The sequence below is a fragment of the Typopeltis vanoorti genome, chromosome 11, assembly GCF_054136105.1.
Source record: "Typopeltis vanoorti isolate ZY-2024b chromosome 11, IOZ_Tvanoo_1.0, whole genome shotgun sequence".
NCBI lineage: Eukaryota > Metazoa > Arthropoda > Arachnida > Uropygi > Thelyphonidae > Typopeltis > Typopeltis vanoorti.
In genome coordinates this window covers 83,546,308-84,506,514 of record NC_143559.1, presented here as the reverse complement: position 1 = coordinate 84,506,514, position 960,207 = coordinate 83,546,308, and the positions used below count along the sequence as shown (strand labels likewise).

Below are 960,207 nucleotides of genomic sequence, written 5' to 3'. Positions count from 1 at the left end.
TTTTCTGCCAGAGTACATTGTAGCCGGTGGAAGTGGTACGAAAGGCTAGACCTGATTTGTATTCTCTTCTTGTTTGTACATCATTTTAGTGTTCGTTCATGCGTATTTCCCCAGATCTTCCTGTCTGTCCTATGTAGCAAATGCCGCAAGAGCAATAAATTTTATAAACACCTGTTTTTTTTTAAAGGATGATGTGGAGGTTTCGGAGGATATAGAAATTTTGAAATTTTTTCCAGCGGCAGAAAGGCTACTTCGATGTTATGTTTGTTTAGTAATTTAGCCATCTTGTCTGTAACATTCTTGATATATGGAAGCGTGATGGCGTTTTTGAAATCTAGTTTCTGTGGAATACTTGTAGGAGGTGTGTGGAGGATTTTTTTGATAGTCTTGGGTTCATAACAATTTTTTTTGAGGATCTGTGTTAAATATTCCAATTCTTAATTTCTCTGTGTTTCTGTGCTGGAAATATTACAGCTCTGTCCCTCAGGGTTTTTATTAGACCTATTTTTTGCGAAGGGTGGTGGTGTGAGGCCACATTATATACTGAATTGTCTAGGTGGAGATATTGAAGTAACAATGTGAAAGGAGTAGATGCACAAATACAGATAAACTAGATATATATATATATATATATATACACGAGTACTACAGACTTTTGAAGTAAACAGATCGATGGGATTATCTGGTATATCAGCTCGTGTATTATGAAAATATTTTAGGAAACTGAGTTCCTTTCTAGATTGTGTTAATTTATTTTCATCTCTTCAGCCTTAGGCAATCTTTCAAAACATAATTTTTAGGAGACCTCATGAATGGTGTGAAGTAAGCAAATTACATGCTGGGAATTTATAAACATCACCAGCATTATTGTAAAAGTAGAATAGAACATTAAAAAAAATACTTTTCTTTAAAAAAAATACACAGTTAACTTAACTAAGCAGACGATGAATTTCATATCTCTATGGTTTGCAAGACAACAGGCGTACAGCAGTTTGAAGTGATTGTACAAAGTGTTCTATTTTAACCACTTTTCTTCAGTTAGGTAATAAAAATAACTACAAATTATAATTAAACTATGTTTTTTTTTTAATCTTCCAAATCGGAATTCTTTTTATTCAAATAGTTTATCAAAACTCTCCGAAAAGGATGAAAACAGAAGTATTTTAGATTTTGAACAATCATTTTCTTTTAAATACACCACAAACGGATGTGGTGTACTTTATGCATTTACTTAGTAAAATGACTGCATTTCGTCTTGCATCACAAAAAAGTAGTTTCCGAAGTAGTTTTCGGAAAAATTCTCTAAAACTACTCGTATACACTCAGAAGAAGTGACCTTTTTATTTTTTAAAAATTCAAACTGGCTTTTTGCAATGCAATATTTGCTTTTTATCTAATCTACTTTTTAAGCATACGCATGCCAAGTGTAAAGCCTTAAAACTGTCATATGGTATACCGTTCATCATTAAAAAAAATTGTCTTGATAAAGAGATACTAAATACACAAAAGTATAACAAAGATTGTATTTTTCCCCCAAAAAAAGACTGCCTAGGCTGAAAGAATGAAAATAACCGAATGGGATGAATTCTGATTTAAAGCTATCAAGAGTACCGCTCATAAAAATTTCACATTTTTATTTGGTAGTCGCACAATAATTCTCATTTTTTCTACTTCAAATTCACCCGTTTTTAATTTTTTTGCAAATTTTGAGGCAATTTTTTCGTTGAAGAAAAGCTTCAATCAAGATGATTTGGGGCATACATATCCGCTAAATGTAATAAATGCACAAAAAACTATTCTTGTGAATTCAACCTAAGGCCTACAGGTTGAGAATGCAAAATGGGAGCACTCCTAAAGCAAGTAGCTGTCATCTTGAAAAAAAAAAAAAATGAGTTTGTCTACAAATGCAAATAATAAATAAAAAGTACATACTTTGAGCATTAAAAAATGGAGGTTAAAATCAGAAATTGGACAAACTGGAAATAAACTTTGATTAATTTAAACGTATGTAAATTATGTAAATCTTAAAAAGGAGAAATCTTAAAAAAAAAGAAAAAAAAAGCAAGCTAAGGCAACTCCGATGTATTGTATTGTATTCTCCTCATAAGCTTTTTCGTCCAATTTTCGAAACTCACTTTCTTCAAAATCAAAAATTATGTATTTTCACTCCCCCCCCCCCCCCCGATAGCACCGGTAATTTATCCTAAATTATATAGGCTATCATCTGTTGGTGAGCTATTTTAACTTGAAGGCATGCATTCATACTGCTGGAAGTCTTAATGACTACATCATTAAATTCGTAAGTTGGTCAGCATTTGCTACCACATTGAAAAGGATCGTCGATTTCGGTAATGATCGACGTGAAATCGATGATGTGAAAATAAATTCAATTTTGTGTTAATTACCCAGTACTATTACATGTATGATATTTTTATTGTTGTTGTTGCTAACAGATATCTCCACGGAGTCTTTGGACTCGTATCTCGTGTGTATGTGTGTGTGTGTATATATATATATATATATATATATATATATATATATATATATATATATATATATATATATATATATATATATATATATATACACACACACACACACACGAGATACTTAATAAGTAACGTAACTTAAGAATGAGTTACGAGATAAAGAAATATTTATATAAACTTTTTTGTTGTTCTGGAGCTCATTGAGTATGCATATGAATTCGCTCCAAGATGTGAGTCATTAACGTCATTTAGCATTACTTGCCAAAAGGTTCATGAAGCGTGTAAATGAGGTGTTAGAACCAAGAGCAGTATGAGTCAGTATTCAGAAATTTTCACACAGACCGACTTTTCTCTAACGAAGAGTGTTGCAAGTCAAGAGATACACATTATTAAATCATACCGCTGTAAATGTGAGTTTTTCGCAAATTCATTTAACAAATAACTACTATTATGTTTAAATTAAAAGAAAGAGTACATTTTAAACTTCATGATTTTAATGTGTAAAGGAGTCATTCTTAATTAAGTAACAACTCTTTGGGAGTGGGGTCGAGAATTAGGGACTGAGGAAAAAGTAAGAGGCAGAACTCAGAATTTTCGAGAATGAAGTCACTTCATCAAATCGGAAAAAAAACAAAAACACTTCCATTTTTTAAATAAGAAACTCAACGTTTTAAAAATCTCACACTTATTTAAGCAATTCAAAAATGCCGAATTAAAATAATTCAGTTACTACTGAATTCTTTTGATTCGGCGTTATAGCAAATAGAATACTAATAGAAGTATATACTAATAATAATACATCAGTATTCTATGATTTAAAAAAAAAATTATTATTATTATTATTACGTGACATCTCTAAGGAGTGCAAGGACTCATCGTGGGAGGGCACTACTCTACTAAACTCAACTCGTCGTCTCCCCTACTTAATCTTCCAACTATACAAAACGACACTACTCCCATCAACACACGATGTCATCTACCACCCACCGCCACCACTAGTATTTTTGTCTGTAAACTGTGTATTCTTTTGGACGATTTGCCTGTATGAGGGATCACTTTAATTCACCTTCAATTGAAAAAGCACATATGAACAGAACGTGTTGGAGGGAACGTGAGGATCAAGTTTTGTATTTGATTATAGCGTCAGAGGATTCGATGATGACTGAAATGTCATATTTGCCTCCGCTTGGTGAAAATGATCATGTCGTATTGATCTGGGGGAGTGCACATGCAAGCGAGAGTGGCTAGCAAAAGAAGGAATGACTGATGCTAGATGGTATAATGACCAAGGTGAATGATATTTTAGAGCTGTTTAATGATTATTTTATTAGATTGTTTCATTCCGGTGATGCGAGTCTTATGCCAAAAAGGATAGAGAGGGTAGACGGATTACAAGTGAAGTGGATCTATTTACAATAATAAGTACTGGAGATCAGTGTTTCTCAACCGCCAGGTCCTGGCATCAATTATACCGGTCCGCGAGAGGTTCTGCTGGAATTTGTCATTTTAGTTTTCTAAGCATTTTTCATGAATAAATATTTTATAGTGGAAATATTCTGAGGAGAATAATATTCGTGAATGTGTCGAAAAGCACAGACCCCGAAAGCCTAGATAGCATCTGTGTAGCAAATGACCAAGCCGCGTATTTTTAAAGATGGAAGTATTCATGAATGATCGGGAATTTTCACACATCGAAATCTTTCAACATTTGGGAAAGAGAATGCCGCTGTTTATGACCAATCATAAATATTGCCTGCAAGCCGATTACAATAATGAGCGGCGTATTCTCTGTTCTCAAAATTGAACGAAATAACATCTGTGTTGCAAATGTCAGTGACCAATCAGCAAGGAAGTATAAAGAAAATTTTCCGCTCCAATTAAAGATCAAGGAAGTCTGTATTCGGTTCTCAAATCTAGTAATACTGAATACTGTTTCTTCGCAAGTTCGCATTGCAAGTGTGTAAGTGCTTGTTTCGAAACCGTAGTGCAGTGATTTTTTAAAAGTAACAGGCCTACAGATTTAAATTTTAATATGAATAAGCGACAAGGGACTTTGTTTAATTTTGGTGATAAGAAATCTCGCATTGAAGGTGTTTGTGACGCAACAAATAGTGAATCATCCACCTCAATACTACAGAGCGATCTCCAGGATGTACAAAAGAATTACCAGCACACAGAAGAAAAAAAGTCTGCATTCACTCGTAAGTACATGGAAAGCTATTTAACATTTGGTTTCATACATTATCCTTACACTGATCTATTGAAACGACCCCAATGTGTTATTTGTGCGACTGTTCTGGGAAATGAAGCTATCGCGACTTACCCGACATCTCAACACAAAACATTCCGATCTAGTCAACAAACCTTTTCACTGTTTTATGCGTAAAAGAGATGCACTTAAAATAGAAAAGAAAATTTGTAGAAAGTTTTTTACCTTGGGTATATATTATGTTAAAGATACCAAGTAATTTTATATAATCTTGGTTTTTAATCCTTTTTCCCAAGTCAACAAACAGGCAAGTAAGTCAAGTTTGCGGCTGCACGTAGTACAACACTAGGCAACTCGTTGTAAAGGTGGAGTAAGATCTGAACACTTTTCTTAGAATTTTCCCCTAATGCAAAGCACATTTCCTTGCGGAGATGTATGATGCTATGCATTAAGGTAATGGTACCCATACCGGTTCCGACCTTAATCGAGGTCTCGTCAGTGGAAGCCAGACCTAAAAAATGAAGTAATACAGAGTTTATAAATATTTTATCTAAATAAATTGCTATATGGTGCTTTGACCTCATTAAATAAAAATCTCTGGATGAGAGCAAGATGTAGAAAGTTTTTTACGTGCAGCCGCGAACTTGACTTACTAGTCTGTTTGCTTACTTGGGAAAATGGATTAAAAACTTAGCTTATAAAATTGCTTGGTATCTTTAACAGAAAAGAAAATTATTTCCCAAGCTTCAATCACTGACACTTCACTTCCCATTTAATATCATTACAGATAGCTAAATGTAAAAAACAGTATTCCATTGGCGAAGAACTTATTAAGCCTTCTTTGATTGCTGCTTGCAATGAAGTATTAGGCCAGTCTGTGAAAAGTAAAATGAAAGACATCCCACTGTCGAATGATACAGTTGAAAGGCGAATATCTGATATAGCAGAATATACAGAAACGCAACTCACTGAAAAAATTAAAAAAATCTAAATTGTTTGCATTACAACTGGACGAATCTACAGATTTAGAGTAACAGCATTTTACTTACGTATGTGCGATATACTGTCCATGATAAAAGTAACACGAAGGAAGATATTTTAGGTGTTTCTGAATTACCTGCGCACACCATCAGCAGGGAAATTTTCAAAGTTTTAAACGGTTTCATTGCAGAGAGAAGTCTCGAATGGAAAAAATGCGTTGGAGTTTGTACTGATGGCACTACCTGTCTTACAGGTGGAAATTCAAGTTTAGTCACTAAAATTAAGGATATCGCGGGCAAATAGCTTATTTTCAACGCATTGCTACATTCATAGGCAAAACCTGGCCTCCAAAAAATTATCATTATTATTTAAAATTATTAATTATATATATAAAAAAAAAACAGTGCTTTAAATGCAAAACTGTTCAAAGCATTGAGCGATGAAATGAGCACTGATCATTAAAATCTTTTCCATTCGGAAGTTCGTTGGCTGTCCCGCGGTAAAGTTCTCAAGCGGTTATATGAACTCAGAAAGGAAGTTGAGCTGTTTCCAATTGATAAGAAAAGTGACTTGTCCCATTATTTCTGGGATAAGAAATGGTTAGCCAGGCTGGCATATCTCAGCGACATATTTTCTTACATAAACGAGTTGAATTTAAAACTTCAAGGTCCAAATATAACAATATTTAATGCTTGGAACAAGCTCGAATTATTCAAAAAGAAACTCAAACTCTGGCTTAATATGATTGCAGAAAGAAAAAATGAAATGTTTCAGTCGTACTCAGATCATATTATGGAAGCAGATGATTTCTTTTCACAGAATTCAGTGTCAGATATTATTGCAACCCACTTGAAGACGTTTGAAAAGTATTATCCGAGAGTGAGGTTCTCCGGAGACAAAATATGTGGATTGTAAACCCGTTTGTTGAACACAAAGAGACACCCCTTTCCCATGACGAAATCCTTCAACTTAATTATCATCGGACAAAGACTGGAAAGTACTTTTAAATCTATGAGTAATTCGAAATTCTGGATAAAAATGAATGCATATCCAAATTTACATGATATAGCAATGAGATTTCTTCTTTGTTTTTCCACCACATATCTTTGTGAAACTGATTTTCTGCCATGACTGCTTAAAACGAAACAGAGGAACCGCCTGCAACTTTCTGACTGTCTCCGTTTGGCTATCATTTCAATTCATTCCGGAATTAATAAGCTAACGAAGAGAAAGCAGTAACAAAAGTCTCACTAGCTTAACTAAAACCTTCAAAAACTCAGTTGTAATAAAAGAAACTAACTTTTTCGATAACTTATAATTGTCGTATTAAAGTGCTGCGTTTATAAATTCGAAATATTAATTAGTGTTGGAACTAGTGTTTAGAATTGAGAGATTCATACATTTTTATTTATTAAATTACATACTTTGCATATATAATATGTTTGGCGTGTGTACTAATAAATGTGATAAGTGTTTCGCCGACAAGTTGACATCCTTCTGTTGCTTCCCCTACTCAGCTGACTTCTATGGCGAGTTACAATGCATAAATATTTTCCTCACTACCATTTATTTTTAAACCAACATCATTAAAATCAATTTATTAATACAATAATCAATTTTACACTGAATAATATAAATTTTTGGTGATCAAAAAATGGGATATGTAATTGAAAATCACCACATTAATTTACTGATGTTGGTCTGAGGAAACTACAATAAATTGTCAATCACTGGACTAATGAAATCTTGTAGCATATTGTAATTTCATCAGGCCGTGGAACTAATTTAAATGTAATTTTATATTTGTCAATATGCCACACTGTATACATAAGTGTACTATCTCTTTATGATTATCTTCTTCTTCTTCTTCTGCAGTTTTTCCCACTTAAGTAGGATCGCTGTTTGTGGTGAGTCTCCTCCACAACCTCCTGTCTGGGCTGTAGCCACATCCAAGTTCTTCATCCTCAAGTCCTCTTCCACCATCTCCCTCCATCTCTTCTTTAGCCGTCCGCGCTTTCTCTTCCCCTGCACATCCATCTGCGTGACCTTTCTTCCCACATACCCTTCCTCCCTCTTCATCACATGAACAAACCATCTCAACCTTGCCTCCTGTATCTTCGCTCCTAAGTTCGTAACTTTCACCGTTCCCCTTACAAAATCATTTCTCAGACGATCCTTTCTGGTCACACCGCTCATCTTCCTAAGCATTCTCATCTCCGCTACCTCCATCCTGCTGATGTTATTTTTCTTCAGGGCCACAGTTTCCATAGCATACGTCATAGCTGGTCTCACTACTGTCCTATAGATTTTGCCTTTCAGATTGATCGGCATCCTCTTATCGCATAGCACTCCAGTCATCTCTCTCCAGTTCCTCCAACCCGCTTGTATCCTGCCTCCCCACTTCCTTATCGGTCCCTCCATCTTCTTCCACTGTTGAACCTAAGTATCTAAAGTCCCTCACCTTCCTGATGATATTTCCTTCCATCTCTAGATCTGTCTCCTGACCGCCGACCACTTTGCAACACATATACTTTGTCTTACTTCTGCTCAGTCTCATACCTCTCTTCCAGTACTTTCCTCCATCTTTCCAGTTTAGCTGCCACTTCTCTTGAATCTGCACACAACATTGTTCAAGGCGCATCTTCTCTCACCTCCTCCATCACAATATTAAACAGAAACTGACTTAATGCTGACCCTTAATGCAAGCCAACTGTTACTTGAAAACTTTCTGTCTGTCCCAGAAAGGTCCGAACTCTTGTCTTCACATTTCTGTACATATCCTGCACCAACCTGAGATATTTCTCCGGTACCTTCTTCCTCAAACGCCTCCAAACGTCTATGGCACTCTATCATAAGCTTTCTCCAGTTAATAAAAACCAGATGTAGCTCCCATTGCTTCTCTCGAAACTTTCCCATCATCTGTCATAAGCCAAAGATAGCATCTGTCGTTGATCGACCAAGCATGAAGCCAAATTGCTCCTTTGCAATCTCGACCTCCTTCCTCAGTCTTCCATCAATAACCCTCTCTAGATCTTCATCGTGTGGGATATCAACTTTATTCTTCTGTAATTCTTTATTCTTCTGTAAAATCACCACATTAATTTACTGATGTTGGTCTGAGGAAACTACAATAAATTGTCAATCACTGGACTAATGAAATCTTGTAGCATATTGTAATTTCATCAGGCCGTGGAACTAATTTAAATGTAATTTTATATTTGTCAATATGCCACACTGTATACATAAGTGTACTATCTCTTTATGATTATCTTCTTCTTCTTCTGCAGTTTTTCCCACTTAAGTAGGATCGCTGTTTGTGGTGAGTCTCCTCCACAACCTCCTGTCTGGGCTGTAGCCACATCCAAGTTCTTCATCCTCAAGTCCTCTTCCACCATCTCCCTCCATCTCTTCTTTAGCCGTCCGCGCTTTCTCTTCCCCTGCACATCCATCTGCATGACCTTTCTTCCCACATACTCTTCCTCCCTCTTCATCACATGAACAATGTAATTTGTTCTTGGGCATCCCCTTTACTCTTGTAGATGGGGACAAGATTAGTTTCCCTCCATTCCTCAGGTATATTTTCCTGTTGAAAAACTTTTAACAGGTCCCATAGCAGGTCAATTCTCTCTTCCCCTAGTGCCTTCCATGCCTCCACTGGGATCCTGTCAGGGCCTACCGATTTTCCATTCTTCATCCTCTTTATGGCTTCTTCACTTCCACTCTACTAATATTCTGCACCATCCCCTCATTAGTCTCCCCATATTCTCTGTGAGTCCTTGCATTTTCTTCATTCAAAAGCCCTTCAAAGTATATTCTCCATCTGTTTCTTATATCCACATCCCTCCTTAATACCCTTCCTCCAGAGTCTGTGATCTGCTTCACATGTACGATGTCCTTTGATGCCTTATTTCTACATTTTGCAAATCGATAAATGTTCCTCTGTCCTTCGTTTCTAATTGATCATAAAGGTCTTGATATGCCATGACCTTCGCCTGTGCAACAACTCTTTTGGCTTCTAGCTTTTTCTCTGTCCTCTTCCACTCTTGACTCGTCCCACTTCTGCTTTGCCTTCCTCTTAACCATCACTGCATCTTGTACATTATTATTCCACCACCAACCCACCTTCTGCTCTCTAATCTTTCCGGATGTTTCACCAAGCACCTCATCTCTCTTTATGATTATGCCATAATTAATTATTAATACTTATGTTAGTTTAATATATGAACTTAAAAAAAATGGAAAGGTATTTACGAGTAAATTTGTTGGGAACCGGGCCCTGGTCTTATAAAAAAAAATAATCTACTGTTGCGATCTCACAAAGGTTGAGAACCACTGCTCTAGATGTCACGAGGGTAAAAGTCACTGTAGAGTGAAAGGAGAGTAAGATAGTGCCACTGCATAAGTTAGTGGGAGAATGGAGGCATTAAATTATAGACTAGTTTGTGTTAGCTCTGTGGTTATTAAGGTTTTGTAGTTGATGAGGTAAATGCATACACTGTAATTTTTTTTAGATTTTGCAAAGGCATTTGGTAGGGTACCATATCATAAACTGGTATTCAAGCTGCAACGTATGGGTTTGGATATTAAAGTGAGTGGAGTCGATTGACAATTGGTTGTCTAATAGATATCAAAGGGTTGTGTATAGAGGGGCCGTATTGGGGGAAAAAGTTACTAGTGGAGTTCCACAGAGCTCTGTGGAACTTTTCAACCTTTATATCAATGATATGATATTGTCACTGAAATTGAAGGAGATATTCAGTTGTTTGTGGATGACATGAAGCTGGGGAAGGTTACTGAGAAGTATTGATATAGTGGCTCTTCAGGAGGATCTGAATAAGCTGAAAATGTGGGCAGATGAATATGGATACCAGTTTAGGAACTGTAGATGGGATACTGCATACTCTGTATGTGGAAGTACGGGATATTGGAGTTATGGTGGATCGAAATTTTAAATTTAAGGGGCATGTTGCAAAGGTGATTAAGACAACTCAGACAACTGCTGCAATATTAAGTCGAACATTGATCAGTAGAGATAAAATGGCAATGATACCACTGTATCACTGCCATTTTATCCAGATGTGACCCTGATCAGGCCACATCTGGATTATTGTGCACAAATCTGGTCACTGTGGGGTTTAGAGGGGGATGCAGATACTTTGGAGAGGGTGCAAAGGAGGTTGCCAAACATGATTTCATTTTTGTCAGCTGTGGAATGTTAGCTATAAAGATAGACTGAAGTCATGTAATCTGCAGGGTTTGGCTAATAGAAGGCTAAGGGTGTGATATGAGACATTGACGCTCTTTAGAAGTATTTACTGGATGGATAAGAGAAAAAATTTCAATTTTTTGAAATTTTTAACCCTGGAAATTGCGTAAGGAAGTGGTGAATAAGAGGGTAAGAAGTATTTATTTTATTTGGAGAATGGTGGGAAAGTAGAATGCATTGCCTGGGTATGTTGTGAATGATCAGTATAGACATGCTACAGGCAGGAGAGATTTTCAGTAAGTCTCGGGACTTTTTGTAATATATGTATATTTATTTCACATTGTAATGTAATGTAATATAATATAATGTATATTTCGCATCAGTGGCGGCCCGTACATAAGCACTGCGACACCTCCAAGGAAAAAATGAAAAATTTTAATTTTGTGTTAATAAATAATAACAATACTTACATTATATAAATGTAATACAACATGTTAAAGGTTACAGCTTATGTTTCGACAGTGAATAGTTAATAATTGGAATTGTTCGATTAACGCTTTAGATTACGAAACGAATACACTGCGATCTAACGCAGTGTTGATATTATCACTTTCGACCAATTGCAGCCAGTCTCGCTGATATTCGTTTGCGCTTGTGATTGCACGTTACAGGTCATTCCGACACTGCTCAAACGAGCAGTGTACGCTTGAGCGTTATTTCTGTGAGATACGTAACTTTTATTATTGTTGCGTGTTCGTGGTGAGGGTGAAATATTTTTTGCAAATCTTATTTTATTCTGTTAAAATAACATAATTATTTATTTATTATAGATACAAGGCTGAATTATGACGAATGTCACTTGAAAATACGAAAAAATTATATATATATATTCAATTATCGTTACACGAAACAAAAACACTGCGATCTAACCCAGTGTCAGAATTATTGCGTTTGGCGAAATGCAGCCAGACTCGCCGATTGCGCTTGTGATAGACGTTACAAGGTCATTCTGCCACAGCTTGGTTGGGCAGTGTATTGTATGCTTAATCACGTTATTTCTGAGATACGAAACTTTTATTATTGGTGTTTTGTTTGTGGTGAGGGTGAAATATTTTTAATAAAGCAATTTTTTAATATGTAAATTTATTTATTAATAAATTGGTTACTGATTAGGAAAAAATAATTAATTTAATTTTTTTTTTTTTAAATTTTGTATATGCAGCACTCCCGCTTAAAATTTTCATCGGCCACCACTGTTTCGTATATAATTTATGTAACTGTTAATGGTATAAAACCTCTCTCTCTCTCTCTCGATGAGTCTTTGACTCCAAGAGAGTTGTGATAATAATAATAATATAAAGATTCCTGTTTAAGTTAAGGGATATTACATCCCATATTGTTTCTTAGGCAGGAGATAAGAAACTCAAAGAGTTTCATGCCGAATATAGAAACTATATATATAAAGTTCGGCGATTCCAAGCATAAGCAAATACCTGGATACTGCAGCAACTGACCCTTTAGGTAGTGCAAGCTGAGGCAATTCATGTCAAAGGTGGAGCAAGCTTCGATCACTATTCTTGATATTTACCCATAATGTGAACTTAGCTCCTAGGAGTTGTATTACTGTTCTACATTATGAGAGAAGGTCACTACCCAGACCGGTTTCAACCTTTATCAGTGATTAGGTAGACCTAGGTAATAATAACAAGTTTGTAGCAAACAGAACTTACATCCCTTCTATGAGTATTGCCAAGAGGTGTCCTAATAAATTACTAATTATATGAAGAGCCAAAGGCTTCAATTCGGCGACATAACTTGTTTAAGGCGGAAACTTAAAGTTCGGCGGAATCGCCGAACTTTATATATAGTTTCTATATTCGGCATGAAACCCTTTGAGTTTCTTATTCGGCTAAGAAACAATATGGGATGTAATATCTCTTAACTTAAACAAGTTATGTCGCCGAATTGAAGCCTTTGGCTCTTCATATAATTAGTAATAAAGATTGCTTTCCTCACGAAGGGAATCGAATATAGTAGTACATAATTATTAAACGCAGCACAATAATAATTATATGGTAGATATAAACATGTCATCATCGATGGTCAATGATTTATGTGTGTGTTTAGAAAGGGGAAAAAAGATGGATTAATAGTTTTCTTATACAAACTTCTAACTACTCTTCCCATGCCTAACCAGAATGCTTAGGTTTTTTTTTTTAATACACTTATATAAGTCGAGTATTGTATGTGGTGAGGGTGAAATATTTTTAATAAAGCAATTTTTTAATATGTAAATTTATTTATTAATAAATTGGTTACTGATTAGGAAAAAAATAATTTATTTATTTTTTTATTTTATTTTGTATATGCAGCACCCCCACTTAAAATTTTCAACAGCCTGTTTCGTATATAATTTATGTATTAATATTGAAATTGCGGAAACAAAAATTTAAGGCAAACTTTATGTGTACATTATTTTATTTATTTATTTACTGAAATCATATAGGAAGGAAATGCATTAATCTTGGAAACAGTTTATGATTAGGAAAGAACCAACAATCTCTATAATGGCAATTTTGATTTGCAGTCTGATTCACGAAAGGTTAAAAATATATAACAAATCGATATTATATTTGGGAACAATCTATACTACATGTGAAATAGGGATTAGATAAACCAGTTTTCTACTCTATGCTAGTGGCCAAAGATGGAGTGTTTCATATCCCTTCTGACCTGCAATAAACAAAGTAGCAGTCTTGTATTTGGGGATGAAAATACTTCCTACCTTTTAAAAGAATTTCACATAACATCCATGCTGCTGTAAGATTAAAACTCGCTGCTTGTAACAAAGTAGAGAAGTTATTCACTCGGTCAGCAAGGCCAGCAGTTTTAAAGCAAAAACGAAACCATCAAGACGCTGTTAATGGAAATTAATTAAATAACATTTGAATATGGAGTATTATACAATTTTATAAGCAAATAAGTTTACAGGTAACGTTAACATTGCAAGTTTAGATAGCACGTTAATATTCGGTCATTTCGTTACAAATAAAAACCTGTCACCTGCTTGATGACGTATTTGCGTATTTGTTTCAAAATTACGTTGTCATCAAGCAGGTCGTTACTGTTACCAAAATTCGAGCATCCTACAAAGGTATGTTTAAAACTGAAAATTGTTCCTTCCATATTCTCGTTTATCTATGTCCTTAAAATATCATTAATGCTCTAAATAAATTAAAAAAAAAAAAAAAAAAGCCAATGAGGGTATACTCCTTAAGAAACTAGGCAAAATAGCCATAAATATTAATATCGATTTAGAGGAGTAACACTGAAGAATTTCCAGAAATAATATTCATATTTAAAATTTTATTTAGCCCACTTAAGTTCTCAGAGCACTACCATCCTTCACATTGCAGAATCCTGAGGACCTGGATAGTTGCAGTGTCACTATGCCTTATGGATAAAACTGGATATAGCAAAAATCAACTAGAAAGATTGTAAAAAGACCAGTGTCTGGTCCAGAAAGCCCATCATATAAAGAAGCTGCCTCTGTTTTTTTTTTGTGCATAAATATAATCCAGCGAACCTTGATTATACCTGAATTTAAAAAAATTAAAAATGATGAATTAAAAAACTCTGCCAATGCCTCTTTGAGAAACTTAAAACAGAAAAAATAAAAAAGAAAGAAGGAAATATAAATATAAAAACGTTTTACTTATACACCGTACTAATGTATTATACTTGGGAGGGAGACACATAAAGAAAAACTAAATATTTCACACAGCACTGAATCATTGCAGATTCATATATAGAAGCATTTCTGTACACAAGCTTGTTTATCATAGGGATGGGCAGGTTTGTTTACATCCCCCCTCCCTCTCCCAATATCTTTAGTTTCCCTGGTTTAGCACTTCCAAACTCTCACCAAAAAAAAAACACTTCCTCCAAACATCTAACTCCAAAACAATTTAAATGTAGTCCATCAGTCATATATAAGTCCTTTTGTCCAAATTCACTTCATATTCAAAAACTTAGGGATCTGCATAATTGGATGATGTTCAGCTCACATGATATTTGGTTATGTTGCATTGTTATAATGTATGTGTAGTTTCAGTCAATGTAGAATAACTTTTAGTCTGTTAAGATTACCCAAATTACCAACCTATCATTCAGCTTCTCAGCAGATACACAGTAAAAGAAAGATACCCCCATCCCTCATAAGGGCGAGGAGTAGACACCAAGTTCAGAAGTCTATCAGTTTTTGCACTCCTTACAGATCATGTAAAAGTCTACTTCCAGTTATGAGTCTTTTTATTATTTAAAATTCATATTTTTCAGTATTTATCCTTCATTAGTTAAATACACTTTTCATTTCATTTTAATATACATTTAAATTATAATAACTATATACAATGAATATAAAATTATAAAGTACTGAATTTTGTCTCATCGAAATATGCTAATCAGTTGACTGGAGACATGCAGTAAGATGCATATACTGCAAAACAATAATTTTTTAAGGATAATAAATAAAAATTGAGTGGCAATGATGTGACCTTCAACCTTATAAACAACTGGACATCTTTGATATACTAGCATAGCTGGAGAAATGGATCATTAGTTAGGAGTTGACAGGTATACTACTGAAACATCTAAAATATTAGCATTAGATAATTGTGTAATACCTTATAATTTGAAGAAAGGTACAGAAATTTTGAGAAAAGCATAGACTACATTTTATGACAGACGTTTATTATTATTATTATTATTCAGGCCTCCATGGAGTCAAAAGACTCATCGTGGGAGGTCCTTCCTAAGAACATAAAGTCTGTCAAGACTCATCGAGGGGAGATCCCCCCCCCCCCTAAGAAACACAAAGTCTATCATACCACTCCTTAAACTCATTGACCGTTCTCGCTCTTACCACTCCATCAGGCAATGCATTCCACGGTTCAACCACCCTCCACGCAAAGAAACCACTCCTCACCCTTTTGCTCACAGTTTCCTTTCGTAACTTCCAGGGATGGTCTCTTGTCATCACTCCTTCCTGCTGTTCAACCAAGCGAAAGAACTCCCCAGTGTCAACCCTGTAACCACCTCTCAACAGTTTAAAAGTCTCAAAGTCTACAGTCCTGAAACCATCTTTGTAATCCGTCTTTGTATCCTTTCCACAGTTAATTTATCCCCTTCAAATCCTGGAGACCAAATCTGAAAACAATAGTCCAAGTGTGGTCTGATCAGAGACTTATACAACGGAATGATAACCCTCATCATTATTTCATCATAGTCTTCAGCATTTACATCTACTTTGAAATTAACACACAACGGTGTATAAAAAACAGCTTCCACATATTCACTTCTTAAGTACACCTCTGTTTATTTACCGATCTTAATGATAATGTCAATATGATTTTCTATTTTGTTTTTCTCAAAAAAAAGAGACACCCAAGTTATCATTATTTAAGGAAACAGGTGACATTTAAATAAAAAAAAGTGGCACATAACTGTAGTATTTTTTGATTATTTATTTTGAAGAGAATAAAGCTACGTTTATCTTGGTTGTGTTTACTAAATTAAGTAATACTGCTTCTTTTCTTTTCTTTTTTTTTTTTTTTTTAAGTACTAATTTTATTATTTTTTTCCCATTGCAAAAATTCTTTACCATCTTCCTCACATTTCAATAAAATGCCTAGCACAATATGGTCAACTCTTGATAGAGGTTCTGAAATCAAAACTATTTTGGATTTTTTCAGTGCAAATTTTATTTCAATATCCCAATGTAAAATCATCAAGCTACAAATTAAATTTAAAGAAGCTGCATAATTTTATATTTTGATGAAAGCTGGATACGCTATCCTTCAGATGTAAAAAGGATTTTTTTTTTACTTTTTCCTGGAATTCTATTAATTATGGTGGCTATTTTTATTTAGTGGACCCACAGAATTTTTCGCAATCACTGGGGATTTTAAAATTAATCACAAAATTTTTTAAATTAATCACACCATTAAGCAAATGATTAATTTTAAAATTAATCATTTGCTATTGATATCTCAATAGCAAATGAGAGAGAGAGAGAGAATGAATGAATGAATGAATGCTTAAAAAGTTAAACTTTAAGTAATGGTACATAAAGTGTTGAATCTGTAATTGGAGGGACTCTAATTTAATGTGCAATTTAACTTTTTGTAGTATTTTGATAACTAGTCTCTTATTCATCAAACAGTATACTGATGTGGGATGAAATAGGATTCAACTTATTATTTGCCATCCCATTTACTCCACTTCTGATCCCAGTGCATCATAAGCATGTTTATTTTAGATAGTCTGAATTAATAGATGAGAATGCGATAAGCGATAACATTAACGCATTAGTAAAACTTAATCAGGTACTGCAGCATTGTGAATATCTGTACATAATAAGTAAATGCCAAAATTTTTAATTTGTCTCACCTTCCCTCTTATGTTATGCTCAAATTACCTGTCATGGCCAAGTAATTTGGCCTCATAGAAACCTGAAAATTAAGTGTATTCTTCTTCTGGGTTACCTGTTTTGCAGGATGAAAAACCTGAGTTTTTAGGAGGGAAAAACTTGCTATTTCTGTATGAGACTAGTTAACTTACCTTGAGTTGAAAAAGTTTTGGTAAAGATTCTTTGCATCATAGATGAGATATAAACCCAGGTCTTTCCAACCAAGGGGCTTTGTTTATACTGAGCTATGAATTTTTTTTTTTTTTTTCATTTGTATAATACAAAATTTTGTGAGCAATTTGCTACACACACACACACACACACACAATTTGCTGTTTCAGTCATTCAGAGAAATCATTTTGGAGCTGTGTGACAAAAGTGATCGACTAAAACTTGCACCAGGTAAGGTTGTATTATTATTATTATTCAGGCCTCCATGGAGTCAAAAGAGTCATTGTGGGAGGTGCTTCCTAAGAACATAAAGTCTGTCAAGACTCATCGAGAGGAGGTCCCCCCCTAAGAAACACAAAGTCTATCATACCACTCCTTAACCTCATTGACCGTTCTCGCTCTCACCACTCCATCAGACAATGCATTCCACGGTTCAACCACCCTCCACGCAAAGAAACCACTCCTCACCGTCTTGCTCACAGTTTCCTTTTGTAACTTCCAGGGATGGCCTCCTGTCATCACTCCTTCCCACTGTTCAACCAAGTGAAAGAACTCCCCAGTGTCAACCCTGTAACCACCTCTCAACAGTTTAAAAGTCTCAATCATATCACCTCTCCTCCTATCCACCAAACTCTGCAGTCCACATTCCCTCAGCCGATCCTCATAACTATCCTTGTACAGTCCTGAAACCATCTTTGTCATCTGTCTTTGTATCCTTCCCACAGTTAATTTATCCCCTTCAAATCCTGGGGACCAAATCTGAGAACAATAGTCTAAGTGTGGTCTGATCAGAGACTTATACAACAGAATGATAATCCTTTTATCTCTGCAGGTCAGTGTCCTTCTCATAATTGCAGCAATCCTCTGTGTTACCTTCACCACCTTTGCAATATGTCCCCTAAATTTCAGGTTTCTATCAATCATCAACCCCAGATCTCTTGTCTCCCCTACTTTCTCCAGTATAACTCCTCCCAGAGAGGATGCAGCATCCCATCGATGTTTCCCAAACCTCAAGACCTAACATTTTGCTGCATTAAACTGACACCCCCATTCATTTGCCCATCTATCTAGCTTATTCAAATCCTCTTGCAGGGCTACCACATCTGCACTATTACTAATAATCCTTCCCAGCTTCACATCATCTGCAAACAACCGAATATCCCCTTGCAATCCACTGGCAATGTCATTAATATAAAGGTTAAACAATATAGGTCCTAGTACTGAGCACTGTGGGACCCCACTTGTAACCCTCTGCCTCCTTGAAACTGCTCCACCATACACAACTCTCTGATACCTATCAGACAGCCAATCCTGAATCCAGTTGACCAATCTGACATCCAGACCCATGTGCTGCAACTTAAATATCAGCTTATCATGTGGCACCCTGTCAAATGCCTTCGCTAAGTCTAAGAAAATTGCAGTATATGCCTTTCCCTCATCTAATGTTCTTGTAACTTTATTATAAAAGGCTAGCATATTGCTAAAACAAGAGCACCCTTTCACAAATCCATGTTGACTCTCACAGATAACATTACCCTCATCTGCCCAATGCTGTATATGGTCCCTCACTACTTTCTGCAAGATCTTAACTACTACTGATGACACACAGACTGGCCTATAATTAGACACTTCCAGTCTGTTATCACCCTTATGCAATGGCACTATCTTACCTTCCTTCCATTCCCTGGGCACCTTTCCCGCAGCCAGACTTTCATTGAAAAGCCAGGTTAAAGGCACTGTCAGTTCCCTAGCACATTCTCTCAAAACTTGTGGTGAAATACCATCCAGTCCCAAAGCTTTACTGACATCCAGAGTACCCAGTATCTGAAACACACTCTCCTCCTGTACTTCTAAACCTCGAACCAGCCTTAAAACTGACACTTAAAAATGACCTCTAGCATTAAAACTGACTCCTCTAGAATGAAATACTCCAATAAAGTGTTCATTGAACAATTCCACTATGTCCTCTGCATCAGTCATGCTATTCCCATTTTTATCCCACAATATCATTCTTCCACAGTCATTTCTCCTCCTACTGGCCACATAGCTAAAAAATTCCTTAGGATTTTCTTTGGATCTTAGGGCCAATCTTCTCTCATATTCCAGTTTCACTTTCCTTACCACACTAGTCACTCTTCTGGCCTGTGTCTTATATTCTTGATGCATCTTCTCTTCACCTGTCTCCTTATATCTCTTCCATAGCCTCTTTTTCGTATGCAATTCCTGTTTAATATTGTTTGTCATCCACTTTACTCCAAATTGTGTCCTCTTCTTCACTTGTGGTATACAACCTACCATTGCTGCTAACAAATATTCTTTCACAATTTCCCACGCACTAATGATATCCCGGCCTTCCAATTCCTCCCTCCATGAAACTTCCCGAAATTGACATCTAAGACTATTATAATCACCTGCTTTATAATTCCACATAAGTTCCCATCTCTTTGATACTCCTGCATGTCTGTTCATTTTCCTAGTCAAAACCATGTGGTCACTCTCTCCAACTGGTGGGAGAGATGTCATCTCAGTTATTATCAACTCTTCTGATGCTATAACCAAATTCAAAACTCTTGAACCTCTTGTTCCCTCTGTTACATGTTGCCTAAGACATTTGTCCCTCAAGAATTCTAGAAATTCCATTCCCCTATTGCTACATGCATCTTCCTCTCTGCAATTTATATTACTGTAGTTAAAATCTCCCATAACAATCATTCTTCTTGCACTTGCCAAACTTAACTGCCTAAACATCTCCTAATGTTTAGACAGTTAAGTATATACCTGATGTTTTTAAAATTTAATTAAACCTGTCGAATTAGAAGATGAAGAAGAGACATGTCACAACAGTATTTGAACCAAAGTGTGCTGCCGAGGATCCATCTCCCTTTTACTTACAGAAACTACCTTTCTCTGAAAGAACATATGTAGAGCAAAAAGTTGAAAAAATATAAGGGCTAAAAATCACCTAAGGGATAAAAATATCATATATATATATTTATATTTCAAAAGAAAATCAGAAACAAGGAAATCAATTGTTTACCGTAAGCCTACACATACTGGCTAATATATGCACAAATTCTTACAACCACCCAACACAAGGTGTCATTAACACATAAACAGAGCACTGAAGATTTGCTCCGGTGAACAAGCACTTAAACATGAATTAAAAGTTATTAGCAATACCTTCCTGAAAAATGGCTGCAGTGAAACCACTAACAAGACTTCACAAGACTCCACTTAAAAATAAAAATAAACTAAATTATACAATAAAACTGTAGCCATTCCATGCATTAAAGGGCTATCAGATAAAATAAACAGAATACTACAGAAGTACAACCTTAATGCCACCTTTAAACCTCCTGCAAAATTAAAAAACTTATTCAACTTATCCATGCATCCACTTCCTCCGCTGGCCCACCCTGGAGTATACCGCATTTATTGCACCTGTAATTTGTCCTATATAGGTGAAACAGGACACATAATTCCTATCAGAAAAAATGAACATAAACAGCACCTTAAATTTAACAACTATGTTAAATCTGGCCTTTCTGATCATGCCCTGAATACTCTACATAGAACTGATCGGAAAGGACATGTTGTTTATATCACACCAAAACATAGTATGAGTGTAAATTTAATGAAATTCTTATCAACCACCCTATTCTTAACAATAATGGTAGTATAAAAATTCCAAGAATATGGAAGGCATATATTCTACCCACATAACCTTTTGGTCTAAGAGTTAATTATAATTAGGACTGTAAGTAATCTAGGATCTTAACTCTTGTATAACAACACCAGGGCCCCCACATCCTGAAGCGGGACCCCCAGGCCAGGATTTTTGGCAGTCCCCCTACCTGTCACTCAACTCATTGCTCTACAGGGTTTATGATCAATTAGTTTAAATGATAACACAAAAGCTTAGCCAAATCATTTTCGATGCACAAAATTGCTAGGGGATTAAGTCGTTCTTGGCTATATTTAATATACCTAAGAAATTCCCATCATAAACATCTTCATGTTCTCTCCTTAAAATGCTAAACCTCTGGATGATAAAAATAACATTACATCTAGTCTTTATCGTCTTTATCGATTCCATGTCTTCTCAATGACTGCAAAAGGGATTTCCAAGCCAGATATTGTTTTCTGTGTTCGGCACTATTTTCGTGAAGAGGCAACATACCATACAACTTTTTCCAATGCTTATTTCTAGGCAAAAATCCTTCTTGGACTAAACTGCTTAACTTTTTGTTATTAGAGTCGCAAAAAATATGACATGGTAGACAAAGATTTTCTTTCGATACACACAGTGTTAACTATTCTCTTGGAAAATGTTCTCTCTTGTTCTTTCATGTTTCGTATAGAGCAAAAAATCTTGAAATTTCATACCATTAAGATCTCTTGGCAATTCCTTATAAAACTTTTGGAATTCTTGAAGGCTGATAGTTCATACTGTCTCTTGCTGCATGTTGTTTGAGATTACTCTAAGCCAAACACTAGGGTCATCATATTTTATATCAGATTTTTCAACAGGGCCTACAACTGAAGCATCAACTGTATCATATTCTTCCATAGTCACTCCTCCTGCAGGTTTTTCACTTGCGGCCTTTTCTTCCATAGCAAGAGGTTCACATGTAACAGTTGCTTGATTTTTGACTGCTTTATGAGTTTCGATTTGACACTGATATTCTGTTTGGATTTCAGTGTCACAAACATTATCACCACCTTCACTATGATCAGTACTGGGAACTATGTCCTTTTCATTTTCAGATTTTAAAAATTTGGTCATGAATTGACGACCTCGTGATGCTCTCGATTCTCTCTCTTGGATTTAAGTTTCCTCTTCTGAGCTCTGGACTTGTACTCTGGACTTGTTTGTACTTTGAATCAGACATTGGGATTTTATTTATTTTAACTAGAACATCTTTGCTTGCTTGAGAGCAATTTATTTAAATATTTTTAATATCTCAAATTTGTATAATCTGGAAAAAAAAATTAAGTTTGTTTCATACAAAAAAAAATCATAACTAAAAAAAGCTTTATATTTTCTTTTACTCACTAACTAGAAAAATTTTAATTCAAATAAGACAAGTTTCCTCTTCTGAGCTCTGGACTTATGTTTGTACTTTGAATCAGACATTGGGTATTTATTTTAACTAGAACGTCTTTGCTTGCTTGAGAGCAATTTATTTAAATATTTTTAATATCTCAAATTTGTATGATCTGGAAAAAAAATGAAGTTTGTTTCATATAAAAAAAATCATAACTAAAAAAGTTTTATATTTTCTTTTACTTAACAAAATTTTAATTCAAATAAGACAAATTCTTCTTGTAGAAAATTTTCAGTTTCTTGAGATCAACTTAGCCAACTAAAACCATCAAATTAAGCTTTTTCTTTTATGAATAAAATAAAAGTCTCTCAGCATCCGTAATATATGCACCAGTAAGGTAGTATGCTGGTATCATTGGGGCAGCATCGGCATTGAAACGACGGTGTGCATAGAAAGCGAGATGGGCAAACGAAAACTAAAGTGAATCCTTTCAAATGGGAAGTTCAGAAGCGTAACCATAAGTCTGAAAAGATGGATAATGGATTGGAAACGATTGCAAAATCTAGTAGTGCCTCTCAGCACATATTCATTCTTATTTTATAGTTTCTTTTTGTCTTTTGTTAGTCTCACTTAACTGGCCGACCCAACAAGATGGGCCCTGTCAGCCCTACCCTTGTGGGGGCCATGAACAACACTCATGTTAAATTATGGATTAGGCCACCCTGTATTGCTGTATTAAAACTATCTATATGAATTTGTTCTCTGATGATGTTGTAAATAGAATATAGCTTTGGTGTAGTTTTTTTTTTTTCACTAGAGGTCAGGCCAGCAGAACAGTGTTTCTCAAACTTCAGATATCCGCATACCCCTTCTTAAATTTTCATTATTACCAAGTACCCCCTTATCAAATAATAAATAAATAAAGTATATTTCATTGTAAATGTCTATTTTGTTTGAATTTATATGTTCATGTAAACAAAAAATATGATTTATTTTTAATAGAACAAAATTTGGAATAGGTTCCTCTTCATTTCCTGTCCATGAAAATCCACATTTCAAGTAATTCATACCATACTTACGAAGAGTTTTTCATCCTCTTCCTAGTTAGTTCTCTAGAGATGTCAGACGACACACCCTTATCAATTTCATCTGATCCAGATACAGTACAATATCAACGTTTTCTTGTGGCTTACAGCTACTTGTATCTATTATATTGCTCTCTTTTGTGCGTTTTATAAATCCAGTCTTTAACCAATGATCCATACTTAAGAATTTGAAAGCTAAAAAAATTACATTATTTACTCGAATATAACTCGTGCTTTTTTCCCAAGCTAAAAAATCATGGTGCAAGATGTATGCGGGGATTTTCAGAAAAAAACTGAAAATGTTTTTCTACTATTCCTATTCGCTACTTTTGGCATCGAGAACAGTTTCCTTGTGTGCATCTTCAAAGTCATCTACCCAAATAGTTTCATCTTCTTTCCCATTATTTCAAGCAAAAATTACCAGTAATTTACAAGACTTGAGATACGTAGAGCAGCTATGAAGAAGTGCATATGATTGGCGCGGTATTAACAAAAGATCGTGCAAACCAAAGACAAATTAGCATTTCAACAGTTGAGTTGAAATGCTAATTCTCTTCAACCGAATTCCATAATATCTGAAATATAGTCACTATATATTTTTTGGTTTTAACATGTTTACGATGGGGGTGGTGTCAAGCAAAACCATATGTTGTACCGACAACATATCGTTTTGCTCGTGTCTATACAGCAGTTTCTGTTGGAGGGGAGATGTGATTCATTAGCTAGTGCAGTTTTTATCCCAGTTGTCTCTAATTGCATTATTTGTTGAGAAATATAATGATTCCATGCATTAATGATGCATAGCTGAAAACTGCCACATACCCCCCGCTGAAGACTTTCACGTAACCCCCCCCCGGTACGCTTACCACACTTTGAGAAACACTGCAGTAGAATAATGGTTGATCAAATTATTTTCACTTTAGCATACTGTATGAAATGTAATATACTTGTAGCTTGTCTTTGTGTGTGTGTGTATATATATACTCTCTCTCTCTCTATATATATATACTCCAGTTGATGAACTTAATATGAAGGTCAAAATGTTGGGAAATTAAAGTAATTATTCCTAACATGGTCCATAATTTTACTGAAATGAATGCTGATCACCGTGTAACACTAAAGAAAAGGAAAATCAGAAACTACGTTCTATTTTCCTGAAAATTCTAGTGATCACGATGAAGAAAACCCAACTCCTCTTTGTCTTCAGTCAGATTTTCTTGAATTAAAGGAGAAATTCTCAAAGGCTACTTCATTTGATGAAAAGTACAAAATTTTAAACCTTGGCATAAAAAAAAGGGCAACTGAAAATATCAGAGACCAAATTTAAATATACTTAGTATAAATAAATTTAGTTTAATCCTTTATTCAAGTGTAAGCAAACAAAGTTTGCACCTGAAGTATCTTCAGGACTGAGACAACTTGTGGTAAAGGTGGATGAAGCTCTCATCACTACTTGTCTTAGTCTCTCCCATAATGCAAAACACATCTCCTTGCAGACATGTATAATACTATGCATTAAGGGAAGGTCCACCTTTACCACAAGTTGCCTCAGTCCTGAAGATATTTCAGGTGCAAACTTTGTTTGCTTACACTTGCATAAAGTCTTAAACTAAATTTATTATAGTCTGTAGTCTAACAAAGTGGAAAAAAAACTTCCAACAAAATACTTAGTACTTTATCATGGAATGGCTGCTATAATTAATAGGATGACAAGTGAAATATAATTTAAAAAAACTCTCTGAAATTTGTAAATTCTGCAAATCTTCCAAATAAAAATGGCTACCATAATTAGCAGAATGCCAAAAAAAAAAAAAAAAAATCTGCCATGCAAATAACAGGGCAACCAAATAACTTGCTTTCATCAAATCAAAGATTATGGAACTTTGTCACCTGATGATTTCACTTGGAATGATCCATAAGTAATATATAAAATTTTAATATACTTACTCTTTTGTAACATCACATATAAATTTATTTAGTTTTTGCACAAAAAAAATTATAACAAAACTTTTTTTATCATCATAACTTTCACACATACAAATGATTTGGTTGTATGCAATTCGTGCTACTACTCCTCAGATCTTTTGACAACACAGCTGTGGACATTAATGCCAGTATTCAGGCACCTTGGACAGAAATGCATGGTAAGTAAGTGGCAACGATTCATAAAATGATTTTATACCCCATCTTTTCTTTCAAAAATAGAAGAATCTTATTTCAAGAATTACAGTATAGTCCTTTTCAAGTTCAAATTTTATATAAACCTTTTAAAATTATTTACATTGTATAAGCAGAATGCTTTCTATAGTAATGAATCCAATATAACCACATAAGTATTAATTCATTCACCTACATTTCTTGCCAGTAGCGCACTCAGGATTTAATCTTGGGGGGTGCTCGAGTCGATTTGAGAATACACACTATGCCTCGCATACGACCTATGACTGAGCATCTGTGATGATCGCTAATTCATAAGTAGTATAGACATAGAAAACACGATACAACATTAATTAAAAAAAATGAATTTCAATTAGGAAAAGATTTTTAGAAAATTTTCCAGTGTTTTTTCCTTTTTTCTTTGGAGGGGACCAGGGGACCCTGGTCCCCCCCTCCCTCTCTGGGTGCACCACTGTTTCTTGCATACTTCATCAGGAACAAAATATCACTTTGAAAACATGAATTAAATTTCTGTATTAAAAATTCATGACATTGCAACAAGATTTGTTCTATTAGTTTCATATTAACAGAATTAAAGAAACTAATACAGCAAATTATGTTGCAACATCATACTCATTCTTCACTGTTAACCTGTGCTGTATAACTGCCATAACCTGCTTCTGTTATATTTAAGTCTTTTAGCATGCTGACAGCAGCTGGTTTAGGATAGTGTCTTAATTTTTATTGTGCTGTACTGGACATCATGACATTTTGGAGGCTTTTTTAAATTTCTGAATACAGCTATTAAACTCAATATATGGCATTTTTGTTAATTCCCAAATTACTTAATGCTTTTCCTCAGTGGTATGATAAGCCAGGCCTGATTTATGTGTCCCCAATGATATGATTATTTTGACTGTGTTGAGAATGTGAACTGTGGGAAGTAATGAAAAGAATGGGTTTTCCTCAACACACTATCAGGGTTGATAGCCAACTTGTACAGGGAGCAAGAAGCCATGGTAAGAACAGGTGTTGGATTGACTTCGGGTGGGAAAAGGAGTTAGGTAAGGATGTTTACTTACTCCTCACTTGTTTAGTATATATGCAGAGGACATCATGCATGAAGATTGGATAAGCTAAGACAGGAATTAGGACAGGTGGTAGATTGATCAGTAATCTAAGGTATGCTGATGATACCATACTCCTCAGTAATGACAAGAAAGAACCAGGAGAAATTCTTGATAAAGTTAACAAGACTAGTAATAACAGAGGACTTCAACTCAATCCTAGCAAGACAAAGATTATGGTTCTCAAAGGAAATACAAACAGGGAAGTCCTTGAGAAACAAGTGTAATTTAATGGAGAAAGAATTGAGGAAGTCAGCAAGTTTGAGTACCTGGGATCCATTATTAATGTGAAGAATTGCTGTTCAGAAGACATCAGAAGAAGATTAGGAATGGCTAAAACAACAGCCAGAGACTTGTCTAAAATCTGAAAGGATGGATCTATCTCCATGGAAACAAAGTTGAGGATTTTGGATGCATGTTGTTTTTCCAACAGTGACTTATGGATGTGAGACTTGAAACCTAAAGAAATCAGATAAGAATAGCTGCTTTTGAGATGTGGTGTTACAGAAGGCTGTTGAGGATATACTGAACGGCATACAAATGAATAGTCTTAGAAAAGATCAGTAGAACTTTAAGGCTCCTCAAGGATATTGACAGAAGAAAGTTAAAATATTTTAAGCACATTGAAAGGATGAAAGGAGGACTTCTCAGAACAGTAATAGAAGGTAAAGTTTCTGGAAAAAGAGGAAGGGATAGACTGTCAATGAGATGGTGTGTGTGTGTGGACTGACTGATCTTCAGAGAGTTTAAGCCTCCAGAAAAGCATACAACAGGACCATAGCGAGGCGTGGCACATCACCTGAACATCCGCAGATGCTGTATAGTCACTCCGAGCATCAGAGTGACCATACGGCATCTGTGGATGTCCAGTGAACATACGATGATGATAATATGTTCTTTTGGAATTTCTCCCAAATATCTACTATGCCTGTATAAGTATGCAGAAAATTTTATATGCACCTGGTTGCAGTGAATGTGGCCGTTCATAAATGCCTTGTTTCTAGAGAGGTGAATAAAGTTGTTTGGAGGACCTAAGCATAATGGAGATTTTATATCTGTTGCCATCTATAAAAGATAAACTGTAACCTCTATCATTAGTTGCATTTATCAGATACTTTTGGAATGTAATCTGACATACTTTGGCAGACAGGCCGTTTTGTTGAAAAAAAGAATTAATAAACATCAGTTTTTATATTGAATACATGAAACCTCAAAAGTCTGGTCTGGCACAACACAGTATCTGGAAGGATGAAGCTCATCTTCTCCATAGAAGCAGTTTCAAATATGAATGCCTTTTCAAAGAAATTTGCAAAGCTCTTTTACATTGGCCAAATCTGAATCGGAATGGTTGTCTCTCTCCCCCCCAGAAGTTTGAGAGATTCTCATTTTATGTAACCATCAAAAATAGTTTTTATTAATATATTTATTTCTAGTATGTGACAACCCTTTTTAATTGGTTAACCGATTGTTGATGTACCTTGTATTCCTGTTTCTTTGATTTGCTTGTTTCTACGCACTGTTATTTTCAGTACGAAATATCTGTACTTTCATTTCATTAAAGTTAATCACTGTGGTTATCTTGTAATTTGTTGTTTAAAGATTAGATTTATTTTATCTGACATTTCTGATGTATTTTTTTTTTTAAGAATATATGTTATTTAGAATATTGTTATATGTTATTAATAGTTTTCAGGCTGTAGTAATTTTTTATATGCATGTCAGCAGTAATCTCTATGACATCCTACTTCTGAGCAAGGGTGATAATGAGAAAAAGAAAAATGTGAATATCTCTCAGCATGACTTTTTCCTTTTATACTGAAAAAGCTAATCTTTTGTTCAGTGAGTTAGATGAGCACAATCCAGGAAGGAAAGAAAGAGTTCTGTTTCCTTCAATTTCTGTTATAAAATGTATTTTAGGGTTTTTAAAGGGTTCAGGCTTTTTAAAGATATTTAAGTTATTGAATTAGTTTTTTTTTTTTTTTGAGTCCTGGGAAGATGAGAAAAACATCATTGCCATAACATAACCATATTTTAGGATTAATATGATATTTTTCAAAGATTACATATACAGATGCAGATTGCCAAGTGTCTTGAGGGAATGCTCTATGGAATTAGTGGCACCTTTGGCACAACTATTTAATATGAGTCTTGCAACAGGACAAGTACCAAAGGAAGAGAAGGTTGAGAAAAATTGTTCCACTTCATACCGGGAGGAGGGGGGGGGGACAAGATTAAGGCAACAAATTACATGTCAATCTGTGTGCCTGGGATTGCTGTTAAGGTATTAGAGAAATCGGTGAGGACTAGGATTCTGAAAGTGGTAATGAATGCATGTAGATGGTCAGTATAGGAATGGAATGGCCAGGATACATGGGGGATTGGGTCTAGGGAGTATGTGGGGAAGAAGATGAGCAGACAGGAACAGGTGAAGAGAAGTCACAGATGGGAGGGGGGACAGCATGAGTAGGACTGGTTATAGAACAAGAATTGAATTGTTATATTTATTTACAAATGCCAGGAGTATCAGAAATAAGGGAGATGAAATTGTATTACTGATTGAGTTTTCGTGCCCAAAAATGGAATAAATGAAACATGGTTGGATGAGAATGACATCTTCATGGGGACAGAAATGAAGGGATGTTTTTCATGAAGACAGGAAAAGCAAGAGGGGTGGGGGGGATGCTGCTGATGATATTAGGGGAATTAAGTCTGTGCAAGGTTGAGATACAAGGAGAGAAAAGTGGCAGTCATTTTGAAACAGTATAGTGTGAAGTGAAGAGACCTCAATAAAGGTTGAAACCCATGGCATAGCTAGAGCTGTTGCTGCCCCTCTCAATACACACCAAAAATACTACAAAAAGTCAAAACGATGTATAGGGAAATAAATTAAAACACTATGTTTATTTTTGAAGTAAAACTTTAATTTCAACATTCTAAAATGTTATTTTTCTTGCTTTTCTGTTAGAAAAATCGTTGATGACAAATTTTATTTAGAAAAACTCCTCTCACAACTAGCAACACTTACTGCAATTGTGAGGAAAATTCGCAGTAGTATTACAATATTTGGAACTGAGTTCTCGAGACTGTATTTTAGAATTAACTGCAAAAGTTCAAGAAGGTTCAAAGTGCCGCCCGGGGCGGACCGTCCCATCCTAGCTACGCCACTGGTTGAAACTGGTCTGGGTAGTGACCCTTCCCATAATGCATAGCAGTATATGTCTACAAGGAGATGTGCTTTGCATTATAGGATACTAAGTAAAGTGATGAGAACTTAGTCCTCCTTTGCCATGAGTTGCCCCAGTCCTGAAGATACTTCAGGCACAAACTTTGTTTGCTTACACTTGGATAAAGGATTAAACTAAATATATAATTTAAGAGTCAAGATTATCCCAGTTGCCCTACAGATTGGATCTCTGGGATCCAATAAGAGTCAAGATTATCCAATAATGGGATAATCTTGATTCTTATTTAATGGCAGTGCTTGCTGTGTAGATTGCCATCAGTTTTCTATGTTATTCTCTCTCTCTGTTGGTGTTTTTCTAGACAAATTTTTGTTTTGCAGCAAAATAATTTGCAGTTTCTTGGAAGAAAAAATCTTCTATTTAAGGCTAGCAACTCTGTCTTGCTGCAAAAAACTAGAACACAAATAGTGAATCTTTTCTAATTAGTACACCAAGATCACAAAAATAAGATAATCTTTTCCATCCATCTGATTTGCTAATCCTCTTCCTTTCATTTTTTTCTATATATTCTTATCTTTTCATGTTATTCTCAGCATCATTATGGCATATGTCTAAGTTACTACAGCTTAGCTAGTAGTTGCAATGTGCTTTGATTAGATAGATTTGGGGGCTGAATCTCACCTAGGACACAAGGAACATTTATAAACGCTTTTTTTTTTTTTTTTTTTAACTGAGGTGAATTAGCCAGTCTCATATTAGAATTGCAAGATTTTTTTTCTCAAACAAACCAGTCAGATAACTTATGCAGATAACAGACATAATAGGTATTGTGAAGATAATCATAATTTACAATTATGATTATTTGAGTAATCATATATTACTCAAATACAAGTGTAAAGAGTAATCATAATTGTAAATTATGATTACTCTTTACACTTGTTTCTCTATTCTAATATATCATTTGTTTTGGTTTTGTAACATGTACATTAGCATCTACGATGTGCCCATTATTGATATATTATTGTAAAAATTAAATGTAAACCATTCGAAATTGATGTACTTATTAGATTCTGAATAGTTGTCTTACTTTCATTTTTTTTTTTTATTGTAATTTAAAATTGTTAAGTGTTGAGATATTTGTTGTGTTTTGTAAAGACATTCTGTTTATGCTAATGAAGACAATGTGTTAGCCATTATACGTAACTTCTCGCTTGCCATTTATATAGAATGCACATGCCTACCAAGGAGATTGATGGGTAATTGACAGCTAATAGAGAGAGCATTCGGTATATCCAGGGAATGAGAAAAAACAAGCAGGGAGAGAATGGAAGTTTAAGAACGCAGATCAGAGAATTTTGTATTAGGAAGATTTTAAGTAAACTTGACAGTTGAAATATATATTAACAGTGCTTTATGCGGACGATGTTATACTTCTAAATAAATCCGCTACAAGATCACTTGACTAAATTGAATAACTGTTGTAATAGATATGGTATGAAGGTCAGCATTAGAAAGACAAAGACAATGAAAATAGGCAGAAACATTGAAAATATCAACTGCATTGTGAATGGAGAATTATAGAACAAGTAAAACATTTCAGCTACTTAGGCACGATTTTTAGTGAAGATGGTAAATTAAATATGGAAATAGACAACATCTATTTCCATATTTAATTTGCTAAATTTAATCAGCTGTATACAAGACAGTGTTCAAACCAGTTTTAACTTATGGATCTGAGAGCTGGGTCAGAAGTAAAACACTTGACCAAAGACTAGAGACTGCAGATATGAGAGTCCTCAGAAAGATTAGAGGCATGAACAGATGGCATCAATGGCAATATCATATTAAAAACGAGGATATTAGGAAAGAACTAGACATTGTCAGCATTCAGGAATGCGTTAGCAGAGCTAATCTCAGGTGGTTTAGTCACTTAAACAGAATGGGCAAGGAAAGATTAGCAAAGCAAGTGTTCTCTGCCATGTTGGCAGGAAAACCAAGATATAGGTGGATTGATACAGTACAAAGTGCCTTAGACGATAGAAATATAAGATCTGATAATTTTGGAGTCTTGACAAGTAACAGACTGATTTGGAGGAAAATTGTAGATAGGAAGTTAGTAATGATGTAAATTTTTCATGTAGTACTATCATATCCTGTACACCCATTGAGGGTAAATGTATATATTTTTTTACTTGGTCTTGAGTCATGATTTTCCAAATTCTAAAAGAAATAGAGTGAAAAGTCATTGTACTAATCGGAATTGAACCCTTGTGTAATTAATAAACACGGTGTAAAAAACAATCTCTTTACAGAGATAAATATTAAAATGAAAACGTCTTTATAGAGATAATAAAAACAATGGCACAGCTGACCATTTTTTTTTAAAATAACTGGAACAACTGATTACAGAAATTAATAATAAATAATATGATTTACTGTGCTATTGTAGGATTAATTAGATTAATCTGAAGACAAATTATTGGACTGTAACAGGCAACCATACTACCTAACATTAAGAAGTATATAGATGCTACTAACTGCATACACATAAGTTAATGCGGTTACAATTTATTAATTTATATATTAATAAAATATACTTAACATGTGTTCGGTTAGGTGCAAGAAACCTAATTTGTTGTCCTTTATGTACATGTGTCCAATGGTCTGTTATGGAAAATAAACCCGATTTAAAAAAAAAAAAATTTTTAAAGCCAATTTATGGTTTTCATAGGATGGGTTAATGATTTCTTCATACTTTGCTATGTCCAATTAGATAAACCAGCCAGGTAATATATGTGTTAACTGAATGATTTCTCTGTTTTATAAGAGAAGAAAAATCCAAGTTTCCAGAATCAAAAAACCTGGACTTCATAACTGGTTAATCCACCTTCAGGTGAACAGTTTTTAAAATAGTTCATGCATCCCAGGTAAGATTTAAATATATGCATTTCCAGCAAAAGAGATCTGCAACTACCAACTGTGTTGTGGAACTGTGCAATAAGTTAAAAATGTAGATAAGGGAGAAAATCTCACCAATTCCAGATGTAAATATATAAATTTCAAAGCAGGTTTATGCAAGTTTGCAATTAATACAGCTCAAAAACAGTGATTTTTACTGGAAAATTAATCAATACAAAAAAACAGAAGAATCTTATATAGTGGTTGGCATTGCATGATTAGAAATATAAAATTTTTATCCTTTGTAAATAAACAGGTATCAAGCATTTGGTTATTCATTTATTATATACGATAAATAATATGCATTTTTATGGCTTTGCTTGCCAATGGCTATATCTATTCTTACCTTGATATATCTTATTTTATACACAAAAAGTTATTCTCCATGAAAGCATTAAATTGAGATTTCCGATCTCATTAGATGTCTTATATCACACCTTACAAACAAAGAAGATTTGGCATAAAATACCTAATCAGGTCAAATGGCATCCTTTCACATCTCCAGCTTCGAATGATATTTCAAATCAATTCTTTAGTAATTCATTAGGTATTCATTAATTAGTCCTTTCAAAGGTCCAGAAGAACATCACTCCCCTTAATTTAGCTTCCGTTTTTGTTTTTTCTCTCCCAATATGTTCTAGTATGTGCTTTCATTCAGTATATATCTTATCCTGAAATTTCACTATGCTTACAAATACAGAGTCCGTCAACTTTATATACTTTAACAGATGTCATCTATGGACTTTTTTTTGAAGTCGGATTGAATTATGGTAGGAATGTGTAGTATGATGTTCTCTCAAAAGATGTCGTTACTCACATGAATACTAGCATCAACACATGATTTGACCAGCAGGATAGTCAAACAAAATGGCCCAGGCACAATTGTTCGAGGAACACAAGACCATTTAAAAATTGTATTTCAAATCTGAGAATGTTGTTGAAGTTCAACAACAATGGAGGTGTGAGTTTGCAACACAACCTCCAACATGCCTGACAATTGCACATATTCATGATAAGCTTGAGATCCATGGTACCATGTGTGATGTGCAGAAGGGAAGATCCGGGAGGCCTTGCACAGCAACAAATCCTGCTTCCTAGGTTATGGAGTTGAAGCAGTTTACACGATCACCAAAGAAGTCTACCACACAATGTGCACGTGAGACAGGAGTTAGCAGTGCAAGCATATGGCGCATTCTTAAAGCAGCTAAATGGAAAGTTTACATCCCAAGATTATTACATGAAATGAATGATGATGATGATCCTGATTGAAGACTGCAGTACTGTGAGTGGTTTCAACACATGGTAGATGAAGAGTTTGTGAGGAAGATGGTTTGGTCTGATGAAGCACATTTAAGCTTAATGGAAGAACAACGAATTGGCATAATTGTGTTTACTGGGTTCAAGAAAATCCAGGCATTCATGTGGACAAGGCAGTCAATTTATGGGCTCAATGTCTGGTGTGGATTGCCATCTAGTGGTTTAATAGGACCATTCTTCTTTGAAGGTACTGTTACTGGTCAAGTGTACCTAGACATGATACGCACATTCATTTTACTTGCCATTCACACACTTTATGGGAACGATCAATTTCTCTTCCAACAAGATGGCACACCACCACACTACCACCAAAACATGAGAACTTATCTTGATGAGTGTTTGCAGGGACAATGGACAGGATGAAGAGGTCCAGTTGAGTTCCCTCCCCACGTTCCTCCTGATTTAACACCCTTGGACTTCTACCTATGGAGGAACTCTAAAGGATGTAGTTTATCGTAGGAAACCGGCTACACTGGACACTTTGGCCAACATTGCCCAAGCAGTAGTTCACCATAATAATAAGTGTCAGGACACTAATGGTAACCACTTTGAGCACCTCGTGTAATTGTAGAAGTCAAAGGTAACTTGTATTCATCCCTTGATGTCTGTATAAATTTAGTATCACAATTTTTATACAGGTTTTTCTTTTGCTGAAGCGTATATACATTTTTTGATGGACTCTGTACACTTATTTGCTTTAATAGTTATATAGAACCCCCCCCCCTCTTTGTTTTTCCTTTAAAGATAATCCCTGTACCATGTGAAGTTTATCTGGAGTGTATTACTCTGATATCAGAGTATTAGCTTGTCTGGAGAACACATTAATTACTGATATCCATATTTTATGCTGAAAAATTCAAATTATTCATAATCATTGGCAAGGAAGTGCATGCTAACATTATATAATGCACATGAAATGATTAAACAAATCTCATTCTTTAAAGAATAAAATTCCCCTCCCATTGCCTTCCTTCATTTTCATATTCATTTATATCTAATATATAAAAAATACTCGTTTTTTTAATATATTAGATCTAATGGCTTACTACAATCAAATAACTTGATTTTTTATAAACTTAATTTCTGGTAAAGACAAGAGCAATTTAGTTCTTAGTGCTTCTCTAAAATGTGCCAATAAATGTATTTTTTTCTGGCCACTTTGTTTGTTTTGAAGTAGGATTATGAGACATACTAATGCACCAACAACTAAAAGGCCCTTATAAACATTCTTTGCTTCCTAGATGGAATTTAAATTTGGATGATTTCATAAATAACTGAGTCTTTCTGTAGTCACTAGAAACAGTGCCAAAGGGAACTGTTTCTAGTGACTACAGAAAGACTCAGTTATTTATATTCTAATAAGCATCAAATTCAGTCATTCCAAAAATTACACTGTAGTTTTTTTTTTGGGGGGGGGGTGGATCATTCTCTGCTCTGATTAGAGATTTTTCCACCTCCTGACAACATCCAATTCCAAAGTATATGGAGTGCTTTATGTCTGGGAGAAAATAATTATATGCAATCTTTCAAAATATTGTTAAGCACAGAAAACTCCACTCAAAAACATTAATAGATACACTTTTCTGCTAGATCCACATACAGTATATGGAAATTGTACCTAATTGATAACAATTGTGAAATCTTATGAGCTGCACAGGAACACAGAATGTCATTATCAGCAGGGATACAGCCTATATTTTTATTTATTTCATGCTCCTATTTTCTGAGGATCTTATTCTAGTCCAAAATATTCTTCTAGTTGTGATTTCTCAACAATAACCATCTAGAGCACTTTTTTTTTTTTAGTGACATACCAACTTTAAGCCCATTTTCTTGAAAAATATCTGTTTGTTTAGGCAGCAATTTATATAAGCTGTATGTAACATATGGCACTGGACATGCAAGACCTTTGCTATACAGATTCCAGTGTGTGTGTGCATGTGCGTGCAGATATCAAAAACAGGACATTCTCTCTATTTTTTTTTTGGTTAAATGTGTATATTCGTAATTTGTGACATTTATTCCATTTCAGTGTCCTTTACACTGATGTTTATAGGAAGCAGCACCATTCCTTTTCACAGTTTCTTCTTTCTTTCAAATGAGAAATCAATGAGAGTAGACAACTCAAAATAAAAATATAACACACATACAGTGACCTCTCAATGATCCAACCTTTAAATGGATGAACTATAAGTGTATCAAATGATTATTAGTACAGCACCATGTAATTGTACCTTCAGTCTTTAATTATCTAACTAGCAAAGTGCTCTGTTGCTGTAGTTGGATAATTGAGGGATTACTGTATTTACAATAAACCTGTATATTTTCAGTGCTTATTAATTAAGCACTGAAAATATTTTACAGTGCTTAATTAATAAAACTGCTAAAAATCATGTGCATGTTTTTATATGAGTGCACTTTATTGTTCCGAGGTATTTCTTTACCCAAATAACAATGAAAGAGGAATAAACCTTAGCTAATGCTTTCTAGCAAAAGTCTTATTTTAAGATAAAGAGCCAAGAGGCTATTTTTCCGGCAGCGTAAATTAAGTTAAGGGGATAATAAATCCCTCATTATTTTAAAGCAGGACAGGAAACTTAGAGATTGAAATCTAAGAGTTTCATGCCAAAGAACTATCGGCGAGTCCAAGCGTAAGTCAACACGTGTTGTACTCCTGGATAGTACAACAGGGCAAATCGGAGCAAAGGTGGAGCAAGATCACTATCCTTAAGGATAGTGATCTTGCTTGAATCAAGTGATCTTGATTTAAAATAATGAGGGATTTATTATCCCCTTAATTTAATTTACACTGCCAGAAAAATAGCCTCTTGGTTCTTTATCGTAGTAATAATAACATATGGGTACACCCAGCACTGGTAATTCGTTAGTAGGGGTATATGTAAGTTCGGTTCACTTAAACCTTGGTATTGCAGGTCTACCTACTCACCGATGAGACCTCAATAAAGGTCAAAACCGGTCTGGGTAGTGACCTCTCCTCATAATGTAAATCAGTAATACATCTCCTAGGAGCTGCGTTTTACATTATGAGAAAATATTAAGGATAGTGATGGATCTTGCTCCACCTTCGCTCCGAGTGGTCCTGGTGTTGTACTACCCAGGTGTTGACTTACGCTTGGACTCGCCGATAATTCTTCGGCATGAAATTCTTAGATTTCGATCTCCGAGTTTCGTATCCGGCTTTAAAATAATAAGGGATTTATCCTCCTTAACTTAAAATTCTTATTTTATTAAAAATTGATGTAATTAAAAATGGCTGAACTCAATAAAATATAAATTACAAAACTGGTTTAGCATACAGACATATTTAATCTGTCAAAAGAAATCTGATGCAGCAATGGACAGGAACTGTAAAATTCCATACATATTACTGGGACAAATATTCCCACAGCACTGCATGATGGCATGCAGCAATAAGGGTAACAAAATTGTCTTTCAATAAAATACACATCCTGTTTAAAAACGTAGCACTATGTAATCTACAGACTTATTACATATACACACACATATATATATATATACTTTCATATGTGTGAATGTGTGTGTGTGTGTATATATATATAATACATATATTTATATAATGTATATACATTGTGGTCAGGTTTTTATGTACTTGATCAGTTTAAACACTGATAGCCATCACAGTCTGTACAGGCACCTATATAAATATGCATTTAATTTTCCTCTCCAGCATTAAAACGTGTTGAGAGAAAATAAAACATCATCATCATCATCTGATTCATCATCATCTGATAAGGTCATATCTTCCTCCCTATCCTCTTCATTTTCGTTTTCCTCATTTTCTTGTTCACCTTTTTGAAATGGAAGAAAAAAAATCAAATTTTATATACTGGATAGTATTATAATAAAGTACTTGAATACTTAATCTTGCAAAATATTCAAAAGTACTGGAGATTAGATCATTCATTTTTAAGTGTGATGACCAACACAATCCAACTTGCTTGTCACACTCAAAAACGAATGATCTAATCTCCAGTATTTTTGAATTTACAGAAAATCATAATAGAAAATATCTTGCAAGTTTTTTTTTATGTTAGATGGTTTAGTGAGAATGTGCCTTGCCTTTAAAACCATAACAAAATTACATATTTTAAGTTTTAACTATTGTCTATAAACCAGCTAGAAACATTAAGGTTCATGGACAATTCATCATCATCAAATTCCTGCCATGTACCCTCAAGGGATGTACAGGATATTATAGTACTACATGAAAAAAATTACATCATTACTAACTTCCTATCTACAATTTTCCTCCAAATCAGTCTGTTACTTGTCAAGACTCCAACATTATCAGATCTTATATTTCTATCGTCTAAGGCACTTTGTACCGTATCAATCCACCTATATCTTGGTCTTACTCTGGGTCGTTTTGCTGCCAACCTGGCAGAAAACACTTGTTTTGCTAATCTTTCTTCACCCATTCTGTTTAAGTGACCATACCATCTGAGATTAGCTCTGCTAATGCATTCCTGGATGCTGACAATGTCAAGTTCTTTCCTAATATCCTCGTTTTTAATGTTTTTAATATGATATTGCCATTGATGCCATCTGTTCACACCTACAATCTTAATGAGAACTCTCATAACTGCGGTCTCTAGTCTTTGGTCAAGTGTTTCACTTCTGACCCAGCTCTCAGATCCATAAGTTAAAACTGGTTTGAACACTGTCTTGTATACAGCTAATTTAGTGTTCCAACTAATTTCTCTCTTATTTTATATGAATTTATTCAATTGACTTCCCACCATACCAGCTTTGCTGATTCTGTTGTCTATTTCTTTATTTAATTTACCATCATCATCATCATCATCATCAAATTCCTGCCATGTACCCTCAAGGGGTGTAGAGGATATGATAGTACTACATGAAAAAAAAAAATACATCTTTACTAACTTCCTATCCATAATTTTCCTCCAATCAGTCTGTTACTTGTCAAGACTCCAACATTATCAGATCTTATATTGCTATCTTCTAAGGCACTTTGTACCATATCAATCCACCTATATCTTGGTCTTCTTCTGGATCGTTTTGCTGCCAACCTAGCAGAGAACACTTGTTATGCTAATCTTTCTTTACCCATTCTGTTCAAGTGACCATACCACCTGAGATTAGCTCTGCTAACGCATTCCTGGATGCTGACAAAGACAAGTTCTTTCTTAATATCCTCGTTTTTAATATGATATTGCCATCTGCATAAAGCAAAGAGCTACATTAACATCTCCAATTTTGATATCATGTTTAATACCACTTTCCTTCATAATGTGATCCATATAGATAATAAATAACAGACGGGATAATGCACATCCTTGTCTCACATCAGATTTAACATTAAACCATCTTCCTGTACTTCAATTCTAACTGCTGACTTACAACTCAAATAAAGACTAAGTATTGCTTGATATAATGCCCCACTGACACCATATAACTGCAGCGTATTGAATAGCTTCTCTCTTGGCACCTTGTCATATGCCTTTTCCAAATCGACAAAACTTAAATATAGATCTTTGTTATATTCCCATGCTTTCTCGACTATTTGTCGTAAAGTGAAGATCTGATCCTGACAGCCTCTATTTGGCCTGAATACACTTGTTCTTCACCAAGCTTTTCTTCCACAATTCTTCTCAATCATTTCTCAAGTATACTTGCATAGATCTTGCCAGGAACACTCAGTAGGAAAATACCTCTGTAATTCTCACATTCAGTTTTATTTCCCTTTTTTATATATGGGTACTATGAGAGCTCTACTCCAATCATCGGGAATTTATCCCTCTGTCCAGGCCTTTTGAACTATGCAATGCAGCCACTGTAAGACTTATACCACCATACTTCAGCATTTCTGGTCAAATATCATCTACTCCTGCTGCCTTTCCACATTTCAAGCCTTTGATGCCTTTTTCTACTTCAAGTATGGATATGTATTCCTGACTACATGCCTGGTCAGTGTTTTTTATTACTGTGTTGTCATCACTGCTTGTTTCATTTAGCAGTTTTTCAAAGTAATTACTCCATACTTCAAGGATATCTTTTTCTCCCGTTTTCATGTCACCTTTATCATCTCTAACTCCTTTTACAGCACTCTTTCCTCCATTCCTAAGCTTCTTCAACAACCTCCAGAATTTTTGCCACCTTCTTGATATTTATTTTCCGTATTCTTGCCAAAGTCCTCCCATGACTTTTGTTTAGCTAGTTTTACACAGTGTTTAGCAGTCTTGCATTTGTCTCTATATTCTCTAAGTGCACAAGCTGAATTATTTGACAGAAACTTTTGATATGCTTTCTTCTTTTCCTTCACTGACTCTTTAACTTCCTGTGTCCACCAGGGAGTTCCGAATTTTTTTTATCCTTGCAGACAACCTCACCACATGCCTCTCTGGCAGAATCAATCAATGTTTTCTTCAGAGTTTGCCACTGAATCTCCAATGTTTGATTCCTGTTCTCAAACTCTTTCATTTTTTCTTCAATAATCTTTGTGTATTTTAGTCTACAGTTCACACATGAGAGCTGCTCAAATTTTATTCGCTTTAAAACTTTCTTACATGTTATTCTTTTCAGTATGAAATTCAATTTTATCCTGCTCAAGACTAAATAGTGATCACTTCCAATTTCAAATCCTCTGTACACTCTGGTGTCCTACACCAGGGAGAAAACATCACTATCAACAATAACATAGTCAATGAGACTTTTCTTATTCCTAGCCTCTTCTCTCCATGTGAATTTGTGCACATTTTTATGTTGGAACATGGTGTTAGTAATAACCAGTCCATGTCCTGTGCAGAAATCCAACAGATATTTGCCATTATTATTAGCTTTGCTCTTTTCTCCAAATTTTCCGAAAATATTTTTTATGTCTCACAATCATTTCCTGCTCTGCTATTTAGATCCCCAACAAGGACCAACCTTTCCTTTTTCATTGTGTCAGTTGCTTTTTCTAAAGCCTTAAAAAATTCCTCCACTTCTACCTTAATAGAACCTTCTGTGGGACCATAGGCACAAATAAGTCTCATTGTCCAGTTCCCCATTCTCATATTTGCCCACTTTACTCTACTTGAGACTGACTGCCATTCAAGAAGATTAGCCTTGTATTTTGTGTTGGATACTATGGCTACTCCTTCTTTTCCTTGATTGTCATTGCCTGGATATAACGTTTTGTATTTATTGCTTAGAAAGATCGCACCACTTTTTGTCTTTTTTGTTTCAGTCACCCCTATTATGTCGATCTGGTACTTATCTAATTCCTCAGCTAGCTCCATTTCTTTGCCATTCAGGCTTCTTACGTTGATAGTACTGATCTTTAACTCTGGTGATGTTGAGTTGGGGTTTGTTTCTGACTTTAAACAAGTCAGAAACAAACTAAAGCCCGGTTAAACAAGGACCCCGTTGTTTTCAACGGGGTCCTTGTTTAACCGGGCGACGCCCCAGCCAGCATGAAATTTTGTCATGTTGTACCATCATTTTTTTTTGGTTTAACCAATAAGAATGCAATTTGGTCGGCTAAATCCCAAATTGCCAGCCCATCCTCGTTCGTTCAATATCCAAGTAGATATCCAACAGGGTGCACCACGAGAAGGTGAGGATTGGACATTAAGTCAGAGGCCCTGGTCAGTTCTCCACATTCCTTTAAAGGCTATGTGGAGGTCTCCTCTCAGTTATACAGCTTTGACCCTTAAGCACCCCATGGACAATTCATTGTGGGAAAAATTCAACGAGAGGAAAATTTATCACAGGGAAAATTCATTTCAGGAAAAATTTGCTGCAAGCGTTATTAGCTAGAAAATTGAAGTCAGCTTGGTTTAACATGTGTTATGTAGAGGTGTGTGATATTTGATAGTAAATTGAATCTGAGAGATATTGTGAACTCCGATGTCAGTATAGTATTGGTTTAGTTTTTTTTTTTTTTAATTTACTGTTGAAAATGGCTGGAAAAATATAGACAGGATAATCAGATGTTGAAGAGATTCAGCGAATGTATCTCGAGTCCGATGATGAGAATGATAATTGAATGCGAAAGTGATATTTGATAGTAAATTGTATCTGAGAGATACTTCGAACTACAATGTCAGTATAGTACTGGTTTAGATGTTTTATTTTTATTTGTTCCTTTTATTCAATAATTTCTAGATTGTAACTGAAAATAAATAAATCATCATGTATTATATTTGTAGTGTTTTTTTTTTTTAAGTTTTATCGCATTTCACACATACTAGTAATGAATCTCTCGGATATACGTTACCTAAACTGCAATTTTTTTGACTGTGACCTCTGCAGGGTTAACCTCCCAACCGGCAAGTGTGTGTGTGTGTGTGTGTGTGTTTATATATATATACGTCCAGCAAATCCTGGATACGAGTCAGACCACCTGTTGAAAAAACATGGATATCAAGTGCATTTGACTGTCATATCCATTAGAAGGTGCGATAATCCTTCACGCTGATGAGAACACTTAACCAGATTACCTCAATAATGTAGCAACATACAGTTACCTATTGCCAGAAATGCAGTTGCTTGCTCTCTGCTCGGTAACTGGAATCTAAATTATATTACCTACAAGTTACATTTATTTTTGCTACTTGTTTTATCATATAATTATAGTTTTTAATGCCAGTGCAAATAAGAGATCCTTTCATATTTCTTCAACAATGATACGAAACAACTTCCAAATTTGCAATAAAAATGCACATGATTGTCAGCAGTGGCTTTTGTGCCATCTACAAATGTTGTACATGCTTTTGAAGAGTTATGTGAAAATAATGACCTATCCTGCTGAAGCTCAGTCTGTTCTGCACTACATAGAAGACACCTGGATTGGCAAACCTGATCGTCGATCACTTCATCGTCCACCTTGCTTTGCCCATGCCTTATGGAATTGTTACGATGCTGCTCTGGAATGGTTACCAAAAACAAACAACTCATGCGAAGGGTGGCATCGTGTGCTCAGTGAATTAACTGGTGCTTCTCATCCAACAATATGGAAGTTTCTAAAAACTTTGAAGGATGAGTAACATTTCAATGAGAGGAAAATAGAGCAATATATAGCTGGCGCCCAATCTCTTCCTAGAAACACTATTGAGATACTGCAAAAAGACTTCAGCTGAATGTTAGTGATTATGAAAATTGTGAAACTCTTGATTACTTAAGAGGACTTGCCCATAATTTTTTTATTTTGAAAACTTTGTGCCTGTGCATTCACCTTTTTTTTTGTTTCAAGTTGGTCCATACTATTTTTTTTCCCATACTGCTCAATTCTGAACAGTATGAAATAAAAGTGTTCCTTTTCATGATCATCAAAACAGCTCTTTTCAGGACTACAAATATTGATAGAGAGATGCCTGATTGTACTGATTCCAGTTCCTCTTGAAGAGAAATTTTTAAGTTGTTTTAATAACAACAGAATAATAATTGCTCCTTCAAAGTGGCTAATGGTACAATTTTGAAGGAATAAAATAAAAGCAGAGAGAACCATCACGACATTCATGCCTTCTAGATGCATAATACTTGTTTTAACATGTTTTAGCAGATAACAAACAGTTCAAATAATTTTAATTTTCACTAATAGATTTCATGTTTTCTCTTCATGTATAAATCGTTTATGGTGTTCTTTTATCCCCTAAAAATAAGTCTAGATTATTACAACTGCTGATTGTTGTCAGCAATCTGAGATCTTTAATAATCCTTTCTGGTTATTAGAATCACTAGGCTAAAAGATACGTCTTAAGATTGCACGATATTAATTGGATATAACTATTCTCCCTAGATATGGTGTTCTTTCTCCCTCACTATCCTATCCCAGTTTGTAACAATTAATATTCCATCTACAGAATCTGTAGTAAGAAAGAATATGAATAACTTTATACATAAATTTAAAAAAAAAAAAATTTCCACATATATCCACAATGAATTTTCATGTGATTAATTTTCCCCACGATTAAATTGCTAGCGAAGAACTGTCCGGACACGAACATTAATAATGGTCTATAATTTTAGTATTTCAAAACATTTGGCTATTGTTTCAGGTTTGAGTCATATGTTCTAATCGGGGACTTATTACAGACGATTATGGATGACAAAAAAAATCTTATTTTGCTAAAAAAAGGGTGTAAACTTGATTATCAAATATTGCATATTCATTTTTGTCCATAACTAAGATCACAGGAAACTCATCTCTCACATACATATTCAAGCTCATGCTTAATTTGATAGTAACATTCTAACTGGTAGATAGTTCTTGTGACAGTAATCTTCGGTGCTTGATTGTGGATAAAAAAGTTGATACAAAGTCACCTTTCTCAACTATCAGATCTATAACTGTAGTGCTGTTTCCTACTTTGAGCATCACTGACAAGCATTTGTTTCCCTACTTTTAAAATCCTTCCCAAAAATGGACAAAATATTGTTTCCCACTACTAATGAAAATTAAGTTTCACAAAACAACTACATACACTAAATAATGATGACAGCTGTAGTGATGACTCATCAAATGTCAAATTGATGCATATCCTTATCAAGGCAAAGGCAATTAGCAGAGTAGTCCTGAAAGTCTTATATGTCTTCAACCTGTTTAAATGTTTGTATTTAGAAAAATGCAGTTTAAGGAAATATAACTTTCCTTGATTTTACAATTTCTCCCAACTAATTCACTTTAAGTCTGCGGGGTTAGACTAGTGGTTATGCTCTTTGCAACCATATGCCTGGGGAAGGAGTGTCCTAGGTTCAATTCCCGTTGATGACGTGAGGAGCTTAAGGATCTTCCTCAGCCATAGCCAAGTTAGTTGGTCTTAGGCGTGGATAGAAGGGTTTCCCCCCCAGTTTATCTGGGGTTTTTCATCTCGCAAGCAGGCAAACCGCCCCGTGAACACACACGGATTACAGTCATGAACATCGCCTTTAGAGGATGCAGCAGAAGAGTGGCGAACCGGCTGCATTACTATGCCAGTAACCCCTCATTAGGAGAGGACTCAACCTGTCCTAGACAGATGAGAGGGATAGGGATAGGAATTCACTTTAATGGGATACTGTATGGGAAGGGGATATGCCTTTCGCTGTGACAGCTAAGTTGTACTGTATGGGCTTACAGTGATAACGCTAGACTTTACAAAGGCTTTTGAAAGGATACCACATGGAATTCTAATCAGTAAACTGCAGCACATGGGGGATGGCTATAGAGTTGGTGAGGTGGATAGGGGACAGTTGATGGAGAGATATCAGAGAGTAGTTTATTCAGGAGTAGAATCCAAAAGAAGGCCTGTGACTAGTTGCCTGCCACAGGGTTCTGTTCGTGGAGCACTACTGTTTAATTTGTACATTAACGATATAGTAAAGGATCTGAAAGGAACTGTTCAGTTTTTTGCCAATGATGCAAAGTTGTTCTACTCAACTTTGTCTGAAAATAACTTATTGTTTGTATTGGGTTTTCACATCTGGAAGCATTCTTCTATTTTTTTCATATGCATTATTCTTTTTTTTTTTTCCCAGTTTTCATTTACACGATTTTTTCTGGAACCAATCTACCGTGTAAATGGAGAATTGTGTGTGTTTATGTATATTGTTAGATCTGAAATAGGCGACTTCAAATTTTACATGACGTCACCATTCCAGAATCTAACAATTAACAAAAAATATATATGCATACTTATCTTTTAGCGCAGTGTAACTATGTTTTATTTTGTAAAAACATCTTGTATGATAAACTGTGAATTAAGTGAATTTAAATTAATGTATCTATATGTCTAGCATGAATGTAAGTCAGCAAAAGGGGCAGAGAAATATATGAGAGAAATCATTAGTGAAATATTATAAATGAAAGAATGCATATTATTCAGCAACATAGGGCAAAGATCGCCCAAATACTATAAGAGCAGCATAAGCACCCGCAGGCATCACATCTAAGAAGACATCATGACGCATACGTTCCCAGAAACAAGAAGTCCCGTATGTTGATCAGTGAAGTTACCCAGCCTGAGACCAATGGGTGAGACGATAAGAGAAATTTAAACTCGGAAAGGTGGCGCTCTAGGGGAGCGTATAAGACCTGCGACACGGAAGTAAATCCCCCCGTTTTTTCTTGTTCCTGCATTTCTCTTCGTGTGATCCAAGAGTTCATCGCAGTTCAGCTCTCATTTTTGAGGGCTGACTTACGAAAGGATCCGGCATGACACTGCAGCAGATTTCAGCAAGATCAACCATAGGCCATCAATGAGAGGGCAATTGACGTAAAACCTTAGCAGAGAGATAGCGCCCAACTCAGGTGAGCACGTGTAACCCACGTGGCGATAAGATCGAGACAACCAGAATCGAAACAAAGAAGGAAGGACAGAAGAAAACTGATAAAGAATAGATAAGTACTCTCACTTGTTCTAGCCCCTTTTGAGAATTGACTAACAGTGTTAAGAGAATGCATCTTAAAATTTGTAATGGAAGAAAGAGTGAAGAACTAAGATTTATGTAAATGACTATGCTTTTGAAATGAACTTTAAGAACTTTCAGTTAGATAGAGATTCTGTCGTAATTAATCCGAGAGAGATTATAAATGTGCTAAAATGCCTTAATGTCCAATTGAGCTGTAATTAAGAATGTATTATATGTTGAGTTATTGAATTTGCTAACATTTTGAAGTCAATGCATAATTGTTTTAAGAGTGAGAGGGTGAGAGAACGGTAGAAGATTAAATTAGAATTGATAACTACTTTAACTTGTATGGCATTATATAATGAGTTTTAATAAATATTTTGGTTCCTTACTTACATGTGTTTCTGATAATGATGACTGACCCTTCATAAAATTTCGAACCTGTGATCGTGTGTGTGTGTGTACGGGAATACCCCAATTGAAAGTAGTAGGGCACGACTGCAAATAAAATAAGCCAGAGAACCCAAGACTTCTAAGAATTCAGTTAACATTATTAGTGGCACCTGATAATCTATGTTTATCCTAAAGGTTAAGTTTATCTCTAACTTTAAGACCCAGGCTGGCGCAGATAAAAAATAAATTTTGCCTGAGTGACCGGGATAACTCATAGAATTCAGGGAACAGGTAATCTCTGGTGGCCCTTAAAAGGTTAAATTACGTAAGAAAAGGTATAAAAGAAGCGAGACATAACGATGAGACTAAAATTAATGAAGATCACATAACAATGATGCAACCGACTTAACAAAGAGGTACATGCGATAGAATTTGATATAGCAGCTGAAGTAGGAAAGGATAAAGTTAATTTATTGCCTCGAGATATCAATATCAGAGATATACAAACTAACAATATATATATGACATGACTATTTAATTAAATTAAATAGAATTTAATCAAATTAAATAGCAGCATTCCAAATACCAAGCATTGCAATCACACACTGCTGGTCACCTACCCATTAAGAGCCCTCTTATTCACACCTACTTTATATGAATTTCTATTTTCTCCAATTTATGTAATAGATTTTCAAGTATTCTGAGAAATGTCTCTGAAGTCTCACTGTATTATCATTTAATTCCTTAAAAGGTTAAATTACGTAAGAAAAGGTATAAAAGAAGCGAGACATAACGATGAGACTAAAATGAATGAAGATCACATAACAATGATGCAACCGACTTAACAAAGAGGTACATGCGATAGAATTTGATATAGCAGCTGAAGTAGGAAAGGATAAAGTTAATTTATTGCCTCGACATATCAATATCAGAGATATACGAACTAACAATATATATATATATGACATGACTATTTAATTAAATTAAATAGCAGCATTCCAAATACCAAGCATTGCAATCACACACTGCTGGTCACCTACCCATTAAGAGCCCTCTTATTCACACCTACTTTATATGAATTTCTATTTTCTCCAATTTATGTAATAGATTTTCAAGTATTCTGAGAAATGTCTCTGAAGTCTCACTGTATTATCATTTAGTCATTTCCTCCAACTCAAATGTCACATGAGTATAGAAAGATTATCAGTTACCATGGCAAGAACTTGGTAATTAATAATCTTCACAAAACTGTGCTGACCCTTCACAGAGAATATATTTCCATCTATCTTTACAGAATTCTGCCAATACTCCTTTAATCTTAATTCCTGAGACACTGATCGATCTGTAATTTGTTATCTCTATTTTGGTTCTTCTTTTATGCCATGGAACTATTTTCCCTTCTTTTCACTCTTCTGGGACCATGCCAGAGATGAAACTTAAACAGCCTTGTCACAGCACTGTCAATTTCCTTCCATTGTGCATTCTCTTAATATGCAGGCTGATATTTCATAGAATTCCACAATTAGATTTGAAATAAAACTCTGTAATATCTTTATCATGAAGATTCTGCAAATATCCTCCAACTCACGTTTCTATTCAAACATCAGTTCCTGCCACATCTCTCACTACAAATATCTTCAAACGAATGATATATGCTTGCAAAGATTACTCAGTAACAACTATTTTGTAAGGCTCTATCACCACACTCATCAGCATTTGTTAAATTTATCCTTCCACAGTCATTCTTTCTTTCAATCACCACATAGCAAAAGAACTGTTTTTTTAGATATCTACTGATCTGTTTTCAGCAAACATTCTCTCAAAATCTGATTTTGCCTTCCTTACCATGCTAGTCACTCTTCTTTAAATTGTATTACTCACAAACCTGCTGATCAGGTTTTTCTTTATATACTCTCTACAACATTTTTAAATTCCAGCTCCTGCTTTGCTCTTCATCCATTTAACTCCCAATTTATTCTTCTGTCCTGGGTATAGAGTCTGATACTGCCTCCTTCAAACATCTCTTTACCATTTTCTCATGAATGCTAACATCCATCCCTTGTACATTCTTAGATCATAGTGCTTCTTCAAGCTGCTTCCTGAAAATTTCCCATATTTTGCAAACTCTCAGATCAAACTGCATGATATACTCTCCAGTCAGAGACTATGCGACTACCTTTTACCAGATCCAGCAGTCTCAAATCCCAAGTCAACTAAATGCTGTTTAAGTAATAATCTCCCTTAGCAGCTAGATAAATTCAATTACTTTCCTCTATTGCATGTTGAAATTCCTGGAATAAACTATACAGAGACAGGAATGAATAATCAATTTAATAATTAAATCAAGTATTTACAACCTGGTGTTTTGCCAGCATTAACTAGCATTATCAAACGCATTTTTAAGATACACATTTAATGAAGACTAGAATTACAATGACTTCCAGAACAAAAGATCTAACACTGCACTTTCATATAGGAAAATCCTGATGCAGTATACACTGTCACCAAAATGGAATAAAAGGAAGGACATGGACTGGTTATTACTAACACCATGTTCCAACATAAAAATGTACACAAATTCACATGGAGAGAAGAGGCAAGGAATAAGAAAAGTCTCGTCGACTATGTTATTATTGATAGTGATGTTTTCTCCCTGGTACAGGATACAAGAGTGTACAGAGGATTTGAAATTGGAAGTGATCACTATTTAGTCTTGAGGAGGATAAAATTGAATTTCATATTGAAAAGAATAACATGTAAGAAAGTTTTAAAGAGAATAAAAGTTGAGCAGCTCTCAGATGTGAGCTGTACACTAAAATACACAAAGACTATTGAAAAAAAAAAAAAGAAAATAAAAGAGTTTGAGAACAGGAACCAAACCTTGAAGATTCAGTGGCAAGCTTTGAAGAAAACCCTGATTGATTCAGCCAGAGGCATGTGGTGAGGTTGTCCACAAGGATAGAAAAATCAGAACTCCATGGTGGACAGAGAAAGTTAAAGAGGCAATGAAGGAAAAGAAGAAAGTATATCAAAAGTTCTTGGCAAATAAGTCAGCTTGTCTCTTAGAGAATACAGAAACAAATGTAAGAAAGCGAAAAACTGTGTAAAACTGGCGAAAAACACTGTGTAAAACTGGCGAAAAACACTGTGTAAAACTGGCGAAAAACACTGTGGAAAGAAAAGTCATGGGAGGACTTTGGCAAGAACATAGAAAATAAATATCAAGAAGGAAACAAAATATTCTGGAGGTTGTTGAAGAAGCTTAGAAATGGAGGAAAGACTGCTGTATCAGAGATGATAAAGGTGACATGAAAACGGGGAAAAAAAAAAGATATCCTTGAAGTATGGAGTAATTACTTTGAAAATTTGCTAAATGAAACAAGTGATGACAACACAGTGATAAAAAACACTGACCAGACATGCAGTCAGGAATACATATCCATACTTGAAGTAGAAAAAGGCATCAAAGGCTTGAAATGTGGAAAGGCAGCAGGAGGAGATGATATTTGACCAGAAATGCTGAAGTATGGTGGTATAAGTCTTACAGTGGCTGAATTGCATAGTTCAAAAGGCCTGGACAGAGGGATAAATTCCTGATGATTGGAGTAGAGCTCTCATAGTACCCATACATAAAAAAGGGAAATAAAACTGAATGTGAGAATTACAGAGGTATTCCCTACTGAGTGTTCCTGGCAAGATCTATGCAAGTATACTTGAGAAACGGTTGAGAAGAATTGTGGAAGAAAAGCTTGGTGAAGAACAAGTGTATTCAGCCCAAATAGAGGCTGTCAGGATCAGATCTTCACTTTAAGGCAAATAGTTGAGAAAACATGGGAATATAACAAAGATCTGTATTTAATTTTTGTTGATCTGGAAAAGGCATATGACAAGGTGCCAAGAGAGAAGCTATTTAATACACTACAGTTATATGGTGTCAATGGGAAATTATATCAAGCAATACTTAGTCTTTATTTGAGTTGTAAGTCAGCAGTTAGAATTGAAGGAAGTACAGGAAGATTGTTTAATGTTAAATGTGGTGTGAGACAAGGATGTATATTATCTCCTCTGTTATTCATTATCTATCTGGATCGCATTATGAAGGAAAGTGGTATTAAACATGATATCAGAATTGGAGATGTTAATGTCAGCTCTTTGCTTTATGCAGACGATGTTATACTTCTAAATAAATCCGCTACAAGTCTGCAAGATTCCCTGAGTAAATTGAATAACTGCTGTAATAGATATGGTATGAAGGTCAGCATTAAAAAGACAGACAATGAAAATAGGCAGAAGCATTGAAAATATCAACTGCATTGTGAATGGAGAACTTATAGAACAAGTAAAACATTTCAGCTACTTAGGCACGATTTTTAGTGAAGATGGTAAATTAAATATGGAAATAGACAACAGAATCAACAAAGCTGGTATGGTAGGAGGTCAATTGAATAAATTCAATGAAATAAGAGAGAAATTAGTCAGAACACTAAATTAGCTGTATACAAGACAGTGTTCAAACCAGTTTTAACTTATGTATCTGAGAGCTATATGAGAGTCCTGAGAAAGATTACAGGTGTGAACAGATGGCATCAATGGCAATATCATATTAAAAACAAGGATATTAGGAAAGAACTTGACATTGTCAGCATCCAGGAATGCATTAGCAGAGCAAATCTCAGGTGGTATGGTCACTTAAATAGAATGGGAAGGAAAGATGAGCAAAACAAGTGTTCTCTGCCAGGTTGGCAGGAAAATGACCCAGAGGAAGACCAAGATATAGGTGGATTGATACGGTACAAAGTGCCTTAGACGATAGAAATATAAGATCTGATAATGTTGGAGTCTTGACAAGTAACTGACTGATTTCGAGGAAAATTGTAGATAGGAAGTTAGTAATGATGTAAATTTTTCATGGAGTACTATCATATCCTGTACACCCCTTGAGGGTACATGTCAGGAATTTGATGATGATGAACAGTCACATACATGGAAGGCAGCAGTGGCACACCCTCTATGCCGATGTTTCACAATTATTGCTGATGGACATATACGAAGATGCATCAAAATTTATGCAGAATTACATCATTTCTGTTAGGGTCTACCAGATCCTCTGTCCTTCTTAGGTGTCTACAGTATCCCCTCTCAATATGGAATCCAGTACTCTGGACAAACAGGACAGACCACCACAATGAAAAGAAAATAACACAAAAAATATATTCTGTATGGAAAATCAAAAAAAAAAAAAAAAAAAAAGGAGGACCAACCCAAACATGCCTTAAATGAAGACCATTTCATCAGATGAAAAAAAGTAGTATACAGATCCCAGTTTAAATCACGAAGAGTGTTTCTAGAAGTGGCTTATGTGCTACAAAACTGGCTGAACTGTAACAATTATTAAATTGGTTGTTTATGCTTCCGATCTATGTTCCCATCATAGTTGAAGTCCCTCAATAATAGCTTCATGTCATGTACTCAATGAGCTAATTTAGAGGTACAGGCTCTATACCTTCCTAAGTATCCCTGGTCTGGCCTAGGGAGGCAACCAACAATTTTGTCCTGTTGGCTTCTATCTCACAAAAGATAGTATCATATGCACTACCTTCTGCATCTCTACATTCAAGAATTTCAGTGTTATTTGTTACCTACCTTTCTCCACTGGACCTATAACAGCATGATAAAAAAAAAAAAAAAAAAAAAAAAAATGATGTTATAGAGAAGTTCCACTGAGCATGCTGATATTTTATACATACCTTCATTGTCAGCATCATCATCATCTGCATCGTCGTCGTCATCATCACTTTCATCATCATCCATATCTTCTGATTCTTCCTCTTCTTCTTCACCATCCTATTTATCAAAGAAACCACATCAAGTTCAATTTTGCTGAAATGCAGCATAGTAAATTTGCATAACATTTTATACAATTGTAGGTTATTATTTAAATTTTTATTATGGTTGCCAGTTTGTGTGTGTTCTTCTGGTCAGTTTGACTGTTATGAAAAACCTAAGTTTCCAGGAGGGAAAACCCTGCCACTTCTGTATGAGACCAGCTAACTCACCTTCAACTGAAAAACACTGATAAAGGTTCTTTGCATCCTAGATGGGATTCAACCCTTAGTCTTTCCAACCAAAGGGCTATTTGAAACTGTTTAAGCTATGGAGGCTCTGTAAGTGATAATACAGAGGCTCAGAACTAACAATAGATATTTTATTTTAGTTCTACAGCAATCTGAGCCTGGTATTTGTCTGTATACTGCAATATCAGAATGGCAAGGCATCACAGATTGATAAAAATCAAATTGACTATGAAGTATTGTTATTCAATAACCACCACGCTCAAGTAAATACAACTATCACCATGGCAAAATCATAAGGATATTCTACTATAACAAACTATTTCTTTGGTCCCTAAGTTCAGAGCTGTATTTTGCTGTGCATGAAAGAGCAATGTTCCATAGCTAGGTAACAAGTATTGCATTAAATCAGTTTAAATAAATTATAGGGGCTTGTCATTATAATATAACAGTATAATTGTTAGTTGTTGAAAGTTTTCCCATTTACTTATACTATAAATTAAAGATACCAAGAAATTATACACCTGGTTTAATCCTTTATCCAAGTGTAAGCAAACAAAGTTTGCACCTGAAGTATATTCAGGACTGGGGCAACTTGTGATAAAGGTGGTATGACTTCACATCACTTGCCTTAGTATCCCATAATGCAAAGCACATCTCCTTGCAGACATATATAATGCTATACATTATGGGAAAGGTCACTACCCAGACCAGTTTCAACCTTTATTGAGGTCTCATCAGGTGGGAGCAAGACCCAGAGATTATACCAAGGTTGAAGTAATGTAGAAGTCATATTTTCATAAATGAGTTGCTAAAGTGTCACACCTTATTATAATACTCTGAATTAGAGATAGTTAGTTGTTGAAAGTTTTTCCACTTGGTTATACTATAAATTGAAGATACCAAGAAATTATATACTTGGTTGCAAAGCACATCTCCGCAAAGGGGTGCGCCAGTAGTGTCCGGTGCCTGTGTGCAAAACTTTAGTTGGCACCCCCCCCAATAAAAAAATCACTTTAAAAAAACGTTTATTTTTAAAGTATTTCCTCCTCTTTGGTTCCTTTACTATCCTGGCGCCTGTGTGTGTCACACACATTGCACATATGGCCGGCGCACCCCTGTCTCCGCAAGGAGATGTGTTTTGCATTATGGGATACTAAGGCAAGTGATGTGAAGTCATACCACCTTTACCACGAGTTGCTCCAGTCCTGAAAATACTTCAGACAATAACTTTGTTTGCTTACACTTGGATAAAGGATTAAACCAAGTATATAATTTCTTGGTATCTTTAATTTATAGTATAATTGTTAATGAAATTAACAGTAATGAAAGTATTTCTACTCACAGTTGTTCTTTCTTTTACATTTCCCATTCTCATATGGTTTATTAATGATGGTTCACATATTTACACGTTTAAGTAATTCAAATATACCAACCAAATATAGCATTTTCCTTCATTATTGTTTTCTAATATATCCTAAAACACATTGTTCCACCCCCCCACCTAAATAGATTTGGTTACAATTAAAGAACCGTTCACGATACTTAGCATATCAGCCAAAACACCAGCACGAAATTTCCATGTGGTGCAGTGATTTCTCTTGCTCCATCAGACAGGATAACAGTGAGAGAACTATGATCACCCTAATGTGAATGTGTAAACACAAGGAACAGTAACACAGGAGCCCACTTCTTAGGTAGTGATGAGAAAATCCTATAGCCATTAATGACTGTGTTAATATAAACACTCAGTGAAGCCATTACAAGGAAGGTGGACCAGATATAATTTATTTCTTGAGACAGCAATGCGTGAGTGCAAAGAGGGAGTTCAATGTACTCAAGTCTTAATAGTGCCAGATTTTTGACAAGGATGATGATATGAAAGAGCACGAATGTAAAGTTTGGTATAAGATTTCTTTCTAAAACTGGAGAAATGAAGGATGCCATCTGATTGACAAAGAAAAAGAGAAATTTAGAAAGACAAGTCAAATTTTAATAAGGGAACTATGCGAAAGAGCAAGGATACATAAGGAAGGTTTAGTAGAGATATTGACCAGTAAGCACTATTTGAAAACTGCTCTGTGAAATAGTTAGCAAGTGCTGGAGAAAGAGAACTACCCATGGCTTTAAATTCAATTTGTTGGTAAAGCTTATTCTAACATGTGAAGTAGCCACATGACAAAGTCAAAGAGGTGAATAATACCTACAGGAAAGTCTTGCCAGAGGAAGTCCAATGTTTCATATAGGGGAACATTAGTGAATAAAGACACTATATCTAAGATGAACAAGAGCTCACTGAGGCAAAGATGGAGCTGATATCTTTACTATGAAATGAGAACTGTTCTTAATAAATGAAGAGGGCTTTCCCATAAACAATGAAAGTAATTCAGAAAGGGATGCTTTGTATAGCAGGGAAAGCCAGTAAAGTCTATGGCAGGGCATAATGGAATATCTGCTTTGTGCAACCTTAGGATGTCCATAACTATCGAGGAGAATGCCCACGACAGGTTTTTATGCTTCTTTTTGATTTTTTAATTTGGCTAGTAGTAGGATCTTTAGAAACAGCATGATACGTGGAGTAGTCACATAACATTAATATTCATTTCATTCTGGTCTTGAAATACTAATGCTTTCCCTTTATCAGCTTTAGTAATAGCAAAATCAGTGTGTTCTCCCTGGAGAGAGACAGAGAGAAGCCTTCATTTCTGGGTAAAACAAATTCAGAGGTGGAGGCTTGGACTTGAGTTTGTGTACTCTGAAAATGAATGTAGTTAGCTGTATTTCAGGAAACATCATGTAACACTTTACAGCCACAAAAAAAATCCATCACAGGAACAATTTTTGGAAGCAATAGTGAAAGCCAAGCCTTTAGACAGAGCATTTATTTCCTCTGTAGAGAGAGAGGTTGATTTGAAATATTTTGCTGTCTTATTAGGCTCCTCAGCAAATGAAAAAAAAAAAATGACTGATGACAGCTAACAAGATAATATAATTTTCATTTAAGTTTATTCTGTGTAGTGAAAAAGACTTTATTAACAGAAACAGTAGAGATATGATGGGCAACCTCAAACAGATCGGGAGATTATGGTTGAGACTAATTCATCGTGAAGAAACTTAATGTTCTTATTTAACAAAGGTAAGCTTTGGGGGGGGCTTGGCAAAGCAGTAAGATTAATACCAATCTGCTGGCCCATGCATAAATTCAATGAATCAGGAATTTGTTTCATTAAGTCCTTTGGAAGAAGAAGAAGATGAAGGTCTTTCACAAAAGCAGTTATCTTATAGAACATTTGAGTTGTGAAACCTTGCTTCACTGTTTGAATAGAGATGATGGTTGGAAATTATTCCTATTATGGGAAATAGTTCTTCTGCACATATATTCCCAGTCAAGTTTTTTTTTAATTAATTAATTTAAAAGTTAAAACCTAAAAAAATTTTAAATATAAATTTTTAAATTAATACTTTGTCTCTTGTTTAAAATTTATACAGTTGAGCCCTTAATGTATTTCAGACTGTACCACTCCATATCATGTAGAAGTAGCTTATACATTTTCATTGTTGAGTTTTCCAGTTTTCTCTTTTACTTGTTTATTTTGAAAGTCATATAGATACTATACTATACTATATTATATTCCAGATACTATGGCAAAAATTCTATGCTAAATAAAGTCTCAGGTAAGTAATAAATTCACAGTTAGAAATATTTATTTTGTTATGGCTTGTGTTCCTATTCATCATATTAAACTCTGTTATAATAAACTCACTCACTACAATCCATCACAAAGTACCTGACCATAACTTGTAGATACAAAGAAACCAAAAGAAATTCACTATAGCAAATCACTACAAGAAACTTCCAGTTAGTTCTCTATAAATCTTCTATAGTAAGTTTATTGTAAAAATGCAATAAATGATGTCAAGTATGGTTGAATATTAAAACACATTTGTCATACCAGAATGGCTATTTGATGAAACTTAGAAATTGTTATTACACAGAACACCTTGTATATAGAGAGAGCAATGCTTCAATTTTCATCAAACCGAATGACTGGAGAAACCTATATTCATCACCAGTGATTCTTCATATGTACAGTAAAAAGATGTACAAGATACTAAAAGAGTATTATATATTTGTTGATAGGAAACCAATAATATTACATTATTACTGGCTTTCTATCAACAATTTTCTTCCAAATTAATCTGCCAGCAGCAAATGTAACCGGTCAGTCCGTAGTGATGATGCCCTTTGGTTGGAAGGCCCTGGATCTAAATCCAATCTAGGATGCAAAGAAACTTTATAGGGGTTTTCAACTGAAGGTGAAGTAGCTGGTCTCATATGGAGATAGTAAGAGAGAAAAAAAAAAAATCTTTCCAACTGGGTTTTTTCCTCCAGCAAACAAACTGGCTCTGTGAGCATGTATCTAGCGACACAAACAGGACTAGTTTTTGGGAAATCAGCAAAGAAATGGCCAGCTGACTACATTAAGTATGGATGTTAACTACAAAACAGGAGACTTTACCCACCTTAACTGGAAGGAAAGAGAGAGAGAGAGAGAGAGAGAGAGAGAGAAAATCTGTCAGGACAGGTCTCCATTACTGTCAGATATTAAATTTAGATCTTCTAAGGGACTATTTAACTGCATCAATCAACCTAGATTTTGCTGTTCCTCTAATTTTTTCCCCTCCTTTCATCCTGGCATCAAACACTTGTTTTACTAACTTTTCCTCTCCTATTTTGTTCATGTGATCATAAAACCTAAGATTAGTTCTACTCACAAATGCACACATTGTGAAATATAAATAATGTCAAGTTCTCTAAGATTTGAGTCTTATTTTCAACCTATTTCAAATAATATTTATGTAAGTCAACATAGTTAACCTGTGAAAATAACTTTACTTTATTTCTTTTTAAATTTTTCATATACATTTTCTTTTCCATGTCATACTCATTTTTATCCTGTTCAAAACCTAAACAGTGATCACTTTCTGCATGAAGACAGGGATATCTTTACTTTGTACTCAGAAGATATTTCTATCAAGAGTAATATAATGAATATGAATTTTATTTCTCATGTGTTTTCTCCATATGAGCATATGTATATCCTTAAGATATAAGTAACATGGTATAAGTAATGTTTGATACACATCCATTTGGTCCATGTTGAATAGACAGCAAATACTTATTATTTTTAGTTTTGCATTTTTCTCCAAATTTTCCCCAAGCATTTCTATATATCTGGGATCATTTCTAACTCTAATGTTTAGGTTTCCAACAAGAACCAGGTTTTATTTTTCTTGATGTTAGATGCCATCTCTAATAATTTGAAAAATTCCTCCTAAAACATTCTGTGGAATCACAGATACAAATAAGTCAAATAGTCCAACTGCCCCTTTTGAAATTGACCCACATGACTACATGAAACTGCCTCCAATTCAATAAGCTTTTCATTATGTATGATCAAAAAGATAATTCCTTTAGCTATTTCTTTCTTTCCCTGATTGTCATTGTCTATATATTACATCTTATTATTTAGAAGTATTTCACTTGTTTTGGTCTTAGTCTTCTTCAGTCTACCTATATATTCATCATCAAATTCCTGACATGTACCCTCAAGGTGTACAGGTTCATTTGTATTTAAAATAGTTAAAAATGAATTAGTAAAATTCATTGATACCATTTTAAATATACATGGCTAAGAAAATAAAAGGGGAGTGCTTAAGGATCAAAGCTGTATAACTGAGAAGAGACCTCCACATAGCCTTTAAAGGAATGGGGACAACCGACCAGGGCTTCTGACCTAATGTCCAATCCTCACCTTCTCGTTGTGCACCCTGTTGGGTATCTACTTCGATACTGAAAGATAAAATACAAAATGATGGTACAACATGACAAAATTTCATGTCGGATAGGGCGTCGCCTGGTTAAACAAGGCCCACGTTGTTTTCGCCAGGGAACCAGTGCGAACAGCGAAAAGTCAGCTACTAGAACAAATCTGAAAACACACACCCCAACTCAGCATCACCAGAGTTAACGATCGCTACTATTAACATAAGAAGCCTGAATGGCAAAGAAATGGAGCTAGCTGAAGTATTAGATAAGTACCAGATCGACATAATAGGGTTGACTGAAACAAAAAAGACAAAAACTGGTGAGATCTTTCTGAGCATTAAATACAAAATGTTATATTCAGGAAATGACAATCAAGGGAAAGAAGGAGTAGCCATAGTATTCAACACAAAATACGAGGCTCATCTTCTTGAATGGCAGGTAGTGTCAAGTAGAGTGATTTGGGCAAATATCAGAATGGGGAACTGGACAATGGGACTTATTTGTGCCTGTGGTCTCACAGAAGGTTCTACTAAGGTAGAAGTGGAGGAATTTTTTCAGGCTCTAGAGAAGGCTACTGACACAATGAAAAAGGAAAGGTTGGTCCTTGTTGGTGATTTAAATAGCAGAGTAGGAAGTGATTGTCAGACTTACAAAAACATTTTGGGAAAATTTGGAGAAAAGAGCAAAGCTAATAATAATGGCAAATACCTGTTGGATTTCTCCTCAGGACATGGACTGGTTATTACTAACACCATGTTCCAACATAAAAATGTGCACAAATTCACATGGAGAGAAGAGGCAAGGAATAAGAAAAGTCTCATTGACTATGTTATTGTTGATAGTGATGTTTTCTCACTGGTGCAGGACACCAGAGTGTACAGAGGATTTGAAATTGGAAGTGATCACTATTTAGTCTTGAGGAGGATAAAATTGAATTTCATATTGAAAAGAATGACATGTAAGAAAGTTTTAAAGCAAATAAAAGTTGAGCAGCTCTCAGATATGAACTGTAGACTAAAATACACAAAGATTATTGAAGGAAAAATGAAAGAGTTTGAGAACAGGAATCAAACCTTGGAAACCTTGGTGGCAAACTCTGAAGAAAACCCTGATTGATTCAACTAGAGAGGCATGTGGTGAAGTTGTCTGCAAGAATAGAAAAATTAGAACTCCCTGGTGGACACAGGAAGTTAAAAAGGCAGTGAAGAAAAAAAAGAAAGCATATCAAAAATTCCTGGCAAATAAGTCAGCTTGTGCTCTTAGAGAATACAGAGCAAATGTAAGAAAGCTAAACAGTGTGTAAAATTAGCAAAACAAAAGTCATGGGAGGACTTTGGCAAGAACATGGAAAATAAATATCAAGAAGGTGGCAAAATATTCTGGAGGTTGTTGAAGAAGCTTAGAAATGGAGGAAAGAGTGCTGTAAAAGGAGTTAGAGATGATAAATGTGACATGAAAATGGAAGAAAAAGATATCCTTGAAGTATGGAGTAATTACTTTGAAAAACTGCTAAATGAAACAAGCAGTGATGACAGCACAGTGGTAAAAAACACTGACCAGGCAGGCAGGAATACATATCCATACCTGAAGTAGAAAAAGCCACCAAAGGCTTGAAATGTGGAAAGGCAGCAGGAGTAGATGATATTCAACCAGAAATGATGAAGCATGGTGGTATAAAAGTCTTACAGTGGCTGCACTGCATAGTTCAGAATGCCTGGACAGAGGGACGAATTCCCAGTGATTGGAGTAGAACTCTCATAGTACCCATATATAAAAAGGGAAATAAAACTGAATGTGAGAATTACAGAGGTATTTCCCTACTGAGTGTTCCTGGCAAGATCTATGCAAGTATACTTGAGAAACGGTTGAGAAGAATTGTGGAAGAAAAGCTTGGTGAAGAACAAGCTGTATTCAGGCCAAATAGAGGCTGTCAGGATCAGATCTTCACTTTACGACAAATAGTCGAGAAAGCATGGGAATATAACAAAGATCTATATTTAAGTTTTGTCAATTTGGAAAAGGCATATGACAAGGTGCCAAGAGAGAAGCTATTCAATACGCTGCAGTTATATGGTGTCAATGGGGCATTATATCAAGCAATACTTAGTCTTTATTTGAGTTGTAAGTCAGCAGTTAGAATCGAAGGAAGTACAGGAAGATGGTTTAATGTTAAATCTGGTGTGAGACAAGGATGTGCATTATCTCCTCTGTTATTCATTATCTATATGGATCACATTGTGAAGGAAAATGGTATTAAACATGATATCAAAATTGGAGATGTTAATGTCAGCCCTTTGCTTTATGCGGATGATGTTATACTCCAAAATAAATCCGCTACAAATCTACAAGATTCTCTGACTAAATTGAATAACTGTTGTAATAGATATGGTATGAAGGTCAGCAATAAAAAGACAAAGATAATGAAAATAGGCAGAATCATTGAAAATATCAACTGGTGAATGGAGAACCTGTGGAATAAGTAAAACATTTCAGCTACTTAGGCATGATTTTTAGTGAAGATGGTAAATTAAATATGGAAATAGACAGCAGAATCAACAAAGCTGGTATGGTAGGAAGTCAATTGAATAAATTCATATGGAATAAAAGAGAAATTAGTCGGAACACTAAATTAGCTGTATACAAGACAGTGTTCAAACCGGTTTTAACTTATGGATCTGAGAGCTGGGTCAGAAGTAAAACACTTGACCAAAGACTAGAGACCACAGATATGAGAGTCCTGAGAGAGATTAGAGGCATGAACAGATGGCATCAATGGCAATATCATATTAAAAACGAGAATATTAGGAAAGAACTTGACATTGTCAGCATCCAGGAATGCATTAGCAGAGCTAATCTCAGGTGGTATGGGCACTTAAACAGAATGGGCGAGGAAAGATTAGCAAAACAAGTGTTCTCTGCCAAGTTGGCATGAAAACAATCCAGAGGAAGACCAAGATATAGGTGGATTGATACGGTACAAAGTGCCTTAGACGATAGAAATATAAGATCTGGTAATGTTGGAGTCTTGACAAGTAACAGACTGATTTGGAGGAAAATTGTAGATAGGAAGTTAGTAATGATGTAAATTTTTCATGTAGTACTATCATATCCTTGAGGGTACATGGCAGGAATTTGATGATGATGATGATGAATAAAATCGACAGTGCAAAATTGATTATAAAAAATTGTGTGTGTATCATGAGCTGATATTAATCAGATATTAACTGCAATAACAGTTATTAATCATAGATTTTTTTTTTCTTTTGGTTTTTTCTTCTTATTAGTATAAACTAGATTTTATATAACAGTTCAAAGAAAAAAAATGAGGGATTCTGCTAATAAGTAACATTATATTTATATATTAATAAGTAGCATTACATTTATATGTAATGCTAATTATTAGAAAGAAATGAGCAGAGTGAATTTTGAGGAAAAACAGCAATATATGAATGCTGTTATATATTCATCTTCTAGACCAAACCTGTACAAAGGAACAGAAAGACAGACATATACTATCTTTTAACTATAAAATGCTCTTCTTAAAGTGAAAATTAATATTAAAAAAAATCACACTTGTGATCTGACCTGAAATGGTTATTAATGTTAATATCCTTGAATTTCAAGGATTGTATAATTGTATTCATGTTATAGAAGAGCATGGTGACTTGCATATGAATTATCATTATGATCTAAAACAGACATCTAACATCATTTAGTCAATGCATAAGTTCATTATGTAAAACATCAAGGTATAAAAATAGTGTAATAAACAAAAAAACTCCTTTATAATGAAACCAATAGTAATGTTATTGACAGCATATGCTTCCTTTGCTACAATGAATGAAAATAAGATATAGAAGGCATCCTCACATATGACTGCCATTCCTTTCTCTCCCCTCTACCATCTCCTCACCTCTGACACCCACTTTTTGCTTGGATATAAACTGAACAATAATTATCAACAACTGTTAATGAGAGAAACTATACACATCATACATATTATTATGTGATATTGGAAAAAATACCACAATATTTTAATTTTTTTTTACTATTATGTATGCACTGCCAAAAGACAGCATAAACTGAGACACCTCATTTTTTTTTCAGAAGCAGTCTTCACCTATATGCTATAACACACAATAATGCAGGCATACTGAAAATTATACACTGACGCAAAGTATCATTTGAAAGTGGAGCATGAGCTTCAGTAATCATATTAGGTGTAGAAAAAAAAAACTGTAAAAAAAGGCTGAAGTGTTATTCTTCAGTCTTTTTCAATTTTAAATTCACTTACAGGTAATTTATGCAAGAATGCAAAATTGTCCATGTGGTAGATGAAACAATCGATGTGCCAATTTTATGGCGACTCAAATCACTAGAAATCAAAATATACTTCCTTATTAGTGATAAATCACTAGTCAGTCTTTTACTGTTTGCTTTATTGCAAGCACTAATCAGTGTGAATCATTATCAATTGTAGGGTTATGATTCACACTGATTAGTGTTTGTAATAAAGCAAAAGACTGACTAGTGATTTATCACCAATAAGAAAGCATATTTCGGCAAGTAATGACATAATCTTTCTTAAAACATGAGATGAAAACAAACAAATACATTGTCAGCTGAATGAACCTCTCAACAAGAGTCTGCTCAATTCATGGAGGGTATGGTGGTGGTAGTAGTAGTAATAAAACAGCAGTAAACACTTGATAGAATTTGGTGAAAAAAAAAAGTTACCAATAAAGCAGTGAGGAATCATCGACTTCCAATTTTTATGATAGAAGTCGATGGATTACTAACAAAGAAAACAATGGTTAAAAAGTTACTTTTACTTCGGTAAACAACCACAAAATTAGACAATCTGATAATTCCCAAATCACCTCATCATCTTCTTCTCTAAGGCGACCAACCTCATAGAGGCGACAAATACTTTCTGTACTACTCAGACCATCTCTTGCAACTTGATTCTGAAAAAAATAATAACGGATAAAATTAAATTCTAGTAGAATCCCTTTCACTCTCTCTTTCTTTGTTTATAGATTCACATAATCTGTCTTAAGCTAGACATGACAAAATTTTTTTCATATCAACTTCATTAAAAAAATTTAAAGACCCTTAACAAATTTTAATTATTTTCAATAAAAAAACATTTAATGCATTAGTAATAAACAAACTGAAAATAAAACTTCATAAAAATTATGCATCAATGCTATTTAATAAGTATCCCCTTGAATACTACACAAATTAAAAATAAGTTGGCAATTATTCAGTCAACCAAATTCTCCATTCATTGACCACATATGCATTATGATTGCTTAACATAATAATATATTCTGTCTGCTGTGGGATCCCTAGGTAAAACAAGATACTGTTATTACTACTATAAGAAGCCAAAAGGCTATTTTGCCGGCAACATAAATTAAGTTTAAGGGAGATGGTAAATCCCGTATTATTCTACGGCCGGGTACGAAACTCAGATTGAAATCCTAGAGTTTCATGCCGAAAAAACTATCGGCGAGCCCAAGTGTAAGTAATCACTTGGGTAGTACAACACCAGGGCAACTCAGAGCAAAGGTGGAGCAAGATCCGTCACTGTCCTTAATATTCTCTCATAATGTAAAACGCAGCTCCTAGGAGATGTTACTCTTTCACATTATGAGAAGAGGTCACTACCCAGACCGGTTTCAACCCTTTTTGAGGTCTCATCAGTGAGTAGGTGACCTGGTATATCAAGGTTTTAAGTGAACCCAAATTACGTATACCTCTACTAACGAATTGCTAAACTGGTGTACTTGTATATTGTTATTATTACTATAAGAAGCCAAAAGGCTATTTTACCAGCGACATAAATTAAGTTTAAGGGAGATGGTAAATCCTGTATTATTCAGTTTAGCAATTCGTTAGTAGAGGTATATGTAAGTTTGGTTCACTTAAAACCTTGATATTCCAGGTCTACCCACTCACTGATGAGACCTCAAAAAGGGTTGAAATCTGGGCAGTGACCTCTTCTCATAATGTAAAACAGTAATACATCTCCTAGGAGCTGTGTTTTACATTATGAGAGAATATTAAGGACAGTGACGGATCTTGCTCCACCTTTGCTCCGAGTTGCCCTGGTGTTGTACTACCCAAGTGATTACTTACACTTGGGCTCACTGATAGTTTTTTCGGCATGAAACTCTAGGATTTCGATCTGAGTTTTGTACCTGGCTGTAGAATAATACGGGATTTACCATCTCCCTTAAATTTAGAAGATACTGTTGTTTTGTGGAAGCAGGACAAAAACTGAAAAGTCAGCTACTGGAGCAATCTTAATCAAAACAAAACTGGAGATATGTGCCATCACCAAACCTTGAAGATCCAGTGGCAAGCATTGATTCAACCAAAGGCATGTGGTGAAGCTGCTTGCAAGGATAAAAAAGTCAGAACTACATGATGGACGCAGGAAGTTTAAGAGGCAATAAAGGAAAAGAAGAAAACATATCGAAAGTTCCTAGTGAATAAGTCAGCTTGTAATCTCAGAGAATACAGAGACAAATGTAAGAAAGCTAAACACTGTGGAAAACTAGCTAAACAAAAGTCATAAATATTGGGAAGGCAGCAAATTATTCTGGAGGCTATTGAAAAGCTTAGAAATGAAGGAAAGAGTACTGTAAAAGGAATTAGAAATGATAAATGTGACATAAAAACTGGAGATAAAGATATCCTTGATGTATGGAGTAATTACTTCGAAAGACTGCTAATGAAACAAGCAGTGACAGCATGATTAAAAAAACATTCAACAGCCATGCAATCAGGAATACCTATAAAGTAGAAAGAGCCATCAAAAACTTGAAATGTGGAAAGGCAGCAGGAGTAGATGATATTCGACCAGAACTGCTCAAGTATGGAGGTATAAACGTCTTCCAGTGGCTGCACTGCATACTGCAGAAGGCCTGGACAGAAGGAGAAATTCCAGATAATTGGAGTAGTGCTTTCATAGTACCCATATATAAATAGATAAATAAAACTAAATGTGAGAATTACAGAGGTATTTCCCTACTGAGTATTCCTGGTAAGATTTATGCAAGTATATTTGAGAAATGGTTGAGAAAGATTGTGGAAGAAAAGCTTGTTGAAGAACAAGCTGCATTCAGGCCAAATAGAGGCTATCAGGATCAGATTTTCACTTTAAGACAAATAGATGAGAAATCATGGGAATATGACAAATACAGTCGATTCCATTTAATTGGGGCAGCTGCTTTTTTGGGCCAAATCTCAAAGAATGGAAACTAAACCAACATATTAATACATAATTTAAAAGTTAATTGGGACAACTTTTCGCTTAATTGGGACAGTAGCTGAAAAGGAATTTAGCAATTTTTGATATATTTTATGGATTTTTCGAAAATATGGCAACACTATGTACACTAATATTTGGCAACACTAGCGTGATGCGAATCAGTTATCTTTCGTCATGTGTCTGGCAAGTACGCGTCTGCTTAAGAATCTACCCTTACTATGTACTGTATCTAGGGATATCGATTTATTGTGTCAATTTTATTTAAAATTTTTAAATCTTTGCCAAGATGCCAAGAAATGATTTTACACTTTCAAGTAAAATTGCTTTGCTGGATAAAATTAAAAGCCAGCCATTAAATACAAGCCATCGTAGACTTGCTGATATAACTGGTGTATCAAAATTTACCGTAGCACGTCTCCTACAACAAGAAAATCAACTGTGTGTGAGGAGTGGACATTACAGAAAGAAATTCCAGGAACATCCAAAAGAAAGCGTGATGGAAAGGATCCAGAAGTCGAAGAAGCATTAGACCAATGGTTTTCTATAGTTAGCAGGCGAGGCGTGAATATCAGCGGTCCAGTGTTGAAGGCAAAGTCAGAGGAGATCGCTAAAAAGCTGGACCACAACGATTTTAAAGCAACTGCTGGTTGGTTGTCTCAATGGAAAGCGAGACACAATATCAAATTTAAAAAAGCGCACAGCGAAAAGGGCAGTGCCGACAATGTAAGTGCTGAACAATGGCAAAATACTAAAATCCTTACTTTTTTTTTTAAAGAATTTCTGTTCAGATGATATTTACAATGCTGATGAAACCGGCCTCTATTATCGTGCTACGCCAGACGGCTCCCTGTGTTATAAGCACATTGCACTATCAGGATATAAAAGGGCAATGGACCGCATTACTGTGTTATGCTGTGCAAATATGTTGGGTACGGACAAACGAAAACTACTAATCGTAAGAAAAAATACTAAGCCTTGATGCTTTAAGGGGTTAAGAATAGAGAGTTTACCAGTAGAGTACCATGCCAATAGTAATGCGTGGATGACTTCTGAAATTTTTCGGAATTGACTTATGAGTTGGGACGTAGAATTACAACGTAAGCAGAGGAAAATTTTGTTGCTTCTCGATAATTGTGCTGCACACCCTCATTTAGATAATCTAAAAAATATAAGGCTGGAATTTCTTCCTCCTAATACAACATCCTTAGTGCAACCAATGGACATGGGGATAATAAAAAATTTAAACACGGTGTATCGAGGAAAATTGGTTAATTACATACTCTAATCCATTGATGAAAACCTATTAACAAGTTCATCAACAGCCAGAGAGAGATCAGTGCAAAAATTTATATTTTGCAAGCAATACAGTTTGTCTCTGATAATTGGTGAGCTATAAAAAGCAGCACAATACAAAACTGCTTTGCTGTTTGCGGTTTAAAACGTTTGGAGGTTCTTGAAATTTTGAGTAGTGATGAAAATGAAGACATACTACAAGCTCTTTATCATGAATAATGAAGAATTTTCAACAATAGATGACAATTTACCATGTTATGATGAAAATGAAAACTTTGAAGATGCAATTGTTGAAGTCATTAAATCCAAACGTCAAAAATTTGACGAAGAATGCAATGATGAGGATGATGACCCACCTGTGCTTGTAACTAATCGTGAGGCCAAAAAATTTATAGTCGGGTTACAGCGTTATTTTATGCAGGAAGATAATGAAGGAAGCCCTACATCCGCACTGAATATCTGTGCTGATTTTGTAGAACTGCAAAATTTCAAAAGCAAAAGACAGACTACACTTGATGCATTTTTGCAGAATTAAAATTTGAAATTGTCAAAGTTATTATGTATGCATTATTTTTTCTGCACAATTTATAGTACAAATATTTTCTGTATTTTGGTTTAATTAACCATTAAAATAGGTACCTAATTATTATTATTTTTTACTTACTTATTCATTTACCTGCTTATTACATATTTTATTTTAGAATTTATTATTAGTTCGTTTAATTGGGGCAGCTGCTTAATTGGGCCAAAATGGATTAGTCCCAATGTGTCCCATTTAAGCAGAATCGACTGTATATGTATTTAAGTTTTGTAGACATGAAAAAGGCATATGACAAGGTTCCAAAAGAAAAGCTATTCAAAATGCTACAGTTATATGATGTCAATGGGACATTATATCAAGCAATACTTAAGTCTTTATTTCAGTTGTAAGTCAGCAGTTAGAATTGAAGGAAGTACAGGAAGATGGTTTGATGTTAAATCTGGTGTCAGACAAGTACATTATTCCCTCCGTTATTCATCATCTATATGGAGCATATTATGAAGGAAAGCGGTATTAAACATGATATCAGAATTGGAGATGTTAATGTCAGCTCTTTACTTTATGCAGGTGATGTTATACTTTTAAATAAATCCAGTACAAGTCTGCAAGATTCCCTTACTAAATTGAATAACTGTTGTAATAAAATTGGTATGAAAATCAGCAATAACAAGACAAAGATAATGAAAATAGGAGAAACAGTGAAAATATCAACTGCATCGTGAATGGAGAACCTATAGAATAAAACAAGTAGAAAATTTCAGCTAGTTAGGCAAGATTTTTAGTGAAGATGGTAAATTAAATATGGAAATAGACAACAGAACCAACAAAGCCGGCATGGTAGGAAGTCAACTGGATACATTTATATAGAATAAGAGAGAAATCAGTCAAAACATTAGTTGTATATGTTTAATGTATGGATCTGAGAGCTGAGTTAGAAATAAAACACTTGACCAAAGACTAGAGACCACAGATATGAGAGGGCTGAGGAAGATTAGGGGTGTGAACAGATGGCATCAATGGCAATATCATATTAAAAACTAGGATATTAGGAAAGAACTTGACATTGTTAGCATCCAGGAATGTGTTAGCAGAGCTAATCTCAGGTGGTATGGTCACTTAAACAGAATGGGAGAGGAAGGATTAGTAAAACAAATATTCTTTGCCAGGTTGGCAGGAAAAAGACTCAGAAGAAGACCAAGATATAGGTGGATCGATACAGTAAAAAGTGCCTTAGAAGATAGAAATATAAGATCTGATAATGGAATCTTGACAGATAAGAGATTGATTTGGAGGAAAATTGTTGATAGGAAGTTAATAATGATGTAAGTTCTTCATGTAGTACTATCATAATATCCTATATATCCCTTGAGGGTATATGTCAGGAATTTGATGATGATGACTTATGAAGTATTGTGGAGGTATTACTAGCAGTAAAATTTGAGAAATAAGACATTTAACATAAATGGCATGGAGGATTTCCCACTCTATCATTAGCAAAAAAATTAGGTTTGTAAAAAGCCATGTTACTTCGCCACAACAGGTTGCTGGGCTTAATAACTTACATATTAGATACACTTGGCTGATGGAATGGAGATAAAATTGATGTTAGTAAGAAAAAGAAGATACAGGTTAAAGTAGGGAAGGTTTCTTCTAAACAAATTTCTTATCAGATAATGTGTTTAAGCAACAGAGGTAGTAGCCATATTATTTAACAGTTAAAACATGAAGATAAACTTCTTGAATTTGAATTAATTTCAAGTAAGGTGATATATGCAAATTTCAAAATGGAAAATTAATAACACAACTGATTTGTGCCAGTGTTATCAATAAATGTACTAATAATAAAAAATAAAGGAATTCTATGTGTCAAGATGGTCACTAAACATAAAGAAAAATTGTGGTTCTTATGAAGTATCATGAGGTATTGCTAGCAGAATTTGAGAAATAACACATTTAACATAAATGGTGTGGAAATTTTCATACTCTATCATTAGCAAAAAATACTGTATCTTAAAGACCTAAAAGCAAAGAGAAAATGAAATTCCAGACCCCCAAAAATGTTTTAGGAAAATCGAAAAAAAAAAAAAATATATAATAATACCAAGTTAATAATAAAGATAAATCCCTGCTGTCATTATTAATGCCATGTTTTGTTATTACCAAGCCTGGTTGACTGAGTGGTTAGCAGAACCTCCTCATCAATATGCTGTAAGTTCAAATGCCACTGTAGGCATGGATTTGTGATTGTCTTTAAGGTAGATGATAATTTTCATCCCTCAGTGTTCTAACACGATCTCACTGACTGGAGTGACTTAAAAAAGTTCCACTGTTTGTTTCTGGAGCAGGGTTTGCTAGATTGCATAAAAAGTAAATAAAAAAAAAATACATAAAACCAAATCTTGTGAATTATAACAGAAATTATATTCTTGGTTAATCCTATATCCAAGCATAAGAAAATAAAGACATTGTCAATATCCTAACACAAAATTTGTCTAAGAGTTAGAATCTAACTTGTAGGCAAATACGAGTTAGATTCACTGGATTGTGGATCTTCAACTAAGAAAGCTGGTAAATTAAAAGTCTCTATGTTTCGAAAGCCTACACACACATACACACCAACATCTACAGACATCTTCCCATCATTACAGACCTCAAAAATTGAACATTATTTCTACACTAGAAACAAAAGCCCACCAACTCATTACTGACAAGTATGAACTAGCTAAAGAACTCCAATATTTAAAAAACGCTTTTCTTCAAAATGACTATAATGGCTGCATTATCTCTAGAATGCTTAACCAACATGAGAATAGAGATATTTCTAATGACAAGGAAAACAGAGGCTTAGAACATAAATTAAAACACATTCACCACCTTTATCAAGATGAGATCACTACTCTGATGTACAAAACCTCAACATGGTTCACTTAAATATCCAGGTGTCTATTGGCTATGGTGCAAATGCAGGTCATCTTACTATGGACAGACAGAAAAATCAAATGAATAATGTGAATTGAAGAACATATCCGAGATATTGAATACTGAAGAAGTGAGGCCTCAGCTTTGTCATCACATGTACTCCCTTCAGCTAATCCACAAGATGCTTTGGCAATGAAACATCAAGTGTTATAGGACAAATCTGAATTATTACACCATTGCTACTATGACATAAGAGAAGAATTTGAGAATCCTTAGAAATGGCATGGATTTAAAACATCTAAATATAAATCCAAGTATCAACTTGTCGGAATTCATCCTAGCCATTGTTAGTCCAAACGTATGTAAATGCATAAACATGCACAACAAGCTCAACAATTGTAATGCACAATTAGAAACATTTCAGAAACATCAGTCTCTTGCATAACTACATAGTGATTGTCACCTTTGTTAAGTCTTTACTGTTTGTCTACTAGTTTTCGTGTTTACACCTGAGGAAATCCTACGTAATTAGGAGATGAAACATGTTTTTAATTAAAATAATGGTTACCACCTTATTCTGGTTTTCTATCTTCTCTTATTTATATATCCATGAACTGGCAAAGTTGACATGCACGTACGTACACACACACACACAGTATTAAAGCAACTAGCACTGCACTATTGTCATCTATGTAAGGTCCAAACCTAATTAACCTGCCTAGCCTGTCCTCTTGTGGTAAAATAAAAAATAAAATAAAAAGGTGAAATTAATACATAAATAATTAATTACTTCAGCCAATTGAAAATTTCTATTTTTGACTTCTAGATATTAAATCCTACAATTAGTCTTGTTACTTCATATTAATGTATTTGATCACTGGTTGACTTATTGTATAATATTATTATTATACAATAATAATAATATTATTATTATTGTATAATAGTAACTCATTCCAAGAAGATGCTCTACTCCACACATCTCCTGCCACCTTTAATTCTTCCACTACCCCCCCCCCACAGCATCTATCACCCACCCATCACTACCAACAACAATATTTTTTGTCTGTAAATCGCATGTGTTCTCAGGGCCGATTTGCCTGTATGGGGGATAAAAAGCTTGAGTTTCCGGAAGGAAACTCAACAGAACAACCCTGCTACCTCCATATGAGATCATCCCCCCCCCTCTAATTGAAAAAGCCCATATAAAGATCTTCTCATCACAATGAGAATTGAACTCAGGCTTTTTCCAATCGAAGGGTGCAATGTACCATCATTCTTTCAATTGCACTACAGAGGCAATAATGAGTGCTATTCAATTTCACTGAGTGTGAAAATCTTCATCATCCATGGAATGAGTACCCAAAAAGCAATGCAACTACTATGGTAAGCAAAAAATTCACACACCTCTCATTAACTCCCTAGCATTTCTAAAAAGATGCCAAGACAGCAACAGATCTCCAACTGTATCAAGCTGAGGAAGAAGTCTAGCTCTGGCAAAGTGCTCTGGATTTAATCTTGCATGGAGATAGTGCCACTAAGAGAAATAAAATTCAAGAATAAATCCAGAGCACCCATCAAAAAAATTTGGCAACACCCAGAATAAAATAAAGGAACAATAGATCTTATCTGGATTATTTAATCTAGACATGTGGGAGATTTTAGAAAGAATTGCCACTAAACTAGCTGTTTATCAACTCGACAAATCATTTCTAAATTTGGCACACTACATCAGCAACAACAACGAATGAGGATCAACAATTGCAACCAATCAGCAATACACACAATCAACTATGTCATGAACCTGTCAAGCCATACTCTTAGTAAAGGATTACTTACACTACTCAACAAAGGCACCTTCAACTTGAGCTTTTGACAAATTACATATGGTGTATCATACTGAAAAAGGTATAAAAATCTCTTCTTTTTAACGTTGTGGACTAGACATAAATGGCTTATTAAAAACTCCAAAAATTTTGGGCCCTCCTTCTAAACCAAGGAAGAATAAGCAGCAATAAAAAGTCACTTAAAACAAATAAGGAAATGCTCATTACACAAGCTGATAAAGGTGACATAGAAAAGATTACATCCAAAAGATGAACTCATTGATGTCCAATACCTACAAAGTTTTCAACTACAATCTCACGAAAGAATTAAAAACAAAACCAAAAAATACTGAAAGAGTGCTAGGCCTTCTGAGTTGTGAAAAAATTGATACCACATTATTCAAGACAATCTACTGGCTTCCAAAAAATCCACACCACTGAGACCTAGCCAATCACTTAGCAGCAACACTAAAGGAGTTGGTAGGAGATGGAGTGGCCCACATGCTGTGCTCATGTAGGGATGGCCATGGACTCACCATGCCTCCCCCCCCTCCATTGCAAAAACTTCTTTATGGAAACATTCAAACACAAAGCTCTTGAATCCAAAAATTTAAAACTGAATGTTTGGCTTAGATACATTGTTAACATATTTGTAATTGGCCACACAGCCACCTAACCTTGAATGTTTTCCCTCAACCTTTAAACAAGCAACAAAAGTGCACACAAATTCACAATAGACATTAAAAAACAAAATTGCTTACTGTTCTTGAATACACTAGTAACTAACTGGTCGGGGCTGTTTTTCACTTGGCATATATTGCAAATTTATGCATACTGGTCAGTTTGTACATATAAACTCATCATCACCCAAAACAAAAATTAGGGATAATAAATACTCTACAAAAAAGAGTGGTAACAATTTGCTCCAATAAAAATGATCTCAAAAAAGAGCTACAATGGATTAGATCCATCTTTTTGAGAAATGGATAAAAATAATAGAGAAAACTGACAGTATATGGAACAAGATAGCACATCAAAAGCAATGATTTCAGCAAAGCTATATCTATCCCTCATATTTAAGGTCTATCAAAAAGTAGACATTTAAGGAAGTATAACATCAAAACTATCTTTAAACATTGTGTGAAACTAAAACATTTATGCAGCACATACAAGGATTCTCTCTCTCCCTCCCTCTCACATCCAGAGTCAAATTAAATGTATGTATAAACTTCCATACAGCAGTGAAACTGGATGCAGTAGATATCAGGAAAAAAAAAACAGAACACAAAGCCCATATCTGCCTAGTACACCATGGGAAAACAGTCCTTTCTGTTTTCTGGACACATTCCATAGGAATGATTGGAAAGGCACACAACTCTTCCATTAAATAAGAACTTTATTTGAAAGAAAATGTAAAGAGGACTTTCATAAAACAAACCAAATCTAAACAAGAATAATAGTCTCAACACATACAACTCTGACAACAATGCACATCTTCATGATTGCCTAGAGTACCAAACTGAAGTTAGCATGAATCTCCACAAACAAAAATAATGAATATCACACTAGAATGTAGACAAAGTAACTTCAATTAACATGAACAGGAGCACCAAGTATCCCCCCTCCCTTTTTTTTAAGGACTCCAGGCTAAATACAATAACTATAGGTCAACAAATGATTGAACATATTAATATAAGTAGCAATACTTTTTCAATAACTAGGATGTCACAAACAAGAATTTGCTGATTGACTGATGTAATTAACTGTTATTTATTTTACTTTTATCACAAAGAGGCTAGGGAGATTTTAAATTAATTTCAGACATTATGTGGAGTCCAATAGTATGGTGCTATTTGCTTTAATCTAGGGTGTGTGTGTATTATTACAATTATTATCAGAGATCTCCAAGAAGTCAAGGACTCACTGAGGAAGGCTGTAGATTGCTCACACTAGATGTCATACCTTCTCTTCCACTCATTCACACTGAATGCACTTACTACTTCAACATGCAAATTGTTCCCCCCACCCACTCACTGCTCTGCAAGAGAAAAATCTAGCTCTCACCCCTTTCTTAACCACACACAAACTTAACTTCCACAGATGCCTCTTGTTCTCTTCCCACTTTCCATATAACAAAAAAATTTCATCAACTGATAACCTATTACATCCTTTTGGAAGTTACCCCCCTTCTTTCTCCTGTTTACCAGTGTCTACAGTCCATACTCTCAATATGTCCTCGAAATCTACTTTCCACAATTGCAATATTACCTTTGTCACTCTTCTTTGCACTATTTCCATAGTTTCTTTATCTCCTGTGAACCCAGGAGACCAAATCAGCACACAGTAGTCCAGGCATGATTGTATCAAGGCCTTGTAAAGATGCAAAATGACTTCCTTATCCTGACATGTCAAGGTTCGTTTCAACATCGTGATTATCTTCAGAGTTGTTTTTGCAGTGTTTTTGACCTTTGAATTTCAGTTTCCTATTCGCTACAAGTTCCCTAGTCTCATCAATCATTTGTAACATAATCCCACCAATATATACCATTGAAAATCTCATCATGCCAAAGTGCATAACTTTACACTTACTGAATTGATAGCCATTATCATTTGCCCATGGTTCCAGATCTGTAAGTGTTATATATTCATAGTATTCCTGATTACCTAGCTTATCTTTGTATCATCAGCAAACAACTGAACATCTCCTGTCAGGTCCTTCCCAATATTATCAGTGTACAGACTGAGCATCAATGGGCCAAGGACTAATTTCTGGAGGGGGAGGGGCACCAATGGTCACCTTCAATCTGGTAGATTCACACCCACCATATATTACTTTCTCATATCTATCCATCAGTCACCCACTTATCCAAGTTAATAGTTTATATTCCAATCCCATATTCTCCAGTTTATGCAATAGCCTTTCATATGGTATCCTATCAAATGCCTTAACAAAGTCTAATAGTATCACAGTGTATTTATTCTGTATTTATTCCTTATGACACTGTTAATGTTAACTTATAATAATGGCCAAACCATCATTATAAAATAGGAGCAATTTGCTAAAATATGATCTCCCTTAGTAAAGTCATGCTGTTCTTTGCAAAGTACAGCTTCTCTGTCAACCCATTTCTGTACGAGTTCTTCAACTTCTTTAAAATCTTCACCAGCACTCCCGAGATACCGACAGGTTAATAGTTATATGCATCGGTGTCTGCACCACCCTTGTACAATAAAACTATCATACACTGTTTCGATTCCTGTAGGATCTTTCCTGAGCTGAGACTTAACTTTATACAAACATCAAGGGCCAAGCAATTTTGGCTGAACAATCCTTTATCACATATGATGATATTCCATCTGGCCCTAATGCTGGATTAATATCCAGGTTAGGCAACAACTCTTGAACCTCATTCTCATGCATCTCTGTTTCTTCACCTAGCATAGTGGTAGCATTGTGCACTATGTTACATACACCACCTTATTGAAAAATCATTGCAAAGTGAGTACTCATTATTTGAACAATCTCATCCGCTTCTGACACAAGGGTACCACTGCATTCATTAAAGTTATTTTTCCACATTTATTTTTTCTTTCACTTGCTATATAGCAATAAAATTCTTCTGGGTTACCTTTAGCTTGCACAGGCAATTTCTTTTCATACTTCAATTTAGCTTTCCTAGAATACTTGTAACTTTTTTGGCCTGCCTTTTATATATTTCATAACTCCTCTTACTCTTATTTTCTGGATATTTTTTTTCTACATCATCATCTTATAAATCTCTTGCTTAATAAGGTTGCAAATTCATTTCACTCCCATTCTATTTGTTCTTTGAACTCTAGAAACAAATTCAAATACTGCATCATTTAAGCATCTTTTCAAAGCTTCCCATGCATGCTCATATCCTTCCTATTCAGTAACTGAATACCATTGGACTAAAAATACTATTCTCCTGAGTTTGTTATAATTTCCAGCTTTGTAGTTCGGCATGTAACTTGCCCTAAATGGAACATCGATTAGTCAGCTACTTCCCAGGACAGTATGGCATGATTGCTATCACCAACTGGTGGCTAAACATTTACATTCTTAACTGAGATCCTTCTGATGCCGTGATCAAATCTAACAGTCTTTGGAATCTCAAGAAGCACATGAAAGAAGGAACTTAAGAAAGTTGGCTTGCAACATCTCAATAAATTCTCCTTTGTTCTTATCATGAGATTTCTCTTCTACCCACCCAATCAATGTTTGGATAAAAAAGTCACCACAATGATTACATGCTTAGGACCATGGATAATTTAGGAATGCATTTCGTCATCCCCAGCAGCTGAACCACCAAGACTGTAGCAAGATCCACCATATATTTTATACTGTTAGCCTCAACTTCACACCAGATAGCTTAAAACTCAATGCTACATGGAACATTTTATAGTTTTCACAAATTTTTACCCAAGTGGACACAAATCATTAATAGTATTCTCCCCTCCCTTTCTATCCAACATTAAGTTTCACTAATGTCAAGGCAACAAATTTTACTCCTTTGTTTCTGATGCTTCTGGCATTTGTATACAGACATAACAAGTTACCTCCTGGCTTTTTTGCATACTTACATCTATGCTCTACTTGGACCAGTTGGGTAACTTTCTCTTTTCTGTCCACAATACACTCAAAAATTCTCAAGTTCAAAGCATAAATTTCCACATCTCTTCACCAGATTCATAACCATGCTCAAAGTCATTCACATTATGGGCATGTTTGCACACTGTAGCTGAACTTACACACACATTCTCATTGTTCCTCTCATAATGATCTACTTTCCCTAACTCTCTGCATTAGGCCTCAACCCAATTAATAATTTCTCCAGGCTCCTGATTTCAAATCCATTCAAGTACAGGCCATTCCTCTTATACAAATCTTTTCTCTCATCAAACTCACTCCATACATACATCCAAAAGCTCACATTCATTTCATCTATGTATTCATGAAGATGATCTTAATGTAAAAAATCAAAACATAGAATTTTACTGTTATTTTTTATCTCAAATGATAGTTCAATCCATAAATCTATTATAAATAGATTTATCTGAAAAGTTGCCTATTTTTCAGAATAAAAAATCAAGTTTCTGGAAGGAGAAAACCTTGCTATCTTTATCACGATGCTGTCTTAGTCTTCTTCATTTGAAAGTATATATAAAAGCTCTTCACATCCTAGATAGATTCAAACCCAGGGCTTTCAAACAAAGGGTATCATCAAATATTAACTGAATTACAATAGTTCATTTCTGGGAGGAAATACCTTAACACCCCCATATGAGATCAATTAACTGCTTACTGGAGACTTAAAAATTTGCAAATGAAGAAACTATGTTAGGTTTTCTAGATAGACTTATCTAATCCTTGGCTGCTCCACAGTACTAATATGCACTGCAGATTTTTCTGAAAAGGAACATGCTAACATTAAACATAAATCAATCAATATCAATTATTTTTCTTGTTCATGTGTCTTTAACTGAAATATGATTTGAAAGAACACGTCACTTGAGCTAGTTTATCAAGTTTATCAAATGAAAAACTACTATTTTGATCAAAAATGATAATAAGAGACAAACTTACTTCTACTATTGCTAGAAAACAGTCTGACTGATCTGTAGCTAGATCAAATATGTTCTTTTTGATGTCTATAGTAGCTGTAAAAGAGAAGTATTACAATACTATTTTAAGCTGAATTTTTAAGTGAATAATATCTAATTTGTTAACAGATAAAATAAGTTGTGAATTTTTATCCTAAATAAAATTTCCAGTTGGCTATATGACTAGACGCATTGCTGGCCATTCACTCAATGTTACAGTTGAGTCTCATCACAGCACACTCATAGGGACCACAAGAATAGTTGACTACTTCTTGGCTAATGTTGTGGCACTACACAGCTGTTTGTTTACCTATCCCCCCCCCCTTCCTGTATTTTTTTTTTTATCCCTTTCTGAGCTTATATTGAGTACAAATCTTATCCACCATTTTACTTATGACAGCACACTGCACATCTCATTTGACAAGCTGAATTATACAAAAGACCAGCTCCATGTACTTTTATACCTAGTTGGGAACATGGGTCTCAGTAGATGAGTGGATGTAGAGATCACATAGTTTTTTTTTTTGCTTTGATGCAGGTGTAAATCCCACCATAACAACTATACCTGCAAAACTCTTCATAGGGAAGCTGGCAGTTTTGGAAATGTATTACGGTTGTTAAAAAGCGATAGCCAAACCACTACTTTGGTTATCGGGGGGGGTCCTGAAGTGATACAAAATTCATTTTGTATTTCAGTTTATCATCATAGGAAACATTAGTGCATTCCATTATCATAAGCTACAGGTTTTCACAGGTTGAGTTTATCATTAAAAAGCATAAATTTCTGTAAAACTTTGTAGGGAAGCTGGCAGTTTTGGAAATTTATTATGGTTGTTAAAAAATGGTAGCCAAACCACTACTTTGGTTATCAAGGGGTCCTGAAGTGATACAAAATTAATTTTGTATTTCCGTTTATCATCATAGGAATCGGAATCATTAGTGCATCCAGTATCATAAGTACTACAGATTTTCAATAGGTTGTAACAGGTTGAGTTCATCATTAAAAAAGCATAAATCCCAGTCTTATGTTTGTTGCATACTGCTGGCATAACCTGCTTAATAAATGTCTCAAGTATTTGAAATGATATTTCTGATATGGTACATCATCTCATATAGCATAAATTGCTGCCTAGTGGTCAAGAGGATAGCATATCAACTTTCCACCTGACCAACTAGGCATGTGATGCTATATGGATCATAAGTACCCTTCAGACATTTATTAAGTAGGTTAGGTTACCAGTATGCAATTATGCAGAGTTTAATATGAAGGATTTCATACAACATAGGGTTTGTGTGTGCACACGCACATTGAGAGTGTTTTGTGAGTGAGTGAACAACAGAGAAGCATGAAAGTGGAAGAAAGAATGAATATTAATGGTGAAAGACAGAAAGTGAGAAGTGTCACAAAGAATTAAGTTGCAAAAGTGAGTGAGAAAAGAAAAAGCCACAAGGTTTCATTTCAAAAATGTAAAATAAACAGAAATAGGGGGATATCAAAGTTTCTACATTTATTCACCTTGGAAATAAAGTTGGATCTTTAATATCTCCTATTCTATTTATTTTACATTGCTGAAATGAAGCCTTATAGCTCTTTGATAATTTATTATGCATATTATTATACTGAAATTAAAAGAACTTTTTAATAATTGGATTTTACTATATTGTATTCTAAACTGTCTTTGAAAATTTGCAAACTAAGATAAATATATATATATATATATATTTACTAATAAAATTCTATCACAGCCACCAGAAAAATCACATGATCCACTATTGGGGTACTTCTACTATTGCTAGAAAACAGTCTGACTGATTTGTAGCTAGATCAAATATGTTCTTTAAGAAACACTGGTTTCAAGTATAATTTAAAATATTATTTTGATTGTTTTGTATTTATTTAAGCATAATCATATACATTTGTGACACTATCATTGCTACTACTTTATTTCATTAACATCTTCAATTTGTGATAATTTCAAATACAGTATAGAAAACAAGAAGTTATTTCTTGTTTTTGTATATATCTGTACTATGTAAACAATAATTTCTAAATGAAACTATATTTGCGTTGTGTGTGTGTGTGTGTGTGTGTGTGTGTGTGTGTGTGTGTGTGTGTGTGTGTGTGTGTGTGTGTGTGTGTGTGTGTGTGTGTGTTTGTTTGTTACATGGAGCAGCTGAGTTTACTAACTCAGTCTCTAAATATTTGCAAAATGGAAAGATTCCCTCTAAAGACGTGTAAATTACCTTCCACTATAACGTATTTAAAAAAATCATTGCCAAAATAAATGCAACTTGACCATTACTAGTCTCATTAACAGGAATCAGACACTTGAAGATACCATGAGTTGATTCAATAAGTGAAGTTAAAGTGACAGTGGTGGGAGAGTGTGCTGAAAATGCTACAAAAGCGAGGTCAGGTCAAGAAACTGAAGAAGATGACGAAACAGAGAATACATATGAAAATATATATGACAGTGTAATGGACGACAACACTGAAAGAGAGATTAAAAGTGAAATGATTGAGAAAGAGGATAAAAGCGATGATCAAAAGAATGGTAGTATACAGGATGTAAAGAATGAAGCGTTAGATGTAATGAGGGGAGATAGTGCAGTTATGCAGAGTGATACACAGGACAAAGCACAAGTTGAAGTGAATACAGAAATGTCTGGCAAGTGGTTCAGCTGAAAACAGAAAGAAAGAAGTGCAAGAAAAGAGAAAGGAATGCTTGACTAAAAGAGAGAAGGATAAATTAAGGAGAGAGAGAGAGAGAGAGAGAGGGTCTTTTATGGTGATTCTATCATAAGAGGTGTGATCAGTGAAACAGTGACAAAACAATGCTTTTTGGTTGCTAAAAATCAATGATGTTAGGGAGGCTATTAGAATGCAAAAGGGTAAAGCGAAAGACTTGATTGTTTTGGTTGGTATGAATGATTTGAAAGGAGAAAAGTATGGTATGAGAAAGACACAAAAGAGTTACTGAAAGCAGCAAAAGAAAAGAGTGAGAGAGTTAAGATAGCAAGTCTGTTGCTGCAGTATGACAGATTCGAACTGAGAAGAGCCATAATGGTGAATGAGTCGATGCATAGGTTACGTAGAAGGAATGATGTGTGAATTTGTGGAGTGAGTTTGACAGATGAAAGGACTTATACAAGAAGGATGGTTTACATTCAGATGAATTTGGTGCTCAGTCTGGACAAAGTGCTGAAGAAGAAAGTGAAAATACTAACTGTCCCATTCTAGCAAACTAGAATGGGACAGTTAGTATAAAGCAGTAGACCTAAGGAGCTATTGCACTTTATGTACACTAATACTAGGGAACATTCAGAACAAGGGAGAAAGAGTTTTTGGCATTGGTTAGTTCATCCTGGCCATAGGTATTAGTGAGACATGGCTGATAGAAGATGATATAATTAATGGGACATAATGTGAAGGGTATATTGTATTATTTTCAGGGAGAACAAGGAGAAAAGCATTTGGGAGGAGTATTATTGATGACAGCTGATGAACTGCAACCAAAGAGAGTAGGAGTCCAACTGCAGGCCAGTGAGAGTAGTACATTTGTGGCCATCTGATGTGAGATAGTGGCCAGTAGAACAAAATATACAGTTGGTTGCTTTTATAGACGGAGATGTAAAGGATGATGGGGATAGTATGTATCAGCAAATAGGCTCAATGAGTTGAAGGTGGGTAATTATTATAGGGACTTCATACTGTGAAACTATGAGAACATAGACTGGAAGGAGGAAAGGACACATGGGAGGAAGGAAATAGAATTTATGATGTTACTAAGGAACAATTACTTGAGGCAGCATGTGATGGAATGTACTAGGTGTTTGAGAGTAACTGCATCAGAGAATTTGTCCATAACCAATATGATCACATTACCACCAATAGGTGAGAATGATCGTGTGGCCTTGACCCAGAAGGTGGCTAAATGTGTGGAGTTTTCATACTTACCAGTCCTGTAGAATTATGTAGAATAAGTATGAAAAATTTAGAAGATTACTTAAATCAGTGTCATGGCATGTGAAACTGCAAGAGCTGAATGTGGACAGCATATGGGAAGTGATAAAGGAGTGTTTGTTAGAAGTAATAGCAGATTGTATACCTAAAATCAGGAGAATAAATCAAGTAGGAGTTAAATAGATGAATACCATCATTAAGCTAGAGCTACAAAAACAGAAAAATTTGCAGAGGGAATTCAAGGAGAAAGATGACCAGCAGGCATATGAACAGTACAAAGCACAGGCTAGAAGGGTAACCAGTGTGTAAGAAAGACAAAAGCAGAGGATGAAAAGAAATTAGCACTACAAGGCAAAAATAATCCCCCAATGAGTGTTTTTGGTATGTTGCAAAGAAGAATGTTCATGGTAAAATGATTTTAATGAATGCTGATGGTAGGGAGATAACTAAATCAGGCAAAATAATCGAATTACTAAGTGAACACTTTGCAAGAGTACATTATCCGGGAGGAGATACTGTAGTAATAAGAGAGGAAAAGGCTTGTATGGAAACTGTGATAAATGAACTGGAGGTGCATAGCATATTATAGAACCTTGATGTGAATATAATTATGGGCTTAGATGGTACACTAGCTTAAGTTTTACAAGAAGGTGCTAGGAAATGGTAGGGGCTTTGATCATGTTGTTTAATCTAAATTTCAGCTCTGGGTTAGTCCTAAGGAGATAGAAAGAGGATAAAATAGTCCCATTGCATAAAGGAGGCTCCAAGACTGATGTAGCAGATTATCGACTGATCAGCATATCATACTGGAGAAGTTGGTCAAGAACAAAATACAGGAATGGATAGACAGAAATGGGATACTATATCACAATGACATGGTTTTGTCAAGGGTAGGTCATGCCTCAGTAACTTGCTCACATTTTATAATACAGTGACAGCTGAGTTGGATAAAGGTAATAGGTTTATAGAGACACTGGATTTTACAAAGGCTTTTGATAGGATACCACATGGAATTCTAATCAGTAAATTGCATCATATGGGGATGGATATAAAGTTGACGAAATGGATAAGAGAATGGTTGATGGAGAGATATCAGAGTAGTTTATTCAGGAGTAGAATCCAAAAGAAGGCCTGTGACCAGTAGCATGCCACAGGGGTTCTTGAGCTGCCACTATTTAATTTGTACATTAAAAATATAGCAAAGGATTTGAAAAGAAATATTCAGTTGTTTGCTGATGATGCAAAATTGTGTAATAGTTAATACAGTTAAAATTTTGCAGGATGATAGGACAGACTGGTAGTCTGGGCAAAGAAAATGGATGTTAATTTAATGCGGTAATGCGTAAGGTTATGCATTTTGGGGTGAAAAGATTACCAGGCGTGTATCACATTATTATTATTATTTGTGACACTTCAAAGGAGTCCGAAGACTCATTGCAGGAGGACACCTACTGTACAACTCTCCGTCTCCACCCAAACCTCTATTACCAATCATCCACATTAATACCATCTACCGCCCACCACCATGAGTATTTTTTGTCTGTAAATTGCGTTTGTTCTGAAGGCTGATTTGTCTGTATGTGGGATGGAAAACCCGAGTTTCCGAGAGGAAAAAACGTTGCTACCTCTGTATGAGATCAACTAACTCACCTTCGATTGAAAAAGTCCATATAAAGATTCCTCCCGTCATGATGAGAATAGAACTTAGACCTTTCCCAATCGAAGGGCGCAACGTACCGTCGTTCTTCCAATTGCACTACAGAGGCACTTTTAAATTGATGGGACTGTACTCTAGGAAATTGACAAAGCCAAAGATTTGGGGGTGTTAGTAGACAGGAAGTTAAAGTTTAGATGGCACATTACAAAAGTAGCTAAAGCAACTCATTGGATTATGTGGTTACTGAAGAATACTCGACGAGCAGAGACAATTATTATACCTCTTTATAGAACCTTAGTAAAACTGTACCTCAACTACTGTGCGCAGTAGTTGAGGTACAGTTTTACTAAGGTTCTATAAAACTGTACCTCAACTACTGTGCACAGATCTGGTCACCAGGGTTTCTTCAAAGATGAGGAAGAGATGGAGAGGATCCAGAGGCAAGTGACCAAGATGGTAGCAGGTCTATGGAATGAACCTTATGAGGATAGGCTGAAGATTTGTGGGTAACAGAAATTGGTTGACAGGCAGAAAAGGGACAAATTGATTGAAACATACGAATTACTGAAAGGGTTTTACACCATTAATACATATGAAATTTTTCAGAACAGATCTGGCAGTGGGAGAACTAGGGAGGCACTCTGGAAACTGAGCAAGAGTGTCAGACTAAATTTTTTTGTTGGAGAGTGACAAATGGGTGAAATAGGTTGCTAGATTCTGTTGTGGGTTCTATGCAAATGTTGGCATGATGTTTAGGGCCTCCTTTGATGAGTCTAAAGACTCCATGGAGTAGCCCCCTAATCATAATAGTGGATGATGTGTTTGCCATTTAGCTCCATGGATAAGATACTTTAGATTTTTCTTGCCTTACTTGAATAGTCAATATACTAAAACAGGGGTTCTCAACCTTTTCCAGTGGCATACCACTATATTTAATTCAAGATATTAGATGTATACCAGTAAGCAAATCTGTTTTTCAGTGCAGACCTCTGGTGGTACGCATACCATAGGTTGAGAATCCCTGCACTAAAATATACTTCACCACACACACACACACTCAATGAACAAAACATTAGAGATACCTACCTAATAACATGTCTGTCCTCCCCTAGAGCAAATAACAGCCTGTACTCGAGGGTTGTCAGAGGTAATTCCAGCCATGCCTGATACAGCATTGTCAACAACTGCTCCTTAGATGTCAGCCCCAGATACATGTATCTGATGTTGATGTCTATGTCTTGCTCTATGGCATCCCAGAAGGATTTGATTGGCTGCAGGATGTGTAAAGGCCATGAAAATGTGCATGTGATCAGCCAGCACATTCTGATAGCTTGCAGCATTTAAGGACGTCTCCAGACACATTAAAGGACCTAACGTGTCACATGAGAAGGCTCCTGAAACCATCACAGAGCCACCACCTCCTTGAACAGAGCTGACCTGGCATAATGAAACCATGGCCACATGCTGTCAACGCCACAACCACATCCTCCTCAGCTTGGTACAACTGATAATGGGATTCATCAGACCATATGACTCTGGTCCACCCTGCAGAGGTCTAGTTTTGATGGTCCTGACACCAGGCGAGGTGCAATGCCCAATAATGAGTTGTCAACAATGATACACGATTAGGACATTGCCTCCAGTAGCCCATGGTATGCCATATCATTCACTCAATGAAGCTGCTTGGACCTCCAACATTGAAACTGGATCTGATTTGTGCTTATGTAGCCCTGCAGTTGGTCTGTACAAGCCTGGTCTACATCGACTCTGGTCTTCATGGTGTGTGTGTGTGTGGTCGCCCACCACTTGCTCACTGGGTGCTAGCACATCTGTCGATGGTATACTCGCAGTAGACCCTTGATACTGTTGCCCTCGAGAACCCTATGGTTCTTACCACTTGGGCAATAGAATGACCCATCTGTCTTGTGCCAATAATATGTACACAATCAAAGTCACTAAGATTGCCACATTTATCCATGTTTGTTGATTGCAATACACTGTTGGGAAGCCCTGATGTCTGCCTATTTGCTGTCTATGTTTGGTTTGGGTATGTTTCACTTTGAGTGGGGATGTTAGTGTTAACGTCTCTATCTCTAATGTTTTGTCCATTAAGTATATAAATCCTTCAGCTGAATCCCCACCACTCACAGTGACGTGGTGAAGGAGCTCATGTGTTTCAATGAATTACTGTCTTGAAAGTACTACAAAACAATCTCATAAGAGGAGAAAAAAAAAACTTCCCAAAAAGCATCTGCTATTCCTGGGGCAGAGACAGTTAACTACAGAGCTTATTTGGTTACCTGAACATATTCTGAAGCAGAGCAACATAGGCTGGTAGGAACAGAGGTTGGTTATCTATCCATTTCAGTAAGAGTGATAATATCAGTGATGACATTCTAGAGTTCTAGTTAGATGGGAGCCACACCTCTCTCAAGCCAATTTATCGTTGTGGGAGAAAAGATGACTTCTCCCCCCATTAAAACCACGAATATGCTATATACAAGAATGAGCCCACAGTATCTGGCTGAACTGTGTTATCCAGGGTACTGGATGACACTGGGTGGTGATGGTACACCAGATGATGGTACACTGGGGTGATGGTACACCAGAGGAGTACCATCACCCCAGTCAGAATCCCACTTAGTCTGGTTCTTCAGTGTTGACCAGGCTAACTTGGGAAATTCTGCTGGTAAAATACACTATCGCCAGCATAGCTCAGTAATTCATTGAAACACATGAGCTCCTTCTCCACATCATTGTGAGTGGTGGGGATTCAGCTGAAGGGTTTATATACTTAATGGACAAAACATTAGAGATAAAGAAGTTGACACTAGCATCCTCACTCAAAGTGAAACATACCCAAACCAAACATAGACAGCAAATAGGCAGACATCAGGGCTTCCCAACAGTGTATCGCAATCAACAAACATGGATAAATGTGGCAATCTTAGTGACTTTGATTGTGTACATATTATTGGCATGAGACAGATGGGTCATTCTATTGCCCAAATGGTAAGAACCATAGGGTTCTCGAGGGCAACAGTATCAAGGGTCTGCTATGAGTATACCATCGACAGATGTGCTTAGGTTGTTATAATTCTGAAAAATACTGTCTAGCCATTCCTACTACACCTTTATCTTTTATACCGTATCCATTTTCATTTCCTGGTATTATTATTTCTTTTTTTCCCCTCATATGAGATTGTTTTGTAGTACTATTTTTGTTATCTATTGTTACTTGAATCATTTTATCTTCTCTTTTCTTTTGCACCAACCAACATAACTGTTGGTTGGTGCATATATAATATAGAATCCTATGACACAGTGTCCAATACAATACAGCAAGATACTACAGCCTACACAATAATGTTGGAAAATTTTAATCCATGACTGGGAAAAAATAAAAATGAACTTGAAAAGTGTAGAGGAAAGAATGGAATAGGAGAACAAAATGAAAGAGGAAATATGTCAAACTTTATGATGATGAACCAGTCAAATGCAAAAATATGAAAGTACTACAAAACAATCTCATAAGAGGGAAAAAAAAAAAAAAAAAAAAAAAGAAATAATAATACCAGGAAATGAAAATGGACAAGGTATAAAAGATAAATTCATAGCAGGAATGGCTAGACAGTATTTTTCAGAAAAGTATAACATCCTAAGCACTCTTGAAAATTATTATATGAAAGAGAGAAAAGGAAAAAGATCTCAGAAATATAAAATTTCATAATAGAACAAGCAATACAAGATATGAAAAATAATAAAATGCCAGAAGAAAAAATTTCTCTGGAGTAAAATAAAACCAGAAAATAGAACCAAACTGGTGTGTCATCCCAGTTATCACATATAGAGCAGGGACAAGACCAATAACCAAGTGAATACTGAACAGAATGAGAAAAACTGAGCTTAGAATGCAAAAATCAGACTGCAAGACAAAATAAGGAATGAAGATATAAGAAAAGAAACAAAAGTGTTGGATACGGGGGAAAGAGATTTTAAAATTAAAATGGTGATAGGCAGGACATATTGCATGAATGAAAAGCAACACCTTCAGATGAAGAAAGATGAATACTTGGACATTCAGAGAGAAGATGGAAGGATGAACTAGTGGAAATGGCTGGAGAATGTTGGCAATAGGGATCCTTCAACAAAGAAAGATGGAGACAAATGGGGAGACCTAAAAACCAAAAATGGTTTAGAACACAAAGAGGCAGGCAGGTCCTCAACTTACACTTGACAAGAATTACACTCCACAAACTTTATGTATCTTGGAGTTTGCATAAGTTAGATTTAACCCTCACATTAATCACACTCTCTTGCTTACTTATTGTATGGTGTGTGTGTGTGTATATGCAGTAGTGCATTAACATGCTTCAAGGGCTATTTCTGTTAGTTTCATTCATGGGCTGTACCCACAAATTAAATTTCCGTATGTAATTATTAATGCAAAGTAATATAGTAAAATACAAATAGTAAGAGAGCATAGAAATAAAAATGCTTAATTTTGCCATTCAACCTTACATATGAAATTATCAAGAAATGATAATTTGAACAGTGCCTTCTTCCATCTCTCCATAAAGCTCTTAATAACAGGTTAAAGCATCATCCATCCTCCAATTGCTTTTCCCACCTTCATATTGATTTTAAAACATCTTTACTAGCATTCTGTTTGTGAACATAGCAAGGGGAACTTATGGTAAAATTGTTTTTAACATTTGCTGTGACACAAAAGTCAACTTCAAAAACTTCTAAATATATAGCACGACATGTGTGTCTGGTACAGAATTTTTTAAAAACATTATCATCAGATATGTAGCAGATAACTATTATTTTTTATCATAATTTTCATCTCTAGATCAATTTTGGTGTTTTTACACATGGGTTCATTTTTGCATTTCTGTTCATTCTTCAGTCATGATGTGCACACAAACACCAAATATTATGAGTGTATGAATACAAATTACAAAGTATATCCATGTTCATTAATAAGGATGGTCTACTTATGCACTGCATAGGCTGTCTGCCTTGATTACCATTACTGTTAGGTGGCATGTAAATAATGTATACATGGTAAGTAAAATTTTTATAATGAATTTGTCAGGGCTGCCTGTATATAAAAACTAAGTTAGTGACATCAACTATTTTCGGTCATTCATTGATGAAATCTATTGCTTCTACCATACATCAAACCAAATCAAGTAGAATTAAGTAGAATTGCAGAGGACTTAGAAGTAGAAATCCTTAAAACTGGATGATGGGGCCCTATTTGGTTATATGCAATACAAGAACCAACAAAAGCAGTGTGAGCTTTTGTACAGTCATTTTTCTAAGAATAACTTGAGTGGTTTGAAGAAAAAGTGTTGAAAAAGTGAGCTTCATTGAAGACCTTGCCCATGACCGGCATCTTGGAAGAACTCTCTCTCTCTTCTTTCTTTAACATTACAAAACTCAGAAATAACACCTGTAAGAGTTGATCATCTAATCTATAAAAGCAATGCAGCAAATAACAGATAGTCAGGGAAAATATGAGAAGCTTGTGTCCAGCGTTGTAAAATCAGAAATTCACAAAATAATTCCATTTGTTTCTAATAAGAAACACATAAGGGTAGCAAGAGGACAATTAATCCAGTGCTATTGACAACATGAACAGCACACTGCTAAATAATGAAGAAGATTCGTGCAAATTCTGCAATCACTGTTCAGCCTACTGAACCAAAACTTAGCCAACAACAACAATTCTCTCCCTGGCAGGATGGAGAAGAAAATTTGCATAAACCATGTAAAAATGATGAAATATAAGATGTTCCTGAATGATTTTCAAGATTTTGTGGATGAATAAGATCATCCTAAAGTTGAAGTTCTTCAAACAATCATGAAGATATTGGTTGTGGATTCCACAGAAGCAGAAAGAGCATTCGATTTAAAACAACATAGCTACGGATTAAAGAAATTCCTTCCTTGTTGAAAATATCTCATCTCATGAGTGCAAAGCTGATTAATTAACACTTAGTTAAATATTAATCCACTTTAGATTTACCACCTTTTTTTCTTTTTTGGTGAAGTTTACATGAATTTCTCATGATAGAAAGTAGTTGAACAATGCGATATATGTAGAAATGTCTGTGGAAGAGGCAAAGAAAAAATTACAATGCCTTCTCTCCCCCCCTTTTTTTAAAATGCTCTACCTCTTTCATCAACTGGACTAAATGTTTCAAATTTCTTTTGTAATCTGTAATGAAAAAGGAAAGCTTAACTAAGTGAACTGGAATGAAATGTTTCTATCAACTTTGATAAGTCCTCTTTGTAAAGAAATTTTTTGATGGTTAGCAGTAAATAATATGCCATATCAAGATTGAAATACTGATAGAGCATTCATCTCATTATTTTACTTACAGTTAAGACGAACATGAAATAAATTTGATTTCAATGACTTTTAGCAAATAGGGTATATGAAATTTGTGAATTAATCTTTGAAGTTGTGTCTTCTTCAATATGAAAAACAGTTAAAAGTTCTTAAAATTCATTTAATAGCATAAAAATCTGTAAAGGAAATTTTGTGCATCAAATTCAGAAATATTAAAAAAAAAACTGTTTATAAATGCACTGAAATGGTTCATAATATATATATATATATATATATATATATATATATATATATATACAGGGTGTTCGGGATAAATTTGACATATTTATAATTAATTATATTTTTCCGTAAGTTACATGTATTAACACACACTTCTCTTCATTTAAAAGTTTGGACCCTTCTTCATTCATATACAAGATGTCAGAAAGGATGGATAGCTGGAACCCACCTGAATCATGGAAGAGAATAACTTGTATCATGATGATTCGTGCCCGCCATCAAAATAAGGATATTACGACTGCTGCCCAATGCTCCCTGAATACAGTAAAAACAATCAGGCATGAACTAGAGACTTGCAATGGTGACTACGAGGATGTAGCAAGAAGAAAGATCCCTAGCAGACGATCTGATTGCGTTCGTACAGCAGAATTCCTCGCAAATCTGCAGGAACAGGTGTTGAAGAACCCTGGCATTGGAATTCGGGCTTTGTTCGTGGAGTTGCTAACTGTAGTCAAGCCCTGGATAACAAGGGTAGGCAATGGTAGGCCGTATGTATGGCAGCAGGATTCGGCCCCTTGCCACACCTCTGGGAAAAGTCAAAAATGGTTGTCTGAAAATTTCTACGACTTCACCAGTCCAAATGTTTGGCCTCCAAACTCCCCAGACCTTAACCCCATGGATTATTTTGTATGGGGCGCAGTTGAAAAAGACACCAATCGCACTTCCAGTAATACAAAAGCCCAGTTAATGGATAAAATTAAAACAGTTTTTGCGGCCCTTCCCAGGGAGACTGTAGCATCAGCTTGTTCGAGGTTCCGAAGCAGAATTGAAGCTGTGATCGATGCTAATGGTGGTTATTTTGAGTAAATCTTGTTGATAGTATTGTAATTAACTCTGCCTGTAATGTTTTTTTGTCAATTCATTAAATTTAATAGATACAAAGAAGATTTTCTTTTTCCTTACGAAACTGTCAAATTTATCCCGAACACCCTGTATATATGTATATATATATATATCAAGTATATGAATTATTACCTATACTGGAATAATCTGTAGCATCAAATGTACGAAAGGATGACCCATATGGACTTTTCAGTTGATCTTCATCGATTTCTGTTTCTTCTTCCAACACAGCTAAGATATAAAGATAATGTTGAATTGCTAGTAGTATTTAAAGTAGTTTTTTTTTCTGTTATTTATTTTTTATGTTCTCTTTCAATTACAATCTTGCTACTTTGGTGGGATAATAATAATAATAATACATTATCATACCGAGGTAACAAAATATTTGAACAACTTGAGTCAGAAAACCTCAGCATATCAGCAGGATTTAGTTAAAGTTGCAGTTTTTAAATATCATATCATATCATCATAAAGAATAAATATGTATAGAAAATGCATTCCTATTACTAGAGACTGCAAGATGCACCACCATTATTTTTAAATATATTAGATCATGATGCAATATTATGAAAGAACAACTATATAAGCTTCTTATGCGCAGAGGTAAAAATCACAAGAATGAAGCACAGCATTCTCTGTTGCTGTGTTTAAAACAAAGAATACACATACACAGTATATGCAAACAGAAAAAACATTAGCGATTATTTAGCAATTAAGCAATAAAATTACCAATATCATTTCATTAGTATAATTATAAGCCATCCATGATCAACACATTTAAATTTCGCATTCCTGATAATTAATCTATCATATAATCTTCCCAAAGGAAATATTCTACAGTTTCAGACTCCTTTAAAGGAATACACAATAAACAACGTCAAATTTGAGATGTATTAAAATGACAAACTGCCATTTTCTGAAAATTTAATGTTTTGCAGAATGTGAAAACATGACGGATAATTCTAATATAAGCCAAGTCCCTTTGCCAGTTATTAGCATAATATAGACTAATATTGTTTGATTAACAGTCATGAGTTGTTCTTACAAGAAAGAAAAGCATTTTAAGTAGAATAAAATAGATAAATTGATTAATAATCTGGCTATGAACTTACTTTTAAACAACCAATGCAATAAACAACTTGATATATTACTATTCTCAAAATACAGTGGGCATAACATTTAAATGAAAAATTGTATCATCAGAAGATCTTCCATTAATGTGGTGGTGGTTTTCCCTTCAGTTATTTCTGATCCTAGGTGACTTTGTAGGCATTGCCCACAAAGTGTTCCTGGTGAGAGTGACCAAATATTTGTAGCACAGCTGGAAGAGCAATGGAGCATATATCCTTTGGTCACTCTTTTAAACTAAGTATTACTAGTTGATTTTTATATGGAGATTACCAAATTCAAATTTACTTTACATAGCCAATTCAACAACTGGAGATTACCATGGGCAAGTGAATTCTACAATCTTCAAAAAGTGGGCAGAGGAAAAGCTGATTCCAAACCTTCCTAAAAATGCAGTTGTTATAATTGATAATGTTCCATATTACTCCATCCAATTGAACAAATTTTCAAATTCTTCTAATAGGAAGCAAGTCATTGTAGATTGGCTCTTTGCAAATAGCATTTCTCATTCCCCAGATATGTGAAAAATGAATTGTTCAACTTGGTCAAAAGAAACTCACCCTAAACTAAACTATTTAAATTTGATGTGAAGCTTAAAGAGTAAGGATTTCTAACTTTGAGACTACCACAGTGCGATATTAATCCTATTGAATATGTTTGGATAGAAGTGAAGAATTTTATTCATTATTCATCATTGCAATGTGACACTGGAAATATTGGTTTGTCAAAATCTTTTTAAGTTTTCAGAACAGCCGATTAAAAGTATTACAGTTATTGATTTCATGTCGACTCATTGAAAAATGTGTACTGGGACAGAGACAGAATTATCGAAGAATTACATGAACCTGTGGTGATTAATGTAAGTGAAAGTGATGGTGATTTGGACACTGATTCAGATGATTATGAAGATTAAAATAATTTGATAAAGGTATTTTTTTTAGAAAATTTTATGCATGGTTTTGTTAAAGAGTCACAACAAGTCATAAATAATTAATAAATAATTAATTGGTTTAGGACATTCAAGTGCCTGAGTTGTCTCAATTGTGATTTTAAAATGGAAAATTACAATTTTCCATTCTAAAAATTTCTGTTTTTCTGTATAATTATTAATTGTTTCATACAAAACTTTCTTAAAAATAAATTTCACTTACAATATTTTTATTTTATACCTTTTTTAAATTTTGTTAATACTATATAGCTTCCATAGCTCAGTTGGTATAAACAAAGCCTTTTGGTCAGAAAGACCTGGGTTCGATTCCTGTTTATGACGTGATGATTTATCTAGTCTCTTTTGACTAAAGGCAAGTTAGCTTGTCTCTCATGGAGAGTTTTTTCACTTGAAAACTCAGTTTTTCATCCCTCAGAACAGGCAAACCAGCCCAGTGACATACGACCCAGTCATAGGTCTAATTTGTCAGCTATATGCTGGTCCCAAGCCTGGATAAAATGGGGACATTTTGTGGCAAGAACACTTGCCTTCAAAGTTACCAAGAGATGAATGAAAGATTAAATCATCATCAATACTCTACATAAAATTTTCCAACTGTTATACAAGCAAAATAGTGACCACTTTAAAAACTACAATGTTCATAATTTTCCGCTGTGTAATAATAAACAAACTTATCCCACGAGACGGAATGATTTTATCAGAATGGATTCACCTTCTTCTGCCATGTGCAGAAGAATCAAGTGTTCTCTCATCTGAGGTCAGGTCGAACAGTACATGATTAGAGGAGGAATGGTAGCAGACAGTATGATGGTGCATTGTCTATGAAAATACTCATAAAAATATATATATTTCCAGCAACAGAATGTCTATGAGAAAGGAGAACTGTTCTCTTCTGGATATTAATGAGCATTCTCAGGAGGTTTTAGATGCACCAGGCCAAATGTCAGAATCATATTCCAGGACTGAGTGGACTTGGGATTCATAAAGTGTTGGCAGTTATGTAGGAGATAAGTTTCATGAATGAAGAAGATGAATGGAATGTACTTTAAGCAGACAACATATGAGGAATAGTATGAGTGAAAGAATAGAAAATTTGGGCACCAGCATTGAAAGAAAAATCTGATGAGAGGAAATCATCTACCATGGCACAAAATAATCACCAGAGAGGAACTGGCAATCCATTCAAAAAAAGGTGCCTACAAGATGGTAGCATGTAAGAAGGTCTTGATCAAATACCGTGGAAATATTACGAGCAAACATGAGTTTCTATTTCTTCAACCTTTTCCATGGTTCATGCCCAAAGGTGGGTAAGGTTAGTGAGGGACACTGTGGGATGAGAATAGCACACTCCATGTTAGTGATCACTAATTAAATATTAAATGATGGGTCTCCAGGTAGTGAAGAAGCTGGTTGTTGATAATCTTCTCCGTCACTTTTGAGAATACTGAGAGGTGGGGGCAGTGGATCTTTATTGGTGTGATGGCTAATTTTGATCTCCCTTTATAAGAACAGGCTGGATAAGGGCCTCTTTTCATACTATTGGATAAATGCTGGATGACTATATGCTTGTATGGACATACTGGACGGATATTAATTCTGGAGCACAAGTTCTTAGTATAACTGGAGGGCTCAAGACTACTGATAATTTTTCCGATGTTCTGATAAAAGATCAGATAAAGCACTGTGAATATTTCATGGCATAATATAGTGGGAGAAGATTTGCCATGAATATCAGAAGAGTTAGAAGAAAAGATATTCCAAATATCATCATGTCATTAACAGGATGGGAAAGAAGGTGGAAACAAGGAAGTGCTCAAAAGTCTGCAAGGGACCAGAAGGACTGACTGCCATTTTTTGAGCAGGAGGCAAGCTTTTTTTGCATTTGGGCTTAAAGAGGTCTGCTTTAGTAACTGGGAGGGGCTTAAGAGGTCCCTCCCATTACTACCAACTGAAATATAGGCTGAGGTTTTTCACTTGAGTCATTGAATGCATGCTGAATTTTTGTCTTGGAGTGTTTGTCATACTTGTTGGAGAATCGAGTTTAAAATGAGGTCAGGGGTTTTGAGTAGAAAGCAAAGACATTCTAAGACATTTGTTTGAACTCCTGTCTTAGACACAAAGAATCTTTATAAGCAGAGCTCCAGAAATATACTTTAAATCTTAAGGTATATTTCTTAAATCATAAGTTACTTGCCCAAGCTACCTGTCTACTTTATATAAATAGTGTTATAGGCGATGTTAAAAATAAATAAATGGTGTTATCTTGACAAAACAAAGTAATACAGTCTTTAATCCTCAATACATTTTACACATAATTATACAGAAATGGACTTTCTTTTAAAGCGAGTTTAAAATGAATGCCACAACACAGCTCTTTACACAACTTAGGGTTTTCTTTCATTTATTGTTTTTGTAATGAACGGTGAATTTATATAAATGATCCACAAACAATAACTTAACAGGGAAGAGAAATAATAAAATTCATGAAAACAAGAAAGTAGGTAGCACTCAATTTGGAGCCAGACTAACTTTTCACAATGCACTTAGTCACATGATTCAGTCTGACTTGTCTTTGCAAGATTTTTTTTTTTTTTTTTTTTGAAATAACACTATTCTGCATTATGTAAAATCTGCACACCTTTAATTATTAAGCTAATTCATGATGTGAGCTATGAATAAGCTTAGGACAATATTATATTATAACTGCGTACTACTTAAGGAATAAAGGTCTTTGAAGAATAAAGATATATAGATACACAGCAGTATTTACTTAGATTGCGCCAATTTTTGTAATCATAATTACTGATTTATTTTGTTAATGAAATTATATTGTAAGAAAAGTACAATTTATTTTTTTTAAAGAATAGATTGTCTATTACATATGTTGTGCCTACTGTATATATGTGTGTGTGTTTAATATTGAACTAATATGAATGCATTGATCTGATTAATATTTATGAGAAATGATAACTGCAATTTAACTTAAATACATATAATGATATGAAAAACTTGCATATTTTCTTGCACACTTGAAGTGTGCAGGATTTACAGTTTTCAAGTAAAGCGAGGTAACTATAACATGTAATGGTGGCTCATTTTTATCACTGCCTGACAAATAAACCTGAAAAATAAATACCTGAAAGTGTGTCGCATAGTGGAGCATGCATGCATGGAGTGAAGAGCCCTATAATATTTCTGTGAGAGAAATGATATTTTTGAAACTCAAAAGTAGATATTTATGAAATATTTTGTATAGAAAGAAAAACACTTAAAAGTTATCGATTATTATGTTATGACAATGATGACAGAACAACTGTTTGGGGGACACGTTGTTCGGTATGGCACGTTGAATTTTTAATTACTATGAACAAATGAACAGTCTCATATATAGAAAGAAAAATAAAGTTCTCAACAAAAGTTGAGAAGAAAGTGAAGATGACTGGCTTACATTATGACTTTTAGAGAAAATAAAGCAACTGCTTCGGTGATTCTTTAAAAGAGAAGTCTGTATTTCAGATTCATATTGAGGATCTGAAATCGCTGGCAGGCACCTGTGATATTTTAAGGGGGAAAAAGAAGTGCAAATTATGCAAAAAAATAATATTTTTTGAATGCATTTAGAATAAAGCTGAAATTCACTCACCACTTATCTGTTTACTTGTGTGGCAAATGGATTTATGGAGCCCTATTTATATGAACTTTTCAAACAAATCAGCCAGAGAATAGACAATTGACAGGCATTTAGCAAACTTTGCATATAGGATTAAGAACCTTATCATAATATTAATTAGGTTTCTATGACACCAAGTTTTGGCCATGACATGAACCAAGCCTAACATATAAGGCAAAGATGTATTAAGATAAATAAAATCATCTGGAAAATTTTAAAATTAAGGCAAAAATAAAATAAAATAAAATAAAGGATCTAAAGGAATCATAAAGAGATTTTGGATTATTATAGATTTTCTAAAAGCTTCTGCACTCTTGTCATCAAAACTGATCAGTTAGGTAATCATTCCTTTCTTTTAAGGTTATATGGTGGTCTGCACTCATAGCGAAGAATTTATGGAGATACAACACACGTGTTAGAATAATTACTTTACTTAACATTAGGAAAGCAACATTCGACGTTTTGAGATTTTGGATTATTATAGATTTTCTAAAAGCTTCTGCACTCTTGTCATCAAAACTGATCAGTTAGGTAATCATTCCTTTCTTTTAAGGTTATATGGTGGTCTGCACTCATAGCGAAGAATTTATGGAGATACAACACACGTGTTAGAATAATTACTTTACTTAACATTAGGAAAGCAACATTCGACGTTTTAACCTCTGTACTGAAGTCATCATCAGGGAAAATTCCTATGTGTAAGATACAAGCTACATGACACTGCACTATACAAAAGTAAGATGAATCTAAATGCTTGTTAATCATTTAACCTAGCCTGAACTCTTGTGGAAAAATAAATAAATAAATAAAATAAAATAAATATTTTTTTAACATAAAAAATAAACTGAACTACATTAAACATTTCTAAAGTCCTCTTGTATTGAGATTTTCTCCTGTTTGAGCTTGTTCGTGTTGCTACATGGATTGCAGATGGGTCCTCTACATTCTTGGAATGATTAATCCATCATTTTTGTTTGGATTTGAATGATGTTTCTGCATTTCACAAGCTTCTTTGAATTTTCTTTCAAACTAGGTTTTGGTGGGGTTGTAGTAATTTGGTGCCTTTCCAGTCATTCCTGTGGCATATTTGGAGTACGTGGTCTGATAGGCCTGTTTTACCATAATGGAGGTATTTAATGTGTCATTTGTGTTCATCTTTTCTGATTGGGATGGTGCATCCTGTTTCCCCTATGTAAGGTAAGTTACAGGTACATTGAATTTTGCAAACTCCTGGGTGGCCAATTATGGAATAGGATCTTGGGAAGAACTAAGTAAATTTCTTAATTTTGTCAGGGATTTGAAGGTAGTCTTAATGTTGAATTTAAGTAGTGTTCTATCTATTTTCTCTGAAATTCCCCTAATGTAGGGTACAGCTATGGCATTCTTGTAATCTTTTTTGTTTTTAGTGGCATTTTTATGGAGGATCTTGTGGACTGTTTTTTTTATTGTAGCCATTTTTTACAAATGTTTGATTAATGATTTCAAATTCTTGGTTCAGAGCTTGTTCATTGGAGCAAATTTTTAGGGCTCTGTGTTTGAAGGTGTTGATGACTCCTAGTTTTTGAGATGGATGGTGGAATGAATTTTTATGTATGTATTGGCCTGTGTATGTAAGTTTGCGGTAGACCGCAAAGGAGAGAGCCTGAAGGTAGACGTGCGATGAGTGTGGCTAGAAAAGGAAGAAAGTTGTTGTTTTCAATTTTGATGGTGAATTGGATATGTTTATGTCGTTTGTTTAGGTGGCTTAGGAATGTATTTAATGTTTGCAACCGTGGGGCCAAACCGCAAAAATATCATTACCCCCCCATAAATCCTATTGGGGGGGGGGGGAGCACATGACCGTACCTTCTTTTTGTAGGTAAAAATTATTTTGCCACACAAAATACCCAGAGCAAAATATGTGGGCAAAGAGAGGCTGTGATGTCAGGTGGAAATATGTTCTGTAAGAGAAGAATAGTATCATTGATCAGAACATTAGTGAAAAGGGTAATAATGTCAAAGGTGACTAATAAATCTTCGTTGATGTGATGTTCCTAAATTTTGTTTATGAAGTGTTGTGTATTTTTTATGAAGGAGGGGGAGTGACCTACCAACTTCTTGAGTGTCGCCGCTAATTTCTTGGCCAGGTGATAATTAGGGCTGTTGATTCCTTCAATTATCGGTCATAGTGGTGTTATACTCTGATAAGTTAAGAATGTTAAAATTCCACTTATCATGGTTTAACGAGCAAAGAAGTAAAAACCTTGTAAAATAATTAAGTACACGTGCTTGTTTCTAAGTAGGTATTGTTGTGAATTTTAGAAAATATTGAATACATTGATTTAAGAAGAAAGAAATAATTAACTAGCTCAAAGAGAATTTATAATAAAAAAAAGGATAAAAAAAGGGGAGGGGAATTTAGATAAATATGTATAAAGGAAAGTTGTCTGAGACAAAGTGTAAATTAAGAGAGTTATGGTTTTGTGTTGATAATAAATTTGTTGTAAGAATAAATTGTAAAAGAAACAATAGAACGTATTCTGTGTGAAAGCTAGTTCAAGGTTGAAGGACATGCTGACAATTGCCCCTGGTGGTCGCGTGGAGTAAACAAGCAGGCAGAGAACGAACGTCATGAGGTCATGTGAGCTTGCGGTGTTTACTGATAGGGTGAACGTATAAAAGGGTTAGGAATCCCCCCAGTTTTTTTGGTCTTTCGTCGTGTGGACTTCTCACGTTTCCTCGAGAAGTGAGTTTTTTTAGCTTGGTGCTGGTTCGGGGACGGCCGAATGATACCTCAAGAATAGGACGATGTTACAGCGGGAGACTCTGTCCTAGATTCCCGGAAGGTAATGGCAGACCATGCCATTGAAAGGTCAGCAGAAGCATGCATCCCGAAGTTTAAGCTGATGATTACTGTAAAGTCTTGACCTGAGGTAGATTGAAGGAAACAAAGAAATGTCCTAATGAAACAGAAGATAGACTAAAGCAGATGCAGACGGATAGAGGAACCATAGAGTGGAGATAAGTAAAGTTTGTTATTTATATGAATGTAATCTGAATATGTGAAGCTATATTAGTGAAGGACTCAGATACAATTTTAGGTCAGGACTGTAGCATGCATGTTTTATAAGAAGTCATGAGTGAATAGTTACTAAATGAATTTGAATCTTTGTATGTTGAAGAATGGTTAATGTTACCAGTTGATAGTATAGAAATTAAATAATGGAATTTAGGTAATCTAGATGATATAGAATGATTTAATTTAGCGTGAATTACTTAAGGAAAAGTGTATTCAGAGATCATATCTGATGAAGTTAAGCTTATTATTTGATACAGATTAGAATGTGTCTTATTTAGAATGATGAATATTCTTGTATATTAAGCTGTAAATTAAGAAACAAATAAACCTTGCTTGAATTTAACTAAATATATGTATCTGCGTATAGAATTCGATGCATCACTTATGAAACTTATTACGGATCTGAGTGGGAATTTAACCGAGTAAGGTAAAGGCTACGATTGCAACCCTAGGTCACATGAATATATCTTCTGACTTACTTCTTGATTGAGTTATCTTTAATCTAATAATTCTAAGTTTTGGCTCTACCCTGAGGCTATTTCTTTGTATGATAGAGATATCACATGACCCATGCAGAAGAGATATCACTTTTAACGGTTTCATATAGAGATTCAAGATTTAATATGGAAAGTGGACACAACAGTGGTGTGTTTGTTTTGTGTATTTTTGGCAGGCCATAAATTCTGGGAGTGCAGGCATAACGCAGTATTAGTTTTTTGATTGTTTCTTCTGGCCACGTGATCAATGATTTGATTAATTCTGTTACTTTCTTTTTGATGTGGTTTGTAGTTCATCATTTGGTACATGTTGAGGTCGGATACCAAATGGTTCATTTTTTATAGGTATGCTGTCTGATCGAGGACAATGATAGCATTACCTTAATCTGCTTTTGTAATCATGTTGTCTTTGTTATTTTTTAAGGATTTAACGGCCAATTTTTTGGCTGAATCCAAACCTGAACAAAAGTGATGGCTTAATCATTCCAAGAATGTGGAAGACCCATCTGCAATCTGTATAGTAACAAGAACAAGCCCAAACAGAAGAAAATCACAATACGAGAGGACTTTAGAAATGTTTAATGTAGTTCTGTTTATATTTTAATTTTATTAATTTTTTTTTAATATTTTTATTTTAGTTAATTTTTTTCCACAAGAGGTCAGGCTAGGTTAAACGAGTAACAAGCATTTAGATTCATCATACTTTTGAATAGTGCAGTGTCATGTAGATTGTATCTTATACATATGTATTTTACCTAATGATGACCCCAATACTTATTGCCACTAGAGGGCTACATGATGTGTAGTGTTTTCATAGAGCTCCCGAAAGCTAAATATAATTTTGAGTGAAAATTGGAATATTGGTTTAAATCTTAACGTAGTATTGTTTATTTTTGGTAGCTTGTTGTGTCTGTGTAATTTTGGTGTGAATTCCGTTTTATTTAACTTAGTATTTTAATGATATGTTTCATAGAATAGCACATGGCGCCAATGTGACATAAGATAATGGCGTCCAAAAATACAGCGCCTTTGTTCAAAAACTGTAATGTGAGAGAGTTTGTCCAATGTGATGTGTGTGGGATGTATGCATTCCTGAAGGAGGCTGGAGTTTGGATGGAAAGTGATAGTGGTGGGAGAATGTGCAGAAAGTGTAAGCAAAGTGAGGAATCGAAGTGTCTGTCAGGTCATGAGATAGTTATGGTTGAAGAAAGCCAGAATGAGTGAAAATAGTGGCTTGATAGGGAATTGCGATGTTATACAAGATGGCAATGAGAGCGGTGATCAAAGAGAGAGAGTGAAAGCAGCTATACAGAGAGAGAGAAAATGGTTTAAATGATGAAAAAAATAAGGAATTATTTGTAGGGAGTGACATCGCTAGGTTGTGTGCAGTGATACACAGTGTACAGTGGCAGTTGGAGCACCTGCAAAACTCTTTCCAGAGTGCCTCGGCAAACGGAAATAAACAAGTGTTTGAAAGGAAAAATAAGCTTAAGAGTGGGAGAGTTTCTGAAATGAAGGAAAGAGTGTTGTATGGTGACTCGTTATTAAGAGGAGTGATAGATGGGAGTTTAACTAAATCGTACTTACCGAGTGCGAAATTTAAGGATGTAAGTGAGAGTATTTGAGTGCAAAAACAGAGGGTGAAAGAATTGATAGTTGTGGTGGGTATGAATGAATTGAAAGGAGATAAATTTTTTACGAGAGAGGATGTGAAAGTATTGTTAAATGTAGCAAAAGAAAAGAGTGACAGAGTAAGGATGGCGAGTCTGTTACTGCGGTACGACAGAGAGGAGTTTAGAAGGAGGGCCATAATCACAAATGACTTTATGCGCAGGTTATGCAGATGGTGTGGTATGGAATTCGTGTGGAATGAGTTTGATGGGCAAAAGAATTTATACAAGATGGATGGCCTGCATTTGAATGGATTTGGTGTGTGGAGACTGGAAAACATGCTGAATGAAGTGAAAATGGATGTGCAGAACCAGGGAAACTAGAACTACCAAGGAGGGAGGGGGGGATGTGGATATGCGGACATCAGTGAGACAGTTGAGTGTAAGAATGTATATAATGTACCCGAGCCAGTACTCAGCACAAGAAATCGGAATGGGATAGTTAATGCATCAAGATAGGGGTGGGACAAAGGGATCTCTGCATTTCATGTATACTAATGCCAGGAGTATTAGGAACAAGAAAGAAGAATTTTTGACCTTGATTGGCTCTTCCTGGCTATAGGTTATTGGAGGATTTTGGAGGATTGATGATAGCTGATGAACTGCAGCCAAGGAGAATTGAAGTTGTATTGCAGGATAGTGAAAAGAGCTCATTTGAGGCTATTTGGTGTGAGATTGAGACTGGCAGAACAAAATATACAGTTGGGTGATGTTATAGACCAGATGATGGAATAGATGGTGGAGATAGTATGCATAAGCAAATAGAAGCAATGAGTGGAAGGAGGGTAATTATTATGGGGAATTTCAGGATTTCAACTATGGTAACATTCATTGGAAGGAGGAAAGGAAACATGTGAGGAAGGAAATGGATTTGATGCGATTATTAAGGGATAACTATCTGAAACAGCATGTAATTGAAAATACTAGGGGTTTGAAAGTGCTTGACCTGGTAATAGCATCTGAGAATTTGACTGTAACGAATATGACCATGCTGCCACCTATTGGTGAGAGTGATCATAAGGTCTTGACCTGGGAGGTGGCTAAAGGTGTGGAATTTTCAATTAAAACAGGGTATATGTGGAATTACTGAGCTGGCAAGTATGACAAGCTTAGGAGATTACTTGGTTCAGTGCCATGGCATGTACAACTGCAAGGGCTGGATGTCGATAGAGCATGGGAAGTGGTCAAGGAGCATTTACAGGAGGTTATGGCTGATTGTATACCTAGGGTCCAAATAGTAAAACAAGTAGGGGGTTAAATGGATGAATAACACCAACAAGCTTAAGCTGCAAAAAAAGAAACAACTGTGGAGAGAATTTTAAGGGGACAGTGACCTGCAGGCACACGAACGGTATAAAGCGCAGGCCAGAAGGGTAATGAGTGTGGTAAAAAAAGCAAAAGCGGATTATGAAAGCAAATTATCTATGCGAGCTAAAGAGAATCCCAAACAGTTCTTTCAATATGCTGCAAGCAAAAAAAAAAAAAAACTGTACACGGCAGAATGATTTTAAGGAATGACGATCGTAAGGAGTTCACTGAATCAGTCGATACAGTGGAATTACTGAGCAAGCACTTTGCAAGAGTATATCATTCAGGTGGTGACATTGAAAAAATGAAGGAACCAATAGTTTATACGGGAATTGTGATGAATGAAGTGGAGGTGAATAGTCTATTACAGAACCTTAATGTGAATACATCTGTGGAATTGGATGGTATACCGGCACAGGTCTTACGTGAAGCGACTAAAGAATTATCAGTGCCCTTGACCATGTTGTTTAATCTGAGTCTCGGGTCTGGTTTAGTCCCGAAGGTGTGGAAAGAGGGGAAAATAGTTCCAATGCATAAAGGAGGATCCAAGACTACGGTTGCAAATTACCGACCGATCAGCATATCAGGAGTCGTTGTCAAGGTCTTGGAGAAAGTAGTCAAGGGAAAAATACAGGAATGGATTGATGAAAATGAGATACTGTACAGAGGACAGCATGGCTTTGTGAAAGGTAGATCATGCCTCAGTAACTTGCTCAATTTTTATAACACAGTGACGGCTGAACTGGATAAGGGCAATGGGTTTACAGTGATACTGCTGGACCTGGCTAAAGCATTTGACAGGATACCACATAGAATTCTAATCCGTAAACTACAACATATGGGAATGGATATAGGGTTGGTGATGGATAGGAGGGTGGTTGATGGAGAGATATCAGAGACTAGTTTATTCAGGAGTAGAGTCCAAAAGATGGCCTGTGACTAGTGGTGTGCTGCAGGGTTCTCTTCTTGGACCACTGTTGTTTAATTTGTTCATTAACGATATAGGGAAGGATCTAAGAGGAATAGTTCATTTGTTCGCTGATGATGCAAAGTTGGGTAGGGCAATAGTGAATGCAGAAGATGTCAAAATCTTGCAGGACGACTTGGATAGATTGGAGTTCTGGGCTAAGGAGAATGGATGTCAATTTAATGTGACATAATGTAAGGTTATGCATTTTCGGGTGAAAAGATTAGCAGCAGTATACCACATTGGTGGAACTGTACTCCAGGAGATTGATGAGGCCAGGGACTTGGGAGTGTTGGTGGATAGGGAGATGAAGTTTAGGGGGCACATAAAGTGGCTAAATCAGCTCATCAACTACTTTGACGAGCAGAGACAAGCAAGTTTTTGTACCTCTGTACCGAGCCGTGATAAGACCTCATCTTGACTACTGTGCCCAGATTTGGTCACCTAGGTTTCTTCTTGATGGAGAGGAGGTGGAGAGGATCCAGAGGCGAGTGACCAAGATGATAGCAGGTCTATGGAATGAACCTTATGAGAACAGATTGAAGATTTTTGGGTTGCAGAAATTAGTTGATAAGCAGAAAAGGGGAGATATGATTGAGACATTCAAATTGCTAAAGGGTTTCTATAGGATTAATTCAGAGGATATTTTTGAGATCAGGACTGGTGGTGGGAGAACTAGGGGACACCTATGGAAGCTGGGCAAGGGTGTTAGAGCTGAGTTCTTCACTTTTAGAGTGGTAAATGAGTGGAATAAGCTGCCAGAGTCTGTTGTGGGTGCTATGATGGTGAGTGAGTTCAAGGCAAGGTATGATAGATACTGTGAGAATGTCGTATAGTTGTGTGGATATGATGTTTAGGGCCTCCCTCGATGAGTCTAAGAACTCCCTGAAGTCGACCGTAATAATAATACAGAGATCAAAACGTCAAATGTTACTTTCTAATGTTTAGTAAAGTAATTATTCTGACGTGTGTTGTGTCTCCATAAATTTTTCACTACGAATGAGAGTTAGTTAATCAGCACAACTGTGTTTGCTGTCCAACTGTTTGTTGGCTGGAATGAACTAATAATGTTATAAGAATACAACAGTATTTTTATATAATAACAACATTCATTATCATGGCAATTAAATTCAACATCATTTTAGCATATGAATTGTGGGCAGTTTATTTAATAAATCCTCACCCTCACATAACATTTATTTATTATAGACTTTGCAGCCTCTCATGTGGGGGAATAATTTACACACACACACACATATATATATATATATATATATATAAATTTTCATTTGTAACATATAATTCTGTATCATTCTGAGGTCTGAGGGGGAAGTTACAAAACTGAAAATCACCTGACAAATTTAATCTGATCTACTACATTTCAATGTAATCTGTCCAGACAGAACAGAGATATACAAATACAAACAAAACTAACAGAGACTTATGTAATGTTACAAAATGCATGATAAAATACAATGCTAATAATAGAAAGTACCATCATCATCATCAAATTCCTGCCATGTATCCTCCAGGGGTGTACGGGATATGATAGTACTATATATAAAAAAATTTACATCATTACTAACTTCCTATCTACAATTTTCCTCCAAATCAGTCTGTTACTTGTCAAGACTCCAATATCCTATATGTTATATATATCCAATATCTTATATGTTACAAATGAAAATTTATATATGTGCGTGTGTAAATCATTCCCACACACAAGAGGCTGCAAAGTCTATAATAAATAAATGTCATGTGATGGTGAGGATTTATTAAATAAACTGCCCACAATTCATATGCTAAAATGATTTTGAATTTAATTGCCGTGATAATGAATGTTGTTATTATATAAAAATACTGTTGTATTCTTGTAACATTGTTAGTTCATTCCAACCAACAAACAGTTGGACAGCAAACACAGTTGTGCTGATTAACTAACTCTCATTCGTAGTGAAAATTTTATGGAGACACAACACACATCAGAATAATTACTTTACTAAACATTAGGAAAGTAACATTTGACGTTTCGATATCTGTATTATTATTATTACGGGCGACTCCAGGGAGTCCTTAGACTCATCGAGGGAGGTGCTAAACATCATGTCCACACAACTATACGACATTCTCACAGTATCTATCATACCTTGCCTTGAACTCACTCACCATCATAGCACCCACAACAGACTCTGGCAGCTTATTCCACTCATTTACCACTCTAAAAGTGAAGAACCCAGCTCTAACACCCTTGCCCAGTAAGGGTCAAAGCTGTATAACTGAGAGGAGACCTCCACATAGATTTTAAAGGAATGCAGAGAACCGACCAGGGCTTCTGACCTAATGTCCAATCCTCACCTACTCGTGGTGCACCCTGTTGGGTATCTACTTGGATACTGAACGAACGAGGATGGGCTGGCAATTTGGGATTTAGCCGACCAAATTGTATTCTTATTGGTTAAACCAAAATAAAAAATGATGGTACAACATGACAAAATTTCATGCCGGCTGGGGCGTCACCCGATTAAACAAGGCCCCCCATTGTTTTCGCCAGGGAACCAGGGCGAACAGCTAAAAGTCAGCTACTGGAACAAATCTGAAAACACACCCCAACTCAACATCACCAGAGTTAAAGATCGGTACAATCAACATAAGAAGCCTGAATGGCAAAGAAATTGAGCTAGCTGAGGAATTAGATAAGTACCAGATCGACATAATAGGGGTGACTGAAACAAAAAAAAGAAAAAAACTGGTGAAATCTTTCTAATAGAAAGTATTAGTACATAAAATCATGAAAATCATATACACTTACCTCCATAAATTACATCCCCTGTATGATTGAAAGTGATCTGACATTGGTCTAAGGCAGGTACTGTGTGCAGCAAATGGAAGGTTCGTAGGTCCCACTAAATATTAGTTAAGTTCTAAAATAACACAATTAAAATGTAACACTATTCTAAGCCACACCACATTTGTTTATTTACTGAAAAGTTTAATAAACAATAAAATTAAATGTAATTTATTTATACCAGCCAGTTGCCTACCAAACTAGACTAAATCAGGTAATAAAACACTGGATTTAAAAAAAGTTAATCAATAAAAATAACATCACACAACTGGAAATTATTATTATTATTATTATTATTACTACGGGCTACTCCAGGGAGTCCTTAGACTCATCGAGGGAGGCCCTAAACATCATGTTCACACAACTGTTCAACATTCTCACAAGGTATCTATCATACCTTGCCTTGAACTCGCTCACTGTCAGAGCACCCACAACGGACTCTGGCAGCTTATTCCACTCATTTACCACTCTAAAAGTAAAGAACCCAGCTCTAACACCCCTGCTAACCACGCTCTTGCCCAGCTTCCATGGGTGTCCCCTAGTTCTCCCACCACCAGTCCTGATCTCAAAAATATCCTCTGAATTAATCCTATAGAATCCTTTTAGCAATTTGAATGTCTCAATCATATCTCCCCTTTTCCGCCTATCAACTAGTTTCTGCAACCCACAAATCTTCAACCTGTTCTCATATGGTTCATTTCATAGACCTGCTATTATCTTAGTCACTCGCCTCTGGATCCTCTCCACCTCCCCATCAAGAAGGACCCGAGGTGACCAAATCTGGGCACAGTAGTCGAGATGAGGTCTTATCAGGGCTCGGTACAGAGGTACAATAACTGGCTTGTCTCTGCTCGTCAAGGTATTTTTCAACAACCAAGTGAGTTGATGAGCTGATTTAGCTACTTTCGCAATCTTCTTCTTCTACTACCCGTTATTCCCGCTTCCCATGCAGGGTCCGCGTGTTAAATTTAGATGCGACTTCTTGTTAGTACTACTCCCAACCGACCCGTCGCCTGGTCTGCCGCTGGGGGGAGATATATTTTTGACTGTAGAGGCGTATGTTCATGGGGCCGGTTTGCCTGTTTGCGGGATGAAAAACGCTAGATAAAATGGCGGAAAAAACCCTACTGACCGCGCCCAAGACCGGCTAAATTGGCTATGCCTGAGGAAGATCCTCAAATTCCTCACGTCTACAATGGGAATCGAACCTGGGACACTCCTTCCCCAGGCATATGGTTGCGAAGTGCAAAGCCACTAGGCTAACCGCGCGGTCTATTTAGCTACTTTCGCAATGTGTCCCCTAAACTTCATCTCCCTATCCACCAACACTCCCAAGTCCCTGGCCTCATCAATCTCTTGGACTACAGTTCCACCAACGTGGTATACTGCTGCTAATCTTTTCACTCCGAAATGCATAACCTTACATTTTGTCACATTAAATTGGCATCCATTCTCCTTAGTCCAGAACTCCAATCGATCTAAGTCATCTTGCAAGACTTTGACATCTTCTGCATTCACTATCGCCCTACCCAACTTTGCATCATCAGCGAACAAATGAACTGTCCCACTTAGACCGTTCCCTATATCGTTAATGAACAGATTAAACAGCAGTAGTCCAAGAAGAGAACCCTGTGGCACACCACTAGTCACAGGCCGTCTTTTGGACTCTACTCCTGAATAAACTACTCTTTGATATCTCTCCATCAACCACCCAGCTATCCATCTCACCAACCCTATATCCATTCCCATATGTTGTAGTTTACGGATTAGAATTCCATGTGGTATCCTGTCAAACGCCTTTGCCAGGTCCAGCAGTATCACTGTAAACCCATTTCCCTTATCCAGTTCAGCCGTCACCTTGTTATAAAACTTGAGCAAGTTACTGAGGCATGATCTACCCTTCACAAAGCCATGCTGTCCTCTGTACAGTATCTCATTTTCATCAATCCATTCCTGTATTTTTCCCTTGACTACTTTCTCCAAGACCTTGACGACTCCTGATATGCTGATCGGTCGGTAATTTGCAACCATAGTCTTGGATCCTCCTTTATGCAGTGAAACTATTTTCCCCTCTTTCCAAGCCTTCAGGACTAAGCCAGACCCGAGACTCAGATTAAACAACATGGTCAAGGGCACTGATAATTCCTTAGCCGCTTCATGCAAGACCCGTGCCAGTATATCATCCAATCCCACAGATGTATTCACATTAAGGTTCTGTAATAGACTATTCACCTCCACTTCATTCATCACAATTCCCGTATAAACTAATGGTTCCTTCATTTTTTCAACGTCACCACCTGGATGATATACTTTTGCAAAGTGCGTGCTCAGTAACTCCACTATATCAACTGGTTCAGTCAACTCTTTACCATCGTCATTCCTTAAAATCATTTTGCCATGTACAGTTTTTTTCTTGCTTGCAGCATATTAAAAGAACTGTTTGGGATTCTCTTTTGCTTGCATAGCTAGATTCCTTTCATAATCGGCTTTTGCTGTTTTTACCACACTCGTTACCCTTCTGGCCTGCACTTTATACCGTTCGTGTGCCTGCAGGTCACCCCTTTCTTTAAATTCCCTCCATAGTTGTTTCTTTTTTTGCAGCTCAAGCTTAATGGTGTTATTCATCCATTTAACCCCTACTTGTTTCACTATTCAGACCTTAGGTATACAATCAGCCATAACCTCCTGTAAATGCTCTTTGACCACTTCCCATGCTCTATCGACGTCCAGCCCTTGCAGTTGTACATGCCATGGCACTGATCCAAGCAATCTCCTAAGCTTGTCATACTTGCCAGCACGGTAATTCCACATATACCCTGTCTTAATCACAAATTGCACACCTTTAGCCACCTCCCAGGTCAAGACCTTATGATCACTCTCATCAATAGGTGGCAACATGGTCATATTCATTACAGTCAAATTTTGAGATGCAATTACCAGGTCAAGCACTCTCACACCCCTAGTATTTTCAATTACATGCTGTTTCAGATAGTTATCCCTTAATAATTGAATAAAATCCATTTCCTTCCTCACATGTGTCCTCTCTTCCTTCCAATCAATGTTACCATAGTTGAAATCCCCCATAATAATTACCCTACTTCCACTCATTTCATCAATTTCCCTATGCATACTATCTCCACCATCTATTCCATCACCTGGTCTATAGCAGCACCCAATTGTATATTTTATTCTGCCAGTCTTAATCTCACACCAAATAGCCTCAAATGAGCTCCTTTCACTATCCTGCAATACAACTTATATTCTCCTTGGCTGCAATTCATCAGCAATCATCAATAATACCCCTCCCCCAATTTTATTCTCTCTGTCCCTCCTAAACATACTATAACCTACACATTCTATCCCACTAACTATATCATCTTCCATCAGCCATGTTTCACTAATGCCAATAACCTGTGGCCAGGAAGAGCCAATCAAGGCCAAAAATTCTTCCTTCTTGTTCCTAATACTCCTGGCATTAGTATACATGAATTGCAGTGATCCCTTTGCCCCACCCCTATCTTGATGCGTTATTCTAAATGTCCCATTCCCATTTTTTGTCCTTAGTGCTGGCTCAGGTATATTATATACATTTTTACACTCAACTGTCTCACTGATGTCTGGATATCCACTTCCCCCCTCCTTGGTAGTTCTAGTTTCCCTGGTTCTGCACATCCATTTTCACTTCATTCAGCAACACTTTTTCCAGTCTCCGCACACCAAGTCCATTCAAATGCAGGCCATCCATCTTGTATAAGTCCTTTCACCCATCAAACTCATTCCACACGTCCACGAATTCCACACCACACCGTCCGCATAACCTGCGCATAATGTCATTTGCGATTATGGCCCTCCTTCTAAACTCCTCTCTGTCATACCGCGGTAACAGACTCACCATTCTAACTCTGTCACTCTTTTCTTTCGCTACCTTTAACAATACTTTCAAGTCCACTCTCATAACTAATATTACAGTCAGCTCTCACTATAGGAAACACAGCAGCAGAAATGGAAATTATAATTAATATGACATTCAACTCTCACTAGGAAACACAGCTACAGATGACTCTTAGCGAGCACAAGAATAGTTAGTACTGTGTGCAGCAAACTGAGGTTCGTAGGTCTCACTAAATATTAGTTAAGTTCTAAAATAACACAATTAAAATGTAACACTTCTAAATCACTTAGGGAAATGAACAACGTAGATCCGTATATAAATTAAATTATACTTTAATAAATATTTCCGATATTTCGGCAACGTCACGTTGCCATTTTCAAAAGGAACTTACAAAAAGGCACGTGCACGCAGGCACTACAACACGGTAACTGAGAATGAAGATATGAAGCTATCGTTCTCCTTGAAGTCCTGATGGTGCCCTCTAGCGAGCTAAGTAGGTGTTCTTGGCTGTTGGGCTGAAGGTCTGCTGATGTATGCCTCCCAAATTTGGGGCAGTCGCATACAACCAAATTTGTTGAGGTATCTCCTGATATCTCAGCCCGATTTCAGTTCACAACGAACTCAGGCTATTTCTTTTGGCAGGGAAAATTCTACAAACAAATAGAGGGGACAGCCATGGGTTCACCACTCTCCCCGCCCTTCGCCAATTTCTTTATGGAGACCTTTGAAGAAAAAGCCTTAGCCTCTGCCCCACAAAAACTAACCACATGGCTTCGCTACGTTGATGATGTGTTCGCTATTTGGCCACATGGCTCTGAAACATTCCTCTCCAGAATCAAGTTCACCCTGGAAAAAGAGGAAAACAACAGCCTCCCTTTCCTAGACACACTAGTCACCCACCAGCCTGATGGAACCTTGGTTTTCTCAGTTTATAGAAAACCCACCCATACAGGCAGATACATTCACCAACAATCCCCCCCCCACACACACACACAACAATATGAAGTGGTGAAAACACTATACAACAGGGCTAAACTAATCTGTTCTAACGACACGGCCCTAAACACTGAACTAAATCACATCCTCAACACTTTCTCAGCCAATGGCTACCCCCCCCCCCCAAAAAAAAAAATCCAAAAAATATTAAGACCTACAAACCACAGCCCCCCTCCACAACAAAGATTACTCTAAATCCATCACCATTCCCTACATCCGAGGCACCTCGGAAAAAATTACCAAAATTTAAAAAAAAACATGACCTCACCTCCTGTTACAGGCCTTACAGAAAATTGGCATCCCTTATCTGCTCCACCAAAGACCAACCACTTCCCCTAGACCTACCTGCAGTTGTAAACTGTCATACTTTGGCCAAACAGGCAGGACAGCGAATATCAGAATTTCTGAACACAAGGACTACATCCAGTTTCACAAGTATAGCCATTCTGGTCTTGTAGACCATGCTCTGGATACACGCCACAGAATACGGTGGAAGAAAGCTACAGTAATACACCATAGCAAATACAAATACGAAAGACTATTTATGGAATCAGCCTCAGCCCTAAGAAATTCTCCAAACCTCAACAAATTTGGTTGTATGCGACTGCCCCAAATTTGGGAGGCATACATCAGCAGACCTTCAGCCCAATGGCCAAGAACACCTACTTAGCCTGCTAGAGGGCACCATCAGGACTTCTAGGAGAACGATAGCTTCATATCTTCATTCTCAGTTACTGTGTTGTAGTGCCTGCATGCACGTGCCTTTTTGTAAGTTCCTTTTGAAAATGGCAACGTGACGTTGCCAAAATATCGGAAATATTTATTTAAAGTATAATTTAATTTATATTCGGATCTACGTTGTTCAATTCCCTAAGTGATTTAGAAATGCATAACGAACGTATAAGCCTGTCTATGAGTAAAATGTAACACTATTCTAAGCCACACCATATTTGTTTATTTACTGAAAAGTTTAATAGACAATAAAATTAAATGTAATTTATTTATACCAGCCAGTTGCCTACCAAACTAGACTAAATCAGGTAATAAAACACTGGATTTAAAAAAAGTTAATCAATAAAAATAACAATCACACAAATGGAAATTATAACTAATATTACAGTCAACTCTCACTATAGGAAACACAGCTACAGATGACTCTCAGTGATCACAAGAATAGTTAGTTATAGCAGACAGTTTGCTACAGAAAAATTTCTTTTTGAATAACTTTGTATATATGAGATCAGGAGTTTCCAGCAGTTTGTTACAACAGTGTTTACAATATAAAGAGCCGACTGTATAGTAGCTTGCTCAGTATAACAAAATATTAAAGGGACTACGTCAAAATCCAGGCTTTAATACTATACTAAAGAAAATTTACACAGCAAACTGACCACAGTAAGAATTAATTTCTTTGGTCCCCATTGAGATTGATGAAAAGAGGACCAGTTACAAACACTAGCTAAGATGTTTAGCACTGTATATTATCAGTGATTTTTTTTTTTTTTCAATGTGAATTATACTCATAAAAGTTATAAACCTACTACTGAACATTAATTACTAAGAGTGGGTTAAGGCTTGATAATCTGGTTCTCTATTATAGAGATCAGGCATGGTATTTTTTCCATCAAGAAACTTCAAGCCTCCAATAAGCAAGACATAAAAAAGTCTTGTGTCAAAGAGTAGGCTGGAGAGTGATAAACATCATTCAATCAAACATTTCTTTATAGTGGCCTTACTTGGTAAATGTCAAGTTTACATTCAAAGTTCTCTGAAATTTTCAGAAATGTCATATGTATTTTTAGAAGATTTACAAAATGTAAAAGATACTATAACAGGGTACAATATCAGTCCCCTTTCCCCCTTCTTTCTTACTCAACTATATTTATTTTTTTTCTAGCTTTCAAATGACCTTCGGTACTTTTATTATAACAGGATGGCACAAAGGTTTTTTGGAACTTAAATCTTTATATGCAGTTGCATAAGGGTCAAAGCTAGATAACTCAGAGGAGACCTCCACATGGCCTTTAAAGAAATGTGGGTAACTGATTAAAGCTTCTGAGCTAATGCCCTACCATTATTGATGACAACTGCCAAGGAATCCATAAGATGTAAATTAGAAATCAAAGGGAAAATTATTGAAGTCAGCAAGATAAAATATTTAAGAATAGAAATAAACTATGGCATCACACAAAATGAAGTACAAGAACAAGCAATAAAAGCTTGTAGAATATCTGGATGTCTCTATAGCCTCATCTGAAAGAATAAGAACATGAGTAAGAAACAAAAATAATAATCTACAAAGGAGTAATTAGGCCAATACTAGCATATGTAGCAGAAACTTGCAGCAACTACAAAAATTAGACAAATCAATGAAACTACTGAAATGAAAACATTAAGAAAAATTGAAGGTGCAACAATATTCTATGAGCTTTTATTGCTTGTTCTTGTACTTCATTTTGTCAACTCTCTCACTATAGGAAACACATATAGTGATTCCACTATATGGAGTATAGTGGAACTTAGGAACTCGCAGATCAGAGAAAACTGTAAAATACAGCCAATAAATGACTGAATCCAAAAACAGAAAGTAGAATGGAAAAATCACATAACAAGAATGCAGGATAACATTATTATTATTATTAATATCTGAGAACTCCAGGGAGTCAAGGACTCATTGAGAAGGACTATAAATCATCCAAACCAGCTGTCATACCTTAAATTAAATTCATTCACATCAGATGCACTCACCTACTAAAAGCAAACTATTCCATTCACTCACTGTTCTGTGACAGAAAAACCCTAGTTCTTATCCCTTTCTTGACTGCAAACAAACTTAACTTCCATGAATGCTTCTGTGTTCTATCCCCACCTTCCAAATAACAAAAAAGTTCATCAGACAATATCCTATAACCCATTCAAAAGTTCATAGACCTCTATCATATTGCCCTTCTTCCTCCTGTTAACCAGAGTCTGTAATCCACATGCCCACAATCTGTCCTCATAATCTAAATCCTGTAATCCAGATATAATCTTTGTAACTCTTCTTTGCACCCTTTCTACAGTTTCTATATCTCCTTGGAACTAGGAAGACCAAATTTGTGCACAATAATCCACGGGGTCTTATCAACGCCTTATAAAGAGGCAAAATGACTTCCTTATCCTTAAATGGCAAGGTTCACTTCAAAATCACAATCATCCTCTGAGTTGTATTTGCAACTTTTGCTAATGACCATTGAAATTCAAATTCTTATCCACTTTTATTATTATACTAAGATTTATGTTAGATCCCTAGCCTCTATACTATGCAGCTGGAAATCTCATCACACCAAAGTGTATAATTTACACTTACTAACATTAAACAGACAGCCATTTTCTTTGCCCAAATTTACAGCCTAATTAAATCATTTTGTAAGTGCTGGATATTAGTAGGATCCCTGATTGCCCTGCCTATTTTTATATCATTGGCAAACAATTGACCATCTCCTGTAAGACCCTTCTTAATGTCATTAATGTATAGATTGAGCAACAATGGCCAAAAACTGAACCATGAGGTATACCACTCATCATCTTAAATCTGGAAGATTCACACCAACCATATACCACTTTTTGATGTCTGTCTGTCAACCATCCACTGATCCAAGTCAAGCGTTTATATTCCAATCCCAAATTCTCCAGTTTATGCAACTGACTTTTGTGTAATATCCTATCGAATGCCTTAGCAAAATCCAACATTATCATAGTGCATCAAATTCTTTTTATCCAACTTGGCTGTAACATTATTATAAAAATGAGCAAATTGCTAAAACATGACCTTCCCTTAGTAAACTCATGCTGCTCCTTGCAGAACATAGCTTGTACACAGGTGGTCTGAAAAGTTCTCGGCCTTGACCATAGATGGCAAAACTATCGACAAGATTTTTTTTTTCTTCTAAGTTGGTACATCTGTCATAAGCATCCATGTGAAATGGCAAGTCATTCTATCAAGTAGTTTGTTTTATACAGCTGTCTGAAGAAGCAAAAGTGTTGTCTGTATCCCTTAAAAGGGATAAAATTGAGGATCGTGCAGTTATAAAATTCTTTGTAAAAGAAGGTTTAACGCCAAAAGAAATTCATTTGAAGTTCGTAAAAGTTTATGGGCACTCTTCTCCTTCGTTTTCAACAATTAAGAAATGGACTGCCGAGTTTAAAAATGGCTGTACCAGTCTTGAAGATGATCCATGTGAAGGACATCCAAAAAGTGTAACAACACCAGAAATCGTTGATCAAGTGCACGATATGGTATTGGATGACTGGCGAGTAAAAGTGCGTGAAATTGCTGAGACTATAGTCATTTCAAAAGAACGTGTAGGATACATTTTGCATGAAGAATTGCACCCATCACAGCAGATCAAAAACACACTCGCATGAAAATCTCTGAACAAAGCTTGGAGCGTTTTAACAAGAATAAAACTGATTTTGTGCGTCAATTTATTACTATAGATGAGACTTGGATTCACTATTACACACACCAGATTCGAATCCAAACAGCAGTCAAAACAGTGGACATGAGCCAGTTGTTCAGTGCCAAAGAAGACAAAGTCGTTTCCATCAGCAGGAAAGGTCATGACATCGGTGTTTTGGGATGCTAAAGGCATTTTGTTTATTAATTATCTTGAAAAGCGTAAAACAATATTATTCTGATGTTTTAACCACACTACACGAAAAAATTCGTGAGAAAAGACCCGGTTTGCATAAGAAAAAAATCATCTTTCATCAGGACAATGCACCTGCCCGCAAAAGTGTTTTGGCAATGGGAAAATTAAGGGATCTGCACTGAGTTGTTGGAACATCCACCCCTATTCCCCACATTTGGCTCCCTCTGACTTCTATCTCTTCCCAAAAGTAAAACTCTTTCTCGCTGGTCAGCGTTTTTCTTTGAATCGAGAGATTATTGCAGCTGTAGAGGGTAATTTGCAGATCTTATTGAGAACCACTACAGGGACGGGATAATGGTGCTGGAGCATCACTGGAATAAATGTATATCTTGAGATTATGTTGAAAAATAAAAATAATTTTGAAATTATAAATTCGTTTTTTTTTCATAGAATGTTTCAGACCACCCTCGTATGTCTATCCATTTCTGTATGTGAATCCTTACCAACTTCTCTAAAATCTTCACTACCAGACCAGAGATACTGATAAGTCAGTAGTCAGATATATGAGTTTTTATGCCACCCTTGTATAATGAAACTATCATACATTCCTTTCATTCCTGAGCTGACTCAAGTTATACAAACAAGTGAAAGGCTTGTCCATTTCAGCTGAACATTCCTTTAAGCAAATGTGCTGATATTCCATCTGTCCCTATTGATATATTCTTATCCATTTATGCAACAGCTCTTCAATCTTATTTCCTAAACCTCTAACTCTTTATTGAATGTAGCAGTAGCACTGTGCACCATGTTACATACACGTAGTTGATACATTTTAGCAAAGTGAGCACTTATTAAATGAACAATCTCATTAACTTCCGACACCAGAGTACCATCGGTATTCAATAAAGTTATTCTTCCACATTCATTCTTTCTTTTGCTTTCAGCATAAAGATAAAATTCTTTTGGATTGCCTTTAGCTTGCAAAGCCAATTTCTTTTCATACTCTTATTTCGCATTCTGCACAATAGTCATTATTTTTCTGGCACAAGCTTTATATATTTCATAACTCTTTTCACTCTTATTCTCACGATATTCTTTCCACGTTGTTGTCGTCTTCTTGTGGATCTCTTGCTTAATAAGGTTGCACACCCATTTCACTCCAAACTGATTCTTTGAATACTAGGGATTCATTCTGATACCGTCTCATTTAAGAACTTTTACAAGCATTCCCATGCATTGCTGACATTTTTCCTTCAAATGAGAAAAGAAAGTAAAGAAGTGGATATCAAAGGGAAAGAGAAGTAGAGGAAGACTGAGGAAAAGATAACAGGATAGCCTTAAAAACAGAGGCATTACAAGCAACTAAGCTCAACAGTGAAGAAGAATGAACAAATGAAAGAAATAATTAAAGAATGGAGAGTAAACAAAAAAGAAGAAGAAATTCGAGTAGAAAAAGGTTTGATTTTAGATAACTTGCTCTTCGTAGATAACCAAGTAACATTTGGAGAAACTAAGGATCTACAAATAAAGCTATATATAAATTATATTTAAAAAAAAAAAAAACCTAATTAAGACAACAGCATTTGCAGGAAACAATATTCATTGAAGATAAAATAGTAATAAACAAATACAGTGGGTCAATAATTTTAATGATTTAGTATATAAAAGGAGTTATATACTACAATAGGGATTTAGACATATCTAAGAATATATAAATTCACTAAAGTAAATGGAATAATGAATCCAGACTAAGAATGTATATAATATTTATTAAAACTAACATTATCATAAGGACATGAAGAATGGACAAAGAGAAAAGTAAAAAAATCACTGCAGAAGAAATGAAACATATGAGAAGTATGGCAGGTTATGCATGTTCAAATAAAAACCAAAATGAAGGCATATTGAAAAAACTAAATGAGATACCAATAATGAATATTATAATAACAATAAAATACAGAAATAAATGAAAGGAACACCTCAAACAATTGCCACATGAAAGAGTACCCATGAAGATGATGTATTATAGACCTAAATGGGACAAAGAATCAGAAGCAAAGTGATGCAATGCTGGGCTGGCTTATATCTGAGAGATGGGGGGGGGGGGGCAGAATTACTTTATGAGTTTGAACTTAGACATTCTTTATAGCTGAATTATTTCAAAACATTTGCAAACAAAAAGGTCAGAATTCAGCAAAGAACAGCACATCTGTCTGGTTCAAAAAAGGTCCATGATGAAAATGTGATTACCAAAGACCAGTAATGCTGTGGATGGCCACCTCTCAACTCTTTTCAAGACAATGCATCAAGTTATCAAAGCCAATCTAGAAAAACTATGAGCACCAAAAGACTGTTAACCCAAACTCAGTACTTCAATGGGAAATTGTAACATCATCTCGCATATATTCTCAAGTGTTAATGGAATGACTATTTCAAAAGCCAATCATGTCTTATGTGTTGATCTGTAATGCTCTAAAGCAGTGCTTCCCAAACTGTGGGCTGCGGCCCCCTCGGGGGCCATAGGTTTTGTTGAGGGGGGGCCGTGAAATAATGAAAACAAATTTAAAATGTTTTAAGACTAAGTAGATTTTTTTTATTTTAAAAGAAACGTATTTAACTTTAATTATTTCTTTTTTGTTATTTTTTATATTTTAATGGAAAAATTCACACATTGGTGTTGGTTCACAAACTTTGCTTCCTGCATATTTCAGCGCTTAATGAATATTAAGTGCCAAAATATGCAGGAAGCTCTCCAGGGAAGCTCCAAATCTTCCTGTCCCTTTCATCACGGTTTCATAATCAGGGACTGTTGGTATTGACTTTATATACATATCAAAACTCGTTTTATATTATCACTGTCATCCGAGCTAGTTTTCTGTTACCAATAAAAGTTTCGCATATACTTCACACATGAAAAAAAAGCTTAAACAAGTTCATGTGGGGAGATAGTAACTTGCTTGCAGTGGTAAACAACACGCTCTCCCTAACAGCCACTATACTGCAGAGGCAATAAAAACAAGTACTTTTATTATGCCAGTGAATAAGGTATGAGGAGTCTGTGTAATATATTTCTCAACAAATAGCGCAAGTAGAGACAACTGGGATAAAAACACACTAATTAATGAATCACATGTCCCCTCATATAGAAACTATGCTGTATAGACTGAAACAAAACCATATGCTGCATGGGCAAACACAGTATCTAACTAAAAACTATTGTTATTAATTAGATGTGTGTGTGAGTTCGATTTCCCAAGGCAGCAATAAAATTCAACTGAACGTGTTAAAATTCGTAAAAGTGTTAAAACTAAGTAATATATATATATAATGAATGTTATGGCAGTTTCACATATGGAATTCAGTTGAAGAGAGTTAGCATTTCAACTCAATTGTCAGCTATGCTTTTATCTTTAGGTTGCGAGATCTTTTGTTAATACCGCACCAATCATATGCACGTTTTAATAACCTGCCTTTGCTGTCTGTTTCGCGTTAGGCTTAATTACCATAAAGGGAGAAACGTCACAAAAGAGAAAAATGTTCCTGGTCCGGGGATTCCCTTATTCAGGTAATATTCACTAATTTCATGTTATTCAGTTTGTGGTGTGCCAGTATCGGTAAGTGGTGATATTATTTGATCTATTCTACGTTAAAAAATTTAACCCTGAGATGGATAAGTGGCTGATAAAAAAAAAAAAAAATTCCCACGAACAATCAGAAACAGACTCAAAAAAAAAAAGGACAGTATTTCATATTTTACCAGAACAGCCCACATCGTCTTCAGAACCAAATGGTAAGAGGCAAAAAATGTAATATATGCATTTGATTTTTGCAATATTTGCTGTGTATGTTTTGTATTGAATATAAATACAATAAATATTATAATAATATATCTCTCTATTATGATTTTTTTTCGAGGGGGGGGGGCGTGAAATATTTAAATTTTTGCAAAGGGGGGCCCCCCGACATTCAGAAGTTTGGGAAGCACTGCTCTAAAGTATAGGTTGCCAAACTTTTTCGGGCCACCGCCCACTTTGCAAGACAAAAATTTTGTAACCCCCCCCCCCCATTTTTACAATAGCAAAAAATGAATAAATTTTTTAAGTATATAAAAAATAGAAGTTAAAATATCCTGTATGACACTTTCAATTTTTTATTTTGCACACAAGCGCATTTTGTTCATCCAACCATGACATTGTCCGAATAATTATAAATAATAATTAATAAAATAATTACACAAGATATAAACAATAAACCTACAAAACATAACCACAGAAAACAATATAATAAGTTTCGAATAATATTTGCTTTGTTTTTTCCCTCTAGTTAGCAATATAAGTTAGTACTAACTAGGCTAACTAAAATTTACGATTTTATTTCTTTCTTGCCATTATTATTTTTACTCGTAATATTAAATTATATAAAATTGGGTTTATTTTTGTACAAATCAATTAGAAAAGTGGTTTTATATATTTTATATATATTTTTAAATGAAATATAATGAATATATTTGCTACTGTAAACATAACCTATTATACATACATATATACATTATACATGCTCTATTTTCTCATTGACATAGAAAATTGACACTATTTCTATCTGATATGGTAAATTTTCAAATGATTAAATAATTGAAATAGAAAATTGATAAAAAAAATTGATCATGTAAGACGGGCATAAGATGAATTAAAATGCAATATTTAAATTTTAAATGATTATCTAATCGCAAAATCACGAAGAAAAAAAAATTAATTTTTAAATATATATTATTAATTTCTTCTATAAAGAGCCACCGACCCCTAGACTGTCCCCAAATGCTTCTGATCTTACAATAGCCCCCCCCTAGAAGGCTTCAGCACCCACTGGGGGGTGGTACCCGCCCACTTTGGGAACCTATGCTCTAAAGCAATGTTCTCCCTTCTTCCAATGGTAATCCCACCCAAGAAAGTCAAATGCACGGCATATTAGTATCATGATACAATTTCAGGGTTCGATATGATCTCTAGTCCATTTGGGTGGAATATTCCATTGATATGAGGATTAAATTTATCAAATTTATGAATAGGTTTGCCATCATATCATAACTGCACTATAGGTTACATAATCACCAAAATCCTGCTTTAGAGACCAAATATAGTATTTTTTCAAACCACTTCAGCACTTTGATAAGCAGGGTAGTGACGGAAACACACCAGTCAATGAAAATCCCAGTCTGTAGATTAAAGCATAGTTGTATGTAAGCATATTTGCCAATGAGTTTTGACAGTCCAATACTACTATGTGTATTGAAATGTGTTCTCTTCCACACCATTTTTGACTATGTTGTAAGGTAAAAATCAGACTGTATTTTTACTTTACAATGAAAAGGTTAAAAAATCATAGGAATATAACTGGAATCTTTATTTAAGCTTTACTCTAATAAAAGCATATTATAAATCTAGTCAGAACTGAAGGATACAGACTAAAATGGTTTGTGTTAAATCTGAATTGTACATATAATTAAGGAAAATGGTATTAAACCTGAGAACTGTTCTTTACTCTATGCATGCAAATAGCATTACCCTCTTAAATAAATTTGCTGCAAGTCTTCAAAGAATCCTTAACTAAATGAAATAAGTGAGGTGACAAATTTGGTAGGAAAATCAGAAAACAGATAAACAGCAAATATTAACAGCTTTCTCATAATGAATTATAACAGAGGTTATATATTTTACCTATTTAGGTGCAATTTTAGTAAGGATGGCAATTTAAATACTGAAATAGATACTAGAAGAAAAGCTATGTGACAGGAAGTCATTTCAGTAAATTTATATGGAATAAGAAATCAATCAAAAGATCAGGATTGCAAACAAAAGGGCATTTACACCAATTTTAACATATAGATAAAAGAGAGATAAATAACAGTTGATTAAGATGAGAAACTATTAATATGAGACTCCAAGAAAAAGTTAGGATAGTAAACAGATGGCATCAATGGCAGAACAACATTATAAATGACGATAACTGAAAAGAACTTTTTATTATTATTATTATTAAGTGACACCTCCAGGGAGTTCAAATACTCATTGAGGGAGTACACCTACTCTACATCTGTCTCCACTGCTCAATCTACAAACTACAACTAACCGCAACTACACCAACGCCACCTACCGCCTGCCACCACCACTAGTATTTCCACAAACAATCACAAACATCCATGCCCACGGCGGGATTCGAACCAGTAGCCTTTTGGCTGGAGAGTGGATACACTAACCACTCAGCCAACCAGGCCAGCTTGCAATTATTTATATTCAGAAATGTGTAATCAGAGCTAATCTTAAATAGTAAGGTCACTTAACTCATGTTTTGTTAATGTTTCATCTTCCAAGAATGGGATCAATACTTAAAACTACTTTAGAAAAACAAAATTTATGAACTGATCAAATCAGACACCTAACAAATAACTGACCAATTCAGAAAAAAGTTGATGAAACACTAGTTATAAAATCTGTATTAGACATCATAATATCTGGTACGTTCCTTAAGGCTATATATGATAAAATTATTAGATCTTAATCAAATTAACACTTTTCAGTAGACTTCACAAATAAATTAATGCTCTAAAGGTATTAAAAATACTAGCATAATTTACTTTAAATTGATATGAAAAGGATACAATTTCAGAGTTCGATATGATCTCTAGTCCATTTGGATGGAATACTCCATTGATATGAGGATTAAATTTATCAAATTTATGAATAGGTTTACCACTATGGATATCCCACAAGACTCCATCAGAGAGAATAAGTTCATCTGTAGGGTCAAATGTTGCACGATTTTTTGTATAATTATTAGACAGTTCAGGATCTTTCAATGTAAGAACCAGCTTACCATTACTTGCATCATATACCTAAAAAAAAAAAAAAAAGTAAATGATTATGCAAACCCTGAAAGTAACCGAACATGTTTGAATTTATCTAACAAACAAAATCCATAAAAAGATGTGGAAATTATCTACTGTTTTTAGTAACAGCTAAAATGAATTTTTTTGTTGAAAGTTTTTGATGTTGATAACCTTGCTAATGCTTCTGCCTGGTATCTCCACTCGGGCCTGGCTCCCACTGAAGAGACCTCAATAAAGGTCGAAACTAGTCTGGGTAGTGGCCAATCCCTTAATGCATAACATTATACGTATCCGCAAGGAGATGTGTTTTGCATTATGGGAGAAACTGAGATAGGAGTGTTGTGAGCGTGCTCCACCTTTGCAACGAGTTGCCCGGTGTTGTACCACCTTACCCCAGACCTGAAGATACTTTCAGGTGCAAACTTTGTTTGCTCACACTTGGATAAAGGATTAAACTAAATTTATTATAGCTAAAATGAAACTGCCATGGAAAAATTGATTGAATGGTACAGATCCAATCAAGTGGACGTAGTGTTCACCTGATGACTCCATATGATAAAGTTTACACACACACACACACAGACATATATGGGGAATAATAAAATATAAAGAATAACAATAAAGAAAAAAAAGTTCATAGTCTTTATTTTGTTGTTTTGCTTTGTTGTTCTTCAGAATAGAAGCTTAAACAGTTTTTCAACAACACCACTGCAGCCAAGTCACATTCTTGATTCTGCCCGAAATGCGTGCCAAAAAGAGTTTAAAATTTGCACTGAACATGTTAAGTATCTGAAGAGGGAAAAAAAAATAAAATAAAATAAAAAAAATAAAAAAATAAAAAAAATCCATTGAACTATGTTTTTGGTTTCTATTCAAATTCAAGCCTGCTCTGGCCACTCTGCCCAAATTTTATATATTTTTTTTAATTAATTGCTCTAAAAATCTAGGATAAACTGTTCAAGTTTCTTCTCTTGCTGATTGCTTTTCCATGAAAAAATAAAAAATAAAACAACAACAACAAAAAAAAACATGATACCAACCTTTGGATGAAATCCTTTGCAAATATTCTTATGTCCCAGATGGGAGATATGAGCTCTAGGTCTTTCTAACCTAAGGGCGCATTTTTCTAAATGCACTACAGAGTTAATTAAGAGGTCTAGAAAAACCTATATAAAATCAGTTTCTTGGAACTAGATTGATTTTTGTTAATATTTATTTGTAAATTTTTGGTATTTAGTTCCTTTTATGTCATTATATATATATATATATAAATAAAAACATTTTTTTATCTTGTAAATCACTGTAAATCTCTCCACTATATCACAATCACAACAGAAACCAGGAGACCAGACCTGTGCACAATAGTCCAAGTGAGGTCTTATTAAGGCCTTGTAAAGAAGCATGACATCTTTATCTTTACATGCAAACATTCAAGTGACAAATTCAAAACATTTCAAACATTCAACATAAAGAAAGAAATTTTTGTGATTATAAATTAAATAAACTGAAAATTATGCCTGGTTACTCCACTTACTGGAAGCAGCTATTTTTTAATTATTCACTCATTTTTATCATTCCACTTAATACAGGAGTTGGAGTTCCTTTTTCTTTGAAAAATCACTGAACCAAAAAACTGAAGTCATTAACATTACTTTCTGATAATATTTGAACCTATGCTCTGTATTTTAAAAATTAAACATCAACTGTAATAAGCCATTTCTGCACTAATCAACTTGTTTTCATTTTTCCCAATTAGCATTTGAAACATCATTTAAAAGTTGTCAAAAAAAAAAAAAAAAAAAAAAAAAAAAAAAAAAAAAAAAAAAACCATAATCACCATCATCAAATTCCTGTCATGTACCCTCAAGGTGTACAGATAGAAAATATAGAAAATGATGGTACAACATAACAAAAAAAAAAAAAAAAAAAACTTTTACTATATTTGATCAACATTCAAAGTAAGTCAGCAACAATTTTTATTCGTGAAAAATGTAGGAATGAAAATTCATGTTGTAAGAATCAAATTGTATGTCTGCATCAGTGATCTAATTTAAGCCTGCATGAAAATATAGATTCTGCATCTAATCATATGAAATTTATAGTAACAATAGGCAAAATGTATGCAGTTTTTTGTTGTTTTTTTCCCCAAAAGGGGGATCCTATTATCTCAAAGATTACAAAAAATAAATAAAAGTTGGATTAGAATAACTTTATTTTTGAGGAAATTGGAACATAATAAACTGAATATTAATTACAATAACTTTAATTAATACTTCCAATATTTTGTTTATGACTAACAGCATCATTGGGAGGTTACTTAACATAAATAAAAAATGTTGAATTGGATTTAAACGGCATTGAATCGAACACAGATTGATAAGAAAATAACTATTTATTAACTTAAAAGCTAATATTTTGCTGGTATTATATCAAGCATCTTCAGATGCACACAAACAAAGTGTGTTACAAATGCAAGACAACCACAATTCGGTGTAACAGTGGGGCTAGTATAAGTAATTGCAGCATGCAACACAAGACTAAAGTCCTAATATGGCGTCATCTAAGTTAAAAGAAAGAAAAAAAAATAGTCCAAAGTTTTGAAAAAAATAAAATTAAAATAAATAAATATTAGTTTGGTCTCTCAAATGTTTGGTAGATTTATACAGCTATACTTGTTAAGATTTGGAGTATGTTTTAAGGCTTCTGTTGATTCCAGGAACAACCTCTCTGACTTGTAGAAGCTTCTGTGCAATACTTTTGTTTTTTTCCAATTGATCCTGTGTGCCGGGGTATCCAAAGCATGGTCTGCCAGACCCGACTTGCCATAGTGAAAGTGCAGAATACATTTTTTGTGTTCACTGAGGCGGATGTCCACAGTTCTTCCTGTCTCTCCGTAGTAGGCTCGATGACAAGAACAGGGCACTTCATAGACTCCTGGATGTGATAAAGGAGTGAATCTGTCCTTAGGTGAACGGATTTCACATAAGGTTTAAATACGGCGCACAGTTGGTGTTTGTTAAGCACCATAGATACATGGTGCTTAACAAAACTATCACCATCCCTTAATGTATGGGATGGTGATAGTTTTGTTGTAGTCTTTTGTGGTAGATAGTGGGGGTATTTCTGGGTAGCATTTAGTATTTTATCTATCTTATGGGGATTATAGCAATTGGTTAGGAAGGTGTGGCGCAGGTGAGAAAGTTCAGCAGTGAGAGCAATGTCATTGGAACAGATTGCTCTAGCTCTATGGATTAGTGTTTTTAAGATACCATATTATTGAGACAGGTAATGGTGTGATTGTTTGTGTAAATCTCCCCCTGTATGTGTGGGTTTTCTATAAACCGAAAATGATAAGGAACCTTCTGGAAGATGTGATCAGTGTGTCCAGGAAGGGCAGGTAGTCATTGGCTTCTAGTACCATTATAAAGTGGATTTCAGGGTGCTGGCTATTTAGATGCACTAAAAATGTATTCAATGTGTCTGGGCCATGTGGCCAAATAGCAAACACATCATTAACATAGTGTAGCCAGAGACTAGGTTTGAGAGTGGCTGTGTTGATAGCTAGCTTTTCCAGATGTTATGTAGAAGTTGGCTAAGGAGGGATCCCATAGCTGTCTCCCATCTAATTGTTTGTATATTTTCCCTTTCCATGTAAAATAACCTGCCAGTACTGTGAATTTAAATAGCTGAAATATATCAGGGGGGAAATTGTGAATTTAGTAACTGAAACACTTAATTTACTAAATTCACAATTTCCCCCTGAGCTTACTACGGATAGACAGGAAGAACTGTTGACATCTGCCTCAGTGAACACAAAAATATATCCAACACTTTTGCTATGGTGAGTCGGGTCTGGCAGACCATGCTTTGGATACCCCGGCACACAGTATCAATTGGAAAAAAAACAAAAGTATTGCACAGAAGCCTTAAAACATACTCCAAACCTTAACAAGTATGGCTGTATAAATTTACCAAACATTTGGGAGACTGTCATCCTAAGACCAAATTAATATTTATTTATTTTAATTTAATTTATTTTTATTGTATTTTTTTCAAAACTTTGGACTACTGTTTTTTTTTTTAAAACTTAGATGGTGCCGTATTAGGACTTTAGTCTTGTGTTGCACGCTGCAATTACTTATACTAGCCCCACTGTTACACAGAATTGTGGTTGTCTCGCATTTGTAACAAACTTTGTTTGTATGCTCTGAAGATGCTGGATATAATACCAGCGAAATATTAGCTTTTAACTTAATAAATAGTTATTTTCTTATCAATCTGTGTTCGATTCAATACCATTTAAATCCAATTCAACATGTGTGATGAACACATAAGCCTATCCATGCGTATAAATAAAAAAGGGCAAAAAATTAAACATTTTCCAACAGCAGTTAATATCTATAGTTGAAAAGACTGGAATGATCACAAGTATCATTAGGCATATTACTTGAAGTTTGCAGTCACATACAGAGTTTAAACAATGGAGAAACTGCACACGTACAGAGCCGTACCAACCCGAGGGTGCAAGGGGTGCACCTCACCTGGGCGGCATTTTATGTAGCTAATATCTAATTTGGATTATACAATGCAGTATTAGAGGCGGACGATAAAAGTTTGCACCCGGGCGACAAATACTCTTAGCGTGCCCCTGCACATGTAATATATCTAATGATACTGATGATTAAGCTATCATTCCAGTCTTTTCAACTATAGATAATAACTACTGTTGGAAAATATTTATTTTGTGTTTTTTTTTATTTTATTTACCTCCTGATGATGCTGTTAGTCATATAGAGCATCTAGTATAAATAAACAATTATATATGAGTTAAAAACCTGGTCATCATCAATCAAGAAAATCTACTCATAGTGAATTGCAATAATGTATCATTTTGACAGGAAGACAAAGAGACAGGTAAATTCCTTAGAAAAACTTAAATGCGAGAAAGCATCGCTTTCCAACAGACTTAATTTCTTGAAAAATTGCAGAGAGAATTCTCGAATTTCTGCATTCTTAAGGATCAAAGAAAATAAACATTCTACCAAAGCCCAGAGGATATACAGAGGGTCCTCGAGTTACGTCGGAGATCTGTTCCTACGGACCGACGTAAGGCAATTTTCGATACAAGTTGGAATTACCATAGCCTAAGTTACTTACCTAACCTAAAACATCCTAAAGTCATACGTATATATCAAGAAACAGAATTAGGCAACAGGAAAATGAAAGGGAGAACATAATTACTGTATAGTACAGGAAAATGACAAAAATGAAACTGTAATAAAAGAAGCAAAGTCAGTCTCCCCTTACCAGCTTTATGGCCTGGTGCTGCCTTCTCCTCGTTGGTGATATAGGTACAATTAGGCATACGTTTCCAAAATAGGCCTGTCTCGTCCACATTAAACACTTGTTGAGCACTGTAGCCCCCCCCCCCCCCCTTATTATCTCAGTCAACCCCTCAGGAAACTCACCAGCTGCTTTATCATCACCACTAGCAACTTCACTTGCACCTTATGGTTATGTAAATTGCCACGATCCTTAAACCGCATAAGCCAACCTTTACTAGCATTCAACTCTTCACCTACACTCGTTTCCCCCCCTTTCACTTTTCAATGCCTCAAACTTTTTGCTTTTTCTTGAATTAACATGAGGCTAATTGAGATACGGCATTGATGCTGGTCTTCCAGCCAAAGAACAAGAAGCCTTTCCATCTCAATCATGAGCCTACTATGTTTTTTCGTAATCACAGTCGATTTCATGGGTGCCAATCCTTTCACGTGTTCAAGGATGTGAACTTTATCCTTGATAATAGTCCCAACTGTGGTAAGACTTAAGTTCAACACACAGCCGATGTTCGTTGGTGTTTCTCCCTTTTTTGCCCTTTTAATAATGTCTAATTTCACTTCTAATGTAATGGCTTTCCTTTTCTTCGACACACTGCTATCGGAAGAGTCTGCCTTACGTTTGGGAGCCATATTGAAGGGTAAAAAGTCACAAAAAAACACAAACACAAAAGTGAGAGAGCGGATGCAAACAAAGCACACGGTACCCAAAGAGTGTATGCTGGAACCCAAGCGACACCACCTCTCCCAAAAAAATGGCATGTAATGCTGTATTCTTCTGCCGCGCTCACAAACAAGTTCACCCGTGACATTTGAATTTTATGTCGTGCTGCTTCAAGTGAAAATTTATTTTGTAAATTATTTATGGGATTACCGCCATAAAGTCGAAACGACGCATGTCGAGGACCCCCTGTATATAGAAGCACAATTTTGATCTTTTGCAAGCCAAAATACAAAAGACTAGATCAGGAAAGAAAATTATCAATAGGAAGTTAAATAATGTAAATGTTTTCATGTAGTATTTTCATAGCATCCTGTATACTCCTTGATGAGTACATATCAGGAATCTGATGATAATGTTAGGCATATCTTAAATTCATTTAAGATTTTTATATACATCATCATCATTATTAGAAAGAGATAACAATTGATTATTTAATGATATATGAATAATTATGCATCAAGCTCTTCTGAGAACGATTGCATTAAGGAAAGATACTTACATGAGCAGTTTCATACTTTGTACCTATCACCCTATCTTGGGACTGTTTGCTGAATTCAACATAGTAGTCCTCATCAAAAGAATGTCTAAAAATAATAAAAATTTATTAAAAAAATAATAGTATGTTAATCTTAAAATTCAAATATGAAAAATTTAAATATCATGAACCTACTTCATTTCAAAAAGGTCTGTGAATGTCCATAATGCTGACAGTGGACGCCTCCAGGCAGATGATGTAAGAAGCAGTTTGCCATCCTAAATACACATGAAAAGATTCAAGTTTGTTTTTATATATATAAACTGCACTTACAATGTTATCATATTCATTTATATCACATTAAAACCTCCATATCAAGACAATTATAATACAGATGATTCAATTATAAAAGATGCAAGTGACTATATTATGTCACCCATGGCACTAATGCTAGCAATACTATAGGTTTACAATTGTGGAATTCACATTATAAAAAACTCTTCTTATCACTCTTTCTATTCTTATGCTGGAATATTAACAATAGAAGACTAATTATATTATAAAGCACACAAAACATTGTATGTTATGTTCTGACATGGTTGAATTCTGTTTGGTAGTAAAGGTATTTCAATCAAGTTATATTAGAAACAGTGCTGCTTTTATTAATGTATATTTTCATTGCAAAAATGAGTGACCAATATCAGAAAGATAATCAATATTAAATTTTAGTGAAACTCAGCTCAAAGACTTATATCTTGACATACAATGCTCCTGCATTCTTTGGTTTACGATAGATGCTCATGCACCATTACATTCCTTGCCCTCCAACGATAAGTCCATGGACTCCTTGGAGGTGTCATGTAATAATATTAATAAAGCTTTATATATGCTGCAAACACAGATAATATCCATTGGCACAGGTCTTTTTAATGACTACTGTATCTCACTGTGGCATGAACTCTTATCTGAGTATTATGCTTTCTATCTTGAAGAGCAATGGCGATTTATCCCAATATTGGGATAGTATATTCACACTACATCCCTTTAATAGTGCAATTAAAGTTTGGAGAGCAACTATCCAACATACTTGCTCTCCAAACTTTAATTGCACTATTAAAGGGATGTAGTGGAAATATACTATTCAAATATTGGGATAAATTGCCATTGCTCTTCAAGATAGAAAGCATAATACTCAGGTAAGAGTTCATGCCACAGTGAGATACAGTAGTTATTAAAAAGACCTGCGCCAATGGATATTATCTGTGTTTGCAGCATATATAAAGCTTTATTAATATTATTACATGACACCTCCAAGGAGTCCATGGACTTATTGTTGGAGGGTACTCTCCTCCATTACCCACAACTTTTCTCACTACTCAATCCTCCGACTAATTACACACAATAGCACTACTACCATCAATGATAGTAGTACCAAATTATCATCATCATCAAAGATGATACTGAAATGGCATTCAAAAAATGGAGGAAAGAGAATCACGGGAGGGTTAGAGATGTTGGAAAGATGAGAATAAACAGATGGCTGGAGCTCGGTGGCATAAAAAAGCTCAACATAGACAGAGACCTTCTCTCTGTCTATGTTGAATGAAAGTTTTTTTTTTTTTTTAAATTATTGGTTGGACCCCCCCCACACACACAAAAAAAAAACTGCTAATGCCTTTTATTTCCCTACACTTTCAGAGGTGGAGACTGATGGGGCATGGGGCAGTTCAATCTTCACCAACAGCTAATCACAAGATGGCTGACAAGTGTCACCATCTTGTGGTCCCTAATCCTAACACTACATTTATTATCTAAAATAGAATGGGTTCTATGGTCAATTTTCTTGAGTTCAAGAGACAAAAAATCTGAAAAATCAAGAACTGATCAAAGAAAGTTCTAAAAAAAGTTCCTTTAGGTGACTAGAATTGAACTCAGATCTTTCTTTGAATGGCTTCATACTGTGGAGACAAATTCCACTTCCACTGAGGCTACTCAGGCTTCAAACCTCTGAGAAACTGAAACAATACAACAGTAGTAGTAAGAAACTGTTGCATTTTATAAGTGAATGTTTTGTGAGAAGAATCTCTTGAATTTCTAGCAAGAAAAATTTCTGCAAGCTATATTATCCTTTGAGTAATTGAGATAAAATTGCATAACTCACCTTCTATGGCCCTATAAATACTGGGATGGGTGGGTATGTGTGGGGGGGGGGGGGCGGAATCAGAAAGGTTTATTTTAAAAGATTGCAAAATCTTCCTACAAAAACTGAAAAGTTGATATAAATTTACAGCTTTACTATAATTAAAATTATAATTGCCTCGCCTACTCCCTGTATGGGAACAAAAAGGTGTTAGCTGATTTTTTTCTATAATTAAAATTTAAACACACACGTACATCAATACTGTTTTGGTGATAGGAGCATGCCTATATATATATATATATATATATATATATGTGTATATATATACTGCTTTACTGCTCAAAGGGTTAAAAGGATTTGAAAAGTGTCATTATCAATTTTTGTGAAAGGAGAGATCTACATCCAAACAAAAGGTTACCGATGGGGTGGAACAATTTATTTTCATGGTGATTATGTACAGTTTTTGACCAAAAAAAAAATGAATGTGAAAAAAGATAACCGAAACTGGGTTTAATAGGTTGTGATAATATAAAGAGTTAAACCAACTAGTTTCACCACATGTTTTAGTGGCTTCTTCTGGAATTGGTTGAGATAAATATTAGCCTGTGTGTTACAGAAAAGTGCGAGAAAAGGTCGCACCCTTAACCCGACTCAAGTCTCAGCAATGGCAGATTGCCGATTATTGTATTTTATTTATTTATTTTTTTTTTTTTTGTTCTTCCTAACCCAGAAGAAAGCCATCAGCATAAGTGGAGAAACTAGTCGGCTTAACTATCTATATTATCACAACCTATTAAACCCAGTGTCAGTTATCTTTTGTCACAGTTTATTTTTATATTTGTGAATTAAACTCAAAAAAATCAAGAATGAACAAATGCCAACACCTAATCTTTCTACATGTTCAACAGAAGTACACTGACTTCCTAAACAAACAGAAAGATAAAATTCACATTACAAAAAGAAAAGATCAGGGATCTACGCTCTTAGATGTGAAAGTACCAAAAGGCAAGTATCGGAAGGCAGCTTGGAGCTGTCATGACTTGAGAACCTGCAGGGAAAGGATGTTAATAATGCTCAGGAAATGATCAAGGGTATTTAAGAAAACCAATATCAGATTGCATACTGAAGGTTATCAGGTGGGTGTTAGATGGATGAGCAGAATCATTAAACAGGAGTTACGAAAGAAGAAAATGTTATGGAGGATATATAAGAAAAATGGTAGAAAGCAGAATCACGAGTTATACATAGAATAGATAAGAAGAGTGACTAGCATGAGAGGAAAGCAAAATTGGATTATGAGTGAAAAAATTAAGTGAGTAGGACAAAAGAAATTCCAAAGAGTTCTTTTACTAGGGCAAGAGCAAAAGGAAGAATGATTATGGTACTATACCTTTACTGAATGCTGATGGTAGGGAGCTATTGGATAATGCAATTATGAAGGGGAGGTCTTGTCTTAGTAATTTACTCACTTATTACAATAAAGTGACAGCTGAGATGAATAAGAGAAATGGCTACACTGTGATATGTGGACTTTACAAAGACATTTCACAGGATACTGCATACTATTGTGTAAGTGGGAGCTTATATGGAAGGACACAAAGCTAGTAACATGGATAAGTGGGTGAGTGATGACAAGCATCAGAGAACAGTATATAGTGAAATTGAATCACAGGGAAACAGGAGATTTCTGATGTGATACAGCTCTGTACTTGAGAAACTGCAGTTCAATTTGTACATCAATAATAATGGGAATGATATGATGGGGAACATCCAGTTGTTTGCAAATTAAGTTAAGCTGGGAGAAAGCAATATTCAATAAAAATGTTGTAGAGATCTTTCAAGATAACTCAGGGAAAACTGGTAATTGAAAAAAGAATGATGGTTGGCAATTCAATGTGTTAAAGGATAGAGTTATGCACTTGAAGAAGGGAAAAAAAACTACAGGCTATATATTATACATAATGGATGTAGACAGCGAGAAATTGATATGAATTTAGCATTATGGTGGACAGAGAGTTGAAGTTCAGCAGCCCATACTGAAAAAGTAACATCCAAGTAATCCTTTGGGCAATATATCCCAAAGGATTACTTGGATGTTAAGAAATACATTAATGAACAGGAATAAGGAATTTATTATCCTTCTTCATAGGACTTTGATATGACCACATCTAGACCTGTTGTGCTCAGATTTGGTTAACTGGGTTTCTTTGATATGAGGAAGTGTAAAATTTTCAGTAAAATTACTGAAAGAATCATACACTCTAGACCAGGGGTCGGTGAACCGAGGTAAATTATCCCAAGTGGAGTAAAAATGAAATTCTTGGGGGTAAGGTAATGAGTACTCAATAGACATAAATAAAATTATATAAAAAGCGCGTTCCTTGTTACGACAGAAATTTTTCTTCTGGCTACACTGCATCTGGCCAATGTAATATACGTGTTTAGGAGAAGTCACACCATGTTGAACTCCAAACAATTTGGTTGCTAAGCCATTGTCAAATGGCTAAACAGATATTATTTGCCAGTTGTCTATTACCCACCTTAACCTTATTTTTGACACGTGTTTTTGCTTTGTTTAAGTCAATTTAAGTAGTTATTCAATTTAATTTATTTCAATAGTTCTATTTTAAGTGTAAGATTTTCATTTATTAACCATATTTTATTAAATTATTAAATTTAATAAAATATTTAATAAAAATTTTATTAAATTAAATTATTAACGATAATTTGATTAATATATTTTCTCCTTGCTTGATTAATTTTCAATGGTCAATAAAATAATTAAATACTGCCTTCATCTTGAGGACATGTCTTAGTGTCACATTTACAAATTAAATTATTCAAAATTTAAATGAACTTTAAAAAACTTAAATTCAATCACTGTCTTTTTCACCCTTCAGATGACATGAACTAGAAAAAGAATATAACAGGAAGAGTTCCTCAATTATGGGTTTACGCAAATGGAAGACAAAGGAATAATGAAACCACAGTGTGTTGTCTGTTTGAAAGTACTGACTGCAGAATCTTTCAAAAAGAGTCAATTGAAGAAACACTTGGATAATTTGCACCCACATCAGTCTTCCAAACCACGGGAATACTTTGTAAATTTGAAAATGTCTGTCAAAAGACAAAGACTGGACAGCAACTTGAGAGGTACATTAAATCAATGTTCAGCATCAAAGGCTAGCTTTGAAGTGGCCTGGTTGATTTCCCAAAACAAGAAGCCATATACTATTGGTGAGGAATTGGTTAAACCAGCAGCTTTGAAAATGGCAGTGATTATGTGTGGTCAGAAAAAAGCCATGAAACTAAATTCAGTGCCCTTGTCTGCAAAAGTTGTGAAAGAAAGAATTTCTATTTTAGCAGAAAATGTGAGGGAACAAGTTATTTCTTCAATAAAAGAGAGTAAATGCTTTGCTATTCAGCTTGATGAGACTACAGATGTCAGTAGTAATTCGCAGCTGATGGTGTATGTTCGCTACAAAGATTTACATGCAATTGAAGAGGAATTGTTATTTTGTTCTCCTCTCAAGTTGCGATCTTGTGGAATTGATGTCTTCAATAAAGTAAATGAATACTTTAATAACGTTAATTTAAAGTGGAAAGACTGCATTGCTGTATCTGTTGATGGAGCTCTAGCTATGTTGGGTCATGTAAGTGGTTTTTCGGCTTTGGCGAGAGAGAATAATCCAAAAATTGAAGTTAACCACTGTATGATCCATCGCCAGGCACTGCTTGTGAAACATTTGGAACCTGCGCTGGAAGCCGTCATATGTTATCAAGGTTGTTTGTCAAAGGACATGCACTAAACACGTGACTATTTTGCAAATTAAGCAAAGATGGTGAGGCTGAATACAGTAGTGAGGTGGCTCTCACGTGGAAATGGTCAAACCGAGTGTGGGCTCTCAAAACTGAACTTGAAATTTTTATGGTTGATCAAAAGCATGTTCTCGCAGATAAGTTCACAAACTCCTCCTCGTGGGCTGCATATCTTGCATATTTAAGCTGATATTTTTGAGTATGTGAATGCACTGAACAAAGAATTGCAAGGAAAAAACATCAATATAATTTCAGCCAGAGAAAAGATATCAGCATTTGGATCAAAGCTTTTATATTGGAGACAGAAAGCAGAAGTTGAGAGTTTATTTTTCACTTGGTTAGACTATAATAAGTTTAGTTTAATCCTTTATCCAAGTGTGAGCAAACAAAGTTTGTGCCTGAAAGTATCTTCAGGATTGGGGTAAGGTAGTACAACACCAGGCAACTCGTTGCAAAGGTGAAGAAAGCCCTCATCACTCCTATCTCAGTATCTCCCATAATGCAAAGCACATTTCCTTGCAGATATGTGTAATGCTATGCATTAAGGCAAGGGCCACTACCCATACCAGTTTCGACCTTTATTGAGGTCTCGTCAGTGGGAGCCAGGTCCAGTAATGGAGACACCAAGGCAGAGGCAATGAGAGGTCATCCCAACCTATAGGAGTTGCCAAAGGGTGTACAACCTTATTATTAAATTACTCCGGATTCAGAGAAAGATGAGAGTTTATTTTTCACTTGGTTATATGGTATGGGTAGTGGCCCTTGCCTTAATGCATAGCATTACACATATCTGCAAGAAGATATGCTTTGCATTATGGGAGATACTGAGATAGGAATGATGAGGGCTTTCTCCACCTTTGCAATGAGTTTCCTGGTGTTGTACTACCTTACCCCAGTCCAGAAGATATTTTCAGGCACAAACTTTGTTGGCTCACACTTGGATAAAGGATTAAACTAAACTTATTACAGAAAGCAGAACAAAACAAGATAGCTGCCTTTTCAAAGTTAGCTTTGTTTTTGGAAAATTGTGAAATATTACTTTTGACGACATCAAGGATACAGTGATAAGGCATCTTACCAAACTCCAAGAGTGGTTCTCTGATTACTTTCAAGATCATGATTCACATACTGTCAGTTGAGTTGTAGATCCCTTTAAATGTGAAATTGCTGATGTACCAGAAGAGCCTCAAGGGTTGGCAGAGGCATTTCTTGAACTTCAATCCAATAATGAAGCATGTATTGAATTTGAAAACAAAGCAGATCTGTCATATTTTTGGATGTCCATAGCTGCAAAGGCTTTCAAAATTGCATATGAGGAGGCAGTTAAAAAGTTGCTGCCTTTTGCAACAACCTACCTTTGCAAACAAGAATTTTCCACTCTAATGAACATGAAAACAAAGCAGAGAATTCAATTGGACCCTGGGGACAGTATCCAAATTGTTCTGACATCAAAATGCCCCAATTTTGATGTTACTGTATCAAAAATGAAACAACATCATTTCTCCAAAAACTGAAGTGAAAAAGTTTTCAAAGAAATCCTTTTGTTTCATAATGAGGATATTAATTTATTTTATAGCATTTATTTTATACTTTTTATATTTATAATTGTATTCTCCATATAAATAGATTCAATAAAACTTTTGAATTTAAATAATCTATGATTTTCTCCTTTCAAATCAAGGGGGTAACATCGGCATAAATAAATATATTTTGGGGTAATAGGTAAAAAAGTTCCCCGACCCCTGCTCTAGACACATGCACTGGCTCATAAAAAATAAAAACATTAACTTCTACCAAACTGCCTATAGAGCCCATCATTTGATGACAGATCAATTATTCTACTTCTACCAAACAATAATAGACTCATTTCAGGAAAAAACAACAAAAAAGACAACTGCCATATTCCTAGATATTACTGCTGCTCTTTTGATCGTGTTTGGATCAAAAAATTAATACAAATAGCACATGATATTGGAATTAGAGGAAATGCCTTAATTTGGATAGCTGACTCCATGAGAGGAAGAAAGATCAAGGTTAGAATCAATGCAGCAATATCCGGAGAGCAGAGAACCTAGGCCAGTGTTCTCCAGGACTCAGTACTCAGTTCCTTACTATTCCTTTTATATGTCAATAACATTCATCCTTGCCTTACAGAAGATACAAAAGTAGCTTGTTATGCAGATGACATAACCATCTGGCACACTAGTGACAAATTAAAGAATTAGAAGATTCTAAACAAATCCATGAGAGGATTAGAAAAATGGTCAGATTATTATTATTATTACGGGTAACTCCAGGGAGTCATTAGACTCATCGAGGGAGGCCCCAAATCATATTCATCACAGCTATTCTACATTCATACAGTATCTATCATACCTCACCTTAAACTCATTCACTGTCACAGCATCCACCACAGACTCTGGGAGTGCATTCCACTCATTTACCACTCTACAAGTAAAGAACCCAGCTCTAACACCTTTACTAACCACACTTTTGCCCAGTTTCCATGGATGTCCCCTAGTCCTCCCACAACCAGCCTTGTTCTCAAAAATATCTTCTGAATTAATTTTATAGAAACCCTCAGTAATTTGAATGTCTCAATCATATCTCTCCTCCTCTGCCTATCAACCAATTTTTGTAACCCACCAATCCTCAACCTGTTCTCATAAGGTTCATTCCACAGACCTTCTATCATCTTGGTCACTCGCCTCTGGATCCTCTCCACCTCCTCCCCATCAAGAAGAAACCTAGGTGACCAAATCTGGGCACAGTAGTCGAGATGGGGTCTTATCAAGGCTCGATACAGAGGAACAATAGCCTGCTTGTCTCTGCTTGTCAATGTATTCTTTGGCAACCAAGTGATTTGATGAGCTGATTTGGCCACTTTTGCAATGTGCCCCCTAAACTTCAACTCCTTATCCACCAACACTCCTAAATCTCATGCCTCATCAATTTCCTGGAGTACAGTTCCACCAATGTAGTAATCTGCTGCTAATCTTTTCACCCCAAAATGTATAACCTTACATTTTGCCACATTAAATTGACATCCATTCACCTTAGCCCAGACTTCCAATCTATCCAAATCATCTTGCAAAATTTTGACGTCATCTGCATTCATTATTGCCCTACCCAACTTTGCATCATCCGCAAACAAATGAACTGTTCCTCTCAGATCCTTTCCTATATCATTAATGAACAAATTAAACAGCAGTGGTCCAAGAACAGATCCTTGTGGCATACCACTAGTCACAGGCCGTCTTGTATATTCTACTCCTGAATAAACCACTCTCTGATATCTCTCTGCCAACCACCCTCCTATCCATCTCACCAACCCTATATCCATCCCCATATGCTGCAATTTACTGATTAGAATTCCATGTGGTATCCTGTCAAAGGCCTTAGCAAGGTCCAGTAGAATTACTGTAAACCCATTACCCTTATCCAGTTCAGCCGTCACTGTGTTATAATACGTGAGCAAGTTACTGAGGCATGGCCTACCCTTCACAAAACCATGCTGTCCTCGATACAGTATCCCATTTTCTTCTATCCAATCTTGTATTTTCCTCTTGACTATTTTCTCCAAGACCTTGATAATGATTTCTGTTATGCTGATTGGCCGGTAATTTACAACAGTAGCCTTGGAACCACCTTTATGCAGCGGAACTATTTTCCCCTCTTTCCACCCCCTTGGGACTGACCACGACCCGAGGCTCAAATTAAACAAAATGGTCAAGGGCACTGACAATTCTTTAGCCACTTCACGTACGACACGAGCTGGTATACCATCCAATCCCACAGATGTATTGACATTGAGGTTCTGTAATAGACTAGTTACCTCTACTTCATTCATCACAATTCCATTATAAGCTGTTGGTTCTTCCATTCCTGCAATGTCACCACTTGGATGATATACTCTTGCCAAGTGGTCGCTCAGTAATTCCATTATATCGACTGATTCGGTTACCTCCCTACCCTCAGCATTTTTTAAGATCATTCTACCATGAGCATTTTTCCTTTTACTTGCAACATATTGAAAAAACTGTTAGGGATTCTCTTTAGCCTGCATAGCCAATTTCCTTTTGTAATCCGCTTTTACTTTCCTTACCACCCTTGTTACTATCCTGGCCTGAGCTTTATACTGTTCCTGCGTCTGCTGGTCACCTTTCTCCTTAAATTCCCAGCACAATTGTTTCTTTTTTTGCAGCTCAAGCTTAATAATGTTATTCATCCATTTAACCCCTACTTGATTTATTATTCGGACTCTTGGTATACAGTCAACCATTGCCTGCTGCAAACACTTCTTAACCACCTCCCATGCACTATCAACATCCAGCCCTTGCAGTTTTACATGCCATGGCACTGAACCAAGCACACACCTAAGCTTGTCATACTTACCAGTCTTGTAATTCCACATGTACCCTGTCTTAATTGTAAATTCCACTCCTTTAGCCACCTCCCAAGTCATGACCTTATGGTCACTCTCACCAGTTGATGGCAACATGGTCATGTTCGTTACAGCCACATTCTCAGTTGCAATTACTAGGCCAAGCACTCTCTACTCCCTGGTATTTTCCACTACATGCTGCTGCAGATAGTTGTCCCTTAATAACTGCATAAAATCCAATTCCTTCCTCCCATGTGCTCTCTCCTCTTTCCAGTCAATGTTACCATAATTGAAATCACCCATAATAATTACCCTACTTCCACTCATTTCTTCTATTTCCCTATGCATACTATCCCCACCATCAATTCCATCACCTGGTCTATAGCAGCACCCAATTGTATATTTTGTTCTGCTAGATTCTATCTCACATCAAACAGCCTCAAATGTGCTCTTTTCTCTATCCTGTAGTTCAACTTCTATACTCCTTGGCTGCAACTCATCAGCTATCATCAATAACACTCCTCTCCCCTTTTTATTCACCCTGTCACTCCTGAACACGCTATACCTGTCGCATTCAATCCCACTAGCTTTATCATCTTCTGTCAGCCATGTTTCACTAATACCAATAACCCGTGGTCTGGAAGTGCCAACCAAGGCCAAAAACTCTTCCTTCTTGTTCCTAATACTCCTGGCATTAGTGTACATGAATTGCAGAAGCCCATTTGTCCCATCCCTACTTTGATGCCTTTTACTAACTATCCCATTCTGATTTGTTGTCCTTCGTACTCGTTCGGGCATAATATACTCATTCATACACTGAACTGCCTCCCTAAAGTCTGCATATCCACTCCCCCCCACCTCTTAATAAATCTAGTTTCCCTGAGTCTGTACATCCACTTCCACATCATTCATCAACACTTTCTCAAGCCTCCGTACACCAACTCCATTCAAATGTAACCCATCCATCTTATATAAGTCCTTTCGCCCATCAAACTCATTCCACACATCCACAAATTCCACACCACTCTCCATGCATAATCCACGCATAAAGTCATTGGCAATTATGGCCCTCCTTCTAAACACTTCACTGTCATACCACGGTAAAATACTCACTATCCTAACTCTCTCACTCTTCTCTTTTGCTACCTCAAGTAATTCCCTCATATCCTCTATCATTTCCATTTTGTCCTCTTTCAAATCATTTGTTCCTGCCACGATTATCATCTCTTTCACCCTCTGTTTTTGCACTCGAATAGATTCGCTGACGTCCTTTATGTTCGCATCCGGCTGGTACGACTTCGTCAAACTCTCAACTATCACGCCTCTTAATAGCGAATCCCCATACAGCACCCACTCAGATGAATTCAAAATCAATGTAGATATAAATCTCAAAGTCATGATCAACAACAGGCTAATTGAATAAGTTGCAAATCCAAAATACCTTGGTATTACGCTTGATGAGTAATTACGTTTTGCTCAATACATTTCTGACACTTCCAACAGGGCTCTCAGAAAACTAAATATACTGAAAAGGCTTTGCAGAACAAACTGGGGCCAAAGCCAAAAATTCTCAAAACTACTTACACTACGCTAATAAGGCCAATAATGAAATATGCAGCACCTATCTGGTCACCTTCTGCTTCATCGGTAAAGGAAAAATTAGACAAAGTACAAGCAAAAGCATCCAAGATTATCATTGGTGCAGTTTCATCGACTAACAACATCGGAGCCCAACAGGAATGTGGGCTTGACCTGCTGGAGGACAGACAGAAATTTGCCACCATAAAATTCATTAATAATATCAGAAGCTACCAAAGCAACCATATCTCCCTAAAAACTTATGAACAGTGGAATCAAAAATGCAGACTTCACAGATCATCAACTTTGCAATATGATGACACTAGGAAGGAAATGTCTTGATTATCTAAATGCCCACATAAACAAAGAACCTATATTTTCCAAACCTTTACCTTCAAATACCTCCATAAATCTAAACCTTACTGAATTCTGTAAAAAAAAAAATCAAAAGAAATGCTCAAAGAAAAAGGCCTAAATATTATCAACCTTCTTTCATCCGCGAAATAGGTTACTTGTTACACCGATGAATCGTCAGTCACCAATATGATTAATGGGGGTGCTGGTGCTCTCCTTCTACTCCCAAAAGGTGAAAAACTTTCATTAACAGTTGGATCTGGGAGAATTGCTTCCAATTTTACCAGCAAACTCCATGTAATAAATAAAATATTTGAAATTATCATCATCTCAACAATCAGAGGGAATTATAATTTACAGAGACTGAAGATCAGCTATGAAGGCAATCAAAAATGGCAATACCAAGCTCACCCAAGATATCCAAAATGTTACTCTTAAACCAACTAAAGTGTTCGGAAAAAGTTGCATTTTATAATGGATTCCTACAGGGCTGCATTTACCAGTAGGCACAAGCTGGGGGCCTCTCTCTCTATGGGGGCCACAGTTTAAAACCTTACTCCTCACAAAGAACAATAAAAAAAACAGCATAGTTATAGTTGCAAAATAAAATACTTATTTTTAAATATTAAATTCATAATATAAAAACTAGAGGCCGCTGAAAAATTTATGAGGCCTCCCGCTTCCATTGTTCTTTCCTTAGAATATAAAACTAACAGGAACTCCTGTATTCCAGAAAATCGATGTATGTAAGCATACCATTTCTTTGCTGGACGTATATGCAGTTCAGCAAACCTGGATATTCTGTCCACCTGTTGAAAGAACAGGGATAAGAAGCACAGTTTGACCGTCATGCCCATTAGAAGGGACAATAATCTTTCACGCTGAAATGAACACTTAACTAGATTACCTGGCGTACGTAGTAGCTATCTCATCATGCGCCCGAACTGTATGTTATTCTTAATTTTTGTTTAAATACTGTACTGATGATGTCCTAAGATACTTAGGATGAAATATTTACGATTAAATAATTTTCACTGTGGTTTATACGTGTGTTTCTTCTAATTATGAATGCACCACAGGTTTCGTTATTTAAAAAAGTTTTATTCCTTCACGGGGAAATGACAGCGCAGAAGACAAACTTACTAGGAAAACTGCAACTAAAACAGGGTAAGCTACGAGCTAGAATATCTTTTTTAAAAAAGTGCAGACGTGATAATCTTATTCCAACCTTTGCAAAACTGAAAGAAACCATCAAATCACCAGGCGCCCATAAAATCTATCAAAAAGCAAGTCATTCCTTACTACTCAATCAGTTATGCGTGTCTAAGCATGAACTAGCAACAAACAATTTAAATATTACAGAACTAGAAACAGATTTGTCAAATACCTTAAATCAAGAATTGCTACAATTAATTATAGCTGTCTCAAAGAATTCGGGAAAAAAAGCTTTTGATAAAAGCAATAATGCTCTACATATTAAATACCTTAATCTATTAAATCGATCAAAAAAGATCACTAACAAATTACCAATGGAAAAATGGGTAGTCAATTTATCTAACCGTCAACTAACAAAAGATGAATTAAATGTTCTAGCAAGAGGCCATAAATTTGCGATTTCACCAAAGTGTTTCCCATATTTAGACTTTATACATAATATAGAAAGAAACATCAAGCATCTCTCCAGTATTGAAGCCAACAAACTTCGTTTCGAATTAGCTAAAGTGATCTACAATGCCAAACCTTCAGAATTAAATATCCCACCGTCGGAATTGAAAGCTATTATTTCCTTAAAAACGTAACAAAAATTTAATCATTACTAGAGCTGATAAAGGAAATACCACTGTGGTTCTTGATACCAATTCATATGACCGAAAAATTAATTTACTTCTTCGAGATCGTAATACTTACTCCAAATTGGATTTTGATCCTACGAATCGTCAACTCAGAAAATTAAATAAGCTACTTAATGAAACTTCCTCCTTAGATGAAGAAACAATCAAAAAACTTAAGACATACCATGCAAGACCTCCTAGAATTTATGGCTTACCTAAGCTACACAAAACTAATGTTCCACTTAGACCCGTCGTAGACTGTATCGGCTGTCCAACGTACAAGTTATCAAGATTCTTATCTAACTTTCTCCGCCCTCACATAGGCCACTCAGTCTCTTCAATCAAAAATTCTACTGAGTTTCACACAAAAATTAAAGACATTCAACTATCAAAAACTGACTTGTTAATCAGCTTCGACATTGTCTCCCTCTTCACTAACATTCCCCATAAAGAAACAATAGAATTACTAACTCAAAAATTTCCGTCTGATATAGTTGAACTGTTCAAGTTTGTTATTGCATCAGGTTACTTCACCTGGAAAGGTCAAATTTACAAGCAAGAGGAAGGAACAGCAATGGGATCTCCTTTATCACCAAACCTAGCAAATTTGTTTCTAGAACACCTTGAGGAAAAAAAAAATATTCACTTTTGAACCCAAACCAAAAATTTGGCTAAGATATGTCGATGACGTATTTGCAGTATGGAATCATCCCGAACCTGAATTACAACTGTTTCTAGATAAAATTAACCTTCTTCATCATCGCATCAACTTTACATTAGAAAAAGAATCTCCACAGGGTATCTCTTTTTTGGATTTACACATCAAAAGAAAAGAAGATGGTTCCATCGCCACTTCCATCTTTCACAAGCCTACATTCTCAGGTCGCTACATTCACAATTCTTCAGCTCATCATCCATCTCAGAAATCTGGCATTATTAAATCACTAGTTTCCAGAGCACACAAATTCTGCTCCTCTGAAGAATCTTTAAACCAGGAATTAGAAGTTATCAAAAATACATCCTAAATGGATATAATCCCAAAACAACTCAAAAACTCATCAGTCACTTCTGCATACATCAAACCAGACAGGAAGAAGTGCATAGGATTCCCATACCTTACGTTAAAGGCATCTCAGAACGTCTTTCTAAAATTATGAAGAAATACAATTTTGCCACTACTTACAAACCTATCAACCAAATTTACAACTTATTACCTTCTCCTAAGGACAAATTCTCACCCTTGACGTTACCTGGTGTTTATGAGATTCCATGTTCATGCAAATTATCTTACTTTGGACAGACAGGTAGGTCTGTTCAGAAACGCATCTCGGAACATCAAGACCACATTCGCCTTCTTAAACCGCAGAAATCTGGCCTCTCTCAACACGGAATTGAAAATCCAAACCATAGGATCCATTGGGAAAAGGCTAAACTTTTACATAGATCTTTATTTAAACATGAACGTTTATACAAAGAAAGTTCTGAAGCCCTACTACACAGACCAAACCTAAACTGCAACGACGTTCTTACTATTCCTAAAGTATGGGAAATTATCATACAAAACTGTGTTAAATAATTAACGTTTTTTTTTTTTTTTTTTTTTTTTTACTACTTTAGCACACGTTATGCACGTTTTCATGAGATTCTATTGTAATCATGCGCCCTAACTGTATGTTATTCCTAATTTTTGTTTAAATACTGTACTGATGATGTCCTAAGATACTTAGGATGAAATATTTACAAATAAATAATTTTCACCGTGGTTTATACGTGTGTTTCTTCTAATTAAATTTATTATAGTTTCACTATCTAATTATATTTAAATTTCTATTATTGTTCTCCTCACATACTGAAGATGTTTTACATGATGTAAAATGAAATACTAATGAATGTAGACATTAATAAAGCGATTTACTATGGTATGTGTTTCAAAATCATGAAAGTTTCCATAGGTTTCATTGCATAATAGACTATATCTGTTTACTACCAAAAAGAGACATATCATCCCAACTCTAACCTTATCAATTAACAAGATATTAGGTAAATCTTGTTCCTTCAAGTTCTTCTTTTAACTGACCAGCATTCACACATAAACTTCCAAAATCCTTATTAACTTATCATACTATAAAATACTGCAACAACAGCTGGATCACTATACCAAAGGAGATGGTTATGCTTAATTTGTTTTTATTTTTCTTTCCTTTTTACATATCGTAAAAGCTTTTTGGATTAATCTCAACATTTCTAGCTAGCTGTAATTTTAATTTCAATTTGCAATCCATGCTAGTTATTTACATCTAACTTAGTTAACAGGTGATTAACAAAGTAATCTGCTGCTTATCAAATCATCCAACCTTTCTAATAACTGAAGGGCCAGATGATTTAAGTACAATTACATGGTGTTCTACTAGAAGTCAAGTGACATGCAAAGGTAGGTTAAATGAAGGGTTGTTGTTTTGAAGGGCAGATTAATGATAGATTACTACATTAGCTTTTCTTTCTTATAGTGATAATGTGTTTATTCATCTGACTGACTTAAGGTTTATTATAAAATTAACTTCCAGGTAGACTTTTTTTAACACTAAATTATGCAAGATGTTCCTCAGTGTCACTCATTCTACATTACTATCACTTCCATTAAATAATGTCTCAGTTAAGACCTTAATTCCACTCCTGATGTTTTCAAATTATCATTTTTCCCATTTCAAAGGTAAAATGATTAGTATCACAGAAGGGCTTCATATGATCCATCATTATGTTGGAGGCTTAATGGATTGTATACACACTCAGAAAGGATTAAAACAGAATTTAATACTTCCTATATTTCATCTGTCACTGAGACATCTTCAGAGATTACAAAAAAACTAATGTAACATATATACAAATAACACACAATACTAAGTCCAATCATGTGGGTGACCCTAAAGTCCTATCCAGGTGGAGCGGCCTCTAAGGACAGTTGTAGATGGCCTGGAATGTAAAGTGGGACCTCTGGTGATAAGCATTTCCCAAATCTTAGGAAGCTTAATGCAACCATATTTGTTAAGATTTGGTTGATTCCTGAGAGCTGCTGCTGATTCTAAGAATGGTCTCTCTTTTTTGAATTTGCTGTGGTGGAGCATGGTGGTTTTTTTCCATGAGATCCTGTGGGTTGTATCCAAGACATGATCAGCCAGGCCTGACTGACCATAGTCGTGGTTGCAGATGTATGACTTATGTTCCTCCGGGCGGACAGTAGCTGATCTGCCTGTCTGTCCAAAGTATGCCAGTTTACAGGAACAGGGTACTTTATAGACTCCAGACACTGAGAGAGGAGGGAGCTCATCTTTTGCAGAGCAGATAAAGGTAGCAAGTTTGCAGTGGGGCTTAAATGCTGTGTGTAGGTTGTACTTTTTTAAAATCTTGGCTATTTTTTCGGATGTGCCATGTATGTAGGGTATGATGACGGCATTTCAAAACTCTTTCTGAAGAGAAGACCGGGGAATGGGGGAGGACCTGATTATTTTTTTAATACTGTGATCGCTGTAGCCGTTGGATAGGAAAGTGTTGTGTATGTGGTCAAGCTCGGTAGTAAGGACAATTCCACTGGAACAAAGATTGTGGGCTCTCTTGGTAAGAGTTTTAATAATGCATACTGTTGAGCAGGGTGGTGGTGGGAGAGTTTGTAAATGTATCTGCTGTGTGCATGGGTTTTCTATATACAGTGAAGGAAAGTGTACTGTTGGGAAGGCGTGTAACTAAGGTACCAAGGAAGGGTAAACAAACTGTGTTAAGCTAAAGATCAACTTTCATTCCAAAACAGCCCTCTGCATATATAACCATGCCAGCTTGGCACTACTGTGGGAACAAATCGCCGCTACTCATGCCACCCTCTCCGTGATGAACACCGCATTTAGCTCTATTCTCTCTGGCATCTCGGAAGCTTCCGCACAGAAAGAATTTCAAAAAAAAAAATAAACATATCAAGAAATTTAACAACCTGTGTAAAGCCAAGCTGCAACTGCAAATTCGACCGCTCCAGATAGTAGTTAACATATTGTCCAAAGGACTCAATGACGATGCCATCAGTGCCCTAAGCCTCAGCCACAATTTCGCGGTCGTTCCGAAAAAAGTGGCGTCTTGATGTGATGTTCATTGTCAAACGCAGGATCTGTTGCTTAGCGCCGGAGATAGCAAATAACATCAGACTTGACGTCGCCAACATCCTCGCCCAGTCTTCGCCTCCAAAAAGTATATCGTCCACCCAACACACACTGCTCTCATGAAATTACGAAAAGAAAAGAGTATCGTCATCACCAGAGCGGATAAGAGTAATGCCACAGTCGTTCTTAATGCCACGGAATACAATCGAAAAATGGAGATTATCCTCTGAGATTGCTCTACCTACACCACGCTAGAACACAACCACACAAAAACACAACTTAAAAAGTGCTTCCTGGCTCCTGGAAATCACAAAAAAAACTCACACCTTTCTGTCCCCCCCCCCCCCCAATATACGGTTTACCAAAAATCCACAAACCCAATTCCCCACTAAGACCTATAGTAGATGAAACTAACACAACTTGCTACAAACTGTCAAAACAGCTGGCCAACTCTCTGACCTCCCCCCCCACTAAACTTTCCACATCCTATATAAAAAACTCTACCCATTTTAAAACCCTCATTGAAAACTTAACCTTAAATAACAGATATACTGGTAAGCTTTGACATCTCATTGTTTACCAATATTCCCTTAATTGATACCTTAACACTCTTAAAAAACGTTTTTCCTTTGCCATCAATTCTGGTTATTTTTCTTGGAAGAACAAAATCTACAAGCAGATAGAGGGAACTGCCATGAGTTCTCCCCCCCCCTGTCAAAAATTGGTAAGAGGGGGGAACCCATGAGAGGGGCTCAGCCCCTCTCAAACCTTCTATCTGGCTAAGATATGTAGATAATGTGCTCTCTATTTGGACTCATGGCCCAGACACATTAGACTACTTCCTCAGTTCACCTACATCCAAGAATCCAGTTTACGATGGAAAAAGAAAAGAACAATTGTTTACCTTTCCTAGACACCTTAGTTACATCCTTCCCAATGGTACAATTTCCTTCACTGTATATAGAAACCCATGCACAGAGGTACATATATTCACAAACTCTCCCATCACCACCCCGCTCAACAATATGGCATTATTAAAACTTTTGCCAAGAGAACCCAAAATCTTTGTTCCAGTAGAACCGCCCTTATTACTGAGCTTGACCACATACACAACACTTTCCTCTCCAATGGCTACAGTGATCACAGTACTAAAAAATAATCAGGTCCTCCCCCATTTCCCGGTCTTCTCTTCAGAAGAGTTTAGAAATGCCGTCACCATAGCCTCCATCCGTGGCACGTCCAAAAAAATAGCCAAGATTTTAAAAAAGTACAACCTACACGTAGCATTTAAGCCCCACTGCAAACTTGCTACCCTTATCTGCTCTACAAAAAGATGAGCTCCCTCCTCTCTCAGTGTCTGGAGTCTATAAAGTACCCTGTTCCTGTAAACTGGCATACTTTGGACACACAGGCAGATCAGCTACTATCCACCTGGAGGAACATAAGTCATACATCTGCAACCACAACTATGGTCAGTCAGGCCTGGCTGACCATGTCTTGGATACAACCCACATGATCTCATGGAAAAAACTACTGTGCTCCACCACAGCAAATTCAAAAAAGAGAGAGACTATTCTTAGAATCAGCAGCAGCTCTCAAGAATCAACCAAATCTTAACAAATATGGTTGCATTAAGCTTCCTAAAGATTTGGGAAATGCTTATCACCAGAGGTCCCACTTTATATTCCAGGCCACCTACAACGGTCCTTAGAGGGTGCTCCACCTAGATAGGACTTTAGTGTCACCAACATGGTTGGGCTTAGTATTGCGTGTTATTTGTATATATGTTAGTGTTTTGTAATCCCTGAAGATGTCTCAGTGACTGAGATGAAATATAGGAAGTATTAAATTCTGTTTTAATCCTTTCTGAGTGCTGTATACAATCCATTAAGCCTCCAACATGATGTCCTCACAGCACTTAAGCCTCTACACATGGATCCAACATTAACTGCTCTGGTGTTGTTATGAAATTCAGGATCCTGTCCCCTCGAGTAGGTTCACATGCTTATTGCTTCAGATTAAGTATCACAAATTTACTTCACAAAGTTATTGTTCATATTGAACTCTTTCATTGTTCAAATCAATATTTTTCATATTGAAATCACCCATTAATAATACTTTACTTTTCATTTAAGTAATCGGCTGATAATACTATCGTTACTTCGTTCACTTGAGTAACATTCTCCCGCTCTTCAGTGTACATATTCTGTGCTTTTTTATGCACCAGTCTAAACGTTAAGTCAGTCACTACTCTGAATATAAATTCCATGCATCACTGATCTCTAATAAGCAATGGCAATAACTTCATTAATATGAGTCTAACAAATCCCCACAGGATGTGACTTAATTTCTCCAGTTAATTTAAACACGAGCTTATTCTTTAAGCTTCATGCATTAATATATAAGAATATTACATCATTTAAAATACACTTTAATTTTGACTACCCTCATTAATTTGAATGCTTGCTTATTATTATTTATCATACACTTCACCACTTACATCCAGTCAATTATTAGAAATTTTCTTTGGTGCTGTTTCTAAATCTTTAAAAATATTAAAGATTTTAGCTTTACTTGAGTTGATCAATCCATGAGTGTTTAGATGAATATTAATAAATGATCTCATAAATTAATAAATCTACAATCATGAAACACATAACTTACTTAGAATGCAATTAACTGTCACTGCTTTTACTATGGATTCCATACTATAAAATCTGGACATTATATCAATGAAATTAACTTTTTAAACTCTTAATTTAGCAGTTAATATGTGCTAAAAATATCTCTAGGCATTTTATTTTTTTCTTTTAATTTTTTTAAAATAGAGCCTGTGTAGCTCAGTAGAAGTGGCATTTGCACCTACAGTGCTTGACTGCATGAAATAAATGATTAAATAAACTAATATGCAATACTAATTTACTTACTAATATTAGTTTATTCAACAATTCAACAGCTTTTGATAATGCAATTAATAGTAGAGAAAGCTAAGGAAAAAAAAAAACAAAAACATATATATTTGCTTTGTTGATTTTCAGAAAGCATTTGCAACACTATCGACCAGAAAGAGACATTAGCAGTGCTAGAATCCTATGGAATTCACAGAAAACTAATAGCTATATTAAAAGATGTTTATAAGAATGCAGTTGCAGCAGTTAGAATTGCTGACATAGTTTAGAACAAACAGAGGTACTAGACATGGGGGGGTCCAATATCACCAAGCATTTTCATCGCACATTTAGAAAGAGCAATGGATAAAATGAAGGAAGATGCAAAAGGAATATCAGTACATGGGATGAGAATTAACAATCTAAGATTTGCAGATGACATTGTTATTATGGAAGAAGACGAAAGAGAACTACAAAAAAAACACATTGAAACTGTTAAATGAGGAAGGGAAGAGATTTGGACTTGTTATGAACTTGGAAAAAACAAAGATATTAGAGTGGTAAATGAGTGGAATAAGCTGCCAGAGTCTGTTGTGGGTGCTACGACAGTGAGCGAGTTCAAGGCAAGGTATGATAGATACTGTGAGAATGTCAAATAGTTGTGTTGACATGGAGTTTAGGGCCTCCCTCGATGAGTCTAAGGACTCCCTGGAGTAGCCCGAAAAAAAAAAAAAAAATAATAATATTTGGTGAGAAGAACATGAAACAAAAGATACAAGTGGATGGAACTGATACAGAAAATGCAGAACAATATAATATTTGGGAAGTAAAATGACATGATTTGGACTGTAAAAAAGAAATAAAGATCAGGTTTGCAAAGGGAAGAACAAATCTGAAAGCCATGGATAACATCTGGAAAAGTAAAATGATCAGCCTGCAAATGAAACTAAGAGTACTAGAAATGTGCATCTTTAGTGGTGTAATGTATGGATCTGAAACGTGGATAATAAATAAGGAATCAAGAAAAAGAATTTTGGCATTTGAAAGAACTTGTTACAGGAAGATTCTAAGAATAGGATGGGTAAAGAAAATCACAAATGAAGAGCTCTATCAGAAGGCACAACCAAAGGAGAATCTAATGCAGAAAATTATACAAGCTCCAATTATTTGACACATCTGCAGAATGAGTGAGGACCGGAAGATAAAGACGTTCATGTTTGGTATTATGGATGGTGTAAATAGAAGAGACAGACCATACAGAGAATGGATATATGACATAAAGGACTGGTGTGGAATGGGTTTATGGAAACTGCGACACTGGACAAAGAAGGGTGGAAGAAGATAGTAAGGGAGACAATGGACACCAACGGGCAGTGAACCAATGGTTCGTGATGATGAAATCGAAGTTCTGAAAAAATAAATCTTTTCTTTGTTCTATTTATTTAAATTATTCTTTATTTTTAAAATTTAAAAATATAAAGATGTTGTATGTAGGCATGGACATTTCCTTAAAGCAGTTCTTTCATTTATTTTCTAGTTTTGAAAGAAATGCAGAGGATTATATAAGACTTGTTGTTTGTGTTGATAACAGTAAAATGAGAAAAATAAAATCTAGTTTATTAGCATACTACTTTTTTCACATCAAGCAGAAAAATTGAGCACAGAACAAAGCAGAAATAAGTTCTTCAAGTCTTGCTCAAATTTTCTAAAAATTAACAAATTGCTTTTTTTCAAGTGAAAAGAGCTGCATGGTAACAAACTTGCCTGAAAAATGGACAAGTCTGAAACTGAGTTTAATTCCTGTGGCAAATATCTGATGCTTTTTTTGTTCTTCCTGAGGCTGTTCACAAATGAATTTCAAGATTGACCTTAGAGGCTCCTTTCACAGTCCTGTAAAATTTTTCTGTAAAAACAGAAATGATCAAATTTTGGAACAGGTACCTTGAAATCCTAATGGACATACTGTGTCTACTAATAGCAATTTTTCAAAAAACTATTCAGGATATTTTAATTCTAAATTTCTTTTATAACATATAGGTACCACTACTTTTTTTTCCCACTCATCTATCTATATTTATTGCATGCACAAGATATAAAATGTCAATAAACTTAAACATGAATTACTAAATGATAAAGATTGGCATATCTGAAAAACATATCTGAGGAAACATACTCTTGATGATTCACAATGTGTCACTTCTGATTCATGGCAAGCATAAGTAGCTTCTTCCTAAAAGTATAAAATAAAAATATTCAGATGTGAATAATGCATTTTCATCAATGCTGATCAGCTTATTCTATCATACTAAAATGTAAAAAGACTGCTTAACATCATTATAGAGGTTTTTTTAATAATCATTTTTATATTTACAAATGAAATTATCCTTTGCATTATCTTGAAACTTAATATTTTCTACATATGCCCATTAAAACATATCAAAGAACTGCTGAACTGAACTATAGTTCAGCTCATAACCCTACAAATCATAAATGTTCTTACATTTACTAACTTAATAATTATAGATTGCTTACATAAAAATATTTTTTAATTCAATGAATTATCAGTGGAACAAACATGACAACAGAATAAAAGTGACAGAGCATCACAGTCTAATTATAAATGAAACCTTAATGATGGGTCATTAAAATTACTAATGATGAGTGGTGTTAAGCAGTACTATTTCTCACAATGGGGATAAATCCAGTCCATCGGATCCTAATTAAATTAGGATAATGCAGAAATGCTTCAGCTATCTTTATACAGTGTCTTTATATAGTCTTTCTATAAGCAACCTATTATTATGAAGAACTTAAGTCATCCCCCAGAGAACCCTAAGCAGGAAGATGACAGCATGCTTTACTAGTTCAGACTGTTTGGGCTCATGCTACTTGAGATAACTTTTATATTCCTCACAATGAACAGCTGATTTATTCTATGAATAAAAAGTTATTTTTTACAAATCTAATGTATAATTATTATTGTAGTTTTGGAGCTAATGTCATCTGACAATTTCAAAGGAAATAACAATATGCATTATTTTTTCTATTATTGTAGTTTTGGAGATAATGTTATCTGACAATTTCAAAGGAAATAACAATATGCATTATTAAGGGTGAAAGCCTTGTGCTTGAATAAATAAACATAATATATTTGAACTCTTATGATTTATGTATATATTCAACTTTCACTTTAAAATATCAATGTAAAATAAAATATCACCAACTCCCGCTATAGTAATTTGTAGAATAGGCTATACTGAAATTTCTTTTTGGATGGCCAAAACCTCACTATAGTAAACATCACTATAGTGCAGTGGTGTTCAACCTTTTTTTACTATGCGAGCTACTTTTCTATACTAAGTTATTTGGCGATCTATTCTCTTATATAGATCACGTTCCTCCAACCTGATATCTGATTACACACAACTATGCGGTTAAATGCACTCACTCACTTCGGAGGACCCACTCTCCCAGCCCTAAAAACTTTAAAGCAACTAAAATCTTTATTTGAGTATTTAAAAATTTATTTATCACTTTTAATTATTTTAATACAACAAATAAAACAAATATATTGGAATAAAATATTTATTTCTCTATTTTGGAAAACCAAAGTTAGAAAAAACAACAGACTGATTACAAGCTGATTAAAAAAAAAAGTTAATGTGAAATTTGGCATTGTTTGGACCTCGCATCATAGTCAGGTTGATATGAAGAAGCGGCCAATCGCAGACAATCATCCAAATGATCATTTGTAATTTGGTTTCTTAATTTATTTTTTATGACGTTCATATCTGAAAAAGCGGATTCTGACAAGTATGTCAATCCAAAACACGGCAGGATTTTTCGCGCAATATCAGCTAATACTGGAAATTTTCAGGGGTGAATTCTCCATGCTTGCTTGCTGCTCAAGCTCATTAATTGAGAAAGATGTAATATTTATTTGTTAATAAATGTATGCATTTACAAGCATTCCATTTAGGCTTTTATTTTTGTAGATAGAAGGCGTCTTAAGCTTGCGCGGCAATAATTGAGCTTAGTGTTGTGTATTGAAGGCCGATGCTTGCTCATCTAGTCAAAGCTACCTTGGCTTGCTCGGTTGTAGGAGCTTCCAGGTCCTCGCTGCAGCACTGTGATTTCATGCGCATGCATAACCATTGCTGCTCCCTTCACATCGTCTTAAACACAAGGCCATACGCAGTCAAAGTAGCTCTAGCCAGTGAGCTTCAGCCAGCCTTTACAAGTGTGCGTGTTGCTTGGGAAATTTAAGTTACCACCAACTTTTTATGATGTTATTGACCAGTTCATAAAGAAGAACCGTAGGGTAGAATTTGTATTCAAGTAGCTAAATTGAAAAGGATAGAATATTATTTGTAAAATAAATGTTATATTTGTATGATTAAATATACATAAATTTCTAAATATGTAGTTTTAAATGGTCAGTAATTCATTATTCTGCTAATCAGATTTCAATCACACCTCTCACTCCCTGAATGATAACAAGAGCAAGTGTGAATTTCAAGACCAGCATTCGCCCCTGGAAATTTTTCATGTATATACTTCCAAATGACCTCATTGTTTATTGATTTTAAATGTAAATTATTCTGAATGTTTATTATCTCAAGTTCTACTTCAGCTTAGTTTATATCAAAAGCCCACTAATTTTATTTGAAAATTCTGTGATGTTCAAGTTTTCTAGAAATGGATTATTGATAAAAGATACAATCATTTCAGTTTTATTAAAATCTTTAAATCTTGAATTTGTTTCTTCCTCAGCAAATTCTATTTCACAAATAAATTATTTTAAATCACAGTGAAGCATTTCTTGATTTTGTTCAAAAAATTTTAATAAATATGGGAGATGTCTAAATTCATGGTCATTTATATTTTTCTTTAATAAAAGTAAGTATTGTTGGAAACTTTTTATTGAACTTAATATGTCAATTAAATTTTTATCTCTATCTTGTAACTCTAAATTTAAATTGTTTAATTTTGTATACAGAAATCTACTAAAAACGATAAGTGTTACAACCATCTTTTATCACTCGATTGTGGATAAATATCTCCTTTTTCATCAAGAAAATTTCTTATGTCGTTAATTAATACAAGAAATCTTTCTAAAAATTTACTTCTGCTGAGCCAGCGAACATTATTGTAAGTTACAACAGAAGTTCCCTGTCATAATCTGCCTGTAATTTAAATAACTGCTGTTGCAGGGCTTTTCCTTGAACAGAATTTACAATTTTAAATGTAATATCTAAAACATCTTTTGTGTTTAATCTTCTACACAGTACTTGTTGGTGGATAATGCAGTGGTACATTAAAATATCTAGATATTTGTCATCATTTTTACATAATGAAATGAAGACTGATTTATTGCCTATTGCAGGAGAACCATCAGTAGTAATAGACACAAGTTTAAAAAGTGGACGTTTCTGTTGTTTCACAAATTCATCAAATGCCGAAAAGATGTCTTCTCCGCTAGTCCTTCCCAATAATGGTACAATTTTCAAAACTACTTCTTTACTTGAATAATCTTGAAATACCATGCAAATAAATACCATTAACTGAGCAATATCAGTGAAGTCGTTTGATTCATCAAAATGTAATGAAAACGCAACACACTGGTGAAGTCTGACATTAACCGAGCATTCAGATCGGCAATTAAAATTTCAACTCTTCTCATAACCATTGTTCTGGAAAGTTGTAAATCTTTAATATTTGAAATGATTTCATTTTTATTTTTAAAATCAGAAAATAAAGATTCTGCTGCTGCAAGAAATGATTCTTTTATTAACTCTCCATCAGTAAAAGGCTTTTTTGCTTTTGCTAATAAATGACACACTTTCAAAAATGCAATAGTGGCTGATATTGGTTTATTTATTACTTTTGAAATCATATTTTGTTGTCCAGAAAGTCCTGCCTTTAAATTTATAATTTTTGATTCATGTATTTCGGAATTTTGGGGAAAATCTTCATCATATTTTGTATGTAGTGATCGAAAATGTCTTCAATATCACCTTTTTTTGGAATTGCTACAGATGAATTACAAATCAAACAACAACACTTTCCATTTACCATTGTAAAGAAATAATCCATTTCCCATTCTTTGCGAAAATGATATGTCTTTGATTTCTTTGATACACTCATGATTATCCTCAAATTAAAAAAAAAATAACTTTAAATATTTTATTAAAATAAAAAATGTTTATAACTTATCAATTAGCAAACAAAATAATGGTAAATCCAACCATAAATTTAGAGCAACTGAAACTCAACTGAAATTCTAACAGTGGGTAGTTTGAAGTATGCGATGTAGTTATGAGTAAACACGATTATAAACGAAATGCATACGATGTGCTTTGCTTATAATCGTATTCACTCGGCTCGCTGTTTGACTTCCACTGATCCAAATTAATTCATTTACCTGGACTTATAAGAAAATTACTGATTTCCCAATTTTAATGAAAAATAAATAAACAATAGCAATACACTTAAAGAGAATTAAAAAATAATACAAAATAATGATAAATAAAATATTATGTTTTCAATTTTAATTAAATTTGTAAGTAAGGAGGAATAAACACGAGATCGACCAAAAATCGTTCCGCGATCGACGGGTTGAACACCACTGCTATAGTGGATTCATTACAGTGATGTTTGCTATAGTGAGTGTTGATGGTAAAAGGTAAAGCTCTGCTGCAACTACTGCAGTTCATAAAACATTAATAACACTTTCAGTATGTTGCCTTTGGTTTGCATTACTTAAAAGATCGTCTCTCAACAGATCTCATATATTTGCTTTCTGTTAGTGCAGATGTTAGGTTTAAGATTTTTAAGTTTTTATATGACACTCTTTCAAACTCATTAGTTTTTTTTTTCAGTGGCAGATAGCAAACTATTAATATTTCAGCACCCGTCAAAAGTTATAAACAATGATATGTCATCATTTAAAACCTTAGAGAGATTATTAACAAAATGTGTTACTCCTATTATGGCATTCTGGTAGTAAGACCTTAATAAAATGCACTAATAAAAGGGCAAATATAGCTTCAGAGGTCATTTGTTTTAAGAAAAGCAATACTATGACAACATCTAGTATTTTATTTTACTATGCTTTGAAATTAAAATAAAATACTAGATATATTAATAGATGATCATAAGATCTCAACAGACAAGAGATAATTTGAAAAGCAGTCAATCATAGGCAAAGGTATCAACTTAATTGTGAATGAACAAAACTATATCTAAGCAAGTAGAAATCCAAGATCTAGATATAATCTGTATCTAATCTTTAGATATAGAAGTTTGTTAGACATAAGAGTTTTGGCTCTAGACAGCATTTTGATATCATATCTCTAAAGTTCAAAGCAACTGTCTGACTGTTATAATTAGTATCTTACTTAAATTTAGGATTAAGTATTTATCTAATACAGAAAACTTCATAAAATCTAGTTCTTGTATATACGTAAATGTATACAGACACTGAGTGAGTGCTAATGTACTTATCACATCTTTGAATATTATTTATTACATAACACCTCCAGGGAGCCCAAAGACTCATTCAGGGAAGGCACCTATTCTACAACTCTCCATCTCCACCAACCGCAACTACCTTTATTATCATCTACACCAATGCCATCTACCACTGACTACCACCACTAGTATTTTCACAGACAATCACAAACATCCATGCCTGTGGTGGGATTTGAACCAGCAGACTTTTGGCTGGAGAGCAGATATGCTAACCACTCTGCCAACCATGCCAGTATATACTTTATTTGGTATATACAACATACTTTATCATATTAGTTTTTCCATTAGAAGAAGCATTGAAAATATCAACTGCATTGTGAATGGAGAACCTACAGAACAAGTAAAACATTTCAGTTACTTAGGTACAATTTTTAGTGAAGATGGTAAATTAAATATGGAAATAGACAACAGAATCAACAAAGCTGGTATGGTAGGAAGTCAACAAAATAAATTTGTATGGCATAAGAGAGAAATTAGTCAAAATGCTAAATTACTGTATACAAGACAGTGATCATCATCAAATTCCTGATATATACCCTCAAGGGGTGTACAGGATATGATAGTACTACATGAAAAATACATCATTCCTAACCTCCTATCTACCATTTTCCTTACAAGACAGTGTTCAAACCAATTTTAACTTATGGATCTGAGAGCTGGGTTAGAAATAAAACACTTGACCAAAGACTAGAGACCACATATATGAGAGTCCCGAGAAAGATTAGTGAAGTGAACAGGTGGCATCAATGGCAGTATCATATTAAAAACAAGGATATTAGGAAAAAACTTAACATTGTTAGCAGAGCTAATCTCAGGTGGTATGGTCACTTAAACAGAATGGCAGAGGAAAGATCAGCAAAACAAATGTTTCTGCCAGGTTGGCAGGAAAAAGACCTACAGGAAGACCAAGATACAGGTGCATTGATAATTAAAAGTGCCTGAGAAGACAGAAATATAAGATCTGATAATGTTGGAATCTTGACAGATAACAGATTTATTTGGAAGAAAATTGTTAATAGGAAGTTAGTAATGATGTAAGTTCTTCATGCAGTACTATCATAATATTCTGTACATCCCTAGAGACACGTGTCAGAAATCTGATGATGATGGTACAGTGGGTAGCCAGCTGAATAAATTTATATAGAATAAGAAAGAAATTAGCCAAAACACAAACTAGCAGTATACAAGACAGTTTTCAAACTAGTTTTAAGTTATGCATCTGAGAGTTGAGTTAGAAATAAAGCACTTGATCAAAGACTAGAGACCACAGATATGATGGGTCCGAGAAAAATCAGGGTAGTGAACCAATGGCATCAATGGCAGAATCATATTAAAAATGAAGATATAAGAAAGAAACCTGATGGTATTAGTGTTCAAGAATGTGTAAGCAGAGCTAATCTAAGGTAGTATCACCACTAAAATAGGATGGGTGAGGAAAGGTTAGCAAAACAAGTGTTTGATGCCCAGAGGAAGACCAAGGTCTAGTTGGATTGATTCAGTCAGAACTGCTTTAGAAGAAACAAATAACAATATTAGAGTGCTCACAAGTAACAGACAAATTTGGAAGAAAATTGTTGACTGGAAATTAATAATAATGTAAATGTAATCATGTAGCACTGTCATAGTAAACTGGGCACCCCTTGTGTACATATCAGAAAAATGATGATGTTTCAAAAGTTATACAACATGCATGACCATTTGTTATATCTGCTGCCGCCAATTTGTGTGTGTGGCTCACTGGCATTCTTATGCACAGCTATATGCGCCATTTTTATGTCGTTGCTCTTTCTTAAAATATTTTACTTCATTCATTCTTTTAACCTCCCTATTTTAACTACATGACTTACAAAATTTCCTTGACTCTAACATCTGTATCACTTCTTACTTGTTCATTCTATAAGGAAAGCAAATTCTATATCTCTGGCCGATTCCTAAATTTACTCATGTGCATATCCCAACTGTTAAAGGTTATTCCTTGCTATAAGAAACGAGTCCTCTAATTTCTGCCTGGGGCCGTCTCCTCTTCAGATATTGACAAATTCATTTTTTAACACTGTGCCAGCCAATATCTTAGAATAGAAGGGACTCTTATTCAGGGAGACTTTTCCAGACCTTTGGTGCACATAGGAGAAATAAATTTAGAGCTTATACTTATAAATCAAATGCGCTACTAAGGCTAAGTAAATTCTGGTTTGCAGTCGTAGCCTCTATAACAACATGTTATACCTTTCTTTCAATTCCCCCCCCCCCCTCCCGCTGTGGTTCGAGTTAATGAGTGGTAGTTTTGGTTCATATCACAGGCAAAATTCAGGTATAAAACAAAAAGTATATTTATTGGAATCTAGAGACATAATATACACTTAGATCAATCTTACTTTCAATTAGTTCAATGACATGATAAATCAAACTTATTAATATTCAAATGCATAAACAATAAACCCTTTTTTCAAGTTAGAGAATTAACACACATAATGTACACTTCTAAAATATTCTACCCACTATGTTAATCTTGCATATTAAACTAGTCACAACCAAACTGTATTAAACTGATTGATACAGTTTGGTTGTGACTAAACAACCAAAATAATACATGAATACCAAACTCTTCTTTCAAGTTAGAGAATTAACACACATAATATACACATTAATCTTTCCTAATCAATATTCTACCTACTGTGTTAATCCACCATATTAAACTAGACACAATCATCTATAACCATTCATAACAATTTGTCTTATAGACATTAGCCACTGCTAAATCACTTAAAGCTTAAATTCTGTCCATACTCAATTAATACACTACAAGCACATATAATATACACATTATATCCTTCTAATCAATATTCTACCTACTGTATTAATCTTGCATATTAAATTAGTCACAATCATCTATAATTATTCCTAACAATTTGTCTTATGGACATTAACACTAACAAATAATCACTTAAAGTCCTTAAGTACTGCCCACACTCGATTAATACTCTGCAGTAATTCTTCCCTTTTACCGACTGGGTAATTATACAACAAAATCTGTACGTTACCATTTTGTGGGGTAGGGTCTCCAGGTCCATCAGAACTGTCCTTCGTTTGAACTACCTTTCGAATCTCCCATAAGCCTGCATCTACGTGGTGGTCACTATGGTTATCAGTTTCTCTCGTCTATTCTCGATCTGTTTCGGGCCATCCTCAACTCTAGCTGCCGGTTATAATGTACGTCTGCGATAGTATCCCGTCGGTACTTTCAGCAAAGGCTGTATCTACCGACATCTCACGCTGTAGTACCAGCAGAAGTTCAGACATCAAAGGGAAAGGCGCACCCCCACCCCCGATATATCGAACTGCTGCCATGAACACAATCAAGAACAACCGGCCCACGAGAGAAGTCCAATCATCATCCAGGGAAACAGGCGAAAAAAGCCTCGAGAAAGGGGTGCAAAACCTTTTTATTCTCCCTTCACTTCCCCCCCCCCACCTCTTACTTTTTTTTTTTTTTTTTTGTTTTCTGCGATTTTTTCATGCCCGCTACTTTCATCAACCACGGCAACTTTGGCACATCGCGAGATCATAACAGCGTCTTCTGGGAAACGAACGTGCGTCACTTACCGAGATTAAATTTGCATCAGGACCGCCCGTGACCTTTGGACTATTGCTTACATCTAATTTGCCCATTCATTGTATACGCGATGCATTCATATAATACTACTTTATACACAAAGTTCTTTACATGGTCTTACAATTCTGCTAAATTAAAGTAATTCTATTTCCATTTACAGTTAGTACTTTAGTTCTTCTGCTCCAGTACAAGTTTTTTTTCTCTCAGCTGAATTTTCTGACTTGTTAAATCCTGCATGAATTATTTCTTTAATAAAATCCTTCATTCGGGATGTAACAAAGGTCCCTCCTTTCTATATAAAAAAAATTTTTCAAGAAAATTTCTTTTTTAGACGTCCCTCAATCCTCTGGGAGTTACCTTTTCGTTTTTTCCTTTTTTTTTTGACTTATGCTCAGATAGGAGAGTGGGCTTTGCATCCTTTTTAACTGCCTCTCCTATTTAATTCTAATTTGTGCTATGCAGATCGCCCTGCCCTTCCCTGTCATATTCACTCGTTGTCTTTTAATCTCTTGTGCTAGTTCGCTGTGTAGCAGAACAAGGAGTTGGAAATCACTCCATCTACCGATTGTTCTCAGTTCCTCAATATAACAAAAACGTTAACACATTATCTGATTCCTCTCCAGAGAACTGGGGGAATACTTGCTGTGGGTTTATTGTTCTGAAAATTTCAGAATCGTTCATCTCGGAACTAGTTGGGGCAGACGTACTTGTACTAGCGCTTACACTGAAATATAAGATTCTTTTCTCGAAATTTCTACCATTTTCAACCAAGTTCTGATTGCCTGATATGAACCAAAGACCGACTCACTGTGATAGGTCAATTTACTTAATTTTTCGGGACCTAATCACATCCTGTCGACTGCACCATTGTTATATCTGCTGCCGCCACGCTGTGTGTGGCTCACTGGCATTGTTATGCATCGCTGTATGCGCCATTTTTCTGTCGTTGCTCTTTTCCTAAAATATTTTACTTCCCTCATTCTTTTAACCTCCCTATTTTAACTATATGACTTACAAAATTTCCTTGACTCTAACATCTGTATCACTTCTTACGTGTTCATTCTATAAGGAAAACAAATCTATATCTCTGGCCGATTCCTAAATTTATTAACGTGCATACCCCAACTGTTAAAGGTTATTCCTTGCTATAAGAAACGAGTCCTCTAATTTCTGTCTGGGGCCGTCTCCTCTTCAGATATTGACAAATTTATTTTTTAACACTGCGCTAGCCAATATCTTAGAATAGAAGGGACTCTTATTCAGGGAGACTTTTCCAGACCTTTGGTGCACATAGGAGAAATAAATTTAGAGCTTATACTCATAAATCAAATGTTCTACTAAGGCTAAGTAAATTCTGGTTTGCAGTCGTAGCCTCTATAACATGTTATACCTTTCTTTCAATTCCTCCCCTCCGGCTATGGTTCGAGTTAATGAGTGGTAGTTTTGGTTCATATCACAGGCAAAATTCAGGTATAAAAGAAAAAGCATATTTATTGGAATCTAGAGACATCATATACATTTAGATCAATCTTACTTTCAATTAGTTCAATGACATGATAAATCAAACTATATCAAACTTATTAATATTCAAATGCATAAACAATAAACCCTTCTTTCAAGTTAGAGAATTAAAACACATAATATACACATTAATCTTTCCTAATCAATATTCTACCTACTGTGTTAATCCACCATATTAAACTAGACACAATCATCTATAACCATTCATAACAATTTGTCTTATGGACATTAGCCACTGCTAAATCACTTAAAGCTTAAATTCTGTCCATACTCAATTAATACACTACAAGCACACATAATATACACATTATACCCTTCTAATCAATATTCTACCTACTGTGTTAATCTTGCATATTAAACTAGTCACAATCATCTATAATCATTCCTAACAATTTGTCTTATGGACATTAACACTAACAAATAATCACTTAAAGTCCTTAAGTACTGCCCACACTTGATTAATACTCTGCAGTAATTCTTCCCTTTTACCGACTGGGTAATTATACAACAAAATCTGTACGTTACCAATTCGTGGGGTAGGGTCTCCAGGTCCATCGGAACTGTCCTTCTTTGTTTGAACTACCTTTCGAATCTGCCATAAGCCTGCGTCCACGTGGTGGGTCACTATGGTTATCAGTTTCCCCTCGTCTATTCTCGATCTGTTTCGGGCCATCCTCAACTCTAGCTGCCGGTTATAATGTACGTCTGTGATAGTATCCTGTCAGTACTTTCAGCAAAGGCCATATCTACCGACATCTCACGCTGTAATACCAGCAGAAGTTCAGATATCGAAGGTAAAGGCGCATCCCCCCGATATCAAACTGCCACCATGAACACGATCAGGAACCACGGGCCCACGAGGGAAGTCCAATCATCATCCAGGGAAACAGGCGAAAAAAGCCTCAAGAAAGGGGTGGAAAACCTTTTTATTCTCACTTCACTTGCCCCCCCTCTTCTTACCACGATAGCGCCCTCTTACTTTTTTTTTTGTTTTCTGCGATCTTTTCCTGCCCACTACTTTCATCGACCACGGCAACTTCGGCACATCGCGAGATTATAACAGCGTCTTCCGGGAAACGAACGTGCATCACTTACCGAGATTAAATTTGCCTCAGGACCGCCCGTGACCTTTGGACTATTGCTTACATCTAATCTGCCCATTCATTGTATACGCGATGCATTAATATAATACTACTTTATACACAAAGTTCTTTACATGGTCTTACAATTCTGCTAAATTACAGTAATTCTATTTCCATTTACAGTTAGTACTTTAGTTCTTCTGCTCCAGTACAAGTTTGTTTTTCTCTCAGCTGAATTTTCTGACTTGTTAAATCCTGCATGAATTATTTCTTTAATAAAATTCTTCATTCAGGATGTAACACATTCCATAGCAATCAGTTACTGAATGATTACTTGATAAACCGCATATTAATAGGTTAGAAATTATTGATCTGAATGTGTGAAAACAACCACTTTTTTTTAATCTCCACCAATTTTGAGGATAATGACAAAAGTACAGGAAACCTTGCTTAGTGTGATTAATTAATCCATCAATTAATGTGTAATTAATTAATCCATCAACGAATGCGTGCTAAGCAAAATCATATTAATTGAATACAATAAACAATAGGAATAATTATAATACATCCATCAGTTAGCATAAATTTGGGAAAAAAAATTACAGTATAAGCTATATTGGAGATAAAATCAAAGTTAAGAAAAATCAATGGGTTAAATTTTTATTTAATATCTAAACAATTGATTGAGCTACTTTTTTTTTTTACCAAAAAAAGTAAGTAAATATGTTTGAATTGTGCTTGACTTTTTCATCTTATCATGGAATTTGCAATAGCTGGCGATTGCTTTATCAAGAATTTGGCAGACTTCGAAGCTTCGTTCTATATCAGGATCAGCATCAAACAAAATTTTATTAGCATACTCAACGTGATTGAAAACTAGATCAAATTCTTTTGCAGTTAGCTTCTTAGTCATAACATTCTCTTCTTGTTCGCATTCCTTATCTTCTTCTTCATATGTATGCTGAACTGTTCTGAATAGGAATCAAGTAAGTTTCTCATATCTTCATTATCTAGTTCATTAAATTGAAGTTCTTTTCCAATTGTGCTGATTTCTTCAATAATATTAAAGTTTGGATTTTGTGCACGATAAACTAACATAGGCTTGTGTTTAAAGTCACCTTCTGCACTGCCTCCTAATAAAAGAGCAAGGCAATCTTTAGATACTTTGTATCCTGGTTGAGATGCTTCAGTTTTAGCTAGGAAAGTTTTTGGCAGCATATGCTTCCAAAAGAGACCAATTTTGTTGATGTTGAATATTTGCCAATCATCATAATCACCCTCCTGAATTATGCTTTGCAGTTCTTCAAGAAACTTGGCCACATAATTTTTATCAGCACTACAAATTCCCCAGTTATTTTTAAGGCATGTAATCCAGCTCGATTTTTAAAATGGTCAAAACCATCCTAAATTCGCAGTAAACCTTTCACATTCCTCTTGAAATTTGGTCTCTTTCAATGAGGTAAAAATATTGAGAGCTTTGGTCTGAATATTACCTGTACTAAGAGCTATTCTTTTTTGGTTATAATCCTCAATCTAGGGTGATAGAAGATGCTCAATCTCGATCATTAAATGCTTCTACTTTGGGTGATCTGCATGCTTAAAGAAGCAGTAGCAACTTCTCCTTGTTCTTTGTATTCTTTGCTCTTATTTAATATGGTCCAAACTGTAGACTCGCTCTTGCAGTAATTCAATGGTATGGTATTGTATGGTCTTCCGAAAGTTCATAAACCAGGTATTCCATTGAGGCCAGGTGGTTGATTGTTGATTGGATTTTAATGGTATAGATACTTTTATAAAGAATACTTTGGATTTCAAAAATAAAATTTCAGATCTTCCTTTGGACATTTCAGATATTATGATCAGTTTAGATGTTGTTTCTTTATTTAGAAATGTTCCTTTATCTGAAAGCATTGAATTACTGCAACAAGAATTTCCTTCAGACATTGTAAAAATATTTGATTTTGTAATACATTCGGGTTATTTTTCCTTTAAAAACAAGTTGTATCAACAAATTGAAGGAACAGGGCAATCCTCTTTCTCCTGCTATTGCCAACTTCTTTATGGAGCACTTTGAACAACGGATTTTTGACAACATTTCTCCCAGACTTCTACTCATTGGTTCAGATATGTCGATGATATTTTTGCTATCTGGAATGGCTCTTCTGATAAACTTCAACAGTTTCTCTCTAAGTTAAATGCACTTCATCCAAGGATCCAGTTCACCCTAGAAGTAGAATCAAATAAGCAATTACCGTTTTTAGATCTTTTAATTCTTCGCCAACCAGATGGTGACCTACATTTCTCAGTCTATAGAAAGAAGACTCATACAGCCATTATATCCATGCTGAATCTCATCCCAGTCAAAAGGCATGAACTATTAAAATACTGATTCATCAGGCCCATTCCTTTTGTTCTTCAGATGATCTGTTACAAAAAGAACTGCAATATATTATTTCTTCCTTTTTATCTAATGGATATAAGAATTCCTTCATCAAAAGAGCTTTGAGTAGTTTTAATATGTCGTCCTCTTCAAATATAGAAGAAATAATGCACATGCCTATCCCTTATGTGTGCAAGGCATTAGTGAACATATAACAAAAGTTTTAAAACCCACTGAATATTTTTGTTGCCTTTTGACCTTTCAGAAAAATCTCCAGTTTTCTCACTTCTCCAAAGGACAAGCTTCCACATCTTAGTTATCCAGGTGTCTACCAGATTCCTTGCTCTTGTGGATTATCTTATTTCGGTCAAACAGGAAAATCTGCCTTTATTTGGCTAGAAGAACACCAGTCTTATATTCAATACCTTGAACCTGAACAGTCTGGACTTGCAGAACATACCATCATCACTAGACATAGAGTTCATTGGAACAAGACAAGAGTCCTTCACAAAAGTCGGTATCTCATGGAACGGCTTTACAAAGAAACATGTGAAACTACTTCACTCTCCTGACTTAAACAGATCTGATGGTTTACGTCTATTCCCTTTATGGGAGATAGTACTTTATAAATCAGCTAATCTTTCCTAACTTTTTATTGTATAAATAAATATATATATATATTTTTTTATATAAATTTTTTTTTCTTTTCTTTTCTTTTTTTTAGTTAAGAAATTTATTGACCTTTAGTTATCTTACATTAGTTACTTAGGTGGTGCCCTTTGGAATTGTCAGTTATTGTTCAATTAGCATTATAAATGTAGTGAAGATGCCTGCGATAAACAGGCAAAAATTATACTATTAAATAATATTTTATGCGAGTTATTCCGTTATTATATTTTTGAATTTAAAATTGAATAAGGGAGGGGGAATATAATTGCTCTTCCTTTTACAATCTCTCCCTCTCTCTCTTTTCCTATCCTCAATACAAATAGAATACTTACACTTCCTGTGTGCATATTATATACTTTGAGTTCTCCAGAAAATGTACCCAGGAATAGGAACTGATCACAGGTCTGAAAAATATGAAAGAATGAACAAGTAACTCATTCATAGTAATCCATTTATAATTTAACTAAAGTAGACACATCCCATCCCCTAAATATATGTGCCAGTAATGTAGAAGAAATACGGGCAGTCCTTCACTTATGTAAATTTGAATTTATGCAAATTATCCCAAAATGACCTTGGAAAAATGGTGAGTTAAAAAAATTTTACTTGCTATGTTACTCACAAGCAAGGCAGACAATCGACAGATTCATGCAATTTTTAATTCTTGATTTTTTTACTGCTGAAAATAGATGTACTGTGTATTTATATCTGTACATTTAGTAATTTTTAGTGTCTGGAAGTGGAAAAAGTGAATCCATTCTTAAATTCACCAAAACTGATCTAGAAATGAAAATGATAAAGAAATTAAATATAAAGTGGACAAAGCTTAACAGCATTAGGACATGCTTATCTTTCACCATCAGCAGTAAAGAATTCTACCCATATGAAAAGATCAGCCTCTTTAAAGTCAACAATAATGACGAAGAAAAAAAAAAAAAAAAGAAAGCATTCTGGTGCTATTTTTGGCATTTGACAGGGAAAAATTGTTCAATGTGGATTGAAGACCAAATCCAAAAGCACATTACCCTAAGCTTAATGCTGATTCACACGAACTTTTCAATCAAAGACAGTTCTCAATCCTTTATGGCAATCATCTCTTGATAATTTCATACGGAAAGTCGAATGGTCAAAGGAAACTTTTTTTCCTTCATTCTATTTATGCTGTATTATATTGATTTACATGAATAATTACATATTTAAATCTAATTTCTGCTTATGCATTTTGTGAATGAAACTAACAGAACTGTTAAATATGTTAATCTACTACTGTATAACGTGTGGACAGACTTATATGTTCGTCGAACATGTTGTTTATTATTTTAACGGTATAATAGAACACAGAAACTAAGTAAATAATTAATTTATTATTAACTTGATGCTGATATTTCGCTGGTGTTATAAACAGCATCTTCAGAGCACAAAAACTGTTTGTCACAATACGCGAGACTAAAACAACATGGTGTACTTAAACAAAATTGTAGCAGCAACACAAAGACTAGAGTCCTGATTTTGGCGCCCTCTATCTGAAAAAAAAAAAAAAAAAAAAAAAAGTTATCATATATTACTAGAGTCCTAGAAAAGTGCTAGTTTTTCCTTAATATGACTGTCTCCCAGATCTTCGGCAAGTTAATACAGCTATTATACTGTTAAAATAATAAACAACATGTTCGACGAACACATAAGTCTGTCCACACGTTTAAGGATTCTTCACGGAGACGATATCGTACGCAAGACACGACAATATGGTAAGTGGAAGTTGAAATTGGCGCAGCAACTAAACAGGTTAGCCTTCTTAAAGAGGTGCTGAGACACCAAATTAATACCGAACTGTTTTAAAATCAAAAACAAGTTTTCCACTCGGCCAAAGCCCAACGCATCTATAAACGAGCGAGTGTAGCGCTTTTACATGAACAGATTAACACCACTCGCCTGGAATTAGCAAAAGCAAATGCAACAATCAGCGCATTACGAGAATCACTGCATAATATTCTAAATACGGAACTTTGGCAGATTTTAGAGAACATCACCGACGCAACGGCAAAAAAAGAATTCGACAGAGTCAAAAACCGGCACCAAAATAAGTTTGAAAATCTCCAACAACGGAACACCATACAACGACCGCAATTACAACAAGACCTCATCGTCGTGAATCTATCGTCACTCACCTTAAGCAAAGAAGCCACGACTGCTTTAAGTCGAGGGCACAACTTTGCCATAACTCCCAAGCAAGTTCCAAAAGCCGAAATAATGGCGTCCATCGAACGAGGAATATAGGACGTGCCTCCAACAATAGCTAACAACATACGTTTAGATGTGGCCAACATCCTAATCAAGTCCAAGCCTCCCAAAAATAATATCCCACATAAGGAATTCATTGCTATAAAAGAGCTACACAACAACAGCCAGATTACCATAACAAAAGCAGACAAAGGAAATGCAACCGTGGTGATGGACACAACTGAATATGAAAACAAAATGCACACACTATTACAAGATCAGTCAACATACAAAATTATAGATCGCAATCCCACCAACACACAAAAGAATAAGGCACGAAAATTATTGAAAAAAGTCACTTCCTGGCCCAAAGACACAGTTAACAAACTCAAACCCTTCCATGTTAAAACACCGAGGATCTATGGAGCACCAAAAATTCACAAACAAGGCACACCCCTACGCCCAATTGTGGACAGTATAAATAGTCCCACATACAAACTGGCTAGACATTTAGCGAAGCTACTAGCCACTCTCACAAACAATTCTCCCTCCTTTGTCAAAAATTCAGCACACCTAAAAAGCATCTTACAACACCTTACCCTAAAAAGCTCAGACTTAATAGTAAGCTTTGACATCACTTCACTATTCACAAATGTACCACTAATAGAAACCCTGAATCTACTGAAGTCACACTTCCCCCCTGATATATTTGAACTATTCAAATTCACAATACATGCAGGATATTTCACATGGAAAGGGAAATTTTACAAACAAATTGATGGGACAGCCATGGGCTCCCCCCTTCCCCCCCTTAGCCAACTTTTACATAGAACACCTGTAAAAACAAGCAATCAATACAGCCACTCTTAAACCAACACTTTGGCTACGCTATGTTGATGATGTGCTTGCTATTTGGCCACATGGCCCTGAGACATTGAAAACATTCTTAGCACATTTAAATAGCCAACATCCAAAAATCCACTTTACTATGGAACTGGAAGCCAACAACTGTCTGCCCTTCCTGGATACACTCATCACACGTCTCCCAGATGGTTCCTTATCATTTTCAGTTTTTAGAAAACCCACACATACAGGCAGATACTTACACAAACAATCACACCATCATCCTTCCCAACAATATGGCATATTAAAAACGCTAACCCATAGAGCAAGAGCAATCTGTTCCAATGACAAGGCTCTTACTGCTGAACTGACTCACTTACGCCACACCTTCTTGGCCAACGGCTACAATCCACATAAAATAAACAAAATACTAAACACTCCTAAGAAACCCCTCTCACCATCCACCACAGAGAACTACAACAAAACAGTCACCATCCCTTACATTAAAGGCACATCCGAAAAGATCTCAAGAATTCTCAATAAACATAAACTACGCACTACACTCAGACCATGTAGCAAATTAGCCACCCTCATCCGCTCACCCAAGGACAGCATTCCTCCTTTATCAAATCCAGGAGTCTACCAAGTACCCTGCTCATGCAATCAAGCCTACTACGGTCAAACAGGAAGAACTGTGAACATCCGCATCAGCGAACATAAAAGATACGTCCAGAATTATCATTATGGGAAGTCGGGCCTAACAGACCATGCTCTGGATACCTCTGCACACAGGATCAACTGGAAAAACACAAAAGTACTACACAGAAACCCGTATAAATCAGAGAGATTGTTCTTAGAGGCGACAGAAGCCTTAAAACACACTCCAAATCTCAACAAATATGGCTGTATTAACTTGCCGAAGATCTGGGAGACAGTCATATTAAGAAAAAACTAGCACTTTTCTAGGACTCTAGTAATATATGATAGCTTTTTTTTTTTTTTTTTTCAGATAAAGGGTGCCAAAATCAGGACTCTAGTCTTTGTGTTGCTGCTACAATTTTGTTTAAGTACACCATGTTGTTTTAGTCTCGCGTACTGTGACAAACAATGTTTTTGTGCTCTGAAGATGCTGGTTATAACACCAGCGAAATATCAGCATCAAGTTAATAATAAATTAATTATTTACTTAGTTTTTGTGTTCTATTATACCATTAAAATAATAAACAACTACTACTGTATACTTATACTGTAGACATATAAGCAACAGGCTGTGATTAACAGGTGGGTTAAATCTAACTTATGTAACATTTGTGTTATGTAAAGTTTGCAGAACATAACTCTGACATAAGTTATCGTATGCCTCTTTATAATTCTTATAAGACAAGAATTAATAATATAATTCAATTACTGAATAAAAATAAGTTGGTAATTAAATCAAAATGAGAAGGAAAGTGATTCCACAACTAAAACAATAAGAAAGGCTAGTAACATAATTAGTAGGAAAACTTGTTTCATCATCTTAACTTTCTATTTTTGTCATCATCATCAAATTCCTGCCATGTACCCTCAAGGGGTGTACAGGATATGATAAGTACTACATGAAAAATTTACATCATTACTAACTTCCTATCTACAATTTTCCTCCAAATCAGTGTTACTTGTCAAGACTCCAACATCATCAGATCTTATATTTCTATCGTCTCAGGCACTCTGTACCGTATCAATCCACCTATATCTTGGTCTTCCTCTGGGTCGTTTTTTCTGCCAACCTGGCAGAGAACACTTGTTTTGCTAATCTTTCCTTGCCCATTCTGTTTAAGTGACCATACGACCTGAGATTAGCTCTGCTAATGCATTTCTGGATGCTGACAAATTCAAGTTCTTTTCTAATATCCTCGTTTTTTAATATGATATTGCCATTGATGCCATCTGTTTATGCCTCTAATCTTTCTCAGGACTCTCATATCTGCAGTCTCTAGTCTTTGGTCAAGTGTTTTACTTCTGACCCAGCTCTCAGATCCATAAGTTAAAACTGGTTTGAACACTGTCTTGTATACAGCTAATTTAGTGTTCTGACTAATTTCTCTCTTATTTCATATGAATTTATTCAACTGAGTCCCTATCATACCAGCTTTGTTGATTCTGTTGTATATTTCCATATTTAATTTACCATCTTCCCTAAAAATTGTGCCTAAGTAGCTGAAATGTTTTACTTGTTCCACAGGTTCTCCGTTCACAACACATTTGACATTTTCAGCGATTCTACCTATTTACATTGTCTTTGTTCTTTTTATTGCTGACCTTCATACCATATCTATTACAACAGTTATTCAATTTATTCAGGGAATCTTGCAGACTTGTAGCAAATTTATTTAGAAGTATAACATCGTCCACATAAATCAAGGAGCTACATTAACATCTCCAATTCTGGTATCATGTTTAATACCACTTTCCTTCATAAAGTGATCCATATAGATAATGAATAACAGAGGGGATAATGTACATCCTTGTCTCACACCAGATTTAACATTAAACCATCTGCCTGTACTTCCTTCAATTCTAACTGCTGACTTACAACTGAAATAAAGACTAAGTATTGCTTGATATAATGCCCCATTGATACCATATAACTGTTGCATATTGAACAGTTTCTCTCTTGGCACCTTGTCATATGCCTTTTCCAGATCGACAAAACTTAAATACAGATATCTGTTATATTTCCATGATTTCTCAACTATTTGTTGTAAAGTGAAGATCTGATCCTGACAGCCTGTATTTGGCATGAATCCAGCTTGTTCTTCACCAAGCTTTTCTTCCACAATTCTTCTCAACCGTTTCTCAAGCATACTTACATAAATCTTACTAGGAATACTCAGTAGGGAAATACCTCTGTAATTCTCTCACATTCAGTTTTATTTCCCTTTTTATATATGGGTACTATGAGAGCTCTACTCCAATAATCGGGATTTGTCCCTTTGTTCAGGCTTTCTGAACTATGCAGTGAAGCCACTGTAAGACTTTTATACCACTATACTTCAGCATTTCTGGTCGAATATCATCTACTCCTGCTGCCTTTCCACATTTCAAGCCTTTGATGGTTTTTTAAACTTCAAGTATGGATATGTATTCCTGACTGTATGCCTGTTGAGTGTTTTTTTACCACTGTACTATCACTGTTGAAAGTTTATTTTTCACTTGGTTAGACTATAATAAATTTAGTTTAATCCTTTATCAAACTTTAAAGTTTGCGCCTGAAAATATCTTCAGGACTGAATATGATGTTGTACTATCTTACAGGGGTAAGGTAGATGTTGTACTACCTTACTGGGGTAAGATAGTACAACACCGGGCAACTCATAGCAAAGGTAGACCAAGCTACCATCACTCCTATTCCCAGTATCTCCCATAATGCAAACATTTCCTTGTGGATATGTATAATGTTATGCATTAAGGGATTGGCCACTACCTATACTAGTTTCGACCTTTATTGAGGTCTCTTCAGTGGGAGCAAGGCCTAGAGGTGGAAATACCAGGCAGAAACAACAGCAATAGAGAGCTACTAGCTGTTGTACTACCTTACCCCAGTAAGGTAGTACAACACCATATTCAGTCCTGAAGATATTTTCAGGCACAAACTTTGTTTGCTCACACTTGGATAAAGGATTAAACTAAATTTATTATAGTCCAACCAAGTGAAATATAAACTTTCAACATCTGTTTCTAAATCCAGAGTAATTTAAAAAAGGTGACACACCTTTTAGCAACTCCTTACTATTGCTTCTGCCTGGTATCTCCACCTCTGGGCTGGCTCCCACTGAAGAGACCTCAATAAAGGTCAAAACTAGTCTGGGTAGTGGCCAATCCCTTAAAGCATAACATTATACATATCCGCAAGGAGATGTCTTTTGCATTATGGGAGATACTGGGACAGGAGTAATGGTAGCTTGGCCAACCTTTGCTACGCGTTGCCCGGTTTTGTACTACCTTACCCCATTAAGGTAGTGCAACACCTACCTTATCCCTGTAAGGTATTACAATACCATATTTAGTCCTGAAGATATTTTCAGGAGCAAACTTTGTTTGCTCACACTTGGATAAAGGATTAAACTAAATTTATTATGTACTATCACTGCTTGTTTCATTTAGCAATTTTTCGAAGTAATTACTCCATACTTCAAGGATATCTTTTTCTCTCATTTTCATCTCACCTTTATCATCTGTAGCTCCTTTTAAAGCACTCTTTCCTTCATTTCTAAGCTACTTCAACTACCTCCAGAATATTTTGCCACCTTCTTGATATTTATTTTCTATGTTCTTGCCAAAGTCTTCCAATGACTTTTGTTCTTTGATTTTTTATTTGCTAGTTTTACACAGTGTTTAGTTTCTTACATTTGTCTTTAATAAATTTAGTTTAATCCTTTATCCAAGTGTGAGCAAACAAAGTTTGCGCCTGAAAGTATCTTCAGGACTGGGTTAAGGTGGTACAACACCAGGGCAACTCGTTGCAAAGGTGGAGCAAACTACCAACCCTCCTATCTCAGTATCTCCTATAATGCAAAACACATCTCCTTGCGGATATGTCTAATGTTATGCACTTGGATAAAGGATTAAACTAAATTTATTATACTCTAACCAAGTGAAAAATACAACATCTTTTTCTAAATCCAGAGTAAATTATTAAAAAAGGGTGGCACACCAATTGGCAATTCCTATAGGTAGAGATGACCTGCTAATGCTTCTGCCTGATATCTCCACTTGGGCCTGGCTCCCACTGAAGAGACCTCAATAAAGGTCGAAACTAGTCTGGGTAGTGGCCCTTCCCTTAATGCATAACATTAGACATATCTGCAAGGAGATGTGTTTTGCATTATAGGAGATACTGAGATAGGAGTGTTGGTAGCTTGCTCCACCTTTGCAACGAGTTGCCCTGGTGTTGTACCACCTTAACCCAGTCCTGGAGATACTTTCAGGCGCAAACTTTGTTTGCTCACCACTTGGATAAAGGATTAAACTAAATTTATTATACTCTAACCAAGTGAAAAATAAACCTTCAACATCTTTCTCTAAATCCAGAGTAAATTATTAAAAAAGGGTGGCACACCAATTGGCAATTCCTATAGGTAGAGATGACCTGCTAATGCTTCTGCCTGATATCTCCACTTGGGCCTGGCTCCCACTGAAGAGACCTCAATAAAGGTCGAAACTAGTCTGGGTAGTGGCCCTTCCCTTAATGCATAACATTAGACATATTCGCAAGGAGATGTGTTTTGCATTATAGGAGATACTGAGATAGGAGGGTTGGTAGCTTGCTCCACCTTTGCAACGAGTTGCCCTGGTGTTGTACCACCTTAACCCAGTCCTGAAGATACTTTCAGGCGCAAACTTTGTTTGCTCACACTTGGATAAAGGATTAAACTATAATTGAATTTTAATGGTTAGAGTATAATTTATTATACTCTAACCAAGTGAAAAATAAACCTTTACATTTGTCTTTGTATTCTCTAAGAGCACAAGCTGACTTATTTGCCAGGAACTTTTGATATGCTTTCTTCTTTTCCTTCACTGCCTCTTTACCTTCCTGTGTCCACTATGGAGTTCTGATTTTTCTATCCTTGCAGACAATCTCACCACATGCCTCCCTGGCTGAATCAATCAGGGTTTTCTTCAAGGCTTGCCACTGAATCTCCAAGGTTTGGTTCCTGTTCTCGAACTCTTTCATTTTTTCTTCGATAATCTTTGTGTATTTTAGTCTACAGTTCACATCTGCGAGCTGCTCAACTTTTACTCGCTTTAAAACTTTCTTAGATGTTATTCTTTTCAATATGAAATTCAATATTATCCTGCTCAAGACAAAATAGTGATCATTTCCAATTTCAAATCCTTTGTACACTCTGGTGTCCTGCACCAGGGAGAAAACATCACTATCAGCAATAACATAGTCAATGAGACTTTTCTTATTCCTTGCCTCTTCTCTCCATGTGAAGTTGTGCACATTTTTATTTTGGAATATGGTGTTAGTAATAACCAGTCCATGTCCTGAGCAGAAATCCAACAGGTATTTGCTATTATTATTAGCTTTGCACTTTTATCCAAATTTTCCCAAAAATTTTTGTGTCTGACAATCATTTCCTGCTCTGCTATTTAGATCCCCAACAAGGACCAACTTTTCCTTTTTCATTGTGTCAGTTGCTTTCGCTAAAGCCTCAATAAATTCCTCCACTTCTACCTTAGTAGAACCTTCTTGGGACCATAGGCACAAAGAAGCCTCATTGTCTACTTCCCCTTTCTGATATTTGCCCACACTGCCTGCCATTCAAGAAGATTAGCCTCGTATTTAGTGTTAATAGTTATTCTATTTTTGTTTATCTATTAAATATAGAGCATTGTAAATTGAAGGACACTGTAACTTATTATACTTGAAATACTTTTTAGATGTATCATGAAATCAGTGACAAACTACTTTGTGATTCATCATGAAAAATTTAGCTAACAGAAGAGATTTGTTTTTCTATCTAGATGATTTAAAGAATATTTTAACTTGCAATAACTTAAAATTAATGGAAATGAATAATCAACACCATTAACACTACACATAATAAACCCATTCACACACAAACAATACTGTTCAATACCACTAATTATATATGATCATCTGATATTTATAAGCGTATTTTACAATTCAAAACAACGATCAAATTCCTAGTTGATCGTTGTTTTTGATCGAGAAGTTAATTAAATGCAATGCTATTATAACTTACTACTGGAGTCTAATCCACACATAGTGTGGATAATGATGCGTGTGTGTGTGTGTAAAACATATCAGCCTCATACACAAGAGGCAGAAGAACCCATAGATTAATGTATAGCATGTGTAGCATGCAAGGATTGGAAGGCTGTTAAAGAAACTGGGTTGGTTTGTAGTTTATTGGTGCAAAGACAGAAAAGTCATGGAATGTCATTATAATGATTACAGCAGTACTCAGTGTAATAAAAATAAATAAATAGCTAAATAAGTAAATAGCATGTGATGTAAAAAAAAATCAAATTTAAAAAATAATCAATGCTATATCTACATATAAATTACATTCAAAATCAAATATATCTGTATAAATTATTTTTAAAAAGTTAAAAAAACTTAATGCAATTTGTCTGAGTCTGACAAGACATGCCTGATTGTATATGGCTCAGTCAGATTAGTAAAAAAAACTGCATCCCTTTCTCAAGTGAAGTGCTGACACTCCACCAGACATGGCAAATGGTAACACAAGTGGTGCATCATTCATACAAATGTGGGTTATCATCTTTCAGTAGATAAGAATGTGTAAGATGACCATGACCTATGCAGAGCTAACAAAAGCAACTTTCTCTCTCTTTTGTTTCTACTATGTTGACTAGACTGCCAATGCTTAATTTCAAGCTGAATCTCATGAGATTTATTTTTCAGGTTGTCATGTGCTTTTACCATATCAAAGAAAACTGAAAACAGATGTTTTAATTTCAGGAATGCATCTCTTATACATATTTCTAAACAGGCCAAATGGTCTGATGTTGAATGGTGTCATATTGATGTTGAATTGTTTTTCATAGCTGTTTTTGCAGCTAGAGTTGCTAGATTTTAATGGCAGATCATTGCTTTTTGCATACCAGAGAAGTCTGGCATTTTCTCTGTAATTTTACAAAGATAGCTGTCAGGATGATAGGTCAGTAACTGTTTGCTTATGTTGGATCTTTTCCTAGTTTTGAGATAACAATGACAGCTGACTTGTGACATGAATCTGGAAACTGCTCCTTGGTAAGGATTCTGTTGTATAGTAAAAGAAGGAGTTACATACAAGATCATGGAAGATGTTTTTTCATCTCATTACTGATGTCATCAGACCCTCCAGTATTGGCATGAGAGAGAGAGAGTAAAGTATCTTTTTAGTTCCTCCTCAACAAATGGCTGATTATTTGGTTCTAGCCTATTTATAGGAAAGTTGGGCCACTGTTTCTCTTGTTGTTCTTTCAACATCAAAAAGTTCGTGAGGATTTTTTTGCTGAGATTATAGCAAAGCTTTCCCCTAAAGTGTCTGCAAATTCTTTGTCAACAACTACACATCTGTTTTACATTCAAGGATAGATAAATAGTGTATTCTTTACCTCCCCTTCAATTTCTGGATTTTACCCCATACAATTTTCTCAGGGTTGTAATTGACAGATGATGCAAACTGGATCCAAGATTGTTTATGACTGTAACATCTAGCATAACATGCTTTGGCCTAAGTATGTTTAAAAGCTATGTAGTCCAGTGTAGTAGAGTATCTATCTATGATCTTTTTTTTTTTTTTTTTTTGGCTGCTTGGCACTCAGGGTTCCACCACAGCTTTGGATATTATGGAAATTGAGACTATGATTTTGGAAATGTAATTGTTGCCATCTTGACAACCCAATCTATTGTATACATTACTGCTTTAGTAATAGGTGTTTCAATGACAGTCTTGTACAAGCACCTATAAGTTCTGCAAGATGGAAAAATGTATTCCAAGTGAAGCTGGTCAATTGTCCACATGGGTACCACAAAGGAAAGCATAGTTCCTATGAGGGTAGTGCAAACCATATGAAATGATATGATTGGCCATTGCATGAGCAACGAAAGAATGACAGGGTAGATTGCAAGATCTATTGCAGAATACAAGCAGGTAGGCATATGAAAGAATGTATTGTGCCCATTATTAAGAAGGTGAAAAGAGAGACAGAGAGAGAGAGAGAGAGAGCATTATTTTCAAGGGTACTTACAACAATCCATTAATATTGGAATGTATGCTCAGCTTCTGAGCTGAGCATAAGAGGATTTCAGGATAGGTGTTGTAGCCAGCTTCCTCTTTACATTCTGATATGAGATATTTTTTCAGTTTTTATCTTTTGCATTTTTTTTTCTTCCTTACACCTATGCAGTGATGCATGGGAGTGGGCTAGATAGTCTCCTTCACAATTAACACATTAAGGTTTCTTTTCAGAACAAGATTTATTATCATGCTTTTTTTTACTGCATCACACAGATAGTAGAACTATGATAGGCAGTTTGGGCATACCAATATTATTAGCATTTAAAGTATTTTAGTGGATTGCAAAAATGTTGAGCCTAACAGGACAGTTGAGATATCCTACTTTTACTGATGCTGGAAGTTTGTGTGCATCATAAGTAAGGATGATGTTCTTGGTCAGAACCAGGTGACCATCCCTACATATCAGGATATGCCTCATACCTGTCACTCCTTGATATTTAAGCTCTGAACATATCTCCTCATCTGTAACAATGAGAATATCCCATTCTGAAATTGTGTTGTTTTTTGATGTGTTACCATAATGCATGTTCCACCCACTGGCATTACTCAACTCACAGTACTTTTTTCAGGAGGTTGTTGATGTGATGTTTCAACAAGAATATTACCAGAATGTAGTGTTTTAAACTGTTTTGTGATATTCTGCTGGTCCCCTTCTAAATAATTTTGAATAAAGAAAGGCAATATTTTCTCCATTGGTTTTTCACCTCTTGCACAGATGATGAGAAATATTTGTATATTTATACATCTGTCAGGTGTCTTTTGTTTCTTATTTCTGTTATGAAATGTTTTTTTTTTCTTTTTTTTTTTTTCAAATTGATCCAATACATGAAAGCCTGAGGGACCTATAAGCACATTAGTGCTGTGTGTGGGGAACAGATGAGGACTGGGATAGATTTTTTTTTTTTTTTGAAAAGGTGCAGGTTATAGTTAGTTGGGAATATTTCACAAGGAAGGCTACTCCAAAAGACAAAAATGGACAGAATAAAAGAGGAAGAGCAGAAGCAGGTTCAGTGTGTTTGTAGTTTAAGAGTAAAGTCATGCTGGGCAGCTGCTGCTCTTGTATTAAGAGGTGCAACAACAAGTGGAGGAATGATGGTTGCCAGTTCACTGAAGATGCGACCATGAAAGTACCTGTAGAAGAGAGACAGTGCTGAAACACTGCACCTGTGTGATAAAGGTTGAAGTGAATCTGTAAGAGAGGGACCATCTATGAGCTTAATTGCTCACCTCCAGATGGCATCAAGGACTTATAGGTGCATCAAGGTGATGCACCTACGAGGTTAGGTGCATCACCTTAAACACATGAGTAGTATTCTAAACATTGGTGGATTTGAGATTTGTACATAGTTAAGAGTTGGTTGGGTAAAACAGGCTCTTGAATGAAAAAGAATGCCAAGTTTCTTGGATGCTGAGGAGACTACTGATGTGTTCATGCCAGGAAAGACTGTAGGTAAATGTTAGTTCAAGCAAGGAGATCTGATCTTGTTTAATGATTTATGTATTACTATGAATAAGGGTAGATGAGCTAGGATTTCTTTTGCATGAGCAAAGGCAAGATTATGTTTTGGTGGCATTGAACATAACAAGGTTGTCCTAGCCCCTCATTGAAGGATAACATGTAAATCAATATTTAAGGTGCTAGTTGTAGAAGATCTTGTAGCCTGGGATGTCAGAGTATTGCATGTTTGTCAGATGAGTAAAATGAATGGAGAGCACTATTGTCTGCAAAGCTGTGAATAGGATTAGTGGTTATTGTGAGTAGGTCATTTATGTACAGGAGAAAGAGAATAGGTGATAGAACAGAGCCTTGAGGCACTCCAGCATTGATGATGAAGCTCAAAGAGAGAAAGCCATCTACTGTGACTCGCAGAGAACAGCTAGAGAAAAAGCTAGCTACCCAATTAGAGGGTGGCAGGGACACTGAAGGATGGCAATTTGTTTAGTAGCTTTCAATGTCACACATGGTCAAAAGCTTTGGAAATGTCAAGGGTGAAAACACAAGTTTCTCCAAACCTTTCCATGGTACATGTCCAGTGGTGGATGATGTAAGCTACGAGGTCAGGTGTAGCTCTTGATTGAGGAAATCTCTACAGCTGGTCGCTGGAAGAGTTGGCTATTGATGACTTTCTCCTTTATTTTGGAAAGGACAGCAGTGATGGCAATTGGTTGATAGTTTGAGGGTAGATTTTATTCACCTCTTTTTGGAGGTTGGATATGAGGTTGCTTCTATGCACTGGGATAAATACCAGATATGTATAATAGATTGTAGAGATGATGCAAGATAGGTGTTAACTCTTGAGCACAATATTTGAGAAGAATTGGAGAGATGCCATCGTTACCAGAACACTTTTTAGTAACCAAGTTATTTAGTAGTTTTCTGGTGTATTTCTGTCGAAAAACTATAGGAGGAATACAATGTTTGGATTTTTGTATGGTAGAAAGTGATTTGCCTTGATTGTCCACTGAGGAAAAGAGTGATGCCAGGAGGTCAGCTTAAATCTTTGGGTGAAGTAACAGTGGAGCCGGATGAGAGACAGGTGAAAGTGCAGGAGAGCAGAAGTTGCATCCAACGGCCTTAGCAAGGGATCAGAAGGCATGGCTCCCATTTGGACAGGATGCAAGTTTTCTGCTGTTAGCCTTTATGAAAATCTGATTTGAATCTGCTTATGACTGATTTGCATATGTTGCATGCTTTGGTATAGGCAGAGTATGAAGCTCGAGTCCTTGATGAGCACCACGTGTTAAGCTGAATATTTTTTTCCTTTGACTGCTTTGATACATTTTCAGTTGAACCAGGATTTGGAAAGCAGACAAGGATTATTGGTTAAATGGGGATGAAGGTCTTCATACCAATGAGAATAATTTCTGCGACTCATTCACAGCTGGTGCTAGGGATGAGTGGTAGCAATAGTGAGACCAAGGAAAGGAGGAGTGGAAATTCTGGAGGTCATCCCAATTGGCTCCTTTGTAGTGCCAGAGGATGCAAAATCAGGAGTGGTTGGAGAATGAGCATTCTGTGAGAGGATTTGTACAAGATTGTAGTCTGAGTTGCTGAGATGAGAAGTGATCTCTACAGTGTATCTGAAGGAGAAACTGTCAAAAAGAGATCCAAAATAATTGAAGAGTGAAAAAGATTATCAGGAATTTGAGTGGATAGATGTACATCCTCAAGCAAAAAAGAAACCGAACTTTTCGAAAATAGAAGAAACTAGTGGCGCCACCTGTTGTATCTTTTTGTTGTTGAAAGCAGCAACCTTCATTAGTGTTGTGTCAACACTAATGAAGCTTGCCGCTTTGGATCTCCTTCTAATGAAACAAATGTCATAAACATTTGTTTCATTAGAAGCCGAGTTATAGTGCCAAGAGTGACAGTGTGTTTTGACAAACGGTCAGAAAATGAGTTTCAAACAGAGAGCTGCAATAGACTTTTGTGTTGAACTTGGTAAAAGTTTTACCGAAACACATCAAATGCTTCAAAAAGCATATGTGATGAATGCTTAGCCCGGACTCAAGTTTAAGAGTGGTTTAAGAGATTTCAAAGTGGTCATGAGATGCTTGAAGATGACAAAAAGCTGAGCCATCCAAAAACTGGACTGAGCGAAGTTAACAAAAAGTGCTTGATTTCATCGAAGAAAACCCGAAATCGTCTATGAGATTGATTGAAGATGAATTGGGGATTCCAAAATCAACTGTGCACAATATTTTGACCGAGAGTTTGGGCCTTCGTAAATTGAATTTGCGATTTGTTCCCCACAAGTTGACCGACAACCAAAAAATGTATCGAATTGAACACTGCAAGGACCTCATTAAAACTGCTCATAAGGACTCACACTTCCTTGAAACGATCTTTCTGAGATGGTGTTTTGAGTATGAGCCCGAAACAAAGCGTCAAAGTGCTGAGTAGAGATCACCAGAAGAGGGGCATCCAAAAAAAAGTCGCTTGGAGAAGTCAAAAGTAAAGCTGATTTGTTTCTACGATTCCAAGGGCATTATCCATAAAGAATTCGTTCCACCTGGCCAAACAGTCAATGGCGAGTTTTATCTCGAAGTTTTGAAGCAATTTGATTGCGAGAATTCGTCGTGTACGGCATGAATATCGTGATGCAGGCAGCTAGTCACTTTTGCACAGTAATGCACCATCTCATCGTTTGAACATTGTGAGACAGTTTTTGAGAAAAAACAAAGTTTGTGTGTTGGATCACTCACCATATTCACCTGATTTAGCACCCTGTGATTTCTTTCTCTTCCTCTGACTTCATTTGCCGATGAAAGGAAAAACGATACGACACCATTGAAAATGTTCAAGCAGCAGTAACTACAACCCTCAACAGTATCCCAAAAACCGATATAAAAAACTCATTTAACAAATTAATTGACCATGCCAAATGCTGTATCAAAGATGAGGGAGAGTATATTGATTGAAATAAATGATTTGAATAATTATAATTGGCCTGTTTTATTTTCTACCAAAAGTTTGGTTTCTTTTTGGACAGAGGTTGTACAATTTGTATTAGGTTATTACTTAAGCAAAGATTTCTATTTCTCATCCTGCTTGGTTGGTGGTTTGGAGTAGGAGAGCAAGTTGGAATTCTGGACATTGAGGTCACCCAGGAAGATGACTTCACTATTTGCATAGCTAGATTGCATGCAGTTGAGTGTCATGGGAAGGAATGTGAAGAGATCCGAGTGGTTTGAAGACTGGTAAATGCAAGAAATCAATATTACTAAATGGGGCAAGGAAACCTTGAGCCAGAGGCCAAATGCAGGAGATTCTCTGGCAGGCTATGTCAGATTTCACAAAGACAGATGTGCCACCCTCATGGTGAAAAGAATTGTGAAGTACATAATTTGAGCACTGCAGGTGTTCAATAGTAGATGTAGCTGTGATTTGGGTTTCTGCCAGGAATAAGATGTCTGGTCTGGAAGACTGCAAATGATGATGCAAGCCATTTATGTTTGTGTTAATGCCATGAATGTTAGTAAAGTAGACGAGAAAGTAAGTGAAAGAGATTATGGTGGTTTGTATGTTGTGACTGGTTGTGATGTTACTTTTATGATGGGATTAGTTTAAGAAGGAGATTTGCTTTTGTCACTATTATTATTTGTAAGAGTCTTCATAAGTTTGACGAGACAGAAGTATATAATGAGGATGTATATTGAGAGAAGATAGACTCTTGGACATGACATCCATACAAAGAGAAACCAGTCTCCATGCCATTACATGGCCTCAACATACCTCTCCAGACACGACTTGGCAGATTATGTAGCAGTGAGATTATACAGAAGTTGATTGGGAAGCCTCCTGACTCATTACTTGACAGGTTCAGGCATGTACACTAACCGGCAGCTGGCCTGCATCACCACCATTTTAACTGATGTACCCTCAAAATGGTGGAGGTTATGGGTCTCTAAGTATGTTTGTCATGGCTGTCAACCTCCCTACCTGCCTGCCGAGGTGGATGAAATAGTGAGACCAAATTGCACTTGTTATCCATGTTATTCAACGGGTGTTACAGAATTGTATCCAGATTTAGCGGTATGTCTATAGGCATCATGGCTGGTTGGGGGGGGGGGGGGTAATACAGTATATGTACTTGGTCTACACTTTGGGAGAGCCTCTGGAAAATTTAAGGATGAAGGATTCATTCTCTAAGGGACTTTTTGGGTTCACCAGAGATCCCTACCAAAGCTGCATGTAGATGCCTACTATTCAACAAGCAATAAAAAATGTGCTTGGAAGTGGAATGCCAGGATTACTCCAGCTGCTAAACCAGCACTGCAGCAAGCCTTGGGCCCTGTCCTGAGACCATGAGTAGAAAAATTACTGCAACACTGACTCTTGCAGGCAAGTCCACTAGCTGACTGATCTTAATAAGACCATCCAAGACCACCCATCTTACTGAAACAAGGAAAGTCATGCAAGACTACCAAGTTCCCCCTTTTTCTGGATGTCCACAGGTCACACTGCACAACAAACACAATGGTTGGTAGGACAATGGATCCCAGTGTTGGTGGTCTGGATGACAGGTTATAAGCAGAGTCTGGAGAAGTAGAGCAAAGAATATGAGAAGTATGAAAAAATAGGAAAAATTACTAAGTCAGTACCATAATGGGAGGTTTCCTCCATCACAAACAAACATGATCCACATGGAGAGGCTGATCCAAAGAAAAGAGACAGAAAGAGTAACAGAAGCAGCAAGTTCAGTGCATTTGCAGATGGACTCTTAAAAACTGTTCGGCAACTTCTGCTTGCATTTAGATAGGCTAAGGCTAATGGGAACCAGAATAATAATCTTAGATGTTAGTTCAATGGAACAGTGTTCATGGAAATACCTGTATTAAAATAGACTATATGATAATGGTTGAAGTGTGTGTGTGTGTGTGTGAGAGAGAGAGAAAGAGAAAGAGTTTACAGGTGAATTGCTGTCCACTCGATGAAAGATTTTTAGGGATGTTTCTGATGCACATCCAAAACATGGATTTGTACAGAGTTAGCAGCTCAATGGGGAGAAAAAGTAGTATCTTAAGCAGAAAAAAGACCGTAGTTGCTGTTTTTTTATTTTTATTAAAGGCTGAAAAAGTATCATAAGTTACATGTAAAAGTAGCCAAACAAAGAGAAACCATGGAAATATTTTGTAAAATTTGCAAAAAATGAAGTAAGAAAAATGTTTTAGAGGCTAATAAGAATGGGCAAAAATGAAAAAGACTATAATAAAAGGAATCAAAGATCATAAATGGACTATAAAAACTGAAGATAAGTCAATTCTGAATGTCTAAAACAATTACTCAACAACTATTATTAACCATACTACTAATGATGACATATTATTCTATCATGCAAAACATTCTGTGACATGTACAATCAAACTGAAATACCACTGACATAACCATTGAAACAGCATGCACAAAAATTCAGATTTTTCAGAGGAACAAATACAAGATGTTATATTCAGATAATAATAAGGGAAGAGAAGGAGTAGATATAGTACTCAACACTAAATACAATGATAATCTTGAATGGCAAGAAGTACAAATGAGTGATGTGGGCAAATATCATACATTTCAAAAAACTTGTCAACAAATTCTTCTTACCCAACTTGACACTGACATGCTTCAAGGCTTGTGACCTTTCATTTGTGGGTCAGTTATTAGAGAGGGGGTAGGGGGTTCACAATACTTATCTCAACATAGTACATATTTGAAGCCTGAGTGGCAAAGATGAAGTAGATAAAGAAAGATAAAGGCTCAACTTTGCAACTGACAGGATGTGATTCTACTACCTAATGAATTTGAAGGGAGATGATTATGACCACTTGGTGTAAGACTATATAGGCTTAAAACCTTTTGCAAGCAGCACTGTCATTAAAAAAAAAAAAAAAAAGTTAACAGAAAGAAAGAATTTAAGCACAAAAAAATCACAAATTTGTACATTCAAATAGTGATGGTGTGGCACAATACTTACAGAAAAGGCACAGCAAGTAAAACTACTACTACCCTCAGAATCTCTGTATGTCCTCACTGGACGGAACCTAGAACAAATATAAAATTATTAATGGTTAAAGTATTTAGAACAAATGAAGTTAATTTTATTTATATGAGATAGTCTTCATAAATAAAATAATATGCTTAATTAGAGCTAAGTTAATAGTCAACTGTGATGATCTGCATAAAATTATTTAAGTGTCTTGGTAGCATAAACATTACAAAATAATTCATAAAAAGGATAAAAACAGAAAAACTCTATTCAATATGTTACTGTAATAGAATATAAGAATACTTTAATGTAATACCATGAAAACATTTTGTTAGTTTACCAATGTATGAGAAATATTTTTTCTAAACAAGAATGAGCTAAAGGAATGCATCCTCTTGCTCTGAATTAAAACATTTCCTTTCAGCTAAATCACAGATCTTAGACAACAAGTATATGAATTAATGCAAACAGAAAATGTCTTCACTGTACTCCTCAAATCAGATCCATCTCAGGCAGAAATGATGTATCTTAAGGTGGATGCAATTAGTCAAGGCAACTTCAAACAATTTGTGATGTTCATAACACAATGCCTAGATCACATACAGATTTCATTCATCTTAGGTTTAGAAGTATTAAACAGAATGCCCAAAGGAAACAAAATAAATAAATGTTTGTTTATTAGCTAAATTCTAACAGCATCTTCCTGGCATAAACAACTTGTCACAGTATAGAGGCACAAATGATAAAGTAGTACTCAAAACAATTCAAAATGTAATGGACATACATTTGCTGGGAGAACATCGTGTTGGAGGTTTAATGGAGTATTTACAGCACTAGGAAAGGATTAAAAACTAATTTTAATGCTTCCAATATTTCATCTCAGTCACTGAGATATCTTCAGGGAGTACAAATAATACTTGTATAACACACACACACACGCACCACAACACTAAATGAAACATGTGGGTGACTCTAAAGTCCTATCTAGATGATGTGCTCTCTATGGGCATTTGTAGGTGGCCTGGGATGTAAACTAGGACCTATGAAAATTATTGTTTTCCAAATTTTGCTAAGTTTTATGCATCCCTATTTATTTAAATTAGGTTGATTTCTGAGCGCTGCTGCAGATTCCAAAAACAGTCTTTCCTTTTTAAATTTACTATTGTGAAACATGGTAGCTTTCTTCCAGAAATCTTGTGAGTTGTATCCAATACATGGTCTGCAAGGGCAGATTGACCATAGTCGTGATTGCAAATATACGACAGATAGATCAGCCACTATCTGTTTAGATGAACGCAAATCATACATCTGCAATCACGACTATGGTCAACCTTACTAGCTTATGGATCTGAGAACTGATTAGAAGTAAAACAGTTGATCAAAGATTTAAAGTCACAGATATAAGAAAGTTCTGAGAAAAAGTATGTGAATGAACAGATTGCATCAACAGTAGAATCATATTAAAAATGAAGATATTATGATTTGACGCTGTGAGCAGAGCTAATCTTCAGGTGGTGTGATAACTTAAACAGAATGGGGAAAAAAAGATTAGCAAAATAACAGGAAAAAACTCAGAGGAAGACCAAGATCTAGGTGGATTGATGCAGTTAAAAGTGCTTCAAAAGACTGAAATATAGGATCTGACAATATTGGAATCCTGGCAGATAGCAGACTATTTTGAAGGAAAACTGCCTATAGGAATTTAGTGATAATGTAAACTTTTCATGGAGTACCATTATCCTGTACACCCCTTGAGGGTATATATCAGAAAATTTGATGATAACCCAAGCTTATCCACAAGGTCTAGTTTTACTCATAGCTTCAATGCCAGATGTTTGCCATACCATTTTAGAAGTTCATGAGGACTTTTTTTGAATGTCACCCAAACTTATTATTGATAAATCATGAAAATATGTAACAATGCAATGTAACCTCAGACAATGCCAGTAGCCAAACAAAGCATCCTATAATGGCCAAAAGTCAAATAGTAATGACTGACTTTACCACTCACAACTGATGTCAGTTTGGCACTTAAAGTAGATAGCGTTCTAGTGGTTAATTGCCAAATCATTTGAATACACACTGTATAATGATGGAAATGTGATGAGGTGATCTTGGACTGTAATTGTTTGCCAAGGATATCACAAAATAACAGCAATGTCATTTTGTAATATCCTAGCCAGAGCTGAACTTTCATTGGCAACAGAAATGTATTGTGAACGTTCAAGCCCATTTTTCAGCCTAACAGGGTATCTTTCTAGAGAGTACTGTGTGTGTGTGTGTGTGTGTGTGTGTGTGTGTGTGTGTGTGTGTGTGTGTGTGTGTGTCAGATAGGGATTATGACAGCTAATGTGAATAGTTGTACTAGAATTTAGATACTCTGATATGATTAATCTATTGTCCACTAATGGCCAATATGGAACTACTTTTTGTGCTCTAATGCTTTTCAAAATGTATAAATCATATTTAACTATAATAAAGTAAAATATGTAATACAATTTAAATATGGGTGTATGTTTCTTCTCTATAAGAACAATACAAAACAGCAGAGCAGAAGCAGACATCAAAGGGTATCTTCCACTCAAAAAAATACTATAGAAATATAGAAGGAAACAGGCTTCATAAAAAATTAATCTAAACTTCTGTACTCACCTACTATAAATAAATTTTCTGTTCATTCGTGCTCCATCATATCCTCCAAACCTTGGATTAATCTGGTTAAAAGAAAGAAAGAATATATATATATATATATATATATATATATATGAATATTAATTATAGTTTAAATGACTATAACACCGAGAATAAAAAAGAATAAGGTTTAATCATGAGACACTACTAGTATCGTTGAAAAAATCAACTTCGTCAGGTGTCAAATACAAAGAATTATATAAAAAATAACAGAAATATATATATATTATATATAAAGGGCAAACCCCTTTCGAGTCTTCAAAATTCAAGAAGGAGAACTGGCCTACCAGTCCAGAACTCGGGAGGTTGGGTGCTGGGGGGGAAGAACCCTTTCGAGTCTTCAAAATTCGAGTCATCAGAATTCAAGGAGAACCGGCCTACCAGTCCGGAACTTGGGGGATTGCGTGCCATAGGCAGGGGGGGGGGGCTTTTGAGTCTTCAAAATTTATTTCATTCAAATAATGAAACAATGATATTTACTGTACATAATTATGTCTAGCATGTCCTAAGCTTCTATATCTCAGGATACATTGGGTAGCACATGGAAAGAGAGTACTGCAAACATTTCATAAGTATATATTGTATCCATCACGAACATGATATATCAACATATTAAGCATTAATAACATCAGCACAGGCACCATTATTTTCTGCAAATGTAACACTTTGTAAACAGGTTAATGATTCACAGATGAACACTTGTAGCATGTTCTTTTGAAAAATTGTCATGCTGTTTGATATTTAATTCAAATTTGGAATCTCATTTTATGCTGTTGGAGACTAAAGTCTAGGACTATATATAAAACATGGCAGGTACTTTTCTGACTCCATACCAATCCATCTTTCTGAAAAAGTTTTGAAATACCATATAAAATGAAGAGGTGTATCATCTTGCTAACCAGAATTTATCTTGGATACTAAGCATATTCAGTTATGGAACAAATCACTCCTGAAGCACTTGCAGATAAGTATGTTGTTTTATTGATTCAGTGAAGAAAGAAAATTTTATTAAGGACCTATGCTTGATTTCTTTGGAGGTAAAAAAAAAGTGATTGTCTTTACTCCAAAATTAAACACTTCTGAAATGACTGCTTCTGTAAATGTTGCACTTTTAACTGAAGAATACTTTATTGAATAAGTGCATGAAATGTCTGAAACAATTTTTTAAAAGTATAATCTTCTATCCATATCTTAATCAGAGAGTTCATTAAAAAAGAAAACTGAGGGTGTAAAAATAAATGCACAGATCTTCTTGCAAATAACAAGTCTGGTTGGATTTGATATGTCTGTGGAGCACAGGTATACTGATTTTGTCACTACTGACTGTTCAGTTAATGAAAGGAACGAATCACTGATTCTGTTTCTCATTCATAGTCTTCTCCTTCATATCATCTCCTGAAATGATATGTTGTATTAGAGGTATCAGATTTCATTAACTCACAGTCAAAAATAGGTGATTAACAGTCTGCTAATACGTAAACTACAAATGCAGAAGAGTAATTCATAAATGTCGAATCTGTGTTAGTAACATTTTTATCCCTTCAATAGCATGGTTAATCCTGGAAAGAAGGTGCCTGCTGCCAGCTGAAATCAGCTTTTGACAGTTAGTAAAAATTCTTTAGTTCTTAATCCACTTCTAGCGTTTCTCCATTCTTCTCCCCAAAAAGGTGCTTAGTTCTTCTGCCAGTCTTTTTACAGCCAATTTTGAAAACCTTTTAATAGCTTATTTCTGTTTGTTCATAGCCATACTTCTCAAGCACTGATCTACTATCTAATTTCCCATTATTCTAATAAGTGCCTTTAACCAGCAGAGCACAATTTCCAATCTCTCTGGAGTAAGAATTCTTACCAGATTTTTTGCGTGTTCTGTTAATAATGGGCAGTTGTTCTGGTTTTTAAGCACGTGTGTGTGTGTGTATGCAAGCGCACACAGAGTGAAAGAAAAAATATGAAGGATGGCCTCTGGGTAGTGAAGAGCTGTTGATGAATTCTCTATTATTCTGGAGAAGATTGAGATGATGGCAACTGGTTGATAGTTGGACGATACTTTTATCTCCCTATTTTTCATGCCTGTTTTCATGCACTGGGATAAGCGCCAGTTAAGTAGAGAACATTGTAGAGACGATATAGGTGTTAGCTCTGGAGCACAAAATTTGAGTACAGTTGCAGAGATGCCATCAGGACCAGAAGACTTTGTAATTTTTAAACTGTTTAACATTCTTCTGATGTCACTCCTGAAAACCCAAATCAATTCTGAAAATGTTCAGAAGTGATTTGCTTGGCCATCTATGCAGGAGTTGAAGGAAAAGAGTGATGCCAGGATATCAACTTTGTCATGGTAGGATATCAACTCTGGATGGCACCACTGTTACAGCACCTAAAGGTGCTGTAACAGTGGTGCCATCCAGATGAGAGGGGTGAAAACATAGGTGAGCAGAAGTTACATCTAATGGCCTTAACAAGGGAGCAAAAGACAAGGCCTCCATTTGAACAGACAGGAAGCACATTTTCTACTGTTGGCCTTTATAAAGTGAGATTTAAATTTACTGATGTTTGTTTAGCATTTATTGCATGCTTCAGCGCTCAATATGAAACTGCAGTTTTATTTGCAATCACCTGTGATAAGGTAAGTTTTTTTTTTTCCTCTTTAATTGCTTTGGTGCATTTTCTGCTGAACCAGGACTTGGAAAGCAGATTAAAATTTTGGGTAGAATGGGAGAACAAAGGTCTTCATGCCACTGAAGATGATTTCTGTGACTCACTTGAGAAGGTGCTTGGTCAGAAGAGGAAGAAGCAATAGTTAGACCATGGAAAGGAAGAGTAGAAATTCTAAAGGTCCTTTGTAATGCCAGGATACAAGGTTGGAAGTGATTGGAGGAAGAGCATTCTATGAGTGAGGAGACCTGTGCAAGAACATAATCTGAGTTACTGAGGAGGAAGAAGTGATCTTTACAGTGTATATAGAAGGAGAACTGGTTAAAATATATCAGTAGTACTGGGAGGAGAGAAGTATCAGAAATTTCAGCAGCCCGATGTATGATTTGCCTTAGGTCAATGATTTATAGCATAAACTTCCACAACTCATCCAGCTTGACCAATAGTACTGGAAAAGGAGAGCCAGTTGGAGTTGTAGAAGTTAAGGTCATCTTTCAGAATTTGGAGGCTGGTAGATACAACAATGAATGTTACTAAACAGGACAACGAAACTTTAAACAAGAAGAGGTCTCAGACCAGGTGATGACATTTATTCATAATCTAAAGATATTCATAAAAACCCATGCCTACAATGGGATCTGAGTCATCAGTCGATTGTTTCCAGAAGAGAAAAGCAATTCCAATGGATCAGATTGGTCTTTCATGTAGCAAATAATTTTTACCTTAAAAAAAATAATAAAATAAAAATAAAAATAAAACAATAAAAAGAGAGAGAGAGAGAGGTACCACATTGGTGGCATAACAATTCTTCCCTTTTATAAAAACATCTGAACAACATGTTCCAGATTCCATCCATCTGAAACCAAAGGTTTGACTCAATTATGTTGGTAATAACTTGATAATTTGGCCCTCACAGCCAAACATGTTATGGCATTTAGCCAACCACTTCCTCAGCCACCTAAATCAACAACACAAGCAGATACACTTCACCAATGAAATCTAAATAAAAAAGGACTTCCATTTCTAGATGCATTCATCACATACATTACCCAAGACTATCTATCAGCCTACCAAAAATCAATACATACTCAGATCAACAAATTAGTCCCCCCTCCTCTCACGAAAAGAGCTCAAACCATTACCCTTATGATCAAGGTTTATAAAAATGGAACACATTTCTAAGAAATAGGCATAACAAAAAAAAAATAATAATAATAATAAAATAAAGAGAGAGAGAGAAGTACCACATTGGTGGCATACCAATTCTTCCTATGCTAACTTTTATAAAGAAACATCTGAACAACATGTTCTAGATTCCAATATATATATATATATATATATTAAATAAAAATAAATAAATCAACACAGTTCCTAACATGACCTAGTAAGAAAATTGTTTTCACTGTGTACACAATAAGTGTACACAATGAAAACACTAGGTAACAATAAACAAAAGTAATCATTGACTAATACCTGAAAAATCTTCAAAAAATTAACTATTATTTCTTTTCTATAACAGCATATACTTAAATAATATCAGTCTATAAGCATTTAGATATATTAAAGTTACAATCAACTCTCATATATAACAAACTTGTAGGGGCTATATGAACAGTTTTGTAATAGTAAATAAACTGCTATAGTGAATTGCTTTTAGCAGAGCATTGTTCCTATGGGGCTTCAGTCAGCATTTTTCAGTGACCTTTATAGCGAGTTTGTTGTGGTGAGAGATGACTATACTTTAAGAACAATTCACTGTTAAAAATAAGCATACCTCTGTTTTTTGTAACCTGGCAGTGATATTTAATGGTGCAGTATTTTTATATTGAGGTTCTGGACACTGATGAGGACTACATGAAAGAAATATACCAATAAGAAACAGACAATATGGATTAAAATATACTAATTCTAATAGTGTATAACTTTACATATCTGATATGCTCAAGGCTGAATATTCAGGCACTAAGAACTGTTACATAAGCAAATATACTAAATGTTTAATGCATAAAGTTGAAAATATAACCGATAAAAAAACTATAAAGTTTTTTTTTTTTTAATATAACCTAAGAAACTAAACATAGAACAGTTTTAAGACGGAAAAAATTCAATATCAGATGCATTTGAAACATGCATTCCTTCCACCTCAAGTTGTAATGAGCATTTCTATAGCTCATTTGCATTTTTCTCTTAAGAAAATGACCTATAGCTTGAATTTCTTTTGTAGTATTATCAAACAGTTATAAAGAGCTGATCAGTCTCATTTATTCCCTGAAATGCTATAATTACTTATGATATCAATATTTATATCAAAAAGGCATCATATTTTAAATGTTTATTGGTAATCCCAGATTTATATCTAGCATAATATAATGCAGTAGGACTCCAATATTCCCAACATAATCAGAACTAATGGTGCAAGTGCTGTTCGGATGCAGTTATTCTTAATATTTCAATATGAAATGTGGAGATATCCAAATAATTTTCTTGGAATGCTAATATACAGTGGAACTTAATAGCTGTTTTCATAACTTCAGCAACATGTGACCACAGTGAGAAAGAGAGAACAATTTAATTAACTAAAAAGATGGTTAAGGACAGATATTTTGCTTTAAGTATCACAAAAGACTGTCACAGTAAAAGCTCATGATCATGATAATTTTTCTAATAGTGTTTTGAGATAACCACGATTAAGCACACAGTTGTAATCAGTGACATTCTCAAAACACTATTAGAAAAACTATCCCATGAAATTTTTAAAAATATGGGAATAGAAACAATGTGATTAAGCTTTAGGTGATGTAATAACTTCATAGCTTTATTTGAATAAGTGGTCTTATTTGAGGATGTACTTTAATATTATCCAAAAGAACCCTAATGGCTAATATTCAATCTTGTACCATGATAAACCAGATGAATGTGACTGTAGAGCTGAATAGTTTTGATATTCAGAGATCTGCTTCTCAGTGGAACAGCCAGTCCAACTGAAGTAAGATATGTTTATCAAGTCCCATGCTTGTCAGCCTAAGCTTATTTTTAAGAGAGAACAATGACTGGGACATTTTGGTTATACATTTGAAAGTGACAGTAAACTGAAAATTCTTGAGAATCCTTGCAACATTTCAAGGCACATTTCACATATTGCTGGCCTGGTTGGCTGAGTGGTTAGCATATCTGCTCTCCAGCCAAAAGGATGTGGGTTCAAATCCCACCAAATAACTTCATAGCTTTATTTGAATAAGTGGTCTTATTTGAGGATGCACTTTAATGTATTATCCAAAAGAACCCTAATGGCTAATATCCAATCTTGTACCATGATAAGCCAGACGAATGTGACTATAGAATGTTTCACAGACAATCACATGAATGTCTGTGATTGTCTGTAAAAATACTAATGGTGGTGATGGGGAGTGGATTGTGTTGGTGTAGATATGCAGTTCACTGTAGTTGGTGGATTGAGTGTTGGAGACTGAGAGTTGTACAGTAGGTGCCCTCCCTACTTTGGGCTCCAGCATGTAATAATAATAATAGAACTTTTTACACACATAACACTGCTTTATTAGATCAAGCAAATTAAAAAAAAAAAAAAAAAATCATGCAATACAACTCACAGTCTGCCTACTTAGATACAAAATTTCTGTTCTACATTTTCAATCCTCATACAAGTCCCACATATATCAAAAATACCATAGGATTTCCTCTCAAAAATAATAATTTAAGGCTCATTTTTTCTAATAAAGATGAGTTGGAATATCATGTCCCTCTTTACCAAAATCCCTTTGCCTGATTCTTCCTCTAGAATATTTATCTCATAACTTTCCTGCCAATATCTTACACTACTTAAATATGTTGTTAACTCAGGACATTTAACCTCGAATGATTCATGTTGGATGCTTAGAGTATTTTTTCTATATTTTGCAAAGCATTAAATAGAATATCACATGACAAACTGCAATTAAAACTCAGTAAGAAAGGATGGATAGTCTATTGGTGACTGTTTACAGGAATGATTGGCTGATAAGAGCCAAGTCAATGAGTTACCAGATTTCTGGGACCAATAGGAAACTCGGGTTTACCCACGTAAAGACAAATCGGTATACACGCAATTTACATACAAAAAAAAATAGTTTTTTTTTTTTTGTAATTTTTAAATTTTTAAAGTAAAAATTGGATCTATGCAGGATCGGCCTTTTCGGAAACCATTTTGTTCTAGTAATTTGTTTTCTACAATGCTGCTTAGTTTCTCTTTTAATATTCCTGCATATATTTTATATCCTGTATTCAGCAGGCTAATTCCCCTATAATTATTGCAATTGTCTTTATTTCCTTTTTTATAGATTGGGATAACCAGTGCTTTTTTCCAAGAGTTAGGGTTTTTTTCGGACATCCAAACCATATTAAAAAATTTCATAAGTCTTTCATTAAATTTTTCACCTACATTTTTGTATAGTTCTATATTTATATTGTCTTCTCCTGGCATTTTCCTATTTTTAATCTTCTTTATTATATTTTTCAGTCCTAACATTGTGAAATTTTCTATTAGGTCATTCTTTGTCTTATAAAATTTTAATTCATTGTTCTCATTTGTCCAGAGATTTTGGAAATAGGTCACCCATTTTTCTAAATCTATTGTTTGTATTTTTATCTTTTCTTTTATTTCTTTACTCATATATTTTATTACTTTATAGGTTTTGGGTTGTGGCTTAAATAAATCCTTTTCTAGTTCTGTTATGAAATTGTTCCATCTTTCTCTATGTTTTTTCCTTACTTCTCGTTTTGCAATATGCTATTGCTATAGAATTCAACACCAAACATGAAGATAAACTTCTTGATTGGAAGGTAGTCTCAAGTAGAATTATGTGGGCAAAGTTCAAAATGAGGAAACAGACAATGAAATTTATTTGTGCCTATGGTCCCACAGAAGGTTCTTCTAAGGAAGAAGTGGAGGAATTTTTTGATTCATTAGAACAGACAGCTGACAAAGAAAATGGAAAAAGTAGCCCCTGTTGGAGACCTGAACAGCAGAGTATGAAATGAATCTAACCAGGCATATAGGAACATTTTCAAAAATTTGGAGAAAAAGGGCAAAGCTAATAATAATAATGGCAAGTATCTGCTGGATTTCTGTTCAGGATACAGACTAGTTATTACTAAAACAATGTTCCAACATAAATATGCACACAAGTTCATATGGAAAGAAAAGATGCAAGAAATAAGAAAATCCTCACTGACTATGTCATTGTTGATAGTGATAAATTCATGCTGGTTCAGGATGCAACAGTCTACATAGATTTGAAACTGGAAGTGACCAGACTTAGATCTAAGTAGGATAAAAATAATATCAAACTGGAAAGAACAATATGTAAGTAATAGATTTGAAAATCGAAACCTACACAGAAGACATAATAATAATAATAATAAATAAATATGGATGTCACATAAATATATTATTTATTTGTGTAGAATTTTCAGGCTGTTTCATAGCCACTTTCGATACGGTAGAAAGAGATTAACATAAAAAAAAAAAAAAAACAATAATTAAATTGAAAGTGTGTGATATCATACGCAATATCAACCAACTGCAGGAGGATAACTTAATCTACATTAATAGATATCAAGAAATAAAATAAAACAAAAATAAACTTTCTTTTTTTTTTCTTTTTTGGAAAGTCATCCTAACTAATAGTCATCATTTATGCATTTCATTAAAATTAAAATTATTATAAAAAAATGTAGAATTATTTAAATTTAAAAATTTTATTTTTATTTATTTTACTTTTTTTCTTGATATCTATTCATTTAGATGGTGTTGTTGTCCAGCAGTTGACAATGCGTATGATATCATGTGCTTTCAATTTAATTGTTGTTCATTATTAAATTTATCTCTTCTTACTATATCAAATATGGGTATGAAACATAGCTAAAAAATTCTACAAAAATAAATGAGAGCTCCATGAAAGTGACATACATATTTATTTATTATTATTATAGTATGTAAGAGGGGTGCTTAAGGGTCAAAGCAGTATAACTGAGAGAAGACCTCCACATAGCCTCCACCAGGGCTTCTGACCTAATGTCCAATCCTCACCTTCTTGTAGTGCACCCTGTTGGATATCTACCTGGATATTGAATGAACGAGGATAGGCTGGCAATTTGGGATTTAGCCAACCAAATTGTATTCTTATTGGCTTAAACCAATATACAAAATAATGGTACAACATGACAAAATTTCATGCCGGCTGGGGCGTCGCCCGGTTAAACAAGGCCCCCTTTGTTTTTGCCAGGAAACCAGGGCAAACAGCGAAAAGTCAGCTACTGGAACAAATCTGAAAACACACCCCCAACGCGACATCACCAAAGTTAAAGATCGATACTATCAACATTAGAAGCCTGAATGGCAAAGAAATGGAGCTAGCTGAAGAATTACATAAGTACCAGATCGACATAATAGGGATGACTGAAATAAAAAATACAAAAACTAGTGAGATCTTTTTGAGCAATAAATACAAAATTTTCCTGATTGTCATTTCCTGAAATATTCAGGAAATGACAATCAAGGAAAAGAAGGAGTGGCCATAGTATTCAACACAAAATACGAGACTAATCTTCTTGAATGTCAGGCAGTCTCAAGTAGAGTGATGTGGGCAAATATCAGAATGGGGAATTGGACAATGAAACTTATTTGTGCCTATGGTCCTACAGAAGGTTCTACTAAGGTAGAAGTGGAGGAATTTTTTGATGCTTTAGAAAAAGCAACTGACACAATGAAAAAGGAAAAGTTGGTCCTTGTTGGGGATCTAAATAGCAGAGTAGGAAATGATTGTCAGACATACAAAAATATTTTGGAAAAATTTGGAGAAAAGAGCAAAGCTAATAATAATGGCAAATACCTGTTGGATTTCTGCTCAGGACATGGACTGGTTATTACTAACACCATGTTCCAACATAAAAATGTGCACAAATTCACATGGAGAGAAGAGGCAAGGAATAAGAAAAGTTTCATTGACTATGTTATTGTTGATAGTGATGTTTTCTCACTGGTGCAGGACACCAGTGTACAGAGGATTTGAAATTGGAAGCGATCACTATTTATTCTTGAGCTGGATAAAATTGAGTTTCTTAAAAAGAATAACATCTAAGAAAGTTTTAAAGCAACTAAAAGTTAAGCAGCTCTCAGATGTGAACTGTAACTAAATTACACAAAGATTATCGAAGAAAAAATGAAAGAGTTTGAGAACAGGAACCAAACCTTGGACATTCAGTGGCTTGAAGAAAACCCTGATTGATTCAGCCAGAGAGGCATGTGGTGAGGTTGTCTGCAAGGATAGAAAAATCAGAACTCCCTGGTGGACACAGGAAGTTAAAGAGGCAGTGAAGGAAAAGAAGAAAGCATATCAAAAGTTCCTGTCAAATAAGTCTGCTTTTGCTCTTAGAATACAGAGACAAATGTAAGTAAGTGAAACACTGTGTAAAACTAGCTAAAGAAAAGTCATGGGAGAACTTTGGCAAGAACATAGAAAATAAATATCAAGAAGGTGGTAAGATATTCTGGAGGTTGTTGAAGAAGCTTAGGAATGGAGGAAAGAGTGCTGTAAAAGGAGTTAGAGATGATAAAGGTGACATGAAAACAGGAGAAGAAGATATCCTGGAAGTATGGAGAAATTACTTTGAAAAATTGCTAAATGAAACAAGCAGTGATAGCACAGTGGTAAAATACACTCAACAAGCATACAGTCAAGAATACATATCCATACTTGAAGTAGAAAAAGCCATCAAAGGCTTGAAATGTGGAAAGGCAGCAGGAGTAGATGATATTTGACAAGAAATGCTGAAATATGGTGGTATAAAAGTCTTTCAGTGGCTGCACTGCATAGTTCAGAAAGCCTGGACAGAGGGACGAATTCCCGATGATTGTATAAGAGCTCTCATGGTACCCATATATAAAAAGGGAAATAAAACTGAATGTGAGAATTACAGAGGTATTTCCCTACTGAGTGTTCCAGGGATGAAATGTCGAATAACAGAGAAAGGACAATGGCTACTGCATCTCCCGTAAGCGACATGCAGTTCTGTCACCCGAGGACTGTGAGAAGTGGGCTTGGGCTACCGAACCAAGGACGGGTTCGGCTAAAGAAGCGAGTCCAACAGAAAGAGAAAGCATGTAAAGTAAGGATCGGGTCGCTGAATGTGGGTACAATGAATGAGAAGAGTAGGGAGATAGTAGACATGATGAGAAGAAGGAAGCTGAAGATCTTGTGCATGCAGGAGACAAGGTGGAAGAGCAATAAAGCAAAAGAGCTGGCTGAAGGATATAAACTGTTTTACAGCAGGTTGAATGAGAATGGAAGAAATGGAGTTGGAATCATCATGACAAAGAGCTGAAGGGTGGAGTCTGCGAGGTGTGCCGGAAGAACGATCGGATTATGAGTGTTAAACTTGAGATTGGAGGAAGCATGGCTGTGATAGTGTGTGGATACGCTCAACAAGTAGGTTGTGATGAGGAGAAAGAGGCAGTCTGGAGAGAACTAGACCAGGTAGTTATGAGAATCCCTGATGCTGAGAGAGTGTTGTCGGAGCAGACCTGAATGGGCATGTAGGAAGGCGACGAAGTGGTGAAGAAAGGGTGCACAGGGGGTTGGAGTAGTGGTGAAAGAAATGAAGAAGGTAAAAGAATCGTACAGCATGCTGTAGCCTTCGACCTGGCTATAGCTAACACGTGGTTTAAGAAGAGAGTTGGACACCTGATAACTTATAAGAGCAGGGATAGGATGAGTCAGATTGACAATATTATGTGCAGAAGGAAACATCTGAAGGAGGTGAAAAACTATAAAGTGATTAACAGAGAAAGTGTAGCAGCACAGCACAGGTTGGTTGTGGTAGACTGTGATATAAAAGGGGAAAAGAAGAATAGACGGAAAGATAGGAAAATAAAGTGGTGGAAATTGGAAGAGGAAGGTCCAAGGAATGCGTTTAAGGAAAAGGTATTGGAAGGAATGAAGTTACCAGAGGATGTGGAAGAATGGTGGGACGTAAATAGTCGGATTATTAGAAAAATTGGAGATGAGGTGCTTGGCGGCCCCTTTCCTAACATCAGGAAAGGGGCCGCCCGAGGATAAGGAGGCATGGTGGTGGAATGAGGAGGTGCAGTTGGCGATCAGGGAAAAGAAAGGGGCAAAGAAAAAAAGGGACATGACTGGAACCAGAGACGACAAGGAGGCATATAGATTAGCGAAGAAAAGTGCAAAGAGAGCTGTGGCAAGGACGAAGACAGTTGAAGAGGTTTATGAAGTACTGGAGAGAAATGGTGGTGAAGCTAAGTTGTTGAGAATAGCGAAAGCTAGAGATAAGGCCTTGAAAGACATCAGTTAAGCAGATAAAGGATGCCACAGGAGTAGTACTACAAGAGGAGGAAAAATCAGAGGAAGATGGGAAGCATATTTTCATAATCTACTAAATGAGGAGAATCCAAGAGAAAGGTGTGAGGATGGAGAGGCAAACGAAGGATCAGTGCAGGACATAAGCAGAGAGGAAGTGTTGGGCACTGAGAAAAATGAAGAATGGAAAGGCTGTGGGAGCAGACCAGATACCTGGAGAAGTGTGGAGAAGCTTGGGCAGTGAGGGAGTAGACATATTATGGGATCTGATGAGGAAAATAGCCCAAGAGGAAAAGATACCAGAGGAATGGAGGAAAAGCATTCTCGTCCCAATCTACAAGGGAAAAGGAGATGTTCAAGATTGTGGCAACTATAGCGGGATCAAGCTGATGTCACACGTTGAAGATACGGGAAAGAGTAATTGAAGGAAGGATACAGTGGGAAAAAAATTGGTGAGGAGCAGTTTGCATTTATGCCAGGAAGAGGGACAACGGATGCAATATTTGTGCTAAGACCATTGATGGAGAAATATAGGGAGATGCAGGCGGAGCTACATATGGTGTTTATAGACCTGGAAAAGGCATACGACAGAGTGGCCAGACAGGAGATATGGAGGTGTATGAGGAAGAAGGGGTTGTCGGAAAAGTAAGGGAGGTTGGTGAAGGAGATGTATGAGGGAGCGAAAACTCAGGTCAGGTCTAGTGTCGGCATGACAGAGGGGTTCCCCATTGTTGTAGGGCTCCATCAGGGATCAACTCTGAGCCCCTACCTCTTTGATCTGGTCATGGATGTACTAGTGAAGGATGTCAAGAAGAAGGCGCCAGGGAGCATGATGTTTACCGATGATATTGTTCTCTGCAATTCATCCCGAGAGAAGCTTGAAAAGGCCCTGGAAGAGTGGAGAAAGGTATTGGAGGAGAGAGGCGTGAAAATTAACCGGGTAAAGACGAATATATGTCAACAGGGAGTGACGAGGATATGATCATACGATTCCAGGGTGAAAAGTTAACTTCAGGGAAGAAATTCAAGTACCTTGGGTCGGTTGTCGAAAGGAATGGTGACCTGAATGAGGAAATACAGCACCGAATAACATGCGGCTGGATGAACTGGAGGAAGATGAGCGGGGTCCTGTGTGACAAGAGAGTGAATTGTAAGATGAAAGGAAAGTTCTATAAGATGGTGGTGAGGCCGGTGATGTGCCATGGCACGGAGACGTGGCCTATAACAAAGGCACAGGAGAGGAAGATGGAGGTGGCGGAGATGTGGATGTTGAGATGGATGAGTGGTGTGACAAAGAAGGAAAAGATAAGGAATGACTACATCAGAGGGACGGTCAAGGTGGAGCCGATCGGTAAGAAGGTACAAGAAAGAGGCTGAGGTGGTTCGGTCATGTAGAGAGAGAGGAGTATGTTGGTAAACGAGTGGAGCATATGGAGGTGAAGGGAAGGAGGAAAAGAGGCAGGCCCCCAAACTCAGATGGAGGGATAAGGTGGCAGATCTTAGGGAGAAAGGATGGAGTGGGAAGATGCCCTGGAAAAGAAGATTAAAGATGTGAACGCCGACCACGTTTAACACGGAATAAGGCATAGGGAAAGAAGAAGAAGATAGCCTTAATGGAGTAAAACTGCACTGAGAAAGGATTAAAAGTATTATTTAATTCTTCCAATATTTCGTTTCAGTCAATGAGACATTGTCAGGAAGTACAATATGAGACGTGACATACACAAAAAAAGGCAACACAGAATTAAGTGAATAATATTTTTAATATCATAAGTTTAGTTTAATCCTTTATCCAAGTGTGAGCAAACAAAGTTTGCGCCTGAAAGTATCTTGAGGACTGGGGTAAGGTAGTACAACACCAGGCAACTCGTTGCAAAGGTGGAGAAAGCTCTCATCACTCCTATCTCATCTCAGTATCTCCCATAATGCATAGCGTTACACATATCTGCAAGGAGATGTGCTTTGCATTATGGGAGATACTGTTTGCATTTACCTTTGCAACAAGTTGCCTGGTGTTGTACTACCTTACCCCAGTCTTGAAGATACTTTCAGGTGCAAACTTTGTTTGCTCACACTTGGATAAAGGATTAAACTAAACTTATTATAGTCTAACCAAGTGAAAAATAAAATCTCAGCATCTTTCTCTGAATCCAGAATAATTTAATAATAAGGTTGTACATCCTTTGGCAACTCCTATAGGTTGGGATGACCTCTCATTGCTTCTGCCTTGGTGTCTCCACTACTGGGCCTGGCTCCTACTGACGAGACCTCAATAAAGGTCGAAACTGGTATGGGTAGTGACCCTTGCCTTAATGTATAGCATTACACATTTGCAAGGAGATGTGCTTTGCATTATGGGAGATACTGAGATAGGAGTGATGAGGGCTTTCTTCACCTTTGCAACGAGTTGCCTGGTGTTGTACTACCTTACCCCAGTCCTCAAGATACTTTCAGGTGCAAACTTTGTTTGCTCACACTTGGATAAAGGATTAAACTAAACTTATTATAGTCTAACCAAGTGAAAAATAAACTCTCAATATTTTTAATATCATAATACTATTATAATATTATAATATAATATAATACAAATTTAATGTTAATTTTAATACTGAATATTATTTTAAATCCTTTCTCAGTGCCGTTTCATCCCATTAAGCCTCTAATATGAGTTTCTCTCAGCACTTAAGCCTTAACACACACATTTTTCTGTCTCTTGAACCATAAGTATGTCATAATGTTGTAATAACTATAATCATGTGGAACTTTTTTTAGTACTTTTAATTTTTTGTATCTCTTATAAATCTAGATATTTACTGTGTGTCTATACATCCAAACACCATCAGATAATCAACAACAACAGGTAGAAAACTGAGGATAATTTTTCCAAATTGGACATTACGAATGGAATTATAAAAGAATTATGTACAAGGTCACTATTTAGCGGTTGTGATGAAAAACTTATTTCCCTTGAAGAAATGCTATCATTAAAAGAGCTAAAAAGCATTATGGAAAGGGTCACTACCCAGACCAGTTTCAACCTTTACTGAGGTCTCATCAGTGGAAGCCAGTGAAAGGTAGTGGCCCTCCCATAATGCATAGCATTATACATGTCTGCAAGGATATGTGTTTTGCATTATGGGATACTAAGGCAAATGATGTGAAGTCATTAGCTACTATATACAAGTTACCCCAATCCTGAAAATTCTTCATGCACAAACTTTGTTTGCTTACACTTAGATAAAGGATTAAACCAAGTATATAAATTCTTGATATCTTTAATTTATAGTATAACCAAGAGGAAAAACTTCCAACAACTTGTAAAGATTTTTTTCAACTAGTGTGACAGTGAACCTGGTTTCCTAAACATGATTATTACTGGGAATGAGAGTTGGTGTTTCCAGGATGACCTTGAAAACAAAAGACAAAGTGAATAATAGTGATCCCTATGTTTGCTAAAATAAAGTTCAAGAATTAGCATGTCAAAATCATACTGATCACATTCTTTGATTACAAAGGAATAATGCATAAGGATTTCATTCCAGAAGGAAGAAAAGACTGCTACCTCCATTTAATACCAAGAGGTACTGAAACATTTATTAGAAAGAAACAAGAGCTTCAGCCAAATCTGAAACAGTCTAGTTAATAACTGTTGCATGACATTGTGCCTGCTCAAAAGACAGCATGTTTTGCAAATTGAAAGTGAGGTTGTTGATTTGATAGTGTTTATGAAATTTAGACGAAAGTAATAGTGGAACTAAATATTATCAGAGAAGGACAAGATTTCCATGTCTTTCCAAAGGTTTCTGTTCCTTGGAGATTATTTTGAGGGAGAAGAATTAAGGAAATATTTTCCTTATTCTCATTTTACTTCTGAATTCAGTCCCATTACTTTTTTTGCTGTGATGTGCACTCTAACTAGAATCTGTTTGACCAGATATCTTTTTTCCACTCAGTAGGTCAGTATTACTGTTTCTCTGCCCATTGACTAAATAGTCCAATGCAATGTAAAATTTTGATATATGCTCCTTTGTAATTCTTGTAGACAGGCTTATACATTGGTTAGACATGCTTCTAATTTTTTTAGGAAATGACAATGTAAACTATATTATTAATCATAAAAACTTTAATAACTACCTATATTTAGAGAATGTTACATTCCCATCTTCAGTAATCACAAAACAATGTATGTGCATGCAGGCACTAACACTAAGCAAATGAAGCTGAAGAAAGGCAACTGAAGTCGGTCCTAGAGTTCTAAAGGTGCACCCTAGAGGGCTAAATTGGGCTGTCTTGGCTGTTGGGCTGATGTTCTTAGAATGCGAGTTTCCCAAGTTTGGGGCAGTTTCATGCACCCAAATTTGTTGAGGTTTGGGAAGTTTTTCAGAGCTGAGGCTAGAACTGACTTCGGTTGCCTTTCTTCAACCTCATTTGCTTAGTGTGCCTGCATGCACATATCATTGTTTTGTGATCTCTGAAGATGGGAATGTAACATTCCCAACATATAGGTAGTATTAATTACAATTTTTATAATTAATAATATAGTTTATGTTGCCATTTCCTAAAAAATTAGAAGTATATACTCTTTTGGAGATCACTGTCATTTGATGACAACTGTGACCTGTCTGTATATTAGAGTGTAAAATTCTTGTAACATTCTTTAACACTTCATTGACTTCTCACATCATCAACATATCTCTTCCTGATATGAGATAAAAAAAAAACAGTTTTGCAGGAGAGAAAATCCTATCATTTCTGAGACCAGCAAACTCATCTCTAGCTGAAAAGGTCTTAATCTAAGAAGTATATAAAGATCATCCATATCCTAGATGGAATTTGAAGTCATTCCAATCAAAAGACACTGTCGATACTGACTGAACTAAGGATGCCCAATTCTCAATATGCTTCTGTAAACATACAAGAAGGAAAGGAGTTCTCATGATACTTTCACTAGCAAATCTGGGCACTGACTAATATAAAATATACAAAAATCATATGATGTAGGTTGTGATAGTGACATGCAGTAGAGAACTAATTAATCTGAACAAGCCAAATTTTCGTCAAGTTTTTGGTTTTGATTTGGTTTTTGTTTCAGTTCACAATATTTTGGTTTACTATTTTCGGCTTTGGTTTTATTTCACTATTTTGATTGAGTGCGGCATGTTGTAAATGTTTTAACTGTTTCCATGATGTTTATTAATAATGTTGTGCATTTTAATAGGGTTAACAAGTTGACATTCATAGTGTTTTATTTATTTTGTGTAACTATAAAATGAATACATCTCCAAGAAAGTGCTTTAAAATATCTACTTTTTCTCAGCACACATTCATGACTCAAAGACAAATTGCCAATGAATGCGGTGTTGGTTTGGGTACTGTTGATGTGATTTTAAGAGGTTTAAGGAGAAAGGTACCTTTTTCTTCTGACAGAAAAAGGAAAACTACACTTACTCAAGATTGTTTACTAGTTAGAAAAAGTCAAATGAACCAACACTGTCTGCTGTAGACTTAAATAGAGGCTTGGCAGCTAGTGGGATTAATGTTTCTGACATGCCAGTCTGTCCCCAAACCAAAAAAGAAACAACTGATGAAGAAGGCTATGAAGAAAAAGAGGCTCGTGGGCAAAAGTGTGCAAAGATTGGACTACTGAGAAGTGGAAGGAGGTCATATTCTCAGATGAGAACTATTTCTTTGTCCAAGGAGAGCGAGTTCCCTATGTTCACAAATCAGCACATGAGAAGACTTCTCCAGCCCACCTTCAACAAGCTCCTAAACACCCAGCTAAAAAGATGTTAGTTGTTTTACACATGACAGTCCAGGATTACTTGTGCCTGTTGACAGTATCATGAAAAGTGACCAATATATAAAAATATTGGGGAAAAGAGTGGTCCCACAGATCCAGAAAAGACAAAGAACTCATCTTCCAACAGGATCTTGCTCCATGCCACACTTCAAATAAAGTGAAAAAGTCCCCCAAAAATCACAATGTCCAATTACTTCAGTGGTCAGGTAAAGCTCCTGACATTAACCCAATAGAATGTGGGCCATAGTGAAAGAGACTTGGAAAATTAAATTATGATACAAAGGATAACTTAATCCAATCTATTATAAAAATATGGTTTCAAGATGCAGAAATAAGAAAAAGGTGTTCTATGTTGGTACAGTCCATGCCTAAAGTGAATTAATGAACTTATTAGGAACAGAGAAGTACAGATAAATTATTACATAAGGTTTAATTTTTGTACTTATTTTCTTGCAAAATTAAAATTTTTCTTTAAAATGAGAGTGTTCGGATTAATTTGTTTGCTACTGTATTGCTGCAATAAATTTTCCTGTGCATGTTTCATGGTGTAAAGTGGAAAGTCAATGCTCATCTCAATTCACATTAGATGTTATGCTTTTATAATGAAGGTTAGAAGTAAAAAATTTCAACTCAATACTCATCTCAATACTTCATTATAAAAGCATAGATGTTATGCTTTTATAATGAAGATTAGAAGGAAAAATTTTCAACTATTCATATAATGAGTTAATTCCTATTTATCTCCAGTAAATGTAATAATCAGAATTATTTTGCTAAAGTTCACATCTGAAACAGAGAGGTAAGCATCTCTATTTTTAAAAAGGGTTAGTTGATCAATCTGCACAAAGGTAATTAACCTATTTATGCCTAAAGTCAAATTTTTTTTATGAATTTTACAATTATGCGAGAAATAAGGGCAATCAAGACTTATCGATATGAGAAATTCATATTCATCAAAATATGATTTCTAATGAAAATACAAGGCATCCTATATATATAGGTGATAGGAAAATACTCACAAAAACAAATTGTTTTATTTAAGTATTAGTGAATATGGTAAGCCTTGAAGCATTTTACATGCAGCCCTCTATTACATCTTTTGTATCTAATTGTTTTCATGTGACAATGCACACATCATGTTTGATTTTCTTGAAACAATGAAATGTGCATGCATATCACAAATCAACTTCCATTTGAGTTTTGCTGTGGTTGCCTGGCATTGTTGTAGTGCATTGCAATATTGAGCTAAATAAAATCTATAGTTCTATAAATTAATAAATAAATACATGCTTTTTAGATATTGATGAATAGCGTGAAGCCTGAATAATAAGTTTAAAATCCCACCGCATTTGAACAAACATTCATAATTATTATCATTCCATCTACACACCAATACTTCATTATTTGTATGAAAGTCAAACAAGGCTCTATCCCTTTCTTTTTTAAATCATTTTTCTTTTCCATTGGGCAGTTTTCAAAAGTTAAAAACTGCCCAATAGTTTATCATGAATAGTTTCTGTAATTTGAACCTACATCTCTTTTTTAACACTGCCATTAGCTTTATAGTGATAAAAAAAAGATGCTGTCATAGCATAAACGAAAAGGTTTTGGATTGTGTTTCAACAGAATTTCAGTAAAATTTGATAACAAGATCTGCCCATAACCCAAAATTAATTTCTTTTTCTGCTTCAGATGTGGGATTTATTTCTTGATATGGTTTTAACCACATGAAATATCCAAGTGTTATAGTGTTGCACTAAATTTTGTAACCAAAATGAATTGGTTTACCACAAATGAGCTGTTTACATCCATGCTTTTCCAAAGTATTCAAACATGACTCGTCAAAGCTATAAAATTCTTATAGTACTAAAGAAAAGAAGGGAAGTACTAAAGAAAATTTTCATTTTTCAAGAATGATTCAGAGATCAGAGTTATCAGAAGGATCTAATTTATTATTGTCAGCAAGGTGTAAATTTGAAATGAGTGTCTCAAATTTATTGTCTCTCATTGCATTGGCAACAAGAAATGATGCGTATCGATACATTCTCCCAAAATATCCTCCTCATTTTTCTTCTTGATGGTGAATAATAGCCACTCAACAGCATTATTCCTAAGAAACACTTAATTTATTCATTAGTTACCTGAAGAATCATATGGTTGTAATGTCCTTGCCATAAAACATTTTTATATGTAAATGCCTTGCATCCTAAATATAAAACACTGATTTGTAAATGTATATAATAAGCACATTTCAGTTGGTAAACTTACACTAGCTGAAATTTAATTCTTTTGAAAAAATGACAATTTGAGAAACGACAAACACTAAAACGCATATTTGTGTGAATATGGTATGTGTGAAAATCAAAACTCAAAAATTCAGCTTATTTGCAAAGTGCCAGCAACAAACTTATCACTTAGTCACAAACAATAAGTATGTTTTCTCAAGACTCCTGGAATACACGGGTATAGTAGTTTTCCATTTTCTATGTAAGCATATTTTTTTAGATGGACTACATAAAGGATGCTAGGCATATTGAAAGTTTATTTTTCACTTGGTTAGAGTATAATAAATTTAGTTTAATCCTTTATCCAAGTGTGAGCAAACAAAGTTTGCGCCTGAAAGTATCTTCAGGACTGGGGTAAGGTGGTACAACACCAGGGCACTCCTTGCAAAGGTGGAGCAAGCTACTGCTCCACCTTTGCAAGGAGTGTCCTGGTGTTGTACCACCTTAACCCAGTCCTGAAGATACTTTCAGGTGCAAACTTTGTTTGCTCACACTTGGATAAAGGATTAAACTAAATTTATTATAGATGCTAGGCATAAATGGGTCAGGGTTGTGGATGATTTGCATATTATGACAAACTACAGTGAGTTCAGTTTGGCAAAGTAAAAGAACCATAATATTCTGGTGGAATAACTTCATTATTTCTGACTAAAATGATAACTCTCAGTGTACCTTTACCTTGCTGGCCACCACATTTAACTGTGATAATGCTTGGCAAGATGAAACATCAGATTCCGTAATTAAAAGTCCATTTTTCATTTACTACATAGTCTGTAGTATTACACACACACACATATATATTATTATTATTGTTGCATGGGCACCTCCATGGATTTCCAAAACTTCCTGGGAGACCTAAACTATCAACACAGTATCTGTCATACCTGTCTTTGCAACTATTAACAGACACAACACTCATAACTGATTCAGGCAACCCATTTCATTCTTTCACCACTCTCCAAGTGAAAAATCTAGTCCTCACACCCTTGCTAATCACACTCTTACCCAACTTCCAGGGATGACCTCTTGTTCTGTCCACACTAGCCAAGTGCTGAAACAATTCCCCTACATCAATCCTATAAAATTCTTTAAGTGACTCAACAGTTTCTATCATATCTCCTATTTTTTGCCTATTAGCCAATTTTTGCAATCCACAAATCTTTAATCTATCCTCATAGAGAGCATTCTACAGACCACTCACCCTTAGATTCTCTCCAGCACTTCCTCATCTCCAAGAAACCCAGGTGACCAGACCTGAGCACAGTAATCAGATATCAAGGCTTTATAAAGAGGAATGATGACTCCCTTATCTCTGCTTGTTTAATGCATTCTTCAATAACCAAGAAATCCTGTTAGCTACACTGGCTACTTTAGAAATATGCCCGAACTTCAGCTATCTACTACTACCCCTAGATCCCTGGTTTCATCAAATTCCTGGAGTACAGTTCCATCAATGTGATATATAGCTTTCATCTTTTTATCCCAAAATGCATAACTTTACACTTTTCACATTAAATTGACATCCGCTGTTTTATCAATCCTGTCACAGCCTAATTACGACGTCCAAGCACAGAGCCCTGCAGCATGCCATTAGTCAGCCACCTTCTCCTGGATTCTGCTCCTTCAGATGCTACTATTTGGTATCTATCCATCAGCCATCCTTTTACTCATATCGCCAGTTTCATATCCATTCCCATTTGTTGCAGTTTGCATAACAGAGTTCCATGCGGTTATCCTGTCAAAACGCCTTTGAAAAAATTCAGCAGTAATATCATGTAGCTATTCTCTTTATCCAATTCAACTATCACTATTATAAAAAATTAGCAGATTACTTAGGCATGTTCAACCCTTCACAAAGCCATGCTACCCCCTCATGAGTATCCTATTCTTATCCACTAATTCCTGAATTTTCTTTTTGACCAACTTTTCCAGTACTTTTACCACCATTCCTGAGATACTAATTGGTCTATAATTTGCTACCACAGACTTAGATCTTCCTTTATGAAAAGGAATTATTTTGCCATCCTTCTACTCTCTCTTGGGACTTTGCCAGAGGTGAGACTTAAATTAAACAGCCTAGTCAAAGGGATCATCAGTTCACCTACACATTCTTGTAAAAAGCGAGTCAATATCCCATTCAGCAAATACATCTGTGGGAATAATTCTGAAATATACTGAGTACCTCCAATTCTTCAACCTCTGTTTCGCACATCAGTCCCCTCTCACTTCTGTCATAATGCTCATGTACAGTGAATAACTCCTAAGTTTCCAACAAAGAATATTGCGATTCCATAATCATTTCCTAAAATGTATCCTTAAGGGATGTACAGGTTGCTAGTAAAGATTCATTACTAATTTTAAGTGTACATGGAAAGGTATTTAATATGAACTATTTTATGACTATCCCCCCCCCCATCTTTGTAGGGTTCTTTTTTCTTGGTACACCATCTTCTTGTAGAACAGATCACATATACCAGTGATCTGTTCTACAAGTTCAATCTGTTCTATCTTGGTATAACAGATCACATATACCTGTGATCTGTTATACCAAGAGTAACTCTTTCACTTTCATTTTTTTCTCATTAATAACTAAGCTAATTGGGCTTGTAGAGAACTTGCAACACTTAAGAACTAAAAACACAAGCATATCCGATGGTAAAATCAAGGTATGGCTGATTCTAATATACTAACATTATTGGTTGTAATATAAGTAAGGTTTATACGTTGCTTTTACCACTGTTATATATGCCAGTGAAAATCTTTTATAATAAAGAACTTTCATTAACCAGCTTTTGAGTTTAAGTTTTTTTTAAATGCTACAAATTCTCTGCATATCATATCATGGAAGTTGATAAACACTGGATCAAGAAAGATCTGTATTTCATACTTCTATCTTCTTGTCACATTCATATCTTCTGATTTTTTCTCTCTCACTCATTACTATTTGTCCTAGTTTATGACATTTCTATAGCTTTCTATATCAATTTCATTGAAATACTACAGCTCTCCCCAAATTGAACATCATGCTAATACCTTCCTCAATTCGATTTCATGTCACAATATCCAAGTACATCTCTAAAGCACCTTTTCACTTTCAAATTTTGTCATTTATTTGTCCTATAGTATATAACCATTTTCATTCCTTATCTTCTGGAATATCCAGATATGACCTCTTTGACCTTCCAACTTTTTGGAGTCAAACTAGTTTAAAACTACTTTGATAAAACTTTATGTAATATTTATATGGATGAATTAGTCATTTAACTTCCCACTTACTCTGCATACAGCTGAACATATGCTTAAATAGTCTTCCTCAGAGAAAGAGAATGATCCAAATAACAGGAATTATTTGTGGAGAAAATGTTAGGGGGAATGGAGACCAGTATAATTTTAGTGCAAAAATTAGGTTAGCTTATAGACTAGATGAAAAAAAATTTAACATTTAACTTACATAAACAAATCAAAAGGAGGACAAGTAACAACAGGGTTTTTACATAAAGAGTGCTGTTTCCTCAGGTACTCTGTGACAATAGAATCAAGAGTAACTATTGAGGCAGGAAAGGAGGAAGATGGCCCTCCTGTAGACACCCCTTGAAGAAGTCCTTGTCGCCTCATCACAGGTGTCTGTTGGTAATTCCCTGAACAGTTCTGAGACTTCTGAAGTAAAGAGTTTCTCTGCATTCTTGGACTTTGGTGCTGTAACATAAAAAATACATATTATGCAAAAACTGAAATACAATTATACTACCAGAAGTGTAAAAAGCATCCTTTTAACAATTACAAATGAAAATTGTGCATGGAATAAAAAAATATCAGCAGACACCTGTGCTGATGGGATATTTTGTTTAACAATCAATAACTTGGTGCATAAATGACATTCTAATACAAAACTGAATGGTTAAAAATAAAGGAGAATTTATAAACTGAATCCAATCTGATATTTTCACACACACAGAGAGAGAGAAGAACCAAAACAAAGACAAAGCAAAATGAACAAGTTAATCTCCACAACATTTCTGAGAGTTTAATCACCACAAAGAAACGTGGATGCTAGAAACAGAGCAGATTATATATCTAAAAGCAAGATGCAAACACCTACATTTATAACACTAAAACTGTGACTAAGTGGCAGAGATTACTTCAAAAACACTAATGCAAATACATTTAAGGCATGTTTTTAAGAAAAATTTAAATTAAATAGTTGAAGATGGAAGTATTTAAAATAGCAATCAAAATGACAACATAAATGAATTATATAAAGAACATAACATTGATGGAAAAAGACAACCATGGTGTAGTTAGGTATTAACTCCTCCTTCGAAACCACCACCAATCCATGTACCATTGTTGGATACAATGGTGTGACATGCATCCAACATTCCAGTTCACATGTTCCAGTATCCAAAAGAATTCAAAGATGAGTGGAGTCTGAGACCAAATTTGTGCAGGCCAATCAATTTTTTCTCACATGATTTTTTTGCAAATCATGTCACAGTACCATCTACAGTATGGCATGATACATTGGCTTATTGAAAGAGACATAGGTCTGTTCCATAAAATATATTATCAAGTCAGTAAATTTGTCACTCCATATTTCGAATGCAGATCCATTTGTAATAACATCCTTTACATTAGTGGGGAAAGTCTGACTGTCACTTCCTCGTGGTGCCTCTGGATAATCTAACGACAGTAGCATTTCTTTTTGCATTTCTTTTTTCCCATCATGGAGACAAATTTCAGTGATCATAACTATGCTACCACTTACAGGGCAGTCGATATGACTCTTGATTTGGAAATGAAACCTTAAAAATCACATACACCTCTATTATCTGACTCATAATGGAATATGCTTTGCCCATCTGGATGCAAACATCACAAACCAGTTTAGACAAGCTTATAAAAATTCAGAAAAATTAAGCTAGAATCATATGTGGAGTAAGGAATACACCTCCTGGAAAAATAACAGAATTCGAATCCAACCTTGTTTCTTTAAAAATTAAGTGGCAAGATAATCTTACTAAATTTGCAGAAAAAAAGAGCCAACCTTGCACATCATAGAACAAGTGAACTTTTTAAAAAGTGGCAACCAACAAACAGAATAAAGAAAAAATCAACAATGCATGAAATCATGGAAAATAAAATTCCCTTGGATTGTCCAAGTAAAATGGCCAACTACCCAGCATTTCCTCCAAATCAAGACAGAAAAAATATAGTTATTAATCTAGAAATAGGGAAACATAAGAAAAAAAGCCTAGAAAACCTTAAAATTTTGAGATCATTATCTCTTTCAAAAATAATGGCATATGGACCTGACTCAATAAAGATCTACACAGATGGCTCCAAAAATCCAAATGGCAATTCTGGGAGTGGCATACTCATCTATGGCTCTCAAAATATAGAACTAAAAACAACTAACAGTATAGAATGCAACTCATACCATGCAGAATTAATAGCCATTAACATGGATTCCTTAGCAGCCCTTCAAGCTATTAAGAGCTGCTACATTAGCCATCAAGAAATACTTAGAGACATAGCAAAAAAGATAAATTACATAAGGATTCCAAAATAATTTTCCAATGGATTCCATCCCATGTGGGACTAAAGGGAAATGAAACTACAGATGAAGTAGCAAAAATGGCTGCAACATCAAGTGATACCAGAGATTTTGATCTTTTTAAAACTACTCAAAAAAGAAAACACAAAAAGAATGATTCTCCAGGACGTGGCTCACCACTGGTATTCAGCAGAAAAACCAAGACCATCAACTCCCAGTTTAAGCGTTGTGACACTACCATGATCTCTCACCTCAAGATGGCCACACAAGATCACTCAGGTTTAGCAATGGCATAAGTCTTCCCCATCTGCAAAACCTGTAACATCAAGGGAGCATCACCACTGAATATTTATGAATATTTCTAAATATGAACTTTATAATAACCCAGAAAAGGTGCTGTATAAAATACATGAACTTGACCTCTATGATCTGGTGTAATAATACCATGGGATAATAATAAAAAGTGCTGAGTGCCATGAATTATGTATGGTTTATGTGCAGCTGTCCTTCCACAGAAATTGAGAATAAATGAGAATTTAATATTTTTTATTCTCAATAGTTCATTATGTAGGCTCAACTACTAACTTGCATAGTCTGAATTCCTGATTATTTCCACATTGGAATGCCAAGAATCTCTAGTACCCTTTGATCTCATCTTGATGGGATGGCACTTCACATTTAAACTATCCAATAATAGTGTTTACATTTGATTTTGGATGATGCAGTAATTCACCAATATCACATGCAAATAGGTCACTGATATGGCATCTTATGATAATAACTCTTTCGAATTCCATTAAGTTCTACTACAGGCAGTGAAGAGATATATTATTCAGTCAAAATATTAGCCACTGTCTCAATTAGCCACCTTCTTGCTGCCAAAGCTACTGCTATGATGCATTGCATGGCTCCTACAAGACCTTAAATCTTGTGGGAGGCAAGCTATACCATATTATCAAGATTGCTTCCTGCAGATCTAAGTGTGTTTGGGATAGAGGATTCAAACATTGAATCTCTTAATCTGCATAATCCTAGAGATGTTCTATTGGATTCAAATATGATGATTTTCAGGAAGTAGGGCAAGGTAACATCTAGAAGTCACTGTCACATTCAATAAACTACTCTTGAATGATACTGGCAAGATGGCATGGTACATTATCCTGCAGGAACCTACTCATGCCACTGGGAAAATAATCACCATGAGAGGGTGATTGATCAGATAGTGACTGATCAGTGGGTGGTCACTGATCAGTCACAATGGAGAGGTGCTTTGTAGCAGTTATAGTATAGTCTGCAGATATCGGTGCTCCAAGAGTTTCCAAGGAAAAATATTTCCCATACTATGCTATCACCTCCGGCCTGTTACTGCTAGACCATAACAATGGGGCAATTCCTCTCTGTGGGTTTGTACTACCACACTTACTGTCCATGCAGAATAACTAAAACAAAATTCATCCAAAAAAAGCAATTTTTTTTTTCTAGTCTTCAATCACTCACACATACAAACTATAAATGGTCTTGTGTAAACATGGATATTTTGACTGGGCACCTGCTTTACAGGTCCACATATTAGGATGGTCTGAAAAGTTCTCAGCCTAACAATGAAAAATCGAATTTATAATTTCAAAATTATTTTTATTTTTCAACTTATGTTGAAAAATAAAAATAATTAAGACTAATACATTTATTCCAGAGACATTATCCATCCCTGTAGTGGTTCTCAGCGAGATCTATCTGCAAAATACCCATCTACAGCTGCAATCACCTCTTGATTCGATGAAAAACGCTCACCAGCAAGGAAGAGTTTTAGTTCTGGGAAAAGATAGAAGTCAGACGGAGCTAAATCTGGGGAATAGGGTAGATGCTCCAACAATCATAGTGCAGATCCCTTAATTTTCCCATTGCCAAAACACCTCTGTGGGCAGTGCATTGTCCTGATGAAAGATGATTTTTTCATTTACAAACTGGGTCTTTTCTCACGAATTTTTTCATCTCGTCTGGTTAAAAGATCGGAATAATATTTCCCGGTTATTGTTTTACCCTTTTCAAGATAATTAATACACAAAATGCCTTCAGCATCCCAAAACACCGAAGCCGTGACCTTTCCTGTTGATAAAACCGACTTTCTTTGGCATTAAACAACTGGCTTCTGTCCAGTGACTGCTGTTGGGATTCTGGTGTGTAATGGTGAATCCAATTCTCATCCATTGTAATAAATTGACGAGCGCAAAATCAGTTTTATTTTTGTTAAAACACTCCAAGCACTGTTCAGAGATTTTCTTCATGCGAGTGTGTTTTTGATCTGCTGTGAGCAGGCACGGCACCCATCTTGTGCAAAGCTTTTTCATTTGCAATTCTTCATGCAAAATATATCCTACACGTTCTTTTGAAATGCTTATAGTCTCAGAAATTTCACGCACTTTGACTCGCCAGTCATCCAATATCATATCACACACTTGATCAATGATTTCTGGTGTTGTTACACTTTTTGGACGTCCTTCACATGGATCATCTTCAAGACTGATACAGCCACGTTTAAATTCAGCAGCCCATTTCTTAATTGTCAAAAACGAAGAAGAAGAGTGCCCATAAACTTTTATGAACTTTGAATGAATTTCTTTTGGCATTAAACCTTCTTTTACAAAGAATTTTATAACTGCACGATCCTCGATTTTATCCATTTTAAGGGATACAAACAACACTTTTGCTTCAGACAGCTGTATAAAACAAACTACTTGATAGAATGACTTGCAATTTCCCATGGATGCTTATGACAAACATACCAACTTAGAAAAAAAAAAAAGCCAATAGTGCTGCCATCTATGGTCAATGCTGAGAATTTTTTTAGACCACCCTCATAGATTTAAAAATTGAGACATTTAAGTACACAACATAAGAATAAAATTAAATACAGGTGACATGTTAAATTATTTAATATTCACAGAATTTTCAGTTAAGTTTCATAGTCATCAATACAGTTGAAAAGAGATAAAAATAAAATGAACAACACATAAACTGTTTATCTCCTTACAACTGTACTGATAATGGCAATAAAGCAGCCAAAAATTTTATAAATATTAAATTAATAATTTAACCTAAGTGTCATCCATATTTAATTTTATTCTTAAGTAAGGCACACATTGGACTATGACCACAGGAACACTGCTATTCATCCCCCTAGTTAAATTCAATAGTCAGACATTCCACAGTTTTTTGTCTATGAACTTGCCCAAGGTGGGTCAAACCTGCATTTACCATGAGCATTAATGAGGCACGGGCACCACCTCTGGATAGATGATTGCTGTTCTGATCAGAATTCTTCCACTCTTGGAACACCTTAACACTGGAACATTAATGCAGTAATCAATCATAATACAGCCACCACAGAAACCAGTATACAGGCAATCCCCACAGATACTTCCAAATTCACTTCACAGATCCATGTGGTCCCAACTCTAACCTCGATAGTATACCATCCCTGGTCTGCAAAACTCCACCCAGTAGTTCTGAGAGGAAATCCAAAATCACCCACTGCCAATAAACATTACTCATCTCTGTTTTCCCAATTACACACGCTTTGACTCTTTTTGACTAAGGGTTCGTGTCTGTACACATATTCACTCTAGTATACTAGGCCAATGCTTCCAACCTAGCATCACCTGACTTTGATCTTTTGGCTGAGAATCTCCCCAGTCTACTCAGTCAAATTCTTATGCTGTTTCTATCGCTCATCCAATGCAATCAATCACTCTGTGTACTGCAGCCACTAGAACTCTTTGACTTCTTCTCCATAAAAGCCAATTTTCTCCAGTTCCACTTCCCTAGCAGCAAAATGATCTTCCTAGGAGATTTTAATGTTCCCACTAACTGGCTCTCCTCCAACTGCACAGACCAAGCAAGCAAAGATCCTGAGACATTTGCCATCACTGCTGATCTACACAAACTATTCACATGCCTACTAGCACACCAGATAACCCCAAGCATCCACCTGGATGCTTGGGGAATGTTTTATGTATAACATTTATGTTATACATCCACCTGGCAATTAATATTACACTCTGGTGCATATCTCTTCTCCCATGAAGAAATACTCAAACAGCAAATCTCAATCAATAGTAGTCTAGAATTATAACAATGCCAAGTGGGATAACTTTTATGGCTCCCATAGGCGAACTATTATTGTTTTCTGCCTTACAACCCAAACATATGCACTAAACACACCACCACTAAAGTAATCCTTATTAGTATGAAATCATGCATTTCTAGCACCCCTTTACAAACTGCCATCCTCTATCTAGGCCTTAGTGCTCCAAAAGATGTGCCGAGGCTATACAAGCAAAAAATCAAGCATATCACAACTAGCTTCATCAAGAACTCCATCTTCCTTCCAGTGCTTATAGCAAAGCCCAGAACAGCTGCAAGAAAACTATCAATGCTTCCAAAACGCAATGAAAGAGCAAAAAAAAAGATAGACCTTGCATCTTATGTCTAAATGACAACCATACTTTTTGGTCTCTTGCCAAGCCAAATGATTGTATTTTTTTTTTTAACACTTCTCATACCCTTGTTGCTCTCAGATGTCTCTACTGCACCATCACCCAGAGAAATATTCGATTTTCTGGCTTCATACTTCTCCTCAATGTGCACATAACTGATCCTAGTAAAAATGTGATTCAACCATTCCAAATACTCAATACCCAATGCCTCCTCTGTTAAAAAAGACACTAAAAAAGTCTACAGGGTCTGAGGGCATTCCTATAATTGCCCTGAAGGTTTGTTTGTGAACCAGAAATGACTCCTGTCCTATGTCATCATTTTATGCTTACTCCACTGGAATCTAACCCACAGCCTAGAAATTGGCCTAAGTTCAACTCATTCTCAAGAAGGGTAACAAATCACTATCATCACACTATTGCCCAATCTATCTCACCTCAATTCTCTCTATAGTAATGGAGAGAACCATCAATACCAACTCCTACACTACACTGAAGGCATTCAATAAATGACTGCCAGTATGAATTCCACTGCAAATTATAAACAGGAGATCTGTACAAATCACCATTTCTGGACAAATACCATGGAAAAGTGATGAATTTTGAATGGTTACACTCACTATCTCAAAAGCTTTTGACCAAGACTGGCACAAAGGGTCTGTCAAGCAAGTTCCTGATCATTTGATCTGTCCTATGACCTCTTGTGATTGGGCTACCAGCTTTCTGACTGGATGCACACTACATGTGTTAATGAACAATTCCTTATCCTCTAACTATGGAAAATGGTTTGGAGATCAGAATTCAGGACCATGGAGGCTGATGCTCTGTGAGCTGTGTGGTGAAGGTTTGTCAAATGAAGGTGCTAGGGAATTGTCAGTTTAGTGAAGGGTAGGTCATGTAACTTGTTCGCATTTTATAATACAGTGACAGCCGAGTTGAATAAAGGCAGTGGGTTTACAGTGATACTGCTGGACTTTGCAAAAGCCTATGACAGGATTCCACATGGAATTCAAATCAGTAAACTGCATGTGAATGGATATATAGGATCAGTGAGGTGGATAGGAGGGTGGTTGATGGAGAGATAACAGACAACAGTTTATTGATTTGAATTCCATGTGGAATTCTGTCATAGGCTTTTGTGTAGAGTCCAGAAGAAAGCTTGTGACTAGTAGCATGCCACAAGGCTCTGTTCTTGGACCACTACTGTTTAATTTGTACATTAATGATATAGGTCGTTTCCCGATGATACAAAGTTGGGTAGAGCAATAATTAATACAGATGATGTTAAAATTTTGCAGGATGACTTGGTTTCTTTTCCTTATACTTATATTTCATCCATGCTACTGCCAGATTGTGGAGCAGTTCCCCCCCCCCCAATATATTTCACAAGCAATACATTGTATATATATTCAAATCAAATATAATATTTAGACATCTTTAAGAAATTTTTTTCCCACGTTATGATTCTTGAAATTCTTAAACATTAAAAAAAACTAAAGTTTGAATTTATACAAAAGATCTTTGCACAATTCAAACTAGATATAATTGAACAAACAGAACACATAAATTAACAGTTCAAGGCTATTGACAGTTTTAAATACTTACTTGAGTTTTGTTTGCAGATAAATTAAGACGGATTGGCCCTGATGAGGAGAGAGGTGAATGATGACCATTGGTTAGTGGCGAAGAAGTTAAACTTGAACTAGGAAGACATGATAAACGATCTGCAGATGGAATAGAAGGGGAATGAATTGAGGAAGACGGATGATGGGATGACGTTATCGGATGAGATGGAATTGGATGAGATGAAATTATTGGACGTGACTGTAAGAAAAAAATAAGCATGTATATACCTGAATTTATTAAATATTCAAATAGCAATAATAGTATGTCTAATAATTACATTAACAATGTCTCATACAAAATATTCATAGAAAGTATTCTTCCACTAGGTTAAAAATTAAATTAAAAATGCCAAAAAATTATATTTTGTTTAATTCTTTATCCAACTGTAAACAAACAAAATTTGTGCGTGAAGATTCTTCAAGACTAGACTATTTGTGTGAAAATTAAAATTTCAGAAATTTTTCAGTTTGCTAGTTCTTGAAAATGTTTGCCACATACTGACATATGCTAGTACAATGTACATACCTGTGTTCCCATGTTACTAAGTGCATGTTGTAACAGGAAAACTGTTATATAGTTAGACTGTTATGTAACAGCTATATAACAGAAGAACCTGAATGCATAAGTTAAAATATTTAAAATATTTTATTTTTACTCAGCGATATTACAGAAATAGAACTTATAGAGTACAAATCACTGGCATCAAGAACTGGACCTGTCAAAATGAAATAGCAAAATACAGAATATCACAGTTGCAAGTGTCACAAAACCTATACTCTAGTTACCATTAAGAATTTGCATTTTCATGTGTGTGTGTGTGTTTGAGAAATGAAAAGATATGGAAAATTGCTTTATGATATAAATTTATTAATACAGATTACATAAACAAATCACTTAGAACATGTATATGGAAAATATTCATACTGTCAAATCATAAATGTTTAGTGGCATGGTAACTCTTGGCCAGTGATGTAAGGTCTGTCCTGATAATAGCATATAAACAAATAACTGTATATTTTACTTGGGAGGGAAAAATCTATGCAATTAAGTAATACAGTCTGCATTAAATATATCAATAAGCATATTATGGAGATTTTTGTCTTGGCTCAAGTGCCTCTATAGCACAATTGGAAGAAGAACATGCATTGTGTCCTTCAATTGAAAAAGAACTGAATTTGATTCTTGTGAGGAGAGGAATCATTATGTGGGCTTTACTTAAAAATCTGTTACCTCCATATGAATCAGAAAACTCAGAAGGTGAGTTTTCTGATCTCATATGGATGTATCAGATTTTTTTTTCTTCTCCCAGAACCTCGGGTTTTTCATCCCATGTATTAGGCAAATTGGCCATGAGAACCTACGATCTGCAGATGGAATAGAAGAGGAGTAAAGGTCTCAACCCATGATGAGACCTTTACTCCTTGGAGGTGTCACGTAATAATAATAATGAAGAAATATTTGATAACAATATGCATAATGATAATCATAACATTTTCTGAAGAGATTTAACCCAGCATTAGTAAGGTGGGGTGTCACATACCTCACATATATAGAAAGCAATAACTGTGACACCCCACCTTACTAACACCGGGTAAACAGAAAAAAAGACAATACATGTTACTGTTAATCAGTAAAGATTTAAACTGTAAGAGTAATTATACTCTGAATTCTTACTGGAGACAGAGTTTGTTTCAGAGAGTATATTGCATAATGGCAGTACAACTGAAGGTAGGAGTGTTGTAGTGAAGGGAGCAGCATTTACTTAAAGAGTTTTATATAAGGAAAAGGAAATATTATTCAAATTGAGGAGTTATGATATGGGAAAGATTGACTGGGAGAATGAATCAGCTGATAAGAAAATGGGTAGTAAATTTTTGGAGCAATTTTTGGCAGTTATCCGAACAACATACATAAGCTTTCTAGAAGGAACAGAACGTAAGATTTCATAATCACTTTAGGAGAATTAATAATGGACTGTGCTAATTTCCAAGAACAAATACAATACTAGGCAGTTAACGTTTACCACCTGAAGAGGAATTAAGGCTATGGAAAAAAATGATAATTAAATAATCAAGGGTGAATTTTAAAAGAAAGAAAAAAGTACCATTCCAAATTTAAGGATATGATAAAGTGAACTAAGAATTATTAACCAGGACTCCGTTCCTGTTTAATATTGTGATGGAGGTGATGACAGAGGAGGTGAGAGAAGACACCCCTTGGACAATTGTATGCAGAAGACATCGTGCTGTGTGGAGAACCAAGAGAAGAAGTGGCAGCTAAACTGGAAAGATGGAGGAACGTACTGGAAGAGAAAGGTATGAGACTGAGCAGAAGTAAGACAAAGTATATGTGTTGCAAAGTGGATGGCAGCCAGGAGACAGATCTGGAGCTGGAAGGAAATGTCATCAGGAAGGTTATGGACTTCATATACTTAGGTTCAACAGTGAAGGAAGATGGAGAGGATGAAGAAGGAAGTGGGATGCAGGATACAAGCTGAATGGAGGAACTGGAGGGGGGGGGGGGGCTATGTGATGAGGGTGCTGATCAATCTAAAAGGCAAAATCTACAGGACAGTAGTGAGACCAGCTATGAAGTATACTATGGAAACTGTGGCCCTGAGGAAAAATAACATCAGCAGGATGGAAGTAGCAGAGATGCTTTAGGTGAATGTGTGGTATGTCCAGAAATGATCGTCTGAGAAATGACTATGTAAGGGGAATGGTGAAAGTTACAAACTTAGGAGCGAAGCTACAGGAGGTAAGGTTGAGATGGTTTGGTCATGTGATGAGGAGGGAGGACGAGTATGCGGGAAGAAAGGTCATGCAAATGGATGTGCAAGGGAGGAGGAAGCACAGGCAGCCAAAGAAGAGATGGAGGGAGCTGGAGGAGGAAGACTTGAGAATGAAGAACTTGGATGTGGTTACAGCCCAAGACAGAAGGATGTGAAGGAGACTCACTAAAAACAGCGACCCTACTTAAGTGAGATAAGCTGCAGAATTGTAATGGACAAAAGATCTAAAAGTCCTATTTTGGCACCCTCTAATCTTGTAAAAAAGAAGTATTACAGCTATGTAGAAGTTAATCTTAAGATAACAGTGTCCCATAATTTTAAGATAACAATGTCAAATTGACTGCATCAATTTGCCAAATTTTCGGCAAATTGATGCAGTCATACTTGTTCAGGTTAGCAGAATGCTTCATAGTTATGGCAGACTCTGAAAATAATCTTTCTGATCTGTAATGGCTTCTATAAAGTACATTGGTTTCCCCCCCCCCTCTAATCCTGTGTGAAAGTATATTCAAAGCATGGTCTGCCAGTCCAGACCTGCCATAATAATGGTAGTGAATGTATTGTTTCTGTTTTTCAAGGCAGATGTTAACAGATTTTCCTGTGTGTCCATCACATGGTCATAAATTTATCATCACAGGTACTTATGCAGAAGAAACTAAAGAACATTCTCAATCATAGTCATAACTTGGCTGTTATGCTTAAACAAATTCCCAAACTAAAACTCTGAATAGAACAGGGCATCTACAATCTTCTACCTTCAATAGCCAATAATGTGGGTTGTGGGTTTAGACATTGCTAGCATCCTACACAAATTTAAATCACTTAAAAGTAATATACCACAGAATGAAATACCTGCCTTAAAAAAAGTTATATAAGAATAAAAATATTGCGATTACTAAAGCTGATAAGGGTAATGCCACAGTTATCATGAATGAAGAGGATTATTAAAAAAAAAAATGTAGGACCTCCTAAGTGACAGTTCTAATTATCAAATTATTGATCTAGACCCCACTGTCTCAAAAGAAAGTCTAAATTATTGAAAAAAAAAAAGTGACTTCTTGACCCACAGTAATCATCATCAAAATAAAACCTGTTAATGTTAAACCACCCCATATTTATGGGGTACCTAAACTCCACAAATCTAATATTCCCCTATGCCCTATAGTTGACAGCATAGAGAACCCGACTTATAAACTTGCTCAACAGTTAACTAAGTTGCTTGTCCCCTTACTACAAGGATCTTCAAAGCATGGACCATGGAGCTCTTTGGCGTTTTAAGTAGTTATTTTGAAAAAATAACTACTTAAAAGCAGTAGTTCGTTCGGTTGAAGCAGTAGTTCATTCGAATGTGCTGTCTAGTGCCTTCCAGATACATCTTGAAGGTGCTCAATACTTCGTTATTTTCATATAAATACAAGAGGATCTCATCCACAGTCAATCAGTCATGAACAGTGTCATATTGTGCACGCAAATTCGTTGTGTCAGCCATAGACTATTGTGGTTTTATATTGCCAGACTTTTTTCATTAGTGTGAGACATATTTAGTAGATCATGTCCAACTCCAACACAAGAATTCACATTACAGACCAACATCTCAAGAATACTCTGTGCATAGTGACTTCCAACATTGATGCCAACATCGACAAGTTGGTCAAGGAAAAGCATTGCCAAGTTTCCCATTGACATTGTAAAAAATGAATGTTTTCTTCATTAAATTATCTTTTTTCAAGTATTGATTGTATATACTTACCCGACTCCTACCCACGCTCTTAAAGCTGAGTTTATTTTTATAGGATTTTATGTAAAGTATCAAATGCACAGCATTCCTTGTGACTCTGGAAAGCATCTTACAATTCTAAATACCACAGTATAGCTTAGAGGCCCGTGGGCTTCACTGAAATTTTTAATGCAGCCCACACTATCTGACAGGTTGAAGACCCCTGCCAACAAATTCTGTCCATTTCAAATCGCAAGTTAAAAATCATATCGTTAAAAATACAGACATAATGATTTACTGTGTACTTTTACTTAGAAAACAAAATAGTTAAGAGTTACATACAAGCCTTTAGTATGGTTACATACTAACCATACTTTGTTGATTATGAGTTTGCCATTTGGCCTCATGGACAAGATACCTTAGATTCTTTTGTTACATAAACAGCCAACACCCCAAAATTCACTTCACAGTAGAAATTCTTTTCTTGACATATTTGTTACCTGGCTTTCAGATGGCTCACTATCTTTTTCCATTTATAGAAAGCCAATACACATAAAGGATGATATCTACATAAACAATAACATTACCATCGAGTACAACGGTATGGTATTCTAAACACACACTTACATACAGAGCTAAGGCTATTTGTTCTAAAAATACAGCTCTTTCCACTGAACTTAAATATCTTCACTATACCTTCTTGGCCAACGGCTACAGCTCCTACAAAATAGATAAAATACTGGTCCGCTTACTTCCTCTACCTCAAACACACAAGAGCAAAACACACTACTATTCCTATTCCCTGTGTTCAAGGTACATCTGAAAGATAGCCAAAGTACTAATAAAATATAAACCTCACACTACATGCTAAATTAGCAACTCTGATCCACTCTCCTAAGGATAAACTCCATCTGACTATGACTTGGCCTACTATGGACAGTCAGGAAGAGCTGTTAACATATGGCTTTGAGAAGATAAAAAATACATTCGTATTTTTTATGTTCTCAAATGAATGGGTAGTATTCGTGTATCTCAAGATTTTTCACTGTAACAATGAAAAATCTTGAGATACACGAATACTCTTAAGAAAGTGTCAATCATAAAATATAATGGACATTTCTGAATATTAGTCTATCAATAAATAGTAATGAGATAAGCACACTGCACCAAAAATACAATTTTGGAAACAAACAAATATGTTTTTTTTTTCATTTATATTTTTTTTATAAATACATTCCTTCTAGATAAATTAATGATATATTATTCTGTTAATCACATAACCACTGAACATTTTTAAAAATTAATGTATTTTAATGACTAGCATATAATTATACAAATGACACATTCAGCATACATCAGCAAACAGTTATGCATTAAGATATAAACAGTCAAGAGTTAAAAATGACTGAAAAAATTAATTTATTTAAAACAGTTTATATAAATCAGTTTCAGTATCAAGAAATGATATTTCTTGTCTAGCTCAAAGAATTATATTCTTAAACAAGGCTATAACTTTTTCTCAAGTATGATTTACTCAGTATAAAAATACTCTGGAAAGTGTAAAAACTTTCTATGGTATTTTAATAATAAGGCAATACCTTTTTACTACTTGTATATAGAAAATGTATGATTTGTGTATTAAATCAACCTTAGTATCTTTTTGGAGTCTGGATTCTATTGGTAAGACCTCAATTAAAGGTCAAAACTGTGATCCTCCAATAATGCATAGAAATGTATTTGTCCAAAAGGAAATGTGCTTTGCATTATCAGATACTAAGGTAACTGATGGAAAGTCAACAGCCTCTATGTACAGCAAATTTAGTTGTGAAGATACTTCACATGCAAACTTTGTTTATTTTACATTTGGCATGTTGACATGTAACCAAGTGAAGAAACTTTCTACATCCGTGCAGACAATTTCTCTTTAGCTGACCCAATCAATGTTTTCTTCAAGGTCTGCCACCAAGTCTCCAAAATTTGATTAGTCTACAAACTCATTCATTTTTCTTACAAAAAAAATAATAATAATAATATAATTAAACTATGAAAAAATGAATTAAAGATAGTCAGAATTTTCCAATGATTCTGACTGGATTTTCACTTCTTAAGCATGGCATAATTGACTTACCAATTTTTGTGTAGTAGAAGAACATGTTACTGACCAGAACGGTGGAGCTTGTAAAGTCAGCCCTTTACCAGGTACTGTAGGTAAACCTGCTTCCCTCTGCAATGCACTAGCAGACTCCGCAAGTCCTAAACAAGTCAATAAATTCATTAAGCATTAAAATAGATCATATAATGACAAAATAAATTATAATAACATTAACAAAAAAACACTGTTCCTATACATATAAAAATCAAATGTACCGAGCACAAAAAAAATTACTTTAACAAATCTTGTTACACTACACATGAGCAGAGGCCCACAACAAGTACTACACATAATGAGAATACTGCTATTATGAACTTTTCTATGAGTGGTCCATGTGATAATGTTAAATGAGTAGTTGTTGTTTATTAAAGGATGCTATTTCAGTAGACAGGGTGCATTAAGAGGTGCTTAAGGGCCAAAGCTGTATAACTGAGAGGAGACCTCCACATAGCCTTTAAAGGAATGCAGAGAACCGACCAGGGCTTCTGTCCTAATGTCAAATCCCCACCTTCTCATGGTGCACCCTGTTGGATATCTACCTGGATATTGAACGAACGAGGATAGGCTGACAATTTGGGATTTAGCCAACTAAATTGTATTCTTATTGGCTTAAACCAATATACAAAATAATGGTACAACATGACAAAATTTCATGCCGGCTGGGGCGTATCCCGGTTAAACAAGGCCCCCATTGTTTTCTCCAGGGAACCAGAGAAAACAGCGAAAAGTCAGCTACTGGAACAAATCTGAAAACACACCCCAACTCAACATCACCAGAGTTAAAGATCAATACTATCAATATTAGAAGCCTGAATGACAAAGAAATGGAGCTAGCTGAGGACTCAACATCACCAGAGTTAAAGATCGATACTATCAACATTAGAAGCCTGAATGTGGCAAAGAAATGGAGCTAGCTGAGGAATTAGATAAGTACCAGATTAACATAATAGGGGTGACTGAAACAAAAAACACAAAAACTGGTGAGATCTTTCTGAGCAATAAATACAAAATGTTATATTCAGGAAATGACAATCAAGGAAAAGCAGGAGTAGCCATAGTATTCAACACAAAATACGTTCCAACATAAAAATGTGCACAAATTCATGTGGAGAGAAGAAGCAATGAATAAGAAAAGCCTCATTGGCTAAGTTATTCTTGATAATGATGTGCAGGACACCAGAGTGTACAGAGGATTTGAAATTGGAGGTGATCACTATTTAGTCTTGAGCAGGATAAAATTGAATTTCATATTGAAAAGAATAACATGTAAGAAAGTTTCAAATTGAATAAAAGTTGAGCAGCTCTCAGATGTGCACTGTAGACTAAAATACACAAAGATTATTGAAAAAAAAATGAAAGAGTTTGAGAACAGGAACCAAACCTTGGAGATTCAGTGGCAAGCCCTGAAGAAAATCCTGACTGATTCAGCCAGAGAGGCATGTAGTGAGGTTGTCTGCAAGGATAGAAAAATCAGAACTCCATGGCGGACACAGGAAGTTAAAGAGGTAGTGAAGAAAAGAAGAAAGCATATCAAAAGTTCCTGGCAAATAAGTCAGCTTGTGCTCTTAGAGAATACAGAGACAAATGTAAGAAAGAGAAACACTGTGTAAAACTAGCTAAACAAAAGTCATGGGAGGACTTTGGCAAGATCATAGAAAATAAATATCAAGAAGGTGGTAAGATATTCTGGAGGTTGTTGAAGAAGCTTAGATATGGAGGAAAGAGTGCTGTAAAAGGAGTTAGAGATGATGAAGGTGACATGAAAACAGGAGAAAAAGATATCCTTGAAGTATGGAGTAATTACTTTGAAAAATTGCTAAATTAAACAAGCAGTGAGAGCACAGTGGTAAAAAACACTCAAAAGGCATACAGTCAGGAATACATATCCATACTTGAAGTAGAAAAAGCATCAAAGGCTTGAAATGTGGAAAGGCAGCAGGAGTAGATTATATTCGACCAGAAATGCTGAGGTATGATGGTATAAAAGTATTACAGTGGCTGCACTGTAGTTCAGAAGGCCTGGATAGAGGGACGAATTCCTGATGATTGGAGTAGAGCTCTAATAGTACCCATATATAAAAAGGGAAATAAAACTGAATGTGAGAATTACAGAGGTATTTCCCCACTGAGTGTTCCTGACAAGATCAATGCAAGTATACTTGAGAAACGGTTGAGAAGAATTGTGGAAGAAAAGCTTGGTTAAGAACAAGCTGGATTCAGGCCAAATAGAGGCTGTTAGGATCAGATCTTCACTTTATGACAAATAGTTGAGAAAGCATGGAAATATAACAAAGATCTGTATTTAAGTTTTGTCGATCTGGAAAAGGAATATGGCAAGGTGCCAAGATAGAAGTTATTCAATATGCTACAGTTATATGGTGTATGGGGAATTATATCAAGTGATACTTAGCTTTATTTGAGTTGTAAGTCAGCAGTTAGAACTGAAGGAAGTACAGGAAGATTAGGAACTGTACTTCCTGTACAGGAAGTACAGGTTTAATGTTAAATCTGGTGTGAGACAAGGATGTACATTATCTTCTCTGTTATTCATTATCCATATGGATCACATTATGAAGGAAAGTGGTATTAAACATGATATCAAAATTGGAGATTTAATGTCAGCGCTTTGCTTTATGCGGATGATGTTATACTTCTAAATAAATCCGCTACAAGTCTGCAAGATTCCCCGACTAAATTGAATAACTGTTGTAATAGATATGGTAAGAAGGTCAGCATTAAAAAGACAATGAAAATAGGTAGAATTGTTGAAAATGTCAACTTGTTATGAATGGAGAACTTGCGGAACAAGTAAAACATTTCAGCTACTTAGGCATGATTTTACTGAAGATGGTAAATGAAACATGGAAATAGACAACAGAATCAACAAAGTTGGTATGATAGGAAGTCAGTTGAATAAATTCATGTGGAATAAGAGAAATTAGTTGATACACTAAATTAGCTGTATACAAGACAGTGTTCAAACCAGTTTTAACTTATGGATCTGAGAGCTGGGTCAGAAGTAAAACACTTGACCAAAGACTAGAGTCCGCAGATATGATAGTCCTGAGAAAGATTAGAGGCATGAACAGATGGCATCAATGGCAATATCATATTAAAAATGAGGATATTAGGAAAGAACTTGACAATGTCAGCATCCAGGAATGCGTTAGCAGAGCTAATCTCAGGTGGTATATTCACTTAAACAGAATGGGTGAGGAAAGATTAGCAAAACAAGAGTTCTCTGCCAGGTTGGCAGGAAAACGACTCAGAGGAAGACCAAGATATAGGTGGATTGATATGGTACAAAGTGCCTTAGACGATAGAAATATAAAATCTGATAATGTTGGAGTCTTGACAAGTAACAGACTGATTTGGAGGTAAATTGTAGATAGGAAGTTAGTAATGATGTAAATTTTTCATGTAGTACTATCATATCCTGTACACCGCTTGAGGATACATGTCAGGAATTTGATGATGATGCTATTTCATTATTTTAATTGTAAAGAGAACTTCTGGTCATTTTCTGACGTTGCATAAATATGCATCCTCCAATGCAGCATAGTTTTTTTTGCTATGAACCGTAACATGAATTGTTGATAAACACAAAGTTAGCGTGAAAAGTAATATATTGTATTGCTCTGGAATCATCTTTTAATCATGCTCATGACCAGTAATGTTTTCATAAATCAGTTATTTCTTTCAGTCTACTTATTCAGTTTTAACCTTTGCAGTTTGTTCATTCTGCACTACTGAATTGATATTTGACAGTCATGCTTCTTATTATAGAGACTCCCTTGAGTGAATAAAGCATTTACAATGATTTGATTTAAATGAAATTATTGTAATATAAATAGTAATATCAGATAACCTAATTACTATATTTACTGCTTGATTCTGGGGTAATTTTTATCTTTCAGATGTCAGATTATCCAAAACAAGCATTCATTACAATGAATTTTTTCTTTTCTTTTTTTTCTGAACTGTCATTAGAATTTCTATGAAATTTAATTATAATGGATAACTACTATGAAGGAAAGTAACATTAAACTATCAAAACTGGAGATTAATCTCACTTCTTTACTATATGAAGATGATGTTATACTACTAATAAATCCTGTGCTTCAGGATTCTTTTGACTAGAGTAAATACATAATTGTCATCATGATCATCAAATTCCTAATATGTACTCTTAGGGGATAATAGTATCATGTATTATATGAAAGATTTATGTCATTACTAATTTCCTATTGACAATTTTTCTTCAAATTATTCTGTTGTCTGTCAGGACTCAAATATTGTCAGATATTATATTTTGGTCTTCTAAGGCACATCTAACTGCATCAATCCAGCTTAGATTCTGGTTTTTCTCTGGATCTTTTTTCTCCATTGACATCAAACACCTGTTTTGTTAACATTTCCTTTCCCATTCTGTTTAAGTGACCACACCACCTGAGATTAGCTCTGTCCCACATTCCTGAATACTAACAATGTCAAGTTCCTTCCTAACATCCTTGTTTTTAATATGATTCTGCCAGTGATGTTATCTGTTCACTCCCCTGATCTTTCAATCTGTGAATCTCCAAGTCTGAACAATAGGTGGAATATATCTGTTGTTAAGGCAGAACATAGCAAATTTGATATGAAAATCAGCAATAATAAAAAAAAAAAAACTACGAAAATAAGCAGAGCATTGAAAACAACAACTGTATCCTGAATACAAATCCTATAAAACAATTAAAGCATATCAAATATTTAGGCACAATTTTTAGTGAAGATAGCAAAGTAAATATGAAAATAGACAACAGGATAAGTAAAGCTGTTATGGTGGGGAGTCAGCTGAATAAATTTATACAGAAAGGAAAAATTTGCAAAACACTAAATTTAGCTGTATACCAGTGTTCACACCTATTTTATCTTATGAATCTGAAAACCGGGTTAAAGATGAAACAGTTGATCAAAGATTAGAAATCAAAAATATCAAAGCTCTGAGAAAATATTAAAATCAATGGCAGAATCATACTAAAACTTAAGATATTAAGAAGGAAATTGATATTGTTTAGCATTTCAGGAATATGTGAGTAGAGTTAATCTTAGGTAGTATGGTCACTTAAAAAAAATGAAACAGGAAAGGTTAGCAAAATAACAGTTTGATGCCAGGATGGCAGGCAAAAGACTCATAGACCCATGATTCATTGGACTGGTACAGTTGGAATGTGTTAGAAGACTAAAATATAAGATATGTTTTAGTATGTTGAATTTCATATTGAAAAGAATAACATGTAAGAAAGTTTTAAAGCGAATAAAAGTTGAGCAGCTGTCAGATGTGAACTGTAGATTAAAGATTATTGAAGATTATTAAAGATTCTGGAGGTTGTTGAAGAAGCTTAGGAATGGAGGAAAGAGTGCTGTAAAAGGAGTTAGAGATGATACACAAAGATTATTGAAGAAAAAATGAAAGAGTTTGAGAACAGGAATCAAACCTTGGAGATTCAGTGGCAAACTCTGAAGAAAACATTGATTGATTCTGCCAGAGAGGCATGTGGTGAGGATGTCTGCAAGGATAAAAAAAAATCAGAACTCCCTGGTGGACACAGGAAGTTAAAGAGGCAGTGAAGGAAAAGAAGAAAGCATATCAAAAGTTCCTGTCAAATAATTCAGCTTGTGCACTTAGAGAATATAGAGACAAATGCAAGACTGCTAAACACTGTGTAAAACTAGCTAAACAAAAGTCATGGGAGGACTTTGGCAAGAATATAGAAAATAAATATCAAGAAGGTGGCAAAATATTCTGGAGGTTGTTGAAGAAGCTTAGGAATGGAGGAAAGACTGCTGTAAAAGGAGTTAGAGATGATAAAGGTGACATGAAAACAGGAGAAAAAGATATCCTTGAAGTATGGAGTAATTACTTTGAAAAACTGCTAAACGAAACAAGCAGTGATGACAGGACAGTGGTAAAAAACACTGACCAGGCATGCAGTCAGGAAATCGTATCCATACTTGAAGTAGAAAAAGCCGTCAAAGGCTTGAAATGTGGAAAGGCAGTGGGAGTAGATGATATTTGACCAGAAATGCTGAAGTATGGTGGGATAAGAGTCTTACAGTGGCTGCACTGCATAGTTCAGAAAGCCTGGACAGAGGGACGAATTCCCGATGATTGGAGTAGAGCTCTAATAGTACCCATATATAAAAAGGGAAATAAAACTGAATGTGAGAATTACAGAGGTATTTCCCTACAGAGTGTTCTGGGCAAGATTTATACCACTATATTAGTATACTTGAGAAACGGTTGAGAAGAATTGTGGAAGAAAATCTTGGTGAAGAACAAGTTGAATTCAGGCCAAATAGAGGCTGTCTGGATCAGATCTTCACTTTATGACAAATAGTCGAGAAAGCATGGGAATAAAACAAAGATCTGTATTTAAGTTTTATCGATCTGGAAAAGGCATATGACAAGGTACCACGACAGAAGCTATTCAATATGCTACAGTTATATGGTGTCAATGGGGCATTATATCAAGCAATACTTAGTCTTTATTTGAGTTGTAAGTCAGCAGTTAGAATTGAAGGAAGTACAGGAAGATGGTTTAATGTTAAATCTGGTGTGAGACAAGGATGTACATTATCCCCTCTGTTATTCATTATCTATATGGATCACATTATGAAGGAAAGTGGTATTAAACATGATATCAAAATTGGAGATGTTAATGTCAGCTCTTTGCTTTATGCAGATGATGTTATACTTCTAAATAAATCTGCTACAAGTCTGCAAGATTCTCTGACTAAATTGAATAGCTGTTGTAATAGATATGGTATGAAGGTCAGCAATAAAAAGACAAAGACAATGAAAATAGGCAGAATCATTGAAAATGTCAACTGTGTTGTGAATGGAGAACCTGTGGAACAAGTAAAACATTTCAGCTACTTAGGCCCGATTTTTACTGAAGATGGTAAATTAAATATAGAAATAGACAACAGAATCAGCAAAGCTGGTATGGTGGGAAGTCAACTGAATAAATTCATATGGAATAAGAGAGAAATTAGTCGAAACACTAAATTAGCTGTATACAAGACAGTGTTCAAACCATTTTAACTTATGGATCTGAGAGCTGGGTTAGAAGTAAAACACTTGACCAAAGACTAGAGACCACAGATATGAGAGTCCTGAGAAAGATTAGAGGAGTGAACAGATGGCATCAATGGCAATATCATATTAAAAATGAGGATATTAGGAAAGAACTTGACATTGTCAGCATCCAGGAATGCATTAGCAGAGCTAATCTCAGGTGGTATGGTCACTTAAATAGAATGGGAGAGGAAAGATTAGCAAAACAAGTGTTCTCTGCCAGGTTGGCAGCAAAACGACCCAGAGGAAGACCAAGATATAGGTGGATCGATATGGTACAAAGTGCCTTAGACGATAGAAATATAAAATCTGATAATGTTGGAGTCTTGACAAGTAACAGACAGATTTGGAGGAAAATTGTGGATAGGAAGTTAGTAATGATGTAATTTTTTTCATGTGGTACTATCATATCCTGTACACCCCTTGAGGGTACATGGCAGGAGTTTGATGATGAATATAAGATATGAACATATATGAAAATATTGGTGTCCTGATGAATGACAGACTAATTGGAGGAAAACTGTCAACAGGAAGTTAGTAATAATATAAAGTTTTCATTTTGTACTATCATAGTATCCTGTATACCCCCCACACAAGGGTAAATATATATGAGAAAACTTATCTTGTGCAGATGATGACTATCATGTTCAAAAATTAATGATTTTCTAAAAATATCTAAAAAATAAAAACAAATTGTAAATGGAAGCTTTTAAATATGTCAGCAGATATAGCATATATTGAAGCAGATATAGCTTGACATTAAATCAAGTATAATACAAGAGTGTACATCATATCCACTGTTGATTATTACTTTAATGGTATGATCTAAATAGATCATACCATTAAAGAAAGTGAAATAAAAATTTCTGTCAAAACTGCAGGTATACTGACATAATCTTCTACAAGTTTTTCAAAGGTTTGTCAACCTAATTAAATAGCTACTGTTGTAAAAAAACCTAATATGAAAATCAGTTGGAGCAAATATTTCATATACTTTAAGCACAAATTTTAGTGAAGATTGCATTAAATTAATTAAATTTAATGCAATCTTCACTTGATATCATCTTGATATCTATTCTTTACACCATTTCCACAACTTCTTTATCCACTCTCAAACCGGAAGACCAAATCTGTGCATGAAGAAATTGTGAAGAGGATCAAGAGGTGAGTACAAAGATTGTGCAGAATGAGAATAGATTGACAATTTGTAGGCTTCACAAATTAGCTGACAGGCAAAAAAAGAGGAGACATCATAGAAGTGTTTAAGTTATTAAAGAGGTTTTATAGGACTGACACTGAAGACTGTTTTCAGTACATGGCAAGAAGGGAGAGAACAGTGGAATTAGTGTAAGAGTGTGATTAGCAAAGATGTTAGGACTAGATTTTTTTTTGTTTGTTTGAAGGGTGGTGAATGGGCTGCCAGAGGTGGTTTTGGGTGCTTCATCAGTGAATGAGTTTAAGGAAAGGTATAATAAAGGTATTGTGTGAATGATGGCTAGTATGTGTGTGTGTGAATAATGGATCTCCCACGATGAGTCTTCTAACTCCATGTAGATACCTGTATAATAATAATCCAGGTGCAGTGATATTAAGGCCATGTAAAGAGGCAACCCTTGAAGGAAAAACTCTGGAAATCATGTGTATGTACTGTAACGTCAGTGAACATATGAAATAAAGTAGTAAACAGAATTACAAAATGTCAGCTTTATCATTTTGTTTACTGAACATTTCCATTTTTATTCCCCTCCCCTCCTTCCAAGCTGCATAAAAGTGAAAATAATTTTTGGTACACAACAGTGCTTTTCTGGGATAAAACAAAGCTTTCATTAAATTATTTCCTTACATGCTATGAGGTCAGTAACTACTGCTGTGGAAATGATTACCCACCATTATCTGTCAAGAGCAGAACTCGATCCAATGGCAAAACTGAAATGAAAACTGAAGATGAAGATATCCCTAGATGTCTGGAGTAACCACTTTGAAAGATGGTTAAATTAAACAAGAAGAAAAAGAATGGTGGTAGAAAATATTCAAGACAAATGCAATTAGGAGTACATACGAGGGTGGTCTGAAAAGTTCTCAGCCTAACAATGAAAAAACGAATTTATAATTTCAAAATTATTTTTATTTTTTAAACATAATCTCCCATAGGACTAATACATTTATTCCAGTGATGCTCCAATGCCATTATCCCGTCCCTGTAGTGGTTCTCAGTAAGATCTGCAAAATACCCCTCTACAGCTGCAATCACCTCTTGATTCGAAGAAAAACACTGACCAGTGAGGAAAAGTTTTAGTTTTGGGAAGAGATAGAAGTCAGAGGGAGCCAAATCTGAAGAATAGGGTGGATGTTCCAACAATTCATAGTGCAGATCCCTTAAATTTTCCCATTGCCAAAACACCTTTGTGGGCAGGTGCATTGTCCTGATGAAAGATGATTTTTTTTTCTTCTGCAAACCAGGTCTTTTCTCACAAATTTTTTTTGTCTATTCCAGTTAAAGATCGGAAAAATATTTCCGGGTTATTGTTTTACCCTTTTCAAGATAATTAATAAACAAAATGTCTTTAGCATCCCAAAACACCAATGCCATGGCATTTCCTGCTGATGGAACCGAATTTGTCTTCTTTGGTGCTGAACAACCGGATGCTGTTTGGATTCTGGTGTGTAATGGTGAATCCAAGTCTCATCCATAGTAATAAACTGATACAGAAAATCAGTTTTATTCTTGTTAAAATACTCCAAGCACTGTTCAGAGATTTTCATGCAAATGCATTTTTGATCTTCTGTGAGCAAGCGCGGCACCCATCTTGTGCAAAGCTTTTTCATTTGCAATTCTTCATGCAAAACCCTACACTTCTTTTGAAATGCCTATAGTCTCAGCAATTTCACGCACTTTTACTCACCGGTCATCTAATACCATATAATGCACTTGATCAAGAATTTCTGGTGGTTACACTTTTTGGACGTCCTTCACGTGGATCATCTTCAAGGCTGATATGGCCACGTTTAAACACGGCAGCCCATTCCTTAATTGTCAAAAATGAAGAAGGGTGCCCATAAACTTTTATGAACTTCAACTGAATTTCTTTTGTCATCAAACCTTCTTATACAAAGAATTTTATAACTGCACGATACTCAATTTTATCCATTTCAAGGGATGCAGACAACACTTTTGTTTCAGACAGCTGTATACAACAATAGAATGACTTGCAATTTCACATGGATGCCTATGACAGATGTACCAACTTAAAATCGTGCCGATAGTGCCATCAAGATCAAGAACTTTTCAGACCACCTTCTTATAGATGATATTATCTTCATCATAAGACTTCCAGGGAGTCAAGGACTCATCAAGGAAGGCATTTCATCATCCACACCTGTTGTCATATCTTCTCTTAAACTGATACAAATTATATGCACTCACTACTTCAATAGGCAAATTGTTCTGCTCACTCACAGTTCTATGAGAGAAAAATCTAGCTCTCACTCTTTCTTAACCACACTCAAACTTAACTTCCACAGGTAACCCACTGGTACTCTAATCAGCTTCAATATAATGAAAATTTTCATCAATCAATATCTATAAAGTCCTCTCAGAAGTTTATAGGTCTTTATCACCCCTCTGTCTTCTGTCTACCAGTGTCTCCAGTCCATACACACCCTTGATCTATCCTGATAATCTACATTCCATAATCCTGGTATCACCTTTATAACTCTTCTTTGCAGCTTTTCCACAGCTTCTTTATCCTCTCCAAACCTAGGAGACCAAATTTATGCACAGCAGTCGAGGTGGGGTCATATCAAGGCTGTAAAGAGGCAAAATTTGTTTTACCGTGGCAGTTATCCTCTGTTGTATTTGAAATTTTGCCACGTGAATCTTGAACTTCAATTTCCTATTCACATAACTCCAAGATTTCTAACTTCTTCAGTTACTCCAAGCATGCTCCCACCAATGTAATATGCCACTGAATATCTCATCATACCAAAGTGTATAAATTTACACTTAATAACATTGAATTGAATTGATAGCCTTATCATTTGTCCACACTTCAAGCCTATTCAAATCACTATCTACATGCTGTATATCAGTAGCATCTCTGATTGCCTATCTTTGCATATCATCAACAAACAATTGAAGATATGCCGAGTTCTTTTCAATATCATGGATGTATAAGCTGAACAACAATGGTTCAAGGACTGATCACTGGACAACACCATTTATCACCTTAATTCACCTGTCTATCAGCCACTCACTTAATCAAGCCAATAGCTTATATAATAGCTTATATTCCAATCACATAATCTCCAGTTTATGCAACATATCCATTTTCTTTATTCAACTCAGCTGTAAGAGTATTATAAAATAAGAGCAAATTAACAGGTTAAGGTTTGATATACCCCATGGCTTGATATAATCCATGCTTTTGTGTGTAGAGAGGACCACATACAACTTTTGAGCAAGAAATTACTTTAATTGCTATTTCTTACAACACTGTTGTGTACTTCAGATTAAAAAACTAAAAGAAAAAAGTATTTACAAAAAGATTTCTCAATTAACAACTCATTATTCAAAATTAAGCTTTAACAAGATGTTGAATACTGTAATGAGATGTTTTATATATGCTGCCCGTAGTTAATTTAAGATGGATCTTGGTTTTTATTACATTGGGTAGGATGTATTATTTTGCTCAATCCTTTAAATCTATGCATATAAATGTTGAATTCTACATATGGCATTTTTGTGAGTTAACAATTTATTGTGGTATTTTTCTTTGGTGGTGTGATATGCAAGTCCTGATTTATAAGTCCATTTTTACTCCACATTTTCGACATGTTTTTTTGATGGATTACTCTAGATCAATCTGTCTGTCCAAATGTAACAAATGTCATAAATACAGAAGTCTTAGTACACTCCCAGTCATTTAAGAGGTGGACTAGGTTTTTTCACTGACATTAGCTTCATGGATATTTTTTAGTGGTCTAAAGGCAACTTTTAAGCTGTATTGTTTTAAAATTTTCAGGACTAGTATTTCATGCCACTAAAGAAATACACCAAGTAAACTGGCAACTCACAAAAACAACATACATAGAATTCACCAATAACATAGAAAGATTTGAGAAAAATAATGTACAAAGAAAAAAATGTGCAATAACGTGCATAGATTTGAAAAAATAATGTGCAAAGAAGTGAGAAAAATGATACGATGTCCTACAATGTAAGAAAAACCAAGGTCTCATTAAAATCTCAGTTTATTAAAATAAATTGAAATTAGTGAGCTGGCAGTAGAGCTTTCCATATTTTCAAGATAATTTTTATATCAGCTATTTTTGTATTTTCACTTCAACCTTATAAACATGTATCACATTATTATAACAGATTGGTGAAACAATTACTATCCAAAGTAAAATAATTTTAATTACAATAAAAATTACTAACTTAAGATTTCAACTTTTATATTAAAGTTGTCATCAGAGCATATACACAAAATTCAACCTTATCATTAAATGCAAACTACTAGATATACAAAAAAAAAAAAAACACTCCCAGACTGCTGCATACAGTGAACTACAAATAAGAGTATGATAAACTAATTAATCTAGATGAGTCTGATCTCTCTCTCATGGAAAAAAAATTTATATCAATGTAATGAAGATATTATTGATTCTATTTTTTCTCCTTGAGCAGGGACAATCTCAGCCTGACAAGTGTAAATTATAGACAAAAAATAAAATTAGTGGGCAGTAGATGGCACTGTGAGCAAAGGATCAATAGTGGCATAGTTTAGATTACTTACTTTAGCCTTGTTTGCCACAGTGTACTGAGTTTTAGCTTTTGGTTATGCATATCTGTACATATGCTTTTGATATTAATCTTGATATAAAGATTTAAACACTAAATTAGTAATTTTATTAAATTTAAGAAATTAGAAAATGCATGGTTACCTACCTTTATTTAATAAATGGTGATGAATGAGTTGTAACAGCTCTTTTTCATTGTAAACTATTTTTGTCTGGGCAACTACTTCTGCCTACAGAAATATCAATATATACTTAAGCATCAATACTAAAATAGTAATAATAAATAATAAAAAAAAATGTAAATACAATTCATAGAATTATGATATATGTTGTGAATTATGATATAAAAATATGTTTATAAACATATTTGTCTAGTATCCCTTGAAATCCTTTTGTGTATGCATATCTGATTTTGGAAAACACTATATTAGAGAATAAGGTCAAATTTTGAGTTCCAATTCTGCGTATCAAGGATTTAGGCCTAGCATGGCCTGTTCCAGCCTTAGAAGTCATCGTTGAATCGTTTAAGAGGACACCCTGGTTTTCTTTGTCCTAATGGCTTGTACTTTAAGGCTTATTTTGGTAATCTTTCTGTTTTCATTCTATGAATGTGTTCCATCCGTTATGTTTATATTTTCAATATACCCTATTCCTCCGATTCTATATAACATAACTTATTTATATTATTATTGCATAGGCACTTCCATACCATGGAGGTGCCTATGCAATAATATTGATAGATACTGTATTGATAGTTAACACAGTCTCTATCATATCTGGCCTTGAAACTATTAACAGACAAAGCACTCTTAACTTACTCTGGCAACCAATTCCATTCATTCACTACTCTGCAAGCAAAAAATCTAGTCCTCACATCCTTACTAACCACACTCTTACTCAACTTCAACACGGATGACCTGTTGTCCCCACACCCCTCTGGAGAAGTGCTGAAACATTTCCCCTGCATCAATCCTATAAAATCCTTTTTAACTTAAATGTTTCTATCATATTACCCCTTTTCACTTATCAACCAACTTTTGCAATCCACAAACTCAATCTACGTGGACTGTTCAATAAGTAATAAGACTAATTTTACTGTGGCGAAACCATTCATCACAATATTAATTTCTGTGGAGTAAAGAAATGTTGCTGTCTGTATTAACAAAAGAAGTTGATAGATGGCGTATACGGGCTGATGTGCCAGAGTGTCACGCAAGCTTGTTTCAGCACGCCTACGAAACGCGACCAATCTTCGAAATATAAGAGTCCTTGAAACAGCGTTATGCGATTAAATTTTGTGTGCGTTTGCAAAAATCGGCATCGGACACTTTTAACATGATATGCAAAGCTTTCCACGATGAAGCAACGTCAAGAACAAGTGTTTTTCACTGGCATAAAACTTTTAAGGAAGGAAGGCAAAATGTGGAAGATCTTGAACGTGAGGAAAGACCTTCAACGTCCATCACAGACACAATGATCAACACAGCAGCGATTATCATCAAGCACGTCAAAAGGAAGCGTCCATTGCTGAAGAATGGCTTCTTACTGCACCACGATAATGCAAGGCCACATATTGCTGGTTGTGTAGTGGACGTTTTGCAGAAGAACAACATAGATATCCTACCACACCCTCCATACAGTCCTGATCTCGCACCATGCGATTTCTGGCTGTTTCCTCAGCTCAAGAAACCACTAAGAGGCCGCCATTTCAAAAGCAGCAAAGCATGTGTAAAAGCTGCGGAGGTGGTTTTGAAAGAACTCTCAAAAAACGGACTTTCGCATGTGTTTAAGAAGTGGACGCAACATTGGGACAAATGCATCGCGTCTCACGGTAGTTACTTCGAAAAAGACCATGTAAATGATGACGATTAAGGGTAATCTGTTTTCTGTATAAATATAGTCTTATTACTTATTGAACAGCCTAGGTATCCTCACAGGGAATATTCAACATACCATTCACCATCTTGGTCACTTACTTATCTGGATCCTCTCCACCACTTCCTGATCCTCAAGAAACCCAGGTGACCAGATCCGAGCACAGTAATCCAGATGTGGACGTATCAAGGTCTTATAAATAGGAATAACAACTTCCTTGTCTCTGCTTGTGTGTTCTTCAATAGCCAAGTAATCCTATGAGCTACCTTGACAACCAGCAGGTAGAAAGTTTAACTTTCTATCTGCTACCAGCCCCAAAATTCCTAGTCTCATCTATTTCCTGGAATACAGTCCCATCAATGTGGTACACAGCTTGTAATCTATTTAACCCAAAATGCATAACTTTAAATTGTTCCGCATTAAACTGACAAGCTTTATTTATGTTCATACTGACTGCCCACACAAATCATCAAGCAAGCTCTCCACATTGCCTTAACTATTATCCTATCCAATTTTGCATCATCATCATCAGCAGCGGCAAACTGAATATTTTCCTTTAAATAATTTCTTAAATCTCACACACACACACACACACACACAAAAATTAAACAGCAGTGGCCGCTAGCACAGAGCCTTCTGGAACACCTTACTCACCTGCTTTCTCCTGGATTTTGCTCCTCCATATATACCACTTGTTGATATCTGCCCATCAGCCACCCTTGTATCTATATAACCAGTTTCATATCCATCCCAATTTGTTTTAATTTGCATAACAGAGTTCCATGTGGTGAAATGTCTTTGAAAAATTCAGCAGTATCATTGTGTAGCCATTCCCTTTATCCAACTCAGCTGTCACTCTGTTATAAAAAAGATATTAAATTACTAAGGCATGACCAATCCTTCACAAAGCTGTCCAGCTTTTACTATACTCCTAAGATACTGATTGGTCTATAATTTAGTAGTGCAGTCTTAGCCTCCTTTATGAAAGGTAATTACTCTACCCTCTTCCTGCTCCCTTGGGACTCTTCCAGAGCTCAGACATAAATTAAACAGCTTACTCAGAGGAATTGCCAGTTCCCTTGCTGATGCTCATAAAATGCAAGCTGATATTCCATCCAATCCCATGGCCACAATTACACTGAGATTGTGCAAGATCCTAAGAACCTTGAGTTCATCCATCTCTGTTCTCACATCACTCCCTGTCTCAGCAGTAACCTCGCTTGGATGATATATACTCCTGCAATGTGATCACTCACTAAGTAACTCAACTATTTTGTCTGCTTCTGTCATCTCATTACCATCAGCACTGAAATGAAAAAACACTTTGGGATTTCCTTTGGCATACTTGGGTAGCTTCTTCTCATAATCTGATTTTGCCTTTCTTACCAGGTTGGTCACCTTTCTTGCCTGACTCTTGTAAACTTGCTGGCCGCCTTTCTCCTTATATATATATATCCTCCACAACACTTTATTTTATTTGTAGCTCTTGCTTAATGATACTACCTGTTTAACCCTTCTGATCTTGGGTATACAATTTGATTACTTCTTTCAGATATCTCTTGATTACCTCCAATGCACTGCTAACATCCTTCTCTTGCAGGTTTTTATGACATGACACAGCTTCAAGCTTCTCCTAAGTTTGTCATAATTGCCTGCCTTGCTGTTACATATATATCCCTTTTTAAAAGAAAATTTGATGTGTTTTGCAACCTCTCGTCAAAACTGTGCGATCACTTCCCCCATTCGAAGGCAATGTGGCCACCTTGGTTAAGGATATATCTTTTGATCCTAGACCAGATCCTATACACTCTCATACCCCAAATCATAGTGTTGTTTAAAGAAATTGACAACATAGACTAGAAATAACTAAAAATATTTAATTATTACTTCCTATATTTCGCTGAAGTTAAATTGGCATCTTCAGGGATTAATGCACTCATATTAAATACATACATACAAGCACACTTCAGCAACAAAGATGTAATAGGAGAGATACAGGATGACCTAACGTCCAATAATTACACCACCAAATGGCTTTGATTAGTGTAGGTGTAGGGATAAAGTCATTCCCAATCATGTAAAGTTTAAACACTGGTTGCATTCAAACAAGGCACTCCACATTTACAAGCTCGCTAACTTTGCCCTACTACGGGAGCAAATTGGCATGATGTGCTCAGTGCTTGCCAACACCAATGAAACTATATGTATGCTACAAGAGGAGCTCTCCACTACGCTGATTGTCAACCTTTGGATGATCCTCTTAGACATCTTGAACACATCGGCTGCCAAAAAATTTGCAAAAGTAAAAAGTCGGCACATCAAAGGGTTTGAAAACCTAACAAAAAATTTACCAATGCTTCCAAGACCACCCAAAAATAACACTCTTAACTTATCCACCACTGTCCTTGAAGAAGATGCCATCAATGCACTCAGTCAAGGTCAAAACTTTAGCATCAAGCCCAGACACATACCAACTAAAGATTTCATGATCCAGATCGAGCTTGGAATCTACAACCTTCCTGCCAGTGAGGCCAACATGCTATCCAGGTGAAACCTCCTGCAAGCAACCTGCTCAAAAGAGAATATAATGTCCTTCTACATCTCAGAAATAACAAAATAATAATAATAATCCTGAAAGTGGACGAGGGCAATGCTACTGTCATTTTAAACTACATCAAGCTAAATATTTAGCCAGAGTGCTTTCTCATACTAATGGCAAAACCTCGTCACATATCAATAGCTCAGGTCATTTTAAGTCCAGTATACGTCACACTCTACAACAATCACCTAATGGTCAGTTTCGATGTCTCCTCCTTATTCACAAATATCCCACTTAAGATGCTCTTATTGAAGCAGAATTTCCTCCTGATATCTCAGCCCTGTTTTATTTCACTATGAACTCAGGCTACTTTGTTTGGTAAGGAAAATCCTAGAAACAAATAGAGGGTACAACCATGCCCCCCCCCCCCTCTTTCTCCCCTCAACTAACATTTCATGAAGCTATTTGAAAAGAATGTCCTACTCCCCCCCCCCCCTCCTTTAAACCCACTATTTTGCTATGCTATGTGGACAATGTGTTCGCAATTTGGGTGCATGGCCGGGACACCTTACACATGTTCTTATCCCATTTGATGAACACCCAAGGATCTAATTCACAACAGAAATAGAAAGTAACAACAATTTGCTCTTCTAGACACCCTAATTACAAGACAACAAATAGATCTTTGACCTTCACAGCTTACATAAAACCAACACACACGAGTAAATACATCCAGCAACAGTCATATCATCCAACTCCCAACATTTCGGAACTATAAAAACTTTAGTCTACTGGGTAAAATTAATTTGCTCAGATAACATTGCACTCAACACAAAACTTATCCACATAAAAAACACTTTTTGGCCAATGGCTACACCACCAAATAAAAAGAATTTTAACACCACATGCCCACAATTCCCTAATCACTTTCCAAACATAGATTACAGTAAATCCATCACCATCCCCTATATTTGTCATGTCTCAGAAAAGGTGCAGAAGATCTTAAGAGAGCACAATCTTGTGACCACTTATAAAGAGCACAAAAAGTTAACAACTCTTAACTGCTGACCCAGAGACCAGCTACCGCTTCTGGATTTACCCAGAGTGTACAGGTACCCTGCAGCTGCAACCATTCATACTATGGATAAATAGGCAGAAACAGTCAACATCTGTGTATCAGAGACCCAGGATTAGATCCATTTCCACCACTACGGCTATGCAGGATTAGCAGACCATGCCCTGGATACCTGGCACAAGATCCATTGGTAAAAAAAAGGTCACCTTACTCCACCGAAGCAAATTTAAATTCGAGAGGCTTTTTCTCAAATCTGCTGAAGCTCTAACCAACTATCTCAACCTAAACAAATATTGTTGTATCAAACTGTCTCTCATATGGGAAACCCTCATTGGGCAGATAGTCAGTCCAACAGCCAAGAACATCCAACCAAAGCCAATTAGTGGCATAATTATAGAACTTATTTCTCGTGTTCCAATTTTGTTACTGAAGTGTGCCTGCATGAGGTAATTCTGCTACGGCCATTCTGGTCTGCTAATCCTGAATGGCCGTAGTGGTGGAAATGGATCTAATCCTGGACTCCGATACACAAATGTTGATTGTTTCTGCCTATTTGTCCATAGTATGAATGGTTGCAGCTGCAGGGTACCTGGTACATGTTTAATACCAGTGTATTAATCCCTGAAGATGCCAATTTAACTTCAGCAAAATACAGGAAGTAATGATTAAATACTTTTAGTTATTTCTAGTCTACATTGTCAATTTCCTTAAACAACATGATTATGGAGAATCAACGTATAAGCCTAAACACCAGGATCTTGCACTCCGAGTCCTCTCTATCACATGCTACCACAAGTAATTATCTCTTAGTAGGTGTATAAATTCCATTTTCTTATGTTTTGTCAAGGTAAACATCACTGTTAATCACTGGGAAACAGCAGAGTCAAGTAGTTTCAGCTGTTGAAGTAGCAAACTGAGTCAGTATCAAACAGCAAATGAATGCAAAACAATTTTCATGTTGATTTGAGTCAATAGTTTTGTTTTTTTTATGTTGGAGAGGGGGGGGGGGGTCAATTATTTAGTCAAAAGAAATATCAGAATAGTTGTTAGAGTTTTTATATTTTTATATTAGTTGCAATTAATACTACAATTAAATTGTCATGATTAAAAATCCAAAAATTCTGTTATAATACAAAGATGTAATAAAGATATCTTAACTTCCTAAAATTCAAACTCATGCAATTTATTTCAAGAGTTTCTACATCTTATAGCTGCTAAAGTGGAGAAATTCTGGAAATATGTTGCACCTTGTGATGATTACCTTGTTAATTTTATATATTGATGATTCTATGCCTGTAGTCACTGGTGCTCCAGTCACCCTCTCTATTAATTCAATACAATGTCGACAAAACTTTACATGTTCTTGACGCTTATCTTGAAGTACAGGTTCCCTCATAAGAACTAAAAAAAAATAAACATCTGTTTAGGACAAGTTAATTTGGAATATACAGACATAATCACTAAAATTAATGTTATTCTTAGTGTCTAATTGTAAAACAAAAACATATCAAAAGTTTTTTATGTTTTTTTACTATATTTTGTTTTTTCAATATCAAATCTTAAAATGCAATATTTAAAACTGCTTTTTTTATACATACATATATCTTCAAGGCCCACCTTTCCTAATTGGGTTGTGGGGGCAACAGCTGCAAGAGGAACTGTCAATGGTCACGATCCTCCGCCACCAAGCTCAGGTGTTCTGGTGAGACTTCCAAACGTGTCCACCCAAGGTTTTGGATATAATCTATCCAGCGAGTCCTTGGCCTTCCACGTGGCCTCCCACCCTCTGGCTAGGAAAAAAAGAGGGCCTGCTGGGGGAAGCCTTTTTTATGGCATTCTGAACAGGTGTCTGTACCAACGTAACTGTGATCTTTCAACATGGAGAAGCAACAGCTGAGTATTGAGGGTTTCCCGAATTGCAGAGCTTCTGACTCTGTTGAGTCTTGTCAGCCCAGCAACCCCTCGAAGGAGCCTCATTTCAGCTGCTTGGATTCGTGTCTACATTCTTCCGGTCATTTACCCAACTCTCATGACCACAGGTGAGGATGGGGACATAGACTGTATTGAAGACAGCCAGCTTTGCCTTTTGGCTTAACTCCCGCTTCAATACTACCAAACAGCCAAACTCCCTAAATATTGAGCTTGCTGAGCCAATCCAAGTATCTAGCTCTACATCCGACTTTCCATCACTCATGAATATGGACCCAAGGTATTTAAACTTCTCCACCTGCCTCAGTGGGACTCCACTCACATGTAGAGTGCACTGGGATGGTTGCCTTGAGACCACAAATGTTTCAGTTTTGGCCACACTGATCTTCATTCCATCTTCTGCACAAACAGCTACAAACTGGAGGTCATCTGCAAAAAGCAGACGTCCAATGCTACATCTTCCAATTCTGACACACTTACTGCCTTGGCTGTGCCTATCAATCCAGTCCATAAATATTATGAAAAGGAGGGGTGTGTTCTTGGCGGAGGCCAACGTAGACAGTGAAACGTTCAGACTTTGTGCTGTTTACCTTGACACAAAACTTCGGGCATTCATATAGGGACTTGATGGCAGCTAATAGTTGGCCATCCACTCCATACTCCTGTACTACTTGCCAAAGCTTATCCCGAGGAACCCGGTCATATGCCTTCTCCAAGTCCACAAAGCATGTGTAGACATTCTTGGCATATTCCCAAGATTTCTCGAAGACTTGCCTTAAAGCGAAGATTTGGTCAGTTATGCTTCTACCGGGACAAAAGCCACATTGTTCTTACTGTAACTTTGAATCAACTATGCTCCTGCACCTTCTTTCCAAGCACCTAGCATATACTTTCCCAGGCAGGCTGAGCAGAGAGATGCCATGAAAGTTGCTGCAATCTCTCTCTCTTTCTCTCCCTGGTTTCCCTTCTTTAAGACTGGTATTATTATGTCTGTCTGCCATTGCTTTGGTGCTCGCCCAGATATCCAAGCAGCCTGACACACTCGAGTCATCCAAAGAATGCCGTCTCGATTTAAGGCTTTTAGCATTTCGGGCCAAATTTCATCATCACCAGCAGCCTTGTCCGATTTTAGCTATTTTATTGCTAAATGGATCTCTTCTGCTGTATGACTAGTTATTGCCCTGATCTGCACCTCTTTGATGTCCACAACTGCTGGGCCACCTGGATTAAGAAGACTCTCAAAGTATTCCCTCCATCTGTGGAGGTTATCCTTCTTGGATGTTAAAAGTGCACCATCATAGGCCTTAACTGCCCTTGCTGTGCATATTTCCTCCTTCGAAGGCGGCGGATGGTCTACCAGAATACTTTGTTTGCATTTGCATAGGATGAGTGTAATCTTTCTCCAAAGGATTCCCAAGCTTTCTGCTTTGCTGTCTTTACTGCCCCAGTAGTAGCTTTTCGTGCCTCGGTGTACCGGAAATGCATCTCAGGTGACCGGACCCTAAGCCATGTTAGGTAGGCCTCCTTTTTTTGCCCGGACAACTTATCTTTCAAATTATTAAAAAAAATTAAACTTGCAATAATCATAAACAAATCATATAGAAAAACATTGACATTTTGACCATTGGATAACTATGTTGATGGTAAAGAAAACACATATCTGGACATGATAATTATACAATTCAGTCAATGTTTTGCTTTAGTTATCAAGGCATCTTCACGGGCACAAAGAAATACAGTAGTCCCTTATCTGCGTGTTTGCTTTCTACGGTTTCAATTACTCGTGGTTAACCGTGGTCTGAAAATATTAAATGGAAAATTCCAGAAATAAACAATTCATAAATTTTAAATTAGTTTTAAAAGTTTTTTTTAAAAGTTTTAGAGTAGCATGATGAAATCTCTCACTGTCCGGCCCAGGATGTTAATCATCCCTTTGTCCAATGTATCCATGCTGTACCGTATACCCTACCTGTTAGTCACTTAGTAGCCATCTCGATTATCAGATCGACTGTCACAGTATCACAGAGCTTGTGTTCAAGTAACCCTTATTTTACTTAATAATGGCCCCAAAGCACCATTACTGAAGGCAAAAGGTGAAAATTCTTGACTTCATAAGAAAAGAAAAAAAAATCATATGCTGAGGATGCCGAGATTCCATTCACATAACTTTCATTACAGTTATAATTGTTCTATTTTATTATTAGTTATCATTGTTAATTTCTTACTATGCCTAATTTATAAATTAAACTTTATTATAGGTATGTATATATAGGAAAAAAAACATAGTATATATAGGGTTCGGTACTATCTGTGGTTTCGGGCATCTACTGGAAGTCTTGGAACACATCCAACACAGATAAGGGAGGACTACTGTACAACTAAGCACATGCACATAGGTGCAGTAGCAAAAATGCAAACCCAATCTAAGTATGAAATTCAGGATCCTACAATCCAAACTGGCACCCTCTACAGCTGTCATGAAAACCTTAGCAAATCAAACTGGAACCATTTTCTCTGACCACACTAATCTTCCCCCACAGAACTGAACCACATCCAGAGATGCTTTTTTTAGCCAATGGCTTTCCCCTTCATAATTCAGTCTATTCATATATATTCATATATAGTCTATGAATAGATTATAGAATAGTCTATTCATTACACACACACACACAGGGTGGTTCAAAATTCCACGTACAAACTTTGAGGGAGGTAGAGAACATCAAAATCAACTATATTCACATAGGAATGCATGACTGGAAATGCCACCCGAAAGTGATAGGTGGCGCTGTCACCAATTGCTCACATGGTGACGGCAGCGCTCCAGGTGAACAATTGGGGCTTCTTCATTCAAGCTTTTGGCATCGTATGAAGAACATATGGCATTTTACGAAGGCTGAGATGGCAGACATGCACCTCGTTTACCATATTATGTATCCAACAACTATTGAGCTGTTCAGTTATGCCTAATAAAGATTTTTTACACTGCTTACTGCCTTGTGTTATTTCTGTATCTTTGTGTATCTATTTTCCCTGTTAGCACCTTCCGGTGGCATTTCCGGTCATGCTTTCCTATTTGAACATGGTTGATTTTGATGTTCTCTACCTTCCCTCAAAGTTTGTACGTTGAATTTTGAACCACTCTGTATATATATATAGATATATATCTATACTATTGTTAGTACAGATATCTAACATTACTTAGATATCAATACCTAAGTAACGTTAAGTATCGATAACAATACCTAACGTTACTCAAGATACAGACAACATATGTAAATGGTCGTTGGAATGTAATAATTATTTTGTTGCATTTTAGAACATTTTATGTAACTGTACATACTGCTTCACTCTGTAGATAGCGATTTAATCTCTAGACAACAAATTTCGTTATATCTAATTTTGTCACAACAACACTAGTCAGACTGAAATTAAAACTTTAATATGTATCTTAACTGTAAAATTTTATTAAATTTCATCCAGCGAGATTGAAATTATTAACGTCATTTCGAAACTTCTTTACAAAAACATTATAATAAAAGTAATCCAATCAGAACTAAAACTGAACTGTGCAGACAGTTTCTTGTATAGACAACTGTGAATTCCTCTAAGTCAGAGTGTTATTGTAATACAGGTATCCCTCGATTAATGAGGTTAATTAATCCCTCGATGTCATCGCGTATATCAAATCTAATAATCAATGGTAAAAAGTACAATTCCTCCCTTATCGATTACTGTACTAATAGTTCGTTTTATATGGTACTCTTTTAGGAAAGATAAAAAATGAATGCAAAGTAAATGTTTAACAAATACTTGTACCTACATTAGTTATAGCAATTTTTTTTTAATCAAAAGAAGTTATAAAGAGTCATTTGAACAGTTTTAGTTTTTTTATCGGCATAAATTCTACAACAACAAGCAAAATGACTCTCAAAACCTCGGGCAAAGAAGCATTCTGGATCCATATCCATTACTTGCTGCTTAAGCGATTCTAAACTGCGAAATATTCCATCCAGTTCTTTGACTTATTTCCTTTGGAACCTCATCTTCACATTCCATTTGTTCGTTGTCTTCATATGTGCGTTATTCAATTTCAAGAAGATCATTGTCACTAAAATCTTTTGAATATGAATCCAATAATTCTTTAACATCTTCTGCATCAACACCATCAAAATCGAGGTCTTCACCAATTGCAACAATTTCTTTGACCATGTTGCTCACAGGATTTTGAAAACAACCTAAGTCATTAGCGCATTCTGGCAGAAGGTTTTTCCAAACAGCTTTCATGCAACTAGAAGACACTTGCTTCCACAAGTCACGAATGTTCTCAATTGCGTGTTTAATTTTAAATTTTTTCCAAAATTCGTTAAGCGTAATCGCATTTCTCACGTTGTTGTTTCTACTGCCTTTGTGAATGTCTTTTTTAAGAAAATAGGCTTTGAAAGTTGCAATGACACCCATGTCCATGGGTTGTAGCAATGATGTCGTATTTGGTGGGGAAAATAAAATTTCACATTCTCACACAGAATTTGGATGACCAGGTGCGTTGTCTAAAAGCAAAAGAGCTTTGAGAGCTAAGTTTATTTCTCTTGCAATAAGTTTCAATTACCGGACAAAAATAAGACAAACCAATCTTCGAATAGACTTTGGTTAACCCAAACCTTCTGATTCGCCTGCCAAATTACAAGTAAAGAGTTCTTGTTACATCCCTTTAAAGCCCTTGGGTTCTGAGTTCGATAGACAAGCAGCGGCTTCAATTTAAAATCTCCATTAGCATTGCCTCCAAGCATAACAGTTAAGCGATCTTTTGATACTTTATAGCCAGGCTGCACTTCTTTTTTTGATATAAAAGTTCTAGATGACATTTTTTTCCAATAGAGTCCAGTTTCATCTACATTGAAAATTTGGCAGTAATCGTAATCATTTTCTTCGATAATTTTTTGCAGCTCAGCAGGAAATGTGGATGCAGCATCACCTATTATTTTCACATTCTTTAGTCCAGCTCTAGATTTAAAATTTTCAAGCCAGCCTTTGCTAGCTGCGAATTTTGAATTGTCCTCTTTATATTTAGTCTCTTTAAGTCTTGAAAACAGGCTTAGAGCTTTGATCGTGATATTATAGGCACTAATTGGAATTCTCTTTTGATTGCAGTCTTCCAGCCAAATAATCAACAGATCTTCCATTTCAATCATTATAGCACTCCAGTTACATGTGCATTGCATACTTGCAGATGTAGATGCCACTTTACCTTGCTCGCAATACTCATCAGCTTTGGATAAAATAGTCTATATTGTAGACTCGTTAAAACCAAATTCGCATCCGATCTTACTTTTACTTTCACCACGTTTAAATCTTTTAATTATATCAAGTTTTGTATCTAAGGTAATTACCTTCCTCTTCTTTTTTTCACTTAATGACCCGGTTGTGGGATTGCTCTTATTCTTTGACATGATCAATGGGCTGTAAAATTTACGAAGAACGTAATTTGTAAATATGTACAACAGAACAACTGGAGCTTGTAATGCACCCACTCTTAATGCTAGCAGCGAAGTAACTGGCTGGCACTCAGCCTCGTGGCGAGATTTTCTCAGGATTTTCCCAGCCTCGTGGTACGATTTTCATGATTTTCACCCGTTGTTGTTTCAACTGCCTTTGAGAATGTCTTTTTAAGAAAATATGCTTTGAAAGTTGCAATGACTCCCATGTCCATAGGTTAATTGGTGGGAAAAATAAAACTTTCACATTCTCACACAGATCATTAAGAGAATTTGGATGACCACGAGGCTAGTAGCCTCGTGGCATGAGCATGATTTTGCATGGCAAATTTAAAGTCGTGTTAATCAAAATTCTTGCCGTATATATCAAAGGATTGCCACAATTAATTTTGCCGTGATAATCAAATCTGCGTTAAGCAAGGGATACCTGTACATAATTTTGACACGTTGTTTCTTTGTAGCCCTGAATACAGTTGAACTGAAAACTAGAACAGTTCAACAATTTCTTGTAAAAGTTTCACATACTAAATCTGAGTAAAATTCATCCCATAATAATTACTGTACTGACATCACATTTACTACTAGTAATAATAATAATGAAGCCTTTATAGTTCAATCGGTATAAATGAAGCCCTTTAGTTAGACCTGGGTTCTACAACACACCAAATTTTTCAGTCCTCTTCAACTGAAGGTGAGTTAGCAGGCCTAATATGAAGATGGTAGAGCTTTTCCTCTGGGAAACAGGAAAATCAGTCTGATGAATACACATATTTACAGACACGAAGCAATTAAAAGACAAGAAAGACAACAAGAAACCATAACGTTCTATAATTCTTTCCTAGTAAAGTAGTATTGCTATCCCACCAATCATTAGGTTGAGGAGAGAGGAGGATGACATTAATCAGAGGGGAATAACATTAATCATTACTACTCCTACTACTAATAATAATACACCTATTAATAATAATAGTTAGTAGTAGTAATAGGCACCTTTAATTAGGAAGGTAAGGATTCCATGCGATGAAGTATCTATGTCGATACTGTTGCTAGTGAACAAACCATCCGGATTGATCATTATTAATATACAGCACAGTTTGAAAAATGCTGATATTCCGACGTGAAGGGAAAAAAGATAAAATTGATAAACATTCTCTGGGAAACAGGAAAATCAGTTTGATGAACACATATCTACAGACAAGAAACAATTATCAGACGAGAAAGACAATAGGAAACCATAATGTTCTATAATTATTCCCTAGTCAAGTAGCATTGCTATCCCACCAATCATTAGGTTGAGAAGGAATAACATTAATTATTACTTCTCCTATTACTAATAATACACCTATTATTAATAACAATAGTTAGTAGTAGTAATAGGTGTCTTTAATTAGGAAGGTAATGATTCCATGCAATGAAGTATCTATGTCAGTATACTGTTGCCAGTGAACAAACCATCTGGATCGATCATTATTAATGTAGTGCACTGCAGTTTGCAAAATGCTGATACTGCGATGTGAAGAAGGGGAAAAAGATAAAACTGATGAATATCCATAGTGAATTTCATGAACTCACTGCTTTGAGAACACTGGCAAGGTAGTACGAAACAAAAGGGTTCTGTTTATTGCAATAAATTATTTTCCATATTAGTTTCCTGTAGTTAACTTTTGTATATGTGCATATTTTCACGTTTATGATTTATAGTATATATGTGTTCATTTTTGAATGACTGACTGTTTTCTCATTCTTTCTTTCTTTTTTTCACCCTGATTATAATTTATTTGTTGTAACTCAAGTCACGAAATGAAGCAGTACACTAAATCTACATTATAACCTAAGGAATAATTCTACAAAGCATCAGGCTAATTCACACAATTACTGAAAAAAAAAAAAAAAAAAAGTATTATTCTGCAAATTGCAAGATTCACTGATAAATTAAATAATTTATCCCTCTCAAAAAAAAAAAAAAATATATATATATATATATTTTGGTGCATTCCTTCCAAGGAATAGATTAACAATTTTATCAAAGTGAAATTAATAATTTCATTTTGTTACAACTAAATATAACCAGTGCTAATTACTGAAGCCGTTAGTTTGCTGTAACACCTAAACTGTTAATAAAGCTGTTGCATTTGACGATCAGAGGAAGTGATATTATCCAGGGACAAGAGGATTTTATAGCCTAAAACTTCTGAGTATATATGGAGTTAGCCTGGTTTTCCTTCCTATAAAATGATTTTTCATCTGCAAAACATACCATCTGATCAGAATAACACACACAATTTACAGACATAATATACTGGCCTCATAGTTTGAGCTGCTTCCTTTAAAATTTCAAAGAATCCAAACAGCTGTTGAATATCCTCCATGACAAGTGCAAAGTGTAGTTGAGAAGAAGTAGATTATGCTGAGAATACTATAGATTTTTTTCGTCTTGAAACATTGGTGGATCGTGAAATTAATTTAGTGGGTCAAAACCAGCATTTTTTAATGAAATAGTGTAGAAAATATCAGAATGGGTCCACAGATTTCTAGTTTTAAGACACTTAGATTTGAAACATGAGTATAAAAATCAAACTATCCCTTGCATTAAATAAAATATTTCCTAATTTCTGTTGATTTTGAGTTTATTTTTCAATGCTGTATTTAAATGTTAATAAAATCATATTTGATATTTTACTACATTTTTCTTTTTACTTTGTTATATGTAATAAGGGTACTTATAGTTTTGTGAAATTTTTGTTTCAGTTGAGTGTATGTTTGCTGCGTCGCAATGTAAAATGTATTTCTTATTCTGGGTCAAGGTCAAAATAGGTTAAAAACACTGCTACAGTGTATATACCTAACTGTATTTTGGGAGATAACATTTCAGTAGTTTGCTAAGGTTTTCTTAGAATATAATAATAAAATATATAGGAATTCAGAGTAAAAATATTGAAAAACTTTAAAAAAGTCATCATTCCTGAAGATTTTTCAATCATGTTCCACTTATTTACTCCTGTTTCTGTTATTCCTGAATGACAAGAGTGCCATATGCCCTTATTCCCTAAATGTCCTTGATGGCAAGTAATTGCAGTTGACAAGGAGAGGATTAAACTAAGAATAAGAATGCTAATGAGTATACATGTGGGTGCATTTCTGGATTTTGAAGAGGTGAATGATGCAGTTTGTTATTTTTTTTTTTAAATGTTCTCTCGGAAAATAATAAAATTGGAATGATGAGTAAAGAATTAGAAAAACTTATAACGCCTTTTGAAGCCTGCTCATCTGTTGTTATACTTAGATGAGCTTACTTAGAGGTTGAAAGTCGCATTCAAAGCTCTGAAGCATGCCAATGGTCTGCATACCACAGTTTGAAAACACAGCACTAAAGGAAAATGGGATTGTGTTAAGTTGTTTTGAATTAAGATCGAAGTAAACCGGCCTTAAATTAGTGCGTGCGTTTTTCTATCTGGTTTGCTTGTTTTTCGGCAAGAAAAAACCAAGTTTCAGATAGGAAAAGAACCATCCATCCCCATGTGAGAGAGGGTAACTCACCTTCAAGTGAAAATCTCTGATAAAGGCTCTTGGCAGCCTAGATAAAAGTAGAATGCTGCTGAAGTCCTTTTTCAGAAGTTTTTTTATTAAATGAGTCGTAGAATTTTTATCTTCTCAGTTTCTGTAGTTTTGTAGAAAAGAAGCTTAGAATGGAGGTTTTTTTTTTTTATATACATCAACAAATAAACAAACGGAATGGTTCATATATCACACCCAGATTTTTTGTAGCTTTCTATTTTCTAGATGAGATGTTTCTTAAAGTTGATTTTTCTGTTTTTGAGTTGATGACGTGGTTTTATATTATTTGACCACAAGTTCAATGTATTTCCATATGTAAACATCTACCACGTAAATATCTTTCGACCGAATCAACTTTTTTCTATCTCAACAATAAGCCTTCCTTTCAACAATAACATTTGGGTTGAAATTCACACATTTCTATTAATAAATGAGAGAAGTGAAAGGTCCATTGCTATTAACTAAAATAACACCTGATGTGAAATGTAATCGAAGAAAAATCATGAATTTGCAGATAAAAGATTTCAAAAACTACCATTTCCCCACTTCTGAATAATGTCAATTAGATTAACATAAAATTTCACAAAAGCAGTTGCCTTTTGTGAAACTGACCTAGATTTCCTTTCGATATACTGTATCTGTTTAAATGCAAGCACAATCAATAACCCCCTTACAAACTTATTTGTCTTGATCATGTCCCCTCTCCCACTTGTCCTTCTCTCTAATAGACTAGGCAATTTTCATTCCCTCAATCCCTCTTGATACTAAACCAGAGACCAGAAACCACTTTAGTCAATCACCTCTGAACCATTTCCAACATCTCTTGATTCTTTTGAAAACCTGGTGACCAAATCTGTGCACAGTAGTCTGATCAAATCTTTATAAGCATACCAGACAGAAAATTGTGGAATGCTAATCGAAACGTACATAATTTTAAAGTTGATAAACATAAAGAGTCGTACATATAGGTAGAGTAAAACTGCTGGAATATGATTGTTGATGTCTGAGGTCTGTGCTTAATGCATTTGTAGCATTCTGTATTATTTTTTACAGGTACAACCATGGGTCATAAAGGTGACTTGCTGAGGTGGCAAAAGGGTGCTATTGTTTTTGGCCAAGAACATGGACATTCCTTGCAAGAGGTGGAAAAATTTGTTGAAATGTCTGAATCCACAGTCAGTAGTGTCCATACAGTGGAAGAAGAATGGAAACTATCACCATAAGCAGAACAACTGTGGCAGAAGCTCGATGATGACAAATCAGGATTACATGCATGACTAGCAACAGCTGAACATTTCCAGACTCATCAAGTACTGCTTCAAAAATACAATGCTGGACTCAGTAAATCAGTTTCAGAATGAACACTACAGAGAGAGAATTGCATTAGTTAGGCATTTTCAGTCGTGTTGCCTGGATACTAAGTTAACAACTATCCAGAAGTATTTAACCCTGAATGATGTGTCCAAAGAGTTGTGCAGAAAGGAGGTGGCAGTGTCATGTTTTGGAGCTGTATTTCAAGTGCTGGAGTTGTCCCATTCATTGAGGTGTTCAATCGCATGAAATCCATGGATTATCTGACACTTTTAAATAATGAAGTATTGCAATTTGTCCCATTTTTGAACCAGGGGGACACAGATCCTGTGGAGTTTCAAGATGATAACTCTCATGTTTCATGTCCATCGGGCTAGAATTATACTGAATTAGTTTGCAGAACACCCGATCTGAATGTTACTGAAAATATCTGGGACATGTTAGAAAGGACCGTAAAGAAGAAACATCAAAAGCCTGCAAATTTGGTGGAATTAAGGGATGTTTTAAGCATGGAGTGGAATAAACTTGACACACATGTGATGATGAGTTATATTGACATGCTAAAAAAAATTTAAGCTGTAATTAAAGCAGGTGGTGATATAAATCCATGTTAAGGAATAAAGTTTGCATTCCATAATTTTTTTGTCTGGTGTGTTTATAATGGAATTGTAACATCCTGACTACTGCATGTCAGCATTCTCATCATTGCTACGAGCTGTATTGTCCTTACAATTTTAGCAAAATGTCTCCAAAATTTCAGGTCTTATCCACCAACACCCCTCATCTCCTCCATCTTCTCTAAGATATCGCCCCACAAATTTTATACTCTGCATCCCATTTGTTCTTCCAAAACTTTAAAAACCTTACACTTTGCTATGTTAAACTTTCCCCATTCATTTGTCCATTCAGAAAGTTTATACAAATCCACTTGAGCTACATCCATTGTATTCCTCATAGTTCTTCCCAACTTTGAATCATCTGCAAATAATTGTATATCACAATTCAAGACCCTCCCAATATCATTTACATACAAATTAAACAGCAATGGCAACCAAACACGCCCTTGGGGCACACCACTAATGGCTTTCCTCTTCTGGGATATTGTGCCTGCATACTCAACTTGCTGATATCTATTAGACAGCTATTCTCTAATCCAGTATGCTAATCTACTATCCAACCCATCTGTTCCAATTTAATTACTAGCTTGTGATGTAACAATCTATCAAAGGATACCTTTGGAACTTGAGTAAATCAGCTTTTTCAATAAATTGCCTTTCGTTAAATTTTCCATTGATAAATTATTTTTGGCGAACTTTCTGGATACCTACAAAAAATCCACTGCCATTCTTTACATCTGGGATACTTCTGAAAAAATATGGGTTCTTAAAAGGTATGGATATACACACCTCTTTCAAGTTATACTAAAAATTAATTACCTTAATCTTCTCACCAAAAGATTCTCTCCATCATCTCAACCATCCTGGGGTCGAGATGATACCCTGCTCCTACAAACTTTCATATTTTGGACAAAGAAGAAGAACTGCCAATATCCACCTGAAGGAATACAGAAATTATGTCCATTACCAGCACTACAGATGTTCTGAAGTAGCAGACCATGCTATGGATACAAATATCAGCAGATCTAACTGAACAAAACCTCCTTTTTATATGAAAGAGAGCAGACAAATTAAAAATTATTTCTAGAATATGCCACAGCATTACAATATTCACCACATCTGAACAAATCTGGCTGACTCACATTACCTAAAATCTGGAAGATCAATATCTTGAGACCTTGCACAAGATTCCATCATTGCACCCATAGAGGATATTCTACAGTTAGAACTGTAGGATTCTGCTTTTCATATTCAGTCTATGTTTGCCTTCCTGCTAGCGTGCCTGCATGCAGCACATATATAGCTTTCTTTCTTTGTGCCCATGAGGATGACTTAGTGACCAAAAAATTGGTTTCATAATTGGCTTGAAAGATCTGGGTTCAAATTCCATCTAGGATACAAAGAATCTTTATCAGTATTTTTCTACTGAAGATGAATTAGCTAGTTTCATACGGAGGTAGCAGGGTTTTGTTCTTGCAAAATGGGCATGCTGGTCAGAAGAACATACACAATTTGAGCCATGGTATGCAGAGATGATTAACTGCTCTATCATAAGCAGTGTCATGTTTCCAGAAACCAGTTACTTGGCAGGCGACAGGCTATGAAAGGGAATATGGGATGGGATAAATTTATTTAGTAATTTTATCTCTAGATGTTCTTTAAATACTAAACACCAACATGAGTGATAATCGATGTCCAAGCATCCATACTAGATCACTGGATAACTAGAAATGATAAATCATTACCTAATAACTAACACAGAATGTACACTTAATTGCCAGAATACCAGATAATCAATTAACTACTCTCTGAATACCCATGATTGTTTTTTTTTTTTTTTTAATCAATTCTGAAATGTGTTCTAGGCTAATTTCCTATGGAATCCCTTTCTCAATCTTGTCTGTTTGACATCATAAGAATGTCAAATGGCATGCTCTTCTAGAATTTATATTCTTCCTGCTTGTTGTTCTAGACTATTTTATATAACTTATTCATAAGTTAGCAAGTAGGTATAGAAGGACAAGATTTAGGCTATAAAATAAATGAATTTATTCAAATACAAGATTATAATGCAATAATCTCAAACACAAAAAAGGTAGATAAATTCTCAGCTATACAGCATAGACTCATACAAAATTGTTAAATTTATCGCTGAAACAACTTTTTGATCAATTCATTAAGTATGCACAATACAATGGTGATCAGAGAAAGAAAGGGGTAGCTAATAGGGATCAACATAAACTTCTTAAATGATAGCCTATTTCAAATACAGTGATGTGATCAGTTTCAAAATGAGGAATTGAACAATGAGACTTATTTTTGCTTAAGGTCCTGCAGCAGGTTCTAAATAGCAGAGGAATTTTTTGAATCATAAGAGAGTAGAGGTGACAAAGAAAAAAGGAATGATGGTCATTGCTAACACACCATTTTTCAACATAAATATGTACATTATTTCATATAGAGTGGGCACACAAAATAAGTCTCACACTGACTTCAAGATAAATGGGCATGTAAGGGATTTAAAATAGGAAGTGATCGATTAGTTTAGTACAGCAGGATGAAAATGTGGTATCATACTAAAAACTAAAATATGCACAAATGTTTAAAAACAAAGTTGCATATAACTTTCAGAGGTATACATAGAACCATATATATAAAAATTAGTGGAGAAAGAAAAAAAGCAAAAGAGTTGAAAACAAAAAACAAACCTTAAAGACCCAGAGGCAAAATCGGAAGGGAAAAAGTGACTGATTAAGAGGAGTAAAATTCTGAAAAATAATGAAAATTCCTGACCTTTAAGTTGGAAAGAGCACTTAGAGAATTAAAATTAAAAAAAGAGAAAATTTTAAACTATATGTAAACAAAAGTCACGAGAAAACAATGGGAAACATAGAAAGTAATATAATGGTGGCAAAATGGTCTAGATGCTATTGAAGAAGCTACGAACTGAAGGTAACAGTACTGTAAAAGGAATGAGATAAGGATGACATGAACTATCACTAGGATTCGTATATGTCCTGTATTTTATGGGATTGTCCCTTATTACGAGTTTGTGTCCTGGCATCCCGATAAAACTCTTCAGGACGCAGAATTGTCCCGTAATTAGTGGATTTGTTTTTAACATTCCCATTCTTAAACATAAAACATGTAATTGCCAAGAAATCGATATGAGTTACTGATCATAAAATTGTCTTATCAATTGACAATACTGACATGGTGCGAGAATAGTGCAACTAGTGGACATTGTAATAACTAAGCACAGCTTATTTGATATGACACAGATCTGTTATGAAACATAATTAGTTTTATTATTTTATATGCCTTTAAAATGCCGAAGAGAAAGTGTGTTCTCACAGAAAAGCTAAGGACTGAATACCCTTTTATTATACCATTTAATTGTGATGGCAAAGTCGACGAGAAAGTGAAATGTACACAATGTAATGCAATATTCAGCATACAACACGGCGGTCGGTCAGACATCACGCAGCACATCTGCGTGATGTCTGAATTAGCAGATGTGCCGAAGAGACACAAATTAGCAGAAAATGCAAGTGTAAGTAGTAAAGCGTCAGATTATTTTTCTAAAAAAACAATGGGTGAAATGGAAAGAAATCTTGCAGCTGATGAAGCTACATTTGCATATCATGTATGCATACACAACCAGAGTTTCAGTTCGATGGACTGCATGTTGAAAATAATCTGGAAACTATATGACAAAAAGTTCACTTGCATTCAAAAGAAGATGCAAGCTATAATTGCGAGTGTATTAGCACCTTATGCAATGGCTGTTTTCAGAAACGAACACGAGAAAGCTAATTATGTGTCAATAATGATAGACAGTTCTAACCATGGTGCTTTGAAAATAGTTCCAGTTCTAGTTCGATACTTCATACCAGAAGAGGCCATGAAAACTATAGTTCTAGAGGTTTTAGATTTACCGTGTGAAATTGCAGACCAACTTACAGAATATGTATGGAAACTAGTGACAAAGTGGAATATTGAAAAGAAAGTTGTTGCCTTGTCAGCAGATAATACTAATACAAATTTTGGTGGAAGTTCCAGAAGAGGAAAGAACAATGTTTTTCATAAATTGAAATCAAAATTGAATCATACATTGATAGGAGTTGGTTGTTCATCCCATATCACAAATAATGCTATACAATGTGCAGCTGATACATTGCCCATGACGTTCAAGCTGTCATTGAAAAATTATATCAGCATTTTTATATCTATACTGTTAGAGTGCATACACTCAAAGGTTTTTTGACTTTTTAAATACTGAGTACAAGACAGTGTTAGGGCGCTCAAAAACGTGATGGTTGTCTCTGTACCCTGCTCTCAAAAGGATGAATGAGATGTACGAAGTTCTCAAATCATATGTTTTTTCACTTGATAAACCACCATTGTTTCTAAAAAACTTCTTTAGTAATCCAGTTTCAGAGCTAATAGACACATTTCTAGAATGCCGATCTGAAATGTTTCATGCAACAATTTGTGCAATTGAAGGTGAGAAAGTCACTCTTGCTGAAGCAAAATTCATTATTGAAAGCCTCTTAGAGAAACTTCAGCAGAGACGAGATAATGATTTTGCAAAAAGGAAAGAACAGTCCTTACTGAAGGCATTAATTGAAGATGGACTCATCATTGAGAAGAATTATCGTAATTATAAAAATGAATTTTATAACACCTGTATAGAATACATCCAAGAATGGTCTTCTGACAATCTTAATTTTGAAAGTGTCTTGGATTTTATTGAAGAATCCAGAAGCCAGTCTCAGTTGGAAAAGTGTAACAAGTATTGAAGTGGTCTGCCCAAACACAAAAATCAATGAAACTGAACTGTTTGATGAGGTGATGATCTTGAAAAAGGCAACTACAGAGAAAAAAGAAGAAATTAAAGCAAAATCTACAGGAGAAATTTGGTATGAATTATTCAACAGTGCTGGAGTAAATGAATTAATAAATTTAAAGATTGTCGAGTTCTTCTGCTGCATTCCTGGCACAAATGCTAGTATCGAAAGACTGTTTTCCTGGATGAACTCCTTATGGACAAACGAAAAGAATAGGTTATCTGTAGAAACTTTGAAAGCCATGTTCATTGTTAAAGTGCTTTTCGATAAGGACTGTGTGGAATTTCATAACTTGGTAAAACATAATCATTCTTTACTTGAGAAAATACAGTCATCTGAGAAGTATATCACAAGCAAAGATCAATGATTTAGTATTGTTTAAAGTTCAATTTTAAGATTGCTATAATTAATTAAATTCTTTTCCCTTTGCTGATGTTCGTAAGTAAGAAAAGCAAAAAACTTTTGTTGGTTTATTCAAACCGAAAGTGTCCCGTATTTTTTTTTCAAAAATATATGAACCCTAACTATCACTAAAAATATCACCGAAGATAAGAATAATTATTCCATATGTCTGCAATAATTACTTTGAAAAAGTGTTGAATCAAAGTATTCAAGAGAAATGCAATCAGGAGTACAACATCAATAATCATGGTAGAAAAAGCTATCAGAAACTTGAAATGTGGAAGAGTCAAAAAAAGCAGGTATAAAAGTTTTTGCAGTCAACTGTAAAACTTTAAGGGGATCAGAGGTCAGATCTGGATGATTTGTTGTTTAAATGTGAATTCTGTTGTAAATAGTATCAGATATTAATATGGCAGACAGGCTAAAGGTTAGTTAATCCAGTTCTCCTGCTATAGAGATTAAACAAAGAATTTGTTTAAGCCATTTCAGACCTTGCTCAAGCAGGGCAGTAGTGGTGGTCTCACAATGAATAGCAAAACCTATATAAAGACTCTTAGATACCTGCAGTATGATTAAAATCCATGATTTACTGGTTGGAGAGCAGAAGGGCTATCCACTCAGAAAACTAAGCCACCATGACTGAAATAGACTTTTCGTAGTACCCTTTATGAAAATGGAAATATTTGAGAAATTATGGGTGATCTGGCTCTCCAAAAGGATACCAAGAGAAAAGCTGTTCAAAATGCTCTAGTAATATGGGGATAAGGAGGACATTATACAATGCATGGTCCATTTGTAAGTTAGCAGTTAGAACTGAAAGAAGAAATATGGTATAAAATTTAGCATTGAAAAAGCCAAAAAATATGAAAACAAGCAGAAACGTGGAAGCAAACTTTGAACACACAACCTATAGAACAAATAAACATTTCAGTTATCCAGCCAAAACTTTAAATGAAGATGGCACATTAAATATGGAAATAACAGCATAAACAAAGCTAAAAAGGTAGAGAGTCAGTTGAATAGAGTAGTACAAAAGACTGCTTTCAAAGCAATTTTATAACAACGGATTTGAGAGTTTGGTGGAGGGAAAAAAAAGTTAATCAAAAACTGGAGATGACAGATATGAGTACTGAAGAAAATTAAGGGAGTAAGAAGATGGCATTGTGCCTGATTTTACATCAAACCATCTTTCCTGTATCTCCGATTCCAAATGCTGACTTGCAACTTAAACATAAGCTATGTATTTCTTCATATCATTCCTGTTTATACCATATATTTGTAGTGTTTTCTCTTGACTCATATGTCTTTTCCAAACCTACAAAACTTAAATACAGATCCTTGCTATATTTCTATGATTTCTCAACTATTTCTGTTAAGGTGAAAATCTGATCCTGTCTCTATTTGGCATGAACCCACTTGTTCTTCTATAAGTTGTTTTTGTTTCTCTTCTTCAATATTTCTTAGCATATTTTCAAGTGTGTTTGCATAAATCTTACCTGGAGCACCACTATAAGGAAAGTCCTCTGTAATTATCACATTGTTTTAAGATGGAGACTACGAGAAACTCTTAAATTATCCAGAACTTGACTCTCTGACCTTTTGAATTATGCAATGCAGTCACAAAAGCTTTTGACACCATATTTGAGTCTTTCTAGTCAAATATTGGTTAATAAAGATCAATTAGTTTGTTTACAATTACCAATAAAGCAAATAACGATATGGACTCACTGTATTATATCTGTTAATCATGGGTGCTCACATGATCCTGGTTTGATCTGTTTTATAGAAGAAAACAAACAAATGGATATTTTCTTTAGAATGTACAGGTATCATTTGCTTAACGGGGGATTTGATTAATGCAGCGAAATTAATTGCGACAATTGCTTGATATATGCGGCAAGAGTTTTGATTAATACGCCTTTAAATTCACCACGCAAAAACATGCACGCCTCAAGGAGTGTTTCTTGGCAAGAGAAAGAAAGTTGTAAGCAGATGATGTCATTCCTCCCATTAAGCATTAAGAGTGGCTATATTACAAACTCCAACTGTTCTGGTGTATTTAAAAAATACAGCAGAACTTTGCGTTTAGATATGCACCTGGTCATCCAAATTCTCTTAATGATCTGTGTGATGTAAAAATTTTATTTTTTCTACCAAATACGACATGACTGCTACAACCCATGCACATGGGCTTCATTGCAACTTTCAAAGCCTATTTTCTTAAAAAGACATTCTCAAAGGCAGTAGAAATAACAATGGGAGAAAATGTGATTACGCTACAAGAATTTTGGAAACATTTTAACATTAAACATGCAAATTGATAACATTCATGACTCGTGGGAGCAAGTGTCTTTTAGCTGCATGAGAGCTGTTTGGAAAAACCTTTTGCCAGAATGTGCTAATGACTTAGGTGGTTTTCAAAATCCTTGAACAACATGGTTGAAGAAATCATTGCAATTGGTGAAGACTTTGGTTTTGATGGTGTTGATGCAGAAGATGTTAAAGAATTATTGGATTCAAACTCAAAAGATTTCAGTAATAATGATCTTCTTGAAATTGAACAAAACGCGCAAATGAAGACAACGAACAAATGGAATGTGGAGATGAAGTTCCAAAGGAGATAACAATCAAAGAACGGATGGAATATTTTGCAGTTTAGAATCGCTTAAACAGCAAGTAATGGATAGGTCTTCCCTCGGGCAATCTTTCCTTCACTGTTGACTGAAAACAGACACATATGGGACAATATACACAGAAACTCCTACCACCGCCCAACACAAAAACTAGGTGTCATCAACACACTAAAAAACAGAGCTCAGGCGATTTGTTCCAGTGAACAGGCACTGAAAGACGAATTTAAAATTATCAGTAATAACTTACAAAAAAAAAAACGGATACAGCCAAAACACTATAAACAAAATTCTCTACAAAACCACAATAAAAAACAAAGACAAACCAGACTACAGTAAAACTATAACCATTCCCTACATTAAAGGAATATCAGACAAAATAAACAGAGTACTACAAAAGTACAACCTCAAAGCCACCTTTAAACCTCCTGCAAAATTAAAAAGCTTACGCAACTCATCCAAAGACCCACTCCCTCCACTAGCTCACCCTGGAGTATACTGGATTTATTGTACTTGCACCATACCATATATAGGAGAAACAGGACGCACTATTCCTATTAGACAAAAAGAACATAAACGACACATTAAATATAATAATTATGGTGAAGCTGGCCTTTCTGATCATGCCCTGAATACCTTACACAGAATTGACTGGAAAACCACCAGCTGTCTACATCACACTAGAACATGGTATGAACGGAAATTCAAGGAAGCCTGTGAGATTATCAGCAACCACCCCAATCTGAACAACAATGATGGTTTAAAAATCCCAAACATATGGAAGGTATATATTCGACCTTCCTCACCAAGAACTATAAACAGGACTGTAGAAAATCCAGTATTGTAAATCAAAAATAAGAATTGCAGTACTAAAAATAGGACACCAATTGTTTCTGAAAGAAAACCATCTAAAAGAATGTTTATTCCTGTCATTGTAAAAATAGAATTTAGCTTGATGTAAAAATTTATTTTTTATTTTATTTTATTTTTTTTCCACCAGAGATTATGCCAGTAGAATAACATGTAATCAAATCATTGTTTCTCTAGCTTACAGTTAATGATGTAACTCAGCTTGTCCTGTATATTTATGTACGCTCCAGATGATGATCTTGATGTGAAGATCGAAACGTCAGGATAATAAAAAAAGTTTTTTTTAACACGGTTGTAAATTCCATAAAATTTTTAAAATGAAGTATTATTATTATCTTACAATTCTCCTTCACACACATCAACAGGTATCACTCCAAATTCTATATGATAATTACAAGCAAATGGAACACGATACAATTCAACAACTGGTTATACCTGGTACCTAAAATAATAATAATAAAAAGATATTTCACACTTAAGTGCAATTGCTCTGACAAATTACTTTGTTTGAATCAGATTGAAAAACCACATAAAAGGTCAAGACAAAAAAAATATATCTACCATTCTCATACAAATGATAACATAAAAATAGTCATTAGATTATATTTAGATGGCCTTACCTTGGAGCTGACCACTAGTAAAGAGAGGTAGCTTGCTAATGATCTGTTTAACTGTCTCACATCGTGTAAATCCACAGAGAGACTGTAAAGGTAAAGTGAATATTTTTCCGATTTTTTTTTTTTTTTTATTTCTATCAATATTTGTTAACACAGACTAAAATTAAGAAAATTACAAATCATCAAGAATTTCATGATATGCATTCTAAGAATATTTTTTAAGAATTATAAAAATTATGGCTTTAAACTTTTACACACTGAACGAATCTCCATCTGCTCCTATCATTTTCTTTATTAAGTGCTTCCATTTAAAAAAAATAAACAAATTTTACTATTGTTCTACTATACACAGTTCTGCTATTACACTCAGTGTGAACAAGATGATCTGGAAGAAAATGAGAAATCGGCAACGAAACATGGCACTTCAAAATGCAAAAGAGAAATTTTAGAAATCAAGTGTTGTTAACAGTCAACCTGAAAAACAAAAAACAAACACTGCATAGGGAATGTATATGACTCGCTCGGTCAACAATAAACTCCCAAAGAGACTTTCAGATCCACTTTACAATATACATAATCTCTGCTCCAACCTCAACAGTGTCTCCAGTCTGCAAAACTCGTCTGCTTTTTCTAACTCAAATTTCAGACTCTCTAGGTACTGCACATCTGAACTTCCCCAAATGTACACTCATCAACCCCTTTCGATCAATGATGGTGTTTATGCATACATCTGCTCTGATACACAATGCCAGACAGCATTCAACTTAGAATCTCATCACAATCTACTTTGACTGAAAATCTCTCTGAACTGGCTATAATCAAGAACTCCACCTTCTCTCACCAGTTACACCAAAGCCTAAAACAGCTACAAGCAAATCCTCAATGCGTCAAAAACTGATTTCCAAAGAGCCAAAAAGCGGGAAACTTACATTGAGGATTGTAATGACCATTCTTCAATTTCTTCAATGGGTCTCGGATTTCTTTGTCAATTTCAACAACTGCAGTGTTGGAGAAAAATTGTAGTCAAAGCAGTTGACCACAATTTTTGTCCAACACTGTTCCCACCGCTTATGTACCCAGATGGGTCTATTGCATTATCACTCACAGAGAAAGCCAATCTCCAGGCATCACACTTTTCCTCAAATGCCTGCATAGATGATTTTAGTAAATGTTCCCCAATCATTCCAAACGCTCAACACTCTATGCCTCCTCTGATATTACACCAGGAAGTGATCAGAAAAATCCTACCCAAATTAGATACAAAACATCACCTAAGCCTGATGACATTCCTCCAATTGTCCTGAAAATTTGTGCTCCAAAGTTGACTCCTATTCTATGCTGCTTCTTTATGCTCTCTTATGCCATCAGCATCCACCTTACTTGTGCCCTGGAAATTTGCCCACGTCCACCCTATTTCTAAGAAGGGTGACAAATCCATACAACCAAACTATATCCCAATTTCTTTCACCTCAGTCCTCTTTAAAGTAATGGAGAGAATTACCAAAAGACACCTTCTTTGCTATTGTGAAAGAACTCGATTAATAATGCTGTTCAACAGTAGATTTGTTCATCCACACATCTCTGGATAAGCACCATGGAAATGTTTGGCAAATCCTCAAGTGGTTGCACTAGATATCTACAAGGCTTTTAACCAGGTCTGGCATAACAGTCTATTAAGTAAGCTTCCATCATTCAGCCTGTCCCATGACTTCTGCAACTGGGTCACCAGTTTTATCACTGGACACACATTGCATGTGATGGTTGCCTATCTTGTATGCAACTAATGCTGGGATCCCACAAGATTCTGTCCTTTCATCCACCCTGTTTCTTCTGTGCATTAATGAACTGCTCCAGTTGACCACCAATCTGAAACACAGTTCTGCAGATGACAGTACACTATATTCCACCTTCTCATTTGACAAATCTTGCACCAAACAAACCACCGCAACTCACAACCTAAATTCTGATCAATCTGGTCTTCAAACCATTCTTTGATGGGTCTCAGATTTCCTTGTCAATTTCAACACCTGCAAAACACAGTTCTGCCTTATTTCTCACAAAAAAAGAATGATATTATCCCAGCCTTACCTTTGACAACACCCAAATTTCCAGGCAAGATGGGATTTCTATCTTCTCTCCTTGGGATTACCTTGACATTAAAACTCTCTTGGCATAAACACATTACCACAATTGCCTCCTCAGCATCCAAAAAATTAAGATACCTTTTTTGCTCAAAGCCTTACTTTACCCCTGAACAGCTATTAACTATGCCCGATTACAAATTGGCCCATCCATCGAGCACTGCTTGCACAACTGGGGATTGTGCAAGCAAATCAGAATCATACAGATTCTGATTTACAATACTTCAACATTCTAATTTACAATAGTCCTTACCAAGTTAAAAAAGTTTTACTCTGTATATAAACTGCAACTATAGATAATTTTTTTTAAACCTTACCTTACAAGCAAGTGCTCGAATAGAATCAGCATCAGTGATTGGTGTCTTGACTGTAAGAAGATTTAAAAGAATCTGCAAAAATAACACTACAATTACTTATGAAGTAAAATAACTAGTTTTATAAAAACAAATATAATGTACAGAGCAAAGCCAAAACATGGATATGCTTTAAATGGGAGAAGCAGCATAAAATATTTCAGAAATCGAAATTATTATTTACTGTTTTTATTTCAATATAGATATGCTTGAATTTTAATATTTTGTTAGAAATTCAAAGAGATCAACAGCAATCAAGTAGCAGTGTTAAACTGGTAGAAGTGATATAAATATATATATATATTTTTTTTTTTTTTGAAAAAAAAATGTTATATCAGTTTCTATGGTTTATAATTAAGATTAATGATTTAATTTAAATTGGAAAAATATGCTCTATGATTAACAGCAAATTAAGCTAATAACAATTATTATATTAACAAAATATCAAAAGATAATTTTAACAAAGACCATTCTAAATTTAAGAAAAATTCCATCTAGTCAGTTGAAGGACATACCATGATGCCATTGCTTGACCGGACACAATTCCACATTTTGCTTAGCAAGTCCTCTCCACTTCGCATTGTTGATTTCTTTTTAGTAGCACTGCCCATAACACGACCTACATTTCCCCCTAACTGATAAACAAAATAAACATGATTAACATATTTGTATAAAAATTAAAACTTCTGCCACATGATATTTTTAATTGTGTAACATCAAATGATAATCAAAAAGTATAATGGAGATAGACCACCAATTTTCCAGCACACAGATGATTCAGCACCTCCTTGAGTTTGGACAAAAGTATGCGAGCACTCTTTAAATTCCCATAGCCATTCAACTAGTTCAGTGAGATGTCACAGGTGGTGTTGCATATGGTGCATGTTCACTTCATTGTTTACATGTGAAGTTGTTGTTGGTGGTGATCCTATGATTTTAAGTGATTCTTAGCTTATTTTACTTACATTTAATCCTAGCTAGGGCTTCGCATGATTAACATATCTGTATAAAAATTAAAACTTCTGCCACATGATATTTTTAATTGTGTAACATCAAATGATAATCAAAAAGTATAACGGAGATAGACCACCAATTTTCCAGCACACACAGATGATTCAGCACCTCCTTGAGTTTGGACAAAAGTATGCGAGCACTCTAAATTCCCACAACCATTCAACTAGTTCAGTGAGATGCCACAGGTGGTGTTGCATATGGTGCATGTTCACTTCATTGTTTACATGTGAAGTAGTTGTTGTTGTTGGTGGTGGTGGTGGTGCTGCTGCTGGTGTGATCCTATGATTTTAAGTGATTCTTAGCTTATTTTACTTACATTTAATCCTAGCTAGGGCTTCTAAGCAAGGTCCAGTTCACAGTGGTGATGTCAGCATAAGTAAAAGTCTCATACCAATACAATATAATAGAGGTGTTGAAACAACACAAATGTGGTGTTTCAGTGTAGATTGTGTGATATGTACCATATTGGCTCATCAACTGATTATGATATAGAGAAGCAAAGGGACAAAATACTGACAAATGAATGGTAGAAAAACTACAAAAAAAATTGAAAAATGGCAAGAGCACTGAGAAGGATCAAGCGATGATGGAATGATTTCAACAATGTCAGAGCGATGGGGCAGACTTGTCAGATAGTTAATGGAACAGGCTAAGTTATTCCATTAAAAATTAGAACACAAGCAGGACTGTAGTGAATGATTGCTTCAAAGGTTTAAGAAGTATCATGCAATTTCCATCTATAAAGTGTGTGGTCAAAAACAGTCCACAAACCATGAAAGAACTCCTGAGTATGTTGCTGAATTTGCTAAACTTGTGAATGATGAGCACTTTAGTCCCAAGTAACTGTATAAACTGTGTTATCAATTTCAGTGATGAAATGTAAACATCTGTTACTTTGTTCAGGTGGTTGAGGAGGTGCTTTTCAAATTTTGTTATCTTGCCCAAGTCCACTGGACATTAGACACCTTCCTCAGCTACCTGGACAAACGACACAAATGCATACAATTCATCACCGAAATTGAAAGTCAAAATACACTCCCATTTCTGGAAAGATGTGTGACAAGTATAAAATTATATATTTTGCCACTTTGAGAAAGATATTATTGCAACATTCTTCATAAGTACAGAAACTAATAAATCTGTATTCATTTACACTGCACTGTATTGATAAACTTGTATCATTTCTCCCTGTACAAATATACGTATTTCATTAACTCTTAATTCACATTTAATTTGCATTTAAATATCCATTTAATTATTGTTTTTAATAAACTTGTACTGTATCAATTGTACTTTAACTTAATCACTTAATTTACATTAACATATAACTTTCTAGATCACAGTACTTGAGAAATAGAGGAGTGTGATTAGAGGGTCAGATGTCTACTGATGAATTATGATTACCTGACCTCTCGTGGTTCAGCAAAATGGTAAATTTAGCAAGGCTCTAGAATCAAAGGAGATGCTGAAAAATCAGTGATATACCTGTAAAAAGCATATAGTAAAAAATAAACAAATAAATAAATATTAAGAGTAATTTATATACTATATACTCACCGACTTGCATTAATCACTCAGAGAAAAAAAAATGTATGGGTTCAATTTTCTTAGAGCATTTTTAGCATCCATTTCTGTCTTTCTCATTCTCCAAATCTGTAGAGTGAGAAAGACAGCAAAATGAATCTACCTATAAATTTTGAGTTTCTACAATCTAAACAGTTGGTTAATTTCTTTCAGGGCTTCATTGTTATTAATTCAAACTGTCACCCCTTTTCCAATACTACTAATTAAGGAATACTGGAGAAGGGAGGATGAATACCTCAGTTCTTGTGTCCTTTAGCATTATGATAGCACCAAATGAGATGATCTAAATTTCTATTTCTCCTTTCCAAGGTCTGATTACTGTTTACGTTTTCCCAATCAAAACACCCACTCTGACTGAATTAGAGAAATAATTCTGACTGAATGAAGACTTTAAACTCCTATTCCAGTAAAAATTCATGTCCACTTTCCAAGCCTTGGTTCTGTAACAAGAGTGCCAAAGCAGTTAAAAAAAAGAAGCACATCAAAAGTGGTTTGAGACCAAAACTCCAGCTCAGAACTCAGATTGCAAGGCAGCTTGTAACAACTGAAAAATATGTACCATTAGGAAGTGTTCAGATTTCAATGATAGCACTCATGATTATTAATTTCCTATCAACAATTTTCCTTCAAATCAATCTATTACTTGTGAGCACTCCAATATTGTCATAACTAACATTCTGTGCTTCTAAGATATTTCTGACTTAATCAATCCATCTAGACCTTGGTCTTCTTCTGGGTCTCTTTCCTGCCATCCTAGCATCAAACACCTGTTTTGCAAACCTTTCTTCACTCATTCTATATAAGTGGCCATACCACCTTAGATTAGCTTTGTTGACATATTCTTGAATGCTAACAATGTCAAGCTCCTTTCTAATATCTTCATTTTTAATATGATTCTACCATTGATGCCATCAGTTTAGTTGAACAACCTCTTCTGCATCTAATTTTTCTTAGAACCCTCATATATGTGGTCTCTAGTCTTTGATCAAGTGCTTTATTCTAAACAAACTCAGATCCATAACTTAAAATTGGTTTGAACACTTATTTATTGCTAGTTTGGCATTTTGGCTAATTTTACTCTTATTCCATAAAAATTTATTCAGCTGACTACCAACCATACCAGCTTTGCTTATTCTGTTGTCTATTTCCAGATTTAATCTGCCATCTTCACTAAAAACTGTGCCTATTTAGCTGAAATATTTTACTTGTTCTATAAGATCTCCATTCAGAATGCTGCTGAAATTTTCTATGTTCGTGCCTATTTTAATATCTAATGCTGATTTTCATACCAAATTTGTTACAGTTTTTATTCAAATTAAGTTAGTGAATCCTGGAGATTTGTACGAGATGCATTTAGGAGTACATCATCTGCATAAAGCAAAGAGCTAAGTTTGATATCTCTAATTCTAATATCAGGCTTGATGCCATTTCTTTCATAATGTGATCCATATAGATGATGAATAGGAGTGGAGATAATGTGCATCCTTGTCTTAACCCTGATTTTACAAGATACTATCCATCTTCCAATATATTTCTTTCAATTCTAACTGCTGACTGACAACTTAAATATAGACTATGTATTACTCTGTATAATGTTAAATTGACCCAATATAACTGTAGTATTTTGAAAAGCTTTTCTCTGGCACCTTGTCATAGGAATTTTGCAGATCTACAAAACTGAAGTACAGATCCTTGTCATATACCCACGATTTCTCAACTATTTGTCTTAAACTGAAAATCTGATCTTGACATTTAGCATGAACCCAGCTTGTTCTTCTCCATGTTTCTCTTCCACAATCTTTCTCAACCTCTCTTCAAGTATGCTTGCATGAATCTTACCTGGAACACTTAATAGAGAAATTCCTCTGTAATTCTCACATCAGTTTTATTTGATTTTTTTATACATGGGTACTACGAGTGTTATATTCCAATCATTGGAAATTCAATCTTCTAACCAGGCCCTCTGAATTATGCAGTATAACCACTGCAAAAATATTATACCTCCATACTTAAGCATTTCTGGTCAAATATCATCTACTCCAGCTGCCTTTTCTTGAGGTAGAAAAAAAGCTGTCAAAAACCTGAAAAGGTTTTTGACAGCTTTTTCCTACCTCAAGTGTACTTCTCTTTGCATTCCTTTTGAAAATTTTCTAGCACAATTCTGTCACTGCTTGGTTCGATTAACAGTCTTTCAGAGTAATTACTCCAGACATCCAGGATATCCTTATCTTCAGTTTTCATGTGACCTTTATCATCTTTGATTCCTTTTATAGTACTTTTTCTTCCATTCCTAATCTTCTTCAATGGCCTCCAGAACATTTTGCCACCTTTCTGATATTTATTTTCTATATTCTTATTGAAGTCTTCCCATGACTTTTGTTTAGCTACTTTTACACACAGCTTAGCTCTGATATTTTTCTCTGTATTCTTTTAGGATTTATTTTTAGATTTATTTGCTAGGAACTTTTGATATGCTTTCTTTTTTTCCATGACTGCTTCTTTAACTTCTTTTGTCCACCATGGTGTTCTTATTTTTCTATCCTTGCAGACAACTTCACCACATACCTCCCTAGCTGAATCAATCAATGTCTTCTTCAGAGATTGTCACTGAGACTTCAAGGTTTGGTTCTTGTTTTCAATTTGTTTCATTTTTTTTCTTCAAGAATGTTTGTATAGTGAAGTCTACATTTTACTTGTAAAAGCTGCTCAACTTTAATTATTTTTAAAACTTTCTTGCATACTGTTCTTTTCAATGTGATATCCATTTTTATCCAGCTTAGTATTGGAATTTTATCCAGCTTAGAATTGGAAGTGACCATTACTAAGTAACGGTCACATCCAATTCCAAATTGTCTGTACACTCTTGTATCCTGAATGAGCATGATGACATCACTATCAACAGTGACATAGTCAATGAGGCTTTTCTTATTTCTTGTTTCTCTCTCTCTCCGTGTGAACTTGTGCACATCTTTATGTTGAAATATGGTGTTAGTAATGACTAGTCTGTGTTATCCTGAGCAGAAGTCTAGTAAATTCTTACCATTATTATTAGCTTTGCCCTTTTCTCCAAAGTTTCCCAAAATGTTCCTATATGTCTGATGGGATTCATTTCCTAATCTGTTGTTAAGATCTCCAATAAGGACCACCTTTTTCACTTTCTTTATGTCAGCTGCTTGTTCTAATGACTCAAAAAATTTCTCCACTTCTTCCTTAGAAAAACTTTCTGTGGGACCATAAGCACAAATAAGTTTCATTGTCCATGTCCTCATTATGAAGTTTGCCCACATAACTTTACTTGAAACTGCCTAACAATCAAGAAGTTTATAATAAATTTAGTTTAATCCTTTATCCAAGTGTGAGCAAACAAAGTTTGCACCTGAAAGCATCTTCAGGACTGGGGTAAAGTGGTACAACTTTCAGGTGCAAACTTTGTTTGCTCACACTTGGATAAAGGATTAAATTAAATTTACTATAGTCTAACCAAGTGAAAAAGAAACTTTCAACATCTTTCTCTAAATCCACAGTAATTTAATAAAAAGGTGGCACAGCGTTTGGCAACGCCTATAGGTAGAGATGACCTTGCTAATGCTTCTGCCTGGTATCTCCACTTGGGCCTAGCTCCCACTGAAGAGACCTCAATAAAGGTTGAAACTAGTCTGGGTAGTGGCCCCTCCCTTAATGCATAACATTATACATATCCGCAAGGAGATGTGTTTTGCATTATGGGAGATACTGAGATAGGAGTGATGTTAGCTTGCTCCACCTTTGCAACGAGTTGCAAAACTTTACCCCAGTCCTGAAGATGCTTTCAGGTGCAAACTTTGTTTGCTCACACTTGGATAAAGGATTAAACTAAATTTATTATAGTCTAACCAAGTGAAAAATAAACTTTCAACAAGAAGTTTATCTTCATGTTTGGTATTGAGCTATCGCTATTCCTTCCTTTCCTTAATCATTATAGCCTGAAAATAACATCATATACTTATTATTTAATAAGATCTGACCTACTTTTGTCTTCTTTGTCTCAATAATGCCAATTATGTCCACATGGTACTTTTCCAATTCTTCTGCAAGTTAGATTTCCTTTCCATTAATACTCCTTATAATGATGGTTCCTATCTTCAGTTCTTCTGATATTTGGTTTATTCTTCTTCTAGATGTTAAGTTTTAGCTTGTTCCAGTAGTTGACTTTTCACTGTTTGCCCTGGTTCCCTGACAAAAACAGCAGGGGGCAGGGGCCTTATTTAACCAGGTGATGTCCCAGCCAGCATAATATCTCGTTGTGTTGTACCATCATATGCATTTGTGGTTTAAGCCAATAGAGAGTACAATTTGGTCTGCTAAGTTCCAAATTGCCAGTCCATCCTTGTTCATTCAGAACTCGTTCGATACCTCCTAATGGGACACACCATGTGAAGGTGAGGATTCGACAAGGATTAGACCAAGAATATAATTTCTTGGCATTGTAATTTATGGTATAACCAAGTGAAAAAACTTTCAAAAAGATAATTGTTGGTTGGTATGGCAAAGAAGTCTTGCAATTCTCTCAGATACTCCCTTTACATATGGAATGGTAACTTGTGAAACTTCTCTGAGAGGAAGATTTCGATGAATGCTATAATTTTTAATAATTTTATTGACTATTTGGATATTATATACATTAGAAATAATAGTTTCTATGATATACATTAGAAATAATAGTTTCTATGATAAAGGAGAGTTCTTTATTTAAAACACAGAAAATTAATAAAGACAGTTTACATTCACAGAGAACCAAAGTTTTATTCACACCACATTTCTGACAAGGATGATAATGTGATGTAGTTAATGTATTTTCTATTACGCATTTTTTCTACATACTGAGAACTGCAGATGGCCATTGTGTTTTCATAAAATGAAAATGTCCAGAAATGGAAGCAACTATTTTCTTCTACTTGTAGAGTAAATTTTATTCTTGAGTTTTCTAACCAAAAATTCTGCAAGTATTAAATATGAATTTTTCTATATGCAAGTGTTTTCTTTTTCCCCATTATTGAATTTTATCATTATGTCATCCACTTACAACTCTATATTTTGTCCAAAAGAATTCTGTCATTATGTTGCAAGCAAAAGAATGAATGAATGTGAAAGAATAACATACTCTACATACTCTCTGCCAGTGCAGAGAGTATGCAGGTAGGTAGATTCAGAAGAGATTAATTAACTAATTATAGCTGTTGCACAAACTGAATATGAATTTGGCATATCATATAATATATTATATTGGTAGGATCATGCTAGAAGAAACTGACCAAGACAGGTTTGGAGTTTTAGCAAATTTTGTTGGATGAAGTTCAGTGGCCATATAACAAAGGTTGCAAACACCACTCAGAGGATAATTGCAATGCTGAAACAAACATTGCCATGTAAGAATAAGTAAGTTTTTGCTTCTTTACAAGAATATGATATAACCTCATCTGAACTATTATGCACAGATCTAGTCTGTGGGATTCCGATGTGATGCAGAAACAGTAGAGACACTGTAAAGGAGAGTAATAAAGTTGATATCAAGACTATAGATTATGAGGAAAGATTGAGAATTTGTCTGCAGATGCTAGCAAACAGCAGAAATAAGAATGATATGAATAAGGACCAACAAACTTCTGAAAGGGTCATAGAGATGGAATTTTTTTATTTCATGAAGGATGGGAAGAGGACAACAGAGTATCTATGGAAGTTGAGAATAAATGAAGCAAAGAAAGGAATGAGAACTAGATTTTTCTCTCACAGGGTAGTGAGAGAAAACTTGCTTTTGGAGGTTGTGAGCAGGGATAGCATGAATGAATTCCAGAAGAGGTATGACATGTGCCCTGAGTGATTTGTCCTTCCGTGATGAGTCTCTGACTCCCTGGAGATCTCCTGTAATAATAATAATAACTTCATTGGTGAAGACTTGTGAACCTCCAAGGTACCAAGTAATATTACTTGAGATTTCTCCAAATAATATTACATTTATATTTTGGGGTGACTTACATGTGATAAATACATCCAAAGTCTCTTCAGTTCCCACCTCCAAAAAAAAACCAGGTGTCCTTTTCTGCTTCTCACACCCAAGTTAACATTATTTATATGAACATCATATAAATAATATTCCATAACTACAATTAACCTCTAGCTCTTTAAAAAAAAGCAGCAACAGATTCCTGCATTCCTCTTAACTTTTACCATCTTGTCCATTCATGGCACTGGTGTGCTATGGTTTGAAACACGTTTTATATGTGTGTATTGATATTAATGATGTGTGTGTGTACACACACACCTAAATATTTAAAAAATATAAAAGCTGCAAATATAATTCCATAATATATTCTTAAAAAGTCATGATAACCAATTGGATCAAAACTATGAACAAGAAAACTGAAAACATTATTACATCCTCCATAGCAAACTAGAGAGAAAATGCAATACATTTTAGCTTCATAGGTAGAAAAACACAAACAAATATGGAAGAGATAATAAAATAAGCAAGCAAAGCTTCAATCCAACTTTATTCATGAATTCATTCAGAGGATAATTGCAATGCTGAAACAACTTTAATACATAAATTAGGAAAGCCTCTGTAGCACAATTGGTGAGGTTTGAAAGACTGACATAGGTAGTGAATCCCATCTAATATTAAAAAAAAAATACTTTATAAGGACTTTTCATCTGAATGGGTTAGCTAGTCTCATATAGAGAGATGAGATGGTAGTAGGGTTTTTCCTCATAAAAACTCCAGTTTTTTCTTACTGGTTGCTGCAAAGAGAAAAACTGGCCAACACGTACTCTGACTTCTGTAGAAGGCTACAGAAAGACAGAATTTATCATTAACTCTACCAAAATTACCTGAAACAAGGCCACACTACTTGGCGCTTAATGTACAAAGGAAAAATGGAACAGGTATGGTTGGTTAGAAGTAAAGGTCCACTGACTATGAACATTTGTATGAGTGTGTTGAGGAAAATTAAGGAAGTGATTAAATATATAAAATTAAATTATTAATTTTAGATATATAAAAAAATATTAAATATTATAAAATATCAGAGAACTAATCCAAGGTGGTACAGTCATTTAAACAGATTTTAAACATATGAAAAATTAAAAAGTATCTGAAGCAAAACTACTGGAAAGAGAAAGCAGAAGTCTAGATAGAAGGTAAAAAGGTAAGAGTACCTTAGAAGACGAAAATGTATCAGACGATCAGAGACCAAACTAAATAACAGATCAATTTGGAAGAAAGCTACTGAAAAATAATCAGCAAAATCTTGTAATGGATTATCACCATGTTCACAGTGTCCTGTATATATCCTTGTATTCACATTGCAGGAAATATGATGATGATAATAAGGCAAAACAGCTATGGGTGGCCTTTAATTGAAAGTTAGTTAGCCAAGTCTTGTGGAGGTGGAAAGGATTTCTTCCCAAAAACTTTCATCCCATAAAACAGAACAACTGATCAGAAGAACTCTCACAATTCACAGTCATAACTCCAACTAGCCCACAGTTAGCTGAGTATGCTTACAACTAATTCCTCAATTGTGTTAAATAATTTTGAATCCAAACGATTTTATTCAACAATTACTATATCATCATCACTGATTTTTATTATTTTTTGATGTACATAACTATTGAACCTATCCTGGGTCATCTTTAGGTTAATGTTTAAACCAGCTACTTCATTAACAGTTTGAAATATCCATGATCAGTCCATTGCTGGATGAAGGCCTCTGAAACAGTGAGTATTAGTGGCTTTTCTTTGCCATATAGCTTCTGCATTTTGTTATATACCTTTCTTCCTCTTTATTATATATATATATATATATATATATATATATATTTGTATGTTTCACTACTCACTCATACACAGTTATTTCCCTTCTAGCTTCTGTAGTTTCCAATAAATTTAGCAAATCAGCTATTACCCTCCTATCCTTAAACAAACTAAAATTCAGGCCACTCTTAAGTTTAGTTATGTGTAATTCTTTCATTCATAAGGGCTTTGTCTAAGTATGGGACAAGGCCTTAAAATATAACCTCTGAGACAGTCCGCCTGTTAAATACTGACGAATTTATATTTTGCTGCGGCAGCCAATACATAGGATAGATGAGACTCTTATCCAAGGTGGCTCTCTCAGAGTATTACACAGTGATGAACTTACTAACACTAATTCAACTAATCTCAATTCACTTTGTCTTTGCATGCAGTCGTGGTCTGGAAAATCAAACTATATTCATATATCCCTCCCGCTAGGTTCGATAACAATTTTATGAGTGGCTATTTGAATTCATAAGACAGGCTAGATTCAGGCGAATGCTAAAAAACATATTTATTTAGGCTTAAAAGATATACATCAGAAAATTAAAGTACATGGTTAACTTAATCACTTTCCTAGTAAAATTCTGATATCATTACTAACACAAGAACATGCATATAACTAGATCCACAGAGTTTTTCTATAAACATACAAACTTCTGGCTTGATTTAACATTATCTTCAATCACTCTCTGATCACTACTCATATCTCACAATATATCTCAGTTATCTCACACACAGATCCCTTCTAGGGAGACATTCTTCAAAACAGGGACAGGTCACTGCCAAATTGGGATAATCTCTAAAGTTCTCTACAGCATGTCCATACACAAATTAACCTATAGAGTTCACTCAAATCTTTAATTGGAAATCAGATACCTTAACATTCTACGTTACCATCCCATGGAATGACTTTCTGTTCTATCATCAGCCTTGTCTGGACATCAAGGCACCTTTGTTCTGCGATTCTCCGGATCACTTACGATAACAGCACGGCATGGTTCCCCAAGTCGATAAAGCGATGTGCAGCTCTGGACTTTCTCTGGTACCACAGGCACACATCTGGATTACCGGTCACTTGATATGGCTTAGCTACTCTGTTATGAAGAGATAGCTGGCCTTGCCTCGCAAACATCGATAGGCCTCTCATGTCTTCTACGGCTAACCCGGAATCTTTACGTTGGCGGAGAGCATGAGCCAACGTCCACGAGTGCAGGAAACAGGAACCAAAAAAGCGTGAGAATCTCTTTCTCGGAGATTCTCACGTTTAGCTACGTTTTTTACCACACTGCACTCATCCATGTGCTCGTGGCGTTCTTCTGAAAATGCGTTCTCGCTTCACTTTCTTTATAATTTCTCTTTCCCTTAGGCCATACGTTATACTGGATGGCTAAAGTGTGACCCTTGGACTTTAGCTTACACTCAACTTGCTTTCATACAATACATAGAATGGGATACTCTAATTAAATTATAATCTTATATAAATTCCTCAATTTGACTCTGTACAAACGGGTTAAGTCTCACATTTCTTATGCTAAACATTTCTTCAGTTTTGCTTTAAAGTTATAATGTACATTTTTATTTCCTTACCAAAGCACAACATTCTCTGCCTACAATTAAAGATAGTTGTTCCTGAATAAAATAATCTTTTGTCCCAATTTTTGATTATTCAGGACACAACAATTTCACAGTTTCTTCTAACCAGCACGATTTTAGTGAGTGTTGTAATCATTTTACTTCTTACTGTATCACATTCAGTCCAGCACTTTGTGTCCATTGTTGACCTTGTCATCAAGCAATGTTCTCAATCCACTGCCAATTACATTTCACTCTTCCTGTCAATGTTTTGTTTTCAAAGCATACATCTGTTCATACTAAACTGGACTGTTTTTAGTTTTTAAATTTCATTCAATGTTCATGTTAATTTTCCAAGAGTCAGTTATAACAATAACTGACTCTTGAATATCAACTACAGTCACCCCAGTGCTTTCCAGCCAAGCACTGTCTTTTAATTTCTTCCAGGATATGTCCATCCATTGATAACTCTTATCCTTAGTAGTAGATATGATTCACTTGTTCAATTTTATCATCACTGATTTTCATTATTTTTGATGGGTGTAACTATTGAACCTAACCTGAGACATCTTTAAGTTGATGTTTAACCAAGCTATTTCATTAGCAGTTTGAAATATCCAGATTGGCAGTAAAGATAGTTATAATATCTTAAAAGCATAGATGGCTCCCAGTTTATTTTGACCCCCCCCAAAGAAGTCTAAATATTTCTTCCAAACATGCTGTCAGTAGTTTGAGAGATTGCCTTGCCTTATGTTGTTATGTATTTCCAAATGATGTTTCCATTACTATGGATTGTTGCTGTTACATTCATATATGCCAATTTGAGTCTTTACACATGGCTTCTCCACATGTTGATTTTGTAATGTCTTGTATAGCAGAAATTTTACTAAATTAAAGGCTTTCTCATATTCAATAAAACAAAGGCATAATTGGTGTTGTTAATCGCTTTAATGGAACACGTGCACTAGACAATAAAATAAGTTGTACGGCTTACACATGTGACAAAAATTATATACAATTAATTCAAAAATTCCAATATATTTCATCTAATGTTACATGGACATTGTCAGAGAGACAGACCGTTAACTACATTCAAAAGGAGTCATAAATCATGTGTATATTAGCTCATGTCTCAGTAATAGTTGAAGTATATGATATTACACTATTAGAGTTCAAAGGAACAAAAGAATAATAATTATTTTTTATTTAATCTATGCAACTTACTACAATTGTTCCTTCGAACTCTAATAGTGTAATATACTTCAATGCGACTAAGATAAAAGCTAATATACACATGATTTCTGACTTGTTATTTTCAATTATGTTCATCTTTTGAACGTAATGAATGGTTTATTTCCCTGACAATGCCCATCTAACATTAGATGAAATATATTGGAGTTTTCAAATAAATTCTATATAATTTTTGTTGTGTGTGTGCGTGTGTAAGCCATGCAACTTACTTTAATATGTCTAGTGCACATGTTCCATTGAAGCTTAATTACAAATCTCTATGGCAAAGTAAGCTACATTTTAAGAAAGAGAATGCATAATACATTTGTATTCCTTAACATTGTCATACTGCCGATATTATTTCTAATTTTGTTAAAATTAAAGAAACCATCTAGTCGCATTCAACGTGGAAGATCTGTCAAAAAGCAGCCAAGGCATTACTAGTAAATCAAATACATGAAATGAAGAAACATTTTTATTTAAATAATGCTCAACTTCTGGAACTTGAACACACTCTAAAAGACATCCTCAATCAACACCATTTTGATTTAATTTCTCATATTTTGCAATCCTCAGCCAGACAAGCACATTTCATCCATAAATGTAGAATAATTTGTAAGTTTGAAATATTAGAAGGAAGAAACTGCCACAATATTCAGCCAATAACTGAGTCAAACTACAACAGCTGGGTTGTAAATTTAACCAATAGGCCACTAGCAAATGATGAACTAAATGTTTTGTCTAAAGGTCCCAATTTTGCCTCTTCTCTTCGACGTATACCTTACTTACAAATCATGGTAAATGTTGAAAAAAAGGTATCAGAGAATTATGTACAGATGAAGTTAATGGATTATGTTTTGAGATTGCCAAAATTTTATACAAAGCAAAACTACCTCCTTTAAATATGCCCTTCTCAGAAGTACAAATTCTTCACTCCCTATACCAGCATACCAATATTGGCATCATGAAGGCCGATAAAGGTAATATCATTGCTGTCATGAATAACACAGAGTATAATCATAAAATTAATAACTTATTAAGAGATAGATCAACTTACAGTGTTATCAGCAGGGATCTAATCAAAAGTGAAATGAATAAATTAAGCAAATTATTAGACAACGTACAATCATGGGATGCTACTACTGCTGAGAAATTACATATTCATCATGCCCATCTGCCTCATCTCTATGGTCTTCCTAAAATGAATAAGGATGGCAATCCACTAAGCCCAATAGTGGACTGTATTGATTCTCCAACTTACTACCTTGCAAAACATCTATCATCATCATCTTTGGAATCTTACTGGCCATATCAGCTCCTATACCAAAAACAGTCTTCACTTCAAAGAGAAAATAAAAGATCAACGTTTGTCAATAATGAGATTATGGTTTCTTTTGGTGTAGTCTCCCTATTCAACATACCATTAAAAGAGACTCTAGTTTTTTAAAATCTGATTTCCCAGAAGACATTGACAACCTATTTAAATTTACCATCAATGCAAGCTATTTTACATGGCATAATAAGTTTTTCGAACAAAGAGAAGGAACAGCAATGGATAATCCTATCTCACCAGTCCTAGCTGATTATTTAATGAGGTATCTAGATAAAGAACTCTTTGACACTACATTCCCTCAGCCTAATATATGGTTACATTTGTTGATGACATATTTGCAATCTGATCCCACACTGAGTCAAAATTACTTCTGTTCCTAGAGAAAATACTCCCGTATCAAGTTCGTTACTGAACGTGAATCCAATAACCAACTATCCTTTTTTGGATACCGTAATAATTCTTAATTCCACAGGTATGTCAAATTTTCAATTTATCGGAAGCCAACCTATACTAGCAGATACATTCACCAATTCTCCTACCATCAATCATTACAAAATATGGGTATTATCAAGAGTCTTGTACACAGAGCTCATGCAATCTGCTCTTCTGATCCTCTTTTTTTTTAAATGAACTGAATAAAATTAAAAGCAATCTGATATGTAATGAACACAACAAAACTGCCATTCAAAAAATTATTCACAATTATCATCCTTCTACCAGGCTATAATTAAACGTGAAAAGAATTTCAATACCCTACCTTAAAGGAACCTTTGTAAATTTAATTTATATGCTTCCTTCAAACAAGCTCAGAAACTGTCTTCCTTCCTACAATCAACAAAAGATACATTACCATCTCTTTCCTTACTGGTGCCCATCAAGTAGCCTACTCATGTCATCTTTCCTATTTTGGACAGAATGGCTGTTCTGCTTCGATTAGAATTGAAGAACATCAAGACTATATTACATTTTTGGGATCTGACAAGTATGGCCTTGTTTCTTAAGTTATTGACACTAGGTACAGAGTTCTCTGGAACTAGACAAAACCTGAAGCAATCAGACTATATACCAATATCCAAGTTTTGGAAAGTAATCATTAATTGTTCATAAGTTTTTTTTAAATTAATAATAATAATTATTTTTTTTATTTATTTTACTTTTTATTTCATTTAATTTTTTAATATATACACTTACTACAATTGTTCCTTTGAACTATAGGGTCAAAGCTGTATAACTGAGAGGAGACCTCCACATAGCCTTTAAAGGAATGTGGAGAACCGACCAGGGCTTCTGACCTAATGTCCAATCCTCACCTTCTCGTGGTGCACCCTGTTGGGTATCTACTTTGATACTGAACAAACGAGGATGGGCTGGCAATTTGGGATTTAGCCGACCAAATTGTATTCTTATTGGTTAAACCAAAATAAAAAATGATGGTACAACATGACAAAATTTCATACAGGCTGGGGCGTCGCCCGGTTAAACAAGGCCCCGTTGTTTTCGCCAGGGAACCAGGGCGAACAGCGAAAAGTCAGCTACTGGAACAAATCTGAAAACAAAACCCAACTCAACATCACCAGAGTTAAAGATCGGTATTATCAACATAAGAAGCCTGAATGGCAAAGAAATTGAGCTAGCTGAGGAATTAGATAAGTACCAGATTGACATAATAGGGGTGACTGAAACAAAAAAGACCAAAACTGGTGAGATCTTTCTGAGCAATAAATACAAAATGTTATATTCAGGCAATGACAATCAACGAAAAGAAGGAGTAGCCATAGTATTCAACACAAAATACGAGGCTAATCTTCTTGAATGGCAGTCAGTCTCAAGTAGAGTAATGTGGGCAAATATAAGAATGGGGAACTGGACAATGAGACTTATTTGTGCCTATGGTCCCACAGAAGGTTCTACTAAGGTAGAAGTGGAGGAATTTTTTGACGCTCTAAAAAAAGCAACTGACACAATGAAAAAGGAAAAGTTGGTCCTTGTTGGGGATCTAAATAGCAGAGTAGGAAATGATTGTGAGACATACAAAAATATTTTGGGAAAATTTGGAGAAAAGAGCAAAGCTAATAATAATGGCAAATATCTGTTGGATTTCTGCTCAGGATATGGACTGGTTATTACTAACACCATGTTCCAACATAAAAATGTGCACAAATTCACATGGAGAGAAGAGGCTAGGAATAAGAAAAGTCTCATTAACTATGTTGTTGTTGACAGTGATGTTTTCTCCCTGGTGCAGGACACCAGAGTGTACAGAGGATTTGAAATTGGAAGTGATCACTATTTAGTCTTGAGCAGGATAAAATTGAATTTCATATTGAAAAGAATAACATGTAAGAAAGTTTTGAAGCGAATAAAAGTTGAGCAGCTCTCAGATGTTAACTGTAGACTAAAATACAGAAAGATTATTGAAAAGAAAATGAAAGAGTTTGAGAACAGGAATCAAACCTTGGAGATTCAGTGGCAAACTCTGAAGAAAACATTGATTCTGCCAGAGAGGCATGTGGTGAGGTTGTGTGCAAGGATAAAAAAATCAGAACTCCCTGGTAAACACAGGAAGTTAAAGAGGCAGTGAAGGAAAAGAAGAAAGCATATCAAAAGTTCCTGGCAAATAAGTCAGCTTTTACTCTTACAGAATACAGAGACAAATGTAAGAAAGCTAAACAGTGTGTAAAACTAGCTAAACAAAAGTCATGGGAGGACTTTGGCAAGAATATAGAAAATAAATATCAAGAAGGTGACAAAATATTCTGGAGGTTGTTGAAGAAGCTTAGGAACGGAGGAAAGAGTGCTGTAAAAGGAGTTAGAGATGATAAAGGTGACATGAAAACAGGAGAAAAAGATATCCTTGAAGTATAGAGTAATTACTTTGAAAAACTGCTAAATGAAACAAGCAGTGATGACAGCACAGTGATAAAAAACACTGACCAGGCATGCAGTCAGGAATACATATCCATACTTGAAGTAGAAAAAGCCATCAAAGGCTTGAAATGTGGAAAGGCAGCAGGAGTAGATGATATTCGACCAGAAATGCTATAGTATGGTGGTATAAAAGTCTTACAGTGGCTGCACCGCGTAGTTCAGAAAGCCTGGACAGAGGGACGAATTCCCGATGATTGGAGTAGAGCTCTAATAGTACCCATATATAAAAAGGGAAATAAAACTGAATGTGAGAATTACAGAGGTATTTCCCTACTGAGTGTTCCTGGCAAGATCTATGCAAGTATACTTGAGAAACGGTAGAGAAGAATTGTGGAAGAAAAGCTTGGTGAAGAACAAGCTGGATTCAGGCCAAATAGAGGCTGTCAGGATCAGATCTTCACTTTACGACAAATAGTCGAGAAAGCATGGGAATATAACAAAGATCTGTATTTAAGTTTTGTCGATTTGGAAAAGACATATGACAAGGTGCCAAGAGAGAAGCTATTCAATATGCTGCAGTTATATGGTGTCAATGGGGCATTATATCAAGCAATACTTAGTCTTTATTTGAGTTGTAAGTCAGCAGTTAGAATTGAAGGAAGTACAGGAAGATGGTTTAATGTTAAATCTGGTGTGAGACAAGGATGTACATTATCCCCTCTGTTATTCATTATCTATATGGATCACATTATGTAGGAAAGTGGTATTAAACCTGATATCAAAATTGGAGATGTTAATGTCAGCTCTTTGCTTTATGCAGATGATGTTATACTTCTAAATAAATCCGCTACAAGTCTGCAAGATTCTCTGACTAAATTGAATAGCTGTTGTAATAGATATGGTATGAAGGTCAGCAATAAAAAGACAAAGACAATGAAAATAGGCAGAATCATTGAAAATGTCAACTGTGTTGTGAATGGAGAACCTGTGGAACAAGTAAAACATTTCAGCTACTTAGGCACAATTTTTACTGAAGATGGTAAATTAAATATAGAAATAGACAACAGAATCAGCAAAGCTGGTATGATGGGAAGTCAATTGAATAAATTCATATGGAATAAGAGAGAAATTAGTCAGAACACTAAATTAGCTGTATACAAGACAGTGTTCAAACCAGTTTTAACTTATGGATCTGAGAGCTGGGTTAGAAGTAAAACACTTGACCAAAGACTAGAGACCGCAGATATGAGAGTCCTGAGAAAGATTAGAGGCGTGAACAGATGGCATCAATGGCAATATCATATTAAAAATGAGGATATTAGGAAAGAACTTGACATTGTCAGCATCCAGGAATGCATTAGCAGAGCTAATCTCAGGTGGTATGGTCACTTAAATAGAATGGGAGAGGAAAGATTAGCAAAACAAGTGTTCTCTGCCAGGTTGGCAGGAAAACGACTCAGAGGAAGACCAAGATATAGGTGGATTGATACGGTACAAAGTGCCTTAGACGATAGAAATATAAGATCTGATAATGTTGGAGTCTTGACAAGTAACAGACTGATTTGGAGGAAAATTGTAGATAGGAAGTTAGTAATGATGTAATTTTTTCATGTAGTACTGTCATATCCTGTACACCCCTTGAGGTACATGGCAGGAATTTGATGATGATGATGATGAATTTTGTTACATGTGCAAGCCATAACAAAATGTACGTGGACACACATGTTACATGCCCACCTAATATTGGATGAAATATATTGGAGTTTTTGAATAAATTCTAAATAATTTTTGCTACATGTGTAAGTCATGAGAGTTACTTTAAAAAATGAGAATTGTATTTGCAGGACTGTTCAATAATCTATTGCATAACTTGAACATGGTCCATGTTAAGTCACTTCTGAAACCTGTTCTCCCTTCCATTATACAGGATCTAGAGCTGCATGAAATCTATTTGCAATGACTTTTGTAAAAAAAATATTGTGCATTCACAAACAGTCAACAAATAGATCAGTAATACCTATAGCATTCTGCTTCGTGTTTTTTTTTTTTTCCTATTGTGTGTGTGTTTCCATGTTTTAGGTGTGTATATCATTCTTATTCCTCAGAGATAGAATAAAAGCCTAGCCAAGATTTTGCAGGTCACTTCCTCACCTGCTTTCAGAAGTCACCATAAATCAGTATATAAATAATCAAATTAACAATATTTCATTCTAACAAGTGACAGTTTTATGAAATTTTGTTTTAAGCAACTGTTTTTAAAGTGAATTAATTATAGTAAAGATACAGAGATCTCCATTAAAAAAGAAAGAAAAAATTGCAAACACATACCCTTGACATAGGCCCACATGCACAGTTAATGATAATATTTAGTGCTGAACGCTGCACATCTGGATCAGAAACTATTTCTCCTTCTGCAGCTGCTAATATAATGCTGTAATAAAAATTTATGACATGATTCATATAAAATGTATTTCAAAATATTACTAACATGTGTAAAACTTATTTTCGGCACCTATTCTCTGATTAAATACTTCTTTATTTAATATTTTCCCTTTTAAAAAACTTCTCATATGTACAAATACTTTTTGTGACTACTATATAGTGAATATCCTATCCAACAACAGGCCACTCTGTTTGCCTTTACCATATCAATACTAATTATGCAGCTTCAGAACACACATGCACGCACATATTCCCTTGCTCATTAAATTCATGGGCCAGTCTATATGACTCAATGGAAAGCAATTCCATTTTGTTGTGCATGGAAACTCATGAAAGTTGCTTGATAGTGAAAGCACTTTTGCTACTAAGTGATACAAGAGACTGTTTGACCTGTAGCAGTATCCCTACATTATCTACTCCTTAGCCTGCTCATAAAGCACTTCCAATTTACAACCATTAATGGATGGAATTGTCAGAAAAAAATTAAATAAAAATAACAATAAAGATACTCTGAAAAACTGATATTTTAAACATCAGCCAACCACCAAAGCACTGAACGTTTGTTCCACTGAGATGATCAACCACATTAAGTGGGATGAGACAAAAGATATAAATGCAACTGGTGTAGCTACATTTTTTATTTTTTTTTATGTTACTCCCATCCAGGAAAGGTTATTTGCAATCTTATAGTACATTTTGTACTGTGGGTGGGCTAAGGATTTTTTTCTCTATTTTTATCAATTTAATTTTTGTACTTTTTTTTAAACTTCTTTTTTTATTTTTTACATATCTGGAAACCTTGCTCAAGAGACCAAAACTGGAACTTTTTCAAGCCATTTTAGGCCTCCAACAAGTAGGGTAGTGGTCTCACATCGTGCAATGAAATTCATCTTCTACCTAAACAGCTGCCAACACTTTTAATTTCCATGGTCAATTTTCACATAATGCTCAGCTCTCATCCCATGAACAAACAGATACTTTTTTTTAAAAAAAAAAACATTGATTCTTGCTCATGGATTTATCAAAAATTCTATTGCAAATCAAATATCTATATAGACACCATGATACTATAGGAAATTCAACATAGCAAACTTGCAACTTATTCCTGTGGACCCCTACATATTTGCTACAAGTGAGAGTGCACTGTAATACCTCAACACACATTACATTAACTGGAGAATAGTTTTTTGACCAAAAAAAGTTATGACTGAACCTAGCTCTATGTGATATGACTTTCTCCCTATCTCAGATGAAACTACAGCTGAGTGAACAGGGATATGGGGAAACAGGAAATTGCAAGTACCAAACTCAACTGCAGGCAGTGCAGATTACAATCTTAAAACAAAATTCTGGGAGTGACTGGCATATAAATTTGCAAGAGGACAAAGAAACAATATGAACCAAAGTTAAGCCTACATCTTGATTTTCAGGAAGTGTAGAAACTTTTGGGTGGCATTCTCATATTGGATTATATTAAGGAAAGTAATGTTAAACCTGATATCAGAATCAGAGATATGATACTCAGTTCCATAATCTATTGCAAATCAAATATCTATATAGACACTGTTAGATCTTGAATAATTGCTCTATCAAGAATAGAACTGCTCGATTCAAGATTTAACAAGAGAACAATATCAAGCAAAATCACACTTGCACTCTTGGCAAAGCAAACATATGTGAAGATGCAGATATTAACTTTGCATAAAAAGGAATTAAAATATAAAAGAAGAGGTTGAATCTTAAATTAAAATGAAATCGAAGAGGAAATAAATATTAAATTGTACTATGTTTAAGGTTATTGTCTAAAATAGATGGAATCTTAATTTGTCAAAAAACATCAATGTTAAACTATGCCATGTATAAAGTCATGTATCATTGTGCGAACGAAAGTTCAAAGGTTGCAGTTTGACCACCAAAGATGATGTAACGAGCGATGAATAGGAATTCGTGGAAGGCACAAGAAATTCACGTTCCCCGATAAGAGCGATGCGCATACAGCAAGGAGGTGACGTCACTCGGTGACAGCAAATGGGAGAGCGTCGGAGACAAGTTTGGAGTGTGGAAAGAGGGTGCTATAATGGGTTTTAAAACGGATTCACATCGTTGAGAGGAGGTTTTTTTTTGCTTCCTTTTACGTTTTTCTCCTGGTTCCTGTGGTGTTCCCCAGTCGTGTGTGCCCTCCCCGTGGGTCTCCTGCTCGAAGTTCCCAAGTGGATCAGCATGCCTGATACCCGACAAGACGTGTGAAGATGGCAAAGTGGCAGCATGTTTCCCCATTGCTGAGCGACACGAATCAAAGAAAATATAGCATGAGATGACGGCAGTATTCGAGTTTAGACCATTGGTGGAAAGAATGTAAACAGGTCTATCTGATGAGAAAGCAGTAAAGGATTCCTTTGAAGGTAAAATCATGTTAGAAGCGGTGACACAAAAAGTTCATAAGCCCAGAAGAAACAAATGGCTAATTCGAGACGAGCATGTGACGGCAATCTATCATGCATAGGGACAATCTATAACAAAGAACAGACGGAAGGATCGAGAAATCATCTAACAAGATGGTAATGTATAAATCTTCCCTTTTATGTGTTATCTATTGGTGACGAAGGTGTAAAAATGGACAGAGTTTAGAAAAGAAGAGAGAGAGAGAATTTTGAGACAGTTTCCTGTGTTATGTTAATCGAATTGGACTGGTAGTCTACGTTTTCATAAGTTGTCTGGACCAAGTTTAATGTGTATGGGTTGTTAGTAGCAGTAATCTAGTTTAATACCGACATCCATGTTTGTGATATAGATGAACATAAGATTCTCATGAGTGTGTTTGAATAGTCTGTCGGTTTGATTATTATTACCCTGCTTTACTTGTATTTTAGTATTAACCTTGATTTGCTTGATTATATGTGTTGTTTAAATTGTAATGTTCTTAGATAAATAATAAATATGTTTTCCCATGTATACCTGAGTTTGTCTGAGTAAGAGATTGAATTTTACCACTCACGAAAATATCGAACCTGTGTTTAAAGGAAAAAACGGAAATTTAAGATTGTCAAGGCCATGACTGTATACTGAGAACTCAATCTACCTAACTACTTAATCTATATAAGGTATTACTTGAATTCTGGGAAAGTTTCTTCGGATAAGAATTTCTATCCTAGAGTTCGGACTGGTGCAGCATAAACAAATAAATTTCGCCAGAGCTCGGAGAGAGAAACGGCCCCAGAAAGTCAGTTTAGAAGCCGGATCTCAGTAGGCACAAGGAGAACAATAGAGGTAAAATATTTAAGAAAACAACAACATAACACCATGATACTAAACTGCTACTTGTCTTCCCAAACCAAATTAAATAATTCCTATGATAAACTGGTATGAATGCACTTTCTCATCCCTTGAGAATCTCTAGAAATGATAATATTTTTCATATAAGTAATAGTGTTCTATAGAATTAAATAGAAGAATTTACAAGACACTGAATAGAACAAATGAATGGTTTTACTTACCTCATACCAACAGTATTTTGAGTTTCCATAACATGAATACTTTCACAGAGAGCAAGCTGAGTTCTTGGGTTAACAGAACATACAGTTAACACATCCAGAGCACTGCGAACTGTTTCAGCCCTAAAATAAAATTTAAAAATAAATAAATATACAATATTTAACTATAAGAATAACTGGAAATTTAACAGAGAACATTTAGAATTTGTTACTCTCTTAACATAGTTTGTCTTTTAGCATCTATGTAAAGACCACATGGAAGAAAGAAATAGAACACATCAACTGTTATATGTCAGTATACTCATTTCAGCTATTTATTCTAAAAGTTGTGGAAAAAATAAACTTCTGTTAAAATTATTCACTTATTTTTCTATGTTTCTATATGAAATTTGTAAAACGTAGTGTTTAGATGCAAAATAATTAGCATTATTTCTTTGCAATGCAAACAAGTAGCATTATTTCTTGGGTGGATTTTATTGAAATTTGGCATTTGGGATCTATACAGAAATTTGTCATCTCCATTTTCATTTAATAGAATCATTTACAGAATTGAAATGTTTTCAATATGTTATAAAGGGATCACTCTACCATTTTTATTTGCAAAATAATCTAAGCAATAATTCTACTATATTTAGATGGAATTTAATGAAATTTGGTATTCAGGATTTCAATTAGAAGTGAATTAAATAAATTTAATTAAATTCCATCTAGTCAAAGTAGAGCTATGCCTGTACTACTTTTGTGGGGATGTAACCACCTAAAAATAGGCCTAATTTAAATTAGTTAAAAATAAATATTATTATTATTTTTTTTTAATTCCAGGTCATGCATGCCCTTGAATACATCAGAAACAATACCAAACAGCATGTCAAAGCCTAATTTGAAACTAGAACACTGTACTTTCCATGTCAGAAAATATTTTCACTATGGGTCATTCAAGACCTTAAATGAGCTACATGCGGGACTCCAAACTAATAAAGCTCCCTAAAAGTTGCATACAAGTTGGGTGGACAAATTCAGAAAATATGAACTTTCTTAAATCTTAATTCAAAATCTGATGATTCGAGCCACTCAGGAAGACCCAGAATACAAACAGAAAAAGTTGTTCAAATGGTAAGAGAATCTATGCAATACAGCTCAAAACAGTCTATTAGAAAAAAAGAAGTCAATCACTTGGAATTGCCAGAGAAATGCTAGAACTCTTTTTGATAATTTTAAGAAACACCCATATCATATACAGACTAAGCAAATACTCTTGATGAGGATAACTAAAAAAGAAAGGTGATTGCCGACAAACTGCTTACCCAAATTGAGGATAGTCCAAATTTTCTTTGGATGTCAGGTAAGGTTCACTTTTATCTCCACTGAAAAGTCAATTTTAAAATCAATGTCTTCTGGGAGTCCTAACTCAAGAAAGTTGAAGAAAGACCTTCACATTCAAAAAATGCATTGTTTGGGTAGCAATTTCCTCAAGAGGTCTAAAATTGACCTCGTCTTCTTTGAAGAGTATGGAAGAAAATATTTTCACACAAACAATCACTATCATAAAAGAGGAGCATGTAGATGTGCTTGGGGCATTTTCAAAAGAACTGGTGTCGCTTTAATCCTCACTTTTGGATAAATTCTGGTTCCATCAGGATAGTGCTCCGCTTCACACATCAATCATGGTTAGAGAATGGTTGTCAAAGCACTTTGAGAGATGGATAATCAGTCTCAAGACTGAATTAGTGACTCCCGATGGCCCAAATTTAAACCCTACCAATTTCTACCTTTAGAATTATTTTAATGATTATGTTTATAAGAAAACTATGTTTGCCTATAAATATTGTTAAACTACAAGAAATGATTAGAGAAGAGATCAGATCAAATCCAAGGGCTGTGATGCAAAACTCAAAAGTTGTAGAAAACTTATCTATATTATATCCAATTTTCACTGCATTTGAATAAAAAATATTTGAATTTTGTATTTTTACTTTTTTTTTTCCACTCTGTAACTACTCAGTTTGGGTTTTTTTGGACAAGTTTTTCAATGACATGATTAGATAAAATAAAAACCGTTGAGAGTCATAAGTCAAAAACAGCTCTAGATTTAATTATGATAATGAATGATGTCATACACAAGAATGCTATTAGAAAAAAAATTGTTTGTCTGTGAATGTCATTATTATTATTATCATGTGACACCTCCAAGGAGTCCAAAGACTCATTGAGGGAAGGCACCTACAACTCTCCATCTCCACAGCTCCATCTACCAAGTACAGCGAACTGCAACTATCATCATCTACACCAACACTATCTAATGACCACCACTAGTATTTTCACAGACAATCACAAACATCCATGCCCATGGTGGGATTTGAACCCACAGCCTTTTGTCTGGAGAGCAGATACACTAACCACTTGGCCAACCAGGCCAGCAATAATACAAAGTAACATTTCCTTATTACTTTGTATAAGTCATACAAATTCAAATAAACTTGTATTCCTCAAGAAGGAGATTATATATTAAAATGAAACTTATTCTTCAGTGTAACTGAAAATGTTTTTCTCTCCATTTTACTTGTTAACTGCCATAAGAATTATGGGACTATATTATGAAGAAAGGCAGAAGTTTTGTGTTATGAATAATTTATTTCCTCCATGAGATTCATTTTAGTTATATCACATTCAGTTTATTCAATCTGCTCTAATTTTGTAGAACAGAAACAGAAAGGAGGTGAAATTTCACATGGAATTTCCCCCCCCACACATCTTCTCTGTAGGTGACTTTTGCATTTAGTATGATGCAATAAAAAAAAAGATAATAATGTGTATACATTATATAATAACTGATTAAAATTTTTTGGCCTTTATATCTAAACAAGGAAGTGATAGCAAACAATCATAAAATGGTGCATTTCATAATAGTATTTTTGTACAAGGCATCATTCATTATCACAATTAAACCTACAACAGTTGTTGGCACTGTAAACATATCATTTTGTTTGGCATAATTTTGCTTGTGCAGTGCACTGATGTGATATTGTCCAAATTCCTAAATATGGCAATGATATTTAAAAAAATCTATTCAGTCAGAACAAAATTACTACTATAGCATTCTGAACTGTTTTGCCAAAGTTTCAATCCCCCCAAGCTAATGACTAACTAGTTCATTACGTATTCTAAATAATATATTGCATTAAACTCCAGCCAGATCAAAGTCATTTTGTATTGTAAACATTTTGCATGTGCAAAGGATCCAAGTGATATGAAAACTGAGATATCAAATTTCATAAAAGGAATATATGTAAAAAATACATATTTTTTAACAATGGTTCTAATTACAGTTACCTTCCAGAATAATTCCATTCAAGAGACATTGCCACCAACTGAAGTAAAAGTGAAATCCCTCCAAGTCGAAGAAGCTCATCAACTGGCTCCCATCTCATGCGAAGAGGCATTAATTCTAAAAGAGTTTCTATATTTTCTTGAACGGCTTCTGCAGTATAACGGGCTGCCTACAAGAGATAAGCAAGTTCTTCTGAAATAAATTTAACTAGAAGTCAAAATAAACAGGATAAAATAAACTGCATGACAAAAATTATTTATGCAGTTTTTGTATCTGGTTCTGAAAAACAATATCTGAAAACTGTGGGTGAAATTGCAAGTGTAGTTAGCTAGATGGTGCCACATCACAAAAATCATGACAAATCCCAGTATTATTTCTCTCGGGTCATCTGAAGCTAGCTAGCTTGGCTACATCAAAAGAGCAGGCTGAATTTCTGTTATAACATGTTAATATTATAATACAATAAAAGAAATTAGAAAATATCACTTTTTTTAATGATGAGCCTATACATGAGAGAGGAGGAGGGTTCTGTAGAGTGTGAAAGTCAAAGATCCATTTGATTGTAACTAGGGTCTAAGAGAGGCAGATTGTTGTTACTTTCTATTTCTGTTGTGAATTGGATTTTTGGATGTTGGCTGTTCAAATGGTAGGAAAGTGTGCACGGCCATGCAGCCAAATTGCGAGCACATCATCCACATGATGTAGCTAAATAGTGGGCTTAAGGAAGGAAGAATATGGGGTATTCTTTTCAAATGTTCCTCTTTCATGGGGACATTTATTGTAGCCAAGGGAAGCAATTTTACTTGACAAGCAAAATAGTGCGAGTTCATAGTGAACTGAAACAAGACTGAAATATCAGGAGGAAATTCTGCTTGCATAAGAACCAAGGTGTCCTTAAGTGGGACATTTGTGAATTAAGGAGGTCTTAATGGTCGAAACTGACCATTAAGTCAATGTTGCAGAGCATAAGGTCTTATATGATTGACTTAAAATTTGCTGAGGTTTTGATATGTGATGAATTGGTAATTAATTTACGGAATTAACAACACATATGAAGTATTTAATTAAAGATAACTTTAATGAATCACTTCTATATTTCGGCAATGTCACATTGCCATCTTCAGGAACATAAAGATATGGTATGTGCACTAAGGAACTAACAAAGCAAATGAGGAAGAAAGTAAGAAACTAATTTTGTTCCTAAAGTCCTAATGGTGCCCTCTTGCGGGCTAATATGGTAGTCTTGGCAGTTGGGCTGAAGTTCTCATAATGAAAGTCTCCCAAATTTGGGGCAGTTTCATGCACCCAAATTTGTTGAGGTTAGGAACGTTTTTTAGAGCTGCTGAAGATTCTTTGAATAATCTTTCGTATTTAAACTTGCTGCGATGGATTATTTTTGTTTTCTTCCAACGAATTTTATGGTGGGTATCTAAGGCATGGTCTGCCAACCCAGAGCGGCTGTACTGATGAAACCGGATGTAGTCTTGGTGTTCTGAAATCCTGATATTTGTTGTTCTGCCTGTTTGGCCAAAGTAGGACAATTTGCAGCTGCAAGGGACCTGGTATACACCAGGTAGGTCTAGGGGAAGTGGTTGGTCTTTGGTAGAGCGGATAAGGGATGCCAACTTTTTATATGGTCTGTAACAGGAAGTAAGATCATATTTTTTGAGGATATTAGTTATTTTTTCAGAGGTGCCCTGGATGTAGGGGATAGTGATAGACTTGGTGTAGTCTTTATTGTGGAGGGGGGGAGGGAGGTTGTGGTTTATAGGTTTTAGTATTTTTTGGATTTTTTTGGGGTTATAGCCATTGGCTAAGAAAGTGTTGAGGATGTGGTTTAGTTCCATAGTCAGGGCCTTGTCATCTGAGCAGATTAATTTTGCCCTGTTATATAGTGTTTTTATCACCCCATATTGTTGTGAGGGGGGGGGGGATTGCTGGTGAATGTATCTGCCAGTGTGGGTGGGTTTTCTGTAAACAGAGAAAACCAAAGATCCATCAAGCTGGCAGGTGATTAAAGTGTCTAGGAAGGGGAGGGTGTTGTTTTCCTCTTTTTCTAAGGTGAACTGGATTCTGGGTGGGGGGGGTGGGGGGGGGGGGGGGTGGGGGGGGGGGGGGGTGGGGGGGGGGGGGGGTGGGGGGGGGGGGGGGTGGGGGGGGGGGGGGGTGGGGGGGGGGGGGGGTGGGGGGGGGGGGGGGTGGGGGGGGGGGGGGGTGGGGGGGGGGGGGGGTGGGGGGGGGGGGGGGTGGGGGGGGGGGGGGGTGGGGGGGGGGGGGGGTGGGGGGGGGGGGGGGTGGGGGGGGGGGGGGGTGGGGGGGGGGGGGGGTGGGGGGGGGGGGGGGTGGGGGGGGGGGGGGGTGGGGGGGGGGGGGGGTGGGGGGGGGGGGGGGTGGGGGGGGGGGGGGGTGGGGGGGGGGGGGGGTGGGGGGGGGGGGGGGTGGGGGGGGGGGGGGGTGGGGGGGGGGGGGGGTGGGGGGGGGGGGGGGTGGGGGGGGGGGGGGGTGGGGGGGGGGGGGGGTGGGGGGGGGGGGGGGTGGGGGGGGGGGGGGGTGGGGGGGGGGGGGGGTGGGGGGGGGGAGGACTTTATCAATTCAAGGGTCTCAGTTAATGGTACATTAGTAAATAATGAGTGGTATCAAAGTTCTTTATGTCTGAAATTTTTATTATGTGGTTTTTAATATGCTTTCTTATTAGGGTCTTGTATTATGAATTTAAATGTAATAAAAACTCAACATCTAACCATCAGCCCACCAATGACGCTGTATTGGGTTATAATTTTTTATGAGTGGGTTGAGATGTCCATGTGTGGGTTTTAAAATTGACAAAACAGATAAACATAAGAATACTGAAAACAGTATATGGGTATGCTGGTAACATTCTGCTGATTTAAAGAGGAAACAGCCTTGAAAGAAGGTCATATGCTATGAATAAGAAGCAACATTGGGGAAAAAAAAAAAAAAAAAATTGCCGTAGGTTTCTGTGGTTTAGCAGTTCAAAAGAAAGATTTCAAAACTGTGACCACATTTATTAAGATAAATAAAGATAAACAAACCCGACAAGTTTCGTATACTGTTTGACTTACATCTTCAGGGGTTACAGATAACTAAAACTTTAAACACAAGAAATGAGAAATTACTCAAAATAGTCCATTAGATGCTGTTATGGCAGTCTAACTGTTCACCATATTAAAAAATCTGAATGTGGTATCTATACATAAGTTAATACATGCTATGTTTGAACAATGCTGGATGTTGTCACGTTCACTCTGTCCGAGGTCTGACTTAGGTATATTTTTTATGAATGCTGACCAAAACTTGGTGTAGAATTAGGCCCTGGTTTTTATTGCATTGCGTTGGGATTCTAAGCATGTTTGCAGCTTCCTTGAATTTTGTTGTGAAGCAGTTTTTTTTTTCAATATAAGACATGTTCATTTTATGCCAAAGTACTTTATGACCAGTGGAAGTTGTGTGGGATGCTAGGCCTTTTAATTACTTGTAACCCCTGAAGATGTAAGTCAAATGACATACAAAACTTGTTGGGTTTGTTTATCTTTATTTATCTTAATAAATATGTGGTCACAATATCGAAATCTTTCTTTTAAATAACAAAAACTGTTGAAAATGTATACAATTTATTTAGAAATTATCCCAAATTAATAAATATGGATGAAATTTCCACAAGCATGACAAAACATGTATTGAAACTTTTCTTTTGCGTCAATCTTATAAACTTATACAGTAGCAAAAAAATTAATCAGAATAATTTATATGCACTCCTCTGTTCTTAATAAGTTCATTAATTCGCTTAGACATGGACTTGACCAATGTAGAACATGTTTTAATTATTTCTGCATCTCGAAACAGGCCACTGAAACAATTGGATATTGTGATTTTTGAGGAACTCTTTCACTTTTTTTGAAGTGTGGCATTGAGTGATCCTGGACCGCCATGTGTAAAACAATCCCAGAACATCTTTTTAGCTGGGTATTTAGAAGCTTGTTGAAGGTGGGCCGGAGAAGTCTTCTCAGCCACCGATTTGAGAACACGGGGTACTCGCTCTCATTGTACACTTTTACTGGAGCCTCTTTTTCTGCACAGCCTTCGTCAACAATTGTTTCTTTTTTAGGATGTGGTCAGTCCTCATTGCTTTCAAACAATCTTCGACAGACTGTCATGTCAGAAACATTAATCCCACTAACTGCCAAGTCCCTATTTAAGCCTACAGCAGACAATGTTGGATTCATTTTGCTTTTCCTAACTAGCAAACGATCTTGAGTAAGTGTAGTTTTTGTTTTTCACCCACATTTTCCTTTTCTGTCAGAAGAAAAAGGTACCTATCTCCCTAAACCTCTTTAAAATTGCATCAACAAATGTGTGCTGAGAAAGAGTACATATTTTTGAACACTTTCTTGGAGATGCATTCATTTTATAGTTCACAAAATGAATAAAACACTATGAATTCAACTTGTTTACACTATTAATAATGCACAACACTATTAATAACCATTGTAGAGACAATTGAAACATGTAGCACTCAACCAAAATAGTGAACTAAAACCAAACCCTTGACAAAAATTCGGCTTGTTCAAAATTAATTTGTTTGCTATTGTTAAGTTTCTATCATATTTCCCTCTCCTCTGTCTGTCAGCTAAACTCTGTGACCCAGACACCCTCAATCTGTCCTCATGGGAACATTCCTCAGACCTGTCAATGAAATGAAACTTAGTGAAGTTCATGCCACATCTATTAAGAGAGTCAATGAAAAATCATTCGTCACAAAAAGTATAATAATGAATTTGACTCATTTTGTACAAATACTTCCATTGTTGCTGTTCATTAGAATTGGTGTCAATGATTTCTCCCACTCTTCCTTAAGTATGTTGGCATTTGGTATGGAACCACCTCTTTATTAACACGCATTAAAAAATAAATAAATAAATAGTAAAAAAATAAAACAATCGCTTCACTCTTCAAAAATAATAATAATAATATTTAAAAATCCAAAAATTCATCAATATACAAAACCACTAGTCAAGCAATATTTACATATGGTTGCAGATATAGAACATTACTGTTAAACAAGTAGTTAACATCATCAATAGCTTTGGGACAACATGCCATTCATCATCAATACTAGGATATAATAGGGTGGGCTGAAAAGTTCTCGGCCTAACAATGAAAAAATGAATTTATAATTTCAAAATTATTTCTATTTTTCAACATAAACTACCTTAAGACTAATACATTTATTCCAGCTATGTTCCAGTGCCATTATCTCGTCCATGTAGTAATTCTCAGTAAGATCTGCAAAATACCCCTCTACAGCTGCAATCACTTCTTGATTCGAAGAAAAACACTGACCAGTGAGGAAAAGTTTTAGTTTTGGGAAGAGACAGAAGTCAGAGGGAGCCAAATCTGGGGAATAGGGTGGATGTTCCAACAATTCATAGTGCAGATCCCTTAATTTTCCCATTGCCAAAACACCTTTGTGGGCAGTTGCATTGTCCTGATGAAAGATGAATTTTTTTCTTCTGCAAACAGGATATTTTTTACGAATTTTTTCGTCTAGTCTTGTTAAAAGATTGGAATAATATTCCCCTATTATTGTTTTACCGTTTACAAGATAATTAATAAACTAAATGTTTTAGTGGGGTGCTTAACGGTCAAAGCTGTATAACTGAGAGGAGACCTCCACATAGCCTTTAAAGGAAGGCGGAGAACCGACCAGGGCTTCTGACCTAATGTCCAATCCTCACCTTCTCATGGTGCACCCTGTTGGGTATCTACTTGGATACTGAACAAACAAGTATGGGCTGGCAAATTGGGATTTAGCTGACCAAACTGTATTCTTATTTTTTATTTTGGTTAAAACAAAATAAAAAATGATGGTACGACATGACAAAATTTCATGCCTGCTGTGGCATTGCTCGGTTAAACAATGCTGCCGTTGTTTTCGCCAGGGAACCAGGGCGAACAGCGAAAAGTCAGCTACTGGAACAAATCTGAAAAACACACCCCAACTCAACATCACCAGAGTTAAAGATTGGTACTATCAACATAAGAAGCTTAAATGGCAAAGAAATGGAGCTAGCTGAGGAATTAGATAAGTACCAGATCGACATAATAGGGGTGACTGAAACAAAAAAACACAAAAACTGGAAAGATCTTTCTGAGCAATAAATAAAAAATGTTATATTCAGGCAATGACAATCAAGGAAAAGAAGGAGAAGCCATAGTATTCAACACAAAATACGAGGCTTATCTTCTTGAGGCAATCAGTCTCAAGTAGAGTGATGTGGGCAAACATCAGAATGGGGAATTGGACAATGAGATTATTTGTGCCTATGGTCCCACAAAAGGTTCTACTAAAGTAGAAGTGGAGGAATATTTTGAGGATTTAGAGAAAGCATCTGACACACTGAAAAAGGAAAAGTTTGTCCTTGTTGGGGATCTAAATAGCAGAGTAGGAAATGATTGTCAGACATACAAGAATACATTGGGAAAATTTGGAGAAAAGAGCAAAGTTAATAATAATGGCAAATATTTGTTGGACTTCTGCTCAGGACATGGATTGGTTATTACTAACACCATGTTCCAACATAAAAATGTGCACAAATTCACATGGAGAGAAGAGGCAAGGAATAAGAAAAGTCTCATTGACTATGTTATTGTTGATAGTCATGTTTTCTCCCTGGTGCAGGACACCAGAGTGTACAGAGGATTTGAAATTGGAAGTGATCACTATTTAGTCCTGAGCAGGATAAAACTGAATTTCATATTGAAAAGAATAACATGTAAGAAAGTTTTAACGCGAATAAAAGTTGAGCAGCTCTGAGATGTGAACTGTAGACTAAAATACACAAAGATAATTGAAGAAAAAATGAAAGAGTTTGAGAACAGGAATCAAACCTTGGAGATTCAGTGGCGAGCCTTGAAGAAAGCCGTGATTGATTCAGCTAGAGAGGCATGTGGTGAAGTTGTCTGCAAGGACAGAAAAATTAGAACTCCATGGTGGACACAGGAAGTTAAAGAGGTAGTGAAGGAAAAGAAGAAAGCCTATGAAAAGTTCCTGGCAAACAAGTCAGCTTGTGCTCTTAGAGAATACAAAGACAAATGCAAGAATGCTAAACACTGTGTAAAACTAGCTAAGCAAAAGTCATGGGAGGACTTTGGCAAGAATATAGAAAATAAATATCAAGAAGGTGGCAAAATATTCTGGAGGTTGTTGAAGAAGCTTAGGAATGGAGGAAAGAGTGCTGTAAAAGGAGTTAGACATGATAAAGGGACATGAAAATGGGAAAAAAAGATATCCTTGAAGAATGGAGTAATTACTTTGAAAAACTGCTAAATGAAACAAGCAGTGATGACAGAACAGTGGTAAAAAACACTGAGCAGGCATGCAGTCAGGAATACATATCAATACTTGAAGTAGAAAAAGCCATCAGAGGCTTGAAACGTGAAAAGGCAGCAGAAGTAGATGATATTCGACCAGACATGCTGAAGTATGGTGGTATAAAAGTCTTACAGTGGCTGCACTGCATAGTTCAGAAAGCCTGGACAGAGAGACGAATTCCTGATAATTGGAGTAGAGCTCTCATAGTACCCATATATAAAAAGAGAAATAAAACTGAATGTGAGAATTACAGAGATATTTCCCCTACTGAGTGTTCCTGGCAAGATCTATGCAAATATACTTGAGAAACAGTTGAGAAGAATTGTGGAAGAAAAGCTTGGTGAAGAACAAGCTGGATTCAGGCCAAATAGAGGCTGTCAGGATCAGATCTTCATTTTCCACAAATAGTTGAGAAAGCATGGGAATATAACAGAGATCTGTAAGTTTTGTCGATTTGGAAAAGGCATATGACAAGGTGCCAAGAGAGAAGCTATTCAATACGCTACAGTTATATGGTGTCAATGGGGCATTATATCAAGCAATACTTAGTCTTTATTTGAGTTGTAAGTCAGCAGTTAGAGTTGAAGGAAGTACAGGAAGAAGGTTTAATGTTAAATCTGGTGTGAGACAAGGATGTACATTATCCCCTCTGTTATTCATTATCTATATGGATCACATTATGAAGGAAAGTGGTATTAAACATGATATCAAAATTGGAGATGTTAATGTCAGCTCTTTGCTTTATGCGAATGATGTTATACTTCTAAATAAATCCGCTACAAGTCTGCAAGATTCCCTGACTAAATTGAATAACTGTTGTAATAGATATGGTATGAAGGTCAGCAATAAAAAGAAAGACAATGAAAATAGGCAGAATCATTGAAAATATAAACTGTGTTGTGAATGATGAACCTGTGGAACAAGTAAAACATTTTAGCTATTTAGGCACGATTTTTACTGAAGATGGTAAATTAAATATAGAAATAGACAACAGAATCAACAAAGCTGGTATGGTGGGAAGTCAACCGAATAAATTCATATGGAATAAGAGAGAAATTAGTCGGAACACTAAATTAGCTGTATACAAGACAGTGTTCAAACCTGTTTAAACTTATGGATCTGAGAGCTGGGTCAGAAGTAAAACACTTGACCAAAGACTAGAGACTGCAGATATGAGAGTCATGAGAAAGATTATAGGGCTGAACAGATGGCATCAATGGCAATATCATATTAAAAACGAGGATATTGGGAAAGAACTTGACATTGTCAGCATCCAGGAATGCGTTAGCAGAGCTAATCTCAGGTGGTATGGTCACTTGAGGAATGGGCAAAGAAAGATTAGTAAAACAAGTGTTTCTGCCAGGTTGGCAGCAAAACGACCCAGAGGAAGACCAAGATGTAGGTGGATTGATACGGTACAAAGTGCCTTAGATGATAGAAATATAAGATCTGATAATGTTGGAGTCTTGACAAGTAACAGACTGATTTGGAGGAAAATTGTGGATAGGAAGTTAGTAATGATGTAAATTTTTTTTCATGTAGTACTATCATATCCTGTACACCCCTTGAGGGTACATGGCAGGAATTTGATGATAATGATGATGATAAATGCCTTTGGCATCCCAAAACACCGATGCCATAACCTTTCCTGCTAATGGAACAGACTTTGTCTTCATTGGCACTGAACCACCGGCTTCTGTCCACTGTTTTGACTGCTGTTTGGATTCAATTCTGGTATGTAATGATGAATCCAAGTCTCATCCATAGTAATAAATCAACACACAAAATCAGTTTTATTCTTGTTAAAATGCTCCAAGCACTATTCAGAGGTTTTCATGTGAGTGCGTTTTTGATCTGCTGTGAGCAAGCATGGCACAAATCTTGTGCAAAGCTTTTTCATTTGCAATTCTTCACGCAAAATATATCCTACATGTTCTTTGAAATGCCTATAGTCTCAGCAATTTCATGCACTTTGACTCGCGTCATCCAATACTATATCGTGCACTCGATCAATGATTTGGTGTTGTTACACTTTTTGAACTGGATCCTTCATGTGGATCATCTTCAAGGCCGGTACGGCCACGTTTAAACTTGGCAGCCCATTTCTTAATTGTCAAAAATGAAGAAGTGTGCCCATAAACTTTTATGAACTTCGAATGAATTTCTTTTCGAGTTTAAACATGCTTTTACAAAGAATTTTATAACCGCACGATACTCAATTTTATCCATTTCAAGGGATACAGATAACACTTTTGCTTCAGACAGGTGTATAAAATAAACTACTTGAAAGAATGACTTGCAATTTCACATGGATGCTTATGACAGATGTATCAACTTAGAAAAAAAAAGTTGCGGTTGACCACTCTTTGTACATAGTATCCTGGTATTGACCACATTCTTAACTCTTAATCGTGACATTCTTGAAGAAAATCAGCAAAGACCCCTAAAAGAAACAATTCAGAAAAGTCAGAAGAAGTTTGTGACATCCACCTCTTACCAATTTATTTATTTAGCATATAAGGGAAATACAAGAAATTACTGAGCAAAACCATATACAGACTGACAGTTGAGTTAACCAGTCGATGGCACGTCTGGAAGTAAATGCAAATTCCTGAGGCCTCCAGGAAAGGAGTGTATGAGGCAGTCATCAGTGATATGATGCACAGTCTGCACGGCACCATACATGCAAAAGGGGTGACTGTGAAATTATCCATAGATGTAGTAAGTGGGCACAGTGATCATGTCCAGTCCTAAATCTGTTTAGGAGACTCCAGAGGTATCGAGGTAGATTGAATCCTAATGGTTCAATGGTTGGATCTGTGATCAGGTACTTGTTTGTAGTTCATTCCAGAATCTTTCTGATAATTCCACAAGCCATATGGGAGATCTGGAGGCAAAGCAGTGTACTGGAGGTGAAGCAATACCTTGGTGAATAGGAAGATACATGTCATTTCTGATTTTCTTTATTTCTTATGTTCAATTTCTTTTTCTTTTTGATTAGTGAAGTAGAAACACTATAAAGATATTCTAACTAAAAAGACGTTCAATGCTAATGCTCTCTAAGACCAACTAATGGATACAAGAGGAAGGACAAGAAGATTTTACTTAGGTATTATCAAAACTTGTTTTGGCAATACATTACATAAGTATAATTCTTTTTGAAGACAAGAATCACGAACCATGTGACATTTACCATTTGGCACATAACACAGCAACTTGGCTTGCCTTCATTTAATAGACCATTTTCATGACTTGTTGTTATATGCAGATTTCTGTATATATCTTTCCCCATTCATACTTGAATAAACAGTGATGATGATGATAATCTTCATGTTTTCATATCTAATATTTTCAAGTCTCTCAATTTCCTTCTATTCATGGTTTTCCTACTATTCATAGAATACTAGTGTGTTACAAGATGAACAGTCTCTTGGGTTTGGGATCCCCACAAAATGCTTTACATATATATTAATTGACTCTCCCCCCCCCCCCCCTCCCAATGAAAACAACACCAGCATCCCTTTTATTTTCCACTTCCCCTGTGACCTTTTAAACTAAATAAAGAACTTCTCAAAGACATAAGATTACATATTTAACAATATTCTGCAAATCGAGACTGCAGCACAGTTCCACAGTTGATCTCACTATAACAAACTACAGAAAAGTCAACCAAAGCCTTATGGTACACACTATGCTAAATGAAATTCTCTATAGCAAACTATCCACTATTCCAAACCATTCTTGGGGTGTTTAAAGTTTATTTTTCACTTGGTTAGACTATAATAAATTTAGTTTAATCCTTTACCGAAGTGTGAGCAAACAAAGTTTGCACCTGAAAATATCTTCAGGACTGGGGTAAAGTAGTACAACACTGGGCAACTCGTAGTAAAGGTGGACCAAGCTGACATCACTCCTATCTCTCCCATAATGCAAAACACATCTCCTTGCAGATACGTATAATGTTATGCATAAAGGGAAGGGCCACTACCCAGACTAGTTTCGACCTTTATTGAGGTCTCTTCAGTGGGAGCCAGGCCCAATAGTGGAGATACCAGGCAGAAGCAATGGCAAGGTTATCTTTACCTATGGGAGTTGCCAAAAGGTATGCCACCTTTTTATTAAATTACTCTGGATTTAGAGAAAGATGCTGAAAGTTTATTTTTCACTTGGTTAGACTATAATAATATTGGAGTGATGTTAGCTTGGTCCACCTTTGCTATGAGTTGCCCGGTGTTGTACTACTTTACCCCAGTCCTGAAGATATTTTCAGGTGCAAACAAAGTTTGCTCACACTTGGATAAAGGATAAACCAAATTTATTAGTTTAATACCGGGCAGAAGCAATGGCAAGGTCATCTTTACCTATAGGCGTTGCCAAAAGGTGTGCCACCTTTTTATTAAATTACTCTGGATTTAGAGAAAGAGGTTGAAAGTTTATTTTTCACTTGGTTAGACTATAATAATATTGGAGCGATGTTAGCTTGGTCCACCTTTGCTACAAGTTGCACTACTTTACCCCAGTCCTGAAGATATTTTCAGGCACAAACTTTGTTTGCTCACACTTGGATAAAGGATTAAACTAAATTTATTATAGTCTAACCAAGTGAAAAATAAACTTTCAACATCTTTCTCTAAATCCAGAGTAATTTAATAAAAAGGTGACACACCTTTTGGCAACTCCTATAAGTAAAGATGACCTCGCCGTTACTTTTGCCTGGTATCTCCACTCCAGGTCCCTTCAGTGGGCCTGGCTCCCACTGAAGGGACCTCAATAAAGGTCGAAACTAGTCTAGGTAGTGGCTTTTCCCTTGATGCATAACATTATACATATCCGCAAGGAGATGTGTTTTGCATTATGGCAGATACTGAGATAGGAGTGATGTTAGCTTGGTCCACCTTTGCTACGAGTTGCCCAGTGTTTTACTACCTTACCCCAGTCCTGAAGAGATTTTCAGGTGCAAACTTTGTTTGCTCACACTTAGATAAAGGATTAAACTAAATTTATTACATTCTTGGGATCGTTGCAAGTTTGCTATAGCAAGAGTGTATTGACTGTATTGGCTTGGGTTTTTGTTTCATTTCCTTACTGCAGAGAACATCAATATCTTCTCTTTCCACAAGATTTTAAGATAAATGTGCACACACAAAAACCATTATAACAGATTGTTATAATGGTTTTTATGTATGATCAAGTTAGAAAAGTTGTAATACATGCAAAGATACAAATACCAACTCAAACTAAATATAACTATTGCTTATATTCCCACAAATTATACAATACAATAACCTTTAAAGGTGGGCTTGTGAATGTTAGTCAAACATGTTGAATTTTCATCATCATAAGACATATGGGAATGATGTTTTATGGTTTTAAAAAAGTGGATTTTATATGACAATTATAAAACCCATCTTTTTATAACCCCCCCCCCTCCCAAAAATGATACCGCAATCTGTCTATGAATTTCCAATCATACTAGGTTAAAATCAACTTAATCTAAATACGTTATGCCACACTACAGATCCTAATTATTCATATTTATACAAAACCCATATTTATACTTACTTTGTAGGGTGGAACTGTAGGTTGAGGAGAACTACCTTGATTACGTGAATGGGATCTCCTCAACTGCTCTGCCTGGATAGCCAAATGAGCTTCATAGTACCGTTTCAGGGCGACACAAACGTGGCGTGCAGCCTGTCGGCTTGCAAAGACTTGATCATCACTTGTTACAAGTTCATTTGAATCCAAAACAAAAATATTCAATGTGCTCATCTAAAGCAAATAAACAACAACAAAAAAATTATATGTATATATATATAAGAAGAAGAAGAAGGATAAATAACAAGAAAGATCTTATAAACACAATAAAAATAAGAAAGTATAACAGGCCTTCATTGGAAGCCACCTACCAAGTGATTAACAATGAATAAAACACTTTCATCATATGCAGAAACATACATAGTTTCAATCATAGGGAAATATGAGTAATAATTAAAAAAAATAAAATAAAAAAAAGAAATGATTATGCTCTACTTAATCCTAAAAACTTTAATAAATGACATCAAGCCAGTGCATTTTTTTAATTGATTAGAATTGTATTTAATGTATTTAACATGTTGACTGCCAACTATGAGATAACTCTTAGTTGGGAGTCTGTATTAGGATGCCAACCACGAGTTATCTCGTATCATACTGGCAACATAATGGCACCAATGGCAAGTTTGCACATCAGACCAATGGCAGTCAACATGTTAATCTTATTTTCTATATCCATGATTATTCAAATGTACTGTTTGTTATCTAAAACTATTTTTGCTTTTAATAATAAGGGGGGGGGGGGGATGTTATATTGCAATAAAATATCAAATATTACTGAATATGTTGCTAATATACACATCCTCATTATTAGGTATCCTAGCAATGACAATGTGTTGTCAATTTAGCCCAGCAAACTGTATGCTGTATTAGCATAAACAACACATTAATGCGTTAGTTATCAAATAACAAGCTTGCTGGGAACATGTTCAGCTAAATGAGCTCCTGCTGTTTTTATCAGATAAAATCAGCTACTGGAACAACCTCAAGCTCTTCCACTGATGTGTCTTCAATTATGTTAAGTGAAGCTAACAAAGGAATTACAGAAATATCATGTGAACATACTTAGTGTTATCGAGAAAAAGAAGAGAGATACTTCTAAATGGGATACATAAGGGTCAGAGCTAGAAAACTGGGGCACATGATGTGTCCCATTCATGTGTTAAAGATTAGGTACTGGAAATATATCATGTTGGAAGTTTAATGGAGTATAAATCCTTTCCCTAAACAGCACTTGGAAAGGATTAAAAATTATTTTAATTCTTCTAATAAGGAGGGTAAATATCAAGAAATTGATGATTATAATTCATCTCAGTCACAGAGACATCTTCAGGGAGTACAAACACCTGTAACACACACACACAAAGGTAACACAATAATACTAAATGAAACAGCATAGATATAAAACTAGTCCTATCTAGGTGGGATATGCCTTCTATGGGCATCTGTACGAATCCTCTTGTAAATTGTGATTCTCAAATGATTAATGTTTCCCATATTTTGGGAAGTTTCTAGCATCTGTATTTATTTAAATTGGGCTGATTTTTGAGGTCAGCTACAGATTCTAAAAACAGTCTTTCTTTCCTAAGTTTGCTGTGATGGAGCATGGTGTTTCATTTAGTATTATGATGCCTTTCTGTTGTGTGTCACAAGTATTAGTTTGTACTCCCTCAAGATGTCTCTAACTGAGACAAAATACTGGTAGAATTAAAATAGTTTTTCATCCTTTCCCAGTGCTATTTATATTCCATTAAACCTCCAACATGGTGCCCCATTAGTATACTGGATGATGGGCTAGCAATTTGGGGCTTAGCCAACTAAACTGTATTCTTAATGGCTTAAACCAAAAACAAGCATGATGGCACAATAGGATGAAATTTCAAACCAGCAGGGGTATCACCAGATTAAAAACAAGGACAATCCAGTTTCCAACAGAGAACAAGGACAAATGAAATGAAATGTCAACTGGAACAAATCCAATGCCAGCAGAAATTGAAGATAGGCACCATCAACAGAAGAAATAGCAACAGAAAAGAAGTTGAACTGGCAGAACTAGATAAGTCTAGCATAAGACGCAACTATAGGCAAAAGCCAGGTAGGAACTTATTATGTCAATACACAAATGCCAAAAGTCAGTAACACAGGGATTGAATTTGTTGCTTTGGTGAATACATTGTGGCTTAAGATTGTTGGCATTCATGAAACCTGGCTATCAGAGCCAGATGTTATAATGGCATAAAGGATACAGTATTTTCAGGAAGGACAGAACAAACAGAAGAGGAGGATATAGTACTAATGACTAATGATTCTGGCCCATTAAGGGTAGAAACAGATAAAAGAAATAATAATAATAATGTCCCATGTAGCAGTGAGCTTGAGGCTAATATGGGGGGTGTGAAGTGGAGGCTAACAGTATGGAATGTATAGTGGGATGTTACTACAGACCAAGTGGTTCAGTTGCTGGGAATTACAAAATGCACTGCCAAATTACCTTGATAGATATTAAATGAGTAATCATTATAGATGACTTCAGTTATCTGACCATAGAAACATTGAAAACTCATAAAAACGAAGAAGTATTTACTGAGATGTTGCAAGACAACTTTCTCAAGCAGCTTGTGAAAGAGGGAACTCAAGATCAAATAGTAGTCAAACTAAATTTGATCATAGCATCAGAAGGGGGGAAGGGTTCAATTAAAAATGTAGCTGTTTTGCCACCAGGTGGTAACAGCAATCAAGTCATACTGTCCTAGGAAGTAGCTAACTGCATGAATGTTTCAATTAAGACAGGTTATATGATGAACTACAAAGCTGAAAATTATGACACACTCATAATAATACTATCTTTGGTTCTATCAGATACTGAATGAGAAGGATATCAGCAATACATAAGCTTTGAAAATATACGTAAATGAGGCCACAGTCTGAAGAACAAACAGGTGAGAGTGAAATGGATGCGCAACCTTATTAAGCAAAAGATCCCTCAAGAAGAAGATTAGGTGTAAGGAATATCTTGATAATAAGATTGAGAGGGGTTATGAAATATATAAAGCTTGGCCAAAAAAGTTATGAGCAATGTTTGGAAAGGCGAAATTGGAGTATGAAAAGACATTGGCAGTACTGGCTAATTAAAGGCAACCCAAAAGAATTTTATCATTACTCTGCAAGTAAAAGAAAGAATGAATATGGAAGAATAACTTTATTTAATGCATTTGGTAACCTTGTGTTAAAAGCATGTAAGACTTCAAACTTTGAAATCTTTGCTAAAATCTATCAATCAGGTGTGTGACATGCCACAGAATTCTATCTGAACATTGGATGAAGAGATAAAGGAACATGAGATTGAGGTTCAAGACCTGTTTCATAACTTGGATATCAATTAAGCAATAAGGCCAGGTGGGATATCAGCACATGTGCTAAAGGAATCTCTGGCCAAAATGGCTTGGTCCATGAAGCATTTATATAACTTCAGTCTCAGCTTAGGAAAGACCCACCAGAATGGAAAGAATGTATGATAAATTCATTGTACCTAGGTGGTACAAAATTGGTGTGTCTAACTACTGACATATCAGTATCTCTGGAGTGATGGTGTTGAAGATTTTAGAAAAGTTGGTAAGAACTTGCATAAAGAAATGGGTTGTCAGACAAACTATACTTTGCAGAAAAGCAACAGTTTACTAAAGGTAAGTCATGTTTTAGCAAGCTGCTCATATTTTATGATAACATTTCAGATGAGCCGGATAAAAAAATGGATATACTATGATGGACTTAGCTAAGGCATTTGATAAGATACCACATAAAAGGCTAATACATAAAGTGGAGGATGTGGGACTGGAATATAAACTATTGCCTTGGATAAGTATGCAGCTGAGAGGTATAAGAGAGTGGTTTACAAAGGGTATGAATCTGCCAGATTTAAGGTGACATTGATATGTAAGGATAAGGAAGTCATTTTGCCTATTTACAATGCCATGATATGACTGAAACGGACTACTCTGTGCACAGATTTGGTCTCCTGGGTTCAGTGAAGATAAGGAAGCTATTGAAAGGATGCAAAGAAGAGTTATAAAGATTATATTGGGATCATGAAATGTAGATTGTGAGGACAGATTGAGAGTTCATTGACTGGACTGCAGACACTGATAAACAGAAGAAACAGAGGGATGATATGATAGAGGTCTATAAACTTCTAAATGGGTGTTATAGGATATCATCAGATGCAATTTTTCATTATGTGGAAGGTGAGAACATGGGGCATCCATGGAAGTAAAGTTTGTGTGAAGTCAAGAAAGAGGTAAGAGCTAGATTTTTCTCTCACAGAGGAACAGTTTGCTTATTGAAGTGGTGAATGCAGCTAATGTGAATGAGATTAAGAGAAGATATAACAACTAGCATGGGTGATATATAGCCTTTCTCAATGAGACTGACTTTCTAGAGGTCAAATATAATACTACTACTAAGAAGAAGAATAGTGCAATGTTTAACCTAAGTGGTATTATTGAGACAGCAAAGATTATACAGGTGAGATCCTGCTAAATAATAAATATTTGATGTTCTATTCAGTCAATAATGATCAAAGAAAGAAATGAGAATCGATAGTATTCAACACCAAATATTAAGATAAACTTACTGATTGGCAAGCAATTTCAGAGTAATGTGGCCAAATTTCTAAATGGAGAACCGGCGAATGAAATTTATTTGTACCTGGTCCCACAGAAGGTTCTTCTAGGGGACAAGTGTTTTTTTTTTTAAAACTATTACTTCTAGAAGGCACTTGACAAAGAAAATGGAAAAGCTGGTCCTTGAAGATCTAAACAGCTGGGTAGGAAATGAATCCCAGGCATATAGAAATCTTTTGGAAAATTTGGAGAAAAGGGCTAAACTAACAATAATGGTAGGTAGGCATCCACTGGATTGTGCTCAGGACACAGACTAGTAATTACTAACACCATGTTTCAACATAAAGTTGTGCACAAATTCACATGAAAAGAAGACACAAGAAAAAAAAAGAAGTCTTACTATGATATTGTTGATAGTGGTTGAATCTTCACAATGGTTGAGAATAGATTTGAAATGGGAAGTGACTTTTATCCTGCTTATAACTAAGCAGGATAAAAATGGATATGATGCTGAAAGTAAAAATATGTAAGCAGGCTTTAACATGAACAAAAGTTGAGCAGCTTTTACAGATAAACTGTACACATAACTATACAAATATTATGAAAGAGTGTGAAAAGAAGAATCAAACCTTGAAGTTTCAGTGGCACACACTAAAGAACACAGTGACTAATTCAGCTAGGGAAGCATGTGATAAAATCATCTGTAAGGATAGAAAAATCAGAACTCCATGGTGGTCACAAGAAATTAAAGAGGCAACCCTGAAAAAATAGACAGAATATAAAAAGTTCTAGTAAGTTGGCAGCTGCCCTTAGAGAATAGAAAGAAAATGTAAGAGAATGAGAACTAAAGAATGTGTAAAAGTAGATAAACAGAAGTCATGGGAAGACTTTGGTAAAAAAATATAAAAACAATAAATATCAGGAAAATAGCAAAATGTTCTGGAGAATACTGTAAAGCTCAGAAATAGAGGAAGAATACAATAAAAGGAAGTACAGTAAACTGATATTGTTCAAATAAGAGATGATACAGACGATATAAAAACTGAACATAAAGATATTCTGACTGCCAGAAGTAATTACCTTCAAAGACTGTTAAATGAAGTGAGAAATGACAGAATAGTGGTAGAGAATATTCAAGAGGAATACAGATCAGAAATACATATATAAATACTGTATGCATAAAAAGCCATCAAAAACCTGAAATGTGGAAAGGCAGCTGGAGTAGATGATATTATATTTAACCAGAAATGCTCAAATGATGTATAAATGATTTACAGCAGTTGCACTGCATAATTCAGAAGGTCAAATTTCAGATAATTCAAGTACAGCTCTCATAGTATATATTTATTAAAAAAGGAAAATAAAACAATAACAGAGGCATTCAGCAACACTCTCACAGATGGCGGCATCACACCATTACTCACATGACCAAGTTTCAAACCTACGTTTACTCAGGTGCTGAGCAGATTACTATTGTAGAGGCCACTCAGTCTCACAACAGTGTAAGCCTAACTCATGTTTGCCATTAGTGGACAAACAATCCACAGCTAAACAAATTCTGCTTGACAATGATAGGAAGAGGATTCCAGAGTGATGTCACTATGAATGCCTAGCCTCCACAACCTAGTCATCTTTTTGGTAACGTTTCTGACACCTCTTACTTAAATATTAAATTCAAAGGGATTGACAGGCACTACTTTCAAGGTGTCTGGAGACTACAGATACCAAATGCATTCAAGTGCAGGCATTCCTCTTATATAAATCCATTCCTCCCTCAAACTCACTCCACATATCAAAAACTTGCAACCATTCCTTTGTACACAGCCTACACACCAAACTGTTTACTATCACAGCCCTGTTCATATTTATTTATTCGTATGGAGTTTCCTCCCTTTTTCTCTCCCGTCCCTATTGGGGTGAGTTGAGCCCTCATGGGGGGGAGTGGGGGTTAAGTATTTATGGCTGTAGGTCCATGTGTGTGTGTTCGTGGAGCTGGTTTGCCTCTGCTTGCGGGATGAAAAACGCCAGATAAACTGGCAGAAAAAACCCTACTTGCCGCACCGAAGACCAGCTAACTTGGCTGAGGAAGATCCTCAAATTCCTCATGTCTTCAACAGGAATCGAACCTGAGACACTCCTTCCCCAGTCATATGGTTGCGAAGCACACAGCCACTAGGCTAACCGCACGGACAGCCCTGTTCTTAATTCAGTATTATCATATCTTGGTAATAGACTAATCATTTTTAATCTTTCTCTTTTTGCTCTTGCTTCTTCCAGCAATCTTTTCACTATATTTGCTGTATTTATCACCAGTTAAATTGCTTGTACCTATAAGAACTATCATCTCTTTTACTTTTCTTTTCTATTTTTCAATTGTATTCATTATATTTCTGATTACTGCTGCAGAAAATTTGAAGTAGTAACATGTTCATCAGTGGAATGTTTTCTAAGTGACTTATTATACCATATTACATCTTTTTTGTGTCCTTCTTTACCTTATCTGATTATCATTACTCAATAATTATCTTACATACTTGAGAGTTTTGCTGCTTATCTTTCTTGTCCTTCTCTAACACTTCTCGACTTTCTAATTCTAATGTTGCTGAATAATCCATTTTAGTCTATTAGTTGCAAAAGTTTCAATATCCTCATTTGTATCAATACTGGCACATTTGTTCATTGAGGGGTGAGCCTTCTTGTCCTTCAGTATTCGGGTAAGCATTTTTTTTTTTTTTTTTTTTTTTTTTTTTTTTTTTTTTTTTTTTTGTTGCTACTCTATTGCTCTTTTGTTTTTGGTGCCATGTTTCAGCAATATTTTATTTTTATAATATTGCAACAAGTGTATCAAAAAAATACAATAAAAATGCAAAATTCTAAAGTAATATACTATAAAACACTACTTATTCTAAAAACAGATAAAAATTACCTATTTTACAGGAACATTAAATAAACCAACTTTAACAATATGCCTTAAACCCAAATCAGGTGTTTACATAAAAATTCTAAATAGTATAAAGAATAAAAATTGTATGCTATATCTTCTTCTTCTCTTTTCCATCATCTATGTGGATGATGATGAGGTCGCATGAACTCTTTCCACTTCTTTCTGTCCAGTTTGGTTTTGCTTGTTGTGATTTGGTTTTCAGGTCCTCTTTTATTTTGTCTATCCATCTAATTCTGGGCCACCCTTTGGATCTTTTTTTTTTTTTTTATTATTATAATTTTATATCATTATGTAACACCTCCAGGGAGTCCAAAGACTCATCGAGGAGGTACCTACTCTACAATTCTCAGTCTCCACCAACCACAACTACCTTCATCATCTACACCAATGCCATCTACTGCCGACCACCACCACTATTTTTACAGACACAAACATCAATGCCCACAGGATTCGAACCTACAACCTTTTGGCTGCAGAGCAGATATGCTAACTACTTGGTCAACCAGGCCGGCATTTACCTTCCATTGTTGTATTCAGGGCTTTGGTTGGTAATCTTTCTGTTCCCATTCTGGTCACATGGCCAAGCCAGTCTTCTTTCTTGAATTTTGTCTATTATTGTTATTTCTTGTTTTAGTCGTTTCCTTATGTCTTCATTTCTTAGTCTATCCAACAGATACTCCAAGTAATCTTCTTAGCCAACCCATTTCAGTAGTTAATAATTTTTTTCTCTTCAGCCTTTTCTGAGATTCCAGCATTCACTTCCATAGAGGAGTACTGGGAGGACAATTGTCTCATAGATTCTTACTTTTGTTACTTGCTTGATGTCTCTTGACTTCCATATTTATTAAGTCATCCAAAAGTTTGGGATGCTTGACTGGTTCATCTGTTTATATCTTTTGTAATTTCACCATCATACTCACTTACTCTCCAAGGTAGGTGAAGTTTTCTACCTACTCTAGATTCTTACCAACAATTTCAATTTTCAGATTGGTGTTTCTTTTTCCTATTTGCATAGTTTTTGTTTTGTCTCTAGTTATGTTTACTCCAAATTTAATACATTCTTCTTTTATTTTATCAGAAATTCATTGTAGATCTTCTTCCGTGCTTGCAAGTAATACAATGCCATCTGAAAATTTTAAATTTGTTACAGTTTTCCCATATATTTGATTCTGGAGTCTTCTTTATTTAAGGCCTTACCGGTTGATTCTTCCAATGTAAGATTGAACAGGTCTGATGACAGATTGCATCCCTGTCTTACTCCACTCTCTGCATAGAACCAGTTGGTTAAGGTGTCCTCCACTCATACTGCACTTTCAGATTTCTCGTATAGATTCTTTATTATTCTTATGGTTTTGTTGGGAATTCCAAATTCTTTCATAGTTTTCCATAGTTCTCTTCTATGGATTGAATCAAATGTCTGATGAAAGTCTATGAAATTTACACAGCAACTTTGGTTGTACTCTAATGTCTTTTCTATTAGCTGTCTTAAGGTGAATAGTTGATCGATTGTGCTTCGTCTTGGTCTGAACCCTGCTTGTTCTTCTCCTAATGCTAGTTCTATATATGGCTTAATTCGTTTTTGGAGTACTTTCATAAAAACCTTACTTGGAATAATGAGGAGGCTAATACCTATGTAATTATTGCATTCTGTTTTAAATCCTTTTTTGTATATAGGAGTTGTAACTAATTTGGTCCAATATTACTTCATTTTTGTAGATCCTTTCATTTTTTATGGTTCCAAAAGTTGTTCCTTTCCTGCTTTTAAGAATTCTGCATGTATTTGATCAATACCAAGTACTTTCCTAGTTTTAAGTTTATCTATACTGTGTGCTATTATTTCTTTGGTAAAGATATTTGTTTCCTCTTCCATTTCAGTGGCTGGAATAGTAATATCCTGAGAGCTGTTTTTATTATATAAGTTTCTAAAGTATTCTTCCCATCTGGCCATTCTTTTTGTTTTACTTTCAATTAGTTGTCCCTCTTTGTTTTTGATCATTATCATTTTTGTTGTCCGTGTCTTGCTAATTTGGTCTATTTGTTTATATGATCCATGGAGGTTATTTTCTTTTGATAGCTTCTCTGCCATTTTGTATTTTTCTTCTAGCCAGTTATTCTTGTCTCTTTTAACTAGTTTTCTAATTTCTCCGGTTAATCTATTATATTCATTTCTGTTATAGTTCTGTTTTAGTTTCATGGTTTTCCTTTGATCGCTTAACCTTTTTACTTCATTCGAGATCCAATCCTGTTTACTTTCTCTTTCAGTGTAACGTATTGTATTTTCTGCCAATTTTAATATTATTTCCTTTAATTTGCACCAATGTTCTTTGATTTATATTCTGTTTTGGTAGTTCCTTCAGGTTTTTATCTAGTTCTAGTTGATATTTTCTTAGAATATTGTTGTCTTGTAGTTTTTTACATTCAGACTCCTTTTAACTCTAAAAGTGCTTTCAAATTTTAACTTTATTCTTAGGTTTGTTAACACTAGCTTATAGTCTGATCCACAGTCTGCAGCAAAGGATCTGCAATTTAGGATACTTTGATTTCCATCTTTGGTTTACAATAATATAGTCTATCATATATTTGGTGTGTCTATCTGTCTGGTGATATCCATGTCCATTTTCTTTGGGGTTTTGGTTGTTGAAAGAGTGTTGGTTAAGTGTTGGAGATCCAATCGTTTTTACTACTTCTTTCTGTGTAACCTTTGTATTTTCTGCCAATTTTAATATTATTTCCTTTAATTTGCACCAATGTTCTTCGATTTATATTCTGTTTTGGCAGTTCCTTCAGGTTTTTATCTAGTTCTAGTTGATATTTTCTTAGAATATTGTTGTCTTGTAGTTTTTTACATTCAGACTCCTTTTAACTCTAAAAGTGCTTTCAAATTTTAACTTTATTCTTAGGTTTGCTAACACTAGCTTATAGTCTGATCCACAGTCTGCAGCAAAGGATCTGCAATTTAGGATACTTTGATTTCCATCTTTGGTTTACAATAATATAGTCTATCATATATTTGGTGTGTCTATCTGTCTGGTGATATCCATGTCCATTTTCTTTGGGGTTTTGGTTGTTGAAAGAGTGTTGGTTAATCTTAGTCTATTATTTGAGCAGAAGTTTAGCAGTCTTTCACCATGTATGCTTTATAGATGTAAAATATTGTTATATACAATGATATAAATTAGTATACTTTTTAAAAATTTTAAAACTGGGAATTCTGTTAACATTTCCTTGAGTTAGTGTACTAGGCTCAGGCATATTGCTAAAAATATTAAAATATTGTTTAGAATATAGAGAACGATCTAATAAAATGTGATGAGCAATTAGAGAGGATAAACAATCCTCAAACACAGGCATCATCATCCTTCAACAGGAAGAAGTGCATGAGATCAGTATAGCCCATGCACAGTCAAGCAAGAACAACTTCCTCTCTGAAAACCCAATGCAGTTCCAAACTGCCAAAGTTTAAATTCAAGCTTAATCTGATATAGCTTGTTATTCTCTCTCCATTCTGGGATATTAATTTTTGTCTTGTATTGTTATATAATTTTTCAAAATGTGGACCAAAAAAATAACCTCAGGTGGAATGATCTGGCAGGAATATTATTTTGCTTGCAAATTGTGAAAATAACTGTTGTCACTGAAACAAAAGCACTAGTTCGTATGCTTCAACTTAAAGACTAAAAACAGGCGATGTCCAGAAAGCATCAGTTGTGATGCTAATTGCTTTATGTTGAGTAGGATCCTAACACTGAAGCATTTTTCTCTCTCAGATAGAGGCATAAACTTGGGACTAATAATCAAATCTTGAATGGATAAATGCTTGGCAGAAATGGAACAAAGAACACTGATCTGCAACCCACGAGCTAGAAGACAAGTGCAAAGGATGTTCATTGCTTCCAGCACATAATATGTAACTAACAATATATGGGGCAGGAATGCCAGTTTTTAAATCAAATACGAGTCTCAAAAAATCTATTTCTGTCACAACTGAGATTACAATGGTACTAGTCTTAGCTCTAGACCAAGATGAAGACTATGTTTGCAGCAAAAGTACAGTTATCTGTGATGAAAACACGAACCCATTTACAAGAGACCATGTGGAAAAATAAAGTGATAAATGGCTTGCTGCAACTGTCGAAATTTCTTATTACCTTTATATTGCAAGAATGACAAAATATAGATGGAAGACATTGTAGGAAGATTGTTGTCCTATTATAAAGTTCACTCTGGCTGCAATAACATGATACTTATGGAGGCCTGATGTGGTGAATGCTTTGTTTAGGCAGGGATTCCATGCTCTGTGCTCCTCTCTCTCTCTCTCTGCTCCTTCAAGGACATGCCAAAGAGACCCAGAACCTCCACTAATTCAGGAGTAAATCAGTAAAAATGGTGGAACCACAGGCTGATACTGGGTATTGATGACATTTATCAGTCAGAAAACCAGTGAAAATCTCACCAGTTTCCCTCCAGCTACATCCAGGCATAGTTGGCATCATTTGGTATAGGACAATTATGAATCCTGTACCTATCAGAAAATGATTATGATATCATACTATAACTGTTGTTACCAATTATATGCAACTGAACCTGTAAATCTCAGATTTTTTTTCTCCCTGTGCAAACAAAGCTCTTTTTGTGAGTGAGAGAATGGGGTGAGTGGATATTATATAGAAGTGAAACCAGACAAAGAAACACACATTTTGCCATCATCTTTTGCTAAATTCTCTTTAGTAAATGAGACCATAAGCTCACCTATAAACTGACATATATATACAGGAACTGAAAAATGTTGTGTTGATTCACAAGTCAGATGTCAGCTTGGGATGGGAAACACAGTCGATTAATATTTTGTAGTCACTTATTAAAACTCTGACTTGGTCAATTATATAAGCCTTTGTTAATGCTATTTCTAATTTTTACCATCAGTAATTACCAATGTTGAAGCAAATATCTTAACTATTTATATAGCGTGTTTATCAGTCTGAGATGTGAAGGAAAAACTCACATTTTGTCAGTGATACATGCCTATGCATATTTATTTATATATTTATTAATGATACATGATGATTTTCAAACATTTTAATACTTACAGTACATCTTTTATTACTTTTATGAAAAGAAAATTAAACAATTTCTTCTGTACCATTATTAAACAAACACTATGGATAAAAAACATTCATTCATTTGTGCTGTCCTCCCCACACAACCCTTGATTGTGGTGGGGGGAGGGGCAGTACAAATTACCAGGGCTCAACTTTGTTGTATATGTTTTTGTCTTTGTCAACAGTACCATTAGTAGCTGCTGTACCATTTCTGGAGAGGGGAAAGGGGATTTTTTTTACAGGCCCCATATCTATTCTTAGCATCCCTGGTTGCCATTAGCTGGTTACTTTGTGGTATGCATGAGTGTTCTGAGAAAATAAAATGATGTGTGCATATTCTATTCTCTTACTTATTACATTCCATTATAACAAAATAGGCAAATTGACAAAGCAGGCAGTAATGTCTCAATAGGAGCAAGAAATAAGGTTATGACATAAAACATGTCACAGAATTGGCATTAATGTAAATAAAACTACATCTAAATCGAAACTGCTCTTCTGATTTTTTTTTTTTGCCATCAACTAAAAATTCTTACTTATGAGCACCCCCCCCCCTAGAACTGCATACAAAATGTTGAATATTAGAATGCAGATGTCTTAAAGAAACTGTTGCCTGTTGTACCAATAAAAATAAAAAGTGACTATATTACATGATTTTTAAATTTAAGTTTTAATTTTTATTAGAACTTCCACAATTAGGCCAAATAAAGAAAGTTCCATACTTACCACGTTGCATAGCTTACGAAGTCCATCCTGATGATCAAATAATTCTAATATTACTCTGAATGCAAAAGTTAGTCCAAAAAACATGGTAGCATGACAACGACTTGAGTCATGGGAACATTCTAAAAGCCATAGGGCATAGCTGTCAGAAGAATAAAGCATAAATATAAATTACAAGCTGACTCATAATTAAACATCATAACATTCTGGTAACATACTTTATTTTGGCAGGGGAAGAAATGCACAACATCAAGGTATATCAAATTTGAAAGCTATGGGTTCTAGATTTTTACCTGACCTCCAACAAAAATTAAAATTATGAAACAGTGCTTTAAGGTCAATGGTTCAAATATATTCACTCAAAAACTAATAAAAGTTGGAAAAGTATATACTCTTCAGAGAGTGTATTTTTCAAGCAGTACAAGACAACCCATAATGAAGGTCACATAAGCTTCATAACACTGCTCACTTTCAAAACTCCTTTAGATATCTCTCAACACAAATATTGTGCACTTGATGAGAAATCAATACTTTATCTTTTTTTTAAAATAATAATCACTATCACACTCAAGCAGAATACATGAACTACTTCAAACATGAACCATTTTAGCATTCTGGATTTCTCACTGGTCTTTGATGAGACCAAGCAAGTTTGAAACATTTTAATCAAAAGCACTAATAAAAAGGCAAATATATCTATTCACCTTGTTTGGAAGTTTCTTAACCCAAACATTGGATTGACTACTTGTTGAAAAGCAGATATTTTATTATCCTTAGTTTAAAATAACTTTATCTTCAAGGTGTAGCTTTGAAACTCTTTCTTGAACGACATACATTCTTTGATCTTAGTTTTATATAGCAGCTGAAAAGAAGTGTGTATCTGTTTTGCTATGTAATAACTATGCTATTCACTACCTTCTAAGGTAGTGAATGCTAGAAGGAGCAAAAGATAATAACCTTCCTTTAATTTGATTCAATATTTCAATCACTTAGACAAAGGATGTTCAATATTTGAGGTTATTACAACATTCCCTAGCAAATATTTAAAGCAACAGCAGAACCATACCAGAACTAGCAACAATAATGGTTAACAGAGAGCTGACTGAGCGCTTTCCTACTTCTTGGAGTTTTTCCAAGAGACCCTTTAACACCATATCTCTTTATTATTACCATTGACTACATTTTCAGATTCAGAAGAAATGGATAAAGAATAACTCTTGAAGATTCAACAGACAAAACCCTCATAAGCAGTCTATACTCTGCAGATGATGATGTGCCAATCAACTCTAGCATTCAGACTGCCCAAAACAACCTAGATAATGTGTATAAAAATGTAGAATTAATTGGATGAATGATCAATAGCAATAAAACTTATGTTCTAAAAAATAAAACAGAAGGAAACATTAAGCTAAATGACCACTCTCTCTCTCTCTCTCTGGGCACAAACACCAAAACTCATCTGTACACAACCACCAGTCAAGCCATATTCAATATATGGTTCCAAGCAAAACATCACTACTCAACATGCAATTCATATCATCAACAGTGCTGGGAAAACATACCTTCGATCAATATTGGGATATGCATGACAAAAATCCTGAATAGTGTCATTCTTGAAGAAAGCAAGCAAAGGCTGCTAATAGAAACAATTCAAAAGTCATTCATCAACAGACTTTTGAAATGAGAGGTGGCTGGGACACCAATTTAGATATCCATCATCAGTGCCTATGTTCAGTACTCCTGCTCTCTAGCAGATTAAACTCATGCACACAGCATTTACCAGTCAGCACATAGTCAAATAAATGAAGGTGAGCCAAATTACTCTATCTCCATGCATTTTTATATGCATATTTCTGTATATATTTCCCTACGTGATGATGAACAGCCTATTTTTCTATCCACTGCAGGGTGAAGGCCTCTCCCACTGTGGAAGGCTTGGGTCTACTACTCCCATGGTGACCCAGTCCGTATTGGGAGAGTGTATCTATACTTGGGTGAATGAATGTATGAAGGTGGAAGACAATCACAAACATCCATGCCTATGCAGGATTCAAGCCCGCAGCCTCTTGGCTGGAGAGCGGATACGCTAACCACTCGGCCAAGCAGGCTGCTGTTTGTACATTTCCCTATGTATTTCCACGTACATTTCCCTATGTATGTGTGAATATATGTAAAAAGAATAAAACAGGAAAAATTAACTGCAGGAGAATTCTTATTCAGATCAAATTTGGTCTGGTCTGCATATCCCAAAGTCAGCCAATACCATAGCTGTTTGATATTTCCTACCTGATAAATTTACTTCTTTAAGTATTCATCTGAGCCACTTAAGAGTCAAAGCCAAATAACTCGGTGGAGACCTCCACGTAAACTTTAAGGAATGCAGAGAACTGAGCAGGGCTTCTGATCTAATGTCCAATCCTAACATTTAGGTAGTGTGCCCCATTAGAAGGTACTGAAAACAAGCATGGACTGGCAATTTGGGACGTAAACTGTATAGGACAGTGTTTCTCAACCTGTGGTCTGTGGATCACAGGTGGTCCACGATGATGGTCCAAAGTCAGACTTAAATTAATAAATTTATATATATATATATTTTAATTATCCAAACAAAACAAATTAAACTTGAATAAGTAAAAATTATTGAAATAAAATGGATACTTAAAAAGCAAACAAATAGCGGCAGAATGATTATTCCATGAACATTCTGCCACTACAAATTATTGTAGCAGCAGAATGATGAGTAATAAAATAGGGGTGAAGTGAGCAATAATATGGTTTTAATGCTTCTGCCTTCCCTTGCTGTTTCGTCAGATTTGAAGTAAACATATGTTATCCATATTTCAACCAATTGCTTGTTGTTTATTTATTTTTATTATTGAAGGTTTTCCTCCTTCAACCAAGCCTCAGTATATCTTCAGAAGTGCTAAGTGATACTTGCACAAAGTGAGTCGTGAGTTAACCCCAGTATTTATATATTTTTCGGAAACGTTTTTTAATAATGGAAAAGTGGCTTAGAACTAGGACTTTGAAAAGAAAAGAAAATGAAACATGTGATGCTATCGTTAATTGTGATAATTGTTGTAACGGCGAGTAAATCTGATACTATTAAAGTAGAAGAAACAAGCAGTTCAAAGAAAAACTACAGTAGGAAACATAACAGTTCATATTTGAATTCAGATTTGCTTGGTGTGGAAATGAAAGTGAACAGAAACTTCAATGTGTTTTGTGTTATGAAGTGTTGAACGAGTGCATGAAGCCTACAAAACTCTGACGACATTCAAAAACTAAACATTGTGATGTGAAAAATAAGCCAACTGAATTTTTTCAGCGATGCTTAGGGACATTAAATCATGGGAAAGATATCGTTTCGGTAATTGGTTCGATTAATAGCAATAACAAGGAAACCTCATTCTATTGGGGAAAATTTACTACTTCCAGCCTATAAAAGATGTGGTAAAAATTATGTTTGACCACAAGTTACTAAAAGATTTAGGCAGGTGACATAGAATCCCAGTTAATCGAAAGAATTAAGAAGAGCCCTTATTATGCATTACAAATAGACGAGACTACTGATGTTACAAATGATGCGCAGTTAATATGCTACATAAGATATGTGTACAATAACAACATTCATGATGATATACTGTTTTGTAGAACTTTGTCATCCCAAACAAGTGGAAATATTTCACACTCTCAATAATTACATAATACACAAAGGGATCCATTGGAAAAAATGTATGGGCTTCTGTTCGGTTTGAGCTTGCGCACTTACAGGCACAGTGGGGTTGTTTCTAAGGTCAAGGAAGTAGCTCCAAATATGAATTGGGTACATTGTTTAGTACATTCTAGGGTACATTCTAGTGGCATTCCTCCAAAGGAATGCCACTAGAATTTAAAACTGTGCTATACAATGCTATTAAGGCTCGACCATTAAATAACAGGTTATTTTCAGTACTCTGTGATGAAATGGGCACTGAATATATACAACTTTTGTTTCATTCTGAAATTCTCTGGCTTTCCAGGGGCAAAGTACTAACAAGGTTATTCAATTAAGGCACGAAATTTTATTGTTTGTAAATGAACATAATTATGGTTTTGCATCACCCGTTATTGACGAAGCCTGGTTATCAACACTATCCTATCTTTCAGACATTTTTTCGAAAATAAATGAACTAAATCTCTCCCTTCTGGGAGATTCTTCAACTGTTCTTGATGCCTAAGACAAAATAAAAGCATTCGAGAAAAAACTGGTGTTATGGATTAGTTATGTAAAAGACAGACAATTTGCACCTTTTCCAACATTGGAATCTTTTTTAGTGGAAAATGATATTGATTTTGAGTGGTCAAACCCTTTCTGGAAAGGGTTTGACCACCTCAAAACTCTGAAACAGAATTTTGAAACATATTTTCCAAATAACTTTTATAAGAAATTTCTGTGAGTCTGCGATCCATTTCAGGCTTACAGGCATGAGAACGACCTTTCGTTATAAAAAAAAGAACAGTTAATTGAGCTTTCAAGTGACTGTGGGCTTAAAATGCAATTGCGTGATCTTGGTTTGGCTTGATCTGGATCTTGCCTTCAGTGAGAAGTGAATTTCCCAAATTATCTGAAGAAGCATTGAAAATCAACATGCATTTTCTACAACCTATCTTTGTGAGAAAAGATTTTCATCACTTTCAAATAAAAACAAAATACAGAAATCGTCTTAGTATGTGTGCCAATCTTCGACTGAAGTTGACCAATATTGAGTCAAATATCCAGCAACTCTGCAAGGGCCGAGAAGCTCAACCATCTCATTAAAAGTAAGTAGTAATATAATTATATCATATTATTTATTTAATAAAAATTAAAACACTTTGTTCAATGATGATACACTTTTAACCGTTTACTTCCAATTTAATTAATTATGTTTCCATATGTATTTAAAACATGCTTTTAGATTTATTATGTTATAAATGGCACAGTGTTTCCAAAATGTTGGTAATCCCTATATGGGTTTTTAAAAAAATTACATAACTTAGTAGTCTGTAGAACTGTTTTAGGCATTTTACTGGTCCTTGGGCTTAGAAAGGTGAATGAAAGTTGAGAAATGCTGGTATAGGATGTTACATTTAGGCAATAATGATCAAGGAAAGTAAGAAGTAGTGATGGAAACTAACACCAAACATGAAGATAAATTTCTTGATTGTAAGGCAGTTTCAAATTATGTGGATAAACTTTAAAATAGAGAAATGGACAAACAGAACATATTTGTGCTTATGGTCTCACAGAAGGTTCTCCTAAGGAAGAAGTGCAGGAATTTTTCATCAGAGAATGCAGCTAACACAAAGAAAATGGAAAATCTGGTCCTTGTTGGAGGGAGGGGGAGAGAGAGAGAGAGAGAGATCTAAACAGCAGAGTAAGAAATGAATCCCACCAGACATATAGAAAACATTTTGAAAATTTTGAAGAAAATGGCAAGACTAATCATAATGGAAAGTACCTGATGGATTTCTGTTCAGGATACAGCCCAGTCATTACTAACACCAAGTTTCAACATAAAGATATACACAAGTTCACATGAAGAGAAGATACAAGAAATAAGGAAAGTCTTACCATGTTACTGTTGATAGTGATATCTTCACAGTATTTCAGGATAAGAAGAGTACAAGAATTTGAAACAGGAAGTGATCATCACTTAGTTTTAAACAGGATAAAAATGAATATCATATTGAAAATAAAAAATATATAAGAAGTTTTTATCATGAATGAAAGTTGAGCAGCTTTTACAGATGAACTGTAGACTCAACTGTATACAGATATGAAAAAAGTATGAAAATAAGAACCAAACTTGAAGTCTCGATGGCAAACTCTTGAAGAACATGGTGAGTGATTCAGCTAGGGTACCATGACAAGAAGATGAAGAAAGAGTCCTGGAGAAATGGATAAATAGAACCATCATTTAATTTCACATGCAGGTAAAGTTATGCTGAAAGTGATCCAACAAAGGCTGGAGCCATATATGAATAGAGAAATGCCACAAGAACAGGCAGGCTTTAGGAGAGGCAGAGGAACTAGAGATCAAATAGCAAACATGAGATGTATTATGGAAAGAACAAGAGAATTTTAGAAGTATTATAGAAAACATTTTTGATTGTGTGGATCACAACAGATTGTGGATTGTAATGAGATCAATGGGAATACCTGAGCATCTAATCCTCTTGATGAGAGAACTGTATGACAACCAAGAAGCTTCAGTAAAAACAGTCCTCTCGGAGAAACAGACAGTGTCTGAGGGGAAAAATGGGTGCAGCAGGGTTGTTAACTGCTACCATATCTTTTAATATTTATAGTGAACATATTATGAGAATAACTAATTTAGACAAAGACCAGCTGGAATTAAGATTGGTGGCAGAAAAATAAATAATTTAAGATATACAGATGATACAACCCTCATAGCAGAAACTAAGGCAGATCTGGAGCGGTTGATTCTATCGGTTAAGAGAGAAAGTAACAAATCTGGGCTTAAAACATCAGCAAAACAAAAGTGATGGCTTCTGGCAATTTAAATGAATTTGTAATAGAAAGAGATAAAATATAAATTATTAAAGTTATATTTTATAGAATCCAGAATCAGAAACGTAAGATGGTAAATGTGAAGATGAAATTAAAAGAAAGATAGTCACGAGGTGAACTAGCAATGGTATTTCCAGTAGTGATGTATGGATGTGAAAGCTGGATTATTAAGAAGAAAGACAGAAAGTAAATTTATTCATTTGAATTATGGGTGTGGAGGAGACTATTAAGAATCCTATGGACTGCAGGAATGACAAATAAGATTTTAGACAGTATAAAGAGAGAATGCTCCTTGGAGGTGATGATCACTAAACAGAAGTTGATGTACTTTGGATATTATGCAAGCTGATGAATCATTGGAAAAGAGAGTTATGTTGGGAAAATTGAGGGAATGAGAAGAGAAAGACCACAAAATAGTTGGATGGACAACAAAAAAAAAACCAACTTGAACTTACAATTGCTGAAAGAAAGGACAGGAGGCCGTGTGGGATGGAGAGCCTTTGTAAACAAGATCACTAAGAGTCGAAAACAACTGGATGGCACATACAACAACAAAAGTGCTAAACAAATGTCAATGGAAGACACTGATAAGAATATAGAAGATAAATATCAGAAAGTGACAAAATGTTCTGAAAACTAAAATTAAGGGGATAAAAATCCCTTGTTGTTCTACAGCCAGTAAGTGAAACTCTAAGATTGAGAACTACGATCTATGCGTTTCATGCCAAAGAACTATCGGAGAATCCTTCATTTTAATTAAGGTCACCAGAAAAATAGCCGTTTGGCTTTTCATGTTCTGAAAACTATTGAAAAAGCTTAAAAATAGAAGAAAGAGTATTAGTTCTTTTACAATATAAAGATGATAAGGTGGCATGAAAACTGCCAGATGTCTGGAGAAATTACTTTCAACGATTGTTAAATGAAACAAGCAGTAATAAAATACTAATAGAGTAGTAATAAAACACTAATAGAAATTATTCAAAAGAAAAGAAAATAGGACTACATATCAAAATAAGGTAGAAAAAAGCTATCAAAAGCCTGAAATGTGGAAAGGCAGCTGGAGTAGATATCTGAATCATGGCCTTTGGAATTACGCAATGACAACACTAAATAATCAGAAGGCCTGGTCAAAATGTTGAATTCCGAAGGATTGGAGTAGAGCTCTCTCTCTCTCACAGTTCCCATGTATAAAAAACTGAACACGAGAATTACAGAGGAATTTCTCTACTTAATGTTCCAGATGAGATTTATGCAAGCATACTTGAGAAGATGTTAAGAAAAATTAAAAGTGAAACTTGGAGAAGAAGAAAGGGTTCAGATCAAATAGAGAATGTCAAGATCAGATTTTCACTTTTTTTTTTTTTTTTTTTTAAATGTTGGGCCAATACATGTTGGTTCAGTTGGTCATCTTGAAGTACATTATTACCAAGTATGGGAAGAGAATTCAGAAACAGGGAACTTGTTCACATTGAATTCAAAGGCCTGTGTATTATATCCCTATTATATGGGAAATACATGAGATGGAAAGCTGTTCCATATCATGGGAGCAATAGGAATAAAGGAAGAGGAAGAAAAACTTGTTCTATAAGTACGGAGTTGACTGTGAAGGGATGCTGGGTGGATGCACGTTTCAATGGATTTGGTAGAGAGAAAGAGGGGGAGAATTATTGATAATAGTTCTGATGAACATTTACTATGAAAATATTTGTAGAAGATGCATGCAGTAGATGCTAGACACCTGGGCGAGTAGTTGGAGTGAGTTGGTAAGAAATGAGTTGTTAATTAGTCTGACTGCATGGGGTATTTTTAGGGAGCTATTAGGGGCACCTCCCCAGATGTGCAGACAGTACTCGATGGATGGGTGGATTTGTGCATAGTTAATAGCTGTTCTGGGGTAAAGTAATGCCTTCAGCAAAAGTGGAATCTTAATTTTTTGAATGCTGAGGACGGAATTGTGGTAATGTATTTATGCCAAGAGAGTTTTGATGACAAGGTAATCCCAAGGAGAGAGAGAGAGAGGGGTGTCATCTTTCTTAGAGATTTGGGTACTGTCAAAGGTAAGGCTGGGATAATATGGTTCTTTTTTGTGGGAAATAAGGCATAACTGCATTTTGCAGGCATTGAAATTGGCAAGTTCTGTTGAAGAATGGCTTAGAGATCAGAATTTAGACTTGCAGAGGTTGTCGCTCTGTAAGTTGTGGTGGTTTGTTTGGTGCAAGGTATGTAGTGTACTGTTGTTGGCAAAACTGTGTGTTAGATTGGTGGTCAACTGGAACAGGCCATTGATGTATAGAAGAAACAGAGTGAGTGAGAGGAGAGAACCTTGTGGGACCTCGGCATTTGTTGCATAGTTAGAAAATAGGGAACCATCACATGCAATGTGTATCAGTGATAAAACTGGTGACCCAGTTGCAAAAGTCATGACACAGAGCGAATGATGGAAGCTTACTCAATAGGCCCTTTGTGTCACACTGAAAAATCTCTCACGGTAAATTGTTATACAAATTCCCGCGATTGCTTTTACATAGGTTCTAAATCATGTAGAAATCAGAAATTGTAAAGTTTTAAAACTACTGTAAATATTCTGCTATTAAGTGTATATAACGATGTATATTGAAAGTCTATGTGAAAATAAGGGATTAGCCAGATTATGTTTGACCCAGTAAGAACAAAAGTTCGAAAGGTCATACAAATATAGAAAATTGCTGCCAAAAATGAAGGTAGCCCAAGTAACATCATCAGGTACGCAGAAGATCCGGGGAGTTATAGCCAAAGAACAAAGAATGAACGGAGCTATAAAAGGGCTCTAGGAGCTCTCTCTCTCTCTCTCTCACACACACTCTCTCTCTCAAGTTTGTTCGTGTCGAGGTGTGACTCCAGGTGAGACCATTACCGTCCAATGCATTTCCAGTAGCTGCCAAACGTGCTATATATGTGTGGAATTCAAGGCATCAACAGTGGTACGAGTCTTACTGAGATTCAATCTGAATTGTCCCGGAAAACTGTCACTGAAAGACCGCCAAGGGCCGTCCAATTTATAGCCAGCACCCAGGAAGAAAGGCAAAGTGTAGCAGAACTTATGGAAGTATCGTCCAAGTTGTTAGGACTGTATGTGAAACGAAAATGTGAGTAGGCTCTGATCTGTTAATGTTACAGTAGTTGTACTTGAGATTGTATGTATGCTTACTGAGGTTAAATTGTGATTAGTCAATTATTAAGTTACAGGAATAGAGAGAGAGAGAGAGAAGCTAAATGCTTGCTATGTATGCCTAAATAGAATACATAGCTAAGTATAATGTGAGAGGCAGCTCAAGATAGCTAAGTGTTATAAACAAGTATGTATATGTTATGTTGGTATCTATCTAATGCATTATACAATTGACTTAGCATAAAATAAACATGTTTTTGCATAAATCTCTTGCCTGATCTATTAGCCAATGCACTGTTTCCAAATAAATATTGAACCTGCAAGCCTGATCAAAATAAGAGTTGCCACGACTAGCTTTTAAGGAATTGAGTATGTTAAGAATCAGATCTCATATATGTTCAAACCTAAATTCTCATGCTGTATACATAATTTAGAGTGGCACAGTCATAAAACAAATAAATTTCTCTTACACAGTGTGGGAGTTGGTAACCTGTTATAGTGGACAGACTAAAACCAAGGGTCTTACACTAACAGAGCGAACATACGTAAGATTAGAAAGGATTAATTGTGGGGCCAAAGATAAGCAGATTATTGTTAAGTTGAGTAAAGTATTAAATGTGTGCGTATATGAGAAATGAATAGAACATAAGGGAAATTTTAGTAGACAAAGAAATAACGCAAATTTAAGAAACATAGAGTAGTCTACTTTAAAAAAATTAAAGTAGAGAATATATTTTACAAAGGCACAATCGACTTTATTTTACAACACCCAGTTAAAAGCTTTGGAGATATCTAGTGAAACCACTTGAGATTTGCCAAACTTTTCCAGCAGTGTGTGGGTGAGCAGATATCATGTTGAACAGCATTGGCAGGATCCATACTTGTCAACTGTTTATTAGTTGAGTACTTTCAAGATAGAATAGAATAGAAGTTGGCTGTTGATAGTTCTGTCCATTACTTTACAAAAATAGTTCTGAAATTGTTGAAACATATCGAGGATCTATACTTAAGTTTTATGGATCTGGAAAAGCATACAATTCATGTCCAGAGAAAAGCTTTTTAAATACTGTCATTACATAGAATAAATGGTACATTATACAGAGCAATATATTAGTCTATATTTAAGTTGTAAGTCATTAATTAGAATTGAAGGAGGTACAGGAAGGCAGTTTGATGTAAAATCAGGTGTAAGACAAAGTTAACTCTTATTCATCATCTATATTGACTGTATTATGAAAGTGGTATTAAAACTTATATCCAAATCAGAGATATCCAACTTAGCTCTTTGCTTTATGCTGATGTTGTATTCCTAAATAAATCCAGTATAAGTCTTCAAGATTCTCTAACTAAATTGAATAACAGCTTCAATAAATTTGGCATGAAAATCAGCAATAAAAAGACCAAAACTATGAAAATATGTAGAAACACAGAAGACCAGTTTTAAGTTATGGATTTGAGAGTTGGATTAGAAATAAAGCACTTAATCCAACACTAGAGACAGAGATATGAGAGTACTAAGAAAAATCAGAAGAGCAAATAGATAGTATCAACAGAAGAATCATGTTATAAATGAAGATATATATTAAGAAGGAACTCAACAATGTTAGCCTTTAAGAATGTTCGGACAGGTAGACTAAGTTTTTTTTTTTTTTTTTTTTTCCCATTACACAAAATAGGAGAAGAACAGCCAGTAAAGCGGGTATTTAATGCCACAATGGCCAGGGGAAAAAAACACAAAGGAAGACCAAGGTCTATGCAAATTGAGTCAGTGAGAAGCATTCTAAAAGACCAAACTCTTAAATATTACAATGTTGAAGTGCTGAACAGTAATAGACTAATTTGGAGGAAAAGTATCGATAGAAGATTAATAACAATATAAATTTAATCATGTAGTATTGTCATAGTATCCTATACACTACTTGGGGGTATATTTCAGGAAAGTGATGACGATGAAGCATCATCTTATGTTTGAGGGTACAATATCAAAACCAGAATAAATATGATATTTATTAAGTACCTGATATTTCACACTGGATTTCAAACAAACAACTTGCAGACCAGAAATAACTTTCCAGAATATACAGGGCAATTAGTGTTAGAAACAATTCAAATTGTGATGTGCAAAAGACCAAAAATCCTAACTAATCATCCTCTAATGTTGGTTAAAAAGAAATTTAGAATTGTTGGATTGGAGCTGGTCTTAAAATACAGTGAAGGTAAATTAATGCAACCATACTTATTGAGATAAGGAAGTTTCACTGCTGCTGTTGCTGAATCCAAAAACAGTCTCTCCAAGTTGTAAAGACTTCTACATGTCCAAAACATGATGTACCAGTATGATAACAGTAAATATATTTCTTGTGCTCTCCAAGACAGGTATTAACAGATTTTTCTCTCTGTGCACTGGCAACTCTTAGCTAATGACAAATTCATCGTCTGTTACATCCAGGAGTGTATGACCTACTATGGTCAAATTCTTAACATTTTCCTCAGAAAACACAAAAAAATACATTTTCTACCATCATTATCGCAAGTCAGGAATGGCAGACAATACTCAGGACACCTCTTCAAATAAGAGAGGTGTCCTGAAAAACTACTGAGTCAAGTAGAAGTAGTTACAAGCTGGAGAAACTATTTTTGAAATTAGTAGCAGCAATGAAACATCATCATCATCATTAAATTCCTGACAAGTATTCTCAAGGAGTATACAGGATATGATAGTACTACATGAAAAACTTATATAATTACTAACTTCCTATCTACAATTTTCCTCCAAATCAATCTGTTACCTGTCAAAACTCCAACATTTCAGATCTTCTATTTCTGTCTTTTAAGGTGCTTTTTACTGTATCAATCCACCCACATTTTCTTCCTATGGCCTTTTTCCTGCCAACCTGGCAGAGAACATTTGCTTTGCTAATCTTTCCTCTCTTATTCTGTTTAAGTGAGAGCATACTACCTGAGATTAGCTCTGCTAACACATTCCTAGATGCTAACAATGTGAAGTTCTTTCCTAATATACTCATTTTTAATATGATATTGTCATTCATGCCATCTGTTCATGTCCCTAATCTTTCTCAGGACTCTAATATCTGTGGTCGATATTAGAGTCCTGAGATATTGGTCAAGTGTTTTACTTCTAACCCAGCTCTCAGAATCCATAAGTTAAAATTGGCTTGAACACTGTCTTGTATACAGCTAACTTACTGTTTTGACTAATTTCTCTCTTATTCCATATAAATTTATTCAGTTGATTTCCTACCATACCAGCTTTGTTGATTCTGTTATCTATTCCCATATTTAATTTACCATCAATGAAACATATGAAGCATAAAAAATATACTGAGAACTCAATAATTGACTAGCTCAGCCTGCCTTATAGAGTATTTACTTCATTAGATGGGAGAGAAAAAAGTGGTGCATAGCCAAAATTTCCCTTCAGCTCAAAGATAATACTGACAAACAATTGTTAAAGAGTGCAATTGTCACACTCAGTATTACGTATGATGCTAGGTGCATAATCTTTCTTTGTTCCATTTCAGTTAGTCTTCACTGGATTCTATTTTAAAGTGTCTAACTTATTAGCATGAACTAGAGAAATGCTGGCTTGTAAATATTTAGTTTTGTGTGTTGATAATGGAAGCTTCAAGATAAGGAGTTCAGTTATGAAAATATATTGGGTTATGATTGGTTGCTAACAAATACATAAAGAAAAACACTACTAGTTTTACTACAAAGGAGAAGTGATTTTTTCACAGTGAATAAACAAAAAGATAAGTGAAATACAAAGAATAATAATAAAAAAATAAAAATAAAAACGTAGAGAAACCATTATAATATTAACAATTGAAATACAAGGAGCCAGTGAAGTGTAGCATGTATCATCTATTTTCTGGCATTGTATGTAGGTGATTGACTAAAAAGTTGAAGTCAGCTATATTAAATGATTTAATTAATGTTTTTCAGACATCATTTAGGGTAAGTCATTTGTTTATGCTGAGAAAGCAATGTTGAATGAATGGATAGCATCTTGAATCAGATTAGCAAGAGAGTATTCTTCCAGAATACTTGCTTACTAATATCATAGAATCTGTTTCAATTGATATGATGTGTGTGTGTGTCTTCTGTTTTAAGCCACTTCACTAAGATGTTCCTTCTTTCTTATTTCAAAGCTTCAGCAAGTCTGACTCTACGTAGAGAAGACCACAAGTTTGTTTGCAGAAGGGAGATTACTGTCCTTGGGAGAAATGAAGACTGTGTATGGTAACAATAGGTTTACAGGCCACTCCAATGTTATAAGGTTTAAAGAGGTCAGTGATATTAATGGAGAGATTACGGATTTGCATAAGGGATTGAAATTGAGTCTTTATAATGAATGCAAAGATCATGTTGTGGGGCAGGACTAGAAATAGCATTCTTTGCATGTTCTTCTTGAATAGCCATTGAGAATGAGTAGCCTTTCAAGTAAACATCCAAAGAGAATCTATTCTCAGATATTTTTTGAGAGATCAGACCACAGAGAAATGGCAACTTGCCTTCATTCTCTAATTATAAGGTGAAATTAATTTTAGGATGAATAGATAAGTGCAATTAAAAAGTTATTTAAATAAGAAATGTAATGCTTCCAGACAAAAATCCACACTGCTAAAATAAAAATGTTGGAAATATTATCTCCATCAGATAGCAGGCTTTTGATTGGCTATAAAAAAAATAATAAAAACCTTTTCCCAAAGTTCTTCATAAATAGATCTGCAGAGGGAGGAGATAAGGGACTTCCCATGTTGAGACCAAAAAATTGTTTATAGAGATGACCATTCTACTTGAACAAATCTGCCTGACTGAAGGCAGTACTTGAAAAGTCTTGTGACATTTGATGAGAAGAGGTCTTCAATAAGGCTCAAAACTTCAACTACTAGAACACTGGCTAACAAAAAAATTTTTCAAAAGTCCCCGCCCCCCATAAATAGAGCTACAGAGAGAGAGAGAGAGAGAAAGAAAGAAAGAGCAGGCATTCAACCTTGCAAGAATGCCCACGAGAAAGAAATATTAGGTTTTTTTTTTTTTTTTTCCTAAACAAAATGTGTCAAGTTATTAATGAAAAAATCTGAGTGATGTGAGCAAGATCTTTGGACAAGAGGTAGTAAGTGAAATTTTGCAATATAGGTCTCAAATGGATGCCAGTTTTGTGGATTTTTGGTAATGTATACAATCTAGGGGTTAAAAGGTGAAGTGACTTTAGTTTCCATTCCAATTCAATAGGCTAGTTTTGAATACTAAGAAGAAGATGACTGTTTCTTTCAGAAGATATCTAATATTTCCATCTTGTCATCAGACATCCTTAGAGGTCTGTGTGTATATATATACTAGAATAAATAGTCTATTAGAATTAAATTAAAGATGTTAAGAAATTATATTCTTGCTTAATCTTTGATCCAGGTGTAAGTAAATAAAGTTTATGCACAAAGTAACACACACAAACTTTGTGCACTGTTTGCTTACACTTGAATAAAGGATTAAACAAGAATTTCTTGGCATCTCCAACATAAATTATAACCAAGCGAAAAAACTTTCAACAGTCTACTGGAATACAGTCTTTGTCTTCATCTACTGGTACAAAAGCTCCATTAAATGAAGACAAAGACAATATATTCAATAATCTTTTTATAATAACTTATATTTCACTTATCATCTTTATTTGCCCAGAAGAAGCCATCCATACTTTGTGGTAAAACTAGTCAATTTCCTTTATGTGTTTGAACTGATTAACAACCAATTAAAAAAAAAAAAAAACATTTCATAACATTTAATTCCTATACTTAAATTTGTTTGTCCAGAAAACTTCAAAATAAATGAAACTAGTCATTACAGCAATCTAAATATGGAAATAAACTTATTCCCAAGACTACAATTGAATATATTCAATTGTCTCAAAATGTGCAATTCAAAATACCTAGAATCATTTTGTTTGATATAAGTTCTAATATTGTCATATTTTTACATGGCAGGCTCAACTGTACTGACACAGCCAAATATCTCAGTTCAAAGAAACCTAATCAATGTCATGATAAATTAATTAATCCTACCAACATAATATGCTGTATCTGTCAACTGAACATATTCTTATGCTAGTTTATGAGATGAAAAACCTTGCTGCCTCTCCATGAAACTTTTGAATACACATAAATTGAACACACATAAAGAGAAGACTTACTGTATCACATTAGATTTGACATGGCAATAAAAATATCCAAATTATTAAACACTACTGAATACTGAATGTTAGTATTCAGATCAAGAGGTTCCACTACCTATCTATCACTATCTATATGAATCATAAAACATTTCTAAATTATGCTTTTAAAATATAAAACTGTTGGCATAATGTAAAGGAAGTAGATATATAACTAAAATTTTTCATAGACTTGTCATCCTATAAAATGGGGGGGGGGGAATAAAAAATCTTGTAATCCTGAATGAGACCAAAAAAAATATTATTATTATTATTATATTAATATTACTATTAATAGAGACCTATAGGGAGTCAGGAGTTCATTGAGGGAACCACGTTATATTTATTTTCTCCCTCTCTTTCATGTGAATCTCACCTATGAAAGGTCATAAACCTATTTAATCGGAACTATGGTTGAGATGAAGGTTATGCCTTCAAGCTTATGCAAGGCATAAGGCTGTGGTCTGATGCAAAGCAATAAAATTTTTCTACTAACTGTAGAGGCTAAATTTTAGACTTAAAACTAATCCAATTTTTCTTATCACAAGGAAAATTATTTGTTGCATAATTTCTTCTTCTTCTAATACAGAATTTTACTGTATAACATTTGCAAAACACTACATAAGTATAAAAAGTATTATTATCAACTCTCACTATAACAAACTACTGAAAAATTGCCAGCCAAAGCTCCATAAGTACAATGCTAAAAGAAATTCACTTATGGCAAACTATTCACTATAATCAACGTCTATGGTCCCAATGAGTTCACTATGGTGAGAGATGAATTGGAGGTTAATTGCATAGTAAATTTGCTTGTTTTCCATGCACTAAACATTTTTAAACTATATTTTTGAAATGCTTAAAATGGATACAGTAATTCCTTACGGTGCTTTGCTTTGTAACAATCTGCTCATATGATGCTTTTCAATCATGACCAATACCGATTTATGCAATGCTGCCTTCACTGAAATGATTCTTTTCAATTATAATCAATGCTCATTTATATGAAGATGCATTTGTTCATACAATAGTTTTAGCAGCATAGCTGTGAATCAACCAATGAGCAGTATTCGTGAACTTAGTTTATTTACAATGTCTTTGCTCGCTACATTTCTTTGTTCTCATGTTTTACTGTGAATTATAAACTGTTTATAACTATTATTTTATTTTATTGTTGTTAATAATGGCAGATAAAATTCACAGTAAGGGTGCTGTGGCTCCACTGAAAAGAAGATGTGTAAACTATTTCATACTAAGATTCAAGTTATTATTTAGTGACGATGGTGTATTGAACACAAAGAGATGGTGTATGCTAAACTTACCTTGCACTACCTATTGTTGCAGTTGTTTAAAACACAAATAAAGTTCTTAGTGAAATAAAATGTACTACAACAATTAATATTACAGTTATCTATAAATGTCACAGTCCTATTGGCAAAATGGAACAACCTTTAATGGTGTCATTTGATGATCAAACTGGCTGGCATGTTCCCTTAAGTCCAGTTATTGAGAATAACTTTTTTCATTAGCAAAAATTATTCTAAATCTGGTGTAAATAAAGCATTTATTTACGTCATTTGCACAAACATATAAGACTGTTTGAAATGTTACTAAACCATTAGATGCATCTACAAATGGAAAAAGAAGAAGGAAAAAAACAGTGATTTGCCATACAAAGGTGGTCTGAAACTCAACGTATCATATGACCGGCTGTATACCTGCACGTTAAATTAACTTCTAATATAATTGCTTAATTTATTCTAGAATACCATTTTACATTTAATTATGATGTTGAATATTACAAATATAATATCATACAAATTAAAATGCAATAAAAAACATACCTTACTAAGTCGAATAAAACATGCTGAGGAAGAAGACATACCTACAAAACACAAAACATCAATAGCTTTGAAAGCTATATTTGGAAAACAGATTTTTCACCCACATTTTCAATAAAAAATTTCAAAAGTAAATTACATTATATTTTTACTTAAGTAAAAAAGAAGAAATAAACAGAACTTCCTTAATTTATTCATATATTTGCAAGTTATTATATGCTTTCTTGTATAATATCTTATATTCTAACCAGAGTGGAAATAAGTGGTGCAAAGAGAATATTTAAGGTTTTGAAGTCTTCAATATAATACATCTTCTTTTCATTATAAAAATTATTTGCTGCACAAATTTTTCTGACTTTTCTGAAGAAAATAAATGATAACACACATAAAATAACATATTTTTTTTTTATAAAAAATGAGTTTCAGCTGATATTATAGGATGAGAGTTTTACACACACCACAATATATTGAATTTCACCCATGAAAGGCTCTTAGCCTACAGCACATTAATATTAAAACTCTGCTATAGAAATCAAACATGGAATTTTTTCAAACTATTCTTCAAGTTCTTCCAATAGTGCAATTGGAAGAAAGGTGGTACATTGAACCCTTCGATTAGAAAAGGCCAAAGTTCAATTTTTTTGTGATCGGAGGAATTTTTATAGGATTTTTTTCAATTGAAGGTTAGTCAGCCAATCTCATACTGAGGTAGTAAGGTTTTTTCCTCCCAGAACTCAGGTTTTTCATCCCATATACAGACAAATCTGCCCCTTCAGAGCACATGCAATTAACAGATAAAAAATATTAGTAGTGGTAGTGGGCAATAAATTATGTTAATGTAGCAGTAGATAGCATTGATGTAGATGATGATGATGATGGTAGTAGAGGTTCGATGTAGTTGGTGGATGGAGTGTGGTGCAGATGGCAAGTTGTAGAGTAGGTGTCCTCCCTCAATGAGTCTTTGGACTTCTTGGAGGTGTCACAAAATAATAATAATAATTTTCCACAAACAGAGTGGGTAGGTGGTCTCAGATCAAGCAATTAAAATTCATCTCCCACCTAGAGACATTCACCAAAACAGCCATTCCCATGGGATTTGAAACCAAAGCTCACAGTTGGACAGCAGATTGCTAACCACTCAGCTAACTGAGAGTCAGTCTAGAAAATAAGTGATGATAGTCTGTCTAGTAATATTACTAATCAAAAATAATTCTGATAGTAACTTTCATATCTATCATGCATTATATTATTATGAGTAAGATAAGGTTAGATAATCCAGTTCCCCCTGTTGTAGCCATTAGGCTAAGTATAGTTATTGCCATCCTTTATATGCTATCATAATTCTGATCAATATTTCTGATATATCTGATCAATACTGGAAGCCTAATTCCGTATTGCTGCATTATAATCCCAGTAGTACATCATCTCATGGAAAATGAAAACTACATTGCACAAGCCAGTTATACTAACTCAATACCAAAATTATATAAAACTACAGTATTCTCACTAACAACACGCTATACCATTCTTCTGTCAAATAATTTTTAAAATCTTATGTATAAATTTCTGATTGCTCACTTCATTTATTTAACTGTATGTATAATTTTATAAGAAAAATACAACTTCATTTTGCATTCTAGTGACTTTTACAATCTAGTGACTTGGCTTCACATAAACCTAATTAATGTTACATACGGAGGTAATCCTATCCATAAAGTATGCTATGGTATGGCTGTAAAACCCATGTATTCTCTGGCCAATTTTATAGGATGAGAATCCCAATCTTCTCATCCTAAAAATCTTGTATCCTGAATGAGACCAAAAATATTATTATTATTATTATTAAGAGATGCCTCCAAGACAGTCAGGGACTCACCGAGAAAGCCATATATTACCAGAGCCAGCTATCATACCTTTTCCTGAATTCGTTCACACCGCTTGCACGAACAACATCCAATGGCAATCCATTCCAATCACGCACCCCTCTAGAAAAATTTACCTCTCACCCCCCTTCTTGATGGCATTCATTCTCAACTTCCAAGGATACCCTCTCACCCTTTCCCCATCCTCCATAAAATGAAAAATTCCATCAGCTGAAATCCTGTATGACCCTTTCAGAAGTTTGTAAGTCTCAATCACATCACACCTCTTTCTCCTGTTTGATATTGACTATGAAGACAGAAATTCTCAATCTGTCTTCATAGTCAATATTCTACAATCCTGATATCATTTTTAACATTCTCCTTTGCACACACTCTCTCTACTGTACCAGAATCACAATGGAAACCAGAAGACAAGACCAGCACACAATAGTCCAAGTGAGGTCTTATCAAGGCAATCTAAAGATGCAAAAAGACATCCTTATCTCTACATTTCAAAGTTTGTTGTCTGTATCCCTTGAAATGGATAAAATTGAGTATCATGTGGTTATAAAATTCTTTGTAAAAGAAGGTTTAACACCAAAAGAAATTCATTCAAAGTTCATAAAAGTTTATGGGCACTCTTCTCCTTCGTTTTCAACAATTAAGAAATGGGCTGCCGAATATAAACGTGGTCGTATCAGCTTTGAAGATGATCCATGTGAAGGATGTCCAAAAAGTGTAACAACACCAGAAATCATTGATCAAGTGCATGATATATTGGATGACCGGCGAGTCAAAGTGCGTGAAATTGCTGAGACTATAGGCATTTCAAAAGAACGTGTAGGATATATTTTGCATGAAGAATTGCAAATGAAAAAGCTTTGTGCAAAATGGGTGCCACGCTTGCTCACAGCAGATCAAAGATGCACTCGAATGAAAATCTCTGAACAGTGCCTGGAACATTTTAACAAGAATAAAACTGGTTTTGTGCATCGATTTATTACCACGGATGAGACTTGGATTCACCATTACACACCAGAATCAAAACAGCAGTCAAAACAGTGGACAGAAGCCGGTTGTTGTTCAGTGCCAAAGAAGACAAAGTCTGCTCCATCAGCAGGAAAGGTCATGGCATCGGTGTTTTGGGATGCTAAAGGCATTTGGTTTATTAATTATCTTGAAAGGAGTAAAACAATAACCGGGGAATATTATTCCGATCTTTTAACCAGACACGATGAAAAAATTCGTGATAAAAGACCTGGTTTGCAGAAGAAAAAAATCATCTTTCATCAGGCCAATGCACCTGCCCACAGGTGTTTTGGCAATGGAAAAATTAAGGGATCTGCACTATGAATTGTTGGAACATCCACCCTATTCCCCAGATTTGGCTCCCTCTAACTTCTATCTCTTCCCAAAACATAAACTCTTCCTTGCTGGTCAGCGTTTTTCTTTGAATCAAGAGGTGATTGCAGCTGTAGAGAGATATTTTGCAGATCTTACTGAGAACCACTACAGGGATGGGATAATGGCGTTGGAGCATCGCTGGAATAAATGTATTAGTCTTAAGGGAGATTATGTTGAAAAATAAAAATAATTTTGAAATTATAAATTCGTTTCTTCATTGTTAGGCCGAGAACTATTCAGACCATCCTCGTAATATGACATTGGATATCTAATCACGCCAAACTTCATGACTTTACAATTACTGACGTTGAACTTGCATCCATTTTTCCATGCCCACAATAACAGCCCATTCTACCTATACCCTATCCTTCTTATCCGTCTAGGACAGGTTAGGAGGGGTTACTGGAGAATTAATGCAGCCAGTTTGCCACTCCTCTGCTGCATCCCCTAAGGGTGATATTCATGACTGTATAGGACACTCCTTCACAGGCATATGGTTGCGAAGTGCATAGCCACTAGGCTAATCGCATGGACTGCCTATTCTATAAGTACTGAATATTAGCCACATCATGATTATCTTACTCATCTTTGTTTCATCACCAGTATGTTGCCTGTTAAATCCTTCCCAATGTCATTAATGTACAGACTGAATAACAGTGGACTAAGGACTGATCCTTGTGGTACAAACTAGTTACCATAAATCTTGCAGACTCACATCCCTCATAAACCACTTTTTGATATCTGTCAGTCAGCCATCCTCTTATCCATTGCTAATCTTTTATAATCCAATCCCATATTCTCCAATTCATGCAACAGTTTTGCCATGCTGTATTCTGTCAAATCCAAAAATTCAAATGCAAAATCCAAAAGTATCATGGTGTATCCATCCCCCCACCCCCCATGTCTAACTCAACGGTTGCATTATTACAGAATATGGGCAGGTGGCTCAAACATGACTTTTCCTTAGTGTCTCATGCTGTTCATTGCATGAGACACTAAACTCATGCTGTTCATTGCAAAGTACAGATTCTCTGTCAACTCATTTCTGTATGCGAGCCCTAACCAACTTCTCAAAAAAATTGCAGAGATACTGACACATCAATAGCGGGATACATCAGTCTTTGCACCACCATGGTGTAATAAGATTACCATACATTCTTTCTGCTCATGTGAATCTGTCCTGTTCTGAGACTCAAATTATATAGTAAATGTAAGTCTCAGTCTGGTGTAAAAAACTGCCAGTTTTGGCTGAACACTTTTAGCATTCGTGCTGATATCCCTATTGTTGAATTCTTATTCAGTTTGTGCAACAGTACCTCCTCCTCATACACTTGAGCATCTTCATCCAATGAAAGTAGTAGCAGTGAGCTTAATGTTGCATATACCGAGTTGATAGCTTTTAGCAAAATGGGCACTTAGTTGAACAATCTCTTCTGCATCTGTCACACGCATACCATCTGTATTCAGTAAATGGTATTCTTTCACTTACTTGCAGCATAATAATGCAATTCTTTTGGGTTGTCATTAGGTGGCACAGACAGTTTCTTTTCAAATTTAACTTTCTGTTTGTAGCTCTTCTGTCCTGCTCCATATAATTTTCATATCTGACATCATCCTTATGCACATAGTATTTCTTCCACATCACCCTTTTCTTATGAATCTCTTGTTTGATAAGATTATACATCCAATTCCTTGCTACTCTATTTATTCTTCAAATTCTAGGGACACATTTTGATATTGCATCATTTAAATATTTTTAAACACTGCCCATGCATTGTTGATATCCTTCCCGTCTAATAACTGATATTATGGTGCATAACTCAGCATACTCTTTAGCAGGTTATAATTTCCTGCTTGCTAAATGGAACATTCATAAATTTAGTCACTTCCCAAGTGAGTACTGCATGATCACTGTTACCAACTGGAGCCAGAATAGTTATGTCGTTTAAACACCCCAACCGGCCATGATGTCTATAAGACGTCAAGCTAAATCTGGATATTATTATTATTACGGGCAACTCCAGGCAGTCATTAGACTCATCGAGGGAGGCCCCAAATCATATTCATCACAACTATTCGACATTCATACAGTATCTATCATACCTCGCCTTAAACTCATTCACTATCACAGCATCCACCACAGACTCTGGCAGCCCATTCCACTCATTCACCACTCTAAAAGTAAAGAACCCAGCTCTAACACCTTTATTAACCACACTTTTGACCAGTTTCCATGGATGTCACATAGTCCTCCCACAACCAGCCCTTTTCTTAAAAATATCTTCTGAATTAATTTTATAGAAACCCTTCAGTAATTTGAATGTCTCAATCATGTCTCCCCTCCTCCGCCTATCAATCAATTTTTGCAAACCACAAATCCTCAACCTGTTCTCATAAGGTTCATTCCACAGACCTGCTATCATCTTGGTCACTCGCCTCTGGAGCCTCTCAACCTCCTCCCAATCAAGAAGAAACCTGGGTGACCAAATCTGGGCACAGTAGTCGAGATGGGATCTTATCAAGGCTCGATACAGAGGAACTATAACCTGCTTATCTCTGCTTGTCAACGTATTCTTCGGCAACCAAGTGATTTGATGAGCTGATTTGGCCACTTTTGCAATGTGCCCCCCCTAAACTTCAACTCCTTATCCACCAACACTCTTAAATCTCGTGCCTCATCAATTTCCTGGAGTACAGTTCCACCAATGTAGTAATCTGCTGCTAATCTTTTCACCCCAAAATGTATAACCTTACATTTTGCCACATTAAATTGACATCCATTCACCTTAGCCCAGACCTCCAATCTATCCAAATCATCTTGCAAAATTTTGACGTCATCTGCATTCATTATTGCCCTACCCAACTTTGCATCATCTGTAAACAAATGAACTGTTCCTCTCATATCCTTTCCTATATCATTAATGAACAAATTAAACAGCAGTGGTCCAAGAACAGATCCTTGTGGCACACCACTAGTCACAGGCCGTCTTGTGGATTCTACTCCTGAATAAACCACTCTCTGATATCTCTCTGTCAACCACCCTTCTATCCATCTCACCAACCCTATATCATTAATGCTGCAATTTACTGATTAGAATTCCATGTGGTATCCTGTCAAAGGCCTTAGCAAGGTCCAGTAGAATCACTGTAAACCCATTACCCTTATCCAGTTCAGCCATCACTGTGTTATAATACGCGAGCAAGTTACTGAGGCATGACCTACCCTTCACAAAACCATGCTGTCCCCGATACAGTATCCCATTTTCTTCTATCCAATCTTGTATTTTCCTCTTGACTATTTTCTCTAAGACCTTGATAATGATTCCTGTTATGCTTATTGGCCGGTGATTTTCAACAGCAGCCTTAGAACCACCTTTATGCAGAGGAACTATTTTCCCCTCTTTCCATCCCCTTGGGACTGACCACAACCCGAGGCTCAAATTAAACAAAATGGTCAAGGGCACTGACAATTCTTTAGCTGCTTCATGAACCACACGAGCTGGTATACCATCCAATCCCACAGATGTATTGACATTGAGGTTCTGTAATAGACTAGTTAACTCTACTTCATTCATCACAATTCCATATAAGCTGTTGGTTCTTCTATTCCTGCAATGTCACCACCTGGATGATATACTCTTGCAAAGTGCTTGCTCAGTAATTCCACTATATCAACTGATTCGGTTACCTCCCTACCCTCAGCATTTTTTAAGATCATTCTGCCATGAACATTTTTCCTTTTACTTGCAACACATTGAAAAAACTGTTTGGGATTCTCTTTAGCCTGCATGGCCAATTTTCTTCCGTAATCTGCTTTAGCTTTTCTTACCACCCTTGTTACTATCCTGGCCTGAGCTTTATACTGTTCTGCACCTGCTGGTCACCTTTCTCCTTAAATTCCCTCCACAATTGTTTCTTTTTTTGCAGCTCAAGCTTAATAGTGTTATTCATCCATTTAACCCTTACTTGATTTATTATTCAGACTCTTGGTATACAGTCAACCATTGCCTCCTGCAAACACTTCTTAACCACCTCTCATGCACTATCAACATCCAGCCAGCCCTTGCAGTTTTACATGCCATGGCACTGAGCCAAGCACACACCTAAGCTTGTCATACTTACCAGCCTGGTAATTCCACATGTACCCTGTCTTAATTGTAAATTCCACTCCTTTAGCCACCTCCCAAGTCATGATCTATGATCACTCTCACCAATTGGTGACAACATGGTCATGTTCGTTACAGCCACATTCTCAGTTGCAATTACTAGGTCAAGCACTCTCTGCCCCCTGGTATTTTCCACTACATGCTGCCGCAGATAGTTGTCCCTTAATAACCGCATAAAATCCAATTCCTTCCTCCCATGTGCCCTCTCCTCTTTCCAGTCGATGTTACCATAATTGAAATCACCCTCCTTCCACTCATATCTTATATTTGCCTATACATACTATCCCCACCATCTATTCCATCACCTGGTCTATAGCAGCACCCAAATGTATATTTTGTTCTGCTAGATTCTATCTCACACCAAACAGCCTCAAATGTGCTCTTTTCTCTATCCTGCAGTTCAACTTCTATACTCCTTGGCTATCATCAATAACACTCCCCCCCCCCTTTTTTTTTTTATTCACCGTGTCACTCCTGAACACACTATACCGGTCGCATTCAATCCCACAAGCTTTATCATCTTCTGTCAGCCATGTTTCACTAATACCAACAACCTGTGGCCTGGAAGTGCCAACCAAGGCCAAAAACTCTTCCTTCTTGTTCCTAATACTACTGGCATTAGTGTACATGAATTTCAGAAGCCCATTAGTCCCACCCCTACTTTGATGCCTTATACTAACTATCCCATTTTGATTTGTTGTCCTTCGTACTCGCTCGGGCATATTATACTCATTTCACACACTCAACTGCCTCCCTAAAGTCTGCATATCTACCCCCCCCTTAATAAATCTAGTTTCCCTGAGTCTGTACACTCAGGGAAACTTCCACATCATTCATCAACACTTTTACACGTCTCGGTACACCAACTCCATTCAAATGTAGCTCATCAATCTTATATAAATCCTTTCGCCCATCGAACTCACTCCACACATCCACAAATTCCACACCACTCTCCATGCATAACCCACGCATAAAGTCATTGGCAATTATGGCCCTCCTTCTAAACACTTCACTGTCATACTGCGGTAAAATACTCACCAACCTAACTCTCTCACTCTTCTCTTTTGCTACTTCAAATAATTCCCTCACATCCTCTATCATTTCCATTTTGTCTTCTTTCAAATCATTTGTTCCTGCCACGATTATCATCTCTTTCACCCTCTGTTTTTGCACTCGAATAGATTCGCTGACATCCTTTATGTTCGCACCCGGCTGGTATGATTTCGTCAAACTCTCAATTATCACACCTCTTAATAGCGAATCCCCATACAGCACTCGTTCCTTCATTTTATTGACGTTTACGAACATTCTATTATTTGTCATCACAGACTTTCGCCGTTTATTAGTCGGTACATTCAGCACGCATTTTTCCATACGGTCCAGTTGCCTTTTTGCTTTGTGTATCACTCAGTGCAAATTTGCGATTTCACAACTTGCATTTATCTCACCATTTTCATTATCAATCAAATCATCCATTCGTTCTGTATTTCTACCCTCATTTACACTTTCAGCGACGCACTCGCACCTATCTGGCACTACCATGCAATTCTCTATCACACCGCCATTTTATACATTCTGACTATCGTTAACGATAACACTCTTGCCACCCGAAACACGCTTGAGATCCTCATTCTACTTACACTTTCTGTACATATTAACTCCACTATCACCATTTAACCAGACTCCCACTGCTCTTCACAAAGCATACATCTCACAGACAGCACATTGCATAAATTCGTTTACATCAAAACTCTTAAACAAACATGGCGACCTGGCCACCTTTTTTTTTTTTTTTTTTTTTTTTTTTTTTTATCGGTGCCATATGTATGCTATCTTATCTTAAAAATAATAATTAAAATAACACAGAAAACACACAAAAATTGCACAGATACACCAAGAAACAAAAGCAAACAATACTACATAAAATTCTAGTAAAATTGCCAATTATAACACAAAATACTACTAATCTTTTCAGGAGCTCTCAAAAGTCGACGATCACATCAGTGCGACGCCTAGCCTCGAACCAACTTTTTTTTTTATTTATGATTCTGTAACACCTGTTGAATAACAACATGGATAAGAAGTGCAATTTGATCTCACTATTTCATCCACTTGGCCAGTAGTGAAGTTAAATGAAATTCCTTCTATCACTATAATCAGATCTAACACTATTGATCTCTAGTTCTTTGGAAGTAATAAGGACAATGTCTCAAAACAGCTCAATAAATTCAGTTTCATTCTTCTCATCAGATTTCGCTGTTACCCAAATGACTGTTCATCATCATCATCAAATTCCTGACATGTACCCTCAAGGGTTGTAAAGGATATGATAAGTACTACATGAAAAATTTACATGATTACTAACTTCCTAACTACCATTTTCCTCTAAATCAGTCTGTTACTTGTCAAGACTCCAACATTATCAGATCTTATATTTCTAATCTTATATCAGATCTTATATCATCTAAGGCATTTTGTTCCATATCAATCGGCCTATATCTTGGTCTTCCTCTGGGTCATTTTCCTGCCAACCTGGCAGAGAACACTTGTTTTGCTAATCTTTCCTCACCCATTCTGTTTAAGTGACCATACCACCTGAGATTAGCTCTGCTAACGCACTCCTGCATGCTGAAAATGTCAAGTTTTTTTTAATATCCTCGTTTTTAATATGATATTGCCAGTGATGCCATCTGTTCACGCTTCCAATCTTTCTCACGATTCTCATATCTGTGGTCTCTAGTCTTTGGTCAAGTGTTTTACTTCTAATCCAGCTCTCAGATCCATAAGTTAAAACTGGTTTGAACACTGTCTTGTATACAGCTAACTTAGTGCTCTGACTAATTTCTCTCTTATTCCATATGAATTCATTCAATTGACTTCCTACCAGCTTTGTTGATTCTGTTGCCTATTTCCATATTTAATTTACCATCTTCACTAAAAATCATGCCTAAGTAGCTGAAATGTTTTACTTGTTCCACAGGTTCCCCGTTCAAAACACAGTTGACATGTTCAACGATCATACCTATTTTCATTATCTTTGTCTTTTTATTGCTGACCTTCATACCATATCTATTACAACAGTTATTCAATTTAGTCAGGGAATCTTGCAAACTTGTAGTGGATTTATTCAGAAGTATAACATCATCCGCATAAAGCAAAGAGCTGACATTAACATCTCCAATTCTGATATCATGTTTAATACCACTTTACTGTTTAATACCACTGAATAACAGAGGGGATAATGTACATCCTTGTCTCACACCAGATTTAACATTAAACCATCTTCCTGTATTTCCTTTAATTCTAACTGCTGACTTGCAACTCAAATAAAAACTACGTATTGCCTGATATAATGCCCCATTAACACCATATAACTATAGCGTATTGAATAGCTTCTCTCTTGGCACCTTGTCATATGCCTTTTCCAGATCAACAAAACTTAAATACATATCTTTCTTATATTCCCATGCTTTCTCAACTATTTGTTATAAAGTGAAGATCTGATCCTGACAGCCTCTATTTGGCCTGAATCCAGCTTGTTCTTCAATAAGCTTTTCTTCCACAATTCTTCTCAACAGTTTCTCAAGTATACTGATATAGTGGTATAAATCTTGCCGAAACACTCAGTAGGGAAATACATCTGTAATTCTCACATTCAGTTTTATTTCCCTTTTTATATATGGGTACTATTAGAGCTCTACTCCAATCATTAGGAATTTGTTCCACTATCCAGGCCTTCTGAAATACAGTGCAGCCATTGTAAGACTTTTATACCACTGTACTTCAGCATTTCTGGTCGATTATATCATCTACTCCTGCTGCCTTTCCACGTTTCAAGCCTTTGATGCTTTTTCTACTTCAAGTATGGATATGTATTCTTGACTGTATGCCTGTTGAGTGTTTTTTACCACTGTGCTATCACTGCTTGTTTCATTTAGCAATTTTTCGAAGTAATTACTCCATACTTCAAGGATACCTTTTTCTCCTGTTTTCATGTCACCTTTATCATCTCTAACTCCTTTTACAGACCTCTTTCCTCCATTTCTAAGCTTCTTCAACAACGTCCAGAATATCTCACCATTTTCTTGATATTTATTTACTATGTTCTTGCCAAAGTCCTCCCATGACTTTTGTTTTAGCTAGTTTTACACAGTGTTTAGTTTACTTACATTTGTCTCTGTATTCTCTAAGAGCAAAAACTGACTTATTCGCCAGGAACTTTTGATATGCTTTCTTCTTTTCCTTCACTGCCTCTTTAACTTCCTGTGTCCACCATGGAGTTCTGATTTTTCTATCCTTGGAGACAACCTCACCACATGCCTCTCTGGATTAATCAATCAGGTTTTTTTCAAGGTTTGCCAATGAATTTCCAAGGTTTGGTTCTTGTTCTCAAAAGCTTTCATTTTTTCTTCTATAATCTTTGTGTATTTTAGTCTACAGTTCACATCTGAGAGCTGCTCAACTTTTATTCGTTTTAAAACTTTCTTACATGTCATTCTTTTCAATATGAAATTCAATTTTATCCTGCTCAAGACTAAATAGTGATCACTTCCAATTTCAAATCCTCTGTACACAATGAGACTTTTCTTATTCCTTGCCTCTTCTCTTTATGTGAATTTGTGCACATTTTTATGTTGGAACATGGTGTTAGTAATAACCAGTCCATGTCCTGAGCAGAAATACAACAGGTATTTGCCATTATTATTAGCTTTGCTCTTTTCTCCAAATTTTCCCAAAATATTTTTGTATGTCTGACAATCACTTCCTACTCTGCTGTTTAGATCCCCAACAAGAACCAACTTTTCCTTTTTCATTGTGTCAATAACTTTCTCTAGAGCCTCAAAAAATTCCTCCACTTCTACCTTAGTAGAGCCTTCTGTGGGACCATAGGCACAAATAAGTCTCATTGTCCAGTTCCCCATTCTGATATTTGCCCATATCACTCTACTTGAGACTGCCTGCCTGCCATTCAAGAAGATTAGCCTCATATTTAGTGTTGAATACTATGGCTACTCCTTCTTTTCCTTGACTGTCATTGCCTGAATATAACATTTTGTATTTATTGCTCAGAGAGAGATCTCACCAGTTTATGTCTTTTTTGTTTCAGTCACCCCTATCATGTCGATCTGGTACTTATCTAATTCCTCAGCTAGCTCCATTTCTTTGCCATTCATGCTTGTTATGTTGATAGTGCCAATCTTTAACTCTGGTGATATTGAGTTCCTCATTATGATTACTCATTTTGCACTAATTATTTTTATTTGGCAATGCATTTTTTTGTCACTAGCAACCAATTCACTAAATCTGTAACAACATCCCACTATATCTTTATCTTTTTAGATTACATCTCACACCAGATTGCTTCAAACTTGCTGCCACATGGAAAACTGTTACTGTTATTGCAGTCATGGGTCTAAACTTTAACTGGATTTAAGTCCTCCAATATCATTAGCAGCACAACCTATCCTCTCTTATCCTGTCTATCCTTTCTAAAACTAAACACCCTTTACACTTGATACCAGATAGTACATCTGCTTCTGATAGATAGGTCTCACTAATGCTTACAATCTGAGGTTACAATCCTGCATATTTTATGTTGCTCTCATACACTAATGGATATTTGCAAACTTATAGTACATTTTGTACTGTGGGTAGGGTAAGGATTTTTTTTCTGTTTTTATCAATTTTATATATATTTTTGTATTTTTTTAAACTTGTTTTTATCATCATCATCAAATTCCTGCCATGTACCCTCAAGGGGTGTACAGGATATGACAGTACTACATGAAAAATATTACATGATTACTAACTTCCTATCTACAATTTTCCTCCAAATCAGTCTGTTACTTGTCAAGACTCAAACATTATCAGATCTTATATTTCTATCGTCTAAGGCACTTTGTATCAATCCACCTACATCTCGGTCTTCCTCTGGGTCGTTTTGCTGCCAACCTGGCAGAAACACTTGTTTTGCTAATCTTTCTTCGCCCATTCTTCAAGTGACCATACCACCTGAGATTAGCTCTGCTAACGCATTCCTGGATGCTGACAATGTCAAGTTCTTTCCCAATATCCTCGTTTTTAATATGATATTGCCATTGATGCCATCTGTTCACACCTACAATCTTTCTCAGGACTCTCATATCTGCAGTCTCTAGTCTTTGGTCAAGTGTTTTACTTCTGACCCAGCTCTCAGGTTCATAAGTTAAAACTGGTTCGAACACTGTCTTGTATACAGCTAATTTAGTGTTCTGACTAATTTCTCTCATATTCCATATGAATTTATTCAATTGACTTCCTACCATACCAGCTTTGTTGATTCTGTTGTCTATTTTCATATTTAATTTACCATCTTCACTAAAAATCGTGACTAAGTAGCTGAAATGTTTTACTTGTTCCGCAGGTTCCCCGTTCACAACACAGTAAACATTTTCAACAATTCTACCTATTTTCATTGTCTTGTCTTTTTCATGCTGACCTTCATACCATATCTATTACAACAGTTATTCAATTTAGTCAGAGAATCTTGCAGACTTGTAGCGGATTTATTTAGAAGTATAACATCATCCGCATAAAGCAAAGAGCTGACATTAACATCTCCAATTTTGATATCATGTTTAATACCACTTTCCTTCATAATGTGATCCATATAGATAATGAATAACAGAGGGGATAATGTACATCCTTGTCTCACACCAGATTTAACATTAAACCATCTTCCTGTACTTCCTTCAATTCTAACTGCTGACTTACAACTCAAATAAAGACTAAGTATAGCTTGATATAATGCCCCATTGACACCATTTAACTGTAGCGTATTGAATAGCTTCTCTCTTGGCACCTTGTCATATGGCTTTTCCAAATCGACAAAACTTAAATACAGATCTCTGTTATATTCCCATGCTTTCTCGACTATTTGTTATAAAGTGAAGATCTGATCCTGACAGCCTCTATTTGGCAGCTTGTTCTTCACCAAGCTTTTCTTCCACAATTCTTCTCAACAGTTTCTCAAGTATACTTGCATAGATCTTCCCAGGAACACTCAGTAAGGAAATACCTCTTTAATTTTCGCATTCAGTTTTATTTCCCTTTTTATATATGGGTACTATGAGAGCTCTACTCCAATCATCGGGAATTCGTCCCTCTGTCCAGGCTTTCTGAACTATGCAGTGCAGCCATTGTAAGACTATTATACCACCATACTTCAGCATTTCTGGTCGAATATCATCTACCCCTGCTGCCTTTCCACATTTCAAGCCTTTGATGCCTTTTTCTACTTCAAGTATGGATATGTATTCCTGACTGCATGCTTGTTGAGGATTTTTTGCCACTGCACTATCACTGCTTGTTTCATTTAGCAGTTTTTCAAAGTAATTACTCCATACTTCAAGGATATCTTTTTCTCCTGTTTTCATGTCACCTTTATCATCTCTAACTCCTTTTACAGCACTCTTTCCTCCATTCCTAAGCTTCTTTAACAACCTCCAGAATATTTTGCCACCTTCTTGATATTTATTTTCTATATTCTTGCCAAAGTCCTCCCATGACTTTTGTTTAGCTAGTTTTACACAGTGTTTAGCATTCTTGCATTTGTCTCTGTATTCTCTAAGAGCACAAGCTGACTTATTTCACAGGAACTTTTGATATGCTTTCTTCTTTTCCTTCACTGCCTCTTTAACTTCCTGTGTCCACTAGGGAGTTCTGATTTTTTTTATCCTTGCAGACAACCTCACCACATGCCTCTCTGGCAGAATCAATCAATGTTTTCTTCAGAGTTCGCCACTGAATCGACAAGGTTTGATTCCTGTTCTCAAACTCTTTCATTTTTTCTTCAATAATCTTTGTGTATTTTAGTCTGCAGTTCACATCCGAGAGCTGCTCAACTTTTATTCAGTTTAAAACTTTCTTACATGTTATTCTTTTCAATATGAAATTCAATTTTATCCTGCTCAAGACTAAATAGTGATCACTTCCAATTTCAAATCCTCTGTACACTCTGGTGTCCTGCACCAGGGAGAAAACATCACTATCAACAATAACATAGTCAATGAGACTTTTCTTATTCCTTACCTCTTCTCTCCATGTGAATTTGTGCACATTTTTATGTTGGAACATGGTGTTAGTAATAACCAGTCCATGTCCTGAGCAGAAATCCAACAGGTATTTGCCATTATTATTTCCTTTGCTCTTTTCTCCAAATTTTCCCAAAATATTTTTGTATGTCTCACAATCATTTCCTACTCTGCTATTTAGATCCCCAACAAGGACCAACTTTTCCTTTTTCATTGTGTCAGTTGCTTTTTTTAGAGCGTCAAAAAATTCCTCCACTTCTACCTTAGTAGAACCTTCTGTGGGACCATAGGCACAAATAAGTCTCATTGTCCAGTTCCCCATTCTGATATTTGCCCATATCACTCTACTTGACACTGCCTGCCATTCAAGAAGATTGGCCTCATTTTGTGTTGAATACTATGGCTACTCCTTCTTTTCCTTGATTGTCATTGCCTGAATATAACATTTTGAATTTATTGCTCAGAAAGATCTTACCAGTTTTGGTCTTTTTTGTTTCAGTCACCCCTATTATGTCGATCTGGTACTTATCTAATTCCTCAGCTAGCTCCATTTCTTTGCCATTCAGGTTCTTAGGTTGATAGTACTGATCTTTAACTCTGGTGATGTTCAGTTGGGGTTTGTTTTCAGATTTATTCCAGTAGCTGACTTTTCGCTGTTCGCCCTGGTTCCCTGACGAAAACAACGGGGGCCTTGTTTAACCGGGCGACGCCCTAGCCGGCATGAAATTTTGTCATGTTGTACCATCATTTTTTATTTTGGTTTAACCAATAAGAGTACAATTTGGTCGGCTAAATCCCAAATTGCCAGCCCATCCTCATTCGTTCAGCATCTAAATAGATACCCAACAGGGTGCACCACGAGAAGGTGAGGATTGAACATTAGGTCAGAAGCTCTGGTCGGTTCTCCGCATTTCTTTAAAGGCTATGTGGATGTCTCCTCTCAGTATACAGCTTTGACCCTTCTAAAGACCAATAATCATTTCCATGATAATGCACATTCCCATTAGTTGTGTTAATGAACATTGTTCTCCCACACACTGAATAAATAAATTCTGAAATGAAATCAGAGATAAGAGTGATAAAATAAAATTAATAAACACAAATCTAATAATGATATATGGATTTTATAAAGAGAAAAATTTTGATCTCATAAAATAGATGAATTGCTCTTAATATCCTAAATTTATTAGGGTTAATAATAAGAATTTTCAACCAATATATATTTTAAAATTTATGCTTAAAGACCACAAATCACATTTAATGAGCCTATTCATATTTAAAGAATGCATCATCATCATCATCAAATTCCTGCCATGTACCCTCTAGGGGGTGTACAGGATATGATAGTACTACATGAAAAAAAATTTACATCATTACTAACTTCCTATCTACAATTTTCCTCCAATCAGTCTGTTACTTGTCAAGACTCAAACATTATCAACCCAGAGGAAGACCTATATCTTGGTCTTCCTCTGGGTTGTTTTCCTGCCAACCTGGCAGAGAACATTTGTTTTGCTAATCTTTCTTCGCCGCCCATTCTGTTTAAGTGACCATACCACCTGAGATTAGCTCTGCTAACGCATTCCTGGATGCTGACAATGTCAAGTTCTTTTCTAATATCCTCATTTTTCATATGATATTGCCATTGATGCCATCTGTTCACGCTTCTAATCTTTCTCAGGACTCTCATATCTGCGGTCTCTAGTCTTTGGTCAAGTATGTTACTTCTGACCCAGCTCTCAGATCCATAAGTTAAAACTGGTTTGAACACTGTCTTGTATACAGCTAATTTAGTGTTCCGACTAATTTCTCTCTTATTCCATATGAATTTATTCAATTGACTTCCCACCATACCAGCTTTGTTCCACAGGTTCTCCATTCACAACACAGTTGACATTTTCAATGATTCTGCCTATTTTCATTGTCTTTGTCTTTTTATTGCTGACCTTCATACCATATCTATTACAACAGTTATTCAATTTAGTCAGAGAATCCTGCAGACGTGTAGCAGATTTATTTAGAAGTATAACATAATGTGCATAAAGCAATTATGCGGATGATGTTATCTAATTCCTCAGCTAGCTCCATTTCTTTGCCATTCAGGCTTCTTATGTTGATAGTACCGATCTTTAACTCTGGTGATGTTGAGTTAGGGCGTGTTTTCAGATTTGTTCCAGTAGCTGACTTTTCGCTGTTTGCCCTGGTTTCCTGGCAAAAACAACGGGGGCCTTGTTTAACCGGGCGACGCCCCAGCCGGCATGAAATTTTGTCGTGTTGTACCATCATTTTTTATTTTGGTTTAACCAATAAGAATACAATTTGGTCAGCTAAATCCCAAATTGGCAGCCCATCCTCGTTCGTTCAGTATCCAAGTAGATACCCAACAGGGTGCACCACGAGAAGGTGAGGATTGGACATTAGGTCAGAAGCCATGGTCGGTTCTCCGCATTCCTTGAAAGGCTATGTGGAGGTCTCCTCTCAGTTATACAGCTTTGACCCTTAAAGAATGCTTCTATAATAAAAATGGGTTTTTCATTAAGTAATTGATTTTATTATTATTATTATTACCTGACACCTCCAGGGAGTCCAAAGACTTATTGAGAGAGGACACCTACTCTACAACTCTCCACCAGTGATCCCCAACTATACCAACGCCATCTACCACCAGTATTTTCACAGACAATCACAAACATCCATGCCTGCGGTGAGATTCGAACCTGCAGCCTTTTGGCTGGAGAGTGGATATGCTAACCATTTGGCCAACCTGCTGGCACCTAGTTGGCCGACTGGTGTTTAGTGGTTTTTTACTACCATTCATGAGAGCTAAGAGTTAGATAATCTTGCTGTAGAGATCAAGCTTCTTTAGGCATTTCATAAGTAGGACAGGCAGTGATATTACATCAGGTGATGAAATCTCCCACATAAATGCAGAAACTATATACATGTCATCTGCATTCTTTCAAAATTAATGTAGTCAAGTCTTCAGTAAACAAGGTCTGGAAGTTTTCTGACAAATTTCTCCCCATCATAATATATATATATATATATATATATATATGCATGTGCACATGCACCAAGTTTAGATCGTGGTTAATATGCATACTTAATTACGCAGATTTTGTTGACTTCATCCTCTTAGATATTTAAGTGGATTTTGCTTTATAACACTTATTTCAAGACACTATAAATAATACACAATAACTAGATTTTCATTCTATGATGTGGTAAATGGATTCTCCCTCTCCCCAATGGTAAACAAAGGAAAATGATTAGGTTTTTTTTTTTTTTTAATTTTTGAGGGTACACTATTGAAATCGTTATATTTTCCCACCTAAAACATATGATCAAATGTTTAAAAAAAAATAAAATATTGGAGAGGAGTGATCAAAATTTAAATATGTTTATATTGGGCATATAAACATATTTAAGAAAATAAATATATTTTATTAAAATATGTTTATTTAATAAAATTTAATTTAAATTTATAAAATAAAATTTATTTAATAAAATAAATGTTTATATTTACTTCTCTGGGGCTCACTTTACTGAGTATGGGCGTGGCAAACCCGTGGTACCTGATGCTGGACCATGCCTTACTTCATGTAATATACATCTGTTATATTACCTGTAGACTGGTCCCGCCTCTTCCTCCCTTGCTTCTTTCTTTCCTCTCTTCTTGCTCCTTCCCCCGAATGCTATTAGTGTATTCGAGGGGAATCTTTCCTATTTTGCTGTGTCATTTCATCTTGTGCTAACAGGACATTATCAAACACTGTAACATGATCAGGCCATCAAAAAATGTTCATACCGCATCATCCGTCGCACAGGTTACCAAGGGACGCGTTCGGGTTTTAGGCAGAGGGACCCGTTCGAAAAATATGTTACAGTCTCCCTTAGACACCACTTCTCAGCACTCTGCTAGAGGAAACTCCATCAATGGGCTTGCTACCCGTTTGGCAAAGTGTTTAGGGGCTGCGCAAAGAAATGGTTCTGCAAAAGGACGGAAATGGCAATGACAATGGCACCAAACTATGGCTTTAGGCAACTGGAACATCTTCTCTCTGACAGAGGAGTTAGAACTGGTCGAGGAAGCCAAGCGCAACCGGCTAGACTTAGTCTGGCTTTCTTCGACCAGGAGGAGAGGCTCTGGAACTGTCGACCTGGATAAGGGGTGGAAGCTCTACTACTCTGGTGTGAGCCCGACAATGTCTGCTCAGGCAGGTGTGGGGATACTCACAAGCCCCCAGCTGTCAGACTGTGTTGCTGAGTGGATCCCATTGGGAGACGGGTATGTGTGTTAAGGCTTCAGATGAAAAACCATGATTTGGCTGTGGTGCAAGCCTATGCACCTAATCTGGAATCAGAATACTCTGCCTTCCTAGAGGAAGTGGATGCTGCTTTTGACAGGGTGGCAGACATGGAATCAGTCCTGCTAATGGGTGACTTCAATGAACATGTTGGAACAGATGACCAGACATGGAGGGGGTGTGGTTGGGAGGAACGGTGCCCCTGACCTTAACGTGAATGGATTGAAATTATTGGACTTCTGCTGTACTAACAGCTTGTCCATAATGAATACCTTCTTCCAGCACCGAGAAGTCCATAAGTATACCTGGTACAGGGATACACTAGAACAAAGGTCTCTGATTGACTTCTTTATAGTTTCAGCAGACCTATTTTCCTCAGTGTTGGACGTTCGTGTGAGAAGAGGGGGGGGCAGAACTGTCAAGTGACCACCACCTTCTTGTGTGCACTCTACAGCTTCAGAAACCAGATGCTACCATCAACGCTGGTAGGCCTAAGAAGCTATACCGTGTGAAATGGGAGACATTGGAAAATGAGGCTGTGAGGAAGAATTTTGCAGATGACATTTCCTCCAGGTTCAAAGAGATTCCCAAGCATACTGCAGATGTTGAGGAGGAGTGGAAGCTGTTCAGAACAGCTGTCACTGCCTCTGCACTCTCATGCTGTGGCAGAAAGTGGCTCAGTGTAGCAACGGGCAGTGAGAAAAGGACACCTTGGTGGAACCAAGAAGTCCAAAAAACTGTCCGGGCAAAAAAGGAGTCCTACCTAATATGGCTTAGAGTCAGGTCACCTGAGATGCGTTTGCGGTATGCTGAGGAAAGAAGAGCTGCTGCTGAGGCAGTAAAGACAGCAAAGCCAGAAGGCTTGGGAATCCTTTGGAGAAAGATTAGACTCATCCTATGCAAATGCAAACAAAGTATTCTGGCAGACCATCCGCTGCCTTCGAGGGAGGAAATCGTGCACAGCAAGGGCAATTAAGGCCTCTGATGGTGCACTTTTAACAACCGAGAAGGATATCCTCCACAGATGGAGGGAATACTTTTAGAGCCTTCTTAACCTGGGTGGCCCAGCAGTTGTTGACATCCAAGAGGTGCAGATTGGGACAATGACTAGTCTCACAGCAGAAGAGGTCTATTTAGCAATAAAATCGCTAAAATCGGGCAAGGCTGCTGGTGATGATGAAATTCGGCCCCAAATGCTAAAAGTCTTAAATCGAGATGGTATTCTCTGGCTGACTCGAGTGTGTCAGGCTGCTTGGATATCTGGGCGAGCACCAAAGCAATGGCAGAGACAGGCATAATAATACCAGTCTTTAAGAAGGGAGAACAGAAGGATTGCAGTAACTATCGTGGCATCTCTCGGCTCAGCCTGCCTGGGAAAGTGTATGCTAAGTGCTTGGAAAGACGGTGCAGGAGCATAGTTGAGTGAAAGTTCCAGGAAGAACAATGTGGCTTTCATCCTGGTAGAAGCACAACTGACCAAATCTTCACTTTAAGGCAAGTCTTTGAGAAATCTTGGGAAGATGCCAAGAATGTCTACACATGTTTTGTGGACTTGGAGAAGGCATATGACCGGGTTCCTCGGGATAAGCTTTGGCAAGTAGTACAGGAGTATGGAGTGGATGGCCAACTATTAGCTGCCATGAAGCCCCTATATGAATGCCCTGAGTTTTGTGTCAGGGTAAACAGCACCAAGGGTGTGTTCTGTCACCCCTCCTTTTCATAATATTTATGGACTGAATTGATAGGCACAGCTGAGGCAATGAGTGTGTCAGAATTGGAAGATGTAGCATTGGACGTCTGCTTTTTGCAGATGACCTAGTTCTGCTTAGCTCTTCCACAGATGACCTCCAGCGGACCCTGGATAGGTTTGTAGCTGTTTGTGGAGATGCCAGAATGAAGATCAGTGTGGCCAAAACTGAAACATTTGTGGTCTCGAGACAACCATCCCAGTGCACTCTAAATGTAAGTGGAGTCCCAATGAGGGAGGTGGAGAAGTTTAAATACCTTGGGTCCATATTCACGAATGATGGAAAATGGGACATAGAGCTAGATACTTGAATTGGCTTAGCAAGCTCAATATTGCGGGAGCTTGGCCGTTCGGTAGTATTGAAGTGGGAGTTAAGCCAGAAGGCAAAGCTGGCTGTCTTCAATACAGTCTATGTCCCCATCCTCACCTATGGTCATGAGAGTTGGGTAATGACTGAAAGAATGCGGACACGAATCCAAGCGGCTGAAATGAGGTTCGGTTCCTTCGAGTGGTTGCGGGGATGACAAGACTCAACAGAGTCAGAAGCTCTGCAATTCGGGAAACCCTCAATACTCAACCGCTGCTTCTCCGTGTTGAGAGATCACAGTTACGTTGGTATGGGCACCTGGTCAGAATGCCACAAGAGAGGCTCCCTCAGCAGGCCCTCTTTGCCAAGCCAGAGCGGTGGGAGGCCACGTGGAAGGCCAAGGACTCGCTGGATAGATTATATCGAAAACCTTGGGTGGACATGTTTGGTAATCCTACCAGAACACCTGAGCTTGGTGGCAGAGGATTGTCACCATTGGAAGTTCCTCTTGCAGCTGTTGCCCCCACAACCCAATTAGGAAAGGTGGGCCTTGAAGATGTATGTATGTATGTATGTATATTGGGCATATAGACAAGTGTATTAATAACCAGAGATTTAAAACATTGTGACTTTCCCCAAAGTAAACTCCCTTACAATACTTAGAAGAGCTTGAATTCCACCATTCATAATAGTGCAGAACAACAAAGATAAAATAGTAACAGAAAAGCAGCACTCTCTTCAGTAAAGCAAGCTGATAAGAGTAAGTGCAAAAATAAACCTGGTTGTAGTGTTTGTTGGAATACAAAATGTTTTTGTAATTTTTATTTTCTTATGATTCTTAAAAATAAAATGAAATAAAAAATTCTTACAAATAAAAATAAAAGCAAAGAGTTGAGGAAGCATTTGATTTACAACACAAATTTCTATTCATATTATATAAATCCTCTCTATAGGAATGCAATTTGGATAAATGGTCTCAATCACAAATTTTAAATGATACTTGTTACATAAAGTAAATACTTAGCTTAAATTTTAGCTTAAAAAGACCTAAGATTAGATATTTGGAATATCCACTTTTACCACGAGTTGCCTTGGACTTGCACTATTTGCAGGCACAAACTTGACTTTCTTGTCTGTTTGCTTACTTGGGAAATAGGATTAAAAACCAAGTTTATATAAAATTACTTCGTATCTTGAATACATAATATACCCAAGTTAAAAAACTTTCTACATGTAATTTGTCTGTTGGTAGACCAATCACACATATCATATACACAGATGATCAAGTAGTTAAAACATATAACAAATCATATTTCCAATACCAGCTGGTGAAATCACAAGTAACCTACAGAAATTATTACTATAAATTCAAATAAAACAAAGATAATGAAAATTGAAATACACCCAGAAGATATACAGGGTGTATCTTCTGGGTGTCTTCAGAGGACAAGTTAATGGTTAATTACTTAGGAGCATATTTAAATGACATAACAAAAAAATAAAACATACTCTCCACAGCATAATCAGCAACAAATAAACTTAACCAAATTTGGAAAAGCAATAAAATCCCTCTAACTCTAAAAAATAAAATTATATAAAAGTATAATACTACCAACAACTCTCTATGGAGCAGAAACTTGGACCATAAAAAAAAAAGAAGCAGAAAGGAAACCATTAACTTTTGAAATGAAATGCTTCAAGAAAATAAACAGAACTTACTGGATAGAACCTAAAGCCTAATGCTGCAATTTCAATATCCCTAAATCAATAATTCTTAACACAGTTAAAAAAGCATCAGCTCCATTCATTTGGCCACACTGAGTGAATGGAACTGGACAGACTTTCTTGTCCAGTGTTTGAGGGCACTATGGAGGGTACAAGACCTAGGGAAAGACTAAAATTGACATGGCAAAAAGCTTTAGAAGTGTATTGGCTGGCATATGAAAGAGCTTGCATTGGACAACAAAGATGGAAGACTATTATCCATGAGGGGGCTCAACTGGTCTTTGGTACAGAAGAGAAAAAGAAGAATATGTCTCTTATTATATACAGTAGACCAGAAATTGTAATTTGATACTTACTCTCTCCATGGCATCTTCACTGTAAGCTAGGTAATACAGACATATAGATACACCAGTTGCTGCCACAGATGGTCTATATACTTGTAAAAGCTGCTGAAGGCCACCTACAGTTATAAATTCAATCGCAAACTTCTTGTGACACAATAATGCAGCAAGATACTAAAAATAAATAATAAAGAGGAAGTTATTTTTATTGATTTCAGATAATTTCCAAAAATGTTCAAAACAAATTAATCTTAAATAAATGTAATAAAATATAGCAAGCTCCTTCACTCAATATATCACTCAAAGAACATTTTATATGATTAGTAATTATAAATATCATGTGAGGGTGTGTTCATGAAATAGTATAAAATAGTAAAATATAAATTCTCACCTTTAGTGCCTCAAAGGCTAGTCTTACATCGTGATTTTCCTTCAAATTCACATATTGAAGAATAAGTGACAATGCATTATGTTCAAATACAATACTCAACAGCTGAAAGGGAAAAAAATAATGATATTAAAGATTTATTTTCTAAGAAAATTTAAACACAATTCTAAAGTTATGTAAACTAGGAGTTAACAGGAACCTTCTTATAAGGTATAAAAACTGGATTAAATTCTTTAAAACAATGCAAATTAAGTGCTCTTAGAATCCAGACACCTTAATACCAATAATCCACAAAATTTTCCATATAACACAGAATTTTCACTATACAGTAATTATTTTATATATTTTATTATGATCATAGAATTGACTCTCACTGTGATATCCATCATTACAGTGAATTGATGCACTGTAACCAAGCCTTTTTAGTGGTAGTACATCACTGTGAAAGTCAAGAGCGATTTTGCTTAAAAAAATTTAGTATGACAGTCACTGAGATTGAAACATACAAAATATGACACACAGCTTTGCTATAATGAATGGGTAGATTCTTCATCATGGTAAATGAGGTAAACATTAGAAGTTAAATACAAGAATTTTAAAATTCTCAGATAAACCATTTGAATGTTAACAATCAAAGAATGATGAGTCAGTGATGTGTCACAACAAGTATCAGTCTTCAGGATTTGTTGAAGTTTATTATTAGAAAAGTTAAACTCATTAATGTTTAAAAAGCATCTCTTTTTTAGCCACTTCACCTTTTTGAAACAATGTAGAAACAACCAAATTATTCCAAGGCTTTCAGAAATTAAACATGTTCAATAAAAAAAAATAATTTACTAAAATAAAGAGTCAAAAGGCTTCACTTCAGTGGTGCAAAATTATATAAATTAAGTGGATATTAAATCCAACATCATTTTAAAGCTGAATACAGAAACTATAAAAGTTTCATGCGAAAATTGACCAGAGAGCTTGCAGGAATACACTTGCCACCATACTACAAGTTGCCCTAGCTGAACCTTATAGGAAGCACACTCAAAGTGCCCGTATATTCACCTCCTATTGGAGATGTTGATAGTGTGAAGGTTATATTTTATTAGTATTTTAGCTATCTTTTCAGATGAAACTCAGATATAAGGAATAGGAATTGTTTTCTATCTATTAGGTGGGAGCTGTAGCCATTGGAGAAAAAACGCTACTTATCTCCCACTTCCCCCCCCCTCCCTCCCCAAACGCACCAGAATGAAACAACACTATTCCTATTCCATATGTCTGAGGTAGTATAGCTGAAAAGATAGCCAGAATACTAATAAAATTTAACCTTCACACCACATTCAAACTGCATGTCAAATTAGCAACTTTGATCTGCAATCCTAAAGACAAACTCCATCCTCCACCACATCCTGGAGTGTATGAAGTTCTCTGTGACTTAGCATACTATGGACAAACAGAAAGATCTGATAATATCCACCTTGGAGAACATAAATATATTCACTACCATTATTATGGCAAGTCAAGACTGGCAGACCACGCTTGGACCCCCCCCCCCCCCTTTACATAGGATTAGATGAAAGAAAACCAGTGTGCTCATATAGAAGTTGTTTAAGGTCAGGGACACTATTTTTAGAGTGAGCAATGGCTATGAAGCATTCTTTTAATTTTAATACAGCTGCATTAAAATAGGTATAATTTACACCTTAAAAAAATGAGCTGTTTTCATTTTAAAAGATGAAAATAGACAGAAAAAAAAAAACTTGCACTGAGCAGAAACTAAAGTTTTTTTTTTTTTTAGTTTCTGCTCAGCCAGTATATCCTTAAGGATATTCAAGAAGCACAGTGCAAAAAATACTATTTTCTAATCCTCCTCCACAGCAAAATCCTGATATTCATTATAGAGACTTCATTCTCAATACATTCACTGGTAATCACTCCATCAAAATTGATAGTTCATTTAAAAGTCATAACAGAGTTGTATATAAGCCAATACATAGCCTCCTTTGACCTCCAAAATACAGTATCAAAGCAGATATGCTATTTCAGATTTAAGTTTTTACATTCTCTCAAATCCTTTCATCCAAAAATTCTATAAACATTCTGAATGTTTACAGAATTAATTCCTTGTTCCTTAAATAGAAGGTAGACTTGAAGAGGTTTTAAAATAAAGGAGGACATCTCAGCAATGACAAGCAAAAGAAAATGGGAAAAAATCAGGATTGCTTATCATGACATTTCCATTATGTTCAAGACTGCTGCATTTTTAATCAATATAAAGGTAGACAAAGCAATTAGAGGATGGATCCTACTGCCAGATGGTCTTAAACTACCAAAGAGAAATAGATGTGCATTAAGCCTGTTATTGAGAACTTTAGGAAGAGAGGAAAGAAGCCACTGTTCAATCATCTCTTGATAATTTCATATGGAAGATTAAATAACCAAATTAAACATTTTTCCCTTCTATTTCCTCATACTAATTGTACATTATTATATATTACTTTGTATTAATAATTATATACTGAAATGCAATTCGTGTGTGCATCCTATGAATGAAACTAACAGAAATAATTCCCATGATGAAAGTTTAATGGAGTGAAACAAGCATTAGAAAATGATTAAAAGGTATTTAATGTTTCCATTATTTCATCTCAGTTACAGAGACATTGTCAGAGAGTACAAAATGAGACTTTAACACGCACACGCACAAATTAGATTTCAGTATATAATTATTAATACAAAGTAATACAATAAAGTACAATTAGTATGAGGAAATAGGGAGGGAAAAATGTTTAATTTGGCCATCAATTTTCCATATGAAATTATTAAGAGATGACTCTTTTTCCAATTGATTCTGTGAGCTGTAACCAAAGCATGGTTAGCAAAGCCTTGCTGACCATGCTTTGGATACAGCTCACAGAATCAATTGGAAAAAGACCATCATGCTCTATCACAGTAAATTCAGAAGAGAAAGACTATTTTTAGAATCTGCTGCTACTCTTAAAAATCAATGTAATTTAAATAAATATGATTGCATAAAACTTTCAAAAATATAGGTAACATTAATACTTCAAGATCCCAGTTTACATCCTAGGCTGCCAACAGGTGTCCACAGATGTCACCCCACCTAATTAGGATAGTTTTTCATCCAGGTTTTAGTTGTGCTGTGTGTGTGTGTGTGTTACAAGTCTTATTTTGTACTCCCTGACAATGTCTCTGTAACTGAGATGAAATACTGGAACAATAAATACTACTTTTAATCATTTCCTACTGCTGTTTCACTCCATTAAACTTTTATCATGAGTTTTTCCTAGCATTTAAGCCTGAACACAGGGATAACAGAAATGATCTTTAAAAGTAGTGCATTAACAAGATACAACAGATACAGTATGTGTATGCAGTTAATACACTACTGTATAAACAAACATGTAAGTAATAGGGTGCAATTGACAGGTGAGGGTGGGGTAAATCTGACTTATTAAAATTAAAGTCTCATAAAGTTTGCGAAACATAGGTCATATGCAAGTCAAGGCCTGTCTGCCATCACCTCTTTTCTCTCTATGTGAATAGCACTTTGTCTCCAAATTATAGGATACTTTGGTTTTACTGCCAGTTTTGCTTCAAAGACCTGTTTCTGATAATCCTTCATTTTCTTTAAGTAATCATATATCTTATATTAACTCTGCATTCACATCCTTGCAAAGATCACCATCATCAACAAATGACTGACATGTACCCTCAGGGAGAGAAGAGGATATCGCAACATTAATAAATAAAAATAATCCACTACAACACACTGAATAACCATAGAGAGAGAGAGTCCTGGTTATACAACTGCAAAGGGCAGAAGATAGACTATAGATGATAATTAAAGAAGTAGGGTTTTAAGCAAGACCAAATCATATACATGTAAAATGTTAAGAGCAACCATGGTTTTCCAAAACATTTCCCAGTAAGTACATAATATTGGCCAGGATATCTGTTTCAGAGCAAGAGTGGCAGAATCTTTATTGGCAATCATAATTAAATAATGGTTCTCCGGGTAGTGCAGATGCTGGCTACTGATGGCCTCCACCATGGCTTTCATAAACACTGAAGTAATAATAGTTCTGGTGGGACGATTTTTACCCCCCCCCGCAACTTTTTTTTTCCCTTTGAGATAGGGTTGCATATAAGCTGGCTTCTTGCACTAGACTAATTCTGTGTTTTTTTTTTTCAATTTTATATTGATCCCATACACAAGACTGTTCCAGATGACAGAAGTGGGTGGAATAAAGAGGAAAAATAGAAGCAAGTTCAGTGTGTGTTTGCAGTTGCACAGTAAAGGGATGCCGGGCACCTGCTACTCTTGTATTAACAGGTGCAACAGATAATGGAGAAATGATGGTTACCAATTCACTAGAGCAGTGAGTAGGTGTCCAGTAGTGGGTAATATAGAAGAGATAGAGTGCTGAAACACTGCACCAGTGAGACAGAGGTTGAAGTAAATCTGTAAGAGGGGAAACATCTATGGGTCTAATTTCTTGCCCCTGGTCAGCATCAAGGATTTTAAGGGAAGTTTTAGGTGCACCATCCCAAACATGGGTGGAGTTGGGATTTATATATAGTTAAGTAGTTAACTATATATAGTTAAGCACTTGAACAAAAGAAAATGCCAAGTTTCTTGGATGCTGAGGTGTGATGTGTTCATGCCAGGAAGGACTAGGTGTAAACATGGCTTCAAGCAAGGAAATTTGATCTTGTCTGGTGATTTGTGTATTATTAAGGGCAAGGATAGGTGAACTGGGATCTCTTTTGTGTGAGAAAAGGCAAGACTGCATTTTGGTGGCACTGAATATGACAAGGTTGTTCTCGCCCCATTGAAGAATAACATGTAAATTTAAGGCACTACTTGTAGATGGATCTTGTAGCCTGGGATGTCAGAGTACTGCATGGTTTGTCAAATGAGTAGGATTAATGGAGAGTACTATCATCTGCAAAGCTGTGGATAGGATTAGTGGTTATTGTGACCAAGTCATTTATGTACAATAGAAAGAGAGTAGGTGATAGGACAGAGCATCAATCCTACTCATTTGACAAACCATGCAGTACTCTGACATCCTAGGCTACAAGATCCATCTACAAGTAGTGCCTTAAATATTGATTTACATGATCAGCTGTGGATCTTGAATGGTGGAATTGTACTGGTGGTCACTGATTAATGGGTGGGTCTCTAAGTAGTGGAGGAGTTAACTATTGATGACTTTCTCCATTATTTTGGAGAGAACAGAGGTGATAGCAATTGATCGGTAGTTTGACGGTAGACTTCTACCGCCCTTTTTTGGGATAGGGTGGATATGTGACTGCTTCTATGCATTGAGATAAGTACTGTTGGATCCTACTTCTTCTCAATCTATACTTTGGATCCGATATATAGTTATTAAGATGTTCTTAACTAGTTGATAGGTTGCAAGTTGATTTCTAATTCAAATATAAAGAAAATTTATATTTAAAGACTGCGCCACTTTATATCTGAATTAGTTCAAGAATTGAAGAAAAACCAGCTCTGAACTACCTTTCCTTTATATGTTGTTATTATATATACTGGCCGAGTATATCTGACTTACTTAATTTAACCGCTTTGGTTCGAATATTTTATGAATGGTGCAGTAAAAGAGATTCAGGCAATATACAACTTTTGATTAACAAAAACAATTTAATTTTAGAATCACAAATTTTACACTTAAGTTCAAATCAGTAATTAAGATATCATAAACATTTTAGCTTCTCTGATAAGTACAATCATACAAACTCAGACAATGGTAAATCTGTTATCTCTAGTACAGTCTTCACACAGTTCTTTTTAACAATTTAATAAAGTTCCTTACTGATCACTCACAACAATATCTCATAGTTCTTTAAGTTTCAAATACAATAAAATTGCAGTAACACCTCTTCACAAACAAACACTTTTAATTTTACACTTCAGCTAATTCTCTGCAATAGTTACTGTTAGTATAAGGAAATTCTAGGATGAAACTCACACACTTCTCTCTATAGAAGTATTGAAGGTTGGAATAATCTTACTGATAATCTTTTTTCTTCATCTACTTATACGTAAACACTTTTTATAACTGTAAACACTTAAACAGTATACAGCTCATTAAATAAATCTTCTAAGCAATAACTGAATTAATCATCGGTCACTATTCACATAAACAAACGTTCTTGCATGAAGTACTACTGATCACTCATGAATTAAGGCAACACACAATAATTCTTAACTTGAGGTTTTATATGCACAGTTGTTCATTCTTCCTGCATTCAATTAATTCTTTAGTCACTATAATTCTAAACACAGCTATCCTTAAACTTCAACTTTACAGCCTCTACTATTCTCTAGTAACTCTGTGCTTTATTTCAAGATTCTGTGTGTCCTTGAAAGGTCGGCGCTGAAACTAAATCTCAACTCAAGTATCGCTAGTCTATTTAATAGTCTCTCAGCTGTTTTCCGTAGCTATAATTGTTATTCTACAACTTATTAGCTAACTGCTTCTCGACTAGTAGACTTAAATTAGCTGCTTGCTGACTCTCTAATATCTCACTCTGATTTCCCGAATGCTGAATGCTCCGATTCCAACCGAATGCCAATCTCTCTTTTTTTTCTCTCCCTCGACTATATTTGCAGCGTTCATCGCTTATATATCCGTTCTTACCACCTAAATTGTTCTCGTGATCTCTTTAACTAAAACTCTTTTCAATAAACCTTCTCCCACGTACTGTTCCAAACTCATGCTCGCTCACTTACATACGTCTCCATGACAACCAAACAAAATATAATAAAATTGAGCTATTGCATAACGTTAAATTTCTACAAATAGGAATAAATAGAGAATATTAACATTTCAATTAATGCGCAGTTAAATTATCAAATACAAGTTCTTATAATATTAAGATAGTAATAATTAAAATAGCTTAATAATATTTAATACAGTCTTTTCATTATTAATACATATCTTTGATTAAATAATTAAATATTAGACAAAATTAAGGTAGTTATATGAATATTAAATTATAAAATAAGTTATTTACATTAAATAATGTTTACAAGTCTAGCCTTTATGATGGAAGATCATGTTGGATTCTGAACCAAATAATAATTACTCTAATCTCTACATAATCAGAATCCAACAGTACCACATATGTATAATAAATTACAGAGATGATACAGGATAGGTGTTAGCTCTGAAGCACAATGTTTGAGAACAATTTGAGAGATGTCATCAGCACCAGGAGACTTTTTCACTAGCCAAGTTATTTAGTAGTTTTCTGGTGTATTTTTGTTAAAAAAACTATAAGAAGCATGTGATGCTTGGATTCCGGTATGGTAGGAGATGATTTCCCTTAACTGTCTATGCAGGAGTTTGAGGAAAAGAGTGATGGCAGAAGGTCAACTTTATCTTTGAGTGAAGTAATAGTGCTGCCATCAGGATGAGAGAGAGAGGGAGGTGGAAGCACAAGAGAGAGCAGAAGTTGCATCCAATGGCCATTAGCAAGAGACTAGAAGGCACAGCTTCCATTTGGACAGGATGCAAGTTTTCTGTTGTTAGACTTTGTAAAGTCTGATGATCCAAATATAGGCAGAGTATGACACTGGAGTTCTTGATGTGAGTCACATGCAATAAGCTGAATTTTTTTTTTCTTCAAATGCTTTGATATATTTTCAGTTGAACCTGGGCTTTGAAAGCAGATGATTATTATAGGTTGAATTTTGTTGGAGTTGGAGAGTGGGTACCATTTGGACCAGGAGACTTGTTTGTAGGTATCCAAATTAAGAGTTCTTCCTCTGATCTTTCTGGTGAGAGATCAGAGGAAACGTGCAATAAGAAGTTCTTGATAAAGTGGAAAATGATTTGTCTTGGTCATCATCTATACGAAGTGAAGTGTTGGAGGAGACTGATGCTAGGAAGTCAGCCTTATAATTAGATGGATGTGATGTTTATGCCAGAAAAGGCTAGCGATGTAAGCATATAAAAGAAATCTGATCAGATCTGGAGATTGAGATATTATCTTTGTGTTAAGGCTTAAGTGCTGGGATGACATCATGTTTAATGGAGCACTGTCAATACTCCATTAAACCTCCAACATGAGTGATATATTATCAATAGCAATGGGAAGTGAAGCAAGATCTTGCTTGTGAGAAAAATCTGACATCACATACAAATATTAAAATGGTACTATCTGGGTACCATATAGCTGTAGTGAGGGACCAGATTAGCAAAGAAGTTTCTTGTATTTGATCCTTTCAAGTTGGATTTAGATTTCTTGATTGTTTTTGACAGATGTCACAAGCTGCAGTGTAGGGTGAGTGTAAAGCTAGAGCTTTTTTGACTTCAGCCATTTGAGATATATCAAATTTTTTAACTGTTTTGGCAAGAAGAACCATGACTTGGATAAGTGGTCAGGGGAAGTGGAAGATAAATGCAATAATTTCAGCTAGGATTCTTTCAACTATTCTATTCATATGTGTTTGAACCATGAGAAACGGCCATTAGACATAGCAAAGGTCATTAGGCACCACTGGAGCAAGAGGATATGATCTCCATATGACTAATGAAGCATGTTCCATAGAAAAGGAAACAATGACAAGGTTGTGATGTGAGTTACCAAGACAGTTGATAACTACAGTATATTTGGAAGGAGAGTAAGTTAAGAAAAGATTCAGGGTTTGGGGAAAGAATGCAGATTATCTGTATTCTAGTGGATAGAATAAATTGAGTAGAAAGCTGACATTATACAACGGGTACTCCTAAATAAAAATAGGCAAAACAGCCATAATAATTAATATTCATTTAGAGGAGTAACGAGGAAAATTTTCGAAATAATATTTATAATAATTTATTTATCAATATTAAATAATTTTTTACAATGCAGAAAAAAGCATGTTTAGTACTCACAGTTGTATTGAGCCTTTTTTTTTTTTGAAGTTAATAAAATAATGATACTATAGTAGAACATGTTTGTCATATTCAAATGTAACAGCAACTACAACCTTAACATGTTAACGAACAGTTGAACTTCATATAACATATGCACAATTCAAATCTTAATGGAATCACAAAATGCAAACAGTTGCCACTTCCATTAATAAATATTTTTACAAAAAAAAAAAAGGAAAAGACAAAATATTGTTCGGGACCATGTATAGCTGACCTTTGGTAATGATACCATGTGTACTTTCCTGCTTCTAATCAGAAAAGTTACAAAAAAAGTCTGTATAAAACTACTACAGAAAAAAAACTAAATGTTTTCCCTTTTTGAGACAAAAATGGTCTCCATGTAAAAAAAGAAAATTGAAATCAGTGTGTAATACCGACAGCAAAATGTAATATGACTGCAAACTTAAAAAAATTAATTCAATTTCATGAATGCACATGTAAGTGCAAATCAGCAACTGCAAATTGGTATTAACAAAACAAAGATGATTTCTTGTTTTGATATTTATTATAAAGTTTTTCATTTTATTAATTCAAAAATGATATTATTATTACTCTTATGAGCTTATCTCTATTAATTAATTTCATATTTCTTTGTAAGAAATATGCAGAATTATATATATACATACATATTTACCTCTTGATATTCTCCCATTGGTGTCAGATATTGTAAAATAAATCTTTGCTGCATAGCAGGTGTTAGGGGAAACATCTGAAAAGAGCCAATCATATATACTTCCACTTCTGCCCAACTGCTATTGGAACATTCATTCTGTGGAATAATGGAACCAATGCTATTGAAAGGAGAAGCAGCCCGAGCAGGAGAGAGGGATGCTGATCTCCTCTAGAAAAGAAAAGAAAAAAGAGGGGGAATGTAGTGATTTCTGTAAAAATTTCAATTAACAAAGACACAATGTCATGACACAATTCAGATATTGATATATTTATACTGTAGTAATTATAAATATAGAAAAGCAATATATCTACCATCAAAAATTATCATCATGCTTACTGAAATATACCTTCAAGGAGGATACAGGATACTATGAGTTTCTTCTTATTATATTAGGGCTCTACAGCCTAAATCAAGCCTTGGCTTCGTTATTCGCAGCCCTGTCTGTCCAAAACTTTACCTCTCCGACATTATAATATGATAACAATATCTTGATTACTGGTGTCTATCCATCTTGCTCTAGGTTTTCCTTTTGGTCTTTTACTAAGAATTTTATTATTTATTATCTTCTTAGGAAAACTCACCTCCTGTAAGAAAAACATGTCCTGCCCACTGCAACTTTCTGAACTTGATTATACTAAATATCATGGGTTCTTTATAAAAATCAATTAACTCATGGTTATATCTGATCCTTCTGAAGCCATTATCATTCATCAATGGGCCAAATTTCTCTAAGGATTTTCCTTTCAAAAGCTGAAATCAAATTCTCCACTATTGTTGTAAATACAAATAAAGCACTTGATCAAAGACTAGAGACCACAGATATGAAGGTTCTGAGAAAAATTAAGGAGAGTGAACCAATGGCATCAATGGCACAATCATATTAAAAATTAAGATATTAGAAAGGAACTTGACATATTAGTATTCAAGAATGTGTAAGCAGAGCTAATCTAAGGTGGTATGGCCACTTAAATAGAATGGGTGAGGAAAGGTTGGCAAAAATGGCACAAAAATGAAGTCCCAGAAGATTATCTTACCAGTTTTGCTTCAAATTTATTGTTGTCTAGAAAATTTAAAGTTGTTATATGCTTACCTTATATGAAGATACATTTATTTAAGTTACTTTCTCAAGTTAAGATTACAGTGTTTTTTTTCACCCGTACAGTTGAATCTGTTCCATTATTTATTTAATTTGAATTTTGAAAACATGATTTATTCATCTGTATATTTAAAGTGAGAAAAAATGTTACTCAAGTCACTTAAGAAACAAAGCTACATAAATAAAAGAAGACCTTAACATAGCCAGTGAGGAATGCAAAGAATTGATTAGCACATCAGACCTAATATCAAATATTCGACTGTTTTGTTGTGGTATGTCTCATTACTGGGCATGCAACTGAATACTGAATGAAAAGATAGGCTGGCATTGTGGGAGAACGCACTATTAGAGTTCAAAAGGGAAACAATGGATAGCTTTTGCAATTCAAATGTAAGATTATATAACTTATCATTACAAAAAATATACATTTTTTGTAATGATAGGTGACTAGGAGTCACCTAGAGGAAGCGATATTAAATTGTATACCTAAGATAAGGAGGGTTAATCAGGTTGGAGTTAGATGGATGAGTAATATCATTAAGCATGAGCTGCAGAAGAAGAAGAAAATGCTGTGGAGGGTATATAAAGAGTAAGGTGACTGACCAGCAAACTCATGAACAGTACAAGGCTCAGGCAAGAAAGGCAAAATCAGATTATGAAAAAATCTACCAAGCAGGCCAAAAGAAAATCCCAAAGAGTTGTTTCATTACATGGGAAATAAGAGGAAGAATTACTAAGGAAGATTAACCTTAATGAGTGATGATGGTCATGAGGTAACAGAAGGATAAAATAGTTGAGTAACTGAGTAACCACTTTGCAAGGATTTATTATCTTAATGAGGTTACTATTTTAACATGTGTGACAGATGCTAATGCGGGAACAGAGGTGGATGAATCGGAGGTTCTTAGGATATTATAGAATCTCAATGTAAATACAGCTGTGGAATTAGATGGGATATCAGCTCAAGTTTTGTGAGAATGTGAAAGGGAACTGCAATGCCTCTGACTAGGCTCTTAAATTAAAAGTCTTGGCTCTGGTAGAGTTCCAAGGAAGTGGAAAAGAGGGCAAATTAATTCCCTTGTTTAAGGGAGATTCTAAGCATGCAGTAGCAAATTATAGACCAATCAGTATCTCAGGAGTGGTGGTGATAAAAGTATTGGAAAAATTGGTTAAAAAAAAAAAAGAATTGAAGAATGGGTGGATAAAAATACGATACTGTATGAGGGATAACATGGCTTTGTGAAGGGCAGGTCATGACTTAATAATGCACTAACTTTTTTATAATAGAGTAACATAAGCTGAATAAAGGAAATGGCTACACACTGTTTCTGCTGAAACATCATGTAGCCATTTTGCAAAGGCATTTGACAGAATACCACATAGAACTCTTTTATGCAAATTAGAACAAATGGGGATGGATATGGCACTGATTGTGTGGATAAGAGGGTGGCTGCTGGACAGGTATCAAAAGTTGGTATATGGAGGGGCAGAATCAAAGCAAAAACAGGTGATGAGTGTTGTGCTGCAAATTTCAGTGCTTTTATACAATTAGTACATAAATTATATTGAAAATAACGTGACAGGAAATATTCAGTTGTTTGCTGGTGATGCAAAATTAAGTAGAGTAATAGTTAATCAAGGTGATGTAGAGCTTGCAGGCGATTTAAACAGGCTTCAGTATGGGCAAAAGAGAACGGTTATCAATTTAATGTCAAGAAATATAAAATTATGCATTTTGGGATAAATAGATTAAGCTGTGTATTATCTTGATGGAACTGTACTGCAGGAAATATACGAAGCTAGAGATTTAGGGGTGGTGGTAGACAGAGAGTTAAAGCTTAGAGGACATATTGCTAAGGTAGTCCATAAGATTACTTGGCTATTGAAGAACATTAAAAAGAAGAAATAAGGAAGTTGTTATTCTTCTTTATAAGACCTTGATATGTCCACATCTGGATTACTGTGCTCTAGTCTCCTGAGGATGAGGAAGCAGATTAGAAGATTCAGAGGTAAGCGATCAAGATTGTGAGTGGTGTGTGTGTGTGGAATGTTGCCTATGAGAATAGATTGAGGGTGTGTGGATTGCAGAAGTTGGTTGACAGAAGAAAAAGAAGAGATATGATAGATTTAAGTTGCTTAAAGGATTGTATAGGAATGATGCAGGGGAAGTGTTTCAGCACTTGGCTAAAGGGCCAGAACAAGGGATCATCCCTGGAAGTTGAATAAAAAGTAGGGTTAGTAGGAGTGTGAGGACTATATTTTTTGCATGGAGAGTTGTGAATGAGTGGAATGGGCCAGAGTCAGTTGTGAGTGCTTTGTCTGTTAATGGGTTCAAGGAGAGGTATGATAGATTGTGCAGATAGTTTGGGTCTCCTGCAATGAGTCTTCAGACTCCATAGAGGTGCCCAAACAATAATAATAACTGCACCAAAAATAAGATGAAATAGAGAAAGGTCTAAAAGAAGAGCAGTTTGGTTTTAGAAAAAGGAGATCAATGTTGATTTGATCTGTAAGTGGTATGATGGAGAGATGCTGCGAATTTGGTAAAAGCCTATTTGTGGCATTTCTTGATTTCGAAAAGTTGTTGCCCAGGTTCAATAGGAAAAAATCTTGAAAGTGGAAAATGGGAAACTTTGGAAAGAACAGTCATAGATAAAGAAGAAATAATTAAGAAACCTTGTTAAGTATATCTGAATAAATCAAATAATTTTACGGCTATGTCAAATCATTTGTAAACAAGGTGCAGATGATCTACAGTTATTCTTCATCTTCTATATGTATCATATTATAAAGAAAAGTGGCATTAAATCTGATATTAAAATCAGATACAGATAAAGACAGTCAAAGACTCAGCTCTTTGTTTCATACAGAGAAGGTTATTTATTATTTTTTTTAATTCTAGTTTAAGCTACATATATATGCATTTCCTAAATATATGAATCTATTATTATGGAAAAAATAATATTCTTTTTTTTTTTATCATAGTGATATTAGAAAGTTATAAAGAAATTATAAAAAAGTAAACTAAGTAAAAGAAAAATAATTAATTCCCTCTACTTGTCCTTTCAACATAGATATCAAGATTCAATGTTGATCTAATCGAAAGAAGGCAGTTGGAGAAACAATGAGACACAGGGAATGAAGAAAATAAGAGGTTACATACAGAAGTGAGAAGAGCCATCAGGCAGGACAAGGAAAATTTTTATACTAATAAATATGAAGAGATAGAATTCCAGATGAGAAGGCACAATTATAAAAGGATTTTTCATTTATTTAGTGACTTAGAACACACTTAGAACACAAGATGATGACAAATTGAATGTCATCAAAGAATAGAGCAGTACTAACAGAAGAACTGAGAAATCAAAAACAGATGGAAAGAATACTGTGAGGAACTAGAGGATAAGGAAAATGTGGAGGAGTCCACTTGCAAAAAAAATTTAAATTTGGAACCACCTCCTCCACTTAAGGATGAGGTTGAAAGAGCAGTTAAACAGTTTAACAGCATTAAGTCCCTGAGTGCTGATGGAATCCCATTACAGTTAATTAAGGCCACAGGAGATGGAGGAATAAGAGTTTCATGAATTGATTACAAGAATATGGGAGAAAGGATCAGGGCTTAAATGCTGGAAGAAGTCGGTTTCATACCACTACATAAGAAAGGAAACATGAAGGATTGCAAGAACTATAGAACTATTAGTTTAATCTCTCATGCAAGCAAGATTTTATTAAAGATCATTCTAAATAGGATTGAGGCCAAAGTTGAGGAAGAGATGCCTGAGGAACAAGCAGGTTTTAGGAAGGGTAAGGGCACCTTAGACAGATCATAGAAAAGCAAAGAATTTAGACTACCTGTGGTAATGTGTTTCAGAGACTACTCTAAAGCTTTTGACTGTTCAGCATGCGAAACTGTGGGAAGTAATGAAAATAACAGGCTTCCTCGAAACACTAGCAGGTTGATAGCTAACTTGTACAGTGAGCAAGAAGTCGTGGCAAGAACAGTTGTTGGATTACCTGATTTTCTTTAGGTTGGAAAAGGAGTTAGGCATGGATGCCTACTTTCTCCTCACCTGTTTAGTATCAATGTTGAGGACATCATGCAAGCAGCACTGAATGAGCTTACGACAAGAATTATGATAGGTGATAAATTGATCAGTAATCAGTGTACTGCAGATTACTCCTTTGTAATGACAAGGAAGAACCAGAACAAATTCTTGACAAAGTTAATGAGATCAGTAAAAACAGAGGACTGCAACTTAATCCTAGCAAGACAAAGATTATGATTCTCAGAGGAAATACAGACAGGGAAGCTCCTGAGAAACAAGTGTACCTTAATGGAGAAAGAATTCTAGAAGTCAGTAAGTTCAAGTACCTGGGATCCATTATTAATGTGAAGAATTGCTATTCAGAAGAAGATTAGGAATGGCTAAAACAACAGCCAGACTTATCTATAATCTGGAATAATGGATCTATCTCCACAGGAACAAATTTGAGGATTTTGGATGCAGCTGTTTTTCCAACAGCGACATGAAACCTAAAGAAGTCTGATAGGAAAAGGACAGCTGTTTTTGAAATGTGGTGTTTCCCTCTTTTGTTGAGGATATCATTATACTGAAAGGTAGATAAACGGATGGGCATCAGAAAGAATCAATAAAACTTTAAGGTTCTTTAAGGACATTGACAGAAGAAAGTTGAAATACTTTGGACACATTAAAAGGTTGGAAGAAGGACTTCTCAAAACAGCAGCAAATGATAAAGTTCCTGGGAGTTGATCTGACTGCAAACCACACGAGAGTTGTGAGGAAAATTATTTAAGTGAAGTACCATATTAAAAACAAAGATATTAGAAAAGAACTTGACTTCATTGGGATTCAAAGTATGGTCACAAAAGGACAGCTGTTTTTGAAATGTGGTGTTTCCCTCTTTTGTTGAGGATATCATTATACTGAAAGGTAGATAAACGGATGGGCATCAGAAAGAATCAATAAAACTTTAAGGTTCTTTAAGGACATTGACAGAAGAAAGTTGAAATACTTTGGACACATTAAAAGGTTGGAAGAAGGACTTCTCAAAACAGCAGCAAATGATAAAGTTCCTGGGAAAAGAGGAAGGGATAGACTGTCAATGAGATGGATGATGTGTATGGAAGATACTGTGCTCTAGTCTCCTGAGGATGAGGAAGCAGATTAGAAGATTCAGAGGTAAGCGATCAAGATTGTGAGTGGTGTGTGTGTGTGGAATGTTGCCTATGAGAATAGATTGAGGGTGTGTGGATTGCAGAAGTTGGTTGACAGAAGAAAAAGAAGAGATATGATAGATTTAAGTTGCTTAAAGGATTGTATAGGAATGATGCAGGGGAAGTGTTTCAGCACTTGGCTAAAGGGCCAGAACAAGGGATCATCCCTGGAAGTTGAATAAAAAGTAGGGTTAGTAGGAGTGTGAGGACTATATTTTTTGCATGGAGAGTTGTGAATGAGTGGAATGGGCCAGAGTCAGTTGTGAGTGCTTTGTCTGTTAATGGGTTCAAGGAGAGGTATGATAGATTGTGCAGATAGTTTGGGTCTCCTGCAATGAGTCTTCAGACTCCATAGAGGTGCCCAAACAATAATAATAACTGCACCAAAAATAAGATGAAATAGAGAAAGGTCTAAAAGAAGAGCAGTTTGGTTTTAGAAAAAGGAGATCAATGTTGATTTGATCTGTAAGTGGTATGATGGAGAGATGCTGCGAATTTGGTAAAAGCCTATTTGTGGCATTTCTTGATTTCGAAAAGTTGTTGCCCAGGTTCAATAGGAAAAAATCTTGAAAGTGGAAAATGGGAAACTTTGGAAAGAACAGTCATAGATAAAGAAGAAATAATTAAGAAACCTTGTTAAGTATATCTGAATAAATCAAATAATTTTACGGCTATGTCAAATCATTTGTAAACAAGGTGCAGATGATCTACAGTTATTCTTCATCTTCTATATGTATCATATTATAAAGAAAAGTGGCATTAAATCTGATATTAAAATCAGATACAGATAAAGACAGTCAAAGACTCAGCTCTTTGTTTCATACAGAGAAGGTTATTTATTATTTTTTTTAATTCTAGTTTAAGCTACATATATATGCATTTCCTAAATATATGAATCTATTATTATGGAAAAAATAATATTCTTTTTTTTTTTTATCATAGTGATATTAGAAAGTTATAAAGAAATTATAAAAAAGTAAACTAAGTAAAAGAAAAATAATTAATTCCCTCTACTTGTCCTTTCAACATAGATATCAAGATTCAATGTTGATCTAATCGAAAGAAGGCAGTTGGAGAAACAATGAGACACAGGGAATGAAGAAAATAAGAGGTTACATACAGAAGTGAGAAGAGCCATCAGGCAGGACAAGGAAAATTTTTATACTAATAAATATGAAGAGATAGAATTCCAGATGAGAAGGCACAATTATAAAAGGATTTTTCATTTATTTAGTGACTTAGAACACACTTAGAACACAAGATGATGACAAATTGAATGTCATCAAAGAATAGAGCAGTACTAACAGAAGAACTGAGAAATCAAAAACAGATGGAAAGAATACTGTGAGGAACTAGAGGATAAGGAAAATGTGGAGGAGTCCACTTGCAAAAAAAATTTAAATTTGGAACCACCTCCTCCACTTAAGGATGAGGTTGAAAGAGCAGTTAAACAGTTTAACAGCATTAAGTCCCTGAGTGCTGATGGAATCCCATTACAGTTAATTAAGGCCACAGGAGATGGAGGAATAAGAGTTTCATGAATTGATTACAAGAATATGGGAGAAAGGATCAGGGCTTAAATGCTGGAAGAAGTCGGTTTCATACCACTACATAAGAAAGGAAACATGAAGGATTGCAAGAACTATAGAACTATTAGTTTAATCTCTCATGCAAGCAAGATTTTATTAAAGATCATTCTAAATAGGATTGAGGCCAAAGTTGAGGAAGAGATGCCTGAGGAACAAGCAGGTTTTAGGAAGGGTAAGGGCACCTTAGACAGATCATAGAAAAGCAAAGAATTTAGACTACCTGTGGTAATGTGTTTCAGAGACTACTCTAAAGCTTTTGACTGTTCAGCATGCGAAACTGTGGGAAGTAATGAAAATAACAGGCTTCCTCGAAACACTAGCAGGTTGATAGCTAACTTGTACAGTGAGCAAGAAGTCGTGGCAAGAACAGTTGTTGGATTACCTGATTTTCTTTAGGTTGGAAAAGGAGTTAGGCATGGATGCCTACTTTCTCCTCACCTGTTTAGTATCAATGTTGAGGACATCATGCAAGCAGCACTGAATGAGCTTACGACAAGAATTATGATAGGTGATAAATTGATCAGTAATCAGTGTACTGCAGATTACTCCTTTGTAATGACAAGGAAGAACCAGAACAAATTCTTGACAAAGTTAATGAGATCAGTAAAAACAGAGGACTGCAACTTAATCCTAGCAAGACAAAGATTATGATTCTCAGAGGAAATACAGACAGGGAAGCTCCTGAGAAACAAGTGTACCTTAATGGAGAAAGAATTCTAGAAGTCAGTAAGTTCAAGTACCTGGGATCCATTATTAATGTGAAGAATTGCTATTCAGAAGAAGATTAGGAATGGCTAAAACAACAGCCAGACTTATCTATAATCTGGAATAATGGATCTATCTCCACAGGAACAAATTTGAGGATTTTGGATGCAGCTGTTTTTCCAACAGCGACATGAAACCTAAAGAAGTCTGATAGGAAAAGGACAGCTGTTTTTGAAATGTGGTGTTTCCCTCTTTTGTTGAGGATATCATTATACTGAAAGGTAGATAAACGGATGGGCATCAGAAAGAATCAATAAAACTTTAAGGTTCTTTAAGGACATTGACAGAAGAAAGTTGAAATACTTTGGACACATTAAAAGGTTGGAAGAAGGACTTCTCAAAACAGCAGCAAATGATAAAGTTCCTGGGAGTTGATCTGACTGCAAACCACACGAGAGTTGTGAGGAAAATTATTTAAGTGAAGTACCATATTAAAAACAAAGATATTAGAAAAGAACTTGACTTCATTGGGATTCAAAGTATGGTCACAAAAGGACAGCTGTTTTTGAAATGTGGTGTTTCCCTCTTTTGTTGAGGATATCATTATACTGAAAGGTAGATAAACGGATGGGCATCAGAAAGAATCAATAAAACTTTAAGGTTCTTTAAGGACATTGACAGAAGAAAGTTGAAATACTTTGGACACATTAAAAGGTTGGAAGAAGGACTTCTCAAAACAGCAGCAAATGATAAAGTTCCTGGGAAAAGAGGAAGGGATAGACTGTCAATGAGATGGATGATGTGTATGGAAGATACTGTGCTCTAGTCTCCTGAGGATGAGGAAGCAGATTAGAAGATTCAGAGGTAAGCGATCAAGATTGTGAGTGGTGTGTGTGTGTGGAATGTTGCCTATGAGAATAGATTGAGGGTGTGTGGATTGCAGAAGTTGGTTGACAGAAGAAAAAGAAGAGATATGATAGATTTAAGTTGCTTAAAGGATTGTATAGGAATGATGCAGGGGAAGTGTTTCAGCACTTGGCTAAAGGGCCAGAACAAGGGATCATCCCTGGAAGTTGAATAAAAAGTAGGGTTAGTAGGAGTGTGAGGACTATATTTTTTGCATGGAGAGTTGTGAATGAGTGGAATGGGCCAGAGTCAGTTGTGAGTGCTTTGTCTGTTAATGGGTTCAAGGAGAGGTATGATAGATTGTGCAGATAGTTTGGGTCTCCTGCAATGAGTCTTCAGACTCCATAGAGGTGCCCAAACAATAATAATAACTGCACCAAAAATAAGATGAAATAGAGAAAGGTCTAAAAGAAGAGCAGTTTGGTTTTAGAAAAAGGAGATCAATGTTGATTTGATCTGTAAGTGGTATGATGGAGAGATGCTGCGAATTTGGTAAAAGCCTATTTGTGGCATTTCTTGATTTCGAAAAGTTGTTGCCCAGGTTCAATAGGAAAAAATCTTGAAAGTGGAAAATGGGAAACTTTGGAAAGAACAGTCATAGATAAAGAAGAAATAATTAAGAAACCTTGTTAAGTATATCTGAATAAATCAAATAATTTTACGGCTATGTCAAATCATTTGTAAACAAGGTGCAGATGATCTACAGTTATTCTTCATCTTCTATATGTATCATATTATAAAGAAAAGTGGCATTAAATCTGATATTAAAATCAGATACAGATAAAGACAGTCAAAGACTCAGCTCTTTGTTTCATACAGAGAAGGTTATTTATTATTTTTTTTAATTCTAGTTTAAGCTACATATATATGCATTTCCTAAATATATGAATCTATTATTATGGAAAAAATAATATTCTTTTTTTTTTTTATCATAGTGATATTAGAAAGTTATAAAGAAATTATAAAAAAGTAAACTAAGTAAAAGAAAAATAATTAATTCCCTCTACTTGTCCTTTCAACATAGATATCAAGATTCAATGTTGATCTAATCGAAAGAAGGCAGTTGGAGAAACAATGAGACACAGGGAATGAAGAAAATAAGAGGTTACATACAGAAGTGAGAAGAGCCATCAGGCAGGACAAGGAAAATTTTTATACTAATAAATATGAAGAGATAGAATTCCAGATGAGAAGGCACAATTATAAAAGGATTTTTCATTTATTTAGTGACTTAGAACACACTTAGAACACAAGATGATGACAAATTGAATGTCATCAAAGAATAGAGCAGTACTAACAGAAGAACTGAGAAATCAAAAACAGATGGAAAGAATACTGTGAGGAACTAGAGGATAAGGAAAATGTGGAGGAGTCCACTTGCAAAAAAAATTTAAATTTGGAACCACCTCCTCCACTTAAGGATGAGGTTGAAAGAGCAGTTAAACAGTTTAACAGCATTAAGTCCCTGAGTGCTGATGGAATCCCATTACAGTTAATTAAGGCCACAGGAGATGGAGGAATAAGAGTTTCATGAATTGATTACAAGAATATGGGAGAAAGGATCAGGGCTTAAATGCTGGAAGAAGTCGGTTTCATACCACTACATAAGAAAGGAAACATGAAGGATTGCAAGAACTATAGAACTATTAGTTTAATCTCTCATGCAAGCAAGATTTTATTAAAGATCATTCTAAATAGGATTGAGGCCAAAGTTGAGGAAGAGATGCCTGAGGAACAAGCAGGTTTTAGGAAGGGTAAGGGCACCTTAGACAGATCATAGAAAAGCAAAGAATTTAGACTACCTGTGGTAATGTGTTTCAGAGACTACTCTAAAGCTTTTGACTGTTCAGCATGCGAAACTGTGGGAAGTAATGAAAATAACAGGCTTCCTCGAAACACTAGCAGGTTGATAGCTAACTTGTACAGTGAGCAAGAAGTCGTGGCAAGAACAGTTGTTGGATTACCTGATTTTCTTTAGGTTGGAAAAGGAGTTAGGCATGGATGCCTACTTTCTCCTCACCTGTTTAGTATCAATGTTGAGGACATCATGCAAGCAGCACTGAATGAGCTTACGACAAGAATTATGATAGGTGATAAATTGATCAGTAATCAGTGTACTGCAGATTACTCCTTTGTAATGACAAGGAAGAACCAGAACAAATTCTTGACAAAGTTAATGAGATCAGTAAAAACAGAGGACTGCAACTTAATCCTAGCAAGACAAAGATTATGATTCTCAGAGGAAATACAGACAGGGAAGCTCCTGAGAAACAAGTGTACCTTAATGGAGAAAGAATTCTAGAAGTCAGTAAGTTCAAGTACCTGGGATCCATTATTAATGTGAAGAATTGCTATTCAGAAGAAGATTAGGAATGGCTAAAACAACAGCCAGACTTATCTATAATCTGGAATAATGGATCTATCTCCACAGGAACAAATTTGAGGATTTTGGATGCAGCTGTTTTTCCAACAGCGACATGAAACCTAAAGAAGTCTGATAGGAAAAGGACAGCTGTTTTTGAAATGTGGTGTTTCCCTCTTTTGTTGAGGATATCATTATACTGAAAGGTAGATAAACGGATGGGCATCAGAAAGAATCAATAAAACTTTAAGGTTCTTTAAGGACATTGACAGAAGAAAGTTGAAATACTTTGGACACATTAAAAGGTTGGAAGAAGGACTTCTCAAAACAGCAGCAAATGATAAAGTTCCTGGGAGTTGATCTGACTGCAAACCACACGAGAGTTGTGAGGAAAATTATTTAAGTGAAGTACCATATTAAAAACAAAGATATTAGAAAAGAACTTGACTTCATTGGGATTCAAAGTATGGTCACAAAAGGACAGCTGTTTTTGAAATGTGGTGTTTCCCTCTTTTGTTGAGGATATCATTATACTGAAAGGTAGATAAACGGATGGGCATCAGAAAGAATCAATAAAACTTTAAGGTTCTTTAAGGACATTGACAGAAGAAAGTTGAAATACTTTGGACACATTAAAAGGTTGGAAGAAGGACTTCTCAAAACAGCAGCAAATGATAAAGTTCCTGGGAAAAGAGGAAGGGATAGACTGTCAATGAGATGGATGATGTGTATGGAAGATACGCCATCCATCCATCTCATTTGGAGGGTTCTACTCTCTGATTGATCATCTGAGAGTAGAAATCTCCAGAAAAGCACATAACAGGACCATTGGTGAGGACTGGTGTGGCAAATCAGCGATCATCTGAGTGACCATACATCATCTGATAATGTCCAATGAATAGATGAATGGAGATGTCCTTTGGAACATTTTCCCTCTTTTGTATTTTGCAATCAATCTACAGGTCTTCAAATTAAATATTAACACATTTCTTATTTCCCTTCCATGCAAATTCATACAAATGTACTTGTATTAGAGGCCAAACAGCCTCTCATGTAAAGGATATCACCATTAAAAAAGTTGATCTGACTGCAAACCACACGAGAGTTGTGAGGAAAATTATTTAAGTGAAGTACCATATTAAAAACAAAGATATTAGAAAAGAACTTGACTTCATTGGGATTCAAAGTATGGTCACAAACAGATGGGAAAGGAAAGAAAAAGTAGCAAAACAGTTGTTTGAGTCAAGAACAGAAGAAAGAAGAATAAGAGGGAAGCCCAAGTTGTTGACGGAGTTGTACTGTCTCAGAAAACTTAAATACAAAAGCTGATAATATTGGAGCCCTGGCAAATAATAAATTAATTTGGAAGAAAACTGTTGATAGAAAATTAATAATAATGAAAACTTAATTATGTTGACTATCAGTGTCCTGTATATCCCTTGAGGGTACATATCAAGAAATGGTGAAACAGCAAATCCTTTACAATACAACACACACATCCTTTAATCAACAAAATATATTTATGACTGAGAAGAATTATCTATATCTGATTCAATTTGTAGTTATTAATGTTTAATATATCATTTAACATTTGGTTTAAAAAACCATATTCTTGGTACTATGTGAAAATGTAAATATATTTTCTGAATATAAAATTTTGAATATTCTGAAATTTTTCTGAATATTCAAAATTCATATTTTTTTTCCTTTGTAACATTTGTGACAAGTTAATATTTAACAACTAATACCATAGTCAAATTACAGTTGCCAACTAATATCAGTATCAATTTAATAGATGACTACAAAATGTTATTATATCATTAGAATTTAGACTTTGTAATTCAGACCTTTGTAATTCTCCTACTAGTCCATATTAGTGGTTTTAGTACATTGCTTTTCTTTTCTTCTATTGTTACCTTTTCTAAACATTATGACATAGCTATTCATCTGCAATATGGATAACTCCTCCCCCCAATACTTTTAATTTAGTGTATTAACACCAGAAAGATAAAGGCAGAAAAACTAGATCAATTTGTAGGTATATTCAGATATCTTATAGCTAGTTTAAATTTCAACAATATATTTAAAATTCTTATTTAAACCAATGATAATGTTTTGTATTTATAACAGAAAAGTTGTAACTACTTTAACAATAAATACTGTTGATTAAATCTGTTGATAAGCAAGTTATAACATTAAGTTTTCCAGGCACTAAAGTTAAAAATATAGCAGATGCAATTCAAAAACAGAAAATAAAATAAATGAGATCATAATTGTAGTAGACACTAATGACTTAACTAAGGATAAGTTCCGTATAAGAGAGGACATGAAAGGGTTGTTAGAAGAGTAAGAAAGTGAAAATAGTATGTTGCCTTAATATGATAAAAATAAATTAAGAAGAAGGGCAATGATGGCAAATGATTCAATGCATATACTGGGTAGAAGGAATGGATATGAGTTTTTTTGGATGTGTGGAGTGATTTGAGGGAAGATTAGTTTTGTATAAGAGGGAGTCTTGAAAAACTAATAATTGGAAGGAGACTAACAAAGAGTCAGGGAAACTAATGGGAGGAATGGTGAGAATATAAGTGTAAGAGTGACAATGTTATATAGTTGTGCTAATGATGGGAATCGGCATTATCATGAAAATGATTACGAGGAGAGAATAATTTCAACTTTGTGTTCATCCAAGTTCAGACCCATCAAACATGCAAAAATGTCTACGCATAAGGCACTACAGAAAAACAGAGATCTGCAATTTGTCCAACTGTGTCATGCAGACAAGAGAAAAGAACATGCAAGTAGCTTATTATGTCTATATACAAAAGCTAAGAGCATAAGAAACAAAGGGAATGTTGCCTTGGTCAATATGTTAGTACCTCAGATTGTAGGCATTAGTGAAACCTGGCTATTAGAATCACATACTGATATTGAGTGCAAAGGGTACAGTATTTTTAGGAAGGATAGACAGGATAGGAGAGGAGGGGGTCATGTTGCTAATGATATCAGATGACTTGAATCCAGTGAGTGTTGAGAACTATCACTGTAGTACTAGTAACAGTATTTCAAGGGCAGTGAATTTGAAGCCATCTGGTGTGAGGTGTAAACAAACAAGATTATTTACATAGTAGGGTGCTGTTACAGACATGGTGGATCAGTTGCTAGTGATGAAGAAATGCACTACCAAAGAGACGATGGGCACAAAAAGAGTAATCACAATGGGAGACTTTAATTATCCAAATATTGATTGGGTAGCAGTAAAATCTCATGAGAAGAATGAAACTGAATTTATTAAGCTGTTGCAGGACAACTTCCTCAAGCAGCATGTGACAAAAGGGACTCGAGGTCAAAGAGTGTTAGATTTGATTATAGTGACAGAGTATATTTCAGTTAAAGATGTAACTATTGTGCCTCCAGTTGGTGACAGTGATCATGCAGTACTCACTTGGGACTAAGTTTATGAATGTCCCATTCAGAAAAGGTTACATACTGAACTACAAAAGCAGGAAATTATAACCAAATGAGGAGTATACTGAGTTTTCAGTGGAATGGGATCGGCTGCTGGATGGAAGGATATCGACAGTGCATGGGAAGCAATTAAATAATACTTACATGATGCAATATCAGAATGTGTCCTGAGAGTCGAAGAATTAATAGGGTAGGAGTCAAATGGTTGTGTAATCTTATTAAGCAAGAAATTCATAAGAAAAGGATGATATGGAAGGAATACCATGTACATAAAAATGATGTCCATTATGAAAATTATAAGCTGCAGGCCAGAAGAGTCACAACAGTTGTACGGAAAGCTAAGTCTTAGTATGAAAAGAAACTGGCTCTGCAAACTAAAGACAACCACAAGAATTCTATCGATATGCTGCAAGTAAAAGAAAAAATGAATATGAGAGAATAACTCTTCTGAATGCAGGTGTTGAGGCGATAGATGCAGAAGAGGGTGTTCAACTAATGAGTGCCCATTTTGCTAAAAGCTATCAACCTGGTTTATGCAACATTGAGTTCACTGCTACCTTTTCTGAAGAAACTTGGGTGTACGAAGAGGAGGTATTAGTTATTGCGCAAACTGAACAAACTGAATAAGAATTCAGCAATAGGGACTGATGGGATATTAGCACGGGTGCTAAAAGTGTGTTCAGCTGAACTAGCTATTCCTTTGATCAGGCTATATAATTTGAGTCTCAGAACAGGGAAGATTGAGCAGGAATGGAAAGAATTGCACACAAGTTGGTGCAAAGACTTATGTATCCAACTATCGAATAATCAGTATCTCATGAGTGGTAAAGGTTCTGGAAAAATTGGTTAGGCCTCGCATTCAGAAATGAGTTGACTGTGAGTCTCTTGCAATGAACAGCATGGGTTTACTAAGGGAAGGTCATGTATTAGCATCTTACTCACATTCTGTAATAATGTTACCACTGAACTAGACAAGGGGAATGGATACACCATGATACTTTTGAATTTTGCTAAGGCAGAAAATAGTATGGAATACTGTTGCATAAATAGGAAAATATGGGATTGGATTATAAACTTTTGTCATGAATAGGAGGCTAACTGACAGATATCAAAAAAGTAGTATATGGAGGATGTGAGTCTGCAAGATTTAAGTTAATTAGTGGTGTACCACAAAGATCAGTCCTTGGTCCACTGTTATTCAATCTGTACATTAATGATATTGGGAGGGATTTGACAGGTGGCATACAGCTATTTGCTGATGATGCAAAGATAGGTAGGGTAATCAGGAATTTTGCTATGCAGCACTTGCAGAATGATTTGAATAGACTGGAATTGTCAGCAAATGCAAAGTCATGCACTAAGGCGTGATTAGATATCCAGTGTCATATTATATTGATGGGATTATTCTAGAAGAAACTAATCAGGCTAGGGATGTTAGTGTTAGTAGATAGGAAGTTGAAGTCAGGGGGCCATGTAGCAAAGATTACAAATACACCTCAAAAGATAATTGCAATGCTGAAACAAACTTTAACATGTAAAGATAAGGATGTCATTTTGCCTCTTTAAAAGACCTCACTTGGACTATTATGTGCAGGTCTAGTCTCTTGGTTTCCATTGTGATTCTGATAAGTGAAAAGAGTGCAAAGGAGAGTGTTAAAAATGATATCATGATTGTGGAATACAGATTATGAAGACAGACTGAGAATTTGTAGGCTGCAGATACTAGCAAACAGGAAAAAGGGGGGTGATATGATTGAGACCTACAAACTTCTGAAAAAGTCATACAGGATTTCAGATGGAATTTTTCATTTTATGGAGGAAGGATGAGAGGATATCCTTGGAAGTTGAGAATGAATGCCATCAAGATGAGTGGTGAGAGGTAAATTTTTCTCTCATAGAGTGGTGTATGATTGGAATCGATTGCTATTGAATGTTGTGTATGTAAGTAGTGTGAATGAATTCAGGAACAGGTATGATAGCTGGTTCTGGTAGTTCTCCCTCAATGAGTCCCTGACTCTCTGGAGGTCCCTCTTAATAGTAATAATAACAATAAATACTGATTTTAATCTCAACACATTCTCTTTTCATGTTAGACTAAGTAGTCTGTCACAGCCAAGTCACTTGGAATCTTTAGAATCCTGATTACTGCTTATTATAGAGCAGTTAATCCTGTCCACATTGTCTATAAATTGCATGTTCTGTTCTTTTGGCCAATTTGCCTGTTTTGGAGAATGAAAAAACCCGAGTTTCCAGGAGAGGGGGAAAAACTCTTCCACCTCTGTATGAGACAGGCTAACTCACCTTCACTTGAAAAGTCCTGATAAAATGTTCTTTGCATCCTACATAGGATTCAAATACCCAAGGTATTTCCAACCAAAACACATTACCAATATCAACTAAATTATGGATGCTCTCTTGATTTTAATATGAATTGTAATTAGTTTTTTTTTTCTGAATTAAAAACAACAACAACAAAAAAAAGCTATGAAAGTAAAGCATATTACAATCCATGTCAAATTTTAATTTTTCAATCCTGTCATTCTATTTCATAAATAATTTTGTAATTGGAAACATAATTACCTGTCTAAAGTCTTGGCTATTTTCAGGTGTCCTTTGAATGTGATTTTTCTCTGGAATCCACGAATTTTGACTTCCTTCAGGAGTCTTAAAATCCTGTGAAATGAAATTTAATATTCAACTAAAGTCACATTCAAGCATATATTTCATATGATAATAATTATATAAAATAATTATTAAGAATAAAGAATTTGGGAAAAGAATCATATGAGAATAACTGGGAAAATTTTAAAATAAAGGAAAATATCAAAACAGAGAGTATGGATCTTTTAGATATTTCAAAAATAAATGTAATGCTCAACGTTTAAAGATAGGTTCAAGACAAAAGCTGACAATTCAGGAAAAACATGGAGGTCTAATGTCCTCAAATAAAAAATGGCAAAAATATATCCCGACACCTATGAATAAAATCTCTGGTCCCGTACAATTAGTGTAGTTTAAAAATGGAGCACCGTGAGTTTTTACATGATTATTTGTTTTCTTTTCCTAAGATAGTTCAAACACGTAAATACAGAAAGTACAACATCTATCAGATAGCTACATCAATGCTCACAGCACAGAAATGTACAAAATAAACTGGATGTCATATGACGAATGAGTGTTGTCAACAAATTCTGTGAAAATTTAACAAAGCAAAAGTAAATAAGTCAAACAGTCAGAATTTACATTCAACAACTTGATAAATCACATAATTGCAATATTAAGTGCTGTTCACCATTGAATATGAAAAAAATTACCAATTAAACTTTACAAATTTTACAATCACTTGGAAAAATGTTTTTCAAGTTTTACTTCAAACTAAAAAATATTAATCATATCACTCAGTACATATATATAGACACACACAAAAAAATAAATAAAAGTATGTTAATTTTCAAAGTGCATATTGCTTTCATAATTATTGAAAACATGAATATTTATAACTTTTATAAGCTGGAAGATTATATTCCAATACTGTATATATTGACAATAAAACCATTTCCGCAAAAATAGAATAAGATTAATCAATATCATGCAAAGACTGCAGTTTCAAGTGCATATTTTCATAAATGTATATCCTTAAAAAAAAAAAAAAAAAAAAAAAAAAAAAAAAAAAAAAAACCATTCCTCTCTCACCCTAATATGCAATCTTCAAAATTTGGTAATTATGTTCCTTCTTCAAAACTCCTTGGTAAGATCAAAAATTGGAGTGAATGAAAATACCACTGATCATTTGGTGTCAACATCTCATTAGCCACACGTTTATATGATATATACATACGTACACACATCCTCTCCCAAAAGCTTATGAATATGTTCATTGAATTATAAATGAATTATGTTTTTGCTTATATCAAATGTCATTATAATTTTTAAACATTATTAAATTAATATTTATATAATAAATATTCATTTAATAATTTAATATTTATATAAATAAATAAAAATAAACTAAACATTATATCATTTTTAAACATTTACTTATTTAAAAAAATCAAATAAAAATTAAGCATCCCTGTGACACAGTCAGAAGGCAAAAATGCTCTCTGAATGGAGAGAATTGGGTTTGAATATTCTTTAGGATGCAAGGAATATTTACACTTAGGTTTTTCACTCTACAAAACAGACAAACGGCCTTTCATTACCAACCTATCATTACCAGATAAACCCAGAAATGAGTTTTTGATAAACCCAGAAGTCCGTTTATCAAAAGTCAAGTTACACAGATGTAATGTATCGTCAGTCTTAACAAATAAAAGATAATAAAATGAGATTTACAAATTAGGCTGCAATTTCTGAAATGAAACTGTAAACAAAATTCAGAAGGGGGGGGGGGAGAGATACCATCATCAGATTCCTGATATGTTCCCTCAGTAGATGTACAGGATGTTATGAGAATACTATATGAAAAGTTTACATCATTACCTAACTTCCTATCAACAATTTTCCTCCAAATTAATCTGTTATCTGTCAGGACTCCAACATTATCAGATCTCATATTTCAGTTTTCTAAGACACTTCTTGCTCTTATCAACTCCACCTAGCTCTCGGTCTCCCACTGGGTATTTTTACTAACCTTCCTATCCCATTCTGTTTAAGTGACCATACTACCTGAAATAGCTAAGATCACATATTTCTGAATGCTAACAATGTCAAGTTCCTTCCTAATATCCTCATTTTTAGTATGACTCTACCATTGATACCATGTTAACTCACCTAATCTTTCCAGAAACTCTCATAATCCGTTAACTGCAGTCTTTGATCAAGTGTTTTATTTCTAACTCGGATCCATAAGTTAAAATTGGTTTTAATGCTGATTTGTATACAGCTAATTTAGTGTTTTGACTAATTTGTTCTTCTCTAAGCATACCTTCACACACAATTTTTCTCAGCCTCTACTCCAATTTGAAGGTTCTACTCCAATCATCTAGAATTCAACCCTGTAAACTAGGTCATCTGCACCCCCCCCCTTCTCACACATGCAGTGAGTGATATATTCAATGACATGCCAATCAATACTGTAGGGACCCAGACACTACCCCATTTGAGGGTACAGCAGTAAAATGATTCTGTGGGCTAGCTGCTCGTTAGTGCATAGCACCAAAAAAAGTTAGTAAAGAAATTAAGAGGCTTTCTGATCAGCTAATGTCAAATCATACAGCTTCTTACTTTGCCAGTTCATGACTAGGGAGAGACCAATTACAGTGGCTGCAGATATAAACTGTTGAAGGCACATATGGACAGGAGACTGAGTTCTTTCTGTGTGGGTAGTATGTTTGCAAATCTGTCACCTCTCACTGCATGTTCCATTTCTTTTTTTTATCTCTTCTTCATCACATATGGATCACAACCCAAAAAAATGAGACTTGACTATGGATCACAAAAATTCTCCCACCAAAAATAAATAAATCCAACCAACAAAATTCCCAAATAACCCATCAACATTAATTCTTACAAAAAAAAAAAAAAAAAAGTCTGCATCCACTTCAACATTCATGGCCTAAACAGCAATATAAATGATGTGCACCACCACCAAAGTCATCTAAACCAGAATTATTATTCTTATCAGACTCCCCCAACTGGCAACCTCAACAACCACTGTCTTCCTCTACTGCCCAAATTACACATTACACCAAAAATAAAAATAAATCCAACCAACAAAATTCCCAAATAACCCATCAACATTAATTCTTACAAAAAAAAAAAAAATTCTGCATCCACTTCAACATTCATGGCCTAAACAGCAATATAAACAATGTGCATCACCACCCAAGTCATCTAAATCAGAATTATTATTCTTATCAGAACCCCCAACTGGCAACTTCAACAACTACTGTCTCCCTCTACTGCCCAAATTACACATTACGCAGTTCTTTCTGCCACAAGGGCAGCACTTGTACAAGTCTGTTTACATGTCCAGAGATTGCAAAACCTTGAATCCCCCATTTGATCCATTTTGGCTCAAAATTTCCCTACCAAACCAACCTGCTCTTCTCACATGCCCTCACTATCACTCTCCAAACTCTGTTAACCACTCTGACCTCTTCAACTTTCTCTCTCTCTCTCCAAAGCTCAACTTTCTACAGTTAAAATAGCTTAATAGTGAGGTCATCCTTATTGGGGATTTCAACACCCACAAATTATAGGAACTGGAGAAGGCATCTCTTCTCCAGTTCCATCAATCAAGCAGGTAGAGATGCTGAGATGTTTGCATTAGCAACGACCTACCACAGATTCCTACCAGAATATCCCCCCCCCCCCTCCAATTTGCCAATACACTTGACCTCTTCCTAACAAGCTCCCCTTCCAATACAATATATGCACAAAAACACAAGGTAAAAGTATTATTTAATAAATATACTGCCACATATTTCAGTCTGAAATTAACAGATCATAGTCAGTGGCTTAAAAAAAACAGTTAAATCACCAACAATGTTATGCTATCACCGAAGAAAAGGTTAATCATAACAGTGTAAAATAAATTCTACATATATATATATATACATACAGTTGACCCTTGAACAACATGGGAGTTAAGGGCACCAACTGACCCCCCCCCCCCCCCGGTGTTGTTCAAAAATCCACGTATAACTTTTGACTCCCCAAAAACTTAACTACTAATTACCTACTGCTGACCAGAAGCCTTACCAATAACATAAACAGTTGATTAATATATATTTGGTATGGTATGAATTTATTATATAATATATTCTTACAATAAAGTAAGCTAGAGAAAAGAAAATGTTATTAAAAAAAATCATAAGGAAGTGAAAGTAAATTTACAGTACTGTATTTATTGATCAAGCTGAATCGTATGCCTTTCAGTAACTGCATCAATATTGTCTTAATAGATACAAAACACTGTAGATGTTATATGTATTACTAATACTATCATCATCAAAAATGAAAAGACAATGTGAAAAAGAAATTCATATTTATTTACAAGTATCACGATTCATGCATTGATAACAAAGCGGCAGCAATATGATTGCTTTATGGTAGCCTAGTGCAATCGATACAATTACTTTGCATAGCCTAGCATATATACCAACGAATGAATCGTTATTTTTTTATTTTATAAAAATTAATTAAACTAACTAATTAATAACAGTTAATTCTATGCAGTTATGTTTTAATACTGCATCTTTATATTTTTTTTTACATTTCTCTCGATTGCAAATGGTCATATGCAGTCTTTAAGTGTTTGTGTGCATAAATTTTGATAAATTTTAACTTTTTATAATAGATTTGTGGATACTTTATGGCAGTAAATGATAAAATAGACTAGTGTCTACTATGTGAATGCACAGACTATGTTTTATGCATTCGTGACATACCTAACGTTTTTATTAATTTTTTTGATATTTCTAGGCTACGTGGTTCGTCTGTGAGTTTTTTTTAAATTGTCGCTAATCTCCAAAAAATTTCTAATATATTTATTAAAAAAAACACATAAGTTTAACCATGCAGTTCAACCGCACGTTCTTCAAGAGTCAACTGTGTGTGTGTGTGTGTGTGTGTGATTTATAATATCATACTAAAGAGATCATAAATGGAAGCTTAGGCAAGATCAAAAAATTCAATAAAAGGAAAAATTGAAGATCTGGGATGATACAATCAAAGAAATAATCAAAAAGAAAACCTATCACAATTGGTTAAGCAGTAAAAGATTAGAAGATGAAATAGAATATAAAAGAATAAGAGCCATAGCTAAAAGAGAAGTCAGAAAAAGACAGAGAGAATCATGGAATAAATTTGTTTATAATTTAGAATATGATTTATATAAAATAAGACCCAATGTATATAAGATTTTGAAACACTTAAATGCAGATACCAAAGAAAACATAAAATTAAACACCGAATTGAAATTAGAAGAATTTCTAAATTACTACACAGAATTGTGGACAGAAATATTTTAAAAAAGACAACTGGCAAACAATTAATGAAAATGAAAAGGAAATAACTAGAGAAGAATTAGAAATCAGCCTGAAAGAAACAAGAAATGGAAAATCATCTAGAGAAGATAAACTAGGTTCAGAACTATATAAATACACAAGAACAAGATTCAAAGAAAGACTCTTATTATTTTTAAATAAAATTTATTCAACTCGTATCCCCCCCAATAGAATGGAAAAAAGCAATCGTGATTCCTATCTTTAAAAAAAGGTAATAGAGATGACCCTAAAAACTATAGAGGTATCAGTATACTAAATTCCTGTTACAAAATATATAGCAGAATCTTAAATAGCAAACTAATGAAATATTCCGAAAACTTTATTTTAGAAGTACAGAATGGATTTAGAAAAGGCGATCATGTATAGACCTGACCATCTGCCTAAAACTAATAATAGAGAAAAGAAGAGAATACAATTTAGAAACACATATTGCATTTATTGACTATGAAAAATTATTTGACAAAGTTAAAAGAAACATATTATTTAACATATTAAAAGAAAGGCAAATACCAAATAATATCCTAAAAGCTATCAACAAGTATATATATGAAAATAATCAAATACAAATAAGATTAAATCACGAGCTATCATATACAAGAGAGATAAACCAAGGGGTCCAACAGGGATGTCCCCTCTCAGCAACTTTTTAATATTTACTTAAATGAAATAATAATAAAATGGAATAAAAATTTACATCAAGGAATTAAACTTTCTCCTACAGTGAACTTAAACACTCTCCTTTTTGCCGACAACCAAATAATAATTACAAATTCTGAAGATAACTTACAGAAATTTTTTTTTTTTAAATATATAGCAGAATCTTAAATAGCAAACTAATGAAATATTCCGAAAACTTTATTTTAGAAGTACAGAATGGATTTAGAAAAGGACGATCATGTATAGATTATAGGTCGCTACATTCACAATTCTTCTGCTCATCATCCATCTCAGAAATCTGGCATTATTAAATCACTAGTTTCCAGAGCACACAAATTCTGCTCCTCTGAAGAATCTTTAAACCAGGAATTAGAAGTAATCAAAAATACAGCCATCCTAAATGGATATAATCCTAAAACAACTAAAAAAAATCATCAGTAGTCACTTCTCCACACATCAAACCAGACAGGAAGAAGTCCATAGGATTCCCATACCTTACGTTAAAGGCATCTCAGAACGTCTTTCTAAAATTATGAAGAAATACAATTTTGCCACTACTTACAAACCTATCAACCAAATTTACAACTTGTTACCTTCTCCTAAGGACAACTTTCACCTTTGATGTTGCCTGGCATTTATGAGATTCCATGCTCATGCAAATTATCTTACTTTGGACAGACAGGTAGGTCTGTTCAGAAACGCATCTCGGAACATCAAGACCACATTCGTCTTTTTAAACCGCAAAAATCTGGCCTCTCTCAACACGGAATTGAAAATCCAAACCATAGGATCCATTGGGAAAAGTCTAAACTTTTACATAGATCTTTATATAAACATGAACGTTTATACAAAGAAAGTTCTGAAGATGAAACTTAAACCGCAACAATGTTCTTACATTGTGTTAATTTTTTTTTTTTTTTTTTTTTTTACTACTACTGTAGCACGTTATGCACGTTTAATGAGATTCTATTGTAATCATGCGCCCTAACTGTATGTTATTCCTATTATTGTTTAAAATTACTATACTGATGATGTCCTAAGATACTTAGGATGAAATATTTACAATTAAATAATTTTCACTGTGGTTAATACATGTGTTTCTTTTAATTATAACTTACAGAAAGCTATTTTAGATCTAAATGAGATAGCCAAAGATTATGGTATGATAATATCAACAGAAAAATCAAAAACTATAGAATTTAAAGGACAAGATCCAGCAAGAACTAAAATAGTAATAGATAACAAGATCTTAGAACAGGTGAATTCATTTAACTACCTAGGTCCTAGGATGTATGATCACATATGAAAATGAAAAAGATATAAACGTAAAAATTGCAAAATATTTAAAAATAACAGGTGTAATTAACTCTATATTTAAACCAAACCTAGTTCAAAAACAAACCAGACTAAAAGTATACAATACATTAGCCCTACTAGTCTTAATGTATGGAAGCGAGGTCTGGACAATAAAACAAAAAGACAAAAATTAATATCAGCAGAAATTAAGTTTATGAGAAAAACTGCAAAGTATACCCAATTTGATCACAAAAGAAATTATGAAAGAATTAAACCAAGAACCAGTAATAGAAAAAATTAAAAAATATAAACATAAATGGATAGAACACATTCAAAGAATGAAAACAGAAAGATTACCAAAACAAGCCTTAAAGTACAAGCCATTAGGAAAAAGAAAACCAGGAAGTCCTCTTAAAAGATTCAACAATGACTTCTAAGGCTGGAACAGGCCATGCTAGGCCTAAATCCTTGATATGCATGATGATACTAAAGAGATCATCAGATAGATGTAGCATCTAGTTGGTTTTTAAAGACCTTATGCCTTTATACAATATCATTCTTGGTCTTAATAGTAAAAAACTTTAATGATGTGTTATTCGAATCAAACTTTCCCATATATTTGATCAGGATAGGCAGTCATTCCAATTCAAGTTAGGGTGGCGAAGCAAGGCCTCGGCACTCTCCTTAAATAGGTGTTCAAATTTTTACCGACATCTATGTAAAAGAGTCTATGTAAAAGCAGACCAAAGAATGTTGTGGCCTGCCTCTATTCCATGTTAAGCTAATCCAGACTTATTGGATTTTTTGTGGAAAATATATGATTGGTGTTCTTGTATTCTTTTTTCTATTGAGCGTCCAATTTGTCCGAAATAGAAAAGATGGCGGTCACATGGAACTTGGTATACACCTGGAAGAGACACAGGAGAGCGTTTATCTTTAGAAAAGGGGAAATACGTTGAGAGTTTATTAACTAGGATTAAAGTCGCTACTAAATCATATTTCTTCAGAATTCTTGAAATCAGTTCTGAAATGCCAGAGATGTATGCAATTAAAATTCGATGTATTGATTCCTTGTTGTTTGGGTTAGGTTTGTAGGAGTCAAACAGATGTTGTATAGTCCTTTTGGAGAAGCCATTTAATTTCGTATATTGTTTGATAGTAGATAGTTCTTCCTGTAAATGATGGGGAGTTGAACAATTAGTCTTAGCTCATTGAATTAAACACTTTATGATTCCTGTCTTTTGAGAAGGATGATGTGCAGATTGTTGAAGGATGTAACGTCCAGTGAAAGTAGGTTTCTATAAACTGATGATGTTAAATTACCTGATGGCGAGTGGATGAAAATAATGTCTAAAAACGATAAATAATTTGCTGTCTTTTTCAATTTCCACAGTGAATTTGATATGAGGATGTAAAGTATTTAGTAGCTAAAAATGGTGGTAAGGTACCTAATATTGTGAGGTCACACGGTAAAAATGTTGTCTATATATCTAACCCAAAATGAAGGTTAAGGGTGTGTAGATGAAAAAAATGTCTTCTAAATGCTCTAGATAAAAGTTCATTAAAGCAGGGGAGAGTCCCATGGCAGTTCTTTCTACTTGTAGAATTTGTTTTGACAAATGAAGTATTCAGAATGCATCACAAATTCGTAGAGCTTTACTATTTCCTGTGGGAATATTTCAGAAAGTAGTTGTAAAGTCTCTTCGAAAGGTACATTTATAAATAGGGATTCTACATCGAAGCTCATCATAAGATCAGTATGTTGTATGGAGACATAAAAATAATACTTTTACCTTGTGTTTTCATGTATATATTGTATAGAACTACGGCACAAATTTGTTTCTCTAAAAACAAGCTCCCCTTCCAAGTATTATTATTATTATTATTGTTATTTCGGGCTACTCCAGGGAGTCCTTAGACTCATCGAGGGAGGCCTTAAACATCATGTCCACACAACTATTCGACATTCTCACAGTATCTATCATACCTTGCCTTGAACTCGCTCACTGTCATAGCACCCACAACAGACTCTGGCAGCTTATTCCACTCATTTACCACTCTAAAAGTAAAGAACCCAGCTCTAACACCCCTGCTAACCACACTCTTGCCCAGCTTCCATAGGTGTCCCCTAGTTCTCCCACCATCAGTCCTGATCTCAAAAATATCCTCTGAATTAATCCTATAGAATCCTTTTAGCAATTTGAATGTCTCAATCATATCTCCCCTTTTCCACCTATCAACTAGTTTCTGAAACCCACAAATCTTCAACCTGTTCTCATATGGTTCATTCCATACTGTAGATGTCAGTTCTCCTCTTGGTAACTTGGATCACAACCTCATAAAAGTCTCTTTAACTTCAGAACAGCTTTCACCCACTAGTTCTTGTGTCCTTTGGTACTGCAAGGGTGCCAAATGGAACGAAGTCATGGAGGTCTATTCCTCTTTCCCATGGCCTGAATACTGCTTCAGTTCTTCTGACCCAAACACATGCTCAGAGCGAATAAAAGAAATCATTCTAACATGAATGAAGGAATTCATCCCTTATTCTATTCCAAATAAGCAGCTGCCATCCAAGCTATGGTTCTAAAAAAAAGTGTACCAATGCTGTAAAAGAAAAAACTCTGTACACCCTCAGTCCAAAAAGAAACCGAACTTTTCAAAAATAGTATCTGACACCAGATTTAACATAAAATAATCTTCCTGTACTTCCTTCAATTCTAACTGCTGACTTAACTCAAATAAAGATCAAGTGTTACTTGATATAATGCCCCATTGACACCATATAACTGTAGCATTTTGAACAGCTTTCCTCTTCACACCTTGTCATATGCCTTTTGCAGGTCTACAAAACTTAAATACATATCTTTATTATATTCACATGGTTTCTCAATTATTTGTCGTAAAGTAAAAATCTGATGCCGACAGCCTCTATTTGGCCTGAATCCAGCTTGTTCTTCACCAAACTTCCCTTCTGCAATCCTTCGCGACCATTTCTCAAGTATACTTGTATAAATCTTACCAGGAACACTCAATATGGTACCTCTTTAATTCTCACATTCAGTCTTATTTTCCTTTATATATATATATATATATATATATATATATATATGAGTACCATGAGAGTTCTACTCCAATCATCTGGAATTCATCCCTCTGTCCAGGCCTTATGCAATGCAACCACTGAAGACTTTTATACCTCCATACTTCAGCATTTATGGTCGAATATCAACTACTCCTGCTGCCTTTCTCATTTCAGGTTTTTGATGGCTTTTTCTACTTCAAGTATGGATATGTATTCCTGACTGCATGCTTGTTGAGGATTTTTTGCCACTGCACTGTCACTGCTTGTTTCATTGAGCAATTTTTCAAAGTAACTACACCATACATCAAGGATATCTTTTTTTCACCAGTTTTCATGTCACCTTTATCAATTCCTTTTACAGCCTTCTTTCCTCCATTTCTGAACTTCTTCAACAGCTTCCAGAACATTTCCCCACCTTCTTGATATTTATTTTCCATGTTTTGACCGAAGTCTTCCCATGACTTTTTTTTGTTTAGCTTTCTTACATTTGTCTCTGTATTTGCCAAGCACTTTTGATATGCTTTCTTCTTTTCATTCGTTGCCTCTTTAATTTTCAGTGTTTATCATGGAGTTCTGATTTTTCTATCCTTGAAGACAACCTCACCACATGCCTATCTGGCTGAATCAATGTTTTCTTCAGAGCTTGCCACTGTAGGTTTGGTTCCTGTTCTCAAACTCTTTCATTTTTTCTTGAATAATGTTTGTGTATTTTAGCCTACAGTTCACATCTGAGAGCTGCTCAACTTTTATTTGCTTGAAAACTTTCTGACATGTTCTTCTTTTCAATATAAATTCAATTTTATCCTGCTCAAAACTAAATGGTGATTACTTCCAATTTCAAATCCTCTGTACACTCTGGTGTCCTGCACCAAGGAGAAAACATCACTATCAAGAATAACATACTCAATGAGACTTTTCTTATTCCTTGCCTCTTCTCTTCATGGGAATTTATGCACATTTTTATGTTGGGACATTGTGTTAGTAATAAACAGTCCATTTCCTAAGCAGAAATCCAAAAAGTATTTGCCATTGTTATTAGCTTTGCTCTATTCTCCAAATTTTCCAAAAAATATTTCTGTATGTCTGACAATCATTTCCTGCTCTGCTATTTAGATCCTAACAAAGACCAACTTTCTCCTTTTCGTTGTGTCAGTTGCTTTCTCTAAAGCCTCAAAAAATTCCTCCATTTCTACCTCAGTAGAACCGTCTGTGGGACCATAGGCACAAATAAGTCTCATTGTCCAGTTCCCCATTCTGATATTTGCCCACATCACTCTACTTGACATTGCCTGCCATTCAAAAAGATTAGCCTTGTATTTAGTGTTGAATACTATAGATACTCCTTCTTTTCTCTGATTGTTATTGTCTGAATATAACATTTTGTATTTATTACTTAGAAAGATCACATCAGTTTTTGTCTTTTTTTTTTGTTTCAGTCTTTCCTATTATGTTGATCTGATACTTATCCAATTCCTCAGCCAGCTCCATTTCTTTGTCATTCAGGCTTCTTATGTCGATAGTAGCGACCTTAAAACTCTAGTGAAGCTGAGTTGTGATGTGTTTTGTACACTTATAGTACATTTATACAGTGGATGGCTAAGGTTTTTTTTTCTATTTTTATTGATGTTATATATATTTTTTGCACTTATTTTCATATCCAGAAACTCTGCTCTAGAGACCAAACATGGAACTTTTTCAAGCCACTTCAGACCTCCAATAACTGGGTGATGGTTTCTTGCCAGGTTGAATCCAGAGCTACATTTGGCATATATATGTTAGATATAATTTTATTTTGCCTGATTTCGCTACAGAAATGGTCCAATTGATACCAAAATCAAAATGACTCCAAAACTGTATTCAGATTCTAAATATCAAATTTCATTAAATTCCATGAAGCGAAAACAATTATTTTATAAATTAAAATAATTTAAAATAATGTTGACAGTCTTGGATCTTCAACCAAAAATATAGTAAAAATCTTTCATTGACCAGTCTTGAAACTAAAGATCACTATATCGCAATGTACACCAATGATTATATATAAATTATATTAGGCATGTTCTTATAATTACATCTGACCCCTGAACAATGCAGAGGTTAGGGGCACCGATTCCTGCGTTGTCCGAAAATACAAGTATAACTTTTGAGTCCCCAAACACTAATAGCCTACTGGTGACTAGAAGTTACCGATAATATACACAATCAATTAATATATATTTTGTATGGTATGTATGTATTATATACTATATTCTTACAATGAAGCAAGCTAGAGAAAAGAAAACTTTATTACAGAAAATCATAAGGAGGAGAAAATACAGTTACAGTACAGTACTGTATTTACCAATATATTAAGGTTTCATCGTCTGTTTGTCAGCATCTACATCAATATTGTCTTATATGATACAAAACACTGTACATGTTATATGCATTACTAACACTAGAAATCAAAAATGAAAACATAATGAAAACTGAAAAATAAAGTCATATTTATTTATAGGTATAATGATTCATGCATTAATAACAAACAAACAGCAATATGGCTGCTTTATGGAAGCCAAGTGCAATCGATACGATGCTTTGCAGTAGTCGGGCCTATACACTAATGAGTGAATCAGTATTTTTTTATTTTATGCTAATTAACTTAACTAATTAATAACAGTTATTTTATGAAGTTAGGATTTAATACTGAATTTTTACATTTGTTTACATTTCTCTCGACTGTGAATGACCAAGTATGGTCTGTGAGTGTTTGTGTGCATTAAGTTTTGATAAATTTTAACTTTTTTATAATAGATCTGTTTATATTTTATTGTAGTAAATGATAAAATAGAATAATATCTATATATATTTTATGCATTCCTGACATACCTAACTTTTTCTTAATTTTTTTCGATATTTCTAAGCTATGAGGTTTGTCTGCCATTTTTTTCAAATTGTTGAAATCTCAAAAAAAATTTCCAATATATTTATTCTCAAAAAAAAATCACGTATAAATGGACCTGTGCAGTTCAAACCCGTGTTCTTCAAAGGTCAACTGTATTTCCATATACAACCAATTGGAAATTGTTCAGTTTAATTTTTTATTATTAAAATTTCTCTCACTTCACAACTGTCTGTAACAAATTTACAGCATCCACACAGAGCTCTACCAAATGGTGGTAATTCTGTAAAAACTGAGAAGCATACATAAAAACTTATAACGTGTTTATGAGACTTGGACCCATTTTTGACTTATGTACTATGGACACAAATTCCAATCTGTCTAAACTTGCCAATACTAATAGTTATTCCAAATGAAACTAAAATCAAAATAACTTTATAAATTTTAGAGATCCTATATATTAAAATTCATGAAATTCCATTAAACCAGCATGCAATTTAATAACACTCGAAATCATTTTGTCAGATTTTGCCAATGAAAATGATCTGAGTGATATTTTAATAATAATAAGGTATGACACCTTTTTTTGGCTACTCGTATATGAAAATATGACTTCTGCATTACTACAACCTTAGTATTACCTCTGGGTCTGGCTCCCACTGATGAGACCTCAATAAAGGTCGAAACCAGTCTGGGTAGTAACCCTTCCCATAATGCATAGCATTATACATGTCTGCAAGGATATGTGCTTTGCATTGTGGGATACTAAGGCAAGCAATGTGAAGTCATTATCCTCTATATATGAGTTGTCCCAGTCCTGAAAATACTTCAGGCACAAACTTTGTTTGAGTACAGTTGGATAAAGGATTAAACTAAGTATATAATTTCTTAGTATCTTTAATTTATGATTGATACCAAATGAATCATGTGGACATTTTTATGTGAATCTAACCACAGAAGGTTGTAAATCTATTGTACATTAGTAGTAAGCAAAGAGTTAGATAATCTGGAAATTCTGGTCTAGAAACCAAAAATGAATTTTTTTGAGCCTCTTAGGGCTTCCAAAAAAAAAAAAAAAGAAGCAGAGTGACATCTTGTACTAGGAAATGAAATTTCCTAGTGCAAGATCTACCACGGTAGGATTCAAATCACAACCTATTTGTCGGAAAATGGAAGCAACACCCACTTGAACAACCAGGTCAATAAATATATTCTAAATATTAAATTGTATTCAATTTCATCAGCCAAATGCAAGTTACTGCTATGGATAATTTCAAAACGTTTGTTACTTGGTTAAATGGACAGATTTTTTATTGCAATTTGATATTTGGACTATGTAAACAAATTTATTAAGACATTTCAATTTATAAATGAAACAAAAATTAAGATGCCTTAACAATTTTTTTTTACATAGTCCAAATATCAGACTTCAATAAAAAAATCTGTCTAAGTCAAGAGTAATTTGCATAGAGACAAAATGAATCTAAAGGGACTTTAATGCATTTTGCAAAATAAAATACACTTAAAACTCAAAGTATCAGCAACTTTCCCTATCATATAATGATTTCTAAGTTTATACATGAAGTAGTTTAATTCAAAGTTATTTATTTAAAAACCTTGGTCCTTTATAAGTCTTTATAGTGCAGTCAAAAGAATAACATGTCCTCTAACTGAAAAAACTGGATTTTAATTAATATAAGGTTTGCAAGAGTTTTCAACCTAAAGTGAGCTAGTGTCACACAGAGTTGCAGCATTTCCTCTTAGAAACTAGCCTCCTTTCCCTCCAAAAAGGGAGTGGGGTGGAAATGGATAAACTGGTTAAAGCATGAGTGTGCGTGCACACACACACAAACAAAGGGAAATATATGCTTAACAAAACAGTAGGCTTATCTAATCCAACTTACTTAGCTATAACAGATCACTTGGCCTAATGCATAAATGAAAATGGCATAAGATGATAAAAGAGCAATAATAAAAAAAAAAGCACTCCTGAAATTTATGAGATAACTATAAAAGGCAACAATAAATTCACATAAATATGGTAATTACATTACCTTTATTGGTATATGACTACTTTGGTCCTTTGGGGATAATGCAACTGGAGTGTTATCTGGTGTTTTGAATTCACAAGAATTCACCTTTGGTGACTTGCTGCTTTCAGATTCCTTGTTTAAATGAGCAAATGGTCGATCACTAATGACAGTAGTAGTAGTAGTAATGTCACCCTTAATTTCATTAAAATATTGCTTACTCAAAGCATGAAGCCTTTGAAGCATCACTGGCACCTAGGCAATAACAAAACTGTATCAAGTACTACATAACTGTTTTATTAAAATAACATGCAAAAACAAGTTAATAATTACTGAATAGGTTGAAAGTTTCCAAATTACACAAACATGTATCATCATCATTACCATCAAATTCTTGATTTCTACTCTCAAGAGATGTATGTTACCTGCCAGGACTCCAATATTGTCAGATATATTTTGGTCTTCTAAGACACCTCTACCTGCATCTTTGTCTTCCTCTGAATCTTTTTCTCTGACATGTTGACAACATACACATGCTATGCTTATCTCTCCACTCCCATTCAGTAAAAGTAATCATATTACCTAAGATTAGCTCTGCTCACACAGAACTGAATGCTAACAATATCAAGTTCCTTTTTCTTTCTAATATTTTCATTTTTAATGATTCGCTCATTGATTCCACCTGTTCACTACCCTAATTTTTTTCAGAACTCTTATACCTATAGTCTCCAGTCTTTGACCAACTGTTTTACTTATAACCCAACTCTCAGCTCCATGAATTAAAACTGACTACAATACTGTCTTGTATACTGCTAGCTTAGTGTTTGGACTAATTTCTCTCTTATTTCATATAAAATTTATTCATTCGACTCCCCACCATATCAATTTTCCTAATTCTATTGTCTCTTTTCATATTTAATTTGTTATCTTCACTAAACATTATGCCTAAATAGCTGAAATGTTTTACTTGTTCGGTTCTCCGTTCAAAATGCAGTTAACGTTTACTATGTTCCTGCCTATTTTAATAGTCTTTGTCTTTTTGTCACTGATTTTCATGCCATATTTGTTACAGCAGTTATTTAATTTAGTAAAGGAATCCTGCAAACGTGTGCTGGATTTAAGAGAATATGAAAGTTATCTGAGTAAATCAAACAAATGAGATTAACATCTTTAATTTTGATAGGTTCCCTTGATAACATCATCCATACCAATGATGAATAACAGTGGTGATAGCATGTACCCTTGTCCACACCTGATTTTACATTAAAACATCTTTCTGTACCGCCTTCAATTACAACTGCTGACTTACAATTTAAGCAGGAATTGTGTATCGATTAATAAAATGTTCCATTTACACAATATCACTGTAGCCTTTTGAACAGCTTTTCTCTTGGAACCTTGTAGACTTAAGTATACAAGTATATCTTGTAGACTTAACCATGGATGTTTGTTATTATCTTTAGGTGGGAGATAAATTTCACTGCCTGGTGTAAGACCACTACTCTGCTTATAGGAAGCCTGAAGTCGCTTGAAAAAGGTCCATGTTGGTTTCTACAGTAAGGCTTCTAGACTATATAAAAAATACAAAAATAAATAAATAGGTAAAACAGAAAAAATCCATATCTTACCCATAGTACAAATGTACTATAAGTTTATAAATAAACCTTTCGTAGGTGGGAGCTACATTATAAAAATAAATAACTAAAAAAAAATTTAAAAAATACAAATACTATTGGAAGAAAATGAAGGAGTTTGAAAACAATCAACCTTAGAGACTTGGAAGAAAACATCAACAGATTCAGTGAGCGAGATGGGGTGAGAACTGCATGGTAAACTCAAGAAGTGAATCTAAAATTTCTAGCAAATAAACCAGCAGATGCCAAAGATAATACAGAAAAAAATGTAAGAAAGTAAAGCAGAGTGTAAACGTAGCTAAACAAGTCTTGGTAAGAATATAGAGGATAAATATGGAAATGGCAGCAAAACGTTCTAGAGGCTACTGAAAAATCTTAGAAACAGATAAAATATTGTAAAAGGAATCAGAAATGATAATGATGACATCCTAAATCTGTCATAATTATCAGTTTATAGTTCAACATAAACTTTTTCTTGACAGAGAATTTCACATGTTTAGCAATGTCCCAGAACAAGGTCACTCTTCCCAATTGAAGGCAGAGTGTGTATCTTGGTTATGGATATATCTTTCGATGCTATTACCTTCTGATGCACTCACAAACCCCAGTCCCCTCTATAACATGTTGTTTGAGGTCATTATCCCTTAGTAACTGTATCCACTTCCACATGCCCCTTTTTTTCTCCCTCCAATCTATATCTACATAGTTTAAAAGTTCCCCATCATAATTGCTTGTCCTGCACTCATTGTGCTGCCAATGCATGGCATCCACACTACTTAAGTCAAAACTGGAAAAATCCCTCCACATACCCTATAAGGAAGATGTAGAATCAAATGACCAACTAGAGCTTCTGACCTCAATGTCCAAATCCTCACCTTCTCATGGTACTCCAGATATCTCCTTGGATGCTGAATGGACAAAGATAGACTTGAAAATTTTGGACTTAACCAACCAAACTGTCTTCTTTATTGGCTGAAACTAGATATATTAGAAGAATAAAAGACGATCAGAAGTCATGCTAGCTGAGGCATCACCTAGTTACATAAGGCCCTTGCTGTTTGTCTTGGAATCAGAACAAAAATAAAAAAAAAGTCAGTTACTCAATTAACATCAACAAAGAAGCATCACCAATGTAAGAGGTACTGAACTGACAGAAAAGGAGCTAGCAGAAGAATTTTAAAAAAATAAAATGTCGACATAATTGCTGCAACCTCTAAGAAGATCAAAACAAGCACGATCCTTCTAAACAAGTATAAAAGAGGATAAAGAGAAAGTAACTTAGTATTCAACACCAAACATAAAAACACTTTTGAATGGGACCTAAGTTCGAGAGAATGAACAGACAAAATTTCAAAATGAGAAATTGGACAATGAGATATATCTGTTCCTATAGAAGGTTCTTGTAGGAAGGAAGAGGAATTTTATTTTTTTTTTTTGAATCATTAGAGAAGACAATCGACATAAAAATAAAATACAAATTCTTGTTAGAGATCGAAACAGAGGGGTTGTAATTGTTTTGGATTATATTTTTTTTATTATTATTATTTGGAATTACAGCTGAAGCAACTATGGCTGGAGCTTGATTTGGCTGCAAACACAATTTCCACTGAGCAACACAGTAGCTCAGTGGAAGTGGTCTACAGTGCTTGATCACCTGAAGGAAGACCTAGGTTCAAATCTAGTTGCTGACTAGAGGAAGTTTTTTTAAGCCTTTCTTTGACTGGTTCCCAAGTTAATGGGTCCCCCCCCCCCCAAGAGAACTTGGGTTTTTCGTCCTGTAAACTCAATAAAATTGACCGTAGAACCCACAGTATTTTAGACAATAAATATATAGTGTTAGGATTAGAGACACGAGATTGCAGCACTTGCCAGCTGCTGGATACTGTTAGTGATAATCTTGAGCCAGCTATCTCTAACTGGCCTCCAGTGGAGATTGAAACTTTCCACTCAGTCTCCAAAAGTTAGAAAGAGCTAAAACAGCTTTGCCTATTCCCTGTAAGGGAATCAAAGGCATTAGTGTGTATCGGGGGGGGGGGGGGGGGGCTAAGGCTATGAGGCTAGAATATTATGGCTGTAAATCACATGTGTTGTTCTGGCTGAATTTGTCTGTTTTACATGAAAAAAAAACCCCAAGTTTCAGGGAGACCAGCTAACTCATTTCAGATGGAAAAAACCGTCTTATATAAGGTCTTCATCTCCTACACATGATTCAAACCCAGGTCTTCCCAACCAAAGGGAATGGTCATTACTGGCTGAACCAAACAGAAGAATAGAAAATCAATCGCAATCATAAAGAAATGTTTTGGGAAAATTTGAAAATGAAATTTAAAGGCTGCTAATATTAGCAAGCACTTGTTATATTTCTTCTCATGACATGGACAAGTCATTACTAACATCATGTTCTAACATAAAAATATGCAGAAATTCACAAAGAAAATATACACAAAAACAATGTCTTGCTGATTATATTATTATTCATAGTAATGTCTTCAATTTAGTCCAAGATACAAAAGTGTAGGAAATGATATCTACATAATGGTGAGCAGAATAAAAATGAGCATCTGACTGAAAAGATAAATGTACTAAAGATTCGTAATTTCTTGTTCTTTGTGAAAGTTGAACAAGTGTTAGATGTGACTGTAGACTATATAAATATTACTGAGAAAAAAGTAGACTGAAAACAAGAACTAAACCTTAATGAATGACAAAAAATCTAATAAAAATGTTGAATGACTGAGTCATCATCATCATCCTGGAATAATTACTCTGATTCAGCTGAGGAAGCATATGATGAAACTGTGTGCAGACTACTCTACTCCATAATTGTAAGTTAAAGAAGTTAATAGTTAAAGAAGCAGTCTATGAAAATAATCATAAAAAGTTCTTAACTAGTAAGACAGCATGTGTTCTTAGAAAATACAGAGGAAAGTGTAAGTAAGCTAACTAGGAAGGTTATGTGAAGATTTTGGCAAGAATAGAAAAAAGTAAACATCATGAAGATGACAAAATATTTTGGAGGATACTATAAAATGGAAAAAAGAGTGCCACAAATGAAATCAAAGATCATAAAGTTGATATATATATATATTAAAAAAATAAGGATAATCTGAAGGTCTGGAGCAATTGGTTTGTAAAATTATTAAATGAGGTAACACATGACAAAACAGCAGTAATATTGATACATATCAATAATCGATAAAAGCCATCAGAAATCCAAAGCGTGGAAAATTCTCAACAGAAAGGACTCAATTCGTTTTTGTTAGTCATTACTATCTGATAATTATCACTGTCACAAATTAATTTTAGAAATTATGGGCTTTCAACCGTGTTATAAATAACTCTTTTAATTAAAAAACAGGGCTTTGAAGATCTGCTCCAGTGAACAAGCTCTGAAAGATGAATTTAAAGTTATCAGCAATACTTTTCTAAAAAATGGTTATAGCCAAAACACTAATAACAAAATCCTCTACAAGACCTCAATAAAAAACAAAGATAAACCAGACTACAATAAAACTATAAACATTCCTTACATTAAAGGGACAGCAGATAAAATAAACAGAATACTACAAAAATACAACCTCAAAGCCATCTTTAAACCTCCTGCAAAATTAAAAAGCTTACTCAACTCATCCAAAGACCCACTTCCCTCTGCTGGCCCACCCTGGAGTATACCGTATTTATTGCACCTGTAATATACCTTATATAGAGGGAAACAGGATGCACAATTCCTATCAGACAAAAGGAACATAAATGTCACATTAAATATAATAACTATGGTGAAGCTGGCCTTTCGGATCATGCCCTGAACACTTTACATAGAATTGACTGGAAAAGTACCAGTTGTTTACATCACACCAAAATATGGTATGAATGCAAATTTAAGGAAGCCTGTGAGATTCTTATCGACCACCCCAATCTGAACAATAATGAAGGCACATATTCAACCTTTCTCTCTAAGAGATAACTATAAACAGGACTATAGGTAATCCAGAATCCTAAATCTAAAATAACAATTGTAATGTAAAAAATAGGACATCATCATTACTGAAAGAAGACTATCTATAAGAAAGAATGGTTTTCTCATGTTACCTTAAATAGAATTTAGCTTTGATGATGTAGTTTCTAATTAATTAATTTGTTTTTTTTACTAGAAGCCATGCCAGTAGAATAAACAGTGATCAAATCATTGTTTCTCTAGCATACTGTGTGTAATGTAACTCAGCTTGTCATTGTATATTTGTATATACTCCAGATGATGATCATAATATGAAGATCGAAACGTCGGGAAATTAAGAGAGTTATTTATAACACGGTTGTAAAGTCCATAATTTCTAAAATGAATGCTGATCACCGTGCAACACTAAAAGAAAGGATCAATGTCACCAACTTTCTGGCTAGTGATTAGTATTCAATATATAGTGCTATTCTTAAACAGGCAGTTAGGTTGAACTGTACATGTTAATTCCTTTTCCAAATACAGTCCAATAACATGCTATAGCCAAAAAATATAGATATACCAAGGAAGTGAAAGCAAATCAAGTCTTATAAATGAAAAAAATAATTACATTAATCACAACTATTTCTTTTGTAGCTGACTGGTTATGAATATATTAACAATGAAATGTTTTAATCAGATTAGAATGCAAAATTGATTTACCAAATGAGAATTTTGTTCTCTGAAATTTGTAGCAATATCTTGCACTTCCATGGATGCAGCAAGTAGACCTGTTGCATATGACTGAAGAGGATTTGGGGCATTTTCTGCCCACTGGAATAACCTTTGTACTAAACCTTCCTAAAAGAATAGTATTTCCAAATTAATTCAGGTAATTTTATTTATTGCAAAAATCAGCACAAATAATCTGTTCTAAATAACATACAAATCTTATTTTCAAAAATATGATTAAACATATACATGTAACCACAGTAATAAGATTTTTTAATAAGTAAATATTTTGTCCCAAGTATCACAGAACATCTTCAGTACAGTTAATTCAAACAAATACTAGGAATCACATACAGTTACGTCACATACCTGGAAGAAAAAAAAAAAAAAAAAAAAAAAAAAAAAAAAAAAAAAAAGGGGGGGGGGGGTACATTAAAATGAGATAACATATATAAAATTATTTTACACAATTTAGAATGATAATTTCCCAGACTTTAGGGATAGTAAGAACGTCATGACAGTTCAAATTGGGTCTGTGACGTAGGGCTTTAGCACTTTCTTTATATAAACGTTCATGTTTATATAAAGATCTATGTAGAAGTTTGTTTTTTTTCCAATGGATCCTATGGTTTGGGTTTTCAATTCCATGTTGTACGAGACCGAATTTCAGCAGTTTGATAAGACGGATATGGTCTTGATGTTCCGAAATGTGTTTGCTAATGGATCTAGTTTTAATTTACTTATTAAAAAATCTTATTACTGTGGTTACACATGCATATGTTTAGTCATGAATGCTCCACAGGTAATTCAGGTAATTTTATTGGTTTCATTATATAACAAAAAATTTAAAAAATATGACTCCCTTTAATATTAATTTAACTTCTGCGTTGTTTTTTTTTTAAAAAAAAACATTGAACACTCCACTGCAAGAATATACATTGATTTTCAAAAAGGAAAACACAAGAACACGAATAAATGATATAGTAGAAATATACACATTTATAGGATAATATTTTTAATATAAAAATTCTAATTTTGCTATCCAATCGATACAAAATAAATAAAGGAAAAAACTCACATAGAAAGATTATTTAATAGTATAATTTTCGCCTGTGTCACAGGCATCTTCAGTACATTAAGCTCAAAATTAAACACTAACTGACAATTCCTACTTAGGTGGCGCTTTTTGGAATTGTCAGTTAGTGTTTAATTTTGAGCTTAATGTACTGAAGATGCCTGTGACACACAGGCGAAAATTATACTATTAAATAATCTTTCTACGTGAGTTTTTTCCGTTATTTATTTTGTATCGATATGTCTACTCACGGTATACCTCTTTTAAAACTTTACTATCCAATGTCTGACAGTCTAAACAAAAATCAAGGGTGCATCTTACATGTCATTTGTAAGTCTGTCATTAATTTATGTAGTGAATCAGTCTTCTACAATAACCATCATCTATAAGCCATGCAATGAACATTTCATATAATCAACTGTACTGTCATCTTTTGTTGGACTATTTTATTGGATAATTCTTTAAAAATAATTGTTCTTGAGTTTTCAAGAGCTTTTTTTCCCTAGATGAAAACTGTCTGATAACATCTTCATGAAGTTTTTGAAAGGACCTCTTTATTCATATTAAAAATAGCAAACTATAAACAAGCATATTCCTGTTATCTCACTTATTCAGGAATACACCCAATTTTTTTTTTTTTTTTTTCAACTTATGGCAGACAGCTCATGGATTTATTATTTTACTTGCCATACCATACAAAGAGGACAAGTTTTTTCCTCAACTCTCTCATCATTTTTAAATGACTTCAGTATAACTTCATTTACATTACTCTTATTTTGATATAAACAACAAAATTTAATCTCAAGCAACTTAAAATAACAGTACACTTTTTAATTTAATGCAATATATATTTAATATACTTAAAATTTGATTCTAGTAATAATACATTCATATTAAACCAGCAAGTATATAAATTCTTATAAAAGAATACATACTGTATCTTGGAAGACAACAGATGTTTCCAAGCCAGGTAAAATATCCAAGAGTAGCCGACATGCAGTAGTGTTTAATTCTCTATTGTCTCTATGCATAATATAACTGTTGACAAGCTAAAAAAAGTTGTAAAATAAAAATATGTTAAGTGTAAAGCAGGAAGTTTAGAAAAAAATACATTTGAAAATACTCTATAGATTTTAGGTGCTTGATTACATATCAAACATACTGTACAGATAATGAAATTATTTGTAATATCACATTATTATGGATTGCATAAAGATATATATCAGCAATGCTGAGCTCACATATGCTTGAAGACCACTTTTTATTTCTCCTGTATTCATTAAAATCACCACAGATGGATACAGGGTTGCCAGATTATAAAGATAATGTCAGAGAAATTAAGATGATAAAAAAAGCTTAAAAATTGTAAATGTATATTTTTTTCCATAATGAAAACAATTAATTGTACAGAATCCGCTATAACATGCATAAAAGTCCTTTTCTAAATCACTTAGAGAATTGAACAACGTAGATTCGAATATAAATTAAATTATACTTTAATAAATATTTCTGATATTTCAGCAATGTCACGTTGCCATTTTCAAAAGGAACTTACAAAAAAGCACGTGCACGCAAGCACTACAACACAGAAACTGAGAATGAAGATATGAAGCTATCGTTCTCCTAGAAGTCCTGATGGTGCCCTCTAGCGGGCTAAGTAGGTGTTCTTGGCCGTTGGGCTGAAGGTCTGCTGATGTATGCCTCCCAAATTTGGGGTAGTCGCATACAACCAAATTTGTTGAGGTTTGGAGAGTTTCTTAGGGCTGAGGCTGATTCCATAAATAGTCTTTCGAATTTGTATTTGCTACGGTGTATTACTGTAGCTTTCTTCCACCGTATTCTGTGGCGTGTATCCAGAGCATGGTCTGCAAGCCCAGAATGGCTGTACTTGTGAAACCGGATGTAGTCCTTGTGTTCAGAAATTCTGATATTCACTGTCCTGCCTGTTTGGCAAAAGTACGACAGTTTACAACTGCAAGGGACCTGGTATACACCAGGTAGGTCTAGGGGAAGTGGTTGGTCTTTGGTGGAGCGGATAAGGGATGCCAATTTTCTGTAAGGCCTGTAACAGGATGTGAGGTCATGTTTTTTTAAAATTTTGGTAATTTTTTCCAAGGTGCCTCGGATGCAGAGAATGGTGATGGATTTAGAGTAATCTTTGTTGTCATTAGAACAGATTAGTTTAGCCCTGTTATATAGTGTTTTCACCACTCCATATTGTTGTGAGGGGGGGATTGTTGGTGAATGTATCTGCCTGTATGGGTGGGTTTTCTATAAACTGAGAAAACCACGGTTCCATCAGGCTGGCGGGTGACTAGTGTGTCTAGGAAAGGGAGGCTGTTGTTTTCCTCTTTTTCCAGGGTGAACTTGATTCTGGCATGTTGGCTGTTTAAGTGTGTAAGGAAAGAGAGGAGTATTTCGGAGCCATGTGGCCAAATAGCAAACACATCATCAACGGAGCGAAGCCATATGGTTGGTTTTTATGGGATAGAGGCTAAGGCTTTTTCTTCAAAGGTCTCCATAAAGAAATTGGCCAAGGGTGGGGAGAGTGGTGAACCCATGGCTGTCCCCTCTATTTGTTTGTAGAATTTTCCCTGCCAAACGAAATAGCCTGAGTTCATTGTGAACTGAAATAGGGCTGAGATATCGGGAGAAAATTTAGCTTGGATTAGCTCTAAAGTTTCCTTGAGTGGGACATTTGTGAATAAGGTGGAGACGTCAAAGCTGACCATTATGTCAGTATGTTGGAGTGTAAGGTTTTCTATAAAACTATAAAGCTAGAAAACCTTACACTCCAACATATCCAACCTCAAATTATTAATATTTCTTCCACCAATTTTAATTCCAACTGAAGACTCCGCCAGCCCTGCCATTCTTAAAATTTATTCGCTGTAAAAGTTAAATGGGTACGGAGATAAAATACATTCTTGTCGCACCCCTTTACCTATAGTGAAATACTCAGTTTCTCCAAGATCTGTTCGGACAGTAGCTTCTTGTTCATAATAAAGATTCCTCAGAAGGATAATGATATGCTCTGGAACTCCCATTGTTCTTAACACATTCCACAGTTTCACATGATCTACAGAGTCAAAAGCGTTACTCTAGTCAAGGAAACAAAGGTAGACATTCTTTTGATATTCCTGTGCTCTTTCTATTATCCATCTCACATTGGCGATTTGATCTCTTGTTCCTCTGCCTTTTCATCTGGCATTTCTCCCTTCATGAATGGTTCCAGTCTTTTTTGAATGATCTTAATTAAGACTTTACTTGCATGAAAAATCAGTGCTATAGTTCTGTAATTTTTGCACTCTCTTGCATCGCCTTTCTTCAATAAAGGTATATAAACTGATTTTTTCCATTCCCTAGGCCATGTAGTTGTGATCCAAATTCGCTGACATAGAGCTGTTAAAATTTTAACTGCCTCTTCTCCCAGGGCTTTGAGCAGCTCAATAGGCATTCCATCTCCTCCTGGGACTTTCTTACTGGAGGCTTTTCCTGGCCAAAAAGGTGTTTTTTATGTGGGTGAGTTCCATGTTGAGTGCAATGTTATCTGAGCAAATTAATTCTGCCTGGTGAACTAAGGTTTTATAGTTCCAAATTGTTGGTGGGGGGGGGGGGGGATGCGATTGTTGTGCATGTGTGGATTTTCTGTAGACTGTGAAGGTCAGAGATCCATTTGGTTATCTTGTAACTAAGATGTCTAGGAAGGCAAGGCTGTTGTTACTTTCTGTTGTGAATTGGATCCTTGGATGTTGGCTGTTCAAATGAGATAGGAAAGTGTGTGTATGGGCAAATTGCAAACGCATCATCCACATAGAATAGCCAAACAGTTGGTTTAAGGTGGGAAGAATTAGGGCATTCTTTTTTAAATGTCTCCAAGAAAAAGTCAGTGGAGGCATGGCTGTATCCTCAAGAGGCTTTTCCTCAAATCTGCTGCAGTGCTTACCAATTATCTCAACCTAAACAAATATGGTTGTATCAAACTGCCTCTCATACAGGAAACTCTTACTGGCAGATGGTCAGCCCAAAACCAAGAACACCGTGCCAAAGTCAATAGGTGGTATAATTATACAACTTTAGGTCTTCCTATATTCTCTCCTGTTCAATCTTTGTTACTGAGCTGTACTTGCATGCACATGTTTAATACCAATGCATTAATCTCTGAAGATACCAATTTAACTTCAGCAAAATATAAGAAGTAATAATTAAATAGTTTTATAGTTTTAGTTATTATCTAGTCTACATTGTTAATTTCCTTAAACAACAAGATGCTGGAGAATCAATGTATAAGCCTAAACACAAGGATTAAATCATACTTCTTTAGTATTAAAAATAAATTTACTTTGCATAGTTCAATTTACCATACAACCAGCCAGGAAGAATTAAATATATCAACTATTCTATACTCTGTATCCAACGTTACTTCAACACCATCATGTGCTTCACATCAAAGTTTTGGTCAATGTCTGCATGTCATGGCCAGCAGGGTGCTTTATAGATTTTAAAACAACCTCAATCAGATTAATGCAGTTCACGTACTGTAATGGACGCTTACAAAAAATGTAACCTCACGAAGAATAGCATCATTAACACAGTACACTGAATTAGATTCTTCTATCTTGCATTCATGCATCATCTGGTGATCCATCAGACATAGAACAGCTTATTAAAATAACACATGGAGATGTTCTTAATAAAACACTGAGTGCTCAGTGTCTCATTATACAGTAGTGAATAAATTAATCCAAACACATTTTAAAGAAAAATTTTTATTTTGCAAGAAAATAAGTACAAAAATTAAACTTCAACCTTACAAGTTATATGTGCTCCTCTGTTCCTAATAAGTTCATTAATTCGCTTAGGCATGGACTCTACCCACGTAGAACACATTTTTCTTATTTCGAAACCATACTTTTAAAATTATTTGTATTAAGTTATTCTTTGTATCACAATTTAATTTTCCAAGTCTCTTTTTCACTATGGCTCACAAAATTTCTATTAAGTTAATGTCAGGAGAGTTACCTGGCCACTGAAGCAATTGGATGTTGTGATTTTTGAGGAACCCTCACTTTTTTTGAAGTGTTGCATGGAGTGAGATTCTGTTGGAAGATGAGTTTTGTCTTTCTAGATCTGTGGGACCACTCTTTTCTCCAATATTTTTATGTATTGGTCACTTTTTATCATACCATCAAAAGGCAAAAGTGATCCTGGACCGTCATGAGTAAAACAACCCCAGAACATCTATTTAGCTGGGTGTTTAGGAGCTTGTTGAAGATGGGCATGAGAAGTCTTCTCAGCCAATAATTTGCAAACATAGGGTACCTGTTCTCCTTGGACAAAGAAATGTCTTTCATCTAAGAATATAACCTTCTTCCACTTCTCAACAGTCCAATCTTTGTGCACTTTTGCCCACTGAAGCCTCTTTTTCTACATAGCCTTCATCAAGAGTTGTTTCTTTTTTGGCCTGTAAACAGTCCTCCCTGTTTCCAACAATCTTTGAACAGACTGTCACGTCAGAAACATTAATCCCACTAGCTGGCAAGTCTCTATTTAAGTCTACAGCAGACAATCTTGGATTGTCTCTGTAGTTCATTCAAGTGAACTAAGCACTTATTCAAGATCTTGAATAAGTGTAGTTTTTCTTTTTCACTCACATTTTCCTTTTCTATCAGGAGAAAAGGTAGCTGTCTCCCCATCTCTTTAAAATCACATTAACATTACCTAAACTAACACACTCATTAGCAATTTGTCTTTGAGTCATGGATGTGTGCTGAAAAAGAGTACATATTTCTGAATGCTTTCTTGGTGATATATCCATTTTATAGCTACACAAAATAAATAAAACACTATGAATGTCAACTTGTTTACACTATTAAAAACAACACACAACACTATTAATAAACATCAAAGAGACAGTTAAAGCAGTTAAGCAAAACAGCGAACTCAAACCAAAATTGTAAATAGTAAACCAGAACCAAAACCCAAACCAAAATCAAAAACTTGATGAAAATTCGGCTTGTTTGAATTAATTCGTTCGCTACTGTACTGACAGTCCATCTGTAATTGCTGTGCTTGTAAAATCTTGTATAGAAAGATTTTAGAATAAAATTTCTTCAATAACGATTTTACTTGTGAAATAAAATTAATTTAATATACTGGTAATATGATTAATACTTAACTCAATTTTTCTGTAATAAACATGAAAAAAATGTTAGAATAAATTGTACAGACAAAGAATTAATTCAGACAGATTAAAATGTAAGACCTGAGGAGATCGCAACTCACGAAGGTCAACGATGTACAGGGTTTCCCGACTTGACTCAGCGACCACTGGGTGGCTGAGAAGATCCCTCCAAGAAAATCCGGGCAATTGTATCTGTAGGGGTTCCAAGGTCAGGTGAGCAAATAAAGAAATCGAAGGAAAAGAGGCTTTTGGTGTGAGACTTTTCAGAAGCTAGGCTTGCTGTTCCGGTTTTCTGTTCCTACATTCGCTGCAAGAAATTTCCAGTGTGTCCTGCCTTTCCATTTTTTTTCACTTGGTTATACTATAAATTAAAGATGCCAAGAAATTATATTCTTGGTTACATCCTTTAATAGTGAGAGAGAAAGAGACAGATTCTGTCATAAAAATGAATAATTGCTTGTTAGAATAATGAATTAATGTAAAGTTTTGTGCAAAGGTTAGGAAAAAGTGAGTGAAACAATGGAAATGTTATTAGTGGTTTATGGAGATGCAGCAATGAAAGAATCAAGTACTTTTTGACATAAGCAGTTTAAAGAGAGCAGAAAGATGTGAAAGATAATAAACGAAGTTGTTGCTTGAGAACTTACCACAGAACTGGTGAAAATGTGGAAAGAATGTAAATTTAGATTGGTTCAGTTAGACAGATTATGTCTACAAATAATTGAAGAATAATTTAATTTGGACAGAATAAAATAAAGAAGATTTTGAATGAGGATTTTGAAATGAAGAAAAGTTCAGCAAAGATTCCTGCTCATTATTCACTCACTGAATATCACGAAATTTCTGGGGGGGGGGGGAGTTATGAAGCTGGATCATCCACCTTATTTTCCAGATTTGTGACTTTATTGAAATTGACACAGCTTCAATGGGTCACAGATATGCAAATGTCAAAAACATAAACTAATAATAATAAATAAAAAAGAAAATAAGAAACAAAACAAATGTTTTGTTTGATATTTCTCAAATGATATTTCTGAGGAGACACTCCATGTTTTCAGCAGTACCAATATTCAGATAAATATCCATCCATCTGTGGCTCTAACAGGCACTTAAGCACCCACAGCCTTCCAAGTAACCTTGGATTTCCTAACCGTAATACGAGAATAATGCAGTTACCCCTATGCCTCTAATATTCTTGTCTGTAAATTGCATGTGTTCTACTGGCTGGTTTGTCTGTTTTGAGGGACAAAAAACCTGAGTTTCCAGGAGGGGGGGGGAAACCTATACCTCAGTATGAGACCGGTTAACTCACCTTTCATCGAAAGAGACCAGATAAAGGTTCCTCACATCACTGACAGGAATCAAACCCAGGTCTTTTGGACAAAAGGGCATCGTCTATACTTACTGAGCTACAGAGGATCATATTCAGATAAATATACTGGCTACCCTTCCTATATTACTTCCTACCCTACAGAACCTACTTTGAGAGTGACAACAACCGTCAGCAAGTGAAGATACTGATATCGTTTCTAAAGTTTTGTTGTCAGAATAGAATTCTGATAACAAAACTTTATCTGTGATTATTCATATAAAAAATTACCATGTAATTCTGAAAGGAGGAGAAGCAAAAAGTTTAGACGATGTTTAATTCCAGCAGGTGCAATATTAAAAATTAAACAACGTTGGATAATCAACAAACTCTAAATTTAATGGAGATATGCTATATTCAGATAACATCCAAATATCATTTGTTGCTATACTGAAAATACTCAAAGAATATGTAAATAGAATAGAAAGTTTACAGACGTGCAGAAATGCAAACTTAAATAATTAGTTTATGTATAAATTATTGGGACTATACTCAAATCACAATACGAAAATTCTGCTAGCAATCCAGACAGACCACTGATCACCATTTGACCTGATGTACACTATTTCAAATTAATCTATTATTATTTAAAAATAACGTAACTGGAATACCTTAAAAATAAACAAAACAGTATCCTTAGGTCCAGGTATGTGCATAAAACTAAAACATATAAAATGTATTTACATTTTGGCAGCCTTAATATCCCAATGGACTCAGAATGTCAAAATATGACATTTTCACCCTTAAATGTATATATCATCATCATCATCAAATTCCTGACATGTACCCTCAAGAGGGTGTACAAGATATGATAGTACTATATGAAAGATTTACATCATTACTATCGACAATTTTCCTCCAAATCAGTCTGTTACTTGTCAAGACTTCAACATTATCAGATCTTATATTTTTATCATCTAAAGCACTTTGTACCGTATCAATCCACCTATATCTTGGTCTTCCTCTGGATCATTTTCCTACCAACCTGACAGAAAACACTTGTTTTGCTAATCTTTCCTCACATATTCTGTTTAAGTGACCATACCACCTGAGATTAGCTCTGCTAACACATTCCTGGATGCTGACAATGTCAAGTTCTTTCCTAATATCCTCGTTTTTAATATGATATTGCCATTGATGCCATCTGTTCACACCTACAATCTTTCTCAGGACTCTCATATCTGCAGTCTCTAGTCTTTGGTCAAGTGTTTTACTTCTGACCCAGCTCTCAGGTTCATAAGTTAAAACTGGTTCGAACACTGTCTTGTATACAGCTAATTTAGTGTTCTGACTAATTTCTCTCATATTCCATATGAATTTATTCAATTGACTTCCTACCATACCAGCTTTGTTGATTCTGTTGTCTATTTTCATATTTAATTTACCATCTTCACTAAAAATCGTGACTAAGTAGCTGAAATGTTTTACTTGTTCCGCAGGTTCCCCGTTCACAACACAGTTAACATTTTCAACAATTCTACCTATTTTCATTGTCTTGTCTTTTTCATGCTGACCTTCATACCATATCTATTACAACAGTTATTCAATTTAGTCAGGGAATCTTGCAAACTTGTAGCAGATTTATTTAGAAGTATAACATCATCCGGATAAAGCAAAGAGCTGACATTACCATCTCCAATTCTGATATCATGTTTAATACCACTTTCCTTCATAACGTGATCCATATAGATAATGAATAACAGAGGGGATAATGTACATCCTTGTCTCACACCAGATTTAACATTAAACCTTCTTCTTGTACTTCCTTCAATTCTAACTGCTGACTTGCAACTCAAATAAAGACTAAATATTGCTTGACATAATGCCCCATTGACACCATATAACTGTAGCGTATTGAATAGCTTCTCTCTTGGCACCTTGTCATATGCCTTTTCCAGATCAATAAAACTGAAATACAGATCTTTCTTATATTCCATGCTTTCTCAACTATTTATCGTAAAGTGAAGATCTGATCCTGACAGCCTCTATTTGGCCTGAATCCAACTTGTTCTTCACCAAGATTTTCTTCCACAATTCTTCTCAACCGTTTCTCATGTATACTAATATAGTGGTATAAATCTTGCCCAGAACACTCAGTAGGGAAATACCTCTGTAATTCTCACATTCAGTTTTATTTCCCTTTTTATATATGGGTACTATTAGAGCTCTACTCCAATCATCGGGAATTCGTCCCTCTGTCCAGGCTTACTGAATTATGCAGTGCAGCCACTGTAAGACTTTTATACCACCATACTTCAGCATTTCTGGTCAAATATCACCTACTCCCGCTGCCTTTCCACATTTCAAGCCTTTGATGGCTTTTTCTACTTTAAGTATGGATATGTATTCCTGACTGTATGCCTGTTGAGTGTTTTTTACCCCTGTGCTGTCACTGCTTGCTTCATTTAGGAATTTTTCGAAGTAATTACTCCATACGTCAAGGATATCTTTTTTTCCTGTTTTCATGTCACCTTTATCATTCTAACTCCTTTTATAGCACTCTTTCCTCCATTTCTAAGCTTCTTCAACAACTTCCAGAATATCTTACCACCTTCTTGATATTTATTTTCTATGTTCTTGCCAAAGTCCTCCCATGACTTTTGTTTAGCTAGTTTTAGACAGTGTTTCACTTTCTTATATTTGTCTCTGTATTCTCTAAGAGCACAAGCTGACTTATTTGCCAGGAACTTTTGATATGCTTTCTTCTTTTCCTTCACTGCCTCTTTAACTTCCTGCGTCCACCATGGAGTTCTGATTTTTCTATCCTTGCAGACAACCTCACCACATGCCTCTCTAGCTGAATCAATCAGGGTTTTCTTCAAGGCTTGCCACTGAATCTCCAAGGTGTGGTTTCTGTTCTCAAACTCTTTCATTTTTTTTTTTTTTCAATAATCTTTGTGTATTTTAGTCTACAGTTCACATCTGAGAGCTGCTCAACTTTTATTCACTTTAAAACTTCCTTACATGTTATTCTTTCAATATGAAATTCAATTTTATCCTGCTCAAGACTAAATAGTGATCGCTTCCAATTTCAAATCCTCTGTACACTTTGGTGTCCTGCGCCAGGGAGAAAACATCACTATCAACAATAACATAGTCAATGAGACATTTCTTATTCCTTGCCTCTTCTCTCGATGTGAATTTGTGCACATTTTTATGTTGGAACATGGTGTTAGTAATAACCAGTCCATGTCCTGAGCAGAAATCCAACAGGTATTTACCATTAATTTCAAAAATTATACAAAACTGCAATGTATATTTTTATTAATTATTAAGCAATATGTAAAAACCAAATAATAATAATCAGAATTAATAATTTCATAATAAAATATAACAAGGTACATTCTTGCCACCTATGCAAATAAGGGAATAGAAAACCTGCATAGCTCAGCCAGGTTCAATGATGCCCTTCTGGTTGTCAAGATCTGAGTTCAAATCTCATCAAGGATCAAACCTGATCAAAGAATTATCAAAGTCATTTGACCTATTTGGAGTTATGGATTAAGCAATTAAGTTTATGAGACAAATATTCTATCTGTTTTGAAACGATATGAAAGTTCTCTTTAGACGTTAGAGTTCACAGAGGATATGAAATAAGCAATTTCCTCATTAGAGTACCACCTAAATGGCTACAAATAGCTAGAAACAGCAAGAAAATTTAAAACATTTGTTTATAAAACCAGATTATTAAATGACACAAATATACAATGGCTACATGAACAAAGAATTAACCAATATTTAGATAAAATAAAATGAAAATATAGAAATAGGATGGCTTAATACAAAAATGATACTAAATACAGCAGCAAATGAAAGCTTAGGAAAAACCAAAAAATTCAATAAAAAGAGAAAACTGAAGATATGGGACGATACAATCAAAGAAATAATCAAAATGAAAAAAGAACCATATCATAAATGGTTAAGCAGTAAAAGATTGGAAAATCTGAAAGAAACAAGAAACGGAAAATCACCTGGAGAAGATAAGCTAGGTTCAACAAGTAACCCACCAATAGAATGGAAAAAAAAAACAATAGTGATCCCTATCTTTAAAAAAGGTAATAGAGATGACCCTAAAAATTATAGAGGTACAAGTATTCTAAATTTCTTTAAAGGACATAATAATATATAGCAGAATTTTTAATAACAAACTAATAAAATATTCTGAAAGCTTCATTTTAGAAGTACAAAAAGGATGATCATGTAAGGACTCAGCCTTCTGCCTAAAATTAATAAGAGGGAAAAGAAGAGAATGCAATTTAGAAACATATATTACATTTATTGACTTTGAAAAAGTATTTGATAAAGTTGAGAGAAGTATTTTATTTCATAAATTAAAAGAAAGACATACCAAATAACATTCTAAAAGCTATCATAAGTATATATGAAAATAATCCAATACAAATACGATTAAATTATGAACTAAGATAAACTGAGCAAATGATGAACAAAGAGAAAGATAAACTAAGAATCTGACAGGGATGTCCCCTTTCTGCAATTCTTTTTAATATTTATCTAAATGAAATCAAAAAATGGAATAAAAATTACCAATCACCAGGTTATTAAACTTTCTCCTATTGTGAACGTAAACACTCTCTTTTTTACTGATGAGCAAATAATAATTACAAATTCTGAAGATAACTTAAAGAACGATATTTTAAATGAAATGTGCTTAAGGGTCAAAGCTGTATAACTGACAGGAGACCTCCACATAACCTTTAAAGAAATGCGGAGAACCGACCAGGGCTTCTGACCTAATGTTTAATCCTCACCTTCTTGTGGTGCACCCTGTTGGGTATCTACCTGGATAATGAACGGAGGAGGATGGGCTGGCAATTTGGGATTTAGCCGACCAAATTGTAATTCTTATTGGCTTAAGCCAAATTACAAAACGATGGTACAACATGACAAAATTTCATGCCGGCTGGGGCGTCACTCGGTTAAACAAGGCTCCTGTTATTTTTATCAGGGAACCAGGGTGAACAGCGAAGTCAGATACTGGAACAAATCTGAAAAAACACCCAAATTCAACATCACCAGAGTTAACAATCGGTACTATCAACATAAGAAGCTTGAATGGCAAAGAAATGGAGCTAGCTGAGGAATTAGATAAGTACCAGATTGACATAATAGTGGTGACTGAAACAAAAAAGACAAAAACTGGTGAGACCTTTCTGAGCATTAAATACAAAATGTTATATTCAGGCAATGACAATCAAGGAAAAGAAGGAGTAGCCATAGTATTCAACACAAAATATGAGGCTAATCTTCTTGAATGGCAGGCAGTCTCAAGTAGAGTGATGTGGGCAAATATCAGAATGGAGAATTGGACAATGAGACTTATTTGTGCCTATGGTCCCACAGAAGGTTCTACTAAGGCAGAAGTGGAGGAATTTTTTGATGCTTTAGAAAAAGCAACTGACACAATGAAAAAGGAAAAGTTGGTCCTTGTTGGGGATCTAAATAGCAGAGTAGGAAATGATTGTCAGACATACAAAAATATATTGGGAAAATTTGGAGAAAAGAGCAAAGCTAATAATAATGGCAAATATTTGTTGGATTTTTGCTCAGGACATGGAGTGGTTATTATTAACACCATGTTCTAACATAAAAATGTGAACAAATTCACATGGAGAGAAGGGGCAAGGAATAAGAAAAGTCTCATAGACTATGTTATTGTTGATAGTGATGTTTTCTCCCTGGTGAAGGACACCAGAGCATACAGAGGATTTGAAATTGGAAGTGATCACTATTTAGTCTTCAGCATGATAAAATTGAATTTCATATTGAAAAGAATAACATGTAAGAAAGTTTTAAAACGAATTAAAGTTGAGCAGCTCTCAGATGTGAACCGTAGACTAATATACACAAAGGTTATTGAAGAAAAAATGAAAGAGTTTGAGAACAGCAACTAAACTTTAGAGATTCAGTGGCAAACCTTGAAGAAAACCTTGATTGATTCAGCCAGACAGGCATGTGATGAGGTCGTCTGCAAGGATAAAAAAATCAGAACTCCATGGTGGACACAGAAAGTTAAAGAGGCAGTGAAGGAAAAGAAGAAAGTATATCAAAAGTTCCTGGCAAATAAGTCAGCTTGTGCTCTTAGAGAATACAGAGACAAAAGTTAAACACTGTGTAAAACTAGCTAAACAAAAGTCATGGGAGGATGTTGGGAAAACATAGAAAATAAATATCAAGAAGGTGGCAAAATATTTTGGAGGTTGTTGAAGAAGCTTAGAAATGGAGGAAAGAGTGCTGTAAAAGGAGTTAGAGATAATAAAGGTGACATGAAAACGGAAGAAAAAGATATCCTTGAAGTATGGAGTAATCACTTCGAGAAATTCCTAAATGAAACAAGCAGTGATAGCACAGTGGTAAAAAACACTCAACAGGCATATAGTCAGGAATACATATCCATACTTGAAGTAGAAAAAGCCATCAAAGGCTTAAAATGTAAAAAGGCAGTAGGAGTAGATGATATTCGACCAGAAATGCTGAAGTATGGTGGTATAAAACTCTTGCAGTGGCTGCACTGCATAGTTCAGAAGCCCTGGACAGAGGGACGAATTCCCGATGATTGGAGTAGAGCTCTCATTGTACCCATATACAAAAAGAGAAATAAAACTGAATGTGAGAATTATACAAGCATTTCCCTACTGAGTGTTCCTGGTAAGATATATGCAAGTATACTTGAGAAACAGTTGAGAAGAACTGTAGAACAAGAAGCTGGATTCCAGCCAAATAGAGGCTGTCAGGATGAGATCTTCACTTTACAACAAATAGTGGAGAAATCATGGGAATATAACAAAGATCTCTGTTTGAGTTTTGTAGATCTGGAAAAGGCATATGACAAGGTGCCAAGAGAGAAGCTATTCAATACGCTACAGTTATATGGTGTCAATGGGACATTATATCAAGCAATACTTAGTCTTTATTTGAGTTGCAAGTCAGCAGTTAGAATTGAAGGAAGTAAAAGAAGAAGGTTTAATGTTAAATCTGGTGTGAAACAAGGATGTACATTATCCCCTATGTTATTCATTATCTATATGGATCACATTATGAAGGAAAGTGGTATTAAACATGATATCAAAATTGGAGATGTTAATGTCAGGTCTTTGCTTTATGCAGACGATGTTATACTTATCAATAAATCCGCTACGAGTCTGCAAGATTCTTTGACCAAATTGAATAACCGTTTTAACAGATATGGCATGAAGATCAGCAATAAAAAGACAAAGACAATGAAAATAGGCAGAATCGTTGAAAATGTCAACAGCATTGTGAACAGAGAACCTGTGAAACAAGTAAAACATTTCACCTAGCACGATTTTTACTGAAGATGGTAAATTAAATATGGAAATAGACAACAGAATCAAGAAAGCTGGTATGGGAAGAAGTCAACTTAATAAATTCATATGGAATGAGAGAGAAATTAGTCAGAACACTAAATTAGCTGTATACAAGACAGTGTTCCAACCAGTTTTAACTTATGGATCTGAGAGCTGGGTCAGAAGTAAAACACTCGACCAAAGACTAGAGACCACAGATATGAGAATCCTGAGGAAAGATTAGAGGCATGAACAGATGGCATCAATGGCAATATCATATTAAAAACGAGGATATTAGGAAAGAACTTGACATTGTCAGCATCCAGGAATGCGTTAGCAGAGCTAATCTCAGGTGGTATGGTTATTTAAACAGAATGGGCGATGAAAGATTGGCAAAACAAGTGTTCTCTGCCAAGTTGGCAGGAAAACAACCCAGAGGAAGACCAAGATATTGGTGGATTGATATGGTACAAAGTGCCTTAGACGACAAAAATATAAGATCTGATAATATTGGAGTCTTGACAAGTAACAGACTGATCTGGAGGAAAATTGTAGATAGGAAGTTAGTAATGATGTAAATTTTTCATGTAGTACTATCATATCCTGTACACACCTTGAGGGTAAATGGTAGGAATTTGATGACGATGATGAAATAGCCAAAGATTATGGAATGATTATATCAACAGAAAAATAAAGATGGCCTTTAAAGGACACGATCTAATAAGAACTAAAATAGTAATAGATAACAGGATTTTAGAACAGGTGAATTCATTTAACTACCTACAATGTATGATTAATTACATATGAAAAAGAAAAAGATATAAACCTAAAAAGTGTGAAATATTTAAAAATAACAAGTGTAATATTTAAACCTAACCTAGTTCAAAAACAAATCAGACTAAAAGTATACAATAAATTAGCCCTATCAGTCCTATTGTATGGAAGTGAAATCTGGACAATAAAACAAAGAGACTAAAGAATATTAATAACAACTGAAATGAAGTTTATGAAAAAAAACTGCAAAATATACTCTATTTGATCACAGAAGAAATTATGAAAGAATTAAAGGAATCAGTAATAGAAAAAAATTAAAAAATATAAATATAAATGGAAAGAATACCAAAACTAGTCTTAAATTAGAAACCATTAGGAAAAAGAAAACCAGGACATCCTCTAAAGAGATTCAATGATGACTCTAAGGCCAGAACAGGCCACTCCAGGCCTAAATCCTTGAAAAGCATGATGATGAAGGTTATGAGACAAATATTATATCTGTTTTGTGAGATGAAAAATTAGTTTCTGGGAGTTCAGAAAAACTATACCAGTCCCATAAGAAACTATCAAGGCTTTTTCAGTTGAAAGTGAGTTAGCTGGTCTCATACAAAAGTAGCAGGGATTCAGGGATTTTTCTCTGAATAGGATTTTCATCATAATGAAACAGACCAGATGGTTAAGCACAGGATTAACCATCCTATCAGGGCATATTGGGTCTCAAAGAAGCTAAATTACTTGCCATGACAGGCAACTGAAAGGGAAAATAAGATAAAAAGAACTTTCTGTTCTTTTTATCTTATTTTCTTTAAAACAACATAATTTGTAAATGATGTATCTTTAAAAATAATACAAAACTGAAAAATTATTTTTTTTTATTTATTGTTAAAGCAGTATGCAAAATTTAAAATCTAGATTAATAATTTCATACTAAAAAAATAAACAATACTTTATTATTAATGTAATTAATGCAACAGCAACATCAACTAACTTAAACAATTATCAAGCAGTGGTTTCGTTATCATGGACTTGGCCATAATTTTATATGATATTATAAATAAAATGCACTTTAGGACACTGAGCATTGTATATTATAAAAATTCAGTTAGAGGTGTTAACTTTTGGAAGATAACTTTTTACTTGGTCCAAAGCACTGAAGTTGACAACAATTTCAGTTTCTACTAAGAGTGTTGTCAACTTCAGTAACAAATTTACTAAAAAAGGAAAACTCACCTTATTCATAAAATCATCATTTTTAAATAAAGTTTTTAAAAGATGCCCTAAGGTACAATCTGGATGAGCACGACCTAAAGTAGATATAATATTACATTAAGAAAATACTAATAAAAGTGAAACTTCTGAAATATATATGATCAACTGTACCTCTTGAAATACAGTAATCTATCTCTTAGTTATCCAATCCTCAGTTAACCAGTCCTTGAATGAACTAGCATGTTATCTGATTCCTGGAATAGCACTCTGTAGCATTGTACCCAAGATTAAATGACAGTAAATTAAATCAACTTCCCAAATGTGATTGGATAACTGAGCAATCATTATAATTCAAGATGGAATAAATGTCAGTAATATATGAAAGAAATGATTCTGATATTTAATAATTCTGACACAGACTAACTACATGGATAAAGAATTGGATAATTCTAATTAACTCACTCCTTTACAAGATATATAGTTACAGGATTACATATACCTCATCATTATATCCTTAAATACTTCCTGATCAAATAAATAAAAGTAAGCATTAAGCAAACTTAAATGTAACAAAATACAAAACATTAGGGAGAAAGGCTAATATAATTTAAGAAATTTCCTTTTTTTTTTTTTTTAAAGAAAACCTGATATTATTTGAACTTCAAGAAACAACACTACTAAGTGGAAAATTAATTCTAATTTAAAACGCATCTCTACCTTTGAAAAATGAGTTTTTTTTAATAGAACTTTATTTGTAAAATCAACCCTGTTAAAAAGTATTCAATGAACAAGTCCTTCTTCCAAATATGTAATAGGGTGATGGGCAGATATCAGGAAACATTCATCACAAAAATTCTCTACAGTTCTTGATTGACACTCGGCTTCCAGATCTGTAAATAAAGTGCCTGTCAATTTTTTTTTTTTTTTTATATTGTCTCTTCATTCTGAAGCTTCCACTTCTTTGAGATCCTGGAAAAAGTCCTTCAAGGACTTGCACTGGGAGATAACTAGATTAGATGATATGGCAAAGCCAGATGATTTGCCTCCTTTAGATCTTTGTTATGTCATTTCCTGGACTGACAAAAGAATTGATTCTTTTGCTGATCAATACGACATTTTTTTGTAACTGTTTATTATCTGATCATACTGTTTTAGATTTTGGAGAACTGTTGTTGTTTGCAATTTTTGTTCTAATATGGCCAAACAGGCAGAACAGCCAACATTAGAATCACCGAGTACAGAGACTACATCTGCTTCCATAACTACAAGCAAATCAGGACTTGCCAACCATACCTTGCAAACCCACCTTAAGATATGATAGAAAAGGTTACCCTATTCCACAGTAGCAAATTCAAATACAAAAGATTTTCCTGGAATCTGCCTCAGCCTTAAGGAATTACCCAAAATTCAATAAATTTGATTGTATGAAACTGCCTCAAATCCTAGAAGCCCTCATTCTGAGAGCTTCAATCCAACAGCCAAGAATATCCATCCTAGCCAACTAATGTAAGTCATGCATAGGGTAAGTATGCACATATCAATTTCCCCTAAGGTTGACAACTTGACATTGCCAAAATATGGAAATCTTTAAATAATGCCATAATAGATAACCTTCCACCAAAATAACTGTCTTAAAATTATTGCATTTTTTTTTTATTCCACACTTTTCATTAAGAGGGGAAGCAATGTTTGTTTTAAATAGTTCTTTAATGGTGGAGTGTGAATTTAGTTGCATAAGGTTTAACTCTTTTGTCCTCTTATTTTTCTTGTAGGTATAAGTTCAAATTTCAATATAAATGTTGCAATGACTAAATTATACTGATGTCCAATATCAGCATCTGGGTAGAATATCATCACCATCATCAAATTCCTGACATGTAACCTTAAGGGATGTACAGGATATGATAGTACTACATGAAAAATTTACATCATTATTAACTTCCTATCTACAATTTTCCTCCAAATCATTCTGTTACTTGTCAAGACTCCAACATTATGAGATCTTATATTTCTATCGTCTAAGACACTTTGTACCATATCAATCCACCTATATCTTGGTCTTTCTCTGGGTCGTTTTCCTGCCAACCTGGCAGAGAACACTTGTTTTACTAGTCTTTCCTCACCCATTCTGTTTAAGTGACCATACCACCTGAGATTAGCTCTGCTAACGCATTCCTGGATGCTGACAATGTCAAGTTCTTTCCTAATATCCACGTTTTTAATATGATATTGCCATTGATGCCATTTGTTCACACCTACAATTTTTCTCAGGACTTTCATATCTGCAGTCTCTAGTCTTTGGTCAAGTGTTTTACTTCTGGCTCAGCTCTCACATCCATAAGTTAAAATTGGTTTGAACACTGTCTTGTATACAGCTAACTTAGTGCTCTGACTAATTTCTCTCTTATTCCATATGAATTTATTCAATTCACTGCCTACCATACCAGCTTTGTTGATTCTATTGTCTATTTCCATATTTAATTTACCATCTTCAGTAAAAATCATCCCTAAGTAGCTGAAATGTTTTACTTGTTCCACAGGTTCCCTGTTCACAACACAGTTGACATTTTCAACAATTCTACCTATTTTCATTGTCTTTGTAATGCTGACCTTCATACCATATCTATTACAACAGCTATTTAATTTAGTCAGGGAATCTTGCAAACTTGTAGCAGATTTATTTAGAAGTATAACATCATCCACATAAAGCAAAGAGCTGACATTAACTTCTCCAATTCTGATATCATGTTTAATACCACTTTCCTTCATAGAATTCCATCAATTCTAACTGCTGACTTACAACTCAAATAAAGACCAAGTATTGCTTGATATAATGCCCTACTGACACCGTATAACTGTAGCGTATTGAATAGCTTTTCTCTTGGCACCTTGTCATATGCCTTTTCCAGATCGACAAAACTTAAATACAGATCATTGTTATGTTCCCATGTTTTCTCAACTATTTGTCGTAAAGTGAAGATCTCATCCTGACAGCCTCTATTTGGCCTGAATCCAGCTTGTTCTTCACCAAGCTTTTCTTCCACAATTCTTCTCAACCGTTTCTCAAGTATACTTGCATAGATCTTGCCAGGAACACTCAGTAGGGAAATACATCTGTAATTCTCACATTCAGTTTTATTTCCTTTTTTATATATGGGTACTATGAGAGCTCTACTCCAATTATTAGGAATTCGTCCCTCTGTCCAGGCTTTCTGAACTATGCAGTGCAGCCACTGTAAGACTTTTATACCACCATACTTCAGCATTTCTGGTCGAATATCATCTACTTCTGCTGCCTTTCAACATTTCAAGCCTTTGATGGCTTTTTCTATATCAAGTATGGATATGTATTCCTGACTGTATGCCTGTTGAGTGTTTTTTTACCACTGTGCTCTCACTGCTTGTTTCATTTAGCAATTTTTCGAAATAATTACTCCATACTTCAAGGATATCTTTCTCTCCTATTTTCATGTCACCTTTTATCATCTCTAAACTCCTTTTACAGCACTCTTTCCTCCATTTCTAAGCTTCTTCAACAACCTCCAGAATATCTTACCACCTTCTTGATATTTATTTTCTATGTTCTTGCCAAAGTCCTCCCATGACTTTTGTTTAGATAGTTTTACACAGTGTTTCGCTTTCTTACATTTGTCTCTGTATTCTCTAAGAGCACAAGCTGACTTATTTCACAGGAACTTTTGATATGCTTTCTTCTTTTCCTTCACTGCCTCTTTAACTTCCTATGTCCACCATGGAGTTCTGATTTTTCTATCCTTGCAGACAACCTCACCACATGCCTGTCTGGCTGAATCAATCAGGGTTTTCTTCAAGGCTTGCCACTGAATCTCCAAGGTGTGGTTTCTGTTCTCAAACTCTTTCATTTTTTCTTCAATAATCTTTGTGTATTTTAGTCTACAGTTCACATCTGAGAGCTGCTCAACTTTTATTCACTTTAAAACTTTCTTACATGTTATTCTTTTCAATATGAAATTCAATTTTATCTTGCTCAAGACTAAATAGTGATCGCTTCCAATTTCAAATCCTCTGTATGCTCTGATGTCCTTCACAAGGGAGAAAACATCACTATCAACAATAACATAGGCTATGAGACTTTTCTTATTCCTTGCCTCTTCTCTCCATGTGAATTTGTGCACATTTTTATGTTGGAACATGGTGTTAGTAATAACCAGTCCATGTCCTGAGCAGAAATCCAACAGGTATTTGCCATTATTATTAGCTTTGCTCTTTTCTCCAAATTTTCCCAATATATTTTTTGTATGTGTGACAATCATTTCCTACTCTGCTATTTAGATCCCCAACAAGGACCAACTTTTCCTTTTTCATTGTGTCAGTTGCTTTTTCTAAAGCATCAAAAAATTCCTCCACTTCTGCCTTAGTAGAACCTTCTGTGGGACCATAGGCACAAATAAGTCTCATTGTCCAATTCTCCATTCTGATATTTGCCCACATCACTCTACTTGAGACTGCCTGCCATTCAAGAAGATTAGCCTCATATTTTGTGTTGAATACTATGGCAACTCCTTCTTTTCCTTGATTGTCATTGCCTGAATATAATATTTTGTATTTAATGCTCAGAAAGATCTCACCAGTTTTGGTCTTTTTTGTTTCAGTCACCCCTATTATGTTGATCTGGTACTTATCTAATTCTTCAGCTAGCTCCATTTCTTTGCCATTCAGGCTTCTTATGTTGATAGTACCGATCGTTAACTCTGAGGATGTTGAGTTGGGGTGTGTTTTAGGATTTGTTCCAGTAGCTGACTTTTCGCTCTTCGCCCTGGTTCTCTGGCGAAAACAACAGGGGCCTTGTTTAACCAGGCAACGCCCAAGCCGGCATGAAATTTTGTCATGTTGTACCATCATTTTCTATATTGGTTTAAGCCAATAAGAATTACAATTTGGTCGGCTAAATCCCAAACTGCCAGCCCATCCTTGTTCGATCAGTATCCAGGTAGATACCCAACAAGGTGCACCACGAGAAGGTGAGGATTGGACATTAGGTCAGAAGCCCTGGGCAGGATATTGGACTGATATGATTTATCTGGAATGGTTATGTTAAAGGATAACCATGTGGCTGTAGCAGCCTCTATTACAGCCACATGGTTATCCTTTAACATAACCATTTAACACACACACACAAGCTCCTGGTGTGTGTGTGTGTGTGTGTGTGTGTGTGTGTGTGTGTGTGTGTGTGTGTGTATTTCCACACTTTACTTGCTCCACTCTCAGGAATTTTTTGAGGCTTTAGAGAAAGCAACTGACACAATGAAAAAGAAAAAGTTGGTCCTTGTTGGGGATCTAAATAGCAGAGCAGGAAATGATTGTCAGACAAGAAATATTTTAGGAAAATTTGGAGAAAAGAGCAAAGCTAATAATAATGGCAAATACCTGTTGCATTTCTGCTCAGGAAATGGACTGGTTATTACTAACAACACAATGTTCCAACATAAAAATGTGAATAAATCCACATGGAGAGAAGAGGCAAGGAATAAGAAAAGACTTACTATGTTATTGTTTATAGTGATTTTTCTCACTAGTGCAAGACAAGAGTGTACAGAGGATTTGAAATTTGAAGTGGTCATCATTTAGTTTTGAGCAGGATAAAATTGAATTTCATATTGAAAAGAATAATGTGTAAGAAAGTTTTAAAGCGAATAAAAGTTGAGCAGCTCTCAGATGTGAACTGTAGACTAAAATACACAAACATTATTCAAGAAAAAATTAAAGAGTTTCAAAACAGGAACCAAACTTACAGTGGCAATCTCTGAAGAAAACATTGATTGATTCAGTCAGATAGGCATGTAGTGAGTTGTCTGCAAGGATAAAAAGTACCTATATATAAAAAGTGAAATAAAACTGAATGTGAAAATTACAGAGGTATTTCTCTACTGGGAGTTCCTGGTAAGATATATGCAAGTATACTTGAGAAACGGTTGAGAAGAATTGTGGAAGAAACGCTTGGTGAAGAACAAGCTGGATTCAGGCCAAATAGAGGCTGTCAGGATCAGATTTTCACTTTACAACAGATAGCTGAGAAATCATGGGAATATAACAAAGATCTGTATTTAAGTTTTGTAGAGCTGGAAAAGGCATATGAAAAGGTGCCAAGAGAGAGAGAAGCCATTCAAAACACTACAGTATATGGTGTTAATGGGGCCTTATATCAAGCAATACTTAGTCTTTATTTGAGTTGATTTAAGTCAGCAGTTAGAATTGAAGGAAGTACAGGAAGGTAGTTTAATGTTAAATCTGGTGTCAGACAAGGATGTACATTATTTATATGGATCACACTATGAAGGAAAGTGGTATTAAACCTGATATCAAAATTGAAGATGTTCATCTCAGCTCTTTGCTTTATGAGAACGATGTTATATTCCTAAATAAATCCGCTACAAGTCTGCAAGATTCCCTGACTAAAGTGAATAGCTGTTGTAATAAATATAGTATGAAGGTCAGCATTAAAAAGACAAAGACAATGAAAATATCAATGTTTTGCATTGTGAATGGAGTAGAACCTGTAGAACAAATAAAATATTTCAGCTTTCACGATTTTTAGTGAAGATTGTAAATTAAATATGGAAATAGACAACAGAATCAACAAAGATGGTATGATAGGAAGTCAATTGAATAAATTTATATGGAATAAGAGAGAAATTATCCAAAACACTAAATTAGCTGTATACAAGACAGTATTCAAACCAATTTTAACTTATGGATCTGAGAGCTGTGTCAGAAGCAAAACACTTGACCAAAGACTAGAGGCATGAACAGATGTCATCAATGGCAATATCATATTAAAAAACGAGGATATTAGGAAAGAACTTGACATTGTCAGCATCCAGGAATGCATTAGCAGAGCTAATCTCAGGTGATATGGTCACTTAAACAGAATGGGAGAGGAAAGATTAGTAAAATAAGTGTTCTCTGCCAGGTTGGCAGGAAAAAGACCCAGAGGAAGACCAAGATACAGGTGAATTGATACAGTAAAAAGTGCCTTAGAAGATAGAAATATAAGATCTGATAATGTTGGAGTCTTGACAGGTAACAGACTGAAGGTAAATTGTAGATAGGAAGTTAGTAATGATGTAGTTTTTCATGCAGTACTATCATATCCTATACACCCCGTGAGGGTATATATATCAGGAATTTGATGATGATGATGGCATAGCTAATGTCATGAATTTTTGCTCCCAGGAAACATGATTTTGTCATACTTTTACTAAGTACTCTGCTAATTAATAAATTTCCTTACATAATTTTTTCTTTAATGCGAGAACCGTGGCTGGCACAGTACCAAGAAGAGTCAATTCAAGTTGAAGGGAAGAAAAATTATAAGGCGATGTATAAATTTGTCACCAACACTTAAAATCATGTACTTTATATGTAAAATTTTCCAACTGTCATACAAGCAAAATAGTTACAACTTTAAAATTTTGATAAAAGAAAAGCTAATTTTCTGATATATAATAATAAACACTCATCATTGATTACCCCATTATCAGAATGGATTTGCCTTCTGCCATGCGCAGAAGTGTTGAGGTCGGAAAGTGTATGTTCTCATTTCATTTAACAAATTTTCCAGATTTTTCCCTTAATAGATATGTAGATGTCAGTGTTTTATTAGGCTATTTTTGAAAGTAATTATTTCTGTTTTTGATTAATTGATGTTTAAGCTATATTTTTTGATTATTACATTCATAGTTGCAGATTATTTTATTTATTTACTTCTTAAAATCTAGATTCGATATGATAATGTCATCTGCAAATCTAAGATTTTCTATTAGTTTTTTTTTTTTTTAATCTAACTTCCACCCATGAAGGGTTATAAACCTATAGCACATTAGTACTGCAAGTGGGCTAAGAATTTTTTTTTGTCTATTTTTATTAATTTCATATATTTTTCATATTTTAAATTATTTTTTACATAAATATTTTTATGCATACTGTCCATTGTAATTATAATGAGTAGTGGTGAGAGCAAATTCCCTTCATACACCATTGTTGACCAACAAATCTATTTTATACACAAGTCCAGCAGTCTACATTATGCTCTTGACTAAGCTGATGGAAGTGCTTTGTATTCCATGCTTTCCCAAATCTTTAATTTTTGCATCCGGTCAAAATGTTTTTCATCATCATCAAATTCCTGACATGTATCTTTAAGGAGGTGTACAGGATATTATGATAGTACTATATGAAAAACTTACATCATTACTAACTTCCTACCAACAGTTTTCCTCCAAATCAATCTGTTACCTGTCAGGATCCCAACATTATCAGATCTTATATTTCTGTCTTCTAAGGCCCTTTTTAGTGTATCAATCCACTTATATCTTGGTCTTCCGCTGGGTTTTTCCCAACCTGGCAGAGAAAACTTGTTTGCTAATCTTTCCTTTCCCATTCTGTTTAAGTCACCATACTACCTGAGATTAGCTCTGCTAAAAAAATTCCTGGATGGTAACAAATGTCAAGTTATTTCATAATATATTCATTTTTAATATGATATTGCCATTGATAACATATGTTCATATCCCTAATTTTTCTCAAGACTCTGATATCTGTGGTCTCTAATCTATGGCCAAGTGTTTTATTTATATCCAGGCTCTCAGATTCATAAATTAAAATTGGTTTGAACACCACCTTGTATACAGCTAATTTAGAGTTTTGATTCATTTCTGTCTTATGCCATATAAATATTCAGTTCACTTCCTACCATACCAGCTTTGTTGATTCTATTGTCTATTTCCATATTTAAATTATACTTGTTTTAATATACGAAATGTTTTACTTGTTCTGTAGGTTCTTCATTTATAATGCAGTTGATATTTTCTATGTCTTTGTCTTGTTGTTGTTGCTGATTTTCATGCCAAATTTATTGCAACAGTTATTCAATTTAGTCGGGGAATCTTGCAGACTTGTACTGGATTTATTTAAAAGTATGACATCATCTGCGTAAAGTAAAGTGCTAAGTTGGACATCTCTAATTCTAATATCAGGTCTAATACCACTTTTTTAAAAAATATGATCCATATAAATGATGAATAAGAGTGGAGATAATGTAATGTACATCCTTGTCTGACACCAGATTTTACATTAAACCATCTTCCTGTACTTTCTTCAATTCTAACTGCTGACTTGCAACTCAAATAAAGACTAAGTATTGCTTGATATATAACATCTCATTGACACCATATAACTGTAGTGTTTTGAATAGCTTTTCTTTTGGCACTTTGTCATATGCCTTTTGCAGGTCTATAAAACTTAAATACAGATCTTGGATATATTCCCACAATTTCTCAACTATCTGACATAAAGTGAAAATCTGATCCTGACAGCCTCTACTTGGCATGATTCCAGCTTGTTCTTCACCAAGCTTCTCTTCCACAATTCTTCTCAACCGTTTCTCAAGTATACTTGCATACATATCTTACCAGGAACACTCAGTACAGAAATACCTCTGTAATTCTCACATTCAGTTTTATTTCTCTTTTTAGATATAGGTACTATGAGAACACAACTCCAATCATCTGGAATTCGTCCCTCTGTCCAAGCCTTCTGAACTATGCAGTGCAGCCAGTATAAGACTTTCATACCTCCATACTTGAGCATTTCTGGTCAAATATCATCTACTCTTGCTGAATTTCCACATTTCAGGCTTTTGATGGCATTTTCTACTTCAAGTATGGATATGTATTCCTGACTGCATACCTGGTCAGTACTTTTTACCACTGTGCTGTCATCACTGCTTGTTTCATTTAGCAATTTTTCGAAGTAATTACTCCATACTTCAAGGATATCTTTTTCTCCTGCTTTCATTTCACCTTTATCATCTCTAATTCCTTTTACAGCACTTTTTCCTCTGTATACTCTGGTGTCTTGCACCATAGAGAAAACATCACTATCAACAATAAGATAGTCAATGAGACATTTCTTATTCCATACCTCTTCTCTCCATGTGAATTTGTGAACATTTTTATGTTGGAACATTGTGTTAGTAATAACCAGTTCATGTCCTGAGCAGAAATCCAACAGGCATTTGCCATTATTATTAGCTTTGCTCTTTTCTCCAAATTTTCCCAATATATTTTTTATGTCTGACAATCATTTCCTACTCTGCTATTTAGATCACTAACAAGGACCAACTTTTCCTTTTTCATTGTGTCAGTTGCTTTCTCTAAAATCTCAAAAAAAACCTCCACTTCTATCTTAGTAGAATCTTCTGTGAGATCATAGGCACAAATAAGTCTCATTGTCCAGTTCCCCATTCTCATATTTGCCCACATCACTCTACTTGAGACTCATTGGCTATTAATTCCCTTCATACAGATGCAAAAAGGTAAGTCGAAGGAAATGACTGTCTTGGTTGGTACCAATGATTTGAGAGGTGAGAAGTATTCTACAAAGAAGGATGTAAAGGAGTTGTTAGAAGAGGTAAAACTGAAGAACAAGAAGGTGAAGATTGGAAATCTCCTACCATGCTATGATAGAGGTGAACTGAGGAGGAGTGAAGAGGGAATTGATAGCCAATGAGTCTATACATAGATTGTGCAAAAGGAATGATCTAGAAGTTGTGGATCTGTTGTCTCTGTTTGATGGAAGGATTTGTACAATGCAGATGAACTGCATCTGAATCGTTTTGGTGTCAGGTGTCTGGGGGGTTAGTTCACAGAGCATGCTGACATCCACATTGAGGGAAACTTAAGCAATTAGGGTGGAAGCAAGTGAGTTTGTGTGAAAGCACCCATGAAGCGAGTGTGACAATGACAAAGTGAGGAATATAGTCTCTCAAGCAAAAATATTGAATAGGATAGTCAATTCAGAAAGTAAAGTTGGGTGGGGAATAAAGGGATATTGTCATTTCTATATACTAATGGCAGAAGTATCAGGATCAAAAACAAAAGGGAGGAGTTTTTGGCAATGGTTAGTACAACCTTGCCAAAAGTTATAAACATTACTGAGACTTGGCTAACAGCAGATGATGTAGTTACAGGGATTGAATGTGAAAGGTTTAGTATTTTCAAGGAAGATAGAGAAGATAGGATGGGGGGGGGGGGGTACTGCTGATGATAGCAGATGAATTGCAACCAAAAAGAATAGGAGACAGACAGGAGGGTGGCTGTTCATTTGAAGCAATCTGGTGAGAGATTAAGACCAGTAAGACAAAATATACAGTTGGTTGTTGCTATAGTCCAGGGAGTTCCACAGATGATCTGGAAGACATGCATCACCAAATTAGTACAATGATTACAGGTCGAGTGATTATTATGGGGGACTTCAACTATAGACTGGAAGGAAGAAAGATCACATGGCAGAAAGGAAATAGAATTTATACACCTACTGTGGAATAATTACTTAAGGCAGCATGTGATGGAGGGGACTAGGGGGTTGGTGAGTATTGGACCTGGTCATAGGATCAGAAGAGCTATCCATAACCAAGGTGAAAACATTGCCTCCAATTGGCAAAAGTGACTATGCAGTTCCAAAATTAGACACCAGTAGGTTGTAAACCCCAAATGCATTAAATTTGCATATTGCACAACTCAGCAGGTTGTATGATGATGAAAATAAGGATATCCTTGATGTCTGGAGTAATTACTTGGAAAAACTGTTGAATGAACCAAACAGTGACAGAACCATACTAGTAAATTTCCAAGAGGAATTCAATGCATATCAATACTTGATGTAGAAAAAGCCTTCAAATTTATATGGAATAAGAGAGAAATTAGCCTAAACACCTTCAAAAAACTTGAAATGTGGAAAGGTAGCTGGAGTAGATGATATTTGACAAGAAATGCTTAACTATGGAGGTATAAAAGTTTTGCAGTGGCTACACTACATAATTCAGATGGTCGAATTCCCAATAATTGAAGTACAGCTCTCATAGTACCCATCTCTAAAAAAGGAAATACTAAGTGTTCTTTACTAAGTGTTCGAGGTAAGATTTATACAAGCATACTTGAAAAGAGGTTGAGAAAGATTGTGGAAGAGAAACTTGGAGATGAACAAGCTGGGTTGAGGCCAAATAGAGGTTTTCAAGATCAGATTTTCACTTTATGACAAATAGTTGAGAAATTGTCTTAAAAACATAAGAATCTATACTTAAGGATTGTGGATCTGAAAAAGGCATATGACAAGGTGCCCAGAGAAAAGCTTTTCAAAACACTAGTTATATAGGGTCAATGGAGCATTATACAGAGCAATCCATAGTCTGTATTTAAGTTTTCAGTCAGCAGTTAGAATTGAAGGAAGATGGTTTGATGTAGAATCAGGGGTAAGACAAGGATGCACATTATCTCCACTCTTAATCATCATCATCTATATGGATCACATCATGAAAGAAAGTGACATTAAACAGCCGATATTAGAATTGGAGATGTCAAACGCTTTGATTTATGCAAATGATGTACTCTTAAACAAATCTAGTACAAGTCTCCAGAATTCTCTAACTAAATTGAATAACAGCTGTAACAAATCTGGCATGAAAATCAGCAATATTTTGACCAAAACTATGAAAGTAGGCAGAAACATAGAAAACTTCAGCTGTATTCTGAATGGAGATCCTATAGAAGTAAAATATTTCAGCTATTTAGGCACAGTTTTTAGTGAAGATGACAGGTTAAATTTAGAAATAGACACCAGAGTAAGCAAAACTGGTGCAGTGGATAGCCAGCTGAATATATTTATATGGAATAAGAGAGCCTAAACATTAAACCTAAACATTAAATTAAACCTAAACATTAAATTAGCCTAAACATTAAACTAGCAGTATACAAGACAGTGTTCAAACCAGTTTTAAGTTATGCATCTGAGAGTTGGATTAGAAATAAAGCACTTGATCAAAGACTAGAGACCACAGATATGAGGGTTCTGAGAAAAATTAGGGGAGTGAACCAATGGCATCATATTAAAAATGAAGATATTAGAAAGAAACTTGACACTAATAGTATCAAGAATGTCTAAGCAGAGCTAATCTAAGGTGCTGCTTAACCACTTAAATAGAATGGGTGAGGAAAGGTTAGCAAAACAGGTGTTTGATGCCAAGATAGTAGGAAAGAGACTCAGAGGTAGATCAAGGTCTAGGTGGATTGATTCAGTCAGAACTGCCTTAGAAGAACAAAATGTTAGATATCACAATATCTGCGTGCTTACAAGTAATAGAATAATTTGAAGGAAATTTGTTAATAAGAGATTAAGAGTAATGTAAACTTAATCATGTAATGCTGTCATAGTAACCTGAACTGTCATAATTTCCTGATATGAATACTCCCAAGGGGAGTATTCATAATCATCAATTTCATCATAATCATCACAATCATCAAAATTATCATAATCATCAATTTCATATCAGGAAATTGATGATTATGCAACTCGACAGGTACCAGAAGGGTTTTAAAAGATGGAAACAGGATTTTTCCCCTTCATCCTGGTTGTTAATACTGTCCACAGCGATGGCACTAACCTAACTGTTGATGCACTCTGTGAATTCTGTCACCGAACAAATATTGATGAGGTCCCTTTCTTCGTGTGTTCTGTGTTGAACAATTAGTCATTTTAAAGAAACAGGATGGATCATTGGCAGTTAGACCTGGGAAAGGTCCCAAACCAATCAGTTCACTACAAGTGAATGAAGCTGCTACTGACGTTGTAGAACACTTCATGATTAACAGCACTGGTTCCTGCGTTGCACATGGATGTGCCTTACACAACTGTCTGGAAAATTCAACAGAAGATTTCTACACATTCATGATAACTGCAGGCACAATGACACAGGCATTGTGCCCACAGGACTTTGAAAGTCGACTCACATTTGCTTTAGCATTCCTTGCTCGAGTGGAGCTGGATGCTGCATGGCTGTGGATGATTTTATGAGAGAGAGATGAGGCTCGCTTTCACCTGACTGAACTGCGAATACCCACAACTGCTGGTAATGGGCTATGCAAAAAACCTGCATGCAATCCAACAATTTCCTTTGCATTCACTCAAAAGTTACTGTCTGGTGTGAGTTTACAGCTTCATTTATTATTGGATCATTCTTATTTGAGGACATTTGCCAGTCAGGTCCTGTGACCTACTCGATTTCTGCTGAGATGTATTGTGATATGATAATGAATTTTCTTGTGTCATAGCTACAGCAACACCTGTGCATATATTCAGTCATTTTTATGCAGGATGGGGGCCCCTCCATATATCGGTCAATCTGTACATAAGGTTCTTCAAGAAAATTTCATGGAAACCAGCGATCAGCTTTGTGTTTCCCATTGCATGGCTGTCTCATTCACCTCATCTGACCTCCAGTGATTTCTGGCTCTGGGGATTTTTCAAAGACAGGGTTCATCGGGATCATCCTGATAACTTGCCGGTGCTGAAAGACAGCATAACACCGCATGTGCACAACATCAGTCCCCAGCTGTGTTCTGCCATTTAACACACTATGCAAAGGATGCAGTTTGTGGCATGATGGGAAGGGCAGCACATTGAACAGTACAGCCCGTGAATGCATAATGGAAGTGAATAAAAATATGTTATTTAGGCTTGTGTTGCTTTTCTCCTTACACAAAAAATTACTACATCTACATTTGGTACATCATAAGCATTCCATGGTGATGAATTTTGGATCACTGGGTGGCACTTCATAAGGCCTTAAACAGAGATTGACCAAAATAAACCTAGTTTATTTTATTTTACAATTATAGTCATTGGTCAAAAGTTTCTATATCCAATATGGTAGAATACAACTGAATGCCAAGAAGAATTTGGAAATGCAAGACATATGACTCTGCAGGAGAAGTCAATGGAAGGAAAGATATAAACAGAAGAGCAATGATGTAGAAGATCACAGAGTTAAGGATGAGTAGCTCCACCAATATAAGTGACAGAAGGAGGCAGATGTGTGTATGCACATGCATTCATGTGTGTATACATTGCTTGGAAAGAAGTCAATGGACACCCACACAGGCAAGGTGTATTGTGACATGTAAAGAGTCAAGAGTTTATAACCAGCATAAATTGGAGGAATATGATGCTCCCAAATCAGTGCAACTGTATCCAGGTGAAATGGCTATGAAAAGGGAATTAACAAAGTTTGAAAAGGGCATTGTGATAAGAAGCCATGTTGCAAGCCTGTTTGGCAAACTGTTGCCAAATTGGGACATCCCCAGGTCAACAATCAGTGATATCTTACTGAGATGGAAGCACAGGTAGTCAACTGCAAATGCTACCAACAGTGGATGACCGACCAGACTCACCGAACACAGCCGTGCTATGAATGATAATATGTAAAAACCCATTCATCGACTGACACGTTGAATGCAGAGTTCTGGGCATCGACTGGAACACAAATCTGCACAAACTCATTCAGAACCAAGGCTCGCAACATGGGTTTCCATGGCAGGACCACAATATGCAAGCCTCACATTACCCAAACCAACATGCAGTGCTGTTTTCAATGGTGCAAAGAACATGTACAGTAGGACATGGAAGGTTGGATAGCTGTGTTATGGAGTGATGAATCACGCTACATTCTCTACTGAACAGATGGATGGGTGTGGTGGATGCCCAGTGAACGTCCCTTACCAGAGTGTGTAACCCCAACAATGAAATACTGAGGTGGCAGTGTGATGGTATGGTCCTGTTTTTCCTAGTTTGGCCTCAGACCTCTGTTTGTGGTGCCAGGTACACTGAATTCCTAGAGATATCTGAACAGTCTGGAAAATGTAATGCTTCCCTACTTTGTGGTGTTTCTACAGAACTGACCATTGTCTCTTTCAGCAGGACAATGCCATGTCATAAGACTGCTGCTGTAACTGTGTGGCTTGTAAACATGAATATCACCATGCTTGACTGGCCTCCACAGAACCCTGATCTCAACCCTACTGAACATCTGTGGGATGAACTGGAGCATTGGGTGAAATCAAGGGATGTCCTTCCTACAAAAGTCATTACCTCATCACATGCCTACAGGAAGCTACGTCCAAAATTCCCACTAATTGCTATCGTACACTTGTGGAAAGTATAGGATTGCTGCAGTTATCACAGGTCCTACATCTTATTAAGGTGGGTACTATGGATGTTTGTTCCTCGTGCTATGGTGTCTATTAACTTCTTTTCAAGCAGTGTATACATGTGTTTGTGTGAATAAGTGCAGAGTATTTACAAAAATACATTTTTTTAAAAATAATAACAACTGTGTAGGATATTTAACACATTACTTCCCAGAACTGGGAGAGTTTGAGGCAATCACTATTATTATGCGAATCCTACCTATAAAAGGTTATTGACCTACTTTACATTTGTATGATCAGTTAGGATTTAAAGTTTATGTAAAAGAGCTTCACAGTTTCTCTGTGCAGTCATTCTAGGTTGGCTTTCATAAAGGATTTTAATCTTGCTCCAATTACCTCTGTGGTTGGAAAAAATCAAATAGGGCAAGACTAGATTGGTCTGCATTCCTAATATTGTATATATTTTTAATATTATATTTTAATGCCTTATATATATATTATTAATGTTTTTCAAACTTACAAAGAACAGGGAACCTGACAGAATCCAGTCAGCCTTGAGGAGAAAGGCTGACTGGATCTACCAGTTCTAGGAAGTAATCTTGTTTTAAAAAAACCCACAGAGTTGTTAATTTTTATTCAAATATATTTTGCATAATTACAGTGCACTTATTCCTACTGGACCCTAATGGAGGGTCTAAGTTCTCTTCCTGCATTCTTGTAACCTTTTCAGCACAAGCACTGAAGACAGCTAAGAAGCTTAACTGAAAAATTTATCCCTGAAAAAGAAAATAAATATTACATAGTTTACCAGTGTAATAATTTTAGTACCTTACATCATATCAAGCTTATTAACCACTGTAACAAATTTAACGAGGAAATCAGCAATACAATTACTAAAATAAAAGCTAAAGTTCAAAAATAAGAAAGAAAGTAGAATTATACATCCATCCACTGAGAAATAAAACTTGCAGTGCAAAAAAATGTTTAATGGGTAGCACAGCTATGTTCCTCCCCATAGTTTCTGAAACTTCTAGATTCCTGCCCATAAAAAATCATAAAAATACAGCTGGTGCCAGAAGTAATGCGGTTGAAAATTAACAATACAGGAAATCACACAATATCCAGCTACACATTTTCTAATTTGTAATGCACTTTGATAGTTATTTCATAATGGGCTGGTGGATTGCTTTTGCTAACCTTTCAAGTGGTCATCTCTGCTTTCATCATAATGACGATTTTTTGTAGTAATATAAAAAATAGATGGTTGAATGTTGTGTGAGTTACTATACTAACAATACTGTTTGTAAATATTCTAGTAAGAGAAACTACTGCAGCAAAGAAATAAGAAAAGTATTTTGGGGAAATTCTATAATCTTTTCATGTTAAAGACTATAAATCTGTATATAACTTACTAGGATGGCGATCATCAAATGGATCAGGATCCATTTTTAAGTACGCTTCTGTTTCTTTTTCCACAAGTTCTGCAACTCTAAAATATTAATAATAATGTTTCAAAAAAAACACAATAAATTATCACATAATGAAAGGCTGAAATTTATTAAATAACATTTAGAAATTTAAATGAACAGAACATTTTGCTCTAAATCTATATGCTGCACATCATATTTCACACTTAAAATTTGTCAAAATCAAGAACCAACCCATTTAATAAAATTTGAAATTTTATTTCTCTGTGTGTGTGGTTCCACTTAATATTGTCACCCAATGAATCTGCATTGACTTGGGCCTAATTTGTATGGATCAATCATTGTTCAGCAGCAATTCAATCATAAAAGAAACAAAATAAAGAGGACTCCTCTGAGTACAGTACCTAGGTTCAATTCTTGTCATCTACATTTCACTTTTATTTTGTCTTCTTTGTTTATCTGAAATAAAAGGATGTTTTTCAAATGAAAGTGAGCTAGCCAATCTCATATAGAGATAACAGGTTTTTCTTCTGAATAACCAATAAACCAGGTTTTTCATCACACACAGACAGATATACCAGCCTAAGCACATACGAGGGTGTGCTGAAAAGTTATGATAATCACCTTGAAGGAATTGACGTGTCTTCTTATATATACTAAAAGAAAAAGAACAAATTAATAAAATTTCATGAAACAAAGGGTTTTAAGATATGTTCTTTCTTGTGGTTATATCAGTTGCTTTAATATCATTTTTGTTCAAGGTGGTAATCGGAACTTTTCAACCCCCCCCCTCCTCCATACAACAAAATTCAGTCAAGAACACTGGAGAATATAATGGATTCATGGGAGACTTGAGTGTAGGTGTAGTTTAATAGTTGGGACCTGGATCGGGGGGGGGGGATGTCTAAGGAAGGGAAGCTTGAATTTTGAGAAAGTGCATAAAGATAACTTGATCTAGGGGATAAAATGTCAGGAACCTGGAATTATAAAATAGCCATAAAATATCAAAATCTTGAACAGGAAGGTACCTAGAACTGGGGATACAGATGACCTGAGAGTTTCTCACTTTGCCCCATATAAACAACCACCCAACTAATTTCTCTCTAGTATTTTGTTTCTGTTACATCTACTTCTGCTAGTAAGATATTCTACCCTCTAAGCATTTTTTTATACATTTTTGTAAAGAAAATTTGACTTTGCCAATCCAATTATTTCCACAATTGTGCTGTGTATTTGTTAAGCTCCAACAATCAAGACTTTCTCAAAATAGGTTATATCACACAATATATCATTTTATAATATGGAGTGTTGGTTTTTTTCACTTATGCAGGCCATATTAAAGACCTTAAGGATAACATCCAACTACTGCGAGTTCGGTATCCACGGTCAACCCCAGTCCAAAAATATTACGTGGAAAATTCCAGAAATAAACAATTTATAATTACAGTGGCAAAGTGGATATTAGATCCAACATTATTTCAAAGCTGAATGTTTGTAGAAACTATGAAAGTTTCGTAAGTTGAACTGAGAGCTTCAGAGAATACAATCCTCAGAATCCTCGAGTTGCCTTAGCTTACACTACTTCATTAAGTAGCTAGGGCAACTTGGGGATGCCGAGGATTGTATTTTCATAAGCTCTCAGTTCAACTTACAAAACTTTCGTAGTTTCTACAAACATTCGGCTTTGAAATAATGTTGGATTTAATATCCACTTTGCCTATGTAATTTTACATCGCCGAAATGAAGCCATATGGCTCTTTCTTTTACTAATAGACAATTCATGTTTTAAATTGTGCGCTGTTCTGAGTAGTTCTCGGTTTTCAGATAGACTGTCGCAGTATTGCAGTGCTTGTGTTCAAGTAACCCTTATTTTACTTAATAATGGCCCCAAAGTGCAGGAGTAGTAAAGCTGGCAATTCGGATATGCCAAAGAGAAGCCATCAAGTGATTCCTTTTAAGTGAAAAAGATGAAAGTTCTTGACTTCATAAAATAATAAATAATAATAAAAAAATCTTATGCTGAGGTTGCTAAGAATCCATTCACATAACTTTTATTACAGTATGTTGTTATAATTGTTCTATTTTATTATTAGTTATTGTTGTTAACTCTTACTGTGCCTAATTTATAAATTAAACTTTATCATAGGTATGTATGTATAGGGGAAAAAAACAGTATATATAGGGTTCGGTACCATCTGTGGTTTCAGGTATCCACAGGATATCTTGGAATGTATCCCCCCGTGGATAAGGGTGAAATACTGTATTTATCATTCAAACATGCAAATATCTCAATTTTACATATTTGTAATTTTGTAAAGATTTCCTCTAAAACATTTTATGCAAAGGGAAGATGATTTCTAATTTTCTAATTGGATAACATTTCATCTGAATTATGAAATGCTATCCAGTATAATCTGAATGATATATAGAGGAATGAATAGAATTCAATCCACTAAACTGAATTAATTTATCCCTTATCTTCCACCAATCATACCTAAATAACTTAAAATATGAACTATAAAATTTGGTGACATTCGCATTAAAAAAATATTAATTTTTCTCTATATTTTTAAAATAAATTAATTATAAGTTCATTCACTTTAAGTACAGTGGAGCAAATTCAAATGCTTTGTCAGAATGGCAAATGCATACAAATTACTATCAAGTTTCATTATAATCTAAAATGCATCTGTTATAAAATAATGATTCAAACTATATACCTACTATTATTTTAAAGGAGAAAAAATTATATCATCTATAAATGGAAAATAAAAAAATAATTAATCTGATTAGATTAATACCTTGTAAGAACTGGGATCGGATCGGCACCACTGCCATTGTCTCTCTCCCACGATTCTAATAACTGTCCTAATTCTGTTGTTGAATCCAAGGCTGCCATTCTTTCGTGCTAATACTACTTCATGTAATATATAAATAATCTTGTTTTCTAGAAAGGAGCTGAAAGAGAAAATTTCAATGCTAAAGATAAACTCAAGCTTCAAAGATTTACAGTCCCCCCCTCCTCTGATATAACTATTTTTAAGCAATATATTAACTTATTTATAAAGTAGTTTCATAACTTGGAATGGATGGATGTGAATTACGTAAAAATGAAATGCCCAGTAGCCAAATACAAAGTTTCATATGAAATTTCATTACACTTTCCAGTTCAATGAAATTTTCATTTCACTGGAAATGAGTGCTAAGATGCCCATTCACATCAACATGGAAATAAGCAGCACCGTACTATTGAAAAAATGTACATTCTTCTTGATAAAGTCATCAAATCAAATAAAAAAAAGTCATTACATTTTAGATATGTACTTGGGTAGTAATGTTCATCTCTATTGAAAATTTTTTCTTGTTACTCAAGGTGCAAAAAACATTCAGTGTTGGTCAGTTCTTAACACATTCTTCAAATCTTGATATGCCACGTACATAAAATATACACTTGTCATATAAAAAGTACAGATTTGAAAAATCTTGTTTTCAACAAAAAATAACTTCCAGTTGTTTTTAATGACATCTGATGGCTTACAGAATACCTCGTTTCTATGGTAAAATTAGATGCAAAATTTTTTTTTAAATGCTTACCACACTATCAGAAGTGGGATAACTTCTTGATTCAAGCGGCGTGTTGATCTAGATGGATTTCATGCAAAACTCTTCCTGATCTCATACATAGTACATACAGGTCTTATATATAAGACCGAAAGTGATATAAGACAATTTAAATTAGCCCTAGAAATGCTCTGCATTCCCACACATCATGACAAAATCCATACTCATTGATGAACTAGCTTTTCTTGGTATAGTGCACACTGAAAATGTTTGTGTTACATTAATCAGGTTGCCTACTGGAAGCAACCTTAGCATACTGCTTATAAAACTTTTTCTCAACTTATAACATACTTAGTTTCTTATGATCAAAAAACACGTCAAGTCTGCAGTAAAACTTATTTTGCACTACTGAAAGAGTACTTCAGGTGCCTATATACATATATATATATATATATATATATATATTCAAGATACCAAGTAATTTTATATGAACTTGGTTTTTAATCCTATTTCCCAAGAAAGCAAACAGACAAGAAAGTCAAGTTTGTGCCTACAAGTCTAAGGCAACTGATCCCTAAGGTAGTGCCAGTCAAGGCAACTCGTGGTAAAGGTGGATAAAGCTCTGATCACTATTCTTAGTATTTTTCCTCTAATGTAAAGCACATCCCCTTGCAGAGATGTATGATGCCATTAAAGGCAATGGTTAGCATCATACATCTACACTACCCATACCAGTTTCGACCTTTGTTGAGATCTCGTCAGTGGGTGCCAGACCCGAAAATGCTAAGAGTGAAGTAATGCAGAGCTCATTATGTATTTACCAAAACAAGTTGCCACAAGGTGTTTTAACCTTATAAATAAAATCTCAGGATGAGAGATAGATGTAGAAAGATTTAACTTGGGTATATATTATATATCCTATTTCCCAAGAAAGCAAACAGACAAGAAAGTCAAGTTTGCGCCTGCAAGTACTGCAAGTCTAAGGCAACTGATCCCTAAGGTAGTGCCATCCCTAAGGATGTGCTTTACATTAGAGGAAAAATACTAAGAATAGTGATCAGAGCTTTATCCACTTTTACCGCGAGTTGCCTCGACTGGCACTACCTTAGGGATCAGTTGCCTTAGACTTGCAGTACTTGCAGGTGCAAACTTGACTTTCTTCTCTGTGTGCTTTCTTGGGAAATAGGATTAAAAACCAAGTTCATATAAAATTACTTGGTATCTTGAATACATAATATATACCCAAGTTAAAACTTTCTACATCTATCTCTCATCCTGAGATTTTATTTATAAGGTTAAAACACCTTGTGGCAACTTGTTTTGGTAAAATACATAATGAGCTCTGCATTACTTCACTCTTAGCATTTTCAGGTCTGGCTCCCACTGACGAGATCTCAACAAAGGTCGAAACCAGTATGGGTAGTGACCATTGCCTTTAAAATTTAGCATCATACATCTCCGCAAGGGGATGTGCTTTACATTAGAGGAAAAATACTAAGAATAGTGATCAGAGCTTTATCCACTTTTACCACAAGTTGCCTCGACCTTAGGGATTAATTGCCTTAGACTTGCAGGCACAAACTTGACTTTCTTGTCTGTTTGCTTTCTTGGGAAATAGGATTAAAAACCAAGTTCATATAAAATTACTTGGTATCTTGAATACATAATATATACCCAAGTTAAAACTTTCTACATATATATATATACAGGGTGTTCGGGATAAATTTGACATATTTATAATTAATTATATTTTTCCGTAAGTTACATGTATTAACACACACTTCTCTTCATTTAAAAGTTTGGACCCTTCTTCATTCATATACAAGATGTCAGAAAGGATGGATAGCTGGAACCCACCTGAATCATGGAAGAGAATAACTTGTATCATGATGATTCGTGCCCGCCATCAAAATAAGGATATTACGACTGCTGCCCAATGCTCCCTGAATACAGTAAAAACAATCAGGCATGAACTAGAGACTTGCAATGGTGACTACGAGGATGTAGCAAGAAGAAAGATCCCTAGCAGACGATCTGATTGCGTTCGTACAGCAGAATTCCTCGCAAATCTGCAGGAACAGGTGTTGAAGAACCCTGGCATTGGAATTCGGGCTTTGTTCGTGGAGTTGCTAACTGTAGTCAAGCCCTGGATAACAAGGGTAGCCAATGGTAGGCCGTATGTATGGCAGCAGGATTCGGCCCCTTGCCACACCTCTGGGAAAAGTCAAAAATGGTTGTCTGAAAATTTCTACGACTTCACCAGTCCAAATGTTTGGCCTCCAAACTCCCCAGACCTTAACCCCATGGATTATTTTGTATGGGGCGCAGTTGAAAAAGACACCAATCGCACTTCCAGTAATACAAAAGCCCAGTTAATGGATAAAATTAAAACAGTTTTTGCAGCCCTTCCCAGGGAGACTGTAGCATCAGCTTGTTCGAGGTTCCGAAGCAGAATTGAAGCTGTGATCGATGCTAATGGTGGTTATTTTGAGTAAATCTTGTTGATAGTATTGTAATTAACTCTGCCTGTAATGTTTTTTTGTCAATTCATTAAATTTAATAGATACAAAGAAGATTTTCTTTTTCCTTACAAAACTGTCAAATTTATCCCGAACACCCTGTATATGTATATGTAGGAAGATGATTTACTCGGTTCATATAAATTTTTTTTTAAAAATTGAATGACTAGAAACCAAGAAAAATGAAAACAAAGTTTAATAGCACAACTAGTTTCAGTTTGTATCAGCCTTCTTCAGGTGCACATTAAAAAAGAAATAACCAGTAAAACATAGAGGAAATAATTGTAAACATTACGGAAAGTTAGCGTATATATATTCAACGTTGAAGTCTGCGCATTCAAAACTGTTCTCTCATTGGCTTAATTGTTGGGTGGATGCATGTGTATAGCATCCCGTGAACACCAGTATTTGATCATAGTACAATGACAGTCTGAAAAGTTGTAACTCAGGTTGTTGTTGAGATGTAAGGGATTGAGAATGATTTCTTTTGATTCTACTATCTTTCTTTCTAATTCATCGTGGCAACGGAAAATGTTATTAGACTTGTCCCATAGGACTGCATGGCTAAGATGTTCTTCATTAGAATTGGCCGAGAACAGAACATGACTAGACAAAGCACTAGCTCACATTCTCCTGTAACTGATGTCTCTCTCTTATGTTCTTATTATTATTCCTGATACCTTCAAGGAGTCCGAAGACTCATCGCAGGAGGACACTTACAACTGTCTCAACTACTACACTCTACTATGAATCATCTCCATCAACCGCCCACCTCCACCACCACAACTAGTATTTATTGTCTGTAAATTGCGTATGTTCTGAAGGGCCGATTTGTCTGTATGCGGGATGAAAAACCCGAGTTTCCAGGAGAAAAAACTCTTCTTCAATGCGTAACTCGATCGATTTCTCTGTTTGGCCAAAGTATGGAATATCACAGTTGCACCAAATCTGGTAAACACCAGGATATTTAAGGTTGTGATGTCTAGGTTTCGGATGGCACACTAAGGAGCGGTTTTTCAGAAGTGGGGTAAATAAAGTTCTTATGTTGTATCTCCTAAGAACCTTGGCCAATTTGGGTGAGACAGAGCTTATGTATGGTATAGAAATATTACCTTTCACCCTATTGGTCTCTTCATTATTGCGAGCAGGTGGATTTAATAGGAATTTGTCAAATGTGCACCTAAAGAAGGCTGATACAAGCTGAAACTAGTTGCGCTATTAAACTTTGTTTCCATTTTTCTCGGTTTCTAGTCATTCAATTTTAAAAAATATATATATATATACGTGGGCTGTTCAATAAGTAATGAGACTAATTTTACTGTGGCGAAACCACTCATCACAATATTAATTTCTGTGGAATAAAGAAATGTTGCTGTCTGTATTAACAAAAGTGGTTGATAGATGGCGTATACGGGCTGATGTGCCAGAGTGTCACGTGACTAAACGCAAGCTTGTTTCAGCGCGCCTACGAAGTGAGACCAGTCTTCGAAATATAAGTGTCCTTGGAACAGCGTTATGCAATTAAATTTTGTGTGCGTTTGCAAAAATCGGCATCGGACACTTTTAACATGATACGCAAAGCTTTCATCGATGAAGCAATGTCGAGGGCAAGTGTTTTTCGCTGGCATAAAACTTTTAAGGAAGGAAAGCAAAATGTGGAAGATCGTGAACGGGTGAAGACCTTCAACGTCCATCACAGAAACAATGATCAACACAGCAGTGATTATCATCAAGCACGTCAAAAGGAAGCGTCCATTGCTGAAGAATGGCTTCTTACTGCACCACGATAATGCAAGGCCACATATTGCTGGTTGTGTAGTGGACGTTTTGCAGAAGAATAACACAGATATCCTACCACACCCTCCATACAGTCCTGATCTCGCACTGTGCAATTTCTGGTTGTTTCCTCAGCTCAAGAAACCACTAGGAGGCCGCCATTTCGAAAGCAATAAAGCATGTGTAAAAGCTGTGGAGGCGGTTTTGAAAGAGCTCTCAAAAAACGGAGGACTTTCACATGTGTTTAAGAAATGGACACAACGTTGGGACAAATACATCGCATCTCACGGTAGTTACTTCGAAAAAGACCATGTAAACGATGACGATTAAAGACAATCTGTTTTCCGTATAAATATATTCTTATTACTTATTCAACAGCCTACGTATAACACACACATACACACACGGCAAAATGAGAGAAAATTAGCCAAACAGGCCAAAGTAAACCCAAAAGAGTTTTGTCGATGAGACAAATTTTTTTATATAATATTATTTATATAATTGTTATATTATTATATTTTTTATATAATAATATAACAATTTTTTTTTCAACATAGATGGTGCCTAATTAGGACTATAGTCTTAGTGTTGTATGTTACAATTGTTCAAACTAGTCCCATCATTATACCAGATTGTGGTTGTCTCCTGTACTGTGACAAACCGTTTTTGTGCTCTGAAGATGCTGGATAGAATACCAGCAAAATATCAGCAATAAGTTAATAAATAGTTATTTTCTTATCAGTCTGTGTTCTCATCTATACCGTTAAAATTAATCAACATGTACGACGAACACATAAGCCTTCCCACATCAAAAGAGTTTTTTCATTATGTAGCAAGTAAGAGGAAAAATGACTATGATAGAATGACTTTAAACGATGCTCATGGTAAAAAGGTGACTGAACCTAAAGAAATAGTCGAATTGCTGAATAATTTAGCAAAGGTGTATCATCTAGGTGATGATTTTACAGTTACTGATGTTACAGAGATGCACATCAACATTGAAGTAGATCAACAGGAGGTGTTCAGCATATTAAAAAATATGAATATGAACACAGCAGTGGGACTGGATGCCATATCAGCCCATGTGCTACATGAATGTGCAAGAGAATCAGCATTGTCTCTGATGAAGTTGTTCAATCTAAATCTCATCTCTATCAAGGTTCCAAGGAAAGAGAGTAAGATAATACCATTGCATAAAGGTGTCTCCAAGACAGAGATAGCACACTACAGCCCAATTAATATATCAGGAGTGGTTGTTCAAGTGTTGGAAAAGTTGGTGAAAGGAAAAATACAACAGTGGGTTGATATGAATGCAATACTCTATAGCAGGCAGCATTGCACTGCTTTGTAAAAGGTAGGTACTGCCTTAGTAATGTACTTACATTTTATAGTAAATGTGACAGCAGAATTGGATAAAGGTAATGGCTACACGATGATACTGCTCGATTTTGCCAAGGCATTTCACAGAATATCACATGAAAAAACTATTACAAAACCTGAAGAGGATGGGAATGGATATGAGGCTAGTGGCATGGATAGGGGGATGGCTGATGGACAGACATTTGAGTAAGTATATGGTGGAGTGAAGTCTAGCAGAATGATGGTGACTAGTGGAGTACCAAGGGGGGGGGGTCAGTACTACGGCCAGTACTCTTTAATTTTTATATCATAGGGAAAGATTTAAGAGGGGATATTCAGTTGTTTGTTGATGATGTAAAACTGGGAAAAGCAATAGTCGATAAAGGTGATGTAGATATCCTACAGCATGATTTAAATAAATTGGCACTGTGAGCAAAGAATAATGATTGTCAATTTAATTTTCAAAATGTAAGGTCATGCACTTTGGGTTGAAAAGGTTGCATATGGTGTATCATGTTAATGGTATTGGTTTGCAGGAAATACATGAAGCTAGGGACTTGAGGATAATGGTGGACAAAGAGTTAAAGTTCAGAAGACATAATGCAAACATTGTAAAATAGCTCAACAAATCACTCGGATCTTGAAAAACATGCTAACAAGTAAAGATAAGGAAGTTATTATCCCTCTTTATAAATAAAGCTACGATTCAGCTATATCTTGACCTGTGCACAGATTTGGTCACTTGGGTTTCTTGAGGACTAGGAGGTGACTGAAAAGATTCAGAGACAAGTGACCAAGATAGTGACAGGTCTGTGAAATACTCCCTACAAGGATAGGTTGAAGATTTGTGGGTTACAAAGTTTAGTTGATAGGCAGAAAAGAGGGACATGATAGAAACTTTTAAGATTTTAAAGGGTTTTATAAAATTTATGCAAATGAAATTTTCAATATATGGCAAATAGAGAACTAATGGCCATCTGTGTGAGTTGTGTAAGAGTGTGGTTAGTAGGGGTGTGTAGACCAGATTTTTTGCATGGAGAATGAGTGAGTGGAATGAATTGCCAGAATTGGTTCAGAGTTCCCTGATGGTGATGGTTTCAAGGAGAGGTATGATAGGCTTTGTATGTATGATGATTGGTTTGGGTCTCCCGCGATGAGTCTCTGGACTCCATATAGATGCTGTAAATAATAATTTATTCTACACAATGCACTAATGAATAGTTTTTATTACATCTTCTGTGTAGACTTATATTTAAAAAAATATCAAGATAAAATGATCCTACTACTATATCATCCCATCTAATTTTCACATTAACTTGTTGGGATCACATCGATGCGAAATTTCATGGCCAAATAACTTAGCTTCTATGAATCTAAGTTAATTATGATATTTTATGATAGGACAGTTCATCTGGCCTGTGTTAATGTGCATAGTCAGCAATGTTAATTGCCTGTTTTATTCAGCCAGTCTGACTGTAATAGAAAGTAAAGTTCCTCGAAAAAGAGAAAGTGGTAGACCATTAATGAGATGGATAGATGGATGGTGTGTCTGGAGTGACTAGTCTTCAGAGAGGTGAAGCCTTCAAAAAGCATATAACAGGACAAACCTCTGATAAACCTCTGAGACTGAATAATTCACCTTCAGCTGAAAAGCCCTAATAAAGGTTCTTCACATCCTAGATGGGATTCGAACAAGTCATGTCACCCAAAGGGCACTGTCTTAAATTAGTAGTTCTTTCATCTTTTAGACTGCAAAACCCCTTTATAATTTTTTTTTTAATTTTTGCAGATCCTCTGAAAATTTTCATAGAAAATTAACAAAGTAATTATGACAATGAATCATTATCTGCAAAATATTTTAATCGAGAAATGTGATACATAAAATTGCAAATAATAAAGTAACATAAATGTACTAGAAATAAGTCAATTTAATAAAAATTAATATTTTCCCCATTCACTAAATGTTCCTCCCCCCCAGAAACTACATTTAACACAAGTTATAAATGCCTATATGTTCTTGAAAACTATTGCATGGAACCCTAGGGGGTCTCTGGAACATAGTTTAAGAAACAATGGTCTTAAATGACTGAGCTGCCTATTACTATGACTAAATTGAATACTGCTACTGTCCATATACATGTCAAAAATCCAGATATAATAGCTCGGAAATTTATTTATTTATTTATTTTTTTTTTGTTAAGATGTCATTTTCGTGATTAGTTTTCCGGCATGAAAAACTTGAAGTTTCCAAGATTGTTTCAGCATTTAGTCTCTATTATATTGATGTTCTATATTTTAAAATTAGGGGTGGGTTGCTTAACAATCAAAGCTGGATAACTGGAATGAGATTGCCAGATAAAGGTTATGTGGCAGTCTCATTCCAGTTATCTTTTAAGGAATGCCAAGAAGCGAGGAATTCTGACATAATCACTTATTTCTAATTTCAGCCTCTAACCTGTAATCTAAGTCTGTCTAATCTTCAGTTTCTTATTGTCCATCCTATTAATATGCATCCATTTAGAAAATGAACAAATGATGATAGGCTAGAAATCTTGCATTTAGGTCTGCTGTAGGCCACAAGACCTACAACAGATCTGCACCATGCGTGGGCAAGAGGATAAGAAGACAGAAGGAATCTGTTTTCCTTTTTTTTTTCCCCCTGAATAACTGAAGGTTGTATTCTTTGAGAAAGCAGAGTGGGAGAAGCTGTTCCAAAGAACAGAAGTAGGAGGAGTGAAGGAGGAGAAAGTAAAGTTGGTTTGGTGAGTTTCAAGACGGTTGGTTAATAGTAGTAGCTCTAATTCTAATGATTTTGAAGGAAAGTGAAGGAATAATAGTGCCCAATTCAGCAGAGCATTGTCCATGAAAATATCAGTGTCTCCCTTGTGTGTCTGTACAAGACACACAAGGGAGACACTGAATGTCTCTAACAGAGGGGATCACTAATTAACCGAATTGCCTTCTCTTGGATAGAATCAAGCAATCTTAGCATTGATTTTGGTACACTACTCCAAATATGGGAACAGTATTCCATGGTTGGGCAGATTTGGGATGTGTATTGTTAGCAGCAGTGAAGATGTGAAGTAGTGTTTCATGCAAAAAAGTACACCACGTTTTTTTTTTCGCCTTCAGAAGCTAAGGTTGAAATGTGTTTGCACCAGGAAAGAGTGGAGGTATAGGTAAGTCCAAAAGGGAAATCTGAACAAGTTATGATATCAGATATGCAAGAGAGCAGACAGGACTGAGTTTTGGTAGCATTGAAGTCTACAAGGTTGTCCTTGCCCTATTGAGATATGGCTAAGAGATCAGAATTCAGGACTTTCATGGTAGATCTTGATGATTCTAATGATGACACATACTTGAGCAGTACAAGGTTTATCAAATGAAAAGGAAGAATGGAGTGTATTGTCATCAGCAAAGCTATAAATAGGATTGAAAGTCTGTGAATGCAGGTCATTTATATATCTAAGAGGAAGAGATTGGGTGAAAGAATGAAACCCTGAGGTACTCCTACAATAGTGGGTAAATCTGAAGAGAGGAAACCATCCACAATGACACATGGTGAGTGACCACCAAGAAAGATGCCAATTCCAGTTGCAGAGTGTGGAAAACCGGATCAAATGCTTTTGAACTGTTGATAGCAATTACCGTATTTACTTGAATATAACTCGCACTTTTTTCCGCAAAATTAAAGTTAAAAAATCGTGGTGATTAAAGTTTTTCAGGAAAATACTAAATTGATGTTTATAATTAAATCCTCAGTATTCATTATAATTTATAACTGCACACATTATTTATAAAATAAATGCATTTAAATTTTAATTATCAACATTATTTACACAATATATTTGAATCTTTCCTTCTTGATGGGGAGGAGGTGGAGAGGATCCAGAGGCGAGTGACTAAGATGATAGCAGGTCTATGGAATGAGCCATATGAGAACAGGTTGAAGATTTGTGGGTTGCAGAAACTAGTTGATAGGCGGAAAAGGGGAGATATGATTGAGACATTCAAATTGCTAAAAGGATTCTATAGGATTAATTCAGAGGATATTTTTGAGATCAGGACTGGTGGTGGGAGAACTAGGAGACACCTATGAAAGCTGGGCAAGAGTGTGGTTAGCAGGGGTGTTAGAGCTGGGTTCTTTACTTTTAGAGTGGTAAATGAGTGGAATAAGCTGCCAGAGTCTGTTGTGGGTGCTATGACAGTGAGCGAGTTCAAGGCAAGGTATGATAGATACTGTGAGAATGTCGAATAGTTGTGTGGACATGATGTTTAGGGCCTCCCTGGAGTAGCCCGAAATAATAATAATAATCTTTAGTGGCAATGCTAATTTTCATTAAAGATTCAAATTAGCAAATGACTAATGAGAAGTGAAAACTGAGCATGAAACAGACAGCAATGGCAGGCTGGTAGAGATAGCACTGCTATGAAGATGTGCATATGAATGGTGCAGTATTAATAAAAGACTGCACAACTCAACAACAAAGGCAAGCCAATGATTGTTGATATTCTCTTTAACTGTCATAAAAACATTCACTACCTATTTCTTAAAGTTTTAAACTTTTTTCATGTGCGAGATATATCTTGCATCTATGACTTCAGTCCAGAGGTTGCTGGTGAAGGCTAGAAGATTGGCTGCAGATCGCAACTAGTAAAATTTGTATTGTTGGCCACTGATTAGTTAGGTCTCTAGGTGGTTTAGGAGTTGGTTGCTGATGATCTTCTCCATAATTTTAGAGAGCACAGAGATGAAAGCAATTGAACTGTAGTTGGTTAGTTGAAAAAAAACAACATTTATCATCTTTCTATGGAATGGACTGAATGTGGGCCTGTTTCCATGCTATAGAGTATATGCCAGTTGAATATGATAGATTGAAAGGGCAATAGAGGATAGGTGTTAGTTCTGGGACACAAGATTTTAACACAATAGGTGGGATACTATCAGGACCAAATGTCTTGTTTGTGTTCAGATTATTAAGAATTCTTCAGATTTTTTTCTGGTGGAAGACTATGGATAACATGGAGAGAGCAATTTTTGAGGGAGTGGAGGCAACTTTGCCCAGGTCATCAATGCAGTACTGGAAGAGAAGAGTGATGCCAGTAAGTTGGCCTTGTCTTTAAATGAGATGACTACAGTAAGTACTATATTAGGTTGTGAGAGTGGTGGAAACCTGGACAAAGTCGCATCCAATGGCCTTGACAAGGGAAGAAGGAGCAACTGCCATTTGGACAGGAGATGAGTGTGCAGCATTTGGCACTTTCAAAGTCTGATTTTTTTTTTATTTTTTTTTTTATACAGTTGTTGCAATTTGTAGTATAGGCACAGTGAGCAGCTGGAGTTGTGGTCTTGAGCCATTCATGATATGCAGAGATTTTTTCTTTTAGTGTGTTAGCAGACTTTTTTTTTTTTTTTTTTTTTTTTTAAAGAACCAAGGCTTGGATGTGGGCTGTGAATTTGGGCTGGAATTAGGGATATAAGAAGGCCTTCATTCCTGTGAGGATAACCTGATCTTCAGTTCTCCTGATCCAAATACCTGCTCAATCTGAGCAGGTATTTGGATCAGGAGAACTGAAGCAGTATTCTGACTACGGGAAGGAGGAATAGAAGTCATGAAGGTCTTCCCATTTGGCACTCATAGTGTCAAAGGATATAAGAATGAGAACTGGTTGGTAAAGGTTGTTCTGTAGCAAATGAGACTTGTATCAAGTTGTGATCTGAGTTACCAGGATTAACTCAGATCACAACCACAGTATACTTGGAAGAAGAGCGTGTTAGGAAGTGATCAAATTACTACACATAAAGTCACACTACAGTGCCATTGATGGGCAAGTATTTAAGGAAAAAATTTAGCCTGTCATATTTCTTAAAGAGTGGAAGGTTATACTCAGTGGGAAAAAAAGGAGATTGTTCCAAAGAACAGAGGTGGATCAAATGAAGGATGCTGATGAAAAGTTAGTTCAGTGTGTTTGGAGATGGAGCGTATGGATGTTGGCCAGTGAATGCTCTAGTTCTTATATGCTTAGAAGAAAGTGGAGGAATGGTAACAGCTAATTCAAATGAGTGATGCCCATGAAAATACCTATAGAAAAGGCATAGCACTGAAACAGAGCACCTATGATAAAGTAACTGAAGGGAGTCTGTGAGGGAAGGTTCATCTATTAAGTGGATTACCTGCTTCTGAATACCATCAAGAATTCTTATGGAAGTCTTGGGTGCTCCATTCCCAAATGTGGGAACAAAGTTGGTCAGATCTGAGACCTATAAAGTGCTAGGAGTTGAGAGGAAGAAAAATAATGTTTAGAACAGAAAAGAACACCAAGCTTTTTAGAGGCTAAGGAGGTTATGTAAGTTATGTTCATGCCAGGATAAAGTGAATGTGCCAATCAACCCAAGAAGAAAGCATCTTGAAAAGAGACTGGAACATTATCAAAAGTGAGAGGGAATGATGTAGGATTTTTCTTGCAGTTATTATTAAGGCAAGCTTGAGGTTTTTTTGGCACTGAAATTTACTAAGTTGTCTTCACTCCATTTGATGATGTTGAGGAGGTCAGCGTCAAGTCACTCATTAAGGAAGATTTTGTGGCATCTAAAATTAAAGTCTGCAGGGTTTATTGAATGAGGAAGAGGAATGAAGAGCTGTCATTAGCCAAGCTGTGAATAGGATTTGGAGTTAGAGAAAATTGATGTAAAGCAGGGAGAGCATGGGTGAGAGCACAGAACCCTGGGGCACTCCAGCATTGATGGGGAAATCTGATGAGAGGAAGCTGTCCCATGACACACAATAAATGACCAGTGAAGAAGCTAAAAATCCAATCACAGAATGTAGGATTGAGGCCATAAGATGGCAGCTCATTTAGGAAGCCTCAGTGCCTGACACGATCAAATGCTTTTGAAATATCAAGAGCAATATAATGAGTTTCTCGCCTGGAAACTCATTATTGGAGAAATCTTTCCCGAGTTTCTCATGGAAAGATTTCTCCAAATCTTTCCATGGCCTGTTTCCAAAGGTGGGTGAGATTAGCTAGGAGGTCGGCTGTAGAATGAGAATGGCAAAATCCATATTGGCGATTGCTAATTTACTGTTGAGTCTCCAGGTAATGAAGCTGAATCATTTGGAGCTTGTTGATAACCTTCTCCATCACTTTTGAAAATACTGCAGTGAGAGCAATGGGTCAATAGTTAGATGGCTGACTTGTCTCCCTTTTGGGTACAGGCTGGATATAGATTTGCTTCCATAGTATTGGACAGATGCCAGTAGAATATGATAGTTTATATAGTTAATACAGGATGGACATCAATTCTAGAACACATCTTGAGATTAACTGGAGGAATACAAAATTCTATTCACCGGCCGCCACTGGTTACTACCCAGACCGGTATCAATCTTTATCGAGGTCTCATCAGTGGGAGCCAGACACGAGAGAGAGATACCAAGGTTGAAGTAATGCATGATGAGACCTCAATAAAGATCGAAACCAGTCTGGTAGTGACCCTTCCTATTATGCATTGCATTATACACATCTGAAAGGGGATATGAAGTCCTTTTGGCAAAAATTCAGAGAAAGATGCGCTGGGCAGTTTGTGGTAGTATGGGAGATGATTTGCTTTGGTTATTCAGGCAGAAGTTGGAGGGGGAGAAAATGATCCCAAGAGATTTGCCTTTTTCTTGGGTGAAGTTACCATGGTGATATCAGGATGCAAGAGAAGTGACAACAAGGAAGGGAAAAAAATTACACCTAACAGCCTTAACAAGAGACCAGAAGACTTGACTGCCAGTTGGGTAGGATGCAAGTTTATTACATTTCATTCTTATGAAGTCTGCTCTGGAATTGTTGCTAACTTTTGTTTACACATTTCAGGCAGTTATGTAAGGTTATGTAAGCTGAATGAGAAGCTAGAATTTTTAATTTAAGCCATTAGATATAAGTTGCATTTTTATCATGGACTGCAGAGACTTTTTTTTTTCTTCTGAGAGTGAGAACTTGGATACAAGTTAGGGATTGGCAGTGGGGTGAGGAATGAGGACTATCATTCCAGTGAGAATCATCTTGGTTATTAGTTCGGCCCCAGGTGTTTGGATCGAGAAATCAAAAGCAGTCATCTGACCATGGAAAAGCAGCATAAAACTTCCATGAGTATGCCAACTTCCAGTCGGCACAATTATAGTGCCATAGGGTACGAGGCTGAGATTGGCTGGGAGGAGGACAAATAGAGGAGACTTGAATAAGATTTAGAAAGTTTTTTACCTTTGGTATACATTAAAGATACCAAGAAATCTTATACTTGGGTTTAATCCTTTTCCCAAGGAAGCAAAACAAAGTTTTGTACGTGAAATATATTCACGTCTGAGCTACCTGTATATAGAGGCTAATGACTTCATATCACTTACCTTAGTATGCATCCCATAATGCAAAGCACACCCCGTTTCGGACATGTATAATGCAATGCATAATGGAAAGGGTCACTACCACTGGTAGCCGGTGAAATTTTAAGTGGGGGTGCTGCCTATACAAAATAAAAAAAAATTATTTTTTTTCCCTAATCAGTAACCAATTTATTAATAAATAAATCTACAGATTTATTTATTAAAAATAATTTTTTTTTTTTATTTTGTATAGGCAGCACCCCCACTTAAAATTTCACCGGCCGCCACTGGTTACTACCCAGACTGGTATCAATCTTTATCGAGGTCTCATCAGTGGGAGCCAGACACGAGAGAGAGAGATACCAAGGTTGAAGTAATGCATGATGAGACCTCAATAAAGTTCGAAATGCACAAAACTTTGTTTTGCTTCCTTGAGAAAAGGATTAAAACCAAGTATAAAATTTCTTGGTATCTTTAAACTTGAATAAGATTGTGGCCAAAATTGCCAAGGTGAGAGCAGACATCCACAGTATATTTGGAGGGAGGGCTAGTTAAGAAAAAGTGATATGATGAGGATTATCTTGTATTCTGGTTGGTAGTTGGTAGATTGACTATTTGTGTTAGGTCATGACTGATGGCAAATGATTCAGCTTCCCTTCCAGCTTTATCTGTGAAGTTGGAGTAGGGGAGCCAGTTTGTGTCCCCAAGGAGGACTATCTTACAATCTGGATAATTAGTTTGTAAGAAATCAATTTTTAGTGATAGGTAATCAAAATATGCATGATTGTCAGCATTAGAAGAGCAGTAGAGACAGCAATAAAAGCTGTAAAGTGATGTAAGGAAATCTTGAGCCAGAGCAGATTGAAAAGTGGGAAATCCAAGTTGGATAGCCTTTAACAATGAATATCAGATTTCACAAAGATTCTTCTGAGGACCAATAAACTATTATATAAACAAAAATATAACTATGAAGAGATCAAATAAATCAAATCAAAAGATATGTTCCATTCTTTTTGCAGAATACTTCATGCAGGATGTAGTTAAGACAGTTGAGGTGGACTGTGGTCATGGAGGATGCCAACTCAGGTTCTGTTAGGAAAAAAAAGATAACAAGTTTTGATGTCTATAAGTGGTGGTGGTGTATGTCACTAATGTTTGTATTAATGCCTCAAATGTTGGTTGGTGAAATGGGTATGGAAGTGTGTTTTTTTTTTTTTTTTTTTATTAGAAAAAGTTTTGATCTTATTTGGGGTGTTGAAAGTTTATTTTTCACTTGGTTAGAGTATAATAAATTTAGTTTAATCCTTTATCCAAGTGTGAGCAAACAAAGTTTACACCTGAAAGTATCTTCAGGACTGGGTTAAGGTGGTACAACACCAGGGCAACTCGTTTCAAAGGTGGAGCAAGCTACCAACACTCCTATCTCAGTATCTCCTATAATGCAAAACACATCTCCTTGCAGATATGTCTAATATTATGCATTAAGGGAAGGGCCACTACCCAGACTAGTTTCAACCTTTATTGAGGTCTCTTCAGTGGGAGCCAGGCCCAAGTGGAGATATCAGGCAGAAGCATTAGCAGGTCATCTCTACCTATAGGAATTGCCAAATTGGTGTGCCACCCTTTTTTAATAATTTACTCTGGATTTAGAGAAAGATGTTGAAAGTTTATTTTTCACTTGGTTAGAGTATAATAAATTTAGTTTAATCCTTTATCCAAGTGTGAGCAAACAAAGTTTACGCCTGAAAGTATCTTCAGGACTGGGTTAAGGTGGTACAACACCAGGGCAACTCATTGCAAAGGTGAAGAAAGCCCTCATCACTCCTATCTCAGTATCTCCCATAATGCAAAGCACATCTCCTTGCAGATATGTGTAATGCTATGCATTAAGGCAAGGGCCACTACTCATACCAGTTTCGACCTTTATTGAGGTCTCGTCAGTGGGAGCCAGGTCCAGTAATGGAGACACCAAGGCAGAAGCATTAGCAGGTCATCTCTACCTATAGAGATGACCTGCTAATCTCCTTGCGGATATGTCTGATGTTATGCATTAAGGGAAGGGCCACTACCCAGAGTAGTTTCGACCTTTATTGAGGTCTCTTCAGTGGGAGCCAGGCCCAAGTGGAGATATCAGGCAGAAGCATTAGCAGGTCATCTCTACCTATAGGAATTGCCAATTGGTGTGCCACCCTTTTTTAATAATTTACTCTGGATTTAGAGAAAGATGTTGAAGGTTTATTTTTCACTTGGTTAGAGTATAATAAATTTAGTTTAATCCTTTATCCAAGTGCATAACATTAGACATATCTGCAAGGAGATGTGTTTTGCATTATAGGAGATACTGAGATAGGAGTGTTGGTAGCTTGCTCCACCTTTGCAACGAGTTGCCCTGGTGTTGTACCACCTTAACCCAGTCCTGAAGATACTTTCAGGTGCAAACTTTGTTTGCTCACACTTGGATAAAGGATTAAACTAAATTTATTATACTCTAACCAAGTGAAAAATAAACCTTCAACATCTTTCTCTAAATCCAGAGTAAATTATTAAAAAAGGGTGGCACACCAATTGGCAATTCCTATAGGTAGAGATGACCTGCTAATGCTTCTGCCTGATATCTTCACTTGGGCCTGGCTCCCACTGAAGAGACCTCAATAAAGGTTGAAACTAGTCTGGGTAGTGGCCCTTCCCTTAATGCATAATATTAGACATATCTGCAAGGAGATGTGTTTTGCATTATAGGAGATACTGAGATAGGAGTGTTGGTAGCTTGCTCCACCTTTGAAACGAGTTGCCCTGGTGTTGTACCACCTTAACCCAGTCCTGAAGATACTTTCAGGCGTAAACTTTGTTTGCTCACACTTGGATAAAGGATTAAACTAAATTTATTATATTATTTGGGGTGGAATGTGGCATATGTTTTATTATTTATTACAATTTTTTTGTTATATTTTTCATACTTTTAAATTTTTTTGTTACTTTAATGGGAGTTTTTTTGTGTGTCTGCAATTCACTAGTATTTTTATGACTGACTGCACTATTAGGGTATTTTGACCGTAGAACATCAAGCTTTAATGAGAAATAGTTCAAGAGGTCAGAGTGATTAACAGTTTGGAGAGTGATAGAGATAGCATATGAAAAGGGCAGGTTGATCTGATAAAGAAATTTTAAGCCAAAGCAGATTAGACAGAAAGGATTTGAGGTTTCGCAATCTCTAGCATGGTATGGCAGTTCTGATGGATGCACAAGGTTGCCCTTGTTGCAGAAAGAGCAGTTAAGGTAGACAAGTAGTTATTGAGGTTGCTAAGTTGGAGATAAGAATAGCAGTTCTGGTTTAGATGACTGTAGGTAGTGTTTATAGTGCATATTGTTTATATTGCTTTAGGCCACATATGTTGGTGAAATGAACGAAGAAACTTTTTTTTTTGGTAAGAATTAATGTTGGTGGATTTTTTTGTTACTTTTTTGTTGTTTTTTTTATGTTTTTTGTTGGATTTTTTTTGTTTGTTTTTATGATTTTTTGACTATTTTTGTGGGAGAATTTTTGTGTGCAAAGAAAGGGGATAGACTCAAACATTCTGCTCATATACAGAGAAAATCTGGTCTCTTGTCCATATGTGGTCTCAACAGTTTTCCCCTGAAGTCATTGTACTTGGTCTCCCTCTAGATACAAACTAGCAAAATAAGTGACTGCAAGATTTGATGCTAGATAATCAGAAAGTCTCCAAATTCATTATTAACTAGTTCAATCCTATATATAAAGAGAAGCTACATTACAATCCACACAGTATACTAAAGTATCACTAATATGGAATAAGACAGAAATTAGTGAAAACACTAAACTAGCTTATAAAAGACAATTCAAGTTCAAACCAATTAATTTATGTATCTCAGATGTGATCAGAAATAAAACAATGGACCAAAATCCAAGGCTAGAACCCAGATATCATAGAGAAAATTAAAGTGAACAGGTGCCATCGGTTGCCGAATCATATTTTAAAAAAAAAAAAAAAAAAAGGGAAGATATTAGGAAAGCCCATGACATTGTTGACATGCAGAAATATGTGAATTGGATCAAATCTCAGGCGATATGATCACATAAACAGAATGGAAGAGGAAAGGTTAGTAGAATGGATGTTTGATGTCAAGATGGTAGGGGAAAAAATCATGAAGAAGGCTGATACAGTTAACAGTGCCTTAGAAGACTAAAATATTACATCTGATAATAATGGAGTCTTGATAATGACAGACTAAATTTTCAGGAATTTCATGATGATTTTAAAATTAATAGCAATTCCAAACACTTCATCATTTTAAGCTTTGAATCATATAATTCTTCTGAGGATCAATAAACTAACCTTATATAACAAAAATATAACTATTAAGAGATCAAGTAAATAAAATCAATCAAACTTTGTAATCTATAAAACTACAATCTATCCTTATAGAGAGCAGGCCACCAACCAATTACCATTTTGGAAACATGCCTGTTGATTTGCCTGCCACTTCATCAAGAAACCTAGACAACTAAACCTTTGCACAGAGTAGCCCAGATGTGGTTGTATCGAAGACACACAAAGAAGGATAATAACTTCTTATTTCTACTTTATTAACATCCTAGCTACCTTGACACCTTATACTTCTTACACTTGACTTCTTTTTAAAGGACTTGCAATAAGTCCTTTAAACTTCAATGTTCTATCCATCACCTTGTCTCAAAAACTCCTAGTTCCATCTATGTAATGCCCAGATTGTAATCTTTTCATCTCCAAATGCATAATTTTACACTCTCCTTCATTGAAATAGCAGGACCATTATCCTTTGCCCAAACTGCAAGTCTATTTAATTCATCCTGCAGGATTCCTACATCCATATATATCTCTATATTCTGCTCCTTTGGGACTCTCTCAATGCTGAGAATTCAATTAAATTGATTGGTTGGAAGTAATGCTACATTTCTCATACTTTCTCGTAACACATGGGATGATGTCCAATCCATCACTCCTGACTTATTAACAATGAAATTTCTTCTTATCCTACATACTTCCAGTTTATCTGTGTCTATTCTCACACTGGCCACTATGACATCAGCAGCTGCTTGATGTTGGCTAATTCTGATGTTGCTTTCCTTACCATACCAATCATCCTTGTTGCTTATGCATTGTACTATTCACAGTTTGCTAATCAAATTTCTCTTTATCTGTTCATACTTTTTTTCCAGCTCTTGACTAATGATGCTACTTATCCATCTAACTTCCATTTGAGTTAGATTGACTGCTTATCTAGGGTCATATTCATGACCCTAGATAAGCAGTCTGATGCTGTTCATCTCAAATACTTCTCCATGTGCCCGCATTATTTACATCCTTTTCCTGTAGTTTCTTATGACATGGTATTGCAATATCGTAGTTACATATACCACTTGTTTAGTGAAAACTCCACTTGCACACAACCTTTCAGGTCAAGACTGTATAATCATTATCCCTACTCAAAAGCAAAGTGACTTGGCTGTGGACAAATCTTCTGATGCTATCACCATATCCCACATTCCAAACCTTGCATGCTGCTTTAGTTAATTATATCTGGAGCTTCATAAATTCTATTTGGTTTCCCACAAGCATCCTTTTTTCCTTCAATATGTGTTCCCATAGTTGAAGTCCCTATAATAATTATTCATCCTGTGCTCAATGAACTTTGCTGATACATCTCTCTCTCTCTCTCTCTCTCTTTTCATCTCTTAGACTACTGCAGTGTGTTGCTTCCTTTGACTCTAGTTTCATGAATTTTTAATCTTATTGAGTGCAAATCATCTACTATCATTCAGTAACAATACTCTCTCCAATCCTGTGCATTCTTCCTTGACAATATCCCTTATGATTATATTCCTGCAACAATACCCTTCTCTGTCTATTGACTTTCACAAAAGACACAAATTCAAAATTCAAATTGAATTCAAAAGACACAAACAACAGTGTAATGGGCAATATTTCTGGGTGCACAAATTGTAACTAAAAGTCAGCTTCTGCTCTCGCTCAAAATCATAAACAATATGAGAGCTTAGCAAAAAATACTGCCAAAAAGAAAGCATGAATTTGACTATAAATCTCACTTTCTTTTTCTAGAAGATTCTAGAGAAAGTAAGATTTATGGTAAATTCATCTGACCAGTCAGATGAATACTCTTCCTAGTTATTTTTCATGCTACATTTCTATAGTACATATCAGCACTTTTCAACATACTGTCATTCACTGTTACGGATTTCTCCATGTGCCCAAGCAAACAAACAATTAATTTATATATCATTTTCTAAGAAATAGGGAGAAAGTAACTGAGATTTACTGAATGGCAATAATTCTTTTTTTTTAAACACTTGAAGATTGTACTGCTGCATTTCAAAAGCATACAGAGAGAGAGAGAGAAAAAGAGGGAAAAAAAAAAGCACAAGAAGTTGGTTCAGTACATTTGAAGCTGGACAGCAAAATGGTTGTTGACCAGCAGACAGCATCAAATATTTTAGCAAGGTTTATAATGCACCACACCAAAATGTAAAAACAATGTTCCAAGGGAAGGGTGAATTTCAGATTTATACAGTATTAGGAGTTGTACAGTTAAGAATTAATGTCTTGGACAGAAAAACACATCTACACCTCAAAATCAAAAAATTAGAATTATCAAAGAAAATGTGTTGAATGATTTGCAGTTCTAATTTATTGCATAGAAAATAATTATTACCAAATATAAATTAGCGTCATCTAAATCTATATACTTTGTAGATTATATAACCAAGTAAACACATAAAAATGTAATATAAATTATAAGAAAACTGTTATTTGAAAATATTCACAAAATTAGAATAATTTTTAACATGGTTCAAAATATTAGAATATTCCAAATTTTTCTGATTGGTTTTGAAGAGAGCATAGAAATAGCATATATTTCATTAGCTGCAGGACTGACTCATGCATACGGATTCATTTGCACGTGGATTTCAGTTAATCATTTGCTAAACATGGGTTGAACGAGTGACATATTGGAAGCTAAAAAATTTCGTATGGTGTCTCTGCACAAAGAAGACCAAACTCAACAGTTCATAGCTAAGGAATTGAAATGTTCTCAAGCAAGCATGAGTAGATTATTCAGACAGTATTCTAATAACCAGAGTTTTCAAAATAATCGCTACAATAGCAGTCGAAAGGTGATAACTACATTAAGAGATGAGAGGAGATTGAAGAATATCATGAAGAAAAAACGCTTCTGAAGTGTAAGGTATCATCCAGGTGGTGACATTGCAGAAACGAATGTACCAGTAGATTATACGGGAACTGTGGTGAATGAAGTGGAGGTGAGTAGTCTATTGCATAACCTCAATTTCAATACATCTGTGGGAATGGATGGTATACCAGCTCATGTTGTATGAGAAGCAGCTAAAGAATTGTCAGTACCCTTGACCATTTTGTTTAATTTGAGTCTCGGGTCTGGGTTAGTCCCAAGGGGGTGGAAAGAGGGGAAAATAGTTCCACTGCATAAAGGTGGTTCCAAGACTGCTGTTGTAAATTACCGACCGATTAGCATATCAGGAATCATTGTCAAGGTCTTAGAAAAATTAGTCAAGAAAAGAATACAGGATTGGATAGATGAAAATGGGATATTGTATGGGGGACAACATGGTTTTGTGAAGGGTAGATCATGCCTCAGTAACTTGCTCACGTTTTATAACACAGTGACGGCTGAACTGGATAGGGGTAATGGGTTTACAGTAATACTACTGGACCTTGCCAAGGGTTTTGATAGGATACCACATAGAACCCTAATCAGTAAACTGGAGCAGATGGGGATAGATATAGGGTTGGTGAGATGGACAGGAGGGTGGTTGAAGGAGAGATACCAGAGAGTGGTTTATTCAGGAGTGGAGTCTAAAAGACGGCTTGTGACTAGTGGAGTGCCACAGGGCTCTGTTCTTGGACCACTGCTTTTCAATTTGTTCATCAATGATATAGGAAAGGATTTGAGAGGAAGTGTTCACTTGTTTGCTGATGATGCAAAGTTGGGTAGAGCAATTACGAGTGCACAGGATGTCAAAATTTTACAGGATGATTTGGATAGTTTGGAGGACTGGGCTAGGAAAAATGGATGTCAATTTAATGTGCCAAGGTGTAAGGTTATGCACTTTGGGGTGTAAAGAATAGCAGCAGTATATCACATTGGTGGAACCGTACTCCAGGAGATTGATGAGGCCAGGGATTTGGGAGTGTTGGTGGATAGGGAATTGAAGTTTATGGGGCACATTGCAAAAGTGACTAAAACAGTTCACTAAATCACTTGGCTTCTGAAAAATACTTTAACATGCAGAGACAAACAAGTTGTTGTTCCTCTGTATCGAGCCTTGATAAGACCCCATCTGGACTACTGTGCCCAGTTATGGGCACCAGGGTTTCTTCGTGATGGGGAGGAAGTGGAGAGGATCCAGAGACGAGTGACCAAGATGATAGCAGGTCTGTGGAATGAACCTTATGAGAATAGATTGAAGATTTGTGGGTTGCAGAAATTGGTCGATAGGCGAAGGAGGGGTGATATGATTGAGACATTCAAATTACTGAAGGGTTTCTATAAGATTGATCCAGAAGATATTTTTGAAAATATGACTGGTGGTGGGAGGACTAGGGGCCATGAATGGAAGCTGGGCAAAAGCATGATTGACAAGGGTGTTAGAGCTAGGTTTTTTACTTGGAGAGTAGTGAATGAGTGGAATAAGCTTCCAGAGTCTGTTGTGGGTGCTACAACCGTGAATGAGTTCAAGGCAAGGTATGATAGATACTGTGTGAATGTCGAATAGTTGTTCTTGACATGATGTTAGGGCCTCCCTCGATGAGTCTGTCGACTCCTTGGAGTTGCCCGGAACAATAATAATAATAAAATAATAATATTTTCACAGGAGATATAAAATAAAGAGCTAGATGTGAATGTGTCTAAATGTACGATGTTGAGACGACTTCACAAATTGGGTTTGAAATCACATGTGCCTAAGACAACGCCACTTATGACATCCAAGCAAAAAGCGGCTACAGTGCGATGGTGTAAGCAAAGACTTTTGTGGGATCAAGAGGACTGGAAAAAGGTGCTTTTTAGTGATGCATAAAACTTTAAAAAATTTTTAAAGATGAAGAAAACTTCGATGAAATTTGCAACCTCTGTCATGGCATGGGCTTATATGACCGCAGAGGGTCCAGGTGGGCTGTGTGTTGTGTATCAAAGAGTCAATTCTAAAGTGTACCAAGAAATTCTTGAACACTTTATGTTGCCAGCATTGGAAAATTTATGTGATGGTGATTTCCTTTATCTGCAAGATTCAGCTTCTTGTCATCACACTTCCAAGACCACTACTAGATGACTCAAAGAAAGGCAAATCAATGTAATCTGTTGACCAACAAATGCACCAGATTTAAACCACATCGAGAATTTGTGGGGAATTATGAAGAAACGTCTTCAAGAAGTTGCCCCAAGTGACAAAAATGAATTTGTTTCTAGTCTGCAGACCATATGAGCATGTTTTGATAAAAAGACTCTACCACTAGTAAATAACATTCCCAACCATTTACGAACAGTATGAAAGCTAAGGGGGAATGCAACAAAGTACTAATCATGTTTATCCTTTTGACTGCAATTTTTGCATTTAATTATGCATTATTCTAATATTTTGAACCAAGCTAAAAATTATTCTAATTTTGTGAATGTTTTCAAATAACAGTTTTCTTATAATTTATATTACATTTTTATGTGTTTACATGGTTATATAATCTACAAAGTAGGAAGATTTAGATTATGCTAATTCATATTTGATAATAATTATTTTCTATGCAATCGATTAGAATCATAAATCATTCAACACATCTTTGATTATTCTAATTGTTTTGATTCGAAGGTGTAGTTTATTAGTGACAGAGAAGACAGTGGATTTGACTGCTTACCAGTTAAGGATTTCTTTAGCAGACTTAGCTTAGTTCACTAAAGAAGAGAGGAAATTGGATCTTGCATGGAAATTTCAGTATTATCTAAGCTAAGGGGAGGGTGAAGTGTAATCTTTCTTGTGTGAAATAAGATGGGACAGTGTTTTGGCAGCTTTGCAGTTCAACAGGTGTCACCTCCTCATTGGAGATGGCAAAGTAATCAATTTATGGAATATCTTTTAAGTGTAGGATATTTGAACATTAAAAGATTTATTACCACATGAAAAGGAGAAATGTACTGTCATCAGTAAAACTATAAAGCCAAATAACCACAGTCTTGTCTGTGGTTATGAGGAGCAGTGGAAACATGCATGGGTGGACTAATAACAATAATACAAGAGAAAAATTTGTGGAAAATCATATTTTATTATAAATCGCCTATGTTTCACAGGGATTTTCAGTCTAGAGTTGGAACAGTAATTAACAGAAAATTCTAAAAAGCGCAGTCACAGGAGCTAAAGTAAAATAATATATATATATATCAACATTTTCATAACTTTCATAAAGTTTGGGGAATGGAGCAAAATTTCACAGGTTCCTTTATAAAATAAAAAGAAAAGAAAAAATAATAAAAATAAAAATAAATAAAAATTCCATTAATTATAATGAAGAGCCAAAGGCTTCAATTCGGCGACATGAATATATTTAAGTTAAGGGATATTATATCCCATATTGTTTCTTAGCCGAATAAGAAACTCAAAGAGTTTCATACCAAATATAGAAACTATATAAAGTTCGGCGATTCCAAGTGTGAGCAAATACCTGGATGGTGTAGCAACTGACCCTTGAAGGTAGTGCAAGCTGAGGCAACTCATGTAAAAGGTGGAGCAAGCTCTGATCACTATTCTTGATATTTACCCATAATGTGAACTTAACTCCTAGGAGCTGATTATTGTTCAACATTATGAGAGAAGGTCACTACCCAGACTGGTTTCGACCTTTTTTGAGGTCTCATCAGTGAGTAGGTAGACCATATTAATACCAAGTTTGTAGCGAACAGAACTTACATCCCTTTAATGAGAATTGCCAAGAGGTGTCCTATTAAAGTATTAATTATAATGAAGAGCCAAAAGTTTCAATTCGGCAACATGAACATATTTAAGTTAAGGGATATTATATCCCATATTGTTTCTTCTTAGCCGAATAAGAAACTCAAAGAGTTTCATGCCGAACATAGAAACTATATAAAGTTCGGCGATTCCAAGCGTGAGCAAATACCTGGATAGTGCAGCAACTGACCCTTGAAGGTAGTGCAAGCTGAGGCAACTCATGTAAAAGGTTAATACTTTAATAGGACACCTCTTGGCAATTCTCATTAAAGGGATGTAAGTTCTGTTCGCTACAAGCTTGGTATTAACATGGTCTACCTGCTCACTGATGAGACTTCAAAAAAGGTCAAAACCGGTCTGAGTAATGACCTTCTCTCATAATGTTGAACAATAATCAGCTCCTAGGAGTTAAGTTCACATTATGGGTAAATATCAAGAATAGTGATCAGAGCTTGCTCCACCTTTTACATGAGTTGTCTCAGCTTGCACTACCTTCAAGGGTCAGTTGCTGCACTATCCAGGTATTTGCTCACGCTTGGAATCACCGAACTTTATATAGTATCTATATTCGGCATGAAACTCTTTGAGTTTCTTATTCGGCTAAGAAACAATATGGGATATAATATCCCTTAACTTAAAAATTCTATATTTTTTTTCTTAAAAAAATAAAGTAATTTGTTGAACTAACTAATATTTTGATAGTTTTCTACCCAGCATCTTTGGAGCACAAATTATAATTGCAACTTATAACAGGCAGTAAACTAAACCACTAGAAACAAAAAAAACACTGCAAACTATAACTGAACCAGAATTAATGTCTTAACATGGCACCCTCCACAGGGAAGGTAACCATAAATTCCAAGAAATCAGCCTATCTGATCTCAGAATGACTATCTCCTAGATCTTTAACAGATTAATGCAACCATACTTGTTGAGGTTGTGTCTACATGTGTACGTTTGTGGGGGGGGGGAGGCTTTATGGCAGATGCTGATCATAAAAATACCCTCTCAGACCTAGAGCAACTTCTATGTAATACCAATGTCTTATTCCATTTAATCCCATGTGAAGAAGCATCCAGAGTAGATCTGCTACTCCCAACTTGCCATACAGACAATCACTGATGTAATTTTTGTGTTCTTCAAAGCGGATGTTAACTGATCTATCATTCTGTCCAAAGTGGCTAAACCGTAGGCACAAGGACCTTCATATACTCCAGAATGTACAAGAAGATGAAGTTGATTTTTAGGAGAACAGATGAAAAAAAAGTTAGCTGAATGAGTGATTTGAAAGTGGCATGGTACAAGTACAAAAAACTTTAGCTATCATTTCTAATGTACCCTTAATATATAGGATGGGGAATACTTTTGCTGTGATCCTGTGTACTGTTTGCAGGAGGGATTGTGTGAGTGGGGGGGGGAATAGTATTTTATCCAGGTTGTTGCCATTGGCTAAAACGGTATGAAGGACCCTGAACTCAGTTTCAAGAGCTGTGTTATTTGAACAAATAGCCATTGCTTGGTGATTCAACAGTTTTGAGGATACTATACCATTGAAATGGGTGGTGATACCATCAACCAGACACCCTAGAAGGAATTTTCATCTAATACTGTCAAACCTTTTTTTTTACTTTGTTATTCACGCTAGATATTTCACCTTTCAAAACAAATTTCACCAACATGAAAGAACAGCTGGGGGAATCCTCTTTCTCCGATTATTGTCAACTATTTTATGGAACACTTTGAAACATCTCCACTCTTTATCTTCTTCAGATAAACTTCTACAGAAAGTATTGCAACATATTAGATCAACTGTCTCATGAAATGATTTCAGTGAAGTCTTAATCAATAATGCATTCAGCAGGTGCAGAATTCCTGTCTCTTCTTCTCAAGAGGATATCACTCATATGCCTCTCCTTCATGTGAAAGGAATTTTTAAATGTATTGCAAATATATTAAAACCTCGGAACATTTTTGTGGCATTTCATCCTGTAAATATATTACCTTTCTGTCGTCTCTCTCATTCTCTTACGGCCAGCCTGTTTGGCTGAGTGGTCGGCATACCTACTCTCCAACAGGCTGCAGGATTGAATCCCGCTATGGCAATGGATATTTGTGACTGTTTTTAGGTGGGAGATGAATTTCATTGCCCAGTGTGAGACCACCACCCCATTTATTGGAGACTCGAAGTGGCTTGAAAGCATTTCATATTTGGTCTCAAGATCAGTGGTTCTGAACTTTTTTATGTGGTTCCCATCCATGAAAGGTTATCAGTAAACCTATAGTACATTTTGTACCGTGAGTGGGCTAAGGAATTCCCTCTCCCCCTTTTCATCAATTTTATATTTTTTTTGCAATTTTATTTTTACATAACCCTGAAACCTTGCTCTAGAAACAAAACATGGAATTTTTCAAACCATTTAAGACCTCCAAGAAAGGAGGGGGGAAGGGCATTGGTCTCATACTAGGAAATGAAATTCATCTCCTACCTAAAAATAGTGAGGACTATGTGAGGAACATAAAACAGTTTATGTTTTACATAGTGAGAACTATCTCATCTCTTCTTTTTTATAACCTCTTTTACCTTGCGGTGTAGAGGGTTTATGATCATCAGACCTCAAACTGTTCACAGGATAAGGTGGTCAGTCCTACGCCCAGTGTATCCTATGTCCTGTAGTGTTGAGTTCTCAAGGCTGGTTTGCCTGCTTTGCAGGATGAAAAACCTCAGGATAAACTGGGGGAAAAACCCTACTGTCCACACCCAAGACCGACTAACTTGGCTATGGCTGAGGTAGATCCTTTAGCTCCTCATGTCACCGACGGAAATCGAACCTGGGACACTCCTTCCCCAGGCATATGGTTGCGAAATGCACAGCCACTAGGCTAACCACACGGACATAGTAAGAACTATGTCAAACATAAATTAAAAATACATTAGTGTGTATATATATATATATATATATATATATATATATATATAATTTTATCAATTATATGTATATAAAAAATATATAATTGATAAAAATAGGGGAAAAAAATCTTTAGCCAACCCATGGTACATAATGTACTATACATTTGTGAATAACCTTCCATGGGGGAGAGCAATAAAATTCTCCTATGGACAAGCTTCCTTCTCTTAGTTTTCTGTGTTTTTACCAGATTCCTTGTTTATGTAGCTTATTATATCTTTGACAATTTGCAAGATTGCTTTTATTCATCATGAAAAACATAATTCTTAGAGCAAGTAGCATGAGAGTGAACAGTCAGGGCTTCCTGAACATGCCATCTCCATCTCCACCAGGCACAGTTCTCTGGAATAAAAACAAGAATCTGTATACAGCTTCCAGTATTGAGACCACATTTTTAGATAAATAAATTAGTTTAATAAAATAAAGTTGTTACAGACTTGGTGGATTGGATGCTAGTGACGAAGAAATGCATCACCAAATAAAGATGAGCCCGAAAAGAGTGATCATAATGGGGAACTTTAATTATGCAGACATTGATAGCAGTAAAATCTCATGAGAAGAATGCAACTGAATTTACTGAGCTGTTGTGAGACAACTTTCTCAGGCAGCATGTGACAGAAGGAACTTAAAGTCTGCCTCCAGATGGTGACAGTGATCATGTAGTATTCACACTTGGGAGGTGGCTAAGTTTATGAATGTTCCATTCAGAAGAAGTCACATGCTTAACTGCAAAACAGGAAATTCTGACCAACTGAGGAGTATACTGGATTCTGCACCATGATATCAATTGTTGGATGGGAAGGATATTAACGATGCATGGCCAGTATTTAAAAATATTTAAACAATGCAATATCGAAATGTGTCCTTAGAGTTTGAAGAATAAATAGAGTAGAAGTGAAATGGATGCGTAATCTAATTAAGCAATAGATTTGTAAGAAAGGGATGATGGGAAGGAATATTGTGTGCATAAGGATGATGTCCATTATGAAATTATAAGCAGCAGGCCAGAAGAGTTACAACTGTTCTATGGAAAGCTATGAAAAGAAACTGGTTCTGCAAGCTAAAGACAACCACAAAGAATTTTATTATTATGCTGCCAGTAAAAGAAAGGATGAATACGAAAAAAAAATAACTAATGAATACAGATGGTGTGAAGGCAACAGATAAAAAAAAAAAAAAAAGGTTGTTCAACAAACAAGTGCCCATTTTGCTAAAAGCTCTGAACCTGGTGTATGCAAAATTGCACTCACTGATACCACTTCACTGAATGAAGGAACTCGGGTGTATAAGGAAGAAGAGGTATTAGAGCTGTTACACAAACTGAATAAAAATTCAGCAATAGCAACTGATGATATATCCACACAGATGCTAAAAGAGTGTTCAGCAGAACTGGCTATTCCTTTGACCAGGATATATAATTTGAGCCTCTGAACAGGGAAGATTCTACATGAATGGAAGGAAGGGATGGTAATCCCAGTGCACAAAGGTGGTGCAAAAACCAATGTAGCCAACTACGAACTAATCAGCATCTCAGGAGTGGTGGCAAAGATTTTGGAAAAGCTAGTTAGGGTTTGCATTCAGAAATGGGTTGACATAGAATCTCTACTTTGCGATGAACAGCAGATTTAATGAAGGAAGGTCATGTTTTAGCAACTTGCTCACATTCTATAATAATATTACCATTGAGCTAGACAAGGGGAATGGATATACCATGATACTTTTGGATTTTGCTAAGGATTCTGACAAAATACAGCATAGAAGAGTGGTGCATAAATTGGAGAAAATGTGATTGGATTATAAAATATTAGTGTGGATAAGAGAATGGCTGAATGACATATCAAAAAGTGATAATGGGGGATGTGAGTCTGCAAGATTTAGGGTAACCACTAATGTACCACAAGAATCAGTTCTTGGTCCACTGTTATTCAATCTGTACATTAATGGCATTGGAAAGGATTTGACAAGTGATCAGCAAATAGCTGTATGATGGAAAGATAAGGTAATCAGGAATGCAGCTAATATGCAGTACTTGCAGAATGATTTGAATAGGCTGGAATTGTGGGCATGGGAAAATGGATGTCAGTTCAATGCTAGTAAATGTAAAGTCTAATCACTTTGGAGTGATTAGATATCCAATGTCGTATTATACAGGGTGTTTCAAAAAGAATGACCAATTTCAAATAATTATATTTAATAATGAAAATGTGGTACAGTTACAAAATAAATTATCAAGTATGAAGTAAGGCCTAAAGTTTCACTCACCACAAATGCTCAATTTGCCCTTCACCTGCTGCACGGACAACATCAAGCCGATAGCTGAATTCATCCCAAACACATCTGAGAGTGTGATTCTGGTTCTGAGCTCATCCAAGTCAGCAGGTCATCACTAAAAATCAACCTTTGTAGGAAGGTGTCGTCCTCCATGTCCTCTAACAAATTAGCACAAAAATCTGTTCTTTTTTTTTTTTTTTTTGTCACCTACATGAAGCTTGCACCAGTTGCAATCTGTATGGCTTCATAAGCAAACGTCATCGTAACATACTCCAAACAGTCACATGAGGGATGGTAAGTTCTCGGCTAGCACAAGTAGACTTGCATGGACTTCACTGAAAAGCCTCTTGAATTCGTTGCACATCCTCCTCTGAGGTGCATGGTCGTCCAGGACTCTTTCCCTTACATAAACACCCTGTTTTTTGAAATTGTCGATACCAACAACGAATGTTTTTGTCCAGAGGTGGATCAATTCTGTAACACTGTCCTAAATGCACGCTGCACCGTAATCACGGACTCAGTCTTGCTAAAATCGAGAACACAAAACGCCTTCTGTTAACTAGATGCCATCTTCTCATTAACTAAGTGTAGCAGCTATTTGGGTGCTAGTAGTGGCATCTAGTGGTCGTCATATCAAACTCTGGGCCAAGGCCATTCACATGGTGCAAGTCACATTCATTTGTGGTTCGTGGTTGCAGAGATATACAAATTTCAAATCGGGACATTCTTTTTGAAACACCCTGTATTTAGTGAGATATATTAGTAGGAACTTTCCACCAACTGACAACATATTTATCATACCAAATCTCAAAATCCTTAACACTCCTTGGATTAACAACACATTATGGTAATGTGTTCTGTTCACTGACAATTCTCCATGTAAAAAATCTACTCCTCATATCCCCTTTTCACCACACTCGTACATAATTCCAGGGATGAACTCTGGTTTTTTCCCTTCTCACCTTCTACTCTTTTTATAATCCTATTGGATTAATCCGATAAAATCATCTCATTAACTTAAATGTCTCTATCATATATCATATCATAGCCAGTGTGGTTGGCCAAGTGGTTAGCATATCAGCTCTCCACCCAAAAGGCTGTGGGTTCAAATCCATGGGCATGGATGTTTGTGATTGTCTGTGAAAATACTAGTGGTGGTGGTGGGCAATAGATGGCATTGGTGTGGATGATGCAGTTCACTGTAGTTGGATTGAGTGGTGCGATGGAGAGTTGTAGAGTAGGTGTCCACCCTTGATGAGTCTTTGGACTCCTTGAAGTTGTCACATAATATCGCCTCTTTTCCTCCTATCCATGAAACAATGCAATCCATATTTTTTCAACCTCTCTCCGTAGCCAGCAGTAAAAAAAGTCCTGATATTGTCTTAGTCACTCGCCTCGACCCTCTGCAATGTCTCTACATCACACTCAAAACCAGGTGACCAGATTTGAGCACAACAGTGTGGTCTGACCGGTGCTTTATACAGTGGCACAACCACTTCCTTATCCCTACATGTTAGAGTACTTCTTATCATAGCAGGCTACAATGTGCAGCCTCACTAGCAATATACCCTCTAAACTTCAGTCTACTGTCAATCACCACTCCCAAATCTCTAATCCCATCCACTTCCTGCAGTAGAGCACCATCAATATAGCACACAGCCCTATATTTCTGCACTCCAAAATGCAACACCTTGCATTTATTAATATAAAAACTACAACCCCACTCCTTTGTCCAAGTAATTTATTCAAATCTTCCTGAAGGGAATTAACATCAGCAGTGCTACTTATAATTCTTTCCAACTTTACATCATCAGTAAACAAATGAAGATTCCCCAGTCAGCCACATGATATATTGCTTACAAATAAGTTAAACAGCAGAGGCCCAAGAACAGAACCCTGGGGCACACCACTGATTACCCTCCTTTTTTGAGATACTGCTCCATCATACACAACCTCCTGATATCATTCAGAGAGCCAATCTCTGATCTATCTAATCAATATACTATATATTCCCATCCTCTGCAACTTGTACACCAACTTATCATGTGGCAAACGCTTTTGCAAGGTCCAAGAATATCACTGTATATGATTCTCCCTTATCTAACACACTTGTTACCTTATCATAAAATGCAAGTAAACTGCTAAAACAGGAACTACACTTTACAAATCCATGCTGACCATCATAAAGAATGCTATGTTCATCAACCAAATCCTGTATTCTATTCCTAACAAATCTTTCCAACATCTGACCACAACTGCAGTTATACGGACTGGTTTTAAATTGGGGACTTCTGTCCTAGAACGATGCTTGTGGAGTGGTACTATTTTGTCTTCTTTCCACTCCTTAGGAACCTTATCCACTGCAAGACTTTCATTAAATAACCAAGTCAAGGTATAGCCAAATGTGGTGCATATTCCTTAAGAATATGTGGTAATATGTCATCCATTCCCACAGACTTATTAACATCTAATCCAACCAACATCTGATACACCTCTGATTCTTTCACTTCCAATTCTTCTAATACTTGCCTCCCTTCTATATATTGCACCGCATCATTTACACCAGTATGATATACGCTGATAAAGTGCTCGTTCAACAATTCCACTATATCCTTTGCAAATGTTATTCTGCTGCCATGACTATCCACAAGTGTCAACCTGCCATAATTATTCTTTCTCTTGCTTGCCATATAGCAGAAAAATTCTCTTGAGTTAACCTTGCCCTGACCAGCCAATCTTCTCTCATACTGCACCTTCACCTTTCTAGCCTGCACTTTGTACTTTTCATGGATCCGATCACCACCAACTGTCTTGTACCTCCTCCATAACATTTTCTTTTCAAGAACAGCTTGCTTGATTTTACTGTTCATCCATTTCACTCCTACTCTATTTACTCACTTAACCCTTGATATGCAGTTATACACTGCTTTTGTCAGATAATACCTTGTGAGTTTCCATGCACTGTCAACATCCTTTCTGCTCAGCTCATCTGCCCAACATACTGATGCTAAGTGACAACAGAGTTTCCTATAATCACCTGCTAGACGAAACTGATCAGGAGATGGATCTTGGAGTGTTTGTAGATAGGAAGTTGAAGTTAAGGGACCATGTAGAAAATACAACTCAAAAGATAATTGTAATGCTAAAACGAACTTTCTCATGTAAAGATAAGGATGCCATTTTGCCTCTTTACAAGGCCTTGATAAGATCTCACCTGGACTATTGCATGCAGGTCTGGTCTCATGGTTTCCATTGTGATTCTGATACAGTGGAGAGAGTGCAAAGATGAATGTTAAAAATGATATCAGGATTGTGGAACAGATTATGAAGACTGATTGAGAATTTGTAGACTGTAGACACTAGCAAACAGGAGAAAATGGGATGATATGACTGAGACTTACAAACTTCTGAAAGAGTCATACAGGATTTCAGTTAATGAAATTTTTCATTTTATGGAAGGTGGGGAAAGGATGAGAGGGTACCCTTGGAAGCTGAGAATGAATGCCGCCAAGAAGGGGGGGGGGGTCTAGATTTTTCTTTCATAGAGCTGTGCATGATTGGAATGGATTGCCATTGGATGTTTTGTGTGCAAGTAGTGAATGAATTCAAGAACAAGTAGGACAGCTGTTGCATATAGTATATTGCTTCCCTGAATGAGCCCCAACTCCCTTGAGGTCTCTTTATTAATAATAATAAACAAATATAACTCTACAAGTTTCGTAAGTCATCACTGTTAGGACTTACATTGTTAGGAGTATTAGCAAAAGTTGTATTATATTAGTTAAATTTGTCAAAAGTTATATTACATGTTATCAGAACTTAACATATAAGCGGAAGGTAAGTTTCCTGCACTTGTCCCATGCATAGTCTGATTTGGATTTGCTGGTGGTTTTTGTGTAACTGTCATGCTGCAGCATGAGCCAAGTGTGAAGCTCAAACTTTGGTTTTCAGTCACCATGATATGCTGGATTTTTTCTTGAAGCACTTTGGCATATTTGTTGGAAAATCAAGTCTGGAAAGCAGTGTGGAGTTTTAAACAAATAGGAGTTAAGGCCTTCATTCCAGTAAGAGTGTTTCAGTTTATTTGGGTGAGGTCAAAGAAATGTTAGATTAGTTTACAGAGGCTAAAACACAGAGGAATGATTTGATTTTTTTTCTCTCTCTCTCTCTCTCCCTGTAAGTGGCAGATAACATCAGTTAAGAGATATAGTCTTGTATGAAAGAAGTGATGTGCATATTTGGAGGTGACCCATCATTCAAAAAGTTACAAACAAACATCATCTAGATTTTAGTTGGTATGATCCCCGTGCAAGTAATACGCAACCAATTAATGATTAATATTAAAACATGCCTCTATGAAGACAGACTAATTTTAGGATGCACATCCTAAATACTAAAACGCCAGTAATTCTTAAATTCATTTATAGTCCTCATGCTCACAACACTCTTTAGTAATGCATTCCAATCACCTACCATTCTACATGCAAAAAAAAAATCTACTCCTCACATCCTATTTACCATTCTTTATACAGTTTCAGGAATGGCTTCTTGTTCTTGTTCTTTACAATGTTTATAATTTAAAAGCTCATCTAATCAGATAGCTTTTAAACTATTCTTATCAACAAACAAAGGACTAAATATGCTTATATAACTTAATTTTATATATATATATATATATATATATACTCACACATTTACTTTCAGACGATCCTTCTATCTATGGTCTTCATATTTATAAGACTGGCTGAGGTATACAGTAGTGACATATATGACAAAAATGACTACTTAGAGTGGAGTTATCACAACAATTAACAGAAGAAACAATATCCAAAAGAACCTCTTGATTTTTGAGTGAGTTTTGAATTTTTACATAGAATTTCTGCTAGGAATTTTTTCTAAGTAACAAAATCTTCACTGAATGGCCCCCAAACTTTTTTACTTCTCTGTGTTTTCATATGGTGCCAAGCTAATATGCATAAATTTAGTTATTCAAGTTCTTTATATGACTCTTATGAAGGTTTCCATGTATTAAAATTTCTTGATCCATTTAGATTGCCAAATTTTCTTTTAATACCTAAGGAGGAAAAAAAACAACATAAAAATGCTTAAAATTCTATTCTTATCAGGTATATAATATTTTATGCTATGTTAAATCATCTATTAACTCCTTGCATGTCTGCATAAATGCAACAGCACATAAAATTAGACAAAAACAGGGTTACCTAGCAAATGGTAAAAAATTAACAAATTGATAATACATAATAGATAGGCCTATGTACATGACAGTTCATAGCTTATACTTGGCTACTGAATGTATTACAACAAGACAGTTTAAAGAATGCTAAACTTGAACAAAAATAATAATAAAATTAAAATAACAGATGACACATTATGAAAAATTATTTAATATTTGCAGACTTTTCAGCTGGGTTTCATAGCCATTATCAAGACAGTTGAAAAAAAGATAAGCACAAAACACTTAAATTGCAAGTGTGTGCGTGCACATGCTATCATCTGCAGGAGGATAATTACATCTACACCTATTAAAATTCGAAGAAATAAATTTAAATAATTACAATTTTATGAAACATACGAACGAGGAGTGTTATTTAGGATGACTTCTCAAAATTGAGAAAGATTAAGGCAATCATTTTTGTTGAGGTTAGGACTGGGAATGTGTGCTTTGCAACTTTTTATAATCTTTCCAGAAAAAATAACTTTTGTGCAGGACTTGAGTTTTTTTTTCCAATGAATTCAATGTCTAGTTGATAAGGTGTGGCTAACTAAACCAGACTTATCAGACTATTGAAGTAAAATATATTCTTGATGTTCCTCCAAATGAATCTGAGCAGAACTACCTGTCTGCCCATAACAACCAAGGCAGTAAAAACAAGAGATTCTGTAAACTCTAGGATATTTGTCTTTTGGAGAGACAAGGAAGGAATTTAGTTTATGAACTGGATGGAAAGCAACTTGCAAGTTGATCTGGCAAAGAAGTCTTGCCGTTTTCTCTAATAGTCCTTTAACATATGGAATTGAAATTTCAGAAACTTCTCAAGGAGAATTAGGATGAAGGCCATAATCAATAAAATAATTAATAATTATGGCTTTCACCCTAATTCCCCCCCCCCTTCGAGAAGAGGTTTCCAAAATTTTGATTACATATGTTAATGGACTATCAGAGAAAACTGCAAGACTTCTTTGCCAGATTGACCTACAAGTTTCTTTCCATCCAGTTTGTAAATGAATCCCTTCTTCATCTCTCCAAAAGGAAAATATCTTCCTCTCTCTTATCCTGGAGTTTACAGGACTCCTTGTTCTTGTAGCCTTTGTTATTATGGATTGTTCTGTTCAGATTCATTTGGAGGAACATCAAAATTCAATGGAATAAAGCTGAAGTCCTGCACAAATGTTCTGTTTCTGCTTCTTTTCTATAAGCATGAACATGAGCAGCTGCTGGTCAACATCCATTCACAGTCTAGCTTCAAATCTAATGAATCAACTTCATTCTCATTCATTCTTTGGGCATAATAAACATTTTATAGTCAGTATCCACAGCAAAACAATGCAAGCAATCTATATTTGGCACTTTCCAAAATAAGAGAGACAACTCTCTCATCAGACTATTAAACATTACTCGCGACCTCAGTCCTCCAAAATCATGAAGGTTCATTAACAATAAACTTCTTAGCTCCCTGGAGGTTAACCATTAATCAGTGACCACCAGAATGGATTCTACTTTTCTAGATCTATAGATGCAAGCCCATCTCCCTCTCTGAAATAGGTAGACGTCAGCCATCAAACTACTGCACCATTCTTCTTACCTCAATCCTCTTGAAACTACTGGGGATCATCATCATCAGTCAGCTTCTTAACTAACTGCAGGCCCAACAATTAAGTGATCATGAATATGGAGTCTGCTTCACACACCACAGCAAACCTACTAGCCTCACCTTACCCACCACTGGACACAAGCCATAGAAAGGTTTGGAAAAATTCATGGTCTCTTTTGGCATTTCTGCCGAATTCAACTGGGTCTGCCATAGAGGCCTCCTTACCCAACTACTAATCTTCTTGCCTTAGCTTATAGTCTGCTTTTTGCACTTTACAAATTGGTTGCCAGTTTAACCTGTATTGCTGGAGAGGAAACTGACTTTCCCAGTTTCCTCTTCCCACCAAAGCTAGAGTACCACAAGGTTTGTACTTCTACCCATGCTCTTTCTTAATACATTAATGATCTTCTTTCACTAATCGTGTTTAAAGTTTGCTAGCAAAAGCACACTCCATTCCTCCTCTTCATCATTTGACTAACCTTCTAATGCTCAAATGATCTAAGCTCATGATCTTCCATAATCAATACCATAAACACACATCTCCTTGCCCTCTCCACTGAAGTGTAGACAAGGCCACAAACTGAATTTTGATAGCATTGATATTTATATAGTTGTACAACTTATTACTAATTTGGAGTAATGGATGTACAGACTGACAAGACTGTAGATGTGCTTGTGCCAAAAAAAAAAAAAAAAAAAAAAAAAAATGCCAGAGGTATAAGTCAGCCTGAGAAGATAAGAGAAACATGATCTTCATTGGATTTCTGGAGGATAAAACTGAAATCATTGATGATTTCAGTAAAGCAAGGTATCTTAAGAAATAAGATAAGACTGTGTTTTACTGAAATCATCAATGATTTCAGTTTTATCCTCCAGAAATCCAATGAAGATCATGTTTCTCTTATCTTCTTAGGCTGACTTATACCTCTGGCCTTTTTTTTTTTTTTTGGCACAAGCACATCTACAGTCTTGTCAGTCTGTACATCCATTATTCCAAATTAGTAATAAGTTGTACAACTATATAAATCACTATATAAATCTTGAATTCATCCTACGTCAGAATACTGTTCTTGCATCTGTGACGGTGTCAAAATCCTAAAGATGCCTGATGATATTCAGAAGAGGGTAGTCTAATAGATAAACCCTCCCATTAAATGTTCTGTTTCATAAATGTTTTTTTTTTTTTTTGGATTAATGTCTTTTAAACAGGTACTTTCATAGATGCTGTTCCACCAGACCAGCCAGAATCATTCTGTCATTTTCCTCTAACACACAAGTAGCTGCTGCCAGTCAACAAACTTACAAAATTCATCTTCAAATTTAACAAACCCACTTCTCATCATCATCCTCCTCATTTAATCAACTTCTGCTCTTTGGGATGAAATGTTTGAAATTATTGTCCTTGAGATGGTTTTTATCCAAGGACTATAACTTCAACTTTTGAGTGTAAGGAACACATCAGCAGGTTCCTACTTTTTTCCCCCCATAATTTTTTGTTAGTATAGTGGTCTGAGTGGATAGTGTCTGCTCTCCAACCAACAAGTTGTGGGTTTGAATCACACTGTGGAATGGCTGTGAAAGTAGATTACAGACAATTTTCTTTGCCCAGTGCAAGACCACTGCTGCTCTAGAAGCCTAAAGTGACCAAACACAATACTTTCAAGTGGCTTGAAAGTATTGTGTTTAGTCTTTATTAAAGCAGAATTCTTGAATTATCCAATCCTTAGCTCTCATACAGTAGTACTTTTCAGGTACTACATCCAGTATTGTTTGTAGGCTTGTACAACTATTCATGGTAGGATTTCATTTAAACAACAGCTACTTGTCCATGTGCAGCACTCTTGTGTTATAAGTTTTCTTACCTCACACTATTATGCACGAGGTAACTAATTTCTAGCGTGTGTGGTTGATTAAAAAAAAATTCCAGCCACTCAAAAAAATATTAGTTTTGCAAGTTCTGATGTGCAAGACTGATAAACTTGACTCAGCTATTAATAGTGTTTATCTGATAACTGTGCTGTTCCTATCCATTGGTGTCATGTGGAATTTAAAAAGATAGTATTATCTCTGCTGGTCATAGTGATCATTAGTCATTTATGTTTCAGTCAGTTTCTGATATGACTGAAGAATACTGTGATATGACTGTGAGTTTGAAACCCACAGTGAGCACAGATGCATGTGAATGCCTTTAAGGGTGGCAGATAAATTTCATCATCTGGTGGGAAACTACTCTACTGTGCTTACTGAGGGTCTGAAGTAGGTTGAAAATGTTCCCAATTTTACCACTAGAATACAGTTTTTGGACTACCTAACTCTTGGCTCACCCATGGTATTAATACTAATGAACTACAGGCCTTTTATTGGTAGGAAGTTACATAAAAAAACATAGATCCCTAAAACAGGTGATTATGGAAATCTCAGTCAATTTGGCAACAGTAGCATGAATTAGAAATCAAATGGAAAGGATTTTTTTTTATTTATTTATTTTTTTTTTAAATAACGAAACCTGTAGTGTGTTCATAATTAGAAGAAATACACGTATAAACCACAGTGAAAATTATTTAATTGTAAATATTTCATCCTAAGTATCTTAGGACATCATCAGTACAGTATTTAAACAAAAATTAGGAATAACATACAGTTAGGGCACATGATTACAATAGAATCTCATGAAAACGTGCATAACGTGCTAAAGTAGTACAAAAAAAAAAAAAACGTTAATTATTTAACACAGTTTTGTATGATAATTTCCCATACTTTAGGAATAGTAAGAACGTTGTTGCGGTTTAGGTTTGGTCTGTGTAGTAGGGCTTCAGAACTTTCTTTGTATAAACGTTCATGTTTAAATATAGATCTATGTAAAAGTTTAGCTTTTTCCCAATGGATCCTATGGTTTGGATTTTCAATTCCGTGTTGAGAGAGGCCAGATTTCTGCGGTTTAAGAAGACGAATGTGGTCTTGATGTTCCGAGATGCGTTTCTGAACAGACCTACCTGTCTGTCCAAAGTAAGATAATTTGCATGAGCATGGAATCTCATAAACACCAGGTAACATCAAGGGTGAGAATTTGTCCTTAGGAGAAGGTAATAAGTTGTAAATTTGGTTGATAGGTTTGTAAGTAGTGGCAAAATTGTATTTCTTCATAATTTTAGAAAGACGTTCTGAGATGCCTTTAACGTAAGGTATGGGAATCCTATGCACTTCTCAAAACAATAATCCCAAAACAACTCAAAAAATCATCAGTCACTTCTGCATACATCAAACCAGACAGGAAGAAGTGCATAGGATTCCCATACCTTACGTTAAAGGCATCTCCGAACGTCTTTCTAAAATTATGAAGAAATACAATTTTGCCACTACTTACAAACCTATCAACCAAATTTACAACTTATTACCTTCTCCTAAGGACAAATTCTCACCCTTGATGTTACCTGGTGTTTATGAGATTCCATGCTCATGCAAATTATCTTACTTTGGACAGACAGGTAGGTCTGTTCAGAAACGCATCTCGGAACATCAAGACCACATTCGTCTTCTTAAACCGCAGAAATCTGGCCTCTCTCAACACGGAATTGAAAATCCAAACCATAGGATCCATTGGGAAAAGGCTAAACTTTTACATAGATCTATATTTAAACATGAACGTTTATACAAAGAAAGTTCTGAAGCCCTACTACACAGACAAACCTAAACCGCAACGACGTTCTTACTATTCCTAAAGTATGGGAAATTATCATACAAAACTGTGTTAAATAATTAACGTTTTTTTTTTTTTTTTGTACTACTTTAGCACGTTATGCACGTTTTCATGAGATTCTATTGTAATCATGTGCCCTAACTGTATGTTATTCCTAATTTTTGTTTAAATACTGTACTGATGATGTCCTAAGATACTTAGGATGAAATATTTACAATTAAATAAGTTTCACTGTGGTTTATATGTGCGTTTCTTCTAATTCTAAAAATAGAAAGGAGTTCAATATTGTTTAAAGTCTGGCCAGAGAATATTTGGCAGCAGCAATGTCAGTATGTATACTGAAGGTTAAGAATATACATATAGCAAGTGCAAAAATAGATAAATGGTGAGATTAAGCAAACCAATATGGAAGATATAAAAGCACTATAGTGCTTTTACAATATCTTCCATATTACTGTCTTCTTTAGAAGACAATAATCAGTTATTATTTATATATGGGTACTCCATGGAGTCAAATGACTCACCACAGGAGACACAGGCTATCCATTAACATAACTTATTCGCTGTTGGGGTGCTCACAACTACTTCTGGCAATCCATTCCACTCATTCACCACTCTCCAAGTAAAGAACCTAATCTTTTTTTTTTTTTTTTAAATGTTGAGCCCATGCATGAGAAGTTGGTTGATTGATCTATAGTACATTAGTACCATGTATGGGTGGTGGGTTGGGAAAGAAGGTACTTGTTCACATTTGATTTAAAAGTCTGTATATTGTATTCTTTGGGAAATGAATCGGGGGGGGAAGACTGTTCCATAGTACAGCAGTTGCAGGGATGAAGGAGGAGGAGAAGAAACTTGTTCTTTGGGTTTCAAGGTGCATGTGAAAGGATTTGAAAATGTTCACATGCTCCAATGAGCTTAGTTAACAGCTGTTCAGGGGTGAAGTAATGTCTTGAGCGGAAGAGAAATCCTAGTTTTTTAGAAGCTGAGGATGCAGTGGTTGTCATGTGTTTATGCCAAAAGAGGCTTGATGTTAGGGTAATTCCAAGAAGAGAAATCTCAAATTGTCTGGAAATTTGGGTGTTGTCAAAAATAATACTGGAAGAAGATAGTTTTTTTTTTTTTTTTTTTTTTATGAGAAATAAGGCAGTAATGGGTTTTATTAGCAATGAAATTGACTCCATCTGAACCCCATTGGAGGATGGCTTGGAGATCAGAATTGAAGCCAGTGGTGGTTGATGTTCTGTAGGTTGAGATGAGTTGTGTGGAGTAAGGTTTATCAAAAGAAAGGGAGGAGTGCAATGTGCTGTCGTCTGCAAACTGTGTATTGGGATGGAGGTCAACTGAAGTCTGCATGCCCTTATTAACCCCACTCTTAGACAACTTCCAAGTGTGTCCCTTGTTTCCCCCCCCCAACTCCCCATGTATTGAAAAATTTCTTGTGTTAATTTTATAGAATTCCTTTAGTAATTTATCTAAGCCTTATCATATCGCCTCTCCTCTGCCTGTCAGCTAAGCTCTGCAACACATATACCTTCAATCTATCCTCATAGGGAACATTCCAAACACCAGTCACAAGCTTGGTCACTTGTCTCTGAATCCTCTCTACCTCCTGGTCCCTTAGAAATGCAAGTGACCAAATCTGTGCACAGTAGTCAATATGTGGCTGAATCATAGCCTTATAAAGAGGGATAATAAGTTATTAAGGTTAAGTAAGGAACAAAGAACAAACTGGAAAGATGATGTTTTGACGTTTTGTAAAGAAAGAAAATGAAATTGACATTGAAATCTCAAATTCTCTCACAATATATTATGTGATCAGTAGAGAAAGAATGAATGTGGTGGAAATAGGTAAGAGAGAATACAGCTGAAGTATTTAATAAGCATCTCATTAAGAGATTTCAGGCTACTGGTTGGGTGGATAACAGCATTATTTTTCTATGGGGTAAACATGGACTTGATAAGAGAAGGTCAAGCCCGTGTTTACCCAGGATGCATGTATAGTAGTATATCTAGATGTTGAAAATTGCAGAGATTGTTGCATAAGAGGGTGGGATAATAGGTTACTCAGTTTGATAGGAGACTGACTATGTGTTAGCTATGAGTAATGGGACATTTGGGGAAAGCAGTGTCCTGGAAAATGATTAATGATGCACCTTAACAGACTATTTTAAAGTCTGTTATTTTTTAACATATATGTTAACAATATTGGAAGAAATTTAAGCAGGGATATGGAGTTGCATGCAGATGATGTAAGATTAAAGAGAACATGAAAAATGAAATAGATAGTATGATTATTAACCATAATCTTACCACTATCACCAAACACAATAACTAGGTGTGCTTAAGGGTCAAAGCTGTATAACTGAGAGGAGACCTCCACATAGCCTTTAAAGGAATGCGGAGAACCGACCAGGGCTTCTGACCTAATGTCCAATCCTCACCTTCTCGTGGTGCACCCTGTTGGGTATCTACTTTGATACTGAACGAACGAGGATGGGCAGGCAATTTGGGATTTAGCCGACCAAATTATATTCTTATTGGTTAAACAAAAATAAAAAATGATGGTACAACATGACAAAATTTCATGCCGGCTGGGGCGTCGCCCGGTTAAACAAGGCCCCCGTTGTTTTCGCCAGGGAACCAGGGCGAACAGCGAAAAGTCAGCTACTGGAACAAATCTGAAAACAAACCCCAACTCAACATCACCAGAGTTAAAGATCGGTACCATCAACGTAAGAAGCCTGAATGACAAAGAAATGGAGCTAGCTGAGGAATTAGATAAGTACCAGATCGACATAATAGGGGTGACTGAAACAAAAAAGACCAAAACTGGTGAGATCTTTCTGAGCAATAAATACAAAATGTTATATTCAGGCAATAACAATCAAGGAAAAGAAGGAGTAGCCATAGTATTCAACACAAAATACGAGGCTAATCTTCTTGAATGGCAGTCAGTCTCAAGTAGAGTAATGTGGGCAAATATGAGAATGGGGAACTGGACAATGAGACTTATTTGTGCCTATGGTCCCACAGAAGGTTCTACTAAGGTAGAAGTGGAGGAATTTTTTGAGGCTTTAGAAAAAGCAACTGACACAATGAAAAAGGAAAAGTTGGTCCTTGTTGGGGATCTAAATAGTAGAGTAGGAAATGATTGTGAGACATACAAAAATATTTTGGGAAAATTTGGAGAAAAGAGCAAAGCTAATAATAATGGCAAATATCTGTTGGATTTCTGCACAGGACATGGACTGGTTATTACTAACACCATGTTCCAACATAAAAATGTGCACAAATTCACATGGAGAGAAGAGGCTAGGAATAAGAAAAGTCTCATTGACTATGTTATTGTTGATAGTGATGTTTTCTCCCTGGTGCAGGACACCAGAGTGTACAGAGGATTTGAAATTGGAAGTGATCACTATTTAGTCTTGAGCAGGATAAAATTGAATTTCATATTGAAAAGAATAACATGTAAGAAAGTTTTAAAGCGAATAAAAGTTGAGCAGCTCTCAGATGTAAACTGTAGACTAAAATACAGAAATATTATTGAAAAGAAAATGAAAGAGTTTGAGAACAGGAATCAAACCTTGGAGATTCAGTGGCAAACTCTGAAGGAAACATTGATTGATTCTGCCAGAGAGGCATGTGGTGAGGTTGTGTGCAAAGATAAAAAAATCAGAACTCCCTGGTGGACACAGGAAGTTAAAGAGGCAGTGAAGGAAAAGAAGAAAGCATATCAAAAGTTCCTGGCAAATAAGTCAGCTTTTACTCTTACAGAATACAGAGACAAATGTAAGAAAGCTAAACAGTGTGTAAAACTAGCTAAACAAAAGTCATGGGAGGACTTTGGCAAGAATATAGAAAATAAATATCAAGAAGGTGGCAAAATATTCTGGTGGTTGTTGAAGAAGCTTAGGAATGGAGGAAAGAGTGCAGTAAAAGGAATTAGAGATGATAAAGGTGAAATGAAAACAGGAGAAAAAGATATCCTTGAAGTATGGAGTAATTACTTTGAAAAACTGCTAAATGAAACAAGCAGTGATGACAGCACAGTGATAAAAAACACTGACCAGGCATGCAGTCAGGAATACATATCCATACTTGAAGTAGAAAAAGCCATCAAAGGCTTGAAATGTGGAAAGGCAGCAGGAGTAGATGATATTCGACCAGAAATGCTGAAGTATGGTGGTATAAGAGTCTTACAGTGGCTGCACTGCATAGTTCAGAAAGCCTGGAAGAGGGACGAATTCCCGATGATTGGAGTAGAGCTCTCATAGTACCCATATATAAAAAGGGAAATAAAACTGAATGTGAGAATTACAGAGGTATTTCCCTACTGAGTGTTCCTGGCAAGATCTATGCAAGTATACTTGAGAAACGGTTGAGAAGAATTGTGGAAGAAAAGCTTGGTGAAGAACAAGCTGGATTCAGGCCAAATAGAGGCTGTCAGGATCAGATCTTCACTTTACGACAAATAGTCGAGAAAGCATGGGAATATAACAAAGATCTGTATTTAAGTTTTGTCGATTTGGAAAAGGCATATGACAAGGTGCCAAGAGAGAAGCTATTCAATACGCTGCAGTTATATGGTGTCAATGGGGCATTATATCAAGCAATACTTAGTCTTTATTTGAGTTGTGAGTCAGCAGTTAGAATTGAAGGAAGTACAGGAAGATGGTTTAATGTTAAATCTGGTGTGAGACAAGGATGTACATTATCCCCTCTGTTATTCATTATCTATATGGATCACATTATGAAGGAATGTGGTATTAAACCTGATATCAAAATTGGAGATGTTAATGTCAGCTCTTTGCTTTATGCGGATGATGTTATACTTCTAAATAAATCCGCTACAAGTCTGCAAGATTCTCTGACTAAATTGAATAGCTGTTGTAATAGATATGGTATGAAGGTCAGCAATAAAAAGACAAAGACAATGAAAATAGGCAGAATCATTGAAAATGTCAACTGTGTTGTGAATGGAGAACCTGTGGAACAAGTAAAACATTTCAGCTACTTAGGCACAATTTTTACTGAAGATGGTAAACTAAATATAGAAATAGACAACAGAATCAGCAAAGCTGGTATCGTGGGAAGTCAATTGAATAAATTCATATGGAATAAGAAAGAAATTAGTCGGAACTCTAAATTAGCTGTATACAAGACTGTGTTCAAACCAATTTTAACTTATGGATCTGAGAGCTGGGTCAGAAGTAAAACACTTGACCAAAGACTAGAGACCACAGATATGAGAGTCCTGAGAAAGATTAGAGGCGTGAACAGATGGCATCAATGGCAATATCATGTTAAAAATGAGGATATTAGGAAAGAACTTGACATTGTCAGCATCCAGGAATGCGTTAGCAGAGCTAATCTCAGATGGTATGGTCACTTAAATAGAATGGGAGAGGAAAGATTAGCAAAACAAGTGTTCTCTGCCAGGTTGGCAGGAAAACGACCCAGAGGAAGACCAAGATATAGGTGGATTGATACGGTACAAAGTGCCTTAGACGATAGAAATATAAGATCTGATAATGTTGGAGTCTTGACAAGTAACAGACTGATTTGGAGGAAAATTGTAGATAGGAAGTTAGTAATGATGTAATTTTTTCATGTAGTACTGTCATATCCTGTACACCCCTTGAGGGTACATGACAGGAATTTGATGATGATGATGATGATGATCTTACCACTATCACCAAACACAATAACTAGGTGTGTCGCTAACACTCTTAAAAACAGAATATAAAGATTTGCTCCAAAGGACAAACACTTAAGCATGAATTAAAAATTCGTATTGCTGATATGGTATGGTTCTCCATGAAGATCTGAACAGCTATGTGTAAGCAGATGAGCAGGTGGAAAATTTGGTGTTGCACAAGTATAAGGTTTTGAAATTTGGAAAGCAATGATGGGATGCTCATTGCAAAGTGGATAACATCGGAACCTAGTAGTAATGGTGGACAAGGACTTGAAATTTAAGGGTCTCAGTGCAAGAAACAAATGAAATTCATGGATAATGGAAATTATCCATGAAAAATAATGAAAAAGGATAATGGCATGTAGAAATAATGAGGCCTTTCAGCAATCAGCATTCATTTTGGATATTACTACTGTGTTAAGAGTAATAACTAACTTTCCAATATTCTGACCTTCCTATTAGTCATTATCTGGAGCATGCATGCAGACACGTTTTTATGTATACGATACACAGAGAAGCATAACATTACAATGTAAACAGTATGCCAAAGTAACACTAATTTCTTTAACTGTTACTATACTGGCCTTGACCTCTACTGAAAAAAAAAAGTAAAAACTTCGTAAACAAAATTAAACACATCACACTTGACAAAAGTGATTTATCAGTCAGTTTTCATGTCCCTACCCTTTTCACGAATGTCCCAATCAAACACAATTCTTCTTTTACAGGACAAATTTCTACTGATATACGGCCCTCTTTGTCCATGTTTACTTTCAAAGTAAATTTCAAAAAGGAAGGTACAGCCATGGGCTTGCCATTATCCCTTCCTATTCCTTTATTTTAAAACCCAGAGCTTGGCTCAGGTACCATGTTTTTGTTATCTGGCCTTCTCACCCCTAGACTTAAGCCACCTTCCTGATATACCTAAACAAACAATACAAATGCATAAAATTCACCACTAAAATTGAAAGCCAAAAAATCTCTCCAGCAGTCTTTTTTTTTCTTTACTGTAAGCCAACATAAACTCTTACCACCATCTTCTTCTTCTTCTTCCAGTGGCATTAACAGGCACTTAAGCGCCCATAGCCTTCCAAGTATCCTTGGATTTCTTAACCATAATCTTACCACAATAACCAGGTGTGTCACTAACACTCTTAAAAACAGAATATAAAGATTTGCTCCAATGAGCATACACTTAAGCATGAATTAAAAATTATCAGCAATACGTTCTTAAAAAATGGCTACAGCAAAAATACTATCAATAGAATTCTTCACAAGACTGCACCTAAAAATAAAAAATAAACTATATTACTATAAAACTGTAGCCCTTCCATATATTAAAGGGATATTGGATAAAATGAACAGAATACTACACAAATACAACTTTAATGCCATCTTCGAACCATATGCAAAATTAAAGAACTTATCCAACTCCTCCAAGGATCCCTCCTCCCTTTCCCAAGCCCACCCTGGAATGTACTATTTTCGATGCACCTGTTCCTGACATCACCCCAAAACCTGGTATGAGTGCAAATTTAGCCTGTGAAATTCTAATCTCAACAATAATGATGGCTTCAAAATCTCTTTTTTCAGATTTTGAGGCCATTTTTCTCAAAATTCTATGTGAATATAGAAGGCACATATTCAAACTCACATTCCCTTTTGCTCTTACAGGTCATAATAATTAGGACTGTATTACTACATGATCTTAGCCATTATTTGTTAATAACAAACCTCAACACTTATTTAATACTGATTAGGGCTATCACCATTGCTGTATCATTAAAGGTTAATATGAATTTAATCTCTCGCCATGTAAAACTGGATGTAGCCATGGCATAGCTTTTATTTTTCCTGGTGTTTTTTTTCACTAGAGGTCAGACCAGTATAGTCACTGTTTGACCGAATTAGTGCTACTTCGGCTTACTATTTGAATTATAATGTATGCTGCTTTCCATAATAAATTAAAGAACAAAGAGAAAAATCTCGATAACTTGGAGAGATAAGACAAAAAATATGTGAAAGTCAGGTAGATTACATAAAAAGTGATGCTGAGTCTGGTTATCAGATACAAATGAGTGGCACTATGAGCAGTTATATGCAAATGAGCCATGGCATAATAAAAGTGGACATTTTGGAGAGGTTTTCTACTTTGTGTGTGTGTGTGTGTGTAGTGAGAACAAGACATTTCATGATAGCAAAATTCTTAGATATAGCTGCCACCTGAATTCATTTATACAATAGAGGCTGGCCAAAGTTAGGCATAGGTAGCCAGACAGATGCACGTGAGGCTTTCAATGGTTCACAAACTGTGGAACCAATTCCAACAGTCACAAACAGCATCCCAGAGATACAGTGAAGAAAGGCCATGGCTACAACCACAGGAAGTGACCAATATCTCCACTTATCTCCTTGCTGAAACAGAAGTGCTATTCAAGTAATCTATATCTTACCTTGCATTGGCTGCAGGAAGACTGGTATTTACTTTCACGGTGTGCAGAAGGCTTCATAAAGGTGGTCTTGTATGATAGGCAACTGCTGGTCTGCATACCCCTATCCCACACCACAGGAGAGAACATTTGACATGGGACAGGCTCCATGTCAACTGGATCTAAGATGAATGGGAAGTTGGTATTGTTTGCTTTACAAAGCAATATCAGGAGTGTTCTGATCTGGAGAGAACCAGGAATACATCATCATTCCTCTAATATCTGTGAAAATGACACTTATGGTAGAGGTAGAATGACAGTTTGGGGAGGCACCTTGTTAGGTGGATGCATTGACCTATACGTGCTTTTGAGTGGAACCATGAATGCTGCAATTTATAGAAATGAGGTCCTGGATCCCCTGTGTTCGTCTGTATGCGGGTGTGATAGGGAAGACATTTATCCTACAAGACAATAATGCTCGTTCTCATCAACGAATTTTGTGGATCAATATCTGCAAGAAGAGACCATCATATGTATGACTACCAGTTCAGGAGACCTTGCCTAGCCATATTAATCTGATAAAATGCCTGCACTAAAGCATCTCTATCATAACACCTCTTATTCACCTATCACACAAGACTGAAATTTACATGCTGCTTACCTCTTCCAATAACCAACATTCTGAATTCCTAATATTGCCTTGGTCCCTTGTCTCTGAACCCTCTCAAATGTTTCCACATTAAAATAAAATCTGACCAAATCTGAACATAGCAGTCATGTGTGGTCAGACCAATGTTTTATACAGTGGAAAACCACCTCCTTTTCCCAATACAACGTATTCCTTATCATGGGAGCAATATAATATGCAGTCTTGGCAATACCTGAAATCTTCTTCCTCTGCATGTTGAAAGTTTATTTTTCACTTGGTTAAAATATAATAAATTTAGTTTAATCCTTTATCCAAGTGTGAGCAAACAAAGTTTGCACCTGAAAGTATCTTCAGGACTGGGGTAAGGTGGCGCAACACCAGGGCGACTCCTTGCAAAGGTGGAGCAAGTTACTATCACTCCTATCTCAGTATCTCCCACAATGCAAAACACATCTCCTTGCGGATATGTCTAATGTTATGCATTAAGGGAAGGGCCACTACCCAGACTAGGTTCAACCTTTATTGAGGTCTCTTCAGTAGGAGCCAGGCCCAAGTGAAGATGTTTTGCATTGTGGGAGATACTGAGATAGGAGTGATAGTATCTTGCTCCACCTTTGCAAGGAGTCGCCCTGGTGTTGCACCACCTTACCCCAGTCCTGAAGATACTTTCAGGCGCAAACTTTGTTTGCTCACACTTGGATAAAGGATTAAACTAAATTTATTATATTCTAACCAAGTGAAAAATAAACTTTCAACATCTTTCTCTAAATCCAGAGTAATTTATTAAAAAGGTGGCACACCATTTGGCAACTCCTATAGGTAGAGATGACCTTGCTAATGCATCTGGCTGGTATCTCCACTTGGGCCTGGCTCCCACTGAAGAGACCTCAATAAAGGTCGAAACTAGTCTGGGTAGTGGCCCTTCCCTTAATGCATAACATTAGACATATCTGCAAGGAGATGTGTTTTGCATTGTGGGAGATACTGAGATAGGATTGATAGTATCTTGCTCCACCTTTGCAAGCAGTCCACTGGTGTTGCACCACCTTATCCCAGTCCTGAAGATACTTTCAGGTGCAAACTTTGTTTGCTTACACTTGGATAAAGGATTAAACTAAATTTATTATCTTCCTCTGCATATTTATTCTGCTTCTAATAAACATGCAGAGGAAGAGGATCCGCATGTTATAACTGATGTGACTTTTGTTAGTACAATCCCAACCAGCTTGTCACTGAGTGGGGGGGTGTAGTTTTGACTGTAGCAGCATGTGTTCATGGGCCTTGCCTGTTTTAAGAAAAAAAAAAGAAAAAAAAAGGGGGGGGGGCCCTCTACTGCCATATGAGACCGGCTAACTCATCTTTAGTCAAAAGAGACCAGATAAAGGTTCCTCACATCATGAATGAGAATCAAACCCAAGTCTTTCTGACCAAAGAGCTTCGTCTATACCAACTGAGCTATGAAGGCTCTTTACAATACTGGAAATGAGTCCTCTAAAATCCTCCAATCTTGAATCCCATCCACTTCATGTAGCAACATTTCGATCTTATATCACTGCAGTTCTTATATCTAGTACAAAGCCTTATTGCTATACATTCCTTATATCAAGTACATGGCCATTATATCTCTGTATTATGAAGTGCAATACCTTGCACTTACTAATTATTAAAACTGCAATTCCACTCATTTGACCAAGCTAGAAGTCTATTCGCCTCTTCCTGAATGGAATTAAAATTAGCAACGCTCCTTATAATTCAACCCAAACTTTGCACCATTAGCAAACAACTAACGATCTCCAGTCCATCCACATGAAATATTATCAAATAAGTTAAAATGCAGTGACCAACAGCAGAATTTCTACATTACACTGGTTATCTTCCTTTTTTGAGACACTGATTTATCACACACAACTTGCTGGTGTTGTTCAGAGAGCAACTTTCCAATCCACCTAACCAATCAATTATCCATTCACATCTTATCTGGCAATTTATCAAATTCCTTTGCAAAGTTCCAGAATATCACTGTATATTAATTTCTTTCTTTTATCAAACACATTTGTCACATTATCATAAAAATGACAGCAGACACAAAAGTTCTCTTTACAAACCCATGCTGACCACCATAAAGAATCTTATGTTCATCAACCCAATCCAGTGATTTACTCCTAATCAACTTCTCCAAAAACCAGCTAATATACAGACTGCTCTATGAATGGAAACTTCTGTCCTTCAACCAGATTATTATATACTTCGATCTACTTGGTATTTAAAGGTTCATTACAGAAGTTCCACACTAACCATTACCCACATAATATCACATTTCTCTTTGAACTAATGCACTAAGGTGTGCTGTTCACTAACAAAACACTGATAGCAAAAAAATCTGGTCCTCAAGCCTTGCTAAAAACAAGCTCTTATACCAATTTCAATACATGTTCATTTATTATACACGTATTCACAAGAATATAACAATTTTAGTATTTTATTACTGCAAATATTTTGACAAGAAACTAATAGGTCATCATCATCAGTATCAGCATAAACACAAGGTGAAGCTAGAACAAAGAATGTTAATCCTTTCCAGAGCTGAGCCACATACCGGATGTCACCTAGTAGGTTATTACAATAAAATAAGATAACAATAAAGCCCAAATTTAAAATTAACTGATTTGAAATAAAATTAAATTTTAATTAGATAATGAAATGACACCACATTACATTAAATTTTAAAAAAAATAATTAGAGGGGGAATGTACTATTGCTTGCCATTTATGAGGGTGAATCTTGGCAATAGAGATTTAAATTTGAACAGTGTAAGCCACAGCATTCTCTTTAAATAGCCACCTCAAAAACCTGCACCGGGCCATATGATAATGTGGTCAGTGTCTGTTCCATGGAGCAAGGCCAAATTATTCAGATTTATTGTTGTTAATAATTCAAATTAAATAGATATTGAATCCAACATTATTTCATAGCCGAATATAGAAACTACAAGAGTTTCATGCCGAATATAGCCTATAAAAGTTTCGATGGATACAAGCGTATGGCAACCTTTCATGACGAGCAACTCATAGTAAAGGTGGAGCAAGCTCCGATCACTGTCCTTAGTATTTTCCAATAATGTAAAACACATCTCCTAGGAGATGTATGATGCTATACATTATGGGGGGGGGGGTCACTACCTAGACCAGTTTCGACCTTTTTTGAGGTCTCATCAGTGGGAGCTAGACCAAGAATACTTAGAATGAAGTGATAAAGAACTTGTACTTTACGATACGAGTTGCTAAAAAAAAAGGGTGTCACATTACAAAAGACACCAAAAATTACTGAAAAAGAGAGAGAGAGAGAGATGTTGGTTTCAATATCCACTTAATTTGAATAATTTTGCATTGCCGAAGTGAAGCCTTTTCATTCAAAGATCATACAAAATCATTCAGGGCTTAACATAATAACAAAAAAAAAAAAATGAAAGGAAAGGCTTGCACTTGGCAAAACACACAGGAATCACTATGTAAAAGCAGCAGCATACACTATTTCCACTGTCTCAGTATGAGCTAGAAACCTATAGTATGTTGAAAAAGAAACTGAAGAAAGAAGAAGAAACATTGTGGGCTAATGTTTTTTTTTTTTTTTGCTTGTTTGTTTTTGTAATTTTTTAAATATATTTTTGTTTTATTTTTTACATAGTTGGAAACCCCATTCTAGAGACCAAACATGGACCTTTCTTAAGCAGGCAGTAGTCTAACAGCAGGCAATGAAATTCATCTCCCACCTAAAGACAATCACAACCATCCATGCCCATGGTGGGAATTCAACCCACAGCCATTCAGCAAACCAGGCAATAAGAGTAATAATGAATAATAACCCAGTGCATTAATAAAAGATATTCTTCTTATAAGTATTATTTCTGGGAAAATTCCAATGTTACTATTAAGTAACTATTATTTTTATGGCTATATAGTCTACTTTCGTTTAAGAGTGCCCCCTTTATTCACAATGTGATTGGCTTTTTACTCAAAGCTTAGGGCATTACTGATGTGTTATAAAACCCGATATATGTTGGCTGTATCCTTATCCTGGCGATATGCATTCATCTGCTGTTAAGCTGTTAAAGGAAGAGGGTTTGGGAAAAGTAGGGGTAAAGCAATGTGCGAGAATTATTTTGAAAAAAACTGGGTTTTTTTATATGTACATTTTATTATTATTATTAAGGGTGAGCAGAGAGTGCTTTGGGAAAGGGGGGGGGGGGTGAGAGAACAATCTGAATTAGAAACTATTTTTTAGGAGAAGAGGAAGGATCGATGGGAAAAAAGTCAGGGGCGGGAGTAATGGAGCGTGAGCTGTTTCAACAGTGCATTGTCTTCGGAACTCGTGGGGGAAGTGGAGGATATGTCATGTCGGCTTGGTGTTTCTGTCTTTGGTGTGCTTGAGTTATTATCTATTGGTCAGAGCCGTGACATAATTTTTATGTTATGGAGCTTCCAACTCTTGGAGATTATGTATTCTTCTTAATTATAAAAAGAATAAAATGAATGATTTAGCACTGTGCAAATTGCGCTGCAAGTTGAGTACATACCTGGTGACTTGGCATTAAGTGCAAAGGTCTGCTGTGCCATAGTGCAATTCGAAGAACGACAGCACCTTGTGCCCTTCAATTGGAAAAAGCCTAAGTTCGATTCTCGTTGTGATGGGAGGAATCTTTATATGGATTTTTTCAATTGAAGGTGAGTTAGTCGATCTCATACGGAGGTAGCAGGATTTTTTTCTACTGGAAACTTGGGTTTTTTTATCCTGCATACAGACAAATTGGTCCTTCAGAACACATGCAATTTACAGACAAAAAATACTAGTGGTGGTGGTGGGCAATAGATAACGTTGATACAGATGATGGTGGTAATAGATATTCAGTGTAGTTGTTGGAGACAGCGAGTTGCAGAGTAGGTGTCCTCCCTTGATGAGTCTTTGGACTCCTTGGGGTTGTCACGAAATAATAAAAATAATAATAATAAATAATAAAGTATTATTATTACATCAATTGTAAGGGAATTTTTGTTTCTAAAGCAGAGATCAGCAACCATTTCTACCTACAGGTCACATTGGTCACAAATTTAAGGATACAGCAAACAAATGTTCTAAATTAGATGGGACAATTATAAATTTCAACATTTGTCCAACAGCAGTCACTATTTTCACATAGCAATCCACTCATTACACATTTCCAATATTTATTTTATGATTCAAATAATGATGATTTGTATCATTTTAATATGCTCACTGCTTAACAGCAAAAATCCAAATATAATCCTAGTGGAAATCAGTTTAATTAGCAGTGAAAAATATAAAATCTGCTTAGTATATTTTTTTTTTAAAATTCAGTCTTTGTTAAAGATAAAAATTTTAGCTAGGTTTGAAAGTTCTTGTTCAAAGACATCCAAAATCACTTTGAGTTTTAAAAAAAATTTCCAGTTTTACAATAAAATTTGTAAAACTGATGAAAACAGAGAAGAGCAGAATAAAACCCCAGAAATAAACTTTTTCTTGTTGTTGTTAAAGTTTAGATTTTTGCTTGAAGAGTGGGGAATGAGTAGAATAGATTACCAGTCAGTTGTGTGTACTTTGTCAGTGAATGATTTCAAGGCAAAATATGACAGGTATTGATAATTAATGTTATGTAATGGACCTCCCTCGATGAATCTACGGACTCTACAGAGGTGTCCCATATGTAATAATAAGTCTGACATTCATAAATCTCACAAAAATGTAGGTGTATATTCAATAACATGAAAAATGAACAGAATTATAGCACCTCTACAGCACAGTCAAAAGGATGGCGTGATATATATATTCCATCATGAGATGAGGAATGTTTATAACAGTTTGAGCAGATGAGTTAGTCCCTCTCATATAAAGAGGCACAGTTTTCCCTCCTGAAAACTCAGGTTCCCCACCCACAAACAAACACAAAAGTGGGCTGACAAATCAGTCTCAATTAACTGACAAAACTACATTTCATGGAGTGGAGTGATGAGTCCTCACACATCATGGAAATGTCAAGTAACAATAATACTGTAGTAGCAGTATTATTATAAACAATTCCCACAGAGTCCACAAGTTTATTTTTTGCAAATTATGCAAAAATCCAGATTTATTATTATCACCCTCCCCAGTCTAAAGACTTACTGCAATGAAAACAAATTCATTCCTCTGAAAAATAAGATGTTTAAGTTTATGCTTACAATATATGATGGTAGCATTTGGTGCATCTTTAAATGCTAAAATATGATTCAATGGAATATTATTTGCAAAATAAATAATGTATGCTAAAAAAAAAAGCAATGGGGAAGAAGCAAGCGAGGGGAACACAATGTAGAATGAAAGAAGGGTAGGTACTCATTCTACAGGAAATAAATCTGTTGCTAGCCTGGTTGACCAAGTGGTTAGACTATCTGCTCTCTAACCAACAGGCTGCAGGTTAGAATCCTGGTGTGGGTATGGATGTTTGTGGACGTCTTTACGTGGGAGATAAATTTCAATGCCTAGTGTAAGTACTCTGCTTATTGAAAGCCTGAAGTGGCTTGAAAAAGTTCCATGTTTGCTCTAGAGCAGGGTTTCTAGACTACATAAAAAATTAATAAAAAATGCAAAAAAAAAAAAAAAAAATATATATATATATATATATATATATATACTGTCCTATTACAGATCCCAGACCCTAGTCTGGCAACGTTCCAAGAAGAGTCAATTCATGTTGAAGGGGACAAAGGAATAAGACAATGTAAGAATTCATTACTAACAAGCAAAATCATGTGCTTTATACGTAAGTTTCCAACTGTCGTACAAGCAAAATAGTTACCACTTTAAAAACTAGAATTTTCATAAAAGGAAAGCTAATTTTCTGACGTATAATAATAAACACTCATCCCACGAAATGCATTGATTACCCTATTATCGGAATGAATTCACCTCAAGTCCTCAAGCATATGCTGCTTGAGGTAAGTGTCTCACAACAGCTCAATAAATTCAGTTTCCTTCTTATGAGATTTCAACAATATGTAATAAAAACTATTAATGTTTATAGGTTACTAATAAAACTCTAAAAGTACTTTGTAAAATAGTTATTCCAGGTGACACCTTCTAAAACAAACAAAAAGACTGAATTGGCATCGGATTCATTTTTTTTTTTTTTTTTTTTTTTTTTTTTTTTTAATATTAACCACAGGAAAGGTTGCAAAACCTATTACACATCAGTGTTATAGGTTTTTACAGTGTGGGCAAGTGATCAAGAAGAAAGAGAGAACCTGTTCATATGTTTTTAAAAAAAAAAAAAAAACGGATGTTGTAGAAATAAGGGGAAAACATCCAAAGCAAAGAACAAACGAAAGAGGATAACAATATCTTAATATGTATTAAGATGCTGGTTCAATATCCGTGTGTTAAGGCTTAAGTGCTGAGAGAAATTCCCAGTGAAACAGCACTGGGAAAGAATTAAAAATAATATTTAATATTATGACCTTTTTTCTTGACCACTAGTGTTAATAAATTAAAGACTTAATTCGGTATGTTAGTCAAGTAAATAATTGTTTAATATCTGACATGTTTCACTGACAAATATCTGTCAGCATTTTCAGGGATACACTGGTAAACAATGGAAAGTAATACAAACAAGGAAACTAACCGACAATTCTAAAAATGATATAAAGTTATCACTGTGCATGATACAATAAATTTAGTTTAATCCTTTATCCAAGTTTGTGCAAACAAAGTTTGCACCTGAAAGTATCTTCAGGACTGGGGTAAAGTGGTACAACACCGGACAACTCCTTGCAAAGGTGGTGCAAGCTACCAAGACTCCGATCTCAGTATCTCCCATAATGCAAAACACATCTCCTTGCGGATATGTATAATGTTATGCATTAAGGGAAGGGCCACTACCCAGACTAGTTGACCTTTATTGAGGTCTCTTCAGTGGGAGCCAGGCCCAAGTGAAGATACCAAGGCAGAAGCATTAGCAACGTCATCTCCTCCCATAGGAGCTGCCAAACGGTGTGCCACCTTTTTATTAAAATTACTCTAGATTTAGAGAAAGATGTTGAAAGTTTATTTTTCACTTGGTCAGACTATAATAAATTTAGTTTAATCCTTTATCCAAGTGTGTGCAAACAAAGTTTGCGCCTGAAAGTATCTTCAGGACTGGGGTAAAGTGGTACAACACCGGGCGACTCCTTGCAAAGGTGGAGCAAGCTACCAACACTCCTATCTCAGTATTTCCCATAATGCAAAACACATCTCCTTGCAGATATGTATAATGTTATGCATTAAGGGAATCCTTTAATTAAGGGAATCCCTTAATTAAGAAAATGATCTAATTAGAATTTTCCATATATCTGGTAGGATTAGGCCTTGATTCTTCTTTAAGTTACCTGTTGAACGGGTGACTGTAGCAGCTTCTTTGAATGTTCTGGAATGGTAGTTCTCTTCTATGTAGAGCATATGACTCATATCCCATTCAATATTATGGTTGGTAGAGGCGAAGTGGGAAGAAAGGCCTGATATATCTTGTCTGTTATTCCTTACATAGCCTATGTGTTCTTTCTTTCTTGTTTCAAAATTTCTAGATGTCTGTCCGATGTAATTGATGCCGTACGGACAGGGTATGCTGTAAACTCTAGAGTATTTGTAGAAAGGATGGCTATCTTTCGGGGATCTTATAAACTTTTGAATGGTCTGAATAGGTTTGAAGGTTACTCTGATATTATATGGTTTTAGAAGAAAAGCTAATTTTTTGGATATGGTATTAACAAATGGAATTGTTATAGAGCTGATGTATTGGGTTTCATCTCGTTGTCTTTGTGGTATGTCATTAAAGAGAATCTTGTTGATGAGTCTTGTAGGGTACCCATTTAGGGATAGATCTCTGGATATTTTCATTAATTCTTCTTGTATGTCGCCAGGGTCTGTGGTACACTGTATAGCTCTTTTTTTAAGCATATGGATAATGCTGAGTTTCTGGGATATGTGGTGAGATGCCTCAAAATGGAGGTAGCATCCAGTGTTGGTAGGTTTTCTATATACCGACAGGTTGATGCTATTGTCAGTTTGTTTCTTAATAAGGATGTCTAGGAATGGAAGTTTATTATCTTTTTCTAGTTCCAATGTGAACTTGATAGTGTTGTGGAAGCAATTGATTTTGTTTAAATAATCCATTAGTTCTTCCTTTTTGTGATTCCAAATGATGAAGATGTCATCAACATACCTAAACCATGTGGTTGATTTAGGGGTAATTTGGGATAAAATTTGAGTTTCCAAATTTTCCAAGAATAGGTTGGCACAAGAAGGAGAGAGAGGGCTACCCATCGCTAATCCAGTAAGTTGTTTGTAGTAGGTTTTTTTGCCATGTAAAATAATTCGAAGTTAAACAATGCTTGAACAACTTGGTGATGTTTGGTGGGAACAAGTTTTCTAAGATGTGGATGACTTCTGAAACTGGAATGTTTGTGAACAGAGATGTGACATCTAGGCTAGCCATAATATTATCTTCAGAGATAAGGAGGGTGTTTTTTTAAGTTTTTCAAGAAATGTTGAGAGTTCTTGATATGACAATCCGTGTTGTGAATGTGTTCTTGTAACATTTTGAATAGATATTTTGATAGTTTGTAAGTAGGGGAATGGATACCATCTACTATTGGACGTAGTGGTGTACCTTCTTTATGGATTTTGGGAACACCATATAGTCTTGGAGTTAACGGATGCATAGATTTTAGTTTTTTGATCAAGTCCACAGGCCAGTTGGTCATATCACATAATAGTTCATTGGTATCAAGATGGTTTTTGTGAGTAGGATCTGTGTTATGAACATCATAGACATTCCTTAGTATTTAAGATGACAGTGTTGTTGCCCTTGTCTGCTCTCAGTATAATGATTTCTTTGTTGTTCTTTAATTTGAGTAGTACTTTTTTGAGTAGAACACTTCGCTTCTACATACATAGAAGAGAACTACCATTCCAGAACATTCAAAGAAGCTGCTACAGTCACCCATTCAACAGGTAACTTAAATAAGAATCAAGGCCTAATGCTACCAGATATATGGAAAACTCTAATTAGATCATTTAACCAAAAAGAAATGAACTTTAATGAAAATTACAATAAATATCTCAACAAATAAAACATTGTACTTGCGACACGCGTATTGTATCACGCACAGTGATAACTTTATATAATTTTTAGAATTGTTGGTTAGTTTCAGTTTTTGTTACTTTCCATTGCTTACCAGTGTATCCCTGAAAATGCTGACAGATATTAGTCAGTGACACATGTCGGGTTTCATGTTAGTCAAGTAAACAATTATTTACTTGACTAACATACTGAATTAAGTCTTTAATTTATTAATATTTAATATTATTTTATGATATTAAATATAATATTAATTAAAAGTAAAATTTAATTAAATATAAGATAATGTATTAAATATAATAATATATTTAATATTAATGAGACTGTTGTTAGTACCCTAAGTCTTGGCTAAAATTTCACCATTGCACCTAGAGAAGTACTGGCACTAGACCTTATATTCAACTTCAAGTGCAGCATCCATAACTTATCTCTAGAGATAACAACATTACGCTTGTGCCCTGATGTTATTAGCCTGTCCTTGCCAGTTTCCTTTCTAGATCTTTGCCTCCTAAAAGAAATCTATCATCCTGCCAGCTGAATGCCTTCAGGAAACTACATAAAGATAACAGCATCATCACCAGAGCAGATAAGGGAGTGCTACTGTTATCCTTAATGCCAGTGAATATAACAAGAAAATAACAGTTATGCCACAGTTAATGATTTTGTGTTATGTAAATATTTTGTCTTATGTATCATAAGACATCAGTACAATTATTGAACGACAATAGGAACTGAATTCAAAAAGACAGTAAAGCACATGCTTAAATTGGAATCACTCTAGGCATACAGTCATGTGATCATGGATTAAACCAAATGGGCAACACACAGTGGTGTAGCTAGAGCTTTTGCTGCCCAGGGCAGTCCCTGAGTTTGTCGCCTCTCTCAATACACACGAAAAATACTACAAAAAGTCAAAACGACATATATGGAAATAAATTAAAACACTATGTTTCTTTTTGAAGTAAAACTTTAATTTCAACATTTTAAAATGTTATTTTTCTTGCTTTTCTGTTAGCAAAATTGTCGATGACATTGGCGAAGTCTATTTCATAATAATGTAGGTAATTCTTAATCAATTTTATTTAGAAAAATTCCTCTCACAACTAGCAACACTTACACCAATTGTGAGGAAAATTTGCAGTAGTATTACAATATTTGGATATGAGTTCTCGAGACTGTATTTTAGAATTAACTGCAAAAGTTCAAAAAAGGTTCAAAGTGCTGCCCGGGGCAGACTGCCCCCCTCTGCCCCTCCCTAGCCACGCCTCTGACAACAAAAGAAAATGGATATCATTCTCAGAGACTGCTCCACTTAGAGACCTTTAGATTATGATCCCACTAAATTTCAGATCAAGAAATTAAAAAGTCTACAGAAAAAAATTTCTTCCTGGCATCAAAAAATCCTTACACCCCCTTAACTGCTGCTCCCCCACTCCCAGAATATTTATCCATATCTATAAATTATCCATACAGTTAACAAAATTGCTTGCCCCTCTTATTGGTCATACGATGTGGTATGACCAGTATTCTTCCCATTTTAAGTTGTATTGAAAATTTAATTGTTAATAATACTGATATTCAAGTGATTTTTGACATCACCTCACCTCCTTCCAGATATTTCACTTGGAGGAACAAAATTCATAAACAGATGGAAGGTACCTCTATGGGTTCTCCCCTCTCACCCCCTTGCCAATTTTTTTCATGAAAGATTTTGAAAAGAAAAGCTCTTGACTCAGCCCCTCTCAAACCTTCTATCTGGTTAAGATATGTAGATATGTTTTCTATTTGATCTCAGTCTCGACACATTAGACTCTTTCCTCTGTCACTTAGTCTTCACCCTAGAATCTAATTTACTATGGAAAAGGAAACTAATAATGGTCTAACCTTTTTAGACACCTCAGTCACATGCCTACCGAATGGTAACCTGTCCTTTTCAGTATATAGGAAACCCACTCAGAAAGGCAGATATATTCACAAACTTTCCCATCACCCCCCCCCTTCTCAATAATATAGTATCATTGAAACACTAACCAATAGAGCCTATAACCTTTGTTCCAGTGAGGACACTTGCAGCTGAACTCAATCATATGCACCACACTTCTTTATCTAATGGCTACAGTTCCCCACAGTATAAAAAAAATAATAATAATCAATCCTTCCCCAATCCATGACCTTCTCTTCAGAAAGATTTGTGATGCTATCATCATTACAATCTTTACACAGCTTCCAAGCCCCACTTAAAACTACCTATCCTTATCTGCTCCACTAAAGACAAACTCCCTCCTCTCTCTCAGTTCTTGATGTATATAGTTCCTTGTTCCTGTGAGGAACTATATACATCATACCTTGTTCCTTAACCTACTATGGACAGACAGGAAGATCAGCTACCAACTGCAAGGATTATGTGACCAAATGTATACAGCATTTACCAGTCCTATAGCATTGGTATGTGTACAGCAAAATGTACAGCATGTGAAATATTTTATTCACCTTAACAGAAAGAGTAAACTACGAACATACATTAGTTATTTATTCTGAGGAACTTTTTCATGTAAAATTATTTTTTGATTATATGCCAAACTTTTAAAGTTCGACAAAATTATCATCGTCAATCAATGTAATCTAAATTTATGTAATACCAACATTTTATGTTTTGTTTTTACTACTATAATTTACATAGTGTATGTTTAATACATGTAATTTGTATTCTGTTTTGTAAAACTATTACCTATTTTTACTGTACAATTCACAACCATCTGTAACAAATTGTAACTGGGGTAATGCACATAATAAACATTATTATTATTATCATAAAACAAAGTTTAGATATGATATCTGTTGCTTTTAAATTTCATTCATAAAATAAACAATTACACACAACAGCAAAAGCTGCATTTTCCCTTTATTTAATAATAAAGATAATTTAAGTTATTGTTAGTTTGAGGTCTTTCAGTACTTCACTCATGTCGATACAAAATCAATTGTGGAGCAAAGAAAACCACGAAACGATATTAACCATGGTTATAGTAATGGTAATTTAAAGAATGATTTGGTTGTATGTTTCAAAATCAAAGTTTTACCTGTAGATATAGTATTACAATTGTTGTTTTTGATATCATAGATCCCAGGTATTTGCAGAAGTGATACTTTGCTATATCTTTTTTTATATGTTTAAAAATTGGAAAGTTTATAATTATTTTAAAATATTTAATTATTTTTTAATAATCAGGTTTAAACCATGTCAGTAAAAAGAAAACGAAGGGATTGCAAACTGACAGATAATTTGAAAAAAAGAGTATCCATTTATTAAGGAGTATGAACAGGAGGAATATGTTTCATGTACAATCTGTTTGGGAAAATTTTCTGTGACCTCTGGAGGAAAGTGCGATATCACAAGGCATTTAGCTTCTGATAAGCATAAGAAAGCTCTACAGGCAGCTTCTTCATCTGTAAAGATGATCAATTTTCTCTGTCAAACTGAATTTGGGATGAAAGACAGAGAATTAGTGATTGCAGAGGCTGTGTTTTCTTTCCATACCATATATCACAATCAAACTTTTAGATCCATGGACTGTATATCCAAACTGATCTGCAAATTATTCGACAGCAAATTCACATGTGCAAGGACAAAAGCAGAAGCTATCATCAAGAATGTATTAGCACACATGCATTGAAAGAGCTTGGTAAGGAATTACAAAATATAAACTTTATATCTATGTTTTCTGATGCATCAAACCATAAAGATGTAAAACTTTTGCCTACTATCATTCATTATTTTGATTCAAAAAGTGGTGTGAAGAATAAGATTACTGATTTTGTGTCCCTACCTAGGGAAACTGCAAACCTTATCAGCAATTCTATCTTAACTGTTCTTGAAAAAAATGATTTATCTAAGAAGGTTGTTGCATATTGTGCTGATAATGCAAATACCAATTTTGGTTGTGTAGCTAGAAAGGGTATTAACAATGTCTTTGCTATATGAACAGAAGTTTAGAGCAAAATATTATTGGAGTAGGTTGTGCAGTTCACAATGCCATTCAAACTGCTGCTGATTTTTTACCACTAGACATAGAGTCTATTGTAACAAAAATTTATAGCCATTTTTACATTTACACTGCCAGAGTAGACTCTTTGAAAGAACTCTGTGAAGAAGTTGAATATCACAAAATACTAGGCTACAGTAAAACTAGATGGATAGCTTTAATGCCTGTGACTGAGAGGATTCTGAAATTATATAGTCCATTGAAGTCATATTTCTTATACCTTGATAAGTGTCCAAGAATAATTGAGCTCTTTTTCAATGATAATACCTCTCAGTTGTGGTTAACATTTCTTCATAGTCAGGCATCAGTATTTGAGGCAGTAGTCAGAAACATTGAAGGAAATGATTGTACAATATCGGAAGTCTCAGAGGAACTTGATATGCTAAAAGCAAAATACAGAGAATGTCTCGAATCAAACTATGTTCCTATTGGCATAAGAAGAGATTTAAGAATTTGAAAATGAGGGAAGCATAAAAAAAAAATTATTTATTTCTGATTTTAAACTTTTTACAGTAACTGTTTGGAATATTTGGACATGTGGTCATCCCAGTTCCTAGAAATTAAGACATTTAAATGGGACCTTAAAAGTAGGATATCATGGCATGATTTTGAGGCATCGTTGAAGTATATAGATTCTAATTTTGGAAAAAATCATGGAATATATGAAAATAACCTTTTTGATGAGGTTTCTTGTTTAAAGAAGTATATAATTGATTCAAAAATTGAAGAATGGAAGGAGAAAAAAACTCCTACAGGAGATAAATGGGTTGAGATATTTGCATTTTTTGAGAAACAAAAAGTGCCTTATGGTAATATAAAAAAAACAGTGGAATTTGCCTTTTGCTTACCTGAGACAAATGCTGTTACAGAAAGAGTATTTTCAGTTGTGAATAAATTATGGACTGCAGAGAAAACACAATTAAAACTTGAGACAATAAAGGCAAAACATTTTTATTGGGAAATATAATATGGTTGATTCCTGTGAAGATTTTATGAGCGAAATATCAGAGGATGATGAATTATTGAAAAGAATTCATTCTTCCGAAAAATATGTTTAAATTGTTCATTTGGAGAGTTTTAATAGATATTCATTGTATAAGATAAATAAGTTTTGTGTGATATTTACTTTTGCATATATTATTAAGAATTTAAATAAAAGTTGATTTTAATAAATATCTATTCATTGTATAAATAAAATAAGTTTTTTTGAGATATTTACTTTTGCATCCATTATTGAGAATTTAAATAAAAATTTCTTGATAGTTTAGCAGTAACAATATTATTAATTAGTAATAATAACAAGAATAAAAGCAGAATTGAAAAGTTATGATTATGTTTCTGTTGGGATAAGAAGAAATACAGCAATTTTAGAATATATGCCTGGAGGGAAGGCAAATCTGAAAAGCAGGAAACAAAAGTTATGCAACAAGTGGAACGTGTCCAGCATTGGTCCTTGGATAATCTGGTCACTATATGCAAGGAGGAACTAAAGACAAACTCCCTCCTCTCTCAGTTCCTGATGTATATAGTTCCTTGTTCCTGTGAGGAACTATATACATCATACCTTGTTCCTTGACCTACAATGGACAGACAGGAAGATCAGCTACCAACTGCAAGGAGGAACACCAAAAATACATCTGCAGTCATGACTATGGTTAATTGGGCCTTGCAAACCAAGCTTTGGATACAGTTCAACTGGAAAAAGGCCACCATGCTCCACTGCAGAAAAATTTATTAGAGAAAGACTGTTTTTAGAATTTGCTGCTGCTCTTAAAAATCAGCTTAATTTGAATATATATAATTGCATAAAACTTCCCAAAGTATGGGAAACATTAATGCTTCAAGATTCCAGTTTACATCCAAGGTTGCCAACAGATGTCCATAAAAGTTGCCTCACCTAGTGAGGCAACTTTTGACTTATGACTCTATTCTTTCATTCACATATTTCAATTAGTTTTGTGTTACCTTTATGTGTGTTATAATCTCATATTGTACTCCCTGACAATGTCTCTGTAAATGAGATGAAATATTGGAAGAATTCAATATTATTTTTAATCCTTTCCCAGTGCTATTTCACTCCATTAAACTTCTAACATGAATGTTGGTCCAGTATTTTTGGAGCTGAATGATAAACAAATGATGTCCATTAGCACTTGTGGCCTTGCAAGAAAGCAGAATTAAAATTGGCCAAATCAGACCAAAGCACTAGAATTTTTTTTTTTTATTAATGAATTAGCATATTCAAGTACTAACTATTTTTTCTATCCTAAATTAAATCATGCATTAGGGTTAATTGACCACTAGAGCACTCATTAAAAAAAAAAAAAAAAAGGGAACGATGCAAATGCGAAAAATACGAGTATCTGATCTTTGAATATTTGGATACGGTTTTATCCACATGAAGAAGTATCTATGGTAGTTCCTACATAGATATGTACTCTACTTGTCTTGATAAAATTTTACTGATTAATGAAATAATTTTAATAAAATATTTAATTACTACAATCAAAATACTATAGTACTAATTAATGAAACCAATTATTTATTTAAATATTGAAAGTATCTTTAAAACGGTGTTTTTCAAACTTTTCTGATCATGATTCACCACAGGAAATATATTTTACATCACAATTCAAATTTTGTTTTATCATAATATATATAAAAACATAACAGAAGGTTAATATGATATATGAATTTATTAATAATTAGATACGGTGGTTGCAGGGAGGACAATGCCAAAAACAGTAATAAAAATTTGGAATTTTCGTCGATGTCATATTTCATGCAAGTTCTATCAGAGAACAAAAGAGTCATGGTGAGAGAGCTTGTAGAATGATTCAGAAACGTTTCTACCAATTGACTGCAATGCTACATTTAATAAGGCAGCTTTTATGAGTCCTTCCAATTAATCAACAAATTCATTTTTGATATTCAATATAAGCTGGTGTGTGACCTACTAATGAATCATGACCAACATTTTGAAAAGAACCGCTTAAAATATCCTGAACTATAATAGTAATTATTATAATTAACTCCATTATTTAATTATTTAAAGTACCCTTAGTAGGTTACATAGAGTGCTTTTATTAAACCAATAACCTTACTATATATTCTTATGTAAATCAATTATAACTTTATCTAAATAATGAATCATTAAAACAAGATCCCCAAAACATGTTTCATGTCCAGAAATGCCATATTTCTATGCCATATCAATGCAATACTGCTTGGGCAGCCCTAAAATCACATTACTCTTAGGAAAGAAAGCAAAATGCACCATATATTCTATAAATACAACTGGTAGCTGTCTTCAGCTTGTCATACAAAATCAAGTCAAAAATGAAGACTACAGAATTAACATTTCTATGTGCAATAACCAAATAAAAAAATAAAATAAAAAAGCATAATCATTCCATAGGAGGATGATATTAATAACAATAGCAGAGCAATACATTAATAAGCATTGTCTGGGTTGGATAGGATATTACATCTAACAAAAAATCACATCTTGTTTTCATCCATATTTTTTATAGTGTAAATAAACAAAGGTTTGCATAAAGCATCTTCACAACTAATATATTTTCATTATTTTATTTTTTGGTGAGCTCCTCTTGGGGGTGTACAGGATACTATTATTCTTATTACTATTGTTTTGGGACACCACCAAGGACTCATCAGGTAGGCCATTCATCCCAACTACACTACTACAGTCAACACACAATGCCATATACTGCTTGCCACCACCACCAATATGCATTATTACTAGCTTCTTACCAATTTTCTTCCATGTTAACCTGTTATTTGTCAGATATAAGGCACTATTAACTAAATCAGTCCACCTGGATAGAATATTCTTGTCCTCTGGGTCATTTTCTTGCCATCCTGGGATCAAACACCCTGTTTTGCTAGCCTTTCCACTCTCATTCTGTTTAAGTGACAATACACCTTAAAAACTTTATTAGATTAGCTTTGTTCACACATTCTGAAGTGCAAAAAATGTCAGGTTCTTTTCTAATATTCTCATCTGTTATGCTTCCCTAATTTTTTTTCCCAGAATGCTCATCTGTGGTCACTAGTCTGATCAACTGTTTTATTTCTAACCCAACTCTCAGATCAATATGTTTAAAATGATTTGAACAGTTTTGTATACTGCTAGTTTAGCAATCTGACTACTTTCTCTCTTATTCCATATAAATTTATCCACCTGGTTTCCCACCATACCTGCTTGCATAATCTATTTTGAAATTTAATTTGTCATCACTAAAAATTCAATTTAAACAGCTTAAGTGTTTTTTATTCTATAGGTTCTTAGCTGAAAATGTAGTGGATGTTTTCTGGGTTCCTGCCCATTTTCATAGCTTACTTTTTTATTGCTTATTTTCATACCAATCTCATTACAATTCAATTTAGTTAAAGAGCCCTAACATCTTGTACTAGATTTGCACCGACCTGGTTGGCCAAGTGGTTAGCATATCTGCTCTCTGGCCTAAAGGCTGTGAGTTTGAATCCCACCGTAGGCATGGATGTTTGTGATTGTCTGTGGAAATACTAGTGGTGGTAGTTGTGGTGGGCAGTAGATGGCGTTGGTGTAGTTGTGGCAAGTGGGATGAGCTGTAGAGTTAGGCAGAGTTGTAGAGTGGGTGTCCTCCCTCAATGAGTCTTGGGACTCCCAGGGTGTCATATAATAATATTTATTTATGAGTATAATATCATCTGCATAAAGTAAAGAGTGGAATTAAATATTTCAATATCAGATTTACTTCCACATTCCTTCAAAATGTGATCTATATAGATGATGAATAACAGTGAAGATAGCAATCACTCTTGTCTTACACCTGATATACGTCAGATGATCAACCTGTACCTCCTTCAATTCTAACAGCTGACTTACAATGTGAGTATAGGCTATATGCCATATATTATTCTTCCAAATCTACAAATACAGATCCTTGTTAGTCAAAGATTGATGGACAAAAATGGTGTTCTTCTTTCCCCTTATTTGCTTTATGTTATTTCAATTACTTCCAATTTAAAATATTTCCTGCTTAGATAGACACTGCTCTCTTCTGCTGAAAAATCATTTCTGCAGCTCAGAGAAGGTAATTCATTGCAAGGAAATTTAATTCTATAGTGCTATAATTTTACCTTTGCTATTAAAACAGCCCAAGGCTACACAAATTTACAAACATAATATGCACATAACATTGAGACTTGGAACTAAAAGTTATTTATAGAGAGACTTTCTATTGCATGAGGGAAGAGAGGAAATTAATGAGAATAATTATTATTACATGAAATGTCCAAGGATTCATTGAGGGGGAAAGGGTACTACACACAATTCACTGCCTACACTACTTAATCAACCAACTACACACAACGCTATATACTACCCACCACCAATAGTATTTTTTCTCAGTAACTTACATGTCTTCTCTTGGCCAATTTGCCCCTCTGCAAAATGAAAAATTCAAATTTCCAAGAGAAAATACCCTTCTAACTTGTACAAAATGAGCTAAAACACCATCAGTTGAAAAAGGTCATAATGATTCCTGCATTATAATATACTGTAATAAACATTTTCACTTTTGAAACCTCTTTAACTGTCAGGAGCCAGGTTCCACGCAAAAGATGACCTTGGTTATGTTGAGTAGTTAATCAAAATAACAGATAAAAAGTTTACAAATCAACAAATTCTGATTCCACCATTAAAAGTAGTTTAGATAAGATGTCATTAATAGCAGATGGATGGATCTTGTTGGTGTGGCAGATACCCGATGAATGTCTCTTACCAGAGTGCATAACCCATTATGAAATTCAAAAGTGGCAGTGTTATGATATGGTCCTGTTTTTCTGGTTTGGCCTTGAACCTGTTTGTGGTGCCACATGCACTGAACTCTGAGAGGTAGATGAACATTCTGGACAATGCAGTACTTCCTACTTTGTGGAATTTCTATGGAACTGAACATTGTCTCTTTCAGCAAGACAATGCACCGTGTTATAAGGCTGCTGCTGTAACTGTGTGGTTTGTGGACACGAACATCACCATGCTTGACTGGCCTCCACAGAATCCTGATCTCAACCCTATTGAATATTTGTGGGATGAACTGGAGCATCAAGTCAGATCAAGGGATGTCCATCCTACAGCAGTCCAAGACCTCATTACATGCCTACAGGAAGAACTGTCCAAAATTCCCATTGATCACTATCATACACTTGTAGAAAGTATGCCCTGTAGGATTGCTGCAGTCAATCATAGCAAAAGGAGGTCCTACATCTTATTAAGGTGGATGCCATGGCTGTTTGTTCCTCACACTATAGTGTCCGTCAACTTCTTTTCAAGCATGGCATATGTATGTGTGTGTGTGTGTGTGTGTGTATATATATATATGGTTCCTACTTTGTGGCATTTCTATGGAACTGGACATTGTCTCTTTCAGCAAGATGACAATGCATCAGGTCATAATGCTACTGCTGTAACTGTGTGGTTTGTGGACATGAACATCACCATATATATATATATATAACAAAGACATGCATTGTGTTGGACTGATGTATTTTTAAAATAATACACCACTCTGAACAGACAGAAATTAGTGGACTGCAAGATAAAAGCTGGTATCAAGCAGAAAGCTATACAATATGCATTGATCAAAGAAGATTCAATTTCATCATCATTTAAAATCTTAAATTATTATAGCATTTTATTTCAAATCGAGCAAGTGTTCCAGACACTTGCTATGTGTAGGTTCACAATGTGTAGGTTGCATCCTGACCTAAATCCTGTTGAAAAATTATTTCCTAACCTAAATCTTCTTGAAAATGTTGAGCAATAGCAGGAATAGAAAGATGAAGAATAAATCAATGACTTTTTAGATGGCCTTGATAATAATTGTTCATGTGCTTTACAAAATTAGTTAAAATTAAATTTGCATGAGTAATGCAAACAGGAGTATATAATTAAAAACCAAAGATATGTTACTAAGGTGTAATTCATTATGCTAAATTATTTCTCACAAGTTGAATATTTTTCATAAACATGAGGAGGGGAGGAAGCAAGCAATATAAATGTTTGCACTGAGCTGTACATATGATATCAAAAGTTGTGGATCCCAGCTTGATAGCTGGGGGGGGGGGTGCAATTATTATTGAACTAAGGACACAGAGCAACTTATTATATGTCATCTGTTAATTGCGTGTATGTTTTCCAGGGTTTTTTTTTTTTTCTGTAAGAAAAAACTCTGCCAACATTAACCAGCAAACTCACACGCAAGGATGAAAACACATTCTTTTCCAACGGAGTGCACCGTTACCGACCACGCTGTAATAGATGCATCAAAAAAAGGTATAATTCTTCTTACAGTATTTAGTTATTAGGTATTTACTATATATTTTATATGTTTCATCACTGCATTAAAGATCAGGAATTTCATCTTTTTACTAATCAGTTATTTCTTGAAATTCACTTTAATATTCCAACATGGAACAAACGCTTTCCATTTGCAATAAACAAATCAAAAACATCAACTTCAGACCTAATTTTAATTTCAACTTGTGTGGACAATACAAAACAACGATGAGACTGGCGTCAGAGCTTTGTTAATTGACGATGGAGGTTTAAACTTGGCAGGAAATAAAATGAACTACGTCCGAAAACAGTTCATTGTAATTATAAACTAAATGCATAACACAAACGTTGACTCGTCTTAATGATTTACACTGTAATAGAACAGCACTATCATAACATTAGTATACATTTTTCTCTCATAGATTACTGATGTCAGCAACTGAAAATATTGCCACTAAATGTGGCAATGTTTGTCTCCTGGCAGCGTAACACACTCAAATAAATGCTCTAAATAAAATACAAAATATCAAATCTACTATAGGCAGCTTAGGAAAAATTAACACAGAAGTCACATGTTCGAAACGTTGTTAAAAAAAAATAAAAGTTAATAGAAAACAAAATTTTTTCAGTTATTTAAGATTGTAATTTAGAAACATACTTATCGATCATAATCCACAAATACTGAAACACATTTTGCCAGAAATTAATTAAAATAAAATTAGCAGTAGACAGCTGATGTAACATTACACCGGAAATAGAGACACCTGGAATCTAAAATGTCTATTACAATGACGAACGCTAACAAACGAAGCATTAATACTAACCGTGATCGTGGCAGTTTTACCGGTCTTGTATTTTTTTTAGCGCTTAACACTTGACATAAGTTTTATTATTCACTATTTAATAGTATATTACTTGGTTTTTCTATTAGATATAATATCCACTGTAGCTTTCAAAATCATAAACAAAAACGTCACACATATTACTAGCTAAACTTTATTTTAGAACTTCGAAGCACATGTTCCCCGCCATTTTGAAGACAAGAACACATGCGAGACCTGGTGGAAAGCAATACAACTTTTTCTTTCTTTCATTTTAGAAAACTTTCATTCATTTTTTCTTTCTTTTCCCCCTCCTTTTAAAGAAAGCGTATTAAATATAACAGCTTTCATCTCTCTTTCTCTCTTGTAAAATTAAAGTAATTTGTAGTTTGAATTTATTAAACAAACGAGTCCTTGATTATAATATTTGCACAGCATTAATCACTAATTTAATTGTTTTAATAAATATGCTGTTTTTATCCGGAAACGGAAATGGCTTGCTTTAGTTGTACTGTTCAGTGGCGTAGCTAGGGGGGAGGTCAGCACTGTTTACGTGAGGCACAATTTTATTTTTCGACGATTCTTTTATGTTAACTTAGTAATTTTTATTACTTAATAATTAGTTTTTAACAACTATACTTACAACTAAAATAAACATAAACATAGTTATTTAAATTAAGGGATATTATATCCCATATTGTTTCACAGCCGAATAAGAAACTCAGAGTTGAGTCTCATGCCGAATATAGAAACTATCTAAAGTTCGGCGAGTCCAAGCGTAAGCTTGGACTCGCCGAACTTTATATAGTTTTTAAATACCTGGATAGCGCAACACTAGGGCAACTCATAGTCCATCTGGTAGTGCAACACGGGGCAACTCAAGGGTGGACTTGTCCACCCTTACTATGAGTTGCCCCGTGTTGCACTACCAGATGGACTATGAGTTGCTCTGATGGTGCACTATCCAGGTATTTGCTTACGCTTGGACTCGCCGAACTTTATATAGTTTCTATATTCGGCATGAAACTCTTTGAGTTTCTGATTCGGCTGTGAAACAATATGGGATGTAATATCCCTTAATTTAAATAATTTTACGTCGCCGAATTGAAGCCTTTGGCTCTTCATATATTTAGTAATAAACATAGTGTTTTAATTTATTTTCCAAAACGTCGTTTGGACTGTTTGTAGTATTTTTGGTGTGCATTGAGACGGGCAGCAAAATGAGTAACCGCCCCGGAGGCAAAAGCTCTAGCTACACCTCTGGTTCTGTTGTTTGCTGATATACGAACAATCTTCTTTTGAGCAACTGTATTGCATCCGCGAAGGGACATACATAAATTGCATTCACAAGAGAAACGTTATAGTAGTTTACACAAAAGCAATAATTGTTAATATCAGGGAGGAAAAACGTTTTGATGATATTAAATCTTGCTGAAACTACCTGCAAGATTACTCTTCGATTAGAAGAGAACTAACACAAGATAGTTTAGTCGTATTTGGAGGAGTAATTACATCTAAGGAAATGGGATACTTGGATTTAATCATCTGGACTTATTGCTTATATTGCTAATTATCGCCTTGTGCTGAGAGTAAAAAATAATTCCACTTGAAAAGATTCGCATACTCTCATACCATGCAAGCCACAAATACATGACTGAACCTTGTTTTGCTACTGTAGAATAATTATTGTTTATTTTAAAAATTGCTTCGTTTCTAATTTCATAATTGTCGGAGTGGTCAGCCTATCCAGTCTCTGACCAATAGGCGGTGCATTCGAATCCCGCCCTAGGAATGAAGGCATCTGATCTGTCAGGTCGGAAATGGATTTCAATGCCCAATGATAAATCCATCTCCACGAGAACATGAGATCAACGCTCCTGTTTGACCTGAAGTGGATTGAAAAAGTTCAATGTTTGATCTCTAGAGCAAAGGTTCAGATTATGTAAAATAAATACAAATACAAAATATATAAAATTAAGAAGAAAAAAAAATCAACCATTCCAATGTACTAATTACTCTAGCTTTACAACCAAAATAAATACAACGTAAAATTTTTTATCAAATTGCTTATCAGGACTAGCTCGAGGCAGAATCAGAGTAGTAAAAAAATCCGAGTAGTACGTTGGGGACTAACACCAATGGTGGGTGTCAGGGCCCTGTCCTATATGAATATATGGTTGAAGAAAGATGAATTTATGTTATTAGTCAATTCAATAGAGAACTTTATATTTGGAAAATATCAGCACTTTATAATATTTTGTCATTATGTTCAGATCAATGATTCAAATCTTGGTTATAGTCTGACTTACAAAACACGAAATTGACATTACTGATAAAATTAAAAAGTACAGTAGTGCACTTATAATATCAAGTTTTTAATCCAGAAAAAGTGCAGAGGCATTACAAGACATTCGCGAAACCAATACTTATATATGAAAGAGAGAGAGAGAAGCTCAGTATTCAGAAAAGATGAACAAAGACTTACACGGACATTGTAACTCACCAAGCAACTAAGGCAATGCATAGAATGAGCAAGTTTGGAGGGTGGCAAAACGATATCTCAACCATAAAACACTATTTTTTATATTTTGTTTCTGTTTTTGTTTTTAATTTAACATATTTTCTGTAATTTAGGAGCTGCAAAATAGCGCTTTATATAGTGCTTGCCTGGGGATGGCATATACCCTAACAATGATCCTGATGGCTTACATTAGTTGATATGAAATTTATGAGATGAAAACTTCAGGATTACCATTTTATCTTGCAACCAATGTAACCTGCTAAGTCTGTAGTCTGCACAGAATGCATATGATGTGATTGCATATCTTAAAATGTTTTCACATAATGCTTTATAGATTAGTTTTTTTATGTGGGTTGGGGCATGTCTTTTAATCTGTATAGTTTGCTTGATATTATCCTAAGCTTGGTATGTAGGTAGTTTGTATGGCTATTCCAACTTTGATCAGCATCGAAGTGAAGTCCGAGATAGCGTGTTGTTTTCACCTGTGTGATGGTTGTGGTTTTAAGTTCTGCGCTTTGTGTGTAGGAGGATAAATGTCATGAGATATTTAGTTTCTATGGGCAGGGTTTGGGGTTTTTTGAATAGCATTAGCTTTGTTTTTCCAGGGTTTATATATATGCTATTTTCGGTTAACAAGTTAGTGATATGATTGATGTTGTGTTACATATTTGTGTAAGCGATATTTGCGTTGTTGTGATTGGATACTATGGCCGTGTCGTCTACGTACTGGATGATTTTACTTTTTAGGGGAAGGTGGCTTATGTCGTGTGTGTATATGTTAAATAGAATGGGAGATAGGAAAGCTCCTTGCCGTACTCCACAGGTTACATGTACCTCTTTGCTGTACACTGATCCTATACGTGTGGTGTGCTTTCTGTTTTTCATGTATGCTTTAAACCTCTGGAGTAGACGACCTCCAATTCTGATATGCGTCAGTTTCGTTAACAAGGTTTTGTGTGTTAGTGTGTCAAATGCTTTTGTTATGTCAATGAATACCACTAATGTTATTCTGTTTTTATCCAATGCAGCATTTATTAGGTCTGTGAAATCTTTCAGGAATGTTGCTGTTCCTTTATTTTTTTGAAAGTCATATTGTGTTTTGGGTATGATTTAAAATTTTTCAATGTATATGGAGAGTTTGTGATGTACGATGCGCTCCATGATTTGGTTGATTACAGACAACATGGCGATGGGTCTTTAATTATTTATTATGTTTCTTTTTCCATGTTTATGTATGGGTGTGATTAATGCAGTGTTTAGTGTTTCAGGTATGTGTCCCGTTTCGAAGATTTTATTTAACAGTTTTTGTATAACTGGAAGTAGGTTGGTTGAGTGTTTCTTGATGTCTTTTGGTTTGATTCCATCTATCCCCGGTCCTTTGTTAGGGTTATTTGTTGAATTGCCACTGATAGTTCTTCTTTTGTTACTGTGGGGAACCAAACCGACTGTGTTGCTCGTGGACCTAGTGGAGAATGTTCGTTTGTGTGAGGAAAGGTTGTTTCTTGTAGTTTTTGGACAGAGTTCACGAAGTTCTGATTAAAGTTTTTTGCCAACTGTGTGAGGTCGCAGGCAAAGCTGTGTTTTATTGTTTCTGATGCAGTGTTTCTGTGTATATTGTCCACCATTTCATTAATCAGGTGCCAGATTTCCTTTATATCATTCTAAGCTGTTGTTAATTTGTTGTTGTAATAGTTTATTTTTGCCGTTCTAATCTGTGTTGTTAGGAGATTCCATTTTCTTTCGTATTCAGCTTTTAAAGCGATATTGTTCGGCGACTTCTTAAGTTGTTTCCATAGGGCATCTTTTCTTTGTATGTCTGTTAATATATTGTCCGTTATCCATGGATTTTGTTTCGTTTGGGGCGTATTTTTATTTTTGTTAATGCTTTGTTATATATATTGTTAAATGCAAGTTTTAGATTATTATATACAGCTTCAGCAGAGTCTAAAGTTATTATCTGCATCCAGTCTGTTTTTCTGATTTCATCGTTTACTATTGTTTCGTTTAGAATGCTATGATATTGTTTTGTAGTCTCAGTGAGTTTTATGGGTTCTGGTTCAGTGTATAACTGTAATGCTGTTAAATAATGATCTGCCAGTTTGCATGATGCTGCTGTGTGGCTGTTTAGAGGGGCCCTTATATTTATATGATCAATGCAGGATGAGGTTCTTGTATGTTATATGCCGATAAGTGGTCTAGGTATTGTTCTGTGTTGTTATTTATGTTCCTAATGTTTATATTCATGTCTCCTATTATTATCAAGTATTCTGAGGCGCCTACTTCCGTGGCTGAAAGCCAGCTGTTTAGTTCTTCTAGGAATTTTGTGGTGCTTAAGTTGGGTGGTCTGTATATTGCATTTAATATCAAGTTTACTTGTTTGATGTTTTTAATTTCGATGTATACGTTTTCTGCATATTCTAATTTATAGTTTATTTCTGTTACTTCTAGTTTATGTTTGGTAAATATTATTATACCACCGCCTCGTTTTGTTTGTCTGCAGTGTTTGTGTTGTTGGAAGCGTGGCATTTGGTAGGTGGATGCCTCTTCGTTTGTCGTAAATACTTCAGTCAGTATTAAAATGTCTATGTCGTCTATATCTTTCTTCAGATAAGCTTGCAGGGCCAGCCAGTATTTTTGAATGCTTTTGATGTTGATGTGGAGAATAGATAATCCTTTTTTTTTTCGGGATTGTCACTTGTTTCCATTCTGTTATTGATTTCAGAATGTGGCAATTATCATGTTCTGGGTTGATTACGTCTGCTTGATGGTCCGTATTCATGTTGGTTGTGTGCTGTTCCTTCTTTACGAGTTGTCAATATTCCTTTCAATGTGGTAGCCTGTTGAGGTCTTCTACTGATTTTATTTCGATTGGTTTTGCATCTTGTGTCTTTCTAAGGAATATTTTGCTGTCTCATATCCATATAAACTGGTAATTTGTTTCTGTTTTTACTTTCCTTGCTTGGTAGAATAGTTTCTGATAATATGGAGTTAAGTATTCAGACAATTATATTTGGTTATTGTCCTGGTCTCCTTTCAGATCCTTGACTATTGGTTTTTTAATCCTGCTAGCTCTTATAAGTGTAGTTTTTGTTGGGCTGTTGGTGAGTCGCACTACGACGGGAGAAGGACGGGAATTATTTTCTCTTTTCCTTTTTTGTGGTAACCGATGTACTGACTGGATATCTTTTGATTCAATGGAAGCGCCAATTTTTTGGCTTAGTTGTATTACGATGTCTCTTAGATGTTCCATTGCAATTTCTGGAAGACCATCTATGATTAGATCATTTTTGTACTGCTGTTGGTTTAAGAGTTCGTACTGTTGCTTTAAAGAGTTTAGTTCTTGTCTTAGTTCCGTTGTCTCTTTTATTAGATTATGCTGTCTTTCTGCTAGCTCTTTAACACAGTTTTTAATTTCTCTAACTGTCTGTAATACATCTTCTACCGAGTTATTATTAAATTTAATAAATTCCTCATATTGGTTGAATTTTTCGGTAATCTGTAAGGTATGTTTTTGAAATAGTTCTCCAACAAAATCGATTAAACAGTCTTTTAGGTTTTGTAACCTATTTTCAAGTAATGCATTTAAAGTTGGCTCACCTGGATTTCTGTTGTTGTTTTCTTTGTTTTTAATTCCCTCTGCTGTTGATAGCTGTTTACAGCCTGCGCTTTTGCAGTCGAAGGCGACATTCATTTGTTGTCTCTGCAATGGAGACACTTCACTTCCACTCGTCACGATTCTTGTTTGATTTTCACTGCCAAGTGGCCTCGGACAATCCCGAACATAGAAAATGCATGTTTCTCTGGCAGTTCTTACATGTTATGTGGTTTCCTTCCCCAGTTAAGTCTTCTTGGCATTTGTAGCACTTCATATTTCTTGTTTGACGACCTTGCTGTAATTTCTAATATGGCGACTTCCTTTGTTCTCTCCTCGCGTAGTTGACCAACATATACTTCGAACTTTGAATACTTGTAATTTACTTATTACTTAACATATACTAGCAGTTTTTACATCAATATGTTCATCTTGATGAACTGAATTCACTGATATACTTTAAAGTTTAATTCGCAAGAAAATAAATAATAATAATAACAATATCCATCAATATAGACAAAAACATATAAAACAAACAGAAGTAGAATACCGTGCCATGTTTATCAGTAGATTACTGAAGGAAAAATACTTCTGTGAAGACCAGACAACAGATGGTATGAAGCCACTAGGCCTATGGAAAAGATGATTATGTTCAAATAATAATAATAATCACCACTGTTTATTTATTGTGTTACAGGTATTCATTAATCAGCTTTAACTAGTTCAATTTAGAGAGTATTTATGATAAGTGATACGTGGTACACAGTGAATGCACAGTAATAAGTACAGAATATATTAGCAGTAGGATACGTCAGCAGGATATAAGTAAAAAAACGGCAGTGGGGTTGTGTGCACTGAGCAGTGGCGCACCCAGGATTTAATCTTGGGGGGGGACCGAGTTGAAGATAAAAATATTTTTAATACAATGAATTTGCATTAAAAATATTTTTATCCGTTCAAGTAAAATTCGTTAAATTTCATTCATTCAATAAAATTCATTAGGTAATTATAAAAAATTATTTAAAGAATAAAATCCAGTTTTATTTCCTTTTTACAAAGCTCTTGAATTATTTCAGTCGTGGTTACATTAATCTCTTTCTGTGTGTGTATATATATATATAGCAAAGCCGTTCGTTCAATCGTGATTGTGTCATGGTAGATCTTAAATAGGTTTTTAAACGGCGTACGTTAGAAAATGACCTTTCACTGACGCATGTTGTTACCGGAAGCATTGCAAATATTTTTAATAAGTTATAGATGTTAGGATATATCATTTTGTCACACTTTGAAACTGCATCGACGGCATTTTTGCATGGAGCTATTGCAAACGGTTTTCAAATTTCTTATACCACAACTTGAATTCGGCGTTCAAAATTGCTGGATTTGTATAAGGCAACTCCCCAGCATAAAATTCACACAATTGACGAAAATCTTCCATTGCACTTGCTGTTGGAGCATCTTTTCCATTTAGTAGAAGAGAAAAATATATATTTCAAAATGTTGTAATGCCGAGTGAAACGTTCATGAAGTTAAGTGAATATTTGGTCAATAAATGGAATGAAATTTCTCCTAAAATACTCTTCTACAGAATCGGCTTGAACATTGGACCTTAATGTTTGTTTTGATGAAGTCCTTGGCTTTTTAATGTCAATATTAAAATTATTGGCTTTTATACATGCTTCATCATAAATATCTTTAAATGAAGAATCTGGTGTTTCACGAACGGTATTTAATTGAGCCACATCATCATCAACAAAGTTTAGGGCTATTAAAAGGTCACCGTCAGATTTTTGCATTATTTTAGACAATGGTAAGGTGCACGCAAATATTTTTTGCAAGCTAAATAAAGATATTATAAATCTTAAAAGATATTAATATTATAATATTATAAACAACAAGGACGTCCTGTCTTTTAGGGGTATTGAAGAAATTGTGTACCTTTTCAATTATGCCAATGCAATTTCTTATTTATCACAGATATAACATTTCCAAGTGCCAAATTCACACTATGTGATGCACAATGAACATATAAAGTTTGTCGATATTATTATTACATAACATCTCCAGGTATTCCAAAGACATATCGAGGAAGGGCACCTACTCTACAACTCTCCGTCGTCACCAACCACAACTACAATCATCATCATCTACACCAACGCTGTCTACCGCCGACTACTACCACTAGTATTTTCACAGACAATCACAAACATCCATGCCCACGGCGGGATTCGGACTCGCAGCCTTTTGGCTGGAGAGTCGGCCAAAGAGGCCGGATATATAGATAAAAAATTAAATGTTCTGGATAAAAATTAAAACAAAGTTTTAATTTTTATTAAACAAATAAATAAAATTATATAATTATGTTACTATTTACTTTCAATAAGATGGATGAGCTTCTCGATCTTGCAGAGTTGCTGGATGTCTGGCTCAATATTGATCAACTTCAGTCGAAGATCGGCACACGCACTAAGACGAATTCTGTATTTTGTTTTTATTTGAAGGAGCGATGAAAATCCTTTCTCGCAAAGATAGGTTGTAGAAAATTGCATGACGATTTTTCGACTTCTTCAAATAATTCGGGAAATTCACTTCTCACTGAAGGCGAGATCCAGAATCGAGCCAAACCACGATAACGGAATTGAATTTTAAGTCCACTGTCACTTGAAAGCTCAATTAGCTGCTCTTTTGTCGATAACGAAAGGTCGTTCTCGTGACTGTAAGCCTGAAATGGATCGTGAAATCACAGAAATATCTTATAAAAAGTTATTCGGAAAATGTTTCCAAATTCTGTTTCAGAGTTTTGAGGTGGACACAAACCCTTTCCCAGTGGTTAAATTCTAAACTAGTAAGTTTCGGGACCATATACAAAATAACCAATTGTATTTACCTTTTGGATACTATCCATGGAAGCTCCAAACCTCCCCGTCCCTTTCATCACGCGTTCGTAATCAGGCTACTGTTGATATTGACTTTATATACACATTCAAAACTGTAAACAATTGGTGAAAAATAACACAATAATGTAGGCATAATTACAATAAAGGGAGAAAAGTCACAAAACAGAAAAATGTTCCTACAAACTGACCAGTTGTATTTACCTTTGAATTCGATCCACTGGTAAAGTGTCCAACAAGTCAGCAAATCTTTCCTTTTTTTAAGTGTAGCATTATTATCGCATTGCAATTGATGGGAATTCTGTGTTTCTGTGGATTCGTTACAGACCTCTTTCTCTTCAGAAACTACACACGAAGTGTCATTACAAACTCGTTTTGTATTATCACTGTCATCCGAGATATTTTCCCAATCTACTTATCATTAATTGAAATACTGTACTTACTCGCATTTAACTCTCACCCCTGATTTTACTTTTCGAAGAAAGAAATTAAAAAGTTTTGCATATACCTCGCAATTAAAAAAGCTGGAACACGTTCAGAGCAGGGCGATAGTAACTTGCTCCTGCGGTAAACCACACGCCCTTCCCCAATAGCCACTATATTGCAGAGGCAATAAAAACAAGTACTTTTATTATGTCGGTGAATAAGGTATAAGCAATCTGTGTAATATATTTCTCAACAAATAGTGCAATTAGAGACAACTGGGATAAAAACGACACGAATTAATAAATCACATGTCCCCTCATACAGAAACTATGTTGTATATATAGACTCAAGCAAAACCATAAGTTGCATCAGCAAACACAGCATCTAACTAAAAACTATTGTTATTAATTAGATGTGTGTGAGAGTTCGCCTGCCCCAAAGCAGCAATAAAGTTCAACCGAAGGTGTTAAAATTCCTAAACGTGTTAAAACTTAGAAATATATATATATATAGTGAATGTTGTTATGGCAGTTTCACATATGGAATTCGGTTGAAGAGAGTTAGCATTTCAACTCAATTGTCAGCTTTCGTTTCGCGCGATTTCCGAAAAATATATAAAAATAATGGAGTTAACTCAACACATTTCATCTAAGTATTACTTAGCACTTCTGAAGATATATTGAGCCTTGCTTGAAGGAGGAAAACCTTCAACAATAAAAATTAATAAACAACAAACAATTGGTTGAAATGTGGTCATGCGGCAACACATGTTCACTTCAAATCTCCATAGTGATCTTAAAGCTAAACCTGTCCCCTGGGTGATGCTAAATGAGCAACAGCGATAGGCAGTCAGTCCATCCTAAGGATCTCATGGCCAATTTCATGATGTCTACTGAATTTATCGAATATAGTGACTTGCAGAAACCAGAATTTAGAAACATTGGCCTTACACTACGTATTTGTCAATTAAATATTGAATCTATTAGCAAAGCCAAATGAGATTATTTATCGAAATTATTGTTAACCAACAATGTTGATGTGATTGCTGTCCACCAAACACGTGTTGCTGATCCTGAACAGCTCCTTAAAAGCGGTCGCATTCCAGGTTACGCTGCTATTGGTGCAACTTATCAGGAAGTATATTGAATAGCAACGTATGTGCGAAATCGTCTTAAAGAAGTTTTTCTTCTATCTCAAAATATTGTAGAAATCATACATACAGTAGTGATAAAGTTCAAGATATTACAATTACGAATATTTATAAGTCACCTGGATTACCTTCGCCGGAAAAAATTATTCCTATTGCTGAACATCCCGCAATTTATATTGGGGACTTTAATAGTCACCATGAACAGTGGAATTATGCTCGAAACAACGAATGTGGCGAAAAACTTGTTGATTGGATCGAACTAAATTATCTTCACTTAGTCTTTGATGCCAAAGACAAAGGCACTTTTAGATCTGCAGCCTGGAAAAGAGACTATAACCCTGATTTATGTCTTGTGAGCAAAAAATAATGCAGGTCACCCTATGCAAAATCTGAGAAGGGTCTTAACTGACTTTCCCCATAGTCAACATAGACCGGTATTAATTGACATTGGCATTTCCATTACATTTGTAAGATCAAAGCCTATCCTACGCTGGAATTTTAAATAGGCTGACTGGAATAAATACGCAAATGAACGTGACAAATATATTCGCTGGATATCTCCAATAAGTAGTAATTTTCATCGATTTATAGGTGTGGTCCTGCTTGCTGCCAAGAAAAGTATTCGTAGAGGTATTAGACATAACTATATACATGGTTGGAGCGAATAATATGAATTATTTTATAATGAATATCAGATAAACAATGATCCAAAAACAGCAGACGAACTCCTAGAAAACTTGGATATATCCCGAAGGAAAAAATGGGTAAATATAGTTGAAGGTGTAGACTTTACTCATTCCAGCCATAAAGCTTGGAGCCTTCTTAGGAAACTAGGTGGTAGTGGTCCTTTGATTAAAGAACAACCAAGAATTCCAGATCAACTAGCTATACATATTGTTAATATATCATGTATCCCAATCCATAAAAAGCATACAAGATATATAAAGAGAAAATTAAAAGAATTTAGCAAGTCTTCACCTATAACTTCAAATTTTGCATACCCTTTTACGCAGCAAGAAGTTGAAGCAGCCTTAAAGGAATTAAAGCCTGGTAAGGCTCCTGGTTTTGATAACATTCATCCAGAATTTTTGATTAATCTGGGAAGAAATGCAAGATTATGGTTAACAAAGTTCTATACTGACATTCTTACAACTGGTAAAGTTGTAAGAATTTTTATTTTTAAAAAAGCAAAAGTACTTTCAATTCTAAAGCCTGGTAAGCCTAATCATAAACCGGAAAGTTACCGACCTATTACTCTCCTCAGTTGTTGTTATAAACCCTTTGAAAGACTTATAATAGAATAAGCTCCACAATTTTTAAATGTCCCAATAGAACAAGCTGGCTTCAGACCAAATCGTGGGTGTTCTGAACCAGGTTCTCTCTTTGGTAACTCACATAGAAGCTGGTTTTCAAAAAGGTTTAAAAACATCAGCAGCATTTATTGCTTTGTCAACAGCCTTCGACACCGTTTGGAGACAAGGCCTTCTATATAAATTATCCCATGTAAAACAATAGTCCATATTATTAACAATATGCTAAGAGATAGAAAATTTATAGTGACTATAGGTAATAAAACTAGCAGCGAAAGGAAGTTAAATAATGGACTGCAACAGGGATCTGTTTTATCTCCGTTATTATTCAATCTGTATATATCTGATCTTCCCGTCACTACGTCAAGGAAATTTTGTTATGCCGACGATATAGCAATAACTACACAGCATAAATGCATAAGTCGTACAGAAGAAATTCTAAAATCTGACTTAACTATTCTGGATGAATATTTTAAAAGATGGAGACTGTTTAAATAGGAGCAAAACGGTAATATCTTGTTTTCATCTAAATAATAACTTGGCAAATGTGAAACTAAAAATTGAATTGAACAACACTATACTTCCATATAATACATTCCCTAAGTACTTGGGAGTCACACTTGACCGTTCTCTCACTTTCTGGCAACATCTTTCAAACTTGGCATATAAACTAAGGACACGTAATAATATCCTGCAGAGACTCTGTGGCACTACCTAGAGTTCTAGAGCCTCTACTCTTCGGACAACAGTTCTTGCTTTGGTATTCTCAAGTACTGAATATTGTGCTCCTCTGTGGTTAAATAGCCCTCACACAAAGATTATCAATTCCCAATTGAACAATACCTTAAGATTAATTACAGGCTCTATTAGATCGACCCCAACATATTGGTTACCTCTTTTAGCAGGCATTATTCCTACAGAACTACGTAGATTGAATTCTTTAGTCCGTGAATTCCAAAAATTTGCTGGTAATCCGAACCTACCTATTCATCAGGATCTCCCAACTCTTAACGTCAATAGATTGAAATCTCGCCATCCATCACTACGAGCAGCAGAAGAATTAGTGCTAAATAATTTTAATCCTTTATCAAAGTGGGAAGAAACATGGAAGGAAAATACGAAAGAACATTTACATAACATATTTAAAGGTGATCAAATCATCACAGGATCAGATCTACCTCGTAAAACATGGACGGTGCTAAATAGAATTCGGACAAATCATGGCCTATGCGGAGATAATCTCTATAAATGGAACAGACAAACATCTCCAGAATGTGACTGTGGTGCTCCACGACAGACTATGCAACATATTGTAACAGAATGCAACTTCCGTGCTTATCAGAATGACTGGAATGAATTTTTACAAGCGGCTCCTGAAGCTGTGACCTGGATTACGAACTTAGATCTGAATTTATAATGATGTTTCTTTTCCTTATTATAACATATTAAGACTTTTACTTTTAACTCTTATTTTAATTTTCTAACTTCTTGGATTAGATCTGTGTTTTCCTTCAAAGTTTTAACTTAAAATATTTTAAATTCTTCAATTCTGTTAATATATAATAACATCATGATTCTCTTTTTTAACATCATGTTTTTGCCATGAGCTATGTATATATGTACGTACTTCAAATCTGACAAAACAGCAAGGGAAGGTGGAAGCAATAAAACCATATTGTTTTTCACTTCACCCCTCTTTTATTACTCGTCATTCTGCCGCTACAAATTAAAATAGTGGCAGAATGTTCATTCCATGAACATTCTGTCGGTATTTTTTTTAAAGTATTCATTTTATTTTAATAATTTTTACTTACTTATTCAATTTTAATTTGTTTTGTTTGGATAATTAAAATATATAGATTTATTTGGTTAATTTAAGCCTGTGGACCACCTGTTGTGGTCCGCGGACCATAGGTTGAGGGACGATTCGCTAACCACTCCGCCCAAACACTGTTGTAGGGTTTACTCATCTTATGTGACCCCTAATTCATTAGTAGAATAGAAATAGAAGACATGACACAACATAAATAAAAAATGAATTTTAATTAGGAAAAGTAGTTTGGAAAATTTTCTAGTGTTTTTTAACTTTTTCTTTTTTTTTGGGGGGGGAGGACCAGGGCTCCTTGGTCCCCTCCCTGGGTGCGCCACTGGCACTGAGCATGGAGATTCTGGAAGTAGTTACAATAATATTTGCAATGATATTTACTGTGAATGGAACAGAATGTTTGATTTGGTATTTGTGTAAGCTGGATATATAAAAATAGATTAAAACAACATTCAGGAAATAAAATTCATGTCTTACTATGAGGTTTGGTCCCATCAACTAAATAGGGGTTAGTTTGCGGAACTTAGCGAAGCAAGAGGCAAGTGATTTATTATGAGGGCTTTAATTATACGAAAATTTATTGAGACCAGGAAAAGACACAAAGAAATATAGAAAACTAGCTTATTGAACTAGTTAGGGACCAACTTGCTAAACACATTATCGAACAAAGCATGTTGTAGAGAAAACATGAATCTGGTATGTTAGATTTGTAATAACACTATAAGATGGCAGTGAGTTAAGTTTACTTGATACGTCCTGTTCGTGAGAGTGATCATACAATACTAAACTTGGGATGTGGTAGCACATACAGTATCATTCATTAACGGAAACATGTTGAATCAGTAGAGCAGAATCTACGAGATTTTCGGCCAATATAGGCCAATTCTATATGCTAGTGCGCTAGCATATAGAATTGGCCTATATTGGCCGAATATAGGCCAATAACAGGGCTTCTTATTGGTAAAGAAGGTAAAGGTAAAGAATTACGTGAAGATAGGGATTTCCTGCTGTATAACTTTGGTTGGCGGAGTGGTTAGCGAATCGTCCCTGCAGCCAAAAGACTGTGGGTTCGACTCCAGCCGTAGACATGGACGTTTGTGATTATCTGTGGAATTACTAGTGGTGGCGGGCATTTGATGGCGTTGGCGTAGATACTGCGGTTTGCTGTAGCGGGGGGGGGGGTATTGGTGGAGACCGAGAGTTGTAGAGTAAATGACCTCCTTCAATGAGTCTTTTGACTCCTTGGAGACGTCATGTAGTAATAATAATAAGAAGAAAAATAATTCTAGCGATTAAAATGGTTGAGTAACGAAATTTTACAGACACTCTATATGACAAAAATTGTTTAGATGAGATATAAACAAGAACCCGGTCAAATGCACGATGAACATTAAATTAAAAATCGTCAGCTAACGACTTTTATTCCCTTACAGGGAGTAGGAGATGCCATTTCAGCCCGATCTAACTTTCGAAGACCGAGTGGACAATTCATTCTCACACCAGTAGCCACTCAGAGAGAGAGAGAGGGCCCAAGACTATCACTATTATAAGTCTCAACCGATGAAGAGACTGAAAAACAAGTCCTGCTATCTCGTGATCCCTAACCCTAACATGATATATTATTGTCTCAAATAGTGTGGATGCTATGGTCGATATTCTTTAGTTAGGGGATTAAAACCCCGAATTTCCCGAAGAAAAAACCGTTGCCTGTGCCAGAGATCGACTAACTCGGAAACCGGTCGAGGAAGGACTTAAAAAATGTACCCCTAATTGGCGACTAGGCTTAAAATTAAGTATATTTCGGGCGGTCTAATGCAGAGAATGCAATATGTCACTTCACTGAACTACACAGTCAGGGATGCCCCTAGAAATTTTGCCTCCCAGTGCAATAGCATATTTTGCCGCCTCTTCCCCCTGAAAAATTCTTTTAATGAAGTCTTAAAAGCCATGGTGCTAATTAGCTTCAACATGACTGATTGTAAATTCTAAATAGTAGCATTACCTAATGAAAATTCATAAGTTAATGAAAAATGATCATGAATTATATTGAAAGAAGGGAAAAAAATATAAAAGTGTTTGCTATATGAATGCACAAAATGCATTCAGAAAAAATTTTGAACAAGAGTGGATGAAAAAGAGAGGCATCTAGGCTTTGACAATCATATTACTTATCTCGGAAAGAAACGTGTAATGTAATGTCTCTGGAGTGTTCAAATGAACAGTTTTTTTTTTATTTGTTTAGTTCTAGTTGAAGTTTCCCATTAACATTTTGAAAAATTGATTGGTAATACACATCATTTGCGTCAAGAAAAGTCTACACAAAAAATGCTATTAATTTTTCTAAGCCTGTCTTCGACCGGTTTCTGAGTTAGTTGATCTCTGGCATGGGCATGTGGGTTTTTTCTCCCGGAAACTCGGGATTTTCGTCCCACAAACTCGAGAAAATCGACTGCAGAACTCAATTTATTTCAGACAGTAATATAACCTGTTATGGTTAGATACTGAGAGATGGCAGCACTTATTTGCCGTCTCTTCATCGGTAGCTGCTTATAATTAGTGATAATCATGGGCCAGTTATTTCTGAATAGCTGCCAGTGGAGACTGAACTGCCCAATCAATCTCCAAAGCTAGATAGGGTTAAAAGGCCTTGCCTACTCCCTATAAGGTCGAATAAAAGGCGTTAGCTGATGTGGAAGTGGTGTTTGCACTCTTCACCACTTAGCCGTGTGAAGAAAGAGCGTCATTAGCTCGATTCTAGTGGCCGACTAAAGGAACATTTGTAAGCTTTTTTTCGACCAGTTCGCGAGTTAATCGATCTCTGGAACGGGCAAGCGGGTTTTTTCTCCCATTAATTCGAGATAAACGACCGTAGAACCCACACTATTTCAGAAATTAAAAAATATATTGTGTTAGGGTTAGGTATCACGAGATGGCGGTACTTGTTGAGCCGTCTCTACACTGTGGGCCGCTTAAATTAGTGATTTAAGCGGCCATTGTTGATGGATAGAGAAACGTAGTGTGATGGAGAACAGTGGCGGCCGTACATAAGCACTGAGACACTGCAGCACCCCAAAGGAAAAAAATGAAAATTTTAAATTTTGTTTGTGTTTATAAATAATAACAATGCTTACGACATTATATAAATGCAATACAACATGTTAAAGGTTACAGCTTGTGTTTCGACTTTGATTGAATAATTAATAATTGGAATTGTTCGATTAACGCTTTAGATTACGAAACAAATGCACTGCGATCTAACGCAGTGTCAGAATTATCGCGTTTGGCCAAATGCAGCCATCTTGCCAACATATTTATTCGCCGATATTCAATTGCACGTTCGAAAAATATGTTCGACTATTTGTGTCGAAACAAAGAACTGCTAAAGAAAATTAGGTCTATTGAAAAATATGCATGGGCCAAAGTAATGTATGTAGTGTGATAAGTCTAATTCTTTTTCATGTAGGCCTACTCTTGTTTCATAAGACTTATGATGATACTTAAAATCTCATATTTTTCTGTGTTCTAATAAGCATACTCATCACATCTAATTAATGAAAAGCTTACATAAAGATTTCAAACATATGTATTTATTTTTGTGTTAGATGTTTGTGGCCAGAACGAGTTGGTCAGGCTATGGGATGTCAGCATTTTGGCATTTTAGAATATGGTAACCCTAGTTTGAAGGAACAAATATTTGTTTAGTGCGTCCCCCCATATTGGGAAGTGACGACACACAGTGGAGAAGATGAGGTTGGCTTGGCTGAGAAAGGAATGTCTGGATATTTTTCTGTTTCTCTTTATGCATTAGTAGTTAACACTTTATGTCGTTAAAACTACTTTGCGAAATATCATTATTCTATTGAATTATAACCTACACATACTGACCACTGAATTTGGAACCTTTTACAGGTATACATAAAGGTCAGTTACGCAGCGTATGTATGCAAAATACTTGGTCACGTGCGTCACCACGTGTTCTGGGCAAATATTTAAGCATGCCGTATCTTAGTCGGTATAGATGAAAGCCCTTTGATCGGAAAGATCTGGGTTCGATTCCCGTCCATGAAGTGAGGAACCAACTAAAGGTGAGTTAGTCATTCTGATATGAAGTTAGGTTTTTTTTTGTTCACCCCGAAACTCGGGTCTTTCGTTCCCCAGAACAGGCAAACTGGCCCATTGAACACACATGGATTTGCAGCCATGTGTGTACTTACACCAATGTGTGGAAGAGATAGAGTACTCACCACATGTCGTTACGCCCACAGTCAACCATGAGTTACATCATGGTAACCAACATCCAAGATAGGAGATGGCATGCAAAGAGAATGGCTGCTCGGTAATAGTGTTAATCGCAATTGGAAAAAGCGATCTTTTGGAGTTCCATAAAGGGCTTATTGTGGGTGCCCATCTGGCTGGACACACTATTTTGAAAATAGCAGATTCCGACTGGTTTGTTTTTCAAAAGGTAATATATCCCAAGTGTTTAATCAGTGCAAAAATAACTGACATTGCTTCTCTAAAAGGCATAACTTTTGTCCTAAGACAGTCCTGTCAGGGAAAATCATCATCTGAGACGGCCTGTATGTACAAACAGAACTCCCTGTGTGCAGTAGTCGACTGAAGTATTTATTAGAGGCTGTTCCTGACCCATATCTTACCGAACTATGCAAAGGGATTGAAGACAGTCAGCTTATTGGCAGTAGCAAACTTATACGGAAACCACTGTATTAAATAAAAGTTTTTAATTAAGTGGCTGGTATGTGTATCTAATAGCAATTTCAAGAGGTGAACAACAAGTTACGTTCTCTTGGCAGCATTTGTTTAATGCTACAACATCTGTCTAACAAACAAAAGACATCTTTCTTTAGTCAATACTTTTCTCAAGAAAAATAAAATTAAAATAAATAAAAATCAGCGAACGCCTCTTATTCCCTTATAATATGGAGTAAACAAGTCCTTTCAACCCTATTTATCTTTCAGAGACTAATTGGCAGTTCAATCTGCACTGGTAGCCAATCAGAAATAGTTGGCCCAAAACTATCACTAATTATAAGCCACAGCCAATGAAGAGACTGGTAAACAAGTGCTATCATCTCATGGTACCTAATCCTAACAGGATATAATATTGTCTGAAATACTATATGTTCTACGGCCAATTTTCTTGACTCTGTAGGACAAAAAAAAAAAAAAAACGTTTTGGAGAGGAAAAAAAGCCTGCTTTCCCGTGTCAGAACCGGTCGAAGAAAGGTTTAGAATAAGTTCCTCCAGTCGGCGACTAGACTTGAACTTGAGTCTTTCTTTAGGCGGCTTAGTGCAGATGTCACTTCCACCAAATCACACAGGAGTCAGAAAAGATATCTAAATTCTTATCTGGGGTTAGATCATTCAGGCATTATAAGTGTAGTAATTTTGAATATCTTATTTGAACATCTGTCTAACAAACAAAAGATATCTTTCTTTAGTCAAATAATACTTTTCTCAGGAACAAAATAAAAATAAATAAAAATCAGCGAACGCTGATTTTTATTCATTTTACCACGTTCGTTGGAGCGTCTGTGTGGTGTGTTGAAGGGCTCGTTTGCTTCAGGGGGAAACTCACAATATTTGACTAAACAGGCTAACTTATTGTTGTATAAAAAACCTAATAATTTTATTAGGATATTCTGAAATCATGTAACGCCTAATATCATAAAAAAAGGCGAAAACAACAAGATTTTTATGGTTCTCCCCCCACTCCCCGTCGTTCATCAACTAAAAAGAATTTTAAAAAAATGATCCTGATATCATCATCAGTAAAGCAGATAAAAGCGATTGTCATGACTGGCAAAACAGATTACCTTAATACAATCTTAAAATAAAAATAAAAATAAATTCGCTAACGCCTTATATTCCTCAGTGGGAATAGGTGACACCGTTTTAGTCCTATCCAAATTTTGGAAACTGAGAGGGAAATTCAATCTCCACCAGTAGCTAAACAGAGACAGCTGGCTGAAAACTAATTATAAATGGCATCTGGTGAAGAGAGGCAGACAAATCTTAGACGTCCTTAATTATTTCAATACTTATATAATAATTCCAGTGGATCCTATACATCAAAACGTTTACATCATCTCAACGAACTTGTCCCACACTTTTCAAAAGTTAGATAGTGCTAAAACTGCCTCGCTTACTCCCTACAGGCAATAAAAGGAGTAGCGGACCAAGAATAAAAATAAATAGATCAGTTCATCTCATCTCATCTTCTTTATACCCTCTTTTACCTTGCGGTGTCGAAGGTCCATTGATCATCGGACCTCACTCTGTTTACAGAATAAGGTGGTCAGCCCTATGCCCCAGTGTATCCTATGGCCTGTAGTGTTAAGTTCTCAAGGCCAGTTTGCCTGATGAAAAACCCCAGAATAAACTGGGGAAAAAACCCTGCTGTCCACGCCCAAGACTGGCTAACTTGGCTATGGCTGAGGAAGATCCTTCAGCTCCTCACGTCACCGACGGGAATCGAACCTAGGACACTCCTTCCCCAGGCATATGGTTGCAAAGCGCATAGCCACTAGGCTAGCCGCGCGGACTGTTCACTATTTAGAAAATCACTCTTTTTAGACAAATGAACGAACATAAAGCTGACAATACCATATGCCTCAAATTCACGTAAACAGGCGAATATTTTTTATAAATAATTTTATAATTAATTTTTTCATTGTGCCTTTCTGTTGGAAAATACCTCATTTCGATTCTCGTCGTGATGACAGACACCTTTGTATGGCATTTTTCAACAGAAGGTGAGTTGTCCGATCTCGTTAGGGAGTAAGAGCACTTCATTCATAATTTATGATTAAAAACCCGGATGAAGTCTTTTGAGCAATAAACATATGACAATATTCTCTCTTTTTTCAATGTCTCTTCTCTATACACCTATATTGATGCTACCAAAACTCTGGACATCGTCCATATATTCCTTATAAATGACCTCCACCCAACAGAACAACGATTTCCTTCAGATATCCTTTCATTAATTAAACTAATAATCTCAGCAAATTTCTTTAAATACAATGACAGTATTTATGAACAAACTTTCTACTTTCTTCCTTCCCCAACTCTTCCCTCTTTAGTTTATTATGGTAAATATCTTGTGCATTATTGGGAACGAGAATGTCATACAAAAAACTTTCTTTCTTTGAACACCTTTAGCCACAGATCATAGTTCTCTGTCAGCTATAAAGAAGATGAATCCATAAACTTCTTAAATTTACCCTAACGATCATCATACTAATTTATTTATTTATTCAGCGCATCGTTAAAATGCAAGGTATTGATGAGGAAACTATATAAAAATTGATAGTTCAGTTAACCCAATGACGGACTCCACGGAAGGAGGATGTCAGTCATCAATGATATGACGCACAGTTTAAATAGAAGTACACATGCTGTGGAATTCCCCGCAGATGTAAAAAAGTAGACACAATGGTCTTGGCCAGTCCAAAATCTGTTGTTGTTGGTTTCGTGTGGGGGTCCCCACAATTTTCCTCATCCGTCCCTTAGGACTGGCTGAGGTTGTGCCCTCCAGTCAGGGACTTCTAAGTACACCCTCTGTCCAAAAAGAAAACGAAATTTTCAAAAATAGACGAAAGTAGTGACGCACCTGTTGTATCTTTTTGTTGTGTTTTGACACAACCTTCATTAGTGTTGTGTTAACTGTCTATGACATTTGTTTCATTAGAAGCCCAGTTATAGTGTCACGAGTGACTGTGTTTTCACGAACGGTTGGTCGTCACGATATTCATGCCATACGCGACGAATTCTCGCTATCAATCGCTTCAAACCTTCGAGATAAAACTCAACATTGACCGTTTGGCCATGGCGAACGAATTCTTTATGGATAATGCCCTTGGAATCGTAGAAACAAATCAGCATTGTCTTTACTTTTGACTTCTCCAAGCGACTTTATTTCGGATGACCCTCTTCTGGTGGTCTCCACTTAGCACTCTGGCGCTTTGTTTCGGGCTACTACTCAAAACACCACCTTTCGCCACCAGCAACGATCGTTTCAAGAAAGTTTGAGTCCTTACGAGCGGTTTTAATGAAGTCCTTGCAGTGTTCAATTCGATACATTTTTTGCTCAACTTGTGGGGAACAAATCGCGAATTCAATTTACGAAGGCCCAAACTCTCGATCAAAATGTTGTGCACAGTTGATTTTGGAATTTCGAATTTATCCTCAATCAATCTCACGGGCGATTTCGGGCTTTCTTTGATGAAATCACGCACTTTTTTGGATGTTAACTTCACTCAGTCCAGTTTTTGGACGGCCTGGCTTTCCGTTGTCCTCAAGCGTCTCATGACCACTTTGAAATCGCTTAAATCGCTCGTAAACTTGAGTACGGACTAATCATTCATCACCGTATGCTTTTTGAAGCATTTGATGCGTTTCAGTAAAACTTTTACCAAGTTTAACACAAAAGTCAATCGCAGCTCTCTGTTTCAAACTCATTTTCGATCGTTCGTCAAAACACACCGTTACTCTTAGCACTATAACTCGGCTTCTAATGAAACAAATGTCATAAACAGTTGACATGACACTAATGAAGGTTGCCGTTTTCGACAAGAAAAAGATACAACAGGTGGCTCCACTAGTTTCTTCTATTTTCGAAACGTTCGGTTTCTTTTTGGACAGAGGGTGTATGTATGTTTAACTGTAGATCTGTGTGTGTTCATGGGGGCCAGTTTGCCTGTTCTGAGGGACGAAAAACTCGAGTTTCCGGGAGAAAAAACTCTCTACCACTGTATGAGACCGACTAACTCACTTTTAGTCGAAAAAGACCACATAAAGATTCCTCGCGTCATAGATGGGAATCAAACCCAGGTCTTTCCGACTAAAGGGCTTCGTCTATATCGATTGAGCTACGGAGGCTCCCAAAATCTGTTTAACTCCTGGTGGACTGACAGTTGTGTCTGCCTGTAATCAGATGCATGCTTAGTTGTTCATTCTGGAGTGTTCCTCACCAATCATTAGGGATATCATCTCGTGTTTCCAAATAGAAGATCTGGAGATAAGGCAGCGAGCTAGAGGTAGGAGATTATATAGGAAAGTTGACGTTATTTCTGATTTTATTGGTTTATTTGTTTGTTTGTTTGTTTGTTTGTAGCCTTCTGGAGCTTCTTGGTGGAGTAATGTGGGAAAATACAGGTAACCATGGGAGAGGTTTTAAGGCACCAGAGATGATTCTTATTGTTATGTTGAGCTGTGTATCCATGAGAAGCTTGTGGTGACAGGCTACATGCTTGTGAGTAATACACTGCCGCTGTAACACCAGAGCCAGCGCTGCTGTTCTAAGGGCAGAAGCATTAAAACTTTCAAGTGTGTCTGTAAGCTTGTTTAAGATATTGTGCTTAGCAACTATCTTCAGCTCAATTTTTCTGAATGGCATTGGTATGTAAGGCTGCAGTCAAGATCACACAAAGGTAGCAAAAGCTTTCACGGATTAGAGTCCTGTTGCAAAAGTTTATTTTGATTTTCTGTGGTCCTTGTAGATACATTACAATTGCTTGTGAGAGCAATTGTTCTAGTAGTTTCAGGATTTTTTGTGCAGATTGCTATTTTGGCTGCTTTATACAGTAAGTCTTTCTTCCATATAGTATCATAAGCTGATGCTCGATCGATGAAAGCAGTACCCGTTTTAAAACCCCTTTTGGAATCCAGCTCTTAGCAGGGTTGGGAGAGTCAGAACCTGAAGCTTCTCCCATGTGTGAGTCCAACCTATTCATTAGGTAAGGTGGCTTCTATTTTTGGAGAGATCCTAAAGAATATAATCCGTTCAAAAGTTTGTAATGGGTGCAGATCAATGCCATAGGCTAATAGTTATTAGGATCATCTTTTGACTTGTTGAGTTTGGGCAAGGCTATTTATTATCTTTGATTCATGCCAAGGTATCGAGTGTTGTTCATATTTTTAATTGAGGAAAATAATTAGATAGACATATTTTTGCTATTAAGCCAAGATGAGTAAAGAAATCAAAAAAGGACGCCATCGGCGCCAGGATCTTTATCTGTTTTGGTTACTTTGAGGGCTGCATCAATTTCATTCATGATTACTGGAGTTTACTGTGGAAGTAGGGCATGATAAGAAGACTTTTTTTTTGTAAAGACAATAGATATCTCTTTTTTTTTAGTATGGGAATTTTGGGTTTAGCTTTTTTGTACTGAGATTTTTGCAATTCTGTTTGGATTTACTTTTCCTTTCGTTTGGTTGGGAGTGCAGGTGCATTCGAATCAGAGGAGCAGTTGCAGAGCCTTTTCACCTGATCTGTTAAAGTTGAAGTTATTAATTTCTTCGTACCGGCGAGCTACCTTCACACAAGGATTTTAAGAAAGATACAGTGCCATCGTGATTATGTTGTTCATATTCTGACAAAAGAATACAGTATTAGGTTGACCAGTATGATGCGCACATCTTTCTGAATCTTCTGAAGATGTCTTTTGCTATGAGAGATTTAGTGAATCTTTCATGGCGCCAAACATGTATGTCTTGTTGATGTTGTTTTCAATGAATTCCGTAAAATTTGGCCTGCTGACATTCCTTTAGGTGATGGAAATGTTCTTATTCTGGGGTTTATAAGTCCCATTCTGAATAGAGCAGGGTCTTTGCTAGCTGTGTAGAAAAGCAGGCAGTACTTGATAGATTAAAGTGAGAGGAGTTACTCTTTATCAGTGATGTTAAAGCGAGGTCAGCGGCCGTTTCTGGTCCTGATCTTTCAGATTTAATGGTTGCCTTCTGCCATAGAGGAGGCTGTTTGTTAGCATCCAGTTTAACAGTTGTAGCTGAATTTCCATCATTGTTATCACCATAGTGTAATATACTCATTGACGATCCGATGATGATGGCAGGACTGGTTGGTCAGTCTAGTAGAGGAGACTTGTATATACATTGTAAATTTAAAAGTTCTATAATCGGATACCAGTAGAAGACTCACACTGTGATTCAGTAAGGAAATACCGTGCCATCGGATCTCTTTAAGTTAGTGAAGTAAAGTTTCACATGTTTCTTTATAAAGCTGTTCCATGCGGAACCGACTTTTGTGAAGGACTCTTGTTCCAGTGAACTCTATGTCTAGTGATGATGGCATGTTCTGCAAGTCCAGACCGTTCAGGTTCAAGGTATTGAATATAAGGCTGGTGTTCTTCTAGCTGAATAGAGGCAGATCCTCCTGTTTGTCCGAAATAAGATAACCCACAAGAGTAAGGAATCTGGTAGACACCTGGATAACTAAGATGTGGAAGCTTGTCCTTGAAGGTGGAGATTTTTCTGAAAGGTCGAAAGGCAGCAAAAATATTTAGTGGTTTTAAAACTTTTGCTATGCGTTCACTAATGTCTTGCACATAAGGGATAGGAATGCGTGTTGTTTCTTCTATATTTGAAGAGGAAGACATATTAAAACTACTCAAAGCTCTTTTGATGAAGGAATTCTTATATCCATTAGATAAAAAGGAGGAAATAATATATTGCAGTTCTCTTTGTAACAGATCGTCTGAAGAACAAAAGGAGTGTGCCCGATGAACCAGTGCTTTAATAGTTCCTGCCTTTTGACTGGGATGGTGATGAGATTCAGCATGAATATAATGGCCTGTATGAGTCTTCTTTCTATAGACTGAGAAATGCAGGTTACCATCTGGTTGGCGAAAAATTAAAAGATCTAAAAAGGCTAACTGCTTGTTTGATTCTACTTCTAGGATGAACTGGATCCTTGAATGAAGTGCATTTAACTTAAAGAGAAACTGTTGTAGTTCATTAGAAGAGCCATTTCAGATAGCAAAAATGTCATCAACATATCTGAACCAATGAGTAGTTCTAGGATACTGGATGAAGGCACTAGATGCAGGATGAAGGTCGCCTAGCCTTTCTTCTCTTTCTTTTATGGCTTGATAGCATTCTTCTGAATTACTTATCTTCCTTTTGCACGCTGTCTCTTTATAATCTTCTCTTACTCCTAATATGAATTGGTTAAAGACTGCCCAATCAAGATGGCTCTTTTCCTCACGACATGCTCAAGCTGTTAGTCTATTGTAATAATCAGTGATATATTCTTTTTATTTCTTGTCTACATTTTTGCAGCTTCCACAGGATCGGACCCACGCTTCTAACTTTGGAAAACTGAGATATCTGGGTATCCTTGAATTTATTGTATTCCAAATTGTCTCTCAGTATGGGAGAGGAATACAAAAAATTCTTGGCCCTGCCAATCATTTTATTCCTTAATATTATTAGAAGCTGGAAGTCCGACCAATTCCGAAGTTCCATAGCTCCTCTACAAACTTGAAGAAGGACAACACATCATCGTGGTCCTCTACAGAGAATTGAGGGATGATGAGATGAGGATTTACTGTTCTAAAGAACTCTCTATCCCCCAACTAAAGAACTAAAGAACTTTAGTACTAAAGAACTAAAGAACTTTAGTACTAAAGAACTAAAGAGCTCTTTAGTACTAGTGGCTCCCGAATCAATGTTGTTCACATTCATGGTTCTTAAAAAATTTTCTTACACTATATAATTGCCTTTTAATTCTATTTAATTGCCTGTTCACAAAACTGTTCCAATCCACTATTTCTTATTTTGATTACTGTGGATTTTATCCTGCCGGCTACTGCACTGCGCCATTGTAACGATATGAGTTATTTGCCTTTGTAACGAATGAGATCTTGGTTGCGTTATAGTAATATCTTCTTTATTGTTTATAGCAGTGCGCGTTTGCTTTCGTAACCTTTCTTACTTATTCTATTGGGTATTATGTTTATCCACCATTTACTAGTCGTGTGCCTATGAACACTGGAAAATTTATTTCTTAAGACTGCACCAGCAGTATTTCTATATAGGTATAAGATTCAGTAATACGTCCGGTAGATCTCTCTCTCCCTCTCTCTCTCTCTCTTACTAGCATAAATTCCTCCAATAAAGTTTACATAAGCAGTTATGGTTCTGAAGTACTTAAACTACACTTTTAATGCCTTTTGTTACCCGCTCACAGATCTCATTTTATTTAGGAACAGTGCATTGTAAAATAACAGATCAGGCGGCACTGTATTGACATATAATTAAAACACATTTATTTACATTAATAAAAAAGTACATTAATTAAACGATAGGGAGGTTATTCTCTTTACCTATCTGTTAGATTTTTAGTATAAAGAAACAGCTTCCCTTTCCAATACTAAATAACTATACAATATAATTACTCAATTACCTCTCTGCTTATCAAATCAAATTATTGAAACTCTAGTGTACTCACAAAGAGGTTAGCTAACTATGCTAAGTTATTTCACAAATCATATTCCAATTAATAACAAATCAGAGGACTCTTATAGATACTTCTTATTACTATTTCTTATCAGTCCATCTATAACATATCTCCTAGATTACAAAAGGAATGTACAACAAAAGATTGAAACAACTTACAGAGGTTCTGTGTCGCACACTCATCCAAAGGTCCTGCACTAAAGTCCCTATGCTTTTCCTTTCATCTCAGGCCTTAGGCTTCCTTCTGGAGAGTCTTGCTTCAGGGGGTGTTTCATAGGGATATTGGCAGGCTTTGGACTGCAATTTTCCCAGTACTCGAAAAGCTCAGGCAAGAGGTTTCAGCATACGGGCCTGAAGATCGCTCTGCGGCTTTTGGCTTCGGTTGACCTCCCGTGCCAAAAAAAACATCTGACCGACACTTGGCTTGGGTATTTACATCAGCTGTTCTCTCGTCATTTCCATTCTTCTCCTCTGGCATGGGCTCGTCGTAACGTCCAGTCCTCTGGATCCTACTTCTGGAACTTCTGCCTCTAACCGCCGACTCTGATAACTGTAACTGCCGATGACTGCCCCCCCCCCCCGATGTTCGGCTCAGTCCCTTTTTATTTCGTGTACTCCGAGACCTTGCACCAAGGTTGTAACCCCCGAAGAATTCGGCATAAATCCTTGATCTTCTCTTAATACCGATTAGTTCTTTCTTCTCCTCTGTGCACTCCTTTAATCCTATCTTGTCGGGCAGCGGAAACTTGTCTGAAACTTGCGATCTCTTTGACACTAACCGTTGAAGGTGTTTATGCACAGAGCTCGCAAACAACTTCCTCATACACTTAATCGTAAACAACTTTCTTATGTCCTTATGTAGAGCTATTATACAAAATTGTGGTGGCAAAGCATTGCCTTTGTTTTTTTATTCTAGAAATTTTTGTTAAAGCAGTAAGTAGAGTCAATTCCCATAGGGTTATTTACATTAATATTTAGCATAAATATATAGAGACATGCAAGATTATTTTTGTAACAATCTTATGAGATTTGACCTCTGTAAAAATCGATGTAAAGCGCTTTGGTATTTCCAAGCTACATCGAGATTTACAAGACCTACTAGCTTTTAAATAGATCCGATGAGCTCTTTGGGACCTAAAAACTTCTTTTATTTAAAATTATTTTATTTATCTAAAAACTTCTCTTCTTTTGTGCAAGGCATTAGTGAACGCATAGCAAAAGTTTTAAAACCTTTCAAAAAAAATCTCCACCTTTCTCTCTTTTCCAAGGACAAGCTTCCACATCTTAGTTATCCAAGTGTTTACCAGATTCCTTGCTCTAGTGGATTATCTTATTTCGGACAAACAGGAAGTTCTACCTCTATTCGGCTAAAAGAACACCAGCCTTATATTTAGTACCTTGAACCTGAACAGTGGACTTGCAGAACATGCCATCACCACTAGATAGAGTTCATTGGAACAAGACAAGAGTCCTTTACAAAAGTCGGTTCCTCGTGGAACGGCTTTATAAAGAAACACGTGAAACGTTACTTCACTCTCCTAACTTAAACAGATCCGATGGTTTGACTTCTATCCCCTTTATGGGAGATAGTACTTTATAAATCAGCAGCTAATCTTTCCTAACTTTTTAATTCTGTGTGTATATATATATATAATAAGTAATATCTTACGAGAGTTAAATCCGTTATTATAATTTTTAATTTTAAGTCACTTTGTGAGTATCCCAAGAATTCAAGATTTTTGCTCAGATTGTCAGGCTATGTTTTTCTCAGGTTTATCAGTGAGAAAGATTTAGCCAGGAAAAGTAATATTTTCTTGTGAATTAGGGAGTGGGCATATAGTAGAGCAAGAAAATCTACTTTATTATTGCTAAGGATATTGTTTAGTATTTCTGATTTTTGTATAGTGAATCCCTTGATGTAAAGCTGGAGGATAGTCAGACTGTTCCTGGTATAGTTTGGTTGTTTTTGTTCATTTTTAAAGTGATTAAAATGATCTGTAGACTGTAATGGTCTTTCGAAACAGCCCTCTCTCTAAGCTGTGAGTTAGAATCTTCTTGACGTGGATGTCGTTCGAGGCGGTATATCTGCTGCTTTGATGGTGTGTTCACTTCTTGTGGTAGTCCCCAAATTGCAAGTTGTGGGCATTTGGATTCAGAAAAGAAATATTAGAAGTTGCTACTTCCTAGCCCGGGTCCAGTACAGACTACCATCATGTCCAGAGACATTCCTGACATGGAGCAGACGTTTGTGCAGCCACGCCTTACCTAGTGGACAATCGCTGCGGCTTATCTTCGAGTACCTCCACAGGGGCATACTTATTTAATGGTGACATGGGGCCTGTGTAGCTCAGTGGATGTGGCGTTCGCACACCACCGCGCTTGGCCGCACGAAGGAAGTCTTGGTTTCGAGTCTAGTCGGCGACTAGAGGAAATTTTTCTAAGCCTTTTTTCGACCGGTTCCCGAGTTAGTCGATCTCTGGCACGGGCAAGCAGGTTTTTCCTCCCGGAAACTCGGGTTTTTCGTCCTGTAAACTCAAGAAAATCGACCGTAGAACCCACTTTATTTCAGACATTAAATATATTGTGTTAGGGTTAGGGACCACGAGATGGCGGCACATTTGAGCCGTCTCTCTTCACTGCGTACCGCTTAATTAGTGATAGCCTTGGGCCATCTGTCTCTGATTGGGTACCAGTGGAGATTGAACTGCCCACTCAGTCTCCAAAAGTTAGATAGGGCTAAATGGCCTCGCCTACTCCCGTATACGGGAATAAAAAGGCGTTAGCTGATTTTTTTTTTTTTTTTATTATTATTATTTTTTTAATCAGCTGGTCTGGTACCACCACATAAAAGATGCCAGAATTTTCCTTTCGTTAGCTCTACTTTTCTTCTTGGAAAGTAGATAAACTGGATTCATTAATGGGCGTTGTCCGACGTATATAGTGTAATACAAACTCTGTCGGAACACTGACATGAAGAAATATATTCATATGACTAAAGTCATATAAGATCAACCCAGAATATTCTGTATTGTTATTTAATATCAACACAATTAGTTTTGTTTTAGCTACAAGCGACATCCTCAGGTGGAAAAGAAATTTAATATATATTAGGATTACCAAGTAATTTTATAAACTTGGTTACTTTACTCCTAATCCCAAGTAAGTAAACAGTTAAGTTTGCGCTATTCTTAGTATTTTCCATAAAATACATGTTGCACCACCTTTATATATATATATTTATATATATATATATATATATATACAGAATTTACAGGATGTCAACAAATTTTATTATGTAAGACACTGATTATTCAAATTAGATCTGTTTTTGTAACTACCTACTGTTGGGTACTGTTTCTAATCTCACTAACATTTTCTGCGGTGTCCTGAATTTCCAGTCATAACATTGATGTAAGATTTTCGATGCATTCCAACGAACCTGATGTCTTTCCGTTGATGCATCATATGAGAAATGATTGCAGAAAACATACATTGTTGACAATGTTGTGACCACTTTTCGCTGGTGCCAATGTCTGATGTTCGAAACGCTGTTCCACAGCATTTTACGACTGACTTATTGTAACACCTTGCGGTTCCTCTACAGACGTGAAAAAACTCAGAATATTTTGGGAGGTTTTTGTGTCTAGGCTAAAAGGATCGAAATAAGGATTGCATCTCATGAAAGGGACGAATAATGCTTTTATTTTATTCTTGAGAATTTTGGCTACTTTGACTGAAATACAGCCAATATAGGGAAGGGTAATAAAAACCATCATAACTTTCTGATGGACAGAAATGCGTTGAATTTTGTAGGCTGGAAAGGATTCTAGAGATGATGTGTTTATCATTACTTGGCAGGAAAGTATCTGTTAGAAATTGAAGTACATTGGTTGTTAACTCCATCTCATCGTTAATAAGACGTCGACCTCGCTCTCCGAATCCTGAGGTAATGCACAATTTTTGAGGTTTGTAATCATGAAGAGGTATGGAGAAATTTATCAGTATAGGTAGGTTTCCTATGGGTGGAAAATTTTAATTTTCCAGACGATTTGGTTCCTTTTAAATTCAAGAAAGGGAGCTACTCATTTGATTCCACTTCAAGGTTGTTGACGTTATATAAAAAAATCGAAAAAAACTGTAGTCCATGCTTCCAAACATAAAACGCGTCATTGTGTCACTGTGGCAACCCATTCCATTCATTCACCACTCTCCAAGCAAAAAATCTAGTCCTCACACCCCTACTGACCACACTTTTATTCACCTTCCAGGGATGACCCCTTGCTCTGGCCCCTCCAGCCAAGTGTGAAACATTTCCCCTACATTTATCCCATAAAACCCTTTAAGCAACTTAAATGTTTCTATCATATCTCCTCTTTTTCTCCTATCAACCAACTTCTGCAATCCACACTCACCATCTTAGTCACTCGTCTTTGAATCTTCTCCACCACTACTCCATCCCCAAGAAACCCAGGAGACCAGATTATCCTGAAGTCACTTGAATGTTCTTCATTTGGAATGTCGTTGATAAATCGACTAGATTAAAGCTAGCCTTCATTGAGATGGGTGTTGTTAATAACAGAAACAAAGATTTCAGAGTGTTTTGTTTGTTTTTTGAAAGACAAGCCTGTCGAAAATTTAGATTTTCTAACTTTTTAAAAACATTATATGTTGGTAAATCTATTATTTCAACTATTGAACACAGAGGCATGTCTTTATGAATTTTGAGTCTCTTAAGGGCAGAGAATGAGTGGATGAAGAGTCGCTAAGTGCACATTCTACCATAAAGATGTGCACAAATTCACAAGCTGAGAAGACAAGATATAAGAAAAATTACATTTTGGCTATGTTGAAAATCTGAGTTTCAGGAACAAAAAATCTGCTTGCCAGAAATCGACCGACTCGTGAGCAGGTCAAACAAAGTGCTAGAAAAAGTTCCTCTAGTCGGCGAGAGCATTCGAACTGTGATCATCTTTCTTCGGTCCGCCTAGTGCTATGGACACAAACTTCATTTTCGCAGGACTAGACAGGAATTAACCTCCTCATCCTCAAAAACATACGGGATTTTTTCTGATCGAGATATTACTTCTCATATATATACTTCTCATATATATATATATATATTTCAAAAATAAAAATAATTTTGAATTATTTTTATTTTTGAAATTTATAATTTTTTATTAATAAAAAATTATAAATTCGTTTTTTCATTATTAGGCCGAGAACTTTTCAAACCACCCTCGTATAATCATAAGTTTAATAATAAAAGTTATTGAATTATATATATATATAGAAATCTAATGTGGAAAATCAACCTTAATCTGTTGCACTTAGTTGCAGTATTTTGTAAAATAAGATGTTGGAATGTCACTTTAGACGATTATTGCATATACACCCTCTGTCCAAAAAGAAACCGAACGTTTCGAAAATAGAAGAAACTAGTGGCGCCACCTATTGTATCTTTTTGTGGTCGAAAGCGGCAACCTTCATTAATGTTGTGACAACTGTTTATGACATTTGTTTCATTAGAAGCCGAGTTATAGTGCTAAGAATGACAGTGTGTCTTGACGAAGGGTCGGAAAATGATTTTCAAACAAAGAGCTCCGATTGATTTTTGTGTTAAACTTGGTAAAAGTTTTACCGAAACGCATCAAATGCTTCAAAAAGCATACGGTGATGAATGCTTAGCCTATACTCAAGTTAACGAATGGTATAAGTGGTTTCAAAGGGGTCTGAGACGCTTGAGGACGACGAAAAGTCGGCCCGTCCAAAAACTGGACTGAGCTGAGTTAACATCCAAAATGTGCATGATTTCATCAAAGATAACCCGAAATCGTCAGTGAGATTGATTGAAGATGAATTGGGGATTCTAATTTTGGGCCTTCGTAAATTGAATTCGCGATTTGTTCCCCACAAGTTGACCAAAAAATGTATCGAATTGAACACTGCAAGGACCTCATTAAAACCGCTCGTGAGGACTCAAATCTCCTTGAAACGATCATTTCTGGTGGCAAACGGTGGTGTTTGGATTATGAGCCCGAAACAAAGCGCCAGAGTACTGAGTGGAGACCACCAGAAGAGGGGCATCCGAAAAAAAAGTCGCATGGAGAAGTCAAAAGTAAAGACAATGCTGATTAGTTTCTACTATTCCAAGGGCATTATCCACAGAGAATTCGTTCTGCCTGGCCAAATGGTCAATGGTGAGTTTTATCTCGAAGTTTTGAAGCGATTGATAGTGAGAATTCGTCGCGTACGGCATGAATATCGTGACGACCGACCGTTCGTGAAAACACACTGTCACTGTTGGCCTTATAACTCGGCTTCTAATGAAACAAATGTCATAAGCAGTTTGACACAACACTAATGAAGGTTGCCGCTTTCGACAACAAAAAGATAGAACAAGTGGCGCCACTAGTTTCTTATATTTTCAAAAAGTTCATTTTCTTTTTGGACAGAGGGTGTCTGTAAATTTTTTGAGATCAATTAAAAAAAATATTAGCATCGAACTTAGAACGTCTTTATCAATAGCCTTAGGCTGCACAAAGAAAAATGTTCTGAACTGGATTCTAGCAATTCTAGTTTTCCTGGAATCTCTATCCTGTTTAGTGATAAATCAAATTATGGAGCTCATACATCACAAACTCCTCACATATATAGAAAAATTCCACATCATTCTGAAAAGATTTCATAGACCTATTAAATGCTGCAGCAGATTAAAACAGAGCAGTATTTGTTTTTATTGACCGATCAAAAGAGTTCGACACACTAGCGCACAAAATCTTTTTTCTTTGAACAAATTAACATACACTGAAATTGAAAGATTTCTACAGTTGTGGTTACGCAGATAATAGAAAGCACATCATGCGTATAGGATCCATCCACAATAGGGAGTTTACCGGTAACCTGTGGAGTTGCAAAAAGGGGCTGTTCTCTTTCTCACAATATACACCCAAGACATTGACCAACTCCCATAAAAAATTAAGACTTTCCAATACGCATACGACACAGCGCGGTGTCCATTCATAACGATGTAAACATGTTCTACACAAATATGCAATACGACATTAATCTAGTCCAGCTAGCTAATCGAAAACGATTTTGGAGGTGTCACGTATTAATAATAATAATAATATTCAAAACCCACAGCAAACCCATAGTAGTTAAAAAAATTCGCAAACAAGGTACACCCCCTACGTCCTATTGTGGATAGTATAAAGTCCCACATACAAACTTGCTAAAGGTTTAGCTAAATTACCAGCCAACCTCACAAATAATTCTCCCTCCTTTTATTAAACATTTTGTTCACCAATAAAAGTGTTTTAGAGAAAACCATGTCTTAAAAATTTCAGACGTAATGATTAGTTTCGATATCACTTCTCTGTTTACAAATGTACCGTTAATTGAAACCCTTGATTTACTAAAGTCACATTTTCCCCCTTGATATATTTGAACTATTTAAACTTACAGTACATGCAGGTTATTTTGCATGGTTATTTTACATTCTCCCCCTTTAGCCAACTTCTGCATAGAACACTTGAAGAAGCTTGCTATGAATATAGCCACTCTCGAAACAGTAGTTTAGTTACGCTGTATTGATGGAGTGTTTGCTATTTGTCAACTTGGTGCAGACACATTGGATGCATTTAAATAGCCAACACTCTAAAACCCTTCATAATGGAACAGGAAGCTAAGGACTGTCTGCCCTTCCTAGATACACCAATCACACGGCTTTGCGATGGTTCCTTATCTTTTTCTGTTTATAGAAAACCCACACAAACAGGGAGATATTTGCACAAACACTCACACCATCATCCAGCTCAACAGCATGGTATCCTAAAAACACTCACTCTCAGAGCTAGAGCTATTTGTTTCAGTGACAATGCTCTTACTGCTGAACTCACTTACGTCACACCTTCTTGGCCAATGACTATAATCTCCATAGGATAGAAAAAATACTAAATGCTCCCCAGAAATCCCTTCCATTGCTTACCACACAAGACTGCAGCAAAACTGTTCCATCCCATACATTCGAGGCACATCTGAAAAGATATCTAGAGAGCTTAATAAATATCAGCTACGCACCACTGGATCAAAAGCGTCAACATGTGATCTGTTGCGAGGTCAGCTTGAAGCTGTTTAAGCGGAATCCAGAGGAATTTTTGCGCCGTTTCGTAACAGTGGACGAAACATGGATTCATCACTACCAGCCTGTGAACCAAGGAACAGTCAAAACAATGGATTACAAGCGGGGAATCTACACCAAAGAAAGCGAAAACCGTTTCTTCAGCAGGAAAGGTTATGGTCACCATCTTCTGGGATGCTCTTGGCATAATTTTCATAGACTTCTTGGAAAAGGGCAAAACAATTACCAGAGTGTATTATGTGCCTTTGCTGTATTGTTTAAATAATGAAATATAGGAAAAACCACCAGACTTGGGGAAAAGGAAGATTCTTTTTCACCACGACAACGCACCCGCTCACTCTTCTGCATTTGTGACCACAAAATTGTTCGATTTACGCTACGTAGTCCTTTCGTATCCCCCCCCCCCCTACTTTCGAGATTTGGCTCCCTCAGACTACTATCTGTTTCCAAACATGAAAAAAATGGCTGGAAGGAAAGAGATTTTCATCAAACGATGAGGTGATTGCCAGAGTGACTGCCTATTTTGAAGAGTTGAACAAATCATACTATATGTACTGGATCAAAATACTCGAGCATCATTCGACTAAGTGTATAGACCTCAAAGGAGATTACGTTGAAAAATAAAAAATGTTTGTCTCAAAAAATTATGTTTTCTTCATTTTTGCACGAACTTATCGAACAACCCTCGTAGTCCCACTATTGTGGCAAATTTTTCTTGTTGTTTCAGGTACTGTGACAAACTGTTTTTGTCCTCTGAAGATGCTGGATATAATACCAGCGGAATATCAGCAAATAAGTTAATAAATATTATTTTCTTATCATTCTATGTTATCATCAATACAGTGAAAACAAATAACATGTACTGTGAACACACACGCCTTTCCACGCGTATGCAAAAGCCACCAGGAGCGTTTATATACGCCACATTATCAACAAAATGCCATTCGTATAGGTAAACCATGGGATCTAAAGAGAGAAAGAGATGAACAGGCACACTGTGCTCTGATATTATAACAACAATGAAAATTAGAGAGAAATGATTCGAAATAAGCATGTCTCTCTTAAAGGTCATTCCGTGGGGAAATCATCGAATTAAAAATTAAGTTGAAACTGCATAATTATATATATTTGATGACGGTGAGTTATTTGATTAACTTTCTCTCTATATCAGTGTTTCCCAATACAGTACCTGTGTACTCTTTTTGAAATTTTAATAAGCGTACCCCTCTGAGGCAAAGGCAATTGGAGAGAAGTTATAATCATGATTCATTTATAAAGAAAATTATAAAGGTGTTTACTATTTAACATTTGCTTTATAATAAATTATCATCATGATCATGTGATTTTCCGTGAAAATACTAGGTGCTAATGGTCGGCGGTAGATGGCGTTATTGTGGTTGGTGGCAGGGTGGAGACGGAGAGTTGTAGAGCAGGTTCCCTCCCTCGATGAGTCTTTAGACTCCCTGGAGGTGTTACGTAATAATAATAATAATAATAATAATAATAATAATAATAATAATAATAATAATAATCAATTTTCTGATGTGTTCCCTCAAGGAGTGTACAGGCTATTCTGAGAGTACTGCATTATTAAATTTATACGAATATATAAACCATTTTTAATATTAAATACATTACAATAAACGCAAACATGATTAAAAACGTGTAGATGCAAGCATAGGCGGCGAAACAATCGCTCAGGACAGTTAAAAAATAAGATACGAATGATTCTGGAACTTAGCAAAAAGTTCTGACTGCGTGATTCGAACTACGGTATTTGAATTTAAACTTTTACTGCAAACTATTTGTACCATGATTTGGAACTCGTTCGTGCTGTCAACCAGACGCTGTCTTCATGGCGGTCAGTCAATACATGCCAAGACACATTTTATTTAAACCTCCTTTACCAGTACTTTGTTTTAGTTATTGAAAAATTAATTATAAAACAGACGATGTGCACCTATTTTTATCCCCAAAAGGGGACAAAAATATAAAACTAAAAGAGTGCCGCGTCCCCCTAAAGACCTTTCGTGTGCCCCTGAGGGTACGCATACTATACTAGTATGATATCGATACCAGTGGCGTACGATGAGGATTCCAGTGAGTGTGCTCTGGTGAAGCAAACATAACAAAATATCATTAAAAAACTTACTTTCTTAAGAAAAATCTTTATATATATATATATATATATATATATATATATATATATATATATATATATATATATATATATATATATATATATATACACATCAATTCAATCCTTCCTTTCAGAGATGTAAATACTACGTAACTTTGGAAGAGGGTAGACGTGTTAACGGTTTTTAACTTGACCTCATATTCTCGGTTTTAAAAAGATGTTCACGAAATATCTTCAACACTTTTCCATCGTCAAGAAGGATAAAAAATAAAAGGAAAAAAAAACGTCAGTTAAAAATACAATCATCTAACGAGAAACCACAAGAAATAACTAACTGCACTGCACTTCTAGGCTGTTTCTAAGTTTATAAATCATTGGCAGTCATGAACTCAATTATCGGTGGCAAGTGGAGAGACTGCTTATCCACCAGTTTCCAAAAGTTAGTTACCACCAAACGTAACCAAACCTAGTCCAGTTCAAAAGCATAACACATAAGAATAAGACTTTATAAAGTAAGCCCTTCTGTACTGTACGTAAGTGAAATGTGGATCATAAAAATTGCTGAAGGAAAAACAAATAGAAAGCAGAAAATTAACCAACTATGAAAGGGAAATTGCTAATACACTCTGTGACAATAATAAACAAAAAAGCACCAAAATTCATAAATAAATCATTAAAAAAATAGAGACAGTAATAGATCAAATATGCAACTACTGTCCTGGTTGTCTCCAAGTGATTGATATACCCATTCTCCTACCAACAGGCCTCGGATTGGTCCAAATCTTGGATGTTTGTGATCGTCTTTGGCGAGAGATGGATTTCATCGTCAGGTGTGAGACAACCTTCCAGCTTGGCAGAGGCTTGGAAAAGTTCCATGTTTGGTCTCCAGAGCTGAGTTTCCGGACTATGCAACAAATAAAAATACAACACACGAATGTAATAATAAAAGATTAAATTCGTTCTGCCCTCTCATTGTACAAATGTACTATAGGGTTTCAACCTTTCATGGGGGATGAGAAAAAATACAGAAGAAATGGATTGAAAATATTGAAAAGGACAATTCGAGACTGTCCCAAAATAGACTCCAATACCTTCCAGTTGACAAACATTGACGTCAAGGCCGACCAAGGGAAAGCAGTGAGACGGGAACAGGCCATACGTCTTAAATCCCTGAGATGATGATGATGATGAAGTCAGGACTAAAGACTTGCACCTATTCTCTTTGACGAATAAAAATGCACTGGGGTCTATGTGATATTTTATTTTAAGAAATACAAAAGAAATACATTAAGAAATTTATACATTTAAGAAATACATTAATACCGTATTAATAAAATATTTTAAGATTAATTATTATTATAATGCACTTCGAGATTTGTTAATACCAATACGTGTAAAAAAAAAAAAAAAAGTGAGAATATTATCTGCGCACGCGCATATTACCTGTACATCCCCAATAACCTGTGACGCAAACACGAATAAACGTGTATAGCGATTGTTTCGCCACCTTGCAACGGGTAGTGAAACAATCGCTGAGGATCGTTACAATTTTAGATACAATTTGAGATAGTATATAATTTGCAGAAATGTTGATAACCGAGCGTAGAGATGCTTAGATAAATTATCAGATAAATGAATTAAACAAATCATCGGGAAAGGAACTAAAAGTAAAGAGCAAAAGGAACTAAAAACCTGTTAGGTACTCATACACGGCAAACTAGCAACATGACGGCGTGCTAGCCATTTCGTTTAAAACCTCGTTAGATGTGGGAAAGAGAAAACTAATTGTGAACTTGCTGCGTGGTTTTATGAAACGATGCATTAATAGGAGTTTGATTGGTTCGAGAGTTGTATGGAGCAATTGATTTCGTTTAATTACCATAAGAGCGGGAATGATATTTTTTGTATGTTTATAGCATATTGTATTTTTAAATGTTTTCTTCCACTTTTACATTAATGTTGGAGCGTGTAAAAATTCTCAGCATGTAATTCGCTTACATCACTCTTCTTCTTCTTCTTCTTCGCGTTATTCCCGCTTCCTATGCAGGGTCCGCGTGTTACTTAGATGCGACTACTTGTTAGTACTACTCCCAACCGACCCGTCGCCTGGTCTGCCGCTGGGGGGATATATTTTTGACTGTAGAGGTGTATGTTCACGGGGCCGGTTTGCCTGTTTGCGGGATGAAAAATGCCAGATAAACTGGCGGAAAAAACCCTACTGACCGCGCCCAAAACCGGCTAACTTGGCTATGCCTGAGGAAGATCCTCAAATTCCTCACGTCTACAACGGGAATCGAACTTGGGACACTCCTTCCACAGTCATATGGTTGCGAAGCGCAAAGCCACTAGGCTAACCGCGCGGTCATCACTTCACATCACTCAGTAGGGGAAAAAAAAAGAAAGTGCTGGGTAACAGCGCGAAAAATTATTCGTATTATATTTATATTTATCAACAAATGAACGTTCCCAGCATTTTTGTAACGCAGTAAACGTAGTAGTAGTAATTATTATTAATATACAGAGTATATAAATACTCTGTATATTAATAATAAACTTTATCACCGTTATTATCACTGTCAAAATAATTATTTTGACAGTGATAATAATAATAATAATAATAATAGTAATAATAATAATAATAATAATAATAATAATAATAATAATTATTATTATTATTATTATTATTATTATTATTATTATTATTATTACCTGTACATCCCCAATAACCTGTGACGCAAACACGATAATAATAATAATAATAAGAAGAAGAAGAAGAATAAGAATTATTATTATTATTATTATTATTATTATTATTATTATTATTATTATTATTATTATTATTATTATTATTATTATTATTATTATTATTATTATTATTATTATTATTATATAGAATAAAATATATAGAGAGAGGGCGCTGTGTAGGCATAACAAACGGTTGCATGGTCGTATCGCTCGTCCCGTTTTTATAGTTTTAATGTGGTTCTAACTCCTGTTTTTAATTTAAAAGTGTCATAAAGTAACTCTACTTGTCACGCTGAAGACAGTGACATATAATTCATCGAAATCGGCCAAGTGGAATCCAAAATCTGAGTGTGCTAAAAAAAATTGAAGCGTACACCTAGGTTGCTAACGAGTACAGAACAAAGGACGTCGCCATCTTTGCAGCAGTCCAGAGGAAGAAAGGAGAGTCATGAAGTGCAACAAGTGTCAGAAGGAATTGCCGTCCGACGGATGTTACATAACCTGCAGGAAATGCCATAGGAATCTTCACTTTACATGTTCCGGACTTTCTGAAACAACCTGGCAACGCAAATCCAATGCCAAACGAGAAGAATGGCAGTGCCTAAACTGTAGAGAGAACAAAGAAACTCCACCACCCACGACGCAACTGATTACGCCGGAGGCCGAATCGGACGATGAACTGAACAGACAACAAAACACCGGTGAGTCTTATAATTTGAGTTCCGTTAATTTATTACTAGAAAAAGGTTTAGAAAATATAAAAGCCAGCTTGGTAGATCTTGTCCAAGAACTATTTGATAAACAGAATAAAGAAATAACAAAAAAATTAGCGAATATGAAGAGTTTGTTAAATTTAATAATTCAAAAGTCGAAGAAGTCTTACAAACGGTAAAAGACATTAAAACCAGCATTAACTGAGAGGCAGCACAAATTGATAAAAGACACATCGGAACTCCGTCAAGAATTTAATTCCTTGAAACAACAGTACGAAGTTTTAAACCAACAACAACATAAAGAAGACCTTGTCATAAACGGTCTTCCAGAAACCGAATCTACAGAAAATCTCAGAGACGTAGTTCTAAAGTTAGGCCATGCAATTGACATCCCCTTACAGCATAATGATATTCAGACCATAAATCGGTTTCCCAGGAAGAACAGAAAACAAGGTTCGCCACGACCGGCACCAGTCATGGTTCGTCTGACAAGCAAGGCTACAAGAGACAATCTCATAAAAGCCAGCAGACTGAAAAAACCAGTAGTCAAGGATTTAAATGCATCGCAAGACCATACGCCAATCTTTCTATCTGAATATTTAACACCTTTCAATCAGAATCTTTTGTACCAAGCAAGAAAGGAAAAAACAGAAAAAAAGTATCAATTTTTATGGATCAAAGACGGCAAAATATTCTTGAGAAAGTCACAGACTTCAAAGTCTATACAAATAAAAAGCTCGGAAGATATAGATAAGTTGCCAGAGTGAAACAAAAGACTCTAACTTAGTTCAATAAAAAGATCTCAACACAACAAAAATGAATGTGAACCATCAGATAGATGTAATTACACCAGAATACATCAGTAATTGTACTTTCGAATCTCTTGATGCATGGAAACAAAACACAGTACAAGCGAGAGGTCTCTCAATCTTGCATATTAACATCAGAAGCATCCGAAAACATTGGTTATTATTACAGGCTTATCTGAGGAATTACACTGATATTATTGATATACTGATTCTTACAGAAGTATCCATAACTAATGACGAAGCCACTGCTTTCCAAATTCCAGGCTTCCAACAACATAGATCATGCCGCCAAACAAGAAGAGGGGGTGGAATACTAATATTTATGAAACAAAAATTAATAGCAAAAGAAATGGCCTATCAGTTTGAGCATGCTGAAACCCTCTGCCTCGAAATCATCAATACCACGAATACACAGCATCCCATAATACTAAATGCTATTTACAGGCCACCAAACCTAAACATGAAAAAATTCTTACACGAACTCAATTGCTGGCTTTCAAGCCAAGAAGTATGCTCAACCGAACACCTAATGATAATTGGCGACATAAGCATAAATATTGCAAATGAAAACCAGAACAACACTGTACAATACCTAGACACACTATCCATGTACAATCTAATACCAACAATAACATCATGTACTAGAGAAGAAATATTCGGAAATATTATCACTGCCTCCTGTCTAGACCATATAAACGTCCGAGCATCACCAAATAGTTACACTGCATCAGTCATAAAGTGCAAAATAGCAGACCATTACTTCACCGCTCTAAACCTGCACACCAAGACAATACCCATGCAATGTCCCACAGAAGAAAAACGACAGAAAACAATAATAGACGAAGAAATAGTCAACCACGAAATAAGAAAAACAGACTGGGAACACCTGGCATCAGATTCAGCAGATATCTTATACAACAACATTAAACTCACACTGGAGGAAATATATAAGAAAGCTATAAAGAAAGTCCGAATTCGATCAAAAACAACACAAAATCCTTGGATAACACAAAACTTAATCCTAGAAATACACAGAAAGGACGCTTTATAAAAAGAATTAAAGCGATATCCAAATAACACAACTTTAAAAACTGAATATAAGATAACAAGGAATCGCCTTACAACACAAATCAGAAATGCAAAAAGAAACTACTACAGAGACAAACTAACCTCCGCACAAAACAACATGAAACAAACCTGGCATCTGATTAATGAGATGCTAGATTCTGTTCCCAACACCACTGCCTCCGAAACCATAAAACACAGCTTCATGAAAGGCGCAAAACCTATCCAACAACTAGCAAATGACTTTAACCAATAGTTTGCAGACTTCATCCAAGAACTTCACAGAAATATTCCCCCAATCACAAAACGAGACCCTCCACTTGGACCGCGATCAAAACAGACATTATGGTTCCCAACCATAAAAGAAGCAGAACTTCTCTCAGCAATACATCAAATCAAACCAAACAAAGGCCCAGGAATAGATGGTATCAGACCTAAAGATATAAAGCAACATGCAACTAGTTTAAGTCGTATCCTACTAAAACTAATAAATAAAATATTTAAAACAGGACAGATACCAAGTATGCTAAAGACTGCCATAATTACACCCATATACAAACAAGAAAAAGAAATTTAATCAGCAATTACAGACCCATAGCAACATTACCAATTATCAATCAAATTATGGAGCGGATCATACTGAAGAAACTCACAGCATACACTGAGATCTTTAATATTATCCCCAAAACACAATAAGGTTTTCAGAAAAATAAGGGAACAACATCTCTCTTGGAAGATTTTACAGACGTAATTAATACCGCCTTAGACAAAAACAAAATAGCCATGGTAGTCTTTATAGATCTAACCAAAGCATTCGATACACTCACACATCAAACCTTGTTAGAAAAGCTGAGGCATGTTGGAATAGACGGGCCTCTTCACAGGTGGTTTACAAACTACCTCCAAAATAGAAAGCATATCGCACGTATCGGATCAAACCGAAGCAGAGAGCTACCAGTAACCTGTGGAGTGCCACAGGGAGCTGTACTCTCCCCAACTCTATTCAACATTTACACGCACGATATTAATCAGTTACCACTCAAAGGTAAGATATTCCAATACGCAGACGATACAGCAATAATATCCATCCATAATAACGCAAGCATAGCCCAAACAAATATGCAACATGACATAAATCTGATCATAGACTGGCTCACGAAAAACTCCATACACCTAAACTCAGAAAAGACAAAATTAATGATATTCAGAAATCCACTGACTCGACCAGTTGATAACAAATATATAACCATCCAACATCCACTTTCCAACACAAAAAACACACAGAACAGCAAAACCACTATAATCACTCAGGTTGAAACAATACTATACCTTGGAATTTACCTCGATGCAGATATGAACTGGAATAGCCATATAAAACATCTACACAACAAACTCCGAACAATAAGTGGCAAACTCTACAGATTAAAAGACATAGTTCCCATACGCCTAAAAACACTAATATACAAAGCACTATGCCAAAATATACTAAGATACGCTATAACAAAGTATGCTTTCTGTGCACCCTACAAATTAAATAGATTTATGTCGCTACAGTACAAAATGACAAAACTGATCTTTTGGGAACAAAGAGAAAATCACGACCTTATAAACATTACAATGGCAGAACACAAAATACTGACAGCAAAACATTTATGCCACTATGCAGCCTTGCTAAAACATTATTTCGATGCCAACTACAGGACAGTTAGAAATACATACCGTATAACAAGACCTCAGACTACTAATTATATCACATATAAATACAATAATCACTACGGAAAGGCCACGGAAACTTCTACATCCCAGACATGATAAACAAATTACCTTTTGAATACAGAAACCTTACAAACTACAATAGCCTGAAAAGAGCTCTACGGACATACTACGAACAAGAAACACGCACCCAAAATACCATACAAACTTAATGAAACACAATATATTCGCTCAGGCTTCCAGTTCAGCGACGCATCAGTACATTCCAATTTATTGTGTGTGGAGGGGGTGCGTGTGAGTGCGCGCGCGCAAATTTCTCAATCATAAATTCCGTAGCATCCTAACACAGCAAAAAAAAAAAAAAATACATAATAACCAACTGGTGTCATCCTCAGATAAGCTTACATTTAAGCTTCGAGGATGAAAGGAAAAAAAAAATAGTTCTGATATCACAAGAAAACCAATGTATGTATTATATGTAAACCAATGTACGTAATGTAAATATCACATGTAAACAAATGTAAGTAATGTATCATATGTAAACAAATGAATGTAATGTATATAATAATTGTAACAAATGTATGCAATGTAAAAAAAAAAAAAATATTTTAAAAGTAAATCATGAGTTTACACCGTATGTTTGTGAAAATAAGGATACATAATATTCAGATTGCATATGGGTAAATACTGTTGTATAATCGCACCTTTTCAAACTTGAAAAAAAAAAAAATAGTAAACCACAACATGTAATATTATACAACTTATGTAACTCTGAACAATATAATTGTAAATTATTATTATGATTGTTATATAAAAAAAAAACTGTTATCATCATTACAATTTAAATCTCATTATATGTAGCACAAAGTGCTGAACGTTGTAAAATAATATATTGAATAGATGATCATTGTAAATATTTGAAAGAACAATAAAAAAATAAAAATAAAAATTATTATTATTATTAAAAATATTATTATTATTATTATTCATAGGCCTGTGTAGCTCAGTGGATATATACATCATATATTTACATTTGTTTTAACCTCCTTAGGGGTATACCGTATTACTATTTGTTAAAGTAATTCATTTTGTGAATTTATTTCTTTAATAGGGATCAGTTACATAACATTTCAATTAGTTACATTAAGGTTTAACTCTTAATATCTTTGTATTACTGTTATTAACAATTTTAATTGTTAGCTATTTTATCACACTGTTATTTGATTACATATTTTGAGTCCTTAATGTTCACTTAGCATTCCTGATAATTTAGCATTAAGTCAATTTGATGCAAGTGAATTCCCAAGGACTCCCATTCCTCTGCGTTCATCCTTTTCAATTGGATAGAATTCCTCATGACATCTTGCAAGTATCTATTGGATTTTGTTTGGATGTTTTCACCGCCTGTTCTGTCATGCATATGGTCACACCTGTATGTCCAGATAGTATACATTGTTATAATTATTATGATTGTTTGTACTCTGCTTAACTTTTTCTCGTTTAGCCAAAATATTAGATTTTCATTAATTATTTGATTCTGTGATATCCATTGTTTCACAAGACTCCAGATTTCTGCTGCGTTTTTACAATAAATCATCATGTGATAAAGTGTTTCTGGCTCTTTACAGAATTGACAAGTTGCAAAACCATCTAGTGGTATTCCTTTTACTACAACCCACATTTTGGTTGGCAAACATGAATGATGAACTTTAAAGAAAAAGGTTTTGTAGAACGGATTTATTGGAAGACGAAATATATTGTTCAACACTTAACTTAGTTTGATCTCCCCTCTTTTTTGTTCTCGATGCTGTGGCATTGGAAAAATGGTTCTAGTTAGCTTTGCATATATTGCTCTTGTTTTCGTATATAGTAATTTCTCAATGCCGTAATTTTTTTCTATAAACCGGTATCCTTCAGCCATTTCGGTGAACATTCTGGGTGGTCTCTTTTTGATCGAAGGAAGAGAGCTGACCTTGTCAGGTCAGCTCTCTTCCTTCGATCAAAAAAGCAATTGCATATCCATGGTATAAATAATACATCTCGTGTGATGATATTGCTTTCCCCCTTTTTACGGGAGTTCACAGTACCATCTAATCCCCCCAAATTTTATCCGGGCTCCGGAACCGGCATAGGCTGACGAATCAGACCTATGGCTGGGTCAGTGTTCCTGACTGTAATCCGTGTGTCCTCAGACCGGTTTGCCTGCTTGCCGGATGAAAAGGGATGAAAAACACCAGATAAACTTGCGGAAAAAATCCTGCTATCCACGCCCAAGACCGGCTAACTTGGGTATGGCTAAGGAAGATCCTTAAGCTCCTCACGTCGTCGACGGGAATCGAACCTGGGACCCTCCTTCCCCAGGCATATGGTTGCGAAGCGCAAAGCCACTAGGCTAACTGCGCGGACTATCCATGGTATGATTTATTATGTGCTTTTGCTGCAGTTATGGCTCTGATAATCAAAGTCTTTAGGTGTATGTTAGCTAGGTAGAGACCTCCAGCTTCTATTTCGTGAAAAAGTGTTGTACGGCGCATTGGTTCATATTGTGAAGCCCATATGTATGTTGCAAAGAGCCTGTGAATTTTATCTGCCCACTGTCCATGGTATGGGATGTTTTGTATTTTATACCACAGTCTGCAGGCTAAGTACATATTGCAAATCCTAGCTTTGCCTCTCACGGGAAGGTGTCTATTTCGCATATTATTAATTTTTTTAAATATGGCTTCATACAACTCTTTCCATTGATTTACATATGTGTCTATACCTCCAATTTTTATTCCTAATACAGGCAAGTAGTTTTTTCTCAACATTCCATCCGGTATTTTTGGTTCCTTCTTCCAGTCACCAACCACCAAACAGCAGGACTTCACCACGTTCACCCTAAGAGATGAAGCCTTTGCAAAGAAGTCCAATGTTTTTATTGTTTCCTCCATGGATTTTTCATTTTCTAGTGTTAGTATTATGCTGTCTGCATAAGCTCAGTAGCTTGCGTCCTCTGCGCTTGGCAGCTCGAGGTTAGACCTAGTTTCTAGTCTAGTTGCTGAATGGACGAACTTTTTATAAGCCTATCTTCGACCGGTTCCCGAATTAGTCGATCTCTGGCACGAGCAAGCGGGTTTTTCCTCCCGGAAACTCGGATTGTTCGTCCCGTAAACTCAAGGAAATCGACCGTAGTACCCACATTATTTCAGGCAGTAACATATCTTGTTAGGGTTAGGTACCAAGAGATGGCAGCACTTGTTTGCCAGCCTCTTCATCGGTGGCTGCTGTAATTAGTGATAGACATGGTCCAGCTATCTCTGATTGGCTACCGATGGAGATTGAATTGCCCACTCAGTCTCCAAAAGCTAGATAGGGTATAAAGGCCTCACCTACTCCCTATTAGGGAATAAAAGGCGTTAGCTGATTTTTTATTATTATTCATAATCAAAGACTGCATATTATGTAACAAAACAGTCAGTAAGGTGTATAACAATAATAAAGATACTGATAACATTACTCAGATAAGCTCCGCAAAGCTTCGAAGAAGAAGCCACCCAAAGAAACAAGTAAATATCATAATGGATTTAATAAAAAATGAATCATTGTAAATTTAAATGAGTCATTGTAAATATGAATGTGAAAAAAGATGTAAAACACATTGTTAATATCATTATTTATGCAATTTAACTAAGATATTTTCCTAGCATTGTGCACTGAAAAAAAAAAATATATATATATATATATATATATATATATATATATATACATATATAGATAGATAATTGTATAATCTGTCCTGTGTAACTGAACTATAACTGATTATAAACTATTACTAAAATCATTATTACTGCTAATAACACATGAATTGTTGAACTATATGACTTGCGCATTGTTATAACCGTACAAATTATTGTACGGTTATAATAATGTACAAAGTATGCGATAAATTGGAATCTGAATTGAACCACATGTGAAAAATTGTAGTATTACCTTTCAAATTGTATGTAATTATATTAAATTGTATGTATGATACGTATCATATAAATTGTATGTACGGAGTGGCCATAAAATAACTTTCCCTCTTTGGAGGCATCGTAGCTAAAACCAATAAACGGAATGAGACCAGATTTTATAACGAGACTTTTGAAGGCATGGGGAGATGATTTCCGTGAAAAAAACATTTAGTACCAAAAGTCACCGACAGGGGAAATTTTGGCGCTGGCGAGCCGAAAACAAGATAAAGGCAGATAAAATTGAATAATAACATTTTGACGGTGTAAACGACAGCCGCGTCACTCATTCCAGCTGGATATGTGGTGCGTTACAGTGATAATAAGAATAATAACAATTAAACTAAAACAACAACTTGCGACAGACACAGAAATTAATGTAGTGATTGAACTTACAGGAAATAATGTTTTATTCATCAGAATCAGGATCTCCTGGACCACATACACGATTTTCAATGCTGACCTTTCTTGTGTACAACAAACTGAATCCGGTGTGCGACATGCTCTACAGCTGAGCGTAACGAGTCAGATTAGATGTTCATAACAGCCCGTTTTATGATCTCTTTCAAGACATGCAAGATGGGAATGCCACCAACATACGCAACGGATTTCAAACCCCCCCCCCCCCACACACACAGCCAAAAGTCGTATGGAGTGATGTCTGGGGATCGAGACAGCCATGCCGTCGGAAAGAACTGACTGATAACCCTCTCATTACTGAAATGCTGGCGTAAAAGGCGATGTACTGAACGTTCAATGTGTGGCCGTGCTCCATCCTGCATAAAAATTATGAAGTTCAAACATTGTCTTTGCTGCAATGCAGGAATGACAAAATTTTTCTGCATACGTCGATAAATCTCTCCAGTAATGGAGCAGGTTACAGGACTGTAGGGGTAATACGCTCAAAAAAAGTATGGTCCTATTATGAAATAGGCTGTGAAGCCACACCACACCACACGGTTACTTTTGGAGAATGCTGTGGTACTTGCTGGATCGCTTGGGGATGTTCTGATGCCCGAATTCCGCAGTTGTGAGTGTTGACCGATCCATTCAGATAAAAATGAGTCTCATCACCCCACAATATTCTCCAAGGTCAGTCATCGTCGACCTCCATTCGGGCAAGAAACGTTAGCACGAAGGTCATGCGCTTATCATAATCTGTGGTAGTTAGTGCTTGCACACAACTGAACTTATACGGATAGAATTCAAGCATTTTCCGTAAGATTTTCCAGACTGTACCATAAGCCATATCAAGTTTGCGAGCTATGGCACTAGCGCTTGGACCAGTACTGGTCCCTGTGTCGTCAACACCGCAGTAGCAACGTCTGTTGCTGTCTCTTCTTGCACTGCTTTCCGTCCTCTGTCAGGTCAAACTCCTAATGATCCAGTTTCTTCAAACTTCTTAATCATAGCTCTCAGTGCTACAGCTGACATAGGACCTGTACGCAGGTTATGAAGCCTTCTAAATTGCCGGGCCACTACGGCATTGCACTGTTTAAGGTAAAACAACTTAACAAGTAAAGCACGCTGAGGCAAGGTAGGTATTGAGCACAATTCGTCAGTCATTCAAATAATTGCCTCCCAATCCCTTTTTAAGTGGAATTGGTGGCGCCTGCTGTCACGTACGCACAGTAAAATTTGCATAATCCTTTTTACCTGCGTTTACTGCAAATATTTGACTGTTTTCGGCTCCGCCAGCGTAAAAATTTCCTCTATCGGCGACTTTTGGTACTAAATCTTTTTTTCGTGGAATTCATCTTCCCATGCCTTCGAAAGTCTCAATATAAAATTTGGTCTCATTCCGTGTATTAGTTTTAGCTACAGATACCTCCAAAGAGGGAAAGTTAATTTATGGTCACCCCGTATATGTATATAATTTATTTGACAGATAATAAAGTATTATTTGACATTTGAGAAAAAATTATTATTATTATTATTATTATTATTATTATTATTATTATTATTATTATTATTATGTGACACCTGCATAGAGTCCCAGTCCTTTTCGAGAGAGAGAGAAAGAGAGAGAGAGAGAGAGAGAGAGAGAGAGAGAGAGAGGGGGGTCAGTCTGCACTACACTATATAAAAGAACCCTTTTATATAGCACACGTTTTCCCAACCTGGAAAGGATGTTAGAACAACGATCCTTATCTTACTTCTATTGGCATACATTGTAAATCTTGTAGCGTTTGATTATTAATTTAAAAAATAAGAAAGAAGAACAATACATCCTAACAGTCCTGCCACTGTTTCACAGTACTTTGAAGGATCTCACTGGAATTGAGCACACACCATATCATGAACACCCGCTGTTTAGATTTCCAAGGTGTAATAGATATAGGTGCTACAAGAGATGCATTTTTAGGTGTCAGCAGGTGTGATTAATATTTTTTAATGAGAATCAACGTGAATCTCTTGCAGTTCCAATGTTTTTTTTTTTTTTTGAATGCGAAAAGGCTGAGGAGAATTGTTGGTCCTAAAAACCAAAGTTCGGCAAGTCTGAAGCTGAGTTGCATATGAATTCTGAACAACATTCTTACACAGACGAAACAAATGGAGAAGAATGGCCCAAAATCGCCATCGCTAGAAACTTTGCGACCTGCATTCGTGGAGACACCCAGAAAGAAAAAAGTCCATCAAAGTATAATTCATACACAGGGCAGCGAGTAACATCTTGTCGTTGATAGAGAACATGGTTTTCCATTCATTTATTCAAGCTTTGTCTGATATTTATTCTTTGTCCGATGTTATTCTAGAAGCTATGAATGAGTGCCTCTGTTTTACTTTCTGACCAGAAAACGTTTGTTTCACCTTGAACTTCTCGAATAGGAGAAATTACCAGAAAAAAAGACTAACAAACAGAACCCAAATTCGCTGAAATTCAGGTCAGGTCAGTATCATGGGAAAGTAAACGGAGTAGTGACTTACGTTATTATACCCACTAGAAAAATTATTTTGATTATATATAATTAAGTTGTCTAATAATGCATTATTCATTCTACTGTATATCATTAAACATGATGAGAATGACATCCATTAGCCAGTAGTGTCGTTAGTGTTTAACATTCTATAGAAAGTCGCTACCAAGAAAGATGAAGGTAATAAATTTCGCACGTAGAGGTTCTGAGCATTGATAAGATACTAATACGGAAGCTATACTTTCAATTGATCAATTAATCTCGCTTGACTGATCGCTTTATTACCTATACTTTCAATTCTTTTAAGAAGTTTTAAATGATTTCTACTCCATCTAGATAAATTACTGTTTTCCGATCGGTTTTTCATTGTCTTAAAACGGTTTGACGATAGTCTGGAGAAGTCGAGAGTCTGTTTCAATGGGCGGGACGGTCATCAGCGTCCACGGTAAACTTATGTCCATAACAACTTCGGTTGCAGTAAATTATTATGTACATTGTTTGCGGTATTTTACTTATAGAATCCCTGTGAAATTTGTGTCATTAAATTAAATGTAGCTTAATTATATTTTTTTTATAATAAGTCGCATTTTTTACTTTAGACTAATAATACGAGCTTCCATAGCTCAGTCGATACAGACGATGTCCTTTGGTTGGAAAAATCTGGGTTCAAATTCCATATTTGACGCGAAGAGTCTTTCAACTAAAGGTCAGTTAATCGATTATTATTATTATTATTATTATTATTATTATTATTATTATTATTATTATTATTATTATTATTATCCCTCAAGACAAACAAACTGGCTAGAGAATACAAGCAATTGACGGGACGTTGTAGTTGGAGTAAGAAGATCGAATTGATCGTCATACTGGGAAGTTATAGTCCGTCCGCAGATGCGAGACCCTTTGACACTTCTGCGCATGTCACAAGAAGGAGAATCCATTCCGATAATAGGGTAATTAGTCTGTCTTCTGCGACAACAAAAACCAAGCTTCTAGTACAGCGACAGACAAGAAAGCACGTGATTTCACGTGTTGGTGAGCAATTCGTACATCTTCATTTCTATCTCCCTTCCAGCATGAATCGACTATTCTTGGCAAGTCACCAAGCTTAGTACGCCCACACCAGCGAAGCTCTCACAAGTGTGGGCGTACTGATACCAGGATTTTTGCCAAGTCAAGTTACTTAGCCTTCACCGACTAAATAACTGTCCAAATTCTTCATCTTCATCTCGAAAGAGAAGGGGGTCATCAGCAGCCAGGTACTTCAATAGCTGCACACCCTCAGTTAATTAATAATCAGTAATATGATTAACAACGAAATCTAGCAGTGTCACCTAGACAAGACAGCTTGCTTGGTTGGTCGAGTGCTTAGCATCACCACCCTCTCTTTAACATGCTGCGAGTTCGAATAACACCGTTGGTATGGATGTTTTGTGAATGACTAGTTGTGAGATGGATTTGATCGTGCAATGTGAGATAATCGCCTACTTAGACTTTGAAGTGTTGAAAAGTTCGATATTTGATCTCTAGAATAGGCTTTCCTGATAACCTAATCATTGATCCACCCACTATAATGCTAATACATTATAGACTAACAGGCTTTCATGGATAGGATTCGCATTAAAAATATAAAATAAATGCAATCGTATTAGAACTGTGGATCTATATAAAATGCTGTATTTGATAGTGCTACATCCTCCTTAATAAGATTATTAACTGCATAAGATTTAAATTATAAGTTATTTGTTTATAAGTTGTATTCATTCCTCTGCTTTGGATTGGTTGGAATAACAGCTGAAACAATTCAGGTTATGGAGACAGAACACACACATACACGCGCGCGCGATTAACAATTAATTTTTAATGGTGTGTGTGTGTTCTACGGCCAGTTTATCTGTTTTATGGGATGATAATTCCAGTTTCCAAGAAGCAAAAAACCTCACCTCCGTATGAGGCCACTTAACCTACATGGTTGTAAGCTCTTCTCAAGGTTCCTCGCTTCTCCTAGAAGGCATTCCAATCCATATCTAGCAGAAGGTAAAATATCACGACTATCTCGTGATGGAAAATCAATACTGATCCACTTTAGAGTTTTAAACGAATATTTACGAGCTTAATTTACCAAGGATTTCAGAGGATCAGAGGACCGACGACCAAAAAATGTATCGAATTGAACACTACAAGGACCTCATTAAAACCGCTCGAAAGGACTCAAACTTCCTTGAAACGATCGTTACTGATGACGAAACGTGGTGTTTTGAGTATGAGCCCGAAACAAAGCGCCAGAGTACTGAGTGGAGACCACCAGAAGAGGGACATCCGAAAAAAAGTCGCTTGGAGAAGTCAAAAATAAAGACAATGCTGATTTGTGTTCCTACGATACCAAGGGCACTATCCACAAAGAATTCATTCGGCTGGCCAAACGGTCAATAGTGAGTTTTATCTCGAAGTTTTGAAGCGATTGATAGCGAGAATTCGTCGCGTACGGCATGAATATTGTAACGACCGACCGACCGTTCGTCAAAACACACTGTCACTCTTGGCAGTATAACTCGGCTTCTAATGAAAAAAAATGTCATAAACAGTTGACACAACACTAATGAAGGTTGCCGCTTTCGAAAACAAAAAGATACAGCAGATGGCGCCACTAGTTTCTTCTATTTTCGAAAAGATCGGTTTCTTTTTGGACAGAGGGTGTAAGTACCTTGGCATGGCACTGCTGTAATTAAATAATGATTCACAAGTGGAGATTCAAAATTGGTAGATGATTCTGTTAATGGAATAATTGCTGCGTTTAACCGCAACCGTATTCAAAGATAAGATGGTTGGCCCTGTGCCTCCCGGTGTATCCTATGTCTGTAGAGGCGTTGAGTTCTCAAGGCCGCTGCATGCAGGATAAGAAACCCCCCCCAGATAAACTGGGAAGAAAAACCCTGCAGTGCACACCCAAGACCGGCTGAGTTGGCTCTGTCTGAGGAAGATCCTTAAGCTCCTCACGTCAGCGATGGGAATCGAACTCAGGAGACTCCTTTCCCATGCATGTGGTTGCGAAGCGCATAGCTACTCGCTAACCGCGCGGACGCTGCATATATTTATATCATCAAAATTAATATAACATAAATAAATATGGAAGTGAAGATTTCAATATTTACTAGTATTTGTGAATTTTATTTTACTAATTCCAGAAAACAGCATTTTTGCATTTCCAACTAAAACCAAGAGTAAGTAGGGATTTATAATTATTAAAATCGTTTGTAAACTGCGCAGATTTAAAAGAAAGAACGACAGAGAGAGAGAGAGAGAGAGAGAGAGAATGCTGTTTTCATAGTGAGAGCAAGATAATGGGATTTTTGATTGTCGCTGCAGGCATCGAAGACTCGGTAGAGCAGTTTGTTGACTGCAAATTGACTTATTATTCCCCACCAGTAGCTCAATGTTGAACTGTCATTACGCTTAAAAGTGAGGAAATTTTTCGGTTCCTATATAAGGTACGAAAACTCGGTAACCAGAATTGATTAAAACTGCATTTCTTGACTTATCTTTAGTCTTTAGACTTCGTGGATGAAGAATCTCAAGAAAATCTTCAAATAGAATAAGTTTCGAGTCTTATGAAATAAACAGAACGTGGACATTGACCTCAGACTACAACCAAGAGTCTATTGCCAGCTAAGTGAATTTTGCCGTCTGCATTATTACTATTACCATGACATGTAATGCCTCCTATAGTTAAAGACCTATTGTTGAAGATAATTTTAACTAGAAGAAAGTAAATCCCATATATTATGTGGCAAACCATATATCACATGTACTCATGATTTGTACAATCAAACCTCATTCTGCAACATCCCAATCACCAACACATTTGCAAAAAACTTTCGGGTAAACGTCTCTCAATTTAGCTGATGGAGTAGGTGGTTTCCTTCTCACTTATCCTATGGTTATATGCCAATTTATAGGTGCGTAAAATAGAAAACCGGTCTGAGAACAATGGAATTCCAATGAGGATATTGGAATTCTATTGAGCCCTGGTTGCTTTAGCGTATTCCTGGGAAATCATTCATCCCTCTAATTGACATCGAGCCCACTTACAATCTTCCCTATCTATCGTGCATTCTTCAGATTATACATACCTAGTTGTAGTATCTTATATCCATTGCCGCAGTTACTTAATTATAAAATTAATTAAATTATTAAAAACTGCCTCTTCCCATTCCTTTGGTAACCTTCAGATGTATTTTTCTCATTAAACAAAGTTCCGTAGCATTGCCTTTCACAACACGTAAACAAATTCAATCCACTCCAATTGTTTATATACATCACGATTAGCAAATATCCACATGACCTGTAATAACCCAGTTCTCTGCTTTCTTTGGCCAATGTTGACCAGAGAATCAACTCAAATCTCACACATTAATCAATACCTAATTCTAAGAAATCATTTGCCTTGGTTATTCTCCAACAACTCGTAAGTGATTCTCTGACATTCATTTGAATTTCGGGGCATGATGATGATCCATTCAATCTTTTTCTCACCTCATGCAAGGATCAAAAGTCATCTTCCTCCCAATAGCCCTCGTTTCCATGATTTAAGACACGTTGTAATTAAATAATAATCTTAACTAGGTGTTTATTTTCCATGTAACATGGAAACCCCCAGCAATTGAATTAATTCTTCCCAAACTCAAGCCGATCTCCAAATATATTATAAAAATATTTGGAGATCAGAGATTAACTTCGATCTCCATCCTCCGACCTCCGATCTTTATATTTATGATGCGTTGCACGTCCGTCAGAGATGCATCGTAAATTAATGGCTAAGATATTAGTAAATTATTATTTTTTTAAAATTAAGAATAGTTCATATTGTTACCTCACTGAACTGAATGCCGAAAAGTGGGCACAATGACGCCATCGCTGAAGGAATTAGTCGCGTCTCCGTCTTTCCTTACTTGTTCTCTTAAGATAACAGCTAATAAGGCAAATAAGATACAAATACATAAATGTTAACAGTCGTTTTATTTGATAATCATATCCGGCAAATCGATAAAGCTCCAAACGAGGACCTCGTGACATTTGCCCTTCGGTTAGTAAAACCTGGTTCCAAATATTGTCACAAATGATGAATTCTAACGGCCATTCAAATGAAGATGTGTTTGCCGATCTCATATGAAAATGATAGTTTTTGTTTTTCTTTTTTTCTAAGAAACTCGCTTTTCATCCCCAAAAAATAGACTGGTGGAGGAACAAAAGCAATTAATGGTCATAAAATACACTGGGCTCATAGCATTGGTTTGCTAATACTAACCAATGACTGAAGTTCAAAGCGTTGTCATAGAAACAAACAATTAAGATACCTAGAAATTATGGTAATAAACAAGAACATTAGAAATAAATATGTAAATAGTTTTCTATTTTCTAGCTTTAAACTTAAAGAATGAGGGTTTCCTAAAAAAAATAATAAAATAAAATAAAATTTTTGATTTATTACAAATTACTTTCAAAGAGGTAAAAAATGGCAGAATTCAACCATATGGTTGATGCAGTTCTATGAGCTTCATGTCATGTTAATCTTGGTCTTCCCCCGAACCTCGTATCCTCCACAGTGCCCTCAAATACCAGGCGAGGAAGTCTGTCCGGTTCCATTCGCACAATGTGAGTAAACCAACGAAGTTGCAGCTTTTTAACTGTGTTAAGAATCGTTGGGTTAGGGACATTCAAATCTTGCAGCACTTATGCATTAGTCTTATGTTCGATCCGATGAGTTCTGTTGATAATTTTGAAGCATTTCATTTCAAAAGCCAACAGTTTCCTTTCTGATTCTTTTTTAAGGTCCAAGCTTCTTCCACGTAAAGAGCTGTTGGTAGTATTTCACTTTCGTATAGTTTTATTTTTAGAATTGTGAGAACTTTGTAGTTTTTCCAAATTTTATTAAGTTCGTTCATCGTTGGCCATCATTCTATGGAGAGTCTCTTTTATTGTTGCTATGTCATTTGAAATTGAAGTCAAATATGCTCCTAGATAATTAAAATCATTAACTTTTTCTCTGGTTTCCTGATTAAGTATCCTGAATTTCCTGATCTGTATATCTTCCGGTGTCTTTCGATATTCATTATCTCTGTAGGTGTCTTGTAATTTTGTAAGCAGGTATTTAAGATTTGATTTGTTATTTGTTATAATTACTACAAATAACGAATCAAATCTTCAATCTTCGTATACGACATGTGTGATTGGTCTTTCATTGACTTTTGTTGAGGACAATGCTTCTGTAATGAGTTCTTGGATGAAAATGTTAAAAAGGCATGGGCAAAGTGGGCATCCTTGCATAACTCTTCGTTTGATTTCAACTTTTTTTTGTGGTGATATTTTTATATTGAACTATTACACTTGCATTTTGATAATAGTTTGAAACAAATCTTAGTATTTTAAAGTCTATGTATGTTTTTTTTTTGTTTGCTCATATTTGAATAAGTTTTCCTTTATTGACAGAATTAAATGTTTATTTAAAATCCACAAAACAGCAATAAAGGTCTCTCTCCTTGTCCCATGCGATTTCGGTAAGACTATGAAGAGCAAAGATATGGTCAATTGTTAACTAGTTTTTTTTTTTTCCTAACGCCACCTTGTTCTTCTTCTTTTAGCTGTTTGTACATGTTATTTAGACGATGCTGTATTATTTTTGCAAAGATTTTCTAATTAGTAGTAGTTATAGAGCAATTAGTCTATGAGTGTTACATTTTTTGAACATTACCTCTTTATGTATAAGCAAAATTTTGACTATTTTCCAATCATTTGGGACAGTTCCATTGAAACATATGTTATTGAAATGTTTGCTTACTAGTTTAGTAATATCAGGTCCACCATTGTAATAGAACTCTGTATATATTTCATCAATTCCAAGTGCTTTTGATGATTTCATTTGATTGAGTGAAAGAATTACTTCTTCCTCTAGGATTATGGGTGCTGTATCTTTCTCTCACTGGTCGGCATATGTGGATGAAAGCTTTTAATATTAAAGATATTAATTGTACCAGATGTGTTCCATTTCTCTAATATTTCCAGTTGCCTTTGTCTTGCGAATCTTTCATGTTGAGAGGTGAAGAAATGTAATCTTTGGTAATCTCTTTAACTGTAAAGAAATTTGGAGTCATGACGTAAATAAAGCTTCTGTACATTTGCCCGCTTTATCATTCAGCCAATATATTTTTTTGCATTTCGGCACATCCTTTCCAGATTGTTTTGTAGGCTTGTGTAATATATTCTATTTGTCATTATATAGTTTATTCAGATGTTCTCTAGTCTGTCTTTTCTGCTCCCCATAATCTCATTATCTCAGGTGTTATCCAGTGATTATTTGATTTTATTCTTTTTTTCTAAAAATCTGTCAACTTAGCTGGTTATGATATTTTTCAATAATTTCCATTTATTTTCATCTTTATTGTATTCGTTGTTTTGTTCTTTCCCTTATACGTTGACTGATCACATTTTGATTACATTTTAATATATGAAGAAAGTAAAACATTCTAACAGTTTAAATTCCAAGTGGAATTTTTCCAGATTTGGTCTGAAGTGTTTTACCTTTTACTTCTTCTTTGTTGTTTTTTATTTAATCAGATCTTGGTAGATAAAAGTTCATAATATGTATCATGAGTGTGTGTGTGTGTGTGTGTGTGTGTGTGTGTGTGTGTGTGTGTGTGTGTGTGTGTGTGTGTGTGTGTGTGTGTGTGTGTGTGTGTGTGTGTGTGTGTGTACTGCTTATAAAGGAATCACCGGACACCATAGTGTGATGAACAAACAGCCATGACGCCCACCTTAATAAAAAGCGGGACCTCCTTATCGCTGCAATGACTGCAACGACCAACCGGGAATACTTCCACAAGGTTACGAGAGCGATCAATGGGAATTCTGAACCATTCTTCCTATAGGCATGTAATAAGGTCCTGGGTAGTTGTGGGACGGACGTCCCTTGACCTCACCTGACGCTAGAGTTCATCCCATAGATGTTCAATAGGGTTGAGATCATGGTTCTGTGGTGGCCAGTTAAGTATGGTGACGTTCATGCCCACAAACCATCCAATTAAAGCCTTGAGATACAGTGGATTATCTTGCTGAAAGAGACAAAGTTCATTTCCGTAGAAACGCCACAAAGCAGGAAGTATTGCACTGTCCAGAAACACAAACAGAGGTCGGAGGCCAAACCAGGAAAAACAAGATTATACCATAACACAGCCAGCTCCGAATTTCATAGTTGAGATTACTCACTCTTGTAAGAGACGTTCACTGGGCATCCGTGTATCAGCTCGGTAGAGAAAGCAGCGTGATTTGTCGCTCCTCCATAACAAACAGCTTTTCAAGCTTCCACAACCCATTATACACGCTCTTCGCACCATTGAAGACTAGGCTGCATGTTAGTTCGGGTAATTGAGGGCTTGCTTATCGCAGTCCAACTATGGAAAAAACCGATGTTGTGAGCCTCTGTTATCAATGTTTTTGTGTAAATTTGTGTTCTAATCGATGCCTGGAACTCTGCATTCAAGTTGTTGAATGACAGGTTTTTACATATTATCCTTCATAGCACTTTACAGTTACGTTCGTTGAGTGTGGTGAGTCGTCCATTGTGGGTATCACTTGTAGTTGACTCCCTACATTGACATCTCAGTATAGTATCACTGATTGTTGACCTGGAATGGCCCAATTTGTCAACAATTTGCTGAACAGATAGGCCTGCAAGATGACATCCTATCCCAACACCTCTTTCAAACTCCCTCAGTTCCCTTCTCGCAGCTATTTCACCCGGACATAGTTACCCTGACTTGGAGCATCGCATTCCTCCAATTTATACTGACTACAAACACGACTCGTTACATGGCATGATGTACCTTGCCCATGGAGATGTTCCGTTGACTTTTTTCAAGCAGTTTAACCATGTATGACTTCTTTCCAAGTATAACCATGTATATCGGTTATACTCGGTTGGATCATCATCGATTATGATGATCCAACCCATCTTGGAAGAATGATTTGATACATGAACGTGAATGAATGAGTGGACATCACAAACATCCATGTGCCCAAGGCGGGGTTGGAATCCGTAGCTCTTTGGGTGTATTATGGATACGTTGACCACACGTTACATTTTGTCTGTATTTGCATTTCTATAACTAATAAAAAGTTAGCAATGATGTTAATGCATTAATAAATTTGGTCCTTTGGCCTATTAAATCCATGAAAATTATATTACTGTATTACCTAACAAAGATGGACGTGTTTCATTTAAAACTGTAATTGTAAATGCAGCTGTTGTTGCAGCTTGTTTTAGGATAAATGCAACTGTAATTAAATGCATAATTTATAATTAATATACATTTATGTAATTACATAAATGTTACATTTATAATTTATAATTTAAAGTTTCAAATTATAATGACTTATTGATAATTTATAATTTATATACATTTATATCCATCACTGATTATTCGGTGGGGGATAATTATACACTGCTTTTTTAATCGATAATCAGTCTAATTGCTCACCTTTATAATCGGTGAATCCTTTTTTAGGAAAATTTTAGGGGATCACCCTAAATATATGAACAATGTTCAACGTTTGGATAGATTTGTGATTTATACACAGTTAATAGTTGCTCAGAGGAGGCATAAAGAGTAACGATTGGAGCACTACAGAAAACACCAATTTCTTGGACATCGAGAAAGTAACAGCTGAGATACGTTTATGACAAAAAAAAAAAAAAAATCAAAAAGAGTTGAGAGTTTTTCTAAGAAAAGAAATATTGTCTGTTCTTGTCTTGTCTAGAGATTTAAAAGTAATATCAGAATTTGAAAAAAAAGGCTAATTTTTTGGAGAAATAATTGATTTTTTTATGTGAATCCTACTCGTGAAAGGTTGTAAACCTAACATTAATATCATATGTTGGTCAAGTAATCCGGAAATCATGCACGTGTCCTGGTTCGACTACCTAAACACCACTAACATCCATGTCCGTTATCTACTAGGTCAATCAAACTAAAATATCTGAAATTATCCTTTAAATATCTAAGATTTTCCTTTAAAGTCAGTAATATACTGTATATAAAGCTGAATGATCTCACTTTATTTATTCCTGCATTTTTTTTTATTTCCTGATGTTCCACTCTATAATTTTTTCCGTTCTTTTCATGGCATTCCCACACACGTGAGATCGCAAAACCTATAACACAAAGAGTGTTGTGTGTGTGGGTGTGGGTGTGGGTGTGGGTGTGGGTGGGTGGGTGGATAGATGGATGGTTTCCAAAGTACAGAGGAAGATGGAATGAAAGATGAGGAGGGTTCACGGAAAATTCATCGCGAGGAAAATTCATCACAGAAAAATAACGCTTCTACAGACATAGGATACACTGGGAGGCATAGGGTTAACCACCTTATCCTCGTATAACGGTTGCGGTTATAATTTTGTAAATGTTAATATTCCATCAACAGAATCTGTAGCATCAAAGTAAGAAAGAATATTTATACCATTTTAAGACGAAACAGAAATAACTCACCAATGAATAAAATATTACTTTCACTGCATAAGAATAAAAAAATATTATGAAAATCTAAATAAATAATACATAGATCTATTCCTCTTTTACCTCTATGGTGTCGAGAGTTGCTATTCCTTATAACCGCAACCGTTATATGAGGATAAGATGGCTGGCCCTATGCTTCCCAGTGTGTCTGTAGAAGCGTTACGTTATCAAGGCCAGTTTGCCTGCTTGCGGGAGGAAAAACCTCACATAAACTGGGGAGAAAAACCCTGCAGTCCTCGGCCAAGACCGGCTAACTTGGCTATGTCTGAAAAAGATCCTAAGCTCGTCACGACAGAGACGGGAATCGAACCCAGGACACTCCTTTCCTAGGCATATGATTGTGAAGCAACCAGCCACTCGGCTAACCGCGCGGACTTATACATAATACATAATAAAATTATATTTCGTGAAATTTATCTTGCACTGCATTTACTTTTTATATATCGTTATCAATGCAATTCATTTCAGTTTTCCAGCGAATAACATTTTCAGCGATCAATAGTTCGCGCGATGAAATTTTCTGTGATGAATTTTCCTTGCGATGAATTTTCCCCGCGATGAATTGTGTCGGCGATGATTTGTCTCCGCGATGAATTGTCCGGACACTCCTCATTAGCACTGTTTTTTTAATTTACAAAATATTGTCCTCTGCGAAGTTTTTCTCCCCCCCCCCCCCAAGAAAGGACTATGATAATATGGAGATGTAGAAAAGTGTTCAAAGTGAAAAAAATTATTTTACTCAGCACCCTAGCGTGTGTGAAGTGAACGGTGCCCTCGTCTCATCCACGCCTCTTTGGAGTCATGGAGATTTTTTTTTTAAATTTATTAGGGGCGCCATTTCTGATGTCCGTCTCCATGCGCCGATTGACCACGCTATGATGGCGCTGATTTTGCGTTTTCAAGCTATAAAAGAAACTTTTTATGCTCATGTTTATCCGCAGATCGGATAAACTCAACTGATCTTCATTTGAAACGTCCTGATAAAAGTCAATCCCATCCCAGATGGGATTTCCAACTAAAGGACATCGTCGATACGTACTGAGATGTCGCGGCTCATAAATTGATTCTTGTGACAATTTAAATCAACGTCATTCCACTACTGACGTTGAAAAATTTTAACGAGATATCCTGAAACAAAGATTAAAAAAGATACAGAACTCAAAAAGGATGAAAAATGTGATAAGTCTGTTGAAATGTTTGAATATTGATAGGCTAAGGTTTGAAGAAACTGATAGGCTAAGGATCTTAGCCTCATCAGTTTATATGATTATAAACTGATAATCATATAAACGATCATTATGATCATATAAATCATATATGATTTATATGATCTTAGAGTGTTAGTAGATATGAAGTTGAAGTTCAGGGGTCATCTAGCAAAGATTGCAAATACAACTGAAAAGATAATAGCAATGATGAAACGAACGGTCACATGTAAATCTAAGGATGCCATTTTGCCTCTTTACAAGGCCTTGATAAGACCTCACTTGGACTATTCTGTACAGGTCTGGTATCTTGGTTTCCCGTTGTGATATATTGGAGAGAGTGTACAGGAGAGTGTTTAAAATGATATCAGGATTATGGAATACTGATTATGAAGACCGATTGAGGATTTGTAGACTGCAGACACTAGCAAACAGGAGAAAGAGGGGTGATATGATTGAGACTTACAAACTTCTGAAAGGATCATACAGGATTTCAATTGATGGAATTTTTCAATTTATGGAGGGTGAGGAAAGGACAACAGGGCATCCTTGGAAGCTGAGAATGAATGCTTCTAAGAAGGGGGATGAGGGCTAGATTTTTTTCTGATAGGGTGGTGTGTGATTGAAATGGATTACTATTGGATGTTGTGATTGCAAGCAGCGTGAATGAATTCAAGTTCAAGTATGACAGCTGGTACGTGTAGTATGTGGCCTCCCTCGATAAGTCACTGATTCCCTGGAGCTCTCTCTCTCTCTTAATAATAATAAAAATAATAATATATCTTACGCTCCTTTTATGTGGATTTTTCCCAACGACAAGTTGTAACCCTTTGGTACAGTACTGTGGATGAGCTAAGGGGTTGGAGAACGTCTCCGTTCTTCAGCCCACGGGTTGAAGAGCCAAGACACTATCCACTCAGCCAAAAAAATGCAGAGATTTACAAAGTGAACTTAATCACTTTCAAAGTAGACTCACTGAGCATGTATGAGTTTGCTTTTAAACTCAATTTTTTATCTATTTCTAAAATTTGTATCATTAATTTTTGCTCATTTTGTGTTAACGATCAATTCTTTCTCTTTTATGTTTCTGTTAAGTTTAGGAAATAAAAAAAAAAACAATTTACTACTGTTTGATAAGCAAAGAGGATGAAACAATAATAGGGATAGTGCGTTTGCTCAAATATTGTTGCAATTATGGTTAATCGTTTGACCCTGTGGAGCATATTCGCAATGCACAACACTCACAATAGAAGAAACTTTGATTTGCTGCGTACATCTTTCAAATCGCATACTCACTCGGAAACTCTTGTATGGATCGTAATGGTTAGATGCGTTAATTCTGTTTCTGTTACTAATTTGCTGATTTCTACACCGACCTTAATGCACGGTCATGTTTTTCTTTCTTAGACATCTCAAATCGCCACGTTCAGTAACAACATACTGATTTTCAACACTAGCTATGAACGATCGAAGCAATAAAACGAAAAGAAGTCTTAGCAGCATTGATGAATAATATAGAAGAGAAACATTGCTAAACTTAAGACTGTTTGATTACGTTGCATTGTGCAAATATTTGTTTTAGACTGTTTTTGTTTTCGTCAGAAATGCATAAAAAGGTCATTTCAAAGTTTCCCCACACTGCGCCTGCGTGGTAAGTAGGATCATATAATAGCTTCCACTTTCACATCAGTTATGAGCTACACTCTTGAGCAAAAAGGTCATATTCCTGATATTAGTGCCACGAAATAAGAGCTTAGTGTGGAAGAAGTGTAGTCGTATATCTTGGCCAGCAAGAAACCACATATGTCACGTGAAGCATCTGATCTTATGGAAAAGTATGGATAACAGATGCTTCCTCACCTTCCATGTAGTCCTGACATGAGCCCACCTGACTTTCATCAGTTCCTAAAGCTGAAAGAAGGAAGAAACTGCAGTACATAATTAACATGAAAAAACGTAGTTACATTTAAATTGTTCTTTCAATCGTGGCATTGTTTGGTGAGTGCGTGATTGCAGTTTCTCGTGAGCGCCAGAACAACAGCAGAATGGCTATCTGGGAGGTTGTAGCTCAAATTGTTATATATATATATATATATATATATATACAGTATATATACACCCGATATAACCACTGTTATATCGAGTGTATTACATTCAAGCTTTTGTCAGTCTGGATTTTAAAATCCCAGAGTATTTTAACTTTTTCATTCTCAACCACTTTCTGGTGAACTTTATGCTTCCAATAGTCTTCAGATACTTCAAACCCATACTTTTTACATAAACGCCAGTGGATTATCTTAGCTACGTTATCATGCCTTTTACGGTATTCAATTTGTGCGATTTTGCTGCATCCACTTATAATATGATCTACCGTTTCTTCCTTTTCTTTGCACAATCTACATTTACCGTCTTCTTGAATTTTTTGCATTTTTTGCCTTCATAACGTTGGTTTTAATGGCTTGTTCTTGTGTTGCAAAAATTACCGATTCTGTTTCTTTCTTTAGTGCTCCATTTCTCAACCATTGCCAGGTCAAGTTGCTGTCAGCGCTGTCCTCTATGCTGTGAAGGTACTTTCCATGCAATGCCTTATTTTTCAATTTTCACTTTTACTTGGTTGGTCTTCCAATTTTGTCTCCATGGGTTTAAATAAACCCTCTTTCCTTACCTCCATTAGAAATTTTTCCGTTGTTTGCTGCAGATAATCATTTAAATTTCGTTTTTCTTCTTCAATAACTTGCTTCACATGTAATAATCCTCTACCTCCTTTTTTTGCGTGATAGATAGAACCTATCAATGTCACTGCGAGGATTGAGGGCATGGTGCATTGTCATTAATTTTCGAGTTTTTCGGTCTAAATCTTCCATCTTTAGCTGGGTCCTTTCAACAATGCCTGCTGAATATCTCAGAACAGGTATGGCCCAGGTATTAATTGCTTTTATCAAATTTCCAGCATTAAACATTGACTTAAGGAGTTTTCTTAGTCGTCTTATGTATTCTGCTCTGGTTCTTTCTTTGATCTTATTGTGCAGAATTTCTGATTCTTCTAAAATTCCCAAATATTTGTAGCTGTCTTAGAATTTTATTGCCTTGATTATTTCACAATTGAACAACTCGATTTCGTTCAGATCTTCAAACTTTCCTCTTGTTATTCCAGCAATTGCACATTTGTGTAAGCCAAAATCCATTGATATATCTTGACTGAATATGTGCACAGTGTTAAGCAATGATCCAAGTTCATTCTCTGATTTTGCATACAACTTCAGATCGTCCATGTATAAAAGGTGAGATATTTTTGCACGTTTTTGCGCAGTTTGATAATCATGAGCAGTTTTATTTAAAATTCTAGCTAATGGGATCATTGACATGATAAACAATGGAGGAGATAAAGAGTCTCCTTAAAAGATACCCCTTTTTATGTTTACCTCTCCAATTTCTCCTCTATTCAGGACCAACGTTGTTTTCCAGTTTTTCATGCTGGATTGCAAAAATTTTTGTACGTTTTCGCTAATACCGAATAGTTCTGTGCATTTTAAAATCCAACTATGAGGCACCGAATCAAACGCTTTTTTATAATCTATCCAAGTCATATGAAGGTTGGTTTTTCTACGTTTGCAATTTTTCAGAATCATTTTATCAATCAGCAATTGGTCTTTTGTGTCTCTAGAATTTTTGCTGTTATCTTTTGTTATGTTCAATTGGGAAAAAGAGAATTTGCTTTAAGATAGCTGTATATTTTATGAGCTAGTATGCCTGTGAGTAGCTTAAAAGTTGTTGGCAGGCAGGTTATTGGTCGGAAGTTTTCTGGGTTTGGACCCAAAATATATATATATATATATATATATATATAAGCTATATGATATAAAAGCTAATATATATTGAATGAATACGTAACAAGCATAACCGTTAACTCATTATTTTACTCGCTTTGGCTCTATTTATAATTCTGCATGCTACCCGATACCTGAGTAAGTTGCTCAGCTTCGTAGAGAAATATTTCGAACTGATAAACAGTGAAGGCAGTGTCATCCCTCATTTGCACTCCTCGAATACCGCACGTAACGAGATTATGAATAAGGTGTCTAATCTTTCTAGACTTAGCACGCACCGTTGTTTTAAAGTCCGATCTCATTAGTGAGAAAGTATTGGAAAGACCAGAGCATGGTGGATGAGATCATTTTCATGATCTCCAAATACCATAGCTCTACTTCTTCAGGAATGTATTGGAAGATATTGAAATAAAAGCTAATAAACATAAAAGCATCTTAAAAAGACTTATAAACATTAATAGAATGTATCATTAAAAAAATAATAATAAATAAACATCGTATAGATTATATCGCAATCATGAATGTTTCAGTGTTAATTGCAAATGATGATTGTCCATCTAATCTTAACTCTGTGAAATGAAGCTATTTTATAATGTATAAGAATATTGTTACGATTTCCATTTTTGATTGAACAGGAGAATGCCAATAGGAAAATTGGCATTATTGTTTCATCTCCGATTCATCTGGAAGTATTTCAGAAGACAATTCGAAGGCAAATTTCAGTTTTTCAGTATCGGATTGATTTCTAGATTTATTCTTTAAGCCTTTGTCTACCTTTAAAAGAACTGAGGTCCTTGAAAAAAGCTACTCGGAAAGATATGTGATTCCAAAAAATTGTTTGTCCTCTTTTGCATGTGTGTGATATCCTTGCAGAAGGCATACTCACGCCTCCTCATGATTACTAAAACCAATTAAAAGCTTCTGTTTTCTATCCAGAAACAACACCCTTTCCAATTTAAAATTATCTTTTAAGCATCCCAATACTACTCATTTTTTTGTGGTTGTATGATTAAACATATAGTTTGCCATTAACACGTAAAATTAAACTATGAAGAAAGAATCCTTAAGACTTTTTTCAACATAACTTAAATTTGTTGACATGCATCCCCCATTTCTGTTTCAAGTGCTTTAATGTCTCTGTCATAAAATGGCTGCAACATCAGTGAAAGGCCGACTAAATCACTTTGACGCTGGTAAAATCTTAGCCAAAATCCTTCATTAATGGATCAAGTAGATGGAAGACTTCAGGACTAAATCAGATGAATAAGAAAACAACGTGGTTCTACACCATGTTCTCTTCTCCTTCTCTGGGATGTAATGGTGGCCCACCCCTGTGACGATATAGTCCCAAACTTCATATCCCATAAGGCTGAAGATGTTTCAGATTGAATGTAGCATGCATATTCTTACGTCATTAGTAAGAATTATCAGCACCGATCGTACAGAAAAAAAAAAAAAGAAAAAACAGTAAGCAGGATGTCACGGATGATATCACAAACGGTTGTCAAGATCATCTGCAATGACCATGATTTGCATTCATCTTTCAATAACAGTATCCAAGACAGCAATGCTGCCCATAGTGATTTCAGTTTTCAATCTACTCTATTCTACTCTATTATACTTTTCCTTATTATTGACACCTCTTTGTTCATGTTTGAATTGGGGAATCAATTTTTCATCCAACATGACCAAAAAGTTCTTCTCCATACAGAAGCAATCTCTCAATAAATATCCCTCCGCCATGCTGTAATGTGGTAACAGCCAAGTAGAGTGTCGTTACTTGTCGAAAAATATGAAAAATATTAAAACTCGCCTTTTATTTGTGAATTCTGAGCTGTTCGTAACACTGTAAGGTGTCAGATAAAAAAAAAAATGTTGGCAAATACTTTTCGATTTAACTTCTTAATGATATTCTCATAGTTTATACCAATTCTAACTAATAGATGGCGGATTTAGAGAGGGTTTTTTTTTTTTTTTTTTTTTTTTTTTGGCACTGTGAACGTGAAAGCTAATTTAATGAGTTCACACGCACGTGAAAAATGTGCTACTGCAATGTACTGTATAAATTTATTTAGTGTTTTATATTTATGACTGATGTAATACACTATCTTTCGATGAACACAAGCGAGAATTAGCAGCTGTTTGTTAATGTTCGCAAAGGCGTCCATCTTCCAGCACATTTTTTTCTCAAGTTTTTGCAGTACTCAGTGTCAGCAATATTGCGAACCGTGTTAACGTTCTCATCAGTCTTAAAACCGGAAATTTGAATCTTTCTACTTGACAAGCAATGACATCGAGATAGAGCCACACGTAATTGATCATGACAAACAGGAGTATTTTGTTACTTTCTTTTGTGTTCAAATTTATCACGAGTACAACGAGAATATTTCCCTTTGTCTCCTGTAAGAACTGGGCAAAAAAAAAAATGAATTGATCTACTTAATGAACGATGAAGTGGTTCCGTTGAAAATGGAATCGCTAATCTCGATGTTTTCGATAAACATGACGATGATACCTATCTCGAGTTTTAATTTTTGAGGGGGAAGACGAGAGGGTGTTAAATTTGATGAAATACTGAGACATCGTGGCATTGTTATCGATATCATCCATGTCAACGGGTGTTTTCCAATCGCAATTTTTTGTCGGTTGTTTTTGGATAGAATTTTACGCAATACGAGTAAATTAAGAAAGCCAATCTCATTGTTTTTTGTGTCAATAAAGCATCGGTTTTCAGAAATTCTTCATTTACGTTGTCGTCATAAATTTCCGTCAATCAAAACACCTTTGCTTAACAGTTCAAGCAGCACGATAACATTACTCACGAGACCACATCCTATATATCGGCCATGTACTACAATACTCCTGGATGGCATGCAAAGCAAACCAAGGTAAAAGCAAATAAAAAAAAAAGCATCGCATCATTTACTATAGGTATTCTCAATTCTGCTTGAAAAAATTTCGGCTGTAGTGTTTTTCTAACTAAAAAGCCGAATGAAAGAACGAAATAAAATGTAATTAAACTCGAAGAACGAAATCTTTGGTCATATTTCATCTCATTGTGTAACTGCTTTTTTAAAAAGAAAAAAAATGACTTCATAATGTTTTTCATAACCGTGACAGATTTGAGCCTAACACGTTTAGGGAAAAACTTAGATGAGATCCTAGTTGAGCAACCATTATTCTTATCCTAATTTAATTTATTTGATTCATTAATTTCTTGAATAAATAAATAAATTCTCGAAGGAAGCATTGAATGATCCGAAGGCTGTGGGTTACTCGTCTTGTTTTACTTTCCATGTCCTCTTCCTATTCTGACACGATCATTAATAAAACAGTGTACAATGAATTCGCGAGATCGCTTAAAATTTTATTAATCAGGTCAACATTCTCTAGATTGCCGTGATATCCTCGCGACTTCGCTACACCACAAAACAGACAAACCAGCCTATGCATACATGTCATGAACAAACATAACATACTCTCCTCATAGCATTAGTTGCTTTGACAGCATTCCACACACATCATAAGATGCTCACGTAGTGTCGTAGAAAGTACTAAATTGACCATGATAACTAAATCGGCGAAAGATTTCCTAGAAGATTCTATTCACCGACTTATGCAACACTTTTCTTTTCTTTTTTTTTTCTTCAGCCAGTTCCGTAGTGTTCTCTTTGATGTAGGTAACTTTGAAAAACTGATCATAAGTCAGACATGATAAAATTAGTGACGATTAGAACAGAGAGAACTGGAAGGACATGGTGCTGCACCCTCTCACTGAAAATGAAGAAGAAGGACGATTAGAAACGCGAGATAATTGTAGTTGTCTACCGTCTTCTCGTCGCTTTCTTCCTACCGCATAATCAGAAATACAACTCCATCATCGCAATGACAAAGATTGTGGTCTACTCATTTTCAATAAAACGTTAGGACATAAAGCGTGACTCCTACTCTCAATGTAAATAATGTTGGAATTTATCTGTTTCTAGAACTGTTTTTAAGCATCTGATTAATTATCACCTGAGGTAATCGAAAATAGTGCAACTCACTGATAAACTGGCAACTCTCTATATATTTTGATAAGTACAATGTAAAATGGGTTTCCTCCTTATGGTTGGACTCTTACATTATTTTATCATTTGGAAATCCATTATGCTCCTGCAGTTCGTCATACCAACTTCATTCTGTTTCTCATATTCGCGTTTTCCAGATGTTTCACTTATAGATTCGTTGTCTTCTTCTGTAGACTCAATTACAAATTGTTTTCATAATAGGCATATACTCATTCATTGAAAAACAACAAATTCATGATAATTTTTTGTTTGTTTTTACATGATTGCTATATTCGCTTGATGTTTCGCTCGGGAGTCTATTTCTCCAATGACTGAGAATTTCTTCTTTTCCATTTTTCGTGGAGACATTCGTTTCACCATAAAACTACTGTGAGAAGGAAATTAACTTTTGTCCCTTGGAGTTTTCAGTGTTTCAGTGAGTTACAACATCATCAGTCCCTATTCTTTCAACCTATTTCTGTCTTTCTTCTTGTTGAAGAAGGATTACGGTCTACTAAGTGTCTAATAAGAGCCTTCTCAAAGATTTTGGAAGTTTAAAGTTAGCTGATTTTCAAAATCTCAACGGGAATTACGGCCAAAGAAACGGGACTATGTGTCCTGTGTTTTTTGAGTTAATTATGCTCCAAGTTACCGAGAGATTTTGAAAATAGGCTAACATTGAACACCGGTCTTGATGATGCGAAGTAGCAGTTTAGCCAAAACATGGAGAAACGGAAAAGAACTGAGTCGTCAAACTGCCTTTGTATTCAAGCTAACAAAACTGACGCGATTCGCTTTGGACAAATCTCTCGTAGTATCGATATTATTTAAATCAGATTTCGATTCTCGAAAGTTTCCGCAATAATTAACTGCGATATTTTTTTTCTGCGATTATATTTCTGGGAAGAAATGGTTTCCGAACTTTTAATAAACCTGCGCCTAAATTGATCAATTAAAATCTTAGGAATAAATTGCATGAACAATGAATTAGTTCGGAATTTCTGTAAAATCCTAAGGCCTACTACGAGTAGTTACGGCTAAAGAGTTCAGCATAACAACTTCTTTGGGAAATAAAAGATATTAAAAGATTTTTCTCATTTTTTATATTTAAAAAACTCTTTTTGGTTACTACTAACGGTAGTAACCAAATCGGCTAAATCGGTACTTATACAGAATCTCGAAAAGATTTCTAACATCTAATTTCGAATCTACGGTCTTTTTAGTCTTTAAGTGGGTTCTCGGTATAACAGCTTCCTTAGAAATATGCATAATAGTAAACGTGAATAATATTCTTCAAATCATCTACGATACTGTTTAATAAAGGCTAAGAAAATTTGGTTCTTAAGAGTCTTACCAGTGAATAATTAACTGCGATGTATTTTTCTCAAATTATATTACTGAACATACGATCTTGACAACGTCGAGATAACAATAATACCATTATCGGAAAACATGCCAATAATAATCATTGATCGGTGATAGAATCATCAACTGCCGTGTCTTGTTATGAGAAATATCAATAAAGACATGTCAGAAAATTTAAAAGATACAAGATTGGCAGCAGATTTGAACTAAAAAAAAATGACTCCGACAGATTTAAGCAGCAAATGTCGGCAATTATCATACAAGGAAAAGTGTTGCAATGTATGAAAGTGTGAAAGTTTAAAAAAAAAAAATGAACAAATGAAAGATAATTGAATTAAGAAATTAAAATAGATGTAAGATGAGAAGAAAAATTATAATAATTCCAAACACTTGTTTATTTTAAAGGTTGCGAAACCTTCAACGCAACCATACGGAGTCCTGGTAAGTGAATAAGAAGAAAGAAGCATGGTGACGTGTTCCTTGAACGGCTGGAATTTGTAGTCTTTGGGAGAAACAGCATCGAAAGGGCTTTTCCAAAGAGCAGAAGTAAATGGAGAAAAAGAAGGTTATGAAAAGTTTTCCAAGTTTGAAATCGAATTGCATATGGATTCTTCCCATCACCTAGTTGTATTTTTACACGCTTGAACGAAGTGAAGGTATGGCGGTGGCCAGTTCGGCAAAACAGTATCAACGAAATCACCTAGAGAAAAGGTATAAGGAAACACAGGACTTCTATGAGAAAATAATTCAGTGTTCAATTTTAGGGAGAGGGTGGAAAGGGAATGAATTCTTAAGTGCGATACTCACTACTGGGGAGTAGAGAGCATTTTAGAGTTGTTTTTGTGCATTACTACAAAAGTGAAAAAGTATTGTAAGTCAACTATCAAACTATTGTCCCATTGCACGCACTCCAGTTCTTTACAACAATGCTTCCCAAACTTCTGGATGTCAGGGCCCCCTTTGCAAAAATTAAAATATTTCACGGCCCCCCTCGAAAAAAAAATCGTAATAGAGAGATATATTATTATAATATTTATTGTATTTATATTCAATACAAAACATACACAGCGAATATTGCAAAAATCAAATGCATATATTACATTTTTGCTTCTTACCGTTTGGTTCTGAAGACGATGCGGGCTGTTCTGGTAAAATATGAAATACTGTCCTTTTTTTTGAGTCTGTTTCTGCTATTTCTTCTGATTGTTCGCTGGAATTTTTTTATATTTTTTATCAGCCACTTATCCATCTCAGGGTTAAATTTTTTTAACGTAGAATAGATCAAATAATATCACCACTTACCGATACTGGCACACCACAGTATCGGTAAGTGGTAAATGATAACATGAAATTAGTGAATATTACCTGAATAAGGGAATCCCCGAACCAGGAACATTTTTCTCTTTTGTGACTTTTCTCCCTTTACGGTAATTAAGCCTAACGCGAAACAGACAGCAAAGGCAGGTTATTAAAACGTGCATATGATTGGTGCGGTATTAACAAAAGATCGCGCAACCGAAAGATAAAAGCATAGCTGACAATTGAGTTGAAATGCTAACTCTCTTCAACCGAATTCCATATGTGAAACTGCCATAACATTCATTATATATATATATATATATATATATATATATATATATATATATATATATATATATATATATATATATATATATATATATATATATTACTTAGTTTTAACACTTTTACGAATTTTAACACGTTCGGTTGAATTTTATTGCTGCCTTGGGAAATCGAACTCACACACATCTAATTAATAACAATAGTTTTTAGTTAGATACTGTGTTTGCCCATGCAACATATGGTTTGGTTTCAGTCTATACAGCATAGTTTCTGTATGAGGGGACATGTGATTCATTAATCAGTATGTTTTTATCCCAATTGTCTCTAACTGCACTATTTGTTGAGAAATATATTACACAGACTCCTCATATCTAGCTCGGGTGACAGTGATAATATAAAACGAGTTTTGATATGTATATAAAGTCAATATCAATAGTGCCTGATTACGAACACGTGATGAAAGGGACAGGAAGATTTGGAGCTTCCTTGTAGAGCATTCGAAGTAAATACAATTAACCACTGCTTTGAAATGAAACATATGAATAAGCAATATTTATTTACTAATATTCATTAAGCGCTGAAATACGCAGGAAGCAAAGTTTGTGAACCAACACCAATGTGTGAATTTTTCCATTAAAATATAAAAAATAACAAAAAAGAAATAATAAATAATAAACGTTAATTACGTTTCTTTAAAAATAAAAAAAAATACTTAGTCTTAAAACATTTTAAATTTGTTTTCATTATTTCACGGCCCCCCTCAACAAAACCTACGGCCCCCCAAGGGGGCCGCGGCTCACAGTTTGGGAAGCGCTGCTTTAGAAAATGATGGTCACTAAGAGTCCACAAGGAGGACCACGAATTAATGTTATTCTTGATCTAAGATGATCTGCGAGACAACGTGATTTACCTTTAGACACAAGTCATGAAAATGTTTGTAGAATCTCGTATGATTGCTCTTGACACATTCAGAGCATCGAGTCAGGCCTTGAATAGAGGCCTATTACCAAACCGGCATCATATGATCCGCTCTACTGCCAGTTTCATTTCACTCTGGTCTTTCACTATCAGTTATAGCAAATGACTTCCTCTCCTCAAATTTCTCCATGAATACTGTGATAATAAGCCTTGGGGCTCTGTAAGTTTGTCTACACTCATCATTCGGTACATAAATTCCCTTCACTCAGTAACCAGAAATACTATCTGTGGGTTTGTTGATGACAATAAGCGTCTTCCTAGCGTAACTGGAAAAACATCACATTGCGTCCTTTGATGGAAAAGAATTGAGTTATTCTCGTCACGACGAGAAGAATTATTATATTGTTGTTGTTTTTTCAATTAAGGTGAGTTAGAAGATCTCATAAGGATGTAGCAGGTTCTTTTTTCTCCCGGAAACACGGGTTATTCATCACGCATGCAGAAAAATCGGCCATGAGAACACACGCAATTTACAGACATAAAAATACTATTTTTGTCGTTGGTGGTGATGGTGGGTGGTAGATGTCGTTGTGTGCAGTTGGAGAATTAAGTAGTTGGGGAAATGGTGAGGTGTGTGTAGTGGATAGAGTACAGTGCCCTCTCGCGATGAGTCCAAGGCCTCCTTGGAGGTATCACGTAATCATAATAATAATCGTACTTTCCTTACAGTCACTTTTGATAATGCTGAAATCTATAGACAAGATCAGATTTCTCTTCTGATTAACTTACAGCTCTTGGTGCAAACATATCAGAAACATTTCCTCATCAACATCTCAAAATTTTCAGATACCGCTTCTGACGCGTGTACATCGATATAAATCGATAACTGAATTATTTCCTTATTTTTTTTAACTTGTAATAACTTTAAAAGATTTTTAAATATGTTGCTGCTCATCTAAACTGAAACTTTTTTAATTTTTCTTAAAAAATGGAAATTAAAATGCTTTGGATATTCCTTGAATATTGAAAATATTCCTCTAAAGTATGACCATTTAAAACTCATAACAGTGATACAATCTAAAAATATTATATTTCAGTTTAGTAACGGAAATAAAAATATCTCGCAAATTAATAACAACTCAAAACGTTCACATTAACTTACTGAAGAGAGAGAGAGAGAGAGAGAGAGAGAAATACATATAAATTCTTTTACATATATTGACTAGCGATCTTCTAACCGGACGACAGTGACATCTGTTGTCGATTTCTGTACAGTGCGCGTGGATTTTACGTAATAAATATGGAATTTAATGAAGACAATTGCTGCTTATTTAGGTTTACACAAAATTATATTCAACAGCAATCGTCTTTTTTATTTGAAAGTATATCTTTTGTTTTTCTACTTAGTTATTTTTTTAAAAAATAATTGAATATTTAATATTTAAATATTTATCTTGTAGAATGAAGTGAATATGCTTCAAATGTAGAAACTTTTTCACTTCCATGCTATTTTGACAAGACGGAGTCGTCTGCATGTAGAGATATATTTCATGGATATATTTCAAGCGCAGTTAGCACAATAATCTTCAGAATACCTGTTTAATATATAAATATTCACTATGAGAGAATATTAGACTAACGATCTTGATCTCTTGCTGTAAGTTTTACTTAAATAAAATTCATTTCCTTGGAGTTGTGCCAAGTGTACTGATAACTTTCTTGTACTAATGATGAGAGAAATCTTGTGAATAATGATGTGAATGGGTCACTTTGTGATAAATTGTCGCATTTAATTTCTTTTCTGCTCGCTTGCTTAATAAAATATCTCGAAGAGTAGTTTGCTGTCACGTTCTATTAATATATGAACTTTTTTTTCCGGTTGACATTATCCATTTGAGGCTCTTTTTTTAATAACTGGTGTGTGTGTGTGTGTATTATTTTGGCCGGTTTGTCTGTTTTCATATCTCAATACTGGCTGTTTTTCATTCAGAGGAAGATCCTACATCTGATGATGGCCCAGCAAACGCTTCCAAAATAAAGTGAATTATTCCATGGGCATAGGTAGTAAAGTGTAGTAAATAATAATAAAGAAAAGACCTCTAGTTTGTATACGTAACCTACTTTATATTTATACAGTTATGAGCAGGTGGTAAGAATTAGGATAATTATGTTGCAAGAGCGTGGGATAGTTTGCTCGGAACTTACAGGAAAGTTTTGTTAATGTTCTTGTCAATGTCAGGTTTACTTTCCTGTCAACAGTCTGTTGCAGTAGACTGTTGGATGAACAGAAGACATTTATTCAATCAGATCCCTACAAAGCATGAGCGGAAAATGTGAACTTAGTAGTTTACTCTCTAGATGACTTCCTGATTACGGGGGTCAAGGCTCACTCTATCAATGTATTTATGTGGTTGTAAATAGTTGCCTCCATGTTTTCATATTCTGTAACGTTTCTCATATTATGGTGTCCTTCCCCCCCCCGCCCTTTTTTTTTTACCTTTTAAAATGCAACCAGCATGCATTTTGCGTACTCTCCTATTTTTCAAACCTGTTAAAATTTGGATTCCTCTTTTGAGCCGTAGATTTAATCAAATCACGTGCGATATCGGAAGCGAAATACACGAATAAAGTTAAGTGCGCATGCACACGCCAACACACCCATTCTCGAAGCTTTTAAATTAATTCACTTTCTCCATTTCTGCTATTTAGGTTAACGCATTCTATCATTGGAAGTACCGGAGAGTAGATGGAGATGGACACACAGGTTTTAAGAAAAATGAAAAAAGATCAGAAAAGCATGGAAATGCAAAGGAGAAACACTCCAACTAGGAGTCGTTGAGGAAGTGGAACGGAACTTATGCATAAAAGATAAGCGAGAGATTGAAATTATAAAGATGAAGAGTGGTAGAAAATAAACTATTAAAAAAAAAAGCTCTTTCATCTCAGTTTAAAATTCTGAATATGTTGTTGTGATGAAGGGTTATCTTTCGACTGAGAACAAAATTTAATGACTTGAAAAAATAAAATGAGCATTTATACACTTGATGAAGAAAGTTTCTTTACGTAATGATGATGTCCCTTTCTCTTCGCTCCACATTCCATATAACGAAAATTTTCATCAACCGATATCCAATAGCATCTTTTCAGTTTATAGATATCTTCATCATATTGCCCTACCTCCTCCTGCTTCTGCTTACCAGCATTTGCAGTAAACATACTCTCACTGTCCTCTTTGTAACTCTTCTTTGCACCCTCTCTACAGTTCTTTCAACCACTCGGAACCATGGAGACTAAATCTGAGCAAAGTAGTTTGCGGTTGTATAAAGAGTCAAACATTACTTCTTTATCCTTACGTGTCAATGTTCGTTTTCATCATCGCAGTTATAACCTGAGTTGTATTTGCAATCTTTGTTGCGACTTTTGACACTTAACCTTATCTATCATAACTCCAAGATTCCTAGCATCATTATCAGTTTTTCCAAGCAAAATCCCACTAGTGAAATATGCCGTTAAAATTTCGTCGCACCACATTACATTAACTTTAAAGTACTAAGACTGAATTAATAATATTTTCATGCATCAAAATTCCAGCCTGTTAAAATCGTTCTGTAAGTGCTGTATATCAGTAGCATCCCTGATTATCTTACCTTTCATTGTATCGTTAAGAAAACAATTGAACATCTCTTCCCAGCTCCTCCCAATATCATTAATGCATAAACTGAACAACAGTTTATAGATGGTTCAATGCGGAACAACAGTGGTCCAAGGACTAATCCCTTGGGGAACACTACAAGTAACCTTAAATCTGGAAGACTCACTCCCATATACGGGTATACCATTCTCTGATACCTGATACCTGTGTTACTTTCTTATATATGTTTCAAAAGAAGGTTATTTAATATATGCATTATTCCAGAATTTACTTATGGAACTGATACCTAGGCAACGACTAAAAACAGAAAGACAGGTTGCCTGTGGCCGAAAGACTTGGAGAGAAGAATACCCCACATAATAAAAAGATACAGAATTAGAAATAATAGAATTAGAGAGATGACTGGAGCAGAGGATATTGTGAAGTACCGTGAAACACGTAAACGGAGATGGGCGGGCCATATTAGCAGATTAACATTGGGTGAATAACAAAATTCACTTCTACATATGCCATGTCACTTTAGATTTGAACTTATTATAACAACCATGAAAAACGAAAATAAAAATATAATATATACTTTAAAAATGCAAACCTTCAAAATTCTTCCGGACCCACTTCACAAACATCCACTTCAATGGAGTGTTTTTATTTCCGTGTCTCTTTCTTCTCAAAAGCACACCTTTTCTATTTTAGAGAAACAACTAAAAATCAGCTTATTCGATCACTATTTAAATTATCCTTTAAATATTATATTCAATGGATCTGTTATAACAGAGCAATTGGGCTTCTTATAAACTTGAGTTTGAGGACGTTTAAATCCTAGTTTCATTGTCTGTATTAATGCGTATGTTCTTTGGACGAGTTGTCGGTTTTCGGTAGAAACTCGAATTTCTGGGGAAAAACAAAAAAAAAAAAACCTATGTAGGATAGGGGAATTTCATTTTTAGTTCTAAAATCCTAATAAATTTGTCTCATATCCTAGATAAGATTCGAATCAAGGTATTTCCTAACTAAAGCGTATCGTCATTACCAAAACTTCTCTGCTGAGGTAATCATGCCTAATCACAATTTTACTAATTGCATAGTTTTAATCGTTAAACTGAAATGTGTATGACACTTGTACAGCACCAACACGTGTATATACGTTTGAAATTTGAGCATAACAAACACATACTAGTTTCGATGATCCAAGCTACTTGGAATTAAATTTACTTCAATATATATCCAATGTATTGAATCTATCCTTTTTATGATGCCATCAGTCATTTTGGACTTTTTTTTTTTTTGTTCTTTCCATTTTTTTTCACAGTTTAACCTCAGTGAAGCCATATTTTCTGGTGTTATTTATTTATTTAGCGTATGGCAATATACATGCAGTTATAAAGGTACATAAGTCAAATTAAATACGTGAAAAGTAAGTGACAAACAATTAGAATAAAACAAAGATACTTATACTTTCAGCAAACAAAACACTTATAAGTTAAGATCAAGTTGAATGATCCAGTCTATAACAGGCATTGTCGCCTCCAGGAAGTTGTTTCTTTGACCCGTGTATGCACGAAGACTGTACAGAGATCTTGAACATCCTCCATGTCCGGTGAGAATCCTGTTCAGTGTCTATCCATGTCTTTCGAGTCGGTTCCATACCCAGGATGTTGAGACAATGCTTATCAAACCAAATTTAGAGTTGAGCATTGGTATATATGCTCCGCGTTCGCTTCCATTGTTCTTTGGTGCTGTAGTTGGTCGTTCTCATGTGTTTAGCTTCACAGAGAGGGGACGTTCTTGATTTCAGTCTGTTGAGCTGTAGCTCTAGTATGTCGTTGTGTATAGGCAATTCAGTATTTCTGAGTATTTTATCATATTCTCGTAATAGAAGCATCTTGTCTTTGTAAGTTTGGTGGTAATTAAGTTACTCAGCATTGAGAGCCAGTAAACAGGAGTTGCTTTTATGGTTCCAGTGATAAGTCGCATTGTGGTGTTAAGCTGGTGGTCAATTAGTTTGGTATGGCAGCTGTTGAGCCAAACTGAAGCGCAGTACTCTGCCACGGAAAAAACCAATCCGAGTGCAGATGTTCTTAATGTGGTTACTACTGCACCCAAAGAAGTGCCACATAATTTCTAAATGACGATGTTTCTAGTTCTTATGTTTCCAGCTGTGTTTTCAGCATGTTTCTTTTATGATAAGATGTGATAAAATGTAACTCCTAGGTATTTAGGATATTAGTTATGGTGTAGAACCGAATTTCCGATGAATTTCGGATGTTCAGCTCGCCATGTGCCAGTTTATTGCTGAGATGGAATGCTGACACTTCAGTTTTACTTTGGCTTGGTTACAGTCTCGATTTTTTTTAAAGTAGGTATGTATAGCAGCAAGGTCGTTTGTGAGAGGTTTCCTCCGTCCGTCTTAGTTCTCTATTTCTGGTAGCCAACGCTATGTCATCCGCATAGCAGAATTTTCTAGATACTGTATCTGGCAGGTCAGCTATGTATAGGTTAAATAAGAGAGGTGCCAGTACTGAGTCTTGTGGTAGGCCGTTGTTGAGTTTCTTCTGATTACGGATATTTTCTCCAAGGACAACAGGAAATATCAATTGCTGAGCATATTATTAACAAGCTGTATTGTTCTTCGTCACGGTAGTACCTTCATTAGTTTATGCAGCATGCCGTCTCTCCAGATAGTGTCGTATGCAGCAATTTAATCAAGGAAAACTACGGTAGTGTTTAGATTTTGTTGAAAGCCCGCTTCAATGTGTGATGTCAGCGCCAGAACCTGGTCACAACAGCTGCGATTGGGCCTAAAGCCTGCCTGTTCTATCGGAACGTGTTCAAGGATGGTGTTGCTTATGCGGTTGTAGAGTAGTCTTTCCAGTAGTTTATATGCGCAGCTTAGCAGTGCGATTGGACGATAGTTTTGTGGGTAGTCAGTTGATTTTTCGGGTTTGGGAAGGGCTGTGATCTTAGCTCTCTTACATTCTTTCGGCAACACGCCGGTGTTCATTACTTCCGAGAAGAAACGGGCGAGCCATTTTTTGGTATTTTTGCCAGCATGAATAAGAAATTCCGGGTGAACTCCGTCAAACCCAGTATGACAGGGGCCTTCCCGTATTTGTATCAGCTAGTGCATTGTTGATTTCCTCATCGCTGAAGAGTCTTGCGTATTCTGATTCGTCTTATAGTTTTGCCTTAAAGTCTCTGGCTTCTCTTTTAACTTTGATGGTATGGTTTCTATCACGTTGGCATCTCGAGATTCTAGTAATGTGGTTAGCAACCTGGTTTGATGTGACATCCGTCTTTTTAGTAGTCATCGTTGTAGCGCTCCCTAGCTTCCGTAATACACTCCAGGCCTTCCTGCTGGACTGCCTGAGGTCCAGTCCCTCAACTGTTTCGATCCAGCATTGTTATCTTGCTGCGTCCAACTCGAGATCACCGCTCTCCATAAATTTCTGATAGAGCTATTACACTTTTTTTATCTAATCTTTGTCAAGTAGCTTTATTTTATCCTCCTACATGTTTCGCCAATCTTTTTCTATTGGCATCCTCAGGGAATACAAACTAGTAAGCTAAAATGAAGGTTACAGACTAGGTTATCACTGATGGTTCTAATTCATACAAAAAATTGGTATTGTGCGTGACAATGTGCGTGTCTCATTAACGTGATTTATTCGTTATGGCTCATGGCGTAATTGTTATGAAAGTTCATTTCTTTGATGTTTAATGATCTGATAAAAGTTTTCCAAATTTCTGGTAAAATTAGACCTTGATTCTTGTTTAGGTTTTCAGTTTTACGGGCGACTGTAGCTGCTTCTTTAAAGGTTCTTGAATGGTAGTTATCTTCTATGTATGGCATAAGGCTCTTATCCCACTCAATGTGATGGTTAGTAGAGGCAAAGTGGCATGAAAGGCCTGAAATGTCTTGTCTGTTATTTCTGACATATCCTATGTGTTCTTTCTTTCTCGTTTCAAAGCTTCTAGAGGTCTGACTTACGTAACTAATACCACATGAGCAAGGTATATTATATACTTCAGAGTACTTGTAGAATGGGTGAGGATCTTTCGGTGATCTTAAAAATTTCCGAATAGTGTTGATTGGTTTGAATGCCACTCTGATCTTATGTGGTTTTAAAAGGTTAGCTAATTTTTTGGAAATTTTCTTTAAATGGTTACCCAAAAAGACTCTACAACAAGATTCTCTTTACTGATATACCACATCGACAACGTGATGACGTCCAATACATCAGTACAATTACGATTCCTTTTGTCAGCAACCTTTCCAAAAAATTAGCTAACCTTTTAAAACCACATAAGATCAGAGTGCATTCAAACCAATCAACACTATTCGGAAATTTTTAAGAACACCGAAAGATCCTCACCCATTCTACAAGGACTCTGGAGTATATAATATACCTTGCTCATGTGGTATTAGTTACGTAAGTCAGACCTCTAGAAGCTTTGAAACGAGAAATATTTCTGACACATAGGATATGTCAGAAATAACAGACAAGACATTTCAGGCCTTTCATGCCACTTTGCCTCTACTAACCATCACATTGAGTGGGATAAGAGCCTTATGCCATACACAGAAGATAACTACCATTCAAGAACCTTTAAAGAAGCAGCTACAGTCGCCCGTAAAACTGAAAACCTAAACAAGAATCAAGGTCTAATTTTAGCAGAAATTTGGAAAACTTTTATCCGATCATTAAACATCAAAGAAATGAACTTTCATAACAATTACGCCATGAGCCATAACGAATAAATCACGTTAATGAGACACGCACATTGTCACGCACAATACCAATTTTTTGTATGAATTAGAACTATCAGTGATAACCTAGTCTGTAACCTTCATTTTAGCTTACTAGTTTGTATTCCCTGAGGATGCCAATAGAAAAAGATTGGCGAAACATGTAGGAGGATAAAATAAAGCTACTTGACAAAGATTAGGTAAAAAAAGTGTAATAGTCTTATGAATAATTATCAAGAAAAAATTCAACATTCTGGTAGAGCTGTTCACTCCGTTCGTTCCATCCAGGGATATACTCCTTTCTATAGCCCCTGGGATGTGTTTTTTACCTGTAGAGATGGCAGCTCCTACAAATCGATTGTAATTATTGGGTACAGGAAGTATAAAACGAACACACTTGTCAAGGTCAATGGCATATTTTTCCCAGTCGGCTCTTCGAAGATTCCGTCTCGGGTGGGGAATTCATCGGACAAGAAGTATTTTTATGCCCACTTCAAGGAGGACCGGTCCGTGTTGGCTGTGAAGGAAGCCACTGAGAACTCTTCTTTGAGCAGGTAGCGGTTCATTCATGTTGTTAGGGATGATGAAGCAGAGGTCGGGATTATAGCCTTTTCTCCATGCTGCTGAACTGAAGGTGCCACGTTCTTTAGCGTCAAAGACCAAGAAGATATTGGAGGTCTCAGCCCAGTCGGCGAGGGCTATGCCGCATTCATCATTCTGAGAATACTTCCATAACTCATTATGGCTATTGATGTCTCCTGCATATATAGTTGGGTGACTCAAAAGAGGAAGGACTTGTTGAGGCCATTGGATGCTTGGTGGCTTGTAGACATTAGCAAGCGTCAGTTCGCCCAACTTCGTCACGACCAAGCTGACATCATCATCACTTGACCCAGTAACAAATTTGATCATCTGCTCAATGTTGTTGCGGGCATATGTTGCTATGCCATATGCATGGTGGTAAGGTGCTCCTACAAGCTGGTAGCCGTATATTCTTCTTCTTCTGTACAAGTCTTCTTCAGTAGCAGCATGTGTTTCCTGGAGGAGTACAATGTCTATATTTTAGTCAAGAACGAATTTTGAAAGGTATTCATATTTTCATTTGCCAATTCCTTTGATGTTAAGATAACACATTCGGGTTTGGGGTCCGAGATTTCTAGTCGGTTGGTTCTTCAAACCATTCACTTCTGATTGCTGCATGTAGTTAGTAGCCAGGAGATCCATGGATTGGATGGACTGGTTGCCAAGGTCGCTCTAGCTCATTTAGCGTTATCCAGGGTGCACCACTAGCAGGCGAGCTAGGATTGCACCCCATTTTCTGATGATTTCAATGTTTCTAACTTCAAATGGTTTCAATATTTCAAATGCTGTTCACCCAATTTGTAAACACTGCTGATAGCACACTGCTATTTGCTGTGACCTTGCAAAACTTAATTTTTGACTACTGCACATACGAGGGTGTGCCAAAAAGTTGTGTAAATCGTCATGAAGGAATTGAGGTAGAACCATATAACTTACACATTATTCTACATACCCCCCACGAAGTGTTATACACTTGTTACAACGCTGCGGCATCATTGTAATCCTCTGAAAAAATAAAGTCTTTCCATCGTTGCACACACCAGCCCTCAGCTGCAGATATGACTTCATCATCTGTGGTAAATTTTGTTCCTTTCAAGTGTTTCTTTAAATTTGGGAATAGGAAATAATCAAATGGGGCCATAATCAAAAATCGCTGCGGGGCTCAGTTTCCCGCAGCGATTTTCCTTCAGTTCCTAAAGGAAACTGAAGGAAAATCTTGAGGTACTTGGTGAAGATTACACCATCCATTTCTAAAAATCCAATGGCAAGAACTTTTCCTGCTGAGCTTTGGGTTCGGAACTTCTTTGGCCATGGAGAACTTTTGTATCTCTATTCCATTGACTGTTGGTTGGTCTCTGGGTCATAGTGATGAAGCCAGGTTTCATCAATAGTCACAACACGAGCCAAAAAATTGCACCTGATTTCTCAAAATGACCCCAAATCCCTTGAGATGACAGCACACCTCTCTTTTGGTCGACATTTAAACATTTAGGGACCCAATTTGCTGAGAGATCTGCATGTCCAGATGGTGGTGGATAATACCCCCACCTCGTTCCCTAGATATCACAGAGTCTTTGCAATGTTTTTGGCTGGTATTCGTATAGCATCAAGGATCATGGCATGCATTGCATCGATGTTTTCATGTGTGATTGCTGTGGAAGGTCTTTCTGACCTGGTGGTATCTGTTGTCTCAGGATGCCCAGTTAAAATCTTGGCCACCCATCTGGCAACTGCTGGATATGCTGGGGCATGGTTTCCAATAGGCTCACACAAAATTTGGTGAATCTCAGTTGCGGACGTTTTTCTTGCAGAACGAAAAACTTGATGACGGCCCGCACCTCTGTCTTCGAATTTCTTCAAAACCTCCAACATGTCTTCTTATATATCGTAAAAGAAAAAGAACAATTTATGACAATTTGATAAACATGGCGGTTAAAGGGTTTTAAGATACAGTATGTTCTCTCTTGTGGTTATATTATCTACTTTAATATCATTTTTGTTTTAGGTGTTAATCAGACCTTTTCATCCCCCCCCCATACAGTACACTTGCAATTACTTCCTGAAAAATCCTATAGATAATCTTTGTTTTCTAAGCATTGTGCAGACCACAACTGTGTACTGATTTCTTCTCCAAACATGAGCTGTTAATATTCATGTTCTCAACCTCATTTTATTATTATTATTATTATTATTATTATTATTATATAACACCTCCACGGAGTCCAAAGACTCATCGAGGGAGGGAACCTACTCTACAACTCTCTGCCTCCACCACTCCACCAACCGCAACTACCTTCTTTATCTACGCCGACGTCATCTACCGCCGACCACCACCACTAGTATTTTCACAGACGATCACAAACATTCATACCCACGACGGGATTCGAACCCGCAGAAAATTTTTTGGCTGGAGAGCGGATATGCTAACCACTCGGCAAACCAGGCCGAGTGGTTAGCTATTTTGATCAGCATAGTAAGAATGCCAAATAAGATTATCATTTTCTAATTTCTGTTTTTCATTTATTCATTCATTCATATTAAAAACGTATTTTAAAAAAGTATTACATTTCTCTCTTTTAATGTAAATCATAATAATTCATAAAAATAAAGCAAAAATATCTAATAATAGTAGGCTTTATTGGTTAAAAGTGATTACAATATTGGGAATTTTGCAAGAAAAAATCTAAACGAATCTGAAATAGATGAAGCATATTTTGCGGTCAACTAGATTGAATACTGATTTTTACAGTTTTATCGAATAATTACGAAATATTCACATTATGGAATAAGATTTCAAATAAAACAAAATAATTGAAATCCTCAATGACTACCTAACCATTTTGCTTACATCTTACGTAAATAAAATAATAATAATAAATAAATACATTTTTTAGATGTCTTATTCCCAAAGGAAATAGGTGGAGCTACTTTAGCCCTAACTAACTTTTTTAAGACAGAAGGACAGCCACCCTCCACCTTCCATCTTCACTGATAGTGAGCTCAGGGTATCAATGAACGAAGACTTTCAGGTGAGAGACTATGACAGACAACTGCTGCCATCTTCTGGTTGTAAACCATAACACACCTTTTATTATTGTCTGTAATAATATGTGTTCTGTGATCAATTTTTGGGTGCAGATTTAAAAATCTAAATCTCCGGGAGAAAAAAAAAATCGTTTGTCCATTCTGTTGATCAACTAAATTGTAAAGAAAGGCCTATTTCTTTATTCGGTGACTAGAATCGAACCTATAATGTTTTTTTGTTTGTTTTTTTCCTTCGGCCTACCGGTATTGAAGTGAGAGCTACCTCCTCAAGGCCACACAGGTATACGGTTTATTTAATTCGTGCAACTTACGTAAGGTTAAATCATTTAAAACAAAACATTAAAACAATGTAGTATTTCGCATAAAAAAAAAGTACTTCATGAATTCTGAAAAAATATTTATCGAAAATTATTGGTGAATTGTTTTTTCATTGAACAGTCATTCGATGAACTTTTTTATTTTGGACGACTTGTCATTCAGTAAACTGTAAAAGTCGGAAATTTTTATAATGCTCAAAACTGAATCGTGTTTTTATTTTTATGATGTGTTGATAAAGCTGTGAGTTGCAATACTTTCCATCTCTTGGATCATTTCTGCTGCATCATTAACAGCAGGAAAATTCAGTCTTTTATTACAGCTAAATTAAGCTATGCGAATTAGGCCATGAAGTTACACAGAAACAGTGAACCATGCTTCTGACATCTCGATGCTATATTAACAGTTATTGATTTAAAAATCGCTCTGTTAATTTTTTTTTGTTGTTGTTTTGTTTGCATTCAGTCTCAAGATGCACACGACATGATGTACAAAACTTGTAATTAAATATTGTTCTACTAAACAGTTTGACGTGGTTCTCATCTAACAAATACTAAATTAAAATATGATTTTTAAGAAGTTTTAGAGCACTTCATTTATTATTAAGACATATTTAAAGGAAGATAACATTATCCGTACGATTTATTATTATTATTTAAATTTCATTGATTGATTTTTTTTTTTTCCACTGGCTCACGATAACATAAACGGAAGTCGTAGTGAAACTTCAAACAGTTTCCTCAACATCGAGTTTAAGTTCTAAGAAAGTCAAAAACACTCATGGCGCAATGTTTTGCTTCGATGACTTACCGTCTTCGAGGATAAAGGAAATACAAGTATTTCCACATACTTTCTAAAGATGACATCAGTTTACGATGCATGTGACATCTATTAGTAACTTTTTTTTGGCATGTTTCCAATAATTCCATTGTGTATTTCACTTTCAAATTTTGAAAGTATGTAATCTTTTTTCCTCATTCCCAACCTACTGACGACACAAACCAGTTATTAATTCTGTTAAAACGTAAATCTAGGCTTTTACCTAGGAATGAAAAAGAAAATTTTTTATTTATCCTAGAATGATTAGGAATCTTGAAAATGGAGTAGAATAGAAGCCTAACGTTACGGGTAAATAACATTCAACATATATTTCTTTACTTCTTTTTTTTTTATATTATACTTTTATTTGACTTGAGTAATCTGATGGGGGGAAAAAAGAAAAAAAAAAACAGCTAACATTCGTTCGAAACAATGAACATTTCTTTTATATAACGTGATATATAGGGTGATCAAAATTAAAGTATCCCTATTTAAGGCCTTGTGGAGCGCCATCTAGTAATTCAAATACAGCAACACTTTGCAGAAATGCATTGTTCCTCATGAGGAAGCGATATCTCAGAAAAGAAAAAAAAAAGTAGTTAAAAAATTCATCACCAGGGGGCGTTGTAGACATCATAGATGGACACGGGATTTTTTCCTTCATTCTGGTTGTTAATACCGTCCACAGTGATGGCACTAACCTTTCCCAATTGTAATGGTGTTGCTGCACTCCGCGAATTTCTTCGCCTGAACAAATGTCGACGAGGTCCACTATCTCCATGGGCTCTGCAACGAATGATTAGTCGTTTTGAAGAAACGGGATCGTTGAAAGTTAGACAATGACAAAGGTCGCAAATCCATCAGTTCACTGAATGAAGTTGCTAAAGCCGTTGTGAAGCAGGCCATGAATAACAGCGTTAGTTCAGGTTCATGCAGTGCACGTGCTGTATCAAGATATATGGATATGCCTTACACAACTGTCTAGAAAATTCGACTGAAGATTCTGCATTTTTACCTATTCAAGATAACCCCAACACATGGAATGCGCCGACAGGCCTTTGAAAGTCGGCTGACATTCGCTTTAACATTCCTTACTCGAACAAAGTTGAGCACTACGTGACCGTGGATGATTTTGTAGGGAGTTGAGGCTCATTTTCACCTGAACGGAGCTGTGAATACCCACAGTTGCCAAGAATGGGTTACATAAAATCCGCATGCAATCCAACAAATTCCTTTGATTCACCCAAAGTGACTGTCTGGTGAGGGTTTACAGCTTCGTATATCATTGGACCATTCTTCTTTGAGGACATTCGCCAGTCGGGTTCTATGATCTGCTCGGTTACTACTGAGGAGTATTTCCATGTGATAATTTTGTTGTGCTACATCTACAGCAGGCCTGTGCATGGATTCAGTCATTTTCTTGCAAGATAAGACCCTCCTGCACACATCGGTCAATTCGTACAGGAGTTTTTCGAGAACATTTCACAGAAGCCAGAGTGATCAGCCGTGCTTTCCCACTTCGTTCACCTGATCTGACCCCCTGTGACTTCTGGTTCTGGGATTTCTGAAAGACAGGGTTTATCGGGATCATCCTGATAACCTGCCATTATCGACATCATTCCGAAAACACAGTGCAGTTTTCAAAAGAATAAAGTAATGTCAATACTCCTGGAAGATTTCGCTGACCTAATAAACGCTGCATTCCATAAAAACAGAATAATATTAGTCGTTTGACCTCAACAAGAGCGTTCAACGCACATTCATACACAAAACTCTGATGGACAAGCTGACACATTGGATTTAGAGGACCTCTACTTTCATGATTTAAAACGCTGAAAAATAGAAGGCACCCTACACTCATAGAATCAACTCACAGCAGAGAGTCTCACAGGGAGCTGCTCTCTCTCTCTCTCTCTCTCTCTCTCTCTCTCTCTCTCTCTCTCTCTCTCTCTCTCTCTCTCTCTCTTGCCTACACCTACATTTAGCATGACATTAACCTGATCACCAGCTAGATAACTGAAATCGGCATACACATAAACTCCAAAAAACAAAATTAATGATATTAATTTTGTTTTTGGAGTTTATGAAGCGCACACAACCACTAGGCTAACCGCGCGGTCAGAACCAAATTATTGTTATTATTATTATTATATTATAATCATGTCATTGATTATCCCTGTTCAGTCTTTATCTTGATTATGTTTTCTTAATTACTAATTTAATTAAATAAATAAAAATGAATTACGAAACAAAATAAGTATTAGTTGAAATATTATAAGGAATGCAAAATATGGGAAATGTATGCAATACTTCGTTTGCAGATGGTGTAAAAGATTATGTTCGAATGTTAGATGTTCATTGTATACTTGTGTTGAAATAAATGAACTTATTATTTTTCTTACAATAACTCTCCTGGAGTCAAAGACTTGTCGAGAGAGAGAGTTTCGTTTTAGTTTCTCTTGTGTCATGGGTTTGGATTTCCACAATATTTGCGTTAGCTAAGCATCATTGATGTTGCTTTGACTGACAAATGTTCCATCAATGTTGTAAACAACAAAACGAAAAACACTAAGTGATTACAGTTTGGTTTGAATGTGATCATCCAAATAGGACAATTGCTCTTATAGTAATTACTTATTTTAAACTCCTATGCTGATTATTTTTATAATAATTTGAACTGTTTAACATCTATGGATAACTGATTTAAAACAATCAAGATTTAAATCAATTAAGGCATACTTTCTTTGTACTATTTGAATATTTTAGGCTCGTTTCGCAAAACAGGTAAGTATATATTAAAAAGAAATCCAAGAAGCAGTCCTATAAAATTCGTTTTGACTGGTAATTCATCTATATTTTGGCTCTGGTTAGAAAATTTTGTTGAGATTCAGCCATCTTGGTTTGTGTTTCGTTTTTGACTGTTTAACAGTGGCAAAATAGCACACACACACACGAAATAAAAAAATAAAAAAAACTCGGTTCTAGCTGGAAGAAATTGAATGACATTTCGTTTTTTTTTCCCTTCATCTATTTCTAATGTGCATTCCATCCGCGAAATGTTGTACGTCCATAACACATTTAGAACTGTCTGTGTGTGGGTAAGATATCTGGAGAACCCTGGTATAGTACTTTTACGAGTATTTTTTTCACACCACTTCAGATATCCAGGTAAGCAGGATGACTAAAATTGTTTCTCACATACTTTCACAAACAACCATGCTACAATATGGATTTGAATCCATTTCTCATGGGTTGGAGATTGTCCGAAATCGTTGCCATTCTTATTCTGCTCAAAATGTGATATCCAATTTCTAGTTTTTACAAGTTTTAGCTTAACAAACTATCGTTTTGGATGTTATTAATATAATAATAATAATAATAATAATAATAATAATAATAATAATAATAATAATAATAATAATAATAATAATAATAATAATAATAATAATAATAATAATGTATCATATATATGGAAGAATATGAGCTTCTTCCATATGTAGGATACACAACTGAAGTAAACAGGTGATTTTTATGTTATTAACTATTTCAATGAGAACTTCATATTTGGAAAACATCAATACATCTTTACTTGGAAATACATGTCTATAACACATTTAGAACTGTCTAAATGTAAATAATAAAATATTTACATTCTATTTACATTTATATTTACAAAATATTTACATTATTTACATATTCTATATGTAAATAATAAAATATGTAAATAATATTTACTGTAGCTGTACGATTATGTATATTAAATAATTATATTGCGATTTTTTTTCTTATTCTTTCCTCAACCTAATGATTGGTTGGATTCAGATGCTACTTAACTGGGGAATAATTCTATTAAAAACAAGGTGGTTTGTCGTTGCCTTCCTTGTTCAATAAGTATGTTTTGTCTACATATATATACTGTATATATATATATATATCATCATCATCATCATACGTATCAAGGGTTTAGGCCTAGCATGGCCTGTTCCGGCCTTAGAAGTCATCGTTGAATCGTTTAAGAGGACGTCCTGGTTTTCTTTTTCCTAATGGCTTGTACTTTAAGGCTTGTTTTGGTAATCTTTCTGTTTTCATTCTTTGAACGTGTTCCATCCATTTATGTTTATATTTTTTAATTTTTTCTATTACTGGTTCTTGGTTTAATTCTTTCATGATATCTTCGTTTCTTTTGTGATCAAATAGGGTATACTTTGCAGTTTTTCTCATAAACTTCATTTCTGCTGTTGTTAATCTTTGTTTGTCTTTTTGTTTTATTGTCCAGATTTCGCTTCCATACATTAAGACCGATAAGGCTAATGTATTGTATACTTTTAGCCTGGTTTGTTTTTGAAATAGGTTTGGTTTAAATACAGAGTTAATTACACTTGTTATTTTTTTCATTTCATTTTCATTTTCATATGTGATCATACATCCTAGGTAGTTAAATGAATTCACCTGTTCTAAGATCTTGTTATCTATTACTATTTTAGTTCTTGCTGGATCTTGTCCTTTAAAGGCCATAGTTTTTGATTTTTCTGTTGATATTATCATACCATAATCTTTGGATATCTCATTTAGATTTAAAATAGCTTTCTGTAAGTTATCTTCAGAATTTGTAATTATTATTTGGTCGTCGGCAAAAAGGAGAGTGTTTAAGTTAACTGTAGGTGAAAGTTTAATTCCTTGGTGTAAATTTTTACTCCATTTTATTATTATTTCATTTAAGTAGATATTAAAAAGAGTTGCTGAGAGGGGACATCCCTGTCAGATCCCTTGGTTTATCTCTCTTGTATATGATAGCTCGTGATTTAATCTTATTTGTATTTGATTGTTTTCATATATACTTGTGATAGCTTTTAGGATATTATTTGGTATTTGTCTTTCTTTTAATATGTTAAATAATATGTTTCTTTTAACTTTGTCAAATGCTTTTTCAAAGTCAATAAATGCAATATGTGTTTCCAAATTATATTCTCTTCTTTTCTCTACTATTAATTTTAGGCAAAAGGCTGGGTCTATACATGATCGTCCTTTTCTAAATCCATTCTGTACCTCTAGAATAAAGTTTTCGGAATATTTCATTAGTTTGTTATTTAAGATTCTGCTATATATTTTGTAGCAGGAATTTAGTATACTGATACCTCTATAGTTTTTAGGGTCATCTCTATTACCTTTCTTAAAGATAGGAATCACAATTGCTTTTTTCCATTCTATTGGGGGGGAATATTAGTTGAGTAAATTTTATTTAAAAATAATAAGAGTCTTTTTTTGAATCTTGTTCCTGCGTATTTATATAGTTCTGAACCTAGCTTATCTTCTCCAGGTGATTTTCCGTTTCTTGTTTCTTTCAGGCTGATTTCTAATTCTTCTTCAGTTATTTCCTTTTCATTTTCGTTAACTGTTTGCCAGTTGTCTTTTTTAAAATATTTGTCTGTCCACAGTTCTGTGTAGTAATTTAGAAATTCTTCTAATTTTAATTCAGTGTTTAATTTTATGTTTTCTTTGGTATCTGCATTTAGGTGTTTCAAAATCTTATATACATTGGGTCTTATTTTATATAAATCATGTTCTAAATTGGAAACAAATTTATTCCATGATTCTCTATGTCTTTTTCTGACTTCTCTTTTAGCTATGGCTCTTATTCTTTTATATTCTATTTCATCTTCTAATCTTTTACTGCTTAACCATTTGTGATAGGCTTCTTTTTTCTTTTTAATTATTTCTTTGATTGTATCATCCCAGATCTTCAGTTTTTTCCTTTTATTGAATTTTTTGGTCTCTCCTAAGCTTTCATTTGCTGCTGCATTTAGTATCGTTTTTATATTAAGCCATTCTATTTCTATTTCTTCATTTTGTTTTATTTTATCTAGACATTGGTTAATTCTTTGTTCATATAGCCATTGTACATTTGTGTCATTCTATTTCTATTTCTTCATTTTGTTTTATTTTATCTAGACATTGGTTAATTCTCTGTTCATATAGCCATTGTACATTTGTGTCATTCAATAGTCTAGTTTTATAAGCAAATGTTTCAATTTTTCTTTCTGTTCCTGTTACTTGTAGCCATTTAGGTGGTAATCTTAATTTTATTTTAACAAGGAAGTGGTCACTGCTTATTTCATATCCTCTGTGAACTCTAACATCTAGTGAAAATGTTGATGTCTTTTCATTTAATATGAAGTAATCTAATATTGATTTCCATCCTCTTGCTGTCCAAGTATATTTATGTATGTCTTTATGTTTATAGAAGGAATTCATTATTTTTCGGTTATTATAAACTACAAAGTCAATCAATTTTTTACCATTTCTGTTTAGAGTGTGTTCTCCATGTATTCCTATATTATTATTAATTTTCGTGTTTCCAATTCTTGCATTTAAGTCTTCTGCTAAAATTACGTAATAATTTTTATTTATTTTATTATATATGTTTTGTAGCGCTGATTATAAAAATCAATATAATCCTGTTCTCTTCCTTCTTTCTGGGGCATATAAACCAATTATTGTTAAATAGCCTCTATCTATTTTTATTCTAGCTTCTATTATTCTTTCATTCCATAATTTATAATGTTTTAACTGTTTTGAAAGGGAGTTATGAATCCAAATCATGATTCCTGCTTGTGCTCTTTGGTCTCTGTCCACTCCGCTGTATATCACATTAAAATTTTCAGTTCTCATAGTTCCTTTTAATTTCTTTTTTGTTTCAGTGATTACTGCTATTTTAAAATTTCTTTCATTTAGTAACTGGTCTAATTCTATTTCTTTATATGCTATTCCTCTTACATTCCAGTTTGCTATGTGTATTATATTTTGTCGTTTCCATTTTCGTTTTCCCTTTTCCATTCTAGGGTCGTTTCCCATAGATTCAATCCGATTATCTTTTTCTGTCAGCTTGCAAGTAGGATTATGTTCTCCATGTCAGAGGACTAGCCTGACGATGGAATAGTTCAGTGGTAGGGCTGCTACCTTAAGGCTTCTGAACTCGCCTTCTTCCGAATTTAAACCCATAGGAGGAATAGGGTATATTGAAGGGGAAAGAGTAGATTATAGAAGAAATATAGTAAGGTTTATATATATATATAGGAAGGGGATATTATATATATATATATATATATATTTATGAAGAATTAAATGACTAGAACCGAGATTCGGTTCTATTCATTTAATTCTTCATAAAACTATGTATATTAACCGAATCAATGATCATTCTGTCATATATATATATATATATATATTTTTTTTTTATTAATAAGGTTAAAACACCTTATGGTAACTTGTTTTGGTAAAATACTTACAAGCTCTGTATTACTAAATCTTGGTATTCTAGCCTGGCTCCCACTGATGAGACCTCAATAAAGGTCGAAACCGGTCTGGGTAGTGGCCCTTGCCTTTAATACAAAACATCATACATCCCCTTCTTGGAGATGTGTTTTGGCATTAAGGGTAAATATTAAGATTAGTGATCGGAGCTTTCCCCACCTTTACCACGAGTTGCCCTGGTCTTGCACTACCTGTAGGATCAGTTAGACTTACATCAATTGCAGGCGCAAACTTGACTTTTTGTCTGTTTGCTTACTTGGGAAATGGAGTAAAACCAAGTTTAAAATTGCTTGGTATCTTTAACATTATATATATATATATATATATATATATATATACATATATATATATATATATATATATATATATATACATATATATATATATATATATATATATATATATATATGTTAAGGAGACCGGATTTTGCCTGTTTTGAGGGATTCGAGTTTCAGGGATGAAAACCCTTTATCGCTATATGAGACTGGCTACTCATCTTTGATTGAAAAGCCCGGATAAAGATTCTCCGCATCGTAGATGGTTTCGAACCTATTTTTTTCCCTTTTTTTTTTCTTGTTAAAGAAGCAGATGATCCGAAGAAATAATAAAGATCCACTAAACAAACAAGAAAAACAAGTTAAGGAGAAAAAATTATGTATGGAGACTCAATAATCAGGGGAGTACTTAACGAAAGTATGAAAAAATCATTTAAATATAAAGAGCCAATAGGCTTCACTTCGGCGATGTAACATTATTTAAATGAAAGGGATATTAAATCCCACATTATTTTAAAGCCGAATAAGAAACTCAAAGATAGGAATCAAAGAGTTTCATGCCGAATATAGTAAACTATAAAAGCATCAGGATACTAGCGTAAGCCAAAGCACGTAGTACAAACCAGGGCAACTCGTTGCAAAGGTGGATAAAGGTGTGATCACTATTCTTAGTATTTCCCGTAATGTAAAACACATCTCCTAGGAGATGTTTGATGTTATACATTATGGTGAAAGGTCACTACCCAGACCGGTTTCGACCTTTGTATTGGTGAAGTAGGCTCTAAAAATAAGACGATCCCGAAAGATCGTCCAACTCAGTGTTGTTCCACTCAGTGACAGGCTCACCCCATCACCGAGAAGAACTTCTCAGCATTGGCTCTACCCAGTGGCAGGCTCACCCCACCACCAAGCAGAGCCATAATCTCAGCAGTGGCCCCACTCAGAGACAGGCAAAAACCTACCCCCAAGCAAAGCCTCTCAAATCATCAGAGCCAGACCCCGCACCGGTTTCGACATTTTTGAGGTTTCATCAGTGAGTAGGTAGACCAGGTAATACCGAAGTTATAGCGAAGAGAACTTTATACTTTGCTATACGAGTTGTCGAAAAGGTGCACCCATAAATTACTTAAATATAAAGAGCCAATAGGCTTCACTTCTTCAGCGATGTAACATTATTTAAATTAAGGGGATATTAAATCCTACATTATTTCAATGTGGGATTTAATAGTAAGGTATTACTTGGTCTACCTACTCACTGATCAGACCTCAAAAAAGATCGAAATTGGTCTGGATAGTGACCTTCCACAATAATGTATAACATCAAACATGTCTTAGGAGATGTGTTTTACATTATGGGTAATACTAAGAATAGTGATTAGAACTTTATCCACCTTTGCAACGAGTTGCCCTAGTGTGGAACTATGTGCTTTAGCTAACGCTACAGTCCGCCGAAACTTCTATAGTTTGCTATATTCGACATGAAACTCTTTGATTCCTATCTTTGAGTTTCTTATTCGGCTTTGAAATAATGTGGGATTTAATATTCCCTTAATTTGAATAATGACAAAATCATGTTTCCCGGGAGCAAAAATTCACGATATTAGCCACGCCATCCAAATGCAAAAAAGGTAAGTCGAAGGAAATGATTATCTTGTTTGGTACCGATGATTTTAGAGACGAGAAGTATTCTATGAGGGAGGATGTCAAGGAGTTGTTAGAAGAGGCAAAAGTGAAGAGCGAGAAGGTGAAGATTGTAAATCTTCTACCACGCTATGACAGAGGCGAACTGAGGACGAGGGCATTGATAGCCAATGAGTCTACATCATACCTTGTGCAAAAGGTATGATGTAGAATTTGTGCATTTGTTGTCTCTGTTTGACGGAAAGAAGGATTTGTACAATGCAGATGGACTGCATCTGAATGGTTTTGGTCAGGTGTCTGGAAGAGAGCTTTGTTCACCGAGCATGCTGACGTGCAAATTCAGGGAAACTTAAGCAAGTACGGTGGAAGCAAGTGAGTTTGTGTGAAGGTACCCATGAAGAGAGTGAGTGTGAGAATGACCAAGAGAGGAGTCTAGTTTCTCAAGCAAAAAAATTTAATAGGGTAGTCAATTCAGAAAGTAAAGGTGGGTAGGGGAATATAGGGAACTTTCTGCTTCTGTATACTAATGCCAGAAGTACCAGGAACAGGAGGGGGGAGTTTCTGGCATTGGTTAGTGCAACCTCGCCAGAAGATATAGGCATTAGTAAGGCTTGGCTAACAGCAGATGATGTAGTTACAGGGATTGAATGTGAAGGGTTAATTTATTCCAGGGCAGATAGAGAAGATAGGATGGGGGAGGGGTACTGCTAATGATAGCAGATGAATTGCAATCAAAAAGAATAGGAGACAGGTGGGAGGGTGGCTGTTCATTTAAAGAAATCTGGTATGAAATTAAGACCAGTAAGACAAATATACAGTTGATTGTTGCTATAGGGTAGGCAGTTCAACAGATGATCTGGAAGACATGCATCGGCAAATTAGTACAATGAGTACAGGTCGAGTGATTATTATGAGGGGACTTCAACTATGGAGATGTGGACTGGAAGGAAGGAAGATCACATGGCAGAAAGGAAGTAGAATTTATACACCTGCTGAGGGATAATTACTTAGGCAGCGTGTGATGGAGGGGACTAGGGGTTGGAGAGTATTGGACCTGTTCATAGGATATGAAGAGCTATCCATAACCAAGGTGACAACATTGCCTCCAACTGGTGAAAATGACCATGCGGTCTTGATTTGGGAGATTGTAAAACATGAGGAATATTCTATCAAGAAGGGATATTTTGGGAACTACAAGGCAGGTGATTATGATATGCTTAGGAAAAAGCTTAACTCTGTACCATGGCATAGAATACTGCAGGGTAAGGATGTTAGTAGCGCATGGGATATAGTTAAGAGTCTTCAAGAGGAAGCAATATTAAATTGTATACCTAGGGTAAGGAGGGTTAATCGGGTAAGAGTAATATGGATGAATAATATCATTAAGCACGAGTTGCAGAGGAAGAAGAAAATGCTGTGGAGGGCATATAAACAAAAATGTGACCACAAACTCATGAACAGTACGAGGTTCAGGCAAGAAAGGTGACAGTGTGGCTGGCAAGGATGGCAAAATCAGATTATGAGAAGAATTTAGCAAAACAGGCCAAAGGAAATTCCAAAGAGTTCTTTCGTTACATGGCAAGTAAGAGGAAGAATGACTGTGAAAGATTAATAACCTTAATGAGTGATGATGGTCACGAGGAGAAAGATGCGAATAAAATAGTTGAATTACTGAATGACCACTTTGCAAGCATATATCTTCCTAGTGAGGTTACTGATTTCTATGTGATATATACTAATGTGGGAATAGAGGTGGATGAATTCTAAGTTCTTAGGATATTGCAGAATCTCAATGTAAATAAAACTGTGGGATTACATGGGATATCAGCTAGGGTTTTGCGAAAATGTGCAAGAGAACTGACAATGCCTTTGACTAAGCTGTTTAAAAGTCTCAGTTCTAATAGAGTTCCAAGGAAGTGGAAAGAGGACAAAATTATTTCTTTGCAAAAGAGAGGTTCTAAGACTACATAGACCAATCAGTATCTCATGCGTGGTAGTAAAAGTATTAGAAAAATTGGTAAGAAAGAGGATTCAAGAATTGGTAGATAAAAATATGATACTGTATGAGGGTCAACATGGCTTTGTGAAGGGTCGGTCATGCCTTAGTAATTTATTAACTTTTTATAATAGAGTAACAAGTGAGTTGGATAAAGGAAATGGCTGAACGATGATTTTGCTGGATTTTGCAAAATCATTTGACAGAATATCACATGGAACATTGTCTCGCAAATAAAGACAAATGTGGATGGATATGACACTGGTTAAATAGATAAGAGGGTGACTGTTGGACAGTGGCTCACCCAGATTGAGACCAAGGGGCCCTTCCCCAAAAGAAAAAGAAAACAAACACTAGAAAATTTTCCAAAATCTTTTCCTAATTAAAATTCATTTTTTTATTTATGTTGCGTCGTGTCTTCTATTTCTATACCACTTATGAATTAGCAATCATTGCAGATGCTCAGTCATATGTATTCTCAAATCATCTACTCAACTCTCCCCCTCCCCCCAACACACACAAGATTAAATCCAGAGTGCGCTTCTGTGTTGGACAGATATCAAAAAGTGGTACGTGGAGGGCAGAATCGAGGCGAAAACAGGTGACTAGTGGTTTGCCACAAGGTTCAGTGCTGGGACCATTGCTGTTTAACTTGTATGTAGATGATATAGCAAATAACCTGAAAGGAAAGATTCAGTTGTTTGCTGATGATCATGATGATGATGAGAAATTAGGTAGAGTAATAGTTAATCAAAGCGATGTGGAGAGTTTGCAGGACGATTTAAATAGGCTGTCAGTATGGACAAAAGTTAATGGGTATCAGTTTAATGTCAAGAAATGTAAAGTTATACATTTTGGGATAAATAGATTACAAGCCGTGTATCACATTGATGGCGCTGTACTCCAGGAAATAGATGAAGCTAGAGATTTAGGGAGGGGGTAGACAGAGAGTTAAAGTTTAGGGGACATATTGATAAGGTTGCGCATACAATTACTTGTTAATATGTTCTATTGAAGAACACATTAACAAGTAGTGATAAGGAAGTTGTTATTCCTCTTTACAAGGCCTTGATGCGTCCACATTTGGATTACTGTGTTCAAGTCTGCTCCCCTGGGTTTCTTGGGGATGAGGAAGCGGTGGAGAGGATTCAGAGGCGAGTGTCCAAGATGGTGAGTGACCTGTGGAACGTCCCCTATGAGGATAGATTGAAGGTGTGTGGATTGCAGAAGTTGGCTGATAGGAGAAAAAGAGGAGGATATGATAGAAACGTTGAAGTTGCTTAAGGGATTTTATAAGATAGATGCAGGGGAAATTTTCAGCACTTGGCTAGAGAGACCAGAATAAGGGGTCATCCCTGGAAGTTAAATAAAGATGTGGTCAGTAGGGGTGTTTTCACTAGACTAAAAAGAAAAACTATTACGTTTTTCTGTTTAGTCTAGCCGTCTATTTTAGTTCAATAAGAAGACAATGTGAGACTAGATTCTTTGCTCGGAGAGTGGTGAATGAGTGGAATGGGTTGCCACAGTCAGTTGTGAGTGCTTTTTCTGTTAATGGGTTCAAGGAGAGGTATGATAGATTGTGCGGATAAATTGGGTCTCCGCCATGAGTCTTTGGACGCCATGGAGGTGTCCGTATAATAATAATAATAATAATAATAATAATAATAATAATAATAATAATAATAATAATAATAATAATAATTTGGGGGGCTAACTGGACTTGTGAATGAATGTAGGCCAGACAAGTTGGTTTAACAACAACAAGTGGTCTGGTAGTCATGTTGAAAGAAGTACCTGTTTATCACAAATTCGTTTGAATGGCTACAATTGGTAGAACGCATGATCATGGCCAAAGGAAGGGTTTATACGCTAGTGGGGTATATGCAACTGAGGTTTCTCGGAATTGTAGTATTGTCCCAATCCTATTTAAACATATTGTAATCTGATTAGTACGTTTTGTTTTATTTGTTTTTCTCTTGAAAAACAAATAAAACAAATCCTAAAAAAATAAACTTTGTTTTGAACCTTAAAACATTTTTATAAGCAAGTTACGTTTCTCCAGAAGCAGCTATAAATCTTCAATAAAACATGGATACATTTTAACTTCATTTCCTTTCCCTCCCGTCACATTTAATTTTGTTTCTTGCAGTGGATCAAATTATTTTTCATCAGTCAACATTTTTTTGTTGTTGGTGTCTCAAAGATTCTTTAACTTTTGTGTTGTGTTATTTTTTTTTCATGCTCTTTACTTTTTTTTCGAGATTTTTAAGACTTTTTTTGCTATTACGTTTTTCTGTTTAGTCTAGCTGTCTGTTTTAGTTCTGTTTTTATTTTCTTTTTTATATTTTTCATTCGTCTGCAAAATTGCCATCGTTTTAGTTCTATTTTGGACCTTCGGAGTTAAAAAAAAAAAAAAAAAAAAAACACTACCACATTTTAGGATGTCAAAAAAAACGAACTCAAAACAACTTCTATTCATTTCAGTTTCGCTTGCTCTCTATGCAAACTGTTATTTCATATATTTCGTGAAATGTTTTTCAGAGCCAAAACATTCCCTACTTTTCAGTTTATTTTGGTTCTGTTCAGTAGGTCTCCTTAGGAATATTTTCTTTCTTTGCGTTTACTTAAATTTATCCAATTTATCATTTAGAAAACTGATAGTTGATAAGAACAGAAACTCTAAGTACGAACGAATACTTCTCATGTTCGCGTCATTCTTCTTCTTCTTCTTCTTCTGTACTCCAATACAAATACCTTCCAGCTCTCTTCGTTCCGAAGATGAAAAAGGAAAGTTACCACCAGTGGTACTACAATAAACAACTGTCTCGCGCGCCATTTAGAAGACAATAAACGACTTTGCAGTACATCAATGACGACTATTGCATCTGTTTCCTATACATCACACTTTCTTTCAAACATGTATAAAGTTGGATCATATTTCATAAAGTCGTTGACGCAGCAATAAAAGTCACCTGCAGGCAGTACAATACCCGCCACTGTCTCTGTTTATCTTGTCTTCAGGTGATAAAACGGAGAAAAATAAGTCAAACCGTGTTGTTCCAAAAGATATGTCTTAGCCATGTGGATGCGTATGTGTTGAGATATGGCCCCAGCTGAATGCAAATTTTTCTATTAGTAAGATAAAGTGAATGTTAAGATAATGGAAGGTAGATGTCTTTAGAAGGACATCATTTTATTATCATTTTAGCCAATCGAAATTAAATGTCAGCTGTTATGAACATGGTTCTGTAATGACAAGACACGAACAGATCTGAACCTGTAGTACATTAGTAGAGAAAGTTTGGGTGATACGGAACACCAGTTAGGTGCAAAATGGTATTCTGTATTACCCTAAGATCCTCTAGCGCACAGGTATCGGGCTATTTTTATAAATTTATATTTATATTTTTTATTTTTATTTTTTTACATAAGCTGGACTCGGATCTAGAGACTACACGTGGAAGAACATTTTCAAACCATTTCATGCTTCTAATAGGCAACAAGCGGGACCGTGGTCTCACAGGAAAATGAAAGTCATCTACTACCAAAAGATATTCACAAGCATCTATACCAAGGTGGGATTCGAACCCACAGTAAATTGGAGACGAATCACAACTAGTTCATGAAATTTTGAATGGCCTCTTTAGTCCAAGTAAAAGAAAATAATGTATATGAATCTAAAACTGACACTTGGTAATTATGGTTGTTATGTATACGTAGATTGACGCTCTTAGAATTTCCACGTGTATACGTGGAAATTCTAAGAGCGTAACCCTCTGTTAAGATAAAACCTCCTCTTTATACGTATATTAGGCCTAGTGGCCTGTTACGATTTGAAACCACGACTACCTCGAGGATAAGATGATTAGCCCTATGTCTCCCGGTGTGTCCTATGTCTGTAGATGCGTGTGTTCACTGGGCTGGTTTCCCTATTCTGGGGGACGAAAACCCGAGTTTCTTGGCGAAAAAAAAAAAAACCCTACCTTCGTATGAGACCGGCTAACTCACCTTGGCAACTTCAATTATTTACACTTTTTAAATGAAAGTTCTTCGATATTTCAGAATCTACATCTAGGCTCTTTAAATACCCCTTTATAAATCAGGATCACCGATCTCTTTGTTTCCTAAGAATGCGTATTGTGAGTTCATCACATAAATCAATATGGTTGTAATCACGTGACCTTGCATTCTTCAGTCGTTAATACTCTGTAAAGAATCAGTGTAGTTGCATTTCAGCTCATTACATTTCGTGGGATCAAATGGATGCGAAGTATTTGAGTCTCCAATTTGTCGTGCATTCTGAAATTTGGAAAAATTAATTATTTATGAAGTTTTAACTTTATTTCGATTCATTACTGAAAAATATCGTTCCGACTTATAAATGAAATGCATGTTATTAAGAACAGTAAGCTCACTAAATAATATTTTAGGGAAATGAATTTTTTTTTTAAATTTTAATTTTAGGCTACCTATATCATAGAATCATCTACTGATAAAAACAATATTTTTTAAAAAATAATTTCATACTCATGAATAAAGACAGTGGTATTTATTTATTCTATAAAATAGTGACTATTCAAGAGCAATATGTGCATTCCTTACGAATACGCAAGACATTTTCAATGGATGCTCTGGAAAATGATTTTTTAAGTGGAAAATTATGAATATTTGCTGCAATTTACGTGCACTGGAATGAATAATGTAAATAATAACACACAGATACTAGCCACTGAATTAGAAACTGTTATGCAGATGTATGTGAACGTCACTTATGCAGCGTATGGACAAAATTCTTAGTCACGTGCATTGCCACATGTGCTAAGCAATTTGCGAATTCTGCTTGTCAGTGATCGTCAACAGTATTGATGACAATCTCACCTTTTGAGAAACCAGTCAACAGAGTTGACTGGTTTCTCAAAAGGTGAGATATCCCGGGTGTTTAATCAGTGGGAAAATAACCCACATGGCTTGTCTAAGAGGCGCAATTGTGGCCCTAAGACAGTCTGTTAGGAACGAGATCGCCGTCCTTTGAGAAGGCTTGTACAAACAAACAGAACTTCCTGCGTGCAGCAGTTGACGAAAGCATTTAATGAAGGTTGTTCCCGTTCTATATCCCATCGAACTATGCGTAGGGAATTGAAGAGGATCGGTATTGGCAGTCGCATATCTATACGGAAGATAAAAGTTTTAAATTCAGTGGTGGTATGTGTAGTTATATCTGCAAGGTTCTTGTGTAGCCTGTTGGCAACGTTTCTGATTCCATAATGCTAGACTGCCAGAAGAAAGACTGTTATAGGTTCGAAACGAATTTTTTTCCTAAGCTTTTTTTTTTCAACAGGTTCAATTCCTAACTTAAGTGATCCACAGTGAGACAAGTAGCGTTTTTCTCTATTTAAAACTGGAGTTTTAATTACAACTCAGAAAACCGACCATTACTTAAGACAGTAATATATTAAGGTTAAAAATGACCAAATATTGGCAGTTTCCTTCTGTCTTCACTCGCAGAAATCTTCATACTAATCTGTAACCATGAAATCAGCTATTAGTGAAGACTAAGTATGGAGAGGCCAGCCGATTTCTAAAAGTTAATTAGAGCAAAAAGAGGTTCATCAACTCCCTTTTGGGGTATAAAATGGCCGGAGATGATTTATTTATTTTATATTCGCAATTCAAAATTATATTTGGTGATCATCGATCAACTATTTTGAAGATGGAGCACATTAGCAAACAGATGTAGACTCTTTTATATGGAAACAGCCGTCAGACCAGTGAAGCCTTTATCCAAAGCATTAATAAAAGTCGAACATACGCATTCTTGGGTAGTAGAGTTCGTGTCTTTTAAGTAGTGCAAGCAACTCCGATTTCGAGGATTGTATACTCATAATCACTTTGGTTCATTTTTCGAAACTTTCAAAGATTCTATATTTATTCGGCTATGAAATAAGGATGGATCCTTAATATCCCTATTTTCATTCATTTAAATTGTTCGAAATGATGTTTCTTGGCTCTTCTTTTTGATCATTACAAAAACAGTTATGATTTTTAATTAATGGTGCCCTTCTGAAATTAGTTGAGTAATAACAAGATGCATCATATCCTATGAACTGTTAAGAAAAATGTAAAATAATGAAAGACGAGGGGGGGGGAACAATTTGAGAGGAAGATTAAATCTTAACAGCAGTGGAAATGCAGAGCTGAAGCAATAATGTCAAATGCAATGCAAGTATTTTTCTAAGATGATACCTAGGGTAAATGATTATTATTATCTGAGACCTCCAGGGAGTGAAGGACTCATCGAGAGAGGCTATAAATCACCCAAACCAGCTGTCATATCTGCCCTAAATTCTTCCACACCAGATGCACTCACTATCCCTAGAGGCATACTATTCCAGTCACTCCCTGCTCTGTGACAGAAAAGCCTAGTTCTTACCCCTTTCTTGACTCTGAACAAACTTAACTTCCATGGATGCCCCCCGTTCTTTCCTCACCTTCCATATAACGAAACATTTCATCAGTTGATATCCTATAACACCCATTCGAGTTTATATACCTCTATCATATCACCCCTCTTTCTCCAGTTAACCAAAATCTGCAATCCATCAGCAATCTCTCCTCATAATCTAAAACATATAATCCGAATATAATCTTTGTAACTCTTTCTTTGCATCCTTTCCACAATTCCTTTATCCCTTTCGAACTAGGAAGGCCAAATCTGCGCACAATAATCCACTTGTGGGTTTATCAAGACCTTATAAAGAGGCAAAATGATCTCCTTATCCTTGCATATTAAGGTTCACTTTAACATCGCAATTATCTTCTGAGTTGTATTTGCAACTTTTGTTATGCGACCTTTGAACTTCAAATTCGTATCCACAATTACGCCAAGATCCCTAGCCTCACCTAGTCTCATCAACTTCTTGTAACATAACCCCGCTAATATAATATACCGCTGAAAATCTCATCATGCCAAAGTGCATAACTTTACACTTACACTAACATTAAACTGAGAAGCATTTTCGTTTGTTCAAATTTCCAGCCTATTCAAATCATTTTGTACGTGTTGGATATCAGTAGCATCTCTGTTTTCCCTGCTTATCTTCGCATCATCAGCAAACAATTACACATCTCCTGTTAGATCCTTTCTAATGTCACTAATTATAGATTGAACAACAATGGCCCAAGAACTGAACCTTGAAGTACGCCACTGATCGCCTTAAAATACACATTCACACCCACCGTTCACCACTTTTTGATATCTGTCTGTGAACCATCCACTAATCCAAGTCAAGAGTTTATATTCGAATCCCATATTCTCCAGTTTATGCAACAGCCTTTCGTGTGGCATCCTATCAAATGCCTTAGCAAAATCCAATATTATCAAAGTGTATCCCTTCCCTTTATCCACCTCAGCAGTAATATTCATATAAAATATGATCAAATTGTTAAAACATGACCTTCCTTTAGTAAAAACCCATGCTGCTTCTTGCAGAGTATAGCTTGTTTGTCTACCATTTCTGTATGCGAATTCTTACCAACTTCTATAATAGTGACATTCTAAAATCGTCACTATTACACCAGATATACTGATAGATCGGTAATTAGACACACCAGTTTTTGCACCACCCTTGTACAATGGAACTATCATACATTCCTTCCATTCCTGTGGTATCATTCCTGAGCTGAGACTCAAGTTATACAAACATGTGAAAAGCCTAGCCAATTTGGTTGAACATTAGTAATCGTGTTAATATTCCTTCTGTCCTTGGTTATGCAAAAGCTCTTTAATCTTCAATCTCATTAGCTTCTTACACTAGAGTACCATCACTAAAGTTATTCTTTCACATTCATTCTTTCTTTTGCTTGCAGCATAACGATAAAAAAAATTCTTTTTGGATTACCTTTAGCCTACATAGCTAATTTCTTCTCATACTCCAATTTAGCTTTCCGCACAATGCTGATTACTTTTCTGGCCTAAGCTTTATATATTTCATAACGCCTCTCGTTCTTATTCTTACGATATTCTTTCCGCATCATCATCTTCTTCTTGTGGATCTCTTGCTTAATAAAGCTCCCAATCTTGCTCCATTTGACTCCTAATCTATTCTTCGAACACTAAAGATACATTCAGATACCGCCTCATTTAATTCAAAGATTTTCATCTTTGGCTGAAATTTTTTTTCAAAGATTCCCATACATTGCTGACATTTTTTTCATTCAGTAGCTGATACCATGGGACCAAAGATAGTATTCACCTAAGTTGATCATAATTTCCAGCTTTCTAGTTCAGCATATAACCTGTTCTAATGGGAACATCAATATAATTAGATACTTCCCAAGAAATCACGGCATGATCACTGTTACCAACTGGTGGTAAAATAGCCATATTCCTTCTGATGCTATGAACAAATCTAACATTTTTTGACCTCGAGTTCCTTCTTTCACATGCTTCTCATGTAGAGAAATCTCATGATTTCTCTACATGAGAAGTTTCACTAATGCCACCAATCTTAGGCCACATCGTATTCAATAATGCAACGAATTCAACCCCTTTGTTTCTGATGTTCCTGGCATTTGTGTATAGACATAACAAATTACCACCTAGCCTATTCTTATAATTAGATATACAATCTATTTGGCCTTGTTGTAGAACTTTCCCCTTTTCCCTCCCCAGATATATTCAAAAGGCACAAATACAAAGCGTATATTTCCACCAGATGCATAAACATGGTCGAAACCATTGATATCTTTATCATATTTGCATAGAATAGCTGAACTTTCAAACACACACACACACACACACACACACACACACACAAATTTCCCATTCCTCCCTTGATGATCTAGTTTCCCTCATTCTCTGCATTAGGTCTCATCCCAATAAGTAACTTTTCCAAGCTCCTGATGCCAAATGAATTCAAATGTAGACTGTCTCTCTTATACAAGTATTTTCTGCCATCAAACACACTCCACACATCTAAAAACTCTCATCCATATCTTCTTCACAGCCTGCTTATAGAATCATTTGCTATCATTGCCCACCTTCTTAACTTGGTACAATCGTATCTGGGTAGCAAACCTACAATTCTTAATCTCTCCCATTTCTTTCTCGCTTCTTCCAAGAGACCTATCATATCCTCTCTTATACTATATTTGTCGCTATTTAAATTATTAGTTCGTAGAAGAACTACCATCTCTTTTACTTTTCTTTTCTGTGTTTCAATTAAGTTTGTTACATTTTTAATTTTCGCCCCCGGGAAAAATTAGAAGTAGTGACTACCTTCGCAAGCGCAACTTTTAAGATATTGAATCACCATACTATATTACCTCTTTTTTCTTATATTTTAATTGACTTACCTTGTTATTATTATTATTATTATTATTATTATTATTATTATTATTATTATTACCAAGTTCAGTGCTTTCCTGCCTCTTCTTTTCTTATCCTAAATTTTTTAAATGTTTTTCCACTTTTTCTAATTCTTTGATCGATTTTCTAATGATTTCTTTTAATTGGGATATTTCCAATGTCAGATTATCCTCGGATAAATTATCATCATCACTGCAGCAACACTTTTGTTCATCGGAACAAAATCCTCAGTAAAAACAACTTTTAACTTGAGCTTTAGACACTGTCCTGTTGTGGCGTGTTTTAGGTGCCATTCTTAAGAGCAGTAAAAACTAATAATATTTCTACAATTATGTTATTAAATGCTGTAGTACAATAAATACACTAAAAAAACTACAATAATATACTAAAAAACACTAATAAATCTAAGAAAACACTGAATAAATCAACAAAAATCACCGATTTTTCATGATCTTCCTAACAGCACGTCATTTTGCCAGATAGTCTTTTGTTGAATGTCTTATATTGCAGTCATGGGTATAATTTATGGTATCATGAAGTTCGGAGAAACATGTACTATTGCTCTTGATATTTTCAGGGCTCTTGATCGTGTTTGGAATCGAGGCCTGCTAAACAAATTGCCATCGTTTTATTTGCCCACCATCCTCTATAATTGGGTTGCCAGCTTTCTCTCTAGTAGTTCACTGAGTGTCATGGTAAATGTCATCCTCTCTCCTAAATTCGCCACCAATGCAGGAATGCCTCAGGGCTCTGTTCTATCGCGTATCCTTTATCGTGTACATAAATGACCTAATGTCAATCTCTACTAATCCTATTCACAGCTTAGGTCATTTATGTATGCATTGTCAAATGAGTAATGTCCATTCATCTTACTCATTTGACAAACCGTGCTGTGCTCCGACATCCCAGGCTTCAAGATCATCTTTAATCAGTGCCGTAAATATGAATATGCATGCTATCCATCAATCGGGCGAGAACAACCCGATTAGTTCATTGCCATCGACACGTAATCTTGCATTTTCTCTCGAAATATCGATTTAAGCTCACTTACCCTTATTCTCAGTAATACACAAATCACCAGACAGGATCAGATCTCTCTCTCTTTCTTTTGACTGACATTTACTTCTAACCTATCCAGCCATAAACACATCACATTAATGCTTCCTTGGCATTCAAAAAAACTAGTAATTCTACAGTATTTCACTCAGGTGCTATTTTGCATTCAACCAAAGATTCAACCAAAATCTTAGCTATATACAATCCATAATTCCGCCATTCCTAGGAATTCTGCTCAAATGTTGGATGGTGTACCTAAAATCTCCCTAAAAATTCTCAATGCTGTTCAGAGAAGAGTAATTCGTCTCACAGATGATGACTCCCCTACAGACTCACTTCAACCTCTATTTCACAGATGCAGTGTTTCAGCACTGTCTCTTTTACGGGTACTTCCATGGTCGCTGCTCCGGAAAACTGGCAATCATCATCCCTTCACTTTCTGCTGGACTTGTTAAAAGAAGAGCAGCAGCTGTTGCTTTTCAATGCTACTGCAGATGCATCAAGCCTGCTTCTCTTTATTTCTCTTTTACATACATACAAACAAAAAAAAGAAAGAAAGAAAAAAGCATATCAGAATCTATTAAACATATTTCAACTAATTGTCTTTTGAATTGTGCTCCTTCAGAAAGTTGAGAAGAATGACACGTGCTCTTTGTTTCAAAAGATTTTGAAATCCTGTTCAGGATGCGAGGAATCATTCATTATGCGGAAATTTCAAGTGAAAGTGAATTAAACGATCTCATACAGAAATAGCAGAACTTTTGCTACCTGAAACTCTTAATTCTTCCTCCCCTTTTCCATTCACACCCATACATATATTCAAAAATTTCAAATACAACAATAAATCAACCCAATCAAGAAAATTAACGCAAGAGGACGTTGTTGTTCAAAGTATAAAGTAAATTGATATTTGTCACGCATTTTTCAACGTGTTCTTATAGTTGGTGAGAAGAATCAAAACTAAATGGCCTTTCTTCTAACACTCCTGAGTCCATAGCTGAGCCCAAAACTATCAATGACTGTACGCATCGAGGGTAGTACGGCAGACAACTTTCGCCATCTCGTGATACTAAACCTTAATGGGTATATATTATTTGGTGAAACAGTTTGAATTCTAAGGTCGATCTTTTTAGTTGAGTAGTTAAAAACTGAAGTTTTGAAATTAAAAAAAAAAAAAAACTCTACTTAACTCTGCCAAAGAGTTGCTATTTCGGAAACCGGTTTAAAAAAAAAAAAAATGAATGAATAAAAATAATAAATAAAATTCTCTAATGGGCGACTAAGATTTTCTTTTGGCGATCTAGAGCTATTATTAAATAATAAATTTTACTGACATTAGCATTATAAATTGACTAATATAATACTTAGCTAATGATCGCAATTGATTATAGAAATGCAACAATATATAATTACTAAAAGAATTATTTTAATTAAATATCTAATAATCAAATTATAATTGTTTATAAAATTCATCATTAAAGGAACCCACAACGCGCTTCGATTAGCTACCATCCACACATAGTCACAAATTTACATGCAGTTAATGAAAGATTTTAGAGCTTTGTTTATTTATTTGTCGAGTTCTAAAGTGTATTATTATTATTAAATAATGAGAAGTGAGCATTCTGATAATTTATTTTTTGATTAATTAACGCAAGAAGAAACTTTAAAAAATATCAAGATTCGACTGCTTTTTCCATTAATGCTGATCGAATCTTAAGTTTCCTTTTACCGAAACCGAATATTAAGGAATAGATGGTGTAATTTAACATTGTCCCTAAAAGCAGTTAGTAGGCATACATGATCTAGCCACTGTCCCTTAGGTGAGTCACCAATAGCCTAATGTGATAATCTGTTAAGTGCAATGTGCGTGCAAATAAATGTGAATGAAAGCTTCAAGTAATTCTGAATTTATGCTGGATTCATTAAAGCGAACAAGAGATAGAAACGTGTGCTAATTAAAACAAATAAATCAGCAAACTGGGCTAATAATTGCTTATTACTGCGAGTCGTTACAATTTAATACGTAAAGGAAACAAAACTCAACTGGACAAAATCATTTACACATTAATTCATAATAGTACTACCGACTCAAGCTTACTGTGAACTGACGCTATTATCAAACAACCAGTGTTGCTGTTTGGTTGTTTGATAATAGGTCACGAAACAGGTCATCATAATAAGAAAATACAAAAGCTGGAACTATAAACAAATTAGTTTTGTTATATTTTCATATTTTAATATCATAATGGTAGAGATATACTCTTAAAAAGCAATATTGATCGTGTGATCAAAGTTGACGAATCTTTCACTTTTTTTTTTTAACTTCCCTTGAGGCCACTATTTTGTGCACGAGATTATTCTAGAACTGTCAGTGCACACTTTTCTAGACACCAGGTGCAAATGTGTCTCCCAACAGTACCACAACAGAGAGGGGGAAACTCCGTACTGAATGTCGTTTATGGAAACTTCGGTATATATTTTCCCCGCCATCTCTGTGCGAGGCATTTGTGAAAAGTCTCGCAAGGTATTGGTTTAGAGCTTGATGACGTCATTGTCAAACGACTGACGGTGCGCATGTGATGATGGTTCTCCACGCGCCACTAGCCAGCACCTGTTTATGAACAATGCGGCTCACAGAGAAAGCAGGGAAAGAGAAAGAGAGAGAGTCTTTGTCACATAAAGATAGAGCTGAAGATCTCACTGTTATGAGATCTTAGGGTTGATTAGGAATGTGCTGGTTAGTTAGACATGATGTCTTTTTGATCATTCAAGATACAAGACATGGATGAAGACAAAGAAGCCATTTATCATAGATCATATATCTGGGTCCTTGTTAATATTTGTATATTGGACACTGGCACATTTTTACAATCAGAAATTTATTAAACATGATAAATCACATTTCTTCTTTTTTTTAATGTAATACCTTAACCTTCACGTATTTGTGGTATGGATTGTATTGTCATGGTCACAGAACAATGTTGGAAATTGAAGGATTAGCGGCCCCCCTTTAATCTCTGTATCCGCTCATCGGTTTAGAGCCTTACGCCCTTACCAACTGGAGTATATTTGGAGGAGAGAACAAGGGGGGAGGGGAGTAATCGAGGAGTGGCCTGCCTCACTTCCCGTCTCGGCACTTCCCTTGTGGAGATGGAAGCGGATGCGGCGACGGACGCAAGGAGAACTGTTGCACTTGCATCGAGTGTGAGCTGTCGGTTGTCAGCCATGAGGGAAGCGGTTGGTAGCGTGGAGGGAGACTGACGCGCATTCACAGAAATGACCCAAGTACAAGAGAACGTTTATAATTTTGTGCAACTTTTCCTCAAAAGAGAGGAAGAGATGGCAGACCGGAAGCTAACAAAGAAGGAAAGGGATAGTCTGTTGATATTTGACGGACAGGTCAAAGGTAAGGATAGGTCATAGTGAATTTTTTTGCAATTGCATGCCCAGTTAAGCTTTGATATATTTCTAAGAATGCATTGACATCAGTGCACTGTATATCTTTCATGTTTCGCAATAATCATTGAAGCATATAAGAAAGTTTGCCCTAAAATCGTGTAAAGTGTTTTATATTTTTGGAGGGATCATCATGTTCCTTGCAAGCACCTTGAACCCATCTCTCACACTAGTCGAAATATTATTATTATTTATCCATATATATATATAATGACATTGTGTTTCTTATAAATGATTATTCTGTGTTTGAGAATAGATATTAACTGAATGGCAAGTGAAACCTAGCAGATTCAAAGTCATTTATGATTATGCTAGGAAATAGTAGACAACGAACTGCTAGAAATCGATAACAGACGCTGAGCTGGTATGGAGAGATAAGCGATGCTTTTTGAAACTGGCGTCAAGCCTACATTTTTTTTTTATCCCTAGAAAAATTCGAGGCTTCACCTACATTAATTAAATAATATTTTAGCAATTCCCTTTTTTTTTTATGCACAATTCATTTTGAAATTGTTTGCTTGTCAAAATACCAAACGAATGACGTTCAGAAATAGAGCCGCCTATCGGAAGTTACTGGATTATCTATGCATAGTGTTTAGAACTATGTGCTTAAGCCTATTTGCAAAAATAAAGCCACGTGTTTGGCAAAGAGTTTAACGTTATAAAGTGTTGATTTAACAAGAAACATGCACAGTATCTGTGCAAGTAAGTTAGCTACTTTTGTTTCAGTCGAATATCAAAATTATTATTATTATGTTACAGATTTAGTGAAAATCTTTGAACTGCTACACTTTTGCGTTGTGTTTGTAACGTGAAAAGTAAACAATAGGTAGCGCGTTATGTAGAATAATATACGTTTTATCTTTAGGAAAAGGAAAATTGATAAATATTATTTAAAATATTAACACAGTAATATTTTCATAACTAAAATAGCTCTGATTGATAATGTTTGATTATAGTAATGAAACCTTTTGGAACAAATAGCATTAGCAACCTTTTAATGGTATGTCGATTCACCAATAAATATTACTTAGCAAATATTACTTATGCATATCACCGTATTAAACTTCAAGAGGAGAAGGAATAGAAAAGTAGCATTTTCATTAGAACTGCGCCATGTTTACTTTATAATGAGAGCATTCTTTATTTATTTTTTAGTATAATGTAAATCAGGCGTCGATTATTGAGTATAATGTAATTTAAATTTTAATAATATTTAAATAGTAAAGTCAATGTTATATGAGTTAAAAAGAATAATAATAATAAATTCCAACTTTAAATATTTTCAAGTTTATTTGAAAATTTAAACATCGGAATGGTCATAAGAATTATTTCTATCTCCAATGGCGGTCAAAAGTTCTTGTGGATGACTGTTTACATCTTGTTTGTTACAATATTTATAATAATGTATTATTCAGATTGATATTTATATGATAAAATTATTAATTGAACAGTTATGCCTAGCATACAATCCCTGGTCGAGTCATTCAGTTTTTCTTAGTAATGTATGTGAAATTATATTTAAAAATTATCGTAGCATTGCGCAATGTGTTTTCATCGCGTATGAGCATTACTCACAAGGAAGGCAGTGAATGTGAAACTTTTTGCCGTTAGCACTAGATCGATTGAGAGGGAGTAGAGCAAGGCCCAATTACTGAATCGATATTTGTGAATACTGCATGCTAGAGAGAGAAAGAGAGAGAGAGATGATCATAACCGTAATGAATTGATCTGACTATGCTTGCCAGGTGTGATATTTCTTGATAAAGTATTTAATTATAGTCAATTAAATCAATTTTCAGCTTCATCACATATTTCTTATGTGAAATTTTTATCATATTCATTCGGCTTCATAGTAAGTTCATTTATTCATATTCAAACATCGTTTTTGGCTTTGTGGAAAGATGTTATGTATGAAAAAAGAACCCTTCTTAGTTTAGTTTATAAGAGAGGGCTCATTGTTTTTTTATTATCATTTTAAGAAAGTATAATATTTATACTACTGAACGGTTTTCTCAGAAAGGAAATTATTTATAGTCGGATTCTGAAGTTGTTTTTCCTAGAAATAAAATTGCCAGTTTTTTTTTTAATAATAATTTTTAATGCAATCATCTAGCTTGATTTTAAGCTAATGTTCAACCTCGTCTTGCATTATTATTATTATTATTATTATTATTATTATTATTATTATTATTATTATTATTATTATTATTATTATTATTATTATTATTATTATTATGTTAACATTTTAAATAAAAATTAGGAATGAAGAAATAAATCAATCAAATAAAGCTTCTGATGCTTTATTTTTTCCTCCAGTAAAAGATTTTGAAATTATATTTTTATTATCTGTGAATAATAAGTGTTAATGTTAATTAAAATAAAATTGCTTCAAATTAAATTATTTAGAATTCATTGTTATAAAGGAGAGAGAGAGAGAGAGAGAGAGTTGTATACCAGTCTGTGTACTATATTGAATTGGGCTGTGATTTTTTTCTTTTTCTTTTTCAATTGCTAGAGAAAAATTAGTCCAATGACCATTGGCGTTTCCAAGAAGGATTTCTATCATGGCCATTATATCAATTCCCAGAGGTAAAAGTTTCCACCATTTCTTCTTCCCCTCCCATATACTCACACTCACACACTTTGAAAACTGCTACAATCGTAGCAATGTTGAAATGTCAGATAAATAAAAAAACCTTCAATAATTATGAAGTTGTTTTTTATATGACTCCCACCAAGGAAAGGTTGTGAACGTGTAGCAATGTTGAATTGTCAGATAAATAAAAAAACCTTCAATAATTATGAAGTTGTTTTTTATATGACTCCCACCAAGGAAAGGTTGTGAACGTGTAGCACATTAGTACTGTGAGTGCGAACTCATTTTTTAAAATTATCTTTTCTGTTTTTTTACATAATCCGGAAGCCCTGCTCTACAGCCTAAACATGGAACTTTTTTCAAGCATCTTTAGCCCTCCAAGATATTTCCTTTGCAGGGACAGAGTCTGTGTGTCTACCTTATGATTTGGGCTCACTGTAATTGGGGGACTCCCACTTGCACTTTCCAAATTAATAATAAAACTGTTTAAAAAAGAATGGGGATCTATGCTAAAATTACGACATTGTTTGGCATGATAATACATACCTTTCAGTGTATATTATTATTATCAAGTATAAACGCGTTTGCAGAAATCTGGGTAGAAGTTAATCTTCTGTGCAGGAAAAAATACTGGTTCAGGAAGCAGTGTAACTCTGACTATAAGAATAATTTACTTCAATTTATTGCAAAATACTTTAAATGCAAATTAATTAATTAATTAGCATATGATGATACAGCGGCCGAGAGCCCCATATGGATATCACGGCACTGTCTTATGAAACGAACATGAAATGAAGCTATTGGTTATAATGTATTTTGGTCTGTCAGTTGCCTGTTTTTTGTGTTCTGAGGGACGAAAAACCCGAGAGAAAAAATCCTCTTCCTTCGTAAGAAACCGGCTAACCCATCTTTAGTTGAAAGAGACCAGATAAAGGTTCCTCACGTCATGGATGGGAATCGAACCCAGGTCTTTCTGCCCAAAAGGCTTCGTCTATACAGACTGAGCTACCGAGGCTCTTACTTTAGATGCAATAAATATCGGAAAGAATTAAAATTCAAGATGTGTTTCAGTAATTAGTTTCAGTACTTGAAATTGATTTTAAACCACATCGCACTCAACGTAAAATGTTGTTGTTAATTAAAAACTAAATAAGTATAAAATTTAATTATATGTGAAATATCACATGGTAGTTTTTAATCTTTAAAAATTTATGTAATCACACTTTTTAGGAGCTTATTTATGCTTACTTATGAAGCTGCTTTTAGTTTAGATTCAACTGTCTCTGGTTGAATATTAGAGACCATTCAAATTTTATGAGGAGCCGAAATTGGCAATCTCGCAACCTCATAAAAAGTTTCACAAAAATTAAAATAACTGATTGTCCATAAAAATGACTGAAAACTAATTAAAATTTACCAGAACATGGATTGGTAAATAGAATCTCGCAAATGCGACTTACGTGGTTTTCCGCAGTTCACCTTAACACAGAATTCTAATAAATAAATAAATAAAAAGCTTCGTGAACTATTGCGTTCGATAGTTTGTGGAGCACCATGAATAATTCATAAGCTTCGTAGCCACGTGCGGGAAATAATGCATTCTTATCTCGGTCGCTTTATTACGATGGCTATATAGTCGAGTTGCTATATTAAGACATGGGGGATACTGTAGAGACATATTCTGGAAAATTATGGAAACAAACAAAAAAAAAAAAAAAAAAACCGATTTCTTTTCATAGAACTAGAAATTTAATGAAAGGGAGGAATGTTACTTCTCCTGAAGTCGGAAGAGAACGGAGAGGCGCTGGCACTTAATTCAGAAACCATGGCTTAGCTTTGTGAAGAGGATTCACTGAGGCTACACACTCCTCTCTCTCTCTCTCACTTGAAATCTGATATTGCTAATCACTATGCCAGTGCTATTGATCGAGATTTCTTTTCTCAAACTATGAACTTGCACCATACAGTTGCCATCGATGTGCTGGATGTAAACAACTCACGAATAATAGAGATACTCTGAATTCTTTGGTATCTAAAAAAAATAATAGTAATAGTAATAATAATATTAATAATTAGTTCTAGAGTAAGAATTATTATGTATAACTGTTTTTCTCTATCTGTTCTATTTTCGTTTCAACTGTAAGAGAATAATGATTCAGCGCAAAGAATGCGTGTTCACTATCATTATTATTGTAACTTGTTGTTGAAAGAAACTGATAGCCAGCTATCTCGTCAAAAAAAGAAAAAAAAAAAGTTTGGAGACACTTGATTTGGAGTATGTTAGAAGTCAAAAAATTAATTATATTTCACCCATAGTTTCCAAGGGAGAACCGGAACTGATAGTAGCTCGATTTTGCTTTCTTGTTTTATAGCTAATCCACTTTTGTAATACAAGTAGTTATAGCTTAAACTTCCTAGCTTAATAATAATGATAATTTTTTGACAAAGTTTATTATCATTATTTAAATTAAGGGGATATTATATCCCACATTATTTCAAAGCCGAATAAGAAACTCAAAGATCGGAATCAAAGAGTTTCATGCCGAATATAGTAAACTATAAAAGTTTCGGCGGACTGTAGCGTAAGCTAAAGCACGTAGTACAAACTAGGGCAACTCGTGGCAAAGGTAGATAGCTCTGATCACTATTCTTATTATTTCCCATAATGTAAAACACATCTCTTACGAGATGTATGATGTTATACATTATGGTGGAAGGTCACTACCCAGACCGGTTTCGATCTTTATTGAGATCTCATCAGTGAGTAGCTAGACCAAAATAATACCAAAGGGTATAGCGAAACGAACTTATATACTTTACTATACGAGTTGTCAAAAAAAGTGCACCCATTTATTATCATCTTGACATATACAGATTATTTACAAATATACAGCTAAAGTATTACTATTACATTTTTGTTCACTACAAATATTCAGTACAGAATGTTAAGTGAATATCTTATTTAAATACGCATAAATAATAATTCTAACAATGTATTTTACATTTTTTCCCACATATATTTACAGTGATTCATTTAATGTGTTATGAGAGAGAGAAATTTCCCTCTAATTTTCAGTCTCGCTATAATATTTATATATCTTTTTCAGCTCTCTGTATGTTCCTAGGTTTCTGTCGTCGAATGGCAGTTTGTTTATCATGTCGGGTTTGTAGAAGTTTCGGGTGGCTTTTCCGTAGTGATTATTATATTTATATGTTATGTAGTTGTTGAGTGTGGTCTTGTTATCTGATATGTTCTTGTTACTCTGTAGGTTGGAATGAAGTAAACATACTGTGTAGTGGATAAGTGCACCTTAAATATTTTCTGTTCTGTCCTTGCTGCCCCTATGTGGGCTGAATATCAGTTTTCCCATTTTATTTTACAATTGTAATCTGTTAAGTTTGTAGTTTGCGCAGGATGCGTATGATGTAATTGCGTATCTTAAAATATTTTCACATAATGCTTTATGGATTAGTATTTTTGTGTGTGTCGGAGCAAGGTCTTGTAATCGATATAGTTTTCTTGCTATTATCCTGAGTTCGTTGTGTAATAATAATAATAAGTTAGTTTAACCGCTGTTTATTATCTTTCAAAGATTACATGAGTGTAGGGTACACTTTTTACATGCTATTAATTTTTTATGATTAGGACAATATAATACTATAATTAATACTAATCCTAACAAAAACAATATACAGTTACAGTTTTACATTAAAACAGTTAAACAGCTATTTTTGCATTTTGTCATTTACATTTTAATTTTACAATTTACTTTTATTCACATTCTTCTTCTTCTACTTTTCAACCATTTTCTGTGCACTGCCGGACGAAGGTCTCCTCCAGTTCCTTCCACCTTTCTCCGTTCTTGGCAATAGTTGACCAATTTTTTCCCAACAAAATTTGACAATTCATCACTCCACCTTCTTTTAGGACGTCCTCGGCCTCGTTTCCCTTCTTTTGGAATCCAGTTCGTTAGTATTATGGTGGTCCATCGCTCATCTTCTCTTCTGGATACATGTCCAGCCCATTTCCATTTTAGTCGCTTATGATAAAGAATGATGTCAGTGATGAGAGTCTGGCTTCTTATCTTTTAATGTGATGCCTAGCATCAGCCTCTCCATTTTTCTTTTGAGTCTAGTTTATTTGTCAGTGCTTTTGTTAAAGACCAAGTTTCACAGCCATATGTGATGACAGGAAGTATACACTGGTCAAATGTCTTCCTTTTTAAACAGAGTGGAACATCATTGTTTTGAAAAATGCTTTTCAATTTTCTGAATGCTCTCCAGGCAAGTTGAACTCTTCTATTTATTTCCTTTTGGAGTCCGCAGTTTAGATCAATGAGATGACCTAAATATGTATATGAAGAGACTCTTTCTTACAAAATGATTAAACATGATTTTAGTTTTTTCTCTGGTTATTTTTAGACCAACTTTACTGCCTTCATAATATCGGTCTTCTATCATTATATTAAGGTCTTCTGGAAATTTTGCAAAATTCACATTAACAATTACTATTTGGTTAACATGCAATAGATACCTAAATGCATTCGTTTTACTTTTCACAATAATAATTTGAAAAAAAAATATATAAAAAAAATCGACAATAACAACGAAGAATGAAACTTTGCACTTTTACAACTTTACAATTCTGTTCTAACCATGTGTACAATTCGGTACAATAATTTTGTATCACTTTACTTTCACTTTTCATTACCTCTCAGAGAAATGACATATTTTATAATATTTAGGCAACAGTGCTATAATTTCTTACGTTACACTTTTCACTCTGAATATCTTTATAATTTGCATATGTGGAATTCATATAACAGAACAATAACGATCACAGTAATCGTTTGCAAATATAGTTCACAGTTACACAAGGTAGTTAATATGATTACATGCTGCATTTTACATTATATATATATATATATATATATATATTTCTTTTTTTTTTTAATTTGACAAAGTGTTATTATTATCACACGGCTATTTACATTTAGACTATTCACATATTATATTTTCGAATTAGTACAAAATGTTATAATTTTTTTTTTATTGTTCTTTCAAATATTTACAATGATCATCTATTCAGTATATTATTTTACAAGGTTCAGCACTTTGTGCTACATATAATGAGATTTAAATAGTAATGATGATAACAGTTTTTTTTTTATATAACAGTCATAATAATAATTTACAATTATATTGTTCAGAGTTACATAAGTTGTATAATATTACATGTTGTGGTTTACTATTTTTTTTTTCTTTCAAATTTGAAAAGGTGTGATTATTCAACAGTATTTACACATATGCAATCTGAATATTATGTGTCCTTATTTTCACAAACATACGGTGTAAACTCATGATTTACTTTTAATTTTTTTTTTTTTTACATTGCATACATTTGTTACAATTATTATATACATTACATTCATTTGTTTACATATGATACATTACTTACATTTGTTTACATGTGATATTTACATTACGTACATTGGTTTACATATAATACATACATTGGTTTTCTTGTGATACGTACATTACATGCATTTGGTTACATATGATACATCTTGGATGAGAACTAGTTGTTTTTTTTTTTCCTTTCATCCTCGAAGCTTAAATGTAAGCTTATCTGAGGATGACACCAGTTGGTTATTATGTATTGTTTTTTTTTTTTTTTTTGCTGTGTTAGGATGCTACGGAATTTATGATTGAGAAATTCGCGCGCTCAAATAATAATAATAATAACTGAAGATTAACCAACCACCCGGGATACTCATGTACAATGTTTCTAGAGGCGGAAATCCTGCTCTAGAAACCAAACTTGGAACTCTTTTTTTTTTTAATCAGTTCAGGACTCTAGTGATCAGAGTAGCGGTGGTAGATTCATAATGAACGAGGAAACTCATGTACCATCTAGGACACTCGCCAACATCCATGCTTTTTTTTTTTTTTTTTTCGTATGATGATATACAACGGCCGTGAGTTCCTTTTACGGAAAGGTACAGCACCATCTCAATCCCCCCCCTAATTTTATCCGGGCTCGGGACCGGCATAGCTGACGAATCAGGCCTATGGTTGGGTCTTAGGTATTCCTGACGGTAATCCGTGTGTGTTTGTTCACGGGACCTGTTTGCGGGAGGAAAAACCCCAGATAAACTAGGGAGATAAACCCTGCTGTCCCCGCCCAAGACCAGCTAACTTGGCTCTGTCTGAGAAAGATCCTTAAACTCCTCACGTCAGCGACGGGAATCGAATCCAGAATTCGAACCTGTTGGATGGAAAGCAAATATATTAATATATTATTCAGTTCTGTCAATTAGGTCTGTAAAATGTGCGGTAGGTGGAGAATTTGAGAAATTTTACTGAAGATACTAAGAATTTATACGTTTTGTTCTCTTGCGTTTTAAAGATTATTTATAATGTGTGTCATTGTTTTTTTAGAATTGGGATATTTTTAATGTTGGTATTGTTTGGTAAACTTTCTTTCTTTATTTTTTTAATTGTTAAAAGTGTATTGTTATTTGTTTATTATGCTTAATGGCAATAACCAAACTTACAAAGCTTTTCTAGAAAAGTATTTGCATTTCATTTTATATTTGTACTATAAATATAAATTATATGCTTTATATACTATACTACACTATATTATACCATGTATATTCTCTGTACTATATATATACTGTACTGTATACTACACTGTAAATATAAACCATTTCTGTTGAATGCATTTTTTAAAAAATTATAGGTGGCCTAAAAATGAGAATGCTGTTTAAATAGTTTTTAATTATTTTGGGGAGAGAGAGGGGTTGGAAGCGGACATGGCAAAAATGGGCATGTCCTCTTTCTACAGTTAACGATTCATATATGTGTATATAGTCAACTTTAGAGGAACAACCAAAAACTGTATAAGTTCATTTGTTGCAAAATTTTCATTTTTTTGAATTACTTCAGTCATTTTTAGAGACTAATATCCTTGTAATTCATCTCTCTCAAAATATTTACTTTTGTTCAAATTTAATCAGCACACTAAGAGATATCAATAAAATCATTCTCGAGAAAAAAAAAAAAAGGACATCCTCCCTTTCTGCAGTTAGCGATATATATATTCATATATATATACTCCCTTCCCCTAATACGTAGCATTTAGCTGTAGCTGAAGTTACTTTTACTATAAGTAACTCATTGTAGATAAGCTACTTTTATTTAATACTAATTTTTAAAGTATTTGCCCAGTTAGCAGGATATTACAGTTTGCCTCCAGTATTCATAAGTATTGTGGTACTGCCTAAATGGACTACCATTGTTTGCATTCTCAGAACCAACAGGAATCTAAAATCATACTGCGCAGTTTAGAATTCTTAGCTGAATTTACTACACATTTCGCACCGTTTGCATTTAACCAGAATGTATTCTTAGGTTTGTGTAGGGGGGGGTGAAGAACTAGCTTGCGCTTTACAGTCAAAACGTCTCTAAAAGGTTTGCTATATTATTTATGGAATATTATCATTTCTTCTTTCAGTATTGTTCTTACATAACTCCCCAAAATCAGAGAATGGAATTGCCTTATTAGGTAGGTTTCATAGATGGATAGCCTGCATCTTATGAAAGGGTTCAATGTTGATTTTTAATAGTAGCTATTTCTTATTTCCAGCCCAACTCATGAGGCTTACCAATCATATAAAAAATGGTCACTCCATCTGAATTAAGTTTTATTGTCAAACAAGTATTGTTCTAACCAGCTTTACTTCTTTCAATTTTCGTTATGTACTTTTATCCATCAGTTATATTTTCTCGGTTCATTTTTGAGAGTATCTGAAAATACCTCCTAACTACAGCCACACTGGATCGATTATTTTGAATGAAATTCCTTTAACCCCTTAACGTACCAATTAAAAATCAGAAAGCGGTCGTTTTTCTGCCAATTTTTTGGGCGAGGGTGATTTGCTGGATCAAATTCATCATTATTTGAAAAATAATGATGAATTTGTGCAACCGCAAACGAAACAGCCGATACACGCCGTTGGCAACTTTTCTCGGCTGAAAGGAAATTGGCACAAGATTGTCTAGCGTCTATATTCGGTTGTATTTATATGTGAAACCAAAATTCAAAATCAATTTTGGTGCAATAAACAAAAGACTTGTCACAGACGTCTTTGTATGTTAAGGGGTTAAAAAAAAAAAAAAAGAGATGTGGGGGGGAGTTTTCAATCTCATTCGTTATGTAGAATAGCTCTTTACAATTCAGATGAAAAATACTAAATTCGTATTTCGCTAGATATATGCTAGTTACAGGATCGATTTTAGGCATCTGGCGATCCGAGTAAAAAGACGTTAGTAAGTTTATCTATTTTAATTTATTTTATTTAGTATTAATTGGTTTACATTGAGCTGAATAACTCATTCATTTGATGTCTAGAAAAACCTCTTTAATAAAGTTCAGGAAACTGGCTTCGACTAGCAGTCTGGCAGGAGAGAGAGAGTAATGCCTCAAACTTAATAATTCCCAGATTGCGAAAGTAATGACTTTCAGTAAAAAAGGAGGGATCCTTTTGTAAGCCACTTTACTACCGTTACTTTCATTTATAGGAATCTGTTTTAATGGGAGTTTTTAAGGTTCATAAAATCTCTTGGCGGAGATACCGACAAATCAGTTTTTAAGAAAGGCGCAAGTCTTATACTTTATCATTAACATATAGAGGCTCTCTATTAGTAGCAGATAGAGAGGTTTTAGCGATGACGAGAGACCTCTTATCCTCTTTTTTTTTTTTTTTTGAGAAAAGCGACACGGTGCCAAAACGTGTCTGGTGTGTAGAATGACTCAGGTAAGTCGCGGGAAAGGCAAGAGAAACAAGTTAGGCGAACCGCTCAGGTTTGAAATGTGTGGTGACTACTGTAAGGCCTCTGATAAAAGTACACTTCATTTCAGACATCATTTTGCTATTTCACTGTTTGCTAATGATAAACTATAGGCCTTTTCTATTTTCAAACTAATCGTACCTATTTCTCAAATGTCACGCTCTTAGCTGTCAATAACTCAAGACGTGGATTTATCCTTTAGATTCTGTCACAAAATACTGCTATCTATTGATGAATTAAGTGCCAAACACATACGCATTATCGTTCAAAAATTTGCGTGGTTTTAGTTTTATGCTTCTTAGCTTATTGTATTCATTTTAATGCGAAATCGAGGTTTCTTGATATCTTCTTGCGATAATAAATTTTTCATTCAATTTAATTTAATAGCACGCTTAGTAATGCTTAATGATGGAGAGAGAGATTCCAGAAAATCAACAAACACGGATAGCCAATCAAACATGTAATATATTATTGTTATTGTTAACGGGCATCCCCATGGAGTCAAAAGACTCATCGCGGGAGGCTAACAGCATAGTTCCCAATATACCTACATACCATCCACAATCCAATCAGAATTTCACCAGAAAGTAACCAGTGTTCACATGTATCATACCTCTCCTTAAACTAATTCAAGAACTATCAACAACCACAGGCAACCCATTGCACTCATTCACCACCCTGATAGCAAAAAATCTAGACCCTCACATTCTTTCTAACTAAAGGTTTATTCAACTTCCAATGATAGCCTCCTTGATCTATCGCCTCCTCTCATGTAGTGATTATTTTCTTCCACTTCCATTCTATAAAACCCTTTCAGTAATTTGAATGTCACCTCTCTTTTCCTTCTATCTGCCAATTTTTGTAACCCACAAATCTTCAATCTCTCTTTATACGAAACATTCCACAGGCCCGAAACCATCTTAGTTACCAACCTCTGAATCCTATTCGTAATCTATGCATGGATTCATAAATTTTCTTGGAATGTAAAATAAAGAAACATTGATAGTAATTTTCTTAATCCACGTTCAATTCCATTCTCTATCTTCGATATGGTTATAGAATTAGTTGATCGAATATTCTTGCAGGACAGGGATGATTCTTCCCCCAACGTTACTTCCATTGCACGTAGAATCTTTATACGAGGTTTTCAACTGAAGGCGAATTAACCGCTCACTGTTTTTCATCCCGGAAATTTGGAAGTTTTCATCTTTTAGAACATGCAAAGCCTTGGTTGCTTTGAATGGAACTCCATAACAGTAACTGCTCCACACACACACCCGGATTAGGAGTTCACCGTGCCAAATATTTTTTGAAATGTACTTAACTCGATTTCCTCTCGTTCAATTTTTTTTCTTTAACAGAACAAAACTTTTTTGAAATGTTTAGAATCGGCAGTAATGTCCTCACAATTTTCTTTGGAGGTAACGTTTTAAAAATCCACGTTTCGAAATTTTATAAAAGAAAAACAAGCAGCAGTAATTGAAGAATATCCGCTCTTTGCGTATCTAAAATGGAAAAACTAGTAAGATTTTCGTTTAAAAACAACTCGATCGAGTTGGATTCGTTGAAGAATGAAAATAAACCATCAATCACGTTAAAAAAAAAAAAAAAGCCATAATTGTCTGCAACTCAGCAAGAGGATATAATAAAGGAATTTTGAGAACTGAAAATTAGCAGTTCATCTGTTATGAAGATTACTCACTATTAAGCAAGCTGAACCTCTAATTCATCCTCTAGTTTATGGTTAATAAGCATTTTTCAGATTGACCGGCTGCTGAATAAGAGTCAAACCTTCTTCAAGGCGGGTGGCTTTTTTTCCACAAAGGCTATCACTAAAACGTCCACAGGAAAATAACCCAAGGGAAGATCAAAAGCTGCAGCTAGCTGTGAGACCATAATAAGAGCCTATCTAGATCGATAGAAGCCTTTTTTTCCCCCACTCCTCTTTTTTTTTTATGTCCTCTTTCATGTGCTTTGTGTGTGCGTGCTACGAAAGAACAACGCCAGCCTTAACCAGCTATTTAAATGCCTAGTAGTTCCTCTAGTATCACGGTGGTACCTCTGACGAGATGACAGCGTGATCATTGTCATTAGAGATACCACGGGTCTGGAGAAGTCGGCCGTGGAATAGTGTGTGTGAAAAGGCTTTTATGTTATGGCGCACAAATATCTCCTGGGTTCTTGTTTGCATGAATGAATGTCTGCCGATGAGTGAGAAGGCGTAAAATTACACTAGTAACTAGCCAGCATGCCATAAACACAATGACTGTAAACAGAGTCTTTGCTAACACTCTTCGGATACAATCGACCAAAAAAAAAGCAGAAGCGCGGGTTCGGTAAATAAAATAGCATCGAATTCGATAACTCTGCGAAATAAAGTTAAACACGAGGGAATTAGCAAAGAATATATTCCCTTGATGTCTTGCCGATATTTGTTAAGACAGTATTCAAGACTACCAGTTTCTTGTATTGGTTGGGTATCATATTACGACGCCATCATCGGAATATAATCAAACTTTCCATTATCATTTGGGGTTTGTTAAAATAGATCGATTAGAAAAGTGTTTGACGAATTCGCTGTTCATAACAAGAATGCCTTACAAAGAGCCAACCAACCAACAGAAGGCATGGTACTGTGACTTTTCTAGTTCAAGACCGTGTGTGTGTGTGTGTGTGTGAAAAAGGGGATCAATGAAACCTCACTAGAATATATTGATTTCGTGTTTTTTTTCTTTCGGGGGTGCTTTTCATTATCATATTGAAATCACAAAGACCAACATAACATTAAAAAAAATCCCTTTTTGGTTAAAACACATAATGTAAATAATTGAAGAAATATGGGATTAAAGCCTTTCTCTCTCTCTCTCTCTGTAGAGCAGCCCATTTGACACATTCGTGTTTAGGTTGAGCTTGGGTTGTTTGGAGTAATTGCTGAAGCAACTAAGGCCATGTGTATTGATCTTGCTTGTTCTTCTGTTCCCTTTGTCCTCTTTTGCAGGAGGAAAACCCTTCCACCTCTGGAGGAGACAGGTTCACTAACTTTCAGCTGAAAAGCCCTTAAGGTTTCTCACTTTCTACAAGAGATTCGAACCCAGGCTTTTCTTGACCGAAGGACATTATCGATACCGACCGAGGTACGAAAGCTCAGTCATTTTTAGGTATTCTTTACAGTTTCATGAAAATCCATCCACCCTACAGCATTGATTTGATGAAATTTGGTAAAGATACCCAAATTTTATTATGAGTCGTGGCATTTCGGCTTAGAATAAATGACAATATTGACAAATCATACCAACGAAATATATTCGAAAAGCAATGTACCATTGCATTGACCGGTATTCATAGTTATCCATTAGTTGGATATACTGGTAACCCCAACATTTTGGAAACATTATGTTTCATAATTAATTTAACATTTCGGCAGCAGCAGATCATCAATAGGCTAGTTGTAAGTAGCTGCATTAGTTGGTCAAGGTATCAGTGTTATGTCAAACACATGAGTGTTTCTTGTTGAAGTTTGTCAAGTCTGTGATATCGGAAATAACGTCAAAAATCTGATTCTTTCGATTCTATCCGCATGTTTTTTTTTTGTTTTGTTTTGTTTGTTTGTTTTTGTTTCCTTTGGTGTGTAATTATGGTGTGCTTCCTGAATTGTAACTGTTGGTTCGGATGGTCGTTTGCTCCACCACCTTTTCTTTTTAATCAAGCACTCTTTGCACTTGATTATGTGAAATCAATAGTAATACGAGACTCGTACAAAGATAACGTAAAAATAATCGAAAACAAAAATATACTAAATATAAAATCACCGTGAGCTAAGATAACGAAAGTAATATAAAATTAATAAATTAAAAATAAGAGAATGATCGTAGATAATCATATAATAACATATTTTGCAATCCTGTCCTATCAAGTGTCATCTCCATCAGGTTCACTATTATGGATTTCTTCCTGAGATCCATAATTGCAGGTAGTGTGTACGCGACTGGTTTGCCTCTTTTGAGGGACAAAAAACCCGAGTTTACGGAGGGAACCCCCCCCCCCTCTCGTATGAGACCGGCTAACTCACCAAAATTATTTCGGGATTCGAATCTGTGTCTTTCCAACCTAAGGGCTCCGTTGAAAGCAGCTGAGTTATGAATGGCAGCCTATTTCGCAAATGCATTTTGTATAACGTCATTATTGTCATGTATAAGTTTCGAATACATTGCCACTAGAAATGGTCCAATTCAAACCAAAATTGACATAACTCGAAAATTTTAAGAGGGGGATCTGAAACACGAAATTTTAATAAATTCTGTTCATCTGGATAGCATGAACAGCAGTAGGCATATTTATAGAAAAAGATGAATCTTGTAGGGGTAAATTTCTGCCAAACATACCTAAACTGTTTTTAAAAGCAAACGGCTTAAAATGTAATGATTTGCGTCATTTTGTCAACGACTTAACCGCTATTCGCTTACATCTTCACATATAGTATTAATTCGTTTCAAATGATAAGTATTAATGGAAATTTTTATATTACAGATATAAATAGTCAATTTACACACACACACAATAATGTTTGGGAAAAACTAGTTTATGATTACATTTACATCACCGTTTTCTATTTTTGTTAATTTCTAAAATCATTTCGTCTTTATTTAATTCGCGAAGCAATGTGTATTGCACTGAAAGTAAAGGATGCAATGATGGTCTCTTTTGTCTAATTTTAGATTTTTAAGGTTCAGAACTGAAAAGTTTTCATCTTTACAAAATGTTTAGAGAGGGTCTCCCCCACCCACTTTCGCAAGATATTTGATATTACGTTTTAGTAATAAGCACTCATATTTGTAAATTTAGGGACACAAAAACGCACGTGTTGAACAGATTATTTTATTAATTACTAATAAAATTATCTATTTATTATTTTTTTAATCACTAGAGGTCAGGCTAGGGAAAAGAATTAATTAACTACGTAGATTTAGTTTACCGGTATACAGGGCATGGGCATGTAGCTTGGTTCCTTATACACTTGTATTCTTCCGATGATGACCTCGATACAGGGGTCGAAACGTCAAGTTTTATTTTATTAGTAATTGATAAAATAATCTGTTCAACACGTGTGTTTTTGTGTCCCTAAATTTACAAATATGAGTGCTGATCACCGTGTAACCTTAAAAGAAAGGATTAGTAATAAGCAGATTACACAATTGGCAATAAGAAAAGTTATTTGTTGGAAGTGCACATAAACTGGGAATAAAAACTAAAGCTCTTAGATGGAACCGTGATGTAGTAAAGATGTAGACGCAGTGCTAAACATGCCAAGTATTATTGTAATCGTTGCATAGTATATATATTGGCATTTGACGTGAACAATAGCTTCTAGCCTGCTATTCTGCATGTTGCCTGGTAGCTTCGCCACATAGCAAGATATTACTCAATGAGGTGGCCTCTTAAAAGTTACAACTTAGGAGCCATAGCAACGTTAAATCCTGCCCAGCTTCGATGCGATTGTTTTCCTAACCAACATGTACCAAATAATTAAAACTCAACATAATAATATGTAAAAAGGCATGTAATTTTTTGTTTTGACTTTTCACGGGCTCTAGCAATCTGTTTTGCTTAGATCATAACACAGCCCAGTCATACCTATTCACACACATACACCAACACATCTATGTTGCAATTATTTATCTTCTTTTTTTTTTTTTATCACAACCAGTATCTTACTGTTTCTAACCCATCTCTTTACAGGACCGCACGGTCAAACACTGACACCATCCTAGAGTGCAAGGCAAATATGCCGATAATGCACCAATAGCCTAAGGACGTCACGTCCTACAATCACGCCTGTTCAGAGAACACCTGCTGTACAAACGAAACACCAAATGGAGTAATCGTGTACGTGGAAGCCAACACTACTTATAGGTCAGTAGCTGACTGCTGTTTGAACACATACACATAGGGGGGAAAAAAAACCTCGATGGAAGCACTATGGCAGAAACAACCGTGAATCCCTTCTGTTAATCACATGTGCAGTGAAGAAATATTATAATACCGATAAGTAGAAAGTCCTCTGGAGCGAGAGAATGGGGGGGAAGTGGAAAGTGATAGATGGTGAGCGTGACGAATTGTTTTCCCATTTGACTAAGCTATACCTACCCCATTGCTCTTCCAGAAGGTGTTCTAAGCAAAGAGCCATTGACAAGCTCTTTATCTGGCCTCCGATAGTCTCAAACCAGGTTTCCATCGTTAATACTCTCGGCAGGTCTGTCATAGTTTGATGAGTCACGTTATCAGAGAGAGACTCACATTCGAACAGAGAGGGACCAACCATATGCATCAGCGACGCTACGCGTGGTAGCCACACGATAGATTGCCCCCAAATAAAGGCACATTAAAACCGCACCACTGCTAGGAGGAGTAACAATGTTAAAGCCATTAGCTCAACATCTCATCCTGATGGTATAAGGGGGTTAAGCAGACCAGTGCTATTATCAGCCGGGAAAAAAAAAAGAAAAGAAAAAGGAAGCTAGCTTATTTAACCATAAGAAGACATTTATTCATGCCAATTAAAAAAAATTCTTTCCATAACTGTCATCTAAGTAGAAGTGTCATGTAGTTTTTTTTTTTTTTTTTTTTGGTTAGGCTGTAAAAGTTTCATGTGAACAATAAGCAAAAAAGGTTGTTGTATTATGTGGAAAGGGACACGCTTTCCGTATATGACCTAAATACTGATGTGAATGATGAATAATACTGTTGAAAGAAGTATTAAAGAAAGGGGGGGAAAGGGTGGGATACAATAAATGAAAAAAAAAAAAAACAGAGCAGAAATGAGTTGAAATTTTATGGCATAAGGCGCGATAAAAAAAAATGAAAATAAAATAAAAACCTCCTTGCTAGACAGAATGGCAGAAACTGTAAGATAGTCAGCTGCGAGTTTTGATACCATCTTCAATCTGCATCAATCACATTCTGGGACACGAAAGTGATGTTCTAAAATTGTACAAACTCCTTTCCTTTTTTTCCACGACACCATCGGTCGATGAATATATCTAAGCGTATGTACCCCTTCGCCCATTTATTCTCTGGTTAGTCGTTCCTTGGCAATTGTGCTATGAGTTATTTCAGCTATGATCGTTCCTCTTGCTAAGAAACGTGCCTTGCTTTTCCGCACTCATAAGATACTCGACGCAGATATCTCCAACATTTGACATCAGTTATGAAATCCATTTACTCTGTCATTTGTCTTCTTTCCTTCATCTTATTCCCCGAACTGCCTGGAATTCATTGGAGACTACAGAATCTTCATTTCGGAATACACGAAGCATCCATTGTCAGTTATTATAGTAAATTATAACATCTCAAAATTCAAAATAGTGATTCAACTTGTCTAACTTGTAGTGTTCTAAAAGCTAAAAGCAGTCTGAAAGTCTCCACGGAAACTTTTCAAGGTCTAAAACTGAATAACTTAGTACAGAGTAAATATCTCTCGTAAAATGCACTTGAAAGATGCAAACTGTAATTCTTCTTAATAAATGAGGGCATCCCACACGGAGATGTGTGTGTGTGTGTGTGTGTGTGTGTGTGTGTGTGTGTGTGTGTGTGTGTGTGTGTGTGTGTGTGTGTGTGACCTACTTGTAGTCTTTAGTCTCAATTTTCGTTCGGAATTAACTAGTTCCATAACAGCTCAGTTTTATTATTATTAGTTCCCGAATCATTAACATCCAGACGATAATGAAATTTAACAGCGTCATATTGTTACTTCCGGGCACCAAACGAAAATGTTAAAAACTTCCTACTTGGAAAATATTTATTTTCAATGTAATCTACTTAGTAATCCATATTGATAATAAATATATCATATTTATTAACAAAACAAAATCTCGTATTTTGGTGAAAGCAATACATAAGTGCCAAACGGTGTTTTCATTAAATCCAAAAAAAAAAAAAATTTAAAAATTAAAAATGAATTTAATTATATCGTTTGACAGAAAATTTATTAATCACAAAAAAAACAATTTGTTAATAATATAACCAATTCATTGTAATTCTGTTTAATATAAATTACCACCATATAGCTAATTCATGTAAGAGGAAATATAGTGAATGCTGAAGCAATAATGCTATTGTCTATAAATCACCATATAACTACAAAATATTAATTAACTGCAAGACAGCACTACAAAACAATATTTTTATAAAATCCAATGTTTGTGTGTATTTATATAACTAAAATTTAATCTTGTGTATTTATAGAACTTCCTTTGTGTTTCAACACTGTCCTTTGACCTTATTTTTTTTTTTTCCCCTACAATCTAATTGTCTGCTACATAGTTCTATTTTGGAACCCTAAGTTAATAACGCTAAAGCATTTTCTTTCTTTCTTTCGGAATTTTTTTCAGTGAGCCGTATAACTTATTTGGATTCCTGCCATAAAGATATTTAAGCAGCGTTCTGCTATTTTTTGATGTTTTATCGTTTGTAAGCAAATCAGGCGCCTAACAACAAAACAAACCCTTCTCCAGGTCAGCAACGGACATAAAAAATCTTGGTTTTGATGATTGAAATTGTGGTTCTGTTATTTATTTCTTTATTTAGTATTACAGCACATATTGGCTTTTTGTATCTTGAGATGCTCCATTGCTTCTTACATATCTCACTCGTCTTGAACACCGCAGCAAACAACGATTTTAGTGTTCATGGCTAAAGCGAAGAGTCGGCGCATTTGATGTCCAAACCTTCACTGGTTGTGAGCCAACGCCTCGAGAAATGATCGAACAAAGGAAAGCCCAGCGCTTGCTGGAAGTTAAAGCTGTATGAGACCGGAAGTGCTTTTATTCTGTCAATTTAGACTAAGGCGGTCCATATCTCGAAATAAATAACTGGTTTTTAAAAGAGATGGGCTTCAGATAAGATAAAAATCTTGGATGGGAATGTATGCATTTAAGAGATTGCAGGGTAGAAAAGTTGGAAGTCTGAAATTGTGTTTTTATTTATAACAATTGTACACACATTGGTATAAAATACTGGTACGAAGGCAAAAATCCTATGACACAAAATAAATGCAAGTTCATAATAACTTCCAGTATTAAATTCTGTATTCATGATACCGTGCAGTAAGCTAAATCTTTTAGAAATCTGCTCAGACCTCATCAAAGATTTGAACTTAAATCCCTGACTTGTTATCTTTTATCACTGCGATCCTTCTAACTCGTTTTATTTTTCCCGTTTAATGAATCTCCCCTTAATTCTTAATGAAAGAGCAGTTGGGAGCTTGATAAGGAAATATGATTCACGTGCAGAAATATCTCTTCAATGAAATTCGACCACCGATTTTTAATGAGTTCTATTTCACTGCTCTAAAAAGAGAAGCAACGGTTTGCACGCGTTGACTTTAACTTAATGGCGGTTGCTATAGTAACCGCGAGCATCTCGGGGATGACATAATTCTACTTTTCACGCCGGAGACCCAGTGCACGTGGCCAGACAACGATACGGTCGATGGAGAAGCTTCATCCCGCTTGGCGCGCGCGAGTTTTCATGACCCCTAAGCTCAGCATGAGACATTGGCAAGAGACGAGCCAAGCGGATATTTCAGAGGTTTTGAAAACGCAATGAGAAGCCTTGATGGAGGTTTGGGAAAGGAGCGAAGAGAAGATTTTATTGTCGCGGAAATCTGACATTATTATAGCCCCTTTGATGCAACTAGCCGCGCCATATTTGTCACTTTAATCTTCAAACAATAGAACAGTGTAATATTCTCGTTCCGATGTGTTTTTTTTTTGGGGGGGGGAGGGGTTTGATTTTTCAATTAGCATAATTTTTCTATTATTAATCTAGCATCTGATGAATATGATAATTCCGTCAGTCAGTACGGTTCAAAACATAGTTCTTGGAAGGGTACATTATTCATGTGGGGGAGAGCTGAGTCATCTGGAGAAACCCACAGTTTCTGTGATAACAGCAATATCTTTATGCTGTGGGAAAGAGAATGGACATAAATGTCTTGAAAACGTGCCAGTTTTCAATTGTCTGCATACACAGTTATTTAGTTAAGCTTCCATTTATTAATTAGCTGAAATGAATCGATGCAAAATTTTAGTAAAAGTCCTGTACAACAAAAATTAATGCAACTTGAAAAGCGCCCTCTACAACTGATGTTCAGTATAAGCAAATAGATTATTTTTAAATAATCTAAAAAGTTAAATTCATATTAATGTTTTAAATGAAAAATAAGAATGATATTTAAATAACTACGCTCTTCTAGATACGTTCTACGCTCTTCATCCGTACTCATTTCTATAACTGCGAATTCCAGCGAGGAAAAAAAAAAAGAGTTAAACTTTGCAGTAATTTTTAACAAAATTTCGACAGTTTAACTAGATGTTTTCTTATTATTTATATTTGGCTTTTATATATATAATTATCAGCCGCTCGCGTTTTTACAGGCCGAGAAGAAAGTGGAGGAATGACTAAAAACAGTTCAATAACAAAAAAAAAAAAAAGCACCTATAGAACAAGCATATGCCAGGAACAGAACGTCTGTGAGATAGTGGGACGTGAAACTTTTAAGACAAGGATCATCACTCAGCTTGATTGCCCTTGTTCCGGATAATATCAATTATCCTCATTAGTGGTTAATAATTTTAATTAGATATTTGGTATACGTTAGCAGCCGTACAAGTGAGAAATAGTATATTGGAAGATAGAACACCAAGATTTTTGGACGTTTTTTTTTCTTCTTTTTTTTAAGGGTATGGATATTCGAGATGCCCCAAGAATAGACATATAAGTTTAAAAAGAAATAATTTCATTAAATTATTATTATTACTCGACACCTCCAAGGCGTCTAAGACCTCACCGCTGGAGGAGATTCTAGAATACACAGCTACAATATACTATTTAATCCTTCAACACACTGTCATCACTATCCGCCATTTACGCATTGCTCTATCGTCCACTAATAGTATTTTATCTGTAAATTGCGTGTGCTCGCTGGCTGTCTTGTCTGTATGCAGGGATGAAAAACTCGAGTTTCTGAGAGAGAGAAAGCTGCTACTTCGTATGAGATCGGCTAACAAACTCTCATTTGAAATATATATATATATATATATACAGTATATATATCTTCTTCTTCTTCGCGTTATTCCCGCTTCCTATGCAGGGTCCGCGTGTTACTTAGATGCGACTACTTGTTAGTACTACTCCCAACCGACCCGTCGCCTGGTCTGCCGCTGGGGGGGGGGGATATATTTTTGACTGTAGAGGTGTATGTTCACGGGGCCGGTTTGCCTGTTTGCGGGATGAAAAACGCCAGATAAACTGGCGGAAAAAACCCTACTGACCGCGCCCAAGACCGGCTAACTTGGCTATGCCTGAGGAAGATCCTCAAATTCCTCACGTCTACAACGGGAATCGAACTTGGGACACTCCTTCCCCAGTCATATGGTTGCGAAGCCCAAAGCCACTAGGCTAACCGCGCGGTATATATATATATATATATATACATATATATATATGTATGTATATATATATATGTATATATATATATATATATATATATATATATATATATATATGTATATATATATATGTATATATATATATATATATATATATATATATACATATATATATATATATATATATATATATATATACATATATATATATATGACCCTGCACGTAGTGCAAGACCAAGGCAACTCATGGTAAAAGTAGAATAAGCTCTGATCACTAATCTTAATATTTACCCTTAATGCAAAGCGCATCTCCTGGAGGAGATGTATGATGCTTTGTATTAAAGGCAAAGGGGCCACTACCCAGACCGGTTTCGATCTTTACTGAGGTCTCATCAGTGGGAGCCAGGCTAGAAATACCAAGATTTTAGTAATTAAGGGTAAATATTAAGATTAGTGATCAGAGCTTATTTTACTTTTACCATGAGTTGCCTTGGTCTTGCACTACGTGCAGGGTCAGCTAGACTTGCAACACTTGCAGGCGCAAACTTGACTTGTTTGTTTACTTGGGAAATCGAGTAAAACCAGGTTTAAAATAGCTTGGCATCTTTAACATTTATATACCCAAGATAAAATACTTTCTACACATATATATATATATATATATATATATATATATATATATATATATGTATGTATGTATGTATAAAGATTCTTTTCGTAACACGAGAATCAAACGAGGTCTTCTTATTGCGCTACAGAGGGTGCTCATGGAAATAATTCATTGTATACTGTCAGTACAATTCTCTACTCTATATTCCACCTATCCCATCACTACCACAAGATTAATGGCTAACGGAAGTCAGCCTAAAATTTGAAGTTTTGTATTTATATTACTTTTATGTAATGCAAATTGCATTACAGAAATTTTGTGTTATGAAATTTCGAGTGAAACTTCTTGGGACAGCTTAAAGCACTTCTGCTGATCCCCAGGTTGAAAAACAAATTTAGAAAAAAAAATGCGGTGGAATTATAATTGCTACTTCAGATGAAGAAGGAAATATAAGCAATCTCTCGAAAAAAGAATGTAGTGAAAAAAAAAATCGATGTGAAAGAAAACACAGTGAATCACTTTCATCTTCTTCTGAGATTAGGTTACTTCAGTTGAGAAGTTATGTGATCTTATTCGCCTTTGATGGGATTCAAATCCGCCTGAAGCTTCTAGGCCACAGCGGCGACTCAAATTTGCAGGCCAATGATAACTATAATGCAGTGAAGTAAATGTACAAATGTCATATTATTGTGTTAATTTTCAAACACTTTATAAACATCGGAATGCTCTCCTTAAAACGAACGAAATATTGTTTCGGGTATGTATCAGTGATAATTGTAAACATTTAGAAACATAGATTGTCTGCAGGGAGAAATAATTCATATTTTAACTTTTATTATAATATGTTTTTCTGAGCAGATGGCGTGGTTCTGTTGAAATATCTTCTTCGATTAGATATGAACTGTGGCGTGGGGGGGATGTACTAATGAATTCAAACGTATTTCATTATTTGATTTGGGTTAACTGTTCCCTAGTATTCAACTGAGAGTATTTTACCGTTTATATTCTTGAAACATCTTTGTTGTCTGAATGCTTATTTTGCGAGGCACTCACATAACAGTTGATGTAACCAGCTGCTAACAAGCATCAAACACTTGAAACTGCTGCACGTAGCTCCAATATAACAAACGAAAGAAGAAAAAAAAAGAAACTATTCCTATTTCTAACAATCCACGAAATAGGATCTTGTATTAATTGTTGCTAGGTCCAGAAGCGCTATCTAGATTTGTTGAGAACCTTTTAGTCGTGGAAAATTGCTTTCTTTCCCTCAGTTAATGTTCCTTTAATGATAGTAGTGAGGTACCTCTCTCTGCTTTCCGTCATTGCAATACCCAGCTAGGAAAACATATGGCTGCAATTCTTTAGATTACGCTCTGTGAAAAGTGTGTGTGTGTGTGTGTCTTCTAGTGCAGTATCTTTTTCTGTAAACGCTACGGCAGAGAGTGTTAAAACTTTTTTTTCTTCCCACGTCTGTCATTTCTCATATCACGAAACAAGATTTATCCTTGTTTTGAGCACGTTCTTCTGCTATTTTGAAATGCTAGCGTGTTATATGTGAACGTTGCTCACCGTAACGTAATTTTATCTTTTTTTTTTTTTCATTCTTTTTCGACAACGAAGATTCGCTGATGGGATATTCAAATAATTCATTCCTGGTTGTTAAATATCACGATCAACGAAGGAAATCAACCAACCGTGGTAGGTGCGGAGCTTCCTTGTTTACTTGGGGAATAAGACCAAACTCATCTTGTGACTGTGGTGAGGATAACTAAGCTATACAATATACAGTGGTACCTTGGTTTGCGAGCATAATTCGCTCCGGAAACGTTCTCGTAATCCAAAGCACCCGTATATCAAAGCGAATTTCCCCATAAGAAATAATAGAAACTCAGATGATTCGTTCCAAAACTCAAAAATATTCATATAAAAATGATTAATACAAAATACATAAAGTAATCGAATTTATTAATTACATTACAATTACATATTACAGTAATGGTATTGGGTAGGACGACTTTCATCGTCACTAATGGAATCACTGCTATGTGTTGACTCTTTTTCTTTTTGTGCGACTTTAACGAGGAACCTATCCAATGACACTTGCGGCGGCCACTTGCATACCTTGTTCGTGCTTCCCGATGATTTCCTTCTTAACTTCGACCGTAATCATCTCCTTCTTCTTACCGCCTTCCTTTTCAACCCTTTTCTTCATTGGGGGCCATTGTCGTAGTATAGTTAATAAAGAACAGTCACTACATTTGAACACAAAATAAAAAAAAAATGCTTTACGCACACACACGTGGTCACAACGCTAGCACGAATGTTGACTGTACGAATGAGGTATGCCGACTGAGACCGCGCATGCGAGACGATTACCCACAATCCCGAGCGGCTTGTGATCACGTGACGCTCGGCAGACAAAGCGTATAGGTAATACAGTACTCGTATTGCAAGACGTCGCTCGTTCATCAAGTTAAAATTTATTAAAAATTTTCCTCGTCTTGCGAAACACTCGCAGACCAAGTTACTCGCAATCCAAGGTACCACTGCATCACGTTTGAGTGTCCTCACAGAGCCTACACGCGACCTGTAACTGACTTTATAACAGGTTCTACAGATGCTGCCGAACTAAGACATTCGATTTTAATTTTATGATTATTTGTATATTTTTACGTGTGTATATGACTACAGTGTCACTTCACACTATAGTATTCTTTTATACATATTTTATGCATTTTATTGTCTTGTACGTATTTTTTTTATGTGTGTGGTGGCATATACATATATTCTTCTTAGCCAAACGCTAAAAGTTATATTGGATTCTAAGGGATTTTTATATATACGGTATTATAATGAGTTGTGTGGAGATGTAAGTTTATACAATTACTGTAAAACTTTCCAAAAAAGAAAGAAAATTGAATTGACTTGCAAGCCTAATCCTAATTTGGGATTTAAAAGGCACTGCTTGTCATGAATTTCTGATGGATGAAAACTTGATCCTCTCTCTCGCTCTCATTTTGTTCTTAACAGATTCAGCTCAATGGGCTGTCATGGTCAAGTAACTTGATTCCTAATCATTACTAAGATAGGGCAAGTAGTCCTGTCCACTTGGTATACTCAAAGCATGCGTTTGTTGAGTGGTTTGTTTGTTTTGTGGAATGAAAAATCCGATTTACCTTGAGAGGAAAAAAACGTACTATATCCATATGAGACCGATTAACTAGCCTTCAGTTTTTTTTAAAAAAACTTGATCGTTGCAATCAAGGTCATCGTTACTATTAATCAACATTGAAATTATGAAATAATTTTAGTTCAGTAACAAGCATTTAGTTGTGAAAATCTGACTACCGATATATTCTTATATGATACGCACATGTAACAAAATATTCAGGCTGTAATAAAAAAAAACAGAAAAGAAAAGAAAGCCAAATCATTCTTAGACAATAGCATGAAGTAATAATCAAACTCATGAATTTATGCGCACGAAGTTTGATCAAAACGTTTTCAGACACACTGTGCCAGGTGACACTAGTACAGTTATAATAAAGCTCTAAACTATATAAATTCCAAATCCGCTCAGCTTCTGAATACTGCTCTCACATTTTGCACTAAAAATATTCCTAGAAATTCTTGATACTATTGAGAAGAGCGAAATCCGTAGATCATTCCTTGCTTAAAAACTTCCTTCAGTCACGTTCTTACATAACTGTCTATTTTTGTATTATGTCTTTGCTACAGGTATTTCCATGGATTCTGTTTCATCTTGGCTATTACCTTTCCTCCACTGTCTTCACACATAAAAACACGGATAATTGCTGGTCAATATGCATACACAGTGCAGCTTCAGACCAACTTAGTGAGCCAACTTTTCATCCTTGTCTTTAATTCCATCCACCTTTGCTTTTTGGAATAGCCTTCCTCACATACCTTCCCCCCCCCCCCCAAGGACTGTGACCTCCAGATGTTTAAAAACACATCAATAAACTCCTTTCGGCTAATCACCTGCCCACACGTGGCATTGTTGTATTATAGGTGCGACTTGTAGTATATGGAGTTGATTTTTTTTTTTTCCATCAATATGAATTGATGACTTCAAATTACAGACGATTAATTAATCTCTAAATACTTTACCCACTTTACTAGACAGATGGCATCTCCTTAAACCCTTGAGACTTTTCTTTTTAACCTGATGTTGCCCTAAAAAACATTAAACGAATTTCACGCACAGCATACTTCAACAAATTAAGAAAGCTCAGCTTACCCAATCGGCAACTTGAGCACGCCTCGGTGAAGTGAAGGAGACACTCGAGATGTTCCACGGTTTCACAGCCAACTTAAAGGAAAGCATGCTTTACGATACTGAAAAACGACGAATTTCTTTTAGCTCTTTTTTTTTTTTTAAACTCAAAAATTCGAATTTATGTTAATTGTTTCTTTACAGTTTTCTAAACTTATTATAAACTTAATATATAGCTCTCTAGAAGACTCTTAAATAGTAAAGAGTAGTACACTATAGACTTGGAACATTGTTTATCTCTTAGTCCATTTACGGTATTAGAACTATGAGTTGAGTGGGCTAAATAATCTAGAAATCTTTGATCTAAAGACTAAACGTGCAACTTTTTTTTTTTAAACTACTTTAGACATCTAATACACAGGATCGTGACATTACACTTGCAGGTGATATCCATGCACTACCAAAGCTTTATAATTTAAACCTTCTTGAAGAAAGATATAAGACAATTCACATTTAGGATAGTGGAGATGAAAGCTTCGCCAATTATGATTATCCCTTTAATAATCTTCGTAATATCTATTAAGGTATCGAGAGTCAGTTAACAATGAACGTGACTTGGATGAATGATGAATAGTTTGTTAAATGCGAGTGTTCCCAGGTATAGGTTGCCAATTTTCTGGAAATAGCATCTCCTTCCCGAAAGGGCTCAAGTAGCCTAATATGCTTAGCGCAACTGCTTAAGCAGTTTGCTAAGGTTATTCCTAATCTGCTAAGGAACCTTCTTCTTGGTCGGAGTGAATAAGATATTGTAAATATGTTACTTTTCAATAAATTCTCTTTCATGTAGGCTATCCTTTTTTACCCATTATACCTAATATGAATATACTTACACAGGAGTACGTTAAAAAAAATAAAAAAGACTAATTTAATGATATCTAAATTCATCGCCTTCTTAATTTTGTTTTATTTATGGTTTTATTCGTACTCTTTGGTATATCCTTGCTCATGTATTTGGTTTTTACCATCTGCCTTGTTTTTCAATTTCAATGTTTTTTTTTTGTTTTTTTTTGCTTAATTTTAAATTCTGCACTATATATATCATCATCATCATTCTGATATTCCAGCTATCTGAATATGTCTTATTTGTTAATCTTTCGGATTCAGTTTTTTTTTGTTTGTTTGTTTGTTTTAATTAAAAGCAATCCATTAATCTTAAGCTTACAGGTTGTTAAAGCCTATGGGAGAAGTTCCATTACTACAAAGCTGAGCAGTTTTGTTTGTGTAAAATCGGGAACTATATGAAACGTGCTTTTCAGAATATTCTAAATATATTTTAATTTTACCGGAATTTTACCAAAATATTTTATGCGATCCTAAAGCCAATCATTAACTATATATATATATATATATATATATATAAATTTTTTAAAAAATCCTCTGAACGCCTTCTTCGTTTATGCTTCTTTCTCTAAAGGAAGTCGGCCGCATTCCTTTTAATCCTAACTCCTTGGATTAAACACAGCCGGTCTCGACCACTCACCATCGCCGAGGTTGAGGGCATTCCTACGAAGGTAGATAAGAGGCGATGTTCTTACCGTAATAAGTATATATTTGTATACATTCGTGTCTGCTCCACGAAATATAAGTAGAATTAAAAACCCGTTTATTTATTTATTTATTTTTATTATTATTCCAAAAGATAACCCTCTGTTTGTCTAGACACAGATCGACTAATCTGGAATCGTCTTAAAAAAAAAAAAAATCTCTGAACGCTGACTAAAATCGAGCCTGTGCGCTTTCTTTTATAGAGCTAACAGTGTAGAATTTACCAGGAGGCAACACAGTCCTCAACCGGAAAATAATATCGGTATTAACCAAGTTTTACTACTTCGATAATTTTTTTTTTTTTTGAAGCGATCATTATTTTACTAAACAAATATATGTTTTCCGTATAAAATATTCCATTGCAATCCTTTCTTTAATTCATAAACAGTTTGCATTTCCCTCCCCTCACCTCGTATCTCGGTTTCAAACCAGTGCTCCCGACTCAAGGGAATAACAACTGTCTGTTAAGTGCAATTTTTCTTGGTAGCGATCACCAGAACGGGCATTCCATGATCGTATTCCACCTCCTCGGAGGACGATGAATCTAACCGATCTCAATTTATTACCAGAGTGAGGGCTGTTTCACTTGACGCATACAACCACAAATTACATACACTAATGCTATTCCCAACAATTTGACCAAGTTGGTCGGTTTCCGTCTTCTTAACGAAACTGTGCACAAGCTTCCCGAGCATTGCCCACGTATGTGCTCTGGAAAAGTTGAAGGCGAAAAGATTTTAGGAGAGAGCAAAAGTTTTTTGTTGTACGATTCTCTCTCTCTGGATACGTTGCAAAGATGACTGTACGATGCAACTACAAAAGCTGTTTCGACCGAAGTTTAAAGTTCGAACATTCGAACTCCGTAGAAATATCTTCGTAAACTTTCTGGCTTGTGGTATGCTCATAGTTTTCTTCAAGACTATGTTACGATTTGGGAACATGGAAACAATTCAAATTGGAAATAAATGAAATTATATTTTATCACTTTTCAAACAGAAAAGTGATATTTTAATTTTAATTTGAAATTTCATTGTAAATTAATGTTACGTTTGAAAAAGGTATTTTAAATTAAAACTTCGTTTAATAAAAGTTACTTGTATTTTTTAATTACATAACAGTGTATTTTTATGTAATTTTTGTTACTTGCTCCTGTTACATGTAATCTCAATCTTTTCTCAAAACACTTGCGACACCTAGACTAAAGGGTCATTTGCAGCTGATTTTTGAAGGAAGTTTAAAAATGAAAGCACTGGTTAAGGACGGCAGTTAAACCGTGACGATGATAAAAGTTTTGACTGGTAAGCTAAGCGAAGCTAAGACCGATAAAATTGTAAACGAAAATAGTCTTTTGCGCATGACAGGTGAAGAAGAGAAATAAAATAACGATTGAAGAGATGATAAATGACTGCAGCGAAAATAACTAAAGATGGATGAAGCCAGACAATAGACTATTGAAAAATAAAATAAGAACTTAATGGTCAAAGCATCAAATGACAGTGAGTTGAAAAGCTAAAGAAAAGGTTAAGCTATCATATCGAACATTTCGATCAAACTGTGCGAAGTATCTTGTCTCTAACTTGAGCATTATCAGATTGGTCAAAGTATAAAGACTGGGCCCAGCTAAGATTGCCTAATTTTTTCCTCGTTTTTCTGCTCCTTCTTCTTTTGACAGGCTATTTTTGGTCATAGCAACTTAGCTTCCTAAGCATAAAGAATAGTGAATGGCAAAGCACTATGAAATGCTTGATATCAATCGCATTTTTATGCGTTGAGTTTTTTAAGGGATTTCAATGTGATTGTGCAACCTTTGGAATAAAGAATTATACATATAGATAACTTTCGCCAATATATTACAGTAAATGCTATTGTGCATAACACTAAAAGACATTCTTATTACTGGTCTTCCGTAGACAGAATCAATTGTCAGGATTCTAACAAACTTTATAAATATATATCAACTTTTATATGTATATTTGAGGAGGAGCCCAATTTGGATCGTTTGTGGAGGATGCCTAATTTAAGAGAATTCGGTATCGGGATATATATACTATTAAACACATTAAAAATTAAAGTATATTTATTGTTTATATTTTCATCTGCCACTGACTGGCATACGATATATACGATACAGCATTATTCATTTTCTAGTTGTATTGTATTTATAGTGTGTTTAAGATGTGCTTGAGAAAACACACACACACACACACACACACACACACACACACACACACACACACACACACACACACACACACACACACACACACACACACACACACACACACACACACACACACACACACACACACACACACACACACACACACACACACACACACAAAGGAGAGCCAAAAAACAGTGGTCTGTACAGCATTACTTGAAAGTCATGTTGTTCGGAAACTTTTCTTCCATTAAAGATTCATTGTGAAGTAACCACTCGCGTGATATTAGGAGTTTTACGTAAACTCTGTTGATTTCCGCAAATAATTAATTCCGTTCATGTTTAGTGTACGGAAAAGCAATCACCTAATTTGTTCTTGAGACCTGAGCGGATCACGAAACTTAGCAGAACTTCTAAGTAGCAAACGAGACATGAACCAATAAAAGAATCTTGCGAGGAATCCTGTAGAGTTAGGCGCCACCTGTCTAATTACTTTCCCTTGTTTGTAAATGTTGAAATAAAAATTAATGGATTCTACTAGTAGTGATTCTATTAACAAATTATTCTACGTGCGATAAGTCTTTTCCATTAATCTGTGACTTAATTAACAAATGTAGGAATTTGGACAGCAAAGCCTGCTTCGAAACGAGAACGAAAGCGAGAAGAGATAAAAGATTCCGATGTTAGCTCGAGAATTAAACACAGAAACATTCACTTAATCGTTACTTATGATTAACTCGTATTTTTCACTTTCTTTTATTTCATTTGAATTAATCATACGCTCGTTTTTCATAAGTAGAAGTTGAACATGACCTTAAAAGGCATTTAATATACGGGTTGTTTGCCCATACCGTACGTGGAATGAGATTAATATATTGCATTCAAATGTTGTCTTGCAATAAATCATTCTTTTGGCCACTTTCTTTTGCTGATTTTGGCAGCTTCCTGTTGTGGGTTATTCATCCAACTAGGAATTAAGTTTCCGTTTCTTATATTTGAACGAGTTTTTCTATTTAGAATATTCTCTGAATGCAGTAGGAATATAGAAGAAGGTTTTTTGTTGTTGTTGTTGTTGGGCTTCCCCAGTTCATACAAAGACATAACAAAAACTTCATTGATGGATTTTTTTTTTCTGATTAGCTGAAAATTTGGCAACAACACTAAAGAAAGTCAGATGGTTAGCTGACACCATTTTCTATTTGTATTTCATCTTTTCAGCATGTAGTAAGAAAATGTTATATCATCAAGAAAAGAGGCGTACAGAGATGTCCTTCCACTAAACTACTTTTCTTACGGAAAAGTAGTTTCAGGATGATGACTTCACTTACACTCCTAATTTTTGAAGTAATGCACACTTTGAAATGAGTTACAGATCATCGGATATCACGACCAAGATGGACTTAGTTTCTAATCTTAATTCAAAACCTAATCCAACTGAGCGGTTTGTATTCATCGACACTCTGCAAGAATTATGAAGGTTCAAGTTGTTTTGTAACTCTTTCCACAATGAATATTATTCGATTTATCACTTTTATTAGACAGATGTCCCATAGCATCTTTCTTCTTCTGCTGCTGAGGTACCATGCATCCTTTCATTGATTTTGACCATAAATATTACTGTTTCTTGCTTTGCTTCAAAGGTCCACCGAAAATCACATCCGCGACTGGCGCTGTAAAACAATTCTTCAGGTTCCATTATTTCATCGATTTCTACCGGACTTGGAACGTTTCTCAAATTGACCAAAGACACTAAAACTTTGAGCTCACTCAACCAGTAGTCCATCCGCGGTACGAATGTACTAGGGGGAAGGGTGTTACAAAAACCTGTCGTGGGTGGGAGTCACATAAATAATTATATAGAGAAATATTGAAATTGAAATATGTGTTTCAATCGACCTGTTATTAGTGTTACTACAAGACGCCTCCATGGAGTCGGAGGAAGGTTACTCTATACTTTCCAGAGTTTTTGGAAAGAAAAATCCTACTACCACCGTATGAGATTGGCTAACTCACTTTCAATTGAAAAACCCATGTAAAAATTCTTATCATCATGGAAAGAATCGGACCCAGCTCTTTTCCAATCGAAGAGCACTTGTTTTTTCATTTATCCAGAGAGAGAGAGAGAGAGAGAGAGAGGAGCTTATAAAAATCATTGGTTCACTTCTTGAGAATGTTCTTAGAATTTGGAATTTCCCCTCTGAAATTCCAAACACACAAAAACTAATAAAAATATATCAGCCTGGTAGCCGCTTCTAAAGTACAACTAACTTTCTACCTTCTCGATACTTGTCTAATTTTTCTTACATGACATGTTTTTAAGAACTTTACTGGTGGATAATACCAGAGTAATGGTCATTACGGCTGTTCTGAAAACTGTTTGAATAATGCAAAAAAATTGTGAAAACGATGCTCGTATTCCAACCTTTAACGTTCAGCGAATAAATTTCAGGGAACGAACGGGGGAAAATGGGATGGTAAAATTTGTCCTTATTAATAATCCGAATTAGCAAAGGTACTTCAACAGAACAATAGTCATCAGTTGTTAGAACACTTAAAAGATATCATGGAATATTATTCCTCGCAAAAGCTAGATGTTTAAGGTAACAGAAAGCGTGTCACTTCATTCAAAGATGTTATTGATACCAAAACTCCATCACCCATATTGGCACTCCCCGAGGTGAATTGTCCGTTGTGATATTATCGATGGTCACAGTTCTTTAACCTGAACTGTAAGATGAATATTTCATTTTGCTTTAAAAAAAATCAATTCACTTCATTTGCTTTAGCTCGGCATTTGGCTAAAACGTTCTACAAAATCGCAGCTCTTTTGCTATTTATATTTCATTGGAAATCTGAATTAATGGTCCCTGAAACATTACCGTGGCATGTAAGTAAGCTGTTGGTTCTCACATAAACATTGGGGAAATCTTTTTTTTTCATTAACTTCTAAGAGTTATCTCCAAATTACCTTTGAGATGAAATTTTATGCCATAACAAACATAAAATAAATAGTAAAATAAAAAACGAAGAGTAATATCTAGAAAAAGTGCTTTATAAATCCAATAAATCAGCGTTATATAATTTATAGAGGAGATGCTGACTTGGCGCTGCTCAAGTTTTTCATTTAAGAAGTAATTATTAGATCGCTCGTGTATTTTGCTACAATTTAATCTCATTTGCTCAAACAATCGTTCTTTTTTATTGAACATTTGATGATAGTTATATCAAATATAACTATCATCTTCTTTTGCTGAAAATCCGATGATATATAATTTTGCTTTTTTTTGTTTTATAATTGAGAGAGAGAGAGAGAGGAAACTTCCAATTTAGTCTACTTGTCTAAAACTTCGAGCCTGTGTAACCTTATGATAATATTTCTGATATAATGCTAGATCGCCAGAAGAAAGACTATATAGGTTTAATTTAATTCTAGTCACCGACTAGAGGATTTTTTTCCTATGCCATTTTTCATCCAGTTCCCAAATTATTCAATTACTAACCCAGGCAGGTAAGATATTCCTCCCTGGAAGTCGAGGCTTTACATCACATAGCAGAAAAATCGACCTTAGAACTCATACTTTCAGAAAACAGTACCAAGTCTTCCTGTTTAGGATCACGAGATGGCCGTACTTTCTCTCTCTCTCTCTCTCTCTCTCTCTCTTTCTCTCTATGCCATGTAAATCATAAACAGCCGTGGGCTCATGAATACATGAGCTTACAGCTCACCAATGTGTAATGACTACCGATTTCTAAATGTTAGGACTAAAAGAACTCCCGTATACTCCCTTTGGGAAATAAAAGGCGATAGAGGATTTCTTTTTCATTATTTTGTATAAAACATTTCATGGAGGAATTATTTTCTTGTACATATTCTTAAATTATGTTTGAGAGAAACTCAAGCTGACTAGCCCTGTCCTCATACACCTAAAATTTTAGAGGTCCGACGTTCCTCTTACCAGCCATTTCAAACACTATATTTAAATTGTCAACTGTCGGCTTATCCAGTGGATCGTTGAATTTCGATGAATACAGTTGGTTAGTTGCTTGCTGATGTTTTACAGCCTTCATTGCTCACTGGTTAAGAGTTTAGAGTTGAGAACCTCTACTTTTTTTTAATGCGATAAACACTTATTTTAGATAACTACGACAGCCATTTTCAAAATTCTTTGCAATTCCGATTTCCAACTCAAATGTACACATCTCAAGATCCTTCAACCCTAATGTGTTGCGACACCATTTCTCTGCAAACTGCTTCCTTTCGGTGTTCTAAATACATAATAAATTCCATTTCTTCAGAAACGGTGTCTGATGATTTTAAAAGCTTTCTTTGCATTGCAACTCCTCGGACTCTTTGGTCGATGACTGTAGATATGATAAACCTTGTCAGCTATCACCACAGATGTGTAGAAAGAAAAAAACTGCAAGAATGAAAAATAATAGAATAAAATAAATGTATTAAACGAAAACAGCTGGCTTTGTCCATCTACAAGAAGGCAGATGGCACATCAAAAACAATCGCTGATTAACCGGATAGATAAATATCTCCAGGCAAGGCCTTGCAAAGGGCAATCCCAAGAGACTGTGCGCTACATCCATTGCTTTACTGCTATATCTGGGCATTTGTTATTCCAAGCGGCGACTACTCCAATAGTGGTCATATTTAGGGGACTCTCTTGGCAATATTTGATGTAACATATTAGGCATCAACTCCACTTTGCGTGTATTTCTTCCCCCATAGATACACTAAGGGACGGTGTAGGTGAAATTGCGATTATCACATGAGATGCAAGTGACACTGTGACTCATCTGCACGTGACAAATATGTCCACGGAGACGTAAAGTATTGATCTAAGCCTAAGGAAAAACAGCATTTCTCATCTTATGCCATCAGTGGTGTCGTTAGCAGCAGGTAGTTCTCGAAACTCTCTTTCATTGGTTGATCGTTGTCCAATAGGATTAGCGACAGTTGGCAAGGTGATATTTTTTGCCTTACACGACTCGAATTTCTTAGATGGATTGGCTTCCCAGAAAAACAAGCAAATTAACATCACTAAATGCGAAGACACTGGAACTGTTATTTTTCACAATGCATTAGTTGGAATATAGTCATTTAAAATTCCATTTATTCAGAACTCGATGCATGCCTAAAAAAGGCTAAGCATGCTAGCATTATAGCACTACAAGAAAGTGATGGATTGCATGTTATTCATGATTATCATTCTTATCAATCAAAATGAGTCACTAAGTGGTAGAACGTTATTGGGAAACTGAACAAGTTTAGTTTTTGTTATTACACCAGATTCAGTAAATTATTGCGATATTAAAAGTGAAAGAAATTCAAGTCTATTAGTTAAGTTCAGCAAGAAAACATTTTAATTTCTTTACGCTTTTATTCTTTTTGGGAATGTGTAGACATATGCTCAGGGACTGAAATATATATATGAGTATGTGACTAAGAGTCTATAAGGCAGAACAGGGATAAGATAATAACATTTATTTTAATTGACTACACAATGTTTCATTCCTAATTGCACAGGATTTCTTCATGTATAAATAGACAAACTAGTAAACTAGTAGACAAAATAGTAAGGACTAACAAAGGTGACAACTATTACGTAGTTATAGAAGAGAGTTATATTATTTTAAAATATTTTTAATTGTATTATTGCATTGTTCAAAACATTGTGCGTGTTTATGTATATGTGTGCATCGTTGCAATGAACGGAGAGAGAAATCTGGGAGTCTTTGGAAGTGACATTAGATCCTAAGCATCTAAATATTAACCCAAGTATCAACTTGTCTGATACATTCTAGCCTTGCCAAACACGTGCATGTGAATGTGTAAACACGCCCAACGTTCTGATCAATGTAATATATAATTTTTTTAAACAAAAATATTTGTTTAATAATTTTTTTATTATATAAAAATATTCTATTTTGTTCAGTTCGCAGTTACTCGCCTGCTGGCAAAATCCGGCCCAGGCAAGTGGGCTAGCGTATTTGTCGATCCCTGTACGAATGCTTCTTCGTCGTCAGTGGTATTGAGTTCTCACTCACCATAAACAGAGAAGGTTGCACTCATTTCAGCAGTCTTCCACCATTTTATCTAAAACTGATTCGTTTTTGGTTTTTCCATCCTGTTTTGACAATTGTTGGAAATGCTATCGAACGTTTCTAGTAATCATCAGCATTATTTACTTTCAAACAGATTTTCGTGGTTTTTACCAGAAATGCTGTTGTGTTTGCTTCTTACCGAGAATTACAATAACATCTTTAATGAATATCTGAGGGAAAAGGAGAGGGCGGGGAAGAGAGAAATTATTCATTTTTCCAAACTGTCCACCGTATTCAATTTCTAGTTCTCAAAATTCTCTTTGCGGGTTTACAATTCTTCTCCGACGACATATAGAGAATAAAAAAAAAAGTCCCTTTGACATAAATCGGTGTCTTTTTACACTTCCCAAGAGATATTAATCTGAAATGCAATTCCCTCGAGCATCAGAGGGTCCTTTTATACATGTTATGCAATCGCTCAACTTCCTCTTACATCGCCATTTCCAAATCCGAACGAATTCTACCACCACTCACCTCCTTAATAAGAGAACTCAAAATGGGGGAAAGAAGTGGATGGGGAATAGAGGTGTTAGGGATGTGCATAATCTGCATGTGAATTCCCTTTTCGCTCTTGGCTCCAAGCTCTCACGAGACGTCATATGGGTGGATGCAGTGCACTCTAATCAAGAGTAGCATGCGCTTCTTGCCTAGTACGTGTCTAATTTATTAGCATACAATTACCCCGGCGTTGTGTGGAGGCCTCGTTGTCATTCTTCTCCCTGTCGTCTGCTTCTTTCTATGTTATCTCAAATAACAACGCCTGTGAGATGGAAAGTAGGTTTTAATGTCACGGAAAGGCGAGTTGTGATGTCGTTGTGGGGATTACTATTGGTCACACTTACATCTCCGGGTCTTTACTGAATTTCATTGCAGGCGAAGAAAGCACAAAAGTTCGTAATTTCTTTAAAATCCTGCGGAGAATTGTGCGCCAGTTCTACAATGATGTTAGAGGATTTATTTATTCTACAGTAGGGATTAATAGAATAATTAGTCTTTAAACAAATAATTAACGTATTTGTTTCCTAAGAATTGATTACCACTTTCCTAATTATTCCTTAGAATTTATTATCAGTTTTAAATACGTTTTAAAAGTTCGTTTGTAATAATTACCGAAAGAGGTCGACACATTAGCATTTCAAGCAAACGATCGAATGTAAAATATCACTTAATAATCATGTAATGAAAATCACGAGTAAGTGGAGTAAAATATTTTCTTAAAATGACAGCTAATAGTTTTTGTAAATTAATCTTATTAAAAGAAAATGTAGAATTTATTCTTATATTTTAATATGTATTTTATAGACTTTTTTATAATTCGGAATGTAATTTCTTTTTCTCCTCTATAAATAGTTTTTCAGATACTTTTTGTATATTTTATTTTGGTTGGGGAAGAGAAGGTATTTACGATATTCCGTGAAATAAATACCGTTTCTAGACACTAAGAAACGGTATTTATTTTGCACGCTGTCAGTTATGATAGTCATATGATATTCACTGATTACCACCACTTCCTGCTTCACAATAACGTTTGCGTGCAAAGCTTTTATGTACATTATGGGAACTCCTATGGTCAAAATTAATTACGAGTAAGGTATTCCCACAAGATTTTGTGAATTAGAAACTACTAACAGCATTGTTCAGTAATGTTGCTGTTTCCATGTTTTCCAGATACACGGTCAGGTGTTTTAAAGCAGATCGTGGATTAAATGTTACAATACAAGAAAAATAAATGCGTCATTCGGATTTTTATGTAAAAATTTTTAGATTTTCTCTACCACAGTAATATTAACTACTGTGTAATATTATGTAATATCAATTAGTCCTATATGTTTAGAGATGAGATTTCCGCATTTGTGTTATGTTCCCACATAGCATAGTTAGTTATTCATATGTGACGTCATTTTTGACGTCGTATGGTCTCCTTTATTTCATTGGGTTTTAGGAGTGAAGCTTTCTGCTAGAAGTGCTATGGTCGCAAATACCCTTTAGTAGGATAATCACAAACATCCATGTCCCTGGCAGAATTTCTTAATTACGCCGAATTAAGTAGTTTGTACTCAGCAGTACTATTTAGCTTCTCTTTTGATATTGTGCGTATATTTTGTAACCTGCATTTAGTAGTCTAGTTCTTCTACAGTTGTTGCAGTCATCTTTATTTTATTGTTTTGTTTTTATTTTTTTTTAAATAAATTGGCATAATCATTGCCTTTTTCCAAGAGCAAGATTTTGTGAATTAGCATTGTGTTCCTATTTTTCATTCTCTTCATTATATTTTGAATTGTCATATTTTCTTAGATCATTCTTTGTTTTATAAATTTTTACTTTTTTATAATCAGTTCCAGAGATTCTTAAAATAGGCTACTCATTCCGTTGTTTGTATTTTTACATTTTCTTTTAGTTCTTTATTTATGTATTTTGTTTTTATAAGTTTTTGCTTGTGGTTTTGATATATCCGTTTCTAGTTCTGTTTGCAAAAGTGTTCCATCCTTCTCTATATTTTTCCTTACTTCTCTTTTTTGCAATAACACTGTTTCTTTTGTACTCTATTTCTGCTTCTGTTGTCTTGAAGGCTAGCCATTTCTGATAACTACGTTTTTGGTTTTTATTATATTTTCTATTTTGCTGTCCAAGTTATATAATCCTCTTTTTCTTTTCTATCTGCTTTTTATTTCTAATCTTTATGTTATTAATGTTTATCACAATTTTGTTTAGGATTCTCCCATTCTGCGCTTGTATTTCATTTTTCGGCTCCCCCCCCCCATCAATGAATTTTTGATATTGTTTTTTTAATATTGGAGTCTTGAAATCAAACAACTCCGTAAATTTGTTGATAGGCATTTTCCATTTTATTTGTCATTTTAGCCATCTTGGTTTAAATTGAATTTTTGCCATTAGGTATGATTATCACGATTTAATTCAAAATCTTTATATATATATATATATATATATATATATATATATATATATATATATATATATATATATATATATATATATATATATATATAAAGATTTTGAATTAAATCAAATCATTTGAATTAAATCATTTGAATTAAATATATATATATATATATATATATATATATATATATATTTACAAACCTATAGTACATTTGTTACCGTTCTTCTGGTCTGACGATTTTATGTCCTAATTTTTAATCAATTATATATAATATATGTTGTATTTTTAATTATTATTATTATTATTATTATTATTATTTACATTTTGCATGTAGTTTTAACTCAGATAGCTTAAAATTTGCATTTATAGAATCAGTAACTGATTTCATCATCATCGAATTTCTGATATATACCCTCAGGGGAGGTAAGGGGGTAATTATGATAGTACTAATGAAAGTTACACCATTACTAACTTCCGATCAACAATTTTTTTCTCTACATTAATCTGTTATCTGTCAAGATTTCAACGTTATTAGATCTTATATATCTGTATTTTAAGTCACTTTTTACTATATCAATCCATCTTCATCTTGGTCTTTTCCCTGCTAACCTGGCAAAGAACACTTGTTTTGCTTATCTTTCTTCTCCCATTCTATTTAAGGGACCATACCACTGAGATTAGCTCCACTCACGCATTGCTGAATGTTAACAATGGCAAGGGGGGGTCTTTCCTAATATCCTCATTTATAATGTGATATTGCCATTGATGCCATCTGTTGACTCCGCTCATCTTTTTCAAAACTCTCATATCAGAGGTCTCCAGTTTTTGATCGAGTGTTTGATTTATAAGACAACTCTCAAATTCATAACTTAACACGTTCATTGCCAATCACGCGATATCGCGCGATGCGAGTTCTCACCAAACTGCCGATCACGCGTTATCGCGTGGACGTCGTTAACTAAATAAAAAAAATAAAAGAAATTTGGCCACCACACGAAATTCCAATTTTCAGCTTGGTAATGAAAGCGTTAAAATTGGTTTGAACACTTGTATATTGCTAGTTTGATGTTTTGGGTAATTTCTCTCTTATTCCATATAAATTTATTCAGTTGACTTTCTATCATACCGGTTTTTTTGATTCTGTTGTCTATTTCCATATTTTATTTACCATCTTTACTAAAAATTGTGCCTAAACAGCTGAAATATTTTACTTGTTCTGTAGGTTAGCCATTTAGGATACAGTTGAGGTTTTCAAAGTTACTGCCTATTTTCATTGTTTTTATCTTTTTTATTGCTGATTTTCATACCGAATTTATTATAACAGTTATTCAGTTTAGTGGGGGGGGGGGTCTTGCGGAAGTATAACATCATATGCATAAAGTAAAGAGCTAAGATTAACATTGCCAATTGCGATATCAGGTTTAATACCACTTTCCTTCATAATGTGATCCATATAGATAATCAATAACAATTTGTCGCACACCTGATTTGATATCAAACCATCTTTTTGTACCTCTTTCAATTCTAACTGCTGACTTACAGCTTAAATAGAGACTAAATATTGCTTGATATAATGACCCATTTACACCATATAACTGTTAACGTTTTGAATAGCTTTTCCCTTGGCACCTTGTCATATGCCTTTTGCAGAGCTACAAAACTTAAATACAGATCTTTGTTATATTCCCATGATTTCTCAATTGCTTGTCTTAAAGTGAAAATGTGATCTGACAGCCTCTATTTGGCCTGAATCTAGCTTGTTCTTCACCAAACTTTCCTTCCACAATTGTTCTTGGCCATTTCTCAAATATACTTGCATGAATCTTACTAGGAACACTCATTAGAGAAATACCTCTATAATTCTCATATTCAGTGTTATTTCCCTTTTTATATATAGGTACTATGAGAGCTCTACTCCAGTCATGTGAAATTCAACCCTCTGTCCAGGCTTTCTGAATTATGCAGTTTAGATACTGTAAAACTTTTACACCTCCGTATTTGAGCATTTCTGGTCGAATATCATCTACTCCAGCTTCCTTTCCACATTTCAGGATTTTGATGACTTTTTCTACTTCAAATATGGATATGCATTCCTGTTGGAAGTTTTCTGACTTTTCTATCAAGCTGACACTGCTTATTTCGTTTAGCAGTCTTTGAAAGTAATTACTCCAAACATCTAGAATATCTAAATTATACAGTTTAGACACTGTAAAACTTTTATACCTCCATATTTGGGCATTTCTGGTCGAATATCATCTACTCCAGCTTCAGAATGTAAAAGTCACATTTTCATGTGACTTTTACATTCTGAAAATGTTTTTAATAGCCTCCAAAATATTTTGCCATCTTCCTGATATTTATTTTCTATGTTCTTACCAAAGTCTCCCCATGACTTTTGTTTAGCTAGTGTTATACAGTGTTTAGCATTCTTGCATTTGTCTCTGTATTCTCTAAGAGCACAAGCTGACTTATTTGCCAGGAACTTTTGATATGCTTTCTTCCTTTCCTTCACTGCCTCTTTAACTTCCTGTGTCCACCAGGGAGTTCTGATTTTTCTATCCTTGCTGACAACCTCACCACATGCCTCTCTGGCTGAATCAATCAATGTTTTCTTCAGAATTTGCCACTGAATCTCCAAAGTTTGGTTCTTGTTTTCAAACTCTTTCATTTTTCTTCAATCATGTTTGTGAATTTGAGTCTACAGTTCACCTCTGAATGCTGCTCAGTTTTGATTCGTTTTAAAACTTTTTACACACTTCTTTTCAATATGAAATTCAATTTTATCCTGATCAAAACTAAATAGTGATCATTTTTTTATTTCAAATCCACCTTTCAGGTTAGTTCAAATCAGTTTCAAGTCTTTTTAAATCAGTAACTGATTTATGTCCTAGAATTCACTGTATATAATTTTTAACGGTTAAATACCGAGTTCATTATTCTCATATTATTATAAATTACAAAATCTCGTCACCGAAAATTACCATATTTATTTTTAATTTTTTTCTGTTTCCTATTCTGACGTTTAAATTTCCTACTATTAATAAATAATCTGTTTTTTAATGTTGTCTATGACTTGCTGCAATTCTTTATAAAACATGTAATTTTTTCCCTATTTTCTCCTCTTCTGGTGCATTAACGCTTATTTGTGTGGACTCTTAAATGATTTGAGTTTAATTTCTAATAATTTTTCATTCCAGTAGTTATACTATATTTTTTGTGTATCATAATTATAATTACTGCCTTTTGCTCTTTTTTAAAAGTCCACTTTAGATTTGTATATATGTAGTTGGATTCGTTGTCTAGTTCATCTTTTCTGTTTTTTTTTTTTTTTTTTTTTTTAATGTTGCTCCCACCCACGAAGGATCATCTGCAAACTTATAATGCTTTTTTTTTTTTTTTTTTGTACCCTGGGTGGATTCCCCCCCCCCCCCCCATTTTTAGATTTTTAATTAAATTTTACACAGTCCGGAAACCCTGCTCCAGAGACGAAACATGGAACTTTTTTAAGCTACTACTTCAGGCGTCCAATAAGTGAGGCGGTGGTCTCACACCGGGCGGTGATTTTCATCTCCCATCTAAAGACAATCACAGACATCCATGCCCAAGGCGGAATTCGAGTCTGTGGCCTGTTAGTTGGAAAGCGCGTACGCTAACCACTCTGCCAACCAGCCTGGCAGTACATCTTACATTTCATGTTGCAGTTTTCATTATTTCGTTTATCTTTGTCCTGATAAGGCGTTCGGATTTTCTTTAGCTCAGACTTGAAATTAATTCTGAGTTTTCCAGGACAGGTTACCAGCCTGTCGCTGGGTAAGTTCATAGGTGGGGTTGCTACCTATAGCCTTTGGAAAGACACTTATAACATTTTTTTATTAACATAAAATTTTGATGTTAATTATTTACTACACATTCATTGCTTTTATCCCTTACATATGATAATGATTCGTAATATAATGATTGTAAATTCGAAAATTAAATTTGTTAATCTCACCCAAATTCATAAATGATCGCCTGTCTAAGTAAACTTGAATTCTACTAGAGTCATAACTTACACAGAGAATATTGTGAAATGATAGCAGCATTTGAAAATTTTTTGGGAAATGTTGCGAAATATCGAATCGTAAACTACTGTATATCAGGTTGTGATATACAGGATGAAGAAACCTTCTTCTCTTTATCTTATATTATTCCTGAGTTAACACACACGCACACACACACATACAAAATTCAGTAGTTTTCTCTAAATTAAAGATGCTGAACTGTTACTGTAGTATACTAGGTGGGAGAGAGAGAGAGAGAGAGAGAGAGAGAGAGAGATACTAGAGTCCAACTTGAAGCACTTAAAATATCCAAAAAAATTATATTATTTTCTTAAATCATAAAATTCGCAAATACAACCAATAGTTACAAAATTCCATTTTTTTCCCTTTTCCTCCAGCACACAGGATCATAAAACCTATAACAGTAGTGCCGTGTGCGAGATGTGTTTCGTGAACAGCTGGAGGTTGTAGTCCTTAGGGCAAACGATATGGGGAAGGTTGTTCCAAAGAACAGAAGTACATAGAATGAAAGAGTAGTATGAGAAGTTGGTTTCATGTTGAAGCTGAACTGTGCATGAAAGTTGACAGCTGCTCGTATTTGTACACGTTTGCAGGTGAGTGGGAGAATATTGGTGATCACTTCGATTGAGCAACACACAGATACAAAAAAAAAAAATATAGAAGTAACATAATGCAGAAAGAGATCGGAGAGAGTTGTGAGCGATTGGAGAGAGTTTGTGAACGAGGGGTTATCTACTAAGACGAATTTTCCTGTTTCCCGATAGCATCGATTGAGCGTTTCAAGAAAGTATTGTGGTGCACCATCCCCAAAGTGTGAGAACTGTATTCTAAAGTCGGAGGATTATGGATTTATAAAATGCACGTGAGAAGTAGTGTCTTGAACGATTCAACGATGAATGATTTTTTTTTTTTTTTTTTTTTTTTTTTTTTTTTTAAGAATGAGGTGAAAGTGATATGGTTGTGCCTAGATAGGCCAGATGTGTATGTCAAACAAGGGGAAAAATTAATCTTAAATAGTAAGGAGTGAAATAAGATTTTTTTTTATGTGAAGTAAAAATAGGACTGCGTTTTGGCAGCGTTCACAAACAGTCCTCATCCCACTGAAATATAGTGAGAAGATCAAAATTTAAGTAATTGGTTCTGGAAGATCTTGAAGCGTAAATCATTTGGGTACTACAAGTTACTGCCATCATTGAATTCATTGTAGAACGTAGTCGTATTTCAACGTCCTTCACATCTCTTTCTGAGAAGTCACAGATAAACATTTACAAACCTGTCTTACTACATCGGCTCTTATGTTGTTAAACTACTAAAGGTTGGGCGCATGCAGCATGCTAAAATATTGCTTCTTTTTTTTTTTTAATTTGTTACTTTTTCGATTGAAATTCGGTTCACTTTTTTTTCCAATTACATTTTTTTTTTAAATTTGCAGGAATTCTGCTTGCTTTTCCCAATTTGTGTTTCTAGCTATTTATTCTTATTATAAGAGTGAAGAGCAGCGTAAAGCGAGAATGCAAAACATTTGGAATTTTCTCTTTCGAAAGAAAAAAACAAACGATTACAAAATAATCATAACTTTAACAGGCTGGTGTATCCAATTCGGACCTTATCCTAAATATCACCCTAAAATGTGACATGATCCTTATTAGTGATGTGGACTTGAGATGTTATAGCTAGAAGGCTCAGCCTTATCAGATGTTTTAAGAATTGTAGTATTGCTCCTATAGCAGTTGGCACCATTGTTTCTCTTTTGTTTCACAGTCGTTGGATTTCAACCTCCAAATAGTCTGTTTTTTTTTTTTTGTCAGTGTTTTCATGTACTGTTTCTTCTCCTCTACTCTTGTTTTTCTATTGCCAGGTCAGTAAATTACGGACGGATGGACGGACGGACGCGCGCGCACACACACACACACTAGCGCTTGCGCGCATTGTTCTTCTACAGTAATACCTGGTTATTGTGTTTCGAATGTTCTGTCTGAATTTTAAAGTTTCAGAATATTTTGGCATTTTCATTTTCCATAAGGTTTTCGATTGCTGTGATGTTCCCAAGGGTTTTGCAAGTTGGAAACGATATTTCTTACACAAGTTCCAGTGTACAGCTTTTGTAACTCGATCACCTCTGTTTATATTATATTTGAGCAATCTTTCAAGAACTGATCAAATAGTCCATGTTTCTTCTGTGTCTTTGTACAGTCGACATTTGCTCTCGTTGCTGCTATTTTCAATCTTCGCTTTTATTACATTTGTTTGTAGGGCTTGATATTGAGCATCGTGTGTGAGACCTTTCTCTTTCTTGATGGTGCCAACGTCAAGTGATGTCAACTTTCCCTTCAGTGTCCTTCGGATATTGACCACGACGTACTTTATTTTTCCAACTTTCCGATGGTTAAGCCATTTCTTCATATTTCTTTCCTTCTTCTTCTTTTTTTTTTTTTGAGTCTCCTGCATTCATTCCTTTTTTTTTTTTTTTTTGGTTGTTGTTTGGTTTCTGTGAGCTTCAGGTAACATTTTTTCTGTGCTTTCTCTGATGCACTTCGGAATGAAAATATTAAATGCTATGTATTTCATTGTAGTACTGTACTGCATCTGGGAGTGATGGTGGACAGAGTTCAAGTTCAGCGGGCATATTTAATATGCAGAATAGCTCAAAGGATTACTTGGATGTTGAAGAACACACATTAACAAGTAGAGATGGGGAGGTTATTCTTGACACTTGACCTTTGTGCAGATATACTTAAACATCTCTTACACAAAGTATATGAAAAATTACTTGGTAACGTGAGTCACCACGTGTCCTAGATAAGTATTTAAGAATGCGGCTGGACAGTAATTGACAGTAGTGTTGATCACAATGAGAAAAACAAAAGATCATTCGGAGTTCGATAAAGGACTTACTGTGGGGCGTCCGTCTCGTTGGAGCGACGATTTTGAAAACCGCAGAGCTGATTTCTCAAATGGTGAGATATCCCGGGTGTTTAATCAGCGAAAAAATAATCCAAAGGTGGTCTGTAAGGAACGAGATCGCCGTCGCCTGAGAAGGTTTGTATGGACAAATAGAACTTCCTGTGTGCAGCAATTTACCGAAGCATTTAATGAAGGCCGTCCCCGACCCATATCTTACCTAGCTATGCGCAGGGAATTGAAGAGGATCGGTATTGGCAGTGCCATGTCTATACGGAAATCATTGATTTCTTCGAAATTTCTAATTCCGTGGCCAGAATGTGTATGAACAGATTTGGTCACCTAGATTTGTTGAGATGAGGAGGTGGTGGAATGGATGCGGACGCGATTGACATGTCTGTGGAATGCCACCTGTGAAAAATTGATTGAAGGTGTGGGTTGCAAAAGTTGGTTGACGTGCTGTAAAGAAGAGAGGTAAAGACAAGCAGTAATGATAGACACGTATAAGTTAGTGAAAGTATTCTATACAATTGACACAAAAGAAATTTTTCAGCACATAATGAGTACAGAGAGAGAGAAAAACTAGGAGTCACTCAAAATTGTGTACGAGTGTGTTCAGACTAGATTTTTTGCTTGGAGAGTTGTGAACGCCCTGACGGTAAATTGTTTTAAGGAAAGGTGTGAAAGTTATTGTGTGAATAATGGTTAATGTGAATCTCCTGCAATGGATCTCTAACTCCATTGAGATACCTATATGCTGACAACAATAATAATTATGGGAATACGACGCAAGGGGGGGGGGGTTCACAGTGCTGACACATCCTTGATTTGGTTGCTCAACAAGAGTAGTAACAGGAACAACCCCATGCAAGTGGTAGAATAAGATCCCCCGATTATTTCACCTTTTATTTCGAAGCTGTAACTTTTTTTTTTTCACTGAGGAGTAATACCTTTGAAAATTTTTCAGTTGTCCTTTTAGATTTCCGCTCTACCAAAAAAAAAAAAAAAAAAACCTTAAAATGAATAACATATTAATAGAATCGTGTATTAAATTTTTTTTTCTGAAATCAGTCCATAAACAACATGTTCTGATATGCGGCCAAAGTGACCCGAAAAGCGAAGTACATACGCGAAACTTATTATGTCACACTCATTTTACTCTCTTGATTTGGTATCCTTTGGTGTTTGGCAGAACAAGATGCGATGACATCTACACGTTTAAAAAATAAATAAAAAAGCTAACCGTACTTGCCGAGTTCAAAACAGGACTCCTGCAGTTTTCTTTTCTTTTCTTTTCTTTTTTTTTAGCCGGCGCAAACGCTAGATGTGCTGTATCAAGTTGCAAGGGAGTTACTTCAAAGGGAACAGCCTGACATCGAATAGGAAACAGCAGGGAATCCTATGTTGCTGTATTGAGGAAGTGAGATGCACTTCGGAAATTGGCTTGATCTCGCCTCATTTAGAGGTATATGCAGTGTTCTTGATATGGAAATCTAAATCTATGGACTCCTCCAGCATATACATACACCACTAACGTATTTTAAAGTTAGCTGAGATGTGTATTGCTGATGATTGACTCGCTGTATTATTAAATCTTATTTACATGATTTTTGCCACTTTCTTAGCACAATCGACCTGATATCAACGCAGCAACTCTGCCACGAAAACTAATGAAGAGTAAGACTCAAAAAAAAAAGTGCTAAGAGGCACCAGTGTGTGTCTCGAAATGTATACTGAAAGCTTGTTTCTTCGAAATGGAATTTCACTGATTTATATATACGAGTCATTAAATAATTTTGGTCCCTTAATGTCTAGTATATATAACTTGTTGAAGTAATGAGACAATGTCTGCATACGATCGCCCACGCACACATAGCCTGTATGTGTGAGCGATGTTGTGTGTATTTTCCCAAGCCATTTCAGCTCTAATATCATAATAACTTAAAGAAAGAATTAATATTTAGTATTCGCTGTCTAGACTTCTTAGTGAGACTCTTCTTAAAGTTCTTTTTGGTTAAGTAGCACTGCTATAACTTCTCCAATAATTTCTCTCAATTTACTGGATTTCTAAGCCTTAATTTCTCGGAAATTCAGTCACTTATTCTGAAGTCACTTATTATAGGGTGTTCGGGATTAAATTTGACATATTTATAATTAATTATATTTTTCCGTAAGTTACATGTATTAACACACACTTCTCTTCATTTAAAAGTTTGGACCCTTCTTCATTCATATACAAGATGTCAGAAGGGATGGATAGCTGGAACCCACCTGAATCATGGAAGAGAATAACTTGTATCATGATGATTCGTGCCCGCCATCAAAATAAGGATATTACGACTGCTGCCCAATGCTCCCTGAATACAGTAAAAACAATCAGGCATGAACTAGAGACTTGCAATGGTGACTGCGAGGATGTAGCAAGAAGAAAGATCCCTAGCCGACGATCTGATTGCGTTCGTACAGCAGAATTCCTCGCAAATCTGCAGGAACAGGTGTTGAAGAACCCTGGCATTGGAATTCGGGCTTTGTTCGTGGAGTTGCTAACTGTAGTCAAGCCCTGGATAACAAGGGTAGCCAATGGTAGGCCGTATGTATGGCAGCAGGATTCGACCCCTTGCCACACCTCTGGGAAAAGTCAAAAATGGTTGTCTGAAAATTTCTACGACTTCACCAGTCCAAATGTTTGGCCTCCAAACTCCCCAGACCTTAACCCCATGGATTATTTTGTATGGGGCGCAGTTGAAAAAGACACCAATCGCACTTCCAGTAATACAAAAGCCCAGTTAATGGATAAAATTAAAACAGTTTTTGCGGCCCTTCCCAGGGAGACTGTAGCATCAGCTTGTTCGAGGTTCCGAAGCAGAATTGAAGCTGTGATCGATGCTAATGGTGGTTATTTTGAGTAAATCTTTTTGATAGTATTGTAATTAACTCTGCCTGTAATGTTTTTTTGTCAATTCATTAAATTTAATAGATACAAAGAAGATTTTCTTTTTCCTTACGAAACTGTCAAATTTATCCCGAAACCCTGTATATATATATATATATATAGATATATATATATATATATATAATATATATATATATATATCAGCCAGATAACGCCCTTTGTTATATTTGAAACAATTCAATTACCAGTAAGTAATTTTAAACCCCTTAAAAGAAAGGAAAATTATTATTAGAAAATTATAATAATTTATGAAATTCCTATTTTCTTTTTGGGTTTTTCGATATGTCTAGATCTTTTTACTGCTTTGTAGTGAAGAACATTCTGCGCTGTTTTTGTAGAATTTATGATGTAGAGAAACACGTGGGTCCTGCTTCCAGTGCCTATTGTCTTCCTATATCTTCCGCTCAGCCAGGTGTTGAACTTAGTTCCGCTTTGTGTGTGTGTGTCTCGCACACGTCTGCTTCCGTTTCTTTTTTGTTCCTGCACTCTTCACTCCACAGGCTTAAAACATTTGGAAAGTATACTTTTTTTATCTAAAATAAAAAAGAAAAACATTCTAGGAATTCTATAGGTTTGTGAAACGTGCACAAAGTAAAATGCGTGCCTGCAGTAAACTTTTATTTGAAAAAAAGGAAAAAAAAAAAAAAACGATAACCACGCATACATTAATTTTGTTAAAATAGGTAACTGCTGCTGTTGTATTTTTTACGAGATTTGATTTCACGCTGTTGTAACAGCTATTGTTACTCTAGTTTATTTTCAATATTTTCAGTAACTCTCCTTCAATCATCTTATTCGATATTTGCACAATAAATATATGAAGAAAGTCTTGTTTTACGAGATTTAATAATTTAAAAATGGAATTTGCAAATACATAGCCAAAATTTAAAATAAATATAGCAACTGTTCCACCTATATTTCATACTCTGATCTTTTGGTATACTACCTAGAGAAATATTCAACTACGTGCCGCCTTGTCTCTTATTAGAGGCACTAGATGGCGCATAAATCAAATATAAAAATATTTCTTCCTTGCGAACGGAATGCTGAGCAATGAACCGTATGTAATGTGTTTACCTTGAGTGTATGTTTGATGGGGTGATCAATGACTTTCTTCCGAAGTACAAAGTTGTCTAGAATGCCACGTGACGTTGTTTGCACACGTTCGGGATGGATTTGATATTCAGTTTTCAATAGGAAGCGATGCTGCAGCTATTTCATATTTTATGCAAGTAAAAATGGAATGTATCAGTAAATGCCAGTCCAGCGCAGGGCTGAATGATGCGACAGAAGGCACTCAAAGATCGTCTGCTAGACTCGAGTTGAAGGTTACGCTATTATTCTCCGCAACGTAGAATATGGCGTTATTGTATGAAGCTATACGCTAAAATGATAAATAATTAATTTTTTTTATTCGCTAAGTGAATCCGCTGATCCTGTTTTTAATATCGATTTTTTTCATTCATAATTAAATAAAAAATCATATATTAAATAATAAAAATAAATATTACTATTAAAATTAAATAATACTAACAATTTTCTTGAAAATTGCACTTTACATTGCTAATAACAAAAGTTAAAAGAAGAAAATTCCCACATATTTCATCATAAATAGTATTTCTAATTTTGTGTAAAATAAAATGATTTATGCATTAAAGAAATATTCGTCGATAAAACAGACCAAGATGTAATGTATATTAAAAACGTTATTGAATATTTCCGTGCTAAATATTTTATGAAAGTTAGATCTATTTTGACGTTGTCCACTTCCTGTATCTGTCCTTGGTTTTAAAAATATCATCAGAGCTTCTAACTCTATACAGTATTTTCTTCGAAGACAATCTGTGAGATAATAACAATTCTGATTACTTTCTGTGTTTCACATTTCAAAATAACTCGAAACGCAAAATATAGAAACGAAATATTTTAAAAAATATATTTTTTGTACATTTTTGCTTATGGGGATCGAATTCTTACTAATCCAAGAGACCCTGTGTTAGATTTTAAGTTTTTATTGCTTCTTGAAATCAAGGGAAATAGTTTGTGATTTTAAGGGAATTCACAGAAAGGCGACACATTTACAAAGGCAGTATTTCAAAGGGTTTTTTTTTTTTTTTGAATCTTCAAAATCGTAGTTTTTGTAACAGATTATATTAAATTATTAGAAATTGACTGCATTAGTAAGATTTCTATTGTTTCACGACTAGGATTGTTTTAATGATCTCTTTTGATTCGATAAAATGGAACAAAAGTAGTATGACCAGTGAATAGATTCTGATTTTTGAATCTGGATTAAAAAAAAAACCAAAAATAAATTATAAATCTGGACAAATGAATGAAAATTAATAATTTATATATAACAAAACTTATGGATTTATAAAATTTAGTTTTTAATTAATAATAAAGCCAATGTGACTGCTTCGCGTCATAATGTGGATATTTGAGATGCAGGCCATATTAACTTAATGTCTAGATGAGAGTGTCAAATGTGCGGAAAAGAAATTTGTATGTCAATTTTGTCTAATAATTTGCTAAATATCAGGTTTGGTTTGCTTAGTTTAGGCTAGATAATGCAAAAATATAACTCATGTCAATAATTCATCATTTTATGCATTTTTTTCTTGTTACGAATATTCATTAAAATATTAAACTCGGGCATCACATCAGGCATATTTTCGACTACATCAGTAGGATAGTCCCACTCTCCTTAAGATGATTACGAAAGACATTGTTCATTTACAAGTTTGGGGCCACTCATTACACGAGAGGAACTGAGTCAGAGCGCTGTTAATAAACGGTGCTAAGATGACTGAAGTCACTACAAATAGTTAAAGCTATGCATGAAAGCAATTACATCTCCAAGCATTATCGTTTCCGTGGGCCACTTCTGCCTTATGACAGTAAGCTCCCATTGTCATAGTTTGTTCCTTGCAGGAGGAAAGGAGGGGGGGGGGGGGGTTGTCGATGTGCCGATGACTTCGTAATTCCCACGTGAGCTGGCAAGCGTTGTAACGCTGCTTCTTTTGAAGTCTGGAGAGGCGCCATATGGTGCAGTGAATGACTTGGAAAGGATGTCTGGTGGGAATTTTTGGCTACCTTCGCTGGGCTCATTGAGCTGTACCATCAGACTGGATAGCCCACAGCGTTGTTTGAGGATATTTGTATGCAAATGTGGAAAAGGGAATGAGGGAAGAGAAATGAGAATTTAAATTCCTTAACTTAATATATGAATTTAATTTATCTTCCCGTGCATAATGTTGGCATCGTTCATCTACATTTTACGTATAAGTTGCTTAAGCGATGACTTAATATTGTGATTACCCTCGGTATTAGCCTTCTAAAAATTTTATGAAATGAGCAATATATAAAATATAGCCCTCATTTCATATGATGTAAATTACCATACCGGATAATTTACCAAATGCAAACGTTTCATTAGCAGCCATGAGGAAATGTTTTCGTATTCTTAAGATTGCTTTCGATTTGTGATTTATGTATTTGCATTCAAGTATTATGCGAGTGGTTATCTTCGCTATAAATTTGATTTTTTTTTTTTTTTCAAATGCAGTAAGAGATTCGATTATGTGATCCACTAGCTTAGCGATTCAGTTTTAGTTTTCCTCTTGGTGACTTGACGAATCTCTAGAGAAGAAAAAGCTATTTATGCAAATTGCATCGAGTTACTCAAAGAACATTCACTTCTGTGACTGATGAGACATTTCTGAAACTTTTCCTTAACCTATTTTAGATATTCAGATGAATTTCTTTCCAATTATGAGATTCATTTTCATCTCTCTCTCTCTCCCTCTCTCTCTCTCTCTCTCTCTCTCTCTCTCTCTCTCTCTCTCTCTCTCTCTCTCTCTCTGTACTAATCCTGTAAGTTTTGGTAAGAATTAAGGAATTCTTAATTTTCCAGCTTTATTGCAGGTCATGGGCCATTGAACGATTGCGTTTTCTTGCTGACATTTTTTTTTTAATTATTTATGTTAGTCAAACGCTTTTATTACTTAATTCTTCAGTCTGAAGTAATTCTTTATTACTTCAGATTTTTCCTTTTAACTTTTCAAATGTTTTGCTTGAAGACTTCTCCACTTACCTACATTAGTATGGGAATATTTACATACTAATGTAAATTTACATTCAGAAGACAGAGTCGCCATCCGCTGTTCTCTTATCATTAATTTTACATCCCCCCCCCACCTTTTGGTGATATATGATATACTTTCCTCAGCATGTTTTATTATTATTATTATTATTTTATGAACTGTTTTATTTATTGAAATCATACGACTTTCTTTACCTGCTTATTAGAAAGCTGGAACATTCATTTAGAGAACATGTTCTTTGATTTATCTAACAGAATTCCCCTATGTACTAGTGTATTCTACGTTTACATTTCTTGGCTGGGATTCATCTAAAAATTAATAATAATTTGTTTTAAATTAAGGGGATATAAAATCCACATTGTTTTAAAACCGAATAAGAAACTCAAAGATTGGTATCAGAGAGTTTCCTGCCGAATATAGTAAACTATAAATAAAGTGTCGGCGATCACTAGCGTGAGGTAATACAAGTGACCCTAGTACGTAGTACAATACCGGACAACGCGTTGCAAAGGTGGGGAAGCTTATTGGTACCTAATACCTAAAAATAGCGATCTGAACTTTCCCCACCTTTGCAACGAGTTGTCCGGTAGTGTACTACGTACTAGGGTCACTTGCATTAGCTCACGCTAAGTGTTCGCCGATACTTTATAGTTTACTATATTCGGCAAGAAACTCTCTGATTCCAATCTTTGAGTTTCTTATTCGGTTTTAAAACAATGTGGATTTTATATCCCCTTAATTTAAAATATTGTTTATGTTTATATCGCCGAAATGAAGCTTATTAGCTCTTTATATTTAAGTAATAATAATTTGCGTTAATACTATAGCTGCATACAAATGTAATGTAGCATTACAATATTAAATATAATAATAATATTACAATGTTTGTAATAACATTCAATACTTTTATTTTCGCTTCGTTATCAGCACTATTCGTACAGAATCGGCGTACCGCGCGTCACTTTCAGTCATGCGATATCTCCCCTCTGGGCAGCGGTAACGGCTGACCTTAGGGGATTTGTCCTCAAATGATGTCACACTTTAGAGGGACAATATGGGGAAAGCTAGAAAAAAGTGCCATTTTGTGAAGGAAGAGATGATGGACGTGGCAAGAACAGCATCACGTTACGCATAAATCAAAACATTTTAAACTAAACAAAAAAAAGCGATTATTTATATTAAAAGCGCAACAGTTTTTAAAATATTTTAACTCGCTAAAAAAAAAAAAAAAAAATTCTTTGGACACATTGAAACCTAGTTATTTTCTAAGCAGTTGTTTCAAAAAGTAACTTGCCTCCATGTCACTAGCTTGCCTGCTTCTCTCTTTTTTTTTTTTTTTTTAACTTCGTAGACTTCTGTTTGTTCGTTTGTTTTCTTTGTACATTTTATGCATTGACCAATTAATCATTTCTACATCCTGGTAATTATGCTTATTTTATCATATGGAACTCTTCCTTCGGTCATCGCTCTCAATAAAAGTTTGGTTATCAATGTTTTCGGGTATCGTTAACTGCATCTACTTTTTCGAATTAATCACGCTTATCTGATTATTGCAGTTAATGATGTGTGTGGTGGAAGGTGGAATGGCATCATTTCTCTAGGTTCCTTCTGTTAATTATAGTTTATTAAATGTTCTTGGAATGAGTAGACTTTTCACAGTAATCCGAGTTGCTCCTCACTACCAAGAAAATTATATATTCATATCAGTAGATAAAAGATTATATGAGTGGTATGCTGATTCCGAATCAGGATGAGTGTATGTGTGGGGGGGGGGGGGGAGTAAAGAAACTATGGGACTGCCTATAAGAGTAAGATATAGTGAGATAAATCTCTCTCTCTCTCTCTCGATGAGTCCTTGACTTCGACTCTCCCGGAGTCAAGGACTTATCGATAATAATAATAATAATAATAATAATAATATAGTGGAGACTTGGTGGGTCCCTAGTTTCAAGAGCTGCCTTAAAGCTCTTTTAAGGAATTCTTGGTGGTTGTCAACAGTACTAAATTAGAACAAAAGATTAATGAAATCGATATGACCTACAAATACTACGAATGCAGTAGACGTGCACAAGAAATAGTCCGTAATCTCAGTCATTCCTTAAATAGAAGAGAATATGAAGAATCCATCGAAGAATTCAGCTGGCAGAAGTGTGAAAAAAAAAAAAAATTAAAATTAAATATCGTCATACTGAGATTAAGTAAAGCAAGATGGTTAAACTCAGTGATTGTAAAGAGATATAATATAAATCCTCTGGTAAAGTTACCCATGAATGGACTCAAAATTCTATTAATGAATGGTGTCACAGACTTGTTGGAGGATATAAAGTTCAAAGATGCAATCATAATTATGAAACGAAATACAAAACGTGTAAAAACTAACACGCAAGTGTATGCTCTTACAGAGAGTGCTTTCATGGCTTGTTTAAACTTTTATCACGCTAAGTGAACGCACCAAAAATTTATAGATTCGATTCTAACCACCGACGAGAATCTTTCTTTCTTTCTTTCTTTTTTTTTTTCCTCCCTACCGATTCCTAGGTTAATTTGCTTTTGGTAAAGTGGGTTTTCCTTCCAGATGAAACTCGGGATTTAAATGCCAGATGTCATAAAATCGACCGTAGACTACATACAATTATATTAGTACATAATGCTTTTAGGATTAGAAATACTAAATGGCGACACTAATCTTCATATTATAATCGTCTTCATCTAGTCCCAGAAAAGTACACTCAGTTGGCATCATTGGTATTGACGGAGATCTGCAAGTTATAACTAAAACAGTACCATCTGAATTTTAATTTATGAATTTATTTTTAATTTTGATGCTCGTACAGATGATGCGATTAAGCAGAAGTTAGAAATTTTATGAAATAATAGAAAACTCCTAAAAGAAAACAAAAATAAAAAAGCACGAGATTAGCGTAGTTCATGTAGTGAATATATACGCGAGAACACTTGGCATACTGAACTACAGTCAATATGCTACTAAAATTTATGCTGAACAAAATACAGGAAACAGGATACGATAATGGGAAATACAGTTCGGATTCCTCTCTGAAGGTTGAACTAGAGTAGCAGTGTTCTTGCTAAGCCAAATCACTTAAAAAGCAATTTCTTTAAAATATGCTGCTATTTTTTTTGTTTTTAGAAATTGTTAGAAATTCTTTTATGAAACAGAAACAGAGAAAAATTTAAGTCGAATTATACAAAATATTTGTTACAACCTTTCTGATGTTTGTTTTCTAGTTGCAAGAAACATTTTGTATAAATAATCGAGATACAGAATTTAATTTAACTTGAAAAGAGAACAGAATGTATAAAGATTCACTGAATAGTATCAACAGTCTTAATGGGGAAAAAAAAAAAATGTAGTTGAAGAAATCCTATATGAAAGTTGATGAAAGGAAGACTGGTATTTGTCTCTTGGTTGGAAAAGGTGCTTCATGACATGATGCATTGGCGGTGTTAAACTGATAAGGTAGACATATTTCACAGTTAATACAGCACAAGTTAAAAGTTTATTACAAATATAGCATTATTTTTAATTGAAGCTTTCAAAGTATCTTTTTATTTTTTGACTATCTTTGTATATTAATCAAGAATGATCGTGAAAATCATCAATGACAAATAAACTTATTCATTAACACGAAAGTTACTACACAAATCTCCAAAATTAAAATCAAAAACACGTATCCAGAAGCTACTAATCAACATAGCATAGCACAGGATATGTGCTATCATAAACATTCGGTCTGTTTGTAACGATGGTAGAAATATAATCAGCAGTGACAACGTTGTTCATATCTAATGTGGATCAAAACTGAATCCTGGATTTAAAATTTAAGAATTTTTCATAACCGAATTCATCAAGAGAAAGAAAAAGAAAATATGCGATTTTTATGTGTATATGTGTGAGGGGGGGAGAGAGAGAGAGAGAGAGAGAGAGATAATGAGTGTTGACTGCAGGAGGTGTTTGTATAATATAATAATAATAAGCAATAAAACGTAATATATGTGTGTTGGAAACACTGGTAATAAAATATTAAACACATGCATGCTCACTTATTAGTGTGAATGACTTATCATTTTAATATTCATTAGGTATCGTTTATAAATTACGAAATTCTATTTTCTGGAATTTTAGAAACTCCCATTCTCTCCTCTCTGGCTTGTCAAACTGTCACATGTAATTATCTCCCTTGACAATGCATTTCAAACAGTTACCTCATGAGTCACATGTTTCAGAAAGCGCCAATATTGTTATTTCTATTAATAGCATGGTTTTATAAAATTAAATGAAATTTAATTTATTGGTTTATTTAATAGTAAAAATTGTTATTATTCTTAATAACAAAACCACTATTAGTAAAGATAATTTATTATTATAATAAAATTGTTATAATAAATAATTATAACATTATTCATATAAAGATATTTAGGGCTAAAAGAGTTTTATCTACTCTTTTTTTTTGGGGGGGGAGGCGTTAGAGAATTTACTTTAGTATTTATCTCTTTAAATTTAGATAAACTTTGGTTTATCTAAATTTAAGCTTTTGTTTATCTAAATTTAAGCTTTTAGCTTTTGTTTTAGAATTTTGTTCTCTTAAACTCTAGTTTAAGAGAACAAAGTAAGTTGTAATTAATGAAAAGCGGTGTTTGTTTTGTTGTGTGGATTTATTTTTTAAGAGGAAAAATTGAAGACTCATTCTTAGATAATTATTGTTACTATGAAAGTTAAAACTGTACTGATTGTATTAAAAATTATAAGTTTTGAATTTTAAAAACGAGCAAATTTTTTTTGTTATTTAACATATTATAGATGCCCTCCTTGTTGTCGTTCATCATCATGCAAAAATTACATTCCTCTCCCATAATTTATAGTCCTTAGTTCCATGGTGTTTGAAAGAAACCAGAATAAATAAATAAATAAATAATAACACTTGAGCAGTGTCACAGTTCATATTCATAATCTATAATTATAATTGCAGATTATATAATTATAAAAATTGCACTATATGATTACAGTTTGGTTGAGCAATCTGATTTCTTGTAAAAATTGCCGTTACTCGTCAGTAGATGGCAGTGTGGTGCATGATTGCGAAAAACGAATCACCGATATTTGGATTCCAGCTTCTTTGAAAAATCGTAGAAGACCATTAGTTTTAATAATTGAACAGCTTTAAGTGCCTAGATCAGACTGCGGATAAAATTAGAAAGAAACACATTCTAAATTTATTCTAAAAACGGAGTTTATTTTTTATACTCTTTTGTTGTTAACACACTGTTTATTTTGAGGACAACAAAAGGTTCAGTTATATGAATTAATCATTAATACTAGTGACCTATCATATAAATGACGAAATTGCTTTTCATCTTTTTTTTTTTTTTCATTTTGGAATAAAATTTTGTAAATATATCTTACTGGTTACACTAATATATAATAATTTAAAATAATAAGCCACGTGCTATTTTAGACAGTTTCACTGTTCCCAATACTTGAACTGGTTAATGATGATTCTTAGAATTTTGTGAACCGAAAAATAATATGTTATTTTAAATAATTCTGATTAAGAATCAGATAAAAACATTACCTTTTCTAATTACAAAATGACTCAACCATTAAGAAAAAAAAAAAAAAAAAACAGATGTTGAATTGCAAAATATCTAACATCTTGAAACACAACCAAAGCCTTCGCATCAGTTTTATTGCTATCTCGTACACTTCTTAAACCTTAGATATGGTTCCAGTCTCCGACCCCAATAGACTGTAAGCTCGAATCGCACTGCCAGAATAGCTACTTGTGAATGCCTTTAAGTCATAGATGAGTTTCATCACCTGTTGTGTGAGCACCATCCTACTTAATGGAGGCCTGTAAAAGTTCAATGCTGGGTTCCAGAGTAGGGTTTCTGGATTACCTGAACCTTAGTTCACCTTCTATATTACTGGTTTACAACATTTTGTGGGAAAATATCCTCGGAAGACAAAATATGTTAAACATACTAGTTATTATTTAAAAAAAAAAAAGTTTGCAAGCACCTGTGAACCGAGTAATCTTACCAAGTTCTCCAGCGTTCTCCTCTAAGATCCCGGAATGTAGGATGAATCTTTTGGAACTTGCATGACTTACCAGTGAAACACAACGATAAAGACAAACAATCAAGTGTCACTGGCGCCTTAAATTTTGGTGGGAGGGAAAAAATAAAAAATAAATAAACGTGCGGTGTAGAGTTCCAGAAATATAGGACGGGTATCACGATCAACAAGTAAGAAAGAAATATTAGGAAAGCATGAATAACAGAATGATGGCAGTTCAGAAGAGCCCTGTGATTTGGCTAATGGATCATCTGTCTTATCTGTTTGGGGGGGGGGTGATGAGGAAGGGTAATTAATTACTGTTATCTAACTGATTTAGTTGACCGTACAGATAGCTTTAATGTTTACTTCCCCCCCCCCTTCCTCGGAGAACCTGCAGCCGAATTATGAGGCAAAAATAACATACGCATAAAAATTTTTTAAAAAATAAAAAAAAAAAGAAACAGTTGTATTTGCATAAAGCATAAATATGTACATATTTAACCTAACAATGACTGATATTTCTCTTTGACGGTTCACATAAGAATGATTAGGATAAATGGAAATTAGAACGTACAGGACCCTATGAAATTTCAGTTCTTTTGAATTAGGGGAAAAAAAAGTGGAGATATACAGTCAGCTTTCCTGTTAACAGGCTGTAGGTTCGAAACCGGCTGTGGCACAGATGTTGGTGAATGTACTTAGGTCTGATGCTGCACTACAACCCTGCTTTTTTTGAACCAGAAGAAGCACAATAAATAAATAATCAAAACAAATAAAATAATCATAAGTCATGGTAGCTGCATTATATAAACAACGAGGCATCGTATTCTTTCTGCTGTAACATGCATCTTGACTCAGTTTTTGATTATATCCATATTATTATAAACTGTCACTATTAAAATGTTCATTATTTAGTTTAAAAATCTTTCTAAAGGCTTAACTTCACTACAAGCTTTATTAGAATTTTTAGAAAGTGCCTACATGAGTTAGAGTGCTTTTCAATATATAGTGGATTTTGATATATATATATATATATTTGCGCTTGGATTTGCACAGTTTTATTATTATTATTATTATTATTACTACTACTACTACGTTACACCTCCAGGGAGTCCAAAGACTCATCGAGGGAGGGCACCTACTCTACAACTCTCCGTCTTCACTACTAAATCCACCAACTACAGCGAACCGCATCATTTACACCAACGCCATCTACTTTTGCTAGAATTTTGAATCGAAAAAGTGAAGAATTTATTGCGGAAGTTTGTGAGTAGTACTTTTTCCATATTTCTTTGTGCTTTGAGATCACGCTTGACCGTTACTAAGCCTAAAGTATCACAGCATGCATTTAATCATAATAAAGAGATCATTTGAAGTGATTTATTGGCATTGTGGGCATAAAAGACTCTAGCGTTGATTAATTTGATTATTAAATCTCGATTCAGAATTAAAGATGTTTAATCAGTTGAAGGTTGGAAAGAAAGACATTATAGCAAAGATATTTTGTTGATAGCAGTCAGCTTATGAGTGGAAGCACGCTGTATATTGTGGAATTTATCCATCTTAGTATTTTCTGTTTCTTTACTTGGATTAGTTTTTGACTTGCACCAGTGGTGTATAGATCATTGTCTATATTTATATGAAATTAAAAAGGAGAAAAGAATATGTTATTCAGTAACTCTTCCGGTTTATTTTATTATGTTATCAATACATTTTACAGTGGAAGCAATAAGATTGAAACTATATTTGGTCGCTTATATTTCAACTATATTGAAACTATATTTATATTTTGCCGCTCCTAAATTCACGAACATAAAAAAATAAAACACGGTGTTTTTATGGTTTTATGGTTGGGATACGATTTTGCTGGTGTTTTTTTTTTTTTTTTTTTTTTTTTTTTTTTTTTCGTTGCGTAGTAACAACGGCCTGAGTGGAAGAAGAAAAAACTGTTTTCTTTCTGTTTCATGATAACCATCTTCGATTGCGTAATTTTTTTTTCATTAGAAAACAAGAATACATGCATTGTAGCGCCATCTGCTTTTCTTTGCTGTTTCAAAAAATTGATAATTTTCGTAAAAATTCCTCTTTTTTTTTGCAGCAATATATTAGACATAAAGTGCAGCGAGAAAATCTGATCAAGCCAATTGGATTAAATACTTGAGATTTGACAAGGAGGCTTACAGATCTGAAATTCCCGCCAATTAAATAAATACGTGCTGTCCCGAATCAGAAGATGTCGTTGGGAATTTTGTATGCAAATTTGGTTAAGCTAAGAACTAAATCCTGTCGCTTTTCATTTACTACATAGAATTTTAATTTTACTATATTAATGTTTGAATGGTCATTTTAAAGCATTCTTAACCGAATACTTAGAATCGTAATTAACTCACTTCATTTTGATGAGAACTTATTTTAAGCATTCAAAAGGTATTGATTGCATCTTATGACACAGCATCTTCGCAATGTTGTCTGTTTGAGGGGAGGGGGAGGGATTGAGTCACTAGTAGTCGGAATCACGCGACAAACAGAACGATCATTAATCATATAGATTTAAATTGTTTCACATAAGTGACATTTCAAAACAACGAATTATCAAAGTGTAATTCATCAACTACGAATGACGGATTTCGGCGGATTTAGAATGGCGAAGACATTTTTTGCTATATGCTTTCCGAAAAGTGCTTCCAGAACGTACTCCGGATTCATCTAATGACTGTAGTTACGTTGCCTGCATCTTCGTCAACAGTTTCTCTTTATTCTTGTCCAAATTCATCGTATTCACAATATGGTTTGCACTTCAGTTTTTTTTTTTTTTTAATACGTCGCATTCCTTTTTTATGGTACCAGTTAATCTAACAGCAAGAGTGATGTCTTTGCTGAATAAGGAATTTTATGAATACTCAGGTATTGATAGTGTTATCTTCCGAACTTTTTATTCTCTCTTACGAACAGTTGAGTCGCTCTTTCAATATACGCATGAACAAGCAGTTCAAGAAAATAACAAACAGTAAGAGTCCTCGATCTTCTAAATCTCCTTTTATAGTTTTATTTCAGTTAATTAGGTAATCACGGCTGAGCTTCCATAGCTCAGTCGATTTCGCCCGATAGGTAGGAAAGATGTGGGTTTGAATCTTGTTCAAAGTGAGTTAGCTGGTGTCATACCGAGTTGGCAGAGTTTCCTTCTTCCAGAAGTTCGGGTTTTTTCATCCCACGTATTCTCCTGACAGGCAAACCTGTCAGGAGAATACACGCAATTTACATACAAAATATACTGTTAGCATGGGACTAACTATCCCTATGATGGTTAGGAAATCCAAGAATACTTGAATGGTTACGGACTCATAAGGGCCTACCAAAACATAATGAAGAATGAAGTAATCACGGGTAATTAAATTTCCTTTTATTTATTTTTTCAATGAAGAAAACTAAATCCTTTGCAAATCAGGAATTACCCTGGTTTTTCCCAGGCAGCGCACAGCGCATTTTATTCAAATTGCCCACCTGGTTGGTCAAATGATTAACGTACCCGATCTCTATAGAACTGTTCTGCAGGTTCGAATCCCACAGACTGTTGGTTGATTGATCTCTCACCGCGCACATGGATGTTTTGTGAATTACTTTTAGATGGGAGATGAATTTCATCGCTTAATGTAAGATAACCACTCTGCTTACTTGGCGGACTGAAGTAGCTTCATAAAGTTCCATGTGGGTTTCTTGAACAGGAGCCAACAGTTCACCAACAGAAACAATGCTGATATACTATACAGACTAACAGCCTTTCGTGAGCGAGATTCACAAAAAAAAAAAAAAAGAGATGTTTTGTCCCCTTTAACATTACTAATGAGTTCTCCACTTATCCGATAAATATTTTAAGTAATAAAAATATTCATACGATACCTTTACCAGTGTTAAATAAACAGTTTGGTCAAAATACTATGACCCCCGTTATTTCACAATCGCCAAGAGGACATTCGTTTCCCGGTGAAAGTCAGTTTACATGATACTAGAGGTTTCGAATGAACGGTATTGACTTACTCTTCATTCGAAATTGCCGATTGACATGGGCAAGGGACATCTCCGATAGAGTTCGTAAAAAAAAGGCATCATTATAGGGTAAAGGTCGAAGGGTGGTGGTAGTATCCAGGAAAGTGCCAATATTGTTGGCTGCTGGCGGAGTGCAACAGTTACGTGTTCCGACTAGACACAACAGCGGTCGTCAAGTCAATGGTGCGCACTCAGGACTCATCGATGTTCCTGATGAACGCAGATTGTCCTGCCATGTGCAAACTCATAGACGAAAAATGGAGCGGCTGACTATGGATTTAACGAGGCAACGAATGGCGATGTTTTCCCAAGTACAAAGTATAGGCCTTCAAAGTAGACACCCAGTCAAGGTATCCATCTGTGTTTACGCCTAATGATTGACGACTACGTTTTGCACCTGGGAGACATCATTGAAAAAAAAAAAAAATAGTTGCCTCTTCTTTCAGTTCCTTGTATCGAAATTGTATTGTGTGTGTGCATATATATATATATATATATATATATATATATATATATATATACAATGCAATTCGATACAAGTAACCCTATATAGGGTGTCAACTGATTTATAGAGAAAAATAATATTACAATGTAGCCGTTTATCCAATCTTTGTAGTTTAGACGTCGTCGAGTGGTCTGTTTAGGATTATGTCTTTAATGAACTGCATAGAACTGAAATAATTAAACTGGAAAGGCAATGATGTAGTTATGTTTTAGTCGCCCCACCATATTTGATTTTTTTTGAAGACCCTGATTTACCATAAACAATGAAGGTGTAGAATCAGGTTTGAGGAGCGTTCACAAGCGAATGGATGGAATCTGTTGCTGATGTTGAAGAGATTATTCTGTTGTACCCAAATCAGCTCGCAAATGCTTACTTTCAATATCTCGAACCAATAATGAAAGTTAGTTATTTTTCATTTTTATGGTGCAAAAACATCAAAGGTTATATATTCTGCCAGGACAGAGAGAGGTTACTGCAGTACTTACGGTAAACAGTTAGTAGGACAATCGCAAACATCCATGCCCTGGTGGGATTCGAACCCGCAGCCTCTTGGCAGGAGAGCGAATACGTTAGCCACTCAGCCCACCAGGCCAGCAATACTGGAAGTAAAAACCGTAAAATTCTCGAAAAAAAAAAAAAAAACTGATACATTTTTTTTTCATTGCGCACATAAATAAAAGAAATTTGTATATACGCAAAAAGCCAGATCGCGTGAAGCAAAAACTGAATTTGTTTCTGTTGCTTTATATTGTTAACCTTTTATAAATGCAATTGGTTCATATTTTTAGTACGAGTGGTATATTCTCCGCTCTTTTAAAGTTATAAAAATATAAAAAATGGACGATCCAGTTCCACTGACGACTGTAAAGAGGATATTACCTCCTGTGGATAATTATTCTTTGTTAATGTCATTAATAACTGTCTATGAACAGTAGCTGTACTTAGTTAAGGGCGTCTTTCGGTTGATAACTTTCTGACAAATTAAATACTGATTATGTATGCAAACAAAACTATTGTTTTAATTGGACGAAATACCAAAGATTTCAGTAATTTGTCATAGACGTTCCCGATGATAGGCTACTATCGTGATCGTGGGGGAAAGTACTGAAATCTTTTTTTAGTTTTGTGTCCCAACCAGTTAACACAGCAATAACTGACTGGAAAATTAATGTAGGATATATACCTTTTTTTTTTAGTTGAATTATGCTTTCATTATTACTACTAATTCAGCAATCTTTTATCATTTATTTTATTATTGTTTGAAATAGGCAATTGCACTTTTGTGCTTTCGTTTCTATAGGATATTGAGTTCCGTTATTTTCCTTTCAAAGCAGCTGTGGTTTGCTTTTGATTTAGTTTCCCTGTACTTATTATTGACTTTATCAGCAACTGTTTCCTTGAGTATTTTAAAAATCTTGGCGGAAGGACTGGCGATGTTTTCATTTTGTCCAAATTAAAAGTCACTGGTTGCACAGCTGACACTCTGCCTCAGGTTACCCACACGCCACTGAGTCATCCCCACGAGGTGTTGTGTTAATTGACTCTAAACCAAATTTGCCCTCGTAATTGCCCCTTGTCCGCAAATGCTGCTGTGTCGTCAAGGTATCCCGAAAATGTGCCTCTTTGTTGAGTTCACGAGACAAACGCAGGAGCGACAGCACTAGAGGAGGATACGGCAGACCCGAGCCACATAATCAGGCATAACGGCCCACAGCTAATTACACGGTTAGTTATTAGAGAAACGTCGTAGGGGGGAGGTCGTTAGCACGTGTGGACACACGTGACTCATCTCCCCTCATCTGTCGGAGGGAAGGTTGGGTAGCGAGTGGCCATTACCAAGCGACTAAGCTGTAGAAAAGGGGGATGGGTTGTTGAACAAGTATAAGGAATGAATGAACTTGAAAAAAAAAAAAATTTTTTTTTTTTCCGTTGAGAGAGTCGTAAGCCTCTTTAAGAGACACGCACAACTGGAATGCCCCATTAAATGAAAGTTCAAATTGGGACATCTGCCTACAGAAACATATTATGAACTCAGGGTCGACCTTCACAGTGAATACCGCGGTTGTTATTGATTTATTTATTTTATTTTATTTTTTTATCAGTCTATAAATAGGAGAATATAACTTCTTTGGGGGGAAAGTATAAATTCGGTTATTTGGTCCTCCAAGTTCTAGGATTCAACATAGGATAATGATGATGGTGAGCAGTGGCGGCCGGTACATAAGCACTGCGACACCGGAGTACCCCGAAGGAAAAAATGAAAGAATTGAATTTTGTTTGTGTTTATAAATAATCACAATGCTTACAACATTATATAAATGCAATACAACATGTTAAAGGTTACAGCTTATATTTCGTCATTGATTGAACAGTTAATAATTGGAATTGTTCGATTAACGCTTTAGATTACGAAACAAATGCACTGCGATCTAACGCCGATATTCGTTTGCGCTTGTGATTGCACGTTACGTCATTAGATACACTGCCGCTTGGGCAGCGTATCTAATGTATCATGCTTACGCACGTTATTTCTGTGAGATATGAAACGTTTATTATTGGTGCTGTTCGTGGTGAACTATTTTTTGTCAATCTTATCTTATTTTGTTAAAATAACACGTAATTATTTATTTATTATAGATACAAGGCTGAATTATGACGAGTGTCACTGTTGAAAATATGAAAAGAATTATATTTTTTCAATTATCGTTACACGAAACAAATGCACTGCGATCTAACGCCGATATTCGTTTGCCCTTGTCATTGCTATTGATACGAAACTTTTATTATTGGTGTTTGTTCGTGGTGAGGATGAAATATTTTTAATATCTAAATTTATTTATTAATAAATTCATTACTAATTAGGAAAAAAAAAGTTTTTTTTTTTTTGGTATATGCAGCATCCCCACATGCCACTGATACAATTCAAAGTTGAGTTTGCAAATTGTTGCAACGAGGTCTTAAGTGGCTCTCGTCAATTAAAAACGTGAATGTTTTTTATTATTATAACTTTATTTTTTATTTACTGATAACCAAGTCAATAAGAATGGATCTCTAAAAGATCGACATTTTTCCACAGCCATGGAAAAATGTCCGAAGCCAACAATACCTACGAAACTTGACAAAGCATCTCCTAAAGTTGGCCAGACTACATTATATCTTTTATTTAAAGAATTTTCTCTTCTAGTCTCGGTAGGATTTATGGAAAAACTTATTTTCTGTATAAAAAATTTGTATTGTGGGTGCCATGGTACTTGATGTGGTCGTTCAACAGATACACCTGTTTTATTTATCTTCTAATATTGTAAATCATTTACGTACAGTTCATTTTAATTAAATTAAACCTGATTTTATTTAAATTAGCTAATAATATTAATTGTATTTTAGTATATTTAGTGTCGGTAAAATAGTCAAGGATACTGTGTCGGTCAGTTATGAGAAATAGCGAAGAAGCTAGTCATGAGTTCCAGAATTAACTGGAACTCATGACTAGCTTCACTTCAGCTCAAAAGTGTTTTTTAAATAAATGATTAGACGAGTATCATCCACATTAAGCGATTATTTAAATAACCTTAACACGTTACGACTAAACCTTCATAGGAAAATAAATCTGAACTACACAATTGCAGTCTACTCACTTATCTTACAATTATTAAATTTAATTTAAAAAAAACTCTAAAAATTAAAAATAAGATTAAAATTCAAATTAACTTTTTTTTTTTTTTTCGTGCTAAACCCGCCTATGAAAGGTTGGTGATAATCTGTAGCACGTGAACATCAAGTAGGTTAAGTCAAAGGTTAGGTTAGCAGAAAATCTCTACGATTGTTTTTAAGTGACCCAAAATCGTTTTTATGCATATCTTCAACTCTCTTTTAGCTTGGCGATGTTATCATGCTGGACAAAATCGAACTCATAGTTTGATTCTTCCTTCCCCCATCTTTACTAAACTCTGTTAAAAGCATTAAAACGGAATCGAGGAAGATGCATTTTGTCTGAATGGTTATAATCTCAAAAAATGAACACTAAATATCGGCGATATTAAATTCGAGAACTCCGCTATATTTGACATTTTCTTTTTTTTTTTTTTTTTTTTTTTTTTTTGCTTCCATGCATTATCACTTGAAAAACTTTTTCCAAACTGCAAGAAGTATTAATCTAAATGCTTATGTATTGACACAGTTTCGAAATGTTGGATTATCGTGAATAGTTTTTTTTTTCATACCCCGAGGTTAACGCAAGTTTTTTTTATCTTCGATTTATTTATTCCGGCAGGTTTCGCAAGTTTTTGAACGACAATCGAGCATCCAAAATGACACATCTTTGCCCTGAACAATCGAAAACGCAAGGCAAAACTTGATATTCCGGTAACGCGAAGGTATCATTCAAACTATCAGACATGTTTATGACCTTGGCTACAGTAACTAAAATAGCGGATTGATTTTTCTTCAAAGCAAGGATTTTTTTTTTTTTTCTTCTTTGATGTTCTTCAACACATAACACTTAAACAAATACGTTACGATAACTGCGCCATCTAGATAACTGTTTTATATATATATATATATATATATATATATATATATATATATATATATATATATATATATATATATATATATATATATGAAAAAAATATATATATGATCGATCTACGATGAAGACATTAAGCATTATCTCTTGCAATTTTCTTCATAGACACTTGCTATGATTATTTAATGCATTTCACTCTTAGTGTCCAAAAATATTCGAACCAACATATGATATCCCGAAAGTAATGTCTGCGTTCAATTGGGTGTGATCATGGGAAAGGTTGTGACCTGAATAACATCGAAAGAGTGATAGTGGTGGTGGGGGGGGGGGGGGGGAAAGAATGACGGGTTGATAAGATTATCTAGGAAACCACTGTTTCTGCTACAATGGAACACTACCAAGAAGGCAGTGGTAAACAGAAAGACCAAGTCAATATTAGGTATATGGCCAAAAACAGCTATTAATGCAAAAAGGTAGAAGAAATAATGATTTGATCATCATGACCAACAGACGCGCCACAATTGGTCACATCAAGCAATACATCTGAACTCACGGTGCGTCGTGTTTTTTTTTTTTTTGGTCCTTGTTAGGTTTCTTGATACTCAGCTGCCCAAGGAATAAATGACGTAACCTGCACATCGTTGCCGACTAAGCATACCCACCCAATTATTTACTCTCCATGAGATGGACACTTTCATCACGCCATATCACAGGACAAGTGTCTTCTGGAAACCTGATAATGACTTTAATGAAACTCTTTTTCTCTTCCCCTTCCTCCCGTCAGTGGACCTCAGTAGGTCTTGGGTTTGAGTTTCACTGCAGATATGAATGTTTATTGTTCGTTAAATAATTAAAAAACATTTATTATTGTATCTTTATGCGTTGTTATATTACTGAAATCATGCTGGCACGAATTCAGCTCTAGATCATACTGTCCATTGCCAAACTGCCTGAAATCTGTAGGAGAAAAGAAACACAAAGAAAGTCTGTTCCAAATAAAAGATTTCAGATAAACTTTTAAAGAACGCATATTTTCCCCCCGGTTTATAGCATGCAATAAAATAACAGAAACTATTTGAAGTGCTACGATTCGTTGACATGTCTAGACATTCTGCAACTTGCATCTTTTATTTTCGTTTTCTTTACAGCGATTCATAGAGTTCTCCGAATATAGTTGCTATTTTCAATAAATATAGGAACGTTGAACTAGTAGGAAGACATGAAAATTTGATCTGACAATTTTGAAAGCGCTACTCCCAGGAAAATTCATTCTCCTTCGCTTTTGGTTGTAGACGTCATGTAAGGTATTGTATATAACAATGTGGATGCACTCTATAACATGGAATACAAACCTAAACCTGGTCAGATACTTTATTAAAACATCAACTAAGTGTCTGAAATATATAAATTCGGCTTCCACATACAGTATTGCGTGTCTTAATGGTATAAACTCAAACGAGAAAGTGGAGGTAACAGATGCAGTAAATTGAAGGATTGTGATATTGATCCTCCGGATCGATACTACGCAATCTTGAGGTTTGGCTTTGTTTTCTTCATTGTATGAAGGCAAAATGATAAGAAACAGAGTAAAAAAGGGTAGATATTGAACCTTACTTTCATGGTCATCGTAGCACAGAAATAAGAGTCTTCCTGATTCTAAAAAAGTTGAACTGTCCCAAATAATGGAAAATATCGGACTGTGTGCCTCGTCGCCTCTCTTCTTTATATACTTAAATGACCTTCGCTCACTGATCTGAAATCCTGTTCACGGTTTTGCTGACGGGAGTACATCTCATTCTTCCTCCCCATTCATTCAGTGCTACAAGAACCTTCAGTGCCATTCTCCTTTTATCCACCGGGATGAAAGCAACCGATGCCACTGCCAACTTTAATGTAGTCATACACATTAAAGGTGAATTCGTTACGCAGAGAAAACCGTTTCTTTTTGAGTAGAGAGAGAAAGAAAAAGAACATTTTCGTACATGATCAGAAATATCTTCTTCTTCTAGCCCCTCTGTACTTGAGGATTTCATAGTTCTTGTAGAATAGTCGCAAGAACTATGCTACAATTACCCCTCGGTCGAAAAGTCAGTGTCACTGAAAAGTGAGGTGGCAAGTCTCAGGAGATGACAGTCGTTTCATCCATAACAACAACCAAATCAAATCTTCTTGGATTAGCATTCACCTCTAGACTTTTTCCTTAGAAAAATGCTGCATCCATAGCCATCTCCACTTCCAAATATTTTGGCATCTTTCCTGTTCTAGACATCGATTTTTCTCTTCTATACCTCTGACTTTACACAAATCCTAGAGGTGACACACGCGCGCGCGCACACACACACACACACACACACACACACACAAAAAAAGTTTTCCTAAAAATCCTCGATTTTGTCCAGAAAAGGACAGTTCTCAATGCGCCCTCTATTACTCACACGAATTGCTTTTACCTAATGTCTTTTTTTTTTCACACACTTTGACAGGTGTTATTCCACGGACACAGCATTTATCATTCCTCCACTTTCCTCCAAATCTATAAAAACAATCGAAAGCTGATCAAAATCCATACATGATTCAAGCTTCAAAACTATCAAATTATTTCTTCTTCTTCTTCTTCTCTCCTTTCTAATTTCTGTACTTTGGAATTAAACCTCCCTCTTCCAGTTTTGTCCAAAAAAGAAGTATTCATTTTCTTTACTTCTCTCTTTTTTTTTAAATCCAGATATACGATTTAAAACGTATTGATGAACAGTTTGTCTGTTCATCAATCCAATACATCTGTTCAACTTTTATCAATTAAATAAAAAAAGTATCCTAGGAATGTGTGAAATATCACTGAGTCGCTGTTTACACAAAATTGTGTCTTCTTCATGTGAAAACCGATGACGATTTTGTCATATTAACAGCGGAGGGATGGGCACATTGTCGGTGGTCCATCACACACGCTGTTGTCATTAATATTTAATTACAAAGCAGTGGTGGCAAATTATTGCATCTTGGGGATTCTCAGTCAAGGTGATTAAGTCATGAGTCAATTGATTAAAAGAAAATCTACCTTTCCTGGGATTTTTCGCTCAGAGGGTTAATCTTAAACATTATAATTTCAGTACATTTATTCGCCTTTCATTTTATTTCAACTTAACTGTGTGTGTGTGTGTGTGTGTGTGTGTGTGTGTGTGTGCGTGCGTGCGTGCGCGCGCGCGCGAGAGAGAGAGAGAGAGAGAGAGAGAGAGCATTTATTAACTGTGCAATTTGTACAATAACCTTACAAACACAATTGTACAAATTGCACAGTTAGTGCACACCACACTGCGTGTTAAAATAATCTTCATATGCAATATTATCTAAATCTGCCTGTTAATTTGTACAAAATTCGTCGACAAAACGTGTTGCTTCTTATGGTATGTAACTAATAAAAACAGTTATATTTTATACGGCATAAAACCGCATTGTTCTGATGTCCTGTAAAGCGTAGTTAGGATGGATATTTTATATTTCAAAATCCACCTTAAAGCAAAATATGAAATAATTTATTTTTCTCCCATATTTCGATCTATCATAATTAGTTTTTTTGCAAGCCATTTTCAGGACATTTTCATCACAATTAATACTTTTTTTTTTATTGTGTTCTTTAAAATTATGAAACAACTGTTTCTTAACATTTTTTCTTGTAAAGAAATGTAAATATTTTCGTACTCTTTTTACTGAAGATGACATACTTTTTGCATCGCTATGACGTTTTGTTAAGAGATCGTTCCACTATATTTCTTTTCAAAATTTTAAACTATGGGATTTCTCCCTTATCATAAATACACAGAAAAACAAAGCTGTTGATAATTACCAGCTGTGTACCATATTGATGAAGCCAGGGATTTCGAGGTGTTGGTCGATGGTGAGTTTGAAGTCCAGAGGACATATTGCAAAAGTGACTAAAACAACGCATGGGATTACCTGGTTATTGAAGAATACCCTTCAATGGTGGGGGGGTATTATTGAGACATAAGTTGCTTAGGGAGTTTATAGGATTAATGCGGGGGAAATATTTCAGTACATGAACAATATGAAAACTAGAGATAAGTCATCCATGGAAATTAAGTAAGACCGGTTATCATGACGACTAGATTTTTTGCTAGGAGAATAGTGAATGGGTGGAATGGATTCTGTTGTGTGCGCTTTGTCGGTGAATGAGTTCAAAGCAATATGACAGGTATTGTACAAGTATTGATGGTTAATGTTGATAAAATAGATCTCCCGCAATGAGCCCACGGGCTCCATGGAGGTGCCCATATAATAATAATAATAATAATAATAATAATAATAATAATAATAATAATAATAATAATAATAATAATTTTGTAAGCCAACATTCAACTTGTGTAGTATGATGTTCCATGATACAAAATAATTCCAGTAAATGGAAAATAACTTTAGCGCTGTTTACAATGCTGTTTAAAGTAAATAAAGAATTTTTTTATTTTATTTATTTTTTATGTTTTGTATTTTCGGTACTCAAAAGTGTACATGTATGTTTTCAGAATTTTAGAAGATATTTAAAATCGTAAAATATGGGTCACTAAGATTAACTATTTAAAATAGTAATCGCATCCATTTCTTACTATCGAACAAAATCTTTTCTATATAGAACTTTTATTTTGTGAATTGTTCTATGAAGTAGGAGCCGTCAGGTAAAAGCATCCATTAAACAGAAATATTGTTGTCGTAAAAAATAGTAGGTTAAATAAAAGAAAAATATTAATATTTCTTAAAATCTTTTCCCTTTTTTTTATATATACATCTGGTCAATGTAAAAAATTGAAATACTATAGTGCTATGAGTGCTAAAGTTTATTTCGGAATAAATAAATATATATATATATATATATATATATATATATATATATATATATATATATATATATATATATATATATATATATATATATATATATATATATGACCGTGTATTTTGTTTTCCTTGATAATAAAAACATTCGCGTATTTGACTCTAGATTTAAAATTTTTAATTCTACACACGTCAGTGATCATTATACAGATTTTGTTGATGATTGAATAAACAACAATAATATTCTTGTTAGAATCTACAAATGCTGTTTTTACTTTAAATGCAATCAGAAGCTTTCTTCGGCATAAAATATTTAAATGTTTCTCTGTGTGGCTGGTTTTATTGTAACCGATAATCAATAGATGATATCTCAACAACAGAACGCGCACGAGCTACCGCTGAATAAGCCAATGAACTGAATAAACAAACGTTAAGTCTATCCACCTTTCGTATGATTCAGCTACCGTCCAATTTCAGTTACTGCGTATATGAGGCGAATATAATATTCCAAGTAATCGAATACGATAGAATGGAGTAGATGGCGCTTCATACCATCAGCTGCTGAATGAACGTATGGGTTTGTTTCTGTTCATTTCATGACGAATCGAAAAACATCATTTCAAAGAAAATTCTAAAATGTAATAAGAGTCGTGATGTTGTTAGAACGTGGAGAGTATTATACTGTAAGCACACACAGAGAGAAACGCAAGCAACTACTAAATTTAGAATTACTACATGCGATATCATTAAATGAAAACTTTCGAAGATACAGACGTTTGTTGCCTCGTGATGGCGCGCAGGTAACGGTTGTAAGCCTAAATGCACGATTCATGAGAACATGAATTGTCTGGCAGTGAGCGCGTTGTAGTTACTTTGTTATTCGAACTTCACAAAGTAAATTTTGAGAGGAGGTGGGGCTCTGTTCATGACGCCCTCTTTTTTCAGTGGCTTCAAATTAAGAGATCATAATTTAGCATTTGGGAGAGGAGGGGAAGATGTGGAGTGTGTGACATGTTGTGATAAGGATAGGGTACATTATTATTATTATTATTATTATTATTATTATTATTATTATTATTATTATTATTATTATTATTATATGACAAATACTTCCCTGAGTCAAGTCTCATCAAGTTCGTTGAACATTTCTTTAGGAAAAAATATTTCAGACTAGAATTGTATTCATTGAACACATTTTAAAAATCTGAATTGTTTATTGTTTAAACAAAATTGCTGGTTGGGCAGCGAAAAAAATTGAAACAAATTAATCTGCAAATGCTTGCATTTTAGGTACGCTTTATAAATGCGTTATCACCTAGTGTATTCGTTTTTTCACGAGCCTCCTCTACAAATTTTAGAAAAAATTACAAATTACAGCAAATCAGTGGATATACCACTGCATATCCCAGTAGCTTCCAGCTTACACCGCTGATCAAACAACATTGCACTTTTGTCTTGATGCTGTTGGTTCTTTCCAGTACAACAGTATTATCATCGACGGTGACAAACAGTTTGATAAACATGACCACTACTTCAGGTATTTCTTATTTTTCTAACTGATCCTAAAAGAGGGCCATAAACTTGCATGATAGTTTAGATATATTGCACAATTACAACGCCAAGAGCTAAAACTGGGTCTACAGAAACCAAATCTCTGCCTACACCGTATGTCGGAACCATTAACAATCCTTGATATATCTCTCAAGCAACAGGCATAAGACCAGACTGAAGGAAATAAAGTACCTAGGAATGAATTGACATAAGAAGGGTAGAGGTGTGTCATACACACTCCTCAGAGGAGAGGTCAGTCATCTGTGGTATTTCTTGAAACATTTTTAGACTGGTTTGCCTGTTCTGCAGGATGAAAACATTTTCCGAGAGGGGAAACCCTGCCATCTCCGTAGAAGAGATGGTAGATGAGTTTCATTGTCTGATGGAATTCCTTCACTTTGCTTATGGGAACCTTTAAGTTGCCGACAACTATCTTTGGACTGTGCAATCTCTTGATGACGTAAACAGAACCTAAAGTATATTATATGAAGAGATCTGTGGAGTTTTTTTTACAGGGAACTGGAAATTCTAATCTTTATGCAAAGCATGTTGGCTTTTTATTTTTTTAAACTCAGAAATGCGTGGAGCTGCTTGCTTCCTTTTTTTCATTGGATAATTGTAATATTTTGGTGTTACTGGATAGTGTAAAATTAATATCGTTTACTTTCAGAAAACGTTAGTAATCTGGAAAATAATTCTGTGTTAATGCACGCAATTCAACTTCTAATGATTTTTATTTTTTATTCTTTATTTTTTTCTTCAAGAGAATTAATAAGCTGTCTGTCATCCAATCGCTGAATTAAATCTCAAATAAACTATTCCCTCCATCCTCATACACATAATTACAGACCTAAGTAAATCGCGTGAAATTTAGTTGTGGCAACACCTTAATTTTTCATGTTTCTGAACGAACTGCATTACTGAGATTCCCATAATTAATTTCCATTGGGAAGTAAATGATTTCACCATGATCAACGAAGCAAGAGTGCGTACTCTTTAAAGAGAAACCCTACCTTTTTTTCGTTATGAGAATGGTTCGCAAAGTCCCATGAATCAAATGAAAAGAAATTAATGGTGTTAGAATTATAAAAAGAATGCTGTAGATTGTGTTTAGGAATAACTGGGGATGGAAATTCTTTTAGCGTGGTCACGCAAAGTTAAAACGGAACCGGTAAATGAGTTTGTTGAAGAAAAGATGAATCTTTTTAAGATTGCTAATAGGAAAACAATTTTACGAGTATTTTTAAGCATGAAAATTACGATGTTCGAAGAAAAAAAATGCAGTAAACTAAGAAACTATAGCAACTTGTTTATTTTCTGAGATATTTTTGCAGCAGAGTACAGAAAATTAGTTTTATTTATTTCCTAAATTTTTACAAAAAAAAAAAAAAAACACCTTGCTTGTAATAGGCGAGAATGATTTTCGTCTGCTTTTGTGTTCATTACGTCATGAAGCTATCTACTACTTATGCAGCTGATTGTCGCTCCGCCTATCGTTATTTTGAATTAAATTAAGATTTTATTTTTTAAAGAACTTAAATGTGAATTCACCTCCCAGTTCTTCCAGTTTGGGCTGTCTGATTTTTTTACTTGGATTTTTCACCAATCAGTTATGGATTATAGAAGTGTGAAATTGCACCCAAATTGCGATAGTTTTAAATATTGATTTCTTTTTCACATTAACTTTCCTCAGAATGGCAAAGAACCATGAGCAATTTTTCAAGATGATCTATTTTTAAGATTTTAGATAAAAGCAGTAAATTTTAAATCTCTTTCTTCACATATTTGAATATTTTCTCCCCTGTCCAAATGCAACCAACACGTTAATTACATCTAAAACAATCGTAATATTAATGTCAATTTATATATAAAAAAAAAAAAATCAGCTAACGCCATTTTATTCCCGTATACGGGAGTAGGCGAGGCCATTTAGCCCTATCTAACTTTTGGAGACTGAGTGGGCAGTTCAATCTCCACTGGTACCAATCAGAGATAGATGGCCCAAGGGCTATCACTAATTAAGCGGTACATAGTGAAGAGAGACGGCTCAAATGTGCCGCCATCTCGTGTTCCATAACCCTAACACAATATATTTAATGTCTGAAAATAATGTGGGTTCTACGGTCGATTTTCTTGAGTTTACGGGACGAAAAACCCACTTGCCCGGTTGAAAAAAGGCTTAGAAAAATTTCCTCTAGTCGCCGACAAGACTCGAAACCAAGTCTTCCTTCGTGCGGCCAAGCGCCGTGGTGTGCAAACGCCACATCCACTGAGCTACACAGGCTCTGTTTATATTGGTTTATATTGGTCAATTTATATTGGTGACATAAATGAATTTTGGTAATGAAGAGCAAAAGTGTTCATGTAGAAGTGTAAATTACTGTGAACTATTACTTACGTGCAATATACAGCAATATAGATATTTCGATTACATTTTTAGTAATGAATTTGGTTTCGCCCAGAAGTTACAGAAAAATTTCAGTTTTTTCGTAAACAAAGGAACTAGGAATATTTACTAGAAACAGGAATTTTAGAAATAAGGGGAAGGTCGTGGATAACTGTTAGTCAACATATTTCTGTTTGGATAAGAGCTCATCTCGCTCTGTGTTTACTATTCATTTCATGAAGTTAATTAACAGTTTATTATAAACCGTTAATCATGGGGTCTTTGAAACTAGCGTTAGCAGGTATATGAATTTGACTTGTAAAATAACTGTACTATATTTATTTAAGAACAAATTATTATTATTATTTTCAATTAGTAAAGTAGTTCCTGGGAGTGAACACTAGATGTCACTAGTATCGTTTCTATATACGTAAATGGAGTATGTTCATTGTTTAAGTGCTTTTGTGTGGCTACGTATTATACATTTATAACCAGATATATATCATTCCAGTGTGTAAAATGAAAACAGTTATATTACGAATTACATTTCGTTTATGTGAAACTACTGAACAGAAAATTTTGCAAACATTCCTTAAAGAAATATTTTATTTATTTGTTGATGAGAAATTTGCGATTGTATTATCTACACGCACACACACACACAAACTAGAAATTGTCTCTCAATGTAAACTTCAGATATGGAATATTTTTGCTTATGGATATGTGCTTATCTAGATGGTTAATACCACAATGCCATTATATTCTAGAAAACACATTTCTGTTGATCGCCCATTCTAAGAAACGGGGAGAATTAAATCGATGAAGTAGATAGACAAAATACTGTATGTTCTCTGAAAAGCGCAATGCTGCATTTTATCAATATTAAAAAACAGAAAAACTACATCTGGATGCTTGTAATCTCAAAGTTTACGCCGGTTTAAGCTATTAACGATTTATTAACATAAACCGTTAATTGGAATCTTTCAAGGTTGACAGTTGGCAGGTATGTGAATTTGATTTGTAAAATAGCTGTAGTATATTTATTTAAGAAAAATAATTTACTTATTTTTTTTATTATTATTAAAGTAGTTCCCGAAAACGAACACTAGATGTCGCATGTATCGTTTCAGATGGCGTATTTGTAATAGGAAAATAAATAACTGAAATAAAGAAACCGATGTAAAATTATTTACATTAAGTGGATATTAAATCCCACATTATTTCAAAGCCGAATAAGAAACTCAAAGATAGAAATCAAAGAGTTTCATGCCGAATAGAGCAAACTATAAAAGTTTCGGCGATTCCTAGCGTAAGCTAAACACATGGTTCAATACTAGGGAAATTCGTGGATAAAGCAAAGGAGGATAAAGTTCTGATCACTATCCTTAGTATTTCCCATAATGTAAAACACATCTCCTAGGAGATGTATGATGTTATACATTATAGGGGAAGGTACCCAGACCGGTTTCGACCTTTATTGAGGTCTCATCAGTGAGTATGTAGACTTAGATAATACTAAGGATAGTGATCAGAACTTTATCCACCTTTGCTACGAATTTCCCTAGTATTGAACCATGTGTTTAGCTTACGCTAGGATTCGCCGAAACTTTTATAGTTTGCTATATTCGGCTTGAAACTCTTTGATTTCTATCTTTGAGTTTCTTATTCGGCTTTGAAATAATGTTGGATTTAATATCCCCTTAATGGAAATAAATAGTTTAACTGTCTTTAAAATAAACAAATAAGAATTATTCAAAATGGCATGATTTAATATTAACGTCCACTAAATTGATAAAAAAAAAAAAAAATTTGCTGCCTTACAGTGGTTGACACATTTTCTAGTAATTTTGGTGTTAATTTCGAGTTGAAATGCATAGTATTTTAGGTAAATATATTCGTCTGTCATCTGAAACCCTTCCTAAAAAACAGTACATTCTGCGATCTTAAATAACTTTACTGGCGTATAAATTACAAAAGCAGTTAGCTGTCTTTCTTACCTAATCTTTTTATTACATTCAATGGACGGTTGTATTATTATTTATTTGTTTCTTATTGGTTTTAAGGATTTTAATTTTTTTTTCCGTTTTAATATTAGTCCATGTAATATTAAAACCAGCAAAAACACGTCTTTTAACTTTTGATTTCTCGTAGGGAATACCGATTCGTCAATTTACTTAGAAATGATGAATTCATTTTGATTGGCAATAGTTCCAGATAAGAGTCCATTAGCTCGCGAAGAATCTGCCAATTAGCTTGAAATGTCATTAGAAATCTCGGGCATTTATGTTTAGGTGCACGTACATTATAGCAGCAAGATTTTGTACGATTAATTGGATTGGTGAGTGTATTCGGAATAATGATTATTTCTGAAATAGAACATTATGAAATTATGTACTGAAATTTTTTAAATGGGTCATTCTATAAGAATTCACTATCAATTCTTACAGTGAATCCAATCTTCCTATCCATAAATCAAAGGTTATTAAACCAATTTTGAAATTTTTTTAACGAATAGCGTGCTATTTTTATATTCTTTGCTATTCTTTCCCATTAAGAAATAGAAAATGATCCGAGACAATAAAAAAAGTGTTTTGTAATTTAATAACTGAATTCTTATAGTGAATCTAATCATGATCTGAACATATAGTGGGCGTTTTTCAAGTGTGTCTCGCAAAATACCTAATACCAGTTGATAATGGCCCGTCCAGGACGTGAAAAACATTTCTAAGAGCTTTCAATTGAAGGTGAGTTAGTTGGTTTCATACGGAAATGAAAGGGTTTATCTTACCATGATAGTGCCCTTGATAAAGGACAGAAAGAAATGTCGAGAATCTAACATTCAACTGTAAGTTGCTAAAGAGCTGTTTATTGGATCCTAAGCCTTCACACTGCAGTGGTTATTTTCGTTCTGATTGAACCGGTCCTACATTCAAGATGGAGGATGAAGAATATTTTTTCCCCTTATCATACCGTTTTATTGATAGAAAAATTGGAAATGTTTACCCTGTTAAAATGTATCGTTTCATATAGTTAATTTTAATAGCAAAAATAAGCAAAATTAAAGTATTTCTGTGTAATGATTGTAGATAGACAATCATAAATATCATTCATTTATTTACATCCAGCCAGAGCGAAGTTATTACTTCTGTTATTTGGAAAGTGACTTATGATATTTTACCAATAAAAGGAATCTGATTAAAACTAAAATTGAAGCTGCTAATAAAAAAAAAAAAATTAAGAAAGAAAAAAAAAAAAGAAACTCTATCAAGGATCTTAAATACCACCCCGAGCTGTGTTATAATATGCATACAGGCGAAATAAAATGAATGTTTGTGCCTAAAGTTTGTTTTAATCTTAAATACCCCCTCCCCAAGAACCTCCCCCCTTACAGTTTGGTCTGTTTTGGGATAATCTAAGTGTTATCTGACGGAAAGAAGAGCCAAAATAAAACGATATCATAATTAAAAGGGAAACAACCATAATGTAATGCAAACCCTACTAACTAGAAGATGATTTCGTGACAGTTAAATTTAAATCTCCGTTTCCTCGTGTTAAACAAACCTTGAATGTCTTATTTTCACAAGAGGGGAAAAGCTTTGTAAACATTATCTCCAAGAGCGGAAATCAAGATAAACCGGCAAGCGAATCCTTTGTGGTTCTAGTAATTAACTGCAGAGAAGAGAGTGGCTGGTGATGAGCACTTAATTTCAATAGAACGAAATTTGAGAGCCGTACAAAGCGACAACAGGCTTTTGATTCATATTGATGTGCCTTAGGCCGAAGAATTAATCTTCGCTGTTGTAATGTCATTTGCATTTCCGTCACATTACACTAATCCTGGACGCGTTTGATTGAAATACCAAACGCAGCCAATGAGATTATATTGACGTGTATCAGTCAAGAGGAGTCTTTGCCTATGAATGGAATAGTGCTGCTAAAATATTTGACTTTCGAAGAGTGTGTCGTTGTTCATTGTATAGAAATCGTTCCATGTGACAACATTGCCAAGCGTTGTTTTTCCTTTAGTCGGATGCAATGCAAATATTTTCAAGTTATTGAACGGTTTTGAACTTAAGTTTTTTTTTTATCTTTTTTTTATCTTTATATATATTTATCTTTATTTATATATTTATTTATCTGTATAAACTTTCTAAATGCTGCATCATTTCATCTATATGCACAAGTTTCACATTTTCTTGAATACAAACTTATTTATACAGCAGACTTTATACAAAACTTTAGTTTCAACATGTGTAGTTTAACGAAACTTTTACAGTATTTTTTATTATCAAGAACAGTAACAAACATTCAATTTCTCTGTTTTTTTGTTTTTGTTTTTTTTTATGACAATCCAACTGGAAAGGTTGTAAACCAACAGCATATTTAATACCGTGGATAGGGTAAAGGTTAAATACTTTAGGAACTACTCTAAATTTATCAACTACCTAAAGATGTTCACAAGTAACCACTAGGGATTCGAACCGAGTTCTGAAGGGTGGAAAATGGAGACGTCATTTACTCGGCTAATCATGCTGGCAAATATTATCAGTGTTTTTAATAAAACAAGGTCTATTACTTACCCAACAAGAGTTAAATTGTAAAAAGAAAAGGGGGGTGTTAAATATGATCCTTTTATTTTATCCTTTCTCCAAAACTGAAAAGAAAAAAATATATAATAGTTGCCGGGCATCTTATCTTTTCAGACGAGTTGCATTTGTGTGAGTGTGCGCGCGCGTTGCCTCTGAAAAAGCAATCTCAAATCAGCTTATATCTAGCAGTGGATGGAAAGAGCTGAGTCTCTTTCCATCTACTGCTCGATATAAGCCTTCCTCATAAATTTCCACTTGTCTCTGTGGTTTACCAACGTCTACCATCTTATGTCAAACCTTTGTAGATCATTCCTCCATTTTGTTCTTTGGCGACTTCCCGCGTCTCTTAGTATCCCCAGAGTGCTTAATTTTTGTCTTTCATTTTTTCATCTGATGACATGCCAGCACATTCAAATTTACATGTCTTGCAGTGTTTCACAATGCCCTCTACTTCAGTCACTCCTCTCTAATTTTATTATTTCTATCTGTGAAAAAAAATCTTCTCTTTAAGACTCTTTGGACCGTTCGCAATTAACCTTCCTGTTTTTTTTTTTTTTTTCAAGTCGTTGTCTCGCTTGAATAGAAAGCACAACCAAAATGCTTTGTCTCCTAGTGCAGTTCTGCTAATTATTTCATTATCTTGTTTTTCCTTCAAGCCAATTGATTGTTCGAGGTAAATAGGGTCATCCACACATTCAATTTTCTCCTAAATCTTTTTTCTTGCTTTCTCTGACAGAATCAGTTAGCATCTTCTGAGGCTTGTCTTTATTTTTTGCTATCAGAATAACGTCATCTGCAATAATAATTTCTCGAAAACAATAACATATGCTACTGTGATGTGTTCCGTGTACTATGTTTGCGCGATACCCGCATGAACTTTTTATCTATAACAGCCATAGAATTGTAGTAGTCAGTAGTACCCTACAATAAATAACAAACAGCATTACGTCAAAAATGAAGAACCACCTCACATGTAGGAGGAGGAGGAGGGGGAAGTGATTATGATAACAGTATCCTTGCAATCATATAATAGTAGCCATTCCAAACAACTCCTCAAATATATTCAGTTGCATTATACTCATTATAACCCGACTGCATCAAATAATACATCGTAAAGGTGACATCCACATGTTCTGATACCGACACATGGATGGCACGATTATCTGTAGTTTCTCGGTGATACCAAAGAACAATACCGCCATTAACAAGACATCATAGACTCCTCTAATAGATATGCCTGCGTTGCAAATTTGTATGAAATCAAGTGGAACATTTCCGGAATTCACCAACTGTTCAAGAAAGTATTGTTAAACTTAGCATGAGATTCATTGAGGTTACTCGTTCCACCCGACTCGTCGAAAAAATAATCTATAGGAACGATTCTTCATTTTATATACAATATTAATTTGATTATATCATTGTAATACGTTGTATCAGTTTATACATATCCTGCATCATATACCGGGTTACGCTATAGAGTGAGATATGTAAAACTATTTGAACCCGCTCTACAGAGAACTGTTTACTCGTATAATTTATATATAATTGTTCTTGCTCTCTCTCTCTCTCTTTTCTCTCTCCCCGTTTGTGTGTGTGTGTGTGTGTGTGTGTGTGTGTGTGTGTGTGTGTGTGTGTGTGTGTGTGTGTGTGTGTGTGTGTGTGTGTGTGTGTGTGTGTGTGTGTGTGTGTGTGTGTGTTATTGTACAGGTATTGTCAATTGTTGATTAATATTTTTAAAATGAACCTACCACAATGAGTCTACGGACTTAATGGAGATGCCTGTATATAATAATAATAAGTAAGATAATAAGCCAGCAAGATTTTTTTACTTCTGGTATGCACGCACGCACGCACGCACGCACACACACACACACACACACACACACACACACACACACACACACACACACACACACACACACACACACAAAGCCAGCAAGATTTTTATCAGATTTTTACTTCTGGCACACACACATCAGGGGTCGACAAAGTATGAAAACCACTGACCACGCAAAAAATATTCTCGCCCAAGATTCTCACATTTTTTAATAATATGTCCCAGTAAAGTCCATCAAGAGATGGGCTTCTTAAGAAACACAAGTGTTTCTTAAGATTTTGAAGATTTTGTTCAAAAAGTTTTTTTTTTAAATTATTATTAAATAAAGAAATATTTTATTTTTGTCCAGTGTGCTGTTACTCGTCAGGTGCGAGTGGGCGAGCCCTGGCAAGTGTCAAGTCCTGTATTGTTTAGCATTTCATAATATCTAGATTAGCTAACTGAGAGAAAAATTAGCTTTATTTAATTCATTCCCAACTATGTTCATTTATCATTTCTTTCATTTGATAGCAGAATTGTTAATTAAGAAACACACACACACACACACACACACACACACACACACACACACACACACACACACACACACACACACACACACACACACACACACACACACAGGCATGCACAGCAAGAGCAAAAAACAAGATAAAGTAATAATAATAATTATTATTATTATGAAACGTCTGCGTCAAAACTTAATTCTGTCTTTCGCTGATGTGTTGTGGTACTGCCTTAGCTATTTCCCCTCGCATTTAAACCGGAAATGACGCATTTAACTGCGGAAATTGATGCTTTTTTTTTTACATCTGTGAATACAGTGGTCCATAATTTTCACGTACAGTTAATCTGAAGCATCTGAGGAGGTCTGCTGTAGAAATATGTTTAATTGTAAGTTAATATATATTTATTCCAGTCATTTCTGTTTTAGTTTGTTTGTGGCTTTAGCGTTAATTGCATCCATTAGATATATTTGGAGAGGATATAACAGGGCTAGTATAAATATTATTAATGTTTTCATGTAATTTAACAAATCCCAGGAAAGGATGGTATATGGATGTTGACGCTATAACATGACGTAGCAAACAGGAAAAAATGCTATCACATGTTATGGCTCTATATACATTCCTAGGCATGTATATATAGCCATGACATCCCTAGAGTTCTTAGCAGCATAAGGGACCCCAGAACATATCACTCTAAAATGAAAGTTCTGACCCTTAAAACTACATTCATATTAATTAATGGAACAACTATAGATTATATTAGAAATAATTTAAAAAACAAAATTGAACTTAATAAAAATTAAAATAAAAGATTTTTTTTGTCACGAGTAAGCATAAGCTTTGATGAATTCCTTAGTTGTTGTTTTTTTTTTTTTACATTGCTTAGTTGACAAGATTACACTTCCTCGAATTTGTCTCCCTAGTCTCGCTTTAGTAACTATTGATAGAGATTGGTATCAGTGTAACAAGGAAAGTTTATCCTTGTGATTGTACAATGATGTTTTAAGTCAGCATTGTCGTCGTATGAGATAACAAACTAGAAAATTAGAAATGCAAATATGTTACCTACATTTTAATATACAATAAACTCTTTACTTCTCCATGCATGAAACAAAACCGTCATGTCACGTTTATAGTACGAGAGATGCACCAGTGCACTGTCGATCGGTCCCCAATAATAGTGCATAAATGATGCAATAAAATTGATGTAATTAGAAACATATGGGGAAGGAGGAGGGGGGAGTAATAAGCTGTTAAGTGGCTGTAAATAGGTCTTCTACCTATTTGAGACAGCATAGGTAAAAGACCTCGAATTGGATTGTGCACTACTCCAAAAATAGGCGATACGCACTTTCAGCCATTGGGCTTGTTACAGTGACTCATTGGCGTAACTGTGTTTCCTCCCTTTCTCCCCCTCCTTGACAAGTTTTGTTGGGCTTCTTTAAGAGCATTCTTTGGATGGACGTAAGATTTCTCCCCCCCCCCCCAAGAGTGCGCGTGTATGTGTGTGTGGGGGGATCCTGTAGTAGCATTGCCTCTACAATAACTAAACTTGGTAATTCTCACTAGAAATGGTAACCATTTAATAGGCTTCGGGTGTCTCTGACTGGTTTCTCCTTCTGCTTTGAGAAGGAGACGGGTCTTGGGTTCAGTTTATGAAAATTCCACCAGGTTCTCATATTTCTCAGTCAGTTAACCGACTTGCCTTTAATTTGTTTATTGTTATTTATTTGGTTTATCCTTTAATTTCTTTCTTTCTTTCTTTATTATTATTTTTTTAAATTAAATATATGGAAATCTTTGGAAATATTACTTATGAATAGAATAGTTGTTACTTGTCGTAGCAGTTTCATACTCTTGTTTTAAAATTCCCTAAGACACACCAGTGCCAATATCATTTACCTTGCGTTCGGAGCTACTTTCTAATGAGCAACATCAACGCGACGTAAAATTTTCAAGCCAATTTAAGGCTCCCCCCGAGACAAGAATCTTCCCTATGAAAGACTGTCCTCCTTAGATGTTCGAACATGCTTTTGTTAACATTTCTGCTCGCCTTAGTCCTCTTCTCTAAGAGTCATGCGATTATGCCTTTGTAATCAAAAATGGTATTTTCAAAGTAATCTAAAATCGAAGTCATCTTCAAAGGTTTTCCTATTTTATTTTTATTTATTTATATTTAATGTTCGAAACAGCTGAAAACAGTTACATGGACTCGAGTAATATTCCTGTTTGTCTTTTTCATCACTTGGCAACATTTTGTTGAAGATTACCAGAAATCACCACGATATGTTATGTTTTGCAGACACTTGTTTATCTACCACTGCACTGTTATCTCATGCTACTCAGAACAGAGAGACAGAGAGAGAGAGAGAGAAGAGCAAACAAATAATAAATGGTCTTCTGGTGAGCACACGACTGTTTTTTTTTTTTGTTTTTTTTTTTTACATTCCACTTGTATGTAACTACTGATAGCAGTCAGAGATTGCATCTGATATGGTCCGGAGAGAACTAATCACCAGAACAATTCCATTCTTGCATTCCCTTGGGACATTACTGGATTGGGTGCCACAAGCTAATGGTAACATATAAGTAATATCTCCATTGTGATAGTTATCCACCAAAAGAGAGGTAGCAATGTAATAATAAACAAAAGATAGTTTGAATCCTGACTTTATTTTCATACACCATTTCTCAACATATCTTCCTTTCTTTCAGTGAATTTCGTCCACAGGTAAAACGTTATTATTATTATTATAACCATTGGAATAAAACTAGATTTTGTCGACTTTGCCTTGATCTGTTTGTCATTTTCAAATTGGATATCTGTGAGATGCGTTTTCAGTTTGGGATCCATCGGACTTCTGGTACGATGGACACAAGAATCGAGGGGCTCTAAGGAGGATGTTCCACAGCTTCTCATCCGAACTCTTTGATATCTGTTGGAGTGAACGCGCTCGTCTGTGTGGCCTCGCGTTATTATTCCAAAAGCAATGGCTTGTCTTGAATATGAAGACGATTCATTTGTTGTTTCAATTTTCTGAAGGTCCTCGCATAGTTTACAAATTATCGTCTCCTTGTGAATGAGGCGCTTTGCATTTTAGCTTGTACTTTCCAATGGAAACTTGAGTTTGATCTTTTTTTTTTTTTTTGGCCTTGAGTGAAATATAGTAACGATTTTTCATACACCAATGTTTCCAACCTCTTTTTCTGATAGAAAAACCAAGTTTAGACAGGTACGTAGTTGAAAATTGTAACACTGTTTTTTTTGTTTCTTTTTGCTGTTAGAATACTTCATCTCTACATAATTTAGCCCATCATAATAAACAAAACTGTCAATACCGACGATATACTTTCACCCCGTATGCTCATATTTGCCCAATCACGCACCAGTCTGTTGATGTCATTTTGGACGAGTCTATTCCGCCTAAACTATACAATTATTTTATATTTTAGAATTAAATTCTAACTTAAACTTGCGGTACCTTTGAGACTCAAGGAACCCTAGGTTTCCTTTGACCCATGCAATAAACTGAATTTTCATTTATTTATTTATTTTTATTTTATTGTTAAATTCGAAAATAGTGAAGAATAAAACAGATTTGCAAAACAACTCATTTAGTTTCATTTTTGTAAGCCAATTTTGCATCACAACTACAAAAAAAAAAAAAAAAAAAAAAAAAAAAAACAGGTAAGCTAAAGGAAAATTTGGAGTTATAAAAGTATTCATGCATGAAACTTTTCTATCAATTTGCTGAGCGATTTTTTTTTTTTTTTTTTAATGCAGATTAATTCTCGTTCATACGATGTGGTCACCCTTCAAATATTACCCTTCGGTATTCACACATTTTTCTCAATGTAGGTAGATAATCTTTGAAACAATTCTTGAGACCACATTTCGCGACATCTCCAGTGGTGTCCACAGCCACCCGACTGCTTCTTATTCCACTGGCGTAACCACGCTCTGTCCTTGATCTCTTCCATTGACAAAACTCCTCGATTCTTGGGAGTGTAACTTCTTTTTTGAGAAATAGAAGCAACCAGAGGAAACGTCTGATGAACGCCGACGATGTTACAACTATAATAACGCTATTTGGTCAGCTATGAGGACATTAATGACTTGTTTACTACAGTATTCAACTTAGCAAGTTGAATTCAAGCGTAGTATTGAATTCAACTTGCTAAGTTTAATTCAATATTCAAGCGTAGTATTGAATTCAACCAGGTCTGACTGACACTTATCAGTCAGACCTGGTTGATTATCTCACGCATTTCCACGTGGTGGACACTTCTTATGGCAGTTCATACTTACTGTTAACCGTCCACTTGAGAAAGGTGTTCGTTCGCAAGAAGACATTTCGAATAATATTCTGGTTTATGACGAAGCCACTAAGATTACGAGATCAGTCTATTATGCCTGTAAGTTATGTGTTTAGCAGGATTAAAAAAAAAAAGTTTTCAAAGTTGGGATTCGAACTCATGTCCTTTCATCCAAAGGTCGTTACTACCAACTAAGCCGTCACGAATCAACCAAAGGAAACTCGACTGTAGTAACTAGTGTCATTTACAACATTTCCGTCAAAATTCGGATGTATTTTTATCCTGTTTCATCGCCAGAGGATACACGGATTCATCATGTCGAGATCCCTACATTCAACTGCAACTTAAAAACACCTATCACTTCAGGAGTCAGAAAATTTCATTTGTTTCTATTCATTTTCGGATTGATTGACGGTGTTGTGTTCGTTGATTATTTTTGATGAAAAAACACTGACTAATTAAGCGTTTTGGAAATCCACTTAACAATCTTTGATTCCATAATTGGAGCATTTAAAAGTTTTTTTTTTAAAAATAAACAACAAAAATAAGGCGTGTTAGTCAAGAACTGTTTTCCTCTTTTGTGAAGCTGGAACGTCTTTGCATCTAGATCTGGTTGTCAGAGTCAATTCATGGGGATTCATTAGAAAGTGCTTGACCCAAGGAAAGGCATGATTTTTGTGACGTGCTCGGCTGTTTTACAAAGATATCGTATTCACCCATATTAGGTAGTAGATGAAATTTATCGTCCCTTGTGAGACACCAGCCTACTTATTGGAGACCTGAAGTGGCTTAAAAAGTTCATCTTTGGTCTCTAGAGCAAGGTTCTTGGATTATATAATCCTTAACCCATCCATGGTACTGATATAGGTTTAGTCTTTTATTGGTTGGTTTTGCATTAAAAAGAGCACTTACATGTATTGCCTATTCCAAGTATTCGCGAAAATTATGCTTCCTTTGAATTGATCTTCAAATAATCAGGAATATTTGAAAGACAATTTCTAGGTTTAGAACAGCCTTCGAGCAGACAGACGCCAATTGCAGGAGAATGACAAGTTCCCTTTGATTGAAAAAGAAAACCTGATTTCGAATCCTGTCGAGGAGAGGGAGAACATAAGGCTGTTGTTTGGTCTGAGATGAAGGAGAAGAAATGGCTTTTCTCCTTCAAAACCCACTTTAGAATATGCCAAACTTATCTCCTAAATAGCTGCTTGGTTATTACATTTCAGTAAAATCTTAATCCAACTAACTGTTGAGTAAGATTAGAGTCAAATACCGAACTACATTTTAAGGTTTAAATGCATTCTTGGTACTATAAGGTTTCAGTTTGGTTTTAACCCTTGTCATTCAAGATGACCACCTTCAAATACCACTCGACGTACTCCGCAACCCCGTAACAGATGTCAGTACTTGTTGCTGCGTTCCATAAACTAGGACAGCGCTGTGAGCCCTTGTTACCTACAGGTCAAGGTTGTCACTACGTGCTTTGTGTTTGGTCCGATTCCTCTCTCTCCCACACACGCGCACACCTATCTCCCGTTGCTGCAGGACTAGTAATGTATATTTATAAAACAATCCTAAAACAGTAACTTCCCTGTAAATAGCCTTTTCCAACATCCCCCCTCCCCCGTCAAAGGTAACCATTGTTCTAGCAATAATGGCGGCAGTCAGCTGTTAGCGCCACCCAAACAGGTCCGCAATTCGCTTCCCGAAAAAAACCTTGCAACACAGTAATGAGTTTCCCAATTCGATGGAACGAGCAGCGGAGTGCGCGCGAGTTGCGTGACCTTGTGAATTTCTTTTTCCTTCTTTTTTTCTTTCTTTCTTTCTAACAGAGCGCAGAAGCATTAACACGTGTTGTTCGGGTTCACGAAGCATCGGTCGTCGAAAGCGTTATTCCGCGCATTGTCTTGCCCTATCGAGAGGTACGAGAATGATCTGTCGGGCGTTGCTGTCACGTCGTGGAGGTGCTGTAGAGCCGAACCGCGTGCACGCTTACGGAAGTACCTAAAGAGTTGGCTACATTCTTACCTACTCGCTGCACCGCATCGTCATAGCTACAGATCGTTATTTGCCTCCGCACCATATCTACGGGGGCGCGAGCTACGGTTCACCTTGCTGCGCGTTTCTTTCGGTATCTTTTCCATTGCCTTCGTTATCCTTTTGAACGTCAGGTTTGTGCGCACATTGTCGAAGGTTTATTGATTGTAAGAGCCAGGTACACACAACGAGGAGGAGGAGGTTTCGCGTACGTCTGATTGGGGGATTTCAGAATGTCCGAGTGAGCGGAGCACAGATTACTTCGTCACAGCCATGGAAGGCCGACCAAGGCTCCGTCGCACGGGAACATTACGACGTTCCGCTTTCTATACTCGTAAGTATTCGTTTTGTGGCCTTGAAGATTTTGCAGTGTGATGAGTTTGTTGTCATAAACGTAACTATGAGGTGCATGCAGATAACTGTGCAATGTGTGTGCGTGTGCGTGTGGGAGAGATAGATAGATGAAGATAAGTAACCAGACAAGACTGCAGTCAAATCGTTGAACTTTGTTCTCGTCAAATGAAAAAAAAAAAAAAAAAAAACTTAAGAATCTCAATCCTTTCATGAATCTGGCAACTGTTGAACGATTTGGCTGCTGCATGAGGGCAATGGTTTTTGTTATTTATAGGAATTGTTACTCTGCTTGCAAAAATATTTACAAACAGACGATCTTTAACTTATGTCTTTGTCTGCGGGCAATCAATGTGTACAAAGTCGGTTATATACCTGGTCTTCCTAAGAATATGACGCAACGACCAAATCATTCTGTTAGTATGAAGTAATGAATGTTCTCCAGCCGCATAAAGGAACTGCAACTCCGTTTCCTCCGCCACTAAAATTAGCTCTAGCAAAAACTCGAAATATTTTATAATAATAATTATAATTTATTATTGAAATTATATTAAAATTAAATCTCGACTAGTTTTATTTCGCGAACGTAAGTTTGTTAAATAGAAATTATTGCATAACTTACATCGAAATATAATTTAATTATGCAAATCAAAGAAAATTACATACGAATTTTTATTGCTATTTTGCTGAGAATGTTTTTTATTTATTTATTTTATTTATTTTTATTTTTATCGTCTGGTTTTCGTTATGGTCAAGTGCAAAGAAATTTAAATTGTTACGCTTGAAGATATGCAGGATGTCTGTTTTCGGTGAAAAGGTTGAAGAAAAAGGTTATTACCAAACCAACGATACTTATTAAGCACAGTATTAGCATACTTCGTTTGGTTGTCCATATTTTGCCGGTTTATTCTGAAGACTTTTTTTAAAAAAAAAATACTTTCCATCTTTTGCATTTTTTTTAAACGTTTATTTGCCTGTGAGACATAGAAGAATAATTATCACTATTATTATTATTTTCCTAATCTGTCAATGTTTTACTACCACGCCACTTCTATATACTTGGGTAGCTGCTACTTTTTTGGTTTAAAATGTATTGGATGCACGCACATATTTAATATTTATTTGTTCTACTTATATATTCATCACCAACACATCCCATCTTTTTCTCTTATATACGTTTTTTTTTTTTGCTTGTTTGTTTCTCTATTTATTCATTCAGAAATTGGAAGCGAAATATTATTATTATTCGTGACACTTCCAAGGAGTCCAAAAGAACTCATCGTGAGAGGGCACACTACTCCACTACAACTACCATTAACAAACACAGCGCCATCTACCGCCCGTCATCACCACTAGTATATATTGTCTGTAATTGTATGTGTTCTCATGGTCGATTTGCCATGAGGGATGAAAAACCTAAGTTTCCGGGAGAAAAAAGAAACATCGATACCTCCATATGAGATCGACTAACTCATCTTCAATTGAAAAATCCAACATAAAGGTTCCTCTCTTGACGACATAATGGAACTCTGTCAGAGGCGTAGCTAGGGAGGGGCAGACCGCCCCGAGTTGCACTTTGAACCTTTTTGAACAGTTAATTCTAAAATACAGTCTCGAGAACTCATTTCCAAAGATTGTAATACTACTGCGAATTTTCCTCACGATTGCTGTGAGTGTTTCTAGTGTGAGAGGAGTTTTTCTAAATAAAATTGATTTAGAATTACCTACATTATTACGAAATAGACTTCGACAATGTCATCGACGATTTTGCTAACAGAAAAGCAAGAAAAATAACATTTTAGAATGTTGAAATTAAAATTTTACTTCAAAAATAAACATAGCGTTTTAATTTATTATTTATTATACCTATACGTCGTTTTCACTTTTTGTAGTGTTTTTGGTGTGTATTGAGAAGGGCGGAAAACTCAGGGATCGGCAAAACTCGGCAAAAGCTCTAGCTACACCACTGAACTCTGTTCTTTTCCAATCGAAGTGCGCAACGTACCATCGTTTTTCCAATTCCACAACGGAGACACTTCATATTATCAAGTTTGTTACTCCAAAATTATGTCAGTTATCCGATTTAAACTATTACATGGTTTCACGACACGAAACCTTTAAAATAACAATTGTACTCGAAAACTTTTGCATGCTCCAATCACTTAGGTCCTACTCTGAGAAAAGAGATATTTTGAGTTACCATTTATTTATCTACCAATAATTGTCAATTGATGCGTGGAAAGTCAATTAATCAATTCTCTTGAAGAAATAAATAAATAAAATATAAAAGTGTACATACTATCGTAATGCAACTAAATATTCAAACATTATAACAACTATCAGACAAGGTACTTTAAAATCTAGAAATCCGTATTTTCCTATTATTATTCGTGTTTCGTGTTATTCGTTAGGATTTTGTGGAGCGTGAAAAGCTAAAAATAGCTTTGAAAGTTATCAATTCTTCGACCATTTATGTACACTGGCATGCCAAAAAATGTAATTGCTTTTCTGAGCAAAGATGAGTTCGCTTTTATCGTACAAGTTTATACGTATAAAAAATGCAATTAAGTAGCGTGTTCGCTAGGCAGTCGTGTGTGTTGTTACAGTATCGACCGATGACCTGATGCAATATAAGCTACAAGACAGGTTTATTTTTTGACACGTGGGAGATGAGCAGAATAGCTAATTATCTGTTGTTTGTATTCCTAACGCTAATAATGACTTCTTCAACACCTAGAGTTATTTCAAGGTCATTCGAAGGGCACACTTCGTTTGCCTTTTCTTGTTTGTTTTCGAAGTTCGTTAAGCTCTTCTGAAGAATCATCTCATTTTTACGAGTATAAACATACTCTTAAAAATGAGCTATTGCAAAAAATGGATGCTTATTTATCAACCCTGTTCAGTCTATAAAGAACTAGTTATCCAGCCTTTTATCAATCGATAATTATAGGTTAGACTTGCGGAATATTCGCTTAGTAAATATTTAAATATTCAAGCATAAATCCTCTAATGCTTTTTATTACCGAAAGGAGTAGGTGAGGCTCTTTTACCCTTAAGTTAGTCGATCTCATACGGAGGTAGAAGGCGTTTTCATTAGAACAGGCAAATCGGCCAAAGAAGACACGCAGTTTGCAGACAAAAATGCTATTCGTTGATGGTGAGTGTTGCGTGTGTGTAGATGGCAGTAGTGGCGTTGTGTTTAAATGGAGGATAAAGCAGTGCAGACGGTGGGTTGTGTGAAGTGAAATGCCCTATAGAAGTAAACGCCATTTTGGCAGGGATGCACACACGGAAGAACCCAATTTTAAAATAGTTAATTATTTTTAAAATATTTGTCATTTTAATTTTGACTATTGTAACAAAAAGGGAAAATTTGAAAATTTCACTGCAATAAACTGAATTTTTGATTTTTAATATTTTGATATTAAAATGAATACGTATTATTGTGAATAGTATTGCTTACCTGAACCAGATCTCTACTTAGCGATTGCCATTATCCCGGATTACATTCACTGACACAACTTGGTCAAGAGTCTGTGCTACGTTGAAGAGTGTCTCAATAAGGTTTGCCTTGGAAGAGAAGAGCAATCACGAATCTCTTCTCTGTTCACTCCACGAATGGACAAGCTAATGGTAAATGCTGAAGTGCCAATGACGTTCAAGTTTTGGAACGGTGCTTTCAGAGTTGCAATGACGTCATTCATATAACCATTAGCAATGCTACTTCATGATTTCTGACATTTTGGAAAGTTGAATCACTGTGATGAAGAGCATCAGTTAGGAAAGAATGGTGAATAACAACAAGTTTTTGTAATTTTATTCAGAAAAAAAAAAATATAGTGTCAACGGATGTAAAACAGAATGATGGATACTAATAAAAGATATAAATATTGAAGAGATTTTTTTTTAATGTCCACCAAAAAGATTATAAGATTGAAAGGCCTAACAATGTTAGATTAAAATGATTCCAACATTTCTTTCTCACTTAGTTTCATGGGTTTTTTTTTCTTTCTTTTTCTTTTCCAATAAAGTGTGGTCTAAAATGCGTTCTGTACGTTGCCAGCTTTCTTTATTTCCTAATCCCTTGCGCTTTTTCTTTTAATACTGGCGAAAATTGATTAAGTAGTTAGGTTTATAAACCTCACACCTCAACACACGTGACCGTGGAAGATGGTTCTAATACTTTTTTAAAGATATCACGTGCCACACATCGATCGAAAGTTCGATTCGCTTCTGGAGTATTTACGTGATCCGGCTAACGCTGTAGTTTACCGCGGACTGGCGAAGCCGTAATAGGTATTCCGACTTTGTACTGAACAGTCAGTCACGCAGATTGATAACATAAAAAATAAAATAAAATAAAATAAAAAAAGTCAGCAATCTTTCCGAGTAGTGTTGATGTGAAAGAGAAACAGCTGGAAAAAACTCAGCGTTGCTCGTTTTTCGGATATATTATCGACTAGAGGACGTCTTCTAACAGAAAATGGCTTACCTCTTTCTTTCATGTTGGAATAAGCGCAAGTTTACCTTCGTAGAATATAGGTAATCGTTTATTCTTACACTCATTCTCTTTTTTTTTTTTTTTTTTTTTTTGCAACTGTTGCTGTGAATAGCTAACGATCCTAGCACATTTTCCTTTTCTTTTTTTTTTATCTTCTTTCAAATACAGTACATTGCTAGGACTGAATGAATAAATAACCACGTTTTTTTTTTTTTTTTTGTCAGTGAAATCGATATTTTTAAACCCAAAATACCAGCATAACTTTTATTCCCATAATTTGATTTTTATAAAACTTAAGAACTATATTTATATTTATATACGTAGAATGCGTGACTGTCGTCTGTCACACGATCGACTCAAACCAATGAGAAACAACATAATTAATCTTGCTGCAGTTATCATTATTTGATGTGAGACGTATTTTATTTACAGGTAACTGTTTTTTTCCCGAAAACCCAAGCGGTTATATTAACTTGGATTAATATATAATTGATTATATATTAGCCCAACAGTTTTTGTAGATTTATGTACAGTTATATTCAAAAAAATTTCACAAAAATTGTCTTTAAATACCAGTATGATCCACTATTTGGCTGGTAAATAATTCGATTTTTGTTTAATCAGAAGACTTTGCCGTAACAATAATGACATGCTCTCTCTCTCTCTCTCTCTCTCTCTCTCTCTAACTGACAGTCGATATACAGGGATGCGATGCGATTTGATTTCAGTTCTTAACGTTAATGATTTAAATCATTAGAAGAAACAAATTCGTTTTCTTTAATTTGCTCATTATTTTATATGTGTATACCCGATATATTGTTACTTGGCGAAGTCAAGTTTCCTCTAATCAGTATTGTTAAATTTTGTTACTCATTAATAATAATAATAATAATAATAATAATAATAATAATAATAATAATAACAACAACAACAACAACAACAACAATAATAATAATAATAATAAGCCAGATATTGAGAAGCTTCGTGGTCAACTGGAATTTAGAAGCGGCTTCTTTACTGACGTTATTTTTAGCACTTAGTGTTATTGTTTATTTAGTGCTTAGTGTTGATGTAAAATCAGGTGTAAGAACAAGGATGCACATTATCTCTACTCTTATTCATCATCTATATGGATCACATTGTGAAAGAAAGAGGCATTAAACCTGATATTCGAATTGGAGATATCAAACTTAGCGCTTTGCTTTATGCAGATAATGTTATACTCCTAAACACATCTAGTGCAAGGCTCAGGATTCACTAACTAAACTGATAACAGATATCACAAATTTGGCATGAAAATCAGCAATGAAAAAACTAAAACTATGAAAACCTGCAGGTAAACTTTAGCTGCATTCTGAATGGCGATCCTATAGAACAAGTAAAATATTTTAGCTATTCAGGCACAGTTTTCAGTGAAGATGGCAAGTTAAATCTAGAAATAGGCAACAGAATAAGCAAAGTTTGTATGGTGGGTATCTAGCTGAATAAGTGTATGGAATAAGAGAGAAATTAGTCATAACACCAAACCATTAGTGTATAAGACAGTGTTCAAACGAAAAGTCGGGTTGGAAATAAAGCACTTGATCAAAGACTAGAGACCACAGATATGACGGTTCTGATAAAAATTAGTAGAGTGAACCAATGGCATCAGTGGCACAGTCATATTCAAAATAAAAATATTAGAAAGGAACTTTGACATTATTATCATTCTTGAATGATAATAATGATGATGACATTATTATCATTCAAGAATGTGTTCAGCAGAGCTAACTTAAGGTGGTATGGCCACTTAAATAGAATGGATGAAGAAAGTTTAGAAAAACAGGTGTTTGATGCCAAGATGGTAGGAAAAAGACTCAGAGGAAGACCAGGGTGGATTGATTCAGTCAGAACTGCCTTAGAAGAACGAAATGTTAGCTATGGCAATATTGGAGTGTTTACAAGTAATAGATTGATTTGGAGGAAAATTGTTAATAGTAGATAATAATGTGAACTTAATCATGTAGTGCTGTCATAGTAACCTGAACACCCCTTAAGGGTTTCAGAGAGGTGTTCACATTCTGAACAATTGAAACTAATGTTATCCAAGTGGTCGCTTCTAAATTGCAACCAATCTCATGCTTTCTCCGTATTGGCGGCTTTCTTTTTTTATCTGCGGGAGATTTTGTAAGATGAGCTCGTACTTTTTTTTTTTTTTTTTTGAGGAAATAGGCCAACAAATAATTGGTCGAAATCGGTTGAATGATGCGATCTGTAGAGATATCTTCGACAACATAAGATAGTTAAGTTCCAGTTTTAGTGGAAATTGAATGAACGATGCGATCTGTGGAGATGTCCGGACAGGAAGCATCTCTCTCTCTCTCTCTCTCTCTCTCTCTCTCTCTCTCTCTCTCTCTCTCTCTCTCTCATTTTCCCTTCATTTCATTCCGATTACAACTGAGGTTCCCTGGGGTACCATCAGCAACGTAAGAAACAGCTGTTCCAAATTGGATAGAAATTGGTTGAATGAGGCGACCTCTAGAATTCCCTTTTAGAAAATGAGAAAAAGGGGGAATGACTATCTTTTTTTATCATTAAAAGGATTTAATGCTTCGAATTTGTGTAATAAAAGTGGCCTGACCGAGAATGTTCAGTTTAGAGTCCGAGTTGATTTTTGTCTTAATGATTCTTTAATAAGAATGGCCAGTAACTGCAGCGTGGGTTTAAGAATCATTATGTGATTTTTCCTTTCATTTCTCTGGCTCTTCCTAAATGTATTTGACAAAATATGCCCTTCTTTCATCGTATTGATCCTCCACAATAATTTCCTTATATTAACATAATTTATTTCAGTTATTGCTGACTTACTCAGTTTTTTAATTACGTCTCGCAACAAGTGAATGATAGTTTCGTATATGTTGCAGCTTAGGCATTAAAATTTGCCAGGCCATTTCAGATTTGGTCATAATCGGACAACTTTTAATGCCTACCTTATGCAAAGAGATGCTAAATTATGTGTCACGATATTATTCCAAACCTTTTAAGACGCTTAGCGTGCAAATACTGTCATAGAATGACGGCATTTAACAGCAATTTTTAGCCGAGGTCATGAGACTTTTATGTGGGTAGAATAGAAAATGTAGACCCTTTGATTATTATCATTGAATCCACACATACTGTTAATTTTTAACATCTCAAATATGGAATATTAGCTATTAATAATAGGTGCGCCGTTTTCATATGATTTGGCGCTATGGCTTTAAATGCCGGGGTCATGAAAGGTTTATATGGGGAGCCTAGAAACAGAACTGAAGCGTTATAAATGAAACACTTTTTTTTTTTTTTGTGATTCCCTCAAGATCATTTCCATACGGTCTTGCTTATCTCTGAAGTGTTATTCAGCTGATACCCATGCGAATCACGCGATTTTAACTTTGCAGATAGTCTGTGATTGGTTCATACTATAGAATTGGTCACTTGACCTGTCCGTCTGGTATTGCGGTAACTTCGTGGGTGCGTGAATCAATTAGTATCCAGGAATCAACCCCACCAAGAGTCGAACAGTATTGATTTCCTCTAAAGTTCATTAGATGCAGGTGGAGAGTGGCACAACTATCTTTTTCATCTTTGTCATGCGCCCGCTCCAACCTTTCGTCAAGGACTCATTTCCTCCTCTGATTAATTAAATCTTTTCATTTACTATGAATTGATTTGAAGAGAGTGATTAACCAATTTTAATCTTGGGCGATTATAAAGTAATTCATAATTAAAAGAAAGGTGCTTAGAGGCTTATACAGTATATATTATAGAATATATTAAATAAATAAACATTATACTATTATTTATTTAACTACGTAGTTCTGTCTTCTTATGTAGGACTTCGTTATGGTAATTGTTGAAGCGTAATAAATATTATAACAGTGATAATCAATTCTGTAAAGAGTGTGGTGTGGATGTGAGTGGGAATATGTATATATATATATATATATATATATATACCAAACATGAACTATAGAATAATTGTATTTTCAATGCAAGAGCATTTATGGATAAACGTGTTAACGGTTCTTTTCAAATATATGAGTAGGAAGGTTATAAAATGCATATGAACTACAGCTCTGATGTTCAAAGGAAAATTAGCATAAGAAAATCGTCAATCGTATTTCTCTGTGTATATTTCACTGTCCCAGGAGAAGAAGGAGAATTTTAATAAACCATAGAGATCATAATCGCATATATTTTTTATTAAAAAAAATATATTCCATTGCACATAGAATGAAATTAGCTAGAGGACGCATGTCCACTTTTTCTTTGATGGCATTCGTTGTTCGCGTGAGGAGAGATACATATGCATTCCTTTCACGCAGAAGGCCTATTATGAAAATTTCGCTTTTACGTGGACAGTTTTTATTGTTCATTTTTCTAAGTACAAAATCGAACTGCAAGCTTGCAAGCGAGAGATGGATTTGGTATTCAGCACTTAAACGAAACAATCTCGTGGCACATCTGAAATGGCGAACATTTCTGAGTATGCATTATCAGTCCTGTATAACTCCGCGAAATTTGCTACGCAGTGTTCAGCCTTAATGATGATATGAAAAAAAAAAAGTTCAGACACATACTATTATAGCAAAAACACCAGTACAGTAAGAATGATAGGGCAAGAACCTACATAATTCACTGTTATCTACGAACATCGTGGTTATTGTATGAGAAAAATAGTTTAAACACTGTCCTTAAAATGCCAATTACATCCTAAATATTATATTAAACGATGAGTAAATATACTCTGATCTTATTTTGACCAGTGAAATCACTAATCTGCGACATCTTTAAAAACAAACATCTGCTACTATATTGACAATCAACTGTTTGATTCGACAGCTCTGATAAATTCAAGGTCATGCATGTTGCCAACTATGACAGTCTTTATGTTGTAAGTTTTATTCAAATTGGACTTATTACCTTCCAGTTGCAGGTATTGCATATGCAAGCAGTGCCGGCGCTAGGCTGGACGTCGCCCGCCTGCAAAGCTGAAATGGGCGTCCCCAAACAAATGGCAATTTATTTATTTATTTTTGTCATAATCATGTGGAAAGAATTTACAAGAATTTTTTGTAAATTTGTAACTTTTTCTAACTGTAAATTTGCAGCAATTATATTGACTTAAGTAATACTAATTACTAATTATTATTACTTAATTCGCTTACAAAAATTTAAAGAAAGAATGAAACTTCATACTAACACTTCGAAACGGCTGCCACCTTGTAGTGGCCCGCCTGCAATGCAGGTCTTGCAGTCTCGCTTCCGTCGACCCTGTATGCAAGTATTTTCTATGTTAATATTTTGGTTGCACAGTCGTCATCATCATCATGCTGCGAGGCGAGTTTATTTTCTTTTGTGCTTCCTTGTAGTGTTTACTTTATGGGGTGGGTAAGAGATATTAGGGTCGGCTTGGGTTAAAGTTAAAATTGAATCAAGCCTTCTAAAAGTAATAATTGCAGTCCTTGGAACTAATTCAGAGTCATGATTCCCTGAGTTCCTAATGTTTGTTTGTACGTAATTACGAATGTTATTCCAACAGATTCAGATAATGGTACAATTACCATATCCAAGAGGTAATCTGCAGAACTGTCATCTTTTGTTATGGGTCGGGTCCTTTTAAATGACAAACTTTATAATTAAGAAGCAATGACGACAGAATAATGATACTCCCGTATCATTATTCTGTCGTCAGACTATTACGGAAGCCATATGCTCATCGCAAGGGGGAAAACATCTGTCTCTCGAAGAGGGTGAGATCCCGTAATCCTTGAAGTGACCTAGTAACCCCTGTTTATATACGAGTAGGTGGTCGTTTGCCTCAAGATCTGTCTTTGAGGTGAAATTTTTCATGATTCAGTCACCCGGAACGAAAAAGCCACAACTGACATCACTAACAGGTCTAAATATTGTTCGTGGTACAACCCACAGCTTGTGACGATATGAATACAGTATACGCTAATGACACCAGCCCATAGTATCATTAGACAGCCAAGAGAAATAATAGAGCACAGGAGAGATGAACGCTAACGAGATCCTCCCCTTCTGTCATGTTTAGCGGGCACTTTGTGTAATATATAATTGAAGAGTGCTATTTGTTCGTATGGAAACAAACCGTTTACAGACAAGATCGTGGGTTTCTCTCTATTTAATATTCATAATTACTAAACCACAAAATGACTAGATAACGTTAAAGAACATCGCCTAATCTTCCATTGGAAACCAAGTGAAATAATGCGATGCTCGCTAGCGTAATTGTTTCTTGCAAAACGTGTTGACCTCATCGGGCATTACAAAAATAGAATTCATGGGTCAGTTAGCCGGCTGATTTAATGGAGCGAAGAACAGGATACAGTTAAAACTAAAGTTGGGCAGCAATAATAAAAAAAAAAAAAAAAAGCAGTAGTAAAACTATAGATCGATTTTTTTTTCTTGTCAAAAAGAAACGCTACGATTTTAAAACGTGCGACGAATTTTGAAACAGAAACATAATAAAAATACCAACAACTGTCGCACTGCGTCGCAGGGCTGCGCGTGACCTTGATTCCAGGTTATTACAGGATAATAGTAGAGGGTAGTTTCGTTTGCTTGTTACCGTTATGCTGCGCTATTCGGAACCACGAGAATGCGATTTGCCATAACACAGTGGTGAAGGATTTTTGTCAGCATTCATATTTGATGGCATGACGAATATTTCAAGACGGCTGCAGTCGATAAGCATATAAATAAATGATGGCAATGCTTAGAAAAACGAAATACAAAAAGAAAAAACTAGGCAAATGGCGTATATTGAAAAACGGGTAAGTAAAAAAATAATAATAATAATCTAAAACAAAACAACTACAAGAAAAAAAAATTGGTGCGCAAAATGAGGACATTGCCACCGGGTATATTGAGAAATTTCGATTATTTCAGTTGATATGTTTTGTTTTCCTGCATTCGTTATTTTTAAGCATTAGTTAATCTCCTGACAGGATATAATGCTATTCCATCCTTCCGAATTTTAGTTTCTTTTATTTCACTTTATTTACTTGTCGCAATGCTATTATCTGAACTTCAGTTGGGTTGCCTAACAATACTGTTTGGCAGGCGAATCAGTTCTTATTGGAAAATATCCATCTGTTGTTACAGTGATTAGAAGCCTTTGCAGAGATTATGGAAATGTAAATTATCTTAGGGATGATTGGTAATACGACTCTTTTTCTTTCTTTCCTCGATGCAAAATTTTAATCTATTCACTGCTTTCATTCTTGAGTGTCAATCTTGGTCTCCACCAGATGGAAGTAACAGCTGTTTGAAGGTTTCGTTTCTTTGTAATTATAAGATATTTATAGTTGAGAATTTCCAAAGGACAAAAATATTCTCCTTTTCTCGTAATTATGCCGCTCAATTAAAACAAGATTAATGATTACTCACCAGCCGGTTTATTAGCAGATATATTAAACATTTTAGGATTCCAGTTAATGTCTTTCACTGCCCTCTTCAATGCGATTAATAGTAATAAGATCGGATCCCCACATTTTCGAACGTAAATATTAATTCATTTGCTTTTGAATTTCAGCTATGATACTTTCCCTCCCACGTTCGGGAGATGAAATTGGAAATTTAAAAAATCCAGTCTTAAAAAGAATAAAGAGAAAAAAAAATTGTTTTTGAGGGGAAGGAAAAAAAAAAAACACTTTCATTACGAGATATTATAAGCATTTAGATGTCAATGTAGCAGCCTCGATAGCACTTCACATCGAGGGAAAGTATGTTAGGTAGAAAAACAGCCTGAAGGAAAATGATATCTCCCATTATGATATTCTATCGAATGCCCCGAATTTGGTGAAATCTCAGAACGGTAGGAAAAAATATTGAAGAATTTCCTGGCTCTTCAACAGAACACATACACGTGATACTGAGGAATCGAGAAAATGGTTCACAGGTAGTAGCAGTGCAGTGATGACCAGAAAAAAGATTATATAGCTGTGGTGATGTGCAGTAAGAATAACCAAAGCTGTTACTTTCGTTACTGCCATTCACCTAGAAAGCAGAATTTCAGTGACCATCTGCAAAGGACATAAACATCAGATTTTTTTTTTAAAGTTCAATCTTAATTAAAATTTGTAGAAGTGGCTTGAAAAAGTATCATGTCTTGTCTAGAGTAGGAATCCCGTATTATGGACTCGCTCACATATTTTGCTAATGTATGTTGGATTTACAACCATTCATGAATGGAATTCACGTGAAATTAAAAACAGTACTGTACTCTGAACATAAAAAAGTGCCAGTTCAGTGATAACTTTCAAACAGATTCTTGCTTGCTAACGTTTTTAGAAATGTTGCTCTTCTTACGAGTAGCAAGAAATCTGAACTCTTCCCGAGAATTCCCCCCCCCTTTGGAAAGCCGTAAGCAGATTTCTAATATTTGTAAATAGACCGATGGAAAAATGAGCCATCCAAAAAAAAAAAAAAAAAAAGTCCCAGAAGGGGTTCAGAAAGTGCAAACATGCATTGTCGATCTTACACATTTCGATTTTGAAAAGAAGCTTAGAAAAGTGACATTCTGTGCATACGTTATCGACTTATCAATAATAGACGTCGGTGTGGTGCGTAGCAACCTGTATGCATTTCAGATCTGTTATGCCTAGGAGGGGAATTTCGTAAATCCCACACGCAGAAGCCATCAGTTTTTATTTATTTATTTGTTTTATGCGAAGGCATAAATATTGCTTCACGAGTAAAATTCATGATGAACCCTCCTCCCTTTCCTGCATTCAACGCTGAAATAAACGTAATTGGACAACAGAATTAAGAATCACAAAATTTGGTTTGCGATTTATTAATATCATTTATAAAAAAAAAAATGTGATTTCTATATTTCACGTACTGATATAAATAATGCAAATGAAACACAAAAAGGTCCATTAATATATTAATATTCAATATGCTGAGCAATTTTTTATGGGAATCTATTGCGTAAGAAGAGTGAAGTCCTTTGAGCACTTCGCTCTAGTAAACCCTTCCCTTGTTATCTAAAACAACATCTTAGGGACATGTCAGCAGCAATTTTCCTCAGCTTATTGCAGCTTTGAAGAACTGTCACAACTATTTCTGCCACGGTTAATCTCAATGTCCAGGTACTAGATTAATTATAACGTTCGAGGATCTGAAACTCGGTAGAAAAAATTTGACTTCAAAGTGTTACATAATTATGTAACATGGACATATGCACGACCGATCATTCACCCATTTCCTTCTTTGCATCATACTTTCTTTTCCGTTTCATTTTAATTAGCAAAGAGAAATCGGAAAAGTCTCTTTTGGTTTGTGCAGACATGAAGCACATGATCGTGGAAGATCTGTGTTATTCCCCCTTCTTCTTCTCAAAGCAGTTCGAATGAATTACTTTTTTAAATCGATGTAATCTTTTATAACTGGTGAATGATTCTATGCTACTCAGCACTCTTAGATAGAATTTATGTCGTATTTTAGTAGTTGAACTTTTGATCTTCTTAGCATCTATAGACAATTCTTTTACAGAATCACTTCTGTATAGAGTCCAATAATTAATTCAACTTTTAGCATACCTTTAGTTGTTCATTGCATACAATAATAATAAGTTCCATTGTAAAACATTTAGTAATTGGCTATTATATTTTACACAGACTTGCTTATCTGCGGAAGGTGGGTCAAATGTTAAAAAAAAAAAAAATTAAAATTTTACATTTATTCCAGAGGAAAAAATTAAATGTACGATACACGGTTACATTGAGATTTTTCGTTCACCTTCCGAACAACCATGTAGTAACCATGATTTTTGAACTATCGAATTTGTAAAAAAAATGAGACAGTGGGTTCTTTAATCACGTAAGGGAAAAAACTTCCGGATCAAGGGGAGACATTTCCAATTGCCAACTGCTACAGTTTTGAAGTAAATCGATACTGGTTGTGTTATTTGCTAGCTCTGTGTTCTTTCTTCGTTAAATTCTTCTGCACCAGCCTTTTAAAACTATTTTTAATATTTTTTTTTCACTTGAATGTTTTTTGAAGAAATATTGCAGTAATTGTAAAGTCAGTTCTATGGGCATTTCATCCGAATTTTTATATGGAATTTAAATACCTTTTAAACTAAATCTATTAGATGAAAAGCAGCGACGTCCTTTCATCGCTGAATCACAAATCCAACGAATTAACTTTTTATTTTTCATCCATCCCATTCTGATGTACTCTCTGAAAATTACCATCTGCGAAAATTCCAATCTAATGTAAATATGTTCCCTCATTCTTCTCAACTATCCCCCCCCTTTACCCATCCGCGGTATTAATAATACTGCTGGTTCATTAACCTTTCATATTTGTGATTATCATAAAGGCACATGAATTCAGCACAACTTTTTATACAAATTCGTAAGTGATTTATTTCTTTCAAAATGCAGCATTAAATGTGTTTGAAATCAGTGCATATTTCGCGAACCATTTGCTGAAATGGAATAATGCAGTGATGGCATACTATTGAATGGAATGGAAAAAAGCTTTGGTGTGGGGTAAAAGAAATTTGTTTTAATGCCCAGCAGACTAATAGTTATAATCGTTCTTTTTTAATTACATGTTTAGAAACTCTGTACATATAAGATGGTTCGAAACTACAATAAAAATTGTTTTCTTGTTTTGCTAAAAATTCGCGGCCAATATTTCAGATCTCACAAGAAATTTAAAATGGAACAACGTAAAAAATAATTTAAAATAAATGGACTTCGTTTATATTTAATATAGAAGACATCGGTTCGAAATAAAAATACACATTTTTACTATTATACGCCTCAAGCTTCGAGAGCCTCTAGTCATTTTGGGAAAAAAACCTAAACCAGTTTATTTTTCTCTCTTTATTTCCGAATTCATTTAGGCTACTAGCCTTATACGTTAAATGGAGTGTATTCCATCTAGAATCATATTCTAGTTTCTGACGACTCAGAAACTGCGACATCAGAAAACCGGTTCTATCTTCGTTCCTCTCTTCCTTACTGAGTCTCTCCACATTTGCAATGCATGATCCTTTCTCTACTATTGCAACAAGAATATGTTAATATTACTTTCTTCTAAGTATCGTATTTGTATGTGGATTGTAATTTCGTTTTTATACCTCTGCTGCTCATAAGCAGTGTTCCATAATTCTGGTGTTCTCTCCCTCTCTCTCTGAACCACTACTAGTTTCTCGTCATCCTCGCCAGTGTATTATAGTTACCTGGAGGAATATTTTCCCTGTTAGACCGGCTAACTTATCGTCAGCTGGGAACCTTTTACAGAGGTTATGCTCCTCCTTGTTCATACTGATGTAGTGTTTATTATCTTCTTACACCCCTTAATAAACGTGTTATGCAGTTCGATTATTCATCATTTCCGAAATCCTTTATCTAAACCCCAATCTCCACATCACTGTCCAATTACTATGACAACCTTGATGAGCATAATGCATGATTTTACACTTCGACACGTTAAAGGCGTTGCCTCTTTGCTGATCTCACAACCTAATGCATTGAAATCAGCCTGAAGTGGCACAGTTATCATCTTCATATTTTGTCACCTTTACAATTTCCTATTGTTTTTGCAAACTACACTTTCTCAGCACTCCACCCACCATTCTATTAATATGCAGGGAAAAATATATGTCGTGCCGTAAGTACCTAAAATAAAAATGTTTTATTAATAGCTCTTATAAACATATTATTCACACCAACTTTAGAATATGAATTAATATCGGGGCAAATTATTACTACTATTATTATAGAGTAGTTGATATCTGTGAACAGAAAACAAAGATGTAAGTGATGATAAGAATATAAACTTAAAGGATTTCCACTTCTTGCAGTCGTGTTTAGTTCTGCAGCTTTCCTGCGTGTGTGTGCACACATAACTTGTACACATCCCATCCCATTAACTTATATAGCAGGGGTGTTCAACCCGTCGATCGCGGAGCGATTTTTGGTCGATCTCTTGTGTATTCCTCCTTACTTACAAATTTAATTAAAACTGAAAACATAATATTTTATTTATCATTATTTTGTACTATTTTTAATTCGCTTTAAGTGTATTGCTATTGTTTATTTATTTATGTTTATTTATTTAAAATGGTCAAATCAGTAATTTTTTTATAAGTCGGGTAAATGAATTAATTTGGATCAGTGGAAGTCAAACAGCGAGCCGAGTGAATACAATTATAAGCAAAGTGTAAAAACTCGATTGTTGCTTAAATATTCCAAAGCACATTACATCGATTTTTTACTTAGGTTAAGTCCCATGTGAATATTAAAAAAAAAAAATAAACTTTGTTTGTCTTAGTATAGTTTGTATTAGATGTTTTTGTAAATAACTCTTTTGAAGCTAGCTGTATATACCGCTTTAATGAGAATATGTTAGAGTGTTAAAAACAAAGGCAATGTTTTTGTCGCCGAAGCTGTACATGGCGGCATTAGAATGATTGTTAGTGAAACTTGTATGTATGAGAAAGGCTTGCAGGCTCTAAGTGTAAACATCTCCGAAGTCAGTCAGAAAGAGTTCAAACAACTTTCCGATGGCAGGCAACTTACAATCAAAAGAAAGCGGAGGAGAACAAAAGGCGTGCCGAACTTGAAACTTAAGATGAAAGACTCATGCCGATTTTTTGGGAGTTGCCAAACTTCAAGCGAGGTCTCAAAGGAGACCTAATAAAAAGGGACTGAAGCAAGCAGAAGAGGTCCCGGTTCCAGAATTGCTGTCAGAGAGGTCGCCCGGTCCAAAGTCGCCGTCAGAGAGACTGCCCGGATCCACGTTGCTTGAGAGAGGAGTTTCCCGCTTCCAGAAAGGAGCTTCTCGGTTCGAGACGTCGCTAGAGAGAGAGAGAGAGAGAGACTACTTCTAGGCCGCAGACAAGGTTTCAAATTGCTGAAAGGAAGAGTTTCAATTGCCGGAGAAAAGTTTCCAGGCCAGGTTAATGTCAGACATTCACCAGTGTGTTGCGTTTTCCAATTTGCGTTTTCCAATTTGATGAATCAAACGACTTCACTGATATTGCTCAGTTAATGGTATTTATTCGCATGGTATTTCAAGATTATTCAAGTAAAGAAGAACTTTTGAAAATTATACCATTATTGGGAAGGACTAGGGAAGAAGACATTTTTTCGGCATTTGATGAATTTGTGAAACAACACAAACTTCCGCTTTTCAAACTTGTGTCTATTACTACTGATGGTAGTAATAGACACAAGTCTATGCAATGATAGGCAATAAATCAGGCTTCATTTCATTATGGAAAAAAGATGACAAATATCCAGATTTTTTAACGTACCACTGTATTGTTCACCAACAAGTACTGTGTAGTAAAAGATTAAACACAAAAGATGTTTTGGATATTACATTTAAAATTGTAAATGCTGTTCGAGGAAAAGCCCTGCAAAGGTGGTTATTTAAATTACAGGCAGATGATGACAGGGAACTTCTGTTGTACAATAATGTTCGCTGGCTCAGCAGAAGTCGATTTTTAGAAAGATTTCTTGTATTAATTAACGATATAAAAATTTTTCTTGATGAAAAAGGAGATATTTATCCACAATTGAGTGATAAAAGATGGTTGTTACACTTATCATTTTTAGTAGATTTCTGTACGAAATTAAGCAATTTAAATTTAGAGTTACAAGGTAGAGATAAAAATTTAATTGACATGTTAAGTTCAATAAAAACTTTCCAACAATACTTACTTTTATTAAAGAAAAATATAAATGACCACGAATTTAGACATCTCCATATTTATTACAATTTTTTGAACAAAATCAAGAAATGTTTCGCTCTGATTTAAAAGAATTTATTCATGAAATAGAATTAGTTGAGGAAGAAATAAATTCAAGATTTAAAGATTTTAATAAAACTGAAATGATTGTATCTTTTATCAATAATCCATTTCAAGAAAACTTGAACATCACAGAAAATTCAAATAAAATGTGGGCTGTTTGATATAAACCAAGCTGAAGTAGAACTTGAGATAAACATTCAGAATAGTTTACATTTAAAATCAATAAACAATGAAGTCATTTGGAAGTATGTACATGAAAAATTCCCGATATTAACTGATATTGTGCGAAAAATTCTGTCGTGTTTCGGATCGACATACTTGTCAGAATCCGCTTTTTCAAATATGACCGTCATAAAAAATCAATTAAGAAACCAAATTACAAACGATCATTTTGGTAATTGTCTGCGATTGGCCACTTCTTCATATCAACTTGACTATGAAAATATTGCGAGGTCCAAACAATGCCAAATTTCACATTAACTTTTTTTTTTTAACTAGCATTTCCTGTAACACTTATGAGTTTGTAATCAATCTGTTGTTTTTTCTAACTTTGGTTTTCCAAAATAGAGAAATAAATATTTTATTCCAGTATATATATATTTTTTGTCGTTGTATTAAAATATTTGTTGTATTAAAATAATTAAAAGTGATAAATAAATTTTTAAATACACAAATAAAGTTTTTAATTGTGTATTTTATTTTTTAGTTGTTTATTTGTGCGTAATCAGATATCAGGTTGGGGGAACGTGATCTATATAAGAGTAGATCGCCAAATAACTTTTTATAGAAAAGTAGCTCGCGTAATAAAAAAAGGTTGAACAACACTGTTATATAGGATGACTGAGAGAGAGAGAGAGAGAGAGAGAGAGAGAGAGAGAGAGAGAGAGAGAGAGAGAGAGAGAGAGAGAGAGAGAAGTTAAAAAAAAAGATACTGTTACCAGAATACTAACTAAGTGTCATTACAATTAACATAGTAATGAGGAGTTATCTAAAATTACCATCAACTCTTGTGGCAGATTATTTAAAAATGTGAACATCACACAGAACAGGCTTTAAACAACTTTCAGAATATTAAAATTGTTATGACAAGACCAGCACTCGATTTATATAAGATGATGAATCGATATTTTAAATTTTTTTTTCTCACCCGGTATTCTTGCAACCATTTTAAACTGAATGGTCGCGCTCATAAATAATATGTATAAAGTTGTAATTAACGAGCTGAACATTTTACTCTTAACTAATGGTCATTTATAGCTATCAGTTTTCTGTTTTTCTTACTGCTGCTGCATCGTTACCTGCTGTGTCGATACCTGGCAGGAATCAGTTTAGTATCATCTTCCAGGCCTCCATAGAGACACAGTGCGTCTTCTGAGACTCGTCGCGGTAGGCCAAGCTTTTTACTGACCAAATAAATATAATTTATGCGTTTTTTTATGTATTATTGCCATCGGCATTGGTTTTTAGTAGTATTTTTATGTTAATCCTGCCCAGGAAAGGCTGGAAATCTGTAAGCACATTTTAGTATCGTGGGTGGCCTTAGATAATCGGAAAAACCTGTCCTACGGATCAAACGTGGAAAACGTTTTTCAAGCCACTTTATTCAATAAGCACAGTAGTAGTGCTCTCACACTGGATGATAAAAATCACTTAAAACCAAAAGATGTTCACAAACATTCATGCTATGGTAGGATTCTGATCCACCAGAGAACAGAGACGGTCCACTCAGCTACCCAGGCCATGTTTACTGGCTGTTTATTTATATTGATTAGAAACTTGGTGTCCTAAAATTTAACATCTGGTTAAAAACATTCGCCCTCGGTAGGACTTTTTATTGGGCAGTATTCATGTAATACATGTTGATGAAGGAATATCACGTGAATTCGAATTGATTACTGTTTTTTATTCTTTTTTTTCCCTTACAAATTTCGCCAAAAAAAAAAAAATTAAGTACTTCGAATTAAGAAATCGAATACAAGATTCGTTTTTTAATCAATCTAAAGCAGCCAAAAAATTGCTTTATTTTGACGAAACCGAAGTTCCGATAGCCAATAGTAAACGAGTGGCTTAGGAGTTGCCTACCTCCAGGACAAGAGGAAGCCTGCGATATACACTACATAATAGAAGGATCCGATCCCCGAGGGATCACGTATTGCCTTTCATTATAGTATATTATAGGGTTTCACTAACATTTATTTATTTGGGTTCTGCTCAGTAACCAGGTTAATGAAAGGCAATATGCAGACCCCCTCTCAGGGATCGCGTTCTACCATTAGAGTGGTGCATGTCCTAGGCTTCTTGTCCTGGAGGTAGGCAATCTCTTAAGTCGTTGATTTACTAGGACGAAAACGAGGCTATGGAAGCCTCGTTTTCGTCAAAATAAAAGCGACCTAATAAAATACAAATCGTGTATTCTGTTTCTTGTAAATATGTGTATATATATATATATATATATATATATATATATATATATATATATATATTAAGATATTTGTTGTATTAAAATAATTAAAAGTGATAAATAAATTTTTAAATACACAAATAAAGTTTTTAGTTGTGTATTTTATTTTTTAGTTGTTCATTTGTGCGTAATGAGATATCAGGTTGGGGGAACGTGATCTATATAAGAGAGTAGATCGCCGAATAACTTTTTATAGAAAAGTAGCTCGCGTAATGCATTTATCAATGAAAAGTAATATCTTCTCAAAAATAAATGATAACTTTTTTTTTTTTTTTTACATTTTGCGAACTTGTTTATAACTGGATAACACTTTTCTCATTAGAAAACTGTCAGTTAGGACTCAAAAATATTTCACTACAACGAATTCGTCTGCTCTGTCACATGAGCTAGTCTCGTTCTAATAACGTTTCAAGAAACCCGTCAACATTTAGCTGAGTTTCAATTTCCACTTCCGAATGATTAGATTTAATTAAGAAACTTCTTACTCACAATGACTAACAAACTGCATGCCCGAAGACTGTAATTTTAACGAAATTCTGTCACATTAACAGAATTGCATTTGTTAACACTGCGATTACGCATTTTATCGTATTTTGTGCTCGAAGGCAGCCGACATTTTTATGCTAATTTTAAAATCAGCTTCGTGAATATTTTTATACTTATCTGAAATCTCATTAAGTACCACCTTATTTGCATTATTATATATAACTGCAAAGTATTGAAGATTAAATAAAGTGTCTAAAAGGCAAATCTCAGCTATTGATTATTACCTGTTTTTTTTTAGAAATTCCGATATTTATTTTCTCTATTTTACTTGGTTTTTAATAGATGGCGCCTACGTCGAGCATTTATCATTTAATTAATCTCATTAAATAAATGCAAACTAATAAACAGCATTTAATAATATTGTCTGAAAATCTCTTTTATTTATGTGTTTATTTATTTATTTCTAACTTGGATTTTAAAATGCAACGCAGTTTCTCGTTATCATTTCGGAACAGGAAATTTATCAGTAACAGCTGCGGAAATTACTTGTAACCGTATTGAAAGAGCTAATTTGTAATACAGAAAAACTTGAGGCTAGTAAAAGATAAGCGAAAACTGTATAGAGTTTTGAAGTACATTTTCTCCGAACTTCAACGAACATACAACTGGGTTATACAAATTTCTTAATTAAACGTAAGACTGGAATGCAACTGAACACCTTCATAGCTTCGACTGTTAACTGTCAAGTGAGTTAGAGAAGTCAATTCCATAGACGTTAAAGAAAGAAGTAGAAAAAAAAAAAGAGAGAGAAATAAGAAATCTTCGAGTGACACATAAAAATAATGTTTCGCACATACTCGTGTAATTTAATTATTACAACATTAAGATCTTTTATTGAACGAAGCTCGCGCTAGCACACATCAATTAAAGCGAGATAATGAAGAATAAATATCGATTCTTGACTCTAATGAAGCCACGAACGCCATAATAATGAATCAGAGTTCTCCTGTCACAATAAATTACAAAAAAAAAAAAAACGTTAACGATACAATTTTCTGGTAAGTAATGAACAGCACAAAAATAGTAAGACTGACCTTTGTTCAAAAGATATTGTTTAAATCGGACGAGCTTATAATAAAAATAGAGGAAAGGAAAATATTAAAAGTCGGAAACGGGGAAGTAATCAGCATGACAACAATGAGAAAAAGAAAGAAATATTTTACGCTCACCGAGATTTGAAAAATAGAAAGGATGCTAGGGAACATTTCCTTTTCTCCAAGCAGATAGTCGCGCGTGCTTGCTGACAGTGATTGTGATACTTTTATTAGAGAAGCAAGTAACGAAGACATCGATACATCTCTTGCAGTACGCTCCAGGGTTCAGTTCTTCAAGGACATCGTGGCTGAGTGTAGCAAATGACATCTGCCTTCGCTTCGTTTATTTCTTCCATGTGGAGTGGTCAGCTAATGGATCACTTAGCGGAGCTTTTGTTACGGTAACCTGCAGGAAAGAAAGAACTGTTTTAAGTATCTAGTTACTTACTCTTAGATAACCTAATTGCAATTCTTTGTGACATTTCAACGCCATCTACAACAGGCAGTTTTTTGTGTATTAATGAATTCAAATACGTCGACTCGCTTCAAGTAGAAATAATCGCAAATCCCCTTCCCCTCTTCATTATTTTTCATTGATAAAAAAATGTACAACGTGGAAAAATTTGGCAATTTGTCTTATATAAGGAGGAGGGTAAAATTATTGCTGACTCATATTTAAATCGCAATTTGGACGTGATATTTTTTTCCATCTGCCCCACATTTCATATGAAAGCCATACCATAACGTAATTTAAGAAATGAAGTAGATAATTTCGACTGTAATTTAATTTAGTCTCTTCTTCTTCCCTTTCTTCCTATGCCTCTGGAGGTAGGGGAAGTTCCTCTCTTCATTTCACTCTTCCAAACCTGTCAGTTTGCTGTAGTGACTAAATTAGTAAAAACTATAAATGTATGAAATTATATCGAACCAAACAAAAAGCATAAAGATTATATCTTTATTTTTTTATTTAGTTTGATGTAATTTCATATATCATATAATCATTTCATATAAATCCGTCATCACATACCAATGATTCTACAGTTAATGTCTCGAAATATGCAACATGTGTGTTATTGTCTCTTATCTCATGTATGTTAAAATACTGGCCAGAGTAGATTCGGAATACTTATAATCTCCCTGCTTCTTGGAATCGTCTTATGTAATTGTTGTATGCAACACATTAATTTGGTTTCACTCTAGATAACATCTCGTTTCGTATTTGTACTATGGAACGCTAATCCTGACCTCACTGCCCTCTTTATCTCAATGTCCAATGTATTAGATGTGTTCACGTTTACGTCTAGGAATTTCTCGCAATCTACTTCTCTCTCTCTCTCTCTCTCTCTCTCTCTCTCTCTCTCTCTCTTTCTCATCCTTATAGCAAATGATACATGCGCAATAAAATTACAGACGGTTTCTTCGTTGGCATGTGTACAAGAGTTTTCGGGAATATAAGAATGAAAGAAACTCTTTTAAAGGGCCACTTTAAATTTCATCATTCCTTAAAATATGTGCTGGTTTGGTGGGAAAGTCAGAACACCTTTGTAGCCGTGAAGCCGTGAACTTGATGCCTGTTGTTCTCCAGTATTTGGCTTAACATTATTTATACTGAACTACTGTCATAAACAGTTTTGGTCAAGATGCGTGTATTGAAATGTTTTTTTTTTCTTTCTTTCTTTCAGAATAGACACACCTGTTAATAGAGATATACAAGACACATCATCTCAATTGCTTGGATGTGTGAAAGGAGAGCATACCGTATTTTTCGATAGTTAGCGCCCCCCCAAACATTTTCATCACCTCCTTTTGATGTATAGATAATGCACATGCGCCAACTAGCGGTAGAGTTAGGAAGTACAGACAGAGGACGGAGGAATTCTTTAAAAGCACGTGCGTTGCTAGTAGAAGTGGTCGATTTTTTTAATTCAAAATTTTACAATTTTCACATTATTGGGGAGCACTGTGACATTACTTTCTGTGTGACCCGAAAGATAACTTGTGTGGGCTGCATCGTTCTCTTGAAGAGAAACAATTTAAGTGTGCCCTCCTCCACTAGTGTTTGACAAAATTTGCCGTGCGACTGGGAAGCGAAAGTAGCTAAATTTCGTTTGTTTCTGAGAGAAAACTTGTGTGGGGTTGATGCTTGTCACTTTGGGAATATGGATGAGGTTAATGTAAGTTTTGACATGCCTAGTTCTAGGACTGTGAATCTGAAGGGAGCAAAGGAGGTCAGTTGCTACAACAGGGCAGGAAAGGTCTAATTTTACTATGGTTCTCTGCGTAACTGCAGATGGTTCCAAACTGCACCGATAGAGATTTTCAAAAGAAGTGATTCCAAAGATATTATTGTTACTGCTAATGATAAAGGTTGGATAAATTCCGAGATTATGAAATTTTGGTTGGAGAATGTGTGGCGAAAGAGAAAAATGGCATTTTTCAACCCCAAATCTTTGTTAGTGTTGGATTCGTGCAGGGCACACACGACAGCAGAAGTTAAAACAATTATAAGTATTCCAAATTGGCCGTCATTCCAGGTAGTTTAACACAAAAACTCCAACCCCTTGATCTTGCAGTAAATAAACCATTCAAAGACAATTTGCAGGCTAAGTGGCTGGATGATGAATGGCATCCATGAATATAACAAAACAGGGCAGATTTTGAGATATAGAGATATAGTTACTTGTAGAAAGTTGGGCTGCTGTAAGTGAAAACTGTGTTAGAAATGGTTTCATTAAAGCACAAGAGAAAGAGAATGCAGTGGTGTCCAGTGACAATGATTATGATGCTGAAGAAATACCAAACGAAATTTTAACGCAATTGATTCTTTGAGTCTGGTGAAGAATTTTTTGGATTTGAATAGTGTAAGGTTCAATAAATATTAAGTAATACTTCTACCTTACTTTTGTTATTACATTTGATTTACCTCTCATACCTTTCAAATGTATACCGCGCATGTTCATTTTTAACGAATTTATCTATCGAAAAATACGGTAATTGGGTTTCAGTATGGAGGCCCACCAAAGAACATATTATGTATTCAGTGCGTGTATTCTCAGCCCAGTTTGCGTTTTGGGGCATGAAAAAACCCCGCCACCTCAATATGAAGCCAGCAATTTTCATTGAAAGGCCCTTGTGAAATGTCTTCCCCCCTTCCTAGACGGGGAATTCTAACCCAGGTTTCTCCAGCCGTAAATATTACACAATCGAGGCGTTTTATTATGTAAAAAATGTTCTAAGTTAACGTAGTTACTAATCCTATTGTAAACATCGACAAACTAACAATAATACTTGCATTTGTTCAGTAAATTTGTAATAATTTGTTGCATGAGGGCATTCGTCTCCATCCTGAATCACTGGGTAAATTTTTCATGAGATAACCGCATTCCAAGTTTATAATGACACGTTATTAATGTGTTTATACATTTGTTTTGAAAGAAATTTTGAAAAAAAAAAAGTCTTCTCCCCCCCCCACTCTTCTATTATAAAATGCTATTAATTCAGATCACGCAGAATGTCTTTACATAATATTTAAATACACGCTTCTAATTGCAAAAAAAACGTAAAATCAGTGCACTGTTGTTGTTTACTTTTTTCCTTTCCTTGAACAAAATGTCCAGATTTTGCTTTATCGGAATTTAAACCCACTGTTGATGTTTAAAATATTCTTTGCAGTAATAACATCAAAACCAAAGTTCTCGATATTTCACATTTTTTTTACTATTCCTAAACATTTAACGAAATCTAAAAATTAAAACATCATTCTGTTTTTATTCTTTAAAAATGAACCAGTTTTATAAACGAAAGAGCTACAAAATATTTGATGATAAAAAATTCGGGCATTTGCAACAAAAATATGACAATATAAAGTATGAACAGGCAGCAGAGAACTCTCGAGTTATTCATTCCCATCGCATTGCCAGATTCTGATGGATGAGTTTTCTGTTCCACTTCTTCCCCATCCCTCCCCCCCTCGAATCAACGAGATATTTACAGCGAGCGTGCATCTCTACAATATCCGGAGGGAGGCAATTCTGTGCTACAGACTTTGCATTAAAGGAACCCTCAAGGGAGATGGGTGAGAGCTTCCGTCTTATTGAACAATGCCGACTTGGGAGTAAGCAGGAAGAGCACGAAAAGTGAAAAATTAATCTCAAGAACAAGTCATTGTTTAGAAATTGCAACTTGTATGCGTTAGGCAAACGGTAAAAAAATAAAAAAATAAATAAAAAAATCATATCGCGATTAGAAGTTTACCCCAATGTGAAATGTCTTTTGTTGACTCTCTCTTTCCCTCTCTGTAGACACGTGAAATAATAAACGGATCTCGTGACACGTGTGTCGTCTACCTAATGCATTCCCGAAAGCTACGTCCAATAGCAAGATTCGTATTTGGACACTAGAAAAGATTGATTCGTTGCTGCCATATAGGTTTTCAGAGATTATCATCTGATCAGGAATGCCTGTTCTTTATTATCTATTCTGAGAAATTAAAACTTCACTAAATAATAACGAACGAAACGTTTCGCGTCGTACTGTGTAAATAATCTTCGGCTGGGTGACTGAAAAATTTTAATTTCTTCAATAAGTCAGATCTTTGGCCTTTGATATACCTGCGGTTATGAAGAGAATTGTTCATCACGCTGTTATTAATTTCCTGTAGTTTGCAAGCTTTAAAATAGAAACTATACCAAACTAGTAAGGAGTAATAAGCATGGGAGGGGGTTGAGCTCCTCCACTGAAATTCTATTTCATTAATTGTATGCAGAATTATAAATAATGACTCGTTCATTGTCAGGGATAAAGTGGCATTCTTACATCCATTTGCAATAATCTCCTCTTCAAATGCCATCATTTGTTGCTTGGATTCAATTGTCTCAATTTTTTTGGTATCCTGTTCTTTACTTTCTTTGCCCATCTGTTATCCTACATTATATGATTTTTTTTTTTTTTTCTGGATCCAGCTATATTTTACAATTTTCTCAGATTTGTGAATTCCGGATTTTATTTAATATTGTTACACCTTCAGTTTTTTATTTTTGTTTCTTTGCTTATGGTCTTATTCTTCCTAAGCTTCTGCTTATATTTCATTTCTTGTGATGACATAGTCGTTTATTCCTATTCCTAAATATTTAATCTTACTAACTTGTTCAATTGCTTCCGTTTAATTTCTAATTTGTATCTTATGGGTTCCTTGGCAACCGCCATTGTTTCAGTTTGTTTGTTTGTTTGTTTTTTGTTGATATCGTCCTATTTATGTTTTCTGTTACATTATTGAATGCATTTAAATAATCTTTGCATCGTTTTCTGCTAGTAAGATTACATCCTCAGCATATCCAATTATTCTTAATTTTTTTTGTTTTGTTGTGTTGTGTTTTATTTTAACTTGACAAACGATAATACGAATATTGCGTCGTTTTCAAAATTTTATTCTAAAAAATTTCTGATCGCTCTACTAGTTTTCGACCTTGTCTCCTTTCTTCGGGTACATGTTTCCTCACAAGTGAATTTTCTGGCTACGTCACTAACCAAGTAAATAACTAACCGAGAATCTTGTGTGGCAAAAGCGACCATCGTGTCTAGGAATTTCATTTTTAACACGCATTCCTTTCTTACTTTTAATTCTCTCCCACCGGAGTAATAAAAAAAGATTATGGTTCTCACTAGACGTCTCTGATGGCCATTCAGATGCTGTTTCAGTAGATTATTTTCGCGCTTTTAGTGCCGTTTTGAGTTTCGTTACGTTATTTTCATGTGGTCATATACGGCCGTCCTAACCCCCGCAATCGTGACTCAGTACCCAGATAATTTTGAGTAATTCTACCATTAACTAGTCCATAGCAACCCTATTACGTTGCTAGTTTTCTACCGAAGGACTATATTACTCTACTTTCATGTTTCTCATATATTCTTAATAATGTCCTATGGGGAGATTGTATTCAACGAGGTGGTTTATAGGGATATTTAATGACTGTTCCTATTTAGTACGTGAGTTTTGACTAAGAGTTATAGCAATGACGTAATAAATAATATAAAACTTACTTTTAAAAGTGTACATAAGTTACAATGAAAACAAAATGCAGATCCATAGAACGCCAAGTTTCGTGCATCGTATATAATATATATAAAATGTAGAACAGTAGCACTCTACTTTTGCCAATATCGTCTATTTCGTTCTTGACAAGTCACATCATTGGCGATATTGTCTTCTAACAGTCATGTTGTTCTAACAATAAAATGTACATACTTGGACTACTGTGCCATTCGGTAAACTCGAGAGGAATCAGGTGTTGCTATGAAAACCGGAGCATTAAAATATCAATCTTTTTTCAATCGATTTTATATATACTAGATGGAGAGACATACTTAAGTGAAACTAACTACAACAAGCTTTCTTGCACAAACTTTATGTGAGAAAGCTGTTGTAGATGACTTCATAGGCAGAATTGTAATTAATCTACAGTTAGTTTGCTACTTTATTAGTAGCTACCTTCCTGTTGTTGAGAATAATTGCTCCGACTATTTCAGTAATCTCATCAGTTTTAGAAATATAATGGAGGAGGGGTTTCCTCCCCTCCCAGGGAGTTTTACAGAAATTCAGTTTTTAACCCCGCAACTCAAAAAAAAAAAAAAAAACGACCGCAAACTCTCACTATTTTGGACTATAATAAAATACCACGTCTTAGTTTTAGAATTACGCGATGATGGCAGCTGTTTATGCCATCACAATCATCGGCAGCCATGGGTTCAGCTGAAAACAGAAACTAGCTACTTACTGATTAAGGGATTTTTATTTTTATTAAACTAAGGCTCCAAAAACACGTTTTATATATTGCTCTTCTTACTATTTCGTCAGTTCTAGTCTCTTATAATTCAGCTTAGTTGTCGCAGGCAGGTTGTTCTTCATGTAGTGGCTTTTAATTCTTGCTACCCACAGACATAACACACCGTTTGGGGGGGGGGGGAGAAGCATGCAGCTAACATAAGATGCTTTTCTCATAGTTGCTTTGGTGTGTTTCAAACTATCTGAATCCCTTTGCCTCATAAACTACGCTTTTTCCGTAAGTCCCCTAATTCCTGTGAATATTGGCAACTCACTCAATAAAAGATTTTTTTCTTTTTCTTGACAAGGTTACAAAATTCTTTTGCCAATTAGTTAATGTACTATCTCAAGGTAACGTCTAAGAAAGTCAGTCAAAGTTTTGCATATTATTAAATGTGATTCTTTATTTTAAAAACGACCAAGTTTGACCGATGAAACAAAATGACGATTCATCCTTCCAAATCTTCATCTGAGCATGCGCAGTACCAAATATGTTTACAGAATGGAGTAAGCACTGTACAGATTTGTATGAAGTGAATGTATTTAAGAAGTTTTATAAGGGAAGCAATTTTGCTTTAAAATGAATCACTTGATTTTGATCTAGTCTAGCATTTTGAAGCTATTTTAAGGCTTCATTATTGCCTAAAATATTGTATTTTTTCCTCCATTTTGTAGAAGCCATTGGTGCAAAATCCAACTTAATCGCTTCTTAGTATTTCCTTCCTACTATTCTCTCTCTCTCAATCCCCCCCTCCCTTTTTTTGCTTCGTGTCCTGTTGCCTGATAACTGTAGAAAGAGCAATGCGAACAGGTTTATAATCGTATATTACTGTAGCGACATTCCATTGACAGCCGAAATTGCCTCAGGAAGGTAAAGAGGGAGGGAGCTGTGCAGGTAATAAGCAGTTCTGAAGGACAAATAAGTATTTATGCGATACAATAGCAAAAGGTACCATGGGCATTGGCAAGCACCACACTGCCGACAAAGTTCTACGATCTACTAAGCAAATTACCTTTCCTTGCGTTCTCAAGTACTTTTTTTTTCTTTCTTTCTTTCAAGGAATCGAATCTCGATGAATATTGATAAAGTTATGCCAATCCAGTGATGACGAGGCAACCCCATCTTATAGACGATCATTGGAAATATCTCCTCGGGAACCAAAAATTAAAAAAAGTATTTAATTGACCCGTAATTCAATGAATTGGAACAAATATCGAACCACTCCCTCATTCTGTTGATGGTCGTGACTTGTAAAGCACTGTTTAAAACAATGCACGTACTAACGTGCACAGAAAGCAAGCACCTGATCAACAGAAAATATATTCGGCTTTTTTTGTTCTCGGAATGCGAACCGGATGTCGGTTAGAATATTTATTAGCGGATAGAATTTAAAAGTGACTGACCGAGTGTAAAAGCAAATATCTAACAGGTTCTTCGTTATGCTGCATGCTTCAAATAGTGCTCAACGAAAACCAAAGTTTTCATTTATTGGTCAATATAAATAACTCTAGAAAAATAACGGAATTAACATTCAAGTAAAAGCTATTCTGTGGTTTGTTGCAGAAGCAACGCATTCAGATCGAGAGATTATATGTGATAAAATGAACACATATAATCTCACACGATTAACACGTCTCAGTGACAATGAAATTTTAGTTTCTTATGAAAGGTAGATGAATAATCAACTATTTTTGTGGTCTTTGAAAAGCTACATTTAAGGGTGGGTCACATAAAATGCTGACAGACCTCTGAACTCGGTAATTGATTGGGTATCTGTTCCGTATCCATATACCGAACTTATCATAACTGGAAATGTTCATCTTTCCCCACCCCTGCTACCACTGAAAAAAAAATCAGCGATTTTGGATTCCGAGTCAGTGTGGTAAATATTTCGTATCAGACCAGTCTCTAGCCCAATAGCGAATCCAGGACATTGTCAATCATTGAATTTCATCCATTCCTCAACTCGACTACTCTATGCAGCAATGCTACATGTTCCAATGCATAGCAGAATTGAGCTAAAACGTATGCGCACCTGTTTCAGTGATATTTTTCACGTTTCATAGCTAATACAGCGAACCTGGGTTTGAATCCTGTTTCATTTAGGAAGCAGAATCTTTTATCAGGACTTTTCAGTTTATGGTAAGTTAGACAGGCAAACTAACCAGGATAAAAACATGCGTATTTACACACAAAAATATCTCGTGGATAAGGACCTGTAAGTACTGCAGATTATTATTATTATCACAGTGCCTTAGGTTCATAATTATTTCGTGGTTGACTTCAATAATGTCAACTCCTTTTTTCTAGGCAATAAATTGTTACTGTGTACACCGAGAGACAGACAATTATAATAAGAGTGTTTTCCTAAGGGAATATACTAAAAATGATTTTTGTATTTGAATTGCCCATTAAAGTAGATTATCAGTGATCCATAAACATCTTAGGGACGGATGAAGCACATTTTACCCTTTCCAATAGGACAGAGTATGCTGTGTTTATCTTTCGGGTCAGTGAACAAAACTGCGTTGCTTGGTGTCTCACTCACATTAGTCTCCTCTGCAGTCTATGATGTGAACGCGACCATGTGGTGTGGCACGACGGCCAATCACCTGATCGATCCCTTCATTTTCAGCCAGCTGAGAGCAGAACGACTCTAAAAACGTGGACCCTCACTGCCAAACATTATCGCACATTGTTGACAACACATGTTACCCCCGCCCTGCATGGACGACAGATGTTGTAACGATGGTTTTTGTGTATGGCATAGAGCAAAGCAGAGCATTTCTAAAATACGACAATTTAGGATTATTTTCCGTTCTTGTTAAGCTATCTGTCTCCATATTGAACACTGATGGATCTGTGGATTGAGAAGAATTAATACAGATTCTCAAAGCATTAAAAATACATCGAGAAAACCCTATTGTGCATTCGAGACAACTAACTCATCTTCGAAATGTCACTGATTAAATGCCTATCGAGTCGATATCTTCAGAAATATCATTGCGTTAGCCGAAGCTTGCCAATAATAACGAAATAAAACATCTGAAACCTTTATTCGTCCTTTAATTTAGAGAATTGGGTACTATTCCAATAAAAACTCTTATCACACGTGGCGCTTCTAAAGTGTTTTCAGTGTTTTCCGATTATATGTGACTTGGTTTAGCTGCATGATGCACATTTTTAGCATCTTCGAACAGTAGTTGTTCCGGTAGTGATATACTGTTTTCAGTGCATATTCATTGATGGAATCTTATTCAAGAATCGTTAGGCAATGGCAATTGATTGTTGTTGGATGTGCTAAGTATTAGGTGTTCAAGTATTGCAGAGCCAAAAAAAAAAAGTACGACTTCCACATAGTATAGTTTGAGATAGATTAAATTTAAACTGTTGCGGAGCGTTTTTAGAATCTTTCTGTTAATTTGTATATTATGTTGTTTATTTTTTTAGTTGTGCTAAAGTCATCTACTTTGATACATGGGCGAAAAATTTTACAATAAAAATAATACTTTATCTAATAAGTTTTTCTATGTTTTAATATTTTACAACCACCCAAAGTTGTCACTTGAGTACAAAAATGCAGTCGTCCACGAAATACGTCCTAGCTGGATAACTAGTTAACTCCTTGTGTGGATTCAAATTTGGTCTATATTGCTTGTGTATGTCTTGTATTGTTAATTAACAGTACGTTGCGAATAATTGCTGTATTTTAACTGACTAGTGGAAGAATGTAATACTGGGACAGAGGAAGAATAAAGACCAAATGTCTGCCAAAAAAAAAAAAAAAAAACGAAATTATGAAATTTCCGTATTTTTCACTGTAATTATGTTGATTTATAACAAATAAAAAAAGAGCTGTTTTTTATTGTAATTTTGGATAGCTATGAAATGTAATAATTAACTCTCTCTCTCTCTCTCTCTTTCAAAAAAAAAAAAAAAGTTGTTCATTAGTATAAAGTTAAGATAGTCCAGTTGTTCAGAGACTAGTGGGGTAGATATAGTTATGCTGTTAATAGTATTACTAATATAACTCAGTCATGCTTGAGCGAAGAACACCGCACACATTTTAAAAACTTTGGTGGTGGTATTTTTAAGTATTTATAAATTAACTGAATGAAGTTCTTGAGGAAAAAATACAGCAAACTATTTACTGTGCTACAGTTTATAAAATGTCGGCCGTCAAACAACCAGCCTGCAACAGAATTAAGTTATCGACACGTTAGTGGAACCGTGTCGTGCGTTCTCCTCTTCATCCTACAGTTTAATTACACTCGGAGACCTCCGTCATAGATATGAAGGGGCGGGCTATTTCTACTGCTCTACTTCCATACTCATCCTCCGCACACGGCCATAGTGTCGAAGCAAAGTTGCCGAATAGATTCACTTCGGAATGCACTGAGGAAATAACTGCACAATTCCTATTGATTCTTGAGATAGTGGAACGCTACACTGACCACCAGACGTGTGTGTGTGTGTGTGTGGCCAGCGCAGGTAAACCTATAAGCGCATTTTAGAGCTCACGCTCATGGGCTTCCTCGTATCAAAAATTTAATATACGAGGTGCTTTACAAAGGGAGGCAGAGACTGCACAGTTGGCTACAGTCGATGCGTTCGTTCGTTCTATCAAGAGTGGCGGTCGTAATGCACGCGCCTATGAAGATAAATAGTGTTGCCCATGGAAGCGCACATTTGTTCATTATTGCACCAGCATGCACTTCATTTCTCGGGTCCGTGCTCATCGCCCTTCGCATCTTAGACACAAGCAACTTTTTCCCCACTTTTTTTTTTTTTTAGTGGAAAATCTAACCCTCTCTCGCTTGTGATGAATAACTGGATTTGGTAACAGCCAATAATAGACCCAAGGCTGCAAAGACGTTGAATAAATTAGGTAAAAATGTGTGCGTGTCTGAGAAAAATTGAACTGAATAACGTATGTAGTTGACAGTCATAGTTAATAATAGCAAAACAGGATTGTAGTTTTTTTTTCCTTCTTAGATACACGTTTCAGTGGGAATGTGGATTCAAAACAGGCGAAACCTAAGGAAAAATAAAACGAAATATTAAGAGGAAAGACTGGAACTTTTCTTTGTGGTTTATCGTAACACACGACTGAGTAGTTTAGATGGTGGGTCGTGTGCAGTAGTGCCTTCCCGCGGTGAGTCCTTGGACTCTTTGGAGGTGTCGCGTAATAATAATAATAACTTCAAGGTCTTCGGCTTCTCCTCATGTGCTGAAGATTTCAAGATGACAAAAAAAAAAAAAAGTCTTCTAAGCAGAATACTATTATTACGAGCCTTCATTAGGCAAGTATATGACTGCAAGGGCACATATACATATTTATTTCATTTATTAACATTTTTATCAATAAAATGAGCTGACTATACTTGTAAATGACGTAAGCAGACCGTTATATTAAGCAAGAATTGTAGAGGATTCTGTGACCAGTAGTAACCAGAGTTGAAGAACACGAATAGAATGCATATGTTCTGATCGTTAGATATCTACTGTATGACCCTTCTGGCCGTAACAGGAGAGATTTCACTGCAAGAGAGAGGAAGTTTATCTTTACTGGAAGGAAGGATAAGATAGGTCTTATTTACTAGCATGTAGGTCGCCTTGAAATTGTTCCGCGGCTTCCTAATGGTATCATATTTCTGGCCTCAGAGCGGTAGAAAGAATGTACTTTATAGCTCTTATTTTCTTTCTATTCTTGCTTCATATAGCAGTCCAATTTTGTGTGTGTTCGCTCTGATGATGCGATGAGATACTGACCATGAAGTATATGCTTGGTATTAAATACTTTATTATTTTTTCCCTCCACGTGATTTATGTGTATAATCAGTTCATTATGTCTATTTACACTAGTGTTGTTATGGATAGTAGGAAAGAGGGCGCACAACTTCGGTTATAACGGATTCCCAAACTGTAAATGATCTCGGTTATACTGTCCTTCGAATATAATGGACAATTAATATACATATAATATAATGGACATTCTCTAATATGTTAATCCATACTGCTTCATTATCTTTCCATGTATTCGGCGATAGCGATGAAGAAATACAAATCAATGAGGTAAACACACTAACACTTTGTTATATTCACAAATAGCTCTGAAAACGTCCGAGATTGTAATTCGACATTATTGTGCGTACAGGTCGATATACACTTTAAGGAAAGAATTTGCAGCAGCTTCTCCCTTATTGTTTTAGAATTATGCCAAGGCAATTCAGTCCCACGCTATTATTGTGTTAAAAACGTGTGCTTCCTCAGCAATCTGTTTTACCGGGAGGGATTACTCTCCAATATCCCCCTATTGTGAGAGAAGAAAACGCTGCAACTGTTGTGTGAGACTACATCACTCATTTTCACTTGAAAAGTGTTTATAAATAGGCTTTCATTTCAAAGATACAAACGCATCCAACAATTTTTTTTTAAGTATCTAAATTTAGTAAAAACCAGGAATATAATGGATGCCAGTTCAATGCATGTTTACCAGAAAACGGATGCCTGTGATAGGAAGATTTTGTACTGGAGAGATGGCAAGATTGATGGAGCTAGAGATTTAAGAGTGAGGTTTATGCAACACATAAAAGTGGTAAGAACGAAGGGTCATCCTGTGGAAATTGTGTGTGGCTGGCAATGGATTAAGAAGCACGTTTTTCTTGTGTTGAGTGGGTGATATATGTTGCTGGTGGAAGCTTTGAGTGCGCTGAACAAAGAATGGACTTAAAGAGATGTATAAGAGGAGCTGTGTGAGCTATAGGGCTTCCTAGTTGAGTTTCAGATTCCCTGGAGATATCCATTTAGTAATGTCGTTCAAAATATCACAAGCATTTAGCTAACAGATGATTGCATGTAATCACTTATATTTATCTGGACTCTTATTTATCCTTTCGCTCTCTTTTCCAATACTCTTCCTTTATATAGTTCTCAAATGACTCCACTTGCTACTAATCTGTACCAAAATTACACCTTTTGTGTGAATGTGCGTGTGGTGTCCTATTTAAGTCTACCACAAAGTGCGTGCCGGATTTTAGTTACACGAATTGTTTGTAGGCTTGGAAAGAAGGATCTCTCTGTTTGCACTCTCCCTCCTCCTCCCCCTCCCCCAGAGACTGACTGACTGTAGGTTTCATCACAAATGTCATTTGTTATTTGTCTGACAGACGTCCACAGTTTGGAACATTCCATGACTATTGTCCGATGTTACTGCATTGTGAACATCTTTAGATTCGACCCTGATTGAGGAGCAAACTCAGACTGGGGAAACCATTCCAAAAAAAAAGAGTGATAGCGAGAAAATGAAAAAGGAGAGAAAGAACACTGCAGGGGATGATAAGGGAAAAAATGCTCTGTCACATACTGAGAAAGAAATTTTATGCTAGGACTGGAACTGTGATCCCCATAGAAACAGTTCTAACCAGAACAGCATGGGTCGTTTTACAGACAAAAGCACAAGCCGCTGATCATAATGACAAGGTACGTATAAATATTAACTTGTTACAAGGAACATCAGGCGTAGGCTTTACGCATGCGCAACTTGTAATATGAAGTGATGGATAGTGGGTGTGGCAGTGCACACTATCCCTTCATTCTGGGTATCAAACAGGGAAAGAATATGATGATTGGTATATATATTGGACGTAATCAAAAATTCATCAAGAGAAGGTTGTCTACGTCTTCAGGTAAACATTAAACTAATAACTTTGCTCTTTTTCTGTTGGTCAGCTAAGCATTTGACAGCCCTAAACCAAAAAATATTACGTTAGGAAAAAAAAAAAAAGTACTGAAAAAAATGTAAAACTGCTTGCTGTTTCGAAGAAGCTATTTAACCGATGTTTTCGTTATTTTGAACTGTTGGAAATATATCTAACTAAACGAAGTGAAAGGGTAAAAATAAAATGTCAACCGAGTAACCGCTCGTAAATTTTAATAATTTAAAATTGTTTAATAATTTAAAATTGTTTAATAATCTAAAGATTGTTTTCTGCCTTCTGAATACTTAGCTCGTATTTTAACATTGGTCGAATTCTCTTGAAGGAAGATGTGAGTTCATGGAAGTTTTTTTCACTTCTGTGCTACCAATTATATATTTTGTTTAATCCTTTATCCAAGTTTAAACGAACAGAGTTTGCGCCTGAAGTATTTTCAGGACTGGGGTTTTCAAGACTCTTCCCATAATGCATAGCATTATACATGTCCGCATGGAGATGTGCTTTGCATTATAGGATACTGAGGCAAGTGATGAGAAGTTATACCACCTTTGCTACGAGTTGCCCCAGTCCTGAAATTACTTCAGGTGCAAACTTTGTTTGCTTACACTTGGATAAAGGATTAAACCAAGTATATAATTGAAGATGTGAGTTGTCTGTAGAGAAAGAAACTTCCTTCGATTTGAGTCGAATTATAATAAAATTCTTATGGGACCTTAAGCGATATAAGAAATGACCACATTTCACATTTAGTCGAAATCAGCTGAGTGTGTTACCTTGTAAAGATGTGTCTGCGGGGGGGGGGAATAAACTACTGTATTTATTTAAAATGCGTTTTGTTCTAATTTTATTCGTTTATTTTATTTTCAAGTTATTACTTCGCTCTCAGACATCAAACATTTCAGGTTGAGTCCTGTGGAATATCTCTATCAAATATAAGCGGTGGATTAAAATTTCTTAATAACTTATAACCTTGAATCCCAAGTCATCTGTTACACACACTATCAACACCAGCTGCAGCCCCTCTAGCAGCTCGGTGTCATAATAAAAGTTTTATTTTTTAGAATAAATTTGTATGCTTCCTGAATGTCGAGGCCATTGCTGACCGGCAGGCCAAATTGTTATGATTTTTATTCCCCCCCCCCCCATTCATCTGTTATGGACCGGCTATGAACGAGATGTTGTTTTGTAGAAAGAATGATAGGCGAAGAAGCATTCCAGAGACTAGTTGGCAGGTGTTGCTCGAAGGTACTGATGGCATCTACTTTGGCTGTCATACGAAGAGCAGATGCTGTCCGATATGCGTATAAATAGGGGGGGGGGAATTGCTACAATCAACATTCTGGTATTTTGCAAGCAAAATGAATAGAAATAAATCCATTGATATCCCATCAATAATATGCCTTGATTATTTCTTTTATTTTTATTTTAATAATGCACGAAAGAACAGATATAGTGATAGTCACCATGAATTTATTAACCATAAAAACAATTTTATTGACAAAAAAAAAAGATTTAGTGGTTTAAATAACTTAAAAAGATGGTAAAATAAAAGTAGGTTTAGTTCCGTAGATTGAAAGATTTTCATGCTCTCCAATTCCCATGTAACTACACTGGCAGACGATGTGGTTTGCGTTGAGCACCGATAAAAACAAAAAAAAAAAAAGGGTCTTGAATTTTTTAGAAAGGGATTACTAACAAGTGGTGGGTTACCAAAAAGGGTTTTATAACCCTGGAGCCACGATCGATCTCGTAGTCACGTAAACGGATAAGCGACATGAAACATATATGACCCGCATTGTACTAGAAAGACAAGGTTAAAGATTGCAGAGCGACAGCGCCGCGATCCTAACCTTCATTTCTTGAACGTTATTGATTCTTAAACGCAGACGCCGTCAGAATTACGACGATCCTTCGTGTAGTCTATTCCCAGTGCTGCAAGCCTTTTGACACCTTGCATGTTAAAGCAGAGAAATTGCAGTCGATTCCATTCACCGCTAAGGTATTTTACTCTTGCCGCTAGATGGCAGTAGCGTACGACTTGTTAGATCGACCCGGTTATATCGATTTCTTTTATGTTTTTTATTTTTGTTACTCTTGAAAACTGTAGCTGCCCTTGAACTAAACCATCGCCGCCATTCTGTTTCTATTAAAGCCGCCCTTGAAAACGAATTAGAAGTTTATGCGTGACAAAAAAAAAAAAAAAAAAAAAACTATTAACATATTTCACTCAAGTTAACTTAATAAATGCATTAAACAGCTTTCAATTCCATCTACGAGACGTTTCTATTGACTTGCCCTATCCCAATAGTGCAGGTTCCAACATCGCGTCGTTTTCTCTGTCTCCATATGTACATATCCCTCCATCACGGCTGTTTTTTTTTTTTTTTTTTTTTTTCAATCTCCTCTCCATGACGTCACTACATCCCAGTAATCCCTACCAAAATTACACTCTTTGTGTGTGAATGCATCAGTTCTGGCGTTTTTCATTTAAGTGTGCCTCAAGGTGCGCTGTACATGAGTTGTCTGCAATCCCTTACAAGAGTATCTCCTTTCACTTCCCCCGACAGATGGTTGACTGTAGTCGTCATCGGGGATCCATTGCCCTTACAGCCTGCTGACTCGTCTCTTTCTCTAATGATTAATCACTTCTCATTTCCCCCTCAGTTCTATTCCCCCCCCCACCTCACTACCCTACTCCTTGGTGGCAAGAAACTGAGATGGGATGCCGGTTCATATCGATGACTTTCTCCCCGGCAAAAATAGAAAGAGATTTAATGGTGGTAGCAAAGCGTCGATAGGGGTAATGCAAATGACGGAAACTGGGGAGGTTAAAATGTTGCTAGGGGAGCATTTATCTTAGAGGCATGTCATGGTTGTGGATGTAATTGTAAGAGAGGGTAACGTGCTCCTAAAAGGTTTCCATTTCCCCTCCTGAAAGTAATGTTTTTTTCTTCAAACAGGTGGCATTATATATAAAATGAGAGAGAAAAAAAAAAAAAATGCAAGAATATTTCTTGTTTATGCCGGCCACATTCATGTATATGTTAAACAGTAATTAAGGAAGATAGAATGATAAATATTTACATAATACTTAATGTATTAAAATATAAGTGATAAATTATTTTTTATCATCTGTATGCTCGTCTGCCAGTCCTCGGTAATTTTATACATGCATGCTACAACAAGATGGCGCTTGACACGCGAACGCAGTTCACTTAGCTCGGATAGCACGCAAAGTGTCATTTGCAATTAAACATGAGGAATAATCGTCTGCTATCTTTCGCCAAAAATGATTGGCTTGCTCTGCAGCTGTTTCTGTCTAGTAAATAATTTATTACGCTATTAATTATGTTATATCAATGGAGACATAAAGAAAGTCGCAAAAAACTGCTACAAAGAATATTATGCTTAACAGGCACATCAAATTCTTCAGTGTAAATATTCATACGATAAGGAAGAATTTTAATTTAAAAAATAAATAAACAAATAACAAGTGTGAACTAAATGGCTCTTTAACTAGCATTTAGATCATGAAACCGATTAATTTAATAGAAACAAAGATTCGATAGAATAAATCTAAAGAAAAACAGCTGTTATGAACTGTTTATACTTAGGTCCAAAGGTGGATAGTTACACACACACACACACACACACACACACACACACACACAGTTTAGGGATTGTTAAAGCAATTCTGTTTAGGAGAACTTCACCTTTTTTTGTTTATTTATCGGTAACAGCGCACCTGTGGATTCTTTTCCCCGACAAAAATGCTTTTTTGACCCCTCCTTTTGACCTAACATGCAATTTTTAATTTCTTATTTTAAAAACAAGCACGGAGTTCGCGTGCCAGTTTCGGTTAATCATTACGTAAGCTTATCGAAGAACATGTCAACTATATCCTGCTGCGTTGAGCTCGTAGATAGCAATCATAACAACAATTGTGGCAATTAGGGATCCGCAAGAACTTGAAACTGTTAAATACGCATCTAGCTTGACTATGAACGTGTTTATGCGCCGTCAATGTATAAGAAATCATTAAACATCTAGAAAACGCCACGTGTTTCTCGTGGTCTCTGGTTAATGCCGATATTTGCTATCACTATGCACACGATACGCAAAAGCAGGAAACACTTGTTAATTAGATACTATGAAGCGATTGTCTGCGTGTGATTTGTTACTTAAAACGGTGCTACGAATAGTTGATAGGCTTTTATTCGTTGAAATGTTTTGTGTGTATAAAGTTCTTACAAAAATTAAACAAATCGTGTAATGAAATCTGACAAGTTAAAAAAACATTTCCATTGTTGATCATTTAAAGCATTTTTCCTGTCAATCATAAAACAAAAGAGTTTGAACTTGTTCTTAGCTTTAATCATTGTTGAATAATGGTGCAGACGAGGTGTACCATTTTTCAACAATGAAAACGATTAAATGCTTGGTACACTTCGTCTATCGCATCTTTCAGATCATGCGAGACGAAATTTGAGGTCTTAAAGCATTGAGGATCTTGACTGAAATTTTGTTTTCTTCAAAAACAAAAGTGATTTAATTGATCAGCAATTATTAGCAAATCTGAAAATTAACAGTTGGTGACCTTTATTGTTGAATATTTCATTTTATCTTACTTTAAATGACTGTTCTTGATATTAGACTTACAAAATATCTTTTTTTTGTTGTTGTTTGTTTCCGATATATACACAAAGAATTTGTAAACAGAGATTCATACAAAATTATGTTAGAAATAACAAATTAGTAAACTATATAAAATATACAGGCCCCAAGAAATGCTTTTAAGTTCCGTTGCTATGGCAATTAAATGAAAATGACATCAATGAAAGAATGCTAATAGGAAACGCATTTTTTGATATTTTTCATTTCCGTATCTTATTGATTTTTTTTTATTTTATTAAAACAGAGCACGTGTATTTTCATTTTATTACGGAAAAAAAAAATTGTCGGGGAGGACTTCATGAATAGAGAACTTTATTAATTAAAGTCCTTACATTTATTGATATATTTGTTTAAACACCGATTTTAAATAAATAATTCCACCGCATAGCAGTACATTTTCTAATTGGGGAGCCATTTAAAATTTCCTTAATGTGTTTTCGACCTTCCCTCCTTCCTCAGGGCGCTGTTTCATCTTATCATCACGAGCCACATCCGTAGCCTTACTACTTAAAACATCCAGTGCGTGCCAAAATGATTCACGATAAAAACAGGTGTTTTCAAATTAAGGTGGGGCATCTGCTTTAAATGGAATTTTTATATTTTTTATATCTAATGTGTGCGTGTGTGTGTGCCTGTCTGTCTGAGTGTTCTGTCTGTTTATAAGCGTAATGGAGAATGATTTTTTGGGCAGGTGCTGTTGGACGGTTCTTCCTAACGTAAGATTTTTTTTTTTTTTTAAGATGAAAGATTTTTGAGTGTAAAAAAAATCGTTTTTTTATGATAGATCTTATTTGTTGTAGAATTCGAATGCATTTATGAATGAATATCTTATTCTTGTTTTTTTACTTTTTTTTTTCTTCTGTAAAATCGTTTATTTATTTCCCTGTACTCGTAGTTTGTAATTTTGTTTTAAATAACATTTATGGGAACATTACTTTTCAATCCCTTGTAATGAAGAGTTCGTGTGCTTGCTTGGCGAAAAATTTCCTTCTCCACACACGTCGAATAGAGTTTTGTAATCGCCAATGTAATTTTCACGAATTCCGCAAGAACGTTCTTGATAAATACAAGTAATATTGTGACGCAGTTAGCACGCATCGCGTGAGCTTAAAATGAATGCAGGAGTACTCAAAATGTTGCGAATACTTAAGTTTAAATGAAACCTGTTAACAAATGCAGTTTTGCGCAGGATTTTTTTTTTTTTTTTTTGCAAAAAAAAAAAAAACAGGAAGAAAAAGCCAGTTGAAAACTTATTTTTAACAGATTATTTTTTTAAATAAGTCGTGAATTGAAATTTAAAACTAATCAAAATCATATGTTGTTCATGTTTTTATAATTGATACACTTTCGTCAGATTTAAATTTGTCATTAATAAAAAAAAAATCACTATCTTATATAATAACGAAAAGAGGAGAATAAAAAACTCCAGTTTCGGAGCGCTAAAATGCTATTTAGTAACATCACTCATTGATGATACATATAATATACAGTAAACCCTCTATTTAACGGACTAATAGGGGCTATGGGGTGTCTGTTAAATTGAAAGGCCGTTAAATCGCGAATTTTTTTAAATAAAAATATCTATAACATTATACTGAAATTTTATCAATATTAGCAGTGTAATAACAAAAAAAAAAAAAATGGAAGTTTATTTTTCACTTGGTTAGACTATAATAAATTTAGTTTAATTCTTTATCCGAGTGTAAGCAAACAAAGTTTGCGCCTGAAAATATCTTCAGGACTGCAGTAAGGTGGTACATCACTTGACAACGTGATGTTGTACCACCTTACTGCAGTCCTGAAGATATTTTCAGGCGCAAAGTTTGTTTGCTTACACTCGGATAAAGAATTAAACTAAATTTATTATAACAAAAAAATTGTTTAACACACAATTTTCACACTTTTAGATAAGTTAATGTTCGATCTTGAGGCGCTTGGTTTAGGTAATGATGCTTTGAAAAAACTATCAATTTTTTTTTTTTATAATGAACTCCATAAAATTACGAAAATGTGTGTAATAAAACTGCCGCAGAAAGCCACGTCACCCGACAAAAGAACCAATTACAGTGCGGTTGGTGTGATTACGTCCTAATCATTCGGCGAACATGTTTTATGAGCGGTGACTCATGCATGTCGGCTAAATTACTACAGTGTTTTTCCAACATATGATGGCCTGTTCGCCAAAATTTGTTAAAAATAACAGGAAATTGATAAAACAACAACAAAAAGAAAACATGTCAATTTAATTATAAGCAAATCTTGGTTAAAAGCATTTTAAAATGAACAGGGTGTTAATTTTCACATGTGACATACGGACCGGAAATTTTGTCCGTTAAATCGAGGGTTTATTGTACTCTACCACTCCCTATATACTCAATCAGAACTTATTGTTATCATAAAAATGTAACAATCACGTCCTTCTGAAACACAACTAACGAATTTTCCATCTGCTATATGAAAGAAGAACCTGTTGTTGTCATGGGAACATAAGTTACATCATTCTTAGTCTAATGAACAAAAATATATTTATATATCAAAATTAAGTCAGAAACTGACTCCGTATTATCCTAGGTCTATGGCAAACTGAGATTCGGGATCCCTGTTTTGACTCTTTTTTTTTTTTTTTTTTTTTGACGGAGGGACTCCTTAATGTTTCAACTCCTCGGTTCCATTCAACTGCACTTTCTCTTAACTCCCCTCTAAAGTAATACACATAAGCAATAATAATAATAAGAATACTAATTTAGGTATTTAACTACTATTATCTGGAAACATAATCGATTGTTTTGAAAAGGTACTATCGAAGTTTCATAATATACGAGGGTTGTTTGAAAAGTTTGGTAAAAAAAATAAGTTAAACACATTTTTTTGGAAAAAATCACCTTTATTTCTCAACATAGTCTCCATCGAGGCCTACACATTTGGTCCAGCGAGTTTCCAATTTTTTCATCCCATCTAAAAAGTAGGATTTGTCAAATTGTGCAAAATAGTCATTGACTGCCTTGATGATATCCTCGTTCGAAGAAAATTTTTTCCCAACGAGCCAAATTTTTAAGTTTGGGAACAAGAAGAAGTCACACGGGGCCAAGTCCGGATACGGTGGATGCGGAACCAATTCCAACCTCAATTTGTGCAATTTTGCCATTGCGATGGCCGATGTGTGGGACGGTGCATTGTCTTGATGAAAGAGCACTTTTTTGTGTGCCTTTTTTTTTTTTTTTCTTCAGTTCTTCTTTTAAACGGTCCAACAATGACACATAATAGACTTCTGTTATTGTCTTACCCATTTCCAAATAGTCTCTCATGATAATTCTTGGGAATCCCAAAAAACTGTGGCCATCACCTTCTTAGCTGACAAAACCGGGAATTGTCCACTGTTTTGACTGCTGCTTGGACTCAGGTGTGTAGTGGTGAATTCAAGTTTCGTCTAGTCACGAATCGACGCAAAAAAAAAAAAAAAATCCTGTGAATTTGGATTAAACATCGCCAAACACTGCATTGAAATGTCTTTTCCCATGCGTTTTTGATCGACAGTCAACAATTGCGGCACCCATCGGGCACACAGCTTTTTCATGGGCAACTTTTCGTGAGGATATTATACATCCTGTTCAGTTGAGATGCCTACAATTTCAGCAATCTCACGCACTTTCACTCGGCGATCTTGCATAACGATACCGTGGATTTTGTCAATCATTTCCTTCGAAGTGACCTCAGTCGGGCGTCCGGAGCGCGCTTCATCTTCAATGGACTTACGACCACGTTTAAACTCATTTATCCAAAAAAAAAAAAAAGTCTTTAATGCTTGTGCAGAATCCCCATGAACTAAATCTAACTCGGCTTTGATCTGCGCCGCCGCCGTCCACTTCTTCAAATAAAAGTGTTTTATCACTGCACGAAACTCGTTTTTCTCCATTTTTATGGAAAAATGCGAACATGGCCATTTTAAATGTTTGTCAAACGAGAACAACGGCACGTGGCTAAAATTTCGCCAGGGATGATGAAAAAGATGATACGTGCCGACACTGGTATGAATGAACGAATTGTGTCGCCGTCTATTGGAAATTTATCAAACTTTTTAAACAACCCTCGTACTTAATGATTGGATGTTTTAGGAAGTTATAAAGACACATCCTTTGAAATGAAGACGAAGAAAAGCTAAAATAATTTTAGCTTAGTGAAATTAACTGAAAGAAAACAAACTCCATCTTAGCAATCAAATGAATGAGGAAAAAGAAGTTCCGTAAAGAGAAAGAATTCTTGAAATATTTCCCAATTCCCGAAGTGACTAATAAAACTTGAATATTGTCGTCCACACAACGAAGATAAGCCGTCCAATATTTTCGTCTAGCACAAGTGGCGTTAAAAATGAAATAGAGGTTTTTCATATTACTCGTCAATCTCGCAAGTTACTCTGTCTGTTTATTGGACCGTCATGGGCAGAAAGAAGGACAGATGAGTCAGAGGTGTAAATAGTTCGACACTAATGCAAACGCTGTGAGTTGCTCTCAGATAATCCGACTATATTGACATCGGCAAGGAAAGTTGACAGTCGACTGCCATTAATCCACTGTAAGGCGATTTACTGCTTCGTTCGTAAGTGTGCCCTGCTGTTGCTACACAACACGGAAAGCAAAATGGTGCAGAAAGCAAGCAGAATTAAAGTTTGGCAAAGCACCCAACTAATAACGTAGAAATATTAAAGCAACAGATCCGTGTTTTGAATGCATGTTATGGGGGTTTCTTTTTCTGGGACTTTCTCTCCAAATAGTTTAGACGTAGAAATTGCTACTGTTTTTTTTTTTTTTTTTTTGAGAATTTAAAGCCCCCGATTTTTCCCCCCTTCTTCGCGTTTTACTTGGCAAGAAGTTCAATTTTGTACTGCGACGATAATACGAAGCTGTTTTTCCATGTCAGCAGCTTTCATCTGTTTTGTTTTTCGAAATCTTTGGCACTCGAAGAAGTTGTGAAGCGAATGAAAAAGTAAAGCATTGTTGGACTTGTTGAAGTTCCGTCAGTGATAAACCGACGGCTTTTTCTTTCTTTTTTTTTTTTTTTTTTGGAAGTTGCTGAATCACGTAAGTTCTTATTAGACACGTTGTAACTGCTCACATCGAACAATCGACGTGTCTGATTTTTCAGCTTGCACGTTGGTTTTAGCTGCCATAAAATAAATCACGAAAAAAAAAAATATTTCGTTTGATAGGTGGTGAAATCCTCATGTTTTCCAAAAAAAAAAAAAAAAAACTTGATTTCAATGATTGTTCTTTTTGAAGAGGAAGCTGTAGTCTTTGGGGAAATAGTAGAATGAAAGATGAATTAGAGTAACAAATTCGGTGAGTTCAAATATATGTGTGGACGTCAAGCAGCTGCTACTTGTGCAGAAAGTTCCTGCAGTTTTTCACAGCTAGCCAAACCACTATGGATGCTATGAGTTATCTCCTCTCTATCATAAAAAAACACCCAAGCCATTACTGTAAACAAGGACTACAAAATAGTCGATTCAGATTGTTGTTCAATTTGTTCATCGTATTGTGAACTGCATCAAATCAAGTACGATATTCGCAATGACCAGTCAACCCAACAGGAAATATTCGTTTTCTCTTTCTTTCATGTCCCTGTCCTTTTCACTTTATCCTACGTGTATGCATCTTTAATTTCCAAGTCTACCTTTTTTTAAGATCCAGGATTGATTCTGTGTATTAATGATATCAACTTCCCGCATTTGATTTAACGTCTGATTTAGCTTTTCTTTAGAACTGTTTATCCGATAGTTCATTTTCTTAGTGGATTTAAAAGAAAACCATTAATACAGTTCCTGCTTGTCACCCCTCCCCCCCCTTTAATCGTGGTTCCTACGAAATATATTTGGTCGTGTAATTCTAATACAGTATCTAACAACCATTCTGGAAAAGTTCCAAAGCTTGGATATGTATGACCATACCTACCTTCTAAGAATGTTAATTGTGAAAAAAAAAAAAAAAAGGGAACTTAATGCAATTATCCATCACAGTTAAATTGCTACGACTTGTCGTATAGTTTTTACTTCATGATTTGCGAAATGAGTTCGCCTTAATAGCATTATAATTCATTCAGGAGGAGTTTGGGTTAAAAAGAATATAATAGTAGTTGGTGGAAGAACCGATTAAGTGCATCATTTGGTGCATTCTATGTGTCTGATGATGTATTCATTTTTTTTTTTTTTTCGTGATAAAGTACAACAATATAAACGTTGAGATTAGTAATAATGTACTGCAACTGTCACGTTTATTTTCATATAGTAAACCTTCTTTCTCTTAACACTGTACAATGCTTGGAAACAGCGAAACAATCCGATTCCGAAAGAGGGAAGAGGGAAAAAAAAAAAAAAAAAAAAAGAGAGAGAGAGAGAAAGAGCATTACGGATTTACAATACCGTGACCAGTCCGTCTCCAGACAGATCGATAAAGCGGGCTCGCTGGCCACAGTGTGCCTGATTCATTAGCTGCGCCGTTCTCAGTCCATTGGAAACAGCGCGCTTAACGCAAAATGCTCTTTTAGTCCTAATAAACCAGAATAATTCTTGTCCACAGTGTTCTTCTGACCACAGTTTTTATTCCTTTTTCCAACTATCTTATATGCAGTACCAATTAGCTTTTTTTCTATTTATTTATTTATTTATTTTACTCTCAAATTTTCAAGGCAACATAAATCAATACATTTATTTACTTGTTGAAAACCTACAGAAATGCATATGAAAAAAAAAAAGAAATCTAAAAGTTATTACTGAGAATGATCATGGTTTTCGGTTTTCATTTTTGCTTGGCCGTGCCTGTGTACTCCATCCCTTTGGCAGCTTCCCCCCCCACACACCTCAATTATTTATGTTTCCAAGTTTGGGCACTCTTGTGGTTCATGTTTATTTCTTTTCGACCAAATTATTGGATTTTTAATTTCTAAACAGATTACAATTATTGTGCATTACACTACCAGGAAATATCAACAGAAAATGTCAGGATCATTTCAGCAAGCTTTAATATATGTATTTTTTAATCTGTTGTTTTTATATATTTGTTAATGATTCATTAAAAAAAATATTTAATCAGCGTCTCCTTGAAAAGAAGGATTTGTTTCTTATACTCGTAATACATGTATTTCTTTCGTGTGTGTTCATTTTTGCAAACTTTTTTTAGCTACTGAACAATAATAAAACATAAACAATTTTTAGCCTTTTTTTTTTTTACCAAATCTACTTTAAATTTTGTGCCTCGTGATAACATCGCTGATGACGTTGGTAAGAAAAAAAAAACTTATTGGTTCAATTGTAGTCGCTGACTTGAATATTTCTTCAGACTTTTTTTTTTCCTCACTTTATTCATAAGTTGGTCAATATTTGGTTCGGTTAAATAGGATATTTTTTCTTCTGGATAAAACTGGAATTTCTAACCACACAATTGAAAAAAAGAAAGCCGACCAGAGAATATACGATAATATATACAAATAATGCACTAGTTAGGATAAGGAACACAAAGCTGGAGGTAGTGTGCCATATTCTCGTATTATCTTCTGTTTCTCCATGCTCATACGAGAGTGTGTTCAGCCACCTTTTCCAAAAAAAAGTTAAATCTAAAAAAAGTTAAAAAATATTGCTGTGTGCTTCATTTTGGAAACGCACAAGTGATACGCAGATTATTTATTATTATTTACTTTAAATTCTACACAAAGGCCTGTGTAGCTCAGTGGATGTGGCGTTTGCATACCACGGCGCTTGACTTCCAATCTAGTCGTCGACTAGAGGAAATTTTTCTAAGCCTTTTTTCGACCGGTTCCCGAGTTAGTTGATCTCTGGCACGGGCTAGCGGGTTTTTTCTCCCGGAAACTCCGGTTTTTCGTCCCGTAAACTCAAGAAAATCGACCGTAGAACCCACATTATTTCAGACATTAAATATATTGTGTTATGGTTAGGGACCACGAGATGGCGGCACTTGTTGAGCCATCTCTCTTCACTGCGTGCTGCTTAATTAGTGATAGCCTAGGGCCAGCTATCTCTGATTGGTTGCCAGTGGAGATTGAATTGCCCACTCAGTCTACAAAAGTTAGATAGGGCTGCAACGGGCTCGCCTACTCCCTATACTGGAATAAAAAGGCGTTAGCTTAGCTGATTTGAATTCTACACAAGTACTACGATAAATTCCTTTCCCCAAAATTCTCTTACCCAACCTCATCCTCTCCTTTTTTTAATCAAAATCATTGACAGCACTTAGTAATGTATTACTAAAAGACCCGAATTTGTTCGATAGGAATTCTGTGCAATGTTATTGCTAAAATTATATGAAACTAATGATTGCGCTAACAAAATCTTCCATATTAAAAATGTTGAATATAAATATTCATTAACTCCACTTTTTTTTGCTTGCATAAAAATCCTTAATAGGTGCTCAAATTGGCGGGTCTGTGTGCCTGAATGGTAGCGAACTCCCTTTACAAAGACGTAGCAGACGATTTTCATCGCCCATTGTGAGACAACTAACCTGATGAATGGAGGCTTGAAGTGGCTTGAAAAAGTTTCATGTTTGGTTACTACAGCAGGGTTTCTAGATTAATTCAGCTAATTATTAATTCATAACTGACTTAAATAGACCAAATCACTGTAGAAGAAGCCGCTAAAAAAAAACCTGAAGTATCCTGCAGTAGATTAACTTCGTAAAGAAAAGCTCGATCATTCGTTCATAGAAATCATGGAAAATAATTCTCATCAACCAACTCAGAGGGAAAACGCGGGTTTTAAATACGCTGCTGTTTAAGACGACCGTAGAACTCGCGTTATTTCAGGCAATAATATATATATATATATGTATATATTATGTGTTAAGATTAAGGATCAAGAGATGGCTGCAATCATCTGCCATATTCTCCTCTCCAGTTGCTATTTAGAATCAGTAAGTCTGTTTTTGGCCAACTATCTATGATTGACTAAGGATGGAGATCAGCTAACCCCCAGTTTTTCTGTAAGTTAATTAGGACTAAATAGCCTCGCTTACTCCCTTTTGGGGGATAAGAATAATAAGGGGAGTAAGTTAGTGGAATGTTTATTTTTACTTTTCTTTATTTTCTAATCTGAAAAAAAAAAGAAAACGGCTTGCAGAATTCTGAAGATATGAATAATTCTGTAGATAATTTTTATATATCGAATATACTCCTCCTCATGCGTATATTAGGCACTAGTGGACTGTGACGTTCGTATTAGGCATGACCTATTACGATTTGAAACCGCGACCGCCTCGAGGATAAGGTGGTGTGACATAGGACACACTGGGAAGCCTATGCTTCCCGGTGTGTCCTATGTCTGTAGATGCGTGTGTTCACGGGACCAGTTTGCCTGTTCTGGGGGACGAAAAAAACTCTAGTTTCCGGTTGAAAAAAAACTCGTATGAGACCGGCTAACTCGCCTTTATCGAAAGATATTAGATAAAGGTTCTCAGGTCTTTGGAAAAGAATCGAACCCGGGTCCTTCCGAAAGGGTCTCTGTCAATACCGACTGAGCTACGGAGACTCATTAGTCAAGTCTTAAAAATTCTACATAAGCGCAAACCTTTTTAAGACTAGACTAAAATCCCAAAACTGAAAATATGCCTCTTAGCCTTCTTATGATATTTCTACTCAGCTCTGCTGTTTTCCAATTTTGATAATTTTATTAAATTTCGGTATCTTTTTTATTTTGTATGTTTCATCATCATCATCTTCTTGACCAAATGCTTCAACTTATAGCATTTTAATAATTCATTTATGTATGGTTTGGGGTGGGGGAGGGTGTGATAATAAATTCTAAACGAAAAAAAGAAACGCATACTTAAAGCATATTAAAAATTTTAATTATTTCCTCTTCCATTCCTAACCGAAATATTATTTTGCTTTTCTATTTCTATTTTGAAATATTGCAATCGGATACACGGCCAGTTGAAAAAAGAAAGAAAGAAAAACACAGTCCTTTTACAATGACGATTATTACTTCTCGGTAAAATTAACTTAAATCCACGTCTATAGAGTATGCGGATGAATAACTAATACGGTATTCTCAACAATAGTTTTTTTTTTTTTTAAGTGATTCTAAAATTGGAGAACGGCAAACAAACTTTTTAGGAAGGGGGATCTGGCCTCTCCACTTACATAGAAAACTAAATAAAAAAAAATAAAAAAAATTCGCATACCATACCACCGTATACGAATTGAAAAAAAAAAAAAAAGTCTAAAAAATGTTTCTTGAGTCTATGCCTTATTTTTAACGTCTGACATCACCCACTTGGGTGCTCTTCGTGCAGTTTGAAACCGACGCAGCTAAATAACAGTTCAGTACAATTTGTCTTCTTTAGTTTCTTGTCACTATTGCATTCTACATATTTTAAATATTTTATTACATTTTAACATGCATCACACTCTTGTACGCTGTTTAGGAACGCGAATGTGTTTTGAATTTATATTAATATCGGATTTCCACTTACGGCATATTTTTATAACATCAGGCATTCCATGCAACGACAAAATACAAATACCATAAAATGCGATATAAGTATTGTTCATCTTTTACTTTTTACTTTCTTTATTTCATCTCGATAAATGAAACTATTTTGAAGGTATGAATCTTTAGTAATCAAAGTACAAAATTTACATTAAGAAATAAAAATTAAATTACATTTTAATTTAATTATTAAACATTAATCAACGGCAATCAGGTAGAAGAGACTTTTGGTGACAACTTCGAGCGCCATCTAGTACATTGAGTGGTAATTAAAACGTAATTTCATTAATCGCATTTTTTTTTGTCATTTCGTTAATGTAATGCAGATATGATTAGCGATATTCTCCTCTTTTTTTTTTTTTTTCGCTTCGTTGTTTCAGTTCTTATAATTAATGCTGATCAACGTCACCTCGAATGTTGACAATAATTTCTCTGTAGAGCTGTCTCCGAGTCACTGCCCGTTTAATTTGTATCACGCATGAGCCACGCATTTGATGATGTCGTCTGCTAATCAAATGTTGCACTTTTTACAATACTTATCATCATTAGAAACCTACATAAAATCGACACCTTGCTGGAAAATTAATAGTTATTATTCTAGCTTCCTGGGAAACGTTAACCCCTGTAGAGTTTCGTTTGCCCTTTGTTGTTGCACTAATTGACATTAACAAGGCGACAATACGGCGACATTTCCACTAAGGGAAGATTTTTGTTGCTGTTTTATGCTTTGTTTTATATGAAAAATTATTATGAAGCTTTTGGCAAAAGAATTAGCACTTATTTATCTATATAATAGACAACTTAAAGATATTAAAGTCTGTTTCTGTTTATTTATTTTTTCTTCCTTTTTTTCTATATTCTAATAAATAATTCCAACGAGGAACTAAAGCTAGACAATAGCACCTTAAACACAGACTTTCATTTCGAGAAAGAATGTTTGTGTCTTTCCCCGAAAGATGGCGCTACCCATAAAGCGGAGTTGTGCTTTACCTCCTGGTTAGATGCACGAGTTCTGCACAGTTGGTTCGTATACGCGGCGAATTATCAAAGAACGTCTGGCAACCCCCGCTATTCAGAGCAGCCTATTTGATAGGCGACCGTGCTACTAATCACTTGCGTCTGCGATTCCAAATTAAGAATGAATGAGAAAACTTTAAACCTTGGGAGTTTATTGACCTCTCGTTGAGTAGCATTCAATGAACAGAGGTCGTTGGTTTTTTCAGCAATATGGATTCGGTCATATAATTACCAATTTAATAATTGAGTAGTTGGTAACGGCCTTGTGTAAACAGCATCCTTCGTGATAATCGGTTTTCTCCAGAATTCGCAGTTAAATCGCTCGAAATAGAATCGGATTCGACAGTCGACTATCGCTGGGAAAAACAGCTGCGACCGCTATGAAACCAGTTGCTTCGAATTTTTGGCTACGTGACTGTGATAATGAATGAACGTGGAACATGTTTTTTCGGTGGACATTCGCTTCGTTTGTTAATTTCCTGAGATCTAGGAAACAAGACATCCATTGACACCGAACAAGTGACTCGAATTTTCATGAGTTTTTTTTTTTTTTTTAAGAAGAAAAACAAGAATCTAGCTCATGACATTCGCTTCAATTCAAGGGCATTTGACTAGATGCAACGTGCACATGAACTTTGTACGGCAGGAGGTGCCAAACTGAGATCAGTCAGCGGACCACATTCCTTGTTTTACTTACAGATGCTGTAGGCTACACCCATAATTTTTTTTAGCGAAGTTTATTCTTCATTTAGTTCGTTCCCATTCCCTCTTTCAGACACACTAAATTTATTTTTTTTTTTTTTAGTTTTGTTTTGTTTTCAGCTTGCTTTTCAAAACTATGGACATGCGAAAAAAATCCCTATACAGGGAACTTAATTAGCAGCTGTTCTTGACAAATATGAGCTCATTTGTGTTGCCACTTATATGCCCACGGATGCACTTGTCTCGACCTTTAACTAGTTCGCGATAATATAAATGGGAGAAGTTGAAAGAAATTGATGGCTCCTGTCCGCGATCTAAATGTGTGTGTGTGTGAGAGAGAGAGAGAGAGAGAGAGCAGGGGTGTTAGGACTTGAGAGAAAAATCACCCTGGGGAGAAGGAATCCTAAGTAGAGAGTGTGAGAGACATCTTTTCTCACTTGTTAGTGCAACAGCAGCTTTGCCAGCCTAATCTGTAGCGCATTTTCCGGTTTCGCCTTAGGCGCCATGCTTCCTTTTCTTGTTATGACTGGCCCCTGCTTCCAATACATCTTAACTGTGTAAGCACACGGGAGTCTAACTCAGTTTCTTAGTCAAATAAAGACAGCTCATTTCTTCATTGCCAAATAAAGGATAATAAAGAGGGAAAAAATCAGATTTGTACAAATCTCGCCATTTTATTATTATTTTTTTTATTTATGACAAAACGTTTATGACACAGAAGTAGAAATGTTCGGTCACTCTATTTGCAATGTTATGTACACTGTCACAGTACAACGTACGACACGTGATTTGCATCATTTGTCATCGTCATTCATGACTGTCATTAAACAGATAAATAAACAGAGTTAGTTTAAATTTCCGTTTCCCAGATAATTGGGAATCCGAAACCATAATTCGAAACTATAAATATGACTTGTCAGAAACTGCAAACAACAAAATGATATATAAGTCGTAACGATTTTGTCATTTATATAATTATATATAAATTTCAAAATTCCAGGCAAAAAAAGAACAAGCCATCTTTTCTCATATAATGGGCGTGGACAACTTACGCGGTATTTAATAAAAACTTGATAGTTTAGGGCTTATTTGTAATTTTTTTTTATTTAAAAATTTGCCGTTTAAAACTTCAGAAGTGTCGTGCAGATACAAAACTGCCGCTTTGTTTAATACAATACGATAAAAAGAAAAATAAATAAATTCAAACGAAAAAAGAAAATAAGGAAACAAAATCAATGTCATTAATTTTGTTGTCCGATTTTTTTTGTCTTTTGCTACTATTTTAAGTGGCCGTATTCCAAGGCATTAACTTCCTCCTACATCTGTAGGTCAAACTAGACGTGCAAATATCTGCTTCTCATTAACCTAGATATTGGCCTTTCTCTACTGGAGACAGTTTATTATGCACCACTGTTTATTCAACTAAAAGAGCTGATAAGATTTAAACTAACTCTGTTGATATGGGCACTGTGCTTTTTTTCTTTTTTTTTTTTTTTGCAATAGAGACAACTACGATATAATTTAAGTTCAGTTATTGTCCTCTTGCAAAATGACAACGGCATAAAAAAGAAACATTTAATTATTGCGTGTAAATATTCCTTTTAAAATTAGGTAATATTTACTCATACGAAAAGGGGATATTATTATTAATAATAAATTTATTGGTTTGCTTGGCAAGTTTGTTAGTTGTTTAGGTTGAGTTCAGATGGCGCCCTAAACATGTTAGTGTTGCCGGTATGCTAATACGAACATGTAATTACTAAAGTTTTATTTGTTTTAAAAGTTTGAATAGGTTACAGTGACGTCATTTCTCAATAAATTAAAACAAATGCTTTTATCCCAATAACTTGAATAAAAGCGAAGGACTAAAATATTGATGATATTTACGTTTTCATCGAAACACTGGCATAATAAAAACAAATTTCGAATAGAAAAATTGTCAAGAAAAGTAATTTAAAAAAATGCACGTTATCAGTTCATGTACATTTTGCATATTACAATTTAAGTAGAGGGACAGAGCGCTGTGCTTATTTAATAACAGCAACTAATGACCATAATGAGCACTGGCGAACAGGAAATGTTCATTATACGGTAGAAGGCATCGAATGAGACCGATGCTGGTTTGTATGCTGTGGTGTCAGAGATGCAGGACAGACAAATTGCCCGAGAGGAGAAATTAAATGTTAAAAATAACTTAAAACTACTATACTTGATATATTTAATTAAAATCGAGATGAAAATTGACAGTAATTATTTTAAAAGAATAGAAATGGAACGAATCACGAAAATTGCGAAGAACCTTTTTTTTTTTTTTTTTTTTTTTCGTGAACTCCAAACTCCAACAGGTACTTCTACAAAGTTTTCAAAGGCATTTTTGGAAACTGACTTTAAAAATCAGCTCTTTTCTGATCACTAATTTCCACATGTTATCTTTTTCGATGAAAAACTGACTTCGCCTTTTATATGTATTTTAACTAAAAACTGTCATTTCTCTTTTAAATGGAGGTTCGCAAAATGCAGAACGACTCTTCAGAGTTGCTTCGATGATGTTCGTGCGAAGAATTCTCTTCGCATGCACCTGGATTACAAACGGAAAATGTTCGTTGTAATTCACCATAACAAAAGATTTTCATGACTTCGGTGTATGAGGCTACTCAATCTCCCCTCCCTCCCCTAAAAAAATAAAATAAAATAACGTTATTCCTACAGAAACATGAAGGTTGTATTGGTCACTTTGTCCGCTTCACCTTGGATAGACAGATTTGGGTGAAATTTGGGGAATTTTGTTTAAATTTACAAAATGCTTTATATATATGTACACTTACACGGCTAACACTTGCGTTGAGAAAGATAGAATTTATTAAGAACTCCAATATAATTTACCGATGTCGCATGCACGAGCAGTGCCTATGCTCGTGCATAAGCACTGCGAAACTGCAGCACCCCCAATTTTTCTCGATATATAAATATATTTATTAATTTATTTATATTTGCTTCTAATATTTAATTTTATCATCAACAATCCTATACAATTCTCTTATTTTGTATAAAAAAATAATAAAAATCCATCTTGTAGCACGTCCTTCGTTAGCAGCACTGTGTTTACCACAGTGTCATACTGCTAGTATTTGCTACGAGCGCAAGCATATGTACGTCGTAGTGAGATACGAGTTATTAGCGTAAAGCGGCCCTGTCCGTCGCGCAGTTCCACTGTTCTTTATATGCAGTTTGCGCCAGTAGTAGTGTTCGTAGTGCTTATCGTGTTTACTCCGTCTCTTTAAATATTTCGACATTACAATTAAAGACAAAACATTTGTCATAGTTTTTGTTTTAGAACAAAAACTATAACATCCTTTATCCCATTATCATAACCCCAACATCATTGGGGTTAGGATAATGGATTTTATTTTTAAGTAATTTTCAATTATACCAAACTGTATAATTTTATCGATAATGAACAATATTTTTGCATGTTTAATTTTTTTTTTAATTTTTACCATAATTTTGATATTTTATTCAAACACGTGTACACTGTACTTCAGTGTGTATGTATATTTCGAAAGTTGCAGTAGTACCCCTACGATTTCAAGCCACGAGCCGCCACTGGTCGCATGGACATCATCACGGAGGGAAATCAGTTAACTACATTCAAAGCATGAATCAAGTGATAGTATGTAGCCCGTGTTTCACTCAGAGCTGAGTTGACAGGGGAATGCACTATACTTCAAAGGAACAAGTTGGATCGTTTCTGTAATCAGCCGGATTTACATATAAGCTAGTAAGCTACAGTTTAGGGCCTCACATTACAAGCGGCCTCCGCCTAATTGTAGATAACATTACCCAGTAAGGGGGAACCTCATAAAAGTTATATCTTTTATGGGGTCACAGCATCTTAAATCCCGGTTAAAATATAAAATTTAAAATTAAAAAAAAAGTGAAGAGTTAATGGCATTCTCTTTCCGGAGCTTAGAAATTAGCATACAATCAGAGCGGTTCGGACAATGTCAAAGGAACAATGTCTTGAAAGGTTTCACACCTTTCAAGGAACAATCAAATTTGAATTTGCTGGAATGAGGAATCTTGATTTGGTTGGGATGCGCCACTATAAATTTGAGTGGGAAAGTACACAGAATTTTATGGTTTCTGCAGAAGCTCTAGTTGAGATGTGTTTTGTACCAGGAAAGATTGGAAATGAAAGCGTCAGCCCAGGAAGAGAAATCTGATCGTGTTTGGATATTTGAACGTTATCGAAAATAACAGGAGGTGACGTGAGGTTTTTTTTTTTTTTTTTTTTTTTTTTTTTGCGAAACTTCAGTGTTGTCTTTTGGTAGCATTGAAGTTCGCAAAGTTATCCTTGCCGCATTGAAGGAGCAATTTAAGGCACTGGTTGGGAATCTGGAGACTTCTAATGATTCAGGGGTTGTCTAATGAAAGAGAAATGGAATATATTGTCATCAGCTAGATGGAATTTGAAGTTAGTGGAGCAGGTCATTTATATGCAGGAAGAGGGTGGGCGAAAGTATAGAACCCTGGAGTACTTCTGCACTTGTGGGGAAATCTGAGGAGAGAGGAAATCATTTACGATGACATATTTAGCGACACAGTTGCTAAAGGTTGAAGTCGCCGGAATGAATGTCTTCAATGGAATGGATGTCTGAAACACAAGTTTGATCAGCAAACCTGCTTGCAAGACCAGATCAAATGTCTGAAATGTAGACAGCGACCACGTGAGTCTCTCGAAACTTTTCCATGGATGGCGCCCAGAGGTGGGTGATGATTACTAGAAAATCAGTTGTGGATTGAGAGGTGAAATTCATAATGTTATCACTAAGTAGCTGGTGGGACTTCAGAAGATGGTGCACAAGTTAGTTATTAATAATGTTCCCTGTGATTTTTGAATGAATGGAGGCAAGAGCAACTTGATGATATTTTGTTGGCTGATCTTTTTTTTTTTTTTTTTTTTTTTTTTTTTTTTAAATGAGTAAGTACATGTTGAAAATGAGGCTTGAATAATGGTTGGGAATTTGGGGGATGAAGGCATTTATTCCAGAGAGAATTGTTTCTATTATTCTGTCTTAGCAGATGTTTGGATCAGGAGAACCGAAACAATAACTGAACCATGGAAAGGAGAAGTCATGGAGATTGTCCCATTTTGACATCCTTGTAATGCTAGAGGATAAGATAATGAGAATGGCTGGGTGGAGGTTGTACTATTGTGAAGGAAACTTGGATGAGACTGTGCTCAGTTGCAAAGAAGAGAACTGACATCCACTGTATATTTGGAAGGGGAGCTTGTTAAAAAGTTAAAGATGTTTACATGTTTAACAGATGAATTCTCTGTATTAGATCGTTGCTAATACGAATACCGTGGCATCTCTGCCTGCTTAGGCAATAAAATTGGAGAGGGAAGGCCAATTTTGACTGACATTGAAATTCCCTAAATCCAAGAGGATTTCACTATCTGGGTTTAGAGACAGGTTGTCAAAGAAGTCAGAGTGGTTCTCAGAATTTGGAAAGCAATAGAGGCAGAAAATGAATACAGCATAGTTTGGTAAAAAAAATTGAGCCAAAACAGATCAAAGAAAACTCGAGGTTTTGCATTCTCTGACATAGGATATTGATTCTTATGAATGCGCAAGTGTCCCTTGGGGTAGAAGAAATTGTGCATCTACTAGGTTAAGTTTGGAAAGTAGTTGTTAAGGTCATCAGTTGGTACTGAGTTTTTGTTATGAATAATAATCTGGTATTTTGAATTTATAATTCCTGACGAATTGGATTTATTTATATGTGGGTGGTGGTGCTCATCGTTTATATTGCTCTGGTGAGGTCGTGAATGTTGGTAAAGGGGGATATGAACGTTTTTAAAAACAAAATTGCTGTTTTTTGTCTTTAAGTTTTGTTGCACTTTTAATTGGATTTTTATTGCTTTTTATGTTTTTTAGTGGAAATTCTTTTGTGATCTACAGTGAAAGAGTATTTCATTAAATTGTCTTTTATTGTATGGGAAGGAGAATTAAACAAACAGTAGGGATATGCAGTGGGAGGTGAGACATTCGCAGGCATATGCCCTCATCGGAACTCGGCCTCCTATCTACACATGGCATCAACAGTTCCCCCTTACATACTACCATACCAGGACTCTCTTCAAGCACAAACTTGCAGGTGACCGCAGGATTTTTTTGCTGTCTGATTTGGAAAACTTCCTCATTTGTTGCTAGCAGTTTCAGTTTCGTATACCGTTTGGCGGTTGACCTGCAGAGCCGTCTTACTACTACTACCCTTTGCTTTGAAGATTAAACATGTCAGCAGCCCACTTCAAGCCTCCGATAAGCAAGGTAGTGTTACACCTGATATCTTAAGAATGTAGAATTCTCAGCTATCATGGTGTAACATGAAGAATAAATAAATTAAAAACCCTGCAAAAAAAAGATAATAGATGAATTATTTAAAAGAAAAAGAAATATTCTTGCATCCAATAAAATATATAAAATATAAAGGTGTTTGTTGAACTAACTAACAAATAGAAAGAAAGAAAGAATATATTAATGTTGTAATATGATATAAAAGAGAAAATTTATCTAAGTAAGACAGAAAAGGATTAGTCATTAGAAATGGTATGTGAGAGGCTAGAGATTAAATTCATTGAAAAATTTTGGAAAGGGGATTAAATTAGAGGCTAGCACAAGAAAAACAACAGACAATCGCTTAGGATCAATTTCCGGATTGAGACTTCGTTACGGACTCGCCGATCAAATGACGTTAGGCAGAAAAACGCCACCCTAATTGGTCGGTAACGTCAAGTCAAAAAAAGGGGGGAGGAATAAGTTAGAGAAGGTGCCGTTAGGAGAGAGGGTATAAAAGGGTTAGAAACCCCCCCCCCAGAAGAGACTCTTTTTGGCTTTTGGTTTTGGTTCTGTTCCAGGAGAGTTCTTCGCGAGCTCTTTCGTATGGATTTCACGGTGTTTTCCTGAGTGGCGAGATAGGGGTTATATCTCCACTTCACAACACGGAAACGAAAGTGAGCGGGATTTCGATTCCTTACTTCCTATGTAAGAAGTGAGGAATGCCATATAGTTAAAGAAAAGAAAGCATATTCTTTGTGTTTCAACTCCGGTGTCAACTACGAAAAAGGGAAAGAAGTAAAGAAATCGATATCCACGTCGCGAGTTGTACAGCCGTTATATAGATGATTCAAAGTGTGTCCTAAGTTACGAGAGGTTAAGACTGCGTAAGCATAGTTCAATTCCAAAAGGAACGTAGGAGAAACAGATTAAAGGAGAGGTTATACCAAGATAGTTCGATCAGAAAAAGGTAGAGGCCCATATGGAAAATTCAAGAAAGAAAGGTACTGTAAAATATATCTCGTGTTAACTAAGATTCGTCTGTATTAGTTAGCATTATTCTAATACTGAACTGTTGAAGTGACCAAGAAAACAATACTAGGACTTTAGTATATGAGAGAATATAATGAAAGTAAGCTTACTAATGTTAATATTATATGAGTAATTAGGTGTCCTGAGAATTTTGCATGTCTATTATATTGTATAAGAAAGTTTAAATGTCATAGTTATGTGTCAGTGCAGTAAATGGTTTAGTTAATCTACTTAAGTTTGGATAGTTAAATAGTGTGAATTAATCTTATATGTCCGTGTCAAATGAATTTATGTGTTGAATGTGTATGGCGGCATGATCGGAATACCCATTATAGGATCATAGCCTAATTACTTGTGATAAGCTAATGTCAGTTTGTAAATATTTAGTATAGCATTGAATTGAATATTAACTAATATTTGAATTGTACCATGTTAAGGAATTTAATAAACCTTTTGTCCAATGATAAAACAGTTGTCTGAAATTGCTGTCCAATGCACCACTTGAAAAATACGAACCTAATCAGCGGGAAATTAATGTGTTAAGAAACGAGATAAAATGTCACGACTGCAACATTGTTTCACTTTCAGAAATATTTTAGTTCTTTCTCCTTGTTTTTGTATATAATATCTTAAACTAAATGTCCCAAAAGGCGCAGCATAATACAAATATTAGGAATACTAAGGGGAGAATTAACTTAAGTATTAGTAAAAATTTTGGTGATATCTCGAGCATAGATAATAGTAGAACATAGATAAGAGGAAATTACTAGATAGAATAGAAATCGTGAAATGGGACACAACAGTAGTGCTGTTTCACTAGGTAATGAAAGACATCTATAAGCAAGGAATCTTGTTGGCATTTCCAACTAGGGAAGACATGATTTTGTAGTGGCAATATACACCAGAACCCAGTTTGTGGGAAAGGCTACACCCTACACAATGGAAGATAATGTTGACTCGATTGTGAAGGGCTGTATATTGCGAATACAAAGAGTGTTTCGAAAATATTTGGCTAAGCTCTTGGTACTTTTATTATTACAATCGGCAGATCCTAATAATAAAAGGTTATATAAACATAGGGCCGGAAACGCTTTCCACGAGAGATATAGCACGCATGAAACTGCACTTCAGATACACTGAATAACAGGTTTGCATTCGAGGTGGTGGTGGTAGTAGTGATACTGTACTGTACATAGGGAATGATCGAGGTGAGCAACCAGCTATGTCACAGTAAATGTTCGAAATGGGTTCCGTGAACATGCCACAGAGCGTCTGCCGAGCGATTATGGTACACGGGCAAGAAATCCCCGAGTATTATACATTGTTGTACACCCATCCGTAATCTTTTGACGGAGAACCTGTTCATTAGACACTGGTGTAGCATGACATGGGCGTTCAGCTGTCCATCCCCCATACAAAGAAATCCAGAGGATTCATATCCGGAGATCGCGGTGACCATTTAACTAGCCTGCCTCTATCTATCCAATAGCCGGGATGGCCTGATCGAGATGTTCCCCAACAGTTTGACGAAAATGCGCTAACGCTCCATCATGCATGAACTGCATAAGCCGGCGTGTTGTTAACGACACGTCCTCCAATAATTCCAGTAGTTCTTCCTCCAAAAAGTGGAGGAAGAACTATGTCACCGTGGGTGAATTGAGATTAAGAGGTTTATGAGTTTAGAGACCGAACTATCCAGAATAGCACTCCTCAGCTAATCATTCATAACTAGTTACAGAAATGTCTATTAATGCATTATAGGTTTTCGAACCTTTTGCGAGAAGGTTGATAAAAAAAAAAAAAAAATACAATGCGATATTGATCATCGCTTATTAATAGATATTTTTGTTATCGTAACCAGAGAAATATTATTATGCTCATTTTATTTTCCTCCAAAGTTTCTGTTATCTTGAGCAGGTATTCTTAGATGGATAGCGTTGGTTATCCTGAGAATATTGAACAATTTCATGAAAAACGATAAAATTACAAACTATAGGTTGGGTCGAAAGGGTTATGGTGCTTGAATTACAGAATTCTGTCATTCCACATTGCTAAGTGTCAAATATTTGAATCACAGTTGGGAGAATAAAGCTAGTCTGGTATTTACGTGTTGTTTTTTTTTTCCTTTTTTTATTAAGACGATCTAAAGAACTTTCCACTGTTATAAATTTCGCATTCGTTTCCTCGAGTTAATCTTTAAAAGTATGATCCATGACGAAGTTTGCTCTCTGTAGATACGGTTACTATTCCGATATCAAACTGCTGCGTTACGTGAGACCAAAAAGTAATTACTAGTAGTTTCAGAAAACAGATTTTATTAGTCATCATGGTGTGGAGCCATTTTACATGATACAACAGACTACCGGGAAGAACTTGGAGACACAAAGTCCAATTCCACAGTAACGTACGCTCGACAACATTAAGACTTTCCCGTCAATCACACGAGTCATCAGTGAGTCAACAAAGGCTGCAAGGGAATCGATTGTCACGTCGGACTGTCTGGCAGCTTTCGTTGGGTGGTTGATGATTTACAATGGTGTCTGGAGCGAGTGGAATGGCTTTAGTGGTTACGGGTACTTCGGTGGGGGAGTTGACGGGATTTTCCGTCATGTTTTGTTGTCAGATGTATGCCGAGATCTTGTGTCCTGTGCATGTGCAAGAAACGAAGTCAGAACCCCTGAACAAAGGTAAGTCTCCTTTATTTTCGTGTGTTTAATACGAAAAACTTGCAGTACAGAAAAACCATCGTCACGAGCATGCTTGATTCCGTGGATAAAGATTTAACCGGAAATAAAACTTTTTTTTTTTCTTCTATATTTTCCCTCTACACTATGGATCTTCGACGGCCCACGGGTTATACTTCGTTACGAAATCCTGCAGATCATCGGCGATGGAGAGAAATGAGTTCAATTATAATCGCATACAACAACTTCCCTCCCTCCCCTTTTTTTTTTTAAGATTTAGAAAATCGGATTCATGACACAGTAGGCATAAATCAACTTGTGTTATGTCATATTACGACGAATTTTACTAATCAGAAACTAATTTCTAAACTAATTAAACATTCGGGCTGTGAGCAAAGATTGTTAGTTGTCAAAGTTTGGAAAGTACTGTATCTAAATTCCCAAGCTATTATAAGCTTTAATTAATAGATATGTGACTTTTTATTTTTATTTTTAGTTGTGTTTACATAACGAAATACCAGATTTAGTCAACAAAGCTTGTTTTTGGTCATCGATTGTTTATAATTAATTAAAATTAAGTTAATTAAAATACAAATGAAAAAATAATAAAATAAATCACATGGAAATGCCAGAAATTGTCGCTTATATCTTAAAACTGTTTTTTAAATCCGTCCTCGTGTTGACTTGATCAAGGTCGCAGCTTACTGAAAAATAGACGGAGATTACGACACCAGGCCTACTTACAATAATTGAAAGCTGTTGCTTCCAAAGTGTGCTAATCCTTTAAATACTCGCGTTGTGTTTCTAGTCCGCGGTTGGCATTGCCGGGAGGACAAGCCTCGGGTTGTTACTTGGAATTCGAGATTGTAAAAATAGAGCAATATTCCCGTGAATTAAAGGATTTAAGAGATTATTTCTGAAATGCAGTACACAGTAGTTAATGTACATCATTGACTCACAAACGTGGGTCCACGTGTCAGCTCCAGTGTTCCATTTTTATTTCAGATTGTTATTCATGTATGAAAGGACCTACTACTATTTAATGTAAGATTCATAATTCATAAAATTTCTCGCATAATTTTTTTAAACCACATAACACTGTGTGTTTCGGTTAACTTCACAGTTTCAAACAAATATCTCTGGATCACAAGACAACATTAAATAAGATTAGACAGAGAATTTGCAAGGCTTGCGTACGATCTCTCTCTCTCTCTCTCTCTCTCTCTCTCTCACACACACACACCTAACGTTTCTTTTTAATGTAATCATTATTGTGTCATTTAAACCGTGAGACCTTTTTGACACTTCTTACAGCATAAGCATTCGCAAAAAATAATCTGTCATTCAAAAATAAATATCGAAGCATCGTCACGCATGATCTACATAGATGTATACTTAACCTTTGGAATTTGCGTGTGCTTAGCATCCTTGCCAGACAGGAACGTTTATCATTAAAAGCATTTTTTTCCTCCCGAAGTGGTAGATAATAATTTTCTTGCACAAATATCTAGATTAAAAAAAAATGCTATTCAAATGTGTCTATTTTAATTGGTTGGAAATTAACATCTTCACTGAACCGTTGTAAACGAAATTCAGTTTGTCCCATCAGATGCCGAGTGCTTGTCCCAACTTAGTGTAGACGGACCGTGGGTCAACAACTAACTACCTTGAGTGGCGCCTTAAGAGGTAAGATTGTCTCTTGTAGTAGGAGCACGCGACAGTTATTATTCTGCGATAGTGGGCTTCATAGGAATCATGGTCGACTAGCCACGACGCAGATAACACTATCGGCCAATTTCTTTCTTTTCTTAGCCGGGCCACTGAAGGTAATGAGGGTGTTTCAAAGAGAAGAAAAACCTTCGCAAAGCAGGTCACTGCTGAAAGGTTAGTGCGGTCGTAATATAAATGGACCAAGTAAGTTTTTTTTTTTTTTTTTTTTGGTCTCCAAGGGCGTTGATGGAATGAATCTCCGTGAAACCCTTTACAAACGTTATGGAGGAGAGTAGAGCTTTCAAATGTAAGCGTAGGAAGCATTCAGATGGTAATAAATGATAATTATAGTTAATGAACGGTATAATTCTCAGTAGCATTTAAAAAAAAAAAAGCGCATGTACATGAACACAAGAGAATTATGAATACGAACGAATCGAAATGCATGGGAAATTATACTTTTGCATGTTTTCTGGGATCTTTTTAAGAGCAACATATTAGCGCCTCCGTAACACAACTGGAAGAACGTTGGTACGTCGCGCCCTTCGATTGGAAAAGGCCTGAGTTCGGTTTTTCTCGTGATGAGATCAATCTTTATATGGGAATTTTTCAGTTAAAGGTAAGTTAACCGATCTCATACGGAGGTAGCAGGGTTTTTTCCTCCTGGAAAGTCGGGTTTTTCATCCTTCATATAGACAAATCGGCCTTCAGAACACACGCAATTGATAGACAAAAAATACTAGTGGTGGGTGGTAGATGGCGTTGGCGGCAGATGATAGTAGTGGTAGTTCGTGGATTAAGTGGTGTTTACGGAGAAACCAGAGCCGTGAAAACCGTGATCAAATATTTACTAGTAGTTACGAGCGAAAAGTTTTAAGACTTCAGTCCTTCGTCTGTCCAGAATACCACAAGACGCTTTCCATGGAGCAATAATTATCTCAGCCAAAGGAGACCCAACACACTACTAGGCAGGTGTGATGATGCTTTGGCTCATAATGCACGGATAATATTATACAATACATAATAATTTATTAAAATATATTACACATCTATATATGTAATAAAATGTTCTTGCGTGGCTGGCCGAACGGATGTTGTTTCCGCTTTCCAACCAAACAGGTCGTGGGTTTGAATCCCACATGGAGGTTTGGGAATGTCTTTGAGTGCAGATAAGTTTCATCATCAAATGTGAGACCACCACTCCGCTTATTGGACCACAGAAGGCGGTTGAAAAAATTCCACGAGTGCTCTCTAAGCACTCGTGGAATTTTTTCAACCGCCTTCTGTGGTCCAACCGCCTTCCGCTTATTGCACGAGTGCTCTCTAAGCAGAGTTTCCGGATTATGTAAAAAATAAATAAATAAAAAATAATAATGAATTTAAAAAAAAAAAAAGCATAGTCCACTCGCGGTATTAACCTACTATAGGTTTGCAACTCTATGGGTGGAAAAAAGTATGAATTCCCTTAGCACAGCATTATTATATCATCCATCTATTAGAGCTTTAAATTAACCCTATACAGATGACGTCACTGGTATTCAAAATGTTACCATGGCGACCAACTGCAACTGTTCTAAACAAGCATCTCCCAAACTTTATTTACTTGGGGAGGGGGTGAGAAGCGTTTTTTTTTTTCCCGGTATAATTTTTGCAGTCTAGCACGTATACCTGTACGTGTATACGTATAGGTATACGTGCTTGTAGTTTGCTGAACTGAATACGTAGATTTGCAATACTAGTAATATACGCCGTTGGAAGAGAAAAGAATTGCACTCTTTAATTCTAAAATACCTTAGTAGGATTCTTGTTTAACGTCAGCAATATTTACGAGATTTTTCAATTGAAGGTGAGTTAACCGATCTCATACGGTGGAAAGGTCTTTTTCCCCTCTAGGAAACTCGGATTTTTCATCCCTCATACAGCCAAATCGGCCCCAGTACACACTTCAATTTACAGACTTTTCGGCGGTAAATGGTGGTGTGTAGTTGATGGATTGTCGATGCAGGATTAAGTAGTGCTAGGCAACGGACCTTGAAAAATTACAGTTACACAGTCTATCTTATTTATTCTTTGTTTATAGCTTGATTTTCTCTATCCATTACTTGACATGCCATATTTAACTTTTCATATTTTCTGAGACCGCGGTTTTTCTCAAGGACCAGTACTGAGTCACGGACCATACTTGGAGAAATGCCGCTGTGAACTATATATCTCAATCATCGTATCTCCCCCCCCCCCTAAAAAAAAAGATTCTATTAAAGTGATATATCTAGTCAGTTCCCAACTCGGGGAAAATTTCTGCGGCCCTATCAGTTGAAGCTGAATGTTTGGCTTAGGAAGAGGAAAAGAGGCAGAAATCTTTCCCATTTGGCAGATTTTTTTTCAAAAAAAAGATATTTCTTCTTCATTCATGTTTTTATTATTATTATTATTATTATTATTATTATTATTATTCGGCCGTGACTTATAAACGACTCATAATTATATTCTTAATCATAATTTATCTATTACTAAAGTTTTTTTTTTTTTTTGTTTGTTTGTTTCATCTTAACTGGCTTACTGCACAACCTGCCGTTTCTCAAGAACTACAGGCAGCAGACAATAGCCTCGTTTAAGTTGACGTGATTCATTTTGTTAGCTTAACTGAAATAGACTAGCTCGTGATCTGAACAATACATATTATTTCACGCTCTTTGGGTTAGCAGCTATGACCGTCATTCTTCTTGTCCTTTTGTGTTTTGATGGTTCTATTTGTTGGTTGCTGCTACCAACAGAGACACAACAATCGTTTCAATTTCCGGGGTTTGGTTTGTTAGCGATACCTGTTCTGTCAATATGACACGGAGAGCTCGCAGATGGAGGGATGGCCTTGCTCAGTTTCCATTATACGTTAGGTTCATATCATCACACTTGAATACATTTTGTACTGTTCGTTATGATGTCAAGAACAAATAAATCGTCGACTTTACACTGTATATCTCGAATTTATAAAGTTTTTCAGCTTTGAAAGATCTTGAACTTTCTCTATTAAAGTAACCAAGTACCATAATGCTGCATAGAGAGGTGATTAGAGCCACTGTCATCCCGTATCGTTTACAATTCTCGTTTATTTACTTGGCAAGATCATCATGGAGATGTTGGTTGTGTAACGAGAGAAGATGACGCAAGTGCTCTTCGCCCTTACGAACTTTGTTCCTGAGGTCAGTGTGTGTGTGTGAGAGAGAGAGAGAGGAGAGGGAGAGCGCTTTTGATCCAACGCTTGCATTTACATAGTTTCAGCCAGTGTACTGTTTTTGACTTCTCTCAGTAGTTCTCATTCGAGATAACAGCTGACCTAATGTAAGAAAAGCTTACAAAAGTTACATTCATGACACTTACAGTTAAAAATCCTTAGAAATCAAAAACTAGGCGTCTTTTTCCAACGCTAGTGCGTGCATGAGCCTATATTTCTCGCTATCTAAATCCACAATAAGAATTATTACTTTCTTCATGTAATAAATCACTGATATTTGAATCACATCTGAACTATTGGAGTCAAGTATCCATGGTTTCATTTTGTTTACATTTAATTCCAGTGGATGTTCCTTGTTGCCTCTGCGTTTTATTATCACTATTTGTGTTCCGTATATTCGTTTCTAGTGGGGGGGAAACAAAACAAAAAACGTTTTGGCTTGTTGACTTGCCTCATATTATAGAAGCGAATATGTCCTCTAAGTCAGATTTCAGAGTTAAGTATCGCCTTGGGTTGCAACATTCCCTGCTGTTTGAATCTTGGAAATAATATATACAGTGTGGGAAAAGAATGATACTTTCTCTAGCTAATTTTAGAACCAAAAATGAAAAAATAAAAAATAAATAAAATAAAAATAGAAAGAAAGAAAGTAAAATATGCTAAATATGAACACTTTACAGACATCGCTATACCACTTATTGCATTTGAGTAAACACTAGATTTCGAAAAATGTAATTTGTTTAGAGGAATAAATTCCCAATATTTCCTATGGGCTATCTAGCGTAACTAATAGTTCCAACGCTTCAAAATAAGGAAGATGTGGAGACAACGATGTTTATGATCATTAACTACTCAAAAAATGTGAGGTGACCTTTACTAGCCATTCCACAGTTGATTTGTTTGTTATACCATTACGATATGTCCTTCAGAAATAGTTTTTGCCATGCCAAGTAAAGATATACTGTAGACAATCATAAAAATATATTTAAAAAAAAAAGATTCGCTTCCCAATGGCATTCTTTGACAACATTCGCCCATTATGGCAACAGCTGAACCTAGAACCATTTATGACTTGTGTCCTATAGACAAAATTTGTTTTCCCTACTATTGACATTAATGGTGCCTCCGTAGCTCGAAGCCTTTTGGCTGGAAATACCTGGATTCGAATCCCGTCTAGGACGCGAAAAACCTTTATGAGGATTTTTCAACTGAAGGTGAATTAGTCGGTCTCATACGGAGGTGGTAGAGTTTTTTTCCCCTCCCGGAAACTCGGGTTTTTCGTCCCCAACTAGGCAAACCGGAATCAAAACTTACACATTGTCTTTGTGTATTCGAAATCCAAAATTTTACTGAATTCCATTCTGCTTTTATTTCGCTATGTGATTTCGAATTGAAATAAGAGCTGCTGGGATGAGGAAATAAAAATCAAGGATTCCTATATTAAATTTAAATAAATGGAATGGATCTAACTGACAAAACGAATCTGATAGCTACGAACGCATTTATTTACTAAATGTTCTTAAATAAACTGCGGTTTTTACTTCTGCGAATGGCAAGAATGAAGTTCTCAGGGACTCACTTTAGTGAGTACGGACGTGGCAAACCCGAGGTACCTGATGCTGGACCATGTTTTACTTCATGTAATATACATCTGTTATATTACCTTGCTTCTTTCTTCCCTTCTTGCTCCTTACCCCCAATGCTATTAGAATATTCGAGGACTAGGGGTGAATCTTTCCTATTTTGCTGTGTCGTTTCATCTTATGCACTGTTGTGAGGCACCAACCCGTCTGGCCAGCGTAGTGCTATAAGACCACATACCTCCCCATGAGGACAATGCAAATGATGAATCAAGTAGGAAATTACATACTGGCTTGTCCGTCGCCCAGCATAAAAAGGGACGCGTCTGGGACTTAGGCAAAGGGTTTAGGTCAAAAAATATGCTACAATCTCCACTATCTACAATGAGACCACCTAAGTGCACAATGATAGAAGGATATTAGTAGAAACATATAACTGCAGATCTCTACGGGATGATGATAGATTAGAAGAACTGACGAAGGAATTGGACCATATAAAATGGGACGTTGTGGGCACAGATAAGAAGGAAAGAAAAAACTCTCATGTGATTAAAAGATGGACATCTACTCTACCACTGTGAATGTGACAGAAACTCAACTGGTGGTGGTGTAGGGTTCCTAATAAATAAAGCAATCAAGGACAATGTCCTCTTTGTTAATAAAATGACATCAAGAATAACTGAACATATATTCTCTTCATAAATAAAAGATACCAACTGAAAATTATACAAATGTACTCCCCAACTACGGACCATCCAGATGAAGAGATAGAAGATTTCTATGAAACATTAGCATCCACATTAAATAATTCTAAAGAATTCAGCATAATTATAATGGGTGACTTTAATGCCAAGATTGGAAGCAGAGATGACCATCTGAACTCCATTGGTAAATTTGGATTTGGACAGAGGAATGAAAGAGGAGAAAGACTTATTGAATTCTCAGAAGAAAATAACCTCTTTATTATGAACAGCTTTTTTAAGAAGAAAATCAACTGAAAATGAACTTGGAGAAGCCCAAAATGGACAATATTACAATGAAATAGACTTCATCCTCTCCAACAAAAGATATACAATAAATAATACCGAAGTGCTTAATAGGTTTAATACAGAAGTTACCACAGACTAGTAAGGGCAAAAGTATGAATCAACAAAAAATGGGAACGAAATAAGCTCATAAGAAAAAAAGTCCAATTTAGTGAATTTACAAAACCTCTACCACAATAAAAGCTGTTATAGAGAATCACTCAAAAATGAACTAAAAAAGTTAAACACAGCTACTACCATCGATGATACTAATGAAATTTTAATCTAATAGGAGGTGTAAGAAGAGAGAAAAACTAAGCAAAGAGAGGAAAATCTAAGACAGGAAACCTTAGATCTGATGGAAAAAAAGAAGAGATATGAAAAGAGATTTGAATGACACCAATAAAATAGAATATACGGAAATTTGTAAAACTATACGTAAAAGGATGAAACATGAACTTAGATCGTATAATACTAGGAAAATTAAAGAAACAATAGCTATGGATAACTCGAGTGAGGAAGAATACGATGGCCCTGAAATCTTACGAGGTGAAGTGGAAATGGCACCGCGGAAAATGAAGAATGGAAAGGCCCCAGGAGAAGATGGAATTATAGTAGACTTCTTAAAACTGGGAGGAAGCTCTGTCATCAAACAGCTGACTAAACTCTTTAATTGATGCCTAAAACAGAGAAAAATTCCAAAAAATTGGAACAATTCATTTCTAATATTAATTTTTAAAAAGGGCAATAAGGAAGGAATTAAAAACTACAGACCTATAAGCTTACTCCCCACCATATATAAAGTCTTCACAAAATTATAAATAATAGAATAAAATCTAAACTAGAGGGAATGCAATCCTGTGAAATAGCTGGATTTAGGAAGAATTACAATACTTTGGACCATATTCATACATTAAGACAGCTCATTGAAAAATCAATTGAATACAATAAACCCTTATGTCTGGCCTATATAGACTATGAAAAAGCATTTGATTCAGTTAAAACATCTGCAACACTAAAAGAAATACTTGAAACCCAGGGAACTGGAAACCATGTATTGAAACACTAAAACATATTTACAATAATGCAACTTCTGTGATTAAATTATATAAAAACAGTGAAAAGTTCCCAATACAAAAAGGCATCCGACAAGGCGATACCATATCTCCCAAATGATTTATAGCTGCACTAGTGGAAGTCTTTAGAAGCCTTGATTGGGAAACAAAAGGAATAAACAAAAGGAACAAAAGGCTGCACCATCTGAAATCTGCAGATGATGTTGTCCTAATAGCAGATAATCTTGAAGATCTGGAAGAAAGGCTAAATCAGCTAAATGAAGCCTCCAGAGTAATTGGATTAAAAATAAATAGAGAAAAGACAAAAATAATGATGAATAAATACATAAACCATAGAACTGTCAAAGTTGAAAACCATGAAATAGAACAAGTTACTTCATATGTAAATTTGGGCCAATTGTTATCCTTTGAGGAGTGCCAAAGAAAAGAGATTGAACGAAGAATTCACCTTGGATGAGTGGTTTATGGGAAAATGAAAGACATATTCAAAAGTGACATCCCTATGAGTCTAAAAAGGAAAGCTTTCGACCAGTGCATACTTCCTGTCCTGACATATGGAGGAGAAACATGGACTTGAACAGAAGCTCTAAACAAAAAGCTGAGAACAACACAACATCGCATGAAGAGAAGTATGCTAAAAATAACATTAAGAGACAGGAAGACAATACCTGGATAAGATCGCAAACAGGTGTCATGGATATTGTAAAATACATTAAACAGGCTAAGTGGAGATGGGCTGGCCATATTGCCAGATGCAGTGACAGGAGATGGACTAGAAAAACAACAGAGTGGAGACCAATGGATGGAGCAAGACAAAGAGGAAGACCGAGAAGAAGGTGGAGGATGAACTGGAACAAATTGCAGGAGTGAGATGGATGGGAGAGACAGAAAACTGAGTGGTCTAGAAAACCATGGGGGAGACTTTCGTCCAGCAGTGGACAGAACCAAAGGGTTGAAGGAAAAGAATAATAATGAATGGCATGATATTACAAAACACACTTTATATATATACATGTACACTGTATGATTGTTTAGTTTCTTTTGAGTAGAAATTAAGTAGCTTAAATCTCGTTCTGAACAATGGCTACCTTCCCCCGTGATTTTACATGACATTTATTACACTAACATTACAACAATCATAATTACATCACAATAGTAAATTAACGACACTCGCCTTTTGGTTAGAAAGATAGATTCGAGTCTTTTCAACACGGGAGTACTGATCTTGGGTATTTTCAGCCAAAGGTTTTTTCACCATGCAATTGACAGACATAACATACAAAACAATTCAACTTTCGCTAATAAAGATATATATTTTTTTTTTTTATCAAGCGAGGAAACAGCACCACTACTTTTTCCTACGTCATCGTAAGGCATCTCACATTTTTATATAAAAACCTCATTTCCCAATCGGTGGTATGCGTGCCCCAAGGGATGGGCAAGAAAGAAAAGGAAATATTTCAAGTCCTATTTAAAATGAACATTTTCGAAGTGTTACTCCCCTTTTACAATGAGTTGCACTACGTGCAGCCGCAAACTTGACTTACTTGTCTCTTTGCTTACTTGGGAAAAAGGATTAAAAACCTAGCTTATAAATTTGCTTGGTATCTTTAACTTAATATATATATATATATATATTTAAAAATAGATTTAATGACTTAAAAACCGAGATTACTTATAGAGATTTAAATCTTATTAAATCTTTATAAGTAATCTCGGTTTTTAAGTCATTAAATCTATTTTTAAAAATGTATCACAACAACCCAGTTGAAGCATATAATCACACACGCACACACACATATATATATGTGTGTGTGTGTGTGTGTGTGTGTATGTGTATTCCTGAGCTTCTACTCGGTTGTAATGGTACATTTTAAAGAATAAATATTTAATGACTTTAAACCGAGATAAAATATTACGTTTTAATGAGAATGATACAACTAGTTTCAGTCTTTTACAGCCTTCTTCAGGTATCCACTAAGTGTAGAACACAATAATAAAAATTGAAGTTACAAAAAACTGAGAATTACAGACAAAAAATGCAATACATAATTGACACAAAAACGTTGTATTTTTCAAGTCGTTCTATCTAAGGTGCTATTCTTTATTGCATGCGTGCTTGCGAGTTCTCGTGAACGCCATTATTGAACAACTGCAGCATGGCTATCAGGAATGTTGTAACTCAAATTGTTGTTCAAATGTTCAGGATTAAGGAGGATTTCTCTGGACTCCACGATTTTCCTTTCAAACTCATCACTGCAGCGAAAAATGTTTTCGGATTTATCCCAGCAAACTGAGTGACTCTGTAGATCATCCTGGGGATTGTTTGAGAAAAGAACATGATTGGATAGTGCAGATGCATGTGGTCTTTTATAGGAGATGTCTCTCTTGCGTGTCTCTATACGAAGTTCAATAGATTTGTTAGTCTGTCCAAAATAAGGAATATTACAATCATACCATAACTTATATACACCTGGATATTTCATGTTGTGATGAATAGGTTTCGGATGGCTTATAAGAGAACGGACTTTAGGGAGTGTAGTGAAACACGTCCTGATGTTGTGTTTTTTAAAGACTTGAGCCGATTTATTGGAGACTGAACTAATGTAAGGTATTGAGATGCTACCTTTAAAATCAGTAGTTACCGTGGTACAGTGCCTAGGAGGATCCAGAATAAATTTCTTAATCGTTTTTTCAGAATATCCATTTTGTTTAAAGATAAGAGAAAGGTGATTAATTTCTTTTTGGAGCTCATCTGGTTCATTTAAAAGAGAGCGTGCTCTGTTTCCTAAGGTAGAAATAGTTCCGAACTTTTGTGGTGGAAAGTGATGAGATTGACCGTGCAGATATCTGTTGGCATGAGTGGGTTTTCTGTATATAGAGATTTTAAATCTATCAGAGCATCGTGTAAGAATTATATCCAGGAATGGAAGGCAGTTATTTCGTTCTAGTTCGGCAGGGAATTTTATATTAGAATGCTGGTTGTTAAGATGATGAAGAAAATCCATGAGAGATGTGTGTCCGTAACTCCATATAATGAAAATGTCGTCAACATAACGTCTCCAAAGTTTCGGCTTAAGTGAGAAGGACGATATGGTTTTCGTTTCAAAATCTTCCAGGAAAATGTTTGCTAGAACCAGGGATAAAGGGTTGCCCATTGCTAGGCCTTGGTTTTGTTTGTGAATGGAGTCCCTATATCTGAAGTAGCCAGATTGAATAGCGCGTTAGATAGAACAACTTGAAAAATACAATGTTTTTGTGTCAATTATGTGTTGCATTTTTTGCCTGTAATTCTCAGTTTTTTGTAACGTCAATGTTTTATTATTGTGTTCAACCTTTAGTGGATACCTGAAGAAGGCTGTAAAAGGCTGATACTAGTTGTATCATTATCATTAAAATTTAATATTTTATTTCGGTTTAAAGTCATTAAATATTTATTCTTTAAAAAATAATTTAAAAAAAATATATATATATAAAGAATGATAATAATAAGGAAAAAAGACACTTATTTACATTTCCTAATGCTGTGGATTACTTTTCCAAATAAGTTGTGACACATTGGTATAGAAGAGTGTTCGTATGATGTGGGTCTACACCCACATGTACCATGCGGGCTTTCGAAACCACATCCAATGAAATATGATGGTTAGCTACAAGTGGAACAACCTCTCTTGTATGAGATTACTATAAAACACATGCTTATCACGTGTTTTAAGTTAATCCTACACCATCTTGTAGTAGTCCAGACAGCTCTAGCCTGCCCATTTTTCAGATTTAGCCAAGTTTGTTCTTTTATGACTTAATGACGGACACAACAATATACTCAGGGTCTAAGAGAGTCCACCGAAAGCTTGCTGTGGGGGGAGAATCCCAAAATTGCTAATAAGACAGTTGAAGCTCCAAGAGCAAATGTAGGATTATACTTAAATTGACAGGATTTATATTATTAGTGCCATATTTAATCTCGTAAATTCTACGCAGTCATAAAACTGTTTTGCAATAACGTGATACCTCAAATGATGGCAGTTTAATATACAGCTGGAAATGTCAAATGTTTCTATCTCCAGAGCATTTATATAGACAAAAACACACTCCTTTTTTTTTTTTTTTTTTTAGATACAAAGCTAAAATTGCTATTTTGATCCGAAGAGCGAAGATATTACCTCAGCTAATACGTCCATCTGTGTATAAAACTGAATTGCGGAGGTCTGTGCAGGCTGTATTATTGACTCGAATGTTTGCGCACACTCGAGACATACTAGTGATAGATTACACTTCGGCTCTTTCGTTATTGTGGGGTCTTTATTTGTACAGTTGACTTCCTGTTTTGTGTTTGGCTTGATGAAATGCGTAACCCTGCGTTATTCTGTGTCCAGCTTTTCTCATTAACCGCGAATGGGCTTTTCTTGAAACAGTGAGTGAACTATTCTCCCCCACCCCACGACATCCTTCTTTTTCTTTGTTATTTCTGATATCAGATATTACATTCTCGGTACGTAGTCTAGCGTCCCCCCCCCTTTTTTTTTCTGCAACTTCGGCAGAGATAAACAAGAGGAAAGAATACACAAGATGAAAATTGAAAAACTATAGTTTTCAATTCTCTGCTTTCATATAATTGAAAACTATATGCTTACGCATATAGTTTTCAATTAGATGCTTACGCATTTCGCGCTATGCTTTTCATTATAATAATTATTATTATAAGAACAGTAACAGGATTTATGAAGCATGATTCTGTTAATCTTCCGTGAATTTTTTTTCTTTGAATGGTGTTATTAACAAGACATCTAAAAATGGAACATCATGTAAAGGATGTAGCTGTCAAAGTAGAGACAGGGCGAGCTGTGCATATCTCCACCTACGCACCCAAATGGATTCTAAAAAAAAAAAATTTCCTTTCCATGAGAACCAGTGACAGTCCAGACTTATGTTGTCCTAATAGTAGCCACACTGTTCCTTGTTGGAAACTTTCCCCTCTTCTTAGACGAACTTGCGGTCTTGAAGAGAGTCTTCGAAATCTGGACACCTGTCATGGTGTGAATGTTCGAGGACATCAGCTCTCCAGTTACTGAGAGCGTGTTGTTATCAGAACGGTTTTGTGATGAGAATTCTGGGATATGTTTAATGACACCAGTGTGCGTACCAATAACAAAATATATTCCTTTCATCTCAAGTAACTCACTTTTATTGCTTTTCTTCAGTGGTCAGATGAATGTTTGCTTGACGCGTTAAATAGAGCCCATCTGGGACAAGAGTTTTCTTAACGATTTTGATATCTAATATTCACTTTTTTCTATATATTTTTCTCAACTGTTAATGCTGTTAGTTTAAGCACAAAATAAAATTGCCAACATAGGAATTATTTCCCATTTTAAAGTTTAAGAAACTTTAATCACCAATAAATATTGTGCTTTGTACATAATTTCTTTTGATATCTTTCTCATAGGTGAATCTTTTTCCAAAAGGTTCACTATATGTTAATTCGGCAGATCTTCATAAAGGAATGAACTGGAGGTCTCATAAAGGAATTGATAAAAACGCCTCCATAACGCAATCGGAAGAACGAAACTATATTGTGCCCTTCGATTAGAAAGACGTCAGTTCGATTCTCTACGTAACGAGAGAAATCTTTATCTGGGCTTTTTCAATTGAAGATGAGTTAGCGGACCTCATTCGGCGGATAGTAGAGTTTTTTTTTTTTCTCCTGGAAACTCCGGATTTTAATCCGCATACAAATAAATTGACGATAAGAACACACACACAATTTATAACCAAAACATACCAGCGTTGATGTTGGTGAGCAGTAGATGGCGTTTTGTGTAATTGGTGGTACTGACGTTCTGCGTAGTTGGTGGATTACGAGGTGGAGGCTGAGAATTGTAAAATAGAATGCCCTCCCTCGATGAGTCCTCGGTCTTGTCACATAATAATATGGTAATCCAACTAATCCACCCTTGTGGTTCCTCTTTGCATACGCCTTCCAAGAAATAACTATTACAGAATTTATCATCACACTTTTCAAGGATTTAGGCCTAGCATGGCCTGTTCCGGCCTTAGAAATCATCGTCGAATCTCTTTAGAGGACGTCCTGGTTTTATTTTTCCCAATGGTTTGTACTTTAAGGCTTGTTTTGGTAATCTTTCTGTTTTCATTCTTTCAACGTATTCCATCCATTTGTGTTTATATTTTTATATTTTTTTCTATTGCTGATTCCTGGTTTAATTCTTTTGTGGTCGAATGGAGTTTTTCCTCATAAACTTCATTTCAGCTGTTATTAATCTTTGTTTGTCTTTTTTTTCTTCTTTTTTTTTTGTCCAGATTTCACTTCCAACTATTACAGAATTACGTAATGGAAAAACATAACCTCCAACACAATTACAAACTGATGACTTCAGTGTTTCCTTATTTACCAAAACAACTAAGGAACATTAACTGAATTTCCCACCAAACCATTTTCATCTAATTCACTGTATGCCATCCTGGTTGGCCGAGTGTATAGCGCCCTCTACCCCCCTTCAATCAGCAGGCTAGTCCGAATTTCATCATGGGCATGAGTGAGTATAGTTAGGTGTTGGATGAATTTCATTTTTCTCGTATATGAGACCAACAGCCTGCTTACTGGCAATCTGAAGTGGTTAAAATGTTCCGTGTTATCTATCTACATAGATAGATATGGCATAATGTATCATAGATTCAGACTTTTTACTGTCTTCTCCCTGTCAATCTGTATCAATACCCTTCGATAAAGAAAAACTATTCGATTCTGTCTGGCACACGAAGAACCTTTAAGAGGAATTTTCAACCGAAAGTGGGTTTGCGGGTTTCATTATGGCGATTATATTTTTCATCATTTTTCATAATAACGATCTTACTAAAGAGCGTAGCTTGTCTTTAAAATTTTCCAGAGAAATTTATTTTTATTTTTGGAACTTTAACAATTTATATAATATATATATTTATTTATTTATTTTTTTTTTTAATGTGACTCCCACTCACGAAAGATTGTAAGCCTACAGTGTATTAGTACGGTGAGTGGGCTAAGGATTTTTTTTTTTTTTTTTTAAATTAATTTTAGAATTTGTTTGTATTTTTATTTATTTTACATAATCCGAAAACCCTGCTCTGGAGACCAAACATGAAACTTTTTCAAGCCATTTCAGGCCTCCAATAAACGGGACAGTGGTGTCACATCAAGCGATAAAAATCATCTCTCATCTAATAGTTGTCTAATGAGCTTAAGTAGTCGATTTTTTGAATTTTTTAAAATAATCTTTAAAATATGAAGAATTAAAAATTTATCTTCGAAAATGCTCTAGCTTTTCGGCATCACTTTTAGACATAATCTCCCCCACTTCGCACGGTCACTTCCCCCCTTCTTTCAAAGAGTGTGACATCTCTTCAAGATGACCTCATCTCCCTAACGCATTGATTTCCTATTGCCCTCCGGAAATTTATTCCAGGATATGCTAAGTAACACGATATTAACTGAATACGTGTTATCTTACTTTGTAGGTATTACATGTAAATTTTTATTTTTTATTTATTTTTTTTTTTTAAGGAAGTCGTGTTCTCAGAACCTGAACAAGGAAGTGACAACAAACATGTACTTCCCTGACAACTTCCATCTTGCCAAAAACTTCTGCTTCTCCGAGAAAATAAAATATCGCTCTGGAAAGTGAATCTTTCCATAAGCAATCGCATCCTTAGATAAGGTCAGCGTAGACATCACGTTTTTTGTTTAATGAGGCCATTTACTGACCTCCAATGTCGAAGTTGATAATCCATACCACCCTCTGCATATGTAGACAGACGATCTAATGGTTCACGTTTCCTGGACAAATAAAGTGGACCTATACCATCGACGTGACGTCACTCTTCAAGGTTACCCAAACCACGACTCTAGAGAAGGTCGTGGAGTGTAACCATGGGAAAGCTTTACCTAAATAGTCAGCCATGTTTGAGCTAGGTATGCGGGGAGACGATAGACTATTGTTGCGTCACTTTACATCTCCCCTCCTCCCCCTCTGGATTTTGTCACATTACCCAAGTCGGCACTTCGATGGGCAAAGTATCTCGGTGACCGCGGCTTTCACGTATTCTGACCTCATCTATTATGAGATCGGAAAAATAGGGTGGTCGTACACCATACAGAATCGATGCTAGTCAGCTGGTTTTCTCACGGTATGCAGCTGTTCTTGCCATTTTTTTTTCTATTACATTCCACCGCACAATAACATTATAAAAAAAAGAAAGAAATAGAAAAAATATATAAAAAACACGTCCGAAACTATTAAGGATTTAAATGCCACCATATATTTGCCCATCAGTTAGTTCCAGCACGTTGTTTTATTGTTTCAGTCCACTAGTTTTCTTCCGCAAAGTCTATTAGCCGTGCGAATCATGACATTGTCGGCGTGTATTGCCTTTTAAGGAAGAAATTTGTGTGTGTGTGTGTGTGTGTGTGTGTGTTGTGGGAGGAGATAAAAAACAATGAAAACATTCCGTTTCGGTTCAGCGACAGCTTTCTTTGGCTTGTAATAATACTATTGCAAAAGTGACCATAAAAAGTATTGAGAATCTAAACAAAGTCGATTGAATTTCCCTATAAATATTAACATACCATAAATTTACTTTAGTTTAAAAAAACGAAATTAATTAGCCTTCAGTAGCCGATGTCGTCTGCTTTGTTTGTGTTGGATGCAGAGATGAATATATGTTGCAATAGTCATATATTTTTGATGCTATCGTAACTTTGCGCTCAATGCAAACGAGATTTAAATAGCACATCCTGGTGATAGAAATATGAATTATATAAATTTACGAATATATATATATATATATATATATATATCCAACACATTCTGTAGGTTTCAGTGGCAAATATTTTGAAGATATTTGCTAGTAGTACACATTATTCTTTATCGGCAGTATCATAGCCATCCGGGAAAAAAAAATAAAAATAAAAAAAAGCAAAAGGAAAATAAAGTAGGCTTGTCAGTTTATGCTGAACTCACGAAATCGATAAAGACGTGTTTCAACTGTCCGATGTCTCTCACCACCATTGCTTTTGAGAAACTAGAATTTAAGTGGTGAGCACAAAGAGCACGGCCTACTTAAAAGATAGCATGCAGTACTACAAGTCAGCCTTCTGTTTTGTAGGTATACACGGAGTGCGGGGTTGAAAATGGGTTAGTGAATGCTCCAGAGATTTTCTCTGGTCACTTTGGTAGGGATCTTTGAGAAAACCAGTCTGTGCACAGCTGTGCAAACAAGCGCGGTTATCAGGTCATTCACTGGTTCTTCAGATAGATGTCAGCTTTGTGGATCGCAGTGACGTCATGTGTACAGTACACGTGCAGACCGGGTGGGTGGGGGGAACGAGTTCAATATATATCGGAATCTGAAATAAATAAAGTAGTCGTTGCTCAATACGGGATCAAATCTGACTTTTTTGTTTCCTCATTGTTCAATACAGTTCAGTACTATAAATATACTCTATTTGAACAGCAACGAGTCATGCCGAACAAAAGTGTGTGTGGTGTGTGAAGATCAGGCATCATTTGCGAGAAAATCAGTGTGCAATGAAATCCTCACACTTTGTGACGTTCAGCAGTACAGATCCTGTCTATTTGGATTTGTAGATTTTTTTTTCCCCTTCCTCCCTTAATAGACTTGTCAAACCCACACATTCTTATCTCTTTAGCGTGCGCTTATCGCCTTGCTTACTTTAAATCTAGATAACTCGCCGTCAAGTGTTATTGCCAATACGAATCTGGTCTTTGGGATGTGAAAGCGAATGAGAGAGTGAGTGAGAGAGAGAGAGAGAGAGAGAGAGAGAGAGAGAGAGATAATCGAATCTCTTGCTTAAAAAGGTGATGCAATCTATCTTAAGAATTTTATCGGCGCACTGCAGTACAGTAACTTCATATGCAACATCCGTACATATCAGACAAGTAGGGGTGGGGATGGAAAGGAATAATGCGTTCCTTTTATTTCGTGATTACTTCTATGCCTCCTAATATCAGAGAATTCAAGAAGTAAAATTGTAAAGTAATAATTATTTTTGCTAAAATAATTTGATTCTGTGAAGCCTAATTTTATTTATATTTTATGGTTATCGCCCTAGCTATGAGGCATTAATTACCCAATTTACATTATGTAGCAATTCTCGTGCAGTACTTGGTGCATGCTCTCTCAGCTTTAACGAGAATTGTGTAATTTTATACGTGGCTAGTCATGAATGGCGTGGAAATAATGATCGTGGGTGGATATCATTAAAGCTCTGAGAAGTTCGCGTTAACAGTTTTTACTGAACTATGACCAAAATGGTGAGAAATATTTCTATGAAAAAATGAGTCTATATTTGCCTATTGCATGTATGGAAGTTTATCTATTTATAATATTTACATTTAAGTAATCTTTATATTTAATATAATGTAATATTTACGCGTTTATGAATGTAAATCTGTTTAAAAGAAATTTACTCTTAGCAACACTTTCTTTACATTCGATGATAGACTCCTAGGAAGTAATCAATTAAGATTCATAAGAATAACTTCCTAAGAAGCTTCAGTATGTAAGCAAAGTGTTATTTAACATACATTTCTTTAACAGACTTACATTTCATAAATGCATATGAAGTATTGCAAGTAAATGTAAATATTACAAATGAACTTCCACGTATGCGATAGACCAACATAGGCTACTCAGTCAATGTGTATTTATACAATAGAATAATAATAATAATAATAATAATAATAATAATTATTATTATTATTATTATTTTATATCTGGAAACCAGTAGCTCATTTAGTACCGTGAACTGCTTGAGCCAAGTACTGAGAAGCCACGAGATCGACTCCAATTCAAAAGTTACTGCTTTAAAACTAACATTATTTTCGATATTAGTAGTATCGTTGTTGATGCAGTTATGGTACTACTCGAGTTTTAGGGGGAAATGTGCATTCTCAACAATTGCTGGCCTTGTTGACCCGAGTGATTAACGTATCCGCTTTCTAACCAACGAGCTGTAGGTTCGATTCCCGCTATGGTAATATTTTGCAATTGTTATTAGGTGATTCATGAATTTCATATCCCACTATGAGACTAACACACTGCTTATTGGAGGCTTGAAAACCTTCCCTATTTGTCTGTAGAGCAAGATTTCTCGATTATCTAAACATGATTATAATGTCAATGTATTATAGGCTAACAGCCTTTCTTGCGTGGAATTAACATAAACAATAATGACAGGTAAATGCCAGGATATGGACAAGATTGGAAACGACAATGATTCCAATTACTAGATCGAAGTTGAATGTATGAAGGACATTTTGAAATTCTGGATAGCTTATAATTATGGTTAACGAAGAGTCGCTTGTCTGTTTATAAAGTCGATGAACACCTAAAAAAAGCCATTATTAATTGCGAATCATTTCCAATTAATAATTAGAGACGAAGCAGCTTTATTTTGTTCTCAGGGTGCACAGTGGAAAAGTTACATCGAAAATTCGATAAACCGAGTTAAATAGTTTGGATTGGTCGTTTTAAATTACGGCCTAAGCAACTAAAGTTATGAGTCCTGTGTATTAAGTTGTTAAATGCGTCTGTTTCTTCTGATCGGTGTATTTTGCGGGGTGAAAAATTCAACCTTTTTGAGAAGACAAATTCTTCCACCACTTATGACACCAGATAAATCACTTTCATGTGAAAGCGCTGATAAAAGTTCTTTGCATCCTAGACGAGATTCGAACTCAGATCTTTCCAAGATTAAGGACATTGTGTTTACCGTATGGATCGGAATGAGGCGATGTGCAAAGGCTGTTTTGAACTTAGTAGTGATATCCGGAAGATAGTTGATGACAGTAGATATTTAAGCAATATACTTTCAAGTAGTAAAGTTTTCAGGCGAATTTGAGGAGGATATCATGGAGTCAAATCTTCTTTATTGGTGTGTAAAAGAGGTTTGCTTACACACTACAAAATTTCAGCTGCTTATCAGAAAATTATTTTGTAGGCAACCTGACATACTCAGCACAAATGTCGAGTTATTTACGTGACATCATTTTTGACGCCTTATGGTCACTCCCGTACCTCAGTGGATTTTGGGAGTGAAGCCCTCTTCTAGAAGAAGTGGTAGGGTCGCAGATGTCCTTTCCACAAAGAGTTAATGGGACAATCACAAACATCCATGCCCCTGGCGGGATTCAAATCCGCAGCCTCTTGGCTGGAGAGCTCATAACCGCTCGGCCAACCAGGCCGGTCAAATGTCGAGAAAATAAATAAAAGACAAAAGCAAATCAGAGGCAAATAATTTACATTTCTAAAATTTATATATAAAAAAAGAATAAAACGTATATATACATTTTTTGCATACACATTTGCGCCATTGGAGAAATATTTGAAAGTACAGTTGACCCTTGAAGAACGCAGGTTTGAATTGTGCGGTTCCACTTATACGCGGTTTTTTTTTTTTTTAAATAAATTATTGGAAATTTTTTGGAGATTTGCGGCAATTAAAAAAAAACAACTCGCAGACGAACCTCGTAGCTTAGAAATATCAAAAAAAATTAAGAAAAAGTTAGATATGTCATGAATTCCTGAAATATATGTAGATATTAGTCTATTTTATCATTTACTACCATAAAATATACACGCATCTATTATAAAAAAGTTAAAATTTATCAAAACTTACGCACGCAATTATAGACCGTACATGGCCATTCGCAGTCGAGAGAAATGTAAACAAACGTCAAGATGCAGTATCAAATCATAACTGCATAAAATTAACTGTTATTATATAAAATAAGTGGATATTAAATCCAACATCATATACAGAAACTATAAAAGTTTCGTGCGAAAATTGACCAGAGATGCGGGAATACACTTGCCGCTATACTACGAGTTGCCCTAGCCGAACCTTATAGGAGAAACGAACGCTCAAAGCGCCCGTATATTCGCCTCCTATATAAACAGCTGTTAGACCACTGGTCTAACAGCTGTTTCAAACTGATTGGTTGTAACTGTTATTAATTAATTAGGAAGTGAATAAATATGAATATTTTTACATTATATTTTCATTTTTGATGTCTATAACATCTACAGTGTTTTGTATCATATAAGACAATATGATGTAGGTACTGACAGACAGACGATTCATATTGTAAACAGACGACGTAAATTTACGGTATCGATAAATACAGTACAGTACTGTAAATGTATTTTCACTTCCTTATGATTTTCTTTAATAATATTTTCTTTTCTCTAGCTTATTTTATTGCAAGAATGCAGCATCTTATACATATAACATACAAAATATGTGTTAATTCACTGTTTATGGTATCGGCAAGGCTTCCGGTCAACAATAGTTTGTTAAGTTTTGGGGGATTCAAAAGCTATACGCGGATTTTAGAACGATGCGTGGAGTCGGCGCCCCTAACCCCGCGTTGTTCAAGGGTCAACTGTGGTTCAATGATTTGAACTAAACAAGTATGGCCTACAATGTTTTATTATTATTCTGAATTGCGACGATGTCTTTAAATCATTTCCGCTAAGTTTAAGCTCGAGCTCTGGGTGTATATATTTTTTTAATCGTAGGGTTAAAGATTATTGAGGAGAATGAAGGAAAATACGGAACAACGGTAGTGTTATAGTTCAAAAATCCACACTGAGACAAAACAGATTGAGCGAAGGCATTACTGCCTTATGTCAAAATGCAATAGCACGAACTGAAGATTCTCCTAAAATTAGCTAACTCCTGGAATTATTGAAAACTTGAAAACCAATGAATGTTTGTTATGTGTTCACTTTTTTTTTTTTTTTCCTACGAAAGAATCTAAAACATCTCGGAAGTTCTGTGGTAGTTTTTTCCCAGAACATTATGCACACGTTCGGTTATTTGAAGTCGCGTTTTTTTTTTTTTTTTTTTTTTTTAAATTTCAATAGAGGAAAAATGCAAAAGATACAACAGTACAATTTACTAGATATTTAGGACTAAAAGTCGATCTACTGTAACTCTGGTCCTGACTTGAATATTATCAATTCGCCACTTGTATTAGTCGATGATCTTCATCAGAATAATACAGCCTGCTGTATGTCTTCCTGTTGCTAAATGGAATATAGTTGTTTCGCTTTTTAAGTGCTCACAATTTTGGCCTGATGAGTTTAAAAGGAGAGCATAGTTGCGAAGAAGGAAAGAGAAAGTAAAATACCATAGATGTTAAACGGTACATTGTTGAACCAATAATTTCGATCAGTTATTCCTCGACTGTTTAATTCACTTAATCTAAAAAAATATATAATATTCTGTAAAACCAAACAAAACATCGCACTTGTAAATAAAAAGATTGATTGCAATGTAAAAGCAGCTATTTGGTTAACATTCTGTTTTAATTGTCGCTGAGAATACGCTATTCGCCTTTGAAATTTGAGCGTTAGCATAGTGATAGCAATATTCCCTGATAATTAAAAATAATGTCAGTTAAAAAAAAAAAATGCCGTTGCTAAATTGTAGCGTTTTTAGGAAATTTTACAAAAAAAACACATCAATAACTAGCAGAAGACAGGTCCATTGAAATGGCTTAGTTTATTATTTATTTCATTATCATTAGTACGTTTCATTACAGTTACAGAAAGAGTCACTGTAATTATTTTCAGGCGTAAAACTGTCTCCTCTTCAAGAATTTTTTTTTATTCAGATTTGTTTATGTTATGGACTTTTGATTCTTGTTTTCACGACTTTCATATCCTTCTGTACACCGTAATGACCACTTACCCGCTCTACGTGTGTAGAAGTTGTCCTGTATACACACACACACACACACACATATATAGGCAAAAACGCTTTTTCTCGTTGCTCCGCACTTAGCAACCAATGAGTTCGTTATCTCGGCTTTCTCTTCTGAAACCGGTCCTTTAAAGAAGATACGTTGGTAAGGGGGTGGAAAAGGGAAAGAATCAGAGGATAAAAGCTATTCAGAGTTCCCTTAGTTTTCTCTCCCTCACTTTTTTTTTTTTTTTTTTTAAAGGAACAGAGGGAAGTCAATGTGGGAAGTGTCGCCCATATAACAGCGACCGAAGCGGCCTCGCAGTACCTTCCCTGTGTCCCACTTCATCTCTCCCCACAATCAGAGTCTGCCGCTAAACAGGAAATAGACAGTTATCGGCCAGTACGAGTAGCGTGGACATCCTGGCTGTCAGCGAGTAACTGAGGAAGTTATACAGAGTCGGGGAGTCGGCGAAATTCAATCGCAAGGTCATCCCCCCCACTCCCCCCACACACCATCCTTCCAATCCCTTTCGTGATCCTTTGACACACAAGATTTTCTTCGGGCGTGAGATCCATAAGTGGAGATTCGGTTCATGCGGGGGAGAGAGAGAGAGAAAGAGAGACGATCGTTTCGTTTAGGATTAGTGCGGTGTGCGATTCTGCTGCCAGCAACATGTGTTTCAGTGTACAGCTGCTGGCCACAGAAGGCAAACACACCTGTCGCCCCACACTGCATCGTAACTCCTCCTCCTTCTTGCTCTAGCGTTGCTGTTGCCAAGATTGCACGTGGAGGTCTATCGTCCGGGGGAAACAGCTCGATGCAGTGCATGAGCGCCGTGCTTGAGCGCTCACACATCGCGTCGCAGTGGGCGATGTTGGTGGGTTTCGACCACTGCTAGCAGTATAAAGCAGTGAGCGAACGAGATGACCCTACTCGGATCTCCCCAGGGTGACTGCCGCAAACGAAAATTACCTCGACGAAAACACAACTAATCGACGCAGTATTTTTCTCTTCAAGTTTTCACGCTTTGATAACCAATGCAAAGAAACCGATTCGGCTTACAAGTATGTGTTGGTACTTTTTTTCCCGCCGCTCCAAGTTTTTCCCTTTCGGAAAAGTATACGTGAGGGTCAGCAACGTTTTTATTCTTCGTGAAATTGGATGAATACAGCCAGTTTGTATTATTGGTATGTTCGCCCGCTTCCTAAGTAGCAGCAGCATATGGTTAACTCGGGAAGCTTTTGGATCAGCGTCGGGCTTCCCCTTCAACGTGTTCTGGCAACAAAAAGGTGAAGGAAACCTGGGAATTGTGTGACGATGAGGACTGTACCTATGGCATGCTGGAATGCCCCACTGGAGGTCGAATGGGGAGGTACGTATACTTTCACATTGTTTAGAATGTTCACGTTTTGGGTTAAATAATTCGAAATAATATGAAAAGGCTCAATTTAAAACGTGTGTATAATTCTAACGAGTTAACGTACACTTAAGGCTGATTTTATAGCGGCCGCAGGTATTATTTGTTGTCTCATTCACAAATATAAACGAACATACATATGATAAAGCTAAAATAAGATGTTATTGCACGGTACAAATGATTAACGATATTTGTACTATGCAACAAAATTTTATTTTATCTTTATTACGTTATAATTTAAATAATTATAAACCGTAAAGTATTTTAAATAATTAAATTAAAATGACATTAAACTTTTTGGCATTTAAACGTTTGGCTTTAGGCGTTACGAGTAAATATGGCACCTCGCATACCCCAAAATAACTAAAAACTTTTTTTAAACAAGTAATGCCCCGTTAGAAATATTAGAAATAATATTCAATAACATTTCATTTTAGCGTTATTATATAATTTAAATAATTATTAATTAATTAATTATTCAACTATTTGATATTAAATTAAAATTATATTAAACTTTTTATACCGAAATATATTTGTTTAAAAATTTAATATACTGTTTAAAATAAAATTTGGCACTTTAGGCGATTATGAGTGATTAATGACACTGCGCATACTCCAAAATAACTGAAAACATTAAAAAAAAAAACAGTTAATGAGCGATACAACCTAGTTATAATTCGTTTGTATTATTTTCAGCACTGACCATTTATAACTTTAGTTGTGTTGCTGCAAGAATATTTTGGCTTCATTTATCAGACGTCATAAAAATTATTCGTTTTTTTTTTATTTTTAATTTCAGAATCAGTTATGCTGCCAAACGTGTATTACAAGTTAAGCCAAACGATAACAACTTAACGAAGTTTGTCCAGTTCTTTTAATGTGAAACATATTTTCCTTTTTTTTTTTTTTTTTTCACTTCCATCCTCCGTTTTCACCCATTTCTAATTTTAACCACACGCTCTTTGACCTAATGAAAGTCGGTGGAGCATCACGGGACAACCAAACTCTCTTTCGACGTAGGTTTACTTCCTTTCGTACTTTAAACTTTATGGAAGTGTAAACAGAATTCGATGCTTGGCGCCACTAAAGATAATAATTAAATTATGGAAAGCATATAATTTAGAGGTAACAATGCCGACATCAAACATACCTTTTAAAAGCAGCCGATCCGGTTCGAAATAGGCCAGAATCTCTTAAGATAGCCTGTTTGTTATATACTTTCGCTTTGCCATGCAAATTACACAAATTATCTTTTGTTCTTGAGACTATTAAGCCACGAGCAACTTAGAATTGAATTTATGCTTACGCATTTTATCGTTTAAACTTTTATATATACAGTATGTGAGCAATAAGAGAAACGAATTAAGATGTATTCGATGCATTGAACTGTAACTTTTGACACCCGTAGATCATTACTTGTCTCTAGGTATTATGGTGAAGCAGGTCAAAGAACTAGATTTTTGCTGTGTCATAGATTTTTTTTTTTTTTCCTTAGTTGCTTAAGGGATTACCAAATGTCTTAAGTTATGAACTGATAAGTTTTCAGAGATCATGACCAAGATGCTTATTTGAAATAATTAGTTTCATATCGAACTGCTTAATAACATCGTTATCGGAGGTAATTTAGATTTCTAGGCAGCTAATTTCCGAGAGTCTTAAACTATATTTCTGGTTTAAATGTTCTAAAATTATACATGCGCAGTCAGAATAAATAGAGCAACTGTGTTTGTGCGGTTCAGTTAGAGAAAAAAAAATCGTAATTCTCCAAAGAAATAATGAGTAGACGAAGCGGCTAAAGAATTGTCAGTGCTCTTGAACATTTTGTTTAACTTGAGTCTCGGGTCTGGGTTAGTCCCGAGGGGTGGAAAGAGGGGAAAATAGTTCCACTGCATAAATGAGGTTCCAAGACTGCTGTTGTAAATTACCGACCGATCAGCATATCAGGAGTCGTTGTCAAGTTTTTGGAGAAAGTAGTCAAGAGGAAAATACAGGATTGGATAGATGAAAATGGGATACTGTATGGGGGGACAGCATGGTTTTGTGAAGGGTAGATCATGCCTCACTAACGATTACTGAGGCATGATCATTAACGATATAGGAAAGGATCTGAGAGGAAGTGTTCATTTGTTTGCTGATGATGCAAAGTTGGGTAGAGCAATAGTGAATGCACATGATGTCAAAATTTTGGCATGATTTGGATAGATTGGAGGACTGGGCTAAGGAGAATGGATGTCAGTTTAATGTGGCAAAGTGTAAGGTTATGCATTTTGGGGTGAAAAGATTAGCAGTAGTATACCACATCGATTCACGAGGCCAGGGATTTGGGAGTGTTGGTGGATAAGGAGTTGAAGTTTAGGGGGCACATTGCAAAAGTGGCTAAATCAGCTCATTAAATCACTTGGTTACTGAAAAATACTTTGACGAGCAGAGACAAGCAAGTTATTGTTCCTCTGTATCGAGCCTTGATAAGACCCCATCTTGACTACTGTGCCCAGATCTCAGGGCGCCAGGGTTTCTTCTTGATGGGGAGGAGGTGGAGAGGATCCAGAGGCGAGTGACCAAGATGATAGCATGTCTATGGGATGAACCTTATGAGAACAGGTTGAAGATTTATGGGTTGCAGAAATTGGTTGATAGGCGGAAAAGGGGATATGATTGAGACATTCAAATTACTGAAGAGTTTCTATAAGATTAATTCAGAGGATATTTTTCAGAACAAGACTAGGGGCCATCCATGGAAACTGGGCAAGGATGTTAGAACTAGGTTTATTACTTGGAGAGTGGTGAATGAGTGGAATAAGTTGCGCCAGAGTCTGTTGTGGGTGTTATGACAGTGAATGAGTTCAAGGCAAGGTATGATAGATACTGTGCGAATGTTGAATAGTTGTTCTTGACATAATGTTTTGGGCTTCCCTCGATGAGTCTAAGCCCGTAATAATAATAAAATAAAATCAGGCGTATATACAAGAATTCTTACTACTACTAATAATAATAACTTGTGATTTCATACAATTTCGATGTACTATAGTCGAAATCAAGGGAGGAAGATCGAATTCCATTGTGCCCTGTAGATACATATAAACTTTCCAGAAAAGCGGATAGTCTTAGCAATTTATTGAAATCGTTAAAACAATAAAACGAATAAATAAAATAATATAGGTTATTTAATGTTTTCGCTAAACTACTACACGCATCGTTACAGTTTGTTATTGGATGCCTGCAGCTGTATAACCACTACAGGCATCCAACCACTAAGGTCTATTTCAATATTAGTATAATATAAAGTTTGCAAACTTTCATGACTACCAGAGTCGTCCTCAAAAATGCATTTTCTATTTTTTAAATGCTTAGTTATTATAAAATTCATTCGTATTGGAACCTGGTAGAAGCAGAAAAAACATAACTTTACCGGAGTTCTGACTCATGTAGAACTTCAACAAATGCCACTTGTCCAGAGAAAAGCCACCAAAATTTATTGTGTTATTTACTGTATATATGCAAAGAAATCGCCATAATTTTAAAACCTAAATTTACTGCTAGTGCTAACGAATAATAAATTTCGGATCCGTAGCGTAATAATGTTCAGTAATAGTTAATGTAACTGTTTCTGGTTTCATCCATATCGAACTCATTAACGCCTACTCTACTTTTCAGATTATTCATTTTAGTTCGATGATAGATACGGCGTAGTCTTGAATATTGTTTTGTTTTCACGACAATTTCTTTATTAGATAGCTATATTCTAATTATCACGGTATTATTAACATTAGTCTCTTTTTCATATTTATCGTTCTGCGCGGATGTTTTCCGAAATAGTCCAGAAGAGTTGATGCACGTATCCTTGATTTAGGGTTTCCCAGACAATACGTGAATCTGTTACCAATATCATTTTAAGGGAAGCCGGAATATATATTTATCTGTTCATCTCTTAAACTTCCTAGTATTGTTAGGTATGGTTTTGAGTTTTAGATATAAGTTTTAAATTTGAATATACATGTTAAAAATATTCCCTCCGCTATTATCTAAATTGCTAAATATGTTCATGCACTCAATATAAACAAACTTGACCACAAATTTGTTATTTAGTTTTATGAGACGCAGTAGAGTAGCGGATCTTTTTCTTAAAGTATTGATGATTATACCGTCTGTAACGATAAAATAGCACTGATTTTATTTAATCCTCCATGTAGGCAAAATTGCACTATCCACTGTCTTTACCCAACGCAATCTTCTGCCAACCGATAGCAAACCCTCGCCTTTAACTGAAAAAGCCCATATAAAGATTCCTCTCGTTACGACGAAAACCGAACTCCGGTCTTTCCCATTCGAAGGCCTACACCTTCCCGTTGTTCTTCAAGTTACGCTACGGAGACGCTTAAATATTTGATTTCTTCATTGAATGCTGACCACCCCGTAACCTTGAAGGAAAGAATCTTTCCTAAGCAGTTTCCACTTGTATGGGATAACTTTAAAACTAGCGATCTGTACATTGTGGTTGTCAGTGGTATCCCCGTGTATTATACATGTAGGATATCTCATCTGTTGTTCATGTGCAGGGGAATAAATCCGTCACTAAGTTTGTTAACTTAGTCTAGAAGAAAAGTTCCTCTTGTTTTGTTTGTTTTTCCCCCAGTGGGGCGAAATTACACTGCTGTATTAGACATTTTAGACTATTTTTTAAAACTTATAATCATGATTCGGTAACAATTACCCCCCCCCCCTCTCCTCCCGCCACCACTACAATACACCTTTGAAGGTTTATATAGCGCTGAAAGTATTCACTGGGACTCCGTTCTTAGATTGCAAACTTCTGCAGTACAGTAGTTACTTCAACTGTAGTAGAGGATTTAACGGTTGCATTGGAGCATTTACGCGATATAATACCCAATAGCAAAAGTGAAAAACCTAAGCCGGTTAACGAGTTTAATCCAGTCCACAAAAATAAATTCCAGTAAGCGATTTTACAAATGCGTACAGAATAGTTCCTTCAGCTGTCAGGGTTGCAGTGAAGAATGTGTACAGTATAATACCCCATGCTAAGGTTGACCACCATAATCGGATTATACGAGTTTAATCCAGCCAGGAAAATATATCCAGTAAGTTATTTTAAAAATCGATTCAAGTCAAAGACGTTAAGTATAGACGTACCCATTCAAGTATCCATAGTCATGAGCTGTATATAATCGGTGTAATATTCACACACCTTCGAGTGTTAACCGTACATTTTTAACAAAATTCCTGTCATATGAAAATGAACAAATCTAAAACGTAGAAACAGGGGAAAAATTAGTAATTAGTGGATCAGAGATGTATAAACAACTTTGATTCCCCTATATATTATTTCTGCATTTCGAACAGTCGTATGTTTAGAATGACGTTATAATGTCTCGCTGTTATGTGTGTATTTATACAGATTCGTTTACTATCCATAATTCTGCAATTATATGACTCTGCAGCGAGTTGAATTATCTTTCGATTGATAGTTACGCCATTTCACGCAATAGTAGGGCAACAGCAGCAGCTGCATTGTTTGTAGCGAAGCAGCTGCAGTGTCACCTGCCCTCTTACCTGTTTTCATGCTTTAAGGCAGTATTTGGCCCTTCGTTTAAACGTAAAGTCGACCTTGTGCTGTGCCAGAGTCGTTTTCTATAACAGTTACTAAATGCGTGAACTAGCGCAGTAAATTTTCCTTCTCATGTTCCGAATAATGATAGAAATGCCACCCATTTTGTATACTTTTAAGAATCGCAGTGGTGTTGTTAAGATTAATAACGCTAGCATTTTCTTTATTCAAAGTAGGACAATACAGTAAAACGTTTATTCACTTCTTAAATTGTTAGTTGCAAAAGTTTTCTAGCGCGGATTTGAAGCTAATAACTTGTTTGGCAGTTGGGTTCTAACTAAGAAGCTTTTTTAGTGAGTAACCTACTTTTTGACAGACTCGCGTTCTCAGTTTTTTTAACGCCCTTAATTTCAGAGTAAAGCACATTTTACAGAATGCGAACTGAAAATGAAATTGTAGGAAAAGTAATGGTTTCCTCATTGACTATACCATTAATGGGGGGTGCAACCTGGGGCTCGATCCCAAATAGACCAAGAAATGTTTTTCAGGAGTTATGAAACTGGAAAAATCAGTAAAAGAAAATAAACAAAAAAAAGAGTTACCGTTTAAGGGGGTTAATCGTGATTTAAGAAAGGCGTTTCTAAACCGTTTAAGCCTCCTCCACCTGCCTTCTTAGAAACCATTCTATATCATATTCCTCTTTTCTTTTCCTTCTTCCACAGGCTTACCTAAAATCGCAATCACGGCTCATGAGTGGGTTGCTACGCACCAGTAGCAACCTACTCATGAGCCGGTTCCTTCAATCGACATTTCGTCAAGGTGAATTGGCTAAATTATACTTTTCTCTTTTCTTTCCATTGAAATATAGTCTTACATGTAAAATTAATGTTCAGTGATAACAAAGCTGCTTTCCCAGCGTTAGCAAGGAGGAGAGAGAGCGAAACAGCATTTGCACCTCCCTCGCAGTACGTAACAGTGACTGGCTAACTCACTTTCAACTGAAGGGCCTTGCTAAATTTTTATGGACCTAGACAGATTCGGAAGCAGGTCTTTCCATTTCGGTTGCGTCGAAACCGACTGAGCTACAGAAGCCCTTATGTTTTTAAACAGGCGCAAAATATACAGTAGATGTAGTATACAGATGTTGTTCGACCGGCTTGGTCAGATAATTCTTAAGACTTAATTAGGACTTCCTACGTGAAGTTAAATCCATCAGCCCATAAATGCAAAGGTAAAGAACGCTATTTTTGTGTATCTTGTTAGAATCGAAAATTTATGTCGAGGTTATCCTGTGATTAGGCTGTAGCGTATAATTCTTAAGCATAAATGTAAATTATGTGTCACAAAAATAGCTTCTCTTATTGTATTTTAAGAATGTTGACACCTTTTGGCCACTTTCCTTTCAACAAAATGAGAATTAATTGCTTTCAAGTGCACCGTTTGCTCCCTCGTTTACTACACGCGAGAATAAAGCTCATGCAGAAAACATTAACTAAATCGTGTTCCTGAAGCTATTTTCTTTGGGATTAACATGAATCGAGATAAAGAATGATTTGATGCAAATATAGTCTGGTGCCCATTTAAAATATGGCAATTCTGACAGAAGCGAAACTGTAATTTCAGGTTGTTCACTTCGATATGACTTTGTTCAGTTTTTATTACTTAACTGTAGTTTGTTTTAGTATTACTAAAAGCAATAGATGTTTAGAAGTAGTGCTTTTGTAGCATAAACATTAGTAGGCTAAACAAAGTTTATCCTCAGACGAAATCAGTATGGAGGCATGCCTTTAGCATGTTATTCTTTTCTTTATTACTTTTGCATTCCACCCTTCCATAAATATTACCTATTCTCGGGATGGAACCATATTTCCTTCGTCTAATCTATTACACAGCTACTTTTCTGTCTTCCGCTTGTTAGAAAACAAACAAATAACGAAGACTATTATACTTTTTTTATACAATCTTTTTCAAGTAGCTTTATTTTATCCTCCTACATGTTTCGCCAATCTTTTTCTATTGGCATCCTCAGGGAATACAAACTAGTAAGCTAAAATGAAGGTTACAGACTAGGTTATAACTGAAACAACAAATAACGAAGTTGTATATGCAGCTGTGTCATATCCACGGGAGAAAAAAAAAAAAAATGCCTTGCTGCTATAAAGTGTAGCTCCCGGTTTCGGTTACTTCGGTTATGGCTTTCCTTTGCATCCTCTCCGTCAAATCAGTGCCTCTGTCTGTATGTCTGCAACCAGTAGTCTTGGTTGCATTATCTTCCATGTCTAAAGCCATCATGCTATCACATAACATCTGTCAGTTGCATGTGCTTACTGGTTCAGTGGTTCTCTTTGCTCGAGAAAAACTCATACTAAAACGTTCTTGATCAACTAAGTCAGCCTCTATTGAAAAAAAAAAAAAAAAAAATAGAAAAATTCCTCGCTTCGTTGACAAAATTCGGACTCGAATCTTCCCAGATAAAGGAAACGTTATTTTCCGATTGTTCTACTGAGTTCAAGTGTGGCAGCATCCAAGTTTTGTACGGTAGAATTAATACGTCTTTCTATTGAAATGCAAGATTTCTTAATATCACTAAAAACTTCCTCCAGCATTACAAGCCAACGTCAGTTATTTCCCATAGTAGATTCAGTTTGGCAGTTATTGCTGCCTAGGTGCAGCTTCTTGCACATTGTTTGTATTTAAAATGTTACCTGCCACTTTCGATACCATAATTTTAGCTCCTCCAAATCCCTTTTGTAGAAACGTCGTCATACCTGCTATATATTGGATGAATTTTAATATCTGCAAATTAAGATAACCAGGAACAGTAATATTCCCGTAGACCTTGTTGACAATAGTTATAATTTTCGTGTTTGACTCCAATTGGACTTTGATGTAACTTTGTTTTGTTTATGCAACAGCTGCTGTTAATTGTTCAAGCATGTTTACTGAAGTACTTTATTTATTTATTCATATGGAGTTTCCTCCCTTTTCTCCCCCCGTCCCTATTGGGGCGAGTTGAGCCCCCTCATAGAGGGTTAAGTATTTATGGCTGTAGATCCGTGTGTGTTCACGGGACCGGTTTGCCTGTTTGCGGGATGAAAACCCCCAGATAAACTGCGGGAAAAACCCTGCTGTCCACGCCCAAGACCGGCTAACTTGGCTTAATGACTGACTCAAAAACCGAACCTTAAAGCAATGACACCTCTTTTCAGAGGGAGCTACAATAGATTAAATAATTATATTCCGATTGTTAAATATTTATTTCATTCAGCATTTATCTTGTTCAATATGTTTAATTATGCAGTATTAAAAATAACCAATGGCCCTTTTTTATTTTATTTTAATTTCTATTAAAATTTTAAATAGTTGAGACTTGAGCTAAGGAAAAGAAAGAGTACTGAAAAGAACGATAAAAAAAAAAAAAGAATCAATTCTCTAAATCCGTTTATTCCGCAAACTTATTTAGCAAATATATATATATATATAAGAAAATTTTGATTTGTAAGTCATTTTTAATATTTAATAAGTAAATAATGAAATGTTAATTTCTGAATAAACTGAACTGAAATATAGTTAAAAAAAACCTGGAATGTTTCTTCTTTATGAGGAGGCTAAATCTCCTTTATGTTCTTGACAAACAGCCACCTCTTTGGGAAGGGTACCACTCGTTATTTTGCGTATGATGTAGGATTTTTGAAGTCTGTTTAACTTCATTCACTCTCTCACACACACAATATTAAGTAGTGAATTAAAAAAAAAAATATATTTTTTTTAAATACAGAATTCTAATTTGATATAGTACATCGCTTTCGTGTAAAAAAAAAGAAAAGAAAAAAAGATTAAATGGAACTAATATTTAAATATACTAAATAAAAGCTGATGGTTTACTACTAAAATCTTTACAGACGGGTGGAAAAAGAATTGATTTTAAAACCGTGTCCTTACAAGGCGAGCTCTAAAGTTGTCTAATCTTTTATTTATTTATTCTTCCGTAAACAACGGTATTTATCCGCCATTTCATGCGATTCCATACCAAGTGTTTGCTAATAACTTGATACAGCGTGTATATATAGCGTTCGCACTGTTGTTGAAACCATTTGCGATGATCCTGTGATTTTGAACGCGACAAGTAAATCCCTCGCCATAGTCACAGTAGGTAAAGAAACCAATTTATAGCGCGCCATTTCAGCTTATTTTTCATTGGAACGAATTTGTAATGCACGATATTTCGCGAATGTTTTTAAAAAGATCAAAATAAATCAGGTACATTTCACAGTTGAGAATAATCGGTTGTTTTTGTGTTCCCCTTTGTTGTTTCCTCTCTGAAAGCAAGTTTTAACCATTCGTAGGTTTCTCTGACAGGTCATTTTAAAACACACTCTGTGGGGAATAAATTTTGAACGACTCTGATGCACTTAGCAAGGAGGTTTGCTCTAATTGTGGAGCAATTTTTGATTGTACTTTTTTTTGATTAAGACATTTTTGATTGTATTAATTTAAATGATAGTAGTGGTGGGGAGAGCACCAATAAGATGAATTATCTGCTTATTGGAGGTTTTAAGTGACTCGAAAAAAGTTCCATGTTTGGTCTCTAGAGCAGAGTTTTCTTGGATCAGGTAAAAAAGTTAATAAATTAAAAAAAAAAAAATCCTGAGCGTATGCAAAAGGTGTAACAATACTGTTACACCTTTTGCATACTCCTATATGGTAATGTATTTATGATAATATGTGTATATATACGAGGATGTACTATACGTTCCTGACCTTTCGTGCGCGGGAATCACATAAGAAATATAAAAAATAAAAATCTCCAATAAAGGTTTTAACCGCAGTGAGGGATCCCTCATTTGCAATCGTTTATTGTTATCTGTGATAATTTAATATGCAAAATTGATAATAATTACAAACTTTATTCATAAACATAAAAATGATTGCGAATTATCGTTTAAACACATGAATGGTTCAGTTTTTGTAAAGAAGAAAATGTTTTTTTTTTTGTCCCAATGTCATGTTATGCATTGATAAATTTGGTTTACAATTCCGAACACAAAATGTTCTCTTAATCATACTACACTGATGCAGCAGCTGAACGAATACTGCACAGGTGGTTCACTGCCTTTAGGTGCTCTGTCGCAATATTAAAAAACAAATAAAATAACCAGAGAAAGGTTGTGTATATAATATTGCGACAATGCTTAAAGTGATGCTTTGTTGTTAATTTATTCATTTATATTTATTATTTGCTGTGCACCTATAGTCAATGCTTTTTGTTATGCAGTGAAATAATACAATGCAGTACTCTTGACGGGTACAACGAACGCGTATAAAAATTATATATATGTAGATATATTATTCTATTCTACTCTATTCTGTAGAATAACTAAGAACTGTTTAGTTAAAGTATATAAAAAAATAAATATGGTTAATTTCACTCATAAATTTATGCCTGCATGCAAATGAACAATGTAAACATAATATGCTAATGCAAATAGTGTGAAATGAAATATTTGTTTATTTTTTTGCAACGATGAACTAGAATGCCATTTCGAATCACACAAAATATTTCATTTTCATACATGAACATCTTGTAGTCTGACATATTTGCATATTTACACATTTCTCAAACCTTGACATGTAATGACAATTGGTTACGCTCGAAGATAGGCACTTTTTTTTTTTTTTTTTTTTTTTTTTCTGACGGTACTTACGTCTTCAGGGGAAATAAGTTTTTGGTTCCAAACACAAAATTGTTGACTCTGCCTATAATTGTTTTATAATTCCATTCTCAGTGCCTAGTTTATAAACAACCCCAATTTTGTACTGTCATCAGCAATGACAGTACAAAATTGGTGTATGTGTAACTGATGTGTGCCTTTCTAATTATTTGATTGTCTAGATGTCTAGACACGCAATAAATATCTAGTTTATTAATGAAAAAAAAAAAATAAAAGTACTGAAAAAAAGGTGCCTTGTGATTACTACAGCATTACGACATTTCCATGGTGTTCAAGAGACAGAAAAACTGTTCATGGAAGATTCAGATACCGATATATTCTATTACATTCTTGCTTTTGGAAGTATCTCAACCGAAAAAGAAAAACAAAAAAAGCAAAAAATTTCCGACACAAGATATCCTGAAACTTGTATTGATTCTACAGTATAGTCCAACCACAGAAGCGAGAGCTCTCGTTGGTATTTTTCCAATCAATTCTGTGGTATGTTTGAAATGCGTGGTCAGAAAGGCCAGTTTTTTCCAAAATTGAGATATTTAATGTGTCGTTTGTGTTCGTCTTTCCTAATTGGAATGGTTTGCCTTGTTTCCCCCATGTATGGTAGGTTACATGTGCATTGTATTTTGTATACCCGAAGGGGATGACGAAATAAGTCGATGTACGAATTTGTCACCAACAGCAAAATCACGTGCTTTATACGTAAAAGTTTCCAACTGTTATACAAACAAAATAGTTACCACTTTAAAAACTACAATGATCATAAAAGAGAAGTTAATTTTCCGACGTGTAATAATAAACAACTCATTCCACAATACGGATTGATTACCCTATTATCGGAATGGATTCTCCGTCTTTTGACATGCGCAGAAGTGTCGAAGGGTCTCGTATCTGTGGGCGTACTATACGTAGTAAAGTTTCCAAAGTAGACCAATGAAAATGTGCTATTCTATTTGAAATAAAAAATGAGGATTCTTTTTATAAACTGAGCAATAGGGAATGGAATTATAAAGTTATGTTATACATGAGGTCACTTTGTGGCGAAAAACTTATTTCCACTAAAGACGTGTTGGCTGCCAGAAAAATTCTGAACAGTATCTACGACGCAGTGAACTGATACAGATCAGGGTTTTGGTTTGGCGAAACCTATAAGTGAAGATGTTAGATTACAAAACATTTGTGTGAAAAGAAATGTTTTATGTAATTTGAAATTATATAATTCAGTTATTTAAAAGAATATCTGAATTATATAATTTAACGGTAACAAGGTATGTACCTTTTTTATACCTTCGTTCTGTTTTCTGTTTGTCTAATTTTGTTCTTCCACTTTCATTTTGTGAAAGTGGAAGAACAGAATTAGGTTTAATGGGTTTCTAGAGAGCTGTGACTGGTTTAAGTAGAAAGTGAATGAATGATGACTCCAGTTCAATGCAATACGTCCATGAAAGTATATGTAGAAAATATATAATACTGGAACAGAACATCTTTGAGATAACGGTTGAAGTGAGTCAGTTAGTGAAACTTAAATAGCTTTCTTCTGGGCAACAAGAATTTTAGGGAATTGTTGGCGGATTGTCCCAAAGAAGAGAACGGTATTCTAAGGTTGGACGGATTTGTAACAGACCGAAATGCCAAGTTTTTCGATAAATAAGACAGGACTGTTTTGGTAGCATTGAAGGTGACTAGGCTGTCCGGATGCCATTGAAGAATGACGAGATCTGCATATAAGGCGTTACTTGTAGATCGTGAACCTTGCGATGTTTGTGCACTAAAAGGTTTGTGAAATGGAGTGTAGTATCATCAGAAAATCTACAGATACAGTTAGAATCAATCAAATCATTTATGTATAAGAGAGTAGGCAAGAGAACAGAGCCCTGGTGTATTCCTGTATTGGTGGAGACGCCTGAAGAGAGAGGAAGCCAACCACCGCGACCAGAGAGAAGACTGGTTATCCATCAATACGGTTTACTGAGCATGTCTCGATTACAGATCCAGTCAGATGTTTTGGAAAGGTCAAGAGCACCAGAAAATGTTTCTCCAGATTCCACTATCCATAAGCAGATCTCCAAGCTTAAGTATCTGCTTCTGCACACGTGCCATGGAAAAGCTTCGTCAATCAATGATTAATAGGTGAGCTTCCAGGTAATGAATTTGACTGTTAACAATCTTTTCCATTATATTCACCAGGACTGATATGAGGACAAGGCTCAATAAAAGTTTGGAGATATGGGAGATAAGAGTTTGATGGCAAACTTTTATCTCCCATATTTTACAATGAATAAGCTTTTACTATTTTGTGGCATGGCTGCTACTTTTAAATGCAACTGGGGTGGGATACCGTCAGCACCAGAACTTCTTGATATCTAGTTTAAGATTCTTCCAATGAATTTCCAGCCAAATGCTATATAGGAGGTGCGTAGTATGTTGGTGGGTGATTTGCCATTGTCATCTGTGCAAGAGTTGCAGAACAACAAAAAGAATGATGTCTAGAGATAGTTGTAGTCTTTAAGTGCGTTGATTATGATGCACATCTAGGCGAGAAAGAGGAGGGAGACGAGCAGAAGTTGTACCCGGCCTTTGCAAGAGGCCATACGGTACGACTGCTATTGTACAAGAGGTAGCGAAATTTATGCATTTGATCCTTTCAGTTTAGATTTGTATTTTCATGATTTTTGTATTTGCTTAGTTAACAGACGTAATTAATTGGCTTCTTAGCTAAAGTTGCTTCAGTGGAAAAATCTAGAGTTGTGGAAATTGAAGTCACCTAAGATGTGACCTTGCTATTTCGGTAGCCGAACTGCAGAAAATCGATCTTCAGGGATAAGAAGGCGAAGAGGACCGAGTGAGTTTCAGAATTTGGAGAGCAGTCAAGAATGTTACATAATGGAATAGGATGACTAAGCTGGAAGATCAAAAGTAGATTATTCTAGATGTTTTCTAGAATTGAATATCAGGTTGCAATCGTGCGAACTACACTACATCTTTGCTATTTGTACAGTCCAGATGTACAATTATCGTAATATTCGAGATGTCTATAAAAACAGATGAGGTCTAGAAGTGGTCAGCTTCTTTATGTATGTTAGTATTTTATGTCACGAATGTTGATAATGTGTACGAAAGAATTTTTTTTGTTGTTATTTTTATTTTTTGTATATTTTGATTTCCTTTTGACTCCGATGCTGATTTTTTAAGGAAGTTTTTTTTTTAAATTTCAATAACACCATAATTTTTTTTCTTTCCTTAGTTGAGTTTACTGACTAGTTATGTTTTCAATAGTTATAACATTGTTTTGAATTGTGTTTTCTATCAAACAAATTATAAACTCAATTATGTTATTACATGAATATTTTTTTTCTCCTGCGCAAAAATCTCCAGTGATGGTTTGCCAAACCGTCATTGCAGATTTTCAATTTGTGCAAAACCGACAAACTCATCTTCGGATGCAGAAAAGTTTGTAAAGCGCCTTCGCTTCTTTGACGAATTCAAACTCGCAGAGGCGATGTTCATATGTTATAAATTCTGAATTTATTTCTATTCCGATGCATGCATACCCGCATCAATAGAATTTACACAATCTGACGTTGAGATTAATTTATAAAAGGTCGTATACGAAATGAACTACGCAAACAATTATAATTGAGTGCGACCTTCGCGAATTGACAAACATTCTTCATTATCTGATGAGAATAACCTGTCTTTTTTTTTTTTTTCTTTATTGCTCATTTGTTATGCGCTCTGAGTTTTTCTGAGAATAAACGCTTCATTCGAGAGACTTCGAGACACACACACACACACACACAGAGAGAGAGAGAGAGAGAGAGAGAGAGAGAGAGAGAGAGAGAGAGAGAGAAGTTCATTACATGAAGGAAATGAATTGTTCTGCTATTATCATTGTCTGCAGTGAAGGATAAATAAGGGGTGTCTAACGCACGGGAAATGGATTAGATCGACTGTCGCCTGAAGGGGGAAAACATGAGCACTCACAATAAAATCGCCTCGTAAGTTTGCTAAAAATAGAAGTAATATTGTTTCAATTATGGCGTGAATATTGTAGTAATGTGAATGAGAAGAAAATATAAATAGAACAATTCTCATATCTTTAAAGCCTGTGGTCTTTACTACATCAATCCCCCCCTCCCCGCGCGCCTCTCTTTGTTTAGCACTCACTGATAATTTTATTCGTTTACTACCTGCTTGTACCAAACAACAAACGGCATTGTTCGCCGTTAGGGTAGAAATAATGGTTGTACTGACAGCACAAGGAAATTAAATATGTTGTCAAGGTACGCACAACGTTTCTATGCCAAACAAAAATTATGCTTTGTACTTACCGTCATTTTTTAAGCGATTGTCTATTTTGTTCGGTTTTATTCAAGCGTTTCCAAATTTCTGTATTCTAAGCTGGTAAAACTCAAGACCCCACTTTGTTCGAATAAAATATATAAATATATAAGCAAACAAGAGCTTTTCTGTCGTTTGGACTTGCCGGAAAAAGTAAACATTAAGTTCCTAATAACACGAAAATAAAATGCATAATGTAATTAAAAAAAAAATGGCAAAATGGATTATATTGTAAGAAAAGAACAGTCTTATTAATGTTACTCTGAATACCAATGCGTTTGCATAAACTTAAGTAATATATGAACATAAATGTATTATTTTATTAGAAATAATCTTGAGAGAATCGAATAAAACTTGATTCTATTTTATGTATACACATGTATACATAAAATAGAATAATATATGAAAATACATAATATATGAAAATACAGGATGAGTGTACCGTAAAAAAAAAAAAAAAAAAATTAAAAAAATGAAGTGCCATGTTATGTTTTTAATGATATCGGAATTTACTATTGAAGTCATCTACAAGGAAGATATTCTTAGAAAGTAGAAGTGGGAGGTTAAATGCCCCGATACAGCTTGTGGAAATTCCGGTCCAGATGTTTGAGGAATCTCAAAACGTGAAAATATCAGTTGTATTTTGACTTTTATATGAAGGTATTGTTTACAATCACAACTCGCCTTAGAAAACAATTACGGTTCGCATGAAAAATTAGTGCTGCCACTCTGGTTAGAGATTTACTTGTGGAGTTCAAAATCACAGGATCATTGCACGCTTTCAACAGTGCGAACGTTGCACTGTTTTTGGCACTTCTTTGGGAGATGGACCGAGTCCTTGACTTTTTATCCCTTCATCTGATTTTAGCTTGTGTATGAGAGGATTATTGTGGGTAAATTACCCGCTCATTGTGAGCATTGTAAGCTGTATTAGCTTTATCTTGCGATGGAGGATTTTGGTTTTTTATGTTTGAAATGATCTGAGGGTTTGTACTCTGCTGCCTGTTGAATTAGCTGATTTGGGTGATTATCTGTGTTTGTGAAGAATTTTTCTGCATTGCCTGTCATGTAGGTTTTGATATCTGGAAGGTTGGCTTCCTGGTGTAACTGGAGGTTTCTCATGAGCCAAGGGACATTAAATGCCATTCTTAGGCATTTGTTCTGGATCGTCTGTAATCTGTTGATGTTGCTTTTAGCTGTGTGTCCCCAGGTTGGTGATGCGTAAGTGAGTTTTGGTCTTATTACTGATTTATAGAGGAAGATTTTGTTATTTATGTTTAGGAAACTCTTCCTATTCAAAAGTGGATATAGCTGTGCTATTGTCTGACTTGCTTTGGTGGAGACACTATTTGTGTGTGTCTTGAAATTTAGGCGTTTATCAAGATGAACTCCTAGATATTTGGTAGAGTTGTGCCAAGGGATGATTTTTCCAAACATTTGTATGCTTGTGTTCGGTTCTGCTTTACTTCTGGTGAAAAGTACTGCAGAATGCGCCATTTGGTGTACCAGTCCTCTAATTCGTTGACTGCTCTCTGCAGCTTGTTTGTGGCCACATATGGACGAAGGGATCTGGCTATATAATTGTGTCGTCGGCATAGAGAGTGGCGATGGATGGGGACAACTTGGGGAGATCCGCCATGTATATGGAGAAGAGTAAGGGAGATAGCAGAGAGCCTTGTGGGACTCCTGTCATGACTCTCCTTTCTGTGGATCTGATTCCATTCAGTTTTATTTTGAATTTTCTGTTACTAAGATGTGATCTGATAAGTAGAACTAGTGGGGTATTGGGATTCCTACTTGGTGTAGCTTAAAAATTAGACCATGATGCCAAATTCTATCAAATGCTTGTGTTATGTCCAAGAGGACTGCGCCAAAATGTTGGTGCCATTCATATCCCTTTGGGTGATGTATTCAATGATTCGCTAAATTTGGAGGGTCGTAGAATGCTGTTTTCTGAATCTGAATTGCTTGTCTTGTATTGGATTGGAGTGAGGCGTTTTGAGTTATTTTACGCACTTGGGTGTGGATTTTTCTTATGAAGCTCAGATCTACATTGGCATAATTGGGACTGCATTGTTTTGCTAAGCTGTCTGCAAATGCTTCTACCTTTTCCTCATCACTGTAAGCGATTCTATATTCTCCTTGGATTGGGGGAAGCGTGTTACGTTTTGAACGAAGTAGTCTCATCATTCTCCACAATGATTGATCCTCTGTGTTTAATTGGTGTATTTTGTTATTCCAGAGTTCGTTACGGTCATCCTTTAGGGCATACCGAACCTGGTTTGTAGCTCTGTTAACTGCCTGCTTATCTGTGGGATCCAGTGTTCTGTGATATTTTCTTCTTAACACGTTTTTCTCTCGGAGAAGACATTTTATATCCTCTGGGAGTTTATTTGTTGGTGCCCATTTGGTTGTATGTGTTACCTGTGATATTGCTGTTAGTACAAAAGGTTTTTACTGCTTTTTCTATGTCTTCAGTGGATATTATATGTGGTACCGGGCCAAGAATTTCCTGTAAGGCTGAGGGAAGTTGTTTCCAGTTTATAAAGGTGGAGGTATTTTCCGTTAGATCTTGTGTGGTGCTTAGCTGCAATATGATGGGGTTGTGATCAGAACTTAATTCGTTGACTGCATGTATTTGATAGATGTGCGCTATGTTTATTAATATAGCTATATCAAGTACATCAGGACGTCCGGTTGCTCCAAAGTGTGTGGGTTCTGTGGGTTCTATTACTGCTATGTTTCGTGAAGTAGTATAAGAGTTGAGTATTCTTCCGATGATATTTGAGTTTCTGCTATTCCAGGCTGAATGTTTGGCATTAAAATCTCCAGCAATGATTTTAATGACTTTACCTGCATTTAGTATTTCGTCCAGATCTGATTCTAGGAGTTTTTTATTTGGGGGGATGTATGCCGCAAATACCATGATACTGCTTGTGTTCTCCGTGTGTATTTCAATTCCTGTTGTTTCCATGTGTTCTGTTTGAGGTGTGGCGATTGCGTTGTGTTTTATACTTCTTTTAATGACAGTTCCTCCTCCTCTTGCACAGGTTCTGTACGTGCAGTACATGGTGTAGTTGTTGATTCTTGTCTTGTCAGATGGACGCAGGTGTGTTTCATTTACTAAGATGATGTCTGCTTGGGTTTCTGTCGCGAATTCCTGTAGTTCTATTGCTTTGTTGGGTAGTCCGTTAGCATTCCAGCTGATGATCTGTATAGAGTTGGGTTTTATTTTGCTTTTATTCATTAAGGATTGCAGAGAATAAAACCTGTGTGTGTTTTAGAATGATGTCCTTGGCCTCTTGTGTTGGGCCAGTTTGTCGGAGTTCTGCAAGCATCTCTCCTGTGCAGCTAGTTATGTTGAGGAGATTGCTGGTTTGCTGTGGGTGGTTTGTTTTGGATTTGGAGTCTTGTTGTTGGGTTGGCCTTGCAACTTCTGCATATGTTCTTCCGTTTGTTGTGGAGGCTGTGATTTGTTGGGTGGGTCTGCTTTCTTGTATGGGCCTGCTGCTTTGGGGTTATATCTTCTGGTTTTGGGGATGTGCTGTACATCCTCTGTTGTTGGCATGGTGTGGGCCCCCGCATTTAGTACATTTCGCTGTCAGTATGCATGGTTTCTTGCATTCTAGTGTGGCGTGTTTTCCTCCGCATTTCACGTATCGGAATTCTGCTTTGCAGCATCGTTGTGCATGACCGAACTTCTGACATCTGTGACATTGTGTTGTTATGGATTTGCATCTCAGAGATTCTACTTTTATAATTAGGTCGCAGATGTTTTGGAGGTCGTATATATCTTTCTGGTCTTTTGAGATTTCGACTAGGATCAAGGGGTAGGGAGTCTTGTCTGCTCTGTGCATTTGGCTTACTTTAATGGGACTAAATCCTCTGTTATATAGGTCTGTGGTGTACTTCTTCTGTTGATATTGTTTCTGTGATTCCTCTTAGTACTACTTTCAGATGTTTGTCGCTGTTGAGTTGAAATATGTGATACGGTAGATTGTTGTTGTTATCCAAGAATTTTGTTATGTTTCTGTAGTCTGTCGATGTTTTAGGTTGAATGCGTATTCCTTCTTCCGTGTTTGTTGCTTTTGTGAAGGTAATTCCTGTTGTTTTTCAGAGCGGTGGCGATCGATGTCCAGTGTTCCATGGCCCTTAGGATGACTGGGGTATTCTTTCCTTTGTTCCGTTGTCTGTTTCTGTTTCTCTTGTTTTGGATATTTCTGTCGTGTTAGATATTTTTCTTTTCTTTTATACTTTCTGGAAGTCTGTGTGCGATTCTGCTGTTTGGTAGGCGTTGCTATGTGTTGCTTGTTCTTCTGATTGTGGCAAGAGTGCTAAGTCTTGTTGAGGGTGTGTGTCGTCTCCGTTGTTTTGGTCGTCCATGATGTCGTCTGTGACTGCTGCGGGGGGGGGGGGGATGTGTCGTACAGTTTTACTTTCCCTGGCCAGTTATCGTTTAAGAGTTTTCCTAATCTTAGGAACTCTCTGTAAACTTCTTCGAACGTTAGGGGCTTTTCCATGGTCTTGGTATTGCTAAATTATATATAGAGAATTGGCTGCTATTTACCTTAGGTTTTTCTTAGTTCTAGGACTCACAAACCCTCCTGTAGTCCTTTTTATAATAAGGTTCCAATACTTTTAGAATAATACGTCACTAAAACTACTGTCTCCTCACTTCACTAATCAATCGTAATCACTATAATCAGAGCTCTAACCACTAACTACTCGAACGTTGCACTGTTTGTTGCACTTGGCCCTTTTGAAGTCATTTTCGGATTGGCCGATGGTCTTTTTACAGATGGTGTGTGTGCTGCCTTATATTGGAAAAAAACCAATGGATAGTAGTCTGGCTTTCTGGGGGGGGGGGAGTTGAAAATGAATCTCGTCAAGAAGGTCGTGAGAGGTATATTTTCTTTTCTTTCATAGAGTGATGCATGATTGGAATGGATTGCCATTGGATGTGGTGAATTAGTTCGAGGAAAGGTATGACAGCGGGTGCAGGTAATATGTGGCCTCCCTCGATGAGTCGCTAATACCCTGTAGGTTTCTTATAATAATTAGCTTTTCTTTTAAGAAAATTCTAGTTTTTAAAATGTTAACTATATTGCTTGTACAAGTTGGAAAATTGTATGTATAAAGCACGTGATTTCGCGTGTTGGTAAAGAATTTGTACATCGCCTTATTCCTTTCTCCCCTTCAACATAAATTAACTCTCGGTAGCCTGCCAACGACGGCTCTCGCTTCTGTGGACGGACAGTAAATCTGCTTTGGAAAATATGTGATCTTGTCTTGAGATTTGAGTATTATCAAAGGTAAGAGAAGAACTGGTTTCTTTCTTGCCTGAAATCAGAATAGTTTTCGTATCGTTTGAAGTCGACAAAGGTCCACCAGTAGAAAATACTAAGGAGACCGATTTTAAGACTATGGGTGATCTTAATGCACGTTGTACAGGCAGTGGCACACCCAGATGGGGGGGGGGGGAGCAATGGGCCCTGGCTCCTCCCCCAAAGAAAAAAGGAAAAAAAAACACTAGAAAATTTTCCAAAAATTTTTTCCTAATTAAAATTCATTTTTTATTTATGTTGTGTCGTGTCTTCTATTTCTGTACTACTTATGAATTAGCGGTCATTGCTGATGCTCAGTCATAGGTCGTTATGCGATGCATAGTGTGTATTCTCGCAAATCGTCTATTCAACTCCCCCCCCCCAAGATTAAATCCTGCGCTACTGCGTACAGGAATGGAGGTCCTGTCATCAGCTCAAGTATGGATAGGATTTCCCGTTGGCAAAAGAAGGTCATTTATGTATAATAGGAAACGCGTGAATGAAAGTACAGAATACTGAGGTAATCCAGCATTTGTAGAGAAATCTGAAGGTTTCTCTACAAATTCTTCGACGGGAAGGTCGAGTCCGTCTAGAATGTAAGGAACAGTTAGTTATAAGAACAACTCTGTTGTAGGGCAATTGCATATAGAAGTGACAGGATTTTTTTTTTTTTTTTTTCTTCACGAGGAAAAAAAAACATCCAGAGATCTTGTGCAGTTAGAGACATTATTTTGTTATTTATCGAATTGGTAAATCGATCTCTTTTTTTTTTTTTTTTTTTTTGTTGTTGTTGTTTAGCACAAGTAAAAACAAAAAAAAAGCAGCAACAACTGAAATCTTGCCTTTTACAGAATAATTGAATAACACAGAATATGCATATTGAATACAAATAAAAATAAAGCATATGTTCTTTGGAGTTATTACATTTACTTTACTTATATTTACTTTCGGCACATCGAACTGCCCAAGGAATAGTTCTGTTTTCATTATTAGATTGTTAAAACATTTCTTCTCTTTTTTAATGATCTTTGGTTTTATGTCTGCTAAGTTCTATTAATAATTTATAAATATGCTTTAAGCATATTTATAAATTATTAATAGAACTTATTATTTTTTTAAAAAAATTACAATTTCAATAAAATAATATTAAATATCGTAATTAATAAAAATGGTTATTTTGATGTAATAAACAAGTCTTATAGTTAACGAAATAATTAGGATACCTAAATATGTTTCGCATCTGGGCTCTTTTGTTATGCTTGTGTGTGTGTGTGTGTGTGTGTGTGTGTATGTGTATTGCGGAGGAAGGGGATTTAGAATCCGTAAAACACTATTCGATTAGACTTCTGGATTCCAGTGATTTTAACGTCCTGTATCTGCCCTGGACAGATTTATTTTTGAGGTCAAAGTAAATTTGGACCAGTTTATTTTTATTTACGTTTTTTTTTTTTTTTTTTTTTAAGATGAGTTCGAAATATTGAGCTTAAACTTTTTTTTTTTAAATTTTAAAACAAATGATCATATTATGTACATATAATAAATAATTTTCTGCAGTGCTTAATATTACTTAATCCATGCATCTCGTACATTGCAAAAACACATGGCTGGAATGTGTCTAGTGTAGTACGCTTTTGTGTGTGCGAATATTCATCTCATCAAAACAAAATGTTTTCCTCTACGCATACTTGGCAGTCATTCAAGATGCAGCTTACTAATATTTATGATTATGAAAGTGGCTACTCAAGGTTATAAAAAATATAAAAAAATGCAGTAGTATTACGAAGGAGGAAATAAACTATTTTGCTATAAGATGTTTTAAAACGCCCGAAGAGGTAAACTTCGATTTTCGAAAAGGTTTACATTTGTGAAAATTGAGTCTTTGACTCAATGGAGATGCCAACAATAATAATAATAATAATAATAATTATTATTATTATTATTATATGAAACATTACGGTTTCATATTCATATATAATAACGTAGAGCTCCGTAGCTCAGTCAGTATAGACTTGGGCTCGATTCACGTCCATGACCGGAGGAATCTTTATCTGGTCTCTTTTAACTAAAGGTGAGTTAGCTGGTCTCATACGGATAGAGGATTTTTTTTCACCTGGAAACTTAGGTTTTTCGTCACTCAGAACAGGCAAACTGGCCCCATGAACACACACACACAGATTTACAGCCATTAATATGGTTGACCGAGTGGTTAGTGTATCCGCTCTCCAGCCAAAAGGCTGTGGGTTCGAATCCCGCTGTGGGAATGGATGTTTGTGATTGTCCGCGAAAATACTAGTGGAGGTGGGCAGTAGATGGCATTGGTGTAGATGATGGTAGTTGTGGTTTGCTGTAGTTGGTGGAGACAGAGTTATGGAGTAGGTGCTCTCCCTTGATGAGTCTTTGGACTCCCTGGAAGTGTCACATAATAATAATAATATTTCCAACAATACGTGGAAGAGATAGGGGTCCTCACCACATCATTTATTTAACAGGAGTTCCCCCTGTTTCTTAATCTTCCCTTAGGACTGGTTGAGTCCTCCTAGTGAGGAATTAAGTATGTATTTTATGACTGTAAATCCATGTGTGTGTGTGTGTTCAGGAGCCAGTTTGCCTGTTCTGAAAGATGAAAAATCTGAGTTTCTGGGTGTAAAAACTCTCTACCTCTGTATGAAACTGGCAAACTCCCTTTAGTCGAAAAAGACCAGATTGAAACTGCAAGTGATGCCATTCTACATTTTGCATGTTGCCATTTCACTTGTTGATTTTCAAGGTAATCAGTAATTACCATCATTTACAGTTGAGTTTGTGGGATGGCTCTGCATCTTATTCAGTGTTAGTAATTGGCAAAACCATTATAGCGAAATTAAGAAAATATGCTTTTAAATTAATAGATATTACTAGAATGATATCTATTAATATCATTTGTGAATATCAGAATATTATTATCTATTAATGAATATCAGAATACAAAAACAGGGTGAAAAATTGAATCAAGACTGATTAGCTGAAAACCTTCATTGCATGTCCATAGAAGGAATTCAGGTTTTAATATCTAGATATTAGTAAGAAATTAATTAAATTTGAAATTTGTGAGAGATGTTACTATATTATTCTTATTGTCATTGTTGTTACAAATCTTTTAAAGACTCATTGAGAAAGAACTTTATACAAAAAATCATTATGACAAAAAAACCTCCATCAAGTGTATGGACTCATTATGAAAGTGTGATTCTGTGATCCTGCAGCATATCTATATTTACCTTAAACTCATTCACAGCATATTCAGATCATGTATTTTGCCCCGTTACTTTCTGCATTAAAAAAAAAAAACACTTCTCATTTTCTCTTATTCACCACTTATCTTATTCACCACTCTTATTCACCACTCCCTTGAGCACTTGCCAGGGAAAACCAGCCATAGTCTTTTCCCATCATCTTGCTTTTCCATCTAAAAAGTCTTTCACACCAGTAAATACTGCTCAACAGCATAAGCACCTCAATTATATCTTCTGTTCTATCTGCAAAACTCTGCTGATTTTGTCTCCGTAGTTCACTTGACAATGGCTGTTAGTTGGAAAGACTTGAGTTTAAATATTGTTTAGGATGCTGCATTAATAAAGACTTTTTAACTGAAAGAAAGTGATGAGTTAACTTCATTTGCTGTCTGTATCATTCTCCAAATTCTGATCAATACTCTAACCTTTTCCACTACCTTTCTGTGAAACTTGATCATTAATAGTTCAGATACTCAAACAGTTAATTTGTCGGCGACTACTAGCATGAGCTAATGCATGTAGTCCAAGTACGTAGTACAAACTTGGGCAACTCGCAGCAAAGGTGGTAAAGTTCTTGGTATTTTCCATAATGTAAAAACACATTTCCTAGGAAATGTATGCTGTTGTTACATTATGGTGGGAGATCACTACTGAGACCGGTTTCAGCCTTTATTGAGGCTTCATTAGTGAGTAGCTAGACCAAATTAATACCAAAGGGTATAGCGAAAAGAACTTATATGCTCTGCTATACGAGTTGTTAAAAAGGTGCACCCATTTAGTTACTTAAATATAAAAAGCCAATAGGTTTCATTTCGGCGATATAAACATTATTTAAATTAACGGGATATTAAATCCCACATCGTTTTAAAACTGAACAAGAAACTCAAAGATTGGAATCGGAGAGTTTCATGCCGAATATAGTATAGCAAACTACGAAAGTATCGGCGACTACTAGCATGAGCTAATGCACGTAGTTTAATACCAAAGGGTATTAAGTACCTAATGCCTAAATACTTAATGCTACGTGCATTAGCTCACGCTAGTAGTCGCCAATACTTTTTTATAGTTTACTATACTATATTCGGCATGAAACTCTCTGATTCCAATCTTTGAGTTTCTTATTCAGTTTTAAAACAATGTGGGATTTAATATCCCCTTAATTTAAATAATGTTTATATCGCTGAAATGAAGCCTATTGGCTCTTTATATTTAAGTAAGTTAATTTGTCTTTCTCGTGGGCTTCGCTGTTCACAACTGAGAATGGCTTTCCTTCTCTGGTTTCAATGATCAAGCAGGCAGATATACTGAGATTTTTTGTTTTCAGTAACAATCTTTCATAGATTGTCTGCTTGCCCATCAAAATACCTGATAATCCTCTCCACTACCCCAACAGCCTTGATCTCTTCTTAACAGTTCTGATAAATACAATGTAGATGTTGGCTTTTCTCTTGGTGATTCAGACCATATAGACTTATCAAAGTCTTCTTTTCACCATAATGTCCTTCATCTTTATGGCCTTATGCCCTTTGATAGTATAATAGCCTGGGGTGTCTGTATAACTTCTATTCTTTTCCTTGGACTGACTACTGTTTTCATCCTTTGGATACAGAAATCTGCTTCAACTGAATAGCTAAAATAATTCTTACTGGAATGGAGGCCTTCATCCCCCACTCCATCCAGAAGCCCATACCATTGTCCATTGGTTTTTCCAGTATAAGGCAGCACACAACATCTGCAAAAAAAAAAAAAAAAAAAGACCATCAACCATTTCAAATATGACTGCAAAACGGCCAAATGTAACAAACTTGCCTTTTGCTCGAATGTCAGTCAAGCTTTCTGGTCCTGGCAAAGGCCTCTGTGTCCCTTCTAGTATTTTCATGGTACTGTTTTATTGAACTGGCTGATGCCATTCCTCTATATTCCATCAAACATCAGCAACTGCTGGTCAGAATTCATTAATTGTTTCGCTGCAGGTGTATTAAACTAGCTTCTTGTCCTCTTTCAAATCTTTTACCTCTGTACACCTCTTCATCCCTAAGGACTACTATTATTAATTAATTGAAAGAAAAAATTTTCACAAATGAAAGTGATATTTGCTTGCCACAGAACATCCATATACAAGATCTTTTGCATTTCCCCACTTCCATCTCGTAATAGGATTTTCGTTTTTCAAGGCCTGTGATCCAAATAGCTCTGGGCATAGCTGCTTTCAGAAAATACAGGTTTTTCTGAAGTCAGTTATCATTGTATATTTAATGTCTGCCCCTCTGACTTGATTGTTAGATGATGAATGGAAATTGCAATGGTCTGATGAAATTGGATGACCGGTGTCTGATAGAGTTAGTTTTACTCTTGCTTGCAGTATTTATTTTATTCTCCACACACTGATTACTTAAAATCTGAGCAAGTTTGATGATAATAAACCTCATTTTATTCACAAGTCTGTTAGCCACATTTAAATTCCTCAGCAAAAAAAAACAATACAACTTAGGTATAAATTTGCAAATATTAAAATCTTTACCCACTTTTCATATGGCTAATAAACTGAATTTTTAGAGGATGGTAGTTTTGCTGGGTAAATGGCAACAAAAAACCAAAAATATGAAATTTTTAGTCTAATCATCCTAAATTTTATATTTTTCAGAAATCAGAAACACTTTCTCCTGTTAACTTAAAAATGGTATAGGATGACTCTCTCTCTCTCTCTCTCTCTCTCTCTCTCTCTCTCTCTCTCTCTCTCTCTCTTTCTTTCTCTCTCTCTCTTTCTCTCTCTCTCTTTCTCTCTCTCTCTCTTTCTCTCTCTCTCTCTCTCTCTCTCTCTCTTTGCTGTAGAGGTTTCAAAAATGCTCTAAGTTACCCAACATTCTTTATTTATATATTTTATTTTATTTCATTTTTATAAGAAAATTCAATTCTAAACTGAAAAGAAAAATTGATATTCCCTATATTGAAAACTCCAGATTTCTTATGAGAAATGCACATCAGAATACATCAACATGGTCTGCATTCCTTACTGAAAAAAAAAAAAAAAGGAATAATAAAAATATATTTAGATTGCTCAAAATAAACTTGAGAAAGTTGATGAAATATAATCAGATTATTCCGATTTTCATCAGCACTTCTACTTTGCAACTATCAAATATTAAATTGCAAATGTCTGGTCTATGGCAATTCAGTTTTGCTTGTTTGCTTCCACAGATGTAAATCGATGGACAGAAAATTAATGAAAAGTTTATCAAGTAGTTCAGAAATATTTAGGAATTGCAGGAAATATAGCTACAGAACATATTTAGTTGTTTTGATATTTTAATCCTTGCTCTAATATCAGTGATCTTGAGCTTTACTGGATAGTTATGCTATTTTGTTTTATTATTTTCACCATCACCACATAAATTATAAGACTATAATACTAGTTTCTTTAGACAGCTGTCCATTTTTCTTATGGGAAATTCTATATATGCTTGTGATCACATCACTTTGTTATCCGAAATTGTTTCAGGAAGTAGAGCCAAAGCATCTAAAGCTAGTGTATTATGTCTAGTAATTGCATACATTCTTGTAGCCTGTTTACTTGTTTTGGAGGAGATAAAAATAGCTCAGGTCCTACTTCTGTAAGATTGATCTTCAGTTGAAAAGCAAGTGGGATGAGGGAATTGGGTTGCATGCATTATGGCCTAAGCAGCCAAGGCTATGAGATCAGTATTTGTCTGTTAATCATGCATATTCTTCTGACCAGTTTGCCTGTTTCTCCATGTAGTATCCATATAGTATTTTGTCTGCATGCAGGATGAAAAACCCAAGTTTCCAGAATAATAACCCTGCTACTTCTACATGAGATGGGCTAACCCACCTTCAATTGAAAAAAACTTATATAAAGATTCCTCCCATCATGATGAGAATCGAACTTAGGCCTTTTCCAATCGAAGAGTATAATGTACGGTCATTCTTCCAATTGCACTACAGAGGCGTTTTGAGAATTGCTGTGCTTTGATTAGCTTTGAGAATTGATGCAATAGTAAGAATATTGATCAGCAGAAATGAGATTGTGGTGATTCTATTATATATACTATATATCATGTGTGTGTGTGTCTTTCATATCAGACCACATCATCCATATCAGCTACTCTGTTACTGCTCTGCCGATCTAATAGCATAGCTTTCAAAGAGACAGCACAATTTTAGAGTTGCCAGATTTTCCAGAAGTAGAACAAGGGGAGGAGGAGGACACAAAGAAACAAGGAATAGAGAGCAGAATAGGTTTAAAATGTATAATTCTTTGTCAGTGAAAAATTATGTGCAGCTATAATGGTTTAAGTACATATTATTCTAGGTCTCCATGTAGGCTTAGAATTAACATGACCGACAATAATTGCAGTATAGTGCAAATAAAGTGGAAGTTGCATTTTGACTGTCATTTTGAAAAACTTCCAGTAAAATTTTAATGTCAAATTTTTTTTTTTTTTTTTTTGAGAATTCTACTACCATTTTTTTTAAAATTTGATTTTCTTGATATCTTTAATTGAAACTTAATCATTCTCATAATAGCATACATATTTCTCATCCTGTTTTATTTTGCATGTTTTTTCATATATTTTTGTTTACATTCATAGAACTTTTTTTTTTCTCATTTCAGATATAAGACAACAACTGAATGAGCAGTTAAAATGTTTAGATGTAAGACTAGAAACTCAAGTAGCTCTGGTAGCAGAGATTCAAGAGTACTATCGACGAAGGGCAGAAGTGGAATTAGAATATTCGCGGTCGCTGGAGAAACTTTCAAAGAATCTTATGGTCAGGCACAAAGCAGAGAAACAGAAGTAAGTAAATTATAGAGAATTACAATTTACATTATTAATTATATTTTAACATATAAAATATTATTATTATTATTCAGGCCTCTATGGAGTCAAGAGATCCATCGTGGGAGGACTCCCTAGGAAACACAAAGTATCATACCACTTCTTGAACTCATTGACCATTCTTGCTCTCACCACTCTATCAGGCAATGTATTCCATGGTTAAACCACCCTCCAGCAAAGAAACCACTCCTCACCCCTCTTGCTCACAGCTTCCTTTCATGACTTCCAGGGATGGCCCCTTGTCATCACTCCCCACTGTTCCACCAAGTGAAAGAACTCCCCAGTTTCAACCTTGTAACTGCCTCTCAACAGTTTAAAAGTCTCGATCATATCACCTCTCCTTCTTCTATCCACCAAACTCTGCAGTCCACATTCCCTCAGCCGATCTTCATAACTAACATTGTACAGTCCTGAAACCATCTTTGTTATCTGCCAATGTACCCTTTCCACAGTTATTTATCCCCATGAAATCCTGGGAACAAATTTGAAAACAATAGTCTAAGTGTGGTCTGATCAGAATCTTATATAATGGAATGATAACTCTTTTATCTCTGCAGGTCGGCATCCTTCTCAGTATTGCAGTAATCCTCTGGGTTACCTTCACCACCTTTGCAACATGCTCCCTGAATTTCAGTTTTCTATCAATCATCACCCCCCCAAATCTCGTCTCCCCTACTTTCTGTACAGCTCCTCCAATTGGTATGCAGCCTCCTATCGATGTATCTCAACCTTCAAGACTTTACATTTTGCTGCATTAAACCAATACCCCTATTCATTTGCCCATCTGTTCAGTTTATTCAAATCCTCTTGAAGGGCTGCCACATCTGCACTATTACTAATAACCCTGCCCAGATTTACGTCATCTGCAAACAACTGAATATCCCCTTGCAATCCATTGATATAAAGATTAAACAATACACATCCCAGTACTGAGCCCTGTGGAACCCCACTTGTAACCTTATGCCTCCTTGATATTGCCCCATCATACACAACTCTCTGATACTTATCAGACAGCCAATCCTGAATCCAGTTGACTAAACCCAACATCTAAACCCATGTGCTGCAACTTAAGTATCAGCTTATCATGTGGTACCCTATCAAATGCCTTTGCAAAATCCAGAAAAATGGCAGTATATGCCTTTCCCTCATCAACTGCTTTTGTCTCTTTATTATAAAACGCAATCATAAGATTTATGATTTATAATAAATCAATAAGATTTTATTGATTTATAAATCAGTAAGATCTTATTGATTTATAATAAATCAATAAGATTTATTATAAATCTTACTAAAGCAAGAGCGCCCCTTAACAAATCCATGTTGGTTCTCACAGATAACATTACCCTCATCTGCCCAACGCTGTATATGGTCCCTCAATACTTTCTCCAAGACCTTAACTACTGATGACACTCAAACTGGCCTATGATTAGACACTTCCAGTCTGCTACCTCCCTTATGCAATGGCACTATCTTAACTTCCTTCCATTCCCTGGGTACCTTTCCTGTAGTCAGACTTTCATTGAAAAGCCAGGTCAAAGGAGCTGTCAGTTCTTTAGCACATTCTCTCAAAACCCGTGGTGAAATACCATCCAGTCACACAGCTTTACTGACATCTGGAGTACTCAGTATTTGGAACACACTCTCCTCTTGCACCGCTAAACCTCGAACCTGCCCTATCCCTCTATTATCAAAGTCTATTTCTCCAGGATGAAATACTCCAATAAATTGTTCATTGAACAACTCCACTATATCCTCTGCATCAGTCACTTTATTGCCATTTTTATCCCACAATGTCATTCTTCACAATCATTTCTCCTCCTACTGGCCACATAGCTTAAAAATTCCCTAGGACTTTCTTTGGATCTTAATGCCAATCTCTTCTCATATTCCAGTTTTGCCTTCCTCACCATGCTAGTCACTCTCTTGGCCTGCATATTATATTCCTCATGCATCTGCTCTCCACCCCTCTCCTTATATCTTTTCCATAATTTCTTTTTCATCTGCAGTTCCTGTTTGATATTGTTTGTCATCCACTTTACATTGTTCTCTTCTTCACTCGTGGAATATTGCTGCTAACAAATATTCCTTCACAATTTTCCCAGCGCTAATGATATCTCACCCTTCCAATTCCTCCCTCCATGGAACTTTCCAAGTTGATATCTAAGACTATTATAATTACCTGCCTTATAATTCCACATACATTCCCTTTTCTTTGTACTCCTGCATGTCTATTCATCTTCCAAGTTAAAACCACATGGTCACTCTCTCTAACTGGGGGAAGAGATGTCATCTCAGTTATTATCAGCTCTTCTGATGCTATGACCAAATCCAAAACTCTTGAACCTCTTGTTCCCTCTATCACATGTTGCCTAAGACATTTGTCCCTCAAGAATTCTAGAAATTCCATTCCCTTATTACTACATGCATTTTTCTCATCCCAGCTTATACTGCTGTAGTTAAAATCTCACATAACAATCATTCTTCTTGCACTTGTCAAGCTTAACTGCCTAAACATCTCCTGCTCCCCACCCTCTGTGCTCCTTGGCTTGTAGCAACACCCCACTAAATATCCTGTCTTGCCCACCTCTACCTCCCATCATATGCTTACGAAACCATTAGTGTCACTGCCTTCCAAAGCCACTACTCTTACAGGACGTAAGTCATCACTTGTCATAAGCAGTACTCCTTTACTGCATTTTCTCTTCCTCTCCTGCCAAAAAATGCTGTACCCTGCTACTTCTATTCCTGTTATTATATCATCTTCCGTCAACTACGTCTCCAAGATCCCAATAATCTTTGGCCAGGCTGATGCTGTCAGTGCCACCAATTCATCTCCTTTATTCCAGATATTCCTGGCATTAGTATAAAGCATAAAAATGTCAATGTTTCTATTCCTATCATTATCTCCTCCAGAACCCACTGGATTCAGTGTTACTTGATGTCATCCCCCTTTCTCCAAGCACTCATTCCCACAAGAGGCCACCCCTGCTACCATCCACCCTAGGAATTCTAGTTTCCCTGCATTGACACCCCAACTCATTCAGAAAACAACAGCCAGTTACAAACCAGCAATATAAGGAGCAGCCAGTCACCTACAAGCAAAGTTAGGAGCAACCAACAGACCCCCATGGCCAAGTATTCAACAAATCCAGCTACAACCTTAACACTGGGGAACTCTCACTTCTGGAGAAAGGTCTGAACTGTGCCAAGCATTTGTGCCATGATCAGTTAACAAATTAGATTTTATTTATCACATTGAAAGAGGTCTAAAATCTCTCTCCTCCAATTTAGCCCACAAAATATGAATGGAAACATCGTACATATTAAAGTCTAATAAACAACTAAGTTACAACCTACCCATAACAGAAATCCCTAAAAAATAATCCAGACATTGTGATTACAAAACCAGATAAAGGTAATACTACCATTGTCCTTGATCAGACAGCATACCTGGATAAAATGAACCTATTTATATCCGACCACAACATGTACCAAATGGTGAATTACACCCCTACAAACCACGTCAAAAAACAACAATAGAATTAATCAAATTGGTGATCACATGACCTGAGGAAACAACTTATACCACATTACGCCCTTGTTCCCAGAATTTACGGCCTACCAAAAATACACAAAACAAGCATGCCAATAACTCCGATAGTTGAAGGAATCGACATCCCTAATTACTTAGCCAAGAAATTAGCAGCCACACTCAAGGAGTTGGTAGGTCATTCTCCTTCCTACATTAAAAAAAAAAATTAAAAAATACACAAACTCCATAAACAAGATTAGAAACATCACACTGAATGACAAAGATTTATTAGTCAGCTCTGACATAACTGCCCTTTTAACTAATGCTGATCAATGATACTATTCTTCTCTTACAAAACATGTTTCCTCCCGATATCACGGCCTCTTTGCCCATGTATTCTGCTCTGGATATTTCATGTGGCAAAATAATTTTTACCTACAAAAAACACGTGCAGCCATGGACTCACCACTTTTCCCCCAAATAGCTAACTTTTACATGGAAGACTTTGAGCAATGAGCTCTAGATTTGGCCAGCCTAAAACCCAAAATCTGGCTCATATATGTTGATGAGATTTTTGCCATTTGGCTCCAGTGGTGCACTCAGGATTTAATCTTGGGGAGGAGGGGGGCAAGTTAAGTATATGATTTGAGAATACACACTATGCATTGCATATGATCCATGACTGAGCATCTGCAGTGATCGCCAATACATGATACCCATGATCTCCTTTGGCCTGGCTCGGGCAAATGAAGTAGCCTTCGGTCCGATGGAGCAATACTTCGTTCGCCTCGCGTTCAACAATGGACGTGATTCCTGAGTGCTATAGGGTATTCCCACCTTATGTGACCACTAATTCATAAGTAGTATAGAAATAGAAGACACGACACAATATAATAAAAAAAAAAATTAATTAGGAAAAGATTTTTGGAAAATTTTTGAGTGTTTTTTTCCTGTTTCTTTTTTCTTTTTTTTTTTTGGGGGGGGGGAGCAGGGTCTCTTGTCCCCCTCCCTGGATGTGCCACTGTTTAGCTCCACAGCTGAGAAACATTAAATACATTCCTAATCCACCTGAACAAACAACACAAACATATCCAATTCACCATCAAAATCGAAATCAACAACAACTCTTTTCCTTTTCTAGACGCACTTATCACATGTCTTCCTTCATGCTGCCTCTCCTTCACTGTCTACCACAAACCTACACATACAGGCTAATACACATAAAAATTCATCCAGCATAAAAAACTAGGAGTCATCAGCACCCTCAAACACAGAGCCCTAACAATTTGCTCCAATGAACACGCTCTGAACCAAGAATTCAAAATTATTAACCAAACATTTGTAAAAAATGGTAAATAAAAGAAACAGTTCACAAGATCCTCCATAAAAATGTCATTAAAAGCAAAAATGATTACAAGAATGCCATAGTCATATCCTATATTAGGAGCATTTCAGAACACTCTTAAATACAACATCAAGGCAACCTTCAAACCCCTGGCAAAATTAAGAAATTTACTTAGCTCCTCCAAAGATCCTCTTCCATTCTTTCTTGCTCATTCAGGAGTTTACACAATTCAGTGTAACTGTAACTTACCTTACATAGGTGAAACAGGATGCACCATCCCAATCAGAAAAGATGCATACAAACGCCACATTAAATACCTCCACTATGGTAAAGCAGGCCCATCAGACCATGCACTTCAAACATGCTACAGTTTTGACTGGACAGGCACTAAGTCCTTACACTGCACCAAAACCTGGTTTGAAAGAAAATTCAAAGAAGCTTGTGAAATGCTAAAACATCATCCATATCTGAACAAATATAATGGATTAATTATTCCAAGAATGTGGAGGACCCATCTTCAATCTATATAGCAACCAGAACTCAGACAGAAGAAAATCTAATACAAAAGGACTGTAGAAATTGTTTAATGTAGCTTTTTTTTCCTCTCCATTTTTTTTTTCTCACCAGAGATCAGGCTAGGATTAATGATTAACAAACATTTAGATTCATTTTACTTTTGTATAGTGCAGCAGCATATAGCTTGTATATTGTACATATGTATGTTTTCCTGATGATGACCTCAATACAGAGATTGAAATGTGGATTGTTACTTGCTTAATGTTAAGTAAAATAATTATTCTAACACGTGTGTTGTGTCTTCATAAATTCTTCACTATGAACCTATTGATGTGTTTCTTTCTTTACAGCTTGGGGAGAAGAGAGAGAGAGAGAAGAAAAGACCATTTAGAAGGACAGGAGCAGATGGAATGAAAGAAGACAATGAAAAGCTGCTTCAGTAGGTTTGAAAGGTTCGAAAATGGACTGTACTGTGAATGGATGATGACTACTGCATTTTTTTTTTATGGGAGTAGAAGAGAGTGAAGTAAAAGTGGAAGCCATATCAGTAGCATGGTGCCCATGAAAATACTTATACCAAAGACATACCAGAAACTTTGTCTATGAACTTGATTCTCATGCCCTCAAATGGGAGAAATAGGGTTCAAAGTTGGGCAGATTTGGGATTTGTATTGGGTTTGGCATGAGAAGTAGTGTCTTAGTGGAAGCAGATACCAAGTTCTTTGGAGAGTGAGAAGACTATGGATGTGTATGTGTTTGCCAGGAAAGATATATTATTCATCCCAAGAAAAAAAACCTTTGTCTGGAGATCATGGTGTCATCAAAGGTGGAGGTGAAGTGAAATCTTTCTCATGAGAAAGAAGACAGAACTTTGTTTTGGTTGTATTAAAGTTGACAAGTTGTTCTTTATGCACCAATGAAGAATGGCAAGGAAGGGGGAAATCAATGTGTAAGATATTATTTATGGAACATGTTGAAGCTTGGAATGTTTAAGGACTACAAGGTTTTTTTTTTGTATGAAGAAAGAAGGAATGTTCTATTATTAAAACTTGATTCTATAACTTCTATTTAGTAATCTGTAAAATAGGTTTGTGCAGTTTATAATTTCTTACCTATATTAAATACAATGTTTAAAACAAATGCCAGGATGGAAACAAGAAATTATGTAACAATTTAAAAAAATAAAGATATGGATAAAATTGTGAGGAGAATATTCAAGAGTAAGGCTAGATTAGAAGAGCAGAGAAGCAAGAGAGGAAAGGAGGTGAGATCACATAGATGAATTAGCTTAACTGTGCTATAGTGCTCCAGCCAGTTTATTTATTATGAATTAGAAAATGATAATGAAGGTTTATTTTCTTGATCCTGAGAATTAGTAATAATATTTTTGGTTTACAGATCAAGTGTTGATCAATTTTATTAACTTAACCAACTAGTTTCGCCAAACTTTAACTGTTGGCATCTTCAGGGCACTTACATATAGGCTGAAACAATCTCACAATTATGTGTGACTATAAAACTAACAAGAAATTTATCAAAACAAGATTCTTCTCAGTTTTATAGTTACACATAATTGTGAGATTGTTTCAGCCTATATGTAAGTGCCCTGAAGACGCCAACAGTTAAAGTTTGGCGAAACCAGTTGGTTAAGTTAATAAAATTGATCAACACTTGATCTGTAAACCAAAAATATTATTACTAGAAAATGATATGTCAGTGACCAGAGCCTGGTCACCAAAGCATTGGACCTTAGAGATGACAGACTTACCTCTAATCAATTTATTGAATGACATTGACTTAAAATATTGATTAGAAAAAAAAAAAATGGGTGAGATGGGGAGGAGGTAAAAAATTTGAGTGACAGGGCGAATATCTATGATCCATTTTGTTTGATGCACCCTATACACTTCTTGGTGCACCATTTCATCTAACACTGGCTCTGCTAGTGATATTGAATTTATACATATCTAAGAAGTTGTATGCTGTATACCAAAGCTACATCCCCTTAAAGAGGTGGTGCATCAGCAATTTTTACAATCAAATAAGAATTTATAATTTTTAATTTATATTTTTAATGCTAATACCACCAACAAAAGGTTGCAAACTTATCATATATTTATTTATTTATTTCTCATTTCATCTTCCCTTTCTTGTTATGCTGAATGGTCTGTCACGTCAAAGTAACGTAGCTACTTATCCTGATACTGCTTATGATAAGTCAGTTAATCTTATTTACATTGTCTGCAGGTTTGTAGGTGTTCTTCTGGCCAGTTTGCTGTTTTGTGGGATGAAAAACCCGAGTTTCTGAGAGGAAAAATCGTGCCACCTCTGGATTAGAGTGGCTACCTCACCTTTAGTTGAAAAGCTCTGATAAAGCTTCTTTGTGTCCTAGATGCAATTTGAACCCAGTTCTTTCCAACTTGATAGCATCCTCTATACTGAGTGTGTTTATGTATTTTGTACTCTGTGTGTGTGGGGGGGGTTTAAGAGTTAGGTAATCTGGGGGACCTATTCTTGAGACCAAAACGGTACTTTTCTTTTTTTTAAAACTAATTTAGGCCTTCATTAAGATCTACACCTAAAGACTTGCAAACATCTATGCCACATTGGGATTTGAACCACAGTCTGATAATGCAGACCAGCCAAATTTTGTCTAAATCACATTGTAGAGTGTGCTGTGCAATTTGTATAAATTCTTGGGACATCAGATTTCATTATCCAATAGTGTATGGTGTGTACTATTCACATAAGGTAAGGTATTTTATATATTTATAGTTAGTGAACCAATAAATGGAATTAGCTGTCTTATCCTGGCAAGGTTTCACTTTTCTGTTTTGTGCTTTGCTAGAAGAATTTGAGTTTAACAAATAAAGTCAGTGGCACAGTTCTTGAAGAAAATACCTTAATAACTAAATATGAATTTATACTAATACATAAAAGAACTTCCTTCATGACCACATCTTTATGTTAATCAAGTTTATGCCTCTAGCTAATTTGAGAAAAAGCATCAAAATCAGTGGATTTCTACAATTTTTCTATATGTCTAACATATCTGTCATATTTATTATTTTAAATAATTATGACAATTGAGATAACTAAGTAAATTAAGTAAAACAAGTAAATGATGTCATTGCTGTTCTTGATATTTTTCCCCTTGCTGGCTTTGTGTTATGATGGTCATAGTGGTCATGAGGAGAAAGGGCCTTAGAAGCATGAAATGTTATGTTAGATAATATTGGAGTGCTCACAAGTAATAGCCTAATTTGGAGGAAAACTGTGGATAATGATTAATGATAATGTATCACTGTCAGGGCTGTCGCCAGATTAGATCGCACCCTGAGGCAAACAATTAAATATTGCCCCTGATGGATTATAAGACAAATGTATAAGAAAATCTCCAATCTCTATTTCGATTTTATTACAAGAGAAACATTAATGCAAAACGATTACATAATAATATTAATTAAATGTTTGCTCTATGGGATATCACACAATAAAACTGTTTATAAGCTCTTCAAAATTTAAATTATAAGCTACGTCTACCTCTATCGATATAGTTGCTAGACCAACCAATCTTTCTTGGGTCACTGCTGTTCACAAATAATTTTTAATCAGTTTAAGTTTGGAAAAACTTCTGCACTTGCTAACCTAACAGGAACTGTTAGCATGCCGACGGCACCTACCGCAATATGGCTGAATGAGCGTCCTTATTAAATCAGTCCGTGAGGCAGACTGCCTCTATGTTACACCCTGCCGACAGTACTGAGCGCTGTCATAATAGCCTGAACACTCCTTGAGCTTGCATATCAGGAAATTGATGGTGATGAAGGAAAGTGGAGGAAGAGCAGCCATTTGGTGGTAATTGTCCATGAAAATATTTATAGAAAAGCCATAATGCCAAAACAAAACACATATAAGAAAGTGATCTAAGTTGGTCTTTAAGAGAACGGGGGGGGGGGGGGGGAGATCATCACTTGTTTAGCAGATTACATTCTTTTGAATATCATTTTTAGAAAGATTTTTGACTCACAACCCCAAATGCGAGAACATTATTCTAAGGTTAGTTAGATTTGGAATTTTTATAGTATAAGATTTATAGGTAAGGAGTAGTGTTGTCAACAGAAGATTATACTCAGGAGACAGTGATATTGTTTGTGTCTCTACCTGATTTTTTACTGGACATCTGCTTATTATCTAAGGTAATGGGAAGCAAATTTTATTAGACATAAGATAAGGCTGTACTTTGTAGCATTGAAATGTATTTAGATGTCCTCCTGCTGGAGAATAGCAATGATTTAATGTTTGAGACACTGGCCTTGAAGCTTGAATCATTTGAGCACTACATGGTTTGTTAAATGATGTTTAGATTTAAGTTAGTGAGAAATTTGAACAAGAATATTAGTTTTGTAAGGATGTATATAAGAAATAGCATCTCTTTTTTTAAGCTAATTGATATTATAATTTTTTAGGCGAGAGCAGTGGCCCTTGTTTTCATCCTATAACTGTTGGCAGCATTTAATCAGTACAACCCGTCGTCAGAGCCACGATCATGCTGTTCTTAGTGAGATATATGCTAGTCATCTTATTAACCGCTTTACTCATATTATGGAAGATGTTCAAAGGATATATAGGCGGGTGAGTTATTTTCTCACTTAATTCTTAATTCTTTCATTTCTTTCTGGTGAATAATAATTATCCCACTTAATCTTTTGAAGTGCAAATGAATTTAAGGAATATAGAATTTCATTTATAATTCATGTATTATATAATAATTTTTGGGTTTCAGAAAGCTCTTTCTGTATTTCAGTTCTATATTTCCAATATAATATTATTTCATGTTATTTAATAATTATGAAATTTAAGGGTAATAGGTTATGAAATGAAAATTTGAACATCCCTTAAGAATATTTTGCAATTTACAAACTGTTATCAAAATTCTGATAGCAAGTATCTATCAAAAAGCAGAATTATGCATTAGAATTTTAATTTTGACAGTAAGTTTTTTTGTGGTTGCTATTTTTCTGTTTCTCAATACAAAGAGTTATCTGTTATCTGGCTTTTGATTTGCTGGCTGGGCCAGTTATCCTACTCTCAGTTCAGCGTAAGTGACCAGAGAAGTGATATTGATATTGGTCACCCACAATCATTACTACTTTTTTTTTTATGGCAATTAAAAAAAAAATTATAGTGGCACCTATTTGTTTTGTGTTAAATTTTTGTTAAAGTTAATGAAATTTAATAAAATATGTATTAAATTCAGTTCTATATTAAAGTCCATTCTTAATTTGCAACAACATGTTGACAGTAAAAATTGTTTTAAGCAAGTCAGTTGTGTGTAAAATTACATGTAGCAAATATTATAATCGATTTGCACCAAACATAGCTACTTGTGAACAGCAAATAGAAAATGCAGCCCTCTGGTAACCAAAGTATTGTGCAATAATAAAAATTGCAATGTGGTTTTGTTAATTCATATCTTGCTTTCAGGTTCAGTTTTCATTCCAGGAATTAATTGCAACTTTATTTAGCATTAAACAGTATATACATATTCAGAAATGAGCAAAAACAGCAATAATAATAATAATATGTAATTAAAATGGAATTATTATTATTATATATTGTAATTTTAACATATATTGTTGTGATTTTAATATTCCTGCAAATGTTTGAAAGGAAATTATGTGAAAAAAGTTTGTTTTAAAAAAGTTAAAAATATCAATTGATTTGTTAATTCTTAAACTTAACAATCAGTTGTATTTATTATAGACTGCTGACTCAGAAATATTTGTTGGGCTGTCAGTTTGATGATCATGTGAAAATATTTAATAAGATCTGATATATAATTGTTGAGATTTTGTTGTACTAAAATCAAGATTCTCATATTTGGATATGTCATATCATCCTGAAATTTTATTTGGTTTTAAAATTAATATGGCTGTATTCTTTACAGTTCCAGTATGACTGAGAGATTTCTTATTTTAGAAATATTTAATCAAAACTTATAATTTTTGGCTAGTAATTTAAACCTTTAATGTTATAAATTCATTTTGAATTTTTTTTTTTTTTTAAATATTTGTTTAAAGTATACTGTATTAAAAATAAGATTTTCAATACTTTATTAAAAATCTTATTGTTAAAGGGCAAGGAAATGTATAAATTGAATACTGTATATACATTATTAAATACTGTAATTTAAACCTGTTAATTTCTTTCTTAAATCTATTTCCTTTCTATTCTCTCATGTCTCTGGTTGACTACACACCACTTAGACTCCTTTCAGCTATCCTTGAGGAGTCCATTAGTGTTTATAGTAATTACCTACGTCTTCCTTTGTAGCTTGTTGGTTGATGTCATCTATTAAGTATGTAATTTTATCTTTTGAATGCAGTAATCTTGTTTATACTTGGACTTATGCTCTCCTCAACCTTGACCGTCTTTTTATCTCATTATAATCATGTTAGTAGCATAAATTCATTATGTAATGTTGTGCAGTTTTATTGTGCTCTGACTTATACATACTCATAATGCCAAATAGTCTTAGTGACATTGGTTTGTTGGAATTTTTTTTAAATACTATGGTTTATCTAAACCTTTCAGTATATGTTATATTACATGATAAACTAGGGACTATAGGGAAGGGGATTGTTGTTATTAATTACAACATACCTTAATGGAATCAAATGGCTTATTGTAAATGCTAATAATGCCTACTGCAAAAAAAGTTCACTCACAGATTTCCTCTCAATACTTTCTGATAATGAATTCCAACCATACACCACTCTGCAAAATTTGCTTTTCACAGTACTGTTTATCAAGTTTATGCAGAGTTTAAGGATGGCCTCTTAGTCTTACTCCACCACCTTTTTAAAAATCCCTAACATCTCTCTTGTAAGCTCCTTTCAATAACTGATGTCTCAGTCATATCCCCTTTTATTTCTTATTTACCAGGCTTGGCAGGTTATACTCCCTCTCTCTATCTATCCTAGGAAACTCCCACATTACTACAACAAAATGAGGCAACCAAATCTGTGCACAATGTTGCATGGTGATCAAAGCTCATAGGAATCCACTGGGTAGTCTTCACCACCTTTGCATTGTTTCCTCAGAACTTCATGTCATATCTCTGCCTCCTCTGCTTCTTGAGGACTTAATGTTCACAAGATTTCAAGGTAAAAGTAAATAAAGGTGATCTGGCTTTCATTAAAATTCAATTCATTTTCTCTCTCTCTCTGCATGAAAGCTTTCATTGTTAACACAATATTTATCATATCTCCATATGATAAGTATTCATCATTGAAGCACTCACAGCTACCTCTGGCAATCCAGTTCATTCATTTCACTGATTCTCTCCAAGCAGGAAATCTTGTCTGCACATCCTTACTAAAAAACTAATCAGATTCTTACACAACTTCCAGGGCCCCCTTGTTCTCTCTCTCTTTTTTGTGTATTGCAAAATTTCTTTTGTGTTGATCTTATAGAATCCCTTAGTAATTCATAAGTTTCTGTTATGTCCCCTCTTCTCTGCCTGTCTGTCACTATGCAACCCACACACCTTTAATCTATTCTCATACGAAGCATTCCATACCCCCTCCCCCCAAATCCCTATCCTCATCAATTTTCTGAAATCCAGTATCATTAATATGATACAATCAATCTGAAGTGTTATCAGCTCTGTAGCGCATTTGAAAGAATGATGGTACAGGTACATTGCACCTTCAATTGGAAATTCTCATCATAACAAGAGGAATCTCTATATGGGTTTTCAAATGAAGGCAAGTTAGCTGATCTCATATGGAGGTAGCAGGGTTTTTTCCTCCTGGAAATTTTGGATTTTTCATCCCACCTATAGGCAAATCAATCATCAGAACACATACCATTTACAGACAAAAAATACTGTTGTTGGTGATGGGCAGTAGATGACATTGATTGTAGCTGTGTAGTGGAAGAATTAAGTATCAGGGGAAACAGTGTGACGTGTATAGCGGAGTGCCCTCCCGCAGTGAGTTCTTGGACTCCTTGGAGGTGCCACATAGTAGTGATAATAATAATAAAGTGCATAACCTTACATTTTGCAACATTAAATTGACAACCATTATTTTTTGCCCACAATGCCAATTCTACATCACCTTTTCAACTAATGTCCTCCCCAGTTTTGCATTATCAACAAACAACTGAATACCCCCCTCCCAGTGCAGAGCCCTGAGGCTCCTGTTGGTTGCCTTGATTCCACTATACCTCCATAAACACATTCATCATTGAAGCAAGAAATCTTATCTGCACATCCACCATATACTACTTTAATGTCTGTCTGTCAGTTACACTCTTATCTATTTTCAGCCTTCATATTTATATATCTGCTGCAATTAATCTGTTGACGGTTTAACAGATAAAGACATTTTAAGAAATTAAAAGAATTAATTAATAATTAGCTGTCTACCTAAGAGCCATCTGATGAATTCAAATAAGATAATTATTCTGTATGTTAAAAATATTTCTGAAAAGTTATAGTTTTAAAAAAAATTCAATTTTTCTACCTCTTTCTTTCATGTTTCAAAGAATCTGTTCCCTGTAAAGTTAAACATAATGAACATATGAATCGCATCTGTTTCCATCAATATTTTGGTATGTTCAGATTAAGTGTCCACGGCATTAATATAGATCATCATATTAAATGGCAGCACATGACACGTTGGTTGCCTTGATTCCACTATACCTCCATAAACACATTCATCATTGAAGCACTCACAGCTACCTCTGGCAATCCAGTTCATTCATTTCACCATGCTCTCCAAGCAAGAAATCTTATCTGCACATCCACCATATACTACTTTAATGTCTGTCTGTCAGTTACACTCTTATCTATTTTCAGCCTTCATATTTATATATCTGCTGCAATTAATCTGTTGACGGTTTAACAGATAAAGACATTTTAAGAAATTAAAAGAATTAATTAATAATTAGCTGTCTACCTAAGAGCCATCTGATGAATTCAAATAAGATAATTATTCTGTATGTTAAAAATATTTCTGAAAAGTTATAGTTTTAAAAAAAATTTAATTTTTCTACCTCTTTCTTTCATGTTTCAAAGAATCTGTTCCCTGTAAAGTTAAACATAATGAACATATGAATCGCATCTGTTTCCATCAATATTTTGGTATGTTCAGATTAAGTGTCCACGGCATTAATATAGATCATCATATTAAATGGCAGCACATGACACTTCATCATAATTCTTTTAAATCTGCAAGATTATTGAAAGAATCTTTTGCAGATTTTTTGACATCTATCAAATAAATCACAATAAAGCTGATTCCATGTTAATCTCTTGTATTTGGAAAGTAGTTATATGAAAAACAAACATATAATTTAAATCCTTCTGTTATTATTTAGAAAAATAGATGTTATCACCTTAAACTTGATTTTTTTAAACTGATTCAAATTGCTATGCTAATTCTTTACCTAATATAATGCAGCGATCTTTCAGTGTCCAACCTTCAGTTAATGATCCCTGAGTGGATCAGTGTATCAAATGACTGCTGGTACTCACCATATAATTGTATCTTCAAGTATCTAAGTAGTAGATTATACTCTTGCTGTGGTAGGAGAACTGAAAGATTACCGTAGATTATTTTAGGTAGGAGATGAATTTCATCACCTAGTGTGAGACCACTGGCCAGCTTATTGGAGGCCTGAAGTGGCTTGAAAAAGTTCCATGTTTAGTCTCTAGAGGAATGTTTCTGGACTCTGTAAAAATAAATTTAAAAAAATTACAAACACACACACACACACACACACACACACACACACACACACACACACACACACACACACACACACACACACACACACACATATATATATGGCATAATTTGAATTACTCGGCTGAGAAACATATTTTTTAAAAAGATTAAATGACTGAAAACAGAGAGAATCTTTTTACTTTTTTATCTCTCAGCTTTCAGTCATTTAATCTTTTTTAAAAAATATATATATATATAAAATTGATAAAAATGGTAAAAAAATTTATCCCACCAAAGGTAAAATGTACTATAGGTTTATAATAACCTTTCATCAGTAAGAGCCATACATACATAAAAAAAAAAAAGATAATGTAACATAATGTTACATGTACACAAGCTTGAAAATGAGTATCTGTTATCCATGAAAGAATTAAAAGATTAGATAAGAAAAATTACTATATACATTTTGTCTGTGATAGAAATTATAAAGTAAAACTGATATATTCAGCTGAGAACAGAATGAAAAAGTTGCAAGAAGAGAAAAGGAAAATTTTGACTAAGGAACCTATGGATTGCATGGTGACCCATTATAAGAGGTGTGCTTGATGAGAGAGAGAGAGAGTGACAAAATAATGCTTATCTGGTGCCAAAATTAACTATGTTAGTGAAGCTATTAGAATGTAGAAGGGTAAAGTGAAACAGTTGATATTTTGGCTGGAATAAATAATTTGAAAGGAGACAAATATCGTATGAGGGAGGACATGAAAGAGTTACCAAAAATAGCCCAAGATAAGAGTGAGAGTTAAAATAGTGAATCTGTTTCTATGGCATAACAGAGTTCATTTGAAGAGTTCATAATTCAGAGTTCAAATGAACTCTGAATTATGCAAGTGAAATGATGTGCAGTTTATGGATATGTGAAAGGAGTTTCATAGATGAAAGGACTTATACAAGGTGGATAGTTTTCATTTGAATGGATTTGGTGTTCAGAGTCTAGAAAAAGTGTCATTGAATGATGTGAGATTGGATGTGCAAAATCAGAGAAACTGAAACTATTGGGGGTGGGGGAGGAGCTGTTGAGTGAGTCCACAGGTACCAGTGAGACAATGCGCAGCAAAAAATGCTGAAATTAGTACTGTTGGTAACAAACTCAAATGGAATAGTTAGTATGAGGAATAAAGATTACTCTGGGCCTAGGGCACTATTGTGTTCTATGTACACCAATGCCAGAAGCATTCCAAATAAGGGAGAAAAGGTTTTGGTATTGGTTAGTTCTTTTTAGCCAAAGGTTATTGGCATTAGTGAGACATAGCTGACAGAAGATGATATAGTTAGTGGAATAGAACATGAAGAGTATAGTATTTTCAAGGAGGATAGAGAGAAAAGAATGGGGGAATGGATATTAATGATAGCTGATGAGCTGCCACTAAAGAGAGTAGGAGTTCAACTGGAGGCCAGTGAAAATAGTGCATTTGAGGCCAGTATGGTGTGAAATAGAGGCCAACAGGACAAAATATACAGTGGATTGGTACTACAGACCAGGATATGAAGGATGATGTGGATGGTATGAATTGGCATTATAGCTCAATCAGTGGAGCGTGAGTAATTATTATAGAGGGTTTAAATATGGGATGGAGAAAAGATTGGAAGGAGAAAAGGACACATAGGAGGAAGGAAATGGAATATATGCAGTTACTAAGAAATAATTCCCTGAGGTAGCATGCTATGGAATATACCAGGGAGTCAAGATTGTGGTCTGGGAGTGACTAAATGTATGGAATTTTCATTTTGAGGGGAATATATGTGGAATTATAGAACTGGTAAGTATGACAAACTCAGGAGATTGCCTGGAGCAATGCCATAGCATGAGAAATTCAAGGGTTGGATGTTAACAATCACCAGTGGGGGGGCAACAAAATTTCCTCATTATAACCATACTCACTATATCAGTGAAAGGTTAAATCCCCCCCCCCCCCCATTTTTTAATTCCCAAGAACTTGTTACAAAATATATTCAGATAAACAAAACAAGCATTAGAGAGAAAAAATAATGTAATTACATACCTAGATATTATTTGTATGACTAAGCTTTTATAAATTACAATATACTTAATATTGAACACAATTTATTTGTCCATAATTTTAAAGCACAGTTTATTTTTCCTTAAAAGAATAATAAACACAATCTCAATTAATCTTTTTTAAAAACTAATATAATATCATTATGCCGGTTTTTAAATTGATCCATCCAACCATCGTTACGTATACAAAATCATTGCATCCAAATTGTTTAGCAAATTTTTCTGCTCGAGGCTTCAAGATCGGAGACCATCTATTGAGAATCCAGAACTTCTTTGTGTAGTGAACCATTGAAGCAATGCCTCATCGACATTTATAAGCTTGCACTTTTTAAAAATTTTTTTCTTTAAGTTATGTTGTGTTTCAGTGCTTATATCTAAATATCTTTATTCTTCCACAATGTTAATACTATTGAAGAGACCAAAGAAAACTTTTTGCATACTTCAGCATTTTCACACCACATTCTAACTCGCAAAAAATTTTGACATATTTCTGATGGAAGGGTTTGTTTTTAACTGATTTTACAGTTGTGGCAGTGTTTGGATAAATTGATGGAAGGATTGGTCCCTAAGGACAAGATTAGGTTATAAACTGGCTGTAATCCGATGCATAAAAGATATGTCACACCTTTCATTTTTGTCTATTCCGAGAACTGCATAGTAATCAAAATTTGTGCGTTATATCCGTGTAGTATACTCATTAATAAAATGAGCAATTGTATGGAAATATGCATAAATTAAAATCATTATGGCCTGTTGCTCATTATAGCCATGAGCTTGTTATTTCTGTTCTCATTACAACAAAGTTCAACTATGCTTAATTTCCATTAACATTTGGACATATCACATCATGGGGGCTAAAGGATACTGTGATAGTACTATGAGAAAAGCTTACATTATTATTGTAGCATGTTGTGATGTATATATATATATGTAGACAGTATTACTGTAGCATGTTGTACCCTCAAGGGATACACATGATATTATTGTAGTACAACATGAAAAGTTTACATTATTATTGTAATATGTCACATACTACATAAAATAATCCTTTTGTTATCTTTTAGTTTATTTCACTCATTGTGCTTTGTTCTTTTGTTTCAGTGTCGAGAGATTGGAATGGAAAGTCATGAAGAGTTATTAAAAGTGCTACATGAGCTTCATACAGTAAGTACACATTTTCAGTATGGAAGGACACCTTGCTCTATATTTTTATATAAGTATAGACCATGATGTCTTTCAGATATACATTATTATTATGCAGGCTCCTCCAGAGAGTATAGTGACTCATCAAGGGAGTAAGAGAAGACTAGTGACAACTGAAGGCAATGATGGCATCTCAGTTACTCAGTCAGATCTTCTGATGCTAGGACTTAATCCAAACTCTTGATCTGCATGCTTCCTTTACCACATCTTGCATAAAGCATTTGCCTAGAGAACAGAATTCCAGAAATTCAATTCTCTTTTTACTGTATACAGTTTCCTCTGTCCAGTTGTATTGCTATAGTTAAAATCTCTCATAATGATACACTTGCTTTGTACTTACCAAACTAATCTTTCTGAAACTTCCTGTTTATCATTCTCTCTATTTTATGACTTATAGCAGCATCCCACTAATTATTCTATCCTGTCCACTTCTATCTCACACTTTACACTCTGAAAACCATCAGTGCCATTTTCTTCTGGATTTTCTACAATGAGAGGACTCAACTCATCATCTACTACTTCATTTGCCCCCATTCCTGCCAAAATATTCTGAATCCCTCTAGTTCTGTTCCTATCGAGACATAATTTTTTGTTAATCACATTTCACTGACTCCAGTAATCTTTGGACAGGTTTAGGCTGCTGACATCACAAACTCGTTCCTTCATTTCTGATTCTTCTGGCATTTGTATAAACACCAGTGCATTATCACTATTCCCATTCTTATTATTACTCTGCTCAGCTCCATGGTACACCATACATTTTCTGATCTACCAAGCCACTATCCCTACACAAGGCCATCTAGAGAATAGAGAAGCAAAGAGAATAAAGTCTCCCCATATGTCTGCATCTCCTTCCATGTTCAGATGTAAATGCTTTTTAATGTGGTTCTTACCTATGAAAAGTTTTGTAAGCCTATAGTACGTTTGTACTATGGGTGGGCTAAGATTTATTTCTGATTTTTATTAAATTTATATATTTTTTTCTAATGTTATTTTATTTTATTTTATTTTTAGTCCAGAAACCCTGCTCTAGAGATAATATGGAATTTTTTTTCCAAACCACTTCAGGCTTCCAATAAGTAGGATGGTGTCTTCACCATATTATGAAATTCATCTCTCATCTAAAGACAATCACCAGCATCCTGCAGCCTGTTGGTTGGAGAGAAGATACATTAACCACTTGGCTAGCCAGGAAAGTCTCTCATTCTTGCATTCAGCTGTCTTCTGTCATCCAATAAACACCAAGCATTGATATCTTGAGCTCACTTTTGACACACATTCTCACTGCCATGTCATTCATTATTGCTGATCTTCTCTTTAACTCTGCATTATCATATCTGGGCAATAATATACTCACTATCTTCCCTTTCACATTTTTTTGCTGTGCATTCTCTGTGCAATGTATCACACTGTCTCTCAGTTATTTGTAACAACTGACTATTATTCTATTCTTGAGAGACACTTGTGTCATGAAATTAAGAATTATCAACACGTTAACACAAGAATATTTTAATATTTGCCAGATATTTCAGTCTGAAATCAACAGACTATCATCAGTGGCTTGATAGGAACAGTTTTTACAAGGTGGCATACAAACAATTGATCATTCAACAGTAGAACAAGCCGCATGATGTTACATTGCTAAGCACTAAAGAGAGGTAAATTTCATCAGAGTGATGAATAAATTATAGGTATCAATTCACAATTTCATACACTAATCTTAATTTATAAATTCAATTAAAGATAACATTAGACTAATGTAAGAATTAGAAAGTCTCAATACACACAAATGTCGCTATAAATTCAAATGCCTATTCAAAGAAAGTCTGGCTCTAGAGATAATATGGAATTTTTTTTCCAAACCACTTCAGGCTTCCAATAAGTAGGATGGTGTCTTCACCATATTATGAAATTCATCTCTCATCTAAAGACAATCACCAGCATCCTGCAGCCTGTTGGTTGGAGAGAAGATACATTAACCACTTGGCTAGCCAGGAAAGTCTCTCATTCTTGCATTCAGCTGTCTTCTGTCATCCAATAAACACCAAGCATTGATATCTTGAGCTCACTTTTGACACACATTCTCACTGCCATGTCATTCATTATTGCTGATCTTCTCTTTAACTCTGCATTATCATATCTGGGCAATAATATACTCACTATCTTCCCTTTCACATTTTTTTGCTGTGCATTCTCTGTGCAATGTATCACACTGTCTCTCAGTTATTTGTAACAACTGACTATTATTCTATTCTTGAGAGACACTTGTGTCATGAAATTAAGAATTATCAACACGTTAACACAAGAATATTTTAATATTTGCCAGATATTTCAGTCTGAAATCAACAGACTATCATCAGTGGCTTGATAGGAACAGTTTTTACAAGGTGGCATACAAACAATTGATCATTCAACAGTAGAACAAGCCGCATGATGTTACATTGCTAAGCACTAAAGAGAGGTAAATTTCATCAGAGTGATGAATAAATTATAGGTATCAATTCACAATTTCATACACTAATCTTAATTTATAAATTCAATTAAAGATAACATTAGACTAATGTAAGAATTAGAAAGTCTCAATACACACAAATGTCGCTATAAATTCAAATGCCTATTCAAAGAAAGTCTGCGGCCTTACTTCAATGCCCTAACTCGAAGAGCGGATACGCTAACGACTCTGCAACCTATGCCTGATTGTCTATCCTTGTCAAAAATATGGGAAAGTTTAATCCGGATAACACTCTAAATTTAATTTTTTTTTTTTTTTTTTTCAATTGAGACCTTCTAATTCTTACATTAGTCTAATGTTATCTTTAATTGAATTTATAAATTAAGATTATTGTGTGAAATTGTGAATTGATATCTATAATTTATTCATCACTCTAATGAAATTTACCTCTCTTTAGTACTTAGCAATGTAACATCATGTGCCTCGTTCTACTTTTGAATGATCAATTGTTTGTATTCCACCTTGTAAAAACTGTTCCTATCAAGCCACTGATGATAGTCTGTTAATTTCAGACCGAAACATTTGGCAAATATTAAAATATTCTTATGCTAACATGCTGATAATTCTTAACTGACTATCATCTCATTCTACATTCTCATCCCATTTTGTTTGCTATAGTTACATTCTCTTGTTCCTCCAGGTATGCATGCTCTCTTCTAGCACTGCTCTCAACACAAGACACTCCTCACAGCTCCATTAATTTCTCTTTTACTAGCATTCTTCACTCTCTTTCCTTATTCTCATACTTTCTGGCCTTCCTTTCATTTTTCTGTCCATTACTCCTAACTTTCCTTTCTTTCCCAATTTCCATTCTTCCTATTCCTATTCTCTTACCTTCTTCGTTTTATTGTCATATTATTATTACGTGACACCTCCAGGGAGTCCAAAAACTCATCGAGGGAAGGCACCTATTCTACAACTCTGTCTCCACTAACTGCAACTACCTTCACTATCGATACCAATGTCCTCTACCATCAACCACCACCACTATATTTTCATAGACAATCACAAATATCCATGCCCACAGCGGGATTCGAACCGGCAGCCTTTTGGCTGTAGAGCAGATACGCTAACGACTCTGCAACCTATGCCTGGTTGGCCAAACTAACCGCTTGGCCAACCAGGCCAGTTAAAAAAACTGGTTCCGCCTGGGATCGAACTGGGAACCTTTTGCATGTAAAGCAAACGTAATAACTAGTACACCACGGAACCTGATGTTCCATGGGGTAGTGGTTATCATATCTCAAGTCTTGTAATCTCGCATTAGTCTTCATGCATTTCACTTCCTCTCCTAGTATCCCTCTCTCCAAGCCAAGAATCCTGTCTTCACTTGACTTTACCAGAATTCACAACTTACATCTCTAGTCACACACTGTCTAAAGTCAAATCCATTGCTTTTCTCATCCTCAGCCATGCTACTTGTATCTTTCGGCTGAGCATTCATTAATTTCCATCACATTGCTTCCTCTTCTGCTAAAGTCTGAGATACTAACATTAAAATCATTAAGTGTTTTTAATTGTTCACATTTCATGCCCACATTTTTCCATTTCTCATCTGTCATATTAGTTAATTGCTGGGAAGGGTACTTCCAGTGGTATGCCGTTCTATAAAATCATGTGTGATACTAAGCAAAGTGCAATTGAAAATTATGTTTTGATGATAAACTTTATTGTCCACATCTGGGAATTTATGAAAAGAAAATTACGTTACTTACTTGCAGGTAAGCAATTAAATCATATTTTCATTATCTTTCATAAAGAAATGTACTATAACTAGTCATGTGCATGCTGAGATATTTAGTTGGATCCTGGTGCATTGTGTGTGTGGGGGCACTTGCTCATTGCCTGTATAAAAATAGCAGTGAACTTTTTTGGATTGCTTAGAGTAGTTACAGAGTTGTCTGGAATTCTTTGGTTCCTTAAGGACTATTGCTATATTTTCATGCAGTGTTGAGGTTCAAAGGAAAATACTTCTAAAAATGATTAAGAGAACACAAATTCAACATAACATATTCTGAAGCACCACCCTATTACATTATCTAGTAACTATTACTTTCCAATTTTGCATCACGAGTTAACAACTCTATTTCTCTTCATTGGGAAATACTGAGTAAATTTAATAGCAGAAGTCAAAGCACAGAGCCCTGTAACCACTTCACTCATCATCTGTTTTCTCCAGGATTCTTCTCTTCCGTATACTATTCTTTGGTAGATGTCCATCAGCCATCCTCATATCCATTCCCATTTGTTCCAATTTATGTAACGGAGTTCCATGTGGTATTCTGTCAAATACGCTTGCAAAATCCAGCAGTATTATTGTGTATCCATTCCCTTTATCCAACTCAACTGTCACTGTTATAAAGAAGTAAGTTACTAAGATATGACCTGCCCTTCACAAAGCCATGCTGTCCTTCATAGTGTATCATATCATTATCCACTCATTCCTGATTTTTATTTTTGAACAACTTCCTCTAGCACCTTTACCACCACTCCCAAGATATTGATTGATTGATTGGAGTGAAAGGACTGCATTCTTAAGCTAAAGTCTAAGTTATAGCTTAGTCAGAGGAATGCTAATTCCTTTGCACCTTCTTGTAATACACAGGCAGCTATTTCTCCAATCCCACTGCCATATTTGTATTGAGATTCTGCAATATTTTAAGTGCTTTCAATTCAACTCTTGTTTCTTAACACTTCCTGTCACATCTGTCACTGCAATATCTTCATCTGTATGGTACCCCTTGAAAGTGATCACTCAGTAATTCAATTATTTTGTCTTCTTCTGTCACTTACTTGCCATCAACACCAATTAAGGTTATTCTTCCATATCCTTTCAGACTGAAAATTCCATGTTTAGTAACCTTCCAACTAAAGACTGCGCAATCGCCTTTTCTTAGTCAGTATTTCTTTACTTGGCACATAGCAAAAGAACTCTTTATAATTTCCTCTGGCCTTCTCAGCTGATTTCCTTCTTGTAATCTGATTTTGCCTTCTTTCCCATTCTGGCCACTCTTTTGTGCAGCTCCTGTTTCACATTACTAATCATCCATTTTCTAACTTCTACCTGATTTATCCTCCTGCCCTTGGGTATATAGTCTGAAACATCCCTTAACTATCTCGCAGGCACTGCTAACATCCTTTCTTATGCCATAGCAGTGCTTTGAGTAGCTTCCTAAGCTTTTCACACACACACACACACACACACACACACACACACACACACACACACACACACACACACACACACACACACACACACACACCTGAACTGAAAATTCCACATATTTGGCAACCTCCCAGGTCAAGACTTCATAATCCCCTCTCTAGTTGGAGGCAGTGTGGCTACCTTGGTTTGGACAGATCCATTAATGCTATCACCAGATCTTGCACTCTGAAACCAAGTTCCCTCCATTACATGCTGTTTCAAATAATTATTTCTTTGTAATTGAATAAATTCTGTTTCTTTCCTACTATGTGATCCTTTCAGTCCTGCACTCATCATGCTAATTTGCTGATGTGTGTCATCCACATTTTCTCTTGCATCCTTTGGCCTATAGCAGCAACCAGCTGTATATTTTATCCTCTGTCTCACACCAGATTGCCTCAAATACACTGCCTTCCACATTTCAGTCTTCACAGTGGCCTCATACTCTTTTTTGGCTGCAATTCATCTGCAGTACTTCTGGCATTAGTATACATAGACTGTAACATCTTTTTAGGCCTACAACTTTCTTTATGCCTTGTATTGACTACCCTATTCAATTTTTTCACTTGAAAAACTAGATTCTACATTCTCACACCCGCTCATCTCATGGGGACTTGCACACATGTATGCTCTCTCTCTCACTGCATTATTTCCCCTCAAATAGCTCTTGCTTCCCCATTCTCATGTAACAATGCTTTCTTGAGATTTGACACCTAATTCAATTCATTTGCAGCTGAATGCAGTCCATGATATTAGCCTTTCTACCCATCAAATTCAGTTCCAAAGTGTTCAGTACAAACAGCATGCAATTCCTTTTTCATGACCTACATATCAATTGTAGGTCGTGCAAACCACCCCACCCCCTGAACTTATCTCTGTCATAGCATGGATGAAGACTCACAATCTTTACTTCTGTACTTTTTTTTGCTTCTTCCAATAACTTTTTCATATCTCCTCCATATCATCATACTTTCACCTTTCAAGTCATGCTTGCAGAAAATAGTCAGCTCTCTTTCAACCTTGCATTCTGACAATCTCACTGATGATCAGTTTTCATAATCTTTACTCCCATGTTTTTTGTTTTTTGCATGTCAGATTTATAGCATAACTGCTATAAATCTGACATGCACACATTGTGTATGCATGTCAGATTGATACAGATGTCAGTGGTCTGTTTATGTCTATGAGAATATACAAAGATGCATAATAAGTGCTTGGCAGAATAAGTATTATGGGCATTTTATTTAATTAATTAATTATTTTCCATTTTAGACAATGAAGACTTATCAAACTTATCACACAGAAGAAAGGCAAGCAGAAGGGAAACTGAGATATGTTGAAGCACAAAGGTCTAAGTTGGAACAATCCATTCCTCGGGAAAAATTAGAAAAATCAAAGAAGTTCCGAGTAGTTGAAAAGGAAATACAAAAGGTAGAGTTTAATTAATTCTGCTCCAAAAAAGTTATTTATTATTATTATTATTTATTTATTATTTTTATCATAATTTTATTATGTGCATTATGTTTATGTTTCATGCTTTCTATCTCTCATTTCATCACCACATTCATCATCAAATTTGTGTACAAGATGCTGATAATAATACTATGTGATTAAGTTCATATTATTACTTATTTTCTATCAACAGGTTTTCTCCACATTAGTCTGTTATTTGTCAGAACTCCAATATTGTTACATTTTGGTCTTCTGAGGCAGTGGTTCTCAACCTTTGTGAGACCACAGCCTGGTAAATTCTTTTTTTATAAGATGAGGGGCTGGTTCCAACAAATTTCCTCATAAATACCTTTCCAATTTTTTTTAAAGTTCATACATTAAACTAACGTAAGTATTAATAATTAATTATGGCATTATCATAAAGAGTAGTAGTACACTTATGTGTATGGTGGCATGTTGACAAATATAAAATTACATTTTAATTAGTTATCAATCACTGGGCTAATGAAATCTTGTAGCATATTATAGTTTCCTCAGGCCAACATCATTAAATTAATTTGTGCTGATTTTCATTGGCATACCCCATTCTGATCACCAAAAAGTTATAATACTGATTAATGTAAAATTGATTTTAATGATGTTGGTTTGAAAAAAAATGGTGGTGAGAAAAATATTTATGCATTGTAACTCACCATAGAAGTTAGCTGAGCAGGAGAAGCAACAACTTGTTGGCGTAACACTTATTATCACATACACACACCAAATATTTATATATGCAAAGTATGTAATTTAATAAATAAAAATGTATGAATCTCTCAATTCTAAAGACTAGTTTCAATGCTAATTAATATTTTAAATTTAAAAATACAGCACTTTAACACCCCAATTATAAGTTATTCAAAAAGTTAAACTTAATGTCTTTTATTACAAATGAGTTTTTGAAGGTTTTAGTTAAGATAGTGAGACTTTTGTTGCTGCTTTCCGATAGCTTATTAATTCTGGGATGAATTGAAATGATAGCCAAATGGAGACAGTCAGAAAGTTGCAGGCGGTTTCTCTGTTTTTTTAAGCACAGTCATGGGCAGAAAATGCAGTTTCACAAAGATATGTGGTTGAAAAACAAAGAAGAAATCTCATTGCTATATCATGTAAATTTGGATATTCATTTTTCATTCTTATCCAGAATTTCGAATTACTCATAGAATTAAAAGTACTTCCCAGTCCTTTGTCTGATACTAATTCAATAAGTTGAAGGGTTTCTTCATTGGAAAGGGATGTCTCTTTGTGTTCAACAAAGAGACATCCCTTTGTGAACCAATAAAGGGGTTCACAATCCACATATTTTGCCTCTGGGGATCCTCACATTCGGGATAATACTTTTCAAATGACAGCAACAACAACAACAACATCTTCAAGTGGGCTGCAATAATATCTAAACTGAAATCTGTGAATAGAAATCATCTGCTTCCATAATATAATCTGAGTATGACTGAAACATTTCATTATTTCTTTCTGCAATCATATTAAGCTTTCTAGCTTAATAATGAGTTTCTTTGTGAATGATTTGATCTTGTTCCAAGTATTAAATATTGTTGTATCTGGACCTTGAAGTTTTAAATTCAACTTGTTTATCTAAGATGTTGCTGAGATATGCCAGTCTGGCTACCCATGTCTTATCCTGGAAATAATGGGACAGGTCACTTTTCTGAATAAATGGGGTTTAAAAACTCCTGATTCTCAAGTGTTATTTTAGTTTTTTGAACATGTTATAGACCACTGTATAGTCACATTTTATTTTCACCTAAATATTTATTTGTTACAAGATACAAATGTTGCTGCAATAATATCACTGATGCAATTGTTTTGTCACTGCCATTGTGCATATATGCAAGCAGACCCAGATCTGCCAGTATTAGTGATTTATGGAAGCATTGCCATATATGTTCTTATATTGAATTGATTTTCTATTAACAGGATTGTTGGACCACTTGAATTATGAAGCTGAAATTTATTTTTGGCAATAGTTATAATAATTGCATTTAGTTGATAATTATATAATTATTTTATTTTATTTTTTTACAGAGAATGTCAAAATATAATGATGCAAGAACTAAATCTTTAAAGGCACGTAATGACTACCTCTTGTGTATGGATGCTTCAAATGCAGCAGTTCACAAATATTTTGTTGATGATTTATCAGATTTGATTGATGTAAGAATTTTTTTCATTTTTCTCAAATTAATGTTTTTTATGTCAGTGTTTCCTAAACCTTTTTGTTTGTGCACTATCATCATAAACTAAGCATTCTATCCCCATTTCTCTTATTATTGACCACTTTTTAAAAAAAAAAAATTAACAAGTAGGTGTATGCATATGCAGCATGATGCAATATTGTATTTGTATCATCCTCTTGCTCCAACAGTTTAAAAGAATATTCGTAGCTCAAGTTGGACTTCTATACAGATGTTTAAAAGAGATTATAGTATACATTTAATCAGAACTTATTAGTTATTAATTATTATTAATTTAATCAGAGCTTTATATGAGATAACATCCTTCTGTTATCTCAAATGAAAGTTTTAACTTATTATAGAATAATATTTTATTTTTTAATTGATTAATACAATGTTAGACTGTTGAAGAATAGCATGATATCAAACCAGGATTTCTTACCTAATGTCTGGTCCTTACTTTCTCTTGCTGTAAGAATGCTGAGTGAATGAGGATGGGCTAGCAAATTGGGGTTTAGTCAATCAAACTGTATTCTGTATTGGCTTAAACCAAATGACAGTGATAGTACAACAAGATGAAAAGCCATGCTAGATGGGGCTTTCCTTTAAACAAAGTCCTTGCTGTTTTAACAGAAATTATGATAGGCGCCATAAACATAAAAAAAAAGTATTAATGGAAAATAAGTAGAACTGACAAAAGAATTAGAGCAGTATCATATCTACATAATTGGTATTTACTGAAACAAAGAAAACAAAAACAGTCAGATTCTTCTCAATAACTACAGGATTTTATATTAATATATTAATGATCAGGGAAACAGTAGCTACAGTCTTCAATACCAAATATTGAAGATGTTCTTCTTGAATTGCAGGCAATAACATGTTTGTGATGTGGACAAAAATCAAAATGAGGAATTGATCAAGGAGACTTATTTGTGCCTTATGGTCAAACAGAAGGTTCTACTAAGGAAGAAGAGTGGAGAAATTTTTCAAGTATTAGATAAGGCAGCAAACATAAAGAAAAAGAAAACATTGGTCCTTATTAGAGATTTACATTCTAGCATAAGAAATAAATACCAGACATGTCAAAATGTGTTGGGAAAATTTGGAGAAAAAAAGCAAAGTTAATAATAATAGTAAGTATCAGCTGAATTTCTGTTCGGAAAACAGACCCATCATCAACACCATGTTCCAACATAAAGGTGTCCACAAATTTACAAGAAATAAGAAATGTCTCATTCACTGTGTTATTGTGAATAGCAATATTTTCATACTAGTTCAGGACATTAGAGAATACAGAGGATTTAAAATAGGAAGTGATCACCATTTAGTTCTGAGCAGGATAGAAATGAATATCATATTGAAATAAAAACATGCAAAAAAAGTTTTAAAAAGAATTAAAGTTGAGCAACTTTCATAGGTGAATGAGCTGCTTTCAGAGGTGAATGTAACTTAAAGTATGCAAATATTATTGGAAAATAAAAAATGTAGGCATTTGAAAACAATAATCAGTCTTTTGAGATTCATTGGTAGATTATACAGAAACCATTGATTGATTCAGGCAGACAAAGAGGCACGTGGTGAAGTTTTCTGCAAAGAGAAAACTCAGGACTCTATGGCAGACTTGGAAAGGTAGAGGCAGTCATGGAAAAGCATATCAAAAGTTCCAGTCAAGCAAGTAAGGTAAGTATGCATGTGCTCTGAGATTATAGAGAAAAATGTAAGAAAGCAAAGCAATGTATTAAAGCAGCTAAACAGAAGTCATGGGAATACTTTGATATGAATATAGAAGATAAACATGAAGAAGGCAAAATGTTCTGTAAGCTATTGAAAAAGCTTAGAAATGGAGGAAAATGTGCTATAAAAGGAGAGATGATAAATGTGACATGAAAACTGAAGATAAAAATACTGTAGATGTCTTGGGTAATTATTTTGAGAGATTATTGAATAAAACAAGAAGTGACAGAACAGTAGTAGAAAATAGTCAAGAGGAATGCAATCAGGAGTACATATCAGTATTTGAGGTAAATAAAAAAAAAAGGGGGAAGGGGAGCCAGAAATGTGAAAAGGCAGATGGAGTAGATGATATTCTATCTAAAATGATTAAATATGGAGGTATGGGGGGGGGTCTGAACAGTTCTGATAAACATCTAGAACAAGAATGATATTAAAGTAACTGATATAACCACAGGAAAGAACATACTAGTAGCAGAGTTATGAAGGTAACCTATGTTCTTATATCTTTCATTGTGGTCAATTGCTTTAATATTATTTTTGTTCTAGGTGTTTATCAGAACTTTTCAAACCCCCCCCCCTCCCTTCATATAAAAGTTTTGAGTGACTATACTACATAAATAAAACTCCTAAATAAATGCAGCACAAGTTTGAAGGATTCCTTACTAAGTTGAATTACTGCTGTAATAACAAATGACATGAAAATCTGCAATAAAAAGAGTATGAAAATAGAAAAGAACAAAGAAAACTTCAACTACATTCTGAATGGAGAACCTATAGAACAAATATATAAATCATTTCAGCTATTTAAGCAGAATTTTTAGTGAACATATTAAGTTAAATATGGAAGTAACTGGTATTGTGAGAGTCAATTGAAAAAATTTATATGGAATAAGAGAGAGAGAGAGAGAGAAAGAAATTAGCATACAAGACAGTGTTCAAACTTGTTTTAACTTATTCATCTTTGAGCTGGGTTAGAAACAAAACATTTGTTGAAATATTAGAGACTTCAGGTAAGAGAGTTCTTCAAAAAATTAGGGGAATGAACAGATGACATCAATGCAGAATCATATTAAAAATTATATTAGGAAAGAACTTGACATTGTTAGCATTCAGGAACATGCAACTAATCCCAAGTGGTATGGTCAGTGAAACAGAATGGGAGAGGAATGATTAGTATGGCAAGTGTTTGATGTCAGGATGCTTGGAAAAGGAAACCAGAGGAAGATCCAGGTATGGTAGATTGATGTAGTTAGGAGTGCCTTAGAATGCTGAAATATAAGTTCTCACAGTACAGTCATACCCCAAAGTTACGCGGTAGGCGGGACAAACAAAAAAGCACGTAAGTCGAATTCGCGTAACTCGGGGTATAATTTTGCATGTACCTTATATATACAAACATACAATTGGGACCAAAGGTTCACAAAAATACCTATATTTTTTAAGAAATATAATCATAATTGTAGTTTTTCGTACATAAAAAAAAAGAAAGTTATTCTGATGTCGATGGTTTCATAAAATCTAATAGATTTGTCTGATGGCATAATGTCTTTTTCTTGTCATGCATAATTTCTTCATAGCAAGCTAATAATTTTTTTATTCCTTGCCTTGTGGCCACAATTCATTCCTCGTTAGAATCTATGTCCTCCAAAATCTGTAAACCTTTCTTTTCTGATTGTTCTTACTGTGGATTCCTGTAGATCGAACTTCTTTGCTAGCTCACAAATTTTCATTCTACTTTCAAAATCCTTAATGATGTCGAGTTTTGCTTCCAAAGTCAATGTTTTTCTTTTCTTGCTAGCTGTAGAAGAATCGGACTTGCTTCTTTTGGATGACATTATTATTTTTTATGTGATAAAATTTTATTAAGAAACATAACATTAAACAATCACAAGGTTTGTAGACTATAAAAATTGTGTATGAATGGAGACTGCGGAAAACACATCAGTGCTTGTTCACAGCATGTGCGACACTGGCGAATGCAGCCGCTGCCGGAAAGATACGACTAGTGTTGAGGCGTGAAGTGGGACAGGAATAGGTACACATAAGAAACCGCATAACTCCGGATTCGCATAAGTCAGGGTATGACTGTATTGGAGTCCTTGCAGACAGGGGCAAATTCTCCATGCTTGCTATGCTTGCTGCACAAGCTCATTAATTGAGAAAGAAGTAATATTTATTTGTTAATAAATGCATGCATTTATAAGCATTCCATTTAGGCTTTTATTTTGTAGACAGAAGAAGTCTTAAGCTTGCACGGCAATAATTGAGCTTTGTGTTGTGTATCGAAGGCCGATGCTTGCTCGTCTAGTCAAAGCTACCTTGGCTTGTTGGTTTGTAGGAGCTTCTAGGTCCTCGCTGCGGCAATGTGATTTCATGCGCGTGCATAGCCATTTCCGCTCCCTTCAAGTCGTCTTAAACACAAGGCCATATGCAGTCAAAGTAGCTCTAGCCAGTGAGCTTCAGCTAGCCTTTACAAGTGTGCATGTTGCTTTGGAAAATTAAGTTACAACTTTTTATGATGATGTTATTGACCAGTTTCATAAAGAAGAACCATAGAGTAGAATTTGTATTCAAGTAGCTAAATTGAAAAAGATAGAATATCATTTGTAAAATAAATGTTGTATTTGTATGATTAATGTACATAAATTTCTAAATATACAGTTTTAAATGATCAGTAATTCATTATTCCGCTAATCAGACTTCAATCACACTTCTCACTCTCTGAATGATAACAAGAGCAAGTGTGAATTTAAGGAAGCCACAATAGTACTAATAACTGGCGGAAACCTCAACAGAAATCAGGGTGTAATTCTAAACAGTTCGTGGAAAAACTTTATCCTCTCTCTTTCAATCAATCTGAACTACAACTGGCCAGTAATCACATTACAAGTCTACAACAAACACGCATGCGTGATAATGAATAAGAACAATAAGTCATCTCTGTCATGCGAAACGTGTAACCATAGCTACTAGTTTGGTTTACAACGTTTTTTATGTTCCTTTTAATTTGCATTTACTAACGTTCATATCTCCATAATGCCTTGAAAAAGCCAGACAGTTTGCTGGCGAAACCGGTAGGTTTGAATAAATGTTTTTATTGTAAACTGGTCTGTATTAATAAAATTTTATTTCTATTACAAAACGACCAAAAATGTATAATTTAAATTTTCCTTTGAATTAGTCTCTTATTTGCAAGCTGGGGCGAATGCTGGTCTTGAAATTCACACTTGCTCTTGTTATCATTCAGATGCCTGTAGTCGTCATCGAGATATGGCATGGAGCTGTTTTGCCAATCTATCGTGTGGTTAGACGTGCAGAAATGATGTGCTAAGCCGGAAGAGATGCTTCTGTTGTGGTTTACATCACCAACATGTTCTTTTTGTCTAATTTCTAAACTTCGTGAAGTTTGTCCAATGTAGGCAAGACCACAGGAGCAGGGAATGTAATATACTCCTGGATATTTGTAGAACGGAACTTTATCTTTTGGAGATCCTAAAACTTGTCTGATGTTGGTGGTTGGTTTGAAGACCACTCTGATGTGGGCTCTTAGTATTCTTGCTATTTGATAAGAAATTGACTTGATGAAAGGTATCACTACAGTAGAAATGTGCTGACGGTGGGATTCTTCTTGTCTGGGGTTGTCATTGTATAGATATTTTTTGATGATGTTTTGAGGATATCCATTTTGTGATAATGTGTTGGCTATTAGTTAGGGTTCCTTCTGTGTATCCTGCTCTTCTGATATAAACTTTTTGGCTCTATGTTTCAACATGTGGATAATACTCAGTTTGTGTGTCTTGTGATGGTTTGAAGTATAGTGAAGATATCTTCCAGTATCTGTGGGCTTTCTGTAAATGGATAATTTGACACTGTTAGGTTGTTTTTTTATCAAGATATCTAAAAAATGCAGTTGGTTGTTGTTTTCTACTTCCAGAGTGAATTTTATCTTGCTATGTATTGAGTTGATTTTATCCACAAACGATTTTAGGGTGTCTAAGCTGTCTTGCCATGTGATGAATATATCATCCACATATCTCCACCATGTAGATGGTCTCGGAGAGATTGCAGAGAGAATTTCTTTTTCAAGTTTTTCCATGAAAAGGTCTGCACAAGATGGTGATAGTGGGCTTCCCATTGCTAGGCCTTCTAATTGTTGGTATATGTTGTTGTTAACCTTGAAGAAATTAGATTGAAGGCAGTGTCTAAACATCTGTGTGATGTCTAGAGGAAAGAGGTCTTGGATGATGTTTATTAACCTCTTCTACTGGAACATTGGTGAAAAGGGATACAACATCTAGACTGGCTAGCATGTCTGTTGGTGCAGTCTTAATGGCTTGGAGTTTATTTACAAAATGTTGATTATTTCTGATATAGGATTCTGTTGATCTTATTTTATTATTTAATAAGTTTGCAAGCTGCTATACTTCAAACCATCACAAGACACACAAACTGAGTATTATCCACATGTTGAAACATAGAGCCAAAAAGTTTATATCAGAAGAGGAGGATACACAGAAGGAACCCTCACTAATAGCCAACACATTATCACAAAATGGATATCCTCAAAACATCATCAAAAAATATCTATACAATGACAACCCCAGACAAGAAGAATCCCACCGTCAGCACATTTCTACTGTAGTGATACCTTTCATCAAGTCAATTTCTTATCAAATAGCAAGAATACTAAGAGCCCACAACATCAGAGTGGTCTTCAAACCAACCACCAACATCAGACAAGTTTTAGGATCTCCAAAAGATAAAGTTCCGTTCTACAAATATCCAGGAGTATATTACATTCCCTGCTCCTGTGGTCTTGCCTACATCGGACAAACTTCACGAAGTTTAGAAATTAGACAAAAAGAACATGTTGGTAATGTAAACCACAACAGAAGCATCTCTTCCGGCTTAGCACATCATTTTTGCATGTCTAACCACACGATAGATTGGCAAAAACAGCTCCATGCCATATCTCGATGACGACTACAGGCATCATGTATTTAAGGAAGCCACAATAGTACTAATAACTGGCAGAAACCTCAACAGAAATCAGGGTGTAATTCTAAACAGTTCGTGGAAAAACTTGATCCTCTCTCTCAATCAATCTGAACTACAACTGGCCAGTAATCACATTACAAGTCTACACAAACACGCATGCATGATAATGAATAAGAACAATAAGTCTTCTCTTCACGCGAAACGTGTAACCATAGCTACTAGTTTGGTTTACAACGTTTTTTATGTTCCTTTTAATTTGCATTTACTAACGTTCATATCTCCGTAATGCCTTGAAAAAGCCAGACAGTTTGCTGGCGAAACTGGTAGGTTTGAATAAATGTTTTTATTGTAAACTGGTCTGTATTAATAAAATTGTATTTCAGAGGAAAATTGTTTATTGGAAGTTAGTAACAATGTCAAGTTTTCATGTAGTGCTATCATTAGTATCCTGTATGCCAACTTAAGGTACATATTAGGAATTGATGATGAATACATATTATTTCAAAATATACTGGTATATATATCACAAAGGTTACTTTTACTTGAGTAGTCTCAGGATAAGTTTCATGATCTAGATTGGCAGAAATGATGTATAGATTTGATTCTAGTCAGTGACTAAAATAACTTTTACCAGGCTTTTTTGCTTTTTTGAGTTGATTGTTTTTTCTCTCTCAAAAAAAGCTTAGGTTTTTAACTGTACAATTTAAAAAAACATTTTATGCAATAATAGGATTAGGAATGCAAGATGTTCACTGTTCATTTAGCATGCTGGCTGAAATTCACTTAAATGCCATCATTGGTGAAGTTTAAAGACTGGCTACCTCAATTTTTAAAAGTTAGGACCGAAATAGTGCTGCCTACTTCTTTGAGTAATAAAAAAAATGTAAGGATTTATTTTTATTTTTAACAAAGTTGATCAAAGGAAGAAAATGATTTGAATGAAGATTTAGAGAAAAATGTTTTGGAAAAAATTGATGAAGCATGTCATAAGCAAAAATTGCTTAGTTTTTTCTCAACTAGCTTTTATGGCACAGCTGGCAAAACTTCTACCAGCAATACCAGTGTTCATTGCCTGATGTGAGACCACCACCCTACATATTGTGGAAGCCTGGAATGCCTTGAAAATATTTCATATTTGGTTACCTGATTTTCTGAACCTCAACTCATCCACAGTACTAATGTACAAAGGGTTTGCAACCTTTAACACAGATTGGATTCATATTAAAAAAAAAAATAGTGATATATGTGTTTAATTCTTAATGGAATTTTTGTAGTATTTGTGACTCTCTCAGCAAAGTTAATAGCTCATAATATAGGACTTTTGATTATAATTTATTATCATTATAAAATAATCTCTATATTGTAAGTCATAACTTAAGGATCATTGTGTTAAAGTTGAAATGCATTCTTTGAAGAAGTAGAATTTTTGTTAGTATTATATGCACCCTCTGTAATGCATTTGGAAGACAGGACATTGTACCTTTCGATTGGACAGGACCTGGGTTCAATCCTTGTTATGATGAGAGGAATCTTTATGTGGACTTTTTTGATTGAAGATGATTTAGCCAATATCATATATTAAGATAGCAGGATTTTTCTCCTAGAAACTTGGGTTTATCATTTTGCATAGAAGCAAATTGGCCATGAGAACGAACACACAGTTTACAGACCAGAAAATACTATTAATGTTGGTGGGTGATAGATGGCATTGTGTGTTGATGGTAGTAGCATAGTTGGAGGAATTAAGTAGGGGGAGATGGTGTGTTGTGTGTAGTGTAGTAATGCCCTCTCACAATGAGTCCTTGGACTCGTTGGAGGTGTCATATGATAATATTTTGTTTATTCACAACTCTGAATTTTTGTAGTTTTTTAAATTTTTAAAATTTTATTTAAAAATGTAAAAAAATGCCGTAACTTTTCTGTCTGTTATAATTATTTTAGTTTAATTTGTTTTCAGATTGTTATTTTTTTCCTGTTTCTTTCAGTGCATGGATTTTGGCTTTCATACTTGTCTGGCTCGCACATTAATGATGTACGTAAGCTCAGAAGAGTGCCTCAAAAAGTCTCGCCAGAATAGTATTAATGGTATGAATAAATGTATAGCAAGTTTAGATTCCAGAGCAGATAAACAACACTTCTTGGAGTACAATAATTCAGCTTTTATGGTGCCAAAGAAATTTGAATTTCAAGGTCACAGAGGAGATGAGGTAGCATATTAATTAGTAATTTTTAATTATTCCTATTTTAACCAAAATTATATTAATTTTAATTATTTATTTATTATTATTAACTGGTTATAGAATTAATTTTAGTTAGTCAGTAGTATTAGGTCCATCTGTTGGAAAGATTTAAGTGGAAATCCCGTCTAGGACATGCGTAACTTTTACATGGACTTCTCAGTGGTAGGCAAGTTGAACTTTGAGGAGGAAACCTAACCAGAATTAGTCTCATATAGAAGTGGAAGGGTTTTGTCCTCTACAAACAGTCCACAGCACATGTGGTTGAAAGGTTTATATGAAGGCAGGTTACTTGAGTTGAAAGACTTTGATTTGAGTCCTGTCACAAGTTAACCTTGGAGGGCTTATTTCACTCACTTATTTCACAAAGAAGTGGCAGGATTTTTTTCCTTTCTAAGTTCCTCCCTTCCTCTAAATTGTCCAGAGAACACATATAATTCTGTTCTTATTCCCATGCTGACTACATGTTTATACTCAACTATTAGGAATGATCTTATTCTTTCCCCTCCTGCAATGCATTGAAAATCCCCTTTGTATCGATCTTATAAAATTCCTTCACCAATTTATGTTGCTATCTTATCCACAATCCTTAATCACTTCTAAGTCTATTATATTCTGATAGCGTGTTTTTGCAGTTTAGTTAAATTATAGAATTAAAGTTTGTAACGGATTTGTGATTTTGACAACTTTTGGCAATCATAATACTTATGACTGTCATAATAAGAAAATGAAATAGTAGGACTCAAATCACTAAGAGTGAATAATAATAATAATAATTTTCATATTGAAATTCTTACTTGTTAATATTGGATGACTGCCAGATATTATTCATGACAACACTTTACAGACTGCCACTGTCCATGCACAGACTTCATCTTCCTGACCAAAATATCTAATCATAGTTTCAGTGATTGCCTACACTGGTCATGAAATACAGTTTTATTTCTTGACCAGTGTAACTTTTTTTTTCTTGACATTTTATTTTAAATATTTAGTATTTTATTTTATTTTTTATTCTTTTATAAGTAAATTTAATTTCAGTGATTCTAAAATGTATTTTGAAGTACTCAATCCAAATCTGCAATTCAAAAAATTTCATCATGAATGTTTTTAATAGATAACTACACTTTCATAGGTTTTACAATATTTTATCATTGAATTAATCATTAATAATGCCAGAATTTTAAATTATTACTGCTTAACTTGTCCTTTTGTAGCTTTTATGCTGTCAAGCCATATAGCAAAAGTTTTAAAATGAATGAAGGCATGTTTTGAACATTTTTGAACCCATCTGTAACTGCTTTAACATTAAGGAATACTACACCACAGGATTCAGTCTGTTACTCATTTGTATTCACATGTTCTTGAATCTCATTTCTTCAATTTATTATGATATCATTTTTAAAAGTTAGAAGCTATGAAACAAGCATGGATGACTTTTATATCATGATTAGTTTATAAATGTAAGCACAACACATCATTTGCATGGTAAGAGTTGCACAGTGTCATTTCTTTGAGTGTGAAATAATGAACTGAGATAAAAAGTGGGTTCCTCTTATTGCTACACATTTTATAAAGTTAATTTGAATCAGTGGATTAAGAGAAAAGGTTAGTCTATTACTTTTGGACTAACCTTGTCTCTGAATCCACTGATTCAGAGGAAAGATCATATAGTCGATTAGCTGGACAGAAGTAACAACATATTTTCTGGGGAGAGGGGGTGATTTGATACTGTACTAATCTTAGAATGTGCAATAAAACCAGTGCCTCTCTCCAAAGATCTTCCAGCATCTGCTCCATCATCACTGCAAATTATCGCATCACTGATGGATGGATGATGAATCTTCTGTTCTCATTATGGATGTAAAGTTATCATTATCTGATGAAAACATTTATGAAGTCGTCAGCAAACTTCAGCTACTTGAACAGGAAGAATTAAACAATTTTCTGAGAAATTTGAATTTAAGCAACAATCTACCTGCTTGGATTTTCTATTAATTTGTTACAGGATGTCTTAGATGCAGGAACACAATTTTTTCTTTTTGTTTTTTCTCTTGTATAGTGAAACCTGTGGAGTATTCATAACTATAAAATAACATGTGTGCCAGAGTAGATAACTTTTTAATATGTAAATATTTCTTTTTACATATCATAAAACATCATCAGTACAATTATCAAACAACAATAGGAACTAAATTCAAAAAAACATTAGTGCGCATGCTTAAATTGGAATCCCTCTACATATACAGTCGTGTATTTATGGATTAAACCTAATTAGGTTGTAAACTAAATTTAAATATAACAGAAATTTATTTTATACACTTGAGGATAACAAATTCCCAGACTTTTTGGAATAGTGAGAAAGTTGTTCTGATTAAGATTAGGTCTATGACGTAAGGCTTCAGCACTTTCTTTATATAAATGCTCATGTTTATATATGAATCTATGTAATAATTTAGTGTTTTACCATTGGATCCTGCGATTAACATTTTCAACGTGTTTGGCTAGATTTGTGAGGTTTGATGAGACAGATGTGGTCTTGATGTTCAGAGATACGTTTATTAATAGATCTTGCTGTTTGTTAAGTTACAAGAACATGGTACTTCGTATATGCCAGGTAGCATCATTGGTATAAGTTTGTCTTTTGGAGAAGGTAACAGTTGTGGAGGTAACATTTTCATAATTTTCGCCAAACTTTCAGTGATGCTTTTAATATATGGTATAGGAGTTCTGTGGGCTTCTTCTTGTCTAGGTTGAGTTGCAGGAGAGTGGTTAGTTATTTTTTGGGTAATTTTTGGAATCCAATTCTTGTGTTAGAGATTCTTCAGAGTAACAAATCTTGTGTGCCCAGGATACTAGCTATTTTACAATACCATATTTTTGAGATGGATGGTGAGCCAATGTGTTATGGATATAATGACCTGAAAAAGTTAGTTTCTAGTAGATCGAAGTGGAAATGGAACCATCTTGTTTACATTCAGTGTGTACATCAAGAAAGGAAATACCTTTTGATGATTATTGTTCTAGTGTAAACTTGATGCGAGGATGTAGGTTGTTGATATTTTTTAGAAATGAGTACGGTTCTTGTTCTGTGTGACTCCAGACAGCAAAGACGTCATTAACATGTCATAGCCAGATTGTTGGCTTAGGGTCAAGAGCGAAAATTCTAAGTGTTCAAGAAAAAAGTTGGCTAACTTAGGTGATAAGGGTGAGCCCATATCTCAGTTCATTTTGTTAACCCAAAAATTTCCACCTGATATTGAATTATTCAAATTTGCAATCACTTCAGATTACTTCACATCGAAAGAGAAAAAATATAAACAAGAGGAAGAAACAGCGATGGGCTCGCCCTTATCACCTAACTTAGCAAACTTTTTTCTTATCATCCTTGTACTTCAAATCCCTGTTCTGGTCTATAGAAACATCTGTCATAGCCAGATGACTAATACTCTGGTTACTGAAATAGGGACAAGCACATTATTCAGGCATTTTGGAAGAAAAGTGTATACGTGTACATATAATCTTTTGTTGTTTTACTTAAATCTATTTGTACATATAATCTTTTCAGCATTTTACTTGAATTGGTTTGTACATATGATCTTTTGAATGTTTTATGCTTGGATATTAACTTTTTTGCAGTATATAGCATTTTTTTTTGTTTTGTTTTCTTTAGTGATATCTAATTTATCCCATGTTTTCAATTTTCAACAGCTAAATCAGGTATGCATAAATAAAGCCATTCAAGAAGATTTAGAACAAAGGTGCAAACATTTATCTAAGAGGCTTACTTCACTGAAGACTGAAAGTGAAGAGGTAGGATGAATTTTATATTACTTGAAATATATATCTAGTATGTAATTAAAATACTAATAAATTATTTAAGCATAGTTGTAACTATCTGAAATGTTGATTCAATTTATTGTTGATTAAAGACTGACTGATAACTCAGGAAAGTCTTTAATCAGGCAAGAGGCAAGATGGACTTGACTTTCATTTCTTTATTCCTTTATTGGTTTCTGAAAGAAATATGTTTAAATTAGGATTATTCAGAGAGCACTTGCAGGTTGTGGGCTGATTATCAGTGTATTTCATACTTACCTGCACAGTGCTACTTTCAAACATTTATGTCTTGATGACATGTTTTTGCCATAATCTGATGCTTGCAGATTAACAGGTTAAGGTGGATAGTTGCATTTGCAAAAAATTTTGCAGCCATCTCACATAGGAAGGTTGTGACATCTAGGACAGTGTTTCTCAACCTGTGGTCCATGACGATGGAACAGGTGGTCCGCATTCAGACTTAAATTAATTAAATAAATATATATTCTTTAATTATCCAAACAAAACAAATTAAAATTGAATAATCAAGTAAAAACTATTGAAAAAAAAAAACTTAGTGGTCCGTAGAATTGTTTTAGGCATTTTACTGGTCCTTGGGCTTAGAAAGATTGAGAAACACTGATCTAGGATATTGACTTCTTGGCGAGGCTGTGCATTTCTTATGAACCAAGTGGCATTGAACACCAAGTGGTGGATGCCCTTGTTTTGTGTGATTCTTATTTTTTTGACATTTGAGTTGGCTGTGTCCTCAGCTTAGCAATCCGTACATCAGTATAAGTGCGATCATTGCTTTTGTATAGGAGCAGCTTGTTTTCCATGCCTAAATGACTGCATTGGTTCAATAATGGGTAAAGTTGTTCTGTCACTTTTTTAGCTTTTGAGCAGGTGTAGTCTACATGGGATGCTAAATGGGGGTCCTTTGTTTAACTGTATCCTTAGGTATTTGGTAACTGGCTACCAGGAGATGGGGATGTCAAACACAAGAACCAGCCTTTGGGATGTGCTTGATTCCTTGTAAAGAAGACATTGACACTTGTTTGCATTGATGTCAATGCACCATCTCCTGAGCCTCTGCTCTAATTCTGAGGTAGCAGTCTGCAGCTTTTTAGTTACCAATCTTTGCCTTAGGGATTGGGTATTGCAGTGTTGTTTGCATACAGAGCTGCTGTTGCAGTGGCTGTGTAGCAGGGGGGGGGTGTTGGCCATGTAGATGGTGAAGGGAAGGTGAGCAGGGAATTTCTGCTGTAATATGGATGATCTAATTCCCCGCAGTTTCACATAGTTCCCAGTCTTCAAGGTAGGAGCTGATAAAGCCGATCAATCCTAGTGGGGAGTTGGTGTTGATCAGTTTGTAGAGTAGCCCTCTATGCCAGACCTCGTTGAATGCTTTTGCAACATCGAGAAAGACTGCATCAGTGTGCTGATCCCAATTGTATCCCACACTGATGTGTTCCACTACTATGATTTGTTGTGCAGTGGAATGATTCTTGTGAAAGTCAGAACTGCTCATTGGGGGGGGGGTGAGATTTTTTGCAGTCTTGTTAGTATCACTCATTCATTAATTTTTCCTAAAGCAGAAGAGCAGACTGATTGGACAGTAATTCTGAGGAAACTGCATTTCTTTCCTCAGTTTTGGATTAAAACTGTATCAGCTTCTTTCCAGCATGGTAGAAAGTAATGAAATCTTAGCATTGCATTAATGATTGCTATAAGGTGCATAGTGGCTCTATGGAGTAAGCACTTGATGACCTTGTTGGAAATTTTGCCTGGGCCTGATATTTTATGTTGGTTGGGTATCATTTGGGATATTAACCTTCCTGACCAAATGAAGGTGTGTGTGTGTGTGTGTGTGTGTGTGTGTGTGTGTGTGTGTGTGTGTGTGTGTGTGTGTGTGTGTGTGTGTGTGGTTTGGGCTGCACTGTTTTTCTAAACTGTTGGCAAAGGCCTCTGTTTTTTCAACATCTTGATAAACCAAGCCTATTTCACCATGGATTGGTGGGAAGAGTTTGCAGTTCATTCTTAGTTGAGAGCCTTGGTCATCTTCCATAGTGAGTGATACTTGCTATTCCCACTGTAGCTTTTGTTGGTCTTCCAGCACCCACATCCTATGATACCAGTATATGGCTCTGTTCTTCTTGCAGATGAGATTCTTGATTTCTTCTAGGAGGCAGTCAGAGTTTGAGCCTGGCATTATGGAGGTAGTGGGTTCAAGCACTTTGTTCTCCAAGTTGTGTATTGAAATGTTGATCTTCTCTTTTGAGTTGATAGCTGGAACTGGACTTATGGACTCAAAAGTGCAGTAGACTGAAATGCTAGGTTTTTTATTTTTGTCAGGAATTTGAATTTTTTTTTTTTTTTTTTCACTGAAGCTTATATGGGAACTTACAAGATGAGCTAGGAATTTGGCTGATAGGCGGAAGCATCTATGCAGTCAACTATGGATCTGAGTGGGACTCCTTCAGACATCATGGTCAATTTTTGATATCCAGTCCTTATTCACCAGTATACCTCTTATGAGGTATACTGGTGAATAAGGACTCTGGCTGACACTCTTCAACTGTCATTGGAGGAATTCTTTCCAGACATAGCGAACTATTCAACTTTGTTCTGCACTCAGGCTATTTCATCTTCAGAAACCAGTTCTACAAACAGATTGAAGGAATCACTGTGGAAAGCCCTTTGTCACCTGCATTTGATAAATTCTATTTAGAGTATCTTGAAGACTCCCTATTCTCCTCAATGCAACCTCAGCCTTTCTTCTGGGTATGCTACGTGGATGATGTGTTTGCCATCTGGCTAGACTCAGAATTGTCTCTACCAACTTTCTTAAACAAAATCAACAGCTTACACTCATGCGTCAACTTCACCATGGAAAAAGAAAGGTGGCCTTCCTAGACATACTCCATCTTCGAATATTTACAGCATCTGCTCACTGTAAACCTACCTTCACATGCTGCTACATACAAGATTCAGTCCATTATCCCTCCATCTTCGAATATTTACAGCATCTGTTCACTGTAAACCTACTTTCACATGCTGCTACATACAAGATTCAGTTCATCATCTCATCATCCATCTCAAAAAATAGACATCTTCAACTGTTTTCTTAATGGAGCACATGTTGCCTATTCTGGTTCCAAGGATTTCCAACAAGAACTGAACACTATCTAATGCATCATACTAAAGAATAGCTTCACCTCAAGGAAGTTTCAACACATCCTGGAAAGCTTAATCCTAAGAACCCTGAACTTGTATATGGCGAGTCCCTGTTCTGTACATTGCAGGCATCTTGGAGGCATTTGCAAAAATCCTGAAAAGATACAGTTTAGTCCCCACATTCTTCCCTATCAACACAATATCCTTCTGGTTACCATCCATGAAAGATAAACAGCCCCTCTCTCCCCTCTGTGGTATTTACCAGGTTCAGTGTGAGTGCTTCCACGTATACTTTGGACAAACAGGATGTTTGGTCAAAAAATGGCTACAAGAACACCAATCTTATGTCAGCAATAAACCTGAATTGAACACAATATCCTCTGGTCCAATACTCACCTTTTACAGTGCTGGTTTAGGTTTGAGTGGTTATTTAAAGAGGGTGCTGAAGCACTTCTGCACCACCAAAACTTAAATTGGAATGACTGTCTATTGCCAAGATTTGGAGAGTCTCATCCTCATAAATGGCAAGCAATAATGTGCATCCCCCCTTTTTTTTTCCTCTAATATGTAATGCTATTTCATTTAATCATTTTATTTATTTAAATTTTGTTCTTTATTTGTATTTCAAAATGATTTTAGTTTTAGTCTTAATCTCATTTTATTTTATAACTACCCATATGGTGCAATTCCAGCACTTGATTCAGCTCTGTAAATAGGATTAATATTCTTTGTTCTAGCTTCACCTTGTGATTATGCTAATGCACTAATAATAGCTTTTTAATTTGCAATAATAAAAATTATTATTCTTTATTCTTTTGAATATGTGTCTAATAATCATTAATGCTAACCACTTAGCAAACCAAGCTGTCAAACTGAAACTTACAAGAATACTTTGGTAATCCTTGCTGGGTTTGATAACCAAACCCAGGTTAACTGTATTTCAGCCATAATTCCAATCAAACCAAGTATATTATATATTGATTTTCATCTTTAGATTCATTCGGACTTCTCTGATTATTAAAATTTATTAATTTAATTTTTTTTAGATATGGAAAACTCTTGAAACAGCGGAACGATCTTTGTTGGATATGATTACTGCTAAAGATTATGATTGTTCTCCCATGTTTGAAGATGATACAACTAATAAGAATGGCTTAAGGACACCAGAAACTTTAACTCTGAAACTAAGAGCAGACAGGCAAGAAACAGAAGATTTTTATTTAAATGTAAGTTATTAATAAGAAATCTTTACATTGATCCTTATTCTTGCTAATCTCTCTTGATTTCTCTCATTTTTTCTGTGTGTATGTGAATGACTGATATATTTTATTTACTTTTCATGCAATCATGGAAAACATTTTAAGAAATAAAATTCCTGAACTGCTGAAATATAATTTTTCAAAAAGAGAAGTTGCATAGATAATATGCAACACCTTTTTAATTTTATAATTAAGTTATAATTATTTCTATAATTATAAATATTTTCTAATTATATTTCAGTGGAATTACTTTAGGATCAAAGATAATGGATTGCATTAGTCAGATAATGGATTGCATTGCGTCAGAAAGCCTGGTTGATTCCTGCAAAGGATTGCAGGAATCAACCAGGATTTCTGACTCAATATCCATTCCTCAACTTCTTGTAATGCATCTTTTATTAACACTGAGGATAGATTATTAGTTTCAGTCCAAAATATTTATTGACTTTTATTATCAATAAAAATGCCTTTTTGTATGTACTATATTTGTGTTTGCACTGTGTTTATCCTATCACAAGTTTCATTAACAGTTTTTTCTCTGGAAACTGTATAAGGGGATGGCGAGAAGGAGAGTGAACAGTAGGGTGTTTGCGTGGAAGATAGTATATGAATGGATTGAATTTAATTTGCCGATCATGTACTGACAACCCTCAAAAGGGTTGTCAGTACATGATCGGCAAATTAATTGAAAGTGTGCTATGGTGGATATTGTAGCAGTTAGGTGTGAACTTCTTTGATGAGCCTCTGACTTCATGATGATCTAGTTGTAATAATAATAATAAGCATGCCCAATTACATGATTTATTACTAGAAGTGTCAGGATTATAATTGCTTTTTTTGTTTGTTTAGGTTCAAATCCTTATAGGATGTGAGATATGAATAATCTTTATAAGGGCTTTTCATCTGAAGGTTTACTGGCCTGAGGGGGGGGGGGAACTCTGCCATACAGAGATGGCAGAATTTTTTCCTCCTGAAAAGTCTGTGCATACGTGTATGTGTGAATGATGTGACTCATTTTTCTATCACATTCTGGAAAACAGGTAAACCAGCCAGAGAACATGTGACAATTAACTCAATTAACATAATTTATTTTAATGGTATTACAACACTAAACAAACTACACAGAGGAAAATTCAAGTCCCTGTCAAGCAACATTACAGGCAGTATCTGTCTGTCTGTTCTGTATTATGAGATCTTGCACGGTTAGAAACATTCACATCCTTTCATCCATGGCACAGCAATGCGTCATTGCCTTTGATGTCATTTTAATTTTCTCTGGGTGAAGTGTAAACCGAATAATCTGGACGCATTTTATAACCTTTTATGCCAAAGATCTAACTCAATAGTTCCGCGAAAAAGGAGAAGGAAAATTGGCATTCTGAATTATTCTTTCTGAGCCATAAACAGGAAGTCAGTGATATGGATTTTTCTCTCTCTCTTAAACAAAAATCATCTTGTTTGTGATCACATAGAATGATGCTGGAACAATCTTTAAACCCTAAAGGACCCTAAAATGAATGTTTCTTAAGATGGTAATTTATGATAGAAGTCTTGAATTTCACATACCAACATCAATCACTTGAAGTTAGTTACCTGGCTTATATTTCGCTGGATTTCAAACCAGCATTTTCAGAGAAAACAACATGTTACAGCTTACATGCAACATTGAGTAAGTGAATTCAGACAGTTGACCTTTCAAATTTAAAGATATCAACAAAGAGTTGTTGAATGAAGAGATGACTACTTGACATAGTTATATAAGAAATTACTAGTATAAACGCATTTATAATGGCCAGCATTGGAACTCTTAATGTCAGGGGATTAATAAGAGGAGCAGATTCTATAAATATTTCCATGGTAAATGTTAATGTTCATCACAACTGTCATCAATAGCCCCCCCCCCCCCCACCAAATCTATTGAAACGTGCAGCTACCATCCAAAATTCCTTCACAGTCAAACTCACTCATAGAACAATTTTCTCTTCCTCCTTTTTCATTTCTATTGCTGCTGAACATTTTGGAACAGCCTTTCCTTTCCTCACGTGTGTTTCCCAAGGAATACAATGTGCAGAGGCCTACAAATCCAATGTGAACAAGTTCCTCATTTTCCAATTCTCTTCTCATACACAGTACTAACATGCTATTGGTTTGACCAACCAACCTCTCATATATGGGTCCAACATTTAAATAAATAAATAAATACTACTACTAATAATAATTCACTCCAAAACAGTACCGTGCTAAGGCTGCTTTATAATGTTAACTTCCTTTTCCCCAAGAGATCCACTTCTCCTGCTAACAAGATGTTAATACTTATTCACAGAAGTTTCTAAACACTCTTTTTGTCTAATTCATCCCCTATTATAGGTACCTTTTACAACATACTGCAAGATGCAGAAGGACATATTATTGCCAGTGGTTAGAGATGAAAGGAGAAACTTTGGCTCATGGGTGGTTACTTGCCCAATAACCCTCCTATCTGAGTATGATATGATTGAAGGAAGTTCCTGTTTAGGAAACATTGGCATCAGAGAGAGATGAAAATCTGCAAGAACATGAATTTAATAGCTATCTGGAGAAAGAAAAACCCTAGTGAATAAAGCAGTCATCTGACTAGGCCCAATGGCACAAACTTGCCTTGACCATTTTTATATATCTGCCAACCTTCAGAGTGATGTCAAATACATTTGGCATATCGACTTGATTCAGAGAGCCAAATCACCAACTACATGCTTGTCCTAATTCACCAGAATATCAAGGATGAAGCGACTTCATCAAGGGCTTGAAGGATACCAGGAAACTTCTCTGAGCTTTTCATAGATAATTCATGTACAATGTTGAATTCCACTAGCTGGAATTGGGGAAACAGTTTAACTGCTGTTTTAAAGTTAAACCAGTGTCTCATTCAGTGTAGAAAGAAAGGGATCTACAAACAAAGGAAACACATATGTAAACTGCATAGGGAACCACACTGGTTCATTAATTCACAATGGTATTGGAACAGCTATAGAAACATAAGGGAGGTCATGATAGAAATAGAAGTCAAACGGAGAATAAAAGTTGAAAAAAAAACTTTATAATTAGACCATATTTGAGAGCTGTGAATATCCTTTCTGCTGCTTTCTACAGCAGGAAAATGATGACATTGCAAGAATGAAGGCGATTAGCAGAATCATTGATATCAATCAAGACCATATAAACACTGAAGACCTCTTCAATGCCTTTCATTCAACACTACAAATGGCTTTTCTGCAATCCACTGCAAAACAACAATTTCAGCAAATTGTCTACCTCAAACTTTCATGGAACATCACTCTACTTTGCATGTTAGGTCCATAATATCAGAAATAATAACTGCATTTAAATTTTTTTTTTTTTTTTTTTTTAAAGCAATACTCCTGGTCTGAATGGACTGGGAATAGAAGTCTATGTTATCTGAAACTTTTTTTCTAGTCACTTTTCTAGTCACTGTCTTTAATAACATTTTAATACATGGAGACATCCCACAAAAGTTTGCAGAAAGCTATCCATACTTATTCCCAAAAAAGGGTAAATTTATCAAGTAGTATCATAAGCTGATACTACAGAATTTTTATGATGGTTGTCAACACCAGAATTACAAACTATTTAAAAGAACTGATTCAAATTACACAAATCTATGGATTTCTGGGAAGAATAATCAATTTTCACCTATTTCTTATCAGAGAAGACATAATACACCTAGTAAATCAGCTATTACTGCTGTGTGCACTACTGTCAGTAGATTTAAATAAAGCATTGGACAGTGTGCAACAGGAATACCTTCAGCATATCTTATAGTCAAGTAACATAGGACTACTACTTACCTAGATCAGGTAAGTAGTAGTCCTATTTCCCAAACTTTTCCTACGACGAAACACTTCACAAATCCTGAAATTTTCACGGAACACCTTGGTTATTTTGTAATGTATTAATTAATAATTAATTGTTAATTTAGCTGATTTTTATTAATTAATAATTGATCATCAATAATTAATTAGACATCAATTAAACATAAACATCGTTAAATTAATTTGTGATGATTTTCATTGACATATCCCATTCTGATCACCAAAAATTTATAATCTTATTATAAGTACTTACGAGTGAATGCATATTTTTTTCCTGTGTGCTAGTAGTTTTCCCCTCCTTTTGTACATCCTGGAGATTGCTTTGTAGGCTGGTGGTGGTGGATGACTCATTATCTGTGGCATCACAAACACCTTCAATAAGAGATTTCTTAATACCAAAATTAAACAAAGTCCCTTGTCTCTTATTCATATTAAAATTTAAATCTGCAGGCCTATTACTTTTAAAAAATCATGGCACTACGGTTTCGAAACTTTCACCCTACAATATGAACTTGCGAAGAACGTATTCGGTATTACTAAATTTGAGAACCAGATACAGACTACCTTGATTTTCAATTTTAGTGGAAAAATTTTCTTTACACTTCCTTGCTGATTGGTCACTAGCATTTGCAACATAGATGTTATTTCTTTCAGTTTTAGAACAGAGGATACGCCACCCATTGTTATGCTTGCAGGCAATTTTTATGACCGGTCATAAACAGCGGTATCCCCTTTCCCAAATGTTGAAAGGTTTCGATGTGTGAAAATTAACAATAATTCATGAATACTTCCATGTTTAAAAATACATGGCTTGGTCATTAACATTTGCTACACAGAATGTTATTATGCGTTCTGGGTCTGAGCTTTTCAACATATTCACGAATATTATTCTCCTTAGAATATTTCCACTATAAAATATTTAATCACAAAATGCTTAGAAAACTAAAATGACAAATTCCAGGAGAACTTCTTTGGGAACACTTATTCACCTTCCGTGGAACACAGTTTGGGAAACCCTGACCTAGATCATGATCAAAAGAATGACAACAAATGTTTTAGTCAACAGATTATCTAATCCCATTGAAATAAGCAGAAGAGTCAGACAGGGATGTCCTCTAAGTTTCCAGCCCTTTACATTGGCATTAGAATCCTAAGACTAAACTTAGAATTTTCTGGATAGTTGATCATATGAACTCCCCCCCCCCCCCTTTGAGTTTACACAGGCAGAAGTCTCATAAAATTCAGGTTATTCGTGTAAGCTGGGAATCTCTTAGGCTGTGGAGAGTGTGATGTACATTTTTCACTAGCAGAGCTACAGTTTCAAAAACCATAACTCTTCTCTTAATACTGTACATTGTTAACATTATAGACATTGAACTGAAAACAGTCGTCTATAGAAGAAAGACTCCTAAACTACTTTTAGAATTTTGGAGTTTATTCAGGAAATCAATTAAGATCTCTTATTTCTGCTCACAGCAGAAGTTTTTTTTTCCCTGCCTCTTTTAAAAGGCTGAGTACTACTGCATAACATCACCAAACATTTGCACAGTACTGGAATATCTGTTACACAAATGTATGAGCTGTGCCATATCAGATTCATTGGAGTTTGTTCATCTTTTTTCATCAAGATTTTTCAAACATAAGAACAAACATCAAACCTGCCTTCAGGAATCGCAGCATGGATACCTAATGCATTACGACTTGGCATGAAAGATCATGCATGGTTCCCTTCCATTGAATTATATTATTACATTACAACTTGCTCTGCAATGTATGCAACTATATTGCATAAAATTGAAATGAAATTCCACCTTTGGAAAGTGCAAAAAAAAAAAAAATAATAACATGAATAATGTTAATAGAAGTGTGACAAAGCAAATGTTTTCAAAGATCATGATTTATACTATTTGTCGATTTTCATTTTAAGATTTTGTAATTATATATAATCATTCTTACTAATATCCTATGAAGATGGCTAAAGGTTATGATTCATTTTTAATCTTACCGACAACTTTATAAAATGTTAATGTTCCACTGTTAAATATAAGATGCTTCACAAAAGAACCAGGTTTTTAAATTTTATGGGAGGTTTAATCTCTTGCTATTTATTTCTGCTAATTTTTTTTTAAAGATTTTGACATAGTTTTAACATCCTCTCATGTTGAAAATGGCATCCATATTTTGAACATTATCAAGATTTGATGATATAGTGGATGCGAAATGCTAGCACCATTAATACCTTTGTTGTCAGGTGAAAATCCACCACACTCAGAATCTTTTGTTGCATGATTGTAGCAACTGCTAAAATACCGTATTTTTCAATAGATAACGCACGCATTATCTATACAAAAAAGTCTAAATTCATTAAAAATGAACATGCGCAGTATACATTTGGAACGTATGAGAGGTAAATCAAATGTAATAACAAAAGTAATGTAGAAGTATTACTTAATATTGAACATTACGCTATTACCAAAAAATTCTTCATCAGACTCAATATTGAAAGAATCAATTGCGTTAAAAATTTCATTTGGTATTTCTTTAGCTTCATAATCATTGTCACCAGATGCCACTGCATTCCCTTGTGCTTTAATGAAACCATTTCTAACACAGTTTTCACTTACAGTAGCCCAACTTTCTACAATCCACGTAACTATATCTTTATATGACTTTCTTTTCATCTGCCCTGTTTTGTTATATTCATGGATGCCATTCATCATCCAGCCACTTAGCCTGCAAATTGTCTTTGAATGGTTTATTTACTGCAAGATCAAGGGGTTGGAGTTTTTTTGTTAAACCACCTGGAATGACGGCCAATTTGGAATACTTACTTACAATTGTTTTAACTTCTGCTGTCGTGTGTGCCCTACACGCATCCAACACTAACAAAGATTTTGGGAAATGCCATTTTTCTCTTTCGCCATACATTCTCCAACCAAAATTTCATAACCTCGGAATTTATCCGACCTTTATCATTAGCAGTAACAATAATATCTTTGGAATCACAATCTATCTTTTGGAACAGTCTTTATTTTGAAAATCACCATCGGTGGCAGTTTGGAACCATATGCAGTTATGCAGAGAACCACAGTAAAGTTAGACCTTTCGTGCCCTGTTGTAGATATTTTTTTCTATGGTTGGCCACAAGCACCTTCTAAACCTCATAGCACATTTCTTCGTGTGTAAACATTTCAGGACTGTTTCAGCCTTTCGCCATTCACGAACACTACTTTCTCCAACACTGAACAATCTACCAGCTTCACGATTAACTTTTTCCTTTGCTACTTCTACCACTTCAAGTTTGAACTGCGCTGTGTAGGATTTTCTCCAAGAAGTACTTCTGTCTACCATGTTGACCACTGCTACTAGCAATGCATGTGTTTTTAAAGAATTCCTCCATTCTTTGTCTGTACTTCCTAACTGTACTGCTAGTTGGTGCATGCATGTTATCTATACAGCAAAAGAAGTGATGAAAATGTTGGTGGTGCACGTTATCTATCGAAAAATACGGGTAATATCAGTTCCTCCATATCATTCATGCAGACAATTATATTTCGTTCTGCCTTAGATATTAGCATTGGTTCTATAATATTTACACAATTTACACATTTTTTTAAAAATAAAAGTGCAAAACTAAAACTATAATTAAAAAAACTTTTAAAACTAAAGTAGAATCTTATCCTCTCTTTCATTTTAAAGCTCAAAAAAGTGAAAGAAAAGATAAAGTTCTAATGAAATATTACTGGATATAAATTTTTGATATTAAAAAAAAGTCTGTCTATTGGAAAGTGAGTAATGCAATTTATTGTTGTTCATAAGTAAATAAATAAAATCCTGAACAATTTGTATATGAGACTAAACATAATGACATTCCATGTATATAAAGAAAACATTTCCACATAAAGAAAAAAAAGTTCTAATCATAATATGCATTATTTGAAAATCTGATATAATTTATCAATATTTCATATAATGGCTTTTTTTTTTTTTTTTTCAATATTTCATATGATGGCATTGGAAAATAGTGCAAAAATTTTCTGCAATATTGTCAGTAAAATGAAAGAACATAAATTATTTTATTCCATTTTACCACAGGTAAATAAATTCTTTCCCAATCTCTTGTCACATTTCAAAATAGATAATTTATTTAATATATCAGTTTTATTTTCGCACATGTGAAATTCATTTTTATATCTCTTGCGAAGAAATAAAATAAATAAATAAATTGCAGAGCCTCTATAGCTTAGTTGGTATAGATGAAGTCCTTTGGATGGAGACCTGGATTCAAATCCTGTCTTGAAGAACCTTTATTGGGACTTTGCAATTTGAAGGGGAGTTAGTCAGCCTGTCTCATATTGAGGTTGCACAGTTTTCCTCTTGAAACTTGAGTTTTTTCATCCTGCAAAACAGATAAACTAGCCACAAGAACACAAACACACAATTTACAGCTATAGAAAACAATGAAGAGATAGGATTAACTGCTCTGTCATAAGCAGTATCCAATTTCTGGAAGCCAAGCTACTTGGTCATCATGGCCAAATAACAGTTTTTTTTGTTTTTTTTTTAAACTAATTGTACTCTTTGTTTATAGTGAAAGAATACAATGTGCAGTGCACTTAGCAGTAAAATGATCAGATGGAAACACATGGACAAGAGTAATTCTTCCAAGCTACTGCTTTATTCATTAGACATTTTATCAGAAATAGCAGAGGAATCTAGTAACAAATAATGAACAACAAATTCTTCAAATCAAAGAATTGCAACAAAGCATTCTGAGGATAGTTCACCAGATGCATAACTTGCGGAAGGTCTAGGCTCATTTTCAGAGGATAACAGGACAGCAGGAGTGGGCTTATTTAAAAATGTGTACATTCTGTCCAACTTAGTCTTCACAGGTTTCCTTTTCTTTTCTGCATAAATTTCTCTAGCAACAATTGCAGTATGCATAATTCTTCTATTTTGCCAACCAACATGAATCTCTCCATGTTGGTTGGGATCTGCTTCCTCAAAAACTGAACTCTTTTACTAAAATAGGTAAATGCCTCAGCCAATTTTTTTTTTTTTTGAGACAGCTTCCTCTTCTTGTTTCTTCTGCTTTTCTCTCTCTCTCTTCTTCTTCCACAAATTTCTGTGCTTCTAGCTCTATAAGGTCTTCATTTTTAGCTACTTCCACAGCTTACAACAAATTCTCCCCATCTTTATCAATCTCCAACTCCAAATTTTTAGCTAACAGCTTTGCCTAGAGGCTTTTTTCAAGTAGCATTAGCCTAAGAAAAGTATTCCTTAAATAATATGCCTTGAAGACAGCAATATCATTCTGGTCTATGGGTTGCAGAAGTGAGGTGTTATTTAATGAATGTGTTAACTGGGATAAGTAACGGTGGTTGTAAGTCAAGGACTGACTATATATGTCTCCCCCTTCCCTTGCAACTTCATGTCACTTACAAACACAACATAGCAATATTGAATAGATGTCTCCATTAGCTGTAGAGAAAGAGCTAAGAAATAATGTGTTGGGTTATTCTAGTGTCCTGCATGACAGGATACTCACTAGGAAATGGTGCTGATGACAAATTTATATTTAACTGAGAAGGCATTAATTAAATATGCCAGTTGAAAAAAGTGTTTTATTTCCAGAAATTTCGTGAATATACACTTGGAAGCAACTTAATTACAAGGCTACAGGCAAAAGCTAATTTACTTCAACGAGCTCTGGGTGATGGAGATAACCAAGAAGCAACAAGTTCTCCTTGTCAAGGTGCACAACATCATTCTTTACCTCAGAAGTCAAAAAGGAAGAGAATTGGACGCACTCCACTTGTAGGACAGCCAAAATTATTTGGAGGAAGCTTGGAAGAATATGTAGAAGTAAGTAATTTTGGTAACATGATTAGGAAACTTGAATATCTCATGTGTTAAAAATGTATAATATACCTTTGTTTTATTTTTATTAATTTTAGAATCTTGATGGTTCAATGCTTTGTGCATAGCTAACTTCCTCAGGAGAAATTAAACATTAAAGTCTGCATGTAAGAAATATACACAAAGATAAGAATATCATTGATACCAGAAGTCAAAATTTTACATTTTAAACTAATAGTCCTTAACATTTTTTTTGGGGGGGGGGGGGGGACTGACTTAGCTGTGTTAGGTTGGTTTGTGAAGTCTCTTGATCCAAGGTTTGATCTCATCCACAGCACTAATGGTATAAGTTTCAATCCATTTGTTGGTGAGATTGTCAAAAAATTGTGAAGTAAAAGGCATGAATCAATATAAATGTTGAAATTTTCATTAAAAATGGTATTTGTATGGAAGAAAAAAAAATGTATTTATATATAGAAAAAGATCCCAAAATTAAACATGTTATGATATTTTAATATGAACCATTGTCTTGGCAGTTTATTTTTCACTTGGTCAGACTATAATAAATTTAGTTTAATCCTTTATCCAAGTGTGAACAAAGTTTGTGCCTGAAAGTATCTTCAGGACTGGGGTAAAGTGGTGCAACACCTTGCAAAGGTGGAGTAAGCTACCAACACTCCTATCTCAGTATCTCCCACAATGCAAAACACATCTCCTTGCGGACATGTATAATGTCCGCAATTAAGCATTAAGGGAAGGGCCACTACCCAGACTAGTTCCAACCTTTTTGAGGTCTCTTCAGTGGGAGCCAAGCCCAAGTGGAGATACCAGGCAGAAGCATTAGCAAGGTCATCTCCTCCTATAGGAGCTGCCAAACGATGTGCCACCTTTTTATTAAATTACTCTGGATTTAGAGAAAGATGTTGAAAGTTTATTTTTCACTTGGTCAGACTATAATAAATTTAGTTTAATCCTTTATCCAAGTGTGAGCAAACAAAGTTTGTGCCTGAAAGTATCTTCAGGACTGGGGTAAAGTGGTACAACACCGGGCAACTCCTTGCAAAGGTGGAGTAAGCTACCAACACTCCTATCTCAGGAGATGACCTTGCTAATGCTTCTGCCTGGTATTTCCACTTGGGCCTGGCTCCCACTGAAGAGACCTCAATAAAGGTCGAAACTAGTCTGGGTAGTGGCCCTTCCCTTAATGCATAGCATTATACATGTCCACAAGGAGATGTGTTTTGCATTGTGGGAGATACTGAGATAAGAGTGTTGGTAGCTTACTCCACCTTTGCAAGGAGTTGCCCGGTGTTGTACCACTTTACCCCAGTCCTGAAGATACTTTCAGGCACAAACTTTGTTTGCTCACACTTGGATAAAGGATTAAACTAAATTTATTATAGTCTGACCAAGTGAAAAATAAACTTTCAACATCTTTCTCTAAATCCAGAGTAATTTAATAAAAAGGTGGCACACCGTTTGGCAGCTCCTATAGGAGAAGATGACCTTGCTAATGCTTCTGCCTGGTATCTCCACTTGGGCCTGGCTCCCACTGAAGAGACCTATTAGCCAATAAGGCTAAACAGGTTGACTGAGGCCTCTTTTTACCTCCTACTATCTTATATCATACTCCTCTTTTACTGTCTGCTGATCCTCAGCATGCTTTATTCTCCAAAGGCCAATGATGAGAGACATGAACTCCCATTCTACCTCAATAAAGATCGAAACTAGTCTGGGGAGTGGCCCTTCCCTTAATGCACAACATTATACATGTCTGCAAGGAGATGTGTTTTGTATTGTGGGAGATACTGAGATAAGAGTTGGTAGCTTACTCCACCTTTGCAAGGTGTTGCACCACTTTACCCCAGTCCTGAAGATACTTTCAGGCACAAACTTTGTTTGCTCACACTTGGATAAAAGATTAAACTAAATTTATTATTGTTTTGGCAAGTTTTGAAAGTTTACTGATTGTAGTTTTGTATTTGAAAGGCTTTCACATCTTGAATCATGTGTTCAGTTGGTTTCAAAACAGCATTTGTGATCAGTTTTGACAAAGGTCAACATGCATCCAATACAGCCACACAGTTTTACCCCATGTCTTCTTGGGTCTCTTGGCAGCCCACTTAAAATATCATGGAAACCATCTAGTGTTGGATTGCATCAACCTGTAGATTAAGAAACAGTGATTCAAACTGTAACAGCTACAGTTGATTTGAGCAAATTATCTTGTGGCTAATGTAGCAGTAGTCCTTTCAGTTGTCTGAACAGATTATTGAAACAGTTTCCATAATAATATTCTTAATTATCTTTCTTTTAATTTTGATTTAAGTGAACATTGTAATAAAAATTAAATATGAATTACTTACATTAAAATATTTGCAGAATTACAAATATTTTTATGTAAAAAAATACATAAAAATATAAAAAATATACATAAAAATTTATTTAAACCAGTCATACCATACTCAAGCTGTTTGCAGTACCGTCAGCAAAAATTCTCTAACGAATCTGTATTTGAAACTTATATTAAAATAAGTTATATCTGAAATTAATTATATTCTTTTATACAGTTTTTCATCAATAATGTGTATTTTTCACAGATTTGGGACTATGGGTACATTTCTTGTTTGTGTTGATGTGAAGGATAAATATTTATAAAATATTTTTATAACCTATAAATAGGTTGCTGAATTTTCCTCCCATTTTTTTTCCAGGCTACAAATCAAGAAATACCTCTTATAATACAGAGTTGTATTCGCATCATCAATTTGTATGGTAAGCAGATTTAATTTTTTAACTTTACTGCATCATTATGTCATAGTCAAAAGAATTCGTGTATTGTTTGGTTGGAAAGACCAGATAAATGTCAGTAATACAAGGAATGTTTCCTAAGCCTTTCCAACTGATGCTCAAAATGTCTGTGAATTATTATAAGATAGTTATTCTCATTTGAAGGTTTTCATTCAAGCAAATAAATCAACTGGTTAACACATAGTTGACAGATATACACTTGCTTCACAGTTTTAGCTGCCTTTGCATTATTGCTAATAAACAACTTGATTTGACCTCTCTGGACAATTTGTGTTAAGTTTTTTGTGTCTGTTGAAACATAAATTGTCATATTATTAAATTATAATAATAGATTTGCTTACAGAAAATTTCATTCCTAAAATTTTTACCTAGTGTATCATAGACATCTTTAGTATTAAACTTCCATACTGGTCTAAGATATACACCATAGACCGGACAGAATGCAAAATTTTCATTATAATGCAAAGCCTAGCCCCTAACTTCATGTCTTTCAAATTTGCTAGATGCATGTGTGCATCTAGAAAATTTGAAAGACAGATGCACTTGATTTACTAAAATCAGGAAATATGCAAGTGGTGTTTTGACACATTAGGGAAGCTATGACCAGCACAATGAATAAAAGATGAAGTTGACTTATGGTATGTAGTTTTTACAAGTAATTTTGCTGGTCTTCAATGCAAGTGGCTCAAGATGGATAGTAATCAACAGTTCATTGGGGAAGGCTGTGTTCACATGGTTTACACAAGAACATGCAAAAGAAACTCCTATCTCTGGTAAAAATATCAGGAGTCAAGCTGAAAAACTAAAGAAAGACTTTAGGGAAAAAAAAAAAAAAAGCAGTGGCGGCCGGGGGAATTTTAAATGGGGGTGCTGCCTATACAAAATAGTTTATTAATAAATAAATCTGTAGATTTATTTATTAATAAATTGGTTACTGATTAGGAAAAAATTATTTTGTATAGGCAGCACCCCCCACTTAAAACTGCACGGGCCGCCACTGCAAAAAAGCCATTACAATCAAACGTTATCACAAGAAGGCAGCTCTGTTTCAGAACAAATTTACATTTGCAGTGAAACAGGACTTTGTTATTACCTGCTTCCCAATCAGACATTTGCTTTTAAATCCTATGAACAAAAGGCACAGGGCTTTAAACATATTTACTCTGGACTATGTTTCAGATATATTGCATATCTGGTTGGAGTTTGCTTGACCCTGTATAACAAGTCACTTCCACCAAGCAGACACATTTGACACATTTGTTTAACACATATATATATATATATATATATATATTAATGGCATACCAGTTTCAAGTTCTTTTGGTAGAATTTTTGGTTAAAACCAGTATTCTCTCTAATTTTTGCTGGTTCGCATGCACATGAAAAACATTTTGTGCTCAAGTTTCCAGTCTCAATGTGTATGTGTGTGGTACCTTGTGCACACGATAGTGAAAGTCACAAGCCACAACTCTTAATTTGATATGCCTAAAATTGGTGACATCTTTTGTTAATCTTGTATATTGCATGCTAAATATTTCAACAAGAGCAAACTTAGATAACATCTGGCCTGGTTGACTGAGTGGTTAGCCTATCTGCTCTCCAATTTTATTGTCCAGTGTGAGACCACTGCTCCACTTACAGAAAGTCTGAACAGGTTTGCAAAAGTTTCCATGTTTGGTCTCTAGAGCAGGGTTTCCAGATTATGTAAAAATAAAATTTAAAAAAATTAAAAAAAAAAAAACAGCCATTAGCTACCCATAGTACAAATGCATTATAGGTTTGTAGAAGCCTTTTGTATGTGGCAGCCACATAAAATGCAATGCTACTCCTTCAACTACTTAAATACTGCATATACATGTAGTTTGCAAACAGGTTATGTCACTCTTGTCCAGCCATCACCCTAAATTTAAACAAATTTTCACATCTTTTCTGCTTTAATTTAGACAGTGACATTGTTTAATGCACTAAAACTGCTAATATAATATTTCTTATATTAATGACCTTTTTTTGTTTAGCTATTCTCATTTATAAAATTGAGGGCACTAAATTAATTTGTTGAAAGTTTCTTTACCTTGGTTCTACTATACATTAAAGATACACCAAGAAATTATATACTTGGTTTTAATCCTTTACTCAAAGAAGCAAAACAATTAGTACAACTAGGAAGCAAAACAGCAGGTAGCTAAGACGTGTGAAATATATTCACGTCTGAGCTACTTGTATATAGAGGCCAATGACTTCACCTCTTGCCTTAGTATGAATCCCATAATGCAAAACACACACCCTTTCAGTTGTTGTGATGTAAAATGCTATGCATAATGGGAATTTGCATGGTATCTTTAATGTATAGTAGAACCAAGGTAAAAAAATCTTTCAACATCTTTCTCTCATCCAGCGATTTTTATTAATAAGGTCTAGCACCTTTTGACTACTTGTACATGAGATATGTATGACTCCTGCATTACTTCAACCTTGGTATCTCCAGGGGTCTGGCTCCCACTAATGAGACCTCAATAAAGGTTGAAACTAGTCTTGGTAGTGGCTCTTCCCATTCATAGCATTTTACATATCAGAAAGGGTGTGTGCTTTGCATTATGGAATTCATGCTAAGGCAAGTGATGTGAACATTAGTCTCTATATATGTGAATATATTTCACAACAAAACATTGTTTTGCTTCCTTGGGTAAAGGATTAAAACCAAGCATATAATTTCTTTAATGTACTAAATTCATTCACTTAAGTCCATGTAGCTACAAAAATCCTTCACCTTTTGCATGAGTTTGAGTGACTACTGTCTAGACAAGTGGTTCTCAACCTTTTGAAAGCAGAGGACTCCTATTTTAATTTGAAAAATACAGTGAATACTCTGTGGAAGGGATTGGCATTAATTAATTTTACCTGAAATTATGCATTTATGTAAATGATGCAGTTCACAACATCTACACTTTGTTCAATTATAGAGAATAATGTTGACTGTTATGTACTCTGATAATTAGTTGTTCTTTTATATTTTGTGCCATTGCTTGAATTCTTCAGCTGACTATGTTGTCTGACAATGCATTTGGGTTTTGATTATCAACAGAGCCAGTATAAATAAAACCAAGAGATAAATAATTGTTGCTGTATTTACAGATTGTCTTCTTTGAACGTAACTGGTGTTTTCCTTTGACTCAGCTTTAGTCGAATCTATTCTCCCTCTACAGATTGACAACACATTGTGGCATAAATTATATATTTATTTTAATCCTTTATCCAAGTGTAAGCAAACAAAGTTTGTGCCTGAAGTATCTTCAGGACTGGGGCAACTCGTGGTAAAGGTGGTATAAGTTCTCATCACTTGCCTTAGTATCTCCCATAATGCAAAGCACATTTACTTGCAGACATGTATCATGCTATGCATTAAGGGAAGGGCCACTACACAGACCAGTTTCGACCTTTATTGAGGTCTCATAAGTGGGAGCCAGACCCAGAGGTGGTGATATCAAGGTGATGAAGATACTTCAGGTGCAAACTTTGTTTGCTTACACTTGGATAAAGAATTAAACTAAATATATAATTTATAGTCTAACGAAGTGAAAAAACTTCCAACATCTTTCTCTAATTCAGAGTAATTTAATAATAGGATGTGACACCTTTTGGATATTCATATAGGTAAATATGACTTCTCCATTACTTCCACCTTGGTATCACCACCTCTGGGTCTGGCTCCCACTGATGTGCTTTTGTGCAGAAGTGGTTGCCTTCCCTGAGATGTGAGAGGCTCTGCTTGGGGGTAGGTTTTTGCTGGTCTCTGAGTGAGGCCACTGCTCTCTGAGATTATGGCTCTGCTTGGTGGTGGAGTGAGCTTGTCACTGAGTGGAGCCACTGCTGAGTTGGACGGTTACTCATAGGGGGAGTGGTCTGGGGGACTGCCTAATTTTTAGAAAGGTCTTTCCTTAAACAGCACCTCAATAAAGGTCGAAACCAGATCTGAGTAGTGGCCCTTTTCTTAATGCATAGCATTATACATGTCTGCAAGGAGATGTGCTTTGCATTATGGGAGATATTAAGGCAAGTGATGAGAACTTATACCACCTTTACCACCAGTTGCCCCTGTTCTGAAGATACTTCAGGGTCAAACTTTGTTTGCTTACACTTGGATAAAGGATTAAACTAAATATATAATTTATAGTCTAACCAAGTGAAAAAACTTCCAACATTGTGGCATCAGATAGAAAATGCATTTGAGTGGTAAACATAAACCCTTTTTAAAATTTAATGCTGGTGTGCCCCTCCCCCCCCATAGAAAAAGGAAATATAGGAGATGTTATAATATTGCATTCAAATGCAAATAATTATAAAACTATTTCTATTTTAACATGTGCTTTAATTACAAACATGCAAACACTTTTTAATTATTAATTACATTTTTTTGTTATGCAAACCCAATATACATACAATAGAAACAAAAATTATAAAATTTTCAATAATAAAAACAGTTTAATGAGATGAATGAAACCTAGTGGAGAGTTCTCACTGTGTTATTTGAACTATATGAATTGAAACTTTTAATGCAAATGGTTGAACCACATGGTTGGAATATGATCATGCCACCAATCAGACAAAGCCTTAACAGTGGTCAGTCAATCCTAGCCAAAAGACACATTCTGTTTAAAATTTCCTTTAGATTTTTTAGCTACTGAAAAATTAATTATAGAATAGATTTACACTTATCTGCGACAATATGGTGACCAAAAAAAAAAAAAAAAAGTAATCAAAACTTAAAGAGCCTCTTATCCCCTAAAGATCTTTCAAATCCCCCTGGAGGCATGCATACTATGCTTTGGGAAACACTGGTCTAGACAGACAGACATTTTAAATAAATATGCCTCCGCAACTTGCAGACATCACTGTCAGTTCACCTACATGGTGCAGACTAAAAGTAACTTATTAGAGTGTATTAAGTTGAAATGGATTAGAATAATATTGCAATTGAGACATTGGAGAAATTACGGAATAAAATAAGTGGCAAATATGATTTATCATATAATTTGTTTTTATATGTTCAAAAAATTATTGACTGAAAATTAGATATTCTGAAAGCAAAAATTTTGTGTGTATAGTTACTAGGCATGTGCACTTTCTTTTTAACTGGTGTGCATGTGCACAGCTTAGAAGGACCATTGGTTAAAATTATTTATGAACTGTTTTCATGGTGTAGAAAATATCTCAAAAATAATGTTTTCTTATTTTGAATTATTTATATATAACACTTGCCTTTAAAATATTATGCATTACATAATTGGGTTATTTCTGCACCAAGTGAAGTGTGAAGTACATATGAATGATGATGATGATGAACAGTCTATTTTTCTACCCATTGCAGGGTGAAGGCCTCTCCCATTGAGAGAGGTTTCGGGTCTACTACTCCCATGGTGACCCAATCCATATTGGGAGAGTGTATCTATACTTGGATGAATGAATGTATGAAGGTGGAAGACAATCACAAACATCCATGCCTACTTGGGATTCGAGCCTGCAGCCTCTTTGCTGGAGAGCGGATACGCTAACCACTCGGCCAACCAGGCCAGCACATATGAATATCAAGCAATATTTATGTTTTATGATTATACCATCATACCTTGTCTACAAAGTATCAAAAGAAAAAGGCAATCATTGTAATCAGTAGCTTCTGTTCTCCCATGTATATAGAATTGCTTTTGCATATGTTTACATCTATTAATCAATAATCTATTCCCATCTATCTTAATTTGAATACTAACTACTAACTAACTACCAACTGAATACTAGCTACTAAGGAATTCTTCTGCATACTGCATTTTGAACCATGCTATAAAATATAACCGGCCTGGTTGGCTGAGTGGTTAGTGTATCCACTCTTCAACCAAAAGGCTGCAGGTTCGAATCTTGCCATGGGTATGGATGTTAGTGATTGTCTGTGAAAATACTAGTAGTGTAGTGAGTGGTAGATAGCGTTGGTGTAGATGATGATGGTGGTTGCAGTTCATTGTACTTGATGGATTGAGTGGTGGAGACAGAGTTGTAGAGTAGATGTCCTATCTCAATGAGTCTTTGGACTCCCTGGAGGTCACATAAAAATAATAATAATAATAAATAAATAAATTGCTAAAACAAGGATTTCATGTAACCTATATACTGATCATTAAAAATCCTGTTTCTATCAACAGTCTTATAACTTGGTCCTAATCAGTCTCTTCAACATCATTCTGCTACTCCAGGATGCAGACTAATCTGTAACTCAAAGTTTATGTTTTAGCATTAACATTGCAATGGCTTTACCTACCTTCACCTCCTTGCACCATTCATGTTGTAAGACCTGCCATTAACCATTTAAGCAAGGGTGATTGATATGCATCTAGTCCTACTGTATTTTTAATGCTAGATTTACTCTTATATATTTACTCTCATATTCATTTTATTGATTTGTATTTTCTCTGGTATTGTTCTTATCCTGAGGCTTAGAACAAAATCACTTTCATATGGAACACTAAAAGAGCTCAATTCTGTATTTCCTATTGTGGACGTCCTCACTATTTCCAGCAAATGTAATTCTATGTTAATATTTGTTTGCAGTGAGATATTAGGAATACACTCGTTGAAATTAATAGGATTTAAAGAAAAACATCCCCATGCGTTTTGCTGTCAGTGTCTGAGCATCATCAGGTACAAAAAACCACTAGAAATGAAATGAAATGTAACAATTAAAGTGAAGAGACTCGCAATGTTTTTTTAAACCATAAACACAACAATCCAGACGTGAGAGAGGTCATCACTTGTATAATATGGTTCTTATCTTTGGATTGCTTTTTTTTTTAAAAATAATTATTTCTATGGGTGTTCAGGGCTCATTTTTTAAATATGATTTATAGGGGTTTATATCCTGATCATACCATTAGGCAATATGATTGCAAAACCTTCTAGATGTTTTTTTTTTTTAATCCTATTAAACATAATTTTAACAAGAGCATTTCTAATATCTTACTCCATATTTATGTGTTATTTCCTTCAAAAAATTTTTTGATATTTATTCTTATTTATTTTTAAAGATAGTCCTTTTTCAAAGTTTTTTTTTTTTGTGTATGTGTCTGGTTTTTGCTAACATCTGTAATATGCAGTTTTGATACCTTTGGCCTTTCATTTTCAGAACAGAGTTTCACTGATTCCATTGACATCAGCATATGAGCTTGTGATTAAATAATTGAGAGAGCAAATACAACACTCACTCAATCAAATGTGATGATGCTTTGAAATCAGTCTGCTGGTCAGCTTATCAAAGATATTTTAACTGAATGTGTGGTTATTTTTATTTAATTAATTTTTTAAAATTAATTTTTATGCACATACATGGTAATACATTCCAGGACTGGCTAATTGAGGATGTGGTTATACAAGGATTAGATAACTGAGTGGCTACCATATGCCATCAATTTTGAATAACTGACAAATGAAAAAAGTTTTTTGTATTACAGTATATAATTACTAATAATAGTGTAATAAATATTATTATTACACTATTATTATTCTCGACTATCTGGCCTAATGTGACGGAAGGGCAGGCCAGATAACACAAATGCTGGATAGCCGGAGTTCTAGGCCTACCTTTTCACACAAATGTGAAAAGGTAGGCCTAAGATGAAAGAGTCAAAACTTACAGTTTTTAATTTTTGAAAAAGTCCTTCATAGATGACTGCTTCTGACTCTTTTAGCCCTCTTCCACAACGCAATGTCCCTCCACTTACGCAAGCAGATGATATCAGCTGGCGTCGCTTCCTCCTGCTCACTAATGTACTGCAGCGCTGCCTCAATTGTCTTGAACCCTTCTGAATGTGGGATGAGATTTTTCCTGTCATCTAAGGATGCCTCCTCCTCCTTTTCTTCTTCTCCCTGTGTCACCATTTCCACAATATCATTGTCAGTTATTTCATCAACTTCGTTGTTTGACATCCATTCTGTAATGTCCTTTGCATTGACATCGTCACAGCTCGGTACATTTTTGAGTAATGAAACAAGTTTATCATTTTCATCTTCCACTTCGGTTTCACACGCGGGTTCAAGGTTGAAATGTCCACTTTCATGGTCCAAAAGAATTTTCCAAGACTTTACAAGTGATATGTTTCAAATCTCTTTACTAACAATTTACTGATGTAACCAGGAACAGTGGCAAATGTATTCCACACTTGTGGACATCCGATACACAACTGACGAAGTGGGGAAATCCACACTTTGCATGTCTCAACTTGTGTTATGCACATGGCACATAGGAGGATTGTAGCAGACACCCGCTTGCAACGCCTTGGCAAAGTAAATTACAGTATGTGTTCCTCATTTTATCATGGAGAATTACTGTATTATTATAATTCTCCGTGATAAAATCCGGGCTCCAGATAGTATGGAGGCCGGATAGTCGAGAGTCTACTGTATTTGAAATTTCCACCTCAAGAGAATATTTGCATAATTTGGTTAATTTTGACAAAAACTGGTTAATATGCTGATGTAATTAATTTAACATTATAAAATGGTCTATAAATTTATTTTTGTTTTTGTCAGGACTTCATCATCAAGGAGTATTTAGAGTATCAGGATCCCAAGTTGAAATTAATAACTTTCGAGATTCATTTGAACGGGGTAAGGAAGTTTCATTGCTCTTCATTATGATTGTTTTATTCTGGATAAATAAATAAATTTGCAATCGGAATACATGTTCAGATAGTGTCAATTCATGTAACTATTTTTATTCATAATGTCTGTTATTAATGTTTCATTTCCCAAGTTTGGGAAGGTTTATGAGAAATGAAATCATTATTAGTAATATGTACTAACAGTTATTCTAGCTGATTAAATAAATTTGGAAACTTCATTATGTCCAGTGACATTGTTTGCCTTTTATATATATATATATATATATATATGTAGATTGAAACCTTTTAAGTATTTACTAAACACAATTTATTATGTTTAGTAAATACTGAAAACACTGGATATAAGAAATGTATATTGTTTTCTTAATAGGTGAAGACCCTTTGGCTGATATGACAGATGCAAGTGATATCAACTCTGTTGCAGGAGTATTAAAACTATATTTGAGAGAATTACGAGAGCCCTTGTTTCCTATTTTTTATTTTGATCAGCTGGTTGAGATAAGTAGTAAGTTTCACCTCAGATTTTATTAGTATGATTGCTATTGACTCTCTCTCTCTCACACACACACACACACACACACACACACACACACACACACACACACACACACACACACACACACACACACACAAATCATTTCTGGAGATTTAGTAGATTCTGATGATTTTTAATATTCAGATTTTATTAGTATGAATGCTGTTGATGCACGCACGCATGTAAACACACACAAATTATTTCTGGGGATTTAGTAGATTCTGAAGATTTTTGATATTTCTAAATATTATTATTACACTATTATTATTCATGAGATCTCAATGGAGTCAGAGGACTCATTGTGGAAGACATACACTACACAATCCACTGTCTGCATCATGCCTCCATCACATACCACACAGTATTTTTGTCTGTTAATTGTATGCTGTGGATGAGGATGAGTTACTTATATGACATGCTAATACATGTTATATAGGTAACTCATCCTGGAACAAATTTACTATTTGTGTATGAGACTGGATAACTCGTCTTTAGTTGAAAAAGCCCACTTGTTTTCATTATCACAATGAGATCAAACCCAGGTCTTTTCCAACTGAGGGCTGCACATCCCATCATTCTTCTATCTATGCTACAGAGGCATCAACCAGAAGTATTAAAATTGTATTTGAGGGAGTTATAAGAATAAATAAGAAGACACCAATTACTATTTTATTGACATTTTAAAATGATAATTGGTATCATCTTATTTATTTCTAATTCAAAGTTTCATATGTATGCAATGGCATAGGTGGAGGAGTAAGTCATTTGTCAACTGGGAAACAAAGAGGAAATAAATTTTTTCTTTGCTGTTAAGGAGGCCTTGAGCTACTGTTGAAAGTAATGAGGCTGAAAAAAATTTGATGCAATATTAGAATGTTTACTATATTTACATGTGAGTTTAAGTGAAAAAAACTGATTTCAATTGATTATTGACTAAGGAAATTCTTTATCATCACTAAATTTTCAACTGGCTTAGAAATTTGAAATGTCATTTTAGCAGATTGTTTTCTGTAAAATTCAGCGAATAATGAAGCATGAGTTTCTCTTTTCTGAGATAGTGTATGTACCACTCATTATTAAAGTAAAATGCTTGTAGTAATATTAATGGCATTAAATGAAAAATAAATCAAACATTTTAGATAATAATAAAATAATTTTTTTTTATTAAACTTTATATTAAGAACTTGGCATTGTTAACATTCGGGAATGTTTTAGCAGAGTTAATCTCAGGTGGTATGGTCACTTAAACAGAATGGGAGAGGAAAGATTAGCTAAGCAAGCGTTCTTTTCAGGATGAAAGGAAAAAGATCCTGAGGAAGACCAAGATATAGGTAGATTGATACACAAAGTTCCTTAGAAGACAGAATTCTAGGATCTGATAATATTGAAATGTTGACAGATAACAGACTGATTTGGAGGAAAATTGTTGATAGGAAGTTAGAAATGATGCAACTTCTCATGTAATACTGTCATAAGATCCTGTACACCCCCTGAGGGTATGATGATGAACTTTATATCAATGTAGTAATTATTAAAAGCATTTTACATAGCCAATATTTTAATATCTTTAAGGGTAAATAAAAAATAGGATAAGCATTATTATGGTGGTTAAAGCAAAATTATTGTATTGAACATCAGATTTGATTCCAAGTTTGGAATTACCTTTCATTTACTGACAGCAGTCAAAATTTTCTCTTGCTTACCCAGTGGGAAATATTTACCCAAGGTTAGATTAGTTATACTAGACCAGGGGTCGCCAAACTTCTTTGACCATTGACCCCTTCAAGAGTTTCTTGACTTTTTATCGACCCCCTCTATTTTACTATTATGTAATTATAATAGGACAAGCAAAAAAGATGCTTATGTGAGTTTTTAGATTGTTTATTTTATAGTTACAGTGTTTATTGTATGTATGATATAATATATATTATTATATTACTATTACTACTACTATTACTATCGCTAGTAATATCACTGGTATTACTAGTGAGATTAATATACTCGTATTAATAAACTACTGGTATTACTACCAGTCCTGCTGAACTCTTCAACATAGAGAAGTTTAGTTTGTGAGTGAATAACGATTGAATTATAATATGTATGTTCATGCATTTTAGAACATTATCACCCACTTGTATGTCGATGCGCAAAAAATAAGACCGGGATCGAATACGTGTAAGCATAAGTAAATAAGAACCGTGCACGTGTTGCAATCTCGCTCCTACTGCGCCGGCCAGGCAGGAACCACCAACATCCATTTATTGGTAAATACGTCATTTTGGCCTACTTGATTGGCCTCTGTAACTATTTTCATGACCTCCATCTTACAGGTCCTATTCATGTCACTGTTCCCACCATTCACTCTTAATTGCGTTGTCATTCAGGATGGAGGTAATCCAAGTTAACTGGATTAAATATTACCCATACAATGATGTCTTATATTTTTCTATCGACCCCTGAGCCCGAATTGACCCCTAACAATGTTATATCGACCCCTGGGGGTCGATATCGACCACTTTGGCGACCACTGTACTAGACTATCACTAAAGTAAACACCACCATAACAAAATCACTCACTATCACAAACTATGTTTAGGTGCCTATGTAATCACGCACTATCATAAATTGTTTGAAGTCCCTGTGGTTTATTGTAGTGAGAGTTAAATGTATTAGATACATGATGTGTAAGAATCTAGTTTTGTTTTAAGGTTGTTGTTTACCATTTTAATGTATTATATAAAATATTCTTTTCAGAGTTCCCCCCCCCCCCCTAAAAACCTTCATGCTGCACACTTATTTATTTTATAGCACCATTTGTTTTTTGTCATATAATTTGGTTTTCATTAAGTGGATTGTAAGGGAATTCTTTAGTAGGAAAATCCTGTAAAATTTTCATATGGGACTCTAGTTAATTTACAAAAGGACTCTTATAAATGTTCCCATTTTTTGTATCAGTAAGTGAGATTTGACCCCTTTTGTTTCTGACTAAAGGGTATCATTGCCACAGAGTATATTTTATATATACATGCATGCATTTAAGTATTGTCAATATTATTATAAAAATTATTTATAGTATAAAATTATAAATTTGAAATACATTAAGGAAAAAGAACATGAATAAAAACAGTTGTTTATTGAAAATTTTTTTTAAATATTGTTGATATTACAGAGTTAGAGTCAAAAGCTGAATTTATTGGTAAGGTACGTGATGTGGTTCTTAATTTGTCACGGCCTGTTTTTGTTATTCTTCGTTACCTATTTGCTTTCTTGAATCAGTAAGTAAAAATTATTTTATTATTAAAAAAATTATATTTATAAGTTTTTTGTTTTAATAGTGAAAACATTATAGAAATGCAGAATGAATATTCTCAATTCAGAATCCCATAAATGCTATTTCAATGTTATCATTTGTTCATCTATATGGGAAATAATTGCCATTAACACTGATTTTTTTTTCTTCTTGTGATTAAATTTAAAATTGTTAATTCTAAACATACATTTGTGTGATATTTAGGTTGCAAATTTTTAATTTGCATGTTCCATTGCTGTAGACCTTCACAAAGACTACTGAAAGACTATTAGTTGCAGTGGTCATCATTTTACCAGAAATGATTGACCCTTTATCTGTTTATATTTTATAAGCAAAGGATAACAGAAATAAATGCCACTTGAGAGCAAAGTGGAGTTGACTCTCATTATATTGCAGGGATCGAAGGAATAATTTTTTATAGTAATAGAATAGTGAATTGCATTTAGCACAGCCTTGATTAGCACTATGGAGCTTGCTTTGCAAGATTTTTTAAAATTAATTCTTTTTTTTTTTTTGACACTTGTCATAGTGAATGATTTTTCTATAATAGTTTTAGCTAGGGTGAGAAATGACTGCATGTTCATTAGTCAAATTACAGTGTATAGTATTTTGTGGCTGTTATGATTATGAATTTTTTTTTTGTTGTTAGCTTATTTATTTTAATGAAACTGTTACTGGATCAGTTAAGAATATCTGTTGTAAGATTTGGAGAGGCTATCAGCAAAGTGTTTATTTTGTAGTTATATTATACCAAATGATTTTACATCCTTATTCACATTTTTAATGCTTTAATTTCATCAAAAAACTCTATTCCATTGTTGTTTTCTTGATGCCTCTCATCCATTAGTTCATGATAGATATTATTATAAAAGATCTCTATATTATTATTATTATTATTACGTGACATCTCCAAGGAGTCCAATGACTCATCGAGGGAGGACACCTATACCACAACTCTTCATCTCCACCACTCAATCCACCAACTACCTTCATCATCTGCACCAATGCCATCCACCACCACCACCATTAGTATTTTCATAGACAATTACAAACACTCATGCATGCGGGATTCGAACCTGCAGCCTTTGGCTGGAGAGCAGAATCGTCATCAGACCTCCATGGAGTCAAATGACTCATCGCAGGAGGTCTCATTATTGCACACACAGTTCATCGTACTATGGCTTTAATATATTCACTGTCTCTGCATTCACAACACTCTCAAGCAATGCATGCTCACACTCTTTATACAGCTTCCATGAAAATTACCTTGTTTTCCCTTTGTTTTTTTCCCCATTCTATGTAAAACATCATGCACATTAATCTGGTAACAACCCCTTAATAACTTACACATCTCAATCATACCATCTTCCTGTCCACTTTCTGCAATATTGTGATGATGAATATTGTCAAAATATTCATTATGGGATGTTCATCCTAGTTTCACATTGTTTGTCTTACTATCTTTTAAATTCATTCACAGTTCTTGCACTCAGTGATACTCAGTGGTACCAAATTCTAGTCACCCACCACTCACCATGTAGGGGGAAAAAAAAAACTACTCTTACCAATCACATGTTTATGCAGTTTTCTGGAATGACATCTCATTCTCACTGCCTCCATACTTTGAAAAATTCCTTCAATACCAACTATAAGCTTCTCTCAAAAACTAAAGTCCTAACAGTATCTTTCCTATTTACCAGCTTATGCACCTACACTCTTCAGATTGAAGATGTAAAGCTTATCCCTCAATACCAGGCTAGTCACAATCAACTAATCAAGCTCAAAAATGATTCTGGATGAAGATTAATGAAATCCAAAAAATAACTAAAAAAAATGTTAGAAATTAAAAAAAAATGGAATTTATATGAAATTATTTACTTTGTTACTATCTTAAAAACTTCTCTATGACAAGAGAAATGTCTTAGCCTGAATCTTTTGGAAAATTAAAAAAAAAAAAATATTTTCAATATTTTATTTTGAGAATATTAAAAATTGTTGCAGTTAAAAATGATTCAAACATTTATATATGTTCCATGTATCCATAACTAATCCCAAAATATATGTTATCTTCTCAAAATGCTTAATGGCAAATAACTATTCCAGTTCTGAGCTGGTGAAGCTCTGTCTCCAATCCAGTAACAGTGATATGGTTATTAGCAGTAGTGGCTCATCCATGAGGGCTGCAGGGCTGTGTTGAGTATACTAGTGAGTACTACTAGATGGTATACTCACTGCCGGAGTTGCATTCATTGCAGCCCTTATGGATGAGCCACCACTGGTTATTAGTATCAATAAGTTATTACTAAGTTGCAGAATATAAAGTTATGCACTTTGGGTTGAAAAAGTTGTATACGGTATATCATATTGATTTTACTGGATGACAGGAAATTGATGAGGCTAGGGACATGGGGATAATTGTGGATAGAGAATTAAAGTTCAGAGGACATAATCGTAAAAGTTGGTAAAAATGGCTCAAAGGATTACGTGGATGTTAAAAAAACATGCTAACAAGCAAGGAAAGTTAGTTTTAGGGAAATTATTATTCCCCCTTTATAAGGCTATGATTCAGCCACATCTTGATTAACTGTGCACAAATTTAGTCACCTGGGTTCTTTGGGGACCAGGAGATGATAAAGAAGTTTCAGAGATGAGTGACTAAGCTGGTGATGGGTCTGTGTAATGCTCTCTATGAGGATAGGTTGAAGGTTTGTCAGTTATTTAGTTGATAGGCAGAAAAAGAGGTGACATGATAGAAACTCAAGATATTAAAGGGGATTTAAAAAATTGATGCAAAGGAAATTTTTCAATATATGACAAATAGAGAACTTGGTGCCATCCATGGAAGTTGTGTAAGTGTGTAGGTAGTAGGGATGTGCAGACCAAATTTTTTGCATGGAGAGTGGGGAATGAGTGGAATGGATTGCCAGAATTAGTGTTTCCCTGACAGTGAATGAGTTTAAGGAGAAGTATGATAGGTTTTATGTGCATACTAGTTAGTTTGGGTCTCTCTTGATGAGTCTCTGGACTCCATAGAGATACCGTATAATAATGATGATGATAATAATAATAATAAAATAATAATAAATCGATATTTATTATTATTAGCACAGCAATATACTTATCAAAGCATGTTGCTGTGCTTATGCCTTAATCACAATTTCATCGAATAATATTGAGAATTGAATTTCACAACATGTGCCGAAAATGAATTAAGTCCTTTTAGTCATGTCTTGTGGAAGTTAGGTAGTGGTGTCTTTTAACATTACATTCTGTACTTTTTTGTTGTCTCTTATTTTTTTTTAATGACAGTTCCACCTACTAAAGATCAGAAGCTACTAACAAATTAGCAGTGTTGGTGAGGTAAAAGATTTATATTATTCAGAAACCCAGAGCTCTGTTCTAGAGACTGAAGATAATACTTTTTCAGCTAGTTCAGATCCTATAATAAGTTGGTAGTGGACTTACTGGGAATTGAAAAGTCATATATCTAAAGACATTCATAAGTATCCACTGCATGTCTCCCTGGCTGAATTATTCAAGGATTTCTTCAGAGTTTGCCACTGATTGTCTAAGGTTTTTTTTTCCCCCCCTTTGAATAATATTTGTATGTTTGAACCTATAGCTCTTCTCTGATGCTGATTATTTAAAAAAAATTTGCACATATTTTTATTTTCAGCATGATATTCAATTTTATTCTATTGTAAACTAAATCATGATCACCTTCTGTTTCAAATCCCCTGTATACTGTTATATCTTGAACCAGCATGAAGAGATCACTATAAGACTTGTGTCTTCTCTCCATGTGAATTTGTGTGAACACATCTGTACCAACCATTATCACCTTTGCTGTTTAGTTTCCCAACAAGAGCCAGTTGTTCTTTTTTCTTTATGTCAGCTGCACTTTCAAATGAACTCTAATGATTTTAAACATATTAAACATTGGCCAAATCTGAATCGGAATGATTGTCTCTCTCTCTCTCCCTCCCTCCCTCCCTCCCAAACGTTTGAGAGATTCTTATCTTATGTAACCATCAAAAATAGTTGTTTAATAATATTTTTAATAATATTATTTATTAATACCAATTTCTAGCACGCACCAACAGTTTTTTTTTAATTGGTAAACCACAGACTGCTGTATGTATTTTGTAATCCAGTTCCTTTGATTACTTGTTTCTACACACTGATGATGTACTGTTATTTTCAGTACAAAATATCTGTACTTTCATTTCATTCAAGTTAATTACTGTGGTTATTGTGTAATTTATTATTTATAATCATGCCACAGGTACCTTTAAAGATTAAATAACTAGTATGCTAATAGATGCTGTAATTTTGTAATGACATAGGGCCATCACTGCAGTAACATTAAAATATTTGGTCTGAATAAAGTGACATTGCAGCCAAGTTTTAGTTTGTATTATTCTTTTTTTAAAAAAAGTTTGTGAATTGAAGTATTGACAATAAATAAAAAAAAATTTTCTTTTCAGCCTTTCAGAGTTTAGTGATGAAAACATGATGGATCCATATAATTTAGCCATCTGTTTTGGTCCTACTTTATTGCCAATTCCAGAGGATAAAGATCAAGTTCAGTACCAAAACCTAGTCAATGAACTTATCAAAAACATAATTATTTATCAAGAGGAGATTTTTCCAGATGATGGAGGCATTACATATGAGAAATATATCAGTACAAATGTTCCAGATGACATGTAAGTTTTATATTTTATTTTATAAAATTTATATATAGCAGTATAGTATGCCCACACTTCATAGAACCGAGTTTGGCAGACTGCCAAGAATAGTCAATTCTACTGAAAGGAAGAAAGAAATAAAGGATGTACAATTGGTCACCAACATGCAAAATCACATGCTTTATACATAAAATTTTCCAACTGTTATACAAGCAAAATAGTTACCACTTTAAAAACTACAATGTTCATAAACGAAAAGTTAATTTTCTGACGTGCACAGAAGTGTCGAAGGGTCTAGCATCTGTGGGCGTACAGTATGTGTACGCCCACAGAAACGTTTTAAAAATGAAAAATAAATAAATAAATAAATAAACATTGTTATAATGAACTCTGTGTTGTTCAAATAGCTTGGGAAATGGCATCTATTGATCATATAGTGGAGTTTCCACATTAGAGAGTCCCCCCCCCCCAACACACACACAGAGAGTGATACACAAGGGTGTGCTAAAGTGGCACCACCGTGTGTCAGTTGCCCTTGGTTGCATCGTGATTTTCATATAAACTATTAATTTATAATGCACACAGAAAAACAAAATTATTTATGGGAGGAGGGAAGAAAAGATAGACACTTGAACTGTACTTTTATTTGAAATATAAGTTTTTTTTTTCCAATTAATACAGAATGTTATGACATCAAACAAATATGTACATACAAAGGAGACTTAGGTGCAAAAATGTATTGTTTCCAGCTTCTTGCATTTGGTATAGTAACAACAAACCAAAGTTTGCACTATAATATGGAATTTTTTTTCTTCACAGTGCCCAAATGACAATTATTGCTGGCAACTCAGTAATTTTGTCAACTTAATTTATTTTTACAAATTAAATGCAATTGACGAAATTTGGGCAATTAAACATTCTTTTATTTTTAATTTGCATTGGATAGGGTTTTTGGCAACCTTGGCAAATTTGTAACTATGATCCTTTTTAACAATTTCAATAATTTATAAAATATCTTGTCAACCAAAAACTCTTGGACCAATACTGCAGTGTTCTTAAGGTTACTGATTTCATGCAAAAAAAATAGACAATTCTTAGTTTTCATTTAATATATATTATGTCAGCTGACAATGCAGCTGAATTTACCTAGCTTATCAAAATATTAACTTTTCACTGAAATGGACAATATTTTCTTCTGCTTGCTTTTTTTTTTTTTTTTATGAAAATAGTGTTAAAAAAATAGGAAATAAATTAATCTCTTTTTTCTTATTCTTTCTTTCCATGTATTCAGGAATATATTCATTCCACATGAATGATTTTTGCAAAAAATAGAAATAATGCTTTAAGAGTGAAAGGGATACATTTAGAAAGTAGATGGGAAAATCACAGATTAATAGCTGCAAAAAATATGTTAAATTAAACGTGTTTGGTACAAAAGGCGATTTTAAAAATTATATTACTAATAATGATACTGTGCAGTGCACATTTATTACATAAATACATATTATTTCTTTTGTATACTTTCTATAGGTACACATGTGTTTGCATTGTCATTTTTTTTTAAATATCATGAGAGGTTTAAATTCATATCAAAATCTTAAAAATAAAAAATAAAAGCAAACAGCAACACACACATATAAATTATAATGCTTGAATGAAACTTATTTTTCTGCACTCTAAATAATCATATCATTAGTGGCATAAATGCATTTTCTGTAGACATATAATGACACAACTCAGTGGCTTTTTAGTATAGCATGATTTATTGAAAAAGTTTGAAGATCAAATGGCCACATTTTTTAAAAAAACCAAAACTCTACTAAGGTTTCTGTTCTTCATTTAAGTGTACATCCTAATCTAATTTAGAGATTACCCCATGATGACAACTAATAGTGTATTTCTGCAGACGGTCTCCACCACAATGCTATATTAATTCCAGTTACAAATAAGTAGCTCATTCTTACTGCTATTGGATTAGATGACATTGTATGGTTTGCAAAGTTTGTTATATTGTCTTTATGTGTAATTCAGTAATATTGATATTGTCTCTCCAAATCAGTTTTAATATTTATATTGAAACCAGTACATTGAGAAATGTATTTGGGCCAAAATATCAAATATTTCAAATCACATGTAGAAGTTTTATACAGATTGAGTGATATAGATTGCTGTTTAATGAGAACTATTTTAATGAGTTCTCATTAAAAAATCGCATTAATAAATCAATCAAATTAATTCTTTTAACAGAAACGTTTTAAAGTGTTTATAAAAAAAGATTTTATAAAAAAAGATACTTATATAAACCCTTTTTTTTTTGTAGTTAATTGCATGAAGATGTTACTTTCATATACTTGAAATTATAATTTATAGATTAAATGTATACTTTATTAAAGTTAATTAATTATGATTTTAGTGATGTTGGAGAGTCACCTCCAGAACAAGTAGGAGATCAAGATGAAGGGGACACTCACCCAGCTGAAGATGGTATGTAGTTAATGTTTAACATATTTCTGAATGTATGTGAAAGTCTAATAGAGTAAGAGACTTCCTAAGAAGATATAAATGTAGTGCATGTATTATGTTTGAATACAATGAGGTTTTATTCCCATCCATACAACCAAATGTCATTATTCTTGTAAAAAAAGGCTTAGGTGTTGGGCAGTTATTCATATTAGTTCAGTTTCATTCTTCTCATGAGATTTTACTGCTACCCAATCAGTGCTTGCATAATTAAAGTCCCCCATTATGATTACTCTTTTTGCACCCATCATCTTTTTTGGTGATACATCCCTAGCAACCAATCCACTAGGTCTCTACAACACCCCATTATGTATTTGATTTTGTTAACCTGTACCTTACACCAGATGGCTTTGTATGAGGGGTGACAGATGCAGAAGAGATTGTTCAACAAATGAGTGCCCATTTTACTAAAAACTATCAACCTGGTATATGCAACATTGCACTCACTGCTACTTCTTTACTGAATGAAGAAACTTAGGTGTATGAGGAGGAGGTATTAGAGCTGTTGCACAAACTGAACAAGAATTCAGTACTAGGGACTGATGGCATATCAGCACGGATGCTAAAAGAGTGTTCAGCTGAACTGGCTATTCCTTTGATCAGGCTGTATAATTTGAATCTCAGAACAGCGAATTTTCCACAGGTGTGGAAAGAATGTATGGTAATCCCATTGCACAAGGGTGGAGTGGCGGTGAAGATTTTGGAAAAGTTGGTTAGGGTTCACATTCAGAAATTGACAGAAAGTCTCTACTCTGCAATGAACAGCATGGATTTACTAAGGGAAGGTCAATTTGAAGTTCAAGAGCCATAACAATGATTGCAAATACTACTCAGAGGACAATTACAATGCTGAAGAACTTTGACATGTCATGATAAGGATGTTTTGCTTTTGTACAAGGCATTGATAAGACCTCACTTGGTGTATTGTGTCCAGGTTTGGTCTCCTTTTTCCATGGTGATTCTGATACAGTGGAGAGAGTGCAAAGAAAAGGGTTAAAATGATGTCAGGATTGTGGGATATTGATATGAAGACAGATTGAGAATTTGATATAATTGAGACTTACAAACTTCTAAAGGAATCATCATACAGGATTTCAGTTGATGGAATTTTTCATTTTATGGAGGGTGGGGAAAGGATGTGAAGGCATCCTTGGAAGCTTAGAACGAATGTGGTCAAGAAAGGGGTAAGAGCTCGATTTTTCTTTTGTGATTGGAATGGATTGCCATTGGATGTTGTGTGTGTGTGTGTGTGTGTGTGCGCAAGTAGTGCAAATGAATTCAGAAACAATTAAAAAGAAGAGGGGACAAGATGCATCCCTGTCTTACCCCCCCATTCTGCCCAGAATGGTTCACTGCTGTAATTTTTAATTTCAATTCTCATATCAGATGAGGAATAAAGAGATTTAATAATCCTAATGATTTTGTTGTCAATACTATAATGTTCTAAAATTTTCCATAATGCCTTGTGCCATATTGAGTCAAAAGCTTTTTTAAGGTCTAAGAAGTTGTGACAGATTATTTTGTTATGTTCTATGTATTTTTTGCCTAGTATGTGTATTGTAAAAATATGGTCGATTGTACTTCTGGACTTCCGGAAACCTGCTTGTTCATCTGATAGTCTGCTTTCTATTTTCTTTTCGATTCTTGACAATAGTATTTTTAACAGGATTTTGCTTGGATGACTAATAAGGCTTATTGTTCTATAGTTGCTACATTTATTGCTATTTCCCTTTTTAGGGATAGGTACAAGGACAGAAGTCTGCCAATCAGAAGGCCAAGTCTCTATGTTCCATACGTCCTGGAATAAATTTAGCAAGGTTTCTATGATGATGTCACCTCCTTCGCGTATCGGTTCCACTGTGACACCATCACTTCCCGGTGATTTTCCAATTTTTGAGGAGCTAACTGCTGCAATAACTTCTTCTTTTAATATCCGGTAATCTCCTTCCTTCGAACCTCCTGGCAAAATTCCGTCCAAAATATCATCGGTCAGTTGAGGGTCCTTTTGAAAAAGCTTGGTTGTGTAACATTTCCATCTATCAATTATTTTCTGGTTATCCGTGATAGGAGTTCCATCTTCATCTTCTATGCTCCAATTAATTGCAGTAAAAGGTTTGGTTAGCTTATTGATAATTTGAAAAGCACTTTTAGAATTATTTTTATTTAAGTCCTCTTCTATATTTTTGCATTCATCCAATATCCATAAGTTTCTAGCATGTCTGATTTCTTTTTTAATAATCTTAGTAATATTTTTATACTGTTCTCTATTATCACCACTATTAATATGAGATTTCAAATATCTTCTTTTGTCACATAGGTCCAAAATATTGTTGGTTATTCATTTTCCTTTTGTATCCAAGGATTTCTTCAGCTGTCTCAGTTATCTTTTGTGAGAAGTATTTGGTTTTAGATTCGATACTATTATGTTTCTTGAAGCTTGTGTCAAAAATTTGTTTTAATTTGTATTTATTTGGGGATCTTTTAATTTTTCTATATTATAACTTTTACGAGTTGATTTTGTAGGTAATCTTTCCCTCATTTTCATATTCACAGTTGCGATGACCATATTGTGGTTGCTGCCAATGTTGGCTCCAGGAAATAATCTGGTTCTTGTGAGGTTAATGGAGTTTTTAAATCTTGTGCTTACAAGGATAAAGTCAATTTGGTTGTGTGTTTTACCATCAGGGGAAGTCCATGTCCATCTTCTGGAAGGTTTATGGGAAAATAGTGTGTTAGTAATGGTAAGTTCATTTTGTGAGGCAAAATTGATCAATTCAAAACCTCTTTCATTTGTCTCCCCATAGCCATATGGTCTGACAAATGGGAGATAATCCTTGCCGATGTCTGTTCCAATTTTGGACATCCCAATCACCCTGTACAATCAAAAGGTCTTTTCTATTCACTCTGGTGATTGTTGCATGAAGTTGACCATAAAACTCCTCTACTTCAGAGTCCTCGTGATCTGTGGTTGGGACATAGACCTGTATGATGGTGATATTGAGTGGTTTTCCTCTCAGGCGGACTAGAGCAATTCTGCTATTGATAGGGTTGAATTCCATGACAGAATTTCGTGATGATTTGTGTATCAAAAACCCGACACCTTCCTTTCCGCTGCAGTCACATCCAGAGTAAAAAAGCAAATGTCCTTCATCTGTTGTTAGCTCTCCTGTTTTTGGACCATCGAATTTCACAAAGTCCCATAACAGTCCATTTATATCTTTTTAGTTCGTGTTGTAGTAATTTGAGTTGACCTGATTGTAGTAGAGTCCTAATATTCCAAGTTCCGGTTATTAAATGGTTGTGGAGTCTGAATCTGGATCCAGTTTTTCCATTATTTTTGTCAGTGATAGTGGTAGCGCCAGTCGCTAACTTTGCATTGCCACCCCTGGAGCTGCTACCAAATGGCAACGCGGACCTTGTTGAACTGGGCAACATCCGAGCCGGCATGGTGTGCTGTGTTAAATCCTTCACCATGAATGTCTAATGGACAGTAAATTAACACAGATGGTGCCAATCTCCTCTTCCGTCTTCGCCTGCTAGCATTTAGCTGGACATAGTGGGATGGCCTTCACGCCTTGGGAGGCCCTACCAGGAGTAATGATAATCCCAATGTTCCCCCCCCCCCCCTGCTACAGTGAGGCAGCATAGCAGGACTTGGTGGGGGGGGGGTCTATTATCTAGAAATGTGTTAATGTTGACTCACATTTTTTTTTGCAGATGTGTTTCGAGAAAGAGAAAAATCTCTTTTTGGTTGGAAAGATCTGGTTTCAAATCCCGTCTAAGATGCAAAGAACTTTATCAGAACTTTTCAGTTGAAAGTGATTTAGCTGGTCTCATATGGAGGTGGCAGGGGTTTTCCTCCCAGAATCTCAATTTTTCATCCTGCAGTACAGGCAGACTGGCCAAAAAACTATACACAATTTACAGCCATAATAGATAGTTATAAATAGTATTAACTGTCCTGTCATAAGCAGTATCAAGTTTCTAGAAGCTACATTACTTAGCTGTACCATTGAGGCTAACATGAAAAAGGAAGATGAGATGGGATCAGATTCTTTTACTTGCATCATCATGATAGAATTCTTTTGTAGATTTGGTTGCATGTAGCTTGCAGTGCCAGTTGCTGCAAGCTTAAAGATATATATCAGACAATTAGCTGTCTCTGTGTGTCTTATTGCTTTTTTTTCACAGCACATGCAAGTTGGAGATTCCAGCTTGATTTTATGGCTTTGTGTAATGAACATTTTTATGAAATTTTAGTTTCAGATAGTATTTATTTATGTAAATTATAGAGAGAAAATATATTGTAACTATTATCAAGAAAATATGTTAACGTTGGCCGACATTTTCCTTTGCAGATGTCGTGTTTCGAGAAAGAGAAATCTCTCTTAACCTGTTTGGAAGTAAGTAAATTACATGCAATTAGTACTTAAAATTTTATTTAATTAAGAGGGTTGTTACTGAGCTATAAAGATTTTATTATTTATATTATTTAAGTACAAGTGTCAGTACTATACCATATGCTACCACACGCACGAGTGTGTTTCATTGAAATTCATAGTAACCACAAAACTTTTGCATTATTTGAAACTGGAATGTTTTCAAATCTAGTGAACAGCCATAAAGATTTTTTTAATAATTATTTAGTATTTGCTTTTAATAATTCAGATAGTATGTTTACTTTTTCATCAGAAGTTATTCTACTAATTTTCTCCTCCCACACAGAAGGGGAACTATTATTAAATTCATTTTATTAAAATAACAATAAAACTCAACTAGTTTCATAAGGCACTTACATCATCAGAAAAAAAAACCTTTTAATATTAACTGATTAAAAAACTGGAATGTATAATGACACATTAAAAAAAAATGCAGAGTCTGAACACAGTTGAATTAAAGAGTGCCTGTTATATCCCTGGTACATGAATGTCAGATTTTTAATACATGCATACCAAAATCAGTGCGGTGTTGGTATCAAGCCTTGGTTTTTGTTATACTGTATGGGACATTTTAGAAGCTTCATTAAATTTTCTTATATAACAATTTTGATCAATGTATGGCATTTCCATTTTTTTTTTTTTTTGCTATATTACTTGGTGGTTTATGTTAGTTGTATAAAAAATGAACCTAACCTGTTTTCATTTCTTTCTAACATCTCTAACTTGCTTCAATGCACAGATCTCTTTGGAGCCTCCCATCTGGACTACATAGCAAATGCTGCATGAGGTATGAATTTTATACATGCCATGTTTTTTATGGGAAGATGTGGTAGCTTTGGAGGATCCAAAAACCTAGAAATGTTGTACTCTAACATCAAAACATCTTTTTAGTCCCAAGAATTTATGGAGCCCTGAAAATCCTAGCATCATAGATGCTAGATACTCTCCCACTTCCAACTTAGTGAAATATTTTTCTAGTCTGGTACTCCACATATAGGAGTACCAGACTTTGAAAGGGTAAAAGATATAAAAATAGAACCTTCAGACATCCTAAGTTTTTTTATGTTGTCAGCTTATTCACCAGTGTCCCTAGGGATGACATGCCAGATCTTTCTCAAGAGCCTTTTCCTCCAGACATGGTTAAGCTATTCAGACATTACATGGAAAGCACATTCTTCAAATTTAGATAAATATTGAGAACAGACACAAGGCTGTATTTCCAATGGAAATCACCATACCTTTTCATTCTGTTCTCATCATTACATCATCCTCATCCCACTCTGTTTCACTTATACCAATGTTTTTGGGCATATCAGCTCAAACAATGACATATTCTTCTTCCCTTATTTCTGATACTCCTGTTATTCATAAACGACCTCTTCTATCTTAATTTTGGGTCTACCAAATTGCAGAAGAGAAGAAACAGAGAGGGTCCCCCCCCCCTCTTTATCACATCCAGTTCTGTTTTTCCCAAACTCATGTGATCTCCAGGTATCCAGGCTATCTCCTCTTGTCATTGATACCATCACATGAACACACACACACAAACTCTGCTTTCAGTGTCATGCTCCCTCTGCTGGGATCTTCCTGTCCATCTTAAATACCCATTCTCTCATTCTTGGCTATCTCTCCTTTCACTGATCTCTTCCTAATTATTCATACCTCATCTCTCTTTCTGCTCTGCTCTTTCATAATGCTCTCGTTACCCTGACTCCTGAACAACAGCATTTCCAAATGTCAACAGCATATCCAAATATTTAGATGGGATGCATCTAAATATATTTCCAATATATTTAGATGCATCTCATCTCTCTCTTATATAGTTTCTTCAATCTGTCAAATTCATTCTACACATTCACAAATTGCACTCTCTTCTCATCGTACAATTCTTACAACATACCAATCACTATCTTTGCTTATTGCACTCTTACCCTTTCTATCCCACCGTTAACTTTCACTCTCCTGAGTATCATTTTGATATTTATTCTCAAATAACTATTTTTTTAAAATGGTCTGACACATAAAAATTTAATCTGGAATATGTATTTCTTTTCAGAATCTGAAGTTTTAGAAGCTATAGCACAGTTTGAATTTGTAGCCAGATCAGAGAGAGAATTATCTTTCAAACGTGGAGACACTTTGCTGCTGTACAGTCAAGTTTCCAATGACTGGTGGAAAGGAAGTTTTGATGGTCGAGATGGGTTGATTCCTGATAAATATATCCTCTTAAAGATTAGGTATTGATGGATTAATAATCAATTGTTTAAAATTTAAGATTATTAATGAATTTTTCAGTTAATTCCTTATATTTCACTTCATTAAACTAAGACATGATACTTGATGTCCTTGTTTTTTATTAATAGTGGAATGTAATAGCAAAGCCTGAAGTTTCCAGTAAGAATCTATCTGATAAATTAGTTATAGTTTAATATATTAAGGGGGGGGGAAGGAGAGGAAGAAGAAAGTGAGATGAATTCAAATAAACAATTTTCTGAAGGTATACAAAAATGTAGTGTACATAAACATACTATTCTGCAGACAAAAACTATCAAAGATTATATAAAACAAATTGAAATATGAAAATGAAGAAAATTTGAGAAGGATAAGAAAATTATTATTAAGGACTAGAAGATTAAAAAATAATGACTGTGTGCAGCAGAATATTTCATCATCATCATCATCATCAAATTCCTGAGATGTACCCTCAAGAGGTGTACAGGATATGATAGTACTACATGAAAAATTTACATCATTACTAATTTCCTATCTACAAACCAAAATAAAAAAATGCCTATTATATATTTCTTTAAAGTAGTTTATTTACAAAACCACTCATGACTGCATCTGATCTACTTATTTACCACTCTCCTAACAAACATTAACTTTTTACACAGCTTCCTGGGCTAACACCTTGTGCTTTCCCTGTTCATTGTATATTGTTACACCCTGATATCTTAAGAATGTAGAATTCCAAGCTATCATGGTGTAACATGAAGAGCAAATAAAATAAAACTCCTGTATAAAAGCTAATAGATAAATTATTTAAAAGAAAGAAAAATATTCTTGCATCCAAGTAAAATATATGTCAAAAAAAAAAAGTGTTTGTTGAACTAAATAATAAAAGAAGGAATGTATTACAGTTGTGATATAAAAAAAAAAAAAATGTTTGCTAAGTAAGACAGAAAAGGATTAGTCATAAGAAATTGTATGTGAGAGGCTAGAGATCATCATCATCATCATCAAATTCCTGCCATGTACCCTCAAGGGGTGTACAGGATATGACAGTACTATATGAAAAAATTACATCATTACTAACTTCCTATCTACAATTTTCCTCCAAATCAGTCTGTTACTTGTCAAGACTCCAACATTATCAGATCTTATATTTCTATCGTCTAAGGCACTTTGTACCGTATCAATCCACCTATATCTTGGTCTTCCTCTGGATCGTTTTCCTGCCAACCTGGCAGAGAACACTTGTTTTGCTAATCTTTCCTCTCCCATTCTATTTAAGTGACCATACCATCTGAGATTAGCTCTGCTAACGCATTCCTGGATGCTGACAATGTCAAGTTCTTTCCTAATATCCTCATTTTTAATATGATATTGCCATTGATGCCATCTGTTCACGCCTCCAATCCTTCTCAGGACTCTCATATCTGCGGTCTCTAGTCTTTGGTCAAGTGTTTTACTTCTGACCCAGCTCTCAGATCCATAAGTTAAAATTGGTTTGAACACAGTCTTGTATACAGCTAATTTAGTGTTCCGACTAATTTCTTTCTTATTCCATATGAATTTATTCAATTGACTTCCCACGATACCAGCTTTGCTGATTCTGTTGTCTATTTCTATATTTAGTTTACCATCTTCAGTAAAAATTGTGCCTAAGTAGCTGAAATGTTTTACTTGTTCCACAGGTTCTCTATTCACAACACAGTTGACATTTTCAATGATTCTGCCTATTTTCATTATCTTTGTCTTTTTATTGCTGACCTTCATACCATATCTATTACAACAGCTATTTAATTTAGTCAGAGAATCTTGCAGACTTGTAGCGGATTTATTTAGAAGTATAACATCATCCGCATAAAGCAAAGAGCTGACATTAACATCTCCAATTTTGATATCAGGTTTAATACCACATTCCTTCATAATGTGATCCATATAGATAATGAATAACAGAGGGGATAATGTACATCCTTGTCTCACACCAGATTTAACATTAAACCATCTTCCTGTACTTCCTTCAATTCTAACTGCTGACTCACAACTCAAATAAAGACTAAGTATTGCTTGATATAATGCCCCATTGACACCATATAACTGCAGCGTATTGAATAGCTTCTCTCTTGGCACCTTGTCATATGCCTTTTCCAAATCGACAAAACTTAAATACAGATCTTTTTTATATTCCCATGCTTTCTCGACTATTTGTCGTAAAGTGAAGATCTGATCCTGACAGCCTCTATTTGGCCTGAATCCAGCTTGTTCTTCACCAAGCTTTTCTTCCACAATTCTTCTCAACCGTTTCTCAAGTATACTTGCATAGATCTTGCCAGGAACACTCAGTAGGGAAATACCTCTGTAATTCTCACATTCAGTTTTATTTCCCTTTTTATATATGGGTACTATGAGCGCTCTACTCCAATCATCGGGAATTTGTCCCTCTGTCCAGGCTTTCTGAACTATGCAGTGCAGCCACTGTAAGACTCTTATACCACCATACTTCAGCATTTCTGGTCGAATATCATCTACTCCTGCTGCCTTTCCACATTTCAAGCCTTTGATGGCTTTTTCTACTTCAAGTATGGATATGTATTCCTCACTGCATGCCTGGTCAGTGTTTTTTATCACTGTGCTGTCATCACTGCTTGTTTCATTTAGCAGTTTTTCAAAGTAATTACTCCATACTTCAAGGATATCTTTTTCTCCTGTTTTCATTACACCTTTATCATCTCTAATTCCTTTTACGGCACTCTTTCCTCCATTCCTAAGCTTCTTCAACAACCTCCAGAATATTTTGCCACCTTCTTGATATTTATTTTCTATATTCTTGCCAAAGTCCTCCCATGACTTTTGTTTAGCTAGTTTTACACACTGTTTAGCTTTCTTACATTTGTCTCTGTATTCTGTAAGAGTAAAAGCTGACTTATTTGCCAGGAACTTTTGATATGCTTTCTTCTTTTCCTTCACTGCCTCTTTAACTTCCTGTGTCCACCAGGGAGTTCTGATTTTTCTATCCTTGCACACAACCTCACCACATGCCTCTCTGGCAGAATCAATCAATGTTTCCTTCAGAGTTTGCCACTGAATCTCCAAGGTTTGATTCCTGTTCTCAAACTCTTTCATTTTCTTTTCAATAATATTTCTGTATTTTAGTCTACAGTTCACATCTGAGAGCTGCTCAACTTTTATTCGCTTTAAAACTTTCTTACATGTTATTCTTTTCAATATGAAATTCAATTTTATCCTGCTCAAGACTAAATAGTGATCACTTCCAATTTCAAATCTTCTGTACACTCTGGTGTCCTGCACCAGGGAGAAAACATCACTATCAACAATAACATAGTCAATGAGACTTTTCTTATTCCTAGCCTCTTCTCTCCATGTGAATTTGTGCACATATTTATGTTGGAACATGGTGTTAGTAATAACCAGTCCATGTCCTGAGCAGAAATCCAACAGATATTTGCCATTTCATTATGTTCAGAATATTTCATTATGTTCTTATTCATGCCAGTGAAGTGATGGTTAAGAAAGTATGTGATAGTATTTTAAAGAGGGACAAGTTTTTTTTTTACAGAGGTGTAAATAGATGTATTCTTTGTACTTGTGATAAATCTCAGATTTCAGATTATATGAAGTTTTCTGCATTCATTCTGTTGTTTTGTATGTTCTTGTTTTCATCCATATTTTAGACAGCTAAGCTCATCATCATTAAATTCCTGCCATGTACCCTCAAGGGGTGTACAGGATATGATAGTAATACATGAAAAATTTACATCATTACTAACTTCCTATCTACAATTTTCCTCCAAATCAGTCTGTTACTTGTCAAGACTCCAACATTATCAGATCTCATATTTCTATCGTCTAAGGCACTTTGTACCATATCAATCCACGTATATCTTGGTCTTCCTCTGGGCCGTTTTCCTGCCAACCCTGGCAGAGAACACTTGTTTTGCTAATCTTTCCTTGCCCATTCTGTTTAAGTGACCATACTGCCTGAGATTAGCTCTGCAAATGCATTCCTGGATGCTGACAATGTCAAGTTCTTTCCTAATATCCTCGTTTTTAATGTGCTATTGCCATTGATGGCATCTGTTCACGCCTCTAATCTTTCTCAGGACTCTCATATCTGCGGTCTCTTCAGCATTTTTGGTCGAATATCATCTACTCCTGCTGCCTTTCCATATTTCAAGCCTTTGATTACTTTTTCTACTTCAAATATTTTATTCTTTATCCTGACTGTATGCCTGTTGAGTGTTTTTTACCACTGTGCTATCACTGCTTGTTTCATTTAGCAATTTTTCGAAGTAATTACTCCATACTTCAAGGATATCTTTTTCTCCCATTTTCATGTCACCTCTATCATCTCTAACTCCTTTTACAGCACTCTTTCCTCCATTTCTAAGCATCTTCAACAACCTCCAGAATATCTTACCACCTTCTTGATATTTATTTTCTATGTTCTTGCCAAAGTCCTCTCATTACTTTTGTTTAGCTAGTTTTACACAGTGTTTAGCTTTCTTACGTTTGTCTCTGTATTCTCTAAGAGCACAAGCTGACTTATTTGCCAGGAACTTTTGATATGCTTTCTTCTTTTCCTTCACTGCCTCTTTAACTTCCTGTGTCTACCATGGAGTTCTGATTTTTCTATTCTTGCAGACAAGCTCACCACTTGCCTCTCTGGCTGAGTCAATCAGGGTTTTTTTCAAGGCTTGCCACTGAAGTTTTCCTGTTCTCAAACTCTTTCATTTTTTCTTCAATAATCTTTGTGTATTTTAGTCTACAGTTCACATCTGATAGCTACTCAACTTTAATTCACTTTAAAACTTTCTTACATGTTATTATTTTCGATATGAAATTCAATTTTATCCTGCTCAAGACTAAATAGTGATCACTTCCAATTTCAAATCTTCTGTACACTCTGGTGTCCTGCACCACGGAGAAAGCATCACTATCAACAATAACATAGTCAATGAGACTTTTCTTATTCCTTGCCTCTTCTTTCCATGTGAATTTGTATGTTGGAACATGGTGTTAGTAATAACCAGTCCATGTCCTGAGCAGAAATCCTCCAGGTATTTGCCATTATTATTAGTTTTGCTCTTTTCTCCAAATTTTCCCAAAACATTTTTGTATGTCTGACAATCACTTCCTGCTCTGCTATTTAGATTTCCAACGAGGACTAACTTTTCCTTTTTCATTGTGTCAGTAGCTTTCTCTAGAGCCTCAAAAAAATTCCTTTACTTCTACCTTAGTAGAACCTTCTGTGGGACCATAGGCACAAATAAGTCTCATTGTCCAGTTCCCCATTCTGATTTGCCCACATCACTCTACTTGAGACTGCCTGCCATTCAAGAAGATTAGCTGTCTAAAATATGGATATGTTTTTGATGTTTCTGTGTAGTTTCATTGGCTTTGTCTTTTTATTGCTGATTTTCATATCAAATTTATTACAGCACTTATTCAGTTTAGTCAGGGAACCTGCAGGCTTGTACTGCATTTATTTAGGAGTATAACATAATCTATTTTTTGCAGCTCATATTATATAACATCATAAATAAATCCAGTACAAGTCTGCAGGATTCTCTGAGAAAGATTAAGAGAGTGAACAGATAGCATCAGTGGCAATAACATATTAAAAATGAGAATATTAGGAAAGAACTTGATGTTCTTAGCATTCAGGAAGGTGACTATACCTCCTGATAATAGCTCTGCTATTATCAAGAGGTATAGTCACTTAAAGAGAATGGGATAGGTAAGATTAGTAGAACAAGTTTTTGCTAGAATGGCAGGAAAAAGATCCAGAAGAAGACAAAAGGGCTAGATGGATTAATACAGTGAAATGTGCCTTAGTAGACAGAAATATAAGATCTGATAATATTGGAGTCTTGACAGATAATGGATTCATTTGGAGGAAATTGTCAATAGGAAGTTAGTATTGATCTAACGTTTTCATATAGTACTATTGTAATATTCTGTATACCCCCCCCCCCTGAGGGTACATGCCAGGAATTTGATGAGGAATTGGGTCTGTATAAATTGATTTGAATATTGTTATGAAAACTTTTAATAAAACTGTTATAACATATAAACATTCTACAATGGAATTTACTAGTTTGAATCATATCTGAATATTAGAAATGAATAATGTTGGTACTCTAGAGAAGCATTGTGTGACATTCATGTCTTAATTATATCTGAAAAGACATGCACTCTTTTACACTGAAGTGTAAATTAGGGATAACTACCTAGTAATGTGTTGGACCCCCTCTTCCCTGGCCCTAATAACAGCCATCACATGATGAGGCAAGGACTTCACAACCGTGCAAAAATGTTTCACAGATATTTGCTACCCATGCATCCTCCGGAGCTATCAGAATTCGTTCAAGTTTGGTATTTGATGGGACCTGAACACTCTGCTTGACTGTATCCCAAAGATTGTCGGTGGGATTTAAATCAGGGCTTCTAGGTGGCCACTTCATTATTTCAAAGTCAACAGAATGCTCCTGGACCTGTGAGTGGAACAGTTGTCTTGCTGGTAGATGCCAGCAAGACAACCCATTTATGTCCATCATACATCTCCATTGGGATGTATGATGAACATAAATGGGTGTAAATGGTTGGCCATGAGTTCCATGTACTGGGATGCATTGAGTGTAATTGGTACATGTATCTAAGGTCCCAAAGATGTCAAACTGAAGACATCCCAGACTATCACTGAGCCACCACCAGCTTGTACAGTTCTGACCTGACATGCAGGATCCATGGTTTATGAGGTTGGTGCCATATCTTCAGTCTCCCATTAGTGCTATGAAGTGTAAATCGCGATTCAACCTGGTGGAGATGTTGTTAGAAGTGGGGACTCTTGTAAGTTGGCAGCTCTTGGAGCCAAGACAGTGAAGTGAATGTTGCACAGTCCTTTGCATTGACTTTCTTGCTGGAACCCTCGTTCAGATGGGAGCTGATTTGAGATAATGTCTGGTCCCTATCAGTCCATATGATGTGAGTCAGATGGCAAAGCCCATGATCATTCAAGGCTGGTTGCCCTTTGAAATTTATCTGGATGCTTGCTTTTTTTGCTGGAATTTTCATATTCCCCAGAATACTCTTGAAACTGTTGTACAGGAAAATCCAAGTTTCATTGGCAATTTCAGAGATCGAGTGACCCATCTGTCAGGCACCTATGATCTGCCCTCTGTCAAATGCATCTAAATCCTGCATCCCATTATGCTTCTCACGACAAATGATTGAGGAGGCCAATGCTGACAGCTAAGTATAACCACAGTTTTGGCCATGCATATGCACAAATGTGGGAGTTGTGGTACAGAATTTGCATAGAGTCTCCTGTCCCTAATTCAATAGCACTTCAGTGTATAGGTGTATTTTGCAAAATTATTAATTTTTTGAACATGAACAATTTTAACTGATGGATATTATTAAATAGTCCTTTAAATTGCTACAAATTAGCAGGAACTGCTAATTGCTAATTAATTTGTATTAGTTTAATCTAATTTTATGTATATGGCCTCCCTCGATTAGTCTCTGACTCTCTGGAGGTCTCTCTCAATAATAATAATAATTTATTGTAATTTGATTATATTTGTGTTGATGCATAGTTAATAATGCTGTCATTCAGAATTCATTAACATAGTTCTGTGATTTTTATGTATGTGTTATTACTATTATAGTGTAACATTATTATAGTTACAATGCCAAGGAGATTATAATAAAACTATTTGGATTTTAAAAAAAATAATAAATGGAGGGAGTGCCATTTTTGAAGAACTGCAGTAAAAGTTTCAAAGATGATTTAAGAAATGTTTGAAAAAAAGAAGAGCAGAGAAAATTTGATTTAAAAAAAATAGTATCAGTGAAAATATTCAAATGAAGGACTTTAGGGTAAAAGTTTTAAAGTTATATCTATGTAAATTATTAAAATCTTGATAGCTTTCTTATCCTCTTAAAATTTAACCACAGGTTTTGGAAATTATAGACGGTGCTCTGAAATTATGGTAGATTCAGCTCTGGCACTCTGATCTTGATCCATCAGTGGTTTTTACACTGCCAGTTGTTCTGTTCACTTTATTTACTGGATGTTCAGTATACCATTATATATCAGGAAAATTTTCATCTGAAAATAAAATAAAATAAAAAACTGGGTTCACCCCTGCAAATTCCATTAATTTGAATCTTTCGCTTAGGATTTTTACACCATCAGGAACTGCTTTCCTGATAATGAATATTATTGATAACATGTAGCTCCCTTTACCACAAGCTACCTTATTGCTGTACTACACTGGTTGGATATTTGGTCCATAAGCTTTGCTCATTAAGTGAGCAATGTCTCCCCTCTCACACCTGCTACGGACAAACCCAGGAGTTGAGGACCTTGTCTCTGTAAGCTGCATCATTGACTATTCCACTAGGAAGCACATACAAGTCAGTGCATCCAAACCATCAAACAATTCTGCTATCTTTACCACAAGGGTCCCTTTTCAAGGATATTAGAAGAGTGATAATGTGTCCCTAGTTCTCTCTAGATCAGAGCACAATAGCAAATTGGGACTCATCTGTAAACAATACCAATGACCCAAGAACCATGGGGCCCAGTTGAGCCTGTTTCAAACATTCTCACCTTTGGCATTGGTGGTGGTGGTGGGGGGGGGATAAGGGCTACTGGTCACCTAGCATACAGATTACATTCATGAAGCATTCTGCACATAGTGGAAGCAATGCAGTCCTGTAACCTACACAAGGTCAGATTGTAGCCGATTCAGGGTAGCTTCCTGTTTCAGTGAGTAGATAATCAGAGATTTCAGTCACCCACTGTGGTTGTAACACATGGTCTTCCTTCACTGTGTCTCTAAGATGCTATTTGTGACTGTTGGAATTGGTTCCACAGTTTTGTGAACCAAGGAAAGACTCACATGCAATTATCTGTCTGCCTCTAGCTTTATGATGGCTTACCACCTGAATTCATCAGTTAAAGAATGTCTTGCTATCACAAAATGCCTTGTTCTCACTCCAAAATACCTGTTTTTATGCCATGACTCATTTACATGACAGCACTGCTCATTTGTATATGATAACCAGAGTGAGCATCACTTTTTACATAATGTACCAGACTTTCATGTTTTTTTTTGTCCATCTGAGCATCATGCTTTCTCACTTTGTTCCTTAATTCATGAAAACTGGTATGCTTAAAGGAAGAAATCCATCCAGGGAATTAGGGAGAATTCTATACTGCTTTATTGGTGAGAATACCTTATAAGTGAGACTGTAGTCAGATCTAAAACAGTGAGATTTATTTATCTTTTTTATTAAATCACGAAAAATATCGAATTATATTTTATTCAATAAAAATATCTATTTACCTAAAAGAAGTGAATTATATTGTTTTATTATAGTTTCTTGGAGTGCATAATGCTTATAAGATGCTGTAGGAAATCTTTACAAATATTATCAGAGCTGAAAAGAAATTTACATTATATAAAAAATATATTATTTCATTATTGGAATTACATATAAAATTACAATTATTTATTATAATTTTATTTTACAGGGATGAGGATAAAGATAAATCAAGTACAGATAGTGGGGAGAAGCGACGGACAAGCAGCAGCAGTGATTCATTATCTGGTGTTAGTCCAAGTCCCAAGTCCTGTTCTACCGAAGGTATTCCTGAAGAAGATGAGGGTGATGTTAAGAGTGAAAGGAAAAGTAGTTTTTCTTCTTCAGTTCAGTATTCCTCCAGTCCTCTCTCTCAGCCAAGTTCCCCACAATGTTCAGAGTCTCGAAGTAGAAGCTTTAGTCCGTCCTCAATAAACAGTCTTAGAACATCAGCAGAGGTGGATTTGGAGCAGCCGTCAGGATTGTCTGTTGGAGGAAACAATTCAGTTATAGTTCAGCATGCAAGTGTTGACTTGTCTGTCTATGAACCAATTGATGACTCTTCAAATAGCAAGTTGGCAAAGGATCTGGATTCAACTTTAGCTCATGTGTTTACAAGTATTTCAATGTTAGAAAAAGAAAGACAAACTCCAGTTCGCCTTGAAAACAAATACCGTTTGCCCAGTAAAGATACACCAGATCTGGTTATGGACCTTCCAGTTAATCCATCCAGTCCAATGAATGCTCCAAAAGAGCTAAAGGAATTACCAAAAAAGAGTGAAGATGAACAGATAGCAGGTCCTTTATCATCATTAACTATTACTGAAGGAGTGGAATTAACCACAGCTGAGCGCTTTGCTTTGACTAATCAGTGCACAATGAAAAAGGGTACAATCTCACGAAGCATAAGTCAGGTATCAAGCAGCTCTCATTCAGCAGATGCTCAGACACAAACATTTCCACAAGTGAGAAGAAGCACAAGTACTAGTGTTGATCTCACACCACCAGAAAGTCCAAATCTTTCCCTCAGTATACGAGAAAGGAAAACAAGATTGTTGTCATCAACAGAAATTGAAACACGGCCACCAAAGATTCCTGAAAAACCCCTGTTATTTAAAAAAGAATCCAAAATTGGTGCACCAGATCTGTCCCGACAAATGGCAATTAAAGAAGAGAAGCCAATTTCTTGGGAGGGAAATCCATCAAGTAATACCGTCAGTGTTGGTGTAGCAACTGTTAAGCCACCAGTAAAGGCCAAACCTCCAGTGATGAAAAAACCTACTTTACCTCGGCCCTCACCAGAACCTGTGAGACGGACTCCTGATCGTGAATATAAACAAACATCTTGCTAGAATTCAAATCACCCCTCCCCTCCTTCCTGTACCACATTTGAGCAATTGTGTATCATGTGACTCAAGTAATTTTGTTTTTTGGTAAAATAAATATGAATTTTGCCACTGGGTGGCATAATCTGTGATGTCTTCTTGAGGTGGCATTGACTCTTTCCACCTGCCTTATGCTGGTGTCTTCTCAAAGAGAAACATGGCTTTCAGAGTCATGGATGAACCATTTTAGTTCACTTTTTTTAACAGTTTATTAAATTTTTACCTATTTATAGGATAGGACTCATCATTGTCATGAAATATCTTCATGTGGCAGTAGACCAGTGCATTTTTATATGTATATTTTGATTCATTTGTTCATCAGTTCTAAATATTGCATTACATAATCTCATTATCTGTTATAAATGTACTTTGTTTGATGAATATCTAGAAAGTATCTCGAAGAAAATGTTTGTATATGGGACCATAGTATATATATTTGTGTATATATATTATAATTGTCCTTGCACATGTCCATTTCTGGTTACTAAGTAATCTCATGGGAACTATTTATATTCCAAGCAAAATATTTTGATATATATGTATTTTTTTCACATGTCAAAGCATGTAATTTAAATTTCTAAGTTTAGATTTTTTTTTTCCTCTCTGCATGAAAAAGGAATTTTATTTTACATTACATTAGTTCTATTTATTCGTTTATGCTTGCATTAACACCGTACAATGCATCCTTGATATATTGCTGGGTTGTTTTTAATTATTAAACATGCTGGAATCCTTTTTTCCTTAAGGAATTGAATGCTGGCTTATTTTGAGGTGACCTTGTTTCTTATTTTTAATTCACTTTTTTAAAGCAGGACTGAATTAAGAGCAAATACCTAAAAATTGGCCATGATCATCAGCTTACTGGGAATTCGTGTTAAATGGACTAATTTTAAAGTTATAGCAGAGAATCAAACTACCCAGATTTTTGTCTCACTATCTAGTTGAAGTATTTACAATATAAAAACAGCAATTCTTTATGAAAGTTCTTGCTTTCTACTGCTTGTCTGGTGTCATTTACTTTTAAACTGCTTATATAGGATGGAGTTGGGAAAACCCTTTAATTGTCCACTCATATGAGAAGGGATTGGAAAGTGATACTGTTTACTCAGGTAAAACGGTGAGAATTTACACAAGTAGTCTCCAAAATAAAAAGGGGGGAACTTCTTGTCTAGAGATTTAAGTCATGTTTCTGCATTTAGTTCACATTAATTTTAGCAGTGATGATCCTTATAGTGCCTTTAACATTCATTCAATTAAAGGCAAAACAATGAATTTTGATGACATTGTGATGTAGTATGATGCTATGGGAATTAATGTAATGAGCTTTTACAAGTACATCCAGCTGAGTACAACAGCTTAACTTTCTGTCAAGAATGCATTGTACAAAGCTTTTTTTTTGGAAGTTAGGGATCTGTTGCTCCTAGGGTTGTTATTTGAAATTAAGAATATGAGACTTGCCTGTAAACTTTAAAATGAATTTTTATTGATATTTATTTAAATTTCATTACTTTTCAATGAAATTATCTTGGTATTTGAGTATTGTGGTATGAACTTATCAGTATTCCATTACCAAAAAGAGAAAAAAAAAGAGAAATCTTTCTAAGGGTTATAGAACTATAATGGAGAGGGGAATGAAATTTTTCAGCAGTATTAGCCAGTGTTTCAATGTCATCACAATAAGAAACCCATTACTTCAAACAGCATAAGTGAATATAGACCTCATGCTCTTACTTTCCAATCAACCCTTGTGTTTCATTAATATAATTTGAGGTTCTTGTTAGTCTATTTTAATTTTTAGTTAATGAATTTCAAATGTGAATCCAGCTGTTTACAATCTCAGTGAGATATATGATTTGACCCTTTTAGCTTGAATTATATCCTAATCATGCCTTATTTCAGTATTAGAAATTCTTTTATATGTATGTCAGTTATATTTCTTTACTATTAGTAAGTAGTTTCACATTTTTCTCACAAGTCACTAACTTTGCAGAGTTCCTAGTCAGTCTAGACAATAGGATGTCTTCTATGTATTTATTGTACATAAAGTAATGAACCAGCATCTGCTTGCCAAAATTACTACTATAGTTAAGACAGTATTAAAGAAATAAGCCTTTATTTTTAGCCTCAAACATATTTTTTATCATATGCCATATCTGATGGTCAGTGTATACATGATAGTTGACTAACTCATTTTCTGAATTTTTCTCAAGTGAATCTTCCTCTGTGTTTGCACATGTAATAAATGATATCTTTATAATGGTGGTAGTCCACTAAACTAGTGTGCACAATATGCTTCAGTCCTGTTTTTTCTATACTTTATTTTCTTAGATAACTTCTGGAAGATATATCATGTAGCACATAGAAGTTTCTTAATGAGAATATTTATCGTACATATTATCTGAATGTTTCAAGCTTTTCTAATTAATTCATACTAGAATTAAAAAAAAATGTTTTACTGTACACTCAGGGCCTATGTTTATATGTCAGCTATTTGTTTTGATTTTAATGTTTTGTGCAGAACAGCAACAAACGTGTTTTAAAATTAGTTTCACCAATCATTACATCTCTGTAAAAATAAATGAAGCATAATTGGCATGGTACTAAGAAATAGAACAGAAAAAACTGTTATAAAATAAAAATTTTAGCAAAAATGGAAGTACTTTAAGTATTCTTTTACCACCAGTAAGCTAATAATGGTGGGCATATGTTAGATCCCATCATGTCAATGTGGCTTTCAAACTCAATATATATCAAGGAAATATGGAATTTAATAAAATGAAAAAGGCAAGATATACCAAAACCACTCATAACTGTAAGTTGGAGACAAGCTTAAGTAGCATCGATTTCAAAACATGAAATTAATTTTAAGACAAATTCCCAGTTTATAAATTGGGATATTTATGTATAATCATATATATAATAATAAATCATATCATAATCATAACAAAACAAAACCCTTTAATTCTGTTTTCTCCCCTTGTTTCAGCCTTCATAAATTAATCCATTACTTAGTCTGGGAAATACTATCCCAAATCAAGAGCATTATCAGTAGTTTTAAATCAGTTTGGCTTAAAAAAAGACCACTAAGAAGTAGTAGGGACCATATACTGGTATTGCAGAAAAGTAATCAAGCCATGAAAACCAAATTTGTCAAAAAAATTGCCTACTTTAGCCAAGTGGCTGATGTATATGCTCTCTAGCAACACGCTGCAGATTTCAATCCAGCCATGGGCAACAACGTATGTGATTGTCTTTAGATGGTAGATGATTTTTATTGCCCAGAGTGTGAGACTATCGCCCTGCTTATTGGAGGCCTGAAGTGGCTTGATAAAGTTCCATGTCTGGTTTCTAGAGCAGAGTTTCTGGAACAGGGTAAACTATAAATAAAACAAAAAAATCCTTACCACACCCATGGTACTAATGTATTATAGGTCTAAAACCTTTCGTGAGTGAGAGTCATATACAAAAAAGCTGAGGCACACACAATTAAAAAAAAAAAAAAAGTAACTTTTAAAGTTATTGTGTCAAAATTAATTTTTAATATATTTTGCCCTGCTTACTATAAAAATAACAAAGAAATCTTACTTTTGCATTATATTATCATAATATATATAATAGAATAAAGGTTTTACTTTGCCTGCCTGTATCATTATAGCAAACTGAAAAGCTTACCTTCTTTTATTCCATTGCTATAGCTTAATGATTAATAAGAAATAAATCCCCTCCCCCAAACCAAGTGTAATGGGTTGGCAAAGGCATTTGTGAATGCTTTTTTTTTTTTTTTTTTTTGTGTGTGTTTTGTTGGTGAATGAGTTCAAGGTGTGTGAATAATGACTAGTACAGACCCTTCGCAATGGGTCTTTGACTCCATAGAGATGTTTAAGAACCAGCTAAAGAGCTGCATTACATTAAACCTCATTGCAAGGTCTCTGTTTTCAATGACTGGGTCAGATGTGACTCATAGCTACATATCTGAGGTGTCTAGTTTAAATAATTTATGAATTTTAATGACATCTGGTACAAGAGTCCTAAAGTACATGGACACTTTTATTCATTTTTATGCAACCCCCCCCCCCCCCCCAAGTATATGAGACACCCCATTTCATATGGCTGCAGTTCTATTATGCTGTGTTTCTTTTGTCATTATGCCATAAGCAGAATGGACAGAGCACAGGTAGATGTTTTATTAATAGTTATGGATGAAAATTTTCAAATGATATGCCAAATTTAGAATTTATATACTTACATTCAGTTAATAAATAAAAATTCTGAAACATTTGAATGCTAATCAGATTTTTGTGCCAACAGTGAATGATGTGACAAACAGCTGTTTTGTCTACTTTATTAATAGTAAGTTACCGTTAATGAGATTGTTGTGCAGTATATTTTTTGGAATTCAAATCAATCCCCTCGAGTTCTGATTATATCTTATCAGACAGCGATACAGTCCTCGTGAATAATACATATACTAATATTTTGTTTTAAGTAGAGCAAAATCACATATAATATACTGCATTGCTCAGGTTCTACCTATGCAATATTTATAAGTTTCTCTGCTTGCTGCTACTTACAAACCCTTCACGAAAAACGTAGAAAATAGAGCTATTCATCATAGGATGGCTCTGTTCTCATTTTTGAGAGGGCTACATAACAACTTTATTAAAGTTTTTGTTTTATTCTTATGATCATGCCAATAGTCTTTCTATTTTTTAAAAAAGTTAAAGTTTTATATAATAAGATGAGATATAGACATGACTATTTTATTGACTGTCTTCTCTAAAATACTGTGGTTTCTATGTAGCCAGTCTTTTCAGAATTTGGTAAACATTTCTCTTTAATATTTAGTTACGTCAAATCACTTAGACACAAATTATTACATCTTAGTGTTGTTTACGATACTGAATATCCTCTTCTCATTGTTGGCTAGGTCTCTTATATTTATAAATATGAGGTTCTTTGGCATCACATTTTTTTAAACGTATTTTGCTTGTGGTTTTGAAACTTTGAATGTTTCGATTTAAAATTTCAACTTTCCACTTCAATATTAAATATGTTCCATAAACTATCACATTCCACAAATCGCATGAGTTGCTAATCAGCAGCTTTTGTTTAGTTGGTATAAGATGTTATTTCTATTCAAGAACTTGGGTGTGAGTCAAGCCATTTGTCTTCCTGTTTGTTTTATTTCAGACCAAGACATATATTTCCAGGATTTTGTGCATTTTAAAATGAATTTTAATATAGCTCTATTTTATTAACTTTTTAATTCTCTTTGTGTCTTGAACTCTAATGCTCAATATGGAGAAAATAAAGAAAAGCTTTCAAGTGTCAATACTTGAGATGTGCTTTCAGATTGAATTGTGTTACCAGCTAAAGTGGCCTATAAGTAGATATTTTTTGGATGCATGTATTCTTTGTGATGTTTCAAATTTGACAATTTTGATAAAGTTGTAAATGAAGCCAAACCCTTTGTGTGGTCTATTTTAGCATGCCTTTTCTTGTTCTTCCACTCAACTATATTTCCATGTAACATTTTTTTCATATTGCCTTTTTCATCTTACAAGATGGTGCCAACGAACATAAAGCATTTGTTAACTAGATTTTTTGGAGGTTGCTCAAAGTTTTCATTCAGAAGGAAAATTGTGATATTTTCACTTTTCATTCTGCTGCAGTGTTTATTTCAAAACAGCTTTCGAGCGTGCATTAAATTTTGATACAGGACTGTCAAAGAATAAAAAAGAGTGTTTGGTATGTTTAATTACAGTTTGTGCATATATAACTAGGACTCTGAAAAATGAATGCAGCATTAGTTTGTTACATATTTAGTACCATTATAATTCATGTTATAACTTTTCAGTATTATTGTCTTGAAGGAAATTAGTGTTCTTGAGCTAACTGTTTATGTGATTCAACTTTTGCTTGCATGAAATAAAATGTGGATTAATTAAGAAATGGAAGTTTGTACATTTTATAAATCAACTTGTTCATCTTCCTTAAAGGGTTTTTTGAGTGTTAAATTATTCTTTGTTAGACATAACTAAATTTCATCACTAGAATTACACGGTAAGTTATTCTAATGTGCTTTGTAGTATATATATATATAAGATGTTTATACAGAGATGAGAGTACTGTACTACCATAAACTAGTTCACTCCACCTCTGTTTCATCTGTAATAAATGTTTTAAAAATAATTCAGATAACTGGTAACTATTTCTCTGGTCTGGTCCATTTACTACTGATATATTTAGGAAAGTTGCACAGGCTTTTGTCTTTCTGAATGTGCACATTCCATTGTCAAGTTTTAACGACATTATCTCTAAATAATATAAATTTCTGACAATGTATTCCCTTTCATTCTCTGCTAGATTTATGCAAATAGCAACTTGGTTCTGTTAGTTGCCTATGATAGAAAAATATGAAAATTTTACACGTCTGATGCATTTGTGTCTATATGCACTACAATTGCACTTTGCATTAGTATGCTACATCTTAATGAATTAAAACAATATAGATTATTATTATTTGCTATCTTAGCATAGTTATGTCAAAGTAGCTGCTTGACCAACAAAGATGAAAATGGATAAGCAAGAATACTTCCAAAGTGTGTAATCTATATAATCTTTTCAGTAATAAAACATTCAGTTGTCAAAATATGTTTATAGCTAAGCTTTGCTACAGTAAAACTGAGAAAAACTAAATTTTGATTTTAAAGTTATTTGGAGCTTATTGTTGTCACATATACTACAATTAAGAAACTTGATATCATAATTAGATTTTTAATTCTTTATATAATAAACACCACATAGTCAGTTAATGTAAAATTATTCTTCCTTATGTTTTTAGCAAGCATGTTATGGTTTTACTGCCATATGGATAAATTATAGTCAACTTTCTCTTTGTTGATAGTTTTAAAGTGAAATCATTAGTTAAAATTGGACAAGAACAGAATTGGGAAAAGTGTTTAAACTTCACTAAAAAATTTGTTGTATGGTGCTGAAAAAAAAAGTGACAGTCTGTAAAGAAGCGTGTTGAGCTTAACATTGTGTCGGAACAATTCTAGTCTATGCTGTGTATATGTCTTGAATGGTTGATGTAATGCATTAAACATGGAATTTTCATTCTGGAATTCTTGCATTTTTTGTACATGCTGTTTGAGAGAGTTTTGTAATCTTGGAGTATCCATTATAGACAATATTCTTTGTACAGAAGTAAAATAAAGTCCATGTCTCCTATATGTGTTATTTTGTATTGGATAACTTAAATTTCTCAGTGAAATAACAGTAATATAAATACAATTGAAGTAAAAGTTGAAGATGGTTTTTTAATGATTAAAATGATCTAGGGCAGTGGTTCCCAACCTTTTTTTCCACTTGTGTATCCCTTTTAAACCCATTTCTATAAATTGTACCCCTTGTTTTTAAAATAGCTGTTTTTAAATACTGACACTTTGTTTAGTGCCTATCTTAATGTAACGCACTTACTTATACTCAGTCAATAACTGAACTGATCAAACAGTCTGGCTACGGATGTATTCATATTTTTGGAGAAGTTCTAGAAATGTCACAAATGGAAGTCAGTGGAAGGTTCATTATCGCAAAGATAATTTCTTAGTAACACGCGATTGTTCTGGAAAGGAGGATGGGTGACAAAAGTGATGCATGAACTGTGCATGATGATTGGTAGAAGAGTGGTTTGGGGGAGGCGTTCATAGCCACGTCCTCACCAATCATTATTCGCTAATGTGAGCTAGTTTTGAAGTGTCTCCATTAGCGGTGATTCAAACTTAACATTTATTATTCCATAACTAATGTTTTGCATTTTGTTTAGTTTACTTGTTTTTCCGCCATTACTGATTATTTTTCGTGTACCTCTGAACGGCCCAGCATGTACCTGCGGGGGTACATGTACCACTGGTTGGGAACTGATGATCTAGGGAATAAAATAAATAAAGTGATGATAATAAATAAATGAAATAGGATGGAATAGTTAGTAGGGTTTTAATATAGGCTTGCAAATGTAAGAGGTAACTGACATGTTTAAGTGAAATAGTAGTGGAAAGATCATTTTAGGAGTGATTTAAATATCAAAATATAGACTGGGGGGAGGGGAAAACATGCAAACTTTTGGATTTTCAGAAATTGTACTTAAGACAGCACATGAAAGATGTGCTGTCTTAATTGCACAATGACTAAGAAGATGGAATAGTTAGTAGGGTTTTACTATAGGCTTGGAAATGTAAGAGATGACTGACAAGTTTAAGTGAATTAGTAAGTGGAAAGATCACATTTTTCATCCTGCAAAACAGGCACACTGGCCAGAACACACACAATATACAGATATAGAAGACTATGGAATAAGAATTCAACACCTATTCCATCGGATCTGGTTTTGAAAGCCTGCATGGTACAGTGTGGATCTATATATGTAAGTGTAACACAGAAAGGAAGGAATGAGCACCTCGAGGATGTGATTTTGAACTGTTTCAACAGCATCCCTACCACAGATGGTAAGCATAACATGTTTTTGATCTCTGAAGGTAAGCATACATTGAAGATTAGAATGCTATATCACAGAAAGAAACTGAGGAGAAGGAAATCACTAGTAATTGGGAGGGGGTGAAGAATATTTGAAGATGGCAGTGACAGACTGGATCCTCCATAGCTTAGTAGCAATAATGCCCTTTGGCTGGAAACACCTGGGATGAAATCCTGTCTAGGATGTGAAGAACCCTTATCAAAGCTGAAGGTGAGTTAGTTGATCTCATATGGTGGTGGTGGTGGTAGGATTTTTTTCTACCAGTAACTCAGGTTTTTCATCTTGCAAAACAGGCAAACTGGCCAGAACACACACAATATACAGATATAGAAGACTACAGGAATAAGAATTAAACACCCTATTCCATTGGATCTTGTTTTGAAAGCCTGCATGGTACAGTGTGGGTCTATGTGAAAGGAAGGAAAGAATGACATTGTGCACCTCAAGTAGCAAGACAGAGTAGATTTCAAATGAATCACAAAGAAAATGTATGGATAGTATGCATGACAGACCAATTTATCATGGGTAGAGGGCAAATGATTGCCTTTGATGTTCAACATTTTCATTTGTATTAAATGATGTACAATTATGAGTTACCTGTATAAATGTTGCATTTCCTACCCATTTCAACCAGTGGAAGTATTTCATCTTCCTGAAATAAAAACCAAACAAAAATTCAGCCATGACAACTATAGCAGTTTTGCAAAGCATTGAAATATAACCATTATACTCAACTAAGAGCAATAAAAGTTTATAGAGAAAAACCAAAATTTCTTGTGTCCTCAAAGCAGTGGTGCACTCAGGATTTGATTTTGGAGGGGGCCGAGCACTCAAGATTTAAGGGGGGAATCGAGTTGAGTATACGATTTGAGAATACACACTACGCATTGTTTACGAGCTATGACTGAGCATCTGCAGCGATTGCCAATACATGATACCCGTGATTTCTGTGGCCCGACTCGGGCAAACAAAGTAGCTCCCGAGCACTACTTCGTTCGCCTTGTGTTCACAGCGCCCAGGATTCTTGAGCGCTATAGGGTATTCCTACCTTATGTGACAGCTAATTCATAAGGAGCATATAACGAACATAGAAATAGAAGACACGACCCAACATAAAAAAAAAAAAAAGAATTTTAATTAGGAAAAGATTTTTGGAAATTTTCTGGTGTTTTTGTTTTTCCTTTTTCTTTTGGGGGGTGCCAAGGCCCCTTGGCCCCCCTCCCTGGGTGCGCCAATGCTTCAACGTAATACCTAATTCATAGAGCATAGGTACAAATTGCATTAATTTTAGAAAAGTAAAATGCACTCTAGCACTGCACAGAAAACTGCTGCAAATTATAAGTATAATTTGTAAATATAAATCGGACAATTAAGAGGTATACGAGTTTAGCAATTATAATAACTCCATGGTCACCAAGAATGTTTAGACAATTGCTATGCACCCCACTTATGGATGTGCAGTGCGAAAACAAACCCAAATTCTTAACTTGAATGTTTTAGTGACTTTTATATTTTAACAGAAGCTAAGAATGTAACACTTTATAGATTTAGTTTATAAGATTATTTTGAGATGCTTAATAATAATGAATGAAGTATTATTCATCTTACTTTAGAAACAAACTATATAAATCATACTTAAGCTTAATAAAAGCACACTTTGTCTGGATTTTCGCTGGTTTAGGAGAAAGAGAACTTATATACGGTAAGGAGATGTAAGCTGTTGGGTTTGAGTTATCTTCATTACTATGTTGAAAGTTTATTTTTCACTTGGTTAGAGTATAATAAAATTAGTTTAATCCTTTATCCAAGTGTGAGCAAACAAAGTTAGCACCTGAAAGTATCTTCAGGACTGGGGTAAGGTTGTATCACCTTACCCCAGTCCTGAAGATACTTTCAGGTGCAAACTTTGTTTGCTCACACTTGGATAAAGGATTAAACTAATTTTATTATCATTACTATGTTGCTTACATACACTAAGACGATTATAGATATTTTTAGGAGAGTAACCGTTATTTAAGAAAGTCCTTTTATTATTATTCGTGACACCTCCAAGGAGTACGAAGACTCATCGCGGAAGGACACCCACTAACAACTGTCTCCACCACTACACCTCTACTACCAATCATCTCCATCAACGCTATCTGCTGCCCATCATAACTAGTATTTTTGTCTGTAAATTGCGTGTGTTCTGAACGGCTGATTTGTGTGTATGCGGGATGAAAAGCTCGATTTTCCGAGAGAAAAAACCCTGCTATCTCCATATGAGATCGGCTAACTCACCTTTTGAGGTAAGTAAGTTCTTGCTGAAGTTAGTCTTCTTCTGACAACAAGGATCTCGCCTGATGAGCTAGTGCGGAAATAATTCCTAATTTCTGAGGGGGGGGGGGGGGCTAGTGGTGAGACGAAGCATGTAGGTATCTAACAGTGTGTGTTGGCTTTCTAAAGATAGAAATCTTGAGACCATCAGTTGTTCTAGTAAGTTTTATATCTAGAAAAGCTAAAACACCATTAACTTTGGGTTCAGATGTGAAGTTTATATTTTGATGAAAATTGTTTAAATGATCCAGAAAGGTAAGTTTTCTGGGCCGTGCTCCCAAATTAGGAAAATGTCATCCATGTAACGTAGCGAGATTTTGGGTTTTAGTATCGCTGAGGAAATGGCCTTTTTCCTCAAAATCTTCCAGAAAAAAGTTGACTAGTACCGCAGACAATGGGCTACCCATTGCCAAACTACTACTGTTCTGTTTGTAGATCTTGTCTTCAAATAAGAAGTAGCCTGAATCCACATAATGCAAAAGTAAGGCGAAATCTTTTCAGATAACTTGCTTTTTAAAAGACTAAGGACTTCTTTGGCTGGAACGATGGTGAATAGTGAGACTATGTCGAAGCTTACCATTCCATCTGCTTCATTAAGTTGGATGTTCTTTATCTTCGAGACAATATCAGCCAAGTTTTTGATATATGAAATGGATTTTCCTGTGAGATGTTTCAAGGAGGAAGCGAGAGATTGTAACTAGGGGAGTCAATGCCTTCAACTATTGGTCTAAGAGGAGTGTTTTCTTTGTGGATCTTTGGAAGGCCATATAAATGAGGAATAAGTGGATGAAGAGAGCAGAGCAATAGGCAGATATTCCTAGGTAATTCTGTGGTGGATTTGAGGAGAATATTTGTCCAGTTATGTAGTTCTCTCGTGGGGGGGGGTCTCTTTGAAGTTCAGAGTAAGTATTACAATCTAATAATATGGGATCTATTCAGGATGACAGTGGCGTTCACTTTGTCAGCTGGAAAAATGATGGCATCTTTATTATTCCGCAGTTGATGAATAGCTTTTCTCTACGAACAGGAGATGTTGTCAGTGGGAGGTCTACTGTTGTTGATTGCAAATATAGCTTCTATCCTAAGTAGGTTTGCATCCTGTGTTGGTAGATTGGAGGCAGCTTTTTCTATTTTCGTAAGAAAAAATTCTTTAGGAATAGATTTAGGCAGTGGTGAGCTATAATGGGCTCGCGCGAGCCCTTTTAATTTTTTTTTTTTTTTCTCAAATTTGCCAGCCCCTTGTTCTTCTTGTTTAATAATCTTGTAGAACTAGAAAATACCACCGTGGAATGTATAATTGCTACTTAAAATTCATATGGATTTTCTGATAACTATATAAAAAATCATTTCATTGCATTTTGTTCTGATGGAGCTAGTGTAATGTTAGGAAACAAATCAAGTGTTGCAATCAAACTTCTACCAAAATTTCCTAACGTTGTAATTTGGCATTGCGCGCTCATCGTTTACACTTAGCATTACACAATTCGATAAAAAAACATTAAAGAAATAAATCATTTTGAAATATTTATGGATAAATTATATGCTTTTTATCATCAATCACCAAAAAATCAACGAGAATTAAATACGATTGCAAAAGACTTTAGTATCGAAATTTTAAAGATCGGCCGTGTGTTTGGACCACGATGGACAGCTTGCAGTTGATGAACAGCTCTTGCTTTGTGGAGAAATTACCCAGCTTTATACAAGCATTTTGTATTGAACGATAAATATACGGGCTTTTTAATATACCGACTTCTCAATTTGGAATTTTTAAAAGATCTAGCATTAATGATTGATATCCTACAGGAATTATCATATCTGTCAGAAGCTCTACAAAGTCGCAATATAAGTATTATAAGGGCTTAGTTAGGCCCTTATAATTTTTTTTTTTTTTTTTTGCTCGACGAGCAAAAAAAAAAGTTAGGCCCTTATTATTTCTGCAGCTGTAAGAATATGTGAAGATTTATTAACGACAACATTGTTAAGAGTGTGTGAAACAATATTATATGATAAACGGTCTTGTGTATGTTTGAAGGAATCAAATTTCCTAATCAGTTTATATTTATTGATGTTTTGGGTTCTAGCAGCAGAAATATATATATATATATATATATATATTTCACATAAATATATTTATGTTTGAATGAAATATTATACATTCCTTCAAACTGCTTTTGCCTGAAAAGGGAAGATGCCAGTACTAAAATTTTAAAAGGGGTACTTGGAAAAAAGTTTGGGGAAACACTGGCTCAGAGGGATGATAATTGCTCATAGGAGTAGAAAAGACACAAGACAGAAATAGACTCTATGTGAGATAGTACAGTTGATCCTTGAAGACCGCAAGTTCACTTATACACGTTTTTTTTTTGAATAAATATATTAGAAATTTTTGTAGAGATTTCAACAATTTGAAAAAAAAAACTCGCAGATGAACCACGTAGCTTAGAAATATCGAAAAAATTAAGAAAAAGTTAGGTATGTCATGAGTGCATAAAATATATGTAGATAGTAGTCTATTTTATCATTTACTACTATAAAATATACACAAACTTATTAAAAAAAAAAGTTAACATTTATCAAAACTTACATAAATACTTACAGACCATACATGGCTCCATTTGCAGGTGAGAGAAATGTAAACAAACTTAAAGATGCAGTATTATATTATATCATATCATAATTGCATAAAATAACTTGTTAATTAGTTAAATTAATTAGCATAAAATAAAAATTATAACGATTCATTCATTAGCGTATACTGTATAGGCTGGACCAGTATTTCCCAAACTGTGGTCTGTGGCCCCTAAATTCAGGAATATATATGCTATTAAAGAATATTAAAAAATAAATTATTTATTGTTTATACTCTCTCTCTCACACACACACAAACTAATTACTGTATAAGGAAATTTTTTCTTGCTTCCTGTTCAGCAAAATCTTCCAAAATTGGATAAATTTTAAATTTATTACTTCATCAAAGCAGGGCCAGCCTTAAGACAATTGAGCCTGATTTAGACCTAAAAAGCTTAAAGACAGTGTTTCTCCTGACTTTGCATTTGGGGGGGGGGGGGGGATCGAAGAAAGCAGTCTGACACTGCTTTCTTCGATTCCCCCCCCCCCCCCCCCCCCCCCAAACTATTTCCCATGCACTTCTAACATCTTTCTCCTCCAGTACCTATGGCATGGTATAGCTTCAAGCTAACTCCTGAGTTTGTCATAATCACCTGCTTTGTAATTATACATATATTCTCTTCTTAATTGAAAATTCCATGACTGACAATCTCCCAGGTGACTGCATGATTACTCTCTATCCAGAGGTAGTGTCGCTACCTTTGTTACCAGCTGTCATTCTTGCCCACTACCCACTAATTCTAAAACTTGCTCCCATATACTATTGTCAGATCCCACATATGGATTTCCTATCTATTGCCATAATATTGTGTTCTATTCTAGCTGAACATTGTAAATATATTTTTTATTATTTTGAGGATGCATGCACAGATTGTCAGCAAAACAGTGATGTTTTAGTTAACTGTTTTTCAACCATTAAGAACCTCTATAGCCCAGTTGGTTTGATTCTCATCTAAGATGCAAAGAACCTTTATCATGGATTTCCAACTGAAGGTGAGTTAGCCAGTCTCATATGGAGGTGGTAGGTTATGGTTATGAAATCCAAGATTACTTGAAAGGTCGTAGGCACTTAAGTGCCTGTTAGAACCATTGATGATGATTTTCAACCATTCAGCATCAGTTAAGTTTAAAATGTAGTTACATTGTCTACTCCGAACAATTATTTTCAAGATGATAATGCACCTACTCACAAATATCAGTGGTTTGAGTAAAACATGGAAAATCAATTATCTTACTCAGGGCTGTAGCTAGATTAGATCATGCCCTGAGGCAAACAATTAAATATCACCCCTGATGGATTATAAGAAGAATATAAGAAAATCTCCAATTGTTATTTTGTTTTTATTACAAGAGAAACATTAATGCAAAACGATTACATAACAATATTAATTAAATGTTTGCTCTATGGGATATCACACAATAAAACGGTTTATAAG

At 35.2% G+C, this 960,207-nt stretch overlaps 2 protein-coding genes across 5 annotated transcripts; one reads left to right on the top strand and one right to left on the bottom strand.

Annotated features, from left to right (window-relative positions):
• Positions 1-37,579: 37,579 nt before the first annotated feature.
• Positions 37,580-527,859, bottom strand: mahj (LisH and WD40 domain-containing protein mahjong). 2 transcript variants are annotated; one of them, XM_090400879.1, is made up of 40 exons: positions 527,671-527,859; positions 490,669-491,052; positions 454,909-455,065; positions 452,093-452,169; positions 434,683-434,756; positions 418,736-418,849; positions 416,717-416,854; positions 410,450-410,680; positions 395,048-395,140; positions 377,067-377,273; positions 367,470-367,571; positions 367,094-367,252; positions 343,151-343,191; positions 325,377-325,515; positions 311,956-312,165; positions 299,003-299,169; positions 295,676-295,795; positions 292,068-292,170; positions 272,820-272,939; positions 272,269-272,340; positions 269,814-269,895; positions 248,799-248,938; positions 242,197-242,278; positions 229,103-229,227; positions 222,446-222,664; positions 214,245-214,489; positions 195,112-195,187; positions 190,644-190,705; positions 187,980-188,046; positions 168,964-169,035; positions 154,007-154,063; positions 130,892-130,974; positions 130,721-130,805; positions 123,931-124,164; positions 107,718-107,811; positions 91,794-91,892; positions 78,538-78,611; positions 63,952-64,038; positions 52,918-53,014; positions 37,580-38,229 (listed from the first exon to the last, which is right to left on the bottom strand). In XM_090400879.1, exons 3-40 carry the CDS (start codon positions 455,004-455,006, stop codon positions 38,111-38,113), a joined length of 4,464 nt encoding a protein of 1,487 aa, XP_090257005.1. In that variant the 5' UTR covers positions 455,007-455,065; positions 490,669-491,052; positions 527,671-527,859; the 3' UTR covers positions 37,580-38,110. The 2 variants fall into 2 exon arrangements, with proteins under 2 accessions (XP_090257005.1, XP_090257006.1); XM_090400880.1 differs by lacking the exon at positions 527,671-527,859 and adding an exon at positions 527,505-527,633.
• Positions 527,860-640,317: 112,458 nt separating this feature from the next.
• On the top strand, positions 640,318-952,521 carry LOC150101810 (SLIT-ROBO Rho GTPase-activating protein 1-like). Of its 3 annotated transcripts, none has more exons than XM_090400019.1 (19): positions 640,318-640,632; positions 850,319-850,502; positions 860,407-860,572; positions 868,859-868,921; positions 875,950-876,108; positions 878,212-878,340; positions 887,081-887,302; positions 891,044-891,145; positions 895,375-895,554; positions 905,094-905,324; positions 908,033-908,093; positions 916,698-916,775; positions 917,160-917,294; positions 920,494-920,599; positions 925,122-925,343; positions 927,739-927,809; positions 932,204-932,248; positions 934,341-934,521; positions 944,076-952,521. In XM_090400019.1, exons 1-19 carry the CDS (start codon positions 640,503-640,505, stop codon positions 945,253-945,255), a joined length of 3,645 nt encoding a protein of 1,214 aa, XP_090256145.1. In that variant the 5' UTR covers positions 640,318-640,502; the 3' UTR covers positions 945,256-952,521. The 3 variants fall into 3 exon arrangements, with proteins under 3 accessions (XP_090256145.1, XP_090256147.1, XP_090256146.1); XM_090400021.1 differs by lacking the exon at positions 640,318-640,632 and adding an exon at positions 720,057-720,166; XM_090400020.1 differs by lacking the exon at positions 640,318-640,632 and adding an exon at positions 732,412-732,783.
• Positions 952,522-960,207: the final 7,686 nt, after the last annotated feature.

Excerpts from the sequence above, each read along its gene's own strand:
- mahj (XM_090400879.1), bottom strand. The coding sequence starts at position 455,006 with ATGGCAGCCTTGGATTCAACAACAGAATTAGGACAGTTATTAGAATCG. Across the intron at positions 169,036-187,979 it reads TTACTTGCTGTGCCTTTTCT|ACCTGTGATCAGTTCCTATT; the intron begins GTAAGTATTGTG and ends CATATTTTTCAG. Across the intron at positions 38,230-52,917 it reads TGATGATGCTGACAATGAAG|GTGAACAAGAAAATGAGGAA; the intron begins GTATGTATAAAA and ends CATTTCAAAAAG.
- LOC150101810 (XM_090400019.1), top strand. The coding sequence starts at position 640,503 with ATGACCCAAGTACAAGAGAACGTTTATAATTTTGTGCAACTTTTCCTC. Across the intron at positions 925,344-927,738 it reads ACAAATGTTCCAGATGACAT|TGATGTTGGAGAGTCACCTC; the intron begins GTAAGTTTTATA and ends TTATGATTTTAG. Across the intron at positions 932,249-934,340 it reads CTCTCTTAACCTGTTTGGAA|AATCTGAAGTTTTAGAAGCT; the intron begins GTAAGTAAATTA and ends ATTTCTTTTCAG.